Source organism: Drosophila biarmipes, unplaced genomic scaffold (assembly GCF_025231255.1).
Source record: "Drosophila biarmipes strain raj3 unplaced genomic scaffold, RU_DBia_V1.1 ptg000013l, whole genome shotgun sequence".
NCBI classification, from domain to species: Eukaryota; Metazoa; Arthropoda; class Insecta; order Diptera; family Drosophilidae; genus Drosophila; species Drosophila biarmipes.
The window spans coordinates 8994-1162426 of NW_026114532.1; the positions used below are offsets into that span (position 1 = coordinate 8994).

At 37.7% G+C, this 1153433-nt stretch overlaps 9 protein-coding genes, 1 long non-coding RNA gene and 2 pseudogenes across 68 annotated transcripts; 8 read left to right on the top strand and 4 right to left on the bottom strand.

The window, feature by feature from the left end:
- Nucleotides 1-10906: 10906 nt before the first annotated feature.
- Nucleotides 10907-123251, bottom strand: LOC127011836 (uncharacterized). 6 transcript variants are annotated; one of them, XM_050890029.1, is made up of 3 exons: nt 123178-123251; nt 11223-11378; nt 10907-11148 (listed from the first exon to the last, which is right to left on the bottom strand). In XM_050890029.1, exons 1-3 carry the CDS (start codon nt 123248-123250, stop codon nt 10952-10954), a joined length of 426 nt encoding a protein of 141 aa, XP_050745986.1. In that variant the 5' UTR covers nt 123251; the 3' UTR covers nt 10907-10951. The 6 variants fall into 6 exon arrangements, with proteins under 6 accessions (XP_050745986.1, XP_050745985.1, XP_050745982.1 ...); XM_050890028.1 differs by lacking the exon at nt 123178-123251 and adding an exon at nt 112219-112292; XM_050890025.1 differs by lacking the exon at nt 123178-123251 and adding an exon at nt 99036-99148.
- A 73548-nt stretch (nt 123252-196799) lies between these two features.
- LOC122818947 (uncharacterized) lies at nt 196800-326538 on the top strand. 50 transcript variants are annotated; one of them, XR_007765247.1, is made up of 6 exons: nt 199481-201030; nt 201167-204871; nt 205008-208707; nt 208844-211742; nt 214079-214246; nt 214827-216032. XR_007765247.1 is itself a non-coding variant. In XM_050890023.1 (4 exons), the coding sequence occupies exons 2-4, from the start codon at nt 214202-214204 to the stop codon at nt 233891-233893; spliced, it is 270 nt and encodes an 89-aa protein (XP_050745980.1). In that variant the 5' UTR covers nt 196832-197525; nt 214079-214201; the 3' UTR covers nt 233894-235818. The 50 variants fall into 50 exon arrangements, 4 of the variants coding, with proteins under 4 accessions (XP_050745980.1, XP_050745979.1, XP_050745976.1 ...); XR_007765233.1 differs by lacking the exons at nt 199481-201030; nt 214079-214246; nt 214827-216032 and adding exons at nt 196834-197196; nt 197333-197525 and having other exon boundaries at nt 208844-212098; XR_007765246.1 differs by having other exon boundaries at nt 214079-216032.
- On the bottom strand, nt 216840-787787 carry LOC108021921 (lachesin). The gene is made up of 15 exons (XM_050890018.1): nt 787760-787787; nt 592587-592803; nt 464655-464813; nt 464458-464586; nt 464236-464386; nt 345251-345393; nt 319179-319449; nt 306938-307219; nt 282944-283225; nt 277343-277624; nt 271303-271587; nt 254781-255065; nt 236594-236924; nt 236449-236536; nt 216840-217138 (listed from the first exon to the last, which is right to left on the bottom strand). The coding sequence occupies exons 2-7, from the start codon at nt 592792-592794 to the stop codon at nt 319406-319408; spliced, it is 834 nt and encodes a 277-aa protein (XP_050745975.1). The 5' UTR covers nt 592795-592803; nt 787760-787787; the 3' UTR covers nt 216840-217138; nt 236449-236536; nt 236594-236924; nt 254781-255065; nt 271303-271587; nt 277343-277624; nt 282944-283225; nt 306938-307219; nt 319179-319405.
- Nucleotides 243436-250849, top strand: LOC127010480 (uncharacterized). The gene is made up of 3 exons (XM_044094612.2): nt 243436-244459; nt 244597-244785; nt 250415-250849. Exons 1-3 carry the CDS (start codon nt 243869-243871, stop codon nt 250448-250450), a joined length of 816 nt encoding a protein of 271 aa, XP_043950547.2. The 5' UTR covers nt 243436-243868; the 3' UTR covers nt 250451-250849.
- Nucleotides 261966-272802, top strand: LOC122818943 (uncharacterized). The gene is made up of 4 exons (XM_044094606.2): nt 261966-262722; nt 262860-263048; nt 268548-268726; nt 272759-272802. Exons 1-3 carry the CDS (start codon nt 262132-262134, stop codon nt 268581-268583), a joined length of 816 nt encoding a protein of 271 aa, XP_043950541.2. The 5' UTR covers nt 261966-262131; the 3' UTR covers nt 268584-268726; nt 272759-272802.
- LOC122818946 (uncharacterized) lies at nt 366729-368413 on the top strand. Its single transcript, XR_006368414.2, has 2 exons — nt 366729-367296; nt 367988-368413. It is a non-coding gene; the product is annotated as an uncharacterized LOC122818946 (long non-coding RNA).
- On the bottom strand, nt 600089-601431 carry LOC122818942 (uncharacterized). The gene is made up of 3 exons (XM_044094604.1): nt 601425-601431; nt 600822-601377; nt 600089-600716 (listed from the first exon to the last, which is right to left on the bottom strand). The coding sequence occupies exons 1-3, from the start codon at nt 601429-601431 to the stop codon at nt 600089-600091; spliced, it is 1191 nt and encodes a 396-aa protein (XP_043950539.1).
- LOC108035861 (uncharacterized) lies at nt 601592-604530 on the bottom strand. Its single transcript, XM_017111607.3, has 2 exons — nt 604449-604530; nt 601592-604396 (listed from the first exon to the last, which is right to left on the bottom strand). The coding sequence occupies exon 2, from the start codon at nt 602993-602995 to the stop codon at nt 601592-601594; it is 1404 nt and encodes a 467-aa protein (XP_016967096.1). The 5' UTR covers nt 602996-604396; nt 604449-604530.
- On the top strand, nt 606657-609477 carry LOC122817747 (uncharacterized). 5 transcript variants are annotated; one of them, XR_001768809.3, is made up of 5 exons: nt 606659-606818; nt 608238-608469; nt 608537-608854; nt 608914-609070; nt 609146-609477. XR_001768809.3 is itself a non-coding variant. In XM_044094605.2 (4 exons), exons 2-4 carry the CDS (start codon nt 608699-608701, stop codon nt 609235-609237), a joined length of 405 nt encoding a protein of 134 aa, XP_043950540.1. In that variant the 5' UTR covers nt 606660-606818; nt 608537-608698; the 3' UTR covers nt 609238-609477. The 5 variants fall into 5 exon arrangements, 1 of the variants encoding a protein (XP_043950540.1); XR_006368412.2 differs by having other exon boundaries at nt 608537-608665; XR_007765270.1 differs by lacking the exon at nt 608238-608469 and having other exon boundaries at nt 606657-606818; nt 608537-608665.
- Nucleotides 650044-651151, top strand: LOC122818703 (uncharacterized). The gene is made up of 2 exons (XM_044093767.1): nt 650044-650158; nt 650250-651151. The coding sequence occupies exons 1-2, from the start codon at nt 650044-650046 to the stop codon at nt 651149-651151; spliced, it is 1017 nt and encodes a 338-aa protein (XP_043949702.1).
- On the top strand, nt 758088-855734 carry LOC127011827 (uncharacterized; annotated as a pseudogene).
- A 191694-nt stretch (nt 855735-1047428) lies between these two features.
- LOC122818701 (histone-lysine N-methyltransferase SETMAR-like) lies at nt 1047429-1049111 on the top strand (annotated as a pseudogene).
- The last annotated feature ends 104322 nt before the right edge of the window (nt 1049112-1153433 follow it).

Here is a 1153433-nt window from a genome sequence, read left to right on the forward strand (position 1 = left end):
ACAGATACAGATACAGATACAGATACAGATACAGATACAGATACAGATACAGATACAGATACAGATACAGATACAGATACAGATACAGATACAGATACAGATACAGATACAGATACAGATACAGATACAGATACAGATACAGATACAGATACAGATACAGATACAGATACAGATACAGATACAGATACAGATACAGATACAGATACAGATACAGATACAGATACAGATACAGATACAGATACAGATACAGATACAGATACAGATACAGATACAGATACAGATACAGATACAGATACAGATACAGATACAGATACAGATACAGATACAGATACAGATACAGATACAGATACAGATACAGATACAGATACAGATACAGATACAGATACAGATACAGATACAGATACAGATACAGATACAGATACAGATACAGATACAGATACAGATACAGATACAGATACAGATACAGATACAGATACAGATACAGATACAGATACAGATACAGATACAGATACAGATACAGATACAGATACAGATACAGATACAGATACAGATACAGATACAGATACAGATACAGATACAGATACAGATACAGATACAGATACAGATACAGATACAGATACAGATACAGATACAGATACAGATACAGATACAGATACAGATACAGATACAGATACAGATACAGATACAGATACAGATACAGATACAGATACAGATACAGATACAGATACAGATACAGATACAGATACAGATACAGATACAGATACAGATACAGATACAGATACAGATACAGATACAGATACAGATACAGATACAGATACAGATACAGATACAGATACAGATACAGATACAGATACAGATACAGATACAGATACAGATACAGATACAGATACAGATACAGATACAGATACAGATACAGATACAGATACAGATACAGATACAGATACAGATACAGATACAGATACAGATACAGATACAGATACAGATACAGATACAGATACAGATACAGATACAGATACAGATACAGATACAGATACAGATACAGATACAGATACAGATACAGATACAGATACAGATACAGATACAGATACAGATACAGATACAGATACAGATACAGATACAGATACAGATACAGATACAGATACAGATACAGATACAGATACAGATACAGATACAGATACAGATACAGATACAGATACAGATACAGATACAGATACAGATACAGATACAGATACAGATACAGATACAGATACAGATACAGATACAGATACAGATACAGATACAGATACAGATACAGATACAGATACAGATACAGATACAGATACAGATACAGATACAGATACAGATACAGATACAGATACAGATACAGATACAGATACAGATACAGATACAGATACAGATACAGATACAGATACAGATACAGATACAGATACAGATACAGATACAGATACAGATACAGATACAGATACAGATACAGATACAGATACAGATACAGATACAGATACAGATACAGATACAGATACAGATACAGATACAGATACAGATACAGATACAGATACAGATACAGATACAGATACAGATACAGATACAGATACAGATACAGATACAGATACAGATACAGATACAGATACAGATACAGATACAGATACAGATACAGATACAGATACAGATACAGATACAGATACAGATACAGATACAGATACAGATACAGATACAGATACAGATACAGATACAGATACAGATACAGATACAGATACAGATACAGATACAGATACAGATACAGATACAGATACAGATACAGATACAGATACAGATACAGATACAGATACAGATACAGATACAGATACAGATACAGATACAGATACAGATACAGATACAGATACAGATACAGATACAGATACAGATACAGATACAGATACAGATACAGATACAGATACAGATACAGATACAGATACAGATACAGATACAGATACAGATACAGATACAGATACAGATACAGATACAGATACAGATACAGATACAGATACAGATACAGATACAGATACAGATACAGATACAGATACAGATACAGATACAGATACAGATACAGATACAGATACAGATACAGATACAGATACAGATACAGATACAGATACAGATACAGATACAGATACAGATACAGATACAGATACAGATACAGATACAGATACAGATACAGATACAGATACAGATACAGATACAGATACAGATACAGATACAGATACAGATACAGATACAGATACAGATACAGATACAGATACAGATACAGATACAGATACAGATACAGATACAGATACAGATACAGATACAGATACAGATACAGATACAGATACAGATACAGATACAGATACAGATACAGATACAGATACAGATACAGATACAGATACAGATACAGATACAGATACAGATACAGATACAGATACAGATACAGATACAGATACAGATACAGATACAGATACAGATACAGATACAGATACAGATACAGATACAGATACAGATACAGATACAGATACAGATACAGATACAGATACAGATACAGATACAGATACAGATACAGATACAGATACAGATACAGATACAGATACAGATACAGATACAGATACAGATACAGATACAGATACAGATACAGATACAGATACAGATACAGATACAGATACAGATACAGATACAGATACAGATACAGATACAGATACAGATACAGATACAGATACAGATACAGATACAGATACAGATACAGATACAGATACAGATACAGATACAGATACAGATACAGATACAGATACAGATACAGATACAGATACAGATACAGATACAGATACAGATACAGATACAGATACAGATACAGATACAGATACAGATACAGATACAGATACAGATACAGATACAGATACAGATACAGATACAGATACAGATACAGATACAGATACAGATACAGATACAGATACAGATACAGATACAGATACAGATACAGATACAGATACAGATACAGATACAGATACAGATACAGATACAGATACAGATACAGATACAGATACAGATACAGATACAGATACAGATACAGATACAGATACAGATACAGATACAGATACAGATACAGATACAGATACAGATACAGATACAGATACAGATACAGATACAGATACAGATACAGATACAGATACAGATACAGATACAGATACAGATACAGATACAGATACAGATACAGATACAGATACAGATACAGATACAGATACAGATACAGATACAGATACAGATACAGATACAGATACAGATACAGATACAGATACAGATACAGATACAGATACAGATACAGATACAGATACAGATACAGATACAGATACAGATACAGATACAGATACAGATACAGATACAGATACAGATACAGATACAGATACAGATACAGATACAGATACAGATACAGATACAGATACAGATACAGATACAGATACAGATACAGATACAGATACAGATACAGATACAGATACAGATACAGATACAGATACAGATACAGATACAGATACAGATACAGATACAGATACAGATACAGATACAGATACAGATACAGATACAGATACAGATACAGATACAGATACAGATACAGATACAGATACAGATACAGATACAGATACAGATACAGATACAGATACAGATACAGATACAGATACAGATACAGATACAGATACAGATACAGATACAGATACAGATACAGATACAGATACAGATACAGATACAGATACAGATACAGATACAGATACAGATACAGATACAGATACAGATACAGATACAGATACAGATACAGATACAGATACAGATACAGATACAGATACAGATACAGATACAGATACAGATACAGATACAGATACAGATACAGATACAGATACAGATACAGATACAGATACAGATACAGATACAGATACAGATACAGATACAGATACAGATACAGATACAGATACAGATACAGATACAGATACAGATACAGATACAGATACAGATACAGATACAGATACAGATACAGATACAGATACAGATACAGATACAGATACAGATACAGATACAGATACAGATACAGATACAGATACAGATACAGATACAGATACAGATACAGATACAGATACAGATACAGATACAGATACAGATACAGATACAGATACAGATACAGATACAGATACAGATACAGATACAGATACAGATACAGATACAGATACAGATACAGATACAGATACAGATACAGATACAGATACAGATACAGATACAGATACAGATACAGATACAGATACAGATACAGATACAGATACAGATACAGATACAGATACAGATACAGATACAGATACAGATACAGATACAGATACAGATACAGATACAGATACAGATACAGATACAGATACAGATACAGATACAGATACAGATACAGATACAGATACAGATACAGATACAGATACAGATACAGATACAGATACAGATACAGATACAGATACAGATACAGATACAGATACAGATACAGATACAGATACAGATACAGATACAGATACAGATACAGATACAGATACAGATACAGATACAGATACAGATACAGATACAGATACAGATACAGATACAGATACAGATACAGATACAGATACAGATACAGATACAGATACAGATACAGATACAGATACAGATACAGATACAGATACAGATACAGATACAGATACAGATACAGATACAGATACAGATACAGATACAGATACAGATACAGATACAGATACAGATACAGATACAGATACAGATACAGATACAGATACAGATACAGATACAGATACAGATACAGATACAGATACAGATACAGATACAGATACAGATACAGATACAGATACAGATACAGATACAGATACAGATACAGATACAGATACAGATACAGATACAGATACAGATACAGATACAGATACAGATACAGATACAGATACAGATACAGATACAGATACAGATACAGATACAGATACAGATACAGATACAGATACAGATACAGATACAGATACAGATACAGATACAGATACAGATACAGATACAGATACAGATACAGATACAGATACAGATACAGATACAGATACAGATACAGATACAGATACAGATACAGATACAGATACAGATACAGATACAGATACAGATACAGATACAGATACAGATACAGATACAGATACAGATACAGATACAGATACAGATACAGATACAGATACAGATACAGATACAGATACAGATACAGATACAGATACAGATACAGATACAGATACAGATACAGATACAGATACAGATACAGATACAGATACAGATACAGATACAGATACAGATACAGATACAGATACAGATACAGATACAGATACAGATACAGATACAGATACAGATACAGATACAGATACAGATACAGATACAGATACAGATACAGATACAGATACAGATACAGATACAGATACAGATACAGATACAGATACAGATACAGATACAGATACAGATACAGATACAGATACAGATACAGATACAGATACAGATACAGATACAGATACAGATACAGATACAGATACAGATACAGATACAGATACAGATACAGATACAGATACAGATACAGATACAGATACAGATACAGATACAGATACAGATACAGATACAGATACAGATACAGATACAGATACAGATACAGATACAGATACAGATACAGATACAGATACAGATACAGATACAGATACAGATACAGATACAGATACAGATACAGATACAGATACAGATACAGATACAGATACAGATACAGATACAGATACAGATACAGATACAGATACAGATACAGATACAGATACAGATACAGATACAGATACAGATACAGATACAGATACAGATACAGATACAGATACAGATACAGATACAGATACAGATACAGATACAGATACAGATACAGATACAGATACAGATACAGATACAGATACAGATACAGATACAGATACAGATACAGAAACAGATACAGATACAGATACAGATACAGATACAGATACAGATATCAACGGGTACCTACTGTACCAAGACTAAAAAACTTATCACCATCATGAATGAGAAGTTAAAGAATATATAAAGTGTATTTATTATCTTTGTAAAATACTTTTCAACAATAGACTTGGAATCTGGATTTCATCAGATGCGCACATGGGCGTCCCTCAAGTCGATCGCTGGGTGGGTAAGTCTGTGCGACGAAAACGTGATAGGTTGCTCAACCTTGTTAGACCTGTCGCCAGGTAAAAAGCGTGTAACAATAGTGCTATTCCTTCTATTTTGCCATCCCTTCTTTGACTGGTAGAATGTTTAAGTCGCGATGTATGTTTCCGTTGCGAACGTACCACGGAATGTGGTTGACCTGCTGGAATCCGGTTGACCTGCTGAATTGTTCAGTGCTTTTCACGAAACCCAAATTGATGGGACGGTATTCCTTCTTGGAGACTTAGGTATGTGTTTATCCGAGTCAACACGGATTTTTCAAAGAGTTTAAATAAGCATGAAAGTGTGGGTTTTTTTCCGGCTTTGCTTTCAATTTTATAACTAAGTTTTTTGAAAGCCATTTTTAATGATTTTAATGATTGCATTGTATATTTATAGTTTGAGGTGTTGAGGCTCGATCTGCAGAGACGAGTACAGACTCCTGCGAATTAACAAAGCTGTCTACGTCGGCCTAATTGTAGATAAGGACTTAGAAAAACCGAATCAACATCGTCATGTGTTCAAAGAGTTCAATAAATTTAATAAAAAGACGCTGGTATCGAGGACAAGGATGCCTGAAAGTCTATTGCTCTCGAGTTGGAGGAACACATCCTGTACAAGCCGGGAAGGTACACCTCTCTTCAGGATGATATCATCAATCAGTTTATTGATGGAAAATTTAATGTTCGTAAAATTAATGACAATTTATATTTAGAAATAAGCCAATGATCTTTAACAATTTAAAATTCGAAAAAAAAATCAATAAAAAAACTTTTTAAATATAATATATATTCATAAAAAACATTTCCAATTCAACTGATTTGTAAAAAAGTTAGTTTTGTAATATTATTTCTATGTAATTAGTTAATAACAATCTCACATTTATCATTTTAAAAATAAAAATCCTAATGAAATATCAAGAAATAGATAACATTCCGTTTTATTGGTTATGTGTTGAAACAAGAATAAGAAATAAAAATACGATTAAATAAAAAATAGGGGTTTGTTTACTTCTTATTTACTGCTTTTTATTTCTTTATGTGATTATTATTATTATTTTTTTATTTAAATTATATGCTTAAAAAGAAAAATGCCAAAATGCACGCTCTCCCTGGAATAGCGGCTCCCCCTTGTTATAGGACATAAGTTATTCCTGACAAATTTACAAGTGAAAGTGAGAGAAATTTCGAACAAAGGGTACAATTATCGTTTAGTGTGTCCCTTGTCCCTTTTTTTATATTCTTTATTTGTATTCTTTATTATATTATGGAGAGCCATTAATGCCGCTACCATTTGATTGTACAATTTGCCTTAGGCTTCGCTGCCTCATTAGTTGGAGCGCGAGGGTTTGTGCATGTACTTGAGTTTGACTGAGCTGCCGGCGGGTGCCACTTTCCATGAACGCGGCGATCGACTCATATTTTGGTCACTTAGGTTTTTTTTACCGGGCGTTGGTTTATGTAAACACTGCAACAAAATGTTACAGTGTGTTTGCTTTAAGTACTCTTGGTACAATAGATATTCAATATAAGTGCATACTACAGTCTTTCGTTGCATTGCTTTTTTATTTGTCCGCGTTTTCATTTACTCGCTCTAAATGGTGAATGGGTTCCGCGCGTAACAAGCATTGCTTGGTGTCGTAAGGGTCACTTGTTTGTACTAAAAAAAACGGAAAAATACATTTCTTGGCTGACGCGTCTGAAAGAGCCTATGGCTTCAACAAAGGTAAAATCAATACCTAATTTTGCGCAGAATTATTAAAATAAATTCGCAGCAAACTTCAAAAGTACATCGACCAAGTTACGTTTTGTAACGATTCAAAAATTGTGCTGCAATGGCCCACAATGCACGATTCAAATTTGAATGGCTTCGTAGCCAAAGGCATGACGGAACTGCAAGAGCACACTAAAAAGACGACTTAGGGGCTGCTTCAATTACGAAGAATCCTGCGGATGTCGTTTCCCGCGGCTGCGGTGCAGCAGAGATACAAAGCACCAAGTACCTAACAGGCGCACCGTTTCTGCGTCACCCAGAGACTGAGTGGCTGCAACTAAGAGAGCCCCTTCCACCACTATCAAAATACAAAAGAAGCCAATTCGTTTATGTATCAAAAGCAGCTCAGAATCTGCTTTGTATTCGAGTATCCTCTTCATCCTCTTATTTACGCATTATTAAAATATGTTAAGTTAGGATAGGACGGTATGGTTTAAGATAAGAATACTAATCCTCTGTACGGATACTTTTCCCTAGCTCATGGGTAATTGGGTTTCTCGAACAAGTTTGTTATTTTTTTCTGAATGGCCGCAAGGTTTGGTTTTAGGGTTTAAAAACGTTTGAGGTTATACCTTGGTCAGAAGCTGGAGGTTTTCAATGCCCTTCTCTGCTGAGTCCCAGCCTTTGTCTTGCTAGCTCATCAGTTGACCTTAATATTACGGTGGTAAGGCACCCAGATAATGTTGATTCTCAAATAAGTGGCCATCTCATTAAGAAATTTGCAGCACTCAGAGATAGTTGCTAAGTTTGTTGTGTAGGAGCCGATGGGCCCTCAAGGCCTACAAGATGTAAATGTCTGTGTCGTGATGTTCTGATGTATGGATTGCCTGGACTTCTGGAAAACACTACAGTAATTTGGTAGTCGAAATGAGACTTTATGTGCAGTTCGGGAGAGAAAACTCCCACACCCTGGGGCCGTTTGTGTATATTCTGGGTGTTACATATTAGTGTCGAAGGTTGTTCCAGTCTGTATGGGTGGCTATGAAGATTTTGTAACTTTTCGAAGTTGACTATGGGTGGAACGTAGGATTTATATATATCGATAGTTGAGCCTGTTGTCCATGCCGCTACTTTGCAGAGCCTCAGGGCTGTTGCTGATGTCCAGATATGGCAAGTAAATCCAGGGGTTGCTTCAGTGGCGGTGGACGGAGCGCCCCAGTAATCAGAGCTCTGCGCTTCTTTTAATCTTGTGAAGGATCCTAAGGTACATTTAGTTTCTGAAGAAGGCTACCACACGATATTTCCGTAGAGAAGAATGAACCTGACTATCAAAGTGTAAATCCGGTTAATTATTAAGGGGGAAAAATCACACTTTATCCCTATAGCTTTTTTTCAAGCGATGAGTGCTATGGCCGCTTTACGTGTGCGGTCTAAGATGTTGTCTAACCAGTGGAGCTGTTTCTCAAGGATGACATTCTTGGTCAAGTGTGTAATGTCGTGTAGTACACTACTCTGCTGGTAAGCATGGTTTGTATGAGTCCAACTAAAGTCCGCTCATTGCCCAGTTCAGTCAGAGTGCCATTGATACCCGTAGGGATGACGATGTTGCGGGCGTTTTCTATGTTTTGAAAAGCTGCCAGAGAGCATTTCTTATTGCAGAGCTCCCTCACTATACAAAATACTAAGGAGTGGAGGGCGTTATCTGTGTATCTGCCTTTGCGTTACGTGTGTTTTGCAGTGGAAATAAGGGTTGGGATGGTAGTTTGCCTGATTAGCCTTTCCAGGGTCTTTAATTAGAAGGAAGAGGGCTTTATCCGTAGAAGGTAGCTGTCAGCCAGGGGATGTCCGGATCGAGGGAATTCGAAGGGCTTAAAAACGATAATAGCCCGGTTCTCCTATATGGAGAGGGCCTCCACTGCTTGGGTATTTAGGGTGTCTAACAGGAGTTAAAGGGTTTCGTCCAGCTGTCAGCATTGGTTCTTTTGGTAGCCAATGGTTGCTGGGGATTTTGCTAAAATTCTTCTGAGTCTGGAGGCCTTCGCAGTAGATGCTATGCTATTTAGCTTGTATAGGCTTAGCTTCGTGTAATCTAAGTTCCAGGAAGATTCACTGTTGTTGTTATTAGCTCTATTGAAGTACGTTTTAACCTTCGCCAGGGTTGTGTTCTACCAGGGTGGTTTGTGCTTTGCTTTGACTGTTCTATTTGGGCGAGCCCTTTTTATGAGCTCACCGCAGATGTCAGTGAAAGTATTAACTAGTTTATCTGGTTCTTTACCTATGCTTTAACCTTACTCAGCTTTTCTTTGTTGTAGGCACTAGTGAAACACACAACAAAAGCGACAAAATCGTTTGCTAGTGAAGTGAAACAACATGTTTGAAGCAGACCAACTCAGATTTCGATATGTATAGTATTTTTTTCGATTGGTGTATTACTTGTTATATTTGGACTATCAACAAGAATTTCCATTTTGATGTTGAATACAGAGTCATCTTCGCACGTTCTCCAGGTGCGCATTCGCCACTACCTGGACTTCCGTTTACAGAGATTTGTGTTTTCAAATTAATATATGTAACGCTACTTTTAGTAAGTTTTTAAAGGCAAAGAAGAGTTTAACCAGCAACGCAACATAGAACTTCGCAAAAACGAGAATGGATACAGGAGTATTACCTTAATAAGTATTAAATTTTAGTTGTGATGACTGCAATATTATTTGCGGTAGCTATCAACCGGCACCGCAACCTCTACAACTGTTTATAGTTGTGCTGTTCACCAATGTATACAATAGGAGCTAGTTTCCGAACACTGAAGGGCTGTGTCGGTTACGTAATCATGTTTTCACGATTTGACTTGGTTTTAAAAATAGAGCTTACGTGTAACTTCAAAGACATGACAGACAGACAATTTTAGCATTGAAAACCTTCCAAAAAAATTCCTTACCCTCTAATGAATGCTCTACGATTATAAACTTAGTAGTTATGGCTTTTATTATATAATGTACGTATTTGAAAATTAACCACACGAAAATGTTGCTAGCAGGGAAAGGAGCCTAAGTAGCCATCCAGTGACAGGTGAGTAAGAAGCAGCGTTAGCGCTAGGACCCTTACTGTTCTTGCCTTTGGACCAGTCGGAACCCTTCGGGCTATTATCCGTGAGCTTTTGCTTCGTCTTATCAACCTCATTTAGATTCGATAAATATTTTACGCTTGCTGGAATAAATAGTTAAAAAGCCCAAGTCAGGTTACTAAGTTGGCAAAACAAAGATAATTTAGGTAAAACTTACATTTGTTAGTCACAAATACCGAATTGGTTGGTCCTTCGCCGGCAGTGCCATTAAAAATGCTGATAGAGTAGGCGTCTGGGCTGTTTTCTGCTGATGTTGTCGCGCGCCGCAGTGTTGTGGTTGTGGGCGGAGATTGTGTTGTCGGCGGATTCGACACTATACGGAGTCAAATATATTGCAAAAAAAAAAACATTAAGAGTGGTTCAAAACGAAATGCGCTAGATTAGAACATTTTTTTTCTACTAAAATAAGGTGTATCCATATCGAGTGGCAACGACCATGGCAGCCCATAAAAATACACACAGGTAAGGCATACCATACTTTTATTATTGTACAAGTTACTCTTCAAACTTAAGACTAATTAAAAATCGCTTTTAAGATTTTATAGATAAAATTCTTCAAAAGACTCTTTTTAAATTAATAGGCTGTAGAATGTAAGTTCAAAAATGGGATTATATTTCTAAACGATGCGAAAAATATAATTACCGTAATTTTGTGTGCAATGCATTCTTAAAACATAGGAAATATGTATACCCCTTACTCGTAGATAAAAGGGTATACTAGATTCGTCGGAAAGTATGTAAGTATCAAAACAAGAAAAGAAGTTAACTTCGGCAAGCTGAAGTTTGCATACCCTTGCAGCTATAAAAAATAATCAACTTTAGAAACACTACATGAAATTTTTAAGGTTTGTTGGTGACTTCAGTGATATTAAAACAAAATTATTACATTCTTTTTTAGCCCGTTAGAATAGTCCGATTTTTATTAAATTGAATTCCAAATTCTTAAAAATATAAAAATTATTTTATAAGATAATATGTCAAAGCTATAATTTGTTTCACATTATTTTCCCACCAATTTTCCGATCGTTTCTGTGACAGCTGTATAATATAGTCGTCCGATTAAAAAAATTCGAAATTCAGAACTAATTAATAAATGATACTTCCAAGCGTATTAATTTAATTTTCTGATCGTTCCTATGACAGCTATGTTCAAAAACACCGAAGATATAATTTTTTCATATTATTTTACCACTAAGTTTCCGATCGTTCCTATGGCAGCTATATGATATAGTCGTTCGATTTTGATAAAATTTAATTCGAAATTCAGAACTAATTTAAAAACGTTATATCCAGCTTAGAAAGGTAATTTTTCGATATTTTCTATAGCAGCTATATGATATAGTCGTCCGATTTTGATAAAATATAATTCGGAATTCAATACCAATTAAAAATTGCTATTTCCAAGCTTATAAGGTTTTATGTTAAGAACACCGAAGATATAATTTCTTCATATTATTTTACCATTTTATATGATATAGTCGTCCGATTTTGATATCATTTAATGCAAAAATTTAGAACTAATTAAATAATGTTATTTAAGAGCGTAGGAGGTCTTATGTTAAAAAACTCAAAAAATAAAATTTTTTAAAAACTTTTCACCAACATTTCCTATAGTTGTCCGATCCGGCTGGTTCCGACTCATATACTATCTGCAATAAAAATAAGACTTTTGGGAAAGTTTCACCCCGATAGCTTTAAAACTGAGAGACTAGTTTGCGTAGAAACGGACGGACAGACGGACATGACTAGATCGACTCGTCTTGTGACGCTGATCAAGAATATATATATACTTTATGGGGTCAGAAACGTATCCTTTACTGCGTTGCAAACTTATGACTGAAATCATTATATCCTCTGCAAGGGTTTAAAAATTGTGGGGCAATGGATAAAACATTATTTTAAATAAAAATTTATTTTTAGCTTTAAGAAATTAAAAATGTTGTGTGTTTAAAAACACGTATTTAAAAAGTAGAGGTTTCAGAGGATTTTTTGCAAAAGACATGAAATCAATCATATATATACAGACGGAGATATAGACTTGTAAACAGAGGGAATTTTTTGAAAACTATCTTTTTTTTTACAAACTTTAAAGAAGTCTAACTAAAAAAGATTTTTTTTCGCCCAAATCCTGATACAAGTGTTTACTTATTTTCCGAATAGTATACGTATAGTTTTAGTTTATTTTGGCGTTGTTTTGCATTTAAACTTAATTGCACGTCATCTTCTTTAGGATGCGGTTTGCTTATTCTGATCAGCTGTTCGCCTCAGAAATTTTTTATGTAAACAAGTATCCGCTTAAAATTTGCTTTAGTCTTGAAGTCGGCTCTGGTTAAGATGTCAAAATTCAATTCAACCGCTGTGGACGCCAGCAGAGTAGTCGCTGCATCGTAAAGGACTGCCGACAGATGTGTTCCGGCACGAAGGAGAATCAGATGTTCAACAAAGATAAAACAAAACATACCAATTAAATGGGTTCGTCAATACCTATCGATTGAAAATATATTATGTTCTTGAGTAACGGGAATCTGAATCTTCAGCCACTCGACAATAGACATTTTTCTTGTTTCTTTTGCTTATAGCCCGTTACATTTGCTATTTGGTGAAATCTATCCTTGATGGATAACCGCTGAGGGCTTGGAAACTATTAAAGCTAGTTGGTATTTTTTACTAAATTGTAGGGGTTCCATCGGAACATATGTACTGTCCGATGTACGTATTCTTCTTTCTCTTATAACTTCGTTAAACGAAGTCAGAAATGTTTTGAATTTTGGGTTCCAAACATAAGTGAGTTACACTTGTCAAACGTTTTGACGAACTAACCCACTAATATAGGTCATCGGTAAAAGGGTATACTAGATTTGTGATAAAAGGTAGAAGAAAGCGTTTCCGATCCCATAAAGTATATATATTTTTGGTACCTACATACTTTCCGGCGAATCTGATATACCTATTCTACGAGTAAGGGGTATAAATATTTCTTTTGTTTTAAAAATGCATTGCACACAAAATTACCAAAACGGTAATTATATTTTTCGCATATATATATATATATATTTATACCCTTGCAGAGGGTATAATAATTTCAGTCAGAAGTTTGCAACGCAGTGAAGGAAACGTTTCCGACCCCATAAAGTATATATATCACCGTCACAAGACGAGTCGATCCAGACATGTCCGTCTGTCTATACGTCTGGCCGTATGTCCATCCGTTTCTACGCAAACTAGTCTCTCAGTTTTAAAGCTATCGGGCTGAAACTTTCCCAAAAGTCTTCTTTCTACTGCAGGTAGTATATAATTCGGAACCAGTCGGATCGGACAACTATATCTTATAGATCCCATTGGAACTATCGGGGAAAAAATTTAAAAAAAATATATATCTTTCGTGTTTTTTAACTTATACCTTTCTAAGCTTGGATATAACATTTTTAAATTAGTTCTGAATTTCGAATTAAATTTTATCAAAATCGGACGACTATATCATATAGCTCCCATAGGAACAATCGTAAAATTAATGGTAATATAATGTTGGAAAATTATATCTTCGGTGTTTTTTAACTTATAACCTCCTACGCTTTGAAATAACATTTTTTATTTGGTTTTGAATTTCGAGCTAAATTTTATCGAAATTGGACGACTATATCATATAGCTGTCATAGGAACGATCGGATAATTGGTGGGAAATAATGTGAAACAAATTATAGCTTTGGGGCTTTTTGAGATATTGTCTTAGAATATTGGGAATATAAATTTTTATATTTTTAAGAATTTCGAATTCAATTTAATAAAATTATTGAATTTTTTTGTAACTGCCAGGGTATACAAACTTCGGCTTGCCGAAGTTAACTTCCTTTCTTGTTTTTTTTTTATGCCAACCTTCGTGCCAAAAGTTAGTTATTTCGTGAATCCGACTTCTGAAGTCGCGGTGTCAGTGCACCTACACGCCGTTAGTCGTGTCTTGTTGCGAAGACAAAACAGGTGGAACAGAAAAGTAAAACTAAAAGTTGCAATTGTGATACGTACGATCACTGCTAGTTGGTTCAATTTCGAATTCAAAATAAATTTGAACTCATAATTTTTCCTCCAAATAAGAGAAAAAATAAATTTGAAATTACCCGTCCCTTGGTGGGTTTGAGGCAGGTCCTGCCTGACCGTGGGACTCGCGCCTTACACACTAGGCTACGGTCACCTCAACCGAAGCCCGTCTAAAGTCGATAAAGCAGTGCATATAACTGCCCAATAGCAATAATGGCTGGTACTTCGGACTCCGACTCTGAGAGTTAAATCCTACAAAAGAACGTTTCTGCTAACCGTTTTTCAGAACTGTCAAACATGGACATAGACATCGAAGCCTCTCAGACAATCAACCGCAACGTGTCGGAGAAAGCTTATACCAGCAACAACAACATTGTCAAAACCAAATCAGGCAACAACACCGCTAGCAACAGCAGGAATATCAGCCATCCGTCTGGCAGTTAAGGACAAACACCCTCCCAGAAACAACCCCCAATTGTAGGGGTCACTGCGAGAATCTCAACAGACTTATTAGATCCACAGACAGAATCGTTGACTCGTCCAAATACTCCCTGAAATGCCACCCCAACAACTCTGCTTCCATTTTGGCTGCAGATCCTGATGCGTACAGAGCGATAAGAAAATCGCTTACTCTTTAAAAGTTGTCATTCCATTCAGGGCAGCTCAAAGAAGAGAGATCTTATCGCGTTGTCATCCGTGGTGTCCATCTTTTTATCCCGGATAAAAATATAAAGGAATGTATTACCTTAACTCGCCACATGGTTCGTTTTGTTAATAGACCTAGAAGTCGCTTCGACATAACCAAATCTGTTAATCTGCGGAAACTATACAGCTAGCTATAAAGACTACGTAGCTTATCAGTAGATTGCAAATCGACGAAAAAGTGTCACATCCCATCGCAGCACCGTCCCTCAACAGCCAACTAGTCCAAATGTTCGCTCAAACTTTCCGGCACCAAACTCCTACGCAAATGCCGTCCGCGGTCAATATTTATATATTTTCCACAGATCCAACAGTTTCCTCCACTGGGAACCAACAATAGGAAGCAAAGTCAGCCACGCCAACAGGTAGTACCGCCTCGACAGCAGCCATCGCAGCAACAACCAAGGCCTCAGCAACAACAGCCAAATCATCAGCAGCAGTCTTCCCTGCAACATCAGCGACGCAGCTCGCAGCAATTGATCAATGACCAGCGATGGCAGTGACAAGAGTAAATGTTTATGCAATCGAACCAAAAGTCTGTCAGTCTCATTGCTCAGATCGACAATTTCAAAACTCTTGCCACAAAATTTTCCAGGAACTGCTCAAGCATTCGCTGAGTACCTCCCAGTCAATGTTCCACAACCATGAGTCAAATCGGCATTAACATTGGTGTCCATATCCATCAAGCGACTCATACTGCTGATCGAAAACGAGGTGGCTCTGCCATTTCAATTAAATTTTGTCTTCAATGTTACTTGTTCTATAGTTTACAAAGCCCAACAACACATTAAACCGTCAAAGTAAAAAAAGATATTGGTGAAATAGCTATCGCGTCTGTCTACCGCCCAACAAATTTTCTTTGACGATCTGAAAACAAATTGTTTAATCGCAAGTGACTGGAATGCTCACCACCGTCTCTGGGGGTCTCCTTACAACCAAAGAACACTACCAGCAATTGACTTCGCTGTCTACAGAGGAATTCGGCCTGAGTGTCTCTATATCTCAGATAGTATCAAACTAACTCAGATCACATCCCACTTATCGTCAAATTAAGAGTCGCTGCGAAAAAAATTGTTCCTAGGCCTTGCATCCCCTCTCGAAATGCAAGCCTACCACGCTTTCAAGAAGCAATCAACCGGCTTGTTAAGCTTAATTCCATATCCATATAGCTGTCGAGTCCTCAAGTCTCAAGACCTTCCAACCCACCTCAGGCTCATTTAAAACCTGAGGTTATGGATCTAGCAAGATATATGAGATCTTAAGATCTAGTCGACAAAAAAGCATATCGTTGAGCCGAAGACGATCTTAAAAAGATTATTTTTGAAAAAAAGCGAGAATATTTCGATACGATGCTTCTCAATGTTGACCCCACCAAGCCTTACGGATTAAACCTTTGGAAATGTACACGGAATATGAAACGACAGCCACTCCGTAAGATCCCCATTAAAAAATCTGACGATGCATGGTGCAGGTCCGATACGGAAATTTCTTCTGCTTATGTGGACGAACTTGAAAGACGCTTCCTGCCATATGACCTCGCGAGCCTCGAGGACGTCTAAGAAACGCTTGCATTTCTTAACCTTTCCCTGTTGCGTTAACAATCAAACATGTTATCCCAGAAGAAGTTTGCCTACATATTCAAAAGCTGCATGCAAGAAAAGCGCCGGGCTTCAATGGCATTGAAAGCAAAATCGCCAAAGAACTGCCTAAAAAGGGAATCCTGTTCCTTGTTGTCCTGTTTAACTCAATGCTTGTCGAGTGTTACCGACCAATAAGTTTGCTGCCCACCTTCTCTAAAATATTCGAAAGAATATTATATAGCAGAATGTATACACTCGTTCTGTATGCACTCTTTATATCCGATCTACCGTGTCCCAATGAACCGGGCACGCTTCTGGCTACTTACGCTGACGAAACTGTCTTTCTTGCAAACTCCTCATGCCGAACCGAAGCGTCAAGAATCACTCAGGAGTTTCTTGACACGTACGGCAAATGGACCAACAGGTGGAATACCTCCATAAACGGAAGAAAGTCGCAACACTTAACGTTCTGATTGAGACCACAGATCCTTCCTACTGTTGAACTTCACGGCATCACCATCCCACAAACACCACAAGCACAATACCTGGGCCTAATCTTGGACAAGAGGTGAGCTTATTAAGCTTAACTGGTTGCTTAAGCAAACGAGCAAGCTGAGCCTTGGCAACAAAGTGTTGCTTTTTAAATCGATTGTGGTGCCCTCGATTACATACTGCATTCAACTATATGGCATGGCGTCAGACTCGAACGTCTTAAAAGTGCAAAGGATTCAAAACCGGGCGCTACGTAAGATTGCAGATGAGCCGGGTACGTCAGGAATGAAGTCCTAGCCATTGACGTCTTTACTTTCTCTGTCCGGAAGCAAATAAACCGACACTCCAGTCGGTACAACGAACGCCTTACAGCGCACGCAAATCACCTAGCTGCTGTCTTGGCCATCCTAAGGACCAGAAGAAGATTGAAGCGAAGGCACCCCAGCGATCTCTGGATAAGAGGACGTCATGTCAATCGAGTCCTTAAGTTATAAAATTATTTTTGTTCAATTGTTATAAAAACTGTCAATCCACAATCTGCATTTTAATTTTTTCCTTTATATTGTTAAACTCAAAGTTTCATAAACATTAAGTTGGTTGATCAACGTAATAAATTATTATATGTTGTACTAAAATAAAAAAGAAAATATATTTTGTTTGGATCATTTATTTGTTTTGTATAGGTTTTTTTTATTTTAACCAAAACCGATTTTTCTTGTAATGAATATTGCTTAGCTGTAGCTAATTTTTGGGATTTTGGTATAAAGCAGTAAAAGGATAAAGTGCCTTTAACAGTCGTTGTTTTTCGGAATTTTACAACCGCTTAAAACATGCTTCGCACATGGTTTTTGAACATTGGACATTCCATATTATCCCGGCCACACCTATTTTTAAAACGCGTGTGTACTTTAAACTTTAAAAAGTATTTATATTCTTGATCAACATCACTAGTCAGTCAGACGAGTCAGTCTCTCCGTCCGTCTCTCTGTCCATTTCTACGCAAACTAGTCTCTCAGATTTAAACTTTTCCGAAACTCTTATTTCTTTTTCAGGTAGTAACTAGCAGTATCAGACAACTATATATTATGGCTTCAATAGAAATAATCGGAAAGAACAATTTAAGAACATTATATCGTTGGTGTTGTATCATATGGCTGCCATAGGAACGCTCTGAAAATTGGTCGGAAAATGAAGCAAGTATAGCTTCAGTGCTTTTTGACATAATATCTTATAATATTCTGAATGTAATTATACCCGTTACTCGTTGAGAAGAAGAAAGCCCTTCCGACCCCATAAAGTATATATATTTTCGATCAGGATCACTAGCCGAGTCGATCCTGCCATATCCGTCTGTCCGTATGAACGGTGAGATCTCGGAAACTATAAGAGCTAGAACAGTCAGATTTGGCATGCAGATGCCTGGGCTTCCTACGCAGCTCAAGTTTATTTCAGCCACGCCCACTCAAATTATTACGACTACATATATGTTATGTAAAATTGCTCAAAATAAATATATTAAAAAAGTTTTTAAAAAAAAAACCATTAAAAACTTAAAAACTAACGACCAACCACGAAAGTAACGTAAGCGCCAAAGAGAGTGTATGTTTTAGAAATAATACCTTAAAACAAATAGATTATTTATTTGATTCGTAAAATAAGATCAATTTCATATTTTCAAAAAGTTAAACCTACAAACGGCGTTTGCGTTATTTTTGCAAATAGGGCTCGACTGTCAAAACGCTATCTTCTACCAGTTACAAACGTTCTAACTATGCTGAACGACTAACGGGAATTAAAAAAAGTTTAGAAAGTCCTCTGCATACTGACTGCCTTGACTTTCTCATTATCCTTTAATATATCAAATTCATTATTTCGTTTGTTTCGCGAGTAAATTGTATATCAATTTACAATTGCTTTGTGCATTGTGCACCGAAGCTGTCGATTTTTAGTCATGATCGAACGTCCTGGCGAGGACTCTACCCTCAAGTCAGAAGAGTTAAGTTTCGACGAATTTAATACTACTAAACTCGTATGTGTAAAGTAATAGATTCCTGGTAGTTTTTAATATATCACATGCTTTCCGCATTTAAATCAAATTGTTGTTTCAATCAGTCTGAAATAAGTTGTCTAATAAAAACCATCTTGTAGTCCTGGGAGACTTTAATATACCTGGAATTATGTTATCCACAGATGGAAAATCGAATGTCTTACTTCCTTTAACAGCGGCTAAATTTTTATATATCTGGCTTTTATAGGTTCGCTCTCTACTCATCCCGAAATATTTACGAGTATGATGCTAGAAATATTTTCTGTAGTACAGTAAATTCGCTTTTCAGTTCTTGTGTTCCGTTACACTATCCTCCAGCCTCCAACAAGCCACCTTGTTTCAATAAACACCTAAGAAATAAATAGTCCGGACATTATAGGAAATTTAAAAATACTGGTTTTATATCTATTTTTTCTTAAGTGCTCGGTCTAGTTTAATTGAGATTTCCTCTCTGTGTTACAATAATTATTTGAATCGTTGTAATTTCCAATTCTTTCAGAAGCCAAGAAAGTTTTTTATTTTGTTTAACACATCATCGATTTAGCATTCCTTGTAAACAGTTGTGTTTACTCTTGTGCTCTTAGTTTTTGTATTATTCAACACAAGATCCTTGTGTTTGTTTATTAACAAAACTTAGCTTATCAAATCGCTACTTCGAGTAGTTCGGGATTGATATACCAGGAATCTCCGAATTGAAGCGAAGAAGAGGTCCACAGGGCATTCCACGGCTAGTTCAAGGCGATCTATCTATTCCTGCCAGAGTTTGCCAGCGTTTAAGCAGTAAAGGCCCGCGACGAGTAATCGTGAGCTCGGGTAGAAGCCCGTCTAAACCCATTCTACCTCGTAGGCCCAGTCACGGCGTAATCCCAGTACGTCACACTACGTCCAGTCACGCAGCTTCCTGGCGTTTGCATCGACTGTCCTCGCGATCTAAGCAGAACTTAGTGGGATCTTCTGGGACAGAGCAAGGGATAGGAGGTTATATGTTAAAAGAAGTAAACCTGAAGAGCGTGGCATTCTGTTCACCCTAGTCTGAGAACGGTGTCGCTTCCCAAAGCCCCACGCGAGTCCGAGTCGTTGCCAAGCAGTCGCCGAGTCAACGCAGGACTGGAGCACCAAGTAAACGAGGGGAGAGGATATCGAGACAACCAAAACCGTCGAAAACACCGAGGGCCACAAGTGGCGTAATCAAGGCCATGTTATACCCTAAATAAAACCACCACGAACCCGTGAATTCTCTGCTTTGTCACTGAACTACTGCATGACTGCCCATGTTTATATAAATTTGGTGGGACGAACACACACAATCAACTGAGCTAGCCGCACGAATCTCGTAGAGAACAGACCGTACAAAAAATGTTCGTTTATACTTATTAATCTCTTTGCTTTGTTAATGTAATTTACTTTCTAATCTAATCAAACTCATTTATTCCCTATCTCGCCCTATCTGACTGTGTGTTGATTGCCGTTATCTCTAGTCTTACATCCGAGATAATTCACTCTAATATACCTAATGCAATTTTTTAGTGTGAAAGTTTCCTTCCCTATTTTTGTTACATCTTATATTCCACCCGGATCTCATTTTTTATTTTATGAGCACCATCTGTTTGCAATAAAATGTGTACGATCCCTCTGACTCTCTTATCGCTTTACCTTTATCCGTCCATGATTTTGTGGATGACTTTTTAGAATTATCGTAACAGCTATAAGCTTTTTTTACCAAATTCATTGAATAGATAGTAAAATCTTGTGTTTGATTCAGAAGTCACGATATCTAGAATTGTTGTATCTGAAGACCGATATCATCCAACTATGGAACTAATAAAATGCCTCCCCTGCTCTGATACCCTCTCTCCTTTAGTTTCTCCAACTAAAATGAGATGTTTTAGTAAATGTGACTATAATAAACTTAACGATATGATTTCTCATTATAATTGGACAGACATTGAAAGTGCCACTGAACTATTCTATTCTATTCTATTTGTATGATGATTGCGTACCTGATGGGTTTCTTTCAAACCTAAACAGGCCTCCTTGGAATACCAATGCGCTTCAAAGACTTAAAAACCTTAAATCTAACACTTATAAAAAGTATAAAAAATCGGGTAGGCCAGCAGATTTTTCGAAATATGTGGTGGCTCGAACAGATTTTAATGTTCTCAACAGTCATTGCTTTTCTATGTATCTAAATCGATGTAAATTTGAATTTTCAAACGATCCGAAACAGTGTTACAACATTGTTAATGCCAAGCGTAGGTCATCGGCATTGCCTTTATCGGTACGTCTAAACTCAATTGAGGGATCGACGGATTCTGAAAATGCCGATTTATTTCCTGAGTTTTTCCAAACTACTTATAGTTCGACAGCTTGGTCAAATTCAAACTACCCCAGTCCCTTAAATAGGCAAATCGTATTTTTTCCCCTGTAATCACCGAAAGCTCTCTCTTAGGAGATTTAACAACAAAGCCGACCGGGAGAACAAGTTCCCGGTCCAGATGGACTTCCTGGATGTGTGCTTACGTTTTGTGCGTCAACCATTTTAAACCGATTCTTAAACTTTTTAATTTGTCCATTTCATCATCAGTTTTTCCTTCTATCTGGAAGGACTCTTTTATTATTCCACTCCATAAAAAAGGTGCGAAGGCAGATGCCCAAAATTATAGAGGTATTTCTAAATTGTCGGCAATTCCTAAAGCATTTGAATGAATTATCACTTCTCATTTGCAACATTTATGTTCCTCGCTTATATCACCGTGTCAGCATGGTTTTGTTAAGCGAAGATCGACCACCACCAACCTTCTTGAATTGTCATCTATTGTAATAAATGGGTTTAAGAAAAAAATGCAGACTGACATTGTTTATACAGATTTTAGTAAGGCCTTTGACTCCACTCACCTTTTTTATTTTAATTAGATCAGCTTTGTAATCTGTTATCTTAGATTTCATGTTACTTGAATGGTAGGACTCAGAGGGTTATATTCAAGAATGCTGTTTCAAAATTGATCTACTTGACATCTGAAGTGCCTCAGAGTAGTCATTTGGGTCCCTTGCTGTTTACTTTGTTTACTAACTATCTTCTCTCAATCATAACACATTCTCGTGTACTAATGTATGCTGATGATGTTAAGCTTTGTTTATCATATAATATATATATCGTCGGGACTTAACTTACAGTCGAATATCGATTTTTTATATTGATGGTGTGAGTACAACCTTTTAAATGAGAACTGCCTTAAATGCAACGTTATGTCTTTTTATAGGGGTACTCCTATGTTTATCAGTTACTTTCTTAAAAATACTTCACTTGGCCGATATATTCAGTTAACAATTTGGGTGTTCTTCTTGACCCTAAACTTAAATTTGACTGCCACTTTATGTCCACTGTTAACAAAGCCATGAGTGTTCTTGGGTTTATAAAGCGTTGGTCAAAAGAATTTAATGGCTCTTATATGAGCAGATTATTATTTACCTCCCTTATCCATCCTATTTTGGAATATTGTTCGTCGGTTTGGAGTCCACATTATCAAGTGCACATCGACCATATTGAGTCGGTACAAAAAAAATTTCTCTTATTTGCCCTGCGTAGTTTGAACTGGGATCAAAACGTAAGGCTACCTTCCTAACACGAAATTATTATCCTCTAAATTTGCCACGATGTACATCAAATTTTTGTCTGCAACTATAATAAACTTTATCATTCAATTAGCATTTCAACATCTACCCCGGTATTAAAAACTAATATTTTAACTCATTTGCTTAATTCTTAGTTGTGCCTTTTGTTTTCATTTGTGTGCCGTCTCTATTTGTTTTATGTATGTATCTTCCTCGCGAACTCGCATTTTTTCCCAAATTGATAAAACGGCCAGCGCGTAACAAGCACGTTCTTGGTATCGTTTGGCCTCTTGTTTGTACTGTTTGAAGTTCATCAACGTCCATACATATACATATATATAATTAAGGATTAAATGATGAGAAATCCACATTTAAACAAGAAAGGAAGTTAACTTCGGCAAGCCGAAGTTTGTATACCCTTGCAATTATAAAAAATAATCAATAATTTTATTAAATTGAATTCGAAATTCTTATGAATATAAAAATTCTTATTTCCAATATTATAAGATAATATGTCAAAAAGCCTTAAAGCTATAATTTGTTTCACCTTATTTCCCACCAATTATCTGATCGTTTCTATGACAGCTATTTGATATAGTCGTCTGATATTAATAAAATTTAATTCGAAATTCAGAACTAATCAAAAAATGTTATTTTCAAGCTTATAAGGTAATATGTTAAAAAACACAAAGGAAATAATGTGTATTTCATGTTTTCCTACTAATTTTCCGATCGTTCCTATGGCAGCTATATGATATAGTCGTCCGATTTTGATAAAACTTAATTCGGAATTCAAAAAATATTATTTCCAAGCGTAGGAGGTTTAAGTTAAAAAACACCGAATTTTTCAACATTACTTTACCACCAATTTTCCGATTGTTCCTTTGGGAGCTATATGGTATAGTCGTCCGATTTTGATGAAATTTAATCCGAAATTCAGAACTAATTTAAAAATGTTATATCCAAGCTTAGAAAGGTTTATGTTAAAAAACACGAAAGATATAATTTTTTTTAATTTGTTCCCCGATAGATCCTATGGGAGCTATAAGATATAGTTGTCCAATCCGGCTGGTTCCGACTTATATACTACCTGCAATAGAAAGAAGACTTTTGGGAAAATTTCAGCCCGATAGCTTTAAAACTGAGAGACTAGTTTGCGTAGAAAGGGACGGACAGACGGACGGACAGACGGACACGGCTAGATGGATTAGTCTAGTGATGCTGATCAAGAATATGTATACTTTATTGGTTCGGAAACATGGGTATAAAAAGTATTAGAAAATCAAAAAAAAAAATGGTGCCATTCTTATAAATGGTAACAATTTTGTTGACAACTCCAACTTTTATAGTTCATTTTTAATAACATTTAATGGAACAACCGAAAATACCAATCTCGAAAACATAATTCTTAACTTCATAACTACGAACCACATCAAAAATTATGAAATATCTGATAACGTATTAGCAAATAACTCAAAACTCTCCTTTAAATCCTATCATTAAATTAATAAACCTGTTAGCAGTATATTAGAAGCTGTATATAAATTAAGTGGATATAAGATATGACTATTTAATGATAATAACATTCCGCGCTTATGTTCCAATTCCGATGTTCCAATAATGTAGAAATAAGTAGGAGCTGAGGACTATTTGAAGATCGGAATAGGGACACTTGATGAAGATAGACGATTGGAAACAGACGTGTAAAAGCTGAGCTGAGAATAAAAATTGAATTAAAATAACACTTACGAATAGAAATAAAATAGAAAACCTGAGTCAACAAACCACTTTTAATCATTACATATTTGATTTTTTTACTTGTAAAATACATAAATGCTATATTATTTGTTACCAAAAAACAACGGCCAAAACCAGACAAATCTATTTACCAAGAAAATTTTTTAACAGAATTTAGAGATCAATTAAATGAACTTTATATTGAATCGGGAAGTTATCCAACCGGTAAAACTAGGCCGCTTATTGCTTTTATAAACAATACTTTCAAACTCTACGTTTTTCTTTGGTTTCGAGGTTCGATCTTGGTTTTCCAGCTAAGTTAAACAAATCAAAATTAAAGTAAGCATCAGCTTACGTTTGAAGCCCAATCAATTGCTCCTTTTAAAACTCAGCATTTGCCTTTGTCTTTGCCTTAGGCTTTTAGGCTCGATATAGTAAACATCAATTTTCCTTCGAAGCCCAATCAATTGAGCCTTTTGTGTTTAAAGTTCCCATCAAATTACATCGGTCAGGAAATTTAATTCTACAAATTGCTTTCAGTGATGCTGTGCGTAAAACGTTTTAAATTCGAACTGCCTTGAATGCAACGTTATGACTTTTTAATGTTCTTCTACGTATATTAGATACTTTCTTCAACATACGCCACTCAACCGTTTTTTTGGTCTCAAAGTTTAAATTTGACTGCCATATAATGTCCACTGTCAACAAAACCATGAGTGTTCTTGGGTTTGTGAAGCGTTGGTCAAAAATATTTGATGACCCTTATACAACTAAATTATTATTTTCCTCCCTTGGCCGTCCTATTATAAAATATTGTTCTTCGGTTTGGAGCCCACAACATCAATTGCATATTGACCTAATTGAGTTGGTACAAAAAAGTCTTACTTTTGCCCATAGTAGTTTGAACTGGGATCCTACGTGCTTAATTTACATACACGTGTAAATCGTAGAACAATGCTTGATATTACTTTCATGCAAAATCTTTTTGTAGAACTTGTAAGCCACCTAACTTTCAATATTCTTGTAAGACTAACACGGAATTATTTAGATCTCAATTTGCCACGATGTGCATTAAATTTTTGTCTGGGCGAGCCTTGTCACGTTCTATGTAATAAATTAAACAACCTTCACATTTAATTTGCACTTCAACTTCTATATTTAAATTCATTTGAAATTTAGTTTTCTGTCCTGGTCCTGATGAAATTCCCAGCTGCGAGTTTAGATATTTTCTAATCTTCAGAAACTTCACAATTTAAAAATATGTGGAAGGAATCGTTTCTGCATTCCGCTCGCCGGGACGTGTCCGAGCGCAAAAAGATTTTTGTTTTTTTTTTTGCCTAAAACTGCATGCTGCTGTCGACATTAGCAGATAATTAGTTACAGCGTAGAAAAGGTCCGACGAAGGAGGTCCGGCAAGAAAGAGAGGCATATCTTCGGAGATTATCCTCTATATCTATGTTTTATATCCTGCCTTCCCGCAGCTCTCAGAGAGGAACCTTCGGCCGGTGCTTTTATTTTGCGTCTCTTTCTTAAGTTCAGAAGAAGTAGTCCTGCATTCTGTTTGAGTTGTGAAAGGAAAGGCAGCCGCTGTTTAAGTTATGCGCTGCGACATATTTTAATTTATAATTTAAATTGATATTAAAAAAAAAAATCAAGTCAGGTATGGGCTTTTATACGTTGAAGATGTTGTGCTTTGATCTACGGTTAAAGAACGTGAGATGGTTCTATACCCGAAAGTAGCGTGATTAAATCCCTTAAAGAGTTTTACACAGTTTGAAAAAATAAACATACAAGTAAAACACGTTTTTTTAAACACATACCTTATTTTTTTTAGGAGCGTTGGCTAGGGATTCCGAGGACCCGGACCAATCTATAGAAAAGCGACGACAAACTAGTTCAACAAAAAATTGTAATGATACAATTTGAATAAAATATAGTTAAAAGTAAATTAATATGTATGTATTTTAAATTCAATATTTGGTAAAATGAAACTCCATGAAAAAATCGCGTTTCCTTTGCCTTTTCCCCTCAGATAAAACGGACATCCCACACAAATTTTTATATGGGACTTCATCTGTTCAAGAGGACATGTACCCTCGGAATCCCCAGGGAATTCCAAAACGTTTTTTTTTCGGAACTGAAGGGTTGTTATTCCTTTCCACAAGAAAGCTCCCATAGCTCTTTGAAGATATAACTACATTCCACTTGCAGCACCTCGGCGGGTCTTCATTCTAGCACGGCTTTACGAAACGTAGTTCAACATTCATTAACCTTTTGCAATTTACATCATTTTTAATGGGATTTATAAAACGGAAGACTTGTACATTGCCATTAGTAAAGCATTTGACTCTATTCATCACGTTTTTCTGGTAAGAAAGCTTGTTTTCTTAGGATTCCCTGTGGATCTTAAGTTATTTGAATTGAAAAACACGAAGAGTACTTTTAAAAATTGTCCCTCCTATTTATTCCACGGTATCTCCGAGGTCCCACAAGGGCGCCACATAGGCCCTTCACTTTTTAATTAGTTATAAAGAACTTTCCCTCAGTTATAATTCATTCTCGCGTTTTAATGTACGCAAATGATTTTGAATTTTGAAGGTAGTACAAATGTTGCCAGTGTGACTTACAATCCGATTTGAATAATTTTCAAACATACATACTCAATTTTATCAATCAATACTAAAATTGCAACACACACTCTGAGTGAGGGCTCATTGGATAGAATAACTTTAGACAGCGATCTTGGTGTTTTTTGTAACAGACTTTTGTTATAACCTATTCGAGGTGAAATTGATAACCCTGATTTGGTTAGCCAGCTTAACTTTTCAGTTCCATTCAAACTAACAAGAAATTGTATTCCCTTAATTTTAAATCATTGTAGATCTAACAATGACTTGCATGAACCTTTCGGAGTATTATGTTGACTATAATTGACTTTATCCTATTAACTCAAAATCTGACTCTCTGCCTCCCTAAAACCATTAATATTACAATTTCTAGAAAACTTAGATCCTACTCTTTTCTTCGAACCATATTTGTATCATTCTACACGCCAGCGGCGTGGGATTCCGCGCGAAATAAAATATATATATTACATTAAAAGAAGAGAGAACGCTATTCGGGTCCCTTCACGTACGTGTGACTCAGCTTACCATCCTAACACCATTTTTATAAACATTCATAAGCCAATAGATATTGATATACTAGATAAAATAAAATGTATGCTGAAGAAAATTAAAAATGCGGTCTTTGCCAATTATGGATGTAGAGTGGGTATAGAAACTGAACGTTAAATTTCAAGCCTCAACAGAAAAAACACTACAGTCGAGTGTTTTGACTATCAAATACTTGTTAGTCTGTTTCAAAAGCTTTTCTATAGCCGCGGCACACAAATCACATGCAAGCACCAAGACACATGTCGAACTGTAACGGCGACAAAATCACGGCACATGTTTATAATAATTTCAGTCAGAAGTTTGCAACGCAGTGAAGGAGACGATAATTTTTTCCCCGATAGTTCCTATGGGAGCTATAAGATATAGTTGTCCGATCCGGCTGGTTCTGACTTATATACTACATGCAATAGAAAGAATACTTTTGGGAAAGTTTCAGCCCGATAGCTTTAAAACTGAGAGACTAGTTTGCGTTGAAACGGACGAACAAACGGAAAGATGGACAGGCGGACATGGCTAGATGGTCTCGTCTTGTAATGCTGATCAAAAATATGTATATTTAATTGGGTCAAAAACGTCTTCTTCATAACGTTGCAATCTTTTGACTAAAATTATAATACCCTCTGGAAGGGTAACGAATCAGTCGTCTCCTAACCCAACACACCCCCACAATAAATATTAAGTTAATAAGAGCAAAGATAAATAAGTTATAACTAAGCTCAGAGCCCGGGGTGGCAATGCCAACCTAGAAAATAAAAACTAGAAATACCAAATGAAGAAAAAAATTAGGAAAACCGACCGCTATCTTCTCTCGGGATCGCGGAATGGGAAAGTCGTGTAATTTAGAAATGTTGAGTCGATGATTCGGAAATCGCGTTTGGGCCCCCAACTTCCAATTCGTAGCAATTGGACTTGCTAGTGGACACCCATCCCGTGGACCGGTCGATCTTCCCATCCTTTTACTAAGCTCCGCCTTAAGGTAATCCATCTGGCTTGGGCTCTTCCGAAGGTCCATCACGCAAAGTATCCTTTCCGACTTGGCCACGCCTAAAGGCCCACCCCATTGGATTGTAGTTCTGAAATAGGATTCTACACAAGCAATGTCCTCTCCATTTCCCTTGATACAAACTAAAACCTTCGGTAAGGACCTCAATTAAAAACATTTATTCGCCTGTTGAGCGGAACTCTATGGCCCTGTGTTTCGGTGATTTAAACATTTTTTATAAATGACTCCTAGTTCCGACTGAGAGCTGAACCCCGGCCAGAAAGCATCCTTACAGATTGCATAAACGAATTTTCATATAATCAAGAATGGATTTAAAACCAACATATAAACATATTTTAACCGATTATCGGTCTCCGATTTCCTAGTGTCAACCTGCACAGTGTACTATACCTGACTTGCCGGGCCCTTCCAAGATATGAATTGATAAGCATGAGACTTTAAGATATGACCATGGGTTATTCTGGTAGATACTGGATCTGGTAAAATGGAGACTCAGTTAGCGAACTGAGGCTGCGTGTGGCTTTCTATGATTTGCTAGATCTTGCCCCTCGCTTTCTTAGTTCTTTGGATTCGGGTGTGGGACGGTCACGCGTAAGTTCAAAGAGACAGTGATTAGCAACAAACGCAACGAAGACTCGCTGCATCCGCCAGGACCGAGACCAACACTAACAACTGAAGACGACTTTTATATCTGAATAGTATTAAGTCAAAAGTCAATTAAAACAAAATTGTCCAAGCTATGAGTGTTTTTATATCTTCCGGATTTTCTTTTTACACTGGATTTTTTTGTGCTAAAATCTTTAAAGCGTTTTTCCGACAATTGACTTTTTCAAAGTCGGTGTCCATCATAACTAAACTACGATCGTTTCTGTCCAAAATCTACAAGGTAACGCTGTCAAATATTTTTGTTTTCATAAATTTCTAAAAGAAAAATTAACCGATTTTATTCCCAACAAAAATATGTTTGTCACTTCCAAGTCCACAAAAAATTAAAAAAAAAAAATGAATTTAAGAAAAAATTTTACATTGTTACCTGGCCCTAACTATTATTTAACGAAGTTGGATTTTTGGATTTCTGATTATACAGCGCCGAGTCATGAGGGGCACCGCAATTCAACTTTTTATCTAGAAAAGGCGGGACAATTTCTACCATATTTTTGACTATATCTTTGCAAAAATTGGACAAGACATTTTTGGAATGTTATACTTTAACGAAAAATTCGTTGAATAAATACAATTTACATTTGTCGTCAGGAAAAAAAATCAAAAAAATATTTCACTTTTCGAGTTGTTTAAACATTACCCCTTAAGCAACGGTGAAAGCTTGCCTGTTTTAGCTTTATTTGAATTCTGAACAAATTTCCGTCGCGCTGGTTCTTGGACACATGGCTAATTTCGACGTTTGTAACCAATGATACCCACAACAATCGACGTAAACTGCGAGTAGATCTCCAAGTATTCTCATCGCTGAAAGAGCATCTTGTTATATCAAAATGGAAATCAGAAAATGGAAAGCCCGGTCAAAATGCAAGACTCTAGATCTGGAATGAGATTCCAGGATCAAGTTCAGAACAACCTCGACATGGGAGGGCAAATGCTTCAGATGTTGGGAGTTGGGACTCATTGCGAATAATTGTCCAAAAAAATGCAGAGTACCGGATCGGTAGTATGATCGGAAAAAAGAGTGGAGCTATGTGCTAAATGGTGAGAGTTTGCCAATTATAATTGATTTGGGACCTGAGTGCTCATTAATTATAAAGAAAGCTTTTCTAATAAGTAAGTTGCTAAGAGGATTCATGATTGATGGTTATTTTTTGGTTGTTTTGTTTCACACAGTATCAGTCGACTGTATAAAAAATAATATTGTAATTGGAAAAGAAATATAGGCTCATGGGTTTTTAGTAGAAGTTTCTTACGATAATTTAAAGATTGCTCAAACTAAAGTTGTGAACGCTTGTGAAACCGTTAAAAATACTGATTTGGATAGCATTGAAACTGAAATGGTTGAAAATGGAAAAATAAATTTTAATATCATTACGTAAGCAACACTTAAAATCTTTTATCGAAGGCACTGCGCAAACGCGTCTGATTGAGTCGATTAAGACTGTGCAAAGGCGGCCATAAAGATCTAGTCCAAGCGAAAGGGAGTTAGTACGTGCTAAAATTAAAGAATTAATCGTGTATAAAGTTATCAGACCAAGAAGTTCACCATTTGCTCTTCCGGTATTATTAGTAAGAAAAACGCTTCAGAAAGAATAATAGGGAATTAAATAAAAATACAGTGGCTGATAGGTTTCCATTACCGTTAATAGCATATCAAATAGCTAATAATATTGCTTTTGTTATTCCAGATGGGCATTCCATATGACGATATATCGTCCAAGTGACAATATACTAATTGTTTCAAAAACGAAGTAAGAATCCATATGACGATATATCGTTCATATGACGATAAAATACAAAATGTAAACATGAAGAAGTTCGCAATTCAGTGTATTGACAAACAAGCATATTTTGATTATTTTTTGTTCCCCAGTTTCGGATACAACTGCATACCGAAGCCAGCTTTATCGGGTAAAGTGATATCCTTTTGTCTCTAAGCCTCTTATGGTTGAATATTATAGTATAGCACCTAGCTCCTGTGAGTCTAGGTACACATAAAATGAATTGTAAACGCTGGTTGTCGTTAATTTTAACATTTAATTAATTAAAACATTTTCGTCACTATCTACATGGGAGTTAATATGTGATGCATCCAAACTGATTCCGTATATTTCTTATAATTTGGATTAGACGTTTTTTTTTGGCATTATTAATTAAACGACATCCCCTACGTTGATACTGTCGTTTTGGACTTTTTGCTTTCCAGAGATTAGAAAGAAGAAGAATAATTTGTTGTTTTTTTACAAAATATTTGTTGTTTGCTTATCTGCTTCCCTATCTGAAAGAAAACTTAAAGCCTATTCTTTGAGTCGCGTATTGTCGTGGGCTAGCTGTTTGACCTGCAGCGAAGTAGACCCAATCTCGCTTTTCAATTCTTGTTTTAGCCCTTCGATGTCAGATTTTCTTGGAAGATCTTTTAACGTTATATCGAGCAACTTCGACATAGCTAATGTCAGATCCTTCAAGAATGCTCAAACTACAGTGTTTTGGGACATATTCGTCAACAACCGCTTTGGTGATGCCTGCAATAGTGATACGTAGTTATCCTGCAGTGCTTCAACGCGAACCATATTTAATCATTTTACTGTATTGTTATCGAAAGCTGAGAGCAGGAGCAAAGCACAGCTGATATCGCTTACAATTTACTTCCAACAAGTCTGAAATAATCTATCATACTGAAATTACAACAAAATACTAGATACTAACACAAGGAAAAACGCTGTAGTCGAGTGCCTATCAGATACCTGTTACTCAGATTGAGGGAGTAAAATAAAAATGCATATATATAAGCAGCAAAGGAATTTTGGCATGTGATATATAGGCGACAGACAGTTTTAAGCATATTAGCCGTTCGGAGGCGTTAGAGTGGACGTGGAAAATTTTTAATTGTTCAATCGATAGGTATTAGTAAGACAAATACGTTTAATACGTGCAAAAACAAAATTCCAGCATGACAACAATCGATATGTATTGATGACAAATGCATTTCCCTTTAATTTTTTTTCTATAAAAAAACTATATATATTCTTGATCAGCTAACAGCAAGTTGAGACCTTGTCGCCAAATAAGTTTTATTATACCCGTTACTCGTAGAGTAATGTATATATATTCTGGATCAGGATCATTAGCCAAGTCCGTGTAGCCATTTCCGTCTGTCCGTCCGTTCATCCGTCCGTCTGTCTTTATGAACGCTGAGATGCCGAAAATCATAAAGGCCAGAGGAGTGGGACTCCAAAGGTTCCTGGGCTTTCCTGTTTCAGCAGGATGCCACGCCCTTTTCAACGCCCACAATCCACAAAAAAGGTAACGCCAACGGTTTTCTTGCTGAAAAATGTTTACTGTAATGTATTTGTCTCATCAATACCTATCGAAAAACCCACAAACCGCCCAAAAGTTGGGCGGCCACAGTTTTAACTAAAATGTATTTATTCACCAATACCTGGTGGCCACAACAAGTTTCTGCTGTTGTCTATAAGCGGAGTATAGTTTCACCTAACGATTTTCTAGGGCTTGTATCTTCAGTTTTGATTCGGTGTATTTCCTAGAGCTTGTATTTCTAGTTCTGGTTCGGTGCATAATATTAATTCAAGAGTTATGGATGCTTTTTTTTAGATTGGATGATCAATTTCCAAAAAAACTCCATTCTCAATGGAAGCAAATTGAAACTGACAATCTTCAAACAATCGACATTCATAGAAACTTAATCTTATCATCAAAATGTGCTTCCATTTTTATTAAAAGTCTAAAGCTGCTAGAATTTTGCGACGCATATTTATTGTCGAACGTGGCAGATGGACACAGAATGGGCACACGTTTTACAAAAATATTTCAAAAATGTTTTCTTTTGGACAGATTTGCATATTGTTTTGCACTGGCGGACCATGTACTGGATTTCAGAAATGCAATCATCAACGCCTGACGGTAGTGAGAGGCAAGTTCATGACTCACAGTGTGTAGGGGTTGGCAGCAACTTACTTTAGGAATAATATACATATATCCCCACCCAGAGCGAAACTCTCATGTTAGAGAATTAAGACTAGAGGACAGTCCTAAAGTGCAGAAATATTGGCAACGAAAAACAATCCAATTAATAACGTAATAAAAAGATTTAAATCCTTTAAGCGCATTATACCAGACCTAGCTTTCATGACGCGTGTTATAAAAAAGTTGAAGTCAACAAAAGATGGCTTGTAGTCGATGCCAATTATATGTTGGCATCTGAATTGCAAAATTTATTCAAGCTGATTTTAACACATATTCAACAAAAGCTGAATTGCTTCCAAAGAATCACGATTTCACATTAGCTGCCAGCATATTCTTGCTGAACCGAAGGCATTAATCGGAAGTAGTCCAGAGCAGTAGTTCGGAAGGTAGTTGGACGATGTACTCATTGTTATCATTATAATCCTCGCTTAATGTTCCATTCACAACGCCCACTGGCGGCATCCGCTCATAGGAAAGTGGATTTACAAGTGTGAGTACAAGTGGGTGAAAGTAAAGTAGTTTCGTGTGTTGATCGAATGCTACAAAAATTATGCAACAATAAAAAAGTTATGCGCGTGGCTTTATAGGCAGTCGATATTTTCTGAATCTTTTCGCATATGCAGCAGCCTCTATGGAACCGCTTTTATCAGAGGATGCAGCAATAAACAATCCGTGTGTCAAAAGTTTCTTTAACTTCAATATCGGAACGTGAACAGCAAAATAATCGCAAAACTCCGCGGAATACTTGAACATCAGTAGTGTGTATGTGTAAATAGTTTTGTTATCTCCGGTTGTAGTTGAGTCTTACAGTGCAAGTTTTCCAACCCGTGAAACTAGGCCGCTTATGGCTTTAATAAACAATATTTTCAAACTCTGCATTTGCCCTTGGCTTCGAGATCCGATCTTGGTTCCCTAGCTAAGTTAAACAAATCAAATCGATAAAGTAGACATTAGCTTCCCTTCGAAGCCCAATCAATTGCGCCTTTCCCACCAAATAGCATAGGTCAGCATAATTGAATTTCACACTGAGATGCGACAGTTTTATCTTAAGCTTTTAATCTAAACATAAATTAAAGTTCTAAAGTTCAAAGAAAAAAGCTCCTGGCCGAGGTTCTTTGAATCAGATTAAGAAATGAGGAGGCAGTTCTATTTTGTCCGAGAAAAAAATGTTTTTATATCATCTTCAACCGATGAATTTAATTGGCGTCCAAGGTGGAACCGCGTCATAAAAACGTTCCAAAAATTGTTTAATGAAAAATAAGTTAAGTATAAACGGCGCTCGCGCGGCCAACAGCTCAACATTTTTAGTGGAAAAATTAAAATCTCCACTAAACAACACAACAAAGTGACAGTGATCGTTAACAACAGTTAAATGAAAATAATAATGAAATAATCCATTTAAAGGTGAATTTAAAATATAAAGCCAAAAAATACAAGAACACAAAATAAAATCGCACTAAACTAAAAAATATAAACAAACAAAAACTAACAAAAACAAAAAAAAAACAACATGCTTATCAAGACAACTAAAGAAGAAAGGATAGGCATTCTCTTGCCATTAATATACGCTGTATCTAGGGAAGAAGATACTCACAACCTCACAAAAGGGGGACCACCGGGTCCTATAAAACATAAGCCAGATTTAATAATAAGGTTTAATAATAAGATTTAATAATAAGATTAGATATAATAAATAATATCAAGAAACAATCTGGAAGATTTAATAAATAGCTTTGGTGATATAAATTTAACAATGGCAACCGGAGGATCAGTACCAAATTTTTCTGCTGGTAGTATAGCCACAGCCGTCTGCTTAATAGTGGAATTAATAAAGAGATTGATAAATGTTCAATTAAATGAAGTGAGCAGGAAATAGAAGGTTTTGAAGGAAGGCTGGCCACAGATGCAAATACTGTGGAGGATTATAAAATACAAACAATCGGCCCAACTATAATTTGCGATACAACACTTGAAGTGATAAAATCTTTACCAAAATACACCGGGGAAACATCACAATATGTAGGTTGGAGGGAAGCTGCAGAAAGTGTAATGAATCAGAAAGTGTAATGAAACAGTTACTGAATAATTAAGTCATTATTTTAATGACTTTACTAATAATGGAAATGGTCCATGAATTAGAAACAAACCATTTTCGTGCAAACAGGTTCAATTGATTTAAAAATGAAAACAACTTACGATTTGACTAATACGACAAAATAATAATACTAATTAAATGGGAAATAATTCGAGCAAAACAAAATTTGGCAAAACAACAATCAAGTTAACAATCAAAAGCAAAAAGCAGTCGAGCCAATGGATGTTGATCCATCAATTCAAATATTATTTGAGAAAGCTATATAGTAATTAATATCAAAATAATAATCGTTCAAATTACTATCACACAAGCATACTCAAGCTCAAAAAAGGGAACCAGAACAGTAAATCAGTCATTTAATAAAGTAACCAGATTAATTAATATCTATGAAAATAATTTTTTAGCCCGGACCCCAACAGGGTATGCCTTTTTTAAATAGGATAGACGAAAAAACGAGGAAGCAGTTAAAGATCTAAATAGATACAGGGCTACTACTTGTTATATAAAAAAGAGAATTTTTGAAAAAAAAAATCGATTTTATCAATAAACGAAAAGGTTACTACAGATTATGGGTTTTCAATTATTAGGTATTACCATATTATTAATATATTTGAAACAAGACAATTATTTAATGAAATCGGAGGGTTATAATCTGATCTTCTAATTGGATGCAATTTTTTAAGAACAAGAAAGGAAGTTAAGTTCGGCAAGCCGAAATTTATATACCCTTGCAGTTATAAAAAATAATCAACTTTAGTAACACCATATAAAATTTTTAAGTATTGTTGCTGACTTCAGTGATATTAAAAATAAATTATTTGATTTTTTGATTTTATTTCATTTAATTCGAAATTTTTAAAAATAGAAAAAATTATATTTCCAATATTATAAGATAAAAGTCAAAAAATATGTTTCATATTATTTTCCAACCAATTTTCCGATCGTTTCTATGGCAGCTATTTGATATAGTCGTCCGAATTTGAACAAATATAATTCAAAACTCAAAACCAATTAAAAAATGTTATTTTCCAGCGTAGGATGTTATATGTTAAAAAACACAGAAGATTCAATTTTTTCATTTTATTTTACCATTAATTTTCTGGTTGTTCATATGGCAGCTATATGATATAATCGTCCGATTTTAATAAAATTTAATTCGAAATTCAGAACTAATTAAAAAATGTTATTTGCTTGGAAGGTGATGTTAAAAAGGAAGGTATAATTTTTTAAAAAATGTTTTCCCGATAGTTCCTATGGGAGCTATATGATATAGTTGTCCGATCCGGCTGGTTCCGACTTAAATACTACCCGCAAGACTTTTGGGAAAGTTTCAGCCCGATATCTTTAAAACTGAGAGATTAATTCGAAGGACACACATGAATAGATCGACTCGTCTAGTGACGCTGATCAACTGACTGAAATCATTATACACTCTGCAAGGGTATAAAAATAGTTTGAAATATAAAAATTTCGAGTTCGTCGTCGTTGAGTTATGCGACAAACAACAGATATATAATGTAGGCACTGCTCAATTCGACGGACTAAAGGAAAAATAGTACACTATTGAAAAAGAGCATTCAAAGATAAATATGCGAATCCCTTTTAGAACAGTGATAAAGGGGGACAAGCCGATATACGGGAAACAATATCCGTATGCTTTATCTGTCAGCGACTTCGTGAATAGCGAAATCAGTAGAATGTTAGCATAAGAAATTTTAAGGGCTAGCCGAAGCCCTTAAAATTCACCAGTTTAGGTAGTCCCAAAAAAGAAGAAAATTAAGACGGAAGCCGTTAACTAAGACCCGTTTTTAACTATAAAAATTAAATGAAAGTACTATACCTGACAGGTACCCAATGCAACCCCCATCATTAAATCTATCTAATTTGAGAAAACAATAAATTTAGAATCAAGTCTTTATGAGATATTAATGAAAGCATCTGATGTGGGAAAAAACATATTTAATAAATAATGGAAAATACGAATTTTTAAAAATGGCATTCTAAATAACAAATACACCAAGAGAACAAATAGGGAAAACATGTCATGTCTACATAGACGACATTATAATATTCTCAAATTCAAATGAAAGACAATTTATAGACTTAAACAAAATTATAAAGTTATTATTAAGGGCAAACATAAAAATGTCTTTGGAAAAATCAATGTTTTTTAAACGCGAAACCAGTTTTTTAGGATACATCGTGTCTTATAACGTCATTAAGACAGACCCAGAAAAAATTGACATAATTACTAAATATCCGCTTCCAAAAAATATCCGCAACTAAGAAGATTCCTAGGACTTACGGGCAATTATAGAAAATTTGTTTTAAACTACGCCTTCATAGCCAAACCTCTAACGAAATACCTTGGCGGTCATAATGGCAAAATTTCAAAAAGAATTTCAACAAAAATGTTAATTCAGCTGGATGACCCAGCTATTAAAGCTTTTAACGAGCTGAAAGAAAATCTCATTGCTCAAGTAGAATTAGTTCAACCGGACTATAATAAAAAATTTACCCTGACCACCGACGCTTCGGACGTCGCAATTGGTGCAGTTTTATCTCAAGAAGGTAAGCCGATTACTTATATTTCAAAAACCCTATCTAAAACAGAACAAGTTTATGCAACTAATAAGAAAGAACTTTTAGCTATAGTATGGGCTCTTAAAAATCTATGAAATTACTTATACGGAGTGTTTGGAATTGAAATTCAAACCGATCATACAACCATTATCTTTCGCAATCTCTGATAAAAATCCTAATATAGAATTGAAACACTGGTAATCCTTCATAAAAAGTTTCACTCCAAAAGCCATTTATAAACCAGGTACAATTAAATTAGTTGCAAACGCCTTATCATGGATTTAGATTAACAACTTAACTGAAAGTAACGAATTGGTCTTAGATCAAAACACTCAGCATTCAGCGGAGAGTAGTTTTGAGCATTTTATACAAGAAACCCGTAAACCCTTAAACCCATTAACCCTTGAGCCCGTAAACCCTTAAACAATTGCTATTGGCAACAGGAAGGTGTACATTCCGTAAGTCGTATATTAGAAAATATCAGGCATATAATAGAATTTGATACTCCTGAAAATTTTATATCAATCTTAAGGGAGTAAAATCTTCCTAATTTAACGGTAGGTATTCATTGTACTTTAGAAGATTTATATAGAATTTAAAAAACATTGAAAGATAATTTTATGAATAAATTTTTCTATACAAGAATATTTGTCAAAAATGTTACTCACAAAATTAAAAGAATAAATAACACATTTTAAAATTTGCATTACAAACAAATATAACAGACATCCGATTAAAATTCCAATTGGAAAAGCCGCATTCCCAAGTAAAAATGGCGAAAATTTACACATTGACATATATTACGCGCGAAGTCTCACTTTCATAACTTGCATTGATGCTTATTCAAAATTTCTTGTAGTAAAAGAAATCCAAACTAAATTAGATATCGAAAACAACGTAATGAAGTAACATTAACAATTCCCACAAGCCAAAGCTTTACCTCGACCCAAACTCAGAACTAATTAAAAAATGGTATTTCCAAGCTTAGAAGGTTATATGTTAAAAAATACCAAAGATATAATTTTTTTCATGTTTTCCGATTTATTTTCCGATTGTTTCTTTGGCAGCTATATGATAAGTCGTCCGATTTTGATAAAATTTAATACGAAATTCAAAATTAAATAAAGTATGTTATTTCCAAGCTTACAAGGTTATATGTTAAAAAAAGATATAATACTTTCATATTATTTTACCACTCATTTTTCCAGCGTTCCTATGGCAGCTATCTGACATAGTCGTCCGATTTTTATAAAATTTTTATTCAAAACCAATTAAAAAATATTATTTCCAAGCGTAGGAGGTTACATGTTTAAAAACACCAAAGACACCAAAGATATAATTTTTTTAAATTTTTTTTTCCGATATTTCTTATGGGAGCTATAAGATTTAGTTATCCAATCCGGCTGGATCCGACCTTTTTACTAACTGAAATACAAAGAAGACTTTTGGGAAAGTTTCAGCCCGATAGCTTTAAGACTGAGAGACTAGTTTGCGTAGAAACGGACGGACAGACGGACATGGCTAGATCGATCTAGTGACGCTGATCAAGAATATATATACTTTATGGTGTCGGAAACGTCTTCTTCACTGCATTGCAAACTTCTGACTGAAATCATTAGACCCTCTGCAAGGGTATAAAAAGCTAGTAGTTAAGGAAAATTTACCTAGCAAAATAATAATCGACAGTATAAATATAATTATTCATACAGATAATATAAAATTCTAAATATTTATATATTACTTTTTTTTCCTTTTCCAGAAAATGTTCTATCAGGTGCTAATAATTGTCTATACAAGTCACGAGTATTTTTTATTCAAAATTGTTCAAAGAAATTGTTCCAAATTGTTCAACAAAAAATAATCTTATCTGATGATTTTAAAAATGTTTTGATCCGCAAAATTTAATTCACACAATAAAACTTGCAGAAATTTACGTTTTTAATACCAAAATATTAAACAATGATGACATCATTGAATTTTTTAAACATGAACAAAAACCAGTAGTTATTGCTGACCTAATGCACATCTCAGTTTCTAAAATCGCACTGCTTAAAGAGCTTTTTAAAACTTATATAAAATACGCAATTATAAATAACAGATGCGAAATATATCACGCTAGAGCGATTTCCCAAATCGATGGAAAACTAGTATTCAACAATCAAGTCGCAAAATACGCAAATATGTTTTATGAAATGTCTAACTTTAAGAACGAGCTTTTTAATAATTATTGAACTTCAAAAGCCGATTTAGCGTCGCTTGTGAACAGCTGTGTTTACTTTTGTGCTCGAGTTTTTTCTTTTTCATTGATTTTGTGCGAGTGTTCTGTGTGTATTTATTTACAAAGATTAGCATAACAATGGCGTTAGTAATTTTAAATAGATCTCCCAGTAAACGAGTACGTGTTAATAGTTATTTTAGCATTTCTATTAGATTCGTTTAATCTTATAGCTTTGTTTGTGTAACTTACGCTCCTAAACTTGCTAAAACTCTTTTACTCCCTCTCAATCTCCCACTGTAACCTGCTCTCTGTGCACCCGCTGAAAATCTGGTACACTTTTTTGGTACTTTTTCTGCAACTTTCTCTCTCTCTCTTCTCTCTTGCTTGATTTATTTTTTATTTGTTCGTGCTGAAAGTTGTTAGTGTCGCACAAGCCAAGCTCAGTCGATAGAATATTTTTTCTCTCGTGCTCCTTTACGTTTTGATAAATTTTCGCGCTCATATTTTTTTTTGTTTTGTGTCTTTGTGATTTTTGAATTTGATCCCAGTGTCAAATTTACTTTGAGGTACTTTTGATATTTTATTCATTTTATTTTTCATTTGTTGGTCTTATAATGGCCCTTGTCTGTTCCAAGAAAAACTGCACACTTGCGTTTTCAACGAAAGACCCCTTTATTTTTTGCTGGCTCTGCGATTCGATGATGCACGTCAAATGTGCAGGATTCACCGGCAGAGTAAAAGATTTTATTGATCTTAACGCTGGTCTTATGTGGTCATGTGGGTCCTGCAAGGAAATGGTGGTTGAGGTGAGCGGCTTTATGATGCAGACTCGAGACAGCCTGTTGAATTTCTCGGGTGCTTTTAGGCAACTCAATGAAGGGTAATAATAAAAAATTATTAACCGAGTCCCCTAAACGCAAAAAAGTCAGCTTAACCGCCGTTAATACAACCATGGAATCTAACCCAAATCCGAACTTGGTAGCAACAGTTCCTGTCGACACAGTGGTAAGCGAACCAACTGTGCGAATGGATACAGCTAAAGCTTCTGTACTGGCTAAGTCAAAGAAATCGGTGCCGACCGTTCCTATAGGTACTGTAGGCACCGTTCCTGGATCTCAGCCTAATGAGGTTCAGACTGCTACTAGGGGGCGTAAGAAACCTTCAGTTGTTCCACAAAGAAAGAAATCTAGATTCACCCCAGATACCACATCTGAGGATGTTTTGGAATTTATACGTGAAAAATTCCCATCCGAAGATATTGCAGTTGAACAATGTCGATTTTCATACGCTCGTAGGGTATCGTCTTTTAAAATATTTGCTCCACCTGATGTTTTTAATGTTTTACTTTCTGAAAGCTTTTGGCTTAATGTTAATTTAGTAATTAAAGAATTTGTTCCAAATAAACCGAATTCCAAAGAACAAATAACAGGCCCTACACTGTGCCAAAAAACTAAAAAGTTTAATTTTGGCGTATCAAAATGTTAGGGGACTAAATATGAAGCTACACAATCTTTATGCTGACTCCTCTGCATTTACAGAAGATATTTTAGCTTTTACGGAAATTTGGCTGAAACCAGAGATATCCGACTCTGAAGTTCTGGGTAATAACTTTAATACTTATAGGACCGATCGCCCCTCACGTAGGGGGGCGGTGTCCTGATTGCCGTTACCTCTAGCCTAACATCTGAAAGAGTTCTCATTTATATTCCCAATGAAATTGAATTTCTAAGTGTGAAAGTTGCTTTGCAATCTTTATCTGTTTTTGTTACATGTCCGTATATTCCCCCTGGCTCTGACCTAGTAATTTATGAGCACCATCTGTCTGCAATAAAATCTGTTTTATCCCTTTTTTTTAACAGAGACCTTTTGATTATTTTAGGTGACTTTAATCTACCTGATATTTCTTTGTCTCCTCCTACTGACTCATTTTTCGCTATGCCTTTATCCGCCCATTTTGTGGATGGCCTTTTAAAATTATCGTAAGTATGTAAGTAAGCTTTATAAAAAATTCCTTAAGTAGACAATTAGGTCTTGTTTTTGTTTCAGACCCGTCTGAAATCACAGTATGTAGAATTGACGCTCTTGTTGTACCTGAAGACCGATATCATCCAACTATGGAACTAATAAAATGCCTCCCCTGCTCTGATACCCTCTCTCCATTAGTTTCTCCAACTAAAACGAGATGTTTTCGTAAATGTGACTATATTAAACTTAACGATATGATTTCTCATTATAATTGGACAGACATTGAAAGTGCCACTGAACTATTCTATACAGTCTTAAATACGTTTTTTGTATGATGATTGCGTACCTGATGGGTTTTTTTCAAACCTAAACAGGCCTCCTTAGTTTACCAATGCGCTTCAATGACTTAAAAACCTTAAATCTAACACTTATAAAAAGTATAAAAAATCGGGTAGACCAGCAGATTTTTCGAAATATGTGGTGGCTCGAACAGATTTTAATGTTCAGTCATTGCTTTTCTATGTATCTAAATCGATGTAAATTTGAATTTTCAAACGATCCGAAACAGTTTTACAACTTTGTTAATGCCAAGCGTAGGTCATCGGCATTGCCTTTATCGGTACGTCTAAACTCAATTGAGGGATCGACGGATTCTGAAAATGCCGATTTATTTCCTGAGTTTTTTCAAACTACTTATAGTTCGACAGCTTGGTCAAATTCAAACTACTCCAGTCCCTTAAATGGGCAAATCGTATTTTTTCCCCTGTAATCCCCGAAAGCTCCCTCTTAGGAGATTTAACAACAAAGCCGACCGGGAGAACAAGTTGCCGGTCCAGATGGACTTCCTGGATGTGTGCTTACGGTTTGTTAAGCGAAGATCGACCACCAATAACCTTCTTGAATTGTCATCTATTGTAATAAATGGGTTTAAGAAAAAAATGCAGACTGACATTGTTTATACAGATTTTAGTAAGGTCTTTGACTCCACTCACTTCTTTTATTTAAATTAGATCAGCTTGGTAATTTATTATTTTGGATTTCATGTTACTGGAATGGTAGGACTCAGAGGGTTATATTCAAGAATGCTGTTTCAAAATTGATCTACTTGACATCTGGAGTGCCTCACAGTAGTCATATGGGTCCCTTGCTGTTTACTTTGTTTACTAACTATCTTCCTTCAATCATAACACATTCTCGTACTAATGTATGCTGATTATGTTAAGCTTTGTTTATCATATAATTATGTCATATAGTCTTTTTATAGGGGTACTCCTACGTTTATCAGTTACTTTCTAAAAAAAACTTCACTTGGCCGATATATTCAGTTAACAATTTAGGTGTTCTTCTTGACCCTAAACTTAAATATGACTGCCACTTTATGTCCACTGTGAACAAAGCCATGAGTGTTCTTGGGTTTATAAAGCGTTGGTCAAAAGAATTTAATGGCTCTTATATGAGCAAATTATTATTTACCTCCCTTGTCCGTCCTATTTTGGAATATTGTTCGTCGGTTTGGAGTCCACAATATCAAGTGCACATCGACCATATTGAGTCGGTACAAAAAAAATTTCTCTTATTTGCCCTGCGTAGGTTGAACTGGGATCAAAACGTAAGGCTACCTTCCTACCAGAGTAGATTACTATTGCTTAATTTACCTACACTTGTAAATCGTAGAATAATGCTACTTTTATACAAAATCTTATAAGAGGTGACATTGATTCTGCAGATCTTTTAAACCGCCTAAAATTGAATGTTCCTGTTGGACTAACACGAAATTATTATCCTCTAAATTTGCCACGATGTACATCAAATTTTTGTGTGCAACTATAATAAACTTTATCATTCAATTAGCATTTCAACATCTACCCCGGTATTAAAAACTAATATTTCAACTCATTTGCTTAATTCTTAGTTGTGCCTTTTGTTTTCATTTGTGTGCCGTCTCTATTTGTTTTATGTATGTATCTTCCTCGTGAACTCGCATTTTTTTCCAAATTGATAAAACGGCCACGCGCGTAACAAGCACGTGCTTGTCGTTGGGCCACTTGTTTGTACTGTTTGAAGTCCATCAACGTCCATACATATATATATATATAATTAAGGATTAAATGATGAGAAATCCACATGTAAACAAGAAAGGAAGTTAACTTCGGCAAGCCGAAGTTTGCATACCCTTGCAATTATAAAAAATAATCAATAATTTTATTAAATTGAATTCGAAATTCTTAAAAATATAAAAATTTTTATTCCCAATATTATAAGATAATATGTCAAAAAGCCTTAAAGCTATAATTTGTTTCACCTTATTTCCCACCAATTATCCGATCGTTCCTATGAAAGCTATATGATATAGTCGTCTGATATTAATAAAATTTAATTCGAAATTCAGAACTAATTAAAAAATGTTATTTTCAAGCTCATAAGATTATATGTTTAAAAGCACAAATGATATCATTTGTATTTCATGTTTTCCTACTGATTTTCCGATCGTTCCTATGGCAGCTATATGATATAGTCGTCCGATTTTGATAAAACTTAATTCGGAATTCAAAAAATGATATTTCCAAGTGTAGGAGGTTATAAGTTAAAAAACACCGAAGATATAATTTTTCAATATTATTTTACCACAAATTTTCCGATTGTTCCTTTGGGAGCTATATGATAATATAGTCGTCCGATTTTGATGAAATTTAATTCGAAATTCAGAACTAATTTAAAAATGTTATATCCAAGCTTAGAAAGGTTTATGTTAAAAAACACGAAAGGTATAATTTTTTTAATTTGTTCCCCGATAGATCCTATGGAAGCTATAAGATATAGTTGTCCGATCCGGCTGGTTCCGACTTATATACTACATGCAATAGAAAGAAGACTTTTGGGAAACTTTCAGCCCGATAGCTTTAAAACTGAGAGACTAGTTTGCGTAGAAAGGGACGGACAGACGGACGGACAGACGGACGGAAATCCGATTAAATATTATCAAATAACTCAAAACTCTCCTTTAAATCCTTTCATTAAATTAATAAACCTGTTAGCAGTATATTAGAAGCTGTATATAAATTAAGTGGATATAAGATATGACTATTTAATGATAATAACATTCCGCGCTTATGTTCCAATTCCGATGTTCCAATAATGTAGAAATAAGTAGGAGCTGAGGACTATTTGAAGATCGGAATAGGGACACTTGATGAAGATAGACGATTGGAAACACTCGTGTAAAAGCTGAGCTGAGAATAAAAATTGAATTAAAATAAAACTTATGAATAGAAATAAAATAGATAACCTGAGTCAATAAACCACTTTTAATCATTACATATTTTATTTTTTTTCTTATTATAAAATACAAAAATGCTTTCTTATTTGTTACCAGAAAACAACGGCCAAAACCAGACAAATCTAGTAACTAAGAAAATTTTATAACAGAATTTAGAGATCAATTAAGTGAACTTTATATTGGATCGGGAAGTTATCCAACCGGTGAAACTAGGCCGCTTATTGCTTTTATAAACAATACTTTCAAACTCTGCGTTTTCCTTTGGTTTCCAGGTCCGATCTTGGTTTCCCAGCTAAGTTAAACAAATCAAAATTAAAGTAAGCATCAGCTTACGTTTGAAGCCCAATCAATTGCGCCTTTCAAAACTCAGCATTTGCCTTTGTCTTTGCCTTAGGCTTTTAGGCTCAATATAGTAAACATCAGCTTTCCTTCGAAGCCCAATCAATTGAGCCTTTTGTGTTTAAAGTTCCCATCAAATTACATCGGTCAGCAAATTGATTTCTACAAATTGCTTTCAGTGATGCTGTGCGTAAAACGTTTTAAATTCGAACTGCCTTGAATGCAACGTTATGACTTTCTATGGTTCTTCTACGTTTATTAGATACTTTCTTCAAAATACGCCACTCAACCGTTTTTTTGGTCTCAAAGTTTAATTTTGACTGCCATATAATGTCTACTGTCAACAAAACCATGAGTGTTCTTGGGTTTGTGAAGCGTTGGTCAAAAATGTTTGATGACCCTTATACAACTAAATTATTATTTACCTCCCTTGCCCGTCCTTTTTAAAAATATTGTTCTTCGGTTTGGAGCCCACAACATCAATTGCATATTGACCTAATTGAGTTGGTACAAAAAAGTCTTACTTTTGCCCATAGTAGTTTGAACTGGGATCCTACGTGCTTAATTTACATACACGTGTAAATCGTAGAACAATGCTCTGTATTACTTTCATGCAAAATCTTTTTGTAGAACTTGTAAGCCGCCTAACTTTCAATGTTCTTGTAAGACTAACACGGAATTATTTAGTTCTAAATTTGCCACGATGTGCATCAAATTTTGGTCTGGACGAGCCTTTTCATGTTCTATGTAATAAATTAAACAACCTTCACATTTAATTTGCACTTTAACTTCTATGTTAAAATTCATTTGATTCAATTTTAGTTACGCCTTTTATTTTCATTTGTATCTTGTCTCTATTTGTTTTATTTATCTTCTTCGCAGACTCAAAACCAATTAAAAAATGTTATTTTCCAGCGTAGGATGTTATATGTTAAAAAACACAGAAGATACAATTTTTTCATTTTATTTTACCATTAATTTTCTGGTTGTTCATATGGCAGCTATATGATATAATCGTCCGATTTTAATAAAATTTAATTCGAAATTCAGAACTAATTAAAAAATGTTATTTGCTTGGAAGGTGATGTTAAAAAGGAAGGTATAATTTTTTAAAAAATGTTTTCCCGATAGTTCCTATGGGAGCTATATGATATAGTTGTCCGATCCGGCTGGTTCCGACTTAAATACTACCCGCAAGACTTTTGGGAAAGTTTCAGCCCGATATCTTTAAAACTGAGAGATTAATTCGAAGGACACACATGAATAGATCGACTCGTCTAGTGACGCTGATCAACTGACTGAAATCATTATACACTCTGCAAGGGTATAAAAATAGTTTGAAATATAAAAATTTCGAGTTCGTCGTCGTTGAGTTATGCGACAAACAACAGATATATAATGTAGGCACTGCTCAATTCGACGGACTAAAGGAAAAATAGTACACTATTGAAAAAGAGCATTCAAAGATAAATATGCGAATCCCTTTTAGAACAGTGATAAAGGGGGACAAGCCGATATACGGGAAACAATATCCGTATGCTTTATCTGTCAGCGACTTCGTGAATAGCGAAATCAGTAGAATGTTAGCATAAGAAATTTTAAGGGCTAGCCGAAGCCCTTAAAATTCACCAGTTTAGGTAGTCCCAAAAAAGAAGAAAATCAAGACGGAAGCCGTTAACTAAGACCCGTTTTTAACTATAAAAATTAAATGAAAGTACTATACCTGACAGGTACCCAATGCAACCCCCATCATTAAATCTATCTAATTTGAGAAAACAATAAATTTAGAATCAAGTCTTTATGAGATATTAATGAAAGCATCTGATGTGGGAAAAAACATATTTAATAAATAATGGAAAATACGAATTTTTAAAAATGGCATTCTAAATAACAAATACACCAAGAGAACAAATAGGGAAAACATGTCATGTCTACATAGACGACATTATAATATTCTCAAATTCAAATGAAAGACAATTTATAGACTTAAACAAAATTATAAAGTTATTATTAAGGGCAAACATAAAAATGTCTTTGGAAAAATCAATGTTTTTTAAACGCGAAACCAGTTTTTTAGGATACATCGTGTCTTATAACGTCATTAAGACAGACCCAGAAAAAATTGACATAATTACTAAATATCCGCTTCCAAAAAATATCCGCAACTAAGAAGATTCCTAGGACTTACGGGCAATTATAGAAAATTTGTTTTAAACTACGCCTTCATAGCCAAACCTCTAACGAAATACCTTGGCGGTCATAATGGCAAAATTTCAAAAAGAATTTCAACAAAAATGTTAATTCAGCTGGATGACCCAGCTATTAAAGCTTTTAACGAGCTGAAAGAAAATCTCATTGCTCAAGTAGAATTAGTTCAACCGGACTATAATAAAAAATTTACCCTGACCACCGACGCTTCGGACGTCGCAATTGGTGCAGTTTTATCTCAAGAAGGTAAGCCGATTACTTATATTTCAAAAACCCTATCTAAAACAGAACAAGTTTATGCAACTAATAAGAAAGAACTTTTAGCTATAGTATGGGCTCTTAAAAATCTATGAAATTACTTATACGGAGTGTTTGGAATTGAAATTCAAACCGATCATACAACCATTATCTTTCGCAATCTCTGATAAAAATCCTAATATAGAATTGAAACACTGGTAATCCTTCATAAAAAGTTTCACTCCAAAAGCCATTTATAAACCAGGTACAATTAAATTAGTTGCAAACGCCTTATCATGGATTTAGATTAACAACTTAACTGAAAGTAACGAATTGGTCTTAGATCAAAACACTCAGCATTCAGCGGAGAGTAGTTTTGAGCATTTTATACAAGAAACCCGTAAACCCTTAAACCCATTAACCCTTGAGCCCGTAAACCCTTAAACAATTGCTATTGGCAACAGGAAGGTGTACATTCCGTAAGTCGTATATTAGAAAATATCAGGCATATAATAGAATTTGATACTCCTGAAAATTTTATATCAATCTTAAGGGAGTAAAATCTTCCTAATTTAACGGTAGGTATTCATTGTACTTTAGAAGATTTATATAGAATTTAAAAAACATTGAAAGATAATTTTATGAATAAATTTTTCTATACAAGAATATTTGTCAAAAATGTTACTCACAAAATTAAAAGAATAAATAACACATTTTAAAATTTGCATTACAAACAAATATAACAGACATCCGATTAAAATTCCAATTGGAAAAGCCGCATTCCCAAGTAAAAATGGCGAAAATTTACACATTGACATATATTACGCGCGAAGTCTCACTTTCATAACTTGCATTGATGCTTATTCAAAATTTCTTGTAGTAAAAGAAATCCAAACTAAATTAGATATCGAAAACAACGTAATGAAGTAACATTAACAATTCCCACAAGCCAAAGTAATAATGAAAGATAATGAACCAGGCTTTACCTCGACCCAAACTCAGAACTAATTAAAAAATGGTATTTCCAAGCTTAGAAGGTTATATGTTAAAAAATACCAAAGATATAATTTTTTTCATGTTTTCCGATTTATTTTCCGATTGTTTCTTTGGCAGCTATATGATAAGTCGTCCGATTTTGATAAAATTTAATACGAAATTCAAAATTAAATAAAGTATGTTATTTCCAAGCTTACAAGGTTATATGTTAAAAAAAGATATAATACTTTCATATTATTTTACCACTCATTTTCCCAGCGTTCCTATGGCAGCTATCTGACATAGTCGTCCGATTTTTATAAAATTTTTATTCAAAACCAATTAAAAAATATTATTTCCAAGCGTAGGAGGTTACATGTTTAAAAACACCAAAGACACCAAAGATATAATTTTTTTAAATTTTTTTTTCCGATATTTCTTATGGGAGCTATAAGATTTAGTTATCCAATCCGGCTGGATCCGACCTTTTTACTAACTGAAATACAAAGAAGACTTTTGGGAAAGTTTCAGCCCGATAGCTTTAAGACTGAGAGACTAGTTTGCGTAGAAACGGACGGACAGACGGACATGGCTAGATCGATCTAGTGACGCTGATCAAGAATATATATACTTTATGGTGTCGGAAACGTCTTCTTCACTGCATTGCAAACTTCTGACTGAAATCATTAGACCCTCTGCAAGGGTATAAAAAGCTAGTAGTTAAGGAAAATTTACCTAGCAAAATAATAATCGACAGTATAAATATAATTATTCATACAGATAATATAAAATTCTAAATATTTATATATTACTTTTTTTTCCTTTTCCAGAAAATGTTCTATCAGGTGCTAATAATTGTCTATACAAGTCACGAGTATTTTTTATTCAAAATTGTTCAAAGAAATTGTTCCAAATTGTTCAACAAAAAATAATCTTATCTGATGATTTTAAAAATGTTTTGATCCGCAAAATTTAATTCACACAATAAAACTTGCAGAAATTTACGTTTTTAATACCAAAATATTAAACAATGATGACATCATTGAATTTTTTAAACATGAACAAAAACCAGTAGTTATCGCTGACCTAATGCACATCTCAGTTTCTAAAATCGCACTGCTTAAAGAGCTTTTTAAAACTTATATAAAATACGCAATTATAAATAACAGATGCGAAATATATCACGCTAGAGCGATTTCCCAAATCGATGGAAAACTAGTATTCAACAATCAAGTCGCAAAATACGCAAATATGTTTTATGAAATGTCTAACTTTAAGAACGAACTTTTTAATAATTATTGAACTTCAAAAGCCGATTTAGCGTTCAACAAAAAATAATCTTATCTGATGATTTTAAAAATGTTTTGATCCGCAAAATTTAATTCACACAATAAAACTTGCAGAAATTTACGTTTTTAATACCAAAATATTAAACAATGATGACATCATTGAATTTTTTAAACATGAACAAAAACCAGTAGTTATCGCTGACACATCTCAGTTTCTAAAATCGCACTGCTTAAAGAGCTTTTTAAAACTTATATAAAATACGCAATTATAAATAACAGATGCGAAATATATCACGCTAGAGCGATTTCCCAAATCGATGGAAAACTAGTATTCAACAATCAAGTCGCAAAATACGCAAATATGTTTTATGAAATGTCTAACTTTAAGAACGAACTTTTTAATAATTATTGAACTTCAAAAGCCGATTTAGCGTCGCTTGTGAACAGCTGTGTTTACTTTTGTGCTCGAGTTTTTTCTTTTTCATTGATTTTGTGCGAGTGTTCTGTGTGTATTTATTTACAAAGATTAGCATAACAATGGCGTTAGTAATTTTAAATAGATCTCCCAGTAAACGAGTACGTGTTAATAGTTATTTTAGCATTTCTATTAGATTCGTTTAATCTTTTAGCTTTGTTTGTGTAACTTACGCTCCTAAACTTGCTAAAACTCTTTTACTCCCTCTCAATCTCCCACTGTAACCTGCTCTCTGTGCACCCGCTGAAAATCTGGTACACTTTTTTGGTACTTTTTCTGCAACTTTCTCTCTCTCTCTTCTCTCTTGCTTGATTTATTTTTTATTTGTTCGTGCTGAAAGTTGTTAGTGTCGCACAAGCCAAGCTCAGTCGATAGAATATTTTTTCTCTCGTGCTCCTTTACGTTTTGATAAATTTTCGCGCTCATATTTTTTTTTGTTTTGTGTCTTTGTGATTTTTGAATTTGATCCCAGTGTCAAATTTACTTTGAGGTACTTTTGATATTTTATTCATTTTATTTTTCATTTGTTGGTCTTATAATGGCCCTTGTCTGTTCCAAGAAAAACTGCACACTTGCGTTTTCAACGAAAGACCCCTTTATTTTTTGCTGGCTCTGCGATTCGATGATGCACGTCAAATGTGCAGGATTCACCGGCAGAGTAAAAGATTTTATTGATCTTAACGCTGGTCTTATGTGGTCATGTGGGTCCTGCAAGGAAATGGTGGTTGAGGTGAGCGGCTTTATGATGCAGACTCGAGACAGCCTGTTGAATTTCTCGGGTGCTTTTAGGCAACTCAATGAAGGGTAATAATAAAAAATTATTAACCGAGTCCCCTAAACGCAAAAAAGTCAGCTTAACCGCCGTTAATACAACCATGGAATCTAACCCAAATCCGAACTTGGTAGCAACAGTTCCTGTCGACACAGTGGTAAGCGAACCAACTGTGCGAATGGATACAGCTAAAGCTTCTGTACTGGCTAAGTCAAAGAAATCGGTGCCGACCGTTCCTATAGGTACTGTAGGCACCGTTCCTGGATCTCAGCCTAATGAGGTTCAGACTGCTACTAGGGGGCGTAAGAAACCTTCAGTTGTTCCACAAAGAAAGAAATTGTTTGTTTCTAGATTCACCCCAGATACCACATCTGAGGATGTTTTGGAATTTATACGTGAAAAATTCCCATCCGAAGATATTGCAGTTGAACAATGTCGATTTTCATACGCTCGTAGGGTATCGTCTTTTAAAATATTTGCTCCACCTGATGTTTTTAATGTTTTACTTTCTGAAAGCTTTTGGCTTAATGTTAATTTAGTAATTAAAGAATTTGTTCCAAATAAACCGAATTCCAAAGAACAAATAACAGGCCCTACACTGTGCCAAAAAACTAAAAAGTTTAATTTTGGCGTATCAAAATGTTAGGGGACTAAATATGAAGCTACACAATCTTTATGCTGACTCCTCTGCATTTACAGAAGATATTTTAGCTTTTACGGAAATTTGGCTGAAACCAGAGATATCCGACTCTGAAGTTCTGGGTAATAACTTTAATACTTATAGGACCGATCGCCCCTCACGTAGGGGGGCGGTGTCCTGATTGCCGTTACCTCTAGCCTAACATCTGAAAGAGTTCTCATTTATATTCCCAATGAAATTGAATTTCTAAGTGTGAAAGTTGCTTTGCAATCTTTATCTGTTTTTGTTACATGTCCGTATATTCCCCCTGGCTCTGACCTAGTAATTTATGAGCACCATCTGTCTGCAATAAAATCTGTTTTATCCCTTTTTTTTAACAGAGACCTTTTGATTGTTTTAGGTGACTTTAATCTACCTGATATTTCTTTGTCTCCTCCTACTGACTCATTTTTCGCTATGCCTTTATCCGCCCATTTTGTGGATGGCCTTTTAAAATTATCGTAAGTATGTAAGTAAGCTTTATAAAAAATTCCTTAAGTAGACAATTAGGTCTTGTTTTTGTTTCAGACCCGTCTGAAATCACAGTATGTAGAATTGACGCTCTTGTTGTACCTGAAGACCGATATCATCCAACTATGGAACTAATAAAATGCCTCCCCTGCTCTGATACCCTCTCTCCATTAGTTTCTCCAACTAAAACGAGATGTTTTCGTAAATGTGACTATATTAAACTTAACGATATGATTTCTCATTATAATTGGACAGACATTGAAAGTGCCACTGAACTATTCTATACAGTCTTAAATACGTTTTTTGTATGATGATTGCGTACCTGATGGGTTTTTTTCAAACCTAAACAGGCCTCCTTAGTTTACCAATGCGCTTCAATGACTTAAAAACCTTAAATCTAACACTTATAAAAAGTATAAAAAATCGGGTAGACCAGCAGATTTTTCGAAATATGTGGTGGCTCGAACAGATTTTAATGTTCAGTCATTGCTTTTCTATGTATCTAAATCGATGTAAATTTGAATTTTCAAACGATCCGAAACAGTTTTACAACTTTGTTAATGCCAAGTGTAGGTCATCGGCATTGCCTTTATCGGTACGTCTAAACTCAATTGAGGGATCGACGGATTCTGAAAATGCCGATTTATTTCCTGAGTTTTTTCAAACTACTTATAGTTCGACAGCTTGGTCAAATTCAAACTACTCCAGTCCCTTAAATGGGCAAATCGTATTTTTTCCCCTGTAATCACCGAAAGCTCCCTCTTAGGAGATTTAACAACAAAGCCGACCGGGAGAACAAGTTGCCGGTCCAGATGGACTTCCTGGATGTGTGCTTACGGTTTGTTAAGCGAAGATCGACCACCAATAACCTTCTTGAATTGTCATCTATTGTAATAAATGGGTTTAAGAAAAAAATGCAGACTGACATTGTTTATACAGATTTTAGTAAGGTCTTTGACTCCACTCACTTCTTTTATTTAAATTAGATCAGCTTGGTAATTTATTATTTTGGATTTCATGTTACTGGAATGGTAGGACTCAGAGGGTTATATTCAAGAATGCTGTTTCAAAATTGATCTACTTGACATCTGGAGTGCCTCACAGTAGTCATATGGGTCCCTTGCTGTTTACTTTGTTTACTAACTATCTTCCTTCAATCATAACACATTCTCGTGTACTAATGTATGCTGATTATGTTAAGCTTTGTTTATCATATAATTATGTCATATAGTCTTTTTATAGGGGTACTCCTACGTTTATCAGTTACTTTCTAAAAAAAACTTCACTTGGCCGATATATTCAGTTAACAATTTAGGTGTTCTTCTTGACCCTAAACTTAAATTTGACTGCCACTTTATGTCCACTGTGAACAAAGCCATGAGTGTTCTTGGGTTTATAAAGCGTTGGTCAAAAGAATTTAATGGCTCTTATATGAGCAAATTATTATTTACCTCCCTTGTCCGTCCTATTTTGGAATATTGTTCGTCGGTTTGGAGTCCACAATATCAAGTGCACATCGACCATATTGAGTCGGTACAAAAAAAATTTCTCTTATTTGCCCTGCGTAGGTTGAACTGGGATCAAAACGTAAGGCTACCTTCCTACCAGAGTAGATTACTATTGCTTAATTTACCTACACTTGTAAATCGTAGAATAATGCTACTTTTATACAAAATCTTATAAGAGGTGACATTGATTCTGCAGATCTTTTAAACCGCCTAAAATTGAATGTTCCTGTTGGACTAACACGAAATTATTATCCTCTAAATTTGCCACGATGTACATCAAATTTTTGTGTGCAACTATAATAAACTTTATCATTCAATTAGCATTTCAACATCTACCCCGGTATTAAAAACTAATATTTCAACTCATTTGCTTAATTCTTAGTTGTGCCTTTTGTTTTCATTTGTGTGCCGTCTCTATTTGTTTTATGTATGTATCTTCCTCGTGAACTCGCATTTTTTTCCAAATTGATAAAACGGCCACGCGCGTAACAAGCACGTGCTTGTCGTTGGGCCACTTGTTTGTACTGTTTGAAGTCCATCAACGTCCATACATATATATATATATAATTAAGGATTAAATGATGAGAAATCCACATGTAAACAAGAAAGGAAGTTAACTTCGGCAAGCCGAAGTTTGCATACCCTTGCAATTATAAAAAATAATCAATAATTTTATTAAATTGAATTCGAAATTCTTAAAAATATAAAAATTTTTATTCCCAATATTATAAGATAATATGTCAAAAAGCCTTAAAGCTATAATTTGTTTCACCTTATTTCCCACCAATTATCCGATCGTTCCTATGAAAGCTATATGATATAGTCGTCTGATATTAATAAAATTTAATTCGAAATTCAGAACTAATTAAAAAATGTTATTTTCAAGCTCATAAGATTATATGTTTAAAAGCACAAATGATATCATTTGTATTTCATGTTTTCCTACTGATTTTCCGATCGTTCCTATGGCAGCTATATGATATAGTCGTCCGATTTTGATAAAACTTAATTCGGAATTCAAAAAATGATATTTCCAAGTGTAGGAGGTTATAAGTTAAAAAACACCGAAGATATAATTTTTCAATATTATTTTACCACAAATTTTCCGATTGTTCCTTTGGGAGCTATATGATAATATAGTCGTCCGATTTTGATGAAATTTAATTCGAAATTCAGAACTAATTTAAAAATGTTATATCCAAGCTTAGAAAGGTTTATGTTAAAAAACACGAAAGGTATAATTTTTTTAATTTGTTCCCCGATAGATCCTATGGAAGCTATAAGATATAGTTGTCCGATCCGGCTGGTTCCGACTTATATACTACATGCAATAGAAAGAAGACTTTTGGGAAACTTTCAGCCCGATAGCTTTAAAACTGAGAGACTAGTTTGCGTAGAAAGGGACGGACAGACGGACGGACAGACGGACGGAAATCCGATTAAATATTATCAAATAACTCAAAACTCTCCTTTAAATCCTTTCATTAAATTAATAAACCTGTTAGCAGTATATTAGAAGCTGTATATAAATTAAGTGGATATAAGATATGACTATTTAATGATAATAACATTCCGCGCTTATGTTCCAATTCCGATGTTCCAATAATGTAGAAATAAGTAGGAGCTGAGGACTATTTGAAGATCGGAATAGGGACACTTGATGAAGATAGACGATTGGAAACACTCGTGTAAAAGCTGAGCTGAGAATAAAAATTGAATTAAAATAAAACTTATGAATAGAAATAAAATAGATAACCTGAGTCAATAAACCACTTTTAATCATTACATATTTTATTTTTTTTCTTATTATAAAATACAAAAATGCTTTCTTATTTGTTACCAGAAAACAACGGCCAAAACCAGACAAATCTAGTAACTAAGAAAATTTTATAACAGAATTTAGAGATCAATTAAGTGAACTTTATATTGGATCGGGAAGTTATCCAACCGGTGAAACTAGGCCGCTTATTGCTTTTATAAACAATACTTTCAAACTCTGCGTTTTCCTTTGGTTTCCAGGTCCGATCTTGGTTTCCCAGCTAAGTTAAACAAATCAAAATTAAAGTAAGCATCAGCTTACGTTTGAAGCCCAATCAATTGCGCCTTTCAAAACTCAGCATTTGCCTTTGTCTTTGCCTTAGGCTTTTAGGCTCAATATAGTAAACATCAGCTTTCCTTCGAAGCCCAATCAATTGAGCCTTTTGTGTTTAAAGTTCCCATCAAATTACATCGGTCAGCAAATTGATTTCTACAAATTGCTTTCAGTGATGCTGTGCGTAAAACGTTTTAAATTCGAACTGCCTTGAATGCAACGTTATGACTTTCTATGGTTCTTCTACGTTTATTAGATACTTTCTTCAAAATACGCCACTCAACCGTTTTTTTGGTCTCAAAGTTTAATTTTGACTGCCATATAATGTCTACTGTCAACAAAACCATGAGTGTTCTTGGGTTTGTGAAGCGTTGGTCAAAAATGTTTGATGACCCTTATACAACTAAATTATTATTTACCTCCCTTGCCCGTCCTTTTTAAAAATATTGTTCTTCGGTTTGGAGCCCACAACATCAATTGCATATTGACCTAATTGAGTTGGTACAAAAAAGTCTTACTTTTGCCCATAGTAGTTTGAACTGGGATCCTACGTGCTTAATTTACATACACGTGTAAATCGTAGAACAATGCTCTGTATTACTTTCATGCAAAATCTTTTTGTAGAACTTGTAAGCCGCCTAACTTTCAATGTTCTTGTAAGACTAACACGGAATTATTTAGTTCTAAATTTGCCACGATGTGCATCAAATTTTGGTCTGGACGAGCCTTTTCATGTTCTATGTAATAAATTAAACAACCTTCACATTTAATTTGCACTTTAACTTCTATGTTAAAATTCATTTGATTCAATTTTAGTTACGCCTTTTATTTTCATTTGTGTCTTGTCTCTATTTGTTTTATTTATCTTCTTCGCAGACTCGCATTTTTGCCCGAACTGATAAAAGGGCCCCACGCATATCAAGCATATCAATTTAGGTGTTCTTCTTAACCCTAAACTTAAATTTGACTGCCACTTTATGTCCACTGTTAACTAAGCCATGAGTGTTCTTGGGTTTATAAAGAGTTGGTCAAAAGAATTTAATGGCTCTTATATGAGCAAATTATTATTTACCTCCCTTGTCCGTCCTATTTTGGAATATTGTTCGTCGGTTTGGAGTCCACAATATCAAGTGCACATCGACCATATTAAGTCGGTACAAAAAAAATTTCTCTTATTTGCTCTGCGTAGTTTGAACTGGGATCAAAACGTAAGGCTGCCTTCCTACCAGAGTAGATTACTATTGCTTAATTTACCTACACTTGTAAATCGTAGAATAATGCTTGGTACTACTTTTATACAAAATCTTATAAGAGGTGACATTGATTCTGCAGATCTTTTAAACCGCCTAAAATTGAATGTTCCTATCCTCTAAATTTGCCACGATGTACATCAAATTTTTGTCTGCAACTTTATCATTCAATTAGCATTTCAACATCTACCCCGGTATTAAAAACTAATATTTCAACTCATTTGATTAATTCTTAGTTGGGCCTTTTCTTTTCATTTGTGTGCCGTCCCTATTTGTTTTATGTATGTATCTTCCTCGAGAACTCGCATTTTTTCCCAAATTGATAAAACGGCCCCGCGCGTAACAAGCACGTGCTTGGTGTCGTTGGGCCACATGTTTGTACTGTTTGAAGTGCATCAACGTCCATACATATATATATATAAATATATATATATATATAATTAAGGATTAAATGATGAGAAGTCCACTTGTAAACAAGAAAGGAAGTTAACTTCGGCAAGCCGAAGTTTGTATACCCTTGCAATTATAAAAATAATCAATAATTTTATTAAATTGAATTCGAAATTCCTATGAATATAAAAATTCTTATTCCCAATATTATAAGATAATATGTCAAAAAGCCTTAAAGCTATAATTTGTTTCACCTTATTTCCCACCAATTATCTGATCGTTCCTATGACAGCTATTTGATATAGTCGTCTGATATTAATAAAATTTAATTCGAAATTCAGAACTAATTAAGAAATGTTATTTTCAAGCTTATAAGGTTATATGTTTAAAAACACAAAGGAAATAATGTGTATTTCATGTTTTCCTACTAATTTTCCGATCGTTCCTATGGCAGCTATATTATATAGTCGTCCGATTTTGATAAAACTTAATTCGGAATTCAAAAAATATTATTTCCAAGCGTAGGAGGTTATAAGTTAAAAAACACCGAATTTTTCAATATTACTTTACCACAAATTTTCCGATTGTTCCTTTGGGAGCTATATGATATAGTCGTCCGATTTTGATGAAATTTAATTCGAAATTCAGAACTAATTTAAAAATGTTATATCCAAGCTTAGAAAGGTTTATGTTAAAAAACACGAAAGATATAATTTTTTTTAATTTGTTCCCCGATAGATCCTATGGGAGCTATAAGATATAGTTGTCCGATCCGGCTGGTTCCGACTTATATACTATACTTATATACTACCTGCAATAGAAAGAAGACTTTTGGGAAAATTTCAGCCCGATAGCTTTAAAACTGAGAGACTAGTTTGCGTAGAAAGGGACGGACAGACGGACGGACGGACACGGCTAGATGGATTAGTCTAGTGATGCTGATCAAGAATATGTATACTTTATGGGTTCGGAAACGTCTCCTTTACTGCGTTGCAAACTTCTGATTGAAATTATTATACCCTCTGCATGGGTATAAAAAGTATGAGAAAAACAAACAAAAAAACTGGTGCCATTCTTATAAATTGTAAACATTTTGTTGACAACTCCAACTTTCATAGTTCATTTTTATGAAATTATGAAATTCAAATTATGAAATATCCGTTTACATATAATGAAGTAACTCAAAACTCTCCTTTAAATCCTTTCATTAAATTAATAAACCTGTTAGCAGTATATTAGAAGCTGTATATAAATTAAGTGGATATAAGATATGACTATTTAATGATAATAACATTCCGCGCTTATGTTCCAAGTCCGATGTTCCAATAATGTAGAAATAAGTAGGAGCTAAGAACTATTTAAAGATCGGAATAGGGACACTTGATGAAGATAGACGATTGGAAACACACGTGTAAAAGCTGAGCTGAGAATAAAAATTGAATTAAAATAAAACTTACGAATAGAAATAAAATAGAAAACCTGAGTCAACAAACCACTTTTAATCATTACATATTTGATTTTTTTAATTATTATAAAATACAAAAATGCTTTCTTATTTGTTACCAAAAAACAACGGCCAAAACCAGACAAATCTATTAACTAAGAAAATTTTATAACAGAATTTAGAGATCAATTAAATGAACTTTATATTGGATCGGGAAGTTATCCAACCGGTGAAACTAGGCCGCTTATTGCTTTTATAAACAATACTTTCAAACTCTGCGTTTTCCTTTGGTTTCCAGGTCCGATCTTGGTTTCCCAGCTAAGTTAAACAAATCAAAATTAAAGTAAGCATCAGCTTACGTTTGAAGCCCAATCAATTGCGCCTTTTAAAACTCAGCATTTGCCTTTGTCTTTGCCTTAGGCTTTTAGGCTCGATATAGTAAACATCAGCTTTCCTTCGAAGCCCAATCAATTGAGCCTTTTGTGTTTAAAGTTCCCATCAAATTACATCGGTCAGCAAATTGATTTCTACAAATTGCTTTCAGTGATGCTGTGCGTAAAACGTTTTAAATTCGAACTGCCTTGAATGCAACGTTATGACTTTCTATGGTTCTTCTACGTTTATTAGATACTTTCTTCAAAATACGCCACTCAACCGTTTTTTTGGTCTCAAAGTTTAAATTTGACTGCCATATAATGTCTACTGTCAACAAAACCATGAGTGTTCTTGGGTTTGTGAAGCGTTGGTCAAAAATGTTTGATGACCCTTATACAACTAAATTATTATTTACCTCCCTTGCCCGTCCTTTTTAAAAATATTGTTCTTCGGTTTGGAGCCCACAACATCAATTGCATATTGACCTAATTGAGTTGGTACAAAAAAGTCTTACTTTTGCCCATAGTAGTTTGATCTGGGATCCTACGTGCTTAATTTACATACACGTGTAAATCGTAGAACAATGCTCGATATTACTTTCATGCAAAATCTTTTTGTAGAACTTGTAAGCCGCCTAACTTTCAATGTTCTTGTAAGACTAACACGGAATTATTTAGTTCTAAATTTGCCACGATGTGCATCAAATTTTTGTCTGGACGAGCCTTTTCACGTTCTATGTAATAAATTAAACAACCTTCACATTTAATTTGCACTTTAACTTCTATGTTAAAATTCATTTGATTCAATTTTAGTTACGCCTTTTATTTTCATTTGTGTCTTGTCTCTATTTGTTTCATTTATCTTCTTCGCAGACTCGCATTTTTGCCCGAACTGATAAAAGGGCCCCACGCATATCAAGCATATCAATTTAGGTGTTCTTCTTAACCCTAAACTTAAATTTGACTGCCACTTTATGTCCACTGTTAACTAAGCCATGAGTGTTCTTGGGTTTATAAAGCGTTGGTCAAAAGAATTTAATGGCTCTTATATGAGCAAATTATTATTTACCTCCCTTGTCCGTCCTATTTTGGAATATTGTTCGTCGGTTTGGAGTCCACAATATCAAGTGCACATCGACCATATTAAGTCGGTACAAAAAAAATTTCTCTTATTTGCTCTGCGTAGTTTGAACTGGGATCAAAACGTAAGGCTACCTTCCTACCAGAGTAGATTACTATTGCTTAATTTACCTACACTTGTAAATCGTAGAATAATGCTTGGTACTACTTTTATACAAAATCTTATAAGAGGTGACATTGATTCTGCAGGTCTTTTAAGCCGCCTAAAATTGAATGTTCCTATCCTCTAAATTTGCCACGATGTACATCAAATTTTTGTCTGCAACTATAATAAACTTTATCATTCAATTAGCATTTCAACATCTACCCCGGTATTAAAAACTAATATCTCAACTCATTTGCTTAATTCTTAGTTGGGCCTTTTGTTTTCATTTGTGTGCCGTCTCTATTTGTTTTATGTATGTATCTTCCTCGAGAACTCGCATTTTTTCCCAAATTGATAAAACGGCCCCGCGCGTAACAAGCACGTGCTTGGTGTCGTTGGGCCACATGTTTGTACTGTTTGAAGTACATCAACGTCCATACATATATATAATTAAGGATTAAATGATGAGAAGTCCACTTGTAAACAAGAAAGGAAGTTAACTTCGGCAAGCCGAAGTTTGTATACCCTTGCAATTATAAAAATAATCAATAATTTTATTAAATTGAATTCGAAATTCCTATGAATATAAAAATTCTTATTCCCAATATTATAAGATAATATGTCAAAAAGCCTTAAAGCTATAGTTTGTTTCACCTTATTTCCCACCAATTATCTGATCGTTCCTATGACAGCTATTTGATATAGTCGTCTGATATTAATAAAATTTAATTCGAAATTCAGAACTAATTAAGAAATGTTATTTTCAAGCTTATAAGGTTATATGTTAAAAAACACAAAGGAAATAATGTGTATTTCATGTTTTCCTACTAATTTTCCGATCGTTCCTATGGCAGCTATATGATATAGTCGTCCGATTTTGATAAAACTTAATTCGGAATTCAAAATATATTATTTCCAAGCGTAGGATGTTATAAGTTAAAAAACACCGAATTTTTCAATATTACTTTACCATAAATTTTCCGATTGTTCCTTTGGGAGCTATATGATATAGTCGTCCGATTTTGATGAAATTTAATTCGGAATTCAGAACTAATTTAAAAATGTTATATCCAAGCTTAGAAAGGTTTATGTTAAAAAACACGAAAGATTTAATTTTTTTTAATTTGTTCCCCGATAGATCCTATGGGAGCTATAAGATATAGTTGTCCAATCCGGCTGGTTCCGACTTATATACTATACTTATATACTACCTGCAATAGAAAGAAGACTTTTGGGAAAATTTCAGCCCGATAGCTTTAAAACTGAGAGACTAGTTTGCGTAGAAAGGGACGGACAGACGGACGGACAGACGGACGGACGGACACGGCTAGATGGATTAGTCTAGTGATGCTGATCAAGAATATGTATACTTTATGGGTTCGGAAACGTCTCCTTTACTGCGTTGCAAACTTCTGACTGAAATCGTTATACCCTCTGCATGGGTATAAAAAGTATGAGAAAAACAAACAAAAAAAAATGGTGTCATTCTTATAAATGGTAAACATTTTGTTGACAACTCCAACTTTCATAGTTCATTTTTATGAAATTATGAAATTCAAATTATGAAATATCCGTTTACATATAATGAAATAACTCAAAACTCTCCTTTAAATGCTTTCATTAAATTAATAAACCTGTTAGCAGTATATTAGAAGCTGTATATAAATTAAGTGGATATAAGATATGACTATTTAATGATAATAATATTCCGCGCTTATGTTCCAAGTCCAATGTTCCAATAATGTAGAAATAAGTAGGAGCTAAGAACTATTTAAAGATCGGAATAGGGACACTTGATGAAGATAGACGATTGGAAACACACGTGTAAAAGCTGAGCTGAGAATAAAAATTGAATTAAAATAAAACTTACGAATAGAAATAAAATAGAAAACCTGAGTCAACAAACCACTTTTAATCATTACATATTTGATTTTTTTAATTATTATAAAATACAAAAATGCTTTCTTATTTGTTACCAAAAAACAACGGCCAAAACCAGACAAATCTATTAACTAAGAAAATTTTATAACAGAATTTAGAGATCAATTAAATGAACTTTATATTGGATCGGGAAGTTATCCAACCGGTGGAACTAGGCCGCTTATTGCTTTTATAAACAATACTTTCAAACTCTGCGTTTTCCTTTGGTTTCGAGGTCCGATCTTGGTTTCCCAGCTAAGTTAAACAAATCAAAATTAAAGTAAGCATCAGCTTACTTTTGAAGCCCAATCAATTGCGCCTTTTAAAACTCAGCATTTGCCTTTGTCTTTGCTTTGAGGCTCGATATAGTAAACATCAGCTTTCCTTCGAAGCCCAATCAATTGAGCCTTTTGTGTTTAAAGTTCCCATCAAATTACATCGGTCAGCAAATTGATTTCTACAAATTGCTTTCAGTGATGCTGTGCGTAAAACGTTTTAAATTCGAACTGCCTTGAATGCAACGTTATGACTTTCTATGGTTCTTCTACGTTTATTAGATACTTTCTTCAAAATACGCCACTCAACCGTTTTTTTGGTCTCAAAGTTTAAATTTGACTGCCATATAATGTCTACTGTCAACAAAACCATGAGTGTTCTTGGGTTTGTGAAGCGTTGGTCAAAAATGTTTGATGACCCTTATACAACTAAATTATTATTTACCTCCCTTGCCCGTCCTTTTTAAAAATATTGTTCTTCGGTTTGGAGCCCACAACATCAATTGCATATTGACCTAATTGAGTTGGTACAAAAAAGTCTTACTTTTGCCCATAGTAGTTTGAACTGGGATCCTACGTGCTTAATTTACATACACGTGTAAATCGTAGAACAATGCTCGATATTACTTTCATGCAAAATCTTTTTGTAGAACTTGTAAGCCGCCTAACTTTCAATGTTCTTGTAAGACTAACACGGAATTATTTAGTTCTAAATTTGCCACGATGTGCATCAAATTTTTGTCTGGACGAGCCTTTTCACGTTCTATGTAATAAATTAAACAACCTTCACATTTAATTTGCACTTCAACTTCTATGTTTAAATTCATTTGATTCAATTTTAGTTACGCCTTTTATTTTCATTTGTGTCTTGTCTCTATTTGTTTTATTTATCTTCTTCGCAGACTCGCATTTTTGCCCGAACTGATAAAAGGGCCCCACGCATATCAAGCATATCAATTTAGGTGTTCTTCTTAACCCTCAACTTAAATTTGACTGCCACTTTATGTCCACTGTTAACTAAGCCATGAGTGTTCTTGGGTTTATAAAGCGTTGGTCAAAAGAATTTAATGGCTCTTATATGAGCAAATTATTATTTACCTCCCTTGTCCATCCTATTTTGGAATATTGTTCGTCGGTTTGGAGTCCACAATATCAGTGCACATCGACCATATTAAGTCGGTACAAAAAAAATTTCTCTTATTTGCTCTGCGTAGTTTGAACTGGGATCAAAACGTAAGGCTACCTTCCTACCAGAGTAGATTACTATTGCTTAATTTACCTACACTTGTAAATCGTAGAATAATGTTTGGTACTACTTTTATACAAAATCTTATAAGAGGTGACATTGATTCTGCAGGTCTTTTAAACCGCCTAAAATTGAATGTTCCTGTTAGACTAACACGAAATTATTATCCTCTAAATTTGCCACGATGTACATCAAATTTTTGTCTGCAACTATAATAAACTTTATCATTCAATTAGCATTTCAACATCTACCCCGGTATTAAAAACTAATATTTCAACTCATTTGATTAATTCTTAGTTGGGCCTTTTCTTTTCATTTGTGTGCCGTCCCTATTTGTTTTATGTATGTATCTTCCTCGAGAACTCGCATTTTTTCCCAAATTGATAAAACGGCCCCGCGCGTAACAAGCACGTGCTTGGTGTCGTTGGGCCACATGTTTGTACTGTTTGAAGTGCATCAACGTCCATACATATATATATATATATATATATATATATATATATAATTAAGGATTAAATGATGAGAAGTCCACTTGTAAACAAGAAAGAAAGTTAACTTCGGCAAGCCGAAGTTTGTATACCCTTGCAATTAAAAAATAATCAATAATTTTATTAAATTGAATTGGAAATTCTTATGAATATAAAAATTCTTATTCCCAATATTATAAGATAATATGTCAACAAGCCTTAAAGCTATAATTTGTTTCACCTTATTTCCCACCAATTATCTGATCGTTCCTATGACAGCTATTTGATATAGTCGTCTGATATTAATAAAATTTAATTCGAAATTCAGAACTAATTAAGAAATGTTATTTTCAAGCTTATAAGGTTATATGTTAAAAAACACAAAGGAAATAATGTGTATTTCATGTTTTCCTACTAATTTTCCGATCGTTCCTATGGCAGCTATATGATATAGTCGTCCGATTTTGATAAAACTTAATTCGGAATTCAAAAAATATTATTTCCAAGCGTAGGAGGTTATAAGTTAAAAAACACCGAATTTTTCAATATTACTTTACCACAAATTTTCCGATTGTTCCTTTGGGAGATATATGATATAGTCGTCCGATTTTGATGAAATTTAATTCGAAATTCAGAACTAATTTAAAAATGTTATATCCAAGCTTAGAAAGGTTTATGTTAAAAAACACGAAAGATATAATTTTCTTTAATTTGTTTCCCGATAGATCCTATGGGAGCTATAAGATATAGTTGTCCGATCCGGCTGGTTCCGACTTATATACTACCTGCAATAGAAAGAAGACTTTTGGGAAAATTTCAGCCCGATAGCTTTAAAACTGAGAGACTAGTTTGCGTAGAAAGGGACGGACAGACGGACGGACAGACGGACGGACGGACACGGCTAGATGGATTAGTCTAGTGATGCTGATCAAGAATATGTATACTTTATGGGTTCGGAAACGTCTCCTTTACTGCGTTGCAAACTTCTGACTGAAATTATTATACCCTCTGCATGGGTATAAAAAATATGAGAAAAACAAACAAAACAAAATGGTGCCATTCTTATAAATGGTAAACATTTTGTTGACAACTCCAACTTTCATAGTTCATTTTTATGAAATTATGAAATTCAAATTATGAAATATCCGTTTACATATAATCAAATAACTCAGAACTCTCCTTTAAATCCTTATATTAAATTAATAAACCTGTTAGCAATATATTAAAAGCTGTATATAAATTAAGTGGATATAAGATATGACTATTTAATGATAATAACATTCCGCGCTTATGTTCCAATTCCGATGTTCCAATAATGTAGAAATAAGTAGGAGCTGAGGACTATTTGAAGATCGGAATAGGGACACTTGATGAAGATAGACGAGTGGAAACACTCGTGTAAAAGCTGAGCTGAGAATAAAAATTGAATTAAAATAAAACTTATGAATAGAAATAAAATAGATAACCTGAGTCAACAAACCACTTTTAATCATTACATATTTTATTTTTTTTTCTTATTATCAAATACAAAAATGCTTTCTTATTTGCTACCAGAAAACAACGGCCAAAACCAGACAAATCTATTAACTAAGAAAATTTTATAACAGAATTTAGAGATCAATTAAATGAACTTTATATTGGATCGGGAAGTTATCCAACCGGTGAAACTAGGCCGCTTATTGCTTTTATAAACAATACTTTCAAACTCTGCGTTTTCCTTTGGTTTCGAGGTCCGATCTTGGTTTCCCAGCTAAGTTAAACAAATCAAAATTAAAGTAAGCATCAGCTTACGTTTGAAGCCCAATCAATTGCGCCTTTTAAAACTCAGCATTTGCCTTTGTCTTTGCCTTAGGCTTTTAGGCTCGATATAGTAAACATCAGCTTTCCTTCGAAACCCAATCAATTGAGCCTTTTGTGTTTAAAGTTCCCATCAAATTACATCGGTCAGCAAATTGATTTCTACAAATTGCTTTCAGTGCTGTGCGTAAAACGTTTTAAATTCGAACTGCCTTGAATGCAACGTTATGACTTTCTATGGTTCTTCTACGTTTATTAGATACTTTCTTCAAAATACGCCACTCAACCGTTTTTTTGGTCTCAAAGTTTAAATTTGACTGCCATATAATGTCTACTGTCAACAAAACCATGAGTGTTATTGAGTTTGTGAAGCGTTGGTCAAAAATGTTTGATGACCCTTATACAACTAAATTATTATTTACCTTCCTTGCCCGTCCTTTTTAAAAATATTGTTCTTCGGTTTGGAGCCCACAACATCAATTGCATATTGACCTAATTGAGTTGGTACAAAAAAGTCTTACTTTTGCCCATAGTAGTTTGAACTGGGATTCTACGTGCTTAATTTACATACACGTGTAAATCGTAGAACAATGCTCGATATTACTTTCATGCAAAATCTTTTTGTAGAACTTGTAAGCCGCCTAACTTTCAATGTTCTTGTAAGACTAACACGGAATTATTTAGTTCTAAATTTGCCACGATGTGCATCAAATTTTTGTCTGGACGAGCCTTTTCACGTTCTATGTAATAAATTAAACAACCTTCACATTTAATTTGCACTTCAACTTCTATGTTTAAATTCATTTGATTCAATTTTAGTTACGCCTTTTATTTTCATTTGTGTCTTGTCTCTATTTGTTTTATTTATCTTCTTCGCAGACTCGCATTTTTGCCCGAACTGATAAAAGGGCCCCACGCATATCAAGCATATCAATTTAGGTGTTCTTCTTAACCCTAAACTTAAATTTGACTGCCACTTTATGTCCACTGTTAACTAAGCCATGAGTGCTCTTGGGTTTATAAAGCGTTGGTCAAAAGAATTTAATGGCTCTTATATGAGCAAATTATTATTTACCTCCCTTGTCCGTCCTATTTTGGAATATTGTCCGTCGGTTTGGAGTCCACAATATCAAGTGCACATCGACCATATTAAGTCGGTACAAAAAAATTTCTCTTATTTGCTCTGCGTAGTTTGAACTGGGATCAAAACGTAAGGCTACCTTCCTACCAGAGTAGATTACTATTGCTTAATTTACCTACACTTGTAAATCGTAGAATAATGCTTGGTACTACTTTTATACAAAATCTTATAAGAGGTGACATTGATTCTGCAGATCTTTTAAACCGCCTAAAATTGAATGTTCCTGTTAGACTAACACGAAATTATTATCCTCTAAATTTGCCACGATGTACTTCAAATTTTTGTCTGCAACTATAATAAACTTTATCATCAATTATAAAAAATAATCAATAATTTTATTAAATTGAATTGGAAATTCTTATGAATATAAAAATTCTTATTTCCAATATTATAAGATAATATGTCAAAAAGCCTTAAAGCTATAATTTGTTTCACCTTATTTCCCTCCAATTATCTGATCGTTCCTATGAAATAAAATAATAAAATTTAATTCGAAATTCAGAACTAATTAAAAAATGTTATTTTCAAGCTTATAAGGTTATATGTTAAAAAACACAAAGGAAATAATGTGTATTTCATGTTTTCCTACTAATTTTCCGATCGTTCCTATGGCAGCTATATGATATAGTCGTCCGATTTTAATAAAACTTAATTCGGAATTCAAAAAATATTATTTCCAAGCGTAGGAGGTTATAAGTTAAAAAAACACCGAATTTTTCAATATTACTTTATCACAAATTTTCCGATTGTTCCTTTGGGAGCTATATGATATAGTCGTCCGATTTTGATGAAATTTAATTCGAAATTCAGAACTAATTTAAAAATGTTATATCCAAGCTTAGAAAGGTTTATGTTAAAAAACACGAAAGATATAATTTTCTTTAATTTGTTCCCCGATAGATCCTATGGGAGCTATAAGATATAGTTGTCCGATCCGGCTGGTTCCGACTTATATACTACCTGCAAGAGAAAGAAGACTTTTGGGAAAATTTCAGCCCAATAGCTTTAAAACTGAGAGACTAGTTTGCGTAGAAAGGGACGGACAGACGGACGGACAGACGGACGGACAGACGGACGGACAGACACGGCTAGATGGATTAGTCTAGTGATGCTGATCAAGAATATGTATACTTTATGGGTTCGGAAACGTCTCCTTTACTGCGTTGCAAACTTCTGACTGAAATTATTATACCCTCTGCATGGGTATAAAAAATATGAGAAAAACAAACAAAACAAAATGGTGCCATTCTTATAAATGGTAAACATTTTGTTGACAACTCCAACTTTCATAGTTCATTTTTATGAAATTATGAAATTCAAATTATGAAATATCCGTTTACATATAATCAAATAACTCAGAACTCTCCTTTAAATCTTTTCATTAAATTAATAAACCTGTTAGCAATATATTAAAAGCTGTATATAAATTAAGTGGATATAAGATATGACTATTTAATGATAATAACATTCCGCGCTTATGTTCCAATTCCGATGTTCCAATAATGTAGAAATAAGTAGGAGCTGAGGACTATTTGAACATCGGAATAGGGACACTTGATGAAGATAGACGAGTGGAAACACTCGTGTAAAAGCTGAGCTGAGAATAAAAATTGAATTAAAATAAAACTTATGAATAGAAATAAAATAGATAACCTGAGTCAACAAACCACTTTTAATCATTACATATTTTATTTTTTTTTCTTATTATCAAATACAAAAATGCTTTCTTATTTGCTACCAGAAAACAACGGCCAAAACCAGACAAATCTATTAACTAAGAAAATTTTATAACAGAATTTAGAGATCAATTAAATGAACTTTATATTGGATCGGGAAGTTATCCAACCGGTGAAACTAGGCCGCTTATTGCTTTTATAAACAATACTTTCAAACTCTGCGTTTTCCTTTGGTTTCGAGGTCCGATCTTGGTTTCCCAGCTAAGTTAAACAAATCAAAATTAAAGTAAGCATCAGCTTACGTTTGAAGCCCAATCAATTGCGCCTTTTAAAACTCAGCATTTGCCTTTGTCTTTGCCTTAGGCTTTTAGGCTCGATATAGTAAACATCAGCTTTCCTTCGAAACCCAATCAATTGAGCCTTTTGTGTTTAAAGTTCCCATCAAATTACATCGGTCAGCAAATTGATTTCTACAAATTGCTTTCAGTGCTGTGCGTAAAACGTTTTAAATTCGAACTGCCTTGAATGCAACGTTATGACTTTCTATGGTTCTTCTACGTTTATTAGATACTTTCTTCAAAATACGCCACTCAACCGTTTTTTTGGTCTCAAAGTTTAAATTTGACTGCCATATAATGTCTACTGTCAACAAAACCATGAGTGTTCTTGAGTTTGTGAAGCGTTGGTCAAAAATGTTTGATGACCCTTATACAACTAAATTATTATTTACCTCCCTTGCCCGTCCTTTTTAAAAATATTGTTCTTCGGTTTGGAGCCCACAACATCAATTGCATATTGACCTAATTGAGTTGGTACAAAAAAGTCTTACTTTTGCCCATAGTAGTTTGAACTGGGATTCTACGTGCTTAATTTACATACACGTGTAAATCGTAGAACAATGCTCGATATTACTTTCATGCAAAATCTTTTTGTAGAACTTGTAAGCCGCCTAACTTTCAATGTTCTTGTAAGACTAACACGGAATTATTTAGTTCTAAATTTGCCACGATGTGCATCAAATTTTTGTCTGGACGAGCCTTTTCACGTTCTATGTAATAAATTAAACAACCTTCACATTTAATTTGCACATCAACTTCTATGTTTAAATTCATTTGATTCAATTTTAGTTACGCCTTTTATTTTCATTTGTGTCTTGTCTCTATTTGTTTTATTTATCTTCTTCGCAGACTCGCATTTTTGCCCGAACTGATAAAAGGGCCCCACGCATACCAAGCATATCAATTTAGGTGTTCTTCTTAACCCTAAACTTAAATTTGACTGCCACTTTATGTCCACTGTTAACTAAGCCATGAGTGCTCTTGGGTTTATAAAGCGTTGGTCAAAAGAATTTAATGGCTCTTATATGAGCAAATTATTATTTACCTCCCTTGTCCGTCCTATTTTGGAATATTGTCCGTCGGTTTGGAGTCCACAATATCAAGTGCACATCGACCATATTAAGTCGGTACAAAAAAATTTCTCTTATTTGCTCTGCGTAGTTTGAACTGGGATCAAAACGTAAGGCTACCTTCCTACCAGAGTAGATTACTATTGCTTAATTTACCTACACTTGTAAATCGTAGAATACTGCTTGGTACTACTTTTATACAAAATCTTATAAGAGGTGACATTGATTCTGCAGATCTTTTAAACCGCCTAAAATTGAATGTTCCTGTTAGACTAACACGAAATTATTATCCTCTAAATTTGCCACGATGTACATCAAATTTTTGTCTGCAACTATAATAAACTTTATCATCAATTATAAAAAATAATCAATAATTTTATTAAATTGAATTGGAAATTCTTATGAATATAAAAATTCTTATTTCCAATATTATAAGATAATATGTCAAAAAGCCTTAAAGCTATAATTTGTTTCACCTTATTTCCCTCCAATTATCTGATCGTTCCTATGAAATAAAATAATAAAATTTAATTCGAAATTCAGAACTAATTAAAAAATGTTATTTTCAAGCTTATAAGGTTATATGTTAAAAAACACAAAGGAAATAATGTGTATTTCATGTTTTCCTACTAATTTTCCGATCGTTCCTATGGCAGCTATATGATATAGTCGTCCGATTTTAATAAAACTTAATTCGGAATTCAAAAAATATTATTTCCAAGCGTAGGAGGTTATAAGTTAAAAAAACACCGAATTTTTCAATATTACTTTATCACAAATTTTCCGATTGTTCCTTTGGGAGCTATATGATATAGTCGTCCGATTTTGATGAAATTTAATTCGAAATTCAGAACTAATTTAAAAATGTTATATCCAAGCTTAGAAAGGTTTATGTTAAAAAACACGAAAGATATAATTTTTTTTAATTTGTTCCCCGATAGATCCTATGGGAGCTATAAGATATAGTTGTCCGATCCGGCTGGTTACGACTTATATACTACCTGCAATAGAAAGAAGACTTTTGGGAAAATTTCAGCCCGATAGCTTTAAAACTGAGAGACTAGTTTGCGTAGAAAGGGACGGACAGACGGACGGACGGACGAACACGGCTAGATGGATTAGTCTAGTGATGCTGATCAAGAATATTTATACTTTATGGGTTCGGAAACGTCTCCTTTACTGCATTGCACACTTCTGACTGAAATTATTATACCCTCTGCATGGGTATAAAAAGTATGAGAAAAACAAAAAAAAAGAAAATGGTGCCATTCTTATAAATGGTAAACATTTTGTTGACAACTCCAACTTTCATAGTTCATTTTTAAGAAATTATGAAATTCAAATTATGAAATATCCGTTTACATATAATCAAATAACTCAGAACTCTCCTTTAAATCCTTTCAATAAATTAATAAACCTGTTAGCAATATATTAAAAGCTGTATATAAATTAAGTGGATATAAGATATGACTATTTAATGATAATAACATTCCGCGCTTATGTTCCAATTCCGATGTTCCAATAATGTAGAAATAAGTAGGAGCTGAGGACTATTTGAAGATCGGAATAGGGACACTTGATGAAGATAGACGAGTGGAAACACACGTGTAAAAGCTGAGCTGAGAATAAAAATTGAATTAAAATAAAACTTACGAATAGAAATAAAATAGAAAACCTGAGTCAACAAACCACTTTTAATCATTACATATTTGATTTTATTACTTATTATAAAATACAAGAAAGCTTTCTTATTTGTTACCAAAAAACAACGGCCAAAACCAGACAAATCTATTAACCAAGAAAATTTTATAACAGAATTTAGAGATCAATTAAATTAACTTTATATTGGATCGGGAAGTTATCCAACCGGTGAAACTAGGTCGCTTATTGCTTTTATAAACAATACTTTCAAACTCTGCGTTTTCCTTTGGTTTCGAGGTCCGATCTTGGTTTCCCAGCTAAGTTAAACAAATCAAAATTAAAGTAAGCATCAGCTTACGTTTGAAGCTCAATCAATTGCGCCTTTTAAAACTCAGCATTTGCCTTTGTCTTTGCCTTAGGCTTTTAGGCTCGATATAGTAAACATCAGCTTTCCTTCGAAGGAAGGATTAAATGAAGAGAAGTCCACTTGTAAACAAGAAAGGAAGTTAACTTCGGCAAGCCGAAGTTTGTATACCCTTGCAATTATAAAAAATAATCAATAATTTTATTAAATTGAATTCGAAATTCTTATGAATATAAAAATTCTTATTTCCAATATTATAAGATAATATGTCAAAAAGCCTTAAAGCTATAATTTGTTTCACCTTATTTCCCACCAATTATCTGATCGTTCCTATGACAGCTATTTGATATAGTCGTCTGATATTAATAAAATTTAATTCGAAATTCAGAACTAATTAAAAAATGTTATTTTCAAGCTTATAAGGTTATATGTTAAAAAACACAAAGGAAATAATGTGTATTTCATGTTTTCCTACTAATTTTCCGATCGTTCCTATGGCAGCTATATGATATAGTCGTCCGATTTTGATAAAACTTAATTCGGAATTCAAAAAATATTATTTCCAAGCGTAGGAGGTTATAAGTTAAAAAACACCGAATTTTTCAATATTACTTTACCACAAATTTTCCGATTGTTCCTTTGGGAGCTATATGATATAGTCGTCCGATTTTGATGAAATTTAATTCGAAATTCAGAACTAATTTAAAAATGTTATATCCAAGCTTAGAAAGGTTTATGTTAAAAAACACGAAAGATATAATTTTTTTTAATTTGTTCCCCGATAGATCCTATGGGAGCTATAAGATATAGTTGTCCGATCCGGCTGGTTCCGACTTATATACTATACTTATATACTACCTGCAATAGAAAGAAGACTTTTGGGAAAATTTCAGCCCGATAGCTTTAAAAATGAGAGACTAGTTTGCGTAGAAAGGGACGGACAGACGGGCGGACAGACGGACGGACGGACACGGCTAGATGGATTAGTCTAGTGATGCTGATCAAGAATATGTATACTTTATGGGTTCGGAAACGTCTCCTTTACTGCGTTGCAAACTTCTGACTGAAATTATTATACCCTCTGCATGGGTATAAAAAATATGAGAAAAACAAACAAAACAAAATGGTGCCATTCTTATAAATGGTAAACATTTTGTTGACAACTCCAACTTTCACAGTTCATTTTTATGAAATTATGAAATTCAAATTATGAAATATCCGTTTACATATAATCAAATAACTTAAAACTCTCCTTTAAATCCTTTCATTAAATTAATAAACCTGTTAGCAGTATATTAGAAGCTGTATATAAATTAAGTGGATATAAGATATGACTATTTAATGATAATAACATTCCGCGCTTATGTTCCAATTCCGATGTTCCAATAATGTAGAAATAAGTAGGAGCTGAGGACTATTTGAAGATCGGAATAGGGACACTTGATGAAGATAGACGATTGGAAACACTCGTGTAGAAGCTGAGCTGAGAATAAAAATTGAATTAAAATAAAACTTACGAATAGAAATAAAATAGAAAACCTGAGTCAACAAACCACTTTTAATCATTACATATTTGATTTTATTACTTATTATAAAATACAAGAAAGCTTTCTTATTTGTTACCAAAAAACAACGGCCAAAACCAGACAAATCTATTAACCAAGAAAATTTTATAACAGAATTTAGAGATCAATTAAATGAACTTTATATTGGATCGGGAAGTTATCCAACCGGTGAAACTAGGTCGCTTATTGCTTTTATAAACAATACTTTCAAACTCTGCGTTTTCCTTTGGTTTCGAGGTCCGATCTTGGTTTCCCAGCTAAGTTAAACAAATCAAAATTAAAGTAAGCATCAGCTTACGTTTGAAGCCCAATCAATTGCGCCTTTTAAAACTCAGCATTTGCCTTTGTCTTTGCCTTAGGCTTTTAGGCTCGATATAGTAAACATCAGCTTTCCTTCGAAGCCCAATCAATTGAGCCTTTTGTGTTTAAAGTTCCCATCCCGATGTAATGGTCAGCAAATTGATTTCTACAAATTGCTTTCAGTGATACTGTGCGTTATGACTTTTTATGGTTCTTCTACGTTTATTAGATACTTTCTTCAAAATACGCCACTCAACCGTTTTTTTGGTCTCAAAGTTTAAATTTGACTGCCATATAATGTCTACTGTCAACAAAACCATGAGTGTTCTGTAGTGGCGACTGAATCGGCCGTTTTAGTTCATCCTAGAAGTATGCTTCTCTTCAGTATATGTAAGCCGAGCTTCGTTGCATATCCGAAATTTTGGTGCAATGCTATCGGGGTAATACCAATGAGAATGGTAATTCATCGAAGGTCAGCCGGCGCAGGGAGTCTTTGGAAAGCTCGACTCAGCTGTGAAACATTTCCGCCGATGGCCCCAATTACCCCACGCTAATTTTGATTCGGTCTTTTCAAATCAAGTCGTCATTGAGTGCAGATGCACTCACTCTCTATTCCGGTAAAATTGGTAACATCTCACGTGTATCTCAGGCAGGAGATGTAAGAAAGCCCCTGAGATAGGGCCCCAAGTCCGATCACGAATTTATTTTTTTTAAATCTGTGGAACATTTTTTTTTGGGGCATAAGAACCCCAAAACCACCAGGTGGGTAAACCTTGTGCTCGATTTTCCCGCACTTAAAAATTTACAGTAGCCACACAAATTTCGCAGAGCTGCAGAAAGGCAGCCAAATCGCACCGCGCACGCCAGAGGAGCACCCCGCCGCAAAGCATCCGCCAGAGGAGCACCCTGCCGCACCGCGCACGCCAGAGGAGCACCCCGCCGCAAAGCATCCGCCAGAGGAGCACCCTGCCGCACCGCGCACGCCAGAGGAGCACCCCGCCGCAAAGCATCCGCCAGAGGAGCACCCTGCCGCACCGCGCACGCCAGAGGAGCACCCCGCCGCAAAGCATCCGCCAGAGGAGCACCCTGCCGCACCGCGCACGCCAGAGGAGCACCCCGCCGCAGAGCATACGCCAGAGGAGCACCCTGCCGCATCGGAGAAGCATCCGCCAGAGGAGCGCCCTGTCGGGGAGCGCACCGGAGTAGCCCCGCCGTAAGAGGAAGCCCTACCGGAGGACCAGCCACATCGGAGAAGCACAAGCCGGAGAAGTGGCCAAGAGACCGCTGACTGAGGCGCGCGCATCGCTAGCTCGCTTAGCCGACAGAGGAGCCGATTAGATTCCCCGGTTGGCGTCGTCATTGCGTGAGCCACTGGGGCTTGGCCCATTGGTGCCAGCGACGTTCGACTAGCCCCAGACAACTAGTGTAGAAGAGGAGCGACCTCCGACCTTTAACCAAGGGCACAAGACAGAAAGATCTAGGCCACACATTTTTTTTATTTGAGAGAGATATTCGCGATGTAAAATGCCGGGTTTGTGATCAGAAAAGTTTCCTTCCAATCGTTTGCACTCGCCAAGAAAAGTGAAAGTATTTTAACCCATAGGGCGGTATGAAACGCCTGATTTTTTTTCCAGCCTGTACGTTGAACGGAAGATCGATCTTTCGCCGATGGAAATCTGAGTGAGTTGTCTTTGTTTAATTTATATTCACATTCGAATGGTATCGGAATCTATGGGTGAAACTTTTGTTTATTCTTGGGCGAGAATTAATAGACACCAATTACAAGAAAACAAATAAATAAGGAAAAGGAAAAAATATTAATTATAATATATTTTACTAGATATTTCAATATTAAATTAATACTAGTAGTTCATCAATTCTATACCTTTAAAAGAAATTAACTCGGGTCATTTAAACCAATCTAATTAACTTATAAAAAAATTGTTGTGGAAATTGTGGTAAAGATTATACGTGAAAAAAAAAAAAAAAAAAAAAAAAAACCCCGATAATGAAGTTGATACCTAAACATATTCTTAGGTTTTAAATACGCTCACCAAAATTATATAAATACGAAATTTATGCCTATACCTGAACATATTTTTTTCTGAAAAATATTATAATGAATTATTCTTTTGTTTATATTACTTACTATATTTTCTTTGATAATATTAAGATATTTTGAATTTTGTCATTAAAAATGGAAACTTAAAAGAAACGTATTGCTGAACTGAGCTGATGATTCCACGGTCGTAGGGAAAAAAGGGGTCACCAGAGCCATGCTCTAGCGGAAGGCGACCTAGGTAGGGTGGGCGATAAGCGGGCGCAATTACACCAGCAGCCACGCAAATAGTTACATTCTTCTTTCTTTGATCTTTACTTTATATGCTGTTTTTCCCTTCCTTTCTTTTTTTTTCTTTTTGAATTTGGTTTATCGTTCTTCCGATTTATATGACTAGCTCCTTTCAATGTCGCAAGCACGCTCAATTTCTTGAGATGTTAATAATAATGTGTGCATCGTAACTGAATCTGTGAGAGCAAGACCTCCACCCCAAAGCCACGAGCTAGCGCCGGACCTACAGCGTGCCACGCCATCACAGATTCTTTCGAAAATTAGTCCCTCAGTCGAACGTTACACGTTACAGTTATAATTAATTATTATTAATAACAAAGGTGGCGCCCAACGTGGGGCCTTAGTGAGTTTACTCATTAAGACTCATGGATAAACCAATTCGACTCTTTTTCATTTTTTTTTATTTCCTTCCTCTCATCTCAAGGGTTTTTTGTAAATTTTAAATTTTTCTCGGAAATCAAAACTGTATAATTATTAACATTATTTTTTTTGACCGAAAATCAAGAATTATCAAAGAAACCTTCCTAAATTTGGCACTTAACAAGCTGAGGAAAACGGGAAGAAAACACACGCACTTAGGTCGATTTCTGTCCCGGTTTGAAATGCCATTACTTACTTACTTAAATAAAATCACAAACTAATCTAAACGGAAAATGCTGGCGTTGCTTGAGAGAAGCGTCACATCCAGAAGTAGTTTATGACAATTATTATTCTTTCACAGGGGCACTATAATTTATTCTGGATCTGGAATACATGTGAGAGGTTTTCCGAAAAGTCACTGTCCGATACCGGAGTAAAGTAAATTAGCGTCTCCCTCCTTTAGTCCAGGTCATTGCGCCTTTCTATATCTTTTCTCATTTCTAAGGATGGTAACAAGAAAATACCCTTCGATTCGTGTGACATCAAGCAATCAGTTCAGTAAACAATTTTTTTATTTTTTTTATCTTATCGCAAAGTTACGATCGTTGTAATTTTTTTTTTTTTGTTTTAATTTTATTACTGCGGTTAGTTAACTGTGGTCGGATTATTTTTGGGATACATTTGTTCGGATAAGGAGATAGTCTCGCTAGAAAATGGGGTTAGATCGATCTCCGGAAAAGGACGCTGAGAACAGCTCAAATTCACTCTGTCCTATATGCAAAGGCGAGATTAGCGGTGTCGATGTTTATAGAACAGCGTGTCAACATGAATTTCATAAGAGATGCATAGAGGGTCACTGGAAGAAAAGTATACAGTGTCCGGTGTGCAAAAGTTCCTGTAGGCCCAAAGTTCCAAAGGTCTCCGATAATGCGGAGCGGGAAACGCGTAGTCAATCAAGGAACCGTCCACTCGTCGAGAATATTGAAAGAGAAGTTGGGGACAACACAGCCTCTACGTCAGGACTTAATGCAAGTACCAACAGCAGCGGCAACATCAATACAAGTGTTATTAATGCTAATGCCATCACCTTATTGGCAATGGAACGCAGATTACTAGCGACTCTATCGGAAAGGATGGCAGAATTAATCCAAAGTTCTGTATCTGATATCATAACCAGGGTGAGAGCAACTCAAAGCCCGGAGGCTAATAATAGCCAGGGTGAGCAGTCTTCTCAACAGACTATTAGAGACGTTAGTAATAGGACCAACGCGAGTAGGGGAACTGATGATAATCTACAGGACGTAAGAATGACTTCGGTTTCAACTGCTTCGCATCAAAGTTCCACATCCGATTTATTGAGCCGTCCTGATAAAGTGGTACATATTCTGAACGGATGGAAGATTAAATATTCCGGAGGAGGAGTACCAGTGGACAATTTTATTTACCGAGTTGAAGCACTGACTAGGGAAACGTTAGGAAATAATTTTTCCGTGCTCTGTAAGAACGCATCTGTTCTGTTTGAAGGAAAAGCCAACGAGTTCTATTGGCGATATCATAAAGCACATGGTGAAGTCCGTTGGGATAATTTCTGTTCAGCTCTACGTCTGCAGTTTAGACAAAATAGAGATGATGGGGATATCGAGGAGTTAATCAGGAATACAAAACAAAAGCCGAATGAAACTTTCGATTGCTTTTACGACAAAATATCTGATTTAATCGATCAGCTAGAGCAGCCGTGGGCGCCGAACAAACTGGTAAGAGTCCTTAAGAACAACTTACGAACGGAAATTAGGCATGAGCTTCTGAATCTGGATATTAAAACAGTTTCAGACTTGAGAGAAATTTGTCGAAGGCGCGAAGATTTTTTGGCTGATGCTAAGCGATACCAGGGGTACATAAGAAACACGCCATTTAAGCGCGACGTTTCAGAGTTTGCTGAAACCTCAGAAAGTCTTCAGGAAACGGAGTCTGAAAATGAAGGGGATATCTCTGCGCTTGCACTGTCATGCTGGAATTGCCGCAAAGAAGGGCACCGGTATCAGGACTGCGTGACCGAGAGAAGAATATTTTGTTACGGCTGTGGAGCCGCCAATACATATAAACCTAGTTGCAGCAAGTGCTCAAAAAACTCAAAACCCGGCACTTCGAGGTCGCTTGTCAAACAGAAATCCGAAATCGACCGAATGATAGCATTGGGAGTAATAGAAGAATCCGAAAGTTCATGGTCATCCCCTATCGTAATGGTAACCAAACTTGGCAAAGTAAGAATTTGTTTGGACTGTAGGAAGGTGAACAGTTTCACCGAGAAAGATGCTTACCCACTTCCTCAAATAAGTGGAATCTTAAGTCGGTTACCAAGAGCTGAGTATATTTCAAGCCTGGATCTAAAGGACGCTTATTGGCAGGTGCCTCTAGAGGAATCATCCCGCGACAAAACAGCATTCACAGTCCCAGGCAGACCTCTCTACCAATTTAAGGTAATGCCGTTCGGGCTTTGTAACGCCACAAGCACAATGTCCCGACTAATGGATAAGGTGGTACCAGCCCATCTCCGCAATGAGGTGTTTATTTATCTTGACGATTTATTAGTAGTTTCTTCCACATTTGAACGGCACCTCGAAGTACTGAGAGAATTGGCCTTGCAAATTAAACGGGCAGGTTTGACTCTAAATATTGGTAAAAGTCATTTCTGTATGCTACGCGTTCGATATTTAGGGCACATCATAGGCGACGGTGGAATCCGAACGGATCCCGAAAAGGTGGCAGCAATAAAAAATTTTCCTGTCCCTAAAAGTCTGCGAAGCTTGAGAAGTTTCATGGGCCTGTGTGGATGGTATCGAAAGTTTGTGCCAAATTTTGCTTCACTCGCTACTCCTTTGACCGACCTAATGACCACAAAACGAAAGTTTAGTCTAACTGACGAAGCTATAAAAGCCTTCGAGGAGCTGAAGCAACGTCTAAGCGAAGCTCCAGTTTTGTGTAGCCCCGATTTCTCGAAACCGTTCGCAATACACTGCGATGCGAGTAAAACAGGGGTAGGCGCTGTGCTTGTACAAATATCCGAAGAAGGAGATGAACGTCCGATTGCCTTCATCTCCAAGAAGCTTAACAAGGCCCAACGCAACTATACTGTAACCGAGCAAGAATGTTTAGCGGCCATCGTAGCTCTTAAAAGTTTCAGGGCATATGTTGAAGGAATGGAATTCACAATCATAACGGATCACGCCTCATTGAAGTGGTTAATGTCCAACCATGACCTGAATTCCCGGTTGGCACGATGGGCGTTGGCTTTGCAAAGGTACAACTTTAAGATTGAGCATCGCAAAGGCTCCCTTAACGTTGTTCCCGATTCGTTGTCTCGCGTCAACGAAGACGTGATAGCCGCTGTAGATTTACGGGAAGGACTTCTAGTGGACTTGGATTCTGAAGAGTTTAAGAAAGCAGAATATGTGGATCTAGTAGAAAAAGTAAAAGCAAATCAAGCTAACTTTCCTGACCTCAAAGCTGATAATGGCTATGTGTATCGGAAATCAGAGCATTCTACAGGGGAACAAGTCCACGATGATTACGCATGGAAACTCTGGATACCGAAGGAACTAGTGCCAGAAATCCTTAAGAGAGCACACGATGGTTCTATGTCTTGCCACGGTGGCATACATAAGACCATAGAGAGAGTGAGGCGTTATTATTTTTGGCCTGGCCTGGTGCCAGATGTAAAGGCATACGTTAACGCGTGCGAAGTGTGCAAAACGACAAAAGCGCCGAATTATACACTGCGACCGCCATTAGGAAAAGCACCGGAAAGTCAACGGTTTTTCCAAAGATTGTTCGTAGACTTTCTTGGGCCATACCCTAGATCAAGAAGCGGGAACGTGGGAATTTTTATCGTTCTAGACCATTTTTCCAAATATGTATTCCTTAAACCAGTTAGGAAGATTGACACCAATGCGGTCACAAAATACTTGGAAGGAGAACTGATCATGGCATATGGAGCTCCGGAAACCGTGGTATCAGACAACGGATCACAATTTCGTTCTCACGCTTTTCGGAAATTGATGCAGCAGTATGGCATCACACACACATTAACGGCGGTGCATTCACCGCAAGCTAACGCTTCCGAACGCGTTAATCGCTCCGTGATTGCTGCGATCCGAGCATATGTGCGACCAGACCAGAAGGACTGGGACGAACACCTAAACAGAATATGTTGTGCATTGAGGTCCTCCGTTCATGCTAGTTTGGGAACTTCTCCATATTACATGGTTTTTGGACAGCATATGATAACATCCGGTTCTACCTACTCACTGTTAAGGAAATTAAATTTACTTGATGATCGTTCACTAAAATTCAATCGCCAGGACTCATTTGAGATTGTTCGAGATAAAGCATGTAAGCGTATGTTGGAACAACACGCCGAAAACGAGAAGCGCTATAACCTTCGGTCTCGAAACGTCTCATTCGTGGAAGGACAAGAGGTGTATCGCCGGAACTTCAAACAAAGCTGCTTCCAGACGGGATACACTGCCAAATTCGGACCTTCCTTTGTAAAGGCAAGAGTTCGCAAGAAGCTGGGAAGCGCGTATTATGAACTGGAAGACTTACAAGGCACACTTGTAGGTACCTATCACGCCAAGGATATTCGGCATTAATGCCTCTTCCGTCGGTATCAGTCTAGGGTACCAGGGATAGTATACCCTAGCCTGATTGTTTGGGGGGGCTTTGTAGTGGCGACTGAATCGGCCGTTTTAGTTCATCCTAGAAGTATGCTTCTCTTCAGTATATGTAAGCCGAGCTTCGTTGCATATCCGAAATTTTGGTGCAATGCTATCGGGGTAATACCAATGAGAATGGTAATTCATCGAAGGTCAGCCGGCGCAGGGAGTCTTTGGAAAGCTCGACTCAGCTGTGAAACATTTCCGCCGATGGCCCCAATTACCCCACGCTAATTTTGATTCGGTCTTTTCAAATCAAGTCGTCATTGAGTGCAGATGCACTCACTCTCTATTCCGGTAAAATTGGTAACATCTCACGTGTATCTCAGGCAGGAGATGTAAGAAAGCCCCTGAGATAGGGCCCCAAGTCCGATCACGAATTTATTTTTTTTAAATCTGTGGAACATTTTTTTTTGGGGCATAAGAACCCCAAAACCACCAGGTGGGTAAACCTTGTGCTCGATTTTCCCGCACTTAAAAATTTACAGTAGCCACACAAATTTCGCAGAGCTGCAGAAAGGCAGCCAAATCGCACCGCGCACGCCAGAGGAGCACCCCGCCGCAAAGCATCCGCCAGAGGAGCACCCTGCCGCACCGCGCACGCCAGAGGAGCACCCCGCCGCAAAGCATCCGCCAGAGGAGCACCCTGCCGCACCGCGCACGCCAGAGGAGCACCCCGCCGCAAAGCATCCGCCAGAGGAGCACCCTGCCGCACCGCGCACGCCAGAGGAGCACCCCGCCGCAAAGCATCCGCCAGAGGAGCACCCTGCCGCACCGCGCACGCCAGAGGAGCACCCCGCCGCAGAGCATACGCCAGAGGAGCACCCTGCCGCATCGGAGAAGCATCCGCCAGAGGAGCGCCCTGTCGGGGAGCGCACCGGAGTAGCCCCGCCGTAAGAGGAAGCCCTACCGGAGGACCAGCCACATCGGAGAAGCACAAGCCGGAGAAGTGGCCAAGAGACCGCTGACTGAGGCGCGCGCATCGCTAGCTCGCTTAGCCGACAGAGGAGCCGATTAGATTCCCCGGTTGGCGTCGTCATTGCGTGAGCCACTGGGGCTTGGCCCATTGGTGCCAGCGACGTTCGACTAGCCCCAGACAACTAGTGTAGAAGAGGAGCGACCTCCGACCTTTAACCAAGGGCACAAGACAGAAAGATCTAGGCCACACATTTTTTTTATTTGAGAGAGATATTCGCGATGTAAAATGCCGGGTTTGTGATCAGAAAAGTTTCCTTCCAATCGTTTGCACTCGCCAAGAAAAGTGAAAGTATTTTAACCCATAGGGCGGTATGAAACGCCTGATTTTTTTTCCAGCCTGTACGTTGAACGGAAGATCGATCTTTCGCCGATGGAAATCTGAGTGAGTTGTCTTTGTTTAATTTATATTCACATTCGAATGGTATCGGAATCTATGGGTGAAACTTTTGTTTATTCTTGGGCGAGAATTAATAGACACCAATTACAAGAAAACAAATAAATAAGGAAAAGGAAAAAATATTAATTATAATATATTTTACTAGATATTTCAATATTAAATTAATACTAGTAGTTCATCAATTCTATACCTTTAAAAGAAATTAACTCGGGTCATTTAAACCAATCTAATTAACTTATAAAAAAATTGTTGTGGAAATTGTGGTAAAGATTATACGTGAAAAAAAAAAAAAAAAAAAAAAAAAACCCCGATAATGAAGTTGATACCTAAACATATTCTTAGGTTTTAAATACGCTCACCAAAATTATATAAATACGAAATTTATGCCTATACCTGAACATATTTTTTTCTGAAAAATATTATAATGAATTATTCTTTTGTTTATATTACTTACTATATTTTCTTTGATAATATTAAGATATTTTGAATTTTGTCATTAAAAATGGAAACTTAAAAGAAACGTATTGCTGAACTGAGCTGATGATTCCACGGTCGTAGGGAAAAAAGGGGTCACCAGAGCCATGCTCTAGCGGAAGGCGACCTAGGTAGGGTGGGCGATAAGCGGGCGCAATTACACCAGCAGCCACGCAAATAGTTACATTCTTCTTTCTTTGATCTTTACTTTATATGCTGTTTTTCCCTTCCTTTCTTTTTTTTTCTTTTTGAATTTGGTTTATCGTTCTTCCGATTTATATGACTAGCTCCTTTCAATGTCGCAAGCACGCTCAATTTCTTGAGATGTTAATAATAATGTGTGCATCGTAACTGAATCTGTGAGAGCAAGACCTCCACCCCAAAGCCACGAGCTAGCGCCGGACCTACAGCGTGCCACGCCATCACAGATTCTTTCGAAAATTAGTCCCTCAGTCGAACGTTACACGTTACAGTTCTTGGGTTTGTGAAGCGTTGGTCAAAAATGTTTGATGACCCTTATACAACTAAATTATTATTTACCTCCCTTGCCCGTCTTTTTTTAAAAATATTTTTCTTCGGTTTGGAGCCCACAACATCAATTGCATATTGACCTAATTGAGTTGGTACAAAAAAGTCTTACTTTTGCCCATAATAGTTTGAACTGGGATCCTACGTGCTTAATTTACATACACGTGTAAATCGTAGAACAATGCTCGATATTACTTTCATGCAAAATCTTTTTGTAGAACTTGTAAGCCGCCTAACTTTCAATGTTCTTCTAAGACTAACACGGAATTATTTAGTTCTAAATTTGCCACGATGTGCATCAAATTTTGGTCTGGACGAGCCTTTTCACGTTCTATGTAATAAATTAAACAACCTTCACATTTAATTTGCACTTCAACTTCTATGTTAAAATTCACTTGATTCAATTTTAGTTACGCCTTTTATTTTCATTTGTGTCTTGTCTCTATTTGTTTTATTTATCTTCTTCGCAGACTCGCATTTTTGCCCGAACTGATAAAAGGGCCCCACGCATATCAAGCATATCAATTTAGGTGTTCTTCTTAACCCTAAACTTAAATTTGACTGCCACTTTATGTCCACTGTTAACTAAGCCATGAGTGTTCTTGGGTTTATAAAGCGTTGGTCAAAAGAATTTAATGGCTCTTATATGAGCAAATTATTATTTACCTCCCTTGTCCGTCCTATTTTGGAATATTGTTCGTCGGTTTGGAGTCCACAATATCAAGTGCACATCGACCATATTAAGTCGGTACAAAAAAAATTTCTCTTATTTGCTCTGCGTAGTTTGAACTGGGATCAAAACGTAAGGCTGCCTTCCTATCAGAGTAGATTACTATTCCTTAATTTACCTACACTTGTAAATCGTAGAATAATGCTTGGTACTACTTTTATACAAAATCTTATAAGAGGTGACATTGATTCTGCAGATCTTTTAAACCGCCTAAAATTGAATGTTCCTATCCTCTAAATTTGCCACGATGTACATCAAATTTTTGTCTGTAACTATAATAAACTTTATCATTCAATTAGCATTTCAACATCTACCCCGGTATTGAAAACTAATATTTCAACTCATTTGCTTAATTCTTAGTTGGGCCTTTTGTTTTCATTTGTGTACCGTCTCTATTTGTTTTATGTATGTATCTTCCTCGAGAACTCGCCTTTTTTCCCAAATTGATAAAACGGCCCCGCGCGTAAGAAGCACGTGCTTGGTGTCGTTGGGCCACATGTTTGAACTGTTTGAAGTGCATCAACGTCCATACATATATATAATTAAGGATTAAATGATGAGAAATCCACATGTAAACAAGAAAGGAAGTTAACTTCGGCAAGCCGAAGTTTGTATACCCTTGCAATTATAAAAATAATCAATAATTTTATTAAATTGAATTGGAAATTCTTATGAATATAAAAATTCTTATTCCCAATATTATAAGATAATATGTCAAAAAGCCTTAAAGCTATAATTTGTTTCACCTTATTTCCCACCAATTATCTGATCGTTCCTATGACAGCTATTTGATATAGTCGTCTGATATTAATAAAATTTAATTCGAAATTCAGAACAAATTAAGAAATGTTATTTTCAAGCTTATAAGGTTATATGTTAAAAAACACAAAGGAAATAATGTGTATTTCATGTTTTCCTACTAATTTTCCGATCGTTCCTATGGCAGCTATATGATATAGTCGTCCGATTTTGATAAAACTTAATTCGGAATTCAAAAAATATTATTTCCAAGCATAGGAGGTTATAAGTTAAAAAACACCGAATTTTTCAATATTACTTTACCACAAATTTTCCGATTGTTCCTTTGGGAGCTATATGATATAGTCGTCCGATTTTGATGAAATTTAATTCGAAATTCAGAACTAATTTAAAAATGTTATATCCAAGCTTAGAAAGGTTTATGTTAAAAAACACGAAAGATATAATTTTTTTAATTTGTTCCCCGATAGATCCTATGGGAGCTATAAGATATAGTTGTCCAATCCGGCTGGTTCCGACTTATATACTACCTGCAATAGAAAGAAGACTTTTGGGAAAATTTCAGCCCGATAGCTTTAAAACTGAGAGACTAGTTTGCGTAGAAAGGGACGGACAGACGGACGGACGGACACGGCTAGGTGGATTAGTCTAGTGATGCTGATCAAGAATATGTATACTTTATGGGTTCGGAAACGTCTCTTTTACTGCGTTGCAAACTTCTGATTGAAATTATTATACCCTCTGCATGGGTATAAAAAGTATGAGAAAAACAAACAAAAAAACTGGTGCCATTCTTATAAATGGTAAACATTTTGTTGACAACTCCAACTTTCATAGTTCATTTTTATGAAATTCAAATTATGAAATATCCGTTTACATATAATGAAATAACTCAAAACTCTCCTTTAAATCCTTTCAATAAATTAATAAACCTGTTAGCAGTATATTAGAAGCTGTATATAAATTAAGTGGATATAAGATATGACTATTTAATGATAATAACATTCCGCTCTTATGTTCCAAGTCCGATGTTTCCAATAATGTAGAAATAAGTAGGAGCTAAGAACTATTTAAAGATCGGAATAGGGACACTTGATGAAGATAGACGATTGGAAACACACGTGTAAAAGCTGAGCTGAGAATAAAAATTGAATTAAAATAAAACGTACGAATAGAAATAAAATAGAAAACCTGAGTCAACAAACCACTTTTCATCATTACATATTTGATTTTTTTAATTATTATAAAATACAATAATGCTTTCTTATTTGTTACCAAAAAACAACGGCCAAAACCAGACAAATCTATTAACCAAGAAAATTTTATAACAGAATTTAGAGATCAATTAAATGAATTTTATATTGGATCGGGAAGTTATCCAACCGGTGAAACTAGGCCGCTTATTGCTTTTATAAACAATACTTTCAAACTCTGCGTTTTCCTTTGGTTTCGAGGTCCGATCTTGGTTTCCCAGCTAAGGTAAACAAATCAAAATTAAAGTAAGCATCAGCTTACGTTTGAAGCCCAATCAATTGCGCCTTTTAAAACTCAGCATTTGCCTTTGTCTTTGCCTTAGGCTTTTAGGCTCGATATAGTAAACATCAGCTTTCCTTCGAAGCCCAATCAATTGAGCCTTTTGTGTTTAAAGTTCCCATCCCGATGTAATGGTCAGCAAATTGATTTCTACAAATTGCTTTCAGTGATGCTGTGCGTTATGATATAGTAAACATCAGCTTTCCTTCGAAGCCCAATCAATTGAGCCTTTTGTGTTTAAAGTTCCCATCAAATTACATCGGTCAGCAAATTGATTTCTACAAATTGCTTTCAGTGATGCTGTGCGTAAAACGTTTTAAATTCGAACTGCCTTGAATGCAACGTTATGACTTTCTATGGTTCTTCTACGTTTATTAGATACTTTCTTCAAAATACGCCACTCAACCGTTTTTTTGGTCTCAAAGTTTAAATTTGACTGCCATATAATGTCTACTGTCAACAAAACCATGAGTGTTCTTGGGTTTGTGAAGCGTTGGTCAAAAATGTTTGATGACCCTTATACAACTAAATTATTATTTACCTCCCTTTCCCGTCCTATTTTAAAATATTGTTCTTCGGTTTGGAGCCCATAACATCAATTGCATATTGACCTAATTGAGTTGGTACATAAAAGTCTTACTTTTGCCCGTAGTAGTTTGAACTGGGATCCTACGTGCTTAATTTACATACACGTGTAAATCGTAGAACAATGCTCGGTATTACTTTCATGCAAAATCTTTTTGTAGAACTTGTAAGCCGCCTAACTTTCAATGTTCTTGTAAGACTAACACGGAATTATTTAGTTCTAAATTTGCATCAAATTTTTGTCTGGACGAGCCTTTTCACGTTCTATGTAATAAATTAAACAACCTTCACATTTAATTTGCACTTCAACTTCTATGTTTAAATTCATTTGATTCAATTTTAGTTACGCCTTTTATTTTCATTTGTGTCTTGTCTCTATTTGTTTTATTTATCTTCTTCGCAGACTCGCATTTTTGCCCGAACTGATAAAAGGGCCCCACGCATATCAAGCATATCAATTTAGGTGTTCTTCTTAACCCTAAACTTAAATTTGACTGCCACTTTATGTCCACTGTTAACTAAGCCATGAGTGTTCTTGGGTTTATAAAGCGTTGGTCAAAAGAATTTAAGGGCTCTTATATGAGCAAATTATTATTTACCTCCCTTGTCCGTCCTATTTTGGAATATTGTTCGTCGGTTTGGAGTCCACAATATCAAGTGCACATCGACCATTCAATTAGCATTTCAACATCTACCCCGGTATTGAAAACTAATATTTCAACTCATTTGCATAATTCTTAGTTGGGCCTTTTGTTTTCATTTGTGTACCGTCTCTATTTGTTTTATGTATGTATCTTCCTCGAGAACTCGCCTTTTTTCCCAAATTGATAAAACGGCCCCGCGCGTAAGAAGCACGTGCTTGTTGTCGTTGGGCCACATGTTTGAACTGTTTGAAGTGCATCAACGTCCATACATATATATAATTAAGGATTAAATGATGAGAAATCCACATGTAAACAAGAAAGGAAGTTAACTTCGGCAAGCCGAAGTTTGTATACCCTTGCAATTATAAAAATAATCAATAATTTTATTAAATTGAATTGGAAATTCTTATGAATATAAAAATTCTTATTCCCAATATTATAAGATAATATGTCAAAAAGCCTTAAAGCTATAATTTGTTTCACCTTATTTCCCACCAATTATCTGATCGTTCCTATGACAGCTATTTGATATAGTCGTCTGATATTAATAAAATTTAATTCGAAATTCAGAACTAATTAAAAAATGTTATTTTCAAGCTTATAAGGTTATATGTTAAAAAACACAAAGGAAATAATGTGTATTTCATGTTTTCCTACTAATTTTCCGATCGTTCCTATGGCAGCTATATGATATAGTCGTCCGATTTTGATAAAACTTAATTCGGAATTCAAAAAATATTATTTCCAAGCGTAGGAGGTTATAAGTTAAAAAACACCGAATTTTTCAATATTACTTTACCACAAATTTTCCGATTGTTCCTTTGGGAGCTATATGATATAGTCGTCCGATTTTGATGAAATTTAATTCGAAATTCAGAACTAATTTAAAAATGTTATATCCAAGCTTAGAAAGGTTTATGTTAAAAAACACGAAAGATTTAATTTTTTTTAATTTGTTCCCCGATAGATCCTATGGGAGCTATAAGATATAGTTGTCCGATCCGGCTGGTTCCGACTTATATACTACATGCAATAGAAAGAAGACTTTTGGGAAACTTTCAGCCCGATAGCTTTAAAACTGAGAGACTAGTTTGCGTAGAAAGGGACGGACAGACGGACGGACAGACGGACGGACAGACGGACAGACAGACGGACGGACAGACGGACGGAAATCCGATTAAATATTATCAAATAACTCAAAACTCTCCTTTAAATCCTTTCATTAAATTAATAAACCTGTTAGCAGTATATTAGAAGCTGTATATAAATTAAGTGGATATAAGATATGACTATTTAATGATAATAACATTCCGCGCTTATGTTCCAATTCCGATGTTCCAATAATGTAGAAATAAGTAGGAGCTGAGGACTATTTGAAGATCGGAATAGGGACACTTGATGAAGATAGACGATTGGAAACACACGTGTAAAAGCTGAGCTGAGAATAAAAATTGAATTAAAATAAAACTTACGAATAGAAATAAAATAGAAAACCTGAGTCAACAAACCACTTTTAATCATTACATATTTGATTTTATTACTTATTATAAAATACAAGAAAGCTTTCTTATTTGTTACCAAAAAACAACGGCCAAAACCAGACAAATCTATTAACCAAGAAAATTTTATAACAGAATTTAGAGATCAATTAAATGAACTTTATATTGGATCGGGAAGTTATCCAACCGGTGAAACTAGGTCGCTTATTGCTTTTATAAACAATACTTTCAAACTCTGCGTTTTCCTTTGGTTTCGAGGTCCGATCTTGGTTTCCCAGCTAAGTTAAACAAATCAAAATTAAAGTAAGCATCAGCTTACGTTTGAAGCCCAATCAATTGCGCCTTTTAAAACTCAGCATTTGCCTTTGTCTTTGCCTTAGGCTTTTAGGCTCGATATAGTAAACATCAGCTTTCCTTCGAAGCCCAATCAATTGAGCCTTTTGTGTTTAAAGTTCCCATCCCGATGTAATGGTCAGCAAATTGATTTCTACAAATTGCTTTCAGTGATGCTGTGCGTTATGACTTTTTATGGTTCTTCTACGTTTATTAGATACTTTCTTCAAAATACGCCACTCAATCGTTTTTTTGGTCTCAAAGTTTAAATTTGACTGCCATATAATGTCTACTGTCAACAAAACCATGAGTGTTCTTGGGTTTGTGAAGCGTTGGTCAAAAATGTTTGATGACCCTTATACAACTAAATTATTGTTTACCTCCCTTGCCCGTCCTTTTTAAAAATATTGTTCTTCGGTTTGGAGCCCACAACATCAATTGCATATTGACCTAATTGAGTTGGTACAAAAAAGTCTTACTTTTGCCCGTAGTAGTTTGAACTGGGATCCTACGTGCTTAATTTACATACACGTGTAAATCGTAGAACAATGCTCGGTATTACTTTCATGCAAAATCTTTTTGTAGAACTTGTAAGCCGCCTAACTTTCAATGTTCTTGTAAGACTAACACGGAATTATTTAGTTATAAATTTGCCACGATGTGCATCAAATTTTTGTCTGGACGAGCCTTTTCACGTTCTATGTAATAAATTAAACAACCTTCACATTTAATTTGCACTTCAACTTCTATGTTAAAATTCATTTGATTCAATTTTAGTTACGCCTTTTATTTTCATTTGTGTCTTGTCTCTATTTGTTTTATTTATCTTCTTCGCAGACTCGCATTTTTGCCCGAACTGATAAAAGGGCCCCACGCATATCAAGCATATCAATTTAGGTGTTCTTCTTAACCCTAAACTTAAATTTGACTGCCACTTTATGTCCACTGTTAAATAAGCCATGAGTGTTCTTGGGTTTATAAAGCGTTGGTCAAAAGAATTTAATGGCTCTTATATGAGCAAATTATTATTTACCTCCCTTGTCCGTCCTATTTTGGAATATTGTTCGTCGGTTTGGAGTCCACAATATCAAGTGCACATCGACCATATTAAGTCGGTACAAAAAAAATTTCTCTTATTTGCTCTGCGTAGTTTGAACTGGGATCAAAACGTAAGGCTGCCTTCCTATCAGAGTAGATTACTATTCCTTAATTTACCTACACTTGTAAATCGTAGAATAATGCTTGGTACTACTTTTATACAAAATCTTATAAGAGGTGACATTGATTCTGCAGATCTTTTAAACCGCCTAAAATTGAATGTTCCTATCCTCTAAATTTGCCACGATGTACATCAAATTTTTGTCTGTAACTATAATAAACTTTATCATTCAATTAGCATTTCAACATCTACCCCGGTATTGAAAACTAATATTTCAACTCATTTGCTTAATTCTTAGTTGGGCCTTTTGTTTTCATTTGTGTACCGTCTCTATTTGTTTTATGTATGTATCTTCCTCGAGAACTCGCCTTTTTTCCCAAATTGATAAAACGGCCCCGCGCGTAAGAAGCACGTTCTTGGTGTCGTTGGGCCACATGTTTGAACTGTTTGAAGTGCATCAACGTCCATACATATATATAATTAAGGATTAAATGATGAGAAATCCACATGTAAACAAGAAAGGAAGTTAACTTCGGCAAGCCGAAGTTTGTATACCCTTGCAATTATAAAAATAATCAATAATTTTATTAAATTGAATTGGAAATTCTTATGAATATAAAAATTCTTATTCCCAATATTATAAGATAATATGTCAAAAAGCCTTAAAGCTATAATTTGTTTCACCTTATTTCCCACCAATTATCCGATCGTTCCTATGAAAGCTATATGATATAGTCGTCTGATATTAATAAAATTTAATTCGAAATTCAGAACTAATTAAAAAATGTTATTTTCAAGCTCATAAAATTATATGTTAAAAAGCACAAATGATATAATTTGTATTTCATGTTTTCCTACTGGTTTTCCGATCGTTCCTATGGCAGCTATATGATATAGTCGTCCGATTTTGATAAAACTTAATTCGGAATTCAAAAAATTATATTTCCAAGTGTAGGAGGTTATAAGTTAAAAAACACCGAAGATATAATTTTTCAATATTATTTTACCACAAATTTTCCGATTGTTCCTTTGGGAGCTATATGATAATATAGTCGTCCGATTTTGATGAAATTTAATTCGAAATTCAGAACTAATTTAAAAATGTTATATCCAAGCTTAGAAAGGTTTATGTTAAAAAACACGAAAGGTATAATTTTTTTAATTTGTTCCCCGATAGATCCTATGGAAGCTATAAGATATAGTTGTCCGATCCGGCTGGTTCCGACTTATATACTACATGCAATAGAAAGAAGACTTTTGGGAAACTTTCAGCCCGATAGCTTTAAAACTGAGAGACTAGTTTGCGTAGAAAGGGACGGACAGACGGACGGACAGACGGACGGAAATCCGATTAAATATTATCAAATAACTCAAAACTCTCCTTTAAATCCTTTCATTAAATTAATAAACCTGTTAGCAGTATATTAGAAGTTGTATATAAATTAAGTGGATATAAGATATGACTATTTAATGATAATAACATTCCGCGCTTATGTTCCAATTCCGATGTTCCAATAATGTAGAAATAAGTAGGAGCTGAGGACTATTTGAAGATCGGAATAGGGACACTTGATGAAGATAGACGATTGGAAACACACGTGTAAAAGCTGAGCTGAGAATAAAAATTGAATTAAAATAAAACTTACGAATAGAAATAAAATAGAAAACCTGAGTCAACAAACCACTTTTAATCATTACATATTTTATTTTTTTACTGTTTATAAAATACAAAAATGCTTTCTTATTTGTTACCAAAAGACAACGGCCAAAACCAGACAAATCTAATAACCAAGAAAATTTTATAACAGAATTTAGAGATCAATTAAATGAACTTTATATTGGATCGGGAAGTTATCCAACCGGTGAAACTAGGCCGCTTATTGCTTTTATAAACAATACTTTCAAACTCTGCGTTTTCCTTTGGTTTCCAGGTCCGATCTTGGTTTCCCAGCTAAGTTAAACAAATCAAAATTAAAGTAAGCATCAGCTTACGTTTGAAGCCCAATCAATTGCGCCTTTTGTGTTTAAAGTTCCCATCAAATTACATCGGTCAGCAAATTGATTTCTACAAATTGCTTTCAGTGATGCTGTGCGTAAAACGTTTTAAATTCGAACTGCCTTGAATGCAACGTTATGACTTTCTATGGTTCTTCTACGTTTATTAGATACTTTCTTTAAAATACGCCACTCAACCGTCTTTTTGGTCTCAAAGTTTAAATTTGACTGCCATTTAATGTCTACTGTCAACAAAACCATGAGTGTTCTTGGGTTTGTGAAGCGTTGGTCAAAAATGTTTGATGACCCTTATACAACTAAATTATTATTTACCTCCCTTGCCCGTCTTTTTTTAAAAATATTTTTCTTCGGTTTGGAGCCCACAACATCAATTGCATATTGACCTAATTGAGTTGGTACAAAAAAGTCTTACTTTTGCCCATAATAGTTTGAACTGGGATCCTACGTGCTTAATTTACATACACGTGTAAATCGTAGAACAATGCTCGATATTACTTTCATGCAAAATCTTTTTGTAGAACTTGTAAGCCGCCTAACTTTCAATGTTCTTCTAAGACTAACACGGAATTATTTAGTTCTAAATTTGCCACGATGTGCATCAAATTTTGGTCTGGACGAGCCTTTTCACGTTCTATGTAATAAATTAAACAACCTTCACATTTAATTTGCACTTCAACTTCTATGTTAAAATTCACTTGATTCAATTTTAGTTACGCCTTTTATTTTCATTTGTGTCTTGTCTCTATTTGTTTTATTTATCTTCTTCGCAGACTCGCATTTTTGCCCGAACTGATAAAAGGGCCCCACGCATATCAAGCATATCAATTTAGGTGTTCTTCTTAACCCTAAACTTAAATTTGACTGCCACTTTATGTCCACTGTTAACTAAGCCATGAGTGTTCTTGGGTTTATAAAGCGTTGGTCAAAAGAATTTAATGGCTCTTATATGAGCAAATTATTATTTACCTCCCTTGTCCGTCCTATTTTGGAATATTGTTCGTCGGTTTGGAGTCCACAATATCAAGTGCACATCGACCATATTAAGTCGGTACAAAAAAAATTTCTCTTATTTGCTCTGCGTAGTTTGAACTGGGATCAAAACGTAAGGCTGCCTTCCTATCAGAGTAGATTACTATTCCTTAATTTACCTACACTTGTAAATCGTAGAATAATGCTTGGTACTACTTTTATACAAAATCTTATAAGAGGTGACATTGATTCTGCAGATCTTTTAAACCGCCTAAAATTGAATGTTCCTATCCTCTAAATTTGCCACGATGTACATCAAATTTTTGTCTGTAACTATAATAAACTTTATCATTCAATTAGCATTTCAACATCTACCCCGGTATTGAAAACTAATATTTCAACTCATTTGCTTAATTCTTAGTTGGGCCTTTTGTTTTCATTTGTGTACCGTCTCTATTTGTTTTATGTATGTATCTTCCTCGAGAACTCGCCTTTTTTCCCAAATTGATAAAACGGCCCCGCGCGTAAGAAGCACGTGCTTGGTGTCGTTGGGCCACATGTTTGAACTGTTTGAAGTGCATCAACGTCCATACATATATATAATTAAGGATTAAATGATGAGATATCCACATGTAAACAAGAAAGGAAGTTAACTTCGGCAAGCCGAAGTTTGTATACCCTTGCAATTATAAAAATAATCAATAATTTTATTAAATTGAATTGGAAATTCTTATGAATATAAAAATTCTTATTCCCAATATTATAAGATAATATGTCAAAAAGCCTTAAAGCTATAATTTGTTTCACCTTATTTCCCACCAATTATCTGATCGTTCCTATGACAGCTATTTGATATAGTCGTCTGATATTAATAAAATTTAATTCGAAATTCAGAACAAATTAAGAAATGTTATTTTCAAGCTTATAAGGTTATATGTTAAAAAACACAAAGGAAATAATGTGTATTTCATGTTTTCCTACTAATTTTCCGATCGTTCCTATGGCAGCTATATGATATAGTCGTCCGATTTTGATAAAACTTAATTCGGAATTCAAAAAATATTATTTCCAAGCATAGGAGGTTATAAGTTAAAAAACACCGAATTTTTCAATATTACTTTACCACAAATTTTCCGATTGTTCCTTTGGGAGCTATATGATATAGTCGTCTGATTTTGATGAAATTTAATTCGAGAATATGTATACTTTATGGGTTCGGAAACGTCTCTTTTACTGCGTTGCAAACTTCTGATTGAAATTATTATACCCTCTGCATGGGTATAAAAAGTATGAGAAAAACAAACAAAAAAACTGGTGCCATTCTTATAAATGGTAAACATTTTGTTGACAACTCCAACTTTCATAGTTCATTTTTATGAAATTCAAATTATGAAATATCCGTTTACATATAATGAAATAACTCAAAACTCTCCTTTAAATCCTTTCAATAAATTAATAAACCTGTTAGCAGTATATTAGAAGCTGTATATAAATTAAGTGGATATAAGATATGACTATTTAATGATAATAACATTCCGCTCTTATGTTCCAAGTCCGATGTTTCCAATAATGTAGAAATAAGTAGGAGCTAAGAACTATTTAAAGATCGGAATAGGGACACTTGATGAAGATAGACGATTGGAAACACACGTGTAAAAGCTGAGCTGAGAATAAAAATTGAATTAAAATAAAACTTACGAATAGAAATAAAATAGAAAACCTGAGTCAACAAACCACTTTTCATCATTACATATTTGATTTTTTTAATTATTATAAAATACAATAATGCTTTCTTATTTGTTACCAAAAAACAACGGCCAAAACCAGACAAATCTATTAACCAAGAAAATTTTATAACAGAATTTAGAGATCAATTAAATGAATTTTATATTGGATCGGGAAGTTATCCAACCGGTGAAACTAGGCCGCTTATTGCTTTTATAAACAATACTTTCAAACTCTGCGTTTTCCTTTGGTTTCGAGGTCCGATCTTGGTTTCCCAGCTAAGGTAAACAAATCAAAATTAAAGTAAGCATCAGCTTACGTTTGAAGCCCAATCAATTGCGCCTTTTAAAACTCAGCATTTGCCTTTGTCTTTGCTTTGAGGCTCGATATAGTAAACATCAGCTTTCCTTCGAAGCCCAATCAATTGAGCCTTTTGTGTTTAAAGTTCCCATCCCGATGTAATAGTCAGCAAATTGATTTCTACAAATTGCTTTCAGTGATACTGTGCGTTATGATATAGTAAACATCAGCTTTCCTTCGAAGCCCAATCAATTGAGCCTTTTGTGTTTAAAGTTCCCATCAAATTACATCGGTCAGCAAATTGATTTCTACAAATTGCTTTCAGTGATGCTGTGCGTAAAACGTTTTAAATTCGAACTGCCTTGAATGCAACGTTATGACTTTCTATGGTTCTTCTACGTTTATTAGATACTTTCTTTAAAATACGCCACTCAACCGTTTTTTTGGTCTCAAAGTTTAAATTTGACTGCCATATAATGTCTACTGTCAACAAAACCATGAGTGTTCTTGGGTTTGTGAAGCGTTGGTCAAAAATGTTTGATGACCCTTATACAACTAAATTATTATTTACCTCCCTTGCCCGTCTTTTTTTAAAAATATTTTTCTTCGGTTTGGAGCCCACAACATCAATTGCATATTGACCTAATTGAGTTGGTACAAAAAAGTCTTACTTTTGCCCATAATAGTTTGAACTGGGATCCTACGTGCTTAATTTACATACACGTGTAAATCGTAGAACAATGCTCGATATTACTTTCATGCAAAATCTTTTTGTAGAACTTGTAAGCCGCCTAACTTTCAATGTTCTTGTAAGACTAACACGGAATTATTTAGTTCTAAATTTGCCACGATGTGCATCAAATTTTGGTCTGGACGAGCCTTTTCACGTTCTATGTAATAAATTAAACAACCTTCACATTTAATTTGCACTTCAACTTCTATGTTTAAATTCATTTGATTCAATTTTAGTTACGCCTTTTATTTTCATTTGTGTCTTGTCTCTATTTGTTTTATTTATCTTCTTCGCAGACTCGCATTTTTGCCCGAACTGATAAAAGGGCCCCACGCATATCAAGCATATCAATTTAGGTGTTCTTCTTAACCCTAAACTTAAATTTGACTGCCACTTTATGTCCACTGTTAACTAAGCCATGAGTGTTCTTGGGTTTATAAAGCGTTGGTCAAAAGAATTTAATGGCTCTTATATGAGCAAATTATTATTTACCTCCCTTGTCCGTCCTATTTTGGAATATTGTTCGTCGGTTTGGAGTCCACAATATCAAGTGCACATCGACCATTCAATTAGCATTTCAACATCTACCCCGGTATTGAAAACTAATATTTCAACTCATTTGCATAATTCTTAGTTGGGCCTTTTGTTTTCATTTGTGTACCGTCTCTATTTGTTTTATGTATGTATCTTCCTCGAGAACTCGCCTTTTTTCCCAAATTGATAAAATGGCCCCGCGCGTAAGAAGCACGTGCTTGTTGTCGTTGGGCCACATGTTTGAACTGTTTGAAGTGCATCAACGTCCATACATATATACAATTAAGGATTAAATGATGAGAAATCCACATGTAAACAAGAAAGGAAGTTAACTTCGGCAAGCCGAAGTTTGTATACCCTTGCAATTATAAAAATAATCAATAATTTTATTAAATTGAATTGGAAATTCTTATGAATATAAAAATTCTTATTCCCAATATTATAAGATAATATGTCAAAAAGCCTTAAAGCTATAATTTGTTTCACCTTATTTCCCACCAATTATCTGATCGTTCCTATGACAGCTATTTGATATAGTCGTCTGATATTAATAAAATTTAATTCGAAATTCAGAACTAATTAAAAAATGTTATTTTCAAGCTTATAAGGTTATATGTTAAAAAACACAAAGGAAATAATGTGTATTTCATGTTTTCCTACTAATTTTCCGATCGTTCCTATGGCAGCTATATGATTTAGTCGTCCGTTTTTGATAAAACTTAATTCGGAATTCAAAAAATATTATTTCCAAGCGTAGGAGGTTATAAGTTAAAAAACACCGAATTTTTCAATATTACTTTACCACAAATTTTCCGATTGTTCCTTTGGGAGCTATATGATATAGTCGCCCGATTTTGATGAAATTTAATTCGAAATTCAGAACTAATTTAAAAATGTTATATCCAAGCTTAGAAAGGTTTATGTTAAAAAACACGAAAGATTTAATTTTTTTTTAATTTGTTCCCCGATAGATCCTATGGGAGCTATAAGATATAGTTGTCCGATCCGGCTGGTTCCGACTTATATACTACCTGCTATAGAAAGAAGACTTTTGGGAAAATTTCAGCCCGATAGCTTTAAAACTGAGAGACTAGTTTGCGTAGAAAGGGACGGACAGACGGACGGACAGACGGACGGACGGACACGGCTAGATGGATTAGTCTAGTGATGCTGATCAAGAATATGTATACTTTATGGGTTCGGAAACGTCTCCTTTACTGCGTTGCAAACTTCTGACTGAAATTATTATACCCTCTGCATGGGTATAAAAAGTATGAAAAAAACAAACAAAACAAAATGGTGCCATTCTTATAAATGGTAAACATTTTGTTGACAACTCCAACTTTCATAGTTCATTTTTATGAAATTATGAAATTCAAATTATGAAATATCCGTTTACATATAATGAAGTAACTCAAAACTCTCCTTTAAATCCTTTCATTAAATTAATAAACCTGTTAGCAGTATATTAGAAGCTGTATATAAATTAAGTGGATATAAGATATGACTATTTAATGATAATAACATTCCGCGCTTATGTTCCAAGTCCGATGTTCCAATAATGTAGAAATAAGTAGGAGCTAAGAACTATTTAAAGATCGGAATAGGGACACTTGATGAAGATAGACGATTGGAAACACACGTGTAAAAGCTGAGCTGAGAATAAAAATTGAATTAAAATAAAACTTACGAATAGAAATAAAATAGAAAACCTGAGTCAACAAACCACTTTTAATCATTACATATTTGATTTTTTTACTGTTTATAAAATACAAAAATGCTTTCTTATTTGTTACCAAAAAACAACGGCCAAAACCAGACAAATCTATTAACCAAGAAAATTTTATAACAGAATTTAGAGATCAATTAAATGAACTTTATATTGGATCGGGAAGTTATCCAACCGGTGGAACTAGGCCGCTTATTGCTTTTATGAACAATACTTTCAAACTCTGCGTTTTCCTTTGGTTTCCAGGTCCGATCTTGGTTTCCCAGCTAAGTTAAACAAATCAAAATTAAAGTAAGCATCAGCTTACTTTTGAAGCCCAATCAATTGCGCCTTTTAAAACTCAGCATTTGCCTTTGTCTTTGCTTTGAGGCTCGATATAGTAAACATCAGCTTTCCTTCGAAGCCCAATCAATTGAGCCTTTTGTGTTTAAAGTTCCCATCAAATTACATCGGTCAGCAAATTGATGCTGTGCGTAAAACGTTTTAAATTCGAACTGCCTTGAATGCAACGTTATGACTTTCTATGGTTCTTCTACGTTTATTAGATACTTTCTTCAAAATACGCCACTCAACCGTTTTTTTGGTCTCAAAGTTTAAATTTGACTGCCATATAATGTCTACTGTCAACAAAACCATGAGTGTTCTTGGGTTTGTGAAGCGTTGGTCAAAAATGTTTGATGACCCATATACAACTAAATTATTATTTACCTCCCTTGCCAGTCCTTTTTAAAAATGTTGTTCTTCGGTTTGGAGCCCACAACATCAATTGCATATTGACCTAATTGAGTTGGTACAAAAAAGTCTTACTTTTGCCCATAGTAGTTTGAACTGGGATCCTACGTGCTTAATTTACATACACGTGTAAATCGTAGAACAATGCTCGATATTACTTTCATGCAAAATCTTTTTGTAGAACTTGTAAGCCGCCTAACTTTCAATGTTCTTGTAAGACTAACACGGAATTATTTAGTTCTAAATTTGCATCAAATTTTTGTCTGGACGAGCCTTTTCACGTTCTATGTAATAAATTAAACAACCTTCACATTTAATTTGCACTTCAACTTCTATGTTTAAATTCATTTGATTCAATTTTAGTTACGCCTTTTATTTTCATTTGTGTCTTGTCTCTATTTGTTTTATTTATCTTCTTCGCAGACTCGCATTTTTGCCCGAACTGATAAAAGGGCCCCACGCATATCAAGCATATCAATTTAGGTGTTCTTCTTAACCCTAAACTTAAATTTGACTGCCACTTTATGTCCACTGTTAACTAAGCCATGAGTGTTCTTGGGTTTATAAAGCGTTGGTCAAAAGAATTTAATGGCTCTTATATGAGCAAATTATTATTTACCTCCCTTGTCCGTCCTATTTTGGAATATTGTTCGTCGGTTTGGAGTCCACCATATCAAGTGCACATCGACCATATTAAGTCGGTACAAAAAAAATTTCTCTTATTTGCTCTGCGTAGTTTGAACTGGGATCAAAACGTAAGGCTGCCTTCCTATCAGAGTAGATTACTATTCCTTAATTTACCTACACTTGTAAATCGTAGAATAATGCTTGGTACTACTTTTATACAAAATCTTATAAGAGGTGACATTGATTCTGCAGATCTTTTAAACCGCCTAAAATTGAATGTTCCTGTTAGACAAACACGAAATTATTATCCTCTTAATTTGCCACGATGTACATCAAATTTTTGTCTGCAACTATAATAAACTTTATCATTCAATTAGCATTTCAACATCTACCCCGGTATTAAAAACTAATATTTCAACTCATTTGCTTAATTCTTAGTTGGGCCTTTTGTTTTCATTTGTGTGCCGTCCCTATTTGTTTTATGTATGTATCTTCCTCGAGAACTCGCATTTTTTCCCAAATTGATAAAATGCCCCGCGCGTAACAAGCACGTGCTTGGTGTCGTTGGGCCACATGTTTGTACTGTTTGAAGTGCATCAACGTCCATACATATATATATATATATATATATATATATAATTAAGGATTAAATGATGAGAAGTCCACTTGTAAACAAGAAAGGAAGTTAACTTCGGCAAGCCGAAGTTTGTATACCCTTGCAATTATAAAAAATAATCAATAATTTTATTAAATTGAATTCGAAATTCTTATGAATATAAAAATTCTTATTTCCAATATTATAAGATAATATGTCAAAAAGCCTTAAAGCTATAATTTGTTTCACCTTATTTCCCACCAAATATCTGATCGTTCCTATGACAGCTATTTGATGTAGTCGTCTGATATTAATAAAATTTAATTCGAAATTCAGAACTAATTAAAAAATGTTATTTTCAAGCTTATAAGGTTATATGTTAAAAAACACAAAGGAAATAATGTGTATTTCATGTTTTCCTACTAATTTTCCGATCGTTCCTATGGCAGCTATATGATATAGTCGTCCGATTTTGATAAAACTTAATTCGGAATTCAAAAAATATTATTTCCAAGCGTAGGAGGTTATAAGTTAAAAAACACCGAATTTTTCAATATTACTTTACCACAAATTTTCCGATTGTTCCTTTGGGAGCTATACGATATAGTCGTCCGATTTTGATGAAATTTAATTCGAAACTCAGAACTAATTTAAAAATGTTATATCCAAGCTTAGAAAGGTTTATGTTAAAAAACACGAAAGATATAATTTTCTTAAATTGTTCCCCGATAGATCCTATGGGAGCTATAAGATATAGTTGTCCGATCCGGCTGGTTCCGACTTATATACTACCTGCAATGGGAAAATTTCAGCCCGATAGCTTTAAAACTGAGAGACTAGTTTGCGTAGAAAGGGACGGACAGACGGACGGACGGACACGGCTAGATGGATTAGTCTAGTGATGCTGATCAAGAATATGTATACTTTATGGGTTCGGAAACGTCTCCTTTACTGCGTTGCAAACTTCTGACTGAAATTATTATACCCTCTGCATGGGTATAAAAAGTATGAGAAAAACAAACAAAACAAAATGGTGCCATTCTTATAAATGGTAAACATTTTGTTGACAACTCCAACTTTCATAGTTCATTTTTATGAAATTATGAAATTCAAATTATGAAATATCCGTTTACATATAATGAAGTAACTCAAAACTCTCCTTTAAATCCTTTCATTAAATTAATAAACCTGTTAGCAGTATATTAGAAGCTGTATATAAATTAAGTGGATATAAGATATGACTATTTAATGATAATAACATTCCGCGCTTATGTTCCAAGTCCGATGTTCCAATAATGTAGAAATAAGTAGAAGCTAAGAACTATTTAAAGATCGGAATAGGGACACTTGATGAAGATAGACGATTGGAAACACACGTGTAAAAGCTGAGCTGAGAATAAAAATTGAATTAAAATAAAACTTACGAATAGAAATAAAATAGAAAACCTGAGTCAACAAACCACTTTTAATCATTACATATTTGATTTTTTTACTGTTTATAAAATACAAAAATGCTTTCTTATTTGTTACCAAAAAACAACGGCCAAAACCAGACAAATCTATTAACTAAGAAAATTTTATAACAGAATTTAGAGATCAATTAAATGAACTTTATATTGGATCGGGAAGTTATCCAACCGGTGGAACTAGGCCGCTTATTGCTTTTATAAACAATACTTTCAAACTCTGCGTTTTCCTTTGGTTTCGAGGTCCGATCTTGGTTTCCCAGCTAAGTTAAACAAATCAAAATTAAAGTAAGCATCAGCTTACGTTTGAAGCCCAATCAATTGCGCCTTTTAAAACTCAGCATTTGCCTTTGTCTTTGCCTTAGGCTTTTAGGCTCGATATAGTAAACATCAGCTTTCCTTCGAAACCCAATCAATTGAGCCTTTTGTGTTTAAAGTTCCCATCAAATTACATCGGTCAGCAAATTGATTTCTACAAATTGCTTTCAGTGATGCTGTGCGTAAAACGTTTTAAATTCGAACTGCCTTGAATGCAACGTTATGACTTTCTATGGTTCTTCTACGTTTATTAGATACTTTCTTCAAAATACGCCACTCAACCGTTTTTTTGGTCTCAAAGTTTAAATTTGACTGCCATATAATGTCTACTGTCAACAAAACCATGAGTGTTCTTGGGTTTGTGAAGCGTTGGTCAAAAATGTTTGATGACCCTTATACAACTAAATTATTATTTACCTCCCTTGCCCGTCCTTTTTTAAAATATTGTTCTTCAGTTTGGAGCCCACAACATCAATTGCATATTGACCTAATTGAGTTGGTACAAAAAAGTCTTACTTTTGCCCATAGTAGTTTGAACTGGGATCCTACGTGCTTAATTTACATACACGTGTAAATCGTAGAACAATGCTCGATATTACTTTCATGCAAAATCTTTTTGTAGAACTTGTAAGCCGCCTAACTTTCAATATTCTTGTAAGACTAACACGGAATTATTTAGTTCTAAATTTGCCACGATGATGTGCATAAAATTTTTGTCTGGACGAGCCTTTTCACGTTCTATGTCATAAATTAAACAACCTTCACATTTAATTTGCACTTCAACTTCTATGTTTAAATTCATTTGATTCAATTTTAGTTACGCCTTTTATTTTCATTTCATCATGTCTCTATTTGTTTTATTTATCTTCTTCGCAGACTCGCATTTTTGCCCGAACTGATAAAAAGGCCCCACGCATATCAAGCATATCAATTTAGGTGTTCTTCTTAACCCTAAACTTAAATTTGACTGCCACTATATGTCCACTGTTAACTAAGCCATGAGTGTTCTTGGGTTTATAAAGCGTTGGTCAAAAGAATTTAATGGCTCTTATATGAGCAAATTATTATTTACCTCCCTTGTCCGTCCTATTTTGGAATATTGTTCGTGGGTTTGGAGTCCACAATATCAAGTGCACATCGACCATATTAGGTCGGTACAAAAAAAATTTCTTTTATTTGCTTTGCGTCGTTTGAACTGGGATCAAAACGTAAGGCTACCTTCCTACCAGAGTAGATTACTATTGCTTAATTTACTTACACTTGTAAATCGTAGAATAATGCTTGATACTACTTTTATACAAAATCTTATAAGAGGTGACATTGATTCTGCAGATCTTTTAAACCGCCTAAAATTGAATGTTCCTATCCTCTAAGTTTGCCACGATGTACATCAAATTTTTGTCTGCATCTATAATAAACTTTATCATTCAATTAGCATTTCAACATCTACCCCGGTATTAAAAACTAATATTTCAACTCATTTGCTTAATTCTTAGTTGGGCCTTTTGTTTTCATTTGTGTGCCATCTCTATTTTTTTTATGTATGTATCTTCCTCGAGAACTCGCATTTTTTCCCAAATTGATAAAACGGCCCCGTGCGTAACAAGCACGTGCTTGGTGTCGTTGGGCCACATGTTTGTACTGTTTGAAGTGCATCAACGTCCATACATATATATAATTAAGGATTAAATGATGAGAAGTCCACTTGTAAACAAGAAAGGAAGTTAACTTCGGCAAGCCGAAGTTTGTATACCCTTGCAATTATAAAAAATTATCAATAATTTTATTAAATAGAATTCGAAATTCTTATGAATAAAAAATTCTTATTCCCAATATTATAAGATAATATGTCAAAAAGCCTTAAAGCTATAATTTGTTTCACCTTATTTCCCACCAATTATCTGATCGTTCCTATGACAGCTATTTGATATAGTCGTCTGATATTAATAAAATTTAATTCGAAATTCAGAACTAATTAAAAAATGTTATTTTCAAGCTTAAAAGGTTATATGTTAAAAAACACAAAGAAAATAATGTGTATTTCATGTTTTTCTACTAATTTTCCGATCGTTCCTATGGCAGCTATATGATATAGTCGTCCGATTTTGATAAAACTTAATTCGGAATTCAAAAAATGTTATTTCCAAGCGTATGAGGTTATAAGTTAGAAAACACCGAATTTTTCAATATTACTTTACCACAAATTTTCCGATTGTTCCTTTGGGAGCTATATGATATAGTCGTCCGATTTTGATGAAATTTAATTCGAAATTCAGAACTAATTTAAAAATGTTATATCCAAGCTTAGAAAGGTTTATGTTAAAAAACACGAAAGATATCATTTTTTTTAATTTGTTAGATCAGATAGATAGATCATATGGGAGCTATAAGATATAGTTGTCCGATCCGGCTGGTTCCGACTTATATACTACCTGCAATAGAAAGAAGACTTTTGGGAAAATTTCAGCCCGATAGCTTTAAAACTGAGAGACTAGTTTGCGTAGAAAGGGACGGACAGACGGACGAACACGGCTAGATGGATTAGTCTAGTAATGCTGATAAAGAATATGTATACTTTATGGGTTCGGAAACGTCTCCTTTACTGCGTTGCAAACTTCTTTCTAAAATTATTATACCCTCTGCATGGGTATAAAAAGTATGAGAAAAACAAACAAAAAAAATGGTGCCATTCTTATAAATGGTAAACATTTTGTTGACAACTCCAACTGTCATAGTTCATTTTTATGAAATTATGAAATTCAAATTATGAAATATCCGTTTACATATAATCAAATAACTCAGAACTCTCCTTTAAATCCTTTCATTAAATTAATAAACGTGTTAGCAGTATATTAGAAGCTGTATATAAATTAAGTGGATATAAGATATGACTATTTAATGATAATAGCATTCCGCGCTTATGTTCCAATTCCGATGTTCCAATAATGTAGAAATAAGTAGGAGCTGAGGACTATTTGAAGATCGGAATAGGGACACTTGATGAAGATAGACGAGTGGAAACACTTGGTAAAAGCTGAGCCGAGAATAAAAATTGAATTAAAATAAAACTTATGAATAGAAATAAAATAGATAACCTGAGTCAACAAACCACTTTTAATCATTACATATTTTTTTTTTTTTCTTATTATAAAATACAAAAATGCTTTCTTATTTGTTACCAGAAAACAACGGCCAAAACCAGACAAATCTATTAACTAAGAAAATTTTATAACAGAATTTAGAGATCAATTAAATGAACTTTATAATGGATCGGGAAGTTATCCAACCGGTGAAACTAGGCCGCTTATTGCTTTTATAAACAATACTTTCAAACTCTGCGTTTTCCTTTGGTTTCGAGGTCTGATCTTGGTTTCCCAGCTAAGTTAAACAAATCAAAATTAAAGTAAGCATCAGCTTACGTTTGAAGCCCAATCAATTGCGCCATTTAAAACTCAGCATTTGCCTTTGTCTTTGCCTTAGGCTTTTAGGCTCGATATAGTAAACATCAGCTTTCCTTCGAAGCCCAATCAATTGAGCCTTTTGTGTTTAAAGTTCCCATCAAATTACATCGGTCAGCAAATTGATTTCTACAAATTGCTTTCAGTGATGCTGTGCGCAAAACGTTTTAAATTCGAACTGCCTTGAATGCAACGTTATGACTTTCTATGGTTCTTCTACGTTTATTAGATACTTTCTTTAAAATACGCCACTCAACCGTTTTTTTGGTCTCAAAGTTTAAATTTGACTGCCATATAATGTCTACTGTCAACAAAACCATGAGTGTTCTTGGGTTTGTGAAGCGTTGGTCAAAAATGTTTGATGACCCTTATACAACTAAATTATTATTTACCTCCCTTGCCCGTCCTTTTTTAAAATATTGTTCTTCGGTTTGGAGCCCACAACATCAATTGCATATTGACCTAATTGAGTTGGTACAAAAAAGTCTTACTTTTGCCCATAGTAGTTTGAACTGGGATCCTACGTGCTTAATTTACATACACGTGTAAATCGTAGAACAATGCTCGGTATTACTTCCATGCAAAATCTTTTTGTAGAACTTGTAAGCCGCCTAACTTTCAATGTTCTTGTAAGACTAACACGGAATTATTTAGTTCTAAATTTGCATCAAATTTTTGTCTGGACGAGCCTTTTCACGTTCTATGTCATAAATTAAACAACCTTCACATTTAATTTGCACTTCAACTTCTATGTTTAAATTCATTTGATTCAATTTTAGTTACGCCTTTTATTTTCATTTGTGTCTTTTTGTCTATTGTCTCTATTTGTTTTATTTATCTTCTTCGCAGACTCGCATTTTTGCCCGAACTGATAAAAGGGCCCCACGCATATCAAGCATATCAATTTAGGTGTTCTTCTTAACCCTAAACTTAAATTTGACTGCCACTTTATGTCCACTGTTAACTAAGCCATGAGTGTTCTTGGGTTTATAAAGCGTTGGTCAAAAGAATTTAATGGCTCTTATATGAGCAAATTATTATTTACCTCCCTTGTCCGTCCTATTTTGGAATAATGTTCGTCGGTTTGGAGTCCACAATATCAAGTGCACATCGACCATTCAATTAGCATTTCAACATCTACCCCGGTATTAAAAACTAATATTTCAACTCATTTGATTAATACTTAGTTGGGCCTTTTCTTTTCATTTGTATGCCGTCCCTATTTGTTTTATGTATGTATCTTCCTCGAGAACTCGCATTTTTTCCCAAATTGATAAAACGGCCCCGCGCGTAACAAGCGCGTGCTTGGTGTCGTTGGGCCACATGTTTGTACTGTTTGAAGTGCATCAACGTCCATACATATATATATATATATATATATATATATATATAATTAAGGATTAAATGATGAGAAGTCCACTTGTAAACAAGAAAGGAAGTTAACTTCGGCAAGCCGAAGTTTGTATACCCTTGCAATTATAAAAAATTATCAATAATTTTATTAAATAGAATTCGAAATTCTTATGAATATAAAAATTCTTATTTCCAATATTATAAGATAATATGTCAAAAAGCCTTAAAGCTATAATTTGTTTCACCTTATTTCCCACCAATTATCTGATCGTTCCTATGACAGCTATTTGATATAGTCGTCTGATATTAATAAAATTTAATTCGAAATTCAGAACTAATTAAAAAATGTTATTTTCAAGCTTAAAAGGTTATATGTTAAAAAACACAAAGGAAATAATGTGTATTTCATGTTTTTCTACTAATTTTCCGATCGTTCCTATGGCAGCTATATGATATAGTCGTCCGATTTTGATAAAACTTAATTCGGAATTCAAAAAATGTTATTTCCAAGCGTATGAGGTTATAAGTTAGAAAACACCGAATTTTTCAATATTACTTTACCACAAATTTTCCGATTGTTCCTTTGGGAGCTATATGATATAGTCGTCCGATTTTGATGAAATTTAATTCGAAATTCAGAACTAATTTAAAAATGTTATATCCAAGCTTAGAAAGGTTTATGTTAAAAAACACGAAAGATATCATTTTTTTTAATTTGTTCCCCGATAGATCATATGGGAGCTATAAGATATAGTTGTCCGATCCGGCTGGTTCCGACTTATATACTACCTGCAATAGAAAGAAGACTTTTGGGAAAATTTCAGCCCGATAGCTTTAAAACTGAGAGACTAGTTTGCGTAGAAAGGGACGGACAGACGGACGAACACGGCTAGATGGATTAGTCTAGTAATGCTGATAAAGAATATGTATACTTTATGGGTTCGGAAACGTCTCCTTTACTGCGTTGCAAGCTTCTTACTAAAATTATTATACCCTCTGCATGGGTATAAAAAGTATGAGAAAAACAAACAAAAAAAATGGTGCCATTCTTATAAATGGTAAACATTTTGTTGACAACTCCAACTATCATAGTTCATTTTTATGAAATTATGAAATTCAAATTATGAAATATCCGTTTACATATAATCAAATAACTCAGAACTCTCCTTTAAATCCTTTCATTAAATTAATAAACCTGTTAGCAGTATATTAGAAGCTGTATATAAATTAAGTGGATATAAGATATGACTATTTAATGATAATAGCATTCCGCGCTTATGTTCCAATTCCGATGTTCCAATAATGTAGAAATAAGTAGGAGCTGAGGACTATTTGAAGATCGGAATAGGGACACTTGATGAAGATAGACGAGTGGAAACACACGTGTAAAAGCTGAGCTGAGAATAAAAATTGAATTAAAATAAAACTTACGAATAGAAATAAAATAGAAAACCTGAGTCAACAAACCACTTTTAATCATTACATATTTGATTTTTTTACTTATTATAAAATACAAAAAAACTTTCTTATTTGTTACCAAAAAACAACGGCCAAAACCAGACAAATCTATTAACCAAGAAAATTTTATAACAGAATTTAGAGATCAATTAAATAAACTTTATATTGGATCGGGAAGTTATCCAACCGGTGAAACTAGGCCGCTTATTGCTTTTATAACAATACTTTCAAACTTTGCGTTTTCCTTTGGTTTCGAGGTCCGATCTTGGTTTCCCAGCTAAGTTAAACAAATCAAAATTAAAGTAAGCATCAGCTTACGTTTGAAGCCCAATCAATTGCGCCTTTTAAAATTCAGCATTTGCCTTTGTCTTTGCTTTGAGACTCGATATAGTAAACATCAGCTTTCCTTCGAAGCCCAATCAATTGAGCCTTTTGTGTTTAAAGTTCCAATCAAATTACATCGGTCAGCAAATTGATTTCTACAAATTGCTTTCAGTGATGCTGTGCGTAAAACGTTTTAAATTCGAACTGCCTTGAATGCAACGTTATGACTTTCTATGGTTCTTCTAAGTTTATTAGATACTTTCTTCAAAATACGCCACTCAACCGTTTTTTTGGTCTCAAAGTTTAAATTTGACTGCCATATAATGTCTACTGTCAACAAAATCATGAGTGTTCTTGGGTTTGTGAAGCGTTGGTCAAAAATGTTTGATGACCCTTATACAACTAAATTACTATTTACCTCCCTTGCCCGTCCTTTTTTAAAATATTGTTCTTCGGTTTGGAGCCCACAACATCAATTGCATATTGACCTAATTGAGTTGGTACAAAAAAGTCTTACTTTTGCCCATAGTAATTTGAACTGGGATCCTACGTGCTTAATTTACATACACGTGTAAATCGTAGAACAATGCTCGGTATTACTTTCATGCAAAATCTTTTTGTAGAACTTGTAAGCCGCCTAACTTTCAATGTCCTTGTAAGACTAACACGGAGTTATTTAGTTCTAAATTTGCCACGATGTGCATACAATTTTTGTCTGGACGAGCCTTTTCACGTTCTATGTAATAAATTAAACAACCTTCACATTTAATTTGCACTTCAACTTCTATGTTTAAATTCATTTGATTCAATTTTAGTTACGCCTTTTATTTTCATTTGTGTCTTTTTGTCTATTGTCTCTATTTGTTTTATTTATCTTCTTCGCAGACTCGCATTTTTGCCCGAACTGATAAAAGGACCCCACGCATATCAAGCATATCAATTTAGGTGTTCTTCTTAACCCTAAACTTAAATTTGACTGCCACTTTATGTCCACTGTTAACTAAGCCATGAGTGTTCTTGGGTTTATAAAGCGTTGGTCAAAAGAATTTAAGGGCTCTTATATGAGCAAATTATTATTTACCTCCCTTGTCCGTCCTATTTTGGAATATTGTTCGTCGGTTTGGAGTCCACAATATCAAGTGCACATCGACCATATTAAGTCGGTACAAAAAAAATTTCTCTTATTTGCTTTGCGTAGTTTGAACTGGGATCAAAACGTAAGGCTACCTTCTTACCAGAGTAGATTACTATTGCTTAATTTACTTACACTTGTAAATCGTAGAATAATGCTTGATACTACTTTTATACAAAATCTTATAAGAGGTGACATTGATTCTGCAGATCTTTTAAACCGCCTAAAATTGAATGTTCCTATCCTCTAAATTTGCCACGATGTACATCAAAATTTTGTCTGCAACTATAATAAACTTTATCATTCAATTAGCATTTCAACATCTACCCCGGTATTAAAAACTAATATTTCAACTCATTTGCTTAATTCTTAGTTGGGCCTTTTGTTTTCATTTGTGTGCCGTCTCTATTTGTTTTATGTATGTATCTTCCTCGAGAACTCGCATTTTTTCCCAAATTGATAAAACGGCCCCGTGCGTAACAAGCACGTGCTTGGTGTCGTTGGGCCACATGTTTGTACTGTTTGAAGTGCATCAACGTCCATACATATATATAATTAAGGATTAAATGATGAGAAGTCCACTTGTAAACAAGAAAGGAAGTTAACTTCGGCAAGCCGAAGTTTGTATACCCTTGCAATTATAAAAATAATCAATAATTTTATTAAATTGAATTGGAAATTCTTATGAATATAAAAATTCTTATTCCCAATATTATAAGATAATATGTCAACAAGCCTTAAAGCTATAATTTGTTTCACCTTATTTCCCACCAATTATCTGATCGTTCCTATGACAGCTATTTGATATAGTCGTCTGATATTAATAAAATTTAATTCGAAATTCAGAACTAATTAAGAAATGTTATTTTCAAGCTTATAAGGTTATATGTTAAAAAACACAAAGGAAATAATGTGTATTTCATGTTTTCGTACTAATTTTCCGATCGTTCCTATGGCAGCTATATGATATAGTCGTCCGATTTTGATAAAACTTAATTCGGAATTCAAAAAATATTATTTCCAAGCGTAGGAGGTTATAAGTTAAAAAACACCGAATTTTTCAATATTACTTTACCACAAATTTTCCGATTGTTCCTTTGGGAGATATATGATATAGTCGTCCGATTTTGATGAAATTTAATTCGAAATTCAGAACTAATTTAAAAATGTTATATCCAAGCTTAGAAAGGTTTATGTTAAAAAACACGAAAGATATAATTTTTTTTAATTTGTTCCCCGATAGATCCTATGGGAGCTATAAGATATAGTTGTCCGATCCGGCTGGTTACGACTTATATACTACCTGCAATAGAAAGAAGACTTTTGGGAAAATTTCAGCCCGATAGCTTTAAAACTGAGAGACTAGTTTGCGTAGAAAGGGACGGACAGACGGACGGACGGACGAACACGGCTAGATGGATTAGTCTAGTGATGCTGATCAAGAATATTTATACTTTATGGGTTCGGAAACGTCTCCTTTACTGCATTGCACACTTCTGACTGAAATTATTATACCCTCTGCATGGGTATAAAAAGTATGAGAAAAACAAACAAAAAGAAAATGGTGCCATTCTTATAAATGGTAAACATTTTGTTGACAACTCCAACTTTCATAGTTCATTTTTAAGAAATTATGAAATTCAAATTATGAAATATCCGTTTACATATAATCAAATAACTCAGAACTCTCCTTTAAATCCTTTCATTAAATTAATAAACCTGTTAGCAATATATTAAAAGCTGTATATAAATTAAGTGGATATAAGATATGACTATTTAATGATAATAGCATTCCGCGCTTATGTTCCAATTCCGATGTTCCAATAATGTAGAAATAAGTAGGAGCTGAGGACTATTTGAAGATCGGAATAGGGACACTTGATGAAGATAGACGAGTGGAAACACACGTGTAAAAGCTGAGCTGAGAATAAAAATTGAATTAAAATAAAACTTACGAATAGAAATAAAATAGAAAACCTGAGTCAACAAACCACTTTTAATCATTACATATTTGATTTTTTACTGTTTATAAAATACAAAAATGCTTTCTTATTTGTTACCAAAAAACAACGGCCAAAACCAGACAAATCTATTAACCAAGAAAATTTTATAACAGAATTTAAAGATCAATTAAATGAACTTTATATTGGATCGGGAAGTTATCCAACCGGTGAAACTAGGCCGCTTATTGCTTTTATAAACAATACTTTCAAACTCTGCGTTTTCCTTTGGTTTCGAGGTCCGATCTTGGTTTCCCAGCTAAGTTAAACAAATCAAAATTAAATGTTCTTCTACGTTTATTAGATACTTTCTTCAAAATACGCCGTTTTTTTGGTTTCAAAGTTTAAATTTGACTGCCATATAATGTCTACTGTCAACAAAATCATGAGTGTTCTTGGGTTTGTGAAGCGTTGTTCAAAAATGTTTGATGACCCTTATACAACTAAATTACTATTTACCTCCCTTGCCCGTCCTTTTTTAAAATATTGTTCTTCGGTTTGGAGCCCACAACATCAATTGCATATTGACCTAATTGAGTTGGTACAAAAAAGTCTTACTTTTGCCCATAGTAGTTGGAACTGGGATCCTACGTGCTTAATTTACATACAAGTTAACAACCAACTCCCAACTTGGGCTGAGCAGGCCAATTCATATTCCCTTTATTAATATTAATCACTATTATTATATTATTATTACACTTCTTATACCACTCGTGTATGGTTCGCCTCAATTTGAGGTCCACCCTAATGAGCCCAAGTGCTGAGCCAACATATTGTGCCAACATATGGGCCGTGGCTTTGTCCCATTGGCTGACAGCGAACGTATGACTTCTGCAAAATGTGCATGGTCAGCGGTCTGCCACGGGCATCCGGTCATGCATGAGCCTTTGTTAATTCTTAAGTTCAGTTCATATAGGATATTCAATAAATAAAGAGCACCAGCTCCTATTAATGAAACTCCGGCACTTAGCCGTTAAATCTTTAATTAAAATATACTGACTGAGTCTCTAGGCCAGCAGGTAAAGAAGGGCAGTCACCCTTCCAACGTAAACTTCCTAATCTTCAGTGGATAGGAGTAGCCAGCCGGCTCCTCAAGAATCACCAACACCAAGTACGCGTGATCCCCCCTGGATCCAACACCCGTCCCATAAGAATTGGGACTGATATTAGTGACTGCTGCGTGGGACCTGCCCGCCAGCCGATCTGTATTATATAACAATTAGTGACTACTGCGTGGGACCTGCCCGCCAGCTAACCCCCATTAAATCTATAATTGGCGCCCAACTACTCTTCGAATCTCACCCTGAGGAAAACAAAATGTAAGTGACTGTGCGACGAAGATAGGTCACCCAGGTCAATACGAAATATTGTGACAGATAAGTGCCTACACAAATTCTCCATATTTACTTACAAACTTGTGCCAGAGCTAGCAATTTAAATTTAAAAATTTAAATTTAAAAATACACAAAGCAGTTATATGAAATATATATTTGTTTGCAATTTTAAGTGGTTATTACGCGTGGAAAATTTTCCCCTCCCCTATTCCCTTGATTATTCTATGATTATACTCGATTTGCATGCGTTTATTTTAAAAAAAAAAAAAAAAACAGAAATTTTGTGTCCAGTGTACCTGTGTGATTACTAAGCCTGTTGTTTCGACCCAGCCATTTTCCAACCGGAATTTTTCTTGAGATATATAAATTCAGCGGGTTTTTTATTATAGTTTCTCTTCAAATTCGTTGTGCTTCACCCACCGCGCAGTTACTCCCCTAAATAATTGTCCATCGTCGCCTTTATTACTGCCGATTAACTCACTCAGCCCCATTTGCGGCCGATGAGTTGGGAATATAGGGAAGTTAAACAAGAAGTAGAGAGCGACGACAGTGAAGAAATCGGATTTTGCCCCACAACGACACAACCAGACTCAGAAATGAACCCAGAAATGATACAGGCCCTCATTACAAATGCTGTCAACGCCGCGCTAACCGCACAGGAGCAGCGCTGGCGGGCAGAAATTGAATCAGTTAGAAATCAGGTCAGCTCGTTAACTGTGCAGGCACCCCAAGTAGAAGTTTATGAAAGGGTAACACCGGACCCCGCCATAAAGTGCGATGTCAAATTAGATATTGTAAAATCGCTCCCAACCTTTAGTGGCAGCCACGATGAATACGTGTCGTGGAGGCAGGCCGCATCAGATGCGTATGAGGTATTCAAGAGATACAAAGGCAGCGAGGCCCACTATGAAGCAGTGGTTATTATCAAAAACAAAATTTGTGGTAATGCGCGATCGCTCCTCACGTCCCATAATACAGTGCTAAATTTCGATGCAATTCTGGCTAGGCTGGATTGCACATACGCGGACAAAACGTCCCTACGCGTACTGCGTCAAAATCTAGAGATGGTTCAACAGCGCGATGCCGATCTCATGGCATATTATGACGAGGTCGAGAGGAAACTCACGCTCGTCACGAACAAAATAGTTATGTCGCACACTGCAGACACGGCAACCATCCTGAATAAAGAAGTTAGGGGCGACGCCTTACACGCATTTATTGCTGGACTGAAAAGACCCCTTAGAGCACTGGTGCTGCCAGCACAGCCAAAAGACCTTCCGTCTGCGCTTGCGCTAGCGCGGGAGGCCGAAAATAGCATTGAAAGAAGTGCATTCGCGGCTTCCTACGCAAAAGCAATAGAAGACAAGTCCCTTGTCCACGATGGAAACAGGCGTAACAATAAATTTCAGGGAAAGCAATGGAAAGGAGAGGATAAAAATCCACACTTCGTTCCGAAGCAAAGCCAAAGCAAGCCCCAGGAGGACAGCCCCTGGCAGAAGCGCGGGGACCCCGAAGTTACAGACCATAACAAAGTACAGCCTATGGAGGTCGACCCTTCCACATCAAAGTTTAGGCAGGAGACTAATTGGGGAAAGCCTCAGAATAATAACAATCACAAAAGACAGAATTCATCTCAGCGTTATTCGGGGCAAAGACGCCAGCGCGTCAATAACATAACCCAGTCCCATGAGCAGGAGGAGGCAGATTACGCCGCCGCAGCTGAAGCGGAAGTCGCCAGCATTGAAGAAGGTAATGACTCCGACGAACTTAAGGACCTGCTACATTTTTTAGGGAGCGCTCCCGACTGCCGTTCATCGAACGACAGTTGGCTGATAGAACATTAAAAATACTTATCGACACGGGGGCGGCAAAAAATTACGTTAAGCCCGTAAAGGAGCTAAAAAACGTAATGCCGGTCGAGAACCCCTTTACTGTGAGCTCTATTCACGGCTCCAGTAGCGTCAAGCAAAAATGCATGATGCGCATTTTTGGGCTAAACGCCCCATTTTTTTTGTTAAATACGCTAAGCACGTTCGATGCCATAATTGGCTTTGACTCGCTAACGCGAGCAGGGGTCGCATTGGACTTAGGCAATGGCGTAATAAAATTCGCAAACTCCACGGAAAAACTAAAATTCTTTGACTGCGATAACGTGAATTTTACAAAAATCGACGACATCGTGGTACCAAATTCGGCGAAAGCCGAGTTCAAAAAAGTTATTCTGAAAAGAATAAAGGTGTTTTCGACCTCTAACGAGGCCCTAACATTCAACACCTCGGTCATCGCCACTATCCGAACTAAGAGTGACGAACCCGTCTACTCCAGGTTATACCCCTACCCCATGGGGGCAGCAGACTTTGTAAACAGCGAAATCAAGGAACTGCTGAGCAATGGCATAATCAGGCCTTCCAGATCCCCGTACAACAGCCCTACTTGGGTAGTTGACAAAAAAGGGACCGACGAGAATGGCATCAGGAAGAAACGTTTGGTAATCGACTTTAGGAAACTAAACGAGCAAACAATTGCCGATCGCTACCCTATGCCAAGCATTCCCATGATTCTAGCGAATTTAGGGAAAGCCAAATACTTTACTACCCTAGACTTGAAGTCAGGGTATCATCAGATATACTTGGCCGAGAAAGACCGGGAAAAAACCTCGTTCTCAGTTAACGGAGGAAAATACGAATTTTGTCGACTACCTTTCGGATTAAAAAACGCAGGTAGCATATTCCAAAGAGCCATCGATGATGTACTGCGGGAAGAAATAGGCAAGATATGTTACGTGTACGTCGATGACGTTATTGTTTTTTCCGAAAACGAAACCGAACATGTTAAGCACATCGATATAGTGCTTAAGCGACTGCTCGACGCCAACATGAAGGTGGCTCGAGAAAAGACTAAATTCTTTAAAGAAAGCGTAGAATTTTTAGGCTTCATAGTTACTAGAGGGGGAACAAAAACAGATCCCGAAAAAGTCAGGGCAATACAAGAATTCCCAGAACCTAAAACCCTCTTTAGCCTCAGGTCCTTCCTCGGCCTGGCGAGTTATTACAGAAGCTTTGTCAAAAATTTTGCCTCCATTGCCAGGCCCCTTACTCATATTCTCAAAGGGCAAAACGGAGCAGTCAGTAAAAACATGTCGAAAAAAGTTCCTATTACGTTTGATGAAGCCCAGCGCAATGCGTTTGACCACCTGCGCAATATCCTGGCATCAGAAGATGTCATTCTAACGTACCCCGACTTTAAATTACCATTCGACCTAACCACCGACGCTTCAGCCAGTGGAATAGGCGCGGTATTGTCCCAGAACAAGAGGCCCATTACAATGATATCGCGCACGCTTAAGGATTGCGAGCTAAATTACGCTACCAACGAAAGAGAATTGTTAGCGATAGTTTGGGCCATAGGCAAACTACAGAACTACCTTTACGGCACTCAGGAGGTTAGGATCTTCACAGACCACCAGCCGCTGACTTACGCGGTATCTGACAGAAACACCAACGCTAAAATCAAGCGATGGAAGGCCTTTATAGACGAAAACAACGGGAAGGTGTTTTACACGCCAGGGAAGCAAAACCTTGTAGCCGATGCGCTGTCTCGGCAACACTTGAACAACCTAGAGGCTGAGCCTCAGTCCGACGCTGCCACGGTGCATAGCGAGCTTTCGCTCTCATACACCATCGAGACTACGGATAAACCCCTAAACTGCTTCAGAAACCAAATTATTTTGGAAGAGGCAAACCAACCACTTCGGCGAGACTTCATTGTTTTTGGCAATAGAACTCGCCACGTCATTTACTTTAATAACAAAAACCTACTTGTCCAATCTGTTAAAGAAATTATCAACGCCAACGTCGTAAACGCGATCCACTGCGACTTTCCGACACTAGCTTGTGTTCAACATGCCTTGAGGCAGGAGTTCCCTGCAACGAAATTTTGGCATTGTAAAAACTTTGTCACTGACATTACAAATACCAATGAAAAGCTGGAAATTGTTAATGCCGAACACAACCGCGCCCACAGGGCTGCGCAGGAAAACGCCAAGCAAATTCTTCGCGACTACTATTTTCCCAACATGTCAAAGCTGGCCAGCGAAGTCGTCGCAAATTGCAAGGTCTGCAATAAAGCCAAATACGATCGCCACCCCAAACGACAGGAGTTAGGAAGCACCCCAATTCCTTCATATGTAGGGGAGATGTTACATATTGACATTTTTTCTACCGACAAAAAGATCTTCCTAACTTGCATCGATAAGTTCTCTAAGTTCGCCATCGTACAGCCCTTATCTTCTAGGGCAATAGTTGATGTACGGGCCCCTATACTCCAATTGGTAAATTTCTACCACAAAACTAAAACCATCTATTGTGACAATGAGGCTTCCTTCAATTCTGAAACGATTACGTCTTTGCTGAAAAATCAATACAGCATCGATGTCATTAATGCGCCACCGCTTCACAGTAGCTCCAATGGCCAAGTGGAAAGATTCCACAGTACCTTGGCAGAAATAGCCAGGTGCCTCAAAATCGATAAAAAAATTGACGACACTGTGGAATTAATTTTGCGGGCTACAGTAGAATATAATAGATCGTTGCACTCAGTCACGGATTGTAGGCCAGCAGAAGTTATCCATGCCAGCAGCGACGAGGCTAATTCGGCTATTAGAGCCAAGATCGACAAGGCGCAACAAACCAACCTCGATAGAATTAACACTTCAAGACAAAACAGAGTCTTTGAAGTTGGGGAAAAGGTCCTCGTGCGCAATAATAAAAGACTCGGAAATAAGCTGACGCCGCTCTACTCGGAAGAGCGCATAGAAGCAGACCTAAAAACGTCTGTTCTCATTAAAGGGAGGGTGGTCCATAAGGACAATATAAAATAAACATCTCCGCCATCCATACTCGCCCTTATGTTATTCAGAACTCAACATTACTACCATCTCCACAGGCTTGCCGTTATACTCGTCTTACTGCTGTCCATAGCGAATGCGAGAATTACCGACTTCTCTCACGCGAAGTATATTCCGGTACTGGACGGGAATGTCCTGGTGTGGGAACAATATGGCCTAGTTAGGCACTCGACAAATTTGTCTGAGTTCTCCAGCATAATTGACTCTACGGTCAGAATGCTGGAGCTGTTCCCACAGTCGCATATGAGGAAGTTATTGGAAGTGGACGTCGATCATGCCCAGAACATTCTGGATGAATTAACCGTGCACCATAGAATGGCCAGGAGCCTAGATTTCCTGGGCACTGCACTTAAGGTCGTGGCAGGCACGCCCGACGCGGAGGACCTCTATAGAATTAAGACTAACGAAGCAGCGCTGATCGAAGCAAACAATAGGCAGGTTGTAATCAATACAGAAACACAGAAACACATTAACCAACTTACAGATACAGTAAATAAAATCCTCAAGGAAAAAAGGGACGGGTTAGTTGACTCCGGCCACCTTTTCGAAACACTTCTAGCCAGGAATAGAATCCTCATTTCAGAATTACAAAATTGCATGCTCACAATCACACTTGCCAAGAACAACATTATAAATCCGGTTATATTTAATCACAATGACCTTAAATCTATCTTTGACGAACAGCTCACAGAGGTCCCCATAGTCAGTCTTATGGCTGTATCTAAGATTAAAATTTTTCAATCTAATGTCTTTATCCATGTCTTAGTTCAGTATCCTAAAGTTAAGCGTATTTGTAAAAAAGTCCTGCTCTTCCCGGTCGCGCACTACCATACTATTCTACAAATAGAAGATAACAGCGTGGCGGAATGCGACGACGAAGTCCTAGCAGTTTCCGACTGCGCCTCCACCAACTTGGCCACATTTTGTAAAAAGGCGCCGCACGACACCTGCGCCAGGCAATTACATGCAGGCGGGGCGGCTACATGCCGGACGCGGCCCAGTAATCTGGAACCACTTACAATCGTGGACGACGGAATAATGATCGTCAATGAAAAACTCACGAGGATCACCATCGATGACGGTCCCCCAACAACCATAATAGGGACCCACCTTATTACTTTCGAAAGGAAGGCGGTGGTTAATGACTCCGTGTTTTTGAACCTCGGCTTCTCTGTGAAAAAGAGCCCAGGGATCGCGGCCTCCCCATTAATCAACATAACGGGACATGATCACATATTGAGTTTGCCATTACTGCAACGGATGAACGAGCACAACCTGCGTCTGATGCAGGAACTCAGAGATGACGTGTCGGCGGGAGGTGCACCTAAGATGTGGTTCGCCGCGGGAGTTGCCGTCAGCTTTACATTATGCGGCCTGGTCCTGCTCCAACATCACTGCAGGCGCAAACGAGAGGCATCCCGATTACGAAAGTCCATCGACGAATTGGCTGTCACCGAGGACGGCGTCTAATTTAAAGGGGGGAGTAGTTAACAACCAACTCCCAACTTGGGCTGAGCAGGCCAATTCATATTCCCTTTATTAATATTAATCACTATTATTATATTATTATTACACTTCTTATACCACTCGTGTATGGTTCGCCTCAATTTGAGGTCCACCCTAATGAGCCCAAGTGCTGAGCCAACATATTGTGCCAACATATGGGCCGTGGCTTTGTCCCATTGGCTGACAGCGAACGTATGACTTCTGCAAAATGTGCATGGTCAGCGGTCTGCCACGGGCATCCGGTCATGCATGAGCCTTTGTTAATTCTTAAGTTCAGTTCATATAGGATATTCAATAAATAAAGAGCACCAGCTCCTATTAATGAAACTCCGGCACTTAGCCGTTAAATCTTTAATTAAAATATACTGACTGAGTCTCTAGGCCAGCAGGTAAAGAAGGGCAGTCACCCTTCCAACGTAAACTTCCTAATCTTCAGTGGATAGGAGTAGCCAGCCGGCTCCTCAAGAATCACCAACACCAAGTACGCGTGATCCCCCCTGGATCCAACACCCGTCCCATAAGAATTGGGACTGATATTAGTGACTGCTGCGTGGGACCTGCCCGCCAGCCGATCTGTATTATATAACAATTAGTGACTACTGCGTGGGACCTGCCCGCCAGCTAACCCCCATTAAATCTATAATTTACACATGTAAATCGTAGAACAATGCTCGGTATTACTTTCATGCAAAATCTTTTTGTAGAACTTGTAAGCCGCCTAACTTTCAATGTCCTTGTAAGACTAACACGGAGTTATTTAGTTCTAAATTTGCCACGATGTGCATACAATTTTTGTCTGGACGAGCCTTTTCACGTTCTATGTAATAAATTAAACAACCTTCACATTTAATTTGCACTTTAACTTCTATGTTTAAATTCATTTGATTCAATTTTAGTTACGCCTTTTATTTTCATTTGTGTCTTTTTGTCTATTGTCTCTATTTGTTTTATTTATCTTCTTCGCAGACTCGCATTTTTGCCCGAACTGATAAAAGGGCCCCACGCATATCAAGCATATCAATTTAGGTGTTCTTCTTAACCCTAAACTTAAATTTGACTGCCACTTTATGTCCACTGTCAACTAAGCCATGAGTGTTCTTGGGTTTATAAAGCGTTGGTCAAAAGAATTTAAGGGCTCTTATATGAGCAAATTATTATTTACCTCCCTTGTCCGTCCTATTTTGGAATATTGTTCGTCGGTTTGGAGTCCACAATATCAAGTGCACATCGACCATATTAAGTCGGTACAAAAAAAATTTCTCTTATTTGCTTTGCGTAGTTTGAACTGGGATCAAAACGTAAGGCTACCTTCCTACCAGAGTAGATTACTATTGCTTAATTTACTTACACTTGTAAATCGTAGAATAATGCTTGATACTACTTTTATACAAAATCTTATAAGATGTGACATTGATTCTGCAGATCTTTTAAACCGCCTAAAATTGAATGTTCCTATCCTCTAAATTTGCCACGATGTACATCAAAATTTTGTCTGCAACTATAATAAACTTTATCATTCAATTAGCATTTCAACATCTACCCCGGTATTAAAAACTAATATTTCAACTCATTTGCTTAATTCTTAGTTGGGCCTTTTGTTTTCATTTGTGTGCCGTCTCTATTTGTTTTATGTATGTATCTTCCTCGAGAACTCGCATTTTTTCCCAAATTGATAAAACGGCCCCGTGCGTAACAAGCACGTGCTTGGTGTCGTTGGGCCACATGTTTGTACTGTTTGAAGTGCATCAACGTCCATACATATATATAATTAAGGATTAAATGATGAGAAGTCCACTTGTAAACAAGAAAGGAAGTTAACTTCGGCAAGCCGAAGTTTGTATACCCTTGCAATTATAAAAATAATCAATAATTTTATTAAATTGAATTGGAAATTCTTATGAATATAAAAATTCTTATTCCCAATATTATAAGATAATATGTCAACAAGCCTTAAAGCTATAATTTGTTTCACCTTATTTCCCACCAATTATCTGATCGTTCCTATGACAGCTATTTGATATAGTCGTCTGATATTAATAAAATTTAATTCGAAATTCAGAACTAATTAAGAAATGTTATTTTCAAGCTTATAAGGTTATATGTTAAAAAACACAAAGGAAATAATGTGTATTTCATGTTTTCGTACTAATTTTCCGATCGTTCCTATGGCAGCTATATGATATAGTCGTCCGATTTTGATAAAACTTAATTCGGAATTCAAAAAATATTATTTCCAAGCGTAGGAGGTTATAAGTTAAAAAACACCGAATTTTTCAATATTACTTTACCACAAATTTTCCGATTGTTCCTTTGGGAGATATATGATATAGTCGTCCGATTTTGATGAAATTTAATTCGAAATTCAGAACTAATTTAAAAATGTTATATCCAAGCTTAGAAAGGTTTAGGTTAAAAAACACGAAAGATATAATTTTTTTTAATTTGTTCCCCGATAGATCCTATGGGAGCTATAAGATATAGTTGTCCGATCCGGCTGGTTACGACTTATATACTACCTGCAATAGAAAGAAGACTTTTGGGAAAATTTCATCCCGATAGCTTTAAAACTGAGAGACTAGTTTGCGTAGAAAGGGACGGACAGACGGACGGACGGACGAACACGGCTAGATGGATTAGTCTAGTGATGCTGATCAAGAATATTTATACTTTATGGGTTCGGAAACGTCTCCTTTACTGCATTGCACACTTCTGACTGAAATTATTATACCCTCTGCATGGGTATAAAAAGTATGAGAAAAACAAACAAAAAGAAAATGGTGCCATCTTATAAATGGTAAACATTTTGTTGACAACTCCAACTTTCATAGTTCATTTTTAAGAAATTATGAAATTCAAATTATGAAATATCCGTTTACATATAATCAAATAACTCAGAACTCTCCTTTAAATCCTTTCATTAAATTAATAAACCTGTTAGCAATATATTAAAAGCTGTATATAAATTAAGTGGATATAAGATATGACTATTTAATGATAATAGCATTCCGCGCTTATGTTCCAATTCCGATGTTCCAATAATGTAGAAATAAGTAGGAGCTGAGGACTATTTGAAGATCGGAATAGGGACACTTGATGAAGATAGACGAGTGGAAACACACGTGTAAAAGCTGAGCTGAGAATAAAAATTGAATTAAAATAAAACTTACGAATAGAAATAAAATAGAAAACCTGAGTCAACAAACCACTTTTAATCATTACATATTTGATTTTTTACTGTTTATAAAATACAAAAATGCTTTCTTATTTGTTACCAAAAAACAACGGCCAAAAACAGACAAATCTATTAACCAAGAAAATTTTATAACAGAATTTAAAGATCAATTAAATTAACTTTATATTGGATCGGGAAGTTATCCAACCGGTGAAACTAGGCCGCTTATTGCTTTTATAAACAATACTTTCAAACTCTGCGTTTTCCTTTGGTTTCGAGGTCCGATCTTGGTTTCCCAGCTAAGTTAAACAAATCAAAATTAAATGTTCTTCTACGTTTATTAGATACTTTCTTCAAAATACGCCACTCAACCGTTTTTTTGGTCTCAAAGTTTAAATTTGACTGCCATATAATGTCTACTGTCAACAAAATCATGAGTGTTCTTGGGTTTGTGAAGCGTTGGTCAAAAATGTTTGATGACCCTTATACAACTAAATTACTATTTACCTCCCTTGCCCGTCCTTTTTTAAAATATTGTTCTTCGGTTTGGAGCCCACAACATCAATTGCATATTGACCTAATTGAGTTGGTACAAAAAAGTCTTACTTTTGCCCATAGTAGTTGGAACTGGGATCCTACGTGCTTAATTTACATACACGTGTAAATCGTAGAACAATGCTCGGTATTACTTTCATGCAAAATCTTTTTGTAGAACTTGTAAGCCGCCTAACTTTCAATGTCCTTGTAAGACTAACACGGAGTTATTTAGTTCTAAATTTGCCACGATGTGCATACAATTTTTGTCTGGACGAGCCTTTTCACGTTCTATGTAATAAATTAAACAACCTTCACATTTAATTTGCACTTCAACTTCTATGTTTAAATTCATTTGATTCAATTTTAGTTACGCATTTTATTTTCATTTGTGCCTTTTTGTCTATTGTCTCTATTTGTTTTATTTATCTTCTTCGCAGACTCGCATTTTTGCCCGAACTGATAAAAGGGCCCCACGCATATCAAGCATATCAATTTAGGTGTTCTTCTTAACCCTAAACTTAAATTTGACTGCCACTTTATGTCCACTGTTAACTAAGCCATGAGTGTTCTTGGGTTTATAAAGCGTTGGTCAAAAGAATTTAAGGGCTCTTATATGAGCAAATTATTATTTACCTCCCTTGTCCGTCCTATTTTGGAATATTGTTCGTCGGTTTGGAGTCCACAATATCAAGTGCACATCGACCATATTAAGTCGGTACAAAAAAAATTTCTCTTATTTGCTTTGCGTAGTTTGAACTGGGATCAAAACGTAAGGCTACCTTCCTACCAGAGTAGATTACTATTGCTTAATTTACTTACACTTGTAAATCGTAGAATAATGCTTGATACTACTTTTATACAAAATCTTATAAGATGTGACATTGATTCTGCAGATCTTTTAAACCGCCTAAAATTGAATGTTCCTATCCTCTAAATTTGCCACGATGTACATCAAAATTTTGTCTGCAACTATAATAAACTTTATCATTCAATTAGCATTTCAACATCTACCCCGGTATTAAAAACTAATATTTCAACTCATTTGCTTAATTCTTAGTTGGGCCTTTTGTTTTCATTTGTGTGCCGTCTCTATTTGTTTTATGTATGTATCTTCCTCGAGAACTCGCATTTTTTCCCAAATTGATAAAACGGCCCCGTGCGTAACAAGCACGTGCTTGGTGTCGTTGGGCCACATGTTTGTACTGTTTGAAGTGCATCAACGTCCATACATATATATAATTAAGGATTAAATGATGAGAAGTCCACTTGTAAACAAGAAAGGAAGTTAACTTCGGCAAGTCGAAGTTTGTATACCCTTGCAATTATAAAAATAATCAATAATTTTATTAAATTGAATTGGAAATTCTTATGAATATAAAAATTCTTATTCCCAATATTATAAGATAATATGTCAACAAGCCTTAAAGCTATAATTTGTTTCACCTTATTTCCCACCAATTATCTGATCGTTCCTATGACAGCTATTTGATATAGTCGTCTGATATTAATAAAATTTAATTCGAAATTCAGAACTAATTAAGAAATGTTATTTTCAAGCTTATAAGGTTATATGTTAAAAAACACAAAGGAAATAATGTGTATTTCATGTTTTCGTACTAATTTTCCGATCGTTCCTATGGCAGCTATATGATATAGTCGTCCGATTTTGATAAAACTTAATTCGGAATTCAAAAAATATTATTTCCAAGCGTAGGAGGTTATAAGTTAAAAAACACCGAATTTTTCAATATTACTTTACCACAAATTTTCCGATTGTTCCTTTGGGAGATATATGATATAGTCGTCCGATTTTGATGAAATTTAATTCGAAATTCAGAACTAATTTAAAAATGTTATATCCAAGCTTAGAAAGGTTTATGTTAAAAAACACGAAAGATATAATTTTTTTTAATTTGTTCCCCGATAGATCCTATGGGAGCTATAAGATATAGTTGTCCGATCCGGCTGGTTACGACTTATATACTACCTGCAATAGAAAGAAGACTTTTGGGAAAATTTCAGCCCGATAGCTTTAAAACTGAGAGACTAGTTTGCGTAGAAAGGGACGGACAGACGGACGGACGGACGAACACGGCTAGATGGATTAGTCTAGTGATGCTGATCAAGAATATTTATACTTTATGGGTTCGGAAACGTCTCCTTTACTGCATTGCACACTTCTGACTGAAATTATTATACCCTCTGCATGGGTATAAAAAGTATGAGAAAAACAAAAAAAAAGAAAATAGAAAACTAATATTTCAACTCATTTGCTTAATTCTTAGTTGGGCCTTTTGTTTTCATTTGTGTGCCGTCTCTATTTGTTTTATGTATGTATCTTCCTCGAGAACTCGCATTTTTTCCCAAATTGATAAAACGGCCCCGTGCGTAACAAGCACGTGCTTGGTGTCGTTGGGCCACATGTTTGTACTGTTTGAAGTGCATCAACGTCCATACATATATATAATTAAGGATTAAATGATGAGAAGTCCACTTGTAAACAAGAAAGGAAGTTAACTTCGGCAAGTCGAAGTTTGTATACCCTTGCAATTATAAAAATAATCAATAATTTTATTAAATTGAATTGGAAATTCTTATGAATATAAAAATTCTTATTCCCAATATTATAAGATAATATGTCAACAAGCCTTAAAGCTATAATTTGTTTCACCTTATTTCCCACCAATTATCTGATCGTTCCTATGACAGCTATTTGATATAGTCGTCTGATATTAATAAAATTTAATTCGAAATTCAGAACTAATTAAGAAATGTTATTTTCAAGCTTATAAGGTTATATGTTAAAAAACACAAAGGAAATAATGTGTATTTCATGTTTTCGTACTAATTTTCCGATCGTTCCTATGGCAGCTATATGATATAGTCGTCCGATTTTGATAAAACTTAATTCGGAATTCAAAAAATATTATTTCCAAGCGTAGGAGGTTATAAGTTAAAAAACACCGAATTTTTCAATATTACTTTACCACAAATTTTCCGATTGTTCCTTTGGGAGATATATGATATAGTCGTCCGATTTTGATGAAATTTAATTCGAAATTCAGAACTAATTTAAAAATGTTATATCCAAGCTTAGAAAGGTTTATGTTAAAAAACACGAAAGATATAATTTTTTTTAATTTGTTCCCCGATAGATCCTATGGGAGCTATAAGATATAGTTGTCCGATCCGGCTGGTTACGACTTATATACTACCTGCAATAGAAAGAAGACTTTTGGGAAAATTTCAGCCCGATAGCTTTAAAACTGAGAGACTAGTTTGCGTAGAAAGGGACGGACAGACGGACGGACGGACGAACACGGCTAGATGGATTAGTCTAGTGATGCTGATCAAGAATATTTATACTTTATGGGTTCGGAAACGTCTCCTTTACTGCATTGCACACTTCTGACTGAAATTATTATACCCTCTGCATGGGTATAAAAAGTATGAGAAAAACAAAAAAAAAGAAAATGGTGCCATTCTTATAAATGGTAAACATTTTGTTGACAACTCCAACTTTCATAGTTCATTTTTAAGAAATTATGAAATTCAAATTATGAAATATCCGTTTACATATAATCAAATAACTCAGAACTCTCCTTTAAATCCTTTCATTAAATTAATAAACCTGTTAGCAATATATTAAAAGCTGTATATAAATTAAGTGGATATAAGATATGACTATTTAATGATAATAGCATTCCGCGCTTATGTTCCAATTCCGATGTTCCAATAATGTAGAAATAAGTAGGAGCTGAGGACTATTTGAAGATCGGAATAGGGACACTTGATGAAGATAGACGAGTGGAAACACACGTGTAAAAGCTGAGCTGAGAATAAAAATTGAATTAAAATAAAACTTACGAATAGAAATAAAATAGAAAACCTGAGTCAACAAACCACTTTTAATCATTACATATTTGATTTTTTTACTGTTTATAAAATACAAAAATGCTTTCTTATTTGTTACCAAAAAACAACGGCCAAAACCAGACAAATCTATTAACCAAGAAAATTTTATAACAGAATCTAGAGATAAATTAAATGAACTTTATATTGGATCGGGAAGTTATCCAACCGGTGAAACTAGGCCGCTTATTGCTTTTATAAACAATACTTTCAAACTCTGCGTTTTCCTTTGGTTTCGAGGTCGGATCTTGGTTTCCCAGCTAAGTTAAACAAATCAAAATTAAAGTAAGCATCAGCTTACGTTTGAAGCCCAATCAATTGCGCCTTTTAAAACTCAGCATTTGCCTTTGTCTTTGCCTTAGGCTTTTAGGCTCGATATAGTAAACATCAGCTTTCCTTCGAAGCCCAATCAATTGAGCCCTTTGTGTTTAAAGTTCCCATCAAATTACATCGGTCAGCAAATTGATTTCTACAAATTGCTTTCAGTGATGCTGTGCGTAAAACGTTTTAAATTCGAACTGCCTTGAATGGAACGTTATGACTTTTTATTGTTCTTCTACGTTTATTAGATAATTGCTTAATTTACATACACGTGTAAATCGTAGAACAATGCTCGGTATTACTTTCATGCAAAATCTTTTTGTAGAACTTGTAAGCCGCCTAACTTTCAATGTCCTTGTAAGACTAACACGGAGTTATTTAGTTCTAAATTTGCCACGATGTGCATACAATTTTTGTCTGGACGAGCCTTTTCACGTTCTATGTAATAAATTAACAACCTTCACATTTAATTTGCACTTCAACTTCTATGTTTAAATTCATTTGATTCAATTTTAGTTACGCCTTTTATTTTCATTTGTGTCTTCTTGTCTATTGTCTCTATTTGTTTTATTTATCTTCTTCGCAGACTCGCATTTTTGCCCGAACTGATAAAAGGGCCCCACGCATATCAAGCATATCAATTTAGGTGTTCTTCTTGACCCTAAACTTAAATTTGACTGCCACTTTATGTCCACTGTTAACTAAGCCATGAGTGTTCTTGGGTTTATAAAGCGTTGGTCAAAAGAATTTAATGGCTCTTATATGAGCAAATTATTATTTACCTCCCTTGTCCGTCCTATTTTGGAATATTGTTCGTCGGTTTGGAGTCCACAATATCAAGTGCACATCGACCATATTAAGTCGGTACAAAAAAAATTTCTCTTATTTGCTTTGCGTAGTTTGAACTGGGATCAAAACGTAAGGCTACCTTCCTACCAGAGTAGATTACTATTGCTTAATTTACTTACACTTGTAAATCGTAGAATAATGCTTGGTACTACTTTTATACAAAATCTTATAAGAGGTGACATTGATTCTGCAGATCTTTTAAACCGCCTAAAATTGAATGTTCCTGTTGGACTAACACGAAATTATTATCCTCTTAATTTGCCACGATGTACATCAAATTTTTGTCTGCAACTATAATAAACTTTATCATTCAATTAGCATTTCAACATCTACCCCGGTATTAAAAACTAATATTTCAACTCATTTGCTTAATTCTTAGTTGGGCCTTTTGTTTTCATTTGTGTGCCGTCTCTATTTGTTTTATGTATGTATCTTCCTCGAGAAATCGCATTTTTTCCCAAATTGATAAAACGGCCCCGTGCGTAACAAGCACGTGCTTGGTGTCGTTGGTCCACATGTTTGTACTGTTTGAAGTGCATCAACGTCCATACATATATATAATTAAGGATTAAATGATGAGAAGTCCACTTGTAAACAAGAAAGGAAGTTAACTTCGGCAAGCCGAAGTTTGTATACCCTTGCAATTATAAAAATAATCAATAATTTTATTAAATTGAATTGGAAATTCTTATGAATATAAAAATTCATATTCCCAATATTATAAGATAATATGTCAACAAGCCTTAAAGCTATAATTTGTTTCACCTTATTTCCCACCAATTATCTGATCGTTCCTATGACAGCTATTTGATATAGTCGTCTGATATTAATAAAATTTAATTCGAAATTCAGAACTAATTAAGAAATGTTATTTTCAAGCTTATAAGGTTATATGTTAAAAAACACAAAGGAAATAATGTGTATTTCATGTTTTCGTACTAATTTTCCGATTGTTCCTATGGCAGCTATATGATATAGTCGTCCGATTTTGATAAAACTTAATTCGGAATTCAAAAAATATTATTTCCAAGCGTAGGAGGTTATAAGTTAAAAAACACCGAATTTTTCAATATTACTTTACCACAAATTTTCCGATTGTTCCTTTGGGAGCTATATGATATAGTCGTCCGATTTTGATGAAATTTAATTCGAAATTCAGAACTAATTTAAAAATGTTATATCCAAGCTTAGAAAGGTTTATGTTAAAAAACACGAAAGATATAATTTTTTTTAATTTGTTCCCCGATAGATCCTATGGGAGCTATAAGATATAGTTGTCTAAGATATAGTTGTTCTACGCAAACTTGTCTCTCAGTTTTAAAGCTACCGGCTGGTTACGACTTATATACTACCTGCAATAGAAAGAAGACTTTTGGGAAAATTTCAGCCCGATAGCTTTAAAACTGAGAGACTAGTTTGCGTAGAAAGGGACGGACAGACGGACGGACGGACGAACACGGCTAGATGGATTAGTCTAGTGATGCTGATAAAGAATATTTATACTTTATGGGTTCGGAAACGTCTCCTTTACTGCATTGCACACTTCTGACTGAAATTATTATACCCTCTGCATGGGTATAAAAAGTATGAGAAAAACAAACAAAAAGAAAATGGTGCCATTCTTATAAATGGTAAACATTTTGTTGACAACTCCAACTTTCATAGTTCATTTTTAAGAAATTATGAAATTCAAATTATGAAATATCCGTTTACATATAATCAAATAACTCAGAACTCTCCTTTAAATCCTTTCATTAAATTAATAAACCTGTTAGCAATATATTAAAAGCTGTATATAAATTAAGTGGATATAAGATATGACTATTTAATGATAATAGCATTCCGCGCTTATGTTCCAATTCCGATGTTCCAATAATGTAGAAATAAGTAGGAGCTGAGGACTATTTGAAGATCGGAATAGGGACACTTGATGAAGATAGACGAGTGGAAACACTCGTGTAAAAGCTGAGCTGAGAATAAAAATTGAATTAAAATAAAACTTATGAATAGAAATAAAATAGATAACCTGAGTCAACAAACCACTTTTAATCATTACATATTTTATTTTTTTTCTTATTATAAAATACAAAAGTGCTTTCTTATTTGTTACCAGAAAACAACGGCCAAAACCAGACAAATCTATTAACCAAGAACATTTTATAACAGAATTTAGAGATCAATTAAATGAACTTTATATTGGATCGGGAAGTTATCCAACCGGTGAAACTAGGCCGCTTATTGCTTTTATAAACAATACTTTCAAACTCTGCGTTTTCCTTTGGTTTCGAGGTCCGATCTTGGTTTCCCAGCTAAGTTAAACAAATCAAAATTAAAGTAAGCATCAGCTTACGTTTGAAGCCCAATCAATTGCGCCTTTTAAAACTCAGCATTTGCCCTTGTGTTTGCCTTAGGCTTTTAGGCTCGATATAGTAAACATCAGCTTTCCTTCGAAGCCCAATCAATTGAGCCTTTTGTGTTTAAAGTTCCCATCAAATTACATCGGTCAGCAAATTGATTTCTACAAATTGCTTTCAGTGATGCTGTGCGTAAAACGTTTTAAATTCGAACTGCCTTGAATGCAACGTTATGACTTTTTATTGTTCTTCTACGTTTATTAGATACTTTCTTCAAAATACGCCACTCAACCGTTTTTTTGTTCTCAAAGTTTAAATTTGACTGCCATATAATGTCTACTGTCAACAAAATCATGAGTGTTCTTGGGTTTGTGAAGCGTTGGTCAAAAATGTTTGATGACCCTTATACAACTAAATTACTATTTACCTCCCTTGCCCGTCCTTTTTTAAAATATTGTTCTTCGGTTTGGAGCCCACAACATCAATTGCATATTGACCTAATTGAGTTGGTACAAAAAAGTCTTACTTTTGCCCATAGTAGTTGGAACTGGGATCCTACGTGCTTAATTTACATACACGTGTAAATCGTAGAACAATGCTCGGTATTACTTTCATGCAAAATCTTTTTGTAGAACTTGTAAGCCGCCTAACTTTCAATGTCCTTGTAAGACTAACACGGAGTTATTTAGTTCTAAATTTGCCACGATGTGCATACAATTTTTGTCTGGACGAGCCTTTTCACGTTCTATGTAATAAATTAACAACCTTCACATTTAATTTGCACTTCAACTTCTATGTTTAAATTCATTTGATTCAATTTTAGTTACGCCTTTTATTTTCATTTGTGTCTTTTTGTCTATTGTCTCTATTTGTTTTATTTATCTTCTTCGCAGACTCGCATTTTTGCCCGAACTGATAAATGGGCCCCACGCATATCAAGCATATCAATTTAGGTGTTCTTCTTGACCCTAAACTTAAATTTGACTGCCACTTTATGTCCACTGTTAACTAATCCATGAGTGTTCTTGGGTTTATAAAGCGTTGGTCAAAAGAATTTAATGGCTCTTATATGAGCAAATTATTATTTACCTCCCTTGTCCGTCCTATTTTGGAATATTGTTCGTCGGTTTGGAGTCCACAATATCAAGAGCACATCGACCATATTAAGTCGGTACAAAAAAAATTTCTCTTATTTGCTTTGCGTAGTTTGAACTGGGATCAAAACGTAAGGCTACCTTCCTACCAGAGTAGATTACTATTGCTTAATCTACTTACACTTGTAAATCGTAGAATAATGCTTGGTACTACTTTTATACAAAATCTTATAAGAGGTGACATTGATTCTGCAGATCTTTTAAACCGCCTAAAATTGAATGTTCCTATCCTCTAAATTTGCCACGATGTACATCAAAATTTTGTCTGCAACTATAATAAACTTTATCATTCAATTAGCATTTCAACATCTACCCCGGTATTAAAAACTAATATTTGAACTCATTTGCTTAATTCTTAGTTGGGCCTTTTGTTTTCATTTGTGTGCCGTCTCTATTTGTTTTATGTATGTATCTTCCTCGAGAACTCGCATTTTTTCCCAAATTGATAAAACGGCCCCGTGCGTAACAAGCACGTGCTTGGTGTCGTTGGGCCACATGTTTGTACTGTTTGAAGTGCATCAACGTCCATACATATATATAATTAAGGATTAAATGATGAGAAGTCCACTTGTAAACAAGAAAGGAAGTTAACTTCGGCAAGCCGAAGTTTGTATACCCTTGCAATTATAAAAATAATCAATAATTTTATTAAATTGAATTGGAAATTCTTATGAATATAAAAATTCTTATTCCCAATATTATAAGATAATATGTCAACAAGCCTTAAAGCTATAATTTGTTTCACCTTATTTCCCACCAATTATCTGATCGTTCCTATGACAGCTATTTGATATAGTCGTCTGATATTAATAAAATTTAATTCGAAATTCAGAACTAATTAAGAAATGTTATTTTCAAGCTTATAAGGTTATATGTTAAAAAACACAAAGGAAATAATGTGTATTTCATGTTTTCGTACTAATTTTCCGATCGTTCCTATGGCAGCTATATGATATAGTCGTCCGATTTTGATAAAACTTAATTCGGAATTCAAAAAATATTATTTCCAAGCGTAGGAGGTTATACGTTAAAAAACACCGAATTTTTCAATATTACTTTACCACAAATTTTCCGATTGTTCCTTTGGGAGCTATATGATATAGTCGTCCGATTTTGATGAAATTTAATTCGAAATTCAGAACTAATTTAAAAATGTTATATCCAAGCTTAGAAAGGTTTATGTTAAAAAACACGAAAGATATAATTTTTTTTAATTTGTTCCCCGATAGATCCTATGGGAGCTATAAGATATAGTTGTCCGAAGAAGACTTTTGGGAAAATTTTAGCCCGATAGCTTTAAAACTGAGAGACTAGTTTGCGTAGAAAGGGACGGACAGACGGACGGACGGACGAACACGGCTAGATGGATTAGTCTAGTGATGCTGATCAAGAATATTTATACTTTATGGGTTCGGAAACGTCTCCTTTACTGCATTGCACACTTCTGACTGAAATTATTATACCCTCTGCATGGGTATAAAAAGTATGAGAAAAACAAACAAAAAGAAAATGGTGCCATTCTTATAAATGGTAAACATTTTGTTGACAGCTCCAACTTTCATAGTTCATTTTTATGAAATTATGAAATTCAAATTATGAAATATCCGTTTACATATAATCAAATAACTCAGAACTCTCCTTTAAATCCTTTCATTAAATTAATAAACCTGTTAGCAGTATATTAAAAGCTGTATATAAATTAAGTGGATATAAGATATGACTATTTAATGATAATAGCATTCCGCGCTTATGTTCCAATTCCGATGTTCCAATAATGTAGAAATAAGTAGGAGCTGAGGACTATTTGAAGATCCGAATAGGGACACTTGATGAAGATAGACGAGTGGAAACACACGTGTAAAAGCTGAGCTGAGAATAAAAATTGAATTAAAATAAAACTTACGAATAGAAATAAAATAGAAAACCTGAGTCAACAAACTCCTTTAAAAAATTACATATTTGATTTTTTTACTTATTATAAAATACAAAAATGCTTTCTTATTTGTTACCAAAAAACAACGGCCAAAACCAGACAAATCTATTAACCAAGAACATTTTATAACAGAATTTAGAGATCAATTAAATGAACTTTATATTGGATCGGGAAGTTATCCAACCGGTGAAACTAGGCCGCTTATTGCTTTTATAAACAATACTTTCAAACTCTGCGTTTTCCTTCGGTTTCGAGGTCCGATCTTGGTTTCCCAGCTAAGTTAAACAAATCAAAATTAAAGTAAGCATCAGCTTACGTTTGAAATCCAATCAATTGCGCCTTTTAAAACTCTGCATTTGCCTTTGTCTTTGCCTTAGGCTTTTAGGCTCGATATAGTAAACATCAGCTTTTCTTCGAAGCCTAATCAATTGAGCCTTTTGTGTTTAAAGTTCCCATCAAATTACATCGGTCAGCAAATTGATTTCTACAAATTGCTTTCAGTGATGCTGTGCGTAAAACGTTTTAAATTCGAACTGCCTTGAATGCAACGTTATGACTTTTTATTGTTATTCTACGTTTATTAGATACTTTCTTCAAAATACGCCACTCAACCGTTTTTTTGGTCTCAAAGTTTAAATTTGACTGCCATATAATGTCTACTGTCAACAAAATCATGAGTGTTCTTGGGTTTGTGAAGCGTTGGTCAAAAATGTTTGATGACCCTTATACAACTAAATTACTATTTACCTCCCTTGCCCGTCCTTTTTTAAAATATTGTTCTTCGGTTTGGAGCCCACAACATCAATTGCATATTGACCTAATTAAGTTGGTACAAAAAAGTCTTACTTTTGCCCATAGTAGTTGGAACTGGGATCCTACGTGCTTAATTTACATACACGTGTAAATCGTAGAACAATGCTCGGTATTACTTTCATGCAAAATCTTTTTGTAGAACTTGTAAGCCGCCTAACTTTCAATGTCCTTGTAAGACTAACACGGAGTTATTTAGTTCTAAATTTGCCACGATGTGCATACAATTTTTGTCTGGACGAGCCTTTTCACGTTCTATGTAATAAATTAAACAACCTTCACATTTAATTTGCACTTCAACTTCTATGTTTAAATTCATTTGATTCAATTTTAGTTACGCCTTTTATTTTCATTTGTGTCTTTTTGTCTATTGTCTCTATTTGTTTTATTTATCTTCTTCGCAGACTCGCATTTTAAACCGCTTTTAAACCGCCTAAAATTGAATGTTCCTATCCTCTAAATTTGCCACGATGTACATCAAAATTTTGTCTGCAACTATAATAAACTTTATCATTCAATTAGCATTTCAACATCTACCCCGGTATTAAAAACTAATATTTGAACTCATTTGCTTAATTCTTAGTTGGGCCTTTTGTTTTCATTTGTGTGCCGTCTCTATTTGTTTTATGTATGTATCTTCCTCGAGAACTCGCATTTTTTCCCAAATTGATAAAACGGCCCCGTGCGTAACAAGCACGTGCTTGGTGTCGTTGGGCCACATGTTTGTACTGTTTGAAGTGCATCAACGTCCATACATATATATAATTAAGGATTAAATGATGAGAAGTCCACTTGTAAACAAGAAAGGAAGTTAACTTCGGCAAGCCGAAGTTTGTATACCCTTGCAATTATAAAAATAATCAATAATTTTATTAAATTGAATTCGAAATTCTTATGAATATAAAAATTCTTATTCCCAATATTATAAGATAATATGTCAACAAGCCTTAAAGCTATAATTTGTTTCACCTTATTTCCCACCAATTATCTGATCGTTCCTATGACAGCTATTTGATATAGTCGTCTGATATTAATAAAATTTAATTCGAAATTCAGAACTAATTAAGAAATGTTATTTTCAAGCTTATAAGGTTATATGTTAAAAAACACAAAGGAAATAATGTGTATTTCATGTTTTCGTACTAATTTTCCGATCGTTCCTATGGCAGCTATATGATATAGTCGTCCGATTTTGATAAAACTTAATTCGGAATTCAAAAGTATTATATCCAAGCGTAGGAGGTTATAAGTTAAAAAACACCGAATTTTTCAATAATACTTTACCACAAAATTTCCGATTGTTCCTTTGGGAGCTATATGATATAGTCGTCCGATTTTGATGAAATATAATTCGAAATGCAGAACTAATTTAAAAATGTTATATCCAAGCTTAGAAAGGTTTATGTTAAAAAACACGAAAGATATAATTTTTTTTAATTTGTTCCCCGATAGATCCTATGGGAGCTATAAGATATAGTTGTCCGAAGAAGACTTTTGGGAAAATTTCAGCCCGATAGCTTTAAAACTGAGAGACTAGTTTGCGTAGAAAGGGACGGACAGACGGACGGACGGACGAACACGGCTAGATGGATTAGTCTAGTGATGCTGATCAAGAATATTTATACTTTATGGGTTCGGAAACGTCTCCTTTACTGCATTGCACACTTCTGACTGAAATTATTATACCCTCTGCATGGGTATAAAAAGTATGAGAAAAACAAACAAAAAGAAAATGGTGCCATTCTTATAAATGGTAAACATTTTGTTGACAGCTCCAACTTTCATAGTTCATTTTTATGAAATTATGAAATTCAAATTATGAAATATCCGTTTACATATAATCAAATAACTCAGAACTCTCCTTTAAATCCTTTCATTAAATTAATAAACCTGTTAGCAGTATATTAAAAGCTGTATATAAATTAAGTGGATATAAGATATGACTATTTAATGATAATAGCATTCCGCGCTTATGTTCCAATTCCGATGTTCCAATAATGTAGAAATAAGTAGGAGCTGAGGACTATTTGAAGATCCGAATAGGGACACTTGATGAAGATAGACGAGTGGAAACACACGTGTAAAAGCTGAGCTGAGAATAAAAATTGAATTAAAATAAAACTTACGAATAGAAATAAAATAGAAAACCTGAGTCAACAAACTCCTTTAAAAAATTACATATTTGATTTTTTTACTTATTATAAAATACAAAAATGCTTTCTTATTTGTTACCAAAAAACAACGGCCAAAACCAGACAAATCTATTAACCAAGAACATTTTATAACAGAATTTAGAGATCAATTAAATGAACTTTATATTGGATCGGGAAGTTATCCAACCGGTGAAACTAGGCCGCTTATTGCTTTTATAAACAATACTTTCAAACTCTGCGTTTTCCTTCGGTTTCGAGGTCCGATCTTGGTTTCCCAGCTAAGTTAAACAAATCAAAATTAAAGTAAGCATCAGCTTACGTTTGAAACCCAATCAATTGCGCCTTTTAAAACTCTGCATTTGCCTTTGTCTTTGCCTTAGGCTTTTAGGCTCGATATAGTAAACATCAGCTTTTCTTCGAAGCCTAATCAATTGAGCCTTTTGTGTTTAAAGTTCCCATCAAATTACATCGGTCAGCAAATTGATTTCTACAAATTGCTTTCAGTGATGCTGTGCGTAAAACGTTTTAAATTCGAACTGCCTTGAATGCAACGTTATGACTTTTTATTGTTCTTCTACGTTTATTAGATACTTTCTTCAAAATACGCCACTCAACCGTTTTTTTGGTCTCAAAGTTTAAATTTGACTGCCATATAATGTCTACTGTCAACAAAATCATGAGTGTTCTTGGGTTTGTGAAGCGTTGGTCAAAAATGTTTGATGACCCTTATACAACTAAATTACTATTTACCTCCCTTGCCCGTCCTTTTTTAAAATATTGTTCTTCGGTTTGGAGCCCACAACATCAATTGCATATTGACCTAATTAAGTTGGTACAAAGAAGTCTTACTTTTGCCCATAGTAGTTGGAACTGGGATCCTACGTGCTTAATTTACATACACGTGTAAATCGTAGAACAATGCTCGGTATTACTTTCATGCAAAATCTTTTTGTAGAACTTGTAAGCCGCCTAACTTTCAATGTCCTTGTAAGACTAACACGGAGTTATTTAGTTCTAAATTTGCCACGATGTGCATACAATTTTTGTCTGGACGAGCCTTTTCACATTCTATGTAATAAATTAACAACCTTCACATTTAATTTGCACTTCAACTTCTATGTTTAAATTCATTTGATTCAATTTTAGTTACGCCTTTTATTTTCATTTGTGTCTTTTTGTCTATTGTCTCTATTTGTTTTATTTATCTTCTTCGCAGACTGGCATTTTTGCCCGAACTGATAAAAGGGCCCCACGCATATCAAGCATATCAATTTAGGTGTTCTTCTTGACCCTAAACTTAAATTTGACTGCCACTTTATGTCCACTGTTAACTAAGCCATGAGTGTTCTTGGGTTTATAAAGCGTTGGTCAAAAGAATTTAATGGCTCTTATATGAGCAAATTATTATTTACCTCCCTTGTCCGTCCTATTTTGGAATATTGTTCGTCGGTTTGGAGTCCACAATATCAAGTGCACATCGACCATATTAAGTCGGTACAAAAAAAATTTCTCTTATTTGCTTTGCGTAGTTTGAACTGGGATCAAAACGTAAGGCTACCTTCCTACCAGAGTAGATTACTATTGCTTAATTTACTTACACTTGTAAATCGTAAAATAATGCTTGGTACTACTTTTATACAAAATCTTATAAGAGGTGACATTGATTCTGCAGATCTTTTAAACCGCCTAAAATTGAATGTTCCTGTTGGACTAACAAGAAATTATTATCTTCTAAATTTGCCACGATGTACATCAAATTTTTGTCTGCAACTATAATAAACTTTAACATCCGGTATTAAAAACTAATATTTCAACTCATTTGCTTAATTCTTAGTTGTGCCTTTTGTTTTCATTTGTGTGCCGTCTCTATTTGTTTTGTGTATGTATCTTCCTCGAGAACTCGCATTTTTTCCCAAATTGATAAAACGGCCGTAACAAGCACGTGCTTGGTGTCGTTGGGCCACATGTTTGTACTGTTTGAAGTGCATCAACGTCCATACATATATATATATATAATTAAGGATTAAATGATGAGAAGTCCACTTGTAAACAAGAAAGGAAGTTAACTTCGGCAAGCCGAAGTTTGTATACCCTTGCAATTATAAAAATAATCAATAATTTTATTAAATTGAATTCGAAATTCTTATAGATATAAAAATTCTTATTCCCAATATTATAAGATAATATGTCAAAAAGCCTTAAAGCTATAATTTGTTTCACCTTATTTCCCACCAATTATCTGATCGTTCCTATAACAGCTATTAGATATAGTCGTGTGATATTAATAAAATTTAATTCGAAATTCAGAACTAATTAAAAAGTGTTATTTTTAAGCTTATAAGGTTATATGTTAAAAAACACAAAGGAAATAATGTGTATTTCATGTTTTCGTACTAATTTTCCGATCGTTCCTATGGCAGCTATATGATATAGTCGTCCGATTTTGATAAAACTTAATTCGGAATTCAAAAGTATTATATCCAAGCGTAGGAGGTTATAAGTTAAAAAACACCGAATTTTTCAATAATACTTTACCACAAAATTTCCGATTGTTCCTTTGGGAGCTATATGATATAGTCGTCCGATTTTGATGAAATATAATTCGAAATTCAGAACTAATTTAAAAATATTATATCCAAGCTTAGAAAGGTTTATGTTAAAAAACACGAAAGATATAATTTTTTTTAATTTGTTCCCCGATAGATCCTATGGGAGCTATAAGATATAGTTGTCCGATCCGGCTGGTTCCGACTTATATAATACCTGCAATAGAAAGAAGACTTTTGGGAAAATTTCAGCCCGATAGCTTTAAAACTGAGAGACTAGTTTGCGTAGAAAGGGACGGACAGACGGACGGACGGACACGGCTAGATGGATTAGTCTAGTAATGCTGATCAAGAATATGTATACTTTATGGGTTCGGAAACGTCTCCTTTACTGCGTTGCAAACTTCTTACTGAAATTATTATACCCTCTGCATGGGTATAAAAAGTATGAGAAAAACAAACAAAAAAAATGGTGCCATTCTTATAAATGGTAAACATTTTGTTGACAACTCCAACTTTCATAGTTCATTTTTAAGAAATTATGAAATTCAAATTATGAAATATCCGTTTACATATAATCAAATAACTCAGAACTCTCCTTTAAATCCTTTCATTAAATTAATAAACCTGTTAGCAGTATATTAAAAGCTGTATATAAATTAAGTGGATATAAGACTATTTAATGATAATAGCATTCCGCGCTTATGTTTCAATTCCGATGTTCCAATAATGTAGAAATAAGTAGGAGCTGAGGACTATTTGAAGATCGGAATAGGGACACTTGATGAAGATAGACGATTAACAACACACGTGTAAAAGCTGAGCTGAGAATAAAAATTGAATTAAAATAAAACTTACGAATAGAAATAAAATAGAAAACCTGAGTCAACAAACCACTTTTAATCATTACATATTTGATTTTTTTACTTATTATAAAATACAAAAATGCTTTCTTATTTGTTACCAAAAAACAACGGCCAAAACCAGACAAATCTATTAACCAAGAAAATTTTATAACAGAATTTAGAGATAAATTAAATGAACTTTATATTGGATCGGGAAGTTATCCAACCGGTGAAACTAGGCCGCTTATTGCTTTTATAAACAATACTTTCAAACTCTGCGTTTTCCTTTGGTTTCGAGGTCCGATCTTGGTTTCCCAGCTAAGTTAAACAAATCAAAATTAAAGTAAGCTTCAGCTTACGTTTGAAGCCCAATCAATTGCGCCTTTTAAAACTCAGCATTTGCCTTTGTCTTTGCTTTGAGGCTCGATATAGTAAACATCAGCTTTCCTTCGAAGGCCAATCAATTGAGCCTTTTGTGTTTAAAGTTCCCATCAATTTACATCGGTCAGCAAATTGATTTCTACAAATTGCTTTCAGTGATGCTGTGCGTAAAACGTTTTAAATTCGAACTGCCTTGAATGCAACGTTATGACTTTTTATTGTTATTCTACGTTTATTAGATACTTTCTTCAAAATACGCCACTCAACCGTTTTTTTGTTCTCAAAGTTTAAATTTGACTGTCATATAATGTCTACTGTCAACAAAATCATGAGTGTTCTTGGGTTTGTGAAGCGTTGGTCAAAAATGTTTGATGACCCTTATACAACTAAATTACTATTTACCTCCCTTGCCCGTCCTTTTTTAAAATATTGTTCTTCGGTTTGGAGCCCACAACATCAATTGCATATTGACCTAATTGAGTTGGTACAAAAAAGTCTTACTTTTGCCCATAGTAGTTGGAACTGGGATCCTACGTGCTTAATTTACATACACGTGTAAATCGTAGAACAATGCTCGGTATTACTTTCATGCTAAATCTTTTTGTAGAACTTGTAAGCCGCCTAACTTTCAATGTCCTTGTAAGACTAACACGGAGTTATTTAGTTCTAAATTGGCCACGATGTGCATACAATTTTTGTCTGGACGAGCCTTTTCACGTTCTATGTAATAAATTAAACAACCTTCACATTTAATTTGCACTTCAACTTCTATGTTTAAATTCATTTTATTCAATTTTAGTTACGCCTTTTATTTTCATTTGTGTCTTGTCTCTATTTGTTTTATTTATCTTCTTCGCAGACTCGCATTTTTGCCCGAACTGATAAAAGGGCCCCACGCATATCAAGCATATCAATTTAGGTGTTCTTCTTAACCCTAGACTTAAATTTGACTGCCACTTTATGTCCACTGCTAACAAAGCCATGAGTGTTCTTGGGTTTATAAAGCGTTGGTCAAAAGAATTTAATGGCTCTTATATGAGCAAATTATTATTTACCTCCCTTGTCCGTCCTATTTTGGAATATTGTTCGTCGGTTTGGAGTCCACAATATCAGTGCACATCGACCATATTGAGTCGGAACAAAAAAAATTTCTCTTATTTGCCCTGCGTAGTTTGAACTGGGATCAAAACGTAAGGCTACCTTCCTACCAGAGTAGATTACTATTGCTTAATTTACCTACACTTGTAAATCGTAGAATAATGCTTGGTACTACTTTTATACAAAATCTTATAAGAGGTGACATTGATTCTGCAGATCTTTTAAACCGCCTAAAATTGAATGTTCCTATCCTCTAAAATTGCCACGATCAAATTTTTGTCTGCAACTATAATAAACTTTATCATTCAATTAGCATTTCAACATCTACCCCGGTATTAAAAACTAATATTTCAACTCATTTGCCTAATTCTTAGTTGGGCCTTTTGTTTTCATTTGTGTGCCGTCTCTATTTGTTTTATGTATGTATCTTCCTCGAGAACTCGCATTTTTTCCCAAATTGATAAAACGGCCCCGTGCGTAACAAGCACGTGCTTGGTGTCGTTGGGCCACATGTTTGTACTGTTTGAAGTGCATCAACGTCCATACATATATATATATATAATTAAGGATTAAATGATGAGAAGTCCACTTGTAAACAAGAAAGGAATTTAACTTCGGCAAGCCGAAGTTTGTATACCCTTGCAATTATAAAAATAATCAATAATTTTATTAAATTGAATTCGAAATTCTTATGAATAAAAAATTCTTATTCCCAATATTATAAGATAATATGTCAAAAAGCCTTAAAGCTATAATTTGTTTCACCTTATTTCCCACCAATTATCTGATCGTTCCTATGACAGCTATTTGATATAGTCGTCTGATATTAATAAAATTTAATTCGAAATTCAGAACTAATTAAGAAATGTTATTTTCAAGCTTATAAGGTTATATGTTAAAAAACACAAAGGAAATAATGTGTATTTCATGTTTTCGTACTAATTTTCCGATCGTTCCTATGGCAGCTATATGATATAGTCGTCCGATTTTGATAAAACTTAATTCGGAATTCAAAAAATATTATTTCCAAGCGTAGGAGGTTATAAGTTAAAAAACACCGAATTTTTCAATATTACTTTACCACAAATTTTCCGATTGTTCCTTTGGGAGATATATGATATAGTCGTCCGATTTTGATGAAATTTAATTCGAAATTCAGAACTAATTTAAAAATGTTATATCCAAGCTTAGAAAGGTTTATGTTAAAAAACACGAAAGATATAATTTTTTTTAATTTGTTCCCCGATAGATCCTATGGGAGCTATAAGATATAGTTGTCCGATCCGGCTGGTTACGACTTATATACTACCTGCAATAGAAAGAAGACTTTTGGGAAAATTTCAGCCCGATAGCTTTAAAACTGAGAGACTAGTTTGCGTAGAAAGGGACGGACAGACGGACGGACGGACGAACACGGCTAGATGGATTAGTCTAGTGATGCTGATCAAGAATATTTATACTTTATGGGTTCGGAAACGTCTCCTTTACTGCATTGCACACTTCTGACTGAAATTATTATACCCTCTGCATGGGTATAAAAAGTATGAGAAAAACAAACAAAAAGAAAATGGTGCCATTCTTATAAATGGTAAACATTTTGTTGACAGCTCCAACTTTCATAGTTCATTTTTATGAAATTATGAAATTCAAATTATGAAATATCCGTTTACATATAATCAAATAACTCAGAACTCTCCTTTAAATCCTTTCATTAAATTAATAAACCTGTTAGCAGTATATTAAAAGCTGTATATAAATTAAGTGGATATAAGATATGACTATTTAATGATAATAGCATTCCGCGCTTATGTTCCAATTCCGATGTTCCAATAATGTAGAAATAAGTAGGAGCTGAGGACTATTTGAAGATCCGAATAGGGACACTTGATGAAGATAGACGAGTGGAAACACACGTGTAAAAGCTGAGCTGAGAATAAAAATTGAATTAAAATAAAACTTACGAATAGAAATGAAATAGAAAACCTGAGTCAACAAACCACTTTTAATCATTACATATTTGATTTTTTTACTTATTATAAAATACAAAAATGCTTTCTTATTTGTTACCAAAAAACAACGGCCAAAACCAGACAAATCTATTAACCAAGAACATTTTATAACAGAATTTAGAGATCAATTAAATGAACTTTATATTGGATCGGGAAGTTATCCAACCGGTGAAACTAGGCCGCTTATTGCTTTTATAAACAATACTTTCAAACTCTGCGTTTTCCTTCGGTTTCGAGGTCCGATCTTGGTTTCCCAGCTAAGTTAAACAAATCAAAATTAAAGTAAGCATCAGCTTACGTTTGAAACCCAATCAATTGCGCCTTTTAAAACTCTGCATTTGCCTTTGTCTTTGCCTTAGGCTTTTAGGCTCGATATAGTAAACATCAGCTTTTCTTCGAAACCTAATCAATTGAGCCTTTTGTGTTTAAAGTTCCCATCAAATTACATCGGTCAGCAAATTGATTTCTACAAATTGCTTTCAGTGATGCTGTGCGTAAAACGTTTTAAATTCGAACTGCCTTGAATGCAACGTTATGACTTTTTATTGTTCTTCTACGTTTATTAGATACTTTCTTCAAAATACGCCACTCAACCGTTTTTTTGGTCTCAAAGTTTAAATTTGACTGCCATATAATGTCTACTGTCAACAAAATCATGAGTGTTCTTGGGTTTGTGAAGCGTTGGTCAAAAATGTTTGATGACCCTTATACAACTAAATTACTATTTACCTCCCTTGCCCGTCCTTTTTTAAAATATTGTTCTTCGGTTTGGAGCCCACAACATCAATTGCATATTGACCTAATTAAGTTGGTACAAAGAAGTCTTACTTTTGCCCATAGTAGTTGGAACTGGGATCCTACGTGCTTAATTTACATACACGTGTAAATCGTAGAACAATGCTCGGTATTACTTTCATGCAAAATTTTTTTGTAGAACTTGTAAGCCGCCTAACTTTCAATGTCCTTGTAAGACTAACACGGAGTTATTTAGTTCTAAATTTGCCACGATGTGCATACAATTTTTGTCTGGACGAGCCTTTTCACGTTCTATGTAATAAATTAACATCCTTCACATTTAATTTGCACTTCAACTTCTATGTTTAAATTCATTTGATTCAATTTTAGTTACGCCTTTTATTTTCATTTGTGTCTTTTTGTCTATTGTCTCTATTTGTTTTATTTATCTTCTTCGCAGACTCGCATTTTTGCCCGAACTGATAAATGGGCCCCACGCATATCAAGCATATCAATTTAGGTGTTCTTCTTGACCCTAAACTTAAATTTGACTGCCACTTTATGTCCACTGTTAACAAAGCCATGAGTGTTCTTGGGTTTATAAAGCGTTGGTCAAAAGAATTTAATGGCTCTTATATGAGCAAATTATTATTTACCTCCCTTGTCCGTCCTATTTTGGAATATTGTTCGTCGGTTTGGAGTCCACAATATCAGTGCACATCGACCATATTGAGTCGGTACAAAAAAAATTTCTCTTATTTGCCCTGCGTAGTTTGAACTGGGATCAAAACGTAAGGCTACCTTCCTACCAGAGTAGATTACTATTGCTTAATTTACCTACACTTGTAAATCGTAGAATAATGCTTGGTACTACTTTTATACAAAATCTTATAAGAGGTGACATTGATTCTGCAGATCTTTTAAACCGCCTAAAATTGAATGTTCCTGTTGGACTAACACGAAATTATTATCCTCTTAATTTGCCACGATGTACATCAAATTTTTGTCTGCAACTATAAATAATATATCTAAAATAATGTATCTTCCTCGAGAACTCGCATTTTTTCCCAAATTGATAAAACGGCCCCGCGCGTAACAAGCACGTGCTTGGTGTCGTTGGTCCACATGTTTGTACTGTTTGAAGTGCATCAACGTCCATACATATATATATATATAATTAAGGATTAAATGATGAGAAGTCCACTTGTAAACAAGAAAGGAAGTCAACTTCGGCAAGCCGAAGTTTTTATACCCTTGCAATTATAAAAAATAATCAATAATTTTATTAAATTGAATTCGAAATTCTTATAGATATAAAAATTCTTATTCCCAATATTATAAGATAATATGTCAAAAAGCCTTAAAGCTATAATTTGTTTCACCTTATTTCCCACCAATTATCTGATCGTTCCTATAACAGCTATTAGATATAGTCGTGTGATATTAATAAAATTTAATTCGAAATTTAGAACTAATTAAAAAGTGTTATTTTTAAGCTTATAAGGTTATATGTTAAAAAACACAAAGGAAATAATGTGTATTTCATGTTTTCGTACTAATTTTCCGATCGTTCCTATGGCAGCTATATGATATAGTCGTCCGATTTTGATAAAACTTAATTCGGAATTCAAAAGTATTATATCCAAGCGTAGAAGGTTATAAGTTAAAAAACACCGAATTTTTCAATATTACTTTACCACAAATTTTCCGATTGTTCCTTTGGGAGCTATATGATATAGTCGTCCGATTTTGATGAAATATAATTCGAAATTCAGAACTAATTTAAAAATATTATATCCAAGCTTAGAAAGGTTTATGTTAAAAAACACGAAAGATATAATTTTTTTTAATTTGTTCCCCGATAGATCCTATGGGAGCTATAAGATATAGTTGTCCGATCCGGCTGGTTCCGACTTATATAATACCTGCAATAGAAAGAAGACTTTTGGGAAAATTTCAGCCCGATAGCTTTAAAACTGAGAGACTAGTTTGCGTAGAAAGGGACGGACAGACGGACGGACGGACACGGCTAGATGGATTAGTCTAGTAATGCTGATCAAGAATATGTATACTTTATGGGTTCGGAAACGTCTCCTTTACTGCGTTGCAAACTTCTTACTGAAATTATTATACCCTCTGCATGGGTATAAAAAGTATGAGAAAAACAAACAAAAAAAATGGTGCCATTCTTATAAATGGTAAACATTTTGTTGACAACTCCAACTTTCATAGTTCATTTTTATGAAATTATGAAATTCAAATTATGAAATATCCGTTTACATATAATCAAATAACTCAGAACTCTCCTTTAAATCCTTTCATTAAATTAATAAACCTGTTAGCAGTATATTAAAAGCTGTATATAAATTAAGTGGATATAAGATATGACTATTTAATGATAATAGCATTCCGCGCTTATGTTCCAATTCCGATGTTCCAATAATGTAGAAATAAGTAGGAGCTGAGGACTATTTGAAGATCCGAATAGGGACACTTGATGAAGATAGACGAGTGGAAACACACGTGTAAAAGCTGAGCTGAGAATAAAAATTGAATTAAAATAAAACTTACGAATAGAAATGAAATAGAAAACCTGAGTCAACAAACCACTTTTAATCATTACATATTTGATTTTTTTACTTATTATAAAATACAAAAATGCTTTCTTATTTGTTACCAAAAAACAACGGCCAAAACCAGACAAATCTATTAACCAAGAACATTTTATAACAGAATTTAGAGATCAATTAAATGAACTTTATATTGGATCGGGAAGTTATCCAACCGGTGAAACTAGGCCGCTTATTGCTTTTATAAACAATACTTTCAAACTCTGCGTTTTCCTTCGGTTTCGAGGTCCGATCTTGGTTTCCCAGCTAAGTTAAACAAATCAAAATTAAAGTAAGCATCAGCTTACGTTTGAAACCCAATCAATTGCGCCTTTTAAAACTCTGCATTTGCCTTTGTCTTTGCCTTAGGCTTTTAGGCTCGATATAGTAAACATCAGCTTTTCTTCGAAGCCTAATCAATTGAGCCTTTTGTGTTTAAAGTTCCCATCAAATTACATCGGTCAGCAAATTGATTTCTACAAATTGCTTTCAGTGATGCTGTGCGTAAAACGTTTTAAATTCGAACTGCCTTGAATGCAACGTTATGACTTTTTATTGTTCTTCTACGTTTATTAGATACTTTCTTCAAAATACGCCACTCAACCGTTTTTTTGGTCTCAAAGTTTAAATTTGACTGCCATATAATGTCTACTGTCAACAAAATCATGAGTGTTCTTGGGTTTGTGAAGCGTTGGTCAAAAATGTTTGATGACCCTTATACAACTAAATTACTATTTACCTCCCTTGCCCGTCCTTTTTTAAAATATTGTTCTTCGGTTTGGAGCCCACAACATCAATTGCATATTGACCTAATTAAGTTGGTACAAAGAAGTCTTACTTTTGCCCATAGTAGTTGGAACTGGGATCCTACGTGCTTAATTTACATACACGTGTAAATCGTAGAACAATGCTCGGTATTACTTTCATGCAAAATCTTTTTGTAGAACTTGTAAGCCGCCTAACTTTCAATGTCCTTGTAAGACTAACACGGAGTTATTTAGTTCTAAATTTGCCACGATGTGCATACAATTTTTGTCTGGACGAGCCTTTTCACGTTCTATGTAATAAATTAACAACCTTCACATTTAATTTGCACTTCAACTTCTATGTTTAAATTCATTTGATTCAATTTTAGTTACGCCTTTTATTTTCATTTGTGTCTTTTTGTCTATTGTCTCTATTTGTTTTATTTATCTTCTTCGCAGACTCGAATTTTTGCCCGAACTGATAAATGGGCCCCACGCATATCAAGCATATCAATTTAGGTGTTCTTCTTGACCCTAAACTTAAATTTGACTGCCACTTTATGTCCACTGTTAACAAAGCCATGAGTGTTCTTGGGTTTATAAAGCGTTGGTCAAAAGAATTTAATGGCTCTTATATGAGCAAATTATTATTTACCTCCCTTGTCCGTCCTATTTTGGAATATTGTTCGTCGGTTTGGAGTCCACAATACATCGACCATATTGAGTCGGTACAAAAAAAATTTCTCTTATTTGCCCTGCGTAGTTTGAACTGGGATCAAAACGTAAGGCTACCTTCCTACCAGAGTAGATTACTATTGCTTAATTTACCTACACTTGTAAATCGTAGAATAATGCTTGGTACTACTTTTATACAAAATCTTATAAGAGGTGACATTGATTCTGCAGATCTTTTAAACCGCCTAAAATTGAATGTTCCTGTTGGACTAACACGAAATTATTATCCTCTTAATTTGCCACGATGTACATCAAATTTTTGTCTGCAACTATAATAAACTTTATCATTCAATTAGCATTTCAACATCTACCCCGGTATTAAAAACTAATATTTCAACTCATTTGCTTAATTCTTAGTTGTGCCTTTTGTTTTCATTTGTGTGCCGTCTCTATTTGTTTTGTGTATGTATCTTCCTCGAGAACTCGCATTTTTTCCCAAATTGATAAAACGGCCCCGCGCGTAACAAGCACGTGCTTGGTGTCGTTGGTCCACATGTTTGTACTGTTTGAAGTGCATCAACGTCCATACATATATATATATATAATTAAGGATTAAATGATGAGAAGTCCACTTGTAAACAAGAAAGGAAGTCAACTTCGGCAAGCCGAAGTTTTTATACCCTTGCAATTATAAAAAATAATCAATAATTTTATTAAATTGAATTCGAAATTCTTATAGATATAAAAATTCTTATTCCCAATATTATAAGATAATATGTCAAAAAGCCTTAAAGCTATAATTTGTTTCACCTTATTTCCCACCAATTATCTGATCGTTCCTATGACAGCTATTTGATATAGTCGTCTGATATTAATAAAATTTAATTCGAAATTCAGAACTAATTAAAAAATGTTATTTTCAAGCTTATAAGGTTATATGTTAAAAAACACAAAGGAAATAATGTATATTTCATGTTTTCCTACTAATTTTCCGATCGTTCCTATGGCAGCTATATGATATAGTCGTCCGATTTTGATAAAACTTAATTCGGAATTCAAAAAATATTATTTCCAAGCGTAGGAGTATAAGTTAAAAAACACCGAATTTTTCAATATTACTTTACCAGAAATTTTCCGATTGTTCCTTTGGGAGCTATATGATATAGTCGTCCGATTTTGATGAAATTTAATTTGAAATTCAGAACTAATTTAAAAATATTATATCCAAGCTTAGAAAGGTTTATGTTAAAAAACACGAAAGATATAATTTTTTTTAATTTGTTCACCGATATATTCAAATTATGAAATATCCGTTTACATATAATCAAATAACTCAGAACTCTCCTTTAAATCCTTTCATTAAATTAATAAACCTGTTAGCAGTATATTAAAAGCTGTATATAAATTAAGTGGATATAAGATATGACTATTTAATGATAATAGCATTCCGCGCTTATGTTCCAATTCCGATGTTCCAATAATGTAGAAATAAGTAGGAGCTGAGGAGATCGGAATAGGGACACTTGATTAAGATAGACGATTGGAAACACACGTGTAAAAGCTGAGCTGAGAATAAAAATTGAATTAAAATAAAACTTACGAATAGAAATAAAATAGAAAACCTGAGTCAACAAACCACTTTTAATCATTAAATTTTTGATTTTTTTACTTATTATAAAATACAAAAAAGCTTTCTTATTTGTTACCAAAAAACAACGGCCAAAACCAGACAAATCTATTAACCAAGAAAATTTTATAACAGAATTTAGAGATCAATTAAATTAACTTTATATTGGATCGGGAAGTTATCCAACCGGTGAAACTAGGCCGCTTATTGCTTTTATAAACAATACTTTCAAACTCTGCGTTTTCCTTTGGTTTCGAGGTCCGATCTTGGTTTCCCAGCTAAGTTAAACAAATCAAAATTAAAGTAAGCATCAGCTTACGTTTGAAGCCCAATCAATTGCGCCTTTTAAAACTCAGCATTTGCCTTTGTCTTTGCCTTAGGCTTTTAGGCTCGATATAGTAAACATCAGCTTTCCTTCGAAGCCCAATCAATTGAGCCTTTTGTGTTTAAAGTTCCCATCAAATTACATCGGTCAGCAAAATTGATTTCTACAAATTGCTTTCAGTGATGCTGTGCGTAAAACGTTTTAAATTCGAACTGCCTTGAATGCAACGTTATGACTTTTTATTGTTCTTCTACGTTTATTAGATACTTTCTTCAAAATACGCCACTCAACCGTTTTTTTGGTCTCAAAGTTTAAATTTGACTGCCATATAATGTCTACTGTCAACAAAATCATGAGTGTTCTTGGGTTTGTGAAGCGTTGGTCAAAAATGTTTGATGACCCTTATACAACTAAATTACTATTTACCTCCCTTGCCCGTCCTTTTTTAAAATATTGTTCTTCGGTTTGGAGCCCACAACATCAATTGCATATTGACCTAATTAAGTTGGTACAAAGAAGTCTTACTTTTGCCCATAGTAGTTGGAACTGGGATCCTACGTGCTTAATTTACATACACGTGTAAATCGTAGAACAATGCTCGGTATTACTTTCATGCAAAATCTTTTTGTAGAACTTGTAAGCCGCCTAACTTTCAATGTCCTTGTAAGACTAACACGGAGTTATTTAGTTCTAAATTGGCCACGATGTGCATACAATTTTTGTCTGGACGAGCCTTTTCACGTTCTATGTAATAAATTAAACAACCTTCACATTTAATTTGCACTTCAACTTCTATGTTTAAATTCATTTGATTCAATTTTAGTTACGCCTTTTATTTTCATTTGTGTCTTGTCTCTATTTGTTTTATTTATCTTCTTCGCAGACTCGCATTTTTGCCCGAACTGATAAAAGGGCCCCACGCATATCAAGCATATCAATTTAGGTGTTCTTCTTAACCCTAGACTTAAATTTGACTGCCACTTTATGTCCACTGCTAACAAAGCCATGAGTGTTCTTGGGTTTATAAAGCGTTGGTCAAAAGAATTTAATGGCTCTTATATGAGCAAATTATTATTTACCTCCCTTGTCCGTCCTATTTTGGAATATTGTTCGTCGGTTTGGAGTCCACAATATCAGTGCACATCGACCATATTGAGTCGGAACAAAAAAAATTTCTCTTATTTGCCCTGCGTAGTTTGAACTGGGATCAAAACGTAAGGCTACCTTCCTACCAGAGTAGATTACTATTGCTTAATTTACCTACACTTGTAAATCGTAGAATAATGCTTGGTACTACTTTTATACAAAATCTTATAAGAGGTGACATTGATTCTGCAGATCTTTTAAACCGCCTAAAATTGAATGTTCCTATCCTCTAAAATTGCCACGATCAAATTTTTGTCTGCAACTATAATAAACTTTATCATTCAATTAGCATTTCAACATCTACCCCGGTATTAAAAACTAATATTTCAACTCATTTGCTTAATTCTTAGTTGGGCCTTTTGTTTTCATTTGTGTGCCGTCTCTATTTGTTTTATGTGTGTATCTTCCTCGAGAACTCGCATTTTCTCCCAAATTGATCAAACGGCCCCGCGCATAACAAGCATGTGCTGGGTATCGTTGGGCCACATGTTTGTACTGTTTGAAGTGCATCAACGTCCATACATATATATATATATATATAATTAAGGATTAAATGATGAGAAATCCACTCGTAAACAAGAAAGGAAGTCAACTTCGGCAAGCCGAAGTTTGTATACCCTTGCAATTATAAAAAATAATCAGAAATTTTATTAAATTGAATTCGAAATTCTTATAAATATAAAAATTCTTATTCCCACTATTATAAGATAATATGTCAAAAAGCCTTAAGGCTATAATTTGTTTCACCTTATTTCCCACCAATTATCTGATCGTTCCTATGGCAGCTATATGATATAGTCGTCCGATTTTGATAAAACTTAATTCGGAATTCAAAAAATATTATTTCCAAGCGTAGGAGTATAAGTTAAAAAACACCGAATTTTTCAATATTACTTTACCAGAAATTTTCCGATTGTTCCTTTGGGAGCTATATGATATAGTCGTCCGATTTTGATGAAATTTAATTTGAAATTCAGAACTAATTTAAAAATATTATATCCAAGCTTAGAAAGGTTTATGTTAAAAAACACGAAAGATATAATTTTTTTTAATTTGTTCCCCGATAGATCCTATGGGAGCTATAAGATATAGTTGTCCGATCCGGCTGGTTCCGACTTATATTTCAGCCCGATAGCTTTAAAACTGAGAGACTAGTTTGCGTAGAAAGGGACGGACAGACGGACGGACAGACGGACGGACAGACGGACGGACGGACACGGCTAGATGGATTAGTCTAGTAATGCTGATCAAGAATATGTATACTTTATGGGTTCGGAAACGTTTGCTTTACTGCGTTGCAAACTTCTGACTGAAATTATTATACTCTCTGCATGGGTATAAAAAGTATGAGAAAAACAAACAAAAAAATGGTGCCATTCTTATAAATGGTAAACATTTTGTTGACAACTTCAACTTTCATGGTTCATTTTTATGAAATTATGAAATTCAAATTATGAAATATCCGTTAACATATAATCAAATAACTCAAAACTCTCCTTTAAATCCTTTCATTAAATTAATAAACCTGTTAGCAGTATATTAGAAGCTATTTCTATTTAATGATAATAACATTCCGCGCTTATGTTCCAATTCCGATGTTCCAATAATGTAGAAATAAGTAGGAGCTGAGGAGATCGGAATAGGGACACTTGATTAAGATAGACGATTGGAAACACACGTGTAAAAGATGAGCTGAGAATAAAAATTGAATTAAAATAAAACTTACGAATAGAAATTAAATAGAAAACCTGAGTCAACAAACCACTTTTAATCATTACATATTTGATTTTTTTACTTATTATAAAATACAAAAAATGCTTTCTTATTTGTTACCAAAAAACAACGGCCAAAACCAGACAAATCTATTAACTAAGAAAATTTTATAACAGAATTTAGAGATCAATTAAATGAACTTTATATTGAATCGGGAAGTTATCCAACCGGTGAAACTAGGTCGCTTATTGCTTTTATAAACAATACTTTCAAACTCTGCGTTTTCCTTTGGTTTCGAGGTCCGATCTTGGTTTCCCAGCTAAGTTAAACAAATCAAAATTAAAGTAAGCATCAGCTTACGTTTGAAGCCCAATCAATTGCGCCTTTTAAAACTCAGCATTTGCCTTTGTCTTTGCTTTGAGGCTCGATATAGTAAACATCAAATTGCATCGGTCGGCAAATTGAATTCTACAATAAGATGCGACAGTTTTATCTTAAGCTTTCAATCTAAACATAAATTAAAGTTTAAAAAGAAAAGCTCCTGGCCGAGGTTCATTGGATCAGATTAAGAAATGAGGAGGCAGTCCTTTTGTGTCCCAGACCGCGATACGTTTACAAGTATACAAAAATTCTTGCAATAATTGTGTATTAAGAACAAAAGCTTAATACCCGAGTTTAAAAAAATAAATAATTTTTTTTAAATCATCTTCAACCAACGAATTTAATTTGCATTTTTAAGTGTAGCCGAGACAAAGTTTGGTCGGAGTGCGTTATACTTTTTAAGATAGGCTAGCAACATCCAAACATTTTCGGTGCAACACTCCCTTACCATCCCCTAAAGCCGACGAGTGCAGCTGAAACCAAAAGGCGTACATTGCAGAGGAAGTTTTTCAAGCTAACACTTTGAACGTTAATTATTACAATTATATAGTTGTTATATTAATTTTGGCGCCTAACTTTAAGATCTTATTCAATAATTATTTTAATAGAAGAATATAACTTACAAAATTACGAATTGTGCTTTCTTGAACTATTTTTTCCAGTTGTGACTAAAGATCTATTGGAATTTAGTATATTAATTTCTCGAAGTTTTGACCATAAGCATTTTTAGGCTCAAAATTTTAATTGCCTGAAATTTCTGTCGAAAACTCTCTAGCTTTTAAAAAAGCACGTAGCAAATCCGCTTCGTGGACTTTGGTCCTAGGATCAAAACACGCAGCATTCAGCAGAGAGTAGTTTTTTTTAGTTTTTTGTACTTTAGAGGACCTATATAGAATTTAAAAACCACTTAAAGATAATTTTATGAATAAATTTTTCTATACAAGGATATTTGTCCAAAATGTGAAAAATTCTGAAGACAGAATCGAAGAAACATTGTAGAGCACACAGGGGACTTGACAAAAATTATAAACAAATCAAAATTAAAAGAATAAAAACCAAATTTTAAAATTTGCATTAAAAACAAATATAACAGACATCCAATTAAAAATCCAATTGGAGAAGCCATTACGCCGACTCAAGGCACTATACCTCAAACGGACAAGTTGAAAGGGTACATTCTACATTATCAGATGCATCAAAGCAAAATTTAATTTAACCGACTATTTTGAAATAGTAATTAGAAACGCTCAAGAATATAATCAGACCATTCATTCATCAACGAACTGTAACGAACTGATTTCTTTGGTTTCTGCTTGCTAGGGTATTTGTGCGGCTAGCTCAGTAGATGTGTGTAGTGTGTGTTCGTCCCACCAGATTTATATAAATGTGACCGCCCAGTAGTTCAGTGAAAAAGCACAGAATTCTCGGGTTCGGAGTGTGTTTATAGCGGGTATAACTGCAGTCGGCTTTATAATTTGCTTGTCTCGCTGTCTCCGACGGTGTGGGTTGTCTTGTCGCACCTTGAAGATCCTTGACCGCTGCTTGCTCCTGACGCGATTGGCTCGGTGACTGCTCGGCCACGATTCAGACTCGCTATGGCGTCAGCCGTGCGGGCTTAGGGAAGCGTCACCGTTCTCAGACTAGGGTGAACAGACTGGTGAGCTCTCCAGGATCACTCCTCTCGATACCCGACCGCCTGTCCCTTGCTCTGTCCCGGATGGTCCCACGGGCTTCCGCTCAGATCGTGCGGACAGTCGAGGCGGAACGCCAGGAAGCTGCCTCGCTCTTCACTTCGCTTCTGTGCCTCGTGTAAACGGACGTTCCACCCCAGCCTCACCCTTTCGCGTACTGTCCGTGCCGTTCCTGCGGGCTCGATCCTCCTTGCGTGGCCGTCGCGGTGTGCTCCTGACAGGGTGGCTGTACGTCTTGATTTCTGTGCTGGGTTCGTGGGCATACGCCAATCCGGGACTTCTCTCCCTTCTGGCTCGTGACTCTCGGGGTTCTGTTGCGCCGCTCCGAGACTTCTCTCCCTTCTGGCTTGCTACTCTCGGGGTTCTGTTGCGCCGCTTCGTGACTTCTCTCCCTTCTGGCTCGCTACTCTAGGGGTTCTGGAGTCTCAGTGGGTCGCCCTGTTCCCAAGGTCTCTCTGTCGCATAGGGCGCTCGGTAGTCTCGGTTCTCTGCCTTGAGTAATAAACGCCGGCGTGTATCCTGTGGATTCCGAACACTCGTATTTACTGCCAGAATGATCTCAGGCCATTTTTCGTCCCAGTTTCTCTGATCCTGCCCTTTGAACTGCGCTATCATTGTCTTTACGGTCCTGTTTGCTCTTTCTGTCGTATTCTCTTGCGGGGTATATGGAGCCGTGAACTGTTGCTTGGCTCCCATCTTGGCCAGGAACTCTTGAAAATTTTGCTGTTGAACTGTACTTCGTTGTCCGTTATGACTACCTTCGGGACCCCAAACCTTGCGATGATGTGCTCTTCGTCGCGATCCGCAGCGGCACCAATTCAGTCCACTTGGAGAACCTGTCTATCAGCACCAGCAGCATTTGGTTGCCGTGTTTTGAACGCGGCAGGGGTCCGACGAAGTCTGCGCATACTGTGGGCTACAGCCCATGGCTCCTCTGGCACCTGCGTTAGCATTTTTCCAGGTGCTTGCATCTGATTCGGCTTGAATATGATACATATCTCGCACCCTCTTACGTGGTCTCGAGCGTCACGATGCATGCCTGGCCAGAAGTACCGGGCTGCCAGACGTGCTATTGTCCTTCTGCTTCCTACATGGCCAGCTGTTGGTGAGTCGTGGTTCTTCTTCAGCACCGCTTCTCGTAGAGCTTTCGGGATACACATCTTCCACGTCGCGACATCCTCAATGCCTGCTCTGTGTGGAATGTTCCTGTAGAAGGTGTCTCCCTCCACTACGTAGTCCGGATACTTTTGTGGCTGGGTCCTAATCTCTCCGCGCATGTCATGAATCCAGCTGCATGCTGCGGAGGCTTCCGCCGCCGATGTCTCCTTGATCCCTCGCAGTGTTATTGGTAGTGGCTGCCTTGATAATACGTCTGCCACCGCATTTAGTTGTCCCTTCCTGTACGCTATTTCGAAGTCATACTGCTGCAACTCCAGGGCCCATCTGGCGATCCTTCCTGAAGGGCTCTTGATGCTGTTGAGCCACTTCAGTGCCATGTGGTCGGTTACCACCTTTAAGTGGTACCCTTCCAAATATGGCTTAAGTTTCCGGATCGCCCAGACTATTGCCAAACACTCCTTCTCGGTCGTGGAGTAGTTTTTCTCAGCCCCGTTAAGCGTTCGGCTTGAGTAAGAGATCCCCTTTTCGCCACATTTAGTTTTCTGGGTGATAATGGCCCCAATCCCGTAATCACTTGCGTCCGTTTGCAGGACAAATGGTTTTTCAAAATCCAGGCACGCCAGTACGGGGTCTGCCACCAGCCTTGCCTTTACTACTTCGAATGCCGACTAATTTTCTTGTGTCCACACCCACTTGTTGCCCTTGCGCAGCAGATCTTTGAGAGGTTACACTATTTTTGCGAAGTCAGGTACAAATCGCCGATACCGTGATGCTACTCCCAGGTACTGTCGCAGCTCTCTAACTGTTGACGGCGGCTCTAATTCGGCGATGGCTGCTATCTTTACCAGATCCGTGCCTATCCCGTCGCTAGTCACTCTATGACCCAAATAAAGCATCTCCTTTTTGAAAAACTGGCATTTTTCCGGGTTCAATCTCAGATTTGCGTCTTTAAGCTGCCGGAATACCTCTTTCAAGTTTGCCTTGTGCTCTTCTAGTATGCGTCCGATCACTATGATATCGTCCTGGTATGCAAATGCGTGCGGCGACATCTCGGGACCAATCACTCGGTCCAACACCCGCTGGAAGGTCGCAGATGCCGATTGGAGTCCAAACGGCATTACTCTCCGCTGGAATAAGCCCTTTCCCGGCACTGTAAACGCAGTGTACTGCCTTTGCTTTCTTTCAGCGAGATTTGCCAGTAGCCATTGTAACGAACTGATTTATTTGCTTTCTGCTTGCTACGGTATTTGTGCGGCTAGCTCAGTAGATTGTGTGTGTTCGTCCCACCAGATTTATATAAACGTGACCGCCCAGTAGTTCAGTGAAAAAGCACAGAATTCTCGGGTTCGGAGTGGGTTTATTGCGGGTATAACTGCAGTCGGCTTTATAATTTCCTTGTCTTGCTGTCTCCGACGGTGTGGGTTGTCTCGATGTTCGCTAGCCTCGTTGACACGGTGTTCCCGTTTTGTCGCTCCTTGAAGATCCTTGACCGCTGCTTTCTCCTGACGCGATTGGCTCGGTGACTGCTCGGCCACGCTTCTGCGCCTCGTGTAAACGACCGTTCCACTCTAGCCTCACCCTTTCGCGTACTGTCCGTGCCGTTCCTGCGGGCTCGATTCTCCTTGCGGTGCTGTTGGGGTGTGGTGTCCTGCTTGCTGGTGGCGGTGTCCTGCGAACTGCTCCTGACAGGGTGGCTGTACTTCTTGACTTCTGTGCTGGGTTCGTGGGCATACGCCGATCCGGGACATCTCTCTCTTCTGGCTCGCTACTCTCGGGGTTCTGTTGCGCCGCTCCGGGACTTGCCTCCCTTCTGGCTCGCTACTCTCGGGGTTCTGTTGCGCCGCTCCGGGACATCTCTTTCTTCTGGCTCGCTACTCACGGGGTTCTGTTGCGCCGCTCCGGGACTTCTCTCCCTTCTGGCTAGCTACTCTTGGGATTCTGTTGCGCCGCTCCGGGACTTGTCTCCCTTCTGGCTCGCTACTCTCGGGGTTCTGTTGCGCCGCTCCGGGACTTCTCTCCCTTCTGGCTCGCTACTCTAGGGGTTCTGGAGTCTCAGTGGGTCGCCCTGTTCCCAAGGTCTCTCTGTCGTATAGGGCGCTCGGTAGTCTCGGTTCTCTGCCTTGAGTAATAAACGCCGGCGTGTATCCTGTGGATTCCGAACACTCGTATTTACTGCCAGAATGATCTCAGGCCATTTTTCGTCCCAGTTTCTCTGATCCTGCCCTTTGAACTGCGCTATCATTGTCTTTACGGTCCTGTTTGCTCTTTCTGTCGTATTCTCTTGCGGGGTATATGGAGCCGTGAACTGTTGCTTGGCTCCCATCTCGGCCAGGAAACTCTTGAAAATTTTGCTGTTAAACTGTACTTCGTTGTCCGTTATGACTACCTTCGGGACCCCAAACCTTGCGATGATGTGCTCTTCGTCGCGATCCGCAGCGGCACCAATTCAGTCCATTTGGAGAACCTGTCTATCAGCACCAGCAGCATTTGGTTGCCGTGTTTTGAACGCGGCAGGGGTCCGACGAAGTCTGCGCATACTGTGGGCTACAGCCCATGGCTCTTCTGGCACCTGCGTTAGCATTTTTCCAGGTGCTTGCATCTGATTCGGCTTGAATCTGATACATATCTCGCACCCTCTTACGTGGGCTCGAGCGTCACGGTGCGTGCCTGGCCAGAAGTACCGGGCTGCCAGACGTGCTATTGTCCTTCTGCTTCCTACATGGCCAGCTGTCGGTGAGTCGTGGTTCTCCTTCAGCACCGCTTCTCGTAGAGCTTTCGGGATGCACATCTTCCACGTCGCGACATCCTCACTGCCTGCTCTGTGTGGAATGTTCCTGTAGAAGGTGTCTCCCTCCACTACGTAGTCCGGATACTTTTGTGGCTGGGTCCTAATCTCTCCGCGCATGTCATGAATCCAGCTGCATGCTGCGGAGGCTTCCGCCGCTGATGTCTCCTTGATCCCTCGCAGTGTTATTGGTAGTGGCTGCCTTGATAATACGTCTGCCACCGCATTTAGTTGTCCCTTCCTGTACGCTATTTCGAAGTCATACTGCTGCAACTCCAGGGCCCATCTGGCGATCCTTCCTGAAGGGCTCTTGATGCTGTTGAGCCACTTCAGTGCCATGTGGTCGGTTACCACCTTTAAGTGGTACCCTTCCAAATATGGCTTAAGTTTCCGGATCGCCCAGACTATTGCCAAACACTCCTTCTCGGTCGTAGAGTAGTTTTTCTCAGCCCCCTTAAGCGTTCGGCTTGAGTAAGAGATCCCCTTTTCGCCACATTCAGTTTTCTGGGTGATAATGGCCCCAATCCCGTAATCACTTGCGTCCGTTTGCAGGACAAATGGTTTTTCAAAATCCAGGCACGCCAGTACGGGGTCTGCCACCAGCCTTGCCTTTACTACTTCGAATGCCTACTAATTTTCTTGTGTCCACACCCACTTGTTGCCCTTGCGCAGCAGATCTTTGAGAGGTTACACTATTTTTGCGAAGTCAGGAACAAATCGCCGATACCATGATGCTACTCCCAGGTACTGTCGCAGCTCTCTAACTGTTGACGGCGGCTCTAATTCGGCGATGGCTGCTATCTTTACCAGATCCGTGCCTATCCCGTCGCTAGTCACTCTATGACCCAAATAAAGCATCTCCTTTTTGAAAAACTGGCATTTTTCCGGGTTCAATCTCAGATTTGCGTCTTTAATCTGCCGGAATACCTCTTTCAAGTTTGCCTTGTGCTCTTCTAGTGTGCGTCCGATCACTATGATATCGTCCTGGTATGCAAATGCGTGCGGCGACATCTCGGGACCAATCACTCGGTCCAACACCCGCTGGAAGGTCGCAGATGCCGATTGGAGTCCAAACGGCATTGCTCTCCGCTGGAATAAGCCCTTTCCCGGCACTGTAAACGCAGTGTACTGCCTTTGCTTTCTTTCAGCGGGATTTGCCAGTAGCCATTGTAACGAACTGATTTATTTGCTTTCTGCTTGCTACGGTATTTGTGCGGCTAGCTCAGTAGATTGTGTGTGTTCGTCCCACCAGATTTATATAAACGTGACCGCCCAGTAGTTCAGTGAAAAAGCACAGAATTCTCGGGTTCGGAGTGGGTTTATTGCGGGTATAACTGCAGTCGGCTTTATAATTTCCTTGTCTTGCTGTCTCCGACGGTGTGGGTTGTCTCGATGTTCGCTAGCTTCGTTGACACGGTGTTCCCGTTTTGTCGCTCCTTGAAGATCCTTGACCGCTGCTTTCTCCTGACGCGATTGGCTCGGTGACTGCTCGGCCACGCTTCTGCGCCTCGTGTAAACGACCGTTCCACCCTAGCCTCACCCTTTCGCGTACTGTCCGTGCCGTTCCTGCGGGCTCGATTCTCCTTGCGTGGCTGTTGGGGTGTGGTGTCCTGCTTGCTGGTGGCGGTGTCCTGCGAACTGCTCCTGACAGAGTGGCTGTACTTCTTGACTTCTGTGCTGGGTTCGTGGGCATACGCCGATCCGGGACATCTCTCTCTTCATGCTCGCTACTCTCGGGGTTCTGTTGCGCCGCTCCGGGACTTGTCTCCCTTCTGGCTCGCTACTCTCGGGGTTCTGTTGCGCCGCTCCGGGACATCTCTTTCTTCTGGCTCGCTACTCTCGGGGTTCTGTTGCGCCGCTCCGGGACTTCTCTCCCTTCTGGCTCGGTACTCTCGGGGTTCTGTTGCGCCGCTCCGGGACTTGTCTCCCTTCTGGCTCGCTACTCTCGGGGTCTTGTTGCGCCGCTCCGGGACTTCTCTCCCTTCTGGCTCGCTACTCTCGGGGTTCTGTTGCGCCGCTCCGGGACTTCTCTCCCTTCTTGCTGATCCCGCCAGGACCTGCTCAACTCCACTTGGCGCACTGGGCTCACGCCGGGATAAGTCCGCGTAGTGCTTGGGCGAGGTACACTGGGCTCGACAGGCTTACCCCCGAGCTCATGATTTCAAATCTTTGTCTAGTAGACCCTCCAGGCGTAACGCCAGGACTTCGTCGGCAGGACAGAACCGAACTTAACCGTGTGGTGCCTCCTTAGACCTCAGCCACCCATCCCAGTTCGGAGATTCCTAGTAATCCCAATCCCGAACGTCTCGACGTGACAATCTTGCTCCTCGTAGGCTCCCACGGCGCTGCTTCCGACGACTCGCCCTGGTGTGGCTCCCTCGTAACTTGCTTGGTTGGTTTTCGTTCGACTGCTTGTTTTAATACTTGATGATCGTACTCGACTGATGGTCTCGACTCACTGCTCGCTCTTGACTGACTAATCTCGACTGATCCCCCTTGCCTGCGCCCTGCTGGTTTATATAGGGCCTCTGGGAACCGTTATTTCCCTTTTGCACACGGCCCACCGAAACTCTTTACACCGGTTCCAAAGACCATTGCTCCTGTTTGACCCTCTTGTCCTTCACGCACTGCTTCCCGCCGCTGTCTAGCCTGATGCTGCCGTCCCGCTGATTCCGGTGACGCATGTGGCATGCTTGTATGCCGCACCGCTGCCGAGATGTGGCACCTTCTTTATCGGTCAAAAGTTCACGGCTGCGTCCAAAGTCCGGCGGCGTCCCGTTACTCCTTTTTTCACACGGCACTCTCGCTTCGCCCACCAAGTCTCCGCTTTCTCTTTCTCCATTACTGGTCTCCAAACTCTCTTAGTCTCCGAACCCTAATGCTCTCCAAACTCTCTTGCTCTCCAAACTCCCACGTTCTCCAACTCTCACGTTCTCCGTCCTCGATCTCCAAACTCTCTCGTTCTCCGTCCTCGATCTCCAATCTCTCTCGTTCTCCGTCCTCGATCTCCAAACTCTCTCGTTCTCCCATCGCTCTTCGCCGCGTGAGCGCCCGGCAATACGCTGCTGGGATTTGTGTGGAGTTATTCAACTCCTTACAGAACCAAAAACCCTTTGACATACTATATAATTGAATAAAACACGATAATATTTCTAAAATTAAAAAAAAAAATGTTAGAAATATATAATGATAACAGAAAAGAAAAACTATATCATAAAATCGGGTAGTTTATAAAAAAAAAACACGGGAAAAGAAATAGACTTAAAACTAAATATAACAAGAAAGGAAATAAAGTTCGGCATGCCGAAGTTTGTTTACCCTTGCAGTTATAAGAAATAATCAACTTTAGTAACATAATGTGAAATTTTTGAGGATCGTTGCTGACTTTTAGACCATTTTTTCGACGTCTTTATTCTGTTAGAGTAGTTCGATTTTTATTTAATTGAATTTGAAACTCTTTAAAATATAAACATTTTTACTCCCAATATTATAAGATAATACGTCAAAAAGCCCCAAAGCTTTTATTTGTTTCACATTATTTCCCACCAATTATCCGATCGTTCCTTTGACAGCTATATGATATAGTCGTGCGATTTTAATATTTAATTCGAAATTCAGAACTAATTAAAAAAATGTTATTTTCAAGCTTATAAAGTTATATGTTAAAAAACACAAAAGATATACTTTATATTTCATGTTTTCCTATTAGTTTTCTGATCGTTCCTATGACAGCTATATGATATAGTCGTCCAATTTTTATAAAATGTAATACGAAATTCAAAACCAATTAAAAAATATTATTTCCAAGCGTAGGAGGTTACATGTTAAAAAACACCAAAGATATAATTAAAAAAAAAATTTTTTTCCCCATAGTTTATATGGGAGCTATAAGATTTAGTTATCCAATCCGGCTGGTTCCGACCTTTTTACTAACTGCAATACAAAGAAGACTTTTGGGAAAGTTTCAGCACGATAGCTTTAAAACTGAGAGACTAGTTTGCGTAAAAATGGCGACGGACAGACTGCAAGGGTATAAAAACAATTTTAAAGATGAACAAAAACCAGTCGTTATCGCTGACCTAATACACATCTGTGTTTCTAAAATCGTACTGCGTAAAGAGCTTTTTAATATTTATATAAGATACCCAATAATAAATAACAGATGCGAAATATAATATAGTATTCAATAATCAAGTCGCAAAATACGCAAATATGTTTTATGAAATGTCTATCTTTAAGAACAAACTTTTTTATAATTATTGCACTTTAATTTAGGAAAAAACTTGTTTCACCCGCTTGTTAAATGGTTAAAAATCTACTTCTAAAAAAGGATGAGTAAAAAAACATCATACAAGATGGTGCCATTCTTATAAATGGTAACAGTTAATGGAACAACCGAAAATACCAATTACGAAAACATAATTCTTAACTTCATAACTACGAACCACATCAAAAATGATGAAATATCCGATTACATATTATCAAATTACTCAAAACTCTCCTTTAAATCCTTTCATTAAAATTAAGAAACCACTTACCTTTATATTATTAATTTTAATCATTTTATATGTAATTTTTTTACTCATAAAATACATAAATGCTATATTATTTGCTACCAAAAAACAACGGCCAAATCCAGACAAATCTATTTACCAAGAAAATTTTTTAACAGAATTTAGAGATCAATTAAATGAACTTAATATTGAATCGGGAAGTTATCGAACCGGTGAAACTAGGCCGCTTATTGCTTTTATAAACAATACTTTCAAACTCTACGTTTTCGTTTGGCTTCGAGGTCCGATCTTGGTTTCACAGCTAAGTTAAACAAATCAAAATTAAAGTAAGCATCAGCTTACGTTTGATGCCCAATCAATTGAGCCTTTTAAAACTCAGCATTTGCCTTTGTCTTTGCCTTAGGCTTTGAGGCTCGATATAGTAAGCATCAGTTTTCCTTCGAAGCCCAATCAATTGAGCCTTTTGCGTTTCAAGTTCCCATCAAATTGCACCGGTCAGCAAATTGAATTCTACAATAAGATGCGACAGTTTTATCTTAAGCTTTCAATCTAAACATAAATTAAAGTTCAAAAATAAAAGCTCCTGGCCGAGGTTCATTGGATCAGAATAAGAAATGAGGAGGCAGTCCTTTTGTGTCCCAGACCGCGATCCGTTCACAAGTACAAAAAGTGTCTTGCAACAATTGTGTATTAAGGAAAAAGGTTTAAAACCCGAGTTAAAAAAATTTTTTTTTAATCAACAAATTCAACCAACGAATTTAATTTGCATGTTTATGTGTAGCCGAGGCAAAGTTTGGTCGGAGCACGCTATATTTTTAAGATAGGCTAGCAACATCCAAACATTTTCGGTAAAACACTCCCTTACCATCCCCTAAAGCCGACGAGTGCAGCTAAAACCAAAAGGCGTGCATTGCATCGGAAGTTTTTCAAGCTAACACTGTGAACGTTATTTATTACAAATACATAGTTGTAATATTAATTTTGGCGCATAACTTTAAGATCTTATTTATCAATTATTTTAATAGAAGAGACTTACTAACAAAATTACGAATTGTGCTTTCTTGAACTACTTTTTTTCAAGTGTGACTAAAGATCTATTGGAATTCAGTATATGAATTTCTCAACGTTTTGACCATAAGCATTTTTAGGCTCAACATTTTAATTGCCTGAAATTTCTGTCGAAAACTCCCTAGCTTTTTCAACAGTACGTAGCAAATCCGCTTCGTGGAATTTGGTCCTAGGAACTGGAATTAACCACTAAAATCGGGTAGGGTGCAATGTTTTATGGACACAGTATCTGTAATAGATGAATAGCCTTAAGGCTACAACTAAAATTGAGTAAATTTTCTTCTCATAAATTTCATATAAACATTTAAGACAAACGTTTTTCGATAGATAAGCCAAGCTACGAGTTCAACTTATGTATTCTTTGTCGATTTTAAATATTTTTTTGTGAGATTTTTGTGTTTTTTTTCTTTTATTAAATTTATCTTTTTATAGTTTTTTTTTTCAAAATTTTAGTATTTATTCTTTGTTTTCAAATTTTTTATTTTTAATTTTTTTTTGATACATTTATTTATGTTTTTGTTCTAAAAATTTTAATTTTGAAGTTTTTTTGATACATTTTTTTATTTTATATTTATTTATCATATTTTAAATCAACTTTTCCATCGAATACAATACTACTTTTTTTACTTTTAATGTTATTATCTTTTAAAACATTTAGAATTTTGTTCACTTATGCTCTTTATTAAATCCTTCCAAGCCAGTACAAACAAGACCACAAGGCAGCTGCAAGCTCTGCAGAACAATAGTCTCTCCGCACTGACTGAAAAACTTAATCAGTTCTGAGAGTCTGCCGTGAACTTTGTACCAGAAGAGGAAGAGCACATCTCGGCATCGGAGCGGCGCACAGCCATGCACCACTGGAACCAGCGAGACGTCAGCAGGGAAAACACGGTTCGCGGGAGCCCTCTATGAAGCCGCAGAGCTCTGGCAGATCATCTGTCGATCACGAGGAGTCAAACCATCAATTTAGTGTATATAACAAAGTAAAAAGTCAGTCAACCAAATAAATTACAAGGAAGCCACAACAAACCTTAACGTTTGGAAATAAGATAACAGGAATTTCCGAAATGTATCACAGGTAGCTAAGGTCCAGAGGGCGACACACGGATAGGTCAAAGCGATCTGTTTATCCCTGTCAACTAAATCCTGGCGTTACGACTTGAGAGTCGGACAGAGTTTGAGCAGTAAAAGCCTGCGACAAGAAATTTTAAGCTCGAGGAGAAGCCTGTCTAAGCCCAGTGTACTTCGCCCCAAGCACTAGTTTTGGCGTGACCCGGCGTGAGCCCCGTGCGCCAAGGGGAGTTGAGCAGGTTCTGGTCCCGATCAGCCAGAAGAAGAATTTTCCAGGAGTGCCTACGGTTCCGATTTGTGAATTCCCGGATGGGCGCGACCGAACCCCGAGAGTAACGAGCCAGAAGGCAGAGAAGTCCCGGATCGGCGTATGCCCAAGAACCCAACAACAGAAATCACGCTACGTACAGCCACCCAGTCAGGAGCAGTTCGCAGGATCCACCATCAGCAAGCAGGACGCCACGCCGTAACAGCCACGCATGGAGAATCGAGCACGTAGGAACGGCACGGACAGAAAGTGAAAGGGTGAGGCTAGGGTGGAACGTTCGTTTACACAAGGCGTAGAAGCGAAGTAAAGGGCGAGGCAGCTTTCTGGCGTTTAGCCTTCACTGTCCGCGCGATCTGAGCAGAAATCCCAGTGAGACCATCTGGGACAGTGCAAGGGTCTGAGAACGGTGATGCTTCCTTAAGCGTCGTTATAGCAGTGGCCGAGTCAACGCGACAGGTATGTGCAGCTAGCGAGTGTCTTCAGGAAGCTACAGGTCTGGAGCTCAACGAGGCAACCAGAACTGTGGCAGATACCGAGGGCCACAGGTTGTGATATCAAGGCCATCCGAGCTACCAAGCCGTATAATAATATACTCGGTATAAGTCCTATTGCACAATGGGAAAGAAGTAGATCTACCGCCTTAAAAAAGATGACTTCGCCCATATCGCACAGGAATTAATGTCACCCTGAACGTCAAATTAGAAAACATGAGAAGGGCATTGTCGAAATATTACTCCGGATATGATTCTCCGAGCGATGCCGGTTCAGTGGAAGTGGTTCATCGTCAACAACAAACAATGGAAAACCTTGGCAGGGTTTATTAAGAGCTCCCACACACACAGGCGACAGAGTTTTTCAATAGGCTGGGGATTCAGCGAGTCGTTCAAAGACTACGTGATCGATATACAGACGATGGTGAACACTTTATTATTCTTTGAAAGACGATATCGGAAACTGGGCGCGGCGATGTAGATGTCCGGAGCGTCAAATGCTGCCACCAGTCGAGAAATGCTCAGCGATTTCAGCCGCAGAGAGGCGAGTGCCGGTCGTAAGATGCTACCTCTCCAAACCAACGAGCAATCTGATCTAGGAAGAGCGACAGAATATTTCAAGGACATGATGGCAAGTTATGTTGGTAGACAGAAGGTGCGACACAATCGATGAACAACTGGAGGTGAAAATCGTATTCGGGAACAAGCGACTGAGCCTGGTGATACTACCAGGGGTAGTGGATTTATTGGTGTTAGGATGGAACTTTCTAACGCAGGTCGGAATCGAAATAAGGTGTGCTAGACACGAAGTGATAATACCAGCCAGGAACCGACACAATGGATGGCTCAAGGAGAAGCTATCGGTGGAAGTAATGCAACAGATAAGCGAAGATATCGACACTACGAAACTACTAGATGCAGAGCTAGCGAGCTTCGACATCATGACGGGAACGTCAAACATGTCGGAGCATTAGATCACGATGTAGGACCACAAGCCAATAAAGCAAAGATACTACCCCAACAATCCGAAAGTTCAAGGCGAGATCAATGCGAAGGTGGATGATTTTATCAAAATGGAGTACATAGAGCCCTGAATAAGACCATACGGCTCTCCCATCCTAATGGTTAAAAAGAAGACGGGCAAGTGGAGGCTGTGCGTCGACTTCAGGCCCGATGCCTTGAATAAATTATATTCTCGAGCAGCTTGGAACTGAAAGAAAGCAGCAGGCAGGTACACGGCGTTTACAGAAAAAGGCTTATTCCAGTGGAAAGTAATGCCATTCGGACTTCATTGGGTGCCGGTGACCTTTCGGGGGCTGGACCGTTTGATAAATTCCGAAATGTCACCGCGCGCACCGGAGGGAGATGTTCTGGCGGCTGAGGGAAGCAAATCTGAGGTTAAACGCGGAAACATGCCAATTTTGCGAGAAGGGGCAGTTTTATCTTGGTCTTCGAGTGACTAGCTAAGGAATAGTCACGAACAACACAGAGAGAGTTCTGACGCCGATTTGTACCTGACTTTGCAAATAGTCAAACTTCTCAACATCTTAAGCTGTATATGGAAAATTACCAGTATAAAGTAGTAACCGACCACGCCCTTCAGGAAAGATCGCCAGATGGGGCCTGGACTTGCAGTAGTACGACTTCGATATAGCATATAGGAAAGAACAACTAAACGTGTTGGCAGACGCTTTGTCATGGCAGGACATCGGCGGCGGAAACTTTCGTAGCAGGATATGCGCGGAAGTAATGATCCAACAGGATTGCACAGAAGCGACCGAGCCCACGAGAGGCGTCTGGTATTGTTGACGCCTTTTAAAGCGAAATCTGGAGAGAGCCTCTCAGGATCAGGCAGGGCATTATAACCTTAGGAGAAGGCAATGGAAGCCTGGGGTGGGTGACGTCGTGTGGGCCAAGAAACACAATTTATTAAAAGCGGCCAAAACAATACCCTTTATACAGACCCTACCAAGTAAGTTAGTGGTAAGAATGCTTAGGTCCCTGTTTATGTTTTGGTTGCGAATGTTGTGAGGAGTTGAATAACTCCATACAAATCCCAGCAGCGGATGGCCGGTCGCTCATCAGGTACGCGTTGAATTTGCGTAGTGGCGTCGCGGCGAAGAGCGATTGGAGAACGAGAGAGTTTGGAGATCGAGGACGGAGAACGTGAGAGTTGGAGAACGTGAGATTTTGGAGAACGTGAGACTTTGGAGAACGTAGGAGTTTGGAGAGCAAGAGAGTTTGGAGAGCATTAGGGTTCGGAGACTAAGAGAGTTTGGAGACCAGTAATGGAGAAAGAGAAAGCGGAGACTTTGCGGGCGAAGCGAGAGTGCCGTGTGAAAAAAGGAGTAACGGGACGCCGCCGGACTTTGGACGCAGCCGTGAACTTTTGACCGATAAAGAAGGTGCCACATCTCGGCAGCGGTGCGGCATACAAGCATGCCACATGCGTCACCGGAATCAGCGGGACGGCAGCATCAGGCTAGACAGCGGCGGGAAGCAGTGCGTGAAACACAAGAGGGTCAAACAGGAGCAATGGTCTTTGGAAACGGTGTAAAGAGTTTCGGTGGGCCGTGTGCAAAAGGGAAATAACGGTTCCCAGAGGCCCTATATAAACCAGCAGGGCGCAGGCAAGAGGGATCAGCAGTCGAGATTAGTCAGTCAAGTGCGAGCAGTGAGTACGATCATCAAGGGTTAAAACAAGCAGTCGAACGAAAACCAACCAAGCAAGTTACGAGGGAGCCACACCAGGGCGAGTCGTCGGAAGCAGCGCCGTGGGAGCCTACGAGGAGCAAGATTGTCACGTCGAGACGTTCGGGATTGGGATTACTAGGAATCTCCGAACTGAGATGGGTGGCTGAGGTCTAAGGAGGCACCACACGGTTAAGTTCGGTTCTGTCCTGCCGACGAAGTCCTGGCGTTACGCCTGGAGGGTCTACTAGACATAGATTTGAAATCATGAACTCGGGGGTAAGCCTGTCGAGCCCAGTGTACCTCGCCCAAGCACTACGCGGACGTATCCCGGCGTGAGCCCAGTGCGCCAAGTGGAGTTGAGCAGGTCCTGGCGCGATCAGCCAGAGGGGAAAGAAGTCCAGGAGCGGCGCAACAGAACCCCGAGAGTAGCGAGCCAGAAGGGAGAGAAGTCCCGGAGCGGCGCAACAGGACCCCGAGAGTAGCGAGCCAGAAGGGAGAGAAGTCCCGAAGCGGCGCAACAGAACCCCGAGAGTAGCGAGCCAGAAGGGAGAGAAGTCCCGGAGCGGCGCAACAGAACCCCGAGAGTAGCGAGCCCGAAGAGAGAGATGTCCCGGAGCGGCGCAACAGAACCCCGAGAGTAGCGAGCCAGAAGGGAGACAAGTCCCGGAGCGGCGCAACAGAACTCCGAGAGTAGCGAGCCAGAAGGGAGAAAAGTCCCGCTAGGGACTAGGCTAGGGTGGAACGTTCGTTTACACGAGGCGCAGAAGCGAAGTGAAGAGCGAGGCAGCTTCCTGGCGTTCCGCCTTGGCTGTCCGCATCTGATCTGAGCGGAAGCCCAGTGGGACCATCCGGGACAGAGCAAGGGACAGGCGGTCGGGTATCGAGAGGAGAGATCCTGGAGAGCTCGTCAGTCTGTTCACCCTAGTCGGAAAACGGTGAAGCTTCCCTAAGTCCGCACGGCTGACCCCATAGCGAGTCTCAATCGTGGCCAATCGCGTCAGGAGCAAGCAGCGGTCAAGGATCTTCAAGGAGCGACAAAACGGGAACACCGTGTCAACGAGGCGAGCGAACATCGAGACAACCCACACCGTCGGAGACAGCAAGACAAGGAAATTATAAAGCCGACTGCAGTTATACCCGCAATAAACCCACTCCGAACCCGAGAATTCTGTGCTTTTTCACTGAACTACTGGGCGGTCACGTTTATATAAATTTGTTGGGACGAACACACACAATCTACTGAGCTAGCCGCACAAATACCGTAGCAAGCAGAAAGCAAATAAATCAGTTCGTTTCAATGGCTACTGGCAAATACCGCTGAAAGAAAGCAAGAGGCAGTACACTGCGTTTACAGTGCCGGGAAAGGGCTTATTCCAGCGGAGAGTAATGCCGTTTGGACTCCAATCGGCATCTGCGACCTTCCAGCGGGTGTTGGACCGGGTGATTGGTCCCGAGATGTCGCCGCACGCATTTGCATACCAGGACGATATCATAGTGATCGGACGCACACTAGAAGAGCACAAGGCAAACTTGAAAGAGGTATTCCGGCAGATTAAAGACGCAAATCTGAGATTGAACCCGGAAAAATGCCAGTTTTTCAAAAAGGAGATGCTTTATTTGGGTCATAGAGTGACTAGCGACGGGATAGGCATGGATCCAGAAAAGATAGAAGCCATCGCCGAATTAGAGCCACCGTCAACAGTTAGAGAGCTGCGACAGTACCTGGGAGTAGCATCATGGTATCGGCGATTTGTACCTGACTTCGCAAAACTAGTGTAACCTCTCAAGGATCTGCTGCCCAAGGGCAACAAGTGGGTGTGGACACAAGAAAATTAGTCGGCATTCGAAGTAGTAAATGCCAGGCTGGTGGCAGACCCCGTACTGGCGTGTCCGGATTTTGAAAAACCATTTGTCCTGCAAACGGACGCAAGGGATTACGGTATTGGGGCCATTTGGACCCAGGAAACTGAATGTGGCGAAAGGGGGATCTATTACTCAAGCCGAACGCTTAACGGGGCTGAGAAAAACTACTCCACGACCGAGAAGGAGTGTTTGGCAATAGTTTGGGCGATCCGGAAACTTAAGCCATATTTGGAAGGGTACCACTTAAAGGTGGTAACCGACCACATGGCACTGAAGTGGCTCAACAGCATCAAGAGCCCTTCAGGAAGGATCGCCAGATGGGCCCTGGAGTTGCAGCACTATAAATAGCGTACAGGAAGGGACAACTAAATGCGGTGGCAGACGCATTATCAAGGCAGCCACTACCAATAACACTGCGAGGGATCAAGGAGACATCGGCGGCGGAAGCCTCCGCAGCATGCAGCTGGATTCATGACATGCGCGGAGAGATTAGGACCCAGCCACAAAAGTATCCGGACTACGTAGTGGAGGGAGACACCTTCTACAGGAACATTCCACACAGAGCAGGCAGTGAGAATGTCGCGACGTGGAAGATGTGCATCCCGAAAGCTCTACGAGAAGCGGTGCTGAAGGAGAACCAAGACTCACCGACAGCTGGCCATGTAGGAAGCAGAAGGAAAATAGCACGTCTGGCAGCCCGGTACTTCTGGCCAGGCATGCACCGTGACGCTCCAGCCCACGTAAGAGGGTGCGAGATATGTATCAGATTCAAGCCGAATCAGATGCAGGCACCTGGAAAAATGCTAAAGCAGGTGCCAGAGGAGCCATGGGTGGGACGAACACACACAATCTACTGAACTAGCCGCTCAAATACCGTAGCGAGCAGAAAGCAAATAAATAAGTTCGTTACAATATTTAATGGTGCCCCAGTGATAGTTCGCAGGATTTTCGATTGAACTCGCTGTATAATGTCTATGTTGCTGCTGCTGGCGTTCCCCCATAGAGAGCCATATGTCCAGATGGGCTTGAGAGTGGAATTGTAAACCAAACCCTTGTAGTCCAGTCGCAAGTGAGAACGAGTGTTAAGAATCCAGTGGGAGCTGCCGGCTTTTATACTTTTTTTTAGGTGTACTTTCTTGCGTTCGTTGTGTCTTCTCCAGGTTAGTCGTCTGTCAAGGTGGACGCCGAGATACGTTACGTTGTACACTTGGGGAATCTTCGTATTTTTTAATGATTATGGAAGGCGTATTTGCCTGTTGAGAGTAAACATTATGTGTTTACATATTTTTAAATTTATTTTTTAGAGGTGGCTAACCACTTTACTATGATGAGGTGGTTTGCCAGCTGTATTGTAGCTCGGTCTGGTCACTTCGAGCGACTTAAAATTGCGGTGTCGTCAGAAAACGTAGATGTTGTTAGCTGCTCGTTCCTGAACAAAGTAGGCCCGAGCACGCTTCCTTGCGCGACTCCAGCTTTGATAATGTAGTCGTCTGATGTTCTTGCGTTGCATCTCAAGAAGCTTGTGAGTGTAATCAGACAAGTGTGTTTTGATTTTGCGCATGACGCCATCTAGCCATACTCGATCAAAGGCCTAAGATACATCGAGGAATATTGCGCTGCAGTATTCCTGATGCTCAAAGGCTGTGCGTATTTCTGATGTTATTCTGTTACTTGTTCGATTGTTCCATGGTTTTGACGAAAGCCTTACTGATGAACAGGGATAACATTGGTATTATGCGAGTAAGAATGCATTTCTTTAACAACAGACTTAATAATAAAAGAATTGGTCTGTAGGATGACGGAATTGTGTGGTCTTTTCCGGGCATCGGTATCATAATGATAACAGATTTTTTCGTTTTTTTCGTATAGTAGCCGAGAGCTATAATCCCATTGAGGAGCTTAAAAATAACCGCAATGACAGTGTTTGGAAGTTCAATTAATATTGTTGGGGTTATTTGGTCCTGGCCAGGTAACTCTTTCGGTTTCAGTTCCCCAATGACTTTCGCTATCTCCTTTGGCTGAAACAATGGTAGTAGATTCAGGTTCAATTTGTTGTAGGATAAATGATCCAGTGGCAAGGTTCGGCTGGAAGACGTTTCTGAGATGTGAAGCAAAAGTTTTGGCTCTGTCTTCGTCTCTGGGGACCCAGATGCCAGATGAATTTCTTATCACAGTGACTGTTTCGATTGGAGAGCTGAGATTCGGGTGAGCCCCTTTACAGTGGATGTTTGGTACTAGTTGGAGATAGTTTTTTATTGTACCGCAGCTGCACATTTTCTGTTTCTTGCTTTAGAGCTCGAATTAGGTTGGCGAGAATGCGGGCGTAAAATTTCCTAGGCAATCGGCTCAGAGCCAATATCCCCAACCTTAGGTCAATAAATCAACAAAAATCCTGAAGAGTCTATTCTACATTCGCAAGCCGAAGTCCATAGAGGACATCGACGGGGATCTATAGAAAAAGGATAAGCTAGGGAAATCTTGAGAAACTTGGAAACTTACCCAGAGAAGGGGTCGCCCCGATAGACTGTCGGCGAGGAAGTGGCAACGCCGCCAAAGCTATATCTGCAGCTGATGAGTATCGATAGAGTAGAGTAAAGAGTAGGAGCGAAGTTGTTAAAATGTTTTCTGAAGTAAAGGGTATTGTGAAGAATTGAATAACTCCACACAAATCTTAGCAGCAGTAACAACAGATGGCCGGCGTCTTATCAGATACGCGTCGAATTCGAGTAGTAACGGCGCGACGAAGAGCGTTTGCAGAGGACGAGGGTTTGGATAACAAGGTTGGAGAACAAGAGAGTTTGGAGACCAAGTTTTGATAATAAGAGACTGTGGAGACCAAGGATGAAGAATGAGGGAGGTTGGATGGATGGAGAAATATGAAGTGGAGACTTGGCAGGCAGGGCGAAAGTGCCATGTGCAAAAGGGAACAACGGAACTCCACCGGACTTTGGTCTCTGCCGTGAACTTTGGAAGAAGAGGAAGTGTCATATCTCGGCATCAGACCAGCAGGACTTCGGATAGAAGCTGTGTATAATGGATAAGTGGGTCATGCTGGAGCCACGGATTTTGGACTTAGAGTGGAGAGATTTAGCGGGCGGTGCGCGAAAAGGAAGAGTTCCCGGGGGCCCAATAAAAGGATCAGGGCTCTGGCAGATCATCTGTCGATCACGAGGAGTCAAAACATCAAAATCAGCCAGGATAACAAAGTGAACTGTCAGTCAACAAAATAAACTAAAAGGGAGCCACTAAAAGTCAAGTTGTCGGAAGCAGCTCCGCGAAACCCTTCAGCAAGATCCAGAAGTTCGGGATTGGAATACCAGGAATCTCGAAATTGAGACAGAGGTTGCATGGCTAGGTCAAGGCAATCTGTAAGTCCCTGACAAGTCCCTGGCGTTGCGCCCGAGGAGTCGTTGAGAGTTTGAGCAGTGAAGGCCTGCGACAAGAAATCGTGAGCTCGAGGAGGAGCCTGTTTAAGACCATTAAGACCTCGCTCCAAGCACTACTTTGTCAAGTGAAAACTGAGTAGGTCCTGATGCGATCAGCCAGAAAGGGAGAGTGCTCGATTCTGTACGGTCTAAAGCGGAGAAGTCCAGCACAGCCGTACGGCTTTAATTCGTGAAGTACCGAAACGGCGTGTCCGGACGTCGAGCATAACGAGCCAGAAGGGAGAGCTGTCGATCAGTACTGTCTCGAGTGTATTTATCCGGGATAGCCCTACGGTTTCGACTCGCGAAGTCCCGGATCGACGTATGCCCAAAACCCCGAGCACCAAAAGCCACGATAGTCCAACCGCGCAGCCAGCAAATCCAGGAGCAGTGCGCAGGATATCGCCATCAGCAAGCCAGCCACCACATCACGACAGTGGACTACGACTTAAGGACTGAGGGACAAGAGATATAAATGAAAGAGATTTGTATTTAGGAATCGATTTTTGGCGCAAATTTGACCTGCTGCGGTATTTACAAAATGTGTATGAATTTGATTTGAAAACTATAGAGCTATCAAAAAATACTGAAAGAGTGGTAAATTTGTTTCCGTCGTTTGCTCATGTAGGAAGGTGAGAAAGACTAATGTTTGGTAATTATTCTGTATCTTATTGGCATTAGCAGTATCCCGACCTGTCGAAGAGCTCAAATCTAAATATCACTTCTGCAATTCAGATGCACATTTCATTCAAGTATGCTCTTCCTGGTAGAAGCTCGTTTCGAACTCGGAAAAAGCATAGGTCATTGCATCAATTGTCTACGTTGAGGTCATGGAGTTTAAATATGATAATCAGTTTATTCAAAATCCTATCATTCCGTACTACATCGATATGCGTCGTCCTCCTAAGCATCCCCTATCATTTTAAAGTCACTAAGTGCATCGCTTTGTAAACCTTTTTCCAAAGAATCTATCCCGTTATACTCGCAACCGCCCTCGTCGGTGTTTGAAGTCAGACACAAGATAAACTGTTCTCGGCGGTCACAACTGAATTTTTTTTACAGAAGAGCTAGCAAATAATCTCTTCAAAGAGGTATGTAAATGCATAATTCTACCTTCGATCTCAGGGTATCCCCCCTAAGCAACTGCAATCGCTCATGATTGGATTTTAAATGGTATCTTCCTAGCAGACCCTAACTTTCTAATCCTTTTTCGACTTGCTTAACGAATACATACACTCAGGTTCAACCCTACAAAATGCCGTCTTTGGCTGGGTAGTGACGGGAAATTGTAAAGAAATTCCGGCTGCACGGTCAACTCATATTCCACTCTAGTAGCTGCGACGGACAACAATTAAGATCAGACGCGAAGGAAATTAAGGAAAATCGATAAGTTACCTAAATTAACCACATCTCAGTTGTGTACCCATGACCAAATGTTGACTGAGGAAAGATTTGCAGATAACGTCTCGCATGACTCAGCGGGAAAAATATGCCACTTGAACTAAGTCCTTCTCTCGGTTCCTTTTACAAAGCAGCACAAAGACGTGCAATAAAATAGCGCAGGGAAGTAAACCCATCAAATCACTTATTGTACTCGTATATACCGTTTATAAAAATGTATGTAGCTTTCGGTCATAGAAAAAGGTACCGATAAAAGAACACCCATAGAGCCACGTTATTTTATGCAATATCAATGTTTTCCCCGACCATAAAGCTCTTTGAATAAACTTGACGCGTCGTGCAGAACCCCTTCGTTTTCGTTAAATTATGTTCGTTTGGTAGTGCCAACTACACAGCCGAAATTGCCAGAATGCAGACTCCATAAACTTGGAAATTCAAAAGACTTCACAAAAATTTTAGAAATGCGTTATTAAATAAGGCACATAGAAAGTGAAACCTCACAAGAGCCTCTAAAAATTTATCGTCTAATCACCGTTACGTATGGTACGGTCAAGGATCTCAATTCGTCGCTTTGGTTTGAAGGCCCTTCGCTTTAGTCCATAAATTCGACCCTATAGGCTATTTATCAGCACTGAAAAGTCTCCTCAGAACGAAACCGACAGTAAACGCTCAGATAGTTGCCGCGGTTTTTATATCCTTGCAGAGCGTATAATGATTTCACTCAGAAGTTTGCAACGCAGTGAAGTAGACATTTCCGACCCCATAAAGTATATATATTCTTGATCAGCGTCACAATACGAGTCGATCTAGCCATGTCCGTCTGTCCGTCCGTTTCTACGCAAACTAGTCTATCAGTTTTAAAGCTATCGGGCTGAAAATTTCCCAAATGTCTTCTTTCTATTGCAGGTAGTATATAAGTCGGAACCGGATCGGACAACTATATTGTTTAGCTCCCATAGGAACTATCGGGGAAAAAATTAAAAAAATTATATCTTTGGTGTTTTTGAACGTATACCTTGGATATAACATTTTTAAATTAGTTCTGAGTTTCGAATTAAATTTTATCACAATCGGACGACTATATCAAATAGCTCCCATACGAACAATCGGAAAATTAGAGGTAAAATAATATTGAAAAATTTTATCTTCAGGGTTTTTTAACTTACAACCTCCTACGCTTGGAAATAACATTTTTTATTTAGTTTTGAATTTCGAATTAAATTTTATCAAAATCGGACGATTATAGCTGTCATAGGAACGATCGGATAATTGGTGGGAAATAATGTGAAACAAATTATAGCTTTGGGGCTTTTTGACATATTATCTTATAATATTGGGAATATAAATTGTTATATTTTTAAGAATTTCGAATTTAATTTGATAAAATTATTGATTTTTTTATAGCTGCAAGGATATACAAACTTAACTTAGTTAACTTCCTTTCTTGTTAATCATCCATTTCTGCAATTAGTCGATAACTCTTCTTCCTATGTGAAGCTTTCATATTTCGTTTCGCATGCTGCAGGACTTGGAAACTGTGTTTTTCACCTGCACAACTCAGGTTTACTTTTCCTATCATCGGGCAAACTTTTCTGTGTGAGTCGGTTGCAGTCGAATTAAACACTCAAAATAAACATTTTTTCACACCCAGTTCTTACCAAGGGCTCAGCTTATTTATCAGCAGTAAGATTTTTAAAATGAACTCATTACCATTGGTGCGTATATACATCAAAAACCATTACTACGCTTTTCGCTACACAGGAGCACGCGCGCTACTCGGCCTGCTTCGGCTGACAGTTTTGTTGTTTAATGTACGACGCGAGTGCAGTGATCTTGTGCGCCGAAGCACGTACGATATAAGCCACTTTTAATGTCGCAAATAATGCGAAATCTGCCTCTTGATCATGTCAAGGTCAGTCGACCCTCTGGCCGCTAGGAGTGCGCGGCAGGGCAGCCTTAAAAACGATGTCGAAGAACATTAAAAGTTGCTCACTTAGAACGGCTGAAGCATCTCATATCGAACTTATTTTACTCCTTGTCTCAGCCGATTTGATAGGCGCCCTCGCCCGTCGAACAACTTGATTGCGCAGCCCAATTTATCCCCAGGATCTATATCTCCTCTTACGGACGATGATTTTCCTCACCTATAAACGCTGGCAGCTCATATCAGCCACCACCCGTCAACTCTACACCATAAGAGCTTGAAGAGTCAGACATGCAGACATCGGCTTGCCGAAGATCACTTTCTTTCTTGTTTTTGTTAAAATTAATCTGTCCCATTAAAATCTATCGATTGACAAAAAAAAATGTTTACCACGCCCAGTATAACGCCCCCAAAAGGATAAAACGCTTAAAACTAACTGCCGTCCTCATAACATTTACCAAAATAGACGTAGGTGGCGCTTTACTATATTTGTTCGCTGCTTATATATCTCCATTATTATTTTGCTCCCTCAAGCTGAGTAACAGGTATCTGATAGTAGAGGCACTCGACTATCGCGCGACTATCGAAAGCTGCGAGCAGGGCTGAAGCACATAAAGCCAGCTGGACTTAACCTCGGAAAAAGTAAGTTTTGTTCCAAAAGGATAAAATTCCTGGGATATATAATGGTAGATGGCGGCACTCAAGGCACTCGACTATAGCGTTCTTCCTTGTTTTTTGTCGATGTTCATCGGCCATCGCACGATTATTGAAAGCTGCAAGCAGGGGTGTAGCAAAAAAGCCAACTGGACTTACGATTAACCTCGGAAAAAGTAAGTTTTGTTCTAAAAGAGTGAAATACCTGGGATATATAATGGTAGAAGGCGGCACTCAACGCCCTCGACTTGCAGGTCTGTGAGGAGCTTCTTAGGACTGAGAGCTCCGACAACGTATCTGCTTAGCAAAAGCGAACATTTGCATTTATTAATCAAGCATTAAAAGCTTTTAAGGACTTGAAGACAAGGTTAACCGAAGCGCCTATTCTTAAAAGTTTCGTCATCTCAAAAACATTTTTTATACATTGCAATGCCAACAAAACTGGAGCTGGAAGGGTCTTGGCTCACCTATCTGATAAAGAAGGTTTGGAAATTTTTTTCCAAGAAAGTAAACAAGGCCCAACAAACGGAACAGGAGTTTTTGGCAGCTATAGTTTGTTTAATAAATTGTCGGGCCTATGTCGAATAACCCGATTTTACCATAATTACGGGCCACGCTTCGTTGAAAGCGAAAAAGTTGCAGAGCTACTCCTTAAAGATTAAAAACAGGCGTGAAAGGTTAATGTAGCCCCGGATTTCTTTTCTAGTGTACACGGGGAAGAAGCAGACCAGCTGAACTGCTTGGGTGAAGAGCTAATTGATGTGGAACTTAGGCATTTTAAATCTCTTGAATATTTGCACTTTATCAGCCCTCGGAAGTTCTACTTCGGGCCAGGACTAGTTCCGAACGTTAAAAAATATGCAAACTCTTGTTTAAAGAAGCATGCTAGGTTTCTAAAGCATCCACACCCACTAGACAAACCGTCGCAATGATAACAATTTTTTTTAGAAGCTATATAAAGATTTCCTTCGACCTTACCCTCGATCTGGAAATGGAAACATTGAAATATTCAATATCTTTGATCATCTGTCTAAATTTGTGTTTTTGCAACTTGTGAAGAAGATAACTGCGACTGTGGTTATAACTGAATAACTAGAACAAACTGAAGACAGAGTTGTTTCCTGCTTAGTGGTTCCTTCTTCATGTCTTTACCAGAGCCTACAATTGACAGCAGCAGATCGTTTTATCTTTACCGGGTAACGTCTTTGAAGCAAGACACTCAATGCAACGCCTCAGGTTTGAGCCATTTCGACCGAGAATGAAGATTAATAAGGCTCAAACTTGAGGATAAAATTCAATCTTGCCAAATTTGGTTTATCCAGAAGGACTACTACCCATCTGTAAATTCGCGCCACTTCCACCACAATGTGGAGTTGGCGCACAGATATCGATAGGGCTACAAATTTATCCTTAGCTTCGAAAGATATTCTTACATCCAAGACTTACTAGAATACAACGTCTAAAAAAACAAAGTTATGATTGTCATTATGATCTATCATTAGGCATCTTTGTCAAAAAAAAATGTATTTTCCATTACAAACTCAAAACGAATATAAAGGTACAGCACAACCATATTTTAAATGGATTTCTTTAAGTAAATATTATTGGAAAATTATTTGTAAGTCTTTTGGGCATAAAAATTAAAAAATGAAACCCATATTTCCCAATTTTCTTGCAGTTGTGTGTGGCCACACTTTAGTGATAATTTCAATCTTTTGTCAAAAATCTACTCAAAAATACTAATAAATTTGTCACATTTAACCTATTTTTTTTTAAAGAAATTGTACACCTAAGGTCGTTTTGGCTTTTACCAACAACAGAAACAATTAGGCTGCAAAGTTTGCGAAAAATCCTTACAAGATTACCCTGACTGATAATTTCATTAAAAGCTATTTAGTAAAAGGATTTAGGATTTAACAATTATATTTTTCTTTCAATGATTATATTTCCTTATTCATCACTGTCCTAATCATGTAGATAATATTAATTTAAATGGTTATCTACAAATACTCTTTTCTCCAGTTTTTTTTTTATGAATCTATAACATTAAAACTATAAGGTATATCAAATTTATTAGGATATTTTTTGTCAAATCAATTTTAATAGTTTTTGTTAGAATTACAAGTTTGTAATTATGTCTAAGCCTAGTCGAGAAAAAAGTGCTGTCGGCAGAGTTTCGCGAGTACCAGCAGATACAAGAAAAAATTTCTACAAATTTTGGTAAGAACAAACAAGTGCTCTAAGAAAATTAAACAGAAAACTAAAAATATAAATCACATCGCAACTATTACGGTTACGCACAAATGCTGTCTGCAGTGGGTGTCACCCCAGGCACAACAACAATCCATCTATCACCGGATTTAGCTTTCCACGCTCTGTCTGCAAGCCCAACGAAGTTCGAACTGAAATCTCTCACGATCACCAGAACGAACATTTAAAAAAGTTTTATCATTGACTTCACCTGAAGGAGCGAAGTGGAGCCTTGTAACAAGAATAGAAACGGAACCTGGCTCAACCCAGCCATTTTGACTATTAAGGCTAATTTATTTCTACTTTTTCTGGAACTAAGAATGAAACTTACTCTAATGACCTATGCGACATCGATGAATTGGATATACTAAACGACCTTAAGTAGCGAAAAATAAATAAAATAAAAAAAAAAAACTTCATGAATAACAAAATTCTACAAATTGGCCCTTATAACCGCCACTTTTGCATTAACAAAAAGAAGATCACTCTGAGTCCAAACGTAAACTTAGAATCTAAAATAATAATAAGACAAACCTAACATCAAAACAACCTCTCAAATCCATAGACAAATCAGACAAAATGAAGCTCATAAATACAACCAATTACCAAATGAATTACACAGACTAGCCAACCACATCAGCTGTGAAGAACTTTTGGCAACTTTTTTTTTTAATAAGTAAAATGGTACTTATCATACAATGTGTAATGGATACAAAAACAAATACGACCAACTTTAATTACTACTTGAATGTTATATCCCAAAAGGCAGTTGCGTGCAAAAAACCCATTTACATTCCCATCCCTATTAACTATACTTTTATACATTAAACACATTAAACATTTCCCACGGAATTCCAATCCACAATTCAATACAGCGCAAACAAGTTAATCTAAACAACGATTTTGATTCAGTCGAAGTTGTTATTTACTCCAAACAAAAGCTTTGTCTAATATCCACGTATATTGCCCCAAACAAGAATTTTGAACTAAGAAACTTAGTATTTAGTATGGAAATCCCATTGGCAATACCATTATAACAGGTAACTTTATAAGCTGGCACCAAAGCTGGGGACCACCTAACAATAATAGAAAGGAATTTACGATCTTTAAGTACGTTTCACAATCGAATGTAATGACCTTAAACGTGATCATTTACACATGCATAGAAAACTCTTTCATAATGCAAGTAAAAGCTACAATGTTCCCAAATACAAGCTTGTAGCCGCAACTAAGCCCATTTTTACTTGATTTACAGAAGCCTTGCAAAACTCAAAGCCAAGCATTGTAAAAACAGTACCATAATACCGATCCATAAAACCAATACTCTCAAAACAGTACTCTCGTCCTATATAGCTTAATCGTTGCCTATTAGACAAAATCATAGCAAACCGACTGTGGTGGCTTGCAATAAAGAGCAGGCTCCTCGATAGTCGACAGCTCGGTTTTCGAAATGGTTTATCCGTATCTGAATGCCTAACTCTGTTAGACTAACAGACTTCCACAGCCCTATCAACCAGAAGTCTCCTCTCAATAATAGAAAAGCTTCAGAGAAGCTGTAAAAATTGTCTTAACTTTAATCCGCTCAATAATAAAACAGCTTCAGAGATGCTGTAAAAATTGTCTTAACTTTAATCCCACTGTCCGGTGAATCCAAACACCCGTACCGCTCCCCTATTGTACCGCTTTCCTGGTGCACCGCCCTGCCGCTCTCACTCTCCCGCTCTCATCTCCCCTGCGTGGAGTTACCACTGCGCATTGAAGCGCGGGACTCTTCTCGGGCTTAAGCTAGTTCGATTTTGTCATTGAAGAGAATAAACCGCGGTCGTTTACCCGACTCCACTCTACAGTTTATTGTTGTGTGTTATTTCTTTCGGTCAACGGTCATCCGAAGCCCAACGAAGCGATCAACCACGAAAGGGTCAGTCAGCTGAAAAGCAAATATGACTTCGCTATTCAAGAGTATCTCAAACTCCATTACAAGAGAGAAGTCCGTCCTACCCAGATTTCTCCTAGTTATTCCCTTCCGCATCACGGCGTGCTGAAGCAGAAAAAAACAACAACAACACACACAGCAGGCGTAAGTCGAAAGCAACTCGTTGCAACGCTAGCGATTGCAACGGGTGGAATGCTCAGGCCCACTGTCTGGTGAACCCAAACCCTCACACCGCTCCCCTATCGCACCGTTTTTCTGGTGCACCGCTCTCCCGTTCTCACTTTCTCGCTCTCCTGTTCTTATCCCGTCTACCCTCCGTGGAGGCTCCACTACGCATTGAAGTGCGGGATAGGCTTAAGTTGGATACATTTTGTCATTGAAAAGGCAAAATATACCTTACGTTACATTACACAACTAAATCCTGCAAGCGTTTCAAAAAAATTTCTCTCCCTGAAAGAACACTTGAACTACACATTCGTAAGCACAGATGGATCCAAGTCCGAGCACGGAGTATCCTTTTGTATAACGACTGGCTCATGACATAGCTCTATCTTCACGACAGCAATGGCAGCCATTTATTCAGCTTGCGAATACGCTGTAAGACAAAAGAAGACTTGCGTCATTCGCTCGGGCTCACTATAATCAGTACAATCAACAGCCAACATAGGCAACAAAACTTTTTATACCGCACGAGTTAGTGACATTCTCAACAACCATCAATCGAATATAATATTATGTCAAGAAAGCTGAATTTTTTCACACCTTCATGAAAACAATAACAACTAAAAGGACACACTATTATTTATTTAACAGAAATTTAAAACACAATTCACATCTCTATGGGAAAAAACGTCTGAACACTACAAACTTTGTATCCCTCAAAAACTGTCATTAAGAGGGACATCTGAGTAAAGTTTTGAAGAAATCGAAAAATTTTTTTTTGTTTAAAAAATTTTTAAGGCTTTTAAAAATAACATACCATAAGATAGAGTCCGGCAAAAGTGTCTAAGTATATATATATAGTACGCCCAAAATCTTATATTCATTACTTAAATAGACTCATATTTAAAATACTTGGTCGTAAAAGAAATGCCTTATAAACTAAATATAGAAAATAAAGTTTTGGAATTTTCACAACAATTTCCATAAGACATATCTTTGATGATAGAAAACTAACCAAGTTTTTCTTCATCCGTACTCAAATCTTTTCGTTAAAGAAATTTGATATCTCTATTCTTTGCACAATTTACATTAACAGAAATTGCTCGCTGCATTAAAGATGAGCTTAATTTTATTGATTATTCCGAAATTATAATTAAAGCAGCACAAAAATATAATTTAACATTTTACTCAATAACCAACCAACGACCTTTTAATACACTATTAAATAAAATTAAACACGAAGATACTCTTAAATTATCGCAACAAGCTCAAAAGAAATTGGTGCACTTCTACAATAAAGATAGGCAAAATAAGTATTATCACGTAGGAGAGGTAATTTAGGAAAAGAAACATGGGGGAAAAAACAAGGTTAATTTTAGATATGAACAAAAAGTCAAAAGTTAACTCCGGGAAGCCGAGGTTTGTATCACCTTGCATTTATAAGAAATAATTAACTTAAGTAACTCCATGTGAAATTATTTCATTCTCTTTTAATATCCTTGCAGAGGGTATAATGATTTCAGTAAGAAGTTTGCAACGCAGTGAAGGAAACGTTTCCGACCCGACATAAAGTATATATTCTTGATCAGCGTCACTAGACGAGTCGATCCAGCCATGTCCTTTTTTCCGCCTGTCCGTCCGTTTCTACTCAAACTAGTCTCTCCGTTTTAAAGCTATCGGGCTGAAACTTTCCCAAAAGTCGTCTTTCTATTGCAGGTAGTATATATGTCGGATCAACCGGATCGGATTAAAAGCTCTTACAGCTGAATCATCAAACTGTATTAAAGTTCTACCTGATGCTTTTATAAATACTTTGCGTTTTGGCCTTCTAAATATTTTGTTAAAGGTTTAGCTATCTTTGCGTAATTTTGCCCAAGTTTTATGAAATATCCTGCAAAGCCTAGCAAGCTTCTAAGCTCTCGAATATTTCCTGGGATCGGATATTTACAATTTTAAAAATTTTTTTCGGGATCGGTTTTGATTACTTTGTGAGAAGCAATGTAACCGAGAAAGTTTGTTTCTAATTTTAAGCACTTTGATTTTTCAATTGAAATTTTCATGTTTGCGTTCAGCAAAATTTTAGTAATGACAATTAAATCTTTATAATGTTGCTCAATTGTTTTTGAAAATATAATTATGTCATCCATAGAAATATGAAATGGTTTACTCACTTGTCATCCCTCGCTCGTTGGAATATTCTTGGAGCGTTTGTCAAGCCGAAAAGCATTCTTAGGAGTTCGTATTTCCATTGTTTATTGAAAATGTGGTTTTCTGAATGTCTGGTTCGTTCATGAGAATATGATGAAATCCAGATTCCAAGTAAATTGTTGAAGTATTTGGCTTTTTCAAGATTATATAAAATCACTGAAGGCTCTTGCATTGAATATCTATCAGGTGAAGTATTTTCATTAAGTCTTTTATAATCTTTTATGAGACTTAGCTTTGGAGTTCGATCTTCATTGAAACCCTTTTTTGGTACCACTAGTACAGGGTAATTTTAAGAAATTCTACTTTGCCTTATAATTTTTTCTTTTAGCATTCGATTTGTTTCAGCATTTACAAAATCTGAAGCTGATACAGCATAAGGGTATTGTTGCTGTAAATAGCCCTATCATTTACGGTGCTTATTTCACCGCGTACGTCTGTCTTAAAGGGAATCGGCATATTCATTTTTGAATGTTCCTGTCGGATTTTTCACTGACGGCGTGTGCAGTATTTGTATATCACAAACTAAATTTGCTTTGATTACCCATTTCAGATTCGGTTCTGATTTGAGCCTTTATATCAAAGTATTATCATATCCGTTACTCGTAAAGTAAAAGGAGAAACTAGATTCGTCAGAAAGTATGTAACAGGTAAAAGGAAGCGTTTAAGACCCCATAAAGTATATATTTTCTTGAACAGGATCACTAGCCGAGTCGATCTAGCCATGTCCGTCTGTCCGTCCGTCTGTATGAACGCTGAACTCGGAAACTATAAAAGCTAGAATATTCATACAAAATATGGTTTAAATCTGTCTGCCGCCCACATAATATCTACTGAAAAAGCTTGAAGGCGGCGACCAAAAACATCGCTTTTCTGCTTTTACATCTCTATTGTCCTTTTGCTTCCTTAATCTGAGTAACGGGTATCTTCCTTGCTTTACTATAAATTTATTTAATGGAAGAATGGTGTTTTCTTCTGTTAAAGATTGTTGGATTAAAATGTTTTCGTTATCATAATTTAATTTTTCTTTTTTTCCATTATACGAGGTGTGTTCAAAAAGTAAGTTGACTTTGTATTTTCAAGAAAAACTATTAATTTATTTATCAATATATCCCATAATCCCCTTCAAAGTAATCCCTCTCAGATACAATACACTTATCCCAACGGTTTTTCCAATCCTCAAAGCACTTCCCATAAGCAGTTTTTGGTATAGCCTTGAGCTCTTCCAGCGATTCAGTCTTTATCTCTTCAATCGTTGCAAATCTCCGTCCTTTCATAGGTCTCTTTAGTTTTGGGAACAACAAAAAGTCACATGGGGCCAAATCCGGTGAATTATTGTGGTGTTGTTTTTGGCCAAAAAATCTCACAAGCAAAGATGAGTGAGCAGGGGCATTATCGTAATGCAAAAGCCATGAATTGTTTTTCACAATTCTGGACGTTTCTTTCGTATTGCTTCTCGCAAACGGAGCATAACTTCCAAATAATACTGTTTTTTGACCGTACGACCATATCGTAAGAACTCCTGATGCACCACGCCATGGTAATCGAAGAATACATTGATCAAAACTTTGACATTTGATCGAACTTGGCGTGCTTTTTTAAATCTTGGCTCACCTGGGCTCTTCAATTGTGACGATTGGGCTTTGGTTTCGATATCATAACCATATACCCATGATTCGTCACCAGTTATGACCCTTTTGAGTAAATCTGGGTCGTCGTTGACGTCATCCAACAGCTCTTGAGCGATACTCAAGCGACGGTTCTTTTGGTCAAAATTCAGCAATTTTGGAACAAACTTCGCTGGCACACGACTCATGCCCAAAACGTTTAAAAAAATTTCGTGGCACGAGCCAAGTGATATACCGACATCTTCATTAACTTCTCTGATAGTGATTGGACGATTTTCCGAAACAATTTTCTTCACTGCTTGAACGTTTTCATCAGTTGTTGACGTGCTTGGGCGTCCAGAACGAGTCTCGTCATTGGCATCTTCCCGGCCATATTGGAAGAGTTTGTACCACTTTTGAACATTTTTTTTACTCAGAACAGTTTCACCGTATGCCACTGTCAACAGCAAAAAATCGCTGAGCACGCAAAACAACTTGTTAACTTTACGCCTCTCACAACTAAATAAAAAAGGGGATTCAATTGAAACTTGGTACAGATGTTAGGGAAGAGTGTACCAATATAACAAAACAAAAAAAATCGATAATCGAAAATATGTTGCCCGCAAAATTTGAAAAGCCACCTTACTTTTTGAACACACCTCGTATTTAATTACTCACTTAGCTGTATCAATTACAGCTCCTATTTAGACTAGTAAATCTGAGTTTAACCCTTCTATTTTATAAAAATTATATCGCGTATCAAATCAATAGTAATCAAATGAAAATATTTAAGTATTGGATATCCATTCACTGTGGATACTATTTTGCATATTGGAAGCTCATATTTATTTTTATAAAATCATGTTCTTATATAACACAAGGTTGCCCTACTGTCAATAAATATTTTTAATTTTTATTTATTTTCGGGTCATTTATAATTAAGTAGGGTAAGCCCATCCTCACTTTTATCTAAAAAATTTTTCTCTGCAATATTGTTTAGTCTCATTTTCTTGTTAGCACGCTGGTACCCTTCTATTTTGGGCTTGTCCTTTTAGAATTCTGGGTCTCCATTTTTTTTAGTTTGATCCCACTTGTTCTGGCTGTAATTATTATTTTGAGATTTATTATAGCTTTGATTATAGCCGTTGTTAGCCCTGTTCTGAACCTGGATAGACTCGTCTACCTCCATTGGTTCTGTTTGCGTAATGAGCCCTCATATTGTTGCTTTCTAATACCTGAACTTTGACCATTGCATTTGGTAGGTCAGGTGGATTCATTGAGAATAAAGTGTCTGAAATTGGGCCGTTGATGACGGTAATGAAAACTCTAAGAGCTGTCTTCTTATGATTCTGATTTATTTCAGCTGTTATTGTTTTGTTTCTGCCATAGGTCATAATAGTTTTATTAATTAGTAGAGTTTATTTAGTATTAACCGTACTATAATAATCCATTATGGATAATATGAATTGGACGTTTGTCGCTAAAGACAAAGTGAAGTCTGGCCATTATGGCATCGAAATTTAATACCGAACAATTATGGGTTAAAGCATCATTTGCCATTCCCGTTATTTTGTTTTTTGTAATGTAGATAAGGCAGAATAAAACCTTTCACTCCTTCCGGCTTATTGCCACATGGCTATTTCAGCTGATTCTCTCTAGCTTATATATTTATCTTCTTCACCTTTATATTCCCTAACAGATTTAATGATTTAATAAGATGTGTCGCACTTGATATTTGGGTCTATAATCTCTATCTAATAGTCCTCAACCGATTTTATTTTATGAGAAAACTGCGATCTTATGTTTACGATCTCTTCGTTTAATAGATTTAATTCAAGATTTACAATTTTTTTTTAATTAAATTTCCTACACTTAACATTGTATTGTTCGATTCATGTGGAGTCTTTTGTTTGCTCCAGTCTGGCTTCTGTTCTGACATTTTGAGAAATTTTCCGAAATCAGAAATTAAGGGTTCCACTTTGGTTTTATATATGATTTTTTACAATTTTCTTTTAAAACAGTAATACAAATAAAAAAAAGATGGAATCGCTTACGAATGGTCTTCCTTATTTTTCTTCTCGTTATTTTTTGATCCCGTGGGGGTTTCTTCTTTGGTTTTTAAATTGGGGTCTCTTCTTTTATTTAGAGTTCATTTTTGGCGATGGATTGCCCTTTAGACTTTTTTTTTCCTTTGAAACATGTAAATATTTTCCATATTCCTTGTATAATTTTATCAGGGTCAACCATCTGACCTGAGAATGGGATAGCTACCATCTTTATTTGCCATGAGTAATTTGACTGTTTTACAGAGCAGGGGGAATTAGGTGCTTTTTAATACGCACGTGCTTATCTAATTGTTTTAATCTCAAACCTTTAACATTAAAGTCCCCAACTTCTGTGACTGTCAGTGTTGAGCGGCCACTCAACCAGCACTTTGTCTCAGAATAGAGGTCTAACTTTGAAATGTTTTTAACTGTAGAAATTCCAAGTTTTGTGCTCGGATAAATTTATCCTTTTTATAATATGACACTTGAAATTATGTGCTGACAGACTATTTGTTGAAGTAAACGTAAATAACGACTTATTTGGCATTGGCCAAGTCGATTGACAGGTTCGAGTCCAGAATAGCAGGAGCGCAAACATTACTGTAACGAGTTTAGCACTTGCGGTGCGGATGTACTGTTAGTTTGTCGATCCAGGACAGATGGGGGTGAGGGAACTGACTGGAAACGTAAAGCCGACGCCCTACAACGTACTAGGCAGTTGTCTGCTCGTTTGCTTGGCTAGAGTCTTTACTGTTTCCCTCGACATATTTGGGCGGGGGACGATCCTTAGGTTCTCTGGCCGATGCCCTACAACGTATTAGGCTAGTTTGTCATGTCATTAGCTTAGTTCGAGTCCAGAGAAATAGGAAGGTGGTTGTTGAGCCCGAGAATGATCGGTCAAACAACTGGAATTCTGACGACTGGCGGAAGGGTGTTTTTGGACAGATTCCTGGTCTAGATGCAGGCCGTTTACGTTTGAAACATTTGTGCTGACTAGTAACGGCATGTTAGCTTAACGGAGCATGTTAAGTTGTGTAGAAGCGGCTGACACCCCTAATTAGGATTACTTCATTTGTTTTTGGGACGGTTCTTGATCGAAGAGAAATTTGCAAAGCAGAGAACAGCACCCCCAGTGTAAACATCTTTTTATTGTCGGCTTTCTCAGCGTTTATTTCGCAGACGGGGTGTTTGGAAAAGAATGATCCTGTTATGCATTAGTCAGCACAAGTGACAATCTATTAAAGAAAGCGAAGACCTTAAAAGAAGGGCCAACTATATAAATTAAGGGGCCAAAAAGAAGATCCTGTTCCAACTCAGCACCGGAAGAGTGATCCGCACAACGGCGCGAGGAGAAAACCACCTACCCAGGAGTTCGAGCGCGCCAAGGCTAGGAGAATCACCTGAAAGAGAGCCTTGGGACCTCGCCCAGCATCAGCCAGGACAGGTAGACAACGTGTTCGAAGAAAACAATCTGGACTAAGACGCCGAAATGGAGGGAGCCGCCGGTGGGTAGAATCTTTCACTCGGAGCTCCTAGGGGAAGATTAAGGATGATTTCTCAATATCAGAGACGCGAGGAGGACAGCTTAGAGGCTGCCGGGATGCAGAGCGGTAGGAGCGCGCAGGTAAAAGCATCGAAAGCGTAAGTAGCAGAGATGCGGTCTCAACATCCATAGAGCCAAACAGAATGGACTGCCTGTACCAACCTAAACTGTTCCAAATCCGACTGACAGCTTCTTGAGATATCAAGACACTCCGCCTATGGAACAGCTGACGCATGACATGCTCAATAGCCATTTGCACCCAGACGGACAGATCCTCCGTCCCGCAGACAATCCCAACCAGACGAGAGGGAGACGAGTCACCAAAGGCATTTAGAGATCGATCGGAACTCATCGTTTCAGGGACCGAGGTCAAGGGATGTGGGACTAGACAGATGGAACATGAAGCTTGACGGCAGCGGACCGATTGCAAGTGTTGTATGACGTAAGCCGACAAGAAGTCTTTTGTGAATTCCATATTCTACTCGCAAGTGCGGGCACGAAATGGTACTGGCAACTAATGGAGGAAAAAGCAGTAGACTACACAGGCGATGGGACGAGAGTTTTCCACCACCAGAAGTGACCTAATAAAAGTCAAGAACTTAATGGAGCTCAAGCAAGGACAGCGCGAAACCTTCAGTGGTTATGTCCCGGATATGCACAACTTGCATTTCAAACTGAAGCGTAAAATGAAGATGATTTTGTCCAGCTTTTGAAAGACCACATGAACTTCCAGATGGGCAGCTTGCTGCTAACGTTCCCATTAACTTCGTTAGCGGAATTCAAAAGGGAGGGTCTCCGAGTAGACCGCTGTTTGAAAAATACTGCGTGAAACATGCACAGCGCCACAAAACTTGAATAATAGTACAAAAATAACTACACCTTGCTTTACCCGGACAGCTCTGCCAATAAAACATGAGACTCTTGATCACAGGAGTGGATCAAAGCCAAACGTCGATGGGCGCCTGAGAAAAAAAAACAACAGACAACAATGGTCGTACGCAGATTTCTTTTTGCAAAGTCATTCCATGCGATAAGCATCGATCACTTCGAGCCTATTACGTACGCGTTCCATATGGGAAGAGTTATCGAAGATTCTTATGTCGGAGGGAGGGGTGCATTTGACTAACCACACATAGGCCAAAAGTCAAAGGAAATTGCAATTAGGCAAATTGCTGCTGTCGCGTGACCATAACAAAGGCCCCGATCAAGCTACTGGTAACCATACACCGGTAGCTGGCAAAGTGCAACAGCTGGCCGTTGGCTTTAAAGATATTGGGTAAGAGATATAGTAACCTTAGATAGGAACACCTAGTTTATCCGCTTCAAACTGGCAGCTAGTAAAAGGTCTACTAGGATCCAGCAGCCCTTGAGGAGGACACCAATAGCTCAAAAGATTTTCTTGTGTCGGACCATCGCCGCCATTATAATCAAAGAAGGAGGGAATATCAACCACAAGGAAGACATTCGGCATACTGGGATGCTTGTAGCCGCAGTACTCGAAATACTCATACTTCAAAAGATAGTTAAGCTGTAAGAGTCACCCGATCAGAGGCTTAGTAACCAACAGCATACTTCGAAAAATTGGTGGTGCAATGTACGAGTATATAATATGTCCATCGAATCAATCTATGCTAAAGTGAACTTATGCATAACCAATGGCAAATAGCCTCATATAATACAACCAAAACACAAGTGAAAATCAAAAACATTGGAAGCATTCAAAAATTCATTGAAATACCTTTAAAGCAAGTGAATCGATATTGCTGATCCTGACAAACAATTAGCGAAGACCATCTCAAGACCAGCACCTTTCTTAAAGCATACATATATAAATACTTATGCAGTCCAAACAGTTTTTTTATAGACTGTTATTAATATTAATCAGCCTTAAAGTTGTATGTACAATTACAAGAGCCCTCTGAGCGACGTCGTGAATAGTCAGCGTTTTGATGATGTGCGCACCTCACCGGTGGTAAATTCGATACTCTCCGCTAATAAAAGTAATTGTCAAGTAGAATTATTACATATGCTTTAGCCAACTTTATATTGCTTATCTACGCCATATGCCGACATGCCTGTATATTAATCAATAAATTTATAATGTGAAAATGAAATCGAAACAATGTTGTGCTTGAATTTTAACATGGGGGTGTGCTCATGTAAGAAAAGGAGTAGGTCAAAAACAATGACAATGACTTTCGACGGGCAACCTTGATAATAGGGGACTGTATTGCGCGCCCCGCGACGATCCATTGGCACACAAATGTGCGAAGGGGAGGGAATATAGTCGAAACACAGCTCGATCGTATTGCGAAAATCTGACAGCTGAGCTTGTGGGGCAGTGTGGACTGACGAACTTTACACAGTAATATTATTTTTCCAGGCACTTTAAATTTTTATTCTCGTTGGAGAGGAGAGGGGCTTACCAAGACCCCACGACCCGAATACGACGTAGCTTTTGCCGGAAAAAATGGTGTCTGACCATCGGACGCCTCTTCCTCGGCCCAAGTTCTTTTCAGGACTCAGGTCCTTTTCAGGACGTATGTGTTAAGGCATCATTGCCATTACCGTTATTTTGTTTCTGATTATAGATAAGGCAGAATAAAACCAGTAACTCTCTCTGGCATAATGCCCCACGGCTATTTCAGTTGATTCCCGCCATCTTACATATTTATGACATTTTACATTTTTTTATGAGAAAGCTGCGATCTTCATTTTACGATTTCCTCCTTTAATGGATTTGATTCAAAACTTACAATTTGTTTAATTAAATTTTCTACATTTAACATTGTATTGCTTGTTATTGCCTGATGGTTTGTTCTTGAGGCGAATTGATGTAAAGTTGAAGGTTCTGACATTTTGAAAATTTTTAAGAAATCAGAATTCAAGTCGTCCACTTAGATTTTATATTTGATTTTTGTACAAATTTCTTTAAGAATAATAATAATTTTAAAAAAAGTATCACTCACTAATCGTCCTCCTTATTTTTCTTATCGTTGTTTTTTAATCCTGTTGGGGTCTTCCTTCTATCTTTGGTTATACCCGATACTCGTAGAGTAAAAGGGTATACTAGATTCGTCGAAAAGTATGTAACAGGGAGAAGGAAGGGATTCCGACGCCATAAAGTACATATATTCTTGATCAGGATCACTAGCCAAAACGATCTATCCATTGGCTTTCTGTGTGTCCGTTCGTATGAACGCTGAGATCTCGGAAACTATAAGAGCTAGAATATTTATACTTGGCATTCAGATTCCTGGGCTTCCTGCGCAAGTTTGTTTCAGCGGGCCACGCCTACCCTAACGCCCAAAATCCGCGAAAATCTGTAGCGCCTACAGTTTTGATAGAAACAAACTTTGAACTAAAATGTATTTGTCTCATCAATACCTAAACTTTTTAAAGTGGGGTCTTTCTTCTTCTCCAGTGCTTACTCTTGTCTAGGGATTGTCCTTCGTCCCTTTGTCCCTTTTTCTTTAAATGCCTTTTCTTTTAATCTATATATATAAAAGAAAGTCGTGTTAGTTACACCACTTATAACTCAAGAACGGCAGAACAGATTTGGCTGAAAATTGGTAGGGAGGTAGCTTAGAGCCAGGAGACGGACATAGGATACTTTTTATCCCGTTTGACAGCGTTCCTCTGTGACTTGACATGAAACGTCAGTCACTATAAAACGAGACTTGGAATAACAAAACGCAAATGACAGCTATGTAATTGACGTAAAATGACAGCTATGTAATGACGTATGGATGACAATTTGATATTTGTAAGAAATCAATATTAAAACTATTTCTATTAAATAAATAATTAACAAGTGGATTGAATTGAAGTGAAGTTTAATTAATAATGCCGCGACCAAGACGATCGAATCTTTCCCGACAAAGCCGTAATGCAAGAAGAATACAAAATACTGCAAATGAAAGGACTGAAGAAGAACAAGAAATTGAACGTGACCAGCGCCGCAATAGTATGGCTCGACTTCGTGCTTCTCAATCACGAGAGCAAAGTGAAGCAGCCCGTGAAACAGCTCGATTGGCAATGCAGAATCGTCGAGCGAACAACAGAAGTCAACAAATAGATAATTTGCGACGCAGAACAAGATATTTAGCTGATTTGAATCGAGCTGCGTTTCGATACGATTGCAGCAATGATTACAGCTTGCATCCTAGCGTTTGCATTGGGCAAATGGACGTTGTTTGCAAGTATTGTGGTGCATTAAAGTTTTCCGGAGAAACGCCTGGATTATGCTGCGCTAATGGTAAAGTGAAATTGCCAGTGTTGACTCCGCCACATGAGCCATTGTATTCATTGCTTTGCGGCGAAACACAAGAATCATTCCACTTTCTTGCAAATACTCGAAAATACAATAGTTGTTTCCAAATGACGTCATTTGGGGCAGACATTATCGAAGAAGGAGGTTTTAATCCGACATTTAAGGTATTTATTTTTGTACTTACATAGAATGTAGTTAAAGAATAACTTAGTTTATCTATTGGTATGTATTATACTACTCTCCTACAGAAAAAGTGTAGTGTTATAACCCAGCTAATACTGTCTGGTTTTTATTTTGTAGATACAGGACAGATTCACCATCGAATTGGATCATTACTACCTTTCGAAGATACACAGAATAAATTTTTACAAATATATTTCATGGGCAACATGGAAGAATAACTTGATCGACGACTGGGGATCAATGCAGGAATGAAGCGAGCAATTCTTCAAGACTTGCAGTGTCTGCTTCATGAACATCATGCGTTGATCAGGTTGGTCGGAACAAAGTTCGGCGGGTCAGCTAGTTTTTAATATTTTTTTGTTAATCTTTGTTTCTAAACATTTTTTAATTAAATTTTTGTTCACAATTGTTAATTGTTTCGATCAATTTTATTAACATTTTTTAATTTTTATATTTTCCGAGCAGTGAATTTATGTTATGATCACTATTTTGTAATTTGAGATTTAAGGAGATTATTTAATTAATTATTATTAATTAATTTACCAACACAAGCTTTATATTTACGTCGGTTGTATCGAGTTTTTGGGAACGCAAGATTCCCTTTTCACTTTAAAACTTTTTTAGTATTTATTTTAAAGTTTTGTTTAAGAATTTTTTCAATCATATGGCTTCAATTAAGTTTGCTACTAGTAAATTAATTAATCAAATTTTTTTTTATTTTTAATAATCACTTTTTCACTATTACAATATGACACATTATTTAGGGGTCGAACTTATCTAATTCACTGCTCTTATACTTTTTCTTAATTTGTTCTATCAATTATCAAACCCCGGCTTAAGATATTTATCCCCAAAAATGAATAGTAGTCGGAGAATGGGATGATTTAATTTGCCAATTAAATTTGAAGTGCAATCTTGGCCGGAAATTTGGTGTTTACATCAGGGACCGCTTTGGAAATCTTTTTGTTTATGTTAGTGGACTCGGGGATCTTTTGTTTATGTTAACGGATTCTGGGCTCGCTTGGGATTCCGATGCTTACAATATCGGCTTGGATGTTTACAGCATCCGTTTGATGCGGACTGGCTGACAGAAATAGCTGACCACGGATTTATCTTGGGTCTGTCAGAGTTATTTGGAAATAAGCTCTCGGCTCAAAGTTGTTTATAAATTGCGTAAGCGCCCCTAAATAATGTGTCATATAATTTACATTGCCTTTAAGGAAAACAAGCATTTTAGTTAGAAAACAATAGAAATATCTTTCAAATAGATATTATGAGCCCAATTACCCAATTAGTTAGATAACATCAAATAATCAGTTTTATTAAGTATTTTGTTGGGAAATCTAAAAAAGTTAAGTTTATAATATTTCAATTATAAGGAAGAAAATGTAGTTAATACTAGTACTATCTATAACTATAGTGATTTACAAAGGAAATTTTTACAGTGGTGAGACCTAAGCCTGTTTAATTAATGGAAAAAGCATTTAAGATAAAAAATATCTTTCAAATAGATAATACGGGCCCATCTGTGTTGCTGGGGTGAGCTATTCTGGCAACCTTCATTATTATGTAACTTCTACTTCGCCGGCGAGAAATTTGCCAGATGATGAGGAGAGGAGAATACTTATATTACCCAATTAATAAGAGAACATCAAACAATCAGATTTATTAAGTATTTTGATGGGAACTATACGTATTGAAGTTTATAATATTTATATTATTTGGAAGGAAGAAAATATAGGTAATCACTAGTAACAATTAAATAATTGAATTTCCAAAAAGCATTTGCATGCTGAAGGAGGTTATCTTATATGTTAAAAAACACAAAAGATATATTTTTACCCTTGCAGAGGGTATAATGATTTCAGTCAGAAGTTTGCAAGAAGAAAAAACAACATCTGTATACTTGTATCGTTTCTCAAATTTCGACTTGTAAGAATATTCTTCCCATCTTTGCATTTTTTAGTCCCATTTACTTTCTAGATCTGAGAAAAAAGAAATAGCTTTTAACACAATTTTTGCGATCAACTTTTCGCTTCTTTCCCTTTATCCGGTTGATATTGATAATGTCAATAATTTTTAAACAAGGGATAGATCATTTAGGTGTTGGTACAAACATTTATTTGATGAACAATTTTGACACAAACTTACTTTTTGTTGTGTAGTTTTTCTTATTTTAAGCAAGTTTCTAGAGTTGAATATCGTTTTTTTTTCGACAATCATGTTTTTTTATCTTTAAGTCCTTGAATATTTTAATCATTAAGGGAAAAGAAATTACCCAATTTAGTTTAAAAAAAAGGAGTAAATACATATGTACATATAGGATAGTACTGAAATAAAATTGACTGATGGTATCCTGCGACATTCCCCGCCCCTTAAAAGAGCAACGAAACGCTCAAGCCCCAATTTGCTCAAAACGTGTGGGGTCTTAATCTGAATATCAGCCACTCCAAATTTGGATGGTTTTTGTCCACATGGACCATCCAAATTCTGCCAGGTTGAATGTCGGTTCAGGTTTGAGCCGTTTTGAATTAGCCTAAAATAGTTAAAATTAGTTTTTTCTGTTGCTTTAAACACGTCAGGTGCTGCCGCTGTCGTAAATTGTGGGCTCTGATACAGACATCAAGGATCACCCAATTAGCAGTGGCGTTGAAGTTAGCACTTCTTCGTCATTTAGGTCTTTCGCTAAGGGTTGAGGGATGGCTTCCACGGATCGCGATCGCCTGAAGCTCTTCGTAAGTAAGTCCGGTATTGGCCAAGCTTTTGACCATTAAACTTTTCATGGACTTCACTGCGGCTTCCCAAAAGCCTCCAAAGTGGAGAGCAGGTATAAATTAAAACTGTAGTCCGATGATGCTGCTGAGTGTATCGCCCTTTGACGAGTTGGCTTGCCGCTGCTTAAAGTCTTCAAGTTGCGATCGTGTGGAGTAGTTGCAATTGATTTTTTTGTATAATGACTCTGGTAGTTGTGAGTTTTCCATTAGGCGAGGGCTTTAATAATGACAATGGGTGCGTCGTCAAACAAACTTTAGAACTTCTTCTGTGGCGATTACAGACCAAATTTCATGTAGCAGAATTCCGATTAAGGCAATCGGTTCAGCATGCAAATGCTGGCGATGCAGCTATTCAAGAAAATCCTAATCCTTTAAAAGCAGCAATTTGTCGTCGAATGAAATGGATACCATGACTTAACGACCTTCTACGAGTTAAGGGTCGTTCCATTACTAACCAGGAACGGAATATATTTTGAAAAATTCAGCTTTTCTTGTTTGTTTGTCTAAAGACCTTTTGTTGAATGTGTGATAAAATCCGGTTGAATAAATTTTGCAATTCAGATGCCAACATATAAACGGCATCAAGTACAAGCCATCTTCTGTTGACTCAACGTTTCTAAAAATAAGCATCACGCAGAATGCGCCAATAGGATTCAAATCTTTTGATTACGTCATGAATTGGATTTTCGGAATTACAGAACAAGATATTTAGCTGATTTGAATCGAGCTGCGTTTCGATACGATTGCAGCAATGATTACAGCTTGCATCCTAGCGTTTGCATTGGGCAAATGGACGTTGTTTGCAAGTATTGTGGTGCATTAAAGTTTTCCGGAGAAACGCCTGGATTATGCTGCGCTAATGGTAAAGTGAAATTGCCAGTGTTGACTCCGCCACATGAGCCATTGTATTCATTGCTTTGCGGCGAAACACAAGAATCATTCCACTTTCTTGCAAATACTCGAAAATACAAAAGTTGTTTCCAAATGACGTCATTTGGGGCAGACATTATCGAAGAAGGAGGTTTTAATCCGACATTTAAGGTATTTATTTTTGTACTTACATAGAATGTAGTTAAAGAATAACTTAGTTTATCTATTGGTATGTATTATACTACTCTCCTACAGAAAAAGTGTAGTGTTATAACCCAGCTAATACTGTCTGGTTTTTATTTTGTAGATACAGGACAGATTCACCATCGAATTGGATCATTACTACCTTTCGAAGATACACAGAATAAATTTTTACAAATATATTTCATGGGCAACATGGAAGAATAACTTGATCGACGACTGGGGATCAATGCAGGAATGAAGCGAGCAATTCTTCAAGACTTGCAGTGTCTGCTTCATGAACGTCATGCGTTGATCAGGTTGGTCGGAACAAAGTTCGGCGGGTCAGCTAGTTTTTAATATTTTTTTGTTAATCTTTGTTTCTAAACATTTTTTAATTAAATTTTTGTTCACAATTGTTAATTGTTTCGATCAATTTTATTAACATTTTTTAATTTTTATATTTTCCGAGCAGTGAATTTATGTTATGATCACTATTTTGTAATTTGAGATTTAAGGAGATTATTTAATTAATTATTATTAATTAATTTACCAACACAAGCTTTATATTTACGTCGGTTGTATTGAGTTTTTGGGAATGCAAGATTCCCTTTTCACTTTAAAACTTTTTTAGTATTTATTTTAAAGCTTTGTTTAAGAATTTTTTCAGTCATATGGCTTCAATTAAGTTTGCTACTAGTAAATAAATAATTCAAATTTTTTTTTATTTTTAAGAATCACTTTTTCACTATTACAATATGACACATTATTTAGGGGTCGAACTTATCTAATTCACTGCTCTTATACTTTTTCTTAAATTGTTCTATCAATTATCAAACCCCGGCTTAAGATATTTATCCCCAAAAATGAATAGTAGTCGGAGAATGGGATGATTTAATTTGCCAATTAAATTTGAAGTGCAATCTTGGCCGGAAATTTGGTGTTTACATCAGGGACCGCTTTGGAAATCTTTTTGTTTATGTTAGTGGACTCGGGGATCTTTTGTTTATGTTAACGGATTCTGGGCTCGCTTGGGATTCCGATGCTTACAATATCGGCTTGGATGTTTACAGCATCCGTTTGATGCGGACTGGCTGACAAAAATAGCTGACCAGGGATTTATCTTGGGTCTGTCAGAGTTATTTGGAAATAAGCTCTCGGCTCAAAGTTGTTTATAAATTGCGTAAGCGCCCCTAAATAATGTGTCATATAACTTACATTGCCTTTAAGGAAAACAAGCATTTTAGTTAGAAAACAATAGAAATATCTTTCAAATAGATATTATGAGCCCAATTACCCAATTAGTTAGATAACATCAAATAATCAGTTTTATTAAGTATTTTGTTGGGAAATCTAAAAAAGTTAAGTTTATAATATTTCAATTATAAGGAAGAAAATTTAGTTAATACTAGTACTATCTATAACTATAGTGATGTACAAAGGAAATTTTTACAGTGGTGAGACCTAAGCCTGTTTAATTAATGGAAAAATCATTTAGGATAGAAAAGAATAGAAATATCTTTCAAATAGATAATACGGGCCCATCTGTGTTGCTGGGGTGAGCTATTCTGGCAACCTTCATTATTATGTAACTTCTACTTCGCCGGCGAGAAATTTGCCAGATGATGAGGAGAGGAGAATACTTATATTACCCAATTAATAAGAGAACATCAAACAATCAGATTTATTAAGTATTTTGATGGGAACTATACGTATTGAAGTTTATAATATTTATATTATTTGGAAGGAAGAAAATATAGGTAATCACTAGTAACAATTAAATAATTGAATTTCCAAAAAGCATTTGCATGCTGAAGGAGGTTATCTTATATGTTAAAAAACACAAAAGATATATTTTTACCCTTGCAGAGGGTATAATGATTTCAGTCAGAAGTTTGCAAGAAGAAAAAACAACATCTGTATACTTGTATCGTTTCTCAAATTTCGACTTGTAAGAATATTCTTCCCATCTTTGCATTTTTTAGTCCCATTTACATTCTAGATCTGAGAAAAAAGAAATAGCTTTTAACACAATTTTTGCGATCAACTTTTCGCTTCTTTCCCTTTATCCGGTTGATATTGATAATGTCAATAATTTTTAAACAAGGGATAGATCATTTAGGTGTTGGTACAAACATTTATTTGATGAACAATTTTGACACAAACTTACTTTTTTTTGTGTAGTTTTTCTTATTTTAAGCAAGTTTCTAGAGTTGAATATCGTTTTTTTCGACAATCATGTTTTTTTATCTTTAAGTCCTTGAATATTTTAATCATTAAGGGAAAAGAAATTACCCAATTTAGTTTAAAAAAAAGGAGTAAATACATATGTACATATAGGATAGTACTGAAATAAAATTGACTGATGGTATCCTGCGACATTCCCCGCCCCTTAAAAGAGCAACGAAACGCTCAAGCCCCAATTTGCTCAAAACGTGTGGGGTCTTAATCTGAATATCAGCCACTCCAAATTTGGATGGTTTTTGTCCACATGGACCATCCAAATTCTGCCAGGTTGAATGTCGGTTCAGGTTTGAGCCGTTTTGAATTAGCCTAAAATAGTTAAAATTAGTTTTTTCTGTTGCTTTAAACACGTCAGGTGCTGCCGCTGTCGTAAATTGTGGGCTCTGATACAGACATCAAGGATCACCCAATTAGCAGTGGCGTTGAAGTTAGCACTTCTTCGTCATTTAGGTCTTTCGCTAAGGGTTGAGGGATGGCTTCCACGGATCGCGATCGCCTGAAGCTCTTCGTAAGTAAGTCCGGTATTGGCCAAGCTTTTGACCATTAAACTTTTCATGGACTTCACTGCGGCTTCCCAAAAGCCTCCAAAGTGGAGAGCAGGTATAAATTAAAACTGTAGTCCGATGATGCTGCTGAGTGTATCGCCCTTTGACGAGTTGGCTTGCCGCTGCTTAAAGTCTTCAAGTTGCGATCGTATGGAGTAGTTGCAATTGATTTTTTTGTATAATGACTCTGGTAGTTGTGAGTTTTCCATTAGGCGAGGGCTTTAATAATGACAATGGGTGCGTCGTCAAACAAACTTTAGAACTTCTTCTGTGGCGATTACAGACCAAATTTCATGTAGCAGAATTCCGATTAAGGCAATCGGTTCAGCATGCAAATGCTGGCGATGCAGCTATTCAAGAAAATCCTAATCCTTTAAAAGCGGCAATTTGTCGTCGAATGAAATGGATACCATGACTTAACGACCTTCTACGAGTTAAGGGTCGTTCCATTACTAACCAGGAACGGAATATATTTTGAAAAATTCAGCTTTTCTTGTTTGTTTGTCTAAAGACCTTTTGTTGAATGTGTGATAAAATCCGGTTGAATAAATTTTGCAATTCAGATGCCAACATATAAACGGCATCAAGTACAAGCCATCTTCTGTTGACTCAACGTTTCTAAAAATAAGCATCACGCAGAATGCGCCAATAGGATTCAAATCTTTTGATTACGTCATGAATTGGATTTTCGGAATTACAGAACAAGATATTTAGCTGATTTGAATCGAGCTGCGTTTCGATACGATTGCAGCAATGATTACAGCTTGCATCCTAGCGTTTGCATTGGGCAAATGGACGTTGTTTGCAAGTATTGTGGTGCATTAAAGTTTTCCGGAGAAACGCCTGGATTATGCTGCGCTAATGGTAAAGTGAAATTGCCAGTGTTGACTCCGCCACATGAGCCATTGTATTCATTGCTTTGCGGCGAAACACAAGAATCATTCCACTTCCTTGCAAATACTCGAAAATACAAAAGTTGTTTCCAAATGACGTCATTTGGGGCAGACATTATCGAAGAAGGAGGTTTTAATCCGACATTTAAGGTATTTATTTTTGTACTTACATAGAATGTAGTTAAAGAATAACTTAGTTTATCTATTGGTATGTATTATACTACTCTCCTACAGAAAAAGTGTAGTGTTATAACCCAGCTAATACTGTCTGGTTTTTATTTTGTAGATACAGGACAGATTCACCATCGAATTGGATCATTACTACCTTTCGAAGATACACAGAATAAATTTTTACAAATATATTTCATGGGCAACATGGAAGAATAACTTGATCGACGACTGGGGATCAATGCAGGAATGAAGCGAGCAATTCTTCAAGACTTGCAGTGTCTGCTTCATGAACATCATGCGTTGATCAGGTTGGTCGGAACAAAGTTCGGCGGGTCAGCTAGTTTTTAATATTTTTTTGTTAATCTTTGTTTCTAAACATTTTTTAATTAAATTTTTGTTCACAATTGTTAATTGTTTCGATCAATTTTATTAACATTTTTTAATTTTTATATTTTCCGAGCAGTGAATTTATGTTATGATCACTATTTTGTAATTTGAGATTTAAGGAGATTATTTAATTAATTATTATTAATTAATTTACCAACACAAGCTTTATATTTACGTCGGTTGTATCGAGTTTTTGGGAACGCAAGATTCCCTTTTCACTTTAAAACTTTTTTAGTATTTATTTTAAAGTTTTGTTTAAGAATTTTTTCAATCATATGGCTTCAATTAAGTTTGCTACTAGTAAATTAATTAATCAAATTTTTTTTTATTTTTAATAATCACTTTTTCACTATTACAATATGACACATTATTTAGGGGTCGAACTTATCTAATTCACTGCTCTTATACTTTTTCTTAATTTGTTCTATCAATTATCAAACCCCGGCTTAAGATATTTATCCCCAAAAATGAATAGTAGTCGGAGAATGGGATGATTTAATTTTCCAATTAAATTTGAAGTGCAATCTTGGCCGGAAATTTGGTGTTTACATCAGGGACCGCTTTGGAAATCTTTTTGTTTATGTTAGTGGACTCGGGGATCTTTTGTTTATGTTAACGGATTCTGGGCTCGCTTGGGATTCCGATGCTTACAATATCGGCTTGGATGTTTACAGCATCCGTTTGATGCGGACTGGCTGACAGAAATAGCTGACCACGGATTTATCTTGGGTCTGTCACAGTTATTTGGAAATAAGCTCTCGGCTCAAAGTTGTTTATAAATTGCGTAAGCGCCCCTAAATAATGTGTCATATAACTTACATTGCCTTTAAGGAAAACAAGCATTTTAGTTAGAAAACAATAGAAATATCTTTCAAATAGATATTATGAGCCCAATTACCCAATTAGTTAGATAACATCAAATAATCAGTTTTATTAAGTATTTTGTTGGGAAATCTAAAAAAGTTAAGTTTATAATATTTCAATTATAAGGAAGAAAATGTAGTTAATACTAGTACTATCTATAACTATAGTGATTTACAAAGGAAATTTTTACAGTGGTGAGACCTAAGCCTGTTTAATTAATGGAAAAAGCATTTAAGATAAAAAAGAATAGAAATATCTTTCAAATAGATAATACGGGCCCATCTGTGTTGCTGGGGTGAGCTATTCTGGCAACCTTCATTATTATGTAACTTCTACTTCGCCGGCGAGAAATTTGCCAGATGATGAGGAGAGGAGAATACTTATATTACCCAATTAATAAGAGAACATCAAACAATCAGATTTATTAAGTATTTTGATGGGAACTATACGTATTGAAGTTTATAATATTTATATTATTTGGAAGGAAGAAAATATAGGTAATCACTAGTAACAATTAAATAATTGAATTTCCAAAAAGCATTTGCATGCTGAAGGAGGTTATCTTATATGTTAAAAAACACAAAAGATATATTTTTACCCTTGCAGAGGGTATAATGATTTCAGTCAGAAGTTTGCAAGAAGAAAAAACAACATCTGTATACTTGTATCGTTTCTCAAATTTCGACTTGTAAGAATATTCTTCCCATCTTTGCATTTTTTAGTCCCATTTACTTTCTAGATCTGAGAAAAAAGAAATAGCTTTTAACACAATTTTTGCGATCAACTTTTCGCTTCTTTCCCTTTATCCGGTTGATATTGATAATGTCAATAATTTTTAAACAAGGGATAGATCATTTAGGTGTTGGTACAAACATTTATTTGATGAACAATTTTGACACAAACTTACTTTTTTTTGTGTAGTTTTTCTTATTTTAAGCAAGTTTCTAGAGTTGAATATCGTTTTTTTCGACAATCATGTTTTTTTTATCTTTAAGTCCTTGAATATTTTAATCATTAAGGGAAAAGAAATTACCTAATTTAGTTTAAAAAAAAGGAGTAAATACATATGTACATATAGGATAGTACTGAAATAAAATTGACTGATGGTATCCTGCGACATTCCCCGCCCCTTAAAAGAGCAACGAAACGCTCAAGCCCCAATTTGCTCAAAACGTGTGGGGTCTTAATCTGAATATCAGCCACTCCAAATTTGGATGGTTTTTGTCCACATGGACCATCCAAATTCTGCCAGGTTGAATGTCGGTTCAGGTTTGAGCCGTTTTGAATTAGCCTAAAATAGTTAAAATTAGTTTTTTCTGTTGCTTTAAACACGTCAGGTGCTGCCGCTGTCGTAAATTGTGGGCTCTGATACAGACATCAAGGATCACCCAATTAGCAGTGGCGTTGAAGTTAGCACTTCATTTAGGTCTTTCGCTAAGGGTTGAGGGATGGCTTCCACGGATCGCGATCGCCTGAAGCTCTTCGTAAGTAAGTCCGGTATCGGCCAAGCTTATGACCATTAAACTTTTCATGGACTTCACTGCGGCTTCCCAAAAGCCTCCAAAGTGGAGAGCAGGTATAAACTAAAACTGTAGTCCGATGATGCTGCTGAGTGTATCGCCCTTTGACGAGTTGGCTTGCCGCTGCTTAAAGTCTTCAAGTTGCGATCGTGTGGAGTAGTTGCAATTGATTTTTTTGTATAATGACTCTGGTAGTTGTGAGTTTTCCATTAGGCGAGGGCTTTAATAATGACAATGGGTGCGTCGTCAAACAAACTTTAGAACTTCTTCTGTGGCGATTACAGACCAAATTTCATGTAGCAGAATTCCGATTAAGGCAATCGGTTCAGCATGCAAATGCTGGCGATGCAGCTATTCAAGAAAATCCTAATCCTTTAAAAGCAGCAATTTGTCGTCGAATGAAATGGATACCATGACTTAACGACCTTCTACGAGTTAAGGGTCGTTCCATTACTAACCAGGAACGGAATATATTTTGAAAAATTCAGCTTTTCTTGTTTGTTTGTCTAAAGACCTTTTGTTGAATGTGTGATAAAATCCGGTTGAATAAATTTTGCAATTCAGATGCCAACATATAAACGGCATCAAGTACAAGCCATCTTCTGTTGACTCAACGTTTCTAAAAATAAGCATCACGCAGAATGCGCCAATAGGATTCAAATCTTTTGATTACGTCATGAATTGGATTTTCGGAATTACAGAACAAGATATTTAGCTGATTTGAATCGAGCTGCGTTTCGATACGATTGCAGCAATGATTACAGCTTGCATCCTAGCGTTTGCATTGGGCAAATGGACGTTGTTTGCAAGTATTGTGGTGCATTAAAGTTTTCCGGAGAAACGCCTGGATTATGCTGCGCTAATGGTAAAGTGAAATTGCCAGTGTTGACTCCGCCACATGAGCCATTGTATTCATTGCTTTGCGGCGAAACACAAGAATCATTCCACTTTCTTGCAAATACTCGAAAATACAAAAGTTGTTTCCAAATGACGTCATTTGGGGCAGACATTATCGAAGAAGGAGGTTTTAATCCGACATTTAAGGTATTTATTTTTGTACTTACATAGAATGTAGTTAAAGAATAACTTAGTTTATCTATTGGTATGTATTATACTACTCTCCTACAGAAAAAGTGTAGTGTTATAACCCAGCTAATACTGTCTGGTTTTTATTTTGTAGATACAGGACAGATTCACCATCGAATTGGATCATTACTACCTTTCGAAGATACACAGAATAAATTTTTACAAATATATTTCATGGGCAACATGGAAGAACAACTTGATCGACGACTGGGGATCAATGCAGGAATGAAGCGAGCAATTCTTCAAGACTTGCAGTGTCTGCTTCATGAACATCATGCGTTGATCAGGTTGGTCGGAACAAAGTTCGGCGGGTCAGCTAGTTTTTAATATTTTTTTGTTAATCTTTGTTTCTAAACATTTTTTAATTAAATTTTTGTTCACAATTGTTAATTGTTTCGATCAATTTTATTAACATTTTTTTAATTTTTATATTTTCCGAGCAGTGAATTTATGTTATGATCACTATTTTGTAATTTGAGGTTTAAGGAGATTATTTAATTAATTATTATTAATTAATTTACCAACACAAGCTTTATATTTACGTCGGTTGTATCGAGTTTTTGGGAACGCAAGATTCCCTTTTCACTTTAAAACTTTTTTAGTATTTATTTTAAAGTTTTGTTTAAGAATTTTTTCAATCATATGGCTTCAATTAAGTTTGCTACTAGTAAATTAATTAATCAAATTTTTTTTATTTTTAATAATCACTTTTTCACTATTACAATATGACACATTATTTAGGGGTCGAACTTATCTAATTCACTGCTCTTATACTTTTTCTTAATTTGTTCTATCAATTATCAAACTCCGGCTTAAGATATTTATCCCCAAAAATGAATAGTAGTCGGAGAATGGGATGATTTAATTTGCCAATTAAATTTGAAGTGCAATCTTGGCCGGAAATTTGGTGTTTACATCAGGGACCGCTTTGGAAATCTTTTTGTTTATGTTAGTGGACTCGGGGATCTTTTGTTTATGTTAACGGATTCTGGGCTCGCTTGGGATTCCGATGCTTACAATATCGGCTTGGATGTTTACAGCATCCGTTTGATGCGGACTGGCTGACAGAAATAGCTGACCACGGATTTATCTTGGGTCTGTCACAGTTATTTGGAAATAAGCTCTCGGCTCAAAGTTGTTTATAAATTGCGTAAGCGCCCCTAAATAATGTGTCATATAACTTACATTGCCTTTAAGGAAAACAAGCATTTTAGTTAGAAAACAATAGAAATATCTTTCAAATAGATATTATGAGCCCAATTACCCAATTAGTTAGATAACATCAAATAATCAGTTTTATTAAGTATTTTGTTGGGAAATCTAAAAAAGTTAAGTTTATAATATTTCAATTATAAGGAAGAAAATGTAGTTAATACTAGTACTATCTATAACTATAGTGATTTACAAAGAAAATTTTTACAGTGGTGAGACCTAAGCCTGTTTAATTAATGGAAAAAGCATTTAAGATAAAAAAGAATAGAAATATCTTTCAAATAGATAATACGGGCCCATCTGTGTTGCTGGGGTGAGCTATTCTGGCAACCTTCATTATTATGTAACTTCTACTTCGCCGGCGAGAAATTTGCCAGATGATGAGGAGAGGAGAATACTTATATTACCCAATTAATAAGAGAACATCAAACAATCAGATTTATTAAGTATTTTGATGGGAACTATACGTATTGAAGTTTATAATATTTATATTATTTGGAAGGAAGAAAATATAGGTAATCACTAGTAACAATTAAATAATTGAATTTCCAAAAAGCATTTGCATGCTAAAGGAGGTTATCTTATATGTTAAAAAACACAAAAGATATATTTTTACCCTTGCAGAGGGTATAATGATTTCAGTCAGAAGTTTGCAAGAAGAAAAAACAACATCTGTATACTTGTATCGTTTCTCAAATTTCGACTTGTAAGAATATTCTTCCCATCTTTGCATTTTTTAGTCCCATTTACTTTCTAGATCTGAGAAAAAAGAAATAGCTTTTAACACAATTTTTGCGATCAACTTTTCGCTTCTTTCCCTTTATCCGGTTGATATTGATAATGTCAATAATTTTTAAACAAGGGATAGATCATTTAGGTGTTGGTACAAACATTTATTTGATGAACAATTTTGACACAAACTTACTTTTTTTTGTGTAGTTTTTCTTATTTTAAGCAAGTTTCTAGAGTTGAATATCGTTTTTTTCGACAATCATGTTTTTTTATCTTTAAGTCCTTGAATATTTTAATCATTAAGGGAAAAGAAATTACCTAATTTAGTTTAAAAAAAAGGAGTAAATACATATGTACATATAGGATAGTACTGAAATAAAATTGACTGATGGTATCCTGCGACATTCCCCGCCCCTTAAAAGAGCAACGAAACGCTCAAGCCCCAATTTGCTCAAAACGTGTGGGGTCTTAATCTGAATATCAGCCACTCCAAATTTGGATGGTTTTTGTCCACATGGACCATCCAAATTCTGCCAGGTTGAATGTCGGTTCAGGTTTGAGCCGTTTTGAATTAGCCTAAAATAGTTAAAATTAGTTTTTTCTGTTGCTTTAAACACGTCAGGTGCTGCCGCTGTCGTAAATTGTGGGCTCTGATACAGACATCAAGGATCACCCAATTAGCAGTGGCGTTGAAGTTAGCACTTCTTCGTCATTTAGGTCTTTCGCTAAGGGTTGAGGGATGGCTTCCACGGATCGCGATCGCCTGAAGCTCTTCGTAAGTAAGTCCGGTATTGGCCAAGCTTTTGACCATTAAACTTTTCATGGACTTCACTGCGGCTTCCCAAAAGCCTCCAAAGTGGAGAGCAGGTATAAACTAAAACTGTAGTCCGATGATGCTGCTGAGTGTATCGCCCTTTGACGAGTTGGCTTGCCGCTGCTTAAAGTCTTCAAGTTGCGATCGTGTGGAGAAGTTGCAATTGATTTTTTTGTATAATGACTCTGGTAGTTGTGAGTTTTCCATTAGGCGAGGGCTTTAATAATGACAATGGGTGCGTCGTCAAACAAACTTTAGAACTTCTTCTGTGGCGATTACAGACCAAATTTCATGTAGCAGAATTCCGATTAAGGCAATCGGTTCAGCATGCAAATGCTGGCGATGCAGCTATTCAAGAAAATCCTAATCCTTTAAAAGCAGCAATTTGTCGTCGAATGAAATGGATACCATGACTTAACGACCTTCTACGAGTTAAGGGTCGTTCCATTACTAACCAGGAACGGAATATATTTTGAAAAATTCAGCTTTTCTTGTTTGTTTGTCTAAAGACCTTTTGTTGAATGTGTGATAAAATCCGGTTGAATAAATTTTGCAATTCAGATGCCAACATATAAACGGCATCAAGTACAAGCCATCTTCTGTTGACTCAACGTTTCTAAAAATAAGCATCACGAAAGCTAGGACCCGCAGAATGCGCCAATAGGATTCAAATCTTTTGATTACGTCATGAATTGGATTTTCGGAATTACCAATATTTCTGCACTTTAGGTCTGTCCTCTAGTTTCACTTCGCTAACCTAAAAGTTTCGCTCGTGTTGAGGATATATAGAATCTTTAAAGTCAGATGCTGGGCTGCGTCAAGCGTTAATGATTTCAAAAGAAAACATTTTTGAAATATTTTTGTCCAACGTGTGCCCATTCTGTGTCCATCTTCCAATTTCGAAACAATTAATATGCGTCGCGAAATTCTGGCAGCTGCATCAAGATAGCCTAATTGGTAGATTTAGATTTTTAATGAAATTGAAGCATATTTTGATGACAAGTGTGTGTTTCTATGAATGTCGATTGTTTGAAGGTTGTCAATTTTAACTTTGAAGTTGATCATCCAATCTTAAATGGTGTATCAATAACTTTTGAATCAATATTATGCCCCGATTCAGAACTGGAGATGCAAGCCCTTGCACAACGTTAGGTTAAACTATACTCCACGTATAGTCAACAGAAACAACTTGTTGTGGACCCAATGTATTCATGAGACAAATACATTTTAGTTAACATTATTTTCTGTCACAAAAGCTGTGGCCGTCCCAGCTTTGGGCGGTTTGTGGGCGTTAGAAAGGGCAAGGCACCCTGCTGAAACAGGGAAGCCCAGGAATCTTTATGCCAAGTCCCACTCCTCTGGCTTTTATGGTTTCCGAGATCTCAGCGTTCATACGGACGGGCGGACGGACGGACGAAAAGAAGGACGGACAGACATGGCTATATCAACACAACTAATGATTCTGACCCAGGATATATATTCGAGTAATGGGTATAATAAAGCTGATTTGGCGACCAGGTCTCATTTTGCTATTTGCTGATCAAGAATATATATACTTTAAGGGGTCGGAAACGTTTCCACCTACCTGTTACATACATTCTAACGAATGCAATCTGCATCTATTTACCATTTTACCAAAACGGGTTATAGAAAATACATAAATTTAAATCATAGTATGAAGAGGTTTACTAATGGTAACCACCAAAAACCTGCATAAGGCGAAATACAATGAAATATTTATTTTTTCAAAGTCAAAACAAATCAAATACTTAAAATATATTTTAAAGTACATTTAATACTTAAATGGATGTTTTTAAAATTCTTTAACATTTGAGGAACGTAATCTTATGGGATCTATCTATAAGAGACAAGCGGAAATCTTTCGCTTTTGCTTTTGATTCGAATAATAAAATCAGGTATATTATATAATTTTTATACCCGTAACTCGTAGACTGAAAGGGTATACTAGATTGGTCGGAAACTATGCAACAGGTAAAAGAAGGCGTTTCCTACAGTAATTATAATATGATCAAAATTTTACCTGAACTAAACTATAAAAATGTGCCATGCCCACTTTTACGAGCACAAACGGCTTGAACGCTTAAATCTGTCTGCCGCCCACATATAATCTACTGAAATAGGCGGTAGGTGTCGCCCTAAAATATCGCTTTGCTGGTTATATATCTCCATTTCCCATTTGCTATCTTAAGCTGAGTAACGGGTATCTGATAGTCGATGCACTTGTTCTTCCTTGTTTTAAGATTTAAGTTAACACTTAACTTGACAAGGAAGTTTGTGACCGGCTACATTCGGGCATAACCTTCAGAACGGATGAGAAAATTAAGAAAGACATACGAAAGGGAAATCATTATTTAATAGAAATAACTTTAAGTGGAGTTTTTAAAATAGAAAAGAGTATATAGTGGTTGGTACGAAGCAGTTTAAAGTCATGCAAGGAGGCAGAATCGTCGTCTAGCTTTTTTCTAAGAGGTGCATTTCGGTCGTGGATTTTTAAAATGGTTTTGAGTTTTGATTCGCATTATTTTTATATTGTCATTAAATTTCCCGCAGATAGCCGTTATCGTCTCAGCGAAAGCGCTTTCGTAGATGGATGTTCCTGTATTTAAAAGATGAGAAGAAAACTCAAGGCGGTATAAAGAGTTTTAGAAAAAAACCTAATCACACCGCATCCAAATGTCCGTCAATCATGCAGATCGAGATGTCATTTGGCTTTTTAATGTAAGTTTTATTTTTATTTAATTCGTATCCCTTGCACCTTCAATTATACAAGGTTAGAATTTAAATTGAATTTCCGCCACAACGAAAGAATAGCTATCGCCAAGTTTTGTGCAGAGTTCAATTGTAATTTAAAGTTTCATGAATGCATTTCAAACTAAGCCTATCTTATTGAATCGTACCCATATTTTAATTATACAATCCTGCATGTGTAGTACTAGGATATGTGCCCACATTTATTTAATTCCTTAGCTGGTAATAAAACGTTTATAATAAACTAAGTTAGCAGTCTGATGCCGCAGCTAGAACGATTCCGCGATAGGGTAACTTCTATTTGAATGGATCGTTCGGACGTATGGAAAGGAACGACCAATGGTTGGGTGGGTATTAAGGGACCTCGAGAAGATCTAGTGAGGTCAGGTTGAGACTCGTCCAGCGTACTGGGGAATTTTAGGACTTTATTTTTGATTTGTATGTGGTGTAGCTCGTTTCCGAGTTTATCTTGTCCAGCACGCGAGATAAGATTTCGATTACCCTTAATAATAGGCGCTTTATGGGGTTTAGCATTTACATCCACTTCCAGAGCCGACTGCCAGCAGAGTATACCCGCGTGCACTTGATTCCCATCGTACCACCATGGTACCACCTGCGCCTGAATTTGTTTGAATGTGGAATCGTTACAATATAAGTTGCCAGCGTTGAAGAAGCGTTTAGTCGTGAGCATGACTTACCCAAGATCTTCGTGACATATTTGGTTTCAACTTAATTGTGCTTCTTTTGGCAAAACCTTCGGGACATGATCGGTATCAACTTGCTTTTTGGTAAATTCTTGTTCCGCCTTTGAGAGTATCCGGATGACCTCTGATTCCTTAAGTTGGAGTTCTAAAACATCCCATCCGGTAAGAAGTTGTGAGGAGTTAAATAACTCCACACAAATCCCAGCAGCAGATGGCCGGTCGCTCACCAGGCGAATTCGCGTAGTGGCGGCGCGGCGAAGAGCGGTTGGAGAACGTGAGAGTTTGGAGATCAAGGACGTAGAACGTGAGAGTTGGAGAACGTGAGACTTTGGAGAAAGTGAGAGTTTGGAGAACGTGGGAGCTTGGAGAGCAAGAGAGTTTGGAGACAATGGAGTTTGGAGACCAAGAATGGATAAGGTGGGAGCGGAGACTTGGAGGGCGGAGCGATAGTGCCGTGTGCAAAAGGGAGTAACGGGACGCCGCCGGACTTTGGACGCGGCCGTGAGCTATGGACCGAGAGAGAAGGTGTCACATCTCGGCAGCGGAGCGGCAAACAAGCATGCAATATTCATCACGCGAATCAGCGGGACAGCAGCATCAGGCTGGACGTCGGCGGGGAACAGCGCATGAGGGACAAGAGGGTCAAACTGGAGGCATGGACCTTGGACCGGTGTAGAGAGTTTCGGCGGGCCGTGCGCAAAAGGGGAATAACGGTTCCACGAGGCCCTATATAAACCCGCTGGGCGCTGGCAGCAGGATCAGTCGATTACGGTCTGTCGGTTACGATCAATCGATCACGAGGTGAGGAGTCGAAGTGTTTAGACAAACAGTCGATCGGATACAAGTAAACAGCAAACCAGCCAAGTAAACTACGAGGGAGCCAACAAGGCGAGAAGTCGAAAGCAGCGCCGTGGGAGCCTACAAGAAGCAAGATCGCTACGTCGAGACGTTCGGGATTGGGATCCCTGTTACATACATTCTAACGAATCTAGCGGTTCTTTTACTCTACTAGTAACGGATGTAATAAAGCTGGTTTGGCGATAATGTCTCAATTTGCTTATAATTTATTTACCAATGAGTTAAATGTATTTTGTCAAAGCAAGTGACAATCAACGATAGAAATTGCTAGAGTCGAGTGCTCTTGGTTCGTTTCTTTTTGCCCCCTGTTCCTTACCTGGAAAGACTATATGACTATATTATTTACGTATGCAATCTGCATTTATAAAAGAGCGTTAGTCTTAGAAATGTAATTATATGATACAAGATTGGACTTTTTACCCAAACGCGTTATAGAAAATCATAGTATGAAGAGGTTTACTAATGGTAACCACCAAAAATCTGCATAAGGCGAAAGACATTGAAATATGTAGTGTTTTTTCAAAGTCAAAACAATTCAAATACTTAAAATATATTTTAAAATACATTTAATACTTAAATGGATGTTTTGAAAATTCTTTAACATTTGAGGAACTTAATCTTGTGGGTTCTATCTATAAGAGAAAGGGTATACTAGATTCGTCGGAAAGTATGCAACAGCTAAAAGAAGGCGTTTCCGACCCCATAAAGTATCTATATCCTTGATCAGGATCACTAGCCGAGTCGATCTAGCCATGTCCGTCTGTCCGTATGAACGCTGAGATCTCGGAAACTATAAGAGCTAGAACTGGCATACTTGCAGATACCTGGGCTTCCTGTCGATACACTTGTTCTTCTTCGTTTTAAGATTATTTTCTCAGGGAGAAATAGTAATTATGCATTTTGGCGAGCTCACTGCATTTATTTAAAACATTGTTTAGTCGTATATGTTTGTGTAAAAGGTGCGCTTACCAACTATATTTCTTCCAATCTTCTTCATATAGTACAAGGGTATTTAGAATTTTATTAACATTATATTTTATACAATTCAGTATTTTAAGTATCTAGTATTGTAGTAATTTTATTATGATCGTTGCTCTCCAGCCTGCTTAGTCTAGTTTTTCACCTCATACTCCACCCGAATTGTGGTATCAGAGTTGGTCTTTTCCATTTTGGCAGCATAGGTGACCAGAGGTGAACTATTTTCTATAAGTGTCCAATCCGTAAAATTTAGCGCGAGTGACTAAGTACAGCATGTTTTACGTTTGGCGTCAGCGGAAAATATGGAAATATAGTCAGAAAGCTGCGGATTAGGGTTAGTTAAAGAGATCGAAATATTCGGGGTCTAGAGAGTAATGTTAAGCCGCAGTTTGTTCGAGCGAAATCTACGAAAGTCTGAATCTGTCAAGCTGCCGAAAAACCTGGGCCGAGAAGCAGAGGAAAATCTTCAAGATGGACAAGAATATATAGTGGTTGATTGAAGCAGTTTAAAGTCATGCAAGAAGGCAGAACCGTCGTCTAGTTATACCCTTGCAAAGGGTATCATGATTTCAGTCAGAAGTTTGCAAAGCAGTGAAGGAGACGTTTCCGACCCCGTAAAGTATATATATTCTTGATCAGCGTCACAAGACGAATTAGTTCTGAATTTCGAATTTAATTTTATTAAAATCGGACGACTATATCATATAGCTGTCATAGGAACGATCGGATAATTGGTGGGAAATAATTTGAAACAAATTAAAGCTTTGGGGCTTTTTGACATATTATCTTATAATATTGGAAAATAAATATTTATAATTTTAAGAATTTCGAATTCAATTTAATAAAATTTTTGATTATTTATATTTTAACTGCACGGGTATACAAACTTTGGCTTGCCGAAGTTAACATCCTTTCTTGTTTTTTTAAGAGGTGCATTTCGGTCGTGGAATTTCTAAATGGTTTTCAGTTTCGATTCGCATTATTTTTATATTGTCTTTAAATTTTCTCCATATAGCCGCTATCGTCTCAGCGAAAGCGCTTTCGTAGATGGATGTTCATGTAAGCGGTGAGTGCCTCGAATTTTGTTTTTAAAAGATGAGAAGAAAACTCTAGGCGGTATAAAGAGTCGAAGAAAAAAACCTAATCACACCGCACCCAAATGACCGGCAATCAGGCAGATCGAGATGTCAAGATCTCTCCTTTTGGCTTTTTAATGTAAGTTTTATTTTTATTTAAATCGTATACCTTGCATCTTCAATTATACAAGGTTAGAATTTAAATTGAATTTCCGCCACAATAAAAGAATAGCTATCGCCAAGTTTTGTGCTGATGTCAATTGTAATTTAAAGTTTCATGAATGCATATCAAACTAAGCCTATCTCATTGAATCGTACCCCTATTTTAATTATACAATCCTGCATGTTCAGTACTAGGATATGTGCCCACATTTATTTAATTCCTTAGCTGGTAATAAAACGGATATAATGAACTAAGTTAGATGGATTCCGGGGTAGGGTAACTTGCATTCGAATGGATCGTTCGGACGTATGGAAAGGAACGACCAATGGTTGGGTGGGTATTAAGGGACATCGAGAACATCTCGTAAAGTCAGTTTGAGACTCGTCCAGCGTACTGGGGAATTTTAGGACTTTCTTTTTGATTTGTATGTGGTGTAGCTCGTTTCCGGGTTTATCTTGTCCAGCACGCGAGATAAGATTTCGATTACCCTTAATAATAGTCGCTTTATGGGGTTAAGCATTTACATCCACTTCCAGAGCCGACAGCCAGCAGAGTATACCCGCGTGCACTTGATTCCCATCGTACCACCATGGTACCACCTGCGCCTGAATTTGTTTGAATGTGGAATCGTTACAATATAAGTTGCCAGCGTTGAAGAAGCGTTTAGTCGTGAGCATGACTTACCCAAGATCTTCGTGACATATTTGGTTTCAACTTAATTGTGCTTCTTTTGGCAAAACCTTCGGGATATTTTCGGTATCAACTTGCTTTTTCCCATTTGGTAAATTCTTGTTCCGCCTTTGAGAGTATCCGGATGACCTGTGATTCCTTAAGTTGGAGTTCTAAAACATCCGATCCGGTAAGAAGTTGTGATGAGTTAAATAACTCCACACAAATCCCAGCAGCAGATGGCCGGTCGCTCACCAGGTACGCGGCGAATTCGCGTAGTGGCGGCGCGGCGAGGAGCGGTTGGAGAACGTGAGAGTTTGGAGATCAAGGACGTAGAACGTGAGAGTTTGGAGAACGTGGGAATTTGGAGAGCAAGACAGTTTGGAGAGCAAGAGGGTTTAAAGACCAAGAATGGAGAAGGAGAAAGCGGAGTTCTGGCGGGCGGAGCGATAGTGCCGTGTGCAAAAGGGAGTAACGGGACGCCGCCGGACTTTGGACGCGGCCGTGAGCTATGGACCAAGAGAGAAGGTACCACATCTCGGCAGCGGAGCGGCACACAAGCATGCCATATGCATCACGCGAATCAGCGGGACGGCAGCATCAGGCTTGACGTCAGCGGGAAGCAGTGCGTGAAGGACAAGAGGGTCAAACAGGAGTCGCGGATTTTGAACCCGGTGTGGAGAGTTTCGGCGGCTGTGCGCAAAAGGGGAAAAACGGTTCCCGGAGTCAGTTAACTACGGTCAGTCGAGCAGGATCAGTCAATTTCGGTCAATCAAAGAGTTAAGACAAGCTGTCGAACGAATACCAACCAAGCAAACTACGAGGGAGCCACAACAAGACGAGTCGTCGAAAGCAGCGCCGTGGCCTACAAGAAGCAAGATCGCTACGTTGAGACGTTCGGGATTGGGATCCCTGTTACATACATTCTAACGAATCTCGCGGTTCTTTTACTCTACTAGTAACGGATGTAATAAAGCTGGTTTGGCGATAAGATCTCAATTTGCTGTTAATTTATTTACCAATGAGTTTCGAAGGTAAATGTATTTTGTCAAAGCAAGCGACAATCAACGATAGAAATTGCTAGAGTCGAGTGCTCTTGGTTCGTTTCTTTTTGCCCCCTGTTCCTTACCTGGAAAGACTATATGACTATAATATTTACGTATGCAATCTGCATCTATAAAAAAGCGTTAGTCTCAGAAATGTATTTATATGATACAAGATTGGGCATTTTACCAAAACGGGTTATAGAAAATACATAAATTTAAATCATAGTATGAAGAGGTTTACTAATGGTAACCACCAAAAACCTGCATAAGGCGAAAGACAATGAAATATGTAGTGTTTTTTCAAAGTCAAAACAAATCAAATACTTAAAATATATTTTAAAATACATTTTATAATTAAATGAAAATTCTTTAACATTTGAGGAACTTAATCTTGTGGGATCTATCAATAAGAGACATGCGGAAATCTTTTGCTTGTGAGGAGTCGTTTCACCCCTCACAAATAGCGCAACTTCAACAACATCGGCAGCCAGCAACAACAACAACAGCAGCCAGCGCCGCCAACAACTCCCAAAGGCGTTGCCAACAACAACAGCAGCCAGCGGCAATAGCAATAGCAACAGCAGCCGCCAGCAATAGCAACAGCAGCCTGCGCCAACAACAACAGCAGCTAAAAACAAGACAAAACCCTCGCGCATAATTTTTAAAAACTTTGTACATTTCACTTAATATGTAAGCTTAACGAAAATTAGGAGGATTTGTAGTTACATTAGTACAGAAGAATTATCTTAGCTAAGCTTTCCCCCTCCGTTCTCGCAGCAGCAGTAGCGACACACACACACATCCACCATGAGAGCAACGAAATATTTACCACGAAAAGTACAGCGCCGCATAGGAGCAAGCGAGAGAGGACATGCGATCGAGGAGGGAAACAACCCCCGAAAATTGGCACGCGCCAAGGGAAGAGCGAGAGAAAAGGAGTACCGAAACTTCGACAAGTGGAAAAAACCCAGAGCAGCCAAAAACTTGAACAAAACGCGGCGGCAAAGCTTGACTAGGTCTCTTTTGGAAAACACGGCACATCGGACCAGAAGGACGAGCAGGTCACTTTGGAAAGCGCGGCGCAGAATCAGGGGACTCTTGCAAAGGCGGCGGACGGGATCAGAAGTGCGAGCAGAGCAAATTCATGTTGACAAAAAGAGTCTTTTGTCTTCGGAGTGCAGTGACTGGTGCCAAGTGACCCAGGAAGGAGTTAACTTAGACGACCTCGAGAAGAGTGTGCCGGCCCAGGACCAGCGGCAGAGCACCTGGAGTCACGCGTGTGCGTGTGCGAGAGAGCAAGACGGGTGAGTGAGTGGAGTAAACCGCATTTTGGCCAGCGAGAGTCCCGTGCAATGAGAAATTTCTCGAAGGCCTCGATGCGGCTTCGCCCAGAGTAGGCTAGAATTTATAAACCATGACATAACCTAACCCGTTAGCCTGGGAGCACTGAGAAAAACATGAACCAAGAAGTAAAAATGCTCTAACAAATGAAAAAAAAAATAAAACATTTCTCGCCTGATTTTAATACAACTCGTAGGAAAAGAATACAATCAAGCTGGCCACGCATAAATATGGATATTCTAAGATAAATGCCTAGATTTTAGGTCATAAATTCTGCCCTAGGGAAAAGTTGTCCATAATCGATCCCCTCTCACTCGGCCTTCTCGTAGCGAATGCTATGAGCATGGCCCAAATGAGCGTTACCGCTTACCCTTTTCACTCTGCTACAGACACCGAATAAACTATTTCTCTCACTCCGTACCCCGTTGGCTGGTACTCTACATCTCACGCCAGCAAACTGATTTTCGTCTTAGACCTTTTTGTCCTATATCTTTACAAATATTTTCGGTAAAGAGACCCTGGCGGGACTGAGTATATCCCAGCCTACGAGACTTCTTTACATGTTTTTGCTTTTGATTCGAAGAATAAAATCCGGTATATTATATAATTTTTATACCCGTAACTCGTAGAGTGAAAGGGTATACTAGATTCGTCGGAAAGTATGCAACAGGTAAAAGGAAGCGTTTCCGACCCGATCGGTGGTGCAATGTACGAGTATATAATATGTCCATCGAATCAATCTATGCTAAAGTGAACTTATGCATAACCAAAGGCAAATAGCCTCATATAATACAACCAAAACACAAGTGAAAATCAAAAACATTGGAAGCATTCAAAAATTCATTGAAATACCTTTTAAGCAAGTGAATCGATATTGCTGATCCTGACAAACAATTAGCGAAGACCATCTCAACACCAGCACCTTTCTTAAAGCATACATATATAAATACTTGTGCAGTCCAAACAGTTTTTTTATAGACTGTTATTAATATTAATCAGCCTTAAAGTTGTATGTACAATTACAAGAGCCCTCTGAGCGACGTCGTGAATAGTCAGCGTTTTGATGATGTGCGCACCTCACCGGTGGTAAATTCGATACTCTCCGCTAATAAAAGTAATTGTCAAGTAGAATTATTACATATGCTTTAGCCAACTTTATATTGCTTATCTACGCCATATGCCGACATGCCTGTATATTAATCAATAAATTTATAATGTGAAAATGAAATCGAAACAATGTTGTGCTTGAATTTTAACATGGGGGTGTGCTCATGTAAGAAAAGGAGTAGGTCAAAAACAATAACAATGACTTTCGACGGGCAACCTTGACAATAGGGGACTGTATTGCGCGCCCCGCGACGATCCATTGGCACACGAATGTGCGAAGGGGAGGGAATATGGTCGAAAAACAGCTCGATCGTATTGCAAAAATCTGACAGCTGAGCTTGTGGGGCAGTGTGGATTGACGAACTTTACACAGTAATATTATTTTTCCAGGCACTTAAAATTTTTATTCTCGTTGGAGAGGAGAGGGGCTTACCAAAACCCCACGACCCGAATACGACATAGCTTTTGCCGGAAAAAATGGTGCATGACCATCGAACGCCTCTTCCTCGGCCCAAGTTCTTTTCAGGACTCAGGTCCTTTTCAGGACGTATGTGTTAAGGCATCATTGCCATTACCGTTACTTTGTTTCTGATTATAGATAAGGCAGAATAAAACCAGTAACTCTCTCTGGCATAATTCCCCACGGCTATTTCAGTTGATTCCCGCCATCTTACTTATTTATGACATTTTACATTTTTTTATGAGAAAGCTGCGATCTTCATTTTACGATTTCCTCCTTTAATGGATTTGATTCAAAACTTACAATTTGTTTAATTAAATTTTCTACATTTAACATTGTATTGCTTGTTATTGCCTGATGGTTTGTTCTTGAGGCGAATTCATGTAAAGTTGAAGGTTCTGACATTTTGAAAATTTTTAAGAAATCAGAATTCAAGTCGTCCACTTAGATTTTATATTTGATTTTTGTACAAATTTCTTTAAGAATAATAATTATTTTAAAAAAAAGTATCACTCACTAATCGTCCTCCTTATTTTTCTTATCGTTGTTTTTTAATCCTGTTGGGGTCTTCCTTCTATCTTTGGTTATACCCGTTACTCGTAGAGTAAAAGGGTATACTAGATTCGTCGAAAAGTATGTAACAGGGAGAAGGAAGGGATTCCGACGCCATAAAGTACATATATTCTTGATCAGGATCACTAGCCAAAACGATCTATCCATTGCCTTTCTGTGTGTCCGTTCGTATGAACGCTGAGATCTCGGAAACTATAAGAGCTAGAATATTTATACTTGGCATTCAGATTCCTGGGCTTCCTGCGCAAGGCAAGTTTGTTTCAGCGGGCCACGCCTACCCTAACGCCCAAAATCCGCGAAAATCTGTAGCGCCTACAGTTTTGATAAATGTAAATGTAATCTGTATTTGTCTCATCAATACCTAAACTTTTTAAAGTGGGGTCTTTCTTCTTCTCCAGTGCTTACTCTTGTCTAGGGATTGTCCTTCGTCCTTTTTTCTTTAAATGCCTTTTCTTTTAATCTATATATATAAAAGAAAGTCGTGTTAAACTACCACTTATAACTCAAGAACGGCAGAACAGATTTGGCTGAAAATTGGTAGGGAGGTAGCTTAGAGCCAGGAGACGGACATAGGATACTTTTTATCCCGTTCGACAGCGTTCCTCTGTGACTTGACATGAAACGTCAGTCACTATAAAACGTGGTATAACAAAAAAGAATCAGAATTGGAATAACAAAACGCAAATGACAGCTATGTAATTGACGTAAAATGACAGCTATGTAATGACGTATGGATGACAATTTGATATTTGTAAGAAATCAATATTAAAACTATTTCTATTAAATAAATAATTAACAAGTGAATTGAATTGAAGTGAAGTTTAATTAATAATGCCGCGACCAAGACGATCGAATCTTTCCCGACAAAGCCGTAATGCAAGAAGAATACAAAATACTGCAAATGAAAGGACTGAAGAAGAACAAGAAATTGCACGTGAACAGCGCCGCAATAGTATGGCTCGACTTCGTGCTTCTCAATCACGAGAGCAAAGTGAAGCAGCCCGTGAAACAGCTCGGTTGGCAATGCAGAATCGTCGAGCGAACAACAGAAGTCAACAAATAGATAATTTGCGACGCAGAACAAGATATTTAGCTGATTTGAATCGAGCTGCGTTTCGATACGATTGCAGCAATGATTACAGCTTGCATCCTAGCGTTTGCATTGGGCAAATGGACGTTGTTTGCAAGTATTGTGGTGCATTAAAGTTTTCCGGAGAAACGCCTGGATTATGCTGCGCTAATGGTAAAGTGAAATTGCCAGTGTTGACTCCGCCACATGAGCCATTGTATTCATTGCTTTGCGGCGAAACACAAGAATCACTCCACTTTCTTGCAAATACTCGAAAATACAATAGTTGTTTCCAAATGACGTCATTTGGGGCAGACATTATCGAAGAAGGAGGTTTTAATCCGACATTTAAGGTATTTATTTTTGTACTTACATAGAATGTAGTTAAAGAATAACTTATGTTTATCTATTGGTATGTGTTATACTACTCTCCTACAGAAAAAGTGTAGTGTTATAACCCAGCTAATACTGTCTGGTTTTTATTTTGTAGATACAAGGACAGATTCACCATCGAATTGGATCATTACTACCTTTCGAAGATACACAGAATAAATTTTTACAAATATATTTCATGGGCAACATGGAAGAACAACTTGATCGACGACTGGGGATCAATGCAGGAATGAAGCGAGAAATTCTTCAAGACTTGCAGTGTCTGCTTCATGAACATCATGATCAGGTTGGTCGGAACAAAGTTCGCCGGGTCAGCTAGTTTTTAATATTTTTTTGTTAATCTTTGTTTCTAAACATTTTTTAATTAAATTTTTGTTCACAATTGTTAATTGTTTCGATCAATTTTATTAACATTTTTTAATTTTTATATTTTCCGAGCAGTGAATTTATGTTATGATCACTATTTTGTAATTTGAGATTTAAGGAGATTATTTAATTAATTATTATTAATTAATTTACCAACACAAGCTTTATATTTACGTCGGTTGTATCGAGTTTTTGGGAACGCAAGATTCCCTTTTCACTTTAAAACTTTTTTAGTATTTATTTTAAAGTTTTGTTTAAGAATTTTTTCAATCATATGGCTTCAATTAAGTTTGCTACTAGTAAATTAATTAATCAAATTTTTTTTTATTTTTAATAATCACTTTTTCACTATTACAATATGACACATTATTTAGGGGTCGAACTTATCTAATTCACTGCTCTTATACTTTTTCTTAATTTGTTCTATCAATTATCAAACCCCGGCTTAAGATATTTATCCCCAAAAATGAATAGTAGTCGGAGAATGGGATGATTTAATTTTCCAATTAAATTTGAAGTGCAATCTTGGCCGGAAATTTGGTGTTTACATCAGGGACCGCTTTGGAAATCTTTTTGTTTATGTTAGTGGACTCGGGGATCTTTTGTTTATGTTAACGGATTCTGGGCTCGCTTGGGATTCCGATGCTTACAATATCGGCTTGGATGTTTACAGCATCCGTTTGATGCGGACTGGCTGACAGAAATAGCTGACCACGGATTTATCTTGGGTCTGTCAAAGTTATTTGGAAATAAGCTCTCGGCTCAAAGTTGTTTATAAATTGCGTAAGCGCCCCTAAATAATGTGTCATATAACTTACATTGCCTTTAAGGAAAACAAGCATTTTAGTTAGAAAACAATAGAAATATCTTTCAAATAGATATTATGAGCCCAATTACCCAATTAGTTAGATAACATCAAATAATCAGTTTTATTAAGTATTTTGTTGGGAAATCTAAAAAAGTTAAGTTTATAATATTTCAATTATAAGGAAGAAAATGTAGTTAATACTAGTACTATCTATAACTATAGTGATTTACAAAGGAAATTTTTACAGTGGTGAGACCTAAGCCTGTTTAATTAATGGAAAAAGCATTTAAGATAAAAAAGAATAGAAATATCTTTCAAATAGATAATACGGGCCCATCTGTGTTGCTGGGGTGAGCTATTCTGGCAACCTTCATTATTATGTAACTTCTACTTCGCCGGCGAGAAATTTGCCAGATGATGAGGAGAGGAGAATACTTATATTACCCAATTAATAAGAGAACATCAAACAATCAGATTTATTAAGTATTTTGATGGGAACTATACGTATTGAAGTTTATAATATTTATATTATTTGGAAGGAAGAAAATATAGGTAATCACTAGTAACAATTAAATAATTGAATTTCCAAAAAGCATTTGCATGCTGAAGGAGGTTATCTTATATGTTAAAAAACACAAAAGATATATTTTTACCCTTGCAGAGGGTATAATGATTTCAGTCAGAAGTTTGCAAGAAGAAAAAACAACATCTGTATACTTGTATCGTTTCTCAAATTTCGACTTGTAAGAATATTCTTCCCATCTTTGCATTTTTTAGTCCCATTTACTTTCTAGATCTGAGAAAAAAGAAATAGCTTTTAACACAATTTTTGCGATCAACTTTTCGCTTCTTTCCCTTTATCCGGTTGATATTGATAATGTCAATAATTTTTAAACAAGGGATAGATCATTTAGGTGTTGGTACAAACATTTATTTGATGAACAATTTTGACACAAACTTACTTTTTTTTGTGTAGTTTTTCTTATTTTAAGCAAGTTTCTAGAGTTGAATATCGTTTTTTTCGACAATCATGTTTTTTTTATCTTTAAGTCCTTGAATATTTTAATCATTAAGGGAAAAGAAATTACCTAATTTAGTTAAAAAAAAAGGAGTAAATACATATGTACATATAGGATAGTACTGAAATAAAATTGACTGATGGTATCCTGCGACATTCCCCGCCCCTTAAAAGAGCAACGAAACGCTCAAGCCCCAATTTGCTCAAAACGTGTGGGGTCTTAATCTGAATATCAGCCACTCCAAATTTGGATGGTTTTTGTCCACATGGACCATCCAAATTCTGCCAGGTTGAATGTCGGTTCAGGTTTGAGCCGTTTTGAATTAGCCTAAAATAGTTAAAATTAGTTTTTTCTGTTGCTTTAAACACGTCAGGTGCTGCCGCTGTCGTAAATTGTGGGCTCTGATACAGACATCAAGGATCACCCAATTAGCAGTGGCGTTGAAGTTAGCACTTCATTTAGGTCTTTCGCTAAGGGTTGAGGGATGGCTTCCACGGATCGCGATCGCCTGAAGCTCTTCGTAAGTAAGTCCGGTATCGGCCAAGCTTATGACCATTAAACTTTTCATGGACTTCACTGCGGCTTCCCAAAAGCCTCCAAAGTGGAGAGCAGGTATAAACTAAAACTGTAGTCCGATGATGCTGCTGAGTGTATCGCCCTTTGACGAGTTGGCTTGCCGCTGCTTAAAGTCTTCAAGTTGCGATCGTGTGGAGTAGTTGCAATTGATTTTTTTGTATAATGACTCTGGTAGTTGTGAGTTTTCCATTAGGCGAGGGCTTTAATAATGACAATGGGTGCGTCGTCAAACAAACTTTAGAACTTCTTCTGTGGCGATTACAGACCAAATTTCATGTAGCAGAATTCCGATTAAGGCAATCGGTTCAGCATGCAAATGCTGGCGATGCAGCTATTCAAGAAAATCCTAATCCTTTAAAAGCAGCAATTTGTCGTCGAATGAAATGGATACCATGACTTAACGACCTTCTACGAGTTAAGGGTCGTTCCATTACTAACCAGGAACGGAATATATTTTGAAAAATTCAGCTTTTCTTGTTTGTTTGTCTAAAGACCTTTTGTTGAATGTGTGATAAAATCCGGTTGAATAAATTTTGCAATTCAGATGCCAACATATAAACGGCATCAAGTACAAGCCATCTTCTGTTGACTCAACGTTTCTAAAAATAAGCATCACGCAGAATGCGCCAATAGGATTCAAATCTTTTGATTACGTCATGAATTGGATTTTCGGAATTACAGAACAAGATATTTAGCTGATTTGAATCGAGCTGCGTTTCGATACGATTGCAGCAATGATTACAGCTTGCATCCTAGCGTTTGCATTGGGCAAATGGACGTTGTTTGCAAGTATTGTGGTGCATTAAAGTTTTCCGGAGAAACGCCTGGATTATGCTGCGCTAATGGTAAAGTGAAATTGCCAGTGTTGACTCCGCCACATGAGCCATTGTATTCATTGCTTTGCGGCGAAACACAAGAATCATTCCACTTTCTTGCAAATACTCGAAAATACAAAAGTTGTTTCCAAATGACGTCATTTGGGGCAGACATTATCGAAGAAGGAGGTTTTAATCCGACATTTAAGGTATTTATTTTTGTACTTACATAGAATGTAGTTAAAGAATAACTTAGTTTATCTATTGGTATGTATTATACTACTCTCCTACAGAAAAAGTGTAGTGTTATAACCCAGCTAATACTGTCTGGTTTTTATTTTGTAGATACAGGACAGATTCACCATCGAATTGGATCATTACTACCTTTCGAAGATACACAGAATAAATTTTTACAAATATATTTCATGGGCAACATGGAAGAACAACTTGATCGACGACTGGGGATCAATGCAGGAATGAAGCGAGCAATTCTTCAAGACTTGCAGTGTCTGCTTCATGAACATCATGCGTTGATCAGGTTGGTCGGAACAAAGTTCGGCGGGTCAGCTAGTTTTTAATATTTTTTTGTTAATCTTTGTTTCTAAACATTTTTTAATTAAATTTTTGTTCACAATTGTTAATTGTTTCGATCAATTTTATTAACATTTTTTTAATTTTTATATTTTCCGAGCAGTGAATTTATGTTATGATCACTATTTTGTAATTTGAGGTTTAAGGAGATTATTTAATTAATTATTATTAATTAATTTACCAACACAAGCTTTATATTTACGTCGGTTGTATCGAGTTTTTGGGAACGCAAGATTCCCTTTTCACTTTAAAACTTTTTTAGTATTTATTTTAAAGTTTTGTTTAAGAATTTTTTCAATCATATGGCTTCAATTAAGTTTGCTACTAGTAAATTAATTAATCAAATTTTTTTTATTTTTAATAATCACTTTTTCACTATTACAATATGACACATTATTTAGGGGTCGAACTTATCTAATTCACTGCTCTTATACTTTTTCTTAATTTGTTCTATCAATTATCAAACCCCGGCTTAAGATATTTATCCCCAAAAATGAATAGTAGTCGGAGAATGGGATGATTTAATTTGCCAATTAAATTTGAAGTGCAATCTTGGCCGGAAATTTGGTGTTTACATCAGGGACCGCTTTGGAAATCTTTTTGTTTATGTTAGTGGACTCGGGGATCTTTTGTTTATGTTAACGGATTCTGGGCTCGCTTGGGATTCCGATGCTTACAATATCGGCTTGGATGTTTACAGCATCCGTTTGATGCGGACTGGCTGACAGAAATAGCTGACCACGGATTTATCTTGGGTCTGTCACAGTTATTTGGAAATAAGCTCTCGGCTCAAAGTTGTTTATAAATTGCGTAAGCGCCCCTAAATAATGTGTCATATAACTTACATTGCCTTTAAGGAAAACAAGCATTTTAGTTAGAAAACAATAGAAATATCTTTCAAATAGATATTATGAGCCCAATTACCCAATTAGTTAGATAACATCAAATAATCAGTTTTATTAAGTATTTTGTTGGGAAATCTAAAAAAGTTAAGTTTATAATATTTCAATTATAAGGAAGAAAATGTAGTTAATACTAGTACTATCTATAACTATAGTGATTTACAAAGAAAATTTTTACAGTGGTGAGACCTAAGCCTGTTTAATTAATGGAAAAAGCATTTAAGATAAAAAAGAATAGAAATATCTTTCAAATAGATAATACGGGCCCATCTGTGTTGCTGGGGTGAGCTATTCTGGCAACCTTCATTATTATGTAACTTCTACTTCGCCGGCGAGAAATTTGCCAGATGATGAGGAGAGGAGAATACTTATATTACCCAATTAATAAGAGAACATCAAACAATCAGATTTATTAAGTATTTTGATGGGAACTATACGTATTGAAGTTTATAATATTTATATTATTTGGAAGGAAGAAAATATAGGTAATCACTAGTAACAATTAAATAATTGAATTTCCAAAAAGCATTTGCATGCTAAAGGAGGTTATCTTATATGTTAAAAAACACAAAAGATATATTTTTACCCTTGCAGAGGGTATAATGATTTCAGTCAGAAGTTTGCAAGAAGAAAAAACAACATCTGTATTTCGACTTGTAAGAATATTCTTCCCATCTTTGCATTTTTTAGTCCCATTTACTTTCTAGATCTGAGAAAAAAGAAATAGCTTTTAACACAATTTTTGCGATCAACTTTTCGCTTCTTTCCCTTTATCCGGTTGATATTGATAATGTCAATAATTTTTAAACAAGGGATAGATCATTTAGGTGTTGGTACAAACATTTATTTGATGAACAATTTTGACACAAACTTACTTTTTTTTGTGTAGTTTTTCTTATTTTAAGCAAGTTTCTAGAGTTGAATATCGTTTTTTTCGACAATCATGTTTTTTTATCTTTAAGTCCTTGAATATTTTAATCATTAAGGGAAAAGAAATTACCTAATTTAGTTTAAAAAAAAGGAGTAAATACATATGTACATATAGGATAGTACTGAAATAAAATTGACTGATGGTATCCTGCGACATTCCCCGCCCCTTAAAAGAGCAACGAAACGCTCAAGCCCCAATTTGCTCAAAACGTGTGGGGTCTTAATCTGAATATCAGCCACTCCAAATTTGGATGGTTTTTGTCCACATGGACCATCCAAATTCTGCCAGGTTGAATGTCGGTTCAGGTTTGAGCCGTTTTGAATTAGCCTAAAATAGTTAAAATTAGTTTTTTCTGTTGCTTTAAACACGTCAGGTGCTGCCGCTGTCGTAAATTGTGGGCTCTGATACAGACATCAAGGATCACCCAATTAGCAGTGGCGTTGAAGTTAGCACTTCTTCGTCATTTAGGTCTTTCGCTAAGGGTTGAGGGATGGCTTCCACGGATCGCGATCGCCTGAAGCTCTTCGTAAGTAAGTCCGGTATTGGCCAAGCTTTTGACCATTAAACTTTTCATGGACTTCACTGCGGCTTCCCAAAAGCCTCCAAAGTGGAGAGCAGGTATAAACTAAAACTGTAGTCCGATGATGCTGCTGAGTGTATCGCCCTTTGACGAGTTGGCTTGCCGCTGCTTAAAGTCTTCAAGTTGCGATCGTGTGGAGAAGTTGCAATTGATTTTTTTGTATAATGACTCTGGTAGTTGTGAGTTTTCCATTAGGCGAGGGCTTTAATAATGACAATGGGTGCGTCGTCAAACAAACTTTAGAACTTCTTCTGTGGCGATTACAGACCAAATTTCATGTAGCAGAATTCCGATTAAGGCAATCGGTTCAGCATGCAAATGCTGGCGATGCAGCTATTCAAGAAAATCCTAATCCTTTAAAAGCAGCAATTTGTCGTCGAATGAAATGGATACCATGACTTAACGACCTTCTACGAGTTAAGGGTCGTTCCATTACTAACCAGGAACGGAATATATTTTGAAAAATTCAGCTTTTCTTGTTTGTTTGTCTAAAGACCTTTTGTTGAATGTGTGATAAAATCCGGTTGAATAAATTTTGCAATTCAGATGCCAACATATAAACGGCATCAAGTACAAGCCATCTTCTGTTGACTCAACGTTTCTAAAAATAAGCATCACGAAAGCTAGGACCCGCAGAATGCGCCAATAGGATTCAAATCTTTTGATTACGTCATGAATTGGATTTTCGGAATTACCAATATTTCTGCACTTTAGGTCTGTCCTCTAGTTTCACTTCGCTAACCTAAAAGTTTCGCTCGTGTTGAGGATATATAGAATCTTTAAAGTCAGATGCTGGGCTGCGTCAAGCGTTAATGATTTCAAAAGAAAACATTTTTGAAATATTTTTGTCCAACGTGTGCCCATTCTGTGTCCATCTTCCAATTTCGAAACAATTAATATGCGTCGCGAAATTCTGGCAGCTGCATCAAGATAGCCTAATTGGTAGATTTAGATTTTTAATGAAATTGAAGCATATTTTGATGACAAGTGTGTGTTTCTATGAATGTCGATTGTTTGAAGGTTGTCAATTTTAACTTTGAAGTTGATCATCCAATCTTAAATGGTGTATCAATAACTTTTGAATCAATATTATGCCCCGATTCAGAACTGGAGATGCAAGCCCTTGCACAACGTTAGGTTAAACTATACTCCACGTATAGTCAACAGAAACAACTTGTTGTGGACCCAATGTATTCATGAGACAAATACATTTTAGTTAACATTATTTTCTGTCACAAAAGCTGTGGCCGTCCCAGCTTTGGGCGGTTTGTGGGCGTTAGAAAGGGCAAGGCACCCTGCTGAAACAGGGAAGCCCAGGAATCTTTATGCCAAGTCCCACTCCTCTGGCTTTTATGGTTTCCGAGATCTCAGCGTTCATACGGACGGGCGGACGGACGGACGAAAAGAAGGACGGACAGACATGGCTATATCAACACAACTAATGATTCTGACCCAGGATATATATTCGAGTAATGGGTATAATAAAGCTGATTTGGCGACCAGGTCTCATTTTGCTATTTGCTGATCAAGAATATATATACTTTAAGGGGTCGGAAACGTTTCCACCTACCTGTTACATACATTCTAACGAATGCAATCTGCATCTATTTACCATTTTACCAAAACGGGTTATAGAAAATACATAAATTTAAATCATAGTATGAAGAGGTTTACTAATGGTAACCACCAAAAACCTGCATAAGGCGAAATACAATGAAATATTTATTTTTTCAAAGTCAAAACAAATCAAATACTTAAAATATATTTTAAAGTACATTTAATACTTAAATGGATGTTTTTAAAATTCTTTAACATTTGAGGAACGTAATCTTATGGGATCTATCTATAAGAGACAAGCGGAAATCTTTCGCTTTTGCTTTTGATTCGAATAATAAAATCAGGTATATTATATAATTTTTATACCCGTAACTCGTAGACTGAAAGGGTATACTAGATTGGTCGGAAACTATGCAACAGGTAAAAGAAGGCGTTTCCTACAGTAATTATAATATGATCAAAATTTTACCTGAACTAAACTATAAAAATGTGCCATGCCCACTTTTACGAGCACAAACGGCTTGAACGCTTAAATCTGTCTGCCGCCCACATATAATCTACTGAAATAGGCGGTAGGTGTCGCCCTAAAATATCGCTTTGCTGGTTATATATCTCCATTTCCCATTTGCTATCTTAAGCTGAGTAACGGGTATCTGATAGTCGATGCACTTGTTCTTCCTTGTTTTAAGATTTAAGTTAACACTTAACTTGACAAGGAAGTTTGTGACCGGCTACATTCGGGCATAACCTTCAGAACGGATGAGAAAATTAAGAAAGACATACGAAAGGGAAATCATTATTTAATAGAAATAACTTTAAGTGGAGTTTTTAAAATAGAAAAGAGTATATAGTGGTTGGTACGAAGCAGTTTAAAGTCATGCAAGGAGGCAGAATCGTCGTCTAGCTTTTTTCTAAGAGGTGCATTTCGGTCGTGGATTTTTAAAATGGTTTTGAGTTTTGATTCGCATTATTTTTATATTGTCATTAAATTTCCCGCAGATAGCCGTTATCGTCTCAGCGAAAGCGCTTTCGTAGATGGATGTTCCTGTATTTAAAAGATGAGAAGAAAACTCAAGGCGGTATAAAGAGTTTTAGAAAAAAACCTAATCACACCGCATCCAAATGTCCGTCAATCATGCAGATCGAGATGTCATTTGGCTTTTTAATGTAAGTTTTATTTTTATTTAATTCGTATCCCTTGCACCTTCAATTATACAAGGTTAGAATTTAAATTGAATTTCCGCCACAACGAAAGAATAGCTATCGCCAAGTTTTGTGCAGAGTTCAATTGTAATTTAAAGTTTCATGAATGCATTTCAAACTAAGCCTATCTTATTGAATCGTACCCATATTTTAATTATACAATCCTGCATGTGTAGTACTAGGATATGTGCCCACATTTATTTAATTCCTTAGCTGGTAATAAAACGTTTATAATAAACTAAGTTAGCAGTCTGATGCCGCAGCTAGAACGATTCCGCGATAGGGTAACTTCTATTTGAATGGATCGTTCGGACGTATGGAAAGGAACGACCAATGGTTGGGTGGGTATTAAGGGACCTCGAGAAGATCTAGTGAGGTCAGGTTGAGACTCGTCCAGCGTACTGGGGAATTTTAGGACTTTATTTTTGATTTGTATGTGGTGTAGCTCGTTTCCGAGTTTATCTTGTCCAGCACGCGAGATAAGATTTCGATTACCCTTAATAATAGGCGCTTTATGGGGTTTAGCATTTACATCCACTTCCAGAGCCGACTGCCAGCAGAGTATACCCGCGTGCACTTGATTCCCATCGTACCACCATGGTACCACCTGCGCCTGAATTTGTTTGAATGTGGAATCGTTACAATATAAGTTGCCAGCGTTGAAGAAGCGTTTAGTCGTGAGCATGACTTACCCAAGATCTTCGTGACATATTTGGTTTCAACTTAATTGTGCTTCTTTTGGCAAAACCTTCGGGACATGATCGGTATCAACTTGCTTTTTGGTAAATTCTTGTTCCGCCTTTGAGAGTATCCGGATGACCTCTGATTCCTTAAGTTGGAGTTCTAAAACATCCCATCCGGTAAGAAGTTGTGAGGAGTTAAATAACTCCACACAAATCCCAGCAGCAGATGGCCGGTCGCTCACCAGGTACGCGGCGAATTCGCGTAGTGGCGGCGCGGCGAAGAGCGGTTGGAGAACGTGAGAGTTTGGAGATCAAGGACGTAGAACGTGAGAGTTGGAGAACGTGAGACTTTGGAGAAAGTGAGAGTTTGGAGAACGTGGGAGCTTGGAGAGCAAGAGAGTTTGGAGACAATGGAGTTTGGAGACCAAGAATGGATAAGGTGGGAGCGGAGACTTGGAGGGCGGAGCGATAGTGCCGTGTGCAAAAGGGAGTAACGGGACGCCGCCGGACTTTGGACGCGGCCGTGAGCTATGGACCGAGAGAGAAGGTGTCACATCTCGGCAGCGGAGCGGCAAACAAGCATGCAATATTCATCACGCGAATCAGCGGGACAGCAGCATCAGGCTGGACGTCGGCGGGGAACAGCGCATGAGGGACAAGAGGGTCAAACTGGAGGCATGGACCTTGGACCGGTGTAGAGAGTTTCGGCGGGCCGTGCGCAAAAGGGGAATAACGGTTCCACGAGGCCCTATATAAACCCGCTGGGCGCTGGCAGCAGGATCAGTCGATTACGGTCTGTCGGTTACGATCAATCGATCACGAGGTGAGGAGTCGAAGTGTTTAGACAAACAGTCGATCGGATACAAGTAAACAGCAAACCAGCCAAGTAAACTACGAGGGAGCCAACAAGGCGAGAAGTCGAAAGCAGCGCCGTGGGAGCCTACAAGAAGCAAGATCGCTACGTCGAGACGTTCGGGATTGGGATCCCTGTTACATACATTCTAACGAATCTAGCGGTTCTTTTACTCTACTAGTAACGGATGTAATAAAGCTGGTTTGGCGATAATGTCTCAATTTGCTTATAATTTATTTACCAATGAGTTAAATGTATTTTGTCAAAGCAAGTGACAATCAACGATAGAAATTGCTAGAGTCGAGTGCTCTTGGTTCGTTTCTTTTTGCCCCCTGTTCCTTACCTGGAAAGACTATATGACTATATTATTTACGTATGCAATCTGCATTTATAAAAGAGCGTTAGTCTTAGAAATGTAATTATATGATACAAGATTGGACTTTTTACCCAAACGCGTTATAGAAAATCATAGTATGAAGAGGTTTACTAATGGTAACCACCAAAAATCTGCATAAGGCGAAAGACATTGAAATATGTAGTGTTTTTTCAAAGTCAAAACAATTCAAATACTTAAAATATATTTTAAAATACATTTAATACTTAAATGGATGTTTTGAAAATTCTTTAACATTTGAGGAACTTAATCTTGTGGGTTCTATCTATAAGAGAAAGGGTATACTAGATTCGTCGGAAAGTATGCAACAGCTAAAAGAAGGCGTTTCCGACCCCATAAAGTATCTATATCCTTGATCAGGATCACTAGCCGAGTCGATCTAGCCATGTCCGTCTGTCCGTATGAACGCTGAGATCTCGGAAACTATAAGAGCTAGAACTGGCATACTTGCAGATACCTGGGCTTCCTGTCGATACACTTGTTCTTCTTCGTTTTAAGATTATTTTCTCAGGGAGAAATAGTAATTATGCATTTTGGCGAGCTCACTGCATTTATTTAAAACATTGTTTAGTCGTATATGTTTGTGTAAAAGGTGCGCTTACCAACTATATTTCTTCCAATCTTCTTCATATAGTACAAGGGTATTTAGAATTTTATTAACATTATATTTTATACAATTCAGTATTTTAAGTATCTAGTATTGTAGTAATTTTATTATGATCGTTGCTCTCCAGCCTGCTTAGTCTAGTTTTTCACCTCATACTCCACCCGAATTGTGGTATCAGAGTTGGTCTTTTCCATTTTGGCAGCATAGGTGACCAGAGGTGAACTATTTTCTATAAGTGTCCAATCCGTAAAATTTAGCGCGAGTGACTAAGTACAGCATGTTTTACGTTTGGCGTCAGCGGAAAATATGGAAATATAGTCAGAAAGCTGCGGATTAGGGTTAGTTAAAGAGATCGAAATATTCGGGGTCTAGAGAGTAATGTTAAGCCGCAGTTTGTTCGAGCGAAATCTACGAAAGTCTGAATCTGTCAAGCTGCCGAAAAACCTGGGCCGAGAAGCAGAGGAAAATCTTCAAGATGGACAAGAATATATAGTGGTTGATTGAAGCAGTTTAAAGTCATGCAAGAAGGCAGAACCGTCGTCTAGTTATACCCTTGCAAAGGGTATCATGATTTCAGTCAGAAGTTTGCAAAGCAGTGAAGGAGACGTTTCCGACCCCGTAAAGTATATATATTCTTGATCAGCGTCACAAGACGAATTAGTTCTGAATTTCGAATTTAATTTTATTAAAATCGGACGACTATATCATATAGCTGTCATAGGAACGATCGGATAATTGGTGGGAAATAATTTGAAACAAATTAAAGCTTTGGGGCTTTTTGACATATTATCTTATAATATTGGAAAATAAATATTTATAATTTTAAGAATTTCGAATTCAATTTAATAAAATTTTTGATTATTTATATTTTAACTGCACGGGTATACAAACTTTGGCTTGCCGAAGTTAACATCCTTTCTTGTTTTTTTAAGAGGTGCATTTCGGTCGTGGAATTTCTAAATGGTTTTCAGTTTCGATTCGCATTATTTTTATATTGTCTTTAAATTTTCTCCATATAGCCGCTATCGTCTCAGCGAAAGCGCTTTCGTAGATGGATGTTCATGTAAGCGGTGAGTGCCTCGAATTTTGTTTTTAAAAGATGAGAAGAAAACTCTAGGCGGTATAAAGAGTCGAAGAAAAAAACCTAATCACACCGCACCCAAATGACCGGCAATCAGGCAGATCGAGATGTCAAGATCTCTCCTTTTGGCTTTTTAATGTAAGTTTTATTTTTATTTAAATCGTATACCTTGCATCTTCAATTATACAAGGTTAGAATTTAAATTGAATTTCCGCCACAATAAAAGAATAGCTATCGCCAAGTTTTGTGCTGATGTCAATTGTAATTTAAAGTTTCATGAATGCATATCAAACTAAGCCTATCTCATTGAATCGTACCCCTATTTTAATTATACAATCCTGCATGTTCAGTACTAGGATATGTGCCCACATTTATTTAATTCCTTAGCTGGTAATAAAACGGATATAATGAACTAAGTTAGATGGATTCCGGGGTAGGGTAACTTGCATTCGAATGGATCGTTCGGACGTATGGAAAGGAACGACCAATGGTTGGGTGGGTATTAAGGGACATCGAGAACATCTCGTAAAGTCAGTTTGAGACTCGTCCAGCGTACTGGGGAATTTTAGGACTTTCTTTTTGATTTGTATGTGGTGTAGCTCGTTTCCGGGTTTATCTTGTCCAGCACGCGAGATAAGATTTCGATTACCCTTAATAATAGTCGCTTTATGGGGTTAAGCATTTACATCCACTTCCAGAGCCGACAGCCAGCAGAGTATACCCGCGTGCACTTGATTCCCATCGTACCACCATGGTACCACCTGCGCCTGAATTTGTTTGAATGTGGAATCGTTACAATATAAGTTGCCAGCGTTGAAGAAGCGTTTAGTCGTGAGCATGACTTACCCAAGATCTTCGTGACATATTTGGTTTCAACTTAATTGTGCTTCTTTTGGCAAAACCTTCGGGATATTTTCGGTATCAACTTGCTTTTTCCCATTTGGTAAATTCTTGTTCCGCCTTTGAGAGTATCCGGATGACCTGTGATTCCTTAAGTTGGAGTTCTAAAACATCCGATCCGGTAAGAAGTTGTGATGAGTTAAATAACTCCACACAAATCCCAGCAGCAGATGGCCGGTCGCTCACCAGGTACGCGGCGAATTCGCGTAGTGGCGGCGCGGCGAGGAGCGGTTGGAGAACGTGAGAGTTTGGAGATCAAGGACGTAGAACGTGAGAGTTTGGAGAACGTGGGAATTTGGAGAGCAAGACAGTTTGGAGAGCAAGAGGGTTTAAAGACCAAGAATGGAGAAGGAGAAAGCGGAGTTCTGGCGGGCGGAGCGATAGTGCCGTGTGCAAAAGGGAGTAACGGGACGCCGCCGGACTTTGGACGCGGCCGTGAGCTATGGACCAAGAGAGAAGGTACCACATCTCGGCAGCGGAGCGGCACACAAGCATGCCATATGCATCACGCGAATCAGCGGGACGGCAGCATCAGGCTTGACGTCAGCGGGAAGCAGTGCGTGAAGGACAAGAGGGTCAAACAGGAGTCGCGGATTTTGAACCCGGTGTGGAGAGTTTCGGCGGCTGTGCGCAAAAGGGGAAAAACGGTTCCCGGAGTCAGTTAACTACGGTCAGTCGAGCAGGATCAGTCAATTTCGGTCAATCAAAGAGTTAAGACAAGCTGTCGAACGAATACCAACCAAGCAAACTACGAGGGAGCCACAACAAGACGAGTCGTCGAAAGCAGCGCCGTGGCCTACAAGAAGCAAGATCGCTACGTTGAGACGTTCGGGATTGGGATCCCTGTTACATACATTCTAACGAATCTCGCGGTTCTTTTACTCTACTAGTAACGGATGTAATAAAGCTGGTTTGGCGATAAGATCTCAATTTGCTGTTAATTTATTTACCAATGAGTTTCGAAGGTAAATGTATTTTGTCAAAGCAAGCGACAATCAACGATAGAAATTGCTAGAGTCGAGTGCTCTTGGTTCGTTTCTTTTTGCCCCCTGTTCCTTACCTGGAAAGACTATATGACTATAATATTTACGTATGCAATCTGCATCTATAAAAAAGCGTTAGTCTCAGAAATGTATTTATATGATACAAGATTGGGCATTTTACCAAAACGGGTTATAGAAAATACATAAATTTAAATCATAGTATGAAGAGGTTTACTAATGGTAACCACCAAAAACCTGCATAAGGCGAAAGACAATGAAATATGTAGTGTTTTTTCAAAGTCAAAACAAATCAAATACTTAAAATATATTTTAAAATACATTTTATAATTAAATGAAAATTCTTTAACATTTGAGGAACTTAATCTTGTGGGATCTATCAATAAGAGACATGCGGAAATCTTTTGCTTGTGAGGAGTCGTTTCACCCCTCACAAATAGCGCAACTTCAACAACATCGGCAGCCAGCAACAACAACAACAGCAGCCAGCGCCGCCAACAACTCCCAAAGGCGTTGCCAACAACAACAGCAGCCAGCGGCAATAGCAATAGCAACAGCAGCCGCCAGCAATAGCAACAGCAGCCTGCGCCAACAACAACAGCAGCTAAAAACAAGACAAAACCCTCGCGCATAATTTTTAAAAACTTTGTACATTTCACTTAATATGTAAGCTTAACGAAAATTAGGAGGATTTGTAGTTACATTAGTACAGAAGAATTATCTTAGCTAAGCTTTCCCCCTCCGTTCTCGCAGCAGCAGTAGCGACACACACACACATCCACCATGAGAGCAACGAAATATTTACCACGAAAAGTACAGCGCCGCATAGGAGCAAGCGAGAGAGGACATGCGATCGAGGAGGGAAACAACCCCCGAAAATTGGCACGCGCCAAGGGAAGAGCGAGAGAAAAGGAGTACCGAAACTTCGACAAGTGGAAAAAACCCAGAGCAGCCAAAAACTTGAACAAAACGCGGCGGCAAAGCTTGACTAGGTCTCTTTTGGAAAACACGGCACATCGGACCAGAAGGACGAGCAGGTCACTTTGGAAAGCGCGGCGCAGAATCAGGGGACTCTTGCAAAGGCGGCGGACGGGATCAGAAGTGCGAGCAGAGCAAATTCATGTTGACAAAAAGAGTCTTTTGTCTTCGGAGTGCAGTGACTGGTGCCAAGTGACCCAGGAAGGAGTTAACTTAGACGACCTCGAGAAGAGTGTGCCGGCCCAGGACCAGCGGCAGAGCACCTGGAGTCACGCGTGTGCGTGTGCGAGAGAGCAAGACGGGTGAGTGAGTGGAGTAAACCGCATTTTGGCCAGCGAGAGTCCCGTGCAATGAGAAATTTCTCGAAGGCCTCGATGCGGCTTCGCCCAGAGTAGGCTAGAATTTATAAACCATGACATAACCTAACCCGTTAGCCTGGGAGCACTGAGAAAAACATGAACCAAGAAGTAAAAATGCTCTAACAAATGAAAAAAAAAATAAAACATTTCTCGCCTGATTTTAATACAACTCGTAGGAAAAGAATACAATCAAGCTGGCCACGCATAAATATGGATATTCTAAGATAAATGCCTAGATTTTAGGTCATAAATTCTGCCCTAGGGAAAAGTTGTCCATAATCGATCCCCTCTCACTCGGCCTTCTCGTAGCGAATGCTATGAGCATGGCCCAAATGAGCGTTACCGCTTACCCTTTTCACTCTGCTACAGACACCGAATAAACTATTTCTCTCACTCCGTACCCCGTTGGCTGGTACTCTACATCTCACGCCAGCAGACTGATTTTCGTCTTAGACCTTTTTGTCCTATATCTTTACAAATATTTTCGGTAAAGAGACCCTGGCGGGACTGAGTATATCCCAGCCTACGAGACTTCTTTACATGTTTTTGCTTTTGATTCGAAGAATAAAATCCGGTATATTATATAATTTTTATACCCGTAACTCGTAGAGTGAAAGGGTATACTAGATTCGTCGGAAAGTATGCAACAGGTAAAAGGAAGCGTTTCCGACCCGATCGGTGGTGCAATGTACGAGTATATAATATGTCCATCGAATCAATCTATGCTAAAGTGAACTTATGCATAACCAATGGCAAATAGCCTCATATAATACAACCAAAACACAAGTGAAAATCAAAAACATTGGAAGCATTCAAAAATTCATTGAAATACCTTTAAAGCAAGTGAATCGATATTGCTGATCCTGACAAACAATTAGCGAAGACCATCTCAAGACCAGCACCTTTCTTAAAGCATACATATATAAATACTTATGCAGTCCAAACAGTTTTTTTATAGACTGTTATTAATATTAATCAGCCTTAAAGTTGTATGTACAATTACAAGAGCCCTCTGAGCGACGTCGTGAATAGTCAGCGTTTTGATGATGTGCGCACCTCACCGGTGGTAAATTCGATACTCTCCGCTAATAAAAGTAATTGTCAAGTAGAATTATTACATATGCTTTAGCCAACTTTATATTGCTTATCTACGCCATATGCCGACATGCCTGTATATTAATCAATAAATTTATAATGTGAAAATGAAATCGAAACAATGTTGTGCTTGAATTTTAACATGGGGGTGTGCTCATGTAAGAAAAGGAGTAGGTCAAAAACAATAACAATGACTTTCGACGGGCAACCTTGACAATAGGGGACTGTATTGCGCGCCCCGCGACGATCCATTGGCACACGAATGTGCGAAGGGGAGGGAATATGGTCGAAAAACAGCTCGATCGTATTGCAAAAATCTGACAGCTGAGCTTGTGGGGCAGTGTGGATTGACGAACTTTACACAGTAATATTATTTTTCCAGGCACTTAAAATTTTTATTCTCGTTGGAGAGGAGAGGGGCTTACCAAAACCCCACGACCCGAATACGACATAGCTTTTGCCGGAAAAAATGGTGCATGACCATCGAACGCCTCTTCCTCGGCCCAAGTTCTTTTCAGGACTCAGGTCCTTTTCAGGACGTATGTGTTAAGGCATCATTGCCATTACCGTTACTTTGTTTCTGATTATAGATAAGGCAGAATAAAACCAGTAACTCTCTCTGGCATAATTCCCCACGGCTATTTCAGTTGATTCCCGCCATCTTACTTATTTATGACATTTTACATTTTTTTATGAGAAAGCTGCGATCTTCATTTTACGATTTCCTCCTTTAATGGATTTGATTCAAAACTTACAATTTGTTTAATTAAATTTTCTACATTTAACATTGTATTGCTTGTTATTGCCTGATGGTTTGTTCTTGAGGCGAATTCATGTAAAGTTGAAGGTTCTGACATTTTGAAAATTTTTAAGAAATCAGAATTCAAGTCGTCCACTTAGATTTTATATTTGATTTTTGTACAAATTTCTTTAAGAATAATAATTATTTTAAAAAAAAGTATCACTCACTAATCGTCCTCCTTATTTTTCTTATCGTTGTTTTTTAATCCTGTTGGGGTCTTCCTTCTATCTTTGGTTATACCCGTTACTCGTAGAGTAAAAGGGTATACTAGATTCGTCGAAAAGTATGTAACAGGGAGAAGGAAGGGATTCCGACGCCATAAAGTACATATATTCTTGATCAGGATCACTAGCCAAAACGATCTATCCATTGCCTTTCTGTGTGTCCGTTCGTATGAACGCTGAGATCTCGGAAACTATAAGAGCTAGAATATTTATACTTGGCATTCAGATTCCTGGGCTTCCTGCGCAAGGCAAGTTTGTTTCAGCGGGCCACGCCTACCCTAACGCCCAAAATCCGCGAAAATCTGTAGCGCCTACAGTTTTGATAAATGTAAATGTAATCTGTATTTGTCTCATCAATACCTAAACTTTTTAAAGTGGGGTCTTTCTTCTTCTCCAGTGCTTACTCTTGTCTAGGGATTGTCCTTCGTCCTTTTTTCTTTAAATGCCTTTTCTTTTAATCTATATATATAAAAGAAAGTCGTGTTAAACTACCACTTATAACTCAAGAACGGCAGAACAGATTTGGCTGAAAATTGGTAGGGAGGTAGCTTAGAGCCAGGAGACGGACATAGGATACTTTTTATCCCGTTCGACAGCGTTCCTCTGTGACTTGACATGAAACGTCAGTCACTATAAAACGTGGTATAACAAAAAAGAATCAGAATTGGAATAACAAAACGCAAATGACAGCTATGTAATTGACGTAAAATGACAGCTATGTAATGACGTATGGATGACAATTTGATATTTGTAAGAAATCAATATTAAAACTATTTCTATTAAATAAATAATTAACAAGTGAATTGAATTGAAGTGAAGTTTAATTAATAATGCCGCGACCAAGACGATCGAATCTTTCCCGACAAAGCCGTAATGCAAGAAGAATACAAAATACTGCAAATGAAAGGACTGAAGAAGAACAAGAAATTGCACGTGAACAGCGCCGCAATAGTATGGCTCGACTTCGTGCTTCTCAATCACGAGAGCAAAGTGAAGCAGCCCGTGAAACAGCTCGGTTGGCAATGCAGAATCGTCGAGCGAACAACAGAAGTCAACAAATAGATAATTTGCGACGCAGAACAAGATATTTAGCTGATTTGAATCGAGCTGCGTTTCGATACGATTGCAGCAATGATTACAGCTTGCATCCTAGCGTTTGCATTGGGCAAATGGACGTTGTTTGCAAGTATTGTGGTGCATTAAAGTTTTCCGGAGAAACGCCTGGATTATGCTGCGCTAATGGTAAAGTGAAATTGCCAGTGTTGACTCCGCCACATGAGCCATTGTATTCATTGCTTTGCGGCGAAACACAAGAATCACTCCACTTTCTTGCAAATACTCGAAAATACAATAGTTGTTTCCAAATGACGTCATTTGGGGCAGACATTATCGAAGAAGGAGGTTTTAATCCGACATTTAAGGTATTTATTTTTGTACTTACATAGAATGTAGTTAAAGAATAACTTATGTTTATCTATTGGTATGTGTTATACTACTCTCCTACAGAAAAAGTGTAGTGTTATAACCCAGCTAATACTGTCTGGTTTTTATTTTGTAGATACAAGGACAGATTCACCATCGAATTGGATCATTACTACCTTTCGAAGATACACAGAATAAATTTTTACAAATATATTTCATGGGCAACATGGAAGAACAACTTGATCGACGACTGGGGATCAATGCAGGAATGAAGCGAGAAATTCTTCAAGACTTGCAGTGTCTGCTTCATGAACATCATGATCAGGTTGGTCGGAACAAAGTTCGCCGGGTCAGCTAGTTTTTAATATTTTTTTGTTAATCTTTGTTTCTAAACATTTTTTAATTAAATTTTTGTTCACAATTGTTAATTGTTTCGATCAATTTTATTAACATTTTTTAATTTTTATATTTTCCGAGCAGTGAATTTATGTTATGATCACTATTTTGTAATTTGAGATTTAAGGAGATTATTTAATTAATTATTATTAATTAATTTACCAACACAAGCTTTATATTTACGTCGGTTGTATCGAGTTATTGGGAATGCAAGATTCCCTTTTCACTTTAAAACTTTTTTAGTATTTATTTTAAAGCTTTGTTTAAGAATTTTTTCAGTCATATGGCTTCAATTAAGTTTGCTACTAGTAAATAAATAATTCAAATTTTTTTTTATTTTTAAGAATCACTTTTTCACTATTACAATATGACACATTATTTAGGGGTCGAATTTATCTAATTCACTGCTCTTATACTTTTTCTTAATTTGTTCTATCAATTATCAAACCCCGGCTTAAGATATTTATCCCCAAAAATGAATAGTAGTCGGAGAATGGGATGATTTAATTTGCCAATTAAATTTGAAGTGCAATCTTGGCCGGAAATTTGGTGTTTACATCAGGGACCGCTTTGGAAATCTTTTTGTTTATGTTAGTGGACTCGGGGATCTTTTGTTTATGTTAAAGGATTTTGGGCTCGCTTGGGATTCCGATGCTTACAATATCGGCTTGGATGTTTACAGCATCCGTTTGATGCGGACTGGCTGACAAAAATAGCTGACCAGGGATTTATCTTGGGTCTGTCAGAGTTATTTGGAAATAAGCTCTCGGCTCAAAGTTGTTTATAAATTGCGTAAGCGCCCCTGAAGAATGTGTCATATAACTTACATTGCCTTTAAGGAAAACAAGCATTTTAGTTAGAAAACAATAGAAATATCTTTCAAATAGATATTATGAGCCCAATTACCCAATTAGTTAGATAACATCAAATAATCAGTTTTATTAAGTATTTTGTTGGGAAATCTAAAAAAGTTAAGTTTATAATATTTCAATTATAAGGAAGAAAATGTAGTTAATACTAGTACTATCTATAACTATAGTGATGTACAAAGGAAATTTTTACAGTGGTGAGACCTAAGCCTGTTTAATTAATGGAAAAATCATTTAGGATAGAAAAGAATAGAAATATCTTTCAAATAGATAATACGGGCCCATCTGTGTTGCTGGGGTGAGCTATTCTGGCAACCTTCATTATTATGTAACTTCTACTTCGCCGGCGAAAAATATGCCAGATGATGAGGAGAGGAGAATACTTATATTACCCAATTAATAAGAGAACATCAAACAATCAGATTTATTAAGTATTTTGATGGGAACTATACGTATTGAAGTTTATAATATTTATATTATTTGGAAGGAAGAAAATATAGGTAATCACTAGTAACAATTAAATAATTGAATTTCCAAAAAGCATTTGCATGCTGAAGGAGGTTATGTTATATGTTAAAAAACACAAAAGATATATTTTTACCCTTGCAGAGGGTATAATGATTTCAGTCAGAAGTTTGCAAGAAGAAAAAACAACATCTGTATACTTGTATCGTTTCTCAAATTTCGACTTGTAAGAATATTCTTCCCATCTTTGCATTTTTTAGTCCCATTTACTTTCTAGATCTGAGAAAAAAGAAATAGCTTTTAACACAATTTTTGCGATCAACTTTTCGCTTCTTTCCCTTTATCCGGTTGATATTGATAATGTCAGTAATTTTTAAACAAGGGATAGATCATTTAGGTGTTGGTACAAGCATTTATTTGATGAACAATTTTGACACAAACTTACTTTTTTTGTGTAGTTTTTCCTCTTTTAAGCAAGTTTCTAGAGTTGAATATCGTTTTTTTCGACAATCATGTTTTTGTATCTTTAAGTCCTTGAATATTTTAATCATTAAGGGAAAAGAAATTACCTAATTTAGTTTAAAAAAAAGGAGTAAATACATATGTACATATAGGATAGTACTGAAATAAAATTGACTGATGGTATCCGGCGACATTCCCCGCCCCTTAAAAGAGCAACGAAACGCTCAAGCCCCAATTTGCTCAAAACGTGTGGGGTCTTAATCTGAATATCAGCCACTCCAAATTTGGATGGTTTTTGTCCACATGGACCATCCAAATTCTGCCAGGTTGAATGTCGGTTCAGGTTTGAGCCGTTTTGAATTAGCCTAAAATAGTTAAAATTAGTTTTTTCTGTTGCTTTAAACACGTCAGGTGCTGCCGCTGTCGTAAATTGTGGGCTCTGATACAGACATCAAGGATCACCCAATTAGCAGTGGCGTTGAAGTTAGCACTTCTTCGTCATTTAGGTCTTTCGCTAAGGGTTGAGGGATTGCTTCCACGGATCGCGATCGCCTGAAGCTCTTCGTAAGTAAGTCCGGTATTGGCCAAGCTTTTGACCATTAAACTTTTCATGGACTTCACTGCGGCTTCCCAAAAGCCTCCAAAGTGGAGAGCAGGTATAAACTAAAACTGTAGTCCGATGATGCTGCTGAGTGTATCGCCCTTTGACGAGTTGGCTTGCCGCTGCTTAAAGTCTTCAAGTTGCGATCGTGTGGAGTAGTTGCAATTGATTTTTTTGTATAATGACTCTGGTAGTTGTGAGTTTTCCATTAGGCGAGGGCTTTAATAATGACAATGGGTGCGTCGTCAAACAAACTTTAGAACTTCTTCTGTGGCTATTACAGACCAAATTTCATGTAGCAGAATTCCGATTAAGGCAATCGGTTCAGCATGCAAATGCTGGCGATGCAGCTATTCAAGAAAATCCTAATCCTTTAAAAGCAGCAATTTGTCGTCGAATGAAATGGATACCATGACTTAACGACCTTCTACGAGTTAAGGGTCGTTCCATTACTAACCAGGAACGGAATATATTTTGAAAAATTCAGCTTTTCTTGTTTGTTTGTCTAAAGACCTTTAGTTGAATGTGTGATAAAATCCGCTTGAATAAATTTTGCAATTTAGATGCCAACATATAAACGGCATCATGTACAAGCCATCTTCTGTTGACTCAACGTTTCTAAAAATAAGCATCACGAAAGCTAGGACCCGCAGAATGCGCCAATAGGATTCAAATCTTTTGATTACGTCATGAATTGGATTTTCGGAATTACCAATATTTCTGCACTTTAGGTCTGTCCTCTAGTTTCACTTCGCTAACCTAAAAGTTTCGCTCGTGTTGAGGATATATAGAATCTTTAAAGTCAGATGCTGGGCTGCGTCAAGCGTTAATGATTTCAAAAGAAAACATTTTTGAAATATTTTTGTCCAACGTGTGCCCATTCTGTGTCCATCTTCCAACTTCGAAACAATTAATATGCGTCGCGAAATTCCGGCAGCGCATCAAGATAGCCTAATTGGTAGATTTAGATTTTTAATGAAATTGAAGCATATTTTGATGACAAGTGTGTGTTTCTATGAATGTCGATTATTTGAAGGTTGTCAATTTTAACTTTGAAGTTGATCATCCAATCTTAAATGGTGTATCAATAACTTTTGAATCAATATTATGCACCGATTCAGAACTGGAGATGCAAGCCCTTGCACAACGTTAGGTTAAACTATACTCCACGTATAGTCAACAGAAACAACTTGTTGTGGACCCAATGTATTCATGAGACAAATACATTTTAGTTAACATTATTTTCTGTCACAAAAGCTGTGGCCGTCCCAGTTTTGGGCGGTTTGTGGGCGTTAGAAAGGGCAAGGCACCCTGCTGAAACAGGGAAGCCCAGGAATCTTTATGCCAAGTCCCACTCCTCTGGCTTTTATGGTTTCCGAGATCTCAGCGTTCATAGGGACGGGCGGACGGACGGAGGAAAAGAAGGACAGACGGACATGGCTATATCAACACAACTAATGATTCTGACCCAGGATATATATTCGAGTAACGGGTATAATAAAGCTGATTTGGCGACAAGGTCTCATTTTGCTATTTGCTGATCAAGAATATATATACTTTAAGGGGTCGGAAACGTTTCCTTCTACCTGTTACATACATTCTAACGAATCTCGCGGTTCTTTTACTCTATATACTAGTAAAGGGTATAATAAAGCTGGTTTGGCGATAATGTCTCAATTTGCTGTTAATTTATTTACCAATGATTTTCGAAGGTAATGGTACTTTGTCAAAGCAAGTGACAATCAGCGATAACAATTGCTAGAGTCGAGTGCTCTTGGTTCGTTTCTTGTTGCCCCCTTTTCCTTACCTGGAAAGACTATATGACTATAATATTTACGTATGCAATCTGCATCTATAAAAAAGCGTTAGTTTCAGAAATGTATTTATATGATACAAGATTGGGCATTTTACCAAAACGGGTTATAGAAAATACATAAATTTAAATCATAGTATGAAGAGGTTTACTAATGGTAACCACCAAAAACCTGCATAAGGCGAAAGACAATGAAATATTTATTTTTTCAAAGTCAAAACAAATCAAATACTTAAAATATATTTTAAAGTACATTTAATACTTAAATGGATGTCTTAAAAATTCTTTAACATTTGAGGAACTTAGTCTTATGGGATCTATCTATAAGAGACATGCGGAAATCTTTCGCTTTTGCTTTTGATTCGAATAATAAAATCCGGTGTATTATATAATTTTTATACCCGTAACTCGTAGACTGAAAGGGTATACTAGATTCGTCGGAAACTATGCAACAGGTAAAAGCGTTTCCTACAGTAATTATGATATGATCAAAATTTTACCTGAATTGTGTTTATCTAATCAATACCTATCAACTGAACTAAAAAAATGTGCCATGCCCACTTTAACGAGCACAAACGGCTTGAACGCTCAAATCTGTCTGCCGCCCACATATAATCTACTGAAATAGGCGGTAGGTGTCGCCCTAAAATATCGCTTTGCTGGTTATATATCTCCATTTCCCATTTGCTATCTTAAGCTGAGTAACGGGTATCTGATAGTCAATGCACTTGTTCTTCCTTGCTTTAAGATTATTTTCCCAGGGAAAAAATCCAGCTCACTAGATTTATTAAAAAAATTGCTTAGTCGTGTAAGTCTGTGTAAAAGGTGCGCTTACCAACTCCATTTCTTCCAATCTTCTTCATATAGTACAAGGGTATTTACAACCGCTACGCTGTTTTGTCATGGACCCCTTACTTTGCCGTGAAAATGCCCGAATATTAAGCTAAGATCTTAAAAGGGGAAATCGGGGAAAGTTAACCGTCCATCAGTCTTGGACCGCGACGCTGTTTTGTCATGGACCCGTTAATTTGCCGTGAAAATGACCGGAAATTAAGCTAAGATCTTAAAAGGGGAATTCGGGGAAAGTTAACCCTCCATCAGTTTTGGACAAGGAAGTTTGTGACCGACATACGAAAGGGAAATCATTATTTAATAGAAATTACTTAAAGTGGAGTTTTTAAGAAAGAAAAGAGTATTTAGTGGTTGGTCCGAAGCAGTTTAAAGTCATGCAAGGAGGCAGAATCGTCGTGTAGTTTTTTTTTAAGAGGTGCATTTCGGTCGTGGATTTTTAAAATGGTTTTGAGTTTTGATTCGCATTATTTTTATATTGTCATTAAATTTCCCGCAGATAGCCGTTATCGTCTCAGCGAAAGCGCTTTCGTAGATGGATGTTCCTGTATTTAAAAGATGAGAAGAAAACTCAAGGCGGTATAAAGAGTTTAAGAAAAAAACCTAATCACACCGCATCCAAATGACCGGCAATCAGGCAGATCGAGATGTCAAGATCTCTCCTTTTGGCTTTTTAATGTAAGTTTTATTTTTATTTAATTCGTATTCCTTGCACCTTCAATTATACAAGGTAAGAATTTAAATTGAATTTCCGCCACAACGAAAGAATAGCTATCGCCAAGTTTTGTGCAGATGTCAATTGTAATTTAAAGTTTCATGAATGCATTTCACTAAGCCTATCTCATTGAATCGTACCCTTATTTAAATTATACAATCCTGCATGTTTAGTACTAGGATATGTGCCCACATTTATTTAATTCCTTAGCTGGTAATAAAACGTTTATAATAAACTAAGTTAGCAGTCTGATGCCGCAGCTTGATGGATTCCGGGGTAGGGTAACTTGCATTCGAATGGATCGTTCGGACGTATGGAAAGGAACGACCAATGGTTGGGTGGGTATTAAGGGACCTCGAGCAGATCTAGTGAGGTCCGAGTTTATCTTGTCCAGCACGCGAGATAAGATTTCGATTACCCTTAATAATAGGCGCTTTATGGGGTTTAGCATTTACATCCACTTCCAGAGCCGACAGCCAGCAGAGTATACCCGCGTGCACTTGATTCCCATCGTACCACCATGGTACCACCTGCGCCTGAATTTGTTTGAATGTGGAATCGTTACAATATAAGTTGCCAGCGTTGAAGAAGCGTTAAGTCGTCAACATGACTTACCCAAGATCTTCGTGACATCTTTGGTTTCAACTTAATTGTGCTTCTTTTGGCAAAACCTTCGGGATATTTTCGGTATCAACTTGCTTTTTCCCATTTGGTAAATTCTTGTTCCGCCTTTGAGAGTATCCGGATGACCTCTGATTCCTTAAGTTGGAGTTCTAAAACATCCGATCCGGTAAGAAGTTGTGATGAGTTAAATAACTCTACACAAATCCCAGCAGCAGATGGCAAGTCGCTCACCAGGTACGCGGCGAATTCGCGTAGTGGCGGCGCGGCGAAGAGCGGTTGGAGAGCAAGAGAGTTTGGAGACAATGGAGTTTGGAGAGAAAGAGGGTTTGGAGACAAAGAGAGTTTGGAGACCAAGAATGGATAAGGTGGGAGACTTGGCGGGCGGAGCGATAGTGCCGTGTGCAAAAGGGAGTAACGGGACGCCGCCGGACTTTGGACGTGGACCGAGCTATGGACCGAGAGAGAAGGTGCCACATCTCGGCAGCGGAGCGGCTCACAAGCATGCCATATGCATCACGCGAATCAGCGGGACGGCAGCATCAGGCTTGACATCGGCGGGAAGTAGTGCGTGAAGGACAAGAGGGTCAAACAGGAGTCGTGGATTTTGAACCCGGTGTTGAGAGTTTCGGCGGCCGTGCGCAAAAGGGGAAAAACGGTTCCCGGAGTCAGTTAATTACGGTCAGTCGAGCAGGATCAGTCAATTTCGGTCAATCAAAGAGTTAAGACAAGCTGTCGAACGAATACCAACCAAGCAAACTACGAGGGAGCCACAACAAGACGAGTCGTCGAAAGCAGCGCCGTGGGAGCCTACAAGAAGCAAGATCGCTACGTTGAGACGTTCGGGATTGGGATCCCTGTTACATACATTCTAACGAATCTCGCGGTTCTTTTACCCTACTAGTAACGGATGTAATAAAGCTGTTTTGGCGATAGAAATTGCTAGAGTCGAGTGCTCTTGGTTCGTTTCTTTTTGCCCCCTGTACCTTACCTGGAACGACTATATGACTATAATATTTACGTATGCAATCTGCATCTATAAAAAAGCGTTAGTCTCAGAAATGTATTTATATGATACAAGATTGGGCATTTTACCAAAACGTGTTATAGAAAATACATAAATTTAAATCATAGTATGAAGAGGTTTACTAATGGTAACCACCAAAAACCTGCATAAGGCGAAAGACAATGAAATATGTAGTGTTTTTTCAAAGTCAAAACAAATCAAATACTTAAAATATATTTTAAAATACATTTTATAATTAAATGAAAATTCTTTAACATTTGAGGAACTTAATCTTGTGGGATCTATCAATAAGAGACATGCGGAAATCTTTTGCTTGTGAGGAGTCGTTTCACCCCTCACAAATAGCGCAACTTCAACAACATCGGCAGCCAGCAACAACAACAACAGCAGCCAGCGTCGCCAACAACTCCCAAAGGCGTTGCCAACAACAACAGCAGCCAGCGGCAATAGCAACAGCAGCCTGCGCCAACAACAACAGCAGCTAAAAACAAGACAAAACCCTCGCGCATAATTTTTAAAAACTTTGTACATTTCACTTAATATGTAAGCTTAACGAAAATTAGGAGGATTTGTAGTTACATTAGTACAGAAGAATTATCTTAGCTAAGCTTTCCCCCTCCGTTCTCGCAGCAGCAGTAGCGACACACACACACATCCACCATGAGAGCAACGAAATATTTACCACGAAAAGTACAGCGCCGCATAGGAGCAAGCGAGAGAGGACATGCGATCGAGGAGGGAAACAACCCCCGAAAATTGGCACGCGCCAAGGGAAGAGCGAGAGAAAAGGAGTACCGAAACTTCCACAAGTGGAAAAAACCCAGAGCAGCCAAAAACTTGAACAAAACGCGGCGGCAAAGCTTGACTAGGTCTCTTTTGGAAAACACGGCACATCGGACCAGAAGGACGAGCAGGTCACTTTGGAAAGCGCGGCGCAGAATCAGGGGACTCTTGCAAAGGCGGCGGACGGGATCAGAAGTGCGAGCAGAGCAAATTCATGTTGACAAGTAGAGTCTTTTGCCTTCGAAGTGCGAAAAGTGGTGCAGTCCAGTGACTGGTGCCAAGTGACCCAGGAAGGAGTTTACCTAGACGACCTCGAGAAGAGTGTGCCGGCCCAGGACCAGCGGCAGAGCACCTGGAGTCACGCGTGTGTCTGTGCGAGAGAGCGAGACGGGTGAATGAGTGGAGTGAACCGCATTTTGGCCAGCGAGAGTCCCGTGCAATGAGAAATTTCTCGAAGGCCTCGATGCGGCTTCGCCCAAGTAGGCTAGAATTTATAAACCATGACATAACCTAACCCGTTAGCCTGGGAGCACTGAGAAAAACATGAACCAAGAAGTAAATATGCTCTAACAAATGAAAAAAAAAATAAAACATTTCTCGCCTGATTTTAATACAACTCGTAGGAAAAGAATACAATCAAGCTGGCCACGCATAAATATGGATATTCTAAGATAAATGCCTAGATTTTAGGTCATAAATTCTGCCCTAGGGAAAAGTTGTCCATAATCGATCCCCTCTCTCTCGGCCTTCTCGTAGCGAATGCTATGAGCATGGCCCAAATGAGCGTTACCGCTTACCCTTTTCACTCTGCTACAGACACCGAATAAACTATTTCTCTCACTCCGTACCCCGTTGGCTGGTACTCTACATCTCACGCCAGCAAACTGATTTTCGTCTTAGACCTTTTTGTCCTATATCTTTACAAATATTTTCGGTAAAGAGACCCTGGCGGGACTGAGTATATCCCTATACTCTCTCCCTACGAGACTTCTTTACATGTTTTTGCTTTTGATTCGAAGAATAAAATCCGGTATATTATATAATTTTTATACCCGTAACTCGTAGAGTGAAAGGGTATACTAGATTCGTCGGAAAGTATGCAACAGGTAAAAGGAAGCGTTTCCGACCCCATAAAGTATATATATTCTTGATCAGGATCACTAGCCGAGTCGATCTAGCCATGTCTGTCTTTCCGTATGAACGCTGAGATCTCGTAAACTATAAGAGCTAGAACTGGCTTACTTGCAGATACCTGGGCTTCCTGCGCAGCACAAGTTTGTTTCACCGGGGTGCCACGTCCACCCTTACGCCCACAATCCGTGAAAATCTGTAGCGCCTACAGTAATTATATGATGAAAATTGTACCTGAATTGTGTTTGTCTAATCAATACCTATCAACTAAACTAAAAAAAAATGTGCCATGCCCACTTTAACGAGCACAAACGGCTTGAATGCTTAAATGTGTCTGCCGCCCATATATAATATACTGAAATAGGCGGTAGGTGTCGCCCTAAAATATCGCTTTGCTGGTTATATATCTCCATTTCCCATTTGCTATCTTAAGCTGAGTAAAGGGTATCTGATAGTCGATGCACTTTTTCTTCCTTGTTTTAAGATTATTTTCTCAGGGAGAAATAGTAACTATGCATTTTGGCGAGCTCACTGCATTTATTTAAAACATTGCTTAGTCGTATATGTCTGTGTAAAAGGTGCGCTCACCAACTATATTTCTTCCAATCTTCTTCATATAGTACAAGGGTATTTAGAATTTTATTAACATAATACAATTTTATACAATTCAGTATTTTAAGTATCTAGTATTGTATTAATTTTATTATGATCGTTGCTCTCCAGCCTGCTTAGTCTAGTTTTTCACCTCATACTCCACCCGAATTGTGGTATCAGAGTTGGTCTTTTCCATTTTGGCAGCATAGGTGACCAGAGGTGAACTATTTTCTATAAGTGTCCAATCCGTAAAATTTAGCGCGAGTGACTAAGTACGGCCTGTTTTACGTTTGGCGTCAGCGAAAAATAAGAAAATATAGTCAGAAAGTTAGCTGCGGATTAGGGTTAGTTAAAGAGATCGAAATATTCGGGGTCTAGAGAGTAATGTTAAGCGTATTCGGCAGCTACTGGCCCGTCCGCACAAGGTCTTCAGCGGCCGCAGTTTGTTCGAGCGAAATCTACGAAAGTCGGAATCTGTGAAGCTGCCGAAAAAACTGGGCCGAGAAGCAGAGGAAAATCTTCGCTCAGGGTCTCGCCAGTAGCGTTTGCATTTGGGCGACGTATATATTAATTTCGTTTGCTTTAGTTCTGAAGCAAAATCTTTTTCTTGAGTCTTATTTCGAGCGACAGCGAGAGGGCAGTTACTTGATCGCTAGAGACGTCGGTCCGTCCCGGAACCGCGGCGCTGTTTTGTCATGGACCCGTTAATTTGCCGTGAAAATTCCCGAAAATTAAGATAAGATCTTAAAAGGGGAAGTCGGGAAAGTTGACCCTCCATCAGTTTTTGACAAGGAAGTTTGTGACCGGCTACATTCGGACATAACCTTCAGAACGGATGAGAAAAGTGTGAAAGACATACGAAAGGGAAATCATTATTTAATAGAAATAACTTTAAGTGGAATTTTTAAGATGGAAAAGAGTATATAGTGGTTGATCGAAGCAGTTTAAAGTCATGCAAGAAGGCAGAATCGTCGTCTAGTCATACCCTTGCAAAGGGTTTCAGTCAGAAGTTTGCAAAGCAGTGAAGGAGACGTTTCCGACCCCGTAAAGTATATATATTCTTGATCAGCGTCACAAGACGAATTAGTTCTGAATTTCGAATTTAATTTTATTAAAATCGGACGACTATATCATATAGCTCTCATAGGAACGATCGGATAATTGGTGGGAAATAATTTGAAACAAATTATAGCTTTGGGGCTTTTTGACATATTATCTTATAATATTGGGAACATAAATTTTTATAATTTTAAGAATTTCGAATTCAATTTAATAAAATTTTTGAATATTTATATTTTAACTGCACGGGAATACAAACTTTGGCTTGCCGAAGTTAACATCCCTTCTTGTTTTTTTAAGAGGTGCATTTCGGTCTTGGAATTTCTAAATGGTTTTCAGTTTCGATTCGCATTATTTTTATATTGTCTTTAAATTTTCTCCATAAAGCCGCTATCGTCTCAGCGAAAGCGCTTTCGTAGATGGATGTTCATGTAAGCGGTGAGTGCCTCAAATTTTGTTTTTAAAAGATGAGAAGAAAACTCTAGGCGGTATAAAGAGTCGAAGAAAAAAACCTAATCACACCGCACCCAAATGACCTGCAATCAGGCAGATCGAGATGTCAAGATCTCTCCTTTTGGCTTTTTAATGTAAGTTTTATTTTTATTTAAATCGTATACCTTGCATCTTCAATTATACAAGGTTAGAATTTAAATTGAATTTCCGCCACAATAAAAGAATAGCTATCGCCAAGTTTTGTGCTGATGTCAATTGCACGCGAGATAAGATTTCGATTACCCTTAATAATAGTCGCTTTATGGGGTTAAGCATTTACATCCACTTCCAGAGCCGACAGCCAGCAGAGTATACCCGCGTGCACTTGATTCCCATCGTACCACCATGGTACCACCTGCGCCTGAATTTGTTTGAATGTGGAATCGTTACAATATAAGTTGCCAGCGTTGAAGAAGCGTTTAGTCGTGAGCATGACTTACCCAAGATCTTCGTGACATATTTGGTTTCAACTTAATTGTGCTTCTTTTGGCAAAACCTTCGGGATATTTTCGGTATCAACTTGCTTTTTCCCATTTGGTAAATTCTTGTTCCGCCTTTGAGAGTATCCGGATGACCTGTGATTCCTTAAGTTGGAGTTCTAAAACATCCGATCCGGTAAGAAGTTGTGATGAGTTAAATAACTCCACACAAATCCCAGCAGCAGATGGCCGGTCGCTCACCAGGTACGCGGCGAATTCGCGTAGTGGCGGCGCGGCGAGGAGCGGTTGGAGAACGTGAGAGTTTGGAGATCAAGGACGTAGAACGTGAGAGTTTGGAGAACGTGGGAATTTGGAGAGCAAGACAGTTTGGAGAGCAAGAGGGTTTAAAGACCAAGAATGGAGAAGGAGAAAGCGGAGTTCTGGCGGGCGGAGCGATAGTGCCGTGTGCAAAAGGGAGTAACGGGACGCCGCCGGACTTTGGACGCGGCCGTGAGCTATGGACCAAGAGAGAAGGTACCACATCTCGGCAGCGGAGCGGCACACAAGCATGCCATATGCATCACGCGAATCAGCGGGACGGCAGCATCAGGCTTGACGTCAGCGGGAAGCAGTGCGTGAAGGACAAGAGGGTCAAACAGGAGTCGCGGATTTTGAACCCGGTGTGGAGAGTTTCGGCGGCTGTGCGCAAAAGGGGAAAAACGGTTCCCGGAGTCAGTTAACTACGGTCAGTCGAGCAGGATCAGTCAATTTCGGTCAATCAAAGAGTTAAGACAAGCTGTCGAACGAATACCAACCAAGCAAACTACGAGGGAGCCACAACAAGACGAGTCGTCGAAAGCAGCGCCGTGGCCTACAAGAAGCAAGATCGCTACGTTGAGACGTTCGGGATTGGGATCCCTGTTACATACATTCTAACGAATCTCGCGGTTCTTTTACTCTACTAGTAACGGATGTAATAAAGCTGGTTTGGCGATAAGATCTCAATTTGCTGTTAATTTATTTACCAATGAGTTTCGAAGGTAAATGTATTTTGTCAAAGCAAGCGACAATCAACGATAGAAATTGCTAGAGTCGAGTGCTCTTGGTTCGTTTCTTTTTGCCCCCTGTTCCTTACCTGGAAAGACTATATGACTATAATATTTACGTATGCAATCTGCATCTATAAAAAAGCGTTAGTCTCAGAAATGTATTTATATGATACAAGATTGGGCATTTTACCAAAACGGGTTATAGAAAATACATAAATTTAAATCATAGTATGAAGAGGTTTACTAATGGTAACCACCAAAAACCTGCATAAGGCGAAGGACAATGTTTTTTCAAAGTCAAAACAAATCAAATACTTAAAATATATTTTAAAATACATTTTATAATTAAATGAAAATTCTTTAACATTTGAGGAACTTAATCTTGTGGGATCTATCAATAAGAGACATGCGGAAATCTTTTGCTTGTGAGGAGTCGTTTCACCCCTCACAAATAGCGCAACTTCAACAACATCGGCAGCCAGCAACAACAACAACAGCAGCCAGCGCCGCCAACAACTCCCAAAGGCGTTGCCAACAACAACAGCAGCCAGCGGCAATAGCAATAGCAACAGCAGCCGCCAGCAATAGCAACAGCAGCCTGCGCCAACAACAACAGCAGCTAAAAACAAGACAAAACCCTCGCGCATAATTTTTAAAAACTTTGTACATTTCACTTAATATGTAAGCTTAACGAAAATTAGGAGGATTTGTAGTTACATTAGTACAGAAGAATTATCTTAGCTAAGCTTTCCCCCTCCGTTCTCGCAGCAGCAGTAGCGACACACACACACATCCACCATGAGAGCAACGAAATATTTACCACGAAAAGTACAGCGCCGCATAGGAGCAAGCGAGAGAGGACATGCGATCGAGGAGGGAAACAACCCCCGAAAATTGGCACGCGCCAAGGGAAGAGCGAGAGAAAAGGAGTACCGAAACTTCGACAAGTGGAAAAAACCCAGAGCAGCCAAAAACTTGAACAAAACGCGGCGGCAAAGCTTGACTAGGTCTCTTTTGGAAAACACGGCACATCGGACCAGAAGGACGAGCAGGTCACTTTGGAAAGCGCGGCGCAGAATCAGGGGACTCTTGCAAAGGCGGCGGACGGGATCAGAAGTGCGAGCAGAGCAAATTCATGTTGACAAATAGAGTCTTTTGCCTTCGAAGTGCGAAAAGTGGTGCAGTCCAGTGACTGGTGCCAAGTGACCCAGGAAGGAGTTTACCTAGACGACCTCGAGAAGAGTGTGCCGGCCCAGGACCAGCGGCAGAGCACCTGGAGTCACGCGTGTGTCTGTGCGAGAGAGCGAGACGGGTGAGTGAGTGGAGTGAACCGCATTTTGGCCAGCGAGAGTCCCGTGCAATGAGAAATTTCTCGAAGGCCTCGATGCGGCTTCGCCCAAGTAGGCTAGAATTTATAAACCATGACATAACCTAACCCGTTAGCCTGGGAGCACTGAGAAAAACATGAACCAAGAAGTAAATATGCTCTAACAAATGAAAAAAAAAATAAAACATTTCTCGCCTGATTTTAATACAACTCGTAGGAAAAGAATACAATCAAGCTGGCCACGCATAAATATGGATATTCTAAGATAAATGCCTAGATTTTAGGTCATAAATTCTGCCCTAGGGAAAAGTTGTCCATAATCGATCCCCTCTCTCTCGGCCTTCTCGTAGCGAATGCTATGAGCATGGCCCAAATGAGCGTTACCGCTTACCCTTTTCACTCTGCTACAGACACCGAATAAACTATTTCTCTCACTCCGTACCCCGTTGGCTGGTACTCTACATCTCACGCCAGCAAACTGATTTTCGTCTTAGACCTTTTTGTCCTATATCTTTACAAATATTTTCGGTAAAGAGACCCTGGCGGGACTGAGTATATCCCAGCCTACGAGACTTCTTTACATGTTTTTGCTTTTGATTCGAAGAATAAAATCCGGTATATTATATAATTTTTATACCCGTAACTCGTAGAGTGAAAGGGTATACTAGATTCGTCGGAAAGTATGCAACAGGTAAAAGGAAGCGTTTCCGACCCGATCGGTGGTGCAATGTACGAGTATATAATATGTCCATCGAATCAATCTATGCTAAAGTGAACTTATGCATAACCAAAGGCAAATAGCTTCATATAATACAACCAAAACACAAGTGAAAATCAAAAACATTGGAAGCATTCAAAAATTCATTGAAATACCTTTAAAGCAAGTGAATCGATATTGCTGATCCTGACAAACAATTAGCGAAGACCATCTCAACACCAGCACCTTTCTTAAAGCATACATATATAAATACTTGTGCAGTCCAAACAGTTTTTTTATAGACTGTTATTAATATTAATCAGCCTTAAAGTTGTATGTACAATTACAAGAGCCCTCTGAGCGACGTCGTGAATAGTCAGCGTTTTGATGATGTGCGCACCTCACCGGTGGTAAATTCGATACTCTCCGCTAATAAAAGTAATTGTCAAGTAGAATTATTACATATGCTTTAGCCAACTTTATATTGCTTATCTACGCCATATGCCGACATGCCTGTATATTAATCAATAAATTTATAATGTGAAAATGAAATCGAAACAATGTTGTGCTTGAATTTTAACATGGGGGTGTGCTCATGTAAGAAAAGGAGTAGGTCAAAAACAATGACAATGACTTTCGACGGGCAACCTTGACAATAGGGGACTGTATTGCGCGCCCCGCGACGATCCATTGGCACACAAATGTGCGAAGGGGAGGGAATATGGTCGAAACACAGCTCGATCGTATTGCGAAAATCTGACAGCTGAGCTTGTGGGGCAGTGTGGACTGACGAACTTTACACAGTAATATTATTTTTCCAGGCACTTTAAATTTTTATTCTCGTTGGAGAGGAGAGGGGCTTACCAAGACCCCCACGACCCGAATACGACGTAGCTTTTGCCGGAAAAAATGGTGTCTGACCATCGGACGCCTCTTCCTCGGCCCAAGTTCTTTTCAGGACTCAGGTCCTTTTCAGGACGTATGTGTTAAGGCATCATTGCCATTACCGTTATTTTATTTCTGATTATAGATAAGGCAGAATAAAACCAGTAACTCTCTCTGGCATAATGCCCCACGGCTATTTCAGTTGATTCCCGCCATCTTACATATTTATGACATTTTACATTTTTTTATGAGAAAGCTGCGATCTTCATTTTACGATTTCCTCCTTTAATGGATTTGATTCAAAACTTACAATTTGTTTAATTAAATTTTCTACATTTAACATTGTATTGCTTGTTATTGCCTGATGGTTTGTTCTTGAGGCGAATTCATGTAAAGTTGAAGGTTCTGACATTTTGAAAATTTTTAAGAAATCAGAATTCAAGTCGTCCACTTAGATTTTATATTTGATTTTTGTACAAATCTCTTTAAGAATAATAATTATTTAAAAAAAAGTATCACTCACTAATCGTCCTCCTTATTTTTCTTATCGTTGTTTTTTAATCCTGTTGGGGTCTTCCTTCTATCTTTGGTTATACCCGATACTCGTAGAGTAAAAGGGTATACTAGATTCGTCGAAAAGTATGTAACAGGGAGAAGGAAGGGATTCCGACGCCATAAAGTACATATATTCTTGATCAGGATCACTAGCCAAAACGATCTAGCCATTGGCTTTCTGTGTGTCCGTTCGTATGAACGCTGAGATCTCGGAAACTATAAGAGCTAGAATATTTATACTTGGCATTCAGATTCCTGGGCTTCCTGCGCAAGGCAAGTTTGTTTCAGCGGGCCACGCCTACCCTAACGCCCAAAATCCGCGAAAATCTGTAGCGCCTACAGTTTTGATAGAAACAAATTTTGAATTAAAATGTATTTGTCTCATCAATACCTAAACTTTTTAAAGTGGGGTCTTTCTTCTTCTCCAGTGCTTACTCTTGTCTAGGGATTGTCCTTCGTCCTTTTTTCTTTAAATGCCTTTTCTTTTAATCTATATATATAAAAGAAAGTCGTGTTAGTTACACCACTTATAACTCAAGAACGGCAGAACAGATTTGGCTGAAAATTGGTAGGGAGGTAGCTTAGAGCCAGGAGACGGACATAGGATACTTTTTATCCCGTTCGACAGCGTTCCTCTGTGACTTGACATGAAACGTCGGTCACTATAAAACGTGGTATAACAAAAAAGAATCAGAATTGGAATAACAAAACGCAAATGACAGCTATGTAATTGACGTAAAATGACAGCTATGTAATGACGTATGGATGACAATTTGATATTTGTAAGAAATCAATATTAAAACTATTTCTATTAAATAAATAATTAACAAGTGAATTGAATTGAAGTGAAGTTTAATTAATAATGCCGCGACCAAGACGATCGAATCTTTCCCGACAAAGCCGTAATGCAAGAAGAATACAAAATACTGCAAATGAAAGGACTGAAGAAGAACAAGAAATTGCACGTGAACAGCGCCGCAATAGTATGGCTCGACTTCGTGCTTCTCAATCACGAGAGCAAAGTGAAGCAGCCCGTGAAACAGCTCGGTTGGCAATGCAGAATCGTCGAGCGAACAACAGAAGTCAACAAATAGATAATTTGCGACGCAGAACAAGATATTTAGCTGATTTGAATCGAGCTGCGTTTCGATACGATTGCAGCAATGATTACAGCTTGCATCCTAGCGTTTGCATTGGGCAAATGGACGTTGTTTGCAAGTATTGTGGTGCATTAAAGTTTTCCGGAGAAACGCCTGGATTATGCTGCGCTAATGGTAAAGTGAAATTGCCAGTGTTGACTCCGCCACATGAGCCATTGTATTCATTGCTTTGCGGCGAAACACAAGAATCACTCCACTTTCTTGCAAATACTCGAAAATACAATAGTTGTTTCCAAATGACGTCATTTGGGGCAGACATTATCGAAGAAGGAGGTTTTAATCCGACATTTAAGGTATTTATTTTTGTACTTACATAGAATGTAGTTAAAGAATAACTTATGTTTATCTATTGGTATGTGTTATACTACTCTCCTACAGAAAAAGTGTAGTGTTATAACCCAGCTAATACTGTCTGGTTTTTATTTTGTAGATACAAGGACAGATTCACCATCGAATTGGATCATTACTACCTTTCGAAGATACACAGAATAAATTTTTACAAATATATTTCATGGGCAACATGGAAGAACAACTTGATCGACGACTGGGGATCAATGCAGGAATGAAGCGAGAAATTCTTCAAGACTTGCAGTGTCTGCTTCATGAACATCATGATCAGGTTGGTCGGAACAAAGTTCGCCGGGTCAGCTAGTTTTTAATATTTTTTTGTTAATCTTTGTTTCTAAACATTTTTTAATTAAATTTTTGTTCACAATTGTTAATTGTTTCGATCAATTTTATTAACATTTTTTAATTTTTATATTTTCCGAGCAGTGAATTTATGTTATGATCACTATTTTGTAATTTGAGATTTAAGGAGATTATTTAATTAATTATTATTAATTAATTTACCAACACAAGCTTTATATTTACGTCGGTTGTATTGAGTTTTTGGGAATGCAAGATTCCCTTTTCACTTTAAAACTTTTTTAGTATTTATTTTAAAGCTTTGTTTAAGAATTTTTTCAGTCATATGGCTTCAATTAAGTTTGCTACTAGTAAATAAATAATTCAAATTTTTTTTTATTTTTAAGAATCACTTTTTCACTATTACAATATGACACATTATTTAGGGGTCGAACTTATCTAATTCACTGCTCTTATACTTTTTCTTAAATTGTTCTATCAATTATCAAACCCCGGCTTAAGATATTTATCCCCAAAAATGAATAGTAGTCGGAGAATGGGATGATTTAATTTGCCAATTAAATTTGAAGTGCAATCTTGGCCGGAAATTTGGTGTTTACATCAGGGACCGCTTTGGAAATCTTTTTGTTTATGTTAGTGGACTCGGGGATCTTTTGTTTATGTTAAAGGATTTTGGGCTCGCTTGGGATTCCGATGCTTACAATATCGGCTTGGATGTTTACAGCATCCGTTTGATGCGGACTGGCTGACAAAAATAGCTGACCAGGGATTTATCTTGGGTCTGTCAGAGTTATTTGGAAATAAGCTCTCGGCTCAAAGTTGTTTATAAATTGCGTAAGCGCCCCTAAATAATGTGTCATATAACTTACATTGCCTTTAAGGAAAACAAGCATTTTAGTTAGAAAACAATAGAAATATCTTTCAAATAGATATTATGAGCCCAATTACCCAATTAGTTAGATAACATCAAATAATCAGTTTTATTAAGTATTTTGTTGGGAAATCTAAAAAAGTTAAGTTTATAATATTTCAATTATAAGGAAGAAAATTTAGTTAATACTAGTACTATCTATAACTATAGTGATGTACAAAGGAAATTTTTACAGTGGTGAGACCTAAGCCTGTTTAATTAATGGAAAAATCATTTAGGATAGAACAGAATAGAAATATCTTTCAAATAGATAATACGGGCCCATCTGTGTTGCTGGGGTGAGCTATTCTGGCAACCTTCATTATTATGTAACTTCTACTTCGCCGGCGAAAAATTTGCCAGATGATGAGGAGAGGAGAATATTATATTACCCAATTAATAAGAGAACATCAAACAATCAGATTTATTAAGTATTTTGATGGGAACTATACGTATTGAAGTTTATAATATTTATATTATTTGGAAGGAAGAAAATATAGGTAATCACTAGTAACAATTAAATAATTGAATTTCCAAAAAGCATTTGCATGCTGAAGGAGGTTATGTTATATGTTAAAAAACACAAAAGATATATTTTTACCCTTGCAGAGGGTATAATGATTTCAGTCAGAAGTTTGCAAGAAGAAAAAACAACATCTGTATACTTGTATCGTTTCTCAAATTTCGACTTGTAAGAATATTCCTCCCATCTTTGCATTTTTTAGTCCCATTTACTTTCTAGATCTGAGAAAAAAGAAATAGCTTTTAACACAATTTTTGCGATCAACTTTTCGCTTCTTTCCCTTTATCCGGTTGATATTGATAATGTCAGTAATTTTTAAACAAGGGATAGATCATTTAGGTGTTGGTACAAACATTTATTTGATGAACAATTTTGACACAAACTTACTTTTTTTGTGTAGTTTTTCCTCTTTTAAGCAAGTTTCTAGAGTTGAATATCGTTTTTTTCGACAATCATGTTTTTGTATCTTTAAGTCCTTGAATATTTTAATCATTAAGGGAAAAGAAATTACCTAATTTAGTTTAAAAAAAGGAGTAAATACATATGTACATATAGGATAGTACTGAAATAAAATTGACTGATGGTATCCTGCGACATTCCCCGCCCCTTAAAAGAGCAACGAAACGCTCAAGCCCCAATTTGCTCAAAACGTGTGGGGTCTTAATCTGAATATCAGCCACTCCAAATTTGGATGGTTTTTGTCCACATGGACCATCCAAATTCTGCCAGGTTGAATGTCGGTTCAGGTTTGAGCCGTTTTGAATTAGCCTAAAATAGTTAAAATTAGTTTTTTCTGTTGCTTTAAACACGTCAGGTGCTGCCTCTGTCGTAAATTGTGGGCTCTGATACAGACATCAAGGATCACCCAATTAGCAGTGGCGTTGAAGTTAGCACTTCTTCGTCATTTAGGTCTTTCGCTAAGGGTTGAGGGATTGCTTCCACGGATCGCGATCGCCTGAAGGTCTTCGTAAGTAAGTCCGGTATTGGCCAAGCTTTTGACCATTAAACTTTTCATGGACTTCACTGCGGCTTCCCAAAAGCCTCCAAAGTGGAGAGCAGGTATAAACTAAAACTGTAGTCCGATGATGCTGCTGAGTGTATCGCCCTTTGACGAGTTGGCTTGCCGCTGCTTAAAGTCTTCAAGTTGCGATCGTGTGGAGTAGTTGCAATTGATTTTTTTGTATAATGACTCTGGTAGTTGTGAGTTTTCCATTAGGCGAGGGCTTTAATAATGACAATGGGTGCGTCGTCAAACAAACTTTAGAACTTCTTCTGTGGCGATTACAGACCAAATTTCATGTAGCAGAATTCCGATTAAGGCAATCGGTTCAGCATGCAAATGCTGGCGATGCAGCTATTCAAGAAAATCCTAATCCTTTAAAAGCAGCAATTTGTCGTCGAATGAAATGCATACCATGACTTAACGACCTTCTACGAGTTAAGGGTCGTTCCATTACTAACCAGGAACGGAATATATTTTGAAAAATTCAGCTTTTCTTGTTTGTTTGTCTAAAGACCTTTTGTTGAATGTGTGATAAAATCCGGTTGAATAAATTTTGCAATTCAGATGCCAACATATAAACGGCATCAAGTACAAGCCATCTTCTGTTGACTCAACGTTTCTAAAAATAAGCATCACGAAAGCTAGGACCCGCAGAATGCGCCAATAGGATTCAAATCTTTTGATTACGTCATGAATTGGATTTTCGGAATTTCCAATATTTCTGCACTTTAGGTCTGTCCTCTAGTTTCACTTCGCTAACCTAAAAGTTTCGCTCGTGTTGAGGATATATAGAATCTTTAAAGTCAGATGCTGGGCTGCGTCAAGCGTTAATGATTTCAAAAGAAAACATTTTTGAAATATTTTTGTCCCCATTCTGTGTCCATCTTCCAACTTCGAAACAATTAATATGCGTCGCGAAATTCCGGCAGCTGCATCAAGATAGCCTAATGGGTAGATTTAGATTTTTAATGAAATTGAAGCATATTTTGATGACAAGTGTGTGTTTCTATGAATGTCGATTGTTTGAAGGTTGTCAATTTTAACTTTGAAGTTGATCATCCAATCTTAAATGGTGTATCAATAACTTTTGAATCAATATTATGCACCGATTCAGAACTGGAGATGCAAGCCCTTGCACAACGTTAGGTTAAACTATACTCCACGTATAGTCAACAGAAACAACTTGTTGTGGACCCAATGTATTCATGAGACAAATAAATTTTAGTTAACATTATTTTCTGTCACAAAAGCTGTGGCCGTCCCAGTTTTGGGCGGTTTGTGGGCGTTAGAAAGGGCAAGGCACCCTGCTGAAACAGGGAAGCCCAGGAATCTTTATGCCAAGTCCCACTCCTCTGGCTTTTATGGTTTCCGAGATCTCAGCGTTCATAGGGACGGGCGGACGGACGGAGGAAAAGAAGGACAGACGGACATGGCTATATCAACACAACTAATGATTCTGACCCAGGATATATATTCGAGTAACGGGTATAATAAAGCTGATTTGGCGACAAGGTCTCATTTTGCTATTTGCTGATCAAGAATATATATACTTTAAGGGGTCGGAAACGTTTCCTTCTACCTGTTACATACATTCTAACGAATCTCGCTAGTACATACTAGTAAAGGGTATAATAAAGCTGGTTTGGCGATAATGTCTCAATTTGCTGATAATTTATTTACCAATGATTTTCGAAGGTAATGGTACTTTGTCAAAGCAAGTGACAATCAGCGATAACAATTGCTAGAGTCGAGTGCTCTTGGTTCGTTTCTTGTTGCCCCCTTTACCTTACCTGGAAAGACTATATGACTATAATATTTACGTATGCAATCTGCATCTATAAAAAAGCGTTAGTCTCAGAAATGTATTTATATGATACAAGATTGGGCATTTTACCAAAACGGGTTATAGAAAATACATAAATTTAAATCATAGTATGAAGAGGTTTACTAATGGTAACCACCAAAAACCTGCATAAGGCGAAAGACAATGAAATATTTATTTTTTCAAAGTCAAAACAAATCAAATACTTAAAATATATTTTAAAGTACATTTAATACTTAAATGGATATCTTAAAAATTCTTTAACATTTGAGGAACTTAGTCTTATGGGATCTATCTATAAGAGACATGCGGAAATCTTTCGCTTTTGCTTTTGATTCGAATAATAAAATCCGGTGTATTATATAATTTTTATACCCGTAACTCGTAGACTGAAAGGGTATACTAGATTCGTCGGAAACTATGCAACAGGTAAAAGCGTTTCCTACAGTAATTATGATATGATCAAAATTTTACCTGAATTGTGTTTATCTAATCAATACCTATCAACTGAACTAAAAAAAATGTGCCATGCCCACTTTAACGAGCACAAACGGCTTGAACGCTCAAATCTGTCTGCCGCCCACATATAATCTACTGAAATAGGCGGTAGGTGTCGCCCTAAAATATAGCTTTGCTGGTTATATATCTCCATTTCCCATTTGCTATCTTAAGCTGAGTAACGGGTATCTGATAGTCAATGCACTTGTTCTTCCTTGCTTTAAGATTATTTTCCCAGGGAAAAAATCCAGCTCACTAGATTTATTAAAAAAAATTGCTTAGTCGTGTAAGTCTGTGTAAAAGGTGCGCTTACCAACTCCATTTCTTCCAATCTTCTTCATATAGTACAAGGGTATTTAGAACCGCTACGCTGTTTTGTCATGGACCCGTTAATTTTCCGTGAAAATGACCGGAAATTAAGCTAAGATCTTAAAAGGGGAATTCGGGGAAAGTTAACCCTCCATCAGTTTTGGAAAAGGAAGTTTGTGACCGACATACGAAAGGGAAATCATTATTTAATAGAAATTACTTAAAGTGGAGTTTTTAAGAAAGAAAAGAGTATTTAGTGGTTGGTCCGAAGCAGTTTAAAGTCATGCAAGGAGGCAGAATCGTCGTGTAGTTTTTTTTTAAGAGGTGAATTTCGGTCGTGGATTTTAAAAATGGTTTTGAATTTTGATTTGCATTATTTTTATATTGTCATTAAATTTCCCGCAGATAGCCGTTATCGTCTCAGCGAAAGCGCTTTCGTAGATGGATGTTCCTGAATTTAAAAGATGAGAAGAAAACTCAAGGCGGTATAAAGAGTTTAAGAAAAAAACCTAATCACACCGCATCCAAATGACCGGCAATCAGGCAGATCGAGATGTCAAGTTCTCTCCTTATGGCTTTTTAATGTAAGTTTTATTTTTATTTAATTCGTATTCCTTGCCACTTCAATTATACAAGGTAAGAATTTAAATTGAATTTCCGCCACAACGAAAGAATAGCTATCGCCAAGTTTTGTGCAGATGTCAATTGTAATTTAAAGTTTCATGAATGCATTTCACTAAGCCTATCTCATTGAATCGTATCCATATTTTAATTATACAATCCTGCATGTTTAGTACTAGGATATGTGCCCACATTTATTTAATTCCTTAGCTGGTAATAAAACGGATATAATGAACTAAGTTAGCAGTCTGATGCCGCAGCTAGATGGATTCCGGGGTAGGGTAACTTGCATTCGAATGGATCGTTCGGACGTATGGAAAGGAACGACCAATGGTTGGGTGGGTATTAAGGGACCTCGAGAAGATCTAGTGAGGTCAGTTTGAGACTCGTCCAGCGTACTGGGGAATTTTAGGACTTTCTTTTTGATTTGTATATGGTGTAGCTCGTTTCCGAGTTTATCTTGTCCAGCACGCGAGATAAGATTTCGATTACCCTTAATAATAGTCGCTTTATGGGGTTAAGCATTTACATCCACTTCCAGAGCCGACAGCCAGCAGAGTATACCCGCGTGCACTTGATTCCCATCGTACCACCATGGTACCACCTGCGCCTGAATTTGTTTGAATGTGGAATCGTTACAATATAAGTTGCCAGCGTTGAAGAAGCGTTAAGTCGTCGTCTTCGTGACATCTTTGGTTTCAACTTAATTGTGCTTCTTTTGGCAAAACCTTCGGGATATTTTCGGTATCAACTTGCTTTTTCCCATTTGGTAAATTCTTGTTCCGCCTTTGAGAGTATCCGGATGACCTCTGATTCCTTAAGTTGGAGTTCTAAAACATCCGATCCGGTAAGAAGTTGTGATGAGTTAAATAACTCTACACAAATCCCAGCAGCAGATGGCAAGTCGCTCACCAGGTACGCGGCGAATTCGCGTAGTGGCGGCGCGGCGAAGAGCGGTTGGAGAACGTGAGAGTTTGGAGATCAAGGACGTAGAACGTGAGAGTTTGGAGAAAGTGAGAGTTTGAGAACGTGGGAGCTTGGAGAGCAAGAGAGTTTGGAGACAATGGAGTTTGGAGAGAAAGAGGGTTTGGAGACAAAGAGAGTTTGGAGACCAAGAATGGATAAGGTGGGAGACTTGGCGGGCGGAGCGATAGTGCCGTGTGCAAAAGGGAGTAACGGGACGCCGCCGGACTTTGGACGCGGCCGTGAGCTCTGGACCGAGAGAGAAGGTGCCACATCTCGGCAGCGGAGCGGCACACAAGCATGCCATTTTCATCACGCGAATCAGCGGGACGGCAGCATCAGGCTGGACGTCGGCGGGAAACAGCGCATGAGGGACAAGAGGGTCAAACTGGAGGCATGGACCTTGGACCCGGTGTAGAGAGTTTCGGCGGGCCGTGCGCAAAAGGGGACTAACGGTTCCCCGAGGCCCTATATAAACCCGCTGGGCGCTGGCAGCAGGATCAGTCGATTACGGTCTGTCGGTTACGATCAATCGATCACGAGGTGTAGAGTCGAAGTGTTTAGACAAACAGTCGATCGGATACAAGTAAACAGAAAACCAGCCAGTAAACTACGAGGGAGCCAACAAGGCGAGAAGTCGAAAGCAGCGCCGTGGGAACCTACAAGAAGCAAGATCGCTACGTCGAGACGTTCAGGATTGGGATCCCTGTTACATACATTCTAACGAATCTAGCGGTTCTTTTACTCTACTAGTAACGGATGTAATAAAGCTGGTTTGGCGATAATGTCTCAATTTGCTGTTAATTTATTTACCAATGATTTTTGAAGGTAAATGTATTTTGTCAAAGAAAGTGACAATCAACGATAGAAATTGCTAGAGTCGAGTGCTCTTGGTTCGTTTCTTTTTGCCCCCTGTTCCTTACCTGGAAAGACTATATGACTATATTATTTACGAATGCAATCTGCATTTATAAAAAGGCGTTAGTCTCAGAAATGTAATTATATGATACAAGATTGGACATTTTACCCAAACGCGTTATAGAAAATCATAGTATGAAGAGGTTTACTAATGGTAACCACCAAAAATCTGCATAAGGCGAAAGACATTGAAATATGTGGTGTTTTTTCAAAGTCAAAACAATTCAAATACTTAAAATATATTTTAAAATACATTTAATACTTAAATGGATGTTTTGAAAATTCTTTAACATTTGAGGAACTTAATCTTGTGGGTTCTATCTATCAGAGAAAGGGTATACTAGATTCGTCGGAAAGTATGCAACAGCTAAAAGAAGGCGTTTCCGACCCCATAAAGTATTTATATCCTTGATCAGGATCACTAGCCGAGTCGATCTAGCCATGTCCGTCTGTCCGTATGAACGCTGAGATCTCGGAAAATATAAGAGCTAGAACTGGCATACTTGCAGATACCTGGGCTTCCTGTCGAAACACTTGTTCTTCTTCGTTTTAAGACTATTTTCTCAGGGAGAAATAGAAATTATGCATTTTGGCGAGCTCACTGCATTTATTTAAAACATTGCTTAGTCGTATATGTCTGTGTAAAAGGTGCGCTCACCAACTATATTTCTTCCAATCTTCTTCATATAGTACAAGGGTATTTAGAATTTTATTAACATAATACAATTTTATACAATTCAGTATTTTAAGTATCTAGTATTGTATTAATTTTATTATGATCGTTGCTCTCCAGCCTGCTTAGTCTAGTTTTTCACCTCATACTCCACCCGAATTGTGGTATCAGAGTTGGTCTTTTCCATTTTGGCAGCATAGGTGACCAGAGGTGAACTATTTTCTATAAGTGTCCAATCCGTAAAATTTAGCGCGAGTGACTAAGTACGGCCTGTTTTACGTTTGGCGTCAGCGGAAAATAAGAAAATATAGTCAGAAAGTTAGCTGCGGATTAGGGTTAGTTAAAGAGATCGAAATATTCGGGGTCTAGAGAGTAATGTTAAGCGTATTCGGCAGCTACTGGCCCGTCCGCACAAGGTCTTCAGCGGCCGCAGTTTGTTCGAGCGAAATCTACGAAAGTCGGAATCTGTGAAGCTGCCGAAAAAACTGGGCCGAGAAGCAGAGGAAAATCTTCGCTCAGGGTCTCGCCAGTAGCGTTTGCATTATGGCGACGTATAGATGAATTTCGTTTGCTTTAGTTCTGAAGCAAAAGCTTTTTCTTGAGTCTTATTTCGAGCGACAGCGAGAGGGCAGTTACTTGATCGCTAGAGACGTCGGTCCGTCCCGGAACCGCGGCGCTGTTTTGTCATGGACCCGTTAATTTGCCGTGAAAATTCCCGAAAATTGAGGTAAGATCTTAAAAGGGGAAGTCGGGAAAGTTGACCCTCCATCAGTTTTTGACAAAGAAGTTTGTGACCGGCTACATTCGGACATAACCTTCAGAACGGATGAGAAAAGTGTGAAAGACATACGAAAGGGAAATCATTATTTAATAGAAATAACTTTAAGTGGAATTTTTAAGATGGAAAAGAGTATATAGTGGTTGATCGAAGCAGTTTAAAGTCATGCAAGAAGGCAGAATCGTCGTCTAGTCATACCCTTGCAAAGGGTATAATGATTTCAGTCAGAAGTTTGCAAAGCAGTGAAGGAGACGTTTCCGACCCCGTAAAGTATATATATTCTTGATCAGCGTCACAAGACGAATTAGTTCTGAATTTCGAATTTAATTTTATTAAAATCGGACGACTATATCATATAGCTCTCATAGGAACGATCGGATAATTGGTGGGAAATAATTTGAAACAAATTATAGCTTTGGGGCTTTTTGACATATTATCTTATAATATTGGGAACATAAATTTTTATAATTTTAAGAATTTCGAATTCAATTTAATAAAATTTTTGATTATTTATATTTTAACTGCACGGGAATACAAACTTTGGCTTGCCGAATTTAACATCCTTTCTTGTTTTTTTAAGAGGTGCATTTCGGTCTTGGAATTTCTAAATGGTTTTCAGTTTCGATTCGCATTATTTTTATATTGTCTTTAAATTTTCTGCAGATAGCCGCTATCGTCTCAGCGAAAGCGCTTTCGTAGATGGATGTTCATGTAAGCGGTGAGTGCCTCAAATTTTGTTTTTAAAAGATGAGAAGAAAACTCTAGGCGGTATAAAGAGTCGAAGAAAAAAACCTAATCACACCGCACCCAAATGACCTGCAATCAGGCAGATCGAGATGTCAAGATCTCTCCTTTTGGCTTTTTAATGTAAGTTTTATTTTTATTTAAATCGTATACCTTGCATCTTTAATTATACAAGGTTAGAATTTAAATTGAATTTCCGCCACAATAAAAGAATAGCTATCGCCAAGTTTTGTGCTGATGTCAATTGTAATTTAAAGTTTCATGAATGCATATCAAACTAAGCCCATCTCATTGAATCGTACCCCTATTTTAATTATACAATCCTGCATGTTCAGTACTAGGATATGTGCCCACATTTATTTAATTCCTTAGCTGGTAATAAAACGGATATAATGAACTAAGTTAGCAGTCTGATGCCGCAGCTAGATGGATTCCGGGGTAGGGTAACTTGCATTCGAATGGATCGTTCGGACGTATGGAAAGGAACGACCAATGGTTGTGTGGGTATTAAGGGACATCGAGACCATCTAGTAAAGTCAGTTTGAGACTCGTCCAGCGTACTGGGGAATTTTAGGACTTTCTTTTTGATTTGTATGTGGTGTAGCTCGTTTCCGAGTTTATCTTGTCCAGCACGCGAGATAAGATTTCGATTACCCTTAATAATAGGCGCTTTATGGGGTTTAGCATTTACATCCACTTCCAGAGCCGACAGCCAGCAGAGTATACCCGCGTGCACTTGATTCCCATCGTACCACCATGGTACCAACTGCGCCTGAATTTGTTTGAATGTGGAATCGTTACAATATAAGTTTCCAGCGTTGAAGAAGCGTTAGGTCGTCAACATGACTTACCCAAGATCTTCGTGACATCTTTGGTTTCAACTTAATTGTGCTTCTTTGGCAAAACCTTCGGGATATTTTCGGTATCAACTTGCTTTTTCCCATTTGATAAATTCTTGTTCCGCCTTTGAGAGTATCCGGATGACCTCTGATTCCTTAAGTTGGAGTTCTAAAACATCCGATCCGGTAAGAAGTTGTGAGGAGTTGAATAACTCCACACAAATCCTAGCAGCAGATGGCAAGTCGCTCACCAGGTACGCGGCGAATTTGCGTAGTGGCGGCGCGGCAAAGAGCGGTTGGAGAACGTGAGAGTTAGGAGATCAAGGACGTAGAACGTGAGAGTTTGGAGAACGTGGGAATTTGGAGAGCAAGACAGTTTGGAGAGCAAGAGAGTTTGAAGACCAAGAATGGAGAAGGAGAAAGCGGAGTTCTGGCGGGCGGAGCGATAGTGCCGTGTGCAAAAGGGAGTAACGGGACGCCGCCGGACTTTGGACGCGGCCGTGAGCTATGGACCAAGAGAGAAGGTACCACATCTCGGCAGCGGAGCGGCACACAAGCATGCCATATGCATCACGCGAATCAGCGGGACGGCAGCATCAGGCTTGACGTCAGCGGAGAAGAGGGTCAAACAGGAGTCGCGGATTTTGAACCCGGTGTGGAGAGTTTCGGCGGCCGTGCGCAAAAGGGGAAAAACGGTTCCCGGAGTCAGTTAATTACGGTCAGTCGAGCAGGATCAGTCAATTTCGGTCAATCAAAGAGTTAAGACAAGCTGTCGAACGAATACCAACCAAGCAAACTACGAGGGAGCCACAACAAGACGAGTCGTCGAAAGCAGCGCCGTGGGAGCCTACAAGAAGCAAGATCGCTACGTTGAGACGTTCGGGATTGGGATCCCTGTTACATACATTCTAACGAATCTCGCGGTTCTTTTACTCTACTAGTAACGGATGTAATAAAGCTGGTTTGGCGATAAGGTCTCAATTTGCTGTTAATTTATTTACCAATGAGTTTCGAAGGTAAATGTATTTTCTCAAAGCAAGCGACAATCAACGATAGAAATTGATAGAGTCGAGTGCTCTTGGTTCGTTTCTTTTTGCCCCCTGTTCCTTACCTGGAAAGACTATATGACTATAATATTTACGTATGCAATCTGCATCTATAAAAAAGCGTTAGTCTCAGAAATGTATTTATATGATACAAGATTGGGCATTTTACCAAAACGGGTTATAGAAAATACATAAATTTAAATCATAGTTTGAAGAGGTTTACTAATGGTAACCACCAAAAACCTGCATAAGGCGAAAGACAATGAAATATGTAGTGTTTTTTCAAAGTCAAAACAAATCAAATACTTAAAATATATTTTAAAATACATTTTATAATTAAATGAAAATTCTTTAACATTTGAGGAACTTAATCTTGTGGGATCTATCAATAAGAGACATCGGGAATCTTTTGCTTGTGAGGAGTCGTTTCACCCCTCACAAATAGCGCAACTTCAACAACATCGGCAGCCAGCAACAACAACAACAGCAGCCAGCGTCGCCAACAACTCCCAATGGCGTTTCCAACAACAACAGCAGCCAGCTGCAATAGCAATAGCAACAGCAGCCGCCAGCAATAGCAACAGCAGCCTGCGCCAACAACAACAGCAGCTAAAAACAAGACAAAACCCTCGCGCATAATTTTTAAAAACTTTGTACATTTCACTTAATATGTAAGCTTAACGAAAATTAGGAGGATTTGTAGTTACATTAGTACAGAAGAATTATCTTAGCTAAGCTTTCCCTTTCCGTTCTCGCAGCAGCAGTAGCGACACACACACACACCCACCATGAGAGCAACGAAATATTCACCACGAAAAGTGCAGCGCCGCATAGGAGCAAGCGAGAGAGGACATGCGATCGAGGAGGGAAACAACCCCCGAAAATTGGCACGCGCCAAGGGAAGAGCGAGAGAAAAGGAGTACCGAAACTTCGACAAGTGGAAACAACCCAGAGCAGCCAAAAACTTGAACAAAACGCGGCGGCAAAGCTTGACTAGGTCTCTTTTGGAAAACACGGCGCACCGGTCCAGAAGGACGAGCAGGTCACTTTGGAAAGCGCGGCGCAGAATCAGGGGACTCTTGCAAAGGCGGCGGACGGGATCAGAAGTGCGAGCAGAGCAAACTCATGTTGACAAATAGAGTCTTTTGCCTTCGGAGTGCGAAAAGTGGTGCAGTCGAGTGACTGGTGCGAAGTGACCCAGAGAGGAGTTTACCTAGACGACCTCGAGAAGAGTGTGCCGGCCCAGGACGAGAGGCAGAGCACCTGGAGTCACGCGTGTGCGTGTGCGAGAGAGCGAGACGGGTGAGTGAGTGGAGTGAACCGCATTTTGGCCAGCGAGAGTCCCGTGCAATGAGAAATTTCTCGAAGGCCTCGATGCGGCTTCGCCCAGAGTAGGCTAGAATTTATAAACCATGACATAACCCAGTTAGCCTGGGAGCACTGAGAAAAACATGAACCAAGAAGTAAAAATGCTCTAACAAATGAAAAAAAAAATAAAACATTTCTCGCCTGATTTTAATACAACTCGTAGGAAAAGAATACAATCAAGCTGGCCACGCATAAATATAGATATTCTAAGACAAATGCCTAGATTTTAGGCCATAAATTCTGCCCTAGGGAAAAGTTGTCCATAATCGATCCCCTCTCTCTCGGCCTTCTCGTAGCGAATGCTATGAGCATGGCCCAAATGAGCGTTACCGCTTACCCTTTTCACTCTGCTACAGACACCGAATAAACTATTTCTCTCACTCCGTACCCCGTTGGCTGGTACTCTACATCTCACGCCAGCAAACTGATTTTCGTCTTAGACCTTTTTGTCCTATATCTTTACAAATATTTTCGGTAAAGAGACCCTGGCGGGACTGAGTATATCCCAGCCTACGAGACTTCTTTACATGTTTTTGCTTTTGATTCGAAGAATAAAATCCGGTATATTATATAATTTTTATACCCGTAACTCGTAGAGTGAAAGGGTATACTAGATTCGTCGGAAAGTATGCAACAGGTAAAAGGAAGCGTTTCCGACCCCATAAAGTATATATATTCTTGATCAGGATCACTAGCCGAGTCGATCTAGCCATGTCTGTCTTTCCGTATGAACGCTGAGATCTCGTAAACTATAAGAGCTAGAACTGGCTTACTTGCAGATACCTGGGCTTCCTGCGCAGCACAAGTTTGTTTCACCGGGGTGCCACGTCCACCCTTACGCCCACAATCCGTGAAAATCTGTAGCGCCTACAGTAATTATATGATGAAAATTGTACCTGAATTGTGTTTGTCTAATCAATACCTATCAACTAAACTAAAAAAAAATGTGCCATGCCCACTTTAACGAGCACAAACGGCTTGAATGCTTAAATGTGTCTGCCGCCCATATATAATATACTGAAATAGGCGGTAGGTGTCGCCCTAAAATATCGCTTTGCTGGTTATATATCTCCATTTCCCATTTGCTATCTTAAGCTGAGTAAAGGGTATCTGATAGTCGATGCACTTTTTCTTCCTTGTTTTAAGATTATTTTCTCAGGGAGAAATAGTAACTATGCATTTTGGCGAGCTCACTGCATTTATTTAAAACATTGCTTAGTCGTATATGTCTGTGTAAAAGGTGCGCTCACCAACTATATTTCTTCCAATCTTCTTCATATAGTACAAGGGTATTTAGAATTTTATTAACATAATATTTTATACAATTCAGTATTTTAAGTATCTAGTATTGTATTAATTTTATTATGATCGTTGCTCTCCAGCCTGCTTAGTCTAGTTTTTCACCTCATACTCCACCCGAATTGTGGTATCAGAGTTGGTCTTTTCCATTTTGGCAGCATAGGTGACCAGAGGTGAACTATTTTCTATAAGTGTCCAATCCGTAAAATTTAGCGCGAGTGACTAAGTACGGCCTGTTTTACGTTTGGCGTCAGCGGAAAATAAGAAAATATAGTCAGAAAGTTAGCTGCGGATTAGGGTTAGTTAAAGAGATCAAAATATTCGGGGTCTAGAGAGTAATGTTAAGCGTATTCGGCAGCTACTGGCCCGTCCGCACAAGGTCTTCAGCGGCCGCAGTTTGTTCGAGCGAAATCTACGAAAGTCGGAATCTGTCAAGCTGCCGAAAAAACTGGGCCGAGAAGAAGAGGAAAATCTTCAAGATGGAAAAGAGTATATAGTGGTTGATCGAAGCAGTTTAAAGTCATGCAAGAAGGCAGTTATACCCTTGCAAAGGGTATAATGATTTCAGTCAGAAGTTTGCAAAGCAGTGAAGGAGAAGTTTCCGACCCCGTAAAGTATATATATTCTTGATCAGCGTCCACATACAAGTTAGTTCTGAATTTCGAATTTAATTTTATTAAAATCGGACGACTATATCATATAGCTGTCATAGAAACGATCGGATAATTGGTGGGAAATAATTTGAAACAAATTAAAGCTTTGGGGCTTTTTGACATATTATCTTATAATATTGGAACATAAATTTTTATAATTTTAAGAATTTCGAATTCAATTTAATAAAATTATTGATTATTTTTTATAACTGCACGGGTATACAAACTTTGACTTGCCGAAGTTAACATCCTTTCTTGTTGTTTTAAGAGATGAATTTCGGTCGTGGAATTTCTAAATGGTTTTCAGTTTCGATTCGCATTATTTTTATATTGTCTTTAAATTTTCTCCATATAGCCGCTATCGTCTCAGCGAAAGCGCTTTCGTAGATGGATGTTCATGTAAGCGGTGAGTGCCTCGAATTTTGTTTTTAAAAGATGAGAAGAAAACTGTAGGCGGTATAAAGAGTTTAAGAAAAAAACCTAATCACACCGCATCCAAATGACCGGCAATCAGGCAGATCGAGATGTCAAGATCTCTCCTTTTGGCTTTTTAATGTAAGTTTTATTTTTATTTAATTCGTATTCCTTGCACCTTCAATTATACAAGGTAAGAATTTAAATTGAATTTCCGCCCCAAAGAAAGAATAGCTATCGCCAAGTTTTGTGCAGATGTCAATTGTAATTTAAAGTTTCATGAATGCATTTCAAACTAAGCCTATCTCATTGAATCGTACCCCTATTTTAATTATACAATCCTGCATGTTTAGTACTAGGATATGTGCCCACATTTATTTAATTCCTTAGCTGGTAATAAAAAGTTTATAATAAACTATGTTAGCAGTCTGATGCCGCAGCTAGATGGATTCCGGGGTAGGGTAACTTGCATTCGAATGGATCGTTCGGACGTATGGAAAGGAACGACCAATGGTTGGGTGAGTATTAAGGGACATCGAGAACATCTAGTAAAGTCAGTTTGAGACTCGTCCAGCGTACTGGGGAATTTTAGGACTTTATTTTTGATTTGTATATGGTGTAGCTCGTTTCCGAGTTTATCTTGTCCAGCACGCGAGATAAGATTTCGATTTCCCTTAATAATAGGCGCTTTATGGGGTTAAGCATTTACATCCACTTCCAGAGCCGACAGCCAGCAGAGTATACCCGCGTGCACTTGATTCCCATCGTACCACCATGGTACCACCTGCGCCTGAATTTGTTTGAATGTGGAATCCTTACAATATAAGTTGCCAGCGTTGAAGAAGCGTTAAGTCGTCAACATGACTTACCCAAGATCTTCGTGACATCTTTGGTTTCAACTTAATTGTGCTTCTTTTGGCAAAACCTTCGGGATATTTTCGGTATCAACTTGCTTTTTCCCATTTGGTAAATTCTTGTTCCGCCTTTGAGAGTATCCGGATGACCTCTGATTCCTTAAGTTGGAGTTCTAAAACATCCGATCCGGTAAGAAGTTGTGAGGAGTTGAATAACTCCACACAAATCCCAGCAGCAGATGGCAAGTCGCTCACCAGGTACGCGGCGAATTCGCGTAGTGGCGGCGCGGCGAAGAGCGGTTGGAGGACGTGAGAGTTTGGAGATCAAGGACGTAGAACGTGAGAGTTTGGAGAAAGTGAGAGTTTGGAGAACGTGGGAGCTTGGAGAGCAAGAGAGTTTGGAGACAATGGAGTTTGGAGAGAAAGAGGGTTTGGAGACAAAGAGAGTTTGGAGACCAAGAATGGATAAGGTGGGAGACTTGGCGGGCGGAGCGATAGTGCCGTGTGCAAAAGGGAGTAACGGGACGCCGCCGGACTTTGGACGTGGACCGAGCTATGGACCGAGAGAGGAGGTGCCACTTCTCGGCAGCGGAGCGGCTCACAAGCATGCCATATGCATCACGCGAATCAGCGGGACGGCAGCATCAGGCTTGACATCGGCGGGAAGTAGTGCGTGAAGGACAAGAGGGTCAAACAGGAGTCGCGGATTTTGAACCCGGTGTGGAGAGTTTCGGCGGCCGTGCGCAAAAGGGGAAAAACGGTTCCCGGAGTCAGTTAATTACGGTCAGTCGAGCAGGATCAGTCAATTTCGGTCAATCAAAGAGTTAAGACAAGCTGTCGAACGAATACCAACCAAGCAAACTACGAGGGAGCCACAACAAGACGAGTCGTCGAAAGCAGCGCCGTGGGAGCCTACAAGAAGCAAGATCGCTACGTTGAGACGTTCGGGATTGGGATCCCTGTTACATACATTCTAACGAATCTCGCGGTTCTTTTACCCTACTAGTAACGGATGTAATAAAGCTGTTTTGGCGATAGAAATTGCTAGAGTCGAGTGCTCTTGGTTCGTTTCTTTTTGCCCCCTGTACCTTACCTGGAACGACTATATGACTATAATATTTACGTATGCAATCTGCATCTATAAAAAAGCGTTAGTCTCAGAAATGTATTTATATGATACAAGATTGGGCATTTTACCAAAACGTGTTATAGAAAATACATAAATTTAAATCATAGTATGAAGAGGTTTACTAATGGTAACCACCAAAAACCTGCATAAGGCGAAAGACAATGAAATATGTAGTGTTTTTTCAAAGTCAAAACAAATCAAATACTTAAAATATATTTTAAAATACATTTTATAATTAAATGAAAATTCTTTAACATTTGAGGAACTTAATCTTGTGGGATCTATCAATAAGAGACATGCGGAAATCTTTTGCTTGTGAGGAGTCGTTTCACCCCTCACAAATAGCGCAACTTCAACAACATCGGCAGCCAGCAACAACAACAACAGCAGCCAGCGTCGCCAACAACTCCCAAAGGCGTTGCCAACAACAACAGCAGCCAGCGGCAATAGCAACAGCAGCCTGCGCCAACAACAACAGCAGCTAAAAACAAGACAAAACCCTCGCGCATAATTTTTAAAAACTTTGTACATTTCACTTAATATGTAAGCTTAACGAAAATTAGGAGGATTTGTAGTTACATTAGTACAGAAGAATTATCTTAGCTAAGCTTTCCCCCTCCGTTCTCGCAGCAGCAGTAGCGACACACACACACATCCACCATGAGAGCAACGAAATATTTACCACGAAAAGTACAGCGCCGCATAGGAGCAAGCGAGAGAGGACATGCGATCGAGGAGGGAAACAACCCCCGAAAATTGGCACGCGCCAAGGGAAGAGCGAGAGAAAAGGAGTACCGAAACTTCCACAAGTGGAAAAAACCCAGAGCAGCCAAAAACTTGAACAAAACGCGGCGGCAAAGCTTGACTAGGTCTCTTTTGGAAAACACGGCACATCGGACCAGAAGGACGAGCAGGTCACTTTGGAAAGCGCGGCGCAGAATCAGGGGACTCTTGCAAAGGCGGCGGACGGGATCAGAAGTGCGAGCAGAGCAAATTCATGTTGACAAGTAGAGTCTTTTGCCTTCGAAGTGCGAAAAGTGGTGCAGTCCAGTGACTGGTGCCAAGTGACCCAGGAAGGAGTTTACCTAGACGACCTCGAGAAGAGTGTGCCGGCCCAGGACCAGCGGCAGAGCACCTGGAGTCACGCGTGTGTCTGTGCGAGAGAGCGAGACGGGTGAATGAGTGGAGTGAACCGCATTTTGGCCAGCGAGAGTCCCGTGCAATGAGAAATTTCTCGAAGGCCTCGATGCGGCTTCGCCCAAGTAGGCTAGAATTTATAAACCATGACATAACCTAACCCGTTAGCCTGGGAGCACTGAGAAAAACATGAACCAAGAAGTAAATATGCTCTAACAAATGAAAAAAAAAATAAAACATTTCTCGCCTGATTTTAATACAACTCGTAGGAAAAGAATACAATCAAGCTGGCCACGCATAAATATGGATATTCTAAGATAAATGCCTAGATTTTAGGTCATAAATTCTGCCCTAGGGAAAAGTTGTCCATAATCGATCCCCTCTCTCTCGGCCTTCTCGTAGCGAATGCTATGAGCATGGCCCAAATGAGCGTTACCGCTTACCCTTTTCACTCTGCTACAGACACCGAATAAACTATTTCTCTCACTCCGTACCCCGTTGGCTGGTACTCTACATCTCACGCCAGCAAACTGATTTTCGTCTTAGACCTTTTTGTCCTATATCTTTACAAATATTTTCGGTAAAGAGACCCTGGCGGGACTGAGTATATCCCTATACTCTCTCCCTACGAGACTTCTTTACATGTTTTTGCTTTTGATTCGAAGAATAAAATCCGGTATATTATATAATTTTTATACCCGTAACTCGTAGAGTGAAAGGGTATACTAGATTCGTCGGAAAGTATGCAACAGGTAAAAGGAAGCGTTTCCGACCCCATAAAGTATATATATTCTTGATCAGGATCACTAGCCGAGTCGATCTAGCCATGTCTGTCTTTCCGTATGAACGCTGAGATCTCGTAAACTATAAGAGCTAGAACTGGCTTACTTGCAGATACCTGGGCTTCCTGCGCAGCACAAGTTTGTTTCACCGGGGTGCCACGTCCACCCTTACGCCCACAATCCGTGAAAATCTGTAGCGCCTACAGTAATTATATGATGAAAATTGTACCTGAATTGTGTTTGTCTAATCAATACCTATCAACTAAACTAAAAAAAAATGTGCCATGCCCACTTTAACGAGCACAAACGGCTTGAATGCTTAAATGTGTCTGCCGCCCATATATAATATACTGAAATAGGCGGTAGGTGTCGCCCTAAAATATCGCTTTGCTGGTTATATATCTCCATTTCCCATTTGCTATCTTAAGCTGAGTAAAGGGTATCTGATAGTCGATGCACTTTTTCTTCCTTGTTTTAAGATTATTTTCTCAGGGAGAAATAGTAACTATGCATTTTGGCGAGCTCACTGCATTTATTTAAAACATTGCTTAGTCGTATATGTCTGTGTAAAAGGTGCGCTCACCAACTATATTTCTTCCAATCTTCTTCATATAGTACAAGGGTATTTAGAATTTTATTAACATAATATTTTATACAATTCAGTATTTTAAGTATCTAGTATTGTATTAATTTTATTATGATCGTTGCTCTCCAGCCTGCTTAGTCTAGTTTTTCACCTCATACTCCACCCGAATTGTGGTATCAAAGTTGGTCTTTTCCATTTTGGCAGCATAGGTGACCAGAGGTGAACTATTTTCTATAAGTGTCCAATCCGTAAAATTTAGCGCGAGTGACTAAGTACGGCCTGTTTTACGTTTGGCGTCAGCGGAAAATAAGAAAATATAGTCAGAAAGTTAGCTGCGGATTAGGGTTAGTTAAAGAGATCAAAATATTCGGGGTCTAGAGAGTAATGTTAAGCGTATTCGGCAGCTACTGGCCCGTCCGCACAAGGTCTTCAGCGGCCGCAGTTTGTTCGAGCGAAATCTACGAAAGTCGGAATCTGTCAAGCTGCCGAAAAAACTGGGCCGAGAAGAAGAGGAAAATCTTCAAGATGGAAAAGAGTATATAGTGGTTGATCGAAGCAGTTTAAAGTCATGCAAGAAGGCAGTTATACCCTTGCAAAGGGTATAATGATTTCAGTCAGAAGTTTGCAAAGCAGTGAAGGAGAAGTTTCCGACCCCGTAAAGTATATATATTCTTGATCAGCGTCCACATACAAGTTAGTTCTGAATTTCGAATTTAATTTTATTAAAATCGGACGACTATATCATATAGCTGTCATAGGAACGATCGGATAATTGGTGGGAAATAATTTGAAACAAATTAAAGCTTTGGGGCTTTTTGACATATTATCTTATAATATTGGAACATAAATTTTTATAATTTTAAGAATTTCGAATTCAATTTAATAAAATTATTGATTATTTTTTATAACTGCACGGGTATACAAACTTTGACTTGCCGAAGCTAACATCCTTTCTTGTTGTTTTAAGAGATGAATTTCGGTCGTGGAATTTCTAAATGGTTTTCAGTTTCGATTCGCATTATTTTTATATTGTCTTTAAATTTTCTCCATATAGCCGCTATCGTCTCAGCGAAAGCGCTTTCGTAGATGGATGTTCATGTAAGCGGTGAGTGCCTCGAATTTTGTTTTTAAAAGATGAGAAGAAAACTGTAGGCGGTATAAAGAGTTTAAGAAAAAAACCTAATCACACCGCATCCAAATGACCGGCAATCAGGCAGATCGAGATGTCAAGATCTCTCCTTTTGGCTTTTTAATGTAAGTTTTATTTTTATTTAATTCGTATTCCTTGCCACTTCAATTATACAAGGTAAGAATTTAAATTGAATTTCCGCCACAACGAAAGAATAGCTATCGCCAAGTTTTGTGCAGATGTCAATTGTAATTTAAAGTTTCATGAATGCATTTCAAACTAAGCCTATCTCATTGAATCGTACCCCTATTTTAATTATACAATCCTGCATGTTTAGTACTAGGATATGTGCCCACATTTATTTAATTCCTTAGCTGGTAATAAAAAGTTTATAATAAACTATGTTAGCAGTCTGATGCCGCAGCTAGATGGATTCCGGGGTAGGGTAACTTGCATTCGAATGGATCGTTCGGACGTATGGAAAGGAACGACCAATGGTTGGGTGGGTATTAAGGGACATCGAGAACATCTAGTAAAGTCAGTTTGAGACTCGTCCAGCGTACTGGGGAATTTTAGGACTTTATTTTTGATTTGTATATGGTGTAGCTCGTTTCCGAGTTTATCTTGTCCAGCACGCGAGATAAGATTTCGATTTCCCTTAATAATAGGCGCTTTATGGGGTTAAGCATTTACATCCACTTCCAGAGCCGACAGCCAGCAGAGTATACCCGCGTGCACTTGATTCCCACCATGGTACCACCTGCGCCTGAATTTGTTTGAATGTGGAATCGTTACAATATAAGTTGCCAGCGTTGAAGAAGCGTTAAGTCATCAACATGACTTACCCAAGATCTTCGTGGCATCTTTGGTTTCAACTTAATTGTGCTTCTTTTGGCAAAACCTTCGGGATATTTTCGGTATCAACTTGCTTTTTGGTAAATTCTTGTTCCGCCTTTGAGAGTATCCGGATGACCTCTGATTCCTTAAGTTGGAGTTCTAAAACATCCGATCCGGTAAGAAGTTGTGAGGAGTTGAATAACTCCACACAAATCCCAGCAGCAGATGGCAAGTCGCTCACCAGGTACGCGGCGAATTCGCGTAGTGGCGGCGCGGCGAAGAGCGGTTGGAGGACGTGAGAGTTTGGAGATCAAGGACGTAGAACGTGAGAGTTTGGAGAAAGTGAGAGTTTGGAGAACGTGGGAGCTTGGAGAGCAAGAGAGTTTGGAGACAATGGAGTTTGGAGAGAAAGAGGGTTTGGAGACAAAGAGAGTTTGGAGACCAAGAATGGATAAGGTGGGAGACTTGGCGGGCGGAGCGATAGTGCCGTGTGCAAAAGGGAGTAACGGGACGCCGCCGGACTTTGGACGTGGACCGAGCTATGGACCGAGAGAGAAGGTGCCACATCTCGGCAGCGGAGCGGCTCACAAGCATGCCATATGCATCACGCGAATCAGCGGGACGGCAGCATCAGGCTTGACATCGGCGGGAAGTAGTGCGTGAAGGACAAGAGGGTCAAACAGGAGTCGTGGATTTTGAACCCGGTGTTGAGAGTTTCGGCGGCCGTGCGCAAAAGGGGAATAACGGTTCCCGGAGTCAGTTAATTACGGTCAGTCGAGCAGGATCAGTCAATTTCGGTCAATCAAAGAGTTAAGACAAGCTGTCGAACGAATACCAACCAAGCAAACTACGAGGGAGGCACAACAAGACGAGTCGTCGAAAGCAGCGCCGTGGGAGCCTACAAGAAGCAAGATCGCTACGTTGAGACGTTCGGGATTGGGATCCCTGTTACATACATTCTAACGAATCTCGCGGTTCTTTTACCCTACTAGTAACGGATGTAATAAAGCTGTTTTGGCGATAGAAATTGCTAGAGTCGAGTGCTCTTGGTTCGTTTCTTTTTGCCCCCTGTTCCTTACCTGGAACGACTATATGACTATAATATTTACGTATGCAATCTGCATCTATAAAAAAGCGTTAGTCTCAGAAATGTATTTATATGATACAAGATTGGGCATTTTACCAAAACGTGTTATAGAAAATACATAAATTTAAATCATAGTATGAAGAGGTTTACTAATGGTAACCACCAAAAACCTGCATAAGGCGAAAGACAATGAAATATGTAGTGTTTTTTCAAAGTCAAAACAAATCAAATACTTAAAATATATTTTAAAATACATTTTATAATTAAATGAAAATTCTTTAACATTTGAGGAACTTAATCTTGTGGGATCTATCAATAAGAGACATGCGGAAATCTTTTGCTTGTGAGGAGTCGTTTCACCCCTCACAAATAGCGCAACTTCAACAACATCGGCAGCCAGCAACAACAACAACAGCAGCCAGCGCCGCCAACAACTCCCAAAGGCGTTGCCAACAACAACAGCAGCCAGCGGCAATAGCAATAGCAACAGCAGCCGCCAGCAATAGCAACAGCAGCCTGCGCCAACAACAACAGCAGCTAAAAACAAGACAAAACCCTCGCGCATAATTTTTAAAAACTTTGTACATTTCACTTAATATGTAAGCTTAACGAAAATTAGGAGGATTTGTAGTTACATTAGTACAGAAGAATTATCTTAGCTAAGCTTTCCCTTTCCGTTCTCGCAGCAGCAGTAGCGACACACACACACACCCACCATGAGAGCAACGAAATATTCACCACGAAAAGTGCAGCGCCGCATAGGAGCAAGCGAGAGAGGACATGCGATCGAGGAGGGAAACAACCCCCGAAAATTGGCACGCGCCAAGGGAAGAGCGAGAGAAAAGGAGTACCGAAACTTCGACAAGTGGAAACAACCCAGAGCAGCCAAAAACTTGAACAAAACGCGGCGGCAAAGCTTGACTAGGTCTCTTTTGGAAAACACGGCGCACCGGTCCAGAAGGACGAGCAGGTCACTTTGGAAAGCGCGGCGCAGAATCAGGGGACTCTTGCAAAGGCGGCGGACGGGATCAGAAGTGCGAGCAGAGCAAACTCATGTTGACAAATAGAGTCTTTTGCCTTCGGAGTGCGAAAAGTGGTGCAGTCGAGTGACTGGTGCGAAGTGACCCAGAGAGGAGTTTACCTAGACGACCTCGAGAAGAGTGTGCCAGCCCAGGACCAGCGGCAGAGCACCTGGAGTCACGCGTGTGTCTGTGCGAGAGAGCGAGACCGGTGAGTGAGTGGAGTGAACCGCATTTTGGCCAGCGAGAGTCCCGTGCAATGAGAAATTTCTTGAAGGCCTTGATGCGGCTTCGCCCAGAGTAGGCTAGAATTTATAAACCATGACCTAACCTAACCCGTTAGCCTGGGAGCACTGAGAAAAACATGAACCAAGATATAAAAATGCTCTTATAAATAAAAAAAAAAATAAAATATTTCTCGCCTGATTTTAATACAACTCGTAGGAAAAGAATACAATCAAGCTGACCACGCATAAATATAGATATTCTAAGACAAATGCCTAGATTTTAGGCCATAAATTCTGCCCTAGGGAAAAGTTGTCCATAATCGATCCCCTCTCTCTCGGCCTTCTCGTAGCGAACGCTATGAGCATGGCCCAAATGAGCGTTACCACTTACCCTTTTTCACTCTGCTACGAATAAACTATTTCTCTCACTCCGTACCCCGTTGGCTGTTACTCTACATCTCACGCCAGCAAACCGATTTTCGTCTTAGACCTTTTTGTCCTATATCTTTACAAATATTTTCGGTAAAGAGACCCTGGCGGGACTGAGTATATCCCAGCCTACGAGACTTCTTTACATGTTTTTGCTTTTGATTCGAAGAATAAAATGCGGTATATTATATAATTTTTATACCCGTAACTCGTAGAGTGAAAGGGTATACTAGATTCGTCGGAAAGTATGCAACAGGTAAAAGGAAGCGTTTCCGACCCCATAAAGTATATATATTCTTGATCAGGATCACTAGCCGAGTCGATCTAGCCATGTCTGTCTGTCCGTATGAACGCTGAGATCTCGAAAACTATAAGAGCTAGAACTGGCATACTTACAGATACCTGGGCTTCCTGCGCAGCACAAGTTTGTTTCACCGGGGTGCCACGTCCACCCTTACGCCCACAATCCGTGAAAATCTGTAGCGCCTACAGTAATTATATGATGAAAATTGTACCTGAATTGTGTTTGTCTAATCAATACCTATCAACTAAACTAAAAAAAAATGTGCCATGCCCACTTTAACGAGCACAAACGGCTTGAATGCTTAAATGTGTCTGCCGCCCATATATAATATACTGAAATAGGCGGTAGGTGTCGCCCTAAAATATCGCTTTGCTGGTTATATATCTCCATTTCCCATTTGCTATCTTAAGCTGAGTAAAGGGTATCTGATAGTCGATGCACTTTTTCTTCCTTGTTTTAAGATTATTTTCTCAGGGAGAAATAGTAACTATGCATTTTGGCGAGCTCACTGCATTTATTTAAAACATTGCTTAGTCGTATATGTCTGTGTAAAAGGTGCGCTCACCAACTATATTTCTTCCAATCTTCTTCATATAGTACAAGGGTATTTAGAATTTTATTAACATAATATTTTATACAATTTAGTATTTTAAGTATCTAGTATTGTATTAATTTTATTATGATCGTTGCTCTCCAGCCTGCTTAGTCTAGTTTTTCACCTCATACTCCACCCGAATTGTGGTATCAGAGTTGGTCTTTTCCATTTTGGCAGCATAGGTGACCAGAGGTGAACTATTTTCTATAAGTGTCCAATCCGTAAAATTTAGCGCGAGTGACTAAGTACGGCCTGTTTTACGTTTGGCGTCAGCGGAAAATAAGAAAATATAGTCAGAAAGTTAGCTGCGGATTAGGGTTAGTTAAAGAGATCAAAATATTCGGGGTCTAGAGAGTAATGTTAAGCGTATTCGGCAGCTACTGGCCCGTCCGCACAAGGTCTTCAGCGGCTGCAGTTTGTTCGAGCGAAATCTACGAAAGTCGGAATCTGTCAAGCTGCCGAAAAAACTGGGCCGAGAAGAAGAGGAAAATCTTCAAGATGGAAAAGAGTATATAGTGGTTGATCGAAGCAGTTTAAAGTCATGCAAGAAGGCAGTTATACCCTTGCAAAGGGTATAATGATTTCAGTCAGAAGTTTGCAAAGCAGTGAAGGAGAAGTTTCCGACCCCGTAAAGTATATATATTCTTGATCAGCGTCCACATACAAGTTAGTTCTGAATTTCGAATTTAATTTTATTAAAATCGGACGACTATATCATATAGCTGTCATAGAAACGATCGGATAATTGGTGGGAAATAATTTGAAACAAATTAAAGCTTTGGGGCTTTTTGACATATTATCTTATAATATTGGAACATAAATTTTTATAATTTTAAGAATTTCGAATTCAATTTAATAAAATTATTGATTATTTTTTATAACTGCACGGGTATACAAACTTTGACTTGCCGAAGCTAACATCCTTTCTTGTTGTTTTAAGAGATGAATTTCGGTCGTGGAATTTCTAAATGGTTTTCAGTTTCGATTCGCATTATTTTTATATTGTCTTTAAATTTTCTCCATATAGCCGCTATCGTCTCAGCGAAAGCGCTTTCGTAGATGGATGTTCATGTAAGCGGTGAGTGCCTCGAATTTTGTTTTTAAAAGATGAGAAGAAAACTGTAGGCGGTATAAAGAGTTTAAGAAAAAAACCTAATCACACCGCATCCAAATGACCGGCAATCAGGCAGATCGAGATGTCAAGATCTCTCCTTTTGGCTTTTTAATGTAAGTTTTATTTTTATTTAATTCGTATTCCTTGCCACTTCAATTATACAAGGTAAGAATTTAAATTGAATTTCCGCCACAACGAAAGAATAGCTATCGCCAAGTTTTGTGCAGATGTCAATTGTAATTTAAAGTTTCATGAATGCATTTCAAACTAAGCCTATCTCATTGAATCGTACCCCTATTTTAATTATACAATCCTGCATGTTTAGTACTAGGATATGTGCCCACATTTATTTAATTCCTTAGCTGGTAATAAAAAGTTTATAATAAACTATGTTAGCAGTCTGATGCCGCAGCTAGATGGATTCCGGGGTAGGGTAACTTGCATTCGAATGGATCGTTCGGACGTATGGAAAGGAACGACCAATGGTTGGGTGGGTATTAAGGGACATCGAGAACATCTAGTAAAGTCAGTTTGAGACTCGTCCAGCGTACTGGGGAATTTTAGGACTTTATTTTTGATTTGTATATGGTGTAGCTCGTTTCCGAGTTTATCTTGTCCAGCACGCGAGATAAGATTTCGATTTCCCTTAATAATAGGCGCTTTATGGGGTTAAGCATTTACATCCACTTCCAGAGCCGACAGCCAGCAGAGTATACCCGCGTGCACTTGATTCCCACCATGGTACCACCTGCGCCTGAATTTGTTTGAATGTGGAATCGTTACAATATAAGTTGCCAGCGTTGAAGAAGCGTTAAGTCATCAACATGACTTACCCAAGATCTTCGTGGCATCTTTGGTTTCAACTTAATTGTGCTTCTTTTGGCAAAACCTTCGGGATATTTTCGGTATCAACTTGCTTTTTGGTAAATTCTTGTTCCGCCTTTGAGAGTATCCGGATGACCTCTGATTCCTTAAGTTGGAGTTCTAAAACATCCGATCCGGTAAGAAGTTGTGAGGAGTTGAATAACTCCACACAAATCCCAGCAGCAGATGGCAAGTCGCTCACCAGGTACGCGGCGAATTCGCGTAGTGGCTGCGCGGCGAAGAGCGGTTGGAGGACGTGAGAGTTTGGAGATCAAGGACGTAGAACGTGAGAGTTTGGAGAAAGTGAGAGTTTGGAGAACGTGGGAGCTTGGAGAGCAAGAGAGTTTGGAGACAATGGAGTTTGGAGAGAAAGAGGGTTTGGAGACAAAGAGAGTTTGGAGACCAAGAATGGATAAGGTGGGAGACTTGGCGGGCGGAGCGATAGTGCCGTGTGCAAAAGGGAGTAACGGGACGCCGCCGGACTTTGGACGTGGACCGAGCTATGGACCGAGAGAGGAGGTGCCACTTCTCGGCAGCGGAGCGGCTCACAAGCATGCCATATGCATCACGCGAATCAGCGGGACGGCAGCATCAGGCTTGACATCGGCGGGAAGTAGTGCGTGAAGGACAAGAGGGTCAAACAGGAGTCGTGGATTTTGAACCCGGTGTTGAGAGTTTCGGCGGCCGTGCGCAAAAGGGGAATAACGGTTCCCGGAGTCAGTTAATTACGGTCAGTCGAGCAGGATCAGTCAATTTCGGTCAATCAAAGAGTTAAGACAAGCTGTCGAACGAATACCAACCAAGCAAACTACGAGGGAGGCACAACAAGGCGAGTCGTCGAAAGCAGCGCCGTGGGAGCCTACAAGAAGCAAGATCGCTACGTTGAGACGTTCGGGATTGGGATCCCTGTTACATACATTCTAACGAATCTCGCGGTTCTTTTACCCTACTAGTAACGGATGTAATAAAGCTGTTTTGGCGATAGAAATTGCTAGAGTCGAGTGCTCTTGGTTCGTTTCTTTTTGCCCCCTGTACCTTACCTGGAACGACTATATGACTATAATATTTACGTATGCAATCTGCATCTATAAAAAAGCGTTAGTCTCAGAAATGTATTTATATGATACAAGATTGGGCATTTTACCAAAACGTGTTATAGAAAATACATAAATTTAAATCATAGTATGAAGAGGTTTACTAATGGTAACCACCAAAAACCTGCATAAGGCGAAAGACAATGAAATATGTAGTGTTTTTTCAAAGTCAAAACAAATCAAATACTTAAAATATATTTTAAAATACATTTTATAATTAAATGAAAATTCTTTAACATTTGAGGAACTTAATCTTGTGGGATCTATCAATAAGAGACATGCGGAAATCTTTTGCTTGTGAGGAGTCGTTTCACCCCTCACAAATAGCGCAACTTCAACAACATCGGCAGCCAGCAACAACAACAACAGCAGCCAGCGCCGCCAACAACTCCCAAAGGCGTTGCCAACAACAACAGCAGCCAGCGGCAATAGCAATAGCAACAGCAGCCGCCAGCAATAGCAACAGCAGCCTGCGCCAACAACAACAGCAGCTAAAAACAAGACAAAACCCTCGCGCATAATTTTTAAAAACTTTGTACATTTCACTTAATATGTAAGCTTAACGAAAATTAGGAGGATTTGTAGTTACATTAGTACAGAAGAATTATCTTAGCTAAGCTTTCCCTTTCCGTTCTCGCAGCAGCAGTAGCGACACACACACACACCCACCATGAGAGCAACGAAATATTCACCACGAAAAGTGCAGCGCCGCATAGGAGCAAGCGAGAGAGGACATGCGATCGAGGAGGGAAACAACCCCCGAAAATTGGCACGCGCCAAGGGAAGAGCGAGAGAAAAGGAGTACCGAAACTTCGACAAGTGGAAACAACCCAGAGCAGCCAAAAACTTGAACAAAACGCGGCGGCAAAGCTTGACTAGGTCTCTTTTGGAAAACACGGCGCACCGGTCCAGAAGGACGAGCAGGTCACTTTGGAAAGCGCGGCGCAGAATCAGGGGACTCTTGCAAAGGCGGCGGACGGGATCAGAAGTGCGAGCAGAGCAAACTCATGTTGACAAATAGAGTCTTTTGCCTTCGGAGTGCGAAAAGTGGTGCAGTCGAGTGACTGGTGCGAAGTGACCCAGAGAAGAGTTTACCTAGACGACCTCGAGAAGAGTGTGCCAGCCCAGGACCAGCGGCAGAGCACCTGGAGTCACGCGTGTGTCTGTGCGAGAGAGCGAGACCGGTGAGTGAGTGGAGTGAACCGCATTTTGGCCAGCGAGAGTCCCGTGCAATGAGAAATTTCTTGAAGGCCTTGATGCGGCTTCGCCCAGAGTAGGCTAGAATTTATAAACCATGACCTAACCTAACCCGTTAGCCTGGGAGCACTGAGAAAAACATGAACCAAGATATAAAAATGCTCTTATAAATAAAAAAAAATAAAATATTTCTCGCCTGATTTTAATACAACTCGTAGGAAAAGAATACAATCAAGCTGGCCACGCATAAATATAGATATTCTAAGACAAATGCCTAGATCTTAGGCCATAAATTCTGCCCTAGGGAAAAGTTGTCCATAATCGATCCCCTCTCTCTCGGCCTTCTCGTAGCGAACGCTATGAGCATGGCCCAAATGAGCGTTACCACTTACCCTTTTTCACTCTGCTACGAATAAACTATTTCTCTCACTCCGTACCCCGTTGGCTGTTACTCTACATCTCACGCCAGCAAACCGATTTTCGTCTTAGACCTTTTTGTCCTATATCTTTACAAATATTTTCGGTAAAGAGACCCTGGCGGGACTGAGTATATCCCAGCCTACGAGACTTCTTTACATGTTTTTGCTTTTGATTCGAAGAATAAAATGCGGTATATTATATAATTTTTATACCCGTAACTCGTAGAGTGAAAGGGTATACTAGATTCGTCGGAAAGTATGCAACAGGTAAAAGGAAGCGTTTCCGACCCCATAAAGTATATATATTCTTGATCAGGATCACTAGCCGAGTCGATCTAGCCATGTCTGTCTGTCCGTATGAACGCTGAGATCTCGAAAACTATAAGAGCTAGAACTGGCATACTTACAGATACCTGGGCTTCCTGCGCAGCACAAGTTTGTTTCACCGGGGTGCCACGTCCACCCTTACGCCCACAATCCGTGAAAATCTGTAGCGCCTACAGTAATTATATGATGAAAATTGTACCTGAATTGTGTTTGTCTAATCAATACCTATCAACTAAACTAAAAAAAAATGTGCCATGCCCACTTTAACGAGCACAAACGGCTTGAATGCTTAAATGTGTCTGCCGCCCATATATAATATACTGAAATAGGCGGTAGGTGTCGCCCTAAAATATCGCTTTGCTGGTTATATATCTCCATTTCCCATTTGCTATCTTAAGCTGAGTAAAGGGTATCTGATAGTCGATGCACTTTTTCTTCCTTGTTTTAAGATTATTTTCTCAGGGAGAAATAGTAACTATGCATTTTGGCGAGCTCACTGCATTTATTTAAAACATTGCTTAGTCGTATATGTCTGTGTAAAAGGTGCGCTCACCAACTATATTTCTTCCAATCTTCTTCATATAGTACAAGGGTATTTAGAATTTTATTAACATAATATTTTATACAATTTAGTATTTTAAGTATCTAGTATTGTATTAATTTTATTATGATCGTTGCTCTCCAGCCTGCTTAGTCTAGTTTAATTTAGCGCGAGTGACTAAGTACGGCCTGTTTTACGTTTGGCGTCAGCGGAAAATAAGAAAATATAGTCAGAAAGTTAGCTGCGGATTAGGGTTAGTTAAAGAGATCAAAATATTCGGGGTCTAGAGAGTAATGTTAATCGTATTCGGCAGCTACTGGCCCGTCCGCACAAGGTCTTCAGCGGCTGCAGTTTGTTCGAGCGAAATCTACGAAAGTCGGAATCTGTCAAGCTGCCGAAAAAACTGGGCCGAGAAGAAGAGGAAAATCTTCAAGATGGAAAAGAGTATATAGTGGTTGATCGAAGCAGTTTAAAGTCATGCAAGAAGGCAGTTATACCCTTGCAAAGGGTATAATGATTTCAGTCAGAAGTTTGCAAAGCAGTGAAGGAGAAGTTTCCGACCCCGTAAAGTATATATATTCTTGATCAGCGTCCACATACAAGTTAGTTCTGAATTTCGAATTTAATTTTATTAAAATCGGACGACTATATCATATAGCTGTCATAGAAACGATCGGATAATTGGTGGGAAATAATTTGAAACAAATTAAAGCTTTGGGGCTTTTTGACATATTATCTTATAATATTGGAACATAAATTTTTATAATTTTAAGAATTTCGAATTCAATTTAATAAAATTATTGATTATTTTTTATAACTGCACGGGTATACAAACTTTGACTTGCCGAAGTTAACATCCTTTCTTGTTGTTTTAAGAGATGAATTTCGGTCGTGGAATTTCTAAATGGTTTTCAGTTTCGATTCGCATTATTTTTATATTGTCTTTAAATTTTCTCCATATAGCCGCTATCGTCTCAGCGAAAGCGCTTTCGTAGATGGATGTTCATGTAAGCGGTGAGTGCCTCGAATTTTGTTTTTAAAAGATGAGAAGAAAACTGTAGGCGGTATAAAGAGTTTAAGAAAAAAACCTAATCACACCGCATCCAAATGATCGGCAATCAGGCAGATCGAGATGTCATGATCTCTCCTTTTGGCTTTTTAATGTAAGTTTTATTTTTATTTAATTCGTATTCCTTGCACCTTCAATTATACAAGGTAAGAATTTAAATTGAATTTCCGCCACAACGAAAGAATAGCTATCGCCAAGTTTTGTGCAGATGTCAATTGTAATTTAAAGTTTCATGAATGCATTTCAAACTAAGCCTATCTCATTGAATCGTACCCATATTTTAATTATACAATCCTGCATATTCAGTACTAGGATATGTGCCCACATTTATTTAATTCCTTAGCTGGTAATAAAAAGTTTATATTAAACTATGTTAGCAGTCTGATGCCGCAGCTAGATGGATTCCGGGGTAGGGTAACTTGCATTCGAATGGATCGTTCGGACGTATGGAAAGGAACGACCAATGGTTGGGTGGGTATTAAGGGACCTCGAGAAGATCTAGTGAGGTCAGTTTGAGACTCGTCCAGCGTACTGGGGAATTTTAGGACTTTATTTTTGATTTGTATGTGGTGTAGCTCGTTTCCGAGCTTAGCTTGTCTAGCGCGCGAGATAATAATAGGCGCTTCATGGGGTTAAGCATTTACATCCACTTCCAGAGCCGACAGCCAGCAGAGTATACCCGCGTGCACTTGATTCCCATCGTATCACCATGGTACATCCTGCGCCTGAATTTTGTTTGAATGTGAATTCGTTACAATATAAGTGGCAGCGTGGAAGAAGCGTTTAGTCGTGAGCATGACTTACCCAAGATCTTCGTGACATATTTGGTTTCAACTTAATTGTGCTTCTTTTGGCAAAACCTTCGGGATATTTTCGGTATCAACTTGCTTTTTCCCATTTGGTAAATTCTTGTTCCGCCTTTGAGAGTATCCGGATGACCTCTGATTCCTTAAGTTGGAGTTCTAAAACATCCGATCCGGTAAGAAGTTGTGAGGAGTTAAATAACTCCACACAAATCCCAGCAGCAGATGGCAAGTCGCTCACCAGGTACGTGGCGAATTCGCGTAGTGGCGGCGCGGCGAAGAGCGGTTGGAGAACGTGAGAGTTTGGAGATCAAGGACGTAGAACGTGAGAGTTGGAGAACGTGAGAGTTTGGAGATCAAGGACGTAGAACGTAAGAGTTGGAGAACGTGAGAGTTTGGAGAAAGTGAGAGTTTGGAGATCAAGGACGTAGAACGTGAGAGTTGGAGAACGTGAGAGTTTGGAGAGAAAGATGGTTTGGAGACAAAGAGAGTTTGGAGACCAAGAATGGATAAGGTGCCGTGTGCAAAAGGGAGTAACGGGACGCCGCCGGACTTTGGACGCGGACCGAGCTATGGACCGAGAGAGAAGGTGCCACATCTCGGCAGCGGAGCGGCTCACAAGCATGCCATATGCATCACGCGAATCAGCGGGACGGCAGCATCAGGCTTGACGTCGGCGGGAAGCAGTGCGTGAAGGACAAGAGGGTCAAACAGGAGTCGTGGATTTTGAACCCGGTGTTGAGAGTTTCGGCGGCCGTGCGCAAAAGGGGAATAACTGTTCCCGGAGTCAGTTAATTACGGTCAGTCGAGCAGGATCAGTCAATTTCGGTCAATCAAAGAGTTAAGACAAGCTGTCGAACGAATACCAACCAAGCAAACTACGAGGGAGCCACAACAAGACGAGTCGTCGAAAGCAGCGCCATGGGAGCCTACAAGAAGCAAGATCGCTACGTCGAGACGTTCGGGATTGGGATCCCTGTTACATACATTCTGACGAATCTAGCGGTTCTTTTACTCTACTAGTAACGGATGTAATAAAGCTGGTTTGGCGATAATGTCTCAATTTGCTGATCATTTATTTACCAATGAGTTTCGAAGGTAAATGTATTTTGTCAAAGCAAGTGACAATTAACGATAGAAATTGCTAGAGTCGAGTGCTCTTGGTTCGTTTCTTTTTGCCCCCTGTTCCTTACCTGGAAAGACTATATGACTATATTATTTACGTATGCAATCTGCATTTATAAAAGAGCGTAAGTCTCAGAAATGTAATTATATGATACAAGATTGGACATTTTACCCAAAAGCGTTATAGAAAATCATAGTATGAAGAGGTTTACTAATGGTAACCACCAAAAATCTGCATAAGGCGAAAAACATTGAAATATGTGGTGTTTTTTCAAAGTCAAAACAATTCAAATACTTAAAATATATTTTAAAATACATTTAATACTTAAATGGATGTTTTGAAAATTCTTTAACATTTGAGGAACTTAATCTTGTGGGTTCTATCTATCAGAGAAAGGGTATACTAGATTCGTCGGAAAGTATGCAACAGCTAAAAAAAGGCGTTTCCGACCCCATAAAGTATCTATATCCTTGATCAGGATCACTAGCCGAGTCGATCTAGCCATGTCCGTCTGTCCGTATGAACGCTGAGATCTCGGAAACTATAAGAGCTAGAACTGGCATACTTGCAGATACCTGGGCTTCCTGTCGATACACTTGTTCTTCTTCGTTTTAAGATTATTTTCTCAGGGAGAAATAGAAATTATGCATTTTGGCGAGCTCACTGCATTTATTTAAAACATTGCTTAGTCGTATATGTCTGTGTAAAAGGTGCGCTTACCAACTATATTTCTTCCAATCTTCTTCATATAGTACAAGGGTATTTCGAATTTTTTTAACATCATATTTTATAGAATTCAGTATTTTAAGTATCTAGTATTGTATTAATTTTATTATGATCGTTGCTCTCCAGCCTGCTTAGTCTAGTTTTTCACCTCATACTCCACCCGAATTGTGGTATCAGAGTTGGTCTTTTCCATTTTGGCAGCATAGGTGACCAGAGGTGAACTATTTTCTATAAGTGTCCAATCCGTAAAATTTAGCGCGAGTGACTAAGTACAGCCTGTTTTACGTTTGGCGTCAGCGGAAAATAAGGAAATATAGTCAGAAAGTTAGCTGCGGATTAGGGTTAGTTAAAGAGATCGAAATATTCGGGGTCTAGAGAGTAATGTTAAGCGTATTCGGCAGCTACTGGCCCGTCCGCACAAGGTCTTCAGCGGCCGCAGTTCGTTCGAGCGAAATCTACGAAAGTCGGAATCTGTCAAGCTGCCGAAAAAACTGGGCCGAGAAGCAGAGGAAAATCTTCGCTCAGGGTCTCGCCAGTAGCGTTTGCATTTGGGCGACGTATATATTAATTTCGTTTGCTTTAGTTCTGAAGCAAAAGCTTTTTCTTGAGTCTTATTTCGAGCGACAGCGAGAGGGCAGTTACTTGATCGCTAGAGACGTCGGTCCGTCCCGGAACCGCGGCGCTGTTTTGTCATGGACCCGTTAATTTGCCGTGAAAATTCCCGAAAATTAAGGTAAGATCTTAAAAGGGGAAGTCGGGAAAGTTGACCCTCTATCAGTTTTTGACAAGGAAGTTTGTGACCGGCTACATTCGGACATAACCTTCAGAACGGATGAGAAAAGTGTGAAAGACATACGAAAGGGAAATCATTATTTAATAGAAATAACTTTAAGTGGAATTTTTAAGATGGAAAAGAGTATATAGTGGTTGATCGAAGCAGTTTAAAGTCATGCAAGAAGGCAGAATCGTCGTCTAGTTATACCCTTGCAAAGGGTATAATGATTTCAGTCAGAAGTTTGCAAAGCAGTGGAGGAGACGTTTCCGACCCCGTAAAGTATATATATTCTTGATCAGCGTCACAAGACGAATTAGTTCTGAATTTCGAATTTAATTTTATTAAAATCGGACGACTATATCATATAGCTGTCATAGGAACGATCGGATAATTGGTGGGAAATAATTTGAAACAAATTAAAGCTTTGGGGCTTTTTGACATATTATCTTATAATATTGGAACATAAATTTTTATAATTTTAAGAATTTCGAATTCAATTTAATAAAATTATTGATTATTTTTTATAACTGCACGGGTATACAATCTTTGGCTTGCCGAAGTTAACATCCTTTCTTGTTTTTTTAAGAGGTGCATTTCGGTCGTGGAATTTCTAAATGGTTTTCAGTTACGATTCGCATTATTTTTATATTGTCTTTAAATTTTCTCCATATAGCCGCTATCGTCTCAGCGAAAGCGCTTTCGTAGATGGATGTTCATGTAAGCGGTGAGTGCCTCGAATTTTGTTTTTAAAAGATGAGAAGAAAACTGTAGGCGGTATAAAGAGTCGAAGAAAAAAACCTAATCACACCGCACCCAAATGACCGGCAATCAGGCAGATCGAGATGTCAAGATCTCTCCTTTTGGCTTTTTAATATAAGTTTTATTTTTATTTAATTCGTATACCTTGCATCTTCAATTATACAAGGTTAGAATTTAAATTGAATTTCCGCCACAATAAAAGAATAGCTATCGCCAAGTTTTGTGCTGATGTCAATTGTAATTTAAAGTTTCATGAATGCATATCAAACTAAGCCTATCTCATTGAATCGTACCCCTATTTTAATTATACAATCCTACATGTTCAGTACTAGGATATGTGTCCACATTTATTTAATTCCTTAGCTGGTATTAAAACGGATATAATGACCTAAGTTAGCAGTCTGATGCCGCAGCTAGATGGATTCCGGGGTAGGGAAACTTGCATTCGAATGGATCGTTCGGACGTATGGAAAGGAACGACCAATGGTTGGGTATTAAGGGACATCGAGAACATCTCGTAAAGTCAGTTTGAGACTCGTCCAGCGTACTGGGGAATTTTGGGACTTTCTTTTTGATTTGTATGTGGTGTAGATCGTTTCCGGGTTTATCTTGTCTAGCACGCGAGATAAGATTTCGATTACCCTTAATAATAGGCGCTTAATGGGGTTAAGCATTTACATCCACTTCCAGAGCCGACAGCCAGCAGAGTATACCCGCGTGCACTTGATTCCCATCGTACCACTATGGTACCACCTGCGCCTGAATTTGTTTGAATGTGGAATCGTTACAATATAAGTTGCCAGCGTTGAAGAAGCGTTAAGTCGTCAACATGACTTACCCAAGATCTTCGTGACATCTTTGGTTTCAACTTAATTGTGCTTCTTTTGGCAAAACCTTCGGGATATTTTCGGTATCAACTTGCTTTTTGGTAAATTCTTGTTCCGCCTTTGAGAGTATCCGGATGACCTCTGATTCCTTAAGTTGGAGTTCTAAAACATCCGATCCGGTAAGAAGTTGTGAGGAGTTAAATAACTCCACACAAATCTCAGCAGCAGATGGCAAGTCGCTCACCAGGTACGCGGCGAATTCGCGTAGTGGCGGCGCGGCAAAGAGCGGTTGGAGAACGTGAGAGTTTGGAGATCAAGGACGTAGAACGTGAGAGTTTGGAGAACGTGGGAATTTGGAGAGCAAGACAGTTTGGAGAGCAAGAGGGTTTGAAGACCAAGAATGGAGAAGGAGAAAGCGGAGTTTTGGCGGGCGGAGCGATAGTGCCGTGTGCAAAAGGGAGTAACGGGACGCCGCCGGACTTTGGACGTGGACCGAGCTATGGACCGAGAGAGAAGGCATGCCATATGCATCACGCGAATCAGCGGGACGGCAGCATCAGGCTTGACGTCGGCGGGAAGCAGTGCGTGAAGGACAAGAGGGTCAAACAGGAGTCGTGGATTTTGAACCCGGTGTTGAGAGTTTCGGCGGCCGTGCGCAAAAGGGGAATAACGGTTCCCGGAGTCAGTTAATTACGGTCAGTCGAGCAGGATCAGTCAATTTCGGTCAATCAAAGAGTTAAGACAAGCTGTCGAAAGAATACCAACCAAGCAAACTACGAGGGAGCCACAACAAGACGAGTCGTCGAAAGCAGCGCCGTGGCCTACAAGAAGCAAGATCGCTACGTTGAGACGTTCGGGATTGGGATCCCTGTTACATACATTCTAACGAATCTCGCGGTTCTTTTACTCTACTAGTAACGGATGTAATAAAGCTGGTTTGGCGATAAGGTCTCAATTTGCTGTTAATTTATTTACCAATGAGTTTCGAAGGTAAATGTATTTTCTCAAAGCAAGCGACAATCAACGATAGAAATTGCTAGAGTCGAGTGCTCTTGGTTCGTTTCTTTTTGCCCCCTGCCCCTTACCTGGAAAGACTATATGACTATAATATTTACGTATGCAATCTGCATCTATAAAAAAGCGTTAGTCTCAGAAATGTATTTATATGATACAAGATTGGGCATTTTACCAAAACGTGTTATAGAAAATACATAAATTTAAATCATAGTATGAAGAGGTTTACTAATGGTAACCACCAAAAACCTGCATAAGGCGAAAGACAATGAAATATGTAGTGTTTTTTCAAAGTCAAAACAAATCAAATACTTAAAATATATTTTAAAATACATTTTATAATTAAATGAAAATTCTTTAACATTTGAGGAACTTAATCTTGTGGGATCTATCAATAAGAGAAATGCGGAAATCTTTTGCTTGTGAGGAGTCGTTTCACCCCTCACAAATAGCGCAACTTCAACAACATCGGCAGCCAGCAACAACAACAACAGCAGCCAGCGCCGCCAACAACTCCCAAAGGCGTTGCCAACAACAACAGCAGCCAGCGGCAATAGCAATAGCAACAGCAGCCGCCAGCAATAGCAACAGCAGCCTGCGCCAACAACAACAGCAGCTAAAAACAAGACAAAACCCTCGCGCATAATTTTTAAAAACTTTGTACATTTCACTTAATATGTAAGCTTAACGAAAATTAGGAGGATTTGTAGTTACATTAGTACAGAAGAATTATCTTAGCTAAGCTTTCCCCCTCCGTTCTCGCAGCAGCAGTAGCGACACACACACACACCCACCATGAGAGCAACGAAATATTCACCACGAAAAGTGCAGCGCCGCATAGGAGCAAGCGGGAGAGGACATGCGATCGAGGAGGGAAACAACCCCCGAAAATTGGCACGCGCCAAGGGAAGAGCGAGAGAAAAGGAGTACCGAAACTTCGACAAGTGGAAAAAACCCAGAGCAGCCAAAAACTTGAACAAAACGCGGCGGCAAAGCTTGACTAGGTCTCTTTTGGAAAACACGGCACATCGGACCAGAAGGACGAGCAGGTCACTTTGGAAAGCGCGGCGCAGAATCAGGGGACTCTTGCAAAGGCGGCGGACGGGATCAGAAGTGCGAGCAGAGCAAATTCATGTTGACAAATAGAGTCTTTTGCCTTCGAAGTGCGAAAAGTGGTGCAGTCCAGTGACTGGTGCCAAGTGACCCAGGAAGGAGTTTACCTAGACGACCTCGAGAAGAGTGTGCCGGCCCAGGACGAGAGGCAGAGCACCTGGAGTCACGCGTGTGCGTGTGCGAGAGAGCGAGACGGGTGAGTGAGTGGAGTGAACCGCATTTTGGCCAGCGAGAGTCCCGTGCAATGAGAAATTTCTCGAAGGCCTCGATGCGGCTTCGCCCAGAGTAGGCTAGAATTTATAAACCATGACATAACCTAACCCGTTAGCCTGGGAGCACTGAGAAAAACATGAACCAAGAAGTAAAAATGCTCTAACAAATGAAAAAAAAAATAAATCATTTCTCGCCTGATTTTAATACAACTTGTAGGAAAAGAATACAATCAAGCTGGCCACGCATAAATATGGATATTCTAAGATAAATGCGTAGATTTTAGGCCATAAATTCTGCCCTAGGAAAAGTTGTCCATAATCGATCCCCTCTCTCTCGGCCTTCTCGTAGCGAATGCTATGAGCATGGCCCAAATGAGCGTTACCGCTTACCCTTTTCACTCTGCTACAGACACCGAATAAACTATTTCTCTCACTCCGTACCCCGTTGGCTGGTACTCTACATCTCACGCCAGCAAACCGATTTTCGTCTTAAAACTTTTTGTCCCATATCTTTACAAATATTTTCGGTAAAGAGACCCTGGCGGGACTGAGTATATCCCTATACTCTCTCCCTACGAGACTTCTTTACATGTTTTTGCTTTTGATTCGAAGAATAAAATCCTGTATATTATATAATTTTTATACCCGTAACTCGTAGAGTGAAAGGGTATACTAGATTCGTCGGAAAGTATGCAACAGGTAAAAGGAAGCGTTTCCGACCCCATAAAGTATATATACTCTTGATCAGGATCACTAGCCGAGTCGATCTAGCCATGTCTGTCTTTCCGTATGAATGCTGAGATCTCGTAAACTATAAGAGCTAGAACTGGCTTACTTGCAGATATCTGGGCTTCCTGCGCAGCACAAGTTTGCTTCAGCGGGGTGCCACGTCCACTCTAACGCTCACAATCCGAAATCCGAAGCGAAAATCTGTAGCGCCTACAGTAATTATGATATGATCAAAAGTTTACCTGAATTGTGTTTATCTTATCAATACCTATCAACTGAACTAAAGAAAATGTGCCATGCCCACTTTAACGAGCACAAACGGCTTGAACGCTCAAATCTGTCTGCCGCCCACATATAATCTACTGAAATAGGCGGTAGGTGTCGCCCTAAAATATCGCTTTGCTGGTTATATATCTCCATTTCCCATTTGCTATCTTAAGCTGAGTAACGGGTATCTGATAGTCAATGCACTTGTTCTTCCTTGCTTTAAGATTATTTTCCCAGGGAAAATATCCAGCTCACTAGATTTATTAAAAAAATTGCTTAGTCGTGTAAGTCTGTGTAAAAGGTGCGCTTACCAACTCCATTTCTTCCAATCTTCTTCATATAGTACAAGGGTATTTAGAACCGCTACGCTGTTTTGTCATGGACCCGTTACTTTGCCGTGATAATGCCCGAAAATTAAGCTAAGATCTTAAAAGGGGAAATCGGGGAAAGTTAACCGTCCATCAGTCTTGGACCGCGACGCTGTTTTGTCATGGACCCGTTAATTTGCCGTGAAAATGACTGGAAATTAAGCTAAGATCTTAAAAGGTGAATTCGGGGAAAGTTAACCCTCCATCAGTTTTGGACAAGGAAGTTTGTGACCGACATACGAAAGGGAAATCATTATTTAATAGAAATGACTTAAAGTAGAGTTTTTAAGAAAGAAAAGAGTATTTAGTGGTTGGTCCGAAGCAGTTTAAAGTCATGCAAGGAGGCAGAATCGTCGTGTAGTTTTTTTTTAAGAGGTGCATTTCGGTCGTGGATTTTTAAAATGGTTTTGAGTTTTGATTCGCATTATTTTTATATTGTCATTAAATTTCCCGCAGATAGCCGTTATCGTCTCAGCGAAAGCGCTTTCGTAAGTGGATGTTCCTGAATTTAAAAGATGAGAAGAAAACTCAAGGCGGTATAAAGAGTTTAAGAAAAAAACCTAATCACACCGCATCCAAATGACCGGCAATCAGGCAGATCGAGATGTCAAGTTCTCTCCTTTTGGCTTTTTAATGTAAGTTTTATTTTTATTTAATTCGTATTCCTTGCCACTTCAATTATACAAGGTAAGAATTTAAATTGAATTTCCGCCACAACGAAAGAATAGCTATCGCCAAGTTTTGTGCAGATGTCAATTGTAATTTAAAGTTTCATGAATGCATTTCAAACTAAGCCTATCTCATTGAATCGTACCCCTATTTTAATTATACAATCCTGCATGTTTAGTACTAGGATATGTGCCCACATTTATTTAATTCCTTAGCTGGTAATAAAAAGTTTATAATAAACTATGTTAGCAGTCTGATGCCGCAGCTAGATGGATTCCGGGGTAGGGTAACTTGCATTCGAATGGATCGTTCGGACGTATGGAAAGGAACGACCAATGGTTGGGTGGGTATTAAGGGACATCGAGAACATCTAGTAAAGTCAGTTTGAGACTCGTCCAGCGTACTGGGGAATTTTAGGACTTTATTTTTGATTTGTATGTGGTGTAGCTCGTTTCCGAGTTTATCTTGTCCAGCACGCGAGATAAGATTTCGATTTCCCTTAATAATAGGCGCTTTATGGGGTTAAGCATTTACATCCACTTCCAGAGCCGACAGCCAGCAGAGTATACCCGCGTGCACTTGATTCCCATCGTACCACCATGGTACCAACTGCGCCTGAATTTGTTTGAATGTGGAATCGTTACAATATAAGTTGCCAGCATTGAAGAAGCGTTAAGTCGTCAACATGACTTACCCAAGATCTTCGTGACATCTTTGGTTTCAACTTAATTGTGCTTCTTTTGGCAAAACCTTCGGGATATTTTCGGTATCAACTTGCTTTTTCCCATTTGGTAAATTCTTGTTCCGCCTTTGAGAGTATCCGGATGACCTCTGATTCCTTAAGTTGGAGTTCTAAAACATCCGATCCGGTAAGAAGTTGTGAGGAGTTAAATAACTCCACACAAATCCCAGCAGCAGATGGCCGGTCGCTCACCAGGTACGCGGCGAATTCGCGTAGTGGCGGCGCGGCGAGGAGCGGTTGGAGAACGTGAGAGTTTGGAGATCAAGGACGTAGAACGTGAGAGTTTGGAGAAAGTGAGAGTTTGGAGAACGTGGGAGCTTGGAGAGCAAGAGAGTTTGGAGACAATGGAGTTTGGAGAGAAAGAGGGTTTGGAGACAAAGAGAGTTTGGAGACCAAGAATGGATAAGGTGGGAGACTTGGCGGGCGGAGCGATAGTGCCGTGTGCAAAAGGAAGTAACGGGACGCCGCCGGACTTTGGACGCGGCCGTGAGCTCTGGACCGAGAGAGAAGGTGCCACATCTCGGCAGCGGAGCGGCACACAAGCATGCCATATTCATCACGCGAATCAGCGGGAAGGCAGCATCAGGTTGGACGTCGGCGGGAAACAGCGCATGAGGGACAAGAGGGTCAAACTGGAGGCATGGACCTTGGACCCGGTGTAGAGAGTTTCGGCGGGCCGTGCGCAAAAGGGGAATAACGGTTCCCTGAGGCCCTATATAAACCCGCTGGGCGCTGGCAGCAGGATCAGTCGATTACGGTCTGTCGGTTACGATCAATCGATCACGAGGTGTAGAGTCGAAGTGTTTAGACAAACAGTCGATCGGATACAAGTAAACAGAAATCCAGCCAAGTAAACTACGAGGGAGCCAACAAGGCGAGAATTCGAAAGCAGCGCCGTGGGAGCCTACAAGAAGCGAGTGCTCTTGGTTCGCTTCTTTTTGCCCCCTGTTCCTTACATGGAAAGACTATATGACTATATTATTTACGTATGCAATCTGCATTTATAAAAGAGCGTTAGTCTCAGAAATGTAATTATATGATACAAGATTGGACATTTTGCCCAAACGCGTTATAGAAAATCATAGTATGAAGAGGTTTACTAATGGTAACCACCAAAAATCTGCATAAGGCGAAAGACATTGAGATATGTAGGGTTTTTTCAAAGTCAAAACAATTCAAATACTTAAAATATATTTTAAAATACATTTAATACTTAAATGGATGTTTTGAAAATTCTTTAACATTTGAGGAACTTAATCTTGTGGGTTCTATCTATCAGAGAAAGGGTATACTAGATTCGTCGGAAAGTATGCAACAGCTAAAAGAAGGCGTTTCCGACCCCATAAAGTATCTATATCCTTGATCAGGATCACTAGCCGAGTCGATCTAGCCATGTCCGTCTGTCCGTATGAACGCTGAGATCTCGGAAACTATAAGAGCTAGAACTGGCATACTTGCAGATACCTGGGCTTCCTGTCGATACACTTGTTCTTCTTCGTTTTAAGATTATTTTCTCAGGGAGAAATAGTAACTATGCATTTTGGCGAGCTCACTGCATTTATTTAAAACATTGCTTAGTCGTATATGTCTGTGTAAAAGGTGCGCTCACCAACTATATTTCTTCCAATCTTCTTCATATAGTACAAGGGTATTTAGAATTTTATTAACATAATATTTTATACAATTCAGTATTTTAAGTATCTAGTATTGTATTAATTTTATTATGATCGTTGCTCTCCAGCCTGCTTAGTCTAGTTTTTCACCTCATACTCCACCCGAATTGTGGTATCAGAGTTGGTCTTTTCCATTTTGGCAGCATAGGTGACCAGAGGTGAACTATTTTCTATAAGTGTCCAATCCGTAAAATTTAGCGCGAGTGACTAAGTACGGCCTGTTTTACGTTTGGCGTCAGCGGAAAATAAGAAAATATAGTCAGAAAGTTAGCTGCGGATTAGGGTTAGTTAAAGAGATCAAAATATTCGGGGTCTAGAGAGTAATGTTAATCGTATTCGGCAGCTACTGGCCCGTCCGCACAAGGTCTTCAGCGGCTGCAGTTTGTTCGAGCGAAATCTACGAAAGTCGGAATCTGTCAAGCTGCCGAAAAAACTGGGCCGAGAAGAAGAGGAAAATCTTCAAGATGGAAAAGAGTATATAGTGGTTGATCGAAGCAGTTTAAAGTCATGCAAGAAGGCAGAATCGTCGTCTAGTTATACCCTTGCAAAGGGTATAATGATTTCAGTCAGAAGTTTGCAAAGCAGTGGAGGAGACGTTTCCGACCCCGTAAAGTATATATATTCTTGATCAGCGTCACAAGACGAATTAGTTCTGAATTTCGAATTTAATTTTATTAAAATCGGACGACTATATCATAAAGCTGTCATAGGAACGATCGGATAATTGGTGGGAAATAATTTGAAACAAATTAAAGCTTTGGGGCTTTTTGACATATTATCTTATAATATTGGAACATAAATTTTTATAATTTTAAGAATTTCGAATTCAATTTAATAAAATTATTGATTATTTTTTATAACTGCACGGGTATACAAACTTTGGCTTGCCGAAGTTAACATCCTTTCTTGTTTTTTTAAGAGGTGCATTTCGGTCGTGGAATTTCTAAATGGTTTTCAGTTACGATTCGCATTATTTTTATATTGTCTTTAAATTTTCTCCATATAGCCGCTATCGTCTCAGCGAAAGCGCGTTCGTAGATGTATGTTCATGTAAGCGGTGAGTGCCTCAAATTTTGTTTTTAAAAGATGAGAAGAAAACTCTAGGCGGTATAAAGAGTCGAAGAAAAAAACCTAATCACACCGCACCCAAATGACCTGCAATCAGGCAGATCGAGATGTCAAGATCTCTCCTTTTGGCTTTTTAATGTAAGTTTTATTTTTATTTAAATCGTATACCTTGCATCTTTAATTATACAAGGTTAGAATTTAAATTGAATTTCCGCCACAATAAAAGAATAGCTATCGCCAAGTTTTGTGCTGATGTCAATTGTAATTTAAAGTTTCATGAATGCATATCAAACTAAGCCTATCTCATTGAATCGTACCCCTATTTTAATTATACAATCCTGCATGTTCAGTACTAGGATATGTGCCCACATTTATTTAATTCCTTAGCTGGTAAAAAAACGGATATAATGAACTAAGTTAGCAGTCTGATGCCGCAGCTAGATGGATTCCGGGGTAGGGTAACTTGCATTCGAATGGATCGTTCGGACGTATGGAAAGGAACGACCAATGGTTGTGTGGGTATTAAGGGACTCGAGACCATCTAGTAAAGTCAGTTTGAGACTCGTCCAGCGTACTGGGGAATTTTAGGACTTTCTTTTTGATTTGTATGTGGTGTAGCTCGTTTCCGAGTTTATCTTGTCCAGCACGCGAGATAAGATTTCGATTACCCTTAATAATAGGCGCTTTATGGGGTTTAGCATTTACATCCACTTCCAGAGCCGACAGCCAGCAGAGTATACCCGCGTGCACTTGATTCCCATCGTACCACCATGGTACCAACTGCGCCTGAATTTGTTTGAATGTGGAATCGTTACAATATAAGTTTCCAGCGTTGAAGAAGCGTTAGGTCGTCAACATGACTTACCCAAGATCTTCGTGACATCTTTGGTTTCAACTTAATTGTGCTTCTTTTGGCAAAACCTTCGGGATATTTTCGGTATCAACTTGCTTTTTCCCATTTGGTAAATTCTTGTTCCGCCTTTGAGAGTATCCGGATGACCTCTGATTCCTTAAGTTGGAGTTCTAAAACATCCGATCCGGTAAGAAGTTGTGAGGAGTTAAATAACTCCACACAAATCCCAGCAGCAGATGGCCGGTCGCTCACCAGGTACGCGGCGAATTCGCGTAGTGGCGGCGCGGCGAGGAGCGGTTGGAGAACGTGAGAGTTTGGAGATCAAGGACGTAGAACGTGAGAGTTTGGAGAAAGTGAGAGTTTGGAGAACGTGGGAGCTTGGAGAGCAAGAGAGTTTGGAGACAATGGAGTTTGGAGAGAAAGAGGGTTTGGAGACAAAGAGAGTTTGGAGACCAAGAATGGATAAGGTGGGAGACTTGGCGGGCGGAGCGATAGTGCCGTGTGCAAAAGGAAGTAACGGGACGCCGCCGGACTTTGGACGCGGCCGTGAGCTCTGGACCGAGAGAGAAGGTGCCACATCTCGGCAGCGGAGCGGCACACAAGCATGCCATATTCATCACGCGAATCAGCGGGAAGGCAGCATCAGGTTGGACGTCGGCGGGAAACAGCGCATGAGGGACAAGAGGGTCAAACTGGAGGCATGGACCTTGGACCCGGTGTAGAGAGTTTCGGCGGGCCGTGCGCAAAAGGGGAATAACGGTTCCCTGAGGCCCTATATAAACCCGCTGGGCGCTGGCAGCAGGATCAGTCGATTACGGTCTGTCGGTTACGATCAATCGATCACGAGGTGTAGAGTCGAAGTGTTTAGACAAACAGTCGATCGGATACAAGTAAACAGAAATCCAGCCAAGTAAACTACGAGGGAGCCAACAAGGCGAGAATTCGAAAGCAGCGCCGTGGGAGCCTACAAGAAGCGAGTGCTCTTGGTTCGCTTCTTTTTGCCCCCTGTTCCTTACATGGAAAGACTATATGACTATATTATTTACGTATGCAATCTGCATTTATAAAAGAGCGTTAGTCTCAGAAATGTAATTATATGATACAAGATTGGACATTTTGCCCAAACGCGTTATAGAAAATCATAGTATGAAGAGGTTTACTAATGGTAACCACCAAAAATCTGCATAAGGCGAAAGACATTGAGATATGTAGGGTTTTTTCAAAGTCAAAACAATTCAAATACTTAAAATATATTTTAAAATACATTTAATACTTAAATGGATGTTTTGAAAATTCTTTAACATTTGAGGAACTTAATCTTGTGGGTTCTATCTATCAGAGAAAGGGTATACTAGATTCGTCGGAAAGTATGCAACAGCTAAAAGAAGGCGTTTCCGACCCCATAAAGTATCTATATCCTTGATCAGGATCACTAGCCGAGTCGATCTAGCCATGTCCGTCTGTCCGTATGAACGCTGAGATCTCGGAAACTATAAGAGCTAGAACTGGCATACTTGCAGATACCTGGGCTTCCTGTCGATACACTTGTTCTTCTTCGTTTTAAGATTATTTTCTCAGGGAGAAATAGTAACTATGCATTTTGGCGAGCTCACTGCATTTATTTAAAACATTGCTTAGTCGTATATGTCTGTGTAAAAGGTGCGCTCACCAACTATATTTCTTCCAATCTTCTTCATATAGTACAAGGGTATTTAGAATTTTATTAACATAATATTTTATACAATTTAGTATTTTAAGTATCTAGTATTGTATTAATTTTATTATGATCGTTGCTCTCCAGCCTGCTTAGTCTAGTTTAATTTAGCGCGAGTGACTAAGTACGGCCTGTTTTACGTTTGGCGTCAGCGGAAAATAAGAAAATATAGTCAGAAAGTTAGCTGCGGATTAGGGTTAGTTAAAGAGATCAAAATATTCGGGGTCTAGAGAGTAATGTTAATCGTATTCGGCAGCTACTGGCCCGTCCGCACAAGGTCTTCAGCGGCTGCAGTTTGTTCGAGCGAAATCTACGAAAGTCGGAATCTGTCAAGCTGCCGAAAAAACTGGGCCGAGAAGAAGAGGAAAATCTTCAAGATGGAAAAGAGTATATAGTGGTTGATCGAAGCAGTTTAAAGTCATGCAAGAAGGCAGTTATACCCTTGCAAAGGGTATAATGATTTCAGTCAGAAGTTTGCAAAGCAGTGAAGGAGAAGTTTCCGACCCCGTAAAGTATATATATTCTTGATCAGCGTCCACATACAAGTTAGTTCTGAATTTCGAATTTAATTTTATTAAAATCGGACGACTATATCATATAGCTGTCATAGAAACGATCGGATAATTGGTGGGAAATAATTTGAAACAAATTAAAGCTTTGGGGCTTTTTGACATATTATCTTATAATATTGGAACATAAATTTTTATAATTTTAAGAATTTCGAATTCAATTTAATAAAATTATTGATTATTTTTTATAACTGCACGGGTATACAAACTTTGGCTTGCCGAAGTTAACATCCTTTCTTGTTTTTTTAAGAGGTGCATTTCGGTCGTGGAATTTCTAAATGGTTTTCAGTTACGATTCGCATTATTTTTATATTGTCTTTAAATTTTCTCCATATAGCCGCTATCGTCTCAGCGAAAGCGCGTTCGTAGATGTATGTTCATGTAAGCGGTGAGTGCCTCAAATTTTGTTTTTAAAAGATGAGAAGAAAACTCTAGGCGGTATAAAGAGTCGAAGAAAAAAACCTAATCACACCGCACCCAAATGACCGGCAATCAGGCAGATCGAGATGTCAAGATCTCTCCTTTTGGCTTTTTAATATAAGTTTTATTTTTATTTAATTCGTATACCTTGCATCTTCAATTATACAAGGTTAGAATTTAAATTGAATTTCCGCCACAATAAAAGAATAGCTATCGCCAAGTTTTGTGCTGATGTCAATTGTAATTTAAAGTTTCATGAATGCATATCAAACTAAGCCTATCTCATTGAATCGTACCCCTATTTTAATTATACAATCCTACATGTTCAGTACTAGGATATGTGTCCACATTTATTTAATTCCTTAGCTGGTATTAAAACGGATATAATGACCTAAGTTAGCAGTCTGATGCCGCAGCTAGATGGATTCCGGGGTAGGGAAACTTGCATTCGAATGGATCGTTCGGACGTATGGAAAGGAACGACCAATGGTTGGGTATTAAGGGACATCGAGAACATCTCGTAAAGTCAGTTTGAGACTCGTCCAGCGTACTGGGGAATTTTGGGACTTTCTTTTTGATTTGTATGTGGTGTAGATCGTTTCCGGGTTTATCTTGTCTAGCACGCGAGATAAGATTTCGATTACCCTTAATAATAGGCGCTTAATGGGGTTAAGCATTTACATCCACTTCCAGAGCCGACAGCCAGCAGAGTATACCCGCGTGCACTTGATTCCCATCGTACCACTATGGTACCACCTGCGCCTGAATTTGTTTGAATGTGGAATCGTTACAATATAAGTTGCCAGCGTTGAAGAAGCGTTAAGTCGTCAACATGACTTACCCAAGATCTTCGTGACATCTTTGGTTTCAACTTAATTGTGCTTCTTTTGGCAAAACCTTCGGGATATTTTCGGTATCAACTTGCTTTTTGGTAAATTCTTGTTCCGCCTTTGAGAGTATCCGGATGACCTCTGATTCCTTAAGTTGGAGTTCTAAAACATCCGATCCGGTAAGAAGTTGTGAGGAGTTAAATAACTCCACACAAATCTCAGCAGCAGATGGCAAGTCGCTCACCAGGTACGCGGCGAATTCGCGTAGTGGCGGCGCGGCAAAGAGCGGTTGGAGAACGTGAGAGTTTGGAGATCAAGGACGTAGAACGTGAGAGTTTGGAGAACGTGGGAATTTGGAGAGCAAGACAGTTTGGAGAGCAAGAGGGTTTGAAGACCAAGAATGGAGAAGGAGAAAGCGGAGTTTTGGCGGGCGGAGCGATAGTGCCGTGTGCAAAAGGGAGTAACGGGACGCCGCCGGACTTTGGACGTGGACCGAGCTATGGACCGAGAGAGAAGGCATGCCATATGCATCACGCGAATCAGCGGGACGGCAGCATCAGGCTTGACGTCGGCGGGAAGCAGTGCGTGAAGGACAAGAGGGTCAAACAGGAGTCGTGGATTTTGAACCCGGTGTTGAGAGTTTCGGCGGCCGTGCGCAAAAGGGGAATAACGGTTCCCGGAGTCAGTTAATTACGGTCAGTCGAGCAGGATCAGTCAATTTCGGTCAATCAAAGAGTTAAGACAAGCTGTCGAAAGAATACCAACCAAGCAAACTACGAGGGAGCCACAACAAGACGAGTCGTCGAAAGCAGCGCCGTGGCCTACAAGAAGCAAGATCGCTACGTTGAGACGTTCGGGATTGGGATCCCTGTTACATACATTCTAACGAATCTCGCGGTTCTTTTACTCTACTAGTAACGGATGTAATAAAGCTGGTTTGGCGATAAGGTCTCAATTTGCTGTTAATTTATTTACCAATGAGTTTCGAAGGTAAATGTATTTTCTCAAAGCAAGCGACAATCAACGATAGAAATTGCTAGAGTCGAGTGCTCTTGGTTCGTTTCTTTTTGCCCCCTGCCCCTTACCTGGAAAGACTATATGACTATAATATTTACGTATGCAATCTGCATCTATAAAAAAGCGTTAGTCTCAGAAATGTATTTATATGATACAAGATTGGGCATTTTACCAAAACGTGTTATAGAAAATACATAAATTTAAATCATAGTATGAAGAGGTTTACTAATGGTAACCACCAAAAACCTGCATAAGGCGAAAGACAATGAAATATGTAGTGTTTTTTCAAAGTCAAAACAAATCAAATACTTAAAATATATTTTAAAATACATTTTATAATTAAATGAAAATTCTTTAACATTTGAGGAACTTAATCTTGTGGGATCTATCAATAAGAGAAATGCGGAAATCTTTTGCTTGTGAGGAGTCGTTTCACCCCTCACAAATAGCGCAACTTCAACAACATCGGCAGCCAGCAACAACAACAACAGCAGCCAGCGCCGCCAACAACTCCCAAAGGCGTTGCCAACAACAACAGCAGCCAGCGGCAATAGCAATAGCAACAGCAGCCGCCAGCAATAGCAACAGCAGCCTGCGCCAACAACAACAGCAGCTAAAAACAAGACAAAACCCTCGCGCATAATTTTTAAAAACTTTGTACATTTCACTTAATATGTAAGCTTAACGAAAATTAGGAGGATTTGTAGTTACATTAGTACAGAAGAATTATCTTAGCTAAGCTTTCCCCCTCCGTTCTCGCAGCAGCAGTAGCGACACACACACACACCCACCATGAGAGCAACGAAATATTCACCACGAAAAGTGCAGCGCCGCATAGGAGCAAGCGGGAGAGGACATGCGATCGAGGAGGGAAACAACCCCCGAAAATTGGCACGCGCCAAGGGAAGAGCGAGAGAAAAGGAGTACCGAAACTTCGACAAGTGGAAAAAACCCAGAGCAGCCAAAAACTTGAACAAAACGCGGCGGCAAAGCTTGACTAGGTCTCTTTTGGAAAACACGGCACATCGGACCAGAAGGACGAGCAGGTCACTTTGGAAAGCGCGGCGCAGAATCAGGGGACTCTTGCAAAGGCGGCGGACGGGATCAGAAGTGCGAGCAGAGCAAATTCATGTTGACAAATAGAGTCTTTTGCCTTCGAAGTGCGAAAAGTGGTGCAGTCCAGTGACTGGTGCCAAGTGACCCAGGAAGGAGTTTACCTAGACGACCTCGAGAAGAGTGTGCCGGCCCAGGACGAGAGGCAGAGCACCTGGAGTCACGCGTGTGCGTGTGCGAGAGAGCGAGACGGGTGAGTGAGTGGAGTGAACCGCATTTTGGCCAGCGAGAGTCCCGTGCAATGAGAAATTTCTCGAAGGCCTCGATGCGGCTTCGCCCAGAGTAGGCTAGAATTTATAAACCATGACATAACCTAACCCGTTAGCCTGGGAGCACTGAGAAAAACATGAACCAAGAAGTAAAAATGCTCTAACAAATGAAAAAAAAAATAAATCATTTCTCGCCTGATTTTAATACAACTTGTAGGAAAAGAATACAATCAAGCTGGCCACGCATAAATATGGATATTCTAAGATAAATGCGTAGATTTTAGGCCATAAATTCTGCCCTAGGAAAAGTTGTCCATAATCGATCCCCTCTCTCTCGGCCTTCTCGTAGCGAATGCTATGAGCATGGCCCAAATGAGCGTTACCGCTTACCCTTTTCACTCTGCTACAGACACCGAATAAACTATTTCTCTCACTCCGTACCCCGTTGGCTGGTACTCTACATCTCACGCCAGCAAACCGATTTTCGTCTTAAAACTTTTTGTCCCATATCTTTACAAATATTTTCGGTAAAGAGACCCTGGCGGGACTGAGTATATCCCTATACTCTCTCCCTACGAGACTTCTTTACATGTTTTTGCTTTTGATTCGAAGAATAAAATCCTGTATATTATATAATTTTTATACCCGTAACTCGTAGAGTGAAAGGGTATACTAGATTCGTCGGAAAGTATGCAACAGGTAAAAGGAAGCGTTTCCGACCCCATAAAGTATATATACTCTTGATCAGGATCACTAGCCGAGTCGATCTAGCCATGTCTGTCTTTCCGTATGAATGCTGAGATCTCGTAAACTATAAGAGCTAGAACTGGCTTACTTGCAGATATCTGGGCTTCCTGCGCAGCACAAGTTTGCTTCAGCGGGGTGCCACGTCCACTCTAACGCTCACAATCCGAAATCCGAAGCGAAAATCTGTAGCGCCTACAGTAATTATGATATGATCAAAAGTTTACCTGAATTGTGTTTATCTTATCAATACCTATCAACTGAACTAAAGAAAATGTGCCATGCCCACTTTAACGAGCACAAACGGCTTGAACGCTCAAATCTGTCTGCCGCCCACATATAATCTACTGAAATAGGCGGTAGGTGTCGCCCTAAAATATCGCTTTGCTGGTTATATATCTCCATTTCCCATTTGCTATCTTAAGCTGAGTAACGGGTATCTGATAGTCAATGCACTTGTTCTTCCTTGCTTTAAGATTATTTTCCCAGGGAAAATATCCAGCTCACTAGATTTATTAAAAAAATTGCTTAGTCGTGTAAGTCTGTGTAAAAGGTGCGCTTACCAACTCCATTTCTTCCAATCTTCTTCATATAGTACAAGGGTATTTAGAACCGCTACGCTGTTTTGTCATGGACCCGTTACTTTGCCGTGATAATGCCCGAAAATTAAGCTAAGATCTTAAAAGGGGAAATCGGGGAAAGTTAACCGTCCATCAGTCTTGGACCGCGACGCTGTTTTGTCATGGACCCGTTAATTTGCCGTGAAAATGACTGGAAATTAAGCTAAGATCTTAAAAGGTGAATTCGGGGAAAGTTAACCCTCCATCAGTTTTGGACAAGGAAGTTTGTGACCGACATACGAAAGGGAAATCATTATTTAATAGAAATGACTTAAAGTAGAGTTTTTAAGAAAGAAAAGAGTATTTAGTGGTTGGTCCGAAGCAGTTTAAAGTCATGCAAGGAGGCAGAATCGTCGTGTAGTTTTTTTTTAAGAGGTGCATTTCGGTCGTGGATTTTTAAAATGGTTTTGAGTTTTGATTCGCATTATTTTTATATTGTCATTAAATTTCCCGCAGATAGCCGTTATCGTCTCAGCGAAAGCGCTTTCGTAAGTGGATGTTCCTGAATTTAAAAGATGAGAAGAAAACTCAAGGCGGTATAAAGAGTTTAAGAAAAAAACCTAATCACACCGCATCCAAATGACCGGCAATCAGGCAGATCGAGATGTCAAGTTCTCTCCTTTTGGCTTTTTAATGTAAGTTTTATTTTTATTTAATTCGTATTCCTTGCCACTTCAATTATACAAGGTAAGAATTTAAATTGAATTTCCGCCACAACGAAAGAATAGCTATCGCCAAGTTTTGTGCAGATGTCAATTGTAATTTAAAGTTTCATGAATGCATTTCAAACTAAGCCTATCTCATTGAATCGTACCCCTATTTTAATTATACAATCCTGCATGTTTAGTACTAGGATATGTGCCCACATTTATTTAATTCCTTAGCTGGTAATAAAAAGTTTATAATAAACTATGTTAGCAGTCTGATGCCGCAGCTAGATGGATTCCGGGGTAGGGTAACTTGCATTCGAATGGATCGTTCGGACGTATGGAAAGGAACGACCAATGGTTGGGTGGGTATTAAGGGACATCGAGAACATCTAGTAAAGTCAGTTTGAGACTCGTCCAGCGTACTGGGGAATTTTAGGACTTTATTTTTGATTTGTATGTGGTGTAGCTCGTTTCCGAGTTTATCTTGTCCAGCACGCGAGATAAGATTTCGATTTCCCTTAATAATAGGCGCTTTATGGGGTTAAGCATTTACATCCACTTCCAGAGCCGACAGCCAGCAGAGTATACCCGCGTGCACTTGATTCCCATCGTACCACCATGGTACCAACTGCGCCTGAATTTGTTTGAATGTGGAATCGTTACAATATAAGTTGCCAGCATTGAAGAAGCGTTAAGTCGTCAACATGACTTACCCAAGATCTTCGTGACATCTTTGGTTTCAACTTAATTGTGCTTCTTTTGGCAAAACCTTCGGGATATTTTCGGTATCAACTTGCTTTTTCCCATTTGGTAAATTCTTGTTCCGCCTTTGAGAGTATCCGGATGACCTCTGATTCCTTAAGTTGGAGTTCTAAAACATCCGATCCGGTAAGAAGTTGTGAGGAGTTAAATAACTCCACACAAATCCCAGCAGCAGATGGCCGGTCGCTCACCAGGTACGCGGCGAATTCGCGTAGTGGCGGCGCGGCGAGGAGCGGTTGGAGAACGTGAGAGTTTGGAGATCAAGGACGTAGAACGTGAGAGTTTGGAGAAAGTGAGAGTTTGGAGAACGTGGGAGCTTGGAGAGCAAGAGAGTTTGGAGACAATGGAGTTTGGAGAGAAAGAGGGTTTGGAGACAAAGAGAGTTTGGAGACCAAGAATGGATAAGGTGGGAGACTTGGCGGGCGGAGCGATAGTGCCGTGTGCAAAAGGAAGTAACGGGACGCCGCCGGACTTTGGACGCGGCCGTGAGCTCTGGACCGAGAGAGAAGGTGCCACATCTCGGCAGCGGAGCGGCACACAAGCATGCCATATTCATCACGCGAATCAGCGGGAAGGCAGCATCAGGTTGGACGTCGGCGGGAAACAGCGCATGAGGGACAAGAGGGTCAAACTGGAGGCATGGACCTTGGACCCGGTGTAGAGAGTTTCGGCGGGCCGTGCGCAAAAGGGGAATAACGGTTCCCTGAGGCCCTATATAAACCCGCTGGGCGCTGGCAGCAGGATCAGTCGATTACGGTCTGTCGGTTACGATCAATCGATCACGAGGTGTAGAGTCGAAGTGTTTAGACAAACAGTCGATCGGATACAAGTAAACAGAAATCCAGCCAAGTAAACTACGAGGGAGCCAACAAGGCGAGAATTCGAAAGCAGCGCCGTGGGAGCCTACAAGAAGCGAGTGCTCTTGGTTCGCTTCTTTTTGCCCCCTGTTCCTTACATGGAAAGACTATATGACTATATTATTTACGTATGCAATCTGCATTTATAAAAGAGCGTTAGTCTCAGAAATGTAATTATATGATACAAGATTGGACATTTTGCCCAAACGCGTTATAGAAAATCATAGTATGAAGAGGTTTACTAATGGTAACCACCAAAAATCTGCATAAGGCGAAAGACATTGAGATATGTAGGGTTTTTTCAAAGTCAAAACAATTCAAATACTTAAAATATATTTTAAAATACATTTAATACTTAAATGGATGTTTTGAAAATTCTTTAACATTTGAGGAACTTAATCTTGTGGGTTCTATCTATCAGAGAAAGGGTATACTAGATTCGTCGGAAAGTATGCAACAGCTAAAAGAAGGCGTTTCCGACCCCATAAAGTATCTATATCCTTGATCAGGATCACTAGCCGAGTCGATCTAGCCATGTCCGTCTGTCCGTATGAACGCTGAGATCTCGGAAACTATAAGAGCTAGAACTGGCATACTTGCAGATACCTGGGCTTCCTGTCGATACACTTGTTCTTCTTCGTTTTAAGATTATTTTCTCAGGGAGAAATAGTAACTATGCATTTTGGCGAGCTCACTGCATTTATTTAAAACATTGCTTAGTCGTATATGTCTGTGTAAAAGGTGCGCTCACCAACTATATTTCTTCCAATCTTCTTCATATAGTACAAGGGTATTTAGAATTTTATTAACATAATATTTTATACAATTCAGTATTTTAAGTATCTAGTATTGTATTAATTTTATTATGATCGTTGCTCTCCAGCCTGCTTAGTCTAGTTTTTCACCTCATACTCCACCCGAATTGTGGTATCAGAGTTGGTCTTTTCCATTTTGGCAGCATAGGTGACCAGAGGTGAACTATTTTCTATAAGTGTCCAATCCGTAAAATTTAGCGCGAGTGACTAAGTACGGCCTGTTTTACGTTTGGCGTCAGCGGAAAATAAGAAAATATAGTCAGAAAGTTAGCTGCGGATTAGGGTTAGTTAAAGAGATCAAAATATTCGGGGTCTAGAGAGTAATGTTAATCGTATTCGGCAGCTACTGGCCCGTCCGCACAAGGTCTTCAGCGGCTGCAGTTTGTTCGAGCGAAATCTACGAAAGTCGGAATCTGTCAAGCTGCCGAAAAAACTGGGCCGAGAAGAAGAGGAAAATCTTCAAGATGGAAAAGAGTATATAGTGGTTGATCGAAGCAGTTTAAAGTCATGCAAGAAGGCAGAATCGTCGTCTAGTTATACCCTTGCAAAGGGTATAATGATTTCAGTCAGAAGTTTGCAAAGCAGTGGAGGAGACGTTTCCGACCCCGTAAAGTATATATATTCTTGATCAGCGTCACAAGACGAATTAGTTCTGAATTTCGAATTTAATTTTATTAAAATCGGACGACTATATCATAAAGCTGTCATAGGAACGATCGGATAATTGGTGGGAAATAATTTGAAACAAATTAAAGCTTTGGGGCTTTTTGACATATTATCTTATAATATTGGAACATAAATTTTTATAATTTTAAGAATTTCGAATTCAATTTAATAAAATTATTGATTATTTTTTATAACTGCACGGGTATACAAACTTTGGCTTGCCGAAGTTAACATCCTTTCTTGTTTTTTTAAGAGGTGCATTTCGGTCGTGGAATTTCTAAATGGTTTTCAGTTACGATTCGCATTATTTTTATATTGTCTTTAAATTTTCTCCATATAGCCGCTATCGTCTCAGCGAAAGCGCGTTCGTAGATGTATGTTCATGTAAGCGGTGAGTGCCTCAAATTTTGTTTTTAAAAGATGAGAAGAAAACTCTAGGCGGTATAAAGAGTCGAAGAAAAAAACCTAATCACACCGCACCCAAATGACCTGCAATCAGGCAGATCGAGATGTCAAGATCTCTCCTTTTGGCTTTTTAATGTAAGTTTTATTTTTATTTAAATCGTATACCTTGCATCTTTAATTATACAAGGTTAGAATTTAAATTGAATTTCCGCCACAATAAAAGAATAGCTATCGCCAAGTTTTGTGCTGATGTCAATTGTAATTTAAAGTTTCATGAATGCATATCAAACTAAGCCTATCTCATTGAATCGTACCCCTATTTTAATTATACAATCCTGCATGTTCAGTACTAGGATATGTGCCCACATTTATTTAATTCCTTAGCTGGTAAAAAAACGGATATAATGAACTAAGTTAGCAGTCTGATGCCGCAGCTAGATGGATTCCGGGGTAGGGTAACTTGCATTCGAATGGATCGTTCGGACGTATGGAAAGGAACGACCAATGGTTGTGTGGGTATTAAGGGACTCGAGACCATCTAGTAAAGTCAGTTTGAGACTCGTCCAGCGTACTGGGGAATTTTAGGACTTTCTTTTTGATTTGTATGTGGTGTAGCTCGTTTCCGAGTTTATCTTGTCCAGCACGCGAGATAAGATTTCGATTACCCTTAATAATAGGCGCTTTATGGGGTTTAGCATTTACATCCACTTCCAGAGCCGACAGCCAGCAGAGTATACCCGCGTGCACTTGATTCCCATCGTACCACCATGGTACCAACTGCGCCTGAATTTGTTTGAATGTGGAATCGTTACAATATAAGTTTCCAGCGTTGAAGAAGCGTTAGGTCGTCAACATGACTTACCCAAGATCTTCGTGACATCTTTGGTTTCAACTTAATTGTGCTTCTTTGGCAAAACCTTCGGGATATTTTCGGTATCAACTTGCTTTTTCCCATTTGATAAATTCTTGTTCCGCCTTTGAGAGTATCCGGATGACCTCTGATTCCTTAAGTTGGAGTTCTAAAACATCCGTTCCGGTAAGAAGTTGTGAGGAGTTGAATAACTCCACACAAATCCTAGCAGCAGATGGCAAGTCGCTCACCAGGTACGCGGCGAATTTGCGTAGTGGCGGCGCGGCAAAGAGCGGTTGGAGAACGTGAGAGTTAGGAGATCAAGGACGTAGAACGTGAGAGTTTGGAGAACGTGGGAATTTGGAGAGCAAGACAGTTTGGAGAGCAAGAGAGTTTGAAGACCAAGAATGGAGAAGGAGAAAGCGGAGTTCTGGCGGGCGGAGCGATAGTGCCGTGTGCAAAAGGGAGTAACGGGACGCCGCCGGACTTTGGACGCGGCCGTGAGCTATGGACCAAGAGAGAAGGTACCACATCTCGGCAGCGGAGCGGCACACAAGCATGCCATATGCATCACGCGAATCAGCGGGACGGCAGCATCAGGCTTGACGTCAGCGGGAAGCAGTGCGTGAAGGACAAGAGGGTCAAACAGGAGTCGCGGATTTTGAACCCGGTGTGGAGAGTTTCGGCGGCCGTGCGCAAAAGGGGAAAAACGGTTCCCGGAGTCAGTTAATTACGGTCAGTCGAGCAGGATCAGTCAATTTCGGTCAATCAAAGAGTTAAGACAAGCTGTCGAACGAATACCAACCAAGCAAACTACGAGGGAGCCACAACAAGACGAGTCGTCGAAAGCAGCGCCGTGGGAGCCTACAAGAAGCAAGATCGCTACGTTGAGACGTTCGGGATTGGGATCCCTGTTACATACATTCTAACGAATCTCGCGGTTCTTTTACTCTACTAGTAACGGATGTAATAAAGCTGGTTTGGCGATAAGGTCTCAATTTGCTGTTAATTTATTTACCAATGAGTTTCGAAGGTAAATGTATTTTCTCAAAGCAAGCGACAATCAACGATAGAAATTGCTAGAGTCGAGTGCTCTTGGTTCGTTTCTTTTTGCCCCCTGTTCCTTACCTGGAAAGACTATATGACTATAATATTTACGTATGCAATCTGCATCTATAAAAAAGCGTTAGTCTCAGAAATGTATTTATATGATACAAGATTGGGCATTTTACCAAAACGGGTTATAGAAAATACATAAATTTAAATCATAGTTTGAAGAGGTTTACTAATGGTAACCACCAAAAACCTGCATAAGGCGAAAGACAATGAAATATGTAGTGTTTTTTCAAAGTCAAAACAAATCAAATACTTAAAATATATTTTAAAATACATTTTATAATTAAATGAAAATTCTTTAACATTTGAGGAACTTAATCTTGTGGGATCCATCAATAAGAGACATCGGGAATCTTTTGCTTGTGAGGAGTCGTTTCACCCCTCACAAATAGCGCAACTTCAACAACATCGGCAGCCAGCAACAACAACAACAGCAGCCAGCGTCGCCAACAACTCCCAATGGCGTTTCCAACAACAACAGCAGCCAGCTGCAATAGCAATAGCAACAGCAGCCGCCAGCAATAGCAACAGCAGCCTGCGCCAACAACAACAGCAGCTAAAAACAAGACAAAACCCTCGCGCATAATTTTTAAAAACTTTGTACATTTCACTTAATATGTAAGCTTAACGAAAATTAGGAGGATTTGTAGTTACATTAGTACAGAAGAATTATCTTAGCTAAGCTTTCCCTTTTCGTTCTCGCAGCAGCAGTAGCGACACACACACACACCCACCATGAGAGCAACGAAATATTCACCACGAAAAGTGCAGCGCCGCATAGGAGCAAGCGAGAGAGGACATGCGATCGAGGAGGGAAACAACCCCCGAAAATTGGCACGCGCCAAGGGAAGAGCGAGAGAAAAGGAGTACCGAAACTTCGACAAGTGGAAACAACCCAGAGCAGCCAAAAACTTGAACAAAACGCGGCGGCAAAGCTTGACTAGGTCTCTTTTGGAAAACACGGCGCACCGGTCCAGAAGGACGAGCAGGTCACTTTGGAAAGCGCGGCGCAGAATCAGGGGACTCTTGCAAAGGCGGCGGACGGGATCAGAAGTGCGAGCAGAGCAAACTCATGTTGACAAATAGAGTCTTTTGCCTTCGGAGTGCGAAAAGTGGTGCAGTCGAGTGACTGGTGCGAAGTGACCCAGAGAGGAGTTTACCTAGACGACCTCGAGAAGAGTGTGCCAGCCCAGGACCAGCGGCAGAGCACCTGGAGTCACGCGTGTGTCTGTGCGAGAGAGCGAGACCGGTGAGTGAGTGGAGTGAACCGCATTTTGGCCAGCGAGAGTCCCGTGCAATGAGAAATTTCTTGAAGGCCTTGATGCGGCTTCGCCCAGAGTAGGCTAGAATTTATAAACCATGACCTAACCTAACCCGTTAGCCTGGGAGCACTGAGAAAAACATGAACCAAGATATAAAAATGCTCTTATAAATAAAAAAAAAATAAAATATTTCTCGCCTGATTTTAATACAACTCGTAGGAAAAGAATACAATCAAGCTGACCACGCATAAATATAGATATTCTAAGACAAATGCCTAGATTTTAGGCCATAAATTCTGCCCTAGGGAAAAGTTGTCCATAATCGATCCCCTCTCTCTCGGCCTTCTCGTAGCGAACGCTATGAGCATGGCCCAAATGAGCGTTACCACATACCCTTTTTCACTCTGCTACGAATAAACTATTTCTCTCACTCCGTACCCCGTTGGCTGGTACTCTACATCTCACGCCAGCAAACCGATTTTCGTCTTAGACCTTTTTGTCCTATATCTTTACAAATATTTTCGGTAAAGAGACCCTGGCGGGACTGAGTATATCCCAGCCTACGAGACTTCTTTACATGTTTTTGCTTTTGATTCGAAGAATAAAATCCGGTATATTATATAATTTTTACACCCGTAACTCGTAGAGTGAAAGGGTATACTAGATTCGTCGGAAAGTATGCAACAGGTAAAAGGAAGCGTTTCCGACCCCATAAAGTATCTATATCCTTGATCAGGATCACTAGCCAAGTCGATCTAGCCATGTCTGTCTGTCCGTATGAACGCTGAGATCTCGAAAACTATAAGAGCTAGAACTGGCTTACTTGCAGATACCTGGGCTTCCTGCGCAGCACAAGTTTGTTTCACCGGGGTGCCACGTCCACCCTTACGCCCACAATCCGTGAAAATCTGTAGCGCCTACAGTAATTATATGATGAAAATTGTACCTGAATTGTGTTTGTCTAATCAATACCTATCAACTAAACTAAACAAAAATGTGCCATGCCCACTTTAACGAGCACAAACGGCTTGAATGCTTAAATGTGTCTGCCGCCCATATATAATATACTGAAATAGGCGGTAGGTTTCGCCCTAAAATATCGCTTTGCTGGTTATATATCTCCATTTCCCATTTGCTATCTTAAGCTGAGTAAAGGGTATCTGATAGTCGATGCACTTGTTCTTCCTTGTTTTAAGATTATTTTCTCAGGGAGAAATAGTAACTATGCATTGTGGCGAGCTCACTGCATTTATTTAAAACATTGCTTAGTCGTATATGTCTGTGTAAAAGGTGCGCTTACCAACTATATTTCTTCCAATCTTCTTCATATAGTACAAGGGTATTTAGAATTTTATTAACATAATATTTTATACAATTCAGTATTTTAAGTATATAGTATTGTAGTAATTTTATTATGATCGTTGCTCTCCAGCCTGCTTAGTCTAGTTTTTCACCTCATACTCCACCCGAATTGTGGTATCAGAGTTGGTCTTTTCCATTTTGGCAGCATAGGTGACCAGAGGTGAACTATTTTCTATAAGTGTCCAATCCGTAAAATTTAGCGCGAGTGACTAAGTACAGCCTGTTTTACGTTTGGCGTCAGCGGAAAATAAGGAAATATAGTCAGAAAGTTAGCTGCGGATTAGGGTTAGTTAAAGAGATCGAAATATTCGGGGTCTAGAGAGTAATGTTAAGCGTATTCGGCAGCTACTGGCCCGTCCGCACAAGGTCTTCAGCGGCCGCAGTTCGTTCGAGCGAAATCTACGAAAGTCGGAATCTGTCAAGCTGCCGAAAAAACTGGGCCGAGAAGCAGAGGAAAATCTTCGCTCAGGCTCTCGCCAGTAGCGTTTGCATTATGGCGACGTATAGATGAATTTCGTTTGCTTTAGTTCTGAAGCAAAAGCTTTTTCTTGAGTCTTATTTCGAGCGACAGCGAGAGGGCAGTTACTTGATCGCTAGAGACGTCGGTCCGTCCCGGAACCGCGGCGCTGTTTTGTCATGGACCCGTTAATTTGCCGTGAAAATTCCCGAAAATTAAGGTAAGATCTTAAAAGGGGAAGTCGGGAAAGTTGACCCTCCATCAGTTTTTGACAAGGAAGTTTGTGACCGGCTACATTCGGACATAACCTTCAGAACGGATGAGAAAAGTGTGAAAGACATACGAAAGGGAAATCATTATTTAATAGAAATAACTTTAAGTGGAATTTTTAAGATGGAAAAGAGTATATAGTGGTTGATCGAAGCAGTTTAAAGTCATGCAAGAAGGCAGAATCGTCGTCTAGTTATACCCTTGCAAAGGGTATAATGATTTCAATCAGAAGTTTGCAAAGCAGTGAAGGAGACGTTTCCGACCCCGTAAAGTATATATATTCTTGATCAGCGTCACAAGACGAATTAGTTCTGAATTTCGAATTTAATTTTATTAAAATCGGACGACTATATCATATAGCTGTCATAGGAACGATCGGATAATTGGTGGGAAATAATTTGAAACAAATTAAAGCTTTGGGGCTTTTTGACATATTATCTTATAATATTGGGAACATAAATTTTTATAATTTTAAGAATTTCGAATTCAATTTAATAAAATTATTGATTATTTTTTATAACTGCACGGGTATACAAACTTTGGCTTGCCGAAATTAACATCCTTTCTTGTTTTTTTAAGAGGTGCATTTCGGTCGTGGAATTTCTAAATGGTTTTCAGTTTCGATTCGCATTATTTTTATATTGTCTTTAAATTTTCTGCAGATAGCCGCTATCGTCTCAGCGAAAGCGCTTTCGTAGATGGATGTTCATGTAAGCGGTGAGTGCCTCGAATTTTGTTTTTAAAAGATGAGAAGAAAACTGTAGGCGGTATAAAGAGTTTAAGAAAAAAACCTAATCACACCGCACCCAAATGACCGGCAATCAGGCAGATCGAGATGTCAAGATCTCTCCTTTTGGCTTTTTAATGTAAGTTTTATTTTTATTTAATTCGTATACCTTGCATCTTTAATTATACAAGGTTAGAATTTAAATTGAATTTCCGCCACAATAAAAGAATAGCTATCGCCAAGTTTTGTGCTGATGTCAATTGTAATTTAAAGTTTCATGAATGCATATCAAACTAAGCCTATCTCATTGAATCGTACTCCTATTTTAATTATACAATCCTGCATGTTCAGTACTAGGATATGTGTCCACATTTATTTAATTCCTTAGCTGGTAATAAAACGGATATAATGACCTAAGTTAGCAGTCTGATGCCGCAGCTAGATGGATTCCGGGGTAGGGTAACTTGCATTCGAATGGATCGTTCGGACGTATGGAAAGGAACGACCAATGGTTGGGTGGGTATTAAGGGACATCGAGAACATCTAGTAAAGTCAGTTTGAGACTCGTCCAGCGTACTGGGGAATTTTAGGACTTTATTTTTGATTTGTATGTGGTGTAGCTCGTTTCCGAGTTTATCTTGTCCAGCACGCGAGATAAGATTTCGATTTCCCTTAATAATAGGCGCTTTATGGGGTTAAGCATTTACATCCACTTCCAGAGCCGACAGCCAGCAGAGTATACCCGCGTGCACTTGATTCCCATCGTACCACCATGGTACCACCTGAGCCTGAATTTCTTTGACTGTGGAATCGTTACAATATAAGTTGCCAGCGTTGAAGAAGCGTTAAGTCGTCAACATGACTTACCCAAGATCTTCGTGACATCTTTGGTTTCAACTTAATTGTGCTTCTTTTGGCAAAACCTTCGGGATATTTTCGGTATCAACTTGCATTTTCCCATTTGGTAAATTCTGGTTCCGCCTTTGAGAGTATCCGGATGACCTCTGATTCCTTAAATTGGAGTTCTAAAACATCCGATCCGGTAAGAAGTTGTGAGGAGTTGAATAACTCCACACAAATCCCAGCAGCAGATGGCAAGTCGCTCACCAGGTGCGGTTGGAGAATGTGAGAGTTTGGAGAGCAAGAACGTAGAACTTGAGAGTTTGGAGAGCAAGACAGTTTGGAGAGCAAGTGGGTTTGAAGACCAAGAATGGAGAAGGAGAAAGCGGAGTTTTGGCGGGCGGAGCGATAGTGCCTTGTGCAAAAGGGAGTAACGGGACGTCGCCAGACTTTGGACGCGGCCGTGAGCTATGGACCGAGAGAGAAGGTACCACAGCGGTAGCGTAGAGAAGGCAGCGGAGCGGCACACAAGCATGCCATATGCATCACCGGAATCAGCGGGACGGCAGCATCAGGCTGAACGTCGGCGGGAAGCAGTGCGTGAAGGACAAGAGGGTCAAACAGGAGTCGTGGACTTTAAACCCGGTGTGGAGAGTTTCGGCGGGCCGTCTGCAAAAGGGGAATAACGGTTCCCGGAGGCCCTATATAAACCCGCTGTGCGCCGACAGCGAGCAGTCAGTCGATTATGGTCAGTCGAGCAGGATCAGTCGATTACGGGCAGTCGAAGAGTTAAGATAAGCTGTCGAACGAATACCAACCACGCAAACTACGAGAGAGCCACAACAAGACGAGTCGTCGAAAGCAGCGCCGTGGAACCCTACAAGAAGCAAGATTGTCACGTCGAGACGTTCGGGATTGGGATTACAAGGAATCTCCGAACTGAGACTTAGGTGGCTGAGGTCCAAAGGGGCACCGCACGGCTAAGTCAAGGCGGCCTGTTTATTCCTACCAACGGGGTCCTGGCGTTACGCCTGGAGGGTCTACCAGACTTGGAGCAATGGGGGCCGGCGACTAGAAATCGTGAGCTCAGGGGTAAGCCTGTCAAACTCTAGTGTACGTCGCCCAAGCACTACTTTGGCGTATCCCGGCGTGAGTCCCGTGCGCCAAGTGGAGTTGACCAGGTCCTGGAGCGATCACCACACCACAACAGCCACGCAAGGAGAATTGAGCCAGCATGAACGGCACGGACAGTACGCGAAAGGGTGAGGCTAGGGTGGAACGTTCGTTTACACGAGGCGTAGAAGCGAAGTGAAGAAAGAGGCAGCTTCCTGGCGTTCCGCCTTGACTGTCCGCACGATCTGAGCGGAGTCCCCCGTGGGACCATCCGGGACAGAACAAGGGACAGGCGGTCGTGTGTCGATAGGAGTGATCCTGAAGAACTCGTCAGTCTGTTCACCCTAGTCTGAGAACGGTGACGCTTTCCTAAGCCCGCTCCGCTGACCCCATAGCGAGTCTGAATCGTTGCTAAGCACTGACCGGGTCAACGCGTCAGGGACAAGCAGCAGGCAAGGATCGTCAGGGAGCTACAAACTGGAACACCGTGTCAACGAGGCGAGCGAACATCGAGACAAGCAAATTATAAAGCCGACCGCAGTTATACCCGCAATAAATCCACTACCAACCCGTGAATTCTGTGCTTTCTCACTGAACTACTGGGCGATCACTTTTATATAAATTTGGTGGGACGAACACACACAATCTACTGAGCTAGCCGCACAAATCTCGTAGCGAGCAGAAAGCAAGCTAATCAGTTCGTTACACTCTAAGTACCTGATGTACCTAAAGATGACTATCCTTACGCCTTCCTCAAAATACATATTGATTTTGTGATAATATAAATTGCGGCTGTGATAATGTAACCGGTGAGTGCCTCAAATTTTGTTTTTAAAAGATGAGAAGAAAACTCTAGGCGGTATAAAGAGTCGAAGAAAAAAACCTAATCACACCGCACCCAAATGACCTGCAATCAGGCAGATCGAGATGTCAAGATCTCTCCTTTTGGCTTTTTAATGTAAGTTTTATTTTTATTTAAATCGTATACCTTGCATCTTCAATTATACAAGGTTAGAATTTAAATTGAATTTCCGCCACAATAAAAGAATAGCTATCGCCAAGTTTTGTGCTGATGTCAATTGTAATTTAAAGTTTCATGAATGCATATCAAACTAAGCCTATCTCATTGAGTCATACCCCTATTTTAATTATACAATCCTGCATGTTCAGTACTAGGATATGTGCCCACATTTATTTAATTCCTTAGCTGGTAATAAAACGGATATAATGAACTAAGTTAGCAGTCTGATGCCGCAGCTAGATGGATTCCGGGGTAGGGTAACTTGCATTCGAATGGATCGTTCGGACGTATGGAAAGGAACGACCAATGGTTGGGTGGGTATTAAGGGACATCGAGACCATCTAGTAAAGTCAGTTTGAGACTCGTCCAGCGTACTGGAGAATTTTTGGACTTTTTTTTTTGATCTGTATGTGGTGTAGCTCGTTTCCGAGTTTATCTTCTCCAGCACGCGAGATAAGATTTCGATTACCCTTAATAATAGGCGCTTTATGGGGTTAAGCATTTACATCCACTTCCAGAGCCGACAGCCAGCAGAGTATACCCGCGTGCACTTGATTCCCATCGTACCACCATGGTACCACCTGCGCCTGAATTTGTTTGAATGTGGAATCGTTACAATATAAGTTGCCAGCGTTGAAGAAGCGTTAAGTCGTCAACATGACTTACCCAAGATCTTCGTGACATCTTTGGTTTCAACTTAATTGTGCTTCTTTTGGCAAAACCTTCGGGATATTTTCGGTATCAACTTGCTTTTTCCCATTTGGTAAATTCTTGTTCCGCCTTTGAGAGTATCCGGATGACCTCTGATTCCTTAAGTTGGAGTTCTAAAATATCCGATCCGGTAAGAAGTTGTGAGGAGTTGAATAACTCCACACAAATCCCAGCAGCAGATGGCCAGTCGCTCACCAGGTACGCGGCGAATTCGCGTAGTGGCGGCGCGGCGAGGAGCGGTTGGAGAACGTGAGAGTTTGGAGATCAAGGACGTAGAACGTGAGAGTTTGGAGAACGTGGGAATTTGGAGAGCAAGACAGTTTGGAGAGCAAGAGGGTTTGAAGACCAAGAATGGAGAAGGAGAAAGCGGAGTTTTGGCGGGCGGAGCGAGAATGCCTTGTGCAAAAGGGAGTAACGGGACGTCGCCAGACTTTGGACGCGGCCGTGAGCTATGGACCAAGAGAGAAGGTAACACATCTCGGCAGCGGAGCGGCACACAAGCATGCCATATGCATCACCGGAATCAGCGGGACGGCAGCGTCAGGCTGAACGTCGGCGGGAAGCAGTGCGTGAAGGACAAGAGGGTCAAACAGGAGTCGTGGACTTTGAACCCGGTGTGGAGAGTTTCGGCGGGCCGTGCGCAAAAGAGGAATAACTGTTCCCGGAGGCCCTATATAAACCCGCTGTGCGCCGGCAGCGAGCAGTCAGTCGATTATGGTCAGTCGAGCAGGATCAGTCGATTACGGTCAGTCGAAGAGTTAAGATAAGCTGTCGAACGAATACCAACCAAGCAAACTACGAGGGAGCCACAACAAGACGAGTCGTCGAAAGCAGCGCCGTGGGAGCCTACAAGGAGCAAGATTGTCACGTCGAGACGGGGATTACAAGGAATCTCCGAACTGAGACTTAGGTGGCTGAGGTCCAAAGGGGCACCGCACGGCTAAGTCAAGGCGGTCTGTTCATTCCTACCAACGGGTTCCTGGCGATACGCCAGGAGGGTCTACCAGACTTGGAGCAGTGGGGGCCGGCGTAAGGGGGTAAGCCTGTCAAACCCTAGTGTACCTCGCCCCAAGCACTACTTTGGCGTATCCCGGAGTGAGTCCCGTGCGCCAAGTGGAGTTGACCAGGTCCTGGCGCGATCACCACACCACAACAGCCACGCAAGGAGAATCGAGCCCGGCAGCTTCCTGGCATTCCGCGTTGACTGTCCGCACGATCTGAGCGGAATCTCTCGTGGGACCATCCGGGACAGAGCAAGGGACAGGCGGTCGTGTGTCGATAGGAGTGATCCTGGAGAAATCGTCAGTCTGTTCACCCTGGTCTGAGAACGGTGACGCTTTCCTAAGCCCGCTCCGCTGACCCCATAGCGAGTTTGAATCGTTGCTAAGCACTGACCGGGTCAACGCGTCAGGGACAAGCAGCGGACAAGGATCGTCAGGGAGCTACAAACTGGAACACCGTGTCAACGAGGCGAGCGAACATCGAGACAAGCAAATTATAAAGCCGACCGCAGTTATACCCGCAATAAATCCACTACAAACCCGTGAATTCTATGCTTTCTCACTGAACTACTGGGCGCTCACTTTTATATAATTTGGTGGGACGAACACACACAATCTACTGAGCTAGCCGCACGAATCTCATAGCGAGCAGAAAGCAAACAAATCAGTTCGTTACAAAGCTCATCCACGTACAAATCCTCCCACAAAACCGTTTTTCCGATAAGAAAACAGCCTTGAAAAGTGATGAGAAATAAACAGCAATCTTTTAAGTGCTTAAAACGCTCAGATTAAAGAACTTTAGTACGAAGGTTTGTCCTTCTTTTTATATACAGCTGATATGGAAGCAACTTCATAGACCATGCTAGTAAAAGCAGTTATAAACATTTTATTATCCCCATAATTTCCGTTTTTGGGTAGCTCAAGCGATTCTGGTGTCCAGCTCAAGAATTAACTGATAAGTTGATAAAACTTAAATATTTTGGTCGTTCCTTGGTGGCAATGAAGATACTACCAACTACCACCGACCATCGTTGTCCACGTCCACGCAATCATTTTGTGAATTGAAGAATTTGTAACTAGCAATTTTGGCCTTGCGAACTATATTTTGCTGCATTATATTTCTTTAATGCTTTGGTCTCATTGCAGTCATTTGGCGAAGAGTAAGTAACTTAATAAACTATTTGTGGTGCACTTAGTAAGTAAATCGAATCACTGAAATCTAATAGCAACGCCGCGCACAGCAATTATAGCCTGCTATTTATTCGTTTGTTTTGGGCAGCTGCGTCTCAGCTGGAGAAACCTTACTTTATTCAGAATTTCTAAATAAAGTCCTCTAAGTGTTGGGGTCAGTTACCAAGACAATCAAATTATGATGGTTTTGATGATCCATGTTGCGGCCGAGATAATTTAACTAAGAAGATTTAGGGGGGTAGTTTTGAATTCTTAATCAGTTTAATATGCATTTGTAAGTTTATTTTTCTAAATATTTGTACGGGTTAGAGATACTAGGCCTTCTTCATACAAAGATATATCTCGAGAAACAACATCTATAGTAGAGCAGGTGTGCAATTGACTTCCAGACTCCGGCTGAAAAGTGTAAACGAATAAGTGCCATCAAGAAAGCAACAAAAGTTAGCAAAGGCAAATAAATTTTAAAAAATTACAATTACAAGTGAATTGCCAATACAATTTAAAGCAATCTGTAAATTCATGCATATGTGAACGCAAGATACGGGTACCCGTAGAACCAGCAAGTGCATTAAATAAGAAATTAGAGCTGCATCGACGAGCAACCAGCTCCAGACCATTGGAATCAGTGGAACTCTTTTTACAAACATACCTTATTTTCATATTCACATTTTTACTGCGATTGTGTAAATTTTTTGTGTAACATTGTGTTTGTAAAACACACACAAACATTTTTTATTTAACTTTTTATTCTGTCGCTTTCAATGTAGTTCCCATTAAAGGCAACACACATATAATAGCGAATTTTTCAGTTTTTTTAGGCAAAAAAAAAACAATGAAAAGGCCTTGATTGTCTTTTTTTATAAGGTTTATTCGGTTTTGGTCGACATTCGGATGATTATTGACTTGTAAGCTTTTCGTATTTATACACCCACGTCTCATCAGCTGTTACGATACGTTTCTTGAAAGTGGGGTTGGATTTCGACATGTCTTACCTTTTGTTTACAATAAACTTGCATGAAATTCGACAAGCAATTAGAACATATAGTGACGTAACCAGCGACTGTAAAATAATTACTTGAGATTGCTGAGAAACTCTACTTCGTAATGCAGAACTGTGTTACCGACATACCAAAAAAAAATTGATTCGGTTCAGGATAGGCTTTTTAAGTAATCCAGAAGTATATATTTATACGTAGAGAAATTTATTAAAGAAAAATTAGTATAACAGAGTGACAAAACTAGTATAAAATTACAATTATAAAATTAAAATCAGCATAATTTATGACCGATTATGGTTTCTGTTTCTCAACTCTTTTATCGCTTACTTCTTTGCGATAGTTTTTTATATTAAACACCTTATTGTTCTCCGCTAAGCCTAAAGTTGTTGGAACTTGTAGACGTGGCTTAAAGGCCTTCAACGTGAGCGGCTCTAGGTAGGGACTTGCCAATTCTCGTATTGCCAAGAACTATGACCTTTTTATGCCACCGAGGTCTCCTACGTAGTAATTGTAAGTCATCTTCCGAGACTTCTTATAATTTCGCTTGTAAAAAGATTGAGCTTTTTTAATATTGGCCTTACTGAAAATTTTCGTTACGAACAAGCTAGGGTCGTTATCTGAATGTTTCGACCTACTCTCCACTCCAGTCCCATCCTATATATGTGTTCAATTATATATGTCGACTCAAATCAAATCATCAATCAAATATAAATTCAGGAAACGCATTTGATGTGAAAGCATTATCTGTTACTTATTATGCATTTTGGATATCCAAAGACGCGTGACCCACTTCGGTTCTTCATGACCAGGGGAGAGACACACAATTTTGGAGAATACGTTGACTGCAGCCAGTATAAATTAATATTGTAAACACGAAACCGCCTATACCCATCAGTTTACACCAGAACAACATAGGAAGCTAAGGCAACTAATAGAGGCTTGTCCATCTTGTCGGAACCAATAATGATCTATCGATTAAGATATGGGCTGAATTGCATAATAGGTCTAAGCGTGACGGAAAAGAAAAATTAAGCTTTAATTCTAAGTGTGGTGTACAAAGGCCAGAAAAATGGATGATCACATGAACCGCGCCACTAAGAAGGTCAGCAGAAGAAGTCCTCACCTGAGACTCGGTAGTGTATATATTTTAATCTTAAAAAAAAACAAATCTTTTTACAAATTTGTAAGACAGTTTAAATGAAAAAATGTTTAAAAAACAAAAATGTTTAATAAAAAAATATACATATGTTTAAAAAATGTTTTTTCGTATCAAAAACGATCAAGTGAAAGCTTAGCTTGTGGACTGACAAACTACACACATTAATATTGTTTTCCAAGCACCTTACACATTCATTTTCGTTATGTTGGCAAGCAGAGAGGCCTACAAATATCCCACTATCCAAATACGAACTAGCTTCTGCCGTCAAATATGGTTCTTAAACATCGAACACCTCTCATTAGACCCAAGTCCTTTTTAACACTTAAGTACACACATAACAAACTTCTTTTTATACCCATTACTTATATAGTAAAAGGGTATACTAGATTCGTCAAAAAGTATGTAACGGGTAAAGGGAAGCATTTCCGATCCCATTAAGTATACATATTCTTGATCAGAATAAGTAGCCGAGTCGATCTAGCCATGTTCGTCAGTCAGATCGTATGTACGATACATACGCGTATGTCCGTTTGTCCGTCCGTTCGTCTGTCCGTATGAACACTGAGGTCTAGAAAACTATAAAAGCTAGGGAAGTGGGGCTTGGATTCCTAGACTTCATGCGCATGTGCAGATGCTTAAGTCCCACCTGATCGATAAAGACTTTCAGTATAAACAAGAAGCGAATTGGAAGGCCGCGGCGAAGACAGCGAATTGGAGGGCATAGAAGAGATCAAAGGCAGAATCATCTAGAACCACGGAAGTCGAATTTGGCCTACAGTTTAACACGAGTTTTGTAACAAACCACTTACCCACATACTTACTTATATACTACCCATCGCATTGATTGTAATGCAATGCAACAATAAAAAAAAAGTGAGGTTCAAAAAATTGGAAAAACCTATTCGGAGCGACATAACCTCAACCGCTTTGAAACAGTTTTCGTCTCATCAATACATTGATGATGACAAGAAACGGACAAAGCACTTATTTTTTGTCTGATTTCCCATATACCATATATTGTAATAGCTGGTAGACGCTTAATGCCTCCATTTCCCGATTGCTCCCTTAAGGGGGTATCCGATAGATTCTCTTAACATATAACCTCTTCACCCGGTTAAGATTTTTTAATTAGTTCTAAATATTTAGTTAAATTTTTTAAAAATCGGACGACTATATTATATAGCTGCCATAGGATCGAAGCATTGGTGGGAAAAAATATATGAACAAATTATAGCTTAGGTGCTTTTTGACATAATATCATTTACGATTTGGAATATTTTTATGTTCTTGCAGAGGGTAAAATGATTTCAGTCAGAAGTTTGCAACGCAGTGAAGGAGACCCCATAAAGTATATAAATTCTTAATCAGCGTCACTAGACGAGTCGATTAAGCCATGTCCGTCTGTCCGTCCGTTTCTACGCAAACTAGTCTCTCTTTTAAAGCTATCGGGCTGAAACTTTGTCAAAAGTCGTCTTTCTCTTGCAGGTAGTATATAAGTCGGAACCAGCCGGATCGGACAACTATATCTTATAGCTCCCATACGAACTATCGGGGAAACAATTTTAAAAAAATTTTATCTTCGGTGTTTGGAGAATTGTAAGGGCTTTGGCTTGGCCAAATAATTTCTTCTGATAACATTCTACTGATTTCACTATTCACAAAGTCGGTGACAGATAAAGCATACGGATATTGTTTCCCGTATATTGGCCAGTCGTGAATACGATATTTTTCCCCTTATGTCTGTTCTAAAAGGAATATATATTTTTCTTTGAATATAGTGAAATATTTTTTCCTTTAGCCCTTTTAATTGATCTGTACCTATATTATTCATCTCTTGTTTGTCGGTTAACTCAACGACGGAAGGCTTAAAATTTTTACATTTCAAACGATTTTTAAATTTTAGATTTTTTACGGTATTTTCTTTGTCGGCACTCTCAGGATTTTTAATTTTATTTTTGTTGACGGATATTTCTACGTCGGCGTTCTCAGGATTTTTTAATTCCAAGCTTTTCTCACTATTTTCCACAAATAATGAATCTGTACCTTTATTACTTTTATCATTAAAATATTTTTGTATAATAAATTTTATTCATTAAATTTTTTTTCTTTTTTCCAATTTTTTTTTAGTAAATTGAAAATTTATTTATTGGTTCCCTTTTTTTTTAGCTGGAGTTTGCTCTCTATTTTGATTTGGGCGATAGTAATTTGAACGATTATTATTTTGACAATAATTATTATTATATCTCCCTCGATTATTATTTGTCTGCCAATTATTATTCGGCTGCCGATTGTTATTAGGTTTATTCTGGAGTTGAATCGATGGATCAACAACCGTTGGCTCGCCAGCTTGTTGCTTTTGAGTGTTATTTTGGTTATTGTTTTACCAAAATTTTCCCCTTTGTGGCCAGTTATAATTTTGGTTGTTACCCCAATGATTGCCCGTTTTGTTATTATTATTATTTTGTCGAACTTGAACAAATCGTATGTTGTTTCCCAGATATTTATTTTCATTTTTAAATCCATTAAACCTGTTTGCAAATTGAGCACAGAAATTGTTTGATTCTAATTCCTGAACTTTGCTCCTAATTGTTTTGTTTGTTTCCTTGGTAATTACGCTGTCCTTTCCCTTTTTTCCAAATCCTCGAAACAGGCCATTTGTCCCTTTCCGGTAAAGCCATGAACGCCGTGGTCGATTCTGATTTTATCTCTTCAATCGACTCGACGCGATTTCCCCGGAGCGGTCTCTTTGGTTTTGGGAAAAGCCAGAAGTGACACGGGGCTAAATCAGGAAAATATGGTGGTTGCGGAACGATATGCGTCGAATTCTTGGCGAAATGGTCACGAAGAAGGAGTGCAGTGTGCGACGGTGCATTATCGTGATGCAAAAACTAAGAGTGGTTAGTCCATAATTCTGGTCTTTTTCGACAAATGAATGAAGCATCACGTAAACGACGCATAATGCTCAAATAATATTCCTTATTAACAGTTCGGCAAAGTGAAAAAAACTGAACGACTTTGTGCTCTTATCGGTCTGGCCTCGCATTTAGCACGATATTCGCTTGATTGGTCTGTTGTTTCAAGGTCGTAAGCATAAATCCAAGTCTCATCGCCCGGTATTATGCATTTGAGCTTGTCCTGATAATGAGAAAGCATTGTTTTACACGCATCAACGCAATGACTTTTTTGCATGAAATTGAGCGTTTTCGGTAATAAATGGTCTTCAAAGATCCTTCTGATATTCCGATCATATCAGTAAGGTCTCTTACAGTCAACGGACGATTTTTGAGCACTAATTCATTCAGCACTTTGTACCACTTATAAACATTTTTCTGGGACACGGTAGAATCACCAAAGGCCATCCGCAATATCCTCAACGTTTCCGCAGCCGAAATTTCATTCCGCAAACAACATTTCTCTGCTCAATTAAATTATACATTGTAAAAATCGACAAATGCACTCTTGATCGTTTGGTAAACATAAGCGTAAGTATAGTACTGATACTGACATTGACATGAAATTGAAAATTCACCTTACTTTTTGCTTACAGTAGTAAACGGGGCCATGATTGGTAAGAGCGTCATGGGCAGCATCCATAATTTTATTTCGTAAAATTGTTTAAGCGATAAAATATTGATCACTTTGAATTTTATAAAGATATATATTTTTTAATTCGCGAATATATCTTATTGTTTTTATCAAGTATATAATTTTTTTATTCCCTGAACTTAAGTTAAAATCTTAAGTTTTTTATTATTTTAAATTATTTGCCCACGAAACTGTCCCGACGGTGTCTTCCTTCTGTGAGGTTGTGGGTTAATCTTCCTTCCTTAATTTGTTTGATTGTTGTCGTGCTGATGTTGGCGAAGAAATGCCATTCAGCACTTTCTTCCTTCTAGAGTTCACTTGTTTGTTATCGTGTAAAGTTTGGCGAGGGATTGCTTTATAGCCCTTCCTTTTTTATAATTTATTTGAAGATTCTCCTAATTCACTTTGTTGTGCTTTGTTAAATTTTTCTGTACTATTTATTATTTTTTGCCACTAGATTTTTAATTTGGTTTTGGTTTTTATTTTTTATTTATTCCTTTCACTTTATATTTTGTTTGGTTTTTATTTTGTGCTAATAATAAATAGACGTTTGATATATTTTCGGGCTTAAATGAATTATTACATTAATTGATTTCCATTTAACTTTTGAACAACGATCACTGTCACAATGTTAGGTTCGTCGATTGGTGATGGATTTTTAATTTATCGTCTAAACATGTTATTTTTTTATAAAATGATTTTTATAGTTAATATTATTTAATTATTTAATTTTTTTTTATTAAAATTTTTAAAAGGCGGCCCCACGTTGGGCGCCAATTAATTTTTTTTTTTTGAAATATTAAAGAAAAAATAAAATTTACATTTTGAAATATTTAATGATGTTAAACCTTTATTGAAAATATTATTACCACAATATTATTACCACAAAACAATTCTTAGGTTTTACTTGACTGATCTCGGCTCGGGTCAAAATGAGACTGCCATCTTCCATCTTAAATTAAATCCAACGAACCTCGGCCAGGAGCTTATCTTTTTTAACTTTAAAATTTCAATTTATGTTTAGAGTAAAAGCTTAAGATGAAACTGCCGAATCTCATTGTGAAATTCAATTATGCTGACCGATGCGATTTGATTGGTCTTCGAACGGAAGCTGATATTTACATTAATTTTGATTTGTTTAACTTAGTTGGGGAACCAAGATCGTACCCCAAAGCCAAAGGCAAATGCAGAAATTAAAATTATTGCTTATAAAAGCCATAAGCGTCCTGTTTTCACGGGTTGGATAACTTGTTTATGTATAATAATATTATCAAAAATCAAAATAGCCTGATTCCACAAAACCCATTACCACAATACGCCTTTCCAAAATTTGCATGATATTTATTTCAGCAGTGCTAATTCGCACACACCGGCGGCTCACATCCATTAAATAAAAATAAATAAATAAATGTTTTTTTTGTTGCAAGCCGCGAGGGTGGGAAATATATAAATATTTTTCTATTCTTAGCGGTCTTTTCCACAGCACAGCAAACAACTGCAAATATCTTCCAGAACAATTTTCAAGTATGTTCCATTTTCACACAAATTTTAAAGGTATACCGGAGCTGAAATGCTAATAGCGAAAACAAGCGGACCGCTGCAAGTGCCATAACGGGAAAATGAAATAGTCTCTGTTTAAAATCAAATTAATTTTTTTTCATGCGATTTTTTGTCAATATTTTTCTCTTGGTATCCAATCCGGTGATCCACAACAGTGTGAGCCATTTTAACACCACACAAACAAGGGTAGCCCAAACAAACTGATTTCTGGAATGTCAAGAGGAATAAACCAAGGTTTACAGTTCCGCATGTAAAATACGAGCAATTAGAAACGATCGTCTCTGAGTCCTCTCACGCCTAAGGTTAGGCCACAAATCCAGACCAACTCCGTCGCTAGCTCGTTCTCAGACAAAAATGGGTATCGAAATTGCAATCGTAACTCTTGCGCGGTTCATCAAGGTGTCCGACCGTATGAGCCATATTAGAGCGACGATTGAAGATCCAGGGCCGTCATCTCCGCCCGTCCACACGTGCAAACTCCGTGAGGACAAAGCCCAGAAAGAATTTTAAGCGTGTCATGACACGATTTCCTGCATTACGAATGAAGGGGCGGAAGAGACTCTGGCGACTCTGCCAGTGGTTTAGCTCAGTGAGTTAATCGAACAAGCCAGTTCTCAGCATCCGCCCAAGAGTGCCAATATTTAGTCCACTTACATTCTGTCTGTCTGTCATGCGATACTGAAGTATTTGAAGGGGACTGAAATGGCCAACATTTAGGGATTTTCTTACAGCAGGTTATGTCAACAATTCTGAGTTGAAATCGGTCGAAAAACTTTTTTATCTAAATGATAAAACTAGCGGTAAGGCTAAGGCAATCGTTGCCTAGTCCAAATAAGGGTTTCGATTCCGCATGGGCAGCGCTTCGAGACCGCTTCGAAAACAAGAGACCTCTAGTGAACGGCCAACTCAAACTCCTTTTTAACTTGAGTTCCGTAGGTCTGAATCTGGCCAGACTCTGAAAGATTTACAGAGCACAATCCAAGGGAGTTCGATAGCGCTGGCTCATTCCAGCATTTCCACACAGAATTGGGACTGTCTATTGGTATTCCTGTTCGACAGTAGATTACCAAAACTAATTCTCTCCTTATGGAAACAGTCCCTTTCATCCGAGTCTGACATTCCGGCCTGGGATGAAATGAACACGTTTCTTAGCGACCGATACCGAACGCTAGAGGCGATTGAGGATATGAAACCCAGCACCAGCAATCACTCTAACGCTAAGAGTCTACCCTTTTCCAGGAAGCTCAACTCCTTCGGAGCTAAGGTGATCACAAAACCAAAGAGTTGCGATCTGTGCCTAAAAGAGAGTCATCCAGTGCTCCTATGCCAGTGCTTCCTCCTTATGTCTGTGGATGCGCGAACGAACTACATAAAAAAAGCAGCTTTGCCTAAATTGTTTCGCGAGAGGCCACCAGCTACTAGCACTCACAGCTGTTTCACATGTCGAGCGCGGCACCATACACTGTTGCATAAAGATAACTCCGATTCCCGTGGATCAACTTCCGCATTTATTTATTCAGCAGGCCTACAAAATCCAGCTGTACAGGGGGCCGCCAGTGGTACACAAAATATGCTCGGTGTGCAGAACTATTTGGCAACCGATGCTAGAGCGGTTTTGCTAAGCAAGGCAATTATTGACATATGCCACTTGGGAACGAAAGACGGGGCTCGCGCTCTAATAGACTCGGGTTATTTCGAAACGCCTGTTTAATCTGATTAAGATGCCATTCCGCCATATTCAAGCCGAAGTTTCGGGCTTAAATCAGACCGTTTCCGCTCAGGCGACCAGGCTCTGCCATTTTTCTTTTCGAGCTCCTAATAAGCCAGGCCTTCAGCTAGACACCGCAGCTTACATTTTGCCTGAATTGCCCGGAAAGCTACCATTTTACCCAATTCCACGAGATGCGACAACATTTTTAAAGAGTTCCCAGAAAGATGTTCTGATCCGACATTTTACCGTCCGTGTTGCTGAGCGGCACGCGCACAAACATTTGTGGTTCTATTCTAGGTCAGGAAACTATTTTTGGCATGGTGCTTACGGGCCCAGTTGCTAGTACATTTATCCAAAATCGGGTATCAGCTTTCACGACCCAGATAACCGAAACGAGTGACTGGGGCTTGGAAAAACTTCTTACTAAGTTTTGGGAGGTGGAGAATATACTAACTAAGAGGTTAAAAGAATTCTTAATGCGAGAGTAATTTTCTAAAAACCACCACCATAGATGCAAGCGGGAGATACGTGGTAACTTTACCGTTTCGTGAACCCGAAACCATCCGACCCGGATGGCTGTCCATGTTTATTGTGCGCTTAAAAATTTGGTTGCCAGAGTTATTATGCGCTCAAAAATTTGGTTGCAAGAGTTCGGCTGGGATGAAAATATCCCCACCAAAATAAATCAAAGGTGGCAAGAATTTTTTCGCAGCTATTCCGCGCTTGAACAGATCCGTATTCCAAGGTGGGTTGGATTCCAGCCAGAGGTGAAGGTAGAGCATCATGGTTTTTGTGGTGCGTCGCAGAAGGCATATGGGGCCACAATATACTTGCGGGTTGAAGTAGGCCACAACATTATGACACGTCTGCTTACCGCCAAAACCCGAGTTTCCCTGGCTAAAACGGTGTCCCTTCCACGGCTCGAGCTGTGTAGTGCGTTGTTGTTGTTAGAAATGATCTTAGCTATCCTTCCGAATATGCGTCTCGTCTGCTTGTCCTTTTTTCACACCAAATGCATGGCGGCAACCAACAAGTGGTTTTTCTCATCCGATCGACGAATTGGATTCCTAAAATCAAGAATCTGGTGAAAGCTGTGCTAAACTCCTGTAAGGTGTGCACTATTTGTAAGAAGAGAGTACAAAAGAAATTAATGGGCGATCATCCTATCGATCGAGTTTCTTTTTCCAGGTCTTTTACATATTCTGGCATTGATTATGCTGGCCCGTTTGAGATAAAAAACTATACAGGCAGAACATGCCTTTTGCCAGAAGGGCTATCCATTTAGAGCCTACATCCGACCAGACAACCGAGAAGTTCCTCGCGGCATTTGCCCGATTCTTAGCTAGAAGTGGTTGATTTCAGTGGGTCCATTTGGATATTGGCAAAACCTCTGTGGGGGCAGCGACTCTATTTTCTCGGGATTTCATGCAGACGATCAAGGGGTCTCTGACTGACACCTATAGCCAATATTGTGGCGGTTCGTTCCACCAGGAGCTCCACATATAGTGGATTATGGGTGACTAGAGTTAAAAGCTTCAAGGCATTTTTCTACAAGTCGACGTCAAGTTGGAAGTACAAGTTTGGTGCCAAAGTTGAAGCATTCCTTAATTCCAGTCCGCAGTCGACCATAACCGGAAATCCATCTGAGTTGTTGGCATTGACGCCAGGCCACATTCTGATTAGGGGTCCGTTGTTTTCCACAGCTGATCGAAATTAAGGGCGAAGCTAAGTCGATTATAAATCACTGGCAACATTTAAAGGCTCTGCATCAGCAGGTCAGTGCTCAATGAAAAAAGGAGTACTTAAAAGAACTTCACGTGCGCAATAAGTGGCAGAATCCTTCTAGAGATATCCAAGTCGATGATATGGTGGTCGTCAAGACAATATGCCATTAAATGTCTGGCGGCTCGGCAGAGTTGTATCTGTCTTTCCAGGGGCAGATAGTAGAGTTCGCGTAGTCGATGTCCTTACCACTCGAGGGACTATAACATGTCCCATCCACAAGCTAGTACTTCTTCCTATGGAGGCCAAGGCAACCTCCGTTTTTCCAAAATAGGGTTGGGGACTCTATTCTCTTCGGAAGTGCAACCGGGTTCTGAGGCTCAGCACTGAGAAGCGGCTTCGCGCCGTTATCATAAATAAATATTGTGCGAATTGCCAGGCCCACCAGCATTCCGAAGGAGTATGTCGCAGCGGAGACACGTTCAAAAAGTGTATGCGGAACTACAACACGCTGCTCCCTTTGCGCGAATCTTCCAGTTCACGTCGCCGATCAATTTCTCCGGCGACGTCACCACGGCCTTCAGCTTCCGATTTACACGCGCCAAATCCAACGCCAAGCTCGCGGAACCATTATCGGAGTTTCGACCAGTTCGACTCGCCAACTGCAGCTCCATCTGTGGCATCTCTGTTGCAGCATGGGAGTTTGCAAATCATCCTGACAGCCATCGTGGTTCTTGACACAGGAATCAACAAGTATGAGACGGGAGCCCCGTGCACCCCAGTGAGCACCATCGACCGGTCGCTGGCCGAGACGGTCTGTTCGGCGACCATAAGGTCACGGACGTGGTGCTGAGGGTAAGACCCAACTTCTGCACTCGTACTCCAAACCGTGCCTTAGCCGACGATGCTCACGCTAGATTCAATGATATACGCCTCGCTGACGAACAATTTATACAACTTTAATATCCCTGGTGTTGGGCTCTGACGAGGTCTGATTTGATTGCTACGTTTGTCGTCGCAAAGGCGGTGAGAAAGTCCGCGTCATTATTTTCCCACCAATTTTCCGATTTTAATAAAATTTAATTAGAAATGCAGAGCTAATTAAAAAATGTTATTTCCAGGCGTAGAAGGTTAAATGTTAAGAAACACAATTTCTAATATTATTTTCGTCCAATTTTGACTGAAATCATTACACCCTCTGCAAGGGTATAAAATAGAAGATCGTTATAGTCGAGTGCCACGACTATCACCGTTTTTTTCAGCTTAAGGGAGCAAAAGGAGAAATGAAGATATAAAAGCATCTACCGGCTTTTTCAGTAGATGTTATGTGGGTGGCAGACAGATTTAACTGTTTAAGCTGTTTGTGGGCGTTAGAGTCTGCGTGGCACATTTTTTTATGTTAGTCGATAGGTATTGATGAGACAAACACATTACAGTAAAAATGTTGTTTATATTTCTTTATGGGGTCGGAAACGCTTCCTTCTAACTGTTACATAATTTCCGACGAATTTAGTATACCCTTTACTCTACAATTCACAGGTATAATGATATCCTTCAAAAATTTTGTAACTAGGTTTGAAATTCAAATTTAATTTAATAAAAATCGAGCGGCTATTTCATATAGCTGTTATAGGAAAGATCGGAAAGTTGGCGGGAAAATAAAATGAAACAAATTTTATAACATTTTTAATTAAATTTTAGGACTTTCGAATTACATTTAATAAAAATCGGACATTTCTAACATATAGCTGCAAAAGAAACGGTCAGAGAAATAATGAAATAACTTTTTTTAATATCACTGAAGCTAGCAACAATCGTTAAAAAATTAACATGGTTTTACTAACTCTGATTATTTTTTATAACTGCAAGGGTATACAAACTTTGGCTTGCCTAAGTTAACTTAATTTGACTTCATTTAGGTAATAATAGTATTTGCCTTCGCACACTATCCTGGTGCGCTTTAAAAAAACGTATAGGCTCTGTATGATCCCACGTAAATGACCTGCAAATATTTAGAAGCTTCCATTTGCCGAAGCTAGCTTCCTTTCGTGTTTTAAATTATTTTTTTTTACTTTTAACATTACCCTCAGATTTCTAAGAACTATCAATTAAGATAAGATTGGGCAATGATTGGCCTGAAGATTGAATTAATAATCAAAAGAATATTGCCCTTAAAGTACCAAAAGCAGAACGAGTACCTAGTTGTCTAAAACAAAACTAATAACCTGTGAGCTAATTTCTAGCCTTTGTAAGAATATATAAATAAAAGAAATCTACTTACTGTAGAGCTTTATGGTGCCGTCCATGTCTCCCCGAGGATTTTTGGCGACGCACTTATAGTTGCCGTAATCGCTGCTTTGAACATCAGCAATTGTTAACCGCATGGTCGCCTTATACGTTGGATGTCCTGGAATCGTTTCGGTTCTGAAAGTAAGAATGAGGAACGTTCAATGACAGCAATTGTGCTCGTTGTAGGTAAAAAATTGAATCTAGTGAATCTGCCGTCAAGGCCATGCTCAATTTGATAAGCGTATAAGTAGGCTTAAACAAAGTGCGTAGTATATCTATGTTTTGAGCAATTTAATTTGTTTTTCAGTCGGCTACAATCTAATTGTCCTTGCGTGCAATGGGATTATAAAATTATTTGATGTGTAGTTTTTGGACACCACTTTACTTCGATGATGAGTGACAAGTGATAGGCACCTGTAGTCTTCTGGTCAGCTACAATTTGTCACAGTGAAAACGATAACACTGTACCTAGGCCTGGTTCACTTTTTTTCTCGTATGGCAATAAACGCACATCGCCGGACGTAGGACTGATAGCCCAATCCGTTATCCGGAAATTGTGCTGAGGTGCAGGAATGACAGTTCCTCCGAACTGGATTATATGGTTTTGAAACCGATCCGCCGCTACTTTCGTTCTTGCAAAGCCGTCAAAGAAATGGGTCGTGATAGCCGTCTGTGGTTCGAGACTAGCGTCCAGAGGGGTTCGATTGGAAATTTCTCTTTGGGCGAATTCGTTTGCATGGACTGAACTGGGTGCCGGAGAGGGAGAATGCCTTGTCGCGGTGGAACGACTTGCGCAACGACCAAACCTAGTTGACAGGAGACGCTGCACATGAGTGAGGTCGCTGTTATCGAGCTGCTTCTGGACGTCGGGGAAACCAAACGCATGGCTAAATAGTGGGTCGCCTGGTAAACGACCTTACAAAACCTTCGACGCCTGCATAAGCTGAAGGAAATGCACAATGCACAGAAAATGCATCTGGGCTACCTTGAAACGTATCTGCTTCAGCTCCGTTGGTTTTCTTACATGCGCCAGGTGCGGACCAATTTCGGGGTATCGGCACTCCACTCTAATCATCCAACCTAAGGGTCTTGACAGACTTGAGATTGCCGAGGAACCGGAAACCTTAAGCAGCTTTACTTTGCTCAAATGGTTGAAGCCTCAGCAGAATTTTTCTCAATTCTCCATAAAATTAAACACCTTAAACGCTGAGATTTCGGAACTATAAATGCTAGAATTTTCAAGTAACGGGACACCGCCGGACTTTGGATCCGGCCGTGAACTTTGTACCAAGAGAGAATGTGCCTCATCTCGGCAGCGGAGCGGCGCACAAGCATTCCATCACGGGAATTCCATCATGCATCACGGGAATCAGCGGGACGGCAGCATCAGGCTGGCAGGAAGCAACGCATGAAGGACAAGAGGGTCAAACTGGAGGCATTGACCTTGGACCCGGTGTAGAGAGTTTCGGCGGGCCGTGCGCAAAAGGGGAATAACGGTTCCCCGAGGGCCTATATAAACCCGCTGGGCGCTGACAGCAGGATCAGTCGATTACGGTCAGTCGGTACGATCAGTCGATTACGGTCTGTCGGTCACGATCAATCGATCACGAGGTGTAGAGTCGAAGTGTTTGGACAAGCAGTTGTTCGGATACAAGTAAACAGATAAACAGCCAAGTAAACTACGAGGGAGCCAACAAGGCGAGTCGTCGAAAGCAACGCCGTGGGAGCCTACAAGAAGCAAGATCGCTACGTTGAGACTTTCGGGATTGGAATCCCTGTTACATACACTCTAACGAATCTAGCGGTTCTTTTACTCTACTAGTAACGGGTATAATAAAGCTGGTTTGGCGATAAGGTCTCAATTTGCTGATAATTTATTTACCAATGAGTTTCGAAGGTAAATGTATTTTGTCAAAGCAAGCGACAATCAACGATAGAAATTGCTAGAGTCGAGTGCTCTTGGTTCGATTCTTTTTGCCCCCTGTTCCTTACCTGGAAAGACTATATGACTATAATATTTACGTATGCAATCTGCATTTATAAAAGAGCGTTAGTCTCAGAAATGTAATTATATAATACAAGATTGGACATTTTACCAAAACGGGTTATAGAAAGTACATAAATTTAAATCATAGTATGAAGAGGTTTACTAATGGTAACCACCAAAAACCTGCATAAGGCGAAAGACAATGAAATATGTAGTGTTTTTCAAAGTCAAAAAAAGTCAAATACTTAAAATATATTTTAAAATACATTTAATATTTAAATGGATGTTTTAAAAATTCTTTAACATATGGGGAACTTTATCTTGTGGGATCTATCAATAAGAGACATGCGGAAATCTTTTGCTTGTGAGGAGTCGTTTCACCCCTAACAAATAGCGCCCACAACATCAACAACATCGGTAGGCAGCAACAACAACAACAGCAGCCAGCGCCGCCAACAACACCCAAAGGCGTTGCCAAAAACAACAGCAGCCAGCGGCAATAGCAATAGCAAAAGCAGCCGCCAGCAATAGCAACAGAAGCCAGCGCCAACAACAACAGCAGCTAAAAACAAAACAAAACCCTCGCGCATAACTTTGTCAAAATTTTGTACATTTCACTTAATATGTAAGCTTAACGAAAATTAGGAGGATTTGTAGTTACATTAGTACAGAAAAATTATCTTAGCTAAGCTTTCCCCCTCCGTTCTCGCATCAGCAGTAGCCACACACACACACACATCATAAGAGCAACGAAATATTTACCACGAAAAGTGCAGCGCCGCATAGGAGCAAGCGAGAGAGGACATGCGATCGAGGAGGGAAACAACCCCCGAAAATTGGCACGCGCCAAGGGAAGAGCGAGAGAAAAGCGGCAAAGCTTGACTAGGTCTCTTTTGGAAAACACGGCGCACCGGTCCAGAAGGACGAGCAGGTCACTTTGGAAAGCGCGGCGCAGAATCAGGGGACTCTTGCAAAGGCGGCGGACGGGATCAGAAGTGCGAGCAGAGCAAATTCATGTTGACAAAAAGAGTCTTTTGCCTTCGGAGTGCGAAAAGTGGTGCAGTCGAGTGACTGGTGCGAAGTGACCCAGAGAGGAGTTTACCTCGACCTCGAGAAGAGTGTGCCGGCCCAGGACCAGCGGCAGAGCACCTGGAGTCACGCGTGTGTCTGTGCGAGAGAGCGAGACGGGTGAGTGAGTGGAGTGAACCGCATTTTGGCCAGCGAGAGTCCCGTGCAATGAGAAATTTCTCGAAGGCCTTGATGCGGCTTCGCCCAAGTAGGCTAGAATTTATAAACCATGACATAACCTAACCCGTTAGCCTGGGAGCACTGAGAAAAACATGAACCAAGATATAAAAATGCTCTAATAAATAAAAAAAAAATAAAATATTTCTCGCCTGATTTTAATACAACTCGTAGGAAAAGAATACAATCAAGCTGGCCACGCATAAATATAGATATTCTAAGACAAATGCCTAGATTTTAGGCCATAAATTCTGCCCTAGGAAAAAATTGTCCATAATCGATCCCCTCTCTCTCGGCCTTCTCGTAGCGAATGCTATAAGCATGGCCTAAATGAGCGTTACCGCTTGCCCTTTTCACTCAGCTACAGACACCGAATAAACTATTTCTCTCACTCCGTACCCCGTTGGCTGGTACTTTACATCTCACGCCAGCAAGCAGATTTTCGCCTTAGAACTTTTTGTCCCATATTTTTACAAATATTTTCGGTAAAGAGACCCTGGCGGGACTGAGTATATCGCAGCCTACGAGACTTCTTTACAGAATGGCGCCCGAACAGGGACATGGGGTTTACGAAATTTTAGACGACCTAAATATGGCCTTAAGACCCATCTGGCTACATGTAGTTTGAAAATTTTCGGTTCAGTCACTTAGAGGCGAAATTTTTAGGTGGGAACGTAAGGAGAGTCTTATATCGAGGGACACAAAAATTTCTAGGGCATTAAACGGGTATAATATATAAATATATATATATATATATATATATATATATATACGTTCCTTACGTGCCGACCTAAAAATTTCGCCTCTAAGTGACTAGATATATATATATATATATATATATATATATATATATATAAAATATACCAGCGCATCGAACATAACCTCAAAGGAAAAACTTAGAATTTAAGCAGAGCAAATGGCACACTCGGTAGAACTTTTACAAAAGTATACCCACACACAGCGAGAAATTTCTAACGCACGCAAACACACATACATTATTTCTTAGCAGAGCAAAGTACATAGACAGAGAGAGCGAGAGCCCTCTAGGCTAGCCAACTTAGGTCACGAGAATTTCGAAAGCACGAGGTAGGGAAAAGCTAACGTATACTCTTCACAGCGCAGCCATTTTGTATTTCGTTTTTCACTCTCATCGTCGCCCCTCTCACACGAGCAGGAGTCGAGCAAGTACAGGCAACGGGATCACATCGGTTAGGGGGCTTCTCATATAACCATCGCCCAGTCAACACGTGCATCGGCAGCTCTCAAAAACATCGTCGGAGAAAAATTTAAAACTACATCGTCGCAGAAAAAAATTTAATCACCGTTGTTTGACATCGGATTGTGGTCAACATCGAAGCACGTGGGAATTCAGTAAATTCTTGGCGACAAATAAAATAAAATTTTCTATGAAGATTTTAACCAGTTCGAACATCGTTTGACCCTCGTCCAAGAATTTCTCTCGTCCTATCGAAAACGTTCCTGTCGTTTGCGAGTTAACTATTATTTCACAGCAATATGGGCGCGCGTTGGTTTTCGTACCTCCGGAAGCGGAAATGGAGGCAATTCTGAAGGAGTTTTCCTTGGAAGCAATCGGAACAGTTGAGAAAATGAGGAGCCGGCTGGCTGCTTTTAATAATCGGGACGACCACGTGCTGAGTAGCTACAGGAATGCGAGGCGGAAATTACAGCCGCACTAACGGATAGGAAGCAGCGTTCACCGACTCCGACCCCAGACCCACCGGGTCCAACGCAGCTTCAGGTGCCAGCACTGGAAGGCAGAGGTGCCCCCGATGTACGCACCAGAGATCAGCTACGGGGAGAGACTTTCAAACAATACCTAGTTAACATCAGTCTCATGATGCACAGAGCGGGGTATAATGCGGAGCAGGAGTTGGACCGGATCTATGAAAATCTCCAACCGGAGTATCAGATGTACTCAAGGAGGCACGACTTCACCACTTTGGAGCAACTTACCACCTTAGCGGTAAACTACGAGGTCACCCGCGATCGGAGCACAGGAAGCCATGCCAGAATGTTGGCCAAACCATAGCCAGCGCCAAGAAGGAACGAGTACGAGATCCCAGCGTATGCAGGAGCATCACCAACAGGTCAACAAAATTTCACACGACCAGGCAGACGACCACCCACCCCAGCCACAGTTTCACAATCAGTTCCTCGGGTGGGTAACGTGTCAATGGTGCCGAATTTCAGTCTTGTTTGCAGGAATTGTGCCCAGGAGGGTCACCGGTCAGCTACATGTCTCAATCCCAGAGTCCTCTTTTGTTGGGATTGTGGTCGCAGAGGTGTACGTACTCTCGAGTGTTGCCGTCGTACCCAGACGGGAAACGAGAGGAGTCTTCGCACCCTCGGAGATCGGTCGGAGACGGCCTACAGGAATCCCCGGAATTAGGAGAAGTCTTACAGCTTCAGTCGAGCAGAATTATTATTAACGCTACTATAGACACCGGAGCTAGCAGAAGCTTCGTGAGCCAACGAGTTATTCAACGTTTAGGGACGCCACACAACGTACGGTTGGTACACACTAATGTCAGCCTGGCGGAAGGCTCACGCAAGGAGATAACCAAGTCTCTGTTAGCCAAAGTCCTGCTAGTTTTCCCCTCGATCATGGAGGTCGTGCTATTGGGCATGGACTTCCTCTGTGGCGTGTCTGCTACTCTCCAATGCGTCCGCGCTTCGCTGCAGCTGAACACTCTCTTAATAAGCAGCCCCACAAACGACTTAGCTGTGCCTCCTCTCTTGACAAACGCGTTCACTCCAGCAAGCCACCCCGACCAGCAGTAGAGCCTCGAGACTACAACGCCGTGCAAAATAATGTTTCAGCGGAACCAGTAGAGATAGGGTGAGCGCCTTCCCCAGCCAGACCAGGGTACACACCTGACACTGGAAGAGCACTAGCCGCAAACGCCGAGCAAGAAGAATTAGAACCCTGGGTAAACAAATTCCTAAGGAGGAATTGGCCAAATTCGAAGGATTGACGGGAGTGTCGAATATCGCTGAGCATACGATCACGATGCGAGATGATAAACAGAAGTATTTTCCTAAGAATCCCGCGATGCAGAGGATTATCGATGGGCAGATCGACGAACTGCTACGCATCGACTGTATAGAGCCTTCACGGAGCCCCCACAGCGCCCCTATTGTACTCGTGGGCAAGAAATCCGGAGAAGTGCGACTATGTGTAGATTTTCGACAACTAAATGCCCATTCTATTCCAGATGCATACGAAGGCCCTTACAAAGTAATTAAGTTCTTTTCTCCCACCATAGTGCGCTTGCAACATACCCAGAGCAGGCAACGCAGAACGTCATCCCTTAAAGATTTAAAGAAAGCAGTCAACGAGCCAGAAACCCAGAATCTGGTACCCAGACGACTGGACGACAACGAAGACATTCAGATGGCGGAGGCAGTTTAGCGATCGTTTGACGATAAAACCCGTAGCAATAAGAGACATGCGGAAATCTTTTGCTTGTGAGGAGTCGTTTCACCCCTAACAAATAGCGCCCACAACATCAACAACATCGGCAGGCAGCAACAACAACAACAGCAGCCAGCGCCGCCAACAACGCCCAAAGGCGTTGCCAAAAACAACAGCAGCCAGCGGCAATAGCAATAGCAAAAGCAGCCGCCAGCAATAGCAACAGAAGCCAGCGCCAACAACAACAGCAGCTAAAAACAAAACAAAACCCTCGCGCATAACTTTGTCAAAATTTCGTACATTTCACTTAATATGTAAGCTTAACGAAAATTAGGAGGATTTGTAGTTACATTAGTACAGAAAAATTATCTTAGCTAAGCTTTCCCCCTCCGTTCTCGCATCAGCAGTAGCCACACACACACACACATCATAAGAGCAACGAAATATTTACCACGAAAAGTGCAGCGCCGCATAGGAGCAAGCGAGAGAGGACATGCGATCGAGGAGGGAAACAACCCCCGAAAATTGGCACGCGCCAAGGGAAGAGCGAGAGAAAAGCGGCAAAGCTTGACTAGGTCTCTTTTGGAAAACACGGCGCACCGGTCCAGAAGGACGAGCAGGTCACTTTGGAAAGCGCGGCGCAGACTCAGGGGACTCTTGCAAAGGCGGCGGACGGGATCAGAAGTGCGAGCAGAGCAAATTCATGTTGACAAAAAGAGTCTTTTGCCTTCGGAGTGCGAAAAGTGGTGCAGTCGAGTGACTGGTGCGAAGTGACCCAGAGAGGAGTTTACCTAGACGACCTCGAGAAGAGTGTGCCGGCCCAGGACCAGCGGCAGAGCACCTGGAGTCACGCGTGTGTCTGTGCGAGAAAGCGAGACGGGTGAGTGAGTGGAGTGAACCGCATTTTGGCCAGCGAGAGTCCCGTGCAATGAGAAATTTCTCGAAGGCCTTGATGCGGCTTCGCCCAGAGTAGGCTAGAATTTATAAACCATGACATAACCTAACCCGTTAGCCTGGGAGCACTGAGAAAAACATGAACCAAGATATAAAAATGCTCTAATAAATAAAAAAAAAATAAAATATTTCTCGCCTGATTTTAATACAACTCGTAGGAAAAGAATACAATCAAGCTGGCCACGCATAAATATAGATATTCTAAGACAAATGCCTAGATTTTAGGCCATAAATTCTGCCCTAGGAAAAAATTGTCCATAATCGATCCCCTCTCTCTCGGCCTTCTCGTAGCGAATGCTATAAGCATGGCCTAAATGAGCGTTACCGCTTGCCCTTTTCACTCAGCTACAGACACCGAATAAACTATTTCTCTCACTCCGTACCCCGTTGGCTGGTACTTTACATCTCACGCCAGCAAGCAGATTTTCGCCTTAGAACTTTTTGTCCCATATTTTTACAAATATTTTCGGTAAAGAGACCCTGGCGGGACTGAGTATATCGCAGCCTACGAGACTTCTTTACAGAATGGCGCCCGAACAGGGACATGGGGTTTACGAAATTTTAGACGACCTAAATATGGCCTTAAGACCCATCTGGCTACATGTAGTTTGAAAATTTTCGGTTCAGTCACTTAGAGGCGAAATTTTTAGGTGGGAACGTAAGGAGAGTCTTATAGCGAGGGACACAAAAATTTCTAGGGCATTAAACGGGTATAATATATAAATATATATATATATATATATATATATATATACGTTCCTTACGTGCCGACCTAAAAATTTCGCCTCTAAGTGACTAGATATATATATATATATATATATATATATATATATATATATATATATAAAATATACCAGCGCATCGAACATAACCTCAAAGGAAAAACTTAGAATCGGTAGAACTTTTACAAAAGTATACCCACACACAGCGAGAAATTTCTAACGCACGCAAACACACATACATTATTTCTTAGCAGAGCAAAGTACATAGACAGAGAGAGCGAGAGCCCTCTAGGCTAGCCAACTTAGGTCACGAGAATTTCGAAAGCACGAGGTAGGGAAAAGCTAACGTATACTCTTCACAGCGCAGCCATTTTGTATTTCGTTTTTCACTCTCATCGTCGCCCCTCTCACACGAGCAGGAGTCGAGCAAGTACAGGCAACGGGATCACATCGGTTAGGGGGCTTCTCATATAACCATCGCCCAGTCAACACGTGCATCGGCAGCTCTCAAAAACATCGTCGGAGAAAAATTTAAAACTACATCGTCGCAGAAAAAAATTTAATCACCGTTGTTTGACATCGGATTGTGGTCAACATCGAAGCACGTGGGAATTCAGTAAATTCTTGGCGACAAATAAAATAAAATTTTCTATGAAGATTTTAACCAGTTCGAACATCGTTTGACCCTCGTCCAAGAATTTCTCTCGTCCTATCGAAAACGTTCCTGTCGTTTGCGAGTTAACTATTATTTCACAGCAATATGGGCGCGCGTTGGTTTTCGTACCTCCGGAAGCGGAAATGGAGGCAATTCTGAAGGAGTTTTCCTTGGAAGCAATCGGAACAGTTGAGAAAATGAGGAGCCGGCTGGCTGCTTTTAATAATCGGGACGACCACGTGCTGAGTAGCTACAGGAATGCGAGGCGGAAATTACAGCCGCACTAACGGATAGGAAGCAGCGTTCACCGACTCCGACCCCAGACCCACCGGGTCCAACGCAGCTTCAGGTGCCAGCACTGGAAGGCAGAGGTGCCCCCGATGTACGCACCAGAGATCAGCTACGGGGAGAGACTTTCAAACAATACCTAGTTAACATCAGTCTCATGATGCACAGAGCGGGGTATAATGCGGAGCAGGAGTTGGACCGGATCTATGAAAATCTCCAACCGGAGTATCAGATGTACTCAAGGAGGCACGACTTCACCACTTTGGAGCAACTTACCACCTTAGCGGTAAACTACGAGGTCACCCGCGATCGGAGCACAGGAAGCCATGCCAGAATGTTGGCCAAACCATAGCCAGCGCCAAGAAGGAACGAGTACGAGATCCCAGCGTATGCAGGAGCATCACCAACAGGTCAACAAAATTTCACACGACCAGGCAGACGACCACCCACCCCAGCCACAGTTTCACAATCAGTTCCTCGGGTGGGTAACGTGTCAATGGTGCCGAATTTCAGTCTTGTTTGCAGGAATTGTGCCCAGGAGGGTCACCGGTCAGCTACATGTCTCAATCCCAGAGTCCTCTTTTGTTGGGATTGTGGTCGCAGAGGTGTACGTACTCTCGAGTGTTGCCGTCGTACCCAGACGGGAAACGAGAGGAGTCTTCGCACCCTCGGAGATCGGTCGGAGACGGCCTACAGGAATCCCCGGAATTAGGAGAAGTCTTACAGCTTCAGTCGAGCAGAATTATTATTAACGCTACTATAGACACCGGAGCTAGCAGAAGCTTCGTGAGCCAACGAGTTATTCAACGTTTAGGGACGCCACACAACGTACGGTTGGTACACACTAATGTCAGCCTGGCGGAAGGCTCACGCAAGGAGATAACCAAGTCTCTGTTAGCCAAAGTCCTGCTAGTTTTCCCCTCGATCATGGAGGTCGTGCTATTGGGCATGGACTTCCTCTGTGGCGTGTCTGCTACTCTCCAATGCGTCCGCGCTTCGCTGCAGCTGAACACTCTCTTAATAAGCAGCCCCACAAACGACTTAGCTGTGCCTCCTCTCTTGACAAACGCGTTCACTCCAGCAAGCCACCCCGACCAGCAGTAGAGCCTCGAGACTACAACGCCGTGCAAAATAATGTTTCAGCGGAACCAGTAGAGATAGGGTGAGCGCCTTCCCCAGCCAGACCAGGGTACACACCTGACACTGGAAGAGCACTAGCCGCAAACGCCGAGCAAGAAGAATTAGAACCCTGGGTAAACAAATTCCTAAGGAGGAATTGGCCAAATTCGAAGGATTGACGGGAGTGTCGAATATCGCTGAGCATACGATCACGATGCGAGATGATAAACAGAAGTATTTTCCTAAGAATCCCGCGATGCAGAGGATTATCGATGGGCAGATCGACGAACTGCTACGCATCGACTGTATAGAGCCTTCACGGAGCCCCCACAGCGCCCCTATTGTACTCGTGGGCAAGAAATCCGGAGAAGTGCGACTATGTGTAGATTTTCGACAACTAAATGCCCATTCTATTCCAGATGCATACGAAGGCCCTTACAAAGTAATTAAGTTCTTTTCTCCCACCATAGTGCGCTTGCAACATACCCAGAGCAGGCAACGCAGAACGTCATCCCTTAAAGATTTAAAGGAAGCAGTCAACGAGCCAGAAACCCAGAATCCGGTACCCAGACGACTGGACGACAACGAAGACATTCAGATGGCGGAGGCAGTTTAGCGATCGTTTGACGATAAAACCCGTAGCAGAGCAACAGCAACAGCAGAGATACAGAAACCAAGGATACCCGCATCAAGGCGGAAGTATCAGAGAAACCAATGAAAAGCCGCATCAAGGCGGAAGCAACGGAGAAGCATACACGAAGAAATCTACACATCAAGACGAGAGCAGCAGAGAAGCATCCAAGGATACCTGTAGACAGCGAAAGCATACACGAAGATAGTAGCGCAGCAGCAGCGCCAGAAGTCCGTACAAAGACGGCACAATAGCAACGAACTTGCCACAAACAAGCCGGCGAGTGACGCTCGATCTGGCCGAGGCGAGAGCCAACCATGATTACCTACTAAACAATTAAAATCCAGCTAGGAATCGTTAAAACAAAGCACTAATACCCTTTGTTCTCCCCTACAGACATGGCGTCGGACAACCCGACAACACGCAAGCTACGGCCACCTTAGAAGACGCGGGCCCGAACGGAGTCGCTATTGACAATCCGGCAGAGGAATTCCGGGTACACATCACAAAACCAATCACAAATAGCGCCCACAACATCAACAACATCGGCAGCCAGCGACAACAACAACAGCAGCCAGCGCCGCCAACAACGCCCAAAGGCGTCGCCAACAGCAACAGCAGCCAGCGGCTACAACAGCAGCTAACAACAAAACAAAACCCTCGCGCATGACTTTGTAAAAACTTTGTACAGTTCACTTAATATGCAAGCTTAACCAATAATTGTAAGATTTGTAGTTACATTAGTACAGAAGAATTATCTCAGCTAAGCTTTCCCCCTCCGTTCTCGCATCAGCAGTAGCCACACACACCCACCCACCCACCATGAGAGCAACGAAATATTCACCACGAAAAGTGCAGCGCCGCATAGGAGCAAGCGAGAGAGGACATGCGATCGAGGAGGGAAACAACCCCCGAAAATTGGCACGCGCCAAGGGAAGAGCGAGAGAAAAGGAGTACCGAAACTTCGACAAGTGGAAAAAACCCAGAGCAGCCAAAAACTTGAACAAAACGCGGCGGCAAAGCTTGACTAGGTCTCTTTTGGAAAACACGGCACATCGGACCAGAAGGACGAGCAGGTCACTTTGGAAAGCGCGGCGCAGAATCAGGGGACTCTTGCAAAGGCGGCGGACGGGATCAGAAGTGCGAGCAGAGCAAATTCATGTTGACAAAAAGAGTCTTTTGCCTTCGGAGTGCGAAAAGTGGTGCAGTCGAGTGACTGGTGCGAAGTGACCCAGAGAGGAGTTTACCTAGACGACCTCGAGAAGAGTGTGCCGGCCAGGACCAGCGGCAGAGCACCTGGAGTCACGCGTGTGTCTGTGCGAGAGAGCGAGACGGGTGAGTGAGTGGAGTGAACCGCATTTTGGCCAGCGAGAGTCCCGTGCAATGAGAAATTTCTCGAAGGCCTTGATGCGGCTTCGCCCAGAGTAGGCTAGAATTTATAAACCATGACATAACCTAACCCGTTAGCCTGGGAGCACTGAGAAAAACATGAACCAAGATATAAAAATGCTCTAATAAATAAAAAAATAAAATATTTCTCGCCTGATTTTAATACAACTCGTAGGAAAAGAATACAATCAAGCTGGCCACGCATAAATATAGATATTCTAAGACAAATGCCTAGATTTTAGGCCATAAATTCTGCCCTAGGGAAAAGTTGTCCATAATCGATCCCCTCTCTCTCGGCCTTCTCGTAGCGAACGCTATGAGCATGGCCCAAATGAGCGTTACCACATACCCTTTTTCACTCTGCTACGAATAAACTATTTCTCTCACTCCGTACCCCGTTGGCTGGTACTCTACATCTCACGCCAGCAAACCGATTTTCGTCTTAGACCTTTTTGTCCTATATCTTTACAAATATTTTCGGTAAAGAGACCCTGGCGGGACTGAGTATATCCCAGCCTACGAGACTTCTTTACATGTTTTTGCTTTTGATTCGAAGAATAAAATCCGGTATATTATATAATTTTTACACCCGTAACTCGTAGAGTGAAAGGGTATACTAGATTCGTCGGAAAGTATGCAACAGGTAAAAGGAAGCGTTTCCGACCCCATAAAGTATATATATTCTTGATCAGGATCACTAGCCGAGTCGATCTAGCCATGTCTCTCTGTCCGTATGAACGCTGAGATCTCGAAAACTATAAGAGCTAGAACTGGCATACTTACAGATACCTGGGCTTCCTGCGCAGCACAAGTTTGTTTCACCGGGGTGCCACGTCCACCCTTACGCCCACAATCCGTGAAAATCTGTAGCGCCTACAGTAATTATATGATGAAAATTGTACCTGAATTGTGTTTGTCTAATCAATGCCTATCAACTAAACTAAACAAAAATGTGCCATGCCCACTTTAACGAGCACAAACGGCTTGAATGCTTAAATGTGTCTGCCGCCCATATATAATATACTGAAATAGGCGGTAGGTTTCGCCCTAAAATATCGCTTTGCTGGTTATATATCTCCATTTCCCATTTGCTATCTTAAGCTGAGTAAAGGGTATCTGATAGTCGATGCACTTGTTCTTCCTTGTTTTAAGATTATTTTCTCAGGGAGAAATAGTAACTATGCATTGTGGCGAGCTCACTGCATTTATTTAAAACATTGCTTAGTCGTATATGTCTGTGTAAAAGGTGCGCTTACCAACTATATTTCTTCCAATCTTCTTCATATAGTACAAGGGTATTTAGAATTTTATTAACATAATATTTTATACAATTCAGTATTTTAAGTATATAGTATTGTAGTAATTTTATTATGATCGTTGCTCTCCAGCCTGCTTAGTCTAGTTTTTCACCTCATACTCCACCCGAATTGTGGTATCAGAGTTGGTCTTTTCCATTTTGGCAGCATAGGTGACCAGAGGTGAACTATTTTCTATAAGTGTCCAATCCGTAAAATTTAGCGCGAGTGACTAAGTACAGCCTGTTTTACGTTTGGCGTCAGCGGAAAATAAGGAAATATAGTCAGAAAGTTAGCTGCGGATTAGGGTAGTTAAAGAGATCGAAATATTCGGGGTCTAGAGAGTAATGTTAAGCGTATTCGGCAGCTACTGGCCCGTCCGCACAAGGTCTTCAGCGGCCGCAGTTTGTTCGAGCGAAATCTACGAAAGTCGGAATCTGTCAAGCTGCCGAAAAAACTGGGCCGAGAAGCAGAGGAAAATCTTCGCTCAGGCTCTCGCCAGTAGCGTTTGCATTTTGGCGACGTATATATTAATTTCGTTTGCTTTAGTTCTGAAGCAAAAGCTTTTTCTTGAGTCTTATTTCGAGCGACAGCGAGAGGGCAGTTACTTGATCGCTAGAGACGTCGGTCCGTCCCGGAACCGCGGCGCTGTTTTGTCATGGACCCGTTAATTTGCCGTGAAAATTCCCGAAAATTAAGGTAAGATCTTAAAAGGGGAAGTCGGGAAAGTTGACCCTCCATCAGTTTTTGACAAGGAAGTTTGTGACCGGCTACATTCGGACAAAACCTTCAGAACGGATGAGAAAAGTGTGAAAGACATACGAAAGGGAAATCATTATTTAATAGAAATAACTTTAAGTGGAATTTTTAAGATGGAAAAGAGTATATAGTGGTTAATCGAAGCAGTTTAAAGTCATGCAAGAAGGCAGAATCGTCGTCTAGTTATACCCTTGCAAAGGGTATAATGATTTCAATCAGAAGTTTGCAAAGCAGTGAAGGAGACGTTTCCGACCCCGTAAAGTATATATATTCTTGATCAGCGTCACAAGACGAATTAGTTCTGAATTTCGAATTTAATTTTATTAAAATCGGACGACTATATCATATAGCTCTCATAGGAACGATCGGATAATTGGTGGGAAATAATTTGAAACAAATTAAAGCTTTGGGGCTTTTTGACATATTATCTTATAATATTGGGAACATAAATTTTTATAATTTTAAGAATTTCGAATTCAATTTAATAAAATTATTGATTATTTTTTATAACTGCACGGGTATACAAACTTTGGCTTGCCGAAGTTAACATCCTTTCTTGTTTTTTTAAGAGGTGCATTTCGGTCGTGGAATTCCTAAATGGTTTTCAGTTTCGATTCGCATTATTTTTATATTGTCTTTAAATTTTCTGCAGATAGCCGCTATCGTCTCAGCGAAAGCGCTTTCGTAGATGGATGTTCATGTAAGCGGTGAGTGCCTCAAATTTTGTTTTTAAAAGATGAGAAGAAAACTCTAGGCGGTATAAAGAGTCGAAGAAAAAAACCTACCACCATGGTACCACCTGCGCCTGAATTTGTTTGAATGTAGAATCGTTACAATATAAGTTGCCAGCGTTGAAGAAGCGTTAAGTCGTCAACATGACTTACCCAAGATCTTCGTGACATCTTTGGTTTCAACTTAATTGTGCTTCTTTTGGCAAAACCTTCGGGATATTTTCGGTATCAACTTGCTTTTTCCCATTTGGTAAATTCTTGTTCCGCCTTTGAGAGTATCCGGATGACCTCTGATTCCTTAAGTTGGAGTTCTAAAACATCCGATTCGGTAAGAAGTTGTGAGGAGTTGAATAACTCCACACAAATCCCAGCAGCAGATGGCCAGTCGCTCACCAGGTACGCGGCGAATTCGCGTAGTGGCGGCGCGGCGAGGAGCGGTTGGAGAACGTGAGAGTTTGGAGATCAAGGACGTAGAACGTGAGAGTTTGGAGAACGTGGGAATTTGGAGAGCAAGACAGTTTGGAGAGCAAGAGGGTTTGAAGACCAAGAATGGAGAAGGAGAAAGCGGAGTTTTGGCGGGCGGAGCGAGAATGCCTTGTGCAAGAGGGAGTAACGGGACGCCGCCGGACTTTGGACGCGGCCTTGAGCTATGGACCAAGAGAGAAGGTACCACATCTCGGCAGCGGAGCGGCACACAAGCATGCCATATGCATCACCGGAATCAGCGGGACGGCAGCATCAGGCTGAACGTCGGCGGGAAGCAGTGCGTGAAGGACAAGAGGGTCAAACAGGAGTCGTGGACTTTGAACCCGGTGTGGAGAGTTTCGGCGGGCCGTGCGCAAAAGAAGAATAACTGTTCCCGGAGGCCCTATATAAACCCGCTGTGCGCCAGCAGCGAGCAGTCAGTCGATTATGGTCAGTCGAGCAGGATCAGTCGATTACGGTCAGTCGAAGAGTTAAGATAAGCTGTCGAACGAATACCAACCAAGCAAACTACGAGGGACCCACAACAAGACGAGTCGTCGAAAGCAGCGCCGTGGGAGCCTACAAGGAGCAAGATTGTCACGTCGAGACGGGGATTACAAGGAATCTCCGAACTGAGACTTAGGTGGCTGAGGTCCAAAGGGGCACCGCACGGCTAAGTCAAGGCGGTCTGTTCATTCCTACCAACGGGTTCCTGGCGTTACGCCTGGAGGGTCTACCAGACTTGGAGCAGTGGGGGCCGGCGTAAGGGGGTAAGCCTGTCAAACCCTAGTGTACCTCGCCCCAAGCACTACTTTGGCGTATCCCGGAGTGAGTCCCGTGCGCCAAGTGGAGTTGACCAGGTCCTGGAGCGATCACCACCCCACAACAGCCACGCAAGGAGAATTGAGCCAGCATGAACGGCACGGACAGTACGCGAAAGGGTGAGGCTAGGGTGGAACGTTCGTTTACCCGAGGCGCAGAAGCGAAGTGAAGAGCGAGGCAGCTTCCTGGCGTTCCGCCTTGACTGTCCGCACGATCTGAGCGGAGTCCCCCGTGGGACCATCCGGGATAGAACAAGGGACAGGCGGTCGTGTGTCGATAGGAGTGATCCTGAAGAACTCGTCAGTCTGTTCACCCTAGTCTGAGAACGGTGACGCTTTCCTAAGCCCGCTCCGCTGACCCCATAGCGAGTCTGAATCGTTGCTAAGCACTGACCGGGTCAACGCGTCAGGGACAAGCAGCAGGCAAGGATCGTCAGGGAGCTACAAACTGGAACACCGTGTCAACGAGGCGAGCGAACATCGAGACAACCCATACCGTCGGAGACAGCGAGACAAGCAAATTATAAAGCCGACCGCAGTTATACCCGCAATAAATCCACTACCAACCCGTGAATTCTGTGCTTTCTCACTGAACTACTGGGCGATCACTTTTATATAAATTTGGTGGGACGAACACACACAATCTACTGAGCTAGCCGCACAAATCTCGTAGCGAGCAGAAAGCAAGCTAATCAGTTCGTTACACTCTAAGTACCTGATGTACCTAAAGATGACTATCCTTACGCCTTCCTCAAAATACATATTGATTTTGTGATAATATAAATTGCGGCTGTGATAATGGAACCTGTGATAGCAGTTTTAGTTCCGCCATAAACCCAAAATTTATAAAGATAAAATTGCCAAAAATATTACCATTCATAACTTTTATTTATAATTTTGCTTTGACACAATCAATATTTCCTGACTCTTGAAAATTAGCTAAAATAATACCAATCCCAAAATCTGCAAATGAGTACAGGCCATAGCTACGTTGAATGGATATTTGTTCAGATCACAAATACATCATACTCATCGAAAACTTTAAAAGGCTGCATTTATAGACCACACCGATTTATTGACTACCAAAATTTAATTAACCTCTTGTCCTCTATGTCTTTTCTTTATTCGGGTGTTATTCTTGCTGGGGATTTCGACAGCAATAAATTATCGGACGACATTCAGTCATTTAGCTTGAACTTACTAAACTCATCAGTACCTACACATTTTTAAAGCCACTGTGATACACTACTTGACTTATTTTTTGTAACTGACTGTGATAAAATTTCCATGCATAGTTAACTTTCAATGCCAATGTTTTCAAAACACGATCTAATTTTTTTAATTTATAATATTAATTCAGACTTAACTGAAAATCATATAGTTTATAGAGACTTTACCAATATTGACTACGCCTTGCTAAGTACCGACAGTAATTTATGTGACTGGGTGTCTATTTGCGACCCCACAAATATTAATTCTCAATTGACTGTCCTACAAGATATATAGTATACTTGTACAACCGATCAGTACCATTAGTGACGAAAATGACCAAGCCTCGTGAACAATTAGGGTACTTATTGACAAACGGGATACTGCATTTAATAAATGGAAGCGATACAAGACAATCCAGCACGCAGCGCAATATAAAACTCTAAGAAAATAAGTTTTACAATTAGTTAATCAAGAGAAACAAAAATATTTTTTAGAAGATTTACTAGGGCAAAAACGAGTCAGCAGAAATGGGCTGACATTAAGAAACTAGGCATTGGTAAATCCAGCACTACCCGATGTGATGCCAATCCCCATGAATTTAACAAAAAATGTTTAGACTGTAACGTACCTGATGTAACTAAAAATCACTATCTTGACCACCTTCCCCAAAATACATATCGAAATTGTGATAATATGAATTGCGGTTGTGATAATTGCACCTGTGATAGTAGTTTAAGTTTCTCGTGTATAACTGACTTTGTCCTTAAAACAATGTTACTAAATAAGTCAAATTCAACAGAAGTCGACGACTTGAGCCCAAAGTTTAAAAAGATAATATTGCCAAAAATATTAGCTCAAATTATACCAACCCAAAAAGCTGTAAATGAGTATAGCCCAATTTCAGTCCTACCATATCTGTCAAAAGTCTTCGAACGACTTATGGCTAATCAGATGACGAATTATTTAAAAGCTAACAACATGCTAACTGATAAGCAATCAGGGTTCCGTGTTGGCAAAAGCTGTACAACAGCTATGATTACTTAATTCTTCTTATTTGTGCAATCGTGGGCAGTTGGTTTTCGTAAATAATGTGTATTTGTCTTTTCTATGTCTGAAACATGGTGTGCCTCAAGGATGGAACTGTGAAGTACACATGTATGCTGATGATGTTCAAATGTATGTAAGCCGTCCTCTTCGTAGAATTAATGAATGTATAAGTGTTTGTCAAACTGAACTGCAAATTAATAGACAGTGGCCGAAAGTCAATAGGCTTGGCTAAAAGCCAAAAAAGTGTAAATGCCTTGTTGTAGGTGAAAGAGGGATGGCTACCGATGTATTGCAAAAATTAATCATTAATAAGGCTCCTACTGAGTATGTAAAAACTGCACTTAAGCTAGGATTTAAGATTAATCAAACATTGACGTGGGATAATCACTTTCATAAATGTTTAAGAAAAATATATGCAATACTTAGAAGCTTATACTTGACCAAATACTTCGTACCGACCAAAATAAAAGAGACAATTGCAAAAATGTATCTCATACCAGTACTTTTCTACGGAATAGAGGTTATCAGTGACTGCAGCTCCGTAGGTCTGCGTAAGTTGCAGGTAGTTGTGGCAAAATATATTTATAATAGACAAAGAGCTGATTATAAAAGTAACGTTACAATTAAACCAACTGCCACACATTATCAAGGCAATCAGTACCGAAACTAATTTTTGAAAATTAATATTTTTAAGCTAAAATTAGCAAAATAAAAATTAAAATAAAAAAAAGAATATATTAAAAATTAAAAACTAAAAATTGTTTAAAATAATAATAGTTAAAATAACAATAATAATATTATTAATGATGAAACTGATTATATATTCAAATTGCTCGAATCAAATTTTACAATTGTGACTAGCGCCTTAACTTATAAATGTGCTACATGCTTGTATCGCTGGGATAAGCAATAAAATAAATAAATAAATAAAAAAATTTTACTAACGATATTAAGAATTATGGCGGATAAGTAAATTCTTGTAGACATCCGATTAACAACAAGTGAGGCTTTTTCGATAGCTGACAAACGTGTATCTGATAGTCGTGGCTGACTTTAGCGCGTTCTCTTGCTTTTAAATGCTGAAAGTATAGTTTAGTTTTGATTTTAAAAAATTAAAATATATAGTATGGTGTCTTTATTGTATACTTGTAGTTTTATTTACGTTTTATTTCGGTTCTTAACTTCCGATCACACCGGTCACGCTTTTTAGAATGTTCTTCCATTTTTCTCGTTCCTGCATTCCAGGGATGGAAGATATTACCGATACTTTTACAAACCAGGGATAGCACACATAATGCATATTCATATTCAGGGCTACACAAATAACATAATATAATTAACTTAAAACTACGTTGGCCATGTTTATACTAAGAGTAGTTGCTTACATAGTTCTAGTTACTACAACTCGGCCGTCCTGACTTTGAGGATCTCCCGATACTCGTTGACGTTACTTCTAGTAACAATGCTACTCTGGCCATATTTATTTATTTTACAAGTGTCGTTTACGTCTTTGTTTTTACTATTATTTTCACTAATGCTAGTTTGGTTTTTATTTACAATAATTTCATTTGTATTGTCAGTTTCCCTCGCAGTATCTGTTTCCTTATCTTTTATAACTGGTTTAGGGCTAGGGTTTCATATTTTGCACCGCCCATATACCCGAATATGGCACTTGGGATTGCTATCTAACACCTTGTTCACAAAGTGCGGGCCTTTGAATTTGGGAATTAACTTACTGGACACACCTTGCTGCGAATTGAAATTTCGTACAACAACATAATCTCCTTTCTCTGTCATATATCAGCTTGTAGTCTTATTTCGTTTAGGTCTTTGTGCATAACTTCTTGACATTCATCAATACAGTTTTCTTTTAAACTATCAATATAACAACCCTTCTGCCTTACACAAAATAACAGAAACTTGGGTATTGATTCAAACTTCGATTCATTGTGTTATTCATTGTGAACTCTACTTTGTTTAAAACTTTGTGCCATGGTTGATTAAACCCTTCAGTTTTACCTGTTTTATTAGAAAATGCTATACACTTTCAGTAGTAGTTCATTCACTCTCAACTTTTTTTCTTATACTTGGAAACCAATAACTCTTACTTATGAGGTCCGTTACTTTCTCAATTCCCACATGCCCCATCTCATCATGGTATTTGTACAGAACATTTTTTCCATTGATTGTGGAACACAAAACAGTAGCCTTTCGTTACTTTTCTTATATACAACACCATTTCGTAGTTTAAAGTGCTCATCCTCTTGACATAACAACATTTCTTTAACTCTATTTATATTTTCATTTCTTTCCTGACCCATAATTAGATTTTCTTCAAAAGTATTTGTTTCAATTACAAGAATGCTATTACTTCGACTAAGTGCATCCACATGCTGCATCCACATGCTACCTAACGAGCTGCATCACAGTGCAACTCTGTCTCATCTCTCGGCAGTGTTGCCAGTTTAGCCTATTTCAGGCTAGATCTAGCCTGTTTTTAAATGATCTAGCTTATAAAATTTGTAGATAGCCTATAGCCATAAATCTAGCCCATTTTTAAAAATAATTTAGAATATTTTTTTAATGTATTTGTGACCAACGAAAAATTTTATTTTTGGTGTTCAATGTTTTGCTGGTTCTTTTTTGCCGATTGTTACGTGAACTTTATTCATATGATCGTGCTTTCTGATCGATAGATTTTTTGGATGGTGCGATATGTTGTTGCATTATATTATGTGATCTCTAATAATTAATTGTGAAATAAAATTGAATCAAAGAGTACGTGCCAAAATACCGAAAGTCACTTACAAACAATTATTTCGCGATGCTTGGTTGGAAAACAGTGACTTTAAAGACTGGCTCCGGAAAATGCCAGCTGATCCAGCCAAGGCATTTTGTTGCTATTGTAAATGCTCAGTAGCAGCTAAGGTATACGACATACGGCAACATGCGGTGTCCAAAAAACATATTTCGACAATGGGCGCAATCGGTCAAACACAAAAACTAAATTTTCCTTCCAAATGCTGGAAGACAGAGGAGCAGGAAGCTGCACTATATTTGTATGTGGCTGAGCACACGGCAATATCACCTGTGGACCACTTGTCAAAATTTAAAGCATGTAGTGCAGCCGCACAAATACAGCTTGGACGGACGAAGTGCACGCAGATTATAAACGATGTGGTGGCAGTGCACTTCATGGAAGACTTATTGATGGATTTGAATCATCGAAAAATAGTTTGCTTCTGGATGAGGCAACCGACATCAATGTGACGAAATTGATTTGTAAATATTACATTATTTTGCTTTATAATTTGTTAAAATATATTTGTATGTGTTCATATATTAATTGTCTTCGTTCTATATATGTGCATTTTACAACTTTTAAGGAATCGTTATAAATTACTTTAGTGTAAGAAAGCAAAGTATGGTGTCTACTTTTCTGATTTTAGTTAGTATCGAGTCCGGAGATGCTATTTCCATAGCAGACCATTTGAAGCTAGAGTTACAGAAAAAAAATTTAAACACTTCAAATATGATTGGGCTTGAAACCGACAACAATGGCAATGTGATGACAGGATCCAAAAGGAGCGTATACACTGAATTAAAAAAAAGTGTGCCTACTTTAATATTAATTAAGTGTGTATGTCACTCTATACAAGTGGCTGTAAATCAGGCGTGCAAAGGTAGTATGCCGGAGGCTTTGGAAATTCTTGTGGCGGATACCTATTCCTGGTTTGCGAAAAGTTCGCAACGCCAAATGAACTACAAAAAAATATATAAATGTGTGTATAAATAATGATCAGGTATATATGTACATGTGAAGTAAACAGTAAATCGTGTTCTAATTTAATCTAATTTGTGTACTCGTCCTAAAAGCTGGTTAGTAGATTAATTGTTAATATTTGCTTATACATGTATTGCCTGACGTATTAACTTTATTCGTTTGACTCACTAACTCTTTAATTTATTTCAGACTCCATTAAAAATACCCAAAGTTTCCGATACCAGATGACTATCAATAGAACCTGCCGTAACTAGGATTTCACATCAGTGGTCGGAGCTCAAATTGCACTTTGCCTTAGCTGCCAGTTCAGAAAAATGCCACAAGGACAAAATTTTGCATGATTTATATAACGATGAAACTAATTTGTTGTATTTATTGTTTTTGCGACCGATTTTAAATGATATGCAAAAACTCAACAAATTGTTTCAAAGTGAACGGCCGGAATCTTCTAAGTTTTTAAATGATGACAAGCATTAATTCACTAAAAGAAAAAATCATACCTCCGGAAATAGACATTGACATCTTTAAAGATGATTTTACGCATATTACAGTACAAGATTTGTATTTATGTTTAATATAATAAAAACATGAAAACTACTTTAATTTGGTAGATAATATTGGATTTTAATGTATAGCTTATTTTTAAGCATATTTTTCTGAATTTTAGCCTATTCTAGCCTATTTTTACCCAAAATCTAGCCTATTTGCGAGCTCAATACCTGGGGTACAACACTGCGCTGGGGTTTGAGCTACCGGAGGTTAGCTGCTAGTTGAGATGTGTTACGAAGATGTTGATATGTGTTAGAACAGCGGAGTTATGAGTGCGGCGATAACTGATTTAATCTTCCGTTGGTACTTGCTTATATAGTTCTGGGAAGTTTACTCACATATTCTAGAGTAGGTCAGTGGTTTTCGATGATGGTAGCAGTTAGCGTAGATGACTTGGCTGACACTGCAGCAATGTGCTGACCGCTTTTGTGGCTCAGTGAGCCGTCGGATTAGTGTGCCAGTGGGTGACACTGAGCGCCTGGTACTGATTTGTTGTGTGCTGCTCATGTTGAGCACCCTTGGGTGCGCACAGAGTTCATATTTCCAACACACAGTAACCCGAAAAGTACCAAGTGTTTATCGTACCTTTTTCCCAGAGCTTTTCTATACATACATACATACTGATTCTTTGACCGGATTTTTAAAATATTTCATTTTTCTCTCCTGGGGCTTTTTTGGATTTTTCCCAGCATCAACGGTGGATCGATCCGCTTCAAATAAGGTCCACCAGTTTTTTAACCCTATTTCGACTAATTTTCTGTATGATGTTATTGTTTAAATCCAAAAGTTATTAGTCTTAATATTATTAATATTCCAGTTTCTCTTTGTGAGAAGAAATGTATACTGAGAACAATTTCAATGGGATACAAAAGATATTTGCTTAATTATTTGTTTAATTATAAAATAATTGTGATGATCACCGTAAATACAAATACAATTATATTAGGAATATCCAGACTAGAACATAAAGAATATCATCATCAAAATATTTTCGTCAAGAAACATGCATTCGTACGAGCAAAAAAAATGTTTATAAACACAGGCACGATACAAAGTACAAAGGGCACGTTATACTAACATTTTGCAAATATATTGGTAAAACAATTACGATAATGAGCTATTGAGCTTATCCGCTCCTCTATGACGGCAGTGCACACAGATGCCGGTATCGTAGTTAATCGGGTAAGAGTACCTGCTCGCCAAGCACCCGTGCTTCAGGCAGAGACTATCTGTCTTCTGCCTCAGCCTTTGAAAAGGCTCCTTCAGACGAGAACGCCCATGTCTTTTTACAACCTTCTTCACCCCCACATCCCCATGTGATAATATTGATCAGGATACATGATCATCTGATTATAAGCAATTAATAGTCACGTGAGAAAGGTGCACGTGAAAGAGATCGCACACCTATGGTATCCGAAGGTCGTTACCTTTTACCTCATTATCCCAGGTCTTGCTATGCACCTGAGAAAGGTGGTACACCCAAAGTATCCAAAGGTTGTTATCTCAGAGAAACATGACCGATCATGTTTGGGAAAAATGTTTTCTATGATTGCAAGACAATTTTAGAAATCAAAAGAACCCCAATAAAATAAATCTCACAAGTTAATGATTCTTAGATGTGGGAAATATTTTGGAACCCACATTTTTCCTTCCGCCCCAAAACGTTTTACTGGCAAATTGTCAAAGATTCTCTCCTTTCCATAAAGGGTCATAAAGATATCAGCCAGAGCCAGAGACCACAATAAGGGCCCTTGTCTATTACTTTTTATTTTTTTGGGTTTCGGTTCGTCCGGCGCCTTCCATTCAGCACTCTGGCGTTTCGTTTCGGGATCATATTGAAAACACCACGTTTCGTCACCAGTCACAATCTTGCAACGAATGGACTGGTTTTTTTTTGCCTCTTTAATGAAGTCCTTCGAATGTTGAATTCTGAGCAATTTTTGGACGTCAGTCAATTTGTGCGGAACAAACCGTGCACACACCATTTGTAAGCCCAAGTGTTCGGTCAGAATGCAATAAATCGATGTTTTGGAGATGTTCAATTCTATTACATGAATTTCAATGATGATTTCGGCTGATTTTTTATTAATACACGCACAGTTTCGATGGAATTTTCGGTGATCCCGGATTTTGGTTGGCCCACATGTTCATCGTCATTTATGTCCTCACGACCACTTTGAAACTCGTGCACTCTGCTACGGAATAGGCAATCATCTCCATAAACTTGTTTCATCAATTGATACGTTTCGGTAAAAGTTTTACCAATTTTAAAACCAAATTTAATGTTGGCTCTTTCTTTGAAGCTCATTTTCGCACCGATGACAAAAACTTACTCACACTTAAAACGCTATAACCTCACTTCCAATAGATGAAATGACATGAAATTTTTATTGGAAGTCTATAGACGATAGCAGATTCTAACGCACCAGTTGACATACAGATGGCGCCACTAGATGGCGCTATATAAAAAAGTTTTGTTTACTTTGGAACTTACTTTGTAAGTTCCTCATTTTTGTAATTTCTTTTTTTTTTTGTAAGTTCCTTTTTTTGTAATCCGAAATTCGATGGCATACACAAGTATCAACTCCCTCGTTGGCAACATCATTGCTCCACGCGCAGGGTAATATATGTTTTCATATTATCTCCATTACATTCAAAGAGTTTTGATTGTATAAACTGAAGACGTACATAGTGTGCATTGAACAGAATTCCGGCGAATTTTTTTTTCCAAACTGTCCCCTATTGGCTACCTGAGTATGGAGGTGTGTATAAAAACTAATCTTTCCTTTCCCACCTTTAAGCTTAGCATGCGCACTCTTTTCTAACCAACCTTTTCTTTTATTCTAAAATTTTTTGTCTCCTTTATCGCCTTGATCGATTGATGGTGTGCTATTGGTTACACATGTATCAAACTTTTACAAACCTATACTTCTCATCTCTTCAATACTTCTTATCTCTTCTTACCGATGAATACTCTATGTGCCCTGCTACAACTATCTATATTATTTATAAATTTACAAAATTCTAAATATGCACCTCTCATTTTCAATATTATCGTATACGCCCACTTCAAACACTAAAAATGACCGAGGGCAATAGTTAGTCTTCTAAAAATAGTATTAAAGTGGGTTAGTCTGCTGCATCAAGCACAAGTTAAAGTGAAAAAGTGAAGATGAAAAATAATTAAATAAAATCAAAAAATGAATACCCAAAATCAGTTTTGTCAATCCTGCAAGTGTGATGTAAAAAAAAATAGGTGGTCAAACCATGTCCGCTCAGAGTCGCAGAAGCGAATGGCAATTCAACCCCTTGATACAAGAGTCAAGAAAATTTCGGAAGGATTCTGGGGAAGAATATTGCATAACATTTATGTAAACAATGTATCGGTCTTGAGCCTACCTGAATATTTCTTGAGTGAAGCTGTATTGCCATTGCTGCCTTATTTCAGTATTTTATTAGAAAGTTATATTTCAGCAAAAGTAAACTTTAAACTGTTTGCAGAGTATATTCTTTTTAAAGACGAATCTGATTGAAATGAAAAGCTTTCAAAGTAAAATATCGATCATGAATAAAGATTCCGATTCAGAATGTATCTTTCATGAACATACCATGGAAATTTCAAAAACTGATGAATTTCAAGATAAAGATAGTGGATGGTCTCTTATAAAATTACTTCGCTTAGCAATGAATTTGAATCATTATACACCGATGACTGTATGGATGGATCATCATTCATACCACTACTTCGTTTTCTTTTACCGAAAAAGGCGATAGTCAACGTATGTAAAGAAAATTATCAATATTGTTTTAAATGGGCATTGATTTCTGCGTTAACAAGAAAGAAAGTTAACTTCGGTAATCCGAAGTTTATATACCCTTGCATTTGTAAAAAATAATCAATAATTTTATTAAATTGAATTCGAAATTCTTAAAAATATAAAAATATTAATTTATATATTAATATGTTAAAAAGCCCCAAAGCTATAACTTGTTTCATATTATTTCCCATCAATTATCCGATCGTTCCTATAACAGCTATATGATATAGTCGTCCGATTTTAATAAAATTTAATTCGAAATTCAGAACTAATTTAAAAATGTTATTTTTAAGCTAATAAAGTTATATATTAAAAAACACCAAAGATATAATTTTCATTTCATGTTTTCCGACTAATTTTCCGATTGTTCCTATGGCAACTATATGATATAGTCATCCGATTTTGATAAAATTTAATTCGAAATTCAGTACTAATTCAAAAATGTTATATCCAAGCTAAGAAAGGAATATGTTAAAAAACAGCAAAGATATCATTTTTTAAAAATGATTAAGAAGGGTATAAAAATTGTAAATAGACCGCAAAGTTGTTCGGCGTATGACATTGACATATCGCTGGAAATAATTCGTTTAGGTAATGAAATAAAATTAGATTTCACAGGGTTGACATTCCCCGTCGAAAATAAAGTGGGAAAACCTCTTCACATCAATATGTTGTTTTTGGAAGACGACGGAAATGGACATTATATGTACATTAAAAATACCTCAAGGTACATCCCTTTATTAATTTTTTTGTCTCTTTTAAACAATTAAATAATTTTTCATATTTCTAAATTGAGTATGGAATACTTATATAAAATAGTTCCTATTATAATGACTTTAGACGACCAAAAGATATTGATGTGTTCGATTTGCCAGACAGTTTTAGGGACTGACAGGGTTAGAGATCACTGCCATTTCACAGGTAACTTTGGGGGTGCAGCTCTCTCTAAATTTAACTTGGATTATAAAGTAAACAAATTCATACCAGTATTTTTTCATAATTTTTCGAAATACGACTGTCATTTATTTATTCAAGAACTAGGAAAGATTCCCGGTGAAAATTCCGTAATACCAATTAATAAGGAAAACTATATTTCTGTTTCGAAAAAAATAGCAAGTTTTGGTGGAAATAGTTTTGAAATTCGTTTTCTCGATACCTATTGGTTCATGCCTTCAAGTTTTGATACCCTAGCATATAATTTAATCGACGATCAAACGAATACTGTGAAGTAATTTTTCAGTAATGATAAAGAATTTAAAGTAAAAGGGGTATATTTCCGTATGAATACTTAGATTCCGTAAATAGACTTGAAGAAACTTTCTTTCCATTAAGGGAAGCATTCTATAGTAATTTAACGGAAAGGGAAAGCTCTCAGGAAGATTATGATCATGCTCTTAAGGTTTGGTCACATTTCTCATGTTAAACTCTAAAAGACTACTTAGAATTATATTTGAAAACTGATGTATTCCTTTTACCAGACATTTTTGAAAATTTTTATGCAAATTTATAGACTTGACCCACCTTAGTATGTTACGACACCAGGTCTTTCTTGGGAAGCAATGTTAAAAATCACAAATATTTAACTTGAATTGCTGACAGATTTAGATATGTATAGATTTCTTCAAAAAAGCATTCGAGGTGGCTTAGTACAATGTTGTCATAGATACACAAAAGCAAATAATAAATATTTGTCAGATTCCGATTCCCCGAAGGAGTCATCATTTTTAATGTATGTGGATGCAAATAACTTGTATGGTTGGGCAATGTCACAACATTCACTATATGAAGACTTTACGTGGATGTCTACCACAGACATAGAAAATGTTTATATTCATATTATTCCAATTGATCGTAAATATGGTTTTTTTTGGTTAGTGGACCTAAATATCCGTACCGTTTACATGATCTTCATAATGATCTTCCATTTTGTCCATCAAATTGTCTGGCCTCAAAAGAGGATAAGGTATAAAAATTAATTGCTGACCTGGGAAATAAGAAAAAATGATGTAATATCGGAATTTGCAACAAAGTATGCAGAATGGGTTAGTTCTGAAAAGGATCCATAGAAGAGTCCACTTTTACAAAAGTTTTGGTAGAAAAATTATATTGATCTAAATATTTTCCAAGGGCAAAATGCAAAAAATAAATTTGAAAAAGATTTTTTTAAGTTGATGAATAACTCTGTTTACGGAAAAACGATGGAAAACACTGAGGACGCAGAGTCGATATAAAGCTTGTTAGTACTTGGGAAGCACCGGATAGCAACAAGAATAGAAGAAAAACACATTGTACCAAAACTTTAATTTCAAAAACCAATTTTTCAAAATCCAATGAAAATGTCTATGCAATTCAAATGAAAAGATAGAACGGACAACCTTTTAATTTAATAAGCCCATGCATTTAGGATTTGCAGCATTAGACTTAGCGAAATGGATAATGTATGTATTTTTATTATGAATATATGAAGCCAAAGTTTCAGAAAAAGTTACTCTTAAATTATATGGATACTTATTCATTTATGTATACAATAAAAACTGACGATTTTTTAATGATATTCGTAATGATATTGAAGCCAAATTTTATACATCGAACTATGCAGACGAAAGGATTAAACTCTATAACTTCTAGAGATATAATGAAAAAAAAGGTTTAAGCTCACGAAAGAATTTATAGGTCTACGTTCATAGGTTTATTCTTATAGGAAAGATCAAGTTGAATCTTCACACAATAAAGCAATGGGAGTGAGTTAACGAAATCTTACAATTGAACACTATAAAACTGTTTTATTAACTGGCACCCCACTTTATGGCAATAGAACACTGTTTAGATCAAAAGCACACAAAATAACTATAGTTAAAGTTATTAAAAAGTTCTTTGTGGCAAAGATAACAAAAAAAACGTAATTTTAACAAAACACAATTTTTAGGGTTAAGTAATGAAGATCATGGTACGACATCAATAAAACATCAGAGACTAATTAATAAAGATATTTTAGAATATGTTGAATGGTTAGAAACTAATTCATTTTGCTTAGGTAAGATGATACATAACAATTATGTTAACGATGGAGAATCACTAGATAAAGTTAAGTTGCAAAAATAACACATTGAAAAGGAACTATTTTATAAATCAATTGACTTGGAGATGTTTTATTATGATCAAGACTTTGGAAAATATAAATGAAAAAATATTTTGAGTTTGTAAAAATTTTATTTATTATTTCAAAATGTATTTAAGTAAAGATTGTACAAAAATATTATTAAACCAAGTATAAGAAGCGCTGAATTTATAAAAAAAAATAAATTAAATAAATCACTTGTTATACTACAAAATGTCTTCCTTATTTATCCAGCTACTCTTCGAAAACCACAGCCACTTAACTAAAACTATATTTTCTATTCGCCCTACAACCTTTTGAACTCGATATGTACGGGGGAATCGTGTTTTTTTAGTTCTTCTATATAGAATCCACCCTGAATCGGACTACCATCTAAATCTTCAAGTAAGTTTGTTTTAGGGTAGGTATTGTTTACCTTTCTAATTTTAAAGATTTTAGCTGTATAGTTTGGTGTATACCCTCTCTCAAAAACATGTTTATATTTACTAATACGAACATATATTTTGAAGTGATTATAGGACGTTTGTAATATTTGTTTTTCATTGGAAGAATTGACATTACTTGGACTCATTTTAATTGTTCTATGCACCCGATTATTATATTTATTAATTAATTGCTTATATATATCTATCCACTTATATTTTCCATTAAAACTAAATTCTCCCCACATTAGTTCTTTAAGAGGTCTATTAAAACGTTCAACTATCGATGCCCTTAGAGTACTAAAGGTTTAATAATGATTTATCCTATAACTTTTCATTAATACTTTAAATTTCGAATTAAAGAATTCAGTACCATCATCAGTTTGCAGGTTTTTTGGTGTTCCATGACCCGATTTAAATATTCTTTCCATGGCTTGAGAAACATCACTAGCACTCTTTGACTTTAAAACCCCAACCAAATTTCGAAAATGTGTATATAATAGTCAACAAGTATCTGTACCCATCGTTTGTATTTGAAAAGGCTCCCATTTGTAATTACTCGCCTTCGTTGAAAGTTTTTTCCAGATGGTCCATGCAACTCATTTACAATTTCTCGCCTAATAACATTTTTCTAATAGTCTGAAAAGCGACACCTTTTATCTCAATTGTGTTTTTTTCGGTAATGATATTGGGTTTGTTTGATCATCGTTATCTAAAGGCTTTGTTTCAGTCTTGATACGTTTATTTTGAGCATTTAGGTTACCATTATCATCGATGAATAATCCTTCAGTAGACTTAACACTTCCTTTCAAGTTTTCTGATCTTTCCTTATCAACGAAAAAATGTCCAAACTTGTTGACAGACATATTGCTTATAATTGTAAAACATTTGTGCACTTCCTATTTATACTCATTAAAATATAATCCTTTCCTTAAGCAACTACTCTAGTATGGAAAAGATTTGATTATTGTGACTATGCCACCAAAATTTCCAAAGATTGTACTAACTCATTAACATTATTCCAGTAAACATAGTTTGGATTTGACTTCTGAAGGGTCATGTAACCAAAACCTGTTTTTGAGCGAAGGGGAGTAGACGTTGTAGGATTGAAAGTATTGTATAACAACTTCTTAATAATATGGCTTGTAATAATACCCTTGATTTGGTTATTAGGTTTAAAGCCTACTCTAAGTATATTCGTTTCAAATATAATTTTTGTATACATCTTTTACAATTATAACTAGTGTTTTTATCTTCTAGATCTGCGTCCAGACCCTTATCGACCTCTTCGCCTGGTGGTGAAGGTGTTGCCCCTTCTTCTTTAATCTTGTCTGCCTCCTGTTTCTCTTTTTCTACATCTTCCTCTCTATTCGTCTGTGAAAAGAATTCGTTATAGGAATCACTTTCATCGGAAGACCATCGTGAAATTATATTTCGATTAGATTGGAGGTCCTTCTCATTAGTTGTAAAGTATAAATCGACCAACTTTTTCTCATCATCGTCATATTTTGTATATTTATTCAATTCATGTTATACTTTTATACTGTCTTTTACATAAGATGTCTTTTGTTCTATATTTTCTTTAACAAGTTCATTTAAGGGTTCTGTAATGGGTTTAAAAATTTTCTATAATTGTATTGACTGATTTCTGACTTGCTTGAGATCGTCGAATTTTCGCTTTTACGCGAACCTAGCTTTGGTTAGCTGAGCAAATATTCATCGTAGTATATTTTACAAACTTTATAATTTAAGTGTTTTCGAAATTCATGTAGTCTTCAGTTACTAAACAAATACTGTTTAGAAAACGCCACTATCTACAATATTAATATACCGTTTCCAAAAAAAAGATTCGATATATTTTTGTCATATGACATATTTTTGTTATATTTAAAAAAAGTGCATTTATTTTTTTTCTTAAACTCTCACATTTTTGATGATTATTGGCTTATTTCTAAATATAAATTGTCATTACTTTAATGAATATTAAATTTTCCATCATCCATCTGATTGATGATATTATCCTGAAGAGAGGTGTACCTTTCTGGCATGTTGAGGATGTGTTCCTCCAACTCGAAAGCAATAGATACTCCAACCTTTGTTGTTTTACGCACCGCCTTGAGGATCGGGAATCTTACATTTTCATCTTTTTTTTTTTTCATCTCGTTTTTATGCTTCATGATGGTGATTGAGCTTTTTGGACGTGCTACGGTTGTTACCCGTTGTTTCCTTGATGGTTTAGACTTGGTCTTGGATGGTAATTTCTTGAACAGGGGTGTAGTGTTTCTGTACTGTATATGTACTGTACCTAAATCTATACTGTATGTGTTTATTTGTCAACTTTTACCAGCTGTTATAGTCTGTTGTTAAGAATAATCAAAGTTCTTTTTCACTACATGACGATCGATGTGAAGAAAACACTTAGACTGTGAGTTTCAACGCGTGCGGGTCCACTTTTTATACCATACAGAGTTCACACGTACACGAACCCACACATTAATTTTCAACCCCCCAAATCTAAATTAACCAACCAAAAATACCTGTTATGACTCCACATCTTCTACGAAAGAAAAGAGAAAAGCGAGGCACAGGTGTCCACAGTAGCACGTATCAAAGTCTTGAACTCTATGGTAGTTGTATTGTATTCTATAACCCAAGAATTTCACAACTTTTCAAGGTGGCTGAAGATTTCCAAATATTGTATATTATTTTTATTTTTATTATATGCAACCCAATGTGTACCACTTGATTGTGATTTATTAAGGTTTTCTCTGGGAGTAGATCTCTCATATATACATCTCAAAATGTGGGATGTGTGTCTTAGCAAACATATAATGTCGATATTTGATAGTGGTCTTTTGGGTAGCAGAGAATTAGCTTTTTCGCCTCTTAATTCCTTTCCCGTTACTATAGGGCTTGAGAAAGAAACCATAGCCCTTTCTATAGGTTTTAAGATATAATCATTTTCCTAGAGCAACGCCTTCAATTTTTCTGTTGTGACGTTTCTTCTCCTCCATATCTTCTTTATCCATTCTTGCATTTTTAATTGTCTTTGCAATTGCGGCACTACCACTTGCTAAGCCCCCGAGAGCGCTGAGGGCCGTCAATTTTAACATATTTCTTGGAACCCATTGATTGATCAATTGATTTACGTGCTACTTTAATTGCACTCATAATATCTAATGGTTTTTTTTTTGTTTAATGTCTTAGTAGCAGCATTAATAACAGTCGAAAGGTATTTTTTCTTCATTGTATTTTTTTTATCGTTTTTCTCCCCTTCTTTTCTGTCTTATTCAATCCCATCCCAAATTTTTTCTTCGCTTTTATTATATTTGTAACAAAGTATGCTGCTGCCTTTTCACCAAGAGTGCTATCTGATGCCTTGACACGCGACCAGGCTAAAATGGAGTCGGCTTTATGTCGTTCACTTAATACCTTGTTTTAAGAATGTGCAATATCGTGCTCTTTGCTGATTTTATCCAATGGGTTTATTTCTTGATCACCGCGTTCCAAACTTTTCTGTAACTATGTACCCGGTGCACAAAAATTATATATCGGGCTTCAAACAATAATCTATTGATTAGCTTATTGACAAGACAACCACCGTACACCGTGCGATTGAACCGATTAAAAGAACATGTCCCCATTTTATTGATTTCTCTTCGTCAAAAATTTCACATTGAATAAAGCCAAAAAACAAAGATTGTAGTCGGAAATATTAACGATGAAAAAGAGAAAAATCTACCTTCTTACCGAACACAATAAGAGCTCTAATTGTCGGGCCTTCCAATTGTTGTAAAACTAATATTATGCTAAATTTTATGGAGAGTCCAAAGTGACTAAAATTTGAAAATGTTTATATGTATTCAAAAAGTTTATCAACCCAAATATGAGTACTTGGAGAAATTAATGAAACCGATAAAAGGAATGGGATGTCATACATTTTCCCATAATGACGTTGTAGTAGACCCCAGTGAAGCCAAAAAATAAATCCATTATGATATTCGATGACGTAGCTTGCGAAATACAAGACAAGATAAGATCCTATTTTTGTATGGGTCGACGTAAAAATATTGAGCGTTTCTATTTATTTCAAACATAAAGTCATATACCAATACATTTGATTCGTCACAATGCCAACATTATTATAATGTTTAAATGAGATGATTTAAATATGCGGTATATGTATCGAAATCATATTAACACTGATATGAGTTATGACACATTTGTAAAAATTTGTCAAAGAATAAGGTACAGAAAATTATTTGATTAATATATTATGATTAAGGGAGTAATATCAATAAAAGCTGGGTTAGATACCTACAAACGCAAAGTTTATCAATAGATTTCAATATGTCTAGATCACTTACTTTATCTTTGAATGGAAATAGCTCCACTATAAATACAAACTTTTTTTCACATATAAAATTAATATGCAATATACTATTCCAAATATTGAAGAAAAACATAATCTATTTAATATCGGTGACAATGCTACGACCATTCCTACTGAATCATACAAATTAAATGACATCACCGATATTATTTACAATAAACTAAAAGACTATAACAATGAAGAAACATTTAAAATCCAAAGTAATAACAATACGCTTCAAGTTGAAATAACTACCCTACGAGAGCCAGTTTACTTTCATAAGGAACCGTCGGTTGGCTAGTAGTTTTTGATGGAAGCCAAACAGTTGTCTACATCATTCAACAACCTAGCGTTTAGATCAGACTGTGAACATATTAAAATGTAATAAAATTCGTTTGGAATGTAATACAATCAGCGGTTCATATGAACCGAATCATACGTTACATGAGTTTGGCATTAATGTTCTAAATGGGTATAAAATGACAGTGACACCACATAACCTAATTTGTTAACTGATCAACTCTGATGAAATAAGCACACAATCTATACACATTGTTGACCAAACGCAGATTTGGGGAATTCACGTGGTGAAAACGTTTCGATTCACATGCACATTCGGCTGATAGAATGATAATTTATAATAAAAGACGTAGCCTTAGTTCTCAGCCAAGCATTACTAATTGTAAAGCTATAGAAAGAGGACCATTAGTAAGAAGAAGCTCACTTAATTTGAAAAATAAATTGTTTTTAATGTCGTTAGGAGTATAATAAAAAAAAGTGAAAAGGAAAACAATGAACGAAAATTTAAATGTTCGAAAAAAGGTTTACTCAGATGAGAGTATTTCGAAGAAAAAGTTTCATACTTATTCATCGTATAATCAAACATTTAATCCAAACGATGAAACTCGAATTACTATTCAAAATCAAGACTGGTACGGGCTTCCTCACGAAAGTTACCTTAATTTTCAAGGAATTATTAGAAAAGATTCACCGAATGGACCTACAACTGATAATGCTACCAAATTATGTACGAAATAAATGGATGTGAGATTGATAGAACACGATTAGTTGGCATGACTACCACCCTAAAAAATTGTAAATCTCTGGATAATCTTCAAAGTCGAAATCTATTGAATTCTAAATGGAGCAGTGGAGACGAAGTTTCTACGGGACCCCACTTCAATTTTTCTGTACCAATAAAAAATTTGTTGGTATTTGCTAATGATTATAAAAAAGTTTTGTTAAATTGTAAACACGAACTAGTGTTGATGCTAACTAAGAATCTTGGCGATGTGTTTGAACAAACCAGAATTGAGCCAACTTTTAAACTTGAAATGTTAAATATAACGTGGAAAAACCCTCATGTGATTTTGCAAAAATTAAGATGTGCGATATTATTAAAAGTGGTGTAAACCTAACAATCGCATTCCGGAGTTGGGATTCATATGTTAGTCGGAAATTAGAGCATGGCAGCCAACACAGCTGGAATGTGAAATTGTCAGCAAACCGCGAAAATAACAAATAATGTATCAAACTTGAGAGTTCACTTGAATTCTGAGTCATATCCATATGATAATCTGAATGTCGATTTTAGTAAGAATCAGTATGCCCACCTTTATGAAATGTATACAAGATTTCAATCTAGTTATTATAATCGAGAGTCACAACCAGTTTTGACCCCAAATGAATTTAAATTGAAGGCCCCCATTGTTGTGGTAGATCTTTCATATCAAAACGAATCTGTGAAAACTGGTCCGATTGATGTGAGAATTTCAATAGAACTCAGGACATCAAGTCATGAAAATATCCAAGCTTACAGTCTACATACATGATCGTTTTGTTGAATATAACCCATTAAAATGACTTGTACAACGAGTTGTTTAAAGTTAAGAAAATGAAGAAAGAAATTGTTTCGGTTGATGTTCAAGGTTTCTTTGATAATAATAATAAATTTATTCTAAACGAAATTGGAATTGTATTCGAAAAAGATCATAGTTTGAATAATAGTTTTATAATAGAACCACCACATGATTTTACTTTGCTAAATACAAAATCTAGAAAGACTGCGATTTGGTTAACCAATAAACATCATAATATTTTTTGGAATGAAGGAGAATATAGTTTTCTACAAACTCGAAGGTTTTTGAGAACAATTACAAACGGAAAACTGATTATTTGTAAGGGTACTTAAAAGAAGCCATTTCTAACGATTTTTTGTTTAAATCGTCAGCTTGTCAATATCGAGGAAGTGGGCTGTCCTTCATTAAACAGGATTAAAGGAAACCGGTTTCCATATTGTCAAACACATCTTAAGGGCGGGGCTTGTGCTTGAAATTTAAGAGTAGTATCAAAACAAGAAAATAATGTTATATACATGATTTTAAAGTTGAGCCTAGATGTGTAAAGAGCTACAATAAGACGAGATTGATAAAATGAAAGTTCTTTAGGAAATTGACCAATTCATCGAGCAATTTAAAGGATAGATAATCGGTCAGCGCATTCAATCCCTTCTAAAAACAAAAACTATGTTTATGAAACAAGGTGGACATGATCTGAAAACTACAAACTATGGTGAACACTTTACATTTTGTAATCCTTATTTAACATCGGCAACGTGCGCATGCGTCTTCTATGCAACTTGCGAGAACGGAGCCAGAAAATTAATTTCAATGTATAACAAATCATGTTTGCAATACCAAAACAATTGAATAAATGTAATATTATGCTACAAAATAAACTTGTGACTAAGCTGCGGGTCGTTCATGTTGAATCGACCATGAGCACAGAAGAAGAGGAAGTTTGCTGATTACTAGGCTCTGGTTCGTCGTCCAGTATCTCCACCATGCCGACTTCCTTGGATTTCTCTGGCTCCTCGCCTGCCACTGATTCGTAAAAGCCATCGGACTGGTCTGAAGCTATATAAGGGTTCGACCCACCTTCGACTGCACCTTTGCGCACAGAAATTATTGACACCAAATTGTTGGACAAAATAGTTGAATAGCCTCGGAGTGGGAAACTTCTGAGATTGTTCTAGGGCCACAGGGGTCACAGGTTGTGGATTGCGGTCAACCTCTCTTGACGCCAATTGTCAGACACAGAATCGACCCTCTGCTCTACTTATCGCCTTACCCAAGCATCGTGGAATTCTGCCCGGGCTGACCTTTCCCCTTTTCCGCAACACATTTGATCAATTACTGACGACAATATAAAAATGCAAAAAAACAGAGACGGAAATGCCGAACACCGGTTCAAACATCCGCACCAACACGGTCTACAAAAAACTCGCATCTTTAACTGGGGAAAGAAAGCCGGTCGCTAATGCCTCCGCCACGAAGAAGCGCCTTCTGTGTAAGGTATTTAGCTTTTATTTTTCAAATTAAATGCATAATATCTGAAAAATGTCAATCAAAAAATCTAAATTCATGCATTAGATAATAGTTTGCGCCAGGTAACGGTGTCAAACTTTTTTGAAATTCCAATTTTTGAATTTTTTGAAGGCTTTAATGTGAAAAACAGATTTTTTTGGGAAAAAATCGGCTAGTTTGTCATTGTTAAATCAAAATTAGGAAAAAAAACTCGACAGTGTTCCTTTGTAAAATATATACAGAAAAATTGCTTAAAAGTTCAAAAGGATCGGTGTAGAAGTTTTGAAGTTATGATGGGCACCGACTTCTAAAAGGTGAGTTGTGCGAAAAACGCTTTAAACTTTAAACAAATTTATAACTTCAACAATGTTGCATTAAATTAAAAAAAAATAATTATAATAATTTATTAATTTTCATGGAACAAAAATACGAAAACCAATTCAAAATTTTGTTTATATTTTCTAAGCACTTAAACTTAAGAATTATAATCTGTGAAAAGAGTTCAAGAACAAAAATACAAATCGAAGACTAGATATAGGTAGAAGTAGGTATGTCGGCTAGCTCTATTATACATATTACGTGTTACTAAAAGTCAGCGTGAGCGTTGGCGTAAGGCTAATGCTTTTATCAATTACCGTGCACTTTGGGTCTTGTGCATGTATCCCGTTTATTGCATTCAGGTAAATAACAGGTGCACATGTTTGGAAAGCTCTCATATGATCACTTTTATATTATGTTTGGGGATGGATCCCACGGCCACACCTCCTGAGGGGCGCTGCTGTTCTTCGTACGCCACTGATTCGAGGGATGGCAGACGAAAAGTACAAATAACAAGAAAGGAAGTTTATACTTGTACTTAATACTTGTATACCCTTGCAGTTATAAGAAAAATTCAATTTTGGTAACACAATTTTTAAGGATTGTTGCTTACTTCAGTGAAATTGATTATTCAGTGACATCTATATTTAGAGTAGTCCAAATTTTATTAAATTAAATTCGAAATTCTTAAAAATATAAAAAATTATATTCCCAATATTAAATTATGTCAAAAAGCCCCAAAGCTATAATTTGTTTCATATTATTTTCCCACCGATTTTCCGAACGTTTCTATGACAGCTATATGATATAATCGTCCGATTTTGATAAAATTTAATTAGAAATTCAAAATCCATTAAAAAATATTATTTCCAAGCTTAGAAGGTTATATGTTAAAAAAACACCGAAGATATAATTTTTTTATATTAATTTACCACTAATTTTTCTATTGATCCTATGGCAGCTATACGATATAGTCGTCCAATTTTGATCAATTTGAATTCTCAATTCTGAACTAATTAAAAACTGTTATTTCCAAGCGTAGGAGGCTATATGTTAAAAAATATTAAAGACATAATTTTTTCAATTTTTTCCCTGTAGTTCCCATGGGAGCTATAAGATATAGTTTTCCGATCCGGCTGGTTCCAACTTATATACTACCTGCACTACAAAGACAAATTTTGGTAAAGTTTCAGCCCGATAGCTTAAAAATTGAGAGACTATTTTGCGTAGACGGACGGACCCTATAAAGTATATATATTCTTGATCAGGATCACTAGCCGAGTCGATCTAGCCATGTCCGTCTCTCCGTCTGTCTGCCCGTCCGTATGAACGCTGAGATCTCGAAAACTATAAGAGCTAGAATATTCATACAGATGCAGATTTCTGGGCTTTCTACGCAGCGCAAGTTTGTTTCAGCGGGGTGCCACGCCCACTCTAACACCCACAATCCACGAAAATGTGTAGCGCCTACAGTTTTTATGATAGAACCAAAATTTTAACTGAAATGTGTGAAAAAAATGTGCCACGCCCACAATAACGCCCACAAATGGATAAAACGTTTAAATCTGTCTGTCGCCCACATAACATCTTCTGAAATAGCCAGTTGATGGCGACCTAAAATATCGCTTATCTGCTTATATATCTTCATTATCCTTTTGCTCCCTTAAACAGGGTAACGGCTATCTGATAGTCGAGGCTATGCAGCTCTTCCTTGTTTGCTTTTCTAGTTCACAACGACAAATGAAAATTTTAGTTTTAACGGTCTTGCAAAATTTTTAGTTTTACCGGAAAAAGTTGCACATAGTCACTATTTTATATATTTTTTTTATTTTATTATTTAGAAAAATACATTTAATTATTTTCTTAAGCTTTATTTTTTTTAGTGTTCTTTAACTAGCTCTGCGCGGCCTTTTCAGTTTTTTTTATGGATTACCGCTGTATAACCTCCGTAAAATCGGAATTCCGAAATGGTCGCATACAGATTCCTGGGCTTCCTACGCATCGCTAGTTTGTTGCCACACCACGCCCACTCTAACACCCACAATCCCCGAAAATCCGTAGCGCTTACAGATTTTATGATAGAAAATGAAATTTTAACAGAAATGTCTTAGTCTCATAAGTACCTATCGACTGACCTAATAAAATGTGCCACGCCCACTCTAACGCCCACAAACGGATTAAACGCTTAGATCTGTCTGCCGCCCACATAACGTCTATTAAAATAGCGGGCAGGTGGCGCCCTAAAATATCGCTTGCTGCTCATGAAAATGTGTCACGACCACTCTAACGCATAAAAACGGTTTAAGCGCTTAAATGTTTCTTCCACCCTCATAACATCTACTGAAATAGACGGTAGGTGGCGCCGTGAAATATAGCTTTGCTGCTCAATTTCCTTTTTGCTCCCATTAGCTGAGTAACGGGTATCTTATAGTCGAGGCACTCGTTTTAAGCTCTATAGCTGCTGAAGAACACAAAAAAGGTAAAACTTAAAAAAATATTAAAATTATTTTTTAGAAAAATAAATTTTTAAATTAAAAATAAAAATTGTTGTAAAGCTATAATACTTTTTGGTCGATTCGTGAAAACTTCATAAAGATATCTTCAACCATTCCAAAGATATAAAATATTGACTGAGTGCACAATTTTCGAAAGAGCGCCAAAAATGCCCCTCTAACTTCGAAAAAACCCAAAATGTCGCAAAACCGTTAAAATTAAGATTTTGTTTTGTCGTTGTGAACTAGAAAAGAATAAGAGTTCGAAGAAAATCGGACCTACGGAACAATGGTGGGACGCTTGGCAGACTTTGACTAAATTATTTTAAGTTATGTTTGCAGTACAAGGTTACTTGCAGGCCCGACTTATAATCCTTTGAACTCTGACAATTTACTGTATTTAAATGGCTTTAAGTGTAAGGTAATAAAATTTTGTCGTGTAATCCTTAAAAGAGAAAGCGATATATTTTGGACTCAAGACAAAAGTTTGCTGATCACATTGCGTTTATGCTAAAAAAAAGTTTGAGGTGCACTTGACTTGACTTAATTTAAAGGGGGGTCCAAAAAATTTGATGGTCTACATATTACTATTTATTTCGTGTGAACTTTTTTTATACCCTTGCAGAGGGTATAATGATTTCAGTCAGAAGCTTGCAACGCAGTGAAGGAGACGTTTCCAACCCCATAAAGAATATATATTCTTGATCAGCGTCACAAGACGAGTCGATCTAGGCATGTTCGTCTGTCCGTCCGCTTCTACGCTGAAACTTTCCCAAAAGTCTTATTTCTATTGCAGGTAGTATATAAGTCGGAAACATAGTATATAAGTCGGAAGCATTATAGGCTTTGCTATAAAATTTTAAAATTAATTCTGAATTTCGAATTAAACTTTATCAAAATCGGGCGACTGTATCATATAGCTGCCATAGGAGCAATCGGAAAATGAGTAGTAAAATAATATGAAAAAATTATATCTTCGGTGTTTTTTAACATATAACCTTCTAAGCTTCGAAATAAAATTTTTTAATCGGCTCTGAATTTCGAATTAAATTTTTTCAAAATCGGACGACTATATCATTTAGCTGTCATAGGAACAATCGTGAAATTAGTGGGTGTTTTTTAACATATAACCTTCTAAGCTTGGAAATATAATTTTTTAATAAGTTCTGAATTTCGAATGAAAGTTTATCTAAATCGGACAACTATATCATTTAGCTATCATAGGAACAAACTTGAAATTAGTGGGAAAGTAATATATAACAAATTATGTTTTTTGTGCTTTTTGACATATAACCTTCTAAAATTGGAAATAACATTATTTAATTAGTTCTGCATTTCGAATTAAATTTTATGAAAATCGGACGACTATATCATATAGCTGTCATAGGAACAATCGAGAAATTAGTTGAAAAATAATATGAAAAAATTAGTTTCTAAAGTTGATTATTTGTACTGTTAACTTCCTGTCTTGTTTTAGCATTATTCGAGTCAAAATTAAAAGTCCTGACTGCGGATTAACATTATCTTTCTCCCAGTCCTCCTTAATGTAATATTTTTTTTTGTTAAGAATTTTTTAATCGGTCTTTTGATTCGTCCTTTGAAGTGCTGCAAACATTTAATTAATGGGTAGAGTTGCAAAAAGATCGAATGATAGTTTGCATCCGTCTTAATCACGCCAATAATTCCTGGTTAAAGGTTAGCCGGGTACTTTTTCGAATTCACCTTTTAGTGCAGACCTGCTATATAACGACGGGACCAGTCTCGCATAAAATGTTTTTTACCTAATGATATAAGCTGCCATTTTTTAAGGTGCATAGAGTCGTCGTCCATATGATGAGGAACCGGTCCTGTGGGTAAAGCTGAGAGAGTAGTATCTCCCAGAATGTGGGCTACGCAATAAAGACGTTCCAGCGGTCTTCACCTCGAGTGAGATATAAAGTGCTCCAACAATTGGAAGTTAACCGACTCTATCAAAAATCATGTAAACTTTAAGCCAAACACGCACTCCTAACGACAATCGGATTGTACCTTAAAGGCCCGGTCCCCTTATAAAGGGTCTGATAAAGGAAGGTTTCCAATTATTTGGCTATGCATCGCGAGCATCGTCGAGAAACATCATTATACTCGCGTCGTGCACTTATCACAGAAATTGTCTGGGTAATTTAGCAAAACGGTTGCGTTTAGGCATTTAGGTCGAAATTTTGGCACTGGGTTTTGGACGTAGTGCGTTAATCGAGTGCGATTTTTGAAAGTTATTTTGCTGATCAACTGTCAAATTTTTCTTTAGCTTGTTGAATTCGACTTCCAACGACTCACGACAGAACGTGATAGAACGTGTTCGTAGCACAGTCTTTAGGCCATATACGAAACGACATATATGTGATGTTATTGTCACGACATCAGTAGTTGTGGGCGATTAGGAACAGCAGCACCCATATGGGCGCTTATTGGCTGCTGGGTTTCGGGGAATAGTGTAGGGACATTGCCCGAAGCAAGTTGATTGTTTGAAAAATAATTGATAAAGCGAGGCATTCAGGGTGATTAGAAACAGCAGCACCCATATGGGCGCTTAGTGGCTGCTGGGTTTCGGGGAATATTGTAGGGACATTGCCCGAAGCAAGTTGATTGTTTGAAAAAATAATTGATTAAGCGAGACATTCAGGGAATATTGGTGTACTTGATTGTTAGTAGGCATCGGCAATAGATTGCTAGACGACACTTAAGAAGTCGAAGTATACCGATGAAGAACTGTATGATGAGGTTTTGTACAAACTTGGCAACAATTGATGCAGAGACCTATTCTACATTCATTCACTACAACCCGATTCGGGTTTTGGCCGACCTCAGCGTCTCCCTCCACGCGCCTCTGCTCCTCGCGCGCCTTCTCCATACGGAAATACCCAGTGCAGTCAGGTTTTCCTCCACTTGGTTCTTCCATCGGAGCTTTGGTCGTCCCCTTCGTCGTCGCCAGTAGTCGACGCCCGCTTCAAATACCTTTTGAGCTGGAGCTGGGTCTAAGATGCGTTCGCGACCGACCTTTGCGTTGAAGTCCCCGAGGATAAGCTTCACGTCTTGGTCTGGGCAGTGGTTAATTTGTATCCTCGAGTCTCGCGTAGAATGCATCCTTAACAGCATCATCCTTCTCCTTCGTCGGGGCGTGCGCGCAAATTATGCTAAAATTGAAAAACCTAGCTTTGACGCGGATTGTAGCCAGCCGTTAACTCACTTTGGTGAAATTGGAGACGTGGTGGCGAAGTCTCCAGCTTACTACAAATCTGCATCCAAATTCGCACCTCTCCGCATGGCAGCTGTAGTAGATATCGCAGATTGCTCACTTGGAGCAACCTTGTCCTGTCCATCTCATTTCCTGGGTGGCGGTAATGTCAGCCTTTAATTTTTCGAGGGCATCCGCCAGTTGGATAGAGGCACCTTCCCAATTAAGGACTCGGACATTCCAGGTGCATATCCTTAAATCGTAGTCCTTTTTCGTTTTGCGGTGGTCGTCATCATAAGGGGGGATCTTATCCGAGGCTTTCGCTTTGGTCTTCACTGGGCTTCTTTTTTACGAGGCGGGTTCCAAACCCTGCGCTCAACCGCTTAACGTCCAGGTGACTCGCTGCACACATTAGTTGTCCGCGATCAGAAAACTTTACTCTGTACGAATGAAAGCCATCCCACCCTATTCTTTCTATTCTACAAGCGCATTTAAGTCGAGCTTCTACTGGAATATGAAGAAGTGCATTAAATGTCATCCGACTCATAAAAGTGGCGTTTAATGTTGGCTTCATCGACAGGTCGGGATACGGGAAATACCCTTTTGCTATAAGTAGGCTTGTTTGGCTGTCCTTATTTGAGAGCTCTTCTACCTGACATGGATTCTCAAACCGTTAAGTGCTGTCCACATTTATTAAACGGCTCTGAGCGATCTTGTTGTAAGTTGTTTTTCTCATCGCGACCGCGTCTTGGGATCTACTCTAGACATGACAATGTGAATTATCATTGAGTTGGTGAGAAATTTCTCGTTGCTAAATCAGAGAAAAAAGTCGTAAATACATGTTACGGTGGTAATAAGATCTCGTAACGCTGCGGCGAATGGCTTGTACAATGTTGGGAATTTAAACAAGCGAGATATTCTCTTAAAGTATACTAGCCGGTTTATTTTTAATTGCTTGCAGTGCAAGAGAAATTATGATAAATTGCGAAACCAATTGTATATACAAAACATTGCTAAACCTTCCTCTGTGTAAATGGTAATCCAAGAACTTTTCAATTTATCTATGTTACGGACTATCATTCTTAAAATATTAATAATATTATTATTAATACAGTAAATTTAATATTATTATTAATATTTATACTAATATTAACAGAAGCCAGCTTAAATACACCTGGCTACTGTGTTTTCAACCATCTTATTTAGAATGGAACTGAAGTAACCGCGACCTGTGAGCACTTCGTTTGCGTTTTCAGATATTATTTAATAAAGCACATTTTTATTTAAGATGATTATTAATATTAATATTATTATTATAAATAATAATAATAGTAATAATTAACATTAATATATTATTATGTAAAAATATTAATATTAAGCACATTTGTATTACCGTGTTGTCTCTCCATCCAGCCTTTAAGGGCAGGGATAAGTCTTCTTGTCCATCTTTAGTCCAACATAATTGTTTAGATGCTTCTCCGCCAATTTGGATATCGTCAAGGACTATCCTTTATTTTAGATACGTAAAGGAGACATTCTTTATAGCCAAAAACGTCTTTAGTCTGCAATTTATTTTTAGTGAATCAGCGCACACATCACATCTATACAGAAGAATTGACATGTCGGGATATTGTATTGACTAACAGCTTGTGTTTAGATAGTATTGGTCCAACGATGTTAGCCAGCTTAAGAGACCTTTTTATCATTCCAGCCGTGGCTCTAGCGCTATGTAGTCCAAAGGGCAGTTTGATTCCAGCCTGACGCTAAGGTACTTTCTTGACTTTTGTGTCCGAATGGTTGCCTCGATGAGCCTTAATAATATCTCCATTGGCATCTGCTTTCTGGTATCTAGCAATAGCTCAGTTTTTTAGAAGCCAAATGTGAGTCACGAAAGTACATTCATTCATTTACACGAATCATGACTTGGTTTAGTGTCCGTTGGGTGTACTCAGTATTGCATGATGAAATCAATGCTACTATGCCATGTCGAAAAGCTGATACGGTTGCTGGATCTCCCTTTCCTTTGCTTATCAAGACCAACCTCTGTATCTGACACAGCATTCACTTTCTAGACCTTAAGAGCTTCGGTCGGGATATTGTCGGGTCCTCGTGGTTTTCTGTTTTTCATATTGCCTATTGCCTTACTAAGTTCATTCTTGCTAAACAACTCTAAGTATATCTCAGTATTCAGCAGTGCTATGTAAGCTGGTCTGTAGGGCGAAAACAGAGTTTTGACTATGTTATCCATTCGCCTATATCTGACAGAGTACTTCTTGACCTAAGCTTCTTTATAACGAGTTTGTACCCCAGACCCCATAGGTCCTTGTTAAAGTCATTACAGAGTGATTTCCATTTATATCGTTTACTTATGTGAATGTCAATATTAATAAGTTTTTTCGCTTCCTTGTACTCCTCCTCCTATAAAGCGAAGTTTCCTTTCCTCCCACCTCGTGTGAGATAACGTATACCTCTGCTCACGGCCTGTGGGGATTGCCAGACTTTGGCATAGCCGCATAACAAGCACTTTTTATAGTGATGCTAACCACGGTCTCCATTCTAGCTCTCTTATTGCATTCGATTTGACTTCCGTCAATGTATCGTATAAAGATGGTCTTGTTTAGTCGGTCACTAGGTCGTATTTGATTACCTACATGCTGAGCCGTACTTCCTTTAGTACTGAAAGATATGTACTCGTGGTCGCTTCCATTGTAAATGTCTAAGACTCTCCAGTCTTATATTCTGTACGTACAGTTCTGTGATCTTAGGTATTGTGCCAACTTAATTCATTCGTTAGCGACTACCATTCGAACTCTAGCTGACATACTAAGAATTCTTCGGCCTCTGATGTTGGTTGTAAAGATGCCTAATTTTTCTGCTCCAGAGTTGAAGTGACCAGCTACTAATGACATCGATTTTATGTTGAAAAGGTTTTATTGTATCGTTAGGGACTAGATAACAACTCAATAAAGTTAGTTCGTTAAGTTGTACATGCACCGTTTCATTCAGAATCGTGTCCATCCAATCTTGATTCTTGACTTTTTAAGATTTTAGCTGCTTCTTGTGTTGGCATTTAACAAACGTACGTTTTTTCTGAGAATGGGTGTGCTAAATACGCTCACAAAGTTTGTCAGACTGCCTTTCTTTTGATAGCTCAAGAAGCAAATCCCCCCTTGGTTTTCCTGACTGAGTGGATGGCTATATCTGTCTTAACAGGCTTGAAGTTTTCCCAAGATAGCCATAACGGACTGCAGGCTGTTTAGATGGCCCCACCAAGTCCATATCATTTAACGAGATTTTAAACCTGGTTCTATACGCGCAAAATGCTACTCCTAAATTATTCGAAGAGCTCTTTGGATGAAGAACGCGGTGTAACATATAAAATAAGTAGTCTTTGAATGTCCGTAAGCTAAATATACCTTTATAACGTGATATATGATGAATGCTTTGATGGGTTTACTTTATTATTTATTTTTGCAGGTCTTTTTGGTGTTTTATACAAGAAACCGACAGTAGAGGAATGGCATTTGAGGGGCATGTTTACTTTAGATTCTTTTGTGGAGTCACGATTCCCCTCTCAACATTTGGTCTGGCGTCCTTAAGCTTCCTTAGCTTCTGATCAGAATCGTTGCCTTCCATACCTTCTAGAGTGTACAAGCCGATAGGTGTCGACGCGTTAAGGCTCACAGAAGTAAAAGTCTGATAAAGAGGGTAGTAGTTTGGACACAAAAAGGAGAGAATGCAGATAATTCTGGACGATACCCTGATTGTAAATTATTTCCAGCTCCTCCATAATAAAATTAACCTGTGACACAGAGTCTGTTTGTTATTAACATAAAGTCAAGGAATATTGATTTACAGCTGCATGATGAGCTTTTATATAAGCTCGACATCGAGATTATTGGCATTTTGGGACTTCATGCCCTCTGCTTAGACAAATTCTTTGGTCCTTTCATTATTAAATTATTAATTTTATGTTCGTGGCGTGCACAGCTGACATCGCAACATATTTATTTTTAACGTGTTTAAGTACAGAGTACTGGGGAGGACTCAGATCAGCATACTAGAAAACGTAATTTTATTATCTTTAATTTTTTGAAAGCAAATTATTGATCTTAAATAATAATTTTTACTATTAATATTATCTTCTTGCTCTGTATCCACTCCCACATCGTTTTCTTCTGTTAACACACTTTTCACCTTTTTTCTCTTCTTTTACAAGTTCGTATGTGAAAATAATACATTACTAAAATCATTATCATCATAATACCTTTCAAAAGCTTTATTTTGATTGGTCAACATTTCATTGGTTGGAAAGTAGAAATGGCACACGTATCTCTCATCATCTTCATGTTTATTATTCTGGTTCAAATGAAGCGGCCACGCTGCTTAACAAATCTGCTGAGACAGAGAATTCTCAAGTAACATACAGATCGACTCTGCTTGTTCTTGACGATTGACTGACTCTGACACGGTCAGAGTAGTGAACGTACTTAGTGCATAATTTAAGGATCCCTGTTGAAATTTACATCTTCAAATATTGAAAAGTCACATTATAAATTATGCACACCAAAATGTGTTCGTTGTTGTCTTGACATCTATCACGACTGTTCGTTGATCTCTTGACCTATCGATATTCTCGTTCATTTCCTTTCTGGCATTGAGAGCGTGTGGTACACCTAAAATCTAATTGGGCGTTATTATTTATTCATTGGTGGTTGTCTGGTTAATACTTAATTGTATTATTTCATTATTATAAAATTACAATAGGTTATGGGCCCAGACACAGTTACAATGAATATATGGTAACGCTTTGATTGTTCCAATATAAAAGTGTATAAAAGTGAAAAAAGTTTAAAAGTGTGTGTGTGCATACGAATATGCAATTCTGCAAATGTACATACGGAATGTACATGAACAACAAGGAGTGATCACTAAATAATAAAGGGAATCTTTAAAAGAATTAAATAATTTTTTTTATTTTATTATATATTTCCACAGCAAAAAGCACACATACATTTAACCAATTCGCCGAGATCGTTCTAGAGACGATTCGACGAATTTGCCGCAAATCTCCGCGTGGTGGCAAGACGGAGTTACCATACAGTGCTTCTGATAAGAAAAATTGTGGCTGTGATAAAGTTGCTGGAAATTATTGCTGTGAAAAGTTGCTGTAAGTTGTTGCTGTGAAAAGTTGATAGAAATTGTTGCCTTAAAAGATTGCTGGAGACTGTTTCTGAGGAGTGTTGCTAGTTTTTTTTGATTTGCTGTTGGGTTTTAGAATCACAATGGATGAAGAGAAAAGGAATATCAAACCGTTTGATGGTGATAAATATTCAATTTGGAAGTTTAGAATGAGAGCGTTGTTAGAAGAGCATGACCTTCTGAAGGTTATAGATGAAACGCATGAAGGAATGACTGATGAGATAAAAAAGGCTGAACGAAATGCAAAAGGTTTAATAATAGAATACTTAAGTGATGCGTTTCTATCTTTCACTAATAGTGGGAGCACTGCTAAACAGATTTTTGCAAACTTAGATGCAATTTACGAGAGAAGAAGCTTGGCATCACAACTATCTCTGCGAAAGAAACTTTTAGCCATGAAATTAAAAGGTGACACTTCACTCCTCAATCATTTTAATTTCTTCGACGATCTCATTACTGAACTTATCGCATCAGGAGCAAAATTAGATGACATGGATAAAATATCCCATTTACTTCTGACTCTTCCACCTAGTTATGATGGAGTTATAACGGCAATAGAGACTCTATCGGAAGAAAATTTGACATTAGCCTTTGTAAAAACACGACTTCTTGACCAAGAAATAAAGCTTAAGAATATTAGTAAAGATACTAGTATTAAAGTCTTGCAAGCAGTAGGTAAAAAGGAGTTCAAAGATATTAAATTTAAAAATAATCCAATGCAGAAGTTGAAGAAAAAAGTGTTCAAGCCAAGTTTCAAAACGAAACCAAAATGTTTTCATTGCGGTAAGCTAGGTCATTTAAAGAAGGATTGTTTCTTTTTGAAAAGGCAGCCAAATCAGAATCTGAATGAAAATAAAAGAAAGGAAGGGCAGGCTCAGATGGCAACAGCAGCAACAACCCAACCAGAGCATAGTTTTGCCTTTATGTTCAGAAGTGAAACTTCCAATTCAAAGACAATCGAGGCTGAGTTTATACTTGACTCAGGAGCATCAGACCACCTAATAAATGACACAGCATTGTTCTCCGAATATGATCATTTGGAATCAAATGTGCCCATCGAAATTGCCAAACGCGGAGAGTTTATCCACGCCAAATCACCTTGCAAAACGTTTTGTATTGCAAGGATATTCCACACAACCTACTATCAGTAAAGAAAATGCGGGATGCAGGCATGACCATTGAATTTAATCCTGGAGGTGTAAAAGTAACAAAGGTTGGTAAATTGGCCTTTAATGAAATCTGTGAGTACAATGTACCTATTATAAAATTTCAATTGAACAGTAAAGCATTTTCGACTAAAATTTCAAATAGTACTGAGTATCGATTATGGCATGAAAGATTAGGTCACATAAGCGTAGGAAAATTTTTGGAAATAAAGCGAAATAGTCTTTTTGAAGATACTAATATTTTAAGCAATATTGATTTAAACCATGAATTACGTGAGGCTTGTATAAATGGCAAGCAATCCAGATTAAAATTTCAAAAATTTAAAAATAAGGAATATATTACACGACCTTTGCTTGTTGTCCATTCCGATGTTTGTGGCCCAATAACACCCCCCACCATTGGTAATAAAAACTACTATGTAGTTTTTATTGATCAGTATACACATTACTGTGTAACCTATTTAATAACTTATAAGTCGGATGTGTATTTCTGTTTCAAGGACTTTGTAGCGAAGAGCGAGGCTCACTTTAATTTAAAAATTGTGAATTTATATATCGATAATGGAAGGGAAAATCTGTCTAATGAAATGCGTGATTTCTGTATCGAAAAAGGCATCAGCTATCATTTAACGGTTCCTCATACTCCAGAGTTGAATGGTGTATCAGAACGGATGATCCGAACAATCACCGAAAAGGCTCGATCTATGATCAATGGTGCTAAACTCAATAAACATTTTTGGGGTGAGGCTGTTTTAACAGCAACTTATTTAATTAACAGGTCCCCAAGTAGAGCATTGCAAAAGATCAATAAAACACCATTTGAGATGTGGCATAACAAAAAGCCAACGTTAAAATATCTGAAGATTTTTGGTTCGACGGTATATGCATTGAATAAAGTACCAAAAAGAAAGTTTGACGAAAAGTCAATTAAGGCTTGTTGGATATTAACCAATTGGTTATAAACTATGGAATGAGAAATCGAGCAAATTTATGACAGCAAGAGTTGTTATGGTGGATGAAATAAACATGCTAAAACCAAGAGTTTTACATGGAAAAGATTCGGATGTTCAAAATAATACTGTTGAACAAAATAATGAATCTTTAACTAAAGAAAATGAAGAGTTGGATTTTCCTTTAGTGGAAAATAATGAATCTGTTGATTCTGAATTAAATGAACAACTCAATGAAAATTCCACATATCTTGAGAATGCCGATCCAGTCGTTGAAACTGGTGATAAATTAAAAGAAAATGAAGAGGAAGAAGAAAAATATATGCTTAAATGATATTCCTAATACCTTTGATGAGATTAAGTTTCGTGAGGACAGATCTTTCTGGGAGAATGCTATACAAGATGAACTTAGGTCTCATTTTCAAAATAATACCTGGACTTTAGTGCATAAGCCAGATAATAAGAACATAGTTGACTGCAAATGGGTATTTAGTATTAAACAAGATGAATTTGGGAACTTAGTAAAGTACAAAGCAGGACTTGTAGCGCGGGGTTTCACTCAAGAATATATGACTGATTACGATGAGACATTTGCACCAGTTGCACGAATATCCAGTTTTAGATTTTCGTTGGCCCTTTCAAATCAACATGATTTAATTGTTCATCATATGGATGTAAAAACTGCGTTTTTAAATGGAACTCTAAAAGATGAAATCTACATGAAAGTTCCAAAAGGCCTGAATCAGTCTTATGAGAATAAAGTATGTAAGCTTAATAAAGCTTAAGCAAGCTGCTAGATGTTGGTTCGAAGTTTTCGAAAGTGTGTTGAAGGATGTTGGATTTCAAAACTTAGGAGTTGATCGGTGTATTTATATTCTAGATAAGGGAGATATTTCGAAAAATATATATATCCTGTTATATGTGGATGATATAGTAATTGCAACAAACAAATCAGATACAATGTCAGAATTTAAATCTTACCTTCATGATAAGTTTCAAATGACCGATTTACGGGAAATTAGACACTTTATTGGCATAAAAATTGACAGAACCGATGAAGAGATTTGTCTTAGTCAGTCGTCATATATTCAGAATGTATTGAGAAAATTTAATATGGAAGATTGTAATTCAGTTAGTACTCCCCTTCCAAACAAGTTGGACTATACGGCTCTGCAATCGGAAGAACTATGTGATGCACCTTGTAGAAATTTAATTGGTTGTTTGATGTACATAATGTTATGTACACGGCCTGACTTAAGTACTTCAATAAGTATTCTAAGCAGATATACAAACAACAACAATAAGGAACTATGGCAAAACCTTAAAAGAGTTCTTAGATATCTGAAGGGAACTGTTAATCTCAAGCTTAGATTCAAAAAAGAAAGTAATTTTAATAATATTCTTACGGGATATGTAGATTCAGATTGGGCTGGGAATGAAACTGATAGAAGAATTACCACAGGGTATTTATTTAAAATGTTTGAAAGTTGTTTAATTTCCTGGAGTACCATGAAACAAAAGTCAGTTGCTGCTTCATCTACTGAAGCTGAATACATGGCCTTATTTGAAGGTGTAAGAGAAGCTCTTTGGCTTAAATCACTAATAAATGAGATTAACCTAAAATTAAATGGTCTTATAGAGATTTTTGAAGATAATCAAGGCTGTATAAGTATTGCAAATAACCCTACTTGCCATAAGAGAACTAAGCACATAGACATTAAATATCATTTTACAAGAGAGCAAATTAAAAAGAACCTAATTTGTGTAAAATATATTCCCACAGATTTGCAACTAGCTGATATACTGACGAAACCATTACCTACTGTGCGTTTTATTGCCCTGAGAAGCCAGCTGGGACTTTCAAAATAAATAAACTACGAACTATGAGAATGATTGCTGAAAATTCATCGCCTTTAGAAGCCATATGTAAAATCGATCTCTTTTTTTTTTTATGTTATTAATTTCAATTTCTCAGACCTACTAAGCCTTAAGTAATTGAATCGAATTCATATACGTGATTATTTTTCCTAAATGGATCTCATGAAGTACTTGTCATTAATTTTATCTTAATTAATTGAATTAAGTTTATGAACTGTTTAATTTCATTTATGTAAAAACCCTACTAATGTTAATTTGATTTTTGATCTAGTTGGGTTTTACTGGGTTTTCCCCACTCCAGTAGCAAATGCTAGATCTAAAAAGAATTGAACCCCCAGAATAAGAATATAAAAAAAAAAAAATGAAGATATAAATAAAAATTAAAGCACAAACTCATGTCAAGAATCGAAGTGATAATCAATGTAACTTTTGAGGCGGCGTGTTGAAATTTGCATCTTCAAATATGCAAAAGTCACATTATTAATTATGCACACCAAAATGTGTTCGTTGTTGTCTTGACATCTATGACGCCTGTTCGTTGATCTTTTGACCTATCGATATTCTCGTTCACTTCCTTTCTGGCATTGAGAGCGTGTGGTACACCTAAAATCTAATTGGGCGTTATTATTTATTCATTGGTGGTTGTCTGGTTAATACTTAATTGTATTACTTCTTTATTATTAAATAACAATAATAACCATATACCCATGATTCGTCACCAGTTATGACCCTTTTGAGTAAATCTGGGTCGTCGTTGACGTCATCCAACAGCTCTTGAGCGATGCTCATGCGACGGTTCTTTTGGTCAAAATTCAGCAATTTTGGAACAAACTTCGCTGACACACGACTCATGCCCAAAACGTTTGAAAAAATTGCATGGCACGAGCCAAGCGATATACCGACATCTTTAGCAACTTCTCTGATAGTCATTCGACGATTTTCCAAAACAATTTTCTTCACTGCTTGAACGTTTTCATCAGTTGTTGACGTGCTTGGGCGTCCAGAGCGAGGCTCGTCATTGGCATCTTCCCGGCCATCTTGGAAGAGTTTTTACCACTTGTAAACATTATATGGCTCCATTGGACTTGGGTCCAACCTACCTTGCTACAATATCCAGATTTCACTAAGGAATTCTGTATAATAACAGATGCAAGTAATACTTAATTGTATTATTTCTTTATTATTAAATTACAATAATCCCCTTTTGGCATTAATATTGGGAACTCGCGCTAGTCGAGTGTGCGAGTGGGCGACTCGCACCAAAGCTAATGTGCAATTTTTAAAAGTTTTGCTGCTGATAATGGGCTGAGGCTTTGATGAAAACTGGGTAATGGCAAAGTTTTTTTCTAGTTTTGAATTCAAAAACAAACTCAATCTAAATAGCTTGTACAAAAATATAGAAAGAAAACTGAGGCGATAGGATAGAAGTACGCGTTTGTCGAACAAAAAGGTAAGGATTACTAAATCTAAGGAATATTGATTTTTCTGATGGGACTATCCAATAAAATAGTAACAAGCACAGTTCTACAAATTACCAAAGAAAATTATTAATAAAAAATAATTAATAATTAAAGCAAAATGAGTACACGTTTTCTAAACGTTCTCTATACTCCAAACCGAAGAACAGTATATTAAAAATGGACCGACAAGGGAGGTAAAAAATAATTTGTACCGATCGATTTAAATGTATTTTAATGCATTTTTGATTTTAACTTATGTTTTGGTTGTATTATAAGCATTTGCCTTTGGTTATGCATAAGTTCACTTTAGCTTAGATTGGTTCGATGGACACATTTACATTGCACCACCACTTTTTCGAAGTATGCTGTCGGTCACTAAGCTTCTGATCGGTTGACTTCTACAGCTGAACAATCTTCGGAAGTATGAGGATTTCGAGTAATGCGGCTACAAGCATCCTTTGTGGTTGATATTTCCTCCTTCTTTGATTATAATGGCGGCAATGGTCCGTCACATGAAAATCTTTTGAGCTATAGATGTCCTTCTCAAGGGCTGCTGGATCCTGGTGGCTTATCCTGGAGGAGAGGACTTAGTGGACGACTGCTCCTGGAAAGGTCGCCTTTCCTCGAAGCCGGCGGCTTCCGTCAGCAAGACACCAGAATGGATTCTCCCCCTTTTTTCAAATTGTCTAAGGTATTTTATACCCTAGTAGACCTTTTACCTAGCTGCCAGTTTAAAGCGGATAAACTAGGAGTTCCAACATAGGTTTACTATATCTCGGTATCCCATATCTTTGGAGTCAACGGCTGGCTGTTGCACTTTGCCAGCTACCGGAGTATGGTTACCAGTAGCTCGATCGTGGCCTTTGTTATGGTCACGCGACACGTGTAATTTGCCTAATTGCAATTTCCTTTGACATTTGGCCTAAGTGTGGTTATTCAAATGCACCCCTCCCTCCGACTTAAGATTCGTCGTTGAATCTTTCATTATGGATGGCGTACGAAGTGATCGATATGTATCGTAAGGGAGGACTTCGTAAAAAGAAATCTGCGTACGACCATTGTTGGCTATTGTTTGTTTTTGCTCAGGCGCCGATTGAAGTGTGCCTTGACCCACTTCTGTGATCAAGAGCGTCATGTTTTATTGGCAGAGCTCTGCGGGTGAAGCAAGGTGTGGTAATTTTTGTACTATTATTCAAGTTTGTTGGCGCTGTGCATGCTTCTCCCAGTAATTTTTAAGCCAGCAGTCTACTCTGACACTCTCCCTATTGATTGTCTTTCAAAAGCTCCACAAACTCATCTTCAGCGATTTTACGTTTCAGTTTGAAATGCAAGCTGTGCATATATGAAACATAATCGCTTAAAGTTTTGTGCGGCCCCTGTCTGCGATCCATTAGTTCCTTAACTTTCACGAGGTCGCTCGCGGTGTTGGAAAACGCCCGCCATTTCATGGGTTAATTAGTAGTAGTCGATATCGTAATCTTCCGCCTTGTCCTCCATCAGTTGCCAATACCATTTTCCAACATAGGCCGCACCGGTCAAAAGAAGATGAAACTCACAAAGGACTTTTGGCGACTGAGATCGTACTATTCTTGCAGTCGGTCCACGCGGAATAGGAAGCTTTCAACTGTCATGTCACGTTCGCTGCCGTCGAGCTTTAGGTTCCATCTGTCTAGTCTGACATCTCTTGATGTCGGTCCCAGACATGATAAGTTCCGATCGATCTTTGGATGCAATTGGTAACTCCTTTTCGTCTGGTCGGAATTGTCTATGGGACGGCTGTTCTTAAACGGTGCATCTGACTACTGAGCATGTCTTGCGTTACCGGTTCCAGAGACGGAGTCTCCTGGTATCTCAAGAAGCTGTCATTCGGATTCGGAACAGTTCGGGTTGGTGAAGGCAGTCCCTTTGGTTCGGGCCTCCTAGATGTTGAAGACTGCTACTTGCGCTTTCAATGCTTTAATCTGGGCGCTCATACCACGCTGAATCTCGTTGCTCTGCCTCAAGAGATCCATCAATCTCTGTTCACATTGCTCGGCAGCCTCTAAGCTGTCCTCCTTGAGTCTCTGATATTGGGGAAGCATACTTTATCTTTCTCTAGGTGGTCCTAGGATCAAATTCTGTACACCGGCTGCTCCTTCCATTCCGGTGGCTTGGTCCAGATTGTTTTCATCGAACAGGTTGTCTACCTGTCCTGGCTGATGCTGGGCGAGATCCCAAGGCTCTCTTTCAGGTGATTCTTCCAGCCTTGGCGCGCTCGTACTCCGGGGTTGGTGGATTTCTTTTGGGCTCCCTTCTTCTTCGTTTTTTTTTTATAGATTGTCAGTTGCGCTGGCTAATGCAAGCATTTTATTCACGTTACGTTTCGTATAACCGGATCACTTGCCTCTTTTCCAAACACGCGTAAAAGGATTCGGGTCGACAATAATAAGGTGTATATACTGGGGTGTGTTGCTCTCTGCTCCGCAAGTCTCTCTTCGGTCAACCGCTAAGTTCCGGTAAGCTAACATGCCCTTACTTTTTTTTTTTACTCAGCGCAAATGTTCCGAACAAAAACGGGCTGCATCTAGACCAGGAATCTGTCCAAAAACCACCTCCCGCCAGTCGTCTGAAATCCGGTTGTTGGACCGATCATTCTCGGGCTCCACAACCGCCTTCCTATTTCTCTGGACTCGAACTAAGCAAATGACATGACAAACTATCCTAATACGTTGTAGGGCATCGGCCAGAGAAACTAAAGTAGAGACTAGACCCAAGGAAACGACCGGACAACTGCATAGTACGTTGTAGGGCGTCGGCTTTACGTTTCCAGTCAGCTCCCCCACCCCCCATCTGTCCTGGATCGACAAACGAACAGTACATCCGCACCGCAAGTGCTAAATGCGTTACCGTAATGTTTGCACTTTGCTATTCTGGACTCGAACCTATCAAACGAACTGGCCAATGCCTAAAACGTCGCGGGGCGTCGGCCAGAAAGCACATCTAAGTTATATTTACGTTAACTTCAACAAATAGTCTGTCAGAACATAATTGTAAGTGTCGTATTATTAAAAGGGTAACTCATAACTCTTGATTTAAGGAAATCCCGGTAAATTTGGCTATTTACAAAACAGGGAATTTTTTATAGTTAAAACATTTCAAAGTCAGACCTCTGTTCTGATACAAAGTGCTGGTTGAGTGGCCACTCAACAGTGACAGTCACAGAAGTTGGGGACTTTAAAGTTAAAGGTTGGATATTAAGAACAATTAGGTAAGCACGTGCAAATAAAAAAAATACCTAATTCCCCTACTAAGGTCAGATGGTTGACCCTGATAAAATTCTTTAAGAAATATGAAAATCATAGAGTGGGGCGGCAATTCTGTTACATGGGCATAAAATACTCGGGCCGAGGGAGAGGCGTCCAATGTTGTTATTCGGGTCGTGGGACCTTGGTAAATCTCTTTCATCTCCAACATAACAAGAATAAATATTTAAAGTGCCTGGAAAAATAATATTAGAGCGTAGAATTCGTCAGTCGTCAGTCCACACTGCCCCCCACAAGCTTAGCTGTCGCTTGATCGCAATACGATCGGGCTCTGCTTCGGCCATATTCCTTCCCCTTCACACATTCGTGTGCCAATGGATCGTCGCGGGCCGCGCAATACGATCCCCTATTATCATATTTTTTTATATTTTTCAGAATTTTGAATTAGAATTAATAAAAATCGGACGACTCTGTCAAAGAAATGGTCAGAGAAATAATAAAATATTTTGTTTGATATCACTGAAGCCAGCAACAATCCTTAAAAATTTCACAAGTTTCTTATTCTGGCCAGAAGAGCATCGTATAAGTGTGAAGTGCCAACTATATCGATTTGTTTTGCTTTAATTGTTTTAATAACAATATCTGTGAGCTTATTGATTATATCTTGCGTTTGCGTATACTCGTAGATGATTATCTCCCTCGGGACTCGGACACTCTAAGCATTTCAAGGTCAGATGCGTCAGGAGTGCCCGCAGTACCTAAGTTGTCTAGCCTCCTCACCATCCCATGGTGTACTTTTAATGCGGACAATAAGCTTCTAATATGGTCAGTGTCGACCTCTACCAATTTTCGCATTGCGGCTTTGGGAAAAAATCTGACAACTGTGAGGAATTGAATAGCTCCACACAAAGCCCAGCAGCAGATGGCCGGCCGCTCACCAGGTTCGGCGCGAATTCACCTAGTGGCGGCGCGGCGAGGAGAGGTTGGAGAACGTGAGAGTTTGGAGATCAAGGGCGGAGAACGTGAGAGTTAAAGAACGTGAGATTTCGGAGAAAGTGAGGGTTTGGAGAACGTGGGAGTTTGGAGAGCAAGAGGGTTTGGAGACCAAGAATGGAGAAAGAGAGAGCGGAGAGTTGGCGGGAGAATGCCGTGTGCAAAAGGGAGTAACGGGACGTCGCCGGACTTTGGACGAGGCAGAGAACTTTGGACCGAGAGAGAAGGTGCCACATCTCGGCAGCGGAGCGGCACACTAGCATGCCATATGCATCACCGGAATCAGCGGGACGCCAGCATCAGGCTGGATATCTACGGGAAGCAGTGCGCGAAGTATAAGAGGGTCAAACAGGAGTCAAGGACTTTGGACCCGGTGTGGATAGTTTCGGCGGGCCGTGTGCAAAACGGGAATAGCCCGCAGGGCGCTGGCAGCAGGATCAGTGAGTTCAATTACGGTCAGTCGAGCCCGATCAGTCGATCACGAGGAGAAGAGTCGGAGAGTTGAGACAAGCAGTCTATCAAATACCAACCAAGCAAACTACGAGGGAGCCAAAACAAGGCGAGTCGTCGAAAGCAGCGCCGTGGGAGCCTACAAGGAGCAAGATTGCCACGTCGAGACGTTTAGGATCGGGACTACAGGGAATCTCCGGACTGAGACACAGGTGACTGAGGTCTAAAGGGGCACCACACGGCTAAGTCAAGGCGGTCTGTTCATCCCTTACAACGAAGTCATTGCGTTACCTCTGGAGGGTCTACCAGACTTGGAGCAGTAAAGGCTGGCGACAAGAAATCGTGATCTTGGGGGTAAGCCTGTGGAACCCCAGTGTACCTCGCCCCAACCACTACTTTGGCGTGTCTCGGCGTGAGCCCCGTGCTCCAAGTGGACTTGAATAGGTCCTGGCGCGATCAGCCAGAAGGGAGAGAACTCCCGGAGCGGCGCGACCGAACTCCGAGAATAACGAGCCAGAAGGGAGAGAAGTCCCAGAGCCCCGGGAGAGAAGTCCAGGACACCACACCGCAACAGCCACGCAAGGAGAATCGAGCCCACATGAACGGCACGGACAGTACGCAAAAAAATGAGACTAGGGTGGAACGTTCGTTTACACGAGGCGCAGAAGCGAAGTGAAGAGCGAGGCAGCTTCCTGGCGTCCGCACGATCTGAGCGGTCTGTTCACCCTAGTCTGAGAACGGTGACGCTTCCCTAAGGCCGCACGGCTGACCCCATAGTGAGTCTGAATCGTGGCCGAGCAGTCACCGAGCCGAACGCGTCAGGAGCAGGCAGCGGTAAAAGATCTTCAGGGAGCGACAAAACTGGAACACCGTGTCAACGAGGCGAGCGAACATCGAGACAACCCATACCGTCGGAGACAGCGAAACAAGCAAATTATAAAGCAGAATGCAGTTATACCCGCAATAAACCCACTACGAACCCGTGAATTCTGTGCATTCTCACTGAACTACTGGGCGGTCACGTTTATATAAATTTGGTAGGACGATCTACTGAGCTAGCCGCACAAATACCGTAGCGAGCAGAAAGCATACAAACCAGTTCGTTATAAAACTTATCAGTTTCGTCTATCATTACTGTGAATTCCGTTAAATTGCTTGAGAAAACACGTCTCTGTTTCCTTCCGTGACAGATATATATTTAACGTGACAGTAGTCTGTCATTAATGTTATTAAGGCAAACCTTGCGATCCTGTAAGCAAGCGAAAGGTTAAAACTACTGTGCATCTTATAGGGTAACTATATATAAGTGCAGCGTGTGTATTAACCGATAGAAAAATTAAAAAGGGTTTTTTTTGAGGTTGTCCTTATGAACTAATGAGAAAAGACTTTCCCATTTCTGCTTGTACGCGCTGTGTCCTGTAGGGTTAGTTTATTCCCTAACCTTTTGTTCTTTCTAAGATATACTTTTTCTCCTACTTCAAAATTTTGATTTTTTCTGAGTGCATAGCATCTTTGAGTTGCAAATTTGTTTGAGTATTACATTTTGTTGTACTCTACCGCGGCTCTCATGACGAGCTCGACGGTGTCACTAATTTGTTTGTTTGCGTTGTCGCAGTAAATGGTCCTGGTTTTAGGAAAAAAGTTCACGAGTTGTATGATGGGTCCACGTACATCTGGCACTAGAAGGCATAGTTGCACTACGGCGAACTGTGAACACTTGTCAAAACAGGTTAAAAATGATTGTTTATCACAAGGTTTAATTTCTGTCTGCTCATTTGCATATTTGATATCACTCGCGATTTTTGCAATGCTTGAACTTAGTGCCGGCATGATGAATGCATGTTAATGTATGAAGGTCACAGAGAATGGCGTTCACAACATTCACGTTAACGAGGTATTTAGCAACACGAGCAGTGAGTCGTTTTTATTAAAATGTATTATGTTGCGAGTTTTGCTCCCGAAAATTATAAAATTTCGCTGTGCAGGCTAGCTTAATTCTTTCAGAATGATTTTATTAATTAAGCAGTTCAAGGGTTTATCGGTGGATTCGACTGCGTAGATCAAAGAGATCTTGCTGTGCACGGTGGCAACGTCGGATTGGGGTTTATTTTAAATTTATTTAATGTTTTTTCGGGGCAAGGCATAAGCCACAAAATTTTTCTTTCCTGGCTTTTAGAAAACTTTTGCGTTGTGTTCTTCGATAAATGCCTAGTATTTCGTTCAGAAACAGAGAAAGTAAGGGTTGATGGTCTATGAAAATTGAAATTTCTTTGCAGCCAAACAGGTAGTTTTGTAATTTCCCTATAGCCCAAGCAATAGCCAACAATTCCCTCTTGTGTGCAGCATAATTGAGCTCGCCTCGTCTTTTAATGTGCGAGATATCATTGTGATTGACCGTTCTTTTTGGAATAAGACGGCACTGATACCTCTTCTTAAAGCGTCGGTAGTCAAGTCGAAAGGCTGGTTAAAATCTGGGAACCTTAATATGACCTCTTCTGATGACAAAATGTTCCGTAGGTGCTCAAACGCTCTGCGTTGGCTCTCATCGCATTTGACCGCATGATTTTTGACATAAGTTTGCTCACCGCCATACTTTCCTTTGAGTATGGACGTAAGTGGTCTTGTGTCACTTTCATTTTTCTTCACACAGACATTTAAGAACTGTGTCGATGTGTCTTACATGGTCGACAGCGTTTTTGGAGAAAATTATCACGTCATCTACATGAATATAACAGATTTTCTCGATCTACTCGCGTAACACATAATCATTCGCCCTTTGGAAAATGCTTCCTGCATTTTTTAGTCCAAAGAGTAGACGGCAGAACTCATTGTTTCCTCCGTTTAAGGAGAAAGAGGTTTTTTCTCGGTCACATTCGGCCAGTTACCCCGACTTTAGGTCGAGGGTTGTTAAAATGTTGACTTATGTTGTTCTTAAGTTCGCTAGAATTTCAGGATAACGATTATAACGATCAGCAGTGCTTCGGCTATTCAGTTTCCTGAAATCGTTCACAAGTTTATTGTTGCCGACGCATGGGAGCCCTTTTTGTCAACAACCCATGTTGGGTTGTTGAATGGCGACCTAGAAGGCCGAACAATACCTAATACTAATACTTATTTAGCAGCTGTTATTTCTTTGTTATCAAATTTAGCCGCTCCCATTGGATACGAGTATAGTTTAGAATAAACGGGTTCGTTGCTTTCCGTACGAGTCCTAGCAAATTCCGAGGTGTTAAATGGAAGCGCCTCGTTAGAGTTCGAAAACACTTTACTCATTTTTAGAAATTCAGCTTTCACTGAGTTTGGGACTACCATTTCATCGACATGCGTTAGAACATCGAAACCTATAATAGCATAATACGTACATACCGTATCTAGCAAAAAAAAATACCATGTAAAGTATTCACAGTGAATGGGGAGTCAACAGGCTAAATGTGCTTAAGATCCTCTACGGGCTTAAAACAAAACCTTGCCGCCCCAGTGTCTATCAGAGTTTTCTTAGTTCTCCCCGCCAACTTTCGCTCGATAAACGGTAAGCGGGACCTTCCTCTAAAAAATTAAGAAAATCGATTGAGTCAAATGAGTCGTTGTCCTGCTTAATTCTAATTAGTGCGGCTGCGGCCGTGTCTTCATAATCCTGGTCTGCCTCAGCAGCTTTCTCAACGTTGTTTATCCGTTGGATCTTCTGACCAGTCATTTTTGGTCTTTTTGGGTTTTGAGAAGTGTGGAACTGTGTATTATTCCTTTAGATTGTTTAAGACTCAGGTGTCTAGCTTAGAAAGTGATGGATCTAAATTCATGGGCTTTCAAACCTGATCTAGTTTACCCCCATTCTCCAGATGTTCTGCCTGCGAAAATAATCATTGTTTTGATTTTTATTTAGCATTTTGAAAAAATGGGGATTTTTTTCCTTGCCACGATCGGACGGTAAATGTTTTCTTTGTTTCTCAGGCTGTTGGCCTTTATGTGTCGTGTGTCATGAGGCTTTTGTTTGTCACGAGGGTTAACTTTCGTTCAACCTCATCAAGTTTTATCCCCTTGACGGACCAATTCAAGTATAGGTAAAATGCCACCAAAATTAAGCACTGTATTGTGCGATACCAGCAGCGCTTGTGCTGGTTCCCTAATCTTATTCCTTATAATTGTAGCGGCTTGGTAATGAGCGCTACTGCCATCATATGGATTAAATAATTCATAAGCATCTATGGAGGACTGTCGTCACCCCCCGCCAACCTGTATCCCGGCAACCTGTATAAGGCAACGTAAGCACGGTAAGCCGCGTACCTTATTTCGCGGTACACCCTACAAACAATTCGAAAGTGACATTTACAACACTTTCCACATTATTCTTAATTTCCAAATATAAAAAGTACAATTTACAGACATGTATTTCCATGTTCCCACAAACACACATATCCAAACGTCCAAACGTGACTCTCCACTGCAACATACCCTTCAGTTCCGAAAAAAAGTTTCCCATTGGAATCCGAGGGGCAAATGCAAAGGACATTTTTTCGAAGTCCACTCGGATTTCCCCTGTTCCTTATAATCATTTGTTGTATGGCCCGTCTCCAGCAAGGAAAACATCCCAGACAAATCGCTTCGGAAGTTTATGATTTTTCCTCCGATTTTCACCTGCAAGGGACACATCCCAGGGAAATCCATTCGGAAAATCGCTATTTTCCATGGACTTTCACCTGCAAGGGACACGTCCCAGGGAAATCCTTTCGGAAACTCGCGATTTTTCCATAGAGTTTTACTTGCAAGGGAAACGTCCCAGGGAAATCCCTTCGAAAATTCGCGAGTTTTTCATAATAAATATTGAATTGAAAATACATACATATTAATTAACTTTTTACTATATTTTATTTAAATTGTATTATTATTCGCAAGTCTGTTCTTTTTTTTTTTTTTTTGATTATTTGTTTTAAATATTTGGCATCCATTTTCTTAGTTCGGTTCGGGCATGTGCTTATAAAAATTTGTTTTACTTGTATACTTGTATATTTACCTTTTCAAGCTGTTTAAAACCTTTGAGGGATTTCATCACGCCACTTTCGGGTAAAGGAACCAGAATTGTCTGGGTTTTGTTATAAAACCTTTAAAAAATCTTAAAAAGGGACGTTTTTTAAACGTGGATCAACACACAACATCTTCAACTTAAGGAAGCACTTACCTGACTTTTTTTCAAAAAATATCAATTATATTAATAAAATAAAATGTGTCGCAGCGCACAATTTAAACAGCCGCTGCTTCTCTTTTCATAAATCAAACAGAATGCACCAGGTCTTGTTCTTCTTTTGGTTTCTTTCTGAACGTAACGGAGAAACGCAAAATAAAAGGACCGGCCAAATGTTAATCTCTGAGAGCCGTGGGCAGGCAGATTATAAGACAACGAAAGAGAGGGTAATATCCGAAGATCTGCCTCTCTCTCTTTTTGCTAAACCGCTTTCGTCGGAAGTCTACTACGCTGCTCTAAATTCTTTGCTGACGTGTACAACAGCATACAGTTTTAGGCAAAGAAACAAAAAAAGTTTTTGCGCTCGGAAAAGACCTGGCGACCGCACTGCAAAACTGAAGGGTATGTACATAAGGAGAATCGCACGTACGTTTATACGATACGCCTTTACAGAATTTGCATGATATTTATTTCAGCAGCGCAATTGGCAATTAAATAAAAATAAATAAATTAATTTTTTTGTGTAAGCCGTGACGGTGCGAAATATATATTTATTTTCCTATTCCTAGCGCTCATTTCAGCAAACAACTGAAAATATCTTGCAGAACATTCTTTCCAAATTCTTGTTATTTCTTCGCAATCAAATTAAATTAATTCCATACGATTATTCGCCGATCTCTTTTTTTCTTGGATTCCAATCCGGTGATCCACAACAGTGTGAGCCATTTTAACACCACACAAACAAGGGTGGCCCAGACAATCAGATTTCTGGAATGCGACGAATGGAGGAAATAAAATAAGGTTTACAGTTCCGCATGTAAAATACGAGCAATCAGAAACGATCGTCTCTGAGTCCTCTCACGCCTAAGGTTAGGCCACAAATCCAGACCAAGTCCGTAAGGTCGCTAGAAACTCGTTCTCAGACAAAAATAAGTAACGAAATTACAATTGCAGTATGAGCCATTTCAGAGCGACGATTGAAGCTCCAGGGCCGTCATCTACGTCCGTCTATACGTGCAAAGTCCGTAAGAAACAAGTCCGCTCACTCTGGGACGAAGCCCAGAAAGAACTTGAAGCGTGTCTAGACACGATTGAAGGGGCGGAAAATACTCTGGCGACTCTGCACCTAAAATATGAATATTGCTGTTTGGTGCACGAGGAGCTAGTTGTTCAGCTCAGTAAGCTAATCGAACAAGATAGTTCTCAGCATCCGCCCACGAGCGGATGGATGGGTGCCGGTTAGCTTCATGCGATACTGAAAGATTTGAAGGGGACTGAAGTGGCCAACATTTAGGGATCTTTTTACAGCAGCTTATGTCAACAATTCTGAGTTGACATCGCTCGAAAAACTTTTTCATCTCAATGATAAAACTAGCGGTAAGGCTAAGGCAATCGTAGCCAAGTCCAAATAAGGGTTTCGATTCCGCATGGGCAGCGCTTCGAGACCGCTTCGAAAACAAGAGACCTCTAGTGAACGGCCTACTCAAACTCCTTTTTAATTTGAGTTCCGTAGGTCTGAATCTGTCCAGACTCTGAAAGATTTACAGAGCACAATCCAAGGGAGTTCGATAGCGCTGGCTCATTCCAGCATTTCCACACAGAATTGGGACTGTCTATTGGTATTCCTGTTCGACAGTAGATTACCAAAACTAATTCTCTCCTTATGGAAACAGTCCCTTTCATCCGAGTCTGACATTCCGGCCTGGGATGAAATGAACACGTTTCTTAGCGACCGATACCGAACGCTAGAGGCGATTGAGGATATGAAACCCAGCACCAGCAATCACTCTAACGCTAAGAGTCAACCCTTTTCCAGGAAGCTCAACTCCTTCGAAGCTAAGGTGATCACAAAACCAAAGAGTTGCGATCTGTGCCTAAAAGAGAGTCATCCAGTGCTCCTATGCCAGTGCTTCCTCCTTATGTCTGTGGATGCGCGAACGAACTACATAAAAAAAGCAGCTTTGCCTAAATTGTTTCGCGAGAGGCCACCAGCTACTAGCACTCACAGCTGTTTCACATGTCGAGCGCGGCACCATACACTGTTGTATAAAGATAACTCCGATTCCCGTGGATCAACTTCCGCATTTGTTTATTCAGCAGGCCTACAAAATCCAGCTGTACAGGGGGCCGCCAGTGGTACACAAAATATGCTCGGTGTGCAGAACTATTTGGCAACCGATGCTAGAGCGGTTTTGCTAAGCAAGGCAATTATTGACATATGCCACTTGGGAACGAAAGACGGGGCTCGCGCCTGTTTAATCTGACTAAGATGCCATTCCGCCATATTCAAGCCGAAGTTTCGAGCTTAAATCAGACCGTTTCCGCTCAGGCGACCAGGCTCTGCCATTTTTCTTTTCGAGCTCCTAATAAGCCAGGCCTTCAGCTAGACACCGCAGCTTACATTTTGCCTGAATTGGCCGGAAAGCTACCATTTTACCCAATTCCACGAGATGCGACAACATTTTTAAAGAGTTCCCAGAAAGATGTTCTGATCCGACATTTTACCGTCCGTGTTGCTGAGCGGCACGCGCACAAACATTTGTGGTTCTATTCTAGGTCAGGAAACTATTTTTGGCATGGTGCTTACGGGCCCAGTTGGTAGTACATTTATCCAAAATCGGGTATCAGCTTTCACGACCCAGATAACCGAAGCGAGTGACTGGGGCTTGGAAAAACTTCTTACTAAGTTTTGGGAGGTGGAGAATATACTAACTAATTCTTAATGCGAGAGTAATTTTCTAAAAACCACCACTATAGATGCAAGCGGGAGATACGTGGTAACTTTAGCGTTTCGTGAACCCAAAAATTTTGGATCCACATTGGGGCTCTCGCGATCCATTGCCCTAGCTCAGTTTCTTAGAAACGAAAACCGTTTGAAAAGAGCAATATAACTGAATTCTTTAAGAGTATTTGGAATTGGGGCTCATGAGAAAAGTCCTCCGGTCTAACGATTCTCCAAGCTACTATCTTCTACACCACGCAGTGATCAAACCTGAGAGTAGCACCACCAATCCTCGCGTGGTATTCAATACTTCTAGCTATATTCTTCATGCTGGTCCAGTCCTACAATCTGATTAAAACATTCAGATCTTGAAGTGGCGTTATTTCCAATACGCGTTCATACGCGTACCGTCAAATCTGGGTCGATCCCAAGCATGCGCCATTCCAAAAGAATTTTCTCCCGGAATAAAAAAGAAGAAGTAAGCGATTTCGAACTTAAAACCGTCACCTTTGGTGCCCGTTTCTGGCACTCCACGTACTCCAACAATTGACAGATGACGTAGAAAAGGACTTCCCTAAAGTAAGAAATGTTGTTCGCCATTTTATGTACGTAGATGACGTTCTGGCAGGGGCCAATACCATTCAAGAGGCTTGCGATCAGCTAGCTTCACCACGCATTTAACCGCGCCGGGTTCGCATTAAAAAAGTGGACAGCTAATCAAGAAAGCATACTCGAAGAAATATTCAAACGAGCATCTACTCCACGATGACTTTCGCGACCTTAATTCCGAAAGCTTTGCCAAAACAATTGGTTTTATTTTGTCCCACCGCCAGTTTCATTTAAATCTACCTATACGAAGAGGGAGAATGGCTGTCCATGACTGGGGCTTGGAAAAACTTCTTACTACGTTTTGGGAGGTGGAGAATATACTAACTAAGAGGTTAAAAGAATTCTTAATGCGAGAGTAATTTTCTAAAAACCACCACTATAGATGCAAGCGGGAGATACGTGGTAACTTTACCGTTTCGTGAACCCGAAACCATCCGACCCGGATGGCTGTCCATGTTTATTGTGCGCTTAAAAATTTGGTTGCCAGAGTTATTGTGCGCTCAAAAATTTGGTTGCAAGAGTTCGGCTGGGTTGAAAATATCCCCACCAAAATAAATCAAAGGTGGCAAGAATTTTTTCGCAGCTATTCCGCGCTTGAACAGATCCGTATTCCAAGGTGGGTTGGATTCCAACCAGAGGTGAAGGTAGAGCGTCATGGTTTTTGTGGTGCGTCGCAGAAGGCATATGGGGCCACAATATACTTGCGGGTTGAAGTAGGCCACAACATTATGACACGTCTGCTTACCGCCAAAACCCGAGTTTCCCTGGCTAAAACGGTGTCCCTTCCACGGCTCGAGCTGTGTAGTGCGTTGTTGTTGTTAGAAATGATCTCAGCTATCCTTCCGAATATGCGAGCTTTGGGCGCATGTGCGATCTGAGAACAATTCCGGACCTGGTCAGACGAGGCGTGTCGCTGTGGCAGCTGGTTCATGGCCAGCTCTGGTGGGCAGGACCAGATTGGTTACAACAGCCAAAAGACGAGTGGCCAACACTTGGGCTTGCACCTCCAGTCATAGACTTAGAGCAGCGTGTTGTGAAGGTCAATTTCGCAAAGGCCCCATCCCAAGATTTTCTGGAACGGTTTTCCATGTTGGACAAGGATCTGCGGGTCCTAGCGTACGTTTTACGGTTCATTCAACGCTGCCGCAAGATGCCGATGGGCCCAGCTGATCGGCCTACCAAGGAAGAGGTCCAAGAAGCTGAAAAAGGCCTTATTCTTTATGCTCAGCGGTAGGAATATACCCAAGAGCATAAATTCCTAAACGATAAGCCTCCAATTTCAGTCTCCAGCCCGATAGCCAACCTATTTCCATTTCCAGAACAGCGAGGCCTGTTAAGGGCATGTGGTCGCATTACAGCCTCAACGGCCCTTCAGTATGATAATATACTGTCATACAACTGTTGACTAGCTCGTCTGCTTGTCCTTTTTTCACACCAAATGCATGGCGGCAACCAACAAGTGGTTTTTCTCATCCGATCGACGAATTGGATTCCTAAAATCAAGAATCTGGTAAAAGCTGTGCTAAACTCCTGTAAGGTGTGCACTATTTGTAAGAAGAGAGTACAAAAGAAATTGATGGGCGATCATCCTATCGATCGAGTTTCCTTTTCCAGGCCTTTTACATATTCTGGCATTGATTATGCAGGCCCGTTTGAGATAAAAAACTATACAGGCAGAACATGCCTTTTGCCACAAGGGCTATCCATATAGAGCTTACGTCCGACCTGATAACCGAGAAGTTTCTCGCGGCATTTGCCTGATTCGTAGCTAGAAGAAGTTGTGTCAGAGGGTCCATTCGGATAATGGCAAAACCTTTGTGGGGGCGGCGACTCTATTTTCTCGGGATTTCATGCAGACGATCAAGAAGTCTGTGATTGACACCTATAGCCATCAGCAAATAATGTGGCGTTTCATTCCACCAGGAGCTCCACATATGGAGGATTGTGGGAGGCTGGAGTTAAAAGCTTAAAGGCACTTTAAGTCAAGTTGGATGTACAAGTTTGAAGAGTACTGAGCTCAGTCTGAACTCTTCTAGCCAAAGTCGACTGCTTGCCTCAATTCCATGCCGCAGTCTACCATGTTCGAAAATCCTTCTGAGTTGTTGACATAGACGCCAGGCCACATTATGATTGGGGTCCGTTGCTTTCCACAGCTAAACCCGAAATTAAGGGCGAAGCTAAGTCATTATAAACCGCTGGCAACATTTAAAGGCCCTGCATTAGCAGGTCAGTGCGCAATGGAAAAAGGAGTACTTAAAAGAAGCGCAATAAGTGGCAGAATCCTTCTAGAGATATCCATGTCGATGATATGGTGGTCGTCAAGACAATATGCCATCAAATGTCTGGCGGCTCGGCAGAGTTGTATCTGTCTTTTCAGGCGCCAATAGTAGAGTTCGCGTAGTCCAAGTCCATACCGCTCGGGGGACAAGTATGAGACGGGGGGAGAATATCCACGTCAAGGAGGTGCTACTGTCTATGTTAGTGGTTAACAAACGAGAGCAATTACGTCCACACGGTCTCTCATCTCGCTCTCGGACTGTTAACAGTCTTCACCCCCGCTGTCCTAAAATTAGGGTTAAGTAAAAGCTGTTAGTTCTAATTTACCAGTGAAAGAAAGCCCACGCAGTGTCCAATAAAGTGAAGTATTTTTTTGAATTGAAAACTTACATCGGCTTAATTTTTTTATTCTATTGTAGCAAAAGCGAAGGTAAATAAGAATGTCATTAGGTGAAGATTCAGATGAAAATCTTTTTTTGAACAAAAGAGAGCCATTTTCAATAGTGTTTTAATAATAAAAAAAAAGAAAATAAAAAAAGGTTATAAGAATTAAAAGATTTATAAATACCTCCATAATACCCTTACGAAAACAGAAAAGTATTAAAGAATGCAAGAGTGACAGATGGCGAAAAAAATGCAATCGACTTGCCAAACACAAACAAAATATATACGGCAACAGATTAAACGACAAGAACCGGTAGAGAGATTAAAGAAAGCTATGAGAAGCAACAAAAAAAGCTATTGAAACAAATGTTCCAATGAAGAACAAATAACAAAACCCAAAGGGCTAAGATCAGAGCTTAACATTTCCTTAAATTGGACTAGGTCACAAAGCAATGAAACAATACCACAGATATTAAAGACAAATTGACCAAAATCACAGAGCACAAGATAAACACAACTGGTCACAAGCGACGTTAAATCGTTTAGTGCCAATGTGGAACAGTTTATTTTTCTATAGTTCTATGATTAGGCTTGCTTGGCTGCACTTGTTTGGGAGTTCTTATCATAAACCCTAATCAGGGCCGGATGGGTCTGTGCGTAATTTCTTCTGTGATCTGGTAAGCCTTTACTGTTCAAAATGCTTCCTTTTCTAAGTAGGATAGAGACCTTTTGCTGCAAACCAAGCTTTTAAACAAACCTACAAAATTTTTATACACGCCCTAGCTGGAAATTTTTTTGGAGTTTTATATGTGGTAGATTTCTACTGTTGTTATTTGAAGAATTTCAGCTTCTATTATTTCCGGAGTTAGAATAATTTCGTTCTCCTCTGACCGATTGCAATTTAATGTTAGTATGACCTTAGCTGAACCAAAAAACTCTTCTCTAAATTCTAATTCAGTATTAAATCTTTAATTGTGGTTGCAATTCAAACCCCCCTTGATTGTGGTTGCAAATCGAACCCCCCTTGATTGTATTTATTTCAAATACGTTAACTACAATTCATAACGCACTGAGGAAGTTTGTTGATTAAGAACTGTGGCCTTAATTTTCTATTTCTTATTTACTATTGGCGTACTACTAATAAGGTGATCTTCCTAATGGGGTAACTGTGCGAGAATGATAGGGAAAATGCTTAATCAAATCGAGACATTTTATTTGGGATAAAATTCTCTCTACATTAACCTTAAATAATTTTTAGAAAGATATATAACTAACTTTTTAAACCATATGAAAGAACAAGAAAGGAAGTTAACTTCAGCAAGCCGAAGTTTGTATACCCCTGCAATTATAAAAAATAATCAATAATTTTATTAAATTGAATTAAAAATTCTTAAAAGTATAAAAATGTATACTCCCAATATTATAAGATAATATGTCAAAAAGCCCCAAAGCTATAATTTGTTTCACGTTATTTCCCACCAATTATCCGATCATTGCAATGACAGCTATATGATATAGTCTAACTAACTAATAGTTGAACTAATTAAAAAATGTTATTTTCAAGCTCATAAGGTTATATGTTAAAAAAACACGAAAGATATCATTTTTATTTCATGTTTTCCTATTCATTTTCCGATTGTTTCTATGGCAGCTATATGATATAGTCGTCCGTTTTTGATAATATTTTATTCGAAATTCAAGGCCAAATAAAAAATGTTATTTCCAAGCGTAGGAGGTTATAAATTAAAAAACACCGAAGACATAATTTTTCATTACTATTTTACCACTAATTTTTCGATTGTTTCTATGGGAGCTATACGATATAGTCGTCCGATTTTGATAAAATTTAATTCAAAATTTAGAACAAATTTAAAAATTTTATATCCAAGCTTAGAAAGGTATATGTTCAAAAACACGAAAGATATAATTTTAAAAAAAATTTTTCCCCGATTGTTCCTATGGGAGCTATAAGATATAGTTGTCCGATCCGCCTGGTTCCGACTTATATACTACCTGCAAGAGAAAGAAGACTTTTGGGAAAGTTTCAGCGTAGAAGCGGACGGACAAACGAACATGGCTAGATCGACTCGTCTTGTGACGCTGATCAAGAATATGTATACTTTATGGTCGGAAACGTCTCCTTCACTGCGTTGCAAACTTCTGACAGAAATCATTATACCATTATACCCTCTGCAAGGGTATAAAAAAAAACGGTGAACGGAGGGAGGAGTGCATTTGACTAACCACACTTAGGCAATAGAAATTGCAATTCGGCAAATTACTGGTGTCGCGTGGCCAGAACAACGGCCACGATCAACCTACTGGTAACCATACCCCGGTAGCTGGCTATGTGCAGCCGGTCGTAGGCTCAAAAGATATTGTATTCTAAGATATAGAGACCTTAGGTGGGAACACCTTGTTTATCCGCTGGCACCTAATTAAAAGCTCTACTAGGGTATAAAAGACCTTAGATGATTAGAAAAAAGGGGGAGACTCCATTCTGGTGTCTTGCTGACGGATGCCGCCGGCTCCAAGGAAAGGCTACGTTTCCAGGGGCAGTCGTCCACGGAGTCCTCTCCTCCAGGATAAGCCACCAGGATCCAGCAGCCCTTGAGAAGGACATCTATAGCTCAAAAGATTTTCATGTGTCGGACCATCACCGCCATAATAATCAAAGAAGGAGGGAATATCATGCATGCTTGTAGCCGCAGTACTCGAAAACCTCATACTTCCAAAGATTCAGTTGTAGGAGTCACCCGATCAGAGGCTTAGTGACCAACAGCATACTTCGTAAAAGTGGTGGTGCAATGTAAATGTGTCCATCGAATCAATATAAGCTAAAGTGAATTTATGCATAACCAAAGGCTTTAATTTAAAAGGGGTAAGTATGTCGGAACCCGGTTCCTTTCTTAAAGCATACATATATACTCGTAAATATTCGTGCAGGACAAACAGTTTTTTTTATAGGCTGTTATTAATTTTTCAACGGCGAGTATCAGCCTTGTAGTTGTATGTACAATTACAAGAGCCCTCTGAGCGACTTTTTTTGTCGAGAGTGGTCAGCGTTTTGCTGATGTGCGCACCTCACCGGTGGTAAATTCGATACATTCCGCTAATAAAAATAATTGTCAAGTATATTTATTACTTATGCTTTAGCCAACTTTATATTGCTTATCCACGGCAAATGCCGACATGCATATATTAATCAATAAGCTTATAATGTGAAAACGAATTTGAAACCATGGTGAACTAGAATTTTAACATGGGGGGTGTGCTTATGTAAGAAGTGGAGTAGGTCAAGAACAATGACATAACTTTCGACGGACAACCTTGACAATAGGGGATCGTATAGCGCGGCCCGCGACGATTCATTGGCACACGAATGTGTGAAGGGGAGAGATATGGCCGAAACAAGCTTTTGGGGGCAGTGTGGACTGACAACTGACGAAATTTACGCTCTTATATTATTTTTCAAGGCACTTTAAATATTTATTCTTGTTATGTTGGAGAGGAGAGAGGCTTACCAGGATCCCATGACCCGAATATGACGTAGCTTATGCCGGCAAAAATGATGCCTGAACATCGGACGCCTCTCCTTCGGCCCGAGTCTTTTTCACGGCTCAGGCACTAATATGCCCTCGTTACAATCGGTGTACTTAATATTGCATTTTTGACGCATGCAAATAACTATTTTTCTGTTAAACTAAAACTCAAGAGTTCAATAAAAAATCTTTTGTACTTCCGAACTTTAAAAACAAGCAAAACCTGCTTATACTTCCTTCTTTTTGCTCCGAACTTGCTTTGCCGTGTTGTGTCTAAGGCGACTGCTAAAGAGCCAATAATCGTATGTTCCGAAAGGAGCGTTTCTTTATGTACCATGTTTTATAAGGTGTTTTGCCAATTAAAAGAGGTGTTGGCAACCTGTTCCTTTTGTAGCAAGCAGTTTGTATAGCTTCTATCATCAAAGACTAATTGTTAAATTCTGGGTGTGTTTGTTTACCCGAAAGTGTAATATATAGAAACGTTGCTTACCGACTTGTTGTGTTTATATAATTAAAACCATAATAACCAGCTGTGCTGAAATCACAACGAAACTAGAAAATAATAAGAAACTGTGAAACGATCAAACAGACGACCAAACAGACTACTAAAAACTAGATGACGGCTAGGCAATATTTTGGAGCGAGGGAGCGCACACTGGCTAAGCCCGCAACGAATACAATATAGTCCTTCGTTACTGGAACACCCAGAAGTTAGAGAACATCAACGGTCTTCAATCTAACCTCGTCGCGGGATAGCCTGTACAGCGATTCGTTGGTAAAGTTGTCATTTTTTTTGTCATTGTTACCATTGAAGAGGCGAAAAGTAATTACTTCATATTCCGACATTCTAAAAACAATAAAAATTTAATAGTTGGGGCGCAGTGGCTTGTTTGCTGAAAATATGTAAAAGCCCGCACAAGATGGTACGACAAAATCTGGGCTTTTGAGCTATATGGAGACTTCTCGATAAACTGCTGCTTTACACTGCCTTTAGAAATTAAATGCCCTTTTGGTTTGATGAAATTGTGTAATTGAGGAGGCCTTTGAGGGTTGGATTAGTATAATCGCAGTTTCGATACAGCAGTGTGATGCCTACCTTGACAATTGAGGCAGTTGTGAGCGCTTGTGCAATCCCGGAATTGATGTCTGATTGTAATGCAACTGGAGCACAACTGCTTCCTTTGGACATTGGATAGGCGATCGGCTATCGTCCTTTGTACGAAACGTGGATATAAACGCACGGGGTGGTTCTTCTTCGAACACAAATCTCAGCCTTTGGGTATCGGAACAACCCTTGTGTTAAATAAATTTTTTTTTTTGGAAATTCGCAACTCGATTTGTGTCTTTAGACTGGACAAGGAGTTCGATGGCGCTCTGTCAAAAAAGAATCAAGCTCAAGACATGTAGGAATTTTGGCTTTATTTTGTTTGGATTGCTCCCATAATGAAAACCTGAGCTTTGGTAGCTTTGACGAGCACATTTATACCAGGATAGGGTCCCAATTTTAAATATTAATTGCCGAAAATTTGTAAGAAAGTTAGGCAACCTTGCTATGGATTGCCAACTGAACAAAGTTTTTAGGTGACTGATAACCTGCAATGGCCTATTTTTGAAACGCTTGGTTAGCTTTTCCCAAGTTGAGCGAATGCCATCATTGGTGATTGGGGATCTCAAAGCTATGGAGTGAGCTTCGCACATGTCTTATAATTTAAGTTGAATAATTTTTCAACGCGTGTTAGTGTCGGATTGTCTATGTATACCGCCGTGAAAAGGTCATAAAAAGTCAGCAAGCGGATAATCTTCTCCCGAGAAAACCTCTGTGTCGATAGGAGAGAGGACAGCCAAAGAATAACAGATTGTGGGACGGAGTAACTTGAGTTTGAGTTATTTATTTACTTATTATCGCCAATGGATAAATCCTTATCTGGCTACAATTAATCGACTTAAATCTATATTCAGAAATATATTAAAAAAAATTTCCCAAGGGTTTGCCTTAACTTATCTTTTTTGTCCCCCCCACTGCATCTTATAGTTGAGGGCAGGGAATTAAATATTCTCAGAACCCTTGTTAAGGGCTCATTCCCAGCATAGTTTGTCCTGACAGCACGGTCCATAAGGGGAACCAAGGTAGGGAGATTACTGGCAGGAACATTAAAATGAATGCATCCCAGCAGGCAAGGACAACCAATATTTTCTACTAAGAAGAGAAGGCCAGCAATTGTACAGCAATCCTTCAAGAAACAAGTAAGCAGCAGGAAACACCGACTCTTTTTCGTTAAAACGCAAGTTTTGCAATGCAAACTTCAAAAACCTATTCTGAAACCTCTCAATCGTGTTGACACGATCCACAATCTGGACAGTTCCCGATAGATGCCAAATAGAGTAAGCGTATTCAACTCTAGAACGGAAAAACGCAGAGCAAATAGTTTATAGAATAAGTAAGTGTTTCGCTTAATAAAGCCTAACATTGCATATGCTTTTAGTAATATAAAATTCGGGTGTTTATTAAACAAACATTTTTCATCAAGTAACCAGATCAACTATTTCATTCAAAACATAGAGAGGGTGGTTATTGATGTGATAAGAGGTTGGAATGGTTTTAATACGTTTCGCATAGCGAACGATGTGGCATTTTCTAAGGTTTAAAGGCAAATTATTCTTGGAACATCATCTAACGATACTATCTAGGTCGGTTTGAAGCAATATTGAGGCATATAAGGTACTGACAGTCCTATAAATTTTCAGATCATCCGCATAAAGGAGCAAGTCGGAAAAATGGATGCAGGCACAAATGTCATTTATAAAAATAATACAAAGGATATGGCCAAAAGAGCTACCCTGAGGTAGTCCAGATGTCGATTTATACCGATGGGATAATGCACCAAATACTTCAACTTGATAACGTCGGTTATCCAAATACGATGCTATTGATTTAAAAATAGGGGAGTAAGAGCCAAGTTTGAAAAGTTTAGCCTTTAGAACAGAGTGACAAACCTTTTCAAACGCTTTTGCAAAAATCTGTGTAAATCGTGTTCATCTGTGAATGATCCTCAAATGCATGTATACAGTGACTGGAAAAAACAGCCAAGTTGGTAGTCGGATCGATTAGGCATTAAGCCATAAGAAAATGTTAGCCTTGGGGAATCATTAAAATTACTAACTGCTTCAGAGATGTCATTATAAGTTATGTCCAGCCTTCCAACGTTGCAAAATTCTGGAATTAAATTTAAAGTTACCTGGTCATATCAGTAGTAGGATAATACGCGTCCTGGCTTACTAGGTAATAAATCATGTCAAAAAAGGGGGTGGGGTGACCCTAATAAGTCACGCATGGTTGCACACAGGTATCATAATGACCTTATTGGCATAATTGAGTAATAAAAGTGTGGGAAAAAGGGGAAAAAATGGGGGTGGGGGTGATAGTTAGGATGCACACAGGTGTCATAATGACCTAATTAGCATAAAAAGGTCACTTAATTAAGTTAGAAAGGGTGTGAGGTATGAGGATCACACCAAAGAAATGGTGAAAGTGGGTGGGGTGTTTTGTCATGTCTTGTCATGTCTTGTTTTTTCTAACCCCAGAGGTCTCATGCGTAAAAATGTGTGGTTTTTTAGAGTGATCTTTAGCCGAATAGGGTGTATAGGAGTGTGTGAGAGGGGTGTTTTGTCATGCGTTGGAATTTGTGATTGCTTGTGTGTGAGAGGGGTGTTTTGTCATGCGTAGAATTTGTGGTTGTTTAGAGTGATCTTTACCCGAAAATAGTGTGTAGGAGTGTGAGAGAGGGGTGTTCTGTGATGCGTACGAATTTGTAAAACGATATTTGGGTTGAGTAGTAGGAGGAGGAGGAAGTTGTTTTATTATGCGTGTCCGTTTCGTTGATTCAAAAAGCTTTGTAGATGACATCTGTTTGTGTAACCTGTCTTCAGTGGTCTTGTGGTCAAAAGGTGTTAGATTGAGGGATATTAGACCGCATACTTTTGTGGTGTGAAACAAGCGTGAGTTAGAGAACTTCACCCTCTTTAGCGAGCATTAGATGGGAAAGTGATAGTGAATATCTAAAGTCTGTTGCTTCTAACTTGTATTTGTTTCAATTCTATAGTAGAGGTGGTGGTGGTGGTTCCTAACAGAATATACACAAAAACAAATCAGATCGTTTATTTAGTCAAATACTTATTGAAAAATTTTTCTTTTTTTTTATATTCAGTTCAGTTTAAGAAAACTATCCGAGTTGAGCGTATTATATAAAATCGTCGTGCGAACCCTCCGGAAATGTCAAGTTAATGAAAAGTCGTCTTAATTTTTGTTTCAAGTGGAAACGATGTATGTAAACTTATCTTCACTGTAAAAATCAAAACACTTTACAGTTTAAGTAAAGTTGTAATAACTTGTGAAATACCCAAATTTGAGTTTTGTATGTGTGTTTGTGAACAAACTTAAATCAATTTGTGTAAACTAACTAAAAAAGAAAATAAAAAATTTTACAGTAAAAGTAAAGTATAATAAAGTGAAAAGAAGAAGGAAAAAAAAAGATTACAAAACAATACTTAAAAAACAATAAAAAACAAAAATGAATAAGTATTGTGAAAACTGCTACATTACCCTGTCGGGTAAAATTTCATGGAGTCATCATCTGCGGACGGATCAGCATAAAAGAAATGTCATCGAGCCATTGGATTCAAAAATTAAGAAAATCAGATCTGGATTCCAAGGAAGGATTATTCAGTATCTATATGAAAATACCAACTATGATGTGATTTATCCAACACGATTTATGGAGGCAGCGGAGAAGCTTTTCTCCCTCAGTTGTATCCATTAAAATACGAGCTCTTGAAAGAAGAAAAGGAATGCGAAGAAATAAAGTCATTTCAAAGTAAAATGAGAATAATAACCGCCTACTCCAATATAGAAACCGAATACAAGCAGCACATGGAGACAATTTTTGGTGAGCATGGAGGAATTCCAATAAAGGGATAGTGGATGGACATTGATTCATCTCATTCGGTTGGAAATGAATATTAATTAATTAATTAAGAATTAAGAATTTTTTTAACCCCCTTCTTCCTTAATCCAGGTGTCCCCCTATTTTCCCTTCATTCTGAATCAATTGATTTTTAAAATTCTCTATTATTCCTCTCCTTGTTATGCATGTTTTCAGTGCTTTTTAATTTTTAGCATGTATTTATTTTTATAGGAACTCGTGTTGCACTTTCAAATTCGGTATCACTACCATTGATACCCATCACTATTTCTTGAGATGTATTACTAATTTTAGGTGGTCGACTTAAGTTTTGAAATTCTGTCTCACTCTCATTAATACCCATAACAATTTTTTGTGACTTATGTTTTTATTCTCTATTTTCTCAACAATTGTGTCTTTACTATTAAAATCAAAAAGATTGGGTCGGTTTGATGTTGTTGTTGCAGTTGTTGCTGTTGTAGATGTTGCAGTAGTTGTAGATGTAGTTGTTGCTGTAGATGTTTCTCTAGTTGATTCTTCCCCCTCCAGAAACTTACTTATCAAAGTAGGTGGGTTTGATATTGATGTTGTAGGTGTAGTTGTGGTTTTTATTGTTTTTTCAACTGTGCTTGCAGTTGATGAGTTTTAATTAATTCTATTATTATAAGTATTACATTTTTTTATGTCAAGTTCAGTTTTTAAATTTTTTTCAATACTTTCTTAACTTGTTTTATTTATAAGATTCATAAAAGTGTGGCTATGCTCCAAGATCTCAAATTTCAAATCAATTTTAATAATATTTTTTAACTTCGGCATATTGATGAATAATCCAATCGAATTATTTGAAGTTGATGATGGGTTTTCAAAATTCGTCATTTCATTGGACACCGGTATCATTTTCCCAAGCGGATTTAATAGTGAAATTATAAAAATATTATAAAAACGACTATTTTTTTTAAAAATCCTGAAATTAACTTTCGTGAACGAATAGAAGAAAACTGAATAAAGTTTGAAATTCTTTCCCTTTATAACCTCCAGATTTGTATATGTATATATATAAGCATATACATGAGTCTTCTTCACGCATTGACGTCAATCCGTACATTTTAATTGTTCTATACATCAAATTGTTCTTGTTGCTGTTTTTTTGAATCCAAATATCTCCTGATTTTAAAAAAGTCTATACAGTGCGGAACTATACAGTCATCTTTTTGTTTCAGAATCTCTAGAGTTCAAGTTCTGTACAAAATTCTTATCTGTACATGCAAGTTATATGACACATTACTTAAGGGCCCTTGCCCAATTTATAAACAACTTTGAGCCAAGAGCTTTTTCCATTCTTTAAACGATCGATTCCCATCCAGATCAGTTTTATGCTCTCCGCTCCAAACGGATTCTGTAAACATCCAAGCCGATATTGTAAATACCAGAGCCCCAAAAAGGGAGACCCAAGTCCGCTAACGTAAACATCGATATTCGGCAGAATTTCAATTATGCAAAATTGCAATTTCAAATTTAATTGACAATTTTCATCATTCTTCGACTATCTTGGATGATTTTCTTAATCAAATTTCTGTGATAAATCTCTTAGGCCGAGGTTTGATTATGGATTATTGAACCAAAGTAAGGCAGTCCGTTTTTGAATACGAATTCATCGGTCGACAATTTAAGGAAAATTGTATAAACTAGTAAATAAAAATTATCAATAAAAAAATTTTTTTTTTTAATTCACTAAGCAAAAAATTTTATTTGCATGTTTTTTTTAACCTAGTCAACGCACAAGCACATAATTACTTCCATTCAAATTCTTATCCTTACATGTTTCTTCACACTTTCTCATTTAAAAAACAACCGAAATTATCAACTGACATTTTAATTGTAAAATAAATAATGATAGAAAGGTATATTCATGTATGATCCAAATTAATTGTTAAGACCTCTTCTTCGTTTTTACGACGTGAAAATGGACTACTTAGAAGTATCGTTCCACCTCTTTGTATCTGATCAGAACGAATGATTGGTGCGGGTTTTTTAAATTTTGGTTTATGAAATTGTTAAGATTTTTCAATTTATCAAGAAGCCCTTTTAATGTATTATGTATATACTCCATTTGGAGTACTTTACTTTCCAACTATGATACTCTTTTATTTTGAAGTTGAAATGATTTAGTTCTCGTTTCCATTTGATGCCATTTCGCTTCATTAATTCATTAATTACGTGAAATTCATCCCCAAATCATTTCCATTTATTGGTTTTGAAGAGTTTTTATCTCTTTTTTTCTGAACATTTACGTGACCATCAGTATCTAGACTTTAACCTGTAAGACTCTCAACTTCCCTTTGGAAAAATCTCTATCATTTGAAAACTTGTCAATAGACATTTTACTATTAAACAAAATGAGAAAATGTTTTCCATTTTATTAATATATTATTTTTGCTGCACGCAATTCTTCTATTATTTAAAGAATTTCATTAGTATGGTTATTATTACCAGCAGCTCTTGATGCCATTAAGAGTTGCAATCTTTCAACTTGTTCATTAACATTATCCCAATATACATAATTTGGTGGTAATTTTTGTAGTCTCATATACCCAGAACCAGTACATTCTTCATTTACTGAAGACGACGATATTAATGGTTTAATAATTGAAGAATATTTTTAGAACGATTTCCTTTTATTTGACCAACCAGATGGTCATGGTGATAGCTTCTTTTGTGAGCACTTGTTTCAATTAAAATGTTTCTATATGATTCTAAATCATTCTTAGTATAATCCTTAGGACTATTAAATCATCTATATGAGACTGTTGTGGAACATTAGATTCATCTACAAGAGATTACTGAAAAATGTCAGATTCACTCTCACTATCACTTTCAATTACTCTCTGCTGTACCCTTTTATTACTTTTAGGTACTCTTATTTTCTCTTTCTTGAACTTAGTCTTAACATTGTGTGTATCATTAATACACTTTTTTTTCTTATTTAATTTTTTATTTTCACTTAGTACTTCATGTAAAAGTTCTGTAATAGGTTTAAAAGTTTCCTCCAAATTTGATACATTCTCATTTTATATTTCTTCAATTCATCAAATTTTCTTTGTCCACATTTGGTATTATTAAAGGTTCACAACTTCTTTTGGGGGTTGTTAATTTCCAAAACTATCAAAATAATGTTTTCTTTTTGTTTTTGTTGTAAGCTACCCAATCATATAGGTTTATAATTCCTGACTCTTCTCTTCAAGGAGATTTCGGTAATGAGTCTATCGTAAACAAACCTCGGAAGTGTAGAATATTTTTTTGAGCAAAATTAAAAATTTCAAAATTTGAAAGCGGTTTTTTAGGTATCTTAATAATCAGTTTTTTGGATTTCCTCTAAATGGATTTAGATATAATCCATAACCTTTTCTATAAGGTTTTAGAAACATACCTTCACCGACCTTAATACTTTCCATTTTTGTATTATGTCGTTTACTCTCTTCTAATTGTTTTTTTCCAATATTTGCATTATTAATAGTTTAATAAGACTACCTAATGCACTTAGTGCAGTCAAAACGGGTGCAATAGGTAAGAAACCACCAATTTTCGGTACATTAATGACACGAGGAGTCTTAATTTTTTTTTATTTCTACCAATTGATTTACTGACTGCTTTACGCGCAACCTTGATTGCACTCATTAGAACTAGTGGTTTCTGTGTTTTCAACGCCCGTATTTCTGTTTGGATAACATTTGAAAAACTCTTTACCTTTGATCTCCTCTTCTTACACTTTCTCTTTGTTCCCTTCTTCACACCCATTCCGAATTTCTTTTATGTGTTCATAATATTTGTAACTAAGTATGCTGCTGTTTTCTCTGCAATACTACTATTTTTTGATCCAACACGTTCCCACGCTTTATTTATTATGTGTTATAATTACTTTTAATAAGCTTACAGAACGAAACTTATATTCTCAAATAATTATAAATTCACTAAAACCCTTCCTATATCTTCTTTTTTCCATATCGTTATCTTTACTTATTATGAGGAATCCGTATTAACCGCTCCAGCACTTTTGACAAATTTTCATAAATAAATCATATCAGTATTTACATGATCACGATAATTATCTTGTTTAAACATTTTAATCATATTCGCGTTATCACGTATAAGATGTTTTGTAATATGAATATATGTTTGACATAGGTAAAAAGAATCTATATTTTTGTGACGTCCCGTACAAAAATATGAACGAATGTTGTTTTGTTTTTCACAAACAACAAAATAATGTTTTCTTTTTATTTTTGTTGTAAGCTACCCAATGTGTACCATTTGATGAACTATCATAGAGGTTTATAATTCCTGACTCTTCTCCCATGTTTGCGAAATACAAAACAACATCATCAAAAATCATAAGAGAGTTTTCTTTAGCCTTAGCGGGCGGTAAAACTTCACCTTTTCGTACTCCACTCGAAATAGTATTATCAAAATTTTTATTAATATTTTGAAATTCTGAAAATAAAAATATTATTATTATATAAATATTAATTTATATATGTATATATTATTCAACTCACCTTTTTGTACTCCACTTAAAATAGTATAAGCAACTCTTTATTTAAATTCTTCAAAAACAAACATATTTCCCTACTCAATCAGATTATATTGTCACTATTAGTTATTTTGGAGTCATTAATGTCGTTAATTGGAATAATAATAATATTCAATTAGCATTTTAGATGCTAAATATCTCTTTCTCAAATATATTCCATTAATTTTTTTCGCTGCTTCATACCTATTTCATTTATTTGTGGGCCATCGCTAAAATATCCTGGTTCTACATCTCCTATCTCGTCCTGTTTACTCTCTTGTATAGAAAGAAGATCAGCATCTTTTGAAATTCTTTCATATACTATCCTATCTTTTTGACTCTCTGCATGTATTACTGAATGTGTTAAAACTTCAGCAAATGTATAGCAATGTATTCTTAGGGGGTTATTAATATTTTGTTTAGATTTTATTTGGTGGTGACGAATAGTTAAATGTTTTGATTTATTCACACTACGTTAAGCATGCGAACTTCTATATATATATTATTGTAGTGACATTTAACACCTACCGTAGCATTTTTATATGTTACGGTGAAGAATCTATTTAACCCCCTTCTTCCTAAATCCAGGTGTCCCCCTTTTTTCCTTTTATTCTCAATTAATTGGTTTTTAAAATTCTCTATTATTCTTCTCTTTGTAAATTCTATTTGAGAGTTATGCATGTTTTCAGTGCTTTTTAATTTTTGACATGTATTTCTTTTTATAGGAACTCGTGTTGCGCTTTCAAATTCGGTATCACTATCATTGATACCCAACACTATTTATTGAAATGTATTACTAATTTTAGGTGTTCAACTTACGTTTTGAAATTCTGCCTCACTATCATTGATACCCATAACAACTTTTTGTGATTTTTCAGCTCCTAAGTTTTTATTCTCTATTTTCTCAATATTTGTATCTTTACTATTAAAATCAAAACGATTGGGTGGGTTTGATGTTGTTGTTGTTGTAGACATTGCTGTAGTTGCAGATGTAGTTGTTGTAGATGTTGCTGTAGTTTATTCTTCCTCCTCCACAAACCTACTTAACAAAGTAGGTGGGTTTGATATTGATGTTGATGTTGTAGGTGTAATTGTTGTTGTTCTTTTTCTTCTTTTTATTGTTTCTTCAACTGTGCTTGCAGTTGATGAGTGTTCATTAATACTTTATTAGTATTAATTATTTTTAGGTCGACTTCACTTTTTAAATTATTTTCATTACTTTCTTTACTTGTTTTATTTATAAGATCCATAAAAATATCTTGGAGGATAGCAAGATCTCAAATTTCAAATCAATTTTAATAATTTCGGCATATTGATGAATAGTCCAATCGAATTATTTGAAGTCGATGATGGGTTTTCAATAATTGTGATTTCACTGGGTACCGGTATCATTTTCACAAGCGGATTCAATAGTTAAATTATAAAAAATATTATCAAAACCAACAAGCGAACGCACGAACGAATAAACGATCCTGAAATTGACTTGCGTGAACGTTGTAGTTGTTTTTATTTTTTTTTCAACTGTGCTTGCAGTTGATGAGTTTTCATTAATACTATACTAGTATTAATTATTTTTATGTCAACTTCACTTTTTAAATTTGATAGTGATAGTGATATCATCACTAGTTTTGTTTGTAAGATCCATAAAAATATGGTTATCTTCCAAGATCTCGAATTTCAAATCAATTTGTATTATTTTTTTCAATTTCGGCAAATTGATGAATAGTCCAATAATCGTCATTTCACTGGGCACCGGTAACATTTTCACAAGCGGACTCATTAGTGAAATTAAACAAATATTAACAAAAACGACATTTTTTTTTTTTAATAAATGAAGGAATGCACGCACAAACGAATAAACGATCCGAAATTGACTTGCGTGAACAAATAGATGAAAACTAAAACTTTTTGAAAGCTTTCCCTTTATAACCTCCAGATTTGTATATGTAAATATAAATATATACATGAGTCTATTTCACGCATTGACGTCAATGCGTACATATTAATTGTTCTATGCTTCAAGTTGTTGTTTTTGTGAATCCAACTATCTGCTAATTTAAAAAAAGTCTACACAGTGCGTAACTATACAAACATCTTTTGGTTTTAGAATCTTGCCAACGCACAAGCACATAATCACCCTTTTGTTTCAGAATCTTTTCAACAAGATAAGTATTAGGGAATTTTGTTTGTTTTATTTCTTGTTTATAGAAGCCCCCTTGAATTGGATTACCCTTCAAGTCTTCAAGTAAATATGTGGTGGGTGAAGTATTTTGTACTTTCTAAATTCGAAAAATTTCCATTGTCCAGTTTGGAGTATAACCTTTTTCAAACCCATGCTTATATTTACTTATTCGTACATGATCCCCCTCTTTAAACTCTCCATTTGTGACTGTTTTTAGATGATTAAATGATCTCATCATCTGTTTTGCATTTTTAACATTAACAACAATGGGTTTCATTTTAATTGTTCTATGCTTCCTATTGTTACAATAATTAATTAATTCTTTGTATATTTTAAACCATGTGCATATTTCATTAAAACTGAACTCACACCACATAAGTTCTTTTAGTGTTCTATTAAAACGTTCCACAATAGATGCTTTAGGAGTACTAAATGTTGAGTAATGATTCATTTCATATCGTTTCATCAACTCTCTAAATTGTTTATTATAGAATTCATTTCCAATATCTTTTTGTAAATTCTTGTAACTTCCTCTGCATTTTTTGATTTTATTGCTTCATTTAGAAAAGGTATCTATTATTGTTAATAGATACCTAAAGCCTTTATTCGATGATGCATATGCCCCCATTTCAACCAAATCAGCCTGCCAATCAATTATCAAAAATCAATTATACCCTTTACTATAACTCTACATCTTGAAAAATTCTTGAATGCTGGTCGATGTAACTCATTTACAATATCTCATTTACTCATAACTTTATTTTATTTTGTACAAATGGTTTCTTCTCTAAAGATTTAGTTTAGCTTTTTAAAACTGCGGTCGGTGCAATGATATATATGAAAATGTTACTTTCTATTTCATTTATATCCTCTACTATCTGATTAATAATTTTCAAGAAAAATTCAAATTTTTTAGAAATTTCACTTACTTTTCCCTAAATATTATTGATTCGAGGTCTTAATCTAAAGATTTCTTGTTTCTGTGGTTGTTTAGAAATTTCATTAGATGTATTCTGTACTAGTTTAGTTAATTCATAATCAACATAAAATTTTGTTGCAATATCATTTTCATGAACGGGGGGTAGGGAATTTTTAAATCGTTTTCCCTGAATATTTAAATGTCCATCATAATCATTGAGTATACTTTTGAATTTTTCTACACCCTTTCTTATATATTTTGAGTACTTTTTCTCATTTAAAAAACAACCAAACTTATAAAATGACATTTTAATTATAAAATAAATAATAAAAGAACGGTATATTTATGTATGATCCTCATTATTTGTTAAGACTTCTTCTTCGTTTTTACGACGTGAAAATGGACTACTTCGAAGTATCTTTCCATTTATTTGTATCTGATCAGAAGGAATGATTGGTGCGTGTTTTTTTTAAGATTTTCTAATTTATCAAGAAGCTCTTTTAATGTATTATGTATATACTCCATTTGAGTTACAATTTTTACTTTTTTACTTTCCAACTCTGATACTCTTTTATTTCGTAATTGAAATGATTTAGTTATTGTTTCCACTTGTTGTGATTTCACTTCCTTAATTTTCTCATCTACATAAAATTTAATACCCAAATCATTTCCATTTATTGGTTTTGAAGAGTTTTTATCTCTTTTTTTCTGAACATTTACGTGACCATCAGTATCTAGACTTTAACCTGTAAGACTCTCAACTTCCCTTTGGAAAAATCTCTATCATTTGAAAACTTGTCAATAAACATTTGCGTGACCATCAGTATCTAGACTTTAACCTGTAAGACTCTCAACTTCCCTTTGGAAAAATCTCTATCATTTGAAAACTTGTCAATAGACATTTTACTATTAAACAAAATGAGAAAATGTTTTCCATTTTATTAATATATTATTTTTTCTGCACGCAATTCTTCTATTATTTAAAGAATTTCATTAGTATGGTTATTATTACCAGCAGCTCTTGATGCCATTAAGAGTTGCAATCTTTCAACTTGTTCATTAACATTATCCCAATATACATAATTTGGTGGTAATTTTTGTAGTCTCATATACCCAGAACCAGTATATTCTTCATTTACTGAAGACGACGATATTGGTTTAATAATTGAAGAATATTTTTAGAACGATTTCCTTTTATTTGACCAACCAGATGGTCATGGTGATAGCTTCTATTGTGAGCACTTGTTTCAATTAAAATGTTTCTGTATGATTCTAAATCATTCTTAGTATAATCCTTAGGACTATTAAATCATCTATATGAGACTGTTGTGGAACATTAGATTCATCTAGAAGAGATTACTGAGAAATGTCAGATTCGTCTATATGAGAGTGTTCTGAGTAAGCATCAACATAAGCATCACTATCAGTATCATTTCAATTACTCTATCCTGTACCCTTTTATTACTTTTAGGTACTCTTATTTTCTCTTTCTTGAAATTAGTCATAGCATTGTGTGTATCGTTAACATACTTTTTTTTCTTATTTAATTTTTTATTTTCACTTAGTAATTCATGTAAAGGTTCTGTAATAGGTTCAAAAGTTTCCTCCAAATTTGATACGTTCTCATTTTTTATTTGCTTTAATTCATCAAATTTTCTTTTTAATGAATTCCTACTTTTCGTCTACTGTTCTAAAAGATTTTGCTTCATTGTTGTAGTATTTATGTATGTAATGTAGTATAACCTAAATCTTTATAAAAAAGTGTTTTTTTTTTTTTTAAATGAATACATTTTTAGCTTTATTTAATCCTAAATAGAGATTGTTATCATTTCTTTGAATAATACAAAACAGATTATCTTTTAGATTTAATGGTCGAATCATCTAAGGTCGAGTATCGTTCCGGCAAGTACATCATATACTCTTCAAGTTCAAAGGCGAGGGCCATTCCATAGCCGTTTTTTACGTTGAGCTCGTCGAATAGGGTAGCGCACATCCGATTCCATCTTTGTCTTTGTTAAGAGAGGTTTAGGTAGGTTACCATTAAAATCCTTGAGTACCTTCATCAATTCCGCGTTGACCATTTGTAGTTGTTTCTTCATCTATTTGTTTCTTCTTCTTCTTTGTTTGTTGGTTTTGTTGTTTCTAGTTATTGTAGTTGTTGTTTGTAGCTGTTGTGGTTGCTAAACTCTGGTGTAAATGTTGTTTGTAGTTGTTTAAACTTTTTTTTCTTTTTTGTTGTTGTTGTTTTAACTGTTTTTTCTTGCTATTGTTTTCTGTTTTTTTAGCAGTTTGCAAGATGATTTAGATTAAAACTTTCAACTTAAAACTTTAAGATTGAGACTGTTTACAGGTGGTTTTTTAAATGTGAGTTAAAATAGCTTTTGATCGAGTTTTTATATCTTAAGGTAAACTAACCCTCCGTTTTCTATCTCATTCTTGATTTAGAATTGACCAATCATAGCAGCAAATAGCATGTAAAATATGGTGAGTTTCAAGAATCATAGAGAAATCACTTAGCCATAATAAAAAAGGTAGGGAGGGATAGAGAGTAAAAATTGGAGGGACAGGTGTCCACAGTTGGTAGTATTAAAGGTTTGTTTTCTCTTTTAGTTATAGTTAATATTATTCCCCAATTATTTTATAACTTCTTTTGGGGGTTGTAAATTTCTAAATCGTTCAAAATAATGTATACTTTTTTATTTTTGTTGTATGCTACCCAATGTGTACCATTTGATGAACTATCATCTAGGTTTATAATTCCTGACTCTTCTCTCCAAGGAGATTTTGGTTGTGAGTCTCTCTTAAACACACATCTCTAAAATGGGGAATACACTTTTGAGCAAAATTCAAAATTTGAAAGTGGTGTTTTAGGTAGCTTAGTAATCAGTTTTTTGGATTTCCTCTAAATGGATTAAGATATAATCCATAACCTTTTTCACAAGGTTTTAGTAACATACCTTCACCCACCATAATGCCTTCTATTTTTTTATTATCTCGTTTACTCTCTTCTAATTGTTTATTCCCCATTTTTGCATTATTAATAGTTTTAGCAATGGCTTCACTACCAGAGGCAAGACTACCTAATGCACTTAGTGCAGTCAAAATGTGTACAATAGGTAAAAAACCATCAATTTTCGGTACATTAATGACATGAGAAATATTAATTTTTTGATTTATTTTTACCAATTAATTTACTGACTGCTTTACGCGCAACCTTGATTGCACTCATTAAAACTAGTGGTTTCTTTGTTTTCAACGCCCGTATTCCTGTTTGGATAACATTTGAAAAACTCTTTACCTTTGATCTCCTCTTCTTACACTTTCTCTTTGTTCCCTTCTTCACACCCATTCCGAATTTCTTTTTTGTTTTCATAATATTTGTAACTAAGTATGCTGCTGTTTTCTCTGCAATACTACTATCTTTTGATCTAAAACGTTCCCACGATTTATTTATTAATACTGCATCAGCCTTATGTCGATCAGCTAGATCCTTATTTTGTTAATATGCAATATCATGTACTCTATAAACTTCATCAAATTTATTTATCCCACGATCACCGCCCTCCAACCTATATTTAAGCTTTGTTACAGGTATACAAGAACTATAGACAGGAATATGTGCTTCAAATGGAAGTGTGTTCATTATTTTGTTGAAAATACCACTACTGCATTTCAAGTTTGAGCTCTGACTGCAACAATTATAAAAACTTTTACCAATATTATATAATGTTTAATCAAGGAGCATTTCTCATTGAATGAACTACATTACACACGTGAATATGCGTTTAATACGTCAAGAACAAGAAAGAAAGAGGGTGGTCATCAATCATTTAAAAATTCAGTTCCACGACATAGTCCTTTATTACCCAATACAATAAAAGCATTGGTTGTCGGTCCGTCAAACTGTGGAAAAGCTGAGTCTTATTAAAAGTCGAAACGGTCTTAAATTTGAGAATGTATATGTATTCTCAAAGAAATTATATCAACCAAAGTATGAGTATTTAGAGAATCTAATTAAACCGATAAAAGGTATGGGATATTATACATTCTCACAAAATGATGAAGTTTTACCGCCCGCATAGGCTAAAGAAAACTCTATTATGATTTTTGATGATGTTGCTTGTGAAAAACAAATCAACATTCGTTCATATTTTTGTATGGGACGTCACATAATATCACAAGCATTGTTCTACGATTTACAAGTGTTAAGCAATTGTAATCTACTCTCGTAGGAAGGAAGCCTTACGTTTTGATCCCAATTCAAACTACGCAGGGCAAATAAGAGATATTTTTTTTATACTGACTCAATACGGTAGATGTGCACTTGATATTGTGGACTCCAAACCGACGAACAATATTCCAAAATAGGACGGACAAGGGAGGTAAATAATAATTTGGTCATATAAGGGTCATCAAATTCTTTTGATTAACGCTTTATAAACCCAAGAACACTCATGGCTTTGTTAACAGTGGACATAACGTGACAGTCAAATTCAAGTTTAAGGTCAAGAAGAACACCTAAATCGTTAACTGAATATATACGGTCAAGTGGCGTATTTTTAAGAAAGTAACTGATAAACGTACGAGTACCCCCATAAAAAGTCATAACGTTGCATTTAAGGCAGTTCAAATTTAAAAGGTTATACTCACACCATCCATGAAAACAATCAATATCCGACTGTAAGTTAAGTCCCGACGCTATATCATTATATGATAAACAAAGCTTAACATCATCAGCATACATTAGTACACGAGAATGTGTTATGATTGAGGGAAGATCGTTAATAAACAAAGTAAGCAACAAAGGGCCCAAATGACTACCCTGAGGCACTCCAGATGTCACGTAGATCAATTTTGAAACAGCATTCTTGAATATAACCCTCTGACTCCTACCATTCAAGTAACATGAAATCCAAGATAATAGATTACCAGGAAACCCAAGCTGATCTAATTTAAATAAAAGAAGTGAGTGGTTAACGGAGTCAAAGGCCTTACTAAAATCTGTATATACAATGTCAGTCTTCATTTTTTTCTTAAACCCATTTATTACAATAGATGACAATTCAAGAAGGTTGGTGGTGGTCGATCTTCGCTTAACAAAACCATGCTAACACGGAGAAATAAGCGAGGAACATAAATGTTGCAAATGAGAAGTGATAATACGTTCAAATGCTTTAGGAATTGCCGACAATTTAAAAATACCTCTATAATTTTGGGCATCTGCCTTCGCACCTTTTTTATGGAGTGGAATAATAAAAAAGTCCTTCCAGATAGAAGAAAAAACTGATGATGAAATAGACAAATTAAAAAGTTTAAGAATCGGTTTACAAATGGTTGACGCACAAAACTTAAGCACACATCCAGGAAGTCCGTCTGGACCGCGAGAACATGTTGGTGTTGTTGTTGCAAAATCTCTTACGAGATAAAGAGTCCTTCCAGATAGAAGCAAAAAATGATGATGAAATAGACAAATTAAAAAGTTTAAGAATCGGTTTACAAATGGTTGACGCACAAAACTTAAGCACACATCCAGGAAGTCCGTCTGGACCGCGAGAACATGTTGGCGTTGTTGTTGCTAAATCTCTTACGAGATAAAGAGTCCTTCCAGATAGAAGCAAAAACTGATGATGAAATAGACAAATTAAAAAGTTTAAGAATCGGTTAACAAATGGTTGACGCACAAAACTTAAGCACACATCCAGGAAGTTCGTCTGGACCGGGAGAACATGTTGGCGTTGTTGTTGCTAAATCTCTTACGAGAGAGCTTTTGGTGATTGCAGGGGAGAAAATACAATTTGCCCTATTTAAATCAATTTGAAAGCAAGGGACTTTACAATTCTGGATGGAGTGTAGGACCCGATTTCAATTTAACCACCACTTTAACTGTTCAATACCCCTTAAAAATATACCTAGATTTGCTGAAGATTTCAAAAAAATTGTTTTTAAATTGTAAACATGAACTAGTACTATTATTATCAATAAAATTTAAATTATGTACTTGAGGAAGATAAAATTGAGAATGCACAAATAGTCGGAAAATATCATCTCAGCGATTTAATGAAAATTAAAATGTTTGATATATAAAAAATGGATCCAATCTACCGATTGCATTCCGCAGTAGGGATACGTACATTAATCCTAAACTAAGTAACGGAACACATGTTTGAAATGTTATATTAGCTGCTAACCGTGAACGTCCACGATTTGCTTTAATTGCATTTAAAGATAATCACATTCTGATTACAAACAATTTAAGAAATCTAAAGGTCTACTTAAACTCTGAAACATATCCCTTCGATGACTTAAATTTGGACTTTGAGAAAGAACGGTTTGCTCACCTATGTGAAATGTATTACAAGTTTTAAGCTAGCTTCTATAATTGAAGTGAATCTCCTTTACTATCATCTGCAGAGTTTAAAACTAAAGCTCCTATTGTCGTAATAGACTTATCATATCAAAATGAAATGGTTAAATCGGGACCCATTGATGATAGGATTTCAATTGAACTTAGCAAGCCCGTTCAGGTATATTGCGTGCAGATACATGATCGTTTAGTTGAATATATCCCGTTGAATGGTCTAGTTCAGCGGATTGTTTAACAATCAATCATAAGTAAAGACATTGTTGCAATTGATGTTCAAGGATTTCAAGGAAATAATAATAAATTTATTCTAAAAGAAATTGGCGTCGTATTTAAAAACGAAACAATCTTGAACTCTAATTTTTTCATACAATCTCCACATGATTTTATTGAATTGAATAAAAAAAGTAGAAAAACAGCTACTTGGTTAACAGAAAAATATTATAAAATTTATTGGAACGATGGAGTATACTTTTTCAAAGAAACACAAATGTATTTTCTTTCATTCACAACTTGAGAGTCGAGATAAGAAGTTTACGAAATGTCGGATTCTAATAACAATCTTAATATACCGAATTATTCTTCCTTGATAAATAATATTAACTTATTTATTAATACATTTGGAAATATGATTTCAAAAGAGGACTTGAAATTACTGCTGGAGTCAAGGGACATGTTCATGAGTATTGACGTGAAGGATTTTATAAAAACAACATTTGGAGAACATTTAAATTTATGTAAATGTTCTAATGATAATATAGAAACGTGTGCTTCTTTTCATTTTGTAATTCAACAATATAAAGTTAGAAAATTAAAAAAAACAACAGCTGCTGCATTATTTAAAATTTGTTTTTTAAGTATAATACAAAAATTTATATCCACCAGACTTTAGTTTAAGATAAACATTTAGCCTATTACGTTGAATGAAAAGAAATGATTTCCTCAAAAATTGAAGAGTTTTTAAAGGAGCATGAAAGCGAGATGGAACGATACTTTAATTTGTTTAAAAAACTCAATTACACTAACAGATATCATCTACAACCCTAATTGAATCAACAAAACGGACACGCATAATAAAACAACTTCCCCATCCTCCTCCTCCCTCGCCACCACCTACTACTCAACCTAAATATCGTTTTACAAATTCGTACGCATCACAAAACACCCCTCTCTTAACTCCTACACACCATTTTCGGGTAAAGATCACTCTAAACAATCACAAATTCTACGCATGACAAAACACCCCTCTCACACACACGCAATCACAAATTCAAACGCATGACAAAACACCCCTCTCACACACTTTTTACGCATGAGAAAACAACCCTCACACAAAAACAAGATAAGACAAGACATGACAAAACACCCAAACCAATTTCACCATTTCTTTGGGGTGATCCTCACACCTCACACTCTTTTTAACTTAATTAAGTGTCCTTTTTATGCTAATTAGGTCATTATGACACCTGTGTGAAACCATGCGTGACTAATTAGGGTCACCACCACCCCCTTTTTTGACATGATTTATTACCTAGTGAGCCAGGAACCGTATTATCCTTCTACGCATACCAAACAACGAAACATGTTCGAGGAACAACAGGAATCAAACAAATCAACGATATCAGCCTCAGTGATAGCAACAACCTCACCGTACGAAAATGTTGAAGGTACAGATAAATGTGATTTCTTAGAGTTAAAAAGTTCCGAAACGCATTAGGGTTGGTCTTCAAGCTTTGCTTAATTTCACAAATGTATTGGTTGTATAGCAATTTATTAAGAAATTTAAACACACTTTTGTGCTACCTATATCTTTCACCATCTGCTGGCTTATGTGTTTTGGAATATTTTTGGTAGCATTTGTTCCTAAGGTTTTTTATTTATTTTTATTCTTTTGGTATACCAAGGAAGCTTATTGGAACTCCGTTCTTTAGAACGGACTATGCTGTCAAGATTATTTCTAATCGTTGAAAGAAAGGTTTTATAATTAGTTTAAATGCAAGAGTTCGATAGCAAGGCACTTCCCTTAGGGAACTCAAACTAGAGGGATCAAATATGTATCTAGGACAACAATCAATAAATGGCAGAAAGTTGAAAAATTCAAGAATTAAGCACAATGGTTTCTGATGCACAACAGAATTTGAAATTAAGAATTCAGCAAAAGTTACGCTGGAGTGAACAATATAATTAAAAAGATTAAATCAAGAATCTTATGCAAGTCATTAAAAATAATATTAATTATTATTAACATTATTAATAATTCATTTACTGAAACAGTCATTAATAACATTTTTTATTATTATTATGTACATTTCCGGGCACTATAGCTGATGCTTGTATATTATATATATTGAAAGTAAATTTGCAGGCCATTATTGAATGATGGCTGTATGAATTTACTCTTGACAAGTTCCTAGCAGGTTGCCAGTTAGAGCATATTATAACATTATCATCTAACATCCAGATTAGATGTCGGCCTTGCATGATCATAAGTACTATTAAGTTCCTTGCGCAACGTATCTGTACAAATTTTAATGGGCAGGATGAAGTGAGCTGTAAATGATTTTCTTAAGTGAGGGGAAATAAAATCAATCAACGCGCTGAGCTTATTAGGTTCAGAATCGGAAGATAGGAGCATTCGATTTTCATTTAACTCCAGCGGCGAAAATAAAAAAAAACTATTTTCGATTAGCGCATAAGCTGACAACAAAAGTTCAAACTGATGTTGTTGAAAGTTCGTCGGTAGAGCGATGGAAAATGAAGAGAACGCAGCTCCGAGGACCGCGCCGATATTAGAGCCAGGCGGACGGCGAATATCGTACAAAGCGGACAACAAAAGCTCCTGCTGATGTTGGTGATGGTGCTTTGGGATAGATACGCAAAGTGAAAAGAGCGCAGCTTCGAGGAGCGCGCCGAAATTAGAGCCGGGCGGACGGCGAATGTAGCACGAAGCGGTCGACAAAGGCTCGACTTGATGTTGTTGATGCGTTAAAAGAGATACAGAAGATGATAAAAGCATGGTGAGAAAGATAAAAAGCTGGCAGAAGATGTCCCTCGAAAGTGTCGCCACCAGTGGCGTCGAACATTAGGGGTTTTTGGATGGATGGCTTGATGTTTAAGTTTGTCCAGGCTGCGGCAAATTGAATAAGATTCCATTCACCTCCTCCAAACTTTCCGACGTGCAAGAATTTCTTGCTCGGCAAATCAAGAAGATCTTCAGCATCAAGATCCACTCCACACAAGATCCACTCCACACATACTCCACCACAGCCGCCTATGCTTGGGGGCTGCAGGTCCGGTGAAAGGACTCGGTAGACGAGGTTTGAGATTTACATTTAAATTTTGAATGCCACCAAGAATTTATTATGAAGGGCCTGCTATAAGTGCTCTAGGGATTTCTATTTATCATCACGTTCATCAATCTTAGAATGCGAATCATTCGCAACCAAACAGTATGTCTAGATATAGCAAAAGTTTGAGCACTAGGCAAGAGGTATGGTAAGCGCGACGGCACAGCGACCAGCATCCGAAGCGCGAAGCTGGGCTAGAATAACATTGGTATTGCACATGGGGCAGCAGGGAAGTAACAAAGCGAGAAATTTAAGCACGTCCAAACGCAATGAGAGCTTTATGACGACTGAGAATTTGGGAGAAGACCTGTTGTATTTGATCGAGTATCTGAGCTGCAAACATTTCGTATACGGAATACTTTTCGTTATATTTCGCCTTTAGTATAGATTTTATGTCTGCGGCGCCCTTGTCTGGAGCCACAACGCAATCGGAACCTATGTCAAATACTGCTTTTAACGCTTGCCTAATGGATTTGAACTCAACGGATTTTACACGCGGATAATGCTGAGGTAACAGCCACTGGAGCGTTTACAGCGTCCTTACAATAGATCAGAGCTGTGGTTATAAATTGGCCTAAAGCGGAGTTTGATCAAAATAGGACAAGAAACAAATTGGAATTTAGGAACCAATTGAAATCCGTAAAAATATATGCTCTATATATTACAATGAGTCAAAACGACGTTCGCTCACAACGTCAAAGTGACAGCTCTTAGTACAAAGAAACAACGCGTACTTCTCTTTTAAAGCATCCGAAAATAAAATAAGCTCTGATCAAGCGCGGTCAATTACCAATTACCCCCAAACGAAGTGCGACAAAAAGACCCTACTGTCGGTCGATAGCCAAAGAGCAAAATCTTTCTCACCATGCATACCTTCGGCTACCCCAACTCCGACTCTGCCCGTTTTACATATTATTACTTAACTTATATATAAAATATACAAATCCGCTGCTCTGCCACTGCGCTGACAGCTAGCAAGCCTTAGACTAAGAGAACCAAGATTCATTCGAATAAAGACGATCAAAGCAACCACAACCACTGGTCTACTTAATTTTAAACCCGATCGAAATAATGCTTACATGGCGACCGTGATAAGTGTGACGAGGAGCAGCGAAAAGGCAACTGGACTTACAGATGTTCTACATCCGAAGAGTTTGGCAATAGGACAAGGCGACAGAAGGAAAAAAAAAATTTTAAGTTAGTAAAGTTTGAGTGATGGTACGTGGAGGTCAGAAAAATAAAATTAATAAAGGAATAGCGTACATCAAGTGGCTGCTATTTGCACAGTCAACACCGCCGCATGGACTACGGCTCAAAAACTTTATAATGAATTTTTAAAAGAAACCCTAAAAAAAAGAGAGTACCACAAGGCACAACTCAGTCAGCAAATAAAATAAAAGTTATAAATCAAAAACTCATAATAAAAACAAATACTCCCAAGCCACTGCCGAAACGTAAAAAAAAATAAATTAAAATTAAGAATTGGTATCTACAAGCCATTCAAACAAACACACCAACAACAACATTATGGAACAACATTCGCCGATTTTGCGATTTTAACCCAGTAAAACAAATACACTGCATAACAACCAACAATAACATAACCACCAACAACAAAGTCGCACAACTGGTCCGATCTCTCAAAAGACGCAAACTTCAGTCAGGAACTCAACTCCCATAAATATAATACAATAACTTTCAATCACATTCAAACCAAATCTGTTATAGAAATTGACAAGCCCTTTATTAAAATCGAATAACCAATTGCTCTCCAATCACAAGGCACAACAACAACAAAGGAATCAACAGAATCTCATATCCCATGATAAAAAACAGTTCACCATTCTCACTTCAACCACATCTTTAATCACTACATACCTCAGTCATATAAAACCAGCCTGATCATACCAATAATAAAACCTCAAAAGGATAAAACCAACATCTCTTCCTACCGACCCATCTCATTTAACTGCTGCTTGAGCAAAACACTAGACAAAATAATAGCGAACAGACTTTGATGGTTCCTTAACAATGATAAACTAATACACCAACACCAATATGGCTTCAAAAAAGGCATTCGACTTCGGATAATCTACTCTATGCAAATCACATCATCACAAATTAATAAAATGGAAATGTGGCCATAAAAAAAAATAAAGTATATTATAAACTTCACCAAAAACAGAAATATTACAGTCCTAATAGGGACACACAATTCAAGCATACACCCGTTGGAAAATGGAATACCACAAGGATCCCCCATATCCGTAGTACTCTTCTTAATAGCCTTCAACAAACTAGCCAACATCCTAACAAGATACATACAGATTTAGCGCATATGCAGACGATTTCCTTTTATTAGTACATTTAAAAAATAAAAAGAACAATAACATCAACCTAAACCACCTCTTTAAAAAAATAGAAGATATAGAAGTTACTCAGGCGCATCACATTCAAAACATAACTCAAGAACAAATCACCAGAATTGACCGAATTAAATTTATAAAGCTCCGTCTTGGACATTCAAACATAACACACAAACACCTTCTCGATTCAAACACCTCTCTCAACTGCCCCCTCTGCCAATCAACTCCAGTTAACATGGAACACATCCTAGACACATGCCCAGATAACCCAGGACAAGCAGTTACTTTTTAAAAATCTCAAAGCCACCGACTACCTCAAACACCCAGCAGCAGAAAGTATAGCAAATATCATAAACTTCATTAAAAAATAAATTTGTATAATCTAATCTAAATCAAAATGTAAAATATCTCTAAATTAAGTCTAATAATACGTATTCGAAGGCCCCGCAGATAGAACTACAACCCCCTATGTTAGTTTTAATTGTCATAGTGTGCGCCAATTGCTTTCATAAATTGTACAAGCTTCATTATAAATGTTTGAAAAAAATATACGAGTATATGAGTCAAGCGAATGACTTGGACAACATTTAAAAAAAAAGAGAATAAAGCGCCCAAACAATAAATATTAATGATGAAAAAAATACACTTAAATTTTATTTAATACGCAACATCAAGGAAATGAAATAAAATAAAGTAAATCTAAAACAATATTTATATATGCAAAGCCATAAGCAAAATATATATAAGCGACACACATTTCAGTAGAAGAAATCAGCAATTAATATCTACAACCCCTGTTAGTTATACGAGTTGGAAATCCTTTATATAGACACATTTAACTGTCATGCCTCACCATTGTTTCACTGCACTGCAACCTAAAAAGGAAAAGCACTAACGACCATTCCGGATGTGCAAGTTAGATCAAGAATAAAGGAGCATCCAATCTTAGGTTGTAACGAACACGGCAATGTGTGCAGCGTACTCTGCCTACAGGGTCAGCTGTGCTCAGGAAAAATTGGTTTGCTACCTAGAGAACCGCGCCGTCACATAAACTTAAATAGTAGGCAGAGTAGGGAACTATTGACTAACTAAACCAAAGCCCAAAGAATCGAATTTTATACTAAGTGTGAGGAATTGCAGATGTCATTTAATTCCTCTTCAAAACCCACCCAACCTTGCATAGGCTCGCTTTGCGTATGTGGCCAATGCCCTTATTAATGATGCACAGTTACTTCAGGTGCCCCAATTCGCAAAAAATTTACTTTATTTTATACTTTATTATCAAACACGTACCAAAATTAAATTAAAAATAAGTTGCCCATGGCGGCTGCTTATAATTTTCTTAACGTTAGCTTTCCCATGGCTGATTAACCATATGGGTACAAATGACTTCATTTATGTTCTTCATGCAAAAATTTCAGTTAACAATAATGTTTTAAATAGACATTAAGGTAATTTTTAATAAAATAGTACGGGTGCCGAAACTTGAATCTATAGTTATTCTATAATTATATTACTTGGCTCTGATTGATGTTAACAGGCGGTCGGCTATGCCGTGTACGGTGTGTGTAAACGAGGATGTGTGTATGCTGAGTGAACTAAAAAATGTTGTTAGTTAACAGTCAATCTAAGACCAAATATACATACTATACCCGTCTAATAAGCTTATTTTCTAAAAAATTTAAATTTATTGTAAATACTACAAAAGTGATGCAACAGTTAGATCGACTGCCGAGATCGGGGATGAATCTTTAGCTGTGTGGCGGCAGATTTAACAGCTAGACCAAAAGTCCGGGGAGCCTGCTTATCCGCGACACACTCGTGTTGGACGTGGTTGAATGGCTAACCATCAGTCCGGCGTTAGGCTACTCGCAAGTGGTCAGGAGAACAGGACGAACAACACGTGTATCTATCTTAAGTTGGAACTTGGAACTTAAATTTTGTCCGGCTGTAAGAGTCTAGGCCGTGTATATTCTGGTGCACTGGAAAACTGCATGTGGCTCGGCTCGAGTAGTCCGGCTCCACGTGTTGGCAACCATAGTGGGCCACCAGGCGAGTTCATCAAATAGCGCATTGCTACTTTTGTTTATCAATTATTACACAATTATTGAAAAATATTAAATTCCCTACGCTCACCTAATTAATTTTTTAACCTTCGGTTGGATGTTACGAACGGTGCCAGCGAAATTACGCCAGCCACTTTGGGCGTTTGAAATTAGCTTTGTGGTGGTTCACTTATTAGTCTTTTTGTCTTGTTGGGTAGTTATTAAGCCCGATGTGGTGCATACATATATACACACGTGGACTTAGCACTCCTTTGCGAAATTCAATTAGAATTAAAACGCGTGTGCTTCGGCCGAAAGATCACAAAGAAGAGAACGAAAAAAAAAAAACAAATATGGCGGGCGCAAGCCCTCTGACAAGCAGTGTTAGAAAATACTAAATTATCGTTTGGTATCGTTGCCAGAAGGTTGCGGAACCAGTAGCTCTCTTTTTATATGTAAAAAATTACAAGAATCTTTTCCAAATAATTTCACTTATCTATAAGGTAGAGCAATTGTTATGATGGTATCTAAGAAAAAATTAATATTCATAACATAATAGAATGGAATGAATTATCAAAAGAATTATCAAACATTAAAGCAGAATTTGACAAATAGACTGATACAGAAAACCACTGTTAGAAAGCATGTTGAAATTTTAGTTAAATTCTTTAATGAAGCACGAATACTAATATATGAACACAGAGATTAATTTAATCAAGAGCATTGGTCTTAAGTATCAACTTATTTGATTAGACTAAGATCCAATTTGGCAACTATTAGAGAAAAGTTCAAGCTCGATATATGAATACCTAAAATTCTTAATACTTCACTAATAATTGAAACTGGTGAAGAAACAGAACCAAAAGAAGTTATTAATATTAACCAAAACGATTTGGAAGAGCAAGAAATAAATAATCTCACTATCCCAGGTATTTTAATGTCTGATTTGGAAAACTTTACAGATTCAGACACTAGCTCGAGCACAGTTGAAGAAAAATGTATTACAATGTCACAGTCAAATACTGATTTTATCAACACTGCATCAAAGCTTATACCAGTGTTTCATGGTAAAGCAGAAAACTTAACAACTTTTTTCGATGCATTGGAAATTATAGAATCAATTAAAGGCGAACACGAACAATTAGCTATTTCGATAATAAAAACAAAGCTAAAAGGTGGCGTCAGAAACCTAGTTGGAAATTAAGTCATCAGAAGTCATTTCCGGACTAAAAAGTAATGTCAAAGGCGAAACTGATGAATCTACAGCAACGAAATACACGTCAGAGGTTGAGCAGATGACGAAAGCTCTAGAAAGTGCGTTCATAACGGACGGCCTAACGCTTGAGTTAGTTAGAAGTTATTCTACACAGTACAGTTAAGTCAATGACAAAAAATTACGCCATTGATAAGGTAAAACTTATCATTCATGCTGGCATCTTCAACCACATGAGTGATACCATATCCAAGGTTGTAAAAATAGGTTCACGGAAACAACTGGAAGCCACGGACGTAGAAATTTCAGAGGTAACTTTTATGGTCGTAATAATAATTACAACAACTACAACAGTTCCAATTATAATAATAATGAAAGAGGTCTATACAGAGGAAACAATCGAGGACGTGGTAACTCAACTTGAGGCCACAATAGCAATAACCATGTGATGGTAGCCCAAAATACATCGGAAAACTCTCAAGACCCTTTAGGTACCCAACAGTAGAAAATGCAATGGTTCATGCAATTAATCTCAGCCGGAATATATTTGTTACTTTTACTAACGTATCTACAGGAAAAGAACTGGTGATTTTAGTAGACACGGGTGCAGACATTTCAATAATCAAAGAAAATTCTGATATCTAACATGACATAAACGTAAAATATATAATAGGTATAAAAAGAATAAGTCAGGAGTTTAGCTTGTCATATGAATCACTTGAAAACTTCGCAGAATAATCGCGGCACATAACAGGATTATGCAAAAAGAATGTACCATTTAAATTGACGGTTGAATGACAAGACGCATTCAAATATTTAAAAAACAAACTAATGGAACTGACATTGTTACAGTACCCCGATTTTAATAAAGAATTCTGTATAATTACGGATGCAAGCAAACAAGCATGTGGAGCGGTTTTAACTCAAAACCATGATGGACTCCAACTTCCCATTACTTATGCACATAGATCATTCACTAAAGGAGAAAATAATAAGAGTACTACTGAGCAGGAACTAGCTCCAATACACTGGCCAATATTACATTTTATACCATATATATATGGAAAACATGGAAATGAAAACAGACCATAGATCTTTAATATACCTCTTCTCAATGATCAATCCCAGTTCTAAACTGACACATATGAGGCTCAATTTAGAAGCATATGATTTCTCAGTTGAATACTTAAAGGGAAAAGACATCTATGTAGCTGATGCGATTTCAAGAATAACCATCAAAGACCTATAAAATATAACTGGCAATATCAATTAAGTCACTACAAGATATCAGAATAGACAGAAAATCTACGAAGTAGAAGTTTGAATATTCTTCCATAGATAATTTAATTATTAATAATTAATAAATTCATACTGGCAAAAACTTTAGCAAAAATCAAAAGACATTATTTTTGGAAGAATATGACTCGTGACATTACTGAGTACATACGAATATGTCAAAAAAAGCCAGAAAGCTAAAATAACTAAACATAGTAAGACCCCACTTACAATAACAGACACACCCATAAATGTTTTCGACAGAGAGATAGTACATGATTTGTCCACTACCAAAATCAGAAAATGGCAACGAGTATGCAGTCGCTTTAATATGTGACTTAACTAAATATTTAGTTGCCATACCTGTTCTTAATAAGAATGCTAATACTGTTGCTAAAGCAATATTTGAATCTTTTATTCTGAAGTACGGTCCAATGATAACGTTCATAACGGACATGGGAACGGAATACAAGAATTTAATTATAGACAATTTGTGCAAATATTTAAATATTAAAAATATTACATCAATAGCACACTGCCACTAGACAGTTGGAACAATAGAAGGAAGTCGTAGAACTTTAAATGAATACATACGGTCTTATATATGGTCTTTTGTTTTAACACCAACCCCTCTATAGCACATAATTATTGTCCATATAAGCTAGTATTTGGTAAAACAAGTAATTTACCAAAACAATTTAATAGAATAGAAACAATATGTAATATAATTATGCTAAAGAAAGTAAATATAGATTAGAAGTAGCATATAAAAGATCTAGGCTAATGATAGAAGGGCATAAGAATATAAACAAGGTACTATACGATCTGAAAGTAATCAATACAGATATGTCAGTAAGAGATACAGTATTATTAAGAAACGAAACAGGTCATAAGTTAGATTATAATTATACTGGTTCGTATAAAGTAACGGAAATAGGAGATAGAACTAATGCCTCAATAGTTAATGACAAAAATAAAAAACCATATAGTTCATAAGGATAAACTAAAACTTTTTATTTCATAATCTCACTTAGTATGGCCATTCATAGATAATAACATATTTTTTTGATATATAAATATCTTTGATCATTTCATTTTCTGTATCGTTATTAAGTACAATCTCAAATACAACAAAAAAAAAAAAAACAAATTTTAATTTTATAGATAATAAGAATAAAAATAACTTAATGAAATTATGTTATTTTCCAAAAGGAGGGAGATGTAATGTATGCCAATATGCGTTCTTATCACATATCATAAATATTGAGCGGCAACACTTTGTTAGCCCAAGTCACAACACTTTGTTGTTATGCCAATAATATACATAGGGCATTGCCTTTGCCACTCAGCGACAGCGTGCCAAGTGCCCACAACCTGCACTATCAGCATACCGCGCTTAGAGCTGAGTCAACATCGTTTCCATACTGACCGCTGTGTGTATGTAAACACTGTTAATGAGTAATCACAAGTCTATATGTTAACACTTTTAATGAGTAATCATAAGTCTATACAGATCTTGGGTGATTATTGGATCACCCTAGTATTTAGTTGCAAAATCAGCATAAACATCTTTAGAGGCCGTGCCTGGTTCTTATTGGTGCACTGTATGGTGAGTTATGATGGTTTTGCTAGTGTCAGCACTTTGCTACACGAGCGGTCGGCTTGCCGGCTGCGCATAGCTTGCGTAAAATCATATAAGTTTTCAGTTTTTACTTTGACATTAAATAAAGAGCATTGGCTCCAATATAAAAACTCCGGGATTGGTCGTCAGCATTTATTTTATTAATTCAAATTGGTTTTCGAGCCTTAAGGGCCGTTAGTAACGGAGTTAGTTAATCCCGTCATAATCTTCATAAGAAGAGAAAGCAGAGTTAGTGGCAACCGCCCGGCTCATACAACAGCAGCCAGCCACGGTGGCAACTACGTCATCACCCCTTCTCCCAGACCAGCCACGGTGGCAACTGGATAGAGTCTCCCCACCCTCACGGACAGCGGCGAGGAACAGCGTGTGGCTCAACAATTAATTTAGAATTGGCACCCAACTTTATAAGAATTGACGACACGAAAAATATGTAAGTGGGCTGATCAAAGTTAATACAGTCAAACTTCAAATACACATACAGGGAAAAAATAAATAAGAATCCCTACAAATTATTTACACAAATTAAAAAATTTACAGCAATTGTAAAGGTGACTTACAAATAAAGTGAATTAATATCGGCCGTCCCTAAATAGAATTTTCTTTCGGACGCCAAGCACCCGGTTATTAATATAAAATTATAACATACAAAATTAATTATGTCGAATTAAAACTTTCGGCCTCCCAATAACTTGTGTTTAGTGTCAACTTATTAGTGGCCTTATGAGTTTTCCAGGCCTATATAGGGCAACTAAACGCGAACTTGACAGTGACAGTGAAGAAGAATTAATCCGAGATACCCGTAGATATCAACCAGCACGGGCACAACAAATAAATAACGCAGAAACCATGAACGCGTCACAAGTAGATGCGTTAATTCAGGCCGCATTAGCTAGCCAAGAACAGAGGCTCAGAGCCGAATTCGCGGGTCAGATCAATGCCGTTAATCAACAGCTTCAGAGCTTGCGTATAGAAGCTCCAGAGGTAGAATCTTACCAGAAGGTAAAGGTAATACCGGGAGCACCACAGTGCGATATACCATTACATATAGTGAAGTCAATTCCAGATTTTACTGGCGTACAAGATGAGTACGTGGCATGGAGGCAATCCGCCACCGATTCCTATGAATTCTTATGAATTCATAGTTCGCAGTTCCGCGCATTACCAAGCCGTCACTATTATTAGAAACAAAATTAAGGAACCAGCGCACGCGCTGCTAGTTTCTCATAATACAGTGCTTAATTTTAAAGCCACACTAGCTAGATTAGACTGCTCCTACGCAGATAAAACATCTTTGCGCCTATTACGGCAGGAACTTGAGTCGGTCGGTCAGGGTGACCAAACACTTATGCAGTCCTACGATGAAGTCGAATAAAAATTGACCCTCGATACAAACAAAATTGTCATGACACGTGACGACGAAAGGGATTAATTACTCAATACAGAAGTTAGGGCTGACGCCTTACACGTATTCATTTCCGGTTTAAATAAATCACTAAGGTCTGTTGTATTTCCAGCACAGCCAGCACCGAGCGCCCGAGAAACAAGGGAAAAATTCTGGTGCCGACCGCGGACCAGAAAAAAATTCTAATTTTTTCAAAAAGCCAAACAAGTATCAGAAAAACGATCCATGGCGACAAAATCAATTCCCGGAACCTATGGATATTGATCCATCATCTTCTAAATTCCGACATCCTACGGGTTTTAACTGGGAAACAACACTCAATACCAAAATTTGCAGGGCCCAAAGAGACAAAACTCTTCGGAGAGAATGACTGGCCAAAGGCACCAGCGGGTTAACCACGTTAAGCAAACTGCAAACGCGGAAGAAACCCAATATTATGAAAACGCGGCCATAGCCGCACTAAATACAAGACTTTTGATGCCATAATAGGTTTCGACTTACTAACGCAGGCCGGAGCGGCATTAGATTTACATAACAGCGTAATCAGGTATGGAAACATATCTGAGCAGCTCAAATACCACGAGTGCGATAACGTGAACTTCACGAATATCGATGACGTTATAGTTCCAAATGCAGTGAAAGCTGCAATTAAAAAAATGATCCTTAAGAGGAAAAAAGTGTTTTCGCACTCAAACGAGGCTCTACCATTTAACACCTCGATTATTGCCACAATACGTACGGAGACTAACGAACCCGTATATTTCAACGGCGTGTGGCTCAACAATTAATTTATAATTTGTATGCATAACTCTCTCTCTGCCAGTTTTACATATTGTTACTTTACTTATATATAAAATATATAAAACGGCCGCTCTGCCGCTGCGACAACAGCTAGCAAGCCTTAGTCTAAGATAACCAAGATTTATTCGATAAAAAACCCAAAAAGAAAACACTACTGCTCGTCTAGTTAATTTAAAATGCGATTGAACTAATGCTTACAATACTGACGTGTCCAACTCGCCATGTCTGTCCGTCTGTCAATTTTTTTAGTTTTATTTTAGCTGTTTGTGCCTAACCAGAGTAGGCAATTGTAGGTCTCGCCGCGATACAAGGGGGTTAGTGAGCGCCTTGTCACTGGCACGGGGACGCTTGATGGCAGGACGATCGCGTCACGACAATGGACGGAGAGGTGATACGGGTACTGCGCTGAAGGTGGAGCTAAAAAGGGTTAGCTGATAGTTGAGGTGTATTTTGTTATATACCCTTTTATCAATTTGGGCAAAAAATACGAGTTCGCGAGGAAGATACTTACACAAAAGAAATAGAGACGGGACACAAATGAAAATAAAATTCACAACTAAGAATTAAGCAAATGAGTTAAAATATTAGTTTTTAATAACGGGATAGATGTTGAAATGCAAATTAAATGATAAACTTAATTACAGTTATTACATAGATCGCGAAAGGGCTCGTGCAGACAAAAATTTGATGTACATCGTGGCAAATTTAGAGGATAAAAATTTCGTGTTAGTCTTACAGGAACATTTAATTTGAATAAGATTTTGTATAAAAATAAAAAAAAATAAAATAAATTAAGCAATTGTAATCTACTCTGTTAGGAAGGTAGCCTTACGCTTTGAACCCAGTTCAAACTACGCAGGGCAAATAAGAGACATTTTTTTGTACCGACTCAATACGGTCGATGTGCACTTGATATTGTGGACACCAAACCGACAAACAATATTCCAAAATAGGACGGACAAGGGAGGTAAATAATAATTTGATCGTCTAAGGGTCATCAAATTCTTTTGACCAACGCTTTATAAACTCAAAAACACTCATGGCTTTGTTAACAGTGGACATAATATGGCAGTCAAATTTAAGTTTTAGGGTCAAGAAGAACACCTAAATCGTTAACTGAATATATACGGTCAAGTGGCGTATTTTTAAGAAAGTAACTGATAAACGTAGGAGTACAGTTCAAATTTAAAAGGTTGTACTCACACCATCCATGAAAAAAATCAATATCTGACTGTAAGTTAAATCCCGACGCCATATCATTATAAGATAAGCAAAGCTTAACATCATCAGTATACATTAGTACACGAGAATGTGTTATGATTGTGGGAAGATCGTTATAAAGAAAGTAAACAGGAAAGGGCCCCAATGACTACCCTGAGGCACTCTAGTAACATGAAATCCAAGTTAATGGATTACCAGGAAACCCAAGCTTGTCTAATTTAAATAAAAGAAGACAGTGGTTAACGGAGTCAAAGGCCTTACTAAAATCTGTATATACAATGTTTTTTCTTAAACCCATTTATTACAATTCAAGAAGGTTGGTGGTGGTCGATCTTTGCTTAACAAAAGCATGCTGACACGGTGACATAAGCGAGGAACATAGTTGATGTAAATGAGAAATGATAATATGTTCAAATGCTTTAGGTTTAGTTTAAGAATCGGTTTACAAATGGTTGACGCACAAAACATAAGCACACATCCAGGAAGTCCATCTGGACCGGGAGAACAAGTTGGCGTCGTTGTTGCTAAATCTCTTAAGAGAGAGCTTTCGGTGATAACAGAAAATACAATTGGCCCTATTTAAGGGATTGGGGTAGTTAGAGTTTGACCAAGCTGTGAAACTATAAGTATGTTGGAAAAACTCGGCAAATAAATCAGCAATTTCAGAATCCGTCGATGCCTCCATTGAGTTTAGACGAACCGATGAAGGCAATGCCGATGACTTACGCTTGGCATTAACAAAGTTGTAAAACTGTTTCGGGTCGATTGAAAATTCAAATTTACATCGATTTAGATGCATAGAATAGCAATGACTGTTAAAATCTGTTAAAGCCACCTTATATCTGCTGGTCTACCCGATTTTTTATACTTTTTATAAGTGTTAGATCTAAGGTTTTTAAGCCTTTGAAGGGCATTGGTAAACCAAGGAGGCCTGCTAGGTTTGAAAGAACCCCATCAGGTACGCATTCATTAAAAAACGTATTTAAGACTGTATAGAATAGTTCAGTGGCACTTTCAATGTCTGCACAATTGTACAAGTCTGTCCAATTATAGTAAGAAATTGTTCAGTTTATTGGAAACACAAGATCTAATTGTCTTCTTAAGGAATTTTTTATAAAGCTTACTTGCTGGAACGATAATTCTAAAAGGCCATCCACAAAGTCATGGGCGGATAACGGCATAGCGACAAATGAGTCAGTAGGAGGAGACCAAGAAATATCAGGTATCACTTAATTATCAGGTATCACTTAAAACAATCAAAAAGTCTCTGTTAGAAAGAAGGGACAAAAAAGATTTAATTGCAGACAGATGGTGCTCATAAATTACTAGGTCAGAGCCAGGTGAAATATAAGAACATGTAACAAAAACAGATAAAGATTGCAAAGAAACTTTCACACTTAGAAATTCAATTTCATTCGGGATATGAATGGGAATACGTTCAGATGTTAGGCTAGAGGTAACGGCAATCAGCACACCGCCCCCCAACGTGAGTGGCGATCGGTCCTATAAGTATTAAAGTTTTAAGACAGAACTTCAGAGTCGGATATCTCTGGTTTCAGCCAAGTTTCCATTAAAGCTAAAATATCTTCAGTAAATGCAGAGGAGTCAGCATAAAGCTTGGGTAGCTTCATATTTAGTCCCCTAACATTTTGATACACCACAATTAAACTTTTTGGTTTTTTGGCACAGTGGAGGGCCTGTTATTTGTTCTCGGTTTATTTGGAACAAATTCCTTAATTACTAAATCATAATTAAGCCAAAAGCTTTCAGAAAGTAAAACATTAAAAACATAATGCGAAGCAAATATTTTAAAAGACGATATCCTACGAGCGTATGAAAATCGAAATTGTTTAACTGCAATATCTTCGGATGGGAATTTTTTACGTATAAATTGCAAAACATCCTCAGATGTGGTATCTGGGGTGAATCTAGAAACAAATAATTGCTTCCTTTGTGGAACGACTGAAAATTTCTTACACCCCCAGCAGCAGTCTGAACCTCACTAGGCTGAGATCCAGGAACGGTGCCTACTGTACCAATCGCCACCAATTTCCTTGACTTATCCAGTACAGAAACTTTTAGTCCGGAAACATGGACTTCATACGCACAGTTGGTTCGCTTACCCCTGTGTCGACAGGAACTGCTTCTACCAAGTTCGGATTTGGGTTGGATTCCATGGTGGTATTAACGGCGATTAAGCTGGCTTTTTTGCGTTTAGGCGACTCGGTTAATAATTTTTATTATTAAACTGGGCACAGACGGTATTGAACCGATTATTGAGTTGCCTAAAAGCACCCGAGATATTCAACAGGCTGTCTCGAGTCTGCTTCATAAAGCCGCTCATCTCAACCACCATTTCCTTACAGGACCCACATGACCACATAAGACCAGAGTTAAGATCAATAAAACCTTTAACTCTGCCGGTGAGTCTTGCACATTTCACGTGCATCATCGAATCGCAGAGCCATCAAAAAATAAATTCGTCTTTCGTTAAAGCCGCAAGTGTGCAATTTTTCTTGGAACAGGCAAGGGCCATTATAAGACAAACAAATGAAAAATAAAATGAAATAAAATATCAAAAATACCTCAAAGTACCTTATTAAAAAATCGCAAAAGGCACAAAACACAAACAAAAATAAGAGCGCGAGATCGCGAAAATTTATTAAAACGTAAGAGAGCACGAGAGAGAGAGAAAAAATATTCTATCGACTGAGCGTGGCTTGTGCGACACTAACAACTTTCAGCACGAACAAATACAAAGTAAATCAAGCAAGAGAGAGAGAGAGAGTTTCAGAAATAGCACCGAAAAAGTCTACCAGAAATTCAGAGGGTGCATAGAGATCAGGTTACAGTCATAAAATAGAGCGAGGGAGATTGAGAGGGAGTAAAAGAGTTTTAGCAAGTTTAGAAGCGTAAGTTACACAAACAAAGCTTAGAGATTAAACAAATCTAAAAGAAGTGTTAAAATAACTATTAAAACGTACCCGTTTACTGGGAGATCTATTTAAAATTACTAGCGCAATTGTTAAGCTAATCTTTGTAAATAAATGTGTAAATAAATACACACAGAACACCCGCACAGAATCACTGAAAAAGACAAAAACTCGGAGCACAAAAGTAAACACAGCTGTTCACAACCGACGCTAAATCGAACTATTACGAGGCCTATTCCCAGAGGTAGGAAGTTGAACGGCGGAGCGTTCAGTGCGTTGATAACTGATTTATTCTTAAGTTTGAACTTCCTTATATACTATTTAAAACACGGAAGTTTGCTGACATGAGGTGTAATATAGAGTAGGTCAGTGGTTTTCGATGAGGGTAGCGTTGGCGTAGTCGACTCGGCTGACACAACAACAATGTGCTGACCGCTTTGGTGGTTCAGTGCACCGTCGAGTTAGTGAGACATTGAATATAATATGTTGATCAGCAATTCTCAAATACAGTGGGAGATACTGAGCGCCTAGTACTGTTCCCAATTGGGCTACTGCTTGATTTGTTGGGTGCTGGTCATGTTGAGCACTCTTGGGTAAGAACATTCTCCTCGCCATGGGGAGGTACCCTCAATAAAGGAGTGACATCTGTCAGCCCTTGACAGAATTGCATATTGATTGACCTGTCAGCTGCAGGGAACCGTGGTAGTTTATTCCCATTCAGACAAGGCAGTTTTGTTTTTCATTAATTGGTCAGACTCAGTTATATTATGAACCATCAATGCTAAGGTAGTTAAATAAATGCAGAAAAGCATCGTGGGGGATCTGATCTTCACCTTTTTCAGATTGGTTATTTCACCAGAAATTTATCATTCGCTAGCTAACAAGAAGGTTTATGCCTTGTCGGAGTGTTGTGCACCTATCGTTTTCAGCATGCAAGCGCGGGCCTCAATAAACGACAGTACACTCCCTAACGTTAAAATTTCTTTTGGCGCATACGTTGAATTTCCAATGAAAGCTAGAGTCTAGTTTTCTTTTAATAATAAAACACAGAATTGGATCCCAGGAATTTGTGCACATATCGAGGTTTTTAAGGGTGCTTAAAGTCTTCCGCACTGTGTAATGTAGTGCTCGAAGCAGTTGCGCACTCCCCTTAATAGACACATAAATGACGATTCCTCATATTGCTGCAAAGACTAAAAATTTCACGTTTCGGTACCTGGCTTTCAGTCGATACCAGGTGTATCCACCAGACGTATCTGCCTTGCGAAAAGGCCGGATGTGTTAAAAATTTTCTTGCTGGCTGATGCAAGAATAAGAGATGATTCTAGTTCCTTGTACCGTCTCTATAGCTGATGAATAACCGCGTCGATCGATAAGTCACTCTTGATTTGCTTGACTAACGGGTTCTTTGGGTTGTTCTGGATCCGCCGAGGTACCTTTTGAGGTCAGCTTGCTGACGCCGTATTTTCCTTAAACACTTGCTGATATTTCTCTACCAGCTCCTTAAAAGCTGTGAGTCCTGAGGCGTACTTATCTCCAGTGAGTAATGCTTCTTGCTGGACTTCTTCATGTAGATCACAGAACTGCTGCCAGAGATCGCTCAACTGGTTAAGCTTTCTAAAATAATAACCACTACGATGGCGTCGTTCGGCAGAATCCTGTTAAATGACTTATTTTCTCAAAGAATGAAGTTGACATAGTGCGTGAAGTTAACACTTTTGTTTGTGAAACGAAGAAGATGAAACTGTGAATCGTGTAAAGTTGGACGTGTAGCTGGAGAAGGCTGCGTATCCTTTGAAGCTAGATGAGCTACGGTATACTGTGAGGCTGAACTAAGCTGCGCATCCTGTGAAGCTGGAGTAAGCAGCGTATCCTGTGCAGCTGCATCAAACTGTGGTTCTCAGGGCGGGTGGACTCAACGGTCAACGGCGTCACGACGATGGACATAGAGGCGATGAGGGCACTGCGCAGAGGTTGGAGCTAACGGGGGGTTAAGGTGTATTACGAGGCTTATTCCCAAAGGTAGGAGGTAGAACCGCGCGGTTATGAGTGCGTTAATAGCTGATTTATTCTTAAATTTTACCCTAAACTTTAAAAAATTGGCTTAAAAATTTTTTTTCTAAATAAAAGAAAGTTATTTCTAAAAATAAGGAAATTTTTCTAAAATCAGGAAAAATTTCCTTAAGTAAAGCAAGATTTTCTGAAGTGTAGTATATGGTTTCCATGAACTAAAATCACCGTTAAATTAGAAAGAATGACCTTAAATTAAGTATTTATTTTCTGAAAAATAGAAAGGCTGACCCAAATATAAGATAGTTTTGAAGTTTCTTTTCTCAAAAAGAATACCCTAACCCTAAAATGATTCTTACCCAAAGACAGCGAAAATTTGCTAAAAAAATAAACAATTTTGCTGGAAAATATAAACGTTTTCTAAAAAACATGAATACTTTTAAATAAATTGTAAGAACACGTGATAATTTTTAATATTAACATTATATTTTATTACGTATTACAGATTTGAATTGACAAGAAATAAGCTGAATTTAAAAAGATAAATAAACATCATATCATTATACTAGATTCGTAAGTAGAGCTGGTAGAAGGAAGCGTTTCCAACCCCAAAAAATGTGAATTCTTGATCAGGATCACTAGCCGAGTCGATCTAGGCATGTCTATCTGACTGTCCCTATGAACGCTGAGATCTCGGAAACTATAAGAGTTAGAACAGTCAAACTTGGCATGCAGATTCCTGGGCTTCCTTTCGGCGTGGTGCCATGCCCACTATAACTCCCACAATCCCCTAAAACCTTTAGCGCGTACAGTTTTTATGATAGAAACAAAATGAACTGAAACGTGTTTGTCTCATCAATACCTTTCGCCTGACGTATAAAAACTGTTCCACGCCCACCTTTTTTGTTTATTCGGTATGCAGCTGTCGTCGTTCGTAGAGAAGTTGGCGAAGCGTAAAGAGTGCTGAAAAAAAGCAGTCGTGCAACAAGGAGAGGCAGATCTTAGGAAATTAATCTCTTTCTGTGTTTTATAATCTGCCTGCCCGCGGTTCTCAGAGAGGCCGGTCTTTTTTTTTGCGTCTCTCCGTTATGTTCAGAAAGAAACTAAAAAAAAGTTTAGCGTTATGGGCGTGGCACCCTGCTGAAGCTTGATAAACATGCGCTGCGCAAGACGCTCAATAATCGACATTCCAAATCTTAACCTCTCTCAATATTTGCCAAATCTATATATCCTTTTAATCTACGAGTCGAACAGTCAAAATTGGATTGAGAAAAGCATTGCCCAAAATTAAGCTCAACGAACGACTATGTAAAATAAAAACTAAAATAAAACTAAAAATCCCTACTGTCCATGCTCACAGCTCAACACCCCAACGCGGCCCACCTAGCGTTGATTTGTTTATTTGCTTAGAGCTTTTTAAAGGACTTTAACAGTTTTGGCATGAAGATGGATATTGAAACTCAAGGCAAAATTTCACTTACACTTTTTCAAAAACTTGTGGCTTAAGCGGATCGAAGTGTTTGAATATGGACGATTGTGGGGACTGGAGGGGGCGTGGCACCCTGCTGAAATAAAGATGCACTTTCCCAGAGGTATGCCAAGTCCCAACATTCTTGCTGATACAGTTTCCGAGATCTCCGAAATTATATGGACGGACACTCATTCAAATTGACATTCGGACTGTACTCTATAGAGTCGGAAACGCTTCCTTCTACCTTTTATATGAATTTCTACAAATCTGGTATACCCTTTTACTCTACGAGTAGCGGATATAAAAGTTAAAATTAATTAATTCATTTAGAATTAATTAAAACTGAATTAAAATTAATGATGCAACTGATAGTGAGAAGCTAACGAGGTCGATTCGAACAAAAAATTTAATGAAAATTGTGAAAACAAATGTAATGTAATTCGATATGGTACGAATAACAAGCATTAACAAATTAAGTATGGGGTATTTAAATGAGATTTTTATTACATTGCTCATATGATTCAGCTAGAACCAGCTTCAATTGTCTGCAAGCTGAGGCAGTAGTCGTGATTTCATGGTACCGACGTTTCATACCGGACTCCGCACTCATCGTCAAGCCACTCAAATACCTTTTCGGCAAGGAAGTAAAATGGGAATATAAGCAGGACCACCAACACGCGTTTAAGGATTTTAAGGCAAGCCTTGTGACTGATCCAGTATTGGCGTGTCCGGATTCCGAAAGAACATTCATTCTGAAAACGGATTCTGATTCACAATACGGAAAACGGCGAAAATATCTATTCGACAACGGAGAAATATAAAAAATACACTTCAAGGTTGAAAATGATCATATGGGATTAGAGTGGCTCAACAGCAATAAAAGCCCGTCACGTATATGGGCCCCAGAGCTGATGCGAGAGAATTCAAAGGTGAAGCCATCAAAATTCCCTGACTTCGTGTTTGAGGGAAGATTTCTATACAGGCAGATGTGCCACAAACGTGGCAACGAAGATGTGACGGTACTAAGAAATAAGCGGCAAAAATGCTGACACAAGTCCTAGGTGATCCATGGGCGATAGTGTGCGCAGACTTTATCGGACCAAGATCGAAGCATGGGAACTAGGTGCTTTTGGAATATGGACACATTTGGAGAACACATAGTCACAAAATTAGAGGAACTGGGACGAAAGGTCACCAGAGCTTATATTAGCATTTAACTCTAGCGTATTCGAGTCTACTGTTACTCGCCTTCGATCCTAAGTCAGGAAGCCGCAGCTGCCGAGCGCGTTGTATGACCGCTAAACGGTTGGGAATGGAAGGCAGACAGAATCGCCGTTAAATTTGTCTTTCTGGCTAAATATAATTTACATTGTTTTTTAGAAAAAACTCAGGTTTTTCTATTTGGTAGGACGTTAAATAGCAAAGTATTATTACAAGTTGTGCTTAGAACTATGGTGGTTATCTCACTATTTTAAAGCATTTGTTGATAGTCGGAAAAAACCCCGTTTATCCTTTTACCAAATATTAAGCAATTTGACAAGGTTTAGAGTACAATACTTTGTTTGTTATTTTAGTACCCTTTACTACAAGTGTAAAAACACTAATAAAAAGTATAATCAGGATCAATAGCCACGTTTGTCTGTCTGTCCTTCCGCAAGAATAATGAGATGGCGGAAACTGTAAGATCAGGAATATTCAGACTTGCCAGGTGGCAGCCACGGCACTGAATTTAATAATATTGATTTCAATAATGTATTTATTATTGCTGGTATCTACAACTGAATCCGAAACTAGAGATTACACAAAACACGATTTCCACCTTTACAATAATACCAAAGATGTTCTTATTCTTTAATCATACGTAGATTTTTTTCACGTAGCTTATGTAAGTTTTTATAGAAATACGATGTCAAGAATTTTTTTGCGAAATGTCCCACGATTTATCTTACAAAATATACCTAGTAGATAAAAAAAAGGCTTAGATAGGGAAAACGCCAGATCATAATGATGAAAACGATTAATTCGTATTAAACTTAAAGTATTATAAACAAATTTTTACATAAAATTGTTATGTAAAGAATTCAAAACAGTCTTTAAATATCAAGGAATTCTTCTCACAAAATATCGTCGGCGCTTAATTACCCACGTTCTAATAAATTTAATAGACACAGATTATATCACAATAATTGATGTATTTAATATTAAAATTCTAAACAATAATACTATACAAGAAATTTAAAAGCACGAAAAATAACCTGTAACTATAACAGACCTATTAGATAAATATGAATTCAAAATCGCTGTTTACCAAAATCTTATTATAATTAACATAAAATACCCCATTATTACCGATTGTTCCTACGTTTACAATTCAAGATCCATTTCATATAATGACGTTAAATTATTAACTGACAATAACGTCGCAAAAAGAAAAAACCTTAAAGGTTCTTGTTTCTTTTAAAACAAAATCCTTAAAAAAAAAAATGAAGATGTAATCCAAGATTGAGCCATTTTTGTAAGCGGAACAAATACAGTTATTGACACTCATTTAAATGGGTTGTATTTAATAACTTTTAATGGCACCTCTAGAATTAATAATATATTCTACACCAATGTAAACAATAAGATATTGGAATACATCACAACTCAAAAAAACTCAGATTTTTTAGTATCCGAATATGTTACTATATATCAAATGACTCCAATCTCTTATTCGATAATACTAACATATAAAATCGTTTTATTCATATCAAACAAACTCAAATACCAGTTTCGTTAATATTAATCATTTTCACATTTATATATATATTATTATGGTTATAATCAATTACAAAAAAAATTTTAATATTCAAGTCATGGCAAATTCACATAAAAATTGAACCATAAACAATATTTTCAATAATAAAATTCACGACAATGAAAGTATCGTAGAAGAAAATATCATATTCGAATTAACCAATCAATTTCAATCTATATACCCATCAGTTCCAAACAAAAAATTATTAATTTTCCAAATGTCCAAGATCAATAAAACGAACGTTACTACCAGATCTTTTGAAGATATATGATCCCTTTGGTGCTGTACCGCCACCTACCTTTTATTATTTTAATAAAGTTGGTTAAGATCACTAAGCAGGGAGGAATGCTTTTAGTGCCAGGCAGTAGGCCATATAAGCAAGCGACTTGTCCACCTCGTCTATTATCGAATCCTTCTATATGCGACCAGAATTTTTTCAAGCAATAAAACTGCATGGATTCACGGCATAGATTCAAAGCAAGCAGTTGAATACCTTCAAATTACAACAGGAACGGAAACATTTGTCATCGTAATCTTAGCCGAGATAAGGGCAGCTTCCGTTAAAGCTTTTTCGATAACGCGCTTGGAACTAACCGCAGCTTCCATACCAACAAAATTGCTAACTTGCTGTCGTAAGTAACAAGACAAAACGACCAATCTGGAAGTTGAAACACTGGTTGTGTTCCCACCCCCCAATGGTCGCATCCATGAAGTCCACCCAGGTCAGGAGTGAAAACTGCACAAAGAAACTAGAAACGCCCAATCACAAATATCATAATTAAACCAGTACTAAATGGAAATGGAAATATATTCTGTAATTAGTTTTTAGTTTACAAAAAATCGAAAATCTGTCTATACTATGCTGCCACGGAGATGACTGGCATGGGTATGGAAACTTTAACGTCCCGAAGTTAGCTTTCTTTCTTGTAGCTCTTCGAAAAAAAAAAAACTGAATAAAAAACAGGGAAGAGGCTTAAGTCGAGTCCCTTGAAAATATAATGGAAGCAAAAGGAAACTGTCTACACATCAAAGCTTAACACTTTAGTTCTGGTATAGTTTATTCCTTACTTGGAAGATTGGTTTATACATATGTGATTTCTGTAAGGGCATCGCGGCGCAGCGTACTTGCTGCATGCATATTCGAACAAATTGACGCGTGCACTGGCTTCATGGGAGTAGCTGATAATTCAAGTCTGCAATTAACTTACTTGTACTTAGAAGACTCAGTGATCATTTGATCGTTATCGCGAGACCAATAGTTTAGTGAGGTTGGGTTCGCCTCGATGAAGCACTCGAGGGTGATGTTAAAGCCCATTGGTATGCCTACAAGCTGATGCGGGATCCAGACCATTGGTGTAACTAGTAGAATGTACACATTAAAGTAATAGAATTAAACATATGTAGCTCAACATGATTATTTATCTACTTACAGTCTACGCTAACTTTGACACGCTTAGACACGCTTGGGGGTACTCCGTTTGAGGCGATGCATAAGTAGGCACCCATATGCAGGCGAGAAATCCTTTCCAATTCTAAGGATTCCGTCTCCAGGTCATGTACTGGATAAATTTTAAAAAATGTGCCCATAAATGATGCACCTCTTGCGCTAAAATATTGATAGTCTCACCTTCGAGCGTCTTGTTAAGAGCTATTTTGTCACCGTCATCTCGTTTCCATTTAATGGTCGGTTCGGGACTGCCTTTCGCCTTGCAACGTAGCGTCACATTGTCGCCTTCGCGCACGATGATATCACTAGAAGTAAGGGCATCGTCTATATTGGGTGGAACTGGGGAGGAGTGGGTAAAAAGTTGGCATTAAGAAACTTTATTGGCAAATGATGTTGTAGAATGTGGAGTTAGTTATTTAAAATTAAAGCTTTCATGTCGAAAATATATTATTATATAATACCAGAAGGTCCTTATTAGAAATATTTTTTTTGGCTATGGGTTAAATTTAGGGCTCGAATATTATGGGGAATTTCCATCGAATACTATTTCTTACGCGGGATAACCTCTTACTCAGCATTCTCTTTTGCGAAGAGGTCTATAACTTGGCGTAGGTTGGCTTTGAAGGAATTGGGGCGGGTTACCCAAAAAAAAAAACATTTTTTTGCAATATACTCTTTAAATTTAAACAATAAAAAAAACTCCATCCACTTTGATTCTTAAATAATCACTTCCTTTATCTTAAATTTTCCCCGGTAAGCGCATTTAAAAATTTGTGTTTCTCTTAGTGTAGAACTTTTCTTTTCATTTTTGTAATCTTCCTTGGAAGGTGCTCTCTGGGGCAGCCGCCTTTGGCCTTCTGGACAAGGGGTACTCCTGAGCCGCGGACCGAGAAACCGCTGCGATCCTTGCTGAAGCGCGTCTGCGGCGTGACTCAAGCGCTGGGCGTGAGCAGGTTCAAAGAAGCTGTGGGATAAAGTCCTTTTATGGAAGGTGGTCGGTAAATGTTGAAAAATCCACCGTCGCAAAACCATTCCTAATTCAAATCCATATTCTGAGTAAAGTTCCTCGAATAACTCTGTGAGATCGATTGACAACATCCAAAAAGGCTTTTTGCCAGTGACAGATCCCCCTCAATTCCTGACCGGCGACATATCTGTCGTATCTCCGGTTCTCAAACTATTCTTGAGCACTCGGACGACTTTTCGCGGTGACCATTGCGATTTTTGTTTTCTATTTTGAATAAGCTCTTCTCGACGTCGTTTCGGTTTTGACGGACATAAATTTTCCAATTGCATTTCGACTACCGACTTGTGATTGCGCCAGTAAAACTCGAACGGATAAACTCATCCACCGACTCACCCGACCCCAAATATTTAATTTTTTGACAACAACATTAGCGAGAGTTTAGTTCATACTAATAACGCCTTTGACTACTAAAGTCTGTACAATCCGTATCTTTTTCTCGGACATTACCGGATGCTTTTCATTAGTACTACCCCTCTTCGAGTTTTATATTGCGATCAAGTTACTAAGCCCAAGCTTTCAGGTCCTGGCATACATACCTGCCTATTTTCTCTTGTTTTAAAATGGTCACCTGTATATCTTTTATGAAACTCGTGGTAAACTATGATTTACGGTCTTGATTTCCGAATTTCATAACACACAGCCTAACCTTCCTTCTTCCAGAGGGGCTCGTTCTGGTTATCGATCTAGACCCATTGAGCGATTTTTTTTACCTACTTATTTTATTTTTATTATTTAAAAATTATTTATCTCAATCCCGTCTGTCATTAATTTGAAAATAAAATAAGCAACTCCTTCTTTAATTTCCGCGGCAGTAGGACGTACTAAATTTTCTTAAAAGCGAAAATCTTTAGGATGTTTTCCTCTAACATATAGATTATGAAGGTGACCCTCTCATTCGAACTCAATGAACGGAAACGGTCACTGAGGTTTTCCTTAGGCTAGCCTCTCTGAAGCAACTAGATTCTATGTTTTCTAATCGGACTCTTTTGGTTGTTGATCTACTCTACAGGAAGGTGCTGTTATTTTCCAAACTAATAAGTTTAAAAGGAAACTTTAATTGGGGAAGCAATGCCTCAGTACGAGTGAGGGGCTAAACCAGAGTTTAAGGTCTTCCTAAATTTAAGCGAACTGAAGAGATTGAAACTAGAAAGACTTTACATTGACAGTTAACCGTGGCCACCACAAAAACATGTATTTCCTGTCTCTGTTATCCTACTTATCCTAGTATCAAAGGAAACTACATTTTAAAGACAAACAATATTTTTGTAGTAGAACATTTTAAATTTGATAATATATATTGAACAAGAAAGGAAAATAACTTCGGCAAGCCAAAGTTTGTATACCCTTGCAGTTATAAAAAAGAATCAATTGTTTTATTAAATTGAATTCGAAATTCTTATATATATAAAAATTTATATTTCCAATATTATAAGATAATATGTCAAAAAGCCGCAAAGCTATAATTTGTTTCACATTATTTCCCACCAATTATCCGATCGTTCCTATGACAGCTATTTGATATAGTCGTCCGATTTTAATAAAATTTTATTCGAAATTCAAAACCAAAAAAAAAAAAAGGTTAAAAGATAAAAAACACCGAAGATATAATTTTTCAATATTATTTTACAACTAATTTTCCGATTGTTCCTATAAGAGATATATGATATAGTCATCCGATTTTGATAAAATTTATTTTGAAATTCAGAACTAATTTAAAAATGTTATATCCAAGCTTAGAAAGGTATACTGGTATGTTAAAAACACGAAACATATAATTTTTTAAATTTTTTCCCCGATAGTTCCTATGGGAGCTATAAGATATATTTGTCCGATCCGGCTGGTTCCGAGTTATCCAATAGAAAGAAGACTTTTAGGAAAGTTTCAGCACGATAGCTTTAAAACTGAGAGACTAATTTGCATGGCTAGATCGACTTGTCTTGTGACGCTGATCAAGAATATATCTACTTTATGGGGTCGGAAACGTGTCCTTCACTGCGTTACAAACTTCTGACTGAAATCTTATACCCCCTGCAAGGGTATACAAATTTGAAACTTATTATCAGTGAGTCTCTGCGATCAGCTCGCATCACATCACCCCACGTTGGGCGCCATTTATTCTTATTAATAATAATAAAATATATGGGTAGCGTGTAACGGGTAAAATTGTTGTGGTGAAAATTTGGATCTGTTCCGGCTCTTTCTCGTCGGCCTTAGGGTGCTTATAAGACATGAAAAGAGCGTGCTTGTGACGAAAGAAGGGAGTGATTTCAAACTTTAACAACAAACAAATTTTAATTTCAGGGTTTATACAAAAAATTATCTTCTCCGGTGGTGATATATGCCGATAATTCAAAACTTCTCTAAGTTTTTTGTCATCTCTGTCAACAACAGAAGTATAGGAGGATATTTCATGTACCGTTTAATTTTATTTCACACATAAATATAATCCCGATCTCAACGAGTTGTGGACATGTAATGTTAGGTGAACAAAAAATAACTAATTAATAATTGTATAATTTTTTACTAACTGAATACAAAAATTGTGTAAACAATTTATGGATAATACAACGAATTTGTTTAACAAATACCGTCAAAAGCCCGAGTACTAGCTCAAACCATGAATGTGAACAATATATCTGCTTAAAAGAAAAAATACTTTAATACATTTTCTGGAAAATACGTGGATTCAACAACATCTTTTGGGAACAATGTTTTCTATGATTGCAAGACTAGATTAGAAATCAAAAGAACGCCAATAAAATAAATCTCACAAGTGAATGATTCCCAGATGTGGGAAATATTTTCAAGCCCATATTTTGATTTCCGCCCCAGAACGTTTTACTAGTAGAATGTGAAAGATTCTCTCCTTTGCACAAAAGGGTCATAATGATATTAGCAAGAGCTACCCGAAAAAGGTCCGATAGGTGACCATAATAAATAGGACACACGCTAATGGCCTTGTGGTTCGCTGCATCATTGATTGTTTCCCAAAGTCAAAATGATTTTTCCCAAACTATCCCTTATTGAATACCTTAGTATGATGGTGTGTATAAAAAACTGATCCTTCGTTTCCCACCTGCAATCAAAGTATGTGCGACCTCTTCTAACCAACCTTCTCCTTTATTCTATAATTTTTTGTCCCCTTCATTGAACATTAATCGAAACAGTTTGTTTCAACATTATCTTAACGTAAAATAATTACAATAAAAGAGGCCTTCAATTTCGGTTCTTTTGGGGTAAAACAATTATAGTGACTCAAGATTATAGTAACCAGATTGATATCTTGTATACATTTCATATAGGTGGGCATACTCATTGTTAATAAAATCGTCATTCAAGTAAACTTTCAAGTTTGATTTTATTTCTAATTAATTTTATGTAATAAGTGTAAACCCAATTATTACAAATCTTGGGTTTTCGCGGTTAGCCGACAATTTCACGTTCCACAGCCAACACATCCCATGCCCAATTTGGGCATGTCCGGAATCCCAAGTCCGGAATGCGATTGGTGGGTGGGATAAGTAGGAATATTTTAGGTTACATTCGTTATTTCCAGTTTAAAAGTTGGTATATTTCTGGTTTATTCAAACACATTACCATAATTCTTAGTTAGCATCAACACAACTTCTTGATTAAAATGTAATAAAACTTTGTTATAACCCTCAGCAAACCCCAATAATTTTTTAACGGTACATACAATTTGAAGTAAGACTCCAAAAGCTCTGTTCAGAACTAAAAGGTTTCGACTTTAAAGATTCTTCAACCTTTGTTGTTTTTCGCTTGGCCTTGAATATCTTACACCTTCAGGTATCCTTGTCGTCGATATCAGGGTCTTATTTATTAAATTTTTGGAACCTTTTGGTTACAATGTTCATCTGGTTTTCCTGCTTCATGATGCTAGTTAAGCTTTTTATATTTGATATAGTTGTTACACGTTGTAGTTAGCTGTTACATTGATGGCTTAGACTTACTTTTGAATGGATTCTATTTATATAGACCTATTACTACTTGTACAGTATTTGTTTTAGATAGTAACTAACTTTTATCAAAGGAACTGTTCTGGTCTATTGTTAAGAATCATTCAATTCCTCAGATGTCTTAGCCATTCTGTTCCAGAATCATTATATATAAAATGAAAAAGATTCCACCGATAATAGGAATGCACATGTAATTACCTGACCGTCACAAAAGTCACAAGACCCAAAGCGCAGGACTACTGATAAGATTATCACCTTAAGACCATCCCTTCTTTAGTACCTGTCCTTTAACTTCAGACAGAAACATATTTTATGGGATTATTTAATATTATTTTTTTATTTATATTATAATTGTGAACATGTTTCATTATATTCAAAGTTAAGTTTGTATAATTATATAGTACATTTTTTGACGCTAACCTTCTGTTAGAAATATACCGGGTACCTTCTCTCCACATGCAGATGTCCGCTTGATTTCTATAGATAAATGTCATGTCACAATTTATTATTAGATGTTGGATTCTTTTTAAAAGATTCATTTGCTCCATCCCACATAACCATTAGAACAAGTTTCCAAGGTAGTATTAACCTAATATTGGGTTGTCTTTTAATTTAATTTCTGACTCAAGTCTAAGATGGAATGTTGCGGCCTGGTAATATATGTTTCTAGTGGCTTAACATTTGTATAGCTTTAATTTTTTAGGTCTATTCCATTATACACAAACAAAAAAAGTAGTTCGTAAACAAAATGGTATGAAAACTATTAAACAGTGTAACGGACCTGTAATGAAGTTCGTATAAGTAGTTTTATTCTACTGATAAAGAATTTTGATTCATGTTATCAGGTTTTAAAATAACATGATAAATTCCATCACTAAGTCAAGTATTTCGTATAACATCTCTTTCTCATTATTTTATCTTGTACAGGTATAAGATCATAGGCTGGCCCAAAACCCCAGCTACTACAGTTATTACTAGAAAAAGAACCAAAAGGTAATTTTTTAAATTTGGTAAAGCACTCAGAAGAAAAGCTGTAACTTTCACAATTGAAAATATTCCAAAAGCAAGAAAGAACGAAGTAAGAAAGGGAAATGGAGATATATTGGCAGCAAAGCGATATTTAAGGGCGCAACCTACCCGCTTTTTCAGTAGGTGTTATGTTGGCGAAAGACAGATTTAAGCGTTTTAATCTTTTGTCGGCGTTAGAGTGGGAGTTGCACCCTGTTGAAATAAACTTGAGCTGCGCAGGAAGCACAGGCATCTGCATGCCAAGTTTCCGAGATCTCAGCGTTCATACGGACAGACAGACAGACGGACAGACGAACATTGCTAGATCGACTCGGCTAGTGACCCTGATCAAGAATATATATACTTTATTAGGTCGGAAACGTTAAACATGTTACATACTTTCCGGCGAATCTAGTATACCCTTTTACTCTACAAGTAACGGGTATAAATAGAATGATATTTCGGAAATTGAAAATATTTTCATTGTGCTTGAATCAGGGCGTGAAGGGCGCTATTTACATTGATTATCTCAACAACTAAACTATGAGTCCAGTCAATAGTAAATAATTTTCAAAAAATATCTCAGTTTATTTTTATTTTTTTTACCATTTTCTTCTTATATTGGGAGCATTTAAAGTTGAATGTTCTTGAAAGTTTTTTAAGAATAAATATTCGATATTTAAAAACAATATACTTGAATATTTATCTCTGTATACTTGAAATTGCTCTGGTGTAGATCCGTGTAAAAACAAGACAAATGAGTTTATTCCATTTTGTATCACCACAACAAATGTGTATACCTACATGTGAATGATACATTGTATCCTTTGTCCAAAATGTCTATGCTTTTCACATGTAAATTTGTCACCGATAATTTAAATTAAATTAAGCAAACCACCCATTTCTGACCGTACCATAATCCCAGAGTCAAGTTGTTTAGCTACGACGCAGGCGCAAAGGCCGATGTTAAGGAAGAAATTCTTTATATATTATTCCTACATAAAAAAGTCATAAAAAATATAATTGGAATAGTATCTTTATATTTGTAATACATAAGCCCGAAGTTAGGACAGGTACTAACAGTTCAAATAGTGATTTTAAATGGGATTCATAAATGTTCCAAAAAACTTTGGTAGAAAATGTATAAAAAATAACAGACTCAAAAACTAATACAAAGGGCTAACCATAAATTCCTCACCACAACTAACACAATTTAAAAACCAATTCACTGTTTTATAACTAAGTCACAACACCAGAATAGAACTATGAGCGACATTGAGAACACCAGCCACAAGGCTTTATGGGAAAAAGCAAGGAAAACATCGCCCGAACGCAAATTGGGGGAGCCAACAGATGTAAGCGCTACTTGCGATATAGAGCATCAGTATTGAGATGAACTCCCCTTAAAAGATGTGCTGGAACCACTGTGTTGCAGCTCCGGAAGGATGAAGGAAAAGGCGGACAAATATACCGCCGTATGTACGAGTATGTTTGTGTGAGCTCTGTATGTTATAAAAAGTGGACCCGAACGCATTGTAATTCACAGTAGAATATTGTAAAAAGAATATTGTAATCAAAGAAATCAATAAATTTAATAAAATGACGCTGATATTAAAGAGAAAAGTGCGTGAAATTGTAATATTCCCGACCCTCATGGCGGATCGCAAAACGACAAAGGTTTGACAAAGGTTGCTCTCGAGTTTGAGGAACACATCCTGTACATGCCGGAATGATACAACTCTCTTCAGAATGATATCATTAATCAGATGGTTGATGGAAAATTGAATATTCCTAAAAATAATGACAATTTGTATTTAAAAAAAAGACAATTATCTTTAATAATTTAAGATTTTAAGAAAAAAGAAGAAATATACTTTTTAAATATAATAAAAAGAAATATATTGAATTTTTTATTGGGAAATGGTAAATAAATATTACAGGCAATTGCGTTCCCTAAACAGTATTTGTTTGGTAACTGAGGAGTGTCTACATGAATTTCGAAAAGTTTCAATTCTTTCCCCATTTTGTGTCAGTTAACCAAGGCTATAGTTTGGACATTTTTTTGTTGATAAGTGTGGTGGACTTAGTTTATTTTGGGAATAGTTACAGAATGTTTCTTAAAATCTTAAACGAACGAATTGGTTCTTGATGTAACGAATATGTCTTTAAAAAACCACGCACTAAACGACTTCTTTACGTTACCTTGCTGAACTCTCTATTTCTATAGCGTGGTTTTTGTATACTCGATGTTTTTTTAGAGAAAGACTCGTTTTCTTAATTTTACTCGGTTTATAGTATTCGATAACAAAATGGACTGTAAGAGAGCAAATCAAATTCAAAATAAGATTAAAGGCCTAAATCGTTAATGTCGTTGTTATTCTTACGCTGCAAGGGTGATACACTGATTTCCCCAATCCTACATAAGGAAAGAACAGAACATTTTAAAAGTCGTTTCATCGATGATGACGGTAAGCTTAATGATCAAAATATACGTATCCAAAGCGGAACAAACCCGTTAGGTAACGATGATCTAGCAACAATACAATATACTTATGAGAGCATCGGAAAGTTTGGAGAAGATTTAAGAAGAATTATAACTTCAAATATTTATTGTCGACTCCCAAAAATTTCAAGATTAGAAAATAAAATTGAATTGTATAATAAGAGGGCAGCCAGTAATGACTAAACTTATGACAAATTTCTGGAAAATATTAAGTACTTTGAGGATTACTTTTTTAAATACGTAACAAAACCGATAGATTTAGCGAAAACAACCACAATTAAGGAAGAAGGTGTCACTTTTCAGTCTATTTTCTAATAGAAGAATAACTGAGAAATTGTATGTTAACGAAGGCGAGTATTTACAAGGGGTATAAATGATCTGTAGAAAGCAGATTTGTTCGAAATGGGAGCCATTTTAAAATATAATGATGTATACCAATACTTGTTGACTGTTACAGACAAATTTTTGAAATTTGTTTAGGATGAGGCATTAACGTCAAAAATTGCTAATGATGTTTCTTAAGCCATAGAAAAAATATTTAAATCGGGTCATGAAACACCAAAAAATCTGCATCTAATATGGCTCAGAATTCTCTAATTCAAAATTTAAAGTATTGATGAAAAGTAATAGGATAAATTATTATTCAACCTTTAGTACTCTAAAGCCATCTATAGTTAAGAGTTTCAAACGAAATCTTAAAGAAACTCAATTCTTCCAATGAAAAACAAATATTACAAACGTCATTTTATCACCTGAAAATAATTGTTCGAACTAAATTCCGTAAGAGGGTCCACGTATATATTAGTAACTATAAAGTTGTTTTTGAGAAAGGGTATACACCACACCATACAACGGAAATCTTTAAAATTGGAAAGGTGAACAAACCAAACCCTAAAACTTATTTACTTGAAAATTTAGATGGTAACTATGAAGAAGAACTCAACAAATTCTCCCACACATACCTAGTTGAATAAGATGTAAGGCGAAAAGGAAATATAGTTTTAGGTAAGTGGCTGGCGTTTTCAAAGACTAGCTCGATAAATGGGAAGACATTTTGTTATACTACAAAATGTCTTCCTATTTATCGATTGATTTTATTCCTTTTTTATATGTTTAGCTTATCTCAAATTTAGTTTAATAATAATATTTCTGTACGATGTTTACTTAAATAAAATATAAAATAATAAATATCCTTTTTCACACTCATAATAATTTGTATTTATATTTCCCAACGTTTCGATCATAATAAAACATCTTCAATTCAGCTGATTTATAAAATAATTCCTTTTCAATGTGACCTTTTTGTAATCTAACTTTATCTCCATCGTTTACATAATTGTTATGTATGTCTCACCTGAGCAAAATGAATTAGATTCTATTTTTTTTTTAATGTCTTTTTCAACTAGTCTCTGATGTTTTGTTAATGTCGCACCATATTCTTCATTACTTAGCTCTCAAGCTTGTGTTTTGTTATCATTTACTTTTTTTTTGTTATCTTTGCCAAAAATAATTTTTTTTATTAGCTTTAACTGTAGTTATTTTGTGTGCTTTTGATCAAAAGATTGTTCTATGGTCATAAAGTTGGGTCCCGTTTGTAAGACTTTGTGAACTCACTACCTTTGCTTTATTGTGCGAAAATTAAACTTGGTCTTTTCCATAAAAATAAACATTTAAGTATAGACCTACAAATTCTGTATTGAGCTTGCCGTTCAGCTCATATTTTAAAATAAAAGCCAACACTTTTGAAGTTATACAGATTAATTTTTTCGTCTGAATAGTCCCATGTATCAAATTTTGCTTCTAGATCAGACATACATCAGTTCTAAACAGTCTTTTAGAGTTGAACATGAGAAATGTGACCAAATTTTAAGAGCATGAGCATAATCTTCCTCAGAGCATTCCCTTTCCGTTAAATTACTATAGAATGCTTCCCTTGGTGGAAGGGAAATTTCTTCGAGTCTATTAACGGAATATAAATATTCATAAAGAAATATACCCTTCTTACGCATTAGTTGAAATTTATCCAAACTTGAGGCCATAAACCTGTATGTATCGAGAAAACGAAATTAAAAACTTTTTACACTAAAACTTTTTATTTATTTTCTTATTAATTGGTATTACCGAAATTTCATTGGAAATCTTTTCCAATTTTTATACAATATACAATACCATAACAGGAGTATTTCGAAAAATTATGAAAAAATACTTGTATGAAATGTGTTACTTTATAATACAAGTTACATTTAGAGTGAGTTGCACCCCTAAAACTACCTGCGAAATAACAGTGATCTCTAACCCTTTCAGACCATTTCTGAAAAAAGAAAACGGGTTTTTGGTATGAAACATGCACCAGCAATCGGTATATAATAATTCACATTTATTTCCAAGCGAACAAATTTCATAAGAGAACATTAATAAGACACTATCTCTCTCTCTTGAAATTCTTGAGTTTTTAAAATTATTTCCATGGTAAGTTCATGAAAGATACATTCTAAATCAGAATCATTATTCATGATCGACTTTTTGCATTGAAAACTTTTCATTTCAATCTGTTCAGATTCGACTTAAAAAAAAAATTAAAAATATACAAACAGTTCAAAGTTTACCTTTGCTGAAGTATGACGACAATCCAGCTTTACTAAAGAAATTTTCAGGTAAGATCAAGATTCATCGTTTTAATATAGAAGGCCATGTCCGTCTGTCTGTCCGTCTGTCTGTCTGTCCGTCTATCTGTCCGTCCGTATGAACGCTGAGGAAACTTTAAGAGCTAAAACAGTCAAACTTGGCATGCAGATTCCTGAGCTTCCTACGCAGCGCAAGTTTGTTTCAGCGGGGTGCCTCTCCCACTCTGGCGCCCTAAATTAAAACCGAAAAATAAAATATCGCTTTACTGCCTATATATCTCCATTTCCCTTTTGCCTCCTTAACGTGATTAACGGGTATCTGATAGTCGAGATACTCGACTGTAGCGTTCTTCCTTGTTTTCCCCTGAACTCTTCAGAAATTTTCTTGACTTTCTTGACGTCAAGGGGTTAAATTGCTTTTCGCTTATGCGATTTTGAGCGGACGTGGTTTGCCCTCCTATTTTTTTGCACAGAACACTTACAGTATTGGCAAAACTGATTTGGGTTATTCATTATATTGAAACTATCGTAACAATACCGCAACCTAACTTCGTAAGTTCGTTTTGCAGTCACTATAAGTATCGAATAAAAGGTATTCCGTTTATATATACTCAACCAAGCCGGACGTCTTTTTACTCAAGCGGGAATAATATCAATATACAAGTATGGGCCAAGTGATGTTTGGGTAAAAAATTTTTCGAGAAGTTGTGAAATAGCAGCGGCTCTTGCGTTACGAATGCAAGCAGTCAGTTTCTTTGAAATCGGAATCGGATAACTATACTGATCAAGAATATATATACTTTATGGGGTAAGAAATGATACCAGTAACGGGTATAATAACGATTATCTAGCAACTAAACAAATAAAAACTCTAAATATTCGTGCACTCGCGAAAATTTCAAGCTTAAAAATAAAATTGTATTGTATATTAAGAGCATAAGCAGACAGCACTGACTAAATTGTTGCCGAAATTCTGAAAAAGAGTTAAAGCATTAAGGATTACATATTTAAAAATGGAAGAAAACCTATATCATTACCGAAATAAGAATAATTGAGTTAGAAGGTGTCTCTTTTCAGTATATTAAAAGAATATAATTAGGCCAGTAATTGTAAATAAGTTGCACGGACCAACTCGAAAACCTTTTGAACGCACACAAGTGAGTACAAGTGGTATAAATGATCTGCAGCAAGCATATATGGTTGAAATAGGAGCCATTTCAACGTGTAATGATGGGTACCGAATACTTAAATCGGGTCATGAAACACCAAAAAATCTGATGACTTCCACATAAATGGTAACGGTCTCGGTTTGTGAAAGATAGGTTTAGCTTCTTCCGAAAGTCGAAGCTTGACTGTTTCACCGTGATACGCTCCTAATTCATCTGAAAAAAAAACTGAAGAAAACTAGTTTTGAATTTGATCTACTAGAGTTTTAGTGCTTTCACTGCTCTTTTTGGCATTGACTTGACATAGTTCGAAGTTGAATGCTCGTATAAAGGATCTTCCTAATAGAGGCATATTTTTAGACTGGGTCACGACAAAAATAGAATTGGCATATGTTTCTTTGAATTTGATTTGTACAACAAACTCACCCAGAATCCTTACCGGGGCACAATTATAATTTACATAGGGTGTTTCGTAAGATTTTACCTTGGCCGTTTTTATTTCTCGAAATAGATTTACAGGGATCAGGTTATTTGATGCCATCCGCTTTAACAGTAAGTGTGTAGACTTTGATCAGATACAAAGTTTACATTTCTGCCTTTATGACAAATACTATCCTTGTATTTGCACTCCTGTGATGAATGATTTGGCCATTCGGATCTTTAACATGTCTGCCGCTTTTTGCTTTTTGCCTTTTGCCACTTGCTTACGGTGCGTCTTGTTCACGAAATTGACCATTCCATCTGAACTGGTCCTGCTTTCCTCCATCTTACACGCCTTACTCGCCAACTTGGTCACCTAAAGTAACGCCATCCTTAGTGCCACATCTAGGGAAATAGTCCCGTCTTCCTCGCAAAATCTTTCAAAGAGCTCGATGCTGCCATCGATCCTCGGCGAGTTTACGAGCCGGATGAATTTGCCTGCGTTCGTAGAATGTGATTGCCGGCGGTGTATACTGGATATGTAGCATGGCGCATTGTTCTTTGTATACTTTTTTTGTCGGTAATTCTAAGCTGCAGAGAATACACAATAGACTAGTAATGTCGCATTTTCGGAGTCGTCCAACGTGATCACCACTTCTGTGAAATACACCTCTAAACGCTCTAGCCACATCTGCCACGTGGATTTGCGCGGTACGAATTCTGGAAAATTCTAATTTTCCATTTCGATTAGTCTAATACTGAAAATCTTTTCATTTGAATTGCATAGAATGCTCAATGTGATTTTCGTTCATTTTTGTTGCTATCTGGAGATTTCTATGTACTAACAAGCTTTATACCGACTCCACACTTGAAGTTCTCCTTTGTTATTCCACAAACAGAATTATTCGTTAGCTTAAAAAAATCTTTTTCAAATTTATTTTTTGTACTTTTGCCTTTGTAAAGAATTTAGATCAATATAATTCTTTAACCATCTGAACTCCTCTATGGATCTTTTTCAGAACTAGCCCATTCTGTATATATTGTTGTAAATTCCGTCTGTGGTAGACATCCACTTAAAGTCTTTATATGGTAAAGGTTGTGACATCATTAAAAATGAAGACTAATTCAAGGAATCGAAATCTGACAAATATTTATTATTTGCTTTTATTTATCTATGACAACATTGAATTAAACTAATTCGAATGCTTTTATATCTGCAAGCAATTCAACTTAAATATTTGTGGCCTTTAACTCTGCGTCCCAAGAAAGTCCTGGTGTCGTAAAACACTGAGCTGGGTCAAGTGAATAAATTTGCTTACAACATATTCGGAAATTTTCAAAAATGTCTGTTGAATGGAATACATTAGTTTTAAAGTATAACTCTAAATAGCCTTTTAAAGATAAACATGAGAAATGGTCGGCGGCCATAAATATTTTTATTGTACCAGAAATAGCGTTTCCATACTACTGACATAACACCTTTTAATAAGTTTTGAATTTCGAATTTAATTTATTAATCATATAGCTGTCATAGGAACGATCGAAAATTGCTGGGGAAAGAATAAAAAAAATAAAAAGAAAAAATAAAACAAATTATAGCTTTGGAGTTTTTTGAAATATTATCTTATCATTTTTCATATCTCTAAGACTTTTGAATTAAATTTAATAAAAATCGGACGGCTCTAACATTAGCTGTCAAAGAACTGGTCGGAGAAAAATGAAATAACACAAAGGTATACAAACTTCGGCTTGCCGAAGTCAACTTCCCTTCCTGTTATTAATAACATTCAAACGGGATTTTTTACATCAATGAATCGTATGTAAAATAATGGAAAATCCCAAAAACTATACAGCCTAAAATTTTATTTGAAACCGTTAGAGCCGTTTTTGAGCAATCAGAAAAATATCTTTAAAAAATCGGAAAAAAACGATTGCCCAAAATATTTAAACGATGGTGTCTAACAAGTCATGTACAAAGTACGTAAATAGAATTTCGAAATACCTTTTTAACGACATATAATACATTCCTGAAGCATTCGTAAGTCCCAAGTTAAAAGCTCTTTTCCCACCAAACTATCGAGTTTTTCCAAAAGTGGTAAAACTAAAGTTTTTTCGGATTAGCTTTCTAACATCATGTAAAATTGCCAAGACCAGTGTTCTAGACTGGTACATGTGGCTACTTTTATACCCTTACAGGTAATGATTTCAGTGATATATACCAGACCATGTTTATAGATGGAAACAGTATTTTAACGACATGTAGCACATTCATAAGCTTTAGCAGTTCGCAAGTTAAGGGTGTATGCATTTTAGCTATTTATAGCTGTTTTCTCGCCGAACTAGGGAGTTTCTTATAAACTGGTAGAACTATAGTTCAATACTCAGCCAGTGTTTTGAAATGTGGCAATTTCTTTCATTAATAACATTCAAACAGAATTGTTTACACCAATGTCAATAGTTGATAAATCTCTAGAGCTATACAGCTTTACATTTAATTTGAAGTTGTTAGAGGCATTTTTAAACAATTAGAAAAAAGTTAAACAAATCCGAGCAAAAAAACTTTTGACCAACAGTTTTAAATGGTGGTATCTAACAAATCATGATTGAAGTATGTCAATATTATTTGAAAATATTTTCCTAACGACATATAGCACATGCCTGAAGCATTAGTAGTTAGTTCCTCAGTTCCTAGTTAGGATATATCCCTTGGTAACTAACATAAATAGCCCAGATGTAATCTTTCACTTTAGCAAAGATCCGATCCTCGCCTGAATACCAAAAATACAATTTTGTAGATTTGGTGCATCCTACGTCCTCTCTCGATGTCATGATTTCCTCTTATTTGTCGCAAGCTTCTCCCGAGTTCGGTTCGTTCCCTTCGTAAAGTGTTACATATTTAACTCATCAATTTTTAATCATTTATTTTTTATGAATTCTGTTGACATGTACAACCTGGTTTCATCCCCAATATTGGTGGAACGAAATATTGCCAGAATCAATCAATCAACTAAATTTTCCAGGACCAGTGTTCTATACAGGTAAATGTGGCCAGTTTTGTTGATTAATAAAATTAACTTTGAAATCGTTCAAGCCGTTTTAGAGCAATCACAAAAAATGGTTAAAAAATGGGTATAAGAAAAACTTTTGCACATAAATTCAAATACAAATCATGTTAAAAATACGTAATAAGTATTTCGAAATAACTTTTAACGGACATATAAGCATGAAGGTTGAGTGGTTTGTAAATTAAGGGTGTATGAATTTCGCAAAACTAGCGTGTTTTTTTTAAAGGGGTTAATCTAAAATTTCTTATATTAAGCTGCCTAACACCATCCAAAGTTATAAAAGAGTTTGGATACGAACAGAAAAAGCTCAATGCTTGGGCAGAGCTCTAAACTGGTAAACGTGGCCGGGCGCAATCACAAAAAGGCTGAAAAAATTGGAATAAATAACATTTCGCAATAATTTTTACTCGACATATTAGGTTTGAAAGACCTAAAAGTATTTTGAAATACCTTTCTAACGACTATAGCACATGCATGAAGTATTGGTAGTTCGCAAGTTAAAGGTGTATGAATTTTATATATTTTATTTTTCTTTATATATATATTCTTTTTCATTTTCTTTTTTAGTTTTCCAAAAGTGATAGAACTAAAGTTTGGAGAGTTTGCATAAGCACAGAGTAAGAGTTTGGATACTAACAGAAAAGTTATGTTGTTAACAGGTATAAACTGGTAATTGTGGCAATTTTTTATTTATGACTTTCAATCGGCAGGTGGTGTGCGATCCCTTTGTGTTTTCGACGAACACTAGAGCTGTTGGCAATGCACTCTTTCGTAGCTCTTGTGGCTGCGCTGCGGTTGTTGATCCGTTGCACAAGTCTTCAGCTGTGGCAGCAACTTGTGCCCGTGCATTATGGTTACCGTAGCATCTTTGGGACCGCTTGGGATGTGCCTTTCATCTCGTGGGTGTGTTGTAGAGACAGCGGCTTGCGAACCAATAACCTCTGCGTGTAGCAGAGAGTGGTGGCGATTGTGGCAAAACTTACATCTAAATTTGGACTCACATTTTCGCAACGCATGCAAAGGCTTAAGGCAGTAGAAACACATATATTTGGCCTTAACAAATGTGGATCTCTGCTCGACTGACAATTCAGCAAACTGTGAGCAGGCGTAGATCTTGTGGTCTTTGGAGTTACACTTCACACAGGAGGCTACTTACATCGATACTAAAGCGTGTGCAGATCGCTTTGCCTTGCCATTCTGTGGATCCACCTTAGAGTCAAAGTGTCACTCACTTTTGCTGAGCTCAAATTCCTCGCAACGTCGGTCTTAAAACTTAAGAAGATTATCCACAGGCGGAGACTCCAGATCTCGGCTTCCTTCGATCCATTAGCGACGAGTTTTAGCATCTAACTTACCCAGAATAAAGTGTATAATCCAGCAGTCCCTTTGAGTTTGCCCTGCTGCATCCAGGCCGCGTACAATTTCGGAGGCCCCGTCCGTCACTTTGCGCAGAACTTTTACATTTGCTCGGGCGGTCGAAGGTTGACAAATGTCTCCAGCACAGTGTAAATAATATGTCGTGGTCTATTGTAGCGATCAATCAGGCAAGTCCAAGCAGCCGGAATTGGCATATGGCGAATCAAGTCAGCAGCTTCTCCAGTAAAGTATGTTTTTAATTAGTGCAACTTTTGAATTTCTGTCAAATGCTGCTTACTATGGATTGTGCTCTCGAATATGTGCTTGAAGGCTGGCCACTCCTTGTAGTCGCCAGTGAACAGCTTGATGTGGATTTTTGGCAGTTCATTATACATTACAGTTGCTGCCAAGTTTGCCCTCAAAAGCGTGGCTTGTTGCTCCAAAGCCAAACGCTCATTGAGCTGCTGTTGTTGTTCCAGAACTAGGTTTTCGTTTCCCACTCCTGACGCCATTGATGTGACCTCATCAGGCCTACCAGATTGTCTAAAGTTGCCTTCTCTTTCATTCTTCTGAGCTTCTTCACAGGTGCGAATATGGTTGAGAAATAATGTGCTTGCCTGCAAGTACTAGTCCTCGTACCTTTCGTTGTCGCTGGCTGGATCGACCTCGTCTAAAAGAGCCATTTGGTCGCTAATGGATTCGAATTCTTTCCATACGTTGTTGAACCTATCCAATGACACATGTATTTCATCAAGCTCACATTTTGATCTCGCACGTGCATCTTGCGACGCCGTTAGCAAATGCGTAATGCTTGCCTTCGCACGGCTTCTTGCTGCCTTCAACAGTTTCAACTGAACCATGTTAATCAGTAACTAAATCTGGCGAAATGGACCAAAGATATGGTGTACAATAAAAACGTTTTCTTTCCCGAACTTTGAGTGGACTGTATTCATTATTTCATTTTGTTCATGTCCGATGCATTCAGTTGTAGTCTTAACACTAAGTCCTAAAAAATCTATAAGTGGTGAAGCAGGACCAAAAATATATCAAAAAATGGCACAGTTGGTATTTCATATGCCGGGGGATAATAAGATTCAAATTCAAATAAAAACTGTAAAGCGTTCATCAACAGCAAGGGTATACAAACTTCGTCTTGCCGAAGTTAACTTATTTTTTTGTTTAGTTCTATTACCATCGGAAACGTGCGCCTGCCTCTCCTAAGTAAATCGGAGAATGAATCCAGAAAATTAATTTCAACCTTTTTGGGTAGTTCTGGATGATATCGTTATGACCGTTTTTGGTGAAAGAAGAGAATCTTTGACAATTTACCAGTAAAACGTTCTGGGGCGGAAAAAAATGGGTTTAAAAATATTTCCACTTCTGAACTGGGGTTAGTGCCATTAATATGCTAATTAATGTGCGGAGTGTCCCAGACCCTATGTTCCCTAACTACTCTTACTTGGCCAAGTTAAAGGAAATAAAATACAAAATATACCTAATCTAAAACATAGCATAAAATCAAAACGTGAATTATATAAAACTTAAAAATACGACGATGATCGTGTTTGACGAATTCCACTTTACTTTACTTTCTACTACTTATGAATTCAGGAAGGTTTTCCGATTAAAGTAATTCCTATAACAAACAAATAGAACTACTCGGCTAGTGATCCTGATCAAGAATATATATACTTTATGGGGTCAGAAATGCTTCCCTCTGCCTGTTACATTCTTTCTGACGAAACGAGTAACGGGTACAATAACGATTATCTAGCAACGAAACAAATAAAAAATCAAAATATTCGTTCACTCGCGAAAATTTCAAGCTTAAAAAATAAAATTGTATTGTATATTAAGAGCATATGCAGACAGCACTGACTAAATTGTTGCCAAAATTCTGGAAAAGAGTTAAAGCATTAAGGATTACATATTTAAAAATGTAAGAAAACCTATATCATTACCGAAATAAGAATAATTGAGTTAGAAGGTGTCTCTTTTCAGTATATTAAAAGAATATAATTAGGCCAGTAATTGTAAATAAGTTGCACGGACCAACTCGAAAACCTTTTGAACGCACACAAGTGAGTACAAGTGGTATAAATGATCTGCAGCAAGCATAAATGGTTGAAATAGGAGCCATTTCAACGTGTAATGATGGGTACCGAATACTTAAATCGGGTCATGAAACACCAAAAAATCTGATGACTTCCACATAAATGGTAACGGTCTCGGTTTGTGAAAGATAGGTTTAGCTTCTTCCGAAAGTCGAAGCTTGACTGTTTCACCGTGATACGCTCCTAATTCATCTGAAAAAAAACTGAAGAAAACTAGTTTTGAATTTGATCTACTAGAGTTTTAGTGCTTTCACTGCTCTTTTTGGCATTGACTTGACATAGTTCGAAGTTGAATGCTCGTATAAAGGATCTTCCTAATAGAGGCATATTTTTAGACTGGGTCACGACAAAAATAGAATTGGCATATGTTTCTTTGAATTTGATTTGTACAACAAACTCACCCAGAATCCTTACCGGGGCACAATTATAATTTACATAGGGTGTTTCGTAAGATTTTACCTTGGCCGTTTTTATTTCTCGAAATAGATTTACAGGGATCAGGTTATTTGATGCCATCCGCTTTAACAGTAAGTGTGTAGACTTTGATCAGATACAAAGTTTACATTTCTGCCTTTATGACAAATACTATCCTTGTATTTGCACTCCTGTGATGAATGATTTGGCCATTCGGATCTTTAACATGTCTGCCGCTTTTTGCCTTTTGCCTTTTGCCACTTGCTTACGGTGCGTCTTGTTCACGAAATTGACCATTCCATCTGAACTGGTCCTGCTTTCCTCCATCTTACACGCCTTACTCGCCAACTTGGTCACCTAAAGTAACGCCATCCTTAGTGCCACTAGGGAAATAGTCCCGTCTTCCTCGCAAAATCTTTCAAAGAGCTCGATGCTGCCATCGATCCTCGGCGAGTTTACGAGCCGGATGAATTTGCCTGCGTTCGTAGAATGTGATTGCCGGCGGTGTATACTGGATATGTAGCATGGCGCATTGTTCTTTGTATACTTTTTTTGTCGGTAATTCTAAGCTGCAGAGAATACACAATAGACTAGTAATGTCGCATTTTTGGAGTCGTCCAACGTGATCACCACTTCTGTGAAATACACCTCTAAACGCTCTAGCCACATCTGCCACGTGGATTTGCGCGGTACGAATTCTGGAAAATTCTAATTTTCCATTTCGATTAGTCTAATACTGAAAGTCTTTTCATTTGAATTGCATAGAATGCTCAATGTGATTTTCGTTCATTTTTGTTGCTATCTGGAGATTTCTATGTACTAACAAGCTTTATACCGACTCCACACTTGAAGTTCTCCTTTGTTATTCCACAAACAGAATTATTCGTTAGCTTAAAAAAATCTTTTTCAAATTTATTTTTTGTACTTTTGCCTTTGTAAAGAATTTAGATCAATATAATTCTTTAACCATCTGAACTCCTCTATGGATCTTTTTCAGAACTAGCCCATTCTGTATATATTGTTGTAAATTCCGTCTGTGGTAGACATCCACTTAAAGTCTTTATATGGTAAAGGTTGTGACATCATTAAAAATGAAGACTAATTCAAGGAATCGAAATCTGACAAATATTTATTATTTGCTTTTATTTATCTATGACAACATTGAATTAAACTAATTCGAATGCTTTTATATCTGCAAGCAATTCAACTTAAATATTTGTGGCCTTTAACTCTGCGTCCCAAGAAAGTCCTGGTGTCGTAAAACACTGAGCTGGGTCAAGTGAATAAATTTGCTTACAACATATTCGGAAATTTTCAAAAATGTCTGTTGAATGGAATACATTAGTTTTAAAGTATAACTCTAAATAGCCTTTTAAAGATAAACATGAGAAATGGTCGGCGGCCATAAATATTTTTATTGTACCAGAAATAGCGTTTCCATACTACTGACATAACACCTTTTAATAAGTTTTGAATTTCGAATTTAATTTATTAATCATATAGCTGTCATAGGAACGATCGAAAATTGCTGGGGAAAGAATAAAAAAAATAAAAAGAAAAAATAAAACAAATTATAGCTTTGGAGTTTTTTGAAATATTATCTTATCATTTTTCATATCTCTAAGACTTTTGAATTAAATTTAATAAAAATCGGACGGCTCTAACATTAGCTGTCAAAGAACTGGTCGGAGAAAAATGAAATAACACAAAGGTATACAAACTTCGGCTTGCCGAAGTCAACTTCCCTTCCTGTTATTAATAACATTCAAACGGGATTTTTTACATCAATGAATCGTATGTAAAATAATGGAAAATCCCAAAAACTATACAGCCTAAAATTTTATTTGAAACCGTTAGAGCCGTTTTTGAGCAATCAGAAAAATATCTTTAAAAAATCGGAAAAAAACGATTGCCCAAAATATTTAAACGATGGTGTCTAACAAGTCATGTACAAAGTACGTAAATAGAATTTCGAAATACCTTTTTAACGACATATAACACATTCCTGAAGCATTCGTAAGTCCCAAGTTAAAAGCTCTATTCCCACCAAACTATCGAGTTTTTCCAAAAGTGGTAAAACTAAAGTTTTTTCGGATTAGCTTTCTAACATCATGTAAAATTGCCAAGACCAGTGTTCTAGACTGGTACATGTGGCTACTTTTATACCCTTACAGGTAATGATTTCAGTGATATATACCAAACCATGTTTACAGATGGAAACAGTATTTTAACGACATGTAGCACATTCATAAGCTTTAGCAGTTCGCAAGTTAAGGGTGTATGCATTTTAGCTATTTATAGCTGTTTTCTCGCCGAACTAGGGAGTTTCTTATAAACTGGTAGAACTATAGTTCAATACTCAGCCAGTGTTTTGAAATGTGGCAATTTCTTTCATTAATAACATTCAAACAGAATTGTTTACACCAATGTCAATAGTTGATAATTCTCTAGAGCTATACAGCTTTACATTTAATTTGAAGTTGTTAGAGGCATTTTTAAACAATTAGAAAAAAGTTAAACAAATCCGAGCAAAAAAACTTTTGACCAACAGTTTTAAATGGTGGTATCTAACAAATCATGATTGAAGTATGTCAATATTATTTGAAAATATTTTCCTAACGACATATAGCACATGCCTGAAGCATTAGTAGTTAGTTCCTCAGTTCCTAGTTAGGATATATCCCTTGGTAACTAACATAAATAGCCCAGATGTAATCTTTCACTTTAGCAAAGATCCGATCCTCGCCTGAATACCAAAAATACAATTTTGTAGATTTGGTGCATCCTACGTCCTCTCTCGATGCCATGATTTCCTCTTATTTGTCGCAAGCTTCTCCCGAGTTCGGTTCGTTCCCTTCGTAAAGTGTTACATATTTAACTCATCAATTTTTAATCATTTATTTTTTATGAATTCTGTTGACATGTACAACCTGGTTTCATCCCCAATATTGGTGGAACGAAATATTGCCAGAATCAATCAATCAACTAAATTTTCCAGGACCAGTGTTCTATACAGGTAAATGTGGCCAGTTTTGTTGATTAATAAAATTAACTTTGAAATCGTTCAAGCCGTTTTAGAGCAATCACAAAAAATGGTTAAAAAATGGGTATAAGAAAAACTTTTGCACATAAATTCAAATACAAATCATGTTAAAAATACGTAATAAGTATTTCGAAATAACTTTTAACGGACATATAAGCATGAAGGTTGAGTGGTTTGTAAATTAAGGGTGTATGAATTTCGCAAAACTAGCGTGTTTTTTTTAAAGGGGTTAATCTAAAATTTCTTATATTAAGCTGCCTAACACCATCCAAAGTTATAAAAGAGTTTGGATACGAACAGAAAAAGCTCAATGCTTGGGCAGAGCTCTAAACTGGTAAACGTGGCCGGGCGCAATCACAAAAAGGCTGAAAAAATTGGAATAAATAACATTTCGCAATAATTTTTACTCGACAAATTAGGTTTGAAAGACCTAAAAGTATTTTGAAATACCTTTCTAACGACTATAGCACATGCATGAAGTATTGGTAGTTCGCAAGTTAAAGGTGTATGAATTTTATATATTTTATTTTTCTTTATATATATATTCTTTTTCATTTTCTTTTTTAGTTTTCCAAAAGTGATAGAACTAAAGTTTGGAGAGTTTGCATAAGCACAGAGTAAGAGTTTGGATACTAACAGAAAAGTTATGTTGTTAACAGGTATAAACTGGTAATTGTGGCAATTTTTTATTTATGACTTTCAATCGGCAGGTGGTGTGCGATCCCTTTGTGTTTTCGACGAACACTAGAGCTGTTGGCAATGCACTCTTTCGTAGCTCTTGTGGCTGCGCTGCGGTTGTTGATCCGTTGCACAAGTCTTCAGCTGTGGCAGCAACTTGTGCCCGTGCATTATGGTTACCGTAGCATCTTTGGGACCGCTTGGGATGTGCCTTTCATCTCGTGGGTGTGTTGTAGAGACAGCGGCTTGCGAACCAATAACCTCTGCGTGTAGCAGAGAGTGGTGGCGATTGTGGCAAAACTTACATCTAAATTTGGACTCACATTTTCGCAACGCATGCAAAGGCTTAAGGCAGTAGAAACACATATATTTGGCCTTAACAAATGTGGATCTCTGCTCGACTGACAATTCAGCAAACTGTGAGCAGGCGTAGATCTTGTGGTCTTTGGAGTTACACTTCACACAGGAGGCTACTTACATCGATACTAAAGCGTGTGCAGATCGCTTTGCCTTGCCATTCTGTGGATCCACCTTAGAGTCAAAGTGTCACTCACTTTTGCTGAGCTCAAATTCCTCGCAACGTCGGTCTTAAAACTTAAGAAGATTATCCACAGGCGGAGACTCCAGATCTCGGCTTCCTTCGATCCATTAGCGACGAGTTTTAGCATCTAACTTACCCAGAATAAAGTGTATAATCCAGCAGTCCCTTTGAGTTTGCCCTGCTGCATCCAGGCCGCGTACAATTTCGGAGGCCCCGTCCGTCACTTTGCGCAGAACTTTTACATTTGCTCGGGCGGTCGAAGGTTGACAAATGTCTCCAGCACAGTGTAAATAATATGTCGTGGTCTATTGTAGCGATCAATCAGGCAAGTCCAAGCAGCCGGAATTGGCATATGGCGAATCAAGTCAGCAGCTTCTCCAGTAAAGTATGTTTTTAATTAGTGCAACTTTTGAATTTCTGTCAAATGCTGCTTACTATGGATTGTGCTCTCGAATATGTGCTTGAAGGCTGGCCACTCCTTGTAGTCGCCAGTGAACAGCTTGATGTGGATTTTTGGCAGTTCATTATACATTACAGTTGCTGCCAAGTTTGCCCTCAAAAGCGTGGCTTGTTGCTCCAAAGCCAAACGCTCATTGAGCTGCTGTTGTTGTTCCAGAACTAGGTTTTCGTTTCCCACTCCTGACGCCATTGATGTGACCTCATCAGGCCTACCAGATTGTCTAAAGTTGCCTTCTCTTTCATTCTTCTGAGCTTCTTCACAGGTGCGAATAAGGTTGAGAAATAATGTGCTTGCCTGCAAGTACTAGTCCTCGTACCTTTCGTTGTCGCTGGCTGGATCGACCTCGTCTAAAAGAGCCATTTGGTCGCTAATGGATTCGAATTCTTTCCATACGTTGTTGAACCTATCCAATGACACATGTATTTCATCAAGCTCACATTTTGATCTCGCACGTGCATCTTGCGACGCCGTTAGCAAATGCGTAATGCTTGCCTTCGCACGGCTTCTTGCTGCCTTCAACAGTTTCAACTGAACCATGTTAATCAGTAACTGAATCTGGCGAAATGGACCAAAGATATGGTGTACAATAAAAACGTTTTCTTTCCCGAACTTTGAGTGGACTGTATTCATTATTTCATTTTGTTCATGTCCGATGCATTCAGTTGTAGTCTTAACACTAAGTCCTAAAAAATCTATAAGTGGTGAAGCAGGACCAAAAATATATCAAAAAATGGCACAGTTGGTATTTCATATGCCGGGGGATAATAAGATTCAAATTCAAATAAAAACTGTAAAGCGTTCATCAACAGCAAGGGTATACAAACTTCGTCTTGCCGAAGTTAACTTATTTTTTTGTTTAGTTCTAAATTACCATCGGAAACGTGCGCCTGCCTCTTCTAAGTAAATCGTAGAATGAATCCAGAAAATTAATTTCAACCTTTTTGGGTAGTTCTGGCTGATATCGTTATGACCGTTTTTGGTGAAAGAAGAGAATCTTTGACAATTTACCAGTAAAACGTTCTGGGGCGGAAAAAAATGGGTTTAAAAATATTTCCACTTCTGAACTGGGGTTAGTGCCATTAATATGCTAATTAATTTGCGGAGTGTCCCAGACCCTATGTTCCCTAACTACTCTTACTTGGCCAAGTTAAAGGAAATAAAATACAAAATATACCTAATCTAAAACATAGCATAAAATCAAAACGTGAATTATATAAAACTTAAAAATACGACGATGATCGTGTTTGACGAATTCCACTTTACTTTACTTTCTACTACTTATGAATTCAGGAAGGTTTTCCGATTAAAGTAATTCCTATAACAAACAAATAGAACTACTCGGCTAGTGATCCTGATCAAGAATATATATACTTTATGGGGTCAGAAATGCTTCCCTCTGCCTGTTACATTCTTTCTGACGAAACGAGTAACGGGTACAATAACGATTATCTAGCAACGAAACAAATAAAAAATCAAAATATTCGTTCACTCGCGAAAATTTCAAGCTTAAAAAATAAAATTGTATTGTATATTAAGAGCATATGCAGACAGCACTGACTAAATTGTTGCCAAAATTCTGGAAAAGAGTTAAAGCATTAAGGATTACATATTTAAAAATGTAAGAAAACCTATATCATTACCGAAATAAGAATAATTGAGTTAGAAGGTGTCTCTTTTCAGTATATTAAAAGAATATAATTAGGCCAGTAATTGTAAATAAGTTGCACGGACCAACTCGAAAACCTTTTGAACGCACACAAGTGAGTACAAGTGGTATAAATGATCTGCAGCAAGCATATATGGTTGAAATAGGAGCCATTTCAACGTGTAATGATGGGTACCGAATACTTAAATCGGGTCATGAAACACCAAAAAATCTGATGACTTCCACATAAATGGTAACGGTCTCGGTTTGTGAAAGATAGGTTTAGCTTCTTCCGAAAGTCGAAGCTTGACTGTTTCACCGTGATACGCTCCTAATTCATCTGAAAAAAACTGAAGAAAACTAGTTTTGAATTTGATCTACTAGAGTTTTAGTGCTTTCACTGCTCTTTTTGGCATTGACTTGACATAGTTCGAAGTTGAATGCTCGTATAAAGGATCTTCCTAATAGAGGCATATTTTTAGACTGGGTCACGACAAAAATAGAATTGGCATATGTTTCTTTGAATTTGATTTGTACAACAAACTCACCCAGAATCCTTACCGGGGCACAATTATAATTTACATAGGGTGTTTCGTAAGATTTTACCTTGGACGTTTTTATTTCTCGAAATAGATTTACAGGCATCAGGTTATTTGATGCCATCCGCTTTAACAGTAAGTGTGTAGACTTTGATCAGATACAAAGTTTACATTTCTGCCTTTATGACAAATACTATCCTTGTATTTGCACTCCTGTGATGAATGATTTGGCCATTCGGATCTTTAACATGTCTGCCGCTTTTTGCCTTTTGCCTTTTGCCACTTGCTTACGGTGCGTCTTGTTCACGAAATTGACCATTCCATCTGAACTGGTCCTGCTTTCCTCCATCTTACACGCTTTACTCGCCAACTTGGTCACCTAAAGTAACGCCATCCTTAGTGCCACATCTAGGGAAATAGTCCCGTCTTCCTCGCAAAATCTTTCTAAGAGCTCGATGCTGCCATCGATCCTCGGCGAGTTTACGAGCCGGATGAATTTGCCTGCGTTCGTAGAATGTGATTGCCGGCGGTGTATACTGGATATGTAGCATGGCGCATTGTTCTTTGTATACTTTTTTTGTCGGTAATTCTAAGCTGCAGAGAATACACAATAGACTAGTAATGTCGCATTTTCGGAGTCGTCCAACGTGATCACCACTTCTGTGAAATACACCTCTAAACGCTCTAGCCACATCTGCCACGTGGATTTGCGCGGTACGAATTCTGGAAAATTCTAATTTTCCATTTCGATTAGTCTAATACTGAAAATCTTTTCATTTGAATTGCATAGAATGCTCAATGTGATTTTCGTTCATTTTTGTTGCTATCTGGAGATTTCTATGTACTAACAAGCTTTATACCGACTCCACACTTGAAGTTCTCCTTTGTTATTCCACAAACAGAATTATTCGTTAGCTTAAAAAAATCTTTTTCAAATTTATTTTTTGTACTTTTGCCTTTGTAAAGAATTTAGATCAATATAATTCTTTAACCATCTGAACTCCTCTATGGATCTTTTTCAGAACTAGCCCATTCTGTATATATTGTTGTAAATTCCGTCTGTGGTAGACATCCACTTAAAGTCTTTATATGGTAAAGGTTGTGACATCATTAAAAATGAAGACTAATTCAAGGAATCGTAATCTGACAAATATTTATTATTTGCTTTTATTTATCTATGACAACATTGAATTAAACTAATTCGAATGCTTTTATATCTGCAAGCAATTCAACTTAAATATTTGTGGCCTTTAACTCTGCGTCCCAAGAAAGTCCTGGTGTCGTAAAACACTGAGCTGGGTCAAGTGAATAAATTTGCTTACAACATATTCGGAAATTTTCAAAAATGTCTGTTGAATGGAATACATTAGTTTTAAAGTATAACTCTAAATAGCCTTTTAAAGATAAACATGAGAAATGGTCGGCGGCCATAAATATTTTTATTGTACCAGAAATAGCGTTTCCATACTACTGACATAACACCTTTTAATAAGTTTTGAATTTCGAATTTAATTTATTAATCATATAGCTGTCATAGGAACGATCGAAAATTGCTGGGGAAAGAATAAAAAAAATAAAAAGAAAAAATAAAACAAATTATAGCTTTGGAGTTTTTTGAAATATTATCTTATCATTTTTCATATCTCTAAGACTTTTGAATTAAATTTAATAAAAATCGGACGGCTCTAACATTAGCTGTCAAAGAACTGGTCGGAGAAAAATGAAATAACACAAAGGTATACAAACTTCGGCTTGCCGAAGTCAACTTCCCTTCCTGTTATTAATAACATTCAAACGGGATTTTTTACATCAATGAATCGTATGTAAAATAATGGAAAATCCCAAAAACTATACAGCCTAAAATTTTATTTGAAACCGTTAGAGCCGTTTTTGAGCAATCAGAAAAATATCTTTAAAAAATCGGAAAAAAACGATTGCCCAAAATATTTAAACGATGGTGTCTAACAAGTCATGTACAAAGTACGTAAATAGAATTTCGAAATACCTTTTTAACGACATATAACACATTCCTGAAGCATTCGTAAGTCCCAAGTTAAAAGCTCTATTCCCACCAAACTATCGAGTTTTTCCAAAAGTGGTAAAACTAAAGTTTTTTCGGATTAGCTTTCTAACATCATGTAAAATTGCCAAGACCAGTGTTCTAGACTGGTACATGTGGCTACTTTTATACCCTTACAGGTAATGATTTCAGTGATATATACCAAACCATGTTTACAGATGGAAACAGTATTTTAACGACATGTAGCACATTCATAAGCTTTAGCAGTTCGCAAGTTAAGGGTGTATGCATTTTAGCTATTTATAGCTGTTTTCTCGCCGAACTAGGGAGTTTCTTATAAACTGGTAGAACTATAGTTCAATACTCAGCCAGTGTTTTGAAATGTGGCAATTTCTTTCATTAATAACATTCAAACAGAATTGTTTACACCAATGTCAATAGTTGATAATTCTCTAGAGCTATACAGCTTTACATTTAATTTGAAGTTGTTAGAGGCATTTTTAAACAATTAGAAAAAAGTTAAACAAATCCGAGCAAAAAAACTTTTGACCAACAGTTTTAAATGGTGGTATCTAACAAATCATGATTGAAGTATGTCAATATTATTTGAAAATATTTTCCTAACGACATATAGCACATGCCTGAAGCATTAGTAGTTAGTTCCTTAGTTCCTAGTTAGGATATATCCCTTGGTAACTAACATAAATAGCCCAGATGTAATCTTTCACTTTAGCAAAGATCCGATCCTCGCCTGAATACCAAAAATACAATTTTGTAGATTTGGTGCATCCTACGTCCTCTCTCGATGCCATGATTTCCTCTTATTTGTCGCAAGCTTCTCCCGAGTTCGGTTCGTTCCCTTCGTAAAGTGTTACATATTTAACTCATCAATTTTTAATCATTTATTTTTTATGAATTCTGTTGACATGTACAACCTGGTTTCATCCCCAATATTGGTGGAACGAAATATTGCCAGAATCAATCAATCAACTAAATTTTCCAGGACCAGTGTTCTATACAGGTAAATGTGGCCAGTTTTGTTGATTAATAAAATTAACTTTGAAATCGTTCAAGCCGTTTTAGAGCAATCACAAAAAATGGTTAAAAAATGGGTATAAGAAAAACTTTTGCACATAAATTCAAATACAAATCATGTTAAAAATACGTAATAAGTATTTCGAAATAACTTTTAACGGACATATAAGCATGAAGGTTGAGTGGTTTGTAAATTAAGGGTGTATGAATTTCGCAAAACTAGCGTGTTTTTTTTAAAGGGGTTAATCTAAAATTTCTTATATTAAGCTGCCTAACACCATCCAAAGTTATAAAAGAGTTTGGATACGAACAGAAAAAGCTCAATGCTTGGGCAGAGCTCTAAACTGGTAAACGTGGCCGGGCGCAATCACAAAAAGGCTGAAAAAATTGGAATAAATAACATTTCGCAATAATTTTTACTCGACAAATTAGGTTTGAAAGACCTAAAAGTATTTTGAAATACCTTTCTAACGACTATAGCACATGCATGAAGTATTGGTAGTTCGCAAGTTAAAGGTGTATGAATTTTATATATTTTATTTTTCTTTATATATATATTCTTTTTCATTTTCTTTTTTAGTTTTCCAAAAGTGATAGAACTAAAGTTTGGAGAGTTTGCATAAGCACAGAGTAAGAGTTTGGATACTAACAGAAAAGTTATGTTGTTAACAGGTATAAACTGGTAATTGTGGCAATTTTTTATTTATGACTTTCAATCGGCAGGTGGTGTGCGATCCCTTTGTGTTTTCGACGAACACTAGAGCTGTTGGCAATGCACTCTTTCGTAGCTCTTGTGGCTGCGCTGCGGTTGTTGATCCGTTGCACAAGTCTTCAGCTGTGGCAGCAACTTGTGCCCGTGCATTATGGTTACCGTAGCATCTTTGGGACCGCTTGGGATGTGCCTTTCATCTCGTGGGTGTGTTGTAGAGACAGCGGCTTGCGAACCAATAACCTCTGCGTGTAGCAGAGAGTGGTGGCGATTGTGGCAAAACTTACATCTAAATTTGGACTCACATTTTCGCAACGCATGCAAAGGCTTAAGGCAGTAGAAACACATATATTTGGCCTTAACAAATGTGGATCTCTGCTCGACTGACAATTCAGCAAACTGTGAGCAGGCGTAGATCTTGTGGTCTTTGGAGTTACACTTCACACAGGAGGCTACTTACATCGATACTAAAGCGTGTGCAGATCGCTTTGCCTTGCCATTCTGTGGATCCACCTTAGAGTCAAAGTGTCACTCACTTTTGCTGAGCTCAAATTCCTCGCAACGTCGGTCTTAAAACTTAAGAAGATTATCCACAGGCGGAGACTCCAGATCTCGGCTTCCTTCGATCCATTAGCGACGAGTTTTAGCATCTAACTTACCCAGAATAAAGTGTATAATCCAGCAGTCCCTTTGAGTTTGCCCTGCTGCATCCAGGCCGCGTACAATTTCGGAGGCCCCGTCCGTCACTTTGCGCAGAACTTTTACATTTGCTCGGGCGGTCGAAGGTTGACAAATGTCTCCAGCACAGTGTAAATAATATGTCGTGGTCTATTGTAGCGATCAATCAGGCAAGTCCAAGCAGCCGGAATTGGCATATGGCGAATCAAGTCAGCAGCTTCTCCAGTAAAGTATGTTTTTAATTAGTGCAACTTTTGAATTTCTGTCAAATGCTGCTTACTATGGATTGTGTTCTCGAATATGTGCTTGAAGGCTGGCCACTCCTTGTAGTCGCCAGTGAACAGCTTGATGTGGATTTTTGGCAGTTCATTATACATTACAGTTGCTGCCAAGTTTGCCCTCAAAAGCGTGGCTTGTTGCTCCAAAGCCAAACGCTCATTGAGCTGCTGTTGTTGTTCCAGAACTAGGTTTTCGTTTCCCACTCCTGACGCCATTGATGTGACCTCATCAGGCCTACCAGATTGTCTAAAGTTGCCTTCTCTTTCATTCTTCTGAGCTTCTTCACAGGTGCGAATAAGGTTGAGAAATAATGTGCTTGCCTGCAAGTACTAGTCCTCGTACCTTTCGTTGTCGCTGGCTGGATCGACCTCGTCTAAAAGAGCCATTTGGTCGCTAATGGATTCGAATTCTTTCCATACGTTGTTGAACCTATCCAATGACACATGTATTTCATCAAGCTCACATTTTGATCTCGCACGTGCATCTTGCGACGCCGTTAGCAAATGCGTAATGCTTGCCTTCGCACGGCTTCTTGCTGCCTTCAACAGTTTCAACTGAACCATGTTAATCAGTAACTGAATCTGGCGAAATGGACCAAAGATATGGTGTACAATAAAAACGTTTTCTTTCCCGAACTTTGAGTGGACTGTATTCATTATTTCATTTTGTTCATGTCCGATGCATTCAGTTGTAGTCTTAACACTAAGTCCTAAAAAATCTATAAGTGGTGAAGCAGGACCAAAAATATATCAAAAAATGGCACAGTTGGTATTTCATATGCCGGGGGATAATAAGATTCAAATTCAAATAAAAACTGTAAAGCGTTCATCAACAGCAAGGGTATACAAACTTCGTCTTGCCGAAGTTAACTTATTTTTTTGTTTAGTTCTAAATTACCATCGGAAACGTGCGCCTGCCTCTTCTAAGTAAATCGGAGAATGAATCCAGAAAATTAATTTCAACCTTTTTGGGTAGTTCTGGCTGATATCGTTATGACCGTTTTTGGTGAAAGAAGAGAATCTTTGACAATTTACCAGTAAAACGTTCTGGGGCGGAAAAAAATGGGTTTAAAAATATTTCCACTTCTGAACTGGGGTTAGTGCCATTAATATGCTAATTAATTTGCGGAGTGTCCCAGACCCTATGTTCCCTAACTACTCTTACTTGGCCAAGTTAAAGGAAATAAAATACAAAATATACCTAATCTAAAACATAGCATAAAATCAAAACGTGAATTATATAAAACTTAAAAATACGACGATGATCGTGTTTGACGAATTCCACTTTACTTTACTTTCTACTACTTATGAATTCAGGAAGGTTTTCCGATTAAAGTAATTCCTATAACAAACAAATAGAACTACTCGGCTAGTGATCCTGATCAAGAATATATATACTTTATGGGGTCAGAAATGCTTCCCTCTGCCTGTTACATTCTTTCTGACGAAACGAGTAACGGGTACAATAACGATTATCTAGCAACGAAACAAATAAAAAATCAAAATATTCGTTCACTCGCGAAAATTTCAAGCTTAAAAAATAAAATTGTATTGTATATTAAGAGCATATGCAGACAGCACTGACTAAATTGTTGCCAAAATTCTGGAAAAGAGTTAAAGCATTAAGGATTACATATTTAAAAATGTAAGAAAACCTATATCATTACCGAAATAAGAATAATTGAGTTAGAAGGTGTCTCTTTTCAGTATATTAAAAGAATATAATTAGGCCAGTAATTGTAAATAAGTTGCACGGACCAACTCGAAAACCTTTTGAACGCACACAAGTGAGTACAAGTGGTATAAATGATCTGCAGCAAGCATATATGGTTGAAATAGGAGCCATTTCAACGTGTAATGATGGGTACCGAATACTTAAATCGAGTCATAGAACACAAAAACCTGCTAACTGATGATGGTACTAAATTCCTTAATTCGAAATTTAAAGAGTTAATGAAAAGTTATAGGTTAAATCATAAGTCAACCTTCAGTACTCTAAAGGCAACTATAGTATAGCGTTTCAAAAAAACTCTTCAAGAATTAATGTGGTGTGAGTTTAATTTCAATGGAGAATATAAGTGGAAATATATGTATAAGCAATTAATTAATAAATATAATAATCGGGTGCATAGAACAATTAAAGTGAGTCCAAGTAATGTCAAATTTTCTAATGAAAAACAAATATTACAAACGTCATTTTATCACCTGAAAATCATTGTTGCAACTAAATTCCGTAAGAGGACCACGTTCATATTAGTAAATATAAAGTTGTTTTTGAGAAAGGGTATACACCACACCATACAACGGAAATCTTAAAAATTGGAAAGGTGAACAAAACAAACCCTAAAACTTATTTACTTAAAAATTTAGATGGTAACTATACAGAAGAACTCAACAATTTCTCCCACACATACCTAGTTGAATAAGTTGTAAGGCGGAAAGGAAATATAGTTTTAGGTAAGTGGCTGGCGTTTTCAAAGACTAGCTCGATAAATGGGAAGACATTTTGTTATACTACAAATTTCTCATGTTCAACTCTAAAAGACTGTTTAGAACTGATGTATGTCTGATCTAGAAGCAAAATTTGATACATCGGACTATTCAGACGAAAAAATTTCTGTATAAAATCTGTATAACTTCAAAAGTGTTGGCTTTTATTTTAAAATATGAGCTGAACGGCAAGCTCAATACAGAATTTGTAGGTCTATACTTAAATGTTTATTCTTATGGAAAAGACCAAGTTTAATTTTCGCACAATAAAGCAAAGGTAGTGAGTTCACAAAGTCTTACAAACGGTACCCAACTTTATGACCATAGAACAATCTTTTGATCAAAAGCACACAAAATAACTACAGTTAAAGCTAATAAAAAAAATATTTGTGGCAAAGATAACAAAAAAAAAGTAAATGATAACAAAACACAAGCTTGAGAGCTAAGTAATAAAGAATATGGTGCGACATTAATAAAACATCAGAGACTAATTGAAAAAGACATTAAAAAAAAATAGAATCTAATTCATTTTGCTCAGGTGAGACATACATAACAATTATGTAATCGATGGAGATAACCTTAGATTACGAAAAGGTCACATTGAAAAGGAATTATTTTATAAATCAGCTGAATTGAAGATGTTTTATTATGATCGAGACTTTGGGAAATACAAATACAAATTATTATGAGTGTGAAAAAGGATATTTATTATTTTAAATTTTATTTAAGTAAACATCGTACAGAAATATTATTATTAAATTAAATTTGAGATAAGCTAAACATTTTAAGATCATGAGCATAATCTTCCTCAGAGCATTCCCTTTCCGTTAAATTACTATAGAATGCTTCCCTTGGTGGAAGGGAAATTTCTTCGAGTCTATTAACGGAATATAAATATTCATAAAGAAATATACCCTTCTTACGCATTAGTTGAAATTTATCCAAACTTGAGGCCATAAACCTGTATGTATCGAGAAAACGAAATTAAAAACTTTTTACACTAAAACTTTTTATTTATTTTCTTATTAATTGGTATTACCGAAATTTCATTGGAAATCTTTTCCAATTTTTATACAATATACAATACCATAACAGGAGTATTTCGAAAAATTATGAAAAAATACTTGTATGAAATGTGTTACTTTATAATACAAGTTACATTTAGAGTGAGTTGCACCCCTAAAACTACCTGCGAAATAACAGTGATCTCTAACCCTTTCAGACCATTTCTGAAAAAAGAAAACGGGTTTTTGGTATGAAACATGCACCAGCAATCGGTATATAATAATTCACATTTATTTCCAAGCGAACAAATTTCATAAGAGAACATTAATAAGACACTATCTCTCTCTCTTGAAATTCTTGAGTTTTTAAAATTATTTCCATGGTAAGTTCATGAAAGATACATTCTAAATCAGAATCATTATTCATGATCGACTTTTTGCATTGAAAACTTTTCATTTCAATCTGTTCAGATTCGACTTAAAAAAAAAATTAAAAATATACAAACAGTTCAAAGTTTACCTTTGCTGAAGTATGACGACAATCCAGCTTTACTAAAGAAATTTTCAGGTAAGATCAAGATTCATCGTTTTAATATAGAAGGCCATGTCCGTCCGTCTGTCCGTCTGTCTGTCTGTCCGTCTATCTGTCCGTCCGTATGAACGCTGAGGAAACTTTAAGAGCTAAAACAGTCAAACTTGGCATGCAGATTCCTGAGCTTCCTACGCAGCGCAAGTTTGTTTCAGCGGGGTGCCTCTCCCACTCTGGCGCCCTAAATTAAAACCGAAAAATAAAATATCGCTTTACTGCCTATATATCTCCATTTCCCTTTTGCCTCCTTAACGTGATTAACGGGTATCTGATAGTCGAGATACTCGACTGTAGCGTTCTTCCTTGTTTTCCCCTGAACTCTTCAGAAATTTTCTTGACTTTCTTGACGTCAAGGGGTTAAATTGCTTTTCGCTTATGCGATTTTGAGCGGACGTGGTTTGCCCTCCTATTTTTTTGCACAGAACACTTACAGTATTGGCAAAACGGATTTGGGTTATTTATTATATTGAAACTATCGCAACCTAAGTTCGTAAGTTCGTTTTGCAGTCTAAGTATCGAATAAAAGGTATTCCGTTTATATATACTCAACCAAGCCGGACGTCTTTTTACTCAAGCGGGAATAATATCAATATACAAGTATGGGCCAAGTGATGTTTGAGTAAAAAATTTTTCGAGAAGTTGTGAAATAGCAGCGGCTCTTGCGTTACGAATGCAAGCAGTCAGTTTCTTTGAAATCGGAATCGGATAACTATACGGAAAGCTTCAACATGAGTTCGCTATACCACATCGACAATTTGGAAGAAAATAATTATGATTCTAGGCATATTCAAATGCGCAGCGTACTGGTTCATGCGGCGCTATGGGATGTGGCGTCGGGGGAGTTGAATCGGGAAGATGCTGGTAAAAACGACGATTGGCCAAGATGGGACAGTAAGGCTCTGGCCTCAGCGTTAAAACATTGCAGCTAAGTTACATCAAAACGTGTACGACAGCATTTGAGGCTTGGACAAAACTGAAGGAGGTACATCAACCGATTGGTCCAGTCAGAAGCGTATTACTCTGCAAAACGTTGCTGAGTTTGAAGATGGAGGACAGCCAAAATGCTTCCAGTCACCTTAATGCCTTTAGCGAAGTTTTGGATCATCTCTCGTCGGTGGGAATTGAGATATGTGAGGATCTGCGAGCAATAATTCTTCTAGCGAGCCTTTCCAAGGTGTACGAAAATTTTCTAGTCGAGACGCGCGACGTAATTCGAGGTACTGCGTATCAAAATCAAAAAAGAGGGAGAGAGACGATCTCAATCTGGAACGATCGATATGTAAATTAAATTCTTGCTTTGTCTAATTAAAAAAACAAATATTTTTTTTATTGATAATTCTTATTTACTAATTTACACAATTTTTATGAGTACCGAACTTATTTTTCACTGCTCGCGATATTCAAGTTGTAGACAGATCAATTCGGATTCAAAAACGGACTCTCTGACTTTGGTTCAAAAATCCGTAATCAAACCTCGGCCTAAGAGATTTATCTCAAAAATTTGATTAAGAGAATCCTCCAAGAGAGTCGAAAAAAAGGATGATGAAATTTGTCAATTAAACTTGAAATTGAAATTTTGCAGACTTGAAATTCTGCCGGAAATCGATGTTTAAGTTAGCGGACTTGGGGATCCCTTTTTGGGGCTCTGGTGTTAACAATATCGGCTTGGATGTTTACAGAATCCGTTTGAAGCGGAGAGTGTGAAATTGATCTGGGTGGGAGGCTTTGGATTAAAGGCTTTGTATAAAGAATGCAAAAAAGCTCTTGGCTCAAAGTTGTTTATAAATTGGGCAAGGGCCCCTAAGTAATGTGTCATATAACTCCCCCCATTCTAAATTGAAACGTCCCGATTCATTGAAACTGATGGATATAATGAATGTATCTGATTAGTCAATTCGACAATGATATTTTTCTCTACAGTAAAAGGATTTAATACGTTAATATTATCGAATGAGAGTTCCGAATCATTTGATATAATATATTCGGAAATAAAAAAGTCAGTATATTTTCGTGCAGTGATGTATTTCAATATCTTATTATCTTCATTAGTGTAGTATTTATTATTAATTTTTGTGGTGCCATCAAAAGTTATTAAATATGACCCATCTAAATGAGTGTCATTAACTGTATTACCTCCGTTTATAAAAATGGCTTCATCTACATTTTTATTTTTTTCTTTTATTTTATTACATAAAGACTTTACTCCGTTTAGTAATCTAGTACAACAAGAATTTTCTGGGTTTAATGTGAAATAGTTGTTAAATAATTCCGTCTTAAAATTAGACATTACATAAAACTTATTTTTACATTTTGCGACAAGATTATTGGTTAACAATTTTCCATCACTGTGCGACATGGATCTTAAGTTGTGAACTTCACAACGATCAATAATTATGGGGTATTTAATATATATAATAATAAGATCTTGGTGCAAAGCGATTTTAAATTCAGATATATCCAATAGATCAGTAATAATAACAGGTTTTTATTGTTGTTTATAAATTTCCTGTATGTCACCATTGTTTAGAATTTTTGTGTTGAAAACATCTATTTTTGCTAATTTGTAATTGTGTCCAATCACAAGATCGTAAGTCAGCAAACGAAGGCGGTATTTTTTGAGTGGAATTTCTTGATCTTTAAAGGCGGTTTTAAAGTTGTCAGATAGAGCTTTTGTTTCTTTAAATATTTTGGAATTATTAACGAATTGGTCGTTATTGTTTTTCATCAAATCATCAATTTTGTTTTGAACTGTTAAGAAATCATCATGATCTGGTGTTCCTGCTATCCATTTCCAGATTGTGCCTAATTCGGTAATTCCTCTTTTTGATCAAGTGGGTAATATTTGAGAAATAAGCATTTTTATAATTTTTAAATCGTTGGTTATTTCCTATTTTGAATTCTGAACGTTATGACTGTTTAAAAATTCTGTTTCAAGAGTAATAATATCTTTATAAAAACGTAAATTAGTTATATGACATAAATCCGATTGTGATTTATAAGGACCTCTTTGGTATCCTTCTAAATTTAAGATAAGTAAATTTGTTTAAAATTTAATATTATCTTTATGAATCGTAAGGATTCTGTTATTAATAATAACTTTATTAGGATGATTTTCCTTAACTACCTGTTTTTATATCTAGAGTTAAGCTTATTTCTTTCCTCGTGTTTCTTTTCGTAAATTATTTCTCCTACGTGATAGTCCTTTTCTTTTCTGTCTTTATTATGAAAATGTAACATTTTATCCTGTGCTTGCTTTAACAATTGGGGAATTTTATCGTGTTTGATTTTTTTAAATAATATATCATACGGTCGTTGATTGGTTATAGATTGAATTGATAAGTTGTATTTCTGTGCTGCTCTAATTACTATTTCGGAATAATCAACCAAGTTGAGTTCATCTTTAGTGAAACGTGCAATTTCTGTTAAAGTAGAGTGTGCCCTTTTAATTTGTACGTTGAAAGTACTATGTCAAGGATCTGCATAAAATAAAGATATCCCATTTATTTTGGGATTGATTTGAGATTTCTTTTACGTCTAAAAATTTTGACAATGAATCTATGCAAGTGATGATTATAAGATTTTGGGCGTAATAAATGTCAATATGCAAAACTTTAACCTTCTCTATCCGGAATATGTGCTTGACCGATAGGAATTTGCACTGGATGTCTGTTATAATTGTTCTGATTGCATATTGTGCAATTCTTAACAAACTCCTTTAGTTTTTGATATAAGTTAGGACAATAATGTAGTCGGTTAATTTGTTTATAATTTTCATCAGTCCTCTGTGTGCTCGACAATGCGTTTCTGTTATTATAAACTTCTGTCTTCAGCGTTTTCTATGTCTTCGACAAATATTCTAGTAAATACAAATTTATTTATAAAATTATCCTTAAGTGGTTTTTAAATTATATAAAGGTCTTCTAAGCTACAATGAATTCTAATTGTTATATTAGGTGAAATGTATTCCTTTAAGAGAGTTATTAAATTTTGCAGAGTGTCATACTCTATTATATGTCTAGTATTTCCGAACACGTTAATCGACTCATGCATTGTATACCTCCCCGTTGCTATTAGCAATTGTTGCTTAAACTGGTTTAAGGCTTTTCGGGTTTCTTGTATAACATTCTCAAAACTACTCTCTGCTGAATGCTGAGTGTTTTGATCTGAGACCGACTCGATACTATCTGTTAAGTTATTAATTTGTATCCTAGATAATGCATCTGCAACAACATTTGATGCTCCTGGCCTATAAATAATTTTTGGAGAATAACTTTCAATGAAAGAATACCATCATTTGAATATTAGTGTTCTTTTAAGTAATTGAAAATGAACGAGGTTGTTGATTTGTTTAGATTTCAATGTTGTTAACTCCATATGAATAATTTCGTAAAGTTTTCGATATGAAAATAATTGGTTTTCCTGAGAAAGACCCGCACCAAAAGTCAAATCTGACTGTGGTTAAAGTCATTTTTGTATTATAATCGGGTTGAACTAACTCTACTTGTGCGATTAAATTATTTTTGAGCTCGTTGAAAGCTCTTACAGCTGGATCATCCAACTGTATAGAAGTTTTGCGGGATGCCTTATTTTATACTTTGCTATTTTGGTCTTCTAAATATTTCGTTAGCGGTTTAGCAATTTTGGCGTAAGTTTTGAACAAATTTTGTAGTAACCTGTAAGGCCTAGGAAGCTTCTACGCTCTCAAATATTTTTAGGGATTGGATATTGTACGATTGTGAACAGTTTTTGGGGATCGGTTTTGATCACATTGTGGGAAACAACTTTAAAGAACTTTGATATTTTAATCAAAATTTTCATGTTTGCGTTCAGCAAAATGTTAATTATAACAATTAAATCTTTATTATGCTGTTTTATACTTTGCTATTTCGGTCTTCTAAATATTTCATTAGCGGCTTAGCAATTTTGGCGTAAATTTTGAACAAATTTTCTGTAGTATCCTGTAAGGCCTAGGAAGCGTCTACGCTCTCAAATATTTTAAGGGATTGGATATTGTACGATTGTGAAAATTTTTTGGGGATCGGTTTTGGTCACATTGTGAGAAACAACGTAACCGAGAAAGTTTCTTTCCACTTTGAAGGAAATCTTTCCAAATCAATTATGGAAAAGTATTTAGCCTTCCCGAGATTTGACAAAATTACGGAAGGATCTTGCATTGGATATCTATCCGGTATGGTGTTTTCGTAAAGTTTCTTATAATCTATTACTAGTCTAAGTTTTGGAGTTCCATTTTCGTTAAAACCCTTTTTCGGTAAGACTAATATTGGGGAATTATAAGGGCTACTGCTTGGCCTTATAATTTCTTCTTTAAGCATTCTGGCGATTTCAGAATTTTCAAAATCTGAAGCTGATAAAGCATAAGGGTATTGCTTACTATAAATAGCACTATCGTTATTAGTATTTATTTCACCGCGTATGTCAATAGGAATCTGCATATTTATTTTGGAATGTTCTATTTTAATAATATTTAATATTTTGTCCTCCAAATCTTTTCTTTGATATGAGGATGAATTCTGTATATTGTTAATTTTTTGGTTGTCGGATACTTCTACGACGGCGTGTTCAGGATTTTTGTATCCCAAACTTTTATTTTTGTCGGATATTCCGACGACGGCGCGTTCAGGATTTTTATATCCCAAACTTTTATTTTTGTCGGATAATTCACCGACGGCGTGTTCAGGATTTATGTTTCCCAAACTAAATTCACTTTGATTTCCCTCTTCAGATTCAGATCTGATTTTGGGCTTTTGATCAAAGTATTTTTTTATTTTGAATTGTTTTAACTGAAGAATGGTGTTTTTTTCTGTCAAAGAATGTTGTTCTAAAATATTACCGTTATCGTAATTTAATTTATCCTCCTTTTCATTATACTTTATTACCCCTTTTGCTGTATCAATTACAGCTCCGATTTTTGTCAATAGGTTGTAGCCAACAAGTAAATCTGAGTCTTTCATAAAAAGTATACCGCGTATCGAAAATAGTTATCATATGATAAAACTTAATTATTGAATATCCATTCACTGTGGATACTATTTTATATATTGGTAGTTCATTTCTGTTCTTATAAATTCCTGTTTTAAAATAACAAGAAGTTTCCTCTGTATCAATTAATATCTTTAATTTTTTATTTATTTTATTATCCTGTTTTATTATGTAGGGTAGGCCTACTCCTGAGTTTTCCCTAAAAAATGGTCCTCTTCAATATTGTTCAACCTCATAATTGTTAGCCGGTGGGTTAATAGTTCCTGTTTGTACTCTTTTATTTTGAGGTTGCACCTGTTGTGTGTTTTGGGTTTCGATACTTTTAGTTTGATTCCATTTATTTTGATAATTATTATATCTCTGATTATTACTGTTATGGGGTCTATTTGTCACATGGATTGATTTATCAACATCCATCACTTACTTTGTTGTCTAAAAGAGTTCCACTGATTTTGTTGGTGATTATTAAATCTTCCCTGATTCCAGGTATTGTTTCTATTTTATTTAAAATTCGTATAATTATTTCTGTTTTAATTATTTGCTTGATTAAACCTTAAGTTATTAGTATATCTTTGATAATTATTATTGTTGTTATATTGTCTTGGTTTGTTATTTGAGTTTTGTTGCCCATAAAAGTTTGTCTCATTAGTCTGGCGTTGTGTTCTTGTACTATTACCATTGCGTTCGGTAAATCGGGTGGATTCATTGAAAATATTACATTTGAGATATGGCCGTTAAGGACAATTATGAACACTCGTAGAGCTGTCTTTCTATGTTTTTCATTAAGTTCAGATGTAATTGACTTATTCCTCCCATTTGTCATAATGGTTTTGTTAATCAAAAGATTTAATTTTTTATTTACCAAATTATAATATACCATAATCGATCATTTTTCCTGACGTCCTGTTTTCCTTAAGTCCTGTTTTAAAACATGTAAAGGTCGCTTGTTACTAAAAACAAAATCTAGTCTTGCCATTATGTCGTCAAAAATTCAATATGGTTCCATTATGAGTTAAAGCATCATTGGCAATGCCTGTAATTTTATTTCGAAGAGTAGATAGTGCCGAAAAGTATTTTTCACTTCCCCTTTTGTATTGTCCGATTGCTATCTCCGCCGATTCTCTCTCTTCGTCTCCTTTATATTCTCGAACCGACTTAATGATTTCACAGGAAGTATTGCACCTTACGTTTGGATCATCAGCTTCCACCTCGAATGGCTCAACCTTCTTTATATTGTGATTTAATTGTGTCTTTAAACTCGCGATTTCATTCCTTAGAGGACTCAATTCATTATTAACTATTTGTGCTATTAAATCGCTTACATTTATCATCTGGCTGCTAGAAGTCACTGCACCTTGTTTGTTTTTTTTTATTTAAATTTTTTTTAACTTAATTCTTATATACATAAAGCTACAATTAAACAGCTCACTAATTATTCCTCTTAGTTTCCTGGGATATGTGATGTCTTCTTTTTGCCTGATGATCCTGTTCGGATGGCCCTCAGCTCTTCCTTCAATATATTTCCGGCTCTTTCTTGTTTTGTTGAACTTGTATTTGATTTTTAATAAATTTTTACATTTTTTTTTTTTACATTTATCCGTTTGATTTTTAAATACCCTTGCAAAGGATATAATGATTTCAGTCAGAAGTTTGCAACGCTGTGAAGGAGACGTTTCCGACCCCATAAAGTATATATATTTTTGAACAGCGTCACAAGACGAGTCGATCTAGCCATGTCCGTATGTCCCTCCGTCTGTCCGTCTGTCCGCCCGTCTATCCGTCCGTTTCTGAGAAAACTAGTATCTCAGTTTTAAAGCTATCGAGCTGAAACTTTCCCAAAAGTCTTCTTTTTATGCAGGTAGTATATAAGTCGGAACCAGCCGGATCGGACAACTATATCTTATAGCTCCCATAGGAACTATCGGGGAAAAAATTAAAAAATAATTATATCTTTCGTGTTTTGTTAAGATATACCTTTCTAAGCTTGGATATTACATTTTTATATTAGTTCTGAATTTTGAATTAGATTTTATCAAAATCAGACAACTATATCATATAGGAACAATCGGAAAATTAGTGGTAAAATAATATTGAAAAATTATATCTTCAGTGTTTTTTAACTTATAACCTCCTACGCTTGGAAATAACACTTTGTAATTGGTTTTGAATTTCTAATTAAATTTTATCAAAATCGGACGACTATATCATATAGCTGCCATAGGAACGATCGAAAAATTAGTCGGAGGATATGAAATAAAAATTATATCTTTGGTCTTTTTTAACATATAACCTTATAAGCTTGAAAATAACATTTTTTAATTAGTTCTGAATTTCGAATTAAATTTTATTAAAATCGGACGACTGTAAAATAAAGCTGTCTTATGAACGATCGGATAATTGGTAGGAAATAATGTGAAACAAATTATAGCTTTGGGGCTTTTTGACATATTATCTTATATTATTGGGAATATACATTTTTATATTTTTTAGAAAACCGAATTCAATTTAATAAAATTATTGATCATTTTTTTTAACTGCAATCCGAAGTGCCGAAGTTAACTTCCCTTCTTGTTTTTCCTTTATTTTTGTTTAATATTTGTTTTTGAGAGTAATAGTTTTTTTTTAACAGTGTGTTTTTTGTTACGGTCACTAATTAACGAATTGTTGTAAACAAAGGGGATTATTGCATTTATTGTTTTCTCCTTTAGCTATTGTCACGATGTAAAAACTTTTTATTATGTCATCGGTTAGGTTTTTAAGCGGCGCGAACTGCCTTTTCGTTTTCGAAAACTGTTTTGTTTTAAAACTAATTTTTTTAATTTAATTAGTTTAATTATTTTTTAATTTTTTGAAATAAGACCGCCCCACGTTGGGCGCCAATTAAATTCTTGCTTATCAAATAAAAAAAAAATTTATGTTTATTGATAATTCTTATTTACTAGCTTACACAATTTTTATTAGTACCGAACTTATTTTTCACTGCTTGCGATATTCAAGTTGTCGACCGATCAATTCGGATTCAAAAACGGAATCTCTGACATTGGTTCAATAATCCAATATCAAACCTCGGCTTAAGAGATTTATCTCAAAAATCTGATTAAGAGAATTATCCAAGAGAGTCGAAAAATAGGATGATGAAATTTGTCAATTAAACTTAAAATTTTGCAGAATTGAAATTCTGCCGGAAATCGATGTTAGCGGACTTGGGTCTCCCTTTTTGGGGCTCTGGTGTTTATAATATCGGCTTGGATGTTTACAGAATCAGTTTGAAGTGGAGAGTGTAAGACTGATTTGGGTGGGAATCGATTGGAGGCTTTGTTTAAATAATGGAAAAAAGCTCTTGTCTTAAAGTTGTTTATAAATTGGGCAAGGGCCTCTAAGTAATGTGTCATACAACTTGCACGCACAGGCTTTCTGCAAACCAGTTTCCAAAAAAGATTGTGGCAAGTGTGGACATGTCACGGCAGAGTGCCGGTTATATGCGGTCCTTCTAGTACAAGATCACTGGAGGGAAATCTGTATTTTCTTACGTTCATCGATGAAAAGTCACGTCGCATGTTTGTTGACTTTCTGAAAGGCAAAGACGGGGTATTCTCAAAGTTCCTGGATTTTAAAGAGCTCGTTGAAAAACAAACTGGAAAGCTTCTGAAGTTTATACGAAGTGACAACGGAAAGGAATTTGTCCACGCAACCTTTGACAATTTTCTCAAAGTGAATGGGATCAGGCGGCAGTTGGCAATCACGTACAGCCCACAACAAAACAAAGATAAGCGGTCATAGGGGAACTCATGGGGTTGGCGCTATCATCAAAGCCAGACATTTTACATTCGGTATCTAAATTGGTGTAGCACAGATATTTGGCATCGACAAAAGACCTTAAATTGCATTACAAAATAAGCAATGGACCTTTGGCCAGAAAAAACTAATAGAAAATCATTCACATACCTCTTCTATCTAACTAGAGGACCAATATATTGGAGATCGGAAAAACAACGCAGCGTTGCTTTCAGTAGTACCGAAGCCATTCGGCATATGCCTTTATCATCCGCATGCAAGAACGCGATTTCTTGAGACAACTTATTTTGAGATTCTTTAGGGAGAATCTAAGACATCAACAGTTTGGATACTGACGATTTAAGCGCTCAACAGTAGGCAAGGAATCCAGTACATCATTTACGATCAAAACACATAGATATCAGGTATCACTTTGTAAGAGATGAAGTTAAGGAAGGGCAGATTATTTTTAAGTTTCTTTCAACTAATCAGATGATTGCAGATATATTAGTAAAAAACGTTTAGAAACAAAAACATTGTGAGCTTACTAAAAAGTTAAGTTAGTATAAAATGAGAGCTTATATTGAGGAAGGGTATTGAAACTATCGTAACAATACTGTAACCTTTAGCACTTAATATGTATTGTTAGTTCGTTTTGCAGTCACTATACTATACTTTGGGAAACAATTCATGATGCAACGAAACACAAGGTCCTTGCCGTTTGTCCCTTTTATTGTGGTCAGCTAATGGACCTTTTTCGAGTAGCTCTGGCTAATATCATTATGTCCCTTTAGTGCAAAGGAGAGAATTTTTGACATTTTACCAATAAAGCGTTCTAAGGCGGAAATCAAAATATGGGCTTGAAAATATTTCCCACATCTGAGAATCATTTACTTGTGAGATATATTATTTTGGGGTTCCTTTGATTCCTTATCTAGTCTTGCAATCATAGAAAACATCGTTCCCAAACATGATCCGAAATGTTTCTCTGAGTTAACAACCTTTGAATTTATAAAGTTATAAATTACAAGGTATTTCCTTCTTTATCAGAAATGAAAAGATGTACGAGTATATATGTATATATAGTTAAAAAGGCCTACATGGAATCCAAGTATTCTCCAGAAAATGTATTAAAGTATTTTTTCTTTTAAGCAGATAATTTGTTCACATTCATGGTTTGTGCTAGCACTCGAGTTTTTGACGGTAGATGTTTGTAAAACAAATTTGTTGTATTATCCATAAGTTGTTTACACAATTTTTGAATTCAGTTAGTCAAAATTATACAATTATTAATTAGTTATTTTTTTTATTTTTTGTTCACCTCACTTCAGATGTCCACAACTCGTTGAGATCGGAATTATATTTTTGTGTGAAATAAAATTAAACGGCACATGAAATATCCTTCTATACTTCTATTGTTGACAGAGTTGACAAAAAACTTAGAGATGTTCTGAATTTTCACAAACAGCCTCAATATCGGCATATATCACCACCTGAGGAGATAATTTTAATTTTTATTCATTTTTAAAAGTTTTCCAAAAATTCCAGAAGGCAAGAAACTTATCTGAATATGTGTAAGTCCGCCTTTTTGAATAAGGAAATTTTTCTTAAAGTTTAATGTAGGCTTTGGACTCGAAAGGTATAGCATTGCATTTTTATACTTTTTTAATGAATTCAGTTGTGTTTTAGTAATTTGGTGGGTACCTTATAATGTTTTTAATAGCTCTATTGCCAGCCTTTTTGAGTACATACAATAAATGTTTGTTCGCTTTCAAGCGATTTAGACTCACTGTGCATTCCGAATTAAAAATATCTGATCTGAATCTTAATAGATCGTTAATTTCCTGAGTGAGATCAATAAGTAAATATCCGTGGGGTTGCTCCGTTACTTCTTTATATATTCTAAATAACTCTCTTAAGTTTTCAGTATAAATTTGTCTTGCAAACACTGAAATTGAAGCTTATCTCGAGGATTTGTAGATGCGAAAATATATTTTGTATTTAGTAAAACATCTCTGGTGTGCGAAGACTTATGAAATATATTCTGTGTTACCACTATTACTCAGAAGTTTCAATGGTGTGATCCTTTGGTAAACAGTTCACAAACATTTAGGCTAAAAGCCTCCATCATCAAGTCATCCAATATTAAAAGAATAGGTTCACTTGTTTAATTTTCAATTGTTTCGGGAACTCCTTTAAGGTATTCAACATTCTTAAAATTATGCTTGAAACTTTCCTCTGCATAACACCAAATAATTCGGTCTATTAGAAGATTAAAAAGATCACTCTTCTTGACAATTCGATTTTCTAAAAAGGTAGCTTTTCAGGGAAAACCTTAAAATATTTTATTATTATATATTTTCTTATATTATGGTTTAGGTTACACTAATTTTTCTTATGATTCTCCTGGTCGCGTTGCGATCTGATACTCATTTCGAGAAGTTCTTCTCGCAATAATTACAATAAAAAATTTTAAGTCAAACATATGTGTCAGCGCTACAATATACAGCATAATTTGAGTTTTTCAAAAATACATAAGCTTAAACAAATTATTAAATGCCTTCAACCTAGATGTAAGCTTTTTTTATGTATTCTAAAACTGGTGAAAAAATTAGGGAGTTGGGTTAAACTTTTTCTAATATCTATATAAACAATGATAGCCGATGAAGCACCTCCGGCTGATAAAGTCATTTTTGGGTTCGATTATTATGTAGTACATAATTTGAGATTAAATTGTAGTCTGTCAACGTCCTGGAAATTTTTACCAATAGTTTGGATTCGGCAAAACGAAAAAAACTTTGTGGGATTTTATAAAGATCAATGGATGCAACTTCTTACATACAAGGACTATTTTCAATTGTAACTGGACCAATACGACTTCTTGATGACGGATATAATTATTGACCATCCATCAATGACTACCATAAAATGTAATTTTAGGTACCAAAAATTTTAAAACATTTTTTAGTTGGAATTCTATATAAAGACAACAAATTTTATACCTTTAAATAGAAACAATAATTTATAAGTTAACCCGACTACGTTCTTGGGCCAGCACCGGATGCACGCGTAAGCGGGAATCCAGCCGGCGAAATGCGATCCGGACCATGCAAGCGCTGAGTGGTTACGGTCACGAGGCGCGGCGTCAGCAAAGTTCGGCCAGCAACGGAGTTGCAGGGAGCCAGCAGCGGCTGCCCAAAAGTGCGGCATCAGCATCTTAGCCAGACGATGGAGTGTCGATCTGCAGTCTCTTTTTGAATTATACTTTCAGTTTCTAAACAGAGCTCAAGCTGCCCAAACAAATTGTAAAAAAAACAAGAAAAATTGATTTTTTTCAGTTCAGGGATTATTCTTAGTAAATTAAATAAGCTATAGAGGCGAAAAAAACACAAACAGCAGTGACAAAGAACTTTTAGAAAGTTATTTGAACTTCAAAATTGAGAAATCAAAAAACAACGAAACCGCAGGGTATATTGGGAACAGTATCAGTATGTCAGATAGCGATATTGCCAAAATTGTACCCGACGCAGTTCAGGAAGCGTTGACTACACAGGCCCAGGCTCTTGAACAAAAGTTCCAAGAGTTAGAGGGTAAAATAGGTTCCATTTCTTTAACAAACACGGAAGTCCTATGGACTTCCTATGGCTTATGAGGCCATAAGAATCGACAATACTATAAGGTGCGAAGAGCCTTTAGAGATTGTCAAATCCATTCCCGAATTCGACGGTAAATCGGAGAATTATGTCTCTTGGAGACAAGCGGCTAACGCTGCATTCACTGTTTTTAAGCCTTTTAATGGTAGTTTCAGTCACTACCAAACGGTAGAAATTATACAGATCAAAGTAAGGGGCAATGCAGATGCGGTGCCAGCCTCCTTTAACACAGTTTTGAGTTTTGACGCCATTGTAGAGCGTCTTGACTTCACGTATGCTATGATACCATGAGACAAGGTGAACTTTCTCTAAATAGACGTTATGACGAGATAGAAAAGAAGCTAACGCTTCTTTCAAACAAAATACTAATGTAACACGAGCCTTCCGCTGCTGCCGTGTTGAACCAGAAATTTAGGGGCGACGCTCTCTACACCTTTGTCTACGGGCTAAGAAAGCCCTTGAGACTTGCAGTATTCCCAGCCCAACCTAAAGATGTGCCCTCAGCATTAGCACTCGCACAAAAAGCGGAAGCGGCTAATGACAGGTGCTCCTACACCGCAAGCTTGGCTAAATTCGCTAGCGATAAAGAAAAGCCCCAAAGAACTGGCAGTCAACACAGCCACAAAACGGGCAACGGACAGAAAAATCCCTACTACGTTAAGTATGGGCAAGACCAGGCTTATAAGTACAAGGATCCCGGTAGTTCTAAACCAGAACCGTTTGGTCAAAAGAACCAATACCAAATGCACCAAAAAATTATATTCAGCCCCTTGCTGAGTTAAAATATATAATGCCGGTTGAGAAGACCTTTACAGTAAACTCCATTCATGGTAGAACATTTGTAAAGCAAAAATGTTTTATTCATCTTTTTAATAAAAAAAACGACATTCTTAATCTTAAATTGCCTAAAGGAATTTGATGGTATTGTGGGTCTGGACATTCTACAGGAGGTAAACGCCAAAATTAATTTAGTAAAAAATCTTATAGAATACAAGAGCGGTGTAGAGGGCATTCAATTTGCAAAATTTTAATTTTGTAAAAGTTGATGATGAAGACGTACAAGTAGCCATTAAAAATTGTTTAAAAAAAATGATCAAATTTAGATTAAACGCATTCGCGGATCCCACCGAGTCCCTGCTCTATAATATAAACATGGTTGCCACAATACCAACGGATGAAGAACCCATTTATTCAAAAATATACCCCTACCCTCAAGGTGTATCGGATTTCTTCAACACGGAAGTTAAACAACTTCTTGCTGATGGCATTATTCGACCGTCAAAATCACCCACTAATAATCCCATCTGGGTTGTAGATAAAAAAGGTGTTGACAATGATGGCCACAAGAAAAAAAGGCTGGTTATTGATTTTAGGAAACTAAATAAAAAACAGAAGATTTTATGTACCCGATTCCTAACATATCAATAATACTGTCAAATTTAGGAAAAGCCCAACCCTTCACAAAGTTGGACTTAAAATCGGGATTCCAACAGATAGAACTGGCGGAAAAAGATAGAAAGAAAACGGCTTTTTCACTAAACAATGGAAAGTATGAGTTCTGTAGACTGCCTTTCGGGCTAAAAGATGCCCCTATAATCCTTCAGAGGGCTATTGATGAAGTTTTAAGGGACGCCATTGGGAAAATTTGTTCCGTCTACATAGATGACGTGATCATTTTTTCTGAAACAAAGGAAGATCACATCAAACATGTTGATGAGATTCTATGTCGTTTATGCACCGCAGGTATGCGCTTCTCATAGGAAAAATCCAATATTTTTATAGAAAGCGTGGAATATATTGGATTTTTGGTATCGCGAGGGGGGATCAAAACTTCCCCGGAAAAAGTACAAGCCATAAATAACTTTTTGCCAAAAAAAAATGTTTTGATCTTAGATCCTTTTAGGACGCCTTTGAACGACTGAAAAGTATTTTAGCTTCGGAGGAAGTAACCAAGTTAAACGGCCTTTCACAATGATTTCTCGCGCAATTCGCAATGACGAGGAGCACCTGGCGGCAAATGTAAAGGAACTCTTAGCCATAGTATGGGCACTAACGAGTTTGAGCAACTATTTATATGGGGTAAAGAATTTGACGATCTACATTTGACATCAGCCGTATCACAAAAAAACACAAACGACAAAATAATACCTTAGGAGGCGTTTGTCGACGAGTAAAATTCCACCGTCATTTATACCCCTGGCAATCAGAATTCCCGTCAAAATGTAAACGCGCTTGACGATAGTGGTGACTCTGACGCCGCCACTATTCACAGTGAAGAGACCCTGACATAACAATTTAAACAACGGACAGACCGATAAATTGCTTTGCAAACCAAATTGTGATTGAAGAATCGCTGCATCCAGCAACCAAAAACTATGTTCTGTTCCAAAATAAAATGAGACATATTATCCAATTCGGGGACAAGGACTCTCTACTACATCTTCCAGGAGATGTTGTGAAGCCAGAAGTCGTCAACGCAATACATTGCGAACTCTCCGTTCTTGCATTTATTAAACACGCTTTGATTTAAGAATTCCCCTCGACAGTCTTTAGATATTCAAAATCTCTTGTAATTCACGTAACCGACAAATCAGAGCAACTCGAAATAGCTGTGACTGAACACAACAGAGCGCATCGCCCTGCTCAAGAACACGTTAAACAAATACTTGTTGACTACTTCTTTCCCAAAATGATAAGAATTGTTACTGAAGTAGTAACGAATTGAAAAGTATACTCGAAGGGGGAAATACAATCGCCATCCCGAAAAACAGACTATTGCTAAAACAACCATACCAACCTATGTACGTAGAAGAAATTTAACATGTCGACATTTTTTCTACAGACGGAAACTATTTTTTAACCGCTGTGGATAAGTTCTCTAAGTTTGCCTCCCTTCAACCCATAGGATCGCGAGCAATTATAGACATTAAAACACATTTACTCCAAATTGTCAATCTGCTACAACGAACGTTCACTAAATTCAGAGACTACTCGTATAAAATCAATCTTAACAGGAAACTTTAGAATTAGTATTGCAAACGGACTATCAATAGATAAATATAAATATAATGACATAACTTTTTTTATAATTTATACACTACATGAAGATCCTATTCAAGGAGTAAATTCAGGTATAAGAAAAAACTTGGCTAAGGTCACAAGGCACTACTATTAGAAAGAAATGAGTAAAACATAGCCCAGTACATATGTAAATGTCCAAAATGATAAATGTCGAAAACGACCAGACATACTAAAAGTCCTTTAACACTTACAGAATCCCCAGAAATGGTATTCGATAAGGTAATTGTGGATACGATCGGTCCACTGCCAAAATCAGATAAGGAATAAATCTTTTTCAATTTTTTTTTTTAATTTTGCCTATGTAAAGTATTAAGATCAATGTAACCATTAATAGTCAATTAAGTTAGATGCGGGTATCCAAACTTGAGAGTATGAACCTCTATGTATCGAGAATACGAATTTCTAAACTATTTCCACTAAAACTTGTTATTTTTTTCAAAACAGAAATATAATTTCCTTATTAATTGTTTTACCGACCGGGCATCTTTCCTAATTCTTGATAAATAATTTACAGTCGTTTTTCAAAAAATTATGAAAATATTCTAATATGTTTTGTTTACATTATAATTCAAGTTACCTGTAAAAACCCCTATCAGTCTCTAAAACTTTCAGATAAATAGAACAATTCAATTTTTTGTAAGTATTTCTCGCTCAATTTGGTTAGATTTTCTATTAATGAAATTACAAAACTGGTTTCTGAGCTTATTCCTTTTTCTAAAACCAATTTATTTACTCCAGAATCAAAAGTACACTTTATTTAATATTACACATTAATTAATATTAAACAAGAAAGAAAGTAAACTTCGGCAAGCCGAAGCTTGTATACCCTTGTTGTTTTAAAAAATAATCAATCATTTTATTAAATTGAATTCGAAATTTTTAAAAATATAAAAATTTATATTCCGAATATTATTAGATAATATGTCAAAAAGCCCCAAAGTTATAGTTCGTTTTATATTATTTCCCACCAATTATCAGATCGTTCCTATGACAGCTATATGATATAGTCGTCCGATTTTAATAAAATTTAATTCGAAATTCAGAACTATTTACGAATTTTATTTTCAAGCTTATAAAGTTATATGTTAAAAAACACCAAAGATATAATTGTTATTTCATATTCTCCGACTAATTTTTCGATTGTTCCTATGGGAGCTATAAGATATAGTTGTCCGATCCGGCTGGTTCCGACTTATATACCACCTGCAATAGAAAGAAGACATTTGGGAAAGTTTCAGCTCGATAGCTTTAAAACTGAGATACTAGTTGGCTTAGAAACGGACGGATAGACGGGCGGACAGACGGAGGGACATACGGACATGGCTAGATCGACTCGTCTTGTGACGCTGATCAAAAATATATATACTTTATGGGGTCGGAAACGTCTCCTTCACTGCGTTGCGAACTTCTGACTGAAATCATTAAACCCTCTGAAAGGGTTTAACAAAAAATAAAATAACAAATAAGAAATAATAATACCAAAAAAAATTAATTAATGTAGTATGAACTTCTGATGTTTTATTTCGAGTTTAAATTACAGTTATACTTGTGCGTTGTAACCTTTATGGGACGTGCCTGAGATAGGTAGTCAACAATCTTCACAATGATCGTGCCTCTCGGACCATTAATATGCTAATTGTGCCTGAATTTGCGTTTCCATACTACTAGCACGTTATTTTTTTATTTCGAGTTTAAATTACAGTTATACTTGTGCGTTGTGACCTTTATGGGACGTGCCTGAGATAGGTAGTCAACAATCTTCACAATGATCGTGCCTCTCGGACCATTAATATGCTAATTGTGCCTGAATTTGCGTTTCCATAACTAGCACGTTATTTTTTTATTTCGAGTTTAAATTACAGTTATACTTGTGCGTTGTGACCTTTATGGAACGTGCCTGAGATAGGTAGTCAACAATCTTCACAATGATCGTGCCTCTCGGACCATTAATATGCTAATTGTGCCTGAATTTGCGTTTCCATACTACTAACACGTCAAATTAATACTTGGAATCTTAAATTTTAATTTAGAAAACTATCGAGCTAAATGGAATATAAAGAAGCATAATGAATTTCTTGGGCTCCGATTGTTTTATACCCGTTACTCGTAGAGTGAAATGGTGTATGTTTACGATCCAATAAAGTATATATACTCTTGATCAGGATCACTATCCGAGTCGATCTAGCCATGTCCGTCTGTCCTTATGAACGCTCGGAAACTTTAAGAGCCAAGACAGTCATACTTGACGAGCACATTCCTGCGCAGCGCAAGTTTGTTTCAGCGGGAAGTCAAGGCCACTCTAACGCACACAATCCGCGCCTTTAGCGCAGTTTTTATGATAGAAAATAATTTTAGCTCAAAAGTATTTATCTTAATTTCCCTGATAGTCAAGACACTCGACTTTAGATTTCTTCCTTGTTTTTATGGTACCCGCTACTCGTAGAGTAAAAGGGTATACGAGATTCGTCAGAAAGTATGTACCAGCTAAAAAGAAGCGTTTTCGACCCCATAAAGTTTATATTATTGATCATGATCACTAGCCTTGATCTTGCTATGCCCGTCTGTTCGTATGAACGCTGAGACCTCGGAAACTACGCTAAAAAAGTTCAATTTTAGTTTTTGAGCGCAGTATAGAGCAACATTTTCTAGCTTGCTCGGTTATCGATTTCAGCAATCAAGGCACCTCCACCCATTTGGTCCATCGAACCGGATTTTATAACCTTTGAATTTTTCTCTCCTGGAGCTTCCTGAGGCGAACATCTTCAGATTAGATCAACTTAATATTATTATGTGCCGGTCATAACCCAGTCACACCGAAAATTTTAATTTTACTGTTCTTAAGCGTTGCACTCCCCTTTTTCTGCGGTCCAGCTGCGTTTTTATACATACGTAAATATAGTACTGCTAATACAGGCAAATTCTACAACCACTTCCAATGTAGTCCAATCTTAGTACTTATAAAAATAAATCCTTATAATGGCAAACTTACTCCAGAAAAAACATCTACAATTAAACTATGCAAACGAACCGACACACAAACATAAGCGAATTCTTCACAATACCCCACAAAGAACACACTTTTTTATTTTTTTTACAGCGCCCAGTGGTTCAAAGGCTTCGTCAAATGTTCGAATCATATCATAATCCCTGGAGGCCGCCGCTATCTTCCGATCTGCTAAGTCTCCCCATATAAATTCGTTCACGACAAGGATTGTTGCAGTCGTCAAGGGTGGGATATGTGTTCAATGAAAAAACACCCCGTGCGTATATGTCAACGTTTCCCAAAATAAGGGTGAACGATCACCGAGACTCTATCCAAAGAAAATAGTTGTGCAAAAATTTCTTTGCAAGCACCCATTAGTTTCTGTATTGCACAAGCGATTACAACTGCATCACTTGCATAAGTCGGCATCATACATTATTGCATCCAACAACCTTTCTACATGGAGTTCGATTCCATCCTCTTATGCTAATGCCTCCTCAATTCCACACAGTATTTCTTTCTATACAGAGCAAATTTTCCAAGCTTCCGAATATTTAGCTCCGTACTACATGCAAAAGGGCCTACCAACAAACAATTCATCCGACTATTTGGCTTCTTATTTTGATTATCCTTAAATTATCGCTCTGCTCTGGAGAGCTTTAATAAGGCTAGGGTTATGTAAGTCTAGTGAAACACCCAGTGAATAAACACCCAGTGTTTTTCGTACCGTTTGTTTCACGGGCTTTTCCAATTTTCAGCGATAAAACCACCTCCGCCCCGACAAATCCTTACTTAATAATATGACCCTAATACGTTTAAGTGCCTACTTTGATGGTCTCCTCGGTATGGGCTTCATTGCAGACCACAAAGCAATATTGATATCTAGAAACTAATAGTAACAGTATTCAACGACATGCTAACATTTTTTTGTTAAACTACCCGTCAATCTAGGGAAACTGTAGAAGGTCACCAGTTTCCGGTGATAGCTAATAATTCATAAATAGAACAAACTCTTTGCCTGGAACAACCTATAGAAGCAGTACCATATGACAAGGAAGCCTACGATCAAGTATTTAGTCGAATGTTAGGTCCCAACATCTCCAGAGAACTTGGCAGGCAGGAAATCGAAACAGGTAACTTAAATATGGAAGAGTAACAAGGTCACCTCATGCTATGCAACAAATTTCAGGCATTCTTCTTTAATGATCAAGAACCCTTAACCTTTTTTGAACGCAGTCAAACACTGCAGCCCAACTGCAGATAATATATCAGTATATGTAAAGACCTACAGATATGCGTACGTCCATAAAGAATAAGTCCGTAAACAAAAAAAGGAAAGAGAACAGAAAATCTACCTGTGGGACATGTCTGGCTGGTCCCAAAAAGGCATACACCGACTGCAGTTTCATGAAGCTAAACGATAAACCGATAGTTAACAGATACCCCATTCTCAATATTACGGAATTCTTGATAGCTGTATTTCTCTGCCTTAGACTTGGCTAGTGTGTTTCATCAAATTCAGATTAGCACCGAGGATAGAGCCAATATGAGATTGCCAAAATGATTTTTGTATTAAGGGACGCTTTTGCAACTTTCCTTAGTTATGGATAATGTCCTTGGCACAGCTCATTTCAGGAGATATATGACTAGTACATTAAAAGGACATAATTGTTTTTTCCGTTTCCGTTGGCAGATATTGACTCAGTTTTGGCCAAGTCCAGTTTGCCCTGGCCATTTAATTATTCAGGAAGGCTTCAAGTTTAACCTAAATAAAACTAAGTCAGTAAAAGATTTCCCTTGCCCCAAACTCGCAGGCAGATCAAATCCTTTTTGGGTCTCATAGGCTTATACAAAAAAACGTATAAAGGACTTTGCCAGCATCCCATTATCAAACAACTTAAAGGGGAAAAATAGTAGTAGTAGTAGTTAGATGAAGAATTCCAAGAATCATTCGAGTTCTGCGAAACACTTCTGACCAACGGTCACCTTTAACTATACCGTGGGAGCCAACGATCAAATTAACAAAACCATACATAAGAATTCAAGCGTCATCCCTTATTTAAAAGCCCTCTCAACACATTCAAAATACAAGCCATTTTTCAAAAACGAACCTAACCCTTCTCTCGCGGTTAGCTTAGCATTTAAGAACAAAATCAGAAAGCAAATAACTCTCTCCTTAACTTAAAGAGAGTTACTGACATTAAAAAACATTGACAGCAAATAAAACCGACCAAATTTTTAAAATGACACGGGAATCATATTAATCGGGAGGTGTGTATATTCCAAACCTTTGAACGAAAAAGAAACCAAATCACTAATCAGAATCCACTACATCTATACTAATAACAGGGAAAAGGAGGAAAAAAAGAAATCGATGTACTTTAATTGAAACCTTTAATCTCTCAAGTAAAAGTTGCAAATGCACCACTTCTCGCTACCTGAAATACCGAACAGAAGAATAGACATAATACAAACAGAAATTTTCCCAATAAATAATAACTATAGTTTCACAAATTTTGTGAATTGGCACCTATCTATGGGCCAACAAAAACTCCTTGCTTGTCACCAAAATTACAGAATAAGTTTAATTAAAAGAAAGGAATTGCGGTTACCTATGGTTAACCTAGGTCACAACTAACACTTTTCAAACTTTTTAGCGACCGAAAAAAAATATAATTTAATAATAATAAATAAATAAACTCTATCCATTTATCCAAAAGCTTATGGAAGATACGACTAAAAACGTACAGAGCGATAGAAGGAACAAAATAACTGCACGTTTTATAAAGCACAAAGCTTTGAAAGACAATGGAGAAAAAGTCCTCTTCGACTATCTCTGGTCACCATATGACGTCTCTTAGCCACTGTAGGGGCTCGTGTACCAGCAATATATTTGGATTTAGGTTAGCTTATACCAGGACCTCCGACTGCTTAGCAACATTTTTTTTCGGTGAAGCTCAGTAACATGGTTCTTAGGAACAGACGATAAGGCTGCAAAATTCTGAGCACGAGCTTCCTGCCCCACAATCATACCTGGAGTACAACAAGACATCTGGATAAACATCAAAAATATACTGCTGGACATCGAACTGGAAGACTGGTCGTCCTTTAGCCACTAGTATAAACAACTTAACACTAACAAAAAAGAGAAAAGGGAATGCGGCATTTTCACTTGGTTAAAAACTGGAGACACAAATCTTAAGAAAATCCTCAACCGGGAAAGTCGGCTAAAATGCCCAAAGTGCGGAGAAAAACTATAAGTAAAACATCTGCTAGATACCTGCGGAGACTACCAAAACAATAGAACAAACCATTAAATCTATTAACTTACCTAACAGCTACCAACTCTTAACTAATATTATCCTTATATTGTACATCATTATACATCAAATTTTAACACCCATATTAATTATCTAATATCCCCTCTGATCAAACGTTAATTAATTGTTATTGAAAATACACAAACAAAAAATTAGAAAGCTTACAAAAACCACTTACTTTAAATGATATTTTATGGGTAAACCTCGGGAAAGGTCCAACGATTCGTAGTAGATATTATGGACAGGGATCATCCATTTATAAAAATAATTAACTATTACAAGATGACAGCGAAAACTATTTCAAAGACAATAGAGAATTTGCCAACCGGTAGAGAAAACTCAGACCCTTTATCAAAAAATATAAGGGGCTTACCAAAGACTAAGCACGCTTCTTCCTAAAATAAAAATATTGGGAAAACGGCCTAGAAAACATTGTTAAAATTATTTTAAAAAAAACAACAATCCCAAAATTTAAAATAAAAGAATATGAAATCAATAAAAGAAACATTTTCTAACAGACCAAAAAATTAATTTAAAATTAGAACATTACATTTACAATGTCCTTTCCCTAGAATCCAGAATATAAAATAGAATATAAATAAAAAACTATTATGTTCAATATACAAATTCCTATCTTATCACAATATCAAAATAATACAAATAAAAATAATAATATTTTCAGAATGACAGGGAAATTAATGTTGCAGCTACAGCCTGTATTCAACTAGGTAATATGCATGATTCTCGAACTGAGGCACAGGTGGCTGAGGACCAAGGGGCACCACACGGCTAAGTCAAGGCGATCTGCTTATTCCTGCCAACGAATTCCTGGCGCTACGCCTGGAGGGTCTACCAGACTTGGAGCAGTGAAGGCCGGCGACAAGAAATCGTGAGCTCGGGGGTAAGCTTGTCAAACCCCAGTGTACCTCGCTCCAAGCACTACTTTGGCGTATCCGGGCGTGAGCCATTTGCGCCCAGTCGAATTGAGCAGGTCCTGGCGTGATCATCCAGAAGGGAGAGCGTTCGACCAGTGCGGTCTCGAGTGGAATTTTCCAGGAGAGCCTACGGTTCCGACTTGTGAATTCCCGGAGCGGCTCGACCGAAGCACCGTAGAAGCGAAGTAAAGAGCAAGTCAGCTTCCTGGCGTTTCGCCTTGACTGTCCGCACGATCTGAGCGGAAGCCCCAGTGGGACCATCCGGGACAGAGCAAGGGACAGGCGGTCGTGTGTCGAAAGGAGTGATCCTGGAGAGCTCGTCAGTCTGTTCACCCTAGTCTGAGAACGGTGACACTTCCCTAAGCCCGCATGGCTTACCTCATAGCGAGTATGAATCGTTTCCAATCGTTTCGTCAGGGAGCTACAAACTGGAACACCGTGTCAACGAGGCGAGTGGACATCGAGACAACCCGAACCGTCGAAGACACCGAGGACAAGCAAATTATAAAGTCGACTTTAGTTATACCCGCAATAAACCTACTACGAACCCGTGAATTCTGTGCTTTGTTACTGAACTACTGGGCGGTCAAGTTAATATAAATTTAGTGGGACGAACTCACATAATCTACTGAGCTAGTCACACAAATATCGAAGCGAGCAGAAAGTAAACAAAATCAGTTCGATACAGGACCTGTACCACCTCTATAAAAGTAAGATTGACTGAGGATGGTAGGCTGTCATATGTATATGTATATGCCTACTATCAATCAGATGAGCAAGAGGTTTGAAAAGTGCTAACTAAAATTGTGTTCCGTGGTTAAGTTAGATTGTTTTTGAAGTATCAACAAAGAAGTATCAAATAAACTTATAAATCATCGTCAGAAAGTACCGATAGTTTTGTTGTTTTGGCATTATTACACTCACAAGGTGAGGTCTTTTCTGGTAAAAGGTGGCAAACATGACACCATTCATTTGTATTCATCCAGTGGAATACAAACCTCTGGCGGATTGTTGACCGACCATTGTGGTGATACAAATCGTAAATCAACTAAAAACAGCATTCCGCAAAGATTTGGGTACATAAGGACGAAGGCTTCCTGTAGATACATCGCTTTAGATCAAAATGTTGGTATCAAATCAAAGTGTTTGAATTCTTGAAGATATGTCTTTCTTCCAACGGCTTACCCTCTTAAAATTGTAATAATTTGATGACTGTCTGTTAAAGAACAGACCCTTTCACATGTAAAATAGAAGTGTAGAATTGAGAATAGTAAGCCAACTGTCTTAGCTATAGTGGCTTGTGATCCGTTCTGACGATAATAATACCACCGTCAACAAGGTGTTTGAAATATTTAATGGGTTCGAATATAGCTCTCTGTCGTACGCCGAGTAAAATTTTTTCTTGTTGCTCAGCATTTATGATAAAAATCATACAGGAAGTTTTCGTCTGTGCGCTGCTTCAAAACTGCTTCGATTGCGAGATTGCTGCGTTGCATACCAGCTGAAGTTCAAATTTTGGCTGCGGAAAATGACATGAAAATGACCCTGCGTTTGCTATCCTTTGCTTGCAGAATTAAATTGCTGCATGGAGTTCCGATATCCATTCAATTTGATATTGATCATTTACTTAATTCATTGGCAAGTAAGTCAGCAGTGCTTTTATGTGTGATGATTGATCCAAACATGGTAATTCATAACGTTCAACGATCATAAGGTAACATTATGGTTTCAAGACTGACATAGTTAAGAATGGCATGAATTTGGTATGGTATGTGGTTTTATTCCAAATTCGATGATTTTTTAGCTGAGAAAGTTTACTTCAGCCCGATGATGGTCTTCATGTTATAAACGGATATGTTTTTTGCTTGCAAGAAATGCAGGTGTGCAGTAATCGAGTCTATTACGTGATGGTTTTTTTAATGTCAATGAACACTTTAAATTAATTAAAAAAATCATTAATTTCCATAAGTATAAATGACCGCCGGGTTTGATGCGCACAGGGGCAAAACTATTACGGAAACGAGGATTAACGAGGATGTGAGACGTGCGAACGGTGATGTAGGCTCTCCTGTGGAACAAGTGTTTGTACTGTAGGCTCACTAATTATATAAGTGGCGCCGGGAACTAGCGTGTCGGGCGACAGCTCCTTAAATACGTGCCACATGGATTTACGTACGTGTGCGAGTCCGAGAGCCTCGAGTTTTTGCTGCCGACCTCGGATTTCGGCAGTTAAATCAAGATACGCCAAGCCTAGTGTCCGGCATGATGAAAGTAAAATCGAACTAAATGTATCAGAATATAACAACCCACTTCAAATTTTCCCAAAGAAAACCCTCCAGGGTTCAACGGAAAAGAATTGGCAATTAGTAGCCACAGTCTGATAAATTTTCACTTCGACATTTCGGACCAATTAGGATGGGCAAAGTATTTCTCATGCCTTTATTTGATGTCAGGTTTCCATCAAATTGAACTAGAAGAAAATTTAAGAAATATAACGTCTTTTTCACGAGCAATGGCTCATATCATTCATTCATTCATTAGGTGGCACTGCAACCCGATTCGTGTTTTGGCCGACCTCAGCGTCTCCCTCCACGCGCCTCTGCTCCTCGCGCGCCTTCTCCAATCGGTAATACCCAGTGCAGTCAAGTTCTCCTTTACTTGGTTCTTCCATCGGAGCTTTGGTCGTCCCTTTCGTCGACGCGCGTAGTCGATCCTCGCTTCAAACACCTTCTGAGCTGGAGTTTTTTCATCCATACGCACAACGTGGCCGAGCCGGCGCAGACGTTGTATCGTGATGCGCCGGACCACGTCCACGTCGTCGTACAACTCGTACAGCTCGTGGTCCATCCGAATACCAAAGTCGTCCCCAATCCGATCGGGACCAAAGATCTTGCGAAGAATTTTTCTCTCGAACACTGCAAGCGCTGCTGCATCCGTCTGTGATATTACCCATGCTTCTGCGCCATATAGTAGCACGGGTAGGATGAGTGTCTTGTAGAGTGTTAATTTTGTTCGGCGAGAGAGGTCTCTATTTCACATTTGCTTACTCAGACCAAAGTAGCACCTATTGGCAAGTGTGATTCTTCGCTTGATCTCCAGGCTGACGTCATTTTCGGTGTTAATGGCAGTGCCAAGGTAGAGAACTCCTTGACCACTTCGAAGGTATAGCTGTCCGCTAGGACATGGGAGTGTAGGCGCCGCGCCTCCCTGCTTGTCGACAGCATATACTCCGTCTTGCCCTCGTTTACCGCCAAACCCACTTTTGCCGACTCTTTTTCGATAGCCGAATGCGGCCTATGGTGTCAATATCATCGGCATACGCAAGGAGCTGGACCCTTTTATAAAAAAAAGTGCCAGATCGATTAAACCGGTTTTCCGCAAAACCCCTTCCATCACCAAATTGAAGAGGTCGCACGACAGGGGGTCGCCTTGTCTAAAACCTCGAACGGTATTAAAAGGTTCGGATAGGTTCGTTCCTACCTTGACAGAGCGGACGGTGCTGCTCAATGTCATTCTGCAAAGACGTATTAGCTTTGCAGGAATACCGAACTCAGACATGGTGGCATATAGGCGTTCCGTCGTCGGGCTATTGAATGCAGCTTTATAATCGACAAAGAGATGGTGTGTGTCAATGTTATTCTCTTGGGTTTTTTTCAGGATTTGGCGTAATGTGAAGATCTGGTCTATGGTGGACTTGCTAGGTCTGAAGCCGCACTGATAAGGTCCGATCAGTGTGCTGGTATACGACTTCAGACGTTCACATATTACGCTCGATAAGACCTTGTATGAGATGGTAATCAGCCTGATTCCCCGGTAGTTGGCGCATATCGTCGGGTCACCTTTCTTCTTAACGTGACAAAGAACGCTGAGATTCCAATCGTTGGGCATGCTTTCTTCTAGCCATATTTTGCACATGAGCTGATGCATACACCTTATCAGCTCTTCGCCGCCGGCCTTGAACAACTCTGCAGGCAGTCCATCAGCACCGGCTGCTTTGTTGGTTTTGAGCCGCGTTATAGCATCTCGGACCTCGTCATGGTTAGGTAATGGTATATCCACATTGTCGTCGATTGGTGGTATCGGGCTGCTTCCTCCAATGGCGGGATTGATGCCGTCATCGCCTGCTAGCAGCTTGGAGAAATGCTCCCTCCATAACCTCAGCGTGCACTGCGTTTCCATTTTCATCCTGACAGTTAGATGCTCTGGTCTTGAAACTTTGTGTCAGACGGTTGACTTGTTATTAGAATTTTCGAACATCATTCCTGTCTTGTAACACCTCGCTTTTCTTGCTCCCGTTTTTTCCGTCTGAAAAGTCGCCTCTCTTCCTTATATTGGTGGAGCAGTTCCGAGAGGTGAGTGGAGTATGCTATTGCTGTGCGTTGCTCATGCGCATCTTGGCTGCGACAAGATAGTGGTCCGAGTCAATGTTGACTCCACGAAACGTACGCATGTCCATCACGCTTGAGGTATGCCTTCCGTCTATCGCAACGTGATCAATCTGGTTGCGCGTCTTTTGATGCTACTCACTACCATGTTTCGCGCCGCGGCGAAGTCAATCAGCCTGAGACCGTTGTTCGAGGTGGTCTCATGGAGGCTGAATCGACCGACGGTGGGGTCAAAGATGCGTTCGCGACCGACCTTTGCGTTGACGAGGAGGCTGTGCAACTTGCAATCCTTCGAAAAACAGAGATCGCTCTGGCAGCCACCAAGCTGACCTCGATCAGAAAATTTTACTCTGTACGAATGAAAGCCATCCCATCCAATTGCTCAAATCGCTTCACGCAATTATCTTTCGGTTTAAAAATATCCCCATATTCATTTCAGTGAATGGTGACATAAAAACTTCGGCGACTATTCACGGCACATAACTATATTATAAAGAAAGAACGTTCCGTTGGAATGGTCTTCGGAATGCCAAAAATCCATCCGATATTTAAAAGATAAACTAATAAAACTAACTTTACTAGAATATTCTGATTCCCTTAAAGAATTTTTTATAATAACTGATGCAAGTAAACAAGCATGCGGTATTAACTCAAAACTACAACGGTCTTTAACTTCCAATAAAGAACAGGAACTAGTAACCATACATTTGGAAATTACACATTTTCGGCCATATATTTATGGCAAACATTTTAAAGTTAAAACTGATCGCAGACGACTAACATACTTATTTTCCGTCTGTCCGTCCGTCTGTCCGCCTCTCCGTCCGTCTAGTCTCTCAGTATGAAGGCTATCGAGCTGAAACTTTCCCAAAGGTCTTTTTTCTGTTGCAGGTAGTATATAAGTCGGAATCAACCGGATCGGACAACTATATCTTACAGCACCAACAGGAACTATCGGGGAAAAAATTTAACAAAAATTATATCTTTGGTGTTGTTTAACATATACCTTTCTAAGCTTGGAAATAACGATTTTTAATTGCTTTTGAATTTCGAATTAAATTTTAATCATAAAGCTCCCATAGGAACAATAATATTGTTAAAATAATATTGTTAAAATATATCTTCGGTGTTTTGTAACTTAAAACCTCCTACGCTTGAAAATAACATTTTTTATTTGGTTTCGAGTTTCGAATTAAATTTTATCAAAATTGGACGACTATATAATATAGCTGTTATAGGAACGATCAGATAATTAATGGGAAATAATGTGAAACAAATTATAGCTTTGGGGCTTTTTGACATATTATCTTATAATATTGGGAATACAAATTTTTATATTTTTAAGAATTTCGAATTATATTTAATAAAATTATTGATTATTTTTTATAACTGCAAGGGTATACAAACTTCGGTTTGCCGAAGTTAACTTCCTTTCTTGTTTTCTCTATTATATTAGCAACTGTAATTCAATTGACAATCGGACAAAGTATTGAGATAAATCCTATAAAAGCTCAGAATTGATACCTCATACTTAAAACAGGATCAGAAGAAACTAACTACGATGTCATTATTTAAGCGTAAATATAACGAAAACCAAACAAACGTTTGAAAATCTTTTGAAACAAGCCGAAGAATTCAATGATTTCATTTAAATCCAATATTTAGTAGAGACACTTAGAAAAGAAATTAATGGAAATACAATAGCTAAACGCAGTAAAAGAGGTTTATTTAATATTGCAGGATCTGTTTACAAATATCTGTTCGGAACTCTAGATCAAGATAATAAAGATGAAATGGAACAAAAAATAAGTAGTTTTATAGGCAGTAGTGCCCAGATTACTGATTTAAATATGATCATAGATGTTACAAACAACGGGATTGAAATAATTAACAACCTAAAAGAAAGAAAAAGGAGAAAGAGATCAACAGGTCAGCGTATTAATATTTAATTTGCAACATTTTACCGAATACATAGACATAAATTAAGGTATGTTAATGACAAGGTTAGGGTTATTTATTCCAAAATTACTAAAACATGATTATTTGAAAAATATGAACCCTAAAAAATTGTTAAAAATCAAAATTTCTACTTGGCTCAAAACTGACACAGACGTAATTTTGATTATTTCCCATATCCCTTCAGAGATAATCAAATCACCTGTTTTCGAAATTATTTCTTATCCTGACGAAAATAATAATATTCTAACAGAAAATATATTTGATAAATATTTCCTTTATGAAGACAAAATATTTAATAAAGAAACGGAGAAATAATAACTGCCGAATGCATAAACTGAATAATTAGACAAGAAAATATCGAATGTAAATTCACTAAAAAATATAAAAATTAAAGTAATAATGTTGAACGCAATATTTTATTGACATGGAACATCCCTAAAACATTGGTAAATCAAAATTGCATTAATAAAGAAATTTCTATTATCGGAAGTAATATCGTTGAAATCCTCAATTGCTCAATACAATTAGATAAATACACTCTTTTAAACTCAGTGTTAGAATACACCTAGAGCGTTTATATAAGTAATAATATAACAAAATTGGAACCATTGTCATGTATCCAAAGAAAAGAAATAATTGAATCACATACAAAATATTATAATGTATTTCAAGCAATTACTTTAATTATAATTTGTAATTATTATTATAATCTATTTTTTGTATTTATGGTATAAATTTAAGAGCATACCAAGAAAACTAATTGTAAAATATGTAAAACCAAAAGAAGCAACACCACATAATACCCAATTAAAGTAACGTAGAAGAAAACATAATGTTATACGCAAGATTATCTACCTGAGGACAGGCCAAATTCAACGGATAGGGGAGTCCATAGTTCAACGCACTCCTATGCACATGTCCACCTACCCACACACCCACACATACACACAGTCACCCCCGAGACACCCTTTAAGAAATAATAATCGAGTCACCCTCTGAGAAATAAGAATACCAATTTAATTGTAAACAAGCCAATGGAAAATTACCAAGCTATAAGCAAGCCACAGGAAAATTTTCATGAAACAAAAACCTCATCTTGTAGACTAAACAATTAGAACGAGCCGCTGTTCAGACTATCGGCACGTTCCCACAATTCAGGATACTCAGATTTAGGGACCCAAGTCTGGAGAGTAAGGTCCAAAGTTAGAGAGTCACTCAATAACAACAAAACCCACTCACAAAAAGCTCTAAAGCTGAAAACCGAGGTATGATCGTAAATGAAATAGGAGTTAGAGAGCGAGTTCAGTTTGAGATTTGTCAATAGCAAGTCGGTGTTCTTCAAATATAAAAATTGTAACCAGTTTAAGAATAAGAAATCAAATAAAGTTTTTTTTAACTTATGCTAATGGTGTAAGAAATAATTAATAAGAATAATTGGCGCAGTCGGTAGGATTTCAAAAGTCCTTTTAAAGTCACCGGTACTAATCAAGAGAAGGATAATAATATACGACTAGTTTATCCTGATCAGCGTAAATTCCGTGAACAAACAAAGACGATAAAAAATAGATCCGCAAGAGAATCTATGTGTAAATCATTCACACGCAGAACTTGAATAAATTCCAAATCGGTCAATACGCACTTAATCTAAAGAATTAAAAGTGCCTTTATTGAAAACAAAAATCCAAATCAATCAATACGCGCCTAATCTGAAAATTAAAAGTGCCTTATTGAAAACAAAAATAGTCTGTCCGAGATTCATTTGAATCAATTAATCGGGCAAATAAAATAATTGCCATACTTTGATGGAAATCCAGCAGAGCTATGCCGGTATATCGCCAGGGTTTAGTACCTCCTACAACTATACCCAACTCAAGATGCCAGACAAACTCACATTATATATGGAGCCATCGAAAGGACCATTGTCGACTCAGCGCAAGCAGTCATCGAAGAAGAAAAATCTAACGCTTGGGTAACTACAAAAACAGCTCTAATGAAGGCCTTTAAGGATCACAGGCCCTATGAAGACATCATCCAGCACATCCGGGACACCCTGTACCAATGAAGCATTAGTAAGTTCGTAATTGAACTTAACCTTAGATTTTCAAAAGTACATAATAAATTAGAATTAGAGTCAGACCCAACAGAAAGATTACTTTATACAAGTTCATTAAAAAAAACTATTAAGGATTGTATCGAGAGAAAACTTCCTGACAGATTGTATAATTCTTTATCCAAAAAAAAAATTGACAACTCTTGCTAACTTAAAAGAAGCAGTAATGATTCTAGGCCATTGGGATGCAGACCCATTCGATAACTTTAAACCTAGACGTCATGACAATCAAAGGTATTTGGGAGGTTCATACAAAATTATTATTATCAAAAAGTATTACAATAACAACTTCAAGGGATAATAATAATTCAAATAAGACATCGAACCCTCAAAATTTACAAAATAAAAATCAAATTCCCACTAGGAACCAAGGTAACTATCACGAGTTTAAGAGAAACATAAGTCAAGATAGGGCACAAAATCCTTTAAATTTCCAGGATCATACTTCAAGTAATTCTCCTAATGCACCTGTTAAGAGACAAAGGGAAACTGACAGTGCACAGAATAGGATGGACGTAAATTTTCAGCAAACTGCCTCGGATACAGAAAGTGTTGCCCATATGTCAGAGTAATGATTACAGGAAAACTTTTTAGAGCTATAAATATAATGAAAAAGAATTTTGCAGAAAATAAGGACGAGCAAGAAAAGTTAAAAGTATATAATGGATCAATGGAATTGAGTAAAAGTGTAACATCAGATTCTTGCAAAATCTGTCCTACTAAACAGAAATTGTATTTCCATAAATTTTCTGACAATTACGATATATTGATAGGCAGATATTATTTGAAAGAAAAAAAGGCAAAAATAAATTACGAGGAGGAAACAGTGATGCTAGAAGACATGTTACTTTATACAAAGTATGGAGAAAATGATATGGAAAAGGATAAGACCGCAATAAAATTCCGTAATCCACCATCATTTGAAAAAACATTTAAAAGGATAAGATCGCATAAGAATGCCTTAATTCACCCTTGTCTAATGACCAATCATTTAATGTTGCCATAAACAATGAATTAAAAAAATGAATGAATATTAAAAAAGGTTTCTTTGGAGTTTAATGACATCCAGTACAAAGGTGAAAATTTGACTTTTACATGTACTATTAAACATTCAACACAAACTAAGCATGACGATCCAGTATATAGAAAGCCATATAAATACCCTTAAACTTTCGATGTAGAAGTTTACAAACAAATATATGAAATGATTGAACAGGGAATACTTCGTAAATCAAAATCTCCTCATTGTTGACCAATTTGGATAGTTCCAAAAAAGAGCGATGCATCAGGAAAACTGAAATTCAGATTAGTAGTAGACTACAGACATTTAAATGAAATGAAATATAAGACAAATTAGAAAGATGTCAATATTTCACAACCATTGATAAGCCAAAGGACTCCATCAAATTCAAAAGGAACCAGAATCAATAGCTAAAACAGCATTCTCAACAAAACATTGTCATTACGAATATATTTGAATGCCATTTAGCCTTAAAAAAGCCCCCGCTACTTTCAAAAGATGTATGAACAATTAATTAGAAGATTTAATCTATAAAGATTGTTTAGTATATCTAGATGATATTATAATTTTTCCACTTCATTGGAAGAAAACATTCTATCATTGAAAAAAGTATTCCAAAAATAACGAGAGGACAATTTTAAATTACAATTAGAGAAATGTGAATTAATAAAAAAAAAGGAAACCGAATGCCTAGGTCACGTAGAAACCACTACAGGTATAAAACCAAATCCAAAGAAAATAAGTGCCATCATAAATTTCCCCATACCAAATGGGGTCTTTGGGGAAAAAATTAAATCAGGACTGTGTGGATTTTATCGGAAATTTATACCGAATTTCGCAAATATTGTAACGCCAATGACTATTAAATTAAAAAAGGGTGCAATACTTAATATTAAAGACAAACATCCGACCCGATTTTAATTTATCCCGACTTTAACAAACCATTTTCTTTGACAACGGAGGCAAGTAACATGGCGATGGGAGCAGTACTATCACAAAATCCTAAATCAGTTTGTTATGGCAGCAGAATCCTTAACGAACACGAGATAAATTATGCTACAATAGAAAAAGAACTATTAGCAATCGTACGGGCTACCAAATACTTCAGATCATATTTATTCGGCAGGTCTTTCGAAATCTTAATTGACCACAAACCTTTAGTTTGTTATAAGATTTAATCCATAAAGATTGCTTAGTATATCTATATGATATTATAATTTTTTACTAGATGCCAAATTAAAATTACAATTAGATAAATGTGAATTTATGAAAAAGAAAACCGAATGCCTAGGTCACGTAGAAACCACTACAGGTAAAAAACCAAATCCAAAGAAAATAGGTGCCATGATAAACTTCCATACCAAAGACCCCAAAAGAAATTAAATCATTTCTAGGACAGTGTGGACTTGATCGAAAATTCTAAGGTGGCCGTGGCTTGCGTCGCCATGCGCCACAGGTTGTCCGACGCCATGTCTGTAGGGGAGAACAAAAGGATATTAATGCTTTGTTTTAACGATTACTAACTGGGTTTTAATTGTTTAGTTAGTAATCCTGGGGAAAAAAAAGGTTCGCTACAGTGGCACTGGGAGCGTTGAGTTCCCACTAGGGAAGTGGAACGTTGGGAAGGCGCACCCTCCTGCTACTGACTCAAACATTGGCTCCTGTCGCAGTGTTCCTGGTTGGCTCTCGCCTCGGCCAGATCGAGCGTCACTCGCCGGCTTGTTTGTGGCAAGTTCGTTGCTATTATGCCGTCTATGTTCGGACTTCTGCGGCGCTACTATCTTCGTGTATGCTTCAGCCGTCTGCGGGTATCCTTGGATGCTTCTCTGCTGCTCTCGTCTTGATGTGTACATTTCTTCGTGCTGGCTTTTCCGTTGCTTCCGCCTTGATACGGGTATCCTTGGTTTCTGTATCTCTGCTGTTCTCGTCTGGATGTGTACATTTCTTCGTGCTGGCTTCATCGTTGCTTTCGCCTTGGTGCGGGTATCCGTGGTTTCTGTATCTCTCCTGTTGCTATTGCTCTGCTACGGGATTTTTTTTTAGCGTCAATCGATCGCTAAACGTGCTCCGCCATCTGAATATTTCGTTGTCGTCCAGTCGTCTGGGTATTCTGGGTTTCTGGCGCATTGACTGTTTCCTTCAAATCTCTAAGGGTTGCCGTTCTGCATTGCCTGCTCTGGGTATGTTGCCAGCGCACTATGGTGGGAGAAAAGAACTTAATTACTTTGTAAGGGCCTTCAGACTTGTATGCTAGCTTAGCGGCAAAGTTATCCGCTGCCCTGGACAAATGATGCTGTTTTACGAAGACCAGCGATCCTCTGGTCGGTCTCCACGCAAGTTCCTCGAACGCATCTTGCTGCTCCTGCTCCCATTGCCATTTCTTTCCTTTCTTGAGTAGCAAAGACATGGGCTGCACTACGCTGGCAGAGTTGGGTACAAAGCTCCTGTACCATGACGCGATCCCTAGACATCTTCTCAACTCCTTGCATGTGGTGGGCGGACTCAGTTGCCGTACTGCCGAAATCTTGTCGGGATCCGTGTGAATTCCCTCCCCACTGATGACGTGTCCCAAGTACACCAGGCTGCGCTTAAAGAAACTGCATTTCTTCGCGTTAAGACGAAGGTTCGCCTTTCGTAGCCGTCGAAATACTTCTTGTAGATGCTGCACATGCTCCTCCAGAGTGCGGCCGATGAAGATGATGTCATCCAAATACGCAAACGCGTTGGGCTCCATGTTCGGTCCTATGACGCTGTCGAGCCCGCTGGAATGTGGCTGGTGCTGAGTGGAGGCCAAACGGCATCACTTTCCAGTGGTACAAGCCCCTCCCGGGGACTGTAAATGCTGTGCACTCGCGGCTGGACTCGGCTACAGGGATTTGCCAATATCCGCTCTTCAAATCGAGCGTCGATATGTACTTGGCATGGCGCAGACGCTCAAAGATGTGTGTTATCCTTGGCAGCGGGAATAGAATGTGCATTTAGTTGTCGAAAATCTACACATAGTCGCACTTCTCCGGATTTCTTGCCCACGAGTACAATAGGGGCGCTGTGGGGGCTCCGTGAAGGCTCTATACAGTCGATGCGTAGCAGTTCGTCGATCTGCCCATCGATAATCCTCTGCATCGCGGCATTCTTAGGAAAATACTTCCGTTTATCATCTCGCATCGTGATCTTATGCTCAGCGATATTCGACACTCCCGTCAATCCTTCGAATTTGGCCAATTCCTCCTTAGGAATTTGTTTACCCAGGGTTCTAATTCTTCTTGCTCGGCGTTTGCGGCTAGTGCTCTTCCAGTGTCAGGTGTGTACCCTGGTCTGGCTGGGGAAGGCGCTCACCCTATCTCTACTGGTTCCGCTGAAACATTATTTTGCACGGCGTTGTAGTCTCGAGGCTCTACTGCTGGTCGGGGTGGCTTGCTGGAGTGAACGCGTTTGTCAAGAGAGGAGGCACAGCTAAGTCGTTTGTGGGGCTGCTTATTAAGAGAGTGTTCAGCTGCAGCGAAGCGCGGACGCATTGGAGAGTAGCAGACACGCCACAGAGGAAGTCCATGCCCAATAGCACGACCTCCATGATCGAGGGGAAAACTAGTAGGACTTTGGCTAACAGAGACTTGGTTATCTCCTTGCGTGAGCCTTCCGCCAGGCTGACATGAGTGTGTACCAACCGTACGTTGTGTGGCGTCCCTAAACGTTGAATAACTCGTTGGCTCACGAAGCTTCTGCTAGCTCCGGTGTCTATAGTAGCGTCGATTTGCACCTGCGCGATAATTCTGCTCGACTGAAGCTGTAAGACTTCTCCTAATTCCGGGGATTCCTGTAGGCAGTCTCCGACCGCTCTCCGAGGGTGCGAAGACTCCTCTCGTTTCCCGTCTGGGTACGACGGCAACACTCGAGAGTACGTACACCTCTGCGACCACAATCCCAACAAAAGAGGACTCTGGGATTGCGACAAGTAGCTGACCGGTGACCCTCCTGGGCACAATTCCTGCAAGCAAGACTGAAATTCGGCACCATTGACACGTTCCCCACCCGAGGAACTGATTGTGAAACTGTGGCTGGGGTGGGTGGTCGTCTGTCTGGTCGTGTGAAATTTTGTTGACCTGTTGGTGATGCTCCTGCATACGCTGGGATCTCGTACTCGTTCCTTCTTGGCGCTGGCTATGGTTTGGCCAACATTCTGGCATGGCTTCCTGTGCTCCGATCGCGGGTGACCTCGTAGTTTACCGCTAAAGTGGTAAGTTGCTCCAAAGTGGTGAAGTCGTGCCTCCTTGCGTACATCTAATACTCCGGTTGGAGATTTTCATAGATCCGGTCCAACTCCTGCTCCGCATTATACCCCGCTCTGTGCATCATGAGTCTGATGTTAACTAGGTATTGTTTGAAAGTCTCTCCCCGTAGCTGATCTCTGCTGCGGATCTCATCATCGAGTCACTGAAAGTACCTGGGTGGCAGAAAGAAGTCAAGAAACGCCTTCTTGAAGTTCGTCCAAGATTTTCCTAGCAGTTGGCTTGTCCGAAACCAGTGCTCAGCTGTATCCGTCAAAAGACCAGGGATGGCCTGCGGCATCTTCTCCACGTCAACTTCGTATGCGGTGGCTTGTTCCTCGAGGTGTTGGATGAAGGTTATGGGGTCCGTGGTCCCGTCAAAAGTGATTCCCCAGTTCTTCAGCTTCTCCGCTAGCGGGGCTGCGTACATCTCTAATTTCCTGGGAAAAATATCCCGCTTGACCGGATGGATGATCTCCGTGTCTCCGACTACATCGGCGGCACCTCTGCCTTCCAGTGCTGGCACCTGAAGATGCGTTGGACCCGGTGGGTGTGGGGTCGGAGTCGGTGAACGCTGCTTCCTATCCGTTAGTGCGGCTGTAATTTCCGCCTCGCATTCCTGCAGCACGTGGTCGTCCCGATTATTAAAAGCAGCCAGCCGGCTCCTCATTTCCCCAACTGTTCCGATTGCTTCCAAGGAAAACTCCTTCAGAATTGCCTCCAATTCCCGCTTCCGGAGGTACGAAAACCAACGCGCGCCCATATTGCTGTGAAATAATAGTTAACTCGCAAACGACAGGAACATTTTCGATAGGACGAGAGAAATTCTTGGACGAGGGTCAAACGATGTTCGAACTGGTTAAAATCTTCATCGAAAATTTTATTTTATTTGTCGCCAAGAATTTACTGAATTCCCACGTGCACCGTTGGTGACCACAATCCGATGTCAAACAACGGTGATTAAATTTTGTTCGACGACGATGTAGTTTTAAATTTTTCCCCGACGATGTTTTTGGGAGCTGCCGATGCACGTGTTGACTGGGCGATGGTTATATGAGAAGCCCCCCACCGATGTGATCCCGTTGCCTGTACTTGCTCGACTCCTCGTGTGAGAGGGACGACGATGAGAGTGAAAACGAAAAACAAAATGGCTGCGCTGTGAAGAGTATACGTTAGCTTTTCCCTACCTCGTGCTTTCGAAATTCTCGTGACCTGAGTTGGCTAGCCTAGAGGGCTCTCGCTCTCTCTCTCTCTCTATGTACTTTGCTCTGCTAAGAAATAATGTATGTGTGTTTGCGTGCGTTGGAAATTTCTCGCTGTGTGTGGGTATACTTTTGTAAAAGTTCTACCGAATGTGCCATTAGCTCTGCTTAAATTCTAAGTTTTTCTATTGAGGTTATGTTCGATGCGCTGGTATATTTTATAAATATATATATATATATATATATATATATATATTCTATATATATATATATATATGTATATATATATATATATATATATATGTATATATATATATATATATATATGTATATATATATATATATATATATATGTATATATATATATATATATATATATATATATATATATTTTACCCGTTTAATGCCCTAGAAATTTTTGTGTCCCTCGATATAAGACTCTCCTTACGTTCCGACCTAAAAATTTCGCCTCTAAGTGACTGAACCGAAAATTTTCAAACTACATGTACCCAGATGGATCTTTAGGCCATATTTAGGTCGTCTAAAATTTCGTAAACCCCATGTCCCTGTTCGGGCGCCATTCTGTAAAGAAGTCTCGTAGGCTGCGATATACTCAGTCCCGCCAGGGTCTCTTTACCGAAAATATTTGTAAAGATATGGGACAAAAAGGTCTAAGACGAAAATCGGTTTGCTGGCGTGAGATGTAAAGTACCAGCCAACGGGGTACGGAGTGAGAGAAATAGTTTATTCGGTGTCTGTAGCAGAGTGAAAAGGTAAGCGGTAACGCTCATTTGGGTCATGCTGATAGCATTCGCTACGAGAAGGCCGAGAAAGAGGGGATCGATAATGGGGACAACTTTTCCCTAGGGCAGAACTTATGGCCTAAAATCTAGGCATTTGTCTTAGAAAATTTATATTTATGCGTGGCCAGCTTGATTGGATTTTTCCCTACGAGTTGCATTAAAATCAGGCGAGAAATATTTTATATTTATTAGAGCATTTTATTTCTTGGTTCATGTTTTCCTCAGTGCTCGCAGGTTAACGGATTAGGTTAGGTCATGGTTTATAAATTCTAGCCTACTCTGGGCGAAGCCGCATCGAGGCCTTCGAGAAATTTCTTATTGCACGGGACTCTCGCTGGTCAAAATGCGGTTCACTCCACTCACTCACCCATCTCGCTCTCACGCAAACACACACACGCCTGACTCCGGGTGCTCCGCCGCTGGTCCTTGGCCGGCACACTCTCCTCGAGGTCGTCTAGGTAAACTCCTTCCTGGGTCACATGGCATCAGCCCGAAGGCAAAAGACTCCTGTTGTCCACATAAATTTGCTCTGCTCGCACTTCTGATCCCGTGCGCCGCCTTTGCAAGAGTCCCCTGCCTTTGCAAAAGTCACCTGCTCGGACTTCTGGTGCGGTGCGCTGCGTTTTCCAAAAGTGAACTGCTCGCACTTCTGGTCCGGTGCGCTGCGTTTTCCAAAAGTGAACTGCTCGCACTTCTGGTCCGGTGCGCCGCGTGTTCCAAAAGAGAGACCTGTTTCTGATCCCGTGCACCGCCTTTGCAAAATGACTCCTCGCACTTCTGATCCCGTGCACCGCCTTTTCCAAAAAAAACCTAGTCAAGCTTTGCCGCCGCGTTTTGTTCAAGTTCTCGGCTGTTCTGGGATCCGCTTTCTACATAAGCTCTCTGGAATATGATAAAATCTGAGTCGTCATGTAAATAAAATGCACTCTTTTTGGTACATAAATATTTTTTAATTATTTCTTTCGTTGAAGTTTCTGTCATTTCTTTATAAATAATTTATAATAATAATAAACTTCTGTCGCATCTTCGTTTCCTTTAATCAATTCAATTTGTCGAATATTGATTGGTTTCTCAGTAATAGAAATATAGTTTTGATTGTCCTCTTGTGCACTGCGCACTGTTGCGTCTGCGTTTCTTCTTGTATGTCCTCTTCAACATTGTCTGTAAACATGGTTTTTCCTATCTTGGTTCTAGATAATGCAACGGCTACGTAATTCTCTTTTCCTGGTAAATATTTTATCTTATAGTCAAATTCGTTTAATTTTATTTTCCATCTTTGTAAATTCAAAAGTATTTCGTAGCCCATACGATTGCTAAATGTTCTTTTTCTATTGTGGGATGATTTGTTTCGTGTTCGTTAAGGGTTCTGCTGCCATAACAAACTGATTTATGATTTTGTGATAGTACTGCTCCCATCGCCATGTTACTTGCTTCTGTTGTCAAAGAAAATGGTTTGCTAAAGTCTGTGAGAAGTCGTTTGACCCCTCACAAATAGAGAATGATGACTTAAAAACTTCGCCGACTATTAACTAGATTACTAGATAACTAGATTATATAGAAAGAACGTTCCGTTTGAATGGTCTTCGGAATGCCAAAATTCATTTCGATATTTAAAAGATAAACTAATAGAACCAACTTTACTAGAATATTCTGATTTCCTTAAAGAATTTTTTATAATAACTGATGCAAGTTAACAAGCATGCGTTATTAACTCAAAACTGCAACGGACTTAAACTCCCGATAGCATATGCATCAAAGCTGAAAGCAATAAGAACACTACAGAACAGGAACTGTAGCCATTCATTTGTCAAGTACACATTGTTGACGATATATTTATGGCAAACATTTTACAGTTAAAACTGATCACAGACCACTAACAAACTTATTTTCCGTTTGTCCGTCCGTCCGTCTATCCGTGTCTCCGTCCGTCTAGTCTCTCAGTTTGGAAGCTATCGAGCTGAAACTTTCCCAAAAGTCTTCTTTCTATTGCAGGTACGAACCTGCTATATGATATAGCCGTCCGATTTTGATCAAATTTCATTCGAAAATCAAAACCAAGTAAAGAATGATATTTCCATGCCTAGGAGGTTATATGTTAAAAAACACCAAAGATATCACCCCCTGCAGAGGGTATAATGATATCAGTCAGAAGTTTGCAACGCAGTGAAGGAGACGTTTCCGACCCTATAAAGTATATATATTCATGATCAGCTTCACTAGACGAGTTATAAGCTTGGAAATACATTTTTTTAATAAGCTTTGAATTAAATTTTACCAAAATCGGACGACTATTTATAAAAAAAATCCAAAACAATTAAAAAATGTTATTTCCAAGCGTAGGAGGTTTTATGTTTAAAAACACCGAAGATATAATTTTTATACTCTTGCAGAGGGTATAATGATTTCAGTCAAAAGTTTGCAACACAGTGACGTGGATGAGACGTTTCCGAACCCATAAAGTATAAAATTAAATTCATGCACCATAAGTTTCAGTTAAAAAAAAGCTTTATTTAATTTCTTATTCTTAAACTGGTTACAATTTTTATTCCCTTGCAGAGGGTATATTCTTGATCAGCGTCACAAGACGAGTCGATCTAGCCATGTCCGTCTGTCCGTCTGTCCGTTCGTCTGTCCGTTCGTCTGTCCGTCCGTCTGTCCGACCGTTACTACGAAAACTAGTCTCTCAGTTTTAAATGTATCGGGCTGAAACTTTCCCAAATGTCTTCTTTCTATTGCAGGTAGTATATAAGTCGGAACCATCGGGATCGGACAACTATATCGTATAGCTCCCATAGGAATTATCGGGGAAAAATTTTAAAAAAATTATATCTTTCGTGTTTTTTATGTTAATTGGTGGGAAACAAATTAAAGCTTTGGGGCTTTTTGATAATATTGGGAATATACATTTTTATATTTTTAAGAATTTCGAATTCAATACAATAAAATGATTGATTATTTTTTATAACTGCAATGTTATACACATTCGGCTTGCCGAAGTTACCTTCCTTTCTTGTTGTATTTGAAGAACACCGACTTGCTATTGACAAATCTCAAACTGAACTCGCTCTTTAACTCCTACTTCATTTACGATCATACCTCGGTTTTCAGCTTTAGAGCTTTTTGTGAGTGGGTTTTGTTGCTATTGAGTGACTCTCTAACTTTGGACCTTACTCTCCAGACTTGGGTACCGAAATCTGAGTATCCTGAATTGTGGGAACGTGCCGATAGTCTGAACAGCGGCTCGTTCTAATTGTTTAGTCTACAAGATGAGGTTTTTGTTTCATGGTAGTTTTTCTGTGGCTTGCTTATAGCTTGGTAATTTTCCATTGGCTTGTTTACAATTAAATTTGTATTCTTATTTCTCAGTGGGTGACTAGATTATTATTTCTTAAAGGGTGTCTCGGGGGTGACTGTGTGTATGTGTGGGTGTGTGGGTGTGTGGGTATGTGGGTATGTGGGTATGTGGACATGTGCATAGGAGTGCGTTGAACTATGGATATGTCACTCCCCTATCCGTTGAATTTGGCCTGTTGTATTGAGCAATTAAGGATTTCAACGATATTATATATATATTCGACAACAGAAAATTTCGTTATTAATGCAATTTTGATTTACCAATGTTTTAGGGTTGTTCCATGTCAATAAAATATTGCGTTCAACATAATTACTTTGGAAATTTTTATATTTTTTAGTGAATTTACATCCGATATTTTCTTGTCTAATTATTCAGTTTATGCATTCGTCAGTTATTATTTCTCCGCTTCTTTATTATCTGTTAGAATATTATTATTTTCGTCAGGATCAGGCATAATTTCGAAAACAGGTGATTTTATTATCTCTGAAGGGATATGGGAAATAATCAAAATTTCGTTTGTGTCAGTTTTGAGCCAAGTAGAAATTTTGATTTTTAAAAATTTTTTGGGTTAATATTTTTCAAATAATCATGTTTTAGTAATTTTGGAATAAATAACCCTAACCTTGTCATTTGCATCCCTAATTCTATGTCTTCTACGTATTTGGTGAAATGTTCAAAATTAAAAATTAATACACTGACCTGTTGACCTCTTAGTCCTTTTACTTTCAGGTTGTTAATTATTTCAATCCCGTTGTTTATAACATCTATGATCATATTTAAATCAGTAATCTGGGCACTAGTGCCTGTTAAACTACTAATTTTTTGTTCCATTTCATCTTTATTATCTTGATCTAGAGTTCCGCACAGATATTTGTAAGCAGATCCTGCAATATTTATAAGGTTATATGTTTAAAAACACCAAAAATATAATTTTTATTTCATGCTTTCCGACTAAATTTCCGATCGTTCCTATGGCAGCTATATGATATAGTCGTCCGATTTTAATAAAATTTAATTCGAAATTCAAAACCAAATAAAAAATGTTATTTCCAACCGTAGGAGGTTGTAAGTTAAAAAACACTGAAGATAAAATTTTTCAATATTATTTTACCACAAATGTTCCTATGGGAGCTATAGTCGTCCGATTTTGATAAAATTTAATTCAAAATTCAGAACTAATTTAAAAATGTTATATCCAAGCTTAGAAAGGTATATGTTAAAAAACACGAAAGATATAATTTTTTTTAATTTTTTCCCCGATAGTTCCTATGGGAGCTATAAGATATAGTTGTCCGATCCGGCTCGTTCCGACTTGTAATAGAAAGAAGACATTTAGGAAAGTTTCAGCCCGATAGCTTTAAAACTGAGAGGACAGACGGACAGACGGACGGACATACGGACGGACAGACGGACATGGCATCGACTCGTCTTGTGACGCTGATCAAGAATATATATACTTTATGGGGTCGGAAACGTCTCCTTCACTGCGTTGCAAACTTCTGACTGAAATCATTATACCCTTTGCAAGGGTATAATTACAAAATTATTATTATACTGGTCCGTTCGTTTCCTTCCGTTGGCCTGGAATGACTATCATATTTGCTTTTATTTATTTTCTTTTTAATTTTAAATTTTGTTTTATAATAATAATAATAAAGTAACTGTCTTTTTAAATGCGTTTGTAGTCTTAGATTTTACTGAAGGTGCTTGTGTATATTTTGGGTCTATCTCATAATCATGGCGTTTTTCATTTAGTTTTTCAATTCTGTTACTTTTCTTCATTTGCGTGTCGTAATCTGGAGTTCCTGCATACATGAAAATATCAGCTGGTGTCTGATTTGCACCATTATGTTTGGTTTTGTGATTGTTAATAAAAAAAATTAATTCGAATTTGGTATATATATTCTTAATATCTGATTCACTTCCTATAATTCTTAACTTTTTATTTATTGTTTTTTGGAATCTTTCTATATCTGAAATACCGTTTTTACTAGTTGTTATTTGAATTTGAACTCCTTCTGAGTTTAACCAATTATGTAAAGCTACCCACATAAATGCTGAATCTTTGTCTGCCTTAATTTCTTGGGGTTTTCCCATTTCATTTGTAAAGAAGTCTCGTAGGCTGGGATATACTCAGTCCCGCCAGGGTCTCTACTGAAAATATTTGTAAAGATATGGGACAAAAAGGTCTAAGACGAAAATCGCTTGGCTGGCGTGAGATGTAGAGTGCCAGCCACCGGGGTACGGAGTGAGAGTTTAGTCGGTGTTTATTCGGTGTCTGTAGCAGAGTGAAAAGGGTCAGCGGTAACGCGCATTTGGGCCTGACTCATAGCATTCGCTACGAGAAGGCCGAGAGAAAGGGGATCGATTATGGGGACAACTTTTCCCTAGGGCAGAATTTATGGCCTTAAATCTAGGCATTTGTCTGGAAATATTTATATTTAGGCGTGGCCAGCTTGATTGGATTTTTCCCTACGAGTTGCATTAAAATCAGGCGAGAAATATTTTATATTTATTAGAGCATTTTATTTCTTGGTTCATGTTTTCCTCAGTGCTCGCAGGTTAACGGGTTAGGTTAGGTCATGGTTTATAAATTCTAGCCTACTCTGGGCGAAGCCGCATCGAGGCCTTCGAGAAATTTCTCATTGCACGGGACTCTCGCTGGCCAAAATGCGGTGCACTCTACCCACTCACCCGTCTCGCTCTCATGCACACACACACGCGTGACTCCGGGTGCTCCGCCGCTGGTCCTGGGCCGGCACACTCTTCTCGAGGTCGTCTAGGTAAACTCCTTCCTGGGTCACTTGGTACCAGTCAATCGACTGCACCACTTTTCGCACTCCGAAGGCAAAGGACTCCTTTTGTCAACATGAATTTGCTCTGCTCCCGCTTCTCGCACCTCTGATCAAGTTCGCCGCCTGTGCAAGAGTCCCCTGATTCTGCGCCGCGCTTTCCAAAGTGACCTGCTCGCCCTTCTGGTCCGGTGCGCCGCGTTTTCCAATAGAGACCTAGTCAAGCTTTGCCGCAGCGTTTTGTTCAAGTTTTTGGCTGCTCTGGGATTTTTCCACTTGTCGAAGTTTTGGTACTCCTTTTCTTTCGCTCTTCCCTTGGCGCGTGTCAATTTTCGTGGGTTGTTTCCCTCCTCGATCGCATGTCCTCTCTCGATTGCTTCTATGCGGCGCTGCACTTTTCGTAGTGAATATTTCGTTGCTCTCATGGTGGGTGTGTGTGTGGCTACTGCTGATGCGAGAACGGAGGGGGAAAGCTTAGCTAAGATAATTTTTCTGTGCTAATGTAACTACAAATCCTCCTAATTTTCGTTAAGCTTACATATTAAGTGAAATGTACAAAGTTTTGACAAAGTTATGCGAGGGGTTTGTTTTGTTTTTAGCTGCTGTTGTTGTTGGCGCTGGCTGCTGTTGCTATTGCTGGCGGCTGCGGTTGCTATTGCTTTTGCCGCTGGCTGCTGTTGTTGTTGGCAACGCCTTTGCGCGTTGTTGGCGGCGCTGGCTGCTGTTGTTGTTGTTGCTGCCTGCCGATGTTGTTGATGTTGTGGGCGCTATTTGTTAGGGGTGAAACGACTCCTCACAAGCAAAAGATTTCCGCATGTCTCTTATTGATAGATCCCACAAGATAAAGTTCCCCATATGTTAAAGAATTTTTAAAACATCCATTTAAATATTAAATGTATTTTAAAATATATTTTAAGTATTTGATTTGTTTTGACTTTGAAAAACACTACATATTTCATTGTCTTTCGCCTTATGCAGGTTTTGGTGGTTACCATTAGTAGACCTCTTCATACTATGATTTAAATTTATGTATTTTCTATAACCCGTTTTGGTAAAATGTCCAGTCTTGTCTCATATAATTACATTTCTGAGACTATCGCTCTTTTATAAATGCAGATTGCATACGTAAATATTATAGTTATATAGTCTTTTCAGGTAAGGAACAGGGGGCAAAAAGAAACGCAATTTCTATCGTTGATTGTCACTTGCTTTGACAAAACACAATTACCTTTAAAACTCATTAGTAAATAAAGTATCAGCAAATTGAGACCTTATCGCCAAACCAGCTTTATTATACCCGTTACTAGTAGAGTAAAAGAACCGCTAGATTCGTTAGAGTGTATGTAACAGGGATTCCAATCCCGAAAGTCTCAACGTAGCGATCTTGCTTCTTGTAGGCTCCCACGGCGCTGCTTTCGACGACTCGCCTTGTTGGATCCCTCGTAGTTTACTTGGCTGGTTTTATGTTTACTTGTATCCGATCAACTGCTTGTCCAAACACTTCGACTCTACACCTCGTGATCGATTGATCGTGACCGACAGACCGTAATCGACTGATCGTACCGACTGACCGTAATCGACTGATCCTGCTGTCAGCGCCCAGCGGGTTTATATAGGCCCTCGGGGAACCGTTATTCCCATTTTGCGCACGGCCCGCCGAAACTCTCTACACCGGGTCCAAGGTCCATGCCTCCAGTTTGACCCTCTTGTCCTTCATGCGCTGCTTCCCGCCGATGTCCAGCCTGATGCTGCCGTCCCGCTGATTCCCGTGATGCATGATGGAATTCCCGTGATGGAATGCTTGTGCGCCGCTCCGCTGCCGAGATGAGGCACATTCTCTCTTGGAAATTTTAGCATTTATAGTTCCGAAATCTCAGCGTTTAAGGTGTTTAATTTTATGGAGAATTGAGAAAAATTCTGCTGAGGCTTCAACCATTTGAGCAAAGTAAAGCTGCTTAAGGTTTCCGGTTCCTCGGCAATCTCAAGTCTGTCAAGACCCTTAGGTTGGATGATTAGAGTGGAGTGCCGATACCCCGAAATTGGTCCGCACCTGGCGCATGTAAGAAAACCAACGGAGCTGAAGCAGATACGTTTCAAGGTAGCCCAGATGCATTTTCTGTGCATTGTGCATTTCCTTCAGCTTATGCAGGCGTCGAAGGTTTTGTAAGGTCGTTTACCAGGCGACCCACTATTTAGCCATGCGTTTGGTTTCCCCGATGTCCAGAAGCAGCTCGATAACAGCGACCTCACTCATGTGCAGCGTCTCCTGTCAACTAGGTTTGGTCATTGCGCAAGTCGTTCCACCGCGATAAGGCATTCTCCCTCTCCGGCACCCAGTTCAGTCCATGCAAACGAATTCGCCCAAAGAGAAATTTCCAATCGAACCGCTCTGGACGCTAATCTTGAACCACAGACGGCTATCACGACCCATTTCTTTGACGGCTTTGCAAGAACGAAAGTAGCGGCGGATCGGTTCCAAAACCATATAATCCAGTTCGGAGGAACTGTCATTCCTGCACCTCAGCACAATTTCCGGATAACGGATTGGGCTATCAGTCCTACGTCCGGCGATGTGCGTTTATTGCCATACGAGAAAAAAAGTGAACCAGGCCTAGGTACAGTGTTATCGTTTTCACTGTGACAAATTGTAGCTGACCAGAAGACTACAGGTGCCTATCACTTGTCACTCATCATCGAAGTAAAGTGGTGTCCAAAAACTACACATCAAATAATTTTATAATCCCATTGCACGCAAGGACAATTAGATTGTAGCCGACTGAAAAACAAATTAAATTGCTCAAAACAGATATACTACGCACTTTGTTTAAGCCTACTTATACGCTTATCAAATTGACCATGGCCTTGACGGCAGATTTACTAGATTCAATTTTTTACCTACAACGAGCACAATTGCTGTCATTGAACGTTCCTCATTCTGATAGCTTCACCCAATTACTTTCAGAACCGAAACGATTCCAGGACATCCAACGTATAAGGCGAACATGCGGTTAACAATTGCTGATGTTCAAAGCAGCGATTACGGCAACTATAAGTGCGTCGCCAAAAATCCTCGGGGAGACATGGACGGCACCATAAAGCTCTACAGTAAGTAGATTTCTTTTATTTATATATTCTTACAAAGGCTAGAAATTAGCTCACAGGTTATTAGTTTTGTTTTAGACAACTAGGTACTCGTTCTGCTTTTGGTACTTTAAGGGCAATATTCTTTTGATTATTAATTCAATCTTCAGGCCAATCATTGCCCAATCTTATCTTAATTGATAGTTCTTAGAAATCTGAGGGTAATGTTAAAAGTAAAAAAAAATAATTTAAAACACGAAAGGAAGCTAGCTTCGGCAAATGGAAGCTTCTAAATATTAGCAGGTCATTTACGTGGGATCATACAGAGCCTATACGTTTTTTTAAAGCGCACCAGGATAGTGTGCGAAGGCAAATACTATTATTACCTAAATGAAGTGAAATTAAGTTAACTTAGGCAAGCCAAAGTTTGTATACCCTTGCAGTTATAAAAAATAATCAGAGTTAGTAAAACCATGTTAATTTTTTAACGATTGTTGCTAGCTTCAGTGATATTAAAAAAAGTTATTTCATTATTTCTCTGACCGTTTCTTTTGCAGCTATATGTTAGAAACGTCCGATTTTTATTAAATTTAATTCGAAAGTCCTAAAATTTAATTAAAAATGTTATAAAATTTGTTTCATTTTATTTTCCCGCCAACTTTCCGATCTTTCCTATAACAGCTATATGAAATAGCCGCTCGATTTTTATTAAATTTAATTTGAATTTCAAACCTAGTTACAAAATTTTTTGAAGGATATCATTATACCTGTGAATTGCAGAGTAAAAGGGTATACTAAATTCGTCGGAAATTATGTAACAGTTAGAAGGAAGCGTTTCCGACCCCATAAAGAAATATAAACAACATTTTTACTGTAATGTGTTTGTCTCATCAATACCTATCGACTAACTTAAAAAAATGTGCCACGCAGACTCTAACGCTCACAAACGGCTTAAACAGTTAAATCTGTCTGCCACCCACATAACATCTACTGAAAAAGCCGGTAGATGGCGCCCTAAAATATCGGTTGGCTGCTTATATATCTACATTTCTCCTTTTGCTCCCTTAAGCTGAAAAAACGGTGATAGTCGTGGCACTCGACTATAACGATCTTCTATTTTATACCCTTGCAGAGGGTATAATGATTTCAGTCAAAATTGGACGACTATATCATATAGCTGTCATAGAAACGATCGGAAAATTGGTGGAAAATAATATTAGAAATTGTGTTTCTTAACATTTAACCTTCTACGCCTGGAAATAACATTAATTAGATCTGCATTTCGAATTAAATTTTATTAAAATCGGTCAACTATATAATATAGCTGTCATAGGAACGATCGCAAAATGGGTAGGAAAATAATGACGCGGACTTTCTCACCCCCTTTGCGACGACAAACGTAGCAATCAAATCAGACCTCGTCTGGCACCTTAAGAGTGTGATCCTGAGACAATCCAGCCGAAAACACTGCTTTGTGCAACAGGCAACCCCTTATCCAGATTCAGGAACCCGGGTTTGATGACGAACGAAACACATCAGGGCCCAACACCAGGGATATTAAAATTGTATAAATAGTTCGTCAGCGAGGCGACGAACAATAATTGTAAGATTTGTAGTTATATTAGTAGACAAGAATTATCACACACCAGGAGAGAAACGAAATATTCACTACGAAAAGCGCTCGCGTGAGCAGCGCCGCACAGAAGCAAGAGAGAAAGGACATGCGATCGAGGAGGAAAACAACCCCCGAAAATTGGCACGCGCCAAGGGAAGAGCGAGAGAAAAGGAGTACCGAAACTTCGAGAAGTGGAAAAAACCCAGAGCAGCCGAAAACTTAAACAAAACGCGGGGGGAGAGCTAGACACTTTGGAAAACGCGGCGCACCGGATCAGAAGGGCGAGGAGGAGACTGTTGCAAAGGCGTCGGACGGGATCAGAAATGCGAGGAGTGGACTCTGGCACACGCGGCACACGGTATCAGAAGTGCGAGTAGAGCAAATTCTGAGTGCGAAAAGTGGTGCAGTCGAGTGTCTGGTGCCCCAGGAAGGAGTTTACCTAGACGACCTCGAGGAGACTGTGCCGGCCCAGGACCAGCGGCGGAGCACCCGGAGTCACGCGTGTGTGTGTGCATGAGAGCGAGACGGGTGAGTGGGTAGAGTGCACCGCATTTTGGCCAGCGAGAGTCCCGTGCAATAAGAAATTTCTCGAAGGCCTCGATGCGGCTTTGCCCAGAGTAGGCTAGAATTTATAAACCATGACTAAACTAACCCGTTAACCTGCGAGCACTGAGGAAAACATGAACCAAGAAATAAAAATGCTCTAATAAATATAAAATATTTCTCGCCTGATTTTAATGCAACTCGTAGAGAAAAATCCAATCAAGCTGGCCACGCCTAAATATAAATATTTCCAGACAAATGCCTAGATTTAAGGCCATAAATTCTGCCCTAGGGAAAAGTTGTCCCCATAATCGATCCCCTCTCTCTCGGCTTTCTCGTAGCGAATGCTATGAGTCAGGCCCAAATGCGCGTTACCGCTGACCCTTTTCACTCTGCTACAGACACCGAATAAACACCGACTAAACTCTCACTATCACAATAACAACTAGTAAAAACGGTATTTCAGATATAGAAAGATTCCAAAAAACAATAAATAAAAAGTTAAGAATTATAGGAAGTGAATCAGATATTAAGAATATATATTATTAACAATCACAAAACCAAACATAATGGTGCAAATCAGACACCAGCTGATATTTTCATGTATGCAGGAACTCCAGATTACGACACGCAAATGAAGAAAAGTAACAGAATTGAAAAACTAAATGAAAAACGCCATGATTATGAGATAGACCCAAAATATACACAAGCACCTTCAGTAAAATCTAAGACTACAAACGCATTCAAAAAGACAGTTACTTTATTATTATTATTATAAAACAAAATTTAAAATTAAAAAGAAAATAAATAAAAGCAAATATGATAGTCATTTCAGGCCAACGGAAGGAAACGAACGGACCAGTATAATAATAATTTTGTAATTATACCCTTGCAAAGGGTATAATGATTTCAGTCAGAAGTTTGCAACGCAGTGAAGGAGACGTTTCCGACCCCATAAAGTATATATATTCTTGATCAGCGTCACAAGACGAGTCGATGCCATGTCCGTCTCTCCGTCCGTATGTCCGTCTGTCCGTCTGTCCTCTCAGTTTTAAAGCTATCGGGCTGAAACTTTCCTAAATGTCTTCTTTCTATTACAAGTCGGAACGAGCCGGATCGGACAACTATATCTTATAGCTCCCATAGGAACTATCGGGGAAAAAATTAAAAAAAATTATATCTTTCGTGTTTTTTAACATATACCTTTCTAAGCTTGGATATAACATTTTTAAATTAGTTCTGAATTTTGAATTAAATTTTATCAAAATCGGACGACTATAGCTCCCATAGGAACATTTGTGGTAAAATAATATTGAAAAATTTTATCTTCAGTGTTTTTTAACTTACAACCTCCTACGGTTGGAAATAACATTTTTTATTTGGTTTTGAATTTCGAATTAAATTTTATTAAAATCGGACGACTATATCATATAGCTGCCTTAGGAACGATCGGAAATTTAGTCGGAAAGCATGAAATAAAAATTATATTTTTGGTGTTTTTAAACATATAACCTTATAAATATTGCAGGATCTGCTTACAAATATCTGTTCGGAACTCTAGATCAAGATAATAAAGATGAAATGGAACAAAAAATTAGTAGTTTAACAGGCACTAGTGCCCAGATTACTGATTTAAATATGATCATAGATGTTATAAACAACGGGATTGAAATAATTAACAACCTGAAAGTAAAAGGAGTAAGAGGTCAACAGGTCAGTGTATTAATATTTAATTTTCAACATTTCACCGAATAGAAATATTTATTCCAAAATTACTAAAACATGATTATTTAAAAAATATTAACCCTAAAAAATTGTTAAAAATCAAAATTTTTACTTGGCTCAAAACTGACACAAACGAAATTTTGATTATTTCCCATATCCCTTCAGAGATAATCAAATCACCTGTTTTCGAAATTATGCCTTATCCTGACGAAAATAATAATATGCTAACAGATTATAAAGAAGCGGAGAAATAATAACTGACGAATGCATAAACTGAATAATTAGACAAGAAAATATCGAATGTAAATTCACTAAAAAATATAAAAATTTCCAAAGTAATTATGTTGAACGCAATATTTTATTGACATGGAACAACCCTAAAACATTGGTAAATCAAAATTGCATTAATAACGAAATTACTTTTGTCGGAAGTAATATGGTTGAAATCCTTAATTGCTCAATACAACAGGCCAAATTCAACGGATAGGGGAGTGACATATCCATAGTTCAACGCACTCCTATGCACATGTCCACATACCCACATACCCACACACCCACACATACACACATTTCACAGTGAGACAGAGTTTTGTGAAAGCAGAGAGTGCGGTCGCGTTTTAATTCGCTCCGTCTATTTTCCAAAGTTTTCAGCAAAAACCCGAAGGAACAGCCGGCTATCCGGCCTGAAGCACCGGGACACATACCTTGACGTCAGCTGGTGGCCAGGAGGTCGTTGACGGCATCCAGGAACAACCCGGGAATTTATCCCCAACAGGTTTGACGGCCAGGCAGGGGCCGGTCGTAGGCGAGGGAGGGGAGGCATCTTTTTCTTTTTCCTCTTCCTTATCTCCACTCGTTGTTTGTTTGTTTAGTTGCTGCCAATTTTTCCACTCGCGCTTTTTGTTCGCAAACACTAAATCAGTGGTGTAAAGCGCTTGCGCGACCATCTGATCGTAGTGTGCGAAAGGGGCTGCGGGTGCCATAGCAGCAAGCTTCGGACAGGGCGCAGGCCAAGCACATAAGTGCGTGCCGTAGCACGTAGGAACACACTAGGCGTTTTTTTTTTTTTTTTTTTTCTCTCGGGAAATTATAAATATAAAACTTCTAAACCTTATCACTAAGTCTTTTTTCTCTTATATTAAATTATTGATCAAAGTCCGATCACTGCGGGCAAAGGCCCAAATTTTAGTGCAGTACCGGTGAATTCCCCAGGCGGGGATATGGTGGGTAGGGGACCGGGGGCACAACCCCCGGGAGCTAGCCTAGGAGTTGGACTGGTGGTGGGCGGTGGTACGCCGGGAAGCAAAGGACTGGCGGCGCCGGCTAATGCGGACGGACTCCACACGCCACTGTCCAGCTTACCCGACTGGGCCAACATGGGAGCTGACCCATTCAAAAAAAGCAATGTGATGGCGAGATCGCCAGAAAAAAGGGCGGAGAGCATCGGCAAGCAGCCTGGCACCCCCCCAATAGTAGAGAAAGGCAGCCCAAAAGCTGCTGATGAAGAGCAAGGGGATGTGCTGAAACAGCTTACTGACCTTGGATCGAAGGCCAGGGAGCTGAAGAAGCTAATGGACGGAAAGCGCTCCATCACAAACCCTATGCGGGACATAGTCGATGAAATCGACTATCTCCAGAGAGAAGTTCTGTCGGCTGTGCAAGGCATACTCGAAGAACAGGAAAGAGCGAAAGTGACCGCTAAAAAAACCTGCGCAGAAGTGCTCGCGAGCGGCAATAGCAAGCGACCCAGGGGACATGAAACTGTGAAAACGCTAGCCATGCCAGCAAAAAAGGCGATGCATAAGGCGCCGGCAAGCGAAGCTAGCCAAGAGGGAAATAGGGGCAAACAGGCTGCGACCGAGAGCACCAGTAAGCCCCAAAAACCCCCACAGGAGTGGAAAAAAGTAGAACCGAAGGCGAGGAAGCCCAAGGTACGTCCGCCACGAAATGACGCGATAGTTATCGCAACATCTACTGGGGGGTCCTACGTGGACATCCTTAAAAAGGTAAAGGCAGATCCGCAGCTGGAAGACCTAGGTCAAGCTGTACAGGCCGTCAGGCGAACGGCAAAGGGGGAACTGCTAATCCTCCTAAACAAGGCGCCAGATTAGCAGGAAAAAAAGCGGAAATTGCTTCACTAGGGCCCACGTGAATGGTATAGCTTTCTATAGCTGCTACCTGCCGCCAAGCCTTAGCCTCCCCCAGGCAATAAATGTGCTCGAAGAGATTGCAGAAGATGCCCGGGAAAATCGCCCTTCCGTAATTGCCGGGGACTTTAACGCCTGGGCTACGGAGTGGGGCTCCCCCCGAACAAATGCGAGGGGAAGGGCGCTACTGGAGAGCTTCGCCGCATTTGAGCTAGTACTGCTGAACTCTGGAACAAAACCGACCTCTTCTAGAGCCGGGACAAGTTCCATCATTGACCTTACATTTGTGAGCGCTGGACTGGCTTCGGGCTCCAGCTGGGAGGTTAGTGACGCCTATATGGGTAGTGATCATGCGGCAATAATTTGCACGATTAAGTCCACAAATGGCCCACCACGAGTTCCAAAGACCGTGGTAGGGTACAAAGTAGAAACGCTAGACGTGGAGATGGTGCAGATGTTGTTCGAGGACCTCTCTACAAAAGGATCAGCAGACGAAAGGGCTAACCGCATCGCAGATTACACCAAGGTAGCCTGTGATGCATCTATGCAGAGGAAGGGGAAACTCCCATCAAGGAAAAGACCGGCATACTGGTGGAACCAATCCATTGCGGAAGCCAGGAAAGAATGCCATAGAGCAAGACGCGCATACCAACGAGCAAGAGGAAGACTCGAATTTAGGGCACTTCAGATATATTACAGGGAAAAAAGACGAGCCCTGGAAAAACTCATAAAAGAAAGAAAACGCAGGTGTTTTAATAATATATGCGAAGAAATAGACTCCAACCCTTGGGGCTTCGCATATAAACTCGTCACAAAACGGCTTCGGGCATTTAGTAGACCGTCGCCGACATGCCCAGTCTTCCTAAAAAGGGTAGTAGAAACACTATTCCCTGAGCAAGAGGGTATGGCGCGTACAGCACAGATCGTAGACACGAGAAGCATCAAGCTCACAAGTCCTGAGGAAGTCCTTGAAGTTCTTAAGACAATAAAGGACGATAAGGCACCGGGACCTAATGGAATCCCAAATAAAGTATTAAAAATAGCCATAAAAGCAAACACCAAACAGTATGTTGACATGTACAATGCATGCCTAACAGAAGGTGGTAAACTGTCTGAGATCGCAGACAAAGCCATTGAGGGAAAGAGGTGGTTGTACGGCACTAAGCAGTATTGCATAGCGGCAACATTGGATGTTAAAAACGCATTCAACTCCGCTAGCTGGCACCACACACTAAATGCACTAAGCAAACTTAATGTCCCAGTGTACATACAGCGAGTAATAGCGAGCTACTTCGAAGGTCGCCTGCTCCTGTACGAAACAGAAACAGGGCAATCTACTCACAGGGTCACCGGGGGAGTCCCACAAGGATCAGTCCTAGGCCCTTTGTTGTGGAATGTCATGTACGACGAGATCCTTAGGATCACGATGCCCGAAGGGGCACGACTCATTGGTTTCGCGGATAACGTAGCCATAGTAGTTACGGCCAAGAAACTCCCAGACGCGGAAAGAATCTGCAATGAAGCTGGGAAACGAGCAAGCGCATGGCTCGACTCTAAGGGTCTCGCCTTAGCAGCTCATAAAACCGAAGCAGTCCTGATAAGTAGCAGGCAGAAAGTGGAAACGGCCACTATTAAAATTGGAGAAGCCACCATAAGATCTCGCCCAAGCTTAAAATACTTGGGGGTCATGATCGACCACCGGCTTTCTTTCAAAGAGCATCTAGCGTACGCAAAGAGCGGCAGAACCGCGGCAGCAATTTCGCGAATTATGGCGAACACTCGTGGGCTGAGGCAACCAGGACGTAGATTACTGGTTAGCGTTGTCACATCGACGCTGATGTACGCTGCTCCCATATGGGCCCGAGCAACAAAAAATGGGAGTTATCTGCAGGAGGGTGATTCGGTACAGAGACTGTGTGCCCTGAGGGTCTGCTGTGCGTTCCGCACGGTATCCCATGACGCGGCACTAGTTATTTCAGGAGTAATTCCGATGGACCTGCTAGCAGTGGAGTCAGTGGGTATCCGCGCAGGTAGCACAGGGGTCGAATCTGTCGAATCCTTACGAAAAAGGTGCAGACAACTCACCATTGCAAAGTGGCAGGAGAGGTGGGCTAATAGCAGCAAAGGACGATGGACGCATAAGCTTATCCCAGAACTGCAGAGATGGCTGGGAAGGAAGCATGGACATGTGGACTTTTACTTAACGCAACTGCTGACAGGACTTGGATGCTTTAAATACTACTTGAATAGGTTTAAGCATGAACGTTATCCGCACTGCCCACTCTGCGAGTCGGATAATGAAGACGCAGAGCACGTATTTTTTGTCTGTCCGAGATTTGAAAATGAACGTCGAGATCTGAGCATAAGGGTTGGGAGGACGCCAGCCGTTTGTAACCTGGTGGAAATTATGCTTGAATCAGAAGTAAATTGGTCCGCTGTATGTAACATGGCCACAACAATTCTTAAAAAACTGCGCATTGCAGAAAGGCTGCGAAATTCCAATAGGATAGTATCCTAGAGAGCCCTTAAGGCATTCCCCCCCCGGCGAAGTAATGCCTAACGGCAGTACCGCCGGGGAAGCGGGGAGGGGGTGGAGTTTTTACTGGGTTAGAGTCCCAGACTTCGGTAAGCTAGCACAGCTCCGAGTTGGCTTTCGATGCTTTAAACCACCACTAACAAAAAAAAAAAAAAAAAAAAAAACACATACACACAGTCACCCCCGAGACACCCTTTAAGAAATAATAATCTAGTCACCCACTGAGAAATAAGAATACAAATTTAATTGTAAACAAGCCAATGGAAAATTACCAAGCTATAAGCAAGCCACAGGAAAATTACCATGAAACAAAAACCTCATCTTGTAGACTAAACAATTAGAACGAGCCGCTGTTCAGACTATCGGCACGTTTCCACAATTCAGGATACTCAGATTTCGGGACCCAAGCCTGGAGAGTAAGGTCCAAAGTTAGAGAGTCACTCAATAGCAACAAAACCCACTCACAAAAAGCTCTTAAGCTCAACACCGAGGTATGATCGTAAATGAAGTAGGAGTTAAAGAGCGAGTTCAGTTTGAGATTTGTCAATAGCAAGTCGGTGTTCTTCAAATATAACAAGAAAGGAAGTTAACTTCGGCAAGCCGAATGTGTATAACATTGCAGTTATAAAAAATAATCAATAATTTTATTAAATTGAATTCGAAATTCTTAAAAATATAAAAATGTATATTCCCAATATTATCAAAAAGCCCCAAAGCTATAATTTGTTTCCCACCAATTAACATAAAAAACACGAAAGATATAATTTTTTTAAAATTTTTCCCCGATAATTCCTATGGGAGCTATACGATATAGTTGTCCGATCCGGATGGTTCCGACTTATATACTACCTGCAATAGAAAGAAAACATTTGGGAAAGTTTCAGCCCGATACATTTAAAACTGAGAGACTAGTTTTCGTAGAAACGGTCGGACAGACGGACGGACAGACGAACGGTCAGACGGACAGACGGACATGGCTAGATCGACTCGTCTTGTGACGCTGTTCAAGAATATATATACTTTATGGGGTCGGAAACGTCTCCTTCACTGCGTTGCAAACTTCTGACTGAAATTATTATACCCTCTGCAAGGGTATACAAATTGTAACCAGTTTAAGAATAAGAAATTAAATAAAGCTTTTTTTTAACTTAAACTTATGGTGCACGAATTTAATTTTATATTTTATGGGTTCGGAAACGTCTCATACATGTCACTGCGTTGCAAACTTTTGACTGAAATCATTACACCCTCTGCAAGAGTATAACAATTATATCTATGGTGTTTTTTAACATATAACCTCCTACGCTTGGAAATAACATTTTTTAATTGTTTTGGAGTTTTTTTTATAAATAGTCGTCCGATTTTGGTAAAATTTATTTCAAAACTTATTAAAAAATGTATTTCCAAGCTTATAACTCGTCTAGTGAATCTGATCATGAATATATATACTTTATAGGGTCGGAAACGTCTCCTTCACTGCGTTGCAAACTTCTGACTGATATCATTATACCCTCTGCAGGGGGTGATATCTTTGGTGTTTTTTAACATATAACCTCCTAGGCATGGAAATATCATTCTTTACTTGGTTTTGATATAAATATAAATATAAAATATTTCTCGCCTGATTTTAATGCAACTCGTAGGGAAAAATCCAATCAAGCTGGCCACGCATAAATATAAATATTTCCAGGCAAATGTGTAAATTTTATGCCATAAATTCTGCCCTAGGAAAAAGTTGTCCCCATAATCGATCCCCTCTCTCTTGGCCTTCTCGTAGCGAATGCTATGAGCCAGGCCCAAATGCGCGTTACCGCTGACCCTTTTCACTCTGCTACAGACACCGAATAAACACCGACTAAACTCTCACTCCGTACCCCGGTGGCTGGCACTCTACATCTCACGCCAGCCAAGCGATTTTCGTCTTAGACCTTTTTGTCCCATATCTTTACAAATATTTTCAGTAGAGACCCTGGCGGGACTGAGTATATCCCAGCCTACGAGAATTCTTTACAAATGAAATGGGAAAACCCCAAGAAATTAAGGCAGACAAAGATTCAGCATTTATGTGGGTAGCTTTACATAACTGGTTAAACTCGGAAGGAGTTCAAATTCAAATAACAACTAGTAAAAACGTTATTTCAGATATAGAAAGATTCCAAAAAACAATAAATAAAAAGTTAAGAATTATAGGAAGTGAATCAGATATTATGAATATATATTCCAAATTCGAACTAATTTTTTTTATTTACAATCACAAAACCAAACATAATGGTGCAAATCAGACACCAGCTGATATTTTCATGAATGCAGGAACTCCAGATTACGACACGCATATGAAGAAAAGTAACAGAATTGAAAAACTAAATGAAAAACGCCATGATTATGAGATAGACCCAAAATATACACAAGCACCTTTAGTAAAATCTAAGACTACAAACGCATTTAAAAAGACAGTTACTTTATTATAATTATTATAAAACAAAATTTAAAATTAAAAAGAAAATAAATAAAAGCAAATATGATAGTCATTCCAGGCCAATGGAAGGAAACGAACGGACCAGTATAATAATAATTTTGTAATTATACCCTTGCAGAGGGTATAATGATTTCAGTCAGAAGTTTGCTACGCAGTGAAGGATACCTTTCCGACCCCATAAAGTATATATATTCTTGATCAGCGTCACAAGACGAGTCGATGCCATGTCGGTCTGTCCGTCTGTCCTCTCAGTTTTAAAGCTATCGGGCTGAAACTTTCCTAAATGTCTTCTTTCTATTGCAAGTCGGAACCAGCCGGATCGGATAACTATATCTTATAGCTCCCATAGGAACTATCGGGGAAAAAATTAAAAAAAATTATATCTTTCGTGTTTTTTGACATATACATTTCTAAGCTTGGATATAACATTTTTAAATTAGTTCTGAATTTTGAATTAAATTTTTTCAAAATCGGACGACTATAGCTTCCATAGGAACAATCGGAAAATTTGTGGTAAAATAATATTGAAATATTTTTTCTTCAGTGTTTTTAAACTTACAACCTCCTACGCTTGGAAATAACATTTTTTATTTGGTTTTGAATTTCGAATTAAATTTTATTAAAATCGGACAACTATATCATATAGCTGCCATAGGAACGATCGGAAATTTAGTCGGAAAGCATGAAATAAAAATTATATTTTTGGTGTTTTTAAACATATAACCTTATAAATATTGCAGGATCTGCTTACAAATATCTGTTCGGAACTCTAGATCAAGATAATAAAGATGAAATGGAACAAAAAATTAGTAGTTTAACAGGCACTAGTGCCCAGATTACTGATTTAAATATGATCATAGATGTTATAAACAACGGGATTGAAATAATTAACAACCTGAAAGTAAAAGGACTAAGAGGTCAACAGGTCAGTGTATTAATTTTTAATTTTGAACATTTCACCAAATACGTAGAAGACATAGAATTAGGGATGCAAATGACAAGGTTAGGGTTATTTATTCCAAAATTACTAAAACATGATTATTTGAAAAATATTAACCCAAAAAATTTTTAAAAATCAAAATTTCTACTTGGCTCAAAACTGACACAAACGAAATTTTGATTATTTCCCATATCCCTTCAGAGATAATAAAATCACCTGTTTTCGAAATTATGCCTGATCCTGACGAAAATAATAATATTCTAACAGATAATAAAGAAGCGGAGAAATAATAACTGACGAATGCATAAACTGAATAATTAGACAAGAAAATATCGAATGTAAATTCACTAAAAAATATAAAAATTTCCAAAGTAATTATGTTGAACGCAATATTTTATTGACATGGAACAACCCTAAAACATTGGTAAATCAAAATTGCATTAATAACGAAATTACTTTTGTCGGAAGTAATATGGTTGAAATCCTTAATTGCTCAATACAACAGGCCAAATTCAACGGATAGGGGAGTGACATATCCATAGTTCAACGCACTCCTATGCACATGTCCACATACCCACATACCCACACACCCACACATACACACAGTCACCCCCGAGACACCCTTTAAGAAATAATAATCTAGTCTCCCACTGAGAAATAAGAATACAAATTTAATTGTAAACAAGCCAATGGCAAATTACCAAGCTATAAGCAAGCCACAGGAAAATTACCATGAAACGAAAACCTCATCTTGTAGACTAAACAATTAGAACGAGCCGCTGTTCAGACTATCGGCACGTTCCCACAATTCAGGAATTCAGTGAGTAGCATCAAAAGACGCGCAACCAGATTGATCACGTTGCGATAGACGGAAGGCATACCTCAAGCGTGATGGACATGCGTACGTTTCGTGGAGTCAACATTGACTCGGACCACTATCTTGTCGCAGCCAAGATGCGCATGCGCAACGCACAGCAATAGCATACTCCACTCACCTCTCGGAACTGCTCCACCAATAGAAGGAAGAGAGGCGACTTTTCAGACGGAAAAAACGGGAGCAAGATAAGCGAGGTGTTACAAGACAGGAATGATGTTCGAAAATTCTACCAACAAGTCAACCGTCTGACACAAAGTTTCAAGACCAGAGCATCTAACTGTCAGGATGAAAATGGAAACGCAGTGCACGCTGAGGTTATGGAGGGAGCATTTCTCCAATCCTTAATTGCTCAATACAACAGGCCAAATTCAACGGATAGGGGAGTGACATATCCATAGTTCAACGCACTCCTATGCACATGTCCACATACCCACATACCCACACACCCACACATACACACAGTCACCCCCGAGACACCCTTTAAGAAATAATAATCTAGTCACCCACTGAGAAATAAGAATACAAATTTAATTGTAAACAAGCCAATGGAAAATTACCAAGCTATAAGCAAGCCACAGGAAAATTACCATGAAACAAAAACCTCATCTTGTAGACTAAACAATTAGAACGAGCCGCTGTTCAGACTATCGGCACGTTTCCACAATTCAGGATACTCAGATTTCGGGACCCAAGCCTGGAGAGTAAGGTCCAAAGTTAGAGAGTCACTCAATAGCAACAAAACCCACTCACAAAAAGCTCTTAAGCTCAACACCGAGGTATGATCGTAAATGAAGTAGGAGTTAAAGAGCGAGTTCAGTTTGAGATTTGTCAATAGCAAGTCGGTGTTCTTCAAATATAACAAGAAAGGAAGTTAACTTCGGCAAGCCGAATGTGTATAACATTGCAGTTATAAAAAATAATCAATAATTTTATTAAATTGAATTCGAAATTCTTAAAAATATAAAAATGTATATTCCCAATATTATCAAAAAGCCCCAAAGCTATAATTTGTTTCCCACCAATTAACATAAAAAACACGAAAGATATAATTTTTTTAAAATTTTTCCCCGATAATTCCTATGGGAGCTATACGATATAGTTGTCCGATCCGGATGGTTCCGACTTATATACTACCTGCAATAGAAAGAAGACATTTGGGAAAGTTTCAGCCCGATACATTTAAAACTGAGAGACTAGTTTTCGTAGAAACGGTCGGACAGACGGACGGACAGACGAACGGTCAGACGGACAGACGGACATGGCTAGATCGACTCGTCTTGTGACGCTGTTCAAGAATATATATACTTTATGGGGTCGGAAACGTCTCCTTCACTGCGTTGCAAACTTCTGACTGAAATTATTATACCCTCTGCAAGGGTATACAAATTGTAACCAGTTTAAGAATAAGAAATTAAATAAAGCTTTTTTTTAACTTAAACTTATGGTGCACGAATTTAATTTTATATTTTATGGGTTCGGAAACGTCTCATACATGTCACTGCGTTGCAAACTTTTGACTGAAATCATTACACCCTCTGCAAGAGTATAACAATTATATCTATGGTGTTTTTTAACATATAACCTCCTACGCTTGGAAATAACATTTTTTAATTGTTTTGGAGTTTTTTTTATAAATAGTCGTCCGATTTTGGTAAAATTTATTTCAAAACTTATTAAAAAATGTATTTCCAAGCTTATAACTCGTCTAGTGAATCTGATCATGAATATATATACTTTATAGGGTCGGAAACGTCTCCTTCACTGCGTTGCAAACTTCTGACTGATATCATTATACCCTCTGCAGGGGGTGATATCTTTGGTGTTTTTTAACATATAACCTCCTAGGCATGGAAATATCATTCTTTACTTGGTTTTGATTTTCGAATGAAATTTGATCAAAATCGGACGGCTATATCATATAGTTATGTGCCGTGAATAGTCGGCGAAGTTTTTATGTCATCATTCTCTGAAATGAATTTGGGGATATTTTTAAACCGAAAGATAATTGCGTGAAACGATATGAGCCATGGGATGGGATGGCTTTCATTCGTACAGAGTAAATTTTTCTGATCGCGGTCAACTTGGTGGCCGTGGGTTTAAGGGTTTGAAACCCGCCTCGTAAAAAAGAAGCCCAGTGAAGACCAATGCGAAAGCCTCGGATACGATCCACCTTATGATGACGACCACCGCAAAACGAAAAAGGACTACGATTTAAGGATATGCACCTGGAATGTCCAAACCATTAATTGGGAAGGCGCCTCTATCCAACTGGCGGATGCTCTCGAAAAATTAAAGGCTCACATTACCGCTATCCAGGAAATGAGATGGACAGGACAAGGTTGCTCCAAGCGAGCAAACTGCGATATCTACTACAGCTGCCATGCGTAGAGGCTCGAATTTAGATGCGGATTTCTAGTAAGCCGGAGACTTCGCCACCACTTCTCCAATTTCAGTGAGTGAACGGCTGGCTACAATCCGCGTCAAAGCTAGGTTTTTCAATCTTAGCATAATTTGCGCGCACGCCCCGACGGAGGAGAAGGACGATGCTGTTAGGGATGCATTCTACGCGAGACTCGAGGAGAAATACGACCGCTGCCCAGACCACGACGTGAAGCTTTTCCTCAGGGACTTCAACGCAAAGGTCGGTCGCGAACGCATCTTTGACCCCACCGTCGGTCGATTCAGCCTCCATGAGACCACCTCGAACAACGGTCTCAGGCTGATTGACTTCGCCGCGGCGCGAAACATGGTAGTGAGTAGCATCAAAAGACGCGCAACCAGATTGATCACGTTGCGATAGACGGAAGGCATACCTCAAGCGTGATGGACATGCGTACGTTTCGTGGAGTCAACATTGACTCGGACCACTATCTTGTCGCAGCCAAGATGCGCATGAGCAACGCACAGCAATAGCATACTCCACTCACCTCTCGGAACTGCTCCACCAATATAAGGAAGAGAGGCGACTTTTCAGACGGAAAAAACGGGAGCAAGAAAAGCGAGGTGTTACAAGACAGGAATGATGTTCGAAAATTCTAATAACAAGTCAACCGTCTGACACAAAGTTTCAAGACCAGAGCATCTAACTGTCAGGATGAAAATGGAAACGCAGTGCACGCTGAGGTTATGGAGGGAGCATTTCTCCAAGCTGCTAGCAGGCGATGACGGCATCAATCCCGCCATTGGAGGAAGCAGCCCGATACCACCAATCGACGACAATGTGGATATACCATTACCTAACCATGACGAGGTCCGAGATGCTATAACGCGGCTCAAAACCAACAAAGCAGCCGGTGCTGATGGACTGCCTGCAGAGTTGTTCAAGGCCGGCGGCGAAGAGCTGATAAGGTGTATGCATCAGCTCATGTGCAAAATATGGCTAGAAGAAAGCATGCCCAACGATTGGAATCTCAGCGTTCTTTGTCACGTTAAGAAGAAAGGTGACCCGACGATATGCGCCAACTACCGGGGAATCAGGCTGATTACCATCTCATACAAGGTCTTATCGAGCGTAATATGTGAACGTCTGAAGTCGTATACCAGCACACTGATCGGACCTTATCAGTGCGGCTTCAGACCTAGCAAGTCCACCATAGACCAGATCTTCACATTACGCCAAATCCTGAAAAAAACCCAAGAGAATAACATTGACACACACCATCTCTTTGTCGATTATAAAGCTGCATTCAATAGCCCGACGACGGAACGCCTATATGCCACCATGTCTGAGTTCGGTATTCCTGCAAAGCTAATACGTCTTTGCAGAATGACATTGAGCAGCACCGTCCGCTCTGTCAAGGTAGGAACGAACCTATCCGAACCTTTTAATACCGTTCGAGGTTTTAGACAAGGCGACCCCCTGTCGTGCGACCTCTTCAATTTGGTGATGGAAGGGGTTTTGCGGAAAACCGGTTTAATCGATCTGGCACTTTTTTTTATAAAAGGGTCCAGCTCCTTGCGTATGCCGATGATATTGACACCATAGGCCGCATTCGGCTATCGAAAAAGAGTCGGCAAAAGTGGGTTTGGCGGTAAACGAGGGCAAGACGGAGTATATGCTGTCGACAAGCAGGGAGGCGCGGCGCCTACACTCCCATGTCCTAGCGGACAGCTATACCTTCGAAGTGGTCAAGGAGTTCTCTACCTTGGCACTGCCATTAACACCGAAAATGACGTCAGCCTGGAGATCAAGCGAAGAATCACACTTGCCAATAGGTGCTACTTTGGTCTGAGTAAGCAAATGTGAAATAGAGACCTCTCTCGCCGAACAAAATTAACACTCTACAAGACACTCATCCTACCCGTGCTACTATATGGCGCAGAAGCATGGGTAATATCACAGACGGATGCAGCAGCGCTTGCAGTGTTCGAGAGGAAAATTCTTCGCAAGATCTTTGGTCCCGATCGGATTGGGGACGACTTTGGTATTCGGATGGACCACGAGCTGTACGAGTTGTACGACGACGTGGACGTGGTCCGGCGCATCACGATACAACGTCTGCGCCGGCTCGGCCACGTTGTGCGTATGGATGAAAAAACTCCAGCTCAGAAGGTGTTTGAAGCGAGGATCGACTACGCGCGTCGACGAAAGGGACGACCAAAGCTCCGATGGAAGAACCAAGTAAAGGAGAACTTGACTGCACTGGGTATTACCGATTGGAGAAGGCGCGCGAGGAGCAGAGGCGCGTGGAGGGAGACGCTGAGGTCGGCCAAAACACGAATCGGGTTGCAGTGCCACCTAATGAATGAATGAATGATATGAGCCATTGCTCGTGAAAAAGACGTTATATTTCTTAAATTTTCTTCTAGTTCAATTTGATGGAAACCTGACATCAAATAAAGGCATGAGAAATACTTTGCCCATCCTAATTGGTCCGAAATGTCGAAGTGAAAATTTATCAGACTGTGGCTACTAATTGCCAATTCTTTTCCGTTGAACCCTGGAGGGTTTTCTTTGGGAAAATTTGAAGTGGGTCGTTATATTCTGATACATTTAGTTCGATTTTACTTTCATCATGCCGGACACTAGGCTTGGCGTATCTTGATTTAACTGCCGAAATCCGAGGTCGGCAGCAAAAACTCGAGGCTCTCGGACTCGCACACGTACGTAAATCCATGTGGCACGTATTTAAGGAGCTGTCGCCCGACACGCTAGTTCCCGGCGCCACTTATATAATTAGTGAGCCTACAGTACAAACACTTGTTCCACAGGAGAGCCTACATCACCGTTCGCACGTCTCACATCCTCGTTAATCCTCGTTTCCGTAATAGTTTTGCCCCTGTGCGCATCAAACCCGGCGGTCATTTATACTTATGGAAATTAATGATTTTTTTAGTTAATTTAAAGTGTTCATTGACATTAAAAAAACCATCACGTAATAGACTCGATTACTGCACACCTGCATTTCTTGCAAGCAAAAAACATATCCGTTTATAACATGAAGACCATCATCGGGCTAAAGTAAACTTTCTCAGCTAAAAAATCATCGAATTTGGAATAAAACCACATACCATACCAAATTCATGCCATTCTTAACTATGTCAGTCTTGAAACCATAATGTTACCTTATGATCGTTGAACGTTATGAATTACCATGTTTGGATCAATCATCACACATAAAAGCACTGCTGACTTACTTGCCAATGAATTAAGTAAATGATCAATATCAAATTGAATGGATATCGGAACTCCATGCAGCAATTTAATTCTGCAAGCAAAGGATAGCAAACGCAGGGTCATTTTCATGTCATTTTCCGCAGCCAAAATTTGAACTTCAGCTGGTATGCAACGCAGCAATCTCGCAATCGAAGCAGTTTTGAAGCAGCGCACAGACGAAAACTTCCTGTATGATTTTTATCATAAATGCTGAGCAACAAGAAAAAATTTTACTCGGCGTACGACAGAGAGCTATATTCGAACCCATTAAATATTTCAAACACCTTGTTGACGGTGGTATTATTATCGTCAGAACGGATCACAAGCCACTATAGCTAAGACAGTTGGCTTACTATTCTCAATTCTACACTTCTATTTTACATGTGAAAGGGTCTGTTCTTTAACAGACAGTCATCAAATTATTACAATTTTAAGAGGGTAAGCCGTTGGAAGAGAGACATATCTTCAAGAATTCAAACACTTTGATTTGATACCAACATTTTGATCTAAAGCGATGTCTCTACAGGAAGCCTTTGTCCTTATGTACCCAAATCTTTACAGAATGCTGTTTTTACCTTATTTACGTTTTGTATCACGACAATGGTCGGTCAACAGTCCGCCAAAAGTTTGTATGCCCCTGGATGAATACAAATGAATGGTGTCATGTTTGCCACCTCTAACCAGAAAAGATCTCACCTTGTGAGTGTAATAATGCCAAAACAACAAAACTATCGGTACTTTCCGACGATGATTTATAAGTTTATTTGATACTTCTTTGTTGATACTTCAAAAACATTCTAACTTAACCACAGAACACAATTTTACTTAGCACTTTTCAAACCTCTTGCTCATCATATTGATAGTAATCATATACATATGATGGCCTACCATCCTCAGTCAATCGGACTTATGTAGAGGCGTACAGGTCCTTTAAGTTATCTTTGATGTCCAACAGAGGAACTCCATGGAGCTATTGCCAAAAGTTCTGCTTTTACTTCGTTCTTGTTTCAAGGAGGACATCAAATCTTCGGCCGCCGAAATAATATAAGAAGTACCTTTTCGACTACAAATTGAATAGTTTTACGGACTTGGGCGGGATAATCATTGAAGTTTCTATTCTCAATAAACTTAAATGGTAAACATACACTGCCTAAGATATCTTATCATATGATAACTATTAGATTATATTTATAACAAGATTAACATATAAAGAATGATAGTAGGAAACATTGTAGATTGGAAAAGCTGGTGAATTAAACGCATAATTTATACAAATGAGGGCTAGCAATGCTTTTAATAAATACAGTGGGTTAATTAAGTTGCATATTTACTCCTGCTCTCTGAAGAAACATTAGTGTCCCCAGGTGAACCCCTCGCGTTGGAGACCCGATTTTTAAGCGCTCACGTGCAAGCTTAATTTTATCATTCATCACTGGAGCCCCACAAAGCGGTGGGCCCTAGCCTACATCTCGTCGTACGAATATTAATCTTGTAATCTTAATCATGCACACACAAACATATAGCGGAGATTCCCGTATCCATATTGTATATCGTGCGTAATCTTAAAGATTTCTTCAGTCTGGTGGGATACTGTGGACATTGGAACGGTAGCAGCAGAAACACCTTTCCTTTTTAAGAAAACAGCAAAGTGAAGTTGCTGGCCATAATGGATGGAAGTCGAAATCGAAATGGGACATAGTTCGTAGTCAAGAAAGTCGGCCTAATGCGCTCGAAATGGAATGTCGTTTAAGTGTTTTCTTAAAGAACAAGTCTGCATCACCATCGGCGGTCACATGCAGAAGATACAAGCAGGCAGATAACCAGGACACACGGGGAAATGACCAACGGCCACTGAAGTGCCACGGGTAGTAGATTCATTGATATTGGGATGAAACTTTGTAACGAACTGATTTCTTTGGTTTCTGCTCGCTACGGTATTTGTGCGGCTAGCTCAATAGATTGTGTGTGTTCGTCCCACCAAATTTATATAAACGTGACCGCCCAGTAGTTCAGTGAAAAAGCACAGAATTCTCGGGTTCGGAGTGGGTTTATTGCGGGTACAACTGCAGTCGGCTTTACAATTTGCTTGTCTCGCTGTCTCCGACGGTGTGGGTTGTCTTGTCGCTCCTCGAAGATCCTTGACCGCTGCTTGCTCCTGACGTGATTGGCTCAGTGACTGCTCGGCCACGATTCAGACTCGCTATGGGGTCAGCCGTGCGGGCTTAGGGAAGCGTCACCGTTCTCAGACTAGGATAAACAAACTGACGAGCTCTCCAGGATCACTCCTCTCGATAACCGACCTCCTGTCCCTTGCTCTGTCCCGGATGGTCCCACGGGCTTCCGCTCAGATCGTGCGGACAGTCAAGGCGGAACGCCAGGAAGCTGCCTCGCTTTTCACTTCGCTTCTGTGCCTCGTGTAAACGAACGTTCCACCCTAGCATCACCCTTCCGCGTACTGTCCGTGCCGTTCCTGCGGGCTCGATCCTCCTTGCGTGGCCGTTGCGGTGTGGTGTCCTTGTGGCGATGTCCTGCGAACTGCTCCTGGCAGGTGGCTGTAGGTCTTGACTCCTGTGCTGGGTTCGAGGGCATACGCCGATCCGGGACTTCTCTGCCTTCTGGCTCGCTACTCTAGGGGTTCCGTTGCGCCGCTCCGGGACTTCTCTCCCTTCTGGCTCGCTACTCTAGGGGTTCCGTTGCGACGCTCCGGGACTTCTTTCCCTTCTGGCTCGCTACTCTAGGGGTTCTGTTACGCCGCTCCGGGACTTCTCTCCCTTCTGGCTTGCTACTCTTGATTTCAAATCTAAGTCTAGTAGACCCTCCAGGCGTAACGCCAGGACTTCGTCGGCAGGACAGAACAGAACTTAGCCGTGTGGTGCCTCCTTAGACCTCAGCCACCTGTGTCTCAGTTCGGAGATTCCTAGTAATCCCAATCCCGAACGTCTCGACGTAACGATCTTGCTCCTCGTAGGCTCCCACGGCGCTGCTTCCGACGACTCGCCCTGGTGTGGCTCCCTCGTAGCTTGCTTGGTTGGATTTCGTTCGACTCCTTGCTCTCGACTGACTGCTCGCTCTTGACTGACTGATCTCGACTGAACGCTCTCGACTGAATGATTGATACCGCTGCCAGAGCCCTGCGGGTTTATATAGGGCCTCTGGGAACCTCTGGGTTATTTCCCTTTTGCACACGGCCCGCCAAAACTCTCCATATCGGGTCCAAAGTCCATGGTTTCTGTTTGACCCTTTTGTCCTTGACGCACTGCCTCCCGCCGCCGTCCAGCCTGATGCTGCCGTCCCGCAGATCCCGGAGACGCATGCGGCATGTTTGTGTGCCGCACCGCTGCTGAGATGTGGCACCTTCTTTCCAAAGTCCAAAGTCCGGCGGCGTCCCGTTACTCCTTTTTGCACACGGCACTCTCGCTCCGCCCGCCAAGTCTCCGCTCTCTCCTTCTCCATTGTTGGTCTCCAAACTCTCTTGGTCTCCGAACCCTCTTGCTCTCCAAACTCTCTCGCTCTCCAAACTCTTGTCTCCAAACTCTCTTCCTGTCAAAACTCTCTCGCTCTCCAAACTCTTGTCTCCAAACTCTCTTCCTCTCCAAACTTTCTCGTTCTCCGTCCTCGATCTCCAAACTCTCTCGTTCTCCGTCCTCGATCTCCAAACTCTCTCGTTCTCCGTCCTCGATCTCCAAAATCTCTCGTTCTACGTCCTCGACCTCCAACTCTCTCGTTCTCCGTCCTCGCTCTTCGCCGCGCCGCCTCTACGCGAATTCGCCGCGTACCTGGTGAGCGGCCGGCCATCTGATGTTCGGATTTGTGGGGAGTTATTCAACTCCTCACATTCCCCCCTTACTTCGGGAAAGATTAAGAAAACTCAGCGCCCCGACTCTCCGGCGTTCCCTTGTATATCCTAGCCATTGAGTCAGGGCGCATCTCGTTCCGGTTCCCTCGGTGCTCCCTCGTTGCTCCCTCGACGTTCCCTCGACGCTTTCCTTCTTGTTTCCTTTCCACAGCGCCGGTCGTCCTCCATATAGCAATTTCAAATCTCCCGCGCCGATCCTCCATCTGTTCCCACTGGGCACCGATATTAATCAGCTATCGATACCCAGAGGGCCTGCTCACGATATCGATATCGCAGGTGCGGCGTTGCCACTTGCGAGCCGCGATGTTCATCATCACCGATATTTCCATTTTCTTGTGCCCATCGATCGCACTATCGTCCAGTGCCAATCGACCGCCTATCGAGGCGCCCCCTTCCCTGTTATCTGGTGAGTTTGCAAAATTGGCGACTTCTCAAGGTGAGTTTCCATTTCCTTTTCCCACTTTCGCTCCTATCCTTTCGGCGACTTTCCTTCACTTTCATCCTTCATTCGCCCTCAGCTGGCTGACCCGGCTCCACGCGGACTTCTTCGTGAGCGGGAGCGGAGAGTACTCAGAATTCGCTTCGCAGCGGGTAAGTTAGCTGGAGTTTTGTCTTTGCCTCCGCCCTAACCCTTCCTTCCGTTTCTTCACGCTTTCAGCCGCGCTCCCGCCCTCTCCGGTCATTAGCTTCTGCGTGTTAGATTTTCAAGATTTATTTTTACGGACTCATCACGGTCTGCTCCATGAAAACCCTCATGCCCGCGAGCCCCAGCCTCTCGCGATACGTGCGTCTGCCACTCCTGATCCGCACGCTGCGCCTGCCGCCCAGGTTGCGAGCCTCGCGTACCACCGGTTCCTCCGCCATTCCTGCGGGCCACTCCTGCTCCGGGACTCCCAGCCATCGCTGGCCTTCCGGCGCCGACATCGTCCGCGCCAACTTAGGACGCGCCGCCGATGCGGACTCCACGGGCGCCAAATGTTGTCGTTTTAAACTTGGCCTTCCACCTCCCGTCGGTTCCGGCCATTTCCACGGCCCCCTCTCCTGAGGCTCCGCCGCGTTTCGCGTCGCTGCCGGTGTCGTTGGCCCAGTACCTGGAGTCGATGGCCGCGTACTCGGTGTCGGCGGGGTCCATAGGTCCGGCCGTCCACGAGTCCTGGGATCCATCGGGCACACCCGAGGTCCCGTCTCCTCCCAAATACGGGGCTCATCCACCGTCGCCTTCTCCGCGGGGCCCTCCGGACATGTCCAGACGACCGTCTGTTGCCGCCACCTCACGCCTTCGGCAACGAACGTCCGCACGCTATGGGTCACGTGCGCCGCCGGGATTTCCGTTTGGACGTGGTGTCCCACCGGGACACCGGTTGGTATTGTAGCGTGTCTGGCCGCGGGTGCGACCCTACCACTGGCGGCCGTTCGAACCTCGGCGTGGGTGGTCGCGCGGGTTTCCACCGGGGAGATTCCCCGCCGCGCCTCGCCGGTGAAGGTGGCGTATCCGGTTGCGGCGGTGGTGGCGACCGGGGAGAGAGCGCCTCGCCTTTCGATGAGGGTGGTCGCGTCGGCGACCCCTCGTACCGCGGCGTAAGCGGCACCTCAGGCAGCCAACCCGGCGGAGAGGCAGCCCGAACGTCGGCCTCCTCCTGGGGCGGCACCCACGGTTCGGCGACATACCTCGGGGTGGGTGGGCATGCCGGTTCCTCCCACAACTGCTGCTCCTTCTCCTCGGCCCGTCGCAAACGGGCCTGCCATTCCGGGTCCTCCTCCATCTCTCGCAGTTGCGTTTCCTCCATCTTCCGCCGCGCCACCAGGTTCAGCCGAAACTCCAGCGTGGCGGCTGCCATCTGCTCCTCGTGGCTGCGGGGAGTCCGTCGCTCCGCAGGTGGCTCCTCGCTGACCGGATCCGGCTTTCCTCGCCTCGAGATCAGACGCGAGGTTCGGGTAGGTCGTAGGGTTGACCATCCATGCCCCGGGCAAAACCTCTAGGCCGGCTGGCGGTCAGCCATCGCTTTCCTTGCGTCGCTCCTTGCTACTCGGGTGCTCATGGTGGTGTTTTCGCTAAATGACCGTCTGCCGCCGGCCGTTCCTTCCTCGATACCTCGGTTCTAAGCGTTCCTCTTTGCTCGGTACCGCTATTTCTGCCACCCTCCCTCCTTTTCCACTTCGTTTTTACGGTACAGCTCTCTGATCTGTACCGTCTTCCCCCTTCCTTCGGCGGACTATCGCTGGACATTTTCCTTTCAGTCATCACCGAGCGTTTGGTCGTTCCGGTCTACTGGTTGTGTCTTCTCCGTCCTCCAGTTGGAAAACTTCTTTTTTTTCCCCTCGAGATATTCTTTATTCCTGAGCATCCTTGGAAGTATCCTCGGGCTTTTTTCCTTGTATCCTTTGGCCATCGTTGGAGCTATCCTCGGACCTTTTTCCTCATGTCCTTAGGGTATCCTTAGAGATATCCTTGGACCCTTTTCCTCGTGTCCTTTGGGTATCCTTGGAGATATCCTTGGACCCTTTTCCTCGTGCCCTTTGGGTATCCTTGGAGCTATTCTTGGACCCACTTCCTCGTGTCCTTTGGGTTTCCTTGGAGCTATCCTTGGACCCACTTCCTCGTGTCCTTGGAGGTATCCTTGGACCCCTTTCCTCGTGTCCTTCGGGTATCTTTGGAGCTATCCTTGGACCCCTTTCCTCGTGTCCTTCAGGTATCCTCGGAGCTATCCATGGACCCCTTTCCTCGTGTCTTTCGGGTATCCTTGGAGCTATCCTTGGACCCCTTTCCTTGTGTCTTGGACCGTTTTGTCTACCGTATCTGCTTGTGGCTGCTCGTATGTGTTCTGTGTTTGTTGTTGTTTCAGCTCGCTCACGTGGATGGTCCTCTCTTTTTTTGTGTTCACGTGCCGTATTTTGCAGATTACTGGTGACGCAAAATCCGTGACCTGGTAAGGTCCGTCGTATCTTGGGGCCAACTTTTCTGCGAACCCCTCGGCCGCCTTCGACAAATGATGTTCCTTGGCCCTGTAAATGCAGTGTACTGCCTGCTGCCTTCTTTCAGCGGGATTTTCCAGTAGCCATCCTTCAGGTCCTAGCTGCTTATGTACCGTGCCTCTCTCAGCTAGTCGAGGATATAATTTATTCGAGGCATCGGGTAGGCATCCTTTATCGTTTTGGCGTTGATCTGCTGATGACGCAAAATCCGTGACCTGGTAAGGTCCGTCGTATCTTGGGGCCAACTTTTCTGCGAACCCCTCGGCCGCCTTCGACAAATGATGTTCCTTGGCCCACACGACTTCTCCCACCGCTGGTGTCCATTGTCTCCTCCTTAGGTTGTAATGCCAAGCCTGATCCTGGGAGGCTCTCTCCAGATTCCGCCTTACAATCTCGAAGATTTCCCCGAGTTTGTTTGCCTTCTCCCCCGGGGTCTCAGTGGGTCGTCCTGTTCCCAAGGTCTCTCTGTCATATAGGGCGCTCGGCAGCCTCGGTTCTCTGCCTTGAGTAATAAACGCTGGCGTGTATCCTGTGGATTCCGAAACACTCGTCTTTACTGCCAGCATGATCTCAGGCCATTTCTCGTCCCAGTTTCTCTGATCCCGCCCTGTGAATTGCGCCATCGTCGTTTTCACGGTCCTGTTTGCTCTTTCTGTCGGGTTCTCTTGCGGGGTATATGGAGCCGTGAACTGTTGCCTGGCTCCCATCTCGGCCAGGAAACTCTTGAAGATTTTGCTGTTAAACTGTACTCCGTTGTCCGTTATGACTACCTTCGGGACCCCAAACCTTGCAATGATGCGCTCCCTGAACGCTTTCTTTAGGGACTCGGCTGTCGCGCTCCGCAGCGGCACCAATTCAGTCCACTTGGATAACCTGTCTATCAGCACCAGCAGCATTTGGTTGCCGTGTTTTGAACGCGGCAGAGGTCCGACGAAGTCTGCGCACACTGTAGCCCACGGTGGCACCTGCGTTAGCATTTTCCCAGCTGCCTGCATCGGATTTGGCTTGAATCTGATACATGTCTCGCATCCTCTTACGTGGGCTCGAGCGTCTCGGTGCATGCCTGGCCAGTAGTACCGGGCTGCCAGACGTGCTATTGTCCTTCTGCTTCCTACATGGCCAGATGCCGGTGAGTCGTGGTTCTCTTTCAACACCGCTTCTCGCAGAGCTTTCGGGACGCACATCTTCCACGTCGCGACATCCTCACTGCCTGCTCTGTGTGGAATGTTCCTGTACAAGGTGTCTCCCTCCATTACGTAGTCCGGGTACTTTTGTGGCTGGGTCCTAATCTCTCCGCGCGTGTCCTGAATCCAGCTGCATGCTGCGGAGGCTTCCGTCGTCGATATCTCCTTGATCCCTCGCAATGTTACTGGTAGTGGCTGCCTTGATAATGCGTCTGCCACCACATTGAGTTGTCCCTTCCTGGCGATCCTTCCTGAAGGGCTCTCGATGCTGTTGAGCCACTTCAGCGCCATGTGGTCGGTTACCACCTTGAAGTGGTACCCTTTTAAATACGGCTTCAGTTTCCGGATCGCCCAGACTATTGCCAAACACTCCTTCTTCACTCCACCCGGTCCAACACCCGCTGGAAGGTCGCAGATGCCGATTGGAGTCCAAACGGCAATACTCTCCGCTGGAATAAGCCCTTTCCCGGCACTGTAAACGCAGTGTACTGCCTCTTGCTTTCTTTCAGCGGGATTTGCCAGTAGCCATCCTTCAGGTCCAAGCTGCTTATGTACCGTGCCTCTCTCAGCTGGTCGAGGATATAATTTATTCGAGGCATCGGGTAGGCATCCTTTATCGATTTGGCGTTGATCTGCCTGAAGTCGACGCACAGTCTCCACTTGCCCGTCTTCTTCCTAACCATCACGATGGGAGAACTGTAGGGGCTGGTTGAGTGCTCTATGCATCCCATTTGGAGTAGCTCGTCCACCTTCGCATTGATCTCCCCTTGAACTTTCGGATTCTTCGGGTAGTATCGCTGTTTTATTGGCTTGTCATCCTTCATCGTTATTTGATGCTCTGCCATGTTCGACGTTCCTGTCATGGTTTTAAAGCTGGCTAGCTCTGCCTCCAGGAACTTCGCTGTGTCGTCATACTCTGCTTCCTGCTGTACATTGTGTCGGTTCCTGGCCGGTATTCTCACCTCGTGTTCAGCGCACCCTATCTGGGTTACGACTTGAGTTAGAAAGTCCCATCCTAGCACCAATGAATCCACTACCCCTGGTAGTATCAACAGGTTCATGGTTAGTCGCTTGTTCCCGAATGCGATCTCCACCTCCAGCTGTTCATCGATTCCGCCGCACCTTCCGTCTGCCAACCTAACTTGCCGCCGCGTCCTCGTAATCCTCCCGAGGGCAGCCAGGTTGTCCGCCAGTTCCTTGCTTATAAAGCTCGCTGTTGCCCCGGTGTCGATCGTGGCCATGTACGTGCCTTCCCCAATCGTCACCGCTGCGGACAACTGCTGATCCTTCTCGATTAGGTTGCCCGTTAGTTTGGAGAGGTAGCATCTTGCGACCCCCGCTAGCCTCTCTGCGGCTGAGGTCGCTGGGCATTTCCCGCCTGGTGGCAGCACTCGACGCTCCTGACACCTACTCTCCCGCACACCCAGCAGAACAGCAGGCGTTGGAATCGACATCCTCGTGCCCAGTGTCCGTGGCCGCCGCACCTTCGGCCGCCGCACCTTCGGCAGGCCTCATGGGGATCTGCAATGTGTGTCGTGCCCCGCGGCCTCTGTGTTGTGTTTAGCGGTCTCCACACCGTGTTCGCTGGTTGTATCTGTTGCTGCTATGGTGGCGTCCATTGGCCTCCTCGTGGTGCTCCTGCTGCCTGCTGTCGTGGGACTCGTTGCGGCGGTGAAAATTGGTCATCTCTCCGTGTCTCCTGGCTATCTGTCTCCTCGCATCTTCTGCACGTGACCTGCGTTGGTGGTGACGACTTTACCTTTGAGAACTTGTTTTCTTGGGCGAACGCTTCCCGCTCCTTTTCCAGTTCTTCGTATTCATCGGCTAAAAGCATCAACGTGTCCAGGTCCGGCACTTTGTACGCCCTTAAGAAGATCCTTAGGCTTGGGGTGCAGTTTTCCTTTATGATCTTTAAGGGGTCTTTCGCAGTATAGTTTAGTGGCCTCGACATCGTCTGCATGTCGATCATGTAGTCTTTAAATGACTCACTGAAACCCTGCTTTCGTTGCCTGACCTGATCCGACAGCCTTGTAAAGAAATCTCTCGGCAGAAAGTAGAGATGGAAGCTCTCAATGAACTCGGCCCAGGTTTTCCATTGTTTATTGTTGGCTTCCTTTCAGCAACTCCGGCATTGCTCGGGGGATCATGTCTAGGTCTAAGCCGTAGGTGTTGGCGGACCATTCGACTTGTTCCAGGAACTCGAACGGTTTCTCCGCCCCGTCGAACCTGAATGACCACTCGCGGACTTGTTTAGCGACCCTTGCATAATCCTCCTGGCTGTGTCTAGAGGTCAGCACCGTTGTCTTCCTGTCCTGGCTTGACTCTCTCCTGTGAGCCTCCCTTTGCATGTTGTCGACGCTCAAGCTTGCTACTAGATTATCCCCTTCAGCGTTAGTTAGCGTGATACTCGGTTCGGTTCTGTCGTAATACATGGCTTCCAGCTCAGCCCAGATGTCGGCAAGTTGTGGATCGTTCTCTGTTTCGGACAAATACTCCGACAATGTCCTCCTCATGTCCTCTAATCTGTCGTCCAGGACGACATTAAGCCTTTGTGCGACATGGGCGAAGTCCTCCTTCTTAAGGCGGTAAATCCACTTCTTTCCCATTCTGTTTAATTTGCTTTCACCGATGGGACAGTCACGTTTTGGGCGCCAGATGGTTTCTGCTCGCTACGGTATTTGTGCGGCTAGCACAGTAGATTGTGTGTGTTCGTCCCACCACATTTATATAAACGTGACCGCCCAGTAGTTCAGTGCAAAAGCACAGAATTCTCGGGTTCGGAGTGGGTTTATTGCGGGTACAACTGCAGTCGGCTTTACAATTTGCTTGTCTCGCTGTCTCCGACGGTGTGGGTTGTCTTGTCGCTCCTCGAAGATCCTTGACCGCTGCTTGCTCCTGACGTGATTGGCTCGGTGACTGCTCGGCCACGATTCAGACTCGCTATGGGGTCAGCCGTGCGGGCTTAGGGAAGCGTCACCGTTCTCAGACTAGGATGAACAAACTGACGAGCTCTCCAGGATCACTCCTCTCGATACCCGACCTCCTGTCCCTTGCTCTGTCCCGGATGGTCCCACGGGCTTCCGCTCATATCGTGCGGACAGTCAAGGCGGAACGCCAGGAAGCTGCCTCGCTTTTCACTTCGCTTCTGTGCCTCGTGTAAACGAACGTTCCACCCTAGCCTCACCCTTCCGCGTACTGTCCGTGCCGTTCCTGCTTGCTGGTGGCGATGTCCTGCGAACTGCTCCTGACAGGTGGCTGTAGGTCTTGACTTCTGTGCTGGGTTCGAGGGCATACGCCGATCCGGGACTTCTCTGCCTTCTGGCTCGCTACTCTAGGGGATCCGTTGCGCCGCTCCGGGACTTCTCTCCCTTCTGGCTCGCTACTCTAGGGGTTCCGTTGCGCCGCTCCGGGACTTCTCTCCCTTCTGGCTCGCTACTCTAGGGGTTCTGTTACGCCGCTCCGGGACTTCTCTCCTTTCTGGCTTGCTACTCTCGATTTCAAATCTAAGTCTAGTAGACCCTCCAGGCGTAACGCCAGGACTTCGTCGGCAGGACAGAACAGAACTTAGCCGTGTGGTGCCTCCTTAGACCTCAGCCACCTGTGTCTCAGTTCGGAGATTCCTAGTAATCCCAATCCCGAACGTCTCGACGTAACGATCTTGCTCCTCGTAGGCTCCCACGGCGCTGCTTCCGACGACTCGCCCTGGTGTGGCTCCCTCGTAGCTTGCTTGGTTGGATTTCGTTCGACTCCTTGCTCTCGACTGACTGCTCGCTCTTGACTGACTGATCTCGACTGAACGCTCTCGACTGAATGATTGATACCGCTGCCAGAGCCCTGCGGGTTTATATAGGGCCTCTGGGAACCTCTGGGTTATTTCCCTTTTGCACACGGCCCGCCAAAACTCTCCATATCGGGTCCAAAGTCCATGGTTTCTGTTTGACCCTTTTGTCCTTGACGCACTGCCTCCCGCCGCCGTCCATGCGGCATGTTTGTGTGCCGCACCGCTGCTGAGATGTGGCACCTTCTTTCCAAAGTCCAAAGTCCGGCGGCGTCCCGTTACTCCTTTTTGCACACGGCACTCTCGCTCCGCCCGCCAAGTCTCCGCTCTCTCCTTCTCCATTGTTGGTCTCCAAACTCTCTTAGTCTCCGAACCCTCTTTCTCTCCAAACTCTCTCGCTCTTCAAACTCTTGTCTCCAAACTCTCTTCCTCTCCAAACTCTCTCGTTCTCCGTCCTCGATCTCCAAACTCTTTCGTTCTCCGTCCTCGATCTCCAAACTCTCTCGTTCTACGTCCTCGACCTCCAACTCTCTCGTTCTCCGTCCTCGCTCTTCGCCGCGCCGTCACTACACGAATTCGCCGCGTACCTTGTGAGCGGCCGGCCATCTGCTGCTGGGACTTGTGGGGAGTTATTCAACTCCTCACACTTTTTAACACTTATCGGAAACGAGATAAGGTGTGTAAAGTTCCTGGAGGCGGGAATATCGAACATGGCAGAGCACGATGAAAGATGACAAACCAAAACCGAAATGTCACCGTACGCATTTTCTTACCAGGACGATATCATAGTGATCGGGCGCACGCTATAAGAAAACAAGGCGAACCTGAAAGATGCTGAAGGAAGCGAATCTGAGGCTGAGACCGGAAAAATGGTAATTGCTGAAGGAAGCAAATCTGATGTTGAACTCGGAAAAATGCCAATTTTTCAAGAGGGAGCTATTATATCTTGGTCATCGAAGATGGAAAAGAAAAGGTAGTGACCATCGCCAAACTAGAACCACCATCAACAATTAGATGATTCCGACAGTACCTGGGCGCAGCATCATGGTACCGCCGAGTTTTACTTGACAGACGCAAAAATACTCAAACCTCTCAATGAGGATATGCGCGAAAGGATAAGGACCGAGCCGCAAAAATATTCGGTCTACGTGATAGAGGATGACACCCTATACAGGAATATACCTCACAGCGAAGATGTCGCAACGTGGAAGATGTGCGTCCCAAAAGCTCTAAGGCAAATAGTGCTGAAGGAGAACCAGGAGTCATCGGCAGCTAGACACGTAGAAAGAGTAAGGACAATAGAACGTCTGGCAGCCCGGTACAACTGGACAGGAATACACAGAGACGCCCAAGTCCACGTGAGAGGCTGCGAGACATGTATGAGATTCAAGCCGAATCAAATGCTTGCGGCTGGACCCCTGCCGCGGTCAAGACACGGCAAATAAATACTGCTGGTACTGAAAGACCGGCTATCCAAGTGGACTGATGTGGTACCACTGCGACGCGCGACGGGAAAATCCCCAAAAAAAAAGTACAGTTCAGCAGCAGAATCTTCAAAATTGAAAAGGCCGACAAACTCAGGAAAGGGGAGGTGACGTTGTGTGGGTCAAGGATCACCAAGTCATGGATTTTGCGTCACCAGTTATTTACAAAATACGACACCTAAACACAAAGAAAGAGTGGACCATCCACGTTAGTTGGGAGAAACAGCAACAAACATAAAACACAAACAAAAGCAAAGGATACTACGAAAAGACTTCAAGGATAACCCCAAGGATTGACAAAGGACACTACGAAAGGAGTGCAAGGATAACTTCAAGGAAACTGAGAGGATACGACGAAAAGAGTCCAAGGATATATTTAAGGATTCTCAAGGTTCTACGGAAAAAGGAGGAGAATAAACCAAGGCGACTCGGATGGAACTGAGGGGGAAGTCGGCAGAAAACAGTGTCGGTACAGGGCCAAGGGTAGAAGAGGCGGATCCCAGCACGAACAAGTCCTACAATATCCAACGAGGATTGGGAAATTCTTGGCCACCCGCTTTATCAAGGGCACCGTTCGCTTCGACGCGCTCCGATCGAAATTGAACCGCAGGCCAATAAACCAAGAAAGATCCTGAAAAGTCCGAGCACCCGTGACAAACATTAAAAACAAATTATTAAAGCAAAAACATAGATTTTCAAACAATAACTCTAATTTCACAGATAATTTCAATGATACAATTAAGTAAAATATAAAAAAAAAAAATATATGAATATATATGTATTTTAAATTCAATATTTAAAAAAGTGAAAACGCAATGAAAAAATCCACAATTTCCGAAAGTGATTTCACCTGGGACTTTTTTCTTGCAAGGGATTTTACAAATGAAACTTGTTTGGAAAAATACAGAATTTCCGAAATGATATACCTGGAACGTGTTCCTTGCAGGGGACAGGCCATACAACAATTGAGTATAAGGAACATGAAAATCAGAAGAACTTCGAAAAAGTTTCCTTTGCATTTTGCCTTTGGAAAAAGGACATCCCATAGAATTTTCTTGCCCGTGCAAGCTGACATGGTTCTCCGGAATCCCAAGGTGATTCCCAAGGGGATATAACAATTACTCACTTTTATGGTATATACCTTTACTTCCAATTAGCTTCCACAAATTTAATATGAATATATTTTATTTGACTACAATGGTACGCTGTTTAATAGTAAAAATTAATTTTGTTGTGGAAGCTAAATTTTAACTGCGTTCGCTGTAACGTGCACGTGTTTTTTCGTCGCACTTCTTACTCTATTCGTAGTGTGTACGAATTAGGGACTCCAAAAATGAAATTACCGTTCGTTTTTTGCTCTGTTAGGAAATATTTTTAAACAAAAAAAATTACAAATTTCAGACTTTTGTTTTATTATATTTGGCCTATGAAATCAACCACTATGCTATGGGTTAAAGGAGGCTTTTTCCCTTTGGTACTTTATAATCAGGTGGTATGAGGAATTAATCATCCAAACTATTAGACTAAACGCGACCAATTAATAAAAAATTTATTTTACAGATTTAAACAGATTTTTATGTTAAAATTTAGGAAAACTATCTAGCTGTATGGATAATTTAAATGACCATCTTTCAAAAACAAAATTCCAGTTCGAAAAATTTGGTAAAGTGAGACGAAAGGGTGTAGAAATAAACGATTTTTTAGGTGATTTAAACTCCCACCCTTGCACAGTGGTTCCGTCAAAAGCCAAAAATCAAAAAATGTGATGACATATTTTTTAAGCAAAATTTATCGAAATTATCTATTAAAAGTCCAAACTTTTTTTTGGCATACCGGATTTTATTAGAAATCTAACGGTACTTTCTAAAAATAGATTTGCAATCCTGAACACGTGTTCATTTTGACAACGCAGTTGCGCTTTGGAAGTTATTTCTATCTTTCAATTCGCCCTTTAAAGTGATCAGACTTACGCTAAAGTGATCAGACGTATGCTCCGATTTGAATAATTTAACATTAATTATGAAATTGAAGGTATTTACTTTAAATTGATATATTAATAATTAACTTTACTGAAAATGTTTTTCGTAAAACTAATTTTATTGAGTAACCCTTTTTTGAGTATTTTTATACCCTTGCAGAGGGTATAATGGTTTCAGTCAGAAGTTTGCATCGCAGTGAAAAAGACGTTTCCGACCCCATGAAGTATATATATTCTTGGCCAGCGTCATAAGACGAGTCGATCTAGCCATGTCCGTCTGTCCGTCCGTTTCTACGCAAACTAGTCTCTCAGTTTTAAAGCTATCGGACTGAAACTTTCCCAAAAGTTTTCTTTCTATTGCAGGTAGTATATAAGTCGGAACCAGCCGGATCGGATAACTATATCTTATAGCTCCCATAGGAACTATCGGGGAAAAAATTAAAAAATTATTTCTTGGTTCTTTTTTAACATATACCTTTCTAACCTTGGATATAACATTTTTAAATTAGTTCTGAATTTCGAATGAAATTTTATCAAAATCGGACGACTATATCATATCATAGGAACAATCGGAAAATTAGTGGTAAACAAATATTTAAAAATTATATCTTCGGTGTTTTTTAACTTACAACCTCCTACGCTTGGTAATATTATTTTTTATTTGGTTTTGAATTTCGAATTAAATTTTATCAAAATCGGACGACAATATCATTCGGAAAGCATGAAATAAAAATTATATCTTTTGTGTTTTTTAACATATAACCTTCTAAGCTTGAAAATAACATTTTTTAATTTATACTGAATTTTGAATTAAATTATATTAAAATCGGACGACTATATCATAAAGCTGTCATAGGAACGATCGGATAATTGGTGGGAAATGATGTGAAACAAATTATAGCTTTGGGGCTTTTTGACATATTATCTTATAATATTGGGAATATAAATTTTTATATTTTTAAGAATTTCGAATTCAAATTAATAAAATGATTGATTATTTTTTATAACTGCAAGAGTATACAAATTTCGGCTTGCCGAAGTCAACTTCCTTTCTTGTTTGAAAGTATATTTTATGTTTGTTAAACTTTTAGTTATGTTCCAAGAAAACCCAGAACTTGGTATGTATGTTTTTGTGATCGTCTTATATTAGGTTACTAAATATTTCAAAATTAGCTGCAGAAACTTGCAGATGTGTGTTTAATACTGAAATTACTAAAGCAGTTAAAGGTAAGTATATGCTTATTGTGCTGTTGCGCTTTTTCTCTGTTGCTTTGTCTTCGCCTTTAGTGGTTGTGTTTTTGCAAAAATATTAATTTGTAAATTATTATTTAAATTTTGATTTTGGATTTTGATAGGTGCTTCGCAAAAATGTGTGTTTTCCACGTCTGTATATTTTTAATATGTGGTGCACAGGTAATGGAACCAACGCCGAAAAAACGAAGAAATTGATTTCCGATGTGCAAGCGGATATTGAAAACAACGGCTACATTGTTCCAGTGTTGAGCGAAGTATCCAATAAAATTGAGAACCTCTGCAAAACAATTGTAACTTGTTGGAAAAATTACAAACGGAAAAAATCTACAGTTATTAAATATCAATCTGGATGGCTTAGTAAAAAAGAATCAATTTCAATAAAACGCCCCTTTTGCAAATCGAATCAAATAGAGGAAAGTGCTTATCGGGGCCTTCCTAAACTTTATTTTGAGGAGGCTTCAGAGAGAGCAAAGCCACGACGTGTAGGTCAGCTCATTAAAATATATGAATCCGCTGTTTCTTCTCTACGCAATGATGATCGAAATCAAAATTTCCTGCCGGCAGATCCCATTGAAGTTATTTCGCTTTTAATGGAGACCTCCATGACGAAGCACCAATATACCCTGATGGTATTTATATAGACGAATCTGGTGCGGAAGTCGAACTACAAAGCTTACTAGACAATACGGCATCCAGTATAATAGAGCTTCAAAACAACATCATTGAAACTGTGCCTGAAAATATAGTTACGAATTTAACTTCAATTGGAAAATGGGGCTTTGATAGAAGTATAGGGCATAGCGACTATAAGCAATAGTTTTCAAAAGGTGAATTGGACGACAGAAGCTTATTTGTAACATCCTAAGTACATTTCCAACTGTTACTCAAATAGATAACACAATAATTTAGAAAAACACCCGGCCATCATCGACTCGTTACTGTCGACCAATAAGATTTCAATTTAAGAAAGAGACCGCGAAAGTGTTGAAAGACGAAGCAGAATATTAAAAGGAATTAAGCGTCTCTGGTTGATAGAAAGGTGTGTAACGCACTCAGCGAATCATCCTCGGTTATATATTCGGAGCAAAGGCAACAGAAATGAACAATATAAGTAAAGAAGTTCGCCCAAGATTTTACGAATTTGGCTTATCTCCACTGCATTCTTATATACGCTTCTTTGAATACTTTTTACATATTTCATATAAGCTAGAGGTCAAAATGTGGCAAGTACGCGATGAAGAAAGGAAGATGCAAGTATTGAATGGGAAGAAACACATTCAGGAGGAATTTCGCGAAAAAATGGAAATACTAATGGACAAACCTAGAGATGGAGGTAGAGGATCTTCAAACGACGGAAATATCGCAAAGAAATTCTTTTGTAATGCAGATTTGAGCTCCGAAATAACAGGAATCGATGCATCTTTGATTCACAGATGTGCAACATTATTGCAAGACATGGCATCGGGATTCAAAATTAATGTGGAGAAATTTGAAAATCACGCGCTGGATACAGCCAAATATCCAATAGATGCGTATCCATGGTACTATTTACCGGCTACCGTCCATAAAGTCTTAATTCATGCTTCAGCTGTAATAGAGTATGCATTAGTGTCGATAGGAGAGCTTTCAGAGGAAGCAGCCGAGTCCAATAAAAAGGAACTAAAAAAATGTAGACTTTCACAGTCGGAAAGTATCTCGTACTTTAACAAACACAGATATCATGAACTATTTATTATTGCGTTCAGATCCATTTTTAACAGGACAGAGACAACTTCCTAAAAAAGATAGGTCGAGTTTGCTTACATCTGTCTACGAATTACTTGATGATGGTTTATAATTTTTGTTTTATTAATATTTTGTTTGTTGATTTTTATTTTAGTTTTTTAAGAATATGTATAACTACGAAAAATATCTTCCATATCAAAATCGTAATAAATTAGATTATACAAATATGTTTTTATAATTGGGTATCGATTGTTCCTATGGGAGCTATAGGATATAGCCGATCGATATGTCCGACTTTTGTTGCTATATGTTCAGACAAATTTGATAAATTATTGTTATAAATTTCAGCACGTTATGACCATTATTAGAATTTTTGCCCGCTCTTCCATACAAGCGGATCCACTGTGCCTTGGATAGAAGTTTTGCTCTACCTTTTATTGGTATAATAGCCACATCTATTTAATGTTATATTTAGAACTTAGAAGATTTTTTTTTTAATTTTAGTTTTGCTTTCATTTAGACCCTGTAAATTGTGAAACAGTTTAATGGGATCCAACAAATTTACCCGTGTAGAACGTTTTTTAATAGGTAATATAGAAATGTATAAGATAATTAGGTCTATACAAGGAGGGCTGACTTAATGCACACAAATAATTTTATTAAGCAATAATAAATACTTAAAGCATTTTTTCTTTGGACGTTGATTCACTATGGTCAGCACAAACAAATGGGCCTTATGACACCAAACAATGATTGTTACGCGCGGAACCCATTCACCATTTAGAGCGAGTAAACGAAAACGTGGACAAATAAAAAGACAATATAACAAAAAACAATTCAAAACACGGGTCAAAATACGTGTAGACAAGATACATAAAGTCAACATATACAGATACATATAGTCTATTATAATCATTGCAAAGTACTCTAAATGGTTCATGCGTTGCATAATTGGAAAAACAATGATTTAATACTAGCGGAATATAGTTTATATTGAATCTATTTGGCACGTTAAAATGCAGACGACACAGTATTTTGGTATTCTCAGTATTACCATAAATAAGATTTCTAATAAACGTAACACAAAGCATAGTTCTACGGTTAGCTAATGCTGTTAAGTTAATAAGAAGTACTCTACTAGAGTAGGATGGTAGTAATAGGCTTGTATCCCAGTTAAGTCCCCGTAAGGAAAACATAAAGATGTTTTTTTGCACAGACTCAATCCAGTCTATAGAACCCCATATTGGCGACTCCAAACAGGAGCGTAATACTCGTGAATTGATCGGACTAATGAAATAAACAAAGTTTTTGTGACGTAGGTATCATTAAATTCTTTCGACCCCTTTTGATAAATGCAAGCACGTTCCTGGATTTATTCACCATGGTAGTAATGTGATCAGAAAATTTTGGTTTAGGATCCATATGGACTCAAAGGTCTCAGCATGCATTTTTCTATCTAACTCGCAACCACTCAAAGTATAAGTTGAATAGTGAGGGCTGACACGAAAGAGGGTCATTAGTTTACACTTAGAACCATTTAAATTGAAATCATTATCCATGCACCATGTTTGAAAGGCATGGAGATCAGATTGTAAAGCTAAACTTTGTGCAGGATCATTATATTGCATACACAAATTAAAGTTATCTGCGTACATAAGTACACGTAAGTTTGTTAAGACTAGAAGAAAAATCATTTGAAATTATGTAAACAGAAGCGGGCTAAGATGACTTCCTTGTGGTACAACGTACGTAACTCGGATTATGGATGCAAAAGAGTTTTTAAAAATAATTTGAGTCCTCTTATTCAAATAACTTAAGATCCACCTAAGAAGATTGCCTGGAAAACTCTAAAAGGTCGGAACAAAATCAGGTGATTTACAGAATCAAACGCCATACTGAAATTAGTGTTACTTACGGTTTTTTATAAATCCTCTTATCACAAATGAATTAAATTCCAAATGGTTGATTGTCGTTTATCTACGTTTTATAAATCCGTGTTGACAAAAGGAGATAGGGACCTACAACTGTGCTGCAAATGGGGCGAAATAATGTTTCAAAGAGCTTCGGTACCTAAAATCTGTAAAATACCTCTTTAATTGCATGCGTTCAATTTACTTCCCTTCTATGAAGCGAAATAACGAACTACTCCCTCCATCTGTGAGGGAAAACTTACGATTCTAACGACAAAGTATAAACTTTGTGCAAATCTGAAAGAAGTAAGCTTGCACTTATAACAGGGCTAACTATAAAGTTGGTTTTAAGCATGTCAGATGGATGAGACAGATCTGGAGGAGTTGATATTGAATAGGTGGCTTAAAAAAACTGTTCAAAAATATCGGCTATGGTCTGATCAGTGTTTGCGGCCGAATTTATGTTATGATGGAAAACGCTTTGTCTTAACAAAATTATAAAACTGTTTTGGATCCAGCTAGTCTTGCAACTAGCTAAATAGATTTTGTAACACTGGGCGTTAAACACGGTAAAATTAGACCGATCACTTAAATATCGGGAAAAGGCAGCTTGCAAACCGGAAGCTATAAACTTTTTGTAGAGTCTAGACGCTACATTTTTAGGATGGTCCAATTCTGGTTCGGGTTTAGACAGTCCCCGACAGTCCCCGAGGTTTTCACTGCTGAAATTTCGACAGGCTCTAACAGGCGTAACGCCAGGCCGCCGAATCCCTCCACTCGGAGTCCAAAGTAGATGGCTCCAGTTTGACCCACTTGTCCTTTATGCGCAGCTTCCAAACGATGTCCTGCCTAGTGCTGCCGTCCCACTGGGACGTGTGCCGCTCCCCTGCTGAGATGTGGCAATTACTATCTTTGCACTCTCGCTCTGCACGCCAAGTCTCCACTCTCGCTTTCTCTCTTTAAAACCGTTCTTCACCGCCCCGCTACCACCCGAATTTGCCACGTACCTGGTAAGCGACGATGATGATGATAAAACATCAATAAAATGGAGAAACGTTTTTATAATCGCTTATGTCGTTTTTATAATTGTAAGCACGGTGGTGGTCTTGCCGATAAGCTTAAGAATAGATTACCGTTTAAAGCCCATATTTCGGTGTATAATTTTTGTAGCTCGGGTAGAAAGAAACAGAAACATTTAAGCGAGGTGATCATGAAATAAACCCCCTGAATGAAGCCCGCAAAGAGCGCGATATTCTCAAAACAAAGCATTTAGTAAACGACATAGGGCCGACTATATATTGATTGACAAAACCTAGTCGCGTGTCCAGGCACCAAAAAGTTACAAATACAAAAAAAGCCAAGAAAAAATGTTGGAACAGAATTATTTAAACGGAAAAAAAGGGGGGAACAAGAAAGTAGGAATTAAATATAGAAGAAGAAAAGCCAAATGATATTCTTCATATAAGATCTGAAATTGACTAACTTCTTTTGTGCCGGCTGCCTCTGCCCCAGGCGTTATATCGAGATCATCATGGATCAGTCTCAATAATTTCCATCGGATCTCCATATTTCGCTGTAGAGCTGGGGTGATGGTTGGCGCTTCATGGAATAATTATTGTTATTCGTTGCATCGTCTCTTAAGCTGACGGATAACCGTGCCATTCGATGAGTCATTCTTGATTTGCTTGACTACCGGGTACTTTATTTTGAATTCACTAGGGAACCTTTTGGGGAACAAGATTTCGAAACTATGGTACAAAAAATAAAAGGTGCATCAATCACCCAAAGTTGTATAAATTAAGGCCTTGAAATGGTTATTGTCAATCGAGAATATTTGTAAGATATTAAAAGGTTAAATTTTACGGAAATTGTAGCGGAGTCACTGTTGTTAGGCCCAATTCAATTGGCAGTATACTTACCTAAATGAAATATTATCTTTTATATTAGCTATTAGTAAGGAAGAAATAATTGGTAAAGGTAGAATTCGGTAATTCACCTCTGTCGCTTGGCCAGAAAAACGGCCACGATCAAGCTACTTATAACCATAAAAAGGCAGCTGGCAAAGTGCAACAGCCAACTGCGGACTCCCAAGATAGCGGGTATCAAGAAATAGTAGTCCTAGATGAGAATACCGAAGTCATGCGATCTTGACCCGCAGCCAAATAAAAACTCTATTCTGGTATAAAATAACTTAGACGATAAGAAAATCCTTTCTGGAGACATGCTGACGGAAGTCAGCAGCTCCGTAGAAAGGCGACTTTCTCAGGCTCAGTCGTCTACGGAGCCTGTTACCAACAGGACCAGGTAATCCATGGAACTCTCCTTGGGGCGGTTTCAAAAAACAGATCGAAGAAATATGATGTGTCGGACGACCACCGTCAGTGTAATCCAAGAATGTGAAGGGCATCAATCATAAGGACGACATCCGACATACTGTGATGCTTAATGCAGGATCACTAAGGATACGCTCACGAAAATTGTTAAGATGCAAGCCATCTATTCAGAGGCGTAGTGACCAAAAGCATACTTTGGGAAAAGTTTTGATGGAATAGCAAAGCGTTAATCGAGTCAATCAAAGCAATATTCAAGAGATTTAAGCGTTTTTGGTAATTTTGTTTTTTGTTTTTGGGTTAATCGATAGGTATTGGCGAGACCAATAAATTTCTGTACAAATTTGTCTAGCATAAAAACTGTAGACTTGCGTGGTTTTTAGGAGACAAACATACGGTGCGTAAGAGACTCAGGATTCTTAATCTGAAGATTGGCAGAATGGGCGTGGCACACTGATGAGTCAAACTAAGCCCTAAAATCTACATGCCAGGTCTCAAAAGTGTAACCCTTATAATTTCGGATATTTCAGTTTTCATACGAAAACATGACTAGATTTTGTTTAAAAATATATATGCTTTACGGATAGGAAAAAAAGCAGACTCTTTTTTTATAGATAGATAATTCCGCTCCTGCCTGCCTAGTCCTGCAACCCACATATACAATATTTCAAAAGAAGAGCAACGAAAACTCTAGACATTACGAGTATTAAGCAAGGGTGCTCAGCATGACCAGCACCCTACAAATCAAGCAGTAGCTCATTTGGGAACAGTACTAGGCGCTCAGTATCTCCCACTGGATTTGAGAATTGCTGATCAACATATTATATTCAATGTCTTACTAACTTGACGGCGCACTGAACCACCAAAGCGGTCAGCACATTGTTGCTGTGTCAGCCGAGTCGACTACGCTAACTGCTACCATTATCGAAAACCACTAGATAATAACTTATGTTAATAAACTTTCCGTGCTCTAAGCAGTATATAAGCAAGTACCAACTAAAGAATAAATCTTTTATCAACGCACTCACAACTCCGCGGTTATACATTCTACCTCTGGGAATAGGACTCGTAACACATCTCAAGCTAGCCCCCATTAGCTCTCAGTCCATCGTCGTGACGCGATCGTCCTGCCATCAAAGCGTCCCTATGCCAGCGACAAAGTGCTCACTAGCCCCCTTGTTTCGAGGCGTGGCCTAGTAGTGCCCTCTTCGGTTGGGCACAAGCATTGGTCACCCCGACGTGATCCTTTACCAACAAGAAAAAGCACTCCAGCGACCCCTTCAAACTAAAATTTAAACGTCAAACTGGTGGAAAAAACCGTTAAGTTTATTCTTCATCCACCAGCACTGGGAACCACAGCATGAACCGGTTCCACAGGATGTGCAGCTTACTCCAGCTTCACTGGATACGCAGCTTAATCCAGCTTCACAGGATACCATAGCTCATCCAGCTTCACAGGATACGCAGCATATTCCAGCTTCACAGAATACAAAGCTTGATCCAGCTTCACAAGATACACAGCTTTATTCAGCTTCACAGGATACCAAACATTTTCTAGCTTCACAGGATTCTTCGGTACACACACGAATATTAACTTCACTTCGCACTATGTCAACTTTATTCATTGAGGAAACAAGTAACACAAGAATCGTTTTACACAATCGACTACCAGACAACCAAAATGAGCTACAAGGAAAAATCCAACAGCTCATAAAGAACAATGGCAAGGATTCTGCCGAACGACGCCACCAGTACACTGAACCAGTTAAGCGATCTCTGGCAGCAGCTCTGTGACCTAGATGAAGAAGTCCAACAAGCAGCAGACAATATGGCGTCGGCAAGCGGACCTCAAAAGATACCGAAAGGAACCGTTAGTCAAGCAAATCAAGAGTGACGTATCAATCGACGCGGTTATTCGTCAGTAACAGGAACGGTGCAATAAATTAGAATCATCTCTTTTTCTTGCATCTAATGCGCCTACCATCACCCTAGCTCTCCAACGCCACCTGGGGGCAAAGGCAGCCGCCACAGAAGAGGTTAATCGATTTCAGACTTTATATGACCTTGCTTCGAGAAAACGACTCGCTAATGAGCCGAAATCTGTCTCTACCACCAATCAGTATTCCCCAGTTTAATGGCGAATATCTAGATTGGCCTTGCTTTCACGATTTAGTTGTGGAGTTAGTGCATAATAAACAAGATTTGACACCTACGCGCATGTTCAAGAATCCGTGACCAACCAATGAAAAACGAAACTGGCTCGTCAGAACGGGAATCAATTGCCACAAATAACGGTTCCCTGCAGCTATCCGAATTACCCAAGAGAAGGGTCAATCAATTTAAATTCGATATCTCATCAACTTCAAGCTTATAGCAGTTCGGACTGTTCTACATTTCTAAATTTACTCAAGAAATATATAAGTTTTGTTGCAGAAGAATCTCATATCATTGACCTTCCAAATGATACATTTCTGCGATGGCAGAATCCCCACGGCAAGGCCGTTTCTCGCATAAAAGGGAGCATGAAGCAAAATCAAACAGTAGGCCATTTGGGAACAGTATAGGCGCTCAGTATCACCCACTGGATCACAAAAGTTTTTATCAAAACTTTTGTTTGCTGTAGGTGCGATCGTCACTAGATGTTTACCTTGATTAAAGTTTTTTTTTATGGATAGATTGTCTCAGACTGCGGCCATCGAGTTTTAAAAAAGTATTTTGAAAAAAATATATCAATACTCATTATTAAACCCGTTACTCAAAGAGTAGAAGGGTATACTAGATTCGTCGGAAAGTTTTTAATAGGTAGAAGGAGAAGTTTCCGAACCCATAAGGTTTACAAATATGTTCTTGATCAGATCACTAGACGAGTTGAACTAGCCATGTTCATGTGTCTGTCCGTCCGTACGAATGCTGAGATCTTGGAAACTGTAGATGCTAAAATCTACGAAGTAATTTTTATAATATAACATTTTGATAACGTTGATTTTGAATGATATACGTTTTTAATTCATTCAAGGACTTACCAACAACTTTGACAAATCCGTATTGGGTCTTGGCAGTAACCGTATTTATCTGGCACATGTATCTTCCTCTATCCTCTTCCTGGACATGGTTGATATGCAGGAACCAGGTACGGTGTTTGTCGTGCTTATCATGGGTGACACTAATTCTCGGATTACGCGTTATCACATGGTTGTGAACGGTAAGAATAGCTGATTGCTCGAAGTGCATCCACGCGACCTGGAAAGCCAAACTAACTATTAAGAGAGTTGATATGAAAAAGGAGTTAATAACTAAAAAACCCAAAAAACTTCATATTGATGGATATATTATCGTAATTGGGGAAAAAGAAAGAATCGAAATTGTTCTTTTCGGAAAATATTTTCTAAGCTTCTGTTTGATATGAAATAAATAGTGCATCAAATATGACGATCCTGCCTGACGGATGGGCCGCCACAATAAGTATAAAAAATATTTATTTGTGTTTAATATTATTAGATTCATTAGTTTGTGAGAGAAATGAAATGAAGTACTATTATGTAAGAATCAGTAATCTAGCCGATGGGATTTGCCCGCGCCTGCTCCACCCCCGCTCTCCTAACATTAGGGTTAAGTAGAAGCTATTAGTTCTAAAGGTGATATAATTTCGAGGAACCAGACGACCACAGAAGCCAAGAAAGCCAACACCCTCCACTTCATGGTCCTTCAAGCGGATATTTCCAGCAGTCGACAAGTTCCAGCGTTCAGCGGCGGAGTCTCCAAGTTCTTCAAAAAATCCAAGATAAGTACGAAAATTCCATATTATCATTGCCAATCAGCCAGATGTTTCCCAAGAACCCTATTTCCATTGTGCATACGATGCCCGTATTCCGGCTCCTTTTTCGTATTTGCCATTTTCATACATATTCTTATTCATATACACATACTTCCATACTACAACGATATAATACAAAACAGTCCACATTATTTCCAATTTCCAAAATTTTAATTACATTTCCCTGCAAGCCGAAGGGCGATCATTCTATCGCCTATCGTCCAGAAGTCACTTCTAAGTCACTTCTGGAAGATAGAAAGACGATAGTACACATTTCACAAAAACAAAATATACATATATAGCGTAGAAGTAACTTTAAAGTCACATAGAAAGGCGATAGCACACATTTCGATCGCAAAGAAGTAACTTCTGAGACACTTCTGGACGATGTTTAGAAGATCGCGACCGTTTTTGTTTTTGTAAAATGTGTGCTAAAAACGTAAAAACGTACACACTAAAAACATTTCGAAGGCGACACTTACATAACAGTCCACATTATTTCTAATTTCTAAATATAAAAAGTACAATTTACACATATATTTCCAAGTTCCCACAAACACACATATCCATACGTCTATACATACACATTTAATCCGGATGCATGCTTATTAATATACGTACATAAGCCTATCCAATACAACATATGTACATAATGAGAAACGCACATACGTTTATACGGTACACCCTACAAATTTCAACAACCATATTTATTATCTGTATATGTATAATAATAACCTTATTCCACCGAACCCATCACCATCACCATCGCGGCCACCGAACCCATCACCACAATACGCCTCGTGGCGTTATTTCTTCGCACATCACGTAGTTGTTTTTTAAATCAAATTAAATTAATTCCATACGATTTTTCGTCATTTTTTTTTCTCTTGGAATCCAATCCGGTGATCCGCAACAGTGAGACGACACTCCAGACACTCCATTTTTACAAAGCAAACAAGGGCGGCCCAGATAATCTGAATTGTGGAATGCCTGGAGGAGATTAAACAAGGTTATCGGCTGTACCTGTAATTAAAACACGATCGCTTTTCATATCTCCTCGCTCGCACAGAACAAGCCCAGTAACCCCAAAGTCGATCACAAAGGCAAAGACCGAATCTTTCCTACGAGCAATCAGAAATAATCGTCTCTGAGTCCGCTCACGCCGAAAGTTAGGCCACAAATCCAGACCAAGTCGCTAGCAACTCGTTCAGACAAAAATGAGTAACGAAATTACAATTGCAGCGCTCGCGCGGTTCATCACGGTGTCCAACCGCGCAAAGTCCGTAAGAAACAAGTCCGCTCACGCTGGGACAAGTCCGAGAAAGAATTTGAAGCGTGTCGACTGAAGGGGCGGAAGAGATTCTGGCGACTTTGCGCCGAAAATATGAATATTGCTATTTAATTAACGAGGAGGTAGCGGTTTAGTTCAAGCTAATCGACCGAGCCAATTCTCAGCATCCGCCCACGTGCACCAATAATCAGTCCACTTACAATCCGTCTACAATCCGTCTGGGTGCCGGCTACCGCCATGCGATACTGAAGTATTCGAAGGGGACTATCTGAAATGGCAATCTCTAGGCTGACATCGGTCGAAAAACTTTTTTATCTTAACGCTAAAACTAGCCTCGAGGCTATGGTAATCGTAGCCAAGTCCCCTCTCACAAATGATTCAGCATGGGCGGCACTTCGAGGTTGTTTCGAAAATAACAGACTGCTAGTAAACAGCCAACTCAAACACATTATTAATTTGAGTTCCGTAAGTTCTGAAACTGGCCAGGCTCTGAAAGACCTACAAAGCAAAATCCAAGGGTGTTTAGTAGCGCTCATTCTAACATTTCCACAGAGAACTGGGAGTGTCTCCTCGTATTCCTGTGCGCAAGTAGATTACTAAAACTGACCCTCTGACCCTGGGAGCAGTCGCTTTCATCCAAGTCCGACATTCCGACCTGTGTTGAATTGAACACGTATCTTAGCGACCGATACCGAACGCTAGAGGCGATTGAGGATATGAAACCCAGCACCAGCAATCACTCTAACGTTAAGAGTCAAACCGTTTCCAGGAAGCTCAACTCCTTCGAAGCTAAGGTGGTCACAAAACCAAAGAATTGCGATCTGTGCTCAAATGAGCGTATTCCAGTGCGCTTTTGCCAGCGCTTTCTCTACATGTCTGTGGATGCGCGAACGAACTACATAAAAAAAAGCAGCTTTGCCTAAATTGTTTTGCGAAAATCTGCCCAGTGTGCAGAACTATTTAGCAACCGGTGCTAGAGCGGTTTTACTAGGCACGGCCATTATTGACATATGGCACTTGGGAACGAACTGCAGGGCACGCGCTCTAATAGACTCGGGTTCTGAAGCTACGTTTATTGCGGAACGCCTGTTCAATCTGATTAAGCTGCCATTCCGCCATATCCAAGCCCAAGATTCAAGCTTAAATCAGGCGACCAGGCTCTGCCATTTTTCTATTCGAATCCCTAAAAAGGCAGGCGTTTAGCTAGAAACCGCAGCTTGCGTTTTGCCTGGATTAGGCGCGAGATGCGCTGATTGATTTACCTGCCGTTCCCTGGCAGATCTAACATTTTTAAAAAGTTCCCAGATAGATGTTCTGATCGGAGCCGACATTTTGCCGTCCCGGTAGGCGCACAAAGATTTGTGGTTCTCACCTAGGTCAGGAAACTATTTTAGGCCCAGTCCTAGCACATCTAGCCAAAATCGGGTATCAGCTTCCACGACCCAAATAACCGAAACGAGTGACAGGGACTTGGAAAAATTTCTCACTAAAATTTGGGATGTGGAGAACATACCAACTAAAAGGTTACAAGAATCCGATTACAATTGCGAGAGCAATTTTCTCCAACCCACCACTAGATACGCAAGCGGGAGATACGTGGGAATTTTACCGTTTAGCGAACCCGAACCTTTCGGATCCAAATTGGGGCACTGCCCTAGCTCAGTTTCATAGAAACAAAAACCGTTTGATAAGAGGTTTTCCATCAAAAGAGCAATATGACTCAGTCATTCAAGAGTATTTGGATCTGGGTCACATGAGAGAAGTCCCCCCGTCTTACGACTCTCCTAGCTATTATCTTCCACACCACGCGGTGATCAAACCTGAGAGTACCATTATCAAACTTCGCATGCTTCTAGCCCTTCAGCAAATTGCACAAGCTTGAACGATATTCGTCATGCTGGTCCAGTCCTACTTGATGTGGCGTTATTCTCAATACGTGTGTAGTGCAGACATAAAAAAAATGTACCGTCAAATCTGGGTCGATCACAAGCATACGCCGTTCCAAAGAATTTTCTCCCGGAATAAAGAAGGAGAAGTAAGCGATTTCGAACTAAAAACCGTCACCTTTGATGTCAACTGTGCTCCGTTTCTGGCTTTCCGCCTACTCCAACAATTGGCAGATGACTTAGAAAAAGACTTCCCTAAAGCAAGCCATATTTCTCGTCATTTTTTGTACGTGGACGACGTTCTGGCAGGGACCGAATCCATTCCAGAGGCTCAACTTGCGATCAGCTAACTTCACCACGCCTTTAACCGCGCCGGGTTCCAATTGAGAAAGTGGACAACTAATCAGGAAAACATACTTGAAGATATCCCAAGCGGACCGAAAGCTTTGCCAAAACACTTGGCGTTCGGTGGAATGCGACCTAGGATGAGTTATTTTTTGACCCACCGCCAGTTTCGATTGAATCTACTTATACAAAAAAAGAAGTTCTTTCCCAAACTTTTTGACCCAGCCGGAAGGCTGTCCCCGTTTATTGTCCGCTCAAAAATTTGTATGCAAGAGATTTGTTTGCAAGAGTTCAGCTGGGATAAAAACATCTCCACCGAAATGAATCAAAGGTAGGAAGAATTTTTGCGCAGATATTCCGAGCTTGAAAGATCCGTAATCCAAGGTGGGTTGGCTTCCAGCCATAGGTGAAGGTAGAGCATCATGGTTTTTGTGATGCGTCGCAGAAGGCATACTGTACCACAATATACTTGCGTGTTGAAGTAGGCCATAAGATTATGACCATAACATTATGCCAAAACACGAGTCGCCCCGGTTAAGACGGTGTCCTTTCCACGGCTCGAGCTGTGTGGGGCGTTGTTGTTGTCAGAAATTATCCTTCCGAATATGCCAATTTCCAATTCCGAAATTTTCTGCTGGTCTGATTCCACCATCTTCCTAGCGTGGTTGAATAAACCTGCATGCCACAGGACCACGTTTGTGATCAAGATTACACAGGTGACAAGCGCATTGGAGCATTGGACGCATGTGGGATCTGAGCACAATTCCGCGGACCAAGCCAGCATAGACGTGTCGCAGCTGGTTCATAGCCAACTCCGGGGGGAAGGACCGGATTGGTTACAACAGCCAAAAAACAAGTGGCCAACACTGGGGCTTGCACCTCTAGTCACAGACTTAGAGCAGCGTGCTGTGAAAGTCAATTTCGCAACGGCCCCATCGGAAGATTTTCTAGAACGGTTCTCCAAGTTGGACAAGGCTCTGCGGGTCCTTGCGTATGAGTTACGGTTCATTCAACGTTGCCGCAAGTTGCCGAGGGGGCCATCTGTTCGGCCAACCACGGATGAGGTCCGAGAAGGAGCCCTTATATTATATGCTCAGCGGGAGGAATATACCCAAGAGCTTAAAATCCTAAACGATAAGCCTCCAATTTCAGTCTCCAGCCCGATAGCCCACCTGTTACCACTTCTTTTACCAAGGTATATGTTTGCGAGTTTGTGTGTTTCTCCACAAGGGCTCTTCATTTAGAGCCTACGTCCTGACAACTGAGAAGAATCTGGTAAAAGCTGTGCTAAACTCCTGTAAGGTGTGCACTATTTGTAAGAAGAGAGTACAAAAGAAATTAATGGGCGATCTTCCTACCGATCGAGTTTCCTTTTCCAGACCTTTTACATATTCTGGCATTGATTATGCAGGCCCGTTTGAGATAAAAAACTATACAGGCAGAACATGCCTTTTGGCACAAGGGCTATCCATTTAGAGCTTACGCCCGACCTGATAACCGAGAAGTTCCTCGAGGCATTTGCCCGATTCGTAGAGAGAAGAGGTTGTCCTCAGCGGGTCCATTCGGATAATGGCAAAACCTTATTAAAACCATGGCTCTATGTACTCGCCGCGCCCAAACTTTGGACGACAAACGCCAAGTCTGTCGGGGAACCCATCCTCTATGAAAGTGCAACCGTTTCCTGAGGCTCAGCACTGAAAAGCGGCCTCGCGCCATTATCATCAAAAAATATTGTGCGAATTGCCTGGCCCACCAGCATTACGAATGAGTATGTCGCAGCGGATCACGTGTAAAAAGTGTAGGCAGGTAGAATGTCCGTGCCAAGGAGATGGCCAATAAAGTAAATTATTCTTCTAAAGTTGAGAAAAGGTGACTTCTAATTTCGAGTCGGAAACCAGACGACCATAGAGCCCAAGAAAGCCGCCACCCTCCATGTCAGGATTTCTGGGTGTGAAACCAAAATAGGCCCAGTTTAATTCCGCACCATCTGCCCGAGGTGGCAACCGTAGAGGAAAATCCTACAACATTAGAGGAAAAACTAAACTGATCTTGCAAGGAAAAGACCGGAGAGTACGAAAGTTCCCACTGCGGCTTAAGAGTCTCTTGCTCTCACGGCAGACAAATAGAAAACAGACCGACAGCGCAAGGCATTTGTAAAAAAACAGAACTATTTTTACAAACGAAAACACTAAGAAAATAAGTGAAATATATGTATATGCATAAGGACAACAGATATTTTTTGTGTTTATTATGTTTACCTCCGAGCACCCTTTTTCTCAAGTGACTAAGGTAACCGATGGCAGGCAATCCGTCTAGGAGAGGTAAAGATATTAACACTATATATTTTCTTAAAACTTTGTGGCCTCTATCCGTTAATCCACCTGCGCAGTGGGGCGAATGATCCCATCTCTCTCCCGCTTTTTCACCCTGACGAAGTGACAGAATCCTTCGTGTCGCACTAACTCTCAAAACGGGACGAAAGATCCTCCCACTTGCCCCATCGAAACGGGAAATCGCCCCGCAGACATTGCTCTCTATCTCATTGTCTCAGTTAAACCCAGAGTCAACGAGTAAAACGCATGTCCGTCGGGCATGACGTCTGTCCGCGCGTTCGTCAAAACGTTGATATCTCGGAAATGATACAATCATGCAAATTTGATTGATTTAATATCATTGGATTATTGATCTGCGCACTCTAAGCTGTGACGCTTACAGTTTTACTTCTAGAAAACAAATTTAAGCATAATCTTTCTTTTCGCTTATCAATCGACGTAAAAAAAAGCTTGATACAAGCACTATAAAACCCACAAACTCCACAAAAGCTACAACTTATCTGGTGACGTTATTAAATCGTGTGTCTTGCTTCATATGGAGTTGCCTTAAACGACTACCCCACGCGCGTAAGTCCGAAGAGAGGGCTTCAAGGGCGGCGTGCGCCAGGCGTACGCGCTGTCGTGGTCGACGTTTTATTCTGAGAAGTACATTTTTGGCGGCATTCACTATACCGATATTAGTAGGCCCGCACTTCAAGGGCGAAGAAATCCATCGAGATCGGATAACTTAACAAATACTAGATTTTCCATACAATACTTATTCTACCTATCGACTACAATGTTCGACCAGCGACCTCCTCCACGATGCCCTTGCGCCACTCTCGTCTGGGCAAGGCAGGATCGCAGACGAAGACCATTAGCCCTGGAGGATGGGCTCCGTTCTTCGGCACGACGTCTCGCGGCGCACAAGCGTATGCAGGTACTTCAGGACCCACCTCCTCCAGAAACGGTCTCGCAGCATGCGAGCAATCCTCCACTGCTTTCGCGTAGAACCCTCCTTGTGCAGCTCCGCATCCAATCCCGGCGTATTCGGCAGGTTAGCTGCTCCCTTGAGCAGATCATCTGGCGTCAACGGTGCCTCTTGGTCCGCATCCACCGGCAAGTGGGTGAGCAGACGCGAGTTGACTACATTCTCCGCCTCGATCAGGAAACTCTCCAACACACGATCCCTCGGCGCGACTTCCTTCACGGTATGGCGCAGCACTCGTTTGACGCACTGCACCATCCGCTCCCATACTCCGCCCTCAGACAGGTTCGATGGGCAATTGAAAACCCATTCAATGCTTCTGCTGGACAACTCACTCTGTATCCTCTCCATCTCGAACACGTCTCCAAATCGCTTGGCCTCCCTGTCAGCTCCCACGAAGTTCTTGCCGTTATCACTCCGCAGTCTATATACTGGTCCTCTACGGCAGACGAAGTTCCTGATCGCTATTATGCAGGAATCCGTCGACAGGTCATGCGCCAGCTCCAGATGAATCGCCCTTGTCGTCAAGCACGTAAACAAGGCGACCCAACGCTTCTCTCTGTGACGGGATACAGTCACCAGCAGTGGCCCAAAGTAAACCAATCCGGTGTACTTGAATTACCATCCCCCCGCTTCCAGTCGATCCTCTGGAAGGAGTCCCATTATCGGCGGCATCGGCCGCGTTCGTTGCAGCTTGCACTCGTTGCATGACGAGATTACTTCCTTCAACACTCGTCTCATCTTCGTGACCCAGAATCTCTTCCTTATCTGAGCAATCGTCGCATCCACGTTCTGATGCTTCATCTGGGCGTGAAAGTGCCTCACGATTAATTCCGTAAGACTGTGCCTGTGTGACAGTATTACGGGCCTCCTCGCACTGTAGGGCATGCACAGTGCGGCATCAACTCTGCCATAAACTCGCAGAACTCCGTGTTCATCCATGTAAGGCGCCAGACCTCGAATCTTACTCGAGCTGGAGACGTTTTTTCCGCATTCCGCCGACCTCATCTCGTCGGGAAAGGATTCCAATTGGGCCTGTCTAACTAACAGGTTCTCCGCAGCCTCACACTCCGTTGCAGTGAGTCCATACTCCTCGAGCTCGCTTCTCTGCGACACCAACACGCAAACCTCAAGACCCAGGCTGTGATCCTCAGCAGGCGACTGAAGCTCGAGAATTTCTGGAACGGAATGACGAATTTATTGGCGGCCACCAATGCAAACTCACTGGGCATCTCCTCTTCATCAGGCGCATCTGGAGCACGCTTAGTTCCCTCCTCAGGCGCCGGCCAGCCGCTTGCTGGCTGCCTGAAAAATGCGGGTCCGCTTAGCCAACGTGATTCCGGGCTAAGGTCCGCCTTATTCCGCGACCGCGTCGCATCATCCGCTGCGTTGTCAACTGTAGGTACCCATCGCCACTGGGAAACCTTCGACGACTACAAAATCTCCGTCACTCGGTTGCCAACAAACTGCTTGTACCGGCGGTGGGTGCTGCCGATCCATCTCAGCACCGTCTTTGAGTCCGTCCACAACACCGTCTCGCTGATGTCCAGTATTCCTCTCCTTGACTGTGTTCATCAGTCTGCTTCCAAGAACCGCTGCCTGCAGCTCCAACCTTGGGATCGACATCGTTCTCATCGGCAAGCTCAAATACTCCCTCTTTGTAGGGACTCGATCTCCACTTAGAACGCTACTTGGCACTCGGTGATACTCCATGTTGAATCTGAAGTCGTCCGTGGCTACCTTCCAGCGCATTCCAAGGATCTTCTGCTCAGCCTCACCCCATCCGATGCTCTTGACTTGTCCAGGTGGTCCCAACGCCGCTTCCACAATGGGTGAGGTGGATGAAAACTGGCATAATTCGAATCCAGCCTCCGCGTGTATCACCTTCACTCGGGTAGATACACTGATAGGTTCGCTCTCTGTAGCGAAACTGTCCACATAGTCATCGACGTAGTGCTGGTCGATGATGGCGTTGACTACCCTCGGATCTGAATCCCGAAACTTCAGGGCATTTACCGTCTTTACGTAATGCGCAGCTCTCGGCGAGCAGGTTGCTCCAAACGTCATTACGTTCATCTCGTACACAGCCGGGTCTCGATCCTCATCCTGCTGCAGCTCCCTCGCATATCCCTTGGATACGTAATCCTTGATGATACGATCGTATTCCAACGCCAACCGTCCGTTGCGCTTCAACTTCCTCTCGACATTGATCAGCCGTCTGTGCACCATATCGTAGCTCCGTGGCAACACAGCGTAGTCGTCCCTCCAGAGTAATCCCGTCTGGTAGCGACGCCCCACTTTCACCGTGGTGTCTTCGAGGATCCTTTGTGTCCGCGCGACATCGCTGCCTGCGACCTGTGGCACGAGCTTCACACCAAAGCTTTCCATCTCGAAGTAGTCCTCCACCATCTGTTCCATGGTATCATCCATTGACACGGCTAGAAGGCAGGACCTAGGTGACGGCGTAGTCGATTGCCCACTTACTGGCCCAAACACAACCCATCCAAGTTCGGTTGCGGCCACGTACGGTCCCTCTTTGGCAAACCGCCGCGTCCTAAGTGGCAATCCCAAATGTCCATGGTCCAGTCCGATGAGCAACTTAGGCACCACATTGATGTAGGGCTTCATCGGCAGGCGCGCATTTTTATGCACGCCCTGGACATCTCGTCGACCTAACGTCTGCATCGGCAGACTCAGGTTCGAAACGGAGTACACGTTCCTCAAAACGTGGCGAAAGGGCTTCCCAGCTCCACTTATCTCCATGCTTACCACGTCGCAGGGCTCTCTGCTGGCCATTCCTCCAAACCATTGAATATTCAGCTGTCGACGTTCGCCTCGCACTCCCAGATCCTTCCGTAGCTCGACACGGAGGATCCCTCATCCAAGAGCGCGTATGTGTCCACCTGGCGACCAGCTACGTATAGCGTTACAGGCAATATACGGAACAAAAGTCGGCCTCCCTCGGCGTCAACGCAGCTTAAGTTTCTCTGCACGGGCTCCTCCGCTGGGGCCCGGTCGGCCAAACCTAAAGCGCAGCTGCTCCATCATGGCGCTGGCGTTCCCAGGGTGAATCAGCAGCGACTTCACTGTCTCGCGTGCTTCATCCTTCAGCGCCTTCAACAACCTCTGGTTGTTCTCCAAGTCTGTGCAGTTGTATGCTTGGGTCGTCTCCACGAACGCACAGTTAAAGATCGGCCACTTCTCGGGCTGCCCTCCAAATACAGGCAGGTCCGGAAGCTTCCTTGGCCCGTATACTCCTTGGGATCCATTCGGCGTCATCGAGGCGTAGGATCCGACAAATGGCGTTGCTGTTGCCACGTTGTGGATGCTCCCGCCCGGTAGCACGAATCCATGCGCTGTCTGAGCAACACTTAGCACATAGTGGCTCCACAAGATGATTGCTGGTCGTTAGCAATGGCGGTTCACTTCAAGATGGCGGCAGCGTGCAGGCCGCACTGCTCGCACCGACACCGCTATGTGGGACCGGCCCGACCCCGTTAGTTGAGGCCTCACCGTTAAATGTGGCTAATGGCGGTCCGCTCCAAGATGGCGCTCCTTTTCAAAAGGTCCGACGTGAGGGGCTGGCTCATCTGCGGCTCTGAACTCGCAGCTGTGACAGCAGTACTCCTGAGTTGGGACGCTACTGTAGTCACCGTAGTGGCTGGGCTAGGCTCTGCTCCACTACTCGCTGGCTGCGGGTGCGCTCGCGCTGCTGTAGGCGTGGCCTCCCCTCCCCTCACCCGCGAACTCCTCTTGGGGGAATGCTGCATCCCAACAGGTCCAAATACGGCGCTGCCTCAGCGCTTTCCAAAATGGCGGAACCTGTGCCTTCTGGCCGCTGTCTGCGGCCACCGATGTTAACGCTCTTTGCGCCTTCTGGCCCGCTGTCTGCGGCCACCGTTCTTGGCGCTCCTTGCGCCCATTACCGCTGACTGCGGTCTCCTTAACTGACGTACCGAGTGTTCGGCGCTGTCTGCGCTCCTCTATGTCGCTGTCTGCGACTTCTCTACTGGTACGGGAATGCTCCTGGCAACTCTCTAGCTGGTCGCCAAGCCGTCCTCCAGCGAATAAAAGGAGTTGTCTTGCTTCATATGGAGTTGCCTTAAACGACTACCCCACACGCGTAGGTCCGAAGAGAGGGATACTTCAAGGGCGGCGTGCGCCTGGCGTACGCGCGTTCGTGGTAGACGTTTTATTCTGAGAACAATTCAAATCAGCCACATAAATTTCAAGCTTAACTTAATCTTACCGCAGTGTGCCCTCCTAAAATTCACAAGACAATGAGAAGCACATTTTTGGCGGCATTCACTATACCGATATTAGTAGGCCCGCACTTCAAGGGCCAAGAAATCCATCGAGATCGGATATCTTAACAAATTCAAGATTTCCCATACAATACTTATTCTAACTATCGACTACAATGTTCGACCAGCGACAACTACAATGTTCGACCAGCGGCATCGTGTAACGACTGGATGCCGCGTATGAAATTGAGAAATCGGGCACACTGTATATATATAAGTATTTCAGGGAAGGAAAACCTTTAGATTATATATATTTTAACTTAATATAGGTCTTGGCACTTCCTCCAACTTTGAAGATCGATCTCCGGACGTGATGGGATGACTGCAACCTGAATTGTAGCAATTTTTCTCTCTATGTGAGTGTTAAAAAAAAACCTTTTCACTCATAGCTCTTTGATGCGTGAACGATCTAGAATAAACTTTCCAATCAGTACCGAATTCATCGCACTTCCGCTCTACAAAACTGCACTTCGGGTACGATATACTTGAACAACAAACTGGGATACTTTAGGGTACTAATCTCTCCAAGCCATCTTTATTTATTATCTGTATCTATATTACAGATATGGCAAAATGTGGGACTTAAATAAAAACCTTACCAAACGATTGTGCCCCCCATTTGATTTGAAGCCTTCATGAGGTGGTAAATCCTATAGTAAATTGCCTTGGGCGGCAACTTATGGAAGCACTGACTGAATATTCTTTAAAATTTCTTTTCCTGGCTGTTTTATATGGCTGGCTACACAGATTGCTGGATACCCTTAATATGCGGGATGCCACTCACAATATAGTGTTTCGGGCTTTCATCCTTTGAATACCTTGACATTTTAAGCTGCTAGTACGTCTGATAAAAATATGATGATCTTAACCAGAATCGGATGAATATCAGCGAGGCTTTTGGTGACAATATATATCAACTATAATGATAAACTAGAACTTTCCTAAAATGGTATACATTTCGAAGCACCTGTTTTTCCGCATATGCTTATGTTTTGACCCCGCCTACTAAAGTGAAAAATATCGCAGATTATTTATATCTGAATATACATGTTTGTTTAATTGTTAAGTCAAATCGCTTTGTTTGAAAGACTTATTTTTGCCGCGTCACTTTATTTGCAACTATTAACACGCACACGTGCATAAATACATTTGTCATTATATGATCAGGCCCTGCAATCACTTTTTCTAGAAGATGAAAAAATCGTTAGCGATATCACATTTGGAGTGTGGAAGCGACTGCCGTCGGGAAGAAGTGTTTTACTTCGGCGCCACTTAACACTTTGCAGAGATGGAACATTTAATTTTTTATTCAATAGCAATAGATGGCACGTAGAAGGACAAAACACCATGAATTTTTGAGTCATGATTAGTAATCATGTGCGTTTAGCAAAACTATCGTAAAAATTCCTTTAGTGATCTTATACGTGTTGTTCTGCTGAAAGCCCCAATTTCAAGTTTTCGCATTGGATCTAAACATATGGCAAAGGATTCATTTTTGTTCAATTACTTATTTTCTACCGTATGCGCTAGATGTAATAGTTGAAAAAACAGCATCAACTTTAGCATACTCATTATATTCTGGATCCATCCCTACATATCCTTTGGGGTTACAATTTCATCTTTATTATTTTTAACAGCCATTATTCCTACAAATTGGCAATCGCTCGAGAAATCCATGCACCTTACTTCTTGGCTTTTACTATCCGAAATTTCTTATCCATATTCTTATGTACTTCTTGAATTTTCATCCTTTATTTGAACTACATGCCCCCTTTCTATTTTGGGGATATTTCTTTTAAATTTGCACCTTTATTGTAGGTTATGCCAATATTCCTCCTTCATTTCATCTTTTAATTTGTACACAAAAAAAAAAATTTACCGTAAATGTTAGAAAATTTTACCGTAAATGTTAGAAATTTTTAAAATAAGAAATTTTTTCTTGGTTATAGAAATATTTTCTTAAACTAAGAAAATTTCGACATTACATTTTTTGTGTATTGAATAAGAATAAGAGAATTAGAATTTTTTATTAAATTAATGGAGATATTTTCCTGGATTAATGACAATATATTTGTAACATTTTTCGTGAAATAATGGCTAAATCAGCTTTGATTTTCGGACCAAAAATATTTTTTCATCACAGAAAGCGTGGAAAATTTTTATACGGTGTGCGGTCACACTAAGGAAATGACAGTGCTGTTCGTGATTTTTGTCCTTCGGATGTTTAGCTTGTGAAAACCTCGTGTTAAATAGTGAACAAAAATTCTTAATTTTAAAAGAATTGGACGGTGAAGCTTTTGATTCACTTTTCAACGGTAAGTATTTTTATATCCTTATTACATAGAAGTTTAGTGTACATATATTCGAGCTTATACATACATACATATATAGCCATGTGCATGGTATAAATGAAGAAAGTTTGCCATTCTTTAAATGGGATCAGATGATTAAAATTATTCCGCAAAGCATGCTGGGGCCAGCAGTTATATTTTTCGAAATTGGAAATTTGGAAGTCTCAAGGATGTTAATTAAGCTGTAAAATTGTTACAAAGATCTTCGCAACAACAGTATTGTGGTAAACACAAAATAATATAGCTAATTAACATTGATAGTAGATTAACTAAATTTGTTTTCAAAATTTGGAGAATTGGCGACAGTCTCGAGTATGTTGCGCAGTAGAACCTTCCAGGAATTTTACATTTTCGTTTGCGTATGTATGTAAATGCGTCTGTGTGTAAATGCGTAGAAGTACCAGTTCATTCAAAAGAATGTATGTATGTACATTAATGCACTTGCGCACACGACAAGAAATAAATGGAATGTTTTACATTGCACGAGCACGGGGTCGTGCGGCTTAAACAAAAATACAAAAAGCTAAATTAATTAAAAAAACTAAAACTAATTAATAAATGAATAATAAAATAAAAGAATTGTAGTTATCATCATAGCTAACCAAAGCTATAATTTCGAAATTCAGAACTAATTCTAAAATGTTATTTTTAAGCTAATAAAGTTATACGTTAAAAATTAATTTTAATTTTTATTTCATGTTTTCCGACTAATTTTTCGATCGATCCTAACCAAATAAAAAATTGTATTTCCAAGCGTAGGAGGTTATAAGTTAAAAAACACCGAAGATATAATTTTTCAATATTATTTTACCACTAATTCTCCGATTGTTCCTATGGGAGCTATGTATATGATTCCGATTTTGATAAAATTTAGTTCGAAATTCAGAACTAATTTAAAAATGTTATATCCAAGCTTATAAATTTATGTGTTAAAAAACACCAAAGATATAATTTTTTTTAATTTTTTCGCCCATAGTTCCTATGGGAGCTATAAGATATATATATATATATATCCGATTTATATACTACCTGCAATAGAAAGAAGACTTTTGGGAAAGTTTCAGCCCGATAGCTTTAAAACTGAGAGACTAGTTTGCGTAGAAACGGACGGACAGACGGACATGGCTAGATCGACTCGTCTTGTGACGCTGATCAAGAATATATATACTTTATAGGGTCGGAAACGTCTCCTTCACTGCGTTGCAAACTTCTGACTGAAATTATTATATCTCTGGAAGGGTATAAAAATTGTAGTGTTAGATAGAGTAGCTAAATTAACATCATGGTTTTTCTAATAGTTTTGTTGGCGTTATTTATTTTTAGTTGGTGATATGTAAAACAAATTAATTTGTGTAATTATTACTACAATTTGTCTATTTTTAGAGAATCTTTCGACTCGATGATAAATTTGATTTAAACAAAGTTCTACTGAACAGCTCAAAGGGAAAAATTCTTTTAAACTATTTTGCAAAGGGAAAACGATTGAGCCCAAAGTATAGAAAACTTTTGAGCCAAATAATAATTGAGCATTTGGTAGCTAGCAATATACAACCAAAGCAAAATCTGTTAAAAGAATTTTCGAAAAATTGTCTTGTTTTTTGAGTCTGAGATTGAGGTAACATTTGTAAGCATGTAAAAATGAACATACATAAATGAACCCTTTCTATTTTAAATGTTTTCAGGATACTTTTTATATACAAATAAAAGGAAAAAAGCCGAAAGGATAACTTTACAACAATTATTATAATTTTTAATCGAAATACAAAGATTCCGCAACTAATATTAAATACCAAACTGCTCCTGAAAATAAGGTTTGTGGATAGTATAGGAGATAACATTGATATATGTTGTTCAAAATTCAATGTCGAGCCGATAGAGACAGTTTTGAAGTATGGCAAAGGACCTACGAATATAGAAAGAAGTTCTTCGAAACCGCTGAGCCCTTAGAAAATATTTTTGACACTCTACCAATCCTTATGCAGTCTTTTGGGTTTGAGCTAGTAAATACCATTTATTTATGTTTTATCTTTATTTATTGACTTTTTTTATGCATCAACAGATATTGGACGATTTCAAAACCAAAAATGAAATGATTTTTGATCAGTTATTTACAAAATGGGAATCCTTCAAACTAAAATGTTTACCGCTTTTACAATTAAAGGTAAAAGAGCTTAAAGGTAAACTCTTTCTCAAGGTCATTGCCGGAAAGTCTGAGGGTAAGTAATTTTCATTTCCATCATTACTGCTATTTTCTTTCATTTAATTTCAATTCAATTTTAATTATCCTACAGACGCTCAAAATCTTCTACTATGGCTGTTGCACTCCGTGTTAGTTCCAACATCGAGACGAAAGCAAGCTGACGGAACCAAATATATAAAATAGCCGATTCCAGAAATAAATTTTTAATTTGGAAATCGACGTTTGGAGAACTGCAAGATTACACTTCTGGTGAAATTTACGAAATAAAATATTTGATTATAAGCAAATTTGACCTTAAATAAAGAAATGAATTTCTTGAAATACGAAAAAATTACATCATTTAAAATAAAAATTCATATTGTAAGAAAGAAATGCCCTTAAAGATTAAACAAGCAGTATTTCCTCATAAGGAAAAAAACCTTATTTTTCAGAATAGTTTTCTTAATTATAGAAACTTTTTCTCAGTTATAAGCCATTTTGTCATAAATTTTGTTTTGGGTGTATGCCTCTTACTCGTGTAATAAATATTAAAAGGTAAATGGAAGAGTTTCCGTAAAGTATATACAATTATATTCTTTATCAGGATCATGACTCGGTTTGATTTAGCCATGCCAGTCTGTCTGATGCAAATGTTTTTTCAGACGCGTCCGCAAATTCGTTTGGAGCAACAATTGAATTTAATTTATTTTGGATCTAAGTATTCTGATTTGTATACCCTTGCAGAGGGTATAATGATTTCAGTCAGAAGTCTGAAATGCAGTGAAAGAGACGTTTCCGACCCCATAAAGTAGATATATTCTTGATCACTAGACGAGTCGTTCTAGCCATGTCTGCCCGCCCGTCTGTCCTTCCGTTTCTACGCAAACTAGTCTCTCAGTTTTAAAGCTATCGGGGCTGACACTTTCACAAAAGTCTTTTTTCTTCTTGCAGGTAGTATATAAGTCGGAACCAACCGGATCAGACAACTATATCTTATAGCTCCCATAGGAACTATCAGGGAAAAAACTTTAAGAAAATGATATCTTTGGTGCTATTAACATATAACCTCCTTCGCTTGGAAATCACATTTTTTAACTGGTTTTGAATCTTGTATTAAATTTTATCAAAATCGGACGACTTTGTCATATAGCTGGCATAAATTAGTGGTAAACTGATATGAAAAAAATTTTGCACGCCCAATCTAGGGCATTATATTTGATAACTTTTGATCCCGGATTTTCGCAGAAAGACAAAGCTTCTGCACAAACAGCTGCCTATGCACATGTCCACACATACGTACAGTCACCGTCGAGACACCCTTTAAGAAATAAGAATCAAGTCACCCTCTAAGAAATACGGGTTAAGTTAGAGAGTCACTCAAAAGCAGCAAAACCCACTCACAAAAAGCTCTAAAGCTTAAAAACGAGGTATGATCGTAAATGAAGTAGGAGTTAGAGAGCGAGTTTAGTTTGAGATTTTTCAATAGCAAGTCGGTGTTCTTCAATCATAAAAATATTGTAACCAGTTTAAGAATAAGAATTAATAAGTTTTTTTTTTACTTAAACTTATGGAGCAAAAATTTAATTGGCGCAGTCGGTATAGTGCTTTAAAAAGTCGCCGGTACTGATCAAAAGATGGATAATCTAAAAAATTAAAAGTGCCTATATTGAAAATAAAAATACCAAGACAATCGTTCCTATGGCAGCTATAAGATATAGTCGTCCGATCTTATTAAAATTTAGTTCAAAATTCAGAAATAATTTAAAAATGTTATTTCCAAGCTAAGAAGGTTATTGTCAAAAAGCACCAAAGCTCTAATTTTTTAAATATTATTTTCCCACCAATTTTCCGATCGTTCCTATAACAGCTTTATGATATAGTCAAATTCAAACCCAATTAAAAAATGTTATTTCCAAGCGTAGGAGGTTATATGTTAGAGAACACCGAAGATAAAATATTTTCATATTATTTTAGCATTAATTTTTCGATCGTTCATATGGCAGCTAATGATATAGTCGTCCGATTTTGATAAAATTTAATTCGAAATTCAAAACCAATTAAAAAAATGTTCTTTCCAAGCTTAGAAGGTGATATGTTGAAGATCACCGAAGACATAATTTTTTCTTAATTCTTTCCCTGGTAGTTGCTATGGGAGCTATGAGATATAGTTTTCCGATTCGGCTGGTTCCGACTTATATACTACCTGCAATACAAAGAAGACTTTTGAGAAAGTTTCATCCCGATAGCTTTAAAACGGAGAGACAATTTTGCGTAGAAACGGACGGACAGACGGACATGGCTAGTACGACTCGTCTAGTGACGCTGATCAAGAATATATATAATTTATGGTGTCGGAAACGTGTCCTTCACTACGTTGCAAACTTCTGACTGAATTCTTCTGAAAGGGTATAAAAATCCAAATCGGTCAATATGCGCTAATAAAATAAAGTGCAAATATTACAAATTAACAAAAAACAACAACTATAAATGGAAAATCCTTCAGCGCTACCACAAATGTCCGAGATTCATTTGAATCAATTGATCGGACAAATCAAAGAATATTTTTTTGGTAACCCAGCGGAGCTGAACCGGTACATTGCCAGGTTTGAGTACCTTTTACAACTATACCTTACTCAAGATACCCGATTTACTCACATTATATGTATATGAGGCTTGAGGACGACAGGCCTTATGAAGACATCATCCAGCATATCCGGGACACACCATATCAAGGAAGCATTAGTAAGTTCGTGAATGAACTTAAATTTTGACAAACAGACAGGTTGTATAATTGTTTATCTAAAAAAGATATCGCAACTCTTGCTAACTTAAAAGAAGCAGCAATGATTTTAGGCCATTGGGACGCAGATCCAATCGATAACTATAAACCTGGACGTCATGATAATCGAAGGAAATCGGGAGGAAAAGTTACCCAAAATATAACAATATTAATTCAAGAGATAATAATAAATCGAAAAATTGATTAATAGAAAACTCCTTAAAGCTATGATAGATACAGGGTCATCTATCAATTTAATGACAACGAATTTTGCAGAAAATAAAGAAGAGGAGAAAGAGTTAAACGTGTATAAAATAAATGAATAAACGGAATTAAATATTAGATGTAGATGTAAAATCTGTCATACTAAATTATGATACTTTAATAGGCAGAGATTACTTAAAAAAAAGTAAGCCAAAAATAAATTACGAAGAGAAAACAGTGATGTTAGGAGACACGTTACTTTATATAAATAATGGAGAAAATGATAAGTGAAAGAATGAGACCGCAGTAAAATGCCTAAATCCACCATCTTTTGAGAAAATGATTGAAGAGGATAAGACCGCATTTGGATGCCCTAATCCTCCCTTATCAATGGACCAATCATTTAATTTTGTCATAAATAATGAATTAAAAGAATGTAATGAATACAGGTCAGAACATTTTAAGGAAGAAGAAGAAAATTTAAAAAAGATTTTATTTGAATTAAACGACATTCAGTACAAATAAGGTGAAAATTTTAATTTTTCAAGTACTATTCAATACAAACTAAAAATGAAGATCCAGTATATAGGAATCCGTAAAAATTGCCTCAAACTTTAAATGAAGAAGTTAACAAACCAAAAATGATTGAACAAGGAATAATTCGTAAATAAAAATCTCCCTACTGTTCACCAATTTGGATAGTTCCAAAAAAGAGCGGCGCATCAGGAAAACCGAAATTCAGATTTGTAGTAGACTACAGAAATCACTATCTATGATAAATTCACGATACCCAGAATAGATGAAGTACTATTACAAAGTCAAAAACCATTTTGTTATGCCAGCATAACCCTTAACGAACGCGAAATAATCAGCTAATTAGCTACCAAATATTTTGGAACATATTTATTCGGCAGGTCTTTTGAAATATTAAGTGACCATAAAGCTCTAGTTTGGTTTAACAACATGAAAGAACCAAATATGAACTCAAAGAAGGGAGATAAACATTTAATGAATATGACTATCAGATAATATATTTACCAGGAAAAGAGAATTACGTAGCCGACGCACTTTCTAGAACCAAGATAGAAAAAACCATATTTACTGACAATTTTGAAGAAGACATACAAGAAGAAACAGATAGCAACACTGCACAGTGCACAGGAGGACAATCAAAATTATATTTCTAGCTCTGAGAGACCATTCAATTATTTTTCTCGACAAATTGAATTAAAGGAAGCAAGAATACGACAAAAGTGACCCATATTTTCATAAATTAAAAATTAGAATTATTTATAAAGAAGCTTCAGCTAAAAAAAATAATTAAAGAATATCTACTAATAGATCAGATAGATCTTAACGACTCGGCTTGTGATCCTGATCTAGAATATATATACTTTATGGAGTCTGAAACGCTTCCTTCTGCCTGTTACCTACTTTTCGACGAATCTAGTATACCCTTTTTTTACGAGTAACAGATATAACTATCGCCGATAGATAACCAATGCCTAGTATAAATATTATACTATCGAATCTGGAGAGTTCCCTTTAGTATCTACTAAAAAGAGCGCAATCTATTTCCATGACGACTCAGATTTTATCATATTCCAGAAAGCCTACGTGAAAATTATAAGTGCAAATTACTTAACGAAACTAGTAAGATGTACAGCAAGACTTGAAGATATTCTGACATACACGGACTTCAAAGAAAAAAAAAGAAGTGAATCAGATATTCAGAATAGATATATTTAATTCGAACTAATTCTTTTTATTTACAATCACAAAATAAAACATTCTGATACAAATCAGATACCAGCTGATACATACTTGTAAGCAAAAACCCCAGATTAACACACACAGAAGACGAAAATTAACAGAATCGAAAAATTAAAAGTAAAACACCAGGACTATGAAATAGATCCTAAATATAAACAAGCTCCTTATTCATGAAATTCAAATCCGATATTTAGCGTAAAAACTTTAAAGAGAGGTTTATTTAATATTGCACAATCTGGTTACAAATATCTGTGGGAACTTTAGATTAAGACGAAAAGGATAAAATGGAAAAAGGAAGAAAGAGATCAACAGGTCAGCGTTTTAATATTTAATTTACAACATTTTATCGAATATGTAGACGATATAGAATATATATATTACCCAATTTCCCACTACTACCCAAAAACAGGTGAAAAATGCCGACGACCGTCGATGACCCAACCGCCCTTGGAAAGGATTTTTCAAGCCCTTTCCAATGGTATAATTTACACGATTATTGAACATTTTGAAAAAAAAAATTTAAAATTTGAATTTTACACCTCACGCACAAGCAACTACGCACAAGCAGACCCACACACACATAAGGACTCGAGGGTAGGGGGTGATACTCGAGTTCGTGGGTATGCACGTGCACTTTCTCATTAACATTCTCAGAAGATAGCGAGGGGTCACAATATTTTGAAATGCAATAAAACGATAGGATTCCCTCGGATAGCAAACACACTGATTATGATTTTAAACAAAACCGTCGAAAAAACCTCTGATCCCCCTTATTCTAGCTACTCTCAGCTTAAGGCTTGAGAAAATTATAAGGGTTGCACTGCAACACCTTGCGCAAATGTTGGCCCGAAACGAAGTGTCAATAATTTTGTATCTTGCTCAAACAGAGATTTCTTTTCGTAAACGTAACCTATCCCATAGCCGATACACCATCGATATTTACCTACATACTGAACCCTCCTACATCACGTGTAAGGGGGGGTGACCCCCGGTAATTTGTTAGCAATCATTGTCTTCTTTTTCCCATCAATAACCGAGACTGCGGTCTTGTTCTGCTTCCTGTATTCGAGAACCAATCGGATTGGTTCTAGGAGTACAACATGCTGGTGTGCACTCCCTGTAGATGACACCCTGTTAAGTGAACAATCTAGACTATATAAATGACACCCCTAAAATTGCTCAGGATCAGATCTTCAAATGCCTCAGTACTGCATACCAATGGATATTACTATTGAGTTTGTTGATGCCAGTAATGAGATTGATCACATCGAAATACCAGAGACGCAGGATTCTGATGTCGAGATTATTGAAAACTCGGATCAGGAGGTTGTGGAGGCTTCTGATACGGAAGATTCGGTTGATCGTCTTGTACGACCTAATTCAACCTGCTGCAGCTTCTACCCAAGAGAGGGACCGGGAATTGTCCTCCCTTGCGTTGAGCCAGTTCCCAATGAGGGCTGCTACGCAGGCTGTTCTGGAGTCCCTGATCCTAAACGATGAAAGCCAGGATCAATTTCAGTGTGGACAGGAAATGAAATTGGACCCACGAAAATGTTTCCAGACGACGACCACATCTTTGAGGAAATTTTGGAGCCCCCATCACAACCAGCAAATCCATATTTAAATTTGTTGAATGATGGAGATGACAGCGCTTTACTCGACGTTTTTTTAGTCTAGATTAATAATTTTATAGTTTTCCAATTTCACATTATACCCAAATTAAAAAAATTATATAAACTTAAAACTATTTTGAAATGGAGTTCTTATTATTGTTTTTTTATTTTTTGATAATTTTCTTCTGTTTTACGAATACGTGTTATCTCCTCATTGTGCATCAATAGAATATATTATAGTTGTTTCGCAACCAAATTTTTCGTACTTCAGGACAGAAATAACAACAATAATAGGAAGATCTAGATTTTTGATAGTTAAAGTTGTGGATCTTTAAGGTATGCACTTTAAGGCAGTTTCGAGTAGTAAAGGATTTTGGTTCTGAGCACAGCTCGGAATGAAACTTCGTCATTTCAATGTTGGAAAAAATATAAAATTCTATAAAATATTGTCTTAAATAGCATCAAAACTACCTACATTATGTAAATATATATAAAATGAGAGATATACTGGTATAAAATATTACATGGATTGAATAACTTTTTGGTATATATACCTATTTATTAATATATATATATTGTGACATATTCACATACTCAGTTATGTACCAAAAAATAAGGAAATGCAACGTAGGCGATCCCACGCTGAATCAATGTAAACAACCCACATCCGGAGCAGGCGACGCCGCTCTTCAATAACATAAACACTTATTGCAATCAACAAGTGTCGCACCCTAAGTGACACTCTTACTCTCAAATTATTGTATACAATCAATATCCCAAACGGGCGACTTCGCTCCCAAACTTATGTACCATATCCCAATCGCTCCCAAACTTTTGGGAGCAAAGGGCAGCACAAGAAAGATTTTTGTCACAAGAAATTAGTCTTAAGCTGAGTTCATTTAAATAAAGACGTGAAACTAAATATACGTCAATTTATTCTTCTTAGCGTTGTCCTTAGTCAACTGACGGGACATTAGTTCGACTCATTAAAGTAATAAGCAATTTTACTGGCGCAGTCGGTAGGATACAAAAGTATCCGAAAAAAGAAAAGAACCTCGAGTGAAAAATAAATTCAATTTTATAATTCAGTTCTCGATTAACAATTACGCGAGCCTTCAACACTTCAACTTGGATTATAATTCCAATCCGGTTGTCCAACAAAAAGTGGTAGTATAAAAACAAAAAAAACACAATAAGTCAAAAGGCCACTCGCAGTTAAAAAGAGAAATAAGTATAACATATAAAAATTAAAGAAAATTGTAGTCCAAAAAAACTAAAACTTAAGTAAGTGAAATCAAAATAAAACAAATTTTTATTTTTACTGTAAGAACGAAACAACAACTTTACAATAACAATGGCACCACCAGTTATCGACTACAATCTGCTGAAGCTCGTCGGCAACTTAAAGAAATCATGCCATTTAAGGGTGATCCAGAAACCGTCTACACCTTCATCAGCAGAGTGGACTATGTAATTTCACTCTACCAAACTAATGATGTGCGACAACGGAGGATTCTACTTGGAGCTATCGAAGGAAACTTTGACGAACACGTAACACGATCATTGGGCCTTCCGAACACCGAAGATTGGCCTACCCTTAGATCGAGACTAATTGCAGAATTTAAGCCGCAGACACCGAACTACAAACTACTGGTCAGCTACTAATTTCAAAATTGCATCTGGAAGGTAACCAATCAGATATTCTTATTTATGTGCAGGCGATTAAAGATTCCATTAAAATACTGATTAGAAAATTACCAATGCAATTATTTTCTATTTTGGCTCATCATGATATTGCAGACTTAAGATCGTTAATTACTATTGCAAACAATGAGGGAATATATGATGAACATATTAATGTTGAACTAAATAAAAATTCAGAAAACCGTAATAAAAATGCAAACCCAGAATTCGAAATCACACAAATTTAATACAAATACCCAATATTCCCAACCATTCCAACCTAATTATAATCAATACATGCAATCATTTAGACCCACCTATACACAACAGATTCCTTACAACCAAGCTATGTGGCACGTACCAAATCATTTCTGTCCCAATCAATACATGAACACACAACCAATAACTCATAAAAATCCTTTCCCAATATAATTCAAACTTTTCAAACAGCACATTTTAAAGGAAATACATACCCTCAACCACAACAACCCTCCACATCTAAAAACACTAACTTCCCGGTTAACAAACGACTAAAACCATCGGACAGTGAGCAAACTAAAATGTTTATTGACGAATTGAGATTTCAAGATGTGCACGAATACGAAGAATTACAACTCAATTATTATGAAAAACAGTATTACAATCAATACCATGGGTTGATTAATGAAGGGCAACAACAGGTACAATCCATCCAAAATACAAATGATCAAAATCAAAATAGCTCAGAGCGAAACGAAATTTTTCGGTTGCACATACAAATGCCTTATAGACACAGGATCCACAATAAATATGATCAGGAAAAATATATTTCATCTTTCTATACAAAATACTAGATGTGGTCATATTACGTTAAACAACTTGATTATGTTACCCAGCAACTGTATTTTTAAAACAAAGGAACCATTTTATATACACAGTTTTTCTAATAATAACGATATACTGATTCGCAGAAATACAGGGTTGAAAGGTTTATTAAATAAATTCAAAAATCTTCAATATGAAGAAGGAGACATTTGACATAATAGGTTTATCCATGAAGGATTACAGAAACTTACTAACTACGAAAATAACCGCAATATGAACTCATGCAATTTATTGAGTACATTGAAGACATAGAAATGGGCATGCAACTTTCCCGTCTTGGACTTTTTAACGCAAACTTTCTCAATTACGATAAACTAGAAAGCATTGTGAGGAGTTGAATAACTCCCCACAAATCCCAGCAGCAGATGGCCGGCCGCTCACCAGGTACGCGGCGAATTTGAGTAGTGGCGGCGCGGCGAAGAGCGAGGACGGAGAACGAGAGAGTTGGAGGTCGAGGACGGAGAACGAGAGAGTTTGGAGATCGAGGACGGAGAACGAGAGAGTTTGGAGATCGAGGACGGAGAACGAGAGAGTTTGGAGATCGAGGACGGAGAACGAGAGAGTTTGGAGATCGAGGACGGAGAACGAGAGAGTTTGGAGATCGAGGACGGAGAACGAGAGAGTTTGGAGATCGAGGACGGAGAACGAGAGAGTTTGGAGATCGAGGACGGAGAACGTGAGAGTTTGGAGAGGAAGAGAGTTTGGAGACAAGAGTTTGGAGAGCGAGAGAGTTTGGAGAGCAAGAGGGTTCGGAGACCAAGAGAGTTTGGAGACCAACAATGGAGAAAAAGAGAGCGGAGACTTGGCGGGCGGAGCGAGAGTGCCGTGTGCAAAAAGGAGTAACGGGACGCCGCCGGACTTTGGACTTTGGAAAGAAGGTGCCACATCTCAGCAGCGATGCGGCACACAAACATGCCGCATGCGTCTCCGGGATCAGCGAGATGGCAGCATCAGGCTGGACGGCGGCGGGAGGCAGTGCATCAAGGACAAGAGGGTCAAGCAGGAGCCATGGACTTTGGACCCGGTGTGGAGAGTTCTGGCGGGCCGTGTGCAAAAGGGAAATAACGGTTCCCAGAGGCCCTATATAAACCCACAGGGCGCAGGCAGCGAAATCATTCAGTCGAGAGCATTCAGTCGAGATCTTTCAGTCGAGAGCATTCAGTCGAACGAAAGCCAACCAAGCAAGCTACGAGGAAATAAGAAATAATTCAATACGTTGAGCCAAATATTATACTTACATGGAATCTAACTGAAACTACAATTGAACAAAATTGTCAAGAAATAAATGGCGATATAAAAATAAATGGAAACAAAAACTTTTGTAACAAAGGGCAGCACAAGGAAGATTTTTGTCACAAGAAATTAGTCTTAAACTGAGTTCATTTGAATAAAGACGTAAAACTAAATATTCGTTAATTTCTTCTTCTTAGCGTTGTCCTTAGTCAACTGACAGGACATTAGTTCGACTCATTAATTTTATAAACAATTTTACTATATATATATATAATTAGGGTAAGGTGGTCCGAAACCGACCGGTGGTACCATTCCGACCTCCCAATGTGGTCTCGTGGTACCATAAAATTTATCGGTGGTGGCTTTTGAAAGCTTCTCTATTGCCGACAATTTGGAAGTATGTCGCCATTTTCCTCTCGTATCATAACCAATGTTTTTCAAGCATTTTCAGTTTTGACAGGCGCAAAATTCATTTTGGAGCTGTAGTTAAAACGCGTTAACAGTGTTTCTTTTCGTCATCAAAAGTTCGAAGGTAAGTTTTTCGATTTGTTACAGCTACGACTTTTGAACGTGATTATGAATTTATATAGCTTGCATCGTTTTGAGTAAACGGCAAGTAATTTTTCAAAAAAATACACCACGGTCCGAAACCGACACCCAAAGGGTGGTCCGAAACCAACCCCCCACAATCACTTCTAAGATTTTCCAGTGTGTCTTTGAGTCTAATATGGTTTATCCACCCTTGGTTGACTTTCAATGCATGTTTATTGCAGAAATGAGGCGAAAATTTAAGCGGAAAGCCGAAAAAAAGGGATTCAGCGATATTGCGGCGAGCAGTTGCAGCCATGGCGTTAGGAACCTCGCTTCATGCAGTTGCACGAGAATTCAAAATTCCACGCTCGACATTACTTATTCACCGGAGAAATAATGCCATAGTTCCTGTAGGAGATGGAGTGGAAAAGTCGACAGAAGTAGATGTTGGATCAGATAAATTTCATTATTGTTACTTGTTCAAAAATTACATTTTTTTTTATCATTTTTGTCTGTAGGTGCTCAACAAAGAACAAGAAAATTGTTTGGAAAATTATCTGCTTCATTTGGCTGACATTTATTTTCGATTTAACTCGACAGACGTGCGAACCACTCTACTCTATATTCTTTTTTGTTCAACATTTCTCTGAAAAAACCTAATATAATAAATAAAAAGGTTTCATGTAAAAATGTACAAAATATGAATATAAAATTAATTAATTACGATTCGAAAAATATGTTTGGCGGCTCAAAATGTAGGTAACGGTAGGTATTTAGGGGCTCTGAGCCGAGAATAACTCTGACAGACCCGAGATAAATCCGTGGTCAGCTATTTCTTTCAACCAGGCCTCCGAATCATTCCCACCCAGATCATTTTCACACAGCCCAAATCACACGGATGCTGTAAACATCCAGTCCGCTAACGTAAACAAAAGATCCCCAAAGCGAGCCCCGATTCCGTTAACGTAAACGGTCCCTAAAACTCCGCTAACGTAAACACCGATTTCCGGCCAAGATTGGACTTCAAATTTAATTGACAAATTGCATCATCTTTTTTTCCGGCTCTCTTGAGCCATTCTCTTTATCAATTTTTGCGGATAAATTCTCTTAAGCCGAGGTTTGATTATTGATCATTGAACTAGAGATCAGGCAGTCCGTTTTTGAGATCCGAATCGAGTAGTCGATAAAAGTAAACGAGCAGTGAATTAACTAAGTTCGACCTATTAAAAAATTGTATTAGAGATTAAGTGATTAATAAATAAAAATAAATTTTTTTAATTAAATCACAAGTGACAAACTTAATTTGTATACTTTGTTTTTGTAAAATGTGTAGTATCGTCTTTCTATATTCCAGAAGTGACTTAGAAGTGACTTCTGGACGATAGGCGATAGAATTATCGCCTTTTTGCATGCAGGGTAGTGACGTTGATCAAGAATATATATACTTTATGCAGTCGGTATCATCACCATTACTGCGTTGCAAACTTTTGACTCTCTGCAAGGGTACAACAAGGAAGAACGCTATAGTCGAGTGCCTCTACTATCAAATACCCGTTACTCAGTTTAAGGGAGCAAAAGGATAATGGAAATACATAAGCAGCAAGGCGATGTTTTAAAGCGTCATCTACCGGCTTGTTCAGATGTGTTGTGAGCGGCAGACAGATTTAAGCGTTTTGGCTTTTTGTGGGCGTTAGAGTGGGTGCGGAACCTTTTTATTTTTTTGGTGATTCGATACGTATTGATGAGACAAATACATTTCAGTTAAAATTTTCTATCAAAAAAACTGGAGGCGCTACAGATTTTTGCGGATTGTGGGCGTTAGAGTGGGCGTGGCATCCCGCTGAAACAAACTTGCGCTGCGTAGGAAGCTCAGGCATCTGCATGCTAAGTATGAATATTCTACCTTTCATAGATCGGAATCTCAGCTCAGCTTTCATACGGACGACTAGATCGACTCGGCTGGTGATCCTGATCAAGAATATATATACTTTATTGGGTCGGAAATGCTTCCTTTTACCTGCTACATATTTTCTGACGAATCTAGTATACCCTTTTACTTTACGAGTAACGGGTATAAATATTTTAAGCTTGTAAAAAGTTTAAATTTTATTTAAGTAAACATTGTACAAAAATACTATTATTAACTAAGATGAGCTAAATATATAAAAACATAAAACATAAACATATAAAAAAACATATTAAATAAATTATTTGTTATACTACAAAATGTTTTCCTATTTATCCAGCTAGTCTTTGAAAACCCCAGACACTTAATAAAAACTTTATTTCCTTTTTGCCTTATAACTTTTTTAACTTGGTATGTGTGGGGGAATCGTGGAATTTTATTTTCTTTAATTTTTAGTTTTTCATTCCCCAATGTTAATGAATTGTTTGCAGTTTTTTTTAGGTCCAAAACCTTTATCCAATACATTTCCCCGGGTCAAACTACTCATTTTAAAATCACAATTAAAACTAGTGTTTTTATCTTCTAGCTCTGCACACCCATATCGACCTCTTCTGTATACATTGGTGAAGGTGTCGCCCCTTCTTCTTCACTCTTTTCCATCTCTTTTTTCTCCTTTTCTATATCTTGCTCTATATTAATCTGTTACTATCATCGAAAGATAAATAAATAAATAACAGAAACAAATCCGAAATTATGGATTACACGAACCATGATTTCCTTCTTTACAAGGATACCAAAGATGTTCTTATTTATGAATCACACGCAGATTTATTTCATATAACTAATATAAGTATTTATAGAGTAATAAATTATCTTGAAACAGAATTTCTAAAGGTTCACGACAACAAGAAATGGGAAATATGCCACGATTTAAAAATTATCAAAATACTTATCTCTCAAGTTATACCCAGTAGATCAAAAAGAGGCATTAATGAAATAGGCACCATTTGGAAATGGATAGCGGGAACACCAGATCATGATGATTTCATAACAGTCCATAATAAAAACGATGATTAAATACAAAATAATAGCGATCAATTCGTTATTAATTCTAAAATATTTAAAGAGATAAAATCTTCGTCTGAACAATTCAAAACAGCCTTTAAAAATCAAGAAATTCCACTTAGAAAATATCGTTTGCGCTTGCTTACTTACGATCTTATGAATTTAATGGACACAATTACACTTGCCAAAATTGACGTATTTAAAACTAAAATTCTAAACAATGATGATATACTAGAAATTTATAAGCACGAAGATAGACCTGTAGTTATAACAGACCTTTTAGATATACCTGAAGTTAAAATCGCTTTGCATCGTTGTGACGTTTACAATTCAAGATCCATTTCACATAATGATGGCAAATTATTAATTGATAATCACGTCGCAAAATGTAGAAATAATTTCTATGTCATATGTCTAATTTTAAGACAGAAATATTTAATATTTATTGCACACTTAACCCAGAAGGCTCTTGTTTCACTAGATTACTAAATGGAGAAAAATCCTTTTGTATCAAAATTCGAGAAAAAATAAAAATGTAGATGTAATCCAAGATGGAGACATTTTTGTAAATGGAGAAAATATAGTTAATGACACTCATTTAAATGGGTCATATTTATTAACTTTTAATGACACTACTAAAATTAATAATATTTTCTACACCAATGTAGACAATAAGATATTGGAATACATCACAGCTCGAAAATATACAGATTTTTTAGTATCCGAATATATTATATCTAATGATTCGGAACTCACATTCGATAATATTAACATACTAAATCCATTTATTCAAATTAAACAAACTCAAATACCAGTTACGTTAATATTAATCATATTCACATTTATATATTTAACTATTATGATTATAATAAAATTCAGAAAATTTGTAATATTCAAACCATGGAAAATTCATATAGAAATTGAACCAGAAAATAATATTTCCGATAATGAAATAAATAATATACCCGACAATGAAAATACCCTAGAAGAAAATATCATTGTCGAATTAACCCAACAATTACATTCAATATACCCATCAGTTCCAATGAATCGAGACGATTCAATTTAGAAGGGAAGGAGTTATATGACACATTATCTAGAGGCTCTTACCCAATTTATAAACAACTTTGAGCCGAGAGCCAATTTCCAAATAACTCTGACAGACCCGAGATAAATCCGTGGTCAGCTATTTCTTTCAACCAGGCCTCCAAATCATTCCCACCCAGATCAATTTCACGTAGACCAAATCAAACGGATGCTGTAAACATTCAGTCCGCTAACGTAAGCAAAAGATCCCCAAAGCGAGCCCCGAGTCCGTTAACGTAAACAAAAAGATACCCAAAGCGGTCCCTAAAACTCCGCTAGTGTAAGCACCAATTTCCGGCCAAGATTGGACTTCAAATTTAATTGACAAATTGCATTGTCCTTTTTTCCGACTCTTCCATTCTCTTTTTCAATTTTCGGGGATAAATTCTCTTAAGCCGAGGTTTGATTATTGATCATTGAACTAGAGATCAGTCCGTTTCTGAGATCCGAATCGAGCAGTCGATAAAAGTAAACGAGCAGTGAATCAACTAAGTTCGACCTATTAAAAAATTGTAGTAGAGATTAAGTGATTAATAAATCACAATGCATTTTTTTAATTAAATCACAAGTGAGAAACATAATTGGCGCCCAAAGTGGGGCCGTGCGATTAAAAAAATTCTAAAAAAGCAAGCTTTAAAATAAAAACAAAAAAAAGTTTTAAAGTGAAAAAAGGAATTTAGCGCGGCCAAATCAAAAAAACTAAGGTGGAAATTAATTAATGAAATAATCCCCTTGAAATCTCAAACTACAAAATAGTGATCGTAACATAAATTCACTGCTCGGACAATATAAAAATCAAAAAGCGACAAAAAATTTTTTCATAAAAAAAAATAAAAAATAAACATTGTGAAAAACAATTTAAAAAAAATCTTCAAAATCAACAACAAAGACATTCTAAGAAAACAGGCTGAAGGGCAATCCCTCGTCAAATATTGGAAAAGAAGGAAGACCTAATTAAAGAAGGAAGACCCCGAGACAAAATCTAAAAACAAAAAAAAGAAGGACGACCACAATCAGGATCATCATTCAGGATAAGGACGACCCCAACAGGCAAAATAACAACGAGAAGAAAAAATTAAGGACGATTCATGAGCGATACTATTTTTTTATAAATCATAAATTTTTTATTATTATTATTATTTTATAAAAAATTTGTAAGAAAGGAAATATAAATATACAAAGTGGAAGAGTTAATTTCTAATTTCGAAAAAGTTCTCAAAATGTCGGAACCTTCAACAAGCCAGACTGGAGCAAATAAAAGACTCCACATGAATCCGCCACAAGAAAATACAAGCCATCAGGCAATAACAAACAACACCATGTTAAATGTAGGAGATTTAATTAAGCAAATTGTAAATTTTGAATTAAATCCATTAAAGGAGGAGATCGTTCACTTAAGATCGCAGCTTTCTCACAAAATTAAAACGGTTGAGGATTATCAGATAGAGATCGTAGATCCGAATACAAAATGCGACACATCTTATGAGATCATCAAATCTGTTAGGGAATATAAAGGTGAAGAGGATAAATATGTAAGCTGGAGAGAATCGGCAGAAGTAGCCATGGGGCAATATGCCAGAGGGAGTGAAAGATTTCATTCTGCCTTATCTATATTACGAAACAAAATAACAAGAATGGCAAACTACGCCTTAACCCATAACGGTACTGTAATAAATTTCGATGCCATAATTGCTAGACTTGACTTCGTCTTTAGCGACAAACGACCAATTCACATTATTGAACAGGAATTAAGTGTATTGAGTCAGGGAAAATTATCCATAATAAATTATTATGGTACGGTTTATAGAAAATTAACTCTACTAATTAATAAAACTATTATGACCTACGGTAGAAGCAAACCTATAACAGCGGAAATGAATGAGAAACATAGGAAAACAGCTTTTAGAGTTTTCATTACCGGCCTCAACGGCCAAATTTCAGATACTATTTTCTCAATGAATCCACCTGAACTACCAAATGCAATGGTCATAGTTCAGGAATTAAAAAGCAACAACATGAGGGTTCATTTCGCAAATAGTTTCTCTACTACTCAGAGAAAACATAGCGAGCCAAACTGTAGTGGAAATGGACAAACACATTTCAACCACAAGACAAGACAGCAAAACAATAGTTATAGTAACCAGCGAAACAATAATAATTTAAGGTTTAATCATGACAACTACCAGAACCAAAATACGTACGGTTATTATAATCAGAATAAAAATAATTCTTGGAACCCGGCTAGATTTAATAATAAACAACAAAAACAGTGGAACACCTATAGGCAGCCAAAAAATAACCCGGAACTAATGGAGGTAGACGAGTCTATCCAGGTTCAGAATAAGGCCAACAACGGCTATAATCAAGGCTATAATAAATATCAAAATAATAATTATAGTCAGAACAAGTGGGATCAAACAAAAAAATTTGAGACCCAGAACACGCACCAAGGCCAAGCCCAAAATAAAAGGGTAGCAACTGGAACTGTTAACCAACCGGCTAACAATTCGATGAGATTAAATAACATTGAGGAGAAATTAAATATAATGGAATAGAAGAAAAATTAAATTATGATAACGGAAAAATATTAAACCAACATTCTTTAACAGAAGAAAACACCATTCTTCCATTAAAAGAATTTATATTAAAAAAATACTTTGATGAAAAAGTTCAAGTCAGATCCGAATCTGAAATGAGTAATCAAAGCGAATCTAGTTTGGGATATACAAATCCTGAACACGCCGTCGTTGAAAAATCCGACAAATATAAAATTTTGGAATTCAAAAATTCTGAACCCGCCGTCATTGAGAAATCCGACAAAAATAAAAGTTTGGAATTTAAAAATTCTGAACACGCCGTCATTGAACTACCCGACAATCAAAGAATAAACAACATAAAATTATCGTCTGCAGGTCAAAGAAATGATCTGAAGAACGAAATATTAAATATTATCAATGAAGAGCATTCAAAAATAAATATGCAGATTCCACTTAGGACAGATATCCGCGGTGAAATAAACACCGTTAATGATAGGGCCATTTACAGCAAACAATACCCTTATGCTCAATCATCTTCAGATTTTGTAAGTTCTGAAATAAATCGATTGTTAAATGAAGAAATTATAAGGCCAAGTAGAAGTCCTTATAATTCACCAGTACTAGTAGTACCAAAACAGAGTTTCAATCAAGACGGAACTCCAAAACTCAGACTCGTAATTGATTATAAAAAACTTAATGAAAATACAATACCAGATTGTTATCCAATGCAGGACCCTTCAGTGATTTTGTCAAATCTTGGGAAAGCCAAATACTTTTCAACAATCGACTTGGAATCTGGATTTCATCAGATTCTCATGAATGAACCAGACATTCAGAAAACCTCATTTTTAACAAACGACGGAAAATAGGAATTTCTAAGAATGCCTTTCGGTTTGACCAACGCTCCAAGAATATTCCAACGAGCGATGGATGATATTTTAAGAGAACAAGTGGGTAAAACATGTCACGTTTATATGGATGACATAATTATATTTTCAAAACCAATTGAAAAACATTACAAAGATTTAATTCTCATTATTAAAATGTTGCTGAACGCAAACATGAAAATTTCAATTGAAAAATCAAAGTTCTTTAAATTAGAAACCAATTTTCTCGGTTACGTTGTTTCTCACAATGTGATAAAAACCGATACCGAAAAAATTTCTACTATCGTAAAATATCCGATACCTAAAAATATTCGAGAGCTTAGAAGCTTTCTAGGCCTTACAGGATATTACAGAAAATTTGTGCAAAATTACGCAAAGATAGCTAAACCTTCAAGAAAATATTTAGAAGGCCAAAACGGCAAAGTATCAAAAAAGGCATCACGTAAAACTTTAATACAGTTTGATGATTCAGCTGTAAGAGCTTTTAACAAGCTCAAAGAAAATTTAATTTCACAAGTAGAACTAGAACAACCAGACTATAATAAAAAATTTACTCTAACAACGGACGCATCCGACTTAGCAATTGGTGCTGTTCTTTCTCAGGAAGGAAAACCAATTACATTTATTTCAAAAACTCTGACAAAAACCGAACAATTATACGCAACCAATAAAAAGGAACTTTTAGCCATTATATGGGCTTTTAAAAAACTTCGAAATTACATATATGGGGTTAATAACCTCTTTCATTTTCCATTTCTCAAAAAAATCGAAATATTGAGATGAAAAGGTGGCATTCTTTTATTGAAAGCTATTCACCCAAAATTGTTTACAAGCTAGGAGCAACAAATGTTGTTGCGGACGCTTTATCTAGGATTCAAATAAATAACTTAACGGAAAATAATGAATCGGTCTCAGATCAAAGTACTCAGCATTCTGCAGAGAGTAGTTTTGAGAATGTAATACAAGAAACCCGAAAACCCTTAAACCAGTTTAAACAACAATTGCTAATAGCAACGGGGAGGTATACAATACATGTGTCGATTAATGTATTCGGAAATAATAGACATATAATAGAGTATGACACTCCAGAAAATTTAGTATCAGTCTTAAGGGAATATATTCCACCCAACATAACAATAGGAGTTCACTGTACTCTAGAAGATTTTTACAGAATTCAAAAACCACTTAGGGACAATTTAATAAATAAATTTTTATACACTAAGACATTTGTCCAGGATGTCGAGAATGCTGAAGACAGATCTCTTATTATCACAGAAACTCATTGTAGAGCTCATAGAGGGCTTGATGAAAATTATAAACAAATAACTAGACTCTATTACTGACCAAATTTATACAAAAAGCTTAAGGAGTTTATAAAGAATTGCACTATCTGCAATCAAAACAAATACAACAGACACCCAGTACAGATTCCTATCGGTCAAGCACCAATTCCAGAAAGAAAGGGTGAGAATTTGCATCTTGACATATTTTACGCCCAAAATCTAATATTCATTACTTGTATAGATTCGTATTCGAAATACTTAGTGGTAAAAGAAATTCCTAATAAACTAAATATAGAAAATAAAGTTTCAGAAATTTTACAACAATTTACATTAGCCAAATCTTTGATGATAGATAACGAACCAAGTTTTTCTTCATCCCAATTTAAATCTTTTGCACAAAGAAATGGGATATCTTAATTCTTTGCAGATCCTCGACATAGTACGTCTAACGGACAAATAGAAAGGGCACACTCTACCTTAACAAAAATTGCTCGCTGCATTAAAGATTAACTTAATTTAATTGCTTATCCCGAAATTATAAATAGAGCAGCACAAAAATACAATTTAACAATTCAGTCAATAACCAATCATCGACCTTTTGATATTTTATTTAATAAAATCAAACACGATGATATTCCTAAATTATTGCAGCAAGCCCAAGAGAAAATGTTGCATTTTCACAATACAGATAGACAAAATAAGAATTATCACGTAGGAGAGGTAATTTACGAAAACACGGGGAAAGGAACAAGCTTAATTTTAGATATAAAAAACAAGCAGTTAAGGAAAATCTCCCAAATAAAGTTATTATAAATAACAGAAACAAATCCGAAATTATGGATTACACCAACCATGATTTCCTTCTTTACAAGGATACCAAAGATGTTCTTATTTATGAATCACACGCAGATTTATTTCATATAACTAATATAAGTATTTATAGAGTAATAAATTATCTTGAAACAGAATTTCTAAAGGTTCACGACAACAAGAAATGGGAAATATGCCACGATTTAAAAATTATCAAAATACTTATCTCTCAAGTTATACCCAGTAGATCAAAAAGAGGCATTAATGAAATAGGCACCATTTGGAAATGGATAGCGGGAACACCAGATCATGATGATTTCATAACAGTCCATAATAAAAACGATGATTAAATACAAAATAATAGCGATCAATTCGTTATTAATTCTAAAATATTTAAAGAGATAAAATTTTCGTCTGAACAATTCAAAACAGCCTTTAAAAATCAAGAAATTCCACTTAGAAAATATCGTTTGCGCTTGCTTACTTACGATCTTATGAATTTAATGGACACAATTACACTTGCCAAAATTGACGTATTTAATACTAAAATTCTAAACAATAATGATATACTAGAAATTTATAAGCACGAAGATAGACCTGTAGTTATAACAGACCTTTTAGATATACCTGAAGTTAAAATCGCTTTGCATCGTTGTGACGTTTACAATTCAAGATCCATTTCACATAATGATGGCAAATTATTAATTGATAATCACGTCGCAAAATGTAGAAATAATTTCTATGTCATATGTCTAATTTTAAGACAGAAATATTTAATATTTATTGCACACTTAACCCAGAAGGCTCTTGTTTCCCTAGATTACTAAATGGAGAAAAATCCTTTTGTATCAAAATTCGAGAAAAAATAAAAATGTAGATGTAATCCAAGATGGAGACATTTTTGTAAATGGAGAAAATACAGTTAATGACACTCATTTAAATGGGTCATATTTATTAACTTTTAATGACACTACTAAAATTAATAATATTTTCTACACCAATGTAGACAATAAGATATTGGAATACATCACAGCTCGAAAATATACAGATTTTTCAGTATCCGAATATATTATATCTAATGATTCGGAACTCACATTCGATAATATTAACATACTAAATCCATTTATTCAAATTAAACAAACTCAAATACCAGTTACGTTAATATTAATCATATTCACATTTATATATTTAACTATTATGATTATAATAAAATTCAGAAAATTTGTAATATTCAAACCATGGAAAATTCATATAGAAATTGAACCAGAAAATAATATTTCCGATAATGAAATAAATAATATACCCGACAATGAAAATACCCTAGAAGAAAATATCATTGTCGAATTAACCCAACAATTACATTCAATATACCCATCAGTTCCAATGAATCGAGACGATTCAATTTAGAAGGGAAGGAGTTATATGACACATTATCTAGAGGCTCTTACCCAATTTATAAACAACTTTGAGCCGAGAGCCAATTTCCAAATAACTCTGACAGACCCGAGATAAATCCGTGGTCAGCTATTTCTTTCAACCAGGCCTCCGAATCATTCCCACCCAGATCAATTTCACGCAGACCAAATCAAACGGATGCTGTAAACATTCAGTCCGCTAACGTAAGCAAAAGATCCCCAAAGCGAGCCCCGAGTCCGTTAACGTAAACAAAAAGATACCCAAAGCGGTCCCTAAAACTCCGCTAGTGTAAGCACCAATTTCCGGCCAAGATTGGACTTCAAATTTAATTGACAAATTGCATTGTCCTTTTTTCCGACTCTTCCATTCTCTTTTTCAATTTTCGGGGATAAATTCTCTTAAGCCGAGGTTTGATTATTGATCATTGAACTAGAGATCAGTCCGTTTCTGAGATCCGAATCGAGCAGTCGATAAAAGTAAACGAGCAGTGAATCAACTAAGTTCGACCTATTAAAAAATTGTAGTAGAGATTAAGTGATTAATAAATCAAAATGAATTTTTTTAATTAAATCACAAGTGAAAAACATAATTTGTATACCAAAGGAAAAAAAAAATTTTAAACAATTTTTCAGCTGATTACGATAAGGGGGTCGGTTTCGGACCCCTCTACCCTACATATTATTAATTTCTTTAGCTATCTCTTTCACTGTTCATGCAGTGATAGTAATATTTTTAGTTTTGGATCAGTAAAAGACCACGTAATTTTGAGTAAATGAATTTTTATACAACGGTTAGGTACTAGGACGTAAAAAATCCAATCTCCCGTTTCTTAAGAATGGTATGGATATATATAAAAAAAAACTGTCAACTAATTCGGTTGAATTTTATAGGACTTATTAAACACCCTTAATGAATTGAAGCCTGTTATTGGCTATACAAAAAATGAAAATCTTTGTACTGGATTTGAGTATAAGATCACTGGATGTAATCTGAAAACTGATAAGGGCGAGAAAGATGTTTGGATATTTTTACCTAAGAGTTATATAAACAAATTTTCTACAAAGACACCTTTTAGGAAACTAATTGAGAATGGAATTACTCATATAGTATATAAAGGAAAAGATCTATCCAGATATAGCAGTGCGCAAATTGAATTTTTATCAGTAAATAACTAAACTAAATGAAAATGTCCAATATAAATAGATGAGTTTTAAGATCTGACAACAGCCTCAAATCAGTCAGAAAAAGAAATAGTTTAAAATAAAAGTGTACGCTTTACAAATCGAATTATTCTTAAGGCAATTTGAAGGCATGCTTTTCGAACAACACCTACGACGAATGGAATTTCTGAAAGCTACTCTGGAGGATTTAGAGGAAAGAGAGTTGATCCATTCAAAGTTCGGATTCCACTACAAACTTTGCCCCTGGAGCGACAATGATGCCTCTTTTGGACCCGACACATGCCAGTGTCATATGCTGCCGGCACTGAAAGAAGTTGAACAAACAAAGTGCCCCAAAACTATAAATAAAAAAAAAATTAATTTAACTTAATAAGTTTTTATTTTTAAAAATGGTTCTTAGACATTTGTAGTATTAATTTATCATTGTATGAAAAGTCATTTTTCTTGAAATTTAAAAAAAAAGGTTAGTGTTTTCTTTTTACTCTTTAAAAGACCACACAGGAGGCAATAATGACCCCAAGTATTAAAAAAATATCCTTGCATTTGTTGTTTATTATAAAAATATTTATAGGCGTTAGATTTTAAACATTTTACAAATTCTTTTTTCTGAGGATATTGTCTATATGAATCGAAAAATTTTGCTGACCTGCGACTAAATAGAATGCAATCCAATAAGCGGGATACTTTAAAATAGATTTGGGTAACTGGTCCGAAGGAAAGACTTCTTTAAAAATATATCGGGGTTTTGAATGATTAGAAAGCAAATGTTGAATTATTCATTTTAAAAAAGCGTTCGAATATTTTTATGTATGTTCAATATCAACCATCGTATTCAGAGTATAGTAAACAAGTAACTGCATCAGTAAGTGGTTGCGAAAATCTTCCTTCGATTTTTATAGTACCTTGCGAGATCAAATTTGAAAATACAGTTGAATTTCCTTGATCAGAAGTTAAGTCAAAGAGTAATATAAAACTGTTTGTATCAAACATTTCCTTTGTAATTTGCAGTCCACGATCGTAATGTTTTTTTCCACATGATCTAAATACCTTATTAAAACCTCTGGAGCTTTGAACCTTTTCCGGGTTAGAGTAATCAAATTCTAAAGCCTGGGAAGGAACTTGAACTCCATTAACCAGTAGATTAAAGAGTTGAATTTTCCGGTATCCTGACTATGAACTATGAACTATACAAAAAGCCAGAAAATTAGGCAGCTGACCAATAACTGCGTTATCTATTGATAGTGTATTGTTGCCCGGATAAATTTTAAAAGATTTGACTTCAACTTTGCTGAATGGGTACAGAGCATTTTTTGTTTGTAAAACATAATGATGAGCCAATAAAAAGTTGTGCTTCTAGTATCTTTAAATTTGATTCAGTGTCGTATTCCATTAAATAGAATAATGTTTTTTTCAATATTGAAATTAATTCTTAAATCAATATTTTTAAGCAATTTCTTTTGATTTATTATATCTCCGTGAATTTTTCCGAATAAATCAACCTTATAACTATTTTGTAATACATTTTTAAGAGTTTCATTCGTGTTGGGATAAACATACTTCCCAGCTCTTATTCTTTCTAAATTTGGGAAATAACCTTAGGAGGTCAAGTGACTTTCAGAGGCATCACTACCATATATAAAAATTGTTTGCAAATGCGATTTATAATGATAATTATTATCACTCTGCGATACCAGAATATTATTTAAATAAACTGAAGAACTTCTAAATATTGAATGTAAAATATTGTTTACTACACCGACATTTCCTTCAATAACGTTGTTATCATTTCTTCTAAGTTGCACTACAAGACGTATGTAAACACTTGATAAATCTCGGTACGTTTCACCATTTCCTAAGCAACTAATTCGATTGTGGAGGCGGCATCCAGTTCTTAGAATAGAACTTTGTGTGGGGTGTGATGCAAACAAATCCAATTCACTTTTCATACATTCGATATGGTTACTCATTTTGCTTTAGAGAAAATATCGCTGATATTAAATTTTCTTGTGGACTTCTTTTTTTATGATGCGGGTTGGTATGTTTACAATCTTGTTTAGATGTTAAATAAAGTCGTTTGTTCAAGTATTTTTTTATATTTTTTTTCCACTTTCATTTTGAAATCGTGTCATTTTATCAATTGCTTTGTTTTATAGATTTCGTAAAGCAATTTTACTTTGTTCTTTATATTTCTAAGCGGCTTTCTCCCGAATTCATTTATTACAGCCTTACCAGTCTTAGCAGCCAGATTTTTTATAGCAGTTGTGCCCGAAAGAAAAAGTGGAAAAAGTGGTACCTAAAGACCTTGGTTTTATTTTGTCCGTGTAAATAAAAATCAATACATTTTCAGGTATTTTTGATTCATGGGATACATTTTTATACCTAAATGTTTCAGCATTTACTAAACTAACAAATTCAGTTTCTTCAACACTTTTATCTTGATAAGGTACATATTTAATGTAATTATTTAAATATATATTTGTAACACCGACTTCCCAATCGTCGTTCATGTCTTCAGGGGTATTAACAATGTTTGTATATGCACACTTTACGTTATCAGGGAAAATCATTACTTAGCAATGTTATAAAAATCTCTTTTAAATAACCCATAGGTGGTCTCTTAATTTTAGTTATTGATACGAAATCCAATTAATTTTGTTTTTACCAGTTTGTACTGGATTTTTTGTTCGCATAGATCGTGTTAATTTCTCACGTCCTGTTACATATCTAAGATCATGATATGGTAATGTTTTCGTTTTTAATTTTTCTAGTTTTGCTTCACATTTGACACTGCCTTTTCCAATCCTAATTTCCTTATATCTATTTTATTATTCAGAAAAGAAGTATCTCTTAATTTTCGTTTTTTTGGTAAAATATTTTCGTTTGAATTTAAATTCTCGTCTTCACTTTCAGGTGGTAATGGGAGGAGCTAAAATTTTTCTGGAAGTGAATGTTCATACTTTGGTATAAATTTTGATGTGCTGGGTTTTATATCTATTTGCTCTGGTTGAAATAAGAGGCGCTTTTTGTTAATTTTGAACATTCCATAACTTGCTACGTTTTTTACTTTGGTAGTAACTCAATTCTTTTTTTTCTTATTATTTAAACTTGTTAACAATTTTATTTTTAGTTTATTTTGTGTTTAATAGCTGACTATCACTATTGCTTATAATAGCCTTACGTAGACTTTTTTCAGCCTTTTTGAGTACATACAATGAATGTTTGTTCGCTGTCAAGCGATTGAGACTCTTTTTGCAAACCATTTTCTTCTGAATGGCACACTATGCATTCCGAATTAAAAATGTCTGATCTAAATCTTAAGAGATCGTTAACTACCTGAGTGAGATTAATAAGTAAATATCAGTGTGGTTGCTCCGTTACTTCTTTAACTGAAATCTAAATAACTCCGTTGGGTTTTCATGATACATTTGTCTTGCTAAACATTGAAACCTTTAAAAACCCTCGTGATAAGCTTAAATTATCACGAAGGTTTTTAAAAGCAACAATATATTTAGTATTTTACGAAATATCTCTGGTGTGCGAAGATTTAATAAGTATGTTCTGAGTCACCACTACTACTTATAAGTTCCTATGGTGTGAACCTTTAGTAAACAGCTCACACACACTTTTGTTACACGTCATCAAATCGTCCAATATTAAAAGAATAGGTTCATTTGTTTCATTTTCAATTGTTTCAGAAATCCCTTTCAAGTATTCAACCTTTTTAAAATTTGGCTTGGCGCTCTCCTCTCCATAACACCAAATAATTCTTGTGAAATATTAAAACGTAAGTATTTAAATTTTCTAAAAATGTTGTTTTTCCCGATGGTCCGCAAATTAGCATTGTAAAAGGGTGTATAAATTGCGTAAACATTTTTTATATATTAATAAAATATTTTATTTTATTCAGGATAAATTTTAAAATATTTTATATAACTATTTTTTTAAATAATGTTTTGTAAATTACACTAGTTTTGTTTTATTTTCTCCTGGTCGCGTTTCTTGGCAAAGTTCTTCTTGAAATAAGTATCAGATCCGCAATAATTACAAAAAATAAGTTTCTTTTATCCCTTTTTGCTGGGATAATTTCCAAAAAACTCTTAAAGGAATCCAGTGATTCATCCACTAATTATTTTGACTAAATTTTAAACATATGTGTTACCGTTACTGTATATTTCATTATTTGTGTTTTCTAGGAATACAAATAACTTAAAAAAATTTTTAATAAACACCGTAGTGGACGTTTTTTTTTCTTGTGTATTCTACAATTGTTGAAGCTATTGCTACTGTAGAGCGTAACGTTGAGGAAGACCCGAATTAGTCCATCCGCCATCGAGCACAGGAATTGGATCTGTGTCCATCCACTTTATGGAAGATTTTGCGGAAGGATATTGGCTTGCGTGCTTACAAAATCCAACTCGTGCAAGAATTGAGGCCAAACGATCATCAAGCAAGGCGTAGAGATTGTCGTTGTTCCCGATTTTCATAAGCGAATTTTGTTTAGCGATGAAGCGCACTTCTGGTTGAATGGCTACGTCAACAAACAAAACTGCCGCATTTGGAGTGAAGCTAATCCTCAAGTGTATGTCGAAACACCGTTACATCCAGGAAAACTGACTGTTTGATGCGCTTTATGGGCTGGTGGAATCATTGGTCCGTACTTCTTCAAAAACGATGATGGCCAGAACGTTACAGTCAATGGTGATCGGTATAGAGCCATGATTACTAACTTTTTCATTCCTGAATTGAACGCTTGATCATTTGGAAGACAACATTCGCCGTGTTATTGCCGATATACGGCCGCATATGTTGGGAAAAGTCATCGAAAATTGGACGTCCAGATTGGACTACATCCGAGCCAACCGTGGCGGTCATATGCCAGAAATCATATATAAAATGTAATGCCACAAGATTATCTTTGGAATAAAAAAAAAGTTAATGTCAATCGAATAATCCATTCCATTGTTGTTTTATTGCAACTTAGTTCTACACCTCTAAAAAAAACACCCGTTACTTATTAAGTGGTGTTAGTATTTCTTCAAGACTTGTATACAGAATATCTCCAGCTGACCAATCCAATCAGTTTATATTCTGCTGATTTAGGTGTTATTGCTTAAGAGTCTCATTATTCAATTCTTTTATGTTAAATGGCGGTTTAAAATGAAAGAAATTTGGCATCACCGTTTCCAAGTACATATTAAAAATATACCATAATGCTTGAACTACGATCAAGAGTGTTGATGATTAGTTAAGATTTTTAAGTCAACTGCGTATGCTTGTGAGGGCTTTCCCCTTTATATACCGGTAGGACTAGAACATACTTACAGTTTAAATAAAGTACTCCTACCTAATGGACATGTGTGTAACCAAAAAAAAAAAAATTGTCGAAAGAAACAAGACCATGAAGTCATTTTTGGATTCAAATATTATGTAGTCTATAATTTAAAGTTGAAATGCGGTCTTTCACCTACTCGAAAATTTTCACCCATGATCTGGACAAAGCCAAGTAAAAATTATTTTTTTCGATTTGAAAAGGACGAATGGATGCAACTGCTTACATATAAGGAATTTATTTAGTTGAAGCTGGATTGATCATCCGTGTATGCCTTCCATAAAATGTAACTTTAAATTTAGGCAATCAGATAAGCAATACGTTTTTGTAATTAATCAGTAACAAAATTGAGTTTGATTCTGAGTCCTGGAGATCATTACTACGATTAGCCATTTTTTTCACTACATTTTTATGTTGGAATTCTATATTGCGACAACAAGTAATATACCTCTACAATAATCATGTTATTCCTAAGTGTGCATCTTTACAACGATTTGATATTTAATTATCTGATCTAGAGGGTATAATAAAGATGTGCAAATAGATTTATTTTGAAATTTCAAAAAAGATGAAAAGTAACACTCATAATTTATCACCCTAAAATAAGTAAGCAACAAGTTGTTGATGAAATTCATAAACCAGCTCGAAAAAACCTTATTCGCCGAATGTTCGTTCAGAAAGGGTTAAATGACACATGGCAAATTGATTTAGTCGAAATGATACTTCTTAGGAAACAAAATAAGGGTTTTAGATATCTATTGACCGTTATTGATACGTTCTCAAAGTATGCCTACGCTGAAGCATTTTGGACCAAGTCTGCACTGGATGTAACAGAAGCAATGAAAGCTGTTTTTTAAAAGAGTAAAAGTAAACCCAAGAATATTTAGTAAGATCAAGGAAAATAAAAAATTTTATATTAATCATTATCTCACCTATACGCATCTTAAGGATTTTATTTGTAAGTGCTTTAATCGATCATTAAAAAATCACATGTGGAAAATATTATATTATATATTATTATAATAATATTAATTATCTCGTAGGTCAATCAATAATTCATATCACCGAACAAATAAAATGAAACCTATAGAAGTCTGCTCTAAAAATAAGAATTTGTTTTAAAATCAGTATATAATATGCCAAAAATATTTCCAAAACATAAATTTTCAGTAGGTTATTTCGTTCGAATAAGTAAATACAAGGGAGTGTTAATAAAGGGATATAAACCAAATTGGACCACAGAAGTTTTTAAAATTTTAAAAGTTAAGTCAACCTATCCGGTAACTTATGAAATTGAAGATTATATGAGTAACCCAATGGGTCATTTTATCAAGAGAAGCTTCAAAAAGTAAAAGATAAAAATGCACTCCTAGTAGAGAAAATACTTAAGAGACAAAATAACCAAGTGCTTGTAAAATGGAGCGGTTTTGATTCCACTCACAACTCATGGATTTCTGTAAATGACCTGTAAATGTAAATGACCTGTAGTAATGTAACGCAAAACTAAAAAATTGATTTTTTTCATTGATTTACATTTTTTTATTTATTTATTTAATGTAATTATACAAATATTTTTTATTACTATGTTGGGTTACTGCTTAATATATTTCCAATATTATAATGACCATGAGCTAATGCGTTACAATTATCAGGTAAAATATATCTCTTATCGTCCTTATAATTAAGACTAATTTTATTCATAATTTCTGTATAAAGAATGTGGGATCTACTACGAATTACTCGCTGAGCTCCATAAAATGTTTTATTTTATATTTTATACATTCGATATAATCTTCATGATTCAGTTTTTTAATAACTGATTTCTTAACTCCTTTTATTTTTTTATACAATCGTTTTCATTTATTTACAATCGTTTTACTTATTTACTTATAAACTAAACAAGAGTATGCCTTAGCTTTAAGTCCCACAAGGGATTTCATAACCCTACCGGCATGTTCATCCTTCATTTTTCCTGGCTCTCTGTTATTAGCCTGAACAACATTAAATTTGTTTTCCAGCCTATAATTTGAGGTATCGAAGCGTTCATCCATTGTTTGGTAAAAAAAGATAAAATAAATAATTATTATAATTTTTTATTGGTTATAATACATACATTAACCATTTTGATAATTCTAAAACAGCAACCCCTATGTATATTGGTTTATCATACATAATTTGTGATGGTGTTGACTCAATTGCCGCTAGATCAGACCCGAATATTTAAACGCTGTGGAAATCATGTCTTGCTTTCCGTTGTCTAAAACCTGGAGAACTCTGTCTTGACTTATAGCGTTTTACTGAAACTATATTTCTATGCTTGGCTACATTTTCCATCGTTTTTCCATTACTGCATTATTCATTAACTTAAAAAATTTTTTTTCAAAATCATTTTCCGCTAATTTTCGCTGATTAGTATTTAAGTCAATATAAGGCTTTAACCAACATGATTGGTTAAAGGATAAAACTCTATGTATTTTTTTTACAACTAAACCATGTTCGATACATAGCTGAAGCTGTTTTAAATGAATTATGTATTCGCTTTTATTTGTTAAATCCGCAATCAATTTTTCCTGTTTACCGCCAGGAGGAACTTTATTTTCCGGACAGAAAGGCAAGTAGTTATGTGAATTATGCCGATCAGAAGGATATTCTAAATCTACTTTTAATATGTATCCCAAATTTCCATCAATAGAAATATTTTTATAATTTAATGACTCAACTTGATCCCTATTTAAAAATTTAAACCCGGGAAGGGGTAATGGTTGACCCATCCATATAAATTATTTGCGTCAATATAACTAAGGAAGTTATTTGGTTTACTATGATCAAAGTAATTCAGGTATTTATTATTAGCTACAGAAATTCTTTGCGTACATTGAGTTAACCCTCCTCGTATTGCTCTTTTCAAAAAATTATACAAGTCTCCACCGCTAATTAATTCTAAATTTACATTGGTATACTTGAGCATAGCATCCCAAGATATTAAAGGTGCTGTTACATAGTTAATAGGGTCTAACATATAAACTCTCCTACAAATTTCCCAAAAATTTTCATAGACATCAGTCAAAATTAAAACGTCACTTTCTAAATAAAGTTTTAAAAAATCTTTAATAGTATTACAATTAAAAGTTTCCCAAACCTTTTGAGCAAAATTATAATCCTCGGTACTACAATCTTATTCACTGAAAGAGTTATAAAACTTATCAATGTCAGGAAGCTGGGTCTTATCAAATTTTTTAAAACTGTCTAAATAGTCGTATGGAAAGACACCCTTCCTACGCATTTGCATAAATTTTTCTCCCTGAAATTTCGTGCTTAGAACTTTAAAATTGTTGTCCTCCATGTAACTTGAAAGTTTTTCTAAACTTGAATTTAAAAACGTAATTGAATCGATATATCTTATTTTGTATCTATTGAGGCATTTATTTTAATTGTCTACGTTAGTTCTATGTAAAGTTCTTTATTACAAGGTATAGGACTTAAGTCGCCTTCTAATTCAGTAATAAATAAATGTATATCATATTTCGATAAATTATGAAAAGCTACAGGAAAGAAGGGTTCACTTAATTTATATTTTGGCTTACAATTTTTATGAATAAAATTTAATTTCCAGTAAATTGGTCGAAGTGTTTTTACAGGTCGCCATCATGTATTTCTTTATCACAGCCGCAGCAACTACCCTTCTGTTCATCGTCATTAATTGGACTTGTGCTCGGACCTTTGGGGGTTGACCAATATTTGTAAAACGAACTCATACTTTTTCTTTGAGTGATTTATATATTTATATTTAAACAAATTTATTAGTATTAAATATATGTAATTTTTTTATATTTTTTGGAACATATACCTTCATATGTACGAGTATACAATTCGTTAAGAGGCGGATTATATTTATGCGCAATGTAAAATGATACTGCACATGCAGTATGCTTTTGCACTTTTGTTGTCGACGAAGTAGTTGCTGAGTTTAGGCATGTACTGTAACTTTCAAGATCAGTCTCAATGTCAGCATATATCACCACTGGAGGGGATAATTTTTTGTGAAAGCCCTTAAACGATATTGTAGTTTTTGGCTCTGGGTAGAAGGAGGATACTTTTCCGCACTCAAGCTTATTTATTATGGGTTGTGTTATTTACGGTGAAAAATTGTAATCAGTTTTCACAAAAATATCCACCCGCCTTCGATATGGATTGTTGCGAGTAACATAATCTTTTACACTCGTAATGTAGGCGTAATGCATGACTTCTTGGCTTACATTGTTGATTCCCAATATATTTATATGACTAGAACGAATAGATTTATTTCTAAAGGTTGGCCCGATAATTTTTCGCCATCTCCATCAATTTCATAAATGTTAATGCTGAAGTCTGCATTATTTTTTTCAAACTGGATAATTCCTTTATTTGTGATTGGAAACTCGATTCTCGTAAAATCCAATCTAATTCCATCATACACAATGATTTCAATATTAATATTTATTTGGTATGTGGTGGGCTTTTTTTTTTTCTCTCGAATACTTTCTTTGCTGTGTTGTTGCGAAGGTAGCACTCTCATGGCTTTCATTAGCTATATATGATAGTACGCACCACTTGAAACAAAATACATCCGTATTTTGTACATTTATAAGTGCATTTCGTGCTCTTTTTTTTTAGGGGCCTGGATGTATCCGCAGGAATGTTTTCTAGATTTATTATCGTAATTTCAAAATATGTAAAACTTCTAATTGCTCAACCAGAATCTTTTTCTTGGACTCACTGCTCGATGTTAATAAACTATCTATTTCAGTATTTAACTCATTGTCAATGTTTTCAGTTTGGTATACCGATGTGTATGCAGTTGTAAAATGTTTTGTTGTTTCAATTGTATCTCCTTCTTCTGTTTGTTTTATATAGGTACCACAAACTCTCAGCCTGAATTTAATGGCACTATAGTCATGCAATGCTTTAAAACTTCTATTTTATTTTTTGGCAAAGCTGGTAATAATCTTTTACTGGAAACTTAGTTTCAAAGTTAAGGTAAATAATATTTTGATTATTCTTGACCTCTCTGAACGATGCATTTTTGTGCTTATCGGTCAATATATGCTGACGTTCTCTTCAGGCCAAATATTTTTCACCGCAAGTAGGGCATAAAAGTTTAATTTTTAAATCCTTTTTGTTCTCGGTAACTCCTACAACCTTATTCGTTTGAGAGCATTAGCGGATGTTGTAGGATGGTCGTCTAAATTTTGTAGTCCTTGGTTTAGTTATTGTTTTGGTTTTTGATGCTGCTATTGTTGTTTTTGTTTTTGTTGTTGTTTGCCACCATCTATTAATAAAATGAATGCCATTTTGGGTACTTTGATTTTGATAGTGCTCATCAAAGTCATAATTGTTGAGCTTAGTAGAGCACAAGTCACATTATTTTTGATCTAGCCATTAAAACCTCGAAAGCACATTGCAAAATGAGCTTTAAACTCACTTATCTCCACATTTTTAGTGCACAAATCACAAACAATTGATGACTCCATTTTTCGGTTTTAGTTTTTTTGACTTGTTGACAACTTGAATTGATACGCGCAATAACCGGCACCGAAATGGATCGATAATTTAAACAGAATGCAGTACTGAGGCATTTGAAGAACTGATCCTGAGCAATTTGAGGAAGCAGAACAAGACCGCAGTCAAATAGTTATTAGAGGAAAAAGAAAGACAAGGGTTGCTAGCAAGAAAACTAATTTTTCCTTGAAACTTATTATATAATTGTATTTAGTATCTTCTACTACTTCTATAATTTCTTTCTAAGCTTTCACCAATACGCTAAAAATCTGCTCTATTATATTTATGGGACTTTTCACTCAATTGGCTCCTGTCATGAGATCTTCCATGTAGAAGTCAATTTTTCCAATTTTATAATTGTTACAATTATCTCCTATATAAACTAAAACTCTGGTCGCTAAATGTTAAGTAGATGCAGTACTTTACTGTTTTAAATTCATAGGATTTTGTTTCACCTTCATGTGAATTCTCTATAATATAAATGAGTATTTTTGATATTTTAATTATAAATAACCGTCGGTAAAATTACGTCAATCAAAACTCATATCATAAAAATTTGTTTATGACTAGGCACAACCTACATAGTATTAAGGCTTTTATTCAAAGTTATTTTGGCCGAAGAATCAAACATAACCCTTTATTTTGCAGTCGAACTCGATCCCTTTTCTTTTCTTCTCAGACGCAGACGAAAATAAATTTATATTTTTTTGTGAATAAAAAAAAAGGAAAATAAATGTTTTCTGAATTTATTTGCTATTCGGTAGCATTTTGTTAGCTCTTTGATTTGTGTAAATGATGGAGTTTGTTGAACTATCATTTTCATAATACGCAAAATGGAAGTCGACTTTGTTCTAATCTAGTAAAATGCAAAAATCTGCGAATAGGGACGAAATATTCTAAAGCAATAACTTTACTTTTCAAATGGATTCATTTCTATTAAGTATGTTCCCAAGGAAATATCTCCATTACCTTTATATACCCTTGCAGAGGGTATAATGGTTTCAGTCAGAAGTTGGCAACGCAGTAAAGGAGACCCCATAAAGTAGATAGATTCTTGATCAGCGTCACTAGACGAGGCGATCTAGCCATGTCAGTCTGTCGGAAATTAAAAAAAAAATTATATCTTTGGTGGTAATATTTTTTAATTGTTTTGAATTTCGAATTAAATTCTATCAAAATCGGACGACTATATCATATAGCTGCCATAAGAACGATCGAAAAAAAAATATGAATATAATATGAAAATATATAAAAAAATTATATTTTTGGTGTTTTTAAACATATAACCTTCTAAGCTTGGAAATAATTTTTCATTAGTTCTGAATTTCGAATTAAATTTGATCAAAATCGGACGACTATATCATATAGCTGTCATAGGAACTATCGGAAAGTGGGTGGGAAAACAATATGAAACAAATTATAGCTTTTGACATTTTATCTTATAATATTGGGAATAAATTTACTGTATATTTTTAAGAATTTCGAATTCAATATAATAATAAAAATCGGGCTGCTCTAACATAAAAAAGAAGTCTGAAAAAAAGTGTGAAATTTTTTTTAATATCACTGAAGTCAGCAACAATCCTTAAAAATTTAAAGTTGATTATTTTTTTTAACTACAAGGGTATTCAAACTTCGGCTTGCCGAAAAAAATCCTTTCTTGTTTAAATTTAATTTCCAGTCAGCACGAGTTTATGAAACAAATAAATGATTGGAGCGCACCGTATATAAGTTAACAATAAAACGGTGGACTGCACTAAGAACAAATAGGTGCACAACGACGGACGGCACACGAGGCCTTACGATAGACATTGGTCGACGGGCATTATCTGTGCAATCTGGGGATACGATTAAGATTTTTCTTACTCTGCTAATAAGTTCTGAGCTCACAGCCAAACTTTATCTAAGTCAAGCGTTATTATTTTTTGTCAACCTACCACCAGCTGTTAGCCTACATTCCATAAGCTGACCAATTTCTAGCGACCTCAGGGTTCTTTAACGCTACAGATCCTAGATGCACAGCAGCAGATTACACAAAAGAGACCTATAAACTCTCAAAGATTGTCTGACATTAGGCGTCAAAGAGTAAATCATCTGTTTAAAGAAGATAAGGGTGGTTAAACTCAGGATCATTAGAATCAGATTGACGGTGAAGAAGGGACGGACTATGAAAGTGATTCCGTGCATTTTTTAGGGGATCATCCATTGTTCCATTCGTCCACCAAACAGTAGGCAGGGAGGTACGAAAATTTTTAGTACATAGGGAGGCCTCTAAAAGCTACATTAAGGGAGAGATTGGATTGCCAACTTCAGTTTACGTTGACTGTGCATTTATGGTCACGTTTCTTAATGGATTTGAAAAATATCTCAAATGACAATGATCTTTTCGGTGTGATTGCTGTCATTGCTGACCCAAATAAAAAGTTACTGTTACAGTCTTTCGCGAATTGTGGGCGTAAGAGTGGGTGTGCCACCCTGCTGGAACAAACTTGCGCTGCACAGAGAACACAGCAATCTACATGCCAAGTCTAACTGCTTTAGTTTTTATAGTTTCCGAGATTTTAGCGACTCGGCTTGTGATCCTGATCAAGAGTATATATACCTTATGGTGTCGGAAACGCTTGTATTCTACGAGTAACGGGTATAGATAACCAATTCCTAGTATGTGTATGATACTGTCGAATCTGGGGAGTTTCCTGGACCTTAAGTAAACAGATAGAACTTGCGAAATAGGAGAAGAAGGGAGAAGACTTATTTTTCTGCCCCTACCTTTCGGACTGAAGGAGGCCTCAAGCATTTTTCAAAGATGAATATATCATGTTCTTCAAGAGAAAATTGGAAGGATCTGTTACGTCTATGTGGAAGACGTTATTGTCTTTTCAATGACAGAAGGGTCTAATATTTTCCATATTGAACCGGTTTTAAAAAGCCTGAAGGAAGCCAAAATGCGTGTATAATTTTTTCAAAAAAGTGTCGGTTTTGTTGTCACAGAGGAAGGTACTAGGAGAAGCCAGGACAAGGTATAAATCATCAAGGAGTTTAAACAGCCAAGTAATTTTTTTCTAGCTGAGGTCGTTTTTGGGCTTAGCAAGTTACTATCGATGCTTTAACAATGATTTTGAATCATTAGAGAGACCTTTGACAAATATACTCAGGGGTGAAGGTGGCAGGGTTAGCAAATACCGTTCAAAAGGCATTTTGGTGAGCTTTGATAAGGTACAGTTAACGCATTTGACAAGCTTAGAAATATTCTTGAGGAGGATGATATCCTTCATTACCCAAATTTAACCTGACTATTTAATTTGACAAATGATGGTTTCTCCTTTGACATTGGTGCAGTCTTGTCTTAGGGAAAGAGGCCTATAGCGGTGATATCCAGAAGACTGAAGGATAGGGAATTAAATTAGGGATAGGGAATGAAAGTGAGTTACCACTATCTTTGGAATAAGTGACATAAACATACTTACGGACCATCCGTCTTTTATATTTGGGTCTCTAATAAGAATCCAAATTCAAAACATAAGCGCTTAGCCTGGGTGGCGGACGCTTTGTCGCAACAAAATATTTATCCTTTGGAAAGCTCAGCAGAGTCAGATCAAGCCATTACTCACAGTGTTTGTATTTAGGCCACGGAAAAGCCACTTAACTTTTTTCAAATCCAAAACGTATTGGACAAGGCGTTCACGACAAATAAGCGACTTTTTATAGTGTTTGATTTTTCTGACGGGGAGACATTAATAAACTTAGTGAAAAACGTAATAACGCCAAACGTCGTGAATGCCAAACATTGTAAGCTTCCAGTTTGGTTCGGATCTTCCCTGTTACTAAATTTTGACATTGCAAGTCTTGGGTGGCGGCTGTTATCAAGCCGGACGAACAAAAAGATATATTAGTTGCGGGCTCACACAGCTAAATAAATTTATAAAATAGGTCAAATTTTTCAGAAGGCAAAATATAATAGGCACCCATTAAAGCGGGAAAGATTTTAAATATGTACACAGCCAGAAAGTATTTCCTCATAGCTGGCCAAAAAATTTAGCAAGTTTGCGGTGATCTTGCCAACAGAATCGAGGGCAATATTATACGTAAGCCCAATCCTTCAGCTGGTGATCTTTTTTCCTAATGTTAATGTGTAATGTATGCCAATATGCGTTCTTATCACATAACATAAATATTCAGCGGCAACACTTTGTTTGCCCAAGTCACAACACTTTGTTGTTATGCAGATAATATACATAGGGCATTGCCTTTGTCACTCAGCGACAGCGTGACAAGTGCCCACAACCATTTCGAGTGCAAACGTAATATGATCTGCACTGTTAGCATACCGCGCTTAGAGCCGAGTCAGCCTGGTTCCCATGCTGACCGCTTATATATTGTAACTTTACTTATATATAAAATATAGAAATCGGCCGTCGAACGTCGAATTGCCAGGTGGAAATGTTTCAAAGTACTCTTATAAAAATTGCCAAATGTCTAAAATTAGATAGGAAAATATACGATATCACGCAATTATTCCTTCAGGCGGCTATAGAGTTTAATAGGAAATTTCGCTCTGTCATTAATAGGAATCCTGTTGAGATCATCCATCCTTGGGCTGACTCTGCCCTTGAAAAAGGAAAAACGCTACAGTCGAGTGCCTCGTCTATCAGATACCCGTTAATCAGCTTAAGGGAGTAAAAGGGAAATGGAGACATTTAAGCAGCAAAACGATATTTTACTGTGCCACCTACCAACTTTTTCAGTAGATGTTATGTGGGCGGCAGACAGACCTAGAGACAGATTTATGGCGTTAGAGTGGGCGTGGGACATTTTTTTAGGTAATTTCAGTTAAAATTTTGTTTCTATCAACAAAACTGTAGGCGCTACAGATTTTCGCGGAAACCCCGCTGAAAAAAACTTGCTCAGCGCAGAAAAGTTGCCTGCATGTTTGACTATTCTAGCTCTTATAGTTTCTGAGATCTCAGCGTGCAGCGTTCGGAAACGCTTCTTTCTACCTGTTACATACTTTCCGACGAATCAAGTATAACCCTTTACTCTATGAGTAACGGGTATAAAAGGGCACAGCATAATCAGTTAGATTGTAGATTGGAACAATAGGAACAGGGTATTTGATGTAGGTAAGAAAGTTTTTGTAAAAACCTACAAGAGATGGGGAATAACTTACGCCTTTGTATATCGAGAATAGAGTCGATGCAATATTCGATAAGGGCCACCTAAAATTCGTAGGCTTACTTACCCTAAGCTCTGAAAACTTGCAAAGGTAGAGTCTTACCATCGAGCTCGGAATGCAGGCTCAGAAGAACGCTCACACAACTATATTCAAAAGATTATAAATTATTTATTATTATTAATGGATTGAATCCCGTCAATTATGCAGTTTCTTTTTAGTGAAAGCGTTAAGTATTTAATTAAAATTTAAAATACTTAAACTGCCATCACCCTGTTAAAAGTTAATTTTGTGAATCATTTAAAGTTAGCACTAATGTCTCCAAAGGCGTTTCTGAAAGAATGTTTCACAACGGTTAACTTAGACAGCTTCTAAATGTGGGTAAGGTTTAAAAGCTAGTAAGAAATCATTGAATTTTGTGAGTCTTAGGCTCTACTTCCTTTTAAGCCTGCCATAAACGAAGAAAGCCTGCAGCTTATAACGGAATTTCAGTTGCTTAAAACTACTTTAAACGGTCTACAGAAGCAAAAAATTTCCAAACACACCGAAGTACGGTATTGGATGTTTCACAATTTTCCCGTCTAATTAAATCTAGTAGTGTGAAACATTTTTATTCCCTTTCCAATGCACTATGGGAAATTTTACCACTTTTTGTGACATTAATTAATAACTTAAAAACAAAGTTTTTTTTATAAAAAGGCCGAACCTTAAATAAAAAAAATATTTTGATATATTTCCCCCCATTGTTTAGGAAAAATCGCAATTTTACTTTTTATTACCATTAATTCTTAAAAAATACTTAAATCCTTTATATGTACGTTAAATAATGTTGCAAAATTCTTTAAAAATAATTAATATTTAATAGAAAAGAAAGTTGAGTACTGTTTGTTTTAAGATAACGTTGGAAGTGAAACTTACCAGACAAAAATGAGGAAATATACAGTATTAGGTAAGGGCCTTGAAAGCCAAATTTTAGAGAAAGTGCGAAAAGTGCACATTTATACTAACTGAGCCTAATGAGAAAGATTTCGTTTTTTTTTAGGTTAGAACTTACACACGATTATACGATCACCACAATCGATAAATACAATATCAAGGTCATATACACAAGTTACAAGCCTCTCTGATTAAATGGCATTTCAAAAACGGCAGTCCTTAGCTTATGTTCGTGAACGGTTGCAGTCTCTAATAACTTATCATCTTTAGGCGCATAATGCCATAAATATCCTATATATTAAATCTATGTAAAAGAAAACCGCCATACGAGTATATCTATATACATATTTCGTTTTTCGCCTCTGGCAATGCTGCTATGGCGTCTCTTGGTGAAATTCAACTTAGTATCAAAAAGTCTTCGAAACTGGCAAGAATACAAATTAATACAGTCCACCATATTACGAAGCAATGATCTACAACCGGGGACATCTCAAGGCAGTGGGAATGGCAGCAATAGGCTTCATTCAAACAATAACGCAATCCTGAACTTGCTGCAGCAAAACCAACAACTATTGGTACTCACGGCGAATTCAACTCTGAGCGAATCGCTGAAAATTCAAATTAAGCGGTTCTCTGGAAATTACACAGAGTGGCCTTCTTTTCAAGACGTATATGAACGTACAATTCATAACTAATAGCATTTGTCCAACGCCCAGAAGTTGCATCACTTGAAAACACTTATCGTTGATGAGGCTGCCAACTTAGCAGTGAAAGCAGTGGCTGCACCAAATGAAGTTCTACAGAACACACTCTGTATGGATGTCAGCTGTTTCTGGATATGTCTGGGGTGCAGAGACGATCATTTGTGAAGGAGAAATCACTGTGCTACAATTGGTTGCACAACTGGTCATGGGGTCAACAGGTGCAAGTCAACATTCAAGTGCAGGCAATGCAAAGGTAATCATTATACTCTTCTTCATCTCCAACCAAATCCATAGGTTATTGAGAATCTTGCCCAAATAACAGAGCAGGACGAGACACTCAATCATCTTGCCCAAGGATAGGATACACAAAAGGTTGTATGTGCGTAAGGCACTGCAAAATCAACAAATTAAACTAAATTAAAACGGAGCATATTACCAACTGCAATGGCTTATCTTAAAAACGCAAAAGGTGACCTCGTAACATGCCGTCTTCTATTGGACACAGGATCGGAGCTGTCTTACGTATCCGAACGTTGCAACCAAGCTCTCGGACTGACACGATCGGCATCACGCATCTTGGTTACGGGAATCTCTTCCGTAAAAGCAGACACAACAAGGGGATGCACCACGCTGCATATCAAGTGATGCATATCCGATGATCGATTGGTGTTCTATGCTGACGTGCTAGGCAGAATCACCTCTTCTCTGGAACGGCAAAACATCGACGCATCAACACTCGAGGTGTTTAAGGATCTGCAGTTGGCGGATACACAATTCAACACAAACACACCAGTTGATATACTATTGGGAAGCGAGCACGTATGGTCAGTGTTCACAGGACGAAAGATATACGACAACAAGGATAATCTTATCGCCATTTCTTCGGTATTCGGATGGGATATCACCTCACTCATCACATCGAACGCAAGCAACGCTGTTGCACTAACTACAACAATGGAGATTGACTACACTCTTCAAAAGTTTTGGGAACTGGAGAATGCTCAAATCAGCACAAAAGCAGAACCGGAAGATGAAAAGGTCGAGAAACGCTTTCTCGCCACCCACAACCGCGATGAAAATGGGAAGTATGTCGTGGAACTTCCACTCAACGCGGAAAATCCTGAATTCGGAGACACTCTACATGGAGCTCTTAAGCGCTTCAAATCGGTAGAGCGACGTCTACAACAAAACGAGCAGCTGCGGACACAGTACGTATACTTCATGCGAGAGTATATCAACCTGGGGCACATGCGTGAGGTGCCCCCAGAGGACATTGCTGCTGGAAATCAATTCTTTCTCCCCCACCACCCGGTGTTCGGACGAAATCTGCGAGTTGTTTTTGGTGGATCCTTTCGCGACGCTAATGGTAACGCGTTAAATGACACTCTTTTCACAGGACCCAGTATCCAGCGTGACCTCTTTGCTGTGTGCCTACGCTTTCGCATGTACAAGTACGCATTCTCAGCGGACATCGTTAAAATATTTCGCCAAATATGGTTAAAGCGAGGGGCACAGAAATTACCAGAAAATCGTTTGGAGAGAAGATCCATCAGATCCGATCAAGCATTTCCAAATGTGCACGGTAACTAACGGAACATCATGTGCACCATTCCTGGAACAACTCGCTGGAACAACTCGCTGTGGATCATCGGGATGAATACCCTATCGCTTCAAAAATCCTACTGGAGGATTTTTATGTCGATGAAGTACTTACTGGATCAAACAGTGAGGATGAGCTATTTCGAAACCGAAACGAATTGATTCAGCTGATGTCGTGCGCAAATCTTGAACTCGGGAAATGGGTATCCAATAGCCCTTTCATACACACAGATGATACCGACGCACAATTGTCGCCAGTTAAGGTACTTGGACTATACTGGCATCCTGGCAAAGACATTCTAACTTACAACGTAGGCCTAGTGGCAAATCCTGATTGCACCAAGAGGCAAGTCTTGTCCGATGTCTCGAGGATTTTTGATTCTCTTGGACTCTTAGCACCCGTTGTCATCCAGTTCAAGATTATTTTCCAAAAACTTTGGCTCTTGAACTTGGATCCACTTCCAACTGAACTAGCGGACATCTGGCTGTAGTGGAGGAAAGATCTACCCACTCTACAAAAGTTCGAACTACAACGCTTCGTTGCTAACGACGCAGACAACATTGAGCTCCACCGATTTTCGGATGCTTCAACCAAGGCGTATGCAGCTGTTGTCTACAGCAGAGTAACTAACGACGATGGCTCCATCTCGGTGTCCCTGGTGGCTGCGAAAACAAGGGTGGCTCCACTGAAACAGCAATCATTGCCACGCCTCGAACTTTGTGCAGCACTTCTTCTCAGCCAGCTTATTCGTTCGATTTTGTCTGAACTACGCCACAAGAACATAATAGTTTTTGCCTGGTCAGACTCATCAATCGTGCTATCCTGGTTATCGTACGCACCAGCTCAACTTAAAACATTTGTTGGAAACAGAACCTCGGAAATCCAAAACAAACCCAGCTGACTGCGCTTCCAGGGGTCTGATGGCTACAGACTTGATCGACTTCCAACTGTGGTGGAATGGACCTTTATGGCTACGGGACAAGGAGCAGTATATGGTAAAGTTGAACGACTCACGATTTGGCTTATCTCTTTCAGACAAAGGCATTCAAGGAGAAGTCAAGATCAACTGTTTGGCTACAAAGGGGGGCTCATCCCCTCGATGAGCTGATCGCACGAGCTTCCTCATGGCTCAAGCTCGTTCACATTGTCGCATATGTAAAGCGCTTCATTCAACGGACACGAAATGCATCTTGCAACAAGACCTCAATAGCTCTTACATTTGACGAGGTTAAGTCAGCAAGAATTATTTGTATGAATCACGCGCAACGCTGTTTTCAACAGGACTATCAGCTCCTCCTGGCCAAGGAACCTCTCAAGAACCGATCTCAGCTGGTAAAGCTAGCGCCAATGATCGACGAAAACGATTTGCTGATTTACTGACACGAGAGGCAAAACCCCAGTTTTGCTACCAAAACGCATCGAATCTTTAAGCTGATCCTGGAACACGAGCACCGAGTAAACCATCACCCTGGCGTTTCCTCCCTGTTTGTAATCGTTCGGCAAAAAATCTGGATAATTGGAGCACGTAATCTCATTCGCAAAATAACACACGACTGTTTGTACTGCTTTCGTCAACGCTACCACACATCCCAACAGCAGATGGCTGATTTACCCAGCATTCGTGTCACCCAAGCGCTTCCATTCGTAAACACTGGTTGCGATTATGCAGGCCCCATTCTTCTAAAGGATGCCAAAGTTCGGAAGCCACGTATAAACAAGGGCTACATTTGCGTGTTTGTTTGTATGGTCACCTCCGCCATACACCTGGAACTTGCCACTGACCTGACAACCGAAACCTTCTTGGCTGCCTTGCGTCGCTTCATATATCTGCGTGGAAAATGTAGTAAAATATACAGCTACAACGGAACCAACTTCATTGGAGCTAAACGATCTCTCGACGAAATGCAAGAAATGCTTTCATCACAAGAACACCAGGACATCGTAACATCCACCCCGGGAGATGATGGAATTCAATGGGTACTCATACCTCCACGAGCTCCTCATTGGGGAGGGAAATGGGAGTTAGCAGTTCGTTGTGTAAAGCTGCATCTGTGCAGGATCACCGGCAATTCAACGCTCACCTTCGAACAGATGCGCACCCTGCTTGCGCAAATCAGCGCTGTGATAAGTTCACGGCCCTTATGCTATGCACCAGATACCGAAACCAACTACTTGTCACCCGCCCACTTCTTAATTAGGCGATCGTTTACCACCGTTCCAGATCCCGACTTAAGCCACATCCCCGTGGGCCGATTATTCACCAAACATATAAACATATATCTTTTTTCGCCTCTGGCAATGCTGCTACAGCGTCCTTGGTGAATAAAAATTAATACAGTCCACACAACAAAGTCTTATATATTTCTCACCAGCTTTGTTTTTCACTTTTTAACCATTTTAACTTTTAAGAATAATTGGTGATTTACTAGAGCTGCCACCTCGTTGAAATAAAAAGAGACTTTAACACCTGATAACTTAACAGTGGTTCAATCTGTTAGTAATATTGGAGATTGATGTTATCTTAATCCATTCTGACAGTCAAAATCAATTTCAAACCACTTTTAAAAAATGGGTTTTGGCCAAAAAAGTGGTAAAATTTCGCATAGTGCAATGGTATAATTTTCTCTGCTGTATAATAAAAAAATGACATGTACTTTCTCTACCTCATTTTCAAAAGATACCGATTTGTCATTATATTTTGAAATGGAAAGAAAATAAAAGACTACGTCAGACACCAAAAACACTGAGTGTAGAAAGTGTCTATGCTTGCATTTAAAAACAAATACAAAGTACAAGCTTATTTTAAAACCGTCAAAGAAGACTTCCCTAACTGTTTATAATATCTAATGTGGTTGATTATCAATTCGTTTTTATACAGTGCAGTACCTATTTGCAGAGCAGGTTCAATTGCTCTGAAATAGTTCACAAAAGTTTTCTACGAATTCATGTAATTACACGTGCTTATTTAAGTCGAATCTAGCTTTTTCGAGACCTCAGCGTTTATTCGGACAGACACTACTCGTCTAGTGATGCTGATCAAGAATATATATACTTTATTGGGTTACGCTCCACCGCAATTCTAAGTCTATGGAGGACCTACGTTCAGAGAGAGCTGATCTACAAAGTAACTTGGATTGCATGGATCAGGAGATGGCGCGGCTGCGTGAGCTGGTTGTATATATTAACAAGAAACAGTTTGCAATGCCAACAATTGTTTTGATCTACGTGATCATGAAATTCATTATGCAGATTTTGACAATGTTAAAATATTCCATAACTCCCTGTGCTAATTCTTAGGGCCAACACCCCCATATAGGACCACTGAATTTTTGAGCTCGCAGAATACAGCGAAGTAATATGGATCCTGTAATAATTATTAAAGTGGAAGTCGTCGAGACAATTTATTGATACTAAGGATCCTGGGAAAGCATCGCTGCAAAAGAAACAGCCTCTGCAGGCACTATAATGATATTAATTTTGAGTATAAACATAACATGACTTTAAAAATATTGACTTTTATTAACTTGAAACTGACTTTGTGGTATGTAATTGGACTTCAATTTAATGTCGATAACCAATTATGCGTTTTTAGCACCAATATTAAATATACCAAAATTAGCTCAGGAGGAAACCATATTTAAGACGGAAAGTATATATATAACTTCTTACACGCAAAAGTATGAAAACAAAACGCAAAATACTTTAAAAATGTATAATCATAAAGATAATCTTAAAAAAAAAAAATTTTAAATGTTCCCTCCAAGGCAACCATTTTATGATAACACATTTTACTTTGTGTGTGTTAGCTTGTGACGTTTTAAATTGTATTCTTAATGTAAAATTAAATGCCCCGAATTATCATTAATGTTATTCCCATTACAAATGTAGGAAAAACAGTTACCTTGTGTGTAACTTTTAAATTACCAATAGAGTCCACTTATTACTAATGAATCAGGAAAAATATACGGGCTGCTAAGGCGTTTGGTAGTATTCTAACAATGCCTGCCAGTAAACCCTAAAATGCTAATAGGGGGGAAAAAAATATATATATATATTGTGTGCAAATATTTAGCCATTGCGAAACACAGGACTTTTATAATTTGAAAGCAAATTTCAACTCCACATCTTTATATATATTTAATAAAAACAAGCCGAGCACAGTGCTGGCAGTATCTTATCTTATAGATGGAGAGATTGATATATTTAGCACTGTAATTTTCCTACATAAAATATTAAGGACACTTGAACCTTTTTAGCTCGCTGACCGACTTTTACGTACCCTTTCAAAGCGAACCAATAGTTTATATTTTCCGCAGACAAGGTTATTGTGTTCACAAAGACAATTTTACAACAACGCTGTTTTACTGTAAAAGTTATGTTATTGCTTTTAAAAACAGGAACTCAGTTTTGAGCATGGGCTTATTTGAATGCTTCGAAATCTAAGCAACCTCGAATTTGTGGAAGATAATAACTCTTTTAGTAGAATCGAAAACATTTTGGAATTAAAAATAACTATAAAAAACATTGTAATTTAGGCATGGGATATACTTTAAGTATTTCTGTTCGATTTTCTTTCCTTTTTAGATTTTACTTTAATTTATGCAATGTAGACATCACGAATTATGGTTTTGTCTTTAATTGTGTATTTTTCACTCACCAACATAATCCCAGATCCATCGCTAAAAGCGCTTTCTTGGACCTTAAACCTTAAAGAGAACAAAGAAAATCACAATTTTTTTTTTTTAATTTAAAACCTTAACCTTTCAGTTTTTTTTTCTTCTGGTTCCAAAAAAGGTTAGGTTTACGGGACAACAACAACACTAACTTCAACCAGCCTTTTTGCCATTTGTCTTCTGCATTTTTTGTTGTCTCTTTTTGGAATTGGCTTTGGCCCACAAAATTGACAAAATCACTTATTCACTAATAAAAATCTATCTAATTTAAGAACTAAATTCCCCTTTCACAGAACTGCATTTTTCTAAGCGACTAATCGACTTTTCTCCTTTACATTTGCTTTACGGCTACAGTTCCTCAGGGCCTTTAATCGATCCACGCTTGGTCACTTTTCCGGCGGAAATCTCACTTTTTTTCAAAAAAAGATTAAACGGCATTAGAGAGCGATCGAGAGACAACTAGGCTGTCAAACCTAAATGTTCGACGGTTGCCCCTTAAGTGAAAGTCAAGCCCACTTATTGAGCTTTAACTTTTATGTTTCATTGGCAGAAACTCTCAAAAAAGTATAATTTCCGATCGCGGCTTCTGCTGGTCTGCGCCATAGATATCAGATTCAACCGTTCTCCACAATTATAGGCCGAATGATTTTGTCTCCGGTTACGGTATGCAGGTATAAACGCCAAGCCTAGCAAAAAATTATATTATGGCAAAGTGTCTCCCTAGAACCTCTGCACTTCCTTATCTCTACGGATCTAGAGCTGGCGAAAGATAATTCGCTTCTTTGCTCTTTTCTTTGAACTTCTGCCCCTGGTCACGAATTTGATGTGCACGTATTTCACCCAAGCGTGGTTTAGCTCAGAAATAGGAGTCGCACAACCGATCCTCAGGCGATGTAGAAATGGAAACAAAGCTATGGAGGCTTGAAACTTGGCGCTAACCCATGTGGAGACCTAGGACAGGAGAGACAATGCCCCATAATGAGGTTGACACTTCACCCTGTTACTCTCCTCCAACTCTTTCTATGCCCCTTCCTAACTCCAACCTTGACTCCTAGATGGCGCACCTTTACCAAACATCTTGTTCAGATACCAGAGTTATACTGCCGCTCGTTTTTCTCATTCTGTTTCATTAACACCTCACGAGCCTTATTCCGGACTATTTCAAAGGAGTCCTGTTTTGAAAGCACCAATGTCCAATGACCTGTCCTCAAGAATTCCTAAAGCTTTTACAAGTTTGTAGGATCTGATCATGTCTGACATAAGCCCTAATCGCTGCAATGACCGATCGATTAACCCTCTCCCCTGCGTTTGACTGGGGGCGAATAAGAAGCGGTCAAAGTGTGGGAAATAGAATATTCCCTCAGCAATTTCTGACATATCCTGCGCTGCAATCCGTTGTCGGACACAATCGTCCGACAAAAGTATGTAACAGATCTTACTGCAGATATTTGATTACCACCTCTGCAAAGAACTTCTTAACCACCTTCAAAATTACTATAAATAATCCAATATTACCGCTTTGAGACCGAGGATATGGATCGAGAAAGTCTATATAAAGATGCTGGAAAATCGATCATGTACTCAAATAGGCGCCACGCCCATTGGTGGTTGTTGTGTTCTATTTGGCGCTTTGGTGGACTTGCAAATCTCACAAGATTTTGTATACGACTTTAACCAACCGCAATAATATCGGTCTTATGAATACCACCATGAGAAGCAAGAGGATCATCATGATTCTTTTTTAAAACCTAGGCAACTAGATCATCTGGAATCCATTAATTTCAACTCAAAATATAATGCAGCTGAACTCCTGTTGCATGATCGGATCTTTAATAAATGAGTCCATCTAGATCTTTTAACTCCGGCAACTGATCCTGCATAGTCTTGACTTTTACTACCAGTTCTAGATACTTAGCCGACTCTGGTGCTTAAAGGTCTATTAATAGTCCATGTCTCGCCTCTACCGCAGCTACTTCTGCCTCATTGACTCTAGACGAAGCGTCTGGAACAACATTCATTTTCAATTTTTAAATTGAACCCTTGCAATGTTAAAGCTCATCGAGCTAAGCGAGAGTTGATATCCGTCTGACTCATGAGCCATTTGAGCGTAGCGTGGTCAGTAATCACCGTAAATTCATGCCCTTCTACGTATGGCCGAAAACGCTTAATGCTAACAATGGCCGCTAGACACTTCTGTTCAGTAAACGAATAATAACCTTGAGCTTTGCTTAATTAACAAACGCAATAGGATACTCGACCCGGCTCTGTTTTTTGCCCCAATACCCCGCCAAGGTTTAGTCCGCTCTTCCTAACACTATAGCGGAACATATCATATCTTTTAGCAGGACAAGCACTTTCTGGCCCTCAAGCGCCTTTTCGAATTTTTTTCTTGGCTTCAACAAACCTGTAAGTGGTAATGATATTGACGCAAAATTACTACTGTACCATGACAACTGGCGAAGACCACGCACTCTGGGACTCCTCAAACACCCCCAATTCTATTATTTGGTGGATTTCTTTATAAAGAAAATTTTCGATCGCAGGTGGCACTGAAAAATGACGTTGCTGATCGGCTAAGCACCGTCAACATCAATCTCGTGAGAAATAAGATTAGTTTTTCCTAATCACGATGAGGCAAACAAACGAAATGGACCAATAACCTTATAATGAATGCATTGCTGACCTTCAGTCGGCTTATGTGAATTCGAAACTATCTTAGATACATATATGGAAGATAGCAGCATATTAAAGACTGCCCAAAACGTAATACCCAAATGTAGATCCTAATTCAATGATGGTATAATATGGAGCTCGAGATCCTTGGTCACTTCCTTATACTTTACGGGCGTTTAAAATATTTCGACAACTTCTTGCTTTCTAGATGCATGACGATTATCATTATTTTTAAATCGTATAGTATGTATAGTTTTCACATTATTCCAATAAGACCTTATTCTATTAGTGTTTCTAAATGCCCTTTTTTCTTAAAAGTATGGACTTAGATCTACGACTTGTTGAGCCCCTAGATTTGGCCAACATTCCTTTATCGGATCAGATGGAGATGATCTAGCTGGTTCTTCGAGTGATGTAATAGGACGTACTAGTTCAGCTACCCGTTTGTTGACTTGTCCTTCTTAACACTTTACTGCTTTTGATTGCTGAAAGTGTTCGCTTTCCCTTTTTTTTCACTGAGGACAAGTAGGTTGGTTGTTATTTGGAGCGCCACATCCAAAACAATAGACCTTGCGCTTCATCCGACATTGCTTGTGTCGATGGCCTTCCTTGCGAAAATTGAAGCATATGAGTGCCACTGCACTCACTTCGCCATTTACTTCACCCTCGGAATCCTCAGCATCCATCTTATCCTCAACCAACTCGGAGACTTGCTTGCGCAACGGCACTACCTTCTGATATGCGTGGGATTTTCGGACGTCTTCTAAAAAGCTTTCCCTGCGTCGACATATTTCCCTCAATCGTTCTACTGTTCGAACGAAGATGTTGAGAATTTCAAGTCTTATCTCCGGCCTTAAATTCCTTTTTAATATTTATACCACTTCTGCTTCGGCTAAGGGTATATCCAGGTTGTCAATAAGTTCCTCTATTACAATATAGAAAGTATCAAACACTTCTATTTCCCGCTGCTTCCTATCCCGAATTGCTCCTCGGATATCTAAGTCCATTCGAGCCTCTCTGAATTTCCTTCTAAGTGCAGAATTAAGATAATCCCATCGCAACTGTTAGGTATTCTTGTGGTTCCTCCAGTAGAACTCTCTCGCTTTGTCTTTAAACAGAAGGCTAGCATTGGCTCAGGATCGATAAATTTCCTTCCAGCGTTTGTTTCGTGAGATTCCTCCGCTCAGTAAATGAAATTGTCGACGCTGAGACCTTCAGGATTTACACTAAACCGCACTTTCCAACTGTTTAAAATATGGTCTGAGTGACTACTCCTCGGTGAACCGGAACCTGATGGTCCATCCATGTTGATCATTGGACTTCCGCATAGAGAATGTCTTTCTAGCACTTATTCCGGACTAGTAACCTACACAGCTGGAAAAGGTGTAGAAAAATTGGCTTCAATCAACCTAGTCATTCTCTCTGATAATTTAGTCAACAAATCATCTGCATGGTTTTTATTGCTTCTAAAATTGAACTCTAGACCAACTCTTTCTGAGCCGTTCCCAAAAAAAAAAACTAACCCCCCCGAGACAAAACCTGAATGCAAAGAAGAAAAGAGTGGCTTCTGACAGCTATTAATATAAATTAGACAAATACGAGCAGTGCATATAAAAACATAATATTAAACTTTAATACTTTTTAATTCTAAAATTTAACATTCAGAGGGAACAATGCAAACAAAATATATTTCTTTTTATTTTTAATTGAATTGCAATTGCATCGAACAAGCAAACGTGAGGTTCGATCGAGTCTTTTACATATATGAGTTGTTTTTTTACTTGACTTATATTCGCCATTCAAACTGTAATTTAGGCATCGGGTTCTTTAAGCATTTTATCCCCGATTTTCTTTCCTTTTTAGATTTTACGGTATTTTGTGCAATAGACATCACCAATTATGGTTTTATCGTTAATTGTGTATTTTTCACTTACCAACATTATCGCAGATTCATCATTGAAAGCGCTTTCTCGGAAGAATCGTAGCTAAAAATTTCAACAATTTTGAAATTTGATTTTTTAAATTTAAAACCTTAACCTTTCTGTTTTTTTCTTCTAGTTCCGAAAGTGGTTAGATTCTTGCCATTTGCCTAATTCATTTTTTTGTGCCCAATCGATGGAAAATTTTGGTGCCGATGAATTTGTTGACTTCTGCAGTTACTGCATGCCTCATCGGTCGCAGCCAGACAAATTCCATACTCTCTCTCTGTATGCTTTAGCCTACACTATATTGTTTATCGAGGGCATATTCCGACATACTCATTACCCAATCAATTTATAATGTGATCTACCATGGGTGGCCGGTTATTTTATGTTGGCGGTATTTGGAATATTACTACTTTTTTGACATCTACAGTCATACCTAGCCATTAGTAAATCTGTTTCAATTTGGCTAGTGACTTGTGCAACCCCCATGCCCTGCGGTTTTGGCATGATGTGCTCTCCAGACTAAATCGGATCGCAGCTCGGCGTGAACTCAGAGATTCTATGCTCGGCCTTCATCCGTGGCGTCGTTTAGGCATAACGTTCCACCGCCTGCACCAGTTTTACATAATCCGATGATCGAAATGTTGCTGAATCGAGGTTGATGTGTATGTCAAGTTCTTCCGGCTCAAGCCGAGCGGCATGACTGTAAACTGATATGTTGGTCGGCCGGGCACTGTGAACGCGGTTTTCTGTATTCTTTTGGACCCAATAAATATTTGCCAAACGGCGTCTTTTAAATCTATTGCGAAAATGTAAGATATTTTTAATTGAAAGACCTTTGTTAAGCGGCAGTGGGTATGCGTCCTTGATCGTACGGGAATTGACTTCACGTGCATCGAGAAAAAGCCGATTTTTAATAGGAAGACGGTTGTAGAGCCCGATAATGATCGGACAAAAACCGGAATTTCTGACGACTTGCTGAAGGGTTGTTGGACAGATTCGATACAGCGAGTTGCCGTTTGGAACGTTTGGGCTAGATAAGGAACGTAAGGGAATTTTAGCTAGCCGAAGCTCAGTTGCGTTGAAGTGGCTAACAACCCTAGTTAAAATGTTTTTGTTGTTTTGTTTTTTGCGGCTTAAATATCGGACGGTTATTGACCGAAAAGAGGCTTGAGAAGCAGAGAAACACCCCAGTATATAAACACAGGGAATCACCTGCATCTGTTATAAATGTAAGGAAGTGAAAAATTAGACAGATTAGACTGTTTCGCATGGAACTATTTTAAAATTGTATGACCTGTAATATATGTAATATTTCGTGAATTCCATCTTCTGTTAACAGGTGCGGCCACTTAATGGTACTGGTAAATAATGGAGAACAAGGCAGAAGATTACGATTTTGACTTCTACTCATTGACCCAGGAAATGAGACGGGCGTTTTCCACCACCGGGAGCGACGTTATGAAAGTGAAGGATTTAATAAAACGCTAGGAAGGGCCAGCGCTACAAAGCTTTAAAAAGAGGAAAAAAATTTCTATACCTTGCTCTACCCGAAAAATTCACAGGAACTCAAGAATAGCATAGAAAAAAAAGGAATTATTTAAGTTTAAAAAATTACACATCAAAGCCCATTTTCAATGCGTCAACTTAAAAAAAAAGTACTAAAATACAGTATCTACCCTTAACAATATAAAACAAAAGCAGTGAAAGTATCAGCGCGGACAGCTCAGCCGAAAAAAAGTCAAGAGGCGTCTGAGAAAAGGGAAAAAAAATCTGATCAGACAACGATGTTCGTACGAAGATTTCTTTTGCGATGTCATTTCGCATTGATCACTTCCTTCTTTATATATTGTGGTGTTGTTTTCGCCCAAAAAATCTCTCACAAGCAAAGATGAGTGAGCAGGGGCATTATCATGATGCAAAAGCCATGAATTGTTTTTCCACAATTCTGGACGTTTCTTTCGTATTGCTTCTCGCAAACGGCGAATAACTTCCAGATAATACTGTTTATTGACCGTACGAACATATGGTAAGAACTGATGCACCACGCCATGGTAATCGAAGAATACAGCGATCAAAACTTTGACATTTGATCGAACTTGGCGTGCTTTTTTCGGTCTTTCACCTGGGCTCTTCCGTTGTGACGATTGGGCTTTGGTTTCGATATCATAACCATATACCCATGATTCGTCACCAGTTATGACCCTTTTGAGTAAATCTGGGTCGTCGTTGACGTCATCCAACAGCTCTTGAGCGATGCTCATGCGACGGTTCTTTTGGTCAAAATTCAGCAATTTTGGAACAAACTTCGCTGACACACGACTCATGCCCAAAACGTTTGAAAAAATTTCATGGCACGAGTCAAGCGATATACCGACATCTTCAGCAACTTTTCTGATAGTGATTCGACGATTTTCCAAAACAATTTTCTTCACTGCTTGAACGTTTTCATCAGTTGTTGACGTGCTTGGGCGTCCAGAGCGAGGCTCGTCATTGGCATCTTCCCGGCCATCTTGGAAGAGTTTGTACCACTTGTAAACATTTTTTTTACTCCGAACAGTTTTACCGTATGCCACTGTCAACATTTCAAGTGTTTCGGAGCACTTAATTTTATTTTTTACACAATCCTTTGATCCATATTTTTCGATAGCAAAAAATCGCTGAGCACGCAAAACAACTTGTTACCTTTACGCCTCTCACAACTAAACAAAAAAGGGGATTCAATTGAAACTTGGTACAGATGTTAGGGCAGAGTGTACCAACATAACAAAACAAAAAAATCGATAATCGAAAATATGTTGCCCGCGAAATTTGAAAAGTCTCCTTACTTTTTGAACATACCTCGTATAAGTCAAGGGTACGTTAAGTGAAATTAGAAGGATAGGCATCCGTTACTTAGTCAATGAAACGATGGAGATATGCGACTGTTCACGATTGCACACCCCAACAGCGCTACCTAGCGACGATTACTTTATTTGCTAATAATTTTTTAATGTAAAGTCCAATTCCGAACATATTTGAGACGAAGAAAGACATTTATAATCTACATATTCTCTCAGTTTTAAGGCTATCGGGTTGAAACATTTTGGGTAACTTTTTCGTATTCTTTTTGTTGCAGCTAGTATATAAGTCGGCACCCATAAAGCACTCATAGGACTAATCGAAAAAATATTTTCTTTTAAATATATCATTGGTGATTTAACATATAACTTCCTACGCTTGGAAATAAGATTCTTTAAATAGTTCTGAATTTCGAATTTCATTTTATAAAAATCGGACGGTTGTATCAGCTGCCATATTTGCGGCAAAACAATATATGACAAATTTCACCTTCAGTGTTTTTTTATAACTTTGCATAAGGTATATTGATTCCAGTCAGAAGTTTGAAACGCAGTGAAGGAAACGTTTTCAACCCCATAAGGTATATATATTCTTGACCAGCGTCACAAGACGATTCGATCTAGCCATGTCCGTCTGTCCGTCCGTTTCTAGGCATACTAGTCTCTAAGTTTTAAAGCTATAGGGCTAAAACTTTCCCAAAAGTCTTCTTTCTACTGCATGTAGAATATAATTCGGAACCAGTCGGATCGGGCAACTTTATCTTATAGCTCCCATAGGAACTATCGGGGAAAAAATTAAAAGAATTATATTTTTGGTGTTTTTTAACATATAACCTTCTAAGCTTGGAATGAACAGTTTTTAATTAGTTCTGAATTTCGAATTAAGTTTTATCAAGTGGTAAAATAATATGAAAAAATTATATCTTCGGTGATTATATTCCGATAGTTCCTATGGGAGCTATAAGATAAGTTGTCTGATCCGGTTGGATCCGACTTAGAATTACCTGCAATAGTAGAAACGGACGGACAGACGGACGGATTTATGGGGTCGTCTCCTTCACTGCGTTGGAAACTTTTGACTGAAATCAGTATACCCTCTGCAAGGGTAAAAAACGAGTCAAGATCAATTTGATATGCGCATGGTAACTTTGTGTTTTTTCGACACATATCATTTTTACCATGAAATAATGTCAGATTGATACAAAAAAAAATAATTTTCTCAAATTCTCTCTTTTTGAATATGTCTTGACATCGAAAAAGAGAGAGAGTGGAAGCGAAATAGACTTATTCGAAATTCGAGCTGGCCTACTTGAAACATGCTTCGCTTGTTTTGTCGATTTTTAGCGTGAAGCCGTTCGGACGTTCTGTGTGTTTCACAAGTGTGGACAACAAAAAAAGGTAAGTAAATAATATATTAATAATAATAAAAAAAGTGGGTAAGAAACTGAATTCGTCCTTGAGACGCCTGGCATAAAGTAATGAAAACACATGCAACTGTTTGCGTACATATGAATGTGAGCGGACTGACGAAAAAACCAAAATAATCAAGAATGTACATACTCGTATAAACATACGATTACGTGTTTTTTAGAATATATGGAGACTTTAGATAAAGTCACTTAAAGATGTACATCAGTATGAAACGCTTTTTTTTCGCACAACGTACCCTCACATACGTACACACAAGTGTAAATATAATTTCATAATAATAATCTTATTACATAATAATCTTATTACATAATAATTTGGCTTTCAGATTTCGGTTTTACTTTCGCAAGACGACAGCCACGTGCTAAGCATCTCTTCTATCAGGGAGCAGTGCGGGATTCGAGCCCAACTTTAGTAAATACATTTAATAAGTAAATAAATATATAACCGATTGCAAATGTGTAACAAAGCTTTGAATATGAAATAAAATGTGTAAATAAATAATAAATACTAAAAATAGCTAATATAAACTTGGTGGAGAATAAAAACGAATTTTAAGACTATATTCTTTATTTCATTTCTTCGTGTCCGATGCGTTCAATTGTAGTCTAAGTTCTAAAAAAACTATAAGTGGTGACGCAGCACCAAAATATATCGAAAAATGGCAAAGTTAGTATTTTATATACCGGGGGAATAATAAGATTCAAATTCAAATAAAACTGCAAAGCGTTCATCAACATCCCGGGCCGCCCTGAAACAAGGTTTCAGAACTAAGCATAATAGCTAATGGGCGATGGGTCATCTCTCCAGTATACGTCTTAAGTTTTACGGCGCGTACAAGTCCATTTGGTCCAGGATGGGCTTTCAGTACACGGGCTAATATCCAGGCTGCTGGAGGGAGATTTGAGACCTTGACGAGGTCTATGTTGTCTACTGCTCTCCTTGTTGTTCCACTTTTGACGTTGCTGCAGGGATGTTAACGCCAGTATTTCCAGAATCCTTGGTGCAAGTGCTGCCAATAGTCCAGACGATTGATCGGTAAATGAGTCAGGTCTCCCTCTGAAATATTTGTGAACGGGCGTCCAATTTAAAAAATGGGCCGGAGACAAGTAGGTGATATCAGTGTCAGGTGTGTAGCATAGCGGTCGCGAGTTTACCACAGCACTGATCTGAGCTATCAGAGTTTGCATCTGTTCAAAAGTTAGAACAGTTTTTCCCACGACACGACGCTGATATATATATATCACGCAGCGTACTGATGACTTCCACTTCCCTCCCCAATGTGGCGAAAGGGGAGGTATAAAACTCCACTTGATTCAGTCATTGGCCAGCGATTGTGTTACATTGCGTTGATGCTCCTGCGAAGATAAAAGTTGCTGCATCTATGTTGCTCATCTAAAGTCCGTTTGGCACCAACAAAATTCGTCCCATTATCGCTGAAAATCTGTGACTACTTTCCTCGAAGGGACAAGAAACGCAGAAGACAAACCAGAAATGTGTCTGTGCCAAGATCGGTGGCTAGTTCCAAATGTATGGCTGATGTTACAAGGCAAACAAAGCGACAAATGTAGCCCTTAGTTTTTCGGGGATTGCACCGTCTTCTTTCTTTGAGTATGATTGGTCCAGCGTTATCACAGCCAGAGTGCTGGAAGGGTAAAACTTCTGTCATACGGATGCCTGGTAGATCGGCCATGAATTGGTGCTCCATGAGTTTACGTTGACGGCAACGTTTAATGCAGTTGTGAACCAGATTTCTTATCAGGTTTGGTGTGCACCAAAGATCCAGTACGTTTGTTGGGCAATTACAAAAAGTGCAGAAACTCCTGGGTTAAGATTGGATATATGTTCTATTCCAAAATGATTTTGGTGATGCGGTTTGACTTTGCAAGCAGTATAGGGTGTTTTGCCTTAGCGGGTAATTGTGAGTTGTCCAGTCGTCAACCAACTCGAAGCAGGCCATCCTTACAGATAATCGGTGAAAGCTTCACCAACTGTGAGCGGCTGTGAAGTGGCTTATTTTCTGTCAGTAGTTTGCGGTTCTCCATCAAACATCTGTGAGCCTCTTTCAGGCAGGGAATGCGAGCAGCCTGAATCTCCTCAAAGGTGAACATCTTTCCATTTGTCAGCGTTAGATATTTAATGGCCTTGGTCTGTTTGATGAAGCGAAAGGCGTAAGCTACAACGCGTATCAGCTTTGTCCAAGACGAGATGCGTTGAGCCAGAGCTTCGATTGGTGACAATGAGCACGCTTCCTTAGTGGCTAATGCGGTGGTCTTCACTTCTTTTTTGACTTGGTTCTCTCAAAAGGAAGAACAGAATTTTTTACAGCTCAACTTTACCGCTAGCATTTTTGGATTTTGCAGCCATGAAGGTCCCATCCACCATAAGTCGAAATGGAGAAGATTTAGCAAACATTCCTCGAGTGGCGCATTCCGCCGGATTCTCCTTTGTGCGTACGTGAGCGTTGCGCGGTAAGGCTTCGAGTATTTTTGAGGTTTTATTAGCTACAAATGTTTTGAGCTTGGGTGGTGGATGTGAAAGCCACGCCAAGACTATGGTTGAGTCGCACCATGCATGTACTTTAAAGTCCTTGTGTTGTAGCGCAGCCTTGACTGATAGCAACAGTCGGCTCAGTAGCAAAGCGCCACACAGCTCGAGACGCGGTAGAGACGACTGCTTCAGCGGAGCAACTCTGGTTTTTCCTGCTATGAGCGAAACAGATACGGTGCCATCTGTTCGCACCACTCTGCTTGGAACAGAATTTTAAACTGCACCACTACTGGACAAGAATACCCAGCGGGTCAAAGATGCGTGCCACATCTGACAGCACTTGACGTTTGGTGTTATCCGGATTTGTTGTGAAGCAGACTTTGTTGGATAACATATCCTCTTCTGGATCCCAATGAAGGCCCATAACCTTTGTTGTAGAACTGAACCCTTTTCCTTGTACGTCGGTGGCCGTGAGAGCTTTGTCGGCGATATGTGATGAAAATCATTTTCCAAGATTCATACCTGCACATTTCATCAATTGAATCAACTCATTTTGATTGCGAATGAGCTCCTCCTCGGTATGTTCTCCCGTCAGTACGTCGTCCACTACTCTTTGAGGATCTTTGCAGTGGTAGGAAACTCGTGTTGATGGTCGTTGGCTAACTGATCCAGGGTCCTTACTGGCAGAAATGGTTCGCAGAATGTGCCGTATGTTACTGTGAAAGTTGGTAGTGCTTGATAGGAGTTGTTTCCTCTTCTCTCTAGACAATACGCTGATAGCCGCAATGGTTGGCAGTCACCCAGATTTGCCGATACATCTTGATAATAGCTGCTAAGAAGACGAACTTGAACATTCTGAAACGCATACACATCGAGAAAATGTTTCGTGTAATGCTGGGTCCAATGTGCAGAGCTTCGTTTAAGGACCTTCCATTCGTGTCCATCAAATACGACCCATAACTTTTGGGTGATTTCAGGGTGATGTGGCAGTAAAAGCTCGGCCGTTTATCAATGTCTTCTGGCAATAGCTCTCGCATGTGGCCCAAATGAAGATAATCCCGCATAAATTGCACTTACTGTGAGTGCAGATTGGGTTTTTCTTTAGGCGGCGTTCTACACCCTTGAATCTTGTGAGTGCTCCCTGTAATGTATCTGAAAACTGTTCCTTGGAGTTTTTGAACAGAAGTTCGACGATGTAACGCCCCTTGGGGTCACGAGTGTGTGTCTTGACAAAGTGTTGTTCAACTTCATCGTCGTCTGGTTTCCCATGAAATTCCTGGTTACCATCCTCGAGCTCCCAAAAGCGCCGTAGAGATGCGTCAATGTCAATAGCCGTGTACATTGTTGTTGTAGATAAACAGCCGGTGGTTACGATAGATGTTATGACCCATCCAAATTTAGTAAAAATGGCGATGATGTTGCCCTCATTGTCGAACATCTTTTGATCGGTGAACACGGTCCAAACGTAGTCGCTGCCAACGTCTGATTGTCAGAATCCACAAGCTCAAAGCCAGCGAAAGCCTTGAGTGTTGAGGAGCCGATATCGTGTCTTGCCAATGTGGATGTAATTTTCCTGAGCATGTGGGCACGTACCTTCATTGTGTGATCCGAGATTCTCGACTGCAATTCCAGGGTACTGCAGCCTCTAGTTGTCTCAGCCTTGCTAGACGAAGTCCCTTACACCAAGATTCGTAATGGTAAGCGTGCCAGTCCGAGTGCCTGAACGCACCGCTCGGAGATGTACAACAGTTCCGAACCACTGTCCTAAAGTTTTCGGCAGGTGGTGTGCGATCCCTTTGAGTTTTTGACAAACACTAGAGCTGTTGGCAATGCACTCTTTCGCAGCTCTTGTGGCTGCGTTGCGGTTGTTGATCCACTGATGGTGACCGTAGCATCTTCGGAAGCGCTTGGGATGTGCCTTTCATCTCATGTGTGTGTTGTAGAGACAGCGGCTTGGGAATCCATAACCACTGCGTGTAGCAGAGAGTGGTGGCGATTGTGGCAAAACTTACATCTCAATTTGGACTCACACTTTCGCGACTCATGCCCAGGCTTAAGGCAGTTAAAACACATGGATTTGACCTTAACAAATGTGGATCTCTGCTCGATTGACAATTCAGCAAACTGTGAGCATGCGTAGATCTTGTGCTCCTTGGAGTAACACTTCAAGAGGTTGCTTCCATCGATACTAAAGCGTGTGCCGATCGAATTGCCTTGCCATGTTGTGAACCCACCTTAGAGTCTTAGAGTCGCAACGTCCAGCAGTCCCTTTGAGTTTGCCCTACTGCATACAGGCCGCGTACAACTTCGGTGGCTCCGTCCGTCACCTTGCGCAGAACTGTTACATCTGCTCTGGCTGTCGAAGGTAAGTTGACAAATGCCTCCAGCAGAGTGTTAACAATGTAACCAAGCAGCCTCGAAAGCTGCATCCGTAATTGGCATATGGCGTCAAGTCAACTGCTTCTCCAGTGATGTACGTTTTTAAGTAGTGGAACTTTTGTATTACTGTCAAATGCTGCTTGCTATGGATTGTGCTCTCGTATATGTTCTTGAAGGCTGGCCACTCCTTGTAGTCGCCAGTGAACAGCTTGATGTGGATTTTTGGCAGTTCATTATGCATTACATTTGCTGCCGAGTCTGCCCTCAAAAACTTGGCTTGTTGCTCAGCCAAACGCGCATTGAGCTGCTGATGGTGTTCCAGAAAAAGAACTAGGTTTTCGTTTCCCACTCCCGACGCCATTGATGCGGCCTCGTCATGGTTGCCAGATTGTCTAAAGTTGCCTTCTGTACCATTCTCCTGAGCTTTTTTTGCGACCGCGTAATGCTTGCCTTCGCACGGCTTCTTGCTGCCTTCAACAGTTTCAACTGATCCATGTTAATCAGTAACTAAATCTGACGAAAAGGACCAAAGATATGGTGTAGAATAAAAACGTTTTATTTCCCGAATTTTGAGTGGACTGTATTTTTTATTTAATTTTCTTCATGTCCGATGCGTTCAATTGTAGTCTTAACACTAAGTTCTAAAAAATCTTTAAGTGGTGATGCAGCACCAAAATATATCTGAAAATGGCGAAGTTAGTATTTCATATAACGGGGAAATAATAAGATTCAAATTCAAATAAAAAAATCAACAAAACTTAAAAAAAAAAATGTTTCTATATTATTTTTTGTATTTTACAATTAATGTTTTATATTTGAATATAAAAATTTCAATAGTATTAGTTTTAACATTAATTTGATATTATATATCATCTGCTTAATAATAATAATTAAAAAGTACCGCTTAAATGTAGAAATTATTTTGGATTTCATAATATTGACCATCATATCAGATCAATTTTTTTTCTGTGTACAGTTATTGGAGTTTGCGTAGGCATATCTGAAAAATAGATGGAGAATAGAGTAGGGACAAGGACGCTAGCTTGGGAACTCCGGCAGAGATCGGTTTGGTGGACGACATGTACCCATCAGCAGATACGAGGAACTTGCGTTCTCCCAGAAAGCTTTTCACGAGCTGGAATAGCTGTGGCGTAAAGAGACTTTTGTCTTTGTACAGGAGCCCAAGGTGTCAAACTCTGTCAAAAGCCGGCTGGATGTCAAAGAGGGCAGGAACTGCATACTCCTTCTTCTCCATGGCTTCTAAAGCAAAGCATCCGGGTCAAGGTTTTCCAAAAAGCTGTCTATCTATAAATATACCCTTGCAGAGAGTATAATGATTTCAGTCAGAAGTTTGCAAAGCAGTGAAGAAAACGTTTCCGACTCCGTAAATCCGTCCGTCTGTCCGTCCGTTTCTACTATTGCGGGTTATTATAAGTTGGAATCAGCCGGATCAGGAAACTTATCTTATAGCTCCCATAGTTACTATCGGGGAAAAAATTAAAAAAAAATTATATCTTCAGTGTTTTTTAACATATAACGACCTACGCTTGGAAATAACATTTTTTAATAGGTTTTGAATTTCGAACTAATTTCTATCAAAATCGGACGACTGTATCATATAGATGTCATAGGAACAATCGGAAAATTGGTGTGAAAAAAATATATAACAAATTATATCTTTGGTGTTTTTAAACATATAATCTTCTTTGCTTAGAAATAATATTTTTTAATTTCGAATTAAATTTTATTAAAATCGGTCGACTATACCATATAGCTGTCTTAGGAACGATCGGAAAATTGGTTGGTAAAATAATATGAAACAAATTATAGTTTTGGGTCTTTTTTGACATATTATCTTATAATATTTTAAATATAATTTTTTGATATTTTTCAGAAATTCGAATTCAATTTAATAAAGATCGGACTAATCTAACATATAGATGTCAAAAGATTAAAATAATTTTTTTTTTATCACTGAAGTCAGCAACAATCCTTAAAATTTGCACGTGGTGTTGCTGTAGTTGCATATTTCTTTTAACTGCAAGGGTATACAAACTTTGTCTTGCCGGATGTTAACTGACTTTCTTGTTATTAATATTTCAAAACTTTTTATCTTTATATACAGTTTTTCAATTGACTTCATTTATTTTTTATTAAATTCTCTAAGTTCTCTTCTTAAAACTAAAAATAAATTCTTTATATGAAACGATCCAAAAAGAACGAATTTGTTTTGTAATATAACGGAATCTATCTTATTTAATTAGTAATGCTATCTTTTGTCACTTTTTTCACCTAATTTTATGCTTTATTAATGGTTTTAAGATTTATTATTTTATCAGATTATAGATCACGGCATGTCGGTTTTTCGAAAGTGGGGTTCATGATCGGTGTTAGGTCTTGTGGGCGTCTCCAGTATTGATGACATTTTAATGACTCATTTGTGTACAGGGAATAATCTGTATTATTGTCATAGTTAATGATGAAGAAATGAGTAAGACGTCTAAGAAGCATGAACCGTTTATTGGGGTAGTTTTGATTTCTTAATCAATTTTACATTCGTAGGATAACTGCGTATTACGATCAGATATGCATCTATGAGGAAATTTAAGAAATTGACGGAAGCACAAGTATGTTTTTATTTTATTTCATTTAACTTTATTTGAACATTTTTATACCCTTTGAGAGGGTATAATGATACCAGTCAGAAGTTTGCAACGCAGCGTAGACGAGTCGTTCTAGTCATGTCCGTCTGTCCGTCCGTTTCTACGCAAACTAGTCTCTCAGTTTTAAAGCTATCGGGCTGAAACTTTCCCAAAAGTCTTTTTTCTTTTGCATGTTATATATAAGTCGAAAGCAGCGGGATCGGACAACTATTTCTTATATCTCCCATAGGAACTATCGGAGAAAAAAAAAAGAAAAATTGTGTCTTTGGTGTTTTTTAACATGTAACCACCTACTCTTGGAAATAACATTTTTTAATTTTTTTTTGAATTTCGAATATTTCATTTCATTTCGAATTAAATTTTATCAATTTGGACGACTATATCATATAGCTTCCATAAGAACGATAGGAAAATTAGTCGGAAAATATGTAAAAATTATATCTTTGGTATTTTTTAGCATATAACCTTCTAAGTTTGGAAATAACATTTTTTAATTAGTTCTGAATTTCGAATTAAATTTGATCAAAATCGAATAAAAATATGAATAATATGAAACAAATTATAGCTTCGGGGCCTTTTGACATATATTGGGAATATAATTGTTAATATTTTTAAGAAATTCGAATTAAATTTAATAAAAATATGACTCTAACAACATATAGATGTCAAAAAAATGGTCTGAAAAAAAAGAATGAAATATTTTTTTTAATATCTCTGAAGTCAGCAATCCTTAAAAATTTCACAGGGTATTACTAAAATTAATTATTTCTTAAAATTGCAAGGGTATACAAGGGTAAACTTCCTTTCTTGTTTTATGTGTAAAAATCTGTAAGAAATATGTTCTTGGGATTTTTGAATTTTTAATTTTTTTTCAGACTTCTAAACACGTTTGGACATGTTAATGAGTTAAGAAAAGTATTGTATCATTTAAACGGCATTTAAATTACTTTTCCTTTGATGCCAAAAAGTTAAACGAAGCAAGTTCAAGTTACGAGCTTACTTGAATTTTGTTTTTTCAAAATACTTATGCCGACTAGTGTAACTTCAGCAAGCCGAAGTTGATTATTTCTTATAGCTGCAAGGGTATACAAACTTCGGCTTGCCAAAGCTAAATTTCTTTCATGTGATTTAGAGTGTTGCAAACTGCAAACAACTCATACTGAACAGCGTGCGCAAAGATAAAAAGGTAAGCCTAAGTTCGGCAGCTGATAAAACGTGATTGTAATGTGAAGTGAATGAATGAAAAAAAAACAGAAGTAACTATATGGGTTATTACTGGCGATTTCATTTTGGGTTGACTTTCCAGGAACACTGCAGCGAAGTGCTACTTAGGCAAAAACGAAGAACCTTCGAACCAAGGCGACGAATTGAGACCTTTTACTGTACCACACGAAACGGAAGTTGGGCGATAAATTTGTAGAGGAGCTTGAGGTGTTTCACACCATATGATCAACTGAATCTTTCTATATGCCTTGTTTAATAATACATGTCTATACATTTTGGTATAGTCTGCCGACTTTGCGAGTTTTTGGAGTCTGAGTTTGGCCAACGTGCCGTACAGGTGAGGCTGTATAGTTGACCAACCAATTGAACATGATTTAAAGAGATTTTGGAAGGGGTTCTGCACGACGCGTCGATTTTATACTAAAATATTTCTGGTCGGAGAACACATAGATACGGAATAAAATAAAGAGACTCTTTGTGTGTAGCCTTTATATGACCGATAGATAAATATTCCTTTATAAACGGGATATCTAATGAATTATTTAATGGGTTTTCTTTCCAGCGCCTTCGAGTTGGTTTAAACGAAGAACAGCGATAAGGAGTAGATTTGAGAGGCGAATTTACTATACATATTTTTTTTGAGTCATGTGACACGTTATGTGCAAATCTTTGGTCAGGGGTGCACAACTTTGATTAGGTTAATTCAGATGTTTTATCGATTCCCCTAATTTTCTTATGCGCCTGATCCAAATTGTTGTTTTCTTTTGTTGTTTTTGTTCCCTATATAATTACCCGACGCTACCCAGCCAAATACAGTATTTTGTAGGGCTGGACCTGAGCGCTTAGGAATAAAAATGTTAGGGTCTGCTAGGAAGATTCTATGTGGAATCCTATCAGGAGTGATTGCAGTTGCTTCTAGACAATGCCCTGAGATCAAAGGTAGAACTATGCATTCAACTACCTATTTAAAGGAGTTCAGTCGTGGCGCAATACATGCGGAATTCCCAATGCCAGAAAATGTTGTCTCATGACGGTACCGTTTTAATTGACCTCGAGTATAACAAAATTCTGTGCGCAATTTGACTCCTGCCCGACTTCAAACCTCGAGGGGGCCGTTTCGAGTATAACGTGGTCGATTCTTTGAGGTAAAGGTTGGCTAAGCACTATGTGACTGTTGGGATAATCGGAAATTTAATCGAGCTTATACCTGTACTTTTTATATTTGAAAAGGAAGTACATCTTTGTATAAAATGTTGATTTGAATTTTCGGCAGGTCGGATATTGGTAGTGCCGTTTTACTGAAAGTAAGCTGCCCCTGTCTGGGAGCTCTTCTTCAAGTCGTGAATTCCTCATCCGCTTAGTGTTGATAACATTTACTAAGGACTCGTAACACAGCTGTTCTTCCCAACGCGTCCGCGTTTTGGGATCTACTCTAGACATGACGTTGTGACTTATCATTGCGTTGGCAAGAGTTAACTCGTTGCCGAGCGAAAGAAAAGATTCCAGTTACGGTGCCGATGAGATCTTGTAAAGCTGCGGGGGATGGCGTTGGTATTGGTTGGATTTCAAGCAAGCATGATATACTTTTAAAATATTCGGGTTAGTGTAAGCCCTGACCACGACCTATTCCAATTTGCAATAAGGCCTATGCGGATACACATTACTCATCTATCTCTTCTCTACATGCTAATTCATTATTAATTGCCTGTAATTGTAGTTGCAACTCAAACGCCTTTTCGAAGTATTCATTTTAGACACATTAACGACATTCCATTTTACACACATTAGGGAAAGTTTCTTGACTACGAACTGTGGCCTCAATTCTAATTATATGATTCTTATTCAGCTGTTTCAGAAATTCGGTTGTGTCGTCCTCCCCTAAGGGAGTTCTACCCATATGTTTCCAACTTCTACCCATTGTGAGCAGCAACTTTGCATTTTTTTAGATTATTTCTAACAAGTAAATGCCAAATGTCTGCACTGTCCCACCGCACTAAAGAAACAATAAGGCAAAAGGAGCGAAACAAACAAAGTCTGCGCGAGTGACAAGGCAAGGCGCCTTAAGTAAGACCGACTTTGTGTGTGTATGTATAGGGTATGATGACTGAAAACCAAGTGAGCTATGATAAGTGTGTGTGCAAGCTATAGAAATAATCCACCTTATCATGGGTTCCGCGATGAGTTGACAATTTGGGATGTACTTCTCGGTGTTCCCTCGACGAGGTTAGGCTTATCTAGGCTAAACGTCAGGAAGTTGCCGATCTCCTTTTCAGGCTGATCGCGCCAGGACCTGCTTACTTTCCACTTTACGTACTGGGCTTACGCCGGCTCACGATTTTTTGTCGCAGGCTTTAACTGCTTAAATTCTGAATCTCAAGGTGTCACGCCAGAATTTAGTTGTCAGGGATAAACAGATCGCCTTGATGCCCTCCGTGTGATGCCCTCTGGCCCTTAGCGATTTCTGGTATCCCAATCCCGAACGTCTCGACGTAGTGATTTCGCTCCTTGTAGGTTCCTACGGCGCTGATTCCGACGACTTGACTTGTTGTGGTTCTCTTGTAGTTTTCTTGATTCTTTGACTGTTTACTTTGATATCTGTACTTGATAATTTGATTCCTCGTGATCGACTGATTGCCCTGCCAATGCCCTCCGGCTTTATATAAGGCCTCCGGGAACCGTTATTTCCCTTTTGTGCACGGCCTTCTGAATCTCTTTGTTTCATTTTACTGCGATGCATATTCTTCCCTTTAAAACAAACAAAAACTATTTAAATATGAGTGACAAAACAGTTGCACTATTAGAAAATGTAACAAGGAGGAATGCTATGGTCGAAAACGTCGCCTATCAGATAAGATCAGAGATAAATGATCTCATCTCCGGTGCTCTTGGTTCTGAGTAACGGTTTCGGCACTTCTGGCAAGGCCACTTGGCAGCGCGGATTTCAGGATATTATTCATGATTTTTTATATTTTTCCCATTTTCTAAATCGATTGATATCCGGCAGTATGTTTGCTAGTCTATATCTTCCCGATTTGTCCGCTTGGTAAGAAGTCGCTCCAGAACATCGCCACCGCCTCCTAAATCTATTAATGCCCAGATTGGTTCGCTATCATAAATGATAAAAGATTCTTCGTCCACTTGGTCTTGTCGTCGGCTGAGATCTAAAGGTACTCTTCTCCACTCTTCGATGCGCGAATCCTCTAGAATCTTTTAATCGGACGGGATTCAATATAGCTTGTTCTTTGAGTCTGTCCAATAAAGGAGCAGTCGTACAGCTATAGACATCACGAATCCCAGAAATTTGGCGATACGTAGATCAAGTATAGCCGCCATCAATTCCAACCGAGGAATAAAACTGGATTGAAAGGAGCTACTCCTATCTTGGAAGCTACTAGGAAACAGCATATAGTATCATTTCGCTCAACTCTCAGCATAGCGACCGCGGCGTACACGTGTGGCTCCAGCGTCTGTAAATATACATATTTCTTATTTCATATGCCTAATAGATCGTAAGGCGGTTCGCGAAAGACGGTTTTCCTAAAGCTTTACACAAATGTGAATTCGTCCGTGTGAGGCTGACACCACATTCCAAGATCTCGCTCCTGGAGTGACTCAATGGTATAGATGCTGTTCTACATTTGATCTGTAGTCTCTTTCAGTATGTGTATGCCTGTCGCTGAGTTAGACACCCATACGCGCATTTCGAATCTGCTGACCGCATGTATTGCTCTCACTCGACACGCTAAAGTTGCTACGTCCTTATCTATGCCACCGCTCTGCAGCCAATCGTCTACGAAGGTATTTTGTAGGATTGGACTTACAGTTTCCAGTTACTGTAATAGCTGCAGCCAGAGAAAACGATGCGCCGAATGTTATTACATGCGTTTTCTTTTCTGGTCCCCGTTTCTCCAGAAAAAATTTCCTCTGGTCCCACTTTTACTTCACGAAACAATTCGCGAAGGTCTCCAATCTCAGTATCACTCTGATCATCGTGGGTAGTAGATCAGGGCCCTTGAGGAGAACTGTGTTGAGAGTGATACCTTAAAGTTCTGCAGCTGCATCCCATGCAAATCTGGATTTGCCCTTATTTGTGACTAGAAATATCGGCAGATACCATGTACATTCTTAATCATGTGTTTCGTACAGGGTAATCTTGCTATTTACGAACTCTCGCGATTCTATATCTTTTGAGATGCTTTTTTAAACATATAAATCTTTGCAACGCCATATCTTTAAAATACGGTAATTATATTCTATTGTAGCTCCAGCGAAGCTCTGCAAATATGCATCAACCTGACTCTCTTGACTGTGATAATTTTCTCTACCATAGTGTGACTATCCTAGAAGTGATTCTTGGACTCCTTTACAGCCAAAGCTTTGCTTTGCCTATCGCTCAAGCGTTTCTGTAGGGGCTTAAGGGCAGATCGTAGCAACCGGTGAGCTTACAAGACTGAATCTTCCAAGGTTTGATTTGGTAAGTCCGGATTTGTAATTGTTCGAACGTTCTTCACAGCGTATATGAGCGATTGCCTTTTACGGCCTACAACGCTACGCCCTTCAGGTTCTTCTTCGCTAAGCCCGCCACATGAACCTGAAAACACGAAAGATCTTTAGTAATACCGAGTTGGTATTTGCGACGCCATAAAAGAAATATCAATCGCCGCTGCTGACATATGCGGAAATCCCAATGCTGCTGGTCGCCAACCGCTGCTCTGAATATGTAACTGAGGTTGCAATGTGTAAATCCCACTGGTGGATGTCATTCCACTGCTGAAGGGAGCTCCAGGAATGTGAAAGGCCTGGTGCTGTTGTGCGGCTGTGAACGTGGACTGGTGCTGCCCAGTTCTGTCGGTTCCTAGTTCCATACTATAGATAGATCATAGATCAGCTGGGACTTAAACAGCTGCAGTTGTCGAATTATTTGTTGTTGTCCGACTGCTGGTGACCGTAAACGCGGAAGCCATTACATTTTAGTTCAAAATTTTCTAGCAGGAAAGGAAAGACGGACAGAAAAATCGTACTATTATATATAGAACTACTACTACTACGTACTACTATATATATAGCTGCCATAGGAACGACCGGAAGATTTGTGTCAAAATAATATAAAGCATGGAAGAACGTTATAGTCGAACGTTATAGTCGAGTGCCTCGACTATGAGATACCCGTTAGTCATCTTAAAGGAGCAAAAGGGAAATGGATGTATTTAAGCAGCAAAGCGATATTGTAAGGCGCCAACTAGCGGATATATAAGTATATCTTATATGGGCGGCAGACATATCTAAGTGTTCAAACATTATGGGCGAACAAACATTTTTAAAGTCAATCGATAGGTATTGATGAGACAAATACACTTTATACCCTTTTTATACCCTTGAGGGTGTAATAATTTCAGTCAGAAGTTTGCAACGCTGTGAAGGAGACGTTTCCGACCTCATAAATTATAGATATTCTTGATCAGCGTCACTAGACGAGTTGATCTAGCCATGTCCGTCCGTCTGTCCGTCTGTCTGTCCGTTTCTACGCAAAGTAGTCTCTCAGTTTTAAAGCTATTAGGCTGAAACTTTTCCAAAAGTCTTCTTTCTATTGTAGGTAGTATATAAGTCGGAACCAGCCGGACCGGACATTTATATCTTAAAGCTCCCATAGGAACTATCGGGGAAAAAATTTATATCTTTTGGTATATTTTGGAAATAACATTTTTTAATTAGTTCTGAATTTTGAATTAAATTTTATCAAAATCGGACGACTATGTCAAATAGCTGTCATAGGCATATTCAGAAAATGGGTGGGAAAACAATATGAAACAAATTTGTTTTTTTTTAATATCACTAAGGTCAGCAACAATCCTTTTTTCTTATTACTGCAAGGGTATACAAACTTCGGCTTGCCGAAGTTTTTTTCCTCCCTTGTTATATAATAACTGGTATTAGAGGTGGAGAACTATCGATAGTCGGCGACATCGATAGTCGGCGCCATCGATAGTCGGCGATTGTTTTTCTCAAACCCTCGATAGTGTCGATAGTGCCATCGATAGTTCTCCACCTCTAACTGGTATAACAATTAAGAACCCTAGCCTCGACTATCAGATACCCGTTACTCAGCTTAAGAGAGCAAAAGAGATGTTGAGATATATAAGCAGCAAAGCAGTATTGTATGGTGCCACCTACCCGCTATTTCAATATATAATAAAGTGTGCGGTTCACTGATGTAAGTGTTTTGTCCGTTTTTGATCGTTTGAGTGTGCGTGTCAAATTTTTCTTATGTCAATCGATAGGTATTTTTATAAACTTTATATTACTAAAAAAATTTTGTAACATGAACAATGTCGCCGCTACAATTTTTGGCGGCTTGTGGGCGATAAAGTGGCCCTGATCGTTGGATCAAACGATAGGTTTTGACGAGGCCATGAAATTTCTTTATGGGGTAGTATACCCTTTTACTATACGCGTAACGGTTATAAAAACTTTACCGATGTATTTGAACTCTGTAAAAAGAACAATATAAAACTACATCGCAATGTTCATTTTTTAAGCACGAAATGGAATTTTTAGGCCATAAGCGCATACTATGAATTATCCAGTCCCACCTGATGCGGGCAGTTCTAGACGTTTTGTTTCATTTTGCAATTATAACAGACGTTTAATCAAAAATTTTGCTAAGTATTCTCGGCATATTACAAGATTATGTAAAAAGAAGAAATTGGACAAATAAACGCAAAAACACATTACATTTATTAAAAGCTAACAAAATACAATACAATACAATATACCGATTTTAAAAAAGAATTTTGTGTATGCCAGTTTTAACTCAAACCATAATGACTTTAACTTTCTTTTACATATGCATCGAGAGCGTTCACAAAAGATGAAAGTTATAAAGTTATAAAGAATAATTATTATCAGCAAATCACTAAGCAATTTCACATTTTTGACCATATATTTATAGAAAACATTTTACAATCAAAACAGACCACAGGTCCCTAACGTAACTATTTTCAACAGGCATAGAATTACAACAACTTAAAGTTCACTTATGTACATCTTAAAGTCTGAAAGTCACTACCAAGTACCAAAGTAAACAGAAAAATTCCTCCGCAGGAGAGAAACAAGACGAGGCCAACGTATACAAAGTAATTTGCAATGACGAAGTACGGAAAGTATTGGTATTGTTTATAATGACAAATCACTGTTTCTTTAAACATGGCAAAAAAGTGAGTTACACTTGAATTGTTGCGCTACCCAATACAAGGAAGTCATGCAAGCATAGCAAAGATCATAAATAAAATATAACACACAGTTTCACTCCGAGCCTCAAAGAGTAAAGACGTGCAACTAACCTACGCTCCAAGCTACAGCTTATCAGTTTAATCTACCAACCGATCATCAGATTCGAAAACTTCTTCGCGATTAACCGAAAAGAAACGAAACCTATAAACAAGTGTACTTGCTTTACTCTCGCACCAAGGGCCCGAGCCCAAAACAACTACAATGTCTCGTCCACCCGACCGACCGCCCGACCGACCACTGACAACGATTAACACAATAAAAAGTGAACCAAAGTACATAATTATTACCAGAACTGATAATGGGAATTTTGAAAAAATATCACCTTTTATTATTAAAAAAGTGATAGACTACACCTGTAATGGACCAGTCGATACATGCAAAAAAAAAAAAAAATAACTTAGATCTGGTACCCTTCTCGTCAAAACAAAAAACCATATTCAAGCTCAGAAATTACTTAAAATGCAATTATTCCACACCTTCCCGGTACACTCCGAAGAGCACAAAACTCTAAACTAAACCAAAGGCATTATATACTCCAACGATCTAAGGAATATTGATGAAAATGAAATCTTGGAAGAACTTAAACCTCAAAACCTCATACTTACCTTTGCAACAATTACCCTACCCGACAAACTCTGGATAGGATACGAAGTGGTTAACATACGACCATACATTCCTCCTCCAATGAGATGCTTCAACTGTCTCAGATTTGGACACCCCTCCTCCCACTGTAAAAGCCCTAAAACATGCGCCAACTGCTCCAAAGAAATTCACACAACAGACAATGAACCATGCACCAATACCCCAACCTGCATCAACTGCAAATACGAAGATGATCAAATGAAACACCACAACGCTATGGACAAATCATGCCCCGCCTTTATCAAACAAAAAGAATTAACAGCCATCAAAATAACGCAAAAAGTAGACCACAAGACAGCCCGCTTCATATACAATACACGTCATACCCACCCACCAATATCCTACGCCCAAAAGCAGCTATCACTGCCCACAAAAAACCAACTACGGAAACAACAACGCACGCAACCTCTACATCAAAAACACCAACCCCAAATCCTATAACTAGACAAATTATCACCTATGAAGACTCCCCTGAAGAACACATGGACACCACTGCATCAACATCATTATACTCCACACGCTCCGAAATTTCGGATGAACTTAAATTAAAAATATTGACAACCAAATCAAATAAGTTAGGAACTACCTTGAAATCAAAAGACAAAAACAACCAAAAAACTAAACCCGAAAAGAAAACTAGTAAGAAATGTAAGATATCTGATAACATGAATATAATGAGCACAGATGAAGATTTAGACCTATGAAATGATATGTAACATATTAATAGAAAATTATTTTAGTTCTAGTTATCCTTAAACTATGCCCTATTCATGCTTAAAGTATTACAATTAAATATAAATGGATACCTCAATAATTATAATCACCTACAAATACTCATAAAAAAAGACAACCCTAAAATAATTTCCATTCAAGATACTCACCTTCACTCTACCAATCATATTCCCATCCCAATAAACTACACTCTTTATCACATAAATACTTCAAACAACCCATACGGCGGGGTAGCTCTCCTAATCCACAACTCTTTGCAACAAGAACAAACCCAAATCCGCAATATAAGCTTTGACTCAGTCGCCGTAACAATACAATTTAAAGTAAAATTTACAATAATTTCTAGTTATATACCTCCCAACAAACCATTCACCCTACAAGAATTACAAGACACTTATAACAATATAAACACTCCTTGCCTAATAGCAGGCGATTTCAACAGCGGGCACAAAAGTTGGGGATCACAAAATAATAACGCACGAGGCAACCTGTTGTTTAAATTTATAAACCAATCCTTGATAACCACACTCAATAATGGCTCCCCAACCCACTTCACCACACACCACACATTTACTCATATTGACCTCTCCTTAGCTTCCCCTGAACTATTCCTACACGCTAAATGGACAATTGACAATCAACTCTCAGGTAGTGACCACTTCCCGATCTCAATCCAACTTTTTGGAAATGAATCAACTGACTCCTCCATTAGCAAACCAAAATTCAATATTGATAAAGCTAACTGGCCCTTCTTTAAAAAACTTAGCAAGCAGTTCTCCGATGATAGACCACTCAGCCAACAAATAAACCAAGAAACAGCACACCTTTGTACCATCATGAAGCACAGCGCCCATTTATCCATACCACAATATCACCCTAACTCATCTAATCAGGTCCCCTGTTGGGACTCCGATCTACAAATTCTAAAAACCAACAAAAAAATAGCCTGGAAAAACATGTGTCGTAATATAAGCACAGCCAACATAATAGCCTACAAAAAAGCCAACGCAATTCTTAAACGAGAAATAAAACAGAAAAAACGCATAGCCCTATACGAATTTACCTCAGACGTAAACCCACAAACCCCAATTCCAACAATATGGAAAAGAATCAACAGATTCTGTGGCCTTAAAACTAACTCACAGATACACTGTCTCATTAACCCTAACAACCCATGTGACATCCATACAAGCAAATACGACATTTCCAAAGCCCTTTGCGAATTCTGGTCAAATGCATCACTTAACAATAATTTCCATCCTACTTTTATATCACACAAAGAAAACATTAGCTTCAATTTCTCCCACAGTATATCTCCACTAACCCAATCCTTAGAATGCGATATTACAATTATCGAATTAAAAAGCGCTTTAAACCAATTAAAAGGCAAGACACCAGGTAGAGACCGTATTAGTTACCCGATGATCAAAAATCTACCAGATTCAGTAATGCAAAGGCTACTTAAACTATATAACAATATCCTCAACGCACATATTCCACAGCAATTCAAAGTAAGCAACGTAATACCAATATTAAAACCAGACTCAAACAAAACCGAAATATCTTTCTACAGACCCATATCCCAGAATAGCTGTCTATCTAAAGCCATGGATAAAATAATATCTAGGCGACTATGGTGGCTAGTCAACAACAGCCAGCTACTCGATAGTCGTCAAATGGGTTTCAGAAAGGCTAAATCGGTATGTGACTCTCTAGCAACGCTAGACTATCTGACTACCACCACACTCTCCAGAAAAAGCCACATTTCAATAATTTCACTAGACTTCTCAAAAGCATTTGACAAAATAGGAATTCACACAATCCTAGACGAACTCGTATATTGGAAATTAGGACCAAAAATTATGAAATACATAATATACTTTAAGCGTTCAAATTAAAGACATACAATCTCAACCCTTGCCACTTGAAAATGGAATCCCCCAAGGATCACCATTATCAGTTATTCTGTTTGCCATTACCTACAATAAAGTTAATAGAATCATAGGTCTTCACAAATCATTTGAATTTACAGCATACGCTGATGACTATACAATTATAAATAGGCACAAAAGAACAGACAAAACAATAAACGTAAACCCACTGCTTACTGACATTCAAGAATGGTGTAAATACTCTGGAGCCAGTCTTTCTATACCCAAATCTAAATTCCTACACATTTGTCGAAAAAAAAATGCGACTTTAAATTGATTAGTACCTTTAACTTAAAAAATGTAAAGTCTCTAAAAATACTTGGTATTACCATAACCAATAATTATAAATGGGATGCTCACATAGATCGACTAACAAAACAAATTTCTAAAAGACTAAATATTATAAAATGTCTATCTAGCACTAGTTTCAACTGCCACATTAAAACTATTATCTATATAATACACTCAATTATCATGTCAAAAATTGATTATGGGTTATTTCTATACGGAAAAGCACACAAATCAAAACTTAACAAAATAAAAACAATGTACCATTCAACTATTAGAATAGCCTTCGGGGCCTTTCGCTCCTCACCAATAAACAACCTACTATACGAATCTAACATAAAACCTATCGAACAAAGAAATAAACTTGCTACATTAAAAAACTTTAAAATGATATCCACCGCAAAAAAAACACCCCTAGAACAAATTATAAAAAAAAAATTTCGAAAACAAAACGAATCCCAAAACTGCAAAGCACTACAACTTCAACCTGCCCCCATAACTAATAAAAAAGAAACCACGCCAACTTGGTCCTTCAACTTTTGAAAATAAACAAATCCTTACACACCTTATTAAAGCCAAATACACCACCAATAGTCTACAATAAAAACTTCCTAAAACTAAAATATACTCTCAAAAAGCACAAATTCTTATACACAGACGGTTCCAAATCCGACAAGGGAGTTGCTTAAAGCGTAACCTCCTCACAACAGGTGATAACTCAGAAAATACTTCCTCCCTATTCATCCATTTTCACCGCTGAAGTAGCAGCCATTCTCCACGCATGCAGATATGCGGAAAGGCAAAAAGGAAAATTTGCTATTTGCACTGACTCACTCTCAGCCCTTACAGCCCTGGAAAACCCAAATAACTCAACGTACTACATATTAGAAATTAGAAAAATAATGTCAAAATACAAATACAAATACACACTGATATGGGTCCCAGGACACTGCGGCATAATAGGCAACGAGCTCGCAGACAAAGCTGCTAAGCAAGCAACCCACTGCCACTGATATCAGAATAAAATTACAACATACACGATACTCTTAAATACATTAGTAACCACATGAAAGCCCAAAACGACCTAATCTGGAACAACACATCTGTTCACTACAAACTAATCAACACAAAAAAACATAACAAGTTAGATCTATTAAACCCAACTACCTCCCGATTAGACACCATTAAATTTATGAGACTCCGAATTGGACACACTAAACTGACTCACTGCCACCTATTTGACAAAACACCTCCCCCCACATGCCAACAATGTAGCCAAAACCTTACCCTATCACACATATTTCTTGAATGCCCCAGATATATTGAGCAAAGACATAAATTCCTCCAACAATCTTTAGAAGAAATAGTAGACCCCATGAATATATCCACAACAATCCAATTTCTGAAATCCATTAACCTCTATAATAACATTTAAATTTAATTCGAATGTACATACAAACCAAGATTAAGTACACATATGCATATACATCTATATTTAAGTCAAATGTCACATCGAGTTTAAGCAGAAGGCCTTTGTAGCTATTGCTTAATACAAACAAAAATTACCCGCACTTTATATTTGCTGGCAATTTCGTTATAATAATAATGATAATAAAAATATAACAATCAAGAAAGGTAGTTAACTTCGTCAAGCCAATGCTTGTATACCGTTCCAGTTATAAAAAATAATCAATAATTTTATTAAATTGAATTCGAAATTCTTAAAAATATAAAAATTTATATTCCCAATATTATAAGTTAATATGTCAAAAAGCTCCAAAGCTATAATTTGTTTCACATTATTTCCAACCAGTTATCCGATCGTTCCTATGGCAGTTATATGATATAGTCGTCCGATTTTGATAAAATTTAATTTGAAATTCAAAAGTAAATAAAAAATGTTATTTCCAAGCGTAGGAGGTTATAAGTTAAAAAACACCGAAGATATAATTTTTAATATTATTTTACCACTAATTTTCCGATTGTTCCTATAGGAGCTATATGATTAAGTCGTCCAATTTTGATAAAATTTAATTCGAAATTCAGAACTAATTTAAAAATGTTATATCCAAGCTAAAAAAGGTATATGTTAAAAAACACGAAAGATATATAGATATATATATACTACCTGCAATAGAAAGAAGACTTTTGGGAAAGTTTCAGCCCGCTAGCTTTAAAACTGAGAGAAACGGATGGACAGACGGACATGGACATGGCTAGATCGACTCGTCTTGTGACGCTGATCAAGAATATATATACTCTATGGGGTCGGAAACGCACGTACGTATATGTAAGAAATGCCAAAAGTAAAAAAGGGAATTCATACTAAAACTCCATTGGCCAGAAAAGATACACAAATTAATCCTTTTTGATAAAGTGATAGTGGACAAAAACAGTCCGTTACCACAAAAATAAAATGGCAAAGAATACGTGGTCACTTTAATATGTTATCTTACGAAATACTTACTAGCTATCCCAGTTGGAAATAGAAACGCAATAATAACAGTGGAAAAAAGCCACAGAAGTTTAAAATAAGTACAAATAAAAAAAAGAAAATAAAAGTTTTCTGAATTTGTATACCCTTGCAGGCGGCAGTGAAGAAGACGTTTCCGACCCCATATATTCTTGATCAGCCTCACTAGACAAGTCGATCTAGCCATGTCCGTAAAGCTATCGGGCTGAAACTTTCACGAAAGTATTCTTTCTATGGCAGATACTTATAAGGCGGATCTCACAACTTATCTTATAGCTCCTATAGGAACTATCGGCGAAAAAATTAAAAAAAATTATATCTTCAGTGTAGTTTAATATAACCTCCTACGCTGGAATATAACATTTTTTAATTGGTTTTTAACCTTCTAAGCTTGGAAATAACAATTTTTATTAGTTTTGAATTCCAAATCAAACTTTATCAAGTCGGACGACTATATCATATAACTGTCATAGGAACGATCGGAAAATTGGTGGGAAAATAATATGAAACAAATTATAGCTTTAGGCTTTTCGACATAATGTCTTAAATTATTGAGAATATAATTTTTTATAATTTTAAGAACTTCGAAATCAATGAAATAAAAATCGGACTACCCTAAAATATAGATGTCAAAAAAATGAACTGAAAAAAAGAATGAAATAATTTTTTTTAATATCACTAAAATCAACAACAATCCTTAGAAATTTCACATGGTGTTCCTAAAGTTGATTATTTCTTATAACAGCAAGGGTATACAAACTTCGGCTTGCCGAAGCTAACTTCCTTTCTTGTTAAATATATAACCTCCTACGCTTTTTAGTTAGTTCTGAATTTTGAACTAAATTTTATAAAAATTGGACGACTATATCATATAGCTGCCATACGAACAATCGGAAAATTGGTGTCAAAATAATATGAAACAAAAAGTGCATTAAGTAAGGAAAGTATGTAACCGGTAGAGTATAAAGTATATATATTCTTGATCAGGATTAATATCCGAGTCGATCTAGCCACGTCCGTCTGTCTGTCTGTCTGTATAAACGCTGAGATCTCGGATACTATAAGAACTAGAACAGTCAAACTTCGCATGCAGATTCCTGCGCAGTGCAAGTTTGTTTCAGCGGGGTGTCACGCCCACTCTTACGCCAACAATCCGAGAAAATCTGTAGCGCCTACAATTATTAAGATAAAAGTTTTAACTGAATTGTGTTTGTCTCGGCGCTCTAAAATATCGCTTTGCTGGTTATATATCTCCATTTCCCTTTTTCTCTCTTAAGCTGAGAAACGGGTATCTGATAATGGAGGCACTCGACTATACCGTTCTTCATTGTCGTTTGTGGTTTTGTATGCATCCCATCTTAGTTTAGGGGTTTTAGGAACCTTATAGGTGCATAAAGTAGTTCGAGATAAAAAAGTTTGTTCTTCGGCTTTTGAAAAAACAGCTAGTTTAGCGGAAAATTCAAAAAGAAAGCTAGATTTAAAATACAAATTATTTCTAAACAACTAATGCTACGGAGACGTGACATATGTCTGAATATATTATGACAAAAAGTTCTTTTTTAAAACAACTTTTTTACTATTCACTCAAAATAAAACTGAACTATTTTAAATTTTATAGCCCTTGAATTACACACCTTTTGATATAAAAACCTTTTTTTTCATACAAATTACGGTTTGGAAGATATAAAGCGATACATAGAGCAACCCATTTCTCTTCAGTAGGAAAAGCATTTAATTGCTTACTTGCATGCCCAAAACTATGCAAAAGTAATTTGATAAGAAAAAATTCTTATTAGACATTTTGTAATTAAAAGGGAAGCACTATGTATAAGTTTTTCATTGAATAAAACTTAACAAAAAATTAATAAAAGCTCGAAAATGTTATTTTATACTGTTACCAAACCTCATATATGAGTATTACAGCAAAAGCAAATAGGTTCTCATTTTAAAATAGATTTTGATAACAAGGAAGGATACTATAGAAAGTGTACTTGTTTTGTTGAATAAACAAGCATTATTCGTTACCTCGTTAAGAGCTGTTTTTGTTTTATTTAGTTTAATAAAAAGCAGACGACTCTTAGTGTAAATGAAGGGGATTATTGAGATATAATTTTCATAATATTGGCAAAAATCATGTGGTCACGAACTTGTGGAAGTCGACTTGAGCTATGGATTCATGTAGCTTTCTATCGAGTTCCTTTCCAAGCAAATATCTCCATTTGTGTTTTTGTCGCGAACGTAAAAATCTTCCTTTTTTTGCCCTCTTTGGACTTCTATCTTCTTATTATATTACAATAAAGAGATTTGATAGAAAAAGTTCAAGCAAATCATTTATTTTCCTTGCAAAGTAATTAAACATAAAAATGCCATTAAAAGTAGCTAAAAATGAAAATTGTTAATTTTTCAGTTTTTAGGGAAATTTTTTTAACAAAACAATGAAATTAGGCTTTGGTACCACTGTAATTCGAAAATGTGGACTTTTATTAATGAACATACGCCAAAAATACGATGATTTTGAAGGCATTGTTGTTTTGGTCCTGGTTGACTATTTGTTCGATATGCCCACATAAATCAGATGGGGACGATTGGCTCTTATATTTTGTTTACTGTTTTAACACATACGAGTTAATTTTCGCCAAACAGAGCAACTTGCCAAAATTGTTCAGAAAAAGGCTAGGAATAAAAAACGTAATGACAGAAATATATAAAGAAAGGAGATAAAATCTTTCTAAGAAATGAAACAGCTCATAAGTTAGATCCCGATTACATAGGACCATATGAGGTCAACGAAATTTAAGATAATTATAATAAAAAAAAAATAAATAAAAAACAAAAAGTTCATAGAATAGGTTACAAAAATTTTCAGAATTAAAAAAAAAAGAGATACATTTTTGTAGAAATGGCCTTGTTTAAATAAAAATAAACAAAAAAAATTAAAAATAACATTTGAACATATATCATAAAATTTTATTTGTTAATAAATATTAATAAAGGAAAAAAAAAATTTTAAAAAACTTAACTTACGGTATTTCTCAAAAGGAAGGAGATTATGTGTAAGATGTAGTGTTGCTCTTATCCAATGAACAATACACCCAAGCACAGTAATAATTAATATCAGCTAAAACTGTGAAACACTTTATTGCTATGTGTTTATTACCGTATGACCCTAATTCAAGGATAATATGATCCTCCATTGAAAGCATAAGGCATAAATGCACGGTCAGCATTTATACGTTGCCCAGCTACAGTCACATATCTGAAAGTATAAGTAACATATGCATACTAAACATTCTCCTCTTATTTATTTATAGCATATATAAATAATGTAAATGGCAGTCGCTCTGCTGCTGTCTTCAGCGCAGCGCTACCTTCAATTGTAAAATATTTTTTTTTGATAAATTTTCAGAAAAGCGATTCGTATGGAGTATTTCTACGGAACTAACGATCTGCGACAAGATACTTTTAGTAAAGTGTGTCAAAAGTACCTCTTCGCTTGTTCAGGATGGTAATAAAGTATCTATTGACAGGGAATTTATTGAATTATATAAAGAACATAAAGTATTTAGAAATCTTGTTGGCTTGAGAGCGTGCGGCACACGTCTTACTCGTCTTTTGACATCTCGGCATGACATCTTTCCTGGCGAAAGTTAGTCTTCTGTTGAGTAGTCGTAGTTTTCATCATTTATATCCAGATCTGGTATTAAAGCACACCAAGGCTTCATGTGATGTATCGTTGTTGTATCGTTGCTGAGAAACTGAACGATCTGGAAGGCCCGCAATTACTTATCGGTCGTTACACAGAACCTTTGTAACAATATAAGGTGCTTTAAAAGCTGGATCCAATTTATGTTTATTTCCTGTCGCAGCTGGAACAAAATCGATTATACCCAGATCGACTACACCAAATTTCTTTAGGAAAGTATGCCTGGCATCATATCTTTGTTCTGCTTGTTGGCGATTTACTTCAACGTTGACTTTTGGCTCAGATTCCTGAGTTAAAGCTTGAATTAAGAGAAGTATCTAACATTAAAGTTAAATACCAGATCGTAAAACTTTGAAGTAGAATTGATGTTTTTATTCATGCTCCATTAAATTTTACCCAGGTTTTGATCCCAATCCTTATCGTTAGCTGTGCTCGTTTTCAATGCATTTTGTAACGTTTTATTCATACGTTCAGCCTGTCCATTAGCGCGAGCAGTGCGAACGGCCGTTTTGATTAATAAAATGGTCGAACTCCTTTGGCGTAAACGATGTGCTTTTATCCGAAATTAGGCGTACAGGTTGCCCAAAAACGCAAAAAATTTTTTTCAAGGCTTTCAAGCTTGGATATAACATTTTTAAATTAGTTCTGAATTGGATATAACATTTTTAAATTAGTTCTGAATTTCGAATTTAATTTGATCAAAATCGGAGGACTATATCATATAGCTTCAATAGGAACAATCGGAAAATTAGTGGTAAAATAATATTGAAAAATTATAACTTCGGTGATTTTTAACTCTTAACCTTCTACGCTTGAAAATAATATCTTTTATTTGGTTTTGAATTTCGAATTAATATTTTATCAAAATCGGACTACTATATCATATAGCTGCCATAGGAACGATCGGAAAATTAGTAGGAAAACATGAAATATAAATTATATCTTCTGTGTTTTCAAACATATAACCATATAAGCTTCAAAATAATTAATTAATTAGTTCTGAATTTCGAATTAAATTTTATCAAAATCGGACGACTATATCATATAGCTTCCATAGGAACAATCGGAAAAATAATAAAAATAATCCTACGCTTGGAAGTAACATTTTTTATTTGTTTTTGAATTTCGAATTAAATTTTATCAAAATCGGACGACTATATCATGTAGCTGCCATAGGAACGATCGGAAAATTAGTAGGAAAACATGAAATAAAAAAGATATCTTTTGTGTTTTCTAAAATATAAACCTATAAGCTTGAAAATAACATTTTTTAATAAATTCTGAATTTCGAATTAAATTTTATTAAAATTGGTCGATTGGTGGGATATAATGTGAAACAAAATATAGCTTTGGGGCTTTTTAACATATTATCTTATAATATTGGAAATATACATTTTTATTTTTTTATGAATTTCAAATTCAATTTAATAAAATTATTGATTATTTTTCATAACTGCAAGGATATACCAACTTCGGATTGACGAAGGTAACTTTATTTCTTGTTCAACATATAATTTCCTATGCTTGGAAATAACACTTTTTAATTGGTTTTGAATTTCGAATTAATTTTTATCAAAATCGGACGACTATATCATATAGCTGGCATAGGAACTATAGGAAAATGCGTGGGAAAATTATATGAAACAAATTTAGCTTTAGGGCTTTTTGACATAGTATCTTATAGTATTAGGAATATCATTTTTTATATTTTAAGAATTTCGAATTTAATTTAATAAAAATCGGATTACTCTAACATATATATGTAAAAAAATGGTCTGAAAAAAAGAATGAAATGATTTTTTTTAATATCACTTAAGTCAGCAACAATCCTTAAAAATTTCACATGGTGTTACAAAAGTTGATTATTTCTTATTACTGCACGGGTATACAAATTTTGGATTGCCGAAGTTAACTTTCTTTCTTGTTGTATAACATGTTGGTATTATAAAGCACATTATTATTATGAGTATTATTTTGTTAAAGCACACACAGCTACTAGTATGTGACAGTTCCCGGTTTTACTTCCTTTGATTCTTGGGAACCAGAAATGTTTCTTTAGCCTTTCCAAAGTCTTTTCGGTTTCAAAATGTCCTGCCTTATCATGGTTGCCCTTAGTTATGCGCCGTTTGATTGCTTGAGGTACCAAACTCTTGAAGTCGTACGATTGGAGGTAGTACTACTACTACAAACTCGTATCCAATGAGGTAAATGCGGAATCTTTTCAAGAACTCGGTAATCGCTAACCCTTCTAGCGCATAGCTGGAGTAGCGCCTCTTAGCTTCCAAGCTGTAATGAAATACAAGCTTGAGTCCTTCGCCTTCTTCGTGCATTACCTTTGCTGCTTCCATCCGTATGTAGTTCACGGCGGCGAGCTGAATCGTAAAGAGTCAATACGAGCTGCGATAGTTTCATTTAAGTTCCGGAATGCTGTTTCTTGTTCTGTTTTCCAAAGGAACTCTTTACTTTTCTTCAGAAGCTTACTCAAACGAGCTGCCATTATGCTATATTCTTTGACGAACTTGCGGAAGAAACCAGTAATGCCGAGAAACCTGCGTACATCAGCATCGTTTTGCGGCGTTCCATAATTGCTGATGCATATGGTTTTCTCGATTCCTGTCTGAATTCTTGACCTTAGTATGCAGGAAAGATATTATTTCATAATCAAATATCAATAAAGGGATAGATACTCAACAAAATTAAATTTTAGTTTTACAAGAATTTCAAATTATTAAAATGTCATGTTGTATATATAGTAATATTTGTACATCGTTTTAAAGAAGAAATTTCCACAAATTAAGACCAGTTTATTCAAAAATTTTTATCTGTCTAAAAATAATTACCTTTTCATTTTTTAAAATAAAATAAAAATTAAATTAAAAATTAACTAATTAATTACTTTGGATGGCCGTAAAGTTAGACCAGCTGATCGGAGCTGTAGAAGCTCGTTTAGAATGACAAGTCCTTCATCAACCGTTTTTGATGGTAAAATGACTTCGCCTACAAAACTTATTATGTTGCGTTTATGTTCTAGCTGTCGCAGCAAATCCATGATGACCTCCTGAAATATTATTGGTGCGTTAAGCAAGCCAATGGCATTACGTTAAACTGGTAGAGTCCATCGGGAGTCAGAAATGAGGTACATTTCTTGCTTTCCTGGCCTATAAGAATCTGATAATATCCTGAAGTTATATCCAAAGTTGTAATTCTTCTTCTACAATTGGCATTGGTTATCGCTTTCTTACCGTGACTGCGTTGAGAGCTCTATAAACAATGCACAATCCACTTTTTCCGTTCGCTTTGGGGACTAATATCGCCGATGATGCATATGGTGAGGTGTTCTTACTGATGATGTTGTGCTTAAGTGGGAGATCTAACTGAGATCGGAGTGCATCCCTTTTAGAAAATGCAACCTGGTATCTACGACCCAGTATCGGTGTTATCGTTGCCACCTCGATGTCCATTGCAGTGGTATTGCATCTGCCATTATGGGAAAGGTCTTCTGCAAGCAATCTGTATATCTATGCAACATATAGCTCACCTCAATGCGCAGAGAGCTACTGACGTCAGCGCTTTTATTGAAGTTGATTTCCTATTCCTCTGCTTGCATTATCGAGCCTGAATTTCCAATCTATTCGTAGTCTTACAGTAGAATAAGTCTCTGCATATGAAAACGTCGTATGAAAAAATGTCATCGGGTTCATTGTGAGTGCGTATATAAATTTCGCTGCGTTCTGCTTTCACCGAGGTAAGTATACGAGTACATTCCTAAGTCTCCACTATTGATCCAACAAATCCTTGTAAACGTTTCACTGATTTCTGCTGAATTGATTCACTTGAAACAGCCGACTCTCTTATAAGTGTATGATCGCTGCCAGTATCGACAAATGCTGAAAACTCTCTTCCTCCAAGCTCAATAGTCTTCATTATAGGTGGACTCTTTGGTATTTGCTGCGTCTACTTGAGCGACTGATAATACCTCTACCCTGTAATCCTTAGCTTCATGCCCATACTTTGAACAGATTGAAAAGCGTGGGTTCTTCTGCTGATCTAGACACTTAGCAGCTATGTGACCCGAGGCTTTAGCCTCGCCTTCTGCTACGTCTTGGCCTTTCGTGTAAACAGACTGAAAAGTGACACTTTGTTGCTGAAGTGTTTGCACTGTTTTCATATTGTCCAGAGACCTAAATAGTTCTGAACACCTCTGAAGATTCACAGCTAACAAAGCCTTCTTGCGGTCGCTTTGGTTCAATCCGTTAATAATATAAGAATTGATGGATTGCTCATCTCGTCTTCCAATTGCCATCATGATGTAGAAATATTCGCTAAACGATTCGTTGGATTTTCGTTTCCGTCGCATCAGTTCACTATAAACATCAGCTGTGTTTACCAAGCTTCGAAAATATTGTGAAAGGGCGGTCTTAAACTGTTCCCATGTTTGGAACAAAGTCTGTGCATCTAACCATTCCTTAGCGCACCTCTCATTTTTTGCTGTTCGGCAAATAATACTGTCCCATTATTCTATTCATAATCGCTTTGTAACTGCTCGGTTTTGCTTATAAACTGTTGTGAAGTAATGTTTCCCCTAACTGGATCATACTCGGGAAACACATCTTATCCTTGATAATGGTGTTGGTGTGCGTTCGTGCCTTTTTTTTATCCTTTGTTGCGGTTGTTAGGTATTCTTAACGTGTTTGCGTGACGTTGTTACTCCAAAGCTCCATTTTAGTTAACCTCGTGGTCCGTGGTTCCTTCTCAGGTTTTTTTTTTCCCCTCTTGATGCTTTTTCACCGATTTTTTTATTTTTTTATTTTTTTATCATTAAAAGTGCTCTTAAAGTTATCAGCCGGTAACCGATTTAGAGTGGTACACTACAATACAATTTCGAGAAAGTTACAAATGTGCTTACGACATTAATGTAGGGCCTGGCATTTGTCAACGGAAATTGATACCCCGGATGAAGTACTCGAATCGATATTTTTTTTTCTGGTGAAAATAAAGGCATTGGTGAGGTGCTTTAAGCACATTTTGACAACCATAATGAGCATAATTAATAAGGGAGAACACTGAGGAATATTGTTCTGAAGCTTATGTAGGTTTAGGTTGAGTTGTTAACTCGGAACCTACATTTTCTATGGGTCATAAAAGCTTTGATAAGGTTATAAAGCTTTGGTCCAGCACGCCAGTGTTCAAGTTGGTGTAACACTAAAAGTAATCCTACGCGGTCGAAAGTCCTTTCAAAATGCGTAGCCAGCACGGATACGTGGTTTGTTGTAAAAAGGGCCTTGGACATTAGGTGTTGAAGTCTCAATGGTACTGTGGCTCCTTTAAAATTCCACTTGGGATTGAGAGATTCAGTTTTTTTGGTTGATAAACAACATAAGTCTACGTGCTTTTACTTTCTCTATTGTTTTCTCAAGGCAGGAAAGAAGCGTGGTGGGACGAAAGCTATTTGTGTACGGTCAGATATCTTTGGCTTTAGAATTGGGTAATAAGCGCGGTATTGCTGACTTCAAGGACCTTTTCCTTGAAGGTATTTTCAAATTCCTCAGCCATTTTACTCTTACTGGTAACTAATCCAAATTTGGTTTTTAGGCACTTCATTAGGGTGGGAGGCTCTTCCGCTATGCCCTTGCGACATCAAGCGATAACTTTTTTTAGCTAAACAGGGGTGAGATTCGTGTGGTAAAATTTTCCAGGCGGGATTTATCAGTCAACCCATGGTCTTTTCGTTTTCTGAAATTCCTTTTTTTATTTGTGAGTTTAGATCGGAGTTAGTTTTTTACTGCGATCGAGCTGTGTCTTGGCTTGATTTCATCGGTTGGGCAGTCTTGTAGCGGGGTTGCCGTCCCTAGGATTCGGTAAAACTGTCTTTCTCTTCCAATAGTCTTCTTTCTTTGTAAGCAACGACTGAGTTACGATAGGGTACTTTCGAATCGCTCCATCTGCCCGTATAAAACACTATGAAGAGGAGAAGCATTAGCCATGCTACCGGCCAATTATTATCATTGAGCTGGGCGTAGATTGTATGGGGGTTCAAAGATGGTTTATCGTCGCAATACAAATTCCTAACCTTTGGGAAATAATACATTTGTTGAAGTAAAGCTGGTTAAAGATCCTTAAAGGTCCTCGAGTGAACATGCTGTACAACGGAAATTTTTTGAAAATGTATCAATCTGTAAGGATGTTTCTAGGCTGGGGTAGAACTCAGTCTCCCAGGATCACTCACAAAAATATTTATATTCGGAGTACTGGTCCAAAAGAGGAAAGAAGATAAAACTCCCAACAAACACATCGAAGGCGATAACAACGCCTGCCTAACTACGCTGACCCCACTATCCAGAAATTCCGCAACTATTTCTGGAAATCAGTGGCCGGTGGAAAATCTAGCAACCAACACACCGAAGGCGATAACAACGGCAGGTTCCACTGCTCGGGATGTACCCTGTTTACGCCCGCCGCTATCACCAGTTTCTGTCTGCCGCAGATACAGCTTGGCATAGATGGGCTCTGCATTTATTTTTCTTATAGTAACTACTACCTTTTTTCTGCTTTTAAGCATTTTTATAAAGGCGTCTTTATTTAATGAGGGTGCGTCAAAGCGATTAACATATGTAAATTTCGTGCCCCACGTAAGGCTTCCGGTTTTTAAGCAATGCGATGCCTCAGCCTGTGTCAACAGGTCAAGGGCGATTGTTCCATGGAACGTTGAGAAGTCCGATAGATCGAAATATGTTGCTTTAAAATCGAAAATATATTTTTTTGTCCGTCTGTCCACTTGAGTGATTAACGCTTTGTTTTTTCTGTGCGTCAGTCCGGCCAGAAGTCTCTCATTTTCTATTTTGAGAAGGATGTTTTAAAAACTTAAAGAAGGCCTACTGCGATGCGGTTCGAATTGGATCAGCACTTTTTGCTGTTTGCAGTAATGTGGCTATTTCCCAGCCGAAATTGTTGATTCTGTTGGGAGGGATAATATCTAACTATCTTTCTGACACCTTTCATGCTGCTTTACGATCCTTTTCCTCTTGACATCTTGTAAACGTGGTTGCAAAAATATAGATTTCATTATCTTTATTAACTGCTTGTCCCAAGGTAAGAGCAGATGGCATATCTTCTGGTGTTGTTATTGTTATTATTTATTTCATTGTTTTATACCAGCACTGCAAGCATGTAGCATACTTATAAATTAAAGAGCTAGTCACAATTGTAAAATTTGATTTTAACTTATATGCAAATAATTACTAATCTTAATAAATTCAATTTGAAAATATAACCAGTTTGATTATTACTATTATTATTATTATTTTTTTTTTTTTTTAATTTTTAGTTTTTAATATTTAATTTTTTTGATTTATACCCTTGCAGAGGGTATAATGATTTCAGTCAGAAGTTTGCAACGCAGTAAAGGAGACGTTTCCGACCCCATAAAGTATATATATTCTTGATCAGCGTCACAAGACGAGTCGTCTGTCCGACCGTTTCTACGCAAACTAGTCTCTCAGTTGTAAAGCTATCGGGCTGAAACTTTCTCAAATGTCTTCTTTCTATTGCAGGTAGTATATAAGTCGGAACCAATCGGATCGCACAACTATATCGTATAGCTCCCATAGAAATTATCGGGGAAAAATTTAAAAAAAAATATATCTTTCGTGTTTTTTAACACATAAATTTATAAGCTTGGATATAACATTTTTAAATTAGTTATAAATTTCGAATTAAATTTTATCAAAATCGGACGACTATATCATATAGCTCCCAAAGGAACAATCGGAAAATCAGTGGTAAAATAATATTAAAAATTATATCTTCGCTGTTCTTTAACTTATAACCTCCTACGCTTGGAAATAACATTTTTTATTTGCTTTTGAGTTTCGAATTAAATTTTATGAAAATCGGACGACTATATCATATAGCTGCCATAGGAACGATCGGAAAATTAGTAGGAAAACATGAAATATAAATTATATCTTTAGTGTTTTTCAACATATAACCTTATAAGCTTGAAAATAACATTTTTTAATTAGTTCTGAATTTCGAATTACATTTTATTAATATCGGAAGACTATATCATATAGCTGTCATAGGAACGATCGGATAATTGTCGGGAAGTAATGTGAAACAAATTAAAGTTGTTGGGCTTTTTGACATATTATCTTATAATATTGAAAATATAAATTTTATTTTTATTTTTAAGAATTTCGAATTTAATTTAATAAAATTATTGATTATTTTTCATAACTGCAAGGGTATACAAACTTCGGCTTGCCGAAGCTAACTTCCTTTCTTGTTAATTTGCTAATTTGATTTTTAAACTTTAAATTTTAATTTTTAATAATTAATTAATAGCCAGGGTGTGCCCTTAAATAGTCTTGTAGCGCGCTTCTAAATTGAGTTTTGCTACTGATTGCCTTGAGTGGCAGCTGGTTCCAAGTGCGAACAGCATATACAAGAAACTGCCTCCTTGTGCATAGGTACTTATACTTAAAGCTTATTATCTCGTTCTTCTTGACGAACTAAAAATTTATTTTTGCATACAGATACGACGTCTCTTGTCTACTTTTAATTTTATGCAGTAGTAATAGGGTCCTAAGGTTTGTCCAAGATCTTAGAGGCATGGTAAGTATTTTAATTGTAACGTCACTTTTATGGTCAGCTCTTTGTCTATAATAAATATATCTTGCCACATTATTCCTCTGATTTCCTCTAGTCCGCAGAAAAGTACCAGTATGAGGTTCATTTTTGCAATTGTCTCTTTTATTTTGCTCCTTAATAATTTTTAAGTATTACGTACATTTTTCCCACAGATTTCATAATGTGATCATACCACGTCAATGGTTGATTAAACGTAAATCCTAGATTAATTATAGTTTTTACATACTCATTAGGAGCCTTACTCTTTGCGAATTTTTGCAATACATCGGTAGCCATCCGTCTTTTACCTACAACAATACATTTTGACTTTTCCGGTTTTAGGGCTAGCCCATTGATTTTCGACCACTGGCTAACAATTTGCTATTCAGTCTGGCACACACTTATACATTCATTAGTTCTACGAATAGGACGGCTTACATACATTTGAACAACATCAGCATACATGTGTTCTTCACAATTTGACATATTACTAGGTAAATCATTTACATACACTGAGAATAGCTATGGACCTAGGACGGATCCTTGAGGCACACTACGTTTCATTGCCCACGATTGGACAAATAAGAAGAAATTAGTTTCACTGATGCACGCGAGAAATTACATTAATTTAATTTTGTGATTTACCATGTCAAATACTTTACTATAATCTAAAAGAGTCAGAAATGTTTTGTTGTCAGTATCCATTTTCACCCTGACGTCTTCAACTATTTTAATTATTTCTGTTGTACAATTTATTAGTCAGAATGTTGTTAACTTTTAAATAATTTGTCATCTGATCAGTCATAAGACGTTCAAAGTGTATTGACAGATATGGTAAACCTAAAATTGGCCTACTTGTATATTCATTTGCAGATTTTGGGATTGGAATAATTTTAGCTAATTTCCAAGAGTTTTAAATGGTAATATTTTTGGAAAGATTATCTTTATAAACTTTATAAACTTTTGGCTTATGTCGTCGACTTCATTTGCATTTCACATAATAAGTAACATTGATTTAAGGACATCCGAGACAGTTATACACGCGAAACTAAAACTGCTATCACAGGAACTATTATCACAACCGCAATTTATATTATCACAATTTCGATATGTATTTTGAGGAAGGTGGTCAAAATAGTCTTCTTTAGTTACATCAGTTACTTTACAGTCTAAACATTTTTTTTTAAGTTAATCGCGATTGGCATCACATCGCGTAGTGGTGGATTTTCCAATGCCTAGTTTCTTAATGTCAGCCCATTTCCGCTGACTCGTTGTTGCCCTACTAAATCTTCTAAATAAATATTTTCGTTTCTCTTAATTACCTAATTGTAAAACTTCTTTTCTTAGACTTTTATATTGCGCTGCGTGCTGGCTTGTCTTGTATCGCTTCCATTTATTAAATGCAGTATCCCGTTTGTCAATAAGTACCAATTGTTCACAAGGCTTGGTCATTTTCGTCACCAATGGTACTGATCGGTTGTAAAATTATATTATATTATCTTGTGGGAAAGTCAATTGCTAATTAATATTTGTATAGTCATAAATAGAGTCCCAGTCAAATAAATTACAGTCGGTACTTAGCAATGCGTAGTCAATATCTGTAAGGTCCTTATAAACTATTTGTTTTTCAGTTAAGTCTGTATTGATATTATAGATTATATTATAAATTAGATCGTGTTTTGAAAACATTGGCATTGAAAGTTAAATATATGTACATGGAAAAATTATTACAGTCAGTTACAAAAGTCACAATCACAGTGGCTTGAAAAATTTGTAGGTACTGATGAGTTTACTAAATTTAAGAATATATAAATATTATTAATATGTAAAATTTACGCCATTATAAAGTATTTGTGATCTGAACAAATATCCATTCAACGGAGCAATCACTCGTATGCTAACAGACGAACTTTGCAATGTGACGTTTACCTACACATATGGCTACTCCCCCAGCGTGTCTACCTCGATCTGAAGGAAAGGGGTCGTACCCACTACGGTCTACAAACGAGTCACTAACATAAGACCAAAAGCGCGTTTCGGACAAACATATAAAATCGAGGTTTGAATTAACAATTAAGTACCTAAATTCTTCAATTTTATCCACTAAGCTTTGAGCGTTAATATGACATACACGAAGGCCAGTTCTCTGATTGCCAAGTACTCTAAGCACCCGTTGTACATATATTGTCATCCATCATCAACAAACCGAACACTGAGTAACTCATACGCACCTATTGCTTTCGCTTTAACAATAAGTCTACGCACCACTATTAAACACAAAAAAGTTTTGAGAGAGAGTGAGATACCTAATTAAGAGAGTCGTAATTTTAAGAGTAAGAAAAATCGTATGTCTGATGAAGAGAGAATATTTTGCCGAGAAAACTACATCCGTGAGGCTTCTCTTTAGGCCTGAATATCCGCTTGACGTCTTCGCGGAACTTGTTGCATATTACCTATGCCATAGCTCTTTCTTATGACATGTTGACTTTATTTGTCAATAAGGTGAGCTCTTTCTCAACCTCATCATAATGTAGCAACAGGGTCAGACTACCCGATCTGAGGGTACCTATCTCGTGTTTTTTTACATGCATTGATCGCTTTTGAAGTCCAAGCGATTTACAAGCACATTATCAAGCGATAATTTGTTACAGTTCCAAACGAAGATAGGATCGCATCAGCCCCAGATCTTACCCGAATAATTATAACTGCCACAGCCGCTTGTTGCCAAGACACATATGACTCCTGTGCTCCTGCAAATTAACGGTATAAACTTAACGGTATCCAAGGGTTCGTTACACTGTTTATTTTCTCTTATTTTTATAGCTACTATTGTTTTTGCTTGAGGACCCTGGCCGCTATTTACCCGGCCAGCTGATAGATTCGCTGCCTGAGCTTCTGCTCCTTTTGCAGATTTATGGCAGCCTCTTTCGATAGGGCATTATTTACAGCGGCTTCGACTTCGACCCGGGTTTCATGTCTGTTCGGGTTTCATGTCTGTTTTTTACGGGGGAGGTGGCTTAAATATCGAATGGTCTTTTCCTTCACTGTCGGACTTTTTGTCGCTCGAGTACTGTTTATTATTTCTATACTGATTGAACGCAGAACTCATGGGCAGCTGAATTTAAGTGCAGAGAAACTCATACGCACCGTTCACCGAAACAACAACAAAGTCGACTGACTGTGGGGTTCGTATTTCCTTGATGCAATAGAAACAACTACAAACATACAGCGTGAAACAAAACGTATGTGACGCTGCATGAAAATTACATTTAATACACAGCGAAAAATATTTTCGTCTCTGCTTCCCCACAAGTGTAAAAAAAAGAAAATAAAATTCACGAGATTATTTTTAATTAAATTATTTATTGAAACCTTATTCGTTATCAAATTTTGATATAAAGTTACCGATGTTGATTTTCAGAGCGAGTTCGTTTTGAAACAAATCCGGTAGATTTTACATTTTTTTCTTGTTCTTAAATGTCTGGATGGAAGTCTCACTTACACGATTCTTATTTTCTGATAAATGATCTTTCCCGTTGAGCATCAACTAGATAAAATTATTCTTTCCACTCTCCACTCTCTTCTATTTATGGTCAGTACAAACAAGTGGCCCTTACGACACCAAGCAATGCTTGTTTTGGGCAGAGAAGAAGACGATATAACAACAGACAGTTTAAAATACAATGCTGACATGAAATTGTTACCAATATAGAAATTTACAAATTGAGGGAACTAAAAAGTTGTGGGAAAAAACATAACTCCATGACACTTTCCTTGATGGCTCAGTGTTGGTAAGGCCAACAGGCGCCAACCTTGAATGATAATAGTTAATCGGCTTCCTATGTCCTAGTTTAATCCTCTCAAAGGAAATAAAAGGAATTATTTTGGAACATTTCTTGGTAACAGCTTAAGTGAAATGACCATATCACGAGTAATATTCCATGGACAGCCGAGCAAGAGAAACATATATAAGCTTTATTGTGTATGGAATCGTCGCGTGTATATCGTCTTTAAAACAACGTTTATAATCAAATAAAACGCCAATATCCTGAAAATACGCTTAAAGGCGTTTTTCCCATAGAATAAAAAAAAAAAAACAGAGATGGATTACAACGATAAAAGGTCATAAAGTTACATTTAGAATAGTTCAAATTTAACTTGTTAATCTTGCACCACATACACGAACAATCAAGATCTAACTAGCTGGACATTATCTGCATGCATTAAGACAGCTGACGATTCAATAGTAGATCATTAATCATTTAGCGAAAAAGTAAAGTAAAACATAAATTATCTTTATTGTATTATTAATGCATTAACCTAAAAGGGCACCTTTTAAAATTCACCTTAAATGGTCACGTGTAAAAGTTAATTCCAAATTTAGAACTAATTAAAAATGTTATTTCCAAGCTTAGAAGATTATACATATGTTTAAAACACCGAAGATATAATTTTTTTTTTTATTTTTCCTATGGGAGTTCCTATGGGAGCTATAAGATATAGTTGTCCGATCCGGCTGGTTCCGACTTATATACTACCTGCAATAGAAAGAAAACTTTTGGGAAAGTTTCAGCCCTATAGCTTTAAAACTGAGAGACTAGTTTGCGTAGAAATGGACGGACATTTATGATTTATGAATAATTATCATCATAATCAAAAGGTGCGTTTAAGAAACCAAAAACAAAAAAACTGGAGTTAGAAATAACAGCGTGAAGCCAAAAACAATTTATGATATTCGATGTAAAGCTTGTAAAAATAAGAAAACAAAAGACCTTATTTTTGTATCGACTCTCTTTATTTATGTCAAACATAATCATATTTGGAAACATTTGATTCTTGACAATGCCAACCTTAATATAATGATTATTCAAGACGACTTTTATTAATTAACAAGGATAACAAAATGGATAACGGAAGGTACAGAAATTTAATTGTTCAATTTATTGTGATTTATGGAGAGATATAAACCTGGGATAGATACCTTTAATCCACTTATCGAATTAAATGGTCAATATAGAGGGGCACTTATCGATCTAAATATGTATAATAGAATTCCAAATACTGACGAAAATCTTATCTCTTTCACATCAATGACAATGTTAGTACAATTCCTATCATACTCATTGGATCATACTCATTGAATGATATCACCGATTTACATGAAATCACTTAAATTTAAATTTAATTTGATTATTTATAATAAAAGACGAAGCCTAAGCCCTCAGACAAGTATTACCCATTGCAAAGCTATAGAAAGAGGACCACTCGTAAAAAAAGCTTACTTACTAAAAAAAAAAATTTTAATAGTGTAGTTAAACATCTAAGCCAAAAGATGAAATTGGAATTAGTATCCAAATTCAAGACTTGTGTGTACTTCCTCAAGAAAGTTACCTTAATTTAACTAAATATATAATCATCAAATTTTCCTGTCACTAATAATGCTACCACTATTATTTTTAAATTATTGTATGGATATATTTATAATTAAATTAAAAATAAATTAATAATTTGAAAATTAAAATTATATATATATTATTCTATGTATATAATTACTTTTTGGATGAAATGAAATATAAAAAAATAGATGGATTGATAGAATACGAATTGTCGGTCTGAAAGTTTCATCTGACTGTCGATCTAGTTTGGAAGCGCGGGTTTTGGGACAATTACATATTAACGTTTCGAACCCCCTCATTAGCAAATTACTGATTGTAATGGGTTAAGAGGGCATACAAATACAGAGAACATACACGGTCATGTACAAAAAGTGTGGTTGTAGAACTAATTTAGCAATCAAAACAACCCAAGTAATATACACTTCACTGGTTGAAGATCTTGAAATGTAGGATATTTTTAAACACACAATTTTTTTTTACGCCCCGGAACGTTTTCTTGGTAAAGTGGGTCAAGAGATTCAAGCAAAAGTTTCCCGAACATGCGCACCTTTCCATTACATAAGCGATGTTAAAGGGACACACGCACAAGTCTAAGAACACGCGATCATTGACAAGATCGTATCTATTATGTTAACTCGAATTAAAACGTAAGGAATTTATTTTGTAGCATAATAAAACATTTATTTACTTATATTGGTATTGCAAACATGTTGTGTTACATACTGAAATTCATTTTATTGGTCCGTTCCGGCGATTTACATAGAGCATGAGCACGTTTCTAATGTAAAATCAGGATAATAAAATATTAGGTGTTTAGTGTTATTCGTAGTTTTGAGATCATGCTCACCTTGATTCATGAACATAGTTTTTACACCCGTTTCTCTTGGATTGAAAGAGTATACTATATGCGACGGAAAGTATGTTCCAGGCAGAAGGAAGCGTTTCCGATCCCATTAAGTATATACATTCTTGATCAGAATCATTAGACGAATCGATCTAGCCGTGTCCGTTTGTCCGTCCGCCTATACGCTGTAATCTTATAAACTATTAAATCTAGTGGATTGGAACTTGGCAAACAGATTCCTGGGCTTCCTGTTCAAAGTTCATTTGTTTTAGCACGGTGGCACGCCCTTTCTAACGGCCAGAATTCAAGAAACACAGTAGCCCTTACATCTTTTAAGCTAAAAACAAAATGTTAGCTGAATTGCATTGGTCTCATCGATACCTATCGTTTTAGCCCAAAAACACACAGTTTTCATGCTAGTAAACAAATTTTAACTCAACAATACCTATCGATTGACTTAAAAAACGCACACTCAAACGCCTACTAATGGCCAAAACGCTTAAATCTGGTAAGTGGCGCTTTTCAATATCGCTTTCCTTCTTATATATCTCCATTTCCCTTTTGCTACCTTAAGCTGAGTAAGTGATGTCTGATAGTCAAGTCATTCGACTATAGCGTCCTTCCTTCCTTCCGTTACTCGTAGAGTAAAAGGGTATACTAGATTCGTTGGAAAGTATGTAACAGGAAGAAGGAGGCGTTTCCGACCCCATAAAGTATATATATTCTTGATCAGGATCACTAGCCGAGTCGATCTAGCCATATCCGTCTGGCCGTATGAACATTGAGATATTGGAAACTATAAAAACTGGAACAGTCAAACTTGGCATGCAGATTCCTGGGCTCCCTGCGCAGCTTCTGTCTGCCGCCCACATAACATCTACTGAAATAGTAGGTGGCGCTCTAAAATATCGCTTTGCTGCTCATAAAAATGAGCCACGCACACTCTAACGCATACAAACGGTTTAAACGCTTAAATCTTTCTGCCGCTCACATGACATCTACTGAAATAGCCGGTAGGTGGCGCCGTGAAATATAGCTTTGCTTTACCATTTCCCTTTTGCACCCTTTAGCTGAGTAACGGGTATCTGATAGTCGAGGCACTCGACTAAAGCGTTCTTTCTTGTTTTTTTTTTATTAAAACCACCATATGATTTTTCTTGCTTTTCTTTGCTAAATACCAAATCTCGAAAGACAGCAATTTCTAAGGAAACTGGCTTCTATATTGTCAACACATCTAAAGGCGAGTTTGTGCTCTAAACAATGAATACATTGTTTTTAAATTGCTTAAAAATAGCTCCATTTAGTTATTTTAGTGTTTTTTTTTCTATGTTCGTTGCTATGCCCGACTATCGAAAAAGCAAGCAGAGGCGTGCACAGTTGATCATGTCTAAAAATTGTCAACCAACAGGTCGCTAAGCAACAATCATACTAAAACTAAAAAATACTAGATTATGAATAATACCAGATTACCATAAAATACTAACTCTAAGTACCAGTATTATGGAAGATCTGAAAAAAGAGGCTTTTAGAAACTTTGGAATAAAACGCACAAATTACAAAGATGACGGCTATGAAATGTTTTGAACAACTCCAGTGAAATAAATAAATCCTGTGAAACAGTAAAATTCAGCGAAGTTGCATATCACTCCTGCTTCCTGAGCAAATATTGGCGCCGTCATCTAAACTTCGGAATTGTGGATTGTAACGAGTTCGCAAATCACCAAGCGTTATATTTCAAGTGCTCGCTGCGTTACGCAACAAGCGCGTCAGCATCTCGAATTGGGCGCATTGGCAATCATTTGAAGACGCAATAATACTCCCACTTTATTTCATTTTTTATAGTAGAAGGAGCGCACATCGGCTGCGTCCATCTCCTCGCCACAAGTCGTCGGCACCGATAGCAAGATGCAATAAAACATCGCCTTTTATCGCTGGAGCACCCGAAGAATACTGAGCCCTACTTAAATTTCATCGTAAAGGAAGCGCACATTGGCTGCGTCGCTTCAACCTAACCTCGTCGCTGCAATACCGAAAAGTACATTCTTAATCGTCATCTCATCGCAGGAGCGCCTGTACAGCGATCCGCATTTAATATCGATGGTAAAGTGGAAACACATTTCATAAATCACTGGTTTTCAGTCATTAACCGCATAAAGGCCCAAACCAAACATATAAACACAAACACATTCGGTCTTACTTAAGCTGCCTGACATCGTTCTTCGCGGGCTCTTCGTTGGGTCGCAGAGGCTAGCTGATTTTGACAGTGCGTTGAGACAGTGCAGACTTTCTATCGCTGCCTGCAGCCCTGCATTGGCATTAACTTGTTAGAAATAATATAAAACAAGAAGGGAAGTTAATTTCGGCAAGCCGAAAATATTATAGGATATATGTCAAATAAAGAAGCTATAATTTGTTTCATATTATTTTCCGCAACATTTTCCAATTGTTCCTATGACAGCCATATGAATTAGTCTTCCGATTTTGATAAAATTTAATTCGAAATGCAGAACCAATTAAAAACTGTTACTTCTAAGCGTATGACGTTAAATGTTAAAAAGTACCACATATATCATTTTTCATATTATTTTCCCACCAATTTTCCGATTGTTTCTATGGCAGCTATATGATAAGAGAAAGTTGTCCGAACCGGCTAATTCCGACTTATATACTACCTGCAATAGAAAGAAGACTTTCCCAGTCTCCTTCAAAGCACTGCAAACTTCTGACTGAAATACTCTGCAAGGGTATAAAAAGGAAAGTTACAGGTCACAATGGGTGGAAGTCGGAAACGTATTGGTAGAACTCTCTTAGGGAATAAGAATCATATAATTAGAATTGAGGCCACAGTTTGTAGTCAAGTAACTCCCCTAATGCGTGTCAAAAATTTAAATCGAATTGAAATCGGTCTTAAAGAAAAATAAATCATTCTGCCTTTGCAAAAAATAGTAGTTTTAGTTCTTCAGTAAGTCACAGCAGAATACTACCAGAAATGATACTCCCGAAATTCGACGGCAACTATGCCTAGTTCAAAAATGTTATACGTTTCTTTAACAGCTCAGTTCACAACGTTCAGTTTAGAAAATAAAGCCTTAAAAACAGTAAAGCAAATTACTCTTTGGCCCATGCGGCCTTGGTCAGGTTTTATGATAATCCGTGCCTAATATACTTTATAAGTATATCTCGCTTGTTTGAAGTACCAACAACGTAATCGCCATCCGCCTCGGCGTTATAATCCCTTGTAACTGCTATATTTGAGTTTCTTCTCTCGCTCGGCAACGAGAAAATACTCGCCCACGCAATGATAATTAATATCGTCATATTTAGAGTAGATCCAAAAACGTGGTCGCGATGGGAATAACAACTTGGTTACGATTATATTCCGTAATATTGATGCTATCAACACTTAGCGGCTGAGGAATCCACGACAGCTCCCAAACAGGCGCAGGTAGGAAACAAGCCCAGATATAGCAAAGGGGCATTAGCAGTTTCCCGACCTGTCGAAGAACTCAAACCTTAATGTTGCCTCTGCAAGTCAGATAACCATTTCATTCAGAGTCGTACTTCTTTCCCAAATATCTGGGTAGAAGCTCGCAAAGAATGTACCACATTGTATCAATTGTCATCGCAGAAGGCATTGTGTCGCAACATTCGAATTTTGTCGAATTTGTACAAAGGCTCATAACACACTTCTGAATCGGTATACCTCAACCACAATTAAGTACGAAATAGATGGATGCAAGATTGATGAAACACGATTTATCGGTATGACTACCACCCTAAAAAATGTTATATCTCTGGATAATCTTCAAAGTCAAAATCTATTGAATTCTGGATGAAGCGGTGGATACGAAATTTTTACGACCCCACTTCAACTTTTCTGTACCATTTAAAATGGGATTTTGGGATTTGCTGAGGATTACAAAAAGGTTGTGTTAAATTGTATACACAAACTATTGTTGATGTTACTGAAAATGCCGGTAGGTGGCGCCCTAAAATATTGCTTTTCTTCGTTCTGAACTTCGCCAGAGTTTCTTCATAGCTTGTTAAGATGTCAAATATTCTTTCTTGCCTAGCCGCTAATCCGGTTTAAAATGAGTCCAAGACGGTGGTTATCCCCACGCATATTGGAAAAAATATTTTGAAAAATTATTATTAATATTTTTAAGTGGATTGTAACGCCTGGCATTAAATTTTTATTTTATGATATTCGAAGTCGGCTGTTTGTTTTTTCTGAATTTTCTTTATATGTTCTGCTGAACTAGAGATTGTTCTTCAAAAAATTATGCTTATGGGATTTTCTTTTGTTACAGAATGGATCTATTGATTATATTCCTGTACTGCTTTAAAGATTGGGTCTTCAAATGTTATGCTCTCGTTGCCTTTTTTAAGGCACCGCATCTATTTGTCCTTTACTTGTCGATGAGTACGGGGCTGTGGTGTGCAGTGCAATTTTGAGTTCATCTTCTAACATAAATTTGATTGCTGCTGAATGAGCGTTCGTTATCCATTACTATCCATTTCGGCATATCGAAAGCAATTACCGTTTCCCTAAACGGATTTTTAATATCTTAGGATGCCCTTGACTCTAAAATTTTGACTTAAATAAAAATTTGTCGATTCCTGTTAATACTCTATGTTTTCCTGTAATATAAATATAAATGTGAACTAGTAGTAGGATAATACGAGTCATGGCTCAGTAGGTAATAAAGAGGGGGTGGGGGTGACCCTAATTAGTCACGCATGGTTGCACACAGGCGTAATAATGACCTAATTAGCATAATTAAGTAATAAAAGTGTGGGAAAAAGGGGGAAAATGGGGTGGGGGTGACCGTTACGATGCACACAGGTGTCAATGACATAATTAGCATAAAAAGGTCACTTAATTAAGTTAGAAAGGGTGTGAGGATCACCGCAAAGAAATGGTGAAAGTGGGTGGGATTTTATGTCATGTCTTGTCTTGTTTTTTTCTCAACCCAAAGGTGTGTATGTGTGTGAGGGGTGTTTTCTCGTGCGTAAAAAGAGTGATCTTTACCCGAAAATTGTGTGTAGGAGTGTGAGAGAGGGGTGTATTGTGATGCGTACGAATTTGTAAAACGAAATTTAGGTTGAGTAGTAGGAGGAGGAGGAGAAGGAGGGGGAAGTTGTTTTATTATGCGTGTCCGTTTTGTTTATTCAATTAGGGTTGTAGATGATATCTGTTAGTGTAACCTGTCTTCAGTGGTCTTGTGGTTAAAAGGTGTTAGTTTGAGGGATATTAGTACGCATACTTTTGTGGTGTGAAACAAGCGTGACTTCGAGAACTTCCCCCTTTTTAGCAAGCATTAGATGGGAAAGTGAGCGTGAATATCTAAAGTTTCTTGCTTCTAACTTGTATTAAGTTAAGGGGAGGGTAGTCTTAAATGTTTCAATTCTATAGTGGAGGTGGTGGTAGTGCTTCCTAACAGAATATACACAAAAACAAATGAGATCGTTTATTTAGTCAAATACGTTTTTATTTAATCATATTCGTGTTACATTAGTTTCCATTGAGTTTTTTAAACAAATTAATGTATCGTTCCATCAATCTTCTTCATTCTTTTCAACATGCATACACCTGCAGGTGTCAGGTCCGACTTTACAATCATCATATGCCCATGCACAGGATGATAGGTGTTCCCCATACTTGGAATGAATTACTGGGGTGGCTTCAACATCTTATCACTCCCATGCTCCTTTAAAACACACAATTTGTGAGGTCATTTTTTTTTTCTTTCAACTTAATAGGCTAAATGTGTATCTTAAATTAAAGTCTGGTGCATGTAAATCTTTGTATTATACTTAGAAAACAGATGGTAAATAATGCAACAGCCGTTTATATACCCACCCTCGAAAATAAATTCAAAACAATCGATTTTTTTTTTGGTTTTCTCTTTATTTTAGAATTTCAATATATGATGAAATTAATTTCCTAACTTTATATTGTTGAATTACAAAATAAAAACAAGCACACGTTTCTATATTATAATTAGAAAATTTACATAAATTTAAATGTTCTCCAAATGTTCTTTTTATACCCTTGCAGAGGGTATAATGATTTCAGTCAGAAGTTTGCAACGCAGTGAAGGAGTCGTTTCCGACCCCATAAAGTATATATATTCTTGATCAGCGTCACAAGACGAGTCGATCTAGCCATGTCCGTCTGTCCGTCCATCTGTCCGTCCGTCTGTCCATCTGTCCGTCCGTTTCTACGCAAACTAGTCTCTCAGTTTTAAAGCTGAAACTTTCCCAAAAGTCTTTTTTCTATTGCAGGTAGTATATAAGTTGGATTCAGCGGGATCGGACAACTATATCTTATAGCTCCCATTGGAACTATCGGGGAAACAAATAAAAAAGAATTATATTTTGGTGTTTTTTAACATATACCTTTCTAAGCTTGGATATAACATTTTTTATTTAGTTCTGATTTTCCAATTAAATTTTATTAAAATCGGACGACTATATCCTATAGCTGTCATAGGAACGATAGGATAATTGGTGGTAAATAATGTCAAACAAATTATAGCTTTGGGGCTTTTTTATATTTTTAAGAATTTTGAATTCAATTTAATAAAATTATTGATTATTTTTTATAACTGCAAGGGTATACAAACTTCGGCTTGTCGAAGCTAACTTCCTTTCTTGTTATAAACTCCTTCACGTCAATACTCATGAACATGTCCCTAGACTCCAGCAGTAGTTTCAAGTCCTCTTTTGAAATCATATTTACAAATGTATTATCAAGATATTTATTAGAATCCGACTTTTGTTAAACTTTTTTTCTCGACTCTTAAATTGTGAATAAAAGAATGAACGGTGAAAAGTTGTTGTTGTTAGCATTATTCTTTTGTGTAAAAGTTAAAGATTTTATGAGCATTGTTGAGTGAGCAGACAATATCTCGAGCATGTAATAAACAATATGGGAAGTGGTTTCCATCCATTTTTTTAGGGAGGGACATCCAATTTCATCAATGTTAATTACATCATCAATTTTTAAAAATTTTTGTAGGAATAACCTTTTTGGATATCTCTTACAAATTATTTCCTTTTTTCTAATTATTTCTCTTAAATACATTTGTGTTTCTTTGAAAAAGTATACTACATCGTTCCAATAAATTTTATGATGTTTTTTTGTAAACCAAGCTGTTTTTCTACATTTTCTACAAAAAAATTATGTGGAGAGTGTATGAGAAAATTAGAGTTCAAGATTGTTTCGTTTTTGAATGCGACTCCAATATTTTTTAGAATAAATTTATATTTAAATTTGAATTTAAATTTGAACATCAATTGCAACAATGTCTTCACTCATGATTGATTGATTGATTGTTAGACAATCCGCTGAACTAGACCATTAAACGGGTTATATTCAACTAACCGATCTTGTATCAGCACGCAATATACTTGAACGGGCTTGCTAGGTTTAATTGAAACCCTAACATCAATGGGTTCCGATTTAACCATTTCATTTTGATATGATAAGTCTATTACGATAATAGGACCTTTAGTTTTAAAATCCGCAGGTGATGGTAAAGGAGATTCACTTCGATTATAGTAGCTAGTTTGAAACTTGTAATACATTTCATATAGGTGAGCAAATCGTTCTTTCTCAAAGTCCAAATTCAAGTCATCGTAGGGATATGTTTCAGATTTTAACTAGACCTTTAGATTTCTTTTATTGTTTGTAATCAGATGGTGATTATCTTTAAATGCAATTAAAGCAAATCATGGACGTTCACGGTTACAGTTAATTTAACATTCCAAGCATGATGTGTTCCGTTACTTTGTTTAGGATTAATGTATGTATCCCAACTGCGGAATGCAATCGGTAAATTGGATCCACTTTTTATAATATCATACATTTTAATTTTCGTTGAACCGCTGGGTGCTATTAGTCATATTGAGATGATATTTTCCGACTATTTATGCATTCTCACTTTTATCTTCCTCAAGTACATCATTTAAATTTTTTGGTAGTAATAATACTAGTTCATGTTTACAATTTAATAAAACGTTTTTGAAATCTTCAGCAAATCCAAGTAGATTTTTAAGGGGTATTGAAAACGATTAAATTGAAATCGGGTCCTCCACTCCATCCAGAATTGTAAAGTCCCTTGCTTTCAATATAATTTAAAGAAACAAAGTTTTTAGATGAAATACGGATGAAATAAATGGTGTTGAGATAGATAGAACCATCTTTAGTAGAAGTACTACAATAAAAAACTTTGTTTCTTTTGAAAGCAAAGGACTTTACAATTCTGGATGGAGTGGAATACCACTAAAGCTGGTTCTATCTATCTCCATTTATTTCATAGCGTATTTCATCTAAAAAGTATGCGAAGCAATTATCTCTCATCCTCCCAATAACATTTTGAGTTTCTAACGCTCCCCCTTCCTTAATTAGGGTAATATCTTCTTGAAAATTTAGAAGACTCTCATGGGAAGGTACATATAATTCTTGATTTTGAATTGTAATTCTTATCTCATTATTTGGCTTAAATGATTGTTGATACGGTGAATAACTGTGTGTCTTCCTATATTTTTATGTTTTAAAGTATGCTGATGATGGTAAGTATCTCCTCTTTTATTATATATAATCATTGTTTTAGTCTTAAATGTAAACGAATTGTATAGTTTTCACCGCGTAAATTAATAAGTTCACCGTTCTGATCAGTTATGTGTATAGAGAGTGTACTTATTTCTCTAGTGTGACTGGTAAGTAATTGAGATTGAGTGGTATGAATTTTATTTTATAGCCCGTTGGAACATTAATTCCGAATTCGTATAATAAATGATCCTGTCTACTATCAATATATGATCCGCTCACAATATTACATACTAAGCGTATTGTGTTTATTTTTAAAATGTTAACAGGTTGATCCGATATATATGTTTTTTTCAGGTCGTGGTAGATTATTTTTTTATTGACACAAAGCCATTGTCCAATGGAGTTGTTTCTATTAAAATAAATAGGTTCCTTGGTAGTTATAATATGAACTTGAAGTGTGTTATAATTACCTTTAATTTGAAATGTTTTCTCAAGATCATAATCTTTTAGTTTATTTTTTAGAAAATCATAAATATCATTGAGTTCATATGATGCTATGGGGAGTTGAATAACTTAATCACCAATATGAAATTGATTATTATTTATATCAACATTGGGTATAGAGTTGTACATATGAAAGTCAATGAGTGCACACTCATAGTCACCATTCGTCAATTCAATGGGTGGGAAATAAGTAATGTTTGTAATGGGTTCATTACCATTTAATCAATGATCTACACATCATTGTTGTTGAACGAATGTTGTTTTGCTTTTCACAAGCAACATCATCAAAAATCATAATAGATTTTTTTTTAGCCTTAGCGGGCGGTAAAACTTCACCATTTTGTACTCCACTCGAAATAGTATTATCTAAGTTTTTATTAATATTTTGAAATTCTGAAAATAAAAATATTATTATTATTATATAAATATTAATTTATATATGTATATATTATTCAACTCACCTTTTTGTACTCCACTTGAAATAGTATTAGCAACTTCTTTACTTAAATTCTGCAAAAACAAACATATTTCCCTACTCAATCAGATTATATTGTCATTATTAGTTATTTTGAAGTCATTAATGTCGTTAATTGGAATTTTATCTGTACTAATCTCACTTTCTTTTTTACTTAAATATTCCATTAGCATTTGAGATGCTAAATTTCTCTTTCTCAAATATATTCCATTAATTTTTTTCGCTGCTTCATACCTATTTCATTTATTTGTGGGCCATCGCTAAGATATCCTGGTTCTACATCTCCTATCTCGTCCCGTTTACTCTCTTGTATAGAAAGAAGATCAGCATCTTTTGAAATTCTTTCATATACTATCCTATCTTTTTGACTCTCTGCATGTATTACTGAATGTGTTAAAACTTCAGCAAATTTAAAGCAATGTATTCTTAGGGGGTTATTAATATTTTGTTTAGATTTTATTTGGTGGTGACGAATAGTTAAATATTTTGATTTATCAACACTACGTTAAGCATGCGAACTTCTATATATATATTATTGTAGTGACATTTAACACTTACCGTAGCACTTTTATATGTTACGGTGAAGAATCTTATTAACCCCCTTTTTCCTAAATCAAGGTGTCCCCCTTTTTTCCTTTCATTCTCAATTAATTGGTTTTTAAAATTCTCTATTATTCTTCTCTTTGTAAATTCTATTTGAGAGTTATACATGTTTTCAGAGCTTTTTAATTTTTGACATGTATTTCTTTTTATAGGAACTCGTGTTGCACTTTCAAATTCGGTATCACTATCATTGATACCCAACACTATTTATTGAGATGTATTACTAATTTTAGGTGTTCAACTTACGTTTTGAAATTCTGCCTCACTATCATTGATACCCATAACAACTTTTTGTGATTTTTCAGCTCCTAAGTTTTTATTCTCTATTTTCCCAACATTTGTATCTTTACTATTAAAATCAAAAAGATTGTGTGGGTTTGATGTTGTTGTTGTTGCAGATGTTGTTGTTGTTGTAGACGTTGCTGTAGTTGCAGATGTAGTTGTTGTAGATGTTGCTGTAGTTGATTCTTCCTCCTCCAGAAACCTACTTAACAAAGTAGGTGGGTTTGATATTGATGTCAATGTTGTAGGTGTAATTGTTGTTCTTTTTCTTCTTTTTATTGTTTCTTCAACTGTGCTTGCAGTTGATGAGTTTTCATTAATACTGTTATTTTTAGTATTAATCATTACTTTCTTTACTTGTTTTATTTATAATATCCATAAAAATATCTTGGAGGATAGCAAGATCTCAAATTTCAAATCAATTTTAATAATTTCGGCATATTGATGAATAGTCCAATCGAATTATTTGAAGTCGATGATGGGTTTTCAATAATTGTGATTTCACTGGGTACCGGTATCATTTTCACAAGCGGATTCAATAGTTAAATTATAAAAAATATTATCAAAACCAACAAGCGAACGCACGAACGAATAAACGATCCTGAAATTGACTTGCGTGAACGTTGTAGTTGTTTTTATTTTTTTTTCAACTGTGCTTGCAGTTGATGACTTTTCATTAATACTATACTATTATTAATTATTTTTATGTCAACTTCACTTTTTAAATTTGATAGTGATAGTGATATTATCAATAGTTTTGTTTATAAGATCCATAAAAATATGGTTATCTCGAGTTTCAAATCAAGATCTCGAATTTCAAATCAATTTTAATTATTTTTTTCAATTTCGGCATATTGATGAATAGTCCAATAATCGTCATTTTACTGGGCACCGGTATTATTTTCACAAGCGGACTCATTAGTGAAATTAAAAAAATATTAGCAAAAACAAAATTTTTTTTTTTTTAATAAATGAAGGAATGCGCGCACAAACGAATAAACGATCAGAAATTGATTTGCGTGAACAAATAGATGAAAACTGAAAACTTTTTGAAATACTTTCCCTTTATAACCTCCAGATTTGTATATGTAAATATAAATATATACACGAGTCTATTTCACGCATTGACCTCAATGCGTACATATTAATTGTTCTATGCTTCAAGTTGTTGTTTTTGTCAATCCAACTATCTGCTAATTTAAAAAAGTCTACACAGTGCGTAACTATACAATCATCTTTTTGTTTTAGAATCTTGCCAACGCACAAGCACATAATCACCCTTTTGTTTTAGAATCTTTTGAACAAGATAAGTATTAGGGAATTTTGTTTTTTTTTTATTTCTTGTTTATAGAAGCCCCCTTGAATTGGATCACCCTTCAAGTCTTCAAGTAAATGTGTGGTGGGTAAAGTATTTTGTACTTTCCGAATTCGAAAAATTTCCGTTGTCCAGTTTGGAGTTTAACCTTTTTCAAACCCATACTTATATTTACTTATTCGTACATGATCCCCCTCTTTAAACTCTCCATTTGTGAGTGTTTTTAGATGACTGAATGATCTCATCATCTGTTTTGCATTTTTAACATTAACATCAATGGGTTTCATTTTAATTGTTCTATGCTTCCTATTGTTACAATAATTAATTAATTCTTTGTATATTTTAAACCATGTGTATATTTCATTAAAACTGAACTCACACCACATAAGTTCTTTTAGTGTTCTATTAAAACGTTCCACAATAGATGCTTCAGGAGTACTAAATGTTGAGTAATGATTCATTTCATATCGTTTCATCAACTCTCTAAATTTTTTTTTATAGAATTCATTTCCATTATCTTTTTGTAAATTCTTTCGTACTCCACGGCCAGATTTTATTATTTTTTCCATTGCTCTTGTAACTTCCTCTGCATTTTTTGATTTTAATGCTTCATTTAGAAAAGGTAAATATTATTGTTAATAGATATCTAAAGCCTTTATTCGATGATGCATATGCCCCCATTTCAACCAAATCAGCCTGCCATAAATCAATTATACCCTTTAGTATAACTCTACGTCTTGAAAAATTATTGAATGATGGTCAATGTTACTCATTTACCATATCTCATTTACTCATAACATTATTTTATTTGGTACAAATGGTTTCTTCTCTAAAGACTGTTGTGAAACATCAGATTCATCTATAAGAGATTGATGAGAAATGTCAGATTCATCTATATGAGAGTGTTCTGAGTAAGCATTAACATAAGCATCACTCTCACTATCACTTTCAATTACTCTCTGCTGTACCCTTTTATTACTTTTAGGTACTCTTATTTCTCTTTCTTGAACTTAGTCTTAACATTGTGTATATCATTAATATACTTTTTTTATTTATATTTATAACAAAGTGTTTTGAGTTTAATGAAATTGTAATTTTATTTGAGAAAATAAGTACATTAATAATATTAAAAATGAATACATTTTAAGGTTTATTTAATTCTAAATAGAGATTGTTATCCATCCTTTTAACAATACAAAACAGATTATCTTTTCTATATTCAATGGTCAAATCATATAAAGTCGATTATCGTTCCGGCAAGTACAGCATATACTCATCAAGTTCAAGGACGAGAGCCATTCCAAAGCCGGGTTTTTTACGGTGAGCTCGTCGAATAGGGTAGCGCACATCCGATTCCGTCTTTGTCTTTGTTAAGAGAGGTTTTGGTAGGTATCCTTGAGTACCTTCATCATTTCCGGGTTGACCATTCGTAGTTGTTTCTTCATCTAGTTGTTTCTTCATCTAGTTGTTTCTTCTTCTTCTTGTTTTTGTTGTTTGTAGTTGTTGTTTGTAGCTCTTGAAGTTGTTTTAACTCTGTTGTAGATGTTGTTTGTAGTTGTTCTAACTTTTTTTTTTGTTTGTTATTGTTTTTTGCTTGTAGTTGTTTTAACTGTTTGTCTTGTTATTGTTTTTTGTTTTTTTTAGCAGTTTGCGAGATGATTTAGATTAAAACTTTCAACTTAAAATTTTTAGGTGGAGACTGTTTACAGATGGTTTTTGAAATGTAAGTTAAAATAACTTTTGATCGAGTTTTCAAACCTTAAGGTAAACTAACCCTCCTTTTTCTATCTCATTCTTGATTTAGAACTGACCAATCATAGCAGCGAATAGCATGTAAAGTAGGGTGAGTTTCAAGAATCATAGAGAAATCACTTAACCATAACGAAACAGTTAGGGAGGGATAGAGAATAAGAATTGGAGGGACAGGTGTCCACAGTTGGTAGTATTAAAGGTTCACAACTTCTTTTGGGGGTTGTAAATTTCCAAAACTATCAAAATAATGTTTTCTTTTTATTTTTGTTGTAAGCAACCCAATGTGTACCATTTGATGAACTATCATATAGGTTTATAATTCCTGACTCTTCTCTTCAAGAAGATTTTGGTAATGAGTCTCTCGTAAACAAACCTCGGAATTGTAGAATATTCTTTAGAGCAAAATTAAAAATTTCAAAATTTGAAAGCGGTTTTTTAGGTATCTTACTAATCAGTTTTTTGGATTTCCTCTAAATGGATTTAGATATAAACCATAACATTTTCTATAAGGTTTTAGAAACATACCTTCACCCACCTTAATACTTTCCATTTTTGTATTATGTCGTTTACTCTCTTCTAATTGTTTTTTTCCTATATTTGCATTATTAATAGTTTAATAAGACTACCTAATGCACTTAGTGCAGTCAAAACGGGTACAATAGGTAAAAAACCACCAATTTTCGGTACATTAATGACACGAGGAGTCTTAATTTTTTTTATTTCTACCAATTGATTTACTGACTGCTTTACGCGCTACCTTGATTGCACTCATAAGATCCAGTGGTTTTGAGTTTTCAATGCCTATACAACATTTGAAAAACTCTTTACCTTTGATCTCCTCTCTTACACTTTCACTTTGTTCCCTTCTTAACACCCATTCCGAATTTCTTCTATGTTTTCATAATATTTGTAACTAAGTATGCTGCTGTTTTCTCTGCAATACTACTATTTTTTGATCCAACACGTTCCCACGCTTTATTTATTAATACTGCATCAGCCTTATGTCGAACAGCCAGAACCTTATTTTGTGAATATGCAATATCATGTACTCTACAAGCTTCATCCAATTGATTTATCCCACGATCACCGGGCTCCAACATTTGTTTAAGCTTTGTTCCAGATCCACAAAATTATAGCCAGGAATATATGCTTCAAATGGAAGTGTTTTAATCATTTTGTTGATAATACCACTACCTCTTTTCAAGTTTAAACTCTGAATGCAACAATTATACAAATTTTTACTCATTTTATATAATTTCTCATCAAATGAACTACATTACACACGTGAATACGCGTTTAATACGTAAAAAACAAGAAATCTGTGCTAGAAATATTGAGGGTGGTGATCAATCATTTACAAATTCAGTTCCACGACATAGTTATTTATTACCCAATACAATAAGAGCATTGGTTGGTGGTCCGTCAAACTGTGGAAAAACAAATTTTATGTTGTCTTATAAAAAGTTCAAACAGAATTAAATTTGAGAATATATATGTATTCTCAATGAGTTTATATCAACCAAAGTATAAGTATTCAGAGAAACTAATTAAACCGATAAAAGGTATGGGATATTATACATTCTCACAAAATGAAGACGTTTTACCGCCCGCTAAGGCTAAAAAAAACTCTATTATGATTTTTGATGATGTTGTTTTGTTTTTCACAAACATGGGAGAAGAGTCAGGAATTATAAACCTATATCATAGTTCATCAAATGGTACACATTGGGTAGCTTAGAACAAAAAAAAAATGAAAACATTATAATATAATAGAATATAAGTTTCGTTCTGTAAGCTTATTAAAAGTAATTATAACACACTTCCAGTTCATATTACAACTACCAAGGAACCTATTTATTTTAATAGAAACAACTCCATTGGACAATGGCTTTGTGTCAAAAAAAAAATTATCTACCCCGACCTGAAAAAAGCATATATATCGGATCAACCTGTTAACATTTTAAAAATAAACACAATACGCTTAGTATGTAATATTGTGAGCGGATTATATATTGATAGTAGACAGGATCATTTATTATACGAATTCGGAATTAATGTCCCACCGGGCTATAAAATGAAAATCATACCACTCCATCTCATTTACTTACCAGTCACACTAGAGAAATAAGTACACTCTCTATACACATAACTGATCAGAACGGTGAACTTATTAATTTACGCGGTGAAAACTATACAATTCGTTTACATTTAAGACTAATACAATGATTATATATAATAAAAGAGGAGATACTTACCATCATCAGCATACTTTAAAACATAAAAATATAGGAAGACACACAGTTATTCACCATATCAACAATCATTTAAGCCAAATGATGAGATAAGAATTACAATTCAAAATCAAGATTTATATGTACCTTCCCATGAGAGTCTTATAAATTTGAAAGAAGATATTACCCTAATTAAGGAAGGGGGAGCGTTAGAAACTCAAAATGTTATTGGGAGGATGAGAAATAATGGCTTCGCATACTTTTCAGATGAAATACGCTATGAAATAAATGGTGTTGAGATTGATAGAACCAGCTTTAGTGGTATTCCACTCCATCCAGAATTGTAAAGTCCCTTGCTTTCAAATTGATTTAAAGAAACAACGTTCTTTATTGTAGAAGTACTACATGTTTGGAATGTTAAATTAGCTGTAACCGTGAACGTCCATGATTTGCTTTAATTGCATTTAAAGATAATCACCATCTGATTACAAACAATAAAAGAAATCTAAAGGAACTAAAGGTGCTCACCTATATGAAATGTATTGCAAGTTTCAAACTAGCTACTAAGTGAATCTCCTTTACCATCACCTGCGGATTTTAAAACTAAAGGTCCTATTATCGTAATAGACTTATCATATCAAAATGAAATGGTTAAATCGGAACCCATTGATGTTAGGGTTTCAATTAAACCTAGCAAGCCCGTTCAAGTATATTGCGTGCTGATACAAGATCGGTTAGTTGAATATAACCCGTTTAATGGTCTAGTTCAGCGGATTGTCTAACAATCAATCAATCAATCATGAGTGAAGACATTGTTGCAATTGATGTTCAAATTTAAATTCAAATTTAAATATAAATTTATTCTAAAAAATATTGGAGTTGCATTCAAAAACAAAACAATCTTGAGCTCTAATTTTCTCATACACTCTCCACATAATTTTTTTGTAGAAAATGTAGAAAAACAGCTTGGTTTACAAAAAAACATCATAAAATTTATTGGAACGATGTAGTATACTTTTTCAAAGAAACACAAATGTATTTAAGAGAAATAATTAGAAAAAAGGAAATAATTTGTAAGAGATATCCAAAAAGGTTATTCCTACAAAAATTTTTAAAAATTGATGATGTAATTAACATTGATGAAATTGGATGTCCCTCCCTAAAAAAATGGATGGAAACCACTTCCCATATTGTTTATTACATGCTCGAGATATTGTCTGCTCACTCAACAATGCTCATAAAATCTATAACTTTTACACAAAAGAATAATGCTAACAACAACAACTTTTCACCGTTCATTCTTTTATTCACAATTTAAGAGTCGAGAAAAAAAGTTTAACAAAAGTCGGATTCTAATAAATATCTTGATAATACATTTGTAAATATGATTTCAAAAGAGGACTTGAAATTACTGCTGGAGTCAAGGGACATGTTCATGAGTATTGACGTGAAGGAGTTTATAACAAGAAAGGAAGTTAGCTTCGACAAGCCGAAGTTTGTATACCCTTGCAGTTATAAAAAATAATCAATAATTTTATTAAATTGAATTTAAAATTCTTAAAAATATAAAAATTTATATTCCCAATATTATAAGCTAATATGTAAAAAAGCCCCAAAGCTATAATTTGTTTGACATTATTTACCACCAATTATCCTATCGTTCCTATGACAGCTATAGGATATAGTCGTCCGATTTTAATAAAATTTAATTCGAAATTCAGAACTAATTAAAAAATGTTGTTTCCAAGCTTATAAGGTTATATGTTAAAAAACACCAAAGATAAAATTTGTATTTCATGTTTTCCGACTAATTTGCGATCGTTCCTATGGCAGCTATATGATATAGTCGTCCGATTTTAATAAAATTTAATTGGAAAATCAGAACTAAATAAAATATGTTATATCCAAGCTTAGAAAGGTATATGTTAAAAAACACCAAAATATAATTCTTTTTTATTTGTTTCCCCGATAGTTCCAATGGGTAGTTGTCCGATCCCGCTGAATCCGACTTATATACTACCTGCAATAGAAAAAAGACTTTTGGGAAAGTTTCAGCTTTAAAACTGAGAGACTAGTTTGCGTAGAAATGGACGGACAGATGGACGGACAGATGGACGGACAGACGGACATGGCTAGATCGACTCGTCTTGTGACGCTGATCAAGGATATATATACTTTATGGGGTCGGAAACGTCTCCTTCACTGCGTTGCAAACTTCTGACTTAAATTATTATACCCTCTGCAAGGGTATAAAAAGAACATTTGGAGAACATTTAAATTTATGTAAATTTTCTAATTATAATATAGAAACGTGTGCTTGTTTTTATTTTGTAATTCAACAATATAAAGTTAGGAAATTAATTTCATCATATATTGAAATTCTAAAATAAAGAGAAAACCAAAAAAAAAAATCGATTGTTTTGAATTTATTTTCGAGGGTGGGTATATAAACGGCTGTTGCATTATTTACCATCTGTTTTCTAAGTATAATACAAAGATTTACATGCACCAGACATTAGTTTAAGATACACATTTAGCCTATTAAGTTGAAAGAAAAAAAAATGACCTCACAAATTGTGTGTTTTAAAGGAGCATGGGAGTGATAAGATGTTGAAGCCACCCCAGTAATTCATTCCAAGTATGGGGAACACCTATCATCCTGTGCATGGGCATATGATGATTGTAAAGTCGGACCTGACACCTGCAGGTGTATGCATGTATGCAAAAGAATGAAGAAGATTGATGGAACGATACATTAATTTGTTTAAAAAACTCAATGGAAACTAATGTAACACGAATATGATTAAATAAAAACGTATTTGACTAAATAAAGGATCTCATTTGTTTTTGTGTATATTCTGTTAGGAAGCACTACCACCACATCCACTATAGAATTGAAACATTTAAGACTACCCTCTCCTTAACTTAATACAAGATAGAAGCAAGAAACTTTAGATATTCACGCTCACTTTCCCATCTAATGCTTGCTAAAGAGGGGGAAGTTCTCGAAGTCACGCTTGTTTCACACCACAAAAGTATGCGTACTAATATCCCTCAAACTAACACCTTGTGACCACAAGACCACTGAAGACAGGTTACACTAACAGATATCATCTACAACCCCTGAATAAACAAAACGGACACGCATAATAAAACAACTTCCCCCTCCTTCTCCTCCTCCTCCTACTACTCAACCTAAATATCGTTTTACAAATTCGTACGCATCACAATACACCCCTCTCTCACACTCCTACACACCATTTTCGGGTAAAGATCACTCTAAACAAACACAAATTCTAAGCATGACAACACTTTCACACACAAGCAATCACAAATTCAAACGCATGACAAAACACCCATCTCACACACTCCTACACACCCTATTCGGCTTAAGATCACTCTAAACAACCACACATTTTTACGCATGAGAAAACACCCCTCACACACATACACACATCACATAACACCCCACCCACTTTCACCATTTTTTTGGGGTGATCCTCACACCTCACACCCTTTCTAACTTAATTAAGTGACCTTTTTATGTTAATTAGGTCATTATGACACCTGTGTGCATCGTAACGGTCACCCTCACCCCATTTTCCCCCTTTTTCCCACACTTTTTTTACTTAATTATTCTAATTAGGTCATTACTACACCTTTGTGCAACAATGCATGACAAATTGGGGCACCCCCACCCCCTTTTTTGACATGATTTAATACCTAGTGAGCCATGACCCGCATTTTATTACTTAATTATGCTAATTAGGGCATTACTACACCTGTGTGCAACCATGCGTGACAAATTGGGGCACCCCCACCCTCTTTTTTGACATGATTTAATACCTAGTGAGCCATGAGCCGTATTATCCTACTACTTGTACTATTTCCCTGTGTAATTGTGAATAGGGTAGGTTGGATTTCTCCTTTTGGGGGGTGTCTTTCATATTTCGATTTTTTAAAAGTTTGGCAGGCTTAAACTATTGCTTGAATATTCTTTATTGCATGCACAAAAAAAATTTTTTTTAGTTAGTATTAATTTTTTTTTTGCGCTGCGTTTTTTTTATGTTCTAGGGTAATTATTTCGTTTTGTTTAAATTTTGAAGTTAAGTCGTACAATTTGTTTTGAGTAAACCTTACTTTGTATGATTTATTTACCCCACGGTAAACGTTTTGAATTTTTCCCATTACTTCTTTGGATATAATGATGTCATTTATAATTTTTTGGTCAAGACTGCTACTTAAAACGGCTATAACTTTTTCTTCCGTGTATGACTTTTGTTTAATAAGAAATATACTGTGGAATGTTAAAAAAGGTTTTTCGAAACTAAAGGAATCTGCGTCAGGAATCATCTGTCAGTAAATATATTTGGTTTTAAATACGTTCATTGTAGCTTCTACCGAAAATACGAGGTAGTGTGAAGAGCTTTCGTCGCTATGTTATGATCCTAAGGAGCTAATTGAATTAATTTCACCAGGGGTTCGTGACAGCGAATCCGCTATCAAGTTGGCTGCTTTGGGCTTGTACCTGATCTAGTGATTATATCGCCAATGAGATCTCTCCAGCGTTTTAGCCTAGCCTTATTTACGCTACTTGAAAATCTTAGAGGCTGGTAATCTGTGTATATTATCACTTTCAAATACCCGTAATGATAATGCATTAGGCTTTTGAGAGCCCAAATTATATTAAGCATCTCCCTTTTGTTTGACTAATAGTTCTCTTCGATTTTTGACATAGTGCGCGAAATAAACATTATTGCCCTATGATTATGTTCCAATACCGTGCAAATCGCGTAGCTTGAAATATCGGAAGTCAGCTGGAATCGTCTTCCGAACTTTGGATATGCAACGGTAACGTTTCTGGATACTAGGGTATTTTTTAAGTTTGTCAAATGCTGCCAAAGGAGCTTTGCTAAGGTTTATAGCAGTTCTGCTTGACTTAGTCTTCTTTACCCCTTAATAGAATGGTTAAAGGCTTTTGCGCCTATAATAACTTGTCATGCCTATTAAAGAATAGAGATCTTTAAGTGTTTTCGGGACTGGAGATTTTGTAATCGCTTTTATTTTACTTCAATTTTCAAAAAATGCCATTTCTCTATTTTTACTCGCATACATAAATAATTTTTCAAGAGTTTGACAGTGGTCTACTTTAGTTTTGCTAAAAACTAAAAGATAGTAAATTTGTTAAGTTTCCTTCAACCGATTACTAGTCTGTAGTTTTTTTTTTTTTGGACTGACCGGACTTTTTCGGAACTACCCAGACTTGTGCGTTATATGGTGATCTTGAAAGTCTTATAATGACATCTTTCAACATCTCATTTATTTGTTTTTCTACTTCCATTTTTAATGATGTTGGCTATGGGTAACCTTTTTTGTTAACTGGGGAACCGGACGAAGTTCTGATCATCATTTTTCACATCTTAATTTTTCCTAGGCTTTTCATTGTGTCATTGCCCAGCATACCGTGAAAGATTTTTACTGTTTCTAGCAAGAAAAATTTTATGGGTTTACCTGAAATATTGGGTGTTATTTTAGTGATAATGGAAAAAAGATGATTTTGTTTTGGTTTTGGTACCAATTGGCTTTGAACATAATTTTGATTTGAGACCGTATCTGTTAGAATTGTTTGTATTTTTCCGTTCCCTGTGGTTACTTTGAAGTAAGGAACGATTTATGTATCGTTTTGCAATCCAAACTCTCCTGAAGCTCGTTTATATTATTTTCCTCCACCAACTAATAATACTCTTGTTCTGAGCTGGGTGAAACTTCTAAAAGTACTGTGCAGCACTTTCTGTCTCCGGCTGTATAAGACATTGCCTTGGCGTTTTGTTAGTGTTTGTAATGTTGAAAGTGCGAAAGGTTTATTCCCTAAAAAATTTTATTTGCAGGTCATTTCATATAATTTATATAACACCAGCGAACTGACTGATCGACATCCAAAGGTTTCGTTTGGAGTTGTGGGAGAGTTTTTGTGGTGCTGTAAAATGCTACTGCACTGGCCTATTTGGGTGGTACCTTCCCCAGATATGGAGATTTCGGTGTCTGACTAATCCTTCTGCTTTGATTTTCAAGTAGACTGCACAAATATAATACGTGTCCTCAGTCATGTGGCCCTTTAATAGTCCGAAGTTGTGCCATGACCATGCCAAATTTACCTTACTTTTTTGCCCATAGTAGTACGTTTAGTTCCTAGCATTTTATATATGTTTTTACGTAGACTGTTTCGCCTGACTTAAAAAGTTTCGGTTGTATTTTGCCCTGATTGTGATATTCAAGGTCGGCTTTCTGAATTTTGTATTGAATTTTCTGTTTAATTTCTTTTTGCTTTTTTTTCTATATCTTCGGCTGAACTGAAGATTACGGTTCTAAAAAATATGTTTATTAGATTTTCTTTTGATACAGAATTAATCGATTTATTATTTTCCTGTACTGCTTTAAAGATTAAGTCTTCACATGTCATGCCCCCGTTGTATTTTTTGGGGAACCGCATAATTTCGGAAGAGGTTGAATGAAACCTCTTAATTTGTCCGTTACTTGTCGATGAGTGTGGTGCTGTCGTGCTCACTAATATTTTGAGTTCATCTTCTAGCATAAAATTGATTGATTGATAGTTGTTGAAATTTGTATTTACTTTGTTTTGTAATTATTTCGTTTTGTTGACATTCTTAAGTTACGTCGCCTATTTCGTTTTAGTAAATCTTACCTTGTATGATTTAAAATTGGTGAGGTAAATGTTTTGCATTTTTTCCATTACTTCCTCGGATGTAATGATTTTATTTATATGTTAACGGTCAAGTCTGCTACTTAAAAGGGCTATAAGTTGCTCTTTTATGAAAGATTTTTGTTTAATTATATGTCTGTGGTATGTTGGAAATGGTATTTCAAAACTAAAGGAATCTGCGTCATCTGTCAGTAAATATATCTAGTGTTTAAATGCGTTGATTGGAGCTTCTACTAAAAATATGCTGTTGTGTGACGAGCTATCTAGAACCTGAAAACCTTCTCTATTCCGGGATTGTACCTGACCTCGTGAGAATACTCGCCAATAAGATCTCTCCAGCGTTTTAGCTTAGCGTTATGATTACTTTCACTATTTAAAAATCTGTGTATATTATCACTTTCGAATACTTTAAGTTTTTTTCGAGAACCCAAACTATAGCAAGCATCTCTCTTTCGTTGATTGCACAGTTCTATTCGGTTTTAGAAAGAGTGCGCGAAATCAAAGTTATTGGCTTATAATTTTGTTTCAATACAGCGCCAACTGCTTAGCTTGAAGTATCGGTGCTCAGCTGGAATTCTTTTCTGAAATCTGGATATGCAAGGGTAAGGTATCGGGAGACAAGAATATTTTTAAGTTTCTCAAATGCAGTAATAGCAGCTTTGCCCAGGTCTATAGCAGTTATGATTGACTTGCTCTTAGATATACGACTTTCTTCACCCCTAGCAATTGGTTTAAGGTTTTGCTATTTTTCCATAGTCTTTTATAAAGTGCCTATATTAACTTTTCATGCCGTCTACGTAGACATAGCACATTTTCCTTATGTGTTCTCTTAATATGTCATCTAGAGCTTATTAAAAAATGGATGTGGAATTTTTTAGACCAAACGGAAGTATTGTAAATTCATATTTTCCCCATTTACAATAAATGCAGTTTTTTCTATGTCTGCGTCTTTCAGAGGTATTTGGTGAAACTCACTCTTAACGTCTAATACCGAGAAATACTTGTTGTCCCCAAGTTGCATAATAATTTCGCCAATTTCGGGGATCGAATACTGATCTAAGATAGTAAATTTATTAAGTTTCCTATAGTCAATTACTAATCTGTACTTGTACTGGAACTTTTAATTTTTCGTTGATTTCCAAGAATTAATGTATAATTTTTCACATCTATAATTGTTTACAGGCTCTTCATTGTGTCAATGTCCAGTATGCAGTTTTTAGTGTTTAAGCAAAAAAAATTTCATGGGTTTTTCTGAAATATTGGGGAGCTTAAGTATTGCGTATTGTTCTATTTTGGTGGTATGTCTGACTGAGCTAACGGAAAAATGTAGAAGTTTTAAGATTTTTCCTTTGGGTGGTAGCATAGATGCCTTCCCTAGATATTGAGATTTCGGAGGCGTACTATTCCTAGTGTTTTGATTTTCAAGTAGACTGCACAGATGCATATCCTAGGTCATGCGTCTATTATAGCAAGTAATTGTGCCAAGTCCATTTAGTCCTCTGACAAAGGTGTCCAAGGCTTTTTCTCTGCACTTGGACTATACAGTTTCCTAAGAGGCATCTAAGTTGGCAATTTGATTTATAATTAAAGATAGCTGGTGGTACGCTACCTGATAATAATCGATTATGATATCGCTACCTTAACTAAGAGCATAAAGTTGAATTTCCAAAGCCGCGTTAGTCGGCAAAATGCGAATCTAAGGGTATGTTATATGATATAGTACGGCGTCTGCTTTACCGGACAATTTACACATATCCTAAGCAAACATTAGCTCCCCTGGTCAACTCACTTTTTTCTTAGCCGTCATCTAAGCTTCCGATTTGCGGATTGGAGCGCCCGTACAGCCTGAGCTGTATACACACAAGTACATTCGGTCTTTGTTAAGCTGCATTGCCTCGTTCCTCGAGCGCTCTTTGATTGTGTCGGTCTTTTCGCCTTCACGCCTTCACAATAATGCATAGCCTACAAGACATTATGCCGCTACCTGCAGCATTGAAAGGGAACAATGGGTGGAAGTCGGAAGCGTATTGGCAGAAATCCCTCAGCGCAGGACGACACAAACGAATTGCTGGAACAGCTTGAGCGGAATAAGAATCATGTAATTGAGCCCAAAGTTCGTAGTCAAGTAACTCCACTTAATGGAATGTCACTTAGGTATTAAAAATGAATAAATTGAAAGTTGAAAAAAAATTAGAGACAATTAATAAAGAACTAGCATGTAGAGAGGAGTTAGAAGAATTATGTGTGCCATCAAAAGCTTTATTATTCTCAAGCTGAAATCGGTCTGAAGGAAAAGAAATCTTTCTACCTTCTCAAATAATAGTAGTTTTAATTCTTAAGAAAATCATAGCAGAATACGACCACAAATGATACTCCCGAAATTTGACGGCAACTACCCGAGTTCAAAAATCGCATAGGTCTGTTTAACAGTAGTTCACTATGACGAATCGGTATCAAATATCGAAAAGGTTAATAATTTGTTTGACAATCCGTGGCTAATATACTATAAAAGTATATCTCGATTGATTGACATCCCAACAACGCGCCGTACTTGAATCTTTTGTTTCGCTCGGCAACGAGAAAATTCTCGTTAACGTAATAATAATTCACATCGTCATGTCAAGAGTAGATCCAAAAACGAGGTTACGATGGGACTAAGACCTTAGTTACGATTTTATTCCGTTATGGAATAATTGCTCAGAGGCGCTCAAAAAACGATTTCAACACTAAGCGGCTGTTAACAGTTTCCCGACCTGTCGAAGAACTCAAATCAAAATGTTACTTCTGCAAGACAGATAGTCATATTTTTCAAACATCTCTGTAAAAGCTCTGTTTAAGCTCGCAAAGAATGCAGAACCAGTCATCTCCTTGTCTACTTTGTACAAAGGCTTATCACACACTTCTGCATCGGTATACCTCAATCTCTCAAGTACCGTCCAGCAATTAATTGCTATCGTCTACTTACAATCAGGTACCCCAACAGTCATTAAGTGCCTGGTTAGTCAGCCTATGCCCCAAAGAGTAGATCACGTTTTAATTGTCGAGGCTCTAAGAATTGGTAAATAATCTGCAATCAAAAGGGTACCAGCTTAAGGCTTCGTAGTCCAGACGGCAATTGGGTTGCGATTAAACTCCTTCGAAGCGGCAGTTGAATGCATAATTTTACCTTCGATATCAGGGTATCGTCTAGAAGCAACCGCAATCTCTTCCGATTGGATTTATAATGATATCTCCTAAGCAAACCCTTACTTTAAGAAGCCCATACGCGTTGGCATTCTGATTGGCGCTGACTTGTTTTGACAAATAGGTCATGAGCCCTCGAATTCAACCCTATACCTTGCTGGGTAACGTCAGGGAACTACAAAGAAAATCCGCCGACACGATCTACTCATACTCCTCTCTAGTAGCTACGAAGAACAACAATTTCGATCACACACTAAGGAAGTTCTGGAAAATTGAAGGAATACCCGATTTCACAAAATCACAACTCAATACCCCTCATAAAGTGTTGTGTGAAAAATGGTTTTACTAGCACCGTCTCGTGTGACTCTAAAATTTTTAGTTACCATGTCCTTCATATCTCGGTTCCTCATATGAAACTGCACCACGACGTTTGCCGTTCTTAGAGCGGCGTATGAAAGAGAACCCAAGAAATCATTCGTTTTACACCCAGGAATATGAAGGAACATTTAGCTCTCGTTCACAGCTCTATTCGTCGCGTCTTGCAGAAAAACTTTCCAAATTTCGGTAGGGCCAACGATAAAGCCATGCCTATATGCCACGCTGCTTAAATTCCGGATCCATATATTTGCTTTATCGGCAGAAATCACTTAAATGTACAAACATGTGGTATTAAATGAGGGCCATAGAATGTTTCTGTTAATTTTATGTCGTAAAGCCCCGCAAGAACCTCTACAAATTTATCGGCTTTACACCGCAACGTATGGTACAGTAAGTGCTCCTTTCCTTGTAATACGATTCTCTATCCTTTGCTTCACAGGATCTACGAATGCTTTTTAACTTGATGACTTGTTAACAGATGCCAATGCCCCCATCCGGGAGTTAGGGAAATTGAGAGAGGAATCACAGAGATTTTAGATTCTGAAGGGCTTGTCTTGTTTTAGTGGGCGTTGAATTGTATCTTAACAACGTCAGGTCGTCGAGTCGGAACTTCTTATTTGAGAAGCCACCGATACGAAAACTTTGGGTCTCACTTGAAGTCCAAACCAGGATTCATTCAAACTCAACGCGCAGAATGTACAGCTCGAAGACTCACCCACTTAGCGTTGCATGCTTTCATCTGCTTTGCATCTGATTGATCCGTTAGGACTCATTTGCCCAATCGTTACCCTTGAAAAAATTGTTTTTAAAAAACTCTGGTCCCTACAAATTAAATGGGACGAATCAATACCCGACAATATACTGCATCATTGAAAGATGGTGTCATCATGCCTTACAGATTTCGAAACGTTGAACATCCGTCGACATATCGGATCTCAATTAGGTAGCATTTAAAAAAATCCACAGGCTTGGTGACGCATCAGAGGTTGCTTACGGTTGTTATCTGTGCGTTAGGTCAGTGACCACAGATAAAATGTAGGATTCAGGGTAGAACCGATCAATAGACTTAGTATTCCAAGACTAAAACTCTGTGCGGCTTACCTCTAAGCGAATTTATAGAGTGATGCGCAGAAATTCAATATTTACCGCGTCGAGCTGGTTACTATGTGGTCGGATTTTTAAGTTGTTTGTTTTGGTTGCTGTTGTCTCTAATCATCCGTTGCTACAAGAAGTTAAAATTCTTCCTATATGAAGGTTGTGAGAATTACATTGATTTTTAGTTTTGTTTAGCGCAGGACCTGGAAATTTTGAACGACCACGTCCTATCAGCTGCTTAGTTATTAGCTCTCATTTTATATACAGAGAATTGAATAAAATCAGTCAAAGAGGGACACTCGACCAGAGAAGTTTATCTTTGTCTTTATTTCATTGGAATACCCAAATAAGCACCTATATATATACTACTGTGACCAGCCACCTCCGGATCACAGACATAATTTGCGCAGCCGAAATTTAAAAGAACAAAGGATGGAATTGATGAGGATCATCTTAATAACCACCATATAATAAATTGGGTAGGCCAAGAGGGCAACAAAGAGGGCAAACTTCTCCACCAAAAAAAGCGAATACACTGAAAATTATATTTTCTGCACCCATATCATATTGTAACCATCAATCGCTGATCGGCACAAAATTGTATCGTGCATTATATGGATGCATAAATTTGAAACAATTAAACAAAAGCGCACACTGAAAATATTTACAAATGTTTCTATATTATTGTGGCCATCAATCGCTGATCGGCACAAAATGCATCGCGCATTAATAGGATGCATAAAGAAAAAGGACCATACACTAGTAATTATATTTGTGAACCCATATCAATTGCAACCACCTATAGTTCATTCAAATTAATAATTGATGCATACATTAAACATTTTTTTTTGAGCCTCCACATAACGCAAATTCACATTTGCAACATACACCCATACAACAATATTTTTGTACATTCATACTCCAAATACCACTCGCATCGGCCGTGTTCCGAGCTTTTCGCTCTTTTATGTACATATAACTGAGAGCGTAAATCCGGGAACCGACAACGGCTTAGTGTGATTGTTCCCCCTTCCCTTTGCCACGCCATTGCCATAAAACCCGATACGAAAGGCAGCTACAACGTTGCTGGAAAGGAAACACAAACTAAAAAAAATTCGCTGGCTAGGGAAAAAATACACAAGTCAAAAAACATCGAAAAGAAAAAGTTTACACACATTGTTGCCATTGCACTGAAAGTAATAAAGAGACAGAAAACAAATTAAATATCGAATAAAAATGTTTTCGAAAGGAGCGTTTGGAAATCTTCTTTTTCACTTCATTATTTCCCTTAACGAGCCAAAGCACTCTACCACAATACCACAAAAAGACACACACACACGCTAATATTGTCTGCATTACAGATTATCAACATGATACAACAACACGAACAACAGAACTAAATATATATAATAAGTTATATATCTATCTTCAATTTATACACATTATTACCTACATTATTACACACATTATTACATAATAAGGAAAAAGCCTATTTTTCTAAATACACTTTACACACAAAAAACACGCATTCTTAAGGCAGCTACACTGAACATATTCTCACACGTAGGAACACCTTAACGGGAAAAGTGTGATTAAAGCACATATATTAAAAAGTATTTACAACTCAAAAAATTTGTTTCTAAACCTTTATTTACGCAAATACGTAGTTTTACTTAATGTCAAGGAAAACCGTAGTAAAAAGCACTAAATCCAGAATAGGTCTTAGGAGTAGTACCAGCTTACCTGAAATGAGGGAAGGGAACATTTTGAATCCATGAATGAATCCATGAATTCAGGGGACGCCTCCAAGGCCTCTAGGCATAAGAAATGCTAACATCATTTTGAACACGTCAACTACCACTACCCTAAATACTACCCTAAACCCTCCCGCTAAACCAACCTTTGTCAAATTACCTACTCTCGAGGGGACCCCAGGTACCCTTCAGAAATTTATTGTGAGCGTTGAGGAAATTATTATGTTATTTTTATATTAAGAATTTTGAGGAACAAAATTATAGAAAAACATGTTGGACACTAAACTTGAATGGGTAAATCTCAAACGCATGTATGCATGCAAGAACACAAAACCTGTACTAATTGCCGAAATCCAGAATCTCCCTAGCGACCAACAGATCAGGGGAAATCTTAACACATCCCTACGAATCATTTACAAAGGACGAAAAAAAAAACAAGGATTGCTTAAAATTTGTGGGAAATTCCAAGACGTATTCTACGACGACGCGACACCTCTCACATTAACTCCACACAAATCCCAGCAGATGGCCGGCCGCTAACCAGGATCGCGGCGAATTCGCGTAGTGGCGACGCGGCGAAGAGCGGTTGGAGAACGTGAGAGTTTGGTGATCAAGGACGGGGAACGTGAGAAAGTGAGAGTTTGGAGAACGTGAGAGTTTGGAGACCAAGACAGTTTGGAGACCAAGAATGGAGAAAGAGGGAGCGGAGACTTGGCGGGCGGAGCGAGAGTGCCGTGTGCAAAAGGGAGTAACGGGACATCTCGGCAGCGGTGTGGCACAGAAGCATGCCGTATGCATCACCGAAACCAGCGGGACGGCAGCATCAGGCTGGATGTCGGCAGGAAGCAGTGCATGAGGGACAATAGGGTCAAACAGGAGCCACGGACTTTGAACCCGGTGTGGAGAGTTTCGGACGGCCGTGCGGTTCCCAGAGGCCCTATATAAACCCGCAGGGCGCTGGCAGCGGGATCAGTCGAATACGATCAGTCAGTAGAGAATATCATTCGAGTACGAGCAGTCAGTCAGTGAAAATCAATCAGTCGAGATCAAGAGAAGGATTTGAACGAATACCAACCAAGCAAACTACGAGGGATCCACAACAAGGCGGGTCATCGGAAGCAGCACCGTGGGAGCCTACAAGGAGCAAGATTGTCGCGTCGAGACGTTCGGGATTGGGAATTATAAGAAATCTCCGAACTGAGAAACAGGTGGCTGAGGTCTAAGGAGGCACCACACGGCTAAGTCAAGGCGGTCTGTTCATTCCTGCCAACCAAGTCTTGGAGTTACGCCTGGAGGGTCTAACAGACTAAGAGCAGTGAAAACCGACGACTTGAAATCGTGAGCTGGGGGTAAGCCTGTTGAGCCCCAGTGTACCTCGCCCCAAGTACTACTTTGGCGTATCCCGGCGTGAGCCCAGTGCGCCAAGTGGAGTTGAGCAGGTCCTGGCGCGATCAGCCAGGAGGGAGAGAAGTCCCGGAGCGGCGCGACCGAACCCCGAGAGTAACGAGCCAGAAGGGAGAGAAGTCCCGGAGCGGCGCGACAGAACCCCGAGAGTAGCTAGCCAGAAGGGACAGAAGTCACGCGAAAGCAGGAAACCACACCGCAACAGCCACGCAAGGAGAATCGTGCCGGCAGGAACCGCACGGACAGTTGCGAAAGGGTGTGGCTAAGGTGGAACATTCGTTTACACGAGGCGCTGAAGCGAAGTGAAGAGCGAGGCAGCATCCTGGCGTTCCGCCTTGACTGTCCGCACCATCTGAGCGGAAGCCCGTGGGACCATCCGGGACAGAGCAAGGGTATCGAGAGGAGTGATCCTGGAGAGCTCGTCAGTCTGTTCACCCTAGTCTGAGAACGGTGACACTTCCCTAAGCCCGCACTGCTGAACCCATAGCGAGTCTGAATCGTGGCCGAGCAGTCACCGAGCCAAACGCGTCAGGAGCAAGCAGCGGTCAAGGATCTTCAGGGAACTACAAAACTGGAACACCGTGTCAACGAGGCGAGCGAACATCGAGACAACCCATACCGTCGGAGACAGCGAGACAAGCATATTATAAAGCGGACTTCAGTGATACCCGCAATAAAACCTCTCCGAGCCCGTGAACTCTGTGCCTTTTCACTGAACTACTGGGCCGTCACGTTTATATAAATTTGGTGGGACGAACACACACAATCTACTGAGCTAGCGGCACAAATACCGTAGCGAGCAGAAATTAAATAATGCGAAATATTCCTCACTCTTAAGTACGATAGGTGCCCACAGAAACCTCAATTTTTACTGCCAGAAATACCAAATAGGCCCCTGGATATATTGCACACGGACATATATACTATTAATAATAATTATAACTTAACAATTATTGACAAATTCTCTAAATTCGTTTAAGCCTACCCACTTACCAATAGAAACTCTATACTTGCTACTTAAGCTTTCAAGATCTTACAGATTGACCTTGGGAACTACTCAACGGTTCGTTAGCGAAATCCTGGACAATGATCAACCCCTGATAAAAATTGACTTGGGAAAGGCGAGAGTGGTGAAATCCTTTTAAATTTTTAATCATGTCATTCATCTGAGCATCTATGAAGACTTAACAGCTAAAATACACAAGGTGATAGGAAACTTACCTGACCAGCAGGTCCTGGAAGAGCTGAAACTTACATTATCCCAAAAAATAGCTCAAGTCCAGCAAAGACTAAATTACTTGCTCCCCAACAATAGAAGAAGTAGGCCAAAAAGGGGATTAGGCAATTTAGTGAAAGTAGTCTCGGTCAATATGGAGGCTTATGGCGAGATGAGAATAAACAAAGAGCTAAGTTTATTAAGCGGAAATTCGGAATTTAACACTATTTTCCAGAACGAAACGCTTGTAAGATTTAAGGAGATAAACGAACATATAAACAGGGAACAAGTACTTATAAGTGACTTTATGAACGCATACCAAAACAAAATCTCCAAAAGAAATAGATGAAGAACATAAAAACATTCAACTCATCCAAATTATAAATATAATTAATTTCAGTATAGACTTACTCTTCTATCACTTGAACAATATCCCAGAAAGTCTGATATTTGCTAAACTAAAATTGGTCCCAAATATCTATTAAATTCAGTCGAATTAGAAAAAATAAAAAACGTACTATCGGAGTAAGAATAGAAGTACAGATAAAACACGAGCTAAATAATGTGCTTTCTTCAGAATCAACCACCATTACTAAAATGCTCATATTCCATACCAAAGTCCCAATTTTGTCACAAGAACCTTATAATTTGTTCCGTCTTATTTCACTACCACTAAAAAAAACTATGTACGTTGAGTTACCTAACTTTATAATTAATAATGACCTTGCAAATTAGATAATTGAGACACCTTGTAGTGGGAGGTACACACATTTGCGGAACTCTTCTGCCGTCCAGTAACACAGATTGCCTTTACAACCTGCTGGACGACAAAGGGGCGACTTGCAGCACAATGAACGGAGGTCACCAACCACAGATCTTCGTTCCCTTAAAAGGGTTGATGGTGATCCTCAACGTGGAAAACCTGAACATCACTTCCGACTGCATCCCATTGTCACTCACGCCATACGTTATGGCCATCGTTCCAAGCTAAGGGGAAGGAGTTACCGCTGATGTCTTGCTCATGACATCACCTCCACCCAAACCCCTCAGGCTTTGGCTCATTAGCGGCGATGCCGTTCAACCCGGACGTAAAATCGCCGAAACAGCAGACTCAGAATACCAAATCGGGTAAACAACTGAGCCACAGGCATCCGGCCGGAAAGTGCTGACCGAAGGAGTTTCGCAATCTCAACATATGTACCCCACTCTCAATGTTAGCTCTCATTTTATATGCACAGAATTGAATAAAATCAGTCTGAGAGGGACACTCGACCATAGAAGTTACCATCTCCGGACCACAGACATAATTCATGCGGATCTAGAACCCAGTGTAAATTGCCAATATAAATTCTTAAAAGGAATCGTTTTGTCAAATTGTACATCGAGCACCTGCACTATGCCAATTGCCACGCAGGACCACGTGAACTAGTCGGCCAATTTAGTTGATCAATGCACGACGCGAGTGCAAAGCAGTTGTATGCCGATGCACGCGCTGTTTCCGATATAAGCCACGGTCAATGTTACAAATAATGGGAAATCTACTTCTTGATCGGGTCAAAGTCAGTCGACCTTTTTGAATAAGCGGAGTCGATCTCCTCGGTTTCAAGAATGTGTCGCTAGGAGTGCGTGTAAAGGCAGCTCTAAAAATGTAGCAGTAATCACTTGTTTTGTAACGAAAGACTACCATGACTATTGAAGGCTTCTACCGTGGCGAGCAGAAATTAAATAATGCGAAATATTCCTCACTCTTAAGTACGATAGGTGCCCACAGAAACCTCAATTTTTACTGCCAGAAATACCAAATAGGCCCCTGGATATATTGCACACGGACATATATACTATTAATAATAATTATAACTTAACAATTATTGACAAATTCTCTAAATTCGTTTAAGCCTACCCACTTACCAATAGAAACTCTATACTTGCTACTTAAGCTTTCAAGACCTTACAGATTGACCTTGGGAACTACTCAACGGTTCGTTAGCGAAATCCTGGACAATGATCAACCCCTGATAAAAATCGACTTGGAAAAGGCGAGAGTGGTGTAATCCTTTTAAATTTTTAATCATGTCATTCATCTGAGCATCTATGAAGACTTAACAGCTAAAATACACAAGGTGATAGGAAACTTACCTGACCAGCAGGTCCTGGAAGAGCTGAAACTTACATTATCCCAAAAAATAGCTCAAGTCCAGCAAAGACTAAATTACTTGCTCCCCAACAATAGAAGAAGTAGGCCAAAAAGGGGATTAGGCAATTTAGTGAAAGTAGTCTCGGTCAATATGGAGGCTTATGGCGAGATGAGAATAAACAAAGAGCTAAGTTTATTAAGCGGAAATTCGGAATTTAACACTATTTTCCAGAACGAAACGCTTGTAAGATTTAAGGAGATAAACGAACATATAAACAGGGAACAAGTACTTATAAGTGACTTTATGAACGCATACCAAAACAAAATCTCCAAAAGAAATAGATGAAGAACATAAAAACATTCAACTCATCCAAATTATAAATATAATTAATTTCAGTATAGACTTACTCTTCTATCACTTGAACAATATCCCAGAAAGTCTGATATTTGCTAAACTAAAATTGGTCCCAAATATCTATTAAATTCAGTCGAATTAGAAAAAATAAAAAACGTACTATCGGAGTAAGAATAGAAGTACAGATAAAACACGAGCTAAATAATGTGCTTTCTTCAGAATCAACCACCATTACTAAAATGCTCATATTCCATACCAAAGTCCCAATTTTGTCACAAGAACCTTATAATTTGTACCGTCTTATTTCACTACCACTAAAAAAAACTATGTACGTTGAGTTACCTAACTTTATAATTAATAATGACCTTGCAAATTAGATAATTGAGACACCTTGTAGTGGGAGGTACACACATTTGCGGAACTCTTCTGCCGTCCAGTAACACAGATTGCCTTTACAACCTGCTGGACGACAAAGGGGCGACTTGCAGCACAATGAACGGAGGTCACCAACCACAGATCTTCGTTCCCTTAAAAGGGTTGATGGTGATCCTCAACGTGGAAAACCTGAACATCACTTCCGACTGCATCCCATTGTCACTCACGCCATACGTTATGGCCATCGTTCCAAGCTAAGGGGAAGGAGTTACCGCTGATGTCTTGCTCATGACATCACCTCCACCCAAACCCCTCAGGCTTTGGCCCATTAGCGGCGATGCCGTTCAACCCGGACGTAAAACCGCCGAAATAGCAGACTCAGAATACCAAATCGGGTAAACAACTGAGCCACAGGCATCCGGCCGGAAAGTGCTGACCGAAGGAGTTTCGCAATCTCAACATATGTACCCCACTCTCAATGTTAGCTCTCATTTTATATACACAGAATTGAATAAAATCAGTCTGAGAGGGACACTCGACAATAGAAGTTACCATCTCCGGACCACAGACATAATTCATGCGGATCTAGAACCCAGTGTAAATTGCCAATATAAATTCTTAAAAGGAATCGTTTTGTCAAATTGTACATCGAGCACCTGCACTATGCCAATTGCCACGCAGGACCACGTGAACTAGTCGGCCAATTTAGTTGATCAATACACGACGCGAGTGCAAAGCTGTTGTACGCCGATGCACGCGCTGTTTCCGATATAAGCCACGGTCAATGTCACAAATAATGGGAAATCTACTTCTTGACCGGGTCAAAGTCAGTTGACATTTTTGAATAAGCGGAGTCGATCTCCTCGGTTTAAAGAATGTGTCGCTAGGAGTGCGTGTAAAGGCAGCTCTAAAAATGTAGCAGTAATCACTTGTTTTGTAACGAAAGACTACCATGATTATTGAAGGCTTCTAACTCATGTATCCTGTGTCTCAGCAGATTTGTACAGCGGGCTGCGCTCGAACGACTGCACTGCGACAATGCAACCAATTTCTACCCATTTTCTGGTAGGCACTACGCTCGCTGCTTTAGCCCCAGGATTGACGCCCCTTCATCCGGACGTCGTCTTAACTCTTCTACAACGCTGGCAGCTTATATCAGCCAGTAAATAACGGGTTTGGCGAGCCTGGTCCCGTGTCTACGATAGATCGACTTTATCATTAAATAGGACAATTTACCGCCTCTGAAGTGGCTGCTCGGCAGAGTTACAGAAGTACGCAAGAATCGGATGGCAAGGTGTTCGTTGCTTTTGTACAAGCCAAGCAAGGCGTATACAAAAGAAAAGCTCTTGGAATCAAACAAACAATATTTACAGATGACGCTAAATTGCATATTCACTCCTGCTCCTTGAGCAAGCACAAGAAAATAATTATATTTACATCATTTTAAATTAGAGACAAGATTTGTACACGATATCTAAACTACGAGTTATGGTGAACACCTTAGATTTGGTAATGCTGAAATATCTTCTGCAAATCGGGGGAAAGGAGCCAGAAAGTTAATTTCATTATAAACAAAATATGTTTATAAAATAAATGAATAAATGTACACTGTTTGGCATATATATAGTATTCATTTGACTATTAGAATCTTAAACTAAGTACCGGTGCGTTGTATGAACCAAAGATGAAGCTAAAAGAGAAGTGCAAATAACTGTAAATATGCAAAATATTTCGCCAATCGTCTTTTGTTTTCTCGTTTTGTTGAAACGAATGCCAGCAAGTAACGAATTTTGCAGCGGCATATATATTTTGTCAGTGCGTGATTAAGTTGTTTCTGGGCAAGCTGGAAGTGCTGTTTAAAAAGTCTAGTACAAGTTTTGATCATATTGAATTAACTCGATGTTTTAATATTTAAAATGGTTAAAACATCTGAGCTGAGCACCAAAATAAGATCAGAAATTGTGACCAAATATAAATTGGGTGTTTCGCTAAGGAATATAATTTGTCTCGTCAGACCATTTATTATCAAATCAATAAATATAAGAAATGTAATGATATAATCAATGATCGTTGGAAAAGGGGAAATCGAAAGACAGGAGCGAAGGCAGATCGCCTTATTGTCCGTGCTTTTAATGAGGACCCTCTACAAACACCAAAGGCGGTGTCCTTGGAGTGGAATGAAACAATACGCAGGCATTTGATTGAAGCAAATATGAAAACATATATTACAAGGCCAATACCCCTTAAACTAAAGCGTTTGGAGTTTGCAAAAGGGTTTGCGAAAAAAAAGGTTAAAATAGAAGCACAGATCTGACCAGAACCAAAGCAGAAACCATTACTGAGGTCACAATAAACTGGAAAGATATTCCTTTAAAATACCTTCAAACCTTGGTCGATTTCTTTCCAAATCGCCTCCAAAAGGTAATAGACATCAAAGGAGGGTATATTTTTTAATAATTTGCAGCTTAAAAGAAATTTCTAATAAATTATAGTTATATAAAACGAAAAAAAAAATGTTAAAATTCTTATGCCACCCATGAAATTACTTTGTTTTTGTTTTAATTAAACCTAAATTAATGTGAAATACTAAAAATTGCTATATATATAATTTAATACATTGTAACTAAATAAACTATGTACAATTCATAAATGTATTTGTCTTTAAAATAAATAAAAAAATAAAAATTTAAAAAGAAACTGATTCATCGCCATGACAAAAATATATGCAGATCAGTGTATAATTGTGCTACAAAATAACTTCTGACTTTTTATTTCGAAATAAAAATACAGCTACGGAGAATGGAAAATATTTTCTTCCCTATTATGGACTTGTTACAGATATGCAGTCAGCCGTGAGGTCGTTGTCCTGAGGCCCATGATCTTTTAATTCCTAAATTGTCCTTAGAATCATAGAAAACCTTTTTCCCAAACATGATCGGACATGTATTTCTAGAATAACAACCATTAAATACTTTGCGACCTTTCTCAAAAGGCTAATGCAAAAGATGTAAAAAACACTAGCATCTACCAAATTATTGATTTTTTGTTCCATCTCATCTTTATAATCTTGATCTAAAGTTCCGATATGTCTTATTAAACTTATCTTACGATATTGTATAGACATATTTTACTACGTTTTGCTATTGTTATTCCAATGATTTCTCTTTTCCGTTTTTCTACTTGATATAGGATTTGGATAACATAATTTAATATCTAGCTTCTTTCAAAAGATTTTTTGCAGAGTCCGTTAATTTCCTTCTGTTTGCCTGGAATTATTATCACACTTACCTTTATTGATTTTCTTCTTATTTTTGAATTTTAATTTATGATAAACAATTTTTCTTACATTCTTTGTTTCTTCAAAGTGTTTTTCATCAATTTTTTTCAAGGTTCATGTCTTTTTAAATGGATTTGTGGTCTTAGTTTCACTAAAGCTGCTTGTTTGTTCTTTGAACCTACTCCATGTTAATGACGTTTTTTGTTTAATTATTAAATTATATTTAATTTTTTTTCTTTTGTGTCATAATCGGTTCTTGCATACTGTATTATGCAGAAATTTATAAAAACTGAATTTGTTGTTTTACGTTCGCCATCGGCCAACGACAAAGCTCTTTATTGTTTCTTGGTCAAATTCGAAGTGTCACTTACAACTGGCTATTCGCGGCTGCGCTGCCTGCAAACATTGGCAGCGGCTGTTATGTCTATATCAAAGTATATGCTCACAAATGTATTTGGATGATAGCGGCGAGAGCGCGAGAGAAGTTGTATATGCATTCATTGTACATATGTGTCTGCACTCATGGGAATAGGCTGACACTAGCACTTCCCATAAGTTGGTCTCTGTTTAGAGTTTAGCGGCCGAGACTTTTGTAGTTTTTTAAGTACACTTTAACACAATGTTGGTATCGGTACAGTGGGTACTCTTTACAACGATAAATGCAAATAAAGTTTCTCACTTGTGATTTAATTAAAAAAATATATTTTTATTTATTTATCACTTAATCTTTACTACAATTTTTTAATAGGTCGAACTCACTGCTCGTTTACTTTTCCTCGATTTGCACTACTGCCGCTATTCGGATCTCAAAAACGGACTGTCTGATCTCTAGTTCAATGATCAATAATCAAACCTCGGCTTAAGAGAATTTATCCCCAAAAATTGATAAAGGGAGTCGGAAAATAGGATGATGCAGTTTGCCAATTAAATTTGAAGTCCAATCTTGGCCGGAAATTGGTGTTTACATTAGCGGAGTTTTAGGGACCGCTTTGGGGATCTTTTTGTTTACGTTAAAAGACTCGGGGCTCGCTTTGGAGATCTTTTGCTTACGTTTGCGGACTGGATGTTTACAGCATCCGTTTGATTTGGGCTGCGTGAAATTGATCTGGGTGGGAATGATTCGAAGGCCTGGTTGAAAGAAATAGCTGACCACGGATTTATCTCGGGTCTGTGAGAGTTATTTGGAAATTGGCTCTCGGCTCAAAGTTGTTTATAAATTGGGTAAGAGCCCCTAAATAATGTGTCATATAACTTTCATAGTACATCTCCCTCTCTTTGAAAAATAACGTAATGTTATGAAGTTATTTTCTAAGGAATATATTTTTTTTTAATTTAAAATGTAATAAACTGAAATTATTCCTAGTTAATGAAATAATCTTCGTTTTAATCAGAATTTGTTGATATCCTATCGATTTTTTATTTTTTTAATGAATAATAAAACAATAATCAGAATATTTTAGCCATACATCCCAATCCGTCTTATCAGTTTAGATGTATGTACATATTAATTCTTTAAAGGTTCTCTGGTTTCGTTCCACAGTTCCGACAGTCTAATGATGGTGTGCTGTTGATTTTATATATATGCTACTTGTTGATGCATTATATTAATTTGAATTTGATATGTTGATGTTATGTCATTGTGTTATGTAAGAAAAATACTAAACTGTTATGGAAATTTCGCATGTATCACCGAATGAAAGACGGTCACTCTAGTCGGCAAAAAGAGACGACTTTCATAAAAAAAAATTGAAGTGCGCGAGTTGACGAGCGCAAAAGCTCAAATATATTGCAAAAGATCCAAAAATAAGTGATCAGCATATAACAGGTGTTTTCTTCAAACGAATCTTTCGACGACTACAACGACAGTGGCTTGTGTGGGTTAGAAGTCGGTCTTTCGAGCCCCATAATCCTTAATCGGTATAACCGTTAGCAGGTAATTACCAGAACACTACTGTTTTTGCTTTTTTATTTGTTACTGTTATGACAACAAGGTATTTTGACAGATCACATATTAAGGTGACTGCATATTCATTTCCTTGAACTGATTTCGGCAGTGGACCGATCGTATCCACAATTACCTTACCAATTACCATTTCTGGGGTTTCTGTAAGTTTAAAGGAGTTTGAGTATGTCTTGTCGTTTTCGACATTTGGTATTTTGGACATTTACGTATGTTCTGAGTTATGTGTTTACTCGTTCATTTCCAATGGTAGTGTATTTTGACCTTGGCCGAGGTTTATGTTAAACCTGAATATACTTTTTGAATAAAATCGTTATGTAGTGTAGACATTATTTCTCTTTTTCAATATTAGTTGTTATTAGGGTCAGCGGGTTGAGTGGCGCTACTCTTAATGATTTTACAATTTTGCTGCAAATATTTTTAAATTTATCTATTGAAATATTTTTAAAGATATTTTCCCATGGTGCCACTTTAAGTTGGGTAATTTTTTGTTTACCAGCCTGCAGTTCAAGCCTTTGGAAAAACTGACCTAAGTCATGTGTAACAAATCTCCAACATCATATCTAGCTGCATATTCCTCTAATTCGACCCGTATGCGTGTGAGTTTTGAACTAGGATTGACCATTGAAAAAAAGTATGTTAGTGGTCTGTGATCAGTTTTAGCTGTAAATGTTTGACATAAATATATGGCCGAAAATGTGTAATTGCCCAAAGAAAGTCTGCTACTTTCTGTTTTGTAGTGTTTTTATTGCTTTCAGCAATGCATATGCTATCGGGAGTGGAAGTCCTTTATGGTTTTGAGTTAGTACAGCTCCACATGCTTGTTTACTTGCATCAGTTATTATACAAAATTCTTTAAGGGATTCCGAAAACCATTCAAATAGAACATTCTCTTAACATAATCTACTTATGTGACGTGAAAAGTCGGCGAAGTTTTTAATGAAACGTATATAATAATTGCAAAATGCTACAAATCGTCTAGCGCTATCTGCATCATGTGAGACTGGACAGTTTTTTATGACATTATATTTATTATTGGCTGGTAATATTCTTTTGACTGTTCATTTTTGACCAAGATAGGTCACTTTATGAATAAAAAATCAACATTTTTGTGGACGTAGTTTTAATTTTTTTTCTGCATATTTCGAAGATGCCTGAGAAGCTTCAAGTCATCATTCTCTAAATTAAATTTGGGCTATTTTTATAAAGTGATTTCCAAAGTAAACAGGACTTAAAAAAAAAAAGACAGAACAAATCGTTTTTTTCGGCAGAATCAATTTAATTTATTCAAAATAGTCTTCTTCTGCTTTAATACAGCGTTTTGCACGGTGCAAAAGCATGTCGAACGAGTGTTTTAGCTCATTGCCGGTATGGCCGCCAGTATGCCTTTTGAATGGCCTCTACCTCTGCAGAACGCTTTTCTTTTATCGGCAAATGAATTTTTCCAAAAGGTAGAAGTCGCACGGTGCCATATCCGGTGAATACGGGGAGTGGTTGATGGTTAAAATGAGATTTTTGGTCAAATAGTTGAACACAAGCGTCGATCGATCAGACGTCGTATTATCGTGCAACAAACGCAAACTTCCATCTTCGCGATATTCGAGCCGAACTCGTGGAATAAGGCGCAATAAACTCCAAGGTAGAATACCGCATTAACGTTTTGGCCGGGTGAAAAAATTCTTTGTGGACAATACCCTTGGAATCATAAAAACAATTCAGCACTCTGGCGTTTCGTTTCGGGATCATATTGAAAACACCACGTTTTGTCACCAGTCACAATCTTGTAAGAAAGTTAGGGTCTGTTTTTGCCTCTTTAATGATGTCCTTCGAATGTTGAATTATGAGCAATTTTTGGACGTAAGTCTATTAGTGCGGAGCAAACCGTGCACACATCTTTTGTAAGCCCTAATGTTCGGTCAAAATGCGATAAATCGATGTTTTGGATATGTACAATTCTATTTCCATGTCTTTCAATGTTGATTTCGTCTGATTTTTTAATAATCACGCCCAGTTTCGATAGAATTTTCGGTGATCACGGATTTTGGTTGGCCCACATGTTCATCGTCATTTATGTCCTCACGACCACTTAAAAACCACTCATGCACTCTGCTACGGGATAGGCAATCATCGTCATAAACTTGTTTCATCAATTGAAACGTTTCGGTAAAACTTGTACCAATTTTAAAACAAAATGTAATGTTGGGTCTTTGTTCGAAGCTCTTTTTCGCACCGATGACAAAAACATACTAACACTTAAAACGCAATAACCTCAGTTCCAATAGATGAAATGATTATAACGCACCAGTTGACATATGATGGCGCTACTAGGAGCGCTAGATTAAAAAGTCCTGTTTACTTTTGAACTCACCTTGTAAACCGAAAGCTAAAGGTAATATGAGCCGTTGCTCGTTGAAAATTACGTTATGTTTCTTGAATTTTCTTCTACTTTAATTTGATGGAAACCTGACATCAAATCAATGCATGAGAAATACTTTGCCCTACCCAGTTGGTCTAAAATGACATCAATTCTGGGAGCGGAAATTTATCAGACAAATGTTTTTTTGTTGATTTAACGATAGTCAGTAGTTTTTTATATAAATTGGTTCATCGTCCTTCAATCTCATTTTTGGTTGTAAAAATTATTTGTTATTATTGATTCGGTTTCAAGACCGAATACGAACAGTAAATTTTTCAAATAGTTTCGTTATTTGTGTTCTATTACTTGAATTGTTTTAAATTTTATTATAATTGGTTTACATGTTAAATTCGTTATACTAACCAATTGATGAGTACTAGTTATGTTAAGTAATAGGACAAATGCATTCGGTTTTAATGTGATAGTATTGGCATGATGATGGTAACTACCAAAATAATGGGTATAACAACCGTGTTATACCCATTATTTTGGTAGTTACAACCGTGTTATACCCATTATTTTGGTAGTTACAACCGTGTTATACCCATTATTTTGGTAGTTACCATCACCGTTTCCTCTACCTCTACCACGGTAGCTACCTCTAAAGTTGTTACCTATATAGGCCAGACCTCTTCTTGCAAATAGTATTGTGTTGGTATAACCCGTCATTTCAGTACATTCTATGTACTTCATCCTTCATCATTCATTCCTTCATCAATATTCAAACTTCAAGTAGTTTTCGTAAGTTGTCAACTTCAGTTGTGAATTTTTCGACTGATTTTCCTTTTTTATTTTTTTTGTTGCGATTTTTGCTTTGACTCGGATCGGATGTTTTGCCAATAATAGTGTCTTGTAATTTTTGTAAAACTCTGTTTCTAGTAGATTCATTTTGAAATTTGTACAAAGTTGAGCCCACTATTTTTGATATTCTGCCTTTAACAGCTATTTCTTCAAATGTGCCTTTTGGGATAAATCTTTGAAGGTTGATTTTCTTTGAATTCTGGGATAGCATTCGCTATATCCTTAATATAGGCCTGCATGGCAACAGTTCGTCCGGCATTATTAATAATTGGTGTTGTCCGATTTCGTAATCGGAATCAGCTGGTTCCTGATCTAATAATTCATATTGAAAAAGTAAAGCTGGAATTGTAAGATTATTTAAATCTTTCTCTTCTTCTTCTGGGCTGTCAAATTCAGATTATTCTACCTGTACTAGGTCGACTTCTGGTAGATCTAATAATTCAAATTCGTCCCAAGTTTCTATGGAGTGTGTTGAGTATGGTTGGTTTTGAAATATTTAAATTATACCTTTCTTTTAAAGTTATTAAGTTCGATCAAAAAGAAGGTATTTTTATATTTTTTCGGTTTTTATTTTTGTTTTTAAATGTGTTTGTTTATTTTTTTGGTTTTTTTTTTTGTGACTTTTATTATATTTTATAAAGCAAGTTTTTAGGTCGTTTTCGCGACTCTGGAATCTCTTCTTTAAACACACATTGTGTAGTCTATAGGCTTTTATGAAAATACTTGCTAAATTATAATTACAATTATTATTAATAATATTTTTACTTTTCCTAGATCAGTATTTTGAGATTCTACTTTATTAACGCCGTTCGCTGTCGAATCGACAACCTTTTTGTCCTATCTTGGGAATGTTTTCTAAAATTTTACATTTTATGCCAAGTATAACAATGGTTGGAAAGAAGAGTTTAATATTAATGGCATTGGAAATTAATGCAGGTTTTTTAACGCACAAGTGCGAAGGGCGCGTGATTCATCGCTTGGATACAACTCTAGATATTCTGGTAGGCTCGGGCATCCCTTTGCTCGACAGGAGTAGCTTTCTGTAGTCCAACGTCATTGTTGATAGTTATTAAATTTCTTTTGTAGGTGTAGGAGGATTTTCCATGCCTCCCACACTTTTATCCTTCTGCAGTTGTCCTTGGTCTTCGGGACTGGAGGCACCTCGCACAGGCTGTAAACAAATGAGCAAACTCTTCGTAATTCTTCAGTGTTGCTCGATCGCTTCTTCTGGCCTTCTTTACGATTCTTTTACTTTATGTTTTGTCTCCGGATACATAACCCCCTTTATGGTAGGAATTAATTCCCTTTCTGACCATTCACTTGATTTTTCGTAATTTTTGCTTTTCACATTTATCTTTGCTTAAGCATTAAAGCACTATAACCCATTTCTTAATTTTTCATTAATATAATTTTTGTTGTCATTTTTACTGTCACGGTCGCTATGTATTATGTAGAAATTAATAAAAACAGAATGTGCTGTTTTACGGTCGCCATCGGCCAACGACAAAGCTCTTTATTGTTTCTTGGTGAAATTCGGAGTGTCACTTACAACTAGCTATTCGCGGCTGCGCTGCCTGCAAACATTGGCAGCGGCCGTTATTTTTTTATCAAAGAGTATGGCTACTCGCTACAATGATACATGCATACTATAATACATAAATATGTTAGCTGGTATTTGATTTGTAGCATTATGTGCTGTTTTGTGATTGTAGATGTTAAAAATGTATACGAACTTAATATATATATTTAATGTCTTATTCGCTTCTTATGGAACTCAATATCTCATATCCTGTTCTATGAAACCTTTCTAAGTTTATATAGCGTTTTTACTTGTTATTTGAATATGCACTTCTTCCTAATTTAACCAAATGTGTAAGGCCGAACACATAAAAACTTTAATCTTTGATATCCTGTGGTTTTCCATCTCATTGATTACTTTCATAATATCTCTTTTGGATTCTAGCCAATCCCTACTTGTGACTTCTACTAGAGAAGCAAATTTTGAATATATATATATATATAATTTTTTCTTATATTTGAATTTCTGGAGTGAGTTGATATGCCAATATGGAATTTCTGTGTTCTACTTTGGTAACGTTACAAATTTGACATTCATTTATTATATTTTTAAATATTTTCTAAAATTCGGGTTAACAATATTTTTATCTATATATCATTTAGTAGTTTTTTCGATTCCTGGATAAAAAAGTTTTGTATGGTGTCTTAAAGTTTGTTCATTAAAGTCTGTTTTTGTTAATATGTCTTGAAGTCTTGCCGTACATCTTACTAATTTCGTCAAATGACTTGCATTTACAAGCTTCTTGGAATGTAAGAAAATATGACTCATTTTGGCAATATAATGTGATATTTTTATTACATAAGTATTTTTGAATTATTTCTTTTGCTAAGGTCTCGCACGTAGTGCGATACTTCAGTTGTATAGTATCTACATTTCCTTTTATTCATTCGATTTGTCGTGCAAAATAGTTAAATGGTCTCTCGGTTATAGAGAAATTATGTGGGTAGTTTTTTTGAGCGCTGTGGACTGTTGCATCTGCACTACTGGCTAATTCTGCTGGTATGCTTTCTTGAAAAGTATTTGTAAACATAGTTTCTTCTGTTTGGTTATGGGTAATGCATCGGCAACATAATTTTAATTTCCTGGTAAATATTTAATCTGTTAATCATAAGCGCCTAATTTTGTTTTCCACCTCTGTAGTTTCACATATTTGGTTCTATTATGTTGTTTTGCCGAAATAAGGGTTTGTGATCGCTTTATATATCAAAAGACCTGCCGAATAAATATAAATCTTCATTCAATTGGTAACTTGATTTTATATTTATAATTCCTATCTTACAGTCATCTCGACAAAAGTCCATCTCGGCCTACTTGGCACCTGTGAAAAAAAGAAAAGTAGATGAAGATGTTGCGACAGTACATCGAGAGGAAAACGAGGTTCCTCGTGCAGTGACGCACAGTCCACCTAACCATGATGAAGGCATTGACAATTCTGGCAGCGAAACACAGTCTTCTTCCAAAAACTCCGACATTGCGCAAGTTTCTACCATTGGTGTAAACATTTCTAATGATGTTGGTAATTTCGTGGGACAAAAAATTGACGATCACGTGAAACAAATTTTGCTTGAAAATCCTTGGACTCCTCCAAAAAAATATACTTTTCTATTTTCGTCGAGAGTTGTTTCTGGCAAAGAAATAAAACACTACGTCTCTTTTTTTGGAAAGTTACCAATTGAGTGTGTTGATACCAGAAAGCGAGTCTTTTAAATGAAAACGAAATCGATGATCTAATCGGATTCTTGATAGAAAGATTCGGGAATCTTCTGGATAATGACAAGAGCCGAGATGGACTTTTGTCGAGATGACTGTAAGATAGGAATTATAAATATAAAATTAAGTTACCAATTGAATAAAGAAGACAAATACCAATATTGTATCGTACTGAAAATAATAATATACTTTTTATGCTCCCAAAAATGCCAGAAAAAACGTTCACTAATCACCTTCTCCAAGTATTCAAATCCTTGATAGTAAATTTAATATGAAATGACATTCACATTTCTTTTAAGTGAAGCTGCTAAGAAAAACTGCACAGCATCCGAAAAAAAGTTACTAACCAATTGATGAGTACTAGTTATGTTAAGTAATAGGACAAATGCATTCGGTTTTAATGTGATAGTATTGGCATGATGATGGTAACTACCAAAATAATGGGTATAACAACCGTGTTATACCCATTATTTTGGTAGTTACAACCGTGTTATACCCATTATTTTGGTAGTTACAACCGTGTTATACCCATTATTTTGGTAGTTACCATCACCATTTCCTCTACCTCTACCACGGTAGCTACCTCTAAAGTTGTTACCTATATAGGCCAGACCTCTTCTTGCAAATAGTATTGTGTTGGTATAACCCGTCATTTCAGTACATTCTATGTACTTCATCCTTCATCATTCCTTCATCAATATTCAAACTTTTTTTTTTTTCCTTCATCAATATTCAAACTTCAAGTAGTTTTCGTAAGTTGTCAACTTCAGTTGTGAATTTTTCGACTGATTTTCCTTTTTTATTTTTTTTGTTGCGATTTTTGCTTTGACTCGGATCGGATGTTTTGCCAATAATAGTGTCTTGTAATTTTTGTAAAACTCTGTTTCTAGTAGATTCATTTTGAAATTTGTACAAAGTTGAGCCCACTATTTTTGATATTCTGCCTTTAACAGCTATTTCTTCAAATGTGCCTTTTGGTTAGGCTTACTATGGCTTATGGGATAAATCTTTGAAGGTTGATTTTCTTTGAATTCTGGGATAGCATTCGCTATATCCTTAATATAGGCCTGCATGGCAACAGTTCGTCCGGCATTATTAATAATTGGTGTTGTCCGATTTCGTAATCGGAATCAGCTGGTTCCTGATCTAATAATTCATATTGAAAAAGTAAAGCTGGAATTGTAAGATTATTTAAATCTTTCTCTTCTTCTTCTGGGCTGTCAAATTCAGATTATTCTACCTGTACTAGGTCGACTTCTGGTAGATCTAATAATTCAAATTCGTCCCAAGTTTCTATGGAGTGTGTTGAGTATGGTTGGTTTTGAAATATTTAAATTATACCTTTCTTTTAAAGTTATTAAGTTCGATCAAAAAGAAGGTATTTTTATATTTTTTCGGTTTTTATTTTTGTTTTTAAATGTGTTTGTTTATTTTTTTGGTTTTTTTTTTTTGTGACTTTTATTATATTTTATAAAGCAAGTTTTTAGGTCGTTTTCGCGACTCTGGAATCTCTTCTTTAAACACACATTGTGTAGTCTATAGGCTTTTATGAAAATACTTGCTAAATTATAATTACAATTATTATTAATAATATTTTTACTTTTCCTAGATCAGTATTTTGAGATTCTACTTTATTAACGCCGTTCGCTGCCGAATCGACAACCTTTTTGTCCTATCTTGGGAATGTTTTCTAAAATTTTACATTTTATGCCAAGTATAACAATGGTTGGAAAGAAGAGTTTAATATTAATGGCATTGGAAATTAATGCAGGTTTTTTAACGCACAAGTGCGAAGGGCGCGTGATTCATCGCTTGGATACAGCTCTAGATATTCTGGTAGGCTCGGGCATCCCTTTGCTCGACAGGAGTAGCTTTCTGTAGTCCAACGTCATTGTTGATAGTTATTAAATTTCTTTTGTAGGTGTAGGAGGATTTTCCATGCCTCCCACACTTTTATCCTTCTGCAGTTGTCCTTGGTCTTCGGGACTGGAGGCACCTCGCACAGGCTGTAAACAAATGAGCAAACTCTTCGTAATTCTTCAGTGTTGCTCGATCGCTTCTTCTGGCCTTCTTTACGATTCTTTTACTTTATGTTTTGTCTCCGGATACATAACCCCCTTTATGGTAGGAATTAATTCCCTTTCTGACCATTCACTTGATTTTTCGTAATTTTTGCTTTTCACATTTATCTTTGCTTAAGCATTAAAGCACTATAACCCATTTCTTAATTTTTCATTAATATAATTTTTGTTGTCATTTTTACTGTCACGGTCGCTATGTATTATGTAGAAATTAATAAAAACAGAATGTGCTGTTTTACGGTCGCCATCGGCCAACGACAAAGCTCTTTATTGTTTCTTGGTGAAATTCGGAGTGTCACTTACAACTAGCTATTCGCGGCTGCGCTGCCTGCAAACATTGGCAGCGGCCGTTATTTTTTTATCAAAGAGTATGGCTACTCGCTACAATGATACATGCATACTATAATACATAAATATGTTAGCTGGTATTTGATTTGTAGCATTATGTGCTGTTTTGTGATTGTAGATGTTAAAAATGTATACGAACTTAATATATATATTTAATGTCTTATTCGCTTCTTATGGAACTCAATATCTCATATCCTGTTCTATGAAACCTTTCTAAGTTTATATAGCGTTTTTACTTGTTATTTGAATATGCACTTCTTCCTAATTTAACCAAATGTGTAAGGCCGAACACATAAAAACTTTAATCTTTGATATCCTGTGGTTTTCCATCTCATTGATTACTTTCATAATATCTCTTTTGGATTCTAGCCAATCCCTACTTGTGACTTCTACTAGAGAAGCAAATTTTGAATATATATATATATATAATTTTTTCTTATATTTGAATTTCTGGAGTGAGTTGATATGCCAATATGGAATTTCTGTGTTCTACTTTGGTAACGTTACAAATTTGACATTCATTTATTATATTTTTAAATATTTTCTAAAATTCGGGTTAACAATATTTTTATCTATATATCATTTAGTAGTTTTTTCGATTCCTGGATAAAAAAGTTTTGTATGGTGTCTTAAGTTTGTTCATTAAAGTCTGTTTTTGTTAATATGTCTTGAAGTCTTGCCGTACATCTTACTAATTTCGTCAAATGACTTGCATTTACAAGCTTCTTGGAATGTAAGAAAATATGACTCATTTTGGCAATATAATGTGATATTTTTATTACATAAGTATTTTTGAATTATTTCTTTTGCTAAGGTCTCGCACGTAGTGCGATACTTCAGTTGTATAGTATCTACATTTCCTTTTATTCATTCGATTTGTCGTGCAAAATAGTTAAATGGTCTCTCGGTTATAGAGAAATTATGTGGGTAGTTTTTTTGAGCGCTGTGGACTGTTGCATCTGCACTACTGGCTAATTCTGCTGGTATGCTTTCTTGAAAAGTATTTGTAAACATAGTTTCTTCTGTTTGGTTATGGGTAATGCATCGGCAACATAATTTTAATTTCCTGGTAAATATTTAATCTGTTAATCATAAGCGCCTAATTTTGTTTTCCACCTCTGTAGTTTCACATATTTGGTTCTATTATGTTGTTTTGCCGAAATAAGGGTTTGTGATCGCTTTATATATCAAAAGACCTGCCGAATAAATATAAATCTTCATTCAATTGGTAACTTGATTTTATATTTATAATTCCTATCTTACAGTCATCTCGACAAAAGTCCATCTCGGCCTACTTGGCACCTGTGAAAAAAAGAAAAGTAGATGAAGATGTTGCGACAGTACATCGAGAGGAAAACGAGGTTCCTCGTGCAGTGACGCACAGTCCACCTAACCATGATGAAGGCATTGACAATTCTGGCAGCGAAACACAGTCTTCTTCCAAAAACTCCGACATTGCGCAAGTTTCTACCATTGGTGTAAACATTTCTAATGATGTTGGTAATTTCGTGGGACAAAAAATTGACGATCACGTGAAACAAATTTTGCTTGAAAATCCTTGGACTCCTCCAAAAAAATATACTTTTCTATTTTCGTCGAGAGTTGTTTCTGGCAAAGAAATAAAACACTACGTCTCTTTTTTTGGAAAGTTACCAATTGAGTGTGTTGATCCCAGAAAGCGAGTCTTTTAAATGAAAACGAAATCGATGATCTAATCGGATTCTTGATAGAAAGATTCGGGAATCTTCTGGATAATGACAAGAGCCGAGATGGACTTTTGTCGAGATGACTGTAAGATAGGAATTATAAATATAAAATTAAGTTACCAATTGAATAAAGAAGACAAATACCAATATTGTATCGTACTGAAAATAATAATATACTTTTTATGCTCCCAAAAATGCCAGAAAAAACGTTCACTAATCACCTTCTCCAAGTATTCAAATCCTTGATAGTAAATTTAATATGAAATGACATTCACATTTCTTTTAAGTGAAGCTGCTAAGAAAAACTGCACAGCATCCGAAAAAAAGTTTTCTGAAATTTTGCACCTTATTCGACTTTTTTTTTCAAAACTCTCATTCTATATTGAGATTCCTGAAGTTTGTTACGAAACACTAAGTTGAAACACGCGTTCTGTATGCAAAATTGGCTACTACATTTGTTGAATAAGCAAACATAGCTTCAATTTTTATGTAAGCACTCGTTTGAATAATGTCAGTGAAATTTCACCACGCACAAAAATAAACAGTGAAATCGAAACAAACAAACAAAATCGAGATAAACGGATTTAAATGAAACGTCACCATGCGTTGAGTGTTTTCATACTCAATAGTGCCAATTGTACAGTATGACTCATACTCATACTCATTATCGTATAGGATAATCATGTAACGGTTGGGAACACGGCCAGATAGTGCTAGGGGTGGTAGCTCTAGGAAAAAAATCGATAATCGAACCAAAGTATCGTTGACGACGAGTGTATATATCTTATACTGAACTCAACACTTCGACTCTTTCTCAATTCAGAATTTAGTACTTCCTCTGTGAGTCGCCCAGAAAAGAGTTAAATAAGTTTAGACAGGTCATATAATGCAATTTATGATAGTATGTTGTTGTGATTTCCATAGCGTATTTGGTGAGAAGAGTGTCACTGTTGTATTTTCATTTTTTTTATTGCAGAGAATATTTTTCTAGCAAACAAGTAAAATTTTCAGGTTCTGTGGTTCCTAGGCGAGGGGAAATTTCCCTAATTCCAATGGTATTCTCGCATTTTCTCTCTTCTCTTAATCCGACCTGCAGTGCATTCACATCTCTCAAACGAATTGTAAATCTTTATTTATCTCTTTCAACTAATATGTATTATTGTATTTGACCACTATAGATTGTCGCAAAGAACAGTCAGTCAAACGTCAGTTAGCACAACATACATATAACTGTTGGTTAGTCTATTTTATGTTTTGATCTCTTATTCTTGGGGCTAGATGAAACAAAAGCAGAGCCGAAAAATGGGAGCAAGAGTGCTGCCGGGGCTTAGAGAAAACAAATTGCGCGGATAGCTTGTTATATTATTATTAAGTATGCTGTAGTAAGTAAAATACGTAATATACATTTTAATTTATTTTGTAATGTAAATAATTATGTCTTCCGTATGGTACAGATAAACAACATTTTTGGCTCGTAGGTTTCCAAATTGTGTTTTGGTTTGAAAGACCTTGTTGCAAAGCAACGGCCTCCTCGTGGTGTTCCCTGAGTACTGATTTTAATAAAACAATCAGGAGCTAATTCGAACGGCGAAAAACATACATGAAGGCATATTATTTAAAAGTTTGTTATTTGATTAACGGGTATCTAATAGTCGAGACACTTGACTATAGCGTTCTCTCTTGTTTTTTACTAAAACGTATTTGTCTCATCAATGCCTATAGATTGACCAAAAAAAATGTTCACACTCCTACTCTAACGCCCCCAAACCAAAACTGTGGTAGCCAAAGTTGTGATGCTAGAATTTGTTTTTGCTAAAATTTATTTTCTCATTTAAACCTTTCGATTGATCTAAAAAAAATGTTTGTCAGGCCCACTTTAACGCCCCCAAAAGGCTAAAACGCTTAATACTGTCTGCCGCCCACATAAGAAATGCCAAATAGCTGGTAGGTGGCGCTTTACAATATTTCTTTGCTGCTTGTATATTTTCATTTCTATTTTTCGTCCTCAAGCTGAGTAACGGGTATCTGATAGTCGAGAGACTCGACTATAGCGTTCTTCTTTGTTTTTTTTTATTAATACTTATTAGGTACCAACCTTGAGACTTTTCTTTTAATTATGATTACATTGTATTTTCCATATACGTATTTAACTAATAAAATCAAAGACCTAAACTTATAATTGTATTCCCTTTTTTTGTAAAATATTTTAAATAAATTATATATTAGAGCTTTAGTTTTCATAAGAGATATTTTATAAATTTAATAAAAATGCCTCGACTAAATAGACCTACTGCATCTCAACGGGCTAGGAATCAATTATTAAGAAACAGGGCAAATAGGGAAAACATTGAGTATGCAAAGATGGAGAGGGTAGAAAATTCCAAAGCTCAGCGTAGGCGAAGGGAAAATGGAATAGTTAGGGGTGCAGAGCAGAGTCCAAGTACAGCATCTCGTCGGTAAAAAAACTAAGCTAAAACACTGCTGACCACATGGAGAGGCGCTTGGATCCTGTTTTTCGTGCGGATGAGCAAGCAGCTTGGCGACGTTTATTAAGAGTGAGCAAGAAGCAAATAACCTGCAACGAGCGCAGGTAAGAGCAACTTAGGATTGACTTTTGGAAAGAGCGCAGTATAAGGCTAGGAGAGCTACAGCTAGGAGTTTTAGGAACCGCAGGATTGTTAAGCAGGCGAGAAAGAAACTGGCTCCGCGAAGTGCACGTATAGCTGCTCGACAAGCATCTATCGATGCAATCAGAAATATTAGTCAAATAGTAAGTAAGTAATGACGTCTACTTTTAATAGAAATGTAAGGCTTGGCCCCGATAATACCGTGTTTTACAGAAAGCATAATGCGTCTGTAAACGCGCAGTAGATTTCTGATTTTACATCCGAAACTGTTCTCTTTATAGCTTCTCAAGCTGACTTACCATGAGGAGCACTTAGACATCCAGCAGGAGGATGTAAGTCCGGAGGCTACTAAATCCTCTGAGAATATGAAAGCCGAGGAGCTAAGTCCTGGAGGACAAGAAAGATGCTTGAAAATAAACAAGCTACACAGTGTACGAATTCCGAGAATAACAATGGCTCCAAGTGAGGCCCAAAGGCCTCTCGAAGTGACTCTAAGTCTTCAGAGTCAGCATCAAGACCAAGATGTTGGCGTCAAGAGACCATCTTCAGAGAGTTATACAACTGTAGTTAGGTCTGAACTTAGGAACGTATATAGAAGATTAGAAGAAGAAATTATTCTTCAATTATAAGAAGTCGCACGTTTTCTGCTCTCTGGGAAGATGAGAAGAAGAAAATTATGGTGGCTAGAGCTGATAGAATTGCCCAAGCGCAATGTATGTAGGGTTAAAATTAATGAAGAAGCTTTAAATTTACAATTTAGGGAAAGGGTTTGTGTGATTAGGTCAGACCCAGTGACGTGTGCTAGATGTTTTGATTATAGATATAAGGAAGTTCTTAAATTGATGAAGAAACGAGGGGGTATCTTTAGTAATTTTGTTACTTCCTATTATAGGCGAGTTGAGTTTCAACAGAGAGGTTCACCCCATATTCACGGTATGTTTTGGCTGAATGACGCCCCGGAAGGACATTTTAATACTGCGAATCTATGTCTAGTGTAATAGCCCTCATTGTTTAGTTTGTAACTGTAGATGTAACAAACACAGATTTGGATGTTGAATATCAAAAGCATAAGCGCTGGCATTCGTGTCTTAAAAAGGTGCGCGGACAATCTGTTTATCGATTCGGTATTCCATATCTTCCATTGCCCCTCACGGAAATATTGAAACCTCTTCCCAAAGAAACTCCAAGCTTATCTCTTCACCATGAAAACTTCCAACAAATTCGTTGTCTTTGCTTCGCGATCAATCAAATGATTTGATTAGCCATCTTAGCATATTTGAAAATTTTCTTTCTCACGCTCAAGTAAGCCTCAGTTTCGAGGACTGAAAAGAACATTTGCAGAAATTCAAGTTTATGCTTAAATAAATACATTCTTTCTTTGCATAGGGCCAATATGAATATCCAGCTAATTTTGGACCCTTTTGCTTGCTGTAGCTACATCATTAATTATACTCACAAGTCCCAAAGGGGTATTTCCAAATTAATGCGAAAAGCAGCTAATGACATTCGAAGAGGCAATTTAAACATTCGTCAAAAGCTACAGTATTTTGATCACAGGAGCTTTACCAAGTAAATGAGGAGGCTATTAAAGCCAATTTTAATAGATATAATGCTATAGAAAGTTTGGAAGACGCGCTTAGAAGCGCCAATAATGACGAAAATATAGATGAGGAGGCTGGAGTTAATGAGAAGTTTAGGGCCTTAGCCTTTCCGGAAATAAATTCGCAAATAAATGTTTTAAAGCATTCATTTCGGTCGCGTGTGTTTACTTAACGTTCCGGAAAAACAATTATTCACTCATTTGAAAACGTTCGCGATGCTAATCACAAATCGTAAACTAATGTTATAATTAATTAATTAATTAATCTTTACGCACTATCAATAAACAAATGATTAAGAACGTGGATCAGCGCACTCAACGCCAAAAGCAACAAGACGAAGCCTGTGAAAAAATTTAGAGAGAGCAAGACAAACGTCGTCTCTCTTTGGCCCGTAACAGAGCTTATTTCTCGGTCACGAGTAATACTCTAGAACCGAAAGTGCAAGAAAGTGGAACGCCAACGGTGTTTCACGACATAAGCCTTAAAAAACTCAATTTCTGAACGAAAACCACATCGACGTTATGTTGCTGACAGAAAAGCATCTCGCCAGTAAATATAACTTTTAACTTTTAACTTTTAACTGCACCGATCATCCAGATGGTAAAGCACATTGCGGAAGTGGCATGTTAATATGGGACCGCATCAAAAACCACTTTCACGAAAGGTTTGCAAAAAAATGATTTACAAGCTACATCGATAAAATTACAGTTGGGCAACTGCAACCTTGCCATTGGCTCTGCTTACTGCCCTCCCCGTTTTACAGTCTCCGAAGACCAATTCATGGACTTCTACAATTCACTCGGAGAGCGATTAATAGCAGCAGGAGATTACAACACCAAACACACACACTGGGGATCCCGCCTTGTGACCCTCAAATGAAGGCAACTATATAATGCACTCATCGAAACATTCAACAAACTTGACTACGTTTTACCATGCAGCCTTAAATACTGGCCTACAGATCCTAGAAAGCTACCTGATTTAATTGATTTTGCTGTGACAAAAAATATTTCTCGCAATGTAATATCTGCAAAATCACTTTTGGATCTATCATCGGAACACTCACTACTAATAACTAATAACTCTTCTTCAAAGCCCGGAATTAAGCGAGCACCCTTGCAGGCTGACGTCGCATCGAATCAACTGGCTGAAGTTCAAAAAGTACATAAGTTCCCACATTGAAATGATTTAAAATGTTACAAAAAAGCAATTCGTCTTCGGATAATTGAAAACATTTTTTTGAGTGAGATATGTCGGCTATTTGAGTGTTGTTGCGAGGTTGTGATTTCAACCCCTGTTATGGAACGTGGTAGAGGTAACAGCCAGGCTTTTGACTTGCGCATGTGCCCCGGTAAGGCGATGGAGAGCTGCATTGCTAAGTGTAACATTGCTAGAATCCCTTTTATTACAGGACCCATTTGTGAAAAGATGAGAATCTTAGACAGTTTATTATTTTAACGAGCTCCATCTAAAAATTATTAACTTGTGAGCTTTATTGGCGACCTATTGATTGTGCCCAAATTTTTATTTTTTCCTTACTTATTAAAAAGTGGCCAGGATGAAGGTTTATTCAATGCTCATGTTCATCATGTTCATCAGCTTCGAAGTGGAATGATTGTTTGGTAATTGGCAATTGTCATTGAAGAAGTCGTCCTGCCCTAATATCGTTAAATAAAATAGTTCTTGAGGCCAATATGAACAAAATCAGCTGATCGAGTAAATGAGTCTAAAATGCATTAGCTACTGTAACCAAACAGTTGGCCCTGACTTCCCTTTGATGTGATCGATATAATCCAGTGTTGGCTGCTAGCTTTAAGTCTAAGTTGTTCTTTCTTGCATTCAATGTGCCTCCGCCAGGTTAGGCGTCTGTCGAGGTGGACGCAGAGCTGGCTTGGGGGATCTGCGTGCTATTCAAAGTTAGCGGGGGGCACTATTGTCTATTAAGGGTAAACGTTATATGTTTACACTTTAGTTCATTAATTTCCACTTCTCAACTACCACCAAATGATCAGCTAGTTGAGCTGTTGCTCTAGTTGAGCGTATGGAGCGGTTCAGGATTGTGGTGTCGTCAGCAAATGTGGACGTCGGTAGCCTCTCGTTCGTAGGGATGTCTGCTGTGTATAGGACAAACAGGCTAGGGCCTAGTGCGCTACCTTGTGGGACTCCGGCTTCAATGTTACACTCGTTGTTATGGTTTTATGCATGAGGCCCTTAAGCCACACTCGGTCGAAAGCCTGAGAGATGTCGAAGAATATCGTACTACAATATTCCCGATGTTCGAAGGCTGTACGAATTTCTGATATAATCCAGTTTATTTGCTCGGCTTTCTCGAAACCCGAATTGATGTGCCGGGATTAAGTTTTGTTCTATTAAATATGGTTTAATGCGCGTGAGCAAAAATTTTTCTAGTAATTTCTACAAACACGATAGTAAGCTTATTGGCCTATACGATGAGAAAATTGTGTGGGCTTTTCCAGGCTTCGGTATCATTATAACAACAGACTTTTTACATTTTTTGGGGTAGTAGCCAAGTTTTGTGATCCCATTATATAGTTTACATATAGCATCCACTGCGCAGTTTGAAAGTTCAATTATCATTTTTGTCGTTATTAGGTTGCAATTGGAGCCTTTTTCGATTTTAATTGCTTTCTAATGACATTAGCAATTTCAGGTGCTTGAAACCAAATCGGGTTAAGTGCAATTTTAGAGCTAAGCGGCAGTAGTTGAAAAGAGTTTGTGGCTGCGTTTTGCTGAAATACATTTCTTCGTTTGTTTCGGCTCTGTCTTCGTCGCTGCGGTACTGGTTTCGACATACTGACGTTGCGCGAGCTCTTTTTCTTGCTTGAGGGTCTTTGTGAGTCTGCGGTTGGCTTCATTAACGAGTTTCTTCGAATGGAGCGATCTGCAGGATTGCCAAGCGCATCTTAGGCGTCGTTTTTACCGAACTGGTTGATCGATTTGCAGATTAGTTTTGTATTAGTTGCTACGCACAATTGTCTCTTCTGGTATTAAGATTTTGGCTGCTGCCGGGAGTTCTGACTCGAGGACATCAGCACAGGAGTTCTCTATATTTAATTGTGGTGCTAGCTCAATGTGGGAACTTACGTATTTGTTGTATTTGGCGTTGTAGTGGTGTGTGTGTCCATAGTCTTGGCAGTTTGTGTATTGCAGCGGACCATTTCGCATATGCGATTCTTCAACAGTAATCCTTCTATGCAACAGGACGACCCATGCCAGTGTGTATAGCCGGACCAACATGTTGTTGTTTGATATTTCCGATATTTGCTCTCGTACTTACAAGTGGCTTTTTAATTTTTTCGACGCTGCAGAAGTTGACAACGCATTTGACATCGCGTTGTTCTTAACGTAGACCGTTGATGTTGTTGTTGCAGAGGCTGCGGTTGCAAAAATTAACGAGGTCGGGAGAACAAGACATGCTTTCATGCTGTCAATGATCAGTAGGGCTGAATTGCTCTTTGAAAAAGTTCTTTCTACTTCTGATACAGAATACGGGTTGAAAAATATGAGATATACCTGTTTCTCTGGTCTACGGAGCCTCTATGATCATAGTTTGAATAGCCGCTCATTGAGTTATTACTCGTGGCACTATTTTTATACATAGCACTTATTATTGTTTGTTATTAGCGTATTATTGCTTTTATGTTAGTTATTTATTTTTCGTTACTTCTAACTTAACATCGGAGACAATATATACTTTATTAATCCCAATGACATAGAATTCAGGTTTCAAGTTTCTTTGAATCACTTTCTATAAATGTAACATGTTTGTTGGTGAATAAAAGAGTTTGGACACCAATGTAAGAGAATAAGAATTTGAAGGCGAAATTTGGAATATGGAAGAATTTGGAGACCGAGGGTTGGAGAGAGTAAAGATTTTGACTTTCGACTCTGCCGTGAATTTTAGACCGGGATAGTAAGAGCCACATTTCGGCAGCGGGCGGCACACAGGCGTGACAAGTGCATCACGAGAACCAGCGGGACTGCAACATTGGACAAAACGTGTGCTTGAAGCTGTGCGAAAAGGATATATGGGTCAGGGAAGTGCCACAGACTTGGTTCCGGAATGAAGATACTCAGCTTGCCCTGCGCAAAAAGGTGTTATTTTCCTTAATGAGGCTCTAGATGAATCCGCAGGGCACTGGAAAGACAATCAATCGATCACGAGGAGTCAAACCGTCAAGATAAGTCAAGATATAAATGCAAACAAATCAGTGATTCAAGTAAACTACAAGTGAACCACAACAAGTCGAGTCGTCGGAATCAGCGCCATGAAAGCCTACAAGAAGCAAGATCGCTACGCCATGACGTTAGAGACTGGGACAATATATCGTGAGCTCGGGGAGAAGCCTGTTCAAACCCTGTGTATCTCGCACCAAGCATTATATTGGCGTGTCCCAGCGTAAACGCATTACGTCAAATCGGAACTAAGCAGGTCCTGGCTTGATTAGCAAGAAAGGAGAGCGGTCAATTGTGAAGGGACTCAAGTAGAGCAGTCCAGGACCGCCCTAAATTTTGACTCGTGAAGTCCGGAAACGGCGTGTGTCTGAGCCCCGAGTATAACGAGCGAGAAAAGACAGCGGTCGATCGATACGGTCTTAAGTGGGGTGGTCGTGAAGTTCAGGATCGGCGTATGGCCAAGACCCCTAGTACCAGAAGCCACGCTACGTCCAGCCACGCAGATAGCACATCCCCGAGTAGTGTGCAGGCCATCGTCAGCAGCAAGTCAGCCACCATATCATGACAGCTAAGAAAGACATGAGCCACGCGAAGACGTCACGGGCAGTGAGCAAAAGAGTGAGGCTAGGGTGGTACGTTCATCTACACTAGGCATACGAGTATAAGCAAAGTCAAGCTTCCTGCCGTTAGCCCTGACTGTCAGCGCGAACTGAGTAGAACCCCAGTGGGACCAACCAGGTCAAAGTAAGCAAGGTATATGCGGCTGAGTGCCAAAAGGAGTAATTCTGGAGAACGCAGCATGTGTTCACCCTAGTCTGAGAACAGTGACGCTTCTCTAAGCCCACACGACTGACACCTTCGCGAGCCTGAGACGTTATAAGCAGTCTCGGAGTCAACGCATCAGGGATGAGCAGCGCTGCGCATCTTCAGGCGAGAAGTCATCGAGACGACCATAGCCACCAAGCTGTTGTAGTAGTATACCCGAAATAAACCAACGAACCCGTGAATTCTGTGTTTTCTCACTGAACTACTGGGCGGTCACATTTATATAAATTTGGTGGGACCAAGACACACAATCAACAGAGCAAGTGGTAGCCGTAGTAGTAGCGAGCAGACCACAAAACCAGTTCTTTACACACCTTGAAGATGCAAAGTAAGTTGTTCCAGCACTCGTACCACCAGGAATTTTCTGATAGTTTCTGTGCCTTTCGTTAACCCATATTTGGAGGATAATTTTTATCGCGTTGGTATTGGGCCCTGTAAAAATAGATCCTGGAAAGTAGATATCACTGGGTGGTGGGTACTAAAGAACTAATTCGCAGTTCTTAGAACTGTTGCATATATCTTTGTAGTTTTGTGGCCGAAGCACTATAGCTTCCAGCGCCCCTTCCTTTTTGAATATTAATTTAAGATTTACATACTAGTTTTAAATTGGTAAAATAAAAAATAAAAGTCTTTGTAGTTCTTGGCAGGCTCATAGACCTTTTATGGGTGTTCTTTATGAATTGTGCTAGTAGATAGGAAGCGCGGGTTCTGGGACAATTTGCTTATTAATTTCAATTTCACATTCAAGCTTTGTAGGCTGTCATGCCCCAATTTCGGGTTAACATATGAATCACAACTCCAATATATGATTTGTAGGTTTACACCACTTTTCTTAGTTAGCATCAACACTAGTTCGTGGCTACAATTAAACAGAACTTTTTTATAATCCTCAGTAAATCCCAATAAATTTTTTAATGGTACAGAAAAGTTGAAGTGGGGTCCCGTATAAATTTCGTCTCCACAGTTTTATAATTTCGTTCATTGTTTTCCTTTCCACTTTTTATCGAATCAATCCTAACGATTTTAAAATTAATTTATTTTTCAAAGTAAGGGAGCTTTTTTTTACTGGTGATCTTTCTATTGATTGGTAAATAAATGAGGTTATGTGTTGTCACTGTCATTTTCCCTGCAAGCATTTTCTATCGCGGAAGATACTTCTAAGTGACTTCTAGAAGATGAAAACTATCGTCCGCGATATCGCATTCGGATCGCGGAAGTCATTCCCGTCGGGAAGAAATGTGCCACTTCGGCGACACTTCGGGAAGTCACTTCGGTGACTCTTCTTGAAGTGTCTTCGGCGTCACTTCCAGGAGTGACTTTGGCGATACTTCTGAAAAAGTCGCCGAATGTTCTACGAGAAGTGCCGCCGAAGTGGCACATTTCTTCCCGACAGGAGTGACTTCCGCGATCCGAATGCGATATCGCCAAAGTGACTTCTGGAAGTGTCGCCGAAGTAACTTCTGAAAAAGTCGCCGAAAGTGCCTTCGAGAAGTGCCGCCGAAGTGGCACATTTCTTCCCGACGGGATTGACTTCCGCGATCCGAATGCGATATCGCCGAAGTCACTTCTGGAGGTTACTTAGAAGTGACTTAACAGACGCTTGTAGAAGATACCAGAAGGGCCTTCCCCCATTGGAATCTTGAAAAGCTTGAATAAAAACTTGTTTTTACATGCTAGGCAATATTTTGCACTTATTTTTTCCATAAGGTCTTTGAGCGTTTGTAGACCGGTCCTTGATATATGGGAAATGCTGCTTAATTATTATTATTATATTATGTATGCTCAGCTCCGTTCACATGAGAAATTTAATAATAACTATTTCTAAAATAAACAAAAGCAAAATTTTTTTTTATATTTAATATAAAAATAAATTTGGAGGAATTACCTTTTATAATTAGGTGGAGAATCTTTGAATGCTTATTTCACTGCAATCGAGCCAGGTAATGTAAAAATATCTTGAAGTAATCGTACAGCTTCACGTAAATTTGCACTCTTCGTTGGGTTGGACATTTTAATGTGTTATAAAATTTTAAAAATTCCGAAATACAAAGCAACACACAAATTTTATACAAAACTGGACTGATCACAAGCAAAGTGCGAAATAAACTAACGTGCGGTCGAAAAACAACAGCGTAGGTAAAAAGGGAGAGGAATTTTCAGAAATAAAGGATAGCGGCACTTATAGTGTCCTCCTTTATCGTCTAACTATCGTTCAGTAGTGTCTCAGAAGTTACTTCTTCGCGATCGCCACCCTTTTTGTTTTTGTAAAATGTGTGCTATCGTCTAACTATCGTCCAAAGGTGTCTCAAAAGTTACTTCTTCACGATCGAAATTTGTGCTATCGCCTTTCTATCGCTCAGAAGTGACTTAGAAGTTACTTCAACGCGATATACGTATATTCTTTTTTTGTTAAATGTTTACTATCGTCTTACTATCTTCCAGAAGTGACTTAGAAGTGACTTCTGGACGATAGGCGATAGAATTATCGCCCTCTTCCTTGCAGGTTCTATACCCAGGTGGAACATTAATGCCAAACTTATGAAACTTATGAGTCGGTGTATTATCAACAAATGAACCGCTGATTATATTACATTCCAAACGAATTGTATTAATTTTTGATATGCTCAAAGTCGGATCTTATCGATAGGTTTTTGTAGGATGCGGTTCTAGTAATTTTTGATGGAAGCCAAACAGTTGTCCAACCGACCGTTCCTTATTAAAGTAAACTGGCTCTCGTATGGTAGTTATTTCAACTTGAAGTGTATTATTATTACCTCGGATTTCAAATGTATTTTTGAAGGTTATTGTCTTTTATTTTATTGTAAATGAAATCGGTGATGTTATTCAATTTGTATGATCCAGTAGGAATCTTAATAACATTGTCACCGATGTGAAATAAATTATTTTTTCGTCAATATTTGGAATTGAATTATACTTTTTAAAGTCAATAAGAGCGCATTCATATTGCCAATTCAATTCTATAGGTGGGAAAAAGTTTGTATTTATAATAAACAAAATTTCCGTTCAAAGGTAATGTAAATGATCTAGACATATTGAAATTTATTTATAAACTATGGGATGTGTAGGTGTTATATCACTCCTTAAATCATAATAAATTGATCAAATCCTTTTCTGTACCTTCCATTATCCATTTCATCATCCTTGCGAATCAAGAGGAATCCGTGCTTATCCTCCCAACATTTTTGAGAAATTTTTACAAATGTTTCATAATTTATATCAGTGTTAATATGATCCCGATATATATGGCGCATATTTTAATCATCTTTTTTTAACATTATACTAAAGTTGGCATTGTCAAGAATCAAATGTTTTGGTATATGACTATATGTTTGACATAAATAAATAGAGTCGATGTTTTTATATCGACCCATACCAAAATAGGATCTTATGTTGTCTTGTTTTTCACAAGCTACGTCATCAAATATCATAATGGAATTATTTTTGGCTTCACTGGGGTTTCGTACACTGTCATTTTGGAAGAAAGTATGATATTCCATTCTTTTTATCGGTCTGATAAATTTCTCCAAGTACTCATATTTAGGTTGATATAAACTTTTTGAAAATTTATAAACATTTTCGCATTTTAATCCACTGGACTCTTTATTAAACTTAGCGTAATATTACTTTTACCACAATTGGAAGGCCAGAAAATTAATGCTCTTATTGTACTCGGTAAGAGGACACTATGCCGTGGCGGTAGATTTTTCACGTTTTCATCGTTAATATATCTAAATTAATATGTTTTGTTTTGGCTTATTAAACGCATCTTTCGATTTAATAATCTTCATTCAATGAGAAATCTTTGATGATTCAACATCAATAAAATGGGAAAGCGTTTTTACAATCGCTTTAGTCGGATCTTAAATTGAAAACACGGTGGTGGTTTTGTCGATAAGCTTATCCATTACCATTTGAAGCCCATATTCCGGGATAAAATATTTGTGGACTGTGTACAAAGTAACTGAAACGTTTAGAACGCGGTGATCAAGGAATAAACCCATTGGATGAGGCCTGCAAAAAGCACTATATTGCATATTTTGAAAAACAAGGCATTGAGAGAACGACATAGAGCCGACACCATGATTGACAAAGCCTGGTCGCGTGTCAAGGTATCAGATAGCACTCTTGGCGAAAAAGCAACAGCATACTTTGTTGCAAATATAATGAACGCCAAGAAAAATTTGGGAGGGATTAAATAAAACGAAAAAGAATGGGAGAAAAACGATAAAGAAAAAAAAACATAAAAAAAATATGGAAAAAATGGACTGTCATTTATGCTGCTACCAAAACAAAAAAAAAAATAAAAACCATAAGTACAATTAAAGTTGCCTGTAAATTAATTTTTCAATCAATGGATTCTAAGAAAAATGTTAAAATTCCTCGTGTAATTAATTTACCTAAAATTGAAGGTGTTCTACCAATCGTGCCGATCTTGACGGCACTCAGAGCTCTTGGTAGTTTAGCAAGTGATAGTGCCGCAATTGCAAAGACAATCAATAATGCAAGAATGGTTAAAGAAGATATGGAGGAGAAGAAACGTCACAACAGGAAAATTGAAGGTGTTGCTTTAGGAGAAGGATTTTATCTGAAACCCTATAGAAAGGGCTATGGTTTCTTTCTCAATCCATATAGTAAGGGGAAAGAAATTGAGAAGCCAATATATTTGGTTGGTTAATTTACATTTGGGGGTTGAAAATCAATGAGTGGGTACGTGTAAGTGTGAGCTCTGTATGGTATAAAAAGTGGACCCGTTGAAACACACTCTAAGTCCTTACTTCACATCGATCGTCGTCTAGTGAACAAGAACTTTGATTATTCTTAACGATAGACTAGAACAGCTGGTTAAAGTTACCAACTGAACAGTACAGAAGCAGTACAGCAGCAGTACAGCAACAGTATAGAAAAAGTACCGTCTAAAACCAAGTCTAAACCATCAAGGTAACAACGGTTACGGTAAAAACAATAAAGGTTGGAGAATCTATTGCTCTCGAGTTAGAGGAACACATCCTCTACATCCCGGAAAGGCTCACCTCTCTTCAGGATGATATCATCAATCAGATGGTTGATGAAAAATTTAATATTCGTAAAAGTAATGCCAACTTATTTATTATTATTATATTTATAAGGCAATAATCATTAAAAATGCTGTGACAAAAAATATTTCTCGCAATGTAATATCTGCAAAATCACTTTTGGATCTATCATCGGAACACTCACTACTAATAACTAATAACTCTTCTTCAAAGCCCGGAATTAAGCGAGCACCCTTGCAGGCTGACGTCGCATCGAATCAACTGGCTGAAGTTCAAAAAGTACATAAGTTCCCACATTGAAATGATTTAAAATGTTACAAAAAAGCAATTCGTCTTCGGATAATTGAAAACATTTTTTTGAGTGAGATATGTCGGCTATTTGAGTGTTGTTGCGAGGTTGTGATTTCAACCCCTGTTATGGAACGTGGTAGAGGTAACAGCCAGGCTTTTGACTTGCGCATGTGCCCCGGTAAGGCGATGGAGAGCTGCATTGCTAAGTGTAACATTGCTAGAATCCCTTTTATTACAGGACCCATTTGTGAAAAGATGAGAATCTTAGACAGTTTATTATTTTAACGAGCTCCATCTAAAAATTATTAACTTGTGAGCTTTATTGGCGACCTATTGATTGTGCCCAAATTTTTATTTTTTCCTTACTTATTAAAAAGTGGCCAGGATGAAGGTTTATTCAATGCTCATGTTCATCATGTTCATCAGCTTCGAAGTGGAATGATTGTTTGGTAATTGGCAATTGTCATTGAAGAAGTCGTCCTGCCCTAATATCGTTAAATAAAATAGTTCTTGAGGCCAATATGAACAAAATCAGCTGATCGAGTAAATGAGTCTAAAATGCATTAGCTACTGTAACCAAACAGTTGGCCCTGACTTCCCTTTGATGTGATCGATATAATCCAGTGTTGGCTGCTAGCTTTAAGTCTAAGTTGTTCTTTCTTGCATTCAATGTGCCTCCGCCAGGTTAGGCGTCTGTCGAGGTGGACGCAGAGCTGGCTTGGGGGATCTGCGTGCTATTCAAAGTTAGCGGGGGGCACTATTGTCTATTAAGGGTAAACGTTATATGTTTACACTTTAGTTCATTAATTTCCACTTCTCAACTACCACCAAATGATCAGCTAGTTGAGCTGTTGCTCTAGTTGAGCGTATGGAGCGGTTCAGGATTGTGGTGTCGTCAGCAAATGTGGACGTCGGTAGCCTCTCGTTCGTAGGGATGTCTGCTGTGTATAGGACAAACAGGCTAGGGCCTAGTGCGCTACCTTGTGGGACTCCGGCTTCAATGTTACACTCGTTGTTATGGTTTTATGCATGAGGCCCTTAAGCCACACTCGGTCGAAAGCCTGAGAGATGTCGAAGAATATCGTACTACAATATTCCCGATGTTCGAAGGCTGTACGAATTTCTGATATAATCCAGTTTATTTGCTCGGCTTTCTCGAAACCCGAATTGATGTGCCGGGATTAAGTTTTGTTCTATTAAATATGGTTTAATGCGCGTGAGCAAAAATTTTTCTAGTAATTTCTACAAACACGATAGTAAGCTTATTGGCCTATACGATGAGAAAATTGTGTGGGCTTTTCCAGGCTTCGGTATCATTATAACAACAGACTTTTTACATTTTTTGGGGTAGTAGCCAAGTTTTGTGATCCCATTATATAGTTTACATATAGCATCCACTGCGCAGTTTGAAAGTTCAATTATCATTTTTGTCGTTATTAGGTTGCAATTGGAGCCTTTTTCGATTTTAATTGCTTTCTAATGACATTAGCAATTTCAGGTGCTTGAAACCAAATCGGGTTAAGTGCAATTTTAGAGCTAAGCGGCAGTAGTTGAAAAGAGTTTGTGGCTGCGTTTTGCTGAAATACATTTCTTCGTTTGTTTCGGCTCTGTCTTCGTCGCTGCGGTACTGGTTTCGACATACTGACGTTGCGCGAGCTCTTTTTCTTGCTTGAGGGTCTTTGTGAGTCTGCGGTTGGCTTCATTAACGAGTTTCTTCGAATGGAGCGATCTGCAGGATTGCCAAGCGCATCTTAGGCGTCGTTTTTACCGAACTGGTTGATCGATTTGCAGATTAGTTTTGTATTAGTTGCTACGCACAATTGTCTCTTCTGGTATTAAGATTTTGGCTGCTGCCGGGAGTTCTGACTCGAGGACATCAGCACAGGAGTTCTCTATATTTAATTGTGGTGCTAGCTCAATGTGGGAACTTACGTATTTGTTGTATTTGGCGTTGTAGTGGTGTGTGTGTCCATAGTCTTGGCAGTTTGTGTATTGCAGCGGACCATTTCGCATATGCGATTCTTCAACAGTAATCCTTCTATGCAACAGGACGACCCATGCCAGTGTGTATAGCCGGACCAACATGTTGTTGTTTGATATTTCCGATATTTGCTCTCGTACTTACAAGTGGCTTTTTAATTTTTTCGACGCTGCAGAAGTTGACAACGCATTTGACATCGCGTTGTTCTTAACGTAGACCGTTGATGTTGTTGTTGCAGAGGCTGCGGTTGCAAAAATTAACGAGGTCGGGAGAACAAGACATGCTTTCATGCTGTCAATGATCAGTAGGGCTGAATTGCTCTTTGAAAAAGTTCTTTCTACTTCTGATACAGAATACGGGTTGAAAAATATGAGATATACCTGTTTCTCTGGTCTACGGAGCCTCTATGATCATAGTTTGAATAGCCGCTCATTGAGTTATTACTCGTGGCACTATTTTTATACATAGCACTTATTATTGTTTGTTATTAGCGTATTATTGCTTTTATGTTAGTTATTTATTTTTCGTTACTTCTAACTTAACATCGGAGACAATATATACTTTATTAATCCCAATGACATAGAATTCAGGTTTCAAGTTTCTTTGAATCACTTTCTATAAATGTAACATGTTTGTTGGTGAATAAAAGAGTTTGGACACCAATGTAAGAGAATAAGAATTTGAAGGCGAAATTTGGAATATGGAAGAATTTGGAGACCGAGGGTTGGAGAGAGTAAAGATTTTGACTTTCGACTCTGCCGTGAATTTTAGACCGGGATAGTAAGAGCCACATTTCGGCAGCGGGCGGCACACAGGCGTGACAAGTGCATCACGAGAACCAGCGGGACTGCAACATTGGACAAAACGTGTGCTTGAAGCTGTGCGAAAAGGATATATGGGTCAGGGAAGTGCCACAGACTTGGTTCCGGAATGAAGATACTCAGCTTGCCCTGCGCAAAAAGGTGTTATTTTCCTTAATGAGGCTCTAGATGAATCCGCAGGGCACTGGAAAGACAATCAATCGATCACGAGGAGTCAAACCGTCAAGATAAGTCAAGATATAAATGCAAACAAATCAGTGATTCAAGTAAACTACAAGTGAACCACAACAAGTCGAGTCGTCGGAATCAGCGCCATGAAAGCCTACAAGAAGCAAGATCGCTACGCCATGACGTTAGAGACTGGGACAATATATCGTGAGCTCGGGGAGAAGCCTGTTCAAACCCTGTGTATCTCGCACCAAGCATTATATTGGCGTGTCCCAGCGTAAACGCATTACGTCAAATCGGAACTAAGCAGGTCCTGGCTTGATTAGCAAGAAAGGAGAGCGGTCAATTGTGAAGGGACTCAAGTAGAGCAGTCCAGGACCGCCCTAAATTTTGACTCGTGAAGTCCGGAAACGGCGTGTGTCTGAGCCCCGAGTATAACGAGCGAGAAAAGACAGCGGTCGATCGATACGGTCTTAAGTGGGGTGGTCGTGAAGTTCAGGATCGGCGTATGGCCAAGACCCCTAGTACCAGAAGCCACGCTACGTCCAGCCACGCAGATAGCACATCCCCGAGTAGTGTGCAGGCCATCGTCAGCAGCAAGTCAGCCACCATATCATGACAGCTAAGAAAGACATGAGCCACGCGAAGACGTCACGGGCAGTGAGCAAAAGAGTGAGGCTAGGGTGGTACGTTCATCTACACTAGGCATACGAGTATAAGCAAAGTCAAGCTTCCTGCCGTTAGCCCTGACTGTCAGCGCGAACTGAGTAGAACCCCAGTGGGACCAACCAGGTCAAAGTAAGCAAGGTATATGCGGCTGAGTGCCAAAAGGAGTAATTCTGGAGAACGCAGCATGTGTTCACCCTAGTCTGAGAACAGTGACGCTTCTCTAAGCCCACACGACTGACACCTTCGCGAGCCTGAGACGTTATAAGCAGTCTCGGAGTCAACGCATCAGGGATGAGCAGCGCTGCGCATCTTCAGGCGAGAAGTCATCGAGACGACCATAGCCACCAAGCTGTTGTAGTAGTATACCCGAAATAAACCAACGAACCCGTGAATTCTGTGTTTTCTCACTGAACTACTGGGCGGTCACATTTATATAAATTTGGTGGGACCAAGACACACAATCAACAGAGCAAGTGGTAGCCGTAGTAGTAGCGAGCAGACCACAAAACCAGTTCTTTACACACCTTGAAGATGCAAAGTAAGTTGTTCCAGCACTCGTACCACCAGGAATTTTCTGATAGTTTCTGTGCCTTTCGTTAACCCATATTTGGAGGATAATTTTTATCGCGTTGGTATTGGGCCCTGTAAAAATAGATCCTGGAAAGTAGATATCACTGGGTGGTGGGTACTAAAGAACTAATTCGCAGTTCTTAGAACTGTTGCATATATCTTTGTAGTTTTGTGGCCGAAGCACTATAGCTTCCAGCGCCCCTTCCTTTTTGAATATTAATTTAAGATTTACATACTAGTTTTAAATTGGTAAAATAAAAAATAAAAGTCTTTGTAGTTCTTGGCAGGCTCATAGACCTTTTATGGGTGTTCTTTATGAATTGTGCTAGTAGATAGGAAGCGCGGGTTCTGGGACAATTTGCTTATTAATTTCAATTTCACATTCAAGCTTTGTAGGCTGTCATGCCCCAATTTCGGGTTAACATATGAATCACAACTCCAATATATGATTTGTAGGTTTACACCACTTTTCTTAGTTAGCATCAACACTAGTTCGTGGCTACAATTAAACAGAACTTTTTTATAATCCTCAGTAAATCCCAATAAATTTTTTAATGGTACAGAAAAGTTGAAGTGGGGTCCCGTATAAATTTCGTCTCCACAGTTTTATAATTTCGTTCATTGTTTTCCTTTCCACTTTTTATCGAATCAATCCTAACGATTTTAAAATTAATTTATTTTTCAAAGTAAGGGAGCTTTTTTTTACTGGTGATCTTTCTATTGATTGGTAAATAAATGAGGTTATGTGTTGTCACTGTCATTTTCCCTGCAAGCATTTTCTATCGCGGAAGATACTTCTAAGTGACTTCTAGAAGATGAAAACTATCGTCCGCGATATCGCATTCGGATCGCGGAAGTCATTCCCGTCGGGAAGAAATGTGCCACTTCGGCGACACTTCGGGAAGTCACTTCGGTGACTCTTCTTGAAGTGTCTTCGGCGTCACTTCCAGGAGTGACTTTGGCGATACTTCTGAAAAAGTCGCCGAATGTTCTACGAGAAGTGCCGCCGAAGTGGCACATTTCTTCCCGACAGGAGTGACTTCCGCGATCCGAATGCGATATCGCCAAAGTGACTTCTGGAAGTGTCGCCGAAGTAACTTCTGAAAAAGTCGCCGAAAGTGCCTTCGAGAAGTGCCGCCGAAGTGGCACATTTCTTCCCGACGGGATTGACTTCCGCGATCCGAATGCGATATCGCCGAAGTCACTTCTGGAGGTTACTTAGAAGTGACTTAACAGACGCTTGTAGAAGATACCAGAAGGGCCTTCCCCCATTGGAATCTTGAAAAGCTTGAATAAAAACTTGTTTTTACATGCTAGGCAATATTTTGCACTTATTTTTTCCATAAGGTCTTTGAGCGTTTGTAGACCGGTCCTTGATATATGGGAAATGCTGCTTAATTATTATTATTATATTATGTATGCTCAGCTCCGTTCACATGAGAAATTTAATAATAACTATTTCTAAAATAAACAAAAGCAAAATTTTTTTTTATATTTAATATAAAAATAAATTTGGAGGAATTACCTTTTATAATTAGGTGGAGAATCTTTGAATGCTTATTTCACTGCAATCGAGCCAGGTAATGTAAAAATATCTTGAAGTAATCGTACAGCTTCACGTAAATTTGCACTCTTCGTTGGGTTGGACATTTTAATGTGTTATAAAATTTTAAAAATTCCGAAATACAAAGCAACACACAAATTTTATACAAAACTGGACTGATCACAAGCAAAGTGCGAAATAAACTAACGTGCGGTCGAAAAACAACAGCGTAGGTAAAAAGGGAGAGGAATTTTCAGAAATAAAGGATAGCGGCACTTATAGTGTCCTCCTTTATCGTCTAACTATCGTTCAGTAGTGTCTCAGAAGTTACTTCTTCGCGATCGCCACCCTTTTTGTTTTTGTAAAATGTGTGCTATCGTCTAACTATCGTCCAAAGGTGTCTCAAAAGTTACTTCTTCACGATCGAAATTTGTGCTATCGCCTTTCTATCGCTCAGAAGTGACTTAGAAGTTACTTCAACGCGATATACGTATATTCTTTTTTTGTTAAATGTTTACTATCGTCTTACTATCTTCCAGAAGTGACTTAGAAGTGACTTCTGGACGATAGGCGATAGAATTATCGCCCTCTTCCTTGCAGGTTCTATACCCAGGTGGAACATTAATGCCAAACTTATGAAACTTATGAGTCGGTGTATTATCAACAAATGAACCGCTGATTATATTACATTCCAAACGAATTGTATTAATTTTTGATATGCTCAAAGTCGGATCTTATCGATAGGTTTTTGTAGGATGCGGTTCTAGTAATTTTTGATGGAAGCCAAACAGTTGTCCAACCGACCGTTCCTTATTAAAGTAAACTGGCTCTCGTATGGTAGTTATTTCAACTTGAAGTGTATTATTATTACCTCGGATTTCAAATGTATTTTTGAAGGTTATTGTCTTTTATTTTATTGTAAATGAAATCGGTGATGTTATTCAATTTGTATGATCCAGTAGGAATCTTAATAACATTGTCACCGATGTGAAATAAATTATTTTTTCGTCAATATTTGGAATTGAATTATACTTTTTAAAGTCAATAAGAGCGCATTCATATTGCCAATTCAATTCTATAGGTGGGAAAAAGTTTGTATTTATAATAAACAAAATTTCCGTTCAAAGGTAATGTAAATGATCTAGACATATTGAAATTTATTTATAAACTATGGGATGTGTAGGTGTTATATCACTCCTTAAATCATAATAAATTGATCAAATCCTTTTCTGTACCTTCCATTATCCATTTCATCATCCTTGCGAATCAAGAGGAATCCGTGCTTATCCTCCCAACATTTTTGAGAAATTTTTACAAATGTTTCATAATTTATATCAGTGTTAATATGATCCCGATATATATGGCGCATATTTTAATCATCTTTTTTTAACATTATACTAAAGTTGGCATTGTCAAGAATCAAATGTTTTGGTATATGACTATATGTTTGACATAAATAAATAGAGTCGATGTTTTTATATCGACCCATACCAAAATAGGATCTTATGTTGTCTTGTTTTTCACAAGCTACGTCATCAAATATCATAATGGAATTATTTTTGGCTTCACTGGGGTTTCGTACACTGTCATTTTGGAAGAAAGTATGATATTCCATTCTTTTTATCGGTCTGATAAATTTCTCCAAGTACTCATATTTAGGTTGATATAAACTTTTTGAAAATTTATAAACATTTTCGCATTTTAATCCACTGGACTCTTTATTAAACTTAGCGTAATATTACTTTTACCACAATTGGAAGGCCAGAAAATTAATGCTCTTATTGTACTCGGTAAGAGGACACTATGCCGTGGCGGTAGATTTTTCACGTTTTCATCGTTAATATATCTAAATTAATATGTTTTGTTTTGGCTTATTAAACGCATCTTTCGATTTAATAATCTTCATTCAATGAGAAATCTTTGATGATTCAACATCAATAAAATGGGAAAGCGTTTTTACAATCGCTTTAGTCGGATCTTAAATTGAAAACACGGTGGTGGTTTTGTCGATAAGCTTATCCATTACCATTTGAAGCCCATATTCCGGGATAAAATATTTGTGGACTGTGTACAAAGTAACTGAAACGTTTAGAACGCGGTGATCAAGGAATAAACCCATTGGATGAGGCCTGCAAAAAGCACTATATTGCATATTTTGAAAAACAAGGCATTGAGAGAACGACATAGAGCCGACACCATGATTGACAAAGCCTGGTCGCGTGTCAAGGTATCAGATAGCACTCTTGGCGAAAAAGCAACAGCATACTTTGTTGCAAATATAATGAACGCCAAGAAAAATTTGGGAGGGATTAAATAAAACGAAAAAGAATGGGAGAAAAACGATAAAGAAAAAAAAACATAAAAAAAATATGGAAAAAATGGACTGTCATTTATGCTGCTACCAAAACAAAAAAAAAAATAAAAACCATAAGTACAATTAAAGTTGCCTGTAAATTAATTTTTCAATCAATGGATTCTAAGAAAAATGTTAAAATTCCTCGTGTAATTAATTTACCTAAAATTGAAGGTGTTCTACCAATCGTGCCGATCTTGACGGCACTCAGAGCTCTTGGTAGTTTAGCAAGTGATAGTGCCGCAATTGCAAAGACAATCAATAATGCAAGAATGGTTAAAGAAGATATGGAGGAGAAGAAACGTCACAACAGGAAAATTGAAGGTGTTGCTTTAGGAGAAGGATTTTATCTGAAACCCTATAGAAAGGGCTATGGTTTCTTTCTCAATCCATATAGTAAGGGGAAAGAAATTGAGAAGCCAATATATTTGGTTGGTTAATTTACATTTGGGGGTTGAAAATCAATGAGTGGGTACGTGTAAGTTTGAGCTCTGTATGGTATAAAAAGTGGACCCGTTGAAACACACTCTAAGTCCTTACTTCACATCGATCGTCGTCTAGTGAACAAGAACTTTGATTATTCTTAACGATAGACTAGAACAGCTGGTTAAAGTTACCAACTGAACAGTACAGAAGCAGTACAGCAGCAGTACAGCAACAGTATAGAAAAAGTACCGTCTAAAACCAAGTCTAAACCATCAAGGTAACAACGGTTACGGTAAAAACAATAAAGGTTGGAGAATCTATTGCTCTCGAGTTAGAGGAACACATCCTCTACATCCCGGAAAGGCTCACCTCTCTTCAGGATGATATCATCAATCAGATGGTTGATGAAAAATTTAATATTCGTAAAAGTAATGCCAACTTATTTATTATTATTATATTTATAAGGCAATAATCATTAAAAATGTAAGGAAATTTTAAGAATAAAACAATAAATGATAAGGTGCACTAAATATTAAATATAATGAAAAAATATATTAAATCTTTTTTTATTGGGAAATGGTATATAAATACTACAGATGATGGCCTTCCCTAAACAGTATTTGTTTAGTAACTGAGGAGTGGCTACATGAACTTCGAAAATTCAAATTCTTTAGCTTTATGCTGACTCCTCTGCATTTACTGAAAATATTTTAGCTTTTACGGAAACTTGGCTGAAACCAGAGATATCCGACTCTGAATAACTTTAATACTTATAGGACCGATCGCCACTCACATAGGGGGTCGGTGTGCTGATTGCCATTACCTCTATCTTAACATCTGAAAAAAATTCCCATTCAGATCCCGAATTAAAGCGAATTTTTAAGTGTACAAGTTTCTTTGCAATCTTTATCCGTTTTTGTTACATGTTCTTATATTCCACCTGGCTCTGACCTAGTAATTTATGAGGAACATCTGTCTGCAATAAAATCTGTTTTATCCCTTCTTTCTAACAGGGACCTTTTGATTGTTTTAGGTGACTCTTTGTCTCTATGCCTTTATCCGCCCATGATTTTGGCCTTTTACAATTATCGTTACAGCAAATACGTTTTTAAATGAATGCGTACCTGATGGGTTTCTTTCAAACCTAAACAGGCCTCTTTGGTTTACCAATGCGCTTCAAAGACTTAAAAACATTAAATCTAACACTTACAAAAATATTAAAAATCGGGTAGACCAACAGATTTTTCGAAATATGTGGTGGCTCGAACAGATTTTAATGTCTAATCAATCTAGTCGACGAATTCTGAAATTGCTGATTTATTTGCTGAGTTTTTCCAAATTACTTATAGTTCGACAGCTTGGTCAAATTCTAAAGATCAGCTTGGGTTTCCTGGTAATCTATTATCTTGGATTTCATGTTACTTAAATGGTAGGACTCAGAGGGTTATATTCAAGAATGCTGTTTCAAAATTGATCTACGTGACATCTGGAGTGCCTCAGGGTAGTCATTTGGGCCCTTTGCTGCTTACTTTGTTTATTAACGATCTTCCTTCAATCATAACACATTCTCGTGTACTAATGTATGCTGATGGTGTTAAGTTTTGTTTATCATATAATGATATAGCGTCGGGACTTAACTTACAGTCAGATATTGACTGTTTTCATGGATGGTGTGCTTACTACCTTTTAAATTTGAACTGCCTTAATGCAACGTTAAAATACGCCACTGGAACGTATATATTCAGTTAACGATTTAGGTGTTCTTCATGAGCCATGATTGTTCTTGGGTTTATAAAGCGTTGGTCAAAACAATTTAATGACCCTTTACGACCAAATTATTATTTACCTCCCTTGTCCGTCCTATTTTGAAATTGTGCGTCGGTTTGGAGTCCACAATATCAAGTGCACATCTACCGTACTGAGTCGGTACCAAAACAAATTCTCTTATTTGCCCTGCGTAGTTTAAACTGGGATCAAAACGTAAGTCTACCTTCCTACGAGAGTAGATTACAATTGCTTAATTTTCCTTCACTTGTAAATCGTAGAACAATGCTTGGTATTATTTTTATACAAAATCTTATAAGAGGTGACATTGATTCTGCAGATCTTTTAAACCGCCTAACATTCAATGTTCCTGTTAGACTAACACGAAATTATTATCGTCTAAATTTGCCACGATGTACACATAATTTTTATCTTCACGAGCACTTTCGCGTTCTATGTAATAACTATAATAAACTTTATTATTTTATTTGCATTTCAACATCTATCCCGGTATTAAAAACTAATATTTTAACTCATTTGCTTAATTCTTAGTTGCGCCTTTTATTTTCATTTGTGTCACGTCTCTATTTGATTTACCTATGTATCTTCTTTTGAAACTCGCATTTTTTGCCCAAATTGATAAAAGGGCCCCGCGCGTAACAAGCACGTGCTTGGTGTCGTTGGGCCACTTGTTTGTACTGTTCGAAGTGCATCAACGTCCATATAATATTAATATAGTATTTACCAAGAAAGTTCGTAAAATATACTATGATGAATATTTTGTCTCAGGTAACCAAAGCTATGTTTGCGTTGAAGCGAAAACTCGATGATCTCAAACAAGTCAGAAATCAGACGAATTTACAACTGGAGGAAAAGTTTTAACCCATTACCAAACCCTCACATTAACTTTTTCAGGAAAATAAAAAACAAAGGACATTAATGTAAAAGACAAAATATGACCATGATGAAAAGAAATCGAAATATAATTTCAGGAAGGTCTTCCGATGAAAGCATGATTCCCATAACGAATTCTTTTCACAGACGAATATAGAGGAAGATGTAGAAAAAGAGAAAAAGGAGAAGGAAAAGATTAAAGAAGAAGGGGCAACACCTTCACCAATGTATACAGAAGAGGTCGATATGGGTCTGGACGCAGATCTAGAAGATAAAAACACTAGTTATAATTATGATTTTAATATCAGTAATTTGACCAGAGGAAATGTGTTGGATTAAGGTTATGAACCTAAAAAAAACTGCAAACAATTCATTGACATTGGGGAATAAAGAACAACAATTAAAGATAATAAAATTACATTTTCTAGTAAAATAAGTAGCGATCTGACTCCTGGTCTGTACTCTCTAATTTTTCTTAGTAAACCTGAAAACTATGATGATCATGATTTAAAAAAAAAATTTTATTAGAAAGAAATATACATAGAGTAGGCTTTAATCCTAATAACCGAATCAAGGGTACACGAGCACACAAATATAGCCATGTTATTAAGAAGTTGATAGACAATACTTTCAATTCTACAACGTTTATTCCACTTCGCTCAAAAACAGGTTGTGGTGACATGACCCTTCAGAAGTCAAATCCAAACTATGTATACTGGAATAATGTTAATGAGTTAGTTGAACGATTGGACATCTTGTTGGCATCGAAAGCAGCGGGTAACACCAGTAACAATAATGACATTTTTTCCATACTAGAGGAATTGCGTAAGGAAAGGATTATATTTTACTGGGTATAAATAGCAAGTGCTCAAGTTTTACAATTATAAACAACATGTCTGTCAATAAGCTTGGACATTTTTTTGTTGATAAGGAAAGATCAGAAAATTTGAAAAGACGTGTTAAGTCTACTGAAGGATTATTCATCGATGAGGACGATAACCTAAATTCTCAAAATAAACTTATCAAGAATGGAACAAAACCTTTAGATAACAGTGAAGCAATATACTGATCAGAACATCCGGAAATTGGGAGAAGATTTAGGAAAAATTATAGCTCAAAATATTAATCGTCGACTCACGAAAATTTCAAGCTTAGAAAATAAAATTGAATTGTGTGATAAGAGGCCAGACAGCGCTGACCAAATTTTTTGCCAAAATTCTTGAAAAGATTAAAAGCATTGAGGATTACATTTTTAAATAAGTAACAAACACAATATCATTGACCATTGACCACAATTGAGATTGAAGGTGTCGCTTTTCAGCCTATTAGAAAAATATGATTTAGCGAGAAATTGTAAATGAGTTCCGTAAACCATCTCGAAAAAACTTTCAACGAAAACGAGTGATTACAAGTGGCATAAATGATCTTTGGCAAGCAGATTTGGTTGAAATGCAATTCTTTTTCAAAATCAAACGTTTGGTACAGATAGTTGTTGACTGTTATAGACACATTTTTGAAATTTGGTTGGGGTGAGGCATTAAAGTCGAAGAGTACTAATGATGTTTCTCAAGCCATGGAAAGAATGTTTAAGTCGGGTCATGGAACACTAAAAAACCTGCAAACTGATGATGGTACTGAATTCTTTTATTCCAAATTTAAAGTATTAATGAAAAGTTATAGGATAAATCATTATTCAACCCTCAGTACTCTAAGGGCATCTATAGTTGAACATTTTAATATAACTCTTAAAGAACTAATGTAACAAGAATTTAGTTTCAAAGGAAAATATAAGTGGATATATATGTATAAGCAATTAATAAATAAGTATAATAGTTGAGTGCATAGAACAAATAGAAAGAGGCCAAGTAATGTCAATTCTTCCAATGAAAAACAAATATAACAAATAATATAATATATATATATAATATAATCAATTGAAAATATTTATTCTAAGTAAATTCCGTAAGCGGGACCACGTTCGTATTAGTAAATATAAACATGTTTTTGAGAAAGGTAATACACCGATCTATACAACTGAAATCTTTAAAATTGGAAAGATGAATAATACCTACCCTAAAACATACTGACTTGAATATTTATGATATATGAAACAATATATTAAATCTTTTTTTATTGGGAAATGGTATATAAATACTACAGATGATGGCCTTCCCTAAACAGTATTTGTTTAGTAACTGAGGAGTGGCTACATGAACTTCGAAAATTCAAATTCTTTAGCTTTATGCTGACTCCTCTGCATTTACTGAAAATATATTAGCTTTTACGGAAACTTGGCTGAAACCAGAGATATCCGACTCTGAATAACTTTAATACTTATGGACCGATCGCCACTGACATAGGGGGTCGGTGTGCTGATTGCCATTACCTCTATCTTAACATCTGAAAAAAATTCCCATTCAGATCCCGAATTAAAGCGAATTTTTAAGTGTGCAAGTTTCTTTGCAATCTTTATCTGTTTTTGTTACATGTTCTTATATTCCACCTGGCTCTGACCTAGTAATTTATGAGGAACATCTGTCTGCAATAAAATCTGTTTTATCCCTTCTTTCTAACAGGGACCTTTTGATTGTTTTAGGTGACTCTAATCTACCTGATATTTCTCGGTCTCCTCCTAATGACTCATTTGTCTCTATGCCTTTATCCGCCCATGATTTTGGCCTTTTACAATTATCGTTACAGCAAATACGTTTTTAAATGAATGCGTACCTGATGGGTTTCTTTCAAACCTAAACAGGCCTCTTTGGTTTACCAATGCGCTTCAAAGACTTAAAAACATTAAATCTAACACTTACAAAAATATTAAAAATCGGGTAGACCAACAGATTTTTCGAAATATGTGGTGGCTCGAACAGATTTTAATGTCTAATCAATCTAATCGACAAATTCTGAAATTGCTGATTTATTTGCTAAGTTTTTCCAAATTACTTATAGTTCGACAGCTTGGTCAAATTCTAAAGATCAGCTTGGGTTTCCTGGTAATCTATTATCTTGGATTTCATGTTACTTAAATGGTAGGACTCAGAGGGTTATATTCAAGAATGCTGTTTCAAAATTGATCTACGTGACATCTGGAGTGCCTCAGGGTAGTCATTTGGGCCCTTTGCTGCTTACTTTGTTTATTAACGATCTTCCTTCAATCATAACACATTCTCGTGTACTAATGTATGCTGATGGTGTTAAGTTTTGTTTATCATATAATGATATAGCGTCGGGACTTAACTTACAGTCAGATATTGACTGTTTTCATGGATGGTGTGCTTACTACCTTTTAAATTTGAACTGCCTTAATGCAACGTTAAAATACGCCACTGGAACGTATATATTCAGTTAACGATTTAGGTGTTCTTCATGAGCCATGATTGTTCTTGGGTTTATAAAGCGTTGGTCAAAACAATTTAATGACCCTTTACGACCAAATTATTATTTACCTCCCTTGTCCGTCCTATTTTGAAATTGTGCGTCGGTTTGGAGTCCACAATATCAAGTGCACATCTACCGTACTGAGTCGGTACCAAAACAAATTCTCTTATTTGCCCTGCGTAGTTTAAACTGGGATCAAAACGTAAGTCTACCTTCCTACGAGAGTAGATTACAATTGCTTAATTTTCCTTCACTTGTAAATCGTAGAACAATGCTTGGTATTATTTTTATACAAAATCTTATAAGAGGTGACATTGATTCTGCAGATCTTTTAAACCGCCTAACATTCAATGTTCCTGTTAGACTAACACGAAATTATTATCGTCTAAATTTGCCACGATGTACACATAATTTTTATCTTCACGAGCACTTTCGCATTCTATGTAATAACTATAATAAACTTTATTATTTAATTTGCATCAACATCTATCCCGGTATTAAAAACTAATATTTTAACTCATTTGCTTAATTCTTAGTTGCGCCTTTTATTTTCATTTGTGTCACGTCTCTATTTGATTTACCTATGTATCTTCTTTTGAAACTCGCATTTTTTGCCCAAATTGATAAAAGGGCCCCGCGCGTAACAAGCACGTGCTTGGTGTCGTTGGGCCACTTGTTTGTACTGTTCGAAGTGCATCAACGTCCATATAATATTAATATAGTATTTACCAAGAAAGTTCGTAAAATATACTATGATGAATATTTTGTCTCAGGTAACCAAAGCTATGTTCGCGTTGAAGCGAAAACTCGATGATCTCAAACAAGTCAGAAATCAGACGAATTTACAACTGGAGGAAAAGTTTTAACCCATTACCAAACCCTCACATTAACTTTTTCAGGAAAATAAAAAACAAAAGACATTAATGTAAAAGACAAAATATGACCATGATGAAAAGAGTTGGACTATTTATACTTTACAACTAATGAAAAAGACCTACAATCTAATCGAAATATAATTTCACGAAGGTCTTCCGATGAAAGCATGATTCCCATAACGAATTCTTTTCACAGACGAATATAGAGGAAGATGTAGAAAAAGAGAAAAAGGAGAAGGAAAAGATTAAAGAAGAAGGGGCAACACCTTCACCAATGTATACAGAAGAGGTCGATATGGGTCTGGACGCAGATCTAGAAGATAAAAACACTAGTTATAATTATGATTTTAATATCAGTAATTTGACCAGAGGAAATGTGTTGGATTAAGGTTATGGACCTAAAAAAAACTGCAAACAATTCATTGACATTGGGGAATAAAGAACAACAATTAAAGATAATAAAATTACATTTTCTAGTAAAATAAGTTGCGATCTGACTCCTGGTCTGTACTCTCTAATTTTTCTTAGTAAACCTGAAAACTATGATGATCATGATTAAAAAAAAAAAATTTATTAGAAAGAAATATACATAGAGTAGGCTTTAATCCTAATAACCGAATCAAGGGTACACGAGCACACAAATATAGCCATATTATTAAGAAGTTGATAGACAATACTTTCAATCCTACAACGTTTATTCCACTTCGCTCAAAAACAGGTTGTGGTGACATGACCCTTCAGAAGTCAAATCCAAACTATGTATACTGGAATAATGTTAATGAGTTAGTTGAACGATTGGACATCTTGTTGGCATCAAAAGCAGCGGGTAACACCAGTAACAATACTGACATTTTTTCCATACTAGAGGAATTGCGTAAGGAAAGGATTATATTTTACTGGGTATAAATAGCAAGTGCTCAAGTTTTACAATTATAAACAACATGTCTGTCAATAAGCTTGGACATTTTTTTGTTGATAAGGAAAGATCAGAAAATTTGAAAAGACGTGTTAAGTCTACTGAAGGATTATTCATCGATGAGGACGATAACCTAAATTCTCAAAATAAACTTATCAAGAATGGAACAAAACCTTTAGATAACAGTGAAGCAATATACTGATCAGAACATCCGGAAATTGGGAGAAGATTTAGGAAAAATTATAGCTCAAAATATTAATCGTCGACTCACGAAAATTTCAAGCTTAGAAAATAAAATTGAATTGTGTGATAAGAGGCCAGACAGCGCTGACCAAATTTTTTGCCAAAATTCTTGAAAAGATTAAAAGCATTGAGGATTACATTTTTAAATAAGTAACAAACACAATATCATTGACCATTGACCACAATTGAGATTGAAGGTGTCGCTTTTCAGCCTATTAGAAAAATATGATTTAGCGAGACATTGTAAATGAGTTCCGTGAACCATCTCGAAAAAACTTTCAACGAAAACGAGTGATTACAAGTGGCATAAATGATCTTTGGCAAGCAGATTTGGTTGAAATGCAATTCTTTTTCAAAATCAAACGTTTGGTACAGATAGTTGTTGACTGTTATAGACACATTTTTGAAATTTGGTTGGGGTGAGGCATTAAAGTCGATGAGTGCTAATGATGTTTCTCAAGCCATGGAAAGAATGTTTAAGTCGGGTCATGGAACACTAAAAAACCTGCAAACTGATGATGGTACTGAATTCTTTTATTCCAAATTTAAAGTATTAATGAAAAGTTATAGGATAAATCATTATTCAACCCTCAGTACTCTAAGGGCATCTATAGTTGAACATTTTAATAGAACTCTTAAAGAACTAATGTAACAAGAATTTAGTTTCAAAGGAAAATATAAGTGGATATATATGTATAAGCAATTAATAAATAAGTATAATAATTGAGTGCATAGAACAAATAAAAAGAGGCCAAGTAATGTCAATTCTTCCAATGAAAAACAAATATAACAAACGTCCTATAATCAATTGAAAATATTTATTCCAAGTAAATTCCGTAAGCGGGACCACGTTCGTATTAGTAAATATAAACATGTTTTTGAGAAAGGTAATACACCGATCTATACAACTGAAATCTTTAAAATTGGAAAGGTGAATAATACCTACCCTAAAACATACTTACTTGAATATTTAGATGGTAGTCCGATTCAGGGCGGATTCTCTAAAGAAGAACTCAAAAAAACACGATTTCCTCATACATATCTAGTTGAAAAAGTTGTAGGGCGAATAGAAAATATAGTTTTATTTAAGTGGCTGTAGTTCTCGAAGACTAGCTGGATAAATAAGGAAGACATTTTGTAGTAAAACAAGTGATTTATTTAATTTTTTTATATATTCAGCTTATTTTATACTTAGTGTAATAATATTTTTGTACAATCTTTACTTAAGTAAATTTTAAAATAATAAATACTTTTTACAAACTCAAACAATTTTTTATTTATATTTTCTAAAGTCTCGATCATAATAAAACATCTGCAATTCAATTCATTTATAAAATAGTTCCTTTTCAATGTGTTCTTTTTGCAACTTAAGGTTACCTGGTGATTCTCCATCGTTAACATAATTGTTATGTATCACCTCACCTAAGAAAAATGAATTAGTTTCTAACCATTCAACAAATTCTGAAATATCTTTTCCAATTAATAAAACGTTTGCCAGTAAATAAAACGTTTTTATAGTGTTCAATTGTAATATTATTTGCTTTATTGTGTGAAGATTTAACTTGATCTATTTTATAAGAATAAATCTTTGATCATAGACCTACATATTCTGTCATAAACTTAACGTTAAGCACATCTTAAAAAAAAAAATTTTAACTTTTTTTATTTACTCTTTTGAAGAGATTAAGCCTCTAGACTGAACATCCGACTGATGTAACAAATTTAGCTTTAAGATCAATACGAATATCATTATAAAAATCCTCAGTTTTTATTGTAAAGATAAATGAATCAGTATCCATATATTTCAATAGTAACTTTTCCTGAAATTTTGTCTTCATATATTGATAATGAAAATCATACATTTTCCATTTCGATAAGCTTAATACTGCAAATCCTAAATATACGAGGTGTGTTCAAAAAGTAAGGTGACTTTTCAAATTTCGCGGGCAACATATTTTCGATTATCGATTTTTTTTTTGTTTTGTTATGTTGGTACACTCTTCCCTAACATCTGTACCAAGTTTCAATTGAATTCCCTTTTTTGTTTAGTTGTGGGAGGCGTAAAGGTAACAAGTTGTTTGCGTGCTCAGCGATTTTTTGCTATCGAAAAATATGGATCAAAGGATTTGCATCAAATTTTGTGTAAAAAATAAAATTAAGTGCTCCGAAACACTTGAAATGTTGACAGTGGCATTCGGTGAAACTTTTCTGAGTAAAATAAATGTTTACAAGTGGTACAAACTCTTCCAAGATGGCCGGGAAGATGCCAATGACGAGCCTCGCTCTGGACGCCCAAGCACGTCAACGACTGATGAAAACGATCAAGCAGTGATGAAAATTGTTTTGGAAAATCGTCGAATCACTATCAGAGAAGTTGCTGAAGATGTCGGTATATCGCTTGGCTCGTGCCATGAAATTTTTTCAAACGTTTTGGGCATGCGTCGTGTGTCAGCGAAGTTTTTTCCAAAATTGCTGAATTTTGACCAAAAGAACCGTCGAATGAGCATCGCTCAAGAGCTGTTGGATGACGTCAACGACGACCCAGATTTACTCAAAAGGGTCATAACTGGTGACGAATCATGGGTATATGGTTATGATATCAAAACCAAAGCCCAATCGTCACAATGGAAGTGCCCAGTTGAGCCAAGACCGAAAAGAGCACGCCAAGTTCGATCAAATGTCAAAATTTTGATCACTGTATTCTTCGATTACCATGGCGAGGTGTATCAGGAGTTCTTACCATATGGTCGTACGGTCAATAAACAGTATTATCTGGAAGTTATGCGCCGATTGCGAAAAGCAATACGAAAGAAACGTCCAGAATTGTGGAAAAACAATTCATGGATTTGCATCACGATAATGCCCCTGCTCACTCATCTTTGCTTGTGAGAGATTTTTTGGCCGAAAACAACACCACAATAATGCCTCAGCCACCATATTCACCCGATTTGGACCCATGTGACTTTTTCTTGTTCCCAAAACTAAAGAGACCTATGAAAGGACGGAGATTTGCAACGATTGAAGAGATAAAGACTGCATCGCTGGAAGAGATCAAGGCTATACCGAAAAGTGCTTATGGGAAGTGCTTTGAGGATTGGAAAAACCGTTGGCATAAGTGTATTGTATCTGAGGGGGATTACTTTGAAGGGGACAACATTAATATTGATAAATAAATTAATAGTTTTTCTTGAAAATACAAAGTCACCTGACTTTTTGAACACACCTCGTATGGTCTTATTAAATAGAAAGGACAATCTTTTTATTTGAACTCATTAATTTTATTTGAAGTATTAAAATTGTATTTTGAAATTAAAGTTTTTGCACAATGTGCTTTTCGTCCAGTCTTGTTGCTATCCGGAGCTTCCCAAGTACTAACAAGCTTTATATTGAATCTGCGCTCGGGGTCCTCCATCGTTTTTCCGTAAACAGATTTATTCATCAACTTAAAAAATCGTTTTCAATTTTTTTTTTCATTTTGCCTATGGAATGTATTAAAATCAATATAATTTTTTAGCCAACGCTTTTGAAAGAAAGATCCTTTATGGATCTTTTTCAGTACTAAACCATTCTTAATTCTTTCTTAATGTAGTACATAACTTTTCTTATTTCCCAGGTCAGCAATTAATTTTTTGTTACCTTTTCCTCTTTTGAGGCCAGACAATTTGATGGACAAAATGGAAGATCATTATAAAGATCATGTAAACCGTACGGATTTATTAGGTCCACTTCCAAAAAATAACCATATTATGGATATCAAATATTTTCTATGCCTGTGGTAGACATCACATCTACCATACAAGTTATTCCATCCACATACATTAAAAATAATGACTCCTTCGAGGAATCATAATCTGACAAATATATATTATTTGCTTTTGTGTATCTATGACAACATTGGACCACCTCGAATGCTTTTTTGAATAAATCTATACATATCTATATCTGTCAGCAATTCAAGTTGAATATTTGTGGTTTTCACCATTGCCTCCCAAGAAACCCCAGGTGTCGTAAAATACTGAGCTGGGTCAATCGAAAAAATTTGCATACAAATTTTTCGGAAATTTTCAAAAATGTCTGTTAAAAGGAATACAACAGTTTTTAAATATGATTCTAAGTAGTCTTTAAGGGTTGAACATGAGACCAAACCTTAAGAGCATGATCATAATCTTCCTGTGAGCATTCCCTTTCCGTTAAATTACTATAGAATGCTTCCCATGGTGGAAGGCAAGTTTCTTCCAGTAGAAATCTAAATATTCATAGGGAAATGTACCCTTCTTAGTCATTATTGAAAAATGACTTCACAGTATTCATTTGGTGGTCAATAAAATTATGTGCTAGGGTATCCAAACTTGAGCGCATGAACCTGTATGTATCGACAAAACGAATTTCAAAACTATTTCCACCAAAACTTGAATAAACTAAAATATAGTTTTCCTTTCTAGCAAAAAGAACAATTCAACGAATTATCAAATATCTTTTGGTCGTCTTAAGTCATTCTAATATAAACTATTTTATGTAAATTCCTTACATAATTTTGTAAGGTTTTTGATTAAACTGATTCCTAAATTTATTCCAGTTTTTAAACCAAATTTATCTAATCTAGACTCAAATGTACACTATAATAAGCGTATTATATTTCAATATATTCATTCATATTAAATAATTTGGGGCTTACTTCAAGATTCTTGGCTTCCAGAATACATTCAAAATCCGCGTAGACAACGAATGGAACGTAAAGTTGATGCTGAACTTGGGTAAATTCTAGAGAAACCTTCCTACAGCATAGCGTCTTGTGTTTCAATGCACCTTCCTGAGTTCCGGAGAAATTTAAGCACACGTTGCTGAAAAATTCCGCTCTCTTCAGATTTCCTCTTTGTGCAGTCATTAGTCTTTGAAATAAAATAAGAATAAATTATTTAATTGTCTAAAAGAGACCAAAAAATTAATAAAGGAATTCACCTTGAAATATTTTTAATGCACATATTATGTCCATTTCCGCCGTCTTCCAAAAACAACATATTGATGTGAAGAAGATTTTCCACTTCTGATTGAAACAGTGGTCCAATTATTTCCTTCGTATCTTCATTATATCCGAAAACGTCTAAGCTCATTTGAGTATTATTTTAAAAAATGTTTTATACATTTTATTTTAAGGGGGAATGTCAACCCTGTGAAATCTAATTTTATTTTACCGCTTAAACGAATTATTTCCAGCGATATGTTAATATCTTTGCGGTCTATTTACAATTTTTAAGGCAGAAATCAAGGCCCATTTAACCCAATATTGATAATTTTTGAATTTTTAAAATTGTTTGCATGGTATGTTCATGAAAGATACATGCTAAATCAGAATCGTTATTCATGATCGACATTTTACTATGAAAGCTTTTCATTTCAATCTGTTTATCTTTAAAAATAATATTCTTTGCAAACAGTTCAAAGTTTATTTTTGCTGATGTAGAACTTTCTAAAAAATGATGAAATGAGGTAGCAACGATAATCCAGCTTCAATCAAGAAATTTTCAGGTAGGACCGAGCCATGCAATAATACATGAAATGCAATATTCTTCCCCTGAATCATTCAGAAATTTTCTTGACTCTTCCGTTAAGGGGTTGAATTGCATTTCTCTTATGCTACTCCGAGCGGACATGGTTTGACCACCTATTCCTTTGCACATCACACTTACAGGATTGCCAAAACTGATTTTGGGTATTCATTTCTTTTTTTTTACATTATTTTTTCACGATTACTTTTTTACTCTTACTTGACTTGTGCTTGATGCAGGAGACTAACCCATTTCAATACTATTTTTAGAAGATTAAGTTTGGAAAAAAAAATTCATTTTATTTTTGGGAATTTCAAAAAAATTCATATGAACAGCTTGAGGTAAAAGAAAAAGACGAAAACCTATATAAATTTTCTTTATAAGTGTAAAAATATTTTTAAAGGGCAAGATGAGGTTGTTGATTTAGAGAGACATCATGCATTTGCTTAAAATAAATAACTTTCTGAATAAATTCGACGAAATTCTAATCAATGCACACTATTTACGTCTTCATTTTATATTTATATTTGAATGTAATGGAGATAATATGAAAACATCTATTCATTGAAATCATATAGACACCTACGCGTGGAGCAATGATGCAGTTACTGAGGGATTCAATACTTGTGTATGCCATCGAATTTAGGATTACAAAAATGGGGCACTCAATATTATAAATATATAATAATCTGGAAATTGTGCGTGTGTCCCTTTTATTGCGGTCAGGTAACAAACAACGGCCCATGTTTGGGTCTCCGGCTCTGGCTGATATCTTTATAACCCTTTTGTGGAAAGAAGAAAAACCTTTGACAATTTACCAGTAAAACGTTCTGGGTCGAAAACGAAAATATGGGTTCCAAAAAATTTTCCACACCTGAGAATCATAAACTTGTGAGATCTATTTTTTAAGGTTCTTTTTAAACTTGTCTTGCAATCATAGAAAACATTATTTCTAAACATAATCGGTCATGTTTCTCTGGGGATACTTCGGGTGTGCGACCTTTCTCAACCATTGACCATTAATATGCTAATAGTGCCAGAATACACGTTTTTATCTACTCAAAACTTATATAAAAAATTTAAATAGGTTTTCGTATTCTTCTTGTATCCCAAGGTGTGCATATTTCATTTTCTAACCAACCTCCTCCTTTGTTCTCTAATTTTGTTTCTACTTTATTGACTTGTCTTATTGGTTAAACTTGTATATATATATTTTTTAACCAATTCTTCTCCTCTCTTTTTATCAAAGAATAGTAGATGTAACCTGTTAGAACTACTTATTATGTTTTCGAACTTACAAAAGCCAGAGCTCAATAGATTTTTACTTTAAAGATTCTCCAACCTTTGTTGTTTTGCGCTTCACCTTGAGAATCTGAAATCTTACATTTCAGCGACTCTTTATTAAATTCATTGATCTTTTTGATAACAATGTTCATTATTAGAAATAATCATTTTAAGAAATAATAAACTTTAGTAACACCATGTGAAATTTTTAAGTATTGTTGCTGACCTCAGTGATATTAAAAAAAAAAAATTTGATTCTATTTTTTAGACCATTTTTTTGACATCTATATGTTAGAGTAGTCCGTTTTTTATTAACATGAATTCGAAATTCTTTAAAACTGTTTAAGTGTTATTTCCAAGCTTAGAAGGTTATATGTGAAAAAACACCAAATATATAATTTGTTCATATTTTATTACCACTAATTTTAGGATCGTTCCTATACGATATAGTCGCCCGATTTTGATAAAATTTATTTCGAAATTCAAAACTAATTAAAACATGTTATTTCCAAGCCAATAAGGATATATTTATACCCTTGCAGATGGTATAATGATTTCAGTCAGAAGTTTGCAACGCACTGAAGGAGACGTTTCCGACCCCGTAAGACATATATATTCTTGAACAGCATCACTAGACGAGACGATATAGCCATTTCCGTCTTTCTGTCCGTCTGGCCGTCTGGCCATCTGTCCGTCCGTTTCTACGCAAACTAGTCTCTCCGTTTTAAAGCTATCGGACAAAAATTAAAAAAAATTATATCTTTGGTGTTTTTTAACATATAACCTTCTAAGCTTGGAAATAACATTTTTATATCAGTTCTGAATTTCGAATTAAATTTTATCAAATAATTGGCGGGATGAAAATATTTTGAAAAATTATAGTTTTGGGGCTTTTTGGCATATTGTCTTATAATATTGGGAATATAATTTTTTATATTTTTAAGAATTTCGAATTCATATATATAGATGTCCAAAAAATGGTCGAAAAAAATGAATGCAAAAAATTTTTTTAATATCACTGAAGCCTTCAACAATCCTTTAAAATTTTTACATGGTTTTACTAAAGTTGATTATTTTTTATAACTACAAGGGTGTACAAACTTCGGCTTGCCGAAGTTAACTTCCTTTCATGTTTCATACAAGTTTTCCGAATAATTTCGATCGTTTCTATTGCAGCTATATGATATACTCGCTCGATTTTGATAAAATGTAATTCGAAATTTAAACCTAATTAAAACATTTTATTTCCAAGCTTAGAAGGATATATTTTAAAGATAAAGGTCGAAGATATGATTCTTTTAAAAATTTTTTCCCCCACAGCTCCTATGGGAGCTATAAGATATGGTTGTCCGATCCGGCTGGTTCCGACTTATATACTACCTGCAATAGAAAGAAGACTTTTGGGCAAGCTTCGGCCAACTAATTGCGTAGAAACGGACGGACAGACGGGCTTGGCTATATCGACTCGTCTAGTGACGCTGATCAAGAATATATATACTTTATGGGGTCGGAAACGTCTCCTTCCTACATTTTTTCAAAATCGGGAGGCTTTATCATATTGCTGCCATAGAAAAGATCGAAAATTGGTGGGAAATTAATATGAAAAAATTAATTCTTTGGTGTTTTTAAGATATATCCTTCTAAGCTTGGGATAACACTTTTTTATAAACTCTGAATTTGGAATTAAATTTTATTAAAATTAAACCACTTATCATGTTGCTGCAAAAGAAAGGATCGGAAAATTGTAGGGAAAATTATATGAAACAAATTAAAACTTTTGTATTTTTTACACATTATATTATATTATTGGTTATTGGTTATATTATTAATATTTTAAAAAATTTCGAGACTGGAAACAATCTTTAAGAATTTAACATGGTGTTACTAACATTAATTAATTCTTATAGCTGCAAGGGTATTCAAACTTCGGCTTGCCGAAGTTAACTTCCTGTTTTTTCTGTTTTCCGTATTTTTTATTTTTTTGCTAGTTAAATAAATGATACCTATTTTCTTAGGCCAAACGTAAAAGTTACTAGACAAATTACAATTAAATGTTAAAAGTGTGCGCCATTATTGTTTTACTCTACTTACCTTATAAGACCCAAGGTTCTTGACGGAACAAGCTAATTTTATATTTCGCCCCGCAGGCACAGTAATATTCTCGATCACATCTGTAAACTCGGGATCTTCGCTTATAACTGAAATTTTAAACGAAAAGATTAGCTTGTACTACGTTAAAGCTATCAATTTTATAAACGGTTGATGACAGCGCCACCTTACGCATACCTAAACATCTGGCTTCACCAAACATAAAGCACCAGCTAAGGGCATATTATTCGTCATTCTGGCATGTAGGTGGGTATTGATAATAGAGAACATCGGTTTTTACATATTTAATTGATTACAATTTTTAGATTTTATTATTATAAAGGGAAGCGTTTCCGACCCCATAAAGTATATATATTCTTGATCAGGATCACTAGACGAGTCGAAATAGCCATGTCCATCTGTCCACGCCCACTCTAACGCCCGCAATCTGTGAAAATCTGTAGCGCCCACAATTATTATTATAGGAAAAAAAATTTAACTGATATGTAATTGTCTCATCAAAACCTATCATTTGACCAAAAAAATGTGCCACGCATACTTTAACGTCCACAAGCCGCTCAAAACTGTGGTGGCCACAATTGTCATGCTAGAAATTTTTTTGCTAAAACGTATTTGTCTCATCAATACCATGCCCACTCCAAAGCCCAGAACCGTACAAAATTATGTTTGCCTAAATTTATTTGCCACGCCCACACTAACGCCCCCAAAGGGCTAAAATGCTTAAAACTGTCTGCCGCCCACATAACAAATACCAAAATCGTCGGTAGGTGGCGCTTTACAATATTTCTTTGTTGCTTATATACTTGCTTTTTTTTTGCTTTTTCAAGCTCAGTAACGCGTATCTGATAGTCGAGGCACTCGACTATAGCGTTCTTCCTTGTTATTTATGTCTTCTTTGTGTGACGTTTTTCTCCAACTTTAAACATTTTCGGGGTACCGATACGTATTAACAAGGAAAATAATATTAAATACGGACGACTTTTCGCCGTTAATGGTTGTTAGAGTGGCAGTAGCAGGAATCACTAAAATCGAAATTTTTAATCCTAAATTTATAGTTATTATAGTTTTCGAGATTATAGCATCTGTTTGTTCTTTTAATTTTTTTTTATACCCGTTACCGTAGATCAAAATGGTATTCTACATTCGTCAGAATGATCACGTATCCGTAAGAAAAGTCGTACATTTTAGCAAATAAATTTTTCTAGTATGAAACCTGAGACACCACAGACATAGATCGACTAGGCTAGTGATCCTGATCAAGAATACGAGGGCAGTCCGATAAGTACTAAGCCTTACCGCCCGATGGCGTCACTATCGCAAGAGAAATTTACTATAGTGTAGTATATTCTCGTAGACGGCTACTGTCGAAATTTCAGCCTGAGTGTGGAATCGGACTTGTCCGCGGATTTTAAAAGATGGAGAAAGAGCCGGTCTGTGATTCGACTCTTGTTTTTGGAAGCACATCGCGCAGCGAAATCAAAGAGCTCTTGGATGCAGTGTACGATGATTCTTCTTCTTCGATGGCGAACGTCAAAAATTGGTTTAACAAGCTGCAACGTGGTCGAACGTCTGTTGTTGATGAGCCACGCCCAGGTGCCCCGAAAACGGCTACCACGGAGGAAAACGTGAAAAAAATCCACGACCTCGGGCAGACCGCCGATTGAAGATATGCGAGATAGTTGAGACAGTACGCATGTCAAAATTACACGTGGGTAGGATATGACATATGGCATGAAATTTTGGGCATGAGAAAGTGGTCGGAGAGACCAAGAAAGAGTCGAAACAGTGCACTCACAAGGTGCGATCGACTACCTGGAGATAGGTAAAACGGTCACATGGCTGTACTATGCCGAATTATTGGACCGATTCGCCGCAGAGCTGCAAACAAAACTGCCGCATTTTGCGAAGAAAAAAGTGCTCTTCTATTATGACAACGCACCATTTCAAACTTCCGCCCTCGTCGAGGCCAAATTGGTCGAATTGAGCTACAAACTACTACCTCATTTACGATATTCTACAGATCTGGCCCCGTGTGACTTCTTTTTGTTTCCAAACTTGAAAAAGTCACTCGCTGGATAGTAATTTAGGTCGAATGAGGATGTTGTCGCCGCCACAGAGGCCTATTTTGCAAACCACGAAAAAACGTATTTTTCAGACGGGTTTAAGAATTAAGAGCATCGCTAGATCAAGTGTAATAAACTAAAAGGAGATTATGTTGAGAATTAAATCACCACTTTTTCAAAATTTTTATTTTTCTTTTGGAGGCTAAGTATTTATCGGACCACCCTCGTAAGTAAAATTTTGGGCACGCTTCATAAAAATTGAACAACAAAGAACAGGCATATTGAATTGCAGCGTGTTGAATGTAAAAAAATTTTAAAGTGTATTTATTTACATAGTATTTTACATATTCGTCACAAAAGATCCGAAGCTCAGGCAGTGTTAGATTTCCTGTTAGATTTAGATATTGCCATTTTTATTAACTAATGACTTTAATGGGTCACTTTTTACAACAAATCCACTATCCACTTTAAAATTTTACCATAATCAAAAGAACAGCTAAAAAAAAATTGAATTGAATAAATAATCTTTTTAAAGGGTTGTAATAATACAAATAATGTTAGAAAAATTGTCATTTATTATATTTGAATGGAGCATCCGAATTTGACAGTTGAGGTGTTATTCGACGCGTATTTTAAGTGAGAATTCTACTAGATGAAAGGCGTGAGCTATTATACTTACCAGCCCCATCAGATTTTCTTAACTTTTACTTTTACACTTCCGCCGCTCTTTCATCAAAAGCCATTTAACATTCTTACAGTATCACTGGAAACAGTTGGACGATTACTGTAAATTTTCATTTCACCCTCCTGGTGCGCTTCGTCACTACGTTGACTGCCGTCCACAGTGATTTTTTTTTAAGGACGTCGGCGCAAAAAATGTAATAATTTTATACATTTTCTTAAATTAAAAAAAATGTACCTTAATATTTCTTTTGGATTAAGTAAAATCGATTTTGTATAAATCAGTAAATCGCCAAAAATTCACTTCTCGGACTTAACTTAACCACAAATGGCCAAATAGTTGTAAGGTGGTGCTATATCGCTCTGCTTCTTAAATGTTTGCATTTCCCGTTTGCTCCCTTAAGCTAAGTAACGGGTATCTTTTAGTTGAGGCACTCGACTATAGCGGTCTTCCTTGTTTTACTATGAAAATTATACTGATTTAATCCGAAAATCAGATGGTAGATTCAAATACTTAGTTTTATTGAAAACTTATCCAGCTGCCATCGTGATGTCTAAAAACCTTTTCAACCTTTAATGATACCTTTATAATGAATTGCCAATACCTTCCATGAAAACTAAACATTCAAAGAAGAGTTTCCTATTCGGATTTAAATCAAAGGAAAAAAAAGCATTCGAAGTCAAAATATTGATAGTTATCGCGAGAAACTATACACAGTAAGACCAATACAACAAACAAATACAAGGAGATCACATTCATGATAGGCAAAGAAAAAATATGCTTTTCTGTCCTATTCAAAACTGGCATACAATACTTATGAATCAGTTGAAAGTCGAATAATGAATGAGAAAAAATCCACCCTCTTTCAACACATTACCAGAAGCCCTAATAAGGCTTTTAAAAAGTGATCAAATAGCCCGATCACATTTTGGGTCCTTAGCAGAAAATATAAAAATTGCTTCAGATGATGAACAAAAGTTATTTATAAAGGTTGCTCGTATAAAAAATTCAGAATCAGGTTTACCACTTGGTTGGTAGCGTTTTGCCAGGTTCTGAAATATAAGATTAGTTTCTCCAAATTTATTTTATTGTTGAGGATAATCCTGAAGTCGATTTAAACTGTAAGAACCAGACTCGAGTTAAAATAAAGTTATTTATATCCCTATGGTTGATGCTGCATGAAAATAATACATATGCTAAGAGTTCTGATAAATGGTTGCCATTTTATAAATGTCACTAATCCCAACAAAAGGTCTATTAATCTAACGTATACAAAGCAAATAAGGTTGCTTTGGTATAATTTGACAATGTGAAATAAAGAGACAATATTTTTGAGGCTTGTAATAATCAATTACTTTGTAAAATTCACTGTTTTTTTTATCCATTTCTTGTTAGCCATAGTAACTAGGTTTACTACATAAGCCTAGGAGCAGGATGATACAAATATCTTTATGAGGCTATAAGTATGAACCATATAGACTTTGCTCAGTTCGGAAAGATGGTCACCTTACCTCCTTATTTAACTAGCTCACCAAGGCATATGCACGAAAAAAATGAAGAACATATGTTCGTTTTTGGGGTCGTCGTGATCTTTTAATTACATTTACTTGACATTAGAGATATTTCTAGGCCACAATTTTTCAGGCATAATTCTCGAGGGCTTCACATAAAAAGCTATTATACTTTTAGTTAAAAAATATTATTTGTTTGGGGAAGTGCATGTTAGATGTGTAGAGTGGCAAAAACGTGATTTTTCGCAGGCACATATACTGATTTGCTAGAAGACCAGCCATTTGAATTTTAGATAGGCATGTATGTAAGAACAAGAGTATTTTCTCCAAAAAGTATCTGTGATGCTTTCTTTCATCCGGAAAGATTTTTAGTCTTAATATAGGAATAGATCAATTTGTGGTGGTAGGTAAACCATTGAAATAATTTGAATAAAAATATCACACTTCGGCTTATAGTATAATTGTGATCTCTCGCTTTGAAGTTAAAAAAGTCAAATAAAGCGTTTGCAAGTCCTCCAATAATTGCACTGCTTAACCTTTTTTCTATGGAAAGAGATCACATCGAAGTGCAGTTATATAAAATTGTTCTTATTGTTTATTTGTCTATTCCTTTAAAAAATGGCCAACGGAAACTTTTGAATTTCAACAATAAAATCAATTAGTTACCCATTTAGCCAACTCATCAAATACCGCAATGATACTAGTAAATTTTCAAATGTCTTTACCGGAAGATTTAATAAGTGTCTTATTTTAATAGTAGACAACTGTCCACGCGCCTTTAATACTATCATTTCACGCTTTCAGTCGATTCGTGTGTGTATAAACGCCATTTCGTGAATTCGGCAACACACGAAAGTTAACTATGATTTCAGCCTGAAATCGTGAATTTGAGGTGCACAACCAACTTAACGCTATGCAGACCAGGTGGCAACGCTCTTTGGCTCTTGCATTAATGCCCAATAAGCACTCAGTAACTTTGGAAATTAATTAGCCGGTTCTTATTTGCCGATTTTAAATGAAGAATTTTAGTTTGTCCATCGCGTTGTTTGGTTTGTTAACATTTTGTAAAAGTGTGACCAAACTAAAATACCTAATTTTACACGTCTGGCATCTCCACTGAAAGCAAATCACGAAATGATATGGATAAGATAAACAGAGGTTATTTCTATATCGCTCTTTTAAGAAATCGTGATTCCTATCGTATAAACATAGTAACTGTGTAGTAGAACAATTCAAAATTCGTAGTAGATTTGTTAAGTAAATTATTATATTTAGTACCAATCAAACTCCAAAATTTCGCGAGTACCAGTAAGTACACAAACAAAGTTCTACCAATTTTGGTAAAAACAAACAAGAAATTATGCACAAGTGCTCTGAGTAGTGTGTAAATTGGGCGTCTGGATAAAATTTCTAGATAATAAGTGAAAGGGTAATAATTTTGGTCAAGGTGGCAGGTGACATTAAAGTTAATGGGTGCTTGACGAGTGATGGTTAATTAGGGTGAAAAGTTGGCAGGTGTCCGTTACTAAAACTTGGAAAAAACGTTAAAACGATGGGAGGGATCCAATCGAAAACAATGTACTTGTATACTGGGTATGTATCATTTTGGGGTGATGCATGTCCGTTTTGGTGATTCAACTAGGGTTGATGGAAAGATCTGTTACACTTGTTTAGTTTACCTATCTTCAGTCGACAGGTCAGGTGTTAGTCAAGAGGTCAAAAGGTGGTGGTGGTATGGAAAAGAATGTATACACGATATGTATAATTTTGGGGTGTCCTTTTAACGACGGGCCACAGGTCAGCCTGCGGGTCAAATAGTGTTTGTTTGAGGGAGGAATGTTAGACACGCATACTTATTGTTAAGTGAAACGATCGTGTTCCTCCCGCTCTTTAGCAAGCATTTGATGGGGAAGAGTGATCGTGAACATGTTAGTATATTGCTTCTTACTGTTTCTAAAGGGAGGGTCATTTAAATTCTTAAGCTCCCGAAAACCAGCGACTTACTCTTAATTGCACCTAGTTGTTGTAATTATTATCATTGTTTATTATGTTTATTATGTTTATAATTATTATCATTGTTTGTAATACGCTGTGTATGCTCTATATATACTGTGTTTATATGATGCCAAATTAACGCATTTCACGATTTCAGCCGATTCGTTTGTGTATAAACGCCCTTTCGTGAATTCGGCAACACACGAAAGTTGACTATGATTTCAACTTAACGCTATGAACCAGGTGGCAACGCTGTGCATACAAGTTAAAATTAAAACGCAAATTCGGAAAACAAAGGGAATACCTAAGAAAAAAAGCAATAGAATCTGTAACTTTGGAAATTAAGTTTCCGGTTCTTATTCGCCGACTGTAAATGAAGAATTTAAGTTTAACCATCGCGTTATTTGGTTTGTAAAGGTGTAACCAGATTAAAATACCAAATTTTACACGTCAGGCATCTCTACTGAAAGCAAATCACGAAATGATATGTGTCTTATAAACAGGGGTTATTTCTATATCCTTTAAGAAATCGTGATTCCTATCGTATAAACATAATAGTAGTAGTTTATTTGCTTATTTATTGAAATTAAGTTCTATGTTTCATACTTATTTTATTTTAAAATTTTACCAAACTTTACGCACTTGTTGTGAGTATATCGAAGTTGCTTTATCAAAATGGTTTACCATTAGGAGCTCTTAATTTTATTGTGATGTGTTTTAATATATTAAATAATAAATTTAATCTTCCAAATTTTTGATATCTTCTTGTCAATTTCCTCAAGAGGAAGGATAGGAAGGATTGGTGACTTTTATTGGTTTTTGCACTATATAATTTCTCAATAATTTTTGAAACCTGGACTATCTACATGCTATTCGCTGCTATGATTAGTTGATCCTAAATCAAGATTGAGATGAAAAGGGAGGGTTAGTTTCCTTTAGGTATAAAAACTGGTTTCATCATAACCTTGATTTTTGAACAACTTTCACGTGCTCTCTTCGGTCTGGCCTCGCCTTTAGCACGATATTCTGTTGTTTGGTCTGTTGTTTCAGGGTCATAAGCATAAATCCAAGACTCATCGCCCGAGATTATGCATTTGAACTTGTCCTGATACTCAGAAAGCATTGTTTCTCACACATCAACGCGATGACTTTTTTGAATAAAATTGAGCGTTTTCGGTACCAAACAAAATTCGTAGGCCCGAATGGTTTTTAAAAATGGTTTTCACAGTTCCTTCTGATATATCTATCATATCAGTTAGGTCTCTAACAGTCAACCGACGATTTCTGAGCACTAATTCCTTCACTTCATTTACATGTTGATCTGTTGACGTCGATGGTCGACCGGAGCGCTCCAAGTCAGCAACACGTTTTCGACCCTCTTTGAATTCTTTATACCACTTATAAACATTTTTCTGGGACATGGTAGAATCACCAAAGGCCTTCCGCAACATCCTCAACCTTTCCGCAGCCGAAATTTTATTCCACGAGCAAAATTTTATGACACTTTTCTGCTCAATTAAAACAGACATTGTAAAAATCGAAAAATGCACTTCTTATCGTTTGGTAAACACAAGCGTCAGTATAGAACTGATAACAGATTTACAATCAAAAATTTAACAACCCCCCACCAATAAATACAAATAGATGGAACATGTGAAGAAGAAGCTATAACAATAAATTTAGATGTAGAAAAAATCCTAAGTCTACTTAATAAATGTTCAGAGTAGAAAAAAAAATTTTAAAATTCCTTACCTTACATTCATGATAATGATATTGCAACAAAATTTTATGTTGATAATGAAATAAATAAACTACTATTCAACCACAGAAAGAAGAAATCTTAAGAACAAAATCGCAAATTAATCATATTTAGGGAAAAACGATTGAAATTGCTTAAAAATTGTAACATTTTCTATTATATCATTTCACTAACACCAATTTTTAAAAGTTTAACCAAATCTTTAGAGAAGAAACCATTTGTAGCAAATAAAGTAAAGCTATGAGTAAACGAGAGATTGTAAATGCAATGCACCCATTTCAACCAAATCAGCCGGCTATATATCGTTAATACCCCTTACTATAACTTTACGTTTTGGAAAATTCTTGGATGATGAGCGATGTAACTCATTTTCATTCTCTCTATTACTTATAGCTTTATTTTATTTGCTACAAATGTTTCTTTTTCAGGTAAGCCCCCCTCTTTAATTTAGGTTTGTTTGAGCAAACCAACATAGATAAATTGAAATGATGATCAACCGAGCAAAAGGAGAAAGTTATGGAGAGTAAGTTTGGAGAAATCAGTGTCCACAGCTGATAGTGTTATAGGCTCGTTTTCTATTATAGTTATAGTTTATGTTATTCTTTTGGTGGTTAATAATGTATACTTTTTTATTTTTGTTATAAGCTACCCAATGACGCTTTTGGTCGCTGAGGCGAGAGCCTGCGTATCTGGGCCCACTCCATTTGCTTTACGACTCCATTTTGTGAGCTTTTCATTTCTATTTCCCTCCTTTATTGCTTTTTTTCTGTTTTTTTTTTTGTTTCCCCGCCCGGTACGCTTTTAATTTGTTTTACTTTGCTTGCCATGTTTGAGCGTTTTATGGAGACTGTACAGATGAAAAAGTTGCAAAAGTCATGTGTTCCGCTTGCTGCCTACAAATTGCTTTCCCAACCCATTCAGCCCTAAAATTTTAGGTATTCAACGGTTTGAGTGGCTGTTTCCTTTTACCAACTAGTGTTGATATCCACACTGAGAGAATTAAGAATATACTATGGGGATTACCAAAAAATATTTAAGGCGTAAACAAAATGGATTAATCTTAAGGTTCGTCTTTAAAAACAAGCTTAATTGAACCTTAGCTTGATTTTTAGATCTTTTCTTCTCAAAAATAAAAAAAGGACCAATTCTGAAATTGAAATTATTTGTTTTTCATTTTCTGAGTGTATCAAAAAAATGCCTGAATAACAGGGTTTTATTTTAATAGTGTAAAAGTTAATTAGGTATTTAAAAATAAAAATACTTTTTATTAATTTAATACCCAGATATCTTAATTTACTATTAAAAAATGTTCCCCAGTGCACAAGTGTGGGACTGAAACATATCCAGGCGCTAACCGAACCGGAAATCCACATTTAAGTTATTTTTCCCTTTATTTTTCCCTTGTATTTCTCAATCTTGATTTAAGATCAACCAATCATAGCAGCGAATAGCGTGTAGATAGTCCGGGTTTCAAAAGTAATTGAGAATTTATGTTGTGCAAAAACCAAGAAAAGTCACCCAGCCAGCGGTAACAAGTGGCTATCCTTCCTCTTAAGGCAATCGACTAGAGGATATCAAAAATTTGGAAGATTAAATTTAATATTTAATATTTTTAAACACATCATAATAAAATTAAGAGGTAAAATATTTTGATAAACCAACTTCGATATACTCACAACAAGTGCGTAAAGATTGGTAAACATTTAAAATACAATAAGTATAAAACACATGGAACTGAATTTCAATAAATAAACAAATAAACTACTATGTTGAGCATACCCAGCACATTATTTTATAAAGAAAACGTCTATAATAATTACAACAACTAGGTGCAATTAAGAGTAAGTAGATGGTTTAAGCTTAAAAATTTAAATGATCCTCCACTTTCCCCCATCTAATGCTTGCTAAAGAGCGGAACACGCTCGTTTCACATAACAATAAGTATGCGTGTCTAACATCCCTCCCTCAAACAAACACTATTTGACTCGCAGGCTGACCTGTGACCCGTCGTTAAAAGGACACCCCAAAATTATACATATCTTGTATACATTCCTTTCCACACTACCACCACCTTTTGACCTCTTGACTAACATCTGACCTGTTTAATGAAGACAAGTTAGCTTAAAACGTCTAAAAGATCACGTCTACATCCCTTATCAACAAAACGGAAATACATCACCCCAAAATTATACATATCTAGTTTACAGTATTTTCCACTCCACCACCACCTTTTGACCTCTTGACTAACATCTGACCTGTCGACTTAAGACAGGTTAGCTAACAAGTCTAACAGATCTCGCCTACAACCCTAATTGAATCTATAAATCAGACTTATAAAATGACAAAAATAGTTCTTGATGGTACGAAGGGAAAAGTTAAAGCTGATAAATTTTCTACAGTGCCTTACCATCATAAGATTTTAAAAGAAAGGGATCTCATATAAGTTGTTCAATTACTTGATGTTAAATGAGGGGGAGTCACTTGTTTTGGCGAGACAGGTTGATGAAATAGAAAAGCACAAGTTCAGGACTGACCCAAAAACATAAAAAATTTTAGATTTAACAATAAAAAATATTTATTCGATTAGTAAGTTTGATAAAACGTGTTGAACAATATATAAGTTTTGTAAATATACAAACGTGCTGGAAAAGTTAAGTAAATACATAAATTTATATATATTTTGTTACGTTTAAAGCGAATTATATTTCAAAATCAAATGTGAAAATAATTAAATATTTGGGTTTGTGTTGGGGATTTTTTTTGGTTATATATAAATTGGGTGAGTACATAATTTATTTGATTACTCTTGAATCAGTTGCCTATATAGATAATTCCACAGTTCTAATTCATGTGGATTTAATTCAGCTTTAGTTTTAGAATCCCCGTCTTTAACAGGATCAGCTGATTTTTCATTTTCTTTATTTTTTTGTTTTCCTTGTCTGCTTTAAGATAGTACCCCAACTCTTCAGGAGTCTTTATTTTCTCTCACTGCTATTGCTATTGCTAAAGTTAATATAAATTTAAATCACTTCAATTAAAAATATAAATGGTATTAGAATTAAATTTTTTAAATGTAAGCATTATCCAGAACTTTTTTTTCGATAGACTGCTAATACTAAAATCGTAGTCTGGATGAATCAGACTACTAGCATCTGATTTTATTTCTAGGGGTGTTTCTAACGGTGCTTCACCATCCATCATCATACCTAAAATGTTGTTTCTTAAGCTTTTTTTTTTGGGGGTTTTATTTTTTAATAATTTACTATTTTGCTTTAGAACCGATGATTTATCTTCTTATTTATAATTTGTTCGTTTTTTTGCAGAAACTGTATAAACTTAGTGGCCATTTTATTTATTTTCATTTTTACTAACTTGGTCCACTGTCGTTTTAGGGGATTAATGAAATAAGAACACTTTTTTTGTTTGTCAGTTTTACGTTGAAGCTAAGCGAAATTATCGCCTGCTCTTAACTTGTTTCTTTCTTTTTAAAAATGACATATATGGATTATGAAGCATAGCCAACTCAGCCGAGGTCTTGGTTTTGAAATCTGTTAGTAGATAAACGCGGAATCTGGCACAATTAGCATATTAATGGCCCCTCTATGATTGCTCGACAAGTTATTTCGAGCAATCAAAAGAACCCGAATAAAATAAATCTCACAAGTTCATGATTCTCAGATGTGGGAAAAATTTTTTTTTTCGTCTCCGCCTCAGAACGAGTTACTGGTAAATTGTCAAAATTCTCTCCTTTCCACAAAGGGTCATAAAGATATCAGCCAGAGTCAGAGACCCTGACCGCAATAAAAGGGACACACGCACAAGTCCGAGGGTCACGCTCATTGAGAAGATCACTAGCCCGCACAAAAGGACACGCGCCAATGACCTTATGCCGCACACAAGTGCAAGGGGCACGCTCACTGACTACCAATCTCTGACACGTTACAAAAGGGTAAAACGCACAAGTATACCTGAAATTTAAACTCGAAATAAAAAGTCACTAGTTTGCTAGACACATAATAATACATTTATTCAATTATTTTGGTATTGCGAACATGATTAGTTATACATTGAAATTAATTTTCTGACTCCGTTCTGGCGAGTTGGTTAGAAGACGCATGCCACCTTGCCGATGTTAAATGAGGGTTACAAAATTTAAAGTGTTCACCATAGTTTGTAGTTTTCAGATCATTTCCACGTTGATTCATAAAAAAAGTTTTGTTTTTAGACGGTATTGAATGTGCTGACCGATTATCTGTCGTTTAAATTGCTCGATGAATTAGTCAATTTCCTCATGAAATTTCAATTTTGTTTTCTTGTAGCTCTTTACACATCTGGCCTCAATTTCATTTAAAAAATGTCAAAATATTGTATGCATTGTTTAGAGCACAAATTCCACCCGTAAGATGTGTTTGACAATATGGAAACCGGTTTCCTTTAAACCTGTTTAATGAAAGACATGCCACTTTCTCGATATTGACAAGCTGACGATTCCCAAAAAAAATTGTCTAGAAATCGTTTCTTTTGAGCACCCTTACAAATTATCAGTTTTCCGTTTGTAATTGTCCTCAAAAATCTTCGAGCTTGTGGAAACTATTTTCTCCATCGTTCCAAAAAATGTTGCGATGTTTATTGGTTAACCAAATTGCAGTCTTTCTAGATTTTGTATTTAGCAAAATAAAATAATACGGTGGTTCTATTAAAAAACTAATATTCCAATTTCCTTTAGCATAAATTTATTTTTATTATCAAAGAATGCTTGAACACCAACCGGAACAGTTTCTTTCTTCATTTTCTTAACTTTAAACTCGTTGTACTAGTCTGTTTAATGGGTTATAATCAACTAAATGATCATATATAAGGAGACAATAAGCTTGGGTATTTTCATGACTTAGTAGGACACTAGTTCTATTGAAATACTCACATCAATAGGACCAGTTTTCACTGATTCGTTTTGATATAAAAGATCAACCAATGGGGGCATTCAATTTAAAATTATATGGGGTCAAAAATGGTTGTGACTCTCGATAATAGTAACTAGATTGAAATCTTGTACACATTTCATAAAGGTGGGCATCCTGCTTCTTACTAAAGTCGACATTCAGATTATCATATGGATATGGCTCAGAATTCAAGTGAACTTTCAAGTTTGATAAATTATTTGTGATAAGTTCTCTATTTAGTGTAAATTAAATTATGGCAAATCGTGGTTTTTGGCGGTTAGCTGACAATTTCACATTCCAACTGTGTTGGCTGTCATGCCCCAATTTCGGGTTAACAAATGAATCCCAACTCCGAAATGCGATTAATAGATTTACACCACTTTTAATAATATCGTACATCTTAATTTTTGCAAAATCACTCGGACTTACATAGGGGATATTCCACGTTATATTCGTCATTTCCTGTTTAATAGTTTGTTCATTTCTTGTTTGTTCAGACACATCGCCAAGATTCTTAGTTAGCATCAACACTAGTTCGTGCTTACAATTTAAGAAAGCATTTTTATAATCCTCAGCAAATCCAAACAAATTTTTTAATGGTACAGAAAAGTTAAAGTGGGGTCCCGTATAAATTTCGTCTCCACTGCTCCATCCAGAATTTAATAGATTTTGACTTTGAAGATTATCCAGAGAGATTATCCAGGCCCATTCGGTGAATCTTTTCTAATAATTCCTTGAAAATTAAGGTAACTTTCGTGAGAAAGCACGTAGAAGTCTTGATTTTGGATAGTAATTCGAATTTCATCGCTTGGCTTAAATGATTTATTATACGATGAATAGGTATGAAACTCTTTCTTCGAAATACTCAGATCTGAGTAAACCTTTTCTCAAACATTTAAAATTTCATTAATTGTTTTCCTTTTCACTTTTTATATTATAATCGAAGCTTCAATCCTAACGTCTTTAAAAATAATTTCTATTTCAAAGTAAGTGAGCTTTTTTTACTGATGGTCCTCTTTCTATAGCTTTACAATTAGTAATGCTTGGCTAAGGACTAAGGCTTCGTCTTTTATTATAAATAATCATTCTTTCAGCCGAATGTGCATGCGAAACGAAAAGCTTTCACCACGTAAATTCATCACAGTTGACTGGTAAATAAATTAGATTATGTGGTGTCACTGTCATTTTATACCCCGGTGGAACATTAATGCCAAACTTATAAAACGTATGATTCGGTGTATTATGAATATATGAACCGCTGATTATATTACATTCCAAACGAGTTGTATTAATTTTTAATATGTTCACAGTCTCATGTGATGGATAGGTTTTTGTAGGATGCAATTCTGGTACTTTTTGATGGCAGCCACACAGCCAACCGACCGTTCCTTATTAAAGTAAACTGGTTCTCGTTAGGTAGTTATTTCAACTTGAAGTGTATTATTATTACATTGGATTTTAAATGTTTTTTTTTAAAGGTTAAAATCTTTTAGTTTATTGTAAATGAAATCGGTGATGTCATTCAATTTGTATGATCTATTTGGAATCGTAATAACATTGTCACCGATGTATTTGGAATCGAATTATACATATTAAAGTCAATAAGAGAGCATTCAATAGATAGGTGGAAAAAAGTTTATATTTATAATGTAACTACTTCCATTCAAAGATAATGTAAGTGATCTAGATATATTTAAATCTATTGATAAACTGTTTCCGACTATTGTTGTTTCCGACTTGTCTCTGTATCTCTTTCACCTGACTGTGTGGACTTCTATAATTTTTAACGTATACTGGTTCATCATCCTTTAATCTCAGTTTCGGTTTGTATAAATTACGTGTACTGATTGGTTCTGTTTCCAATCCTAATATATAACTGTATTTGGTACATAAGCTTGAGAGCTGCGACTTAAATTGTGAAGGAAAGTTCTTTAATGGTTGAGATAATACACACTTTTCTCTATATCCATTATTAGTTTTGACTAATTCGTAGTTCGAAAGTGATTCATATGCTAAGCTACTTGTACTGACTACTTGATCTTCATTTGTAGTATTAAGTAATCTTCTGAATGCATTTTTTGTTGTTGCTATTGTACTAGCTACGTAAAAACCATTTTTAATTTCTTGGTTTGAAATCAATACAATGGGTTCTTGGGAATTTAATTGAATTTTTCTAATAACTTGGGATCTTGAGTTGTTGCCAAAACTGCATTGTTATTGGCACATAAATTGGAAATTTAAGGTTATCGGGTTTGATTATAAGCCATCTTGAGATTGATTGAAGTCTTTGTTGTTTTTCGTTATGAAGGCGAATCTTAATATGCTATCGCATGGAAGAGCAAAATGTAAATCCACGATATGAAAGTCGGTTTGGATTATATATTTACTTGTCTGTATCTCAATAGAGGTTAACCTTTTTGATTTTGTAACCTCCTCACTTATTCCTTTTGTATCTATTATATAGTTAACGTTTATGTCATTATAGACATCAGAATTTTCTGTAATTTATTAAATGTCTGCACCCAGGCTTACTAAAAACACCAGTTTTTTTCCTGTGGATGCGTTAGTAAAAGTATGAAATATATTTTGATTGAGATTAATTGCATGAATCATTACATTTTCTACTGTTGAATACTTAAAGGGTCTAGAGAGTTTCCCGATTTATTTTGGGCTACTCTCTCATGGTTATTGGTGTTATTGCTATTGTGGCCTCGATTTGAGTTACCACGTCCTCGATTGTTTCCTCTGTATTGACCTCTTTCATTATTATTATAATTGGAACTGTTGTAGTTGTTATTATTATTTTTACGACCATAAAAGTTACCTCTGAAATTTCCACGTCCGCGGTTTCCCCCACGCTGAGGATAATTTTTATAGTTAAGGACAATATTTGGTTGTCCAGTTGCTTCCGTGCAATATGGTATCATTCATGGTGTTGAGGGTGCCAGCCTGCATGATACGTTTTACCTTAACGCAATTCTTTGTCATTGCCTTAACTGTAGACTGTGTAGAATAACTTCTGGCTAATTCAAGGGTTATGCCGTCCGTTATGTACGCACTTTCTAGAGCTTTCTTCATCTGCACAACCTCTGACGTGTATTGGCTAGCAGTTTTGTTTTGTTGCTATAGATTCATTAGTTTGGCTGATAGTACTTCTACGGTTTCGCCTTTGACATTTCTTTTAAGTCCGGAAATAACTTCTAATATAGTTTTTTCTTTTCCGACTACGTTTGTTTTTATTATCGAAATAGCTAATTGTTCGTGTTCGCCTTTTATTGATTCTATAATTTCCAATGCATTGAGAAAACTTGCTTAGTTTCTGCTTTACTATCAAATGCTGGTATAAGCTTTGATGCAGTGTTGATAAGATCAGTATTTGAGTGCCATTGTAATATATTTTTCTTCAACTGTACTCGAGCAAGTGTCTGTAGAATTGTCTAAATCAGACATTAATATAGCTGGGATAGTAAGATTATTTATTCCTTCCCTTTCCAAATCCTTTTGGTTAATATTAATAAATTCTTTTGATTCTGTTTCTTCACCAGTTTCAAGTATTAAGAATATTAGGTATTGATATATCGAGCTTGAACTTTCCTCTAATAGTTGTCAAATTGGATCTTAGTCTGATCAAAAACATTGATACTTGAGACCAATGATCTTGATTAAACTTATCTCTGTGTTCGTATATTAGTATTCGTTTTTTATTAAAGCATTTAACTAATATTTCTACGTGCTTTTTAACAGTGGCTTTTGAATCGGTCTATTCTGGGCTAATGACTTATGCGATTTGTCAAATTCTGCTTTAATCTTTCTTTTGATAATTCATTCTATTCCATTATGTTATGGATATGAATTATTTCTTAGATACCATCATAACAGTTGCTCTACCTAAGATTGGATGCTCGTCTATTCTTGATCTAAATTGCACATCCGTTAGTGCTATTCCTCTTTGGGTGCAGTGCAGTGAAACAATGGTGACGCATGACAGTTAAATATGTCTATATAATGGATTTCCAACTCGTATGCACTAACAGGGGTTGTAGATATTATTTGCTGGACTCTTCTACCGAAGTCTGGATACCTTCTACGTATATATTTAGCTTATGGCTCATTGTGTATCTATACTTGAATATACATATATATATATATTGTTTTAGATTTACTTTATTTTATTTCATGTCCTTGTTGTTGCTTATTATATAAAATTTAATTATATTTTTCATCATTAATATTTATTGTTTATGCGCTTTGCTTTTTTTTTAAATTTTGTCCAAGTCATTCGCTTGGATCATATATATTTTTTTCAAACATTTATTATGAAGCTTGTGTAATTTATGAAAGCAATTGGCGCACATTATGACAATATTTATTACTAGCATTATATTTACAATTCCAAATCAATCTTATTTGGTTCAACTTTATTTATTACGTTAGTAGTAGAACCCACTGACTTAACGTCTACTATAGCCATTATTGTTTTGTTAAAATTATAATTGTATTTATCATGTATTTCTTCACTGAACTTTCGAATTACTCCTTATTTATTCTATAAGGGTCTTTCTTATATATCTTTCTTTTGTTTTCTTGTACATATATCCTACCTATAGTTTCGCATAGCTTTACGGCCTACACTTCTGAACTAGCGGAAAGGTTCCGCACGATTTTACAAAAATATTGTTTTAATATATATTGATGATCCGCATCCTCTGCGTCAGCTGTTCGTCGCAGGTTGGCTGCACTGACAGACTTCTGATCGTTTCGGCAGTGGCTTTGGAATATTTGTTTTTGTTATGAGTTTTTGATTTATAACTTTTGTTTTATTTGCTGAGTGAGTTGTGACTTGTAATACTCTATTTTTGATGGTATCTCTTAAAAATGCAAGCTCATTATAACATTGAGCCGTCGTCCATGCGGCGGTGTTGACTGCGCAAATAGCAGCCACTTGACGTGCGCAATTCTTTTCTTAATTTTATTGTTATGACCTCCACGTACCATCACTCACACTCTACTCACTCAGACTTTATTGTATTTTCTCCTGTCGCCTGTATTGTTGCCAAATTCTTCAAATGTAGAATGATTGTGAGTCCAGCCAATGGCCTATGCATATTATTCGCATAACAACAAAGTGTTGTGACTTCGGCTACTAAAGTGTTGCCGCTCAATATTTAGGTTATGTGATAAGAACGCATATTATATAGTTGGAAATGCTTCCTTCTAACTTTTATATACATATATTTCTGCGAATCTGGCATACCCTTTTACTCTACGAGTAGCGGGTATAAAAATTAAAATTAATTAATTTATTTAGAATTAATTAAAATTGAATTAAAATTAATTATGCAACTGACAGTGAAAAGCTCGGGTCGAGCAAAAAATTCAATTAAAAAGGGTAAAAACAAGTTTAGAAGTATATGGTACGAATAACTAGCGTTAAGAAATTAGCTATGGGGTATTTAAATGAGATTTTTATTTCATTGCTCACATGATTCAGCCATAGCCCAGATAGAACCACCTTCAATGGTACGGACGTTTCATACCGGACTCCGCACGCATCGTCAAGCCACTCAATTACCTTTTCGACAAGGAAGTAAAATGGGAACAGAAGTAGAACCACCAATAGGTGTTCGAGGATTTGGAGGCAGGCCTTCTGACTGATCCAGTATTGGCGTGTCCGGATTCCGAAAGGACATTCATTCTGAAAACGGATGCCAGCGACTAAGGCATTGGTTCCATTCTGACGCACAATACGGAGAACGAACAGTTTATCTCCTACTCCTGTTAAGCCTTCTGACCCTGGGAGCAGTCCCTTTCATAAAAGCCCGACATTCCGACCTGTGATGAAATTAACACATTCCTTAGCGACCGATACCGAACGCTAGAGGCAATTGAGGATATGAAACCCAGGACCAGCAATCACTCTAACGCTAAGAGTCAACCCGATTCCAGGAAACTCAACTCCTTCGAAGCTAAGGTGGTCACAAAACCAAAGAATTGTTTCGCGAAAATCTGTCCAGTGTGCAGAACTATTTAGCAACCGGTCCTAGAGCGGTTTTACTAGGCTCGGCCATTATTGACATATGGCACTTGGGAACGAACTGCTGGGCTCGCGCTCTAATAGACTCGGGTTCTGAAGCTACGTTTATTGCGGAACGCCTGTTCAATCTGATTAAGCTGCCATTCCGCCATATCCAAGCCCAAGATTCAAGCTTAAATCAGGCGACCAGGCTCTGCCGTTTTCTATTCGAGTCCCTAAAAAGTCAGGCCTTTAGCTAGAAACCGCAGCTTGCGTTTTGCCTGGATTGGCCGCGAGATGCGCTGATTGTCCCGGTAGGCGCACAAAGATTTGTGGTTCTCACCTAGGTCAGGAAACTATTTTAGGCCCAGTCCTAGCACATCTAGCCAAAATCGGGTATCAGCTTTCACGACCCAGATAACCGAAACAAGTGACAGGGACTTGGAAAAATTTCTCACTAAAATTGGAGAGGTGGAGAACACACCAACTAAAAGGTTACAAGAATCCGATTCCAATTGCGAGAGCAATTTTCTCCAACCCACCACTAGATACGCAAGCGGGAGATACGTGGGAACTTTACCGTTTAGCGAACCCGAACCTTTCGGATCCAAATTGGGGCACTGCCCTAGCGCAGTTTCATAGAAACAAAAACCGTTTAATAGGAGGCTTTCCATCAAAAGAGCAATATGACTCAGTCATTCAAGAGTATTTGGAGTGAAATAGAAAACAGAGCGAAAGCGCAAGGCACTTGTAAAAAAAACAGAACTATTTTTACAAAACGAAAACAGTAAAAAAAGCAGCTTCGGGTTCCGAGGCTACGTTTATTGCGAAACGCCTGTTCAATATGATTAAGCTGCCATTCCACCATATCCAAGCCCAAGATTCGGGCTTAAATCAGGCGTCCAGGCTCTGCCATTTTTCTATTCGAGTCCCTAAAAAGCCAGGCCTTTAGAAACCGCAGCTTACGTTTTGCCTGGATGGCCGCGAGATACGCTGATTGATTTACCTATCATTCCCTGGCGAATCCAACATTTTTAGAAAGTTTCCAGATAGGTGTTCTGATCGGAGCCGACATTTTGCGGTCCCTGTTGCTGAGCGGCACGCGCACAAACATTTGTGGTTCTCTCCTAGGTCAGGAAACTATTTTAGGCTGGGTGCTTACCGGCCCAGTCCTAGCACATCTAGCCAAAATCGGGTATCAACTTTCACGACCCAGATAACCGAAACGAGTGACGGGGCTTGGAAAAACGTATTACTAAGTTTTGGGAGGTGGAGAACATACCAACTAAGAGGTTAAAAAGAATCTGGTTCCTATTGCGAGAGCAATTTTCTCCAAACCACTCTAAAGACGCAAGCGGGAGATACCAAATTGGGCCACTCGCGCTCTATTGCCCTAGCTAAGTTTCTTAGAAACGAAGACCATTTGAAAAGAGACTTTCCATTAAAAGAGCAATATGACTCAGTCATTCAATAGTATTTGGATCTAAGTCATATAAGAGAAATCCCCCCGTCTTACGATTCTCCAAGCTATTATCATCAACACCACGCGCTGATCAAACCTGACACTACCACAACCAAAAATCGCGTGGTATTCAATGCTTCTAGCCCTTCAGCAAATGGGAAAAGCTTGAACGATATTCTTCATGCTGGATTACCATTCAGATCTTTAAGTGGCATTATTTATAATACGTGTTCAGTGCAGACATCACAAAAATGTCAAATCTGGGTCGATGCCGGCATACGCCGTTCCAAAGAATTTTATTCCGGAATAGAGAAGGAGAAGTAAGCGATTTCAAACTAAAAACCGTCACATTTGGTGTCAAGTGTGCACCGTTTCTGGTTGTCCGCGTTCACCAACAATTGGCAGATGACGTAGAAAAGGACTTCCCTAAAGCAAGTAATTTTGTTCGGCATTTTATGTACATAGACGACGTTCTGTCAGGGGCCAATTCCATTCAAGAGGCTCAACTTGCGATCAGCGAGCCTCACCACGCTTTTAACCGCGCCGTGGTCCTATTGAGAAGGTGGACAGCTAATCAGTAATCAAACAAGCACTACTCCACGACGACTTTCGGGACCTTAATTCCGAAAGCTTTACCAAAACACTTGGTGTTCGACCTCGGATTAGTTATTTTTTGGCCCACCGCCAGTTTCGATTGAATCTACTTATACGAAAAGAGAGTTTCTTTCCATAACTTTTTGACCCAGCCGGATGGCTGCCCCGTTTATTGTCCGCTCAAAAATTTGTATGCAAGAGATTTGTTTGCAATTGTTCGGCTGGGATAAAAATATCCCCACCGAAATGAATCAAAGGTGGCAAGAATTTTACGCATTTATTCCGAGCTTGAACAGATCCGTGTTCCAAGGTGGTTTGGTTTCCAGCCAGAGGGTAAGCTAGAGCATCATGGTTTTTGTGATGCGTCGCAGAAGGCATATGGTACCACAATATACTTGCGCGTTGAAGTAGGCCATAACATTAACATAAATCTGCATGCCACTTGACCAACTTTGTGATCAAGATTAAACAGGTGACAAGCGCTGAGCACTGGGCGCATGTGCGATCTGAGCACAATTCCGCGGACCTAGCCAGCCGAGGCGTGTCGCAGCTGTTCATAGCCGACTCTGGGGGGAAGGACCGGATTGGTTACAACAGCCAAAAAAAAAGTGGTCAACACTGGGGCTTGAAACTCCAGTCACAGACTTAGAGCAGCGTGCGGTGAAAGTCAATTTTGGAACTGCCCCATCCGAAGATTTTCTGGAATGGTTCTCCAAGTTGGACAAGGCTCTGCGGGTCCTTGCGTATGTGTCACGGAATATTAAACGCTGCCGCAAGTTGCCGAGGGGCCCATCTGTTCGGCCCTCCGAGAAGCTGAAGGAGCCCTTATTCTATATGCTCAGCGGAAGGAATATACCCAAGAGCTTAAATTCCTAAACGATAAGCGTCCAATTCCAGTCTCCAGCCCGATAGCCAACCTGTTTCCACTTCTATTACCAAGGTATATGTTTGCGAGTTTGTGTGTTTCTCAACAAGGGCTCTTCATTTAGAGCCTACGTCCTGACAACCGAGAAGTTCCTCGAGGCATTTGCCCGATTCGTAGAGAGAAGAGGTTGTCCCCAGCGGGTCCATTCGGATAATGGCAAATCCTTTGTGGGGCATCGACCCTCCTTTCTCGGGATTTTATGCAGACGATCAAGGAGTCTGTGACTGATACCTATAGCCATCAGAGAATTTTGTGGCGGTTCATTCCACCAGGAGCTCGACATATGGGAGGATTGTTGGAGGCTGGATTGAAAGGCTTCAAGGCACTTTTGCTTATCCTTAGCATTAAAACCATGGCTCTATGTACTCGCCGCGCCCAAACTTTGGACGACAAACGCCGAGTCTGTCGGGGAATCCATCCTCTATGAAAGTGCAACCGTGTTCTGAGGCTCAGCACTGAAAAGCGGCCTCGCGACGTTATCATCAAAAAATATTGTGCGAATTGCCTGGCCCACCAGCATTACGAAGGAGTATGTCGCAGCGGAGCACGTGCAAAAAGTGTAGGCAGGTAGAATGTCTGTGCCAAGGAGATGGCCAATAAAATAAATTATTCTTCTAAAGTTGAGAAAAGGTGACTTCTAATTTCGAGTCAGAAACCAGACGACCATAGAGCCCAAGAAAACCGCCACCCTCCATGTCAGGATTTCTGGGTGTGAAACCAAAATAGGCCCAGTTTAATTTCGCACCATCTGCCCGAGGTGGCAACCGTAGAGGAAAATCCTAGAATATTAGAGGAAAATCTAAACTGATCTTGCAAGGAAAAGACCGGAGAGTTCGAAAGTTCCCACTGCGGCTTCAGAGTCTCTTGCTCTCACGACAGTCAAATAGAAAACAGAGCGACAGCGCAAGGTATTTGTAAAAAAAAAAACAGAACTATTTTTACAAACGAAAACACTAAGAAAGGCGACAGTGAATGAAAATAAGTGAAATATATGTATATGCAAAACGACAACGGATATTTTTTGTGTTTATTATGTTTACCTCCGCGCACCCTTTTCCTCAAGTGACTAAGGTAACCGATGGCAGGCAATCCGTCTAGGAGAGGTAAAGATATTAACACTATATATTTTCTTAAAACTTTGTGGCCTCTATCCGTTAATCCACCTGCGCAGTGGGGCGAATGATCACATCTCTCTCCCGCTTTTTCACCCTGACGAAGTGACAGAATCCTTCGTGTCGCACTAACTCTCAAAACGGGACGAAAGATCCTCCCACTTGCCCCATCGAAACGGGAAATTGCCCCGCAGACATTGCTCTCTATCTCATTGTCTCAGTTAAACCCAGAGTCAAGGAGTAAAACGCATGTCCGTCGGGCATGACGTCTGTCCGCGCGTTCGTCAAAACGTTGATATCTCGGAAATGATACAAGATTGGGGTTAAGCATGCAAATTTGATTGATTTAATTTCATTGGATTATTGATCTGCGCACTCTAAGCTGTAACGCTTACAGTTTTAATTCTAGAATACAAATTTAGGCATAATCTTTCTTTTCGCTTATCAATCGACGTAAAAAAAAAAGCTTGATACAGTCTCTATAAAACCCACAAACTCCACAAAAGCTACAATTTATCTGGTGACGTTATTAAATCGTTTGTCTTGCTTCATATGAAGTTGCCTTAAACGACTACCCCACACGCGTATGTCCGAAGAGAGGGACTTCAAGGGCGGCGTGCGCCTGGCCTGGCACATTTTTGGCGTCATTCACTGTACCGATATTAGTAGGCCCGCACTTCAAAGGCCAAGAAATCCATCGAGATCGGATAACTTAACAAATTCAAGATTTCCCATACAATACTTATTCTACCTATCGACTACAATGTTCGACCAGCGACATCGTGTAACGACTGGATGTCGTGTATGAAATCGAGAAATCGGGCACGCTGTATATATATAAGTATTTCAGGGAAGGAAAACCTTTAGATTATATATATTTTAACTTAATATAGGTCTTGGCACTTCCTCCAACTTTGAAGATCGATATCCGGACGTGATGGGATGGCTGCAACCTGAATTGTAGCAATATTTCTCTCTATGTGGGGGTTAAAAAAAAACCTTTTCACTCATAACTCTTGGATGCGCGAACGATCTAAAATAAACTTTTTAATTAGTACCGAATGCTTCGCTCTCTCGGTCTACAAAACTTTATCTTTATCTATATTATCTTTATCTATATTACAGATATGGCAAAATGTGGGACTTAAATAAAAACCATACCAAACGATTGTGCCCCCCATTGGATTTGAAGCCTTCATGAGGTGGTAAATCCTACAGTAAATTGCCTTGGGCGGCAACTTGTGGTAGAACTGACTGAATTTTCTTTAAAATTTCTTTGCCTGGCTGTTTTATATGGCTGGATGCTACACAGATTGCTGGATACCCTTAATATGCGGGATGCAACTCACAATATAGTGTTTCGGGCTTTCATCCTTTGAATACCTTGACATTTCAAGCTGCTAGTACGTCTGATAATAATATGAAGATCTTAACCAGAATCGGATGAATACTAGCGAGGCTTTTGGTGAAAATATATATCATACTATAATGTTAAACTAGAACTTTCCTAAAATGGTATAAATTTCGAATAGTCGACTCAGGTGGAGCACCTGTTTTTCCGCATATGCTTATGTTTCTGACCCCGCAATATTCAAGCAATCGATGGCACGTAGAATGACAAAACACCATGAATTTTTGAGTCTTATACCTGTTGTTCTGCTGAAAGCTCCCAATTTCAAGTTTGCGCATTGGATCCATCCCTAGATATCCTTTGGGGTTACAATTTCATCTTTATTATTTTTAACAGCCATTATTCCTACAAATTGGCAATCGCTCGAGAAATCCATGCACTTTACTTCTTGGCTTTTACTATCCGAATTTTCTTATCCATATTCTTATGCACTTCTTGAATATATTCTAACAGCCTATTTTGGCGATATTTCTTTTAAATTTGCACCTTTATTGTAGGTTATGCCAATATTCCTCCTTCATTTCATCTTTTAATTTGTACACCAAAAAAAAATTTACCGTAAATGTTAGAAAATTTTACCGTAAATGTCAAAAATTTTAAAATAAGAAATTTTTTCTTGGTTATAGAAATATTTTCTTAAACTAAGAAAAATTCGACATTAATTTTTTTGTGTTGAATAAGAAGAAGAGAATTAGAATTTTTTTGAATTAATGGCGATATTTTCCTGGATTAATGACAATATGTATATTTGTAACATATTTTTTCATCACAAGAAGGGTGGAAAATTTTAGTACATTTTTATACTGTGTGCGGTCACACTAAGGCAATGACAGTGCTGTTCGTGATTTTTGTCCTACGGATGTTTAGCTCGTGAAAATCTCGTGTTTAATAGTGAACAAAAATTCTTAATTTTAAAAGAATTGGACGGTGAAGCTTTTGAATCAATTTTCAACGGTAAGTATTTTTATATACTTATTACATAGAAGTGTAATGTACATATATTCGAGCTTATACATACATATATGGCCATGTGCTTTACAAACATATTTTTCAGAGCATGGTATAAATGAAGAAAGTTTGCCATTCTTAAAATGGGATCAGATGATTAAAATTATTCCGCAATTGGAAATTTGGCAGTCTCAAGTATGTTAATTAAGCTGTAAAATTGTTACAAAGATCTTCGCAACAACAGTATTGTGGTAAACACAAAAAAATATAGCTAATTAACATTATTAGTAGATTAACTAAATTTGTTTTCAAAATTTGGAGAATTGGCGACAGTCTCGAGTATGTTGCGCAGTAGAACACGAATTTTACATTTTCGTTTGCGTATGTACACATGTGTGTCTGTGTGTAAATGCGTAGATTTGCGTAGAAGTACCTGTTCATTCAAAAGTATGTATGTACATTAATGCACTTGCGCACACGCCAAGAAATAAATGGAATGTTTTACATTGCACGAGCACGGGGTCGTGCGGCTTAAACAAAAATACAAAAAGCTAAACTAATTAAAAAAACTAAAACTAATTAATAAATGAATAATAATATAAAAGAATTGTAGTCATCATCATAACTATCATAAAAAACTAATAACTAACAAGAAAGGAAGTTAACTTCGGTAAGCCGATGTTTATATACCCTTGCAGTTGTAAAAAATAATCAATAATTTTATTAAATTGAATTCGAAATTCTTAAAAATATAAATATTTATATTCCCAATATTATAAGATAATATGTCAAAAAGCCGGAAAGCTATAATTTGTTTCATATTATTTCCCACCAATTATCCGATCGTTCCCATGACAGCTATATGATATAATCGTCTGATTTTAATAAAATTTAATTCAAAATTCAGAACTAATTAAAAACTGTTATTTCAAGCTTTAAAAATGATATGTTATAAAACACCAAAGATGTAATTTTTATTTCATGTTTTCGGACTAATTTTCCGATCGTTCATATGGCACTTATATGATATAGTCGCCCGATTTTGATAAAATGTATTTCGAAATTCAAAACCAAATAAAAAATGTTCTTTCCAAGCGTAGGAGGATATATGTTAAAAAAAAACACCGAAGATATAATTTTTCAATATTATTGTACCACTAATTTTCGGATTTTTACTATGGGAGCTATGTGATATAATCGTCCGATGTTGATAAAATTTAATTCGAAATTCAGAACTAATTTAAAAATTTTATATCCAAGCTAAGAAAGGTATATGTTCAAAAACACCAAAGATATAATTTTTATTTTATTCCCCGATAGTTCCTATGGCAGCTATAAGATATAATTGTCCGATCCGTCTGGTTCCGACTTATATACTACCTGCAACAGAAAGAAGAATTTTGGGAAAGTTTCAGCCCGATAGCTTTAACACTGAGAGACTAGTTTGCGTAGAAACGGACGAACAGACGGACGGACGGACAGACGGACGGACAGACGGACATGGCTAGATCGACTCGTCTTGTGACGCTGATCAAGAACATATATACTTTATGGGGTCGGAAACGTCTCCTTCACTGCGTTGCAAAGTTCTGACTGAAATCATTATACCCTTTGCAAGGGTATAAAAAATTATAGGCTACTTCTTTCAAACAGTCTTGTTGGTTAAAGCCATATATTGATTTAAATGCAAATCATAGAGAATTGGCCAAAAATGAATTCAAAAAAAAATTTTCTTTTAATTAATGAATAATGCTGTGTACGGAAAAACGATGGAGAACGTCGAAAAATTAAGGCAAATATCTCTTAGAATACCCGTCAGAAGAGAACTCTGTTTCTATGACAGCTATATGATATAGTCTTCCGATTTTGATAAAATTTAATTCGAAATTCAGAACTAATTTAAAAATGTTATATCCAAGCTTAGAAAGGTTATGTTAAAAAAAAGGAAGGATATATATATATTTTTTTTTTATCCCAATTGTTCCTATGGGAGATATAGATATAATTTTTTTTTTATTCCCCGATAGTTGTCCGATCCGGCTGATTCCGACTTATATACTACCTGTAATAGGAAGAGGACTTTTAAAAAAGTTTCAGCCCGATAGCATTAAAACTTAGAGACTAGTTTGCGTAGAAACGGACGGACAGACGGACGGACAGACGGACGGACAGACGGACGGACAGACGGGCGAACAGAGCGGACAGATGGACATTCTGACTGAAATCATTATACCCTCTGCAAGGGTATAAACACCAAAAATATAAATTTAACAAGAAAGGAAGATAACTTCGGCAAATAATCAATAATTTTATTAAATTGAATTCAAAATTCTCAAAAATATAAAAATTTATTCCCAATATTATAAGACAATATGTCGAAAAGCCCCAAAGCTATTATATATTTCACATTATTTCCCACCAATTATTTGATCGTTCCTATGACAGCTATAAGATATAGTCTTCCGATTTTAATAAATTTTAATTCGAAATTCAGAACTAATTAAAAAATGTTAGTTTTAAGCTTATATGGTTATATGTTAAAAAACACAGAAGATATAATTTATATTTCATGTTTTCCTACTAATTTTCCGATCGTTCCTATGGCAGCTATATGATATAGTCGTCCGCTTTTGATAAAATTTAATACAAAATTCAAAACCAAATAAAAAATGTTATTTCCCAGCGTAGGAGGTTGGAAGTTTAAAAACCCCATAAAGTACGAGGTATGTTCAAAAAGTAAGGTGACTTTTCAAATTTCGCGGGCAACATATTTTTGATTATCGATTTTTTTGTTTTGTTATGTTGGTACACTCTTCCCTAACATCTGTACAAAGTTTCAATTGAATCCCCTTTTTTGTTTAATTGTGAGAGGCGTAAAGGTAACAAGTTGTTTTGCGTGCTCAGCGATTTTTTGCTATCGAAAAATATGGATCGAAGGATTGTGTAAAAAATAAAATCAAGTGCTCCGAAACACTTGAAATGTTGACAGTGGCATACGGTGAAACTGTTCTGAGTAAAAAAAGTGTTTACAAGTGGTACAAACTCTTCCAAAATGGCCGGGATGATGCCAATGACAAGCCTCGCTTTAGACGCCCAAGCACGTCAACAACTGATGAAAACGTTCAAGGAGTGAAGAAAATTGTTTTGGAAAATCGTCGAATCACTATCGGAGAAGTTGCTGAAAATGTCGGTATTTCGCTTGTCTCGTGCCATGAAATTTTTTCAAACGTTTTGGGCATGAGTCGTGTGTCAGCGAAGTTTGTTCCAAAATTGCTGAATTTTGACCAAAAGAACCGTCGCATGAGCATCGCTCAAGAGCTGTTGGATGACGTCAACGACGACCCCGATTTACTCAAAAGGGTCATAACTGGTGACGAATCATGGGTATATGGTTATGATATCGAAATCAAAGCCCAATCGTCACAATGGAAGAGCCCAGGTGAGCCAAGACCGAAAAAAGCACGCCAAGTTCGATCAAATGTCAAAGTTTTGATCACTGTATTCTTCGATTACCATGGCGTGGTGCATCAGAAGTTCTTACCATATGGTCGTATGGTCAATAAACAGTATAATCTGGAAGTTATGCGCCGATTGCGAGAAGCAATACGAAAGAAACGTCCAGAATTGTGGAAAAACAATTCATGGCTTTTGCATCACGATAATGCCCCTGCTCACTCATCTTTGCTTGTGAGAGATTTTTTGGCCAAAAACAACACCACAATAATGCCTCAGCCACCATATTCACCGGATTTGGACCCATGTGACTTTTTCTTGTTCCCAAAACTAAAGAGACCTATGAAAGGACGGAGATTTGCAACGATTGAAGAGATAAAGACTGCATCGCTGGAAGAGCTCAAGGCTATACCGAAAAGTGCTTATGGGAAGTGCTTTGAGGATTGGAAAAACCGTTGGCATAAGTGTATTGTATCTGAGGGGGATTACTTGGAAGGGGACAACATTAATATTGATCAATAAATTAATAATTTTTCTTGAAAATACAAAGTCACTTTACTTTTTGAACACACCTCGTATATACATTCTTGATCAGCGTCACAAGACGAGTCGATCTAGCCATGTCCGTCTGTCCGTCCGTAGTCTCTCAGTTTTAAAGCTATCGCGCTGAAACTTTCCCTTCTTTCTATTGCAGGTAGTATATAAGTCGAAACCAGCCGGATCGGACAACTATATCTTATAGCTCCCATAGGAACAATAGGGGAAAAAATTAAAAAAAATTATATCTTTGGTGTTTTTTAACATCTACCTTTCTAAGCTTGGATATAACATTTTTAAATTAGTTCTGAATTTTGAATTAAATTTTATCAAAATCGGACGACTATATCATATAGCTCCAATAGGAACAATCGGAAAATTTAGTTTTAAAATAATATTGAAAAATTATATCTTCGGTGATTTTTAACTTTTAACCTCCTACGCTTGGAAATAACATTTTTTATTTGGTTTTAAATTTCGAATTAAAGATTATCAAAATCGGATGTTTGTATCATTTAGCTGCCATAGGAACGATCGGAAAATTAATAGAAAAGCTTAAAATAAAAAGTATATCTTTTGTGTTTTCTAACATATAACCTTATAAGCTTGAAAATAATTAATTAATTAGTTCTGAATTTCGAATAAAATTTTTGTCATCGGATAATTGGTGGGAAATAATGTGAAACAAATTAAAGCTTTGGGGCTTTTTGACATAATATCTTATAATATTGGGAATATACATTTTTATATTTTTAAGAATTTCGAAATCAATTTAATAAAATTATTGATTATTTCGGCTTGCCGAAGTTAACTTCCTTTTTTTTTATTTTAATTAGAAGATGATGATGCTTAGACATAAGGGATTGCTTATATTTAATTCCTATACGCATATTTTTATATATTTCAAAACACAATCTTGTTAAATCTATTTGTACATTTTATCGAAGGGCCCACCTAAATGCGATAGTTAAATATTATATTTTTGAACACCTACGCACATAAAAATAATATGAATATAGTGTGTTATGTAGAATTTAATAAAAACAGAAAGTTATTTTTCATGTTTGTGTGCCTACAAGCATTTGCAGCGACCGTTTTGTCTTTATCAAAGTGTATGCTCACAAATGTATTTGGCTGATAGCCGCGAGAGCGTGAGAGAAGTTTCTTCAGTTCCGCAGTCCTGTCGCCGGGACATGTCCCAACGAAAGCAGTTCGGCAAAAAAGAGAGGCAGATCTTTGGATATTACCCTCTTTTTCTGTGTCTTATAATGTGCCTGCCCGCGGCTCTCAGAGAGAAACCTTCGGCCGGTCCTTTTTTTTGCGTCTCTTCGTTGTGTTCAGAAAAACCCAAAAGAAGATGAAGAAGTCCTGGTGCATTCTGTTTGAGTTATGAAAAGAGGCGCTGCGACACATTGAAATTTATTAATAAAAGTGACATTTTTCGAATAAAAATCAATCAGGTAAGTGCTTTTTTTAAGTTGAAGATGATGTGCGTTTAAAGAACGTCACTTTTTGAAATTTTTTATAGGTTTTATAACATAACCCAAAAAATTGTGGTTCCGTGACCCGAAAGTGGCGCGATGAAATCCCTCAAAGGGTTTTAACCAGTTTGAAAAGGTAAATATACAAGTATACAAGTAAAACAAATTTTTTTAAGCAGATGCCCGTATTTTTTCAGAAGCGTTGGACAGGGATTCCGAGGACCCGGACCGAAAAACGATGTTAAATATTAAAAACAAATTATTAAAAAAATTAAAATTAAATTAAACCAAAAATTAATATGTATGTATTTTAAATTCAACATTTTGAAAAACTACATGGAAAAATCGTGGATTTTCGATGGGGTTAAACTGGGAAAAATCGGGAATTTCGGAAGGGATTTCCCTGAGACGTGTCCCTTGCAGGTGAAAACTCAATGGAAAAATCGAATTTCATTTGCGATTTCCGTGGGACGTGTCGCTTGCACGGGACAGGCCACGGAAAAATTAGTATAAGAAACCGGGGAAATCCAAGGGGACTTCAAAAAAATTTGTTCTTTGTACTTTTCCCTCGGAAAAAACGGACATCCCATACATCCCAGGACAAGTCCCCTCAGAATCCGAGGAGGATTCCACTTGAAGGGGTTGTACATGCATTCATTGTGTGTGTCTACACTCAAGCCATCGGAATATGCTGAAACTAGCACTTTGTATAAGTTGGACTCTAAGGGGCGTTCATATTTCGGTACTCTGTAACACAATGTTGATATCGGTACAGTGGGTACTCGCTACAATGATACATGCATACTACATCTCCCTCCTGGAGAGAGTTGTGAAAGCAGAGAGTGCGGTCGCGTTTTTAACTCGCTCCGTCTATTTTCCCAAGTTTTCAGCAAAAACCCGAAGGAACAGCCGGCTATCCGGCCTGGAGCATTTGGACACATACCTTGGCGTCAGCTGGTGGCCGGGAGGTCGTGGACGGCATCCAGGAACAACCCGGGATTTTAACTCCAACATGTTTGGCGGCCGGTGAATTCCCCAGGCGGGGATATGGTGGGTAGGAGACCGGGGGCAGAACCCCCTAGGAGTTGGACTGGTGGTGGGCGGTGGTACGCCGGCAAGCAAAGGACTGGCGGCGCCGGCTAATGCGGACGGATTCCATACGCCACTGTCCAGTTTACCCGACTGGTCCAACATGGGAGCTGACCCATTCAAAAAAAGCAACGTGATGGCGAGATCGCCAGAAAAAAGGGCGGAGAGCATCGGCAAGCAGCCTGGCATCCCCCAATAGTAGAGAAAGGCAGCCCAAAAGCTGCTGATGAAGAGCAAGGGGATGTGCTGAAACAGCTTACTGACCTTGGGTCGAAGGCCAGGGAGCTGAAGAAGCTAATGGACGGAAAGCGCTCCATCACAAACCCTATGCGGGACATAGTCGATGAAATTGACTATCTTCAGAGAGAAGTTTTGTCGGCTGTGCAAGGCATACTCGAAGAACAGGAAAGAGCTAAGGTGACCGCTAAAAAAACCTACGCAGAAGTGCTCGCGAGCGGCAATAGCAAGCGACCCAGGGGACATGAAACTGGGAAAACGCTAGCCATGCCAGCAAAAAAGGCGATGCAAAAGGCGCCGGCAAGCGAAGCTAGCCAAGGGGGAAATAGGGCAAACATGCTGGGACCGAGAGCACCAGTAAGCCCCAAAAACCCCCACAGGAGTTGTAAAAAGTAGAACCGAAGGCGAGGAAGCCCAAGGTACGTCCGCCACGAAATGACGCGATAGTTATCGCAACATCTACTGGAGGGTTGGAGGACATCCTTAAAAAGGTAAAGGCAGATCCGCAGCTAGAAGACCTAGGTCAAGCTGTACAGGCCGTCAGGCGAACAGCAAAGGGGGAACTGCTAATCCTCCTAAACAAGGTCTCTGACCCAAAAACCGCAGAGCTTCAGAGCAAAATGAAAGCGGTCCTGGGCAGCAATGTGAAGGACATCATATGTGCGGTTAAGTCACAGTTTGATGTGGAACTGCCAGAATCTGCGGTGGTAGGACTACGGGCGGCGTACGGGGGCACCCAAACCGCCACACTAAGAGTTATGCCCGACATAGGGAGGCGTCTCATGGAAAAGGGAAAACTCAGGTTGGGTTGGACCTGGTGCAGAATCCGGTCAAAGATAACACCCAAAAGGTGTTTTAAGTGTATGGAATTCAACCATATAGCAGGGAACTGCAGATCCCAGGAGGACTGCTCTAAATGCTGCTACAACTGCGGCGCGAAGGAGCACCAAGCCAGAGGCTGCAAATCAAAGGCCTGCTGTATGCTCTGCAAGCGCAAAAAGGAGAAGGACTGTGACCACCCAATAATGAGTGGAAAATGTCCGTACTTCAGGAGGGCTTTGCAAGGGCTAAGGGGCTAATGTATGGTTTTCGAAAGGGACTATCTACAATCGATGCCATTGGAAAACTGTGTGAGATCGCAGACAAAGCCATTGAGGGAAAAAGGTAGTTGTACGGCACTAAGCAGTATTGCATAGCGGCAACATGTTAAAAACGCATTCAACTCCGCTAGCTGGCACCACACACTAAATGCACTAAGCAAACTTAATGTCCCAATGTACATACAGCGAGTAATAGCGAGCTACTTCGAAGGCCGCCTGCTCCTGTACGAAACAGAATCAGGGCAATCGACTCATAGGGTCACCGGGGGAGTCCCCCAAGGATCAGTCTTAGGCCCTTTGTTGTGGAATGTCGTGTACGACGAGATCCTTAGAATCACGATGCCCGAAGGGGCACGTCTCATTGGTTTCGCGGATGACGTAGCCATAGTAGTTACGGCCAAGAAACTCCCAGACGTGGAAAGAATCTGCAATGAAGCTGAGAAACGAGCAAGCGCATGGCTCGACTCTAAGGGTCTCGCCTTGGCAGCTCAGAAGACCGAAGCAGTCCTGATAAGTAGCAGGCAGAAAGTGGAAACGGCCACTATTGAAATTGGAGAAGCCACCATAAAATCTCGTCCAAGCTTAAAATACTTGGGGGTCATGATCGATCACCGGCTTTCTTTCAAAGAGCATCTAGCGTACGCTAGTGGCAAGGCAGGCAGAACCGCGGCAGCAATTTCGCGAATTTTGACGAACACTCGTGGGCCGAGGCAACCAGGACGTAGATTACTGGTTAGCGTTGTCACATCGACGCTGATGTACGCTGCTCCCATTTGGGCCCGAGCCACAAAAAATGGGAGTTATTTGCAGGAGGGTGATTCCGTACAGGGACTGTGTACCCTGAGGGTTTGCTGTGCGTTCCGTACGGTATCCCATGACGCCGCACTAGTTATTTCAGGAGTAATACCGATGGACCTGCTAGCAGTGGAGTCAGGTAGCACAGGGGTCGAAACTGTCGTATCCCTACGAAAAAGGTGCAGACAACTCACCATTGCAAAGTGGCAGGAGAGGTGGTCAAATAGCAGCAAAGGACGATGGACGCATAAGCTTATCCCAGAACTGCAGAGATGGCTGGGAAGAAAGCATGGACATGTGGACTTTTACTTAACGCAACTGCTGACAGGACATGGATGCTTTAAATACTACTTGAATAGGTTTAAGCATGAACGTTATCCGCACTGCCCACTCTGCGAGTCGGATAATGAAGACGCAGAGCACGTATTTTTTGTCTGTCCGAGATTTGAAAATGAACGTCGAGATCAGTGCATAAGGGTTGGGAGGACGCCAGCCGTTTGTAACATGGTGGAAATTATGCTTGAATCAGAAGTAAATTGGTCCGCTGTATGTAACATGGCCACAATAGTTCTTAAAAAACTGCGCATCGCAGAAAGGCTGCAAAATTTCAAAAGGATAGTATCCTAGAGAGCCCTTAGGGCATTCCCCCCCGGCGAAGTAATACCTAACGGCAGTACCTTCGGGGAAGCGGGGAGGGGTGGAGTTTTTACTGGGTTAGAGTCCCGGACTTCGGTAAGCTAGCACAGCTCCGAGTTGGCTTTCGATGCTTTAAATCACCACTAACAAAAAAAACCACAGCTCCGACTTGGCTTTCGATGCTTTAAACCACCACTAACAAAAAAATAAGGTAAGGTAATGAATTAATTTCCTAGACTATTATTTTTTAATTTAAAAAGTAATGAAATTAAATTTTTCCTAGCTATTAAAATTATCTTCTAGAACTTTTATATTTGAAAATTAAATAATTATAGATAATATTTTATATCATAAAATAAAAATAAAAAATTGAAAAACATTACATTATTCAAAACGAGGATATTGTTTTCATAAGAAATTCTTATATTATCATTATCTCCTATATCAATTACTGTATATAGTCCCATGTAATTGTATTCTACCTGTTTCATTCTTTAATAAAACTTGATCTCCTATTTTTAGTTCAAAATCCAAACAGTTTATATCATAATGACATTTTTGTTTCCTTTTATTTGATTATAATATTAATCTAGCTCTTTTGAATGCTGGCTCTAATCTAAGCTTCGTTTCCTTTGAATAATCATCTATAATATATAATGTTCCTATTCTATCTACACTATTAATTTTTTTTTTTGGTATATTCTTCGAATATAGCCTTTTCTACTGGTTTTGCCTTTTTTGTTCGATACTGGTATGGCAACAATATATTTGGACAGATCACATATTAGGGTGACTACATATTCATTTCTGTGATCTGATTTCAGCAGTGGACCGATCGTATCCACAATTACCTTATCGAATACCATTTCTTGGGTTTCTGTAAGTGTTAAAGGAGTTTAAGTATGTCTTGTTGTGTTCGAAATTTGTCATGTTGGACATTTACTTATTTACTGGGCTATGTTTTACTCATTCCTTTCTAATAGTAGTGTCTGTTGACCTTAGCCAAGTTTTTTCTTATACCTCCTTAAATAGGATCGTCACGTAGTGTATATAAAATGTTGTAAAAAATATGCCTGATCTCCCCGACTCACTATCAAACTCAATTTTGTTTCCATACTGGTGTATTACCATCATGTACTGTTTATATCATTTTTGCTACCTATGGTAGTCATTGATGGATGATCAATAATTGTCAAGAAGTCGTTACAATCCAGTTACAAGTGAAATAAGTCCTTGTACGTAAGAAGTTGCATCCATTGATTTTTATCAAATTCCACAAAGTTTTTTTTTGTTTTGTTGAATCCAAACAATTGGTAAAAATTTCCGGGAAGTTGACAGACCACCATTTAATCTCAAATTATAAACTACATAATAATCGAACTCAAAAATGACTTCATGATCCTGGTTCTTTTGTGATTTTAAATTTATATTGTCTGATGCGTGTTTTTTATGCTTATCAGCAGGAGGTGTGCCATATGCAGCACTAGAAGAAATACTTAGACCACTAAATAAATACAGGGCACGTCTCATTGGTTTCGCGGATGACGTAGCCATAGTAGTTACGGCCAAGAAACTCCCAGACGTGGAAAGAATCTGCAATGAAGCTGAGAAACGAGCAAGCGCATGGCTCGACTCTAAGGGTCTCGCCTTGGCAGCTCAGAAGACCGAAGCAGTCCTGATAAGTAGCAGGCAGAAAGTGGAAACGGCCACTATTGAAATTGGAGAAGCCACCATAAAATCTCGTCCAAGCTTAAAATACTTGGGGGTCATGATCGATCACCGGCTTTCTTTCAAAGAGCATCTAGCGTACGCTAGTGGCAAGGCAGGCAGAACCGCGGCAGCAATTTCGCGAATTATGGCGAACACTCGTGGGCCGAGGCAACCAGGACGTAGATTACTGGTTAGCGTTGTCACATCGACGCTGATGTACGCTGCTCCCATTTGGGCCCGAGCCACAAAAAATGGGAGTTATTTGCAGGAGGGTGATTCCGTACAGAGACTGTGTGCCCTGAGGGTTTGCTGTGCGTTCCGTACGGTATCCCATGACGCCGCACTAGTTATTTCAGGAGTAATACCGATGGACCTGCTAGCAGTGGAGTCAGGTAGCACAGGGGTCGAAACTGTCGTATCCCTACGAAAAAGGTGCAGACAACTCACCATTGCAAAGTGGCAGGAGAGGTGGTCAAATAGCAGCAAAGGACGATGGACGCATAAGCTTATCCCAGAACTGCAGAGATGGCTGGGAAGGAAGCATGGACATGTGGACTTTTACTTAACGCAACTGCTGACAGGACATGGATGCTTTAAATACTACTTGAATAGGTTTAAGCATGAACGTTATCCGCACTGCCCACTCTGCGAGTCGGATAATGAAGACGCAGAGCACGTATTTTTTGTCTGTCCGAGATTTGAAAATGAACGTCGAGATCAGTGCATAAGGGTTGGGAGGACGCCAGCCGTTTGTAACATGGTGGAAATTATGCTTGAATCAGAAGTAAATTGGTCCGCTGTATGTAACATGGCCACAATAGTTCTTAAAAAACTGCGCATCGCAGAAAGGCTGCAAAATTTCAAAAGGATAGTATCCTAGAGAGCCCTTAGGGCATTCCCCCCCGGCGAAGTAATACCTAACGGCAGTACCTTCGGGGAAGCGGGGAGGGGTGGAGTTTTTACTGGGTTAGAGTCCCGGACTTCGGTAAGCTAGCACAGCTCCGAGTTGGCTTTCGATGCTTTAAATCACCACTAACAAAAAAAACCACAGCTCCGACTTGGCTTTCGATGCTTTAAACCACCACTAACAAAAAAATAAGGTAAGGTAATGAATTAATTTCCTAGACTATTATTTTTTAATTTAAAAAGTAATGAAATTAAATTTTTCCTAGCTATTAAAATTATCTTCTAGAACTTTTATATTTGAAAATTAAATAATTATAGATAATATTTTATATCATAAAATAAAAATAAAAAATTGAAAAACATTACATTATTCAAAACGAGGATATTGTTTTCATAAGAAATTCTTATATTATCATTATCTCCTATATCAATTACTGTATATAGTCCCATGTAATTGTATTCTACCTGTTTCATTCTTTAATAAAACTTGATCTCCTATTTTTAGTTCAAAATCCAAACAGTTTATATCATAATGACATTTTTGTTTCCTTTTATTTGATTATAATATTAATCTAGCTCTTTTGAATGCTGGCTCTAATCTAAGCTTCGTTTCCTTTGAATAATCATCTATAATATATAATGTTCCTATTCTATCTACACTATTAATTTTTTTTTTTGGTATATTCTTCGAATATAGCCTTTTCTACTGGTTTTGCCTTTTTTGTTCGATACTGGTATGGAAACAATATATTTGGACAGATCACATATTAGGGTGACTACATATTCATTTCTGTGATCTGATTTCAGCAGTGGACCGATCGTATCCACAATTACCTTATCGAATACCATTTCTTGGGTTTCTGTAAGTGTTAAAGGAGTTTAAGTATGTCTTGTTGTGTTCGAAATTTGTCATTTTGGACATTTACTTATTTACTGGGCTATGTTTTACTCATTCCTTTCTAATAGTAGTGTCTGTTGACCTTAGCCAAGTTTTTTCTTATACCTCCTTAAATAGGATCGTCACGTAGTGTATATAAAATGTTGTAAAAAATATGCCTGATCTCCCCGACTCACTATCAAACTCAATTTTGTTTCCATACTGGTGTATTACCATCATGTACTGTTTATATCATTTTTGCTACCTATGGTAGTCATTGATGGATGATCAATAATTGTCAAGAAGTCGTTACAATCCAGTTACAATTGAAATAAGTCCTTGTACGTAAGAAGTTGCATCCATTGATCTTTATCAAATTCCACAAAGTTTTTTTTTGTTTTGTTGAATCCAAACAATTGGTAAAAATTTCCGGGAAGTTGACAGACCACCATTTAATCTCAAATTATAAACTACATAATAATCGAACTCAAAAATGACTTCATGATCCTGGTTCTTTTGTGATTTTAAATTTATATTGTCTGATGCGTGTTTTTTATGCTTATCAGCAGGAGGTGTGCCATATGCAGCACTAGAAGAAATACTTAGACCACTAAATAAATACAGGGCACGTCTCATTGGTTTCGCGGATGACGTAGCCATAGTAGTTACGGCCAAGAAACTCCCAGACGTGGAAAGAATCTGCAATGAAGCTGAGAAACGAGCAAGCGCATGGCTCGACTCTAAGGGTCTCGCCTTGGCAGCTCAGAAGACCGAAGCAGTCCTGATAAGTAGCAGGCAGAAAGTGGAAACGGCCACTATTGAAATTGGAGAAGCCACCATAAAATCTCGTCCAAGCTTAAAATACTTGGGGGTCATGATCGATCACCGGCTTTCTTTCAAAGAGCATCTAGCGTACGCTAGTGGCAAGGCAGGCAGAACCGCGGCAGCAATTTCGCGAATTATGGCGAACACTCGTGGGCCGAGGCAACCAGGACGTAGATTACTGGTTAGCGTTGTCACATCGACGCTGATGTACGCTGCTCCCATTTGGGCCCGAGCCACAAAAAATGGGAGTTATTTGCAGGAGGGTGATTCCGTACAGAGACTGTGTGCCCTGAGGGTTTGCTGTGCGTTCCGTACGGTATCCCATGACGCCGCACTAGTTATTTCAGGAGTAATACCGATGGACCTGCTAGCAGTGGAGTCAGGTAGCACAGGGGTCGAAACTGTCGTATCCCTACGAAAAAGGTGCAGACAACTCACCATTGCAAAGTGGCAGGAGAGGTGGTCAAATAGCAGCAAAGGACGATGGACGCATAAGCTTATCCCAGAACTGCAGAGATGGCTGGGAAGGAAGCATGGACATGTGGACTTTTACTTAACGCAACTGCTGACAGGACATGGATGCTTTAAATACTACTTGAATAGGTTTAAGCATGAACGTTATCCGCACTGCCCACTCTGCGAGTCGGATAATGAAGACGCAGAGCACGTATTTTTTGTCTGTCCGAGATTTGAAAATGAACGTCGAGATCAGTGCATAAGGGTTGGGAGGACGCCAGCCGTTTGTAACATGGTGGAAATTATGCTTGAATCAGAAGTAAATTGGTCCGCTGTATGTAACATGGCCACAATAGTTCTTAAAAAACTGCGCATCGCAGAAAGGCTGCAAAATTTCAAAAGGATAGTATCCTAGAGAGCCCTTAGGGCATTCCCCCCCGGCGAAGTAATACCTAACGGCAGTACCTTCGGGGAAGCGGGGAGGGGTGGAGTTTTTACTGGGTTAGAGTCCCGGACTTCGGTAAGCTAGCACAGCTCCGAGTTGGCTTTCGATGCTTTAAATCACCACTAACAAAAAAAACCACAGCTCCGACTTGGCTTTCGATGCTTTAAACCACCACTAACAAAAAAATAAGGTAAGGTAATGAATTAATTTCCTAGACTATTATTTTTTAATTTAAAAAGTAATGAAATTAAATTTTTCCTAGCTATTAAAATTATCTTCTAGAACTTTTATATTTGAAAATTAAATAATTATAGATAATATTTTATATCATAAAATAAAAATAAAAAATTGAAAAACATTACATTATTCAAAACGAGGATATTGTTTTCATAAGAAATTCTTATATTATCATTATCTCCTATATCAATTACTGTATATAGTCCCATGTAATTGTATTCTACCTGTTTCATTCTTTAATAAAACTTGATCTCCTATTTTTAGTTCAAAATCCAAACAGTTTATATCATAATGACATTTTTGTTTCCTTTTATTTGATTATAATATTAATCTAGCTCTTTTGAATGCTGGCTCTAATCTAAGCTTCGTTTCCTTTGAATAATCATCTATTATATATAATGTTCCTATTCTATCTACACTATTAATTTTTTTTGTATATTCTTCGAATATAGCCTTTTCTACTGGTTTTGCCTTTTTTGTTCGATACTGGTATGGCAACAATATATTTGGACAGATCACATATTAGGGTGACTACATATTCATTTCTGTGATCTGATTTCAGCAGTGGACCGATCGTATCCACAATTACCTTATCGAATACCATTTCTTGGGTTTCTGTAAGTGTTAAAGGAGTTTAAGTATGTCTTGTTGTGTTCGAAATTTGTCATTTTGGACATTTACTTATTTACTGGGCTATGTTTTACTCATTCCTTTCTAATAGTAGTGTCTGTTGACCTTAGCCAAGTTTTTTCTTATACCTCCTTAAATAGGATCGTCACGTAGTGTATATAAAATGTTGTAAAAAATATGCCTGATCTCCCCGACTCACTATCAAACTCAATTTTGTTTCCATACTGGTGTATTACCATCATGTACTGTTTATATCATTTTTGCTACCTATGGTAGTCATTGATGGATGATCAATAATTGTCAAGAAGTCGTTACAATCCAGTTACAAGTGAAATAAGTCCTTGTACGTAAGAAGTTGCATCCATTGATCTTTATCAAATTCCACGAAGTTTTTTTTTGTTTTGTTGAATCCAAACAATTGGTAAAAATTTCCGGGAAGTTGACAGACCACCATTTAATCTCAAATTATAAACTACATAATAATCGAACTCAAAAATGACTTCATGATCCTGGTTCTTTTGTGATTTTAAATTTATATTGTCTGATGCGTGTTTTTTATGCTTATCAGCAGGAGGTGTGCCATATGCAGCACTAGAAGAAATACTTAGACCACTAAATAAATACAGTACGATTATTGTACTCGGATATATAAAAAAATTTTGTTTAATGTTCATCGACAATCATTCTTTGTATAGATATTGGAAAAAGTTTAACACAACTCCCAAATTTTTTCACCAGTTGTAGAATACATAAAAAAAGCTACCACCTAGATGTGCATTTAATAATTTGTTTAAAATATTTGTATTTTTTAAAAACTCAAATTATGCTGTATATTGTAGCGCTGACACAGATGTTTCACTTCAAATTATTTATTGTAATTATTGCGAGGAGAACTTCTTGAAATGAGTATCAGATCGAAACGCGACCAGGAGAATCATAAGAAAAATTAGTGTAGCTTAAACCATTATTTAAGAAAATACTATTAATAAAATATTTTAAAGTTTAACCTGAAAAGCGACCTTTTTAGAAAATTGAATTACCCAGAAGAGTGATCTTTTTATTATTTTAATACATAGATCGAATTATTTTGTGTTATGGAGAGGAGAGTGTCAAGCCTAATTTTAATAAGGTTAAATACCTTAAAGAAGTTCACGAAACAATTGAAAATGAAACAAGTGAACCTATTTATTTAATATTGGATGATTTGAATATATAAAGAAGTAACGGAGCAACCACACGGATATTTACTTATTGATCTCACTCAGGGAATTGACGATCTCTTAAGATTTAGGTCAGACATTTTCAATTCGGGATACATATTGTGCCATTCAGACGAAGCTGGTTTGCAAATAGAGCCTAAATCGCTTGAAAGCGAAGAAACATTAATTGTATATTCTTAAGGCTATTATAAGCAATAGTGATAGTAGGCTGTTAAAAACAATAATTGAGCTTGTGTTAAACACACAAGTAGGAATGCAATGCAATACCGTTTGAGTCCAAAGCCTAAACCTATTCTGATAAGTTTCCTGCCTTCTGGAATTTTTGGAAAACTTTTAAGAAATGATCAAAACTAAACACAATCTAATAAAATTAATAATAAAATTAGTAGTTACTAAACACGGCTTCTGGCAAAAGCAGTTAGAACTATCCGAAAAGTCCAACTAGCTGAACGCAATAAAATGGAAACACGCCAACGACCTTATACCTTGCCCTCCGAAGGGCACGCTTTTTGAGAAGATAACTGACTGCCTATATCTGGCACGTCCCCTTAAGTTTAAACACAAAATAAAAAGTCAGAAGTTTATTTTGTAGCTTACATTCATTCAATTATTCTGGTATTGTAAACATAATTTGTTATATTATTTGTGATTTTTCAGTCTTTTTTTCAGATTATAATATATTTTCATAATATTGAGTGCTTCATTCCGAAATTTGAAGGCATACACAAGTATCGATTCTCTCGGTGGCTGCATCTTGCTCCATGCACTAGAGTCTGTTTGATTTTCATGAATGGATGATTTTCATAATATCTCCATCACATTCAAAAAGTTCTGATTGTATAAAATGGAGACGTACATTGTGTGCATTAAAAAAAATTCCTCAAATTCGTTTAGACAGTTATTCATTTATCATAATGCATAATATGTATCTAACTTAACAATCTCGTCTTACCCTTCAAAATACTCTTGCACAACTTTGTCTTCTTCTTTTACTTCAAGATATGCACACTCGAACTTCAATAAATTAAAATCTTTGATTGGAGGTGTTTTTTTTCCCAAATTCGAAATGATTTTTTCCAAACTGTTTCCGTTTTTGTGTCTTTATCTCCTTGATCGATTGACGGATTCCTATTGGTTACACTTGTATCAAATATTTTTATACCCGTTAGTCGTAGAGTCAAAGAGAATACTATATTCGGCAGAAAGATAGATGGAAGCGTTTACGACCCCATAAAGAATATATATTCTTGATCTAAAAATTACTTGAGTGACACTGGCTTGTCGTTGCTATCTCATCTCAGCATTTTATTAGAAAGGTGTACTTCAGCAAAATCAGACTTTGAACTGGGCCCAATTTTTCTGCAATGTGTGTTTAAATTTTTCCGGAATTGATAAAGCTGCATTAAAACACAAGACGCTATGCAAAAGGAAGGTCTCAAAAATACCGCAGCCCCGAATTAAAACACTGGAATTTACATAAGTTCACTTTTGATTCTAGACTAATTTAATTGGTTTTAGAAACAGAAACCAGTTTTGTAAATTCATTAATAAAAAATCTAACCAAATTAAGTGAGATATACTTACATAAAATTTCATTGTTTTATTTATCAGAAAGTTTTAGGGGCAGAAAGGGTTTTTCACAGGTAACTTGGATTATAATGTAAGCAAAACATACCAGTATTTTTTCAAAATTGTTCGAGAATCGACTGTTATTTTTTATTCAGGAATTAGGAAAGATGCCCGGTCCGTAAAACAAAATAAGAAGAAAAATTATATTTCTGCTTTGAAAAAAAAAAACAAGTTTTAGTGGAAATAGTTTTGAAATTCGTTTTCTCGATACATATTATGTGGAACCTCACTCTATAGAAAATAAAAATGATTAGATCAAAAGCACACAAAAAAAAAACAGTTAAACTTAATTAAAAAGTTCTTTGTGGCAGAGATAACAAAATAATACGTTATGTAAATAAAATACATTTTAGAGTTAAGTAATGAAGACCATGGTACGACATCAATAAAAAATCAGAGACTAAATAAAAAAAAAAGAAAAGGTTTAATGGTTAGAATCTAATTCTTTTTGGTTATGTAAAATGATACATAACAATTATGTAAATGATGGAATCATTAGGTAACCTTAATTTGGAAACAGAACCTATTAAAATGGTTTTGCTTTATAAATCAGTTGAATTGGAAATGTTTTATGTAATCGAGCCTTTTGAAAACACAAATAAAAATTATTTTTAGGTTGTTAAAAGTATATTTATTATTTTTAATTTTAATTAAGTATACATTGTACGAAAATATGATTAATAAACTAAATATAAGATATCTAAGCATATAACAATGTAATGAAATAAATAATTTTTTTGTAATTACTTCCTTATTTATCCACCTTGTCTGAAAAATCTCAGCCACTTTATTAAAACTTTATTTCTTTTTCGCCTTACAACATTTTCAACTAGGTATGTGTGGGAGAATCATGTTTTTTTGAGTTCTTCTTTATAGAATCCGTGAATTTAGTGCCATCATCAGTTTGAACGTTTTTTTTTGATTTCCATGACACGATTTAAGTATTCTTATTATTAACACTTTTTGACTTTAATGCCTCACCCCAAACCAATTTTAATTAATGGGTCTATAACAGTCAACAAGTAGCAGTACCCATCATTAGATTTTAAAAAGGCTCCCATTTGAATCAAATCTGCTTACCACAGATTATTTATACTCGTTTTCGTTATTTTTAGGCGCCACTTTTGCCGGTATAAGGTACGTCGTATTCGGGTCGTGTGATCTTGGTAAGCCTCTCTCCTCTCGAAGATACCGAGGGTAAATAGTTATTGTGCCTGGAAAATAATATGAGTGCGTAGATTTCGTCAATCCACACTGCCCCACAAGCTTAGCTTTCGCTTGATCGCAATGTGATCAGGCTGTGCTTTCATTGTTCTTGACCTACACCACTCCTTGCATCAGTACAATCCCCTTGTTAAAGTTCAAGCACACCATGTCTTCGAATTCTTCTTTTCTTCTCTTTCTTCTTCTTCTTTCACATTATAAATTTGTTGGATAATATGTATGTCGGCGAATGCCGTAGATAAATCTGCTTGACAATTATTCTTATTAGGGGAGAGTAACAAATTTGTCACTGGCAGAGGTGCAGGTTGAGGTTGAGGTATTCCTCAATGCTTTTAATCTTTTCTAGTATTTTGGCAAAAATTTTGTCAGCGGTGTTATATAATTCTATTTTATTTTCTAAGCTTGAAATTTTCGTGAGTCGACGATTAGTATTTTGAGTTATAATTTTTGTTAAATCTTCTCCCAACTTTCCGATGTTCTTATCAGTATATTGTTTTGTTGCTAGATCATCGGTATCTAAAGGTTTTGTTCCGTTTTTGATACTAAATAAAGCATATAGATTACCGTTCCATCGATGATTTTCAAATTTTCTGATCTGTCCCTATCAACAGAAAATGTTCAAACTTTTTGACAGACATGATGTTTAAAAATGTAAAACATATTTGAACTGACTTTTTATACCTATTAAAATATAATCCTTTCTTAACGCAACTCGCAAATTTCACTATTGTGACTGGTGTTACCCGCTGCTTTTGATGCAACCAAAATTCCAATTGTTCAACTAACTCATTAACATCATTCCAGTGTACATAGTTTAAATTTGACTTCCGAAGGGTCATGTAACTAAAACCTGTTTTTAAGCGAAGTGAAGTAGACGGTGTAGGATTGAAAGTGTTGTCTATCAACTTCTTAATAATATGGCTATATTTTTATGCTCGTGTACCCTTTATTCGGCTATTAGGATTAAAGCCTACTCTATGTATATGCGTTTCTAATATAATTTTGTAATACATCTTTAAATCATGATTATCTTAGCTTTCAGGTTTATTAAGAAAAATTAGAGAGTACAGGCCAGGAGTCAGATCACAACTCAATCCACTAAAAAATGTTATTTTATTTTCTTTAATTTTTGTTCTTTATTCCACAATGTCTATGAATTGTTTATTGTATGTTTGATTCGGTTATTAGGATTAAAGCCTTCTCTGTGTATATTTTATTTTTATACATTTTGAAATCTTGATCAACAAAGTTTTCACGTTTACTAAAAAAATGAAAGAATTTAAATGTTTCGAAATTCATGCAGTCAATCCTCAGTTACCAAACAAATACTATTTGGGGAAGGCCACAATCTGTAATATTTATATTATAATATAGATTCGATATATATTTTCACTAAAAAAGGGTATTTATTGCTATTTTCTTAATATCTTAATTTTTAAAGATTATTGGCTTACTTTTAAATGCACATTGTCATTACTTTTACGAATATCAAATTTTAAATTAACAATCTTTTTAATGATATCATCCTGAAGAAAGGAGTATCTTTCCGACATGTACAGGATATGTTCCTCCAACCCGAAAGCAATAGGTTCTCCAACAATGGCACAATTACTATAATCGACTAATTTTAATGTGTTTCGAGATCATAAAAATGTCACGATCATGTCAAAAGGTTGTTACCTCAGAGAAACATGTCCGAACTTGTTCGGGAATAAAAGTTTTTTTGATTGCAAGACTAGTTTAGAAATAAAAAAAACCCCATCAAAGTAAATCTCACAATTTATGATTCTCAAGTGTGAAACGCATCGAAGGGCACACTAATTAAAAAGATCACTGTGTTTAGAAGGTATTGAAAGCGCTAACCACTTTCCTTTATCTGTCCTTTAAATTGTTCGATTAATTAGTCAATTTTCTCATGAAATTTGAATTTATTAATCTTGTTTAGTTGTAGCTTCTTACACATCTAGTCTCAACTTTAAAATTTTGTATAATAAATTATTTTATTGTTTAAATGCTTCTGTTACAAAATGTCAAAATATTGTATGTATTGTCTAGAGCACAAATCCTGCCCTTAGGATGTGTTTGACAACACTTTTAATGACGGACTGCCCATTTCCTCAATATTGATGGGCTGACAACTCCCAAAAAACTTCTGAAAAAATCTAAAAATTAGTTTTCCGCTTGTAATTGTTTGAGGACAATACAAGATTTTGGAAAACTGTTTTCTCCATCGTTTCAAAATTGTTGTGATGTTTATTAGTTATTTGGTTAACCAGTTTTTGAAATTTTGTATATAGCAAAGTAAAATCATATGGTGGTTCTATTAAAAAACTATTATTTAGCCTTGGTCTTTTTCAAATACAATACCAATTTCGTATTATTAATATCAAAGAAACCTTGAACAAACCTTACGTTAACGACCACAATAACACACACAATTTAAATTTATTCGGGGTCCAAAATGGTTGCTAATAATAGTAACTTGATTGAAATCGCATATACCTTTCACATTTGCGGGTTTACATATAAATCCCAATTCCGGAACGCGGAGTGTGTTTATTTTTAGTTTGTTCAAACACATCTCCAAGATTCTTAGTAAGCATCAACACTAGTTCTTGATTAGAATTTAATAAAACTTTTATATAGGCCTTAATAGATTTTTACTGCAAATTCTTCTCCAACCTTTGTTGTTTTGCGCCTCGGCTTGAGAATCGGGAATTTTAAATTTTTAGGCATCCTTGTCTTCGATGTCAGAGGAATTTTATTACACTGTTCATCTGGTTGTTCTGGTTCTTGATGGTGATTGAGCTTTGATGTACTGTACTGTATCTGTACTGTATCTGTACTGCATTTGTTCTTTATCTGTACTGTTTCTGTACTGTGTCTGTACTGTACATTTAATGTATCTGTACTGCAACGGTACTGTATCTGTACTGTATTTGTTCTAGTCTATTGTTCTAATCTATTGTTAAGTATGATCAAAACTCTACGCAAACATTGATTATCAAACTTCAAATGTAAATTTACCATTTAAATGTAACGATTATGACTCCACATCTTCTACCACAGTTGTACGTATCAAAGTCTTAAACTCCCGTATTGCATTATATATGTTATTTTTATTTTTATTTTTATTTTTATTATATGCACCCCAATGTGTATCACTTGATTTGTGTTTTATCTAAGTTTACTATACTATAAAATGTATAAAGTTGATATTTGATAGTGGTTTATTGGGTAGCAGAAAAATTAGTTTTTTCGCTTCTTAACTCTTTTTCCCTTACTATAGAGCTTAGGAAAGAAAGCATTCCCCTTTCTATAGGGTTTGAGTTTTAGTCATGCTCTCTCTTCCCCCAAATTTTGCACCAGCCAAGCCGAAGTCTTTTCACTTTTCGGAGTTCTCAGTTATCAATCGGGACCAAGATTTGGCATTTATTTAAGTAACCGTACCCTTTTCTATAGGGTTTGAGTTATAATCCTGCTCTTACAGCAACACCTTAATTTTTCTTCTTGTCCATATTTTCTTTAACCATTCTTGCATTGCTAATTGTCGATACACTTGCTATACTAACACTTGTTAAACTACCAAGAGCGCTGAGGGGCGTCAGGATCGGCACGATTGGTAGGAAACCGCCAATTTTGAGTACACGAGTTTCAACACATTGTTTGATGAATTGATCTACGTACACCTTTAATTGCACTCATAATGAGTAATGTTTTTTTTATGTCTTAGTAGCAGCATTTTTTTTTGTTTTCTTCATTGTATTCATCTTTATCGTTTTTCTCTCCTTTTTTCCACTCCTTCTTTTCCGTTTTCTCCCATCCCAAATTTTTTCTTTATATTTGTAACAAAGTATGCTGCTGCTATCTGGTGCCTTGACACGCGTTCACTCAATGCCTTATTTTGATTTTAAGCAATATCATGCTCTTTGCAGGCTTAATCCATTGAGCTTATTCCTTGATCAATGCGTTCCAAACGTTTCTGTAACTTTGTACCCGGTCCACAAAAATTATATCCCGGAATATGGGTTTCAAACAGTAATGTATTTATTAGCTTATCGACAAGACCATCGCCGTGCTTACAATTAAAAATACCATTTTATTGATGTTTACTCATCAAAGATTTCTCATTCAATGAAATACATTAGTTTGAAAGATGCTGTTAGAGCGCAGAACGCTAATCATAAAGTTAAAATTATGTTAAGATACAAATAAGTAACAGCTTAAGAGAACCCAACAGCGTTATATTCACCGCTTACAGGACCAGAACTATTACGTTAGATCTATTCTAGGATCGGATTCAGTGGGCCTGCAAAGGCTCTCTCAAAATTTCGCTGCTGGGCACAATAAACCAGTTAAATTTTGAATATCGAATCGGCCAGTTTTGTATTCTCTCTACCCTCATATTTTGCAGCAGCCAAGACAAAGTCTTTTCACTTTTCGGCGTTCTCAATTATAAATAATTTAATTTTGGCTTCAATTTTCTTCATGGTGCCCGAACAGCGACTTCGAAAAGTTTAAAATTAAATTAAAGTTTAAATTTAAAATTATTTCAAAGACTGCTTGCGAATTTCGGAGCAAAGACTTTGCATTTATCGCATCGCATATTTCGGCGCTAACAATTGGCATTTTTTAGACATTGCAACTTTCGAGTTGGAATTTTTAGGACTTTCTTTCGGAAGTTCCTTAACTGGAGCTAACATCTATGGACCCCTACGCCAACTTGAGGGAAGTGGATTTATCTGATGACCATGTAACTGTGTCAAATCAATAGTTGATCGCTACAAAAACAATAGTTGCAATTATTGCCTTGGCATTGGTCAAAATAATAATAATAATTGGAAGCACAACAATTTGTCTATATATTTCCCAATAACCACAAATAAAAACCGCCACAAAAAATTATGAGATAACAAATACAAAATTAATAAAACAAAAAATCAATAAATAAATTCAAGTGAACAACCACATAGTTTTGGTGGAAAATAACAGTAAATTCTCGCAGTGTGTGCCTTTTCGTTTTGATTTTGTTATAGCTGTTTTAACTTCGATTTTAGGCAGACCGCTAAGCGCCAGTGCAACGAACTGCAACTGCTTGTGTTTTCTGTTTCGGGTGTTGGTGCACTATCTTATTACGTTCTCGTCTCTCATTTCTTTACGCCAAGTGCTTCACACTTAAACAAATTTATTCGAGCCACCTAGAAACATAACTACATAAATAAAAAAAAATGATAGCGCATCGAAGACAGAAAGGGAGATGGAATATAGATGCTCCTCGGTGCACTTCACTTTTCGCAGGTAGATAGGGTTGGTGAAGATATTACAAGAATGAGGAAAGCTTTCGAGGAGAATACAATTTCGCTTAATCCGCTTCAAATTCAATGCCAACTGAATATTTTAAATTCATATATTGTAAAAGCCAAGGTTTGCAGTCGGAAACTGATAGATTAGATCCAGATAACCGGAATAGGAAGAAATTTGCGTAATTACCAAGGCATTATAGCAGGCTTTAGACACGGGCAGTTCACATTCAAATCTGCAAAAAATTAACTTACCAATATTTATCGAAAAAAATTTAGAGTATAAGCAAATGTATTGGAATTTTTGAGCACCTGGTTGTCTTTGAGAATTCGTTATCTAACATCGAAAAATGTAACCATTTGTTAGCCTGCCTTTTTGACGGAAACAATATATAAAAAATCATTATCAAGTTTAAAGAGAGTATATGACAACAAGTGTTTTATTTTCACTGAATCTCTAGCGTAGCTAAAACAAAATTCTGCGTCTGTCTTGATGTTAATAATTGGGGACAAAGAATATATTGTCAATGTGGTGATTATACATATAGTCCGTACATCAAATCCAAGTATGAGGAGCAGCTTAATTAATAAAGGTTATAGATCGACGATATCAACATGTGTCAACGGAGGAAGCGTCGAGGGTAAAAGGAAAAAGTTTTTCGGAAACGCCCGCTGGAAGCAGAAAAATTACTAAGAATTCATATTTTTGCTCTAGGGTCAATAACACAAGTGATCCCAAATGTTTATAATTGTTTATTTTTTAACTTTGCCAAAATGAAACAATTATGTATTAATTGTCTAAATGATGGGTATGCTCACACGCACATCATACCTACTACATCGATAACAAAACTTGAGTGAGCTATATCAAGGTGGAAGCTGGCAGTACCAGCAAAGGCAAGGTACTAATACTTCTCAGGCTTCTACCCATTCGGCTCAGGTTCTTTAAGAAACTTCGGAAATTAACCAAGTAATTCTAGCAACAATCGTGGTTAATGTTCGCGATTGATTTTGTCAGCTTCATCGAGCCAGGGCTCTATAAGATTCAGGGTCGCAAGTTAACTTCACGACAGAAAGCCTTGCTCAGCTTTTAAGATTGTCAAGAACAAATAAATGTCTTACTATCACATCAGTGGGAAAATCAAATTCCATTGTCAAAAGCGATGTCACAACTACATTATAATCCCGGCTCAATGCATACATTTACGTCTGAATTTTGGGTACTGGGAACCATAACTAGCAATCAGCCAGATAATTTGCTTCCTACAAAGCAGTGGGAAATTACGGCCGGCGTAGTCTTAGCTGATCCAGAGCTCGGAGCAGACTCTTTCTTTGTTTTGTTGTGCAGTGGTCAAATCAAACTCACCAATGGAGGTCCATTGCTACAAAAAACAATATTGGGATGTGTTGTTTCTGGACGGTGTAAGCAACAACATAAAGAAGCTACTTCTTGTATCGCCTTGTCAACGAAAGACATGGGTTTAGGAGGACTTGTTGACATACTTTGGGAGTTAGGTACCGTCCCAGAAAATAAAGAACTTGTTTTTCTTTTCACCAGAACAAATTTCCTGCGAGGATCACTTCGTGAAAAACGTAGCCAATTCAAATTGGGTGCGTTTTTTAGTCAGTTTGCCTTTTAAATCTAGTCCGCTCTTGCTTGGATTAGAGAGCGTAGAAGCCTAAAATATTTGGAGCTGGGTCATATTTCTCCAACATGCAATAAGATTCCACCAGGACCGCACTACTTCATACCACATTAATGCTTTCTGAGGCCTGATAGTACCTCAACCAAACTTTGAGTCGTGTTTGATGCATCTGCAAAGACAACTTCAGCGCAGTCATTTAATGACATTTTAATGGTGGGGCCCACTATTCAGAGAGCACTGTTATTATCACTTGTTAGATTTCGTTTAAGTCGACTGGCTTTAACAAAAAAATATAAGCAAGTAAGTCTCGCAAAAGAATCTCGTATCAACTGATTATGGCGTATCAACTGATTATGAGTATGGCGCGAGAATCCATTTGATGAGATAAAAATATTTCGTCTTTATACAGTCAACGTCTTCACCTCCATCGTAATAGAGATAAGCATGAAAACACATAATTTACAACGACTTTTATGTAGATGACATGCTTACTGGAGCCGTTGATATTGACACCTTGAACGTGTAAGCACACGGCTTTTTGATCCCTTGGGATTGCTGTGCCCCATTGGCCTTACATCTAAAATTCTTCTTCATAGGCTATGGCAACTTCAACTGAAATAGGATGAATCCAGTCCGATGTCGTCACATACGATGATGACGCCCTTCATACAAAAGTTTTTTGAAGCTGGTAGAAGATATTCGCTAATTGGGGTTGCATGCACCTATTTCAGAAAATGTTAAATTTCCGATATTACTCCCTTGTAAAGACAAATTGTTGATTTGTATCTCCGAAATTTGCATTTGGGAAATTGTCACGCAAAAACAGTGATCGGTGTTTTTCGGGAAGAAATCTGATTAATATGGTGGTTCGAAAATGCTTCCATTGTTTTGGATATAAGCCTGTTCTGATGAACCAAATTATGGGAAATCTGCGTGCGGATAGGTTCGAATCCGTAAGGCCATTTCATATTTGTGGCGTAGATTTGTTTGGTCCTATCAATGTCTCGTTGCGTATTAGAGGACGGCCTTCCATTAAGATGTATATTGCTGTATTTGTCTGTCTTGCTTCCAAAGCTGTTTACCTGAAACTCGTTTTGAATTTGTCGACCGACTCTAAGAATTTTCTTTTTTCCTTTAAAAGCTTCGTCGCCAAACTTCGTGGGATCCAGGAACGAGCTGAGAAGAGCGTCTTCGACGATCAGCAGTCGCAGATTTAACTGTTCGTCGTGGAGAAGGGTATAACCGAAGCCGAGGTCAGGGCTTATCTGGCGGACACCTAACTCTAACTCCAACCAGCACCGATCCCAACAAGGGGGAAGCGCTCACTCCTGGGAATCTGATTATCGGGTAGGGCTTTCGTTCGCTGCCGCAAGGATTAGAGTCAGACGCACCGACCAGAGGTTTGAAATATTCAAAGAGGTGGCAACTGCTACAGTGGCTGATGGCAAAATTCGAGTGGCCGAAATCAAGACCGCAACAGGCGTATTTAAGCGTCCTATTCAAAAGCTGGCTGTACTCCCAATATATTGAAGGCAGGTGGCCGTAATGTTAAAACGCAGAACGGTAATCATAAAGTTTAAATTATGTTAAGATACAAACAAGTGACAGCTGAAGAGATCCCATCAGCATTATGTTCACCGCTTACAGGACCAGAACTATTTAGTTACATCTATGCTAAGATCGGACTCAGCGGGCCTGCAAAGGCTCTCACAAAACTGCTCTTTTTTGAATATCGAATCGGCCAGTTTTGTATTCTGTCTTCCCCCAAATTTTGCAGCAGCCAAGCCAAAGCCTTTTCACTTTTCGGCGTTCTAAAATTATCAATAATTTAATTTTGGCTTCGATTTTCTTAGATGCGTTCAAAAACAAAAAATTGAAGTTAGTAATATTAACGATAAAAACGAGAAAAAAAACGCCACGGCACAGTGCCCTCTTACGAACACAACAAAAAGCTTTAATTGTCGCGTCTTCCAATTGTGCTTAAACTTATTTTATGCTTAGTTTATTCGAGAGTCCCAATGAACTAAAATTCGAAAATGTTTATATATTTTCAACTTTTTGAATACCAACCCAAATATCAATAATTGGAGAAATTAATGAAACCAATAAAAGGAATGGGATTTCATACATTCTCCCATAATGATAGTGTACTAGACCCCAATGAAGCCAAAAACAACTCCATTATGATGATGTAGCTTGTGAAAAACAAGACAACTTAATTTCTTATTTTTGTTTGGTTCGACATAAAAATATCTACTTTTTTTTATTTATGTCGCAATCAATGGTGCTCAACATGACCAGCACCTAACAAATCAGTACCAGGCGCTCACCGTCTCCTACTTTCTATGAGAATTGCTGACCAACATATATATCAATATCAATGGTTGACTCAACGTCTCACTAACCGGAAAGCGCTACGACCCACGAAAGCAGTCAGAACATTGTTGCGGTGTCAGCCGAGTCAGATACGCTGACTGCTACCATCATCGAATGGTAACCATCGCAGGCTACTACAACCCCAGAGGAAAGGTGTTGCTCGCGACCGCCAAGGTATCATTAGAAGGACCTACCGGTCAACTTAAAAGATTTCGGGTCACAGGTGACCCTTAAGGAGGATGGCAATTCTGTTATCTCTTAAAGAAATGTCGTTACTATACTAAATACTAAAGCCAATACTAAAGCTATCGTTATGTACCTCCGATTTTGAAACCCCAGTCGACGTATTTATTATTTCCATAGTCATTTTAGAAAAACCATCATTACTGATTGCACAGCAACCTGGACCCATTGATCTCACCATAGGGGTTGACCTGTATGCCCGTTGAATAACTGGTAAACATCTTAGACTAAGACGTATTAAACCTCTGGCGCAAGGCGCTAGGCTTGGCAATGTAACCACCGGTTTAAGAAAGAACCTTCACCTAAAACGCAATTCAGTCATATGTTGAAAGAAGACGAAGACGATCTTGCAGGACATAAACCTCATTTTAAGGTATCGATTTTTATGTATATGGACGTTGGTACACTTCGAACAGTACAAACAAGTGGCCCAACGACACCAAGCACGTGCTTGTTACGCGCGGGGCCCTTTTATCAATTTGGGCAAAAAATGCGAGTTCGCGAGGAAGATACATACATAAAACAAATAGAGACGGGGCACAAATGAAAATAAAAGGCACAACTAAGAATTAAGCAAATGAGTTAAAATATTAGTTTTTAATAGTTTATTATAGTTATTACATAGAACGCGAAAGGGGTCATGCAGACAACAATTTGATGTACATCGCGGCAAATTTAGAGGATAATAATTTCATGTTAGTCTAACAGGAACGTTGAATGTTAGGCGGTTTAAAAGATCTGCAGAATCAATGTCACCTATTATAAGATTTTGTATAAAAATAGTACCAAGCATTGTTCTACGACTTACAAGTGAAGGTAAATTAAGCAATTGTAATCTACTCTCGTAGGAAGGAAGCCTTGCGTTATGATCCCAGTTCAAACTACGCAGGGCAAATAGGAGAAATTGTTTTTGTACCGACTCAATACGGTCGATGTGCACTTGATATTGTGGACTCCAAACCGACAAACAATATTCCAAAACAGGACGGACAAGGGAGGTAAATAATAATTTGGTCGTATAAGGGACATCAAATTCTTTTGTCCAACGCTTTATAAACCCAAGAACACTCATGGCTTTGTTAACAGTGGACATAATGTGACAATCAAATTTAAATTTAGGGTCAAGAGCAATATATACGGTCAAGTGGCTTATTTTTAAGAAAGTAGCTGATAAACGTTGGAGTACCCCTATAAAAAGTCATAAAGTTGCATTTAAGGCAGTTCAAATTTAAAAGGTTGTACTCAACCATCCATGAAAACAATCAATATTTGACTGTAAGTTAAATCCCGACTCTATATTATTATATGAAAAACAAAGCTTAACATCATCAGCTTACATTAGTACACGAGAATGTGTTATGATTGAGGGAAGATCGTTAATAAACAAAGTAAACAGCAAGGGGACCAAATGACTACCCTGAGGCACTCCAGATGTCACGTAGATCAATTTTGAATACAACCCTCTGAGTCCTACCATTCAAGTAACATGAAATCCAAGATAATAGATTACCAGGAAACCCAAGCTGATCTAATTTAAATAAAAGAAGTAAGTGGTTAACGGAGTCAAAGGACTTACAAAAATCTGTATATACAATGTCAGTCTGCATTTTTGTCTTAAACCCATTTATTACAATAGATGACAATTCGAAAACGTTGGTGGTGGTCGATCTTCTCTTAACAAAACCATGCTGACACGGTGATATAAGCGAGGAACATAAATGTTGCAAATGAGAAGTGATAATACGTTCAAATGCTTTGGGAATTGCCGACAGTTTAGAAATGCCTCTATTAATTTGGCCATTCCGCTTCGCACCTTTTTTATGGAGTGGAATAATAATGAATGAGTCCTTCCAGATAGAAGGAAAAACTGATGATGAAATAGACAAATTAAAAAGTTTAAGAATTGGCTTACATCCAGGAAGTCCATCTGGACCGGGAGAACAAGGTGGCGTTGTTGTTGCTAAATCTCTTACGAGAGAGCTTTCGGTGACAGGGGATAAAATACAATTTGCCCGTTTTAAGGGATTAGGGTAGTTAGAATTTGACCAAGCTGACGAACTATAAAAAGTTTGGAAAAACTCAGCAATTTCAGAATCCGTAGATGCCTCCATTGAGCTTAGACGTACCGATGAAGGAAATGCCGATGACTTACGCTTGGCATTAACAAAGTTGTAAAACTGTTTCGGATCATATGAAAATTCAAATTTACATCGACTTAGACACATAGAATAGCAATGACTGTTGAGAACATTAAAATCTGTTCTACATATTTCGAAAAATCTGCTGGTCTACCCGATTTTGTATACTTTTTATAAGTGTAAGATTTAAGGTTTTTAAGTCTTTGAAGCGCATCGGTAAACCAAGAAGGCCTGTTTAGGTTTGAAAGAAACCCATCAGGTACGCATTCATTAAAAAACGTATTTAAGACTGCATAGAATAGTTCAATGTCTGTACAATTGTACAAGTCTGTCCAATTATAATGAGAAATCATTTCGTTAAGTTTATTATAGTCATATTTACGAAAACATCTCATTTTAGTTGAAGAAACTAGAGGAGAGAGGGTATCAGGGCAGGGGAGGCAAATTGTCAGTTCCATAGTTGGATGATATGGGTCTTCAGGTACAACAAGAGCGTCAATTCAGCATACTGTGGTTTCAGACGGGTCTGAAACAAACACAAGATCTAATTGTCTACTTAAGGAATTTTTTATAAAGCTTACTTGCTGTAACGATAATTCTCAGAAGCCATCCACAAAATCATGGGCGGATAACGGCATAGCAACAAATGAGTCAGTAGGTGGAGACCAAGAAATATCAGGTAGATTAAAGTCACCTAAAACAATCAAAAGGTCTCTGTTAGAAAGAAGGGATAAAACAGATTTTATTGCAGACAGTTGGTGCTCATAAATTACTAGGTCAGAGCCAGGTGGAATATAAGAATATGTAACAAAAACAGATAAAGATTGCAAAGAAACTTTCACACTTAGAAATTGAATTTCATTGGGAATATGAATGAGAATTCTTTCAAATGTTAGGCTAGAGGTAACGGCAATCAGCACACCGCCCCCCTATGTGATTGGCGATCGGTCCTATAAGTATTAAAGTTATAAGCCAGAACTTCAGAGTCGGATATCCCTGATTTCAGCCAAGTTTCCGTAAAAGCTAAAATATCTTTAGTAAATGCAGAGGAGTCAGCATAAAGCTTGGGTAGCTTCATATTTTATCCCCTAACATTTTGATACGCCGAAATTATACTTTTTAGTTTTTTGGCACAGTGGAGGGCCTGGTATTTGTTCTCGGTTTATTTGGTACAAATTTTTTAATTACTAAACCATCATTAAGCCAAAACTTTTCACGTATAAATTCCACAACATCCTCAGATGTGGTATCTGGCGTGAATCTAGAAACAAATAATTGCTTCCTTTGTGGAACAACTGAAAGTTTCTTATGCCCCCCAGCTGCAGTCTGAACCTCACTAGGCTGAGATCCAGGAACGGTACGTACAGTATCTATAGAAACGATCGGCACTGATTCCTTTGACTTAGCCAGTACACAGAAAAAAAAATGCGTCAAGATCAATTTGATATGTGCATGGTAAGTTTGTGTTTTTTTTGACAAATATCAATTTTACAAAAATGTAAATGTAAATGTAAAAAATTTAATTTTTTCGAATTCCCTCTTTTCGAATATTTCTTGACATCAAAAAAGAGAGGATAGAGCAATACGGCGGCATTAATTACGTGAGTGGAAGAGAAATAGACCTATTCGAAATTCGACTTGGCTTACTTCTGACAAGACACAATCGTTAAAATTATAATATAATTATTATACCATTGGAAAGGGCTTGAAAAATCCTTTCCAATGACACCAATTTTTTTTAGTGACGGTTGAAATATATATATATAACTCGAGTTCGTGGGTATGCACGTGCACTTTCTCATGGACATTCTCAGAAGATAGCGAGGGGTTACAATATTTTGAAATGCAATAAAACGATAGGATTCCCTAGGATAGCAAACACACTGATTATGATTTTGAACAAAACCGTCGAAAAAACCTCTGATCCCCCCATCTGATCAGATTCCAGCTACTTTCTCCATTTAATGTAAGTCCAATTATTGCAAATCGTGATTTTTTTGCGGTTATCGGAACATTTGACATTCTTCCTTTGTTGGCTGCCATGCCCCAATTTATGGTTAACATATGAATCCTAACTCCGGAATGCGATTGGTAGGCTTACACAACTTTTAAAAAATCGTACATCCTAATTTTTGTATTTTTGGGGAATTTTTAAACCCCTTACTCGTAGAGTAAACGGGTATATTCGTCGGAAAGTGTAACATGTAACAGGTAGAAGGAAGCGTTTCCGACCCCATAAAGTATATAAATTCTTGATCAGGATCAAGCCATGTCCGATCTAGCCATGTCCGTCTGTCCGTATGAACGCTGAGATCTCGGAAACTATAAAAGCTAGAACCGTCAGACTTGACATGCAGATTACTGGATGTCGCGCAGCGCAAAATTGTTCCAGCGGGGTGACATGCCCACTTTAACGCCCACTTTAACGCCCACAATCCGAGCAAATCTGTAGCGCCTACAGTTTTTATGATAGAACAAAAATTTGTAACTTGCTAAATACAGGTTGTTCTGTTGTGCAAAAAGACCGAGAAGAAGGCTTAAACGTACATAAAAAACAAACCCAACTGTCCTTTTCAGGACGACCAAGGTGTTACCAAAGAATTGAAGAATTTTCAATACTAATATTATTATAAAATAAATAAACTATTATTTATGAAGCATCAACTTTCGAATCAAAGCATTATTGGAAAATGTGTCTCCTTTGGAAATTTAAATGGTGGTCCTGAAAAGGACCGATTGCTGAAAAAGTACAAGCTGTACTAGTTTTTTAACCGCCGAAGCCGTACAGGGTGCGGCCTTGCCTCTTCAGTGCGTACACAACGTCCATGGCGGTGACGGTCTTCCTCTTGGCGTGTTCGGTGTAGGTGACGGCATCACGGATAACGTTCTCCAAGAACACCTTCGGAACGCCTCGTGTTTCCTCGTATATAAGTCCGGAGATGCGTTTTACACCGCCACGACTAGCCAAACGGCGGATAGCTGGCTTCGTGATAACCTCGATTTTCCAAATGTATTTGTGCCATCAATACCTAACGATTGAGCCAAAAAATTTTCCACGCCTACTCTAACACCCACAAACCGTACCAAACTGTGGTGGCCAAAGTTGTCATTCTAAAATTTTTGTTTGCTAAAATCTCTGTGAATTGGGACAAGTCCACAGCAATAACATTCGCGACCCGTTTCGGCCAATGTCCATCAGTTAGCCTTAATGATGTTCCGAACCCAGCAGTCGTCATGCCCAACTACCTGGTCTTCACATTAGATAGGAGATTGACGTGGAAGCCCATCATTAAAAAGAAGCGTGACAAAGCCCAGAATCCCGTCAAAGCCTTTTTCTGGCTGACGGGCAAGGAGATCCAAGCTCCTGACGGCATCGAAACTTCTTGTGTATAAAGCGATCATCAGGCCAAGCTGGAAGTATGGCATACAACTATGGAGCACCACCAGCAGATCAAACACCAACATCATACAGGTGTTTGAAAACTAAATGATTCGACAATGAAACTATGAACTTCCCGTGGGAGGAAGAGGAGTTCCGGAGAACAAGTGGGCGCTTCGCCAACAGAATACTGCTATATGTTAAAAACACCAAAGATATAATTTTTTCCCCTGATAGTTTCTATTGGAGTTATAAAATATAGTTGTCCGATCCGGCTGGTTCTGACTTATACACTACCTACAATAGTAGGCAGGCTTTTGGTATAGTTTCAGCCCGATAGCTTTAAATCTGAGAAACTAGTTTGCGTAGAAACGGACGGACAGACGGACAGACGGACGGACAGGCGGACATGACTAGATCGACTCATTTAGTGATGCTGATCAAGATATATATACTTTATGGAGTCGGAAATGTCTCCTTCACTGCGTTGCAAATTTCTGATTGAAATCATTATACCCTCTGCAAGGGTATAAAGAGGAAAGAACCCTTCAGACTAACTCTTCTAGCATTGTAGTATTCCAGGTCTCAGCGTTCATACGGACGGACGGACGGACGTACGGACAGACGGACTGATAGACGAACATGGCTGGATCGACTCGGCTTGTGATCCTGATCAAGAATAAATTACCTTTATGGGGTCGGAAAAACTTTCCGACGAACCTAGTATACCCTTTTACTCTACGAGTTACGGGTATTAAAATGGGGATTTCCCCCTTTTTTTAAGAAACAATTTTAGTTCAAGTCGTATAAATAAAAGAAAACTTTGTATAAAAAGTCCAAGCTTTAAAAACAAAAAAAATAATATTGGCAAATTTTGCTTTCATTTAATAGGGATTTAAAAAATAAAAATCCTGATTTTATTTAAATGAGCAGTATAATTCTTATCAAAAACACTTAAAGCCTCTATATCAAAGTTATAAAATAAATATTATTTAAAAAGAAAGAAAATTGCATACCGTTTTTTTAAGATAACATTGGAATAGACATTTACCAGAGAACAATGTGGGAAATATACCGTATACGTAAAGTGCGCAGAAATGCACTGCGTTCGTAGGTATTTTTACACACAATTCAATATCATAAGAGAAAATATTGCTTCAACTTATTAAAAAAAAAACAAAAAAACAAAAAAGTTTTCTAAAAACTTAAGGATTATGAGGATTTTATACATAAGTAAAGAGCCTTACAGCTTAAGATATAAATTATATATCAGGTTCTGTTAGATTCATTAAACTATTACACAATTTGTCGTGACATTCTTGTCGAAACCTTTCCATTATCCCTTATCTTCAATATTAAATTTTTGGCATAACTATTTTTACTTAGGAAGTAATAAATATTTATCGTGAAATCATTTATTTATCAATTGAGGTTTTTTCTATTTAAAAACTTTTTGAAACTGTTTTAATTAAATCAATGTTTTTCAACAGTGTTCGAAAAGATAAGAAATTAATCCGCATAAGCAAACAATGTGTAATAAACTTTCTGATGGTAATTTTTTCATAGTCGATGGAAGTGATTGTACTAGCCTAATGCATTGTACTTGCCTAATGGTACCATGGTAGCAGGTATTAAATAGTTTTATCGTGTTTCTGTAAACACTATTTCTCAACGTATTGGTATGGTCCTTTCGGTTGTGATGCTCTAAGTAATCCTATATAGCGCGAAAGTACAGCATCAATTTTTTCCTCGCATGCGAAGCAGCTCGTCTAAGTCAAGTAATGGTAAACAATTATTACAATGTTTTGGTTTGCCACTCAGGGACCTTCCTTCGAAACGATTAATGCTCAATTCCCTCCAGCTTTGTAGAAAGAAGCTCGAGAAATCTCTTTTAATACTTTGGTTTCGCTTACCACAGTAAATTCGGTCCTTAAAACCATCTTATTGCGTATTTATACCCGTTACTCGTATAGTAAGGAAGTATACTTGGAGAACAGGCAGAAGGAAACGTTTCCGACTCCTTAAAGCTTATATATTATTCTATAAAAGCTAAAAGAGTCAGACTTGGCATGCAGATTCTTGGGCTTCCGCGTAACGCAAGTTTGTTACAGTGAGGATGGAAGCCCAATCTAACGCTCATAATCCGTGGCGACAACAGTTATTTTTTTATTTAAAAAGAAGTGTACCAAATGTAAAATCATAAACCTTTGACTGATCTAAAAAAATGTTTTACTCAGTCCACTCTAGCGTACACTAACCGACCAAACTGGCCACAATTGACATGCTAGCAAATTCTGTTTTTTTAAAACGTATTTTTCTCATCAATACCTATCGATCAATCTAAGGCCCACAAACCGCCCAAACCGGGTGTGGCCACAGTCTTGTAAGAAATTTTTTTTGCTAACAAGTATTTGTCTCATTAAAACCTTTTCTATTGATCTAAAAAAAAATTTGCCACACCGACTCTAACGCCCCCAAACGGTTAAAACGCTTAAAACTGTCTGCCGCCCACATAACATATACCAAATTAGCCAATAGGTGGCGCTTAGAATATTTCTTTGCTGCTTATATCTCTCCATTTCTATTTTTCTCCCTCGAGCTGGGTAACGGGTTTCTGATAGTCGAGGCACTCGACTACAGCGTTTTTCCTTGTTTAGGTTACAAACGACATAAAAAGTTTAAAAGATTGTTCATTTCTTGTTTGTTCAAACACATCGCCAAGATTCTTAGTCAGCTTTAACACTAACTCGTGTTTACAAACAAAGCTTTTTCATAATCCTCCTTGATTATCTCGGGTGCTTTTAGGCAACTCAGTGAGGGGTTCAATATTGTCTGTGCCCAGATTAATAATAAAAAATTATTAAGCGAGTCGCCTAAACGTGAAAAAGCCTGCTTAACCTCCGTTAATGCCACCATGGAATCCAACCCAAATCCGAACCTGGTAGCAGCAGTTCCTGTCGACACAGGGGTAAGCGAACCAACTGTGCGTATGAATACAGCTTGCTCGAGTGAAGTCCATGTTTCCGGAATAAAAGCTTCCGTACACAGAAAAAAAAATTGATATGAAATGATGGTCAATTTCATGAAATCCAATATCAATTGGGCCCTGATATGTCACATATCAATTTGATATGATCGAAATGTTAAAAACGATATTTCGGTAATATCATTTTTACATTAGCGGTATCACTTTTTTCTAGAAAAAAGCTTTGACAAAGCTTTTTTGTCACAATCAAGCGTTTGCTCAAAGGGCTAGCCCTTCGTTTTTGATACACAGGCCTGAGGGTTAGTGGTTCGAGTCCTCCCCGTGACAATTTATTTTTATTTTTTTATTGAAATCTGAAATCATTTAAGTGCAGCTTTGTTAAAACAATTATAAGGACATTTTAAATATTATTCTTAAACACTTAAAGCATACTCTGCCTTGGAGCGTACTTGAACCTGGGACCTTCAGCATCAGAGACAGACATCGTAGCAGCTGGTCTATCGCACAACGTTTTCCGCGGGCGTTAAGTTCAAAAGACATGGAAATCATGTTAGTGCAAGCAAGACAACATGTTTGAAGTAAGCCAAGTCGAATTTCCAATAGGTCTATTTCGCTTCCACTCACGTAATTAATGCCGCCATATTGCTATATCCTCTCTTTTTCAATGTCAAGAAATATTCGAAAAAATTACATTTTTTACATTTAAATTTACATTTTGGTAAAATTGATATTTGTCGAAAAAACACAAACTTACCATGCACATATAAAATTGATATTGACGCATTTTTATTCTGTGTACTGGCTAGGTCAAAGAAATCAATGCCGACCGTTCCTATAGATACTGTAAGGGTACCGTTTCTGGATCTCAGCCTAGTGAGGTTCAGCCTGCTGGGGGGCATAAGAAACTTTCAGTTGTTCTACAAAGGAAGCAATTATTTGTTTCTAGATTCACCCACGATACCACATCTGAGGATGTTCTGGAATTTATACGTGAAAAAATTTCCAAGCTTCCCAAATTCCCGTGAAAGCTTTTGGCTTAATGATGGTTTCACATTCACCCGGTAATTTGTGAGCAATCCTTGTCTTCCTTCTTCCTTTAATAACCATTCGACTGCCGTCTTGTTCTGCTTCCTATTTTCGAGAACCAATCGGATTGGTTTTAGGAGTACAACATGCCTGTGTGCACTCCTTGTAAATGACAACCTGTTAAGTGAACTTTCTGACTATAAAAATGACACCCCTCAAATTGCTCAGGATCAGTTCTTCAAATGCCTCAGTACTGCATTCTATATAAATTATCGATCAATTTCGGTGGCGGTTATTGCGCGTAACAATTTAAGTTGTGTTTAAACGTTCACTTTTATTTCGTTTAAATTTATTAACATTTATTCCACATATTATATATTTTTATAATATACCTATTCCAACTGACTTAAAAAAATACTAAAACTAAAGCCGAGAAATGTAGTCATCCATTGTTTGTGATTTGTGCACCAAAAATGTGGAGATAAGTGAGTTTGAAGCTCATTATGCCAAGTGCTCAAAGCCTCGATATGCTTTCGATGTTTTAATGGCTAAATCTAAAATAAGATGTGATTTGTGCTCTACTGGAAGAGAAGAATATCCTTAATCAACCCAAAAAAAATTAAAATTACCGAGAGCAAAAAGGATTTAAGAATGGAACTTTTATGTCCTACTGGTGAAAAATATCTGGCCCCAAGAGAACGTCAGCATATATTGACCGATAAGCATAAAAATGCATCGGTCAGAGAGGTCAAGAACAATGAAAATATTATTCACCTTAGCTCCGAAACTAAGTTTCCAGTAAAATCATATAGAATTAATAGTTCTGTCCAAAATACTATTGATTAAAAAAGATTATTACCAGCTTTGCCAAAAAAAATATAATAGAAGTTTTAAAGCATTGCATGATTAAATATAGAGCCATTAAATTCAGCCTGAGAGTTTATGGTACCTATATAAAACAAACAGAAGAAGGAGATACAATTGAAACAACAAAACATTTTACGACTGCATACACATCAGTATACCAATCTGAAAACATTGACAACATCAAGCAGTGAGTTCCAAGAAAAAGATTCTGGTTGGGCAATTAGAAATTTTAAATTTTTTGAAATTACGATAATAAAGCTAGAGACATTCCTGCTAGCGGATACATCCAGGCCCCTAAAAAATTAGAGCACGAAATGCGCTTATAAATGTACAAAATACGGATGTATTTTGTTTCAAGTGGTGCGTACTATCATATATAGCTTATAAAAGCCATGAGAAAAATACCTTTGCAACAACACAGCAAAGAAAGTATTCAAGAGAAAAAATGACAAAGCCCACCACATACCAAATAAATATTAATAATTAAATCATTGTCTATGATGGAATAAGATTGCATTTTTCGAAAATCGAGTTTCCAATCACAAATAAAGGAATTATTCAGTTTAAAAAAAATAATGCAGACTTCAGCATTATCATTTATGAAACTGATGCAGATGGCGAAAAAATTATCGGGCCAACCTTTAGAACAAAATCTATTCGTTCTAATCACATAAATATATTAAGAATCAACAATATAAGCCAAGAAGTCATGCATTACGCTTACATTACGAGTGTAAAAAGATTATGTCACTCGCAACATTCCATATCGAAGTCGGGTGGATATTTTTGTGAAAACTGATTACAATTTTTCACCGTAAATAACACAACCCATAATAAATAAGCTTGAGTGCGTAAAAGTAGCCTCCTTCTACCCAGAGCCAAATACTACAACATCGTTTAAGGGCTTTCACAAAAAATTATCACCTCCTGTGGTGATATATGCTGACATTGAGGCTGTTCTTGAAAATTACTGTACATGCCTAAACTCAGCAAATATTTATCGTCGACAACAAAAGTGCTAAAGCATACTGCATGTGCAGTATCATTTTACATTGCGCATAAATATAATCCGGCTCTTAACGAATTGTACACATATGAAGGTATGTTCCAAAAAATATAAACAAAAATTACATATATTTAATACTAATAAATTTGCTTAAATATCATAGGCGCTGACTGCATTACCCAATTTTGTAAATCACTCAAAGAAAAAACTATGAGTTTGTTTTACAAATATTGGTCAACCCCCAAAGGTCCGAGCACAAGTCCAATTAATGACGATGAACAGAAGGGTAGTTGCTGCGCCTGTGATAAAGAAATACATGATGGCGACCTGTAAAAACACTTCGACCAATTTACTGGAAATTAAATTTTATTCATAAAAATTGTAAGCCAAAATATAAATTAAGTGAACCCTTCTTTCCTGTAGCTTTTCATAATTTATCGAAATATGATATACATTTATTTATTACTGAATTAGAAGGCGACTTAAGTCCTATACCTTGTAACAAAGAACTTTACATAGAACTAACGTAGACAATTAAAATAAATGCCTCAATAGATACAAAATAAGATATATCGATTCAATTACGTTTTTAAATTCAAGTTTAGAAAAACTTTCAAGTTACATGGAGGACAACAATTTTAAAGTTCTAAGCACGAAATTTCAGGGAGAAAAATTTATGCAAATGCGTAGGAAGGGTGTCTTTCCACACGACTATTAAGACAGTTTTAAAAAATTTGATAAGACCCAGCTTCCTGACATTGATAAGTTTTATAACTCTTTCAGTGAATAAGATTGTAGTACCGAGGATTATAATTTTGCTCAAAAGGTTTGGGAAACTTTTAATTGTAATACTATTAAAGATTTTTTAAAACTTTATTTAGAAAGTGACGTTTTAATTTTGACTGATGTCTTTGAAAATTTTAGGGAAATTTGTAGGAGAATTTATAAGTTAGACCCTATTAACTATATAACAGCACCTTTAATATCTTGGGATGCTATGCTCAAGTATACCAATGTAAATTTAGAATTAATTAGCGATGGAGACATGTATAATTTTTTGAAAAGAGCAATACGAGGAGGGTTAACTCAATGTACCCAAAGAATTTCTGTAGCTAATAATAAATACCTGAATTACTTTGATCATAGTAAACCAAATAACTTCCTTAGTTATATTGACGCAAATAATTTATATGGATGGGCTATGAGTCAACCATTACCTCTTCCCGGGTTTAAAATTTTAAGTAGGGATCAAGTTGAGTCATTCAATTATAAAAATATTTCTATTGTTGGAAGTGTGGGATACATATTAAAAGTAGATTTAGAATATTCTTCTGATCGAAATAATTCACATAACCACTTGCCTTTCTGTCCGGAAAATAAAGTTCCTCCTGGCGGTAAACAGGAAAAATTGATTGCGGATTTAACAAATAAAAGCGAAAACATTATTTATTTAAAACAGCTTTAGCTATGTATCGAACATGGTTTAGTTAGTACAAGTCTTGAAGAAATACTAACACCACTTAATAAGTATCATACAGTTATTGTTCGTGGTGAAATTAAAACACATTTTTTAACTAAGTATTTATCAACAAACATTATCGATATTGATATCTGAAAAAGTTTATCACAACTACCCAATTTTTTCACCAATTGTAGAATACACAAGAAAAAACGTCCACTTCGGTGTTCATTAAATAATTTGTTAAAGTTGTTTGTATTTCTAGAAAACACAATTTATGAAATATACAGTAATGGTAACACATATGTTTAAGATTCAGTCAAAATAATTAGCGGATGAATCAGGTTGTTTCCCACTATGGATTCCTTTAAGAGTTGTTTTGGAAATGATCCCAGCAAAAAAGGATACAAGAAACTTATTTATTGTAATTTTTGCGGATCTGATACTTATTTCGAGAAGAATTGTGCCAAGGAACGCGACCAGGAGAAAATAAAATAAAACTAGTGTAATTTAGAAAACATTATATAAGAAAGTAGTAATAACAAATTTTTTAAAATTTATCCTGAATAAAATAAAAAAATTTTAATAATATATAAAAAATGTTTACGTAATTTATACACCCTTTTACAATGCTAATTTGCGGACCATCGGGATCGGGAAAAACAACCTTTTTAGAAAATCTAATTACTAGGAAGGGTGATCTTTTTAATATTTCAATAGATCGAATTGTTTGGTGTTATGGAGAGGAGAGCGCAAAGCCAAATTTTAAAAAGGTTGAATACTTTAAAGGAGTTCCTGAAACATTGGAAAATTAAACAAATGAACCCATTCTTTTAATATTGGACGATTTGATAATGGGAGCGATTAACAAAAATGTGTGTGAGTTGTTAACTAAAGGTTCACACCATAGGAACTTATCAGTAGTAGTGGTGACTCAGAACATATTTCATAAATCTTTGCACACCAGAGATATTTCATTAAATACCAAATATATTGTTGCTTTTAAAAATCCTCGTGATAAGCTTCAACTTCAATGTTTAGCAAGACAAATTTATCCTGAAAACCCAACGGAGTTTTTTAGAATACATAAAGAAGTAACGGAGCAACACCACGGATATTTACTTATTGATCTCACTCAGGGAATTAGCGATCTATTAAGATTTAGATCAGACATATTTAATTCAGAATATACAGTGTGCTCTTCAGATGAAAATGGTTTACAAAAAGAGTCTAAATCGCTTGAAAGCGAACAAACATTTATTGTATGTGCTCAAAAAAGCCGATAATAGGTTACGTAAGGCAATAGTGGAGATTGTATTGAACACATTACAAGGAAACCATAAAGTTACTAAACCACATCCAGATGCTTTAAAAAAGTATAAAAATGCTTTGCGATATCTTTCGAGTCCAAAACGTACATCAAACTCTAAGAGAAAAGTACTTAATCAAAAAGGGGGATTTTTACCTATTCTGTTAAGTTCATTGCTTTCTGGAATCTTTGAAAAACTTTTAAAAAATGGTTAAAAATAAACACAATTTAAGCAAAGTTATTTTAATGCATCCTAACTCCTATTAGAAATTGTTAAATAATGATAGGGGAAATTAACTAATAAATATAAAATTTTTACCAATTTTAAATAATAACAAAATAAGTGATTTTGACAAGTGGATCCAAATTCGTCAAGAATTGAGTTACTATCAAAATAAAAAACGTGACTTGCTACGACTGGAATGTTCATAATGAACAAAAAGCGCCTCTTATTTCAACCAGAACAAATGAAACTCAAACCACAGATTGGATAGATACAAAACCTAGCACATCAAAATCAAAATCAAAGTATGAACATTTACTTCCCGAAAAATTAGAGCTCCTCCCATTACCACCTGAAAGTGATGACGAGAATTTAAATTCAAAGGAAAATATTTTACCAGAAAAACGAAAGTTAAGAGATACTTCTTTTCTGAATAGTAAAATAGATATAGAAAAATTAGGATTAGAAAAGGCAGAGTGAAATGTGAAGCTTACTGAACGATAACGTAAATTAAAAGCAAAAGTAGAAAAATTAAAAACAAAAACAAAACCATATCGAGATCTAAGATATGTAACAGGACGTGAGAAGTTAACACGATCGGTTTGAACAAAAAATCCAATAAAAACTGGTAAAAACAAAATTAATTGGATACGGATTATTCTAAAGAGATTTTTATCACATTGCTTAGTAATGATTCTATGAATGTTTTCCCTGATAACGTATCGTGTGCATTTACAAACATTGTTCATATCCCTGAAGACATGAACGACGATTGGGAAGTCGGTATTACAGATATGTATTTGAATAATTACATTAAATATACACCAAATCAAGATAAATGTGTTGAAGAAATCGAATTTGTTAGCTTAGTAAATGCTGAAACATTTAGGTATAAAAATGTATCCCATGAGCAAAAATACTTGAAAATGGATTGATTTTTATTTAGACGGACATAATAAAACCAAGGTCAGTAGGTAGTAAAAGACCAAGATGCCTTCGTGCAATGCATTATAATGGAAAAAACCTTTTCTATTGATCTAAAAAAAAATTTGCCACACCGACTCTAACGCCCCCAAACGGTTAAAACGCTTAAAACTGTCTGCCGCCCACATAACATATACCAAATTAGCCAATAGGTGGCGCTTAGAATATTTCTTTGCTGCTTATATCTCTCCATTTCTATTTTTCTCCCTCGAGCTGGGTAACGGGTTTCTGATAGTCGAGGCACTCGACTACAGCGTTTTTCCTTGTTTAGGTTACAAACGACATAAAAAGTTTAAAAGATTGTTCATTTCTTGTTTGTTCAAACACATCGCCAAGATTCTTAGTCAGCTTTAACACTAACTCGTGTTTACAAACAAAGCTTTTTCATAATCCTCCTTGATTATCTCGGGTGCTTTTAGGCAACTCAGTGAGGGGTTCAATATTGTCTGTGCCCAGATTAATAATAAAAAATTATTAAGCGAGTCGCCTAAACGTGAAAAAGCCTGCTTAACCTCCGTTAATGCCACCATGGAATCCAACCCAAATCCGAACCTGGTAGCAGCAGTTCCTGTCGACACAGGGGTAAGCGAACCAACTGTGCGTATGAATACAGCTTGCTCGAGTGAAGTCCATGTTTCCGGAATAAAAGCTTCCGTACACAGAAAAAAAAATTGATATGAAATGATGGTCAATTTCATGAAATCCAATATCAATTGGGCCCTGATATGTCACATATCAATTTGATATGATCGAAATGTTAAAAACGATATTTCGGTAATATCATTTTTACATTAGCGGTATCACTTTTTTCTAGAAAAAAGCTTTGACAAAGCTTTTTTGTCACAATCAAGCGTTTGCTCAAAGGGCTAGCCCTTCGTTTTTGATACACAGGCCTGAGGGTTAGTGGTTCGAGTCCTCCCCGTGACAATTTATTTTTATTTTTTTATTGAAATCTGAAATCATTTAAGTGCAGCTTTGTTAAAACAATTATAAGGACATTTTAAATATTATTCTTAAACACTTAAAGCATACTCTGCCTTGGAGCGTACTTGAACCTGGGACCTTCAGCATCAGAGACAGACATCGTAGCAGCTGGTCTATCGCACAACGTTTTCCGCGGGCGTTAAGTTCAAAAGACATGGAAATCATGTTAGTGCAAGCAAGACAACATGTTTGAAGTAAGCCAAGTCGAATTTCCAATAGGTCTATTTCGCTTCCACTCACGTAATTAATGCCGCCATATTGCTATATCCTCTCTTTTTCAATGTCAAGAAATATTCGAAAAAATTACATTTTTTACATTTAAATTTACATTTTGGTAAAATTGATATTTGTCGAAAAAACACAAACTTACCATGCACATATAAAATTGATATTGACGCATTTTTATTCTGTGTACTGGCTAGGTCAAAGAAATCAATGCCGACCGTTCCTATAGATACTGTAAGGGTACCGTTTCTGGATCTCAGCCTAGTGAGGTTCAGCCTGCTGGGGGGCATAAGAAACTTTCAGTTGTTCTACAAAGGAAGCAATTATTTGTTTCTAGATTCACCCACGATACCACATCTGAGGATGTTCTGGAATTTATACGTGAAAAAATTTCCAAGCTTCCCAAATTCCCGTGAAAGCTTTTGGCTTAATGATGGTTTCACATTCACCCGGTAATTTGTGAGCAATCCTTGTCTTCCTTCTTCCTTTAATAACCATTCGACTGCCGTCTTGTTCTGCTTCCTATTTTCGAGAACCAATCGGATTGGTTTTAGGAGTACAACATGCCTGTGTGCACTCCTTGTAAATGACAACCTGTTAAGTGAACTTTCTGACTATAAAAATGACACCCCTCAAATTGCTCAGGATCAGTTCTTCAAATGCCTCAGTACTGCATTCTATATAAATTATCGATCAATTTCGGTGGCGGTTATTGCGCGTAACAATTTAAGTTGTGTTTAAACGTTCACTTTTATTTCGTTTAAATTTATTAACATTTATTCCACATATTATATATTTTTATAATATACCTATTCCAACTGACTTAAAAAAATACTAAAACTAAAGCCGAGAAATGTAGTCATCCATTGTTTGTGATTTGTGCACCAAAAATGTGGAGATAAGTGAGTTTGAAGCTCATTATGCCAAGTGCTCAAAGCCTCGATATGCTTTCGATGTTTTAATGGCTAAATCTAAAATAAGATGTGATTTGTGCTCTACTGGAAGAGAAGAATATCCTTAATCAACCCAAAAAAAATTAAAATTACCGAGAGCAAAAAGGATTTAAGAATGGAACTTTTATGTCCTACTGGTGAAAAATATCTGGCCCCAAGAGAACGTCAGCATATATTGACCGATAAGCATAAAAATGCATCGGTCAGAGAGGTCAAGAACAATGAAAATATTATTCACCTTAGCTCCGAAACTAAGTTTCCAGTAAAATCATATAGAATTAATAGTTCTGTCCAAAATACTATTGATTAAAAAAGATTATTACCAGCTTTGCCAAAAAAAATATAATAGAAGTTTTAAAGCATTGCATGATTAAATATAGAGCCATTAAATTCAGCCTGAGAGTTTATGGTACCTATATAAAACAAACAGAAGAAGGAGATACAATTGAAACAACAAAACATTTTACGACTGCATACACATCAGTATACCAATCTGAAAACATTGACAACATCAAGCAGTGAGTTCCAAGAAAAAGATTCTGGTTGGGCAATTAGAAATTTTAAATTTTTTGAAATTACGATAATAAAGCTAGAGACATTCCTGCTAGCGGATACATCCAGGCCCCTAAAAAATTAGAGCACGAAATGCGCTTATAAATGTACAAAATACGGATGTATTTTGTTTCAAGTGGTGCGTACTATCATATATAGCTTATAAAAGCCATGAGAAAAATACCTTTGCAACAACACAGCAAAGAAAGTATTCAAGAGAAAAAATGACAAAGCCCACCACATACCAAATAAATATTAATAATTAAATCATTGTCTATGATGGAATAAGATTGCATTTTTCGAAAATCGAGTTTCCAATCACAAATAAAGGAATTATTCAGTTTAAAAAAAATAATGCAGACTTCAGCATTATCATTTATGAAACTGATGCAGATGGCGAAAAAATTATCGGGCCAACCTTTAGAACAAAATCTATTCGTTCTAATCACATAAATATATTAAGAATCAACAATATAAGCCAAGAAGTCATGCATTACGCTTACATTACGAGTGTAAAAAGATTATGTCACTCGCAACATTCCATATCGAAGTCGGGTGGATATTTTTGTGAAAACTGATTACAATTTTTCACCGTAAATAACACAACCCATAATAAATAAGCTTGAGTGCGTAAAAGTAGCCTCCTTCTACCCAGAGCCAAATACTACAACATCGTTTAAGGGCTTTCACAAAAAATTATCACCTCCTGTGGTGATATATGCTGACATTGAGGCTGTTCTTGAAAATTACTGTACATGCCTAAACTCAGCAAATATTTATCGTCGACAACAAAAGTGCTAAAGCATACTGCATGTGCAGTATCATTTTACATTGCGCATAAATATAATCCGGCTCTTAACGAATTGTACACATATGAAGGTATGTTCCAAAAAATATAAACAAAAATTACATATATTTAATACTAATAAATTTGCTTAAATATCATAGGCGCTGACTGCATTACCCAATTTTGTAAATCACTCAAAGAAAAAACTATGAGTTTGTTTTACAAATATTGGTCAACCCCCAAAGGTCCGAGCACAAGTCCAATTAATGACGATGAACAGAAGGGTAGTTGCTGCGCCTGTGATAAAGAAATACATGATGGCGACCTGTAAAAACACTTCGACCAATTTACTGGAAATTAAATTTTATTCATAAAAATTGTAAGCCAAAATATAAATTAAGTGAACCCTTCTTTCCTGTAGCTTTTCATAATTTATCGAAATATGATATACATTTATTTATTACTGAATTAGAAGGCGACTTAAGTCCTATACCTTGTAACAAAGAACTTTACATAGAACTAACGTAGACAATTAAAATAAATGCCTCAATAGATACAAAATAAGATATATCGATTCAATTACGTTTTTAAATTCAAGTTTAGAAAAACTTTCAAGTTACATGGAGGACAACAATTTTAAAGTTCTAAGCACGAAATTTCAGGGAGAAAAATTTATGCAAATGCGTAGGAAGGGTGTCTTTCCACACGACTATTAAGACAGTTTTAAAAAATTTGATAAGACCCAGCTTCCTGACATTGATAAGTTTTATAACTCTTTCAGTGAATAAGATTGTAGTACCGAGGATTATAATTTTGCTCAAAAGGTTTGGGAAACTTTTAATTGTAATACTATTAAAGATTTTTTAAAACTTTATTTAGAAAGTGACGTTTTAATTTTGACTGATGTCTTTGAAAATTTTAGGGAAATTTGTAGGAGAATTTATAAGTTAGACCCTATTAACTATATAACAGCACCTTTAATATCTTGGGATGCTATGCTCAAGTATACCAATGTAAATTTAGAATTAATTAGCGATGGAGACATGTATAATTTTTTGAAAAGAGCAATACGAGGAGGGTTAACTCAATGTACCCAAAGAATTTCTGTAGCTAATAATAAATACCTGAATTACTTTGATCATAGTAAACCAAATAACTTCCTTAGTTATATTGACGCAAATAATTTATATGGATGGGCTATGAGTCAACCATTACCTCTTCCCGGGTTTAAAATTTTAAGTAGGGATCAAGTTGAGTCATTCAATTATAAAAATATTTCTATTGTTGGAAGTGTGGGATACATATTAAAAGTAGATTTAGAATATTCTTCTGATCGAAATAATTCACATAACCACTTGCCTTTCTGTCCGGAAAATAAAGTTCCTCCTGGCGGTAAACAGGAAAAATTGATTGCGGATTTAACAAATAAAAGCGAAAACATTATTTATTTAAAACAGCTTTAGCTATGTATCGAACATGGTTTAGTTAGTACAAGTCTTGAAGAAATACTAACACCACTTAATAAGTATCATACAGTTATTGTTCGTGGTGAAATTAAAACACATTTTTTAACTAAGTATTTATCAACAAACATTATCGATATTGATATCTGAAAAAGTTTATCACAACTACCCAATTTTTTCACCAATTGTAGAATACACAAGAAAAAACGTCCACTTCGGTGTTCATTAAATAATTTGTTAAAGTTGTTTGTATTTCTAGAAAACACAATTTATGAAATATACAGTAATGGTAACACATATGTTTAAGATTCAGTCAAAATAATTAGCGGATGAATCAGGTTGTTTCCCACTATGGATTCCTTTAAGAGTTGTTTTGGAAATGATCCCAGCAAAAAAGGATACAAGAAACTTATTTATTGTAATTTTTGCGGATCTGATACTTATTTCGAGAAGAATTGTGCCAAGGAACGCGACCAGGAGAAAATAAAATAAAACTAGTGTAATTTAGAAAACATTATATAAGAAAGTAGTAATAACAAATTTTTTAAAATTTATCCTGAATAAAATAAAAAAATTTTAATAATATATAAAAAATGTTTACGTAATTTATACACCCTTTTACAATGCTAATTTGCGGACCATCGGGATCGGGAAAAACAACCTTTTTAGAAAATCTAATTACTAGGAAGGGTGATCTTTTTAATATTTCAATAGATCGAATTGTTTGGTGTTATGGAGAGGAGAGCGCAAAGCCAAATTTTAAAAAGGTTGAATACTTTAAAGGAGTTCCTGAAACATTGGAAAATTAAACAAATGAACCCATTCTTTTAATATTGGACGATTTGATAATGGGAGCGATTAACAAAAATGTGTGTGAGTTGTTAACTAAAGGTTCACACCATAGGAACTTATCAGTAGTAGTGGTGACTCAGAACATATTTCATAAATCTTTGCACACCAGAGATATTTCATTAAATACCAAATATATTGTTGCTTTTAAAAATCCTCGTGATAAGCTTCAACTTCAATGTTTAGCAAGACAAATTTATCCTGAAAACCCAACGGAGTTTTTTAGAATACATAAAGAAGTAACGGAGCAACACCACGGATATTTACTTATTGATCTCACTCAGGGAATTAGCGATCTATTAAGATTTAGATCAGACATATTTAATTCAGAATATACAGTGTGCTCTTCAGATGAAAATGGTTTACAAAAAGAGTCTAAATCGCTTGAAAGCGAACAAACATTTATTGTATGTGCTCAAAAAAGCCGATAATAGGTTACGTAAGGCAATAGTGGAGATTGTATTGAACACATTACAAGGAAACCATAAAGTTACTAAACCACATCCAGATGCTTTAAAAAAGTATAAAAATGCTTTGCGATATCTTTCGAGTCCAAAACGTACATCAAACTCTAAGAGAAAAGTACTTAATCAAAAAGGGGGATTTTTACCTATTCTGTTAAGTTCATTGCTTTCTGGAATCTTTGAAAAACTTTTAAAAAATGGTTAAAAATAAACACAATTTAAGCAAAGTTATTTTAATGCATCCTAACTCCTATTAGAAATTGTTAAATAATGATAGGGGAAATTAACTAATAAATATAAAATTTTTACCAATTTTAAATAATAACAAAATAAGTGATTTTGACAAGTGGATCCAAATTCGTCAAGAATTGAGTTACTATCAAAATAAAAAACGTGACTTGCTACGACTGGAATGTTCATAATGAACAAAAAGCGCCTCTTATTTCAACCAGAACAAATGAAACTCAAACCACAGATTGGATAGATACAAAACCTAGCACATCAAAATCAAAATCAAAGTATGAACATTTACTTCCCGAAAAATTAGAGCTCCTCCCATTACCACCTGAAAGTGATGACGAGAATTTAAATTCAAAGGAAAATATTTTACCAGAAAAACGAAAGTTAAGAGATACTTCTTTTCTGAATAGTAAAATAGATATAGAAAAATTAGGATTAGAAAAGGCAGAGTGAAATGTGAAGCTTACTGAACGATAACGTAAATTAAAAGCAAAAGTAGAAAAATTAAAAACAAAAACAAAACCATATCGAGATCTAAGATATGTAACAGGACGTGAGAAGTTAACACGATCGGTTTGAACAAAAAATCCAATAAAAACTGGTAAAAACAAAATTAATTGGATACGGATTATTCTAAAGAGATTTTTATCACATTGCTTAGTAATGATTCTATGAATGTTTTCCCTGATAACGTATCGTGTGCATTTACAAACATTGTTCATATCCCTGAAGACATGAACGACGATTGGGAAGTCGGTATTACAGATATGTATTTGAATAATTACATTAAATATACACCAAATCAAGATAAATGTGTTGAAGAAATCGAATTTGTTAGCTTAGTAAATGCTGAAACATTTAGGTATAAAAATGTATCCCATGAGCAAAAATACTTGAAAATGGATTGATTTTTATTTAGACGGACATAATAAAACCAAGGTCAGTAGGTAGTAAAAGACCAAGATGCCTTCGTGCAATGCATTATAATGGAAAAAAGAAAAATATTCAACTTAAAAATATTGAATTTTATCCTTTGGATATATGGTCCCCAAAGGAAATATCAATACTAATTACGGATTACAAGAAGGTTACCTCTATATGCAAAGCAGACCTAAAAACTCTATAAATAAAACATACACAAAAAATATTTACTTAGAACATAAACAGTCATCATGGAGAAATCTTATCAGGATTATTATGTAAATCAGGGTGGCGGGGGATAAAGCAACATCGGAAGCCTTTATGTATCACCCCGAATAGTGCAACAAGGACGAGAAATCGGAAACTTTTTGATGGTCTTTTTAATTACATTAAACCACTTTTTCTTTCGGGCATAACTGCTATAAAAAATCAGGCCGCTGAGACTGGTAAGGCTGTAATAAATGACTTTGGGAGAAAGCCGCTGAGAAATATAATTCAAGAACAAAGTAAAATTGCTTTACAAAATCGATCAAACAAATAAAATGAGCGGTTCTACCACTTCATTTAACATCTAAACGACATCATAAAAAGAAGAAGTCAACAAGAAAATTAAATATTAGCGATATTTTCTCTAAAGCAAAATGAGTAACCATATCGAATGTATGAAAAGTGAATTGGATTTGTTTGCACCACACCCCACACAAAGTTCTATTCTCTGAACTGAAGAAGTCTCACATAATCCAATTGCTTTCTTGGACGGTGCCTCCTCAATCGAATTTGTTTGCTTAGGAAATGGTGAAACGTACCGAGATTTATCAAGTGTTTACATACGACTTGTAGTGAAACTTAAAAAAAATGATAACAACGGTATGGAAGGAAATGCTGTCGGTGTAGTAAACAATATTTTACATTCAATATTTAGAAGTTCCTCAGTTTATTTAAATAATATTCTGGTACCGCAGAGTGATAATAATTATCATTATAGAAGGCATTTGCAAACAAATTTAAACTATGGGAGTGATGCCTCTGAAAGTCACTTAGCCTCCCAAGGGTATTTCCCAAATTTTGGAAGAAAGCTTGGAAGTATGATTATCCCAACACGAACGAAACTCTTAAAAATGTACCCCAAAATAGTAATAAGGTTGAATTACTCGGAAAAATTCATGGAGATATATTTAATCAAAACAAACTGCATGTTAATAATGTTGATTTATGAATTAATTTCAATATTGAAAAAACGGCATTTTATTTAATGGAAACCGACACTGAATCAAATTTAAAGATACTAGAAGCACAACTTTTTATGAATCACATAACAATTAACCCCAGCATTTTATTAGCTCATCATCATGTTTTATTTTGCTATTGCTATTTAGATCATGTGGAATAAAACATTACGATCGTGGACTGCAATTTACAAAGGAAATGTTTGATACAAACAGTTTTATATTAGCCTTTGACTTAACTGCTTATCAATCAAATTCAACTGTATGATCAAATTTGATCTGGCAAGGTACTATAAGAATCGAAGGAAGATTTTCCCAACCACTTACTGAAGCAGTCACTTGTTTAGTATACTGTGAATACGATTCCATGCTTGATATTGATAAACATAGAAATATTCAACATTTCAAATTCAACATTTGCTTTCTAAGCATTCAAAAACACGATCTGTTTTTAAAGGAGTCTTTCCTTCGGACCAGTTACCGAAATCTTTTTAAAGTATCCCGCCTTAATAATTGCGAACACCGATGCTTCAGATCAGAAAGGAACTCATTGGATTGCATTCTATTTTGATAGTCACAGGTCAGCAGAATTTTTCGATTCTTATGGACAATATCCCCAGAAAAAAAGAATTTATAAAATTTTTAAAATCTAACGCCTATAAATATTTTTATAATAAACAACAACTACAAGGATATTTTTCTAATACATGCGGTTATAATTGCCTGCTGTATGGTCTTTTAAACTTTAGTTATTTACTTTAGTTATTTACTGATAAAAAATCAATTTGGGAACTGCTATATGAGTAATTCCATTCTCAATTAGTTTCCTAAAAGGTGTCTTTGTAGAAAATTTGTTTACATAACTATTAGGTAAAAATATCCAAACATCTTTCTCTTCCTTATCAGTTAGATACAGAGCTATTTTCGACCCATACGGCGTCTTTTTCAGCTTACATCCAGTGATCTTATACTCAAATCCAGTACATAGATTTTCAATTTTTGTATAGCCAATGACAGGCTTCAATTCATTAAGAAGTCTCTAAGAAGTCCTATAAAATTCAACCGAATTAGTTGAAAAATTTTTTTTTTTTGTATATATACTCATACCATTCTTAAGAAACGTGAGATTGGATTTGTTATGTCGTAGTACCTAACCTTCGTATACTAATTCATTTACTCAAAATGACATGGTCTTTTATACTGATTCAAGACTAAAAATATTACTCTCAATGCATGAACAGTGAAAGAGATAGCTACACAAATTAATTATATATAATTATGTATATATATATATATATATATATATATATATATAAATATATACGTATATATACCAAAAAGTATTTCAATCCGTTGTAGTATGCACATATATTGAATACCCACTGTACCGAAAGTACTTAAAGGGTGCGGACTGTAAAACTTTGTTGCAGTGCTTACATATTTCAAAGTCCCGGTCATAAGCCCTAAGTAGCCGAAATATGAACCGATCGCTATGGCTTAGCCCGCACACAGAAAGTGCTACCATCGGCATAATTGTAACGAACGGACAGCATATGCATACCCCTCGCGCCCCCACTCAAGAGCGCATAGCAACGCAATTTTCGGATAAAGGACACTCAGAAATGGAAGACAGGAAGGAAGACTACAAAAACTTAAACTGGAAAACGGAAACACGGGCGAAAAAAATCTGAGTGAGTAGAGTGAAAGCAATGGGCAAACGCAGAGGAGTTGCGCAAAAGATAAAAAAAAGGGTAGCACACCTGAAGTGGCTACTCTACGTAAATACTCCACCTCCCGTGTGGGCTACGGTCCAAAAACTACAAACAGAACTTGATTTTCTGCCCATAAAGCCGTACAAATGATAGGCAGGAAAATAGAATTGTAAAAAAAAATAGGGATAAAAGCCAATTCAATATTTTTTCCTCGCTCTTTTCTAATGAGAAGTAATAGCATAAGTAAAACAGATCAAATAAATGATTCTGACTATTACTTCCTAGAAACATTACTCGACACAAAGGAAACTAAGATAGAAATTGAAAAAAAGAAAATAGATACAATATCCAAAATGGGTTTGGTAGATACAAAAGTTATAGATTCCACGGCAAATGTCGTTAATAAAATTGAATCTGAAAAAATTGATCTTCGAACAATCACAATATTGCTAATGATGATCGTTATTATAATGTTGTCAAGCGTATTTCTAAAACTGTATTAATTACACAACAAATGTTTGAAGAAAAGATTCCAGAGTCAAGCAAATGACCTGGACAAAATCTAAAAAAAAAAAAAATAAACAAACTAAAGTGATTACTCATAAAGTGATTACACTCAAAATCTAATCTAATCTAATCTAAATGAAATAACAAAAAAATAAATATAAAAATATTTTATGTAACCCTTCTTACAAAGTATGGTCAAACAAAGGCATGGAATGGAACAAATTGTACGTGGAATTATCAAACATTAAAACTAATTTTGACAGATCACTAACCCAGAATAGACTTATGGTTAGGAAGCATGTTAAATATTAGTAGAGAGCTTTAATGAAGCGCGAATGCTAATACATGAACAAATGGAAATATTAAATCAAGATCATTGGTCACAGGTATCGAGACTTTTGATACGACTACGATCTAATTAAATATTTGTTAAAGAAAAGTTCAGTTTAGAAATATCGGTACCAACCGTTCTAAACACTCCAATAGCAACGTCAAAGGCGAAACTATAGAAGTATTATCAGCGAAGCTGATGATCCTACAGCAGCGCAATAAAACTGCTAACCAATATACCAAGAAATTGAGCAGATGACGAAAGCCTTAGAAGGTGCATATATAACAGATGGTTTACCTTTAGAGCTAGCCAGAAGTTATTCCACGCAGCTTGCAGTCAAAGCAATGACTAAAAATTGCACAATCGATAAGGTAAAACTTATCATGCAAGCTGGCACATTTAGTACTATGAACGAAGCCGTTTTGAAGCAACTGAACAGTCAAACACCGTCCTATATTTTAAGAATTATCCACAGCGCGGCTCAAGTCGCGGACGTGGGAATTATAGAGGTAATTTTCGTGGTAATCACAATTACAACAATTACCAAAATAACAATAGTGAACGAGGACAATATAGAGGAAACTATGGATGTGGTGGTAACTCAAACCGAGGCCACAATGGCAATAACCAAAGCAATGTAAGAATAACCCAAAATAATAACCAAAACACTTCGGAAAACTCCCAAAGCCCTTTAAAAACTCAACAATAAAAGAAGTCAGAGTTCACACCATTAATCTCAGCCAAAATATATTCGTTTCGTTTTTCAATGTAGCTACTGGGAAAGAACTTATCTTTTTAATAGACACGGATGCAGACACTTCCATTTTAAAAGAAACTTCGGATAGCTTCCAAAACATCCAAGATGATTACGTCATATACATAAAAGGCATAAGTCAAGAAATAATCAAATCCAAAGGTTTAGTTTCTAAAGAGATAAGGACAACTAAACACATAATTCCACACGATTTTTATATCCTAACTTCACATTTCCCAATTCCATGCGATGAAATAATAGGCATCGACTTTATTAAAAAATACAACTGTCAATTAGACTTCAAGCCATCTGAAGTTTGGCTTATATTTAGACCCAATAATTATAAGCCAAGTTATTCGGAAAGTTGAACTTAATTCAAAAGAAGACAATGTATTAGTTCCAAATCAGGAAATTCAGCACTGTATTTACGTTGCAAACACCATAGCAACATCCAATAATGCCTTCATAATACTATTAAACACAAAAAATACCGACCAAGTAGTCAGTACAGATAACCTAACATATGAATCACTTTCAAACTACGTGTAGTCACACAAATTCAGACAATAGAAAAAAATCCGTACTATCACAACTATCAAAAAACTTCCCTCAAAAGTTAAAGTCAAAGCTTTCTAGCTTATGCACCCAGTATAGCGATATATTCGGATTGGAAACCGAATCAATAACCACAAATAATTTTTTTAAACAGAAACTGACATTAAAAGATGATGAGCCAGTCTACATAAAGAACTATCGAAGCCCACAAAGTCAGGTGAACGAAATACAAAAGCAAGTCGAAAAATTAATCTCTGACGGGATTGTCGAACCGTCAGTATCCGAATATAATAGCCCATTGTTACTTGTTCCTAAGAAATCATCCCCCGGGTCAAATGTAAAGAAATGGCGATTAGTAATTGACTACCGCCAGATTAATAAAAAATTACTATCTGATAAATTCCCATTACCTAGAATTGATGATATTTTAGATCAACTAGGTCAAGCAAAATACTTTTCATGTCTTGACTTAATGTCAGGATTCCATAAAAATTGAACTAGAAAAAGGTTCAAGAAATATAACGTCTTTTTCAACGAGCAACGGCTCATATCGCTTCACGCGATTACTCTTCGGATTAAAAATAGCTCCTAATTCGTTTCAGAGAATGATGACTATTGCGTTCTCTGGTCTAGAACCTTCTCAAGCATTTCTTTATATGGATGACTTAACAGTAATCGGTTGTTCCGAAAAACATATGCTTAAGAACTTAACAGACGTTTTTGAAAAAAGCAGGAAATACAACCTAAAGTTACATCCAGAAAAATAATCATTTTTTAAGCATGAAGTTACTTTTCTAGGTCATAAATGAACTGATAAAGGAATACTTCCAGATGACAAGAAATACGATGTCATTATGAACTACCCAGTTCCGCACGACGCGGACAGTGCTAGACGTTTCGTAGTATTCTGTAACTACAGGGCTGCCCATATTCGACGGACCCATCTGACGACGCCATAACTTTTGACAGAGATGTCAGATCGCTTAATGACATACCGCGTTTGAAGCGTCAGTCCAAGCAGATTTTTACCATGGAACAATACACGCCACGCGAGCGCCCTTAAATAGTTGAAATTTACATTCAACAGAACAAGTCAATTGTAAAAACTCAACGTGCTTTTAAAAAATTAAAAAAATGTGAAAAGTGCGCCTTCTAAGAACACCATTAAGCGTTTATACGAAAAATTTACGACTGGTGAGGCTCTTTCTAATCCGAAGAGGCCAAATAAAAGTCGACCAAGGCGATCGGACGAGAATATCGCTGCCGTACGAGCCAGTGTTGAGATGTCCCCAAGAACATCCCAAAAACGCCGTTCTCAGCAGTTGGGCATGGCTCGGTCCACTTTACAACGGATTTTTCGCGTTGATTTGCATTTGTTCCCGTACAAAATTCAATTGACGCAAAGATTGTTGCTTACGAACAAGCCTCGTCGATTGGAATCGGCCCAAAGAGTCATCGAAATGGCCGAAGATGACGATCAATTTTGGAACAAAATTATCATGTCCGATGAAGCCCATTTCACATTGAATGGGACCGTAAATAAGCAAAATTGCCGTATTTACGCCACTGAAAATCCTGAGAAGATTCAAGAAGTGCCTCTTCACGACGAAAAAGTCACAGTTTGGTGCGGCGTTAGTTCGAAAACGGTCATTGGGCCGTTTTTCTTCCAAAATGAAAATGGCCATGCTGTTACCATCAACCAGGAGCGTTATCGCGACATGATGACCAATTTTGTGATGCCAATTATTCGTCGAAAGCGTATGAGGCAGTTCTGGTTTCAACAAGACGGCGCTCCACCGCACACAAGTCGCATAACAATCGATTTTCAGAAGAAATTGTTTCCGGGCCGTTTGATGTCGAAAAGTGGCTATTTGGACAGGCCACCGCGTTCGCCCGATTTGACGCCGCCTGACTTCTTCTTGTGGGGATATTTGAAGTCAAAGGTTTACGTTAACAAGCCAAGCACCCTAGAAGAGCTCAAGGACAACATTCGTGAAGAAATAGCCGCTATTCCGGCCGAAATGTTGGCGAAAATGATGGAAAATGCTTCAAAAAGGGCACAATACGCCATCAACGCCAGAGGCGGCCATTTGAAAGATATCATATTCAAAAATTGATGTAAACAAATCTACTTGGAACAAATTAAATGATTAAGATTGCCAACCGCCAAATTTTTATTTTTTTCTTTGATTTAAAAAAAAAAACATGGGTCCGTCGAATATGGGATGACGGATGATGGACGGATGGACGGATGAGTGTGAGAATGCATTTCAATACTTAAAAACAAAACTTATGGAACCTACCTTGCTACAATATCCAGATTTCCAGATGAAACATACGTTATGTTTATTAAACAAGGCAGAACAATTACTGCAAAATATGATGTTAGCGATTTATCTACTAATGGAGTTATTGACTTAGATCAATTTTTCCAAAGGCTTGAAATGCAAGCCGGTATACATAAAATCAGCCAATTCAAAGTGGCACTGTGGGAAAATATCTTTGAACATACTTCAATAGATAATTTAAAATTAATGGGCAATAAAATTCTGAAAACATTAAGAGTAGCGCTACTCAACCCGGTGAACCAAATAACAAATTTAAAAGAAAAAGAAGCAATTTTGTCTACATTTCATGATGATCCAATTCAAGGAGGTCATTCTGACATATCAAAAACTTTGTAAAAAGATACTATTACTGGAAAAGCATGTCTAAAGATATAACTGAGTACGTAAGAAAATGTCAAAAATGCCAGAAAGCCAAAATAACTAAACACACAAAAACCCATTTAACAATTACAGACACACCAATAATTGCTTTCGACAGAGTGATAGTGGACACTATTGGTCCATACCTGCCATACCTCTTCCGAATAAAAATGTTAATACTGTCGCTAAATCAATATTTGAATCTTTTATCCTGAGGTACGGTCCAGAATATAAGAATTCAATTATAGACGATTTGTACAAATATTTAAATATTGCAAATATTACATCTACAGCGCACCACCACCAGACAGTTGGAACAATAGAAAGAAGTCATAGAACAATGAGTACATACGATCTTACATATCGGTTGATAAAACTGATTGGGACTTATGGCTTCAATATTTGGTCTTCTGTTTCAACACGACCCCTTCTATGGCACTTACTTATTGTCCATATGAGTTAGTATTCGGTAAAACAAGTAATTTACCAAAACATTTTAGTAGCATAGATAGTGTAGATGCACTATATAATATAGATGACTATGCTAAGGAGAGTAAGTATAGATTAGAAGTAGCCTATAAAAGAGCTAGAGTTATGTTAGAAGCAAATAAGAATAGAAATAAACTACTATACGATCATAAAGTAAGAGGTATAGATATATCAGTAGGTGACAAAGTTTTGATAAAAAACGAGACAGGTCATAAATTAGATCCTAAATATACAGGTCCGTATATAGTAACGGAAGTGGGAGATAGAGATAACATAGTAATAACAAATAATAAACATAAGAAACAAACAGTTCATAAGGATAGATTAAAAATCTTTATCTCATAAATTGCACTTAGTATGGCCATACAAAGACACAAATATATAGATAAATAAATACACATATTCTTTCAATAATTTCATTTTCAAAAATAAATAAATAAAAAAAAGGGATTTATTAAATAGAAATTTTATTATAAAAATAACTTCATTATATTACGGTATTTTTCAAAAGGAGGATGCACATATATTGAATACCCACTGTACCGAAAGTACTTAAAGGGTGCGGACTGTAACACTTTGTTGCAGTGTTTACATATTTCAAAGTCCCGGTCATAAGCCCTAAGTAGCCGAAATATAAACCGATCGCTATGGCTTAGCCCACACACAGCTACCATCGGGATGATTGTAACGAACGGCCAGCATATGCATACCCCTCGCGCCTCCACTCAAGAGCGCATAGCAACGTATATAAGCACACTCCTTTATACATAAGTATATAGGTACATAGCCGTCTCTCTGCCGCCGCCTGCGAGCTGCGCAGCTACGAGACTTAGACATAGACTTGAAGAATATGGTAAAAGATCAGAGACACTTCGATCGTTGGAGCGGCACTGTTGCTGCTCCATCTAAATAAAAATAAACCCGAAAAAAACTAAAAGGAACGACTAAATTACCATAGAACACAATGTAATATTCAGAGTGCGATAAGAAAGGGATATCAGTATATCTATCTCATATTATATCTATGTAAATATGTTAATAGCGTTAAAATAAAGTTAGTGTAGACAATCTTTTTATAGAAAATGTAGTTTATTTTTTCCAACATCAGAATGACGAAGTTTCATTGCGAGTTGTGTTCCGAACCAAAATCCTTTACTACTCGAAACGGCATAAAAGTGCATACCTTAAAGATACACAACTTTAACTATCAAAAATCTAGATCTTCCTATTATTGTTGTTATTTCTGTCCTGAAGTACGAAAAATTTGGTTGCGAAACAACTACTCGTATAATATGCATATTCTATTAATGCACAATGAGGAGATAAAAAGTATTCGTAAAGCAGAAGAAAATTATCGAAAAAATAAAAAACAATTATAAGAACTCCATTTCAAAATAGTTTTTATTTTATATAATTTTTTTAGTTTAAGTATAATACAAAATGGGACAAATTTAAAATTATTATTCTAGACTAAATAAAACGTCGAGTAAAGCGCTGTCATCTCCATCATCTAACAAATTTAAATATGGATTTTCTGGTTGTGGTGGGGACTCCAAAATTTCATCGAAGATGTGGTTATCGTCTGGAAACATTGCCGTGGGGATAGATTCGTCCAATTCAATTTCCTGTCCACACTGAAATTGATCCTGGCTTTCATCGTTTAGGATCAGTGACTCCAGAGCAGCCTGCGTAGCAGTCCCCATTGGGAACTGGCTCCTCGCAAGGGAGGACAATTCCGGGTCCCCCTCTTGGGTAGAAGCTACAGCAGGTTGAAATACTCTTCGTAGGAGACGATCAACCGAATCTTCCGTATCTGAAGCATCCACAACCTCCTAATCCGAGTTTTCAATAATCTCGACATCAGAATCCTGCGTCTCTGGTATTTCGGGAAGATCAATCTCATTAATGGTACAAACAAACTCAATAGTAATATCCATTGGTATGCAGTCTGAGGCATTTGAAGATCTGATCCTGAGCAATTTGAGGGGTGTCATTTTTATAGTCTAGAATGTTAACTTAACAGGGTGTCATCTACAGGTATTGCATACAAGCATGTTGTACTCCTAAAACCAATCCGATTGGTTCTCGAATATAGGAAGCAATTACGAAAGGTAATCTCTGTGTAAGCATACAAAATTATTGACACTTTGTTTCGGGCCAACATTTGCGCAAGATGTTGAAGTGCAACCCTTATAATTAAGCTGAGAGTAGCTATAATAAGGGGTCGACGGTTTTGTTTAAAATCATAATAAGTGTGTTTGCTATCCGAGAAAATCCTATCGTTTTATTGCATTTCAAAATATTGTGACCCCTCACTATCTTCTGCACGTGCATAGCCACAAACTAGATTATCACCCCCTACCCTCGAGTCCTTGTGTGTGTGGGTCGGCTTGTGCGTGGCTGCTTGTGCGTAATGTGTAAAATTCAAATTTTTAATTTTTTTTTCAAAATGTGTAATTTTAATTTTAGAATAGTGATTTTAGATTTAGATTTCCAATTATACCATTGGAAAGGGCTTGAAAAATCCTTTCCAAGACATACATTTTTTTTTTAATTTTTTACTTTTGTCGCATTTGATTAAATTTGTCGTCCTGGAATTTGGTTTTAAAAAGATTGAAATTGGAATTATACATATAACTAGAAAGTTTTTTTTAAAGTAGAATTTCAATATCTATTGAAATCTTGAAATTGTATGTTATATAGGTTAGTCGTAATAAGTCTAATAGTTTGAGTAAGAGCAATGTATACTTCTTTATTGCAAGGAATTGTTTTTAAATTACCAACTAGTTGTCTTATAAACACAACAGGGAAGAAGGCTATTTGAGTCTGTACTATTTTTTCCATTCTGTATGTATCAGACCTATTAAACGACCTGTAATTTGGTTGAAATATTTATCAGCCACTCTTCGGATTGGAAGCTCGAAGGCACAGCTTGTCGTTTTCGTGCTGGTACTCCTCACATGGGTGCAGTTCTCCAGTATTGGTTATAAAGTCTCAATGTAGTGCTTTTGAGTACTTTACAAAGTTCCTCTACGCATTGGCCACCCTTAATAAAAAAGTAAACAATAATATTAAAAACAATCTGATTCTAGGATACAATATTAATAATGACCTTCATACGTCTATAGTTTATTTTCTGATAGGGAAGGTGTATGTGCAACATAAATAAAAATATGCTCTTGGGCCTTAATTGTCAATGACGCTGATGGATTGTTTTTGAATGTTACGTATGTTTTAAAGACAGCCTTAATGTCCGCATATAACCACTGGTGGTTGTATTAGGTTTTCGGTATTCAGCCGATACTTTTTCACACTCTTTTGTGTCATGAGTTGAATTTGTGGTAGTTATAAATTGCAAACAATTCTCGCAAAAATAGGCATCTGCATTGCAATATAAACGCTGTGAGTAACATTACTTTTTAATAAAAGATATGTATGTATATGCATTGATTTTTTTCTTGAATATTCAGCAAATTTATATGAGTTGGTCTTGCTGTATTATTAGTTCTTAAAACAAGTCCCACAATTTGATTTTTGAGAAATTCAATTTCAAATACATTTATACTAAATACATTTTATTCTAATAACTTCTGGCTGAATGTCTAAACATCTATATGATATTGTATGTTACAATCTTTCTCTTGCAGCACACTTGTTTGTGAATGGTTTTGATAGATAATTTTATACAATTTTTATCATCAATAAACTTGATATATAATTTAAATTTTTGAGGATGAATTTTATTGAAATATAATATTTACAATAAATGCTAATTATGTTACAATATCACATTTACTAAATAAGTCTTTTAGTTAATACCAGGTACTTGGAATCAATATGACTTGATTGGATATTGCGTTTCCAATGCTAGTTCAACGATTTCGGAATCGGAATTTTTATCAGCCTCGGCATTTTTATGAATTAAATGTGTTTAGGAAACCCTTTAATCAGGTCGGCGGCTCCGCATGATTCACATATTTTTTTTCCTGTACCGTAATCATTTAAGTTTTATTTTCATTCGAAATATCCGATTCAGGCCTCAATCGTTTCATTGCAGCTCGTGATGTTAAGGGTTGGTCATCCACTTAAGGTTGTTGGTACTGTCGTTGATTTTTAATTGTCATTAGCAAATCGAAGGCGTTCTTTTTCGGTCCGAAACACTTGTTGTATAGAAATACAAATTTAGTGCTGTCAAAATCCATATAACATAAATCACACGTAATTTTTGGCTCTTCATGTGCACTTTTATGCTGAGGATAGCACACCCTATAGTGAGAGACTAAATCAGACGCGTTCATAAACTTATTGCAAATATCGCACTGCACCGATGCCATAAAAAATTTAAATACATTTTTTTTTAATAAACAAACGAACTTTACAAATTAATTTAAGAAAACCGACGATGTCAATCTGTTTCTCAGTAACAAAGAACTAATTTAAAATATAAGTTTTACATTTGAATAAACCGCTCATTAACATTTTGTGGTTGTATACATATATAGCTGTGCATGTGTGAGGGTGGAAAATTGCTCTAAAGGCAAGGTGTGACAGCTGCCCAACAGTAGTGTATGTGTACCTTAAAAAATTTTCATACACATGTACACAGCTCTAATTGTATTTATTATACCCGTTGCTCATAGAGTAAAAGGGTATACCAGATTCGTCAGAAAGTATATAACAACTAAAGGAAGTGCTTCCGACCCCATAAAGTATATATATTCTTGATTAGGGTCACTACAGTTTTTATGATAGAAACAAAACATTAACTGAAATGTGTTTGTCTTATCAATACCTATCGACTGACCGAAGGGTCAGTCCTAAATATCGCTTTGCTGCTTATAAAAAGGCTGAGCGAAAGTCGTTATTAGTGAGTGTGGATCTTTAAACTATGGAATGAGCTTCGCCACTAGTTTTTTACATAAGGGAATATTTGTTCAATGATCTTTAGACTCGGATGTCAATGTATATCGCCGTAAAAAGGCCCTGGAAAGTCGTGTAGCAAAGATAATCGCTTGAGAAAACTTCTCTATCGATAGGAGGGAGCTGACAGCCATTGAACGCGGAATTCTAGAACGGAGTTATACTTCGACTTACGCGACGGACTTTGCAGACGGATATGCACCTGGAGCGTTCATAGTTGCCTCAAATTTCATAAGACTTGGGCTTAAGCCTAATTTTCTATTATATTTCCGCTGTTATGGGGCGCTTCGATATCGTAAACAAGTCTTAGTACTAGTAACGTTGGAGCATGTTACATATGCCACTTTTTACTCAAAGGAATGTCTGCTAGTGCTCAAGGTGCTTACGAACAATGATAAGATAAAGAAGAATGCGGCAGCTACCATGGCTTAGCAAATTGCAAAGAATTTTGATCCAATAAGGCTCTGTTTCGCTATATACCAGTAACATTACACATTAAATACGGAGGAATATATGTTAATGCTGTACTCGATGAGGTTGCATTCTACATGCTAATGGAACAATGATTCTGAAGGTCATTCCGAGGTAGGATTCGAACTAATAGAAATAACAGTGCGATTTGGATTTTCTATTGGAAAGCGTCGACTATCAGATTCTCAAGAAACATCAGTACCTGACAGGCTAGTGGAATCAAAAATCAAAATGGAACCTGACCAAATGCTTGGAATCGGAGCAAAATAAAATAAACAAGGAACAAAGCTATAGTCGAGTGTATTGACTTATAGTAACCGTTACTCAGCTTGAGGGATAAATATAAAAATGGATATATGTAAGCATCAAAGAAATATTCTAAAGCGCCACCCACCGGATATTTTGGTATATGTTATATGGGCGGCAGACAGTTTTAAGCGTTTTAGACATTTGGGGGCGTTAGAGGGGCGTGGCCAATATTTTTTTGGTCAATCGAAAAGTTTTAATGAGACAAATACTTGTTAGCAAAAAAAATTTCTTAGAAGACTGTGGCCACACCCGGTTTGGGCGGTTTGTGGGCCTTAGATTGATCGATAGGTATTGATGAGAAAAATACGTTTTAAAAAAACAGAATTTGCTAGCATGACAATTGTGGCCAGTTTGGTCGGTTAGTGTACGCTAGAGTGGACTGAGTAAAACATTTTTTTAGATCAGTCAAAGGTTTATGATTTTACATTTGTTACACTTCTTTTTAAATAAAAAAATAACTGTTGTCGCCACGGATTATGAGCGTTAGATTGGGCTTCCATCCTCACTGTAACAAACTTGCGTTACGCGGAAGCCCAAGAATCTGCATGCCAAGTCTGACTCTTTTAGCTTTTATAGAATAATATATAAGCTTTAAGGAGTCGGAAACGTTTCCTTCTGCCTGTTCTCCAAGTATACTTCCTTACTATACGAGTAACGGGTATAAATACGTAATAAGATGGTTTTAAGGACCGAATTTACTGTGGTAAGCGAAACCAAAGTATTAAAAGAGATTTCTCGAGCTTCTTTCTACAAAGCTGGAGGGACTTGAGCATTAATCGTTTCGGAGGAAGGTCCCTGAGTGGCAAACCAAAACATTGTAATAATTGTTTACCATTACTTGACTTAGACGAGCTGCTTCGCATGCGAGGAAAAAATTGATGCTGTACTTTCGCGCTATATAGGATTACTTAGAGCATCACAACCGAAAGGACCATACCAATACGTTGAGAAATAGTGTTTACAGAAACACGATAAAACTATTTAATACCTGCTACCATGGTACCATTAGGCAAGTACAATGCATTAGGCTAGTACAATCACTTCCATCGACGATGAAAAAATTACCATCAGAAAGTTTATTACACATTGTTTGTTTATGTGGATTAATTTCTTATCTTTTCGAACACTGTTGAAAAACATTGATTTAATTAAAACAGTTTTAAAAAGTTTTTAAATAGAAAAAACCTCAATTGATAAATAATTGATTCCACGATATATATTTATTACTTCCTAAGTAAAAATAGTTATGCCAAAAATTTAATATTGAAGATAAGGGATAATGGAAAGGTTTCGACAAGAATGTCACGACAAATTGTGTAATAGTTTAATGAATCTAACAGAACCTGATTTAACGGCTACGTCCTTTATTCCTTTTGCTCTCCAAAAAGGTTCGCTTATAATAAAATTCGATAAAATGTGTTAAAGTTCGTCACACCATTTTATAGAAATAAACTTTTTTTTACAAATTTATATCTTAAGCTGTAGGGCTCTTTACTTATGTATAAAATCCTCATAATCCTTAAGTTTTTAGAAAACTTTTTTGTTTTTTTGTTTTTTTTTTTTAATAAGTTGAAGCAATATTTTCTCTTATGATATTGAATTGTGTGTAAAAATACCTACGAACGCAGTGCACTTCTGCGCACTTTACGTATACGGTATATTTTCCACATTGTTCTCTGGTAAATGTCAATTCCAACGTTATCTTAAAAAAACGGTATGCAATTTTCCTTCTTTTTAAATAATATTTATTTTATAACTTTGATATAGAGGCTTTAAGTGTTTTTGATAAGAATTATACTGCTCATTTAAATAAAATCAGGATTTTTATTTTTTAAATCCCTATTAAATGAAAGCAAAATTTGCCAATTTTAATTTTTTTTGTTTTTAAAGCTTGGACTTTTTATACAAAGTTTTCTTTTATTTATACGACTTGAACTAAAATTGTTTCTTAAAAAAAGGGGGGAAATCCCCATTTTAATACCCGTAACTCGTAGAGTAAAAGGGTATACTAGGTTTGTCGGAAAGTTTTTCCGACCCCATAAAGGTAATTTATTCTTAATCAGGATCACAAGCCGAATCGATCCAGCCATGTTCGTCTATCAGTCCGTCTGTCCGTACGTCCGTCCGTCCGTCCATATGAACGCTGAGACCTGGAATACTACAAAGCTAGAAGAGTTAGTCTGAAGGGTTCTTTCCTCTTTATACCCTTGCAGAGGGTATAATGATTTCAATCAGAAATTTGCAACGCAGTGAAGGAGACATTTCCGACTCCATAAAGTATATATATCTTGATCAGCGTCACTAAATGAGTCGATCTAGTCATGTCCGCCTGTCCGTCCGTCTGTCCGTCTGTCCGTCCGTTTCTACGCAAACTAGTTTCTCAGTTTTAAAGCTATCGGGCTGAAACTATACCAAAAGCCTGCCTACTATTGTAGGTAGTGTATAAGTCAGAACCAGCCGGATCGGACAACTATATTTTATAACTCCAATAGAAACTATCAGGGGAAAAAATTATATCTTTGGTGTTTTTAACATATAGCAGTATTCTGTTGGCGAAGCGCCCACTTGTTCTCCGGAACTCCTCTTCCTCCCACGGGAAGTTCATAGTTTCATTGTCGAATCATTTAGTTTTCAAACACCTGTATGATGTTGGTGTTTGATCTGCTGGTGGTGCTCCATAGTTGTATGCCATACTTCCAGCTTGGCCTGATGATCGCTTTATACACAAGAAGTTTCGATGCCGTCAGGAGCTTGGATCTCCTTGCCCGTCAGCCAGAAAAAGGCTTTGGCGGGATTCTGGGCTTTGCGACGCTTCTTTTTAATGATGGGCTTCCACGTCAATCTCCTATCTAATGTGAAGACCAGGTAGTTGGGCATGACGACTGCTGGGTTCGGAACATCATTAAGGCTAACTGATGGACATTGGCCGAAACGGGTCGCGAATGTTATTGCTGTGGACTTGTCCCAATTCACAGAGATGTTCCACCTCTGTTGCCAAGTGTTCAATAGGTGCAGCTGCTCCTGCATTCCGAGGGCCATCTGACTGTCAATAAGCGTTGGAAATTGGTTGCCTGACGATATTTGGAGGTTGAAGTATACCGATGCAAAAGTGTGTGCCTTTTTACAATTCGATAACGAGATGCCTTTCATGTTGCGACACTTTGTCCTCTGAGTAGACTATGGAAGCATTGGGGTGCATTCTTTGCAAACTGAAAACGAGCTTTTACCGAGATATTAGCGAAAGATATACAATTCTGAATAAAATGGTTGTTTGACTTGCGGAAGCAATATTTAGATTTAAGTTCTTCGACAGGTCTGGAAACTGCTAATGCCGCTTTGCTATATCTGGGCTTGTTCCCTAGCTGCCCCTATTTGGGAGCTCATCTGCCTGTCGTGGATTCCTTAATCGCTAAGTCTTGATATAGTTATTTGATATAGTTAGTTAAGCGCCTCTGAGCAATCTTTCTATCTAAAGGAATGGAATCAGTACTAAAGTATTCTTCCCAACGCAACCGAGTTTTGGGATCTACTCTAGACATGACGATGTGAATTATTACTGCGTAGGCGAAAATTTTCTCGTTGCCAAAACCGATAGATTCACATATAGCGGTGCTTGAATTGTTGGGATTTTAAACAATAGGTAGATAATTTTAAAGTATATTAGGCACGGAGTATCAAAAACACTGACCATGGCCGCATGGGCCTTTGCGTATTATGCTTCTGAGATCATTATTGTTCCTAAGGCTTCCTTCTCTAAACAGGATTGCCGTCGAGTTTCGGGAGTTTAATTTGTGACAGTATTCTGCTGTGAATTACTGACGAATTTAAACTACTATTATTTGCGAAGATAGAAAGACCTCTTTCTTCTTAGGACCGATTACAATTACATTAATGATGACATTAAAAATGCCTTTGCGGATACAGACAATTCTTCAAACTCTTCTCGAAATGCTAATTCATTATTAATTGACTCTAATTCTTTTGCAACTCGAACGCCTTTAATAGATACATCTATTTAAATTACCTAAATGACTTTAGGTGGAGTTACTTGACTTTTGCCTCAATTCTAATTATATGATTCCTATTCCGCTCAACTGTTTAAGCAATTCGTTCGTATCGTCCTCCACTGAGGGAGTTCTAAAAATAGTTTTTCGACTTCCACCCATTGTGACCAGCAACTTCCCTTTTTCAGATTATTTCTAACAAGTAAATGCTAATGCAATGCTGCTGGTAGCGATAGAATGTCTGCACTGTCCCACCGTACTGAAAAAAAAAAAACAGAAAAGGAAGACGAAAAACCAAAACAACCAAAGAGCGCGCGAAGACGAGGCAAGGTAGCTTAAGCAACACCAAATGAGTGTGTGTGTATGTGTTGGGCCTTTATGTGGTTGATGAATGAAAGCCAAGTCAATTATATTTGTTCTTGCAAGTAATGCAAATAAAGTTTGAATAAACTTACGTAGGCCACTTAACCGTCGATAAAAAATGCGGATTGCTGTACGCGCTCCCGCAGTGAGAAAATGATTGGGAATAAACTTCTCTGTGTTCCCGCGACGAGGTTATGTTGAACCCGCTCATGCTCTCCTGTGACGAATGGATGTCAGGGACGCAGCCGGTGTGCGCTCCCTCTACGATGTGATGTACGTGGCTCACCCCTCCGGGTGCTTCAGCGATGATGTTTGGAATTGCACCTCTCTATGGGTGCCGACGAAGTTGTGGCGAGAAGGTGGATGCAGTCGATACGGGCGCTCCGGCTGTGCGGGCGCTCCAACGACAAAAAATAAAATTAAGTTGAACGGGCGCGTAATTGCATATACAATTGTTATCTGTCTAAATTATGTCTTTAGTCCAAGTGATTTTCTGTTCAAGAATGTTACCAACTCTCTTTCTTCAGATCACATTCAGATTCTTCCACTTACATTAGTATTAGAGCACAAACGTGGCTAGATCGACTCGATTAGTGATCCTGATTGGATTTCAAATGGTATCTTGCAGACCCCTACTTTGCAATCCTGAGTTAGTTTTTGGTACACCTCAGGTCCAACCCTATAAAATACTGCCTTTGTCTGGGTAGCGTCAAGATATTGTAACAAAAATGCGGCTGCACAGTCAATCTCATATACCATTCTAGTAGCTATGAAAGACAACCACATGGAACAGACTCTTAGAAAAATTAGGGAAATCGATAGGATATCTGAATTAACCGAATCGAAGTTCTGTACACCTGGCCAAATGTAAATAGAGGAATCATTTGCAGATAACGTCTAATATGACATTATCAGAAATATTATAACAAATAATCAGCCCAAATCAACTCCTTACCTCGGTTCCTCGTATAAAACAATTTGAAGGCGCAGGAAAGTAAGCCCACCAACGGATTCATTGTATATCCCGACTCGACCCAAAGGCTATTTAATCAGCACTTAGCTGCAATGTTCATAGAAAGTCAACCAAAAAACAAATCGTCAGTACCCCATATGGCTGCTGCTTTTTTTTTTACATTCATACAATTATTCGAAAATTCTTCTTTCTACGTATAGGTTGAGAGAATAACAACACATACATTTCATTTCGCTTACTTCTGGATTTGGAAACTGTGGAATGATCACTTTTTATCAGCTGCAGAACTCGAGCTTTCCGTTTCTATTCGATAACAGCGTTACAGTCCATGAAAATTTTAAATTTTTTCCCTAGAACGCATACCCGCATACATTTATATAACTGGTTTTTACGGCTCGGGTAGAAAACTTGGTGATAAAGGTTATCACCAGAAGATTAAATGGCTCAAAAGCCGAACTTGGATGTACCGGTGTGAATTCCTGCTTTCAGCTTCACTACTTCCAATACTGGCTTCAATTTCAGCGTGCCCTCACCTGTACTCTTACTTGTAATGATAACAGCATTCATGTATACAGACGCATCTTTGTTCTTTATTCAAATCGCAAAACAATGCCATGATAAACCTGGTAAGCACTGCTGGAGAGTTTGTTATACCAAAGGTGAAAACAGGAACACTTACTCACTACTCTGAGTCGCGAACGATGTATACTTTTGGGATTCTGGCGAAACAGCACGTGGAAAAAATCATTGGTCAAATCTAGCGTTGTACTAAGCCACCTTGTAAGTTTTTTGATCACAAACTCCATTTGAAATGTTGTGAAGCTATCTCGTACAATCTCTTAATTGCGTAAGCATTTAATTGCGATAATCGCGACACAAGCGCTTCTTCTACTACTGGTGAGGCGAACTCGGGTTTGGAAAACAGGCAACTCGTCTGTCATCTAAATCTTGGGAAAGGCAATTTCTTTTGAGCTTAAAAGTGTCGATCAATGGCAGAAATTCACAAGCTACTTCCTGAATCAGATGCTAAAAATCAACTGCCGAAATTGTCGTGGACTTGTTCGTTCTGATCATGCACAGACTCTAGCATTCACTAAATAGCTGAACCCAAGGACTTTTATCCCATCTGGCGGTCTAATCTTGTCGATGGTCATTATTTAAGGCAATGAACTTGTGCCGAAAATATTGTGCTAGACTTGGTAACCATCATGTCAACGCTGTCTAGGTTTGTAGTGCTTAGGATTGCGTCGTCTGGTATGCAATGAAACTCGACCGTCATGTCAATTCGACGGTTTGACTTTCACCGATCGCTATCAAAACTCTTTGGTGACCTATTAGACTGACAACTCTTATTTCTAGTATTAAGAACAGGCACCAACGCACCAAACACATTTTAGGACCTGTGTCCACAAGTCCCTTGAATACTGAATTTATGCAAATCACAAATTTTAGCAACCAGCTCGAAAAAAATGTACTCATGTGATGGTCTTTCTTCGAGTGCGACAAATCTCCTCACCGGCAACATTTCTAACTGAACACGATACTGCTTCTTTATTCTTATTATACACAGCGTGGACATCCTGTAAGACGTACCTGGCTCAATATACCATTGTTTGCATTTGCTTGCATTTCATCTAGCATCTAGAATACCCTCTACGAAATATTCGATCATGCTCTCTTTTCCCAAACACTTGCGTCTTGCAATTTCGATAAGTGCATAAAGAAATTAGTGCAAGGATTCACCCTTGCTGCTGTCGTTTTCCCAACATAAGGTGAACTTTTACTGAGCATAACTTGATACCAAACTCCTCTTAGAATGCTTATTTCAAACTTGCCTAGTCTTCGATGTTCCGCTGGCTACGCGGAAACATCTTCCTCCACTAAGCAATTGTTTTGCATATACAAACAACTGTAAAGAGTTCCACTCAACTGTAGCTGCACAATCTGCTAGCTCTCATATCCGTTGGCTTATATCTGGAGAACTCGATCCAGAAAACTGCAAAAGCCTGGCCTCGACATCTTTCAATGTAAGTCATGATCTACCCTGCCTTTCACGACACTGATACACCATCTTCACCATTATCCTACTTTTCTGACTTACCTTCATTATTTGCAGTTCTGCTTGCAATCCTGTACCTAATTGCAACTTCGATAGCTTCCGATGCAAATCTTCAAATCGCAATGTCTCCATTTACCAACTTAGTCTTGTTGATTGTTAAATTTAAGTAACGTTGTTTTAAATCTAATATCAAAAGCGAGTTGTAAAAAGATTACCCACCCTTCCTCGGAATTGCACAATACTGCAACACATTACAATAGCAGATCGAACGTCTTGCACGCTGTTTCTCCGTCTATGATCTCCGTAGATCTCCAGCCACGTGCCGCTGCTTCTTCATCCTTCCAGCACTTCGTCCATTGGACGGCTTATGACAATATTTTCCAGCTGAGTGTGCGGTATTTCACCGCCTCTACGCTTACACCGCTCAATTGACAATTTGATTCTGTCGAATGGTGGTGTACGAGTATATCCAGGTGAAGCCCCTAAAAATTGCCAGGTCCTCTTTTGTAGTGGAGGTAACGCCTGTGCGGTTTCTTAGTCAGAAGTTTGCAACGCAGTGAGGGAGACGTTTCCGACTCCATAAAGTATATATATTCTTGATCAGCGTCACTAGACGAGTCGATCTAGCCATGTCCGTCTGTCCGTCTGTCCGTCCGTTTCTACGCAAACTAGTCTCTCAGTTGTACAGCTATCGGGCTGAAACTTTTCCAAAAGTCTTTATATTGCAGGTAGTATATAGCTCCCATAGGAACAATCGGGGAAAAAATTTAAAAAAATTATATCTTTTGTGTTTTTTAATATATACCTTTCTAAGCTTGGATATAATTGGTTCTGAATTTCGAATTAAATTTTATCAAAATCTGACTTTTCGGCTTTTTGACATATTATCTTATAATATTGGGAATATAAATTAGTATATTTTTTAGAATTTCGATGTCAATTTAATAAAATTATTGATTATTTTTTATAACTGCAAGGGTATACAAACTTCGGCTTGCCGAAGTTTACTTCCTTTCTTATTTTTATTTCATGTTTTCCGACTAATTTTCCGATCGTGCCTATGGCAGCTTTATGATATAGTCCGACTTTGATAAAATTAAATTCAAAATTCAAAACCAAAAAATAAAAATGTTATTTCCCAGCGTAGGAGGTTGTAAGTAAAAACACCGAAGATATCGGGCTGAAACTTTCCCAAAAGTCTTCTTTCTATTGCAGGTAGTATATAAGTCGGAACCAGCCGGATCGGACTACTATATCTTATAGCTCCCATAGGAACTATCGGGGAAAAAATTTTAAAAAATTATATATTTCGTTTTTTTTTTAACATATACCTTTCTAAGTTTGGACATAACATTTTTAAATTAGTTCTGAATTTCGAATTAAATTTTATCAAAATCGGACGACTATATCATATAGCTCCCATAGGAACAATCGAAAAATTAGTAGTAAAATATTATTGAAAAAATATATCTTCTGTGTTTTTTAACTTATAACCTACTTATAACCCGCTTGGAAATAATATATTTTATTTGGCTTTGAATTTCAAATTAAATTTTATCAAAATCGGACGACTATATCATATAGCTGCCATAGGAATGATCGGAAAATTAATAGGAGAACATGAAATAAAAATTATATCTTTCGTGTTTTTTTTTAACATATAACCTTATGAGCTTGAAAATAACATTTTTTAATTAGTTCTGAATTTCGAATTAAATTTTATTAAAATCGGACGACTATATCATATAGCTGTCACAGGATCGGTCGGATAATTGGTGGGAAATAATGTGAAACAAATTATAGCTTTGGAGCTTTTTGACATATTATCTTATAATATTGGGAATATACATTTTTATACTTTTTAGAATTTCGAATTCAATTTAATAAAATTATTGATTATTTTTTATGTTGTTTTTATTAAATATAACATTTGCATGTAATTTCTTTCGAACTGCTATTAGTCGACCACGTGATTTTTTTAGTCAAATTATTTCATTAAACGTTGTTAGGACTGGTACTAAAAAAGATTTTGTGGTTGTATGTACGTTATATTTTATATTTATACCCGTTACTCGTAGAGTAAAATGGCTTTCTATAATAGTTGGAAAGAATGCATCAGTTAGAATGAAGTGTTTTCGACACCAGGTTTAGGATTAGCCGAGTCGACCTAACCACGTCCGTGTCCGTCTATCCGTCAGTCTGTATGAGCGCTGAGATCTCGGAAACCAAAAAAGGTGGAGGAGTGGGAGTTGGCAAGCAGATTCCTTGGCTTCCTTTGTGTATGTCTCGTCGGTACTTATTAACCAAGCCGCCCAAAACTGTGGGGCCACAGTTCTCTTGCCAGAAAAAAATGTTTAACTGAAATGCATTAATCCTAACAATATCTATCTATTGACGTAAAAAAAATTTTCACGCGGGTAGATGGCGCTTTTCAATACCCCTGATTAATGTTGAGTGTTGGTTCCGCTTATGCTGTTCGTTGTTGTTTTTTAGTTCTTTATTGATGCTGCTGCTGACGGACTTACGAACTCGTTATATACTTTGAATTGAACGACGGATCGAGAGTTTGACAATTATGTTCTATACATTTAATTGGAGGACGGATCGGGGTCTAATAAACGCGTTTACTAGGATTTATTCTTCGAATAATGAATGAAAGGACTTTAGCAAGTCTGCGCCTGTAACAACGTTTAACTAAATGCTATGTAAACAGATTCTTACCTGTACTCTCAAAGTGCTGAGCCGGCGCCGTGTGCATGGAGCTAAGTAACCGCTGCCAGCATAGTCTTTTTGACAAGGAATTGTAAGTGCGGCGTGCAGCGGTTTATTCGTGAAACCAGTTGAGATTGTCAGACCGCACACCGCGTGAAAGGAATCTTTTATCCTTGTATTCTTGTACACACTCACGATCCTGTAAAGTAAATATCCTTCCTTGTTACTATTTGATAATCTTACCCACCATCATATAGAGAATCGATTGGCGTGAAGAATGTTTACTTTTAGGGATTTAGTTTTAGCATGAACCATATTATCGTATATGGCGTATTAAATTAATTTTAAGATGAATTTACTTGTGATCTTTTGAGGGCAGCTTAGAGAATGTAGCGCAGCGTCCAAAAATATCTAACAAAAATTAACCTGCTGCTGCATTACTCTTCAGGACAAGCCTCTTTTATTTTTATGATACTATCGCATTCCGTATTTCTTATGGATCGTTCTCGTCTTGCCATTGTTGAATGATTATCGTATATTTTTATCGAATATAGTATATTTTTTTCGCGTATCGAATATTTTCCACTTTTATTTTAAGCTCATGCATTTGCTATTTCGAGTTCCTTTAAATTTTTCCGTTTCAAAGTATTTTTCTCTGACTTTAGTTAGTTGTTTAGTTATATTTTAAATCGTTTAAAAATGTGGGTTAGGCACAGCAACGTAAACCTAGTTTTTCTAGGTGATGATGACTCACCCTCTGCAATGGAGTAGTTTTCGATTTGGATTTATTTGAATCAGTTTCTAAACATTGCTTTTAAAGGCTTGGCTTCAAAACTGGTTGCATGACAACTTGTCCTAAATGTTCTCGCCTATGTTCTCATTTCCAGATGGTATCTAATCCGAATTCTGGCATGAAAAATCAATTTACATGTAGTCGACGACTTAAATTATCACCTAGCAGCATTTTCAAATTTAATTGACACATCACTAGACGATTGCTGAAAATGGTTCGTACCCAACTCGTTACGATAAAGCGTAATCAGTGCTGCCCAAGATCAATCATCATCTGCGCATTGTGGAAAGACTAAATGCCCAAAGCGCGTTCGCCACCGCTTTTACTGCTCAAATTGGTAATCAACGTGAGGGACTACATACGCAACTGCAAAACGTGCCACACTACAAAGCATCCCACGCGTTCCTTAAAAGCACCTATGGGCACTCAAGTGCATAGCGAAAGGATACTTCAATGACTCCTTCTGGATTTTATTGGCCCATTTCCGCGATCCAAATCTGGAAACGTAGGCATATTGATTATCTGGACCTCTATTCAAAATTCACTTCTCTAAAGACAGTGAAAAAGTTCATCGTTAGAGTGATAGTCAGTATACCGCAGGACAAAATCTTTCCCTGCTGTGGTGTGCCTGAGACAGTCGTCAGTGACAACGGCATCCTTTCGAAATATGGCGTGCGCCACATATTCACAGGTGCCTGTGCTACGCAGGTCATCGCGGCGGAGAGAGTCAACCGATCAATCAACGCGGCTTTAAGAGCTTACATCCGCTTGGACCAGCGCGTATGGGATGTTTTCCTCAGCAGCATCAATTGCTCACTTCGTAACTCCCTCCATCATACTATCGGTGTATCATCAGCTTATGAGACGAACCAGCGCACATGTAACCTACCTACGATACCTAGATCGTTCAAAGTAGGTCAAGACTTGACAAAACGCAATTTTGCGCTGAGCAACGCTGCCAACAATTTTAACACAAAGCTAGCTCCAGTCAGAACAAAAGAGCGGTTTATTAGCGGAACCATACATCTCTTCAGCAACAGAACCGAATCGGAAGTTGAAATTCCCATACCGCACACCGCGTAAAAGGAATCTTTCATCCTTGCCACACCTGGATGGATTTCATCATCGTCAAACCATAAGCGACTTCTAGGATCGCTGCCTTCAACCCGTGTGGTTTTGACCTTAAAAAGTATGCCCAAGTGCTCTTCTGTAATTTGTGAATTAGTTTATCGTTTATCGATAAAATAGGTAATCAGTTTCGTAATAATTTCAAGTAAAGTAAATATCTTTTCTTTTTCCTATTTGATAATCTTGTACTGAGAACGCTTAGTTTTAAAGATTAAGTTTTAGGAGTTGTACTATTAAGGATATCTCGTATTTGCCGTATTAAATGATTTTAAGATGAAATAACTTTTGGTCTTTTGAGGACACCTCAGAGGATGTAGCGCAGCGCTTGGTTTAATGGTCGACTCTAATGAGACTTCGCAAGTATGATAAGAATCTTAGCCGTTGGCTTCCCATTTTGGTCTGTGTGTATGAACGCTTAGATTTCGGAAACCAAAAGAGCTAAAGGAGTGGGACTTGACATGGAGATTCCTGGTCTTTTTGCAAGTTCTTTTAGCGGTATTCCAATTAAACGCCCACAAGCCGCCCAGTTTTCATGCTAGAAAAGATGTTTACTGAAATAATTTTGCCTTATTAATACCTATCGATTGACTTAGTCGATTGACTCTATCGTTGAGTGCCTCCACTACCAAATACCCGTTACTCAGCTAAAGGGAGCAGAGGGAAATTAGCTTATCAATATATGGTGTGCGGCAGAAAGATTTAAGGGCTTTGTCATATGTAGGTGTAAGTGTGGCCGTATAAACAATTTTTTTATTAATCCTGTTGACGAGAATAATGCATTCAGGCACAGCGTTCACACGAACACTCTGACACGGATAGATCGAGTCGGCTAGATATGCTGATCAATCATGCGGTTACATAATTTTATAACGGTATAAAAATCCACTTTTAAAGAATACTTGTTTGCTTTGAATATTTAATTTCCAACACCTTCCCTTGACTTATCGGTCTGCTCCTATATTCTTACTTTTTGAAGCCTCTGGGGTGCGGAAACAAAGGGATGCTAAGTAAGTGTATGCCAACATCTGAAAAATATTACCCTGTGAGTGGGTAACACGGTTACTGTCAGAGAAATTATTTTAAAAGCATATTAAAGTACAAATTTAAATTAGGACTTATAAAATTTTCATCGAAAAACAAAATACTATAAATGAGCCGTTGACAGCGACGCTACGTAGGCGTCTCCACAAAAAAGGTCTTGCGGTGTACAATCAAAAACCAAAAATGATTTAAAAGGTTTCCAAAGATAATTGTCGATTTTTGGTGACACTTTGAAGTAAAAAACGTGATTTTAACCATACAAATTCGATATATTAAGTATTATAAAATGAAATATAAACACAAAAAAACTCTACAAATTTCAAAGCAATTGGTATATTAGTTTTGGAAGGTGAGTGTACTCCAACTTAGGTAATCATCATGTTAAATTTTAAAGGATTGTTGCTAGCTTGACTTCATTATTCCTTTGGTCGTTTCTTGTTAAACTTAATTCTAAATTCCTAAAAATATAAAAAATGATATTCCCAATTTTACAAAAAAATATGTCAAAAAACACCGAAGCTATAATTTGTTTTATGTATATTAGTTTCACACCAATTTTCCAATCGTTCCTAAATGGCAGCTAAATGATTTTGTCGTCCGATGATAAAATTAAATTCAAAATTCATAACATATTGAAAATACGCTTTTATGTTAAAAAACACCAAAGATATCATTTTTTCATATTATTTTCCCACCAATTTCCGAGCGTTCCCATAACAGTTATATGTTGTCCGATTTTGATAAAATTTAATTTAAAATTCAGAACTAAATAAAAATTGTTATTTCCAAGCGTTGGAGGTTATATGTAACAGAGAGTTGTGAAAGCAGAGACTGCGGTCGCGTTATTAATTCGCTCCGTCTACTTTCCCAAGTTTTCAGCAAAAACCCGAAGGAACAGCCGGCTATCCGGCCTGGAGCATCTAGACACATACCTTGACGTCAGCTGGTGGCCAGGAGGTCGTGGAAGGCATCCAGGAACAACCCGGGATTTTATCCCCAACAGGTTTGGCGGCCAGGCAGGGGCCGGTCGTAGGCGAGGGAGGGGAGGCATCTTTTTCTTTTTCCTCTTCCTTATCTCCACTCGTTGTTTGTTTAGTTGTTGCCAAATTTTCCACTCGCGCTTTTTGTTCGTAAAGACTAAAGCAGTGGTGAAAAGCGCTTGCGCGACCAGCTGATCGTAGTGTGCGAGAGGGGTTGCGGGTGCCATAGCAGCAAGCTTCGGACAGGGTGCAGGCCAAGCACATAAGTGCGTGCCGTTGCACGTAGGAACACCTTGGGCGGTATTTTCTCGCGGGAAATTATAAATAAAAAACTTCTAAACCTTATCACTAAGATTTATTCCTTTTATATTGAATAATTGAGCAAAGTCCGATCACTGCGGGTAAAGGCCCAAATTTTAGTGCAGTACCGGTGAATTCCCCAGGCGGGGATATGGTGAGTAGGGGATCGGGGGCACAACCCTCTGGCGCAAGCCTAGGAGTTGGGCTGGTGGTGGGCGGTGGTACGCCGGCAAGCAAAGGACTGGCGGCGCCGGCTAATACGGACGGATTCCATACGTCACTGTCCAGTCTATCTGACTGGGCCAACATGGGAGCTGACCCATTCAAAAAAAGCAACATAATGGCGAGATCGCCAAAAAAAAAAACAATAGCCCGACCCCCCACACCCAATAGTAGAAAAAGGCAGCCCAAAAGGGGATGTGCTGAAACAGCTTGCTGACCTTGGATCGAAGGCCAGGGAGGTGATGAAAATAATGGACGGAAAGCGCTCCATCACAAACCCTATGCAGGACATAGTCGATGAAATTGACTATCTTCAGAGAGAAGTTCTGTTGGCTGTGCAAGGCATACTCGAAGAACAGGAAAGAGCTAAGGTGACCGCTAAAAAAACCTGCACAGAAGTGCTCGCGAACGGCAATAGCAAGCGACCCAGGGGACATGAAACTGGGAAAACGCTAGCCATGCCAGCAAAAAAGGCGATGCATAAGGCACCGGGAAGCGAAGCAAGCCAAGGGGGAAATAGGGCAAACATGCTGGGACCGAGAGCACCAGTAAGCCCCAAAAACCCCCACAGGAGTTGAAAAAAGTAGAACCGAAGGCGAGGAAGCCCAAGGTACGTCCGCCACAAAATGAGGCGATAGTTATCGCAACATCTACTGGAGGGTTGGAGGATATCCTTAAAAAGGTAAAGGCAGATCCGCAGCTGAAAGACCTAGGTCAAGCTGTACAGGCCGTCAGGCGAACAGCAAAGGGGGAACTGCTAATCCTCCTAAACAAGGTCTCTGACCCAAAAACCGCAGAGCTTCAGAGCAAAATGAAAGCGGTCCTGGGCAGCAATGTTGACGTCAGAGCGCTGACTGAGACAACGCTGATCGAGGTGAAGGACATCGACGAGACCACGGACAAAACGGATGTCATATGTGCGGTTAAGTCACAGTTTGTTGTGGAACTGCCAGAATCTTCGGTGGTAGGACTACGGGCGGCGTACGGGGGCACCCAAACCGCCACACTAAGAGTTATGCCCGACATAGGGAGGCGTCTCATGGAAAAGGGAAAACTCAGGTTGGGTTGGACCTGGTGCAGAATCCGGTCAAAGATAACACCCAAAAGGTGTTTTAAGTGTATGGAAATCAACCATATAGCAGGGAACTGCAGATCCCAGGAGGACTGCTCTAAATGCTGCTACAACTGCGGCGCGAAGGAGCACCAAGCCACAGGCTGCAAATCAAAGGCCTGCTGTATGCTCTGCAAGCGCAAAAAGGAGAAGGGCTGTGACCACCCAACAATGAGTGGAAAATGTCCGTACTTCAGGAGGGCTTTGCAAGGGCTAAGGGGCTAATGAAGATTCTTCAGATCAACCTAAACCACTGCGAGGTTGCCCAATCGTTGCTGGAGCAAAATGTCATCGGGCAAAACGTAGACATGGCACTCATAAGCGAGCAATATAGAAATAAAAACTCCGGTGAATGGCTAGCAAATAGTAGCAAAAAATCGGCAATATGGAGCTGCGGAAACCCAAGGCGCCAGATTAGCAGGAAAAAAAGCGGAAATTGCTTCGCCAGGGCCCATGTGAATGGTATAGCTTTCTATAGCTGCTACCTGCCGCCAAGTCTTAGCCTCCCCCAGGCAATAAATGTGCTCGAAGAGATTGCAAAAGACGCCCGGGAAAATCGCCCTGCCGTAATTGCCGGGGACTTCAACGCCTGGGCTCCGGAGTGGGGCTCCCCCCGAACAAATGCGAGGGGAAGGGCGCTACTGGAGAGCTTCGCCGCACTTGAGCTAGTACTGCTGAACTCTGGAACAAAACCGACTTTTTCTAGAGCCGGAACAAGTTCCATCATTGACCAGAGCAGATGTTGTTCGAGGACCTCTCTACAAACGGATCAGCAGACGAAAGGGCAAACCGCATCGCAGATTACACCAAGGTAGCCTGTGATGCATCTATGCAGAGGAAGGGGAAACTCCCATCAAGGAAAAGACCGGCATACTGGTGGAACCAATCCATTGCGGAAGCCAGGAAAGAATGCCATAGAGCAAGACGCGCATACCAACGAGCAAGAGGAAGACTCGAATTTAGGGCACTTCAGATATGTTACAGGGAAAAAAGACGAGCCCTGGAAAAACTAATAAAAGAAAGCAAACGCAGGTGTTTTAATAATATATGCGAAGAAATAGACTCCAACCCTTGGGGCTTCGCATATAAACTCGTCACAAAACGGCTTCGGGCATTTAGTAGACCGTCGCCGACATGCCCAGTCTTCCTAAAAAGGGTAGTAGAAACACTATTCCCTGAGCAAGAGGGTATGGCGCGTATAGCACAGATCGTAGACACGAGAAGCATTAAGCTCACAAGTCCTGAGGAAGTCCTTGAGGTTCTTAAGACAATAAAGGACGATAAGGCACCGGGACCTGATGGAATCCCGAATAAAGTATTAAAAATAGCCATAAAAGCAAACACAAAACAGTATGTTGACATGTATAATGCATGCCTTACAGAAGGTGTGTTCTCTAGTCGCTGGAAAACTCAGCGGTTGGTACTCATACCAAAGGGGGACCAGGCAGCGGAGGAAGCTTCCTCGTATAGGCCACTCTGTATGCTGGATACGGTGGGCAAAATTCTTGAAAGAATAATCCACTCCCGGCTAGAAGGTGCCCTACGGCCTCTCTGAGATGCAGTATAGTTTGCGAAGTCGCAGACAAAGCCATGGAGGGAAAAGGTGGTTGTACGGCACTAAGCAGTATTGCATAGCGGCAACATTGGATGTTAAGAACGCATTTAACTCCGCTAGCTGGCACCACACACTAAATGCACTAAGCAAACTTAATGTCCCAGTGTACATACAGCGAATAATAGCGAGCTACTTCGAAGGTCGCCTGCTCCTGTACGAAACAGAATCAGCGCAATCGACTCACAGGGTCACCGGGGGAGTCCCCCAAGGATCAGTCCTTGGCCCTTTGTTGTGGAATGTCGTGTACGACGAGATCCTTAGGATCACGATGCCCAATGGGGCACGACTTGGTTTCGCGGATGACGTAGCCATAGTAGTTACGGCCAAGAAACTCCCAGACGCGGAAAGAATCTGCAATGAAGCTGGGAAACGAGCAAGCGCATGGCTCGACTCTAAGGTTCTCGCCTTGGCAGCTCATAAGACCGAAGCAGTCCTGATAAGTAGCAGGCAGAATGTGGAAACGGCCACTATTAAAATTGGAGAAGCCACCATAAAATCTCGTCCAAGCTTAAAATACTTGGGGGTCATGATCGACCACCGGCTTTCTTTCAAAGAGCATCTAGCGTACGCTAGTGGCAAGGCAGGCAGAACCGCGGCAGCAATTTCGCGAATTATGGCGAACATCGTGGACCGAGGCAACCAGGACGTAGATTACTGGTTAGCGTTGTCACATCGACGCTGATGTACGCTGCTCCCATATGGGCCCGAGCCACAAAAAATGGGAGTTATTTGCAGGAGGGTGATTCCGTACAGAGACTGTGTGCCCTGAGGGTTTGCTGTGCGTTCCGTACGGTATCCCATGACGCCGCACTAGTTATTTCAGGAGTAATACCGATGGACCTGCTAGCAGTGGAGTCAGGTAGCACAGGGGTCGAAACTGTCGTATCCCTACGAAAAAGGTGCAGACAACTCACCATTGCAAAGTGGCAGGAGAGGTGGTCAAATAGCAGCAAAGGACGATGGACGCATAAGCTTATCCCAGAACTGCAGAGATGGCTGGGAAGGAAGCATGGACATGTGGACTTTTACTTAACGCAACTGCTGACAGGACATGGATGCTTTAAATACTACTTGAATAGGTTTAAGCATGAACGTTATACGCACTGCCCACTCTGCGAGTCGGATAATGAAGACGCAGAGCACGTATTTTTTGTCTGTCCGAGATTTGAAAATGAACGTCGAGATCAGTGCATAAGGGTTGGGAGGACGCCAGCCGTTTGTAACCTGGTGGAAATTATGCTTGAATCAGAAGTAAATTGGTCCGCTGTATGTAACATGGCCACAATAGTCCTTAAAAAACTGCGCATCGCAGAAAGGCTGCAAAATTTCAAAAGGATAGTATCCTAGAGAGCCCTTAGGGCATTCCCCCCGGCGAAGTAATACCTAACGGCAGTACCTTCGGGGAAGCGGGGAGGGGTGGAGTTTTTACTGGGTTAGAGTCCCAGACTTCGGTAAGCTAGCACAGCTCCGAGTTGGCTTTCGATGCTTTAAACCACCACTAACAAAAAAATAAGGTAAGGTAATGAATTAATTTCCTAGACTATTATTTTTTAATTTAAAAAGTAATGAAATTAAATTTTTCCTAGCTATTAAAATTATCTTCTAGAACTTTTATATTTGAAAATTAAATAATTATAGATAATATTTTATATCATAAAATAAAAATAAAAAATTTAAAAACATTACATTATTCAAAACGAGGATATTGTTTTCATAAGAAATTCTTATATTATCATTATCTCCTATATCAATTACTGTATATAGTCCCATGTAATTGTATTCTACCTGTTTCATTCTTTAATAAAACTTGATCTCCTATTTTTAGTTCAAAATCCAAACAGTTTATATCATAATGACATTTTTGTTTCCTTTTATTTGATTATAATATTAATCTAGCTCTTTTGAATGCTGGCTCTAATCTAAGCTTCGTTTCCTTTGAATAATCATCTATTATATATAATGTTCCTATTCTATCTACACTATTAATTTTTTTTGTATATTCTTCGAATATAGCCTTTTCTACTGGTTTTGCCTTTTTTGTTCGATACTGGTATGGCAACAATATATTTGGACAGATCACATATTAGGGTGACTACATATTCATTTCTGTGATCTGATTTCAGCAGTGGACCGATCGTATCCACAATTACCTTATCGAATACCATTTCTTGGGTTTCTGTAAGTGTTAAAGGAGTTTAAGTATGTCTTGTTGTGTTCGAAATTTGTCATTTTGGACATTTACTTATTTACTGGGCTATGTTTTACTCATTCCTTTCTAATAGTAGTGTCTGTTGACCTTAGCCAAGTTTTTTCTTATACCTCCTTAAATAGGATCGTCACGTAGTGTATATAAAATGTTGTAAAAAATATGCCTGATCTCCCCGACTCACTATCAAACTCAATTTTGTTTCCATACTGGTGTATTACCATCATGTACTGTTTATATCATTTTTGCTACCTATGGTAGTCATTGATGGATGATCAATAATTGTCAAGAAGTCGTTACAATCCAGTTACAATTGAAATAAGTCCTTGTACGTAAGAAGTTGCATCCATTGATCTTTATCAAATTCCACAAAGTTTTTTTTTGTTTTGTTGAATCCAAACAATTGGTAAAAATTTCCGGGAAGTTGACAGACCACCATTTAATCTCAAATTATAAACTACATAATAATCGAACTCAAAAATGACTTCATGATCCTGGTTCTTTTGTGATTTTAAATTTATATTGTCTGATGCGTGTTTTTTATGCTTATCAGCAGGAGGTGTGCCATATGCAGCACTAGAAGAAATACTTAGACCACTAAATAAATACAGGGCACGTCTCATTGGTTTCGCGGATGACGTAGCCATAGTAGTTACGGCCAAGAAACTCCCAGACGTGGAAAGAATCTGCAATGAAGCTGAGAAACGAGCAAGCGCATGGCTCGACTCTAAGGGTCTCGCCTTGGCAGCTCAGAAGACCGAAGCAGTCCTGATAAGTAGCAGGCAGAAAGTGGAAACGGCCACTATTGAAATTGGAGAAGCCACCATAAAATCTCGTCCAAGCTTAAAATACTTGGGGGTCATGATCGATCACCGGCTTTCTTTCAAAGAGCATCTAGCGTACGCTAGTGGCAAGGCAGGCAGAACCGCGGCAGCAATTTCGCGAATTATGGCGAACACTCGTGGGCCGAGGCAACCAGGACGTAGATTACTGGTTAGCGTTGTCACATCGACGCTGATGTACGCTGCTCCCATTTGGGCCCGAGCCACAAAAAATGGGAGTTATTTGCAGGAGGGTGATTCCGTACAGAGACTGTGTGCCCTGAGGGTTTGCTGTGCGTTCCGTACGGTATCCCATGACGCCGCACTAGTTATTTCAGGAGTAATACCGATGGACCTGCTAGCAGTGGAGTCAGGTAGCACAGGGGTCGAAACTGTCGTATCCCTACGAAAAAGGTGCAGACAACTCACCATTGCAAAGTGGCAGGAGAGGTGGTCAAATAGCAGCAAAGGACGATGGACGCATAAGCTTATCCCAGAACTGCAGAGATGGCTGGGAAGGAAGCATGGACATGTGGACTTTTACTTAACGCAACTGCTGACAGGACATGGATGCTTTAAATACTACTTGAATAGGTTTAAGCATGAACGTTATCCGCACTGCCCACTCTGCGAGTCGGATAATGAAGACGCAGAGCACGTATTTTTTGTCTGTCCGAGATTTGAAAATGAACGTCGAGATCAGTGCATAAGGGTTGGGAGGACGCCAGCCGTTTGTAACATGGTGGAAATTATGCTTGAATCAGAAGTAAATTGGTCCGCTGTATGTAACATGGCCACAATAGTTCTTAAAAAACTGCGCATCGCAGAAAGGCTGCAAAATTTCAAAAGGATAGTATCCTAGAGAGCCCTTAGGGCATTCCCCCCCGGCGAAGTAATACCTAACGGCAGTACCTTCGGGGAAGCGGGGAGGGGTGGAGTTTTTACTGGGTTAGAGTCCCGGACTTCGGTAAGCTAGCACAGCTCCGAGTTGGCTTTCGATGCTTTAAATCACCACTAACAAAAAAAACCACAGCTCCGACTTGGCTTTCGATGCTTTAAACCACCACTAACAAAAAAATAAGGTAAGGTAATGAATTAATTTCCTAGACTATTATTTTTTAATTTAAAAAGTAATGAAATTAAATTTTTCCTAGCTATTAAAATTATCTTCTAGAACTTTTATATTTGAAAATTAAATAATTATAGATAATATTTTATATCATAAAAAAAATATAAAAAATTGAAAAACATTACATTATTCAAAACGAGGATATTGTTTTCATAAGAAATTCTTATATTATCATTATCTCCTATATCAATTACTGTATATAGTCCCATGTAATTGTATTCTACCTGTTTCATTCTTTAATAAAACTTGATCTCCTATTTTTAGTTCAAAATCCAAACAGTTTATATCATAATGACATTTTTGTTTCCTTTTATTTGATTATAATATTAATCTAGCTCTTTTGAATGCTGGCTCTAATCTAAGCTTCGTTTCCTTTGAATAATCATCTATAATATATAATGTTCCTATTCTATCTACACTATTAATTTTTTTTTTGGTATATTCTTCGAATATAGCCTTTTCTACTGGTTTTGCCTTTTTTGTTCGATACTGGTATGGCAACAATATATTTGGACAGATCACATATTAGGGTGACTACATATTCATTTCTGTGATCTGATTTCAGCAGTGGACCGATCGTATCCACAATTACCTTATCGAATACCATTTCTTGGGTTTCTGTAAGTGTTAAAGGAGTTTAAGTATGTCTTGTTGTGTTCGAAATTTGTCATTTTGGACATTTACTTATTTACTGGGCTATGTTTTACTCATTCCTTTCTAATAGTAGTGTCTGTTGACCTTAGCCAAGTTTTTTCTTATACCTCCTTAAATAGGATCGTCACGTAGTGTATATAAAATGTTGTAAAAAATATGCCTGATCTCCCCGACTCACTATCAAACTCAATTTTGTTTCCATACTGGTGTATTACCATCATGTACTGTTTATATCATTTTTGCTACCTATGGTAGTCATTGATGGATGATCAATAATTGTCAAGAAGTCGTTACAATCCAGTTACAATTGAAATAAGTCCTTCTACGTAAGAAGTTGCATCCATTGATCTTTATCAAATTCCACAAAGTTTTTTTTTGTTTTGTTGAATCCAAACAATTGGTAAAAATTTCCGGGAAGTTGACAGACCACCATTTAATCTCAAATTATAAACTACATAATAATCGAACTCAAAAATGACTTCATGATCCTGGTTCTTTTGTGATTTTAAATTTATATTGTCTGATGCGTGTTTTTTATGCTTATCAGCAGGAGGTGTGCCATATGCAGCACTAGAAGAAATACTTAGACCACTAAATAAATACAGGGCACGTCTCATTGGTTTCGCGGATGACGTAGCCATAGTAGTTACGGCCAAGAAACTCCCAGACGTGGAAAGAATCTGCAATGAAGCTGAGAAACGAGCAAGCGCATGGCTCGACTCTAAGGGTCTCGCCTTGGCAGCTCAGAAGACCGAAGCAGTCCTGATAAGTAGCAGGCAGAAAGTGGAAACGGCCACTATTGAAATTGGAGAAGCCACCATAAAATCTCGTCCAAGCTTAAAATACTTGGGGGTCATGATCGATCACCGACTTTCTTTCAAAGAGCATCTAGCGTACGCTATTGGCAAGGCAGGCAGGACGTAGATTACTGGTTAGCGTTGTCACATCGACGCTGATGTACGCTGCTCCCATATGGGCCCGAGCCACAAAAAATGGGAGTTATTTGCAGGAGGGTGATTCCGTACAGAGACTGTGTGCCCTGAGGGCTTGCTGTGCGTTCCGTACGGTATCCCATGACGCCGCACTAGTTATTTCAGGAGTAATACCGATGGACCTGCTAGCAGTGGAGTCAGGTAGCACAGGGGTCGAAACTGTCGTATCCCTACGAAAAAGGTGCAGACAACTCACCATTGCAAAGAGGCAGGAGAGGTGGTCAAATAGCAGCAAAGGACGATGGACGCATAAGCTTATCCCAGAACTGCAGAGATGGCTGGAAAGGAAGCATGGACATGTGGACTTTTACTTAACGCAACTGCTGACAGGACATGGATGCTTTAAATACTACTTGAATAGGTTTAAGCATGAACGTTATCCGCACTGCCCACTCTGCGAGTCGGATAATGAAGACGCAGAGCACGTATTTTTTGTCTGTCCGAGATTTGAAAATGAACGTCGAGATCAGTGCATAAGGGTTGGGAGGACGCCAGCCGTTTGTAACCTGGTGGAAATTATGCTTGAATCAGAAGTAAATTGGTCCGCTGTATGTAACATGGCCACAATAGTCCTTAAAAAACTGCGCATCGCAGAAAGGCTGCAAAATTTCAAAAGGATAGTATCCTAGAGAGCCCTTAGGGCATTCCCCCCGGCGAAGTAATACCTAACGGCAGTACCTTCGGGGAAGCGGGGAGGGGTGGAGTTTTTACTGGGTTAGAGTCCCAGACTTCGGTAAGCTAGCACAGCTCCGAGTTGGCTTCCGATGCTTTAAACCACCACTAACAAAAAAAAAAAAAAAACAAAAAAAAACAGTGTGTCAAGGGATCTCAATAACTGTTCGAATCAGAATGTTCACATAAAAAAGTAGTTGCTTAATTTTTAAAATAATTGTATCATCCGATTTCATTTATAATTACTGAATTTGCATGTTTTAGAGCAAGTATGACCGTATATTTTTACGGATTTCGATTGGTTTCTAAGTTTCAATTTGTTTCTAGACCGATTCCGTTTCACGTTATGGTGCCATTAGTCAAATCCTATTTAGTCCAATTTATAGCCACAGCTGAGGTCTAATCCATTTTGAGACCACTGCGGCTGCATTCAAGAGCGCGGCAGACACAAAATCTATTCTTAAATCCAAGTATACCAAACACACAGAGGTTTTCTCGGGCGACTATATTTTCTGACTGACTTACATAGACAATGCGAGTATAACGCCCGTAAAAAAACCCATTCCATGTCTTTGGCTCAGCCTGGAAAAACCTAAATGAGCGTTTTGAAAATAAGCAATTGCAGGTGAAAGGCCACCTAAAAACTCTCTTCAATGTGCAATCCATAGCACAGAAGTCTGGATCAGGGTAAAAGAACTCCAACGCACCATTCACGGGTGCATAACATATTTTTAATTTTCCGGCATCAATATTGAGAATCGGTATTTTTTTCTGGCTTATATGTACTCGAAAAAACTGTCAAAGCTCACGCTCCGATTATGGGAGCAATCCAGCTGAAATTACTACGTGGCTAAAGCTTGATTTCTTTTTGAATAAGCGCCATCGTGCTCTTGAGGCGTTTACCACTAATATAGTTGAAGTACTCAAAGCCTATCTTTGTTTAGAGAAAAACCACCCGTGCGCATATGTCCTCGCTATCATCAAATGACGGTATACGATCGCAGAAACTGTTGCGCTCCAATCGCTTTTCAAGCAGCCACCAATCACAAGATTGTACAAGCGCTCACAACTGTACCCTTGCAGGCTTCACTCATTGTTGCATGAAAGCATCCCTTCTACGAGAAATTCGAAATGATTCAATGCCTTTGGGACTGTGTCTGCCATAATTCCGCAAAGCATTGCATCCTTATGGTTTTCAAGGCGCATGGGACAGAAAGAACTTACCAGTATAATCTTAAAAAAACCTTCTTAAATATGTTCCATACGTAAACTGGGTTTCATATACCGCCTTCGATGCCAGATGTTCCCGAGGTATTAAATTCAATCTATTGTAATTTAATAATAAAGAAATAATACAATTAAGTATTAACCAGACTGTCTGATGAATAAATAATAACGCCCAATTAGATTTTAGGTGTACCACACGCTCTCAATGCCAGAAAGGAAGTGAAAGAGAATATCGATAGGTCAAGAGATCAACGAACAGGCGTGATAGACAACAACGAACACATTTTGGTGTGCATAATTAATAATGTGACTTTTGCATATTTGAAGATGCAAATTTCAACACGCCGCCTCAAAAGTTACATTGATTATCACTTCGATTCTTGACATGAGTTTGTGCTTTAATTTTTATTTATATATTCATTTTTTTTATATTCTTATTCTGGGGGTTCAATTCTTTTTAGATCTAGCATTTGCTACTGGAGTTGGGAAAACCCCAGTGAAACCCAACTAGATCAAAAATCAAATTACCATTAGTAGGGTTTTTACATAAGTGAAATTAAACAGTTCATAAACTTAATTCAATTAATTAAGATAAAATTAATGACAAGTACTTCATGAGATCCATTTAGGAAAAATAATCAAGTATATGAATTCGATTCAATTACTTAAGGCTTAGTAGGTATGAGAAATTTAAATTAATAACATAAAAAAAAGATCCATTTCACATATGGCTTCTAAAGGCGATGAATTTTCAGCAATCATTCCCATAGTTCGCAGTTTATTTATTCTGAAAGTCCCAGCTGGCTTCTCACGGAAATAAACCGCGCAGTTGGTAATGGCTTCGTCAGTATATCAGCTAGTTGTAAATCTGTGGGAATATACTTTACACAAATTAGTTTCTTTTCAATTTGCTCTCTTGTAAAATGATATTTAATGTCTATGTGCTTAGTTCTCTTATGGCAATTAGGGTTATTTGCAATACTTATAAAGCCTTGATTATCTTCAAAAATCTCTATAGGACCATTTAATTTTAGGTTAATCTCATTTATTAGTGATTTAAGCCAAAGAGCTTCTCTTACACCTTTAAATAAGGCCATGTATTCAGCTTCAGTAGATGAAGCAGCAACTGACTTTTGTTTCATGGTACTCCAGGAAATTAAACAACTTTCAAATATTTTAAATAAATACCCTGTGGTACTTCTTCTATCAGTTTCATTCCCAGCCCAATCTGAATCTACATATCTCGTAAGAATATTATTAAAATTACTTTCTTTTTTGAATCTAAGCTTGAGATTAACAGTTCCCTTCAGATATCTAAGAACTCTTTTAAGGTTTTGCCATAGTTCCTTATTGTTGTTGTTTGTATATCTGCTTAGAATACTTATTGAAGTACTTAAGTCAGGCCGTGTACATAACATTATGTACATCAAACAACCAATTAAATTTCTACAAGGTGCATCACATAGTTCTTCCGATTGCAGAGCCGTATAGTCCAACTTGTTTGGAAGGGGAGTACTAACTGAATTACAATCTTCCATATTAAATTTTCTCAATACATTCGGAATATATGAGGACTGACTAAGACAAATCTCTCCATCGGTTCTGTCAATTTTTATGCCAATAAAGTGTCTAATTTCCCGTAAATCGGTCATTTGAAACTTATCATGAAGGTAAGATTTAAATTCTGACATTGTATCTGATTTGTTTGTTGCAATTACTATATCATCCATATATAACAGGATATATATATTTCTCGAAATATCTCCCTTATCCAGAATATAAATACACCGATCAACTCCTAAGTTTTGAAATCCAACATCCTTCAACACACTTTCGAAAACTTCGAACCAACATCTAGCAGCTAGCTTAAGCTTTATTAAACTTACATACTTTATTCTCATAAGACTGATTCAGGCCTTTTGGAACATTCATGTAGATTTCATCTTTTAGAGTTCCATTTAAAAACGCAGTTTTTACATCCATATGATGAACAATTAAATCATGTTGATTTGAAAGGGCCAACGAAAATCTAAAACTGGATATTCGTGCAACTGGTGCAAATGTCTCAGCGTAATCAGTCATATATTCTTGAGTGAAACCCCGCGCTACAAGTCCTGCTTTGTACTTTACTAAGTTCCCAAATTCATCTTGTTTAATACTAAATACCCATTTGCAGTCAACTATGTTCTTATTATCTGGCTTATGCACTAAAGTCCAGGTATTATTTTGAAAATGAGACCTAAGTTCATCTTGTATAGCATTCTCCCAGAAAGATCTGTCCTCACGAAACTTAATCTCATCAAAGGTATTAGGAATATCATTTAAGCATATTTGAGTATACATTAGACATCTTTCTAAAAATCGATATGATAATTTGGGTTTACTTTTAATTCTTTCACTACGTCTGATTTCTTCTTCCTCTTCATTTTCTTTTAATTTATCACCAGTTTCAAAAACTGGATCGGCATTCTCAAGATATGTGGAATTTTCATTGAGTTGTTCATTTAATTCAGAATCAACAGATTCATTATTTTCCACTAAAGGAAAATCCAACTCTTCATTTTCTTTAGTTAAAGATTCATTTTTTTGTTTAACAGTATTATTTTGAACATCCGAATCTTTTCTATGTAAAACTCTTGGTTTTAGCATGTTTATTTCATCCACCACAACAACTCTTGCTGTCATAAATTTGATCGATTCCTCATTCCATAGTTTATAACCATTTGGTTCATATCCAACAAGTATAGCCTTAATTGACTTTTCGTCAAACTTTCTTTTTGGTACTTTATTCAATGCATATACCGTCGAACCAAAAATCTTCAGATATTTTAACGTTGGCTTTTTGTTATGCCACATCTCAAATGGTGTTTTATTGATCTTTTACAATGCTCTACTTGGGGACCTGTTAATTAAATAAGTTGCTGTTAAAACAGCCTCAACCCAAAAATGTTTATTGAGTTTAGCACCATTGATCATAGATCGAGCCTTTTCGGTGATTGTTCGGATCATCCGTTCTGATACACCATTCAACTCTGGAGTATGAGGAACCGTTAAATGATAGCTGATGCCTTTTTCGATACAGAAATCACGCATTTCATTAGACAGATTTTCCCTTCCATTATCGATATAAAAATGCACAATTTTTAAATTAAAGTGAGCCTCGCTCTTCGCTACAAAGTCCTTAAAACAGAAATACACATCCGACTTATAAGTTATTAAATAGGTTACACAGTAATGTGTATACTGATCAATAAAAACTACATAGTAGTTTTTATTATCAATGGTGGAGGGTGTTATTGGGCCACAAACATCGGAATGGACAACAAACAAAGGTCGTGTAATATATTCCTTATTTTTAAATTTTTGAAATTTTAATCTAGATTGCTTGCCATATTTTAGTCGAAAATGCTTTACTGTTCAATTGAAATTTTATAATAGGTACATTGTACTCACAGATTCCATTAAAGGCCAATTTACCATCCTTTGTTACGTTTACACCTCCAGGATTAAATTCAATGGTCATGCCTGCATCCTGCATTTTCTTTACTGATAGTAGGTTGTGTGGAATATCCTTGCAATACAAAACGTTTTGCAAGGTTATTTGGTTTCCGCAGCTGGTAATATTCACAACTCCTTTGGCTGTAGCGTGGATAAACTCTCCGCGTTTGGCAATTTCGATGGGCACATTTGATTCCAAATGATCATATTCGGAGAACAATGCTGTGTCATTTATTAGGTGGTCTGATGCTCCTGAGTCAAGTATAAACTCAGCCTCGATTGTCTTTGAATTGGAAGTTTCACTTCTCAACATAAAGGCAAAACTATGCTCTGGTTGGGTTGTTGCTGCTGTTGCCATCTGAGCCTGCCCTTCCTTTCTTTTATTTTCATTCAGATTCTGATTTGGCTGCCTTTTCAAAAAGAAACAATCCTTCTTTAAATGACCTAGCTTACCGCAATGAAAACATTTTGGTTTCGTTTTGAAACTTGGCTTGAACACTTTTTTCTTCAACTTCTGCATTGGATTATTTTTAAATTTAATATCTTTGAACTCCTTTTTACCTACTGCTTGCAAGACTTTAATACTAGTATCTTTACTAATATTCTTAAGCTTTATTTCTTGGTCAAGAAGTCGTGTTTTAACAAAGGCTAATGTCAAATTTTCTTCCGATAGAGTCTCTATTGCCGTTATAACTCCATCATAACTAAGTGGAAGAGTCAGAAGTAAATGGGATATTTTATCCATGTCATCTAATTTTGCTCCTGATGCGATAAGTTCAGTAATGAGATCGTCGATGGAATTAAAATGATTGAGGAGTGAAGTGTCACCTTTTAATTTCATGGCTAAAAGTTTCTTTCGCAGAGATAGTTGTGATGTCAAGCTTCTTCTCTCGTAAATTGCATCTAAAATTGCAAAAATCTGTTTAGCAGTGCTCCCAATATGAGTGAAAGATAGAAACGCATCACTTTAGTATTCTATTATTAAACCTTTTGCATTTCGTTCAGCCTTTTTTATCTCATCAGTCATTTCTTCATGCGTTTCATCTATAACCTTCAAAGGTCATGCTCTTTTAACAACGCTCTCATTCTAAACTTCCAAATTGAATATTTATCAGCATCAAACGGTTTGATATTCATTTTCTCTTCATCCATTGTGATTCTAAAACCCAACAGCAAATCAAAAAAAAAACTAGCAACACTCCTCAGAAACAGTCTCCAGCAATCTTTTAAGGCAACAAATTCTAGCAACTTTTCACAGCAACAACTTACAGCAACTTTTCACAGCAACAATTTCCAGCAACTTTATCACAGCCACAATTTTTCTTAACAGAAGCACTGTCTGGTAACTCCTTCTTGCCACCAGGCGGAGATTTGCGGCAAATTCGTCGAAGCGTCTCTAGAACGATCTCGGCGAATTGGTTAAATGTATGTGTGTTTTTTGCTGTGAAAATATATAATAAAATAAAAAAAAATTATTTAATTCTTTTAAAGATTCCCTTCATTAGTTAGTGATCACTCCTTGTTGTTCATGTACATTACGTATGTACATTTGCAGAATTGCATATTCGTATGCACACACACACTTTTAAACTTTTTTCACTTTAATACACTTTTATATTGTAACAATCAAAGCGTTACCATTTAATCATTGTAACCGTGTCTGGGCCCATAACCTATTGTAATTTAATAACAAAGAAATAATACAATTATGTATTAACCAGACAACCACCAATAAATAAATAATAACGGCCAATTAGATTTTAGGTGTACCACACGCTCTCAATGCCAGAAAGGAAGTGAACGAGAATATCGGTAGGTCAAGAGATCAACGAACAGGCGTGATAGATGTCAAGACAACAACGAACACATTTTGGTGTGCATAATTAATAATGTGACTTTTGCATATTTGAAGATGCAAATTTCAACACAATCAATGTTAACACCAAAAGATTATTTCATGAAGGCAATGTAAAGCTTCAGTTCTCTCTACCTGACAACTTCTTTCTCACACTGACGTTTTATCTACCTTCTGCCCTAAGACCGCTCCCTTGCAAGCAAAAGGGCGATAATTCTATCACCTATTGTCCAGAAGTCACTTCTGGAATAGAGAAAGACGATAGTACACATTTTACAAAAACAAAATATACACATATCGCGAAGAATTAGCTTCTAAGCGATATCACATTTCTATCGCAAAGATGTAACTTCTGAGACACTTCTGAACAATAGATACACGAAAGCACACAATTTACAAAAACAAAAAGGGTCGCGATCGCGGAGAAGTAACTTCTGATACACTTCTGGACGATAGTTAGACGATAGCACACATATTTCAAAAACAAAAAGGGTCGCGATCGCGAAGAGGTATCTTGTGAGACACTTCTGGACTATAAATAAATGATACAAAAACAAAGTTACTGGGAAAAAGGAGGACACGATAATTGCCGTTACCATTTATTTCTGAAAATTCCAGTCCCTTTTTACCTACGTTATTGTTTTTCGTCCGAGCGACAGTTCATTTCGCAATTTGCTTGCGGTCAGTCCAGTTTTGTATAAAATTTGTGTGATGCTTTGTTTTTCGGAATTTTTTAAATTGTAACATATTTAAATGTACAACTCAACGAAGAGTGCGAATTTACGTGAAGCTGTATGATTACTTCAAGATATTTTCACATTACCTGGCTCGATTGCAGTGAAAAAAGCATTCAAAGATTCTCCACCTTATTATAAAAGGTTATTCCTCCAAATTTATTTTTATTTTAAATATAAAAAAATGTTTTTTTTTTTAGAAATGGTTATTATTAGATTTCTCATGTCAACGGAGCTGGACATAAATAAATTACTACGCAGCATTCCTGACATGCCAAGGACCGTGTCTACAAGCAAAGACCTGAAAAAATAAATGCAAAATATGGCCAAACATGTAACAACAAGTTTTTTATTCAAGATTTCCAATGGGAAAAGGCCCTTCTGGTATCTTCTACAAGCGTATGATAAGTCACTTCTAAGTTACTTCCAGAAGTCTCTTCGGCGATATCGCATTCGGATCTCGGAAGTCACTCTTGTCGGGAAGAAATATGCCACTTCGGCGGCACTTCTCAAAGTCACTTCGGCGACACTTTCAAAAGTATCGCAGAAGTTCATGGATGTGTCGCCGAAGACACTTAAGAAGAGTCGCCGAAGTGACTTCCCGAAGTGTCGCCGAAGTGTCGCCGAAGTGACTCCGAGGAGTTCCGCCGAAGTGGCACATTTCGGGACGGGAGAGACTTCCGCGATCCGAATGCGATATCGCGGACGACAGTTTTCATCTTCTGGAAGTCACTTAGAAGTGAAGTCCTCACCCATTCGACTTTTACGGTTTATATTAATACTTGTTGTTATATTGATACTTGTTTATTCTAGAAAAAAAATGTTAACTGATATGTAATTATTTCATGAATACTTAGAGATTGACCAACCATACAAACGTTAGATCTATCTTACGCCCGCATAACATATACTGAAATAGCGGGTAGGTGGCGCTTTATAATATCGATTTGCTTCTTATATGTCTCTATTCATCAAAATGTTAACTGAAATGTATTTGTCTCATCAATACTTATCGAATGGCCAAAAAAAATTGCCACGCCCACTCTAACGCCACTAACCGCCCAAAATTGTGGTGGCAACAGTTTTCATGCTAGAACTTTTGTTTTGGTAAAATGTATTTGTTTCATCAATACCTATCGAATGGCAAAAAAAAAGTACCACGCCCACTCTAACGCCCACAAACCGCCCAAAACTGTGATGGTCACAGTTTTCATGCGAGAACTTTTGTTTTGGTAAAATGTATTTGTTTCATCAATACTTATTTCATTTACCTATTTGTAATTTTCCCACTTTAAAAATATTTTTTTAATTAAATAGAATATTTTCAGGAATAAGAAATCAATCAAACACACTTCCTAAAAATGTAAAAATATAGTGACGATCGCATCTTCAAGAAACAAAAGTTCTGAGATCAACTTCTGTGACGAAAATGTAATATATGATCTACTTAATAAATACACTTTCTACATTTACTACATTCGGCACGCTTCATTAAAAACAAACAATTAAGCAATGGCATATGAAGCTGCAGTGGCCGAACTTAAAAAATGTAGAAAGTGTATTTAAAAGATCGTGTACAGTATTTAAAAATACCTTTCCAACGACGCAAATCCCAGCCTGTACGAATGTTAGCTATTTATAGCTGTTTTCTCGTCAAACAAGCTAATTTTTGATGAATGAATTACCATACATTTTTCATTTCAAAATGTCTAACTCTTTAGTTTCTAAATACATTGCAAAGTGAAAAAACCTTTAAGCTAAACATCGACTCTCCGTTTAGGATTTTCCATTGTCTTTCAATTAATTAAACTTATCTTCATTTCATTACTGAAAAATGATATATTATTTAATTGAACATCGACTAAATAAGATGCTAACTATCTAAGCTTGATAGCATAAATCACAAACAAAATTAAATTGTGTGATAAACTAACTTGTGTGTTGTTGTTAGGTGAAAGTGTATCTGTGAGTTGTCTTTTGGGACCCTGAATGGTATGTCTGTTGGATGCCATCTTTTAAGTCTTCTCGGAAGCTCAGCTAGGGATCTACACGCCAGAGGGTTTTCATGGTTATTCATCTTGTCTAGATGATTTCTACTGCACTTTGCTGCCTCTTCGGCGACAGTACGAATCATCAGACCGCTTTTTATAGTACTATTTCGGACGCAGAAAGGCGCATTGATTATTTGTCGGAGGATACGATTTTCAGCCCTTTATAAATTTTTGATGGTGTTTGTGCTTGCCCGGCTTTCCATAATTCTAACCCGTAGATTCACTCTGGTTTTATAATTGCCTTGTAAAGGAGAAGCTTGTTTGTTACCGAAAGTTTGCTTCTTCTTTGGAGGAGCCACCACATTTGTCGGTTTTGCTTACTCAAGATGTACTCCTTCCATGTCAGCCTCGTGTCCATGGTTAGACCAAGATATTTTTCTGTTGGCTGTTGTGGGATGGCTGCCCAGTTCATGTGTACCGATGGGGAGGTACCTGGCCTCAGGGAGAAAGTTGTACGAATCGATTTTTCTGCGTTTAAGCGGCGTATGTTGAAGGCCATCGGCAGCCAGGGCAAGGGTGTCCGCTGTGATCAGAATACACGTTAAGCTATTAGGACTCGCACACAAAGGCAGAATTTTTTAGATTTAAATGAGTCCAGAATGTGTCTTACAACTCTATGACATTGTTGGATGTTTCCATGTCCTCTCCTAAATCCGAATTGATGATCTGTTATGATATATTTCTCCTCCAGTACCGGCAAAAGCCGCCTTAGGAATAATTTCTCTAAAATTTTAGAGAGGATTGCTAAGAGGCTAATTGGCCTATAGGACGCTAGTTTTGACTACGGCTTGCCTGGTTTAGGGATGACAAAAACTTAAGCACATTTCCACTGAGATGGGTAATGCCCAAGTCTCAGGCTTTGGTTCATTATGATTTTCAAGTTGTCAATGCAGTTTGGTGGTAAGTGCTTAAGAGCAGCGGCATCAACACGATCATACCCCAGAGACTTCGAGGGCTTCAGATTTTTGATCTCCTCCCGGATTTTCTTTGTGGTTATATCCGGGAATTAAAGCGTTTGTTCCAGGTCCTCTGGGTCGCATAGTTGAAAAGGCTGTAAACTGCCCCTTAGATGTTTGGCGAAGGCATCGGCTTTCTCCTGTCCGCAGCGACACCACACTCCGGCCGCTGTTTTAACTGGCGCTATCCTCCTTGTGGGCCTTTTGAGATACTTCGTGGCATACCAGAGGTTGTGGTCTGCACTGAACGGTTCAAGATCCGATTTCAGAAGCATTTTGTTTAGTGCTTTGCACGCCCTTTTATATGCCGTTATTTCGTCTCGCCTCATCGATTTGCACTGGACTATGTAACTCAGGGTGAGGGTCTACGTGGTCTTCTAACCATCTTTTGTAAGCAGAAAGGTTTGTGTTCCGTCTAATGAGCTTCCCAGGTGCTGCGGTCCTTGACCAGAACCTTCAGCGTACTGTGATCTGAACAGAAATCTTGGCTGGCGGTTGTGGACACTTTGGCAAGGTCAATCCCTTTGCTAAACGCGAAGTCCAGTAGGTCCGGGATCTTTGCGGGGTCTGAGGGCCAGTATGTGGGTTCTCCAGTGGAGTAAGTGGAGCAACCCATAGCCCGGTTGCAATCAAGAAGTATGTTGCCTTTGGGGTTGACTAACCTGGATCCCCAGCGTTGAAGTGTCCGCCAATAATAAACCTAGGTCTCAGGTTTGAGAGTATCTGAGACAGGTCTGTTCGACAGAGCGTAGCGATAATGATTTTGCCTTGAGGTGTTACAAAATGAATTTTGGCGCACTGCATCCACTCAAGCTCCTCGTAGTTTATACCGCGTCTGATGATGACTGAGGCTTCTCCACAGTTTCGATCCCCAGGGTGAATTGCGTTGATCGTGTCTTAACCGGTGATAGAGAAAAACGATCGGGCAGTAAAGTGTGTTTCAGACACGAGTAAGATGTCGACCTGGTTAGTTTTTATGAAGTGTTCAACTTTAGACTTGCTCTTGGCCAAGCCGTTCGCGTTTCATATCACTAGTTGAGTGTTTATGGGCATTGGAAATTCGATTGGGTGGATAAAACTATCATCATAAGATTGTTAAATTGGTTGAACATGGAGTTCATCATGTTCTTCATCCGACGCATCATCCTTTGTTCCAGATCCTCCAAAATCCTGAACTGGCTGTTAACGAAAGTTCCCGCTGCTCCTGCCCTAGCAACGTTGGCGTAGCTGAGTTTGTGTTTGTCTGGGTTGGCAGAAACGCTCGAGGAGAAAGATACATCCGGAGCACGAATGGAGGGTGCAGCCGAGACTAACCTTGGCTTGGGGCTAAAGCGTTTCTTACCCTCTGCAAGGGTATAATTATAAAAAAATATATTTATTTAGTAATATTAAAATAATAATAATAATAATGGTAATATCGCCATGTTCAATACATCACCATCATAATATATTTCTATGCAATAGTTTTTTACACTGCTGAAAGAAGGTAAAGTTTAAATGTAAAAACAGGAGCCCAGCTGATAATGCCACTTTTATTTGTGCCGAATAGGGTTTCACCTTGAAAATGTGCAAATGTTGTCGTAGATTGTTGGTAAAACTAAACAAAAAAAAAAAACATTTAATAATAATAATTACAGTCCTTTTTTAGAAGTTTTAATGTATGTATACTTGAATAATATTGATCATTTAATTCTGTAGTGTTTATTTGCTTTTATAATTTACTGTGTATTATCGATTGTCGATTTTAAAGACGTTTGAGATTAAAGTTTCACAAGACTGCTCTAAGGAATAACTTGCACCTCCTTAAGATGGTCAATACTAAAAATTAAATTTCATTCGCAATTCCGAAATTGGCCTAACAATTGAGGTGGAGAAACATCGAGCACAATATCGATGTTTTTCCAGTTCGAAGGAACATAGAAGAAGATTTATTATTAATAATCAACAGAATATTGTTATTTTAGTTATTTTTGTTGGTGGCGTTAGTGGGAGTGTGGTGGTACTTAAACATGAACAGATTTTTGAAAAGTAGGTATTGAAAATCCTAATACATATTACGTATATTTTTTATTTTCATACATATATATAACCGTCAAAAATACTTCCATGTTCAGCATCTTCATGTGAGTTTCAAAGAGTTTTCAGTAAAGCTGAACAACTTATAATTGAGCGTCGCACTCGGCTATCATCGACCGTTGTCGATAAGATCCTCTTTTTAAACAAAAAAAAAAACAAGTAAATGATATGCAAATATATAAATGAGAGTTAGGGTAAGGATAGTAAAATAAGGCCAGTTATGTAAGGTCAGTATAGTAGGAATAGTACAACTTTCTTTAAAAGATTTATTTTCTTTGGATCACGAACAACTTTATTAAATTTGTATTTTTTTTTCTTTTTTATTTTTAAATAAGGGATATTAAATATACTACCGAAGTGGTCCATGTCTAAAATTAAAAATGTTATTTTAATTTGATTTTCGTCTTTATTTAAAAAGAGAATAATAAACTATACCATTTTTTTACAGAAATTTAGATTTTTATTTTTGAGCATTACAAATTAAAATAAATTTTAAATAAATTTAAAAAAATTACTTCCGAATTTCGAAATTGTTGTGGAAAGGATCGTGGAATAAAGAGGTATACACACAAAGATGTTTAGTTTGAGAGTGATTTTATTAAATCTTTCAAACATTCTTAGCGGATAGCATTGATTGAGCAACGGGCGAAGTAAATGCAAGGTTAGCATATTCACTTACACACATATATGCCCTGAGACGGCTGGCTGGTTAGTGATAGAGAGCCAGCCGGTACCTTGGGAATGCATAGTCAGCATTTTAACGTGGGCGATATGCAGGCCGTTGTTAACCAAATGTTTAGATTAATAAGTGTGTATATTTGCTTGTGTAAATATGTGTATATATATGAACATATATATTAATAAAGTAAAAATATATCACGTACGCTACACCTCCCCCGTTAAAGAGAATGACGTATATTTTAATGAAGTCATTCTAGAGATACCTGACTAATTTTTATTATTTTTGTTTTTGAATTATTAATAATAAAAATGAACTCAAATGTAATAAAATGAAACGAAGTTAAATCATGATTGCAATTTATTTTATATATACTTAAGGTGGTGAGGCAGAGCTGGGCAGCCGGTACACATTTGGCTCGTTGTGAATGACAAATCTGCAATCCAAGAAATCCCAATCTTTCATTATCTCAGCATAATGGAAGGAATTTTGTTTCAAGTGTGGTTCTGCTGAACATAAAATCAAAGATTGCCAGTTTCTAACGAAATGCTTCAAATGTAAGAATGGTCATATGGCTCGAGAATGTCCATTCGTGACCTCAAATGTTCGCAAAATTTTTGATGAAAGACGCAATAAAGTAATCTCTGTTAATGGCGTGGGTATAGAGCGCTTAATTGATACTGGATCGGACGTGTCGCTTGTAACAATGAATGTTGCTGAAAAAATAAAGATCATTGACATTTACAAAAGTGTATCTTTATTGAGAGGTCTGAGTCAGGAAAAAAGAAAACCGATTGGATTTTTCACAGCTGATGTTCTTGCCGATCAGTTATTCACACAACAAAAGTTTTTGGTTGTGCCGAACAACGTGATCGATCGATTTTACTAGAAAGTTTACATTTTGCTGCGACGACAATGGCTTCAAGCTGACGGGCTTGAGGGATGGACCAAAGGAACTTGATGTGCTGGGTGCCGATGTGTACAATATCGTAGAAAAGTCTAACCTTTTTACTGTTTCTCCCAGGTATGAAGAGTCAATGATTAAATTAATTAACGAAGTTAAGCAAACACTACCAGGCATTCCAAAACAATGTCCAGTCAAACTAAGCATCACTCCCGATGGCATAATAAAACCATTTCATCAGTCTCCATCTCGGTTGTCCGTGAACGAAGCAGAGGCGGTCAAAAAGCAAGTTGATGAATGGTTGGCCCAAGGCATAATACGTAAGTAGAGTAGTAGTAGTCAAGAAAAAGGATGGTACTCTACGAGTCTGTATTGACTACAGAAAACTGAACCACATGGTTTTGGATGATCGTTTTCCAGTGCCGTTGATGAAAGAAGTATTGGAAAAGTTACAAGCAGCCACATTTTTCTCAACCCTCCATCTGGAGAACGGTTTTTTTAAGTTCCAGTGGACGAGGCAAGCAAACCGTAAACTGCCTTTGTTACAAAAGAAGGGCTTTTTGAGTTTAATAAAACTCCTTTTGGTTTCAAGAATTCACCAGCTGAATTTATTAGATTTGTCAAATATTCCAAGACCTGATCAACAATGACGTTATGCAGTTATACATGGATGACATTATTGTGTATGCATCCACAGCTGAAGACTGCATGGACAAAACAAGGCGCTTACTGGAGACAGCAATGGAGTTTGGTTTAAAGATCAAATGTAAGAAGTGTAGTTTTATGCAATCCCGCATAAATTTTTTGGGACACACCGTGGAAAACTGACGAATTTGGCCAGGGGACAAGAAAACATCAGCTGTAAAACTCCCAAAAATATTCGAGCTGTGCAGTCATTTCTGGGACTAACCGGTTTCATTAGAAAATTTATTCCAGGCTATGCAAACATTGCCCGACCGCTGACAAAGCTTCTAAGGAAGGATGTGGAGTTCAAAATAGGAAGTGCAGAGTTGCAGTCGCTTCAAGAGCTTAAAAAGATGTTAACCAGCGAACCAGTACTACACATATACTGCAGAACAGCACATACTGAGCTACACACGGATAACTGCAAGGATGGTTTTGGGGTAGTTTTACTTCAGGAGTAGAAAGACATCCACTTCAGAGGCCGAACGACACAGCTACATCCTCGAGGCGAAGGCGATTTTTTTGGCACTCAGGAAATTTCGACACTATCTCATGGACATTCATTTTAAACTTGTCACAAAAGACGATATTCCGCGCTAAGTTGCAGCCTATGTGATGTTTCTCCAGGATTTCACCTGCGATCTTGTGCACAAGCCAGGGGAAAAGATGAAGCACGTGGATCTCGTAAGCCGACATCCACAGTCGGTTTGGATCATCGCAGCAGAAGTAGCAGCACGGATAAAGATAACACAGCAAAATGATGATTACATAAGAGAGATTGCAGTTACTCTCCAGGATCGTCCGTACCAAAACGGTACGGTACGGTCAGATGAAAAGAGATATACTCCACAAAACCGTCGAAGGCAATGACCTTATAGTTGTGCCAAAGTCCATGGAGAAAGAAGTCATTCGCGAGGCACACGAAGTCGGCCACTTTGCAGTACAGAAGACTGTTCATTGCGTAAAGCAGCTGTTTTGGATCCCTCATTTAGAGCGGAAGGTAATGAATTTTATCGCCAACTGTGTTAAGTGTATTATTTACAGTAAGAAGTTAGGCAAACAAGAAGGACTCTTACACTGCAAACACAAAGGAGACACTCCGCTGCATACATTACACGTGGACCACTTAGGGCCGATGGACGCCACGTCGAAGCATTACAAATATATATTGGCATTTGTGGATGGCTTCGCCAAATTTGTTTGGCTTTACCCCACCAAAACTACAGGGTCTGAAGAAGTCATCAAGAGATTCACCGAATGGTCCAATGTTTTTGGATTTCCAAAACGAGTTGTCAGCGATCGAGGAGCAGCCTTCACGTCAGGCGCATTTGAAGAGTGGCTAAACATCAACAAAATCGATCACATCTGCTCAACTACTGGAATTGCTCGTGGAAATTATCGTTAAAATCTCTGCAGAAGAACCAAGCAAGTGGTTTAAATATGTGCTTCAGGTGCAAAAGGCTATAAACTCACAAATAAACAGCTCAACAAAGCTTTCACCCTTTGAGATGCTGTTTGGGACGAAAATGTACACCCAGGCAGAGGGGCGTTTGCAGGAGATTTTAACCGAAGAGTTTGTTTCCCAGTTTAACGTTGAACGAAACCAAATGCGAAAAGAAGCCAGAAAGAATATTGAAGCAGCTCAAGAAGTATACAAACGCAACATCTACAAGTTAGGTGATTTGGTTGAGATCAAAAGGACACAATTTGTAGCAGGAAGAAAGTTAGCGAGTCCATACTTGGGACCATACGAGGTCGTACAGATTAATCCAAACGGGCGGTACAACGTCCGCAAAGCAGCGGAAGTGGAAGGACCCAATACTATAAGAACCAGCTGCGACAACATGAAGCTATGGAGGTTCATAGAAGATAACGACGACGAATTTGCATCATCTGGGTCAGATGAAGATGATCAGGAGGGCCGAGTGTAAAATGATGAGGCAGAACTGGGCAGCGGGTACACATTTGTCTCGTTGTGAATGACAAATATGCGATCCAAGGAAGCAGCGAGAAAATGAGCGGGCAAAAAAGAAGGAGTTGTTAAAGTCGTCTAAACTTGAATACGGTTGTAACTTATTTGAACTTTGTAAACACCAATCCTTCATTATCTCAGCATTATATTAATCCTAATAAACAATCTTATTATAACCAACTATATATATTTATTTTTGTTTCTTTGGTTTTTTTTCAGTTGTTTTATTTTACGTTATTAGCTATAAAAAGGTTTTAATCTGTCTTTGCTTACTACCCGTTGATTCTTTTTACTGTCTATAATTTTTATATTACTTATTTCTTATGCCTACCACCTTAAATTGTCCTAGAAAGATATAATAAGACTTTATCTCCGACTTTTAGATCGAAGTTATTTATGTCTTTATCGTATAGTGTTTTTCGCTTTTCTTTTTCTCTTTCCAGCATTGTTCTTGCCCATTTGTATGCTGTTTCTCACCTAAACTTAATTTCCTATAATAATAATCATCTATGTTGTATATAGGATCTACCTGATTTATTTAGAAATATCAAACAATTTTCGAGCTGGTCTTCCAAACACTAGTTGCTACGGACAATACTTGGGCGTAACTGATGGTGTGGTGTTAAAACAGTACGTAAATAATTCAACCATATGTCCCAATCATTTTTATCATTTGATATATATGAGCAGACATATTCGTTAAACGTTCGGTGACTGCGTTCAATAGTTCCAAGGGTTTGATGGTGGTGTGCAATCGATGAGATGTTGCCAATTTTCATATATTTACATAAGTCTCTTATTACGTTCTTCTTGTACTCTGTGTCAATTTCTGTTAGAATAACTTTCATTAGCCGTAAACGAGTATAAAGTTTTCAAAGATTGCTTTTGCAACGGTATTTCCACTTTTATTCGGAATTGGTACTGTTACCAAATATTTCGTTAAATCATGATTGTATTGTTTTTGCCAATAGTAATAAAGTTAAAGTTTTTAACAAAGTTCTTGATATTCCTGAATGGCCTCCCTCGAATGGATCATCTTGAAATTTTTTTTAAGATTTTTCTTATATTTTTATCATTGTTTTTGTCTACTATGGTCACCTCAGAAAGTAGCGCTATTTGTACTTTTTGCAATGTACTGTTGCCCATTTCTTTAAGTTCTCATAATTGAAATGACTTTAAAATCATTGCGCTGGAAGCCAGTTGAAATTGTTAAACGCCTTGCATTCCGGCCTGTATCTCAAACTTTTGGAAAAATTATTTAAATCAATTTCCCCATTAGAGTTAAAATCATCAATTACAAAATGAGAAATTATTCGTTTACCCCGCTTAAACATAAACATTTTACATATTTTCTAATATCATTGTAATTGACAACGTCGTAGACTCTGGGCTCAAGAGTTCCTTTTCTGATTTCTGATCCTGGTTTTTACGTGTTTCTGATCTTGTTGTAATTTTCATGACCTGTCTGTTTATTGATTTTAAGTCATTTATTGTAATTCTGGACTGCCCGTCTTGTTAGCTGATATCGGTTCCGATTCAAGGCCGAATATATCACTTTTAGTTGTACACAGTTCTGACAATTTTGTTTGAAATTGAGAAGGGAAAATTAGCTCTTTTAAACTTCTTTTGTTCTATCATTACTGTATTCGGGTTTGAGATCCTTGGGCTTTTGTGTATCGCAGTTCTCTCGACTCGAATTTTATTGTATCAACATTTAAATTAATTGTTTCTGACTGTTGCAAGAAGATAGGAATCGCGGGTTCTGGGACAATTGGTATATTAATGCATCATTAATTTGCATCAACACTAGTTTATGTTTACAATTAGAAAAAACTTTTTTATAATCCTTAGCAAGTCCCAACGAATTTTTTAAGGGTACAGAAAAGTTGGGGCCCCGTAGAAATCTCTTCTCCACTGCTCTATCCAGAATTTAATAGATTTTGACTTTGCAGATTATCCAGAGATATACAATTTTTTAGGGTTATAGTCATGCCAACAAATCGTGTTCTATCAATCTCACATCCATTTATTTCGTACTTTATTTCATGCAAAAAATAAGCCATACAATAATTTTTAAAAATTCGTTACTTTTGTGAAGGAGCACGTACAAGTCTTGATTTAGGATAGTAATTCGAATTTGATCGTTTAATTTAAATGTTTGATTATACGATGAATAGGTATGAAAATACTTTTTCAAAATACTCTCATCTGAGTACCCTTTTCTCAAACATTTCAAATTTAGTTCATAGTTTTCCCTCTCACTTTTTATATTATACTCGAAGCTTCAATCCTAACGACCTTAAAAATAATTTATTCTTGAAAGTGAGTGATTTTATTATAAATAATCACTCTATTAGCCGAATGTGCATCCGAATCGAAACGTTTTCACCACGTTAATTCACCAAATCAATGCGTATAGAAAGTGTTCTTATTTCATCACAGTTGATTGGTAAATAAATTAGACTATGTGGTTTCACTGTCATTTTATACCCAGGTGGAACATTAATGCCAAACTCATGTAACGTATGATTCGGTGTATTATCAACATATGAACCGCTGATTATATTACATTCCAAACGAATTGTATTAATTTTTAATATGTTCACAGTCTGATCTGGTCGATAGATTTTTGTAGGATGCGGTTGTAGTTTGTTGATGGAAGCCAAACAGTTGTCCAACCGACCGTTCCTTATTAAAGTAAACTGGCTTTCGTAAGGTAGTTATTTCAACTTGAAGTGTATTAATTTTACCTTATATTTTAAATGTTTTTTCAAGGTTATACTCTTTTAGTTTATTCTAAATGAAATCGATGTGTCTCATTCAATTCGTATGATCCAGTAGGATCGTAATAACATTATCAACGATGTCCTCCCAACACTTTAGACAAATCTGTACAAATGTTTCATAATTCATATCAGTGTTAATATCATCCCGATATATATGCCGCATATTTTAATCATCTCGTTTAAACATTATAATAAAGTTGGCATTGTAACGAATCAAATGGTTCGGTATATGTCTATATGTTTGACATAAATTAAAAGAGTCTATGTTTTTATGTCGACCCATACAAAAATATTATCTTATGTTGTCTTGTTTTTCACAAGCTACGTCATCGAATATCATAATGGAATTTTTTTCGATTCTCTGGGGTCTTGTACATCGTCATTATGGGAGAATAATGATAATATCGAGTATATGATATCCCATTCCTGTTATTGGTTTGATTAATTTTACCAAGTACTCATATTTAAGTTGATATAAACTTTTTGAAAATTTATAAACATTTTCGAATCTTAGTTCATTGGGACTTTCTATTAAACTTAGCTAATATTAGTTTAACCACAATTGGAAGGCCTGACATTATTGTATTGGGTAAGAGGACTCTATGTCGTGAGGGTAGACTTTTCTCGTTTTCATCGTTAATATTTCTAACTACAATTTTTTGCTTTTGGCTTATTAAACGCATATTTCAATCTAATGTACTTTATTGAAAAGAGAAATCTTTGATGAGTGAACATCAATAAAATGGGGAAACGTTTTTATAATCGCTTCAGTCGTTTTTTTTAATTTTAATCAATACATTTCCGTTTGAAGCCCATATTCCGTGATATAATTTTTGTGGACCGGGTACAAAGTTACAGAAACGTTTGGAACGCGGTGATCAAGGAATAAACCCATTGAAGCCTGCAAAGAGCACGAAATTGACAATATTGATTGACAAAGCGTAGTCGCGTGTCAAGGCATCAGATAATACTCTTGGTGAAAAGGTAGCAGCATACTTTGTTACAAATATAATGAAAGCGAAAAATTTGGGATAGTATTGAATAAGACGGAAAAGAAGGGGAGGAAGACAATTAAGAAGATTACAATGAAGAAAACAAACCTTTCGACTCTTTTTATTGCTGCTACTATGACATTAAAGAAACAAAAACCATTAGACATTATGAGTGCAATTAAAGTAGCACGTAAATCAATTGATCAATCAATTCCAAGAAAAATGATTAAATACTCGTACATCGTGTAAATTATGTACCCAAAATTGGAGGTTTTCTACCAATCGTGCCCATCTTGACGGCCCTCAGCGCTCTTGGTAGCTTAGCAAGTGGTAGTGCCTCAATTGCAAAGACAATTAACAATGCAAGAATGGCTAAGGAAGATATAGAGGAGAAGAAACGAAACAACAGGAAAATTGAAGGTGTTGCTGTAAGAGAAGAATTATATCTTAAGCCCTATAGAAAGGGCTATGGTTTCTTTCTTAAGCCCTATAGTAAGGGGAAAGAAGTTAAGAAGCGAAAAAACTAATTTCTTTCCTACCCAATAGACCACTTTCAAATATCGACATTACTAATAATATACATTATTTAGATAGCTTTGCAAATCTTCAGCCACCTAGAGAAGTTGTGAAATTTTTCGTAGTAAACCTGAAAGCTATGATGATCATGATTTAAAGATGTATACAAAAATTATATTAGCAACGAATATACATAGAGTAGGCTTTAATCCTAATAGCCGTATCAAGAGTACACGAGCACACAAATATAGCCATATTATTAAGAAGTTGATAGACAATACTTTCAATCCTACAACTCCTACTCCACTTCGCTGAAAAACAGGTTTTGGTTACATGACCCTTCAGAAGTCAAATCCAAACTATGTATACTGGAATGATGTTAATGAGTTAGTTGAACGATTGGAAATTTGGGTGGCATCGAAAGCAGCGGGTAACACTAGACACAATAATGAAATATTTTCCATAGAGGAGTTGCGTGAGGAAAGGATTATATTTTAATAGGTATAAATAGAAAGACCACAAATGTTTTACAATTATAAACAACATATCTGTCGAAAAGTTTGGACATTTTTTTGTTGATAAGAAAAGATCAGAAAATTTGAAAAGACGTGTTAAGTCTACTGAAGGATTATTCATCGATGAGGACGGTAACCTAAATGCTCAAAATAAACGTATCAAGAATGGAACAAAATCTTTAGATAACGATGATCTAGCCATGAAAGAAAATACTGATAAGAACATCGGAAAGTTGGGAGAGGATTTAAGAAAAATTATAACTCAGAAAAGTAATCGTCAAAATAAAATTGATTTGTATAATAAGAGGGCAAACAGCGCTGACCAAATTTTTGCCAAAATTCTAGAAAAAATTAAGAGCATTGGGGATTTCATTTTTAAATATGTAACAAAGTCAATATCATTGCCGAAAAAACCACAACTGAGTTAGAAAGTGTCGCTTTCAGCCTATTAAAAAAATATGATTAAGAGAGAAATTGTAAATGAGAAAAAATTTCAATGAAGGCAAGTGATTTCAAGGGGTATAAATGATCTGTGGCAAGCAGATTTGGTTGAAATGGGAGCCTTTTCAAAATCAAACGATGGGTATAGATACTTGTTGACTGATATTGACATATTTTCGAAATTTGGTTTGGATGAGGCATTAAGATCAAAGAGTGCTAATGATGTTTCTCAAGCCATTGAAGAAATATTTAAATCGGGTCATGGGACACCAAAAAAAACCTTCAAACTGATGATGGTACTGAATTCTTTGATTCGAAATTTAAAGTATTAAAACCTTATTATTCTACCTTCAGTACTCTAAAGACATCTATAGTTGAACGTTTTAATAGAACTCTTAAAGCACTAATGAGGCGAGAATTTAGTTTCAATGGAAAATATAAGTGGATAGATATGTATAAGCAATTAATTAATAAATTATTATTATTATTATTATTATCAGCATTAGATACTTATAGTTAAAACTTTAAGCTAACAGTGGGTTTATTCTAGAGCTATAGCAACAAAAGGCCTCAAGCTCGCTAATGGTAATTTAGTAGTGATGATTATATTTTACAATTTATTATATCTTATATAATATGTTCGAATTATTAAGAAAGAGTAAGATTTTCTGGGTATTGATTAAAGTAGGATTTGATATAATGTGGAAAGGGTTTTGGGAGTTGAACGATGCAGTTCTTTGGAGAGTAAGGGCGGGGCATGAGGTAATAATATGGGTTAGGCTTATTGGGCTGATGTTGCACAGGGGGCAGATAGAGGAAAGGTTCTTATCAATGTAATGCGCATTGGTGAACTTGGTGTGTCCAAGTCGTACCAAGGTACCAAGGAGATGCTGTTTCCAAGGTTTTTATCAGTTCATTATCTAAGCATTGTTTTAGGTGGCGAGCGATGTCAGTAAAATTGTAGTTAGGGGTGTATATAAGGGGGGATTGAAGGCTAAGTTTGGCAAATGAGTCAGCAGTTTCGTTGCCTTTTATTCCTATGTGGCTAGGAATCCAAATAAGGCTTATTTTTGGGAAGTTTTTGGTTATGATGTTTCTTATTAATGTAATGTAGTAGGAGTGTTTATTAAGGGTTTTAATCAAGTTATGGGAGGAGAGGGAGTCGGTGCAGATTGCGTGTTTTCCAGACTTTTCTTGACAAAGTTTTGTGGCTTCTAGGATGGCAATGATCTCGCTTGTATAGGAGGAAGAATACATTGGTAGTAGACCGGATTTTAAAAGGTTTTCATCAGTAATACTGAATCCAGATATACCATCAGCCTTAGAACCGTCAGTATATACAAATTTGTGTTGTGGGTATGAGGATTGTAAGGACCTGAAAAGTTGTTGGTAAGTTGTTGCAGGGGTATTTTGTTTATTATGAGATGACAGACTGGTGTCGATATCTTTATGTATGGTAGTCATATTAAATTTTTTACAGTTACTGATTCGGATAGGAGAAACGGGGAGGGATAGGTGGTTGCATGCTAGGATTATTCTGTCTATGGTACTAGGGTATCTGCATTTTCTTTTATGTGGCTTTATTAGTTTAGTTATATGGGTGCCGTGGGTGAAAAGGATATTTTTACTTAATTTGGCTGTAAGGAAGTTTCGTTTTTGTTCTAATGTGTTTGTTTTAGTTTCTAGTAGTAAGTTGTTTACTGGTGTGGTTCGGTAGGCTCCTAAGGCTGCTCTTAGAGCTGCGTTTATTGTTGTTTTTAAGCAGTTTAATTTAGATTTGGGACAATATCCGTGGAAAGGCAGGCAATAATCGATTTTAGAAATGAGGATAGATTTAATAGTATTGATAAGAGTGGTTGTGTTACTGTTATATTTAAGGGAAGAGAGATGTTTAATAATATTTAGAGTTTTTGATAGTTCTGTTTTTAATTTTGTAATATGGGTGTTCCAGGTGTATTTGTTGTTAATAGTAAGTCCTAGTATTCTGAGGGAGTTTGTACTGGGAAGATTTGTGTCGCCTGTACGGATCTTGGCAGAGCAGTTATGTTTTCTGCATATGTGAAGGACTTGACATTTTTCTTTTGATAGAATTGATCCAGAGTACGTACACCAGTCGTCTATTTGAGTAAACAGGGTTTGGAGGTTGGTAGTGGGGTTTTTTTGTTTATTGTGTTCGATTATAAGATGGAAATCATCTGCGTATGCTGTTAGTTTTATTTCTTTGTGTTGTAAGCTATGAGAAAAAGAATTACTAAGATTGGAGACCCCTGGGGTATGCCATTGTTAAGTGGGAAAAGGCTTGAAAGGTTGTTGCCGGATTTTATGATTATTTTTCTGTTTGTCATAAAGTTAAGTACATAATTTAATATGCGTTTGCCTATTTTCCATTTCTTCAGCTGGTTAATTACGGAGTGGATGCCTATTATGTCAAATGCCTTGTTGAAATCAAGAGAGATCAATGTGACGTGCTTCTTGAGGGAAAGGGATCTTGTTGCTATGTGGTCTACTAAGAGTAGACTGTCTATAACAGATCTTCCCCTTCTAAATCCAATCTGATTGCTGTTGTTGTTTGCGATAATCTTATCAAGTGTTTTGGCTAGGCATGAATTTAGGCATATCGGGCGGTACGATTTGATGTCTGTTTTGGGTTTTTGGGGCTTTAGGATGGGAAGTACAAGGCTATGTTTGTAGGCTTGAGGGATTGAGAAATCTAGGATTGAGTTGAAATGGTTAAGGACTTTGTGTTTGAATGATATGGTGGAGTTGTTGATCATAATGTATGAGATGCGTTCTAATCCTGGAGTTTTGCCTTTCAAGGAGTTGAGTGCGCTGCCAAATTCGATGAACGAAATGTCCTTTTCTATTTCTAGTGCAGTTTTGGATGGTTGGTAGTCTAATGTGTGGTTTAAGAGGAATTTATTAGTGCGAAAAGTTGGAAAAAAGTTACCGGTTAGCGATTTCACTTTGGGATGTTCTGGGGGTGGGGAAAGAAGGGTCGTTAATGCAGTGTATGTGCTTTGTTGGGTAAAGGCCGCAAAGGCGTCTGATGTTGGACCATGTTCTTGCTGGAGATGAGAAGGGGCTAATATCGGATGTGAAATTAAAAGTAGAGATTCGTTTGGCTTCTCTAATGGCTTTCTTTAGTTTAGCGTTGGCTCTTTTGTATTCTATTATATTATACGTAGTAATGTTACGTTTTAGTATTGACCATTTAGACGATTTGGCATTCTTCAAAACTGATAAGTTTTGATTCCACCACGGGACTGTTCTAGGGAATTGAAAAGTAGAGTTCTGGGGGATTGATTGGTGCGCGCTGTGGATAATAATTTTTCTTAACAAAGCTGCTTCTTTATTGACATTTTCGCTCGGTGGCTTGTCAGTAGAATTGATACGAAAAGATTTTTTGTATGCTTCCCAGTTTGCTTTCTTTAAGTTAAGGGAGGGTTTGGAGGTGTAGGATGAGGGGGAGGCATTAAGGTTCATTGAGATTAAGATAGGGAGGTGATCACTTCCGTAGAGGTCGTCTATTGTTTCCCAGAGAAATTCTGGGGCTATAGTGGATGAAGAAAAGGATAGGTCTATATGTGTGAAAGAGTTGTGAGTTGAGAAGTGGGTGGGGCTTTTGTCGTTTAATAAAATGTAATCTGAACGGTCTAGGAATTTGGCAATAATATTGTCTCTGGTATTAGGGCTAGGAGAGCCCCAGTAGGGGTGCCAACTATTAAAGTCTTAGTACTAATTTGAGTGATTAATTAATAAAGTTCCTTGGCAGTGTTGTTTGGGTTACTTCGAGTGTTTTAGTTGGTTTGTATTTACTGTTTTCGATTTCTCTGCTTTGCTTTTGGCCTTTAGGGGTATAGCCAGAGGGTTGGTTTTTTCTTTGTTGAAGCTTCTGAGAATGCCGTCTGAGGTTGTAGTGTTTGTACTGGTTCTGATAGATTCTGTTGTATCCATTTCGATGTCGTCCTCGCTTGGAGTTTGTGGGGTAGGTTCCATGATGTCGTCGTATGTCGTGATCTCACGAGTATTCGATTTATCCAGAACTGGGGCGATAGAATTTGATGGGGGTTGTGCTGCAACTTGGGAGTAAGGAGTGGCCTTCTGGAAGTGACGTTGGATGTATATTTTTGATGCGCTTTTGAAGTCAACATTTTCTATTGTTTTTATAGCCATTATTTCTTTTTGTTTAATAAATGTTGGGCACTTATTGTCCAATGGGCTATGATGAGGGTTGTCGAGGTGTTTGCAGTTGATGCAGAATTTAGGCTTGGTGCTTGGTCGTCGGGGGAGTGAACTTCAGAGCAGTTTGAGCAAGTTTTCTCGTTATTGCAGGCTTTGGTGGGGTGATTAAATTTTTGGCAGTTTCGGCATTTAAGAGGTCGAGGAATGTGTGGTCGAATTTTGACACGTTCATATCCAATATTTATGGTTTCGGGTGAGGTGGTGGTGACGAAGGTGAGAATGATGAGTCCGGTTTCTTCAAGATGGTTGTCTTTCTTTCTGAGTATTTTATTTACTTCAGTGACGTTTTGCGTCTTAAGTTCATTGAGAATATCTTCATTGTTTATGTATCGGAGGTCATTGGAATAGATGACTCCTTTTGAAAAGTTAAGTGTTTTGTGTTCAGATGCTTCAACTTCAAAATCGTGGAATTTGGTGATTTTCATTAGCCATTGAGCTTGGAGTAGGTCTTTGGTTTTGACAAGAAGAGTACCTGCTTTGGTTTTTGAAGCATGTATAGTCGATAACTTTTTTGATAATGAATGGACTTACTTTTTCAAAGGATGCGATGTTGTCTTTTCTTTTAATGACGATGAATTTGGGTGTTTGGAAAGGTGCTTTTTCTCGCGGTGTGGTTTGGTTTATGTCTGGTGGTCGTGTCATGGTTGCTGTTGTTGAGCTGCTGCCCGATGCACTTGCACTTTAGTAACTGTTCAGATGCAGTAATTGTTTTTGCCTTAGTTGGCGAGTTTGCTTTGAGGTCTTATTTGTTTTGACAAAATTGGTAGGTAATAGTTGCAGATTACACTTGCGTGGACTTGCCTATAGCACGTCTTTACTCTTCGGAGTCTAGATTGGTACTGTTAATTAATAAATATAATAATCGGGTGAACAATAAAATTGAGTCCAAGTAATGTCAATTCTTCTAATGAAAAACAAGTATTACAAACGTCCTATAAGCACTTGAAAAGATTTGTTTCAAATTAATTCCGTCAGGACGACCACGTTCGTATTAGTAAATATGAACATGTTTTTGAGAAAGGATATACACCAAACTATACAACTGAAATCTTTAAAATATAAAGAAGAATTCAAAAAAATACCATTCCCCCATACATACCTAGTTAAAAAAGTTGTAAGGCGAAAAGGAAATAAAGTTTTAGCTGAGGTTTTCAAAGACTAACTGGATAAATAAGGAAGACATTTTGTAGTATAACAAGTGGTTTATTTAATTTCATTTTTTTATATATTCAGCTTATTATATCTTTATTTTAATACATTTTAAAATATTAAATAAACTTTTTACAAACTTAAACTATTTTTGTATACATATTTTCCAAAGTCTCGATCATAATAAAAAATCTCCAATTCAATTCAATTATAAAATAGTTCCTTTTCAATGTGTTTTTTTGCAACTTAAGGTTATCTTGTGATTCTCCATCGTTAACATTATTGATATGTATCATCTCACCTTAACAAAATGAATTAGTTTCTAACTATCCATATTTTTGAATTAGTGTCTGATGTTTTATTGATGTCGTACCATGATCTTCATTACTTAACTCATTTAATTACTTTTTTATATGTTTAGCTTATCTTATATTTAGTTTAATAATAATATTTTTGTATAATTTTTACTTAAATAAATTTTAAAATAATAAATAATCTTTTTACAAACTATCATAATAAAACATTTCCAATTCCTTCCAAATAGTTTCTTTTCAATGTGTTTTTTTTTGCAAGTTAAGGATATCTAGTGATTTTCTATCGTTAACATAATTTTTATGTATCATCTCAACTAAACAAAATGAGTTAGTTTCTACCCACTCAAAATTTTCTTAAATGTCTTTTAGAATTAGTGTCTGATGTTTTATTAATGTCGTACCATGATCTTCATTACCTAACTCTAAAAAATGTGTTTCGTTAAATTTACGTTTTCTTTTGTTATCTTTGCCACAAATAACTTTTTTATTAACTTCAACTGTAGTTATTTTGTAAGCTTTTGATCTAAACAATGTTCTATTGCCACAAAATGGGGTGCCAGTTAATATAACGTTTTTATAGTTTTCAATTGTAAGATTTCGTGAACTCACTCCCTTTGCTTTATTGTGTGAAGATTCAACTTGATCTATTCTATAAGAATAAACCTTTCAACATAGACCTACAAATTCTGTCATGAGCTTACCGTTAAGCTCATCTTTAAAAAACCCCAAACTTTTTTTATTTTCATTACATTATGAAAATTGGATTTTGAAATTAAATTTTTGCACAATGAGCCTTTTGTCCAGTCTTGTTGCTATCCGAAGATTCCCAAGTACAAACAAGCTTTATATCGACTCTGCGCTCAGGGTCCTCTATCATTTTTCCATAAAAAGAGTTATTCATCAACTTAAAAAAATCTTTGTCAAATTTAATTTTTTGCATTTTGCCTATGGAAAGTAATTAGATCAATATAATTTTTCAACCAAGGCTTTTGTAAGAATTGGACTCCTGTTTGGATTTTTCACTACTGGTTCCTGAATTTATCCCTGCTTCTTAAACAAATTTATCTTTTCTAAAATCAAAAATGCATTTAATGTAATAGGCGTATGATATTGGAATATGTTCATTAATATTAAATAATTTAAGGCTCACTTCAAGATTCTTTGGTTCCAGAATGCATTCAAAATCCGCGTAGACAATGAATAGAACTTGATAATGATGTTGAACTTGTGTAAATTCTATAGTTTTATTTTGGGGTTGCGTCATCCCTGAGACCTTCCTACTGCGTAGCGTCTTGTGTTTTTAATGCAGCTTCATCAGTTCCGGAGAAATGTAAACACGCTCTGCAGAAAAATTGCGCCTTTTTTCTGATTTCCTCTTTGAGCAGACATTAGTTTTTGAAACGAAATATGAATCAATTATTTAATTGTTTAAAAGAGACAAAAAATTAATAAATGGATTTACCTTGAAATATTTTTAATGTACATATAATGTCCATTTCGGCCGTCTGCCAAAGACAACATATTGATCTGGTGGTCCAATTATTTCCTTCGTATTTTCATTATATACCAAAACGTTTAAGCTCTTTTCAGTATTTTTTTTTACAAAATGTTTTATTCATTTTATTTCGAGGGGGAATGTCAACCCTGTTAAAACTAATTTTATTTGATTACAATAACGAATTATTTCCAGCGATATGTCAATGTTATACGACGAACATCTTTGCGGTCTATTTACAATTTTTAAAGCAGAAATCAAGGCCCTAATTTTCACTAGATATGTTGACTATTGCCTTTTTCTTTAAAAGGAAACGAGTTAGTGGTATGAATAATGAACATGCCATCGGTGTATAATGATTCACATTCATTTCCAAGCTAATTAATTTTATAAGAGACCATCCACTATCTCTATCTTGATATTCTTGAGTTTTTGATGGTATGTTCATGAAAGATACATTCTTAATAAGAATCTTTATTCATGATCGACATTTTACTTTGAAAGCTTTTCATTTCAATCTGTTCAGATTCGTCTTTAAAAAGAATGTACTCTGCAAACAGTTTACAGTTTACATTTGCTGAGTATAACTTTCTAATAAAATATTGAGATGAGGTGGAAACGACAATCCAGATTCACTGCAGAAATTTTCAGGTAGGATCAAGCCCGATCCATCGTTTACATACATTTAATGCAACATTCTTCCACTGAATCCTTCAGAAATTTTCTTGACTTTTCCGTCAAGGGGCTGAATTGCATTTCGCTTATGTGACTCTGAGCGGACTTGGTTTGACCACCGATTTTATTGCACATCATACTTGCAGGATTGACATACCTGTTTTTGGGTATTCATTTTTTGATTTTATTTAATTATTTTTTGACGATTACTTTTTGACTTTATCTTGTGCTTGATACAGCAGACTTTTCGTACACGCCCACTTCAAATACTAATAATGACCGAGGAGTGACTAACTATTGTCCTCGGTCATTATTAGTATTAGAAGTGGGCGTGTACGAAAATATTGAAAATGAGAGGTGCATATTTAGAATTTTGTAAATTTAAAAACAATATAGATGGTTCGACAAGGGCACATAGACTATTCATTGGTTAGAAGAAATAAGAAGTATTGATTTTGAAAAATATTTGATACAAGTGTAACCAATAGGACACCCTCAAATCGATATAGAAGATAGAGAAACATAAAACAAAGGAGAAGGTTCGATTAAGATTTTGTAAATTTGAAAACAAAACAGGTAGTTTTAACAGGTTACATCGACTATTCATTGGTTAGAAGGGATGAGAAGTATAGATTTTGAAAAATGTTTAATACAAGTGTAACCATCAATCCGTTAAGGAGATAAAGGAGACAAAGAATTGTAGAATGGAAGAGATGGTTGGTTAGAAGAGAGAGCGCATACTTAGCTTGAAGGTGGGAAAGGAAAGATTGGTTTTTATAAACTCAGGTAGCCAATAGGGGACAATTTGGAAAAAAATTCATTTTGACTTTGGGAAAATCAAAGATATTCATATGTACAGCTTGAGGTGAAAGAAGAATACGGAATCCCATATAAAATGTTCTTTATAAGTTGTGTATAAGCTGAAGAATATTTTAAAGGGCAAGTCAAGATTGTTGAGTTAGAGAGACAACATGCATTCACTTAAAATAAATAATATTCTTAACGAATTCGACGGAATTCTGTTCAATGCACACTTTATACGTCTTCAGTTTATACAATCAAAACTTATTTAATGTAATGGAGATAATATGAAAACATCTATTCATGGAAATCATATAGACACCTGTGCGTTGAGCAATGATGCAACCACCGAGGGAGTCTATACTTGTGTATGCTATCGAACTTCGGATAACAAAAATGAGGCCCTCAATATTAAGAAAATATATTATAATCTGGAAAAAAGACTGAAAAATAAGAAATAACATAACAAATTCTGTTTGCAATACCAAAATAATTGAACTTGTGACTTTTTATTTCGAATTTAAATTACAGGTACACGTGTGCGTTGTACTCTTTTGGGAACGTGATAGATAGGTATTCAGTGAGCGTGCGCCCTTTTTATTTCGGCCCTGTGAGCGTGCCCCTCGGACTTGTGCGTGTATCCTTTTTATTGCGGTCAGGTAATAGACTAGGGCCCATGTTCGGGTCTATGACTCTGGCTGATATCTTTATGACCCTTTGTGGAAAGTAGAGAATCTTTGACAATTTACCAGTGAAACGTTCTTGGGAGGAAACGAAAATACGGGCTCCAAAATATTTCCTACATCTGAGAGTCATTAACTTATGAAATTTATTTTATTGGGGTTCTTTCGATTTCTAATCTTGTCTTCGATCATAGAAAATATTATTCCCAAATATGATCTGTCATGGATACTTTGGGCGTGCGACCTTTTTTAAGTGCATAGCAACACCTTGGATAATGTGTGCGACCTTTTTCACGTGCACCTTCCTCACGTGACTATTAATTGCTTATAATGAGGAGGAGGATACATGATCCATATTGTCACATGGGGATGTGGTGGCGAAGGGGGGATTAGTATACTCTTTATGGACATGATCGTGACATTTTATGTTGCGTTCATCTCCTATCAAATTGCGAGCGTGTCCTCTTAGTTTTGTTTTTATTAGTTGGACAGTGATAGGTTCATAGGTTTCTTTGATAGTATCTACCAATCCTAGGGAATCTACGAAACTTCGCAAGTTTTCTGCTTTGCCGTCGAACTGAGCTATGAGTGACGATGCAGTTTTTAGGAATTGGACGTTGGTTTTAGTTTGTTATGATCTCTTCGTTAACCTCGATTGGAGGTGAATTATCGGGTTCCACTTTCATGATGTTGTCTTCGATTTCTAAAAGTCTTCGTTGTCTTCTTCTAATAAAATGTCAGCCAGCGATTTGTCGAAGTCTGAAGATTGAGGGAATGCTAGGTCGACCTCAATTTGTGCATGAAAGTCTTTTAGTATTTTAAATGATATTCCATATTTTTGTAAGGCTTTCGAAAATACAATTATTATACTATCATGTATTTTTACCGCTAGGTTAAAATGTGTAAAAGTTTACTTATCCGAAGTTACGGCTATTGCTCTAGTAATTCTGTTTGTATTTGAAATTATGTCGGACAGATGTTTCTACTGTCTCTTCTCTAATGGGAGTGTTTTTGTTGATACACGTGTAACTTTTTAATATGTTGTTCTTCTTTTTAATAAGGAACTTTTCTAACCTATTCCATCGGCTAGTCATTAGGCTAAGGCCTGATGGTTACACTAACAACGAATTTTATAATCCTCCGGAGTATTTGGTTGTCATCAACCACAGAAATAACGCTCACCCCGGGGATTTTTGATAATATAATTGTTTTTCTGTTGCAGTGCAACTTATGAGGGGTGAGAACGATACTGCGAATTCATATATTGTTAATGCTCTATTTTCTCTGGCTAATAAATTTCAAGTTTTGTTATAAAATTCCTGAATCTATTTTAGATTGGGTTCTTGAAGTCCTTGCACTATTATAACTAACTTTTATTATAACTAACAAAAAACCAACTTTGCCAAAAAGTTTAAATGATAAACTTTTTTAGTATGTATTATATTTGGTATTTTTATATGAATGTTTTTTTTTTATAATGTCTAGATTCTGTGTTCGGCTCATGTAATCGCGGTAGAGGCTATCTCTTTTAAGGCACTTTCTGTAAGTGCTGTGCAATTTGAAAATTACGTGAATAATAGTGCAAGCAGTAGGGATAATAATATGTATTAACACATATGTAACATTGAGTTCAAAAGGGGTTGGCTAGTGCTACAAAAAATTCAGCGGTGAACTAATTTCTTAGCCCGCTGTTCTTCTCCCGGTGGAGTAAAGTATTTGCTCTTTAGATTTAGATTTCCCTCGTTGGTTTGGGGCCTGTTTTCCTTCAGGTCCCCGATGATCCGAGCTCGCTCCTTTAAGAGTCGAGCTCGCTTTCCACCCATTTGTTTTGTGTGCTGGGGTCTGTGGAAAGCGCGTGAGTTGCTCGTCCCTGACCTGGGCTCGCTGACGTTCCCGTCAAAAGAACCTCGGTTTATAATCAGCGATGCTGATTGGCCTGGGCCGTTCGTCGGTGGTATCTCTTATGCCTTCTCTAGAGTCGGATTGTCATTCTGCGGTACAATTCATTGCATCCCACGTTGACACAGTGAGCGATATGCTTACCGTGTTTCGCTCACACTCGGTGGCGCAGTAGATGGGGTTGTCTACCGCACTTTATTCTTCACCTTCATCTCTTTTCCAATCGGCGGAAACATTATTTTGTTGTTGTTTTTTTGAATTTTAAGTATATATATATTTTATTACCCTTGCAGAGGGTATAATGATTTCAGTCACAAGCTTGCAACGCAGTGAAAGAAACATTTCCGGCCCCATCAAGTATACATATTTTCTTGATCAGCACCACTAGACAATACTAGCCATGGCTGTCTGCCTGTCTGTCTGTCCGTCTGTCCGTCTGTCTGTCTGTGCGTCCGTTTCTACGCAAACTAGTCTCTCAGTTGTAAAGCTATCGGCCTGAAACTTTTCTAAAAGCATTATTTCTTTTGCAGGTAGTATATAAGTCGGAACCATCCGGATCGGCACAAAAAAAAACAGGGAACGCTATTGCCTAAATTATTATTTCTCAGCTTTTCAATACAAAATTGATAAAAGTTACGTTAAATTATAAGAATGACCGCTATAAGATTTGAATACGGTTAAAAAATTCGCAAAAAAAAAAACATAAGGCACATCGGCCTTACCATACGAGAATTGGTCATAGACTAATGGGAAAACAGAAAAGTTATTGTCCGTCAATATTATGGGTACGAACTTTCGGTCCATTCACTGCCTTCTAGTGCTTTTCAACACTGGATAAACTATCTTCCTTCTAAGCGGAATTAGATTAATGAAATTGGTATTAACATGTATTGGAGAAATAGAGGAGGCGACATAAAGAGAAATTCCATATATTAAATTTTTTAATAGAATAAGTTCGCCACGCACTCTGCCCTCTCTTACTACAGTCAGCGCTTTTCTCTTCATCGCGCAGCTCGACCTGCACTATTTACACACAGACATGCATAAATGCCTTTATGGTGCCTTACTATGACGTCATTTCGAAGAGGATGGGATTTTGTGGGAGTTCGAATGGGCTTGGCACCATACTGAATCGAACCTGCGCTGCGCAGGAAGCCCAGGAATTAATTCCCACTCCTCTAGTTCTTATAGTTTCTGGGAACTCAGCGTTTATATGGACGGACGGACAGACGGCCATGGCTAGATCGACTCGGCTAGTGCTGCTGCTAAAGCATACGAATTTAATATGTAGTATGCACACTGTAAAATATATATATAGACCACCCACGAGTACTAAAGAGTACTAAAAAGGCACGCACTGTGACACTTTGTCGCAGTGTTTATACGAGGTGTGTTCAAAAAGTAAGGTGACTTTGTATTTTCAAGAAAAACTATTAATTTATTTATCAATATTAATGTTGTCCCATTCAAAGTAATCCCCCTCAGATACAATACACTTATGCCAACGGTTTTTCCAATCCTCAAAGCACTTTCCATAGGCACTTTTCGGTATAGCCTTGAGCTCTTCCAGCGATGCAGTCTTTATCTCTTCAAATCCGGTGAATATGGTGGCTGAGGCATTATTGTGGTGTTGTTTTTGGCCAAAAAATCTCTCACAAGCAAAGATGAGTGAGCAGGGTCATTATCATGATGCAAAAGCCATGAATTGTTTTTCCACAATTCTGTACGTTTCTTTCGTATTGCTTCTCGCAAATGGCGCATAACTTCCAGGTAATACTGTTTATTGAACGTACGACCATATGGTAAGAACTCCTGATGCACCACGCCATGGTAATCGAAGAATACAGTGATCAAAACTTTGACATTTGATCAAACTTGGCGTGATTTTTTCGGTCTAGGCTCAACTGGGCTCTTCCATTGTGACGATTGGGCTTTGGTTTCGATATCAAAACCATTTACCCATTATTCGTCACCAGTTATGACCCTTTTGAGTAAATCTGGGTCGTCGTTGACGTCATCCAACAGCTCTTGTGCGATGCTCATGCGACGGTTCTTTTGGTCAAAATTCAGCAATTTTGGAACAAACTTCGCTGACACACGACTCATGCCCAAAACGTTTGAACAAATTTCATGGCACGAGCCAAGCGATATACCGACATCTTCAGCAACTTCTCTGATAGTGGTTCGACGATTTTCCAAAACAATTTTCTTCACTGCTTGAACGTTTTCATCAGTTGTTGACGTGCGTGGGCGTCCAGAGCGAGGCTCGTCATTGGCATCTTCCCGGCCATCTTGGAAGAGTTTGTACCACTTGTAAACATTTATTTTACTCAGAACAGTTTCACCGAATGCCACTGTCAACATTTCAAGTGCTTCGGAGCACTTCATTTTATTTTTTACACAAAATTTGATGAAAATCCTTTGATCCATATTTTTTGATAGCAAAAAATCGCTGAGCACGCAAAACAACTTGTTACCTTTACGCCTCTGACAACTAAACAAAAAAGGGGATTCAATTGAAACTTGGTACAGATGTTAGGGAAGAGTGTACCAACATAACAAAACAAAAAAATCGATAATCGAAAATATGTTGCCCGCGAAATTTGAAAACTCACCTTACTTTTTGAACACACCTCGTACAATTCAGGGTCTCGGTCATCAACCTAAGTGGCCGCTCGCTGTGCCTTGGCCCACACGCTGAAAGTGCATGTGTCAGCACCTCCGCGCTCCAGACTAATCGAGCATAGCTATATACTTAAGAATACATATGCCGTCTCTCCGCTGCCGCTGTTGGCAGCGCCACTACGAGACTTAGTCCTCTTTAGCTCCTAAGTAAATTGGGCTTGAGAAGAAACTCCTTCGAGCTCGGAGCGGCAACAACGGCTGCTTCAAAACAATCAATAAATTTGTGCAAAACCAAATATAAAGTAAATGATAAATTTAAATAAAGAACGAGAACAAGAAAACACTGTATACCCATCTTCTTCATGTCGTAGCGGGATCATTACATGGCGACCGTGACAGGACACAAGATGTAAACTTGGAAAACGAGGATATCGAACGACCGCAAGAGGGAAAAACAAAAGAAATGGAAACATATAAAAAAAACGTAAAAAAAAAAAGATCGGAGTGAGTAGAGTGTGATGTGTGCTAAACGCAGTGGTATTGTAAAAATATTAAAATCCAGAAGGGCTTAAATACTGAAGCTACTAAATAGCGGAAGTTTATTAAATTGGAACAATTCGGTAAAACTACATGCCGAACTTGAACATATAAAAAACTTACTAGGTGTGAGAAAAAATCAAACCACAGCCACACACACATCCACCTAACCTGCAATTAAGAGCTAGTATTAAATTATCTCCGACACAGAACAAGGAAATACCCAAAATAATGAAGAAGTGCCCAAACGACTGCGAGGGACCACTGTGCTCGCCTGTGCGAGTACAACTGTGCAGGCAGCACCGGTGCCCCAGCCTAGAAGACCGTCGCCTGTGCATCCAGCACCGGCCACGTCAATCAAGCGAGACTAAGGAGAAGTGAACCGACAGTGCTTCATAAAGCGCATATTCCTATTTTACCATGCATTGCCTTGCATAATTTTTTTTCATTGCACTGCGATGCATATTTTTTTTTATTTTATAATGTAATGTATAATGTAAAATTGGACGACACTAAAGTTGCCCAATTAGCGTGTGGCCGGAAAATCATAAAAAAAACTAGGCAGGTTTTTCCATTGTTAAAAAAAATTGTTCTCACAATAATAGAGAGTTGAAACCAGATTAAAAAAAACTTACGGCCCAATAAGGCAAATTTTTAACTACATGAGCCAAACTAAATGGCAAATAAATTAAAAATTAAATTACAAGTTTAATCATTGTCTTCATTATGAGCGCAATTATTTTGTACAAAGCATATATCATTCATAATAAATGTATATCAAAGAATGCCATAAATAAAAGGAAAAAATACAGAATATATAAATCGCCAACAATAATTATAACAAGAAAGGAAGTTAGTTTCGGCAAGCCGATGCTTGCATACCCTTGCAGTTGTACAAAATAATCAATAATTTTATTAAATTGAATTCGAAATTCTTAAACATATAAAAATTTATATTCCCAATATTAAAAGATAATATGACAAAAAGGCCCAAAGCTATAATTTGTTTCATATTATTTCCCACCAATTATCCGATCGTTCCTATGACAGCTTATGATATAGTCGTCCGATTTTAATAAAATTTAATTCAAAATTCAGAACTAATTAAAAAAAATTTATGTTCAAGCTTATAAAGTTATATGTTAAAAAACACCAAAGATATAAATTTTATTTCATGTTTTCCGACTAATTTTTTAGTCGTCCGATTTTGATAAAATAGAATTCGAAATTCAAAACCAAATAAAAAATGTTATTTCCAAGCGTAGGAGGTTATAAGTTAAAAAACATAAGCAAGATATATTTTTTCAATATTATTTTACCACTAATTTGTTCCTATGGGAGCTATATGATATAGTCGTCCGATTTTGATAAAATTTAATTCAAAATTCAGAACTATATGTTAAAAAACACGAAAGATATCATTTCTTTTTAATTTTTTTACCGATAGTTCCCGTGGGAGCTATCAGATATAGTCGTCCGATCCAGCTGGTTCCGACTTATATACCTGCAATAGAAAGAAGACTTTTGGAAAAGTTTCAGCCCGATAGCTTTAAAACTAAGAGGCTAGTTGGCGTAGAATCGGACGGACAGACGGACGGACAGACGGATGGACAGTCGGACGGACAGACGGACGGACAGACGGACGGACAGAGGGACGGACGGACAGAGGGACGGACAGACGGACATGGCTAGATCGACTAGTCTTGTGATGATGATCAAGAATATATATTCTTTATGGGGTCGGAAACGTCTCCTTCACTGAGTTTCAAAACTTCGGACATCAATCATTATACCCTCTGCAAGAGTATAAAAAGATGTTCAAAATAAAAAATAAATAAAAAAAAACATCTAATATTGATATATTGAATATAGATGTTATGTTATTCAACAATCTACAATGTACAATGAATATAAATTTAAAAAAATAATAAGAATGTGTACAACAGAGAGTATTAGAATCACTCTTGATAAGAAACCCAACTTTTAGAACAGAACAATTTCAGTACCACCATCCTAAACAAACCGTTGACGGTAGAAGCTAGATAAGAGTCAGAATCATCAGATCCACCAGTACAAGCTCAAGCTGACGACCCTATCTCTACAGATCCCGATGTAGAGGAAAAATATATAAACAACCTCATTATTCTCGGCAGTCCTTATTCAATTTGAAATATCAGACCAGGACTTGACCGACTCGGATTTCCACAGCAGCATTGTAGGAATAAAACCAACCACAATGGCTGAGGAGATAATTGCCCAAAGGGCATACATTAAAGAAATATCGAATGGCATCACGGAGTTTAACGGGCAAGGATACACCTTCAGAGATTCGCAACAGCTTTGAAGTTGGTTAACTTTACGAAAGGTACATTCGAGTTTTTGGCTGTAGAAGTCATCAAATCCAAAATAATTGGATCGACATTATACAGAGTTCAAAACGAAATTATAAAATAAGCTATTATAAAAAAACTGAAAGATACCATAGTCGGAGAAACCCGACGTAGTTAAAGTAAAAGTGCAAAAACAAGCCAAAAAGGTAAAACTGAAGAAAAATTCACCACACAAATTGACAACCTACGAAAGCTCCTTGAAGCTTCGTATATTGATGAAGGCTTATCGGCCGAACACGCTGACAAATTCAGCACTGAGGAAGCCATCACCACAATGGTCAAAAATTGTGAGCATGGCCTTCTCAAAATAATATTTGAAGCAGGCAATTTTGCAACCATGAATGAAGCCGTAGCCAAGTACCTACAATGTAGTTCTGAAATGGCAGGCAATGCCAATTTCATATTGTACACCCAACGTGGAAATAATAATCGCGGTAATAATTATAAAAACATTTATCGCGGTAGAGGTATAAATCGAGGTAATTATAAAAATACCAGAATAACCGATATAATCAAAACAACGGTTATAACAGAAATAACAACAACCATAACAGAAACAGCAACCGTAGTGGAAACAATCGCGGCGGAAACAGCCGTGGGGAAAACAACAGTGGTAATGGTGGTAACAACAGCAACCACAATATCAACGTTAGGGTAGCCCAAACAAATTCGCGAAACTCCCAAACACCTTTAGATACACGAAAGTAAACAACATTAAAATTCAAACTTTAAATCTCCGTCAAAATATATTCGTCACTTTCATGAATGTGGCAACAGGAAAGGAATTAGTTTTTCTACTATATACAGGTGCGGAAATATCCATATTGAAGGAAAATTCCGATAATTTTCAAAACATTCAAGATAATCACATCATAAACATACAGGGTATAAGTCAGGAAGTTACCATATCAAAAGCCTTAACTTCTATTGAAATTCAATCTTCTAAGTACATAATTCCACATGATTTCCATATCGTAAATACGCAATTCTCTATTCCATGTGATGCAATACTAGGAATCGATTTTATCAAAAGATACAACTGTCAATTAGACTTCAAGCAGTTTGAAGACTGGCCTTTAATAAGCCCAATTAACCTTAGATATCCGATTTATGTTGCAATTGCATACAGTTCTGGCAACGACTCCCTAATTCTGCCAGCAAGTCGTCGAATAATCGAAATAAATTCAGAAGAAGACAGTGTATTAATTACGTATCAAGAAATTCAGCATGGTATCTATATCGCAAATACCATAGCAACTGTCCAAAATGCATATATATATATATATATGCAAAATAACGCAAATACACATCAAGTAGATTATATCAAAAATATTCATCATGAACTACTTTCAAACTACGAAGTAGTAAAAACGAACTTAGAAACCAGATAAAAAATTGTGTATCCCACCTTGCAAAAAACTTCCCGCATCAATTCAATGGACAACTTACTGCATTATGCACCCAGTATAGTGATGTATTCGGACTAGAAACCGAATCGATCACTACCAATACTGATGATGAACCCGTATATATAGTATAAATAGTGGTAAATGATATCACCTTATAATAGTCCACTTTTGTTAGTACCAAAAAAGTCATTTCCAAATTCGGAAAATAAAAAATGGCGATTAGTAATTGACTATCGTCAAATTAATAAAAAAAACTCTTGTCTCATAAATTTCAACTTCATAGAATCGATGATATTTTAGATCAACTAGGTAGAGCATTCATCAAATTAAACTGGAAAAAAGTTAAAGGGATATAACATTCTTTTCAAAAAACAATGGTTCGAGTCGCTTCGCGCGATTACCATTCAGTTTAAAAATAGCGCCAAACTCTTTTCAGAGAATGATGACTATAGCTTTCTCTGGATTAGAACCTTCGCAAGCATTTCTTTGTATAGATGACTTAATAGTCATAGGCTGTTCCGAAAAACATATGCTTAAGAACTTAACTAATGTTTTCGAAAAATGTAGGCAACACAACCTAAAGTTGTATCCGGAAAAATGTTAATTTTTCATGCATGAAGTCACTTTCTCAGGACACAAATGCACAGATAAAGGAATCTTGCCCGACGACAAAAAATATTCATTCAAAATTATCCAGTACCACATGTTGCGGACAGCGCTGGAAGATTCATTGCATTTTGCAATTATTACAGAGGTTTTATAAAGAATTTAGCTGAATATTCCCGCCACATAACAAAATTATGTAAGTAAGATGTAAAATTCGAATGGACAACAGAATGTCAAAACGCCTTCGAACATTTTAAATCAGTATTAATAAACCCTACTCTGTTGCAATACCCAGATTTAAGCAGAGAATTTTGCATAATCACAGATGCTAGCGAATACGCTTGTGAAGCAGTCCTAGCTCAAAACAAAAATGGACTACATCTTCCAGTTGCATACGCATCAAGATCCTTAACGAAAGGTGAAATCAACAAGAGCACTACAGAACAAGAATTAGCAGCTATTCATTGGGTAATAACACGCCTCAGACCAAGTATTTATGGTGGACACTTTACTGTCAAAACATTCCAGTTCCAAATTAACACTAATGAGACTTGAATTGGAGGAATATAATTTATATAATTTATATAAATATAGAGTATCTTAAGGGTAAAGATAACTATGCAGCCGATGCGCTCTCTAGAACACCCATCACAGACTTAAAATATATACAAACAAACAATACAATTCTGAAAATCACTACCAAAACCAAAGTAGATAAAAATCCTACGCAGGAAAAGGGCAAATAGAATTGCATAAGCAATTTATAGAAAAAGCTTCAAAGCCCAAAATATATAAAGTCATTAATGATGATGAAGTACGTAAAGTAGTCACAAAAAATAAAATGTGTTTATTTAAGCACGGAATGAAAATTACAGCATGGTATGATGTTAGCGATTTGTATACTAATGGAACCATTGACTTAGGTCAATTCTTTCAAAGGCTTGAAAAGCAGGCCGGTATTCACAAAGTCAGCCAACTCAAAGTTGCACCGTCGGAAAATGTCTTTGAACATGTTTCAATTGATAATTTTAAAATTATGGGCAATATTATATAGACATATAATATAGCGCTACTCAACCCGGTGACCATAATAAAAAATAACAAAGAAAAAGAAGCTATATTGTCTACATTCCATGATGATCCAATAAAAGGTGGTCAAACAGGCATTATAAAAACCTTGGCCAAGGTCCAGAGACTCTATTACTGGAAAAATATGTCCAAGGATGTAAAAGAGTACATAAAGAAATGTCCTAAATACCAAAAGTCGAAAACCACTAAACATACTAACCCCACTAACTCCACAAAGAGCTTTCGATATATTAATTGTAGATATTATTAGGTCCACTACCAAAATCTAATAATGGAAACGCAGTAACACTCATTTGCGATTTAACTAAATACTAAATACTATACCTATACCAAATAAAAGTGCAAATACAGTAGCAAAAGCTATATTTGAAGATTTTATTCTAAAGTACGGTCTTATGAAGACGTTCATTACCGACATGTGAACAGAATATAAAAATTCAACTATTGAAGATGAATGTAAATATTTACATATTAAAAATATAACTTCAACTGCACACCACCACCAGACTGTAGGTACCGTGGAGCGAAGCCACAGAACACTCAATAAGTTCATTGGTTATTACATCTCAGTTGACAAAACAGATTGGGATGTATGGCTGCGATACTTCGTCTATTATTTTAATACAACCCCATCTATAGCAAATGACTATTGTCCATATGAGCTAGTCTTTGGTAAAATTTTAAATTTTTCGAAACGTTTTAAAACAAATTTAGTTTAGAAACAGAAAATTATTTACGACAAAACTAGTTTAATATATATTAATATATATATATATCGACCACCCACTGTACCAAGAGTACTAAAAGGGCACGCACTGTAACACTTTGTCGCAGTGTTTATAAAATTCAGGGTCTCGGTCATTAACCTAAGTAGCCCGCACGCTGAAAGTGCATGTGCCAGCATAAGTGCAACACGAGCGGACCTCATGTATGTGCATATACCCCGCTCTCCAGACTAAGTGAGCATAGCTATACGAGGAGTGTTCAAAAAGTATGGTAACTTTGTATTTTCAAGAAAAACTAATAATTTTTTTATCAATATTAATGTTGTCTCTTTAAAAGTAATCCCCCTCAGATACAATACACTTATGCCAACGGTTTTTCCAATCTTCAAAGCACTTACCATAAGCACTTTTCGGTATAGCCTTGAGCTCTTCCAGCGATGCAGTCTTTATCTCTTCAAATCCGGTGAATATGGTGGCTGAGGCATTATTGTGGTGTTGTTTTTGGCCAAAAAATCTCTCACAAGCAAAGATGAGTGAGCAGGGTCATTATCATGATGCAAAAGCCATGAATTGTTTTTCCACAATTCTGTACGTTTCTTTCGTATTGCTTCTCGCAAATGGCGCATAACTTCCAGATAATACTGTTTATTGACCGTACGACCATATGGTAAGAACTCCTGATGCACCACGCCATGGTAATCGAAGAATACAGTGATCAAAACTTTGACATTTGATCAAACTTGGCGTGATTTTTTCGGTCTAGGCTCAACTGGGCTCTTCCATTGTGACGATTGGGCTTTGGTTTCGATATCATAACCATTTACCCATGATTCGTCACCAGTTATGACCCTTTTGAGTAAATCTGGGTCGTCGTTGACGTCATCCAACAGCTCTTGTGCGATGCTCATGCGACGGTTCTTTTGGTCAAAATTCAGCAATTTTGGAACAAACTTCGCTGACACACGACTCATGCCCAAAACGTTTGAACAAATTTCATGGCACGAGCCAAGCGATATACCGACATCTTCAGCAACTTCTCTGATAGTGGTTCGACGATTTTCCAAAACAATTTTCTTCACTGCTTGAACGTTTTCATCAGTTGTTGACGTGCGTGGGCGTCCAGAGCGAGGCTCGTCATTGGCATCTTCCCGGCCATCTTGGAAGAGTTTGTACCACTTGTAAACATTTATTTTACTCAGAACAGTTTCACCGAAGGCCACTGTCAACATTTCAAGTGCTTCGGAGCACTTCATTTTATTTTTTACACAAAATTTGATGAAAATCCTTTGATCCATATTTTTTGATAGCAAAAAATCGCTGAGCACGCAAAACAACTTGTTACCTTTACGCCTCTGACAACTAAACAAAAAAGGGGATTCAATTGAAACTTGGTACAGATGTTAGGGAAGAGTGTACCAACATAACAAAACAAAAAAATCGATAATCGAAAATATGTTGCCCGCGAAATTTGAAAACTCACCTTACTTTTTGAACACACCTCGTACAATTCAGGGTCTCGGTCATCAACCTAAGTGGCCGCTCGCTGTGCCTTGGCCCACACGCTGAAAGTGCATGTGTCAGCACCTCCGCGCTCCAGACTAATCGAGCATAGCTATATACTTAAGAATACATATGCCGTCTCTCCGCTGCCGCTGTTGGCAGCGCCACTACGAGACTTAGTCCTCTTTAGCTCCTAAGTAAATTGGGCTTGAGAAGAAACTCCTTCGAGCTCGGAGCGGCAACAACGGCTGCTTCAAAACAATCAATAAATTTGTGCAAAACCAAATATAAAGTGAATGGTAAATTTAAATAAAGAACGAGAACAAGAAAACACTGTATACCCATCTTCTTCATGTCGTAGCGGGATCATTACATGGCGACCGTGACAGGACACAAGATGTAAACTTGGAAAACGAGGACATCGAACGACCGCAAGAGGGAAAAACAAAAGAAATGGAAACATATAAAAAAAACGTAAAAAAAAAAAGATCGGAGTGAGTAGAGTGTGATGTGTGCTAAACGCAGTGGTATTGTAAAAATATTAAAATCCAGAAGGGCTTAAATACTGAAGCTACTAAATAGCGGAAGTTTTTTAAATTGGAACAATTCGGTAAAACTACATGCCGAACTTGAACATATAAAAAACTTACTAGGTGTGAGAAAAAATCAAACCACAGCCACACACACACCCACCTAACCTGCAATTAAGAGCTAGTATTAAATTATCTCCGACACAGAACAAGGAAATACCCAAAATAATGAAGAAGTGCCCAAACGACTGCGAGGGACCACTGTGCTCGCCTGTGCGAGTACAACTGTGCAGGCAGCACCGGTGCCCCAGCCTAGAAGACCGTCGCCTGTGCATCCAGCACCGGCCACGTCAATCAAGCGAGACTAAGGAGAAGTGAACCGACAGTGCTTCATAAAGCGCATATTCCTATTTTACCATGCATTGCCTTGCATAATTTTTTTTCATTGCACTGCGATGCATATTTTTTTTTATTTTATAATGTAATGTATAATGTAAAATTGGACGACACTAAAGTTGCCCAATTAGCGTGTGGCCGGAAAATCATAAAAAAAAACTAGGCAGGTTTTTCTATTGTTAAAAAAAAATTGTTCTCACAATAATAGAGAGTTGAAACCAGATTAACTTACGGCCCAATAAGGCAAATTTTTAACTACATGAGCCAAACTAAATGGCAAATAAATTAAAAATTAAATTACAAGTTTAATCATTGTCTTCATTATGAGCGCAATTATTTTGTACAAAGCATATATCATTCATAATAAATGTATATCAAAGAATGCCATAAATAAAAGCCAGGCTAATGATCTGGAAAAAATACAGAATATATAAATCGCCAACAATAATTTTAACAAGAAAGGAAGTTAGTTTCGGCAAGCCGATGCTTGCATACTCTTGCAGTTGTACAAAATAATCAATAATTTTATTAAATTGAATTCGAAATTCTTAAACATATAAAAATTTATATTCCCAATATTAAAAGATAATATGACAAAAAGGCCCAAAGCTATAATTTGTTTCATATTATTTCCCACCAATTATCCGATCGTTCCTATGACAGCTTATGATATAGTCGTCCGATTTTAATAAAATTTAATTCAAAATTCAGAACTAATTAAAAAAAATTTATGTTCAAGCTTATAAAGTTATATGTTAAAAAACACCAAAGATATAAATTTTATTTCATGTTTTCCGACTAATTTTTTAGTCGTCCGATTTTGATAAAATAGAATTCGAAATTCAAAACCAAATAAAAAATGTTATTTCCAAGCGTAGGAGGTTATAAGTTAAAAAACATAAGCAAGATATATTTTTTCAATATTATTTTACCACTAATTTGTTCCTATGGGAGCTATATGATATAGTCGTCCGATTTTGATAAAATTTAATTCAAAATTCAGAACTATATGTTAAAAAACACGAAAGATATCATTTCTTTTTAATTTTTTTACCGATAGTTCCCGTGGGAGCTATCAGATATAGTCGTCCGATCCAGCTGGTTCCGACTTATATACCTGCAATAGAAAGAAGACTTTTGGAAAAGTTTCAGCCCGATAGCTTTAAAACTAAGAGGCTAGTTGGCGTAGAATCGGACGGACAGACGGACGGACAGACGGATGGACAGTCGGACGGACAGACGGACGGACAGACGGACGGACAGAGGGACGGACGGACAGAGGGACGGACAGACGGACATGGCTAGATCGACTAGTCTTGTGATGATGATCAAGAATATATATTCTTTATGGGGTCGGAAACGTCTCCTTCACTGAGTTTCAAAACTTCGGACATCAATCATTATACCCTCTGCAAGAGTATAAAAAGATGTTCAAAATAAAAAATAAATAAAAAAAAAACATCTAATATTGATATATTGAATATAGATGTTATGTTATTCAACAATCTACAATGTACAATGAATATAAATTTAAAAAAATAATAAGAATGTGTACAACAGAGAGTATTAGAATCACTCTTGATAAGAAACCCAACTTTTAGAACAGAACAATTTCAGTACCACCATCCTAAACAAACCGTTGACGGTAGAAGCTAGATAAGAGTCAGAATCATCAGATCCACCAGTACAAGCTCAAGCTGACGACCCTATCTCTACAGATCCCGATGTAGAGGAAAAATATATAAACAACCTCATTATTCTCGGCAGTCCTTATTCAATTTGAAATATCAGACCAGGACTTGACCGACTCGGATTTCCACAGCAGCATTGTAGGAATAAAACCAACCACAATGGCTGAGGAGATAATTGCCCAAAGGGCATACATTAAAGAAATATCGAATGGCATCACGGAGTTTAACGGGCAAGGATACACCTTCAGAGATTCGCAACAGCTTTGAAGTTGGTTAACTTTACGAAAGGTACATTCGAGTTTTTGGCTGTAGAAGTCATCAAATCCAAAATAATTGGATCGACATTATACAGAGTTCAAAACGAAATTATAAAATAAGCTATTATAAAAAAACTGAAAGATACCATAGTCGGAGAAACCCGACGTAGTTAAAGTAAAAGTGCAAAAACAAGCCAAAAAGGTAAAACTGAAGAAAAATTCACCACACAAATTGACAACCTACGAAAGCTCCTTGAAGCTTCGTATATTGATGAAGGCTTATCGGCCGAACACGCTGACAAATTCAGCACTGAGGAAGCCATCACCACAATGGTCAAAAATTGTGAGCATGGCCTTCTCAAAATAATATTTGAAGCAGGCAATTTTGCAACCATGAATGAAGCCGTAGCCAAGTACCTACAATGTAGTTCTGAAATGGCAGGCAATGCCAATTTCATATTGTACACCCAACGTGGAAATAATAATCGCGGTAATAATTATAAAAACATTTATCGCGGTAGAGGTATAAATCGAGGTAATTATAAAAATACCAGAATAACCGATATAATCAAAACAACGGTTATAACAGAAATAACAACAACCATAACAGAAACAGCAACCGTAGTGGAAACAATCGCGGCGGAAACAGCCGTGGGGAAAACAACAGTGGTAATGGTGGTAACAACAGCAACCACAATATCAACGTTAGGGTAGCCCAAACAAATTCGCGAAACTCCCAAACACCTTTAGATACAAGACAGTAAACAACATTAAAATTCAAACTTTAAATCTCCGTCAAAATATATTCGTCACTTTCATGAATGTGGCAACAGGAAAGGAATTAGTTTTTCTACTATATACAGGTGCGGAAGTATCCATATTGAAGGAAAATTCCGATAATTTTCAAAACATTCAAGATAATCACATCATAAACATACAGGGTATAAGTCAGGAAGTTACCATATCAAAAGCCTTAACTTCTATTGAAATTCAATCTTCTAAGTACATAATTCCACATGATTTCCATATCGTAAATACGCAATTCTCTATTCCATGTGATGCAATACTAGGAATCGATTTTATCAAAAGATACAACTGTCAATTAGACTTCAAGCAGTTTGAAGACTGGCCTTTAATAAGCCCAATTAACCTTAGATATCCGATTTATGTTGCAATTGCATACAGTTCTGGCAACGACTCCCTAATTCTGCCAGCAAGTCGTCGAATAATCGAAATAAATTCAGAAGAAGACAGTGTATTAATTACGTATCAAGAAATTCAGCATGGTATCTATATCGCAAATACCATAGCAACTGTCCAAAATGCATATATATATATATATATGCAAAATAACGCAAATACACATCAAGTAGATTATATCAAAAATATTCATCATGAACTACTTTCAAACTACGAAGTAGTAAAAACGAACTTAGAAACCAGATAAAAAATTGTGTATCCCACCTTGCAAAAAACTTCCCGCATCAATTCAATGGACAACTTACTGCATTATGCACCCAGTATAGTGATGTATTCGGACTAGAAACCGAATCGATCACTACCAATACTGATGATGAACCCGTATATATAGTATAAATAGTGGTAAATGATATCACCTTATAATAGTCCACTTTTGTTAGTACCAAAAAAGTCATTTCCAAATTCGGAAAATAAAAAATGGCGATTAGTAATTGACTATCGTCAAATTAATAAAAAAAACTCTTGTCTCATAAATTTCAACTTCATAGAATCGATGATATTTTAGATCAACTAGGTAGAGCATTCATCAAATTAAACTGGAAAAAAGTTAAAGGGATATAACATTCTTTTCAAAAAACAATGGTTCGAGTCGCTTCGCGCGATTACCATTCAGTTTAAAAATAGCGCCAAACTCTTTTCAGAGAATGATGACTATAGCTTTCTCTGGATTAGAACCTTCGCAAGCATTTCTTTGTATAGATGACTTAATAGTCATAGGCTGTTCCGAAAAACATATGCTTAAGAACTTAACTAATGTTTTCGAAAAATGTAGGCAACACAACCTAAAGTTGTATCCGGAAAAATGTTAATTTTTCATGCATGAAGTCACTTTCTCAGGACACAAATGCACAGATAAAGGAATCTTGCCCGACGACAAAAAATATTCATTCAAAATTATCCAGTACCACATGTTGCGGACAGCGCTGGAAGATTCATTGCATTTTGCAATTATTACAGAGGTTTTATAAAGAATTTAGCTGAATATTCCCGCCACATAACAAAATTATGTAAGTAAGATGTAAAATTCGAATGGACAACAGAATGTCAAAACGCCTTCGAACATTTTAAATCAGTATTAATAAACCCTACTCTGTTGCAATACCCAGATTTAAGCAGAGAATTTTGCATAATCACAGATGCTAGCGAATACGCTTGTGAAGCAGTCCTAGCTCAAAACAAAAATGGACTACATCTTCCAGTTGCATACGCATCAAGATCCTTAACGAAAGGTGAAATCAACAAGAGCACTACAGAACAAGAATTAGCAGCTATTCATTGGGTAATAACACGCCTCAGACCAAGTATTTATGGTGGACACTTTACTGTCAAAACATTCCAGTTCCAAATTAACACTAATGAGACTTGAATTGGAGGAATATAATTTATATAATTTATATAAATATAGAGTATCTTAAGGGTAAAGATAACTATGCAGCCGATGCGCTCTCTAGAATAACCATCACAGACTTAAAATATATACAAACAAACAATACAATTCTGAAAATCACTACCAAAACCAAAGTAGATAAAAATCCTACGCAGGAAAAGGGCAAATAGAATTGCATAAGCAATTTATAGAAAAAGCTTCAAAGCCCAAAATATATAAAGTCATTAATGATGATGAAGTACGTAAAGTAGTCACAAAAAATAAAATGTGTTTATTTAAGCACGGAATGAAAATTACAGCATGGTATGATGTTAGCGATTTGTATACTAATGGAACCATTGACTTAGGTCAATTCTTTCAAAGGCTTGAAAAGCAGGCCGGTATTCACAAAGTCAGCCAACTCAAAGTTGCACCGTCGGAAAATGTCTTTGAACATGTTTCAATTGATAATTTTAAAATTATGGGCAATATTATATAGACATATAATATAGCGCTACTCAACCCGGTGACCATAATAAAAAATAACAAAGAAAAAGAAGCTATATTGTCTACATTCCATGATGATCCAATAAAAGGTGGTCAAACAGGCATTATAAAAACCTTGGCCAAGGTCCAGAGACTCTATTACTGGAAAAATATGTCCAAGGATGTAAAAGAGTACATAAAGAAATGTCCTAAATACCAAAAGTCGAAAACCACTAAACATACTAACCCCACTAACTCCACAAAGAGCTTTCGATATATTAATTGTAGATATTATTAGGTCCACTACCAAAATCTAATAATGGAAACGCAGTAACACTCATTTGCGATTTAACTAAATACTAAATACTATACCTATACCAAATAAAAGTGCAAATACAGTAGCAAAAGCTATATTTGAAGATTTTATTCTAAAGTACGGTCTTATGAAGACGTTCATTACCGACATGTGAACAGAATATAAAAATTCAACTATTGAAGATGAATGTAAATATTTACATATTAAAAATATAACTTCAACTGCACATCACCACCAGACTGTAGGTACCGTGGAGCGAAGCCACAGAACACTCAATAAGTTCATTGGTTATTACATCTCAGTTGACAAAACAGATTGGGATGTATGGCTGCGATACTTCGTCTATTATTTTAATACAACCCCATCTATAGCAAATGACTATTGTCCATATGAGCTAGTCTTTGGTAAAATTTTAAATTTTTCGAAACGTTTTAAAACAAATTTAGTTTAGAAACAGAAAATTATTTACGACAAAACTAGTTTAATATATATTAATATATATATATATCGACCACCCACTGTACCAAGAGTACTAAAAGGGCACGCACTGTAACACTTTGTCGCAGTGTTTATAAAATTCAGGGTCTCGGTCATTAACCTAAGTAGCCCGCACGCTGAAAGTGCATGTGCCAGCATAAGTGCAACACGAGCGGACCTCATGTATGTGCATATACCCCGCTCTCCAGACTAAGTGAGCATAGCTATACGAGGAGTGTTCAAAAAGTATGGTGACTTTGTATTTTCAAGAAAAACTAATAATTTATTTATCAATATTAATGTTGTCCCTTTAAAAGTAATCCCCCTCAGATACAATACACTTATGCCAACGGTTTTTCCAATCTTCAAAGCACTTCCCATAAGCACTTTTCGGTATAGCCTTGAGCTCTGCCAGCGATGCAGTCTTTATCTCTTCAAATCCGGTGAATATGGTGGCTGAGGCATTATTGTGGTGTTGTTTTTGGCCCAAAAATCTCTCACAAGCAAAGATGAGTGCGCAGGGGCATTATCATGATGCAAAAGCCATGAATTGTTTTTCCACAATTCTGTACGTTTCTTTCGTATTGCTTCTCGCAAATGGCGCATAAATTCCAGATAATACTGTTTATTGACCGTACGACCATATGGTAAGAACTCCTGATGCACCACGCCATGGTAATCGAAGAATACAGTGATCAAAACTTTGACATTTGATCAAACTTGGCGTGATTTTTTCGGTCTAGGCTCAACTGGGCTCTTCCATTGTGACGATTGGGCTTTGGTTTCGATATCATAACCATTTACCCATGATTCGTCACCAGTTATGACCCTTTTGAGTAAATCTGGGTCGTCGTTGACGTCATCCAACAGCTCTTGTGCGATGCTCATGCGACGGTTCTTTTGGTCAAAATTCAGCAATTTTGAAACAAACTTCGCTGACACACGACTCATGCCCAAAACGTTTGAACAAATTTCATGGCACGAGACAAGCGATATACCAAGCGATATACCGACATCTTCAGCAACTTCTCTGATAGTGGTTCGACGATTTTCCAAAACAATTTTCTTCACTGCTTGAAAGTTTTCATCAGTTGTTGACGTGCTTGGGCGTCCAGAGCGAGGCTCGTCATTGGCATCTTCCCGGCCATCTTGGAAGAGTTTGTACCACTTGTAAACATTTATTTTACTCAGAACAGTTTCACCGAATGCCACTGTCAACATTTCAAGTGCTTCGGAGCACTTAATTTTATTTTTTACACAAAATTTGATGAAAATCCTTTGATCCATATTTTTTGATAGCAAAAAATCGCTGAGCACGCAAAACAACTTGTTACCTTTACGCCTCTCACAACTAAACAAAAACGGGGATTCAATTGAAACTTGGTACAGATGTTAGGGAAGAGTGTACCAACATAACAAAACAAAAAAATCGATAATCGAAAATATGTTGCCCGCGAAATTTGAAAAGTCACCTTACTTTTTGAACACACCTCGTATACTTAAGAATACGAGGTCGACTCTCCGCTGCCGCTGTTGGTAGCTTCGCTACGAGTTTTAGACCTCTTTAGCTCCTAAATCTTCTTGCCAAGATGACTCATTGACAGGTGAGCAAGATGCAAGCCAACACACAGAATACTACTATAACGGTGCGTTTGAGGGTCAATGACTTTCTTTCTAATATTCTGGATGAACCTCAGGTTACATTCATTCAAGCGATGAAAGTAAGGGAGGCTTAAAACTTCGTTGCTAATGGTTACATTCAACAATGGCAAACTCGCCACTCCTTCCTAATTCATTCTTCCTAATGTTGTTTTGATTACAGCGCTCTATTCGAAGTTTATAAAGTTCGTTCAGTGTATCAGGACTTCTTATCTGTTGTCTACTCGAACCTGTGCTGAACAGTCATTGATGGTGATGGTACCCTCATCTACGTGGGTGTTCGGGAGCAAGTTGCTTGGCTGGGCTTCGCAGTGTGCAACCCCTCTTGCGTGAGCATGAGCAAGCCGGCTGAACGTGGCCCCACGTGCAATCCTTAAATTGGCGGTTCTCTCTTCCACTCTCAGCAACGACGTCGCCTTTTAACCGAAGGATTATGTCGTGATGGGCGACTGGATAGATTGTAAATCTCTTACATGCAACTTTTACAAATGTACAAAAGATAAGCCAATGGCGAACATTAAATTTTTGCACCTCCATCATTAACAATCTATTGCTAGCTAATAAGGTCTCAAATAAACGGCCAGTGTCGATTTGTAAAATGTTGGCTGAGTTCAGAATCTGATTGACTGTATTTGTTAGTATGTTGATTCGACTATGTACTTAAGTTGTAATTTCTATCTTTCTATTGTTTGAATTTATTAGTTGAGCCTCTATGAACCCAGTTTTTTCCAAATCCTCTACATCTGGAGTTCCACAACCTTTAAAACAACCCATGAAATTTTTGAAATCTAAACTTCTGACCATTTTGTGGTGCACTTCCCATGCACCCATGCCGGCTGTCTCTTCTACTCGCCTATATTCCGAGAGGTTCGCCGAAAACTCTTCCAATACCTGGATGCGGTTCTCCACAACGGGAATGTACTGGCCTTGCGCCGACGCCAATGTTAATAACTATCAGTTCGAACCAATAAATTTGAATTCTTTTTAGATTAAGCATATTTTGAGGTTTCCCACCTCCAAAAGTAGTCATTTAAAATTACTTGAGCATATAACCTAATGCCAAGTGGCTAAAAACTATAGCTTTAAAAGGCTTATACCCTAATGGTGTTACTTAAAGTTGTCCTTGTAGCCCACCTTCACCGTAATGAGGACCGTGGTCCTCAGGTCCGCTTAAACGGTTCTCTACTCGTACAACGGTGTGAGTTTGTTCCCAAGTATCTGGTTTGATTTTACCAGGCTCCGACTTCAAAAACCCTGTTTTGGTGAGAGGCATTTCCCTAAGCGCAATCTGGGCTCTCCGGATCCTGTTTTGGATGCCTTTTTACGTGACCCCTGTTTGCGTTTGTATAACGTCCACCGGTCTCTTATCAATAGAAGAGTGGATTGGATTGGTAGTGGCGAGTGGGATCAATTCCACGGTATCACTTATGTTTCTATCGATTTTTAGACATCTGGAAACGCTCTACTTGACCATTGGAGACACTGTGCAGGGGTGGCGCCATCGAAATGCCAACACCAAAGTGGTCGGTCAGCGTGGTCGAAATTGTATGCGAGTTTAACGAGAGTTCGTTGTCGCCGTAAATTATCTAAGCCTTCGAGAAAAAATTCAAGAGCGGCAGCAAGGCTGGTCTTCAATAGTTCTAGAAGCAATGGGCTGAGCCACAGCAAGCTAGGAAAACTTATCTATGCAGGTTAGGAAATACATCCAATCAAAGTTAATTTATTGTCGCCTTTTGTTCCAAAAAAGTATGAAACTTCGTTTCTGTGGAAAGCGCGCTTCTTCCAGAACGATTTGAGTTTGGAAGCGATTTAGCAGCTTGTCGGCTGTTTCAATAGTATGAGTGAGCAAACGACCACTGTGGATCGTGGCTGCGCAGGACTGAGCTGCTTGCTCCCCCGAGCAATAAGCTTTTGTATGTGAAATTAAATTCTCTTTCCTGGGTGAGTACCAGATTCCCTCGCCGCTTTCGTCGTTTCGCGCATTCCATCACTTAATTTTTTCATTAGGTTTCGAATTTGAAACTGCAAAGGTTAAATGTTAATGATCGGTGTAGATGTTTACATCCTTCGCCGCATATAGGTAATTCTGTAATTTAGCTAGTGCCCATTTGATCGCCAATAGTTCTCTTTCATTGGTGGCACAGTTGAATTCCCTGTCTAACAGGACGAACTTCTGGGATAACACCGCACAAATTTCACAGGCTGAGGCATCTATCGTAAGATCAAATTCCTTTTAGTAATCCGGATATCTGAGCATGACATCGGACTCTAATATATCGCGGAATTTACGAAAAACTTTTAGCTTTGTTTCAGATAACTGCACTGGAATTTTCCTGGATCTATGCCTAGATGGGGAAGGGGTGGCTTCCATTCGTACAGAGTAAAGTTTTCTGATCGCGGTCAACTTGGTGGCCGCCAGTGCGATCTCTGTTTTCGAAGGATTGCAAGTTGACACACAGCCTCCTCGTGGAACCTCCTGGGTAGCTATCTTAGCATCCTCTAGATAGTGAGCTAATGTGTGCAGCGAACCACCCGGACATTAAACGGTTAAGCGCAGGGTTTGGAACCCGCCTCGTAAAAAAGAAGCCCAGTGAAGACCAAAGCAAAAGCCTCGGATAAATCCCCCCTTATGATGACGACCACCGCAAAATGAAAAAGGACTACGATTTAAGGATATGCACCTGGCATGTTCGAACCCCCTATTGGGAAGGTGCCTCTATCCAACTGGCGGATGCCCTCGGAAAATTAAAGGCTGACATTACCGCCATCCAGGAAATGAGATGGATAGGACAAGGTTGCTCCAAGCGAGCAAACTGCGATATCTACTACAGCTGCCATGCGGAGAGGCGCGAATTTGGATGCGGATTTGTAATAAGCCGGAGACTTCGCCACCACGTCTCCCACGTTTCCGTTTCACCCCAGTGAGTGAACAGCTGCCTACAATCCTCGTCAAAGCTAGATTTTTCAATCTTAGCATAATTTGGGCGCACGCCCCGACGGAGGAGAAGAACGATGCTGTTAAGGATGCAGTCTACGCGAGACTCGAGGACACATACGACCGCTGCCCAGACCACGACGTGAAGCTTATCCTCGGGGATAAGCTTCCTTCAACGCAAAGATCGGTCACGAACGCATATTTGACCCCACCGTCGATCGATTCAGCCTCCATGAGACCACCTCGGTCTCAGGCTGATTGACTAGCACCAGATTTCGGCACCTCGACATCCACAAGGCCACCTGGCTGTCCCCTGATCAAAAGACGCGCAACCAGATAGATCATGTTGTGATAGACGGAAGGCATGCCTCAAATTTGATGGACGTGCGTACGTTTCGAGGAGTCAACATTGACTCAGACCACTATCTTGTTGCAGCCAAGATACGTATGCGGCTATGCCGAAGAAAAAACATACGCTCCATCACGCAACGAAAGCTTGACGTCACTAGGCTGCGATCACAACGGACAGCAAAAGCATACTTCACTTACCTCTCGGAACTGCTCCACCACTCCATGCGGGCTGCTGCTGAAACAACCATTGGGTTCAAGCGCCCACTCACACGGAACCAATTGTTTGACGAGGAGTGTCACGAAAAACGCTGCAGACTGGCGCAACGCGAGCTACGTGTGAACGTTACAGGGAGAAAAGGAAGGAAGAGAGGCGACAGGCGAGGCGAGTTCTACCAACAAGTCAACCGTCTGACACAAGGTTTCAAGACCGGAGCATCTAACTGTCGGGATGAAAATGGAAATCTGGTTACGGATACGCAGTGCACGCTAAGGCTATGGAGGGAGCATTTCTCCAAGCTGCTAGCAGGCGATGACGGCACCAATCCCGCCATTGGAGGAAGCATCCCGATACCACCAATCGACGACAATGTGGATATACCACTACCTAACCATGACGAGGTCCGAGTTGCTATAACGCGGCTCAAAAACAACAAAGCAGCCGGTGCTGATGTACTGCCTGCAGAGTTGTTCAAGGCCGGCGGCAAAGAGCTGATAAGGTGTATGCCCAACGATTGGGATCTCAGCGTCCTTTGTCCCGTTCTGAAGAAAGGTGACCTAACGATATGCGCCAACTACCGGGGAATCAGTCTGATTATCATCTCAAACAAGGTCCAATATGTGAAAGACTGAAGCCGTATACGAGCACACTGATCGGACCTTATCAGTGCGGCTTCAAACCTGGTAAGTCCACCATAGACCAGATCTTCACATTACGCCAAATCCTGGAAAAAACCCATGAGAATAACATTGACACGTACTATCTCTTTGTCGATTATAAAGCTGCATTCGATAGCCCGACGAGGGAACACCTATATGCCACCAGGTCTGAGTTCGGTATTCCTGCAAAGCTAATACGTCTTTGCAGAATGACATTGAGCAGCACCATCAGCTCTGTCAAGGTAGGAACGAACCTCTCCGAATCTTTTAATACCGTTCGAGGTTTTAGACAAGGCGACCCCCTGTCGTGCGACCACTTCAATTTCGTGATGGAAGGAGTTCTGCGGAAAGCCGGTGTACATCGATCTGGCACCATTTTTTTTCTAAAGTGTCCAGCTCCTTGCGTATGCCGATGATATTGACATCATAGGCCGCAGCAAGCGTAATGTCACTGCTGCATTTTCGGCTATCGAAGAAGAGTCTGCAAAAGTGGGTTTGGCGCATTGCCATTAACACCGTGAATGACTTCAGCCTGGAGATCAAGCGAAGAATCACACTTCCCAATAGGTGCTACTTTGGTCTGAGTAAGCAAATGTGCAATAGAGACCTCCCTCGCCGAACAAAATTAAGACTCTACAAGACACTAATCCTACCCGTGCTATTAAATGGCGCAGTAGCATTGGTAATCTCACAAACGGATGCAGCAGCGCTTGGAGTGTTCGAGAGAAAAATTCTTCGCAGGATCTTTGGTCCCGTTCGGATTGGGGACGACTTTCGTATTCGGATGAACCACGAGCTGTACGAGTTGTACGACGACGTGGACGTGGTCCGGCGCATCACAATACAACGTCTCCGCTGGCTCGGCCACGTTGTGCGTATGGATGAAGAATCTCCAGCTCGGAAGGTTTTTGAAGCGAGGGTCGACTATGGGCGACGACGAAAGGGACGACCAAAGCTCCGATGGAAGGACCAAGTGGAGGAGAACCTGACTGCACTGGGTATTACCGATTGGAAAAGGCGCGCGAGGAGCAGAGGCGCTTGGAGGGAGACGCTGAGGTCGGCCAAAACCCGAATCGGCTTGTAGTGCCACCTAATTTAATGTAATGCCTAGATAAACTTCCATTTCCCCCTTTCAAGATTTCGTATATGAGTCTGGCTATCGCTGCAAAGTCTTTTTTGATGCATCTGTAAAAGCTTGCTTAATTTAAGAATGACTCCTTCTCAAACACATTCTTTAGTTCAGGGAATTCCTTTTTTTTTTTTACATTTTTTGAGGGGCTACCGTTACTGGAGAAAATTTTCCAGACCAGCGTGGTGAAGTACTTAGCTTGGCCCAGGTTTCCCAATGTCATCGAGATATTTGGCATGGGATACCTAACACCGGTTTTTCTTTTCTGTGTCCCATTTGAGGCGACCAGAAGCTAAGCAAAGAGATGCCCCTACCTTATATATCAGGTCGAGGCCGATTATTTTATCGGAGGTTGACAATTCAGGTAGTATATAGAGTATGTTAAATTGGCGAACGTAGCATTGAATGGATAGAGAAAGGGGAATCCACTGGACGGACACCTCGCAATACCTTGTGGGGCAGGATAAAATTCTTGGACGGACCGGTGTCAATTAGAAACTTCACCTCCATCCCCGCTACTTTTCGTCCGACGAGAGCTAATAGATCTGAATCACAGTCACAAATGGCGTTATGGACTATTTCCCTTGCCACCTCAGAAGCAGTACGGTTATACGTCTCTTTACCCTTTCCTTTTCGCTCTGGGAAATATTGGTCGGTCTACGCTCCTTATCATCTGTCAGGTTTCGACTAGGGTCTGATATGAACACACGCAACGCTTCGTCCCGGAATTTTACAAACAGCTGCTTTGCTATATCCCTATCATTGGACATGTTAACTTTAATAGTTAACAAGATTAGTTTTTTTTCTACCTAAAGAAAAACACTTTTGAAGATGAAACACGCGTCCAACACTAGCAGAATATAATACAATGGCTTGGTAAAATACATAATTATTTATAAAAATAGTCAAGTATACTCACTATTATTGGGGGATGTGCTACCTACGGCGCCAGCGTTTCCATCACTTCCAATATCGGTGCTTAGTGCCACGGTAGTCGCTAGAAGGCATCCTAGACACACTTTCAAAATAGAAGACATTGCTTCGATATGGTTTCGCATATTGCTGGCGGGTAAGTATCACTTTTGTATTATTCGGCACAATTATTTTGAAATGTTAATCACTAATTATTGTCATGATTTTCTAAATTGAAACTGTTTCTTTCAGTTAAATACTGCTACTTTTAGTTTTAGAAACTCTGCGCAATGTTTTGCAATTGGTTTAATCGAATCTTCCTGAAATAGATGTGGCAGACATTAAAAAAAAGAAAAAGTGATATATTGAAGTACTTAGACTATCTTCTGGCCTCTGGACTTGCAGAGAAAATCCAATATAGAGCTTTAAAATTATTGTAAGAACTCTCAGAATCAGTACGCTGATTGCTAACTTTCTAGCTTTATAGTTATAGAACTTAGAAACAAAAAAATTATTTCTAACTTAAAATTAGTTTAAGTAATTTTTTATTTTACCAATAAAAAATTTATTTACCTCGATTGTGTCTAGAAAGTCGTTTTCGCTATGAATCCCAAATTTTAAATGTGCTTACCAGCGCCTCGGACCCATAAAGTATATATATTCTTGATCAGCGTCACTTCTCTAGTAGATTAAGTCCTGTCTCTATTTCTGATAGCTCAGAAACTGGGATCTTAGATTTAGATTTCATAGCCTTTTAGAGTCCTGAAAACTATTGCTATGTTAAACAGCTCGATATAGGAAACATTAGTTTTACCAATTTTGAAAAATGTATCTTGTTTGGCGAGAAAACCGCTATAAATAGCTACATTTTGTACACCCATACCTCTTGAACTACTAAAGCAGCAGGCTTGTATATATGTCATTGGAAAGGTATATTAAAATTTTTTTACGTCTTTCAAACATTATTTTTACAAATACAAAATGAGTCAAAAAATTTGTATTTGTGTTTTTTGACATACAAAAAATTGCTGTTCAAAGCAGTTCAGAACATCTAACACTGCCTGAGCCTTTGATTTTTGGGCTTATCCATACTCTTTTTTAGGGTCTTAGAAAAGTTTAAATACTTAAAAGAAGGGCAAACAAAAGTCCCTGATATTGCCACTTGAGGCCCTCGGCGTCTCTGACGGTTCTGGTTGTTCTGATGTCCTCTCGCATCGGTGACTTGGTGCTCCACTCCTGAAGCTCCCTAAAGATTCTTGTTCGCTGCTCGTTCCTGTCCCGTTGACTCGACGGCTGCTGGCAACAACTCACAATCGCTAGGGGGTAAGATCTGTGGGCTTAGGGAAGCGTCAATGCTCTCAGAATAGGGTGAACAAGATGACGAGCTCTCCATAGCTCCACTCGACTCCGAGTGGACTGGACTCCATCCTTCGTATTCTTGAGCATCCTTGAAGTTATGCTTGGGCTCTGCTCAATATCCTGTGAGCATTCTTGGAGTTATCCATGGGCTCTTTTCCTAGTGACCTTTGAGCATCCTTGGAGTTCTCCTCGGGCTCTTTTTCGCCGTGTCCTTTGAGAATTCTTGGAGGTTTCCTCGGATTCCTTTCGTCGTATCCCTCGAGAATCTTTGGAGCTGGCCTTAGACTCCTTCCTTAGTATCCTTTGAGACTCTTTCCGGTATTACTATTGGTTTTTGTTTTTTTATCTGCTTAAAGCTGCTCGCTTGTGTTCTGTGTTTGTTGTTGTTTCAGCTCGCTTACGTGGATGGTCCTCTATTTCTTCGTGTTTACGTGCCGTATTTAGCAGATTACTAATGACGAAAAAACCATAACTCGGTAAGGTCCACCGTATCTTGGTGTCATCTTCGCTGCGAACTCTTTGGCCGCTTTTGACAAATGGTGTTCCTTGGCCCACACGACGTCCCCCACCGCTGGCATCTATTGTCTCTTACTTAGGATGTAATGCCTAGCCTGGCCCTGGTGTTCCCCCTTTAGATTCTGCCTTACAATCTCGAAGATTTCCCCAAATTTGTTGGCCTGCTCCCCTGGGGTCTCAGTGGGTCGCTCGGTTCCCAAGGTCTCTCTGTCTTATAGAGCGCTCGGTTCTTGGCTCTCTGCCTTGAGCAATGAACGCCGGTGTGTAGCCTGTGGATTTCGAAACACTTGTATTTAGTGCCAGCATGATTTTAGGTCATTTTTCTTTTTCTTCACTTCGCTACATCCTCATTTCCTGCTCTGTGTGGTATGTTCCTGTACAAGGTGTCTCCCTCCATAAAGTAGTTCGTGTACTTTTGTGGCTGCGTTCTTATCTTTCTGCGCATGTCCTAAAACTAGCTGCATGCTGCGGAGGCTTCCGCGTCCGATGCCTTCTTAATCCCCCGCAGCTTTTCTGGTAGTTGCTGCCTTGACAATGTGTCTGCCACCACGTTGAGTTGTCCTATTCTGTACGCTATTCTTACGTACTACTGCAACTTCAGGGCCCAGCTGGCCATCCTTCCTGAAGGCCTCTCGATGCTGTTGAGCCACTTCAGTGCCATGTGATCGGTTACCATCTTAAAGTGGTACCCTTCCAGTTTTGTCTTAAATTTCCGGATCGCCCAGACGATTGCAAAGCACTCCTACTCGGTCGTGGAGTAGTTCTTCTCAGCGCCGTTGAACGTTCGGCTTGAGTAGGAGATTACCTTTTCGCCTCGTTTAGTTTCCCGGGTCAAAATTGAACCTATGCCGTAATCGCTCGCGTCCGTTTGCAGAATGAATGGTTTGTCGAAATCCGGGAACGCTAGTACGGGGTCTGCCATTAGTCTTGCCTTTACCTCTTCGAATGCCGAATGATGTTCCTGTGTTCACACCCACTTTTTGCCCTTGCACAGCAGACCGTTGGGAGCTTTGACTATTTTGCGAAGTCAGGTACAAATCGACTGTACCATGATGCTACGCATAGGTACTGTCGGAGTTCTCCAACTGTTGACGGCGGTTCTAGTTCGGCGATGTCCGCTACCTTTTCCGGATCTCTGCAAATTCCGTCGCTTGTTACTCAATGACCAAGACAAAGCAGCTCCTTCTTAAAAAAAAAATAAATTTTTCCGGGTTCAACCTCAGATTTGTCTTTCAGGAGCCTCTAAATTTGCCATAATTTCGTGTTAGTCTAACAGGAACATTGAATGTTAGGCTGTTTAAAACATCTTCAGAATCAATGTCACCTCTTATCAGATTTTGTATAAAAATAGTACCAAGCATTGTTATACGATTTACAAGTGTAGGAAAATTAAGCAATTGAACTCTACTTTGGTAGAAAGGTAGCCTTACCTCAATAATTTGGTCGTATAAGGGCTATTATATCCTTTTGACCAACGCTTTATAAACCCAAATTTAAGTTTAGGGTCAAGAAGAACATCTAAATCGTTAACTGAATATATACGGTCAAGTGGTGTATTTTTAAGAAAGTAATCGTATAACAATTCATAACGTTGCATTTAAGGCAGTTGAAATTTAAAAGCTTGTACTCACACCATCCATGAAAACAATCAATATTTGACTGTAAGTTAAATCCCGACTCTATAATATTATATGAAAAACAAAGCTTAACATCATCAGCTTACATTAGTAAACGAGAATATGTGTTGATTGAGGGATGATCGTTAATAAACAAAGTAAACAACAAAGGGGCCAAATGACTACCCTGAGGCACTTCAGATGTCACGTAAATCAATTTTGAGGAGTTTCGCTGGTGAAAGTTTAACAAACCTGGTCGCCCGCGCAGGCAGGATTCGGGATGTGGTTATTAGAATTGCGTAGGCCGATCGGTCATGTCTGGGCGTGAACTCCGATCACGTTGGTGGGCAACACAGTACTCTTACCCATGTTGGTGATGCCCACCATGTTGGACCGAGTGATACTTGGGATACCCGTACGTAAGAGCACGACGAAGAGCGAAAAATTTTACCTTTGAGTCTATGGCAACAAGTTTTTATCGACCGATAGTTAGTTTTGTTCGAGAGTCCCCAAGGGGTATCGCATGTCACCGAACACCGAATCGTCATGCGCGACGATAAACTATTGAACCATTGAAGCCGAACTATTATCTCAGAAACCCAGCGATGCAACATGACATCGAAACCCCAGTGACAAACTGCTCCGTGCAGGAGTCATCGAGCCTTCCAGGAGCCCACACAGCGCTCCAATCTTTTTGGCGAAGAAAAAGGCTGTCTACTGCCGTATGTGCGTCGACCACTGACAGTTAAAGTTGCGTGCTGCCCGGAACATCTCCACGTTGGATTTGAAAAACGGCTATTGGCAATTATCCATAACCAGGGATGGTCGCCATTACACGTGCTTCACTGTACCAATGTGGCAAATGTGAGGATAAATCCAAAGAAGTGCACTTTATTCAAGTAAAAACTGGTTTAACTCGGTCATGTAATCAGCGGTCATGTGATCACACTGATCCCGAGAAAGTGTCCGCGATTAATGGGTTGAAGACCTCCACCAATCTGAAAGAGCTCCGTCAATGGATGGGGATGGTACCATGGTATAGGAGGTTCGTGCATAGGTTCGCGACCATCGTGACCGCCCTACTGAAAGGTCAATAGAAGGTTATCGCACAGGTTGCCGCCGACTTACTCCTAAGGAACATAACTATTGGACGACACAGAAATAGTGTCTGGCCATCATCTGGGCCACTAGAAAGATGCGGTGTTACTTGGAGGGCTACCGACCGAAGTCATTACCGACCACTTTATTTCTATTGAGAGTCTTCCCGGCCGAATAGCGCGCTGGTCCTTAGAACTGCAACAGTTCCAATTCGACGTGCACTACCGTCGAGGAATGATAAAGTCGTGGCCCATACGCTTTCAAAATAGCCCTGAGAAGTAGTTCAAGGCGCTGTCGAGCTCGAAGGCCACTGCGAATAGATCGGTAAGATGAAAGACAAGATACAAAACGAGCCTGAGAATTTCGCGAACTATGTACTAGAGAACGACGAGGACTACTTCCCGAGAACACTCTGTGTACCCACTCCCCAAGCGTCTTATATGAGTGTCATGATATCTTGACCACAGGACATTTGGGGGTCGTAAACACGATCACGCGCCTGTCACAAAGATACTTCTGGCTCGGCATGTCCCGCGATGCAAAACGCCACGATCGGCACTGAGAGTCGTGTCAGAAATTTAAGACCGTTCAGACCAAAGTAGCAGGAAAAATGTTAACGCGCGTCGTGAGCAAACCCTTTGACATTTTTTGTGCCGACTTCGTAGAGCCACTGCCCCGTTCGAAACAAGAAAACTCTATGTTTCTGGTTTTCCACGATGTGTTCTCCAAATGAGTAGAGTTGGTCCCACTCTGGAAAGCCACTACCACTGTAGTACAGAAAGCGGGCGAGTGGGCATCCTCCGGAAGTTCGTGTACAATAATGGAACCCAATTTACAAGGCGCTAAAAGACTACTTTACTAGACTCGGTATTGTCAGCAGGAGAATCCCACCGAGAGGACCAATCGTCCTGTGCAGACGCTAATATTTCAGGTGTCGGAAGACGACCAAAGTTCCTGGGATAGTATGTTGCCGGAGACTTCCCTATCAATAGGAGCACATCGGACTTGACAGGGTAGACTCGCGAATTTCTCACTCAGGGACGGGAGTTACGCATGTCTGCGATGCTGTACTACAAACTTACCACTAGATCGGCGGAAAAGACTCTCCGACATTGTGCGAATCTTCAACGCGCATCTTTAGCGCGAAAGGAGTCCAACGCTTCACAGTGGTTGCGCCCAGAGGACAAATTTCATAAAATTATAGCAACAAAAATGTGCGAAAAGTAACCAAAAAGCCTTTAAAATGACCGAACTTCTTCATAGCAAACCGGTTTTTTTTTTAGATATCTAACGGAACTTTCTAAAAATAGAATTGAAGATGTGAACACGTGTTCATTTGCAATACGCAGCTGCACGCATAGCGAATATTACACAACAAAAGCGAGCTTCAAAGTGTTCAACTAATCACGCTGCCAATCACAGCTGCAGATATATGCAGATGTGTGCGTAAACAACCATATACTAACATCGTCTCTTTTTTCCTTCAATATCAAAGCAGCTGATTTGCGTTATACTTGACCTGTGGGTTTGTGTTTGTCTTTAGTGCTTTATGTTATTTTTTAGGTTCAAATTTTAATTTACATAGCGTTATTTCTTTATTAATTTAATTTTATAATGTGACTTAATTATTGGTGTACTGTAATCGGCACCAATGCAAATAAATTACGGAAGACCATCGAACATGTGAACAGCAATATTGAAAACAATGTGTCCGAGATGAGCGTGTTAACAAAATGTGTTGGATACATTCACAGAAATTGAATTTTATCTTGAATTTTAATATAATTGGCTTAACGAAAAGAAAACAATTCTATTTAAACGATCTCCAAGTAAGCCTGAAGAAATGATCGAAACTACTAAGCGTGGACGTCCGAAACTAGGCTTTAGTGAGTCATCAAAATAATTAAGATTGGAAGAATTGCTGAGCTTTCAATAATTGTTACTTATTCGTCGTCCAACTTTCAATCAAATGCAATGTGTAAGAAGCTTACATCAACGAAGTCCTATCGCTTCTCATGGATGGAAATTTGAGCAAGCATCAATATTTCTTATTCGAAGCTGTGTGAACTCCTGTGACTTTTTTCCAATAATTATCCAAAAGATGTACAAATAATTTGGAAGAATCCGCGACCTTCGTCTTCACCATGCTGCAGATCATTAGGATTGCAATTTGCAAAAGAACCGGCTCAATCATCTTTTAAGATCAACAATTTGAAAATTTTTTTGAAAAATAAGGTTCATGAATCACGCTTTGAGTTTGGATTGTCTCCATTACACTCCTTTATTCGCTTTTTTACAGAATCGACCTGAAGAGCTCCAGAGGGAAAGGAGGAACTTTCGACAAGGAAATCCCAAATGAAGAATGATTTTCGAGTTCGAATGGGAATTATTGTGGATACAACTAGGAGTGGTGGAAGTGACCCTTTAAATAATGGCAATAAGGCCAGAGCGCTTTTATCCGAAACTAGCAGAAGAAATAGAGGGTATTCATAAAAATATTATAATCCGGTGTTCAATATTGCTACAGCACACCAGGCAGACTTTTCTGATTGACACAAACACAGATTTGATGCACAGTTTACGTCTGTGTTTAGATCATTATGTTACTGGCCAAAGAATGCTCCCACGTTAGAAAAAGACAGTACTATCAGCATCAGCATTTAAACTTCACGATAACTCAAAATAAATATATCCGGATGATAAACCACGCCTTTTCCTCTTAAAATATTATTTAAATGTGATAATACTTAAATAAAAAAGTTTGAAACTGAAAGTAGCAACGCGTTTGAAATTTGGTTAGATATTTTGTATGGTAGCTATAGGATATATTTTATAGAATTTTGAGGAAATTTTCAGAACGATATAACAACTAAAAATATTTTTGGCCGCGGGTCCCATACAGGTCCAGCCACGCGGTGCATTGTGCGCTCGGGAGTCAAGTATGGCTGCGACATCATCCCTTATTAAAAGCAACTGAGGGTTTCGCTTTTAAACCCGCTCCCAAATTTGACGATTCCTATACCTTCGCGAAGTTCAAGTCTCCAAACATGGTACGCCTGCGGCGTCCGGGTGACCGACGGCGACGGATCGCCAATATATCACAGATTAAACCCTACTGTGCGGTGTACACCTCCGAAACGATCGCCGGGCAGGTCAACCCGACACGGTAATCACCTGGAACCGCCGAATAACTTTAAGATCCTTGCTGTATTAGGTTAAGACTAACGGGTCCTTTGTTAGTTACACCGTTAGGTAGTGTGCTCAAAAGGTAGGGTAATCATTTTATCCAACGACTCCAACGACACCAATGCCTTCTACCTACTAGCAAACTACGGGGACGGCCGTGAAGAAAAAGAGGAGTAGGATTTCCTCTCCTTCCAAAGGTGAGGCCGTTGGAAGCTCCACGGAATTGGACGACGACGATTTCCAGGATCCCGGCGGATTACTATGCTGGACGTCGTGGAGGTCTGTGGAGTCTCCGACCCGGTAAGTCCCCGGCCGGCAATGCAAGGATGAGGAACATTTCTACCACCACACGACCGAGGACCAGGTCTGCTTGGTGCTCATATAGACGCCTGGGCTACCCGCACAAGGGACATATGTGGACGATGCGGTCACACAGCGTTCGTGACGGCTCCCTTCTCTCGGGATCGCGGAACGGCTAAGGCGAATGATCTGGACACGGCTTACCAAGGTTTCGAAAACCACGTGTGCTTCTCTAGCTTTTCTGTCGATGGAGAATCGCAGAACAAGCCAACCTCGTCGCTGACGCGACCGCTTTCGGCCTTTTGATCAGGCGTGCTCCGACAATTCAAGGTAGCCAAACCCTACGCGGTAGTTCTCGGGTGATTCTATCCTCCCAGCTCGGCCTTGCCCGAAGTTGAAATTCTTGTTTCTGACGCGAAATATAAAGCTCCAGCAAGCCTGTTAGCTCGTAGCCGAGGAATTGGAACCAACGTCAGCGTTGTTCTCGGCGCCAAATTGGGCCCCCGGTGAAGACTCCCCTCAAAGTTAGCCGTTTCCCTGTTAGCTCGTAGCCGAGGAATTGGAACCAACGTCATCTGCGTTTTTCTCGACGCAAAAAAGGGCCCCCGGTGAAGACTCCCCTCAAAGTTACTTGTTCCCCTGTGGAGTTCCCCTGGTAGTTCGGTGATTAGCAAATTTTCTTGCAAGGGAATGTTGGATCCGACTAAGATCTGTATCCCGACCGAGAAAACAGCCTTACAGATTAAAATAAGATTACCTTAAAATACTAAGTCTTATACCAATGTACAAGAAAGGAAGTTAACTTCGGCAAGTTGAAATTTGTATGCCCTTGCAATTATAAGAAATAATCAACGCCATGTGTCAGTGATATTAAAAAAAAATTATTTCATTTTTTTTCAGAGCATTTTTTTGACATCTATATGTTAGAGTAGTCCGATTTTTATTAAATTGAATTTCGTAATTCTTAAAATTAAAAAAACTATATTCCCAATATTATGAGATAATATGTCAAAAACCCTCAAAGCTATTATTTGTTTCATATTATTTTCCCACCAATTTTCTAATCGTTCCTATGACATCTAATCTAATTTGATAAAATTAAATTTGATAAAGTTTGATTAGAAATTAAGAACTAATGAAACATTTTTTTTCCAAGTTTAAAAGGTTATGTGTCAAAAAGCAACAAAGCTATAATTTGTTTAATATTCTTTTTCCACCAATTTTCCTATCGTTCATATGACAGCTATATGATATAGTCGTCCGATTTCGATAAAATTTAATTCGAAATTCAGAACTAATTTAAAAATGTTATTTCCAAGCGTAAGAGGTTATATGTTAAAAAACACCGAAGACATAATTCTTTTATATTATTTTACCACTAATTTTTTTAATCGTCCGATTTTGATAAAATTTAATTCGAAATTCAAAACCAGTCAAAAAAATGTCATTTCCTACCGAAGAAGGTTGTTAAAAAACACCAAATATATAATTTTTTTAATTCTTTCCCCGATAGTTCCTATAAGAGCTATAAGAAATAGTTGTCCGATCCGGATAATTCCGTCTTCAGCCCGATAGCTTTAAAACTGACAGACTCGTTGACGTAGAAACGGACGGACAGACGGACGTGGCTAGATCGACTCGTCTAGTCACGCTGATCAAGAATATATATACTTTCGGAAACGTCTCCTTCACTGCGCTGCAAACTTCTGACTAAAATCATTATACCCTCTGCAAGGGTATAAAAAGCTATAAATATGTATGAAATGTGCTTCTATTGAAAATAAACTTATACATATCATCCGTTTTTTCTTTAACCATGCGAAAATGTTATCATTTTTTTTATTTTAAATACATTTTACTTAGCGTAACTCTTAGAAATTATATGCAGAAAATTATATATTATAGGGCAGCTAAAAAAGTCTAATAATAATATAATAATCACACGTTTTTGCGTTTTGCCTCATGCGTTCGCCTGCATGGGCGTGCAAAACTATTTAAGTACAAGATTATTACAAGCATAACAATCCAAACAATTTGTACAAGCAGGTATTAAAACATTTTCAGATGACAATTTATAGGAGGTAATTTTTTTAAACTATTTTTTATTCGTGACGTTAACGGTCTTAACTAGAATAAAAAGTTTCTGTGTTTAGCTTCTAATCTTTTAACTATAAATTAGGAGGTCCACATTTTCATATCGCAGTCGGGTAGTAAAAGAGAAAAGGATTCTTAGGTTTTAAAGATGGTCCACATAACGTTAGCATCATTAAATTCATTCTGAAATATCATGTCAAACTTTAAAATTAGTTTAACGTATGTGATATAACGTATTTAAAATTAAAAGTTTCAGAGGATTTAATAGAAAAATATACAAAGCCACTTTTTAAAAATTTGCGATTTTTGCCACTTTGAAAATTATATAATGTAAAAAAATACCGACCGACAGCATGCCTAAAAAATGTTTTACGAAAAGTAAACATGTGAACATATTTTTTTGCAAAATGCGTTTGGTTTGTAACAGAACTGAACTTAAACAAATGTAAATCAATAAATTAACCCAAAGAGAAAAAACGCGTAAAAACAATTTTAATTCTTATACAGAGCCGAATGCAATGGCGACATTTCACTTAATTTGCTTAAAAATTCTTCATTTCTTTTACGAAGTTTTTATCCATTTCTCGTTTATTAATCAACCGCATATCTTTTTTATTTTTTTTTCTTCAAATGTTTTATCTGACGAAATAATAACACGCACAATAGAGAAGAAACACAAAAAGGAAAAATGAGACAAAAAAAACGTCGAGATACACATGCCCTAATATTAAAAATTGCTGTATTTTTATTTTACTCACCTTTTTGGTGTATTTTTTACTTTTTTATTTCACTTAAACGAAGTTATGCGTTTTGTCTATTAAGCACTTCAACACCCGATGAAGAGAACCGCCTACATTGCACTCGTCTACAAAGCGGAGTGTCAAAATATTTCGTACATACATACATACATACATACATATGCATGTGTGCAAAAAGGACGGAAAATTCTGTCGCGTGCCGTCACTTTACAATAGAGGTAAAAGTAAAAGGAAATAAAATGAAATAATATATACAAATAATTCCTGAAGTATATTAACTTAGCCAATTTAGTTATAATTATTTTACTCTATTATATTTATATATTATATGAACATATCTTATTGTCAAAATATCGTTACAAAAGAAATATTAATTTTCATATGTACATACATATTTCCTTGACCACCACTGTACAAATGGAAATGGAAAAAAAGACGCGTTGCGTTAGCCTATTTTTTTTTTAAATTAATCTCTCCTCGCAGTCCTTAATCCTTAATCTCGCAGTCCGGTCGGCGGGACATGTCCGAGAGCAAAAAGCTGTTTTTTTTTTCTGCCTAAAACTGTATGCTGCTGTCGACGTCAGCAGAGACAGACAGAGGCAGATCTTAAAATATTACCTTCTCTTTCTGTATCTTATTGTCTGCCTGCCCGCGGCTCTCAGAGAGCAACCTTCGGCGGGTCCTTTTATTTGCGTCCCTTCGTTATGTTCGGAAAGCAACCAAAAGAAGCAGAAGACCTGGTGCATACTGTTTGAGTTATGAAAAGAGAAGCAGCGGCTGTTTAAATTGTGGGCTGCGAATCATATTAATTTATTAATAAAAGTGATATTTATTGAATAAAACCAAGTCAGGTAAGTGTTTCTTTAAGTTGAAGATGTTGTGCATCGATCCACGTTTAAAGAATGTCCCTTTTTGAGATTTTGTATAGATTTTATTACATAACCCAGAAGGTTCTGGTTCCGTTACCCGCAAATGGCGTATCCCTTGCAGGTTAAAGTCCATAGAAAAAGCGCGAACTTCCGAAGGGATTTACCTGGGACGAATCCAAGGGGATTCCCTTGGGAAACTTCTTTTTTGGACTGAAGGGTCATTTGTATGTATGTATGTACGTACGCACATTGTGCTGTTTGTTTTAGTTTTTGGTTGCGACCGAGTGTTTACAATGCAAGCACATTTTTAACTTGCCTAAGCATGAACAATGTACATATGTACATACGAAAAAAGTAAAGTGACTTTGTATTTTCAAGAAAAACTATTAATTTTTTTATCAATATTAATGTTGTTCCCTTCAAAGTAATCCCCCTCAGATACAATACGAGGCGTGTTCAAAAAGTAAGGTAACTTTTCAAATTTCGCGGGCAACATATTTTCGATTATCGATTTTTTTGTTTTGTTATGTTGGTACACTCTTCCCTAACATCTGTACCAAGTTTCAATTGAATCCCCTTTTTTGTTTAATTGTGAGAATTTAATTTAATATGTAGTATGCACACTGTAAAATATATATATAGACCACCCACGAGTACTAAAGAGTACTAAAAGGGCACGCACTGTAACACTTTGTCGCAGTGTTTATACGAGGTGTGTTCAAAAAGTAAGGTGACTTTGTATTTTCAAGAAAAACTATTAATTTATTTATCAATATTAATGTTATCCCATTCAAAGTAATCCCCCTCAGATACAATACACTTATGCCAACGGTTTTTCCAATCCTCAAAGCACTTCCCATAAGCACTTTTCGGTATAGCCTTGAGCTCTTCCAGCGATGCAGTCTTTATCTCTTCAATCGTTGCAAATCTCCGTCCTTTTATAGGTCTCTTTAGTTTTGGGAACAAGAAAAAGTCACATGGGGCCAAATCCGGTGAATATGGTGGCTGAGGCATTATTGTGGTGTTGTTTTTGGCCAAAAAACTCTCACAAGCAAAGATGAGTGAGCAGGGGCATTATCGTGATGCAAAATGAATTGTTTTTCCACAATTCTGGACGTTTCTTTCGTATTGCTTCTCGCAATCGGCGAGAATAATACTGTTTATTGACCCTACGACCACATCTTTAGCAACTTCTCTGATAGTGATTCGACGATTTTCCAAAACAATTTTCATCATTGCTTGAACGTTTTCATCAGTTGTTGACGTGCTTGAGCGTCCAGAGCGAGGCTCGTCATTGGCATCTTCCCGGCCATCTTGGAAGAGTTTGTACCACTTGTAAACATTTTTTTTACTCAGAACAGTTTCACCGAATGCCACTGTCAACATTTCAAGTGTTTCGGAGCACTTAATTTTATTTTTTACACAAAATTTGATGCAAATGTAAAACGTGCAAGAGCGTGACTCTCATTTGGCTCTGCCCGCTAGCTGCTCTGCCGACGTCGCAGTTGAATTTGTGCTGATTGAGCGCTTAAGCTGAATTTGGGCGTGACATCTTCATTCTGTCCTTTCTTGGGTACATCTAACACTGGTGAATTATTGGGGCTTCAATAAAAGTCAATAGTCTTCATAATATTTTCCTTAAGCATTCTATTGATATGGCATAGGAATGTTTACTTTAAATTGACCTGCCATTTTCGGCGTTTTTTTCACTTTGAGTATTGGTTGGAAGTGGAAATTAAATTTGTTTTAGAGTGTTCTTTCTTGCTTAGACACTAGCTCCAATATTTTTACCATTTTTTTGAAGGATGAAGCGACTTTAGCGTGTTTAGAATTTTTAGATCCTAAGGAATTACATTTTTTTGGTGACTAAATTTTTTTGTTCGTCGAGTTCATGATTTTTTATGCCAAACTTTTTAGTTTTTTATTGTCAGTATTTTTTGATCCCAAGGACATTTTTTATTGACTTAATTTTTGATATGTCTGCGTTTCTAGCACTTCTAAAGGACTTCTAAAAGATGAATACTATCGAAACTATTTAAGAAGTGTCGCCAAAGTAACTTTTGACGTTTTCGCCGAAGTGACTATGAGAAGTGCCGCCGACGGAACATTTCTTTCCCAAAGGAGTCACTTCCACGATCCAAATGAAGTCACCTCGGGAAGTCACCTAGAAGGGACTTAGCAGACGCTTGTAGAAGCTACCAGAAAAGCCTTTCCCAATTAAATAAAAAAATGGTTTTTACTTGTTCTGAATTTATTATAATTTATTATAACTATTATATATTATAAGACACGATACTTGGAAATTCGGAAATGCTACTTAATAATATTATTTATGTTCAGCTCCGTAAATATGAGAAATTAAACATTTAATTTAAAATTTTCAGAAATAAAGGCATAATAAAGACGAGATCCTCCTCCTCATTCCAATAACTTTGTAAATTTAATAAATTAATATGTACTATCGACTACTACTCGATATATGTATATTTTTATTTTGTAAAATGTGTTCTGTCGTCTTTTTATTTATATTCAGAAGTTTCTAAGAAGTGAGTTTTGGACTATAGGGATAAAATATAGAATCTGCGTTTGCGCAACTTTTACCATTAAAATATTATATTTTAAATCCCTTCCTTCTTTTGATTTTTCCTTACTGTCATAGTATAAAAACTTTTCCGTCTCCAATAATAATCGAAGACTACCTCTTCTATATTTAGTATAGCTCCGATTTGTATACCCTTGCAGAGGGTTTAATGATTTCAGTTAGAAGTTTCCGACCCCATAACGTATATATATTCTTGATCAGCATCACTAGACGAGTCGATCTAACTATGTCCGTCTGTCTGTCCGTTTCTACGCAAACTAGCCTCCCAGTTTTAGAGCTATCGCGCCGAAACTATCCCAAAAGTCTTCTTTCTATTGCATATAGTATATAAGTCGGAACCAGCCGGATCGGAAAACTACATCTTATAGATAAATAACATAAAAACATATAGCTGTCATAGGAAAATCTAAAAATTGGATAAAAAATAATATGAAACAAATTGTAGCTTTGGGGCTTTTTTATATTTTTATTATTTTTAAGAATTTTAAATTCAATTTAATAAAAATCGGACTGACATATAGATGTCAAAATAATGGTCTGAAAAAAAAAGAATAAAATATATATATTTTTTAATATTACTGAAGTCAACAACAATCCTTAAAAATTGCACATGGTGTTACTAAAGTTGAATATTTCTTATAGCTGCAAGGGTATACAAACTTCGGCTTGCCGAAGTTATGTTCCTTTCTTGTTCTTAATAAATTTAATCAAATTAGGAGGTCTTGTTTCAAATATATTTATTTAGTGGGAATATTTCATAATTGAAAACCTATGAACTGCAGAGTCTTTTATTCAAAATTATTATTTATTTTCAAAAATTCCCTGTTTAATATAACAAGGAGTGGATGCCATGTCCATTAGTAAATTTTAGTTCATTTTATTTTTTCTGTCCATTCCTTTTAAATAAGGCATTCCTCTGGAGGGGTCGGATCGAAATAATGATCTTCATTAATGTTATTTAATTTGGTTACCTTATTAACAGGCTGATAAACTGTTCCTTTTACTTCTCCCTTTTGAGCTTCAGTTTGCGCCCTGGTTTTATTTGTTCGATAATTATTTAAACGAATATTTTTTGATAATAATTATTACTATATCTGCTTATTGTGTGTTTTGAGTTTGTTTGTTGTTTTTGATTGATATTCTGTTTACTGTTTTGCCAAAAATTCCTATTCTGTGGCCAATTATTATTTTTGCTTTAATTATAGTTATTTCCTGTTCCCTTAGTATAAGTATTTTCTTTTGAATTTCTTGTATCCTAATCCTAATTTTTTTCTATTTCTATTTTTTTTTTAACCACCATTTTAACCATAATACCTGTTTGTAAACCAAGCACGGAAATTGTTTGATTCTAATTTTATGAACTTTGGGCAAGTCAGGTGGATTTAATGCGAAAAGAGTTTTTTATATTGAACCATTTAGTCCAGAGGTAAAAATTCCTAGAGCATTGCTTCTTATTGTTTTGTTGGTTTCTTTGGTAATTACGTTGTTCTTTCTGTATGTCATATTTTTATTGACTGGTAGCTTATCATTATATGTAAAATATAATCTAGATTAGATTTATCTAAAATTTATAACAGTGTCATGCTTGTTTAATTTTATTTTTTAAAATTGATAAAATAATAAAATACGGCTGACTCTGAATTCTCTTGTCTGCATCCTACGTATTGTGTTGGTTCTCCGGTGAGCTTTGCCAATGATTTGGTTACATCAAGAGCGGTTTGACATTTTATATTTGGGTCAACTTCCTTCATCTTTGTATTTTCTTGGTTGTTTGTTGCTATTGTAATTTTAATTATTTTTCACCCTTTCGAATTTGATTTTTTATAAGTGTGTGTTCTTTATATTTTTAATGTTTTTTTTTAGTGTATTTTTTTATTTATTGCTTTCAATTTAAAATTTGACACGGTCACTGTTACTTAGCTTTGATCGTTTGTGAATGTTTTCAGTTTGCCACTAAAACTTTGAGTAATTCACTGAGTATTTAAAACTTTTGATAACGCAAATCACGATGGGACCAAATTAATTATCTTCGTTATCGTTGATTTAAAAAAATATCTTTAAAAAAAAATTGTATCAAGTCACTTTTACTTCTTATAGATAGGTATGGGAGATATATGACACATTATTTAGGGGACCTTTCCCAATTTAAAATCAACTTTGAGCCTAGAGCTACGCAGTCCGCATCAAACGACATCCCCAGAAGCAAGCCCCAAGTCCGCTAGCGTAAACAAAAATATCCCCAAAGCGGTCCCTAAACTCCGCTAATGTAAACACCAATTTCTGGCCAAGATTCGACTTCGAATTTAATTGGCAAATTGCATCATCCAATATTCCTACTCTTTTGAGTCATTCTCTTTATCAATTTTTGAAGATAAATGTCTTAAGCCGATGTTTGATTATTGATCATTGAACTAGAGAGCAGGCAGTCCGTTTTTGAGATCCGAACAAATCCAAAAAATACAAAATCAGTGAATTAAATAAGTTCGACCTATCGATAAAATGTAATCGTAAATAAGTGATTAAGAAAAATAAAAAATATTTTTTTTTTTTATTAATTCACAGGTGACGGTGGGGCCGTGTGATTAATAAAAATCCAAAAAAATGCTTTAAAAAGTTTTAAAGTGAAAATGGAATTTTGCGCTGCCAGAAACCAGAAACAAGTCACAAATATAAAAAGTCTGTATTGAAAAATATTGAAAGTAAAAATAAGAAGGATCATAAATATTTCATCAAAACAAATAACAATCGTAAAAAACAATTAATTAAAAATGTTTAAAAACAAAAATTAACAAATCTTTGAAATCAATTTAAAAACTGAAGAAGGAAGGACGACCCCAAGCAACATTATCTTCCAAGACAAGGACGACCCCAACATGATCAAAAAACAACGAGAAGAAAAATAAGGAGGACGATTCGTGAGCGATTCTATCTTTTTTTTTTATTATTATTACTATTTTTTAAGAAAATTGTAAAAATTAAAATATAAAAACAAAGTGGAAGACTTAATTTCTGATTTCGAAAAAATTCTCAGAATGAAAATAAAGGTAAAGAAGATAAATATGTAAGCCGGAGAGAATCAGCTGAATAGCCATGGGGTAATATGCAGAAGGGAGTGAAAGGTTTTATTCTGCCTTATCTATATTAAGAAACAAAATAACGGGAATGGCAAGTGATGCCTTAACCCATAATGGTACGGTATTAAATTTCGATGTCATAATGGCCAGACTTGACTTTGTTTTTAGCGACAAACGTCCAATTCATATTATTGAACAGGTATTAAGAGTATTAATTAAGGGTAAAGTATCCATAATAAATTATTACGGTACGGTTAATAGAAAATTAACTCTAGTAATTAATAAAACTATTATGACCTATGGTAGAAACAAACCGATAACAGCTGAAATGAATGAGAAACATAGGAAGACAGCTTTTAGAGTCTTCATTTCCGGCCTCAACGGCCAATTTCAGATACTTTTTTTTCAATGAATCCACCTGACCTATTAAATGCAATGGTCATAGTTCAGGAAATTAGAAAGCAACAACATGGCTCATTTCGCAAACAGTTTCTCAACTACTCAGAGAAAACAAAGTGAGCCAAACTCTGGTGGAAATGGACAAAGACATTTCAACCACAACCCAAGACAACAAAATAACAATAACAACAATGGAAAATGATGCCTTAACCCATAATGGCTAGACTTGATTTTGTTTTTAGCGACAAATGTCCAATTCATATTATTGAACAGGTATTAAGAGTATTGATTAAGGGTAAATTATCCATAATAAATTATTATGGTACGGTTAATAGAAAATTAATTCTACTAATTAATAAAACTATTATGACCTATGGTAGAAACAAACCGATAACAGCTGAAATGAATGAGAAACATAGGAAGACAGCTTTTAGAGTCTTCATTTCCGGCCTCAAAGGCCAAATTTCAGATACTTTTTTCTCAATGAATCCACCTGACCTATTAAATGCAATGGTCATAGTTCAGGAAATTAGAAAGCAACAGCATGGCTCATTCGGAAACTACTCAGAGAAAACATAGTAAGCCAAACTCTGGTGGAAATGGACAAAGACATTTCAACCAAAACCCAAGACAACAAAATATCATTAACAACAATGGCAAATGATACCTTAACCCATAATGGTACGGTATTAAATTTCGATGTCATAATGGCCAGACTTGACTTTGTTTTTAGCGACAAACGTCCAATTCATATTATTGAACAGGTATTAAGTGTATTGATTAAGGGTAAATTATCCATAATAAATTATTATGGTACGGTTTATAGAAAATGAACTCTACTAATTAATAAAACTATTATGATCTATGGTAGAAACAAACCGATAACAGCTGAAATGAATGAGAAACATAGGAAGACAGCTCTTTGGGTTTTCATTACCGGCCAAATTTCAGATACTATTTTCTTAATGAACCCACCTGACCTATTAAATACAATGGTCATAGTTCAGGAATTAGAAAGCATCTTCGAGACAGCGAGACAATAATAATTTAAGGTTTAATCATGACAACAACCAAAAAAAAAATACGTATTGTAATTATAATCAGAATAAGAATAATTCTTGGAACCAAGGTAGATTTAATTAACAACAAAACGAGTGGAACACTTATAAGCACCCACTAAATAAACCTGAACCAACGGAGGTAGACGAGACTATTCAGGTACAAAACAGGGCTTACAACGGCTATAATAAATATAAAAATAATAACTACAGCCAGAACAAGTGTGGTCAAACAAAAAACTTTGAGGCCCAGAATACTCAGCAAGAACAAGCCCAAAATAAAAGAATACCAACTGGAACTGTTAACCAACCGGCTAACAAGACGATGGAATTAAATAAGATCGAGAAGAACCATTTTGAAGAAAACAGTCAGGAGTAGGCTTACGCTACTTAACTAAAAATGACCCTAAAATAAATAAAAAATTAAAAATATTCATTGATACTGGGGCAAGCTCGTGTTATATTAGAAAAGGAATTTATAAAAATAAGAATGTTCCTCCAATATACAAAAGAGTATCCACAGTAAATGGATATTCAATAATTATATATTATCATATGATAACTATTTATGATACGCGATATACTTTTTATGAAATAGAAGGACTAGAATCATATCTACTGATCGGCTATAACTTATTAAAAAAATATGAGCCGTAATTGACACAGCTAAGGGAGTTATTAAATATAATGGAAAAGAGGAACAATAAATTTAAGATAACGGAAACAACTTAAACCAAGATTCTTTGTTAGAAGAAAATACTGTTATTCCATTAAAACAATTTATATTAAAAAATCTTTGATGAACAGGCTCAAATCAGATATGAATCTGAAATCGGTAATCAAAGCGATTTTAGTTTGGGATATACAAATCCTGAACACGCCGTCGTTGAAAAATCCGATTTTTGTTAAAAGAGGTTTGGAATTTAAAAATTCTGAACACGACATTGTCTACTTAGCCGACAACCAAAAAAAAAAAAATTATCTTCTACAGATCAAAGAAAAGATCTGTAGAACGAAATATTAAGTATTATCATTTAAGAACATTCAAAAATTAATATGCAGATTCCATTTAAAACAGATATACACAGTGAAATAAACACCGTAATTGATAGGGCTATTTGCAGCAAACATTACCGTTATTCTCTATTAGCTTAAAATTTTCCAAATTCTGAACTTCTGAATTCGAATACTAAAAGAAGAAATTATAGGGACTTTAAGGCCTTTAGTCCTTAAATTTCCCCTGTACTAGAGGTACCAAAAAAAAGGTTTCAATGAAGATGGAACTCCAAAGCTCAGATTCGTAATAGATTATAAAAAACTTAATGAAACTGCTATACCTGATAAGTATCCGATGCACGACCCTTCAGTGATTTTATATAATCTTGGAAGAGCCAAATACTTCTCAACAATTGACTTGGAATCTGGATTTCATCAGATTCTCCTGAATGAATCAGACATTCAGAAAACCACATTCTCAATAAACAATAGGTAATACGGATTCCTAAGAATGACTTTCTGTTTGACAAGCGCTCCAAGAATTTTCCAACGAGCGATGGATGATATTATATGGATGACAAATTATATTTTTAAAAACAATTGAGCAACACTTTAAAGTTTTAATTGTCACTGTTAAAATTTTTCTGAACGCAAACCTGAAAATTCCAATTGAAAAATCCAAGTTCTTTAAATTAGAAACAAACTTTCTCGGTTACATTGTTTCTCACAATGTGATCAAAACCGATCCCGGAAAAATTTTTAAAATTGTAAAATATCCGATCACAAGAAATATTCAAGAGCCTAGAAGCTTCCTAGGCCTTACAGGATATAACAGAAAATTTCTGCAAATTTATACAAAGATAGCCAAACCTTTAACGAAATTTTTAAAAGGCCAAAACGGCAAAGTATCTAAGAAAGCATAATTTAATACAGTTTGATACTCCAACAACTGACTTATCTGACTTAGCAATTGGTGCGGTTCTTTCTCAGATAACGCTGAGGATAGATCTCTTATAATCACAGAAACTCATTGTAGAGCTCATAGAGGGCTTGATAAAAATTATAAGCAAATAACTACATTACTACATTGGCCTAATTTATATAAAAAGCTTAAGAAATTTATAAAGAATGGCACAATCTGCAATCAAAACAAATACAACAGACACCCAGTACAGATTCGTATCGCTCAAGCACCTATGCCAGAAAGAGAAGGTGAACATTTGCATCTTGAAATATATTACGCCTAAGTCTTATATACATTACTTGTATAGATTCCTATTCGAAATACTTGGTCGTAAAATAAATCCCTAATAAACTAAATATAGAATATAAAGTTTCAGAAATTTTACAACAATTTCCATTAGCGAAATCTTTGATGATAGGTAACAAACCAAGTTTTTTAGAAAATGCTGCATTTTTACAATGAAGATTGTAGGGCTGTGAAATTATTAGGAAAAGATTCTTGTATTTTTTTTTAAATATAAAATAGCGCTACTGGTTCCGCAACCTGATGGCAACCACACATCCTAGAAAAATACTAAACGATAATTTCGTATTTTCCAACACTGCTTGTCAGAGGGCTTGCACCCGCCATTTGCGATTTTTCGTTCTCTTATTTCTGATCTTTCGGCCAAAGCACACGCGTTTTGAATCAAATCGAATTTTGGAAAGAAGTGCTAAGTCCACCTCGGGCTTAATAACCGCCCAACAAGACAAACAGACTAATAAGTGAAGCACACCAAAGCTACTTTCAAATGCCCAAAGTGGCTGGCGTAATTTAGCTGGCACCGATCGCAACATCCAACTTATGGTTGAAAAACTAATTAGGTGAGCATAGAGAATTTAATATTTTTCATTAATTGTGTACTAATGGATAAAGTAGGAGTGCGCAGCGCTATTTGATCAAATCGCCTGGTGCTCGTTTTGAACCACTCTGGCTGCCAACACGTGGAGCGGGACTACTCGAGCCGAGCCACATACAGTTTACCTGTGCAAATTTATGTTTCGAGCCAAGCCTTCAAACCGTTGTAAGACGTAAGGTGAACTTAAGGTAAATACAAGTAAACCCAGCCTTGACCAGTTAGTTATGTTATGTTTGCAGTTCCTAGATTGATACACGTGTTGTTCGCCATATTCTCCTGACCAGTTGCGAGTAACCTAACCCCGGACTGATGGTTAGCCATCGACACGTCCAACACGAGTGTACAGAGGATAAGCAGACACCCTGGACTCTTGTTCTAGCTGTTGAATCTGCCGCCTCGCCGCTAAGGATTCACCCCCACTCAGCATACACACATCCTCGTTTACACACATCCTCGTTTACACACACCGTCCACAGGCCTGTCGACTGCACTGGAAACAGATTTAAAGTATTAATGTTGTAAGTACGGCATAGCCGACCGTCTGTTAACATCAATCTGAGCCAAGTAATATAACTATAGAATAACTATAGATTCAAGTTTCGACACCCGTGCTATTTTGTTGAAGATTACCTTTTTTCTTTTTAAAAACTTAATTGTTAACGTAAATTTTTGAATGAAGAACCTAAATGAAGTCATTTGTACCCATTATATGGTTAATCTGCCATGGGCAAGCAAACGTCAAGCAAATCATAAGCATCCGCCACGGGAGAGCTAACGTTAAGCAAATCATAAGCATATGCCATGCGCAAGCTAACGTTAAGCAAATCATAAGCATCTGCTATGGGCAAGCTAACGTTAAGAAAATCATAAGCCACCGCCATGGGTAACTTATCTTTAATTGAATTTTGGTACGTATTTGAGAATGAAGTATAAAATGAAGTAAATTTGTTTGCGAATTGGGACACCTGAAGTAACTGTGCATCATTAATAAGGGCATTGGCCACATACGAGCCTATGCAAGGTTGGGTGGGTTTTGACGAGGAATTAAATGACATCTGCAATTCCTCACACTTAGTATAAAAGTAGATTCTTTGAGCTTTGGTTTAGTTTGTCAATAGTTCCCTACTCTGTCTTCTATTTAAGTTTGTGTGACGGCGCGGTTCTCTAGGCAGCAAAACCCCACATCCATTTTCCCTGAGCACAGCCGACCCTGTAGGCAGAGTACGCTGCCTGATAGCCGCACACATTGTCGTGTTTATGGGAAGTGCTTTGAGGATTGGAAAAACCGTTGGCATAAGTGTATTGTATCTGAGGGGGATTACTTTGAATGGGACAACATTAATATTGACAAATAAATTAATAGTTTTTCTTGAAAATACAAAGTCACCTTACTTTTTGAACACACCTCGTATGTGACAGTAGCCGGGCGGTATAAGAATGTTGACCTTGCATTTGTGCTTAATGCGCCTTAAGGGAGGATATTTACACAATCCGTAGCACCTACAGTTATTATGATAGGGTCAAAATTTTAACTGAATTAACTGAACGCCTAAATCTGTCTGCCGTCCACATAGTATCTTCTGAAGTAGCCGTTAGGTGGCGCCCAAAAATTTTGCTTTGCTGGTTATGTATCTCCATTGCACTGTGAGAAGTTGAATAACTCCCCAGAAATCCCAGCAGCAGATGGCCGGCCGCTCACCAGGTACGCGGCGAATTCGCGTAGTGGCGGCGCGGCGAAGAGCGAGGACGGAGAACGAGAGAGTTTGGAGATCGAGGACGGAGAACGAGAGAGTTTGGAGAACGTGAGTGTTTGGAGAGGTAGCGGAGCAAGAGTGCCTTGTGCAAAAAGGAGTAACGGGACGCCGCCGGACTTTGGACGCGGCCGTGAACTTTGGACCGAGAGAGAAGGTGCCACATCCCGGCCTTGACCAGTTAGTTATGTTATGTTTGCAGTTCCTAGATTGATACACGTGTTGTTCGCCATATTCTCCTGACCAGTTGCGAGTAACCTAACCCCGGACTGATGGTTAGCCATCGACACGTCCAACAGCGGATAAGCAGACACCCTGGACTCTTGTTCTAGCTGTTGAATCTGCCGCCTCGCCGCTAAGGATTCACCCCCACTCAGCATACACACATCCTCGTTTACACACATCCTCGTTTACACACACCGTCCACAGGCCTGTCGACTGCACTGGAAACAGATTTAAAGTATTAATGTTGTAAGTACGGCATAGCCGACCGTCTGTTAACATCAATCTGAGCCAAGTAATATAACTATAGAATAACTATAGATTCAAGTTTCGACACCCGTGCTATTTTGTTGAAGATTACCTTTTTTCTTTTTAAAAACTTAATTGTTAACGTAAATTTTTGAATGAAGAACCTAAATGAAGTCATTTGTACCCATTATATGGTTAATCTGCCATGGGCAAGCAAACGTCAAGCAAATCATAAGCATCCGCCACGGGAGAGCTAACGTTAAGCAAATCATAAGCATATGCCATGCGCAAGCTAACGTTAAGCAAATCATAAGCATCTGCTATGGGCAAGCTAACGTTAAGAAAATCATAAGCCACCGCCATGGGTAACTTATCTTTAATTGAATTTTGGTACGTATTTGAGAATGAAGTATAAAATGAAGTAAATTTGTTTGCGAATTGGGACACCTGAAGTAACTGTGCATCATTAATAAGGGCATTGGCCACATACGAGCCTATGCAAGGTTGGGTGGGTTTTGACGAGGAATTAAATGACATCTGCAATTCCTCACACTTAGTATAAAAGTAGATTCTTTGAGCTTTGGTTTAGTTTGTCAATAGTTCCCTACTCTGTCTTCTATTTAAGTTTGTGTGACGGCGCGGTTCTCTAGGCAGCAAAACCCCACATCCATTTTCCCTGAGCACAGCCGACCCTGTAGGCAGAGTACGCTGCCTGATAGCCGCACACATTGTCGTGTTTATGGGAAGTGCTTTGAGGATTGGAAAAACCGTTGGCATAAGTGTATTGTATCTGAGGGGGATTACTTTGAATGGGACAACATTAATATTGACAAATAAATTAATAGTTTTTCTTGAAAATACAAAGTCACCTTACTTTTTGAACACACCTCGTATGTGACAGTAGCCGGGCGGTATAAGAATGTTGACCTTGCATTTGTGCTTAATGCGCCTTAAGGGAGGATATTTACACAATCCGTAGCACCTACAGTTATTATGATAGGGTCAAAATTTTAACTGAATTAACTGAACGCCTAAATCTGTCTGCCGTCCACATAGTATCTTCTGAAGTAGCCGTTAGGTGGCGCCCAAAAATTTTGCTTTGCTGGTTATGTATCTCCATTGCACTGTGAGAAGTTGAATAACTCCCCAGAAATCCCAGCAGCAGATGGCCAGCCGCTCACCAGGTACGCGGCGAATTCGCGTAGTGGCGGCGCGGCGAAGAGCGAGGACGGAGAACGAGAGAGTTTGGAGATCGAGGACGGAGAACGAGAGAGTTTGGAGAACGTGAGTGTTTGGAGAGGTAGCGGAGCAAGAGTGCCTTGTGCAAAAAGGAGTAACGGGACGCCGCCGGACTTTGGACGCGGCCGTGAACTTTGGACCGAGAAAGAAGGTGCCACATCCCGGCAGCGGTGCGGCACACAAACATGCCGCATGCGTCTCCGGGATCAGCGGGACGGCAGCGTCAGGCTGGACGGCGGCGGGAAGCAGTGCGTCAAGGACAAGAAGGTCAATCAGGAACCATTGACTTTGGACCCGATGTGGAGAGTTTTAGCGGGCCGTGTGCAAACGGGAAATAACGGTTCCCAGAGGCCCTATATACCCGCAGGGCGCAGGCAGCGGAATCATTCAGTCGAGATCATTCAGTCGAGATCAGTCAGTCAAGAGCGAGCAGTCAGTCGAGAGCAAGGAGTCGAATGAAATCCAACCAAGCAAGCTACGAGGGAGCCACACCATGGCGAGTCGTCGGAAGCAGCGCCGTGGGAGCCTACGAGGAGCAAGATTGTCACGTCGAGACGTTTGGGATTAGGATTACTAGGAATCTCCGAACTGAGACACAGGTGGCTGAGGTCTAAGGAGGCACCACACGGCTAAGTTCTGTTCTGTCCTGCCGACGAAGTCCTGGCGTTACGCCTGAGGGGTCTACTAGAATTAGATTTGAAATCGAGAGTAGCAAGCCAGAAGGGAGAGAAGTCCCGGAGCGGCGTAACAGAACCCCTCGAGCAGTGAGCCAGAAGGCAGAGAAGTCCCAGAGCGTCGCAACGGATCCCCTAGAGTAGCGAGCCAGAAGGGAGAGAAGTCCCGGAACGGCGCAACAGAACCCCTAGAGTAGCGAGCCAGAAGGGAGAGAAGTCCCGGAGCGGCGCAACAGAACCCCTAGAGTAGCGAGCCAGAAGGGAGGGAAGTCCCGGATCGGCGTATGCCCTTGAACCCAGCACAGAAGTCAAGACCCACAGCCACCCTGTCAGGAGCAGTTCGCAGGACATCGCCACCAGCAAGCAGGACACCACACCGCAACGGCCACGCAAGGAGGATCGAGCCCGCAGGAACGGCACGGACAGTACGCGGAAGGGTGAGGCTAGGGTGGAACGTTCGTTTACACGAGGCACAGAAGCGAAGTGAAAAGCGAGGCAGCTTCCTGGCGTTCCGCCTTGACTGTCCGCACGATCTGAGCGGAAGCCCGTGGGACCATCCGGGACAGAGCAAGGGACAGGCGGTCGGGTATCGAGAGGAGTGATCCTGGAGAGCTCGTCAGTCTGTTCACCCTAGTCTGAGAACGGTGACGCTTCCCTAAGCCCGCACCGCTGACCCCATAGCGAGTCTGAATCAGGAGCATGCAGCGGTCAAGGATCTTCGAGGAGCGACCAGACAACCCACACCGTCGGGGACAGCGAGACAAGCAAATTATAAAGCCGACTGCAGTTGTACCCGCAATAAACCCACTCCGAACCCGAGTGTTCTGTGCTTTTTCACTGAACTACTGGGCGGTCACGTTTATATAAATTTGGTGGGACGAACACACACAATCTACTGAGCTAGCGAGCAGAAACCAAAGAAATCAGTTCGTTACAGCACATTTGCTCCCTTAAGCTGAGTAATGGGTATCTGATAGTCGAGGCACTCGACTCTAGCGTTCTTCCTTGTTTTATATTATTATTATGCTTGGGGCGTAGGTGGGTACGATAACACGGGTACTTTTCGGACTGTTGCGCGACGTTCCTGGGTGTTTATTCGTACACTTGTAAATATGAACTCCTTAAGCCTAGCTCAACTTAGGCGCTTCAGGCTCCGCTCTGAAGACTTTGAGACTTTGGGAAGAGATGGAGAGCAGATTGGACTGCGAGTAAGCGGTATGGAGACATTTGAATGCTGCAGCTCTACACTGCCTTCAGAAACTATAACATTCTCCCTCCCCTTGCGAGGACAGTTGTCCGTATGTAGAAGAGTGTGGTGGCTCTTTTCACACTTGTAGCTCTGATGACCATTGCAGCAGCAGTCTGTGGAATGTTCGTGAGCCAAGCAATTCGAGCAGTACTTGTGGATGTATACTTCCTGATGTCGTTTCTGGTCGCTAAGCCGCAGAAAGTGGTGGCACTTCCGTGGAGAATGGATCTTTTTACAGACTCGGCATTGGTAGTATTTAATACCTCGGGAACGTCTTCCATTAAGGGCGGGATACATTTTCGGATGGAGTATTCTCGGGAGGGACTTTTTGTTCGGAAACTTCTGAATAAGACGGAATTGTGTGTGGAATTCATGTGGAACAGGCGTTGACCAGACTGAATAAGCGGAGTACTAGAACCACTGTTTTGATGTTGAAATGTGTGATGCCGATCATGACAATTGAGGCAGTTGTGAGCGTTTGTGCAGTCCCGTAATTGACAGTTGCTGACAAACCAATTGGACCACAACTGCTTCCTTTGGATATAGGCTAGGGGATCGGCTACCGTCATTTGTAGGCAGAGTGGACATATAAGCACGGATTTGAACACAGATCGCAGCCTTTGGGTATGGGAAATAAGCTTGTGGTAATGGATTTTATTTTAAGAAATTCTGCTACTTGGTTTGTCTCTTTTGACTGGACATGGAGGAAATCGGCAAATTGGAAGCTATTGACGGCCTAAAGAGTTCGTAGCGTTCCGTCAAAAAAGGAATCATGCATCTTGGGAATTTTGGCTTGATTTTGGATGGATTGCTCCCATAATGAGAGCGTGAGCTTTGGGAGTTTTGTCGGGCACATATACAGCAGGATAGCGTCCCAGTTCTCAATAGTAATGCCGAAAACTTGTAAGGCAGCTCAGAGTAGGATTGTCTATATGAATCGCCCTGAAAAAGATAATTTGATGTCTGCGGAGCTCTCGCCTGCAGCCAAAACGCAGTCGGAGCATATATGCAAAATTTACCGCTTGCCACATGGGTTTGAAATGATCGCGACAGAATTTGCACGCGAATAAGGTTGGGGTACAAGCCCCTGAAGCGTTCACTGTGGCCTCAAAATGGATCACACCATCTGCTGTGGTTATAAATTGGCCTAAAGCGGAATTTGCTTATGGTGCCATGACGGAAAATAATTTAAAGTTTTATTTCCAAAGTAAGAAAACGAAATTGAACAAGAAACAAATTGGAATTTAGGAACCAATGGAAAACCGTAAAAATATACGGTCAATACAGGAAAGTGTAATAATTATTACTTAGAACAGATTATCGGACTTTTGTAAAAATTACGGACTGGGAACTATTTAGCAGTAATTTTAGGAGAATAGTACTTAGAGTAGCCTGTATTAGAAGTGGTCGTAGAGGTTGACTGTAGTTGAAGTTCTATATTTATGTATATATAAACTCGTAGCTGGACCAGAGTAAAAATAAAGAATGCACTTATCAGGAAAAAAATCGGGCATTTTTTACTGTGGTTGGAATATTTTTCACATAACGGAATTAAAAAAAATCTATTTAATGAATATATGGGTTAAATGGTAGAACTTAAATTTCTTTTGTATCTCACTAGAAGTATTCTGAGTCTACCAATGTGGGCAAGAGAAATATAGAATTTTGTCAAAATACATATATTAAATTTAGCCAATAAAATCATTAGAAATAGAAAAACTGGCTGTATGAACGGCAAATATTAATTATAAGAGCAGTTTATCTGAACCAGATCGAGCCGCCGCTGATTCTGGGAAAAATGCAAAGAAGCTCCTGGAGAGGAAAATCTAAAGATTTTTAGTCCGGATCGAAGGATTAAAAAATAAGGGCGTAGATGGCTTGATCGCTGAAAATATAAAAAAGCCCTGGAAAACAGGGTGCGAAAAACACGGGAGTACTTTTCGGGTTGTTGCGCGACGTGCGTGGGTGTAATAATGTTTTTATTCCCAATATTCTTCTGTTTATTTAATGTTCTACTTGTTTTCTATGTTTTTGTAATCTATATTTATATTTTTTCGCATAGTCATACACATTATACAATGAATATAATTTATTTTCGCTATTAAAGACTTTGCCACGCTACTTTGTTGGCCGAAAACTAACTCGTATGGATAATAATTATGTGGCATAGAGGGTGTTATGTTAAAGAAGTAAGCGAGATATAAAAACCAAGCGTGGAACCTTTTTCTGTAAACAGATATACAGGAAGATATATTCGTTAAAAGTATAGTGGATATTTGCAATGTTACAATAGTTGTTGCGTTTTATTTGCAGCTGGGATGGCTACTATATATTTTGTAAGATTACATATTAAGGTGACTACTAATTTTTATACCCGTTTATCGTAGAGTAAAAGGGTATACTATATTCGCCGGAAAGTATGTAACAGGTAGAAGGAAACTTTTCCGACCCAATAAAGTATATATATTCTTGATCAGGATCAGTAGCCGAGTCGATCTATCCGTGTACGTCTGCCCTTAAGTAGATAGGAACCGCGGGTTCGGTGACAATTTGCATAAGCTCATTATAATATCACGATTACGAGTATACCCCATGGCCCCCACCCCGACATCACCATTTAACACTATTGATATCGTGACCATTTCGTCATTATGAGCAATTTATATTCAACAGGTGTTGTTGTGTACGTGAGAAAGGTCGCAAACTTCCCCACACCCCCAATGGGACATTTTTTATCATGTGTCGCTTTTCCTCATTATGAGTAATTAATATTCAAAAGGTGTTGCGGTGCACAGAGAAACATGCTCAATCATGTTTTGGAACAATGTTTTCTATGATTGCAAGACTAGTTTAGAAATCAAAAGAAGCCCATTAAAATAAATCTCACCAGTCCATGATTCTCAGATATTTTCAACCCCATATTTTTGATTCTGCCCCAGAACGTTTTACTGGTAAATTGTCAAAGATTCTCTCCTTTCCACAAAAGGGTCATAAACATATTGGTCAAAGCCATATCCCCAAAAGGTCCATTACCTTACCGCAATAGAAGGGACACACGCAAGTCTGTGGGCGCGCCAGCTTATTAAAATGATAACAGGTATTGAAATCGAGACCGCTACACACAAGAAACAGACATTTCTCAGTCAAGAAAATATTTTCCATATTCCATACCAGTCACATTAATCCAAAAAAAAGGAATAACATTATTTTGAAGCACAGTAATACATTTAATTACCTATTTTGGTATTATGAACAAGCTTTTGCTATATATTTTTATTAAGTTTTGGCTCCGCTCCAGCGAAGGTTTTCAAAATGCATAGTATTCACCATAATTCGTAGTCAAATATGTGCTCCTGGAAGCAATAAAGGAACACACGCAGGTCTGTAGGCACGCATGCTCGTTGAGAAGATCACTGACTGCCCATCTTCAGCAACTTTCATGAGTTTAAAGTTGGACACCCAATTTCCTCGATATTGACTAGATGACGACTCAAAGAAAACTGTATTTAAAAGAATGTCAAAACATTTGTTTCCGCCCCAAAACGGGTTACTGGTAAATTTTCAAAGATTTTCCCCTATCCATAAAAGCATCCTAAAGGTATCAGCCAGAGCCAGAGACCAGAAAAGGTCCGTTACCTGACCGCAATAAAACCGCGTGTGTCCACACGCACAAGCGCGAGGGGCACGCTCATATCTCTGGCACGTTCCATAAAGAGGTTGAGAGGTTGGCTTTCACTTTTAATTGAATAACCTGAAGACGTACAAAATATGCATTGAACAGAATTCCATCAAATTCGTTCAGAGTGTTATTTATTTTTTTTTCTTACACAACTTATATTTTTTACATAGGTGTTTCTATTCTTCGTTTACCTTAAGATCTGCATACTTGAACTTCAACAAATGAAAATCATTGATTTTTTCCCAAAATTTCCAAACTGATCTTTCTTTTCCCACCTGCAAGCCAAGTATGTGTATCCTTTGCTAACCAACCTCCTTCGTTGTATAATATTGTGTCTCCTTTACCGACTTGATGGTGTCCTATTATCGTATCAATCAAAACACGTACTTTCGTACTTTCGTACGTCCACAATAACAGGGACCATAAATTTTATTTCAGTTCGGGTCAAAATCTGTATTATTCTCGACTATAGTAACAAGATTGAAATCTTGTATACATTTTATATAGGCTGGGCATACTTTTTGTTACTAAAGTCGACATTCAAGTTACTTACAATTTTAATCAATTATTTGTGATAAAGTTTCTATATAGTGTAAATTTTATTATTGTGAATCGCGGTTCTTGTGGGTTGCCGACAATTTTACATTCGTGATTACAATTTAATAAAACTTTAATATAACCCTTAGAAATTCCCAACACATTTTTAATGGCACAGAAAATTCAAGAATTTTTCCAATGTTCCATCCAGAGTGAAATAGATTTTTACTTTAAAGATTCTCTATCCATTATTGTTTTGGGTTCCGCCTTGAATCTTACATTTACACAGCCGACCCTGTAGGCAGAGTACGCTGCCAGATAGCCGCACACATTGTCGTGTTCGTTACAAGATAGATAAAATAAGAATTAATTATAATTATTTACGAAAAGAATCACGGAGAAAGAAACAAGCTTTATTCTAGATATAGAAAAAAAAAGTACACAATAAAATCTCCCTAATAAAGTTATTGTATATAACAGAAACCGTACGATTCATAAAGATAATATTAAATAATTTGATTCAAATTACAGATAATGATTTCAATAATGCACTTATTATTTTTGCTGGTAGGTACAACCAAATCCGAAATTATTGATTTTACGAACCATGATTTCCTTATTTACAAGGATACCAAATATGTTCTTATTTATGAATCATACGCAAATTTATTTTATATAACTAATATAAGTGTTTATAGAGATATAATTAATCTTGAAACAGAATTCCTTAAGAGTCACGACAGAGTCAGAGTTTAAAATTCTCAAAATGCTCATCTCTCAAATTATATCCTGTAGATCGAAAAGAAATAACAATAATGAAATAGGCACTATTTGTGGATAGCAGGAACAACAGATCACGATGATTTCATAACTGTCCAAAATAAAATAGATGATTTAATACAAAATAATAACGATCAATTCGTTATTAATTTTAAAAGTTTAAAGAGCTTAAATCTTTATCTGAAGAATTCAAAATAGCCTTTTAGGATCAAGAAATTTCACTAAGAAAATATCCACTGCGCTTGCTTACTTATGATCTTATGAATTTAATGGACACAATTACACTCGACAAAATTGATGTATTTAATACTAAAATTCTAAGCAATGACGATATACAAAAACTTTAATCACGAAAATAGACCTGTAGTTATAACAGACCTTTTAGATATATATGAATTTAAATTCACTTTGCACAAAGATCTTTTTAAAAGTTACATAAAATACCCAAATTTTATCGATCGGTGTGAAGTTTACAATTCAAGATCCATTTGTTGATGGAAAATTATCAATTGATAATCACGTCGCAAAATGTAGAAATAAGTACTATGTAATGTCTAATTTTAGGAAAGAATTAGTTAATAATTATTGTACTCTTAACCCAGAAGGCTCTTGTTTTACAAGATTACTAAATGGAGAAAAACCTTCTTGTAACCAAATCCGGGGAAAAAAAATGTAGATCTAATCCAAGATGGAGCCATTTTTGTAAATGGAGAAAATAAGACAATAAGATATTGGAGTACGCTCGAAAATAAATCTAATGATTCGGAACTCTTATTCGATAACATTAACATACTTAATCCATATATTCAAATTAAACAAACTCAAATACCAGTTACGTTAATATTAACCATATTCACATTTATATATTTAATTGTTATGATTATAATCAAATTCAGAACATTTTTGATATTTGAACCATGGCAAATTCGTATAGAAATTGAACCAGAAGGCTATATTTCCGATATTGAAATAAATAATATCCCCGACAACGAAAATACACTAGAAGAAAATATCATTGTCGAATAAACAAATGAATCAAGTTCAATAAACCCATCAGTTCCAATGAATCGGGACGATTCAATTTAGAATGGGGGGAGTTATATGACACATTATTTAGGGGCTCTTACCCAATTTACGAACAACTTTGAGCTGAGAGCTAATTTCCAGATAACTCTGACAGACCCGAGATAAGTCCGTGGTCAGCTATTTCTGTCAACCAGGCCTCCAAATCATTCCCACCCAGATAAATTTCAGCCAGTCGGCATCAAACGGATGCTGTAAACATCCAAGCCGATATTGCAAACATCGGAGTCCCAAGCGTGCCTTGAGTCCGCTAACGTAAACAAAAGATCCCCAGAAGCGGTCTAAAGGTCTTAAGCCGAGGTTTGATTATTAATCATTGAACTAGAGATCAGGCAGTCCGTTTTTGAGATCCGAATCGAGCAGAACAAATTTTAAAAATAAAAGAGCAGTGAATTAAATAAGTTCGACCTATCGATAAAATGTTATAGGATTTATGTAATTAGTAAAAAAAAAATAATACATTTTTTTAATTAACTCACAAGTGAGAAACTTAATTTGGATGATCGCGGCTTCACTCCGAAATCGACTGACTCAGTAATTCTAAAATCCTATCCAACAAGCCTCGACCAGAAGCTTTACTTTCTTTAGGTTCTAGAACTTTAATTTTTGTTTTAAATAAAAGCTTATGCTAAGACTGTTGTACATCGTTGTGAAATTAATTATAATATGATATGATCCTAGATCGCAATACCTTGGATTTTGAACGTAAGTGTTTGAGCATCAAACGAAATCTTGTGTGGCGACCTTCACGGGTTCGATAACTTGCATATGTTATTTGAATATTCATATTCAAAGTAAGGTGACTTACTTTACTTTTACAACATATTTTCGATTATCGAGTTTTTTGTTTTGTTATGTTGGTACACTCTTCCCTAACATCTGTACCAAGTTTCAATTGAATCCCCTTTTTTGTTTAGTTGTGAGAGGCGTAAAGGTAACAAGTTGTTTTGCGTGCTCAGCGATTTTTTGCTATCGAAAAATATGGATCAAAAGATTTGCATCAAATTTTGTGTAAAAAATAAAATTAAGTGCTCCGAAACACTTGAAATGTTGACAGCGGCAATTGGTGAAACTGTTCTGAGTAAAAAAAATGTTTACAAGTGGTACTAACTCTTCCAAGATGGCCGGGAAGATGCCAATGACGAGCCTCGCTCTGGACGCCCAAGCACGTCAACAACTGATGAAAACGTTCAAGCAGTGATGAAAATTGTTTTGGAAAATCGTCGAATCACTATCAGAGAAGTTGCTGAAGATGTCGGTATATCGCTTGGCTCGTGCCATGAATTTTATTGGGCATTTTGGGCATGACTCGTAGGTCAGCGAAGTTTGTTCCAAAATTGCTGAATTTTTACCAAAAGAACCGTCGCATGAGCATCGCTCAAGAGCTGTTGGATGACGTCAACGACGACCCAGATTTACTCAAAAGAGTCATAACTGGTGACGAATCATGGGTATATGGTTATGATATCGAAACTAAAGTCCAATCGTCGCAATGGAAGAGCCCAGGTGAGCCAAGACCGAAAAAAGCACGCCAAGTTCGATCAAATGTCAAAGTTTTGATCACTGTATTCTTCGATTACCATGGCGTGGTGCATCAGGAGTTCTTACCATATGGTCGTATGGTCAACAAACAGTATTATCTGGAAGTTATGCGCCGTTTGCGAGAAGCAATACGGAAGAAACTTTCAGAATTGTGGAAGAACAATTCATGGCTTTTGCATCATGATAATGCCCCTGCTCACTCATCTCTGCTTGTGAGAGATTTTTTGGCCAAAAACAACACCACAATAATGCCTCAGCCACCATATTCACTGGAATTGGCACCATGTGACTTTTTCTTGTTCCCAAAACTAAAGAGACCTATGAAAGGACGGAGATTTGCAACGATTAAAGAGATAAAGTCTGCATCGCTGGAAGAGCTCAAGGCTATACCGAAAAGCGTTTATGGGAAGTGCTTTGAGGATTGGAAAAACCGTTGGCATAAGTGTATTGTATCTGAGGGGGATTACTTTGAATGGGACAACATTAATATTGACAAATAAATTAATAGTTTTTCTTGAAAATACAAAGTCACCTTACTTTTTGAACACACCTCGTATGTGACAGTAGCCGGGCGGTATAAGAATGTTGACCTTGCATTTGTGCTTAATGCGCCTTAAGGGAGGATATTTACACAATCCGTAGCACCTACAGTTATTATGATAGGGTCAAAATTTTAACTGAATTAACTGAACGCCTAAATCTGTCTGCCGTCCACATAGTATCTTCTGAAGTAGCCGTTAGGTGGCGCCCAAAAATTTTGCTTTGCTGGTTATGTATCTCCATTGCACTGTGAGAAGTTGAATAACTCCCCAGAAATCCCAGCAGCAGATGGCCGGCCGCTCACCAGGTACGCGGCGAATTCGCGTAGTGGCGGCGCGGCGAAGAGCGAGGACGGAGAACGAGAGAGTTTGGAGATCGAGGACGGAGAACGAGAGAGTTTGGAGAACGTGAGTGTTTGGAGAGGTAGCGGAGCAAGAGTGCCTTGTGCAAAAAGGAGTAACGGGACGCCGCCGGACTTTGGACGCGGCCGTGAACTTTGGACCGAGAAAGAAGGTGCCACATCCCGGCAGCGGTGCGGCACACAAACATGCCGCATGCGTCTCCGGGATCAGCGGGACGGCAGCGTCAGGCTGGACGGCGGCGGGAAGCAGTGCGTCAAGGACAAGAAGGTCAATCAGGAACCATTGACTTTGGACCCGATGTGGAGAGTTTTAGCGGGCCGTGTGCAAACGGGAAATAACGGTTCCCAGAGGCCCTATATACCCGCAGGGCGCAGGCAGCGGAATCATTCAGTCGAGATCATTCAGTCGAGATCAGTCAGTCAAGAGCGAGCAGTCAGTCGAGAGCAAGGAGTCGAATGAAATCCAACCAAGCAAGCTACGAGGGAGCCACACCATGGCGAGTCGTCGGAAGCAGCGCCGTGGGAGCCTACGAGGAGCAAGATTGTCACGTCGAGACGTTTGGGATTAGGATTACTAGGAATCTCCGAACTGAGACACAGGTGGCTGAGGTCTAAGGAGGCACCACACGGCTAAGTTCTGTTCTGTCCTGCCGACGAAGTCCTGGCGTTACGCCTGAGGGGTCTACTAGAATTAGATTTGAAATCGAGAGTAGCAAGCCAGAAGGGAGAGAAGTCCCGGAGCGGCGTAACAGAACCCCTCGAGTAGTGAGCCAGAAGGCAGAGAAGTCCCGGAGCGTCGCAACGGATCCCCTAGAGTAGCGAGCCAGAAGGGAGAGAAGTCCCGGAACGGCGCAACAGAACCCCTAGAGTAGCGAGCCAGAAGGGAGAGAAGTCCCGGAGCGGCGCAACAGAACCCCTAGAGTAGCGAGCCAGAAGGGAGGGAAGTCCCGGATCGGCGTATGCCCTTGAACCCAGCACAGAAGTCAAGACCCACAGCCACCCTGTCAGGAGCAGTTCGCAGGACATCGCCACCAGCAAGCAGGACACCACACCGCAACGGCCACGCAAGGAGGATCGAGCCCGCAGGAACGGCACGGACAGTACGCGGAAGGGTGAGGCTAGGGTGGAACGTTCGTTTACACGAGGCACAGAAGCGAAGTGAAAAGCGAGGCAGCTTCCTGGCGTTCCGCCTTGACTGTCCGCACGATCTGAGCGGAAGCCCGTGGGACCATCCGGGACAGAGCAAGGGACAGGCGGTCGGGTATCGAGAGGAGTGATCCTGGAGAGCTCGTCAGTCTGTTCACCCTAGTCTGAGAACGGTGACGCTTCCCTAAGCCCGCACCGCTGACCCCATAGCGAGTCTGAATCAGGAGCATGCAGCGGTCAAGGATCTTCGAGGAGCGACCAGACAACCCACACCGTCGGGGACAGCGAGACAAGCAAATTATAAAGCCGACTGCAGTTGTACCCGCAATAAACCCACTCCGAACCCGAGTGTTCTGTGCTTTTTCACTGAACTACTGGGCGGTCACGTTTATATAAATTTGGTGGGACGAACACACACAATCTACTGAGCTAGCGAGCAGAAACCAAAGAAATCAGTTCGTTACAGCACATTTGCTCCCTTAAGCTGAGTAATGGGTATCTGATAGTCGAGGCACTCGACTCTAGCGTTCTTCCTTGTTTTATATTATTATTATGCTTGGGGCGTAGGTGGGTACGATAACACGGGTACTTTTCGGACTGTTGCGCGACGTTCCTGGGTGTTTATTCGTACACTTGTAAATATGAACTCCTTAAGCCTAGCTCAACTTAGGCGCTTCAGGCTCCGCTCTGAAGACTTTGAGACTTTGGGAAGAGATGGAGAGCAGATTGGACTGCGAGTAAGCGGTATGGAGACATTTGAATGCTGCAGCTCTACACTGCCTTCAGAAACTATAACATTCTCCCTCCCCTTGCGAGGACAGTTGTCCGTATGTAGAAGAGTGTGGTGGCCCTTTTCACACTTGTAGCTCTGATGACCATTGCAGCAGCAGTCTGTGGAATGTTCGTGAGCCAAGCAATTCGAGCAGTACTTGTGGATGTATACTTCCTGATGTCGTTTCTGGTCGCTAAGCCGCAGAAAGTGGTGGCACTTCCGTGGAGAATGGATCTTTTTACAGACTCGGCATTGGTAGTATTTAATACCTCGGGAACGTCTTCCATTAAGGGCGGGATACATTTTCGGATGGAGTATTCTCGGGAGGGACTTTTTGTTCGGAAACTTCTGAATAAGACGGAATTGTGTGTGGAATTCATGTGGAACAGGCGTTGACCAGACTGAATAAGCGGAGTACTAGAACCACTGTTTTGATGTTGAAATGTGTGATGCCGATCATGACAATTGAGGCAGTTGTGAGCGTTTGTGCAGTCCCGTAATTGACAGTTGCTGACAAACCAATTGGACCACAACTGCTTCCTTTGGATATAGGCTAGGGGATCGGCTACCGTCATTTGTAGGCAGAGTGGACATATAAGCACGGATTTGAACACAGATCGCAGCCTTTGGGTATGGGAAATAAGCTTGTGGTAATGGATTTTATTTTAAGAAATTCTGCTACTTGGTTTGTCTCTTTTGACTGGACATGGAGGAAATCGGCAAATTGGAAGCTATTGACGGCCTAAAGAGTTCGTAGCGTTCCGTCAAAAAAGGAATCATGCATCTTGGGAATTTTGGCTTGATTTTGGATGGATTGCTCCCATAATGAGAGCGTGAGCTTTGGGAGTTTTGTCGGGCACATATACAGCAGGATAGCGTCCCAGTTCTCAATAGTAATGCCGAAAACTTGTAAGGCAGCTCAGAGTAGGATTGTCTATATGAATCGCCCTGAAAAAGATAATTTGATGTCTGCGGAGCTCTCGCCTGCAGCCAAAACGCAGTCGGAGCATATATGCAAAATTTACCGCTTGCCACATGGGTTTGAAATGATCGCGACAGAATTTGCACGCGAATAAGGTTGGGGTACAAGCCCCTGAAGCGTTCACTGTGGCCTCAAAATGGATCACACCATCTGCTGTGGTTATAAATTGGCCTAAAGCGGAATTTGCTTATGGTGCCATGACGGAAAATAATTTAAAGTTTTATTTCCAAAGTAAGAAAACGAAATTGAACAAGAAACAAATTGGAATTTAGGAACCAATGGAAAACCGTAAAAATATACGGTCAATACAGGAAAGTGTAATAATTATTACTTAGAACAGATTATCGGACTTTTGTAAAAATTACGGACTGGGAACTATTTAGCAGTAATTTTAGGAGAATAGTACTTAGAGTAGCCTGTATTAGAAGTGGTCGTAGAGGTTGACTGTAGTTGAAGTTCTATATTTATGTATATATAAACTCGTAGCTGGACCACAGTAAAAATAAAGAATGCACTTATCAGGAAAAAAATCGGGCATTTTTTACTGTGGTTGGAATATTTTTCACATAACGGAATTAAAAAAAATCTATTTAATGAATATATGGGTTAAATGGTAGAACTTAAATTTCTTTTGTATCTCACTAGAAGTATTCTGAGTCTACCAATGTGGGCAAGAGAAATATAGAATTTTGTCAAAATACATATATTAAATTTAGCCAATAAAATCATTAGAAAATAGAAAAACTGGCTGTATGAACGGCAAATATTAATTATAAGAGCAGTTTATCTGAACCAGATCGAGCCGCCGCTGATTCTGGGAAAAATGCAAAGAAGCTCCTGGAGAGGAAAATCTAAAGATTTTTAGTCCGGATCGAAGGATTAAAAAATAAGGGCGTAGATGGCTTGATCGCTGAAAATATAAAAAAGCCCTGGAAAACAGGGTGCGAAAAACACGGGAGTACTTTTCGGGTTGTTGCGCGACGTGCGTGGGTGTAATAATGTTTTTATTCCCAATATTCTTCTGTTTATTTAATGTTCTACTTGTTTTCTATGTTTTTGTAATCTATATTTATATTTTTTCGCATAGTCATACACATTATACAATGAATATAATTTATTTTCGCTATTAAAGACTTTGCCACGCTACTTTGTTGACCGAAAACTAACTCGTATGGATAATAATTATGTGGCATAGAGGGTGTTATGTTAAAGAAGTAAGCGAGATATAAAAACCAAGCGTGGAACCTTTTTCTGTAAACAGATATACAGGAAGATATATTCGTTAAAAGTATAGTGGATATTTGCAATGTTACAATAGTTGTTGCGTTTTATTTGCAGCTGGGATGGCTACTATATATTTTGTAAGATTACATAATAAGGTGAGTACTAATTTTTATACCCGTTTATCGTAGAGTAAAAGGGTATACTATATTCGCCGGAAAGTATGTAACAGGTAGAAGGAAACTTTTCCGACCCCATAAAGTATATATATTCTTGATCAGGATCAGTAGCCGAGTCGATCTATCCGTGTACGTCTGCCCTTAAGTAGATAGGAACCGCGGGTTCGGTGACAATTTGCATAAGCTCATTATAATATCACGATTACGAGTATACCCCATGGCCCCCACCCCGACATCACCATTTAACACTATTGATATCGTGACCATTTCGTCATTATGAGCAATTTATATTCAACAGGTGTTGTTGTGTACGTGAGAAAGGTCGCAAACTTCCCCACACCCCCAATGGGACATTTTTTATCATGTGTCGCTTTTCCTCATTATGAGTAATTAATATTCAAAAGGTGTTGCGGTGCACAGAGAAACATGCTCAATCATGTTTTGGAACAATGTTTTCTATGATTGCAAGACTAGTTTAGAAATCAAAAGAAGCCCATTTAAATAAATCTCACCAGTCCATGATTCTCAGATATTTTCAACCCCATATTTTTGATTCTGCCCCAGAACGTTTTACTGGTAAATTGTCAAAGATTCTCTCCTTTCCACAAAAGGGTCATAAACATATTGGTCAAAGCCATATCCCCAAAAGGTCCATTACCTTACCGCAATAGAAGGGACACACGCAAGTCTGTGGGCGCGCCAGCTTATTAAAATGATAACAGGTATTGAAATCGAGACCGCTACACACAAGAAACAGACATTTCTCAGTCAAGAAAATATTTTCCATATTCCATACCAGTCACATTAATCCAAAAAAAAGGAATAACATTATTTTGAAGCACAGTAATACATTTAATTACCTATTTTGGTATTATGAACAAGCTTTTGCTATATATTTTTATTAAGTTTTGGCTCCGCTCCAGCGAAGGTTTTCAAAATGCATAGTATTCACCATAATTCGTAGTCAAATATGTGCTCCTGGAAGCAATAAAGGAACACACGCAGGTCTGTAGGCACGCATGCTCGTTGAGAAGATCACTGACTGCCCATCTTCAGCAACTTTCATGAGTTTAAAGTTGGACACCCAATTTCCTCGATATTGACTAGATGACGACTCAAAGAAAACTGTATTTAAAAGAATGTCAAAACATTTGTTTCCGCCCCAAAACGGGTTACTGGTAAATTTTCAAAGATTTTCCCCTATCCATAAAAGCATCCTAAAGGTATCAGCCAGAGCCAGAGACCAGAAAAGGTCCGTTACCTGACCGCAATAAAACCGCGTGTGTCCACACGCACAAGCGCGAGGGGCACGCTCATATCTCTGGCACGTTCCATAAAGAGGTTGAGAGGTTGGCTTTCACTTTTAATTGAATAACCTGAAGACGTACAAAATATGCATTGAACAGAATTCCATCAAATTCGTTCAGAGTGTTATTTATTTTTTGTGAATCTCTGATGTATGTCTAGCTCAACAATATCGTTTTACCCAGTCAGAATATTCTTACACAACTTATATTTTTTACATAGGTGTTTCTATTCTTCGTTTACCTTAAGATCTGCATACTTGAACTTCAACAAATGAAAATCATTGATTTTTTCCCAAAATTTCCAAACTGATCTTTCTTTTCCCACCTGCAAGCCAAGTATGTGTATCCTTTGCTAACCAACCTCCTTCGTTGTATAATATTGTGTCTCCTTTACCGACTTGATGGTGTCCTATTATCGTATCAATCAAAACACGTACTTTCAACATTTTCTCAATGTTAAACGTCCACAATAACAGGGACCTTAAATTTTATTTCAGTTCGGGTCAAAATCTGTATTATTCTCGACTATAGTAACAAGATTGAAATCTTGTATACATTTTATATAGGCTGGGCATACTTTTTGTTACTAAAGTCGACATTCAAGTTACTTATAATTTTAATCAATTATTTGTGATAAAGTTTCTATATAGTGTAAATTTTATTATTGTGAATCGCGGTTCTTGTGGCTCGCCGACAATTTTACATTCGTGATTACAATTTAATAAAACTTTAATATAACCCTTAGAAATTCCCAACACATTTTTAATGGCACAGAAAATTCAAGAATTTTTCCAATGTTCCATCCAGAGTGAAATAGATTTTTACTTTAAAGATTCTCTATCCATTATTGTTTTGGGTTCCGCCTTGAATCTTACATTTTCAGGAATCCTTGTCATTGATATCAGCGTCTTTTTATTAATTTTATTAAACTCTTTAATTATAATATTCATCTGGTTTTCCTGGTTCGTGATGGTGATTAAGCTTTTTGGACGTGGTACTGTTATCTGTTACCCTGTTACCTTGATGGCTTAGACTTGGTTTCTGCACTGTAGCTGTACTGTAGCTGTACTATATCTGTTTAGTTGTCAACTTTTACCAGCTGTTCTAGTCTATTGTTAAGAATAATCAAAGTTCTTGTTCACTAGACGACGATCGATGTGAAGTAAAGACTTAGACTGTGAATTTCGATTTCGATAAGCTGTCGATTGGCACTGGAAGATCGTTCGATCGATGGGCACAAGCAAATGTAAATAGCGGTGATGATGAATATCGCGCCGAGCAAGTTGAAACGCCGCACCTGCGATATCGATATCGGAGGCCCTCTGGTTATTGATAGCCGATAAGTGTCGATGCCCAGTGGGAACAGATGGAGGATCGGCGCGGGAACCTTGAAGTTGCTACGCGAAGGACGACCAGCGCTGTAGGAACTCGGAAGAGTTAAAAGCGTCGAAGGAACGTCGAGGGAGCAACGAGGGAATCGGAACGAGGTGCGCAAGGACTTGAAGGCTAGGATACACAAGGAAACGCTGGAGAGTAGGAGCGATGAATTTTTACATTTTTCCCGAAGTAAGGGGGGAATGTGAGGAGTTGAATAATTCCACACAAATCCCAGCAACAGAAGGCAGGCCGCTCACCAGGTGAGGCGCGAATTCGCGTAGCGGCAGCGTGGCGAAGAGCGGTAGGAGAACATGAGAGTTTGGAGATCAAGGATGGAGAAAGTGAGAGTTTGAGAACGCTAGAGGAGGACGTGGGAGTGCCGTGTGCAAAAGGGAGTAACGGGACGTCGCCAGACTTTGGACTCTGCCGTGAACTTTGGACTAAGAGAGAATGTGCCACATCTCGGCAGCGGAACGGCACACAAGTATGCCATATGCATTACGGCAATCAGCGGGAGCCATGGACTTTGGACCCGGTGTTAAGAGTTTCGGCGGGCCGTGCGCAAAAGGGTTCCCGGTACCCCTATATAAACCCGGAGAAACCCGCTGGCAGCAGGATCAGTCGATTACGATCAGTCGATTACGGTCAATCGATCACGATCAGTCGATCACGAGGAGAAGAGTCGAAGAGTTAAGACGAGCAGTCGATCAGATACCAAGTGAACAAAAAACCAACCAAGTAAACTACGAGAGAGGTACAGCAAGGCGAGTCGTCGAAAGCAGCGCCGTGGAAGCAAGATTTCTACGTCGAGACGTTCGGGATTGGGATTACAAGCAATCTCCGAACTGAGACACAGGTGGCTGAGGTCTAAGGGGCACCACACGGCTAAGTCAAGGCGGTCTGCTTATTCCTGCCAACAAAGTCCTGGCGTTATGCCTGGAGGGTCTACCAGTCTTGGAGCAGTGAAAGCTGGCGACAAGAAATCGAGAGCTCGGGGGTAAGCCTGTCGAACCCAAGTGTACCTCGCTCCATGCACTACTTTGTTGGTCCTGGCGTGAGCCCCGTGCGCCAAGTGGAGTTGAGCAGGTCCTGGCGCGATCAGCCATTAGGTAGAGCGGTCGACCAGTAGTGTCTCGAGTGGAATTTTTCAGGAGAGCCTACGGTTCCGATTTGTGAAGTTCCGGAGCGGCGCTACCGAACCCCGAGAGTAACGAGACAGAAGGGAGAGAAGTCCCGAAGCGGTGCGGATCGACGTATGCCTACGAACCCAACAAAGAAGTCACGCTACGCATAGCCACCTAGAAAGGAGCAGTTTGCAGGACGCCGCCAAAAAGCAGGACATCACACCGCAACAGCCACGCAAGGAATCGAGCCCGCAGGAACGGCACGGATAGTAAGCGAAAGGGTGAGGCTAGAACGTTCGTTTATACGAGGCGTAGAACGAAGTGAAGAGCGAGGCAGCTTCCTGGCGTTTCTCCTTGACTGTCCGCACGATGTGAGCGGAAAGCTTAGTGGTACAATCCCGGACAGAGCAAGGGACAGGCGGTCGTGTGTCGAGAGGAGTGATCCTGGTCCCCAGTCTGTTCACCCTAGTCTGAGAACGGTGACGCTTCCCTAAGCCCGCACGGCTGACCCAATTGCAAGTCTGAATCGTTGCAAAGCAGTCACCGAGCCAACACGTCGGAGGCAGCGAGGACAAGCAAATTATAAATCCGACTGCAGTTATATCCGCGGTCACGTTTATATAAATTTGGTTGGATGAACACACACAATCTACTGAGCTAGCCGCACAGATATCGTACCAACGTGATTGTCCCGGCGGTGAAAGCAACATAAACAGAATGGGAAAGAAGTGGATCTACCGCCTTAAGAAGGAGGACTTCGCACAAAGACTTAATGTCGCCCTGGACGGCAGGTTAGATGACATGAGGAAGACATTGTCGGAGTATTACTTCGAGACAGAGAACGACCCACAACTTGCCGACATCTAGACTGAGCAACCTTAACTTTACTGAATCTCCTTAAAAAAAATTTAAATTTTGAAATATCATTATATATACATATATATTTTTTTTTAATATTTTCAGCTCTGAAAGTTAAAATTTTCTCTCCGTGTACTTTACCAATTTTAAAAATTACCTTTTGATGTTTGAGGCTAGCTGTCGATGCTGTGCCTGTATAAGATAAAAAAAGAGAAAGAAATGCTGGACAAAAGACTTGCCTTAGCCAACTCTTCTTTATTTATGAAGTTTGGGGTGGATTCTGCCGTCCTTGAATTTGTTTTACCCATGTATGTTGTAGTAATAAGAAGTATGTTAGCAATCTCTCCTAGTATAATCATGGCCAAAGTAGTTTTAGGTTTATTATATACTTGTAATATCCAGCTTGGAACTCTGGGTATGTTATCCCTGGTTTTAAGTATTGTGTTTATGTTCCAATCGCGGAAAAAACGAATGAACAGAGGCGGAGAAAAACATTCGAACGTGGCGATCGGAATAAAAATAAAATAAATATTGAAAACACTATATATATATATTTTCTTCGAATTTATAAAATATATATATTATTGATTAGGATTACTAGCCGACTCGATATAGATATGTCCGACTATCTGTCCGTCCGTATAAGCGCTGACATCATGGAAACTAGATGGCGGAAGAGGAATTATCGCTCTTTGCATTACCCTTCTGACCTGCAGTCCATAGCCATAGGAAAGTAAGAGAAAGAAAATCGCTTACCCAGTTATGAAAAGCACTAGATGGCAGTGAAAGGACGGAAGGACGGACGTTCGTATACCTAAAATTGACGGGCAATAACTTTCCAGCGCTGTATATAATTCAGTTTTCCCATAAGTATATAACCAATTCTCTAATGGCGAGGCTCATTTGCCTTATGCTATTTCTTATACATTTTTAAAAGAATAAACCAATATAAAAGCGGTCATCTAAACAGTTTAACTTAACTTTTGACTGTGAAGTTGATGGTTTTGGTTGCTTTTACTGCTGTTGCTGATAGTAATTTCTTCCATGGGCGGTACATGTATACTCGCACTGCACTTGGCAGTCCATGCCTTAGTGAAGGAATTGCTTATGTTGAAAAATGAAAAATCTGATAACATGAATTGAAATTGTTTATTAGTAGAATACAACTACTACCAACAACATCCTTAGAGGTCCGTTATTCTGTTTGTTTTCCTGTAGTTTTACAGAATAGAAGTATAAAACTCGAAATAGAAAAAAAAAGTAAGCGTCTTGGGTCGTCGCTATCGGAAAAAAGTGATTTTTTCTCATTTTATAGATAATGATTCTGAAACGGAACGGGTAAGACATCTGAGAAACATTGTAACTATCCCATATTCAAGTCTAAACCATCAAGTTAAAAGTTAAATACAACGTTAGCTACGTAAAAGACTCACACGCGTTGAAATTGACAGCCTAAGTCTTTACTTCACATCGATCGTCGTCTAGTGAACAAGAATATTGATTATTCTTAACAATAGACTAGAATAGCTGATAAAAGTTGACAACTAAACAGATACAGTACAGCTACAGTACAGAAACAGTACACCCCTATTCAATTAATTACCATCCAAAACCAAGTCTAAGCCATCAAGGTAACAGGGTAACAGATAACAGTACCACGTCCAAAAAGCTTAATCACCATCACGAACCAGGAAAACCAGATGAATATTATAATTAAAGAGTTTAATAAATTTAATAAAAAGACGCTGATATCAATAACAAGGATGCCTGAAAATTTAAGATTCAAGGCGGAGCCCAAAACAATAATGGATAGAGAATCTTTAAAGTAAAAATCTATTTCACTCTGGATGGAGCATTGGAAAAATTCTTGAATTTTCTGTGCCATTAAAAATGTATTGGGAATTTCTAAGGGTTATATAAAAATTTTATTAAATTTTAATCAAGAAATAGTGTTAGTGTTGATTAAGATTCTTGACGATGTGTTTGAATAAAGAAGAAATAAAAAAAACTTTTAAAATGGAAATAAGAGTATCACCGGAAAAATTCCTATCAATCGCATTTCAGAGTTGGGATTCACATGTTAACCAATATTATACAACGAAGGAGGTTGGTTAGCAAAGGATACACATACTTGGCTTGCAGGTGGGAAAAGAAAGATCAGTTTGGAAATTTTGGGAAAAAATCAATGATTTTCATTTGTTGAAGTTCAAGTATGCAGATCTTGAGGTAAACGAAGAATAGAAACACCTATGTAAAAAATATAAGTTGTGTAAGAATATTCTGACTGGGTAATACGATATTGTTGAGTTAGACATACATCAGAGATTCACTAAAAATAAATAACACCCTGAACGAATTTGATGGAATTCTGTTCAATGCATATTTTGTACGTCTTCAGTTTATTATAATCTGGGATAACATAACAAATCATAACAAATGAAATACCAAAATAATTGAATAAATTTTATATTATGCTACCAAGGAATCTTCTTTTTATTTCGATTTTAAATTACTTGTATACCTGTGCGTTGTCGCGCGGTGATTTCAACCTCTTTATGGAACGTGCCAGAGATATGAGCGTGACCCTCGCGCTTGTGCGTGTGGACACATGCGGTTTTATTGCGGTCAGGTATCTGGCTGATACCTTTAGGATGCTTTTGTGAATAGGGGAAAATCTTTGAAAATTTACCAGTAATCCGTTTTGGGGCGAACAAATATTTTGACATTTTTTTAAATACAGTTTTTTGGGAGATCATTAGCCGAGTCGATCTAGCCTTGTCCGTCTTTCCGTTCTTCCGTACGCTAAAATGTCGGAAACTATAAGAGCTAGAACAGTCAGAGCAAGTTTTTTCCAGCGGTGCCACACAGTACTCCCAAATCTGTTGCACTTACAGTGTTTGTAATAAAAAAAATTTAACTAAAACGTATTTGTCTCATCAACCCAAAAAAAAAAGACCAAAAACTATGGTGGCCACAATTGTCACGCTTGAAGATTTGTATACCCTTGCAGAGGGTATAATGATTTCAGTCAGAAGTTTCCGACCCCATAAAGTATATATACTCTTGAGCAGCGTCACTAGACGAGTCGATATAGATTTTTCCGTCTGTCCGTCCGTCTGTGCGTCTGTCCGTCTGTCTGTCCGCTTATACGCAAACTAGTCTCTCGGACAACTATATCTTATAGCTCCAATAGGAACTATCGGGGAAAAACATTTAAAAAATTATATCTTTGTTGTTTTTAAACATATTACCACACTTGGAAATAACATTTTTTAATTGGTTTTGAATTTCGAATTAAATTTTACCAAAATTGGGTGACTTATCATATAGCTGCCATAGGAACGGTTGCAAAATTGGCGAGAAAATAATATGAAACAAATTATAGCTTCATTCTTTTTTGACGTATAACCTCCTACTCTTGGAAATAGCATTATTTAATTATTTATGAATTTCGAAATAAATTTTATCAAAATCGGACCACTATATCATATAGATGTCATAGGAACGATCGAAAAATTTGTGGAAACAAAAATTTGTGAAACAAATTATAGCTTTAGGTCTTTTTGACATATTATCTTATAATATTGGGAATATCATTTTTTATATTTTTAGGAATTTCGGATTCAATTTAATAAAAACAGGACTACTCTAACATATAGATGTCAAAAAAATAATCTAAAAAAAGAATGAAATAATTTGTTTGTTAATATTACTGAGGTCGGCAACAATCCTTAAAAATTTCACAGAGAGTTACTGAAGTAGTTTATTTTTTATAGCTGCAAGGGTATACAAACTTCGACTTGCCGAAGTTAACTTTTTTCTTGTTTTTGATAAAACGTATGTGCCTCATCATTACCTATCGGTTGACCCAACAAAAATTTGCTACGCCCACTCTAAAGTCCACATATCGGCAATAACTGTGGTGGTCACAGTTGTCATGCTAGAAACTTTCCAACTCTTCTTTATTTATGAAGTTTGGGGTGGATTCTGCCGTCCTTGAATTTGTTTTACCCATGTATGTTGTAGTAATAAGAAGTATGTTAGCAATCTCTCCTAGTATAATCATGGCCAAAGTAGTTTTAGGTTTATTATATACTTGTAATATCCAGCTTGTAACTCTGGGTATGTTATCCCTGGTTTTAAGTATTGTGTTTATGTTCCAATCCCGGAAAAAACGAATGAACAGAGGAGGAGAAAAACATTCGAAGAAAACGTGGCGATCGGAATAAAAACAAAATAAATATTGAAAACACTATATATATATATTTTCTTCGAATTTATAAAATATATATATTATTGATTAGGATTACTAGCCGACTCGATATAGATATGTCCGACTATCTGTCCGTCCGTATAAGCGCTGACATCATGGAAACTAGATGGCGGAAGAGGAATTATCGCTCTTTGCATTACCCTTCTGACCTGCAGTCCATAGCCATAGGAAAGTAAGAGAAAGAAAATCGCTTACCCAGTTATGAAAAGCACTAGATGGCAGTGAAAGGACGGAAGGACGGACGTTCGTATACCTAAAATTGACGGGCAATAACTTTCCAGCGCTGTATATAATTCAGTTTTCCCATAAGTATATAACCAATTCTCTAATGGCGAGGCTCATTTGCCTTATGCTATTTCTTATACATTTTTAAAAGAATAAACCAATATAAAAGCGGTCATCTAAACAGTTTAACTTAACTTTTGACTGTGAAGTTGATGGTTTTGGTTGCTTTTACTGCTGTTGCTGATAGTAATTTCTTCCATGGGCGGTACATGTATACTCGCACTGCACTTGGCAGTCCATGGGGCTCTTCTTTTTTAGTGCCGGCACTTCTGAGGACGGTGAATGTTATCTAGTTATTGACATTTAATATTGCAGTGTAGTTGGTATTGTTTCGGTTTTTTTCGTATTATTTTTTCTGATTATCTTTAAAAATTATTCTTGCTTGTGGTAATTATTCTTTTGTGGTCAAGCTAACCGATGTATTCCAATTATTTTTTTGATATTATTGGTTGACAGTTTGATTTTTACGGTCACCATGCAAGAGGTTGCGTTATATTTTTATGCTTAAATATGCTGCAGCCGGGAAGCATAAGGATGCTGACATTTATGTCATATGCGCCTTAAGGGGGGATCATATAACACTTGAGCTAAAGTCAAGTCTTTATGTACATTATATACATTGCAAGTGTCTTTAGTTGATATTATTTATTACTACACTTGAGTATGAAATAAATTGGATATAAACTACACTGCATTCACTACAGTTAAGCTAATAAGCTTTTTTATTAGCTCTTGAAAAATTGAAAAACGGGGCAACAATTAATTTCAGAGTGATTACAATAGCAGAGAAAGCAGTGCTCTCGTCATGCAAATAAATACTACTTATTAAAAACCAGCTGAACTTCTGGGCTTAATAAAGCAAAAGAGTGTTGCAGATTGAGAGACAAAGAAGCGAAAAGGTCTGAACACCAATTTTTAATCTAGTTTTCGAGATACCAGGCTGGTGTCTGATAAGAAATATAAATCGAAAACTTTGTAGCTATTGAATATAGTTTTTCTTGAGATTTTAGTTAAAGACTCAAACTGAAATAAAACTTGAATTCATTTTGTGGATGATCTTGAAAAGATTGAATAACGAAGATATTAAAGCTTGCTATTGTTTCTGCCTACTCATCGACTAAAATCGTATCTGGTAGGAGGATACGTTTCTTAGAGGGCCTTTAAGGCTATAGAACTATAAGCACGAGAGAACTTTTTAATCGATGCCATCAACCATCAAATACACGCTACAAAGAAATGCATTTCAGTTTCAAATTTCGCAATCAAAATTGGTATAAGGAAGCGTCTCCGAACCGATAAAGTATATATATTCTTGCTCAGCGTCACTAGGCGCTTCAGCATGTGTCCGTCATTAGGATCACTGAGATCTCGGAAAGCGCAGCACTAGTTTCTTTTAGCATGCTGTCACTCCCATTCTGACTCTCTAACAAACTTTCAATAAACTTCAGAAATTCAAAAATTTGAATAAAAAAAAATTATTAAAATACATTGTTCGTAGCACAAGTTTATTATGCAAATATGACAAGTCCACTCGTAATCCCACTAATGCCCATAACTCTTAAATTTGTCTGCAGCCCGCATAACAAGATATTTAAATTTCGAGTAGCAGGAGCTTTAGAATCTTGCTTAGATGCTTGTATATCTCCTTCTCCCTTTTGCTGCATTCGGCAAAGCAACGGGTATCTAATATTCCAATCCACACTCGACTATAAATACTATTTAACAAATTAAAGAAAAATGTTTATTCTGGAACCACATGGATACATACTCGTAAATGGATACCTATGTATGTACTGTGAGAAGGTGAACAACTCCACACAAATCCCAGCAGCAGAAAGACGGCCGCTTACCAGGTACGCTGCGAATTGGCGTACTGGCGGCGTGGCGAAGAGCGATTGGAGAACGAGAGAGTTTGGAGATCGAGGATGGGAAAACGAGAGAGTTTGGAGGTCGAGGACGGAGAACGTGAGAGTTGGAGAACGTTAGAGTTTGGAGAAAGTTAGAGTTTGGAGAACGTGGGAGTTTGGAGAGCAAGAGAGTTTGGAGACAATAGAGTTTGGAGAGCAAGAGAGTTTGGAGAGCAAGAGGGTTCGGACACCAAGACAGTTTGGAGACGCGGACGTGAACTTTGGACCGAGAGAGAAGGTGCACATCTCCCTTTTGCTGCATTCGGCAAAGTAACGGGTATCTAATATTCCAATCCACACTCGACTATAAATACTATTTAACAAATTAAAGAAAAATGTTTATTCTAGAACCACATGGATACATTCTCGTAAATGGATACCTATGTATGTACTGTGAGGAGGTGAACAACTCCACACAAATCCCAGCAGCAGATAGCCGGCCGCTCACAAGGTACGCGGCGAATTGGCGTAGTGGCGGCGTGGCGAAGAGCGATTGGAGAACGAGAGAGTTTGGAGATCGAGGATGGGAAAACGAGAGAGTTTGGAGATCGAGGACGGAGAACGTGAGAGTTGGAGAACGTTAGAGTTTGGAGAAAGTTAGAGTTTGGAGAACGTGGAAGTTTGGAGAGCAAGAGAGTTTGGAGACAAGGGAGTTTGGAGAGCAAGAGAGTTTGGAGAGCAAGAGGGTTCGGACACCAAGAGAGTTTGGAGACGCGGCCGTGAACTTTGGACCGAGAGAGAAGCTGCCACATCTCCCTTTTGCTGCATTCGGCAAAGTAACGGGTATCTTATATTCCAATCCACACTCGACTATAAATACTATTTAAAAAATTAAAGAAAAATGTTTTTTCTAGAACCACATGGATACATAATCGTACATGGATACCTATGTATGTACTGTGAGGAGGTGAACAACTCCACACAAATCCCAGCAGCAGATAGCCGGCCGCTCACAAGGTACGCGGCGAATTGGTGTAGTGGCGACGTGGCGAAGAGCGATAGGAGAACGAGAGAGTTTGGAGATCAAGGACGGAGAACGTGAGAGTTGGAGAACGTTAGAGTTTGGAGAAAGTTAGAGTTTGGTGAACGTGGGAGTTTGGAGAGCAAGGGAGTTTGGAGAGCAAGAAGGTTCGGACACCAAGAGAGTTTGGAGACCAAGAATGGAGAAAGAGAGAGCGGAGACTTGGCAGGCAGTGCGAGAGTGCCGTGTGCATAAAGGAGTAATGGGACGCCGCCGGACTTTGGACGCGGCCGTGAACTTTGGACCGAGAGAGAAGGTGCCACATCTTGGCAGCGGTGCGGCACACAAGCGTGCCATATGCATCAACGAAATCAGCGGGACGGCAGCATCAGGCTGGACGGCGGCGGGAAGCAGTGCGTGAAGAACAAGAGGGTCAAACAGGAGCCATGGATTTTGGACCCAGTGTGGAGAGTTTCGGCGGGCCGTGTGCAAAAGGCATGCGCAGGGCGCAGGCAGCGGGATCAGTCAGTAAAGAGCGATCAGTGAGTCGAGAGCGATCAGTAAGCCGAGAGCAGTCAGAAAGTGGAAATCAATCAGTCGAGAGTTAAGACAAGCAGTCGAACCAACACCAACCAAGCAAACTACGAGGGAGCCACACCAGGGCGAGTCGTCGGAAGCAGCGCCGTAGGAGCCTACAAGGAGCAAGATTGTCACGTCGAGACGTTAGGGATTGATTACTAGGAATCTCCGAACTGAGACACAGGTGGCTGAGGGGTAAGGAGGCACCACACGGCTAAGTCAAGGCATCTGTTCTTTCCTGCCAGACTTAGAGCAGTGAAAGCCGGCGACTTGAAATCGTGACCTCGGGGTAAGCCTGTCGAGCCCCAGTGCACCTCGCCCAAGCACTACGCGGACGTACCCCGGCGTGAGCCCAGTCCGCCAAGTGGAGTTGAGCAGGTCCTGGCGCGATCAGTCAGAAGGGAGAAGTCCCGGAGCGGCGCGAAAAAACCCCCAGAGTAGAGAGCCAGAAGGGAGAGAAGTCCCGGAGCGGCGCAACAGAACCCCGAGAGTAGCGAGCCAGAAGGAAGAGATGTCCCGGAGCGGCGCAACAGAACCCCGAGAGTAGCGAGCCAGAGGGAGAGAAGTCACGCGACGTACAGCCACCCTGTCAGGAGCAGTTCGCAGGAAACCGCCACCAGAAAGCAGGACACCACACCGCAACAGCCACGCAAGGAGAAACTTGCCCGCAGGAACGGCACGGACAGTACGCGAAAGGGTGAGACTAGGGTGGAACATTCGTTTACACGAGGCGCAGAAGCGAAGTGAAGAGCGAGGCAGCTTCCTGGCGTTCCGCCTTGACTGTCCGCACGATCTGAGCGGAAGCCCCGTGGGACCATCCAGGACAGAGCAAGGGACAGACGGTCGGGTATCGAGAGGAGTGATCCTGGAGAGCTCGTCAGTCTGTTCACCCTAGTCTGAGAATGGTGACGCTTCCCTAAGCTTGCACGGCTGACCCCATAGCGAGTCTGAATCGTGGCCGAGCAGTCACCGAGCCAATCGCGTCAGGAGCAAGCAGGGGTCAAGGATCTTCAAGGAGCGACAAGACAACCCACACCGTCGGAGACAGCGAGACAAGTAAGTTATAAAGCCAACTGCAGTTATACCCGCAATAAGCTCACTGCGAACCCATGAATTCTGTGCTTTTTCACTGAACTACTGGGTGCTCACGTTTATATCAATTTGGTGGGACGAACACACACAATCTACTGAGCCAGCCTTACAAATACCGTAGCGAGCAGAAAGCATATAAATTTAGTTCGTTACAGTACATAATGGATTTATCCTGAATCCTAATTTTCTCTATGTCGTTCATATCTTTTTTGGTCTATGGTCTTAAATTGTCATACATGTCTTGCACATTTTGGATTTCGTTTTTCTTTGCTTGAAAAATCAAAACGAAGTATAAAACTAAGGGTCAAAGGGTTATAAATTAATAATTACCAGTTATGCAAAAATTTATTTAAGTGCATCTCCTACAACAGTTCGTAAGCTACACAATAAATGTTACCTGAAGCAAAAATAAAGTGCTAGACTTTAAAAATAAAACGGATAAGCAAATTCTAATTTTTTGTGGTTAAGTCACTGTAGGGACGAAGCACACCAAGAGGAAAGAAATGAAAATCTACAGTAATCGTCCGATTGTTTCGACACTTCGAAAGGTATTGCAAAAACTGAAGAATTGCATAACAAGAATTAAAAAAAGAATCAATTGGTTTTGGAGAAAAAATGGTGAAAGTGTTAAAAGTGAGATAAAGAAAATTCGATCTGTTGGGACCGGTAAGGATAACTACCCCTGCTATCAGCCTAATCATATTTTCACTTTAAATACGCGTCGAATGACACCTCAACGGAGGCTCCGTTTAAAAGAAATACGCAAAGCAATGTTTTCGGGGGCCTCTCAAAACGAAAATTGTATTTTGCTTGCCAGTTTGTCCCAAAACGTTATTTATTTACCTTGTGAACTACTAAAGCTACAGACTTGTGCTATACGTCTTGTAAAAAACCCCAATTCAAAGTTATTAATCCAAAGAAGTGGCCACATTTACCAGATCTGAGCATTTACACTGCCTAAGCATTGACCTTTTTTTGGCGAATCCAAATTTCATTTGAAGGTACTGGAAAGTTAAGATGATGCTAAACAGCTCTTTATAGAAAACATTAGTTCTACCACTTTTTGAAAAACTAGTTAGTTTGACGAGAAGACAACTATAAATAGCTAAATTTTTCACACCAGTAACCTATGAACTACTAAAACTATTATTTAAAAGGTCTTTTGCTGCAACTCAATATGCCATTGCTTAGTTGCTTGATTTTAATGAAGCGTCCCGACTGTAAAAAATGTAGAAAATTTATTTTTTTAGTAGATCGTATATTACATTGTCGTCACAGAAGTTAATATCAGAACTTTTGTTTGTTGAAGGTGCGTTCTTCACTATATTTACCTCATTAAGAGCTTTTTTTTTTATATAAAATAAAGTAAGAAACAAGGAGCAACGCTATAGTCGAGTTCCTCGATATACTATGTGGGCGGCAAACAGTTTTAAGCGTTTTAGCTTAAGAGTGGGCGTAGCAAACATTTTTTAAGGTCAATCGAAAGGTTTTGATGAGACAAATAGAAAATAGAATAAAAAAATGTATAGGAGCCCAGGAAACTGTATGCCTAGTCTAAATATTCTAGCTCTTACATTTTCCTAAATCTCAGCGTTACGGACAGACGGCCGAACGGAAAGACAAACAGACGGACTTGGCAAGATCGACTTGGCTTGTGATCCTGATCAAGAATATATATACCTAAAGTGATCGAAAACGCTTTTCTGCCTGTTACATACTTTCTGACGAATCTAGTATACCCTTAAACTCTACCAGTAACGGATATAAAAAAGAAAAACACTATTGTCGAGTCTCTCGACCGTCAGATATCCGTTAAGCTGCTTAAGGGAGAAAAAGGGAGATGGAGATTTACAACTAGCAAAGCGAGATTGTATAGCGCCACTTAATTTAATTTGCTCGACTCTTAGTAAGTTTAAGCCTATCCCCGCCTTTCTGCGGGACATGCGTATTATGGACTGGGCGATAGACGCCTGAAGGGCCAAAGGAGTCGGTAATACAGTGCACATCAGTGCTTATGAGTAATATTGTCCAGTCTTCTAACCTCTGAAAATAAAGTCAGAACATTTTAAAAAGTGTATTTATTTAGTCCAACTTACAAGCATAATTCGTGACAAAAGTGGATATCAGAACATTTGTACGTTGATGGTGTACGTTTGCCACGACCTATTATCTTGTTAAGAGGTGTGTTTGTTTCATATGAGAAGATTAGGTTATACCATTGCATAATGATAATTTGATTCCGAAGTTTGCAACGCAGTGAAGAATACGTTTCCGAATCCATAAAGTATATACATTCTTGATCAGCATCACTGACGAGTTAACCTAGCCAAATCCGTCTGTCCGATATCCTGTCCTGTCAGTTTTCCCATAAGTATATAACCAATTCTCTAATGGCGAGGCTCATTTGCCTTATGCTATTTCTTATACATTTTTAAAAGAATAAACCAATATAAAAGCGGTCATCTAAACAGTTTAACTTAACTTTTGACTGTGAAGTTGATGGTTTTGGTTGCTTTTACTGCTGTTGCTGATAGTAATTTCTTCCATGGGCGGTACATGTATACTCGCACTGCACTTGGCAGTCCATGGGGCTCTTCTTTTTTAGTGCCGGCACTTCTGAGGACGGTGAATGTTATCTAGTTATTGACATTTAATATTGCAGTGTAGTTGGTATTGGTTCGGTTTTTTTCGTATTATTTTTTCTGATTATCTTTAAAAATTATTCTTGCTTGTGGCAATTATTCTTTTGTGGTCAAGCTAACCGATGTATTCCAATTATTTTTTTGATATTATTGGTTGACAGTTTGATTTTTACGGTCACCATGCAAGAGGTTGCGTTATATTTTTATGCTTAAATATGCTGCAGCCGGGAAGCATAAGGATGCTGACATTTATGTCATATGCGCCTTAAGGGGGGATCATATAACACTTGAGCTAAAGTCACGTCTTTATGTACATTATATACATTGCAAGTGTCTTTAGTTGATATTATTTATTACTACACTTGAGTATGAAATAAATTGGATATAAACTACACTGCATTCACTACAGTTAAGCTAATAAGCTTTTTTATTAGCTCTTGAAAAATTGAAAAACGGGGCAACAATTAATTTCAGAGTGATTACAATAGCAGAGAAAGCAGTGCTCTCGTCATGCAAATAAATACTACTTATTAAAAACCAGCTGAACTTCTGGGCTTAATAAAGCAAAAGAGTGTTGCAGATTGAGAGACAAAGAAGCGAAAAGGTCTGAACACCAATTTTTAATCTAGTTTTCGAGATACCAGGCTGGTGTCTGATAAGAAATATAAATCGAAAACTTTGTAGCTATTGAATATAGTTTTTCTTGAGATTTTAGTTAAAGACTCAAACTGAAATAAAACTTGAATTCATTTTGTGGATGATCTTGAAAAGATTGAATAACGAAGATATTAAAGCTTGCTATTGTTTCTGCCTACTCATCGACTAAAATCGTATCTGGTAGGAGGATACGTTTCTTAGAGGGCCTTTAAGGCTATAGAACTATAAGCACGAGAGAACTTTTTAATCGATGCCATCAACCATCAAATACACGCTACAAAGAAATGCATTTCAGTTTCAAATTTCGCAATCAAAATTGGTATAAGGAAGCGTCTCCGAACCGATAAAGTATATATATTCTTGCTCAGCGTCACTAGGCGCTTCAGCATGTGTCCGTCATTAGGATCACTGAGATCTCGGAAAGCGCAGCACTAGTTTCTTTTAGCATGCTGTCACTCCCATTCTGACTCTCTAACAAACTTTCAATAAACTTCAGAAATTCAAAAATTTGAATAAAAAAAAATTATTAAAATACATTGTTCGTAGCACAAGTTTATTATGCAAATATGACAAGTCCACTCGTAATCCCACTAATGCCCATAACTCTTAAATTTGTCTGCAGCCCGCATAACAAGATATTTAAATTTCGAGTAGCAGGAGCTTTAGAATCTTGCTTAGATGCTTGTATATCTCCTTCTCCCTTTTGCTGCATTCGGCAAAGCAACGGGTATCTAATATTCCAATCCACACTCGACTATAAATACTATTTAACAAATTAAAGAAAAATGTTTATTCTGGAACCACATGGATACATACTCGTAAATGGATACCTATGTATGTACTGTGAGAAGGTGAACAACTCCACACAAATCCCAGCAGCAGAAAGACGGCCGCTTACCAGGTACGCTGCGAATTGGCGTACTGGCGGCGTGGCGAAGAGCGATTGGAGAACGAGAGAGTTTGGAGATCGAGGATGGGAAAACGAGAGAGTTTGGAGGTCGAGGACGGAGAACGTGAGAGTTGGAGAACGTTAGAGTTTGGAGAAAGTTAGAGTTTGGAGAACGTGGGAGTTTGGAGAGCAAGAGAGTTTGGAGACAATAGAGTTTGGAGAGCAAGAGAGTTTGGAGAGCAAGAGGGTTCGGACACCAAGACAGTTTGGAGACGCGGACGTGAACTTTGGACCGAGAGAGAAGGTGCACATCTCCCTTTTGCTGCATTCGGCAAAGTAACGGGTATCTAATATTCCAATCCACACTCGACTATAAATACTATTTAACAAATTAAAGAAAAATGTTTATTCTAGAACCACATGGATACATACTCGTACATGGATACCTATGTATGTACTGTGAGAAGGTGAACAACTCCACACAAATCCCAGCAGCAGATAGCCGGCCGCTCACAAGATACTCGGCGAATTGGCGTAGTGGCGGCGTGGCGAAGAGCGATTGGAGAACGAGAGAGTTTGGAGATCGAGGATGGGAAAACGAGAGAGTTTGGAGATCGAGGACGGAGAACGTGAGAGTTGGAGAACGTTAGAGTTTGGAGAAAGTTAGAGTTTGGAGAAAGTTAGAGTTTGGAGAACGTGGAAGTTTGGAGAGCAAGAGAGTTTGGAGACAAGGGAGTTTGGAGAGCAAGAGAGTTTGGAGAGCAAGAGGGTTCGGACACCAAGAGAGTTTGGAGACCAAGAATGGAGAAAGAGAGAGCGGAGACTTGGCAGGCAGTGCGAGAGTGCCGTGTGCATAAAGGAGTAATGGGACGCCGCCGGACTTTGGACGCGGCCGTGAACTTTGGACCGAGAGAGAAGGTGCCACATCTCGGCAGCGGTGCGGCACACAAGCGTGCCATATGCATCAACGAAATCAGCGGGACGGCAGCATCAGGCTGGACGGCGGCGGGAAGCAGTGCGTGAAGAACAAGAGGGTCAAACAGGAGCCATGGATTTTGGACCCAGTGTGGAGAGTTTCGGCGGGCCGTGTGCAAAAGGCATGCGCAGGGCGCAGGCAGCGGGATCAGTCAGTAAAGAGCGATCAGTGAGTCGAGAGCGATCAGTAAGCCGAGAGCAGTCAGAAAGTGGAAATCAATCAGTCGAGAGTTAAGACAAGCAGTCGAACCAACACCAACCAAGCAAACTACGAGGGAGCCACACCAGGGCGAGTCGTCGGAAGCAGCGCCGTAGGAGCCTACAAGGAGCAAGATTGTCACGTCGAGACGTTAGGGATTGATTACTAGGAATCTCCGAACTGAGACACAGGTGGCTGAGGGGTAAGGAGGCACCACACGGCTAAGTCAAGGCATCTGTTCTTTCCTGCCAGACTTAGAGCAGTGAAAGCCGGCGACTTGAAATCGTGACCTCGGGGTAAGCCTGTCGAGCCCCAGTGCACCTCGCCCAAGCACTACGCGGACGTACCCCGGCGTGAGCCCAGTCCGCCAAGTGGAGTTGAGCAGGTCCTGGCGCGATCAGTCAGAAGGGAGAAGTCCCGGAGCGGCGCGAAAAAACCCTCAGAGTAGAGAGCCAGAAGGGAGAGAAGTCCCGGAGCGGCGCAACAGAACCCCGAGAGTAGCGAGCCAGAAGGAAGAGATGTCCCGGAGCGGCGCAACAGAACCCCGAGAGTAGCGAGCCAGAGGGAGAGAAGTCACGCGACGTACAGCCACCCTGTCAGGAGCAGTTCGCAGGAAACCGCCACCAGAAAGCAGGACACCACACCGCAACAGCCACGCAAGGAGAAACTTGCCCGCAGGAACGGCACGGACAGTACGCGAAAGGGTGAGACTAGGGTGGAACATTCGTTTACACGAGGCGCAGAAGCGAAGTGAAGAGCGAGGCAGCTTCCTGGCGTTCCGCCTTGACTGTCCGCACGATCTGAGCGGAAGCCCCGTGGGACCATCCAGGACAGAGCAAGGGACAGACGGTCGGGTATCGAGAGGAGTGATCCTGGAGAGCTCGTCAGTCTGTTCACCCTAGTCTGAGAATGGTGACGCTTCCCTAAGCTTGCACGGCTGACCCCATAGCGAGTCTGAATCGTGGCCGAGCAGTCACCGAGCCAATCGCGTCAGGAGCAAGCAGGGGTCAAGGATCTTCAAGGAGCGACAAGACAACCCACACCGTCGGAGACAGCGAGACAAGTAAGTTATAAAGCCAACTGCAGTTATACCCGCAATAAGCTCACTGCGAACCCATGAATTCTGTGCTTTTTCACTGAACTACTGGGTGCTCACGTTTATATCAATTTGGTGGGACGAACACACACAATCTACTGAGCCAGCCTTACAAATACCGTAGCGAGCAGAAAGCATATAAATTTAGTTCGTTACAGTACATAATGGATTTATCCTGAATCCTAATTTTCTCTATGTCGTTCATATCTTTTTTGGTCTATGGTCTTAAATTGTCATACATGTCTTGCACATTTTGGATTTCGTTTTTCTTTGCTTGAAAAATCAAAACGAAGTATAAAACTAAGGGTCAAAGGGCTATAAATTAATAATTACCAGTTATGCAAAAATTTATTTAAGTGCATCTCCTACAACAGTTCGTAAGCTACACAATAAATGTTACCTGAAGCAAAAATAAAGTGCTAGACTTTAAAAATAAAACGGATAAGCAAATTCCAATTTTTTGTGGTTAAGTCACTGTAGGAACGAAGCACACCAAGAGGAAAGAAATGAAAATCTACAGTAATCGTCCGATTGTTTCGACACTTCGAAAGGTATTGCAAAAACTAAAAGAATTGCATAACAAGACTTAAAAAAAGAATCAATTGGTTTTGGAGAAAAAATGGTGAAAGTGTTAAAAGTGAGATAAAGAAAATTCGATCTGTTGGGACCGGTAAGGATAATTACCCCTGCTATCAGCCTAATCATATTTTCACTTTAAATACGCGTCGAATGACACCTCAACGGATGCTCCGTTTAAAAGAAATACGCAAAGCAATGTTTTCGGGGGCCTCTCAAAACGAAAATTGTATTTTGCTTGCCAGTTTGTCCCAAAACGTTATTTATTTACCTTGTGAACTACTAAAGCTACAGACTTGTGCTATACGTCTTGTAAAAAACCCCAATTCAAAGTTATTAATCCAAAAAAGTGGCCACATTTACCAGATCTGAGCATTTACACTGCCTAAGCATTGACCTTTTTTTGGCGAATCAAAATTTCATTTGAAGGTACTGGAAAGTTAAGATGATGCTAAACAGCTCTTTATAGAAAACATTAGTTCTACCACTTTTTGAAAAACTAGTTAGTTTGACGAGAAGACAACTATAAATAGCTAAATTTTTCACACCAGTAACCTATGAACTACTAAAACTATTATTTAAAAGGTCTTTTGCTGCAACTCAATATGCCATTGCTTAGTTGCTTGATTTTAATGAAGCGTCCCGATTGTAAAAAATGTAGAAAATTTATTTTTTTAGTAGATCGTATATTACATTGTCGTCACAGAAGTTAATATCAGAACTTTTGTTTGTTGAAGGTGCGTTCTTCACTATATTTACCTCATTAAGAGCTTTTTTTTTTGATATAAAATAAAGTAAGAAACAAGGAGCAACGCTATAGTCGAGTTCCTCGATATACTATGTGGGCGGCAAACAGTTTTAAGCGTTTTAGCTTAAGAGTGGGCGTAGCAAACATTTTTTAAGGTCAATCGAAAGGTTTTGATGAGACAAATAGAAAATAGAATAAAAAAATGTATAGGAGCCCAGGAAACTGTATGCCTAGTCTAAATATTCTAGCTCTTACATTTTCCTAAATCTCAGCGTTACGGACAGACGGCCGAACGGAAAGACAAACAGACGGACATGGCAAGATCGACTTGGCTTGTGATCCTGATCAAGAATATATATACCTAAAGTGATCGAAAACGCTTTTCTGCCTGTTACATACTTTCTGACGAATCTAGTATACCCTTAAACTCTACCAGTAACGGATAAAAAAAAGAAAAACACTATTGTCGAGTCTCTCGACCATCAGATATCCGTTAAGCTGCTTAAGGGAGAAAAAGGGAGATGGAGATTTACAACTAGCAAAGCGAGATTGTATAGCGCCACTTAATTTAATTTGCTCGACTCTTAGTAAGTTTAAGCCTATCCCCGCCTTACTGCGGGACATGCGTATTATGGACTGGGCGATAGACGCCTGAAGGGCCAAAGGAGTCGGTAATACAGTGCACATCAGTGCTTATGAGTAATATTGTCCAGTCTTCTAACCTCTGAAAATAAAGTCAGAACATTTTAAAAAGTGTATTTATTTAGTCCAACTTACAAGCATAATTCGTGACAAAAGTGGATATCAAAACATTTGTACGTTGATGGAGCACGATCGCCACGACCCATTATTTTGTTAAGAGCATAATAATAACTTCATTCCGAAGTTTGCAACGCAGTGAAGAATACGTTTCCAAATCCATAAAGTATATACATTCTTGATCAGCATCACAGACGAGTTAGCCTAGCCAAATCCGTCTGTCCGATCCTACGCAAAATAGTCTCTCAGTTTTGAAGCTTTTAGGATGAAACCTTACCAAAAATTGTTTTAAAATTACAGGTAGTATACGTAAACAATCCACATCCGGAGCAGGCGACGCCGCTCTTTAATAACATAAACAATTTTTGCAATCAATAAGTGTTGCACCCTGAGTGGCACTCTTACTCTCAAATTATTGTATACAATTAATATCCCAAACGGGCGACTTCGCTCCCAAACTTATGTACGATCCATATCCCAATCGCTCCTAAACTTTTGTAAACAAAGGGCAGCACAAGAGTTAAGCAGAGTTCATTTGAATAAAGACGTGAAACTAAATATTCGTTAATTTATTCTTCTTAGCGCTGTCCTTAGTCAACTGACGGGACATTAGTTCGACTCATTAAATTAATAAACAATTAAGTGTATGTATGTATAGATGTACGGCCAACTGCAATTAAAAACAATAAAGGAAGTTAATTTCCGCAAGCCGAAGTTTGAATACCTTTGCAATTATAACAAATAATCAACTATAGTAACACCATGTGCAATTTTTAAGGATTCTGGCTGACTCTAGTGATATTAAAAATAAAATATTTCATTCCTTATTTTAGACCATTTTTTTTACTTCTATCTGTTAGAGTACTCCGATTTTTATTAAATTGAATATTCCCAATACTATAAGTTAATATGTTAAAAAGCCCCAAAGCTAAAATTTGTTTCATATTATTTTCCCCACAAATTTTCCGATCGTTCCTATGACACCTATATGATATAGTCGTCCGATTTTGATAAAACTTAATTTGAAATTCAAAACCATATAAGAAGTGTTATTTCTAAGCGTAGGAGGTTATATGTTAAAAAACACCGAAGATATCATTTCTTTTATTATTTTATTATTTTTTGTTCCCATGGGCTATATGATATAGTAATCCGATTTTGATAAAATTTTATTCGAAATTCAGAACTAATTTAAAAATGTTATAATTAAGCTAAGAAAGGTATATGTTAAAAAACACCGAAGAAATAAATTTTTTTTTTAATTATTCTCCGATGGTTCCTATGGGCCCTATAAGATATAGTTGTCCGATCCTGCTGGTTCCGACTTATTTACTACCTGCAATAGAAAGAAGACTTTTGGGAGAGTTTCGGCGCGATTGCTGAAACTGAAAGACTAGTTTGCGTAGAAACGGAAGGCCAGACGGACGGACAGACGGACATGGCTAGATCAACTCGTCTAGTGACGCTGACCAAGAGTATATATACGTTATGGGGTCGGAAACGTCTCCTTCACTGCGTTGCAAACTTCTGACTGAAATCATTATACCCTCTGCAAGGGTATAAAAAGGAGTCGGAAAAATAGGCAATATGGCCGCAAGCAAGGTACCCAAAGAAAATTTGAGGAAAAAATGGCAAGGTAATTTATTCATTGCCGTTTTCGGATTTAATCGGACTTGGAGTTTTGACATATCGTCCAGAAAATCAAAGGAATTATATTTTCGAGTGGCTTACTTTAGACCAGCAATTAAAAAAATGAAAAGGCTTCACTTATTAGCGCTTCACTCCGCATATTAGAGGGGGTACGCTGATGCTGGTAGATGTCTTTGGTGGCGGCGGCGGGAACTTTTGTCGTCCGTCGGCTGCTGCGTTGGGCTTCTACCTGTCGGGCGGGTTGCTCATGGGGCACCTGGCATTCGTCGTGGCCGGCGGATAGCTGTTGCTCTGTAGGGAGAAGCACTTGGCTTGCAAATTACCCCGGTGACCGAAAGAGTTACCACAGCTTAACTTAGTAAAAATAGAGTTGGGGACGCGACCGCGAATTATCTCTGTGACGGCAGCACACGTAGTGGCGAGGCGCGCAAAAAGTAAGGTGAATTTGTTTGTAAAGTGAAAATTCTTTATATATTCCCCTGAATCAATTTCATCCCCTTCAAAGTAATCCCCTCCCGAAAAAAAAAAACTTTTGCCAACGTTTTTTCAAATCCTGTTGTTTCAGGGTCGTAAGCACAAATCCCAGTCTCATAGCCCGAGATTATGCATTTGAGCTGGTCCTGATAGTAGGAAGCATTGATCATTGCAAATGGTCTTTAAAAATGGTTTTTACTGATCCTTCTGATATTCCGATCATATCAGTAAGGTCTCTAATAGTAAACCGACGAATTTTGAGCACTAATTCCTTCACTTCATTGACGTGTTGATAATCTGTTGACGTCGATGGTCGTCCGGAGCGAGCGCTCCATGTCATCAACACGTTCCCGACCCTCTTTGAACCCTTTTTACGACTTATAAACAATTTTCTGGGACATGATAGAATTACCAAAGGCCTTCCGCAACATCCTCAACGTTTCCGCACCCGAAATATCATTCCGCAAACAAAATTTGGTGGCACTTCTCTCTTCAAGAAAAAAAGAACTAGTCCGCCATCTTAAGCCCGCGAATTTTAAATTTCAATTTACCTTACTTTTTGCCGCAGAATTGAAAATCTGTTATGATGGTCCGATTGTAACTAGTGATACAACAATCGAAGGGTATTGCAAAAACTAATAAATTAGCATACCAAGACTTAAAGAGCATCTGTTTTGGAGTAAAATAGCGGAAAATCCAAAAGCTATATCCTAATAATAACTAAACAATGGTACAGAGTCTTGCCATATGTTTCTAAAAAGATTATTTAATTTGCTAAATACTCTTGCTAAAGTGAACTTGTCTGAACATAATAGATTTAGTTTTATGAAAAAAAACCACTATTTGACTATTTTTTCAAAATTGAATCAACCGATTTCTTCTTAAATTTTAAATCTTAAAGCCCCTGAAATTACGTAACTTTTGAAATATAACACATTTTGTCATGTAAAATTTACAAAATTCTTATTAGACATCTTGTAGTAAAAAGGAAAGCACTTATAAGTTTTTCAAAAAATAAATATTAATTATGTAATGCTATTACTAAACCTCATATATTATTACAGCACAACCGAATGGATCCCATTTTGTAATAGATATTGAAAACAGGAAAGGACGCTATCTTCAAACACCCGATGTTTCTATACTCTTGTAGGTCGTTTCCGTGCGATGTACTATATAGTGGTTCGATCCGGCTCGTTCCGACTTTACGTATACATACTACCTGTAATTTTAAAACAATTTTTGGTAAGGTTTTATCCTGAAAGCTTATAAACTGAGAGACTATTTTGCGTAGGATCGGACAGACGGATTTGGCTAGATTACCTCGTCTGTGATGCTAATCAAGAATGTATATACTTTATGGATTTGGAAACGTATTCTTCACTGCGTTGCAAACTTCGGAATGAAGTTATTATTATGCTCTTAACAAAATAATGGGTCGTGGCGATCGTGCTCCATCAACGTACAAATGTTTTGATATCCACTTTTGTCACGAATTATGCTTGTAAGTTGGACTAAATAAATACACTTTTTAAAATGTTCTGACTTTATTTTCAGAGGTTAGAAGACTGGACAATATTACTCATAAGCACTGATGTGCACTGTATTACCGACTCCTTTGGCCCTTCAGGCGTCTATCGCCCAGTCCATAATACGCATGTCCCGCAGTAAGGCGGGGATAGGCTTAAACTTACTAAGAGTCGAGCAAATTAAATTAAGTGGCGCTATACAATCTCGCTTTGCTAGTTGTAAATCTCCATCTCCCTTTTTCTCCCTTAAGCAGCTTAACGGATATCTGATGGTCGAGAGACTCGACAATAGTGTTTTTCTTTTTTTTATCCGTTACTGGTAGAGTTTAAGGGTATACTAGATTCGTCAGAAAGTATGTAACAGGCAGAAAAGCGTTTTCGATCACTTTAGGTATATATATTCTTGATCAGGATCACAAGCCAAGTCGATCTTGCCATGTCCGTCTGTTTGTCTTTCCGTTCGGCCGTCTGTCCGTAACGCTGAGATTTAGGAAAATGTAAGAGCTAGAATATTTAGACTAGGCATACAGTTTCCTGGGCTCCTATACATTTTTTTATTCTATTTTCTATTTGTCTCATCAAAACCTTTCGATTGACCTTAAAAAATGTTTGCTACGCCCACTCTTAAGCTAAAACGCTTAAAACTGTTTGCCGCCCACATAGTATATCGAGGAACTCGACTATAGCGTTGCTCCTTGTTTCTTACTTTATTTTATATCAAAAAAAAAAGCTCTTAATGAGGTAAATATAGTGAAGAACGCACCTTCAACAAACAAAAGTTCTGATATTAACTTCTGTGACGACAATGTAATATACGATCTACTAAAAAAATAAATTTTCTACATTTTTTACAATCGGGACGCTTCATTAAAATCAAGCAACTAAGCAATGGCATATTGAGTTGCAGCAAAAGACCTTTTAAATAATAGTTTTAGTAGTTCATAGGTTACTGGTGTGAAAAATTTAGCTATTTATAGTTGTCTTCTCGTCAAACTAACTAGTTTTTCAAAAAGTGGTAGAACTAATGTTTTCTATAAAGAGCTGTTTAGCATCATCTTAACTTTCCAGTACCTTCAAATGAAATTTTGATTCGCCAAAAAAAGGTCAATGCTTAGGCAGTGTAAATGCTCAGATCTGGTAAATGTGGCCACTTTTTTGGATTAATAACTTTGAATTGGGGTTTTTTACAAGACGTATAGCACAAGTCTGTAGCTTTAGTAGTTCACAAGGTAAATAAATAACGTTTTGGGACAAACTGGCAAGCAAAATACAATTTTCGTTTTGAGAGGCCCCCGAAAACATTGCTTTGCGTATTTCTTTTAAACGGAGCATCCGTTGAGGTGTCATTCGACGCGTATTTAAAGTGAAAATATGATTAGGCTGATAGCAGGGGTAATTATCCTTACCGGTCCCAACAGATCGAATTTTCTTTATCTCACTTTTAACACTTTCACCATTTTTTCTCCAAAACCAATTGATTCTTTTTTTAAGTCTTGTTATGCAATTCTTTTAGTTTTTGCAATACCTTTCGAAGTGTCGAAACAATCGGACGATTACTGTAGATTTTCATTTCTTTCCTCTTGGTGTGCTTCGTTCCTACAGTGACTTAACCACAAAAAATTGGAATTTGCTTATCCGTTTTATTTTTAAAGTCTAGCACTTTATTTTTGCTTCAGGTAACATTTATTGTGTAGCTTACGAACTGTTGTAGGAGATGCACTTAAATAAATTTTTGCATAACTGGTAATTATTAATTTATAGCCCTTTGACCCTTAGTTTTATACTTCGTTTTGATTTTTCAAGCAAAGAAAAACGAAATCCAAAATGTGCAAGACATGTATGACAATTTAAGACCATAGACCAAAAAAGATATGAACGACATAGAGAAAATTAGGATTCAGGATAAATCCATTATGTACTGTAACGAACTAAATTTATATGCTTTCTGCTCGCTACGGTATTTGTAAGGCTGGCTCAGTAGATTGTGTGTGTTCGTCCCACCAAATTGATATAAACGTGAGCACCCAGTAGTTCAGTGAAAAAGCACAGAATTCATGGGTTCGCAGTGAGCTTATTGCGGGTATAACTGCAGTTGGCTTTATAACTTACTTGTCTCGCTGTCTCCGACGGTGTGGGTTGTCTTGTCGCTCCTTGAAGATCCTTGACCCCTGCTTGCTCCTGACGCGATTGGCTCGGTGACTGCTCGGCCACGATTCAGACTCGCTATGGGGTCAGCCGTGCAAGCTTAGGGAAGCGTCACCATTCTCAGACTAGGGTGAACAGACTGACGAGCTCTCCAGGATCACTCCTCTCGATACCCGACCGTCTGTCCCTTGCTCTGTCCTGGATGGTCCCACGGGGCTTCCGCTCAGATCGTGCGGACAGTCAAGGCGGAACGCCAGGAAGCTGCCTCGCTCTTCACTTCGCTTCTGCGCCTCGTGTAAACGAATGTTCCACCCTAGTCTCACCCTTTCGCGTACTGTCCGTGCCGTTCCTGCGGGCAAGATTCTCCTTGCGTGGCTGTTGCGGTGTGGTGTCCTGCTTTCTGGTGGCGGTTTCCTGCGAACTGCTCCTGACAGGGTGGCTGTACGTCGCGTGACTTCTCTCCCTCTGGCTCGCTACTCTCGGGGTTCTGTTGCGCCGCTCCGGGACATCTCTTCCTTCTGGCTCGCTACTCTCGGGGTTCTGTTGCGCCGCTCCGGGACTTCTCTCCCTTCTGGCTCTCTACTCTGGGGGTTTTTTCGCGCCGCTCCGGGACTTCTCTCCCTTCTGACTGATCGCGCCAGGACCTGCTCAACTCCACTTGGCGGACTGGGCTCACGCCGGGGTACGTCCGCGTAGTGCTTGGGCGAGGTGCACTGGGGCTCGACAGGCTTACCCCGAGGTCACGATTTCAAGTCGCCGGCTTTCACTGCTCTAAGTCTGGCAGGAAAGAACAGATGCCTTGACTTAGCCGTGTGGTGCCTCCTTAGACCTCAGCCACCTGTGTCTCAGTTCGGAGATTCCTAGTAATCCCAATCCCGAACGTCTCGACGTGACAATCTTGCTCCTTGTAGGTTCCCACGGCGCTGCTTCCGACGACTCGCCCTGGTGTGGCTCCCTCGTAGTTTGCTCGTAGTCGGCGATACGGTGAAATATATTAAAATAAAAAATTACACCAACCGACGTGATAAACTTTTTTGTTCAATCTGTTTTATTTATACAAACGTCAAATTTATATAAAAACGAAGGAATACCAGTACGCCACTGATACGAAATAACAAATAATTAGCACCCGCCGTTCAACAGATGGTATATAAATATTTTGTGTTTTTTTCATTACTCATTTATCTAAGTTAAGGCAAAAATATTATATTATTCCATCAGAAACTAAAACACATAAAAATACATATTTGGTGTTTGCCCCCCTTAATTTCTTTCCCAGGCAAAGTAATAGCAGCAGTAAAATAATAAAATACCAATCTCAGTCCAAATTACACCAACCATAATCTACATATACAAAAAAGAATAAATACCATAATCATTTTCACGGGTGTAATACAAAGGCCTTCTTCACCGATTCTAATCCGTATTTTTGGGTTTCATTCCGCACAGGAACCTTGTCGGTCCCTGCTCCTTTTTCTATTTATTCCGATCGTTAAGTTTTCTATTGTTGACACCTCGTCCCATCAATCCAGAAGTAGGCCAGGTTTCCTAGTTTTTTCGACATAAACAAAAGCGAGCAGAAGTTGTCTATTCCACCTGAAGTAGTCCCAGGCATATCCGCATATCCACCCACACCCGAACTATGCATTAAGATGTCAAAAAAGGGCCACACGCGTAACGAAAGTACAACGAATGCACCGGTTGCATAGCAGAAGGCGGAGACAGTGCAGCTTATAGCTTGCTAATCCTTAAAGCTCAATACGGCTACTGCTATTCCGTTTACGAGAGATGTGGGGCTCAGATCGCGGACATGATAGCCCAAACTCCCCAGGTTCAAGCTGGACCTACCTAGACCAACATTTTCTCTGACTGTCGGCTGCCTCCGTGCGATACCGAGGTTTTCATCAGAGATTATATGCGGTGGCCGACCTTTAGGAATCCCCCACTGCTGCGCCTCGAAGAATAAATTCTTATAAGACAAGAGTAGTACCCAAGCCAAAAGGATGTGACCTTTGTAAGAAGGAAAACTATCCGGTCCGCACATATATACTCGTATGTATGGACGTTGATGCACTTCGAACACTACAAACACTACGCGCGGGGCCCTTTTATCAATTTGGGCAAAAAATGCGAGTTCGTGAGGAAAATACATAGAACAAATAGAGACTAGATACAAATGAAAATAAAAGGCACAACTAAGAATGAGGAAAATCAGTTAAAATATTAGTTTTTAACACCAGGATAGAAGCTGAAATGCAATTAAATGATAAAGATTGTTATAGTTATTATTATCTAATGTACATCGTGGCAAATTTAGAGGCTAATAATTTCGTGTTAGTCTAACAGGAACATTGAATGTTAGGCTGTTTAAAAGATCTTCAGAATCAATGTCACCTCTTATAAGATTTTGTATAAAAATAGTACCAAGCATTGTTCTACGATTTACAAGTGTAGGAAAATTAAGCAATTGAACTTTACTTTGGTAGAAAGGTAGCCTTACCTTAATAATTTGGTCGTATAAGGGCTATCATATCCTTTTGACCAACGCTTTATAAACCCAAATTTAAGTTTAGGGTCCAGAAGAACATCTAAATCGTTAAATAAGTCATAACAGGTCATAACGTTGCATTTAAGGCAGTAAAAATTTAAAAGCTTGTACTCACACCATCCATGAAAACAATCAATATTTGACTGTAAGTTAAATCCCGACTCTATAATATTATATGAAAAACAAAGCTTAACATCATCAGCTTACATTAGTACACGAGAATGTGCTATGATTGAGGGAGGATCGTTAATAAACAAAGTAAACAACAAAGGGGCCAAATGACTACCCTGAGGTACTTTTGAGGAGTTTCGCTGGTGAAAGTTTAACAAACCTGGTCGCCCGCGCAGGCGCGTTTCGGGATGTGGTTATTAGAATTGCGTAGGCCGATCGGTCATGTCTGGGCGTGAACTCCGATCACGTTGGTGGGCAACACAGGACTCTTACCCATGTTGGTGATGCCCACCATGTTGGACCGAGTGATACTTGGGATACCCATACGTAAGAGCACGACGAAGAGCGAAAAATTGTACATTCGAGTCTATGGCAACAAGGTTTTATCGACCGATAGTTAGTTTTGTTCGAGAGTCCCGTGCCCGGCTTGCCATTTTCTATAATATTTATAATTCTATTAAGTAAAATCATTCCATCAACAGAAACAAACACATAAATTGCAATCAATTGTGATATTATCAGCTGGCAAAAAAAGTTGTCTTGGATCCCCAAAAGTGCTTCAAGGCACGTATAGCTATTTTGCTGTCACAACGCATGTCTTTTATATATTTGCAAAATAGAAAATAAACTTACTTTTAAAGGAAAAAATTTTGATTTGGATAGGTTTTATATATTTACTATTATTTGAACAGCAAAACACAAAATACAGCAGACCAAATTTTACGCGAAAAAACATATGGTTTGTCTATACCGAATGATAAGTCCCGTTAAAAGCCTCGGAGAGCTTTCAAAGCTTGGACTCATAATTTTGTATGCTTTTTATGAACCGCCAAAAATTCTTTAAACGATTGAAAAGCTGTTAGTCTATGGCCAAAAACGTAATACGTGCCTTCAGACAGGCTTACGTCTTAGAGGGTTAAGGATGCATGTCCCATTCCTATATTGGATAGTCTGCTTAGTCGATTCCATCCATTGTAATGCATCTCTGCAAAAGATCTTTAGAGAGTGTTTTTGGCCAGATAAAGAGTCCCGTGCGAAGACAGCGTTTAGAATACCAAATCGTACTATACTTATTGAAAAGGATGCAAGTTGCCGTTTAATGGCTCATGTAATTCCGTATCAGCTGAAGTCGCATGTGTCCTCAACTAGCTTGGAAAATCATCTTCTGCATTATTCTGAGGTAGCACACAACTAAGAAAAGGCTTGGTACCAGCGCATCATTCCAAACTATTCCCAAGCCATATTCCATCTAACACAGTTACTATGTGGCTAAGCCTTTTAATGAAATAAAAATGCTCAAGGGGCTTTCAATGTCAATGTCTCACTACACGGTGTTGGTGAAGTGACGGGATTTCTGGCAGTGTAGAGCAGCAGTTAATCTAGATGTCTCCATCTCCCTCGTTCGCACTGTTTCTGCTCTCCCTCTCCATCTTTCTCCTAAGTCACCGATCCGCCCTAGGCCGCCTAAGTTAGGCTAGGCTTAAGCAGCTCATATATCCAAGTGTACCAATAAACACCCAGGCACGTTGCGCAAAAATTCGAATGTTTTTCGTCCCCTTTTCTAGGGTTTTTCTATATTTCCAGTGTTCAAGCCTCCTCCGCTTTAACATTTTGGTCCTTCGAGCCGAATTGAAACATATTTGAAACTTCTTGGTTTTGTTTTCCTAGCAGCAACGGTGGTTCGAAACACTTCAGATATGTATATACTACTACTTATACTACTACTACTACTTCGAACAATTTTCTGTATGATTTCATTGTCTAAATCCAAAAGTGATTAACCCGACGCAACAAGCATTTAATATATAGTGACACATCCATAGCAATAAGCACTCCTTTGTACATGTCGACATATGTCCTACATATACGTACTCACATTATACAGTCACCCTCGAGACACCCCTTAGAAATAAGTATCGAGTCACCACCTTAAAAATAAAAATATAAAATTAATTGTAAACAAGCCAATGGAAAATTACAAAGCTATAATAAAGCTGTAGGAAGATTACCATAAATCAAAAAAACTCATCTTATAGATTTAACAATTATTCCCACAATTCTGTCTTTTATCAGAGATTTTGTGCGAGTGTCTTGTGTTCATTTGTTTACAAAATTTTTAGTAGATCTCCCAGTATACGGGTATGTCTTTACAGTTATTTTAACATTTTCATTAGATTTGTTTAATCTCTTAGCTTTGTTAGTGTTATTTTCGCTCTCTAAACTTACTAGGACTTTTTTACTCCTTCTCAATCTCTCCCACTCTATTTTATAGCTATAATTTACACTCTCTATGAACCTGCTGTTACGCGCGGGCCCTTTTATCAATTTGGGCAAAAAATGCGAGTTCGCGGGGAAGATACATACATAAAACAAATAAAGACGGGACACAAATGAAAATAAAAGGCACAACTAAGAATTAAGCAAATGAGTTAAAATATTAGTTTTTAATACCGGGATAGATGTTGAAACTCAAATTAAATGACAAAGTTTATTATAGTTATTACATAGAACGCGAAAGGGCTCGTGCAGACAAATAACAATAATAATTTCGTGTTATTCTAACTGGAACATGGAATGTTAGGTGGTTTAAAAGATCTGCAGAATCAATGTCACCTCTTATAAGATTTTGTATAAAAATATTACCCAGCATTGTTCTACGACTTACAAGTGTAGGTAAATCAAGCAATTGTAATCTACTCTGGTAGGTAGTAGGAGGAAGGTAGCCTTACCTTTTGATTCCAGTTTAAACTACGCAGGGCAAATAAGAGAAATTTCTTTGTACCGACTCAATACGGTCGATGTGCACTTGATATTGTGGACGATATTGTGATGATGAGCGGTCGGCATATATAAAGAGAAAGAGATGTGTTTGAACTGTTTCGCACGAGGGCATCAACTTCGTGATTGCGAAAGCACTCGTAGTTGCCATCACACCCTACTACACAGAGGCATCTCCTCCCCATCGCCTTCCCATTCTTCGCCGATACTCAGACTAAGACCATATAGGCCAGTTGTGACCGCTACCGGGTCTTCGGACTCTACAGTTCAAAATTACTTCGCGAAAGTTTCAGGATTAGAGGCAACCTTTATTTCTGAGAGGTTATTTAAAATAATTTAGTTGCCTAACCAGGTAATCCGAACATAAGTATCAGGCTTAAACGAGACAGTATCCGCTGAACCTATAAAGATCTGTCATTTTACCATCCATTCTCCGACTTTGCCTGGCTGGCGAATAAATACGACAGCCTTTGTTCGTCCTCATTTTGCTGAAGACTTTCTTCCGGACGGCAGGTAAGTCGTAAGTCTTTCGTTTTGTGATCCGAAAAACGTAAAATCCGCCCACGGTCACTCCAGATCCACCGCGTTGTCGCATTTCCTAGGAAGTTCGTTCGAGAAATTCGATACGTCTAAAAATGTATCAACAAATAAGGGTACATCCGAAGCATTCCCAGTTTCAACGCATTTTACTTCGCAACAGCGAGGGGCACACTCGAGATTTCTAACTACAGGCGGAAACTTTTGGAGTCAATTGCGCGCCATTCCTAGCGATTAGAGTCCTGCAACAGCTGACTGACAGACCGAGATCGACACTGAGAGAACAGCCAAAACTCTCGGCGTTCGATGGAATGCGACGTCCGATGAGTTCTTCTTCGTTGCACCAGTTAAAGCAACGGATATTTCCCCTACGAAGCTCCAGCAGGCCGACCAGCAGGCCGGCTTTCTCCATCTGTTGTGTCCTTATGCAAAAGATTTGGCTTCAGATGTAGGTTGGGGCGATAATCTTCCAACTGAGCTGTGCCAAAGGCGGAAGGTCCCGTCAAAACCCATGTGGCGTCTATGCTGACAGAAGATTTCCTAGATCTCTTTTACAATTTAGATAGAGCATTGCGGGTCCTCGAATTGTCCAGCGATGTCGTAAACAATCACAGCTGCCCCCGCGGAACAGCTAAGCGCAGAGAAGCGGCTGCGGGAAAATCTGATGAACAATTACTGTGCAAACACGTGCACTCCACTGGGAGCTGTCGTGGCGGTGACCGGTGCAGAACTTGTGACCGAGCGACCACACGCTGCTCAAAATGCACGCGTTTCCGGAACTATTCCGGCTTCGCGCCACAGCCCGCTTCTCGGCAACGTTCACGTCGGAAAGATTCGCCCACTCGCCAAGCGCTTGCCCTTCCACCGCCCTCAGCATCCTCGACACCAGCTCCGTCGTGGCGCTTCCACAACGCCATAACGTCATCTTCCTTCCAACTGCGTTGGTGACGGTAAAGCCCGGGGAGAACACGTTCGACACCGCCGCACTCATCGATCTGTGCACAGTAACAAGCTCCATTGACGCATCCATGGCCGCCGTGTTTTGTTTGCCGACGACCAATCTGGGAGTGGAGACCATATGCACTGCGACGAAGGTCGACGAGACGATGAACATGCGTATCCGCACACCCATCCGTGCGCTTAGTGAGGGCGTGGTGAAAAAGTTTAGGGACACTAGCGGATAATCGGTTCCATCGGCCAGCATCCACCTAACTGAATTTTGGCTTCCACACGGTCGACGATGGACTGCCGGCAGCACAAAAGAAGGTGCTCGGGTGGATCCTCTCCGGCGCCTGTACGCAGGTATAAGGCGTTGGCGATTTTTTTCAGTGCTAGCGATTGCAAGGGGAGCGGAATGTTTAGGCCCACTGTTCGGCGAACCTGGACCCCTATTGCGCCGCTCCCCTATTGCACCGCTTTTTTAGTGCACCGCTCTCCCATTACGAACAAAGCTAAGCTGTGTTAATTCCCCCCTCCGGGGACTTCGCAAGTCGAGTGTTTCTCCCTACAGCGCAGCAGCAGTTCTCCGTCACGACGATCACCGCACCATCAGCGACCCGCCGCAACCGGCCGACGCCGTAAGGCAGTGATACAAAATCACTTACCCATAACAAAAGTTTCATTCTATTCCCGGTAGCTATAAGTAGAGAGATCCTTTCGTTTTATCGTCCGTGGCGGTAATTATTCCATTCCGGATTAAAATATTAAGGAAAGTTTTACCTTGACTGGCACCAATTTGTTAATGTACCTAAAAGCCGCTTCAACAAAGCCAAATTCGTCAATCTAGTTTTTGAAAAACTAGAGCCGACGCCAAACAAAAAAATTTACGATATTAAGGCACTTAGTCGGCGACGGGTTCATGTTGAACTCCCCTATAAAAAGAATGATGTCGATCAATGCCACCGCGCATTGCCAAAAGCTTTTTAACTGTGTCAGATGTGGCCTACATGTGGAGGCATGTAATGGTTATAAGGCTGTATCGTTAATCAGCAGTTTGCAAATCGACTGCAAAAAGTCCCATCCCATCGAATCACGGTTCCCTAACATTTTTTAATTATCGGACAAATTGTGTGGTTCCAAACTCCTACACAAACGCCATGGTCAAGTTAGTCGTCCTAAGTACCAACAAGTTAATAAGACATTTCCACAGAGTCAAACGTTTTCCCTATTGTGCACAAACAATAGGAAGACAAGTAAGATAAGTCATTAAGAAGTAGCACCTCGACAGCAGCACCAGCCAGCACAGTAACAACAAAGGCCTCAAAAACAACAATAAGAGCTAAATCACTAGCAGCTGTCCTCTCCCCCAAGAATAACCACCCGCGGAAGATCACTTTGTAAAGACTTTGTAAAAAAACTAAATGTTTAGGTTCTTGTTACCGGAGAACACCAACAGCTATTTTCTTTGCTGCCTACAGGGGGATTCAGCCTGAGGCAAGTTCAAGCTCAGAAAGTTTTGAGTTAAGCTCTGATCTCATCCAAAAGTCATCCCATTTCGTCAAATTGGGAGCTTTCCATGCTACCAAGAAAGAGTCGACTGGTATTGGTTCGCGGCTGTCGCGAAAGCATTGGTCCCAATCAAAACACTGATCTCTAGTAGCTCACTCCAAAAACAGAAAAATAATTAAAATTTATTAAATTACATATTTTATTAAATTTGTGCTTTTCTTGTCGTCTCCTAGTCTCGTAGTCTACGCCGTTCACGAATTTTATACCCTAGCAAAGGGTATAAAAGACAACTATATCTTATAGCTCCCATAAGAACTATCGGGGAAAAATTTAAAAAAATTATATCTTCGGTGTTTTTGAACATATAATCTTTTAAGCTTGAAAATAACATTTTTTAATTAGGTGATTTTCGAATTAAATTTTATCGAAATCGGACGACTATATCATATAGCTGCCATAAGAACAATCGGAAAATTAGTGGTAAAATAATATGAAAAAATTATATCTTCGGTGTTTTAAGCTTGAAAATAATATTTTTTAATTAGTTCTCAATTTCGAATTAAATTTTATCAACGTCGGAAGACTATATCATATAGCGGTCATAGGAACGATCGGAAAATCAGTGTGAAAATAATATATAACAAATTGAAGCTTAGGTGCTTTTTGACATATATCCTTCTTAGCTTGGAAATAAAATTTTTTAATTAGTTCTGAATTGCGAATTCAATTTTATCGGACGACTATATCATATAGCTGTCATAGGGACAATCGGGAAATTAGTGGAAAAATAATATGAACAAATTATTTACTAAAGTTGATTATTTCTTATAACTGCAAGGGTATACAAACTTGGGCTTTTTGAAGTTAACTTTTTTTTTTCGTATTGAGGTACATCCTCAAAATATGTTACGATCTTGCAGGGGCTCATCAGAGCTACCTTGAGCTTAGGCGCTTTAACTGTAGGTATTGCACGTGCTTTTGCGGTGGTGACCATCGGCCCCTTGGTGAATGTCAACAATCCGACCTCTAGTGTCCCTTTTTGCTTTCTCGTATAAGATAATTACTAAATCTCTCAACACAAGCGTCAACAGCGGTGGCTTGAAACATTTAGTTTTCATCTTGAGCGTTGAAAGACTTTCTCTTAGCCATTTCTTCCAGAAGCCATCGGCCAGAGACATCGTAACATGAGGCTCCGAATGTCACGACTTACACAGCATAATTATGCGGTAACTCTTGGCCAGTCGATCACCCGCTTGGCTGAGTGATCCTCTTGGTTGACCTGACAAGCAGTACCGAATATCGATAGGATTATGAGCTGCTGCAGGGCAAACTTTAATCTCAGAATCGCGTTTATGCGGCTCTTACAGCTTGCTAAGGCGTTGAGGATTTGGTATCTCCTCGTTGAGTATGATGATAACCGCTTCGTTCTTCATAGTGAAGTTCAGATCCGTATTTTGTCTCTCAAGAGCATCTAGCACCGTCGACGTCAACGTTATGAGCCAAAGTTACCCAACGGCAACGCTGCCACATCAAAAGTTTCCAGTATTTCCCCAGGAATTGCCAGGAATTTGTCAAACACAAGCCCAGCTGTGAGTAGTTCAGGTCCTGGAACCGATACAGACTTTAGAGGCGCTAAACACGTCTTGGGGTGACTAATGAACATTGAACTTCGCTATTCGCCTCGGTTTTTAAAACATAACAGCAGTAGACAACATGAGGTGTATGAAGGTGTGTAGCAGACTTTGTAGGCGACCGTTTTTCCTTGGGATGCATTGGGAAATCCTCACAACCTTTAATTTAAGGAATAAATCCAGCCAATGTCTCTATTCGACTGCATCGTTTTCTCTAAACGAATCAGCTCATTCTACGCCAGTTCGCCAAATGTTCTGCAATGTAACTTTGGCCGAACGATGAAAATTCCCAAAAATCTGAGCGAGTATAAGACGATCATGATAACATATAGAACTTTTCTCTTTAAGTACTTATATGTTGATTTTATCGCTGTCATAACCGGCAATGGTTCCGTTTGGGAAATGTCCCAAGTCCAGGGCAGGCAAAGATTTTTTTCCAGGCCGTCCACGGTGGCAGTCCGATAAGTAGTTAGCCTTACCGTCCGATGGGGTCGCGACAGAAAAATATGGCGGTATGGCACCCAATGTGATGCTAATTCTTGCAGGGGCAAATACTTTATGAACGGCGTAGGCCACAACAAACGTGCTTCCTGTTGCCCCCTTCTCTTTTTGTAAAAGAAATTGAACAGCGAAATCAAACAGCGCTTAAATGCTGTATACGGTGACTCTTCTCCTTCGATGGCGACCGTCAAAAATTGGTTTAAAGAGTTTCAACGTGGTCGTACATCGTTTTTTGATGAGCCACGCTCAGGTGCCCCGAAAACGGCTAACACGGAGAATAACGTGACAAAAATCCACGATCTCGTATTGGCAGACCGCCGGTTGAAGATACGCGAGATAGCTTAGACATGAAATTTTGGGCATGAGAAAGCTGTCGGCGCGATGCTCACTTCGGACAACAAACGCAACCGTAAGACCACTTCAGAGCAGTGTTTGACCCTGTTTAAGCGCAATCCGAAGGAGTTTCTGCGTCGTTTCGTAACCGTCGACGAAACATGGATCCATTGGTACACACCAGAGATCAAGGAACAGTCAAAACAGTGGACCTTCTCCGAAGAATGCGAAGACTGTCCCATCCGCCGGAAAGGTGAGGGACACCGTTTTTTGGGATTCACAATGTGTGATCTACATCGACTACCTGGAGAAGGGAAAAATGAGCCGGGCTGTACTATGCCGAATTATTGGGCAGATTCGCCGCCGAATCGCAGAAAATACGGCCCATTTGACGAAGAAAAAAGCGCTCTTCCATCATGACAATGCACTGGCTCACACTTCCGCCCTCGCCAAGTCTAAATTGGTCGAATTGGGCAACGAACTGCTACCTCATCCACCATATTCTCCAGATTTGGCGTCTTGTGACTTCTTTTTGTATCCAAACTTAAAAAAGTCACTCTCTGGACAGAAATTTTCGTCGAATAAGGAGGTCGTCGCAACCACAGAGGCCTATTTTGCAGAGAAATAAATCGCCACTTGTCCAACATTTTTTTTATTGAAGGCTAAGTACTTATACGCGGCGGTTTCGACCATAAGTTACTGCGGACAAGCAGTAACTGCCTCGAAATCCGCTTGCTTAAGGGACTTTTTAAGGCATCGGATTCTCCGCACTAATAAAAACGCAGCTGACCATAGACAGTTTATAGTTGCTAATGAAAAGGAAGCATCTTCCATATTCTGGCTACCCGGGGACATCAGATCACTTTGCAGTCACCTGGTCCATCCTGCATGCTTGTCAACGTTGAATCAGTCCTCCAGGAGGCATATATATATATATATATATATATATCACTTTCAGACTTGTCCTCCATTTTATCGTTGTTTCCCCATGGATTGACATGCTCGAGGCTATGTTGAACCGCAATCGTGTTAGGTTAGGTTAGGTTAGGGCTCTTCGCTCAGCGCTGAAGCTTGGCGAATTCCAATACTTTCCCGGTCGCCAATGCCACAGAGTGATAAGTTTCGTAGCGTGGGGAGACTCATTGTATACGTCCGCCAAATTGGCCCCGGAAGGTTGCAGTTCGGTTCTGATTTGTGGCTTTAAAATTCAGTATGAAAAATCTTTTATATGGTTGGTTCGGGGATGGCGCAAGAGACGTTGGTTCCAATCAAAGCACTGATTTCCTGTAGTTCACATCAAAAACAGTCGGGCAGAAAAACAACTGAATTCATTTATTCATGTTAGCATGTGTGTTAATAAAATAAGTCTCCTTGCTTGCTCCTCCGTCTATTTTTTACAACTGTGACACTTCTACTGCTTGGATTCGGCCACGAGACTTGTAAGAGAGAAAGAGTTAACAGTAATGCACCTTTCGAGTTCCAGTGTATCCCGAATAATTCTGCAGGTTATGGCCGCAGCGGGGATATTTATGTGTTAGGCTTTTCTGATCTATATCGCTGCAGAGTCCTTAGTCTGTGGACAAGCATTAAGACCTTTAAATCCACATCATGCCCTTTTAATACCTGAGGTTATAGACTAGGTATTGAGACGAGATTTAAAGATAAACTCCACAAAAACGTATTTGGTCGACTGCCTTTCCGAAGTAAGTTTTTCTAACTCAATGCTGCATGTTCACCACGTTCCCTTTCAATAGAAGTGTGCTGTGATAACAATTATACCGAATCCAGAAAACATGTACAACCTTGTCGGATATGCCTGCTACCCATATTCCCCTAAATATGATTCTTGGTTGAATCAAAAGTGTATAAACCATGCTGGATGCCATTCTCGATCACCAGTTTGGTTTTACGCATCATCATTGGACCCCAGAGCAATCACAACGAGTTCCCAGAATATTTGTAATGCTTTTGAAAATACTGATATTTTTCTTGAGTTGTTCCTCTCCGTTGGCAGATCTCTTGTTTTAAAATGATTCTTTCTTGTTCGATGTATAATGGTCCAGATGAAATGATTCTGATCAAAAATATATACTTAATCTCTGCAAGCAATAGGGCGATTATTCTATCGCCTATTGTCCATTAGTTATTAATAAGTGACTTCTACAAAGACAATAGTACATACTTACCAAAAAAAATACACTAAAAAAATATACATATATCGCGTAGAAGTCACTCCTTGACAATAGAAAGATGATATTACAAATTTTACAACAACAAAACTGGTTGCGATCGCCAAGAAGTAACTTCAGAGACACACGATAGAACTCATTTTATAAACACAAAATTGTTGGAAAAAAAAATTGTAAACTCAATAAATTTCCGATACCTCTTTATTTCCCCACACACGCTATTATTTTTCGTCCGAGCGTCAGTTTGATTCGCAATTTGCATGTGTGTACAGATCTGTAAAAAATTTGTGTGTTTATTCCAGAGACAGTTACTCATGAACGTTGCACTTGAGATAGTTTAAATTCAAAAGGTTGTAATAACACCTTTTCTGTAATCTAATACATAGATGCTTCAAAAGAATTTAGTCGTATCGATGATGGCAATGCTGAAGAATTTATCCTAGGAATATCAAAGTTATAAAACTGCTTCTGCCCCTGATTCTAGAAAGATATTTTCTTTTCAGTGGCACAGATATAACGCCACCTCGCGAGTCCTTGTGTCACCTAGTCACAATATAGTACAAACAAGCGTCGCACCACTTGCTTGGTGGCCTATCTTATTTTCTGCATGTGGGTGCAATCTTAATCAAATTTTCAAAATATTGATTATGTAACTGCTGTAACTTTCAAAAGAATCGCATCTTTTAATTATATTTGACATGTCGATGGCTATTATTAACAAGAACACAATCTCATTTTTTTCAAATATTACAAAATTTATGCGCTGGACAGTTTTTAGTGTTATGCTCCTTTGTGGTCGTGCCACCCTGCTGAAACAAACTAGGCCTTATAGTTTTGTAAATGTAGGCGTTTATCAAGCGGACAGACTGCCAGACATACGGACGTGGCTAGATCGACTCGATCAGTGATCATGATCATGAATATAAGTTCTTTATGGTGACGAAAAAGCCTGTAACATAGTATTCGACTGGTTGTGTACTCTTTTACTCTACAAGTAACTGGTATAAACCACTTAGGAACGAATAATCGAAAAAGGAAACTACCATACCGATTTAACTATAAAAATTAAAAATATTTATTGTTATTATTATGATCGAAAAAATTTAGAACCGCTGAAAACCAAAATGGTTGTATTGTATCGTTGGAGATGATATTATAGCGAAAGCTGTAGTCCGGTATAAAAGACCCCAGCCAAATAAAGAAAATAAAAACAATTCTTCTTACTAAACCTAATAGAGTTTTTACCGTACCAAGCTCGAGTAAAGTTTATCCTCACTAAGCCCACACCAATTTTGACGTATCGGATTATAGGTTTGTTTAAAGTCGGCCCCATACCAAGTTTCCAGTTTTCAAATAATATCTTTTGTTCAATAAAAATAGAGATTTGTTCTAGCTAAATAGATTCGCTTGGTCCATTTAGTTTGATTGAATAGACCACAAAATACAATTTTAATATTTATATTTTCATATTTTTTAGGTATAATCGCTTTCTGTATTTCTCAAGTATTTTTACCGTTTTACCATCGTTTAATGATTAATATTATTAATTATTATAATATTATTATTCTCTTTTGCTATTCCCATATAATCTTTATCTTTATACACTCCACAGTTCAAATCTTACTGAATCATTAGCTCAAACGTATTTTATTATTTTACGTTTGTTGATAATTTTACGCAGCACGAATTCTGAAATAATTTAAGATAAGTCGATTTTAACAACAATCAGGGTCAAACCGTTTGTGAGTTAGAAACTCTCCAGATGTCTTTCTGACAGAATTTCAAACGTGATTTTCAACAGGCAAATTATGGTGAACATGAATAAAGAATCTTATTTAAATTTGATCTTTTATGAACATATCTTAAAAATAATTTCAAGAAAGAAATAGTGAGTGGCATCCTTATTGATCATTTATACACCAATGGCTGGTTTATCTTTCATGCCACTACTTCGTTTTCTTTTAACGAAAAAAACTATAATTAACGCACGTTACGAAAATGATAAACATTTTTTTTAATCGTCCTTGATTTCTACATAAATGTCACCGGAACTGAAAAAGCTGCATTGAAAAGACTCAAAGATTCCGCGCATCCGAAGAATAATACAATGTAAAACGTGATTTTCAACAGGCAAATTAATTTCAGTTGTTTAGCTTACAACATCGCAGTTGAGGACCTTATATAATATACGAAGCCTAAACGGAAATTTCGTTTTATTGACGGTTCATGATATGAGCTAGCGTGTATTGTGATGGCGCTTAAGGAACAGATACTTGAATCAGATATCAGTCCGCGAGATCAAAAGCGTTATGCGTCGTCGTAAGCAAGGCTCAGTGGGTAGTAGGCTTCTGGCACAATAAACATATTAATGTTTATTAATGCCCCCCTAATTAGCATATGCACCTTTAAAATAATCTAAAAAACAAGAAAGGTAGTTAACTTCGACAAGCCGAGTTCCGTTAGCGAAATGCAAATCAAGAAGAGCCAGGAAAGTTTCTAAAGGACTCAGGGGAAGAATACTGCATTACATTTATGTAAATGATGGATCACCTTGATCTGTTCTGAGAATGTCTTTAGCGAACCTGGGAAATCACTGCTACCTCGTATCATCATTTTATTTAAAAGTTATACTTCAGCAAAAATAAACTTCGAACTTATTGCTGAGTATTTAAAATAAACAACTTTTTAAAGCAATATGGTGAACATGAATAAAGAATCTTATTTAAATTTGGTCTTTTATGAACATATCTTAAAAATAATTTCAAGAAAGAAATAGTGAGTGGCATCCTTATTGATCATTTATACACCAATGGCTGGTTTATCTTTCATGACACTACTTCGTTTTCTTTTTAAGAAAAAAACTATAATTAACGCACGTTACGAAAATGATAAACATTTTTTTTAATCGTCCTTGATTTCTACATAAATGTCACCGGAACTGAAAAAGCTGCATTGAAAAGACTCAAAGATTCCGCGCATCCGAAGAATAATAAAATGTAATTTAGCCAAATTCAACATCTGCTCTAAGTTCTGTTCGTTGACTACGCGGATTTTGAATGCATTCTGGAACCGAAGAATCTTGGAATAAGCCCCAAATTATTAAATATTAATAAACATATTTTAATATCTTATGCTTAGTATTAAAAAAGCGCTTTTGAGTCTTGCCTGGAAAAATTTGTATCGGAAACAGGAAGAAATTTTTAATTTTTTATTTTTATACCCTTGCAGAGGGTATAATGATTTCAGTCAGAAGTTTGCCAAGCAGTGAAGGAGACGTTTCCGACCCCATAAAGTGTATATATTCTTGACCAGCGTCACAAGACGAGTGGATCTAGCCATGTCCGTCCGTTTCTACGCAAACTTGTCTCTCAGTTTTAAAGCTAGCGGGCTGAAACTTTCCCAAAAGTTTTTTTTCTACTGCACGTAGTATATAAGTCGGAACCAGCCGTATCGGATAACTATATCTTATAGCTCCCATAAGTACTATTGGGGAAAAATGAAAAAAAAATATACATCTCTCGAGTTTTTTAACATATACCTTTCTAAGCTTGGATATAACATTTTCAAATTAGTTTTAAATTTCGAATTAAATTTTATCAAAATCGGACGACTATATCATATAGCTTCCATTGGAAGAATCGGAAAATTAGTGGTAAAATAATCTTGAAAAATTATATCTTCGGTGTTTTTAACTTTTAACCTTCTACGCTGGGAAATAACATTTTTTATTTGGTTTTGAATTTCGAATTAAATTTTATGAAAATCGGACGACTATATCATATATCTGCCATAGGAACGATCGAAAAATTAGTAGGAAAACATGAAATACAAATTATATCCTTTGTGTTTTTTAACATAGAACCCTTTAAGCTTGAAAATAACATTTTTTAATTTGATCTGAATTTCGAATTAAATTTTATTAAAATCGGACGACTATATTATATAGCTGTCATAGGAACGATCGGATAAATCGTGGGAAATACTGTGAAACAAATTATAGCTTTGGGGCTTTTTGACATATTGTCTTATAATATTGGGAATATAAATTTTTATATTTTTAAGAATTTCAAATTCAATTTAATAAAATAAAATTTTTGATTTTTTTTATAACTGAAAGGGTATACAAAGTTTGGCTTGCCAAAGTTAACTTCATTTCTTGTTTAGTCTGCTTCGATTCCCGCTATACTTATACAAATACTCTTTTTTACATTTAAAATTTTGTTTCTCTTTATTTGGGTTTTATAGTTTCTTCCAATTGTAAATTTGCCTGATTTCTTGTTAGATTATGGAATTTTCGTTTAAATGCGAATTTAACTTTGGTTAAATGAGACAAAATATTTATCGTAGTATTTTTTTTAAACTCTATGGAAGAAATATTTAAAATTTTCAAAATTCATGTACTCAGTTACTGAACAAATACTGTTAAGGAAACAGTATACCATTTCAGAATAAAAAAAATTCGATATATATTGTTATATTCTTAAAATCAAATATTTTAGTGATTTATTTTTCTCTAAATAAAGATTGTCCTCACTTTAACGAATTTTATATTTTCCATCAACCATGCTGCATTCCTTCACATGCGACCACGCTTTGTCACGGCCCTATTTTGGAAGCGGACCTATGTCGTTCATTTAATGCCTTGTCTTAAGAAGATGAAATTTCGTGTTCTTTGCAAGCTTCATCCAGTGGGTTATTTTCTTGGTAAGCGCGATACAAGCGTTTCGGTAACTTTGTAACCGGTCCAAAAAATTATATATGTCTTCGAACGGTAGTGAATTAACCATGACCATCACCGTTTTTACAATTAAAAGTAAAACTGAAGCGATTATAAAAACATTTTATTGACATTTAATTTTTAGAGATGTCTCATTGAATGAAGGACCTTAGATTGAAAGATGCGCTTAATAAGTCACGAACAACAATTTTTAGTTCGAAATATTAAGGATGCAGCCACAAAATAGTGCTCTCTTACTGAATACAATAAGGGCTTTAATGGTTGGGCCTTCAAATTGTGGTAAAACTTATATTAAGCTCACTTTAAAAGATGATAGGTTAGGTTAGGCCACACTGGGGCCTTTGTGATACTATGTAATCTCAGTGCGGACTTATTTCCCTAGCTCATGGGTTATTTTTTTTTAAGAAACTAAGAGTTTGGGAATGCTTACCCCCTGTATGGCAACAAGGTTCGGAAGGGTGTAGCTCCATAGGGTTTAAAGACGTTTGACGTTATGCGCTGGACAGAAGCATGGAGGTGTTCAATGCTCTCCTCTTTATCTGTCTGCTTATAAGGGAAGGGATGACAAACGTAAAAAACGAATTAACAACTAGGCTAACCAACAATAAATATAATTCAACAGAAAACTTTAATAAACAATCTAATTAAAATGATGTAGAAAGTAAATAAAAATAAATGTATTGTATATTTAATATTTTGATAGGTGAAAACTCTATGAAAATATTCAAAATTTCACATGGGACGTATCATTTGCAGGAGATTTTATAAGTGCAAACTCATTGGAAAAGTCAAACGTCAAAGTCAAAAGTCCGAAGTGATTTCACTTGCGACGTGTCACTTACAGGTGTCAGCCCAAACAACAAATGAGTATAAGGAACAAGTAAAAACCGGAATGACTTCGAAAAATTTAATTTTATTCTTCACTTGTGAAAAGGCTGATATACCATACAATTGTCTATATGGATAGTATCTTGTTCTTCTTTTTAATTGTGAATGAAACCGTGGAGATGAAATTTCTACGGGATCCCACTATCAACTTTTCTGTACCATTCAAATGTTTTTTTTTTTATTTTCTTAGAATTATTTAAAAGTTTTCTAAATTTAAAACACAAACTAATGTTGATGCCAACCAAAAATCTTTTCAAACAAACCAGAAATTAACAAACTCTTAAGCTGGAAATGCGAAAATAATCTTGAAAATTAAAATATTTGGTACTCTTAAAAGCGGTTGTATTTAGAATTTATCACAAATATTTTTATCAAACTTGAAAGTTCACTTGCACTCTTAGTCATGTCTATATGATAATCTGAATGTTGATTTTAGTATGTTTTAAGTATGCCCAATTAATTACTGAAATCATCAATCTCAACCATTTTTGAATTCAAATTAAAGGCCCCTACACATGTGGCTGATCTTTCATATCAAAACGAATCAGTAAAAACTGGTCCTATTGATGTGAGAATCTTAATAAAACTAATACCAAGTCATGAAAATATCCAAACATATTGTCTCCTCATACATGACCATTTGGTTGAAAATAATCCATTAGTACAACGAATTTCTATGAGGAAAGATACTGTATCGATTAATGTTTGAGTTTCCCTTAATGATAATAATGATGATGAAACACATCTTAAAAGCGGGGGTGTGCTTTAAGCAATGCATACAATATTTTGAACTTTTTTAAAAGTAGCACAAAGCAACACAGTCGTTTTGTTTTCAAGCTTCATTTTGAGAAGTTTCTAGAGTCATCCTCCTCTTATCCCTCGGTCACAAGACTCTGACTGGCGCAGTCAAATTACGAATAAGATAATAAGCACACCCACTACGATTATCGTTCTAATTTCCTTGTATGCTGAGATGAGTGAGCAGGTGACATGGTGCAGATAAAATAAACGAATCTAACAAAATAAAATTATTATTGCCACGCAAGCGTATATATATACTTCAAACGCTGATTAGGGACAATTTACAATCGTCAATCTCCGACAAAAAACATAATGTAAGTTGTGTGATTAACGACCATATGTGTGTACCACAAACGCTGTTTAGTCACTAGGATGGTTGAATTTATCATTTTACATGAACGCAAATGTATTATTATAAAATACATAAAAACAAGAATGCAATGAACAAGAAAGGAAGTAAACTTACTTACTTACTTACAGTTACATATTACATTTTTAAGGATTGTTGCTAACTTTAGTGATATAAAATAAATTTTTGTTGTATATATTTTATTTTTTTGTTTGACCGATTCTATTTAACCGTTGACCATAGCTATATGTTAGAGTCGTCCGAGCTTAATTAAATTTAATTTAAAATTCTTAAAAATACATCAAATCAAAAAGCCCCAAAACTATAATTTGTTTCATAATACTTTCCCACCAATTTTCCGATTGTTCCTATGACAGCAATATGATAAAGTCGTCTGATTTTGATAAAATTTAATTCGAAACTTTAAAAACGCTATTTGCACGCTTAGAAAGTTATATGTTAAAAAAAAACAAGCATATATTTTTTCATATTATTTCCTCAACAATTTTCCGATAGTTCGTATGGCAGCTACATGTTATAGTCGTCCGATTTTGATAAAATGCAATTCTAAATTCAAACCAATTAAAAAATGTTATTTCCAAGCGTAGGAGGTTATATGTTAAAAGCACCAAAGATATCATTTTCTTTAAAGTTTTTTCCCTGATAGTTCCTATGGCTATAAGATATAGTTGTCCGATCCGGCCGGTTCCGATTTATATACTACCTGCAGAAAAAAAGACTCTTGGGAAGTTTCAGCCCGATATCTTTAAAACTGAGAGACTAGTTTGCGTAGAAACGGACGGACAGACGGACATGGCTAAATCGACTCGTCTAGTGACGCTGTTCAAGAATATATATATTTTTTTATTGTAACGTCTCCTTCACTGCGTTGCAAAGTTCTGACTGAAATCATTATACCCTCTATACCACCTGCAAGGGTTTTGTTTCGGGTGCAAACGTGAGGCGCCTTGGCTCTATGCATGTACAATGTGACACATGTTTAATTGAAAAAATTGAGAACACTGTTGAAATATATATCAATAAAATCGGAATGTTCCGTTTAAATCAAATATTAATTTTTTCCAAAAAATCAGCAAACAAAAATCGATTTTTTTAGGCTTTTAAAGCTTAAAAGGGGGAGCCACCCCTTAAGATTTAAACCATCAAGGACTTTTTCTGCCTAAATTTGGAAAATTACGTCATTTTCTGGACTCTTAGGTAAAAATTACTAAACCAATAACGAAACAGTAAAAAGAAAAGAAGTCTATAATAATAGACGAAGAATTAAACCAGAAGTCGAAACGTCGAAAGATTTTCTTTGTAATGATCCCATACTCATATACCATGATTTCAACAAACCGTTCACGTTGTCCACAGACGTGATGTTTGGGCAAGGCCCAAACACTCATGACAGACCCATATCTTTCTCAAGCAGTGTTACAATCTCGGACACCGAAATCCGCTATTCTACGATAGGGAAAGAAATGTCATTTCAGAACTTACCCCTTCGGCCGTAGCCACGGACCGTAACCCATTAATATGGGTAAAAAATCTGAAAGACCAGTATCCAAAACTAATTCGATTAAAAACTATCGTGGCCGCCTACGACTACAAAGACGTTTACAAAAAAGGGTCGCGGAACGTAGTCGCTGACCTCAGCAAACTTAAAAATAAACGAAGACTCACAAATTATACAAGTCGCTTCACAACCACAAAATCCCTTTAATAGTCAGATAATATTTGGTAATGATCTACAACTTTAAGATAAATGGAAACATGTCCAAATAATATGACACATAATCACAGAACCCGTGAATACTTTTAACTTCGTTACAAACATCCTTCAAACAATCCTGAAACCGACAAAAGACATTATTTTCAATATAATAGAAGATAATAATAATAATAACTTTTCCTTCGAAAAGGACTTATACAAAATTTTCCGCTGCAAAATGTGGCCAACCGAAATCACTAATCCCCATGACCAGAAAACAAAATTCGTGCGTAACACTGTAACACCAATCATAGGGGAATTGATGATTTCTATTTAAAAAGGGAAATTTATTTTCCGCATTGAAAAAATATTATGGCAAAAATTAAAAATCAAATTACCCTCAAGTACGATAGACACCCCATAGATGCAAGCCCCAAACGACATAGAGGCACCTTTGGCAGTCGTGCATATCGACATATATTTCGTTAATAAGACTTGTAACCTCACAATCACTTTGTCGGTATTTGTACAAATATTCAACAAAACAATTACCAATCACCAAGACTACCTGAAGAAGTTAAACGAGCTTTGAAAAGACATAGACCCAAAACACGTCCACAGAAAGAAGATTGGCTAAATTAAACGAGGAGAGAGAGACACCAGTCCAAGTTAAGTCTAATGATCCGGTACTTAAAAAAACCAATACCAAAGATCTGCCAGAAAAATAAGAAAGACAAGTACTTCTAAACAAAGATATAATTATCAAACTAAGTAACATAAAAGCCCAGAAAAACAACTTACGATTCAAAAAATTCTTCAAAATTAGCAAAATCACAAAAACAAGGAAAACATTATAATATATTAATAATATTATATAAACAACGTAGTTAATAGCCCCTTAACCAGTAAACTAAACATCCTGTGAGGAGATGAATAACTCCACACAAATTCCAGCAGCAGTAACAACATATGGCCGGCCGCTTACCAGATACTACAGTAGTACCAATGAGTTTGTACTAAGGTTGGAGAAGAAGAGAGTTTGGATACCCAAAATGGAGAATGAGACAGGTTGGAGACCGAGAGTGCCGTGAACTCCGCCGGACCTTGGTATCTGCCGTGAACTCTGGACCAGCATTAGGCAGGACTTCGCTTGGTAGCTGTGCGTAACGGAGAAGTGGGTCAAACAGGACCCATGGACTTTACAATCGTCAAGTCGACGCCGAATGGACGCGTCAGGGACAAGCAGCGAGCGTGAGTCTTTAGGGAGCTTCAGGGATCATCAGGGAGCTACAAGTCTGGAGCACCAAGTCAACAAGGCAAAAAGACGTCGAGGCAACCAAAACTGTCGGAAATACCGAAAGCCACATGTTGCGATATCAAGGCCATCCAAGCTACCAAGCCGTTTGTAATAATATACCCTCAATAAAGCCACTAGGAACCCGTGAATTCTTTGCGTTCTCATTGAGTCAGTCAGTCATTATTCTAAACCATTGGAATGGTTTAGGAAATCTTTATTGTGTTTGATTAATTTGAAAATTAAGTTTGATTAATTACGAAAGGGATAAAAACAAAATAAAAAAAGTGCCCGGACAAAGGTTTTTTGCAATATCGATTTTACGGAGCGCATACAGCGGTTTTCCATTTAAAATATGCAAGGGACGCGAACAGCTAGGTGGCGCAAGAGTGGTTATATCTTAAGAATTTTGAATGCTATGTTTACACGTGTATCAAGATTTAGACGTAAAAAATGTATTTGCTTTGTGTAAAAATAATTTAAAAAAAAAACTCAATTTTTTTCATCTGGTTGCAAATCTATGTTTCCAGGTGTAGATATCCGATTATTCATTTTTTTCTATAAGATCCTACATGTCTTCTATTTTGATACCCTTGCAACGCAGTGAAGGAGACGTTTCCGAATCCATAAAGTATATATATTCTTGATCAGCGTCATTAGACGAGTCGATCTAGCCATGTCCGTCTGTCTTTCCGTTTCTACGCAAACTAGTCTCTCAGTTTGGAAGCTATCGGGCTGAAACTTTCCTCTTTCTTTTGCAGGTAGTAAAGAAGTCGGAACCAGCCGGATCGAACAACTATATCTTACAGCTCTAATAGGAACTATCGGGGAAAAAACTAAAAAAAATTAATATCTTTAGTGTTTTTTAACATGTAACTTTCTACGCTTGGAAATAAGATTTTTAAATTGGTTTTGAATTTCGAATTACATTTTATCAAAATCTATATCATATTGCTGCCATAGGAACGATCGGAAAATTAGTGGTAAAATAATATGAAAATAACAATTTTTATCCTCCTTCTGAAAGTTTATGACCATAAGAATCTAGTGATTTCAGGGGTCTCTCTGATTTCTAACAACTTTGCCGTATATTCTGTTAGGGTTGCGGCAAACCCTATGTATATAATCGATATCGGAAAACTCCAAGCAGAAACTGTATGTCTGCAGTTATCCCCGGATAAGCTGGCAATGGATAATTTACCTGATTTGTCTACTCCCAAACCTGACGTAACAACTGCTAGAACTTAAAGGAAGGCTCAAACTAGATAATGCCAATTCCGCTGTCGCTTACAAACGTCATTCTCCATTTTGTATTGGATACGGCAGGGATTTCTGTAAGCACTTGGCATTTTTATCATTTTCAGTCAGCGAAATCGATGGCAAACCCGAGGACTACTTGACCTGAGTTAATCGACTTTTTTCATCGTTTAAGAGTGCGTGCCTAGGTTTGATAGAACGAAACATTGACACATCTACCGCAAATTCAATTAAGTAAAGCTGAGGAAAACCCTTTCTGTGTCAAAATCGATATCAAGGCTAAAATTAACGCTGTATAAAAGATATCATCATTGCCTTGATTTTAACTAGTTACATGGCACGTTGGTGCGTTTTTGTCTTGATGCGCGGCAACTTATATAGTATTAACCCTCTTTACTTTCCAAAATAATAGAAGAAAAGAATTTAAATTTAAAATAAAAGAATTTTAAAATTTAAATTTTTTTTAAGTGAATGAATGCTTCTAAGCTCAAATATGTGCTTAGAAATAACGTAGAACCTTTGGTTCACCTGTAAGGTGTGAAGAAAGGTAAGCGGGCCTGAAGGCACGCTTGGGGCTTTGATTGAAAAAAAAAAACATTTTCAATTAATGAAGATTTTTTTATTTTTTCTTATGATATTCTACAAAACAGGCTTTGTTAGCTGTGCAGCATAAATGCAGATTGCATTTTGTGCATATGCATTGCGTTTGTGATGTTTTAGGGTTTTCGATCCAACTACTGTGGGAAATGGTTTAGCTGGTCAAACCGCAAGTCCGATATTGGATGTTTTGATTTTTGACCACGTTTGAGATCATTCGGAAAAGGTCGATGAGAGAGTGGAGACTGCATGAATGGGGATTTTCTTGTTCGTCCTGACTGAGAGGATGAAGATTGGTTTGCCGATCGCGGTGAAGATGAATTTTTGGTAGTGATTGGACGACCCGTTAAGTTTTTGTTTTTATATGTCACCAGCCCTGCGGCTAGTGTTTCGCGAAAGTCTGGGAGTGCGAGTAATTTGTCTCGGCTTTTGTTTTCTGTTTGGATACGTCTGTGTAAAATAAAGGCGTTGGTGGCTGCCATATCAATTGGGTGATAAAAAATTCGTTTTGCGGCATCTCGAGTTTTTGCTCTGATATGGTAGTGTCCCATTAGGCCGTCCATGAGATCTACGCCGCCCATGTGAGCGTTATACTCATGTACAATTTGGGGGAAATCAATTGAAATGTGTCGCTTGGCTTTTCTGTCAAAACGAGCAGCCATTGCAGTTCCTTCATGAGGGCTTGTCCTTCCAAACGGCTTTACACCCACAAATGTGGACAAAAACCGAACAGGCCTGCTGTCTTTCCAGAGTACATTGGTTATGTCGACACCAGGAGGACCCAACGTATTCAGCCGAAAAACCTCTTGGCAATTTGTTGATGGCAATATCGTTTAGTAGCTTGCATTTGGGGATACGGTTCCTTGCACCGTGCCAAGGCTATAAATACCTATCGCTCTTAGATAAACTATCAAAGTAGAGATGTATAAAAATTATCAAAGTAAATGATGTGATTCTTAAATTTGTCTACGGTTTGTGGTAAGCGCACTACAATGTTGGCCGAAGCACCAAGATCTGGGTGACCAGGTAAGACCACATTATCACCTGCACCGCTGTAGATTTCAAAGCGATGTGCGGCTTATTTGACATGTACTGATGCAAGTGGTGCTTCATTTTTGTGCTGCACATTTGCTCGTCCACACAAAGGCGGGCATACTTTGGCACCGAGTCAAACTGTTTGTTGAGACAGTCTACTAATTTTCGCGTACGGAACAAAGAATCGTAGCCTGGCTGACCCCTTTTGATCCGTTGGCGCTCATCACGTAGCGAAAAGTACTTTTTGATTGCCTCGAATCTGCTTCGGCTCATGCAGGTTTGTATAGGTCCGAGCGCATTTTGTCCCCAGTAGCTCTTCAGATTTGGGCAGCGATAAATGGACATGAATATCAAAATACCTATGTAATGGTATATCTCATCAGAGTTAATTTTGAACTTATTGTTAATGTCCTCCTTTAAAGCTGCGCGCAAGGTTTCGTCGACGATCATATTTATGATTTCCGCATTGAAGAAATAGCAAAAGAGCTGTTAAGGAGTTTAAAGCTCCTTTTATTTCTGCTGGCAGCGAAAAATCGCCTCGAAATGCTACATTGTTGACATGCAACTGCATACATTTCTCTCGTCACAGAATCTTACTCGAATCTTTCGTTATTGATTCAATACCTGTGTAAATAAAACCAATTATTCACAAAAATAACACAGCAATTAAATTTAGCAGCTTCATTGAAACCTCCAGAAGTTGGCGGAGATGGGCACGCCGAATCTTCAATGATTGGTAATGGTGATTGCGGCCTTTTCGGAGTTTTCTGGGAAGTCTCAGCTTCCTGTGCATGGTTTGGGACATTTTCAACATTAGTTTCAATAAATGATATAGTCTAAGCATCTTCTAAGTCAGTATTAAGAGCCTCCATTATATCAAAGTCCTCATCCTCGTCGTCGACTTGAGCTCAACACTTCTTCATCCGAAGGAACTGAGTCAGATATCTTGAGCAACTACTCATCTGTCAAGTCGGACAGCTTGTACCGTGCCCGGTTTGCCATTTTCTATAATATTTATAATTCTATTAAGTAAAATCATTCCATCAACAGAAACAAACACATAAATTGCAATCAATTGTGATATTATCAGCTGGCAAAAAAAGTTGTCTTGGATCCCCAAGCCAAAAACGTAATACGTGCCTTCAGACAGGCTTACGTCTTAGAGGGTTAAGGATGCATGTCCCATTCCTATATTGGATAGTCTGCTTAGTCGATTCCATCCAGTGTAATGCATCTCTGCAAAAGATCTTTAGAGAGTGTTTTTGGCCAGATAAAGAGTCCCGTGCGAAGACAGCGTTTAGAATACCAAATCGTACTATACTTATTGAAAAGGATGCAAGTTGCCGTTTAATGGCTCATGTAATTCCGTATCAGCTGAAGTCGCATGTGTCCTAAATAGCTTGGAAAATCATCTTCTGCATTATTCTGAGGTAGCACACAACTAAGAAAAGGCTTGGTACCAGCGCATCATTCCAAACTATTCCCAAGCCATATTCCATCTAACACAGTTACTATGTGGCTAAGCCTTTTAATGAAATAAAAATGCTCAAGGGGCTTTCAATGTCAATGTCTCACTACACGGTGTTGGTGAAGTGACGGGATTTCTGGCAGTGTAGAGCAGCAGTTAATCTAGATGTCTCCATCTCCCTCGTTCGCACTGTTTCTGCTCTCCCTCTCCATCTTTCTCCTAAGTCACCGATCCGCCCTAGGCCGCCTAAGTTAGGCTAGGCTTAAGCAGCTCATATATCCAAGTGTACCAATAAACACCCAGGCACGTTGCGCAAAAATTCGAATGTTTTTCGTCCCCTTTTCTAGGGTTTTTCTATATTTCCAGTGTTCAAGCCTCCTCCGCTTTAACATTTTGGTCCTTCGAGCCGAATTGAAACATATTTGAAACTTCTTGGTTTTGTTTTCCTAGCAGCAACGGTGGTTCGAAACACTTCAGATATGTATATACTACTACTTATACTACTACTACTACTTCGAACAATTTTCTGTATGATTTCATTGTCTAAATCCAAAAGTGATTAACCCGACGCAACAAGCATTTAATATATAGTGACACATCCATAGCAATAAGCACTCCTATGTACATGTCGACATATGTCCTACATATACGTACTCACATTATACAGTCACCCTCGAGACACCCCTTAGAAATAAGTATCGAGTCACCACCTTAAAAATAAAAATATAAAATTAATTGTAAACAAGCCAATGGAAAATTACAAAGCTATAATAAAGCTGTAGGAAGATTACCATAAATCAAAAAACTCATCTTATAGATTTAACAATTATTCCCACAATTCTGTCTTTTATCAGAGATTTTGTGCGAGTGTCTTGTGTTCATTTGTTTACAAAATTTTTAGTAGATCTCCCAGTATACGGGTATGTCTTTACAGTTATTTTAACATTTTCATTAGATTTGTTTAATCTCTTAGCTTTGTTAGTGTAATTTTCGCTCTCTAAACTTACTAGGACTTTTTTACTCCCTCTCAATCTCTCCCACTCTATTTTATAGCTATAATTTACACTCTCTATGAACCTGCTGTTACGCGCGGGCCCTTTTATCAATTTGGGCAAAAAATGCGAATTCGCAAGGAAGATACATACACAAAACAAATAGAGACGGGACACAAATGAAAATAAAAGGCACAACTAAGAATTAAGCAAATGAGTTAAAATATTAGTTTTTAATACCGGGATAGATGTTGAAATTCAAATTAAATGACAAAGTTTATTATAGTTATTACAAAGAACGCCAAAGGGCTCGTGCAGACAAAAATTTGATGTACATCGTGGCAAATTTAGAGGATAATAATTTCGTGTTAGTCTAACAGAAACGTTGAATGTTAGGTGGTTTAAAAGATCTGCAGAATCAATGTCACCTCTTATAAAATTTTGTATAAAAATAGTACCAAGCATTGTTCTACGATTTACAACTGTAGGTAAATTATGCAATTGTTCTAAAAGGCTATCCATAAAATCATGGGCGGATAACGGCTTAGCGACAAATGAGTCAGTAGGAGGAGACCAAGAAATATCAGGTTTTCGATGCTATTTCTCTAACTCTCTTTCTCTCTCTATCTCTTTCTCTAGTTGTTTAGTGTCGCACAAGCCACGCTTAGCCGGCAGAGTTAAAGATTTAATTGATCTTAATTCTGGATTTATGTGGTCATGTGTGTCCTTCAAGAAAATGGTAGTTAGAGCTTTTAAACAACTCAATGAGGGGTTCAATACCATCTGTGCCCAGTTTAAAAATAAAAAAATTATTAACCGAGTCACCTAAACACAAAAAAAGGCAGCTTTACCGCCGTTAATACGATTATGGAATCCATCCCAAATCCGATCTTAGTACCAGCCGTTTCTGTTGACGCAGGGGAAAATGAACCAACTGTGCCTATGGATACAGCTCGGTTGAAGTCCATGTTTCAGAAATAAAATTGTCTGTAATGGCTAAGTCAAAGAAATCGGTGCCGACCGTACCTATAGGCACCGTTCCTGGATCTCAGTCAATTAAGGTCCAAATTGCTGCTGGGGGCGTAAGAAACTTTCAGATGTTCCACAAAGGAAGCAATTATTTGTTTCTAGATTCACCCCAGATACCACATCTGAGGATGTTTTGGAATTTATACGTGAAAGATTCCCATCCGAGGATATTGCAGTAGAACAATTTCGATTCTTAAAAGACTTGCTCCGCCTAATGTTTTTAATGATTTACTTTCTAAAAGCTTTTGGCCTAATGGTGATTTAGTAATTAAAGAATTTGTTCCCCATCAACCAAAAACAAATAACAGGCATTCCACTGTGCCAAAAAACTAAAATTTTTACTTTTGGCGTATCAAAATATTAGGGGACTAAAGCTTTTAGATGACTCCTCTGCAGACATTTTGGCTTTTACGGAAACTTGGCTGAAACGAGAGATATCCGACTCTGAAGTACTGTCAAATAACTTAAATATTTGTCTCCTCCTACTGACTTCTTTGTCACTATACCTTTATCCGCCCTTGGCTTTGTGGATGGCTTTCTATAATTATCTTTACAGCAAGTAAGCTTTATACGAAATTCCTTAAATAGACAAATAGATATTGTGTTTGTTTTACACCCGTTATGTAGAATTGACGCTCTTGTTGTACCTAAAGCCCGAAATCAATGGAATTGACAATTTTCCTCCCCTGCTCTGATACCCTCTCTCCTTTAGTTTCTTAAACTAAATTGACATATTTTCGTAAATGTGACTATAATAAACTCAACGATATGATTTCTTATTATAATTGGTCAGACTTGTACAATTGTGCAGATATTAAAAGTGCCACTGAACTATTCTATATAGTGTTAAATACTTTTTTTAATGAATGCGCTCATGATTAGTTTTCTTCAACACTAAACAGTCCTCCTTGGTTTACCAACGCGTTTCAAAGACTTAAAAACCTTAAATCAAACACCTATAAAAAGTATAAAAATCGGATAAAATCTCAACAGTCATTGCTATTTTATACATTTAAATCGATGTATATTTGAATTTTCAAATGATCCTAATCAGTTATACAACTTTGTTAATGCAAAGCGTAAGTCATCTGCATTACCTTCAGACGTACCTCAACTCAATGGAGGCATCGATGAATTCTGAAATTCATGATTTATTTGTTGAGTTTTTCGAAACTACTTATAGTTCGATAGCTTGGTCAAATTCTAACTAAATAGGTTAAATTGAATTTGTTCCCCTGTAATTAGCGAAAGCTCTATTTTAAGAAATTTAGTAACAAAAACGCCAACTTTTTCTCGCGGTCCAGACGGAATGAATGTGTGCTTAAGTTTCGTGCGTCAACCATTTGTAAACCTATTCTTTAACTTTTTAATGTGTCATCATAATTTTTTCTTCTATCTGGAAGGATTATTTTATTATTCCACTTCATAATAAGGGTCCGAAGGCGGATACCCAGAATTATAGAGGTATTTCTAAATTCTCGACCTTTCGGCCCTTTGCTTTTCACTTTGTTTATTAACGATCTTCCCTCAATCATAAAACATTCTCGTCGGCATTTAGCTTACAGTCAGATATTGATTGTTTTTTCTGGAATCAAAAGGTAAGGCTAACTTCCTCCTACTACCTACCAGAGTAGATTACAATTGCTTAATTTACCTACACTTGTAAATTGTAGATTAATCTTGGTAATATTTTTGTTCAAAATCTTATAAAAGGTGATATTAATTCTGCAGAACTTGTAAACCGTCAAACATTCAATGTTCCTGTTAGACTATCACGAAATTATTGTCCACAAAATTTGACACTATGTGTAGGGTTTCAAATTTTTGTCTGTACGAGCCCTTTCGCGTTTTTTGTAATACCTATACCAACCCTTATCATTTAATTTGCATTTCAATTTCTATGCCGGTATTAAAAACTAATATTTTATCTCATTTGCTTCATTCTTAGTTGTGCCTTTTATTTTCATTTGTGTCCCGTCTCTATTTGTACTATGTATCTCCCTCGCGAACTCACATTTTTTGCACAAGCAGGAGCGCAACGAGCACGTACTTGTTTGAAGGGCATCAACGTCCATCGTAAAAAAAATATTGTAACCGGTTTAAGAATAAACTTATAAAATAGTTTTTTTTATATATGAAACTTATGGGGCAAGCATTTAGTTATATGAATTTCAATTCCGTTATTTGTGCGCGACAATATTGCAGTTTATCTTGGCCACAAGTGTATACTGAGAACAATTCCAGTGAGATACAAGAGATATTTCAGCGCTACACAGAAAAAAAATACGTCAAGATCAATTTGATATGCACATGGTAAGTGTGTGTTTTTTCGACAAATATCAATTTTACCATGAAATAATGTCAAATTGATACCAAAAAATGTAATTTTCACGAATTCTCTCTTTTCGAAAATTTCTTGACATCGAAAAAGAGAGGATAGAGCAATACGTGAGTGGAAGCGAAATAGACCTATTCGAAATTCGACTTGGCTTATTTCAAATATGTTGTCTCGCTTGCACTAACATGGTTTTCATGGCTTTTGAACTTAACGCCCGCGGAAAACATTGTGCGATAGACCAGCTGCTAAGGTGTCTGTCTCTAATGCTGAAGGTACCAGGTTCAAATACGCCCGAAGGCAGAGTATGTTTTAAGTGTTTAAGAATAATATCTGAAATGCCTTATAATTGTTATAACAAAGCTGCATTTAAATGATTTCAGATTTCAATAAAAAAATAAATATAAATTTGTCGCGGGGAGGACTCAAACCACTAACCCTCGGGCCTGTGTATCAAAAACGAAGCGCTAGCCCTCTGAGCCAATGCTTGATTGTGACAAAAAAGCTTTGTCAAAGCTTTTTTCTAGAAAAAAGTGATACCGCTAATGTAAAAATGATATTACCGAAATATTGTTTTTAACATTTCGATCACATCAAATTGATAAGTGACATATCAGGGCCGAATTGATACTGGAATTCCTCAAATTGACCATCATATCATATCAATTTTTTATTCTGTGTACTATTCAACCCATATATACCTAAAATATATTTTGTAATTGCATTGGTTGTAATATATAACACAGCAGTAAAAAATTCTCTATTCTTTTTTCTAAATAATCGCACTCTTCTTTCTTACTGTGTTCCAGCTGCTTGTTTATATATACATAAATGTAGTACTTCTAATATAGTCCATTCCAAGTTTTTCTCGATTTTACCGACCTAAATATTTCAAAACATTTAAAATAATTCGAATTTATTTATTATCGCAAACTTACTCTAGCAAAAACGTTTACAAAAAAAAAACGCATCGACAAATAAACATAAGCAAAGTGGGATTTGCCCTTGCCCTAGGACTTACAATAAATGTTAGTAACAAACCAAAAAAAAATTAACTATAAATTATTTTTCGCCATGACGCCATCATAATAAGCTTTCGCCCAATTTATAGCCACAGCTGACGGTCTGATCAATTTTGAAGCCACTGTGAACGCTCCTAAGGCTACTACCCCAACCTTATCCGCGTGTAAAGTCCATTGCGATCATTTCAAATCATTTCAAACAGTAAAGGCAGCTATGACATAAGCTCCGATTGGGTTGTGGCTGCAGGCGAGAGAACCGCAGACATCAAATCTATACTGAAGGGGAAATATAACGAAACGTATTCCGTATACGAAACGTTTACGGCTCGGATCCTCGATCAAATACAACAGGACTCTTCCCAAATACCTCAAGCTCCACTATCTCCGTCCCCAAATTCCACGTTCTTTGTCGGCAGCCCACCTCCCTCCCTCCCTCCATCCCCCCGATAATCTTCGCTGGCCGACTTTCCCGGACCTTCTTCCGGCGATATACATAGAGAATCCAAATTGAACGCGCGTTGAAAAATTATTGCACGTAAATTCAAAAACTCGTGGCGAAGCTCAATCCACTCACCAATGATGATGGGCTGGCAAGGTAGGCTATCAAGGTGCAGGGTTATTTCCAGATTCTTTCCAATCGGAAAAATATTCTGCACTGTGGAACAAATTTGTAACATCAAATCTATCTGACTTTCAAGTAGACGATAGCTTTACCTAACACCTTGTTACTTTTACGAGCCGTTGCGCCAAAGCGTCATCTTGTCAATGACAACCAAATATCCCACGCGTTTCTGGAAACTTGCTTAAGTACACAATAAAATTTACTTTTCTAATGTCAATGAAAAAGATCACCACCAAAGTAATACTCCGTTTTTCCGGAATTTGATAGCAATGTCTGAGTAGTCTAGATTCCTTTGGCACGCGGCAATATCAAACTTCCAGTGACCAAAGCGGATCTTCTTCCTGTACAGCATTCAATAAAGTCGTTGGCGTGAAAAACGTTTACTCATAAGTGTAAGAATTTGCTAAACTAAGGATCATAAACCATTCTATGGTATTTGCTGTATTAAATGAAAATTAAAATGAATAAAAATGTGATCTTTTGAAGGAACAGAAAATTTTGCGAGGCTGTTTTTTAAGTGAACTCTTATAAGTTGGGTATAGAATTACCATCTTGGCCTTCATCTTCGATGGGTCTTCCGAATCTTAGCCATTGGGTTTAAAATCTTATCGTTAGCGTCTCTCAGTATACTTCTGTTAGTTTGGTTGCACACTTTTTCCTTCTTAACATAAACGAACACCCATCTCCCTGAGTAGGACAGCCAAAAAGTAAATTGAGGTGTTAGTGTGGCGTGAGGAGTTGAATAACTTCCCACACATCCCAGCAGCAGATAGCCGGCCGCTCACCAGGTACGCGGCGAATTCGCGTAGTGGCGGCGCGGCGAAGAGCGAGGACGTAGAACGAGAGAGTTTGGAGATCGAGGACGTAGAAAGAGAGAGTTTGAAGATCGAGGACGCAGAACGAGAGAGTTTGGAGATCGAGGACGGAGAACGTGAGAATTTGGAGAGGAAGAGAGTTTGGAGAGCGAGAGAGTATGGAGAGGAAGAGAGGTTGGAGACAAGAGTTTGGAGACCAAGAGAGTTTGGAGACCAACAATGGAGACGGAGAGAGCGGAGACTTTCCGGGCGGAGCGAGAGTGCCGTGTGCAAAAAGGAGTAGCGGGACGCCGCCGGACTTTGGACTTTGGAAAGAAGGTGCCACATCTCAGCAGCGGTGCGGCACACAAACATGTCGCATGCGTCTCCGGGATCAGCGGGACGGCAGCATCAGGCTGGACGGCGGCGGGAAGCAGTGCGTCAAGGACAAGAGGGTCAAACAGGAACCATGGACTTTGGACCAGATGTGGAGAGTTTTAGCGGGCCGTGTGCAAAAGGGAAATAACGGTTCCCAGAGGCCCTATATAAACCCGCAGGGCGCTGGCAGCGGGATCAATCATTCAGTCGAGACCATTCAGTCGAGATCAGTCAGTCAAGAGCGAGCAGTCATTCGAGAGCAAGGAGTCGAACGAAATCCAACCAAGCAAGCTACGAGGGAGCCACACCAGGGCGAGTCGTCGGAAGCAGCGCCGTGGGAGCCTACGAGGAGTAAGATCGTCACGTCGAGACGTTCGGGATTGGGATTACTAGGAATCTCCGAACTGAGACACAGGTGGCTGAGGTCTAGGGAGGCACCACACGGCTAAGTTCTGTTCTGTCCTGCCGACGAAGTCCTGGCGGTACGCCTGGAGGGTCTACTAGACTTAGATTTGAAATCGAGAGTAGCAAGCCAGAAGGGAGAGAAGTCTCGGAGCGGCGTAACAGAACCCCTAGAGTAGCGAGCCAGACGGGAGAGAAGTCCCGGAGCGGCGCAACGGAACCCCTAGAGTAGCGAGCCAGAAGGAAGCGAGGCAGCTTCCTGGCGTTCCGCCTTGACTGTCCGCACGATCTGAGCGGAAGCCCGTGGGACCATCCAGGACAGAGCAAGGGACAGGAGGTCGGGTATCGAGAGGAGTGATTCTGGAGAGCTCGTCAGTCTGTTCACCCTAGTCTGAGAACGGTGACGCTTCCCTAAGCCCGCACGGCTGACCCCATTGCGAGTCTGAATCGTGGCCGAGCAGTCACCGAGCCAGCCACGTCAGGAGCAATCAGCGGTCAAGGATCTTCGAGGAGCGACAAGACAACCCCCACCGTCGGAGACAGTGAGACAAGCAAGTTATAAAGCCGACTGCAGTTATACCCGCAATAAACCCACTCCGAACCCGAGAATTCTGTGCTTTTTCACTGAACTACTGGGCGGTCACGTTTATATGAATTTGGTGGGACGAACACACACAATCTACTGAGCTAGCCGCACAAATACCGTAGCGAGCAGAAACCAAAGAAATCAGTTCGTTACATCTGGTGCCCAAAACGTGATTGTCCCAGCGGTGAAAGCAAAATAAATAGAATGGGAAAGAAGTGGATTTACCGCCTTAAGAAGGAGGACTTCGCCCATGTCGCACAAAGGCTTAATGTCGTCCTGGACGGCAGATTAGAGGACATGAGGAGGACATTGTCGGAGTATTACTCCGAAACAGAGAACGACCCACAACTTGCCGACATCTGGGCTGAGCTGGAAGCCATGTATTACGACAGAACCGGCCCGAGTATCACGCTAACTAACACTGAAGGGGATAACCTAGTAGCAAGCTTGAGCGTCGACAACATGCAAAGGGAGGCTCACAGGAGAGAGTCAAGCCAGGACAGGAAGACAACGGTGCTGACCTCTAGACACAGCCAGGAGGATTATGCAAGGGTCGCTAAACAAGTCCGCGAGTGGTCATTCAGGTTCGACGGGGCGGAGAAACCGTTCGAGTTCCTGGAACAAGTTGAATGGTCCGCCAACACCCACGGTTTAGACCTAGACATGATCCCCCGAGCAATGCTGAAAGGAAGGGCGTTGAAGTGGTTTATCGCCAACAATAAAAAATGGAAAACCTGGGCCGAGTTCAGAGAGAGCTTTCATCTCTACTTTCTGCCGAGAGATTTCTTTACAAGGCTGTCGGATCAGGTCAGGCAACGAGAGCAGGGTTTCAGTGAGTCATTTAAAGACTACATGATCGACATGCAGACGATGTCGAGGCCACTCAACTATTCTGCGAAAGACACCTTAAAGATCATAAAGGAAAACCTGGACACGTTGATGCTATTAGCCGATGAATACGAAGAACTGGAAAAGGAGCGGGAAGCGTTCGCCCAAGAAAACAAGTTCTCAAAAGCAAAGTCGTCACCACCAACACAGGTCACCTGCAGGAGATGCGAGGAGACAGATAGCCAGGAGACACGGAGAGATGACCAATTTTTAACCGCCGCAACGAGTCCCACGACAGCAGGCAACAGGAGCACCACAAGGAGGCCAATGGACGCCACCACAGCAGCAACAGATACAACCAGCGAACACGGTGTGGAGACCGCCAAACACAACACAGGGACACTGGTCACGAGGATGTCGACTCCAACGCCTGCTGTTCTGCTTGGTGTGCGGGAGAGTAGGTGTCAGGGGCGGCGAGTGCTGCCAGCAGGCGGAAAATGCCCAGCGACCTCAGCCGCAGAGAGGCGAGCGGGGGTCGCAAAATGCTACCTCTCCAAACTAACGGGCAAGCTAATCGGGGAGGAGCAGCAGTTGTCCGCAGCGGTGACGATTGGGGAAGGCACGTACATGGCCACGATCGACACCGGGGCAACAGCGAGCTTTATAAGCAAGGAACTGGCGGACAACCTGGCTGCCCTCGGGAGGATTACGAGGACACAGCGGCAAGTTAGGTTGGCAGACGGAAGGTGCGGCGGAATCGATGAACAGCTGGAGGTGGAGATCGCATTCGGGAACAAGCGACTAACCATGAACCTGTTGATACTACCAGGGGTAGTGGATTCATTGGTGTTAGGATGGGACTTTCTAACTCAAGTCGGAACCGAGATAAGGTGCGCGGGACACGAGGTGAGAATACCGGCCAGGAACCGACACAATGGGTGGTTTGAGGAGAGGCTATCGGTAGCAGTCGTACAGCAGGAACCAGAGTATGACGACACAGCGAAGTTCCTGGAGGCAGAGCTAGCCAGTTTTAAAACCATGACAGGAACGTCGAACATGGCAGAGCATCAAATAACGATGAAGGACGACAAGCCAATAAAACATTGATACTACCCGAAGAATCCGAAAGTTCAAGGGGAGATCAATGCGAAGGTGGACGAGCTACTCCAAATGGGATGCATAGAGCACTCAACCAGCCCATACAGTTCTCACATCGTGATGGTTAGGAAGAAGACGGGCAAGTGGAGACTGTGCGTCGACTTCAGGCAGATCAACGCCAAATCGATAAAGGATGCCTACCCGATGCCTCGAATAAATTATATCCTCGACTAGCTGAGAGAGGCACGGTACATAAGCAGCTTGGACCTGAAGGATGGCTACTGGCAAATCCCAATGAAAGAAAGCAGCAGGCAGTAAACTGCATTTACAGTGCCGGGAAAGGGCTTATTCCAGTGGAGAGTAATGCCGTTCGGACTCTATTCGGCATCTGTGACCTTCCAGAGGGTGTTGGATCGGGTAATTGGTCTCGAGATGTCGCCGCACGCATTTGCGTACCAGGACGATATCATAGTGATCGGACGCACACTAGAAGAGCACAAGGCAAACTTGAAAGCGGTATTCCGGCGACTGAAAGAGGCTAATCTGAGATTAAGCCCGGAAAAATACCAGTTTTTCAAGAAGGAGCTGCTGTATTTGGGTCATAGAGTGACTAGCGACGGAATAGGCACGGATCCGGAAAAGGTAGCAGCCATTGCCGAATTAGAGCCGCCGTCAACAGTAAGAGAGCTCCGACATTACCTGGGAGTAGCTTCATGGTATCGGCGATTTGTACCTGACTTCGCAAAAATAGTCAAACCACTCAACAATCTGCTGCGCAAGGGCAACAAGTGGGTGTGGACACAGGAACATCAGTCGGCATTCGAAGGGGTAAAGGCAAGGCTGGTGGCAGACCCTGTACTGGCGTGCCCGGATTTTGAAAAACCATTTGTCCTGCAGACGGACGCAAGTGATTACGGTATTGGGGCCATTTTGACCCAGGAAACCGAACGTGGCGAAAAGGTGATCTCTTAAGAAAAACTACTCCACGACCGAGAAGGAGTGTTTGGCAATAGTCTGGGTGATCCGGAAACTGAAGCCGTATTTGAAAGGGTACCACTTCAAGGTGGTAACCGACCACATGGCGCTGAAGTGGCTCAACAGCATCGAGAGCCCTTCAGGAAGGATCGCCAGATGGGTCCTGGAGATGCAGCAGTATGACTTCGAAATAGCGTACAGGAAGGGACAACTCAATGTGGTGGCAGACGCATTATCAAGGCAGCCACTACCAGTAACACTGCGAGGGATCAAGGAGACATCGGCGACGGAAACCTCGGCAGCATGCAGCTAGATTCAGGACATGCGCGGAAAGATTAGGACGCAGCCACAAAAGTACCCGGACTACGTAATGGAGGGAGACACCTTGTACAGGAACATTCCACACAGAGCAGGCAGTGAGGATGTCGCGACGTGGAAGATGTGTCCCGAAAGCTCTGCGAGAAGCGGTGCTGAAAGAGAACCACGACTCACCGGCAGCTGGCCATGTAGGAAGCAGAAGGACAATAGCACGTCTGGCAGCCCGGTACTACTGGCCAGGCATGCACCAAGACGCTCGAGCCCACGTAAGAGGATGCGAGACATGTATCAGATTCAAGCCAAATCAGATGCAGGCAGCTGGGAAAATGCTAACGCAGGTGCCAGAGGAACCGTGGGCTACAGTGTGCGCAGACTTCGTCGGACCCCTGCCGCGTTCAAAACACGGCAACCAAATGCTGCTGGTGCTCCAAGTGGACTGAATTGGTGCCGCTGCGGAGCGCGACAGCCGAGTTCCTAAAGAAATCGCAAGGTTTGGGGTCCCGAAGGTAGTCATAACGGACAACGGAGTACAGTTCAACAGTAAAATTTTCAAGAGTTTCCTGGCCGAGATGGGAGCCAAGCAACAGTTCACGGCTCCATATACCCCGCAAGAGAACCCGACAGAAAGAGCAAACAGGACCGTGAAGACGATGATAGCGCAGTTCACAGGGCAGGATCAGAGAAACTGGGACGAGAAATGGCCTGAGATCATGCTGGCAGTAAATACGAGTGTTTCGGAATCCACAGGATACACGCCAGCGTTTGTTACTCAAGGCAGAGAACCGAGACTGCCGAGCGCCCTATACGACAGAGAGACCTTGGGAACAGGACGACCCACTGAGACCCCAAGGGAGAAGGCAAACAAACTCGGGGAAATCTTCGAGATTGTAAGGCGGAATCTGGAGAGAGCCTCCCAGGATCAGGCTAGGCATTACAACCTGAAGAGGAGACAATGGACACCAGCGGAACATCATTTGTCGAAGGCGGCCGAGGGGTTCGCAGCAAAGTTGGCCCCAAGATACGACGGACCTTACCAGGTCACGGATTTTGCGTCGCCAGTAATCTGCAAAATACGGCACGTGAACACAAAAAAGGAGAGGACCATCCACGTGAGAGAGCTGAAACAACAACAAACACAGAACACCAGCGAGCAGCTACAAGCAGATATGGTAGACAAAAGGCAACAGTAAAGTTTCAAAGAGTCTCGAAGGACACGAGAAAAGGGGTCCAAGGATAGCTCCAAGGATACCCGAAGGACACGAGGGAAGGGGTCCAAGGATAGCTCCAAGGATACCCGGAGGACACAAGGAAAGGGGTCCAAGGATAGCTCCAAGGATACCCGGAGGACACAAGGAAAGGGATCCAAGGATAGCTCCAAGGATACCCGAAGGACACGAGGAAAGGGGTCCAAGGATAGCTCCAAGAATACCCAAAGGACGCGAGGAAAGGGGTCCAAGGATACCCAAAGGACGCGAGGAAAGGGGTCCAAGGAAAGCTCCAAGGATACCCAAAGGACGCGAGGAAAGAGGTCCAAGGATAGCTCAAAGGATACCCAAAGGACGCGAGGAAAGGGGTCCAAGGATAGCTCCAAGGATACCCAAAGGACGGGAGGAGAAGGGTCCAAGGATAGCTCCAAGGATACCCAAAGGACGGGAGGAGAAGGGTCCAAGGATAGCTCCAAGGATGCCCAAAGGATACAAAGAAAAGATCCCGAGGATAATTCCAAGGATGCTCAGGAATGAGGAGAGACTCCGAGGATCACTCCTAGGATTCTTAAAGGATACACAGATAAAACTCGAAGGATTCTCTACAAGGCACTACGATACAATCATATACAGTACAAGGAACACGTCAAGGAGAACGAATGCGGAAAGGAACGAACCAAGGTCTACAAGGATCTGACTGGGACTGGCAGCAGCAGTCTGCCGAAGGAAGGGGGAAGTCGGCACAGCTAAGAGAGCTGTACCGAAAGAGGCCAAGCATCACGGAGAAGGGCATCTTGCCCAGACGAGGAGACGGGATCGCGGGCCGGATCGGGGTCCAAACCAGGAAGCACAGCCTCTGGAGTCTGCAAGGCCACACGTGGTCAACAAAGGCAACATGCCAAAAGAAAAGAAGCTGATGAGCACATACAAGGAGTCGGGTGTGTTATCAGAATACTTACGTAGTGGCAAGGACAAGTGGAAACGCCGGGCTGAGGGGTACGAAAAAACTAAACTTCTGCCGACCGGTGCTCGGGCATAAACAATTTGCAAAATCACCATTCAACAGGGAAGGGGGCGCCCCGATAGGCGGTCGATTGGCGCTGGACGATAATGCCATCGTTGGGCACAAGAAATTGGAAATATCGGTGATGATGAACATCGCGGCTCGCAAGTGGCAACGCCGCTCCTGCGATATCGATATTGTGAGCAGGCCCTATGGGTATCGATAGCTGATTAATATCGTTACGCCTGGAGGGTCTACTAGACTTAGATTTGAAATCGAGAGTAGCAAGCCAGAAGGGAGAGAAGTCTCGGAGCGGCGTAACAGAACGCCTAGAGTAGCGAGCCAGAAGGAAGAGAAGTCCCGGAACTGCGCAACAGAACCCCTAGAGTAGCGAGCCAGAAGGGAGAGAAGTCCCGGATCGGCGTATGCCCTCGAACCCTGCACAGAAGTCACGCGACGTACAGCCACCCTGTCAGGAGCAGTTCGCAGGAAACCACCACCAGAAAGCAGGGCACCACACAGCAACATCCACGCAAGGAGAATCTTGCCCGCAGGAACGGCACGGACAGTACGCGGAAGGGTGAGGCTAGGGTGGAACGTTCGTTTACACGAGGCACAGAAGCGAAGTGAATAGCGAGGCAGCTTCCTGGCGTTCCGCCTTGACTGTCCGCTCGATCTGAGCGGAAGCCCGGTGGGACCATCCAGGACAGAGCAAGGGACAGACGGTCGGGTATCGAGAGGAGTGATTCTGGAGAGCTCGTCAGTCTGTTCACCCTAGTCTGAGAACGGTGACGCTTCCCCAAGCCCGCACGGATGACCCCATAGCGAGTCTGAATCGTGGCCCAGCAGTCACAGAGCCAAACGCGTCAGGAGCAAGCAGCGGTCAAGGATCTTGGAGTGACAAAATTGGAACACCGAGTCAACGAGGCGAGCGAACATCGATACAACCCATACCGTCGGCGACAGCGAGACAAGCAAATTATAAAGCCGACTGCAGTTATACCCGCAATAAACCCACTACGATCTCGTGAATTCTGTGCTTTCTCACTGAACTACTGGGCGGTCACGTTTATATGAATTTGGTGGGACGAACACACAAAATCTACTGAGCTTGCTGCACAAATACCGTAACGAGCAGAAAGCTAATAAATCAGTTCGTTACAGCACATCAACCGTATTGGGTCTTTACAGAAAAAATTTCTTTTATTTGCCCTTCGTAGTTTGAACTCGGATCAAAACGTAAGGCTATCTTCCTAGAGTAGATTACTATTGCTTAATTTACCTACACTTGTAAATCGTGGAACAATGCTAGTTACTTTTTTAATGCAAAGTCTTATAAGTGGTGATATTAATTCTGTAGAACTCGTAAACCGCTGAACTTTCAATATTCCTGTTAGACCAACAGGAAATTATTATCCTCTAACTTTGCCTCGATGTATACGAATTCTTATCGGCACGTCTCCTTTCGCGTTCTATGTAATAATTATAACAGCCATTATCATTTGATTTACATTTCAACTTATATCGAGGTATTAAAAACTAATATTTCATTCTTTGTTTCGGTTGTGCCTTTTATTTTCATTTGTGTCCCGTCTGCACGTCTCCTTTCGCGTTCTATGTAATAATTATAACAGCCTTTATCATTTGATTTACATTTCAACTTATATCGAGGTATTAAAAACTAATATTTTATTCTTTGTTTCGGTTGTGCCTTTTATTTTCATTTGTGTCCCGTCTGCATTTGTTTCATGTATCTTTCTTGCGAACTCGCTTTTTTTTCACTTATTGATAATAGGGCCCTGCGCGTAACAAGCACGTGCTTGGTGTCGTTGGGTCACTTCTTTGCACTGCTCGAAGTGCAACAACGTCCTTCATTTATACATAGATATCTAAGATATACGAGTACTATTCTATTTTTTTATATATTTATAGTACAATCTCTAAACGGATTTATCTTATCTTAGTCTTGAAATGTTGGTGGAGGTCTAGGGTAGATTTAAAAGTAGAGAAAAAATCGAATGATTGCCGGGAAAACCCTATATACAGTCCTTTTCTCTTTCCCATGCCAACGTTTTCTAAATAAAAAAAGTTCCTAAATAAAAAAATCAGAACACGGCTAAGAGTATATAAACGTTCTTAAAATAAAATGAGGTCTTTGTAAACAAGCCAATAAATTAAAAAAAAAATCAGAACAAATTATGCAAATTAATTATTTGGGATGAATGCACAATGGGCCATAAGAGGTCGCTGGAGGCCCTGGACATAACATTGAAAGATCTTCGTGACAACCAAAATATTTTTGTTGGGACCATGATTCTGTTGTCAAGTGCTTTTCGTCAGACTCTTCCAGTTATTCCCTGATCAACTGTTGCTGATGAACTAAATGCATATCTAAAATCATTGAATTTGTGGTAGTACGTAAAGACACTCCAATTAAGAACTAACATGCAAGTATGTTTGAAACAGGAGGAGCTTATGTATCGTGTTCTCCCTGATATAGCGAATAAACAATATTGGCAGAGAAAAAAAAATGTCAAGGTTTTTAATGTGACCATTTAGAATTTTCTTTCACGCCAGTTAGTTTCCTTCAAATAAGTCGACACCGTTATGAACCAGGACAACGTAGTCAAATATACCACGGAGTTTTTAAATTTACTGGAATTGCCTGGACTAGCACCTTACAATTTGCAGTCAAAAGTAGGATCAGTTATCATCATGCTACGTAACATTAAACAACCTCAACTATGCAATGGAGCAAGACTAGTTGTAAAAAAGCTGATTAATAACATCATAGAGGCAACAATCATAAAAGGAAAATACAAAGGAGAAGATGTCTTGTGTCGCAAATACCGTTGACTCCAAAAAATTTACCATTCGATTTTAAACGCTTACAATTAACAGTACGTCTGGCCTTTGCGATGACAATAAATAAATCGAAGGCTGCCGGATAAGCTAGTTTATAACATAAATAAAACTAAATTTTAAAATATATAAATATATTGCATATTCGAACCTTACACATTGGTTTTTTCTTTGCCATTGTCTATTAATGCAAATTACGCACAAAGAAGCGCAATAAAATTTTTTTTCTTTATATCTCAAGTTCTGTCTTACAAATAAACCTATAAAACTAAAATAAAGACCTTTTGTAGAAGGCCTTATTTGTTTTTCTCACCTACTGACTCTCAATATATAAGCGATGAAAGATTTTGTTCGTACCGAGCGGTCACTAAGTTACCGATTCGATTGTTTCAACCCCAGACCGAGCGTACGAACAAAACGATATAAAGGGGTTGAGCTACTAAGTGTCAATTTTTGGGGTCTTTTAACTGATGATGGCTGGCTTGCTACTGACGATGCCCTGCGCCCCTCTCTTGGATGTGCTGGCTGCGAGGCTGGACAATAATGACTCTCCTGGACTATTTCACTTGGGACCGTAAAGATCGACCGTTTTTCCTTTTGGCTCCTCACACTCGGGGTTCCGAAACGCCGTTCTGGGACTTGACGAGTCAAACCTTAAGGCTCTTCGATCTACCGCTCTCCCATACTGAGCTTACGCCTGGACGCGCCAAAGTAGTGCTTTAGGCTACTCCCTAACTTCACAATTTTTTTGTCGCAGGCGTTCACTGCTTAACTCTGACAGACTCTCCAGGCATAATGCGAGGATTTGGTTAACAGGAATAAACAGATCGCCTTGATCTAGCCGTGTGATGCCCTTTGCAGCTCAGCTATCTTTCTCTTAATTCAGAGATTCCTGGTGTCCTAATCCCGAACTTCTTGCGTCTTGCTCCTTGTAGGTTCCTATGGCGCTGCTTCCGACGATTGGACTTGTTGTGGTTTTCTTGGCTGACTTATTTGTTTGCTGTGATATCTTAACTGATCATGACACTCCTCGTGAAGGAAGAATTATCAATTCAACTCCCTCTTCGAAGGAGTTCAGTCGAGAACCTGTTATCTGTACATGTGGAATTCCAAAAAGCAGAAAATTTCGCCTCATTGCTGTATTGCTTTAATTGCAAATTTTCTGCCGATTCCTTTATAATAAAATTGACTTGTGACACCGAGCGCACAGTTCTTCTCCTGCCTGACTTCGAACTTTGACGAGGGCCGTTGGGAGTAAAATGTGATCGATTCTTTCAGGTAAGGGTTGACTAAGCAAGGCACTATGTGATTGTTGGGTTACCTGATTGTCAATAGGCGATGGTGATAAATTGCTAGGAGATGCTTGGGAGGTCGAGATATACCGATGTACCATTCCCTTTGCGTAGACAATTGATGCAAAGAACAGAGCTTCTATAAAGATATTTGCGAAAAAACTGCAACTTAGAATATAATGTAAATCTGATTTGCAAAAGTGGCATTTCAATTGGGGTTTCGGCAGGTTGCGAAACTGCTAGTGTCGTTTTACAACTTGACTGGTTTGGTTGCCGCTGTTTGGGAGCTCTTCTCTCTATTGTAGGTGGCTAAGGGTTGATAACGGTTATTAATAACTTCTGAGTAATCCTTGGAATGAAATCGTAACTAAATCGTTCTTCCCATTCCGATAAGGGTTTTGCGGATAAAAATAACTCTTCTAATTTCTTATATATGCCAATTTCATATTATTTGCCTCTAATTGTTGCTGCAACTTGAATGCCTTCTCGAAGTTTCCATTTGAAGTACCTAAACGACATTCTATTTTGCTCGCTTAAGGGGGAGTTTCTTGACTGTGGCCTCAATTCTGTTCCAGCAATTCTCTTATATCCTCCTATGGAGTTCTACTAACTACTACCAGCAACTTTCCTTTTTTAAATTTTTCTGACAATTCAATGCTGCTATTAGCGGTATGTATTCGTATAATTCGAAACAGCTACCATAAAAATAATCAAAGCAATACATGGAAAAAATTATTTTCAAAAGTTTTTTAGACGATACACTTATAGACTTAAGACTTAAGATTTAAACTAAGTTTTCATCAATTTATATCGAAAAAACGGTTTTGCGGTGTACAGAGCAGAACAGCATTCGGCACGCTGTTCTTCAATATGCTTGGGCTTACCTAAAAATCCTTGATAAAGCGTATTTATTTATTCATTAAAGTTGATCGTCACTATATTTTTACGTCGTTAAGAGATGATTTTATTTTATTATAATTTCAGTCACAAGTTTGAATCGCAGTGAAGGAGGTTTCCCACCAATAGTTGGAACCCGCGCTTAGATTATGGTACAATTGGCATATTAATGGAAGTCGTCTACCATTTTACTACGTTTTCAAAGATTCTCTTCTCTCCACAAAAGCGCCATAAAGATATCAGTCAGAGAAACCCGAAAAAGTCCATTTCCAATATAAGGGACCCAGGCCAGAAGGGCACGCTCATTGAGATGAATAAAGGAAGAAGAAGACATAAAAAGTAAGAAATTTATTTTGTAGCATAATACAACATTTATTCAATTATGTTGGTATTGTGAACAACATTTGTTATATATTGAAATAAATTCCAATATACTCCAATTTGCATACAAGAGGCATGCGCACGTTTCTGATGTTAAATCAGGATTACAAAATGTAAAGTGTTCATCATAGTTTGTACTTTTCAGATCATGTCCACCTTGATTTATGAACATAGTTTTTGTGTTCAGAAGGTATTGAAAGGGTTGACTACTTATCTGTCCCTTAAATTGTTCGATGAATTGGTCCATATTCTCATAATATTTCATTTAGTTAATCTTGTTTTCTTGTAGTTCTTTACACATCTATGCTCAACTTTATAATCATTTACATAAAATTATTTTCTTGTTTCGGTGCTACTTTTTAAAAATGTTAAAATGGTGAAGGCATTGTAAGCACAAGCCCTGCCCTTAAGATGTGTTTGACAATATGGAAACCGGTTTCCTTTAAACCTGTTAAACGACAGACAGCCCATTTCCTCGATATTGATGAGCTGTCGACTCCCAAAAACTAAAAGCAACACCCTACGTAATTACAGGTGTCTGTTTGTAATTGTCCTCAAAAACTTTGGGGTTTGTGGAAAACTATTTTCTCCATCGTTCCAAAAAAATTTTGTGATGCCTATTGGTTAACAAAAATGCAGTCTTTTGAGATTTTGTATTAGGAAAAGTAAAATCATTTGGTGGTTCTATAAAAAAATTGTAATCTATCTCGGTTATTTTTCGAATACAATTCCAATTTCCTTTTAAATAAAATTGTTATTATTATCAAAGAAACCTTGAACATCAATCGAAATAGTATTTTTCATCATTTTCTTAAGGTTAAACGCCTCATTGTACTAGTCCGTTAAATGGGTTATATTGATCTAAACGAAGGAAACAAAAAGCTTGGGTATTTTCATGACTTGGTGTTCTCAGCTCAATTGAAATTCTGACATCAATAGGACCAGATTGCACTGATTCGTTTTGATATGAAAGATCATCCACAATTATGGGGGCCTTTAATTTAAATTTATTTGGGGTCAAAAATCGTTGTGATTCTCGATTATAGTGATTCGATTAAAATCTTTTACACATTTCATACAGGTGGGCATACTCATTGTTACTTAAATCGGCATTCAGATTATCATAAGGATATGAGCCAGAATTCATGTGAACTTTTAAGTTTGATAAATTATTTGTGATAAGTTGTCCAATTAATTATATCATACATCTTAATTTTTGCAAAATCAATCGGTGTTACCAGGCAATTTTCCAAGCTATATTCGCCCTTTCCAGTTTGAAAGTTGGTTCATTTCTGGTTTGTTTAAACACATCGCCAAGATTCTTAGTCAGCATCAACTCTAGTACGTGTTTACAATTTAATAAAACTTTTTAATAATCCCAGCAAATCTCAACAAATTAGATAATGGTATAGAAAAATTGTCAAGTCTTGATTTTGGATTGTAATTGGAATTTCATCGTTTGGTTTAAATGTTTGATTCTAAGATGAATAAGTATGAAGCTTTACAATTAGTAATTCTACGTCTTTTATTATAAATATTACTTTTATCAACCGAATGTGAACGCGAATCAAAACGTTTTTACTACGTTTATTCACCAAATCATCGTTTAAGTCAACACAGCGTTGGAACCTTAAAGCCAAACTTATGTAAGTATGATTCGGTGAATTATTTACATAAGAACCGCTGATTATATTAAATTCCAAAGAATTTGTATTAATTATATCGGTTACTCGTAGAATAAAAGAGTATTCTAGATTCGCCAGAAAGTATGTAACAGGCAGAAAGAAGCGTTTCCGACCCCATAAAGTATATATATATTCTGTCCGTCCGTCTGTCTGTCCGTTTGAACACTGAGAACTTGGAAACTATAAGAGCTGGAAAATTCAGACATAGCATGCAGATTTCTGGGCTTCCTAGGCAGCGCCGGTTTGATTCAGCGGGGTGCCACGCCCACTCACTAAAATCTGTAGCGCCTAAAGGTTTTGTGATAGAAAAAAAATTTAAGCTGAAATGTATTTGTCTCATCAATACTTATCGATTGACCCAAAAAAAATGTGGCACGCCCACTCTAACGCCCACTAACCGCCCAAAACTTTGGTGGCCACAGTTGTAATGCTGGAAAATTTTTTTGGTAAATATTTGCCACGCCGACTTAAACGCCCCAAAAAAGATGAAACGCTTAAAAAAGTCTATCGCACACATATATATATTTCTTTGCTGCTTTTGATTAATTTCTCCAAGTGCTCATATTTGGGTTGATATAAACTTTTTGAAAATATATAAACATTTTCGAAGTTTGGTCCATTGGGTAAGCATAATATTAGTTTTACCACCCGTTAAATAGAGCTTTTATTGTGTTCGGAAAGAGAGCACTAGGTATATATATACCTTTTGCTCCCTTAAGCTGAGTAACGGCTATCTGATAGTCGAGGCATTCCACTATAGCGTTCTTCTACATGAATTCCGAAAAATTGGAATTCTTTCCCTATAAAGTTTGTTAAATATAGTACGATGAATATTTTGTCTCAGTTAACCAACAAAGCATCGCATTGAAGCGAAAATACGATCAAACATTTTAAAAATCAGACGAATTTACAATGGGACGAAACTTTTAAACCCATTAACGAACACATTTATTTATATATATTTAAACGTGAATTGAATAAAATTACAAAATACGACCAATGTATACAGAAGAGGTCGATATGGGTGTGGATACAGATCTAGAAGATAAAAACACTAGTTATAATTATGATTTAATATCAGTAATTTGACAAGAGGAAAACGTGTTGGATAAAGGTTATAAAACTAAAAAAACTGCAAACAATTCATTTACATTTGGGAAATAAAGAACTAAACATTAAAGAAAATAAAATAACATTTTCCAGGGGAATGATTTGTGATTTGACTCCTAATCTGTACTCCCTAAAATTTCTTAGTAAACCTGATGATCAAGATTTCAAAATGTTAAAAAAAAATTGTATAAGAAAGTAATATACTTAATCGTAATAACCAAATCAAGGGTTCACGAGCTTACATACAACTCTAGTCAAAATAATTTTCACAAAACACAATTATATGCACATCCTAACTTCTTTTAGTTGTTATTCTTCTTGTTGTTGAACAATTTCCCTAAAATATATGTTATCGCGTAGCAGTAGCGGTTTATAGGATAAAGCTAAAGGTAAAAGAATAATTCAAGGGAAAATTTGGACCAAATTGCGATGACTCCATCGCGTTTTCTACTTTTATCAATGGTTCTTTGATTTGGTCGGTACTCTACCCTTGTGGCATAGAGCAATGTCCTGCTGAAGAATCCATTCATAAGTAGGAAAAAGTCTATTTCCTGACATAAAAGCATGATCATCATGTATCCGTTCTGATTTAAAGTTCTTTCTATCGGTGCGAGGTCTCCGAATCCATAATAAGAAAGGCATCCCCAGAACATGACTGTGCCACCACCAAACCTATTGATTGGCTGCGCTGCCAAGTGTTTTTGGTTTTTCTTCAAATTTATAAAATTATATCTGTAGGACCCCTGGTACTAAAATGCAGCCTCATCCGTCCATAAACATTAAACCAAAAGTGAAGAGGAAAACTAGTTCTTGCTCTCCCGCCATGCGCCATAACAATCCAAAACTGAAGACGATTTCCGAGCAGTGTCAAAGTAGTTAAACGATGCCAAAATAAATTACCAGCTAAAAAGCTGCAAAGGCTTACAAGTTAAGCTTAAGGGAATAGAAGCCGATGTGACCCCCTCTGAAATTAGAGAAGCTTTAAGAAAAAACGGTTTTGCTGCAAAAAAATTTTATAAACATTATGAACAAAAGCAACAAGCCGCAACCAGTTTTCAAGGTCGACCTGGAGCCAGACAGCAGAACTTTGAAAAAAACGCAGTGCACCCGATCTACAAGTTGCAGTACCTGTTGCATTGTGGGATCACAGTAAAAGAGCCGCACAAACGAACGGGCCAGTGCAGTGCACAAATTGCCAGGAATACGGACACACCAGGGTTTACTGCACATTTAGGTCAGTATGTGTAGCTTGTGGAAACTGCGACGGCTCCGAACCGTGCCATGACAACAAGTAAGACTTTCTCACTAAACAGTGTGTAAACTGCCAAGGTAACCACACAGCAAACTACAGAGGCTGTCCAGTCTACAAGGAGGTGAAAAGTCGGATGGAACGAGCGACAACGGCACGCTCACAGATCACACAGAACATACACATGAGATGTCAAACGACACCGGAAGTCTTATTCGCAAAATCAGCAAGGTCATCATTTTGCCCCTCAATTGCCACCAACGACATTTCTTACGCCAATGCTCTAAGATCAGGCACAGCTTACATAGAGCCGAAAATCGATAACACCCAGAAGTCCATGGGATAGCCAAAGTACTATAAAAACTATGATGATCAATTTGCAACAAAATATGATGAAATTTATGAAAACCACCATGCAAACCCTTATGCAAAACCAAAACATCTTCTTACAAATGCTTGCAGCTCAGCAGTCCAAATAAACTATGTCTAGTCTTCGAATAACTCTATGGATCGCCACAACATAAACCTGAAATAACTCAATTTCTGAACGAAAACCACATCGACGTTATGTTCCTGGCAAAAACGTATCTCACCAGCAAATATAACTTTAAAATACGGGGATACACGTTCTACAGCACCGATCATCCAGATGGTAAAGCGGAACCGGTATCTTAATAAGAGACCACTTTCACCAAAAGTTTGCAAAAAATTATTTGCAAGCTACAACGATAAAATTACAGTGGGGCAACTGCAACCTTGCCATGGTCGCTGTTTACTGCCCACCCCGTTTTACAGTCTCTGAAGACCAATTTATGGACTTCTACAATTCATTTGGAGAGCGATTCATAGCAGCAGGATATTACAATGCCAAGCACACACACTGGGGATCCCGCGTTGTGACCCCCAAAGGGAGGCAACTATATAATGCACTCATCAAAATGAGCAACAAACTGGACTACGTTTCACCTGGAATCCCTACATACTGTCCTATAGATCCTAAAAAACTGCCTGATTTGATTGATTTTGCTGTGACAAAAAATATTTCTCGCAATCTAATATCTGCAAAATCGCTTTTGGATCTATCATCGGACCACTCACCAGTGGTCCACCAAAGCCCGGAATTAATCGAGCACCCTTGCAACTGGCTGAAGTTCGCTCCGTCTACTTTCCCAAGTTTTCAGCAAAAACCCGAAGGAACAGCCGGCTATCCGGCCTGGAGCATCTGGACACATACCTTGACGTCAGCTGGTGGCCAGGAGGTCGTGGACGCTTGCGCGACCAACTGATTGTAGTGTGCGAAAGGGGCTGTGGGTGACATAGCAGCAGGAACACCTTGGGCGGGTTTTGTTTGCGCGAAAATTATAAATAAAAAACTTTTAAACCTTATCACTAAGATTTATTCCTCTTCTATTAAGCAATTGAGCAAAGTCCGATCGAAGAGAATCAGGTCACTGCGGGTAAAGGCCCAAATTTCGTGCAGTACCGGTGAATTCCCCAGGCGGGGATATGGTGAGTAGGGGATCGGGGGCACAACCCTCTGGCGCAAGCCTAGGAGTTGGGCTGGTGGTGGGCGGTGGTACGCCGGCAAGCAAAGGACTGGCGGCGCCGGCTAATACGGACGGATTCCATACGCCACTGTCCAGTCTATTTGACTGGGCCAACATGGGAGCTGACCCATTCAAAAAAAGCAACGTAATGGCGAGATCGCCAAAAAAAAACAATAGCCCGACCCCCACACCCAATAGTAGAAAAAGGCAGCCCAAAAGGGGATGTGCTGAAACAGCTTGCTGACCTTGGATCGAAGGCCAGGGAGGTGAAGAAGCTAATGGACGGAAAGCGCTCCATCACAAACCCTACGCAGGACATAGTCGATGAAATTGACCATCTCCAGAGAGAAGTCCTGTCGGCTGTGCAAGGCATACTCGAAGAACAGGAAAGAGCTAAGGTGACTGCTGAAAAAACCTGCGCAAAAGTACTGGCGAGCGGCAATAGCAAGTGACCCAGGGGACATGAAACTGGGAAAACGCTAGCCATGCCAGCAAAAAAGGCGATGCATAAGGCAACAGCAAGCGAAGCCAGCCAAGGGGGAAATAGGGGCAAACATGCTGGGACCGGGAGCACCAGTAAGCCCCAAAAACCCCCACAGGAGTGGAAAAAAGTTGAACAGAAATGAAGCGCTACTGGAGGTTCCTACGCGGATATCCTTAAAAAGGTAAAGGCAGATCCGCAGCTGGAGGACCTAGGTCAAGCTAAACAGGCCGTCAGGCGAACAGCAAAGGGGGAACTGCTAATCCTCCTAAACAAGGTCTCTGACCCAAAAACCGCAGAGCTTCAGAGCAAAATGATAGCGGTCCTGGGCAGCAATGTTGGCGTCAGAGCGCTGACTGAGACAACGCTGATCGAGGTGAAGGACATCGACGAGACCACGGACAAAACGGATGTCATATGTGCGGTTAAGTCACAGTTTGTTGTGGAACTGCCAGAATCTTCGGTGGTAGGACTACGGGCGGCGTACGGGGGCACCCAAACCGCCACACTAAGAGTTATGCCCGACATAGGGAGGCGTCTCATGGAAAAGGGAAAACTCAGGTTGGGTTGGACCTGGTGCAGAATCCGGTCAAAGATAACACCCAAAAGGTGTTTTAAGTGTATGGAAATCAACCATATAGCAGGGAACTGCAGATCCCAGGAGGACTGCTCTAAATGCTGCTACAACTGCGGCGCGAAGGAGCACCAAGCCACAGGCTGCAAATCAAAGGCCTGCTGTATGCTCTGCAAGCGCAAAAAGGAGAAGGACTGTGACCACCCAACAATGAGTGGAAAATGTCCGTACTTCAGGAGGGCTTTGCAAGGGCTAAGGGGCTAATGAAGATTCTTCAGATCAACCTAAACCACTGCGAGGTTGCCCAATCGTTGCTGGAGCAAAATGTCATCGAGCAAAACGTAGACATGGCACTCATAAGCGAGCATATAGAAATAAAAACTCCGGTGAATGGCTAGCAAATAGTAGCAAAAAATCGGCAATATGGAGCTGCGGAAACCCAAGGCGCCAGATTAGCAGGAAAAAAAGCGGGAATTGCTTCGCCAGGGCCCATGTGAATGGTATAGCTTTCTATAGCTGCTACCTGCCGCCAAGTCTTAGCCTCCCCCAGGCAATAAATGTGCTCGAAGAGATTGCAAAAGACGCCCGGGAAAATCGCCCTGCCGTAATTGCCGGGGACTTCAACGCCTGGGCTCCGGAGTGGGGCTCCCCCCGAACAAATGCGAGGGGAAGGGCGCTACTGGAGAGCTTCGCCGCACTTGAGCTAGTACTGCTGAACTCTGGAACAAAACCGACTTTTTCTAGAGCCGGAACAAGTTCCATCATTGACCAGAGCAGATGTTGTTCGAGGACCTCTCTACAAACGGATCAGCAGACGAAAGGGCAAACCGCATCGCAGATTACACCAAGGTAGCCTGTGATGCATCTATGCAGAGGAAGGGGAAACTCCCATCAAGGAAAAGACCGGCATACTGGTGGAACCAATCCATTGCGGAAGCCAGGAAAGAATGCCATAGAGCAAGACGCGCATACCAACGAGCAAGAGGAAGACTCGAATTTAGGGCACTTCAGATATATTACAGGGAAAAAAGACGAGCCCTGGAAAAACTAATAAAAGAAAGCAAACGCAGGTGTTTTAATAATATATGCGAAGAAATAGACTCCAACCCTTGGGGCTTCGCATATAAACTCGTCACAAAACGGCTTCGGGCATTTAGTAGACCGTCGCCGACATGCCCAGTCTTCCTAAAAAGGGTAGTAGAAACACTATTCCCTGAGCAAGAGGGTATGGCGCGTATAGCACAGATCGTAGACACGAGAAGCATCAAGCTCACAAGTCCTGAGGAAGTCCTTGAGGTTCTTAAGACAATAAAGGACGATAAGGCACCGAGACCTGATGGAATCCCAAATAAAGTATTAAAAATAGCCATAAAAGCAAACACCAAACAGTATGTTGACATGTACAATGCATGCCTAACAGAAGGTGTGTTCCCTAGTCGCTGGAAAACTCAGCGGTTGGTACTCATACCAAAGGGGGACAAGGCAGCGGAGGAGCCTTCCTCGTATAGGCCACTCTGTATGCTGGATACGGTGGGCAAAATTCTTGAAAGAATTATCCACTACCGGCTAGAAAGTGCCCTTGTCGGGACCAACGGCCTCTCTGAGATGCAGTATGGTTTTCGAAAGGGACTATCCACAATCGATGCCATTGGTAAACTGTGTGAGATCGCAGACAAAGCCATTGAGGGAAAGAGGTGGTTGTACGGCACTAAGCAGTATTGCATAGCGGCAACATTGGATGTTAAAAACGCATTCAACTCCGCTAGCTGGCACCACACACTAAATGCACTAAGCAAACTTAATGTCCCAGTGTACATACAGCGAGTAATAGCGAGCTATTTCGAAGGTCGCCTGCTTCTGTACGAAACAGAAACAGGGCAATCTACTCACAGGGTCACCGGGGGAGTCCCACAAGGATCAGTCCTAGGCCCTTTGTTGTGGAATGTCATGTACGACGAGATCCTTAGGATCACGATGCCTGAAGGGGCACGACTCATTGGTTTCGCGGATGACGTAGCCATAGTAGTTACGGCCAAGAAACTCCCAGACGCGGAAAGAATCTGCAATGAAGCTGGGAAACGAGCAAGCGCATGGCTCGACTCTAAGGGTCTCGCCTTAGCAGCTCATAACACCGAAGCAGTCCTGATAAGTAGCAGGCAGAAAGTGGAAACGGCCACTATTAAAATTGGAGAAGCCACCATAAGATCTCGCCCAAGCTTAAAATACTTGGGGGTCATGATCGACCACCGGCTTTCTTTCAAAGAGCATCTAGCGTACGCTAGTGGCAAGGCAGGCAGAACCGCGGCCGCAATTTCGCGAATTATGGCGAACACTCGTGGGCCGAGGCAACCAGGACGTAGATTACTGGTTAGCGTTGTCACATCGACGCTGATGTACGCTGCTCCCATATGGGCCCGAGCAACAAAAAATGGGAGTTATCTGCAGGAGGGTGATTCGGTACAGAGACTGTGTGCCCTGAGGGCCTGCTGTGCGTTCCGCACGGTATCCCATGACGCGGCACTAGTTATTTCAGGAGTAATTCCGATGGACCTGCTAGCAGTGGAGTCAGTGGGTATCCGCGCAGGTAGCACAGGGGTCGAATCTGTCGAATCCCTACGAAAAAGGTGCAGATAACTCACCATTGCAAAGTGGCAGGAGAGGTGGGCTAATAGCAGCAAAGGACGATGGACGCATAAGCTTATCCCAGAACTGCAGAGATGGCTGGGAAGGAAGCATGGACTTGTGGACTTTTACTTAACGCAACTGCTGACAGGACTTGGATGCTTTAAATACTACTTGAATAGGTTTAAGCATGAACGTTATCCGCACTGCCCACTCTGCGAGTCGGATAATGAAGACGCAGAGCACGTATTTTTTGTCTGTCCGAGATTTGAAAATGAACGTCGAGATCTGAGCATAAGGGTTGGGAGGACGCCAGCCGTTTGTAACCTGGTGGAAATTATGCTTGAATCAGAAGTAAATTGGTCCGCTGTATGTAACATGGCCACAATAATTCTTAAAAAACTGCGCATTGCAGAAAGGCTGCGAAATTCCAATAGGATAGTATCCTAGAGAGCCCTTAGTGCCTAACGGCAGTACCGCCGGGGAAGCGGGGAGGGGGTGGAGTTTTTACTGGGTTAGAGTCCCAGACTTCGGTAAGCTAGCACAGCTCCGAGTTGGCTTTCGATGCTTTAAACCACCACTAACAAAAAAAAAAAAAAAAAAAAAAAAAAACACATACACACAGTCACCCCCGAGACACCCTTTAAGAAATAATAATCTAGTCACCCACTGAGAAATAAGAATACAAATTTAATTGTAAACAAGCCAATGGAAAATTACCAAGCTATAAGCAAGCCACAGGAAAATTACCATGAATCAAAAACCTCATCTTATAGACTAAACAATTCAAATATAACAAGAAAGGAAGTTAACTTCGGCAAGCCGAATGTGTATAACATTGCAGTTATAAAAAATAATCAATAATTTTATTAAATTGAATTCGAAATTCTTAAAAATATAAAAATGTATATTCCCAATATTATCAAAAAGCCCCAAAGCTATAATTTGTTTCCCACCAATTAACATAAAAAACACGAAAGATATAATTTTTTTAAAATTTTTACCCGATAATTCCTATGGGAGCTATACGATATAGTTGTCCGATCCGGATGGTTCCGACTTATATACTACCTGCAATAGAAAGAAGACATTTGGGAAAGTTTCAGCCCGATACATTTAAAACTGAGAGACTAGTTTTCGTAGAAACGGTCGGACAGACGGACGGACAGACGAACGGTCAGACGGACAGACGGACATGGCTAGATCGACTCGTCTTGTGACGCTGTTCAAGAATATATATACTTTATGGGGTCGGAAACGTCTCCTTCACTGCGTTGCAAACTTCTGACTGAAATTATTATACCCTCTGCAAGGGTATACAAATTGCAACCAGTTTAAGAATAAGAAATTAAATAAAGCTTTTTTTTAACTTAAACTTATGGTGCACGAATTTAATTTTATATTTTATGGGTTCGGAAACGTCTCATACACGTCACTGCGTTGCAAACTTTTGACTGAAATCATTACACCCTCTGCAAGAGTATAACAATTATATCTATGGTGTTTTTTAACATATAACCTCCTACGCTTGGAAATAACATTTTTTAATTGTTTTGGAGTTTTTTTATAAATAGTCGTCCGATTTTGGTAAAATTTATTTCAAAACTTATTAAAAAATGTATTTCCAAGCTTATAACTCGTCTAGTGAAGCTGATCATGAATATATATACTTTATAGGGTCGGAAACGTCTCCTTCACTGCGTTGCAAACTTCTGACTGATATCATTATACCCTCTGCAGGGGGTGATATCTTTGGTGTTTTTTAACATATAACCTCCTAGGCATGGAAATATCATTCTTTACTTGGTTTTGATTTTCGAATGAAATTTGATCAAAATCGGACGGCTATATCATATAGCTGGTTTGTACCTGCAATAGAAAGAAGACTTTTGGAAAAGTTTCAGCTCGATAGCTTTCAAACTGAGAGACTAGACGGACGGAGAGACGGATAGACGGACGGACGGACAAACGGAAAATAAGTTTGTTAGTGGTCTGTGATCAGTTTTAACTGTAAAATGTTTGCCATAAATATATCGTCAACAATGTGTACTTGACAAATGAATGGCTACTAGTTCCTGTTCTGTAGTGTTCTTATTGCTTTCAGCTTTGATGCATATGCTATCGGGAGTTTAAGTCCGTTGCAGTTTTGAGTTAATAACGCATGCTTGTTAACTTGCATCAGTTATTATAAAAAATTCTTTAAGGAAATCAGAATATTCTAGTAAAGTTGGTTCTATTAGTTTATCTTTTAAATATCGAAACGAATTTTGGCATTCCGAAGACCATTCAAACGGAACGTTCTTTCTATATAATCTAGTTATCTAGTAATCTAGTTAATAGTCGGCGAAGTTTTTAAGTCATCATTCTCTATTTGTGAGGGGTCAAACGACTTCTCACAGACTTTAGCAAACCATTTTCTTTGACAACAGAAGCAAGTAACATGGCGATGGGAGCAGTACTATCACAAAATCATAAATCAGAACCCTTAACGAACACGAAACAAATTATCCCACAATAGAAAAAGAACATTTAGCAATCGTATGGGCTACGAAATACTTTTGAATTTACAAAGATGGAAAATAAAATTAAACGAATTTGACTATAAGATAAAATATTTACCAGGAAAAGAGAATTACGTAGCCGTTGCATTATCTAGAACCAAGATAGGAAAAACCATGTTTACAGACAATGTTGAAGAGGACATACAAGAAGAAACGCAGACGCAACAGTGCGCAGTGCACAAGAGGACAATCAAAACTATATTTCTATTACTGAGAAACCAATCAATATTCGACAAATTGAATTGATTAAAGGAAACGAAGATGCGACAGAAGTTTATTATTATTATAAATTATTTATAAAGAAATGACAGAAACTTCAACGAAAGAAATAATTAAAAAATATTTATGTACCAAAAAGAGTGCAATTTATTTACATGACGACTCAGATTTTATCATATTCCAGAGAGCTTATGTAGAAAGCGGAACCCAGAACAGCCGAGAACTTGAACAAAACGCGGCGGCAAAGCTTGACGAGGTTTTTTTTGGAAAAGGCGGTGCACGGGATCAGAAGTGCGAGGAGTCATTTTGCAAAGGCGGTGCACGGGATCAGAAACAGGTCTCTCTTTTGGAACACGCGGCGCACCGGACCAGAAGTGCGAGCAGTTCACTTTTGGAAAACGCAGCGCACCGGACCAGAAGTGCGAGCAGTTCACTTTTGGAAAACGCAGCGCACCGCACCAGAAGTCCGAGCAGGTGACTTTTGCAAAGGCAGGGGACTCTTGCAAAGGCGGCGCACGGGATCAGAAGTGCGAGCAGAGCAAATTTATGTGGACAACAGGAGTCTTTTGCCTTCGGGCTGATGCCATGTGACCCAGGAAGGAGTTTACCTAGACGACCTCAAGGAGAGTGTGCCGGCCCAGGACCAGCGGCGGAGCACCCGGAGTCAGGCGTGTGTGTGTGCGTGAGAGCGAGATGGGTGAGTGAGTGGAGTGAACCGCATTTTGACCAGCGAGAGTCCCGTGCAATAAGAAATTTCTCGAAGGCCTCGATGCGGCTTCGCCCAGAGTAGGCTAGAATTTATAAACCATGACCTAACCTAACCCGTTAACCTGCGAGCACTGAGGAAAACATGAACCAAGAAATAAAATACTCTAATAAATATAAAATATTTCTCGCCTGATTTTAATGCAACTCGTAGGGAAAAATCCAATCAAGCTGGCCACGCATAAATATAAATATTTCCAGACAAATGTGTAGATTTTAGGCCATAAATTCTGCCCTAGGAAAAAGTTGTCCCCATAATCGATCCCCTCTCTCTTGGCCTTCTCGTAGCGAATGCTATGAGCCAGGCCCAAATGCGCGTTACCGCTGACCCTTTTCACTCTGCTACAGACACCGAATAAACACCGACTAAACTCTCACTCCGTACCCCGGTGGCTGGCACTCTACATCTCACGCCAGCCAAGCGATTTTCGTCTTAGACCTTTTTGTCCCCTATCTTTACAAATATTTTCAGTAGAGACCCTGGCGGGACTGAGTATATCCCAGTCTACGAGACTTCTTTACAAATGAAATGGGAAAACCCCAAGAAATTAAGGCAGACAAAGATTCAGCATTTATGTGAGTAGCCTTACATAATTGGTTAAACTCAGAAGGAGTTCAAATTCAAATAACAACTAGTAAAAACGGTATTTCAGATATAGAAAGATTCCAAAAAACAATAAATAAAAAGTTAAGAATTATAGGAAGTGAATCAGATATTAAGAATATATATTCTAAATTCGAACTAATTTTTTTTATTTACAATCACAAAACCAAACATAATGGTGCAAATCAGACACCAGCTGATATTTTCATGTATGCAGGAACTCCAGATTACGACACGCAAATGAAGAAAAGTAACAGAATTGAAAAACTAAATGAAAAACGCCATGATTATGAGATAGACCCAAAATATACACAAGCACCTTTAGTAAAATCTAAGACTACAAACGCATTTAAAAAGACAGTTACTTTATTATTATTATTATTATTATTATTATTATTATTATTATAAAACAAAATTTAAAATTAAAAAGAAAATAAATAAAAGCAAATATGATAGTCATTCCAGGCCAACGGAGGGAAACGAACGGACAAGTATAATAATAATTTTGTAATTATACCCTTGCAGAGGGTATAATGATTTCAGTCAGAAGTTTGCAACGCAGTGAAGGATACCTTTCCGACCCCATAAAGTATATATATTCTTGATCAGCGTCACAAGACGAGTCGATGCCATGTCCGTCGTTCCGTCCGTCTGTCCGTCTGTCCTCTCAGTTTTAAAGCTATCGGGCTGAAACTTTCCTAAATGTCTTCTTTCTATTACAAGTCGGAACCAGCCGGATCGGACAACTATATCTTATAGCTCCCATAGGAACTATCGGGGAAAAAGTTAAAAGAAATTATATCTTTCGTGTTTTTTAACATATACCTTTCTAAGCTTGGATATAACATTTTTAAATTAGTTCTGAATTTTGAATTAGGAACAATCGGAAAATTTGTGGTAAAATAATATTGAAAAATTTTATCTTCAGTGTTTTTTAACTTACAACCTACGCTTGGAAATAACATTTTTTATTTGGTTTTGAATTTCGAATTAAATTTTATTAAAATCGGACGACTATATCATATAGCTGCCTTAGGAACGATCGGAAATTTAGTCGGAAAGCATGAAATAAAAATTATATTTTTGGTGTTTTTAAACATATAACCTTATAAATATTGCAGGATCTGCTTACAAATATCTGTTCGGAACTCTAGATCAAGATAATAAAGATGAAATGGAACAAAAAATTAGTAGTTTAACAGGCACTAGTGCCCAGATTACTGATTTAAATATGATCATAGATGTTATAAACAACGGGATTGAAATATATAACAACCTGAAAGTAAAAGGAGTAAGAGGTCAACAGGTCAGTGTATTAATATTTAATTTTCAACATTTCACCGAATAGAAATATTTATTCCAAAATTACTAAAACATGATTATTTGAAAAATATTAACCCTAAAAAATTTTTAAAAATCAAAATTTTTACTTGGCTCAAAACTGACACAAACGAAATTTTGATTATTTCCCATATCCCTTCAGAGATAATCAAATCACCTGTTTTCGAAATTATGCCTTATCCTGACGAAAATAATAATATTCTAACAGATTATAAAGAAGCGGAGAAATAATAACTGACGAATGCATAAACTGAATAATTAGACAAGAAAATATCGAATGTAAATTCACTAAAAAATATAAAAATTTCCAAAGTAATTATGTTGAACGCAATATTTTATTGACATGGAACAACCCTAAAACATTGGTAAATCAATTGCATTAATAACGAAATTTCTATTGTCGAAAGTAATATCGTTGAAATCCTTAATTGCTCAATACAACAGGCCAAATTCAACGGATAGGGGAGTGACATATCCATAGTTCAACGCACTCCTATGCACATGTCCACATACCCACATACCCACACACCCACACATACACACAATTCACAGTGAGACAGAGTTTTGTGAAAGCAGAGAGTGCGGTCGCGTTTTAATTCGCTCCGTCTATTTTCCAAAGTTTTCAGCAAAAACCCGAAGGAACAGCCGGCTATCCGGCCTGAAGCACCGGGACACATACCTTGACGTCAGCTGGTGGCCAGGAGGTCGTGGACGGCATCCAGGAACAACCCGGGAATTTATCCCCAACAGGTTTGACGGCCAGGCAGGGGCCGGTCGTAGGCGAGGGAGGGAAGGCATCCTTTTCTTTTTCCTCTTCCTTATCTCCACTCGTTGTTTGTTTGTTTAGTTGCTGCCAATTTTTCCACTCGCGCTTTTTGTTCGCAAACACTAAATCAGTGGTGTAAAGCGCTTGCGCGACCAACTGATCGTAGTGTGCGAAAGGGGCTGCGGGTGCCATAGCAGCAAGCTTCGGACAGGGCGCAGGCCAAGCACATAAGTGCGTGCCGTAGCACGTAGGAACACACTAGGCGTTCTTTTTTTTTTTTTTTTCTCGCGGGAAATTATAAATATAAAACATCTAAACCTTATTACTAAGTCTTTTTTCTCTTATATTAAATAATTGATCAAAGTCCGATCACTGCGGGCAAAGGCCCAAATTTTAGTGCAGTACCGGTGAATTCCCCAGGCGGGGATATGGTGGGTAGGGGACCGGGGGCACAACCCCCGGGAGCTAGCCTAGGAGTTGGACTGGTGGTGTGCGGTGGTACGCCGGCAAGCAAAGGACTGTCGGCGCCGGCTAATGCGGACGGACTCCACACGCCACTGTCCAGCTTACCCGACTGGGCCAACATGGGAGCTGACCCATTCAAAAAAAGCAATGTGATGGCGAGATCGCCAGAAAAAAGGGCGGAGAGCATCGGCAAGCAGCCTGGCACCCCCCCAATAGTAGAGAAAGGCAGCCCAAAAGCTGCTGATGAAGAGCAAGGGGATGTGCTGAAACAGCTTACTGACCTTGGATCGAAGGCCAGGGAGCTGAAGAAGCTAATGGACGGAAAGCGCTCCATCACAAACCCTATGCGGGACATAGTCGATGAAATCGACTATCTCCAGAGAGAAGTTCTGTCGGCTGTGCAAGGCATACTCGAAGAACAGGAAAGAGCGAAAGTGACCGCTAAAAAAACCTGCGCAGAAGTGCTCGCGAGCGGCAATAGCAAGCGACCCAGGGTACATGAAACTGGAAAACGCTAGCCATGCCAGCAAAAAAGGCGATGCATAAGGCGCCGGCAAGCGAAGCTAGCAAAGAGGGAAATAGGGGCAAACATGCTGCGACCGAGAGCACCAGTAAGCCCCAAAAACCCCCACAGGAGTGGAAAAAAGTAGAACCGAAGGCGAGGAAGCCCAAGGTACGTCCGCCACGAAATGACGCGATAGTTATCGCAACATCTACTGGGGGGTCCTACGCGGACATCCTTAAAAAGGTAAAGGCAGATCCGCAGCTGGAAGACCTAGGTCAAGCTGTACAGGCCGTCAGGCGAACGGCAAAGGGGGAACTGCTAATCCTCCTAAACAAGGCGCCAGATTAGCAGGAAAAAAAGCGGAAATTGCTTCGCCAGGGCCCACGTGAATGGTATAGCTTTCTATAGCTGCTACCTGCCGCCAAGCCTTAGCCTCCCCCAGGCAATAAATGTGCTCGAAGAGATTGCAGAAGATGCCCGGGAAAATCGCCCTTCCGTAATTGCCGGGGACTTTAACGCCTGGGGTACGGAGTGGCTACGCTAGACGTGGAGATGGTGCAGATGTTGTTCGAGGACCTCTCTACAAACGGATCAGCAGACGAAAGGGCTAACCGCATCGCAGATTACACCAAGGTAGCCTGTGATGCATCTATGCAGAGGAAGGGGAAACTCCCATCAAGGAAAAGACCGGCATACTGGTGGAACCAATCCATTGCGGAAGCCAGGAAAGAATGCCATAGAGCAAGACGCGCATACCAACGCTCAAGAGGAAGACTCGAATTCAGGGCACTCCAGATATACTACAGGGAAAGAAGACGAGCCCTGGAAAAATCCATAAAAGAAAGCAAACGTAGCTGCTTTAATAATATATGCGGAGAAATAGACTCCAACCCTTGAGGCTTCGCATATAAACTCGTCACAAAACGACTTCGGGCATTTAATAGATCATCACCGAGATGCCCAGTCATCCTAAAAAGGATAGGTGAAACACTATTCCCTGAGCAAGAGAGTATGGCACGTATAGCACAGATCGTAGACACGAGGAGCATAAAGCTCACAAGTCCAGAAGAAGTCCTTGAGGTTCTGAAGGCAATAAAGGACGACAAGGCACCGAGACCTGATGGAATCCCGAATAAAGTATTAAAAATAGCCATAAAAGCAAACACAAAACAGTATGTTGACATGTATAATGCATGCCTAACAGAAGGTTTGTTCCCTAGTCGCTGGAAAACTCAGCGGTTGGTACTCATACCAAAGGGGGACCAGGCAGCGGAGGAGGCTTCCTCGTATAGGCCACTCTGTATGCTGGATACGGTGGGCAAAATTCTTGAAAGAATAATCCACTCCCGGCTAGAAGGTGCCCTTGTCGGAACCAACGGCCCCTCTGAGATGCAGTATGGTTTTCGAAAGGGACTACCTACAATCGATGCCATTGGTAAACTGTGCGAAATCGCAGACAAAGCCATTGAGGGAAAAAGGTGGTTGTACGGCACTAAGCAGTATTGCATAGCGGCAACATTGGATGTTTAAAACGCATTCAACTCCGTTAGCTGGCACCACACACTAAATGCATTAAGAAAACTTAATATCCCAGTGTACATACAGCAAGTAATAGCGAGCTACTTCGAAGGCCGCCTGCTCCTGTACGAAACTGAATCCGGGCAATCGACTCACAGGGTCACCGGGGGAGTCCCCCAACGATCAGTCCTAGGCCCTTTGTTGTGGAATGTCATGTACGACGAGATCCTTAGGATCACGATGCCCGAAGGGGCACGACTCATTGGTTTCGCGGATGACGTAGCCATAGTAGTTACGGCCAAGAAACTCCCAGACGCGGAAAGAATCTGCAATGAAGCTGAGAAACGAGCAAGCGCATGGCTCGACTCTTAGGGTCTCGCCTTGGCAGCTCATAAGACCGAAGCTCATAAGACCGATAAGTAGCAGGCAGAAAGTGGAGACGGCCGCTATTAAAATTGGAGAAGCCACCATAAAATCTCGCCCAAGCATTAAGTACTTGGGTGTTATGATCGACCACCGGCCATCATTCAAAGAGCATCTAGCGTACGCTAGTGGCAAGGCAGACAGAACCGCGGCCGCAATTTTTTATTAAATTTTGGCGAACACTCGTGGACCGAGGCAACAAGGACGTAGATTACTGGTTAGCGTTGTCACATCGACGCTGATGTACGCTGCTCCCATATAGGCCCGTGCCACAAAAAAAGGGAGTTATTTGCAGGAGGGTGATTCCGTACAGAGACTGTGTGCCCTGGGGGTTTGCTGTGCGTTCCGCACGGTATCCCATGACGCGGCGCATCAGTCAGCGGGTATCCGCGCAGGTAGCACAGGGGTCGGAACCGTCGAATCCCTACGGAAAAGGTGCAGACAACTTACCATTGCAAGTGGCAGGAGAGGTGCAGCAAAGGACGATAGACGCATAAGCTTATCCCAGAACTGCAGAGATGGCTGGGAAGGAAGCATGGACATGTGGACTTTTACTTAATGCAACTGCTGACAGGAAATGGATGCTTTAAATACTATCAAAATAGGTTTAAGCATAACCGTTATCCGCACTGCCCACTTTGCGAGTCGGATAATAAAGACGCAGAGCACGTATTTTTTGCCGGTCCGAGATTTGAAAACGAACGTCGAGATTTGAGCATACGGGTTGGGAGGACGCCAGCCGTTTGTAACCTGGTGAAAATGCTTGAATCAGAAGTAAATTGGTCTGCTGTATGTAATATGGCCATAATAGCTCTAAAAAAAAAATGCGCATCCCAGAAAGACTGCGAAACTCCAATAGGATCTTAATGTGTCCCACGCTAACTCTGAATGACACGCCACTTCCACAAGCTGACGATGTAACGTACCTTGGCGTTCACCTAGACAGGAGACTTACATGGCGAAGACATATCGAAACTAAGAGAAATTCATCTAAAACTAAAATCCAATAGCCACCATTTGCTCATAAACGCTCCCCCCTCTGAAACGCGAGCAGCAGCAACATCGACGATAGAGCCCTTAAATCTCGCGTCAGTCATCTTGACTGACAGATAGCTTTTTAATTTAAGATTTTATATAATTATTGTTAGTCTCAATTCAGAGAAGATCCAATAAATTGTTTGTAATAAAAATAAATAAAAATTAAATATTTTTTCTCGTTATGTTGGTGGGGAGAGGAAAGAAACTTACCAAAATCCCACGACCCGAATACGACGTAGCTTATACCGAAAAAAAATTGTGCCTGAACATCGCACCCGCCTCCCTTGGGCCAAGTTCTTTTCAGGACTCGGGCACTAATAAACCCACGTAACATTACCGAAAAAAACCACAATTGAGATAGAAGTTGTCGCTTTTTAGACTATTAGAAAAATACGATTATGCGAAAAATTGTAAATGAGTTGCACAGAACATCTCGAAAAACTTTCAACGAAGACGAGTAATTACAAGGGGTATAAATTATCTGTGTTAAGCAGATTTGATTGAAATGGGAGCCTTTTCAAAATCTAATGATGGGTACTGCTACTTGTTGACTGTTATAGACCCATTATTTAAATTTGGTTGGGGTGGGGCAGTCGAAATGTGTTAAGCAGATTTGATTGAAATGGGAGCCTTTTCAAAATCTAATGATGGGTACTGATACTTGTTGACTGTTATAGACCAATTATTTAAATTTGTTTGGGGTGGGGCAGTCAAAATGTGTTAATGATGTTTCTGGAACCATGGAAAGAATATTTAAATCGTGTCATCAAACTCCAAAAATCGTGCAAGCACTGGCACTAAGTTCATAGTTTCGAAATTTAAATTATTAATGAAAAATATATAGGTTAAATCATTATTCAACCTTTAGTACTCTAAAGGCATCTAGAGAACTCTTAAAGAACTAAATTGGCATTAATATAGTTTCAATGGAAAATATAAGTGGTTGATATATATAAAGAATTATTTAATAAATATTATAATAGAGTGCATAGAAAAATTAAAAAGAGTTTAAGAAATGCCAATTCTTCCAATGAAAAATATATATTACAAACGTCCTATAATCTCTTCAAAATATTTGTTCCAAGTTAATTCCGTAAGAGGGACCACGTTCGTATTAGTTAATATAAACATGTTTTTAAGGAAGGTTATACACCAAACTATAGAACTGAAATCTTAAAAATTAGTAAGTTGAACAATACATACCGTAAAACATACTTCCTTAAAAAATTTTTTGTATTAACTCAATTGAGGACGGATTCTATAAAGAAGAACTCAAAAAATTCTCCCATAAAGTAGCTGGCGTTTTTAAAGACTAACTGGATAAATGTGAAGACATTTTGTAGTATAACAAAAGATTCATTTAATTACTTTTTTATATGTTTAGCTTATCTTATATTTAGTTTAATAATAATATTTTTGTACAATGTTTACTTAAATAAAATTTAATATAATAAATATACTTTTTCACACTCATAATAATTTGTATTTGTATTTCCCAAAGTCTCGATCATAATAAAACATCTTCAATTCAACTGATTTATATAATAGTTCCTTTTCAATAGGTTTATTTTTTCAATTTAAGGTTATCTAGTGATTCTCCATCGTTAACATAATCGTTATGTATCACACCTAAGAAAAATTAATAAGTTCCTAACCATTCAACATATTCTAATATATTTTTTGTCAATTAGTCTTTGATATTTTTTAATGTCCTACCAAGGTCTTCATTACTTAACTCTTAAAATTGTGTGTTCGTTAATATAAAGTTTTCCTTTGCTATCTTTGCCACAAAGAATTTTTTTAAATTAATTTCAACTGTATTTGTTTGTATGTTTTTGATCTAAATATTGTTCTATTGCCATAAAGTGGAGTTACAGAAAACAAAACGTTTTTATAGCGTTCAATTCTAAGAATTCGTACTATGTCCCTTTGCTTTGTTGTGCGAAGATTCAACTCGATCTATTTTATAAGAACAAACCTTTGAGCGTAGACCAAGAAAATCTGTCTTGAGCTTACCGTAAAGCTCATCTAGGAAAAATGCTATAGTCGAGTGCCTCGACTATCAGATATAGCAAAAGGGAAATGGAGATATGTACAGCGCTGGCAAATAGATTTAAGCGTTTAAATCATTTGTGGCCTTGTCAATTTTTTTTTGGGACAATCGATAGGTATTAATGGGACAAATACATTTAAAAAAAAAAAATTTTTCCTTCCATGAAAACTGTGGCGATCGCTGCTTAAGCTCTTTGTGGGCGTTAGAGTGGGCGTGGCAAAATTGTTGTAGGTATAGATGAGACAAATACATGTAGGGTCCCCTTTGTAGAAAAGATAACGCTGACTTTAAATTGTGTGATAACATGCTTTATTCACATTCGACTGGCTTAACTTTAGATTATACAAAATACGTGCGTTTTATTGAACTGAACTTAGCGAGATTCTGGCAGCGAGTGTGTATTTTTATTCTCGTTGCAACTGAGTATCGAGTATAACTTAGGAGTATACAGTAAAACTTAAAAATATCGAGTACGAAAATGGAAAGATGGCAGCTCAGAAGGTGAGACCACTTCTAGTGGTCCTCCCCTAATATATACCACATACATTTTAGAAAGAAAAATATTCTACCATGAAAACAGTCTTGAGAGGTTTGTGGGCATGAAACATTAAGGTCAATTATAGGTATTGATGAGAAAAATAAATTTCATTATTTTTCTATCATAAAAATTGCAGGTGCTACAGAATTTCGCGGACTGTGGTCGTTGAAGTGGGAGTGGCACCCTGCTGAAACAAGCTTGCGCTGCGCAGGAAGCACAGACATATTTATAGCTAGTCTGACTGTTCGAGATTTTATCGTTTCCAAGATCTCAGCGTTCATACGGACAGACGGACATGGCTAGATCGGCTCGGCTAGTAATGCTAATCAAGAATATGTATGTATACTTTATGGGGTGGGAAACGCTTCCTTCAATCTGTTACGATCTTTACGACCTTTACTCTTCGAGTTACGGGTATGAAAACCTTAACTTTTTTGTCAACTCTTTTGAAGTTATACAGATTAATTCATTCGTCTGAATAGTCCGATGTATTAAATTTAGCTTCAAGATCATTACGAATACACTAAAAAATCCTCAGTTTTTTGGAGTAACTTTTTTTAAAACTTAGGCTTTATGCATTGGTAATGAAAATCATACATTTTCCATATAGACAAGTTTAATACTGTAAATTCTTAATACGTTGGCTTATTAAATAAAACGAACAATCTTTTTATTTGAGTTGCATAAAATTTACCATTAATTTGCGTTGCGCTAGAAAATTTGATTTTGCAAAAAGAGCTTCGTTCAGTCTTTCTGCTATCCGGAGCTTCCCATGCGCAGACAAGTTTTATATCAACTCTGCATTCGGGGTCCTCCATTGCTTTTCCGTTAACAGAATTTTTCATTAACTTAAAAAAATATTTTTCAAATTTATTCGATTTAGCGTCGCTTGTGAACAGCTGTGTTTACTTTTGTGCTCCGAGTTTTTGTCTTTTTCAGTGATTTTGTGCGAAAGTTCTGTGTGTATTTATTTACAAAGATTAGCCTAACAATTGCGCTAGTAATTTTAAATAGATCTCCCAGTAAAAGGGTACGTGTTAATAGTTATTTTGACATTTCTTTTAGATTTGTTTAATCTCATAGCTTTGTTTGTGCAACTTACGCCCCTAAACTTGCTAAAACTCTTTTACTCCTTCTCAATCTCCCTCGCTCTATTTTATAACTGTAACCTGCTCTCTATGAACCTGCTGAACCTTTCTGGTAGATTTTTTTTTGTGCTATTTCTGTAACTCTTTTTTCTTTTTCTTTCTTTCTTCTTTTTTTTCTCTTTGTTTTCTCATATTGGCCCTTGTCTGTTTCGAGAAAAACTGTACACGAAAAATTGGTAACTGTGCGTATGGATACAGCTAGCTCGAGTAAAGTCCATGTTTCCGGAATAAAAGCTTCTGTACTGGGTAAGTCAAAGAAATCGGTGCCGATCGTTCCTATAGGTACTGTGGGCACCGTTCGTGGATCTCAGCCTAGTGAGGTTCAGACTGCTGCTGGGGAGCGTAAGAAACTTTCAGTTGTTCCACAGAGGAAGCAATTATTTGTTTCTAGATTCACCACAGATACACAATCTGAGGATGTTTTGGAATTTATACGTGAAAAATTCCCATCGGAAGATATTGCAGTTGTTTCGATTTCGATTTTTATACGCTCGTAGGATTTCGTCTTTTAAAATATTTGCTCCGTTTGATGTTTTTAATGTTTTACTTTCTGAAAACTTTTGGCTTAACGATGAATTAGTAGTTAAAGAATTTGTTCCAAATCAACCGGGAGCAAATATCAGGCTCTCCACTGTGCCAAAAAATTAAAAAGTTTAATTTTGGCGTATCAAAATGTTAAGGGACTAAATATAAAGCTACCCAAGCTTAATGCTGACTCCTCTGCATTTACTGAAGATATTTTAGCTTTTACGGAAGCTTGGCTGGAACCAGAGATATCCGACTCTGAAGTTCTGGCTTATAACTTTAATACTTATAGGACCGATCGCCACTCACATAAGGGGGGCGGTGTCCTGATTGCCGTTACTTCTAGCCTAATTTTAGATTGAATTTTTAAGTGTGTTCTTATATTCCACCTGGCTCTGACCTAGTAATTTATGAGCACCATCTGTCTGCAATAAAATCTGTTTTATCCCTTCTTTCTTACAGAGACCTTTTGATTGTTATAGGTGACTTTAATCTCCCTGATACTTCTTGGTCTCCTCATACTGACTCATTTGTCGCTATGCCGTTATCGGCCCATGATTTTGTGGATGGCCTTTTAGAATTATCGTTACAGCAAGTAAGCTTTATAAAAAATTCCTTAAGTAGACAATTAGATCTTGTGTTTGTTTCAGACCCGTCGGAAATCACAGTATGTAGAATTGACGCTCTTGTTGTACCTGAAGACCGATAGCATCCAACTATGGAACTAACAATTTGCCTCCCCTGCTCTGATGCCCTCTCTCCTTTAATTTCTTCAACTAAAATTATATGTTTTCGTAAATGTGACTATAATAAACTTAACGATACGATTTCTCATTATAATTGGACAGACTTGTACAATTGTACAGACACTGAAAATGTCACTGAACTATTCTTTACAGTCTTAAATAGGTTTTTTAATGAATGCGTACCTGATGGGTTTCTTTCAAACCCAAACAGGCCTCCTTGGTTTACTTACTATACTTTTCAAAGACTTAAAAACCTTAAATCTAACATTTTTAAAAAGTGTAAAAAATCGGGTAGACCAGCAGATTTTTCGAAATATGTGGTGGCTCGAACAGATTTTAATGTTCTCAACAGTCATTGCTATTCTATGTATCTAAATCGATGTAAATTTGAATTTTCAAACGATCCGAAACAGTTTTACAACTTTGTTAATGCCAAGCGTAAGTCATTGGCATTGCCTTCATCGGTACGTCTAAGCTCAATGGAGGCATCTACGGATTCTGAAATTGCTGATTTATTTACTGAGTTTTTCCAAACTACTTAAACTTCGACAGCTTGGCCAAATTCTAACTACCCTAATCCCTTAAATAGGGCAAATTGTATTTTTTCCCTGGAAACACAGAAAGCTCTCTCGTAAGAGATTTAGAACAACAACGCCAACTTGTTCTGCCAGTCCAGATGGACTTCCTGGATGTGTGCTTAAGTTTTGTGCGTCAACCATTTGTAAGCCGATTCTAAAACTTTTTAATTTGTCTATTTCATCATCAGTTTTTCCTTCTATCTGGAAGGACTCTTTTATTATTCCACTCCATAAAAAAGGTGCGAAGCCGAATGGCCAAATTAATAGAGGCATTTCTAAATTGTCGGCAATTCCTAAAGCATTTGAACGTATTATCACTTCTCATTTGCAACATTTATGTTCCTCGCTTATATCACCGTGTCAGCATGGTTTTGTTAAGCGAAGATCGACCACCACCAACCTTCTTGAATTGTCATCTATTGTAATATTGTATATCCAGATTTTAGTATGGCCTTTGACTCCGTTAACCACTCACTTCTTTTATTTAAATTAGATCAGCTTGGGTTTCCTGGTAATCTATTATCTTGGATTTCATGTTACTTGAATGGTAGGACTCAGAGGGTTATATTCAAGAATGCTGTTTCAAAATTGATCTACGTGACATCTGGAGTGCCTCAGGGTAGTCATTTGGTCCCCTTGCTGTTTACTTTGTTTAACACATTCTCGTGTACTAATGTATGCTGATGATGTTAAGCTTTGTTTATCATATAATGATATAGCGTCGGGATTTAACTTACAGTCGGATATTGATTGTTTTCATGGATGGTGTGAGTACAACCTTTTAAATTTGAACTGCCTTAAATGCAACGTTATGACTTTTTATAGGGGTACTCCAACGTTTATCAGTTACTTTCTTAAAAATACGCCACTTGACCGTATATATTCAGTTAACGATTTAGGTGTTCTTCTTGACCCTAAACTTAAATTTGACTGCCACATTATGTTAACTGTTAACAAAGCCATGAGTGTTCTTGGGTTTATAAAGCGTTGGTTAATTATTATTTACCTCCCTTGTCCGTCCTATTTCGGAATATTGTTCGTTGGTTTGGATTACACAATATTAAGTGCACATCGACCGTATTTAGTCGTATTCTCTTATTCACCTATAAGAGGTCACATTGATTCTGCAGATCTTTTAAACCGTTTTACATTCAATGTTCCTGTTAGACTAACACGAAATTATTATCCTCTACATTTGCCACGATGTACATCAACTTTTTGTCTACACGAGCCCTTCTGATTTTTCACCTTATCCTCTTTTGAGGCCAGACAATTTGAGGAACAAAATGAAAGGTTATTATCATATAAACGGTACAAATATATTAAGTAAATTTCCAAAAAAAAAAAATTATTTGCTATTAATTGGAATAAGATGAAAAGGAATCCATCAGTTTTCAAACATAACTTTAAATGGTCTTTAAGAGTTGAACAAGAGAAATGTGACCGAACTTTAAGAGCGTGATCATAATTTGTTTACCTTATAATCTAAGTTATATTTATAGTTAAAGCTACAGACTAAAGCTTAAGCTACCTGTGAATTGACAGTGATCTCTAACTCTACGAGTATGTCTTCCTAAAACTTTCAGACAAATAAAAAAATTCAATGAAATATAAAATATCTGTTTGACATCTTAAGTCATTTTTATAAGAACTATTTTATGTTAGTATTCCTCACTCAATTTGGGTTTATTTTCTATTAATTCATTTATACAACTGATTCCTGAATTTATACCTGTTTTAAACAAATTTATCTAGTCTAGAATCAAAAGTACACTTTATATAATAAGAGTACGGTATTGGACAATGTTCATAAATATTAAATAATTGGGTGCTCACTTCAAGATTCTTTGGTTCGATAATGCATTTAAAATCAAAAATAGACAACGAATGGAACTTGAATGAAAAATTGCGCCTTCTTTTGATATCCTCTTTCTCCAGTCATTAGTCTTTAAAACAAAATATGAGTAAATTATTAAATTGTTTAAAAGAGAGCAATGAATCAATGAATAATGAAATTTACCTTGAAAAATTTTTAATGTACATATAATGCCCATTTCCGCCATTTTCAAGAAACAATATATTGATATGAACAGGTTTTTCTACTTCTGATTACATCCGAAAACGGTTAAGCTCATTAAAGTATTATTTTTTACAAAAAGTTTTATCCATTTTATTTAAACGCTTAAACGAAATATATCCAGCGAAATGTCAATATTCTACGCCGAACATCTTTGTGGATTTCTTACAATTTTTTTAAGAAATCACGGTTCATTTAAAATAATATTGATCATTTTCGTTACGTACGTTAACGATTTCTTTTTCTTTAAATGGAAACGAGGTAGTGATATGAAAGGTGAACCAGCAATCGGTGTATAATGATTTATTTCATTTATTTTCATGGTATGTTCATGAAAGATACATTCTAAATCAGAAACTTTATTTATGATCATTATTTTGCTTAGAAAGCTTTTTTTTTCAATCTGTTCAGACTCGACTTTAAGAAGAATATACTCTGCAATCATTTCTAAGTTTACTTTAATTCTAGCAGGTTACATCAACAATTCATTGGTTAGGAGAGATAAGAAGTATTGATTTTGAAAAATGTTTGATATCAGTGTAACCAATGAAATAGATAAAGAAAGCACAAAATCATAGAACAGAGGAGAAGGTTGGTTTAAAGTGGTCGCACATACTATGCTTGCAGGTGGGAAAAAAATATGTTTTAGGGGAAAGTTTGGAAAAAAAATTTGACATAGAGAAATCAACTTTGACAGCTACATGTTAAAGTCGCCCAATTTTTATTAAGTTTCATTCGAAGTTCTTAAAAATATAATAAATTATATTCCCAATATTATAAGATAATATGTACAAAACCACCGAAGCATAATTTGTTTCATATTACTTTCCCACCAATTTTTGGATCTATCCTATGTCGGCTATATGATGATTTTGATAAAACTAAATTCAAAATTCAGAACTAATTAAAAAATATTAAAGGTTAAAAAGAAAGGAAAGGATAGACATAAAAAAAAGTTCATATTTGCTTGAGTTTTGAGTTTTTGAAAATTTTAAAGAATAGACTAACAATACGTAAAGGTATGCAAACGATTCCATGAAACAAATTTTGAAAAATTAGACTTTTTGGTTTTTTTAAATGTGGTGAACCATTTCGAATTGGTGTATTTGCTAAAGTTTAAAGCTTTTCAACATTTAAAGGGTAGACAAACGATTCCAAGAAAAAAAATTTAAATATATGCAACTTTTTGATTTTCGAAATGTCATATTTTTAAAACTAGGCGTGGACAGAAAAACTAAAAGGTGGACAAACATGGAAAAAAAATTTCATTTTACCGAACCCAGCTTCATTAAGCTCATGGTTTTACTTACATTGATTATTTCTATAGCTGCAAAGGTAAACAAACTTCGGCTTGCCGATTGTGTAAGACTATAGAAATTTTATTGGTAGAGGAGTGTAGGGTAATATGAGGAAGTAGGAGAATCTCAAATATGACGTCACGACAAAAAATCAAATAAATGTAGTCGTCTCCTCTTGTCGTGTCGACAATGTACTATATTTGCTCGTGAGGTAATATTGTCTAAAAATGTAGTGCGCAAGTTAGTCAGTTCATTAGTTATTCCACTTAGTTGCGTTTCATCAGTGGCAGAGCGAAGACGCAAATTAAGTTTCTCACTAGTGATTTAATTAAAAAAATTTATTTTTATTTATTAATCACTTAATCACTACTACAATTTTTTAATAGGTCGAACTTAGTTCACTGCTCGTTTACTTTTTCTCGATTGGTATTACTGCTCGATTCGGATCTCAAAAACGGACTGCCTGATCTCTAGTTCAATGATCAATAATCAAACCTCGGCTTAAGAGAATTTATCCCCAAAAATTGATAAAGAGAATGGCTCAAGAGAGTCGGAATATAGGATGATGCAATTTGCCAATTAAATTTGAATCATGGCCGAAAATTGGCGTTTACATTAGTTTTAGGGCCGCTTTGGGGATCTTTTTGTTTACGTTGACGGACTCGGGGCTCGCTTTGGGGATCTTTTGTTTACGTTAGCGCACTGGATGTTTACAGCATCCGTTTGATTTGGGCTGCGTGAAATTGATCTGGGTGGGAATGATTCGGAGGCCTGGTTGAAGGAAATAGCTGACCACGGGTTTATCTCGGGTCTGTCAGAGTTATTTGGAAATTGGCTCTCGGCTCAAAGTTGTTTATAAATTCGGTAAGAGCCCCTAAATAATATGTCATATAACTCCCCCATTCTAAATTGAATCGTCGCGATTCATTGGAACTTATGGGTATGTTGAATGTAATTGTTGGGTTAATTCGACAATCATATTTTCTTCTACGGTATTTTCATTGTCGGGAATATTATTTATTTCATTATCGGAAATATTATTTTCTGGTTCAATTTCTATATGAATTTGCCATGGTTTTAATATTAAAAATTTTTTGAATTTTATTATAATCATAATAGTTAAATATATAAATGAGAATATGATTAATATTAACGTAACTGATATTTGAGTTTGTTTAATTTGAATAAATGGATTTAGTATGTTAATATTATCGAATGTGAGTTCCGAATCATTAGACATAATATATTCGGATACTAAAAAATCTATATATTTTCGAGCTGTGATGTATTCCAATATCTTATTGTCTACATTGGTGTAGGAAATATTATTAATTTTAGTGGTGCCATTAAAAGTTATTAAATATGACCCATTAAATGAGTGTCATTAACTGTATTTTCTCCATTTACAAAAATGGCTCCATCTTGGATTACATCTACATTTTTATTTTTTCTCGGATTTTGATACAAAAGGATTTTTCTCCATTTAGTAATCTAGTGAAACAAGAGCCTTCTGGGTTAAGTGTGCAATAATTATTAAATATTTTTGTCTTAAAATTAGACATTACATAGTACTCATTTCTACATTTTGCGACGTGATTATCAATTAATAATTTTCCATCATTATGTGAAATGGATCTTGAATTGTAAACGTCACAACGATCGGTAATAATAGGGTATTTTATGTAAATTATAATAAGATCTTGATACAAAGCGATTTTAAATTCAGATATATCTAAAAGGTCTGTTATAACTATAGGGGTATCTTCGTGCTTATAAATTGCTAGTATATCGTCATTATTTAGAACTTTAGTATTAAATACATCAATTTTGGCAAGTGTAATTGTGTCCATTAAATTCAAAAAATCGTAAGTAAGCAAACGCAGACGATATTTTCTAAGTGGAATTTCCTGATTTTTAAAGGCTGATTTAAATTGTTCAGACAAAGATTTTATCTCTTTAAATATTTTAGAATTAATAACGAATTGATCGTTATTATTTTGTATTAAATCATCGATTTTATTTTGGACTGTTATGAAATCATCATGATCTGGTGTTCCCGCTATCCATTTCCAAATGGTGCCTATTTCATTAATGCCTCTTTTTGATCTACTGGGTATAACTTGAGAGATAAGTATTTTGATCATTTCTAAATCGTGGGATATTTCCCAAAGAAAATTCTTGTTGTCGTGACCCTTTAGAAATTCTGTTTCAAGATTAATTATTTCTCTATAAAAACTTATATTAGTTATATGAAATAATCTGCGTGTGATTCATAAATAAGAACATCTTTGGTATCCTTGTAAAGAAGGAAATCATGGTTCGTGTAATCCATAATTTCGGATTTGGTTGTTGCTACCAGCAATAATAAGTACATTATTGAAATCATTATCTGTAATTTGAAACAATTTATTTAATATTATCTTTATGAATCGTACGGTTTCTGTTATTTATAATAACTTTATTTGGGAGGTTTTCCTTAACTACTTGTTTTTATATCTAGAATTAAGCTTGTTCCTTTCCCCATGTTTCGTTTCGTAAATTACCTCTCCTACGTGATAATTCTTATTTTGTCTATTTTTATTTTGAAAATGTAACATTTTCTCTTGGGCTTGCTGCAATAATTTAGGAATATCATCGTCGATGATTGGTTATTGAATGAATTTTTAAATTATATTTTTGTGCTGCTCTAATTATAATTTCGGATTAATCAATTAAATTAAGCTCATCTTTAATGCAGCGAGCAATTTTTGTTAAGGTAGAGTGTGCCCTTTCTATTTGTCCGTTAGACGAACTAGTCGAGGATCTGCAAAGAATAAAGATATCCCATTTCTTTGTGCAAAAGTTTTAAATTGGGATGAAGAAAAACTAAAAAATCTAAAAAGAAAATCTAAAAAACTAAAAATCTATCATCAAAGATTTGGCTAATGGAAATTGTTGTAAAATTTCCGAAACTTTATTTTCTATATTCAGTTTATTAGGGATTTCTTTTACCACTAAGTATCTCGAATACGAATCTATACAAGTAATGAATATAAGATTTTGGGCGTAAAATATGTCAAGATGCAAATTCTCACCTTCTCTTTCTGGAATTGGTGCTTGACCGATAGGAATCTGTACTAGGTGCCTGTTGTATTTGTTTTGATTGCAGATAGTGCAATTCCTTATAAACTCCTTAAGCTTTTTGTATAAATTTGGCCAATAATAGAGTCTAGTTATTTGCTTATAATTTTCATCAAGCCCTCTATGAGCTCTACAATGAGTTTATGTGATAATAAGAGATCTGTCTTAAGTGGTTTTTGAATTCTGTAAAAATCTTCTAGAGTACAGTGAACTCCTATTGTTATATTGGGTGGAATATATTGCCTTAAGATTGATACTAAATTTTCTGGAGTGTCATACTCTATTATATGTTTATTATTTCCGAATACATTAATCGACTCATGTATTGTATACCTCCCCGTTGCTATTAGCAATTGTTGCTTAAACTGGTTTAAGGGTTTTCGGGTTTCTTGTATTACATTCTCAAAACTACTCTCTGCAGAATGCTGAGTATTTTGATCTGAGACCTATTCATAACTTTCCGTTAAGTTATTTATTCGAATCCTAGATAAAGCGTCCGCAACAACATTTGTTGCTCCTGGCTTGTAAATAATTTTGGGTAAATAGCTTTCAATAAAGGAATACCACCTTTTCATCTCAATATTTGGATTTTTTTGAGAAATGGAAAATGAAAGAGGTTGATGATCAGTATAGATCTCGATGATGTTAACCCCATATAAGTAATTTCGAAGATTTTTAAAAGCCCATACAATGGGCAATGGGAGTTCCTTTTTATTGGTTGCGTATAATTGTTCGGTTTTTGTCAGAGTTTTGTGAAATAAATGTAATTGGTTTTCCTTCCTGAGAAAGAACAGCACCAATTGCTAAGTCTGATGCATCCGTTGTTAGAGTAAATTTTTTATTATAGTCTGGATGTACTAGTTCTACTTGTGCAATTAAATTTTCTTTGAGCTCGTTAAAAGCTCTTACAGCTGAATCATCAAACTGTATTAAAGTTTTACGTGATGCCTTTTTTGATACTTTGCCGTTTTGGCCTTCTAAATATTTTGTTAGAGGTTTAGCTATCTTTGCGTAATTTTGCACAAATTTTCTGTAATATCCTGTAAGGCCTAGGAAGCTTCTAAGCTCTCGAAAATTTTTAGGTATCGGATATTTTACGATAGTAGAAATTTTTTCGGGATCGGTTTTTATCACATTGTGGGAAACAACGTGACCGAGAAAATTAGTCTCTAATTTAAAGAACTTTGATTTTTCAATTGAAATTTTCATGTTTGAGTTCAGCAAAATTTTAATAATGAGAATTAAATCTTTGTAATGTTGTTCAGTTGTTTTTGAAAATATAATTATGTCATCCATATAAACGTGACATGTTTTACCCACTTGTTCTCTTAAAATATCATCCATCGCTCGTTGGAATATTCCTGGAGCGTTGGTCAAACCGAAAGGCATTCTTAGGAATTCGTATTTCCCGTTGTTTGTTGAAAATGAGGTTTTCTGAATGTCTGGTTCATTCATGAGAATCTGATGAAATCCAGATTCCAAGTCAATTGTTAAAAAGTATTTGGCTTTTCCAAGATTTGACAAAATCACTGAAGGGTCCTGCATTAGATATCTATCTGGTATTGTGTTTTCATTAAGTTTTTTAAATCAATTACGAGTCTGAGTTTTGGAGTTCCGTCTTGATTGAAACTCTTTTTTGGTACTACTAGTACTGGTGAATTATAAGGACTTCTACTTGGCCTTATAATTTTTTCATTTAACATTCGATTTATTTCAGAATTCACAAAATCTGAAGCTGATTGAGCATAAGGGTATTGTTTGCTGTAAATGGCCCTATCATTTACGGTGTTTATTTCACCGCGGATATCTGTCCTAAATGGGATCTGCATATTTATTTTTGAATGCTCTTCATTGATGATATTTATTATTTCTTTTATTTTTGTCGGATTTTTCAACGACGGCGTGTTCAGGATTTGTATATCCCAAACTAGATTCGCTTTGATTACCCATTTCAGATTCGGATCTGATTTGAGCTTTTTTATCAAAGTATTTTTTTAATATAAATTCTTTTAATGGTGTTTTCTTCTGTTAAAGAATGTTGGTTTAATATGTTTCCGTTATCATAATTTAATTTTTCTTCTATTCCATTATATTTAATTACTCTCTTAGCTGTATCAATTACCGCTCCTATTTTTTTTAATAGGTTATAGCCGACCAGTAAATCTGAGTCTAGCCCATCTATTTCATAAAAAGTATATCGCATATCAAAAATAGTTATCATATGATAATATTTAATTATTGAATATCCATTCACTGTGGATACTCTTTTGTAAATTGGAAGCTCGTTCTTATTTTTATAAATTCCTGTTCTTATATAACACGAGGTTGCCCTAGTCACAATTAATATTTTTAATTTTTATTTATTTTTGGATCATTTCTAATTAAGTTGGGTAAGCCCACTCCTGACTTTTGTCTAAAAAATGGTTCTCCTCAATGTTATTTAATCTCACCCTCTTGTTAGCCGGTTGGTTAACAGTTCCAGTTGGTATCCTTTTATTTTGGGCTTGGCCTTGGTGAGTGTTCTGGGTCTCAAATTTTTTTGTTTGATCCCACTTGTTCTGACTATAATTATTATTTTGATATTTATTATTGCCTTGATTATAGCCGTTGTTGGGCTTATTCTGAACCTGGATAGACTCGTCTACCTCCATTAGCTCCGGGTTATTTTGTGGCTGCCTATAGGTGTTCCACTGTTTTTGTTGGTTATTATTAAATCTACCGTGGTTCCAAGAATTATTTTATTCTGATTATAACAACCGTAAGTATTTTTGTTCTGGTAGTTGTCATGATTAAACCTTAAATTATTATTGTTTCGCTGGTTACTGTAACTATTGTTTTGCTGTCTTGTCTTGTGGTTGAAATGTGTTTGTCCATTTCCACTAGAGTTTGGTTCGCTATGTTTTCTCTGAGTAGTAGAGAAACTATTTGCGAAATGAGCCCTCATGTTGTTGCTTTCCAATTCCTGAACTATGACCATTGCATTTGGTAGGTCAGGTGGATTTATTGAGAAAATTGTATCTGAAATTTGGCCGTTGAGGCCGGTAATGAAAACTCTAAGAGCTGTCTTCCTATGTTTCTCATTCATTTCCACTGTTATAGGTTTGTTTCTACCGTAGGTCATAATAGTTTTATTAATTAGCAGAGTTAATTTTCTATTAACTGTACCATAATAATCCATTATGGATAACTTTCCCTGACTCAATACACTTAGTTCCTGTTCAATAATGTGTATTGGTCGTAGCTAAAGACGAAGTCAATCTGGCCATTATGGCATCGAAATTTAATACAGTACCGTTATGGGTTAAGGCGTCGTTTGCCATTCCTGTTATTTTATTTCGTAATATAGATAAGGCAGAATAAAATCGTTCACTCCCTCTGGCATATTGCCCCATGGCTACTTCTGCCGATTCTCTCCAGCTTACATATTTATCCTCTTCACCTTTATATTCCCTAACAGATTTGATGATCTCATAAGATGTGTCACATTTTATATTCGGATCTACAATCTCTGTCTGATAATCCTCAACATTAATTTTGTGAGAAAGCTGCGATCTTAAGTTAACGATCTCCTTCTTTAGTGGATTTAATTCAAGATTTACAATTTGCTTAATTAAATCTCCCACATTTAACATTATTTTGTTTGTTATTGCCTGATGGCTTGTATTTTCTTGTGGATTCATGTGGAGTCTTTTATTTGCTCCAGTCTGGTTTGTTGAAGGTTCTGGCAATTTGAGAACTCTTTCAAAATTTGAAATTAACTCTTCAACTTTGTATATTTATATTTCCTTTCTTACAAATTTAATTTAATAATAATAAAAAATTGTATGATAAAAATAGTATCGCTCACGAATCCTCCTTATTTTGTTCTCTTCTCGTTGTTGTTTTTTCTGTTGGGGTCGTCCTTATCCTGAATGATTATCCTGATTGGGGTCGTCCTTCTTTTTTCTGTTTTTAAATTGTCTCGGGGTCTTCCTTCTTTAAGTAGGTCTTCCTTCTATTCCAATATTTGGCGAGGGATTGCCCTTCAGCCTGTTTCCTTAGAATGACTTTGTTGTTGATTTTGAAGATTTTTTTAAATTGTTTTTCACAATGTTTATTTTTTATTTTTTTTTATGAAAATTTTTTGTCGCTTTTTGATTTTTATATTGTCCGACCAGTGAATTTATGTTAGGATCACTATTTTGTAGTTTGAGATTTTAAGGGGATTATTTCATTAATTAATTTCCATCTTAGTTTTTTTTGATCAACTTTTTATTTATTCGTCGGTTGTATCGGATTGTATTGGCCGCGCTAAATTCCTTTTTTCACTTTAAAATTTTTTTGTTTTTATTTTAAAGCTTGTTTTTTTTAGAATTTTTTAATCGCACGGTCCCCCGTTGGGCGCCAATTAAGTTTCTTACTAGTGATTTAATTAAAAAAATTAAATTTTTATTTATTAATCACTTAATCACTACTACAATTTTTTAATAGGTCAAACTTAGTTAATTCACTGCTCGTTTACTTTTTCTCGATTGGTACTACTGCTCGATTCGGATCTCAAAAACGGACTGCCTGAGCTCTAGTTCAATGATCAATAATCAAACCTCGGCTTAAGAGAATTTATCCCCAAAAATTGATAAAGAGAATGGCTCAAGAGAGTCGGAAAATAGGATGATGCAATTTGCCAATTAAATTTGAAGTGCAATCTTGGCCGGAAATTGGTGTTTACATTAGCGGAGGATCTTTTTGTTTACGTTAACGGACTCGGGGCTCGCTTTGGGATCTTTTGTTTACGTTAGTGGACTGGATGTTTACAGCATCCGTTTGATTTGGGCTGCGTGAAATTGATATGGGTGGGAATGATTCGGAGGCCTGGTTGAAAGAAATAGCTGACCACGGGCTTATCTCGGGTCTATCAGAGTTATTTGGAAATTGGCTCTCGGCTCAAAGTTGTTTTTAAATTGGGTAAGAGCCCCTAAATAATGTGTCATATAACTTGCACGTATAAATGAGATCTTACTCAAGAGTTTTTGGTACTTGCTGTTTTTTTTGGGCGTTTGAGAGTGAAACCGTTTTTCTCCAGGTCTACCTTGAAGGGTATAGTGACAAACTTTTTGTAAGGTGGGGTGACGAAGTTATTTTATTCAAGAATTTAAATGGTTGTCTTTGTTCTTATATAAAAAATACCTGATAATTTTAGCTGCTGCAGTTTTATTACTTTTTCATATTGATTTAGATATGCCGTCTGTTAAATCAAGCTTTAAAAGCTGTAGGATGTAGCTCAGTTGGAATTTCAAATCGTACTTTAACAGAAATGTTCTCAGTACAACCTGGAAAATTGTGAACGTAAAAAACAGAGGTCGGTTCTTCTCGGTTTTATATTGTGTCTTCTCACATTTTTCTTCTCGGTTTCATGACGATTGTTGATTTAATATTCCCTGCAAGCAAAAGGGCGATAATTCTATCGCCTATCGTCCAGAAGTCAATTCTAAGTCACTTCTGGAAGATTAAAAGACGATAGTATACATTTTACAAAAAAAAATATACATATATTGCGTAGAAGTCACTTCTGAGCGATAGAACGGCGATAGCTCACATTTCGATCGCACAGAAGTAACTTCTGACACACTTCTGGACGATAGATAGACGATAGCACACATTTTACAAAAACAAAAAGGGTCCCGATCTCGAAGAAGTATCTTCCGTGACTTTTCTAGACGAAACAAAGTTACTGGACATGATAACTGCCGTTACCCATTTATTCTGAAAATTCCTCCCTTTTTACCTACGCTGTTGTTTTACGACCGAGAGTCAGTTTATTACTCAATTTGCTTGTGATCAGTCCAGTTTTATATAAAATGTATGTGATGCTTTGTTTTTGTTTTTAAATTGTTTGACACATTAAAATTTCCAACGTAACGAACAGTGCGAATTAACGTGAAGCTGTATGATTACTTCAAGATATTTTCCAAGAAGTTCCGCCGAAGTGGAACATTTTTTCCCGACGGGAGTGACTTCCGCGATCCGAATGCAATATCGCGGACGATAGTTTTCATCTTCTAGAAGTCACTTAGAAGTGTCTTCCGCGATAGAAAATGCTTGCAGGGCTCCAAACTAAAATCAATCTCGGTTCTGTGGTTGTTGACGAGGGACGTAAGGGGAAGACGTAGAGAAATTGAGAGTGAGAGAAAAGAGACCAAACTTCTTTATTGAAATTACCGCGAAGTTATGTTGTTGAAAATTCACTTCTTCGTATATTGTATACCGTGCAGTGCGATAAAGAGCGACAATAAATATGACAAAAAGTTGGTCCTCCACTTCTCCAGGATTGTAACGTAAGTAAAATTTACAACGTACTTACAATACAAGTAAAAGGATTTGATTTATTACAATTTGTGTTACTTTATTCTGCGATTTTTATTTGTCAACGTTTTTCTTAAGAAAATGTGTTTGTAATACATACAAGTTATCCAACCCTTGAAATCCAAGCCACTTATGGCTTTTAAAAACAAAAATTTCAATCTCTGCATTTGCTTTTGTTTTTGCCTTTGGCTTTGAGGTCCGATCTTGGCTTCCCAGCTAAGTTAAACAAATCAAAATTAAAGTAAACATCAGCTTCCGTTCGAAGCACAATAAATTGCGCCTTTTGCTTTCCAATTGCCCGCCAAATTGCATCGGTCAGCATTATTAAATTTCACCATAAGATGCAAAAGTTTCATCTCAAGCTTTTAATCTAAACATAAATTGAAGTTCTAAAAGTTCAAAAAGAAAAGCTCCTGGCCGAGGTTTATTGGATTTGCTACAAGATTAGAGTAGGCAGTCCGAATTTGAGAGAGACCGCGATCGATTGATAATCATGAAATATCCGATTACATTTTGTCAAATAACTCGGAATAATATAATATCTTATATATAATATCTTAAAATAAATATCTTAAATCCTTTCATTAAAATGAATAATACTAAAATATCACTTAACTTTATATTTTGAATAAAAATAATTGTGTTAAAAAATTTCAATAAAGGTCTTTCACCAAAATATATTTAAAAATAAAAAATTAATTTTTTATTTGATTTTTCCGGCTGGCAATTAACTTACATACATATATATATATATATATATTATATAAATAAGGTTATGTATGAAATAAGTAGGAAAATTGGTTACTATTAACAATGGCACATATCTATGTATATATGTATGCTACCATATGCATGTAGCGCAGTTTTATATTAGACTTTCCCTTCAGTTCCAAACTAAATTTTTCCTGGGCGAATTCTGCCGGGATTCTGAGGGCACATGTCATGGCGTTCGGGGGAATTCCCCGGGAAAATTGTATGGAATGTCCATTTTTTCCTAGGGGAAAATATACAGGAAATTTGTTCAAAGTCCTTTCGGACTTCCCCTGTTCCTTATACTCATTTTTTAACGGACTTTCCCGTGCAAGGGAAAAGTTCCAGGGAAATCCCATCGGAAATTCGTGATTTTTCCAGGGATTTTCCCGTGCAAGGGAATGTCCAGGGAAATCCCATCGGAATTTTGCGATTTTTAAAGGGACTTTCCCAAGCAAGGGAAACGTCCCAGGGAAGTCCCATGGGAAATTCGTTTTTTTTAGAGAGTTTTCACCTTTCCAAATATTGAATTTAAAATACATACATATTAATTTACTTTTAAATATATGTTATTTAAATTGTACAATTTAAATTTTCTGTAGAATTACAATTATTATTTGCAAGTCTATGTTTTTTTTATACCTTTTTTAGAGGGTATAATGATTTCAGCCAGAAGTTTGCAACGCAGTGAAGGAGACGTTTCCGATAAAGTATTTCCGTTTCCCATAAAGTATATATATTCTTTATCAGCGTCACAACGTAATTTTTCAATATGTTTTTACCACTAATTTTCGATTGTTCCTATGGGACCTATATGATATAGTCGTCCGATTTTGATAAAATTTAATTCGAAATTCAGAACTAATTTAAAAATGTTATATCCAAGCATAGAAAGGTATATGTTAAAAAAACACGAAAGATATAATATTTTTTAAATTTTTTCCCCGATAGTTCCTATGGGAGCTATCAGATATAGTTGTCCGATCCGGCTGGTTCCGACTTATATATTACCTGCAATAGAAAGAAGACTTTTGGGAAGGTTTCAGCCCGATTGCTTTAATACAGAGAAACTAGTTTCCGTAGAAACGGACGGACAGACAGACAGACGGATAGTCGGACGGGCAGAAGGTCATGGCTAGATCGGCTCGTCTTGTGACGCTAATCAAGAATATATATACTTTATGGGGTCGGAAACGTCTCCTTCACTGCGTTACAAACTTCTGACTGAAATCATTATACCCTCTGCAAGGGTATAAAAATAAAAATGTAGATGTAGTCCAAAAAGGAGCCGTTTTTATAAACGGAGATAATACAGTTAATGACACTCATTTAGATGGGTCATATTTAATAACCTTTAATGGCACCACTTAAATTAATAATAAATACTACACTAATGTAGACAGCAAGATATTGGAATACATCACTGCACGAAAATATACTGACTTCTTAGTCTCGGAATATTTTATATCAAATGATTCGGAACTCTCATTCGATAATATTAACATATTAAATACTTTTATTCAAATCAAACAAATTACATTAATATTGATCATAATCGCGGCAAATTTACATTAAAACACAACCAGAAACTAATGTCCCCGTCAATGAAAATACTGTAGAGGAAAATATCATTGTCGAATTGACTAATCAGCTACATTCATTATACCCATCAGTTCTAATGAATCGGGACGATCCAATTTAGAATGGGGGAGTTATATGACACATTACTTAGGGGCCCTTGCCCAATTTATAAACAACATTGAGCCAAGAGCCTTTTCCATTCTTTAAACAAAGCCAGATTAGTTTCACACTCTCCGCTTCAAACGGATTCTGTAAACATCCAAGCCGATATTGTAAACACCAGAGCCCCAAGAGGGAGCCCCAAGTCCGCAAAGTAAACATCGATTTCCGACAGAATTTCAATTCTGCAAATTTCATCATCCTATTTTCCGATTCTCTTGGATGATAATCTCTGAAGCCGAGGTTTGATTATGGATTATTGAACCAAAGTCAGGCAGTCCGTTTTTGAATCCGAATATCGCGAGCAGTGAAAATTAAGTTCGGTACTAATAACAATTGTGTAAGCTAGTGAACAAGAAGTAACAATAAAAAATATATTTTTTTTTAAAAATGCACTAAGCAATAAATTTGCATGCACATATGCATATAAGCGGTCAGTATGGGAACCATGCTGACTCGGCTCTAAACGCGGTATGCTAAGAGTGCAGATTATATTACGTTTGCACTTGAAAAGGTTGTGGGCATTGGCACGCTGTCGCTGAGTAATAAAGGCCAGATGTATATTATTGGCATAACAACAAAGTACACAATACTTCTACACAATAATACAATACTAAGAACGCATATGGAAATACATTACATCTCCTTCCTTTTGAAAAACTACGTAATTTCATGAAGTTATTTAAATTATTATTATATATCAAATACAAATTTTTCGGTTTGGTTTTTGGATTTGAGATTGTACTTAATAACGATAAAGAAAGTAAAATGATCAAAAATATTTATATATCAAAAAAAATATCTATATATATAGTGACATATTCACATATTCAGTTATGTACCAAAAAATAAGAATATGCAGCGTAGGCGATCCCACGCTGAATCAATGTTAACAATCCACACTCGGAGCAGAGGACGCCGCTCTTCAATAACATAAACAATTCTTGCAATCAATAAGTGTCCCACCCTGAGTGGCACTCTTACTCTCAAATTATTGTTTACTCGTATATAAGAACACAATATTATTTAAATTTCAAAATACTAAAATGCTGGCGCTAGACGGGTTCTAGTGTTGGGCCCATGTCCCAAAATTGTAGCACACAGACGGACATGACTAGATTGACTCTACTAGTGGAACTTATCAAGACTATATAATTTATGGGAAAGTAACGCTTCTCTCTACCTATTACATAATTTCGATCGTATCTAGTATATCTGAATTTTTATTATATCCTTATTTTTTATTTGACGTTGCCCACTTTTTTTACATAATTACTCACCAATCGTTACTCACATGGCGCGTCAGTCGTCGGCGGGAATCAGCAAACCAATTTATGTATAAATAATGCAAGGAGAAGCATACAATATTTGTATCTTTCTGTCTACCCCTTTAGCAACATAACTTAATTTTAGGCAGACAGACAAGAGATTTTACAAAACTAGCATTACAATAATAATCACTCACAGCATTCCAAAAAACTATTATTCACTATTTTGCCAGAGACAATTTCGAAAAATTTCAAAGCCTCTGTACAACACTCTTAGCGGGTGCGTATGCAATGTCGCAAACCGACTGCAACGGAACTCAATGGCTGCCGATTTTACACTGACATCAGTAACCCGTCGTGAAAACGACTTATGCTCTACATGCATAAGAGATAAACAAATGTTACGATTTTACATGATTAATGTTAAATAACATATGGTGATTAAGGCTATGCTTAGAAAACACGCTAGCTTCACAGCTGGTTTTGAGCTACATACATTTGATGTTTAACATGTAAGAACTACATACATATTTTTATGTTTACCAAGAAGGTCCACAGTAATACACGTTGTTAAACATTTTAAATTTCTGAAGAGTCTGTTAAGTTAAAATGCGTAGAATGGAATTTTAAGAGTTCATTTACATTTCCATCTTGTAACATAAAAGTTCAGTTTTGGTATTTTTCTCCCTGTTGAACTATGTTAACTAAGAAGGTATTAAGTCCCATAAAATTTCCCGCTATTACCCCTGACAAAGCTTACGCCATAATCACATCCGTGGTATAAAAAAAAAGCATAAGACTGCTTTCAAAGCTCCAAAGTTCGAAGCTTTTTTGCCAGGAAAGGAGATGTGACGAGCAGTGCTAGAGAAAGGTAACTTAAAAAACGGTAAAGTTCGTCTGGATGGACGAAGCCACAAGGGCTCTTGTAGCAGCCCGCAGTGGGGTAACAGAGACCAAAATGGCGATTAAATCAACCAAGCGTGATAGAGTAGTCATTAATTTATTTATACCCTTGTAGAGATTTCCGACCCCATAAAATATATATATTCCTGATCAGCGTCACTAGACGAGTCGATCTAGCCATTTCCGTCTGTCCGTCCGTTTCTACGCAAACTAGTCTCTCAGTTTTAAAGCTATCGGGCTTAAACTTTCCCAAAAGTCTTCTTTCTATTGCAGGTAGTATATAAGTCGGAACCAGCCGGATCGGACAACTATATCTGATAGCTCCCATAGGAACTATCGGGAACAAAATTTTAAAAGAAAATTACGCTTGGAAATTTTTTAATTGGTTTTGAATTTCAAATTAAATTTTATCAAAACGGACGACTATATCATATAGCTGCCATAGAAACGTTCGGAAAATTAGTCGGGAAATATGAAAAAATTATATCTGTAGTGTTTTTTCACTTATTACCTTCCAAGCTTGGAAATAACATTTTTAAATAAGTTCTGTGTTTCGAATTAAATTTTATTAAAATCAGACGACTATATCATAAAGCTTTCATAGGAACGATCAGAAAGTTGGTGGGATAATAATATGAAACAAATTAGCTTTGGTACTTTTTGACACATAACCTTTTAAGCTTGGAAATAAGATTTATTAATTAGTACTGAATTTCATATTATATGATATCAAAATCGTTCGACTATATCATATAGCTGTCATAGAAACGATCGAAAAATTGGGAAAGTAATATAAAACAATTATAGCTTTAAAGCTTTTTGACATTTTATCTTGTAATATTGTGATATTTTAAGAATTTCGAATTCAATTTAATAAAAATCGGACTACTCTAACATATAGATGTCAAAAAAATGGTCTGAAAAAAAGAATGAAATAATTTTTTTTAATATCACTGAAGTCAGCAACAATCCTTAAAAGTTAAGTTAACTTTTTATATTTTGAAGAATTTCGAATTAAAATTAATAAAAATCGTACGACTCTATCATAAAGCTGTCAAAGAAACTGTCAGAGAAATAATGAAAAAATTTTTTTTGGTAATATCACTAAAGCCAGCAACAATCCTTAAAAATTTTGTATGGTGTTATTAACGTTTATTATTTTTTATAACTGCAAGGGTATACAAACTTCGGTTTGCCGAAGTTAACTTCCTTTCTTGTTTTTACATATTATCTTATACTTTTGGGAACATATTGTTTTTAATTTTTTCAAATTTGGAATTCAAATTAACCAAAAATAGGAGAACTCAAACATATAGCAAAGGTCAGAAAAATAATGAAATAATTATTTAAAAAAATGTTGCTTTGTTGCTTTAATATCACTAAAGCTGGCAAAATTTAACATGGTGTTACTTACATAAATTATTTCTTATAAGTACAAGTATACAAGGTAGCAAGGTAACAAAAAGGAGTTTTGTTTCATATCAAATTTGCTTATTAATATAGGTACAAAAAAAATTTTAATTTTTATAATTTCTTTTTATTATTTTTAATTATGTAAAAATTAGATTACGCTATAATTGCACTTTTTTACGATATATTTGCTGAAAATATTATTTTTAACAAATAACAGAAAAATAAAAAAGTTTAATCTTGGACCCCTTAAGGTATTTTGGTCGTTTTTTGTGCACAGAGCTGTGATATAAGTATAAAAACTTTGTGATTTTTGTACGTTCTGCTCGCTACGAGATTCGCTCGGCTAGCTTAGTAGATTGTGTGTGTTCATCCCACCAAATTTATATAAACGTGACCACCCAGTAGTTCAGTAAGAAAGCACCGAATTCACGGGTTCGTAGTGGTTTTATTATATAATAGTTCTGGGTCGTATATTTTTTACGCAAAACAGCACGCATGCAATTTTACCAAAGTAACTGTGCGAGCTGGGGCCAGTCTTTTGGGTACCATCTGGGTGTATTTCAATATAGTGCATCAAAAAGCATGCCAAAACAGAATTTCGGGAACGAAGAATTAGTTCTGGGTCGTATCTTTGTTACGCAAAACAGCTCGTATGCAAATTTACCTAGCAAATAAGCGTGCTGAGTGCAGTCTTTTGGCTACCATCTGGGTATATTTCAATACAGTGCATCCCAGTGTAATGTAATGTAAGCAAGAATAGTCCAAATAAACGGTACTTTTGAAAAGCAAACGAAAAGGACAAAAGGGAAGAAGCAAAGAAGCGCAAAGCTTCTTTCGTCTCTTGAATTTCTCATCAGTTTAAGACGCTTTTAAGATCATTATTTTCAAAGGTAAGTTAAGTGTCGTTAAAATACTTAAATAACAAACCGATAGATAATGGGTACATGTTACAGGTGCATTAAAAAAAGTGCACCCAGAAGGTGTTGAGGTTGTTACTTCCTGTTGCATTAAAAAACGGCACACTTAGAAAGTAATTTGTATGTTGCTTCCAGTTGCATTCAAGATATATACTTTCAGAAGCAGGCAACGTGTGCATTCTCCTTTGTCCTGCACCCGTGTAAATAGAATGGACCGACTCATTACTTCCGGAACACCTTTTTTACGCCACTTCATAATGAAACATCGCATGTTGAAATGCTCTCATTTACGACTGGGATTATTTCATTTTTGTTTTCGCCTCTCCGCTGTTAAAAACGTTGTAATTGTTGTTGTATTTTAGTTTGCCGGGCTGACGATTAGCTGACCGTAAAGTGACGCGCTACCCTGCTTACGGTTGGGTATACTGTGTTTCTGTCCTTTGCAACTACTATCACCCAACAAATAAAGCAGTTGCCCAGTTGGGAACAGTACTAGGCGCTTAGTATCAGCCAGTGGTTCTGAGAATTTCTGGTCAACATATTATATTCAATCACCTCTCACTAACTCGACGGCACACTGACCCACCAAAGCGGATAGCATATTGTTGCAGTGTCAACCGAGTCAGTTAAGATAACTGCTACCATAATCGAAAACCACTGACCTACTCTAGAATATAACTCATGTCAGAAAAACTTGCATGTTCTAAATAGTATATAAGCAAGTACCAACTTTAGAATAAATCAGTTAACAACGCACTCATTACTTGGCGTGACCTAGAAGTGCCTACTTCGGCTAGGCACAAAGATTGGTGACCCCGACGTGATCCCTTAATAACAAAGGATCACACAGCGACCCCTTCAAACAAATAGCGTAACCTCTAACTGGTGGAAAATACCTTTAAGTTTTCACTATATCCACCCGTTTTGGAATCCAAAGCTTGATCCAGTTCCAGTTCAAATGATACCATAGCTCATCCAGCTTCACAGGATACATAGCAGATTGATACAGCTTCAAAGGACACTCAGCTTAATCCCGCTTCACAGGATACGCAGCTTGATCCAGCTTCACAGGATACGCAGCTTCATCCAGCTTCACAGAATACCAAGAATAGTCGAGCTTTACAGGACTCACAGTGTCATCCGGCCTCAAAAACAAGACACACTATCGATTTGCACAATCGACTACTAGACAATTAAAATAAGCTAAAAGGATAAATCCAACAGCTTATTAAGAACTATGGCAAGGATTTTGCCAAACGACGCCACCCAGACGGTTATTATTCTAGTAAGCTCTGTGACGCAGATGAAGAAGCCCAGCAAGAAGCTTTACCCACTGGCGATAAGTACGCCTCAAGACTCGCAACATTAAGGGTAGAGAAATATCAGCAAGTTTTCAAAAACAATATGGCGTCAGCAAGCGTACCTCAAAAAGTACCCCGGCGGATGCAAAACCACCGAAAGGACCCGTTAGTCAAGCAAATCAAGAGTACCTTATCAATCGGCGCGGTTATCCGTCAGATACAAAGACGGTGCAACGAATTGGAATAATCTTTTATTCTTGCAACAAATGCGCCAACAATCACACCAGCTCTACATACAACGCCACAGAATATCTAGATAGGCCCCGGTTGCACGATTTATTTGTGGAATTAGTGCATATTAAGCCATACTCAGCCAGCCAAAAGCTGCATAATCTGCAGGGCTCACTCCCCGGTAAAGCGAGAATCTTTTTGACAGACACGGTCTTTTCTCAAGGCGGATACGACGGAACCTGGCAACGACTAAAAGCCAGCTACCAAAACGGCAAACTTGCAGTCTTTGCGTCAATGGTAAGAATCGTCGACTACGTGCCAATTAGCTGGTCTGCGCAACAGCTTCGAATACTTCATGATACAGTGCGAAAGACTTTAAGCACCCATAAAAGCCTCGACATCTGCAAAAATTCCTGTAATCCAAATCTGTGTTCTCTTGCGCTCTTGCATGCTGTAAGGGATAAGTGCACAACCTACAATAACACTCCGACATGAGCTAGTCCGCAACGAAGAGACCACATCACTTAGGACCACATCACTTTAGGGCGTGTAGCCGATTTCAAGAAATGGACTCCAAGACGCGGCGCCAGGCCGTAGGAGCATGCACAGATTGTTTGTCTACAGCACATAAGGTTTAAAACTGTGGCAACGGCATCATTTAATGTTACTGACTAGCAATTGAGTGGCCGGCTCAGAAACCATCGCAGGCTACGACAAACCCACGCCAAGGTACCATTAGAAGGACCTTTTGGTCAACTTAAAACTTGTCGCCCTGTAATAGATTCCGGGTCACTGAGGAATCTTATCTTATGTAGGATGGCAGATCTGTTCTATCTTAAAGAAATGTCGTTACCGATTAAAATATCTCTAATCGGAAGAAAAATAACAACAGCGAGCAAATCAATACTAAAGCTATCGTCGGGTACTTCCGATTTAGAAATCCCACTGGAGGTATTTATTATTTCCAAAGTCACTTCAGATCAACCATCATTACCGATTGTACACGATCTTAAAATTCTTGAGAGTCTACCTTTAGCAGATCCTGACTTTCGGAAACCTGGACCCATTGACCTCACCTTAGGGGTTGACCTGTATGCCCGTTTAATAACTGGTAAATCATCAAGGAAAACTGCACCCCAGATGAGTAAGAGGAACTGGAAAGAGAACGAGAATACTACAAGACCAAGTCGGCCGAAATGTCATCGAGAGCTAGAATAACACAAGGCTAACCTGAAAGAAGTTTTTTGGCGGCTAAAGAAAGCATATCTGAGGCTCATCCCGGAAAAATGCTAAGTTTTCAAGAAGGACACGGATCCGGAAAAGGTAAAAGAGCTCCGACAGGAAACTGAACGAAGCGCACAGGTAATTTCCTACTGAAGCCAAACGCTTAACGGCTATGAGAGGAAATACTTAACGACCGAGAAGGAGTGCTTGGCAATCTTCTAGGCGATTTAATACCTCAAGCCGTCCGAAAAACCACCATTTTAAAATAGTAACCGACCACATGGCGCTGAAGTGGCTCAACAGCATAGAATGCCCTTCAGAAAGGTTTGCCAGAACGACTTCGAAATAGCGTGCAGGAGAGGACAACTCAACATAGTAGCAGACGCTTTGTCACGGATCAAGGAGACACGGGCAGCGGAAAGATAAGGACCTATACAGGAATATACTTCGTAGAGCAGGCAGCGAGGATTTCGCAGAAGATATGCGTCCCGAAAGCTTTACGGGAAACTGAAGGAGACCAACGAGCAACCAGCGATTGGCCATGTAGGAAGCCGAAGGACAATAACACTTTTGGCAGCATAGAAGGGCGCAGCAGCTGTACGACTTCGAAATAGCGTGCAGAAGAGGACAACTCAACATAGCAGCGACTACCAAAAACGCTTCGACGGATCAAGGAGACAACGGCGACGGAAAGATAAGGACCCAGCTGTAAAATTTCCAGGACTACGTGAGGGAGGGTGACACCCTATACAGGAATATACTTCGTAGAGCGGGCAGAGTGGATGTGGCAGAAGATATGCGTCCCGAAAGCTCTAAGGGATACAGTGCTGAAGGAGACCAACGATTCACCGGTGGTTGGCCACGTAGGAAGTCGAAGAACAATAGCACTTTTAGCAGCCCGGTTCTACTGAATTCTGGATCTGCTAACCAAATATACGAGAGAATTTACCAGTTTAAAATATCGACTGTGATCATTAGTTATGGCGGGCACAGCCAAGGCTTGGAGTATTCCGAATTAAAAGATTTAAAGTTAAGTGTTCAGCTATTATAATAACAGAACATCATTAAGTCTCAACTCTAAAACCCTCTAGATCCGAGAAAAAAGTTCACGATTTTAAGCGTCTAAGTTGAAGAAAATTAACGAAAGTGACCAAATATAATTGCGAGCATAAATCAAAAACGCATGACAAGGAACGAGAGTACCAGCCTTTACTAGCCATCAGTGGCTAGTAAACAGATTTCGTGGAAGGGATCTATCGAGGATGCTGCCAGTTGGTTGCGGTGAAGTAGTTGTATTGGGAGGTGGGAGTAGTTGTATTGGTTTGCTTTGCCAAATAAGTCTTATTGTATGCCTGACCTTGAAATTGATTATATAAAGCCTTTACTCGGATCTTTTGTAAACATTCGGGTGAATGTTCAAGGGTGCTCAACATGACCAAATCAAACAGTAGCCCAGTTGGGAACAGTAGTAGGAGCTTAGTATCACCCACTGGTTATGAGAATTGCTGATAAACATATTATATTCAATCACGTCTCACTAACTCGACGGTACACTGACCCACCAAAGCGGTAAGCACATTGTTGCAGTGTCAGCCGTGTTAAGTACGCTACCTGCTACCATAATTGAAGACCACTGATCTACTCTCGTATTTTCAAGTATGCACACATATAAAATATATATATCGACCACCCACTGTACTAAAAGTACTAAAGGGCCACGCACTGTAACACTTTGTCGCAGTGTTTATACAATTCAAGGTCTCGGTCATCAACCTAAGTGACGCTCACAGTGGCCCGAGCGGCCCGAGCCGCTCACTGTGCCATGGCCCGCACGCTGAAAGTGCAAGTGTCAGCATAATTTCAACACGAGCGGACCTTATTTATGTGCATATACCTCCGCGCTCCAGACTAAGTGAGCAAAGCTGTATACTTAAGAATATATAGACCGTCTCACTGCTGCCGCTGTTGGTAGCGCCGCTATGAGGCTTAGACCTCTTTAGCTCCTAAGTAAATTGGGCTTGACAAGAACCTCCTTCGTGCTCGGAGCGGCAACAACGGCTGCTCCGAAACAATCAATAAATTTGTACAAAACCAAATAAAGAACGAGAACAAGAAAACACTATGAACCTATCTTCTTCATTGGCGAAGCGAGATCACTACATGGCGACCGTAACAGGACCCAGGATATAAACTTGGAGAACATCGAAGACATCGAAGGACCGCAAGAGTAACAAAACAAAGGAAACGAAAATACAAAATTTAGCAGCAGACAACGAAAAATAAAGATCACAGTGAGTAGAGTGTGATGTGCGAGGAAGTCCAGCCTGTGCAGCCAGCACCGGCCACGTCTTGCCAATCAAGCGAGACCAAGGAGAAGTGAGCCGACAGCGCTTCATAGAGCGCATATTTTTTTAACATGTACAAAACTAATGTAAAATTTAGCAACATTAAAGTTGTCCAATTAGGTTGTGGCCTGAAAACCATACAAAAACTAGGCAGGTTTTTCCCTTATACCTACGGCACAATAAGGCAAATTTTAAATTACATGAGCCAAACTAAATGGCAAATAAATTATAAATTAAATTATGCGTTTAACATAAAAAATTCTATAGCAGCTCACAGAAAAACACCCAAAATGGGTTAAGTAGACGTAAAAGAAGTGGACTCCATACCAAACGTTATAAATAAAATCGAGTCCAAAACAATGAATACAGATTTAACGAACATTTTATTCTCATTTATTTATCATACAATACAAGGCATATATTTTTCATAATAAATGTATATCAAAGAGAGCCAAAAATATAAGCCAAGCTAATGATCAAAATATAAAATATATAAATCGACAACAATAATTATAAAAATAAGTTCAAAATAAAAAAAAAAATATAAAAAAACCACAAACCGTCTAATACAAATATGTATATCCATATATTAATATATTGATCCAATGATCTTATCTAATGTACAATAAAAATAAATAAACAAAAAAATATATATATAAAATATGAAGTGTATTAGAACCACTCTTGATAAGGAACTTTCAGACCAGGGTATTATCAATAATTGAAAAAGGAGCTGAGCCTCTACTAATCAATGAATTCGAATATGAGTACATGAATAGGTAAAACTTATGCTTTTCCCCCTTGATACATTGCTCAATTACCCAGAAGGCGATAGTATTGAGCACCGTCCCGACCCTAAAAACTAAATCAGTGATAAAAAATAACAAGATAATTTGAAGACATCTTTCATTGATGGTTTCAAGAATCTAGAAAATATTCCATTAAATAATGAAATGGGACGAATTATATAAAGAACTAAATAATATAAAAATTGATTTTGACAGATCTTATAGGTCAATATCAGGACCCCGGCCACCACAGCAAAACACTGTAAAGAAGCATGCCGAAATATTAGTAAACCGCTTCAATACAGCGTGTATACTAATACACAATCAGAGAGGCAGGCTAAACAAAGCCCATCGGCCTCAGGTATGAAGATATTTAAACAAATTACGGGATAACCTAATAGCTATAAAGCAAAGGTACGACTTAACAATTTCAGTACCAACTATACTGAACACACCGTTGAAGATAGAAGCTAGAGAAGAGTCAGAATCATCAGATCTACCAGTACAAGCTGAGGCTGACGACCCTATCTCTACAGATCCCGATATAAAGGAAAAAGATATGAACAACATCACTATTCCGGCAGTCCTTATTTAATCTGAATTATCAGACCAGGACCTGGGCATTGTAAAAATAAAACCAACCACAATGGCTGAGGAAATAATTGCGCAAAGGACATACATTAAAGAGATATCCCGGAGTTTAACGGGCAAAAGATACACCTTCAGAGATTCGTAACATCTTTGAAGTTGGTTAACCTTACGAAAGATACAATCGAGGTTTTGTTTTTAGAAGTCATCAAATGGAAAATAATTGGATCGACTTTATACGGAGTCAAAAACGAAACAACAATAGAAGGTATATCAAGAAATTCAGGATGGTATCTATATCGCAAATACCATAGCAACAGTCCAAAATGCATATATATATATATATATGCAAAATACCACAAATACACATCAAGTAGATTATATCAAAAATATTCATCATGAACTTCTTTCAAACTACGAAGTAGTAAAAACGAACTTAGAAACCAGACAAAAAATTGTATTATTCCACCTTGCAAAAAACTTCCCGGATCAATTCAATGAAGAACTTACTGCATTATGCACCCAGTATAGTGATGTATTCGGACTAGAAACCGAATCAATCACTACCAATAATTTTTATAAACAAAAGCTGAGATTATCATCAGATGAACACGTATATATAGTATAAATAGTGGTAAATGATATCACCTTATAATAGCCCACTTTTGTTAGTACCAAAAAAGTCATTTCCAAATTCGGAAAATAAAAAATGGCGATTAGTAATTGACTAGAAGCCCAGCAAGCAGCTTTACCCACTGGCGATAAGTACGCCTCAAGACTCGCAGCATTAAGGGTAGAGAAATATCAGCAAGTTTTCAAAAACAATATGGCGTCAGCAAGCGTACCTCAAAAAGTACCCCGGCGGATGCAAAACCACCGAAAGGACCCGTTAGTCAAGCAAATCAAGAGTACCTTATCAATCGGCGCGGTTATCCGTCAGATACAAAGACGGTGCAACGAATTGGAATAATCTTTTATTCTTGCAACAAATGCGCCAACAATCACACCAGCTCTACATACAACGCCACAGAATATCTAGATAGGCCCCGGTTGCACGATTTATTTGTGGAATTAGTGCATATTAAGCCATACTCAGCCAGCCAAAAGCTGCATAATCTGCAGGGCTCACTCCCCGGTAAAGCGAGAAACTTTTTGACAGACACGGCCTTTTCTCAAGGCGGATACGACGGAACCTGGCAACGACTAAAAACCAGCTACCAAAACGGCAAACTTGTAGTCTTTGCGTCAATGGTTAGAATCGTCGACTACGTGCCAATTAGCTGGTCTGGGCAACAGCTTCGAATACTTCATGATACAGTGCGAAAGACTTTAAGCACCCATAAAAGCCTCGACATCTGCAAAAATTCCTGGGATCCAAATCTGTGTTCTCTTGCGCTCTTGCATGCTGTAAGGGATAAGTGCACAACCTACAATAACACTCCGACATGAGCTAGTCCGCAACGAAGAGACCACATCACTTAGGACCACATCACTTTAGGGCGTGTAGCCGATTTCAAGAAATGGACTCCAAGACGCGGCGCCAGGCCGTAGGAGCATGCACAGATTGTTTGTCTACAGCACATAAGGTTTAAAACTGGGGCAACGGCATCATTTAATGTTATTGACTAGCAATTGAGTGGCCGGCTCAGAAACCATCGCAGGCTACGACAAACTTGTCGCGCTGTAATAGATTCCGGGTCACTGAGGAATCTTATCTTATGTAGGATGGCAGATCTGTTCTATCTTAAAGAAATGTCGTTACCGATTAAAATATCTCTAATCGGAAGAAAAATAACAACAGCGAGCAAATCAATACTAAAGCTATCGTCGGGTACTTCCAATTTAGAAATCCCACTGGAGGTATTTATTATTTCCAAAGTCACTTCAGATCAACCATCATTACCGATTGTACACGATCTTAAAATTCTTGAGAGTCTACCTTTAGCAGATCCTGACTTTCGGAAACCTGGACCCATTGACCTCACCTTAGGGGTTGACCTGTATGCCCGTTTAATAACTGGTAAATCATCAAGGAAAACTGCACCCCAGATGAGTAAGAGGAACTGGAAAGAGAACGAGAATACTACAAGACCAAGTCGGCCGAAATGTCACCGAGAGCTAGAATAACACAAGGCTAACCTGAAAGAAGTTTTTTGGCGGCTAAAGAAAGCATATCTGAGGCTCATCCCGGAAAAATGCTAAGTTTTCAAGAAGGAGCAGTTTTTTGGTCAACGAGTGACTAGCGACGGAAAGTAATAGACACGGATCCGGAAAAGGTAAAAGAGCTCCGACAGGAAACTGAACGAAGCGCACAGGTAATTTCCTACTGAAGCCAAACGCTTAACGGCTATGAGAGGAAATACTTAACGACCGAGAAGGAGTGCTTGGCAATCTTCTAGGCGATTTAATACCTCAAGCCGTCCGAAAAACCACCATTTTAAAATAGTAACCGACCACATGGCGCTGAAGTGGCTCAACAGCATAGAATGCCCTTCAGAAAGGTTTGCCAGAACGACTTCGAAATAGCGTGCAGGACAGGACAACTCAACATAGTGGCAGACGCTTTGTCACGGATCAAAGAGACACGGGCAGCGGAAAGATAAGGACCTATACAGGAATATACTTCGTAGAGCAGGCAGCGAGGATTTCGCAGAAGATATGCGTCCCGAAAGCTTTACGGGAAACTGAAGGAGACCAACGAGCAACCAGCGATTGGCCATGTAGGAAGCCGAAGGACAATAACACTTTTGGCAGCATAGAAGGGCGCAGCAGCTGTACGACTTCGAAATAGCGTGCAGAAGAGGACAACTCAACATAGTGGCAGAAGCTTTGTCAAAGCAGCGACTACCAAAAACGCTTCGACGGATCAAGGAGACAACGGCGACGGAAAGATAAGGACCCAGCTGCAAAATTTCCAGGACTACGTGAGGGAGGGTGACACCCTATACAGGAATATACTTCGTAGAGCGGGCAGAGTGGATGTGGCAGAAGATATGCGTCCCGAAAGCTCTAAGGGATACAGTGCTGAAGGAGACCAACGATTCACCGGTGGTTGGCCACGTAGGAAGTCGAAGGACAATAGCACTTTTGGCAGCCCGGTTCTACTGAATTCTGGATCTGCTAACCAAATATACGAGAGAATTTACCAGTTTAAAATATCGACTGTGATCATTAGTTATGGCGGGCACAGCCAAGGCTTGGAGTATTCCGAATTAAAAGATTTAAAGTTAAGTGTTCAGCTATTATAATAACAGAACATCATTAAGTCTCAACTCTAAAACCCTCTAGATCCGAGAAAAAAGTTCACGATTTTAAGCGTCTAAGTTGAAGAAAATTAACGAAAGTGACCAAATATAATTGCGAGCATAAATCAAAGACGCATGACAAGGAACGAGAGTACCAGCCTTTACTAGCCATCAGTGGCTATTAAACAGATTTCGTGGAAGGGATCTATCGAGGATGCTGCCAGTTGGTTGCGGTGAAGTAGTTGTATTGGGAGGTAGGAGTAGTTGTATTGGTTTGCTTTGCCAAATAAGTCTTATTGTATGCCTGACCTTGATTTTGATTATATAAAGCCTTTACTCGGATCTTTTGTAAACATTATGGGTGAATGTTCAAGGGTGCTCAACATGACCAAATCAAACAGTAGCCCAGTTGGGAACAGTAGTAGGAGCTTAGTATCACCCACTGGTTATGAGAATTGCTGATAAACATATTATATTCAATCACGTCTCACTAACTCGACGGTACACTGACCCACCAAAGCGGTAAGCACATTGTTGCAGTGTCAGCCGTGTTAAGTACGCTACCTGCTACCATAATCGAAGACCACTGATCTACTCTCGTATTTTCAAGTATGCACACATATAAAATATATATATCGACCACCCACTGTACTAAAAGTACTAAAGGGCCACGCACTGTAACACTTTGTCGCAGTGTTTATACAACTCAAGGTCTCGGTCATCAACCTAAGTGACGCTCACAGTGGCCCGAGCGGCCCGAGCCGCTCACTGTGCCATGGCCCGCACGCTGAAAGTGCAAGTGTCAGCATAATTTCAACACGAGCGGACCTTATTTATGTGCATATACCTTCTTTATTGGCGGAGCGAGATCACTACATGGCGACCGTAACAGGACCCAGGATATAAACTTGGAGAACATCGAAGACATCGAAGGACCGCAAGAGTAACAAAACAAAGGAAACGAAAATACAAAATTTAGCAGCAGACAACGAAAAATAAAGATCACAGTGAGTAGAGTGTGATGTGCGAGGAAGTCCAGCCTGTGCAGCCAGCACCGGCCACGTCTTGCCAATCAAGCGAGACCAAGGAGAAGTGAGCCGACAGCGCTTCAAAGAGCGCATATTTTTTTAACATGTACAAAACTAATGTAAAATTTAGCAACATTAAAGTTGTCCAATTAGGTTGTGGCCTGAAAACCATACAAAAACTAGGCAGGTTTTTCCCTTATACCTACGGAACAATAAGGCAAATTTTAAATTACATGAGCCAAACTAAATGGCAAATAAATTATAAATTAAATTATGCGTTTAACATAAAAAATTCTATAGCAGCTCACAGAAAAACACCCAAAATGGGTTAAGTAGACGTAAAAGAAGTGGACTCCATACCAAACGTTATAAATAAAATCGAGTCCAAAACAATGAATACAGATTTAACAAACATTTTATTCTCATTTATTTATCATACAATACAAGGCATATATTTTTCATAATAAATGTATATCAAAGAGAGCCAAAAATATAAGCCAAGCTAATGATCAAAATATAAAATATATAAATCGACAACAATAATTATAAAAATAAGTTCAAAATAAAAAAAAAAATATAAAAAAACCACAAACCGTCTAATACAAATATGTATATCCATATATTAATATATTGATCCAATGATCTTATCTAATGTACAATAAAAATAAATAAACAAAAAAATATATATATAAAATATGAAGTGTATTAGAACCACTCTTGATAAGGAACTTTCAGACCAGGGTATTATCAATAATTGAAAAAGGAGCTGAGCCTCTACTAATCAATGAATTCGAATATGAGTACATGAATAGGTAAAACTTATGCTTTTCCCCCTTGATACATTGCTCAATTACCCAGAAGGCGATAGTATTGAGCACCGTCCCGACCCTAAAAACTAAATCAGTGATAAAAAATAACAAGATAATTTGAAGACATCTTTCATTGATGGTTTCAAGAATCTAGAAAATATTCCATTAAATAATGAAATGGGACGAATTATATAAAGAACTAAATAATATAAAAATTGATTTTGACAGATCTTATAGGTCAATATCAGGACCCCGGCCACCACAGCAAAACACTGTAAAGAAGCATGCCGAAATATTAGTAAACCGCTTCAATACAGCGTGTATACTAATACACAATCAGAGAGGCAGGCTAAACAAAGCCCATCGGCCTCAGGTATGAAGATATTTAAACAAATTACGGGATAACCTAATAGCTATAAAGCAAAGGTACGACTTAACAATTTCAGTACCAACTATACTGAACACACCGTTGAAGATAGAAGCTAGAGAAGAGTCAGAATCATCAGATCTACCAGTACAAGCTGAGGCTGACGACCCTATCTCTACAGATCCCGATATAAAGGAAAAATATATGAACAACATCACTATTCCGACAGTCCTTATTTAATCTGAATTATCAGACCAGGACCTGGGCATTGTAAAAATAAAACCAACCACAATGGCTGAGGAAATAATTGCGCAAAGGACATACATTAAAGAGATATCCCGGAGTTTAACGTGCAAAAGATACACCTTCAGAGATTCGTAACATCTTTGAAGTTGGTTAACCTTACGAAAGATACAATCGAGGTTTTGTTTTTAGAAGTCATCAAATGCAAAATAATTGGATCGACTTTATACGGAGTCAAAAACGAAACAACAATAGAAGGTATATCAAGAAATTCAGGATGGTATCTATATCGCAAATACCATAGCAACAGTCCAAAATGCATCTATATATATATATATGCAAAATACCACAAATACACATCAAGTGGATTATATCAAAAATATTCATCATGAACTTGTTTCAAACTACGAAGTAGTAAAAACGAACTTAGAAACCAGACAAAAAATTGTATTATCCCACCTTGCAAAAAACTTCCCGCATCAATTCAATGAACAACTTACTGCATTATGCACCCAGTATAGTGATGTATTCGGACTAGAAACCGAATCAATCACTACCAATACTGATGATGAACCCGTATATATAGTATAAATAGTGGTAAATGATATCACCTTATAATAGTCCACTTTTGTTAGTACCAAAAAAGTCATTTCCAAATTCGGAAAATAAAAAATGGCGATTAGTAATTGACTATCGTCAAATTAATAAAAAAAACTCTTGTCTCATAAATTTCAACTTCATAGAATCGATGATATTTTAGATCAACTAGGTAGAGCATTCATCAAATTAAACTGGAAAAAAGTTAAAGGGATATAACATCCTTTTCAACAAACAATGGTTCGTAACGCTTCACGTGATTACCATTCGGTTTAAAAATAGCGCCAAACTCTTTTCAGACAATGATGACTAGCTTTCTCTGGATTAGAACCTTCGCAAGCATTTCTTTATATGGATGACATAAAAGTCATAGGTTGTTCCGAAAAACATATGCTCAATAACTTTACTGATGTTTTCGAGAAATGTAGGCAACACAACCTAAAGTTACATCCTCAAAAATGTGAATTTTTCATGCATGAAGTCACTTTCTTAGGACATAAATGCACAGATAAAGGAATCTTGCCCGACGACAAAAAATACGATGTCGTTCAAAATTATTCAGTCCCACATGATGCGGACAGAGCTAGAAAATTCATTGAATTTTGCCATTATTACAGAAGTTTTATAAAGAATTTTGCAGAATACTTCCGTCACATAACAAGATTATGAAGGAAAGTGGTAAAATTAGAATGGACAACAGAATGTCAAAATACCATCACAAACTTAAAAAATATACAAACAAACAATACAATTCTGAAAGTCATTACCAGAAACCAAAGTAGATAAAAATCGTGAGCAGGAAAAAATAAAATGTGTTTATTTGAAAATTACAGCAAGATATGATGTTAGCTATTTGTATACTAATGGAACCATTGACTTAGGTGAATTCTTTCAAAGAAAAAAGCAGCCCACATAGTCAGCCAACTCAAAGTGGCACCGTCGGAAAATGTCTTTGAACATGTTTCAATTGATAATTTTAAAATTATGGGCAATATTTTATAGACATATAATATAGCGCTACTCAACCCGGTGACCGTAATAAAAAATAATAAAGAAAAAGAAGCTATATTGTCTACATTCCATGATGATCTAATACAAGGTGGTCTTACAGGCATTACAAAAACCTTGGCCAAGGCGCAGAGACACTATCACTGAAAAAATATGTCCAAAGACATAAAAGAGTACATTAAAAATGTCCTAAATGCCAAAAGTCGAAAATGACTAAACATACTAAGACCCCACTAACTATAACTGAAACTCTACAAAGAGCTTTCCATATAGTTATTGTAGATACTATTGCTTCACTTCCAAAATCTAATAATGGAAACGCTTACGCAGTAACACTCATCTGCGATTTAACTTAATACCTAGTAGCTATACCTATACCAAATAAAATTGCAAATACAGTAGCAAAAGCGATATTTGAGGATTTTATTCTAAAGTACGGTCTAATAAAGGCGTTCATTAAGGACATAAGAACAGAATATAAAATTTCTATTATTGAAGATCTATGTAAATATTTAAATATTAAAAACATAGCCACCAGATAGTAGGTACCGTGGAGCGAAGCCACAGAACACTCAATGATTTCATTCGTTCATACATCTCAGTTAAGAACACAGATTGGGATGTATGGCTGCGATACTTTGTGTATTGTTTTAATACAACCCCATCTACGGCACATGGCTATTGTCCATATGAGCTAGTTTTTGGTCAAATTTCAAATCTATTAAAATATTTTAATAGCTTAGATAAAATAAAACCCCTTATTAATATAGAAGACTATGCTTAGAAATCCAAATTTAGATTAGAACAGACATTTAAGAGAGCTTGACTAATGCTAGAATCTCATAAGCTAAAAAAAACAGAAAATTAGTTACGCCAAACTAGTTTATATTTTCATTTAAAAATAGAAGATCAGGTTTTATTGAAAAATGAAACAGGACATAAGTTACATTTTAAATATACAGAAGGGAGATGTAGTATGCACACATATAAAATATATATATACATATTGTGAGGAGTTGAATAACTCCGCACAAATCCCAGCAGCGGATGGCCGGCCGCTCACCAGGTACGCGGCGAATTTGCGTAGTGGCGGCGCGGCGAAGAGCGATGGGAGAGCGAGAGAGTTTGGGGATCGAGGACGGAGAACGAGAGAGTTTGGAGATCGAGGACGGAGAACGAGAGAGTTTGAAAATCGAGGACGGAAAACGAGAGAGTTTGGAGATCGAGGACGGAGAACGAGAGAGTTTGGAGATCAAGGGTGGAGAACGTGAGAGTTTGGAGAACGTGAGAGTTTGGAGAAAATCGAAATTGGAGAGCGAGAAAGTTTGGAGAGCAAGAGGGTTCGGAGACCAAGAGAGTTTTGAGACCAACAATGGAGAAGGAGAGAGCGGAGACTTGGCGGGCGGAGGAGTAACGGGACGCCGCCGGACTTTGGACGCGGCCGTGTACTTTGGACTTTGGAAAGAAGGTGCCACATCTCTGCAGCGGTGCGGCACACAAACATGCCACATGCGTCTCCGGGATCAGCGGGACGGCAGCATCAGGCTGGACGGGAAGCAGTACGTCAAGGACAAGAGGGTCAAACAGGAACCATGGACTTTGGACCTGGTGTGGAGAGTTTTGGCGGGCCGTGTGCAAAAGGGAAATAACGGTTCCCAGAGGCCCTATATAAACCCGCAGGGGATTCAGTCGAGATCATTCAGTCGAGAGCAGTCAGTCAAGAGCGAGCAGTCAGTCGAGAGCATCAGTCGAGTACGATCATCAAGAGTTAAGACAAGCAGTCGAACGAACACCAACCAAGCAAACTACGAGGGAGCCACACCAGGGCGAGTCACAAAGGCACAAAGAACTATTAATTTTGATACCTCGAGGCTTGGTATTAACTTTAATATTTTCATTGTAAATAATTTAAAAAAAAATTTTTCGAACAAATGTAATAATTGTATTGTATTGTAATCGAACAAATGTAATAATTATTTTACTTATTTTTTGTCTTGTTTCGAAATTTTTTTATTTTTGTTGCCGTTAATTGAATTATTCAAAAATGTAATTTTATTTATTTATATTGTAGGTGGATAAAGAACTTATTCTATATTTTTTTATACATATTTTCTTAGTGGCTTATACATATTAATTAATTTAAAACTGAGTCCAGCTAAGCCAAAAAGTATTAAACTTCTTGCTGACCATAGAATTAAACTCAAAAAAACAAAGCATTCGCCAATTATATGAGCGGCTAGAAGTCGATAAGTTTCCAATTCGAGAAGAAGAACTAAATTGTAGGCCAAAAAAATTTAAATACTGCAATTATTATTATTAAAATCAAATACAAGAATAGATAAAAGATTTATATGAGTTTGAAAAAAAAATTGGAAGAGCTTTTAATAGTGACCAAGGCAAAAAATTGTCGCTGGTCTCGGCCTTAAAGACAGCGAGCGAAACTTGTATTCTCGGATCAACTTCTGTAGCTCCAGCTCGAGCTCGACTTCTGCAATTGGCATTCAGTGTTCAAAAATTTTATATCCTTTTTGAAACTCTTGTTCATCAAGACGACATTCCAGTTATTGAAAATTTCAATCACTAAATATCCTTTCTTTTTGGTAAAGCTTTAGGCACTAATAAGGCCTAAAAAGTCACTGAGAGCAATTGTGAAAAAGCTAAAAATGGTGTATTATAATGAATGCTTTATTTTTTTGAGTTAAAATATTTCAACATTGTTTAGTCTTCCCATAATATCGTAACAGTCAGCGTCGTGCTTATGAAACCCAGGCAATCTCTATAAGACGGCTTACAATAACCACTATAAGTCGCAGCCGTATGCTTTCTGAGCCCGATTCTCCTAAGCGTAAAAAGATCGAGGTCGATAGACAATCCACGGTAGACGCTAGTGAAACTCTCTCTGGCGATCCGGGGTCTGCAGCACACCAGTCGATCTCAGCTGCCGCACAAATGGTAATGAAGTCGAAAGCTAAAAAAGATTCGGTTACCGAATGTAAAGGACGGGAGGTTTTGCCGCATGAGACACCAGAAAAATCTGTTGAAAAAAATATGGAAATGATTTCAACGCTGCATGTTGACTTAACGTCTGGAGTACCGACTGGAACTGTTAGTGCAGCCATAAATGAAGTAGTAGAGCTGGGAAACTATCGATGGCACTATCGATGTATCGAATATTTACCTCTCTGAGCACCGATCGATAGTTTTTTGTCACTATCGATGGTGCTGGGCAATTTTCACATCACTTACAGTTGCAAGAATTCGGGTAAGGAAAAGGCAACAAGTTAAATATTGTATTTCTATTAATAAAACTGCATTCTAGGCTAGCTTTAATTTAAGTTTGGTGGTGGCTCTAAACATGGAGAAATATTTAGTGAACCTTAAAAGAAAGGGTAACTATATTTATTCTTTATAAGCAATGTATGTATATTCAGTAAAAGTTATTTATCTATGTATACTTAGATAACAGCACATCAGACATGAACAGCTCTGATAAGGAAAACAGCCCAAGACAGTCAAGCCTTATTCCAACTTGTGCAAATTGTGCGTTTCGCGATGACAATCGCAAATCGTAAACTAAAGTTTTAATTAATTAATTAATTAATCTTTACGCATTATCAATAAACAAAAGATTAAGAACGTGGATCAGCTCACTCAAAGCCAAAAACAACAAGACGAAGCCCGTGCAAAAAAATTCAGAGAGAGCAAGACAATAGTTGTTACTCCTTGGACCGTAACAGTCACGAGTAATACTCTAGAACCGAAAGTGCAAGAAAGTGTAAGCTTACTGACCGCCGAAATCCAGAGAGTTAGTTCTCGCTTTCCCGCCCTGCCTTTTACCGCTTAAACGCAATGGAGTGAGCAACGCAAAACTCCAACCGAGCTTCTACCACCTAGTGCAACAACAACAGCAACTACTACGTCAACTACAACGGTCTCTGTCGCCAACAATGCAATAACGACTCCACTCTCTTTTTCTGCAGCGGGTAAACAACAACACAACTAAGTGTTCAAACGGCAAAAACAAAGCTACGGTAGAAAAAAGGACAATTCCGCAAGCGGGTTTGGCCATGCAGACAGGCTGGATCGCTACATTAATATTTCCAAGCGCCAGCTAATACCCCAAAAACAAATCTGACGGCAATAGCCCAAAGTAAACCGTACCAAAAAGGGCCAAGAAAATCTCGAGCCATTAAATGAAAATAGATGTTCCATTCTGGCGAAGGCCGAAACAGAAACAATTAGCCCCAAGAATGTTTAAGCCGTCAACTATCTTTATTCGGGAGATGATCTCGAATGCCCTAGTCAACAAAATAGTTCAGCTAGTCGAAAAAGATAACTTTCATGTTTTCCGCTTATGAAAGGGAATATAAGCGAAACTAAACTGCAAACCACTGCAAACTGAAGACAATTTCCGAGCAGTGTCAAAGTACTAAAACGATGCCAAAAAGAATTACTACACGTACCAGCTAAAAAGCTGCAAAGGCTTGCAAGTTAAGCTTAAGGGAATAGAACCCGATGTGACCCCCTCTGAAATTACATAGGCTTTAATAGAAAACGGCTTTGGTGCAAAAAATGTTATATACAGTATGAGCAACACAAGGTCAAGCTGGATCCAGACAGCAGAACTTTGAAAAAAAAAGTGCACCCGATCTAAAAGTTGCAGTACCTGCTGCATCGTAGGATCACAGAAAAAGAGCCGCACCAAACGGAACGAGCAAGTGCAATGCACAAATTGCCAGGAATACGGACACACCAGGGCTTACTGCACCCTCAGGTCAGTATGTGTAGCATGTGGAAACTGCCACGGCCCCGAACCCTGCCATGCCAACAAGTAAAACTGTCTCACTAAAAAGTCTCACTAAACTGCCAAGGAAACCGCAAAACATACAGAGGCTGTTCAGTCTACAAGGAGATGAAAAGTCGGATGCAACAGGCGACAACGGCACGATCCCAGAACGCACAGTTCATTCACATGAGATCACAAACGACACGGGAACTCTTCTTCGCAAAAGCAGCCAGTTTATCAGCCTTTCAATTACCACCAACGGAATTTCTTACGCCAGTGCTCTAAGCTCCGGCACAGCTCATATAGAGAGGAAAATGGATAGCATCCAGCAGGTCATGGGACAGCCACAAAGTAACATGAAAACTATGATGATCACTTTGCAACAAAATATGATGGAATTCATGAAAACCACCATGCAAACGCTTATGCAAAACCAAAACATCTTGTTACAAATGCTTGCAGCTCAGCAGTAAAAATAAACTATGCCTAGTCGTCGAATAACTCTGTATAACGACAACGGTGTTTCACGGCATAAACCTGAAAGAACTTAATTTCTGAACGAAAACCACATCGACGTTATGTTCCTTGCAGAAACGTATCTCACCAGCAAATATAACTTTAAAATACGGGGATACACGTTCTACAGCACCGATCATCCAGATGGTAAAGCGGAACCGGTATCTTAATAAGAGACCACTTTCACCAAAGGTTTACAAAAATTAATTGCAAGCTACATCGTTGGAATTACAGTTGGGCATCTGCAACCTTGCCATCGCCGCTGTTTACTGCCCACCCCGTTTTACAGTCTCCGAAGACCAATTCATGGACTTCTACAATTCACCAGGCAGCCCTACATACTGGCCTACAGATGCTAGAAAACTGCCTGATTTGATTGATTTTGCTGTGACAAAAAATATTTCTCGCAATCTAATATGTGCAAAATCGCTTTTGGATCTCTCATCGGACCACTCACCACCAGTGGTCCATTAAAGCCCGGAATTAATCGAACACCCTTGCAGGCTGACGTCGTATCCAACCAACCGGCTGAAGTTAAAAAAGTACGTAAGTTTCCTTATTTAACTCACTCCACAGCTCAACATCAAGGAGGACATCGGCTGCTATGCCGATGCACTAGAGTCTGTACGCGTCGCAACAGCCAAAGTCTCAACACCGCTAGGGAGGGATGGACACACACACCAACACAAAACTAACCTTGAAATCGAACAGTTTCGAAATGTCTTTTAACCAAACCCTGCAACCAATTCATTCGCACTACCGTCGCCGTCAATTTGAATTAAAACTGAGACGGAACCAATTCTGTTTCAACCAAACGAAGTTGCAAAAGTCATTAGCGAGCAATTGAAACCAAAAAAGGACCCAGGCGGTGATCTAATAACTCCCAAAATGCCAATTGAACTCCCAAACTGTGCAGTTAAGGTCATTTGTAAACTCTTTAACGGGATTATAGGACTTGGCTACTTTCCAAAAAATTGAAAAATTAGGTAATCGTAATGATTCCAAAGCCATGAAAATATCACACAAACCAGCTTCATACAGACCTATAAGTTTACTCTCGTGTCTGTCAAAACTGCTCGAAGAATGACTTTTGAGAAAGCCATGAAACAATAGAGGAAGTCAACAGATAAAATAAGAACTATTCTGTCGGAGAACCCTCACAGGATACCTTTACAACAGAGAATTCGCCGTGAGATGCAACACTATGTAATCCGACGATTACATTATAGAGGGTGGAGTTCCCCAAGGTAGCGCCCTTGAACCAACTCTATTTCTCTTTCACACGGCAGATATTCCCACGAACGACCGGCTAGCTACTTCTACATTCGCAGACGATAACGCGATCATAAGTTGGTCCAAAAAGCCCAATTAGGCAACAGCACTACTAGCTGATCATCTCGTGGTAGTAGAGAGGTGGTTATTAGACTGGCGTATACAAATAAATGCGAAAAACGTGTACTCTTAACAGACAAACTCTAACTCTGAATAACACGGCACTTCCACAAGCTGACGATGTAACGTACCTTGGCGTTCACCTAGACAGGAGACTTACATGGCAGAGACATATCGAAGCTAAGAACTAACTAAAATCAAATAGTCTCCATTGGCTCATAAACGCTCGCTCCCCCCACTGCCTGAACATCCACAGAGATCTTGGCATTCTACCCGTAAAAGACGAAATATCAAAACAAAAAGCGTGCTACCACACCAAGCTAACTTCTCATCCAAACCAGCTCGCCAGGGGCCTAGCCAGGGTTTCATACCGGACCCGATTGCAAAGAAATGACCTTCCAGCTCAGCAATAGTTATTAGAGCACTTAAATCTCGCGTCAGTCATCTTGACTGTCAGATAGCTTTAAAGATTTCCTATACTTATTGTTAGCCTCAATTCAGAGAAGATCCAATAAACAAAATGCATAAGTAATAAAAAAAAGCACTGCGAACAACAAAAAAGGCAACTGCATTTATCTACCTACGGCAATATCTTAATTTAAAACATTCTGACGAAAGTGATGATCCCCTAGAAACTAAGCAGAAAAAAACATAAATAACACTTATTTATTTTTATCATAATTATTCTGGTATAAAAGATATTTTTATGTGTTCCCGCCACATCGACAGAATCGGAATTCATGCTTAGCAAGGCATGGTTTATTAAGAATAACCAGAGGCCCCCCCCCCCTAAGGCGAACAATGTTGATATACTGCTATTTTTAAAAAGGAATTCACGGATAGAATATTTTTTTTTTTTTTTTGGTTTCCTTATAAATTGAGCTCTGTTTTTTTTATTTGTTATATTATTATGATGGTATATTAATTTTTAGTTGCACATATAGAATTAAGCACAAAATATATGATATGAAATATACATTCGAAATTTCTTATAATTTTAATTTTCATTAAGAGGTGCCAAAAAAACGATGCTATCGCTATTATCGAATATTCGCTATGAAAATATCGAAAATATCGAATCGCGCGACCATCGAAAGAAATTTATGTTTCTCGGCTGAGTCCTGACCTTTCATCCCTGGAAATTGCGGCATATATCCATAACAAAGTTCAGATTGATGATCTAAAGGATAAACAATTTAATTTTCCGTATGCCAGGTAAGTATCATATTTTAAGATCGGTGTTCCCTGTGCTCATTTTGCAACGATGTGCTCAACCATTTTTGTTCAAGAGCACGAAGCTAGAAAAAGGAAAATTTGTTCAAAGGATGTTGAAAATCCCTTTAAAGAGCCATCCACGTCTTCATCTTTATCTGTCTCAAAAAACTGGATTCTTTCCTGCTGCTTTCCTATTAGAATTCAAGAGGTTCACAAAGTAAGTTGACCAAATTGTATACTGATAGTTTTTCCTGGTCCTCCCATGCTATTGTTCACAGAAACATGGTTAAACCCAGAAATTCTTAGTTCCGAAGTCTTTCCAAGTAAGTTCACAACGTACAGGCATGATCGTCTCTCCCGACGTGGAGATGGAGTTGTAATTGCAGTTGACTCAGAATTCACGTATGAAGAAATAACGTCTGACAAAGTAATGGACATTGAATTTCTGTGCATAAAACTATCCCTTCCGGGTATTTCTATATACATAACATGTTCTTATATTCCGCCGTCATCTGAATTTCCAGTATATTCAAATCATTTCCAGTATTTTTCAAGTAAACTATCAGATAGGGATCAGTTAATCAGTTAATAGTATTAGGTGACTTTTATATACCTAGGGCGACATGGTTCACTGTTGAAGCGTTGAATATAGTATTACCTTCAACGCGGCATGATTTTCTTGATGGTTTTCTTGATAGTTTTTTGTCTCAAGTAAACCATGTTCAAAATTTCTTGAGACGATTACTGGATCTATGGTTTGTTTCAAGTCCGTGTATGCATAGTTAGAAGCTCTGTCTTTACTTTAACTGAAGACCCATATCACGCAAAGCTGGAGCTGACTATTAACACGGGTACAAATTTATATGAAATATTTGAAAAGCCAGCTAGACGCATCCCCTACTTTCGTAGAGCAAACTTATCAATAGCCTTATCGTTTGCTCGGATTGGTCTAATCTATATTTATGTACTAACATGACTGAAGCTTTTAATATATTTTATAATGTATTAATGTCTTTGATACATGCGTTCCTACGTATTACCCTAAAATTTCTAAATAACCTCCGTGGTTTAGTAAAGAGTTGCCACGACTTAAAAATGTGAAGTCTAGACTCTACAAAAAGCTTAGAGATTCCGGATCACAAGATGCTTTTTGATTTTTTCGTGCCTAACTCTCAGTGTTACAAAAACTTTTAAGCTCGTTGCAATACACAGTTTACTCAGGATCCAAAACAGTTTTATAATTCTGTTAACACAAAGCATAATTCTTTAAGTTACCCATCAACACTTAAATTTGAAAATTCCACCACAATCACTAATTCAACATCAAATGCGTCAGATCAGTCTTACTCATATGTCATCCCTACATCAAACTTTATTTTCTATCCTGTTATAAGTGAAAGATCACTTCCTTTAGATTCGCAAAGGGTGAAAACTGTCTACTCTCCGAGACCTGACGGAGTCCTTGGATTTGTGCTCATTTATTGTGCTGAGACTTTATGTAGACCACTGCACAAACTTTTTACTTTAGACTTGACTTTAGAAATGTCAGATTTCCCGCATAAATGAAAAGAATCGTTTGTTATCCCGCGTCATAAAAAGAGGAGCAAATTAAACGCATGTAAATAAATAGGTATTTCAAAGCTATCAGCTATTCCGAAGCTCTTTGCGAACGTTATTACTCTTATTTCCTCTTGTCAACACGGATTTAAAAAATGTAGGTTAACGACAACCAACCTTTTGGAGTTTACTTTTTTTGCGTTAAATGAATTTAGAAAAAATCGTCAGGCTAATGTGGTTTACACTGATTTCAATAAGGCGTTTTATTCTGTAAACCATCCGATTTTAGTTCTAAAATTTGACCTTTTAGGGTTTCCTAATGATCTTCTTAGGTGGATCTTTAGTTATTTGAATGGCAGGAAAAAACTCTTTATCATCCCTAATCCGAGTTACATCCGGTGTACCCCAAGGAAGTCATCTTGGTCCGCTCCTGTTTACATTATTTATACATGACCTTCCTCTAAAACTAACGCAGATGACGTTATGTTATTCAACCTAAACTTTGAGCGGTTGTGTATTAGATAGAAAATCACATGCTGACGACCTTGGGTTCTATATGGATCTTAAATTTAAATTTTCTGTACGACATAATTAGAGATACAATATTTCAAAACCAGAAGAATATAGTTTCTTGTAAATCTATTCGGCACATTAAAATGCAGGCGACCCAGTAAATCGGGACTCTCCACATCACCATGAATAAGATTCGTAATAAACTTAATACCAAGCATAGTTCTTCGGTTAACTAATGATGGTAAGTTAATTTGAAGTAGTCTACTAGAGTAGGATCGCAGTATTAGGCTTGTATCTCAGTCCCCGTAAGGCAAATATTAAAAAGTTTTTTTTGCACAGACTCAATCCGGTCTAAATGCATCCCATATTGTGGACTCCAAACTGGAGCGCAGTATTCAAGTTAATTTTACTTTATGTATCTTGACTATACGTATTTTGACCTGCTTGTAATTTTTTATTGGCTTTTGTAAAATTGTCTTTTTTTTCCGCGGTTTTGTTTACTTGCCCAAAACGGTGTAGGGCTCCGCACGTAAGAAGCATTGCTTGGTGTCGTAAGGGCCACTTGTTTGTACTGACCATTCTGCATCAACGTCCAAGAGACGACACCAAGATTTCCAATGCAATATTAATATATCTTGTCTTAAACAGTGTCGACTACTAACCAAACAAAATGGGAAGAGCAGTTGGATTATAAAAGCTTAACGATTTTGAAAAGATGTTAAATTGCCCATATCAGCATTTATCCGCTGAAGAATCGACGAAACCAAAGCAAGATAAAGTTACGTCGAGCAACCTACCTAATCGCAGCTCTTTGTCCAATAGTAAGTCCCAGAAAAATTGTAGATATTGCAATGGGGAGGACTATATCCTAGAGAACTGTGGTCCGTTTGATATGTAAATAGGAGCAGAATCATTTTTCGAATTATTAGCTGTTGGACAAATTAGACATGGTACTGGAT

Bases quoted from the DNA above. Each gene is read 5' to 3' on its own strand.
- LOC127011836 (XM_050890029.1), bottom strand. From the start codon at position 123,250: ATGGTCGATGTGCACTTGATATTGTGGACTCCAAACCGACGAACAATA. The intron at 11,379-123,177 runs GTAAATAATAAT...GACTCCGTATAG, and splicing joins AAATAGGACGGACAAGGGAG to TGTCGAATCCGCCGACAACA. The intron at 11,149-11,222 runs GTAAGTTTTACC...TATTTATTCCAG, and splicing joins GGTATTTGTGACTAACAAAT to CAAGCGTAAAATATTTATCG.
- LOC122818947 (XM_050890019.1), top strand. From the start codon at position 224,083: ATGCCGCGACCAAGACGATCGAATCTTTCCCGACAAAGCCGTAATGCA. The intron at 224,674-224,810 runs GTATTTATTTTT...TTTATTTTGTAG, and splicing joins GTTTTAATCCGACATTTAAG to ATACAAGGACAGATTCACCA. The intron at 225,000-233,857 runs GTTGGTCGGAAC...AATTTCCCGCAG, and splicing joins TTCATGAACATCATGATCAG to ATAGCCGTTATCGTCTCAGC.
- LOC127010480 (XM_044094612.2), top strand. From the start codon at position 243,869: ATGCCGCGACCAAGACGATCGAATCTTTCCCGACAAAGCCGTAATGCA. The intron at 244,460-244,596 runs GTATTTATTTTT...TTTATTTTGTAG, and splicing joins GTTTTAATCCGACATTTAAG to ATACAAGGACAGATTCACCA. The intron at 244,786-250,414 runs GTTGGTCGGAAC...AATTTCCCGCAG, and splicing joins TTCATGAACATCATGATCAG to ATAGCCGTTATCGTCTCAGC.
- LOC122818943 (XM_044094606.2), top strand. From the start codon at position 262,132: ATGCCGCGACCAAGACGATCGAATCTTTCCCGACAAAGCCGTAATGCA. The intron at 262,723-262,859 runs GTATTTATTTTT...TTTATTTTGTAG, and splicing joins GTTTTAATCCGACATTTAAG to ATACAAGGACAGATTCACCA. The intron at 263,049-268,547 runs GTTGGTCGGAAC...AATTTCCCGCAG, and splicing joins TTCATGAACATCATGATCAG to ATAGCCGTTATCGTCTCAGC.
- LOC108021921 (XM_050890018.1), bottom strand. From the start codon at position 592,794: ATGCACTTCGAGCAATCAGCTATTCTTACCGTTCACAACCATGTGATA. The intron at 464,814-592,586 runs GTAAGTCCTTGA...ACTCCTCCCCAG, and splicing joins CGGATTTGTCAAAGTTGTTG to TTCCACCCAATATAGACGAT. The intron at 345,394-464,235 runs GTAAGTTAATTG...TCTTACTTTCAG, and splicing joins ACTGAGTCTTCTAAGTACAA to AACCGAAACGATTCCAGGAC.
- LOC122818942 (XM_044094604.1), bottom strand. The intron at 600,717-600,821 runs GTAATTCAAGTA...CTTGACGACAAG, and splicing joins CGACTGGAAGCGGGGGGATG to GGCGATTCATCTGGAGCTGG.
- LOC108035861 (XM_017111607.3), bottom strand. From the start codon at position 602,995: ATGGCCAGCAGAGAGCCCTGCGACGTGGTAAGCATGGAGATAAGTGGA.
- LOC122817747 (XM_044094605.2), top strand. From the start codon at position 608,699: ATGTTGTTCAAAATTCAATGTCGAGCCGATAGAGACAGTTTTGAAGTA. The intron at 608,855-608,913 runs GTAAATACCATT...ATGCATCAACAG, and splicing joins AGTCTTTTGGGTTTGAGCTA to ATATTGGACGATTTCAAAAC. The intron at 609,071-609,145 runs GTAAGTAATTTT...ATTATCCTACAG, and splicing joins CATTGCCGGAAAGTCTGAGG to ACGCTCAAAATCTTCTACTA.
- LOC122818703 (XM_044093767.1), top strand. From the start codon at position 650,044: ATGCCGTCTTCTATTGGACACAGGATCGGAGCTGTCTTACGTATCCGA. The intron at 650,159-650,249 runs GTAAAAGCAGAC...CTGACGTGCTAG, and splicing joins TGGTTACGGGAATCTCTTCC to GCAGAATCACCTCTTCTCTG.